At 42.1% G+C, this 996,299-nt stretch overlaps 1 protein-coding gene and 3 long non-coding RNA genes across 14 annotated transcripts; 1 reads left to right on the top strand and 3 right to left on the bottom strand.

Annotated features, from left to right (window-relative positions):
* Positions 1-44,266: 44,266 nt before the first annotated feature.
* LOC108399112 (uncharacterized) lies at positions 44,267-53,307 on the bottom strand. Its single transcript, XR_012127107.1, has 3 exons — positions 53,198-53,307; positions 47,188-47,270; positions 44,267-45,614 (listed from the first exon to the last, which is right to left on the bottom strand). It is a non-coding gene; the product is annotated as an uncharacterized lncRNA (long non-coding RNA).
* Positions 53,308-160,182: 106,875 nt separating this feature from the next.
* AGBL1 (AGBL carboxypeptidase 1) lies at positions 160,183-983,002 on the top strand. Of its 11 annotated transcripts, XR_012127046.1 has the most exons (24): positions 160,269-160,530; positions 211,594-211,657; positions 213,304-213,450; positions 216,728-216,859; positions 220,426-220,519; positions 267,674-267,711; positions 286,726-286,934; positions 294,449-294,614; positions 295,529-295,596; positions 300,033-300,146; positions 301,197-301,777; positions 303,188-303,271; positions 303,499-303,585; positions 306,191-306,339; positions 307,585-307,672; positions 315,435-315,579; positions 326,883-327,036; positions 418,150-418,330; positions 495,343-495,472; positions 515,406-515,537; positions 525,292-525,468; positions 616,412-616,575; positions 739,431-739,531; positions 800,110-800,213. XR_012127046.1 is itself a non-coding variant. In XM_073226996.1 (23 exons), exons 3-23 carry the CDS (start codon positions 213,327-213,329, stop codon positions 800,303-800,305), a joined length of 3,213 nt encoding a protein of 1,070 aa, XP_073083097.1. In that variant the 5' UTR covers positions 160,183-160,252; positions 211,594-211,657; positions 213,304-213,326; the 3' UTR covers positions 800,306-802,351. The 11 variants fall into 11 exon arrangements, 10 of the variants coding, with proteins under 10 accessions (XP_073083097.1, XP_073083096.1, XP_073083091.1 ...); XM_073226996.1 differs by lacking the exons at positions 160,269-160,530; positions 739,431-739,531 and adding an exon at positions 160,183-160,252 and having other exon boundaries at positions 800,110-802,351; XM_073226995.1 differs by lacking the exons at positions 160,269-160,530; positions 739,431-739,531 and adding an exon at positions 160,195-160,256 and having other exon boundaries at positions 800,110-802,351.
* On the bottom strand, positions 823,902-848,635 carry LOC108395646 (uncharacterized). Its single transcript, XR_001852715.3, has 4 exons — positions 848,430-848,635; positions 844,183-844,382; positions 828,998-829,115; positions 823,902-824,711 (listed from the first exon to the last, which is right to left on the bottom strand). It is a non-coding gene; the product is annotated as an uncharacterized lncRNA (long non-coding RNA).
* LOC118968769 (uncharacterized) lies at positions 967,440-969,219 on the bottom strand. Its single transcript, XR_005056611.2, has 4 exons — positions 968,936-969,219; positions 968,206-968,254; positions 967,728-967,793; positions 967,440-967,500 (listed from the first exon to the last, which is right to left on the bottom strand). It is a non-coding gene; the product is annotated as an uncharacterized lncRNA (long non-coding RNA).
* Positions 983,003-996,299: the final 13,297 nt, after the last annotated feature.

The raw sequence follows: 996,299 nt of genomic DNA, 5'->3' as shown, positions 1-996,299 counted from the left end.
ATGTTCAGAGTAAAGAAATTATCCCTGAGTTGTTTATACTAATGAGGAGTTAGAAACAACTACAAATCCAATTACAGTTTGCTAAATAAAATATAGAAATATTGACATACTGAAAATATGTGACTGCTAAAAAGAGAGCATAGAAATATCTTTATTTACATTGTGTAGGGAAAAGTTGTGCTTCGGTTGAAAACTAGGCATTGTGTAGAGCCATCCCCTGGGTCAGCTGACTGAGGGTCTCCACCTGTGGGTAAAGTGAAGCTTCCTGTGCCAGGATTCTCCCCTGGCCCTGGGGCCTTGCTCACTACACGTGTGGGCAATATGTTGTTACTGACTCTATATAAGGAGCTCCGGCCTGTTCTCTGGGCGGCATGGCGGCACGGAGCAGGGACTGGCATGGTGGCAGCGCCGAGGACAGAAACAGATGGCTGTGGGGTGCAGAGAGGCCCAGAGGTAGAGCCCGGCTTGCTGCATGCAGACTCGCCCTGGGTGGACAGGATTCTAGTGCTTGACCTGCCACCATGGGAATAAAGTTGGGTATAAATGCTTTCCCCCCAAAAATGTTCCATTGTCATTCCTTGGTCTCATTGAATCTGCAGTGGACTTGCCAGGGGCTGAAACCATTTGGTGCCAGTTGGTGACAGCTGGAGGCAGGATTCATTATTGACCAAGGAAAAGAACAGGCTGCTCTCATGGGAGGAGGGTTTCAGCGGGCTGCCCCTGTGAATGGGGAGACATTCGAGGGTCCCCCCGTGGACATGTGCTCCGACGTGGCCTGCCTCCTGGAGGACTGCGCCCCACTGCGAGACTGGGAAGGGGTGGAGGCCACACCTGAGGCAGTAAAGGTGGCCCTCAGCAAAACAGGGAATTCCTTAGAGAAACAGAGTGTCTGTGAGGTGGAAATGGTGGGGATTTTTTTCCTCACAATATTGAGAAAAGCCATTAAGGAAGAAAGACATCCTCCTGCAGGAAGAACGAGAAGAGGCAGCCTGAGAACGTGAGCTGTGAGGTGCCGTTGTGCACCACGAGGTGCTGTGGACATGGTGAAGGATGTCCTGGTGGCCCGGGAGGAAGGAGCACGCAGGCTGCCAGGTGCCACGGGGCAGGGGAAGGATGCAGTGCAGCCGTCAGCCCCAGAAATGGGGGAGTGGTGGTCTGACGAACAGGTGGGGGTGGAGGCACTGCCTGTGTCGGAGGCATCAGCCCCTCCTCGCTTGAAACCCCACCAGGTTGAAAGTTGGTGGAGAGTCTGAAACGATATAAAGACTTGGCAACAGCGGGTTCCTCCAGCAGAGGTGCAGCCCCCTCCCCAGGTCGGGGAGCAGCACTCCGTGCTCTGCCCTTATCCTCAGGCTCAAGCAATGAAAGCCCACAAGGAAATACGGTCTGCAACTTGAAGGAAGAACTCAAAGGGCCCTGTGAAGGTCATGAGGACCCAGAGGTGGGTTGATTTGATAAAGGCAGGAGCAGACAGAGAAATTGATTGGAGTCAAATAGAATCTCACTGGAGCTGCAGCAACAACTGAGACTGGAGCAGTGGTTCCGGCCACTGAGGACGATGCAGAAGCCAGAGACAAAGCAACAACATCGGCCTGTGTGTCTGCACGACTTCCTGCTGCAGGGGCTGGAGAAGGTGGGTATTGGAAGGCCCACCTGTGGTCCTTGGTTAACTCCTTTGAGTAGAACTGGTTTGAATACAGCCAGGATGTCCACTTGGTGGCAGTGCATCTCCTCAGGCTTGAGGGTTATTATGATTATCATTTGTTATTTGTATATTGTATTATGTTACTATGGAATTTGGTTACAATCTTCCTCCAGCAGGGACCATTGCAGAGGATTGAGGGCACGTAGATTGAGACGTGAGAATCCTAAAAGGGTGGAGTGTGGAAAAAGTGAAGGTTTTTATGGCCAAGATTCTCACCTGGCGCTGGTCAGCGAGCTCACTACACACATGTGGGCAATTCATTGCTACTGACTCTACATAAAGAGCTCTGCCCAGGGCTCTGGGCTGCACGGCTGCAGGAGAGCAGAGGCTGGAGTGGTGGCAGCGCGGAGGACAGAGACTGAGATGGCTGTGTGGGCAGAGGCGCCCAGAGACAGAGACCGGCTTGCTGGGTGCAGACTTGCTCTGAGTGGCCGGGAATATAGTGATTGACTTGCCACTGTGGGAATAAAGTTGGGTATAAATGCTTTCACCCCAAGAATGTTTCATTGTCATTCCTCGGTCTCATTGAATCCATAGTGGATTTGCCAGGGGTTGAGACCTATTGGCAAGACACTACCTTTCATGGCTTTTGAGCTATTTTATAACTCCATAAGTAATAGAAAAGTAAGACAATGCAAATAACTCCTCATCTTGGCTGAGGGTTTCAGCCCCAGGCAAGTTCATTACGGAATCAGTGAGACTGAGAAATGGCAGCAGAATGTTCTTGGGGATAAGTGGGTTTATACTTGGCTTTATTCTCCTGGGGTTAGGTCAAGCACGTCTGCATGCAGCAGTCTGTAGGTCCATAATCCTCCACCCAGAGCACTGGGCAGAGAGAGCTCTTTATATAGTGACTCAGTCAATAATAGCTTATCGCCTAGGGTGTAGGGATAGTAGCCTAGCAGCAGGCCACTTAGAGCATCAAGTAGTTTAGGGTCGGGGGAGGATCCTGGCCATAGGAACTTGCATTTTGCCAACACTCGGGTCATGCAAACAACCTATTCAGGGGGTGTTCTCTGGGGTCTTCTCTTCCCAGTGAAAGAGGTCCCAGGTCCATTTGCAAACCCATTTCAGTATTCCTGATCTATAAATGCCTCTGCATTTTTAATTTTTCTTTTGGACCTGTTGTAACCTTTGCAATAGCATGTTAAAATCTTTATGAACATGTTTTCATTTTATGTCTATAGAAGATTCATGGTTTTATCTGTTTAAAAAAGTTATCCTTTAACCATCAAAAAGCACTTTACTATTAAATGATAATAGTAAATTACAGATGGTGTGTCCAATATAATTAAGGGAAAATGGCATGTGTCTCAACAGATGCACAGAAATGAAAAGCTCAGTGGAGCTCACACCAAAATGTCAGGCGTTTACCCCAGGATGGGCTCATGGGTGAGTTTAATTGTCCTCATGTTTATCTTATTTCTTGGGGCTGACATGCAGTACTCGTGAATAAAAATACTTAAACACCAAAGAAACACTAATCAAAATCTGGGCCACACCACCCTTTCTAACCACATTCCCATGGGGTTCAGATTCCCCCTTCTCCCTATCTGACATGTTGAAAGTCTGGAAATGACTTTTCCAGTAAAATCCTGCTTCCTCCCTGGGAGAGGATAAGGTGGCTAACATTTAGGGAGCTCCCAGAAGCCTCTGGGGCTGGGGCCGCAGCCCTGTTGGGTGGAGGGAGGGGTCCGGTGGTGGCGGCTTGGACAGACAACATTTGAGCCTTTCAGGCTGTGGTGCCACAAAAAGGAAAAACTGAGGAAACTGCTGGTTTGTTGAGAGTGGCTTTGAATGATAATGATTTTAAAGCACCAAGCGATTGATTATTTATGCCTGACTTTCTGGTGGCTGGGGTTCCAGACAGTCTCAGAAAATACTCGGGTCAGTGGCAGAGGTGGACGCTTTGAGCTGGGGACAGGTTCACAGTTAACAGACTTCCCCAGCCCCTCGCTAGGAAGCTGGGGGAGGCTCCTTGAAGATGCTGAGAGCGGTTACAGGAAGCCGCCACGAGGTGCTGCGCCAGCCCCGGGGACGCAGCCCCTCTCAGCCCCTTGGGCTCTGGGGCAGGGCCGAGAGGGACGTCACTGCGCACAGAAGCTGCTCTGCCCCGGGAGAACCAGGGAGCCCCTAATCGGGCAGCTCTTCTGGGAATGAAATGTATCTCCTCTGCACTTCAACTCCTGTCCCATTTTCAGTCCGATTCATAACTAAAAGGCGCTGTACGCGATGTGAAAGCACTTAGCCGTGACTGACACTTGCTCAATGCATGACCTTCCTCCCTCCCTCCTTCGCCAGAATCTCTGCCGGCCAGACAGCAGGGGCGGACTCCCCGACTGTCCTGTTTGAAAAGCTGTTTCCTGCAGGTCGCTGCAGAGGCTGCGCGTCCCAGGGCCCTGTCCCCCGGCAGGGACCCTGGCTCCCTGCTGCCGGGTCCGCCAGGCCCTTTGAGCTCAGGACGCCGCGGGTGCGCCCTCTGGCGGCCAAGGCTCAGCCCTCGCCGGGGGCTGGATGGCAAAGCGGCCTGCCCAGTGCAGGTCACCACACAGCGGCCCCGGGTCAGCCCAGGTGGCTTAAGTGTCCCCTACTTTGCGCCAAATAACTAGGCAGGACTTCAGGCAGACTTGCTCATTCAATCAAACCAGAAAGGAGGGCATATGAACTGGAGAGGGAAAGGGGAAACATTCTCTCGAGTTTATTAAAATATACAAGGTATCTCTCCTCATGTTCTTTAACATTTTATTATGAAAAATTTCAGTTACCTAAGAGTTCCAACGATTTTACAGTGAACACACATATACCCATCACCTAGATCCTTCCACTGACCTTTTACCCTGCTTGCTTCGCTGCATATCTCTCCACCTCCCTCCACCCGTCCAACCGTTTTATTTTTCGGACACATTTCTCAGGAGGTTGCAGACATCAACACACTTCCACCCGAAACACCTCAGCCCTCAGTTTTTAAGGAGGCGAATGGGAGAGGCCCACTAATCTTATTTTGGTGTACAGGGTACGATTCTATTTTCAAATGTAGTTCTTCTAACCCTGTGAGGTAGGTATTTTTAATCCCATTTTATAGGCCTGGAAACTGAGGCTCAGAATGGCAAGTATCTGATGGAGCTGTGACTCATTCCTCGTCTGACTTCGCAGCAGAGGCCCTGTCTTCCCTTCCTCTGATGGCTTCACATTGTTCTTGGAGTAAGAGCTACGTAATACCTTTTGGCCGAAGTAATTGTTGTGGTTATCTGCGTGGTGGTTGTCTAAGGAAAACAATGGAGAAAACGACCCAGGAAGGGAAGGTGACTAGTTCTACTCTTTTGCTCCACTGGAAATGGGCCTTAAGAGGGGTGTGAATCAGTCCGTTGTGTTGGGGTCATCCAGTTGCCCTTTGCAGTTAATACTATTGTCCTCCTAACGCACATTCTGCACCCTGCTATTGTTTGACCGACGCCGTGGCCTGGAATGCCCCGAGCTCCAGGGTGGGTGGGTGGTCTATGCCAGTCAGCACGACCCATCCCTTGTCGTGGTGACTGGGTCAGTGACCAGCAGGCCTGGTCAGCAGGGCATGTCCTGGCCCAGCGCAGCCCACGAGGAGGCTCTTGTTGGCTGTTCCTGTGACAGAAGCTTCCGACTCTTCTGAGGCCTTTCAGAAGTGGCCCTTTTTCTTCCTGGGGTGCACAGATGTCAGGCCTGCAGGTGCTGTGCCATCTTGTGTCCCCTCTGAGGAAAGAGCCAGCCCAGAGAAGGGCAGAGGTGACCAGGGTCCCCGAACGGACCTCCCAGTCCGCCTCACGACTTGAAGCTTGTGAACTGAGGAGACCTTCCATGTATCTACCAGGGTGAGTATTTTCTGTTGTTTGCAGCTAAAGGCATCCTTCACCATCAGCTGACCAGGGACCACGGACTCCCCGCTCTCCCTAGCACCAGAAATAGCATTTCCAGTCTTTATAATGTTTGGGGCCGGCGTGAGTCTGCAGGGTGGCTTTGTGAGAATGGTGGTAGCTGCCCACTTTGGGCAGGTTGTGGCTCCTTGGGACTCACTCTCCTCTCACCCAGAGTCTGTGGTGAGGGTGCAACTTGAGTCACACTGCGAGGTGATGCTGGTAACCCGGCAACGGAGGTGCCGTTGTTCCCACCTGGGGTAGAGGAGACCCAGGACCAGAGAGGAGAGTGGTGGGATGTCGCATGGTGTGTCGCATGGTGTGGCCACGGGCAGAGTTGGGAATGAAACCCAAGTCTTTCACAAGATCATACTCAACTCTTAAAAGTAATGTATGGTTTTGACTATAATTGATAGTTGGGAATGTAAACAAAACAAAAAATGAACACTTAGAAATAGAGCTGTATGGTGGTAGATTCTTTCCTCAGGCAAAGCTTACCAAAATATTTTCAGTATGTGTTTTTTAAACAGATTTATTGAGATATAATTCACATACCGCAGAGTCCCCCCATTTAAATGTGCAATTCATGGCTTTTCGTATAGCCCAGGCTTGTGGCACCATCACCACAATTATAGAGCATTTTCATCACCCCATAAAGGAACTCTGCACCCTGAGTCCCCATCTCCCCTTCCCCTGACCTCTGGCAACCACAGATTTGCACTGTGTCTCTAGAGTAGCCTGCTCTGCACATGTCATATAAATGGAGTCACACACTACGTGGTCCTTTGGGATTGAGTTCTCTCACCTGGCACAGTCTTTTCAGGGTTCACCCATGTCATGGAATATATCAGACTTCCTTCCTATTGCTGAATGTATAACATTCCATCATATGGATACATTGCATTTTATTTATTTATTTATTGGTTGACGGGCATTTGGGCTGTTTTCACATTTTGGCTATTATGAATAATGCTGCTATGAACGTTCATGTACAGTTTTTTTGTGTGGACGTGTGTTTTCATTCCTCGTGGATACAATCCTAGAAGTGGATTGCTGGATCCTGAGGTAACTCTGTGTTTAACCATTGGAGGAATTTCCAAACTCTTTTCCAAAGAAGCTGTGCCATTGTACATTCCTCCAAGCGGTGCCCTGATTCCCCCACATCCTCCCCAGCACTTGTTAGTATCTGACTTTTTGAGGACAGCCCTCCTGGTGGAGGTGAAGTGGTATCTCACTGTGGTTTCAATTTGCATTTCCTTCATGGCTAATGACTTGAGCATCTTTTCATGTGATTATTGGCTATTTGCATGTCTTCCTTGGAGAAAATGTCTATTTAGACACTTTTCCCATTTGTAAATTGAGCAATTTGTCTCTTTATTATTGAGTTGTTTTATTGTGGGTTTTTGCAAGAAGATTTGGGGCTGGCTGAATTAGTTCACTGTCTGGGCCATCTGGAGATAGATGGACCAGAGAGCATGGTCTCGCCTCTCAGAAAATCAGGTTTTTCAGGTAGAGTCTTAAGTAGATCTCAAATCAAATAAGCCAAATTGGAGTAGGATGCTTGTTCCAAGCCTTACTGACACTGGTGCATGAATGTTGTCTGGCTACGTGATTGTGGGTAAATGAGTTAACTTTTCTGAGCCTCAGTTTTTGGTCCATTTCCTAGTCTAACGCTCCCTGCCTCCATCTGTGAGTGTTAGATAATGAGCTGAGCACACCCCGTGGCAGGTACTGGCGGACCTCAAGCTCCTGTAACTCTTCTTAGCCAGAAAGCCTGCGAAGGCTAGTATAGCTGGTAACTGGCTGTTTCTCCTACAGTGGTGCTTTTCTGTCCTAGTCTCTGTGCATGTCCTTCTCTTTCTGTGCTTTAAAATCAGCAGCAGCATGACCATGGAAAATGCTCTGGCTGTTTCAATTATGAAACCACTCAATGTGATTGATGCTGTAGAAACTAATCATTAAGGTTCCTGGAAATGCAGAGAACCAGCTCCTTGGAGTAACTGTAAAGAATAATTTTATTCCAACACTTATTAATAAGTGTTACCTATAAATAAGTGTTATTTAATAACACATTAACTAATTAATAAGTGTTAAAAGAATAAATTATTAGTGTTAGATTCTTGATAACTAACTTAATCTAATACTTAATATAAGTGTTAGACACTTAATAACAGCACCACATTCTGTCCAAGTTTGTTCCAAGTTTCTCTTTTTCCATCCACATGCCTCCTACCCACTTCCAAGTGCAGACTTCTCAGTCACTGCGATAATGTGGGGAAGGGGCAGCAGTGAGGAGTGAGAGTTTGAAGACAATCTGCCCCAGTGGGTTGGGGGTGGGCACAGACAGGGTCAGCTGTCTAATCATGGGGAGTTTAAAAAAGTGGGAAACAGAAGGAGAGTCTAGGTGTCTAGTATTTTTTTTCTCTTTTTTGCAAAAAAGCTTTGAAATTTCCCTGTTTTGGGTGCACGATAACCTCAGAATGTCAGTTTAGCTGCTGGGGCTTGGATCTCTTCTCTTCAAGATGCATCCCTTGTAAAGTGAATCCACGGCTGCCTGTGTTGGATTCTTTGGTGTTTGGGAATACTTGTCACTTCCATGACCATTTGGAGTCATTTACAGGAGCTATAATGTGCTGTGGAACATTTCCAAATAGGCACAGACTAATACTGTGGTGGCAGAGAATGATCAAGGCTACCTTAATTGTTCCTTTGCACCCAGACCCTTCAGTATTGTGTGTACTCCACCATTTTTGCCATGTGAACCCGGACTTCAAGAATAGCTCCTCTTTGTTGATGTTAGGATGAGGTGCTTTAACTCAGATGGATAAGGTGGTTTTATCCTCATATTATAGATGAGAAAATGGAGACACAGTAAATTTAAGTGATTTACCAGAACTCATCTAAGTTTAAGTTTGATGGATAAGCCATCAAATTATCCGGACTCCTTGCCCTTCTACCACTGCACGCTGTCTCAGAGTGGTACAGTGGGAGTTTCTATGTCTGTTCATTACACAAGTCAGTTTATTTGGCCCTTGATGAATTATGAGTCATTAACTCCCATCTGGCAATTCAAGCAATGAAATGTCCCAAGGGAAGATAGGAGTTTGCATGCCCCTTACGTTGTGGTGTGTGTGCATTTGATCTTCATGGATGTGCCCTGTACTGTCAATCCTTTGGTTACAAATATAGTGCATCCTGTTCAGTCCATGAACTCATGCTGCCCTGAATGTGTGTTTTGATTGACATTTGTAGTTGTGGTTTCTTAAGTGGAACAACGCAAAGCAGTGAAGATGGATGTTATCTGACTCAGTTGCTCTGGGTGGGTGAAGGCAATCGTCCAAAGGCACAGAGCGATGCCTCTAAAAGTTCCTGGTTTCCAGTCGCAATGGTGGGTCCTCCATTCCATTTACTACCTGCTTCAAAGCGTCACTGCCTTGATTCCATGTTAGCATTTGACCCTCCATCGTTCTTCATAAAGAAAATGCAAGCCAGTGATGCGACTCCACCCTGCTTCCTGTCCGTGTCACATCTCCATCTCCACTCATTCTTGCCTCTTTGTCTGGATTCAAAGTGGATCCTTCTCTCGGATGTATCAGTCAGGGACTGGATGGGAAGCGGAATTTATTCAGATGCTTAAAAATGAGGAGACTTTTAACAATGGGTCTAATTGTAGAGGGTTTTGGGGGGCTGGGTTTAAAGGTACAAACAAAAGATGTTGAAGCACCCAGAGTAGCAGTAATGGAAGCCGTCATCCCTCTAGGGTTGAAGACAGTAAGGGAGATACCTTGTCATACAGCCTGTGAGATTTGTGGGGTGTGAGAAGGAATATGGTCACTGAGGGACACGGATGCTGCCAGAGGAGTGGGGCAGAGGCAGGTCTTGGCTGCCACTGGGCAGAGCCCAACTGGAAGGCAGCTGTATTAGTCAAAGTTCTTCAGAGAAAGAGAATCATATACACATTTATTATAAGCAATTGGTTCATACAGCTATGGAGGCTGAGAAGTCCCAATGTCTGTAGGTGGAGAGCTGGGCTCAGGAAAGCTGACTGTGTAAGTTCCAGGGTGAGTGCAGGAGAAGACTGGTGTCCCAGCTCAAGCAGTCAGGCAGAAAGGTGCCCTCTTATGTAGCATTTTTGTTCTAGTCAGGCCTTCAACTGATTGGGTGAGACCCACCATTCTGGGGAGGGCAATCTGCTTTACTCATTCTATCAATTCAATTAATTTCATTCAAAAGCACCCAGACGTGCCCAGGATGACGTTGGACCAAATATTTGGGCACCTCCTGGCCTAACCAAGTTGGCATAAAATTAAGCATCCCAATGGCCATCTTAGGAGCCCATATGCTGCAGGGGTAAGTCTCCAGGAGCCCTGAGCAGGGCAGGGGAGGACAGAGGCTGAATTGGGGTGGAGAGTGAATGGAGAACAGCCAGAGGAACTGTTTTACTAAATGGATTGAACGCTTCAGGAGGCAATTAGGAGATCGGCTTGTTGTTTCCTCATCACTACCTTCAATTATTTTCCAGCTGATCCTGGGCAAAGCCTATTTTTTTTTTGCCACTTTGGAGCCTAATTAGCCTCATTTTTGGGTATTAAAAGGTCCAAGCCAATCTGAAATAAGCCAGTCTCTCAGGCAGTTCAAGTATTCTTCCTTCCCCTCTTGTGTCAGCCTACGTCAGTCACCAGGGGGAAGTGGGCACAGGTCTGTCCTTTCCCTCTGCTTGTCTGACGTCACACCCTCTGCCTCATGGCTGGCTTCTCCAGGGTGGGCCCTGGAGGAGGGATGAGTGGCACCCAGTCAGAGTCCTTTAGCTTAGCCAGAGCTTCTGTTCCTACATCTCCCTTGGCTGGTGAATGGCCTCTGTAGGGCTCACCGTTAGGTTCCTCTAAGACATTCACTGGGAGCCCTGGAAAACACCACTTATTGAAATAGACAACTCACCCTCTGAAGCTGCTCCTGCCCCTAGTGGCACACCCTACAGCCTCTTCTCTGGGGAGCCCCTCTGTATTAGGCAATTAATCTTAGGGTCCTTCTGTGTTGCTCTGATTCTGCTCCTCTCCAGCCTACACCTGGCCTGAGGGAACCCCGCACCCCTCTCTCCCAAATGGTGGAGGGAGAATGGATCCTTATGTCTTTCTCCGGTGGCCTGCTATAGCCAGGCAAGCAGGAGGGTGCAGTATTGTACCCCCAAGCACCAGGGAACACACAGCAGGCTCTCCCCTGTACTTCTTTGAATTTCTTTAAAATAAATTCCTGGCCCCAGGAAATTCCCTCTGACATGGGAAATTCTCTGGCCTCTCTCACATGGGCTATGGAGGGTGATACAGGCCCACTGGCATGTGCTCTCTTTAGCATGTAGGGGCAGGGCCAGAACTGGGGTGAGGCGGGTGAGGCTCTGGACTGGGTTCAAAATTTAACAAAGTGCCAAAAACCTCTGTGGTCAAGACAAGTAATATTTTAAACCAATATTACAAAATAAAAGTAATGCAAAAAAATCCATGATGAACAAAATATCAAAAATTTAAAGATAGGCTCAGAGTGGCTGATTTTTTAATTTGCCTCCGGCTCCAGCATGGCTCAGCGGGGCGTTGTAACTCATCCTGTCTTATTTAAAACCTAACTATTTTGTTCATCGCTTTTGGGCCTTCATTTTGAATCTCTGAATGTTGTACTATCTTGATTAGTATTTATCTCCATCACTGACTCTCTTGGCACTGTTAGAATGGTGCCCAACCCCCCAACTCTTTGACATATGATGGCAACGGTTAAGTTTCAGTTTCCCAGAATTAAGTTCAGCTTCCCACTCATGACAACTGAACACTCTGATGCAGACCAATAAAGTCCCGCCAACTCACCCCAGTGAATCCATAGCCAATTAGCTGGTGCCAAGTGCCTTGACAGGGTGTATAAGCCAAAGCTCCCCAGCCCGCATGGCCGCTCTCTCACTCTCGCGGGCAGGCACTCGCCGCTGCTAAATAAATCTTTTGGCTGGATATCCGCTTCTTGGTGTGGTTGTCTCTTCCCTTAAGGAATTCGGCAAACCTTTTAGGCACCACCCCCCTCCACACCCACACACATACAACCCTGCTTTGACCTTGACCCCAAGCCAGTACCCTGTGGAGGGGCACCGATCATGGTGCCCCAGGCTTTGAGGTTGAGTCAGATTTCTGAGAAAATGGTTCAATTTCCTTTCTGTTGCCTCCTGTAGCAATCCCTGTTTCAGAGTTGGGCTGCAGTTATTTTCTCAGGCCCTTCTTTCAGCATCGTAGAATATTCTAGAATGTCTTTCTGTTGCACGAACATTCTGTGCACTTTCTTGTGTCTGCGACTTTGCTCATGCCTTGCCAACAGCCTGGACTGCTTCCTAAAGTCCCCCAGCTTCGAAACCTCTCCTCAGCCCTGGGAATGGTTCAGTCACCTCCTCTGTGAGGCCTCCTGTGGCCTCTCTGGAAGGACTGGCCCTCACCTCGGTTCTCCCCGAGCGACCCGTCAACACCTCTGTGACAGCCGGGCTGACACTGGGAAGAGGGTGCTGGCAGGTGGTTAGGACTCCAGACTAGGTTCCCACGGCTGCTGTAACAAATCACCACACACTTAGCACACACTTCTCTCTTACAATCTGGAGATAGGATGTCTAAAACCAAGGCGTCGGCCAGAACTAGGGTGAGGCAGGTGAGGGTCTGGACTAGTTTCTTATGGAGGCTTGGGGGGAGAATCTGTTGCTTGTCTTTTCCAGCTTCTACTGGCCGCCTGTATCCCTGGGCTCATGGCTTCTTCCTTGCACCCCTCTCGTCTCTTGCTTCCATTGTCATGTCTCCTACTTATGATTCTGACCCTCCTGTCTCCTCTTTTAAGGAAGCTTGTGATGACATTAGACCTACCCTGATAACGTGGGATGATCTCCCATCTCAGGATGTTTAGCTTCATCACATCTGCGAAGTCCCCTTTGCTATGCAAGACAACATGGTCGTTAGCCTGTGAACCTGTTTGCGGGCCATTGATCTACGTACCCAAACCATCCATCCTGCCAGTGGCCAGGCCAGAATATATTCATTCCTTCCTCCTCACCGCTTAGCACGAGGCTGAGCATGAAGTTGGCCCTTGGAGGGGTCTCGCTGAACTGACGGGAATTCCCGTAGCCTGAGCCTTCTTTCTGGAAAGCTTTGCTCCAGGTGGCAGCTTTTGGAATCCTCTGTGGGCCACACCCCGTCCCTCTGAATCCGTGTAGATGCCATTGCAGAATCCCTCCTGGGTGGGTGGTGGGTGGGTGGGGGTGGTGGGGGGAAGTGCTGCAGGTTGACCTACCACCAACGAATTCTCTCCACTTCTTTTCTTAGGCTTCCTCAGTTTCATTAAAGTCCCTGGCATGTTTGCAGGGTATTAAAAATATATTTGGTTTTATGCTGTGCGTATCTTCAAAAACTGAGAAAAAAAAAGCCGACACTGAACAACTCCGAAGCAGTAATAGGGTTTTACATCCCAAAAACTTGCAGGAAATAGAGTTGTGAGGAGTTTGGGCTGATTTATCCAGCCCCAGGGAATAGACATATTCCAGAAATATCCCCTCTCTTCCAGCCCTCCCCTTGGGTCCTGAATCGCCCTAGCATCTATTCACAGCAGAGGAGGTGGCTGTGTTGCCTGCCGACGTCTGGGTGGGCTGGGAAGGCAGCGCTAGGGGCCGGCGCACCCCTTAGTTCAGCAAGGCCCTTCTGGGTCTCCTATTCTGGGTTCTGGGTGCAGTCTTCCTTGCTAAGTGCTGAAGAAATGCTGAAACGGAAGCCACATTTAGTGACTGAGGGGTGATTCACGCTCGCAGAAATGTTTGTATGCAATGCCAAATTAATGTGTTTTAAAAGATTTATGTATCAGCTAAATATTTTGACAGAGAAGCAAAAATAACTGTAAAGACCACTCCATCTGGCTCCCCTTGTTTATTGCCTGAATATTTATACTACAGCTCTGGAAGTTCCCCTGATTGGAGAATCAATGTACAGAAGAAGGTTCCATCTCCTGGCCAGAGTAGGAGACCACTTTTTGCCCCAGGAGTTGAGGATAAGGAAGAGAAAACACAAGCACGCACAACCTCTGAGGGGTTCCGTGCTCCCCTCCTTTCCTTTTTATGTCCAAGACTAATGTGACTCCTTTGATTTCCCCTAGTTCTTGAACAATCTTATTGCCAGTTGCAGGTTTGGCTGTAGATGTAGGGAGTGAATGGCGACGGTTGAGAAATCTGGAATAGGTGTTAGGAGATAGCACCAGAGAGAGACGACATTCTTTTCTAAGTACCTAAGGAACTTCAGATTTATAGTGATCTAAGAGAAAACACACTGAGCATTTTGTGAATGTCAGAGCGCTATGAACAGGGGAGGGCGGGCCATCAGGGAAGTCTCCTGCAAAGGGGAGTTTTTCTTTCTTCTTTTAATGTACTTTTATTTTTATTGAGATATTATTGACATGCAATGTTATATTAGTTTCAGGTGTACAACATAAGGATTTGATATTTGTATCCATAGTGAAATGATAATAAGTCTAGTTAGCATCTGTCACTATGCATAGTCACAACTTTTTTTTCTTGTGATGAGAACTTCTACGATTTACTCTTAGCACCTTTCAAGTATGCAATGCGATTGACTCCAGTCACCATGCTGTACATTACATCGCCAGGACTGACTTATAACTAGAAGTGTGTACCTTTTGACCCCCCTTCACCCATTTTGCTACCCCTCACCAACCTCCATTTCCGGCAGCCACCAATCTGTTCTCTGTATCTAGGAACTTGTTTTTGTTCTATTTTGTTTTGTTTGATTTGTTTGTCTGCTTTGTTTTTATAGATTCCACATAGAAGTGATAGCATACGGTGTTCATCTCTCTCTGACTTATTTCACTTAGCTGAATGCTCTCGAGGTCCATCTTGATATTAACCGCTTATCAGCTACGTGTTTTACAAATATCTTCTCTAGTTCGGTGGGTTGCTTTTTCACTTTGCTGACAAAGGGGGAGTTTTGAGGCCGAGCGGGGAATCTTGAAGAGCAAAGAGTCTGGGTTAGGTTCCCCTCACACCGAACTCACTGGGGCCTGTGCCTGGGCTCCCTGTGTCTGGAAGGCCATCACCTGGTCTGGCCAGCTCTCACCTCAAACAAAAATTTTGAAAAGCAAAAGCATATTCCTTTTTGGTGTCCAACCTCATTTGGCAGGAAATCCTGTCTGAATTGGCATGAGGTTGTTGATCATTTGTATTTATTTCCCTTTACTCCTGGGTTCTGCTACAGAGTTGTGGATGTGATCAATTCGGGGCGCTATCCCAGACCCCGACAAAGATATCATGGAATATATAATGAATAGATCAGTTACCTTCCTAAAATCTGACAAATTCAGAATTTCAAAGCCCATCTGGCCCAAGCATTTTGACGAATGGATCGTGGACCTGTGTCTTCCTTGCCACCTTGCTGGCGCATTCCTGTAACTCTGCTGTGAAGTCTGTCTCCCCAGGAGTTCATTTTCACCTTTATGTACCATGACCTTCAAATAGTTCGTGTCTATAAGCATGATTAATATTGGTTGACAGATAATTACTTGGAGATGTTGTCCCTCTCTGCACCACCAGGCAGTCATGCATCTGAGGAGGATGACAGGGAAGAAGAATAGGGTGGCTTTGGCCATGGGACACCCCAAGGCTGGGCCAGGAGGAGGTAGCGTGCTGTACCCGGGGGCAAGGCCTGAGCTGAGCAGGTGGGAGTGTGGACCCTGAGGACCCACCCTGCCCCCAGGCTCCAAGGCCACACAAGCCTCTGGAAGTTGGATAAAGTGAGGGCAGAAGGCCCCGAATTTACTGATAACAGCGTTCTGCCCCCTGATGACATGGGTAAGTTCCTTTACAGAAAACAAACACAACCTACTTCTTGCACATCTACGTTTGTGGATTAGAAGCCACACCGGTTGAACAAATGAATAGAATGATAAAGGAGAACTTTATCATTTATTTTCAATCCCCAGTGAGTCTTATTCTCTTATGTGTCAGGTGTTGGCTTATTGTTGTCACTGTATGTGACATGCAAGGGACCTCCAGAGCAGTTCCTGGTTTATGTAGACCTAGGTATGCGGTAGCAGCGAAAAACATACAGAACACGAGATGGTCTGCTCGTGCCAAAGCTGATGGTGGACCCTTATTTCTGCAGCCAGGGAACAAAGAACGTCAAAACACTTAGTTGAAGTAGATGTTGGTGGACAGATCCCTGTAAATACTGAATAAGAACACCAGATAGCAAGAAAAGAAAAGCATCCTTTCGCATCCCACATTGTGTAGTTTGGGGAATGCAGGATAACTGGTACGTTAGGTGGCACTGCTGATCCACGCTCGGAGTTCCCCAGCCTGTCTCTATGGTAACAAGTTCACAGAGTTACATGGAGTATTGGCCTTGTCCTCTGTGGTGTGTGTGTGTGTGAAGCAGTTGTGAGTGTTCAGAGAAGTCAGCTCTGTGCATCAGGGACTGTTGATATGCAGCTGTCAAGGAGATCGAGAATCAAGGAAACATGATTATACTGTGCACGGCAATAAGGGACAGGGTCGTGGGGAAATCGCTCCTTCTAATACTGTTACGAACTGCTATTGCCTGGCATATTGGACTTAATGTTCTCTAGTGCATGTGGCTGGGAAACAGGGACCCAAGGCATGCTGGGAGCCTGGGGGTGGGCTGCAGGCTGCATTTGCTTTTGTGCAAAATATCACTGCGGGAGCTCAGCTTGAGGGAGCTGGGGTTGCCTGAATTGTGGGTGTTCTAGGGATGTGATGGTGGAAAATGTTACGTAAGCCCAGATATCCAGTTCTGTGTATTACTGTATGTCTAGACATTGGTGATTGCTCTTTCTCGTATGTGGGAATCGCACCCTCTGTATGAAATGTGGTTCCGCCAGCCCTTCGTATCTGTCTCGCTTGATCAAAAGCCCGGCTCCCCGCTCTCCCTCTCCCTGTGGTGGGCTGGGCACTCCGTACTTGTTGTGGCCTTCCATGACTTCCTGGCTTCTGGACCCAGGCGGGGTGCGGCTCTTACACCTGCAGGGATCCACAGGTGTGCCTCACTGTGCTGACGGCGAGGCAGTGCCTCTTAGAGGGAAGCCCTCACTCTGAGTCCTGTTTATCAGCTGCCCGGGAGCCATTTGGAAATGGTGGAAATGGCTTCTGGGTGGGTCCTAACCATTCCCTGCAAGTATATAGGTTACACATGTAAGGGGCTTGTCTCAGTAGCGAATTTGTGTTTGCTTTTCAGGAATTCCAGCCTGGTCAGTGCAGCCAAATCCTTCCTTAATTTTAGTTTTTGTGGGGAGGAGAGAAAAAGAGAAAAGAATGAAAAAAGGACGTGGGCAGTATTTTTACAGTTTTGCCATACGACGCTCATCACTGGAGTTTCACCTGGAGAGTTATTTTGGACATCTCCTACAATATTTTTAATATTGAAAATATTTTGAAATAATTTCAGAATTAGAGGAAAACTGTAAAATAGTACAAAGAATTGCCAAATTTCCTTTATTGTCAGTGGCCAAGTTTTGCTCCCCATCATGATAAGATATGTAATAACTTTTTTCTAATACTTTTGAGGATTAGCTGCAGACATGGTGTCTCTCTCAAGTCTTATCTACCACAGGGTACTGGTGATAAAGCTCTGTATGCAATTTTCCTCATCCACAGAAGGAATTATTTTATATCCAGAATATTTAAAACATTTGAGGATGTGATCTCATTTTCTTAGATTTGAACAGCAAAGTGATCTAAATAAACTTTTGAAGACTCTTTGATTACATTTTTAGCCATTGTAAACATCTAAAAAGTCTCCATAGCTTTTTTAAAGTAAGGTTTTTACTTTCAGATAGTTGTAGATTCACATGCAGTTATAATACATAAAATAGGTCTCCTGTACCCTTAACCTATATTTCCCCATAGGTAACATCTTGCAAACTGCAGAACAATATCACAGCCAGGACACTGACTTCAATGCAGTTGGGATGCAGGACATTGCCATCACCACAGAGGTCTCCCTTTGTGCCCTTTTATAACCACACCTACTTCCCTCCCCTGCCCCCTCCTGAACCCCTGTCAACCACAAATCTAGTCTCCATTTCTATAACCTCATCATTTCAAAAACGCTATATACATGGACTCATACAGTATATAACCTTTTGGGGCTGGCTTTTTTCACTCAGCGTTAATTCCCCAGAGATTCATATTATGTGTATCAGTAGTTCTCTCCTTGTTTATTGCTGAGTAATATTCCATGCCATGGATGTTTTAGTTTACTTGGCAACGTATCAGGACACACAAACTTCTCCAGCCTTGAAAGTATTCAGATACGTCTGTGTTTCCATCCCAAGCATCATACTTGAGGGAAAAAAACTTTGAAAACCTTCTTCACAGTAATTAGAGATCAGAAATTCTATGATTTGATTCTTTCCAAAGAATGAGATAATTAAAAATAAAAACAATTCTCAAGAAAGGATGCTGTTGAAATATTAAAATTTCCCAACAATTGTTGAGATGTCATTCCAGAGAGGCTTCTCTAACAATCTGTAATGTTGATGCATAATATTTTTAGAAAATTCCTGATTCTGTAAAATAAATAAAAACAAAACCAGGAAGAACTGTTGGGCAGATTCCATGAATCTATCTCAGGTTTTGTAGGTCTTGTACTTATAACTTGCGCTTCTCCCAGTTAGAAACTTGGGTCCTAAGAAAGACTTCATTGACTCCATAAAGGAAGCTGTGATTGGCAGAGGGATGTGGCACCATGGAGGAGCCTAGGGCTCCAGTTTCAGACTTATTAGTAATAATAGATGATGTAAAAAAATCAAGAATGTCACGTAGAACACTTAGCACCTAAGTGAATAAATGAAATATTTTTAAGTAGACATTTGACTTATCCTTACACGTCCCTAGAAAGTTTGCATACTTGAATTGACCCCCAGCCTGCTTTTTATAACATAATTTCATTAGGAAATGGGAAATCACTCTATATGTGGCTGCCAGGGAAGACTTCTCCCCTTCTCTGCTCTGGGATAGCATTTAAATGCTTCTCCTCCAGCTGTTTAGCTTCCAACACAGAAATAAATGTAGAAACAGGGCAGCAGGTTGGGAGAAGTTTTGCATTAAAACTTCCCCGAATGCCTTGAGTTTGCAATTTTTAGAATGCCCTGAGTTGATCTGCATGAAGGTAATTTGACTCTAGTTTGCTCTACATTCAAACCTCAGGCATATTTAAGCTGTCATTTGTTTCTCTCTAGGACTCTCATGGTGTACTTATTTTTCCCGTTAGTATTCACTCCTGCATGCTGGTTGTGGTGCTGCTTGCTCCACACCAGGAGACCTGGAGCCACCGAGAGCGTGGGCTTCGGCTCTGCCGCTAATGGAATCAGTGGTCCTGAGACACTGACTGTCTTTCTGATCACCGAGTTTTCTCATTTGTTAGAATGAAGGGAATGGTACCCTCCACTTCAGGATAAGTGAAGTGACACATGTGTGGCAGGCATGTCCTGGGCTTCGGCAGACAAGAGTCCCCAGCAGCTGTTCATCTGTCCTCTGTCCTCAGACCTCAGGGCCCCAGCCTGGGCTTCTGTGCAGCCCTCCTCCCTGCTGGAGCGCGCTCACTGGCAGGTAGAGAAAGAGCTTGTGGTTCTTATGGAGGCTCCTTCCCAGAGTGCCCAGCAGTAAGTGTGCCTGTGTGTGCACACCCTTAGTGGCTGAGTTCTGTCCTTGGAACCTAGTCTTGTGCTCCAGGCTGCTGGTCACTGAAGGTGCAGGTGGGGACAGTGATGGTCTGGCCAGCTTCTTGCTGTTCCTGGCCTGCGTGCTCCAGCTCCCTGGCCCTGCTCTTAGCCGACATGTGCACCTGGTCTGGTTTTTCCCTTGGGCCCCAGGATGGTACATGTCTGCACCCCAAACACGAGACACACTCAGATCTTTTGCACAGGCCGCCAGAACTCCGGGCATATCAAGGTATTGGTGCACCTTGCTGTGTCCCCAGGGTTCACTGGCAGTTCTCCGCCGACCTCTAGAGGTCAGTGTCTCCGGACTCCTCCAGCAGGCCCCTTCCTGTGGCCCAGGCCCCCAGGGCTCCCCTCACTCTGCCATGTGTGATGAAGGCACCGAGCCTTCAGCGAACTGTAGCTGCCACAGGACAGCGGTGACTGCGGCGGCCTCACCTCCTGTGGGTCCTCTTTCCTTCTTGTCCCTCCATGGCGACCACGGGCCTTCCTCCCTCGGCGCACACGAATCTCTCCCGCCTGGGACTTCGCAGCACTCAGCATCTGAAAATCTGGCTGTTTTGCTGTTTTTGTTTTTAGTGTAACATCTCTACATTTAGTTTTACGTTTCTAGGGAGAAGGAATGCATTGTTATTTTTCTTTGATTTGCCACCAGCCCTGCCACCAGACTCCACCCCACAGATGGTGGTGAGCTTGGCGCAGGTCCATAACGGGGTGTGGGGGTGTGATTGCTGATGACAGTGATGGAGGCGGGGCCCGGAGGTCCCGAAGCTGCAGGTGAGGCGAGGGGCTGCTCTGTGCCTGGGTATTTCGGGGTCTGCCCAGGATCCCTAAGTGCACAGAAGGGTGATGTTTCCAAGAGCCTGTCCATCCCAACCCGCTCCCCAACTTTATTCCTCATCCTTCTGTTATTTTATTTATGGAATGGCGATAGTACTAATTAGCATTTGCCTCCTTGCCCACAATTTGGTATGGACCTTCTTTCCACCCTTAACCTCCTTAGGGATGGAAGGATTAAAAGGATTAAAGGCAAACAGCTGTTTAGGGGCTGGAGGCCCAGAGGCCACCTGGCATCCCTTTTGAAAGCCTCTTGCGTCAGGATAACCACGTTGGTGGGTATCGCTGGCTGTGTACCCGGCAAGGCTCTGAGAAAAGCCCCCGGGACCTCTGTGGATCACTAAGGCAGCCTGGTGCCCTCAGGGGCCCATGCCACTGCTAATGAGGCCAAGCCTGGAGAGGGAATGGGGGTCAGCTCACTGCCCTGAACTTCCGAGCTTCGGTCCTGCTTCTCTGACCTTGCATCTGTGATCTCTTCTGGGATTTCCAGGACACGCCAAGGTCTTTTTCTATTAGATGGTGCACAGCCTGCCGTGGCAGCCGGGACATTCGATGGGGACACTGCCCAGTCACAGGACTGACTCGTGGAGGAACTGGGATGAGAATGGGGGCCTCTTGACTCCTGTGGTCCTTCTCGGTTTCACTGCCTGCTCAGAAGTGTCCCCCCAGGGTGGGAGGGCAGAGTGACCTCCCCTGGCAAGGCCTCGCCTCATCTGGGGTCCCTGCCACCCACAGGAGTGGCCAATCACCTCATGGTTTTATGGTTTTTGGACTGGCTTTGTTTACTCAAAGTGTGGCCGGCCACAGAGGCACCTCCTGCAGTGTGTTAGAGGCGAGGATCCCTGCTCCAGCCCAGTCTGCACCCGACGTCCTGCTCACGTGTTCACCATGCTCACCGCGCCTCTGTTCTGGCCTGACTGTGTGGTTGGCGCTGCTCCAGTTGAGTGAATGACCATTCAGGTGTGTGTGTCACTGGACTGAAGGATGCCTCTTTCCTTCATGATAGATGATAGATGTGGGGACCCCCAGGGGGGCAGCCCCATGCTCTGAGCTCAGGAGTCAGATTCCCTGAGCAATAAACCCCACCCAACAAGGGCCTCCGTAGACTGCCGGGGTCGCTTTTGGGTTCATCCACACGGAGGGCATTGAGACCCAGTGGGGCCCACAGCCTGAGAGCGCTGTGTCTGTGGCCTCTGCCCCATCCACACGGCCTCCTTTGACCCTTTGTTCCCCTGCTGACCCTGTCGCCACAGCCTTCCACAGCGCCAGGCAAGCCGGACGCTCTTCCCTAATGCACGGGAATGAAGCCTGCTTCATTAATAGCCTAAATCCAAGGGCGGTTTCATCTCCAGATTCAACTCCCAAACACTGAAGGCCTGAGTGTTCATAAAAATGCTCTCAAGATGTGCCAGGAGTCCCGTGACCATTGGGGACATCCCCCTGTAAACACACGCGTGCCCTCGAGGGGAAAGCATTGCGTTAGCACGAACCATGTCAGCGTGAACCTAACCAAATCCAGCGTAAGGCAAAACCCATGCCAGAGGATGGAAAATGAGAGATCGCTTATTAACACAGTTTATTCAATGCTACTAAGAAATGCTCGGATAGCAGGAGCCGCCCATGAATATTCTAATCGGAGCAGTGCTTTAGGTCCCTACCGGCAGGGGCGGAAGGAGGTTTGCGATCCTCTTTGGAGGCCGAAGGGTTGTGCCTGGCCATGAGCTAGAGGCTTCTGTGCTGCCTGCCACCCCCCTGCCCCTCCCCGCCAAGTGACGCATGTCCTTGCCGCATCTGCACGTGCACCCGGCAGCCCTCGGCGATCTTTCCTGCAGATGGTGGGAGGAAGCGCTCAGCCCACCCACAGGTGGCCGGGAGGTCCGTGTGGAGGACAACTCTTGCTGACCAATCAGGAGCCACAGGTGTGGGGCTGGAGTCCCAGCTCTGAACCTACCAGCCTCACGGCTTCAAGGCCATTATTTTCCCCCATTACCACCAGCTGTAGTTTCCTTATCCTTTCTTTTTTTTTTTTTAAATTAACATTTCCCCCAGGTTTACTGAGATATAATTGACATATGTATGTAACATTGTGTAAATTTAAGGCATACGGCATGTTGTTTCATATATACGTCTATATGATTCACACCTTTCACCCTTCCTTCTCCCCTAACTCCTGGCAACCAGTGATCGTTTTATTGTTCCCTGAGTTTTGCTTTTTCCAGAATGTCATATAGTCGGAATCATATAGCTTTTTCTGATTGGCTTCTTTCACTTAGTTAATATGCATTTTAGGTTCCTCCATGTCTTCTCATGACTTGATAGCTCACATCTTTTTATGCTGAATAATAATCCATTATCTGGATGTATCACAGTTTTTTTTGGGGGGGTATTTTTAATTTATTAAGGTATCATTAAGTGGCTGTACCATTTTGTATTTCCACCAGCAAAGAATGAGGGTTCCTGTTGATCCACGACCTGGCCGGCATGTGGCACTATTAGCATTCTGGATTTTGGCCATTCTAATAGGTGTGCAGGGATATCTCATGTTGTTTTAGTGACTTGCTTTTAATAAATATTATATATACCACAAGAGCGGTGGAATGCCCCTTCTGTGACTAGGTTACAGAAGACTGTGGCTTCCATCCTGCCTGCTCTCTCTCTCTGGACCTCCGGTTTGCTGGCTCTGAGGAAGCCAGCTGCAGAGAAGTCCACGTGGCAAAAAACAGAGGTAAGTCTCCAGGCAACAGCCAGTGGGGACCTGAGACCCTCAGTGCAGCAGCCGGACAGTAGCGAATCCCGCCAATGGTCACTTGAGCGGGCTTGGAAGCAGGTCTGCCCCTCAGCAGGGCCAGAGCTTGACTGTAGTCCCAGTGGGCACCTTGCAGCCTGGCGAAGACCCAGACCCAGAGAGCCCAGCTAAGTCACACTTGGATTTCTGACCCACAGACACTGTACTTCTGAAGACAGTGCATTAGCGATAATTTGTTATGTGGTAGTAGATGACTCACACAGTTGCTGTTCCACTAGATTTATTATTTAATTGTCCCATCCCAGGTCAGTGATGAGCTGGGTGCTCAACAAAATCACAGGGAAGGGAAACCTTTAAAATACTGATTCTCATCCTCCTACTGATTTTAAACAACTGGGTTGAGCCCCAGGTGAGGCTGACTTGCATCCCCAGCAGAAAAATGTTATTGTAGGTCACCGGCTGTTTATTGAAATTAAGCAGGCAACTTAAAATTAAATTAAACATTAAAATTGAAATTCAACATGCCATGTTTTGGGCTTCGTCAGAGTAGGTTCTGATTCGGTAGATGGAAGGTTAGGTGAGGGATCTGAATTTTTAAAAAATGTCTCAAAAGTTTCTGGTGGTCAGTCTGGTTTAGGAACTGCTGGTTTCGTGATGTTTGCACGGTTTAGTGAATATGCACATCTCCTGAAGTGTTCGCCTAATACTAAACCAGCGGTTTTCATTTCTGGCTGTACATTATGATCACCACAGGAGCTTTTTCTATTACCTGCGCCCCACCCCAGTCCAGTTAAGCCAGAGTCTCTGGGGGTTGGGCTCAGGCACTAATATTTTTAAAAGCTCCCCATTGAATCTAATGTGCACCTAGGGTTTGAGAGCCTTCACATTTAACCTTTAAAGAATAAATAGAATTTTCTCTTGAACTGCATTTGGAGGCTGCATTTGATGATTGTCTGTTTTACATCTTTCATAGAGCCGATTTATTATTAAAAAATGTAAGTTTTCCTATGTGGCTTGACTGAGGCAAACCGCACTGGATCCGTACCTTCCTTTGATCTGAGTGCTAGATACCTATAAATGTGGTTGAAGACAGGCTCTAGCTTAAAAAAGTATTCTTTTTTGGCAGCTTTTCCAATCTGTCGGTTTCACTGAGCTTTTGAACGGCTGACCCTCGGGTCTTTTCCACATTCACTGCCGTTGCAAGTGTCTCCATCAGGGACTTTTTTCTAATTGAAGTACCTTTGATATACAGTCTTATACTGGTTTCAAATATACAACACAGTGGTTCAGCAGTTCTCCACTGTGGAGAAAATGAAAGGTCCTGTGGGCAGGATTCTCACCTGACCCTGGTCGGCTTGCTCACTGCACAGGTGTGGGCAATAGGTTGCTACTGACTCTATATAAAGAGCTCCGCCCAGTGCTCCACGCTGCATGGCTGCGGGAAGGTAGAGGCTGGCATGGTTTCAGCGCTGGGGACAGAGACTGAGAGCTGCAGGGGCAGAGAGGCCCGGAGCCAGAGACCGGCTTGCTGCATGCAGACTTGCTCTAAGGTGGACAAGATTCTAGCATTTGACCTGCCACCGTGGGAATAAAGTAAGGTATAAATCCTTTTACCCATTGTTATTTTTCGGTCTTGCTGAATCAAGAGTGAATGTGCCTGGGGCTGAAACCCCCTGGCAAGACACCCATATCATTAAGTCTTCACCCCCACTGGCTGCAAGGTACTTTGGCTGGTGGTCATTTTGATTACTGTGGCCGGTGATGGAATGCGCCTGGGGCGTGGGTCTCAAAAGGGGGCCTGATCCACTGGGCTCCAGACACACATGCTTGGCCAGCAGAGCCCAGCTGGATTTCAGCCCCACCCACCCCGTCAACCACACACCTGTGTGTGGGCCATGACTTGCACAACGCCCAGGGGGAGGACCCAGGCCTACAGGAACCACATGGACCGCTATGGTGGAGGGTGGTTCGCCAAAGGGAAACTGAGGTGCTATTCCCCAAAGATGGAAATGGATATTAGGCAGGCAAAACCAGTGGTGCCCTTAGACCCAGGCCAGAGGGGCCCATACTCTGGGCCCCATGCTTTAGAGGGTCCTTTTCAGGTCCTGCTTTGGGGTGTGCCCCACAGGGTTGGGGGCAAGGGACTATGCCCACGCATGTCTGGGACACACCACTCTGCACTCATATCACCTGTCTGGTGGCCTGAGCTCACGTTCAGGGCCCCTGTGTATCTATTCTCAGGGCCCAACTCCCAAGGGGCAGATGGCACCTCCAGTGGGTGCACCCCAGGCCTGTGAGATGATCTAGGGGCAATTGCCAGTCCAGGGCATGCATGGAGCCTGGATGTGTGGACTGGGGTGTCCACATGCATCACCTGTGTGTGAGGGCCTTTGGGGTGCAGGGTGGAGCCGGGCAGTTGAGAGCAAGGGTGGGCTGGGTGCGGATGGCCGAGGGGCTGACTGCAGGGGCTGGGAGCTAGTGCTCTTCAGGTGTTTTCCAGAAAAGAATACTGATGAGTCTGGGAGCGTGAAAGTCAAACCCGGCCCTGCAGGTCAATGCAAAGGGGCATGTGTCATGGTAGGAGGCTAGAACATGTTATCCGATGGTCTGTAGGCCTTGATTTCTAATTGTAGCTCTTTAGATATATAATAAGTGGGTGTCCATTTGGGGTCTTGACCCAGGCACTACACGCATGAGGCAAAACCAACGTGTGGACCCCAATGATGTCCCCCAGAAAGAAGCCAAGGAAAGGACATCCTGAGCTGGAGGCCAAGGCAGAGATGAGGAGTTGTGTAGATGGCGGGGAAGTTCTTAGGTAATTCAAAGCGGGCAGCCATCTCCCTGCTTATTCAGATCTCCTGGAAGGAGCCTCGGCAACTGGCCCTTCCAGAAGCCTACCGTGTCCTTGGATTCTGGCCGAGTGATCGGGCTCCCAAGTCCATAGCGTTGCCAAATGTTTCCTGTTTCCCTCAACCTTCCGGCCTCACTCTCAGCATTATTAAGACCATTATTAGTAAGAATTTAGGCCCTGACACTCCCCTTGGCCGGCAGCTCTGGCTTCCTGTTGGGGGAGATACGGGTGGATGCCACGGGGTAGGAACGAAGGGAAAGGTCTCTGCACGGGGATCCCATTTCTCGATGACATTGCTTCCCTAAGTTTGCTTCTACGTAAGGCTGAACCCAGAGCCACGTCTCTCCTTCCATTAATTCTAACAGGGCCTCAACACATAGGAAACTAGGAAAAGCATAAAGAACAGGGGCCCCAGCAGGGCTGTCTTGCTTTGCTTTGCAGACCTGCCTCCACGGAGGGGACAGACCTGCCGAAGTATCTTAAGTGGGACGAGCATCGCAGGAAAACTGTAGCGGGAGTTTAACAGGGACTTGGCTTTGACAGGCAGCCTCGTTCTCCTCAGCCAAGTGAAGGGGATCTGACAGTGGGTCCCCAGATCCAGCGTGCAGGCTGCTGGTCAGTAAGGGATTTCAGGGACAAAGGACAAGAGGGAATGCGGAGAACACCCGATTGATTATCATTCCCGTGGGGATCCCTCCCAGCACGGTGGAAGTGGGTCTGGATTTACAGACGTTTTAAGAGTAGATCAGTTACCTGTAGTGAGATGTCTGATGTGATCACAGTGGTTGCCACTTAGATGGGCCGGATCATGTCCCCTCTGACACAGCTCTGCACACGAACCCTAAACTCCTCGGTCTCCAACTGCCATCATTACGGAGCAGTTCTGCACCCGCGTTCTCTGGGAGGCTGTCCTTTCTCAGTCCCCCACAGGCTGACTCTGGTTTTTTCCTGATTTTTCCAGTGTTGGTGATGTGCTCTTGGGAGGTGAGAGCATGTCAGTCACCTCCTTCTGCGCCAGCACAGAGTCCCCTGTTGAGGGGGGCACACTTTGAACGGAGGTGGAAATCCCAATGCAAGGTTAAAGGCATAGAGACAAGTCATCTGATCAGTAGGTCTGGGTTACATCGCCCATTCCCAGCTCCTTGGGGAAGGTGCCAGAGCTGAATGGGTCCATGCTCACTGTTTCTCCCAAGAGGCTGTGTATGAATTTCCTAGGGCTGCTGGAATGAATTGCCACAAACCTCGTGGCTTAAAACAATGGAAATGTATGGTCTTACAGTTCTGGAGGCCAGACGTCAGAAAGCAAGGTGTGGGCAGGACCTCCCTCCCTCTGAAGTTCTTTCTCGCCTCTTCCAGGTTCTGGAGGTTTCTGGGGCTTCTTGCATGGTGGTACATAAAGCCAACCTCTGCCTGCCCCGCTGCGCCTCTCTGTATCCTTTTCTCTCCTAAGGACACTCTCAGCGTATCTGGGACCCACCCCAACCTAGTCCACCCCTACAGGCTGCGAAGTGCCTTTAGGAAGAGCTTTGCTGCTTGCCTTAGTCTCCGAAATGCTTGTGTTAATTCCCAGGTTGGTGCAAATGGTGTGTAGGGTGGAGTGAGGGGGCAGATGTCCAACAGACATTTTACTGATTGTCAGCTACCTGCTGGGTGCTTACCAGAGAGTTAGAGCATTTAATCCTTAAAACCATGGTTCTCAAAGTAGGGTGCCAAGACCTGGAGCATCACATTACCTGGAACTTGTTAGAAATGCACGTTCAGGCCACCTGAGACTCAGTGAGTAAGAATCTCTGGGGTTGGGGTCCGACTATTGTGTTTTAATGTTCCAGGTCCTTGGGTGTTTGTGCAAGGTTGAGAAACACTGCCTCAGTGTTTTCAGGCAGTGGGAACAGCCTCGATCTTTCAGAGTCCTATGTGTTAGCATCACATGTTGACGAAGCATCTTCCGGAAGGTGACGTGACCAAGCTATCCCCAGCTGGAAGTGGCCCCTCTAAGCTGAACTGTACACCCAAGGCCCACCCTTGAAGTCCTCAGGGCATGTACCATATCTGTCCTGCATGCAAGGAAAATCCAGAATCTGTTTTTATTTCCAGCAACTTCTAACACACTTTTTCTCACAAAGCAGTCTCCCTCTCGCCCAGCCTTCTTGTCAAGGAGATCAGGTGGGGTGGCCTTCCTAGACCTGCTTCCTAAGTTTTGTCCGTGAGCTGGTTCCAGGTTTGAAAAGGCAGAATCAAAAGTACCCCGCATCATTTTTAGCAGCCTTTTGCCTAAGAACACGACGCCGAGTCAATACTGCGTGCACATGGCAGTAAAATTCCACTAACTGGCTCCCTGGCTCCAATTTTGTTGAGTGAAATCAATGTGAGTTCTGTCAGGCCTGGTAATTTTAAAGGCAAAAATGCTGGGCGTCCAGGGAGCCCGTGGAAGACAGAGCTGCATCTCACTGTTACCCCCTCCGCAGGGAAGGTCACAAACGCGCTTATACCTTTAACCTCCAGCATGTTCGCGGTCAGGCGCGGAGGGCAGCTTGTTAGCATCCAGGGACCGCGAACGTCTGACTTCCGCCCTTGCCGGGACTCGGAGAGCCACGAGGTGGCGCCAGCCACCAGCGCATGGCGCGCGTTGTCGCCACGCTTTTGGAATTTGCAAATGAGAAAGAGATCAGCGATCTGGATGGAGAAGACCGTGAAGCCTCATCCGTTCTAGCCCTGCCCCCCATCCTTCCAGAACTGTCCTCATCGGAATCCCTGTGAGGAAACAGTTCATAAGGCTCTTTGGGAAAGGAGTTCCCCACATCTCAGCCGCTGAATCAATTAATTAATTTCAATGAATTTGCTTATTCCCCATCCTCCCAATTTACCTTTCTGAGAAATTCAAACCTATAGGCAAGCCAGAAGATGAACCCCTGCTCGCCTTTCATGGGGATCCATCGACGGTTAACATGTAGTCATATTTATTTCGTTTCTCGCTTTTTCCCTTGTTTGGATGAAACGTGTGAAAGTAGGTTGCCGACACCCTGAGGCTCAGGGATTTCACACGTGTGTCCTGAGAACGAAGACATTTTTCTACAGAAGAATGCCATCAAATCATCACACTCAAAAAGATCAGCGCTTGGTGTCCTGATCTTTGGTAGAGTACAGTCCATATTTAGATTGTCCCAATAATGTTCTGGGGACTTTCAGTTCCCCTGCAGAGTCCGTTAGACAATTGTCTACTGCCTCCAGGGGTTTGTCACTTAATGTCACCTTATTTCCTAGAACTGCCTTCCCCTTTTTGGAGGAAGACTTGTTTTCGGGACTTGGACATTTCTTAACAACCCCATTCACTTGTTTTGTAGAATGCCCAACACTCTGAATTTGTCTTGTTTTCTGTGATCAGATTGAAGTTAAATATGCTAGCAAGAATTTTACCTACGTAACCTGACCTGACGCCCTTCCTGTTGGGTCCCTTTGGATGGCACATGGTGTCCTGCAGTCCCGATACTGGGGACATGAAGTCAGAACACCTGGCTAAGGTCCCAAACCAGAGGCTGGGCCTGCTACGCTCCTGGCCTGCAGACTGCCTGCTCACTGTGCCCTCCTGACATGGCCGGGGGTGTTTGGACAGTCACAGCAGGGTGTTCCTTTGCTGAAGGTCCTGCCACTTCCCAGCTGGGCTCCTTCCCGTGACCTGCACAGCTCTGCTGGGTCTGGCCTCTGCCCACCCGCTGGCCTTGTTTCCATCCACTCTCTCCCTCACGGCCTGTGCTCCAGCTCCCCCATGTGCTCTGGCATGGAGTCCCCTTCATATCACCTGTGTCGGTCTATCTTATTCATCTTATTCTTCTCGTCTGTGAAGCACTGATCACCATCCGAAATGATCTGTTCACCTGTTCATTCACTTAGAGCGCATTGTTCGCTCCATCCCGTGGGCCTGCAAGCTGTACGAACGCCGACACCTGGGTTGGTTTGTTACCATTCCACTGCCACCCCAGAATAAACCTGGCCATGTTAAATGCCCTGTAAGCCTTTAGGAATGAATGAGGTGACTGCGACATCATGTTAGGGCATTGTTTTTCAATTTTGAGATAGAAAAAATAGCAAAGAGATGGTTCCTGCCCACAGGAGGCTCCCCGTTTGGTGGGATGACTTGCCCATAAAAGACAGCTGGAGTCCAATACAGTTAAGTGCTGGGCGCCCTGGGGGTGCAGAGCGGAGGGCGGCCCAGTACCTCGGCGGGGGGAGGGTTTCTGAGTGTGCGTGACTGCAGAGCTCGTCTCATTCGTGTGCTGGGGCACAGATTTTCACTAAAAGTTCTGAGGCAGTAGCATGGAAGCAGCACCCTGGGAGACTGAAGACCCAGATTCCGGGTCTGAGCTGTGTGACCTCGGACCAGGCAGCCCCGCCAGCCTCATTGCTCCTGTTTATGACGTGAAAGCTTTGACCGTTGTCCTGTTTAGATCCGTTTGATGCCCATATTAGCTGAGACTAAGTTCAACTCTCTGTAAACAGGTGCCCCTTCACAAACCTCTTCCCTTCGTGTCTACCTCGCCTCATCTGTAAAATGGGACTAAGGACACCTATCTCCTATGGTGGCTGTGAGGAGCAATGTGGTGGCAAAAGTGACTGAACTCAGCCGTCTGTGCAACATGCTCTCCAAAAATGAGGGGTGGTTCCCCCCAAAGAAAGAAATCCCAGATTGTGTCTTCAGAACTTTCCTTCTGCAGCTGCCCCAGCAAGAAAAATTAGTATTTTAGCCCAAATTGCTTCTCTGGGAGCCTTGGTATTTTGAGCTGAAGGGTCATTAAAAGACCAGATGGCAGAGAAACGTTTTAGGATCCTGTTTTCAGAAGCTCCATGGTTCAGCTGGAAACCCCAGTGCCCTGGAATGCCCTGCAGAAACGAAGATCAATAGTGTCCTCTGCAAGCAGGGCATCTGGCGCCCTTCACCTCTGCAGCCCCTGCCCACCCCCGGCACAGCTGCTCACCTGCGGCTTCAGAGATGAGGAGTGTAAACAAGGCTTGGACCCGTCATGTGTCACCACAACTGCTTTGTGTGTCTTCCCTTGCCCACCAACCGACTGGGTGGCAAAAGGGTGACAGGGCCCCCAGGCAGAGGGTGGCTGGGGGCAGCAGGGAGGTCTGGGGCAGGCGTGGGAGGGCAGGTGGGGTGGAGGGACGAACTTGCCCTTTTTTTCTCCTTCCTCCCACCCCTCCCTCCCACCTTTCCTTCTCTCTCTCTGTCTCTTTCTGTCTTTACCAACACATAATTCACACACATAAACTCACCTTTTAAAAGGGTACAACATAAGGGCTTTAGTATATTCAAAGGCAGTGCGACCATCACACTAATTCCACAGCACTTCCACCACCCCGAACGGAAGTGCTACATGCACTAGCAGTCACCACCCATTCTCCCCAACCCCTCCGTGAGCTGCCTATTCCGGACATTCCTAGAGGTGGAATCATGTCGTGTTCGCCCCTTTTGCCTGGCTTCTTTCACTTAGCTTATGGTTTTCAAGATTCATCTGTATTGTAGTGTGTGTCGTTATCCGTTCCTTTTTTATGGCTAAATACTATTCCATCATCTGGAAATGCCATGTTTGTTTATTCATGCACTCACTGGTAGGATTTGGGTTGTTCACACATATTGGCTGATATGAATAGTGCTGCTATGAACATTCATGTCTATGTTTTTGTGTGAACTTGAGTGTCCATTTTTCTTGGGTGTACACCCAGGAGTAAAATGCTTGGTTCTCCTCCTTGTCCTCTCTGCCACCCCGCGGTATTCTCATGTTGTATGTAAGCAAAGGGCAAGTGAGATGGTGGGATGTTTAGACTGTCTGACCTCTGAGGATCTTGCCTTTATGACTAATGAGTTCTGTAGGCAGAGACGAGCTGGATATTCAACAAACGCCCCATGTCTCTGTTCTGCATGGGCTCACATCTCTATTTTCCTGCCTCTCCCAAATTAGATGCAGCCATGAAGCTTCATTCCAGCCGGTGGACCCCATTTCCAGTCCAGGCTTCCACAGCCCGGACGAGCCCTCTGCCTGTCGCCTCCTGGGCCTGTGAGTAGGCACAGAAGACCCAGGGGATTCTGCCTTAAGGGGTGCCAAGCCCACCCACAGAGGGGCTCACATCCCTGAATGTGAAACAGGGCTCCTCTGCCAGTGCATGTGAGTTTGTCAGAACTAAACCTTTATCACCTTAAGCCACTGAGCTTTGGGGGCTGCTGCTGCCCCAGGTAGTCTGTGCTGCCTAGTATGGCTCTTTGTGTAAGAAATGGCTGCTCTTTTTCTAGCACTATTTGCAGATTCTGGCTGGGCCTCCAGCTTGCACCCAGTGGTCTCCCAGGACCCCTCCCCTGCAAGGCCCAGAGAAGCCATGTGCTGCTTCCTTGAACGTGTGGGGCTCATGCCGGTCATCACGTGCTTAGCGCTCAGTGGGAAGGTGCCATGGTGACAGGTGTGGTCCCCTACATGTGGTGTGCAGTGCTGCATCCTGGTCTTGGCTTCTGTCCAAAACCCAGGCCACCTTCTCATCAGTGCCTACCTCTGGGCTTGGAAAGAGTCCATCACCACCATCAGAAAACCACCTCACAAGCGAGGTACCACCTGTGGGAATGAAGGGTAGTTTCATAATGGCTTCTACTGTGTCCAGAGAATGGGTGAGTTAAAGCACTCACTAAGGTCCTCCAGTAACAGAGAAGGTTCTCTCCCTGGTCACTCATTAGAAGTGAATAAGGCTGTCAGCAGAGTCAGATACTAGGCTTGAGTTCCCTTCTGTAAGTGCAAAGGTTTTTTTTGTTTGGATCATGAAAAATAAATGCCCATTTCTCTTCAGTCAAGTCAGCGCCAGGAGGGATTATGGGGGAGAGACTTGCTGTGCTCCTGACGGAGGATTTGCTGAATTTTCTGCGGCTGAATCTTTCCTGGGTTGTCCCCACACGGCTGGCTGGAAAAGACATTGCAGCGTGTGACATAATGCTGGGGCTCTGTGGTGAGGGGGCCTGCCTTCTCAGCGGCAGGGAACAGGCCTGGATGGAGGGTCTGGGCGGAGCGGCACAATAGTGCTGGTTACCAGCAGGTGTGTGCCAAAAACGCTTTACTACCTTATTTCATTTGAGGTCCCCTGGCAGCACTGTGGGGCAATTTACAAATGAAGAAACTGAGACACTGAAAATGAAGTATCTTGTCCCCAAATACAGACCTGGGGTTCAAACACAGTTCTGTCTGGTCCAGAATCCCAGCTTTGGAATCTTCAGGGACTATCACAGCCTGCCTCCCAGCTGTGGAGTATTCGGTGGCCGGAAGGGCTACTTTCTAGAAGCAGACCAGTGGGGAAGAGTAAAGCTGGGCTTGGTCTGGGAAGAGGGATAAGAGAAAGGAGGAGTCCAGTGGGTGGGGCCGCCATCGGCATTGGCCTGGCACCAGGGGCAGGGCTCTGGTCCGAGCATTTGTGGCCAGTGAGCACATTGGAGCCCCAGCCAATGGCGGGGTGGAGGAGACCGCGGACAGGACTGCTGTGGGTAAGACTGGGCGTTCCAGCACCGGCAAAGGGGGCTCAGAGCTGGGCTTCCTTCCCAGTGAGCACTGGGAATGCTGACCAGGAGACCAAGACAGAGGCAGGGTTGAATCAACTTGTCAACAGGACAGGGCTTTTGGGAGCTGGGAATCGGCTCCATGAGATGCCAAGGCTGTCTTGAAAAACAACCCACCAGAAACAAAGTTGAAGGACCCCCACTACCTGATTTTGAGACTTAGTAGGAAGCTACAGTAATTAAGACCATATGGTATTGGAAGAAGGATAAACACACAGATCAACGGAATAGTCCAGAAATAGACCACATGTATCTGGTTGATTGGTTTCGACAAAGATGTCAAAGCAGTTTGATAGAGAAAGGATGATCTTTCCAACAGATGATTCTAGAACAATTGGACATTTATATGTAAAAAAGTGAACCATACCTTGAATCCTATGCACAACTTCACTCAAAATGGATCATAGACCTAAATGTAAACCTTAAAACTATAAAACTCCTAGAAGAAAACTTTAGAGAAAAAAGTATTTGTGACCATGAGTTGGGCAAAGATTTCTTATACAGGACAGAAAAAGCATGAGCTATAAAAGAAAATAAGACAAACTGGACTTCATCAAAATTTAAAAACTTACACTCTATGAAAAGATAAGCAGTCTTGGAGAAATATTTGCAAAACACAGATCTAATAAAGGACTAGTATCCCGATATGAAGACTTTGAAAAAGAACTCTCACAATTCAATAATGAGAAAGCAAATAACCCAGTTTACAAACATGGGCAAAAGACTTGAGCAGACACTTGACTCAAAAGATATATGGGTAGAAAATAAGCACATAGGAAGACTCTTAGCATTACTAGTTATTAGGGAAATGTAAATTAAAACCGCAGTCAGATAGCACTCCATACCCATTAGAATGGTTAACCAGAACCCACCCCACCCATCTGACACCAATACTGACCACAGCATGGAACTGGAGCTCTCATACATTGCTGTTGGGAAGGCAGAGTGGAACACTGGATTTGGGAAATACTTTGGCAGTTTCTTCTAAAGTTAAATACATGTATTTTACAACCCAGTACCCAGTAGTCCTACTCCTGGGTATTGACCCAAGGGAAATGAAAATTCTCACCTATGAAAAAACCTGTATGTAAATGTTTATAGTGGCTTTCTTAATAACCATCCCAAACTGGAAACAAACCAGTTGTCCATCTACTGGTGAATGGATAAAAAAAAATGTTGTGAATCCATATGTTGGAATTCTGCTCATCAATACATAGGACAAACTACTGATGCATGCAGGAGCAGGGATGAATCTCAACTGTTCAATGATTCTAAATGAAAGAACACAGACTATGATTCCATCCATATGGCATTCTAGAGGAATCTGGTCCCCAGGGGTGGTCTACAGGTAGTGGTTGCCAGGGTCTGGGGCTGGAGGATGGGAATTGACTAGGCAGGGGGCATGAGGGAACTTTTTGGGGTTATGGCAGTGTTCTGTGCCTTACTGTGGTGGTGGTTATGAGTGTGTGCATTTGCCAAAATTTATGGAACTCTATATAAAAAAAGCTTGAATTTTACTGTGTTTAATAAACCTGACTCAAAAAATTTAACACTTCTCTTGAAATTGCAGTTTTTATAGGTCAAAAACAGTCCAGTAATTGCATTTTCACGGGGTCTAATGTACAACATGATAAACCACGCCAGGGTGATGTATGTGGGAAGGCTTATGTGGACTCACAGAGCTGAGGGTGCTGTGCAGTCCACAGTATAAGGAGGATGACCCTGTGGAGCCCCCCAGCCGGAAGGGAATTCCCTGGCCGTCCGTGAGACGGAGATGCTGCTCAGGGTCCGGTGTCCCCTACACTGGGTCTGCTTAGGCAAACACACCTTCCAGTCCTGCCTCCTAAACAGGCCCCTCTCCCAGAGGTGACCAGCTCTCCCTGGAGCTGAGGCACGACTGTATGCTGGGCAGCCCCGATCCCGCTGAAGCCCGGGCTTCACATCTTGGTGCCCGTTTTCCACTGGCTGCCTCAGCTGCCAGTGTATCACAGAGATGTTTCCTCTGAGCTGACAAGTAAAAAGCCGATAATTGTCAGGCTGAGGTTACTCTCACAGCAAACCTTTGGCCATTTCAAAAGGACAAAGAATAGAAACCATCCCTAAAGCTCCCCTGACAGGAGAGATTTAAGAGCACGAAAGATGTCATTGGGCTGGACCACTCCTGGAAGAGCCTTCAGTGACAGGCATTACAGGGCGGGTGATGAAATCCCTAATATCTTCACACTTCACCTTCTAGTGGGTTTCATTCTTCCATCGCAAAGTCCCCTCAAGACGGGTCTCCTTTCATGACGATAAGCAGCAGCAGAGTATGCTTTTGTCTTCAGAAAAATAGGCCCACTTTTGAACTACTTTCTTCAACATTGATGGAGAAAAAAGTCCTTTCATCTCCCTTGAAGGCCTCGTGCTTTGAGCTCAAGTTGCCTAGATTTACAACATTCCCTGAACCTACCCAAACCAGGATGGTTCCTGAAGAGCCTCGAACAGAAATCTAACACAAGGCAAAGAACAGACGTGGCCCTCAAAGCCCGGCCCACCTTCCTTTCTAGACTCATGGGAATGTCTGGAAGCTGTCATCTCTGGGAATGAAAAGAAATCTCTGTTTGGGGAGAACATCTATTGAATCATATTTTAGGGAAAAATTGAGGAAGAGAAGCCATTTGCTCATTGCTTTTCCTTTCCACAGTTTCTTTTAATTTTCTGTGAGGGACTTAAGACTTGAAATGCTATCTTACAGTTCTTATTCCACCAACCTGAAAGTTACTCGAAGGTCCAAGGTTTATTTATTCCCAGCATGTAGCACAGTACTTGGAATGTTTTAGGGACAAGGAAGGAAATTAGTTATTTATTGAGCATCATCTGAATACGTGGTCCTATGGGAGATGTTCTTTTTTTTTTTGTGTGTGTGTGTGTATATAAACACATGTGTATTGGTTAGATATTGCAACAGTAATGCTGTATAACAAACACCCCTAAATTCAATAGCTTAAAAAGGCCTCACTCATGTATTATTGTTTATATTGTCTGGAGTCTGGCTGGTCTAAGCTGAGCAGAGCTAGGCCTGGTTGAGCGGTTCTTCCTCGTACGGTAGGTCTGTGAGTTAGCTGTGTTCCAGGCCGTAGTCATGGGTGGTTCTGCTGCAGATGTCTCTCATCCTCCTGGGACCGGCAGGCTAACCAAGCATGCTTTTCCTCTTGGCTATGGGCAGAGGCACAGGAGAACAAGTAGAAACACACAAGGCTTCTCATGGCTAATGCTAGGGATGGGGGACACTGTCACGTCCACCTCATTCACTGAGTCAAGCAAGTGACATGATCAAACCCAAAGTAAGTGGTGGTCAAGGAGGGGGAAGCTTCCAAGTCACATGGCTGAGTATGGGGGAGAAACGAAGACCGAGGCCAATAATGCAATCCCCGGCGGTATGTTTGATCCATACAGCAGCCCTGTGTGCTAGTTCTGATATTATTCCCATTTTACTGATGAGGAAACTGAGATAGAGGGAAGCCAGACCTAGGTTCCAAAGCTCACCCTCTTTCTGGCACACCGCATTGCTGCTATGTGGTATTTCCTGGTACTCAGTACAAACATGCTGCCTATGAGTTAATGAATCAAAACCCACAAGTCCAGCTGAAAGTTAATTCAACCAGGGATCTCTTTTACTGAACTGAAACTCCGGTTTGTCTGTGGTTTTCCTCATGCAGTTATTCTGGTTCTGTGTAATTCCCACATCCTGGTATTATTGAGTTTAACCAGCCAGGTCATAGTAGATCCTCAGTCATACGCTGCTCAGAGAAGAAGGTCACACTGCCCAGAGGGCCCCAACTGGTATAGGAGGGGCCCTCTACGTACTCCTTTTATAAAGTGACCTTGTTTGCTAGGGGTCCCCTGAACAGCAATTTCAAGCCTGCTCTGCATGGATTTCTTATAAAAATGATTACGTCGAACAAAAAGAAATGTGTCCTCCTAGGTCAGCTTCCAAATCCCCCAATCGTTTTCGCTGACCTAGGATGGTCATGTAAGTGTCAGAAGAACGACCCTGTGCATGTCAACACCAGCTCATTTTGCCTGTCACTGGTGAAGTGTGACTGGAGAAGGCTGAGCCACCTCCTGGTGGCCTCTGGTCATGGTCTCCCTGAAGAGCTTGTCAGGATCGGAGGAGGAGATTTTGGAGAGAAGCACAGCCAGCTGGCCAAGTGGCACTGGTGACTCAGGAGGTAACATTGTTGGAGTCACTGAATGGCTCCACGAGGCCCCCTGGGAGGCCGTGTTTTGACAGGTGCAGAACTCGCGTTTTTCCTGGCAGCGAAGTTGTTTCTGCCTTCACAGGGGTCGTCAGAAGGCCGCTCTCGGCAATAGGTGCCCACGGAAAAGGGAACTGACGCAAACGGTCCACACGACAGCTCTTAAGGCTCAAATCTCTGCTCAGATCTGTGGGATAGAAGAATCTGGAAGCTGGGGGATGGAGGTGCTTTGCACAGGACCCTGTGTGTCTGGGGACTTCTAGCCTATGTTACCATGGTCATTGCCAAAATTCTGACACCCTGACTAGATCCCAGACAAACTGTGTCTTACGCCTTCTGTCCCTCTCTAAATTCCCATAGACTTCCTTCCCTGCTGTATTCCTGACGCAGCTAAGTGGCTGCCATGTTTCTCATGGGGGCGTGGTGGCGCAACGTCCTTGTTTCTTGGGGGAGGGATGAAATATGGTTTGGGGAACATTTCTGAGCCACTTTGAAAATGTGGTTGGATGAATGGGGCTATTGTAACATCAGTCGTCTTTATATACTTACTCCCCACTGCTGGCCAGTGATAACCCTTCAGAAGCTGAGGATGGAATTGGTTTCTCTTTTCACCCTGGATAATTCCTGTAGGATTAGTTGCAAGTATTCAAACCTTTGTCAGTTCTTGGGTGATATCGTTCTCGGGGAGGACAAGGGTGGTTTTGTTTTATTTCTAACATGCTGCCTTTTAGGAGCTGGCTTCTTAGAATTTAGGAAGGAAATGAGGAAGGCAGGAGGGGAGAATGAAGGGACACTTTGTGGGCACAGACCAGGTATTTGATGCTCTCCTGTCCATTATCCCATTTTATTTGTCCAACAAATCTTTGCGGTGGGTATTTCAAGCCCCGCTTCACAGATGAGAAAACTGAGCCTTGAGTTGCATAAACTGAGTTAGCCAATAATCTGGGAATGAAGGAGAGCAGGGATTCAACTGCAAGTCTTTCTGCATCCACGCCTCGTCCGGGCTTGCTCCCACCTACAAGGCACCTTCCTCTGCTTTCCATCACTGAAATGACCTCAGCGTTGCCTTCTCCCCTTCAGGCCAGATGGCTGTGAATCTCTCTCCATCTCATCTATGCTTTTCAATATTCAAATCCTCAGATTTCCCCTGGAGTTGGATTTGGCCTTTGAATACAGGAAAAATAAATCACAATTTCTCACTGCAGGTGGTAAGAGATGTTCTTAACCAGCATCTTCCCAGCCCCTTAGATGGTTGCTTTGGCTGTTCCCAGCCCTTTATTAGCAAAATCAAGATGATACCAAATTGCTCAGAGGTCATAATGGGGCCACACACAACAGTTTGACCCACACAGAGGAGCACCTGACCTTCCAGAGCTTTCTCTCTGGGGCAGCATGGATCCTGATGCCCAGGCCACAAGTCACAACCAAATGAAAGGCCGCACAGATACACCCAAGAAGTCAAACCTTTACTCCGTGTTTAGGCAACAAGGAACCAAATGGAGTTTATTCGGAAATAAGGTCTTAAGCTGGCCACTCATATGTAAGCACTTTGTTCAGAGGCTGTATCACATGACACAATGAACACATTTCTTTAGAGGGCACATATTTAATTCCTTTGCAAGCTGGTCTTCCCCTGATTTATTTCTCTACATTCTCCATGTCCAGCATCTATCCCTACTTGTCTTATTCCAGCTTTTTCCATTGTAAGTGTGCCCAGAGGTCTGATTCCTAAACAGAATCTCAGTGGGTCATAAAGCGGCCTCAGGTATTCCTAGCCCTGCTCAGCGGGTTACCTTCAACGCTTGCACCACACCAACTCCACGGGCACCAACTTCTCGGCCCCTCCTGCGTGCTGGGGCATCAGCACTGCCTCTTGTCTGCCCAGCTTTCCTTTTTCCCATGTCCTTCCCCTAATCCTTTCTTACTTGGGTAGGAAAATTGAGCTGCAGGAAGACTGGTGTTCTGTGAGCAGCTGGGAGCCATCAAAGATTTGTGAACACGGGGTCACTCTATCAGTGGGGAACAAGACGACAGGGTGATGGATGGCAGAGGGGAGATCAAGGACCGAAGCAAGGATGACCTTCACGACGCTTTGAAACAGTCAAGGAGAGGGGAGTATGCGTCCTAAGTTAGGATCTGGGAGGTAGGATGCTCAGAGTCCCATGTCAGGCTGAAGAGGAGAGGAGAGTGGCCGTCACAGCGTCCCTCTCCCTCTGGGATTCCTAAGCCCCCAGATACTAGAAGGAAACCCTAGCCTTTCCTTTAAGGACGTCCAAAGTTTGTATAAAGCTGCCTGCCACCTTGGAAAGGATCCGCAGACAAGAGGCGTACAATTCCAGGGTGTGTGGTAGGTAATGGTCAGCCCTGCACAAAATAGAAGGCCTTGGGAGGAGGTTTTGGTCTCAACAAAGGAAGGGGAGAAAAATAACGAAATTATTGTAGATGAAAGAAGAGATCTCAGAGTCAGATTAAGAAAATGGGACAGAGAGGGATGAATCAAGACTCTTCAAAGGAAGGAACTACAGGAGGAGCAGGCTGCTGGCTTCAGAGGAGCAAAAATCCATCCTGTCTGCTTCTCTCTTTTAGTTGATAGGGGAATTACTATCAGGAAAGAAAATATTTTATTTAGGAAAATATCTGGCTTGGTATAGAAGATGAAATGTTGTGGGCTTTAGTGAGAGTCGAGAAACATATTTCTGTTCATTATAAACAAGTAGCATTTGGTGATGGGGGAGAAGAGAGGAGCAGGAATAAGGCAGGAGGGAGGTGAGCGGAGAAGAGGGTCAGCAGTACAGTAGGTGCCTGGCCTTTTCAGGGGGGCAACGGTGTTACTCAGTTGGAAACACATTTTACTTTCTGTGACACAGTCCCTTTCCCCAATGCCTTTGGAGAAAATTCCAATGGTGGGTTTTTTTGTTTTTTTTTGTTTAAAAAAACATAGACACCACCGATGTGCTGGGTCCCTCATCCAGACTGATGCTGTGCGTGGGGCTGGGGGACTGTGTGCAAACGTGAGTGAGGCTACTCCTCCGCTTACCCGATTCAGGTACAGGAACTTGAACCCGGAAGGGCCCCTGAGATTACAGACTTTTAAGGAACACCCAGGAATCTTGGGAGAGGATGTTGTGTTTCTACAGGTCAAGGAATGACATTCTAGCTCATCACACCTGGCCCTTAAGGGCAGGGGGACCTGAACTGGTGAATGATTTACGTATTTTGGTTTTTCTGTTTCCTCCTGGGGTCCAGCTTACTGGACTATGGTCCACTAACTGGAAATGACCGTTACGAATGGCACCGGCCTCTGACCAGCTTGGGTCTGGCGCTTGGGAATCCCAGGACCAGCGGGGGAAGCCGGAGTTCTGGCTCTGATCACCGTGGGTAAGTATGGAGAGGGGCTGGAGTGGCAGGAGAGATTGCTGGCTGGGGCCTGTGCCCTGGGTCCTCCTGAGCTGTATAACTGGGGCTTTCTTGAGAGTCCCCCAAATTCCCTCCCTCCATAATGCAAATGCTGTACCCTAAGTCATTGCTGCTCAAGCTCTCATGTACCTTCGAACCACCTGGCTGGTTTGATAAAACCATTTGTGGAGCCACCCCTCCCGAGGTCTGGGAATGGGACCTGCAGTTTGCATTTCGAATAGAGTCTTGGGAGGTGCTGCTGACCGGTCTGGGAACCTTACTTGAGAGCTCCTTCCTAGACTAGCGCTTCTTAAGGTGTAACGAGCATGGGGATCTTGTTAAAATGCAGATTCCGGTTCAGGAGGTCTGGGGCTGGGCCTGAGAATGTGCATCTGGCAATTCCCGGGTTACACTGTGACCCATTCATAAGAGACCCCCCTTTGAGTGGTGCTGCCTTTAGCCTCCAGCTGGCTGAGGGGCGAGTCTTTCTATGCCCCTGGGAATAAGGACCTCCTTCCCAGGCCGCTTTGCATTTCAGCTGCTTTGCAAGCCTCGGGTTGTCTCTTCGCCCTTGTGTTTCTTTAATTCCCTCTCAGCCTGCCCCACCCGAGGAGCTGAGCTGCCCAGTCAGCTGTGGGGACAACTGCTCATCCCAACCACGGCGCTGTGGGGACAGTTAAGCCTTGTCAGGCTCTGGTTCTGGCTGACCGCGGGAGGGAGGTGGCCGGGCGTCTGCACCCTCTCACTCCCCGGGGCCTGCTTTTGTCCTGGCCATGCTGGCAGCGGCCGCCTGGAGTCCCAGCTGCCCCTTCGTCCTTGAAACCAGCCCTGCTTGGCTCTCTCCAGGCTTCCTCGCTGTCCCTGGACACTCCTGAATGACCCCATACTCCCAAATGAGCCTGCTATGACCTGTGCTGGCAGCTGCTCCAGTGAAAAGGCAGCAGGGACTAGGAGGTGGTTCAAAATGAAGAGCAGCTGAAAAGATGGAAACATCAGGGAGAGAAGGAGGAAAGGGCGCAGGAGGTGATGTGTGCCTCGTGGGGGGTTTATTGTTGGCAGGATCGGAAGGAAGGGAAGGACGTCAACCTAATATGTAGCCCGACCAACCTAGGGAGGGTTTCTTGTAAGGTGGCTTAGTGGGAAGGGAAATGGTCTGGGCTTCAGGAGACCCGAAGTCTAGTCCTTATCTTCAGGAACTGCCTGAGTCTCAAAGTTGTCATTTATAAAAAGAAAGGGTTGGATTAAACCACACATCTCAACAGGCACTTATTATTAAAGTGATTCTCAGGGGAGGCCAGGGAAAGCCTTAGGCTTTAGAATGAATGGGAAAGGCCTGAGTTTAAATCTCCACATGCCCTGCTCAGAGGCTGGGAGGCTGGGCACATCTGGACATATCGCAGCCACTCTGTGCTGCTTCCCCATCAGTGAGGATGAAAGGATATAACAAATATAAAGAAGCTAAAATAGTTGCAGATACATAGTGAGTGGGTGCTCAAGAAACAGATGCTAATATTATGATAATAATTAAAGACATGTGCCTTTTTATTGCATTCCATTTAGTTGGGTTAGACATAAATGCTCAAAACTGTATTACTTTGCATTTATTATTCTTTTTTTTTTTTTTTAACTAGAAGTCACTTCAGTTCTTCCCACACTACCGCTTAGGTAGTCTGTGTTTGCTTAGCTCAGCCTCCAAGAAAATATGTTCCAAAATCTTGGAACAAGAGGGTAACAACAATCAAAACAGCAGGCTGCCATACTTAGCAAGTTTCAGGGAATTATGAATGCTAAATTGCAGGAAAGCAGACTGAAATATAACCTGTGCCAACAGCTCCTGGCGGCCCTGTAAACCCAGGAAAATGTTTCGGGATGGGGAGATAGTCCAGGGTAAAATGATTTTTCATCCTCTCTTTCTCTGAGAATGGTTACCATGGGATGCTGAACATAGTGGGTGCACATGAAATGGTTCTTGATCGAAAGAAGAATGTTCTAGAGATTTAAACATTTCACCCTCTGAAGACCGCAGTACATCCTGAAAGTGACAAGCACAGCGTTGACGGCCTGATGGTTTGTTGATTTAGTTCTCATTTGGGGCGTCTAGGAGGCGCACCAGAAATGGAGTCCTGTTATTTATGTGATTATCTGGAGCTTACAGGGGCCAATGGAAGGCTGGCGAGTCAGGGTGAGTGAATAGTGGGAATCCGGGAATTAACTGACAGGCACTTCTGCAGGGTGGGTTGGCCTGATGACCCAAAATTCTGCATATTTCTTCTCACTTAAGGAAACAGGCCTGGCGTTTGCAGTGCCATTCTCTCAGGCCTGGCTCTCAAATACGACAGCCGCCGTAATGCCCCTCTGCCAGGACTCTGCTGGCGTTTGGATAACAGCCAATAGCAGCTGACAAGAGGCAGGTCACATCAGAGGGCCAGCCCTGTACTACACCCGTGCCCAGTGGTTACTTCATTCCACTATTTTGCCAACGAGCGCTAACGAATATAAGGACATTTATGAGATTTATATGTTCAATATTCAGCCCAATGGATGCTGTTCCTTTCAGTACTAATCTTTGAGTATTGGATAGTTCATCTCCTATTACACCTGGTGTTACTTAGTCATCTCACGCCCACTATGTTTGGGTCTTGCAAAGAAATGCTTATTAGCATGGTGTGTCTGTGAGTAGCCACCTGCGTGCTCTGTGGTTACCCGGGGGGACTTTGTCTGCAGCACAGCTCCATCCTCGGACAGAATTATTTCCATGGTGTGCAGCACATTTCAAAATCCAGCCGGGGTCTCCACCGTTGTCTCCTGTGTGTTTCCCTATCATATTCTGACACGGGCATGATAGCACCTACATGGCCAGTTTGTGGTGTTGAATTATGTAATCTGTACGTAGTGCCTGAAACTAAGGAAAGAGTATAAAAGGCAAGATTGAAACTGTTGTGGTTCCTCTGTGTCTCCTCACGCACCCCACCCCACCCCCGACCCCACCATGTACTATTCGGTGGCTGAGTCTTTGTTTTAAGGGCGGGGGCGGGGGCGGGTGGGGGGCAGGGTGGCCACACTGTCTGGCCCTTGGGTCTCTGCGGAGTAAGGATTTGAATGACGATGCTGGAGTCATTGGCACACCTCCCATGTCCCCTCCACGATCTGGGTAGCCACGGTACTCCTGCCAGTTCCCATTCGGATTCAGGGCTGGCATGGAATCACTGTGTTTTTTATGGCTATGCATTATTTTGTGTCAAAATAATAAAGTGTCTATTATTTATAACAAAGCCCGAACAATTTATTTCTGTCCTTCTGTTAGCTCTGATAGAGACACCAAGTCCCCAAAGAGTGACAGCAAGAGGGAGGAAGAGAGAGAGTTGAATGTGCCCGGCCTCGATGGCGTGCCTGACTCTTCCGCCAGGGGAGGGTGTGTCCCTCTGGTCGACCGTTCTGCCGAGCAAATCAGGGCACTCTGATTTTCCCAAAAGGAAACCGAGTCACAGTTGCCAGAAGGACAGAGAGTGGGTGCAGGGGAGTGCAAACCCCAGTTCTCAGCGTACACGCCTATAAAAACTGGAAAACAACAGTTCTGGTTGGGACAAAAAAAGCAAGAAATGGCATAATGTAGCCATTGGTCACCCACACCCACACTCAGAAACATAGAGCTGGGTTTAGAGCAGAGTATTTTATGTAGACTTGATTCATTAAATTTACCCATTACCAACCTTCGGCATGACTTGTCTGAGGCGCTCACACTCCTGCTGCATCCCACGCCCCCTGCTGCCATCTGAGTCCGCCAGTCTGTCTGTCTTCAACCTTATTGTAAGACAGGTCTTGTGCTAGGTTCTGACCCTAAGAGGGAGTCCGGCGATGACATCTGGCTGGCCCATGGCCTCGGGGAGTCCCAGTCCGAGGGAGAGGGACGGACGTGGGAGGGGGTAGACTCCATGCGGCCTGTGACCTTGAGGACGCCCCCCTGGGGGTGTGCGCGTGCACCCTCCACCGGAACACAGGCTTCTGGCTCCAGGGCTCGTACTTAGTGCATTTTTTCTGCAGGATTCCTGGGGCTTTTCTCGGGCGCTGTACTTCATTTCCTCCTTTGGAATCCTGCATCTCACTTGCACAAACCCATTGTCAGCTGGCTGGGTCCCATTCAGATTCGTGAGGACGCTGTGGATGGTGGGGAGGGGCTGCGCGGCCCGCCCGGGGGCCTGTTTGCCGTCGGAGCAGGGTCTGCCGGGGGGCAAGGCCACGTAGCCCCTGGTCCCTTTCCACCTCTCCACCTGCAACTCCTCTTCACAAGGGGCTCCAGAAGGCTGGCTTCTTGCCCCAATTTCTGTGGACAGCTCTCCCCTTCCTCTGGGGGTGGGCATTGGCTCTGGTCGTTAAGCACTCCTGGTGCCCATCAGTGGATCCGAGACCCACCTACAGAGCTCCGTGGGGCAGCTGGATCACTGATCAGCATAGAAGGGCAAGCGTTAGCCATGCCCACCTCTTTCCATCTGCCTTCTTGGAGAGAAGCCAGCCAGAGGAATGTGGAAGAGATTTTATTTAATTACATTTTGATTCATTTTCAAGTCTCCCAAGCAGTGCGGAATTGACTCCTCTGCTTTGGATTAGGCTCAGAAAGACGATGTAAGTCTGAAAAAAGTGGGGAAGGATTGTCTATAGCTCTGCTTTGATCTTGTCAAAAGCCTTCACCCTCACCCAGTGCCTAGGGGACAGTCCAGACTTCTCCTCAGGGCGTTTGAAGCCCTGACCGCACCTCCCACCGTCCACCCGTTCCCATCCTCTGTGCCATCACATCGGACTCCTCCCCACCCGCCAACGCAGCTTTGCTCAAGCTGGGCCCTTTACCCAGAATGCCTTGCCCTTCCCCCTTCACCTCCTCGAATCCTACTCATTTCTCAGGGCTCAGCTACGATGTCCCTTCTGTCAGGAAGCCTTCTGGTTTCTCCAGCCGGCCTGACCTCTCCTTTTACCCTTCCAGAGCGTTTGTGAGTGCCTCTCTCTTACTTTTCCCATTCTAACTTGCATTCTGGAGAGCCTGCCCATTTTCCTCACTACCACATTTCTTCTTTTGGTTATCAGTCCATGAAGACAAAATATTTAGGAGGCCTTTGGAACTCCACTGTGCGTTATGTCCCGCTTCCCATCAGTCAGCAGTTCTGCTAATTTTACCTGCTAAGTACTTCTTGGATCCATCCTGTCTTCTCCCTGGAATGACCACCCCAGTGCCGGGGACCTTGCCACTGCTCTGAGACGTCACTGTAACGGCCTTGCCACTGGGTTCCTGCTGTGGTCTGCTGGGCTCAAGTCATCACCTAACTGGGCTGGCATTTTGGTGCTTCTCTCCTGGATTGGTCTACAGTTTCCCCAGCAGCAACTGCATTGTGGTTACTAGGGCCTGCTATATAATAGGTGCTTAATAAATGCTGAGTGAATGGAGGATGCCTATGTGGGATTCCCAGGGGCAGGGGTCAGGGCACCAAGCCAACTTGGTTGGGAGGATGTTACACAGTCACGGGTCCCCGACTCACAGAAACATCCTGCCCCCCCACCCGACCCCGCTTCATCCATCTGTAAAATGACACTGATGATTTTATCTCTAAGGTTCAGTCCTGAACCCAATTTCCCCCAAATTCGTTTGTCTCATAATGAAGCAAACACCTTAAGTTGTAGTGATTTGGGGGCACTTTGCAAGAGATAATTCTTTCCTTGTTAAAAAGGTCTTGTTCCTAGGCCAGCTAAACATTCGTTTCCTTTGGGAGTGGACATGGGCTATTGGTGACTGGGCAGCTTGCAACCAAAAAGCCCTCTAATCTGGTGTGTGATTCTCTCCCCCATTCATCACCTGTGTGGATCTGTTGGACTCCATGATTGAGGGTTAAAGAGTGTCTAGAAAATCTGCTTAGACATAAAAATCAATAAAAGTAAAGGAAGCAAAACTGATTTCAAGCTAGAAATTATATCAGTCAGGGGATGAGGACATGTGGCTTTCCTCCTTTGAAGACTGAAAGGTAGAAATCTGAAGTGTTAATTCAGCAGTTGAGGAAGACGACACTAATGATTATGCCAGGAAATTTCTCCCTGTGTAATAGCTGGGAAAATGGGCTCAGACAGCAGATGCAATAGCCATGTACTTCTCCCCTCCGAGATCCCCAAGACCCTTCCTGACTTGAAATATTCTATCCTCATGCTCCCAGGTGCATACTTATGCTGGTCAGTCAATCGGGATAATATGGTCACTGCATCAGCAGGTCTTGTAGTAAAAAGGTTATACCAGATTTCTCTTGCCTATAAGAAGAAAATAAATATAATATTGTTAATGGCAGGGGATTCTTAAATTTCTCTGGATTGTGTATTGCTAGTTTCTTTATGGAAAAACCTCTACTTGAAGGCCATCAAATTCCAAGCCCCCAAATCATAATTTTCCTGGAAGACAGAATCCTCTGACATGGCACCCCATTTCATTGTGGTGCTTCTACAGTGGGACATAGGTAGTGGGCAGCACTGGGGCCCCACTGGTCAGAGGAAAGCCTTGTGAGAGTGGGCAAGGTGCGTTTGGGCAGAGAGAGCTGAGCCACGGGTCACGCACCTTGACGTTTCCATCAGGTAAGAGAAGGGAGAACACAGTGCTTGGAACAGAATAGCATGGCGGACCGGGGCCAGATGATAAACTGCGACAGGAAGAGCTGGCATGTAAGACACGGGGATGATCCTGCCTGGAGAAGATAAAGGAGGTGGGAGCCTGTGGTGTGTGTGTTTGTTCTTTCACGGGCACGGGCATCTACCTTCTCCCACCTTTAGGCCCCTTGGTGGTATCGTAGCTCTAGTCGCTCTGTTCCTATGTCCTCCCCGTCCAACCTCTCTCCTTACATTCCACCAGGGGCTATGTCGTGGGCGATATTGAGTGGTCAGTAAGACCCCATGCAACCCCTGTCCAAGGGAACAGTCGAGGACCAATTGGGTCAAATGAGTTGACTGAAGAAAGTGATTTTTGATCAGGAATGTGGATCCATGGAGCTGGAGTGTCGGGTGTGCGGGGAGGACAGTGTCAGGGATCCATCACTGAGTTTAAGTCTGAACTTGACTGAGGTCAGGGTGGTGTCTAGGCATCTGTCCCCTCTTGGTCAGAGGTCAGAGCATGGCTTCCCACAAGAACAGGTGGGATGGGCTCTCCAGAGACACCGTGTCCTGACACCACAGTGGGTCTCACAACATTTCATTCTCACCTAAGTGAAAGACTCAATGCTTATGAATTCTCAGTAACTTGAAGTAGGTCTGAGATGATTTTCCGCATCAACCTGCACTCTGATGGGCTTTCTCCAGTAGGAGAAAAATGGTTAGGGGCCCAGTGAGCACACCACAGACCACAGGGCCTATCCTACATGCAACCTCCCACCGCAAAAACCTGTGTGCTAATAACTGCAAAAATGCAATATGGGGCAGCATTTTACTTGCACAAAAATTTTGTATGGGTTTCATCAAAATTTGAGGAGCCTGTTGTGTATGCACATAACAGATGTCAGGTATATGACCAAAGGGAAAAAGGTAGAGAACTGTCATTTTAGTGCCCAGAACTGTGGCAGTGCGGCTGACCGGTGATGGGGTTGGGGCAGGTGCTTCTGCCTTTGGCTTTCAGGGTCTCCGAGTCCAACACAGGTTGACCTCTGCGTCGTAGCGCGGTCTGGAAGCTGAACGCTGCGCCATTGTCGTCTCTTCCAGAACACAGACCTCTCATTCCCTTAACTCTGCCATGGTCTGGGCACCCCTGCCTCCCAGGTTCCATCACGCCTTCCTTTGGTATAGTTTAAAATGTTCTCTCTGCTGTTCTTGGCTACTAAGCATCCTGATCCAGGCCAAGTCTGGAGCCCGGTGATGCCTTCCTTGCTGGAGTTTCTCTCGGCGCAGCTGCTCCCAATTGCTTCTGGCCCTCCAGTCTGCCACTCTACTAATCTTGCTAAACCATCACTGGCATCCTGATGCTTCCCTTGTTGGGAAAATGCAGCTGGACACAGTGCGATGGGGACATCCCTGGTTTCCCACCGCTTGGCCTTCCCCTCGCTGTGTCCTTGAGCTTCTTGCTAGTTCCACGCCTCAGCTGCCCCCTCGGACACGTGAAGCGATGCAATTCCAGAAGGTTGCACACTCTGATTCCTCTGCTTAAAAGCTCCCCAAATCTGCCCCACCTACAATATCAATGCCATATTAATTGCTATTATACACATTTACACGTTCATCAGAGAAGTTTTGGATATCTAGATGAACACACGGGTAAAAAATAAGTCATTGTTAGGCAGGAAACTTGCTTTTTAATGAGGACAGGACAGCCCCTCTCTGTTCATCTCTGCTCCCTCTTCCTCCATCTCTGTCAGTAGCTCATCCTCTCTTCCTCTTGGCCCCTCTCGCTGTGCCCCTTGGAGGCTGGTGACAGTAAGGGACACCAAGTAATAAGAGTAACATGGTGCTTAGAAAAGCAGGCATTAGAATCGGACAGGTTCCAGGGGATGCCAACCTTAGTGTGGCCGAGCTGACCCTCCGTGACTTAATGTTTCTAAGTGTGCTTTGCTCATTTGTAAAATGCAGATAACAACAGTACCTTCTTCAAAGCCTGGTGAGGAATTTACCCTATGGCTGGCCCATAATAATAACTAAATAATTTCTTAGTGACTAAACAAAATAAACATTTGCTGAATAAACATCAGTTCCGATAAGGTCAGCTCAAGCCTCCTTTATGCAGCCATTTCTAATCTGAACTGGCCTCCCAGTGACCTAATAGGAATTATTACACGGTTTGACATTGTTTTACCTAATCCTGGGTCCTTTCTCCTGGCCAGCCGATGTGAATTCCTGTAGCAATGGACTCTTCTCCTATTTCTCTTGTCTTCTCCAAGGCAACTGGACAAAATCCTTGCACCATAGTGTGTTTGGAGCAATGAAATCTTAACACTGCTTGGATGATGTTACGGCATTTCTCCTAGAAAGCTCCGAAAGGTTGGTGGAGCTGTGGGCCCAGGCCACACCTCTGGGCCTGCCCCTCTGCAGACGTGTCCTCCTGTCAGACGTCCTCTGACCCTGGAGGAGTCCTGAGAGTGGGGGCTTGGTGGCCTCTTGGAGGGGCTGCCTGCACGGTCCCTGTCACCCGAGACTCTTGCCCTCCAGGCTGGGAGGTCTCCATCATTCCAACTCACAGCGGGTTTGGGAATGGCTGGCCCGTGGCCCAGCCATGCGGATGCTGCCCTCAGAGAAGCCAGGAGGGGACCGGACTTTGCAGTGCCGGCTGTGAGTTTGTTTGCTGTCCATTGTTGGCCATGTGAAGGGTGACAAGGGGACTTTCGCTCAGTATCCCCAGCACTCTGATAATAGTGTCAGAGGCTGGGGACATCTTTCCCAGGACCTTTTATCCTTGGAGGAAAACCTCAAAAACACATGTTGGAGGGAAAAGTCCCACCTCCCATCCTGTTGTGATGACACTCCTGACTCCCATTTGTTTGGAGAGCATGTGCTTTGGGGCTGACACAGGCCAGAAGCACCCTCTGCTGCCTCCCTGTGCATGGAGAGAACAGAGGGCAGGCTGAGCCATTTTTGTTCTAAAGAGAGGGCTGGGCACGGTGCATGCTCAGTGTGTGAGCTGGAACAGAGGGGAGGCTCTGCAGCTGCAGGCGCCTGCCTGGCTCCACGCTGGCTTTGCGTCGGATACGCCTGCTACTGACTGCCTCCCTCTGATCTGGGTCTCTGACTGCACACGTCTGTTGTGCCCCATCCGGGGGCCAGAGAGTGCCAGCGTTTTGTTCGAGCTCATCACATGGGCTCTATTTTCAGGGCCGTCCATTGAGCCATCTTGCAGTGTGGAACCCGGAGTTCTCCAAATTCCCGGATCACAACTGTCCCTGAGGTATTTTCAACTCTGCTCAGTGTGTACCCAAAATCCAGGGTGGGGAGCTAAACAGGAACATTTGGAGGGCAAGCAGAGTACAAACGGGGTTATTATTAGCATTTGAGGGGGGCAGTGAGATCTTTGCTCAGAAGCTGAGCAGAACAGAACTGAAGGGTGCAAATGGATTATTCGTGCCCTTAGAGACCTGCCAGTTTTGGGATGATGTCTAATGCAGAAGGAGAAAGGGAAGGGGCAGGCCAGGTGGGTAGAGATTTGCTCCTGTTGATTAGAAATAATGAAAATCCAGAATCATGTAAGGGGAAGGAATGTTCTCACATCACAGTGGCCTCGCTTCAGCCCAGGTGTGCTGGGAAAGGGGGGATGGACGAGTTGGAAGGCTGTGGTAGGGCTAGGGAGTGTTGGGGTGCAGGGGAGGGCAAACCAGAGCTGACTGGCACTGCTAATGGGTGTGGGCTCTGAGGCACTGATACGAGTTCTAGACCCATCCACCGCAAAGGGTCGAGGCCATGCTGCCTACCCCTGTTATCAGGGCTTGCCTCAGAAGGCTGATTTTCAGGTAAGTTATCAGAGGTGGCTCCTGCCTACTGCACTGGCTCAATGCACGAGGATGGCCACCATCATCTCTGTACAATGTTGTATTTATCTGAAACAACCCTCCAGTTTTAATGATCCTGTTAGATAGGACATTCATTTCCTTCTTTTCCTCTCTATCTGGGTCAATGGATTTCTTTATCCATGGAGGGTGGTCATGGGGTGGAGGCTTGTGTGTGTTGCTTGAACACACTATTACCATAAACTCCGTGAGAGATGCGAGGGGCAGATGTTCATTCAATATTTTGCAGCATCTGTGTTAGTTACACAACAAAGGGAGTCCTAGAGAAATGCTATCAAGGGGAGCTTGTAGACAGTCACCCCTGAAGATTAGGATATGTCCTGCCGAGCGAGGCTGCCTTGTCCCTGTGTCACAGTGGTGCTGTGAGTCCCCATCACCAGGGTATGAGTTGAAAAATACTGTTGGAAATGCTGCTTCACCACCTCTGGGGTTAACTCAGGGTACAGATGTCCATGCATCTTCCAGGCGCCCCTAAGACATCCTGCCACTGTGTCCTAGAGGGTTGCAAGATTGAAAGGCCTCCAGCATCCAAATGAGCATGAAGGTGTCAAGGACTGGATTGCTGTCCAGACGTCTTTTGTTCCTGGATGAATAGGAAGGCTTGAACTGAGGTCACAGCTCCTGCCTCTCAAGTTATTAAACATTATTTGCCACATGTCTTGTATATTTTTAAGTAATCCTTATGGGGGCAGGTGTCATTTCGTATAATTCTGTAAAATGTGTGACATGTGCAATTAGACTTACTTTCTACATAGGGAGACTGAACTTCAGAGCAGAAAAGTGTCTCTTTCATCAAGGCAGAGTCTGGGCATGAGTTCCTATCTCCCGATTCTCAGGTACATGCTGTTTTTGCTAGACTCAAAGTATTAAAGACCCAAGACTCTTTGGAAGTAATGAACGATTCCAAAAATAGCCTTAATGGTGTTAAACACATCTGAAAATCCAAAGGAACTGAGGTCGAAGAACATGGAGACAGGTGAGCTGCCTCACTGGATAAATCTCCATTAACTTGGTTAATAATAATTGATGCCACACTTCCATGTTTCTATATAGTAATTAAACATACTTGAGATTTAATACAAGGTCAAAAGTGACACATGGAATTGTCTCTCAAATCGTGCTAACCCTGAATGAGAATCTCATTGTGACCACGATTTTGCAACATTGAATTCACATGTCAGAGGCTGTATTAGGAATGGTTGCTAATGAGCTGACTTTTCAGAGCTGCCTGGCCAGGTGCACAGTAGGTGCTGGTAGATGATTGGACTGATGGAGTTTTCAGTTGGCCTTCCATTCCAGGGAGCATGGTGCTTTAATGTATTAGCTAAAATGACATCCTAAAAATGTATCAGCCTATAAATTTAAAGACTCATTTGTAAAAATTTCAAACTCATGAAAGGTAAAGAGAATAGTGTAATAAACCCCTAGGTAGCATTCTTCAGGTTTAATACTTATCAGTATTCTGCTGTTTTTAAGAACTATTCCCTTGTAAACACACACACACACACACACACACACACACACACACACACACACACACACACACACACTGTTTTTTGATGGAATTCTAGAAAAGAAATTCCAAACATTGTATCATTCACCTGTGAATGCATCCGTAGGTATCTGCAATAAAGATTAAAAAAAAAACATAACCACGATATCATCATGACAACAGAAATAAAAAAATCATTCCTTAATATCCTAGAATACCTCTTTCATGTTTAATGGTCCAAGATGGTCTTGAAAAGGTGTGCTTTTGGTTAGCTTCTTCAAAGACGATTTCAAACATCTGCGTGCTGATGTGGTGGATTCAGCTCTTACATGGCTTCTACCCATGATAGTTCTCCCTCCCCTCTTAAAAAAAAGTTAGGTCTAGAGGCTTGACTGGTTTTGAAAAACACTTCATAGATAAAATCATGCAATTTCTTTGCCCTACAATATTTTGAAAACATTCTGTATTTTGTAAATATGCATTTATTTCAGTCCTAATCCTTGAACAAAACTGAGACTGTGAGGAGTGTTTAGAGAAAATGACGTGGAAACATGGTCCTTTACCACAAGCAGAGGTCAGGTTCCTGGAAATCATGGCCATCCAGATGCTCTGTGGGAGAATGAAAGCAGGCTACTATTTATCAGATAAAACTGCCCAAAGCCTCTGGGGAAGGCTTTCAGGGCAGAGCAGAGGCCGCAGGTCAAGGCCTATTTTCTCTTGCCTTACGCACGGTTCTAAGAACCTTCATTTTATTTTGGCACACCCACAGAAAATATGACATTTTTTTAAAGAAAATTAGAAGGAGCAGGTGGTCTGGCAACATGAAAAGGGATGGATGGTAGCCACAGGATCAAACAGAAGACAAATAAGAAATAAAAAGCAAAAACAAGATCCAGAATAAATTGATACCGAGACCAAGAAACTTTGTCCTTTTAGTAAATGTATCATTCTTGTCTGTTTACTAGCGTTATCTAATTTACTGATCACATCAGCCTTCTGAGGGAGGTATGATTATGTTCTGTGTTTTACAGATCAGAGAAACATTAAGAAATGTGCCTGAAGTCAGCCAGCTGGGTAGGAAATCCCCAGGAATGGGGTCTCATTGCTGGGTGCATGCAGGTGTGGTGGGACCCCCAGACAGGAAGAGTGAGGCCCTGCATCTCTTGGCCATGTAAGCATGGCGCATTTTGGAATGCACTGTCTCCCACTTGAGATGGGAAAAGTAACAAGTTTATAATCACTTTAAACAGCTACAAGTTTCTGGAAAATGTATCCACATCAAAGCACAGGTATAAATGTTCAGATCTTGGTTCTCCAAAAAATTTTACGAAGCAGAAACTTAAGAGATGTTAGTTACAGCAGTAGTTTAACCAATGAATTGATAGGTCGTGAAGCATTATCTGGTTACTTTTCAGAGTTATTGCTGTTGCCCATTCTCCCTGTCAGCCTGGACTTTATCTGTGGTCTAAAATTTTCTGTGAGGCACTTGACTGCAAGAGCCAGTTAATTCTACTCAGGAATCTAATTTTCTGTCTTTCCTCCTCTGCATCTCAAGATTGAATCGGTTAGGACTGGATTTCCCTATTCCATACTATCAATGGCAATGATTATTAAAGAAATGATCTCTGAATTTGTTTCTTTCTGCAGAAGAAGAACATGATTGGAGCCCTTAGATTGGATAAATTCTGTATGATGAGTGTCTTAACCAATACTTAACAAGATCCAGAATAAATTGATACCGAGACCAAGAAACTTTGTCCTTTTAGTAAATGTATCATTCTTGTCTGTTTACTAGCGTTATCTAATTTACTGATCACATCAGCCTTCTGAGGGAGGTATGATTATGTTCTGTGTTTTACAGGTCAGAGAAACATTAAGAAATGTGCCTGAAGTCAGCCAGCTGGGTAGGCTGGTTAGGGATTTGGAGAAAGCAAAGGTTTCTTAATTATCAGTGACACTTCTTGGAAGCATCATATTACCTGCCTGGGATTCAGTCTTCTAGAGCCCACTCAGAGAGTCAGGAAATAGAGAACTCAAGGCAGAGGTCATCATCAGGCACACGCAGCCCAATTTGGGGCAATTTAAAGAAGGGACAAATAACCCTTCACTATCCATCATGTCTTTAGGGCCTCAGTGCCTAGTTTTTGGTGTTTATAGTGATGACTCTGAATGAGCAAGCAATGTTAAAGAAGGAAGTTGGTAAGATAAACAAAAACTTGAGTGACCTGAAGAACTTACCTTCAGCTTTCTGGAAAACTTAGCTCTCCAGCAAGAATTCATTTCCTGACCACTCCAACTAACCCAAGTTTTATTCTACTGTGCTTCTGAAACAAAGCACCTTTTGTTTCACTGGCAGAGAGCACGCCGGACCGCATGAACGAGTCTCAGCTGGCGTGGCATTTCTTCTGTGCTCTGAACAATTTCACAGCATATCGATTCTCCTTTTCATTCTCAGCCACATCAGTTAATTAGCTCATCTGGGTTTTGATTCACATGTATTAAACACCATCCTTTTTGAGCACACAAAAACCCCCTTAGGTGAAATAAATGACATTATGTCCAAAAGAATGGTGTGAGATTTGTCTCTTAGGAAAAAAGGGAAGTAATTAGTTTGATATATACTCTTTCACTCTCTACCATTAATGCCATTTTCACCACTGAAGGAAAGGTGAATGGCTGTGCCCAGTCACTGCTCCTGGTTTTTGTGGCTCTGACATTATATGAAAGGAGCGTGGGGAAATGGAATGGAATAAAAAGGCCTCAGTTGAATATGTAGATTCTCAAGACTTCCACAAAATCAAAAAGAGTTTGCAATTCATATAGCTTTTCTGAAAAGCTGCCAAGAGGGATATTTTCAATAGATTGGCAGAATGAGGAATTAAATGTACATTATTCTGGAAAAGATTGGAATTTAATATAACATTTGAACAGGTTACATTTACATCAATAAAATTCCAGGCAGAGAATGGGACCATTTAATTTCTAGCACACAGAAGACACATAACATTTCTAGAAAGAATGAACACAGCGTCGGCTGTGGTTTCAGGCTTTCTGTGTTCATTTTCAAAAGCAGCCTGGGAAATTTCTGCCATTCTTTGGAATTCGAGGCCCTGGCAAAGCTGTGGTCAGATGTGATGGATTACACAGCCAATTTGTTTGAAGTCTGTGGTTCATTAATCCAGCTCTTTGAATTTCAAAGAACCAAGGTGATGTCATTTGGAATGTACATCACAGAAAATTAATGGGGTTCCTTGGTCAGAAGTGGGAGCTAAGACAATGTGACAGGCAAAGAAGGGATGGGTGTTACTAATGGCTGAGGAGTGGGAAGCCTGGTTTGCAATGGAAAGGCCAGCCTAGCCATTCAGAGCCTCCCCCCACGAAGCCCCCCACTCACTCATGCAGGCTCCGAGGGTACTTTCTTTGTGAGTCAGCCTTGCCAGGATTAAGAAGACACAAAGCGTTGCTTTTCAAGCGGTTCCCGAGAATTCAGCAGCATCAGAAGCAGTTAAAAGTTTCAGTCTATCTAATTCAGTACAGCAGATCGGACTGGTTTCCTGTTTCCAGGCCCCCGGCCCACCACCCTGTCTGGGTCCTGTTGGCAGGGCTGGGCTGAGACAGGTGGGGGACCCTGCCCAGCAGGGTGCTGACACTGGACGTGCTCACAGCGATGGGAGCTTCCAAGTCTGGGCAGAGCGGCAGAAGGGAGACTGAATCACTGCCAAACAGGCAGGCTGGGAAAGTGGGCTTAGGGAAGGTCTTGGGAAAGATCCGAAGAAGTAAGTGACTGGAAAGTGAACGGGCATTGCCAGAGCCTGCCTTCTGCCCAGCTGGGTGCAGTGCTTTGGGTCATCCTACCAACCGTCTGTGATACCAACAGAAAGGTAGCCCCAGGTGCAAAGCGGTTGTTCAACAAAACGTAAAAAAAAAATAAAAGCAAAAAATCAAAACTCAAAACTTGTTCAGCTGGATGATAACGTTGTCCTTCCTTTTCAAATAAGGAAGCAGCTTCTGAACCTGGCTCAGACAGTAAGGAAGTTTTGTGCTTTGTGAACTGCAAAAATGCTCTTCAAATGTTGGTTTTCATTACTGTATCCCCGAATAAGCTGATTTCCTTAAAGCCTTTGCTCTGGAACATTGGGACGTTGGAGCGATTCAGTACTTGTTGAATGAATGACTCATTGACCATTGGGCAAGAGGAACGAATAGTCCCTTAATAGGACATAAACACAACCTGCTGTGCAGGGTAAGCTTCTAGCACCTTAAGAAACCTGAAGTTAGTGATCTATTAAAAAAGATGATGTGGAATTTTTCATGATTATTTTCCCCTTGGAAATTTTAACTTTGGCTTAGACCCTTTGACAACTCTATTAACACTCAAAATGTACTAGTATTTTTATTGGGTAACAATATAACCTGGAAGAGTGAAAAATTTTCTGTTTGCCAGGGCAGATGGTGGTTCTATTTCATATTAATAGTTGAATCTAATGGGGTGAGTAGTTTTTGTCGCCTGTATGTTTATGAACATTTGAGTGCAATTTGAAATTGATAGCATGTTTTATTGCTTCCTTGAACAGTAGCTACTTTTAAACTTTAAATACATTTAAGATACTATATATATATATATATATTTCCAGACATAATAAAAGTGCATTTATAAAAAATAATTCCAAACAATTTTAAGCATTCTTATTTCCAGCCCTGACGTCCACTTAGGCTCTGATAGTCTTGGACATAGTCAGTAAAAATTGGTCAATAAAACGCAGCTTTTAGAATCCAGGGAGACTGAGCTTTATAAGAGATTCCTAGGACTGTGTTCATTTTCTCCTGGTGCTGTCTTTCCCCAGGTGGAAAAAACCCCAGATTTTTTCAGCCCACATTGGACTCTTATTTCTTGACTGGAGTTGGGACCCTCACTGGCACTCATAATATAGAAATACACTGATAAGATGGTAAGTCTCTGTATGTTCTTCACAAATAAAAAAAAAAACTTTAGCATGGAAAATTTTAAGCAATATAAAATGTAGAGAGAAGAGATTTATGAATCCCCACACACCTCTACCCGGATCCAGCCATTAGTAGCCTTGTGCCCATCTCGGTTTATCTTTTCTCCTCATTTATTTTTTTCTGCCTTATTTTAAAACAAATCTTATAAAATTTCACCTGTGAAAAGTTCAGTATAAATTCCTGTTAAGGACTTATTAAAAAACCACCTTGCAGTTTTCACACCCAAAACAATTACCGGTTGTTCCTGCCATATCATCTCATAGGCTGCCCCTATTGAAGTTTCCCCGATTATTCAAAAAATGTCCTTTGTGGCTGGTTTGTTGGAATCAGGATCCAATTATCGAAAGTTTTTCCTAAAGCACAGATACCTAAAGACACAGGGCTCCCTCAGGTGTCTTTCTATGTTGTAAGACTAGAACCAAGGTAACTAAGGTAAACCTGGGCTCCAAGGCTTTAGGGCTCCACGTGCTAGTTGGGCCAAGGGGAGGGAGAGTTAATTATGGAGGAAAACCTGGTCTCTTAGGCTGGATTGGAAGAGAGCACCCAAAAGACCCAGTCACAATTTTAAGGGTGCAGAGCAGTTTCAGTCCTAATTCTAGAAGTGGTCTGTGCCAGGTCATTCCGTCTTGTGGCTGCAAAAACAGCAATGGAATCCTCTGGAACGTCGTGGGGAATAACACTCATTCTAGGAGACTCAACTGAAGAAGGCAGTAAGGAGTCAGGTCTTGTGGGCTGGGAGGATGGTTATAGGACCCCAGCCAAGGGAGCATTTGTAAGAAATAGAATCGCAGACAGAGATGACGCAGAGATAACGGGTGCATCCCATATGGGAGAGAAGAAAGAGTGGGTGTGACTGGTTCCATAGCTCTTCCAGGACCCTAGCTATCACGTGTGTTTGCAAACAAGGTTACTTGGCTCAGATGGTAGGAGCCCAGCAGTGTGATCTGGCCCCTGGATCCCAGTTCTGGAAACATGACTTCATTTCCAGTCCTACTGTGTGGGAGAAATAGGAAGGAGGTTCTGGTGCACACCCTGCTGTGAGGAAAATGAAGTTGCTGTGGCCAGGATCCTGACCCTAAACTGCTTGAGGATGTAATTGGTCTACTGCTAGGCTGATGCTTCCATACCTGCAGGCAATAAGCAATTATTGACTGAGTCACTATATAAAGAGCTCCGCCCAGAGCTCTGGGTGGAGGCAGAGATGGAGGGGATACAGGCCTGCAGACTGCTGGATGCAGATGTCATCCTGGTTGGTGCTCAACCTACAACCATGAGAAGCAAGCCGGGTATCAACCCTTTTACCCCAAGACTGTTCTGTTGTCACTTCTCGGCCTCACTGAATCCATAGTGAACTTCCTTGGGACTGAAAACCTCAGGTAAGACAGCTGCCGATGCTGAGATCTCAAAAACATGAGCGCACCTTCCAGGGACAGGTTCTGCTTGTCTGGCAGAGGCAGAGGAGAACATTCAGGTGGGCTTGACATAAAGTGTTAGTAGGTACAGAAATGCATATTCCAAATGATACATTCCCAATCTGAAAGTATTAGAACTCATCTGCCCAGATACATCCATATATTCTTTGTCCATATTACTGGTAATATAAGTAATGTCACTAAGTGTAGAAATAAGGAAAACTGGCATTTGGATAACATGTCATAGTTCTCAAAACATTTTACAAGCACAATTTCTTTCAATTTCACAAACACCCTGTCCATTTAAAACTGGCTGATGTTTATCGAGCTCTTACCATATGCCATAATCTGTGCTGGGTGTGTTTGTATCTTAGTGATTCTCTTCACCTATCCCTTCTTTAAAGGATTTTGTCTCTAGAATCCTTTAGTTGCTGTTCTGGACAAGGTTCACCCCAAGATTCAGAATATACATGTGCTTCATTTCCTACAGGGAATTGGCTTATGCAGCTATGGACACTGGTTAAGCAGTGTCTGCAGGGCTGTCTCCGAGTCTAAGGCTAGATAGAGCTTGAAGTTCCCAGGCAGGTGGCCAGAAAGTGAAGGCTACAGGCAGGCTGGAGCCCCATGTGCACAGGTTGGAACCCCATAAGGATGACCTGAACCCTGTGTCTGTTCTTGTCGCCTCTGTCCGTGGTGATGAGGGTATCCTGCAGGAGCTAGAGTCCTTCCTCATGTAGCCGAACACACATGCACCTGGCTCAGGAGTCGGAAGTGGAAAGAAAATTCAGGGGAGAAGGTAACCATGGTAAGACTAGATGCTGCTTTACCTTCAGCAACAATGGACACACTACAAAATAGCTGCTGCCTGCCTTCCCCTTTCCAACCCTCTGAGAGACTCGTGGATTTCATGCTAACAGGAAACATACAAGAAATGGGTATTCTGGGAAATGGAGTTCAGCCTAACCAAGTGGGTGCAATGCCATCACATCTGTTCTAAGATAGGCACAGGGTTGGGGTAGCTCTGTTCGTTCTGCTCAGGGTACTGTCCAACCTTACATGGGGGGACAGCTGCATCCCTCGGTGTCCCAGTTGTAAGCAGCTCACTGTCACATTCCCCTTATCCCAGGAGGCCTGTGCTTGGTGGACTGTGTGCCACAGCCAGGTGGGTACCTTGCCTCTCATGGTATCTTCCCTTGGCCCAAGTGGCTGCTTGGCTGGGGAAAATGTTTTCTTTAGCAAATTTGGGCTCAGGTAAAGAGCATAACTGGGCCATCCCAAGTCTTACCTGTTTAGAATTGATCCTAAACCTTGGACCTGGGGGGATGTGCTCTTTGGGAACATGCCCCTGTGCAGGCTGCAGGGTGAGGGGAAGGCACTCCATCTCAGCTGGTCTGAGAGTACAAGACTGGGAAGCTGCTGACCTTCCCTCCTCTGTCTGCGCTGGGAGAGGCGCCTTGGAGCCACCACTGAAGTCATGAACAGAGACTAAGTGGCCTGGCAGGTGTCCGGGCAAGCCCTGAGGCCACGTGCAGGCACTTTGCATCAGCAGAGCCTATTACACGGCCCAGGAAGCGAATCCGTGTGCTGTGCCTTCCGGCCGACGGCAGGGTACCGCCCTCCCTGGTACCTCTGAAGTCTGTGCCCCTGGGAATCTCTTGCCATTAATAGTCCTTGTTCTGTGATCTTTGCTTAATGGGAAAGAAAGCTTTGTGTGTTCACTGCAGAGGCTGGCATCCCTGGCTGGCAGGTGGAGCTCAAGCATGCAAACCTAAAAGGCCACACTGGAACTCTCTGGCGCTGCCAATTAGAATATTTTGTCAGGCTTTATTTGTCAGTCAAGGTGTGTGTGTGTGTGTGTGTGTGTGTGTGTGATGATTTTCTAGGCTTTCTACATAAATAAGTCTAGATATTTTATATACTGGCTCACTCTCTGTCCCTGTCACAGAGGAAGTAGGGGTGACAGAAGTTCAGACACGTGGTTCAGACCCCGGAAATAGGCTGAATCTTGGTGCTCAGGTAGAGGGAACTCCAGACCCAGGGGGAGTGCTTGAGATACTGATTTCATCTTTTAAAGAGAGTCAATTTCTTCTTGAGAGAAGATTTAATAAGTTATTTTGTGCATGATCGCTGAACTAATCAGTTGTGGCATGAGGCACCTAGTTTACATTGGGAGCCGGTGGGGACATCTGAGAGGGAGTTCTTCTAGGGGACTTTGGGTGGTGGTGCTCGTCCGGTCCCCTAGGCGGCTCTCATGAAGTCAAAGACATGACCCAGCTTGAGGATTTTATAGCTCCTGGCCTTTTAGATGCTTTACTGCTGTGAGTAAGCCCATCTCCCCACTAACTGAAGACATTCCGATTTACCAAGATCCAGTAAGTCAGATCTACTATGAAAAAAACTGTGTGTATACATGTGTGTGTGTGTGTGTGTGTGTGTGTGTGTGAGATAAATTTATCTTTTCTTTCTCTGGTGGGCAGTGGGTAGGACCCGGGTGTGTGGCATGGTATTTTTAAGATCTTCAGAAGCATGCTGAAAGGGATCACAGCGGAATGTGCTTGGAGAGATGCACCCGGGCGCATTTGCCATCTCATCCTGCCAGCCCTGGAGATTCTGAGATGCGATGTGGTTTCAAAATGTGTTTTGTGAGCCCACCTCAGCAGAGGTCTTTGGCGGAAGAGCCCTTGACTAGGGGTCAGGAATGCATTTCCTTCCTGTCCCTTAATGCAGACTGTGGCCTAGACTTCATCTGCTCTTTCTGATGTCTGTCCTCTGCCTTCCCCCCATTTCTGGATTTGCCATTCTTAGATCTGCCCTGATAGTTCCAAATCCTACCATTTGCTTGAAGGTCAAGGTAGAAGAGTGGCCTTATGTTTTTGGGGGTAATGACCTCCCTCCCTCCCCTCCTCCCCTCTTCCCTTCCCTCCCTCCTTCCTTCTTTTCTTCATTCCATAGATCTCTTCTTAATACCAAGAACTGTGCCAACCACAGGGCTACAAAGTCGAATATGCCATGGTCTGTCCTTCGAGAAGCTCATGATGTCCTAGGGCTCGCACTCTTTTACATTCAGTTCAACAGCTTGCTCTGTGCACCCAATCATGTGACTGGCTACTTGCTTTGTGTATTTAACCTACATCGGTAAGAAGATTGATAAATCCCTACGAACAGAGACCACCATGCCCATCTTGGCACAGATGAGCTTCCTCACCTGTAAGATGGAGATTAAACTGCCTACTTCCTAATCCTGTAGTGACCTTTAAGTTACATGATGTCTCGAAATGCACAGCCCCGTGTGTGGCCCGGAGTAGGTCTCAATCAGTGGTAGCTATTATAGTCGCTGTGGTTAGAGCAGCGCAGTAAATACTCCCCCAATTCACTTGAAATGTGTTGACTTGACAGATGGGCAGAGACAGGAGGGGAAATTCAAAGCCGCTGACTTGTTAGAGTAGATCCAGAATCGGATAACAGGCAGCAGAGATAGCTTAGGGCTGCTCTTGCTCTGCGGCTAGCTGGAGCGCTTATGCAAAGTTGAGTTCTCAGGAGAACACGGAGAATTATGAAATTTACTGCCTATCAACAGCAAGCTCAACCTGAAGCTGGATTTACTGAATGATCATATATGTGGTGATGCACATGTGGCTTCACTTCCACGGGAGTGAGGGGGATGGCAGAGTCACACCCACACGCTTACTCTTACAGGGACTATATTGTTTGCTAGCACTGCTGCAGCAGAGAGTCACAGACGGGCGGCTTTAACAGTAGTTGGCTATTGTCTCACAGTTCTGGAGGCTTAAAATCCAATACATTTCAAGTGGCCGTGTTACTCAGATGGAAATTATCCACTTTCAGGGTGCTGAGGGTGCCGATAGTCGTGGTTTACCACCACCGCATCTGGCCGGCATTTGGTGATTCTCCAGGCCCGCTCAGAGACATTACCACTTCTCATCCTGACAAGAACCCTACGGGGCAGGTGCAGGTTTATAATCCCTAATCAAAGCCCCTGGGGAGCCAGAAGTATCTCAGGATTCAGAGCTCTGAGGACTTGAGAAAAGCAAGTAGAGTGAAAGCCCTGTTTACGGCATAGCAGCCCGGTGGGGTCTGGGGCAGCACGTGAAATCAAAGAGCAGCACATAAATCTTCACGCAACACTGGGTCAATGAAGATAAGCAACAACCTCTCATCCATTTCTGTCTGATTCTGCTGTTGGCTGAGATCTGGAAAACTTTGTCTTTGGAGCTTCTTGAATTTCAGGCGTGTGGCTAGGGGATCACAGCTTCTTACTGCGGCCCCCATTCCCAGATGAGAAGGTGGGGTGCACACCTTCCTGCAGAGATGGGCGGGGCTCCCCGGGCAGCTCCCTGTCAGCACGGGGGAGCAGGGGGCAGAGCACAATCTGGAAGGATCTGGGCCCTAGTTCTGGGTGCCCGTGATGCATTCTGTGGCTCCTGGCACAGCATTCGCTCTTCCCGGTGCTGCGGTGGCAGTGTGGCTGCGACGTGCCTACCTGGTGGCATTGTAGTGAGAATGAGACAAGCCAAAGAGGTGACAGGGAGGGAGGGCTGGTGTGGCTTTGTGGGGCTTAAAGCTTGTGAGACTTTGGAGATTTCTTAAGAAGAATACAAAATTACAAACATGGAAGTACATACACAGTGACTTTTTCATTAGGATGAGGAATCAGAGCAGATGATAAACTTAAAACGCTGCCAGATAACCTGGAAGGGGAGTGTGCGTGAGTGGGTTTATAGGAACCCCGTGTGCTTTGTGTTCCATTTCTCTGTAAATTTAAAACTGAAAAAAACAGTCTATCAATTAAAAAGAAAAAAAGCTGATAAATAGCTCAAATATCATATCAGCTTGAAAGGGAATGTGATGGTGATTTTTTTTTTATTAACTATCTGCTCATCTCTATTAACACCCTTTTCCTCGCTCATGTTTTTGGTTGTATATTCTTTGATTTCCTTTTCACATGACAATGATTTTGTAATATTTTTATAGAAAGGCTATAAAAATCATATATATATACAGATGATTCGGTCTTCCCTGTAGCTGGTTGGTCAAATTGGCTTTTTATTATTGAGAGCTTAGAAACATTCCTTTCAGCTTTGCAACTCATCATGCATGGTTCGTTGACACATGTGAGATACCTCTGTCAAATTGCTTCCAAATCCACACCTTTCTTTAGCTTTGGGACAGTCTTGCTGGGAGAGGCGACTCGTGTCCTGTTGAGAAGTGAGACCTACGGCTGCCTGGCGGTGACAGGGGAAGTCAGTCAGGTCGCCCCATCTGGCTCTCACAAATACTAGCGATGCTGAGGCTGTCAACTCTGCACTGGCCTCTAGAACAATCCTTAGGGACGAGTGTTTTCAGCAGTCCTGTCCTCCCAAAGCTCTGGCTTGCATCTGGGTTGTAGATCCACTCTTGTTCTGCCAGCTGGGCTGTTGTTTGACTTGGGGACGGTGCCTAACATCCCAGCCCTTGGAAGGTAGGTGCTCTCTGGTTCCTAAGCCCTCCCTCCCTGTGGCTCCCCTTGGATACCTACTGTGTGCAGGAGGCTGTGAGCTGCCTGCTGGAATTTCTGAGTATGCTTCTCCCTCTCAAATATGAGCTCCCCGATGGCAGAGACATGCTTTTTTGTGTTCCCAGCAACCAGAATGGTACCTGGCATGGGATGGGTACATGTAAAATTTAGGGGAATGAAGGCCTGAAGGAGACACGGAGGGCTGGGCTAGCTTTATTGTCAAGGGGCATCTGGGAGCTCTCAGAGCCACTGGCAGAGATGCCTCTGAGCTTCTCAGGGGGGCTTTGAGGGCTGTGGTGGGATACACAGGGCATCTCCTTGTATAATTTTGCTCAGGTTCTGTAACAAAATACCACACACTGGGTGGCTTGCATAATAAAAAGTTATTGTGTCAGAGTTCTGAAGGCGAGAGGTCTGAAATCAAGGTGTCAGCACGGCCATGCTCGCCCAGAATCCATACGGGAAACTACCTTCCGGTGGTTTTCTGGCCATCTCTGGCATTCCTTGGCTTGTACACGCACCACTCCAGTACTCTGTCTTCACGTGGCATTCTCTGTGTCTCCACATGCCGTCTTCCTACTGTGTGTCTGTGTCCAAACTTCCTCTTTTTGTAAGGACTTGAGTTGAGGTGGATTGCAACCCCTCCCGATGACCTCATCCTAACTCAGTTAACTCTCCAATGAGCTTATTTCCCAGGAAGGTCATATTCTGAGTTACTGGGGGTTAGGATCTCACCATATATTTTTTTTAGGGGACACAATTCAACCTCTAACAACCCCCAAACGCTTTTACCTGCATCACTTGGGCCTTTCCATTTCTTTCATGGGATGGAGCGGGGATGGGATGTTCTCATGGGCAGAAGAGCAAGGATCTTGGATAGAGCTGAGGCAGGGCTTTTTTGGTTGTTTAGTGAATGGATGAAAGAAAGAAAAACAGAGAATGAAAAAAAGAATGAACACATTCTTGTCCGGCCTGGGGAGGTAGGCTTGTGACTTCGTCTTGGACACTCAGTATTATGAACTTGCCTGGATAGATTATTCTGGAAGCTGTGGGATATCATGGTATCAGGCTGAACTCTCTTGGTGCTTGTAACTGGGAACCAGACAAAGCTGGGTTCAAATCCTGTCACCACTCTTTTCTCAGCAGAGGGTGTAGGTTGAATTACTTAATCTCTAGGAATCTCAGATTTTCCATGTTGAAATGAGGATGGTAGTAATTTCTAGAATTGCTAAGCATTAAATATGATAGTCTACATGACGCATGTAGCACAGAGCAGGCAGAAGGTAAATGCCCAGTAACAATGTCTGGTTCCCTACTATTAGGATCATTATCTGGCTTTGTTCCGTGGCTGCCCTCCCCTAGCTTGTAAATCTGGTTCCTTCCACACTGCCCTTTCCTTCCAGTTGCAGGTTACCAGGCTGTGCCCAGTCCCACCCAGGAAAAGGGCGATTAGATACCCAGTCCCAAGTTCAGCAGGAAGCCAGGCTTCTGGGCCAGATCTTCAGCTGAGTGGCTCTGTGGACGAAACTGTGCCTCCTCTCATCTGTGAGATGAGAAACTGTTGGTTTCATCATCTATATGGCCCTGTCGGTACCTTCATTTTGAGTCCCTATGACTGCAGATGACAACAACAATGAGCAATGTTTTTATTTGTATTTTTTGTGGTTCCTGGCACTGCCATGTGTTAAGACCTGTGGGATGGAGAGCGATATAAGAAATCATGGATTTGCACACCCCTCTGTGGCAAGGAGACAAAAGCTCTCTGCTTCTTCTGCTCTGTGTACGATCCCATGTGACCCACACACCACAGCCTCTGAGGAAGGAACTTAACTCCCATTTCATGGGCAAGAAACTGAGGTCTCCAGCAGTCACATGACTCACTGGTGGCCTCAGTGCCTGAATTTGAACCTGGGGTGTCTGACATTTGGGTGCCTCTGGAAAAGCAGCTGGACCCCGAAGAACTGAGAACAGCCACATGCTCACCTGGCACGTGAGCGAGAGGTGTCTTGGGCGTGAGTGGTGATGTGTCCAGTGAGATCCTGTGAAAGCAACAGGCTGTGGCTAAGAGCCCACAGCCCCTCCGGCCCACCAAGCTCCTCTGCCTGAGAAAACAAGCTTTTAGGAGGATAATGAAGGCCTCGAAGGGGCATGAGCAGGCAGCTGGCGGGAAGTGTTCCTGTGCGGAGTTAGCATCCGCTTCAATGTCGTTTCTGCTGGGGAGGAAATGGCTTCGTGCTAAGAAGAAATATCTGTCTCCCTTCAGCCCTGAACCCTGGGAGTCGTGACGACCATCCAGTGAGACTCCTGGGCTATTTTCCTTTAGGTATTTATACTAAACAGGTGCTTTCTGCTCACAAACTCTTTCTCTTTCTCTGGGACTTGTTTCTGTTTCCAAGACAATAAAGGCCAACTATTCCCATGTCATTAAGTGAGATGCTAGAGGACTTACAAAGGCGAGGGTTGGCAACTGGTGGTGGAACTTTAGACCCTTAGCCCCTGGAGGGTATGTGAAGGGCTGTAAAGTCAGCACCCGAGAGATGGAGAGGGGCGATTGGAAATTGGAGAATTTCTTTGGAAAGAGCTGCATTGTGGTTCTTACCCTGGGTGGCAGAAGAGCTGAGCTATTTTCTGATCCCAAATCTATTGAGAGGGATGTTCATGGGAGTTCTGGAAGGTGTCGCGTGCATCCCGTGCTTCCTGAAAGCCGCAGTAGAGGGGTTTTCTTCTCAAACGGGGGGCATCTGCTGAGCCAAAGGCTGTGGCTGGAGCCGCCTGCAGGTGCCTCTGAACAGAAGGCTGCCTCTTGGGGCCGCCCTGCTCCTGCTGACCGCGGTCAGATGGGAGTGTCGGCTGAGGGCCAGAGAGAGAGAGAACTCTGGTAAGGGGCTGTCACTCAGAGGGGTGAGAGGACCTCCGAGGAAAAAGGCTGGAGATATACCATCGGGTGCGAAGTCAAGAGAGAAATTGTAAATAATGAGCCAGAAGAGGTGCATTTACTCACATCCAGGGCTCTGCAACAGCTTTCAGCAGGACCCTGGTAACAATAATTCAAACTTGCATAGAGCTTCCTATGGGCCACATGTTCTAAGCACTCACTTCATCCTCAGTAACTCTATGGAACAGACACTATCACCTCCTCTTTACTCTCGAGAAAGCTGAGGCACAGAGAGATTCAGTGACTTGCCCAAGGTCTCCCCAATGGAAAAAGGCAGAGCTGGGATTCAAATGGAGTCAGTCTGGCTCAAGAGCTCACATCAATCAATACACTGAGGCTGAATGTCTAGTAACAATGAGCTATTACTCATTTCTGTGGCAGAAAATGTTCAGTTCCTCTCCCTGAATGCCATACAGGAAGCGGGGATCCCAGGGAAGCTCATCCTGGCCCCGTCTTCTCTCAGAGGCAGTGCCCTGTACCTGGCGACCCTGCCCACCTTCTCTCGGTGGGTTTTCCCAAAGCCCTGAGCCATGGACGCTGTAAACCCTCTGCCCAGCCAGCTCTGCACAGCAGGTGTCTGGATAACCTGGTGCATGCCCCAGACATTGCTCTGTAGGCCCCTCTGCCCTTGGGCATGGCAACATCTGGGCAAGTCCAGGCTCAGAGAGGGCCTCTGCGGACTCTATAGTTTCCCAGGGGAGAAGCTGCTCATTCCAGAATGAGGTTTTCTGTTGCTAGAGTCAGCTGGGGAGGCGCTGAGGATCTTTTTATGCACCGTTTCTCCTCCTCCAAAGGGCTGAGCTCTCTGGAGCCCGAGGTGGGACACAGCTCAGATGTAGGGGAGAACGCTGCACCCGGCGCAGAATGATCCGGGAGGAATATGTGTCCCAGAGCCCCCCATGCTACGTGATGCCTTCAGAGATCCTTCAACAAGCCCTTTATGAAAATATTTTTGAGAAGACACTAAACTTAAAAGAGTATATATATACAAAATGCAATATATATATATATACATATATACAAAATATATACAAGAATAAAGAAGTATATATATTTTATAATATATACACATGTATAAAATATATACAAGTATTTGCATTTATAAAAAATTCATATTTTACATATGTATATATGCATATACATATGCATATATATATTATATATCTTCTATCCCTCTATTTCCTATCTATCTACTTTAGATTTTGCAGAATGCCTCCTAGAGAAACAGAGAATTTAGTCGCAGGTGACCCTAGAGATTGTAATCCAAACTCCTGATTAATAAATTAGAAAACCAAGACCCAGAGATGCCAAGTGGTTTGCCTAACATCACACAGCCAGGCAGAAGCAGAGCTGGGCTGCTCTGGGTGTCCTGTCCCCTCCCAGTGCGCTTCTGTTTCCCATGCACCGAGTGTGTGCTTGGCAAGGTGCTAGGAGCTTCACCCCACCACTTCAGCCAGCCTCTGTTTTAAGAGCAGGATGCTGTGGGGCACCATGCTGGAGGGTCCTTGTCTCGTGATTGTCCATGACAGAATTTGTAGGTCTTCCTGGTTCCAAAGACAGAGCCGTTCCCAGGGCATGCACGGCTCCACCTCGCACGCCGGTTCCTGCTGGCTGGTGGTGGTTGCATGGAGCGCCAGGGGCTGGGCTGCATTGAAGGTAGCTTCGGTCTCTGGGACCCAGGTCTGTATCCTGTCCACCCGGTGCCCAGCTGGGGGCCCTCTGCAGTCTCAGCTGAGAGCCTGGGCTCTGGGCTCCAGTATCAGTCCTTTGAAGCCCTAAGACACCTCAGTTTTGTTCAGCTTTTTGGCCAAAGTCACTGTATTATAATCAGCAAATGCTACAAGGGGAGACGTGGTCTTAAGTGAGGGCTCTCCTCTGAGCTTCTCTTCTCTCTGGGCTCTTGGCCTGTGAGCACTTTCTCCTTGGCAGCCCCCTGGGGCCTTCAGACAGATATTTCAAAGGTCTTTTGTTCCCCTAGCTGTTTCAGCAGGAGGGTCAGCCTGCCGCATGCCAATCCCCCTGTACCAGAAGAATTTCCCCACGTTAGGATGTGAAGCAGCCAAACCTGGAATTTCAGCGCTAACTGAGCTGTTTGAGAAATGGGCCTCCTCTCAGAGGCTCCTGCCTGAGCTCGGCTGTACCCCTGAGGCCTCTCCACCTTCCAGCCTGGTTACCCTGGCGGTTCAGGAATGGAGTCCAGGACAGCTAGCATTCTCTTTTCATCAAGGGTGATGTGCACAATTTCCCTGGGGTGGGGAGCTATAGCCCAGCAAAGTTGGGAGAGTTTGGCGAGGCGGTCTGCAGACAGAGCTGGCTCTCTAAGACAGTAACCATAATGCCTTCTGTCGTGAAGCTTGAGTTCCCTGGGGCTTAGCGAGGTGCCCAGTTGCCACAGTGGGGCTCAAATAAAGTGGGGCCTGTTGAGTCCCATGTGGGCAGCGGTTGGTCAGGCGGGTGGGGCTGGCATGAATGTGAGCAGATCTGAGCAGGATAAACACCTGCTCTCATCTTCACTGCCACCCTGCTGAATCTTCCTAGGAGCAGGTAATGCAAGAGGGGCTGCTGCTGGCTGTGGGCTGTGCTCCCATTTTTCAAACAGTTTGCTCTAAATGGTCAGAATAGGTAATGATGTATAAAAGGAATGAAATGGTGGCAGAAACGGACTCGTTTGCAAAGTGCTTATGGAGTTTTTATGGCCCAGACGCACCATTTAGGGCTGTGTTTGCAGAATGATTGATGCTTGAGCAGCACACAGTGCTTTGCTCTGCAGGAGCTGGTGGCAGGTAGCGAGGTGCCCTCTTGCCTTAGGGGTCAGGGGGCAGGATAGCTCTCCTCTCAGAATGGCCAAGGGCCTAAGCCTGCCCGGCTGTGGCCCTCTCTTGTCCTTCCTGTGATGTGACGTGGCATGGTTGTGATTTGGCACTCGTCTTGCTCTCCTCCCAGGAGAGCCTCCCACCCTTAGTGCAGCCACTCAGCAAAAGACCCGAGGAAGGCAGGTGGGGAGATGCTGTCTGGCCACGGGGAAGTTTGAGGGGGTGCAGATCCCACCACATCCATGGGCAGCAGGCGAACAGGACAAAGGCCGTGGTCAGTTGTAAAGTCAGACCTCCTGGGTTGAAGCCCAGCTCTGTGACTTTCTTGTCCTTGGCCTGGCACTTAAGCTCTGAATCTCACCAACATCTGACACAGCAGCTTTGCTTCGAGAAGGAAATCAGACACGGCTCACGGAGGGTAACATATCCACATGCTGACTTCTCAGTTTCCCCAGCAGCTTTTTATTTCACTGGCTCTTAGCCACCCTTTGTCCTGCCTTTGCCCTGCAGGGATTATGCCTTCTCACCACCAGAAGAAGTGCATGACTGGAAATCCGCTAGCTTCACATTCAGGGCTGGGGCACAGGATGGGGCCGTGGACATGTCTGCAAAGTTTGCAGTTGCCCAGATGACAAGGGCAAAGAGAAGATGTACTCTGTTCTCCAATAATTGCCCATTTCTTCAGTGAAAAGGTGCTTACAGATGGTGCCCATGGGTACGGGTAGCGAGGGGCTCCATCCCAGCCCCCGGGGTTATTCGGAACAGTCACAAAAGGACCCCTGTCTGTATCTTGGCTTCTTTAAAGCCTGTTCCCATGTTGTCTGGCCCTAACTCTGTCAGTGGTGCTAGAACCACCCAGTAATTGAGACACAAATAATGTGGGATGTTGGGATTCTCCTTTTTCCTCATTCAGTCCACCCCCAGGTTTGTCCCCTGACTCAATCCCACCTTTTTGCCCCTGTTTCCCATTCCCTCTGACTTAGATTGGGAGAACCTTCCCGGGAGTCCTGCAAAGCCACTGCCCTCCTCATTTCCATCCCTGCAGTCTGCAGTTAACACAACAGTAAGGCAGTTTTAATGATGCATGTATGATCGTGTTGCTCTTCTGCTGACACTTTTCAGTGGCTTCCCATTGCGTTTATAATAGATGCAAGTCACTTAACACTGCCTGCGGGCTGGTCCCCATCCGCCTCTCCCTGCCATCCTTGCCTCTGTTCTATGTTCTGGCCACAATGGCCTTATTTCCGTCTTGGAACCACAATGCCTGGACCCTTTCTTGGCTGATTTTCTCATGCTCTCCCTTCTCGCCTCTTTCTGCAAGGTTCTTTCATCACTTCTTCACATGGGTCATGCCTCATCCTGCAAGCCTCAGCTTAATTTTCACTTCTGTGCCTGTTTTTCCAAAGAATGCTTTGCTTTGCAAGGTCCTTCTTCTAGCCCCCAAGATTATTTCCATCATAACAGTGCTTTTTTTGGTAATTGTTTATGCAATTTTGGGGTCTGAATCCTCCACTGTATCATTAGTTCCATGAGAGCAGGGCCCTACCTGCGCTGCTCCTTCTTGGGTTCCTAGCATCCGGCCCAGGGTCTGCCCCAAGGCAGGCGCTCACTCGCCCTTAAGGAGCTTGCAATCCAGGGGATGCAGGACGATTTTGGCAGGAAGTGCATTTGACAACTCCAGGCTCTGTTCTGGCTGTGTGACCTCAGACAGACCACTTCCACCTTCTGGGCCTCAATTTCCAAATCTATGCCAGACACGCAACAAGCAAATATCCTACAGAATGGAGCCCATAGCAAGGAAGGAATGAGTTGTTCAGGTGGGGAGGGGCCTTATAATCTTGACCATGTCTCTGGAATAGCAGTTGAGAAATTGACACCTTATTGTGTTGATGCTACAGATATTCTCAAATACCATTTCGAGAGGTCTGTGTGTCCCCCTACCACAGCCGTCTGTTCTCTCCATGTGTGCACCGAGACCCCTCTTTTACCTTCGTTGTAAATCACCAAGGTGTTCTTTGTGGTTGCCTCAGGCCAGCAGAAGCCCCAAGATTAGTGATTGTCTGCGTAATCTGTGGTGGTAATTGGTAGAGAACCATTCCCAGGATTCTGGGCCTCAAATGCAAATGGGCCAGGCTGCTCTTATTTGTTAAAACTCTCCTCTTTATTCCTCATTTATCACAAGGCACACAAGAATGATGGGAAGTTTTAAGGACAACAGAGGAAAGACCAGAAGGACACCAAATAAGAGCAATGGAAGGACAATCTTCAGAAGTCCCTGAGAGGGAGAATTAGGGATCAATGGGGAGAAGACTCTTGGGTGCTACAGCAAAGATTTCAGCCGAACCCTTGACCTCAGATAGTCTTATTTCTGCTAGAACATATCAAGATGTTCAGCACATTCTTCAGTGTTCATATGAGAGCTAAGCTTCCTGTTTGACTTTTTGGGATGCCATTCATAATGAATGGGGTCAAGGAGAGGAGGGGTTGAACAGGGTGGGAGAGAGGGGTGTGCTTGTCGAAAAAAGTGGGATCAAATGTCAGCCACAGAAATATACCCTGAGGACCCCAGCCTAGATGTAAAAAATGGGGTTATAATCGTGTTATAAAAATTGTCCCCTGGGTCCGTCTTCCTCTGCAAAAATGGGAAATTCAGCCCTTCTCAGATTCCTTCCACGTGGTCAAGGAGTATTTGGGGTGCCCATGGATGCCCTGGAAGTTGTTCTGCTTGCCTCCCTGAAGGACCTGGCATTTTCTGCATCCCCTGCTCAGGCACTCCCTCACCAACAGAGGCCTTTCTGCTGCCCATTCCCACAGAGAGAGCAAAGCTGCCGTCTCCCTGCTGGCCGGCTCCTTTCCTGCAGCCCTGGGCTTCTGACTCAGGCCTGGGGGCTAGGCCAGGCACCTCTTCCAGATTGTTTCCCTTTCTTTGTCCCTTTGCACAGCCTGTGTGCCAGCTCATGCTCCTCTCTAAGGGCGAGTCTTCCTAGGAGGTTTGCCAGCCTCTGACATAGGTCTGGAGATGTTTTCCCCTTCCAAGTTCTATTTGAAGCCCAAGGAAACATCACCTCAGTTCAAGCTGAGCCCCTTCTCACAGTAACACTTGTGTCCCCATTTCATCCTTTCCAGGCAGCTCCAAAGCTTTTCTGGGCAACGAGCGACATGCCGGGATGGAGTGGACAGTCAGCAGTGGCTGCCCGCGAGCTGGAGCTCACGAGCTCATGGCTTCCGAGCTGGTGAAGGGCAAACCCCTGCCAGGACCCATCACTGTGCCTCCTGCTTCCTCTCAGTGATGTTTGAGGGGCTGGGTTGACCCCAAAGAGGAGGAAGGGAGCCAGAGAAAGGAAAAAGGAGAGTTTACATAAAATTTAAAGGACTGTGGGCACTTCAAGGCCACCCCTGGTTCTCTGGGTGCCCACTGCTGAGTAACACCCTGTCTCAAATTCTGTCGGTCCTCTAGGTCAGGTGCACGTGACCTTGGGAGAGTGGTGAAAGGGCCTTTCTGGTCTCAGAGGGTCACTGAGCTGGGTGCCTGCACCCCAGGAGAAACCAGCGTATTTTCCCCTTTGTACAAAGCACCCTACAAGCTCTCCACACATTCAGTGTCCCTCTACGGCCTGTGTATCATCACAACTACTTCCCAGCCTCGCCTCCGGGTCTGCAGTGTTTGACTCACCACATGTCTTGAGGATTCTTTTCTGCACACTTTCTGCACACACCATATCTGTGAGTGTCCTACACACCCACCTCTGTTCCCCTTATAATTACCCTGGTGTTTTTCTCTTATGGGATGAATACCCTCCCCACCCTGTCAAAATCCTACTCATTTATGGTAAGGTCCAGCTTGCAAGCTTCTGGAGCAAAGCATGCCCCTGCCCAGCCCAGTGTAACCTCTCTTGTGTCTAGCATCCAGTCCTTTCACCAGGGAACCTGTTTCCGCTTATTGTAGTTCTTAGTAAACATGTCTTATCTTCTAGTTGTAAAGCTTTTGGAAGCAGCTATTGATCTTACTTATATTTTTGTAGAATACCTTGCACATTGTTCTGTTCATAGTAGGTGCTTAAAACCTGTCTACTTAGTCCAGTGGTTTGCCCCAGGCCATGAAAAGCTGTGTAATGAATCAGGAAGGCTGACCATGCAGTATATCCCAATCTGCATTGTCCTGCGGGGTGGCCAAGTTAAGGCGGGGACTCAAATTCTAGGGGCAATTCAGACAGTGTCACAAAATGAGTCTGGTTTGTCACAGCCACTTAAGAGTTAAGCTTTGATCCAATTCTAAAGAAAAGAGATAGAAGTGAAAGATACTTTAAGATGTATTTCAATTAATAGTAAGAGTATTTGGGTTCTGAATAATGAAGTCTCTAATTGAACTGAATGCTCATCATGCATTCAGTCATTAAGCATGTACTGGACAAATAGCTGGTGAGCACCTACTGTGTGCTGTGCCCTCTACCTGTGGCATGCATGGCATGCAGGGGTGAGCCATGTGGGCATGGCCCCTGGCCTCACAGGAGCATCTCTGATGCCTCTGGGCACAGGAGGATGATCAAAGCAAGTTCCAGCCTCCTCAGTGCCTGGGGTGCAGGGGAGGATGGCGAATGAGCCTCTGATTTCGCTGCTCTGGGCTAAGGGCTGGGGGAGGGGTAAGCACAGTTCCAGAAAGGGAGCCAAGGAGAGGAACAGAGCCGAGGCCGTGGAGAGTCAGGTAGTGGCTCCAAGTCCTCAGGAGAGCGGAGGGTGCTCCTGGGTTGCACCGAGTGAGCTTGCAGCCTGGGGCCTGGGAGAGAAAGCGCAGAGGCAGCTCACCCGTCAGAATCCCAGCTCTGTGAATACTGGTAGGTGTGACTACTATTCTTGTCAATCACAGCATCCTCAGAGGTGTGAACTGCGGGGTGCAGTGGGGGAGGTCAGCTCGGTGGGGCAGAGTATAGAATCCGAGGGGCTGGGGACTGGAAAAGGTCCTGGAGAACTTTAGAGCAGCCGGTGTAGTGTTCCGCTTCTCTAACACGGTGGGGCGCTGGCCTCTGTTCTGGGCCTCCTTGTTTTCTGTTGCATTAGCAGCAATGCAGGGGGAAGGCAGACGCAACCCTTAAGGAGCCAGAACCGAGACACCCTTGAGTCCGGAGCTCCCAGTAGGTGTGACCTTGAGGAGCAGTCACCTCCCAGGCCCCAGAGGAGGCACCTGTGAGAACACACCTCACACCTCCCTCTCTGTTCCAGGTCACACGGGGCAGCAGTGACGTGCCCTTGCTGTTGCACCATCCCCTCCCGGGGCCTGGCCGTGGAGCCTCCCTCAGGAGTGAGCGTAGGGGCGCTGCTTTCCTCTTTGGCTCTTTCGTCTTCTCTCTCCTGGCTTTTGTTCCAAACTAATTTGGAGAGGACTGGGGCCAAGGTCACTGCAGCCAACACCTCTCTCACCATTTTCTGCAGCAGCTCACAGGCCCCTCCTTTCTTCTGCACACCTGAGACCTCCTGAGGCCATTGGTCCCCTGGGGGAAAGCGGGTGGCATCAGGCTGTCAATGCCAGCCCAGGAGTAGTGGGGCCCAAGACGAACCTTGTTGCTGAGACCCCTGCGAGTCCAGGGAGGGGGGCCTGGAGAAGGCAGGGGGCTGTTCTGCCCTGGTGATTGTCACAGTTTCACATTTAGGGTTTCGACATGCTCTCCAAAGGAGGCTGTACTCATAGTGAGTTCTTTGTGATTAAAACGTAATAAACGTCTTGGCCTAGTTTTTATTTTTTCATAGACTTGCCCCCTCTCCCCGCCCACGTCTCTCCCAGCCTATGCATGTTTCTCTCAGTCCCAGGTGGGTTTTGTGGGTGTAAGGCCTAGCCAGGGGCGTGACCACATTAGCACCCAGGAGAAACCCCCGAGGAACCTGACATCAGGGCTGGGCAGCTGGAGGAAGAAGAAAGAAAAAGCAACGGGGATGAATGAGAAATGAAGACAAAATGCGGGTTATGCCACTTCTTTTGAATGTTTTCCCCTGAGGGTGCCCAGGCCATCCAACCTTGGGCAAGTTCTGGGGGCATCTGGTCTCGGCAGAGACCTGCTTGAGCCTAACAGAGCACTTGGCCGTTCACTGGATGTTGGGAGTGGAAATCGCTGCATCTTTTGACCCTGCATGTTGCCAAGGACCAGCCTGGGTTATATACAGATCAAAGCTAAATATTTGAAATGAGTACAGGAGTAGCCGTTTGACCAGCCCCCAGAAGAAAATGAAGTGTTGTCTCCCTGTGATGAACCCAGAATGCCAGTCCCTATCTTGAAACAGTTGATCTCGGTACCGAGAAAGGTAAGGGAGATGTCAGCCTTCTCATGCCCCTGTTTGTGGGGGCTGGCAGTGAGGACTGAGGAGCTGTGGGGAAAGTGGCCAGGATCCTCCCCTGACCCTCAACTACTTGATGACGTAACTGGCCTGCTGCTAGGCTACTGCCCCACACCCTAGGTGATAAGCTATTACTGACTGAGTCACTGTGTAAAGAGCTCTGCCCTGTGCTCCGGGTGGAGGCAGCTGCGGGTGGGTTACGGACCTGCACACTGTTGGATGCAGATGTGATTCTAGAGCTTGACTTCCTGCCAGGAGAATAAAGACAGGTACAAAACCTTTTACCTTCAGAACTTCTATGGTCATTTCACAAAATCCATAGTGGACTTGCCTGGGGCTGAAACCCTCAGGTGAGACAAGGAGTCATTTGCATTGCCTTAGTTCTCTGTGGCTTACCTGACTTATGAAATAGGTCAAAGGCCGTGAAAGGTGGAGACCCCCAGTGAACTCACCCAGGGGATGTGCTGTTTGCTCCCTTTGTGATTCCTCCTCTGGTGGTGTTGTTTCTGTTGATGAGACGGTCACAGGGCATCTCAACAAGAGCCCTCACCCAGGAGTGCCCTGGCTCTGAAATCTGGAATATTTCTGCCTTTATCCACTGACCTTCAGGCCTTTGCTGAGAGGAGCATCTATTTAAGCCTCGGAGGGAGAAAGATTTCCTTAATTTATTTTCCTCGCCTTCCAGGGGAAAAGGAGGTGTTGAGAGAGAAGTAACATGGGGAGGGAGGGCGAGAGAGCAGAGCAGGTCAGAGCCTCCTGAGGAGCGTGCACAGGCGGCCTGGCAGGAAGGGGGCCGCACACGTTTACAGTCACCAGGGAACAGGCCTTTGGCAGGCAGAGCCCAGGCTCATACCGCAGGGCTGTACGGGCACCCTGCCTTTGCCCTAATTCTTTCTTCTTCTTCTTCTTCTTTTATAAAGACTTTAACTTTGACACACTTCCTCTCTCTTCCTTTCCTTTCATCTTTCAGTTGTGAGTATTTTGATTCTGCTCAAGAGCAACAGACAGCTGGTGCAGGCTTCAAAGCTTCCCTAACACCGCGTGTTTATGCTCACACTTGCCATCCGCTGAGAGGAATGGGTGTGAGGGAAGCAGCTCTGTGTTCTGAGGCTGTGGGTGGAGGGTGGACCATAGTGGGAATGGCCTTCTCCAAGGTCAAGGTCAAGCAGGTGAGACCTAGGGAGGTAGGAATGGTGCACAGAGTGTCTGTGGGGAGGGGAGGGCGTGGGGGTGGTGGACAACCAGCATCATTTGATACCTGCATCGTGTCAGATGATGACACGACCTAGCTTCAAAGGAGGAAGGCCACCACGATTTTGTAGGTGGTTATGGGCTATTAGGGAGAATAACGGTTTTTTTCTTAAAACTTCCAACCCACCTCAGCAGCAAACTAAGAGCTGAATTCCCCTCTTAACTATCCCAGGACCTCTCGGGAGGCCCAGAGCGGTGTTCTTGGCCTTGGCTCTCTGCACACAAGAACCACCTGGGAGTGGAAACAACTACTGAGACCTGGGCTCGACCCTGTTGATTCTGATTTATTGGGGGTGGGGGTGGGGAGCTGAGGTCTGGGCATCAGAGTTTTTAAAGGCTCCCAGGTGACTGTAATGTGCAGCAGAATGTGAGAACTATTGTCTCAGAGTCTCAAAATGTGGCCCCGGGGAGCCAGCACCCAGCGTCAGCTGGGAACTTGGTAGCAATGCAGAATCTCAGTCCCCTCAATCCCAGAGACTGAATCAGAATCTGCATTTAAATAAGATCCCCAGGTGGTTCCCGTGGACAGCAAAGGCTGAGAGGCTGGTGTGGGATTCTGTGTCCCTGGGGACTGGATTTTAAGGTCAGCTGTACCTGGATTCAAACCGTTGCTCTTCAGCTTACTAGTTGTGAGTTATTGGGCAAGTCAGTAACAAATTCATACCTTTTTTCCTCATCTGCAAAATGGGGATGCATGTATACATGTCTTATGGGATGGCTGTGACGAGGAAGTGTGCATGGGCTGTTTTCCACAGTGCCTGGCACAGAGGGCTGCGTTAGCTGACATAGTTACTCTGGGGTTGTTTGGATTTCATCGTTAGGACTGAAGGATTTTTATCAAACTGAAGTTCCTTATGCAGTGAGGGGATGGGAGAGACTGTCAATGTTGGTTAAGCCATAACAATATCTTGTTTTGATTTTGTGATAAAATCAACCCCTCAAGAATTTCCAGCAAGCTTTCGCAGAGACCGGCAGTTACTAAAAATGCAACTTTTTCCCCCTGCTGAGTCTCAGAGATGTATTCTGGGAAGTGGGTGCTGGGGCATCAGAGACAAATCACCTCCTTGGAGCGCTCCAGATTGTAGCTCCTTGGTGAACCCATTCCCCCATGCCAGGGCCAGCCAGCCTGCTTCTGGGAAGCTGAAGACATTCTTCTAAATGGGAGTAGGCCCAGAGCCAGTCTTGAAGTTCTTGGCCCAATAAAAAGAAAATGCAGTCCTCAGCAGAGCCTGGCTCCACTGACTCATTGCTCTAAAGAATGTAATTCATATATCTAGATGAGAGGCTCATATATCTGCTGGACACTATTACAATGAGTGGAGTGTTACTGACAGCCAATCAGAACCATTACTCAAAAGCATGACCTCAATTCTAGCCAATCAGGCTGCTCCCAGAAGAGCTGGACCTTCCACAGGTTTCCTGTCCTCATTCAGGGGACACGGGTCAGGAACTCAGGTAGGACAACCTGCTGGGGACCTCTAGTTTCTTTTGCTTTGTAAGCCTCAGGATATAAGAGTTTGGAACAGGTTTTGCAAACTACTTGGAAATAGGGTTTTGTGATTGTGTAAGTGAAGGACTATTGCCTGTTACGTCCTCCTCATGGACACCTAGCATGCAGTTAGCATGTTACAGATGTGGAGTGGTCATGCTATAAAGAAAGCTGTACAACTTTATTACACAAGTTTTTATAAGGCTATAGACTGTGGATTTGTATTTTTAAATAATGTCTGTTCAACATCTGGCTAAGCTGATGTTTCCGAGAAGAAATTATGAGAGCTTAGAGAATTCTAAAACCCACCGAGCAATGAATCACTTAATTTAACTCTGGCTTCTGGGCTACTTTACAGGGCATAGGTAAGGTGGGCGTCTCTGAGGAGGGGACGTGTAAGTTGAGGCTTGAAGGATAAGAAGCAGCAGCTTTATGAAGAGCCAGGGAGGAACACTACAGTGGCGGGGGGTGAGCAAGACGCCAGCAGATGTATGGGCAGAATTAGAAGATTCAGGGCCTTCTGGGCTGTAGTAAAATACCTGGAATCCCCCTCACTCCCTGCCCCGCTGTGTGATGGGAAGCCTTGAAGGATTTCCAGCACGGATGTGCTCTGACTTGGGTAATTTTAGAAATGGAACTTTGCCCTCTGAATGGAAGATGGTCTATAGAGAAACAAAAATGAAAGTGAGTGGGACAGATTGTTTTCCAAACATGACGGCAAACAATAACTTGCATACCACAGGTTCTTCTAGAACCTTCAAAGATCCTGTGAAGAGAAGTCTAATTACCCTCCCCTGCAACCTGGGACGGCTTGTGAGTTACTTGTAATTATAAAATGTGATTGAAGAAGTCTGGCTCGGTTTCTCGCAGCAGCCATGTTGCAAGGAAGCCAAATGCATGCAGAGGCTCCATGTGGGCGCTCCAGGTGGCAGCCCTAGTCTTTGAATTTCCCCCAGCCCAGGTGCCAGACATATGAGTGAACAAATTTGTAGAGTCTAACTTCTAGCCATCAAGACAACCCTCAGCCTTTGCTGAATCTTCCCAGCTGAGTCCCAGACAACAAGGTGCAGAGAGAGGTGTCCTTGCTGTGTCCTTTCCAGATTCCTAATCAACAGGGTTGTGAGCAAGTCAGAGTGGTTGTTTTGTGCTGTGGAGTGCTGAGGTAATTCGTAACGCAACAACAGTAAGCAGAACGGGGAACGCAGGTAGGAGGCTGTTGCAGTGGCTTGTGTAGGAGAAGATGAGGTCTTGAATTTACAACTGTCACTTCCTATCAGGGAGAGATCACACGAGGAACACAGCTGTATTTTAAAAAGCTATATTTTTTACTTGCTGCAGCAAGGGAGCCTGCAAACCATGGGGAATCCTGGAGTTCTCACAAGAGCACAGTTGGGAAACAGGTAACTAGGAAGTTTTGCTGGCTAGAGTTGTCATAGATGGTCTTGACAGGAATTGAACAGAAGTTTGCTCTCCTGGGAGCTGGTTTTACCTCTAGAACTCACAAATCTTTACACAGATGCTGTTCATTGGTCTCTTAGATCAGTGTCTAGTCTTTCCTGGAACAAATGGGTCTGAACGCACTGATGTTAAAAGGGTTTGTGCCTTAGATAGTCTAGGATAAACGCCGTGGCTTGGTCTAGCACAGACTGTGAGCCGAGGTACATTTTACAAGTTGTGGTTTCTGTTTCAATTCAAATTCTCCTCAACAGCTTCACAGCCAGCTGTTCATTTTAAGAGTAAGACTGTGATTTTTTTTTTAAAGGGCTCCCAATCTTTAAGAGATACAAATGGAAATACTGACAGTACAAATCAATAGTCCTCTAATGTTTCAGTCTCCCGGCATCCTAACTACTTAAAAACTACTGAAGACCCCAAAGGGGATTTTTAATGTGAGTGTAGCTATTGACATTTACTTTATTGGAAGTGAAAACTTTAAATACTTTAATAATATAAATGACTGTGTCACTGATTTAAGTATTTTAATTTATCATACAGCATTTTTCTGAAAAATAACTATATTTAAAAAAACGGTGAGGAGAAGGCCATGGCTTTCCTTTTTTTGCAAATTACTTTGATGATCTGGCTGGATTGTCATATCTGCTTCTGAATTTAATTTGGTGTAGTCTGTTGCTCTGACTGGAGTGCATGAAAAAAATGTGTCCTCACACAAACACCTATTTGGTAAAGGCAAGAGTATTTTAATAGATCTTTTTGAGAGAATTGTGGATAGTCTTTGATACTTTATCAACAGTGGTAGTTGCTCTTTGTTATCTTAGTGAACTTTTGTACTCTGTTGTATACAATCCATTGATCTATCCTGTATTTTAAATGGACCTTTTACTTCTTTGCGATTTTGTATTATCAATCATTGGTCATTTGCAAACACTAGCTTACTGAAGTGAATATGCAGATTGTCCAAATGTTGGCACATTTCATCATACAATACTAAAAAAAATCACATTTATCAATATCACCACTGATCCGGAAGCTGTCAAACCCACGGTGGCAGGTACAGTTTTTCCAAAATTCTAGTTTTGGCTTTAACGTTTGAATTTCATTGGCCACAAATGCTGTCTATTGTTTTCCTTGAAGTGATGAGCTCACTTTATTCATTCTTGAGAAAATGTGTGTCAAATGCCTGAGTCTGAATAAGTTTCAAGTAAAAATGGTGCTCCATGAGAAACGCAGCTGCCAGTCATGCCAGCATCCGTACCGTCCCTCCAGGCAACTATTGTACTTTGCTGTGCAGCCCATGGACTTCACAGCTACTTCCATTCTGTCGTTCACCCTGTTAAAGAGATGTGAGCTCAGAAGTTGAAATTTAATGAAATTATTTCTGCTTCATCAAGGACATCTTAAATGCAACTGGGGTTTATTTCAATGCGAGTGAGTGGCAGTGAAGAATACGTGTTGCCATGCCACCTTGATCCATGCCAAGGCACCAGCGGTTTTACCAACTGCTTTGGCACCATTAGTGCAAGTGTCAATGCAATGACAAGGGTAAATAATGTCTTAGTATTGTAATAAAAATGGATTTGACCTTGAAGTTTCCCTAAAAGGGTCATTGGGACAGCCTCCCCACTTCCCCAAGAACCCACGGGCCACACTTTGAGATCTAGGGTTTGCTTCCAAATAATATAGGAATGAGGAAGGAGCTGGGGGTATAGATGACACGAGTGGTTGTGAGTTGACAGCTGTTGAAGTTGGATTATAGGTATTTGAGGGCTCATTATGTATTCTGTCTACTTTTTCACGTATTTGAACTTTTCCATAGTAAGTTGAGGTGAATAAGATCTAATCTTAGGACTCCAGTCTTATATCCATGTGAATGGTGGGGCTGTTTACTTATGGGAGGCCTGGGGGCACAGGGACAGGTCTGGATGGGGGGAATTGAAGGATTCTGATCAGGACACATTACATTTGGGATGCTGGTGGGGCATCCACTTGGGCATCTGGAGCATGGAACCTGCAGCCAGTATTTTAAGCTGGAACTGCTCTTAGGGTAAGACTGTAGAGACAGGGAAGGCCCAGTTAAGAGCCTGCCCGTAATGTTGTGACCTCCTGGATTGGGTCTTTGCTAACTGCCTCCAATTCAGAGAGCCTGCAAAGGCCTTCCTCTGCTCTGGGAGCTTGTCCCTGGGAATCACCAACATCCTTTGGGGTTTGGGGGCACTAGGAGGGTGGAAGAGAAGGCAGCTTTTGGATTTCCCTGAAAAACTCTAAGCAGATCTTATCCCCTCTCCATCTGTTATGATGGGAATTGGCAGGAGGGGCAGGGATCACAAGAAAGTATAAATTCAGTGTCTTTCCATCTACTTTTGACTAATGTTTGTAAACGACACCAGAAGTACTTGCTGGAGCTGTTCAGAGTTTAGACGTTGTTGTGTTTGAGGCTAGCCTGGTGGTGAAGCCCTTAACCACTGGAATTTGGTCCGCCTGGATTCAAATCCTTGCTCCTCCCGCTACTGGCTGTGTGACCTGGGGTGAATTGCTAAACTCCTCCAAGTCCTGATTTCCTTAAGTCTAAAATAAAGAGTAAAAAAAGTTCTCCCTTCCTTGGAGGGAGATCTACAGAGTCAATGCATTCAAAGGGGTTAGCACACAGCAGGTATTCAGCTAGAGTCGGTTTGTTTTTCCCTTTATTCTATCCTTGTTCCTCCCTCTGATGGACTTGATGTCCAGCCTAAGAGGGAATGAAGAGGGGGCACAGTGACTCGTGCAGGTGACCAGGTGGCTTTAGGGGAGGCTGTGCTCACTGGTCTTGGGTCTTCCTTGCCATTCTTTCATCCAAGAAGTCCCAGACCCAGCTCCAAATGACTCATCAAAGAAGAAAACCAGATCCACAGGGCGCCAATGAGGTCCTTCTGTCTGGAATATTTGGGAGCCCTCTAGCGCCCTGAAGAGTGTCACTGCCATCCAGGGACAGGACGACTGAGGCGAGGCAGTAGCAGCGGCTCCCACCCTTGCTCGGTTTTGCAAGGCTGACATGCTGATTGCAGCCCCAGCAGCAGTCCCAGCTCCTGCATGTCGTTGGAACTGAGCTTACAGGGGCCCGCCTCATGCTTAGCACGTCCTTCTCTTCTCTGTAGCAATTAGCTTTTGGTCATTACCGGTAAAAATTTGCCGTTGAGGGTAACTAGACATGTCTGGTAGCTGCTGAAGAGACCTGTACCAGTTAGTCTACGGATGCCACAGTGGGTTCTTGTCCTGACATCTTGGGGTCACCTGGTATGCATCGTGGGGTTGGTGTGATTCAAAGTCTGTTACTCCCCATCTCCTGCTGATGCTGCTCAACAACACGTATATCCTCATATCCTACTTTCCAGACCTAAGCCCTGGGGTCTCCCTGATCCCAGGCAGCAAGCACATCAAAGTGTGGACTGATAATTGAGAAAGACCTCTATGAAGTAACTGCTTTGGGAGCTATATTTGATCAGACATGGGCAGGGGGCAAAGTAACTGCAGTTCAGGCCCTCTGAATCACTTTCCCCTAGTTGAACCAAGATCCCCTGTACAGTCTCCAAACTGTCCTTTGAATTATTTTGATTTCACCAACTCTTAGTGTATATCTTCCTGTATCTACATCTCTATTTGCTAAGAATACACTTTACAACTGATGCTGCCATTGTTAGGGTCTAGGACTCTGGGGTTTCCCAGAGAACAAGACACACGGACACGGAGATGAAAATCCAAGCAAAGTCTTTATTCAGCCAGCAAGCTGGGGTCGACAGCACCTTCCCTGACATGCAGGCCGAGTCTGAGCTGCCGACCCCGAAGCAACTTTGGGTACTGATTATATAGGATCTTCACAGCGGTTACACCAAAGCCTGCGCAGTTCTACAACTAATAGGTTTAAAACACACTCTATATTGTAATCAATGGGAAACATTGTAACCTTTTTAGGGAACACGCCAGTTGCCTGCCCACTTCAATTGTTATCTCTTGCTTACCCAAGCATGTCTATGTGACTTATCACGGGTTACATCCCCAGGCGTTCCCAGGCTGTTGCCCACTTCTAGTTATCTAACTTAGGGTAGGCGCATTTCTCAGAAGCCTAGGGTAATTTACGCAAGAAAAGACTGGGTGGCTCTCGCTCTAGGCAGTCAGGTTAAGTGTCATTAGTTCTTTTTCCTGACTCTTAATGCTCTCTGCACTCCGTTACACCATAAACACTGAGAATATAAAAATGCATGTCACATTCCCCCCCTTCCCAGCATTCCCATTCTAGTGGGTTGGGCAGGTAGAGGAGGGGATGGAGTAAGTGTTCCAGTTAAGTGTTAGTACTGGGGCCCATTAGTAACATACATGAGAGATGTGGAGCTGGTGTGAGCAGTGCTGTCCTCTTAAGTAAAAGGAAAGCAATGGTACAAGTATGTTGCCAAATGCCAACTGCCATCCTTCCTCAGTGTTAGAGGTCAATGGGGATGTTAGCATGCACCTTTTGACCAGCAAGAAACTCAGTTCTCCTGCACCATTGCAGCAGATCGTGGGACAGGCTGGCCTTTCGCCGGTCCTCAGTAACTCTGATAAATGAATGAGTTCTGGGGACGGGGCGAGCTGGGGGGCATACACCCTGGGAAAAGGGAGCAGCCCAATTTAGCTCCAGTCAGTTTTGTCACATGGAAGTGCAAACCTGATATCAGATCCTGTGATTTTTTTTTTTTCGCCAGAGGAGATTCAGGAATCTTGATTTTTTAGATGAAATCTTTAGGTTTAAAAGACATGGACAAAATTAAAATGTGCAAGGCCTCAGGGGCTCAGTCAGATAAATGTGTCTGTAGGCCAAATGTGGCTCACAGGCAATTGTTTTTCAGGCTCTCTAGAGACACTCCTGTACTAAAGTGCTACCAAATGAGGTGACATTCAGTGCCAGACTGACCAGGGCCCCAGCCTCGAGCTGGGTGGGGAGCCCTCATCCAGGTGGAAAAAAAACCGAGATCGAATCTGGCAGATGTGATTTCCTCTCGAGTTCAGCTACAAGCTGGGTCCATGATTTTATTTCTCCCAGCGCCTGTGTGATGTGGGGAACCATCTCACCTATTCAGTGGGGAGAAGCAGGAAGTCTCTGCGATTGGCCCCAGGCCTGTCTACAAGCTCTTGGAGGACAAGAAAAGAGCTGGCTGAGGCCAGCAGGCTGTCTGCTGCTCACCCAGCTGATCTGTCAAAGCCTCAACTCGAGCAAGCCAGGCACATTTCCAAGCAGAACCAGAGACTTGGTTTGAACCCTTGTGGACTCTTGCAGTCAGACTCAGCCACAAGCCGAATCTACCCAGCAGTGCGGGGTGTCAGGGCCCGTAGGGTAGGGTAGCATGGCAGACAGCCGGGGCTTTGGGACTGAACCCTCACTGCATCAGGACCACGACCTACAATGAACTTGGACAAGGTGTCTACCACATTGAGCCTTATTTTCTTCATCTCTAAAATGAGAATAGCACCATTGACCTCATAAGGGCTGACAGATAAGACATTTATGGCAAAGTCTGGAACACTCTGCCAGGCACATAGTAAGGCTCTGTTAATGTCGCCACCAACTAGTAGTATAACAGCCTTGGGCAAGTGACTCAGCCTCTGATTCCATCAGATGTCCTTGAGAAGTTTCAGTGCCTGGTGGCTGGCATCATGTAGTGGGTTTATTCTAATCAATGAATGAATGAAGGAGTGAATGGATGAATCCAGCTAATGTTTATTGAGCATCTACCATGTTCCAGAGATGGTGTCAGTACTAAGACAATAAAAAGGCAAAGAGAGAATGCAATCCTGTCCTCATGGAAATTATGTGGCAGCTTATGTTTATGACGACGATTTGGTGACTGTTCCTCATGGGCTGAAATGGAGCTCTTCACTTAGGGCTTCATGCACCTGCAGCATGCCGTGCCTCTGGGTAGGCTCCATACCAGGGAGGGAAAGAGCAGGATGTCTGCCACTCCCTGCAGCATGTCCTCAGGGACAGATGAGGAGCTTGGCCCGATGCCCCAGTGCTGGATGGGAGTGGGCTGCAGGCCCGCTGCTCTGGTCTGGCGAGAAGCCCATGCCCACAAGCCCACATTATATCTGTGCTCAGCTTTGGCCATTTCCTGGCTCCCTTGGAGGCACCGGGCACTGGGAATTTCTCCACCTCTAACACCATCCAAACAAAGAGCAGAACTTCCCAGGAATGGCTGCGATTTCTTGGTGGGAAGTTGAATTCTGTGGTGACAGTGCGAGGTTCTGTGGAACGAATATCATGTCAATGCTATTTAATAATACGGTAACCACTGACCATTTAATTAAACGGTAATTGTCACTTAGTGGCTGGATAATTGCACAGCAAGTACCATCTAATTTCAGGGTAAAGGGTAAATACATGATTATTTCAGGCTCCTTAGGCACAGTCTGGGTCACTCGGAAATTAGGTTTGGATTGACTAAGTATAAATTACCTAGAAATCTGTTTTCGGGTGATTACTCCTGTCATCCTTTCCTGACAAAGCCTGTAATGGCTACCACTCAGTGAAAGAGAAATTTCAAGGTTTGGGGCCTCAGGAACTTAAAGGGACACTGCCTCACTTATAGGCAATCATTTCCCATTGTGCAAGAGACATTGCTTGGTTAGGGAGAGGCTGGAGAGAGAGGAGTGTACGATGCTACCCTTTGCCTACTGGCAGCAGAGGGTTCTTCATTTACGTGGGCAAGTCAGCACTTGGGGACAGTATCACCAGTGACATCACAAGATGAGAATCTAAAGTCTGCTCCCATTGTCTCTTCTCATGAGCCCTGGGCTAGAAAGAGAGGTGGTTTCTGGTGGGCCCCCTGGTAACTCCCTCAAGGATACGTTCATGTCTTAATCCCTGGAACCTGTGAACGTGACTTTATTTGAAGAAGGGTATTTGCAGCCATAATTAAGGGTCTTGAGATTAGAAGAGCATCGTGGATTACCCAGGTGGGCCCTCAATCTAATGGCAAGTGTCCTGATAAGAGACAGGAAGGGAGATACAGCCGAAGAGGAGAAGCCACATAGAGACAGAGGCAGGGCCTGAGTGACACAGCCAGAACAGTGCCAGGTGCCCCAGGAGGCCGGGAACGGAAAGAAGGGACTCTGCCCCTGGGGGCACCAAGGCCCTGCAGACACCTTGACTTTGGAAAGAATAACTTGCTGCTGTTCTAAGCCACCCGGTTTGCAGTAAAGGCAGCTGCAAGAAATGAATGCAGCTTCTAAGGGGCTGAGGGCAGCAGGACCCTCTGGCCTTGCCCGTGGGGGTCTGTCCTGGGGCTAGTTGGGTTGGAGCTGGCGAACAGCCAGAGAGGAAAGAAGTCTGAACACCTCAAGTCTCGCGTTGTGTGGTGTGCGAGCTGCCCTCCACAGATGGGAGTGGGGGCGCTGCGCCTCTCAGCCAAGACCCCCAGCAGGCAGCAGGACCTGCTGCTCCGTCTGTCTGAGGCCCCTGAGTTTGCTGGGATGTCATGTGGGAAGGGACTTTACAAAAGCAGGTTACACGCTTTCATTTGGAAAGAAATTTAAGATCCTCTTGGACAAAAACAGTTTTAAAAAATGCCCAAATCCCCAGAATTTAGGTATGATCACATGGATCTACGTCCCCCTAATTATTTGTGTTGGCATCCCTAGTGGTTCCATGTGGTGGAAAGAATGAAAGTGCGGGCTTTGGATTTAAAACCATTCAGTCATTGTTCAAATGCCTCTAACTTCTCTGAGTCTCAGTTTTCCCATCTTTCAGGCCAGAATACCAAAACTTAGGCAGTAGGGTGTTGGTTTAGTGAGATAATACATAAAAGGAGTGGGGAGTTTGTGCTCATCAGGGCAGTGTGAAATAAGCATTTTCCATGTTATTATGAACTCTCCGAAGACGTTTGTAAATGGCTGCATCATGCACCACCAAATAGATGTGCCGGGGACAAAACTGATGTTGGCAGCTGCACAGCATCCTCAGAATCCCTTAATGAGCTAGCTGCTAATTGCCTTGTCCTCTACCGCTCCACCTCCAGGGTTAGTGGCGGCCCCTCCTCTCTCCCTCTGCTACCCTCTTTCCCCACCCGTGGTTTTGGAAAGCATAGAAATCAGCTACCCTGCATACACACCGTGGGTACTCAGGTTTAGACAAACAAGTGCCTGGAGGCAAAGCATCAGGGCCCCAAATGGCTCATCAGAGATTGCACCTAGCTTTATGATCCTGCAAGAAGGAGCTATCCAGCCAATAGGACGATTAACCAATAAAGGATTTAGAAGATGCTCACTAAATAAAAATAACGTGAACCATTCTCTAGAAGGCCTCTCAGGAGCCCTCATTGCATTTAAGTGCTGCAAAGTGAAGTTGGGCTTATTTCTATAGGTTTTGAGTCATTTGCTCCCATAGCCTTTTTCATTCTGGTAACAACACTCTGTGCCTGGTTACACGTGGCATTCTGCTCCCTTGCCCCTCCACCTCCCAACTGGGGTGTGTGGAAGATGCCATCATCAAGGACTGGTGGCAGCTGGGGGTGCCCCCTGGGGGTACCTTGCTAGTCAGTTCTAATCTGTGGTCTAGCATCTCAGTGGTTTATCTTGCTATCAGGGAAGGCGATGTCTTTGGTTTTACTCAAAGAAAAAGGGTTTGGGGTCTAAAAGAAAAGAACCCAGGCAAGCATCCTGATATATAAATGAGTTGCTAAAAAAAAAAAAAGCAACAAAAGCCTTCCTTTATTGGGATTTTTCTACAACACAGGCATTTTGCTAAATTTCACATATTTTTTCTTATTTAATCATTGCAACACATTTGTGAGACTGGTCTTATCATCCCCATTTCTCTGGGCCGCATGAAGGCTTGACAGTTCCATGACCCAGCTAAGGGCCACCTGGCTAATAAAAGGAGGGGTTTGGATTCAGACCTAGGCTTGAGCCCACTGCCTTCCAGCCCACTGGGCACTTTGCCTGTAGAACACAACGTCTTGCAATGATGGGTTCGGTGGTTCTCTACACTGGCACCTTGGGAAAACCAGTGATTGGCCCACCTTGATTTCTCTTCCATCTAAGAGTTATCAAAATCTGGACAGAGAGAAATAATGCTTATATATCAGGAGGCTTGCCTGAGGGTATTCCCCTTATCATCCTCTAGATCAGTGGTTCTTAAACCTGCTTGGGCCCCCAAATTGCCCAGTGAATTAGATTCCCAGGGGTGTGATGCATATATATCTTTTTATAGATGCTTCCTGGATAGTCCTGATGCATTCTAGTCTGTGGACTGGCATTTGGGAACCGCTGCCTAAAATATTGTAGATTAAAAAAGAAATCTCCAGATTAAGTCTCATCATTAGAGGGCTGTAAACCAATTGACATTCTTTTAGCTTTGAAAATCACAGCTTTTACCATCTGTATGGTCACTGGTTAAAAATGAAGGCTGCTATAAGATGCAGCCCTATAAAATTCAGAACTGTACAGTGAGTTTATGGGATGAAGGATATTGCTAAGGATATAATTCAGTAATAAGACAAGTCTCTTAATTAACTTTCTCTTAGGCTTTGGTACCAGAAAGAGCTTTGCTTTCTCCTGATAACCTTTTCCTCTCTCATTGTGGAAATTGTGTTATTAACTTCTGAGTTTCTTTCTTTACATGGGTCACTAGGAAGCCCAGGACAAAATTTATATCCCTTTAGAAATCTGTAAGGAATCTTATGTGTTTTCTTTCTAACTTTACTTCTGAATTCTTTTTTCTTTGGTCCTTTTCTTCTGTTCTTAACATTTCTACAACTGCCTCACCCTACTGTTTTTTTTCTGTCTGTATTCCATGGCTGTTCGCTCATAAAATGGAGGTTTCTTTCACACTTTAATTTTTTGGAAACTGGGCTAAGACCCAGAATTACTGCATACGTTTAATGTGGTGGTGTACTCTTCCTGGGGCTGCCATAAAGAAATACCCCAAACTGGGTAACTTAAAACAACTGAAATTTATCATCGCACATTTCTAGAAGCTGGAAGTCTGAAACCAAGGTGTTGGCAGTGCCACGTTCCCTCGGATGGCTCTGGGGAAAATCCTTCTCTGTTTCTTCTGGCTTCTGGCATTTGCTGGGAGACATGGCATTTCTTGCTTGTAGACGCTTCCCTTGGGTCACATGGCCCCTTCCCCCTGTGTCTTCACATTGTTTTCCCTTTGTGTGTGCCTGTCTCTGTCCCGATTTCCCTGTTGTATAAGCACACTGGTCAAATTGGATGAGGGCCCACCTGTATGGCCTCATTTTGATTACTGCTGTAGTAAGTAAAATAAAAGACCCTATTTCCAAACAGGGGCACATTCTGAGGTGTTCAGGTAAAGGATTGCAACATATTTTTTTTGAGGGGAGACAACTTAACCCATAACATCACCTCCCCTTTCCTTTCCGTGTTGTCTTGATCTTTTCTTGAACGTTTTCCTAGTGGTCACTTAGTAGGGAGAAACCATTGAGTGTCAAGATGTTTTTTTTTAAACGAGTTTAATTGCTCTGACTTTTCCTGGTCTCAAATAGCATGAACAATGAATTAATAGTTGACTGTACACAATGTTCTTGTAACTCTGCCCCTGACGAGGAATCTATTCACCAGGCTTCTCGCTTTCTGATGGCAAAACCATCCTTTTCTGATCTCCCCTTAGTCTACAGGGGCCATTTTTATTTCCAGAGTTGGGGGTTGAATCAGCACGTGGGACTCTGTTTCTGCATTATCCCCATTGCCTGTTTTTCCCACAAACCTATGGCCCTTCTGCAGTGCCCTAGAGCAACGGAGGCCGTAGCAGGAAAACTTGTTCGAAAAAGCAATTCTTCCCACCTAGTGTCTTAGGTGTCTTGGAGGAACGGGGGAGGAGATTCCAGGTGACAGTAGTACTCCAGTCTCCTTTTCCCCAGGAAAACCAGGAAAGACTTGACTACTCACTGCAGCGAGAGATGGGATTTGTAGGATCCTTTTTTCGGCTCCTTCTGGAGGGTGGTGGCAGAGCCTCCACCTCTAGTCGCTTCATCATTTGCGTGGGACAAGACAGAGCAAAACCCTACTGTTGCTTAGAAGTTTGGAGCCTTGTGGAAACAGAACTCTCAGTAAATGCTAACCTGACTCTGGGATGAGCAAGAGGCTGGTCCATCATGGATTGTCATGGGTCAGCAATGATCTTGGACTGGCATAGAACATAGAAATGGAGCTCAGATGACGAGGCCGTCAGTCCACAAAGGAAGCAAGAATCAGACCAGGGCGAGCACGAGATGCTCCCTGAGCTACTCTTGGCTGGATTTCATCAGTACCTGGGGATGGGCGAGCGGTTAATATCAAACCTACATCCACGGAGTAATTCCAATTTTTGCATAAATCCATGTCTAAGGTGCTCATTTACTAAATGGCATACTATGAATCCTAAAGAGATCAGCATTGTACTATCAGAAGTACCCTTTGATGAGTGCTGAGAGGAGATACTTAAACCCAGGGACCATCCCTTTGTACACACAACCTTAATCTCTGGAGTGCACAGAACAGGGAACACTCCACCTTGCAGACTGATAGCTTTTTATTCCTCTGAACACTCCATGCTGGCTTCTAGCTCCATCACTGCACCCAAACAGTTATCACTGAGGTCACCTGAGTGCCCCCTGAAACCCAAAAGCATCTTCCCACCTTCCCTGAAGTCCTCTTCTTTCTTTACTTACCAGTCAAGGGCCTCTTTGAAACATTCTCTGCCTTTTCTTCTGTAACTCTTGTCTTCTCCCCCATCTCCTCCATCTCTGTTGCAGGCTCACCCTCCTTTACTGGGTTAAATGTTGGAATGGCTCAAGAAACAGGCATTATTTTCTGCAGCTGGGTTTATGTGTCATGTGGTGAGTTGGTGGGTACAAGGGACAGCCTTGGAAGGTATCTCTGAGTCCTCAGAGGAGGTGCAGGTATTGCTCTCATCCTGGCCTTCTGGGATGCCCTCCTGAGACTCAAGCTCTTGTCAACGACCATCTTGCCTGTTCCCGAAGGAGGAAGGATCCTGAGATTGACGTTGTTAGGAATGCAACATCAAACGGAGATCTCACGCCACCTGTCGGAGGTCGGAAAGCAGGCAAGTCGGTCAAGTGCTTGGAGATCATTCCCAAAAGGAAGATGGAACAAATTCACCAATTATTCTTGCTGCCTTTTCAGTTATTATCTGTCTTGGTCTGCTTGGGCTAATATAACAAATATAATATAACAAACAAAATAATATAAAAAATTATATATTTATTTTCTCGCAGTACTGGAGGCTGGGAAATCTAAGACGAAGATGCCAGCAGGTTTAGTTCCTGGAGAGGGCTCGCTTTCCAACTTGCAGACAGCCACCTTCTCATTGTGTCCTCAAGCGATCTTTCCCTGGTGTGTGTGCATGGAGAAATCTCTCTCTCTTCCTCTTCTAATGAGAACACTAATCCCATCATGGGGGCCCCATCCTCACGACCTCATCTAATCCTGATTACTTCCTCCAAACACCCACCTCCAAATACCATCACATCACATGGCTAGGGCCTCAGCATATGAATTCATCCCATAATGTTAATCTTCCAGTGTTGCTTGCTTGGTGACTACATTAGACTATCACTGTAAAGCACCAACTATTCCTTGGGCCATGTTTACAATGCTTGGGTACGTACTTCAATGTTTTTACTCTGCTGAAGAGTCAGGCAAGAAATTGAGTTGTCTGAAATTTCAGCTCCCCAGTCTGCATGTTTGATGATGCTAAATAAAAGTTGCCTTCATTGCTGCAGTGTAGAAACAAGCGTCAACCATCTTAGCGAACAGGCGTCACTTGATTTAATTGTGAATTAAAAAACATAAACCACCTTAAACGTGGGGCTAACACCACATCAAATCAATACAATAATTGCACCAGGGCAACTGCGAGGCTCCGGGAGTTGGCAGCCCTTGCATGCTAAAGAAGCCAGTCACTAGGAGAGCTGGGAAGTCCTACTGAATGGCGGGCAGTCAGAGTAAATTGTGCAAACTTTGTCTTTGAGGGTGGACTAGACTGGCTGACTTCTGCATTGTCTGTGGCAACACAAAGGACGGCTCTTTGGCCTTGGAAAGTAATTAATAGTTTTTTTTGTGCATTGCGTTGGATAAGTTCTCACGGTTTCATAGTCAGGGGAAGAAAAGGGATGCTCCTGGGCCCTGGCACTACTTTGTGTTGAGTGTTGATTGTCTTGGGACCCCACAATTCTTTCTTTATAGACCTGACATATTGTGGCAGCTAAATTATGCCAGTGGAATATGTCTTATTGACAGACCCCAAGCCAGTTGTGCTGTATTGAGCCATTCAGGTGATACTGGCCCTTTGTTTAGCCCTGGAAGATCCAGCAGGCACTGGTGGGCTCCATTCCACTTGGCTTTTGTCCCCTTAAAGTGGTTCTCAGTTTCATTCAGGGATGACCTGGGATGAAACGAGGGTGAAGTGGGTAGTCCCCTTTGTCGTGAGATTTGAAGGGTACAAAGAAGGTCTCCAGTCCCAAATAGCTCTCCTCTGTAATCCTGTCACAGTCTTGAAATAACTTCCCATAGACACACATTCCTTTGAGTGTCTGAAGTGCCAGTTACAATGCAATTGCCCCTGGGAAGGATGAACACATTAAAGAATTGACAGCTATTAATACAACAATGTCAAGTTGATTCGAGAGGAAACACACTATGTGCTCCCATGAGGTGTTCATGAAATAATGCCTGACGGTGTGTCTCAATTAGTTTGTCAAATTAGCCAGTCACCCAGCAAGAAGCTGAGGGAACGAGACATTCCGTGTGCGTGGCTGGACGGAGCCTCTGCCGTCAGCACCTCGGCCTTCCTTTCTTCCCGGCCTTGTTGGGGGATCTGCTCTCTTCTGCGGCCTGTCCTCTCCGGCAGGTGCTAAGGCATGTGATACCCAGAAGACTCAGCCATCTTCCCCAGGCCCCCTGCCCACATACGCCCCAGTGTGCTCAGCGCCTGTGGGCGTTCTCCCCGCTCTCCCCCATTCCCTCCTCGAGCCTCATTGCTGCTCTCAGCTCACATGCCTATACCAGCAACCACCCAGGCCAGTGGTCCTTCTGGAATCTGCCTGAATGAGGCTAAAATCCAGTTTCACATCCCTTTATCAACACATTTTCTTGACTCCTTGCATGAACCTTTGTGTTTTGATGGCACTTTGTAATTTGTGGGCAGAGTGGTGATTTCTGGCATTATATTACAGCTTCAAGGTCTTTTGCTTAAATCTACAAGAGTGGGGCATTCATTACCCTGGAATGTGTACGGGAAGACTTTTCTACCTAAACCATGTCTCTGAGTATGCCATTCATTCTGTCTACAATTACCTCCTCTTTTCAGCATCAGGCTGACTTCTATTTGTCCTTCCAAAGTCAGTCCATATGCCCCCTGCCCTACAAACCTTCCTGACCCTCAGATGCGTCCTTCTCACCCGTGTGTTCAGCTAGACCCACGTGCTCATCTCTACTTTAACTTTTATTAAGCTGTCATTATCTGAGCCCCACTCCCCAAACCACCTGTAAACCCCTGAGGGCAGGACTTGTTTTGTTCATTTGAGCAGGATTTTCCTGACCAGACCCATCCCTTCCCTACCGGTTGCCTCCCGGGTCAGATGCTTCATCTCTGGGTTTTGCTCAACTCTGCTGACCCTGGGTCAGAATTGTCTGCTCAGGTGTCTCCATCCAGATGGCCGTTGATTTGCTCCTCTTTGTATCCAAGTCCCTCATGTCCTAATGCTTGACACCCTGTAGACAGGTGACCAACTCAGCCTGGTTTCCCTGAGGCTTTTTCCTGGTCTTCAAGTGGAAAGTCTTACCATTTCACTCCTGTAGAACTCGTGGTGTGTGTATCTATCCTGAAAAAAACTGAAAGCTGGTACTCAAACAAAAACATGTTACACCTGTGTTCATAGCAGTCCTAGTCACAATGGCCAAAAGGGGTAAACGGCAAATACCTGATAACTGATGAATGGCCCAGGTGGTTTGTCTGTATGATGGGACATTTTTCAGTGGTAAAAAGGAAGTACAGGTACACCCTACAATGTGGATGAACCTCAAAAACATGGTGCTAAGTCAAAAAAAGCTGGACCTAGAAGGTCACATTTTGTATGATTCTCTTTATACTTGGAATTGTCCCAAATAGGCAAGCCTACAGAGTGGTGGCTGCTGGGAGCTGAGTGGAGCAGGGAGAACGGAGGGTGACTGCTTAAGAGCAGGGTTTCCTTTTGGGGTGGTGAGAATAGTCTGGAACTAGCTGGAGGTGGTGGTGGCCCAACATAGTGAGCATGCTGAAGACCGCTGGCTTGTTCATGTCAAAATGGTTAATTTTATGTGATGTGAATTTCATCTCTGAAACAAACAAGCAAACACAGTGAAAGTCTTGCAAATCAGGATGGTTGGCACCCGAAATCTACAAGTTCTGTGCCCCGGGCCTTGAAAAGAGATGAAGAGAAGGAAGAGAATGCTGCTTCGTTAATGAAATTAACCCAAGTCCTTTCAGAGCTTTCAAAGTAGAATTGGCCGGAGGGGTGGAAGGCCAAAGCCCTTCCCTTTGGGGAGTCCCCCGACAGGCACTACGGCCCCCATCCTGGGTCCCGAGAGGCCTCAAGCCTCCTTGCACCTCCACGTCTCGTATGGACAAAGCTCCGTCTGGTTCTCTATGGGCCAGCCAAGTGGCTGGATCTTCTAAGACAAGTTTTAGAGGACAATTGAAGGGGAGCACACACCCCGAGTCCAAGGGGGACGGGTGTTGCATGGGCCTTTGCTCTTACAGTCACCGCACTGGCGCTGCCTTCCAACCTCATGCTGTCCCAGGAAAATAAGGGGGTGCCTGGAAATGGCCAACATTTCTTTCTATCAGAATAAGCAAATTAGGAAAGCATCCTATTTCCTCTTTCAGGCCAGATTTCCCCCACCTCCAGGAGGCAAGATGCTGATGAAGACTCCGAGGCTGTTAGCAGGTGTGTGGGGAGGTGAGGGGAGGACTGGTGGTCCCTCTCCCATCCTTGAGATCCCCAGAAAGGTCTGGGGGGGCAGGGCTCAGGCTCTCTTGAGTTTTTACTTTATAGGATTTTTACTTTCTGGGTTGGTGGATTGAGTGGAAACAGGAAGAGACGTCCCTGGAGGGAGAAGCACCATGGGCTTGGTGGGTTCTGGAGGGAATGTGGTCCATAGGGACATGGGGCCTCGGGGATTGGGACAACTCTTGCCTGAGCGGAGGAATGGAGGGTCTTCTTGCTCCTGGTGAGGTCATGAGCATTGTGTCCTCTCTGCCCCCAAAGCTGACTGAGTGCTGGCCTCTGCTTACCTCATCTGACACCTGTTGGCGCAAGCACCAGGTGTCCACGCTGGGGATAGAGCCTGACTTCTGCCACTCTCAGGGTATCGCAGCAGCTCTGACTTAGCCCCAGTGAGCAGAGGAGGGGAAATAAGAGCAAATGCAAAGGACTCAAGGACTGGAAAGGAGGACTCTGCAAAACACACGGAAGAGGTGCCTGATATAGAGAAGCTGGAAAAGACAATTTCAGCAGAAATTACAACCATGTGTATTAGTTCTTGATGGCTGAAGTGACAAATCACCACAAATTTGGAGGCTTAAAAGAACCGAAATTAATTTTCTCACAGTTCTGGGGGCCAGAACTTCAAAATCAAGGTGTCACCAGAGCCACATTCTCTCTGAAGGATCATAGGAGAATCCATCTTTGCTTCTGCAGCTTCCGGTGGCTCCTGGCAACCTTCGGTACCCTTGGCTTGTGGCGGCATAACTCTGATCTTTTCCTCCATGGTCACATGGCCCTTTTAAAAAGAAATGAGGACACCAGTCCTTGGATTAGGGCCATCCTAAGCCAGAATTACCTCACCTAAACTGATATTATCTGCAAAGACCCTATTTCCAAACCAAGTCATATCCCAAGGTTCTGGGTAGACACAAATTTGGGGGAGGGGACACTATTCAACCCATTCTACTATGGAAAGAGATTTAAGTAAAGCAGAAAAAGACATTCTGGCACTTAAAAAACATGGTTTGGCAACTAAGATGTTCAGTAGATAAATTTTATGAGGAGGTGAGGCCTGAATTAGAGGCCTGGGAGACCAAGAGGAAGAAGTGACTCAGAGAAAAATTCAAAGAAGGAATTCTCAAGGGACAAGAGAAGAGACTAGAAAGATGGACCCAGGAGCCCTGCTGTTAGTTCCACAAAGTGAACAAGGAACAGAAGGAGGAGAATTAGAAATGAAACAAAAAACAAAAATAAGACATTTCTTACACCAAAGCAAATCCTGAATCTTCACATTGAGAGGTTTTGCCAAGCTCTAGAGAGACAAGAACATGGAACTGAGACAGACGTATGCATAATCTGAGACAAAGCCTGGTAAACTTCAAGAATAAAGAAAATGCCACAAGCTAACAGACACAGGCATTCGGCCCAAGGACTATTTATTTCCTCCTACGTTTTTGTTTCTCTATTGATCAGTTTGCTGAGCCATTTGTTGTTATTTAACTTTCCATGTTTCCCTGAAAAGTTTGCAAACTCTTGATAGTAGGGATGATGTTTCATTCATATTTCTATTTGTCTTAACATCTGGCCATCCAATACATTGATGCATGAGACAGGAGAAGTAGGATACACTAAAGGTCAATTTACAATAGTCTAAGAGGCTGCTTGGGTACATTCAGAACTGCTTGGGTACAGATGAGGCTACTGGCCTCATGCTTGTGCGGCTGTGGTCTGGGAAGTCCAGAGGCTTGCTTAGACTCTGAGGTTTGGGTTGGTGATAGAAGGAAAGTACTGTTTAGTAGAGCTGGGCCAGGGAGACCAAGGGGCTCCCAGTCTGCTCAAGACTGACTAGGGGGTGAACAGCACCATGAGACAGAGAGTCATCTTTAGGCTTTACTCTCAAAGGCAAGGCCCAGGAGACAGGCTCCGGCCTCCTAGGAAAGGGGGCTTTCAGGAGCTAGGCAGGGATGGTCAGCTCTCTAGCCTCCAAGGTATGGCCCCAGACACTGGTGTGTGTATGAGCCAGTCAGGAAATGGGCTCAGGTCCAGGCACATGGATGGGGGGAAAGGCAGGGGTTGGAAACCACAGCTCAGTTGGCAGAACAGGTACCCCAGCTCGCCTCAATTTTGGATTGAGGCCTTGGGAGTCGAGCAGGCCTGCCCTTGACCCCCAGCTGCTCTCCCTACCAGCTGTGCAATGTTGGGCAAGGGCTTACACTCTCTGAGAAGAGTTGTGAGCATGCCAGAGTCTTGGATGAATAAAATATAAAAATAAAGTGATGGTGCAGGCATAGGTCTACAGCAAGGGCTCGGTAAATGGTATTGGTTTATTATTAATATTTTTAGATTCAGGACTGGGTCTGAGGTTATGACACCATGGGAGGAGCAGAAGTGGGGTCGGCAGGGTCTGACAACGGCACATTGCTCTGAAGATACCTTCATTTAGCCACACCACACTACAGATAGATAAGTTGGAATCGATACTCTCCATTTTTGGCTCATTATTTTGAAATCATGACATGCATCATTGTCGTCTCCAAAGTTTATTCCCTGAGGGCCTCTCATCACTTCTGCGTTTTGAGAAAATAAATTCCAAGCTCACAAGTGGTCTGTGAATGTGCATGTCATTTCCCCTTGCGAGATGTTAGAGACACCAGGTGCCACTGTTAGTTTTCTTTCTTTCCTTTCTTCTTTTAAAATACATGTATTCATTGAATAAATGCTGGGTTTTTGCCCAGTGAAGTACTCTGAAGTTAGTTTTGTGAGAGACCCTGAAATGAGTAAGAGATGTGGGAGGGAGAGACAGGATTTATAGGGAAGATCAAGTCTGACTGGAGTACGAGACGGATATGTCAGGCGACAGGGGAGCTTGGCCGTATGTTCAGAATGGAGGATCACCTCTACTTGTCTCTGAGCCCCAGCCTCAAGTGTCAGATTCAAGAGCTTGAACTTGATTCATGAAAGTGTGATGTTGGCAAGAGAATTCAGCCTGTGAGAATAAGGTGTATATCATTTTGGCATGGGGGTAATTGCTACCAGTGTTTTTACAAATACATTATGAATCTCGGTTGGAAGGGCCATTTTGCTTTTTTGGACATTCTCATGGATCATGCACAATCCCTTCTCTTGATGGAAGATGCAGGGCAAAGGAAAGGCCAGGATTATCTTGTCCTTCAGGGAAGGGCGCCTGTGATGGGACAATATGCTGTTCACCCATGGTGCTCAGGCCAGGATACAGGTATGAAACTCCATGCTGCAGAGAGGCACCCATCTGACCTGGCCAACCCAACCAGGGTGGAGGAGATCTAGAGACCAGGATTAGTCCTCAGGACCATGGGACAGTAGGGAGATCGTACTGACTCCAGAGCACAAGCCAGTTTTGGAGAAGCCATCACGATTCCCTGGCAGGGGAAAGGGTTTTTTCAGGAGTGTGACTGGCATCCCTCTAGCTTCTTTCCTCTCACTCTGACTTGCGTGCAAATCCTTCCAGGCTGCAGTACAAAGCTGGTGGCCCTGGCCTTGGTATTACTTCCCCTCAATCAGTGTTTCTCAGACATCTCCTTCAAAGGCACCACCCCTGGGCACAGCCCCATGCAGTCTGTTACTAAGCATGAACTTTCTTAGAATATTTTTATGTTGTATTTGAACACCATTCATGGGAGTTTTACATCTTACAGTCATGTCTGCTTTAATATCAAATAGTGCTTCAAATGATTACCTGATAAAGAATATTATAATCACCATTATTTTTCTACCAAAACATCGAATTCGATGGATTTTTCCAGAAGATATGCAATGTGTGCATTGAGACTTTATGTGACTCCATGTTCCATGGGAAGAGTTGGGGTGGGCCAGCAGGAAGAATGACTCCAAGCAGTTTTTGGCCCTGGAGGTCTGCAGAGCTGGGGCACCTCATGCTGCCGGGACTTGGCTGTTGTGTCCACTGACTGACCAGGACTCTTCCCAGATGGGAAGGGCTCATTTTCTGGGAGCCGAGAGCCGGGGAATGGCAGTGGAAGAAACATTGAACTAGGTTGACTCTTGTCAGTGTCTTTGTTTATGAGTCTAGATGGGGCTGGCAGATGCCTCACATTAGCATTATTTAGAGATGGTAATTGAAGACTAACATGTGTCCTCATCACAGTTGACCTTATTTATGGAGTGCTGACATCTGAATGTCAAATTTGCATCAGTGAATTCTCTCCTCTAATAACCACTTTAATATGTAAATAACTGCTTTGCAGCAGGGAAAAATATACGTGCTATTCTGATGATTGCTTGGAAGATGTAGCTTCCTTCCGCACACAGAAGCTGAGGGCTGGTAGGGTTCCTCTCTTTAATTATGAGGCAGTGGCTAAAAGATTTTACCAGAGAGAAAGAAACACTTCACCGAAAATCGGCAGGTATGCAAAGAATTCCTGCTTTGTTGATATACTTGGGTAAGTGCTGAAGGAGACCAAAATGAGGGAGATGGGTTCTGACACCAGAAAACTTAGGCTGTTATAAGGTGGAATAAGAAAGGTCCACAAATCTGTACATTTCATGGAGTCATATGATAAAGCCACAAGGGAGAGGCACAAGCCACACCACTTTGCCATTCTCTCATTTGGTGGGGAGAGGGAACTTGAAAAGCTGTTGTATTAAATAGGGATGTAATTAACTCCCAGACTCAGCAAGCTCTGGGACTATGACGCAAGTGGACAGGCTGGAGTCATCTCATGCCATGGGGAGTCTTGGGGGGTCATCCAGGGCAGCCATCATAGGTCACCGAGGCTCTGGGAACTCAGGCTCTTTCCAGCTTTTCCACCTCACCACCATCCTTCATGTGAAGGACTTAGTGCTGTGTTCGTTGCCTCATGGTCACAGAACGGCTGCTTCAGCTCCCTGCCTCAGGTCCACATTTTAGGGGTGAGAAGGAAGTGGAAGAGGTGAAGGGGAAGAAGAAAGGTCTTTTATTCAAGAGGTTTTTTTTTTTCCCATTCTGGGAGGGAAGCCCTTCTCAACGCACTTCTAACTTGTTGGCCAGAACTCACATGGGCCAGTTCCTGTTGGAAGACATCCAGGGAGAGGGCTGTGGATGAGGGTTGGGACCAAGGGCGGTGTCTTCCCAGGCGCATTGGAGGAGACAGTGACGCTATGGACCAGTGGAGATTTCGATGAATCTGTGTGTGTGGGTGGGGGTGGGGGGTGCGCAGGCACGAGGGGCAATGTGATGAATAATTCATGAAGAAGTTGGGAGACTTGAGGGTGGAGTGGATGGCAGAGCAAGAGCCAGATGGCTTTGCAGTGCTTTTTCGGGAAAGAAAGGAAAGTAGGATTGTCCTCTGCTGTGTGCTGGTGGTGTGGGAGAGAAGTGAGTGCAAATGGGCTATGCAGCCGGGTCTGAGTGCCCTGACATAGTCTAACCTATCCCCCGGCTGGCAGTGTGGACGTGCTAGAGCCTCCCTGTTCAGAGGGATGGATCTAGATCACCTAGCCCATGTTCCTGGTAGCTGGGTTGTCACAGAACGGCCACGCTGAGGAGAGAGGTAAAGGTCCCACCGATTTCCATAGTAAGCATCCACATCACTGGAGAAACAGAGCAGAGCCAGACCAGCAGTAGTCAGAGAGTAACTCGCAGTCATGTTGTTAATTAGGGCAAGTTGACTGCTCACCTGTTCAGTTACTTGTTTAGCAGTATTCCTCAAGTGCTTACTGTATGTGCAGCGTGGGGCTCGGTGCTCATTCCGTGCCACTGAGGCAGTCTCTGCCTCCCAAAGGCTCACATTCTGACAGGGAAGACAAGACGGAGTTAGGAAGCATGGCGGGCAGCCCAGGTTGGCATCTCAAATGGGTGGTGCAGACCGAATGTGCATAGACGGGAGTTCAGAAAATTGGGTCACCACGTAAGGGCACAGTGAGAAAGCCCTCATGGTGGAGGTGACATTTAATTTGTGGATCTTGGAAGGGTGTTAGGATTTGGATGGAAAGTCGGGGACATTTTGGGGCAGGGAAGAAGCTGCGGAAGGAGGTGATGTGAAGCAAGACCACTGCTCGCATAGGTGGGTGAGGGGCGGGTCCCGCGTGGGGTTGGGGAGGGACGGGATTGAGATCATGTGGGTGGAGAGCACCAAGTCAGGTCTTGAAGGAAAGAGGAACGTAGTGAAAAGATGGCCCTGGGACTGAATCCTGGCTCCACTAACCGCCATCCCTTGGGCGCACTTGACAAAACTGTTGACCTTCTCGGAGGCTCAGAAGTATCTATAAAAGGGAATCCATAATATTGACCCACAGGGTAGTGGCATGGTAAATTGCCGCAGTGTTTTAAAATAAGATGTGTATTCTGGGGTCAAAGAGACATAGGTTTAATCCTGTTAAGTAGGTGCCCTTGGGTAGATAACCTCATTTCTCTGAGCCTTCATGTGCTTGTTTGAGAAATGGGATGCTAGTCATATATTACACGTTGTAATAATTTTACCTGTGTATCTGTCATAAAGTTCTTGAGAGTCACAGAAACGTGTCTGGAAGTTAAGCCTAGGAGCAGTTTGCTAAAGGGTATCCAGTGGTGTCTGGCTTCCCTAGGAGGGCTAGGGAACCCTAGGAGGTCGGGAAGGCATGCAGGCTGCTGAGGTCTGCCTCCCACCCCAGGCCCACTCCAGGGCAGACACCCCTGCCACCCACACTGGTCTGGGCGCTGCAGCTTGCCCTGCCAGGCTGGCCCTGGGTACCATCACCAGCATCCCTGGCACCTGTACCACCCTTATCACAGTGGCTTTCATGTTGTACCTGCTCTTTGGGTCATTAGCTTCCTAAAGGGAATCTTTTGGGTGCATTTATTTGGCAGAGATGGGGTCCCACGCCTATGCCTTGGTCACATGAGGGGCTGGGAAAGTGAGTTCCAATGCTCTAGCTTGGGGTGGACTTAAAGGTCAGGAAGTCCCCGAACACAGGAAAGGTGTGCAAACTTGTTGGGTGCCAGAAGCATGACTGTTCATTATCCCTCCAGAGTTGCTTACCAGGTTCCTATGACTAAGTGGTGCGATGTACATCAAGCAATTAGCTGGTGCCTTGGACAGTAAGTAAGCAAATGCTGGCTATTAGTATTATTGATTATTAATAACAAGTGTGGAGTGCCAAGGAGAAGAGGCATGCAGTAAATGTGGCTATAAGAGCAGAAGCTGACAGTCAACCAAAGAGCCACTTAGGCCCATGATTTCAGCATAATCCATGATCTGACCTTTGTATCATAGGCTCTGAATGGCAACTCGTCAGCACGTGGAGCCTGAATTTGTCTCAGGAGCAACCCCCTCCTCCCATTTAGAAATTTTCCTTTGTTGAATTACAGTGAGAAATAGAACCACCCATCTACCTCTCCCCTGAAGGACCTGTCCAGCCCACAGACCTGTCTCTGTGGGAAAGATACATGTGAAGCTGCCTGAGTTCACAGCGCTTGGCAAGCACAAGCTCAGAACCCAGAATGGAGGCAGTGGGATGAGATGGCTAAGAGTTGTCTGGCCCTCTCATTCCTCCAGCAGGGATTCAGGAATACTTGGAGACTAGACAGGTCTGTAATCAGACCAGTGGTGTGCTGGTAAATAGTGGGGGAACAAGTCCCCGATTGTAGCATCTGCCAATTTCCATAGTGTAAATATTGCCACTTTAGGTAATCCCAGCCTACCACCTTGGAGTGATGCCCTTGACTGAGGAGCTGGGTGACACTCAATATGCTCTTATGAACCAGCTCAGTCTGGTTCTAGCATGTCGCTGCCCTGGACTGGCTGGGAAGGACTCTGCTGAGAGTGGTCTCTTGAAATTTCATCATTTTTTTTTTAATTAAGCTTTTTTTTCTTTAATTGCAAAAGGCTTGCTGTAGAACATTGGAATAGAGATTTAAAAAAAGAAAACAAGAAGTTAACAGAGTAAGCCACAATTTATAATTTTAACTTTTCTGTTCATAGTATTCTTTTCTCCTTTGACTTGAGTCATATGAAATTGATGACATTGAACCATTTTGACCTATAAAAAAGGAAATTTTATATATGATTCAACATAATACATTTCACATTGTATATAAAGTTTTATGGTCTGCTCTGCATATACTGTTATATCGTAAACATTTCCCCATGTCATTAAATTTTCTTTGAAGGCATGGTTTTAAATGGCTGTCTTCTAGCAGATTGGATGTGTGGCCATAATTTATTTAACCATTTATTTCATTGTAGGATATTTGCATTTTTTCTCCTCTGTCTTTCTCTTTCTTCCTTCCCTCTGTTTCTTTTTTTGCTATTATAAATAATGCTGATACAAACATTCTGGTAACATTAATTTTTGTGCTTATTGCTGATTATATACTTGGTGCACAAACGTAAAAGAGGGTCAAAGGGTTTGAGCAATTTAGAAGAATTTCAATATATTAGGGCCAAAATGCTTTCCCCAAATTGTACCGATTTCTCCTGCAAGTAGCAATATATGAGTGTGCAGGTTTCACTGCAAAACTGTCACCAAAGAATATTGCCTTTTGTTTTACTTCATCTTTTTCCAAGGACATGGGAAAAGTAGTAGAGCTGGTAAGTTTGTTTCACGATGTAAAGATTTGCAATGATGAATAGAGAAGAGAAATGAAGAGAGGTTTTTGTCTGAACCTCTATTCTGACCATCTGCCTTCAACTTTCATGCTTATTTCCAAAAGATGGGACCGAGGCCAAATCATAGGCCCATGGCTTAAAGCTATGTAGTACCATCCCTCCACCCATCCCCTCCTCTTTACCCACCACCTTCCTTGACCTTTTCTTCCAACAGCAAGTCAATGGGTGGCCCTAATAGGTGAGTTAAGCCCTGTGGCCAGATGGCTGCTCATTTTTTATTTTTGTCATGATTGAGCTGAATTACTATCATTTGGTGTAGGTGACTCAGCTATGCAATCATAACACATTGTCAGGAGCAGAAAGAACTGGTGTGGGTGGCTTGTCAGGCCTTGGGCACAGGGCCCTGTCATGTTGCTGCAGCTTGCTTGTTTCAGTTTATTTCCAGCTTCAATATATGACTTCCAGCATTGCCCAACCTGGCTTTTAATTTCCACCTGTGTGTGAGAGTGGAGGGTGCGGAGGGTCGGGAGGGAAGCCAGGCTGAACAAGAGGCATGGGACAGGAGTGTCATTATGGGTTGTCAGGCGTAGAGTGAAAATATGGTTGGGGGTGGAGGGAGGAAGGAGCAGCGAGGTGATGATTCTTCTAATTTGGTTCCGGTTGTCGAAGCTGAAAACTCAGACTGAACCCGCGGGAACATGGTGTTGTCTTTGTTCCACCACCGGTGAAGAGGATCAACAGCTGATCGTGCACTGAAGCCAGAAAGGGTCGGACAGGGAGCTGTCAGGGAAGCAGGGGGTCATTCAAAGCAGATTTCCCAGCTGTGGACCCGTGAGAGGAGCGTTTCTTTTCTGGCTGTGGCTGCTTTGGCCTGTGGCTTTTGTCTTCTGTTCTCCTGTCTCTGGTAGAGGATGGGGACGGCCTGCTCTTCCGTGTCCTGCCCTGAGTGGGAAGGTCTGGCTAGATCTTGCTGTGGTGCTATGCCAACCAGCAGAGTGGGTCACACTGGGTGACCCCGGAGCCTCTGGTAGGGAGGTTGGCTAATGTCTCCATAAACCGAGTGTGGTCATCTAAATAAGGTCTAAATATGTAAGTTTCTTATGTTTATTTTTCACTGTGCTAAAATATACATAACACAAAATTTGCCATTAACCATTGTTAAGTGTACAGCTCAGTAGCATTAAATACATTCACACTGTGTGTAACCATACTGCCATCCATCTCTGGAACTTTTTCATCATGCTAAACTGAAACTCTGCATCCATTCAACACTAACTTTCTATTCCTCACTGCCCTCCAGATCCCTGTAAACTCTATTTTAAGTTCTGTCTCGTAAATTTGACTATTTGAGGTACTTCGTAAAGTGGAAACATGTCTGTCCTTTTGTGCCTGGCTTATTCAGTTAGCATGATGTTTTCAGTGTTTATTCACGTCATTGCATGTATTGGAATCTCTCTCCTTTTTCAAGGCTGAATAATATTCTACTCTGTATACATCACATTCTGTTGATCCATTCATTTGTCAATGCACATTGAGCTGTCTTACCTATAAGCTATTGTGAATGATGCTGCTATGAACATGGGTGTACAAATACCTATTTGAGTCCCTGCTTTCCATCCTTCTGGGTGTATAAACCTAGAAAGGGGAATTACTGAATCACATGGTAATTCTGTGTTTTAAAAGTGAGATGACAGGGCAGTGTCTTTATCGTCTGTATCCTTTCAGGCTGCTATAACAAAAATATCACAGACTGAGTGGCTTCTAAGCAATAAATTGGTTGCTCACAGTTCTGGAGGCTGGGAAGCCTAAGATCAAGGCACCGACACCCTTGGTGTTTAATGAGGGCCTGCTTCCTGTCTTCTCACCATGTCCTCACAGGGAGGAAGGGGCTCTGGGGGGCTCTGGGGTGTCTTTTATAAGGACACTAATCACATCATTTATAAGGCTCCCCGCTCCTGACCAGCTCGCTGCCAAAGGCCTCACCTCCAAATACCATCACATTGGGGATTAGGTTTCAACATACGAATTTTTTTTTGGTGTGGGAGGATTAAGTCTATGCAGGCTGTGAAACTATCCTGTATGATTCCGTAATGGTGGGCACATGACATTGACATCTTTGTCCAAATCCACAGAGCGTACCACACAGAGTGAACCCAGATGTAAACCACGGATTACCTTAGTGAAGAATGGCTCATTATTGTAAGAAACATGGCACACCAAAGCGAGATGTTAATCGGGAAAATTGTTGTGGAGGTCGGTGGGAGGTGAGGATATGGGAATTCTCTGTGCTTTGGGATCAACTTTTTTATAAACTTAAACACTCTTCTAAAAATAAGCTCTTTAGTGGAGGTGGGCTTGGGGGCCCTCCGCTGAGTCATTCCACGCGAACGCTCACGCCTTCCCCCTGTTCTTTCCTCTGCGATGCCCGGGCCCTGCCTGGCCGTTGGATGCTGTGGGCACTGTGCCCTTCTGCGAGCCTAGAAGCCCAGCAGCGACCAGAAGGGGCTCCTGCTCGCCGCCTGTCCCCTTGGGGGCTGCCCCCTGCATTCCAGTGCCCTGCGACTGTCACTGCTCCTAGCGTCTGACCTTCCTCCTTATTTCTGGGGACTTCTGTGAAGTCTCCCCCTTGCTCCTGTCACACAGAAGGGGGAGCTTTGCTCTTTAGAGAGAAGGACACGGAGCTCTAGAGAAACTGAGTGAGCCCCTCAGGGTCCCAGGGTGCTGTCGGAGCAGCCTCAGGACTAGCCACGTCTCTGGCACCAAATGGGTCCTGGGGTTTGCAGCAGACGTTTTCCGACAAAAAGCATTGCCAGCGAAGGCGGTCCCTGTGGAACCTTCTAGGGCCCCCTGCTTTCCTCAGGCAGAAATAAAATAATTTATTATGCTTTCACGCCTGTGTTTGGGGCTTCCAGCAGCATGGTGCCACATATTCTGTGCAAATAAAATGATACAAAGGGAGCTTGAAAGAAAGAAAAGGGGCTCCCTAAATGCCGTAAGACCAAAGGCGGTTGGAGTCAGAATGGCAAGGAGATTTTACAGCCGGGGTCTGGCTGGGGCTGTAGACTGGATAGCCTCTGTGTCCCGGGGATGGAGATTTTATTTCCTAGGCAGTGATAACAGACATGGCTGAGGGCCTGGAAGCCGGAAGGGAGTAGAAACGACCCGCCCTTCAGACAGCCCGGAGCTTCAGAGAGCTCTTCGGTCTTGGGGATCGGAAGGCCCTGCCCACCAGCATAAAGGTTACCGAAGGACAGACGGAACTCCAGGTCTGCATCCCAGCTGGGAGTGGGGTCCAACTTGGTGGAAAGACAAGGAATTAATATAAAAGTCATCCAGACCGTCGGAGCTCCGAGAGCCAAACCAAGCCCCAGGCTGTTCTGGAATGACGTTTTACAGCTCAGAGTACATCAGAGTCCTGTAGGGTATACGACACTTGTTGAAAACGAGATACCATAACAATAATAAAAAATGACAGACAACACAAGAAAACTAACCACCAAGGGAAAAGTCTGCTGAAATGGCAACTAAAAATTAGTACCCAAAGGCATAAAAATGATAGAATAAGTTGGGAAAAAAACAACCCCAACACTGTAAAATAAGCGTGTTTGAAATAATAAGTGAGAAAAAAATGAGGAGTGATGGGAAGAAGAGAGTCATAATCAAAGAACAAGACTTTCTAATTTCCCCAGAGGATTTTGCACACTTTGAGACAGGGTCTTACCTTGTTTCTTTTACTCTGCACCCCCAGAGCCCAGGACCCAGTGAGACTCCATGGACGTTTGCTGAATGAATGGCTATCTCCTCGTCACTGCCTTTGAGGAGAGGGGCTCAGCACAGCTGATGTGTGTCCAGATCCTGCCCTTTCCAGTCTCTGTGCGTCAAGGTAGGACTGGCAGATGGCCAGCAGGGGGCAGTTCCAGGGTCTCCTACCTGTCTTTGCCTTCAGTGGTGTAAGGACAGAACCTAGTATATGCCCACTTTCATAAGCTAGCACAAGGGTGAACAAAATAGAATTACTATAACTTCCTACTCACAATGACCATTAGTTCCAGAAAGCTCAATTTTTTCCCCAAAGGCTTTGATGAAGAACTCCATGCACATAGAGCTTCCAGCTGCCCCCATCTCCTTCCAGCTAATCCTGCAGGCAGCCTGGAGAAGCAGGAAGACCTTAGACCTGTACCAGAAGATTTGGGCTAGAGTTGAGTCCCAAGCATCATTAGCTTGGTCCTTGTGTGAGTCTCTCAACTGCTCTTGAGCTTCAGTTTATATCATTTGTTGAATGAGGTGGAGAAGACATGGCACACTGACCTCTCAAGACTGCTGGGAAGCTTGGATAACTGGGTGAAAACTTTTTATAAACATGAGAGGGCAAGATAATCTAAGAGAGGCTGATCCTTGGCATAGAATAAACTGCTTCATTCTGTAAGACTGGAGGTGAGGGGTGCTATGATTTGTAGCGAGGGCTCCCTGGAGGAGGTGACCTACAAAGTAAGATTAGAAGGAAGAATGAAACTGGCTAAGAAAATGGTGAAGGGGGAGAAAGACATTGCTGGTGGAATGAAGGGCATGTGCCAAGGTCTAGAGAAGAAAGCTCAGGGTACTGTGGTGTGGCCAGATCACGTTCTGTTCTCCCTGGAGTCTGTGCTATTGGCCTTTCTAGATTTTGTCCATGTAAGCTGCTGATCAGTGATGGTGCCCCCAGCCCCTGTGCATCGTCTGCTTCAGGTGCCCTCCACCCCTCCCCACTCAGCCTTGCAAGTACTAAGCTCTCTCTAACCTCACTTCGATCCCTACACAGCCATCTTCTTCCATTAAATCCAGATACACCCGTCCCCAGGGCTATGTCTCTGTCCTCCTAACACTTTCTTCTCTCCCAGATGTCCCCAAACCCTTTATTCCCAGCTCTTTTTATGATCTTCTTCCCAACTGCCAATTTATTTTAAAGGAGAGGTGAGCTGATGTTAAACAAGGTTAATTTCACAACCGATCAGCGCAACACATGTGACACACATCTGTGTACACAACCATCTTAGGCAAGTTAAATAAGGCTCAGAAAAGGACTTCCTAATATCAGGCTGGGAAACACTGAATCCGGAAGGAGACAGAGATAATGGAACCAGGACAGAAAAAGGTCCTGAGTGAGTCAGCCATTCAACATGTTTTCTTACATACAAGTCATCGTGTGGGAGGTACGGGGAGACACTCTAAGACATGGTCCTTGCCAGAAGGATGTTATAATTTATTTTAGAGAGATAAGAGGAAATTACAAAGAAAATAGAAAGAGCCAACAGCCAGCATTTTAGACAGTTTATTAGGTTCCCGTTCACATGCTCGACTCCAAACTAGAGAGGTTATTTTTCACTGCCTTGCCATCGAGATTCATTCAGGAAATAGAGTTGACCTACTGTTGAGAACACACAGTCACAGATGACATTGTGTATGGTGCTCAGAATGCCAGGATGAGAGGCCACTGAGTAAGCTGTGACTGGAGGCTCTGGAGTTTAAGGATAGGCTCTCATATGATCATCTGTGGGGAGATATTTACAGTGATTCAAACTGAGAACTTCAACAGCCTATGGAGCCATCTGGTGTCGCCCCCCTCCTAAGGGTGGACTCCTTTCCATGGAAACCCTCTGAGGGAGACAACAGCTCAGAAGAGAAAGGCACTGGATTTTTGGAGTTACACAGATCTGGTCCAGTTCTCAGTTCTGTCCCCTATTAGCTGTGTGACCATGGGTGACATTTTCTAAGTCCAGGATTCTTGAATTATCAGAAGTCTTCATTGCAAGTGACAGAAAATCCCACTGAAATGGGTTTGCGTGGTGTTTTCTCCTGATATCAAATGTGTGGCTTTCTTCCATACCAACAACTAATTCTCCTACACCAACTGGGTGTCCAGCAATTCAGTTCAGCTCTGACTCTCTTGGGAGGTAGTGCAGACTCCTCAGGCTGAGGGCTCAGTGCCACAAGACCACCTTACTTCAGACACCAGTTGCAAGCCCCAGAGGCTACCTGTGCTTCTGAGCCACCAGCTCTAAGTAGAAGGGTTCCCACCACTCCCGGTTCCCAGGTTCAATAATTTGCTAGAATGATTCACAGAACTCAGAAAGCACTTTACTTACTTCTACTCGTTGATTATAAAGGATACAACTCAGGAACATCAAGAAGAGATGCAGAGTGTGTGTGTGTGTGTGTGACCCTCTCCAGTTGTGTCACCCTCTTGGCACCATTATGTGCTCACTAACCCAGAAGCTCTCCAGATCTAATTATTCCCGAGTTGTGGTCGAGGTCAATCTCCAGCCACTCCTTCCCTCTCTGGAGGTCAGTGGGTGGGGCTGCAAGTTCCGACCTGTATTCTCTGTGGGTCTTTCTGGGGACCAGCCCATCCCTAAGTCATTCATTAGCATAACCTCGCAGGGTGACCAGAAGGTGCTGGGTATGAATAGCAAAAACTACTCCTATTGCTCAGGAAATCCCAAGGGTTTTAGGAGCTCTATGCCAGGAACCAGGAAGAAAATATATGTATTTTAATTACACCACAGGGTTTAATTACGACAAGGAGTTTCAGGAATTTTTGGCTTATGGAATTGAAATAGGCAGTGGTTGTTCTGCAGAGATTTGGCCCATTTGGAGCTCATCTTCCTCCATTTCTCAGCCCCATCCCTCCCTCTGTGCTGGTTACATTCAGAGGCAGGCTCTCTACAAAAGAAAGAAAACGGATTGCGGGTGACCTCACACTTGTCTTCTTAGGGTCTAGCAACCTCTACAGACAGAAAACCCGTCTCCCCCCAGTGATTTCAGAAAAAGAACCTTGGAATTTCTCTCTCTCTGGCGGAGGCCACGTGTTTATCCCAGAGTGAATCACGTGGCCAGACTGGAGCCCTGTGCTTAAGGCACTGATCCCTGGAATTAGGCACGGGCTGCACCCAAACTGAGAACCGAGAGTGGGGAACGTGTGGTTCCTCAAAGGACAGCAGTTTCTCTCCCCAGAAGGAAGGGAAATGCCGGCTGGGCAGGAATGGCTATTCAGTCCCTTTCGCTTGTGTGTAAAATGGGGGTAGTCACCCCTTTCCTGCGCTCAGTAGTTTTCTCCAACTTCTCCTACCATAATCTGCATGCCTAGGACCCTCTTCTGCACACAGGGAGTGTTTTCCCTGAGTCTTTGTCCAGCTCTGTGTGATAAAGCCTCCTGCAATTTCTCCAGGGAGATAAAATCAGAGTCTAATGAAGTTTTCCATTGGACAAACTTTCTCCACACTTTTTTATTCTTAAATTTATCCATTCCTCACCCTGGTTATACCCTGAGAATTTACAGAATGCAATGCTCTTCCCTGGCCCATATCATCTCACTCCTTTCTGTGTTTCTTAATTTGAGCCCATATTTCATTTGAAAATGTCAAAATACTGCCCACACATGGCCAGAACCCAGCCAAGAAGCTAGAGTCACTCTATAAGGCCTGCCAAATGGGGCTCGGTGCTTATCTGATCATGCATCATGAAAGCTTTCGGGACAGATGGTGTAATCATATCCAAGAATAATGCCCTTTCGAGAGCGCTGCTAATTGGATCACACGGCATAAGAGTTTCACATCTGTCACATGGGCGATAACACATGTCAGGGACTAAGTTTCCTTCAACTTTGGTTTGTTTCTATTTCCAGGAGTGGTTAGAGCTCACTTCAGAGTGTTCAGTAAATACTTGCAGAGTGCTAACCACATCAATTCATTCATTCATTCATTCGTTCACCCATCCTGCACATACAGTCTCAGTTCCTTCTATATGCCAGACACGGTCCCACATGTTTTTCATTCTATGGTGCTTTCCTTCTAGTTAGGGGAAGGTGAGTGAGAAATAAGAAGACCAGGAAATAAATAATGTGGAGAGAACAATGAAGACTATGAAGAAAACCAGTAAGGTCATGGTGTGTTTGAGTACATATGTGTAGGAGATGGACGTGGGGACTACGTGGGGACATTTCTGCTTATATCCGAATGACGAGAGGAAGTCAGCCATGCAGCGATCTGGGGAGAAGGGTGCCTGAGACAGACAGCAGCAAAGGCAAAAATCCTGAGCTCAAAGTGAACTTGGTTTGTTTGCAGATCTTTAGACTAGTGTGGCTGTTACCTAGTCAGTGAGGAGCAAAGTGGACCAGAATAGGGTCCGACCCATAGTCAGGGGCCATGGTAAAGAGACTGGATTTTGTTTTCATAAAACCTAATATCAGTGAATGCTAACTCTGTGCTGTTTAACTTACAGCAGCTCGTTTAATCTTCTTGAAAATCATATGATAGGTACAATTATGAACCTCGTTTTATAGAGTAGGAAACTGAGGCCCAGGGGAGTTAAGATGTGAACTGAGATCTAAACCCAAGACTTGGGTCCGGAACTGTGCTGTCAGCCCTATCAGGACAACGGAAGCCACGAGGGGGCTTAAAGCAGGGGTGACCAATCTGCCTTCTATGTTTCAAAGTCTTTCTGGCTGGGACAGATAATAGAGAAGCATTTAGAAGGGCAGGAGGCTTCTGCACCTGGGATCTGGCCTGGTGGAGGGCGGTGGCCCTAGAGAAGACAGAAGTGGGGAGACCTGGGGTGTGATTTTGGTGTCACAACTTCCGATGGACTGAATGCCTGGTGAGGGACAGAGGGGAACTGAGCATGACTTAGATTCAAGAGAAGGAAGTTGAGTCTCTGTCCTCGCAAAGCATGTGGTTGAACGGTCCAGTCAAATGCATATGTATTCATCTATTTTGAGAGATGAATCTGGTGGTGTTCTTGGCGTATTCATTCATTCACACAATCGCGAGAATGACTTTATGCCACGGAGCAAGGGACCTGTTCTCACCAAGGGGGGCTTGGCGTAGACACCCTCATGTCTATTCTACCTGATGCTGCCCTCGTCTTCAAGTATGAGGGGGAGACTGTTTCACTTCCTCTTCCTCCAGCCCCACGACCCACGGAAGTGCCTGGGGCTGCACAGCACCCTCACTGTGGCCCAAGCTGATAGAAGCCCAGTGGCTTCACTCCTGGGACGTCTTCGCTCGCAGTGTCCCGAGCAGGCAGGCTTCTTGCCCCTCCAGCCCTCTTACCTGGGCTGCCTGCCCTCCTCCTCACCGTTCTGATTTCCAGCGCCTGCCTCCTCGGTGCAGCTCTCCCTCATTTTACCCAGAAAACCAGCCCCAGCCCAGCTCCTCTCCTGCATTCCTACTTCACTTCGGATGTAGCTCCACGTCAGCAATTATCTTGGTGAATTCTAACAGTCCTGCAAGACTGTAAAGTCCTCAAGAGTTGGGTCTGTGTGTGTGATTGTGTGTGTGCATGCATGCCCAGGCATGTGGATTTGTGTGCGTACACATTTGTGTGGCTGCGCTTGTATGTGTGTTTGTAGGCACAGGTGGATTTCATCTCCTTACCCCTGTGCCTCGCAGAATACTGGACGAGTAAGGACTTCAAAAGGAGATTTTGCTTTTGAACAAAGAAGCCACACAATGAATCGACCGTATAGCTGTACTGGAGATAGAGAAATTCCTCCAGTCTTTCTGAAAGTTTGTTTTGGGGAAGTGGGGTCGGGTACTGATGGCTGGAAGAAGCCTGGGGCAGGGTCCTGCGGAACCTGACTGCGGAGGGCTCTGTGCTGTGAGAACTCAAGAGGCTGAGGCGCTGAGAGGGTGCAGGGCCAGTAAGTGCCCAGCTGAGCCCAGAGGTGGGCCAGGGGCAAAGGCCAGACAGAGGTGTGTGTGCCCAAACTGGTGGCACCAGGACCAGGTCCAGGACACGGGGAGACCTGGGGACCACGGTAGAGAGCAAGCCTGGGACACCCACTGCCCGCTGTCTGGGGAGGTGAACGTGCCAGTCGACCACCAGGACCAGAGATGGCTCTTCCACTTGCTGGTCAGGCCGCAGCCAGGCCACCCCACCCAGGACGCTTTCCTTGACACTTCCCATCACTCACAACCATGGAGGATGACAACCAAGAGCAGCAATGCATCCCTGACTTTCAACCCAAGTGCTGTATGAAATACAGATTCCTGGGGCCCATCCACATCTATTGAATTATAATCTCCAGGGGAGGGGCCCAGGCATATGTATTTTAAAAAAAGCTTTCTAAGGAATGCTCACATATCTTTCCAAATCTGCTTAAAAACTACGATACACTGCAGTACCTCACAGCAGAAGCGTACAGGCATGGTGTGACTCCTGGCGTCACTGTGATGTGCAGCCTACTCCCATGGGCCACACCATTTAAGTAACCACCTAATATCTTCTGTCTCAGGTCACTGTCACCTGGGGCAGGGAACCAGGCTCCACCTCCGATTTATTTCTTGTTGCTCACAGCACTCTTTTCTATGAACAATGCTTGGAAAGACCAAGAACATGTAAATACTTCAGAGTATTAAGTATATTAAGTATATGCAAGGCCAGGTAAATGCCACCAGAAACACGTACACACCCAGACATTCACACAGAATTGGTTACTCAAGAGAGAAGTGTGCACTGCAGGCAAATGAGAAGGTTCAAATAAAAATAAAAAATAAATAAAATAAATAAAACTGCTTGTATTTACTCTGTATCCTCTGAAATGACCAGTTCCAGGTGTGTGTGTGTGTGTGTGTGTGTGTGTATGGAGTTGTATCAAAATGGGATCATGCTGCATATGCTCTTTGGTAACTGTATTTTGAAATCTAATAGTATATCACAAGCAAATTATGTTCTCTTTAAAATTATTAACATGGTAATTAGTCATAAGTAGAGGCTTCAGTAAGAAATTCTTATCAAAACTGTCTCAAAGATGGGATCTTGGAATCCATGATCAGAAGTTTGGGTTTCCCCTCCCAGTACCTATTTGACACATATGTACATCAACACACATCCTCAAAACACAACGTTGAAAATTAAATATTTAACCTGAACACAGAAATCATATGCGTTTTAGGATTTTCATTGGTTTATTTCTCTTCTCAATTGTCTCTGATAATTCTCCTTTATGGGAGGAAGTCCAAAAATATTAGCCTCATGTTCAAAATCCTCAGCAACCTGGCTCCAATCAAGTTTCTAATTTTTGTCCCATTGGTGCCCATTTAATACCTCCTACTGACGGTTTTCTGGGCTCAGGCAGGGCTGTTTCTACTCTTTACTGACCATGATACCTGTCCAAATGCCCTCCTTCCTCTCTGTCTGTACAACTACCACCTATCCTATATTAAACAGTTTCCATGTCAATAAATAGGACAGTGTGTCAGTTAGAGGAACTGTGTAACAAAAGTCTCCCAAACCCAGTGGCCTAAAATGACCAGGTATTATTTCTCATGGTTCTTTCGATCAGCAGTTTGGGCTGGGATCAGCTAGCTGCTTCTGGTGAACTCACCTGTAGGAATCTCAGGTTTAGCAAATAAAAATATAGGGCACCAAGTTAAGTTTAAATTTTAGTAAACAGTAAATACTTCTTTTAGTAAAAGCATGCCCACGTGATATTTGGGACGTCTGTAGGCTAGAAATGAGTCATTGTTTATCTGGACAGAAAATTCAACTGGATGCTCTTTAAGCAGGCAATTGCTGCTCACCTGGGATCATTTCTTCTGTGGCTGGGAGGCCTTGCTTCCCCATGTGGCTCCTCCTTCAGGAAGCGAGATGGGACTTCCAGCCTCATGCAATAGGCTCAGGACAGTATTTCAAAAGAATAAAGGTGGAAGTTGTGGGCGTTGCATAATGTCACTGTTTCATCTCTTATTGGTCAAACAAGTCACAGGCCAGCCTCCATGCAACAGACAGGAAATAGCCTCTGACTTTGGATAGGAAGGGTGAAAATGTGACATTGCAAAGGGACATGAATCTAGGCCTGGGAGGAGTTGCTGCAGCCCTTTTTTGTCAACAGAGTCAGCATTCTTCCCTTTCATTTGAAAACAGTACCTTTTACTGGACCATAATTTTACCCATTGTCTATATTTGATATTTAGATTATTTCCTCTTGTGCTGTTATAAACTTCATTGCAAAAAACCCATGAATTTTTGTGCATTTGTCCAATTTTGCATACTGTTTTTTTTTTTCATTTTAAAGTTAGAAATCGGTGCCTTGGTTCATAGCCCTGCCTCATCATTTACTAGCCATGTGTCTGGGGAAAAATCACTTAGTATCTTTCTTGCCTCCATTTTCTCATCTGCAAAATGGAGACAAAAATATGACTCATCTCATCTTTTACTAGGAAGATTAAACTGATACTGACTATAAAATGATTAACTGTTGATCATTACTAAGATAAATTCCTAGAAGTGAAATTACTATGTCAAGAGGTATAGAGATAATTAAGATGTTTGCTATATCTTAAGGAGCCATGTTCTGAATTAAGGAAAACAAGTCCAAGCTCTGCAGCCTAGTGGTTCGGAGCTAAGACTTTGGACCAGGCATCAGCAAGTTACTGCCTGTGGCTTGTTTTTGTAGATAAGGTTTCACTGGAACACAACTATGCCCTTTTGTTCATGTGTTATTTATTGCTGCTTTTGCAGCACAGAGGCATAGCTGAGCAGTTGTGGCAGAGACCAGTTGGCCCACAAAGCTGAAAATATTTACTACTGACCCTTTATAGAGAGTTTTCCTATCTATGGTTTGGAGTAAGAAAGGCCTGGGAGCAAACCTGCATTGTGTGGTACACCCTTGTGTGTGTACATGTGTGCACATGTATGTGTGTATGTGTCAGAGGCAGGGGAGTGGTCATTCTCCCTGATCAGTTTAGAATATAGCGGTATATGGTATATCATATCTTTTAATAGTTTCTTGGCATGATGGTTGCTGAGCGATGCTGAAAGGTGCCAGAGGCAGCAGCCTGCTGGTGGGAAATACGTAAAGAAGGTCGTCATAGGTAGGAGCTTTTTCAGTGTGCCAACTCACTCAGCAACCAGTGGCACTGGCCCTCTCTGCATGCCCTGACCTCTCAGCGGAGAGCCCCCTGCCCCCTCCAGATGCCCTGTGCTGGACCATGGCTTCCTTTGGTGCTCCCCCCACTGACTAAGAGAATCGTGAGCCCGTCATTCTGTTGGCCAGAGTGCCGTTATGTGCCCGCCAGTCCATGGACTGTAGCAGGGGACTTGGTAGGTTCTGAGCATGACCCTCTAAGCTGGCCTTCGGCAAATCCAAGGACTCAACGTGTCCTGTCTTCTCCATTCTTACACCGATACTCCGCAGTACAACTTACTGCCTTCACTTACAGCCCAGGAAACTGAGGCTCAGAAAGGTGAGATAATTCTCTCAACGCCACATAGCCATGTAATGATTGACTGGATGTATGTGACTCCACAGATAAATTTCTACTGCATTAGAGACTCAGTAGTCTAGCAGAAAAGGGGCCAAGGTGCAAACATTGCAGTTAAAGTCGGGAAGAGATACACTCCACATAGGAAGTAGACAAATGTAGAGGAGTTCAGAAGAAAACAGGAAGACCTTACATAGATGGAAGCATTCGAACTCAATCGTAATTCCCTATGACTAAGAGAAGAAAATATGTTTTCTTCACATCTGAGGTCTTAGGTAAAATTAGGGGGAAAAAGGGACATTAAGCCAGAATATGTTGGGTCAAAATTCAGAGGGTGAATGACAATCTTAAGAAGCTGCCTTTCGCCTATGTAAGGGGTAGGCCAATACAGCTTCTGCTGCAGGCTACCTCTCTGGGGGGACCCAGGTGTTTCTGTGGTTAGGGACAGATCTGTCATGGGTCCACAAAAATGTTCAAGGCAGACCCATCACCTCTTCCGCGGGGCTCTCTCTCTTAGCTGTCGCTATTACCTGGTCTCTGCCGCCTTTGCTGACAGGCAGCCAGTTGAGGAGCCACATCAGGACCCCCCCCACCCCCCGCCATGCCCAGGGCTATCTGCACTGCTGACCGGAGATGCCTTGAGAACCAGAGAATAAGGAGTCAACAGTGCTGACAGGTGTGGACAATTTGTGCACAGCTGCTCCTCACCTCTACACCTGTTACCTGCGGCCTTCAGGAACCACTTCTCTGGTCTAAATGAGAGCTAATGAGACATTTTGCATGGACGCATCAGATGAGGCCATGAGACATGTCCAGGGGTCCAACTCAAGAGGTGGCACATTAAAGGAGCTTTGAAGAAACCTGCTGAATGGAGGAAAGAAGGAACATCCGAACACAAGTGAAGTGTCTCCATCATTAATCGCCGACCTCATGGCTGCACAGGTTTTATGCGTCGCATTTTCAAAGTAAGGTTCTCTGCCTGGATGTCCAAGCTGGAACTAGCTGGGGTTGAAGGCTGTTCAGCTCAGCCTCAGCTTGTCTGATTTAATTGGCATGGAAAGGAGCCTGGCAAGTGTGTTTTTAAGACACTCCCTTGGTGATTCTGAAATGCTGTCAGGATGGAGAATCACCCAGATGTAACCCAGGCTGAATTCTCTCAATTTGTAGGAAAACCAAGGATCAGAGGAAGACTGCACTTAGGAAACCATCTACCATGAAACCAAATGCAGAAAATCCACTGGGCTGCCCAGGGAGGCTGGTATCATTTGTGTTCCCTGCTCCTCCTTTCTCCGCATGCGTCGGTAGAGAGACGAGGTTGAACGTGGGCCTGTGGTCAGGACCGAACACCTGCCCCCAATGGATTCCTTCCTTCCCTGGACCCTCTGTGACCCTGTGGCTCCCTCCTGCCCACTTTCTGTTTCCCAAGCGACTTGGGTTCCATTTTCACTTTAATTGACAAAATGTCTCTTCTGGAATGTCACGTCTGTTTTTCCTGCTCACTCTCCCGGAAGCACATGGGAAAGATTTATGGCTCCTTGTAAAACCCCAGCCTTGTTTAGAAATTGCTTGTGATTGATTAAGTAATAAAAATGCTTTTAAGACAGGGAGGTAAATCTTCCTGCTAATTGCCCCGTGCTTTACATCAGACCTTGTTATACACCACCCAGCGCTCTCCAGGGCTGGACACCTTGGTAACTTCCATCACCCTGAAAAAGTCACATTGAAATCATTGTCTGCAGCTTTTTTCCAGGACTGAGACTGTTAAAAGATACAGACAGGTAATTAATGGGCCAATAAACACAATAGGCAAAGCATTTGAAACAAGAGGGTGAATCCCTTCTTCCCTCTGAGTGTGCATTCGGGCGCTCATCTGGGGTGCAGACGGGGGCCCTGCCCGGGTGGAGGGCAGTCCAGCCAGGAGGTAGAAGGAGCTTCTCAGCCTCCACCGGCCCCTCCCTGTTGCTAGCACAATAGTCTGGACACCCTAAGAGGCGGAGAGATTGTGAGTCAAACTCACCGGCTTCCAGCCAGAAGGGGGTGGAACTTGAGTCCCAGTGGGAAGAACACATTCCCGGACAGCGGGCAAAGCGCAGAGAGTTCCTCACGTGTGGTCCAGGGAGCCTGGATCAAGTGGTTGACATCCCGGGCCCTGCAGGACTGTAATGATGGACCCATCACCAAATCCATTCTCAAGCTCCGTCAGCAGAGTCACTGTGCTGGCAGGAACACTGCCGTTTTCAAAACTTTTCACACCCACAAGTACATGGGCGTGAGACAGGCAAACTGTCCTCCTTGCCCCTCTTCTAACAGCTGTCTCGGCAGCTTTCAATCAGTCTGGGAGGCCAGGGACATGGTCCCCGATGGAAGGCAGCAAACGAGACCCCAGGGAAGGTGTGGGAGAGTAAGAAAGACATTTGGTCTTTGTCCCCTGTTCCTGGTGCTGAGCTCCTAAAATCCTTGGAATTTCTTGGTGATAAGGGTGGTAGGTATCCTTTTTATTCTGATCAGGTAACAGCGCCTAGCCAGCTTCGGAATGGGGGGCTGGTAGTCAGAAATGCCAAGCCTTGATTGGAAGCTTGTTACTTTCAGCCCCACTTCTCCATCTCCTAGAAAGGCCCGGGGGCTGGAGATCGTGCCATTAATGTAGTCATTCCTGCCTGTGTAACGGAACCTCTGTAAAACCCCTCAGCAATAGGTTTGCAGTTAGAGGACACATCCTGTGTTCATAACCCCAGGAAGACAGACACTTCTGTGCTCAGACTTCTGCATCTTGCCCTGTGTCCCTCTTCATCTGGCAGCACATTCTATCCTTTATAACAAACAGGTAATAGTAACTGAAGTGTTTTCCAGAGTTTTGTGACTCATTCGAGGAAATTATCAAACCTGCAAAGAGGGGTTGATGGAATCCCTCTCTGGCTTTGTAGCCAAGTCAGAAATAAGTGTGGGTCACCCGGAGGCCTCCTCTGTGTGACTGACATCTGAAGTGAGGGCGGTCTTGTTGGGGCTGTGCCCTTACCCGCGGGCTCCACGCTGCCTCCAGGCAGTTAGTGTCAGAACTGAAAGGGACTGTGGGGCACCCAGCTGGGGGCCCAAGAGCCCGGGAATTGGTCGATGTGAGAAAAAAAACCCCGTGTGTTTGGAGTCAAACGTGTTTTGAGTAAAAATAGCTCAGAAAGGTTTCTAAATGTGAGGGAAGAATTCTCCAAAGTGCATTTGGCCCAGGAGATGCCTCTTGTCTCCGCCAGAGCCGAAGTCATCTGACTACCCACTGCCCCCTTTTGTACTGGCAGCACCTGAGAGGTATACTTGCTTCTGGGGAGACCTGGTTATTCAGCATGTTCTGCCTGGCAGAGATGTCAGTGATAAGCCAGAGATGGAAAAGAGGAGGGATTCATAACTGGCCCGCAGATGAACTCAGGGCTCTAAAGCCACCTGGGAAATTATGTGTGGTTGTAAGTATTTCTCAGAAGACGGTCTACCTCCTTCCTCAAAGTTTTAAGGGATTCACATCTAAAGATGATTAAAACAACAGCAACAACGCAGATTGTGTCAAAACTATCAGAAAGGTGGCAGGAGAAGCCTGACTCAGTGGGTCAGGGTGGGCGTCACTGAGGAAGTGATATTTGGACTTGGCCTTGATGGGAGATTTATTCTGCAGGAGGCAAATGAGGGGATTCCTGCAGAGGGTCGGTGTGTACAAGCTCCTAGTTCTGGAAAAGCATGACTTACCTGCAAAGCAGAGAGAGAGGCTGTTGGAGCAGAGGGCACGAGGAGTGTGCACCTGGAGAGGTGGGCTGGGGCCCTACCACTAGGGGATGACCTTGGCTGAGGAGCTGAGCCTCCAACCTCAAGTCAGCTCCCCACTCACTCTCTCCTGTGTCTGTTTTATCTAGGTTCTGTTCAGAACAAGGTCATGAGCAGCTCAGAGAGGACAAGAGGGGCAAAGCAGCTCGTGGACAGTGAAATCCCAAGGACTAAGCGTGGTAAAGAGGAGACCCCCACCTCAAACAGACGGCTTGGTGAGCTGTTCTCAACCTTACTTCAGAATTCCCCAGGACCTTCTGACTCTTGAGTTCCCAACTTCTCTGGAACAGGTCCTGGGGGAAGTAATTCTGTTCTACAAGTTCCTGTGGAATGGTCCGTTTCCTGGGGGAGGGTTTCCAGTTTTGACTGTGGCCAACTGGGAATTTTAACTTGTCTAAAGGGTCATATGTGGGGCAAAGGACAGGGACAGATCATGGGTATGAATATTTCACATGCCTTTGTCACAGCGTTATTTAGCTGTTCCATTTTGTGATGCATTAGCCATACCCACATTTTGAATCACAGAGGAGAGCTATTAGCTTCAAAGAGATGATTTCACTCGACTTCAGGCTTCCTTAACATCCCTGAAAAGTGGAGATCGAAAGGCCATAGCCCCCTCAGTGTGACAATAGGATAATGCTGAGAAAACCCATTCTAGGGAATGTCCTGGCTTTCAAAGGGCTGCCCCCTGAGTTAGGCTGCAGGTTTTGCCACGAAGAAACTCTGTTCAGATTTGCTTTTGGGATGAATGGGAGAGCCTGGCTTAGAGGGGACACTCTTAGCCTCTGGGCAGCCCTGCTGCCTGTTGTGGCCCACTGCTGGCTGGCTTCAGTCTCCTGGGCATCCTGTGCATGGTGCAGGGTGGAGGAGAAAGGCTTCCAGGTGAATGTAATTGCAGAATTAATGGGTGTGGATTAGGTGGCTCTGAGAGGTCTGAGTTGATGCAAAGGACACTGGGAGCATATCACAACCCACGGACAGAGGGTCCGGACAGCATCTAAGTGAGCACTGGGCCACTGTCCAAGTGGCTTGAGGCTCAGAGGTTGCCTGGCAGATTATTTCCAGATCTTGCTTCCTGGAGGAGATGACGTATCCAACTGGAGATCTAGATCCTGTGGACTGTAAGAGAGGAGGTGGTTGACCGTCCTGGGGTGGACGGTACTAGAGATAGCTGAGTGGGGCTGGGGCCCACAGGGCCTGCCTTCATCTGGAGGGCAGCTACGTCATCTCTTTGCCCATCTTCCTAGAATGCCAAGTAAAGGCAAGGGTCCACCTACACGTGTGACAGTAACAACTGTCACCATAGCAACGAACTTGCCCAAGCTCCCTTTGCTGGCTCGGGTGGGCGGGTGAGGTCCTCTTCCCTCTTTGCCCAGATGTCTGCCAGCAGAGCTGTGACCCCAAGTGACGGTGGCCCAATGGGTGTAAACTGCTAGCAGAGCTCTCACGGCCCAAGGTGCCTTCTGGAACTCAACCTCGGGGACAGGCCCAGATACTGGCCTTTCATGCTGCCCCTGGGGCCTCCCTGGGAAGAATCTCATGCTTCTTCTTTGCAGCGTTACGTCTTTTGGCTCCAGTTTATCAGGAGGTCAGTACATTTCTCAAAAGTGTCAACTTAATAAAAGTTTAAAAGAGATGATACCATTTTTCATGGAAAGGGAATATATCAGATATTTTTCTACTCCTTGTACATGAACTGTACAAAACGAGTCTCTTATTGTGTGTACATGGGTTGAATGTAATGACTATTTTAAGCATTCCCTTTGGTAAATGGTGATCTAGTGAAGGTGTGTGAGCAGGGAAATAATATGATTTGATTTGTGGATTCTTGTTCAACAACTGAGGGTAATAATTAGTATTCCCTGCTTGATTGTGATGCCCTTGGGGGATAAGGAATTGAAGCTTCCTGGCTTTTCCATCTCTAGCACAGTGCAAACAAGTGCCACACACTCATTGGGTACTCAGTAAATCTTGAATGAATGAATGAATGTAAAGGTAAGTGTCTGCAAGTGCAGGCGGGAATGGGGTAGGAGTTGGATGTTGTAAGTTGGAAGCTGGAAGGGGCTGGAGTCAGGGAAAGAGGCCAGAGGAACTCAAATACGAGGCCAGGGGGTGTGAGCTATAGAAATAGGCTGTGGAAAGGTGGGCACATATTCCTGTGGTCTTGAGTGAGTGGACAGTGCTGTCCAATAGAACTTTCTATAAGGATGGAAATGTTCTGTATTTACATTGTCCAATAGGGTAGCCATTAGCCATATGTAGCTGTTGAGCACTTGAAATGCGGTTAAAGTGACTGAGGAACTGAATTTTTAATTTAAAAAAATGTATAATTAAATTCAAAGAGCCACATGTAGTTAGTACCATATTGGACAGTATACTCTGTTATCTCCAAGTCAAAAAGAATAGTTTTGTGTTTCCAAGAAAAAGATGGGGGAGAAATTAGAGGGAAGGATAGAAGAAGAAAATAAAGTGGTAGCTGGGAAGACAACTGTAGTGGCAGGAAATTCTACAGTGAAATCCCAGGTTTGGGCTGTTCATTGTAGGTGCAAATGTGGTAGAGAGGAAATAAAATGACAGCATCTCCAAGGCTGTCTCTCATATCCTTGACATATTAGCTGACTTGCAGCTGGAGTCATTTACACATTAGTTTTACGGTCAAAACTGAAATAAAGTATCAGAAATGCTCCCCGTTTCTTTGGTGTCCTTCTGGTCCAGGTGACTGCCCATTTCCCCTCCCAGTCCTTTGTGCAGATGTGCGTGGAGGTATCAGTGGGGATGGATGGTCCAATCCAGCCAAACCTAGCAGAGCTTTTCAGCAGCACTTACAGCAAATTAACCCAAATTTGCTTTGGCAGGGGGAGGGTTTTATTTTGCTGGCATCACATACTTGTAATAAAAATGCCCTTTTTAATAAAAATCAATGACAACTCTAAATACACAGTAAATGTTGCAACATTAATAAAACATACTATGCATTAAATCCAACTTTACTGTGCAACATGAATTATCTACAGCGTGCATTTCGGGCGCAATCATGGTTCCAATGGCGGGTGAAATGGCCTCAAGCAGCTGTCAGATGGTGGGAAATGAACATAGGCACAGGGTAAATAAAACTCAAATGAACTTTGAATGATCTCGCTCAGCAGTGAGACCAGCTCTGGGTAACGAAGGGTGGACGGAGGGTGTGCAGCCGTTTGTACTTTGTTATTCACCCTTCCTTTCCCCATCTCTCCCTTCCTCTTTTCTTCTCTCTCTTCTTTCTTCTTACCATGTGCACAGAACTTGAGGAATACAAAGGAAATTACAGGCATCTCTTACTTTCTAGGAGCTTAATGAATGATTATGAATATTAAACATTAACTGTATACATGATACAGTTTTTCATTGGTTCCTGCTATTTAAAGGATGTAGATTTCTGGCTCATTGTATGTACTATTTCCTACCTCACAAATATCAGGCATAGTTTCACCGTGTCTCCAGAGGAAATCAGTTTGTTGCTCGCATTGCCAGTTTGGAGAGAGAGGCGGGCTTCAAAGTCATGTCCAAACATCTCTCCCTCATTCGTAATCCCAGGCACACCAGCTTTCTTGCTTTTCTTTGTGCCGAGCAAATTCTCTTTTTTTGCCATTCCCTCTGCCCAGAATCTTTTTTCCCCAGATATCCTTGAACTGTATCAAATAGTTTATATGATTCTCCTACCAGATACTCCCCATCCTGTTACCTTTTTGTTACCTGTGTAGTGCTTAGTACTCACTGTAGTTTGCTGTCATTTACCTTCACTAGGTTGCCAGTTCCGTGAGGGTCCTGTCCCTTCTTGCAATAGGCCAAGGACTGTTCCTTGCTGTATCCTGGGGTTCAACCCCTGGGGCCAGAAGCTCAGGTTCCTCTGGGGGGCAACCTGACAATCCATTTTTCTTCACACTGATGAATGCCAAAGCAGATTCTCCCATCTACTGGTTTTAAAGAACAGTTGGCATGGGGTGTGGATAAGGCCCTCGAGCTGACAATCATCCCCATCCTCTATGCAAACTAATGAAGCATTTTCTTCTACTTTATCTGTCTTTTCTATTTCTTCCTCTTCCATTTCTTTTTTGATAGTGAGGGCCTTGTATAAACATCTAGTAAGTTGCCTTCATTTGCGTCTTTGTCCCTGGCTGATAGGGCTTCCAGGCTCTTTCCTCTTTCCAAGACTCTTCTGAAGGCCTTTCGACCCCCTTGTGCCCTAAACTTCCAGGACAGACTAGATTTCCTGAGAGACTGCATGATAGCAAATTTCTAGTACATGTAGTTAATAGGTTAATAGGTTTCAGGGGACCCAACTTGGCCCATATTTAGAATGTAATAATGACTTGTGCTTTAATTGGTTTTCCCTTACTTGGGGGCCATGGGAACATAATTTCCTCAAATTCTCAGTAGGACCATAGTTAAAGTAACCATTAAAGTTTGCTTTAGCCAGACTGGATGTGACAGGTCCTTCTAGGATAAAACACAGATCTCTGTTCTTTCCCAAAAATGGGGGCACAAAGATAGCTCCCCACATGTCTGCTGAGTATCAAACCCAGTCCTTAGAGAGACTCTTTCAACCGAGTCATTAACCGCATTTGCTGCATTAGTTAGGCATCCATGCCTCTGTGGCCTATGGGATGTGCAAATACAAATATTACATGGACAGGGGACCAACTTTTTTTTTTTTTTTAACAATTAGCTTGGTTTCAATGACTAGGAAAAAGATGATGGTATACAGAACTCTGGGGAATGACGTGAAGGCTTTGCCAGTTTCTACGTTCCATCAGGTGACTGAAAGGGACACAGGCCCAAGTATTGGTTCCTGTGTGAGCACCCTGAGGGTGACCCTTATTTGCCTTTACAACACAGAGCCTGTCACTCAGTCACAGATGCCTATTAGACATTTGTTGAAATAAAATGAAAAATTCCTGGGGCTTTAACTCAATTGGCAAGACTGTTTTGATACAAGAATGCAGCTGTATAACATATGAAATATAGTCTATTTTCTCTGTCTTGGTCTGTGTTGAAATCTCTCCTCCCCTTTTCTGTGCTGACTGTACCTAGAATTTCTTACCTGGGTGAGGTGGAGAGGGAGGAGGGGACTCACTCTTTCTCTTTGCTTCATCTTGTTTTGTTTTTGACTGCCTACTCTAAGCCAGCCTACTTTTCCAGGCACTTCTACAAACATTGCTCATGTTTATTCTCATTTGTAGATGTGGCAAACTGGGCCCAGAGAGGTTAAGAAACATGCCCAGTTCACACAGCAGAGTCAGCATTGAAACCATGGTTAGCTCCATCTAAAATTGATGCTGTTTTCAACAAATTCATAAAAGGTAAAGGCGGGGATGGCAGGAAATGAGGATAAATGGGTCATTACTATCTCTCTACTTTCAGCCTGCCTCTGGCAGGCTTCTTGATTCACCTGTTAGGTTATGGAATGGAAGACACAAGTGCCCTGTTGCTGTTGAAGCCCCCAGGGGAGCTGGGATCATATAGGTAATGAATGGACCTGCTGATCATTTCACTCATGCTTAGGGTCCCAGGTCTGAGGAGGTCAGTGCTTTTCTTAATGGTCTGGAGAATATAATTCTGTTGTGGCAGAGGAGGTGAGAGGGTTGGAGTCCTCTCCCTCCTGGGCAGTTGCTCAGAGGTGGTGATGGTCACAAAGGAAGACCAGTTCTAGTTACCTGCAGCCTCTGGCTCTAGCTGTCCGGGTAGGGCCCTCTGTTCTCAGGGACCTTCTCTGAGCCTCTCCACCAGAGGTTCTGACAGTCCATGGCCACAGGAGCTCGTGGAACCTGTGGTGACTCTTTTGTGCTATTTCCACAACCTTCTCTGAACCATTAGGGAAACATCAGGCCTGTAGCATGTGTAGTTGTCTGGGTCTGAAATTTGGTCCTTTTCGAGCACTTAGTGTCCTTTACAAGAGGCAGTGTGTGGCTCATGAAGAAGCTCCTGGTCCTGGGTTTGAATCCAGTCTCGCTCATGTCATGCAATGCCCTGAGATGTCTGAGGTCACCTTCCTCATCTCTGAAGCAGGGAGCCTGAGTCCCACCCAGCAGAGCAGCGACAGCAGGTGTCATATGCGTAAAACTCAGCAACACGGTAGCTGAGTAGCAACACTGTAGGTCCTTGCTCACTACGATCATTTCTGAAAGGCTGAATGCCCAGGCTCTGAGGGCTGACGGACCTGTCTCACATTCTGAATCTGTTACTGACCTGCTGTGCAAGCTTGAATAGGTGTTTTAAAGTCTCTGACTCTCAAAGTTCTTACCTGTAACTCATTCATAGCTAGTAATCTCTCCAGTAGTTAAGTACCTTTGAGGGCCAATGTGAAGATTAAATGAAATAATGTGTGAGAGGGGTTGGCATAGAACTTGGTACCTAGCAGGCAGTTAATAAGTTGTTATTCATTATATTATGAAGTATTGTTATTGCTCCCGCAAGTGTCATGCCATACACAGAAACGATGCTGTGCTATGCTGCCCAGACTCATTGAGGACCAAGGGCTGCATTCTCCAGCTGTCAGCACTATTGGCTACTGGCAGCTCCTAGCCTAGTCCCACAGCCCTCTGCAGAAGGGGGCTGCCTCACCCAAGGTGGCACCCCTGAGATGAGGCAGCTGGTAACCCGTGAGTGGTCCCTGGGGAGATGTAAGCGCCCGGTGCCCTTGCTCAGTTGGGACAAGCTGGCAGGGTGCTGTGGCTCCAGGACTCCTTGTGGCTGGTCCTCTGTGTGACTGCAGAGCACAGAGCTCCTTCCCCGTACCTCCATGGGCACTGACAAGACTCTAGTCGGGCTGTCCAAATCCTCTTCCCAACCAGACCTTGACTTCTGGGCTCCTGTGTTTGTTTCTGCATTGTCCAATTTTGGCAGGGCAGGAATCCTATTAAGTCAGCTTAGCCGGAATCCCCCGTCCGTGGTATCTGATCATCTTGCTCACCCCGTCCCCGCCCCGCCGTGATGTCTGATCAGCCTGGCCTGCACTCAGGGTCCTGTGAGGTCAGCTTAACCAGAAGGCCCCCTGATTCCTAATGTTTCCTCTGAATAATTTTCTATCCACTGACTCCTAACCTGCTCCTTGGCTTTAAGCTCCCCGTTTTCCTTGTTGCATTAGGAGCTGGGCCTGATCTCTTTCCCTTACTGCAATATCTCATTATAGTAGCTCCTCAGTGTACAGCAAGTCTGTCTTACTGTTCTCTAACAAGTGTCACGTCTAATTCTTTAACAGTACTAGGGCGCTCCCAACAAGCCTCCCGCGTGAAAATCTCTGAATTTCAGTTTTCTTTTTTCCTAGGGCTTATCCCCAATCAATGTTTGAGTCTTCTTTACAACAGAGTAAAGCAACCATCCAAGTCCCCATGAGATTGGAGACTCTTTTGTCTTCTTATAAGACAGGGACTCCTTTACAGACAGTTCTAATAATTAGAAAGTTCTTAAAAATAATATCTAATATTTACATAGCTCTTTAGTTTTTACAAGGTATTTCTATATATATTATTTCTTCCGAGCCCCACAAAATCTTGCAAAGGCAAATGTTATTAATTTTTCCCATTTGCAGAAGAGCAACTCCAGGAAAATCAGAGAAATCCAGCCACTTGCCCAAGATTACTGAAGGGATTGCAATTAGAGACATATATAATCAAACAGGCCCAATGATAATTTTTTTGGCTAAAGCTAAGGCATATTTTAAAAAACTGAGTTTTTAAATCTTTAGCCTTTTTCCTCATGTTACTGCTTTCACCACCACTCATCCTTTGAATGGATCACCTCATATATTTAAGTCACCTCTGTGGCCTCAGGAGATAATTTGAATTCAGGGCATCTCAGCTATAAATGGAGCAAACAGGATTCCACCTCTGGCATATTAACTATGGAGCCCATGGTTATTTAGGACACCGTGCCATCTGGTTTCTAATTCTGACATTTGTTCTATTTCTGGGTCATACCACAAATGTAGAAAGTCTACCTTGTGCGTGACCTTTCAGTTACTTGAAGACACCTACCCCCTGTGTCTGCTTTTCCCCAAGCGAAGCTCCCCAACTCCTCCAGCATCTTTTTGGCTTCATGTGGGACCCCCAACCTGGGCAGAGTTTGGGCGGTATATTTTCCTTGAACTTTATCTTCTCTTTCTGCGCCTGCTTATGTCTATCTTTCTACCTAACATTCCTAACAAAATCAAAGACCAGGATGTCCCAATCTTGAAAGCCTTAAAAGAAAACCCCCAAACTTTCTGCACCCCGCCTTTCTGAGGACGACCCCACTTTCCTTTTTTTAAGTGTGTACTTTCAAATAAAGCTTTCTCACTGCTCAAATTATTGCAGTTTGTCTCTTTCCTAGTTTATTTTATTTCCAACTCTTCACTCTGTCTCTGCTTTATTCCTAATAAGTAGGAAGGGGCTGCTAAGAGCTCAGATTTGGGCCTGCATGTTTCTGTTACCTGGGCGACCTGGAAAGAACTGCCGCTGTGTGGTCTGCTCTTAGCAGCCCTCCTGAAAATCTCCTTTCTTTGGAAGTTTACAGAACATAATGTCACTCTATCCCGTGCTCCATGGCTCCCCCAAATCCTGGGGTGGTAGGGGCTAGTCCCCATGCTGTGCCGATCCAAGTGGACCCAGGGTGCCAGGTGACCCCGGCTTCAGGAGCTGGCAAGGGGTTCTGCCCTAGGCTGAGAACATTCCCTCTTTACCGTTTCTCTGCTGCCTGCAGGGCGACTGCCATTCCCCGCCTCTCTTGCTGTAATGAATTCCTTCCTTACCTACACTCTTCTGACCTGCTGGAGAATTCCTTCTCGTTCAGAGTCAAGAACCCTCCCCTGTTCAGGCTGAGGTGTCTCCTCGTGTTTCACCTAGTGAGCAGGGAGAGACCTCCCCGGACGCAGCTGCCCGGCAACAGGGGGTGCAGGCTTGAGGCCAGAGGCAGCACCCATTCTGGGACGAGCACTCGGGCCTAAGGAAACAAGCAGCTTTAGCTCTCATCCCAGGGCTGCAGTCAGCACTGAGGAGCCTCACCAGCGTCCGGGGGAAAGGAGAGAGAGAGTGTGTGTGTGTGCGTGTATGCACGTGTATACATCCAGATACACGCTGGCTTGTCTCACATTTATAATATGGCTCTACCTCTCCAGGAGGAATAGATTAGTAATTTGCATACGGCATTTAATTAAAAAGTGTCATCACCTCATTAATGTCTTCCCCAGGATGTGTCATTATTCTTTTTCCTTCACCCAGGTGATGTGCCTGGGTGCATGTGGCTCCCCTGCTTGCCTCTGGTGGTGTGGTGGCAGGTATCCCAGGAGGGGGGGGGGTCCTTATGAGATGAGACCGTGGGTGTACTCAGAGTAGGGTGAGGGCCTCCGGTTGGGGCGGGGGGAAGCAGGGCGGACTATTTACAGTCAGAGCAATGTAACAATGGGCAAAGAAGTCCCTACTGAAACTCTGTGCTAAGCATTATGCAAAGTCAAGGTCACACCAATTCACTAGGGAAAGATACCCGACTAAGAATATAGACATCTTCAGGGAGATCAGTTAAAGGTCAAAAGGCCAGGAGCAACTTGGCCTGGAATGTTCGAGTGTTCCTTAAGGGTATCAGCATAACCGGTGACTTCACTGTAAACAGCCCTGGCAGACAGACAATAGCCCAGCACATCTTGAGGGCAGGGCAGGTGGTGCAAGTCCACACCCCTAAGCCTTTTTTTCATGCTCCCCCAAATCCTCAATTGCCTATAATCCCCCTAGACAACGCACCATTACGGACTCTCTTGTGCCCTCCTGGCGTGAGCTGGGAGCTCTGTCCTCTCATTTTATAGCTAAATAAAAGCCTGTACCTCGCTCTCCTACCTTGAGTGTTTGTGAAGCTCATTCTTCGGGTTCCTGACCAGAACCCCGGCATCACTTATAGTTCTACTTCGGTGTGCCAAGGAGTGCACCCGTCCCCTCCGCTCCCCCTGTTCGGTGTCTTCCCTGAGTTCAGCCCTCTAGGGGACTGACCCTGCGCCAGGGTGGGGGCCAGGGGCCAGCTGGGTCCAAGACTGCCGGTCCTTCCGGGCACCTCCTCTTGGACGTCGTCAAGAGGGCTAGCGGAGCGCCACCACAACAGTCCCCAGCCCCGTGTTTCCTTTCAAATGTAAGTAAGTACAACGAAGCAGAGAGGAACACAGGGGGGCGCAGGAGCAGGGTCATGAATTATTCATGTCACAGTCTGGGCTCGGCTCACAGCTCTCCCCTCTCCTCCTGAAAGGCAGCCAATGAGAAAGGCATCTTATTCACTGGTTGAATTACTGCGTATGAATGGTTAGAGGATCCGTTTCAAAGCCGCACTTAGAATCGGCCTATTAAAAAAGCACCCCAATTTGTTTCAGGGGCTGCGCTAGAGATGAAGGAGGGCTCTTGCGTCTCAGCTGGCTATTAAAAAGCTTCACTTGTCACACAGCAACTATTTTAATTAAATCAATAATTATGTTTTACTGAATTCAATGCTCTCCAGCAAAATCCAGTACAGAGCCTCTCTGCCTTTTGAGAACTTAACTGAGGCCAGGAGCAGGGTGGGGGAGGGAGAGGCGGCTGGGGAGGGCGGGGTTGGGCGGGGGGGAACGGGAGAGGGAAGCGGTTGTTTAATCACTTATTAGAATGCCTCCCTCCCAGCGTGGGAAAGGCCCCCCTGGGAGTCCACTTTGGTTCCCTGAGAAGCAGGTGGATTTTTCTTTTGGGGGATGCAGTGGGGAGATACTCTTTAACTTTCCAATGGCGGGTTTTATTCTGGCTGTAGGATGCCTTCATTGCCTCAATTGGTGGAAACACCCTTGTGCTAGCCCTTGGTGGCCGCTTCTAGCTGTATTCTGCATGTATTCCTGAATGTAATAGGTTGCTGCTTCTAGCCGACTGCTCCGCAGATGGAGCCTTTGGGCTTAAAAAAAAAATGATATGCTTAGGTTAGGGTAGGGATTACATCAGGAACCTCCTCACTGGTGTTCCTGGCTGCATTCTGGGGTCTCCCTCAACTTCAAACTATCAAACGTGTCTGGAAAATAGAGCTGATCCAGCCGCCTTCCTCCTTTATCTCTTAGGTGGCTGCCTGTTAGCCATTTGCTTCATTCAAGCCAGGCAGGTCACAGGTGGGGCAGGGACTGTGACACATTGGTAAGAAAAGCATGGCTGAAGCTCAGCTCTAGCCAACTGCTGCCACCTAGAAACAGAGCCCCACATTGCCAGGTATTCTGATTTTTTTTTTCCCCAATAAAACCCAGCCATCCTGACTTTTTTCTGTTGAATCTGTCAAGTTTTAAATATTGGCTACAATAACTCGTTCAAAATATTCCCCATCCCTTCTTACCAGGCCCAACTTGCAAGAGGAATTGTGTTAACTAGCCCATTGATGTGGGGCTTTGTGATGTGACATGTTTCGGCCAATGAAACTTGGGTGGAAGTGACACGTACACTGCTGAGCAGAAGCTTAAACAGCCATTGCACGGTTCTACCATCCTTCTTTACCCTCTGATACAAGGATGCATTTCCCTGGTGGGCCTGCTGTCTCACCTTCATGTCAAGATGGACAGATCGTAGAGTAAAGCTGGGGTCAACCCTCCGCCGATATGAACATGAGCCAAAAAGAGAGCAGAAGGTTATTGAAGCTGCTGCAATTATGGGTCATTTGTTACTGTATATAAGCTGACTGATACATTTACTAATTTAAAAAATATATTTTAGGTACATGGTGAAAACTGAAACCCATAAATCAATGGTCATCAGTTTTCTACAGAATGAGGTCCAACATGTTTCATCATGACACATGGAGCTCTTTCCAGCTCAACTACCTTGCTCCTGGCTCTGCACTGGCCATACCACCCTCTTTGCAGATCATAATGCACAATGGTGGTTCGCATATGCCTGCACAGACTGTAGCCTCTGTCTGGAATATCCTCCTTCTTGTAAGCTGAATCGTCGCCCTCAAGATGCAGCGTGAGGTCTACCCTCTCTGAGTCCACTTTCTTGTCCTTGTTCCTCTCTACTCCCTGGCAGGACCAGGCTCTCCTGTCACAAGTCTTCAGAACATGCTGTTCGGATTTCACTTCTCCGTGTGTCTTCTGACGCATTATTGTAATTATTGTTTTGTCTTTCCCACTAGGACTATGAGCTCCTGGATGGCAGGATATGTGTTTGTCTTGTTTACCACTGTCACTTGACAAATGTTAAGTGAATGAATGAATGGAAGTTTCCCCCAAGAAGCAGAAAGGGCCCTAATGGGTCTCTCAGGGCTCTGACCAAAACTGCATGTATTCCTCAATATAAAAGGTTGCATAGACTCCTCAAAAGAAATCTGAGATGTTCTTAGGTATTCCAAGAATAGAACTTTATGTCAACTTCAGACACACTTTAAGAGAGTGGACAAAAGTCAACTTCACCTGGCTGAGAGTTTGAAACACATAGATCGAGATTACATGGCCCCATGCCCCTTCAGAAGTTCACACAAAGGATCATGATGAATCTTATAGATGGGAAATATCTTAGCTTCATAAATAATGCATTATTTTTCAGGATAAAAAAAAGGGTAGCTAGGGACTGGTATGGCAGAATGAAAAATAATTTAAATTTAAGAAACAGCTACCCTGTAGGAACAGTTGAAGCCTCTTCTCCAATTAGGTGGCTTTCCTTCGTATCCAACCTGCAGTCTTGAGTATCTTTGCTAGCCGGGCAGATGGCATCATGCATGGGCTGATAAAGGCTACCCCTTCCAATACCAGCAGTAAGCTGGCCCTGGGCAGGGATGGGCAATGTGTGTGGGAATCATGGATCCTTGAGGGAGAATAGGGAACAAGAGGTATGACTCTTCTCTTTGGTGGTTCTGTCACTCTAGAACATCTCTTCTGGCTTGAGAAAGTTTCTGCAGAGATTGTTGGAATGAAAAAACTCAGGGTCCCCATAGGGCAACTTATCATGAGGGGTGGGGCTTCTGGTCTGGTTGTTCTCAATACCAGGGCCTCGGCATTCCTTCCGGAAGGGTGGGTCAGTGACGCTTGAAGCTCTTCTGGATTTAGCCATGCTGCTGAAGTGGTACTGTTCAGAGCTCAAGGGCTGAGCGTGTTCAAAGTGGAAAAGGCTGTAATCTTGAATACACAAGTCTGGGACTGTTGCAGAGTTTCTGGAAGGACCCGTGGACATCACAGCAACAATGCAATGCAGATAAGAGCACATCTTTCCTGACAGAAGCAGTTTTCAATGTGACTTTGTTCAGAAACCATTGACAAAATGGCCATCCAAAATGGACATCTTTTAGTGGGTTGGCCACTATCTACATCCCTCCAGCTGGTATTTGGAATGAGGACTGGTGAAACTCTCTGCACTGAATAAGCTCCTAGTGTCTTAGAGGTGTCATGGGTATGTGTTGAGAGACTGATTTTCTTGTAATCCTTTTCACAATTATTTAAGTGGGGGCGGCCATCATTCCTATTTAACAGATGAGGAATTAGAAGTACAGAGAGGTTAAGTAAGTTGCCCAAGATTCACACAGCTGGTAAATCTTTACACCAGCCTTCAAATCTAGGCATACTGGAGTCAGACAGGACAGCATTCACAGGGAAAATAGAGGTAGCCACGTCTGTCCCTGAAGCTGATGAAAGGGTCATGTGGGTTACATTAGATGTGAAATGCAGTTCAGTAATTCATCTCAATTCAATCCAATTCCACACACTTGTACTGAGCAACACATCTTTTTCGGTTATTACATTAACTCCAGGGATTCAAAGAACAAACTTCTTACACCTTTTTCTCAAGCAGCTTTTGGCCAAAAGCAATTGGGTGCTGTGTCTGTTTAAACAGCAAACTAAAGCTGGTGGAGAAACTGCACTTTTTTAAGGAAAATGGTACAGAAAAAGAGGCAGCCCTCACAACACCTACTTGCAAAGGGCAGAAACAACCCAGCTGCTGACGGGCACGTGTATGAAAGGAAGCAGCTGGCAGGGCTGGGTCAGGCACCCCTGCAAGGATGCACTCCACGGGGGCATGTTTGAAAGCTCCTTTAATTAATCAAGGTGTTTTCACACTGTGACCACTGGTGAGAGTCCTCCTGCAGCTTGGGAGCCTCCCTTGATGCTAAGTGGGTGCTCAGGGAAATCACGCTGATTTGCTGTCTTACAGAGGACGGGGTATGTGTGTCTTAGCCTGTCCGGGTTGCTACAACAAAATACCAGAGGCTGGGTGGCTAACAAACAACAGAAATTTATTTGTCACGGTTCTGGAGGCTGGGAAGCTCAAGATCACGGTACAAGCAGATTTGGTGTCTGGTGAAGACTGGCTTTCTATTCAAAGATGGTCATCTTCTCCCTGTGTCCTCACATGGCTGAAGGGGTGAGGTAGCTCTCTTTGGGGTCTCTTTTATAAGGGCATTAATCCCATTCATGAAGACCTACCCTCATGACCTAATACCACCCAAAGACCTCCACCTCCTAATATCATCACACTGGGGATTAGGTTTCTAGAGATGAATTTTGGTGGGGGTGACACAAACGTTTGGTTTATAGCAATGTGTGTGTCTAGATGAGAGAGTCACGTACACATATTTCTCAGGCAGCACTCTTGTCTGCACCCAGAGCAAACCACACAGCTCAGCCTCTTGGAGTAGCACGTGGTTGGGGAAGGGGGATCCACCTTACTAAAGCAGAGGTTCAAAACTTTTTCTTTCAAAGGACCAGATAGTAAACGTTTTAGGTTTTGCATGCCTTACAGTCTCTGTTGCAACTACTCAACTCTGCCACCCTAGTGTGAAAGCAGTCACGGTCAACAGCCAGACACAGAAACAACATTGGAATCCAAAGTTGTGTTCCAATAAAACTTTATTTACAAACACAGGCTGTGGGCCAGATCTTGCCCAAAGGCTATTGTTTGCAGATCCCCACTTTATATCCTTTAGCTCCAAGCCCATCAGGACTAGGAGAAAGGCAAGAAAGATTCAAAACTTGATGCAGTTGTGACTTGAGAAGAGTGACAGTCGGAAAGTGAATGTGATGTAGAGTGTCAAGGTATATTTCTTGAATGCCTGATATTTGCCACATTCAGGAAAGTGAAGGCATCACTTGCTTTGGTACATGGCCTTTGAGCATGAGTTAGGGCAGATGTGGAATAACTTATTTTTGGAATAACTTAAGATTTACAGAAACATTCCAAAGACAATACAGAGAGCTCTCATGTACTCCTCACCCACTCTCCCTTTATGTTAATATCTTTTTTATTTCTACTTTTTTAATTTTATAAATTTGACATTACATTTTGTAAATTTAAGGCTTACAATGTGTTACTTTGATACATTTATATATTGTAATATGATTGCCATTAATGCAGTATTTATCACATTTTATCATTAGTACAATATTATTGCCTATATTTATGCAACTGTGCATTAGATCTCTATGGCTTATTTACTACTTGTCATATGTTTAAACCCTTAAACACCCTCAATTTTATCCCCCACTCCCTATCCCTTGGTAGTCACCATTTTACTCTTTCATTGTTTTTACAGGTTTGACTTTTTTTAGATTCCACATATAAGTGATATCATACAGTACTTGTCTTTCTCTGACTTTATCTCACTTAGCATAATGTACTCAAGGTCCTTCTATGTTGATGCAAATGGGAAGATAGTTTCCTTTCTCATGGCTGAATAATATTCCATTGTGTACATGTATATACCACATCTTTTTTATCTGTTCATCCACTGATGGGCATTTGGGTTGTTTCCATATCTTGGCTATTGTGCAGTAAACACGGGAGTGAATTTATCTCATCCAAATCCTTTGGGTATATACCTAGACATGGAATTGCTGCTCAAATGGTAATTCTATTTTTAATTTTTTGTGGAACTTCCATATTGTTTTCCATAGTCGTTACTAATTTACGTGCCTGCCAACAGTATAGAAGGGTTCCCTTTTTTCCCATCCTCACCAGCACCTGTTGTCTCTTGTTTTCTTGAGGATAGCCATCCTAATGGGTGTGAGGTGATATCTCATTGTGGTTTTGATTTGTGTCCCCCTGATTAGTGGTGTTGAGCATCTTTATATGTGCCTGCTGGCCATCTGCATGTCTTTTAGGAAAAGTCTCTATTTAGTTATGCTCATTTTTTAACTGGATTATTTTTTGTTACTAAGTTGTGTTAGCTCTTTATATATTTTGGCTATTAATCCCTTTTCCAATATATAGTTTGCAAAATTTTTCTGCCATTCTGTAGGCTACTGTTGCAGAAGCTTTTGAGTTTTATGTAGTCCCATTTGTTGAGTTTTGCTTTTGTTGTTCGTGCTTTTGGTATCATGTCCACAAAATTATTGCCAAGATCAATATTGGTGAGCTGCTTGCCTATATTTTCTTCTAGGAATTTTATGGTATCAGGTCTTTTGCTTAAGTCTTTGATCCATTTCAAGTTAATTTTTGTGAGTGGTGCCATACAGGGGTCCAGTTTCATTGTTCTGCACATTTCTCCACTTTTCCCTTAATTTAAAATCTATGTGACCATCATACATTTATCAAAACTAAGAAACCTACATTAGTGCATTACTGTGATATAAGAAAAAATAAGGTTTGGTCTCTATCTCCAGTTCCTGGCTCAGAGCCCTTAAACTCTTAGAATTTATTGAGTGATAGGAGTGTCTTTTGTAATTGATAACAAGACCCGTTATGACCATATCTGATTTATCTTAATGAGTAAATCAGGTGGCTCTTGAAGGTGGTTTTGGGGAAGGGGGATGTTGGGGGTGGGGAAAAGCTTGATGGCTTCTGAATGGAGGCTAACTGCTAGAGGAACTAAGCACATAATTAGGGCGTTGGAAATTTCAGTCCTACCCTCTGACTTCTGAAGAGGGAGGGGACTGGAGATTGAGTTAATTCACCAATGGCTAATGATATAATCAATCATGCCACTTCATAAAGCTTTGCTAAAAGGGATGTGCTCGGAGACTGGCTCGCCTGGGAAGGGCATGGAAACTTCGTGCCATACTTCCCCTCTCTTCCCCGATACTGTGTCTTATGTACCTCTACCATTTGGCTGTTCCTGAGGTGTATCCTTTATTAGCAGAAATGTCCACCTTGACTTACTCTAAGTTTAATATTTTCAAAATAAGAATCAGAGTACCTTGAAGCTTTAGTCATTTCCCATTCAAAGACACAGAACCCAGATTGTAATTCCAATCTTTAATGTGCCTCTCCAAAGCGTGAAAGGGGTCCAAGTACACCGTCCACAGCAACTCACCTCGAGGTATCCCAGCCCTTCCTCTTTGTTGGAGTGTCAGAGGCCCTGGGGAGCCTATCCTCCTGCCTGCACCATGCTTGAGCTCCTGCAGGCTCTCCACTGCTCCCCACCGCTGCATGTAACACATCCCATGTCATGTCCTCCCACCAGGTCCAGCCCTCAGGGGCTCAGATGGCATTACTTTTGAGAATTTGTCCAAAGGCTTTGCTTTTGTTTTGCTCTTTCATGGAAAGTGGGGGAAGATAAGCTGGGAATGCCACATGCTTCTGTGGATAGCAGGTTACATGGGGCTGTATGAACCCCCCTCATACCTTCTGCCTTCCCATCCTGCCCCCCAACTCAAGTAACCTGGGGTTTCCCAGGTTCCCCACTCAAAAGATCACCAGCACAGACCTGGAGCTGCTTTTATCAAACTATGTTCTGTGGGGAAAGTAGCCCAGAGAAATGTGCCATGAAAAAATGCATTACCTGGTTAAATACACTTGGTAAAGTTTGGGTTAAACAAAATTAGGCAGGTTTCCTTACTTCCTAGAAATGTTAATAAGCTAATGTGATTGGGAAAACACGAAGGAAGAAATGTTCACTGGATCCCACTTTAGGAAATGCTGACCAAACAAATATTAGGCAGCAAAGAACATGTAAGATAATTCTCCTATTTTAATATATCTTTTCAAAAAGGTATACTCCCTATAAGTAATAAATAACATTTAATGTTTTTGAGTTTACAAAATTTTTCCATATTCATTAGCTCATGAAAATGATTAGTTCATTTTAAATTTAATTTGTTGAGTGTGTAATCTTCTGATTCAAAAATGAAAGGAATAAAAAGACATTCAATAAAAAGTCTCTCTTCTGTTATTCTTATCCTCCATACACTCAGACTTCCATTACTCCCAGGCAGCCACTACAGTTATGCTATTTGGTTTCCATACGGACTTTATGTATATTAGAAGAAGACATAACAGGTTTCTCAGCTCCCAAGTTTTTAACAGAAAAGGGAAGTTTATAATATTCTTAAAAAGAGGTTTATTGAGGTATAATTTATACAATAAAATCCACCCTTTTATAGTGTAATTAAATGAGTTTTAACAATGTATGCTGCCCTAATAGCCACCACAATCATGGTATAGAATACAGTTCCCTTACTCCAAAATGTTCTCTCAGACCCCCTTTCCACCTAGCACCTGGCAACTACTATTTTTTTCTCTTCTAGTTTTGCCTTCTCTATAAGATCATGTAAAGTGAATGATACAATATGTAGTCGTCTTTTGTCTGGCTTCTTTCACTTGCCTAGGGCTTTTGAGAGGTGCGTATAAGAAGGCCATTCCTTTTCATTGCCTAGTAGTACTCCGTTGTAATGACTGACAGCACCCCCATTTGCCTATCCATTCACCAGTTGATGAGCATTTGTGTGCTCCCCGTTGGTGGTGGTTATGGGCAAAGCTGCCATGAACATTCAAGTATAGGTGTTTGTGTGGACATATGTTTTCTATATACAAACTGTGGTTTTTTTCCATTTAAGCAATGTGTTTTTTAAGCAAGGTGTCTTGGATTTTTCCCATATTAGTAAATGAAGATCTTCCTCATATGTTTGGGAGCTGCTCAGGATTCCTTTGTGTGGATTTCCTCCTTGCAACAAAGTCTGTCCAATTCCAAGTCTTGAAAATCAAGTCTAACCTTACCTAGGGAGGCTTATAGCTTTGTCACAATTTGTTTCCAACATTTTAAATCAGCCCTGCCTTGTAGCAGGTCCTCAAGACCAAAACTGCTTTCACTTCACTTCATCTCTGTAAAAGGGAACAACTTATTTGAAATATTTTTTTTATGGGATTGTCATACCCTGCAAATCTTGCTGCTGTAAGAGTTTCCAACTTGGAAGCAACAATTTTTAGTGCCTCAGAGGAGGGCAGATAACCCCTAGAGCAAGGAAGTATTTGCTCAGCTTGGGCTGTCAAATTAGATTTCTGTTTTAATTAGAATCAAGAAAATAGGCACTATCCCAGTGTCATACTACTGGCAGTTTCATTAAGCAAGGGCCAGTTGTGGTTGCGGTGAGTTATATGTAAGAAAGCTCCTGATGAGCTGGAGGAAGAAGGGAGATAACACATTCCCAGCCTACAGGACTGGGGAAAGAATGAGAGGGTGGGTGGCAGGAGAAGCAGGGCATTGATGCTGTGTTTGGATTGTCCCCGCAGGGTGTGTGTTCAATGGGAAGGGGAAGTCTGAGGGCAGGAGATTGGCTGCACTTCATGTCTGGCCATCTAAGACACTGCATTCCAGACCTCCCTGCCCAGCCCTTAAGGAAAACTCACGAGCCCAGTGTGCCTAGAATTTTCTTGCAGGGCTCTAGGTTTCTGTGAGCCACAGCGGCAACCTAGAAATTGCCGTATGTGCTCTGAAGGGTGAGGACTGAACAAAGTAGTTGTGTTGGCAGCAGCTGGACCTTCATCCCAACATAGCAAGGAGTGAGCAGAGGTTTCTGGAAGAAAGCCAAGGCCAGGGGCAGGTGGAGGCTGTGCCCAGGACTCAGAGGGATGGAGAGAGGCATCAAGGGCTGAGGGGAGGCTGAGTTAGGCAGGGACCATCTCTCAGGCTAGAATTCAGTTCTTGCCCGAACTTTGTTACCTAGTACTTGGAGCTGATGAAAATAATCAGATTGATTATCCATGAAATAAACTGTATTTTCTTTGCCCATCTGACTGGTGTGTGTACCAAGCCAACATGTAGAAGCAAAGTCAATGCATGCAAAACGATTTGTCACCATTCAAGGGCACAGTGTCTCCAGCTGTGCTGAGCAGCCGGTGTTTTTTGCCTCGCTGCCTTGCCTCCATCCAGTCTATCGATTGAACAAACATAACGCTGAGTGTTTACTCCGGACCGGGTCCTGTTGTAGGCATTAGTAATATAACAAACGCAAGTGTAACATTTTTACCTTCATAGAACTTACATTCAATTGGGTAGAGAGTCAATAAATGAACTGGTCAGGTGTTGATAAATCCTATGGAGAAGACTTAAGCCAAGTAAGGGAACAGGTGCTATTCTACAGAAGGTAGCCAGGGAAGGATTCTCTAACAGGTATTTGAACAGAGACCTGAATAAAATAATGGAGCAAATGATGTGGATATCTGGCGTTCCAGACAGCACAGCAAATGCACAAGCCAAAATGTCGGACTGTGGGTGGTGTGTTCACAGAATGCCAAAGAGGTGTTTGGGGCTGGAGCAGAGTGAGTAGATGCCAAAGTGAGGCAGTAGAGAACAGAGGAGCAGCAGGGGACTCAGGGGCTATTAAGGGCTTTGGTTTTTTACTCTGAGGGAGATGGGGGACCACAGAACGAGAGCATGATCTGGTTATGGTTTAAAAGGATCAATTGAACTGCGGTGTGGAGGATAAACTATAGGGGGGCAGGAATGGAAGCCCATGGCCCCCTCTGGGCAAGAGGTAATTATGGTTTGGGCCAAGGTGTTAATGGTAGAGGGGTCACAGAGTTGGATTCTGTGTCTTTTGAGATGGAGAAGATAGATTTGCTGGTGGATGCAAATTAATTGTGTGCATGAGAGAGAGAGAGCAAAGTCTAGATGGGCAATTAGGAGAATGGAGTTTCATTTTTTATATTTCACAGGGTTTTATTCTCTCTGTGGAGAGGTCAGGTTTTTGTGTGAGAATCAGGAGTCTTGCCTTGTCCGTCGTAAACTGGTGCTACCCATTTGGTGCCTAAGCAGAGAGAGGGTGCAGAGGTGATTGGGGAGGTTGGATATGAGTCTGCAGCATCCCTGGCTCTTCTCTTTCTCTTACATCACACCTCCAGCTCACGGGAACCTGCTTTAAAGCTTCCAGGGTGGTTTTGTTTCCGACAGATTAAAAGCCAGTCTGACCTCAGCGGCCCTACGTGATCTGGCTCCCTGTTGCCTCTGACCTTGTCTCCTGTGAGTCTCCCCTGCTCCCCATTCTGGGCCACACCAGCTTCTGGCTGTCTCCAAAGCAGGCCTTTTCTGTCCTTGCTGCTGACCTTTGCATTGGCTGGTCCTTTGCCTAGAACGTTCTGTCCCCAGGTATCAGTAAGGCTTGTTCCTCATATCCTCCAAGACTTTTTTGAAATAGTGCCTGCTGGGTGGGGCTTTCTATTACCATAGGGCCAACCCTAAGTCTCTCCATCCCCCTTCTCTGTGGCTCGGTCTCTTAGCTCCTCCTAAAATACTATACATTTTACTCATTTTATTTGTTGTGTGTCTCCTTCCCCTGGAACGTCAGTTCCACGGGGGCAGGGATTTTGTCCCTTCATCTCACTGCTCTATCTCTAGTGCCTGGCACACAGCAGGCCCTCAACAAGCATTTGTTGAATGGATGAATGAACTTGACTCTTGACCCTTTGCTCGCCTTTGGTGCTGGCAAGACACTTCAGTATCTTCTTAACAAATTCCCTTTTAGTGTAGTTAGGGTGAGTGGGGTTTTGTTTCTGGATAGTTCAAGTCTATGTTCATCATATGAAAAGCCCTCCTTTTTTGGGTGCATCCCCATCTTGTAGCTCTGCTGGGCACCTGGCCACATTCTGTGTCAAAGTGATTGTGTCATTTGCCCGTCTCCCCACGAGGCCGTGAATGCATCAGGTTCAAGGGCTTGAATTTATAGAAGCCCAGCACAGTGCCAACATCATAGCATGAGCAACAATCATGTACAGGATGAAATGATTTTCAGCTAAATTTATTTCCCTCTCCCTCTAACGGTGACACAAGTTGTACGTGAACAATATCTACCAACAACATTTACCAAAGACAAATCACTCCGTTGTAGCTCAGAACATGTTTGCTTTGCAGACAGGAGGCCAGATTTGTCCTTAACGGGGTGCACCTCACAGGAGGGGTGCCCAATTCCTTGGGGGGAGAGGGATAGTTTGCAAGACTGGGCAAAAGTCACAGTAATAGTTACATGTAAAGAACTGCTCTAAGGACTTTATAGTAGCTCACTTAATCCGCTTAGGACCCCCCTGGGGGTGGGTGCTGGTATTCTGATGTTTCTACAGATGAGGAAACCAAGCTGCAGAGAAATGGAGCAACTTGCTGAAGGTTACATGACTAGTTAGACTAGTAAGTGGGGAGCCCAGGCTGAACCGAGGTAGTCTGACCCCAGAGCCCACGCTTGAAGGAAACCGATAAACATAGAGGGAAAAGTGCATCATTCCCTAGCATTCCATGAAGGTTGGACTTGGTACAGTTGGTGAGACAGAGAAATGCTGGGCTGGGAGGGAGGAAACGGCCTCCATCCCCCAAGACATGGTTCTCCTGCATGTGGAACTAGCCTCTGATCCTTGTAAGCAGAACTTGCCGCTCGAAGAGGGGATGACCTGGCAGGTGGGTCATGTTTTCGGAGTTTATTCTTGAACCAGACTTCAGCTGTGTCGCACAGACCTGGAGGTACCTTTGGTAACTGCTTGGGACTCTCCTTTCCTGCTGCTCCAGTAACCTGCTTAGTGTTGCCTGGGTGTCAGCTTGCTTGCCCCTTCTTAGTGCCATGTGTCCACCACCCCACGTATAGCCCTCACAGCTGGACACTCGGGTGTGCGTTTTCCTTGTGGGGCCTAGTCTGGCTTCTTGTCAGATTCTGGGGGAGCTAAGTTGGTTTTTCTCTTCCACATATCTTGTTCCTCTGGCCTACAGAGTGGTGGTGGGGTACCATTGAGGCAAGACCCTCCTGACCACAGGCAAGTCGTTAATTTACCAACATCTTCGGAGCACCAGATGTTTCTTCCTCATTATGTGAAATGCTGCAGAGAAGAAATCAGAAACATTAGCCTCATGTCTCGCTGTTAAGCAGTCACATATTTATTAGGAAGATGAGACTATGGGACGCAATCACTGGCTAAGGTGACTGTGTGTCATGAATGACTAACTTGCACAGTGATGCTATAAAGGGCCCGAGGTGAGAAAGGGTACAAGTCAGAGTGGCCTGGAGTGAGAGTCACAAAATGTCACAGCAGACAGAGACCTTGAATGTCATTGCCATTTTCCCAAGGGGAAAAGAGAGGGGGCAGAGAACCCAAGCCCCTTGCTGGAGGTAAAACAGCGCAGGCCTGGCAGAACTGGCACAGGGCACCAGTTCTCAGCCTGGGCCAGATGCTCTGCTCACCTGACTGAGATGCCTTCTCTCAGGAGGACCATGGGGAAGAGCGAGTGAGCTCAAGAGGGCTTCGTTAGAGGAGTTGGAGAAGCAAGGGGACTTTGCAGGAGAGACGGCAGGATTCCCAGGGAGAGGAAGGAGTGACAGGACAGTGAGGAGGAGGAGAGGAAAGGAAAATCCGCCCGGGAGGACCTGAGCCAAGCGACCCCCTTTCGGTCAAGCCCAGTGGCTTGGAGGCTATGACGGTGGGTGCTGCCTGGCCATTTCAAGCAGCATCGTTAACTAAGCAAGTATCTCCTCTTCTCAGAGTGCCTTTATGGGCAGCAAGTCACTGAGGGGTGAGGGCACACACATCGGAGCCGTTGGGTGGATAATTTCACAAGGAAGGCGGTAAAGTCACTGGCATCATTTAATCCTTCCACGTGGAGGGCAGGTTTTGACAGGCTTAATAGACGCTCTCCGCAGGCTTCCTGCCCCTCCTGGTACAGCCCCTCCGCCCCCCGCAGGGGATGTGAGGAGCATCTGGGAGTGCACGGAGCTGGCTGCCTCCTTCATGTGGTTCCTGAGATATTTATGTACCCACAGCTGCTCTGGGAAGACAAAACGTGCGGGCCTTGTTTCCCAAATATTTTGCTCTGTTTCTTAATGACTTGATTTGATAGGATAACATCACACATAGTTATGGCTCTTCTGGGAGGCTGGGGATGATGCCAAAAGCACTGGATTGGGAGTTTGGAGAAACGAGTTCTTGGCTTTACCCCGGACCAGCTGGGTGACCTGCGGCAAATGACTTAACCTCTCTGGGCCTCAGGCAGTTCAGACGAGATTACCTCAAAGGCTCGTTTTGATCCTAACATTTTATGAGCCTAAGAAGACAATATTGTAAGAGACGAAGAGTGCAATGCTCCATGGCAGATGGGCTGGGCTCAGAATTACAGCTCTGAGCCCTATTAGCCAGGTGCCCTTGGGGATGTCACTTAACGGCTCTGACCCTCAGCTTTTTTCATATATAAAAAATAATGACGGAAATAAAGTGCTTAGAATAATACCAGATACATATATGCATTTAATGATTGGTTCCTCTCTTTACTTTGTCCTTTATCTATCTCTCGAAGTCTAAGGAAGCCAGATAACAAGGTAAAGTGAGTCTTCCTGCCTCCCTCTGCCCTCCCTTCTTCTTTCTTCCTCTCTTCTGCACACATTTCCCAAGCATCTTTTTAGTTCCAGGTCCTGACGTAGGCGCTGGAGTCGGACAGATGAGTGCGATCTGGTCCAGGATGCTAAGTGTGATACACTTGTGCTATGCAACTGTGCATGTAAATCATATGATGGAGACAAGGCCCACCCGTCCAGCTGCGTAGGGGAACCAAGGAGATTCTTCCCGAGAGGAGGCCCCTGGGAATGCTTTGTGCATGAGTCAGATTATCAGCTGGTTCCTCAGTGGAACTTTGCAGAAGAGGTGAGGTGTGTACGGGAGTGCCTGTGTGGGCAAACTGGGGCAGTGGTTTGTGATGTGGCTTTGGGCCCCGGGTGGTTGTGGGAATGAGCAGAGGCATGCTTTCTTGAGGCCTGAGGCTTTGCAGGAAGAGACTGGCAAGGGCAGGCTGGGGTTAAGACGTTGCCTTCTTAAATTTTGTGTGTTTCCTGGGGTGGGCAAGGGGACTGTATGGACGCAGATGACTGTCTCAGCCTGAGCAGTCCAGGTGAGGGCGCCCGGGTCCCTGGAATGCTGAACTGGACCATGGTGTCAGGGGAGCTGTATCTGGTTTGGAAAATGCCTCTCATCCTTAGCAGGACAACTGAGGGGCCTGCAGAACTAGTCTTTGGACTTCCCAGCTTTGCCTCTCTCTGCTCCTGGCCACCCCTTGTGTCCTTGAGCTCTTGGGGAGGTGAACTGATGGGTATGCATCCTGACCAAAGGTCAGTGGGCAGGGTAACACACTTGTAACCCTACCCAGGCCAAAGGGACAGAACCTGAGCTGCAGGCTGAGCCAGCCCTTTCCCTTTTGTGTGACATCTGAGCCAGTGGCTCCCTGCTCAGTAGTACCGAACGGGCCCCCTGGTCCAGGCCCCGGAGTGTGTACTTGCCTCTGGTGGCAACCTGGGCCTTCCCTGACCATCAACCCTGTCTCAGAGTTGGGTGCTGGGAGCTGTTCTTCTCTAGCATGGCCTTTCCTCCTGATTCACACTGGGCCCTTCCCTGTTTCCTGGAGGAAGCAGTCAATGGGAGGGTTAATAGATTTGGATTTTTCCCCTGTAAATATGCTCTCTTACCTCCTTGGATACGAAACAGTTTATAGAAGGGAGATAAAGTCATTGCCTTGAAGCAAACCCCTGTTCTGCTCATTTGCATCTAAGTGCTTGTGATTTTATACCAGAAAAATAATTTCATTTGATAAATATGAAGCATTTCTCTTTCACCCCCTCCTCCTTCTTTGTGCGGTAAGTGGAGGAGATTTTCCTCCAGGACAGAGTATATGTGCTTCATCTGTGCTCAGAGGTGGTGGCTTTGCTGTCCCCGTGCTCCTGAGCAGAAGGTCACTGGGAGGGGCTGGGGCATCCAAAATACATCACCTGCAGCTGGAAGCCCCCCAGACTCAAAGGTTTCCCCTCGGAGGAAGTGAGATAGGCACCCTGCCAGGGACGGCTGATCTCTCCCAGGGTGGGGTTCTGTTTTTCTTCGACAAACTCATACTGCAGAAACTGATAGTTTCTTACAGCTTTCCTGACAGGTACAATTGTCGCCAGAAACGGAATAAAGAGACAATGCAAAACAGCTCCTCTAAACTGCCTTTAATTGGCTCTTAAAGTCATTGTCCTGAGATGGATGAAATCACATCATGACACACTGTGCTAGCACAGCTCATGAAACCTGTTTTTCCCGATCGTTTTCCAGGGTGAGGAGATAATTCTGTGCCTCCCTTGGTCTGTACGTAAAGTCCTGTTATTAGATTTTACAAGGGCCAGCGGACGTGACACACCCATCCTGGATTGGCACTCACAGTCCAGGGGACAGGTGTGGCTTAATCCCAGAGGCAGGTTTGCTTTCCATCTTGAAGTGCATATTAAATTCTTTCTGCTTGTGGAAAATGACAGATCCCCAAACCACCATTCTGCCAATCCTGGCAGGGGGGTTGCAGGAATTATGCAGACTCTTGCCTTGGGCTCTGCAGAGCTTACATTCAAACTCTGTTTCTTAGAGAAGCACTTATGCTGCCAGTATTGATCTTTGAACCAGCTGCCATTTCAGTGTTTAGGGAGCATCTCACGTTTAACTGGTCTCCCCTTCCCCAAAGTTAGTTGAATTTGAAGAAACCCATTGGACATGGCAGGTCTTTTAATTTTTGTTTGAAAACTCTTTACTTGGGGGAGAAAACCATGGAGGCTCAGCTTCCATGAAGAATTTAAGGCTGAAATCAAATAAAAACTTGCACAAGTTAAGCACTTAATGGTATGCAGATTTGAGTTCCTATTCATGTATATCACTGTAAAGAGAATTGGTTTCAAGCAGTCAGACCAGATTTGCAGTTTTCTCTTTTCGTTTCCTTATTTTTCCCAAGCGAGTGATGTTGCAGGCCTGAGAACGATTTCCCTGGGATGCCTGGGCCGAGGGCGTCATTTGCTGGAAGGGCAGGGCTGAGTGGGGAAGGAAAGCAGGGACAGAGGAAGACCAGCTTCCTCTGCTCCAGCTCTGGCTTCCCTAGCAAGCCTTCAGTTTAATTCTGAGGCTGTCAACATAATGGTGAGGCATGCGGGGGCTTGTGAGAGTCGGTGAAGAATCAGGCTTGTGGCTGTGTGACAGAGGCTGCTGGCTTGTTGCTCGCTGTCTGCAGGAGGCTGCCTGCAGTTACTTGCCACGTGGACTTTTCCAACTTGGCCCCTTTCTTCCTCACACCAGCAAGGAGAACTTCTACAGCTAGTTCACTAGTGATGTAGAGTCCTATAGTGTAACATAATTGCAGGAGTGACAACTCATCACTTTGGCCATTTTCTGTTGGTTAGAAGCAAGTCCTAGGTCCCACCCACACTCAAGGGGAGGGGATCACACAACGGCATGAACCCCAGGAGGTGGGGATTAGCAGGGTGCACCTTAGCGTCTGTGTCCTACCATTCCTTATGAACTCTACCCCTGAGTATCCTAAGAGGATTAAATAATGTCATCTCTCAAGTCACCTTGGGGGGCTTTCCAGAGTCATACCAAGGTTCCCTGGAGTTAGCCCTCCTTACTCTCAAATCTTCCCACCTATTTCAGGTGTTTAATAACTCTTTAAAATGAGTCAGTGTCTTTTGTTGCTGTGAGCTGATAGAAGATAGGAGACTTAACAGTCACATTCTTCTCTGAGATTCCTTACAACAGAATTTAGTTATTCCTGTCAGTCACTGCGACCATCATGGCTAAACGTCAGATCATTACTTATTTGTATGGGAAAGGAGATGGGTTAGAGAAAAGCAAAGGTCCAGAGGGTGAGGGATGGGGAAGAAAGAAGGGAGACAAGGGACTTTTTCATTTCCATGGATCTTCCTCTCTACTTACAGACAGCGAGGCTGGGATTGGTGGTGTTTTGATTCTGACTATTGCATATGTAGATGGTTCAGCAAAAACATTGGTTATAATGTCTCAGAAGGGGAATTTAGAGTCTCTGATACGTCCACAGAATACTGGGTATCCCAAGATAGCTCCATCAGAACTTGTTCATCAATTGTTTAACTGATAAAGAGAGCTTCCCATTGTAATGACCTTATTAGACACTGACCTGGAAAGCTGAGAAATACGATTTGGGGAGATCCCCTGAATCTCAAAAGACTTCCTTCCTCTCCTGGGTGATACCCCGGATTTCAGTCACCCTGAAAATTGTAAGTTCTCCTACATCGCATCATACTTTACTAGTCATTCACAGCCTAGTACGAATGAGGGAAGAGGGAAATGAATTTGCCAAATGCTTCACTGCTTGCAGACCGGGGAAAAAGCTCACCATTCCATGGAGGGAGAAGAAATTTAAACATGGACATGAACTTTACCTATGTCCCTTTTCTGCTTTCAGATATTCACTGAGCTCCCATTCTACATTATGGAAACTAAAACTATTTTACTGGGCCTGAGTCACTTCTGTAGCTTCCATGTGTGCTCTGTGACTTGTATATCAACCCTTCATCATACCAAAGATCCCAAACTCTCTCACACAAGGATGCTTTTCACACGCTCTTACTTCAACCTAGAATGCCCTTCTGCTCTCTTCAACCTGGAAGCCCTCTGAGATCTAGTGTTAGGACCATATTTTTTGGGAAACTTTCTCCAACTTCTCCAAGAAGGAGAAATTACTTTCTTCTTGGGGCACCCATATTGCAGCTGCCATGGTCAAATGACACCAGAAAAGGTTATTTACAGGTCAGTCTTTTCATGCTAAGAGCTCTTTGAAGACAGGGACGGTATGTTTTCCACCGTAGTCTCTTTGATGCCGTCCCAGGGCCTAATGATAATAACTACTAACATCTACTGAACATTTATTATATGCCAGATCCTGGGGTACACATTTCAAATGTATTACTCATCTAAGTGAAAATAACCTCGGTGTTGCTGTCCCTGTTTTAGTGATGGGAAATCAGAGACAGACAACTTAGAACTTGTTAAGTCAGGCAACTAGAATCGTCAGAACCTAGATGTGGCTCTGAGTTGTATGATCTTACTCTCTGCTGCTCTGCCATATTATGCATCCTACCTACTATAGAACTACAGTTAATGCGTGCTTGTGGGGTGAATGACTGGATGCGTCACAAGCTGGAGCATGGCCTCATCTTCCCATAGTGCCTCCCCAGTGAAGCCATACCGCTGTCCAGTTTGGCATTTGGTTCCTGCAGTCCTGGCTTGCAGTCGGCCTACTTCACTGAAGCAGAAGAAAGCATCTGCGTTGGTGGCCTTGATGGCTGATATCTCTATTTCCTCCCACCCTAACTCTGGGCAGCCTGACCTTAGGAGCCTGCAGTTCCAGCCTGTTTGTGACCTGATACTTCAGCTCTGGGGCCCAGCAGCCAGGAGCCTCTGGGCTGGTCCAGCTGCAAGGGCCTGATGTACATTCCACACCTGTCAGCACATCACGTCTGGCCACTGATGGGACTGGGCTGTGGAGCAGGGTGGGGATCATCTTGCCTCTCCCTGAAGAACTTTGTCAGGTGTCCATGGCAACAAAGCCCCAAGTAGATGCTAAGCAGAGAGCTGGCCCTAGGCTGCACAGGGCCAAGGACATAGTGACCTTTGTGGACAAGGCTGGGAACACTGGCATGTAGCTAGCCCAAAGGTGGGCTCTGTGCTTTCACCAGAGGCCACAGGAACCAAATATTTTCAGCCAACTACATGTGCCTGGTACTTTGCTGGGTGTTAGGGACATAGAGGGCTCCCCATGCCCTTGAAAGACATTGAGCCTAATGCCAACGTCTGTAACATTATTATCAGCACTATGTTATACACGTATGTGCTTTGGAGACCCAGAAAAGGGAGTTTAATTCTGCCAGCAGACAGCATGGTGTTAGGGTAAGCTGCCTAAAGAAGACAAGTCCTGCACAGTGCTGGGCACACAGCAGTGTGAGAGCAGAACTCGGCCAGCAGGAGGTGCTTGATGATCCCAGGTTATCACTGTCAGCAGCGACAGCGGAGGACTGTGAGTGATCTTAGGAGGCAGAGATCAGGAAAGGGCTTAGCATGCCTTCTTTCAGAGGAGGAAATGTTATTTCCAGGGAATACATTTAGAAATTATTTTAAAAACTGTTAAGTTTAAATTTTGGAAATTGGGAAGACACGGAGCCTCAATTCAGGAGATTAGGTTATAGTTTCAGCTGGCCACAACTCTCTGTGCACATAGGGCAAATCTTTTTTTTCCTATGTATTTCTTTGTATACATGCAGGATTTTCTTTTCTTTTTTTTTTAAATGCAGATTATATGTTATCCAAGTGCCTTTCTAATAGCAGAGACTACAATCTCACAGTATCTCAACAACGTCTTGCAATCAATAAAACATACTAGATGTGTATAGAAACAGAAAAATACATTCCATAGTCAAAAGAAAAAGAAGTGAATAAAAAATAGCTGTAAGATGTTGGAAGAGCAGACGAGGCCTTTAAAGCATCTACTTTAAACATGCTCAAGAACTTAAAGAAAAACAAGGCCATAATGAATAAACAGATGGGTACTATCAACAGAGAAATGGAAGTTACAAGAAGGAACGCAATAGGTATTTGACAATTAAAAATTAAAAAATGACATTTTTTGAAATAAAAAAATTATGACAGGCAAGTTAACTTGGGAAATTAATAGAAACTATCTGAGCTGAAGAACAGAGGGGAAAAAAATGGCTTGAAAAAAATGAACATAGCCTCAGGAACCAGTGGTGTGATATCAAGTGATCTAACATACAGTCAGCTGTAGTCCAGCAGGGAGAGTAGAAATAATGGGGAGGAAACAACATTTGAAAAAATAATTCTAAAAATGTCCAAAATGTCTTGGAAAACACTAACTACAAATGTAAGGAACTCACTGAACTCAAGCAATATACAGAAGAAGCCAAATTTAGATTTTACATAGTAAATCTGCCAAAAGTCAAAAAGAAAGAAAATTCTTAAATGCATCCAGAGAAAAAGGACACATCGCATACTGGGAATATTGATACATATGGCACCTAATTTATCTTCAAGAAGAGTGGAGGTGAGATGATAGAATGGCATCTTCAAGGTGATAAAAGAATAGAAAGAACAACTGCCAGTCCAGAATCCCAGAACTCTATATTCTTTAAAAATGTTGGCAAGAGGAATACATGTTCCAATAAATGAAAATTGACAATATTTATTGTCAGTAGATTTCAACATCAGAAATGCTGAAGAAATGTTTTCGAGCTGGAGGAAATTGATTCTGATAGAATATCATGCCTACAGGAAGGGATGGCAAGCACTGGGAATGACAACTAAGTGGGTAAATAAAAAGACTATATATATTTTCTTTTCATAATTCCTTTAATATATGACTGTCTTAAGATCTCTCCTGTCTGTCTGGATGTCATCTTTTTTTTTGTTGTGGAAAACTAGTTCAGCTAGTTTTCAGGTCTTGTTCAGAGAAAATGTTCCATGTGCAGCTGAAGGTTTGGGGTGTCTGGGAGGAAGTGAGTTCAGGGTCCTCCTACACTGCCATCTCGGACCAGAGAACCGTCTTGATTTGGGTGTTGCCCGGAGATATTTCTCTGCTCTCTCTTGTGTCCTGTGCTGCTCTGGTCACCAGATTGGTGGAGGCTGAGATGGCTATGCTACTTCACGCCCCTTACCCTTGATTCCGGAGTTAGTCCTTGCTCAAAGGCTCAAAGGACAAAACACTCAATGCTGCTCAAGCCTTGTCTCCTGCCTGCTTGGCTTGCCGTGGGCCCCGTCGATGATAGGTGGTGCTGTGGCACTCTGTCCTCCTGAGCAGAATGACATGGTCTGCATCCCCTTTGCTTTTTCTGGTATCTCAGCTCAGGCAGGCTCAGGCTTTCTGTGATGCCGGCAGGAGGACAGATGCCTTTTGGTTCTGGGACTTCACTTCAGAGATGCTGAGGAATGATGAGAACTCAAAGCAGCTCTCCTTGTTGGGTAGAAATATGGATGTCAAGTCACTTCCTCTGCCCAGGATTCTCTAATTTAGCTGGTCTAGGGCATCCTGCTCAACAGTTCCCCAACCAGTCATCACCTTCCATTAGTCACTTCTACATATATTGTTTCATTTAGTCCTTCCAGCAATTATGTGAAGTAGGTAGTATTGAATCTGTAACAGTGGTAATAATACTCATCATAATATCAATCACTGAATATACCGAGTGCCTACTAGATGGCAAGCACTGTGCTAGTAACGCTGTTTTTCTCCGGTTAATCCTCCCAGCACCCCTATGAGGTAGGCATTATCATCCCCCCATTTAAGAGAAGAGAAACCTGGGGCACAGAGAGTTTAGGTAACTTTCCCCTAACGTCCCATAGCAAATAGGCAAGGGAGCAAGGGTTTGATGCCAGGTGTTCTGCATTTAGAGTGCAATGAGGCTTATCAGAAGGGCTGGTCCCAGGTACAGTGGTGGTGGGGTCCCTGTTCCATGCCTCTTTTTCCCAAGATACCTGAATTTGTGACCATCTAAGTCACTACATCTTTCTAGGCCAGCTAAGATCCCCCTTAGGAATTTCATGCATTAAGGAGAAGGTGAAGGAAATCTTTGAGGGACAGTCCATCACCTCTCATATCACACAGACAAGGCAGCCTCCTGATTGGCAGAAGGTTATGGAGCACGGGTGTATCTGTGTGTGTACGCACCAGTGTGTATATACATGTGTGTGCTGGAGATGGGGCATAAAGAAAAACAAACCCAGGGAAGTAAAAATGGAGAAAACCAGAGCAGGAAATGGAAAGTTTACAGACAGTGACATTATATGGAAATCATCATTATAGACAGATGGGTCGCATGTGGGTACTTGGGGATGTGTTTATATTAATCAGCTTAAAATGTATCTGAGGAAAGGGGTGTTAGCTATTATTTGAGGGCACTTCAGTCTCACTAGCAGATTAGAGAAGAGATTATCTGAGCTAAGTATTAGACAGAAAGCATGGAGCCATGTGTCCTTTCATAATTAGCTATTAGCCTCTCTTCCTCTGTATTTTTGCTGTTTTGGGGTGCCATGTGTACTATTCAACATCAACTCATTTCTACACTTTAAATTTAATTGTGAAAATACCTGAGAAAATGTGGTTTTATTATGCTAATTAGGCTTTTTTTTCGAATAAAGGTCCAAATATAACCTATCTATTGAAATTTAAACTGCTTAATTAGGTTCCACCAAAATCGTCTCATGTGCCACCAGGGAGAGGGGAGCACATTCAAGAGAGGAGGTGAGGAAGGACACCGTCCCACCCGTCCCATCTCCTGGCTGTGTGACCTGGGGCCAGTCAACAACAACCTCTTTCTCTTCATCTCATCCAGTTGCTAAACCTATGGCCCATCAAAGGCACCCAGTTCTGGAATTCCACTCTGGAGCCTTCTGATCCTATGATCTTTCAGTCCCCCTGGACACCCCTGGTGTTGGGAAGCAGCCCCGTCTGCAGCCTGAGCAAGCTCAGGACCCTTCCGCGCCCCTCCCGGACCCAGCACCTTGTGGCTCCACCCTTTGCTCCTGGTCCTTGCCTTCAGAACCCATTCTGCCTTCACGTCCTTTCCAGCCTTGGGAACAGCTTTCATGTACCTCTAGAGGCTGAGAAGTGTTGAGCAGGATCTGCTTGCCTCTGTTGCAGTTGCAGCATCTCTCTTAGTGATGTCCCTTATGATAATATATGCATAGCTGTCATCGACCGCTGTGTCCTCTGGGTCAGGCCCTGTGTGGAGCCCCTGCACAGGTGGGACCTCAGCTCAGCCTCACTGCTGTGTTGGTTACAGGTAGAGTTTGTCCCCCTTTTAATGGTGATGACATTAGATTGAAAAGGTATTTTGGGATATAGGATATCGGATATGCTGACAACTCATATGGGTCTCACTTCTGGCTAAACACCAACTATACCCAGCACTGTTTGGGTGTCTCCCCACCTTCTTTTTACACAGTTGGTGCTAGGGACCCAAGGGAAGGAGCACCCACCTGGCTCTGTTCTATTTCACCCTGTAGGATGTGGCCCATTACTCACGGCTGCTGAAGTCTTTTTGGATCCCAACTATGTCATCTGACATATTTCTATCATTCTCAACTGGATGTCATCAGAAAATCTGATAAGCATGCAGCCTTTATTTTCACCCAAGTCATAGATAAAAATGTTGAATAGGAAAGAGAGCCAGGGACTGAATTTTCTGGCTGCCACTAGGAAACGCTGTCTATGTTACTGTCAGTTTATCCATTACCACTCTGAGTACTGCTATGCTTCTAATTATGGAGTCATCCTGACTGTACAGGCCTATGCTTTTTTTCTCTGTCTCATCCGCAAGATATTAGGAGAGTCCTGGGCCTGAGATTATGGGAATGAGAGGCAGGTGTGCAGTGAGGGATTTGCTTTGTCCAGAGAAAAGTCTGGCTCTTGCCCAGCTCCTGGGAGGTAATCTCTAAATCCTTAGAATGCCCTGCCTGGTAAGAGTGTCTTTGTTTACCTGGGGTCCTTGCTTGATAGTCTGTGCAAAGAATATGATTTAGGTGGGGACCTGGACCTCTGAAAGAGCTGGAGACCAAGGTCAGCAATGTCTACATGACCCCTGGACAGGGAGCCAGGGGGAAGCAATACTCTGTGCACATTGTTTTGCACTCTTGCTGGGAGACACAAGCACTGTGCACTGGAAGAGGAGAGCAGGTAGCGTAGGCCTGCTCTCTTGTGGGCCCTGCCCCTTGTGCCTGTCCCCTTTGCTGATTTTAATCTGTATCCTTCCATGGTGATAAAGCGTAACTGGGAGTATAATGGCTCTAAGTCCTTTAGGGAATCACTGCATCTGAGGGTGGTCTTAGGAATCCCTGAACTGCAACAGGAATCTCTGTACCGTATCCAAAAATTAAAAAAAAAAATTTTGAGTTCTATCCTTGCTTTTGCCTGGATCTGCTGTGTGGCTCCCCTAACTGCCTCCTTTCAAAGGTACAAAGTGAAGCAGTAGGAAGGCCTTCCTCCTCGGCACAAAGTGACCTCCCCCCTGCTTGGCCCGGGGCCTGACACTCCCCTGTTGGCTGTGCCGTGTAGTTCGATGAGCAGTCACCTCAGTACACTTAGGGCAATATACTGTGTCACCCAAGCTTGGGTCTCAGCTCCTGCCTTTTAGGAAAGTCTCTGCTAAAATTCCAATACTAATGGGGAAGCACACACCGAGCCCCTATCACCCATTCACACTGAAGACTAAATGAATCTGCCCATGAACAGAACTGGATTCTCATGAAGATGCAATTCAGGGCAGGGAGATGTGGGCAGGGGCGCTGTGGCAGCTTCCCTTAAGCTTGAGAGTAAGGAAGGCTCTTCCCCTGGGGCGAGGAGCAGGGTTTCCGGGGGCCCCCCAGGCACTGTCGAGGTGTGTTGGCCGAGGGCAGGAAGATCATGGTGAAGGAATGATGGGAGCTGAACTGAAGCTAGAAACAAGCCCTGATTTTGTCAGAAAATCAGAGGGCACAAACAGCGCTTTCTCCCTTGTCAGGCATCCATGTGTGTCCATGTGGGCAAGTGGCCGTGGACTCAGAGGGTAGGGCTTTGCCAGGGGAGAAGGGGAATTGGGGCCAAGCCAGGCATGTGACACAGGCATGTCCTCAGAGAAAGAAGGAACCCACTCCTCACCTTATTTGGAAACTGAAATGTATTTGAAAATTGAAAACTTATTTGCTTACTGAAAACAAGGTTCAGTACAGCAGGGGGAAAGGTGTCATTAAGTAGAAGAGAGTGATACCTCTGTGCACAGGGTTTGTCCTCACTCTGACCTCTACAATTCCAGTGAGCGGAACCAAGGCACCCTTTCAAATGGGAAGAATTTTACCTGAATGCTAACGTAAGGGAGTCTGACCATAATACCTTTAGCAACGTCCTCAGAGGTCATTTTTATGAATTCTCTCTACAAGGTGTTTTTATTCTTTTCCCTTTAACCTGTTCTTTAGGTATATGTGGGGAGGGAGGTTTTATTTTTCCTTCCCACTCTCTTTACTTTATCCTGTAATCAAGAAATAGGTAGATCTCCCTTTAAGTAATAATCACATGGGATAGTTCAGTCCTCTCTGTGCCCCAGGACCATAGAGGATCACAGGATGCTTGTGCCCTCAAAAGCCCCATCCTTCACAGAGGGTGGAAACCTTAGGGGCCTTTATATCTTCTCTCATCAGAGGTGGTAGGACGTATAAGGAGATGAGAGTAAATGTGAGACATTATCATCAGTTCCCAGTATGAGAGGTCTTCACATGTAAGGCCATAAGAGTGGAAGTTTCTGGAGGGCAAGAACCACATTAGTTTGTCCTTGAATTTTGGGGGCACAGCCAGGCCTGGCACTGGGGAGGGAGCTGCCTGACTCCTGACTCAGGACTTGGATGCATTTGGGCCAACTAAGATCAGGAAATGCGAACTCTTTCCGCAGCCACCACAACACGGTCGGGCAGCTGCTAGCTGGAGGCTCTGCTGCTCATGAAAGATCCTCAGACTGCGCACGGGGTGTTGGCTGTGCGCCGAGGCCTCCCTGTCTAGCTGTGCTCTCAGTCGGTCATGCACCTCAATGAGCTCATGCTCCGATTTCACGCGCTGATGTTGTGCTTGGAGCTTGCTGGGTCCCAGTAAAACTGGGTCGGAAATTCTCAAACAACGAACATGTAGGTCGTTCCCTGCCAGGTAATCAATATGGCCGAAGTTAGGGCTTCCCAAACTTCAGCCCTCTAGTGATTTTGTTAACCAGCTATGAATCCCCTGGGGATCTTGTGAAAATGCAAATTCTGTTCAGGGAATCTGGCTGTGTGGGGGGGGCTGCTCAGAAGCTTCCAGGTGATGCCCCCAAGCATAGCATGTGCAGGACCACAAGATACTTAGGTGTTGACAGGGGAGGAGGATTAGGTGGCCAATTAGCCATTCAAACTCTTCCACCACATTCCAAGCTGAAGACATAAACAGACACTGCGTCCCGTGTTGGTGTGGAGAGAACATAGCTGGGGCAGGCTGCCAGCCCTCCATTCCACGGATTAGTGGTTCGCAGCAGCAAGGGGCAGGCTGGTGTCATGGTTAGGCTTGGCCTGTGCTGTCGGTGTGCTTGTTTGAGACCTTCCTTGTGGCTTAACATCTCTGTGCTTCAGTTTTCTCATTTGTAAGACAGGGGTAGGGTGGGTGATAATGAAAGTGCTCCGTCCTTAGGGTTGTTGGGAAAGTGAACAGATCACAGACAGGATGCGTATAGAAAACGTCCGGGGCAGTTATTTTGCTTCTGGGCCAGAGCTCCAGTCCCTAAGCCGTGGACCTCAGGGGGCCCTGGGCTTCTGCGCCCTGCACAGCCACGGTTGTGCAAGCATGCTTGGGTCTCCTGTTACCCAGCAGCCGGCAGCAGACCAAAGAAAAGGGGGGGACAGGCGGGGAGAGCCAGACGAGCCTCTGCAGGGAGTCTGAGCAGGTCAGCTGGGAATGCCTGTCAGCCCTCCAGGGCTCCTGCACGGGCCTGGAGGTGGGTGAGTGACTCAGGCTGGGGCCCTCTCCACCCCCACGCCCGGCTCACCTAATCCCCGCCGCGGGAGTGGGGGGCACTGGCGCCTGCGCCGAGGTCTGGGGCTGCGCCGCGGTGACCTCACGCCCAGCAGCATGTGCGGCTGAGGCCTCCTTGCGGCGCGGCAGGCTCCCCGGAGGTGGGCAGCGAGGCCGGGCTCTCCAGCCCCCTCAGGACCCGAGAAAGGGATGGCCGAACAAGAAGGCAGCGGGCTGCAGGCCCTGCTGCGCACGCTTCAGGTAGGCAGACGCAGAGGGTGCAGGCCCGGGCGGCCGCGGCTCCGTGGGCTGGGCCTGCCCGGCGCCGGCTCCCGCTGTCCCCTCTGGCACCGGGGGCCGCTTTGCTAACCAGCGAGGGCACCGAGCCTCTGCAGCTGCTCTCACCTTGAGGCTGACCTCAGTGATGCTACGGTGTTTAAAAATTAAACACAACCATGTTTGGTGAGTGTGCTCTGCTTACATTATTGAAGCTGGTGGGATTTGAGGCTTGGGCTAAAAGATCCAGGTTTGCTAGAGATGGAGAAGAGGGCCGTCTGGCCGAGGGAGTCCTGTTAGAGCCCTACCTGAGCAGGCGGGAGACCTCAGGGAGGGGAGAGTAGCAGGGAGAGGACTCCCCCGGCCTCTCTGCTGAGGGGCTAGTCCTGGGCTCCCTAGAGTGGGCTGCAGCACAGCTGCTCGGGGCGCCTGCTAATGCGCATCTTTCCAGGCAGGATCTGGCCGAAGGAACTGGGACAGCCAGGGTCCAGGGCCTGGGAACCTGCCTATCCTGTGGGTGATTCTTTTCACTCCTAATTTAGAAAATTCTTGTCCGCAAGCAGTACTTTACACACTTGCCTGAGTACTAGAATCCCTTGGAGGGTGTTAGATAAATGCTGATGCCTGGGGCCTGCCCTCCAACATTGGATTTAATTGGCCTGCCAGCGATCAGATCAGCGTGCTAGGACTTTGGAAACCCTCGGGGTGGTCCCTCTGTGCACTTAAGGGCTGAGATCCGCTGCTTCCCACACGTGGGGAGATGCTTGCACTTAGCTGGATGCAGGGAATGCCAGAGCTCAAAGGGGCCCAAGGGGTCTTCCACACCAAGATTTTAAGCCTGACGTCCATGGAAGGTGTCACAAGATGATGGCCTTGAGTGACTCCATGACTCCATGCTCTGATTTAGAAGGCAAATGTTTGGCGCTTACGTTAATTTTTCCCTGCTATGAAAAGCTGCTTTAGTTTTCTCCTGATTCATTAGGAAATCTGTATCCTTAAAAAGTTTAATAATCAGTAAATCCAACCCTTCAGGGTACAGATAAGGAAACTGAGTCTCAGACGTGGATAAATTGCCCAAGGTCACATAACTTCTTAATAGAACTGGGACTAGCACCAAAGAACTTCAGTATCTGGTTGACTTAGTGTCTGTTGACCTGTTCTATGTGATCCATAAAAGGCAAGAATGCATCTGGTGTAGGAGTGCTTGGGGTGGGATTGGACCTCAAAATAAATTTGCAGTTGGCCTAGGAAGTCACTGCAGGTTGAGCTCAATCTCCTGTATTCCCACCGGTGGGGATTTATAATTGATATTTAGAATGACTGCCCCAGGGCAGTGCAAGATTCTCAATCATCAATGAAAGATTTAATTATATTCAATACACCCTACTCTGTTCCCAATTAACCAGAACATTAAAATAATCAGAACATCCTTCCTGGGTGCATTCTAGTTGATTGTTCAGAATATGGTTACAGGATTGACCTGGGCTCCTGGCCTGGTCTGGAGTCAGGCCTCTCAAAGCACCTCCAAGGGTCCTGTTTCTGTCTTGATAGACGTCAGAACTCTGACACACTTTAAGAAAAGAGAGGCCAGGGCAGATGTTCCTTGGAGTGCTGTTTCTTGATAGCTGGTGCCTTCCTGCACCTTCACTCCCCATGGAGCAGGAGGCCCCCTTTGTTACTGAGAAGGGGTTCACTGAAGGGCTTTGAACTGGGGATCCCCAAGGATTTGCTAATTCTAGCCAGTCCCTCTTTTCATGTGCACAAAGGTGATGGGCAGAAGGCTTAGTATTGCTTCTCAAACCTCTGGGGAGGGCCATGGTTACATCTGCACAGAATGTGAGCTTAGGTCTGCATTCCCCTTGTCTTTTAGGAGCAATCAGAACATTGCCACGGGGAGGGAGAAAGAGAAAAAGCACAGGAAACCAGAAAGAGCAAGCACAAAGATAACACATGTCCCTGTGATATGATAGTAGAAATCCCCCTATCCCAGAATATCACCATTTCTGCCTCTTTGGCGCACAATGACAAGAGAAACCAGGTCATTAAAATACATTGGTTTCTGCCTATTACCTTTTCCTGTACAAATAGGAAAGGGGTAAGTGATTTTTTTTCTCCCTCAGTTACCTGCCTTATCTCTGTCCTGAAGGTATGAGAATCAGATTTCCACTCAGGCATTTTCCAAGTCCTTGACTGTATAGCTTCAGTTTGAGGCAGAAAATGAGACAGACTCACGGGAGCCTGGGTGAGGGGGAGGCAACGCACAGCACAGGTGCATGAAACGAAGGACTGGATCCTGCCCCATTTGGGGCGTTTACCAGCTGTATATCCTCAGGCATGTCCCACGACCTCTCTGAGCCTCCATTTCTATAGCTGTAAAAGGGGATACAATAAAAATGTGTTTCTCCGCCCTTTGTGTAAGGATTAAGAGGATCCATTTACAAAGTGCTTGTAAACTGTACATGGCTGTTCGAATGACTGTGGTTTTATGATTTCCCCAGCCGAGTACACGGTGGAGAGGCTGGAACACTTGCCGACACTTTTCACCAACCTGCCCTGCTTTGTTTTCCTGGGTGGATTCCAATATACTTGGAAGAAAAGGAAGGTGTCTCATTCTGTCCCGCTCTCGTCTCTCCATGTGGTTTGAGCTAATGGGGATGATGGGGAGCTGCCAGGGTAGCAGGATATGGGCACAAAGCCAGCTCTGACTCTTAGGAGCCCTCCCCCAGGGGTGCCCCAGAAAATGCCAATGAAATACCTTATCAAAACATGAAAAATGTATAATTACTCGGTCAGCTTTGGCGCACTCTGAGCTCTATCATGGGCACATTTTTGCTGTTTGCATTTGTACTTTATCATTTGATGTTGCAGCTGCTCAAACTGAATCCCAGGTCCGCACCTCTGCCAAAATGTGCGTAGCAAACTCCTTTTCTCGTCTTGAGCTCCAGGAACATCATCTATTATGGATTGTGAATGAGGCCGCAGGATGTGGGGCTTCCTGTCTCAGGTTAGCATTGAGTTTAGATAATAGAAAACCCTGATGGGGTGACAACTCCACTTTTCCCCTTGGACTTGTTCCTCCAAGGATCATTTCTAACACAACAGGTGATTTCAGCCCCTAGGCTGCCGAGAGGGGATGGGCAGGAATGTAATGCCCAAAATATTTCATTCATAGCACTTGGGAGTTTTGTTTCCAAAACAGGTGTTGGAAAATTTCCCTTCTAGAAGTCTCCATGGAGGATGTGGGAATATCCATCCATTGTACATCCATAGGGCCAGGTGGAACGGAAACAGAACTTTCCCCTTGGACATAAACTGAGGGGTTTGGATAAACAAGGGAAGAATTTTCCTTTTAGATAGCAAACACTGGGTAGACTTTCTAGAGATCACAGGATTTCTCATTTCAGTGAAGTGTAAGGCTTTCTGGGTTTTTTTCTACCTCAAATGCAACACAAACATGAAAGCAAATTGAAATATGTCTTAATTTCAAGCGTCAGTAGAAGCAAAGATAAAGAAAAACCCCATAAGGACAGGCACCAAATGGAGAAGGGACACAACTGGCACCAAACGGCTTCTGTTGGTGTATAAGGAATGACTCGGTGCCAGTCAATGTGGAGGAGGAAGGGGGTGATGGTGGCATGTAAGCATATGCTGAGCTGGAGAAGCCTTTATTCGGTGTTTTGTTTTTAAAGAATTTTTTTGCTTTCACATTTTCTTAAACTGCTTGGAGTTAGAGATTGGGAAAAAAAAGAGCATTTGTTAAGGGCCCACGTTATGCCAAGTTTTACCTCCATCACCTAACATCACTGTCTGCCGCCCTGTGAGATGTGGTTTCTGTCTTATAGACAAGGGCACTGACTCTCGAGGGAATCTTATGCTGGTGAAGGGTCCTGACAGAAGCCTAGTAAGTCCCTAGAGGAGGGTGTGAAGCTGATCCTGTCACTCCAGAGTCTTCCCACTGGTCCACACTGCTTACATGACCTACGAAATACATACTTATTATTATTTGAGGGCATTTTGTTGGCTGGACTGAAACTGAAGGTTGAGAAGGAATGGATTCTCTACCATAGAGGGTAGCTTATTTAGAACCAAAACCATCTCCCACATCTCATTTTGGTATGTGGCTACATAACTCCTGATAAAGGAAGGTAACAATTTTGATTTGGGTCAGTTAGGTATTTTCAGCATCCATCCATTCATCTACCATCTATCATTCATCCATCCCTCTATCCTGCCATCTAACCATAGCTTTCTATGTGTTAGAGATGCAGAGAAGACCACTAGGTAGAATGATACGCCAAGAAGACCAAGGTCTTTGGATCTTGGCTCAGCCACTCAAAGCTTGTGTGACTCAGGACCAACTACTGAACTTCTCTTCACTGAAATGCTTCCATCTGTAAAATGAGAATTATAATGCCTACTCATGAACTTATTATATGTTTAGAGAAAAATGCATGTACAAAAGTAAGTGTCATGGTATGTGCCTGATACATAGCAATTATTGTAATTAAACATGGTCCTCTGCCCTCATGAAAACCCAATACTGAGGTGGAAAGGTAGGAGGATAAACATATTTGTAGAGCTAGTGTGCACGTGATGAGTGCCGTGCTAAAGGGAAGCATCGAAAGAAAATGCCATGGAAGTTGGGAGAAGAAACTCCTCCTGGCTAGAGATTCATGGGAGGCATTGGGAAGAGGGTCCCATGGCAGCAGGGGCAGGCGTGGTTGCCAGGTGAGGAGTGTGCACGTGTCCAGGACGTGTGCAGAGTGTTCAGGATTCGCCATGGTACTGAGTTGACTAAAGCAGAAAGTTCATGAAGGGGAAGACAGGAGATTGACGTGGGAGTTGCCCACATGCTGGAGAGTCTTGAGTGGCAAACTCCAGAGCCAGCCATGCCCTTGGTAATGGCTCTCAGTCCTTCAGTGTGGGCAACGGGGGCTGCATGACATTCAGCCAAGGTGATGGGTGTGAAGCTATTTGGACTCAGGGTTGTTTGACATGACAGCCTCACTGCTATTTTTTTTTTTTGTCAACTAAGGTGATGTGTCCCCCACAGTCTCCACATCCCTGACCTGCCTTCTGTTCCTGGTCCTCTTTCTATCTCTGCCCCCACCCATCAGCCCTTTCCTGTCACCTAACTGTGTAACTCACCTCCTCTGGAGCCCCTCCACAGCCCTGATCTCACCCCAGGGGAGAGGGCTAGGAGGAATTGAGGCTCAGGGATTGCGGGAGGAGAATGGTTTTAAAACACTTTCATTTTTAAATTCGTAAGAAGCACAAATTATTCTAGAGGTGACATTCAAATGCCCTTGTGTCCAAGCAGCTCTGATAACAAAGCTGCAGTAAAACCACCAGAGTGGAGTGGAAAAGTCCAGTTCTCACTTGTGAATTGAGAGAAGTTGGTTTTTCCATCCCCGGAGCCCAGATTCTAGGTTTGTCTGCTTTCCAGACACCCTCCTTTGTGGGACGGGATGGAGGACAGAGGGTCTGCGTTGCTTAGAAGTGTAACTGGAAATCTGACATTACTGGAATCATATTGAGAGAAATGGCTACCAGACAGACCCGTGCCCACAGGGCAAATCCATAACCTGGCAGCATTTACTCCACTACCTACTCAGTTACCAAAACTGGAATCACCCTTAGGAAAGCCAAGCACAGTCTCAGGTCAAGCCCTGCGAGTTGGAGAAACAGGCAACCAAGGAAGAGAGGTTGGTCTGGGCTGTAAATTGCTGTATCCGTAAGTGTGGGACAGGCAGCTGTGAATCAAGCAGCCTGGGCGCCTCTTCATATTTTGGAAGTGGGCCCACGGAAATGCATCCTCTTGGCTGTGACCTCTGGGTCCTTTGCCAGACTGGAATGAAGGAAGTTGACAGTTTGTGAGATCTGTGGGTTTTTTTTCACTGAGGGAATACCACATGGTTCCTTCAGAGCGAAAGAACGGCAAACCAGGTTCTCCTTTGAGGAAAGGGTGTGCAGGATGCATGAGAGATGACTAACAGAGGTGCCGGGAACGAAAAGAATGACTAGCGAAAGGTCACGCAAGAAAGCACGATGGCACAGAGTATGAGCTCAATGCGTAGATTTCCAGCCCTCCTTCCTTCCTTTCTCCTTCTTTCTCTCTATGCCTTTTTTCTTCCCTCCCTTCTTCAATTATTTATTTTTTGATAATTTTTGCAAACTGAATACACCAGGTAAGCAGCCCCCAGAGGAGGTAGCAGTAAACTCCTGGCATCCCAGAAGACTCCTCACCCCCATTCCGGTCACTGTTCCCCCAGTGTAAGTGCCAATGCCACGTATTAGTTGTGCAATCTTTGCACTTCATATAAACGGAATCCTCTTTTGCAACTGCCTTGTTTTCTCGGTGTTGTGAGATTCCTCCATGTTGTTGCACGTAGTTTAGCGATTCTCATCACCAAAGAGCATTCCACTGTGTGAATGCACCACAATTTATTTATCCATTCCAGTGGACGATGATGATATTTGGGGTAGTTTCCTTTTTTGTTGTTTATAACATACAGTGTTGCTATGAGCATTCTAGTGCCTGCTTTGTGAACATATGTATATGTACACATGTCCGTTGGGTGTATATCTAGAAGTGGAGTGGAGAGGTCACAGGACTTAGTAGATAATGGAATTTTTCAAGAATAGTTGCTCCCAAACAGACACCTATGAGCCATGGAAATACCATGAGTTTGTGAGAGTTCTGGATGTGCCATACTTTAGCCCAAACTGGATTAATCCATATTTGTTAGTTGGAAGTGGCTTGAGATGCTTTGCATGAAGGGACACTGTCATATTTATGTTTTATGTGCTCAGTTCCACATACTTGGTCCCTTTCATATTAACAGTTAAAATAATAACCAACACTTATTAAACAGTTTCAGCAAGTCAGGAGCTGTGCAAAGTCCTTCACATGCATTGTCTCATTTGATCCTTGCAACAACCCTGTAAAGCAGGTAGTATAATTATCCTCATTTACAAGCTCTGAAATGGAAGATTGGAAAATTGTAAACACATTTCCCATGGTCACAATGTAAGCAGCACAGGTGGAATTTGAGCAGAGGGGATCTGATGCCAGAGGATGCGTTCTCACTATATGCATTAATTCTGAGGAAAATATGGGCATGAGAAAATTCTGAAGAGGGTTTCCTAGGTGGTGGGTGTCTGTTGGGGAACATGTAGACCCCCTAGTTGGCATATCAGGGGAAGATGGCAGCTGTCCCCACAGCGGGAGGACTGGCCAAGAGGGCAGAGAACAGGTGTCCAGGGCAGGGGCGGTTGGGGGGGTTGTCAGCAGACTCTGTTAAGGGCCAGATAGCAAAGTTGTTAGGCTTTGCTGGCTACAGGATCTGTCACAGCTACTCAATCCTGCCACAGTAGCTGTAGACAATATGCAAATAAGTGGGCGTGGCTACATGGTTACATTCCAGTAAAACAATGTACAAAAACAGGCAGCAGGCTGGATTTGGCCAGTGGGCAGTAGTTTGCTGACCCCTGGCCTGGAGGCCTTTGGGTACAAGTCTTGTGTAAGGGGCGGAAATGGGATGGAAAGTAAGTAAGTAAGTGATGGAGCAGCAGGTGCCTATTGCTGCGGAGGACCCCCGGGGGTAACTCCCTTCACTTCTGTGGGTGTCCTCCTCAACTGCCACACTGCCCTTCTTGCAAAAACAGCAGACCAAATGATACTCTGGGTGTCAGAGTTCCTCTGGGGGCAAGTCTTACAGCACCTGAAATGCACAGTTCAGAGTGTCATCTCCTGAGCCATTTCTGCTCTGCTGCCTCCACTTCCCCAGGTGTTGGTGGGGACAGGGACTGTGCACATCAGCCCTCCAGAGGTGGGCTTGCAGGTCATTTCAGCAGCATCATAGTCAATGTACTAGGTGACTGTTCTACAGATGTTGTCTGTATTCAGTAACACTAACAGCGCAAGACATGTTCAAGCCAGCACTTCTCAAACAGGGTTCCGCAGGACACTAGTGTTCCCTAGGCTGCTCATGGGTATTCTACTCACAAAGGGATAGATGGGTTTGGAATGTCAGGATAAAGAAAATTTAACTAGATTTTTTCACTGAAATGTCATCAATCTTTCCAAACATTTATGCCTTTCAGCAATCAGTTTAAATGCCTTTTACTCAGACAGGACTTCTCTGACAGTCCAATTAGCTACCTGGTCACTAGCTCCCACATCTCTAGTTTGACTGTTCGCAGAGAACTGATACTTGTTTGTGGCCCTCCTTCCTTCTCCAACCAGGGCAGGAATCTCATCTGTCTTGCTCATTCCTTATCCCTACAGCTTAAGCACAGTCAAGGACCTAATAGGTGCTCCATAAGTATTTGTTGATTGAATAAAATGAATGTGCATAGTTTATTGTTATGCTGGGGATATAATACGTAGCATTTCCAAACCATCTTGGAGATGGGATAATTTTCAAGGCAAAAACCCACTGGCATCTCACAGGGCATTATGAATCCATTGGACACATTTGGGAAACAGCAGTAATAGGTCAATGCCATGTTAAATCACTGCTGGTCCACACAGTTTGAATTTCTCCTGCTCTGGAAAGATTGATGATATTTCAGTGAAAAAATCTAGTCAAATTTTATTTATCCTGACTTTTCCAACCCATCTCCTGTTGCAACTATTCTGATCCAAGCAGATACAGAGTTAGTTCTGTTGGACAGAACTATGACCAGTCTTCTTGGGGAATTTCACTAGCTGATGACTCTGCAGCCTGTCTTTAGGGCTGGAATTGACATGAATTCTGGTCATTATTTGGTTGGACCAAGTAAGAATTTAAGTGACAGATGTGGATGTTTAGGAAGAGAACAAACAGTTCTTCCTAGATGCTCAAAAGAGCCATTCTGCTTCTGATCAGGAGGTCAGATGGCCGTAAGGACAGTGTTAGCCTCGGGTTTCAGATAAAAGGCACGGTTGGGTTTCACAGATAAGGTATCTGATGAAACTTTCCCCAGGGGACTTGGACAGAAGGCCCCTTCTCCAATAAATGGCAGCAATGAACTCTCCCCCTACTCTAAAACAAACAAACAAACAAAAACCCACTGGGTGTGAACATCTCTAATCTCTGGATCCCATCAATCAGAAAAGTTCAATGGCCTGCATTTTTGACCCCTAGGCATCCTTAACCATCCTTAACTTCCTCTAAGACCTGAACTAATCCAGGCAGCTCTATGACAATGCAGATACCTTCCATTTTTCACAATAGCCACATTAGGAAGAGTCTTTAAGAAGCAAATCCCATTTCTCCTTGATTTTCATCATTAAGTTGCAAAATATATATATTATACATCCTCATATATATTGCTACATATCATACATCATGAAATATATGTCCCGAAGGAAAAAAAACTCCCCAGATGGCAGCTAAAATTTTGGACTGAGGAAGAAGCTAAGATGATAACAATATCTGAAGAAAAATGGATATTAACATTCGAGGAGTGTTTTGGCTGAGAGCTGCTCACATTTGCTGAGCACTTACCACGTGCCAGCAAATATTCTAGGTGTTATACAAGTATTATCTCATGTAATCCTCAAAACAGTCCTGTGAGGTAAGAACAGCTATTGTCTCCATTTTCCAACTTGGAAACACAGGGTACTTGCTCAAAGTCACACAGCCTTTAGGTGTCAGGACCAGGATTTGAACCCAGGCACCATGTGACTGTAGATTGCTATTACTCATGGCTATTACTCACTGGGCTACAGCATCTGTTTCCCTCTCCCCTGTCTTTTTCACCACTGAATATTTTTTTCCTGATTAAAGAAGTAACAGAAGCTCATTAGTATAAAAATTTAATTAATACGTAGATTAAAAGTATAGTAAGTAAAAATCCCCCCATCAAATCCTACTCTCTAAGACAACCAGGCAAAGGTCTTGCTGTACATTCTGATGTATATTATTTTAGATGTTTATATACAAATAGCAATATGTACATTTCTATAATTATATGACTGTATTTTTATATCTTTTTGATGCACTATTATTCAATTTGCTTTATACATATCAGTATAATTGGACATCTTTAAAGCCAGTACATATAGACCACGCTCAATCTTTTGTGGTAATTAGGTAGTAGTTAAGTATATGGATGTACCTTAATAGAAGTAAATAGAAATACATTTTCTTTTAGTGTTTCACTTGACTTTGAGTTTGTTTTTTGAGTTTTTTGTGTTACATTTGTTATATTTTAAGAGTTAACTTTATCAAACTTTTCTTTCATGAGCTATTTTTGGCCAAAGATTCCCCCCCGAACCCCCCGTGATCTCTTATGATTGATGCTTAAATTTAACTTCATGCAGCTCTCTTTTCTTAAGTCTTAGGAGCTTCTGTGCCATACCATATACCATATTTCACCAGTATGTGGCAACAGTTAACAAATTTATATCCTTGAAATTTCTTTTCTGGGAAGATCCCAGTTCTGTAAAGTCCAATAGCGCTCTGCTGGAACATAAATATTTATTTAAAATGAACGTATCTAAGTTTCTTGGCTGGGCTTTGGGAGGCCAGTTTGACTTTAGACACTGCCACCTGACTTTTTGGGCTGGCATCCTCTGTCTTGATGGTTTACAGGCTTCATTCAGTGCTAGGAGATTTGCCCAGCAATATCACCTGTTTCCTTGGGATTCTATGACCCTCTTGCTAAGGTTCATTCACGTCGTGAATGCCTGCCTTGGACCAGAGGCTGTGTTAGGTAGCTGGTGGCAATGTTCTCAGATCTTATCGGCCAGACACTATCCTATGGAAATTCTTCCAAATGCTAATGAGTCACGTCAGGAAGAAGGAGGTTCAGAATGCTGGGGTCACACCTGTGCCTCTTTGCTCCGTGGGCCGTTCTCTTCTGGCTGCCTGGCTGCAAACCCATTATTATCATTCCTCCACGGCTCTGGGGACAGATCTGAAGACTCGGCAGCTGTAATGTGCTCAGCTATGCCTATGCACCTATGTTAATTCCCATGTGGTCTTTCACAAAAAATTAAAGCACAGTTATTCTTAATTGTTTCATCCTTTTTTCTCCCAGGGAGCAGGGTGTCACAGATCTCTTTTTGATGCCATTGAAATCTAAATATACTTGCCCCAGATGAATGTACATGCAAACTTCTGCAAACGATTTCGGGGTAATAAGCTACACCATAAGGTTTCACTTTCTCAAGGTCTTTACTTGGGTGTTTTTTTGTTTTTTTCTCCTGGCATGGTGCTCTTTAAGGTCAGACTAGTAGAGGCAAGTTCTAATTACATACAGGAAACCCCACAGTCTGTCCAATTGTAACATATTCCTCATGCGTCCCAGCTGGGTACATATTCTTACCTCCACTTCACAACTTTGTCTTGAACATCTTTCAAATTACCTTTGATGAATCAACTAAAATGTTACTTTCCCAAATAAAGCCTTTTCTGATAACCCAAGGAGATATCTCTCCCTCCTCTGAAGTAACTCCCAGGCATTTGTTCGTTTCTCTTACATCATCTATGCTTTGTTTTGTTGTATATATTGTTGTTTTTTATTCTACAAACTTTTGTTGGGCATTGAGAGTGCCAAAATAAATACAATATGGTTCTTGTCCTCCCAGAGCTCATTATGAGGAGGAACCATATGTTCATTTGAGAATCTCCTGAAAGTTGTAGACCCTCTTCCTTGATAAGCATAAATTTGTGCAAGCATTTAAATGTCAGAAGATTTGCCTCCAGAAGAAATCTATGCCGTAGGATTCCTTGGGTTGACATATGAATAAATAATTATAAAGTATTATTCCCAGTGTATTTTTGGAACAAGGGGAATCTCAAACAATCTCTAACCTTTCATGAACTTCTGTTCCAGAGTAATAGATAGGTTTGATATTTCAGACCAACCAATCCTTTTAAAAATATGGATAAAATATAAGTGCTTTTGTAAAAAAGCATCATTGTTTAACATTTAATGGACTGAGGTCAGGAGAGGCGGGAAACCCAGAGAGATGAGCAAAGCTCCGGCACTTCTGCCTTGAAGGTGTTCACTGCTTTGGAAGGTGTGGCTAGAAAGATTGTGTTGTGCATTCTGTGGCCATGCACATCTAGGAGAATGAGAGTTGGGATACAAGACTTGCCAATGGGAACTGTAGTAAACCACTCTCTGGTTTTGGAATGAGACCTGAAGGGCTGCTTCCTAGAAGTAAAGGTGAGCCATACATAAGGTAATCTTCATATTGAGCCATTCTTCAGTTTATCTTGGTGGCCCAGATAATTTTAAGACTTGAACGGGTGTTCTCAGATTCCTAGAGCTCCTAGGTGCCTGGTAAAAGCAAATTAAAATCCTCATGAGTGGAAGAAATGGATCTTACATTAAATTTGAAAACCAGACACAGGGGGAGATAAATGAATATGAATAAATGCTAGCAGAAATAACAGATGACAGAATTAGATCCACCAGTGCCCAAACACTGGAATTACCAGACACAGAATACAAGAGGGATTTGGTTACTATATTCAGAGAGATTAGAGTTAAATTAGAAACCTTGGCAGTGAACTCTAATCTGTAAAAAGTGATATAGAAAATCTGAAAAGGAACCAAATAGAAATTTTAACTGAAAAATAAAATAATCAAAATCAAGAACTCAAAGAATAGGTTTAACTATAGATTAGACTTTACTAAAGAAGGAATTAAAAATCAGTTTATATAAACTATTCAGAATGAAATGCAGAAGGTCAAAAGGACTGAACATGCAGAAAGGCAGATAAGAGACAGAGAGAATAGTGTGAGAAGGGCTAACATACATTTAACTGGAATCCTGGCAAAACAGGAAAGAATCAGGCAACAACCATATTTAAAGAGATAATGATAGAGTTCCAAACCTTCAATATACCCTTTAGTCCTTGATAATAGAGACAGTATCTTATTCCAGTCTGTGTTCCCTGAAACACCCAGCAGGACTTTACTGAATGTTTGTTGAAATTTATTTGTTGAGGAACCTTTCTACTATGTTCCTGTTTATAATTTTGGAATCATGTCAGATTCTTTTAAAATGGTGTACTCTTTAAAACAACATTAGAAACTTACTATCTGATGTAAATATATGTCCAAATATCTAAATCTCTGTATTTGCAGTGTCACCCCAAAATTCACACCTTAACTACAACTAATATGATAGAAGTATAAGCTCTCATTTGTGATCTGATGACTCATTTTTTGACCCCCCAAAATCCCTCAAACTCCTATGCATTACATATAATTATACTCCATTTGGTTTCTTGCTGTTTATGTTTTATAACAGTCTTTGGCAATTTTGTAACTTTAGAGTTATCAAATTCTAATCTGGTCACAATGAATTAAAATATTGTACTTGTTTTGTCCTGTTCTCTTTAATGATATGGTATTCTGATAGGTTGCTCCATATTTTTCTTTAGAATAGAGGGGAAACATGATGTTTTATATGTTCCCAAGGAAACAGATTTTGAGACAAGATTTTGGGCAGAGGGAGGAGTTGAATTGCAATATCGTCACAACAAAGGCTCTAGCTGATCCCAGAAAGTTCTGGAAGTTGGATGGTCCTTTAGCATTTGTCTTGTCCTTTAGCAGCGAGTTGTGAGCTTTGCACCTCCTCCACTGCACCATTGACCAATGATTGGATGCAGGCTGCTTCTAGATACGGGACCTCTTCTCCTGACAGAAATTCCCAAGGGGGACACAGGTGAGAGTCACCACTACTCCCTGTGGCTTGGGGATGAGTGCCTCAGTCCTGAAAGGGAGACCTAGGAGGCACACCTGAAGCATCCAGTATGAATGATAACTGGTAAGACTGGGCATCCAGAGACCCAGGTCCTAATCCTGCCTTTGCTACTATTGACCACGTGATCTTGGAAAAATCACAGAACCTTCTGGATCCCAGTTTCTTCATCTTTAAAATATGAAGTAGGGATGAGATCACTTTTCTCAACTTTAAACATTTGCATGCCACTTTCATTAACTATTTTTTCATATTTTTGGGTCAACAATAGTATTGTTGACTGAACATGATTTTTTCCAGTAAATTTCATTTTAACTTTACTTAAGATGGCACTTTACATATATCCATAAATATAACAATAGCACTCAGTATAAATTGGAAGTAGTCAGAAAAATAAATTTAACATAAATAATGGAATGCTATTAAAGTTCAGCTAGATACTGCCTGTGGAGTCTCTGAACTTGAGGCTTGCTTTCTTTTCTTAAAAGATTAGCAACTATTGGAGAGGAATTGGAAATACACTATAACTAAGACTTTAATAGACATTTCTCAAAATAAGAATAAATGCTTTGTTGGGAGTCAACATTTTTTTCTATGTGATTCAGTGATATCTAATACTGTGTCTTCTGTGGCACCTAAATTCAGGTCATAATATTCTCAGTAGGACATTTCTGACCTTTTATGAAAACACTGGATTAGATAGTCATTATCTATGACTCTCTCCATGGGTGAGAGGAGTGCTGGGGAGGAGATATGTAAGAGTTATCCTTTTATCTAGTAATCTATTAGACTGAGTGCCAGCTAGAACTTGAGGAATTATATTTATTGGCTAAAGTTCTTAATATTATGAGCACACCATGTCTAAACTATAGCCATGGTGACTAGCAATAAGAATCCAGTTCTCCAATTCTGCCAGTTGCCCTAGAAGAAGGAGTCTCTCCTAGAAGCTCGACTTTCTTTCCTGAGTAGCCCTGTACAACTCTACCCTATGCCCCAGCTACACCTGCTCAGGAGCCGCTGATCTGAAGTAGCATGGATGTGGTCCTCTCATCCTGAGACCACAAGTTTCTTGGTCAGATACCTTTTCCCTGCTTACCAGGGGTTAGCCAACTGATCCTGGGACATTTAGGCATTAGTAGGAGGGGCCCAGAAAATTCTTTCTTTGATCTTCCTGGAAGATACCAGACCTGCTATGAGTTGCCCAGACCTGCTGACCTGCTTTCAGGGTTCTGTCCTCTCTGTACATGGACCTTCACAATCAAGAGTAGAGATCTGAGCCTTCTCTAGAATTCCAGCTGTGCTCCAAGTTTTATTAGGGCTACTGCTCCTGCTTCTCTTTCAGCTAGATAACAGAGGCTTTACTGCAGTCTTGGCATCCCTTCATTTCCCAATGTTAGATTTGGCATCTCCTATTGAATTTACCTGGAGTAGCCAAACAGAGGATGATTGGAAATCACTGTAGGTACCAATTTACTCCCATAAGTAAATTAGGAAAATTACCATCCTTGAGGCCAGCAAAGGCATTTACCTTAGTGGGGCTACCACCCCTCATTTGGTTAGATCTATATTCTGAATATTTCTGAGGAATTGAGACTACAAGGCCTCTTTGCTTCTATCACAAAAACAATTTATGTCAGCATATAAATGTAGTGATAATGACAGTGATTGCCTAATAGCAGAGGAGAAAGGAGGTGAGCAGTAAAGGATGAGGGTGGCCAGAAAGGAGAAGTGAGAGATCCTCATTGAGCACTGCTGTGTCCAGGCCCTGCTTGGCCTGAGCCAGGGGCAGGGCCAATAGTCTTTGAATACAAGGGGCTCGGTGTGGTGAACTAATCCCTCAAGTCCTAGGGCGCAGGTCTGATTGACCAGCGAGTGTCTCTTACGCTCTTTTAGAACTGTCCAGCCTCAGTTCTTTATGGTTCTTTCTATCCTTGGTACACAGTCAGTCTGCAGGGCCGATTCCACAAGGTTTCTGAAAGTGATTGATTTTACATACATAGCTTTATTTGGTGTGACTTGTCACATCAAAATAAATCATGAGTCACATGGAGTATGTGAAGTTATGCTAGTATTTAGAGTGACCTGCCAAGACCCCCATCTCTTCAGATCTCCTCTGAGAATTACTTTTCTCTTGGCCTGCCAATGTCTAGCTCCCCACGCGGTTATCTAATTCTGAAAACGGTACAGGGACAAAATGTAAGTGCACACTAATGGGCAAATAAATGTGCGTTCAGGCTGATGTGTGGGTAGCTTCTCTTGGTGTGTTATAACCTGGTGTTCTGTGGTATTTGTCAAGGGCTTGGCTGTACAGAGAGAGCAGAGTGGTTCAAAATTCAGTGATTGCGATGCTCACATTACATGTCCTTGGTCTTTGTAAGATCTGGTTCCTAGAATTATTTTCAGGAAAGCTACAGTCCCTGTTATTCAGGAAAAAATGCATTTGGATGCACCCAAGGTCAAAGCAATTTTCATGCATGATATGCTGTGTGTGCATACAGATGATGAGCTGAGAGCATACAGATGATCTTTTGACCTATCTTGAGCTCCAATCAGAGCTAGGAAGCTTCCATTTGATTTTGGGATAATTCATGTCTTTTCACTTGATTCCAATGGTTGTCCAACCAGGGATAATTCCCTCCCCTTCCCCAGGGGACATTTGGAAATGTCTGGGAACAATCCGGTTGTCACAGCTGCAGGGCATGCTGCTGGCTTCACATCCTGTAACGCTTAGCACCCTCTTGTGCTAAAAATGTCCTACAATGTGCAGAACCCACCCCCACCCCCAATAAAGACTTATCCAGTCCCAAATGTCAATAATGCCTAGATTAGAGCCCTGCCCCTGCTCATTTCAATCAGCCCATGATTCATTTTACTGGGCTAGGTTGAAATTTAAGATGGCACAATACCAGATATCACAGTGTATGTAATTTTGTCCAAATAGTATTTTCTTTGAGAAACAGAGCAATGCTGTACTTGCTAATTTTTGGATTAGCTCACAGAAGAGGCAGGCTAGTGGATCCCAGGACATTTTCTTTCCAGAGCCTTCTAGTCCTCACTCCCTGCTGGGCAGCGTGCTGTTGAGCCCTGAGAACCAATTGGCAGTGATCAATGCGGTTTGCTTTGATGTATTCCTGAGGCTAGAGCAATTGTTGAGCTATGTGAATGACACATGCCGCAAGGCAAAGAGTATCATAATTCACAAAGGAGAGAAGGAGGCCAATTAGAGTCGATTAAAAACAGAACACACAGAGGGAAGTATTCGGGGACAAAATCATTCAGCAAAATTCAGGCATGCCAAAAAAAATGAAGATGGACATGGTACCCTCTGGTTTACAAGGACAGAGGAGGCCAGAGGACAAGGTAAAATAGAATTTTGCAAACAGCTGTGATCCTCCTCCATGCTTTTTATCCTGGTCTTATTTCTTCTGCAGCATGATTAGAAATGGTAGAGCTGAATGTGCATCTGTAGTGACCAGACACTGGATTTAGCCACAGTGTGAGCTGAGTTCCATCCTAGCTCTACCACGTACAAGCTATGAGAAAGGACAAGAGGGGATTCAAACTCAACAGTCCAAGCAGGTTTATTGCTAAACCTGAGGGGGACCCCTCTGGCCTGGCCAGCAGAACAAAGAAGGTGTCTCTTACAGGCTAAGAGGCTTTTTATGGCCAGGGTTTTTGGCAGGCTTTTTGAGGGGAGGCGTCAGGGGAAAGGTGGGCCTGTGGCTTGCTGACATGTCCTCTGGAGAGCGCTTGTAGCCTAGGTAAGATGCAACCTAGGTCCCTCTGAGATGGTGGGTGGGCTTATTCAAAGATTCTGTCTGGATTCTATCACTGTGTGCTCTCAGGCGAGTTGCCTAGCTTCTTTAAACCTCAGTTTCCTCTTCCATTAAATGGGGGAAAACAATGTCTACCTGTTGTGAAGATGAAAGGAGGAGGTTTGAGGATGTGCTAGCTCAGACCTGGCACATAGTAGATGCCTGATGCATACACACCTGGCGCTTCCCCATGGCAGCTGAAGCAATGCCAGGTCTCCCCAACCCACCAAACTGTTTAACTTCTCAGCAGCGTTTTCTTGGAAGCACTTGAGATGTGCGTCAGAGTGTAGTCCACGTTCTAGAGGTGCTTTGGTGGGGATGGGAAAATGGCTTACTACCATTACTTTACTATTCACGTTGGTCCAGCATTCTCTCCTCCTCCATCACCAGTAGGGGACAGGGTGGGGCGAGATGGCAGAAGGGAGGAGGATGAACCCTTGATTCGAGTCTCCTCCATGGGTTAGACAACAAACATCTCTAGGAAGGAACGGGCTGGTTTATTTACCCTCTCAGCAATCCTCAGAGCCTCAAACACTACTGATATGGGTTCCGATTCCAGTAGCTTGTGCAGGAACATGTCATTTTTTATGGCTCAGTTCTCCAGGAAGGTGAGCTCTCTTGAAACAGAATTGAGAACTAAGATAATAACCAGTGAACGCACAGGAGCCCAAACTGACGCCGTTGGCAGGGCTAGGAGAGCCGTGCTGCCGCCATCAGAGTTGACTTACTTCACATGCAAGGAAACAGGAGTTTTGATCTAATTTCCAAACAAGTTGTCTCACAGACGAGCAGATTGAAAATGAGAAGGGAAGACACGAAAGACAGCTCATTTGACAAAAGCAAGAAGTGGCGACTCTATGCCCAAGTAGAGAATTAAGTGTCCACGTTGATTGTGGTAATGAGTCACGTGCACAGCAACGAGCAATCCTCCCCACTGAGAAAGAGGAAGTGATTTTGAGTGCTTTGTGTTTCAGAGGAGATGGAAAATTTCAAAATATTTCTGATATCTATCTACATACTGATACGTACATCTCTATGTCTCAGCATATCTCATATACATGGTAACATAAAGTAAGGATGAAATAAAGTGAAAAGGGCTGTGTCCATGATAGCTCCTTGCCATACTGAATAGGCACTTATTCAGTGTTGCTATTAATATATTATAATATGATAATCAATGGCGGACCCAGACTTTGTAGGCCCTGCAACTGACAAATACTACAAGCATCACAAAATCCAGAAATGTAATGTATTTTTAAACTGACTTCCTGGCATTTCTTTATAATCCTTTATTCATAACCTTTTTGGCTGAATATTCTTTGATTGCCCTATTCACATGGCATTTTATAATTCCGTTTTCTATGGAGGAAAGGAATTAGATTATTGTCAACTTTGAGAAAACCTCTGTCAAGTTTCTTTTAAAAGAACTGTAAGTTTTGAAAGAACATGCTATAGAGCAAATGCTGGCTTGCACATTGCATGCCTTGTTTCTCTTCCATTACCCACATCTAGCGCTGGATGTCGTAGGCAGTGTTCCCATCATGATGGGACCTTCAGATTATGCCTGTGAGCCTGCCTAGGGGGAATGCTCCTGGAAGCCTTTGCTACACCAGGGTGCCTGGCAGCAACTCAACTATACACAAGAGTTACTGTAAGTCACAGAAATAAATCCAGCTAACCCTGGGCTAATGAGGTCCTCAACTCAACTCCAGTATCACTCAATATGTGGGCAAAGTACTCCTAGGGAATCAGAGAGGAAAGAAGCAGGGGGTCTGAATTGTGGTTAAAATATCGTCCTCCTGCAATTGATGCAAAAACATTTGACCACATAAACATGTAGCTAGAACCCCTCTGAGATCACGAAAGAATCCCATGCACATGAGGGACACTGAAGCTTCAGTTCCATAAGATTCATGGTCCATCTATCTCTGATAATTATGAATAGCACCAGAAGAGAATTGAAGACTAAGTCTTATGGACTTTGCTGTCCCATTTTCAAAGTGACCAACTTGAACGGGGTGAAAACTAAGGTGACTGGTTCTCACAGCACTGGGTCACTCTGAGAACTGTTCCTAAGCAGGCGTGGCAGCATCAGGGAAGATGGGGAAGAGCGGGGAGAAATAGTCACTACATTGGGGACCGTCCCTCCCCCCCTCTGTCTTCCACCAGAGGTTTGCTTAGCAAACAAACCCCCAGTGCTGTGAAACTGTGCACCGCTGAGTATTGTACAGTCACTGGCTGTGACAAGCCTATCGTTTATTTCCCCGGGGGTGAGATATAAGGAGTGAACTGAGCTGTTTGAATGACTTGCACGGGTCTCCCTCTCTGAAAGTCACCAGGGCCGGAGGAGAATCGTCTTGGGGGCTGCAGGGCCTGGGGCTGATTCCCTGGCTGGTCCTGAGCAGCTCTGTTTTGCAAGGCGTCTAGGAAGCAGATCGGATTGTGAGTTTGAGAAGTTCTAGTACCTTCTCTTTTCACCTTCTTTGACCTTTAATTCCTTTCCTTTGACGTATGGGCTGGTAGAGGGAGAAAAGTGGGGGGTGACTAGTCTTGCCTGCACAACATATACTGTGAATGTACTTCTGCTACTAAAACTCATTTTTTTAAAGAACTTAAATAAACCCATTCCAGTTTCAGCCAGTTTGACTACACATAAATTTGTTGCCGGAGATTCCTGTCCCACAAACCTTCTACAGCTTTCGCATGTCCATTCAGGTTTTGTCCTATTTTTTTCTCTCATGCTGGAGCTACCAGTCATTGAACTTTCCTTACCCACTTTTTATACAGTTATTTCCTTATATCCTTATTACTTCTAAGTAATTTTAATTACATATATTGACTAGAATCCTGAACCTTAGAATCCTTTATTCCTAGTGAAAACTAAGAAGTAAGCAATTGTGGGTTGTCTGTTACTAGCATTCCAGGGATTGGCAAATATATAAATACATTTCATGATTTCTAGAAGTATATTTTTCTTTGTGGTAAACTTTTCAATGTGGCATAAAACATGTTTACTCATAGACCAAAATATCTTTTATTTTTCTATAAAAGTAGCCCAAAATGGGCAAACCCATCTTTAGTAGTTAATGTTTTGGTATTTTATCTTATTTGGAAATGATCTAGATAGTCAGTGAATATCCATTGTTTAACTTTTCTTAGTATAATGTTAAGGTTTCAAGTTACCAGAAAGATTTTTTGGAACTATTTTTAAAATAGACATACCGTACAGCATAATTGTTATTGAAAAGTTCACTTATAAACCTTTACTTACGTCTGTTTAATAATGGCTTAGATTCTTTCTGAATGTCTAAAGAAAGAGACATTAAACAGCTAAACATCATCTTAGTTATCTTTCTTGCTGAGAAATTCTGTAACAGAGAAAACATGCTTGTTTGACTTTAGTAAACATAGGTGGAATAAAAGTATTGTATTTAATGCTGGTACTCTAAAGACATGCCCATTTTAATTAAATGAGCAAACATAAACTAGCTTGTATTTACCATTTATCCTAGATCACATGAACTTAAAAACGTTTGGGCTAGTTCCTGTATTTCTGAAAGTATACTTCTATAATGCTTGTTTGTCTTTAAGCCAATTAAATAGGGCTCTTTACAAAATAATTTTGACAATACCATCTGGAGATAGAAAAAAAGCACTCATTTATTGCACATTTATTACATACATGCATAGTCCTGCGTAAATATTCAGACAGATGAAGACAGAGATCTTACATATTTCATTAAAAATTTTAGCCCTGAGACAGGTATGATAATGCAAAACTTACTAGTTTATAAAAGAACATTTGGATTCAAATTGTGTTTCTGGCAGATGGAATAAGTTAGGGTTACCTGATCAGAACTAGGCTGCAACCTGAATGATAGCAAGAAGCTGATCCACCCATCCAATTGTATTTTCTTCAAATTGCTTTGTTATATCTGAGAGAAGATCTTCAACTAAGATGGAAATGAAAAGATTCCTATGTTTTAGATTTAGAACTGTGTGTCTTTGGAAAGTTTAATAAGTCTTTCCACAAAGGTCTCAGAATGTTTATCTTTCCCTCTGGGTACATAGTTTCATTTTAGCTTAGGGGAAAAAGACTTAAGAAAAGTTCCTATCTAGCTCTGAATATCAGCTTCAATTTGGCCAACTTCTAACCATAGAACTATTTTAGTTTATGGTTCTAACCATAGATTTACTTTCATATATCTTGTCAGGTTTCAGCTGGGACAAACAATAAATATTCCTGGTAGTATTTGAACAGTCCCATGGGTGCAAGAGGCAGCCTGAAAGAGGGCACAAAAGATACCATCCTCCCAAGATCTAGAGCCACTCCCAAAGATAACCAAAAGAAAGACTTAGACAATTCTCCTGGGAACTGACGGCAGTTGGAAGGACACTAGCCACATATGGGGGGCAACCCACATTTCTCCCCAGCCATATCTTGGGGATCTTCAACCCGAAGGCTGCCAAGTCATGTTCTCAGGACACAACATGAGATGACAAGAAAGCAATAGCTGTCCCTGGGAGAGAAAGGAATGACATCGGTGGGTACCCAAAAGCAACATCACAAGCCACAATTCAAAGATTTAATCCTTGTCAGTGTTTTTTGCCTGCCAACCTGAATTTGGAAAGGAAGGGACAGCATGAAATTTTACCTTGCTATTTTGACCAGGCACAACAGATAGAGACCTGGGAGAGCTGACTTTGGTGAGAATTCTAACCCTTTGCTGCCATTTGTCCCAGGTCGCGCTCTGCAGGCTCTGGAGTGAGTAGGGTATCTCAGCAGGTGGCATCCTGGTCACCAAAACTGTACAGAAGGAAAAATAATTTTCCCTCAGCCCTTTATGGTGAGTGCTGAGCTGAGAATCCTTTCTTCTTAGGGTACCTCACAAATGCATACACTTGTCTGGGTTAAAGTTCTCCAGTGTGGCCCCTGTAATTTAAGGTTATCGTTGGTAAGGTCAGCCTACTGGTTCAGCCTTAAAATGTTACTCACCTGGGGACTCCCATTTGGTCTGGTCCAACTCAAGTCAGACCCAGTGCGCACAAAGAAATGCTCAGTCTAAAAGCCTGTAACACAAAAGCTGTGGAGCTCGGATCTGAGAGTGACGTCCCCGCCACCTCCAGAGACAGCGAGAAGCCAGGAGCTCCCCAGGTACCTATGCCTGGTTGCTTGGTGCCCCTGGGGGCTGCCAGGGGTCTCTTTCAGTTCCCTCTTCTGACATCAGAACTACTAAAAGACAAACCTGAGGCATATTAAACATTTTCAGTTATTTGAGCAAAAATGGATTTGAATTGGCAGCATTCAATCTAGCAGATAGAAAGGAGCTCCAGACAAAATGGAAAACGTTTTGTGGGAGCAGGAGCATAGACGTTACAGCAGTAAAGAAAGCAGGTTGGTATGGCAGGGTGACTTTCCTTCAGGGCCTGGCACGGGCCTCTCGGGCAGATTGCCTCACCGATGCTGATGAGGCGATTCCTGATTGACCCGGTTAAGATACCATTTCTGAGAGAACCGAAACTATTATTTACTCTTGGTTTGGTGATGTGGTGCTTAGCCTAAGTGATTCCATTTTGTGCCTCTTGTCTTGTTTTTAACATGTTACATTTGGAAGACTCAGTAGACGTTTCCTAGGAGATTAAATAGATGAAGTTCCTTGTAGAAGAGCAAAGGGCATGTACTGAACTGTTGCAGGCAAACAGACTGCCCACGGGGATAGAGGCTGAGAACAGCCTATCGGTGTTTTGTTTATATCATTTCAGATCTTGCTCTATGCATTTATCCATATGTATGATGTTTAAACAAAAAGCCAGGCATACTCCCCATCTATTTTGTACATTTAGTAACATAACATGAATCATTGTGCATTAACAAAAATGTCCTAGAACATCATTATTGATGACTGAATATTATTCCATTGCATTATGGCAATTAATTTAATGTTTTTAATTTCAGGTTTTTTGTGATTAGCAATAGTGATGAAGATCTTTGCAAATAGATGTTTGTCTCCATCCCTGGGGAATAATTTCAGTAGAATTGTTGGGTCAAAGGATCTGTACATTTTAAGGGCTTTTGATTAAGTCTTTCTAAATTGCCCATCCAGAAAAGTTATAGCAATTGAAGCTCTTTTCAGCAGGGAAGGAGAATGTCCATTTGCTCTCACCCTCTCGCCTCGATTTTATCATGCTTTTAAATCTTTGCCCATTTGAGCCAGGAAAGATGGTAATTTGTTTCCATTTGCATTTCTTTGATTACTAATGTGATTGAGCATTTTTTTATAAGGCTATTAGCGTTTTGCATTTCTGCTTTTGTAAATTGCAGTTTATTTCTTGGAGGCAAGAGACCATTTTACTGCAGGAATCTCTCTCCTCAGATAGTAGTAGTACCCGATTTATAAAACATCGTCTTTCGCTTCACACTTCAAAAACATGCCTCCTGTTGGAAAAAATGAAGCGACAGTCTAAAAGGAGGAAGTGGGGTCCCTTTAGCAAGTGGGGAGGCCCTCAGCCATGGGGCCGGGGCAGAATTTAGGTCTCTTCCCTGGGCGGCTACCCCTTTTGCCTCAGTGGTGTCTCTCATGGACCTCTGATCGGGGTCTTACAGTAACCTAATATCTCTTTAGACAGGCAATCAAAGGCTGTTTTATAGTCCAGATATTCGAATATCTATATCACACAGAGATAGTAGGGTTTATATTATATCATATAGTTTAGTTTATATTAGGTACTTTATGTTAATGGTATGGTATGGTGTATTGCATTGTTTTCAAACTGATAATATATGGGGCACTATGCTGCTCTTCCCTAGGTTTTAAGCTCCTAAAAGACAAAATTTCTTCTGTGTCCCGCCATCCCTAACACAGTGGCTTGTCCATCACAGGTGCGCTCTCATAGGGGGCAATAAATAGATCACGCCATTTTAATTCTAGCGGATTGTAAGTTTTCTAGTCCTTCTCTCAACTTGCTAGGTAGCCTTAGAAGAATGGCCTGACTCTATAGGGCTTCTCATTTCCCACGACCCAAAGGAAAGACTGGCAATATTTGTTTATAAAGTGCTGCGTGTTATTACCCTGGTTCTTTGAAAATGCTGAGAATTGTTGTAGTGCTGAAAAACCATTAAGGGCATTCCACACATAAGTCATTAACTACATTTGAAATGAAACGTGTGAGTTACCACTGACATTTCAAGGACTCTATTTGCTAATAACCGAGACTTGACAAATTGAAATTATTTACAAACTTGGCTGAAATGGGAATCCGATACTGTTTCTAGTCTTGTGGCACAACCCAATTAAGGAACTCTTTATATACAACATGTATGCCATTTTTTCCATTTGAAATCTGAAACTAGTTATTTGACAGTGTTTCTGTCTCTTCAGCCTCGGACTTAGCAGGTGGAGTGGGAAGTACGTTCACACTCTGCTTGGCAGGTGACCAGAAGATGCTCAGAGGTGCCATTTCCAATTGAGCCTGTGGGAAGTGGCTTCTGTCCTTGACCCCAGTGGAGAGGAGTGCCTGCTTAGTCTGCAGGTGACACTCTCTGTCCTTGACCCAGTGGGATTTCCCCCTAGAGCCTTGCTTTTATGAAACACAATAGGATCTTAACTCTTTATATCCCAAATGTTGACTTGATTCCAATATGCCATCTATGGGCATCCTCCATGTTGGGAGTTCCTTTCCGTGAGCTGACTTCTAAAATAAAGGGAAGGTTGGGGAGCTCCAGGAGGGGTCTTTTCTTTTCACTGATGTCATAGTCAGCTTCATGTATCTGAATCTTGTCAAAGCTGCAGATCTTGTTAGCTTAAGGAATATGGTCCTAAGATACTGGAATATGGCCACTAAGAAAACTGTGTGCTACCTGAGTTTGGTACAAATGACAACTTATATCTGCTTGCCCACTTTAGAACAGTTTAAGTACATGACAGTTTATTCTGTCACCCATGCATACCGAGGCTGAGGTCTTTCAAGAAATCTTTCTCACTGAATGCACCTGGAACCTAGTAAAAGTGATGAGCTTTCAGGGGATTCGGCTTCTTTATTGAGCTCCATGATACTCTGTATTGTGAAGACAGTAGGAAAAACTACTGCTTTTTTTGCTTACTGTTCAACATTGTGTTATGAGTAAAAACCACCTGCCTGGACATGGAATGAGGAAGCCCTGAGGTATTGTCTTGGCTACTCAAAAATAGCCACTGCTGTCTCAAAAATAACACAATGAGACTTTTTTTGCTTCCTTGAAAATATCTTTCTTGAAGGATGCTGAAGCCATTCTCTAGATGGTGTTGTGACATCCATCTTATTGCTAATTCCATGATTCAGATGAGCACGGTGAGGTCACAGTGGTGGACTGAGACTAAAGATGGAATTTTAGCTGTGACATCCACTCCATCCTTTCTAACTGGCCTGTTAACACGCTGCCACTAGGTTGTGCTAGAGTATAAACATAGCAGATGTGTGTCTTCCGTTACATCATCCCTCTATTGGCCATCTCTTTTATTAAAAAAAAAAAAAAGAATTCTTCTGTTTGTGGCTTGCAAGAACATCAGAAACATTATTGTGATCACTGTTCTTTGAAATGAAGGAAATTGGAATGGCTCTGTTGTGATTTTGTAAAGGCCAGAGGTAGCAATATGCTCCGAATTATTTATCATCATGCCAGATACCACTTAATCACCTCCTGACATCTGGTACCCTGGGTGAGGGTCCCTGCTTTTCAGTTTCCTCACCAGCTCCTCCTTTACTGACTGACTTATTAACACTGCAAAGCCCACGTCTCTATCCTGGGTTCTTCTACCCTCTTTTCTCTGTATACCCTCTGTGGGTTGTCATCTTCCTCAGACATACCATCTACAGGTAATTGATGTTCCCAGCTATAGTTCCACTCCTGACCTTTCCACAAAACTCCACCCTCATATATGCAGGATGACCACACATCCCAGCTTTTTGGGACAGTCCCTGTTTATACTTGTTATCCTGTTACAGTTATTGACAACACATCATTTCTTTCTCAGGAGGTCCCGGTTATATCACCCTACACATAGGTCTATGCCAATTGGACATCTTCACTTGACATCCCAATTACTATGTCTGAAACAAGCTCTTAATTTTCTATCTAATTCCCTAATTTCTTCCCAGTGAAAAGCATCAACACCCACCAGTTGCTTAAACCAGTTATCCAGTACTTTTCCTTGATTATTTGACTTCTCTGATCCAATCAGTCAATAAACACTATAGGTTCTACATTCAAAAATACATCTCAGATCTACCCCAATTCTATCTCCTCTACAAGTCTAGTCCAAGCCGCCTCACCTCTTACTTGGACAGATCTTAAAATCCATTCTCCACTTGGTAATCAGGTTGACATTTAAATCAGATCATGTCCTTCCTCACCTAAAATCCTCTCACAAGAAGGGAAGTAAATAGTTGGCGACAATCCTAGAATTTACTATGCCACGAAAATAAGCAGGGAACCTAGAATTTATTGAGCATCATTGTGCTGGGTTATTTGCATTTTTTCTCTCATTTAATTTAAGCTCCATCTCCTCTCTGCGTTTGTGGGTATTATTCCAGTTTATTCCCACTAAAACAAAGCAAGCCAACCCACAAACAAGAAAAATGAGGTCCAAAGATGAAAATAACTTGCTTAATGTCACATAACTAGTACGTCTTAAAATGGGATTTGAATTTTAATTCTTCCTAGTGCGACAGCCCAAGGGTTATCTGTTTTTTTCCAATCGCTCTTCTTGCAACTAGTCATCTTTTTTCAACTGGCCTCAGAAATACTTTCTTAGAGGTTTTCATGTCACTTGGGCCATTTGCCTAATGATGTATCAATTACCATCATCACAATCTTGTCGCAGACAAAGACTTTCCCTGGGGGGATGTACTGATGAAGATGAGATTTGACTGTTCATAAGGGGACACTAAAAATCACTGCTTTATTCTTTCTCACATAAGGACATCTGGAGGTCAATGGGCCTAAGCTGTTAAGGGATCCCAGACCCCTAGCGAGGGCTTTCTTTCTGCTCTAACGTTGCAATGCGGGGTTTGCCTTCCTTCAGATCACCCTGGGTTCCCAGGTGGCCGCTGGGAAGCCCTACTGAAGTTGGTTCTGACACTAAGGGAGACAGGGAGAAGCCAGCAGTCTCTGCTATAGTGACTCTATTCCTTTCCTATATATTATTTTCCTTTATTTCTCATTATTTGAGTTTTTTTTTCCCAGTGGGAGTCAGAGTGTAGAAAGAATAAAGCATGTAAGAAGATTGATGGCCATCCGATTGAGCTGGCTATAATTTCCAGCCTTCCCTGTGACTAACTTTGTTACATTGGGCAAATTGTGTAACTTCTATAAGCAGGATACTTTGCACAATCATCTCCTTGGACTCACTGAAGCCCCCAAAGTAGATGTTATCTCTCTTTTACAGCAGAGAAAACCAAGGTTCAGAATGTGTTAGTACATATCAAATAATGTATAATATACAATAATTAACATTTCATATGGCATACAAGGTATTCAAAACTCTTATTTACCTTGTTTTAATCCAAAGTTTTCCTCCCGACTATCAAATGGGACTTTATCTGTTTCCTTTACTGAGGTTCTCACCATAAAAAAAAAAAAAAACCCAACAAAGTTTAATGTGATCAGAGATGATAGGATAATGTCACGGGGCTTCAAAAAATTCGTATGTCTGAAATGTAACTCAAGAGACTTCTAATTTAGTAGATAAATCTAGGTGGACTTGAAAATCTGTTGATTAAAAAGTTAATATATATCTCCATGCGTGAGACTCTGGTAGAAGAAGAAGAGCTTTCTAGAAGTGCTTGGCTGACTTAATTTGGCATCTTCTTGGAAAGATGGGTCACTGCCTATGCCAGTGTTTTTGCTGTTGTATTAAACCTGCATCTCTGACTTTCCTGTCACATTGACATTGTTACCACTCTGCTGGAGAGGGTCAAGTAATGTTACCTCGCAGGTTCACCCTTGGGACTTCCTTCCTCTGGGAGACAGCCTTCACCTCTTCTGGGGTGCGTTCCGTTCTCTTTTGCAGGTGTGGTCAGGCTGTAAGAGCAGCTCTCATTCAAGGTCCTGGGGGCCCCTAGTTCATCTTGCCCTTCCCCCTTCGCTTCTCTTTGGAGTTAAAAGTGGCACGGGGAGAAGGAGGCGAAAATACGTAGGCTCCAAATGGGCAGGCTGGATTTCAAAGCACAAAAATAATATTCAAGGCATAACTCCCCTCTGTTTATGCTGACAAAAGGCTGTCTTTGCAAGAACTCTGAGACACCACACGCACTGTTGGCCCTCTGCAAATCAGCGCCAATGACAACACTATAATTACATTTTAAAAACAAAGGCAGCAAGAAGCTGCATCTTAAATATCCTTTATTTGGTTGCCCTAGCGGTGCCTGCGGAAGATCAGCATCAAAGAGCAGGTGCAGAGGTTAAAAATATACTTGACAAACTCTAGGACCTGGTGCCTTGCTTTTTGTCGTATCCGTCGCAGATGGGAACATCTGCCTGGAGGCCTGGGCATTAAGGCCTGGGATGGGGCAGAACACAGACTTCCTTTTGGATCCTGTTCGCCGTGCAGTAAACCAAGGAGCAGGGGGCGCTCTGAGGCTCTTTGGGGAGGGTGGAGATAGAAAGAAAATTTGTGGATTAACCAACTATAAGCCTTTCCATTTCTCATGTACTCAGAGAGCTAAGCAGATGTGTTAGGAAGGGTCTCCTACTAGAGGCATATTGATGGTGACACCCATTTCAGCATCTGCCATGTGCCAGGCATCTACCTGTACTGGAGGGGTGTGGTTTCTAGTTCCCACAGTAAGATTGTGGGAAGACGACTGCGTAAAACACTGCATTTCTCTGGTGGGGGAGGGGGGCGGCCTGCAAAGGAGATACAGGATGTACCAGAACCAAGAGCCAGACCCACGTGGTCAGAAGCCTTTGCTATGTTCCCCAGGTGGCCGCTCACCCAGCTCAGCATCGGCTCCATGAGGCCTCATTTGATGGCAAGCCCTGTTCTGGATCCCATCACACCCAACTTAAACCACACTTTGGGTTTAATAAAATCAATTTAAATCCAACTCCCATGTACATATAACAGATGATTTATTCTAGAGATACAGTTTCTCACGAGACCCTGACAGGAGTCTGCGTCTCCTGAATGAACCGGAGACGGCATTTCCCTCCAGGCAGTTCTCATGAAGTTTCCCATTTCGACTTCTCTGGACCCCTCCCTTCACTCTTCCTACTTGCTGTCAATGGGCTTCTCTTAGCTCTTTCTGTAAACAGTCTTCAAGTGCCAACAGTTCCTGAGTTTAACATGATACAGTCAAGGCACCAGAGAGAGATATCAGCTTCAACAGTCCTGACAAATGGGTCGATTGGCTTGAGAGAGCTGCCCACCCCTGGACCAGTCACTTGGGGCCAGGGGGAAGGTTAAAGCGGTACACATGTAGCTGTACCCACAGTGGCCAGGAATGGAAAGGGAATAGCGGTTCTCAGAAAAGTGTGTGTGTGTGTGTGTGTGTGTGTGTGTGTGTGTGTGTGTGTGTACATGTCTGCGTGTATGTCTGTATGTGAAAAGTGGGCAGACAAGTTGTCCAGCACATCTATGCAGATGGCAGGGGTCTCGTGGTCCTGGTGGGTGCCTGGTTTACCACACTGTCACTTTTAATTCTGTCTCTGAGGGTGACTCCCCACAAGGGATAAGGGTGGAAGGATCTGGGTGGTGGCTGAAGGCAAATGGGCAAGAGGAAATTGTCCATAATCTGTTCTCAAGTGTGCATTGTAACTATAAATAGACCAATTAGATTGATATGCATTCATTTACTCATTGGTTCATCCATTCACTCATCCATTCATTCATTCAGGCACTCACTTTTCATTCAACATACTGAGCATGAGAAACAAAGCCTTAAATTCCTCGGCTCCCCACTGCCTATAGGGTAGAATCTAACCCCCGTCAAGGCCTACTTTCGCAGGTCATGTCTTACCCTCCTCCACTGCGCTCTAGGACAAGTTGCAATGCCCTTTCGCCTTGTTTATTTGGCAAATAAACATCAGTTGGCTTAAAGGCGCAGTTACAGCACCCTCTCCCTAACTTCTCTGCAATGCACTCCCTGTCGCCGAAGCAAAGCTGAGTGATGTTCCGGCAATACTCAATGGGCCTGTCTTCAGGACTGCCGCTAACCTACGGGGTACCTGTGTGTCAGTGAGGAAGAGGTGTCCCCTCCTGGAGACACTTTATTGTCAAATGCTGGAAAATTATTGTAGTAAACATATAAATCTGATCAGAATGTGGTGGTAGGTAAGCCCCTTACCTGGAGCCGCTGAGCAGAGTACAAAGTACACACTTGGAGGCAGTGGCTTTGAACCACTCACTGTGGAACAGCCTGAATCTGTTCACATGTCTGTCTCCACCACTGTGCCACATTAGTGTCTCGCTGTTTGTGTTTCTGTAGTGCCTAGCAGAGCTCTCGGCACATTGTAGATTCTCAATAAATGTCTGTTGAATCAATGCAAAAAATGAGTAAAATATAATGCATGCATGACTATAAGGCAATAATACTAAGTGCGGTAGAGATGTCTCTTCAATATGTGTGTGACCCCAGCCCCAGGGGTATTAGAGCTTTTGGGCTCATATATTTGTCACTACCCACTTCCCTCTCTTAAGTCCTCACTCACGTTTGGCATTTTTTTTATTCTAGAAGAAATATATGTTCATCTTGGAAATTTAGAAAATTGGATAAGCAAAAATAATGTGTAATCCCACTACTCGGGAATAACAATTGTTAATATTTGCTTCCCCAGATATTTTCATGCACAAAACATACATCAGTGTGGGTTGTATTTAAAACAAATTTAATCACCCTGTTTCAATAGAGACTAGGCAAATATGTAAGTTTATAAATCACAAAGAAATAGCCAAGTGCTTGAGGGACAACCTTCTTCAGAGTTTCACACAGTGGTATAAAGGTTCTTTGGGAGGTGCTGAGTTCCCTGTCCCTGGATGTATTATAATAAAAAGATTAGAAAATTCCTTGTCTGTGTGTTGTAGGGGTGATTCATGGATCTGATGGGAGTCGGATTAGAGAACTTCTAAAGCCTAAGATTCTGATCCGTTAAGGGAATCCTCATGGACGCCATGGGGAACTCATGTTTCTAGAAGTGTCTGTTGCATTGAAAGCTCAGATTTGCAGCGCTCAGCAGCCCTGTCTTACCCAGCATAAAGCTCAAGGCAGCGTCTCAGAGGTTAATCTTTGAACACACCGTGGGCTTACTTACACTTTTCAGGTTTACAGATGTTTTTTGTTTCACAATGTGTCCAGTGATGCCTAATGTAGTCATTGTGCAATTAGCATTAAATTAGTTACAGGATAAAATGAAAGAAATTTGGCTTTTTGAAAAGGGGGATTTCATACAAAGCCAAACTTGAGGGAAAGAAAGCCAGAGAACATTTCAACTCCAAAAGCAATTTATTTTGCAAAAGTAAGTCAGAAAATTACAGCCCATCATACCTAATTACTGCACACATTTGCATTTGAATGCAGGCTCTCCCTCCAAGGAACTGTCTCCAAGTCCCTTCCACTTCACCTCTCACAGCCAGAATCCACTGCCGACGGCAAAACAGCCCTCAGAGCAACATGATATTGTCCATTTCCTGACAAGGTTTCAGGAGGTACTGACAGATTGAGTTGTAGAAAGTCCTGTTACAAGCAAAGTAATGGGCGTGTGATTATGAAAAATAGGGTGGAAGAGAATGTAGATATTCCCATGAAATCTGAATGAACTGAATGTATTTCTCCCTCAAATATCAAGGTTTTAAAGAATATATATAGATACTTGCCCCCCCCCTCCAGTATAGGGTAGACTTAGTGACTTGCTTCCAAAAAACGGTATGAAAAGACAATAATAGTGACTTCACATTGGAGGAAACTGGCAAATATAACCTTATTCAAGTGTTGAATCAAGTAATGACCTCATGAGTGATAGCGTCTGTGTATCCTGCACCCCTGATACGTGATAGGAAGGGCACACATCCCCTCTCAAGACCCATGACCCCAACTAATAATGAGACAAAAATCAGATGAGCCCAGCTTGGGGTTCATTCTGTAGGATTCCTTCCCTGTATTCCTCCAGACCATCAAGGTCCTAGAAGTAAAGGAAAGAAAGACTAAGAAACCATCCCAGACCAGAAGAGACTGGGAAATGTGACAGCTAAGTACAATGTTATATCCTGGGTGGGAACTTGGGACAGTTTGGAGACATTTGTGGGAAAACTGGTGAAATCCAAGAAAGTCTAAAATTTAGTTAATGCCAATGTGCCAATGTCAGCATCTTAGTTTTGACAAATGTACGATGCTATGTTAAAAGGTTAACAATGGGGCAGCAGGGTGACAGTATCTTGGTGACTTTTCTGACAATCTGAAATTATTCTGAATTTAAAAGTTTATTAAATTTTTTCAAGAATTTGTCTTTTCCCCTCTGTGCAAATTTCTCTTCCATCTTATTAAAAGGACCTGGTGGTCCATGCCTCTCTGATTCCGACCTATGGGGTGGTGTTAAGGAAATCAGTATGTTCCTCACAAATGGTGTCTACACTCCCAATTATGTGGCTCAAACACCATGCTTCTGAATTGAATTCCTTAAGAGTAAAAGGTTAGAGTGATCTTTCATCATCAACTACTTCATATTTGACCGTGGAGACTCGGAAAAAACAGAAGAGGGTTGTAAGGTTTATCTCAACTGTGTATGAAAGCACTCATCACACCTTTGAAATGGCATGACACAGTTATAATTACCCTTGGTGAATGGGCACATAACTGGTTGAGGTTAAAATGTGCAGGAATGTATAAAAGGGGCTTTAGAACTAATTTGGTCAATTTTTGTTGTTACTTTATTTTACTTTTGTTTGTAATTGCCTACAAAGGGCTCGCATCTGCCTGGTGAGAGAGAACTTTGATTTTTAATCCTGATGAGCCTAGCAGTTTATTTACACGATTGGTCAACTCTTTCAACAAGATGAGGGCCAAAACTTAAGAAGAGTCAGAGAAACTTCATAAGATTTGTAGAAGCAGCTTCCACCCTGAAATTGAGACAGTTATGGCTAACCAAAATACTGTTTCCTCTATTTGGAAAGCACTTTGCATTCTCTCATTGTCCGTCTCTATTAACTTTATTCCTACAGTGAAGCCTTTCACAATTAGATTTTCCCTCTCTCATACCTCTCCTCAACCTCAAACTCAGTTTGCACTTGATTGTGGTAACTTGTTAATATTTTTGGGTCCTTTTAGCTTGTTTTCAGCTGGATTGAGAAATTCCATACTGGTGGCATCCTTTGAGCTCCCTTTGATACATCCTTTGATATATTAATCCAAGGCTTAATGTATTCATGAGTATCAAATGATTTTAATAGACACTTGATTAATGGATGGATGAAAGGATGAATAAATGGACAGTCTGTCAAGTAATTGCTTATGAGGGAAGCCACGACTCTCTGCAACTGTATTTCTTAGTGACTTCCGACCAGTAATTCTCCTTTATCTTAGGCAAGGAGTTGCCACTGGATCTCTGAGTATTGGTGTCCCAGCCCTGTCTCTCAGATTCATTGGAAGGATCACAGTCCTAGGCAGTTTCCATCACCATGACATTTACTTGACAATTAACCATAAGCTTGAATTCCAGAAAGATGAATTAAGAGAGCTTTTTGAGTATCTCCTCAGTTCTTGGAATTCAGCCCTGGCAATTAGAGGAGAGTTGTCTGATGTCCTCTTCAAGGGTTATGTGATCCTACACAGCTGCAGACACTTTTCTGGGCTCTTAAAATTGTGACTTAATTGGGATATTGCCAAACATGCAAGGCTTGGTTGCTGAATCTTTTAATAGACTCTTTTTCCCCCACTGTCCCATTATAGTCTCTGGCCCCTGAAGCCTTCATCTGTAGTGGAACTGCCACTTCTATCTTTTGGAGATCTTTTTTTCCTACTATCTTTCCCATTTGTTTAACCTCTCAACTGTCATCAATTTTATAACTCAACCTGCTGACATTGATTTTTCTGGAATCCTCTGGTACTTCAGGCATAAACTCTGAAAAAGACACAGTATCATTGGTTTGTGTTCACTGTTATCTTAATCTACAAACTGTTTACTGTCTCTTACTTATTCTCTCTAACTTCATGCAACAGTCTGAGTGCTTGAAGAACCTTATGTGAAATTATCAATGACCAAGAGGAATTTACTTCAAGTAGGCACAGGGTCCCTGGTAGAGATCTAGGGTGACATCTGTGGTTTGTATGACTCCACTATGGAATGTTTATTTCCAAAGAGGCATCGATGATATTCATAAATAAATGGTAGAGCCCATGTGGATTCAAGCATGCATTGTAGGGAAGTTCCTATTGGTGAGAATGAGCCTGCATTGGGACAGTGGTTTACAAAATACTCTCAGGTAACCTATTCATATTACCTGGTGGTGATGATTACATTTTGAAGAATAACATTCACTAAAGAAGGGGTCAATAAGACCTATAATAGAAATACAGATGAAAAATATGTTATTAACTAAATCTCTGGTCCTCAGATGATCTGGTAAAGAAATTAGAGGATATTTGGAAAGATGAATAGAATGACTAATTTATTTCCAAACTGCTTTCTGTGTAGCAGTTGCATTATGCTTATAATTAATAAAACAGATCTTGCAACGAATTCTCATTGCAGCTGGCCACATAGCACTGAGATTCCTGGATATATTTGGTTGGAAACATTTGGCTTTGCAGATGGGAATTGCTAGGATGGAAATCATGGTTGAGGTTCCTCTGAGATGCTTGGTGTGGGCCACCTGGTCCAACAGTCTCATGATAAGGCTTGAAATAATTCTGAGATGTGCTTCATAAGATGAGGACCACATGCTATCTGGACAGGATGAGTAATTTCTTTTCATAGAAACTTAAGGCTGAGTATTTACAAGTGCTTTTCTGAGATACCCACCAGCATTTGGCCTTCAAACAAGGGAAGAACTATAGGAATTCTTACTGTCTGATACATGGTATCTTTCACCTTAGATGCAGATGATGTTTATATGAAGGAATTCATCCGGAAGTATTAGGACCTTGTGTTTTCAGCCTTGGCCACAGGTTGTGTAATATTCTTACTCCTTCTCGTTACTGCTTGAGTTTCTTTCATATATAACATTGTGCTTATTATTAATTGTGCTTATTACTGTTTCCTCCTGAAAGGTATAAGCAGTGCTAGAGTAAATCTACCCTGAATGAGGTGGGTCCTCAAACAGGAAGTAAAAACTTGGAAAACTGCCTTTGGTAGCTGGGTAGCAAATCCAGTATGTCCTCATCTTGCTGTCCAAAGTTGTGAAGTTGGAAGGTGAATACTTTGGCCTTTAGTTAATAAGTCCAGACATAATTTAGGGTGAATCCAGGTGATGAGGGAAAGATGGCATCCACCAGAAGGAGGCTGGCCAATGGCATGGTGAGAAGTCACACCTCTTGGGAAACCTTAAGTAGAAGACCAGGGAAGTATATTGTGTCAGAGCCAAGCTAGCCACCTACCAAACCCACTTCCTGTTCTTTTGACACAACAGGTAGGATCATATGCAAAGTTTATCTCCTGATAATTGGCTGTCTGAGTAGCTTGTGGGGAAGGTGAATCCCCAGGAGCAGAGATTCAGTCTCTGAGCTACGGTTGCCCCTCCCTTTCCATGGGGTGATCCTTCAACCTCTCCCACAATCCATCCTGACAGGGTTTGGGCCTTCTTTTATTAATGGAGGCAAGAGATTTCCATATAGATTATCCTAACTCATTCATGTGCCTTTTCTCTCTCTTTTTAAGCCCAATGAACTCATTGACTAGCTGGGGAAGCAGTTTATATTTAGTAGAAGCATGAAGTAAATTGATGCATAGAACAATTGTGTCTGCTAATCTTACCTTAACCAAAGCATTAGTTGAGCAAATACTTCCTAGACTGAGATATCTGTGAGAACTGAAACTTTACAGACTTGTTTACAACTGCATCCGTAGCCCTTGACATGGAGTAGATATCTGATACATGTCTTCTGATTATATTAACTCAGTGCTTTCAATAACCGAGCCGATCATGGGTAAATCGGGTAGGATATTGGAAATAAAACAAAGAAGAAATCTTAGTCTTTACCTTCTAGAATATGCTGGATGGTCTTCTCCAATACAGCAGACCCAATCGCTGTAAAAAGAGGCTGAATTAATAATCATTCAAATAGATACATCTCATGCTAGACTAAAGCCACACCTTTCATTTTTGGTTGTTGAGTTATTTTCAAGCCATTGAGTAGCTGGGGGATATAACTATAGAATGAAATATGCTACATTCAACTAGAAGATATTTATATCAGATATGTTAAATACCCTGTGTGTTGGGGTGTGTGTGTCTGAATTTGATTGATTGTATCCCTGATCCAAAATCTAGAGCTGGCTTTGAGTGAAATTGGAAAGTAGGCAGTTGTCTGGAAGAAGTAGTTTGTGGGGTGACCAGAAGGATCCAGGCCTAAAAATATCTCTCTAACTTGGTTTTTGCTTATCTGTGAAACACGAAGACTTTATTCCTTTGATTTCTGTCCTTATCCTCATTAGACACACTGGGAGGGTTACCATGTTACATTGGTATTAGTCATTAGTGCACTAGTGTATTAGTAGTTCTCTATCAGGGCCAATTTTTCATTTGGATTTTTGTCACAACTTGGTGAAGGGTACATTATACACTGGCATCCATCGGGTAGAAACCAGCGATACTGATCAATGTCCTACGATGCATGGGGCAGAACCCCCCACCTCCACCCCACCTCCATGAGTAATTATCTGGCCCCAAATATCAACAGGGTTGAGGTTGAGAAACCCTGCCTTAGTGTAAATTAAGTCATTGAAAGACTCTTTTGAGAAGATAGTTAGCAGAATGGAGGTTTAGAGAGTGGGCAGGGTGGACACAAAGGCATTAATAGAAAATTGTGAGGTTGGAAGGTGAACGCTGGCCAGTGTGTGTGAACTAAAAGGGAAAAGTCTTGCTCCTTCCTGGGAAGCAGACTGAACGTAGAGCTGTTCTTTTAAAGTGGCATCGTGCTTTCTTACGCTAACAAATGTCAGGAGAGGTAGCATGGCAGGGGGAAGACGGGGATCACTGACCTGAGGTCAACACTGGTCTCCTGTACACGCCTCTCACTGGCTTTATTCTGGATCCCAGGGGATAACTCTGGTGAGCTCCATGTCCTACCTGTGCTCTCTGTGGATACACCTGTCCTCTGAGACTTTTGGGCATATTTCCAGCCACTGGAGAGATACCATCACTATCTATCTTATCCCTCATTTTCAGAGTCTGACCTACTAACCAGCCATTGCTAGCCCACAACACAAAAACTTGAATGTTAACCTTCTAGCTGGAGGGTCTTCTATTGACTCCAGTCTGACATCATTGAATGCCCCAGGGTCCATGGAGCTGGAAGGGGCCTGAAAAATCACCTCTCCTTATTCCCTTAGTTGAGGTGTGGGGAAAGCAAGTAGGGGCCAGAGACGGTAAATGATGTACCTAAAGAAATAATGGAAAAATTGGGTTAGATCTAGGTTTACTGACTCCAAGCCTGATGTTTACTCTCTACCATGTTATGTCTTATAAAAATCAATAAGAGAGAAGCTCAGTAAAATCTTTGTGATATTTTGCAGTTTAAATGGTTGGACTAGTTCCTTGTTCTTTATTTAACTGTCATGGTTTTAGAAATCAAATTCTCAGTGCTTTTTATTGATCTGTTTTTGATATTGGTTTATATTTCAGGTACCATTGCTGTGTAACAAATTATCCCAATCTCAGTGGCTTAAAACAACGATTTTATTTTTCTCACAGTTTGGAAAGGACCTCAGCACACTAGCTCTTGCTTGGTGTCTCATATATTGGCTTGAGCTGCAGTTATCTGGAGGTTCAGCTGGTCTGGACGTTCAAGACTGCTCACTCTCATGGTTCAGAGGTGATGGTGAATGATTCCAATTGAGCTAAGAGCTTAATTGGGACTCTCTACCACCACACTCTATGGGTCTTTCCATGTGGCTTGAGCTTTCTTACAGCATGGCTGTCTTAGGTTAGTCAGTACACTCAGTGAGTGGTTCAAGGCTCTAGAAGTCAGCATCCCAGTGGCCTGGGCATGAACTGCATTGCTTTTTATGGTCCAGCCTTGGAGTTAAGCAGTGTTACTTATACATTCTGTTTGGTAGTAAGACAGTCACTTGTTCAAGACTCAGGATACGGGCCATAGATTTTACCTCTTGGTGGTAGGTACAACAAAGCATTTACAGACATATTTTAAAATTATCATAGTCTGGTTTCTAGAGTCAAAGGGCTTTAGCTAAATAAACATTTATTTAGTTACTTTAGGATGTCCTAAAATATTTTTCAAATCTACTAGTTTTCGAAACTCAGTTCAGAAAATAGGAACTCAATTCAGTAAACTCAATTTACTGTTGCTTTTGAACATATTATTCAATTTCTTTGGGCCTTAGTCTCCTGATCAGTATAGCAAGAATAATGACACCTGACTGGCAAGACAGTTTTGAGGATTCTGCAGTAACTGATACCTGAAACAAAGTGGACACTCCATGGTATCGTTGGTTATAGGGGCTTCCAATTCATAACCTGATACTTATTTCTTAGCTTTCAAACTCTATAGAATATCTCTGCAAAATCAGCTTTTCAGAGTGGGTTGGGAAGGCCGTTACCTCCTAGGTTGGAGAGTATACAAGGGGTAGAGCCAGACCATGAGACAGCAGGGTTCCCTGAATGGGAGACATGAAGACCCCAGAGTCAAACTTTTCTCACTTTATAATTTTGCTTTAGACCAGCTCACCAAGAATTAGGGGTGCATGACCTGGAAAAGGACAGCTTCTCAGTGCCTTTTGTAGCTGGTTGGCTCAGTGGCTGTGCAGAGGTATGGCTGAGCCTCCCTGTCCCTGGTGCTTTTAATCTTCCATGTGTGTTTCAGAGGCTGATGACATCAGAGAGGATCCAGGCAGTGAGCAGCAGCTGCTGGTTCAACAGGAAGGCAGCAACTCGCTGCCTCAGCCCTGGTGCTGAGGCTTGGCGGGTGGGCACTTGGGAATGTTATTTGCTTGCTGCGTTTAGATCCATTCAGAAAAGCTGTAAGCTGCTTGGTGCTTCTCAGCAGTCCTTAATTCTAACCTGTAGGTTTTGTGCTGTCATTTGTCATCTGTGCTTGGGAGAGACTTCATAGCTTTCCTGGAAGTAGAGACGGAGCCTGCTTTCCTATGAGTGTCATTGAAAAGAAATCAGAGAACCTTTCAGGGCTGTGAGGCTGTTGATTGCTGTCATTATTATTATGACTCGGAGTCTTTACCATTTTCTGAGTGGCAGGAGGTGTGCCTAGTGTTGACAAAGCACAGGATTCCAAATCATTTCTGCTCAAAGAACACAACCTCACCCTTTTTATAGGTTTTGTCTATTGTTCCGTCCTCCTTAAGAGTATTCTGCTAAATGGAGATAAATAACGTGATCCGGGTAGAAAAATTGATACAGGAAGATGCATCTCAAAGGATCTTCAGATATATATATTTTTTAAGATTATCCACCATTTGTTGGGCATGGCCCTGGCACATATTTATTTACCAACACTTTACTGAGCATTTATTATGACCTAGGCATGGACCTAAGCCTTTGGCATCCATTATGGTATTTTTAACCCAACTGCACACGTGAAGTAGGTACAATGATTAGGCCAATGATGTGGGTGAGGAAAGGAAGTCTTACAGAGTTCATGGTCACTGAGGGCTGTCAGAATTAAAGATGCGTCCTTTTAACCACACTCCCTTTTTCTACTGGGCCTCTTTGACCCTCACCTTTGCCATGCTCCCACCGGCCACAGGACTCTGTACACTGGTCTGTTTTGTCCTGAACAGTTTTCCCTCTCACCTTGTCTGAATTAACTCTTGTTTATTCATCAGCTCTCAGCTTATGTGTTACTTCTTAAGGGACTCCTTTGCTGACTCATGTCAAATACCCTATTTTATGGTCACATGGTACAATAAATTGGGCACTTATCCCACCTACCATTTTGCATTCCTTTGGGTGATTATTGGATATCTGTCTGTCCAGCTAGCCTGGAAGCTCCATGACGACCGGGCCTGGGTATATTTATGCTTCCCATGGTATTCCTGGCAACTCGTGTCGTACATATTCAACAGTACCTGCTAGATAAATGAAAAATGGACCACATTCTGTCTTTACTCTATGAGACACCATACCCTTTTCCCTAGGAGGAGGATCTTTGATATTCTTAACACTTAATTATATAAGATCCAATAAATGACTGGGGCATTTGTCAAATTCGGGGTCCTGGGAACTAGGAGGAAAGATCCTGGGGGGATTGTTCATTCTTAAATTCCATCTAAGACATCCTAACCAGAACACATGACATACCCTTTTATTTTGTGACATTTTGCTTTAGAACCACCTCACTCATCACCAAACTTTCATAGTCATGGCAAACTTTCTATATGCCCCACGATTTCCACCCCAACCCTCATCATATTGCAACAAAACTCATTTCATTTCATTCATAGCTGTTGCAGTCCGTACTCTTAAAACACCTCTCCTGTCTCTTTTGAACTCATTTCACCCTTGACAGGAAGTTTTCCTTCTTCCTAATGAAGCAGCTCTGCCTGTCTCCTCTTGTGTGAGGGCGAAGAGCTCTGGGTCACCATGTCTGGTATCATGACCATTTTTAGTAATTGAAATCTGTGATTGGTGCTCCAGCTGTCATTCATTACCAACTCCAAACTTAATAACGTCTTCTATTTAACCAATGGACCATCTCGAGTGAGTGTTCGAACTGTATGATTGGAAGGACACATTTATTTTTGGCCATGTGGTTTTCTTGGGCAATGAGCTGTGTGTCCTGTGCCTCTGGCTCATGAGTTTGGAAGAGATCCTGTCTTATTCTTCAAGGACTAAAAATTAGAATTTCACAGGCTTGTTGTTTCCATCTGTGGGAGCAGAGTAGCAGAGTGTAAGCTCTCTGTTTCTGTGCTATCAGGGCTGTTATGCAAAATGGGGTGGAGATGGGCTGTTTTTGTCCTGTCCAGTAACATTGGGCCTGGACTTGAGAAAACTGGGGAGGGGGCACAGGATGCTTCTTTTTGCCCCACTTTAAATCTGTGATGGCGTTGATGCTCCCTATTCACTACCAGAGCACGCGGCACTCCGGACGGCCACCCCGCGGTAGACTCCCCTAGCCACGGTTTTGCTCTCTGTGGTGTCAGTTACCCGTGGTCCATTGTGGTCTGGAAGCAGATGATCCTTCTGAAGGATTATCCGGTAAAAGTGGCCTGATGCTCCATCAGGCGTTCACCTCACTTCATCTCATCGTGTGGGCATGTTATCATCTCACATGCCAAGGAGGAGGGTGAGTACAGTAAGATACTTCGAAAGAGATCACATCCACGTAACTTTTATTACAGTATATTGTTGTGTCGTGTTTCATTGTGAGTTATTATTAATCTCTTATTGGGCTTAATTTAAAAATTAAACATTTTTATAGGTACGTATGTATAGGAAAAAACAGTACACATGCGGTTTGGTACTAGATTGCATATTGAGTTTCCTCGTCCATCCGTCCCGTCCCATCCCATCCCATGGTGTAGTTCACTGAGATCCTGCTCTGTGCACAATCCCACACTAGGATCTGTGGCTACAAAGGGGAATGAAACAAAATTTTCTCTAGAGGAGCTCACAGGAGTGCAAGATGAAAAACAACTGCAAATTCCTTTCTGTTCCTTCAATTGAGAGGCAGACCCTACCCTCCATTTGAATCTGGGCTGTCATTCATGGTGTGACTAACCAGTAGAATGAAGCTGACCCGGTGGCTGGACTTCTGAGGCTAATTCAAAGGTGGCCTTGCAGTTTCTACCCAGTTCTCTTGGAATGCCTGGCCTGGAGAAGCCAGCTGCCATGCAAGAAGACCGGAGACCTTATGCCTGTCATGCTAGGAAGGCCACATTAGGTGCTCTGGTCAGCAGTCCATGGTGAGCTCAGCCATCCAGCCTGCCTAGCTGACAACATCCCTGCCAAGCTGTCCGCCATGCAAGGGAACAAATTATCAACCCTCCAGCCTGGCCAACCCATCTGCCAGCTGAGTGCTACCCAGTGACCTTAGTTGACACCGTGGAAATTAGGAGAATCTCCCAGCCAAGCCATGCCCAAATTTCTTATCCACAAAACCAAGAACTATAATGAAAGGCTGTTGTTTTAAGTTATAAAGCTTTGGGGCAGTTTGTTACTCCTCAATAGACAACCGGAACAGGGAGGTAAGAAAATAACCCGGCTCTATTAAGAATTCTAATAAAAGTGTGTACAACATGGATTACGGGGTAACAGATGTAGAGCAAATGATTCCTGTTATTGGACAGGTCAAGTCACCACAAAGCACCACGCAGGGGGCACCCATTGGGTTTTAGTATTTGTGAATGGCACCCCCTGGAGTCGTGTCATGCCCAGTGTGTGCAGACGTATGGTAATTTTGGGTAATAGGCGCTGGGAAAACTATAAAGACTATAGAGAAAGGGAACTTGAGCTTGGAATCGAAAGGTGAGTAGGTTTCATGGGCTAAGAAATAGGGAGGAGAAAGTGTCCATCTGTACATGAATGGATAAAGAGGATGTGGTACATATACACAATGGAATACTATTCAGCCATAAGAAAGAAACAAATCCTACCATTTGCAACAACATGGATGGAGCTGGAGGACATTATGCTCCATGAAATAAACCAGGCGGAGAAAGACAAATGCCAATGATTTTCCTCATTTGTGGAGTGTAACAAGAAGCAAAACTGAAGAACAGAATGGCAGCAGACCCAGAGACTCCAAGAAGGGACTAGTGGTTCCCAAAGGGGAGGGGTGGGGGAGGGCAGGTGGGGAGGGAGGGAGAAGGGGATTGAGGGGCATTATGTTTAGTACACATGGTGTGGGGATCACGGGGAGAACAGTGTAGCACAGAGAAGGCACGTAGTGGGTCTGTGGCATCTTACTGCACTGATGGACCGTGACTGCATTGGGGTCTGGGTGGGGACTTGATAATATGGGTAAATGTAGTAACCACATTGTGTTTTCATGTGAAACCTTCATAAGAGTGTATATCAATCATACCTTAATAAAAATTACAAAAAAGAGAAGTAGGGAGGAGAAATAAGACTCCAGCAGTGGTAGCAGCATGAGCACAGCTTTGAAGGCACAGGTGCCCGTGATGGGCGTGGAGCCCAGGGCTGGTCCTCTGTGGCTGGCACGCCCTGAACTGGAGGGGGGCTGTGGCTGGAGCTGAGCATCCCAAGACTGGATGATGTGAGTCTTACTTACAAACCGTCATGAGTAGGAGGAGGAAGGCAGCAGAGAGGCCGAGAAGATTCCAGCGCAAGGGAGCAACACATTCAAAACAATATATGAGAAAAATTGCAGTTCAAAACCCCGCAGACTGTGAAAGACTGTTTGTTCCTCTAACTGCCTGCCTGTCCCCGAAAGCCTGGCAGATCCATTTTTTATAGGAGAGTCTTAAACAACAGGGGATTACTCAGTGATTCATTTAAAAGGGTCATTAGAGGAAAATTGAGGCAGATCGCATCCTGCCTTCTTTAATTGCTCATTTATTATTTCTGTGGGTGAGATAACGGCTTTGTGTTATTTTTCTAAACAGTGTAAAATATTTATTGGTAAATATAGCAGTGCATAAATTAATGCCAGTTGAGATCTTTGTGGAGCATTTTTTCTCTACTGATAGCCATAATTTTTACTTAAAGAAAAACAATATTGTGCTGATTCATTCTGGCTCGGAGCAGAATGAGGACATTATGAGCTCAACATCTATGTGATGATACCGTCTCTTAGTTTCTATGGCATGGCAGGATATTCTCTTAGTGGGTTGGCTCTATAGTTTGTGAAATCAATTTCTTTTCTGCTTTGCATTGTGCTTGGGAACTGGGCACCTGGAGGTGTAAAATTTCCTTTTTCTGTCACATCACAATGAAGCTACCCAACTAAAAGTGGCTTCTGTGAGTGAGGTATATTTTATTTCACTTATCTGGAAGTCCATAGGTAGGTGGTTCCATATGGTAGGTTTGATAGCTTCATGATGTTGCTAATGACCCAGGATCATGTCATTCCTTTATACAACAATGTCTAAAAACAGGAAAGAGAGGTTTGTATGTTTGTTAATATACATGTTTTTAATTCTGGAGAAAATTCTTTTCTGGGATCTCAGTGGATTTCTCTTTAGGTTTCCTTATCCAGATCAGCGCTCTAATCCAAGCACAGGAAAAGGGGAAAGGCTTGGAGGAGATGAACCGCGGCCCGTTCCCTGGGCAGGGGAGAGTAGGATACGATACTCCATCAGCAAGCTCACTGCTGCCCCTCCTTGAATGCAATGGGGTTTCATGGAAGCAGCTGCAGAGGAACGGCAGGTACCACCGGGCATATAAGACGATGCTTGCCCTCAGAGAGTTCTAGTGGGCATTGCAGTAAAGATGGCAATTCCTTAGGTTGAGAAATTAATGCAATAAAATACGTGGATTATCTATGCCACTTTAGGAGACGGGAATGTAGAGAGGAAGAGGACCCAGGTCTTGGCCACAAAAATCCACAGCTTCCTTCACCATCTGCTCCATGCAACCTGGTCACATTGGAAGCAGTTTCATCCCCCAGGGTCACCGTTCTCTGTCACACTTCCCTCTGAGCACACAGGGTCACAGCATTGCTGGAACACTCCCCCAAGCTGGCTTTCCACGAGTTTCTCAGATTTATCACTCATGGACCTGGCTGGGCTAAATGTGCCTTCCCTGGATTCTTAGGGCATCAGTGCCTCCCTTTGCCACGGTTGTCACCACCCCAGTCCTACCTCCCTGCCCCCTGGTCACCTCCGTCAGGCCTGGAGCCCCGTGCAGTTCAGTGTTTCAGTAAACCTGCTGCCTAGCCTGGTGGCTGGGACACAGATGATTTCCGGTGAACATCTGTGGGATGAATGCATGAATAATTGAATGAAAGGAAATTAAATCTGGATCTTTTATTCCTCTTCAGTCAGTTCCTACTTTATTAATCTTTCTCTTTCTCTTTCTTCTTTCTCTCGTCTCTCTATTTCCACTGTTAGTTTCCGTTTCCTTGCTCACTATTCATAATGAATGAATCCAGCATTTTATAAGTTACACAGTATCGCACAACCTCTCTTTTATCTTTACCCCCTTCTTTTTAGGACACATATGGGGGTGTGTCAGCTGGACCCAGAAATGTCAGTGCGGATCAGGGACACCATTCCAGAGACTGTTTTCTACCGTGAGCCATCTTTGGGACTACATTCAAAGCGCTGGAATCCGGCTGTGATATTGTGATTTATAAGAAATATATATTTGGTCTTCCTCTCGGTTCTGGCACAGAGCTCCTAAACCCCTTAGAATTTTCTGAGTGATGATGGTGTCTTTTGTCATGAAGTGAGTTTGGGACCCCACTTAAAGATGGGGGTTGGTTGCTCCGGGAACTAACCATGAGATTAGAGGGTTAAAAGCTTCAGTCCTTCCTTCCCCTGACCCCCGACCTCCCAGGAGGGGAAGGGGTGGAGGTTGCATTTATCCACAAAGTAGTAATGAAGCCTCCATAGGACCCCAAGAGGGTGGAGGGATGGCGTTCAGAGCACTTTCAGAGGTGGAAACACGTGGAGATTTAGGGGAGGGTGGTGTGCCTGGAGAGGGCATGGAAGCCCTACACTCTTTCCCCATCCTCTGCCCTTTGCGTCTCTTCCATCTGGCTGTTCCTGAGTTGCATTCTTTTATAATAAACTGGTGATCTAGTAAGTAACATGTTACCGAGTTCTGTGAGCCACTCTAGCAAATTAACTGAACCTCAGGAGGAGGTCAGGGAAACTTACAGTCCATCAGTCAGAAGTATAGGGAACAACCTGAATTCATGACTGGCATCTCAAGTTGGGGGTGAGGTGGGCGCAGTCCGGTAGGACTGAAGCCTTACCCTGCGGGGTCTGATGCTGTCTCTGGGTAGGTAGTATGAGCACTGAGTTGAGCCGCAGGACACCCAGTGGGAACCCAGAGCATTGTTTGCTAGTGTGGGGGAACCTCTCCCCACAGTTGGGATGGGTACCAGAATCCAAGCCCAGCAAACTCCTCGGAGTCATGGATCAGTTGCTCCAGTGCTTCTTGGTTCCTGTTCCCTGGTTTTGGACGACTGAGGAGAGCAGGGAGTGCTAACATCTGCTGGCATGTGGCACAGGACTGAGGACCCAGAGAAGGCGGCCTCTGTCACGTGCAGGGCGGCTTGAGGTGCATCAGCAAAGTGCATGCTGGCTGGCAAGGGGAAATTTTCCTCTGCCCTTCAAGGTTCCTCTTGCTGGTCTAAGAATAAACTGACATGAGACAGATTAACAGGAGAAAACCCCTGGGGTTAATTATGTGTGCAGAGGCCCAATTATGGAATTGAGACACCCTCCCCCCAAAAAATGACCAAGGCAGGCAGTTTTTATACATTTTAGACAAAGATACAATGAATCTGACAGGACAAAGAAACCTGGTGTTTGGGAGCTTCAGTTACTAAGGAATTCTAAACAGCATTTGGGCTGGGGTAGAGAATTAGTAAAAAAGTCACCAGATTTGTTTGTGCAGCCTCTCCACTCCAAGTTCCCTGTCTCTGCTGATGCGGGCGGCTCTCTACCCCGTGGTACATGAAAGGAGGGTTATCTTTCACAGGGGAGGGTTGTGCCCTGGTTGAGGTGTGGGAAAGGGTACGGGGACAGAAGAGGGTCAGAGTATCCCTCTGGCACTGGCTGTTTCTCTAGTCCCTTTTATTCAAAGTCATCAATATGCCAAAGTGACACATTTTGGCGCCGCCTGCCTGTGGATAAAGTGAAGGTTCCTGTGGTCAGGATTCTCACCGGGCCCTGGTTGGCCTCACTACACACATGTGGGCAATCGACTCTCTATATAAAGAGTCCCGCCCAGCACTCTGGGCAACACGTGACAAGGCTGCAGGAGAGCAGAGCAGAGACTGGAGTGGTGGCAGCACTGAGGACAGAGACCAAGATGGCTGCGGGGGCAGAGAGGCCCGGAGGCAGAGACTGGCTTGCTGCATGGATGGGATTCTGATTGGACGGAATTCTAGTAATTGACCTGCCACCGTGGGAATAAAGTTGGGTATAAGGTATAAACCCTTTCACCCCAAGAAGGTTCCACTGTCATTTCTTTCGTCTCATTGAATCCATAGTGAACTTGCCAGGGTTGAAACTCATTGACAAGACACTGCCCTTGGCCCTGTTAACCTTAAAAAGAAAACAGTTATTTTTTCCAGCAAGAATAGGTTTACTTGGTAATAGCAAACAATTGCCATTTGGGACAAGCAGGGACAGCAACACCATAGGCACACCCACAGCACAAAGGAGAGGACGCTATTTCACAGGGGAAGGGGGCTGTTCTAAGCAAAAAGTCCATTGGAGGAAGCTGGGAGTCCCATGTATCGTGGCTTCTCATTGGCTAGGTTGTGCAGGCCTCTCATTGGCTGGCCTGCAGAGGCAGAAGGTGGAAACCTTCCTTTAGATCAAAGCTCCCAGCAGAGAAGATGCCAAGCCTTTTTCCTGGTAAGGGTGTATATCAAGCACCTAGGGTGCATGTCTCATCACACCAGGAACAGGAAGTGAAAGAGTTAAGTTTGGTATTTTATTCATCATGGATTTTTTTGCATTCATTTTGGTTTGTAAAAAATGCAGTGTTAAAATATTATTCATCTTGATTACTGCATTTTAAACTTAGAATGTTGTGCCCAAGCTTGTGCCTCGCTGGCCTCCTCCTAGTCCTGGCCCTGGCTTGGGGTGCTGAGGTGTGACTTCCAGGAAGGTCTCAAGCCTGGAACTTGAAGGGTAAGCACCACTCTGCCTTGGGCTGTAGTGTGGACTTCATGGCTTTCTCGGAGTTCTTTATAGTTCTCTTTGGTTCCATTCTGAAAATGGTACAGTGCACACTTTCCCTGGAGAAGCCTCTGTTCCACGTGCTGGGAATGCAGATATATTCAAAACCTGGTTCCTTCTTGAAAGATTAAGATCTAGTGGGGATGGGGCAGGAAGCAGGACTGTGCCCTGCTGCTATCATTTCGTGGTAAGTGCGCTGTCAGAGCTGAGCCCTATTTAAAAACAAAATTCAACTGAGTAAATTTGAAGATCTAATTGGCTTTATTAAGCTATTCACGAATCGAGCATCATCCTATTTAGCAAGTAGAGAGATGACTCTCAGCAATTGTACAAAAAGGAAGATTTTTATAGGAAAGAGGGTGGGGCAGGAAGTTATTAGCAAAAGAAAAGAAAGGATTGTTTCAGGTATGGTTGCCCTCCTTTGGGGGAAGATGAGGGGACTTCAGCAAACAGATTTGAAGGAGGTTGAAAATGCACTTAGTCTAGGCCTTAAGCTCGGGTTTGGTGACTGGCTCAGCACAAGGGACTCACTCTTGTTAACAGCCCAGAGTGATGGGGAGGCAGAAGGGACCCCAAACCCAGCTTGTGGGTAGGCTGCGAATCTTATGGGAGCACAGTGCACTTGAAGGATGAGCTGGCATTGCCCAGGCTCCAGGAAGAGGGGATGATCAGAAGTACAGGAGCAAGAAACTACATGGTCTGAGCAGGAAATCACACGTAATTCCATGTTGCTGGTACATAGATTTTGGGCAGGTGTGTTGTAATGAAGTTGGAGAGAGAAGCAGGACAAGATCCTAAGGAGCTTTGGGAACCCTGTTAATGAGCTGTGACTTTATCTTATATGTGATAGGGATTGATTGAGGTCTTTGAAGCAGATGAGGAACATGAGACTTACTAATGGGAAAATTAAAACTTTACCTTAAATAACAAAGCTTAGGGTTTCCTTTCCTCCACATCTTTGCCAGTATTTGTCTCTTGTCTTCTTGATAAAAGCCATCATAGCAGGTGTGAGGTGTCTCCTTGTGGTTTTGATTTGCATTTCCCTGATTAGCGATGTCGAGCATCTTTTCATATACTAATTGGCCATGTGTATGTCTTTTGGAAAACGTCTGTTCAGGCTCACTGCTCATTTTTAAATTAGCCATTTGCTTTTTTGCCATGGAATTATATGAGTTCTTTATTTAGTTTTGGATCTTAGTTCCTTATCAGATAGGTGGTTGGCAAATATTTCTCCTATTCTGTAGGTTGTCATTTCTATGTATTGATTATTCCCTCTGCTGTGCAGAAGCGCCGCACTTTAGTTTAATGTAGTCCCACGTGTTTATTTTCGTTTTTCTGCCTGTGCTTTGGTGTCTGAACTAAGACCTAACAGATTGCCAGGACCAACGTCATGTATTTTTTCCCCCTGTGATTTCTTCTAGGAGCTTTATGGACCCAGGTCTTAACATTTATATCTTTGATCCATTTTAGGTTAATTTTTGTGAATAGTATAAGATAGGACTCCTGGGTATATATCCAAAGGAATTGAAATCGATATCTCAAATAGGTATCTGCACATTAATGTTCCCTCGCAGCATTTTTCACAATAGCCAAGATATGGAAACAACCTGAGTGTCTGTCAGCAGATGAATGGATAAAGTACACACACACACACACACACACACACACACACACACACACACACACACACTGGAATATTGTTCATCCACGACAGAGAGAAATACTGCCATTTACAACAGATAGAACTTGCGCACATTATTTGGAGAGAAGTCAAACAGAGAAAGACAAATACCGTATGATAGCACCTATATACGGAATCTAAAAAAGCTGAACTTGTAAAACCAGAGAGTAGAATGGTGGTTATCAAGGTCTGAGAGTGGTGCTAATGGGGAGATGGTGTGTAAGGGCATAAACTTACAATTCATAGGTAAATAAGTTCTTGAGATCTCAAAAAAAAATTAGCATACTAGTGCAATGACCAGTGGCCTGATTTTGGGACCAGGGCTCCCTCTCTGAGCCTCAGTGCCCTCTTCTGTATAACACAGGGAAGAGTGCTAGGCATTGCAAGGATCCTGTAGAGCATTTACACTATGGGATTTGGTACCACCCTAGGTTTCTCTTGAAAAAATAAAAATTCATTCTTACTACTGGGAGAAGTCTTTGCATCAGAACCTTTAATGGATTTCTGTTTCTGCTTTCTGCCCTGCGTAAAACAGTCCTGCTGAAATAACTGAGAACTCTACTACCTTGGCCCACCAAGCCCTGTTCATTGCTGTTTCTGCATGAATCACCAGTGCTTGTTCTTCTACCCAGCTTCCTCTTGTTACTACAACACGGTTCTCCAAGAAGGGGTCCTGAAGGCGAAATACGGAGGCAGAGCCCCTGGGATGTTCATCGCAGTGTCATTATTTAAATGAGCCCTTCAACCGTTTTTTTTTCTCAAGGGCAGCCAGCACCCCTGTTCCCATGTGCACCCCGACCTCGCCACCTCCCTCCTCTCACGCTCCTTCTGAGAGGCGGCTTCTGTGTTTCCCTTGCAGAGCTCCTCTGACAGGCAGTCCGTCCTGAGCATCCTCCAGGTCCTCGGAGATCTGCTGTCTGTTGGTAAGTGGCCAGGGCTCGTCCCCCTCAGGGTGGACACGAGGCCCCGGGGGGCTGCTGTGCAGGTTCTCGGTGCGAGACAGAAACTCCAGCCCATCTTTATTCACTGAGGTTGTTAAGACCAGGAGTAAACTGGGTTGACTGTCTTATCACCCATTCCACAGTGACCCCAAAGTTAGGAGGAAATCAGACTCTGGGCCGTTATTCTGTGGTGCCTTATTTATGAAGTGAAGGACCTGTGGGGGTCTGTGGCCCTCCTCAGAGAGAGCTAGCCCTCAGCAATTTTACCCCCTGCCCTCTGCTCCCCTCCACCAAGGCTCATCTACAGAGCCATGTATTGACGGCCTCTTACATATGTCAGGTGGACACAGGAATGAGGGGTCTGAGCCGGACTGAGCAGTGCGGTAAGTCATCAATTTTCCAGAGATAAGATGACAGGAGTTGTACATCAGAATCAACTGAGTTAATGGGGTCATGCCTCTGTTAGCTCATTTCCATGTTAGGGTCCTGGAAAATATATCCCAGACAGCTCAACATTCACTCAATGTTCATGTCTATGTGTATGAGCCACATTGCATTAGAAAGAATTATTAACAGCAAATGGACGATACCAAAATGAATGTCCCTCCAAAGCCACGGGGCCTCAGATTGGGGTTTCAGGAGGAAGGGGCCAGGCATACTGAGGTTTTCCCATAGGCTGTGCTGCCCTCCAATGGCAGGGCGGCTTCCCTGCAGCCTTCGCGGGGAGGTAGCTTCTGTAGGTGAAGCCACTTGTCTTCTGGGCTGGCGCCACCTTCAACCAGAGTGAGACCTTGGAGTTATCCTTCTGATTGTTGCTCCTTTAGTAGGATGAAGTATCAGAGCATCTTCTTTGCTGATAATGCCCTAGGCCTGTTGGCCTCCTTGGTTAGGTAAACCAGGCCAGTGCATAGAGAATCACCTCAGTCCCCTTTCAAGGTGAAATCTAATCACCTCCTTTGAACTTGTCCTGGGGCAAGGTGGGGGAGGTCCCTGTTCAGCACTCTTCTTAGGTAGAAAGCCCAATATACTTTATCCTAGCCACAGACCCTCCTCAAAACTCCTTCAATAGGATGATTGGACATTTGTTTCTCAAAGGATTACTCTAGTCATTTCCATATTTTCCTCCCATTAGTTCCCAAAGGCCAAAAAATCGTTACACTGTCAATAAAATTATTCCAGAGAAGCTATGATCCCAGTCCCTCTTACGGATGATTCAAAGCTATGGAAGAGGGATACTGAGATTCCCTCTTGTACTAGGTACGTGATTATATGTGAGCCTGTATGCATATTCACATATATGCTCTTGCAAGTACACACATACAGTGCAACTCAAGAGGATCTCAGGAAAGTGGATTCTAGGCTCCATTTATTGCAGCTGCTGCAGGTGAAGACACCTATGTTCTTAAGCACTCCATTTTTTTCTCTATTTAATGCAATACCCTCCCTACCCCAACCCTGGTTCTTCGCCTAAGAGCACAACTTTACACAAGTTGCTTCAAGAACTACCCAGTTTTGGTTTCTGGGGGTGAAACGAACCAACCCTTGCTCTGTCTGTAGCTGCAAAGTCTGCTTTCTGAGGAAAATGGGGGTGGTCATGTGTGGCTTGGCTCTCCTCTGCTTCTCATCAGGCACAGACAAGAGGATTCGCTACATGGTCAGCAAGGGCGGCAGCGAAGCCCTTCTGCAGACCCTGGTGGACACAGCAAGGACAGCTTCTCCAGACTATGACGTCCTTCTGCCACTCTTCCGACTCTTGGCCAAAGTTGGCCTACGAGGTACCTAGACCCCAGGCCCTGAAGATGACTGCACCTCTGGGGTAGTTCTCATGAGAGCGGTGCTCTTTCAGGGAAGCCCAGGGCAGGAAGAACAGGCGGATCCTGGGCACTGGTGGTGGTGGCAGGGTGAGCCCTGTGGGAGGGGCAGTTTCATTGTCTTAGAGATCAGCAATCCAAGGTATGGTGCGTAGGACGAGGCCCAGAGCAGGCATGTGCTATGTGCAACGAGCCCACGGGGCATGTAGGGGGCATTGGGGGATGCTCTAGAGCAGTTTTCATCACTGAAACAGGACATTTCCACAGATAGTATTTTACATGGAAGTTCACTTATGTAAGTACATTTATTTCCTGGGGCTGCTCTAATAAGTCACTACAGACCTTGTGGCTTTAAACACCAGAGATGTATTCGCTCACAGTTCTGGGGCCAGAAGTCCGAGATCACGGGGGTGGCAGGGTGGGTCCCTTCTGGAGGCTCTGAGGGAGATCTCGCTTCCATGCATCCCTCCTAGATTCTCTTTGTTTCCAGCAATCCATGGTGTTTCTTGACCTACAGACACGTCACCCCCACGTCCGCTCAGTCTGTACGTGGCAGCCTACTCTGTGTGTCTTTGTGTCTGCTCCGCTTCTTATAAGGACACTGGATGTAGGGCCCCCCAAATCTGTATGACCTTATTCTCACTAATTAAATCTGCAAAGACCCTATTTCCAAATAAGATAACATTCTGAGGTTCCAGGAAGACATGAATTTTGGGGGGATGGTTTTTGACCCACTGCTATAAGTCACATAGAAGTAGAGCTTCCCCAGTGGAAGGGAAGATGGAAGCCTAGGATTTTGTCCACATATGCTCCATATTCACATCTTTTTCCTCAGAGAAGGCCCTGAAACACCTAGCTAAGATCCTTGGAGTTCTTGGAGCACAGGTTAAATAGTCTGGGTGCCCAGGATGCACATAACACTGCAAATTAGTCATAACAGCTAAGCCACAATGGTGTGCAGTCTTATGTAAGTCACAGCCGAGAAGCTCAGGTCCTATGAAAGGTGGACCTTTGACGTTCATGCAGGTGGGCAACCAGGGACAAAGGAGCTGGGGGAACTCTTTCTTATCAATGTTTGGACTCCTGCTTTGAGTCCATTCGGCATTTTACAAGTAATGACTGAGACCCAGACATCAGCCAACGTCCACACAAGTGTGTTCCAGACAAAACCAGTAAGTCTCATTCACTGAGTATTCAACAGATATTTGCTCCATGTCTCCTAGAGCTGGATGCTATTCTGTGCACGGGGCACACCACAGTGACCAAGACAGGTAAGGGCCCTGCTCTCATAGATATTACATTCAAGTGGGGAAGGGTAGAACATCAATAATTAGCCAGGTGATAACAGACAATGACAACTAAGTAGGTAATCGTTGGAAGGGAAAGAAAGGCTGATGGTCCCTCAAGGTGGCGTGGTCAGGGAGAGGTGACATTTGAGCCCAAACTAGAAAGAAGAGAGGTCAGCATAGCAAAGAATGGGCCAATGACCTCCAGGAAAAGACCGAAGACACGACATATACCCTGGTTGTAAATGGTTCAAACTGGGAAGTTAGGTCTGGGTTTTATTAGCCATGTGACCTTCGACCTTCAGCAAGGTCAATGCTGAAGCACTGGGCCCTCAAGTACAAAATGGAGGTAGCAGCACTTCATTCTAGGGTTGTGGCAAGGATCAAGTGAGGTTGCATGCCACCTGCTTAGCCTGAGAGACCAGAGACCTGACAAACGAGGGTCATGCAGGTTTCATAGGAGCAAGTGGGCAGAGGGACATATGAAGGCAGCGATTTCCAAGTTAGGGACTTTGGTATGACTGTTGTCACATTACATCATCAGAGCTCCTGCCACCAAGAGATGGTAGTCCTCGACACTGACGTTCAAGCCGTCAATGGCTGACCTGAACGCAACAGAACTGAGGTTGGTGGCTCATGAATGGAGCCGGATAGATACCTTTTTTCTGACAAAAGGAATGGGTCATAGGAGTTTAGTCACAATCTCCTGTGTCATTGGGTCCAGAGATACATATTGGTAGACCGGGTTTTGGATATTGACTCTGTTTTACTCATTTTACCTGCAGTGAATATGATAGTGATTTATTCATTGCAGGTGAAAATGATCCTAGAAACTAAGATCCGAGAACTTCTTGGGGCACAGTTGGAACAGCCTGGGTGCTCAGGATGCATATAAACACTGCCAACTAGTCATAACAACTAAACCCCAATTGTGTGCAGTCTTATACAAGTCACACTCGAGAAGTTCAAACATGCAAATACACAAACAAGCATGACAATTTGGGCATTGTGGTTTGGGAAGGGCACAAAAAGTGTGACACATGGCAGAGTCGCCTATTAATCATAGTGGGAGCCAGGAAGACCGAATAATAGGTAATTTCCCCTTATTTCTTATGCTTATATACTGATTATGAAATAATGACTTAGCTGCAACACTAAAATGAGTATTGCAACAAAAATATTTGGGTCAATAGCTCAGAGAAATCTGGGGAGGAAATTTCCTTGTCTTAAATTATGTTTTTACTCTTTATTATAAAGTTCTCTATCATACAGAAAGATGACCTTTTATACACCTATTTACTTAGATCTAACCTTTGTTAACATTGTACCATATTTCTTGAACCTATTTATTTTTATCTGATATGTTTAAAGGAAAATTGCAGATAGAATTTTGTTCTTAAATATGTTTGGGTGCATTTCTTTGAAAAGAGACCTATTCCTGTAAAACCCCAACATCATGATTACAGATCTCACAAAATTAATAATACATGCATAATTTAAACTCATTCCTGTTTCTCCAAATGCTCCCAACATGTCATTTACAAACATGTTCTAAGAAGGATCCAGCCAAGGTCCATACACATGGCATTTGAATGTCATATAACTTAAGTATCCTGAATGCTAGAACTGTCTTAAAAGAAGAAATTTATACCCTACGGGGCTGTAGTTCATGTTTAGAACAACCAGACCTATTCTTATCTATAGGAGATACAAGTCACACAACCCAGAAGACTTCATGTAATTATGCCTGGAAGAATAATAGCACCCTGATTAGCTTTTCTGAGCCACCTGCTTCCAATGGGAACCTATTTAGTAACATTTTCTGTTAGATCTGAAGTTTCATTGGCCAAGATTATCCTTCTCCTCTACCATCTTTGCTTTCCTCTCCCGCACACGTGTACAGTCTTCACAATGAATGTGCAGCACAACTAAACTGGATTGCTTTGTATTCATAGATAAAAAGTTTGGACAGAAGGCGCTGGAGTTGGAAGCACTTGACGTGACGTTGATCCTGGCCAGGAAAAACCTGTCCCACAGCCAGAACCTCCTCCACTGTCTCTGGACTCTGCGTGTGTTCGCCACCAGTGGTAAGTGACTCAACTTGTGGCTCTCTGGGCTGGCTTCCAGACCTGGGCTGGGACACCTGGAAACCATTTGGGGGTGTGGTTGGAAGGAAGGCGGGGGTGGAGGACACATGTGGTCCCAACAAGGTAAATAAACCACGAGGAGCCCTCACGTTCTAGAGGACATAGAAATGAGAAGTTATTTCTTGATCTGCTCGGCCAGATAGAATTCTTGAGCCTGTTGTTCTTGCAAACCAGACCTTATCATATTTTTGACCTCTATTACTATCAGAAGGTGAAAAAGACCTGTGAGAGGGGAGGGAAAATTTTATTCAGTCCTATCATATTTGCCGCACGGGGTGATGTGTTGCACCTGTCAAGGGAGCCTCTTACATCATAAATCTCCCCACTGTGTCTCTGCAGCAACTCATGGATCACAGGATCCTTTACCAATTTCATCTCACAGTGCTTCTCAACATAGTCCTTCAGTAACTAGATATATCATAGCACAGGAGCTGATAGCTACTTGCCATCTCCTGATTTGGATTATTTCTGCTTATCATAACAATTCTGTATTTAGACTTACCTTCTTATAGCTAAGCAAAAGCGAGTGAAGCTTGAAAGAGTGGAGTAATTGCTCGAGTTCATACAGATACGTCACGGCGGCTTAGTTTCTAACTCCAAACCTCATGTTCTGTTTTCCATATGGATACGATTCTTATTAATAGATGAGATTCTATCCCTCCTATCTCACATATAATGAACAAATCTCCCAGATAATGAACACAGGCTTTATTTCTTCTTTCTGAACCCCTTTCCTGCAGAATGAAAATGGTAATTATTTAGATGCAATGCTTTCTAGAGAGAAGAACATGGGCCAAGAACCAGGAAGACCTGGGTTTGACTTTGATTTCATTTCTTAAGGGTCATGTGACATGGACACCTCACCTGTTTAATCTCAGTTGCTTCCTTTGTGAAATTATAGTGGCATTTACAGCAGGTAGACTTGGCAGATAGGGTCAGTAAGGTAATGTTCACTGTATGCTCTTTACGTGCTTGTTGCTCATAAGTGTTAGTTTCCCTTCTCTGTTTGACTCTTTTACCTTAGTCCTTTGACATAACAGGAAGAGCATACCTAAGTAGAGTAAGTAGATGACTTTTTTCCTAACTCTCTTCAGAACTACTAAAATAGTAAGGACATTGTTCATTGGTTAATTCCATCAATATGCATGGAGGACTCAGACAGAGAAAGTACTTCAAGGGAAAGACAAGATATATTCTTGACTCCATGTTCACAGAGGGAATCTCCACTCATACTCATGTATGTTGACCGGAAAATCAGAGTGTCTAGGAGAGGTTGAAAGTGTTGGTACAAACCATCTCCAGTAAAGGAAAACCTCAGTGAGGAGCTATGGCTTTGCATAAAGGACAAGAATCATTCATGAGAAGCTAGGGGGTGTGCACCCCAATTTTGAGCTTTCCATCAGCCCAAGATTTGAAGTGTCTCATTCTGGTTTCCTAAAGAATAACTAGACTGAATAACCCAGCTTTCTTGTTATATATTTTGATTATAGAGATCTTGAGGGCTTCCTTCAGCAGGGAGCTCTGAAACATCTGGGATTTGCCTATGGGTGTGAGGAGGTGGCCATTTGTCTCATTTTCTAAGACTACATTTATTGTGCCAATCATTGGTCTCAAAGATGTTTAAAAGATTATACTGTCACTCTCTGTACATTGAGTTTGCTGATGAGGAGCAAGCAGAGATCGCGAAGCCTACGGAATGCCGTCTCTTTGGTGAATTGTTAGCCACTGTTGAACATTTCAGCCAGCTTTGTGAATGGCTCTTATCTGTAGAAGGACTTGGCTGGGACCCTCATGGGTCTGTGACAGCCAGTGTGCCCCTTGGCAGCTCTCACATGGCCAGGGGGGTGTTTATAAAGCTGCCAGAGGTCTAACCTTGGGCAGGCATTCAACAAGGAAGAGCTCTAAGTATTCCTATGGTTATTCCCTCCCAATTCCAAGTCTAAAGCCTTCCATGCTAGAACCCATGCTCTTAAAACTATCTCCTCCCTAACTCTACTTAATATTAGAGTTTTGCTGAATTATTTGCCAAGAGATGGCTCTGGCATACTTTCCTAATTTACAAGTAAGAACTGAATGAGTAGCCAGTAGACGAGTGATTGACAGACAGGACTAAGATGCCAAGCCCCTGAATTCTGATTCAGGCAGTTACTGCCTGTATTAGCCTCAGGAGGGGGATATGCATGGAGCATGTTCTAGGAGCGTGCAGTCCTTGTCGTACCTAAGACATCAGCCTCAGTCTGTCTCTGGCGGACTGTACTGGGATGAACCACATGACAGCCTCTGGATTTTCCTTTATCCTCCTTTCCTGAGGCTTGGGGAGCAAGCTAGTATAAGCCTCCCTTGCTTCCCTCTGCTTCTCCATCCCCTTATTCCCACTCCTACTTCCTGGAACAAAGATGGCCCAAAGCACAAGGCATTTCTAGATCTTTGTTTTACCACAACAATGCAGGAGAGGAGAGACAAAAGAAAGAAGAGTCCCACCAAGGAATATAAACTTCTTTTCTTCTCCCACTGAAACTTTTGCCCTCTGCCAAACCGATTCCATTTTGTATCTGTGGATTCCTTTTATATTTTGACATGACCAGAGGTACTTGTAAACTGAACTGAATGGACTGGGAATATTGTAGAGAGTCTAGGGCTTCACTGAAGATGACAGTGGCATCCACAGATGGATACTTATTTGAAGCCACAGGGTTGACCAAATACCCCTTCGAGTTACTTTCTATCTTTGAGGTCTTTGGCTATACTTTATAACCATACAACTGGACAAAAAGGCAAAAAAATTTCCCAGGTTAGTTGCCTGTGAGTAGGAAGAACTGATTCATCCTTTGACATTCTAATAGATAGAGGCATGGTCAACTCTTAGCCTCAGTCATGGGAGAGAGATCCAAGCACAAAAGTTGTTAGGGGAGGGAGCTCTTTTCTTTGTTTGGTTGCCCCTTAAAGTTCTAAAGGAGTCAGTCCATGTTGTGTTGAACTTGACCCATCCCCTGGGGTTAGGTTCTTCACAGTGAAGTCTCCCAATGGCAGACTATGTTTAAGCAAGTGTTTTGTAACTGGCTGTGCGTGTTACGTGTGTGCAGGTATGGATGTGTGCATGCATGTATGCCATCTGGGAAATTGGTGCTGCTGGGTGGAACAGCTTGAATTGAAGTCAGTGCCAGAAACCCAAAGATCTACTTACAAATCATCATCTGCTTGGTTCTTGCCTTGGCTATTCTGATGAAGAATCCAATGGGGAGGTGTGGTGGGCCTTCAAAAAATGAAAAACATATGTTCATGGTTGGGACCCTCTTTGAAAAGAAGAGAGGGGGAGAAGATGATGTGTGCTTTTCAGGTGATCTTTACTTCCAAGCAAGGGATGAAAACAACCAGTTTCTCTGTTTTAAGTTGCCTTTGGCAGGGAAGGTGATGGACCTCCCCTCTCTTTGATGCTTACTTACTCTGTTAATGCTGGAAATGATGGTACAGACGGTTCAATAACGGTGTACGTCTGTCTTTCTCAGTCACCACGGCAGCCATGCTGGGAATTAATGGAGCAATGGAACTGCTTTTCAAGGTCATCACCCCCTACACGCAGAAGCGCACCCGAATAATGAGGTACAGAGCCCTTTTCTAGTACTTTCTTTGCAGTAGATGCAGAGGCAGAGATGGCTTTATGTACATTCTCAAGATGCTTCCAGGTAACTTGAGTGATGCCGTCTTCATACATATGATACAATGACTTGGGAGTTTGATTCCAGATCTTTCTCACTCAAAAGCCCATGGTTTTTTTTTTTTTGCCTGAAGCCTTCAGGTAACCCTTTCATTCAGAGCAACTCTACCATCATGAGTCTAGTCCTTATAAGACAGTCCTGAAGTGACTGGTAAGTTGATGCTCATCAGGGTCTCTAAAGAGTCAGCCGGGTAAAGTTCTAATATGAAATCTGGGCTTTGTGCTAGTCCATCACTGTTGCGTGCTAGTTTTGAGATGTATTTTTATGATTGGAAAATGAAACTCAGCCCATTTTCTCAGGCCCTGCTTGCTGGAGTGGAGTGAATCACAAACTTAAAAAGGGAGATGGCTAGATATGAAGGAGATCTTTGGAACCAGTAAGATCCATCATTTTATGGGAGTGACTCAGTGAGGACCTTGAACGAATATTAGGAAAAATCCAGCCAATTTCCAGGACGTATGGGGTTATTTGGCAAAGTAGCATTTCTATGCCCAGCCACGAGATTTTCTGTATCTCACCATCAATCTTCATCTCTTGTTCCACCTGATTATTTTTCTCTTGGGTCACTACAGTAATGCCATTATCATCCATTCTCACCTGCAGCTTTCTACACCAGCATTTCCTGGAGTGAAATGCATTGTGTATCAGTGAAAAAACTTTTGTTGTCTAATATGTTGAGAAGTATTAGGTTAAAACCAAGTTAGGTCCATGTTTTTACCGTTAGCCTTCTCAGAGCCTTTGGAAAGCCAACTCTTCTCCAGAATATCCCAGATGGGTGTGTGGTGATACCTTATTCTAAAACTGACTTGGCCAGGGAACAATTTTTATTTTGGAGACCACCATTTTGGGGGACAGGGTACCATGTATCTCATTTCAGCCACCCCTCCTGTAGAGAGCAAATGTGTTGTGAAACGGGATTCAATTGAATTATACCAAGGGATCCTTATCTAGTAAGTATAAAACCATCACAGTCATAAACTTGGTGACCACAACAAAAATTAGTTTCCTGATTTTTTTTGAGATTATACTGTATTTCCATCTTAAACTTCCACTTATGTCCATTTGGATATGTCTCATTTTTATCATTGTGTGAAGGTCTTTGTTGCTGACCCCTGTAGTCTTAACATGTCCTTCGGTCACCAATCTGTGCACTTTAGCTTTTTGGCTTATTCAGAAGGCCTCTTCTACTCTGCTCTGTTTCCATTCCTGTTTGGCAGCTCGGGAGTATGTGGTTGCTTCCCCTGCATTATGTGAAGGTCTGTGTGATGTCGGCTGGGCTCATCCACATACAAGTCTCACTCAGTCATTCCTTCTCTGCCACTTGGGTGCCCCGTTGTTTGCAGGATGTCTTTAGGAAGCCCCTCCCAGTTAACCTCGGCGCCAGCCCCTCCCTTCTGGGCTTCTGGTAACTTTGATCGTCTTCCCCATTCAGACTGAGCAGGGTGAGAATAAGCTGCGAAGCCCAGAGCCCCCTTCTCAGAGACACGTGCTGGTCGTTGTCTCTGCTGCTCTTTCTCTACTGCAGAAGGGAGTTGAATTCAGGCACAGACCCGATCAAGGTGCCCCGGGAAAATGGGAAAGTAATACCACGGAGTACCGGGGTGGATGTTTCCAACGACAAAAAGAGCTTTTAGGGACCTCAGGCATATTTCTGCATTTCTGACCTGTTGTATAACATTTGGGCAAGACGATTCCTCTTCTTGAGCTGAATGCCAAATTAAAACCAAACCTCCACAGAGGAGAGTGGTTGTTTTCCAACCATTACAGCATGGCTATCATTGTTGTGACATTTATTATGTGCCCGGCCCCATACTAAGCGCTCAGCATGCATTATCTCATTTGATCCTCGCCTCTGCAAGGCAGGTGCTATTACTGTCCCCAATTTTATAAGGAAAAATATGGCAGCTGAAAGAAGTTAAGTGATATGTTGGGATTTAAGTGAAAGAGCTGGGACTTAAACCCTGTTTGATACATGAGCCTTAGCTCTTAAATCACCACTGAGTATCTTATACAGTCTATTTCCAGCATTTTATTTCTAAACCACCATATGTAAGATAATCATAAGCAGTTAAAGTTTGTTTAAATTTCTGTTACTGTCTAAATGGCTTATACTCATGGAGCAATTTGCTTAATGATAGGGGAGACTTCCTCCTCAATCCAATGGCTATTTCCTCTCAAAGGCTAAATAAATGTCTACTCCCTCCACTTCTGAATTCTTTCCCAAAGCTGCCTTGCTTCCTACTTTACCTCCAGCTCCCAACAGCGAGATAAGAACAAAGGGGCTGTGTAGCCCTCTTTCTAGCAGATTCCTTGGCCAGTCATTTAACCTTTTCCTTAACTGAAATTTCACATTTCCTGAAGTGTGAATGTCAAGTCCTACCTCCTAGGTTTGTTTGTGGGCATTAATAAATAGTGTGTAAACATTTTGTAAGCCTTGATATGCTATGATATTATTAATCATTATTAATACAAATACTAACGGATACTTGGCTGCCTGTTTTAGATCAGACAGTAGAGCTGGAGGAGAAAATGCAGATGGGGAGTTTGGGCAGTACTCACCTTCTCCCGTGACCCCTGTCCCCCCACTGAGACGCCTCCAAATGAGTTCTGCCCCACTCCATGTGGATGCCAGAACCTGTGGGTTTGAAGGGGTCTTCCAGGAAAGCCATGAAGTGCCAGGTCAGGGGACACGAACACCCCTACTGAGTGTCATCCTCTAACCAGTAGCAGGCTAGGGGAGAGTTATTCTGGGATGCCTCTGTAGGAGCAGATGCCCACTGTCAAGCCACTGTGACTCCTTCCTGCCCTGGAGATGAAACCTGCCCCACTTCTCCAGCACGAACCTAAATTTAGTTGTCCTTCCACGAAACCCTGTCTCCAGATAGTACTGAGGGCAATATTTATGATGGATGCACCAACGAGACCCCTAGAGAGAAGGGGCAGGCAGAGCGACATCATTAGCTCGCGGTGCCTTTGTGCTAGCCCTCGCTCCCAGGACAGGCGGCTGTCCCAGGCCTCCCGCAGTTCCCAAATATCCACCATGCTGGAAGTTTTTCTGTCCTAGATTTGGGTTGGCTTGCATCTCTCCCCTCACCCATCACCTCGGTCTGAGCAGTTTTTGTCAGACTGAGACGTGTTCCTATGCCTTCTCTCTTGGTCTTCCCTGATTGCAAAGAAATCAAGACTGTGTTCCAAGCTCCATTTCCCTCCTTACCTTGTTTTCCTCCCCTCATCCCTCTTTCCAGCCAACTGTCTTGGCATGCAGCGTGCCGTGTTATGCTCCAGGTCTTTCCTATGCACTTCTCTTCCTCTGGAACAGTGGGGGTCCGCCCAGTTTGGGGGCTCCGCCTTACATTACAGCTCCACCTTACTGCACCACCTCACCAGACAGAAGGAATCCTCTCCTCAGTGTTTCTCCAGCACCGTGTTCATATTTCCTTGAACAAATGTCAGGTTTAACTCTGTACTCGGTTGGCCTGTGTGTCTTCTCTTCCCTCTAAATTCCAAACTTTCTGCAGTAGAAACCAAAGTATATTGATTCTTCAGAGGGCCTACCCAAGTGCCTGGGCTATGGTAGGCTTTTCAATCAATTCAAAAGAAATTCTTAGATTGAAAAATTTGTGAATTTACCTATCTAATGGTGAATAAAAGCTAGCATTTACTGAGCATGTGCTACAGTGGACACTTCATATTTATTTGCTACAGTGGACACTTCATGTTTATTACCGTGTTCTTCCTTGATCCAAGCTGACTCCGCATGGGAGTTCCATTGTGTCTAAACATGTCCGGGAGATGCTGATATGGCCAGCCTACTGAACACTCTATTGGGTGAGGGACTGAAGTACCTTCTGGCAGAGAACTCATTCTAAGAGTGAGAGACAGCAACCATCAGCTGGAGAGATCAAAGTCTCACTCACGGGAGGGAAGGAGAAACTTGGTGTCTTTTGTCTCTCACTTAGAATTGTCTGGGGAATGGGCTGAGATTGGCAGAAGGGACAGATCTGAGTTTGAGGGGATGTGAGAGGCAGCATTCACATGGAAACTTTGCTTACTGTTTGAGACAAGCGTCCAGTGTCTGGCTTGGTGAATGATTCAGCTGAGGCTTTAGAATTTATGAGGGAGCTTTATATAGAACTCAGAAGAGAGAAATGACCCCAGGCCAGGGTGAGCTATGCTCTTGCTAGCTTGTTCTACTTGCAGACAGGTTTGTTTATCTGCACCAAAGCCGCTTTTGAGCTGTCCAAAAAAATAAGTAGGAAAATTTATTGAGGCAGTGATGGATTGCCTGTCTGTGACTGACTCATCCTGTGACCTTAGAAAAGCTTGTGTTTGTTCCAGGTCTGAATGCCTTCTGCTGGGAGCTGTACATTTGTTACATCATCTCCAGGACAGGCCTGCGAGTTTTGGTAGTAATCATGGCCATGTTTACAGCCTGCCTGACAATTTCCAAAGCATTGATCCTGTTGGGTCTTCATACCATGCTAGTTGACCCAGCCTTTGAAGCCGAGTTCAGCTCTTATCACTGGTGGGTGTGTCTCCAGTTCTTTCAACTCTGCTGGCTTCCTTGTCTCAAAAACACATCCATCAGTCAGAAATGGGTTGAGGTTTCCTGGCAGAGGCTGGTCCTTTAACGCCACTGCATTCCCTGACTATTGCACCACACTTTGAAAAAGGGAACTCAAGACTGTTGGCAGGCGGAGGTGGTTCCTTTATCCCTCACCTTTGATTTCTCTGGAGCTTCTCCAAGAACACAGGAGGTGAGGAAGTGTGTGTTCAGGGCCATGCCGGCCTCCCCCTTGCAGAGGAGACAGGTCCTGCAGGCTCACGGCTCCCTCAAAGTCCTCAAGCTTTCAGCAAGTTCTCGTGCTGTGATTGACACTGTTCAGGCTCAGGGGCTCCTGGGCGCCCACGTGGCTTTGGGTCTGTGGGGTTCCGAGGCCATGCACCTTACCTGGGCTCCAACAGCTTGGCACCAGGAGGAGATACAGATACGTTGGGTCTCCAGCAAACCTCACGAGCACATTCTTCAGCCTGGTCTCCTGTTGTCTGTCCCAGTAACTCCCTGTGCTTAGAGTGGTTTTTGGTAATCTCCTTTCAAAGGCCAGTTCTCAGGGCATCTCTGGCCTTTGTGCTTTTCCCAAGGATTCTTGGGCATTGTTTCACTGGCAGCTCTTTATGGTGATTTCATCTTCAATTTATGAGCTACAAAAATATGTCCTGCTCCTCCTTTCCCTCCCCACCCAAGCACTATGTTCCCAGAGCCAGGCCTTCTCCAGCCATCACACCATTCCACTTCATCCGATCAAAGCAGCTGACAGATGACTGGAGACTCATCCAGAGCTAATGGGTTCCCTGAGATCATGAGCGATGGGGTGACTCAGCTCCTTTGTCACTGAGACGAAGAAGTACATTTTCTTATTTCTCAAAATAGCTGCTGAATTTGTCTCTGGGCGTTCATTTCCCCACCTCCCCATCAACGGCTTTGTGACTTTTGCTGGTCCCCATCCTGTGCAGTTGGATGCTGTGGTCTCCAGGGCACGGGCTCCCACGGAGGGTTCAGAAGCTGTGTGCTCCAGATCACTTGGACGCAAGGACCTTGGCACAGGAACAAAATAATTCCACCCTCGCCTCGGCTCCCCTTATTGACAGAGTGCCTGGTGCATTTGCTACCTGACTCTAGGCCTGTAGCTGATGGTGCGATGAATAGTTTCCTACATGTATTAAGCTTTGGCTGCTAGGTTCATTGGCTTAAATTCCTTTCATCTCCTTGGGAAGCCAGTGCCCGCTCCCTGATTAGGGCCAGTCATAGATATTTGAGTCCTGGAGTCTAAAAGCTGGAAGCTCTTTAAGGATCTGCTGGTCCAGCTCCTTCCTTTTAAGCTGAGGTCGCTGAAACCCAAAGAGGCTGAACTAAGCCTTCTGTCCTAATTTTAAGACAGTTTTCATTTCCCTAAGATGCTTTCCTGAATAATGCAAATCAAACATGCCCTGGACTAGGGCTTTTAACATTTATCTGACAATATTCTGTGTGTCCATTTTGGTGCTAGTCATGGGGGTCTGAGAACAACCGAAGGTGGACCCTGTCCTTAAGTTGGTGACAGTCTATGATAATAACAGTGCAGTGTGGTAGGGCTTCCTGACCCAGGGTTGGGCTTGTGAAATGGGCCAGCTTCCTGTTCTGTGGTGATGTTCTGGAAGTGTCTTCATCCAGAAATGCCCTTAGAGCTGAGAAGGAAGGGCCTTGTGCCTCAGGCGGCCCTGCACTGTGGAGAGCCTTCCTTGAAAAGGCTGAAGTGGCCCTCTGGTGCCTGAGGCCGGCTTGGGCTGGCTGTGCCATCCAGACAGGGCCCCTGGTTTCTGTTTCTCCCCCCTTTGGGGTGGTGTCTGATCCCCTGCCACCTGAGTGGGGTGGGTCAGATATGTGAGGAAGAAGGCTTCTAGAACACATGCATTTGGGGCTGTGCTGAGATTGCGTGGCCAGCCCTTGAGTCAAGGAGGATGGTTGGGTGAGCAGGTCCCTCCTGCTGTCTGGTGCGTTATTGCTACTTCAGCATGAGCTGAGATGGGCCAGACAGAATGCCGCTGGCATTCTGATTTGGGGCGCATCAGAGTACTCCAAAAACAAAACAAAGCCAAACCTCCTGGGCCCTGCATATTCTTGGGGCGGGGGCGGGGGCTACATGCACCACTTCACCCTGGCAAGGGTTCTCTACAGAAACTCCATTTCCATTTTCATCTGCTGAGGACTGTACTGACCATACCACCCCATAGATTTGTCCCCATTTTCACCCTGGGGACTAGAGGCAGGCTTGTAGGAACTTCTGCTTTCCGTAGAAGTTAATCTTTTTTGCCCAGTCTGACTCAATAAGGAGCTTCTGCAAAGAAGTTTGTAACCTCCTGGACCACCCACAAACGTTGGGGAGGGGACTTGAAGAACTGAACAGGGGGGTGGGGGTCTACAGGAAGACCCTTAGCAGTAGACACGTCTGTGAACTTCACCCTTTGTTTTGAGGGAAGTGGTATTTCTAACAGGCCATTACCAAATTCCTCAGGAAGTGATTTCATAATTTGACACCACAAATTATAAAGCACACTGGGGAAAGAAACTGTTTTTCTTGTGGGGCTGTGCGATATCTTACTTAGCAGAGAGAGGCTAACTCAATTAGCTGGAAAGGAAAGGGTCAAAAGGAAGCCATGGTGCAGATGTATAGCTGTCCAAAGGTAGTTGCCTTAAAGAATTATGCAGAGATTGCAGGATAGGAACAGACTGTAGGCTTTCTGTTTAAGTTTGATTATGATGCCATGTTAATATTAGAGCTCATGTGACTGTTAATTATATTCATCAGAACCAATGAGAAAAATGGCTATGGAACAATAGACTGCTATTTAAAAAAAGTGAATTATTACAAATTAGGTTTGAATTTCTTGCAGGTGGTACATAACAGGTATTCAGTAAATGTCAGTCGAATAAATGAACAGTTGTTTTAGTCTGAGTTGCAGTCTTTTAACCATTTATGCAATAAGTATTTTGGGGCATTTATTATCAGCAGACATGTGTAAGCTTTCAGATGAAAATATATAATCCTTGCCCTCAAGGTACTTGCAGACACATGCATACATTGGCATGTAAACCAGTAAGATAGATGCTATAACGGCAAAATGTTCAAAGAAGGAGAGAGCCTCAGTTTACTCAGGAACTGGCAAAGAGGAATTCACTGAGAAGGCAACTTTTGGTTTGACATAGGGAAGGAATTTCCAAGATGTGAAAGTTATAAAAGGAGCATCTTCCAGGCAAAGGCAAAAGCAAGTGAAAAAAGAAAGCACAAAAAATGATTTTTTTTCACATATGATTCCTAGTTTATTACAAGAGAGTAAGGGCAGGGAGCTCACCCACATTGAGCTGGAATACTCCGAAAACTTACTAGACAATAAAATAATGGGAATATGTAATTCACAAAGAGGGAATCAAAAACCCAACTTGCCAATTATCAGAGAGACACAATTTAGATCGAGACACCAATTTCACAAGTTAGAATAGCAAGGATTTTGAAAAATGATATTGTTGATGAGGATTCAATAAGGTGGGTGCTCCTACATGCTGGTAGGAAGATAGACCGAGAAAAATCTTCAGGAAAATAATGGGTGATGTCTATCATATCAAGGTTTTTTTTTTTAAGTTCTCATTCCTTAACCCAATTTTTTCTCTTCTTGAAATATATCCAAAACAATCACGGGGAAGAGTAGATAAAGGTTTGTACACAAAATGTCAATCATGGTATTATTTATAATTGGAAATACTATAATCTGAAAAAAGTAGTAACTGAGGATGCATGTGAAAAGTGATATATTTATACATCATAATATTATGTAGCAACACACAAAAAATAGGAATTATATTTATGATAAAATATTGACTAGAAAAAGTAAAGCTCAAAATTCAGTGTAATCTCAACTGTAAAACATGTGCACATACCTTCAGGCTAAAATGGAAGAACAGGCGTGAGATTTATCTTCCCACCTGAAAAAAGCCAAACTCAGATAAAATATATAAAACAGTGTTTTTAAAGATACTACACTTCAGGCAGTGAAAGCCATTGATCCCTGAGAGATGAACCCTTATATTATCTCAGTTAATGTCCTAGGACAGTTTCTAGGTTGCAGTGCAGGGTAGGGGACCCCAGGTACAGCCTAGCTGATGGTCTGAGTTGAGACAGGGCTGAGATTCTGGAGATACCAAGGTGCCTGGAATTCACAGGGCAGACCACTAAAAGGAGGGCAGCTGCACAAAGATGGAGAACCCTGGAGATATTCAGAAGTTCTCCTTCAAGTATTCAGCTTCAAGTATTCTCCTTCAAGTATGGTCAGTTCATACTTGTGGGGAAACCACACAAAGCCATGGAAAGGAAAACAGGGGAAAATGCCTGATGCTCACACAGGGCTGGGAATAATGCTTGGTTCTACAAGGCGGACTGGAAGAAAACTCATGGCCACGGGGTATTGAGCAAATGCCTAAAAGAGTCCTGCGTCAGGGGTGGGGTGTAGTTAGCTCTAAACTGAGCACTGCTGTGATCTTCTCTACCAAATATGAAATCAAGACCTGAAAGGATAAAACTGTGTGTCTAAGAAACTTAACTGCATCTCAGGATAAAGCTTCAAAATAGTTTTAGAAACACAAAAACAGCACTCAATAAGAAAAATAGAATCCAATAGAAAATGATCAGGCATTCAAAAAATTAGGAGAAAACGACCCATTGTGAGGAGATGAATCATTAAATAAAAAACTACCCAGTACTAAGATAGATATTAGAATTATTGGGCAAGAACATTAAAAAGTTATTCTAACTGTATTCCATATGTTCCAAGGTTAAGTAAAGACACAAGATACTTTAAAAAGACCCAAACTGAACTGGTAGAGATGAAAGCTACAGTGCACAAAGAGGTAAGTACGATGGAATAAATTAATACAAATTAGACATGGAAGAAGAAAAGATAAGTGAACTTGAAGGCATAACAACAGAAAGTTTCCAAAATGAATGAAGCACAGAGAAAAAAGAGAATTAGGAAAAACAGAAGAGAGCACCAGTGAATCATGGGACAAATTTAAGCAGTATAATAAACATACAATTGGAGACCCTAGAGAGGAGAACGAGGTGGGCACAGAAAAAATATCTGAAGAACTAATGGCTTAAATCTCCTAAATACTATAAAGTCAGAGATCCAAGAAGCTCAGAAAACTGCAAGTACAAGAAATAGGAAAAAAAAAAACTAATACAAATCATAATCAAATTTCTCAAAACCAGTGATGAAAAACTCTTAAAGGCAGGCAGGAAAAAAGACACATCTGTACACAGGAACATAGGCAGGAATATAAGAGAAACAGTGCAAATGAAAAATTGGGAGCAGCATCTTTAAAGTAGCAATTCTGTATACAATAGTAGGAATTCTGTATACAATAAGAGTATCTTTAAAAATGCTGATGAAATAGACTTTTCACACATATAGAATCTAAAAGAATTATTCAGCAGTGGCTCTCATGATGAGAAATGTTAAAAGAAAACCTCATGCATGTACCAGGTGTAAAGAAAATGTTACCAGGTGGAAAGATGTACTGATTGAAAAGACTTACAAGCTCTGGAAAAAATAACTACATGCATAAATATATTTGATTTTTGGTTTACTATTTTAATCTCTTTAAAAGATAGTTCAGTGTTTTAGTAAAAAGAAATCACATTGTAGTTTGGAGTTTAGGTTCCAGGTAAAGTTAAAACATGTACCTACGAGAGCACAGAGATCAGGTAATGGCTTACACATAAAATGGTCTAAAAACACTGGAAAGTAGACTGTGATAGGTTAAAAATGTAAACTAAGGAAACCACTAAAATAATATATCAAAGAGGTATAGCTTAAAAGACAACAAAGATGATAAAATGGAATAAAATTATTCTATTAATCCAAAAGAGGGTGGAAGACGATGAAAGACCAAGGAATGAATGATACCTGTAGCCAACACACAGCAACATGACAGATTTCTACTAATCTACATACTCCAATTAAATAACAAAAATTATACTGATAAGAAAGCAAGACTCCTTTATTGGCTGCTCACAAGAAGCACACTTTAAATATGAAGACACGATACGTTAAAAGGATGGAAGGATGAAAAAGATGCACTAAGCTGCTACCAATCAAGGTAAAGCTAGAACGCCTTTACTAATATCAGATAAATGAGATTTCAGGACACATAATATTACCAGGGACAACAGAGGTAATTTCATAATAATAATGGGTCAATTTATCAAGAGGACTTAAAAATCTTAAATGTTTGTACACCTAATATCAGAGCTTCAAAATCAATGAACTAAAAAGTGATATAACTGAAGGGAGAAATAGACATACCCATGACTGTAGCTGGAAATTTTAATAACTCTCTCTCAATAATTGATCAAATAAGTAGAGAGAAATCAGTAACGATACAGAAATTTTTAATAACACTATTAACCAATGGGACCTAATTGATGTTTATAGAGTTTATAGAATAACTGACCTGCCAACAGCCAAAATTCTTTTCAAGGGCTCATGGAATATTTACAAAGATAAACAATATTGTGGGCCAGAGAACCAATCACAATACATTTATAAGAATTCAACATATTATAAGGCATCTTCTTTGACCACAATGGAATTAAATTAGAAATCAGTAAGAATAAGGTCTCTTGAAGAGCCCTTACATTTTGAAAATTAAATAACATACTTTTATAGAAACCATGGGTTAAAGAAGGAATCAAATGAGAAAACAAAATATTTTGAACTCAATGAAAATGAAATGCAGTGTGTTAAAATCTCTGGATGCCACATACTTGTGGGAAATTTATAGAACTATAGGCATAGGTTAGAGAAGAAGAAAGGTAGAAAGCAATCTAATTAATGGTTTCAGATTTCACCTTTATAAGTTAGAAAATGGAGATTCAAATCCAAAATAAGTGAAAGGAAGAAAATAAGAGAAATTAGAATAAAAATAAGTGACATAGCAAAAGAAAAGTGATAAAGAAAAATCAATTTACTCAAAAGCTGATTCTTTGATAAGATCAACAAAATTGTTAAAATCCCTATTTAGACTGATCACAAAATAAGAGAGAAAAGACAAATTACCATTCTCAGGAATGAGAGAGGAAATTACTACAAATTCTACAGACAGGAAAAGGATAATGGAATATTCTGAACAGCTTTATGCCAGTAAATTTGGCAACTTTCATAAAAGGGAAAAATTACTTGGCAGACATAAAATACCAAAGCTCATTCAAGAAGAAACAGATAACCTGATAGCCCTATACTTACTAAATAAATTGAATGTATAATTAAAGTCATCTACACAAGGAAAAGTCCAAATTCAGATGGCTTCACTGGTGGATTCTACTAAACATATAAGGAATAAATATCAGCAATTCCATACAAACTGTTCTGGAAAATGAAAGGACAGGAAATACTTGCCAACATATTCTACAGGAAATACTTGCCAACATATTCTATCAGGCCAGCGTTACCCTCAAACCAAAAGCAAAGACACTACAAGGGAAGAAAACTACCAGCTAGTATCTTTTATGAATAGTGGTGCAAATATCTTTCAATTGATATCAGCAGTGGATAGAATCACCAATTGGGATTTATTCCAGGAATGCAAGATTGGTTTAACATGTAGAAATCATTGCAATAATTTGTAATAGTTTATCAAACAAAAAACTTAAAAACTAACAACATGTGATTATCTCAATAGACACAGAAAAACGTCTGATGGAATTCAACATATTTCCTGATAAAAAATTCAATAAATTAGAAAAAAAACTTCCTTAATAAGTCATATCTATGAAAATCAAAATTCAACGAATTAGAAGTAGAAAGGAATTTCCTTAATAAGTCACATCTATGAAAACCACTAGGTTACGTCTTAATGGTGAAATACTGAATGTTGATCCCCTAAAATCAGGAATGAGATTAGAATGTCCACTCTCAGTATTAGAGATTCTAGTCAGGGCACTGAGACAAGAAAAAAATAGAGACATCTGATGTGTAAGGAAGAACTAAACTCTTTATTTGCAGATGATGTAATTGTCCATGTAGACATTCTAAATGGAATCCACACACACACACACACACACACAAGCTCCAAGAACTGTGAATTGAGTTTCCAGTACACAAAATCAATATACAAAAAGAAATTATATTCCTATATAATGCAATAATTCATTGGAAACTTAATTTTTTCAAAATACAATTTGCAATAGCATGAAAAAAAAGAAATATTTAGGGATAAATCTGACAAAAGATGCAAAAGATCTGTAAGCTGCACAGTACAAAATGTTTCCTGAAACAAATTTATGAAGACCTAAATAAGTAGAGTTCATGGCTCAGAAGAATCAATATTGTTTAGATGTCAATTTTCCTTAAAATGATTTATAGAATGGGAATATATACCCAGTAGTCAAAGGTTTGAGGACTTTTTTGAGAAATTGAGAAATTTATTCTAAAATTCATATGGAAATGCAAAGGACCTAGAATAGCCAGCACAGTTTTGAAAAAAAAGAGCAAATTTGGAGGACTAACAACACTACATTTCAAGACTTATTATTTAGCCACAGTAATCAAGACGGGGTGGCACTGATATCAAGACTGACAAATAGATTAATGAAACAGAATAGATGGTTCAGAAATAAGCCTACATATATATGGGACAATTGATTTTTAGTATATGAAGTTCCATGGAGAAATAATAGTCTATTCATTGTGTGGTCCTTGAAGAAGTTGCTACCCATACGCAAAGGAGGAATTTCAGCTTATACTTCACACCATAAACAAAGATTAACATAAAATGGATAAATAGGTCTAAATGTGTAACCTATGGCTATAAAATTTCTGGAAGAAAATGTAGGGGAATACCTTTGTGACCTTTGGCTAGGCAAAAATTCATTAGATGCAATATTAAAAAAGTACTATTTTATGGATAAATTGGACTTTGTCAGTACTAAAAACTTATGCACTCTAAAGGCACTATTAAGAAGATGAAGATACAGTTCAGAGACTGGGAGACAATATTTGTCAAATGTATATTTCATAAAGGAGTTTTATCTTGTATATATAAAGAACACAAACCCAATAAGAAAATGAACGATCCAATTGAAAATGGGCAGAAGATTTGAATGAATATGTCACCACTGAAGATATACAGGCAAATATGCATGTAAAACAAGGTTGACATTAAAATTTATTAGGGAAATGCATAAGGAAACAACAGTGTCATACCACTATATACTTATTATAAATGGTTTTAATTAAGAAGACTGATCATCAGAAGTGCTGACAAGGATATGGAACACATGGAACTCACACACTGCTGGTGGAAATATAAAAATGGTACAAGCACTCTGGGAAACAGTCTGGCACTTTCTTAAAAATTGAACATATACCAAGAATGACTATTCCTTTTCTAGGTACTTACCCAGTAGAAATTATGTACAGCTTTACAAAGATTTGTACAAATGTTCATAGTGGCTTTATTTTAATAGCCTCAAACTGGCAACCATCCTAACATCCATCAACTGGTGAATGGATAAATATAAGCTATAATGTTTCCATACAGTGGAACATTACTCAGCAATGAAAAGAACGAACTCTCGATATATGCTCAAAATAATTATACTGGGTGAAAGAAGCCAGACAAAACAGTGCATGCTATATGATTCCATTCATAGAAAAGTCTAGAAAATGAAAAATAAACTATAGTGATGGAAAGCAGATGAGTGGCTGTCTGGAGACAAGGGTTAGAGGTTAAGTGGGGGAGGAAGGGATTACAGACAGGCATGAGGACATTTTTGAGGGGTAAGGGATATGTTTATTATTTTGATTATGATGTTTTTAAGGTATATACATATGCCAAATCTTATTAAATTGTACACAAAATGTATAATTTGTTGTATATGCCATTATATCTTAATACATCAGATAAAAAAACAAATGTTTTCTTTGCCTAAAAATATGCACAGTAAAATCTTTAAGGAAGGATACCAGTAACTCTCATTATTTCTGATGGTAAGACTAAAAACTTTAAAATGTTTTCTATAAATATTAGGCATAACTTTTATAATTATGAAAGTTTAAGCTAAGTGAAAAGAGTTGCAGTAATATCTAGCCTACAAAATACTCTTTTTGATTATCTGGCTACAGAGACATGCATTGAAATCAACACTATCATTGATCATAAGATCATTCAGTTGTTCATTCAAAAAAGGAATTGAAGAGGAATTTTGACTGGTAAGGAGGATTTAACCCATCAATGTTGGGGATGGGAAATGGAGCAAAGCAGAGGATGGTTTTCTGAGCAGAGAGGAAAGCATGAGAAAATAAATAGAAGCAAGAAACAGACTGGTATGAGTGGGGCAATTAGTTGCATATTAATATAGGTAAAATTTGAGATGAGTGGTAATGGCAGAGAAAGATATGAATCAATCCAGGATATTTTCTCATATCTTGTCTCCCACCCCACCTCCCTTTCTCATTTTAGTTTTATTTTTGTGTTCTAGGGAAATTTTTTATTTTTTTTCCAACTTGAATAATTCAGTTTTCTGCGATTGCCTGTCTGTTGTTCACTGCCCCCAACAAAGTTCCACATTCATAACCATGTGTCTCATATAATATATAGTCAGTTCTTTATAGTCTTAGATTGATGACCTCATGACAGTTTGCTCTGGGGCTGTGGACACAAATGCCCTGTAGAATATAGCCTTTAGAACAGAAAGCAGGTACTATAGAATTTATTGCTTTTTCTAACTTACATTTACTCTGCATCACAGGGAAGTAACCTTTGAGTAGCAAGAAAACTACCTTCTTCTTTTGAACTGAAGAACAGTTTTCTTTGTCATTTCAGCCTTACAGAGACACTCTCCTAGTATTAGTTTGCAATCAGTAACAGTTGAGCTGGATTATGTTGGAGTGTGGTTTAGGTCCTTACTCAAATATTTCATAGCAGGATCTTCATGGTTAGAGTACTCTCTAAAAGAAGAAAAAAGAGAGAAAGAAATCCTAGTAGTTACTTTTTTTTGCCAGTTTCCAGGTCTGGAAACCTGGAGACTGCATGCCGTGGAAAAGGTCCATAGCTATAGCAACAGGTTTTGCAATTTTATTTCAGTGTTACTGAGATGCTGCTACCTGTCATGGCTTCCTCTCCAACCTGTGTGTGATCAGGAGAAAACCCTGGGAGCTTCTCACATGCAGGCATGCTAGGAAGAAGGTGGCCACATGTGACCTTGTCCAAAAGATTTCCACATTGTGTTTGCCTTGAGTTCTCATTTCTCTGGGATAGGAGCTTTCTCCAAGAGTTCACTAGGGTCTCTGTCCATTTTCCTCTGGTGCATTGATCGGAGATCCTTCTAAATATTTTACTTGGGATATTTGCTTTCAGTTTCTCAGTACTGCTAATATTTTTGCTATTTAATCATTTCTATAATACTTTTTAAAGGGTTAAACAATTTTAGACTCTGTGACATAGCAATACATTTTTAATTCTCATAGAAGCTATAAATGTTTTATGCAGAAGGGAAAGTAGGACACTCACTCCACTATCCTCATTTGATAAATAGAAACTTTGTGTCCAAAATAAGTGATTTCCTGTAATTTACACAAAGAGAGGGTAGAAGAGGAAACAGGGATAAGATTCCCCTTCTCCTCATGACAATATTTAAGTCGATTTTGCCACACCATGCTGCCACAGGATGAGTTTTTCTCAATGTTTAAAAGCAGAAATGATTAGATGACTATAATAAATAAATAAAACACGTGCAGTGGACAGTTTTACTAGAGCCCAAGGGCTCTAAAAAGGAAAGAGGCAGGCTTGGGTCTCTGTTTTCCCTCGAGGTTGAAAAGATTTGTCTTTGCAAATGGCCCACCCTTGTCATAGTAAAGATCACCATGCATAATAAAATCCCATATTATGTGGCATGTTTCAGGCCGAATGTATCCCCCTGACAATGCTTTTCATAGCTAACGTCAGGCTCCCCCAGTTATGTGATGCTGTTATGGAGTTCAAGAATACAGTGGCAGAGTTATAATAATAAAGCATAGGAGGGGAAAATGGGAAATGAACAGGCAACAGCGAGGGAGGAAAGCAGTGTTTCTGAAACAAGATCGAGTCAATGAAGCAGAGAAACGGAAGGCAGATCCTGAGCCCATGGACATAGCCTGCCGCCATCTCTTGGTGGCCGTGGGTATTACAGCATCAAATCGCCTCATCCACAAGCTGACATCCATTTCTTAATATTAACTGGGAGTATATATTTGGATATATATATAATATAGAGGTATTAAACATATAATTTAAATATAATATAATAAGCATTACATAGTATATTTATAAGTATATAATATATATATTATATATATTTAATATACTTTTAGTACCAAGTGTCATGAGATGACTTCACATTTATAGAGAGATTATTTTCAAGACACTCAAAGAAAATAGCTATGTAAGAAATTCACTATTTTATCTTATATTTTTGTTTGGAAAACCCAAATATTGCCTTCCTGAAGTGTGTTTGTGATGGGAGAAGTGTTCACCAGGTGTCCTGTTGGTATTCTGTTCTGATCAGAGTTGTTGGCAAAGGCTGAAATGAGGTCACTGAGCAACCCCTCACTGGGTCAATGTGATTCTGGTTTTTGAAGTAGAAGCATAAGAGTGTATTTTGAAAGCACTCTTTTGGCTTTCCATGGACTTTTGTACATACTGTGTTTTTGTATTTTTTTTTTTTGTTTCAAAAGGGCAAACAGCTTAAAAAGGAGTTCTAAATTCTGGTTCCTTACAAGGGAGCTTCTAAAACAAAAATATTTTCTCTCTCACAGAGTCAGTGTCTGTCTCTGAAAATTTCCCCTTAAGGAGTTCCTGTAGGGAAGGACTTCATGGAGAGAGCAGTTTATGGGTATCCAGGCCTGGGGCAATTTACTAAAACATGGTACATTTGACAATGTCTCAAGGTGGGCTTTTGTGTTGTGTTCCAAGACAAATGTCAAACTCACATCACGATAAGGAAAAGGGGAAAGTGGAGAAATGAATGACAGGGTAAAGACTGCTCTTCTTGGCAAGGGGTACTGCGGACGTTGTGATCCACCGCTTCAAGTGTGGGGCTAACGGGAGAGCACTCTGCCGCCGTCTTGTTGCGTGTCCACCGTGGGCATGCTATTGTAATCTCAAAAGCCAGTCTAACGAGGAAGTGCGTGGTCACCCTGGCAGGTTCCCCTGAGTGAACCTCACAGAGGGTATCGTTACCACAGGCTTTCAGGAATTGAAATCAGCAGCATTAATAAAAATGGAACATGCCTTAGGAACCTAAGATGTGCCAGGCATTTTCGTGTATGTTGTCTTACTTAACTTCGACAAAATCACTGTGATGTTGGCATTTATGCCTCCATTTTCCAAATGCGGAAGCGGAGTGTAAAGTATGTTTAGCAACAGTCCAAGGTTGTGCCAAAATGAGGATTCAAGTCAGAGCATCCGACTCTCAGTCCCAAACTCCTGTCATTATACAACCATAGTGGTTTTTCAAGTTGTCGAGCCCCAGGCTGTGCTTATTTCCATCTGCCCTTTGAGGATCCCTAGTCCGTCGCTGACACTGATGCCAAAGCACTTATAATCTGCATCTCCTTTTTGCTTCTAAGCCAGTTAGGGAGGTCTTACTGAAGATCAGTAATAAGAAAGGATATGGGGAAGGAAAGACATTATTCTACATTTTTAAAGTCTGGTTTCTTTACACGATTTTTCTTTAAGTGGATGAACCCTGCTCCCTTTCCAAATGAATTCTTCCATAGAACTTCAAAATACAATGCAGATAAAAGCTACTTCCTCAGCAGTTGGCTGAAAATCTGGCATTCTGCCTTCTCTTTGCATCCTAAACTTCTTGCCCCCGTTATATTCTCTGGGGCTCCAGGACTTGAAAGAACATACATGAAAAGCCCTCCCAACTATTGAAAATGATGTCAGGTCAGCAGCTGTGGTTTTGACCTGGTTTTGGATTCAAGAGCTGGCTTCCCCGTTTCAGTGACCTTAAGCAAGTTTCCTACCTTCACTGACTCTCCAGTTGCAGACGGGGCATAACAGTGCTTTATCCCACGGGGCTGCTGAAACACTTAAATGGGATAATGTAGTTGAGGTCCCAGAAAATGGCTAGAATATATCAAGCCTCAATAAAGAGCAGTATCCTTTGCCCATTCTCTGTCCTTCAAAAGTCTCTCTTCAAAGCTATCCAGATTGTGTGCGGGACAAAGGTAACTACAACGTTCTTTGCTCGACACATGCACTCCCCCGAGGTGGGTTCCATGCTGGCCTTGGGTTTGCAGTGCAGCTATTGGCATTGCCATTTGGGGGCATCATCTCCCTTACGCATTTGCTCAGAAAGCTACTTCCGTTTAGATTGCGTCATCTCCCCCTGACTTCCAGCGTTCCTTTAATGAGCAGTTGTTAGTGGTGCTGGGTTTTTTTGGCAAGATGACAAGCTGAGCCGGGGTGCCCAATGCTGCTGTTCCAGGGTCATTACTGGCATGAGAAAGAAATAGACAATTAAGCGAAAGTGTTGCCTCAGGGTTGGCAATTAAGTAAGGGTGTCGTCCACATGCCAGAAGCTTCAAGGCATTTCGGAGTACAGAAGGTTCCAGACAGAGGAAAGGATTCCAAGGCCACCTCATCACTCCCATTTTTTGGCAAAACGACTCTCATCCACTATTGTGGGAGGAGAGCTGCCAAAATGAAGGAGGATAAAGGACAAATGGAGATAAAAATATTTAAAAATTATGAATGGTAAAATTTTAAAATAATGTCCTGAAGAAATAGGGAGCTAGGATAGATTGGTAGTGTGTAAATTCATGTTTACTTTATCTGTGGGAGCGGTCATTACTTTTAACGTCTTTTACAGATTTTCTATTTTCTTATAAAAAAAGTAATACATATATAATGCATATCTCCTGTAATCCTATTCTCCAGAGATAGCTTCTTTGAACAGTTTCATGTAAGTGCTTTCAAATTATTTTATGCATATGTGAACATGCATATATTTATAATATATATTATTGCTATTATTATTTGACAAAAATAGGATTATCCTAAAACCATCGCTCTTCCATTGCACTTTTTATTTATTAATACATCATGAATGCTTTCTGGGTTGGATCATAAACATCCCTTGCCATCTATTTTTATTTTTTTAACTGATGTAAAATTCACCATTTTAAAAACGACCGTTATGAAGTTTACAATTCATGGGAACTTCGTACATTCACAGCATTGCTTCTATTTCTAAAATATTTTAATCACTCCCAAAAGGCAATCATACCCATTAAGCAGTTACTCTCCATTTTGCCCTATCCCCCAGCTCCTGGCCACAACGAATCTGCTTTCTATCTTTATGGATTTATCTATTCTGGGTATTTTATCTAAGTGGAATCATTTAAGGTGTGACATTTATGTCTTTTTTCCTATTGTGTAATGTTTTCAAGATTCCTCCATATTGTTGCATATATTAGTACCTCATTCCCTTTCCCACCCAAATAATATTCCACTGTATGGATACACTACTTTCTGTGTTTCCATTCATCAATTGAGGGATCTCTGGGTTGTTTTAATCTTTTGGCTATAGTGAATAATGCTGCTATGAACAGGTGTGTATGTATTTATTTAAGGTATCTGTGGTCAGTACTTTTGGGTATATACCTAGGAGTGGAATTGCTGGATTGTGAAATAATTCCATGTTTAACTTTATGAGGGACTACCAAACCCTTTTGCATAGCAGCTGTACCATTTCATATTCCTACCAGCAATGTATGAAGGTTCCAACCATTTCTTACCAACACGTGTTATTTTCCACTTTAAAAAATTATTATTATAGCTATCTTTCTCTGTGTGAAGTGGCATGCCTTTGTGATTTTGATTTGCATTCCCCTAATGACTAATGACACTGGGCATCTTTCCATTTGCTTATCAGCCATTTATTTATCTTCTTTGGAGAAATGTCTTTTGAGGTCCGATACCTATTCTTTAATTGGATTATTTGCCTTTTGTTGATCTTGCCAACTTTTTAAATGTGTGCACAGTATAGAAGCCACCCTACATTCAGCAATAGACTCCTTGCTACCTTTATTTCACGGAAAATGAAGGCATTGTTGCCATGAAAAGGAGAAATAGATACTGGGTAGAAAAAGCAACAGATGTCCACCATATTTAAGAAAATACATGAGACAAGGTTCTCTGAGGAGCCTCAGAGGAAGTTTCCCATGATATTGCAGTGTAATAATTTTGTAACCCAAACTCATCAGTTTTACATAATATTTTTCTTTCCCTGGATGGGAAGACATTATAAATGGCTGGTGGGGAAGAGTAGATGGAGTGAAGGAAATGAGACCCTGGAGTTGATGATTTTTGTTTGGTTCCAACCTCAATCAGAGGTATGATTAAAAGCTCAGAGATTCTTCCCAGGTGATTTATAAATGCTCTTACCCATATGAAATGAACTCTTGTCACCAATTTTTTTTGTAACTTCTTAAAGAACAGGTGACCAAGCATCTTAGTTCGACTGTGACAGTCTCAGGTTTTGCAGTGAATATCTAGTGTCCTGGGGAACCCTTCCGTGAATTGTGAAAGGTCTTGGCATCTGGTGATGGTGTGGAAAGTTGGAGGGAAAGTGCAAAACTCACATAGCAAACCCCCAAAGTGGGGCTGAAGTACACTCTTTTAATGTCAAGTGGCTTTGGGATAGATGGATAAATGGATGCCTTCTGTAGTTACCATTATTTTCTCTGACTGTTGATATTGGCACTGTGATTTGTGGTTCATGGTAATGGACTATCCCTTATTGCCCCGTTCTGGGTGATGACCCTTAAGTGTGAATTTGCATGCATCGTCATTGTGAACATTTACGGTCTGTGTTTGTTAGTTTAATTTTAAACATTGTGAATATCGTGAACAGGTTTTCTAAGCATTCAGGTAAGAGGATGAGAATGATCACAATACCAGTCAGTGCCAGCATGACCCAGACATCACTGAAAAGGAAAGCTAAGTGACTGTGCTATTTTAATGACAACTGGAGTCGGGGGTTAAATAAACAAAGCAAGCATTCTGTACAATTTGCAGAAAGGAATTGGGGATCGTGCCTGCTGGAAAAGGGGCTGTGAAAGCACATGTGGAGGCAGTCTTGCAAGTCTGGGATGAGGACAGTCAAGGACTTCTAAGTCAATTTCAAGGTTTTCATCTCGCAAAAGACACTAATATTTAGTTGAAACTAGTAACTTCTGAATTGGCTTGAGCATACTGCACGAAGAATGCACATTATTGTCTTGGTTCCTTGAATGTTTTGTGAAACTGAGGGAAGTTACAGTTACTGAATTAGATGTTGCAATTTAAATATCCTGCAATTGAACAGAAGGGATAATTGGGTATCTGATCTGCTGGTCCTGCACCCTGTAGAGCTAATTTTGTTAGTTCTTATTAATGATCATGTTTTCTGTGCTCTTGAGTGAAAACAGGTATAAATAAAATGTTTTCCCTAGCTTTCAGGTTTTTTGGTTTGAAGAAATAGAGTTTCGAACTGTCTTGTTCATTTCTATGGATATTCTAATGTAATGGCAGAAAATATAAAAGAAAAGATTGTGGATACGCTTGTTCAAATGCCAACTAGACTTTACTCATCTAGCTGCATTTTAGCAGATACTGCAGATGTAAATTCTGACCAATCTATTCAGTCTATAAACTTTTTACCAAAGAAAGTAAGAAGATCTTGCCTACTACATGTCCTATGCACTTTCTACTCAACATTGATTAGAAAGGCGTGTGGTTTACTTATGCATTTGAGGCTTTCAAAGTAAAGGGTTTTCCTGGTTGCTTTTCAGTTTCCCCAAATCATGCAGAAACAGTAAGATTTTAAACTTTATAGAAAGGAAGAAGATAGTGCCCTATAGGATGGCACATCTTGATACATTGTTGCTGGCCATAAAAAAGTTTTAAAATATGTTGGCCTGCTATAAAATATTTTGAAATGTGAGATAAGAAGAATCTTCCTCTCTAATTTGGAAATACCTTGACAATGAAAATGGGGAAAAGGATTACTTAAAACAGAGGTTTACATGTTGTTTCTCCAAAGCTGTTTGATGATCTTTGAAGAGATACTAAGGAGTTTAGAAAGGATGGGCTGATTGCACTTGAATTTGTTTTAGGTTGTGACGAACACTTATATGGAAGAAAAGACATTTTTTTTGAAATAGGAATGCATCAGAATTCACAAAAATGTTGGCAGAAAGGGCAGTCAGATTAATCAGGAATTTCACAATTTCTTTACTAAAGCTATAATTTATTGGGAGTCCCGCTTTGCTTTCATAAGTTCAAACTACCTCTGTACTTTAACACTATTTTCCCTGAGAGAGGTTTAACTTTGGAGTGTTTGAAAAATCATGGACATTTTAGACATGGAACATCTATTTGATGAATGTAAAGATACGAAGGACCTGATGGGCAGACAACTGGTCAACCATAACAAGCCAGTAGATGTGATGATGTGGATGGACATTTTTAGAGAACTGGAAACTGATTTCCTGCAAGTCTAAAAACCTGGTGTTTCTAGTGAGTAAAGTATTCTATCCTCAAATGCTTTCGTGGAGAGGATATCATCAAAACCGGAAACTAGTATAATGTAGGCTTGATGAAAGCAAAGCTGTAAGACAAAATGAATTTATGTTTGATAGATTCAGTTTCACCATTATGTAAAAGAAAGATATCCTAAAAGCTACAGGCAATTCAGACAAAGATTTCAACTATGTGTATCATGGAATCAATAGAAACACATTATTGTTATTTTTTTATTAAATATGGGTATCTATTTAGTCCTATTATATTTATGCTTTTTTTAAACAGCATTATATTCATGTATCTTAAACATAGATCTTAACATAGCATAATGTACACATAGCATAATTCTGTAATATACAATAGAGTTTTAAAAGATCTAAATAATTGCTTTATGAGAGGGCAGAAAGAAGTATTATAAAAATAGTACACTTTTCTTAGTATTATTGGTTGAGATCTATCAGTCATTACTATTAATTGCCACTTATTTTTTATTTAAATATTGGCATTTATGTAGAATAATTATGATTTCAAGGAAATATCTACTTCTAAAATTTCATATTAAAGTATAATTATTTATGATGCATTATTATGATTTTCTTTGTGCCTGTTTGGTGTGACTTCATCCTGATGGGGCTTTCTAAAAAGTGGGTAATTCTGCCTAGATAAATGCACTGCAGGCAGCTCCAGAGCCACCTGGGCTCTCTCCCCCTCTTTTGTAAGATGAATGAAAGCAGACATAACTTAACTCAGGCAGTGTGAAAAAACATAACTTAAAATATTTAGACCTTCAGCGGAAACTCCTACAGGAAGCTAATCAGATACCAAATAATGTGAAGATGGACTAACGGATAATTCAACCACTCCATATAGAGCAAGTTAAATATATAAAAAGGGTGTTCCCACTTAATATGGAAAATAACTGTGTGGAGGAATCACCCTCTAAAAGATGCAAAGAGAGCAGGCATTAAAAACGAAAACAAAAACAGGAGAATCTAAGCTCAAGAAAACATGACCCGAGAAACAAATGAAAATTTCCTACAATTGCTTTGCAGTGTACAGTTTAGAGAGAACATGAATTTAGTGGCTCAAGAGCTTATAGATAAGTTGCTGGAACAACAGGGTGAGCTGAAAAGGAAGATTAATGAGGAAGAAAAAAAATTAAGAGTACAAATTCTCTTTTAAGTGAAATAAACAGAAAATGAATAGAAAAGACATAGCAGACAAATAAATTCATGGCTTACAGCAAAGGCTTGTAATGATAACTCCGAATGCAGGAAAAACATTGAAGAGATTAATACAATTAGAATGACTATAATAGATAAAAAAGTATGAGATGATGAGATATCCTTCCTTCCTTATGTGTTCTTGGTAGCCTTGTCAAAGATCAGGTGACCATCAGTGGCCATTGGGTATGTGAAGATGTACTCAACATTACTAATCATCAGGACAATGCAAAGCAAACCCACAATGAGATATCACCTCACATCTTTTAGAATGGATACTGTCACAAAGATAAAAGATAACAAGGGTTGGCAAATATATGGAAAAAAGGGAACCCTTGTACATTTTTGGTGGGAATATAAACTGGTATAACCTTTATGGAAAAACGTATAGACATTCCTTTAAAAATTAAAAATAGAAATACCACACTATTCAACAATCCAATTTCTGGGTTTATATTCAAAGCAACTAAATCAGTATCTGAAGAGATGCCTGCACTCCCCTGTTAATTGAAGCATTACTCAACAATAGTCAAGCTATGAAAATAGTTTAAATGTTCATTGATGGACGAATGGATAAAGAAAATGTGTATATACACAATGGAATATTATTCATCCTTAAAAAGGAAATCCCATTATTTATGACAACATGGATGAAACTGGGGGACTTTATGCTTAGTGAAATAAGCAGGCAGAGAGACAAATACTCCATGATCTCATTTGTATGTGAAATCTAAAAAAATAGGACTCAAAAATGCAAAGACTAGAATGGGGTTTGCCAAAGGTGGGCAGGGTGGGGAGAAAGTGGATAATGGTCGGAGGATACCATATTTCAGTTATACAAGATGAATGGGTTTATCAGGTCTAATGGACAGCATGGTGATGATAATTAAAAATACTGTATTGTATTCTTGAAATTTTATATACTTTGAAGTTTTGTTTACTAAAAGGGTAGATGAGATGTGCTGGCACACACACACATAGTGGTAACTGTTGAGGTGATAGGTCACTTATCTTAATTGTGTTTTCACAGTATATACATTTATCATAACATCAAGTGGTACATTTCAACTTGATATGTCAAAGTTCTTCTGTGTCAAAGGTATCTCAGCAAAATTGTTGAAAATAAAATATATCAGATGGACTTAACAGGTGTATCTAGTTTTTTCAGAACATCTGGACAGAAAGCAGGATACACATTTTTCTTAAGTGTACATGGAATGTTCTCCAGAATAGATCACATATTATGACATAAAAATAGTATCAGTAATTTCTAAAAGATTGAGATTGTATCAAACATCATTTCAGACCACATTTGTCTGAAACTAGAAATAAATTATGTGAAAAAAGGAAACCCAAACCCACAAAAACATGGAGGCTAAACAATATGCTTCTAAACAATCAATGGATCAATGAAAAAAATCGAAGAAATCAATAAATGGAGACAAATGAAAACAAAAATACATCAGTTCAAAATAGGTGGGAAAGCAATTCTAAGAAGGAAATACACAGAACTACAGGCCTTCCTCAAGAAACAAGAATAATACCAAATAAACATCAAAATGAACAACTACGAAACTAGAAAAAGAAAAACAAACTAAACCAAAAGTTAGTATATGGTGGAATAATAAAGATCAGAGCAGAAATAAACAAAATTGAGAAAAATAAAACAATAGAAAAAAATAAATGCAACCAAGAGCTGGTTCTTGGAGAAGATAAACAAAATAGACAAACCCATAGCCAGACTGATTAAGAAAAAAGAGAGAGGACACAAAATCAGAAATGAAAAAGGAAAAGTTGAAACCGACACCACAGAAATACAAAGAATTATTGGGATTTCTATGAAAAATTAAATGCCAATAAATTGGACAACCTAGAAGAAATGGACAAATGCCTAGAGAAGTACAATCTTTCAAGACTGTCCCAGGAATAAACAGAAAATCTGAACAGACCAATTACCAATGACAAAATTGAACTGGTAATAAAAAAAACTCCCAACAAAACAAAATTCCAGGACTGGATGTCTTCACAGCTGTATTCTACATCCTTCTTAAAGTATTCCAAAAGTAGAAGGGAAGGGAATACTTCCAAACTCATTCTATGAGGCCAGTATTACTCTGATACCAAGACCAGCCAAAGACACTACAAGAAAAGAGAAAATTATAGATCAGTATCCCTGATAAACATAAATGCAAAATTCCTCAACAAAATATTAGCAAACTCAGTTCAAAAATCCATCAAAAGGATCATCCATCATGACCAAGCTGGATTTATTCCAGGGATGCAAGGATGGTACGATATTCATAAATCAATCAGTGTGATATACCACATTAACAGAAAGAAGGATAAAAACTGTATGAAAGCAAAAATGAACAATTGGGACTCAAACTAAAAAGCTTCTGTACAGCAAAGGACACCCACAAAGCAAAAAGGCCACCTACAGCATGGGAGAATATATTTGTAAATGATTTATCTGATAAGGGGTCAACATTCAAACTATAAAGAACGTAGATGCCTCAACACCAAAAAAACAAATAACCCAATTAAAAAATGGGCAGAGGACCTGAAGAGACATTTTTCCAGAGAAGAAATACAGATGGCCAACAGGCACATGAAAAGATGCTCCCCATTGCTAATCATCAGGGGAATGCAAATCAAAACCACAATGAAATATCACCTCACACCAGTCAGAACGGCCACTATCCAAAAGGCAAACAGTAACAAATGTTGGCAAGGATTTGGAGAAGAGGATACCTTCTTAACACTGTTTTTGGGAATGTAAATTGGTGCAGCCACTGTGGAAAGCAGTATGGAGGTTCCTCAAGAAACTAAAAATAGGAATGCCATACACACAGTAACTGCACTTCTAGGGATTTACCTGAAGAAAAAAAAATCCCTGATTTGAACAGATAGGCGCACCCCTATGTTTATTGCCACATTATTTACAATAGCCAAGGTATGGAAGCAACCAAAGTGTCCGTCAGTAGATGAATGGGTAAAGGAGATGTGGTGCATATACACAATAAAATACTATTCTGCCATAAAAAAGAAAGAAATCTTCCCATTTGTGACAACATGGGTGGACCTAGATGGTATTATGGTAAGGGAAACAAGCCAGGTGGGAGAAAGGAAAATACCATATGATTTCACTTCCTTGTGGTATCGTAAAACAAAACAAAACAAAACAAAAAAAATGAACAACACACCAGTAGACTCGTAGACACTGAGAAGTGACTGGTGGTTACCATGGGGGAGGGGTTGGGTGGGTGGGTGGAAGGGGAGGGTAGCGAGGTTGGAGGGGGCACAGGATCTCAATCATAATGTAGCTTGGTCAGGGGGATGGGAATGCAGCCTGGAGAATATAGCCAACTTTTCTTTAACATCTTTCTTTACTGACAGGTAGTGACTGCACTAGTTGGGTGAGGATTTGGTAATATGTGTACACTATGTGGTGTACTTGAGACCAATAAAATGTGTATTGACCATGCTACAATAAAAAAATAAAAGAAAAAAAATACACATTATGCAATATTAATATCAGATAAAATAGAAATTAAGGCAAAAAGCATTAAAAGGAACAAAAAGTTATATTGAAAATAAGAATACTATAAGAAATTATAATAGTTACTAATTTTTCTGCACCCTGCAACATAGCTGCAAAACATGTAAGGCTAAAACTAATAGACCTACCAGAGAATATGGTGACTTCAACAGATACCTCTTAAGTTTTGTAGGTCAAATAGACATAAAATAAGAGTATTTGAAGAATACAATTAACAGAGTGAATATAAATATATGTATAGCATTTTCTGCTTAAAGGACAGGAGTTATACTTTTTTTACCCCCAAACTACATAGATCACTCATAGAAATTTACCCTCTACAAAATTTCCTACTATTATCACTGGTTTTGCACATGAGCAGCATATGAAATTCTAGCCCATATACTGTCGTAAGCCATGGAGTTAAAATTATTGAAAATGAGGAGACAAATAATCTTTTGCAGATGACACATCTTCCTGGAATTTCCAGAGTGCGCATATTCATTGGATAAGCTATTAAGGTTAGTAAGTTTAGTGGTGTTTTAAGTAATAAGATGAATACACAAATATTGATTGCTTTCCTATGTAGCAAAAATAATCAATTAGAAAACATTATTGGAAAAGGGGGTTTCATTCTGAATTGTAATAAAACAGTAGAACATTAGAGCTGATGTGGCCACCTCTGCACTAGAGTTATCTATTACAGGACTGAACAGGTCCTGCAACATTAATATATTTAAAATAAATCAAATGTAACATATGTAATAAAATATGCCTTTTCTAAACTTTATACAATCTAATTTAAAAATTAAAACAATAAGAATATGTACATACATACATACATCTTGTGTAGCACATGGACCATTCTAAAAAAATAATAGCCTGAATTTTGATGAATGTTTAGTTAAACTGGTTTGTGCATACACAGCAGTTGTCAATGTTAATTGAAAGCCATAAGAGTTTCATTCCTGTGACCTAAGTATTCCACTTTTAGAATTCTTCCCAAAAAATGATTAGAGATTAGGTTTATTAATGTTGAAACAATATTGTTTCTACTAGTAAAATATTAGGAATAAAAATTGAACAATAAAGTATTGATGAAGCAGGTAATGGTATATACATGACACCAAATATTTTTGGCATTAAAATTATACTTTAGGAAAGTGCTTAAAATATATCAGGTGCAAAAGGCAGACTTGGTTATGAAATAGTATGAGCAGCAACACCCATAAATCTTATTTGGTTCATCCATCCACTCTGTCTTTCTCTCTATTGAAAGCAGGCATGATGGATAACAAAAATACCTTTTATTTTACACTTAGTATTTTTCACAGTCTTTTGCTAAGAAACATTTTTTAAATGTCTTTAAAAACTAATATAGTGTTTTGTAGGTAAATAAATAATTCTGAGCACAGAAAGAATATCTCCTTGATGTATTTGTAAATTGGATCATACCAGCTACTGTGATGACAGGAATCTTTGGGAACCCTTTTCACTTCAGATGGGAACCCCCTTTCCCTGGTTCTATTTAGAGGGGTCACTGAGAGGAAGGTGAATTTGTGCCTTATTATTTCCCAGCTTCCCAAAAACATTCCTTTTTCAGAAGACAAGAGGTGACCAGATGAACAGCTAATGGACTTGACAGAGTTCAAGCACTGATTGGAGGCCAATGAATCTGATTTTAGAAATGGGAGATTGTGGTCTCATAGGTGAAGATTTTCCATTTCATTGGAGTTGGGAATGAATGATGCAACAGAGACATTTAACCATGTTATCAAATTAGAAGGTGGTGAACTGAAAGCGTAGCTCCAGCCCCTCCAGGCTGGTTCTGATCTTGACTCCATAGCCCACTTGAGATGGGACCACCTCTTCTTTCTGAGTAGCTTTTGCCTAGTGGAAAACTTGAGGTGCTCACATCTTGCGCAGAGATGTGAATGACCCTGTGAGTCACATCCAGGATCCTTGAAAACCTTGACAACATGAAGCAGTAGTGGGCCATCAGAATAAGGGACTGTGTTTCTTAACATAGTAGAGAAGACCCGTGTGTGAAGAATGGTGCCTGAAGCCCTCTTAGACGCACATGCAAGTCCCCCTTTTCAGCCAACTTTTGAAGGTTGTTTAAAACCTATTAATGTTGGAATATTTTCAATGTTTATTCTAACCATACCCCTATCATAAACACAAAGCCGTTTGCATTAAACAATCACACTAATTGGAAATGACAGGGTCCTTCTGGCTGGCCCTTCAGGCCAAGGGAGGGCCGTCATGGAGAATAACTTGGGTCTGCTCCAAGCCCTCTACGTGGAGATGAGACTGCCGGGTGTGGGGGAAGATCTTCACAGAGTAACACATTTTCCTGCAAGGAATTTTGTCCTGACACGGGGTCTTGACTTTCCCATTTTTTATTTCTTCCTTCCACCCCTACTCACATCCTGTTGGAACATCTCATTTTGTTCCTAACCTGCTCTGGGGTTTTGCTGCTCAGTACAAACCAGACGTACATCTGCACTTTCTCAGCAGACTCATCATTTGGCTGGGTCGCTTCAGGATTAGATTTGTCAAAAACCTCTCTCCTCATCTATCAGTGACTCCACTCCCTTAATCATGGTCCTCAGTGTTTTTCCGTGATCCTATGCATTTGTCAAACTGTCTGGGTCTGCACTTCGGTATTTTCAAAAAGAGAAGGAAGGGTCCACGCTAACAGAGTACAGTGCGTGCTTGGCTGTAGTCTTGGGATCTTTCTCCTACATTTTTCCTTCTGTGCCCCGTTTGCCCTACCAGATCAAAGCACTGCTTTCAGTCTCTGAAAAAGAAGATTGTTCAATTGAATGTACTTTTGGATTTCTGTGGTAATGGTTTTAGAAGCAGAACATTCTGGAAATCGATGTTCTCTGTCTATGTTCCTGTGTCCTGGAAATGTAACTTCCTGAAGCATTAACTATTTTCACAACTAATTAACCTATTGTAACCTTGGTGATAGCCCAAGGGACAAGATGAATTCTGGAGTGCGTTCCCGGTACCTGTTGGATAGCAAGTATGAGGGGAATAGGTGCCAGTACTCAGGCAAGAACACGCACCCCTCCATTCCAGTGGGAGCCAGGAGTCCAAAAATTCACATGACGGTGGTTTAATCGTGGTCCCAACCTGTCGAAATAGGCGTGAAAGGAGCCAGTGAGCGTGTCTTAAGCAACAGACACATGAGGAAAAATACATATTTCTATAATTTGTCATTCAGGTCTTTCTGCAGACCATGATCCAAATACACTGTCTTTGACATATTTTCTTCCACTTGTAGACACTATTTTATGATGGGCATATGTTCATTCTTTATTATAGTTACTAAGCATGAATGATTCACTTCTTCAGTTGATCCATGCAGGTTTTTAAATGTCTCATTCACTGATGGATTCACTCTTTCATTACACATTACTGAGAGCTTACTACATAGCTGGGTACTGGAGAGACCCTGGGGTGGAATGATGAGTGGAAATAGATATGGCCTCTGTCCTGATGTGTTTTATAAATTAATAGGAAAGACATATTAATCATCATACCCCACAAATACTTATCTAATCACAGTCATGATACTGGTAGTTGAGGGTACCTTGGTGAAGGGCATGTGGGCAGCCTGTTTCAGACTTCTGATTGGCTGAATTTCTTGGACCAAATAAGACACATGTCTACAAATGTACCCTTCTCTGTGGCTGCTCTAAAGGTAAGGTCATCCTGCAATCTCTATTTTTCATAGGGTTTGGTAGTTTTTATTTGTCCTTATTACATATTTAGCATTGTTTAGCTCATCAGATTCATCAGATTGAGTCCACAGATGCTATTCCCTTACCAAAATGTTGCTTAAGAAATAAAAAAATATATATATCATATTACATGGGCAGCTCTTTGAATGTCTGAAAATTATCTGGCTTGCAAGGATCCCATATCCTTCATATTAAAGTGAAATTTAACTCTAAATCTGGTGGGAAATCTAGCATCTCTTTATTCCCAGCGTTCACCAAGAAATGTCCCCATAGCAAGTTTTACTGATGACATGGGGCCAAAGGGGGTTGTGATGGTAATTAAGCCACAGGGCAGCCTAGCCAAAAATGGGGAAAAATATTGATATTGGACATCCCAGATTTTAAAAGTCCCTCAAGTATTTCCTTCCTTAGGGAATTTCTGCTGCTATTTTCTTCAGTTCAGGGTCTATAATTTCCTCATATTTTTAAGTCTATCCGAGCCGTGCCCTGGGGGTATCTTTCAACAACTATTTTCCATTGTTGAGGATAATGGGACTTCCTGAAGAGAAAATAAAAGGATCCCATTATCAAATAAATTTGGGGAGCTCTGGTTCAAATGCAATAGGATTTCTTTTAATAGTAGACTTGTTGGAGTGTTTGGTACTCCAATATATGTTGTAAATTTCTAAGAATGATTTTTTTTAAGTCTGTAAAAAGATTGATTTTAAATATTTCTTAGAAACTGTATCATTTATGTTGACTCTGACACATAGCACAAACCCTGGCTTATAATGATCTGAACGGCCAGAGCCAGACATGCTATCGTTTCGTGTGGAAGTTCAGACGTAGGGCGGTGGATCCCGTGGCTCAGTGATGGCGTCAAGGGCTCAGGCGATTTCCCTTGCCTCTGCCATACTCAGTGTTGATTTTATACTGAGCACAGAGGCAGGGTGGCTGAGGTGGTCCAGGCCTCAAATCTAGAACGGCAGCATCCTTAAGAAGAGGAGTGGCTGCTTCTTTCTAAGGCGTTTTCGCAGGAGAGAAGAGATTTGCTCCAGAACCCCCCAGGAGACTATCTCTTACATGTCTTTGGCTGGAACTGGATTGTAGACTTAGTCCTAAACGAATCCGTAGCAAGGAGGATGGGTGAGCCCCCCTGGAAGGCTCTGGATACCCATGGGATAAGTAGATATTTGTGCAAAATTGAATTTCTGTTTGAAAAGGGGGAAATAAGTACTGCGAAGGTCCTAATAATGTTCATTAAAGAAACACATTGCTAAGAACTGGATTGTTTCTCCCCAAATTCATATGTTGAAGCCCTGACCCTAATGTGACTGACTGTATTTGGGGATAGGGTCTTTAGGAAGTCATTTTGGTTAAATGAGTCACTAGGGTAGGGCTCTAATCTGATAAGACTGGTAGCCTTATAGGAAGCAGAAGAGAGACAGTCAGAGAGAGTGCACACACCCAGGAAAAGTCAGGTGCAACAGTGTAAGAAATTAGTTGTCCACAAGCCAGGAAGAGAGCTTTCTCCAGAAACCCACCTTGCTGGACCTTGATCTGGGGCTTCCTATCTCCAGAACTGGGAGCAAATACATTTCTGTTGTACAAGCCGTCCAGTCTATGTTATTTTGTTATGGCGGCCTGAGCTGACTAATTCACACAAGAACATGATAAGAACCTAAAATAATACAGATGTTTTTAGAAAAATGATGAAACCCTCCTCTATGCCAATTCCACCCCTGGAGGTTGCTGCTAAAAAATGTATAGTATACTTTCCTAGTCTTTTTAATACTTAGCAAATATACATATATGTTTGCATGTGTATATGTACATATATTGTTAAAAACATGTATTTTTTGTTTACTTTTTATTTTTTAATATTGACATTTTACTTACCGTCATGCAAGTTTATTTTCATTCACAAAGTATATAGCCCTCCGTCATGTCTTATCAGGGTTGCGTAGATAACACTGGGCAGATGGGTTACAATTTCTTCAACCATCTCAGTACGGGAGGATGTTGTGTGAAGTGGCTTCTACACTTCCACACTTAAACATGGGACATCTCCTGGGATTTCAGCACAACACCTTTTGGACCCACTGATCTTGAATTCTCAGGTTCTTTCAGTCTCTTTGTTGCCCTAAAAGGAGAGTTAACTGCTTGAGGCTCTCATGACAGTTGACCATTTGGCTCATGATACTTAAAGGACATGGTAACTTGTAATTGATGAACGAGGGTGTGCTAGACACTCATCACCTGGCCTCTGTGTATAGGAAATGCTAACTTCCCATTCTTTAGAGGCCAAGCACTTTGTTTGTTCATGCATGACACTGCAGTGTTATGGAAATTGTGACATTACTCAACAGCTGACTTATTCCATCTTGGATGAACTCTCCTTCAAGCTACGTGGCTTGAATAGAATAAATCTGACTAACGAATTTACAGACAGGATTTTGGCAACATAAATGATTCTGGTTTCCCTAGGAAAGTTCTTAAAATTTGCCTGATGTTTACAAGAAAAGTTATTTCTCGTAATTTGTTATTTGAATGTAATTTTATGTATCAACACACACTCTGCAAATGTATGAAACCCACGCTAGTCAAGTCATTTAATCTTTAAACCCATTTAATCCTATCAGTCGGGTTGCTAAAATAAACATGGTGATTCTGACATGCCTGGGAGTTTACACAACTGTCCTGTTTGCCAGAGCCAAGATGCTGTTGTATTTATCTTAGACAAAAGATGACCTTCACTTGGGGATTGGATTGATTTCCAACAAAGATTATTCCGTAAATCCAGTTCCCATAGGGATGCTGTTAATTGTTATACACATATCTCAGTTTGTTGACTCAGTTGTTTGAATATCCAGATGCAATATTTTGGAATATTTGTCCAACAATTAAATTTTTCATTTCCTTATTTTAAGGCCTCATTTTGGCTTAGATTTATTTAGGTGACAGCACATGTAAGTAGAGGAAAAGAAAAAGAACTGGAGTCATTAAGTTGATGGATCAGAGACTTAAATTTTTTTTTATGCACTTTTGCTCCTGATTTCAAAAAAATCCTAAGAAAAAATATCTTTCCCAAGTCCACTTAACTTTAGCACCTCATTTATGTCATTTATTGTGTCCTTCTGGGCAAAGGTGACTTACGGATTTACCCAGCTTTCAGACACTAGAGGGTGAGAGATTCCCCATGCTTCATTGTTTAAAGGTGCTTGTTTTTAGCAGTTTTTAGTTCCACTGTATTATTTTTCCAGAGTAATAGCCATCAGTGTTTTCATTTGCTCTCAACATGATGTTGCCGCAAAGGATCACAAATTCTTTAAATCGGGAAAAAAATGCATTCTTCTTCAACTCCCCTCCAAACACTTTCATGTATTAAAAGTACATGGCATATAATAATGGTGTACTATGTATAATCATACTCCTAACCATAATCAAAAGCATATTAAAGTCATATTCCGTTACATAGCATGTGTGAGTACTTATATGTGATAACAATGGATATACTATTACTACCATCACACACTACTTGGATAGCGTAATTGCAATAGTCCATAGGAGCAGTCTAGTCTACAGGTGTCCTGGAAGTCCTGTAGACTTGTCTATGGGTCAACCAAGACGTAGGAAAGATATTGAGGGCTTCTCTATGCAGGGTCTCAGGACACTTTCCACATCTTTCCTTGCTTCTCCATCTCTGCACCCCTAAGGAGAGGAGAGATTTTTATGCTCTCCCACCTGGGAAGGCTACCTTGGGCAGGGGGTAGGTTAAAGGCGTCATTTCACTATCATCATTCTAGTCTTTTATTCTGGATGTTACTCACAAGTACTTCGAGTCTCCTGCAGCCTTCCTGGGTTTATCCATGTACTTCAGCATCCTTTGCTGCCACACCACAGCTATTTCTGGGCCGTGGCTTCCTCTACTTTGTTTCATTTGTCAGTGGACTTCCTCTATTTCTTGTCTTCTAGAAATAAGTTGGCTGATGCCCACCCACTACCTCCACTGTTAAGGAGTTGCTTTTGTATTTCCATGATGAAATTGATGGAGTTTGGGGAGGAGGGGGAGTGAATTCATGTTGAAAGTTTACTTTCAACAAGAAGCCTGTATTTCTCATGCTATCTTTCCTTCCATCCATCCATCCATCCATCCATCCATCCATCCATCCATCCATCCATCCATCTATCCATCCCATCTGTAAAGACTTGCTTAGATACAATAGATGTGAATTCTTTAATAATTCCAGATGGAAAAGAAATAAAACGGTATAAAGAGAAGAAAAGCTTTATCACCTTTCAGTATAGGAAAGCCATCAACCTTTTCATGGCACTTCTGGATGAGGACTGAAGGATGAGATTTAGAGTGGCTGATGTGTCTGGGGAGGTAGCCCAGGTGTCTTTAGGGAACCTGGATGAAAGCAAGTGGACTCTATCATGTCTATAAGCGTGTTGGCCCCCATTTCTCAATGGAACTGAGCAACCTGCCCAGGACCATCGTCCCTTCCCTACTTAGTACCTTCCTGCCCCTCTTGCCCTTCCTCCCACCATTCCATCTCATTCTTGGTAATCTTTAAAAAAAAAAAAGGAGCTCTTTTCTGTGACACTTTATGTAGTTTCTAGAGGTAATGTGGGGTTAAGATTAAGGTATATTTAACTTTCACAGAAGGCTGTTGCAATCTATTCACTTATTAGTTTATCCACCAAACATATATTTAAAGTAACTATAGAGTGGGTTCTATGATAAGTGCTCAGAGTTCAAAGATCATAATATTCTTTCTGTCCTCAAATAGCTTCTAAATGAATGTGGAGTTCGATCAATAAATAATGTACTGTGCAAAAGCTGTAGTAATGGAAGGTAGGCAGTGTGATGAGAACTCCAAGGAGGAACTTTGTGGAGGGTGGACCTCTGGGCATTGGGGGAGCTGGGATTTGAGCTGGAATTTGAGCTGAATCTTGTAAGGTAGGTGGATGGGTGGGAGGGAGTTTGCCGGATGGAAATAGACAAAGGGAGGGATGGCTTTCTAGACAATCAGAGAACTCCTTGTTCAAAGCTGAGCAGAAATGCAGGACTGTTACCTGTTGAAGGGAATTTCAAACAGCGTTCTGTGTCTGGAGTTTTCTGGGAGATTATGACCACTGCTGGATTTTATTGATAATAAATCCAGTCCTTTAAAGAAGTAGGCTTGGCATTTTTTTCTCAAGTCCCTCCTGTTATCAGAGTTTTAATGAGATCCTCCTGATTTCTGAAAGAGATAAACAGTCCCCAAATTCTGGGAATCATAGACACGGAGCATGTCAATCAAGGGATGAGCACCAGGTCTCTGTGAGGCTTTGTGATGGACAAAAATGAGTAACTGCCTCTGCTTTCCAGAACCTCAGACTCTAGTTTGGAAAGAGTCCCCAAATCTCAGGGGTGTCTTTCTGGGAGATAACCCTTAACTATACCTGCAAGAGAGGCATGCTCATGAAACCTTTGCTTGGAGGCCGGGCAAGTATGGCTTCTGGGGCCTAAGCATTTGGCCTGAAAGAAAATGGCTGAGGAGTGCTGAGCTTGCTCCCGGAGAGAGCCACTCAGCCGGATCCCCTACGCACCTAATGCCCAGGTCTGTCCTGCAGGTGCGATTTGCAGACCAGCAGCAGCAGCAGCTGAATTGTTTGCAGGGCACTTTCTGAGGCCACCACACTCTGTTAACAGGCCCTTCGGGGTGGGGTCTGAGGCCCGACGGAGAATCACGGGTCTGGGTGACGGGTGGTGAGCTCGTCGGCTGCTATTCCCATGTGCTGCCGAGTGAGGGAGCACTTGGCAGGCCTTGGCCACACGTTGTATTTTTCTTTCCTAAAAGACCTAAGCATTTTTTTTTTGAAACAAGATGTCTCATCAGCTCCAATGATGGTATTTTTTTTTATAGCAAAATACACATAATGTAAAATTTACCATTTTAACCATTTCCAAGTTCAATTCAGCGGCCTGAATTACATTCCCAGTGTTGCACCAGCATCCCCACTATTTCTAAGATCTTTTCATTACCCTAAACAGAACTCTGTAACCATTGAGCAGTAATTCCCTATTCCTCTTACCCTCAGCCCCTGCTTACCTGTGGTCTGTGAATTCGCCTCTTCTAGGTAGCTCACGTTAAGTGGAAAGAATCAGACACTGTTTGTCTTTTTGTGGATGACAGCCTTTAGAAGTGCTGGTTGTATTTGTGCCGAGGGCTTCAAGCTTTGGTACCAAGCGTGGGTTGGGGCCCTGTTACAGCTCAAACAGGCCGCAGAATGGTCAGGCTTGTTTTTCACTGTCCTTTAGCTGAAGCAACATCAGATACATTTTTATTCATTCCCTGGTGAACAATTATCCATTGGGTGCCTGCTCTGTGCCACGCACTGAGATAGAGATCACATTCTTTCCTTTTATGCTTCCCAATATTTCACAGGGAGATTATTCATCACAAGTGGATACATACATTTAACTTATAAGAATCCAATTAAATATTCCATGAGTGGATTATATCATACATACATTTAAGTTATAAGAATCCAATTAAATGTGTGAAACAGCAACTATTCTACTACAGTAAATTAGACAGCACACATTTGGTAACTTTTGTGTGTGTAATTATATACTGTGCACATTATATACTGTGTATAATTATGTGCTGTACATCTTACAGTATAGGCTTGCAGTCACACATCCATGTATATTGTACTTTATGCATAATTGAAGGAAGCTCAAGGGTAATTTTTGCTGCGAGTGTTAACTTGAGTCACACTCCTATGTGGAAAGACTCCCCAGCCTGGGAGAGCTCAGTGGAATCCCCCTTCTGCTCCTCTCTTCTCCAGATTCGCCTCTTCTGTCCTGGTGTTGGGGACTCTCAGAACCTTTTGTCTGAGTCCTTGGTCCTGAGGCTGCTGTCTGTGGATTTGGAAGTATTTCAAAACCATCCCCACTTTGCAGAGTTACTGCTTCTGACAGACCCGGCAGGCTGCCCGCACCCCCCTGCCCTCGCCTGTGCTGGGCTCCTGGTTCCGTGGCTCGGACAGTGGCCACCCCCATGACACTCTCCACCGAGTACGACTAACCCCTCCAGTCTGAGGCCTGGGTTTCCATTTATCTTATAAGAATTTCCTGGAGTTGGTAATGGCTCCCACAAACTGCCTTTGACAGCGTCTGCGTGGAATTGGGGTGGTGTTTTTTCTTTTTTTTTTTTCCCAGAGAAAAATGGACAAGTTCCATGCTGGGCACAGGTTCAGGATCAACCTATGTGCCACATGGTCACGGCTTGTCTTCTTCCACCACGCGGTTTCCATTTCTGTTTTCCTCTCTCCCGTGAACATGGTGATCAGCAAGCTCCATTTGTCATGCATGTTCCCTGGTGACCTGGCCTGGCTTGTGCGTGTGTGTGTCCTTTTATGCCTCGTGCTATTTCTGCTCCAGCCAGGCAGGAGGCCGGGACTGGAGCCGATGGCGTTCTGGGCGCCGGCGCTCTGCGGGCAATGCGCTCTATCCCTTGTCAACGTCCCTGCGTTATCCACCTGTCATTCAGCTAACTCTTTCTTTCCCTGCTTTCTGTTTCTGCTGCTACACCCCCACACCCCACAGCCTGTTCTCTGGCAGCTCTAGGTTACATTCTAGGGCCACGTCCCACCTTCTTTCTACTCTGGTCTCTCTCTGGTTTCTGCTCTTGTCTCCCAAGAGTTCTTTTTCTTAAAAAATAATCCTCCCAAGATAAATCTTTTCAAGACTTGTTAGATCATTGCTCAAGCTCCTGTAGTGACGCGTTGGCTTGGAGTGAAGTGAACACCTTTCCAGTGCTTTCCATGGGGTTTCTTTCTGCAAACCCCCTGATGAAGCTCTTTGGCCACATAATTCCCATGCTGATGGGTGGCAGGGGTGAGGGGTGTCCAGATGCTGGGGTCAGACAGGCACAAGGCCAAGTTCCAGTTCTGCTGCTTTTAATATTACTTCAGGCAGGTTAATTTATCTGGATTAGTCCTTTATCTATAAAATGAGAATTGTTGTGAGAAATAACTGAGCTAATGTTACTTCTCATAGCAAGCTGTCAAGAAATCCTCTTTGTTCTAAATTCAAAATGTAACTATGTTCTTGAGAAGATCCCTCTAGTATACACTGAAGAACAGTCTAAGGGGGATATAGAGTAGCCACGGATGTATCAATTCTGGGACTATAGCTGTGGTTAGGTGACAGCTGACATTTGGGGTGATTTCTATTTATTTAGATCTTTAAAATTTTTTCAACAGTGTTTTCTAGTTTTCGGTGTAAAAGCCTTGGGTTCGTTTTGTTAAGTTTATCTCCCAGAATTTTATTCTTTTTGCTGCCTTTATAAGTGAGATTGCTTTTTTAAAATTTCATTTTTGAGCTATTCATTACTCATATTCAGAAATACAGTTTTTGTATAATACCCTTTTTTCATGGCCACATTGCTGAACTTCTTAGTTTTGATAGTTTTTTAGTGGATTCTTTAAGACTTTCTATATATAAGAACAACCCATCTGTAAGTACAGATAGTATTACTACCTCTTTTCCAATATGCATGCTTTCTGTGTGCTCATCAGTTCATTAGCTGATTCTAGATCTTTGTTCTTGCTCAGGTCTTATATGGACACTGTATCTTAAATGACATTTTCACAAGCTCTGGCTAGAGCCTCCAGTACAATATTGAACAGAGGTACTGATTATGGACAACCTTATCTTTTTCATGCCTAGAGGGAGAAAACATTCAGTCTTTGTCCACCAAGTGTCATGTTAGCTGTGGGTCTTAAGTAGATCCCTTAAGCAGGTAGAGAAAGTTCTCTTCCATTCCTAGTGCATTGACTGTTTATCCTGAAAGTGTGATGGATTCTGTCAACTGCTTTTCCTGTATTTGTTGAGATGATGGTGTGGTTTTATCCTTTTTTTCTATTAGTATGGTAGATTTTTTTCAGATATTAAACCAACCTTGCATTCCTAGAATAAATCCTGCTTGATCATTGTCTGTAGCTCTCTTTATTTTGTGGCTGTATTTGGTTTGTTCCACATAGATTTGCACTGGTTTCTATTTCTGGTCTGTTTCTGGTTTCTACTCTTGCTTCCCTAGAGTTCTTTTTCTTAAAAAAAATGGAGTAACCAGAGGAATCTTCTCAAAACTTACGAGATCATTGCTCAAAGTCGTAGAGAGACTCCTCGGCTTGGAGTGAAGGGAAAGTCTTTCCTGTGCTTTCCAGGCCCTACATGAACGGCAGCTGTTGCCCCTCACCATCCTTCTTGGCCCCACAGCCCTGTTTAACTCGCTGTGATTTGAATAAATCAGGCCTATTGTCATCTTCGAGCATCTACACATGCTTTTGATACTTGTATGGCAGATTCCTTTCCTCCTTCGTGTCTTTGTTTAGATGTTGCCTTCTCTGTGAGGCCAACTCTAGCTGACCTTTGAAAACTTGCAACCCATCCCTGCACACCTGATCTTGTTACCCTGTTCTTACTTTCTCTTTTTTGTCTCATAACATTTTTTCATATTTTAGAATACCAATTTAATGTATTAAAAATACTTATTATCTATTAACAGTTTCCTTTAACTCTAACCCATTTGAGTGCAAGAATCTTTGGTTTATCAGTTTATCCCAGCACAAAGTAGGTGCTCAATATATGTTTGTTGAATGAATGAATAACATACATGAAACTCCTAGACCAGAGCCTAATGTTTGGAAAAGGTTCAACAAACATTTGATGGTGTTCTGTATTCAAATGTTATTAAACCGTAGGGGTAGAATAATGCAAAACTAAATGTTTTTTGTTTTCTTGAGTTGGCAGACTATAAGGCCATCAGCAGAGGATCTAGCTGAGCCATGGGATTCCTGCCCCCCTGGGAACTGTAAGATAAGAAATGAGTGTTGTTTGAAGCTGCTAAGTTGGTAGAAATTTATCACTCAACAATAGTAAACTAATACAGATGGTAGTCACTATATCAAGGTCATCTGAACTACAGAATATTTGACTTCCAAAAGATAGTTTGATCATCTTATTCCTCTGTGCACTAGGGATAGGAACCCATTTTTCTCCAGGGATCTCTCCTAACTGGCAATGAACAGTCCTGCAGGTTCCTCATCTGCAAACCCATATTCCTTATGCAGTGCTGGTTCTACCCATGATGCCATACAAGTTGATGTTGTATTTTAAGGATTGTGGTAGACTTCTAATTTAACATCATTTAATTTTTCTTTGTCTCACTCACCACACCAACCCATCAGTTAGATCTTGCTCTGTCTTCTTTACCGATGAGGAAACTGAGATTCAGAGTGATTAGGTAAACCCAGGACCCAAGGCCACCAAAGCGGCAACTTGAAGCTGCAGACCCAATCCCTCCAACTGCCGATCCAGCAGCTCAGCCCCGGCATTCAGAGACCTCTGTGGCTTGCTACCCATCGAGCTCTCTGTCCTTGTCTCTGTGACTACCTCCAAGCATCCAAATCCACTCAAGCTTCAGCTAAACTGTTGCACGTACAGTCAAGCACTAGACCCAAGTAGGAGAAGTTTTTGCTTCATTGGCTCTGTGACACATTAATCCTATGGCCTTGGACCAGTCACCAAACCGCATGAACTGTATAATCATTATTTGAGCGATAAAGAAATTGTGCTGACAGGTATTTTAGATTCCTTCTAGGACTATATTAACAGGAGGAGACTTTAAGAGCACTGGACCTGGAGTCAGACAGATGTATACTTGTCTGTCAATGATACCTCTTGCTAGCTGCAGGAACTTGGCCAGATCACATGCCCTTTGTGAACATCACTGCTGCCATTTGTAAAACAGGATGAATAATTCCATTTCTAGTATTCCTGTGAAGATGAAATGTGATATATAATCATGTAGGTAGGACACTTAGCACAGTGCTTGGCATCTACAGGGGCTCCCCAAATAACAATGACAACTGTTAAAGACTATTGCAAAGGCTTTTAAATGTATTTCTACTTGAAGAAGTAAATGGAATTGTTTACATTCTGTGGCTTTTTGCTAAATTCTTGACAAGAGAATATTTATACATTTGCCAATGGTTTAAGCTCAGCTTTTCCTGAGGAGGTGGGTGCATGTGACCTGTGGCCTCTAGAATCTTGGCGGAGCTGTCCCACCACGTTGTGAAGACAGGCAGGGCAGAGGCCGATCCGCTTGGTGGTTGGGTGTTGTGGCTCTCTGGGAGCCGGATGTCCTGCAAACATTAATGAAATGACCCATTCAGTGATGCAAATTAAGTGAAGTTGATGGGGGCGGATGATTTGGTATTTTGATTTTCAATCCCATGTGGACATACCACTGGGAAGCTCAACAATGTGGGATGATAGATGTGGGTTTGAACTTTTAAAAAGTTTAAAAAAGTGCCCTGTGAAAAAGCCCTCTCCAATAAAATCAGTGGAACTACCAGAACATGAGTGCTGAATGTCCGGAACCAGCCAGGGGGGGCCTAACATCCCAAAGATGTCAGAGGGGGCCCCTGTGCACTCACTCAGTACAGTGGGCCTGGTTTCTTGGATTGGAAATAACTAAATATTTTCTTACTCATTCAAACTCAAGCTGCTTAAATTTTAGCTGCTTAGAGTTGGCTGACAAAGTAGCTGCTTCTGTTCTGGTGGGTTTTACATGCTGAGTTGTGCTGGGGGACAGGAGAGAAGCAAGTGCTCAGACAGTGGACCAGAACTCCTCCAAACAGACCAAAAATACAGAGCCACTTGGTGACATCCATGTGAATGGCCCAGTGCGTGGATCCCAGCATCCTGCAGGAGAACAAATGCTTTCTGTGTGCTCATTAGTCCCTTAGCTGATTCTAGACCTTTGTTCTTGCTCAATCTTAAATGACATCTTCATTCTTTTTTAAGGAAAACATTTACATCACATTCCCAGTAGGCACACATATGTGTGTATGTGCATTGAAACACAAATTTTCCAGGTAAGTACTAATCCTTGCCATGTACATGAAATGACTCTGATACATTCTATTCCATTCCAATTTATTCCATTTCATGAACAAAGCTAGTCAATACCTATAAAACTGATCTTACAATTCACCGTGGGGTCACAACCTGCAGTTTGAAAAACACTGGGACGAGAAAAGGACTTTTAGCTTCAAAACTAAACTCCACCGTCCATCCCCTCGCTGGTCTCCTCCTACCCCCTGGACTGCTCATTCTCTGCGTCTCCTTCCCTCTGGTGCACATGCTTTCCTGGGCCAGCCCTCTGTTCTGCTCTTGACTGAATTTCTTCACAGATCTTAACTTGTTCTCATGTCTAGAATGATCACTGCTACTATAGCAACTCACAAGTATGTATGTCCAACTCTGGATCTCTCTAGAATCTCTACCTGTTTCCAGCGGCAATCTGAACACCTCATCGTCTTATGCTTTGCTTTACTGCACTTCGCAGATGTTGTGTTTCACAGATTGAAGGTGTGTGGAAAACCCTGCCTGGAGCAAGTCTCTCAGCACCACTTTTTTTCCAACAGCATTTGCTCACTCATGTCTCTGTGTCGTATTTTGATAATTCCCACCACATTGCAAACTTTTTGTGATTTGTGATCAGTGATTACAACTCACTGGAAACTCAGATGATTCTTAGCATTTTTTTTAGCAATGAAGTAATTTTTAATTAAGGTTCTGTACGTTGCTGATACATGTGTAACAGACTACAGGACAGTGTAAACATAACTTTTATACGCACCGGGAAATCAAAAAATCCATTGAACTCACTTTGTCGCTGTATTTGTTTCCTTGTGGTGATCGGGGACAGAGGCTGCAGTATCCCGGAGGTCTGTCTGTAGTTCCTTGGAGCTTTAGCCCCATCATCTCCAGCTCAGCATGCCCCGAATCAGAATGGTGATCTTCTCTACACACCTCCATGTCCCTCCTCAGTTGATTCATGGCTTTCTTGTTCTCCCATTTATCTCAGCCGAAAATTTCAGGCCATCTCTGACACTTCCCTTTTCTTTGCCTTTCATCACTAGCCTGCCATCAAATCTTGTTAAGTCTTTGCTCACAAACTTTGTCTTGTTTTTCCATACCCCCTTGACCAAAACAATCGAATGGCCTCTTATTCCATATGGAATTGAATCTGAACTCTTTAGATACGTGGGCTGTGGTCTCGAACCTTCTACCTATCATCTTCCTGAATAGGCCTCATGCTGCACTGCATGTTGCTCCCCCAATGAGGAGCTGAAAAGAAATCAACCTTCCTGGGTACGCGGGAGTCCGCCTGAGAATGCTCTCTGGGAGAATGCTCTTGGGCTAACAGGACACTGAGCCGGGGTTTCCTGCCATATGATGTCACAGTCTGGAGGCATAACTGCTTGTTATGTTAACATGCTATTTGGTACTTTCTGGATGGTTGGGGTCTGGGAGACACCTTGAATCTTCCCCGCAACATCAAGGGGTACCCAAGCCATAGTGGTGCTGTCCTCTAAACCAACTGTTCTCCAACATTTATGAGCCTACCAGTTATCTGTTGGAATAAAGGTTCTGATTCAGCAGGCCAGAGATGGGGCTTAAGGTTTGCATTTCTGTTGGGCTCCCAGGGAATGTGAGGCTGCTTGCTGGTGGGAGATGCACACTTAGAGCAGCAAGCCTCCAAATGCCCTTGGACCCATCTCGTGTGTTTGTCCTCTAAGCCGCTCTTCTGTCTGAAGCGTTGTCATCTCACCCCCTTCTAACTGGTCTGCCCTCTGCCTGCTCCTCCCGGTGCTGGTCGGCCCCTTGCAGAAGCACCGTCTATGGATCATCATGTCATCAGTGAGCTTCCCAAGCCAAAGTGCAGCGCGAATCAGACACGCAGGCCGCCCTTGCAAACCCCGCCTATGATCTGGGGCGGGGTAGGGACTTTGCTGGAGCGTCTTCCCTGCCGTGCTGCCTTCTCCTCTGCTCACTCCCTCTGACGAACTTAGGTGGTTCCTCTGCTTTTCCCCACAGTACTGATTTTCACTGTGCACCAGCCAAAGCCAGGCCCGCGCACTGGGGCGCCTCGACTTTCCCAGCAACACATCAGGGCATTCCTTCTTCAATCCACTGTTGCCAGACTACATGGGGTTACAAAGAAGTGGGCTGAAGAGGCTGGAAGTTGCTTAGAGGAAAACACGATGGGGGAGGTAGATTACGTAGCCCACTGCGAAGCCCCACCTCACCCCGACTCCCTGCGGCTGCGTTTGTCCCCCTGAACGGGGCTCAGCCCAGCCGCGGGCTGGTGCTGGGGCTCATGGGGGCCCGGCCACTACATTGCCATTCTCCTCTGTGGGTTGTGGGAAGCAGTGACGTCCCAAGTGCTGTATTTCTACTCTATCTTGGTTCCTTTTTATGTATTCATTCATTTATTATTATTACTGCTGGCACTCTATTGCAAAGAGAATTGTCTCTCATTAAGCGCAGAGCCCAGTGTGAGGAGGCTTCTGGAGACCAAGAGGTGGGGAGGAAGCAGGTGGGAAATGAGGTTTCTGGGTTTGGGGCCCCCCAGCTCTGCTCACATGTCTGTGTGGTCTCGGAAGGGTGATTCAGGTTTTTGACCTGTTCCCTGATCCTCAGAAGGGGGCGAGAATAGACCACTGTTTAACAGGTTGTGAGGATAAGGTACTTGCCAAAAAGGGGCATAATATTACTATTCTTAAAACACAAACAGAGAAACAAAGCTCTCCCTCCCAGAATCACACCGTAGCGTCCTCCTTGCCTTGAGGTTTTCTTCTGTTTGGTGAGCGGGTCCTTGTGTGACCCTCCCAGGCTCTGGGAACACACTGAAGGGTCACTAAGACGCGGGCCAGCGGCATTTTCATTCTCATATGCCTCCCATTAGGGCAAAGGTCATGCAGTTCCTCCTTGCAGGAAAACAGTTCATTTGGAGGGAAAAACTCAGACATAATGATTTTCCACCCCAAGGAACCAGCCTCATGATCCAATGTGAGGATGTTTTCCAGGGTGTCCCCAGGGGTAGAGATGTTTCAGGAAGTCCCTCAGTGCTGCGTCCCTGGGCCTCCGTGGCCCACCCCTCCCAGCCCATCCTCCAAAGCCCCTCCAAAGCCCCCGGCATTTCCAGATAAATTCAGGAGACTGACAAGAGCTCCAGCCGCAATGAGCTCCAGAAAAACAAGGACCCAGCATGAGGAAGTGGGCCGAAGTGGGAGGCAAGACGGGGAGGGGAAGAGGTTTTCAGCAGCAGAGGGACCCATGAGACCCATCTGCAAGACAGACTCTTTGCTTGGCACAATGTCTGCACTTACGCCTCTGATAGTCAGCCGTGTGATCGACAGCACGCCTGCTACCTGGTTAATAACAGGACGGCTCAGTGACAGCAATGAGCACACCTGCTCTGGGATCCGTGGCTAATTAACCAAGTCCACTGAACACTGACTCTTACTTTTCTTTCTCTCTCCCCAGGGCAGCCACTGAAGTTCTGGCAGCTTTGCTGAAATCCAGTGAGTACCTCTTTTGAAAAGTGGTTCTTTCTTTCCCCTCTGTGTTCAAGTGAAAGATGCTCTTCTGTCTCCATGGCTCATTTTCAACTTGGAAGGCACTGGAGTCATTCCTGGCTCTTTGGGGTGAGGTGGAGAATCCTGTGGCTGTCCCAAACACAGGCTGCAGAGAGTTAATACCTCTCCCTGTGGGCATGCCTGGCCATGAAGCCATGTGGGGAGCTGGTTCTGCAAGGAATGTGTTTGCTGCAGACCTGAGGAATTCTCCAGCGCCTTCTAACAGGACCAGCAGCCCTTAAGGGGTTCTGGTCAGGTTTGGTCCCAAGTCTCTAGTTCTATTTTATAGGTAGAAATTATATATAAATAGAGCATAAATATTATATATAAATAGAATGTAAATATTATATATATATATATCAATAAAAAATGCAGAAAAATTTCCATTTTAATAAATAAAAATAAACTCCAGGTTCCCATGTGATTGTCTCATAGAAGGAACAGTAATGACATGGGGTGGGAAGCAGGATTCTTGCTGTTGGTTCCCATCTCAGCTCATGATTCTATATTCTTGGAAAGGTGGGTGTTGGGCATTGCTTGGCCAGTATAGATGCTGATGAAAATTTATATTAAAATGTTGGCTCTTTTCTCAGTTACTTGAGTGATGGCAAAAGAATAGCTGTGGGGGTCTAATTTGAGGATTTTTTTTCTTTTTTTTCTTCTTCTTTTATTTATTTATTTTTGTCTAGTAGCCCTGGTCTAATTACGTTGAGAGTCAATTTTGTGTGCGCAGTGTAATAGAAGGCACCGTTCATTTGGGAGTGAAGACGTCTTAGCTTAATGTTTTTATTTTTTCCCTGCCTTACCTCTTCATCTGTTTTAATTTGGCACCTTGGAAACCAGCTGCTTCAATTGTGATATTTGTTTCTCTACAGGGAGCCTGAGGCCTGTGGGTAATAGGTGGACTTTAATGAAACTTATAAATAAATCAAAAAAGTAAAAACACCTTCCCCCAGCCATTCATCTCTGTCAGGTATGAGCGCAGAGAAAGAGCCGTATCACGTGGTGCTTCCTTTTGTGGACTAAAGGGAAGCACTGAAGCCTGAATTCATTTGGTTTGTTAGAACTCGATACAATACACAGGTCCATGTGCAGATGGAGTGAAGGTGGTCAGAGCAGACCAGGGAGAGAAGAGTGAGGTGCCAGGAAGCACGTGAGATGGGTGGAGGGGGTGTGCAGGAAAAGCATTGTCTGCCACTTGTGGACAAGTTAGGGCTGAACTTGCCCCAGATTTGGCCTCTTAGTTCCCGGGATATACCTACTCACTCTGTCACTCCTGTGACAGGTATTTGATGCAACATGGTAAGGTGGTTCTTGGATTGAGAATGGCTGGGGAAGTCAGCTGATGATTGCCTTGGGGAGTAGCTTTCTCCTGTTTCCCCCAGCCCAGCCCTGGCAACAGAGAGATCTGTCATGGGAAAAGGGCCCTGAACTTATCCTTCTGTGCATGCACACACCGGTCTTAGCCTGTGGACCTTGATTATAGTGCATTTGCCACGTGCAACAATCTGAAAGTAATCACACACCAGTTACTACTTCCACATGACCCACGATGCACGGGCCCAGGAGAAACCAAAGCCAGTGCAGACATCAACTAATCCAGGGTTAGAACATTAGCCAGGTTCTCAACACACTGACCATGCCTAGCCAACCGAGCATGCTCAGCTTTCAGAGTTTCTGTTTCTGCTCTCCCTTCAGAGCTCAGCTCAGACGTCATTTCCTCTGAAAGACTTGCCCTGACTGCCGGCTTGGATGCTCCTCCCCTGAGCTTCCACACACTCTCCCATCTCAGCACTGATCCCACCCTACTGATGATGCTGTTGTTCCCCTCTCCCTGCTGCCCCCAAACTTCTGTGGGAAAGGGTCATCTTTGTTGATCAACGTATTGCTTGCATCAGCACAATGGAAGGCTTGAAATATATTTGTGGACTAAACTTTAAAATGAATGAATGATTTCTAACAGTGGCATGTATAAACATGGCAATACCAGGCCCTACGACCTGCACCCATCCACCCATGCTTAGGACCAATGATCATAACATTTGTAGTTTTGATCATTTCACAGACTGCCAGGGAACTAATAACCTGATGTCCTTCACATATAAAACAGGTTCTGTTGTCCTATCAGAAGGATGTATAGGGCTAATTGCTAATTCTGCGAGGTGTCCACACAGATGTTTGTCTAGGTCTTAGGTTCTTCACAATACGATTGATCCTGTAGCATGCCTCCTACCGCTGTTCAGCCTTAATGTATAGCTGAACCTTGACACCCTTGCATTTGGACTGGATGATTCTCGGTTGAGGCCTGTCTGGTGTCCTGCAGGATGTTTAGCAGCATTCCTGGCCTCGATTCACCAGATGCTGGTAGCACTCTCTGTCATAATGAGCAAAACTGTCTCTAGGCACTGGCACATGTCCCTCGGGAGGTCAAAGTCTCCCCCTGTTGAGAATCCCAGATGTGTATTTGACCACATAGGTGAGCTGAAGCCCATTCAAGGCTTCAAATGAGCCCTCCCCAAATACCTTTACTGGCATTTCATAGAAATGCCCATCTTGCATAATTGGTCTTAAACTCAGCATTGGCATCAATCCTGTGTGTTCCAAAGAGATAGGAATACTAATGGCGGAAAGTCATGAACATGCAGACATTCTGGATGTCTGGAGACCAAGAGGATCTGAGAACAAGAAGGGCAAACAGGTTCTATTATGCACCAACTCCCCATGTATACTTAGAAGGATATGGAGACCATGGCTGAGCTCAGCAGCAGAGAGAACTGTGTTTAAGTAGCAAAGCCTGCCATGGATTTGGGGAGGGGCAGTAGAGGCCATCGGTGTTCCACCAGCCTAAGCAAAGTACTGCATGGCACGGGGGATGTGGGCAAGAATGGTTCCAGTTCACGAAGGTGGGGGTTGCTGCCGGGGAGATGAGAGCCACAGAATTGCTCTCTATTATCTTCAGGCATAGTTAAGACCACCTGACGTGGACTGTCTGTCAGTGTGGATCCCAGGGGGCTTTCTGTCAGCTGAACTTAAACGCAGCAGGTCAATTTCTGTCTACAATTCAAAACCTCACCTGGCGCTGATACCTGGGAATGTTTATGTGAACCTTAGCTCCTAAAGGCACACTCCTTTTACCTGGTGATTAGTCTGGCCTTGACACTCGCTGGCCATTGTAGTATATCTCTATGATTACATCACAAAGGGAGAGGGTTCCTGGGTCAAAATAAAGCCTCAAGGACACATCTACCAGCTTGGGGCCAGTCCGTGTTTCTGGGACAATAAACATGGGCAGGCTTGGGAATATGAGGTCAGGGGTTCCTACCAAGTAGTGGGTAGCTGGAGGCAGTCCCCATTAGTAACAGGGAAGGCGGGTCTGCTAGCTCAGGGAGACTGGAGCTGCTCACTGTAATGACGAACAGAGACAGCACCAGGTTGGCACAGCCCAGTTTCATTTTGTGGCCACAGCTCGCTTTCCCTGAAGTAGCTGCTGTATGAGAAGCCAGTGTAAGACAGGTGGGTGGCAGGGAGAGAGGAAGGAACCACAAGCCACGTTGCATCTCTTTCCCTTCCTGAGCAACGGCAGGCAAAACCAGCTTGAAAGTCCTAGGTCTCTTTTCCAAATATCTCAACAATTTAGGATGTAAAAACTCAAAAATCATGGCCCATTCCAGGGCCCTTTGGTACATGCATGGGCTAGAATGGTCCAATCCACGTCCCTTGCCTCTCCGTGTATCATTTCCCCTCCTCCCCACCCACCCATGCACAGACCTTACTTCTATTTTCCTGCATTGAGAGCTTTGCCCTTTTATGCTTTACCCTATGAAAAACATTTAGCTTTTTACTACCACAATTTAATAAAGCATTGATTAAGAAACACTGCTTCTATTTGCAGGCAGTTTTTTCTCTAATAAGCCCAAACAGCTGCTCTCCTTGGTGTCTCTCCCTCTTGCAATCTGCCTCTTCCCTGCCTTTCTGTCTCATCTGTACCTCTGCTGTCTCTTATCCCTCATCCTCTCCTCCTTGTCTCACTGTCTGCTCCACATCTCCCTCTCTGTTTCTGCTCCCTACCACCGCTTCCGTGAGCACGAGGTCAGAAATGCAGGCTTGAGAAGTTGTAGCGTTGGAAGTGGCCCTGGGATTGGACTGTGGCGGTGGGGTTGCCGGACTTGTCCTGGTTCCAGGGATGAATCTTCAGTTAATGCCTTGGAATTCACCTCGCTGCCCAGATTTAAAGGTCACATTCTTGCAACAAGGAAACACCCAGAACACCTTCTGGGTCCAGCCCCAAATCTTAAGAAGAAGAGGATGGATTCACTTTAGGCTACTTCCCAACTTGAGAGTTAACCATTCGGAAGAGTCCGGCAGTTTGCAGAAGCTGGGGCGTGGGGAGGTGTGGGTAAAATTGTAACATTTCCAAAATATCTCGCCTGGCATTTGCATATCCTCAAGGGGTGCAGAGAAGTTCACCTCTATATCAATGGGAAATTACCTGGGCCACCGAGGGTGTGTCTGAACCTGAGAGCTTAAAGGGAGGGACTGGCTGGCTGGCTGGCTTGCTTCCTCTGGAGCAGAGGAGAGAGACGGCCCTGGACTGCAGTTTGTAAGCAGTAAACGGGTTTTAAACTTGATTTCTCCCTTTGACTGATTTCAGTTTTTAGAGGTATTTTGCCCTGGGATTTCCTCTCCCCGGACTTACAGGAGGGGTGTTGGGAATCAAGGAAGGAGGAGAGAGAGATGCAAGCTAGCTAATGGGAAGTCTGGCAGGAAGATGAGACTTGCCACGGATTTCCTAGTTAATGCTGTGTCTGGCTGGCCCACAGGGACGGCCGTCAGCCTGTTGCTGGGTGGCTAGGAAGGGAGGGCCTTCTAGTGCCTAGAGCCCTGATCGTGGACAGGCACCTTCATACCCTCAGTGGCCATCTACTGTGGCCTACAGTCGGCAGTGCAGGAGCGGGAGCGCCTGCTGGCCAGAGTCCCTTGGCCGCAGAATGTCAGAAAAGGGCCATTTTTAAGATGCACCAAACTGAGGGTTTTGTGGAATTTCAAGGAGCCCTGAGGAGTTCTGAGACCGGCAATCTATGTTTTAGGAGGCTGGGCATTGTGAGCCCTATGATCTTGGTGCCATACAGAAGTAGCAGTAGGTCCATGCGGTCCACATGCACAGTCTGTGCTCCCAGCTGGGCCTGGAATCTTCCCCTGGCTTCTAGGTCTCTGACCTGCCTTGGGAAAAGCATGGCGCCCCAGGGTTCTGCCCACACAGCGTGTTTTCCTCTCCGTTTCCAGATGAGAACCACGGAGTCAGGCTAACAGAGCTGGGAAAGACCTTGGAGGTTGCTTAATGTAGTTGAACTTCCTTTCTTTTTTTTTTTTTTTTGAATAGAGATCTCAGAACCCTGCCTGTCCATCTCCCATTGATCCTTCCAACATGTCACCTGAGATACAGTCATTAAAATATAGGGCTCCAGAGAACCCAAGAGCTAACTCATCTTTTAAAAATGGAAACATATTTGCCATGTAACAGTGTGTTAGTTTAGCACATGTTGTTCTGATACATTTATATGTTGTAATGTGATTGTCATTATAGCAATAATTCGTACCTCTATCACATCACATTTTTTCGTTCTAGTGGTTGGAATAATCCAGAGCTCTCTCTTAGCAAGCTTGATGGTTACAATACGAAATTGTTGTCTATATGCCAGAAAATTAGTTTTAGGCACCTCCTCTTCTGGGTGGATTTTCACACGGGGAAGTGGGGGACCAGCCAGAGGGAGTGACCCATGCAGATCTCTGAGACTTTGAAGGGCTCCTGTCCAGCTAACACAGGCTCCCTCTTTAGGTCATAGAACAAATAACCTCCATCAGAGGTTCTCTGAGTCCTACCCAGACCCCACCTTTGCCCAGCCTTAGAGTCCCTGGGAAACCTTTTTCAGAACCCTGTATGTCTACTTCTAAGAACTAACTGTACTTGTAATTAGTGATTCCTGTACTTTTGCATATATGTATGTATGCATTTTTGTGTATATATGTGTGCATTTTCCCTACTGGCTAAGGCTCCATGAGGGCTGGGTCTCTACCAGATCCCTCACACCTCGCCTTGGGCTGTGCCCAGAGGACCTGTCAACACATTAATATTGACTGAGGAAGGATTCCAGTTTCCCGACTTACACCTCATACATATACTTTCAATATGCCTTAGTTGGAGAGGCTAGCCCAATTACCGTCTCCGGAAAGAATCACATTGTGGTGTGATTGTAGACCCGAATGCTTTTCTTCCGCCGTAACCTCTGGAGAACATGCAATATATTTCTCTGATGAGCCAAAAATCTGCTTCAAATAATATTGATAGATATTTGCATTTGTCACAGTGGGATGGGCTGCCTGTGATCAATGACCATGTAGGAATGCAGAATAACAAGCTGCATTCATCTTGCTGTTGGATTGAAGTAACAGCAACAAATTTTTACCGTTTATGGAGTCCTTAGGGCGTCTGCCACTGCCTATACATTTAGCCTACCAAGGAGGTATCATAATCCCCGTTTTGCAGGTGTAAGAACTGAGGTTTGGGGAGCTTATTGAGCGTACACAGTCTGTGGGCTACATGCCATCTCTAGGTGCCTGGGGCCTGCTTTCTGTGCCTTAAAGAAGAGATTAACGAGGGTAGATTCATTCAGTCCAAAGGACGGAAGAACAGAAGCTGAAAGGAAGCTAAATAAATACTTGCTAAGCAGTAGAAGGACTTTTCGGGTGAGAGCACCTATCATTTAGTTTAGAAGACAGTACTTTACATGGCCGGCCCCCATAAGCGTCGGAATGGGAGCTGCCAAGAAGTGCCCAACACACCAGCGCGGCTGTGCCAGGGGCCAGGCTCTCTGCTGCGTGGCTGACCGTCAGCCGAGGCTGGTGAATGATGGGGTGAGGGAGGGGAAGAGAAACGAGTGGGAAGAATCAGACTGCTGTTCCAGCATGCCGGGTTCAACTTGGCACATTGCTTTTTTTCCTGGCTCAGAGTTCAGACCTCTCTGCCAAATATTTTGTCTTTTGCATAAGTACATAAAACGTTTTTTAAAGTTTAAGCGCAGGATGGTACCTATTCCCCTCGTTCGCCTTCCCTGCCCCCTTGGTCAGACCCGGTGGTGTGGGTGGGTGGACCAGCCAGACAGCACCACCCGTAGTTCCTCTTCCCGCCATGTGGTGGTGCTGTTCTTTTAGTTATCTCGGCCTCCGCCATCCAGTATTTATTCTCGGTGAGTAATTTGTTTATCAGCAGGTTATTTTAATCTAATTTTGACTGTATTTGCTATTCCACACTATCTGCGCTTCCCAGCGTTAGCAGTTTGCATGTCTTAAAGGAAATTAGCTGAAGATGGTCTCAGAGGCATTTGCTCAGCCATTATTTAAGGGAGTTGGGAGGAGGGAGGCAGGCCGAATGAGGCCGGGGGTTGGAAAAGCCTCTGGCATTTGTTGCCTTCCCAGTGATGTGAGCGTGATTGAAGGGGACTGCCGGAGGGTGGGGAGCAGCCCCAGCAGCGGTTTGGAGGCCTGCCTCTGATTAACGGAAGCAAATCTTGCAGCCACCTTTCCTGCCTCCCTCGCCTCGTTGCGATAGCCTCGTTTCTTCCTTGCCTGTGCTGTTAAGACCCAAGACACCACTTGAGGAAACTGTCCGTCTGCCTTCCCCACACCCACAAACACCCCTCATCCCATGTGAGAATGTGTTTGCTGCCAGCCTTGGACGCAGTGGAGAGTGGGGAGAGAATTCCTGGGTATTAACATAGCCATGGTTAGGATCATGGCACCTGCAGAGCCCTGGCATGTGCCAGGCACATTACATCCCCGTTTTACATACAGAGAAGGTGTAGTGAGGGGAGAGAAAGGGTTTTTCCCAGGGACGCACAGGTGGAGAGCTGCAATTTGACCTCAGTCGTGATTGTCTCCGGGGCAGAAAATCATGTTTCAAAGATGATTCCCACCCTCCACACGGAGGCAGAAACCTGGACTCTGTCGATAGGCTGTGTGACGGTAAATGAGTCCTTCATCATTCTGCTTGCCTTTAATTTGGTTTTCCAAAAATGAGAGGGATCCACAAGACGTGGAGTTAGAGAATCATGTAGGAGAAGAATCCTTTTTTTAACAAATGTAATCTTAGGAGGAAATGACTTATCTAAAGTGAATAAAATGGGAATACAAGGGGGAGCTCCAGTGACTGATGGCCTGACCTTTAACTCTCCGCCTCCCCTTTCCTTGGCTCTTGAGCAACACTGAGAAATGTCCACGGAGGTTCCTTATGGCTCGAAGGAATCAAGTTTGAAAACTTCTGAAATAAATATTCTCAGGGACACTTTCAGACCTCGGTCTGCTCTCTCACATTACAATTTAAAGATGGGTGGGAGCCCCCTTAAGGAGGTTGGAAAAGTATGCTCTTTTATCTGGTGGTGGCTGTAAGGTAGAGCCAGTGAAGTCTGACTCGGAGAAAGAGCCAAAGCATATCCATCCTTGAGCCCTTGTCAAGGATCTCTTACTTATTCTCTTGGGACTTAGAGGCCTAATTACGTAGTTACACTGAATCTAATTAAACGGGAAGGTTCAGCATCCAGTCAGGATTATAATGGTTGTTCGAATGGGCAGGATGGTGACTGGTGCTCAGAGGCACCCACACTGGGTCTAACGGAGCTATAGATGGTCATGGTAGCTACATAAAATATTGTGATGAGACTGCAACCAATCCTGGTTTTTTCCCTGCTGCAGGGGGCTGTCTTTTAACCAGGTTATCCCGTTGTAACGGAAAACTGGAAAACCTGGACTGGATCGCTGACGGAAGAACCAAGCAGCACTCAGAGGTCTTGGAGGGTGGAGGTTTATTTCACACCGGCGAGCTCGGAGGAGAGTGATCTCCAAAGGTCTGAGCCCCAAGCACAGGCAAGGAGAGCAATTCATACCTTCCCAGTTCTGTATATGTGGCATTTTGGCACAGGGCAAGCAGGGTGGAAGAAGAACCCGGAAGGGTCTCCAGGTGGGGAGGGGCTGAGATTCTCCTGTGGGCTCTGTTGGCCATGTTGGGTATTTTCATTGTCACTGTGATCTGGCACTAGTTTAAGAACTAGTTTTTCTGCAGGGCTTTCCCTGAGTATCTGCCCAGAAGTCTGGGCCATGGTGTTCTTCCTACAGCCATATGAATGCCTCTTCAAGGAGGCTCAGGATCTTGGGTGAAGGTGTTGTGTGTTTGCTGAAAGCTCAAAGCTCTCACTTGCTAGAAGGACAAGACGTGGTGGAGGATGGTGCTTGCACAGTGGTCTCGACGCTGGTTCTCCTGAGGCTATGGAGTCAAATCATAGCCACAATGGGTGCGTTTCTTGGTGACTATGCTATAGTTTCCTCCTCTGTAAAGCCGTGAAAATGATACCCTCCAAGGATAATTACTAAGGTTTAAACAGGGGGCTGTTCATATCGTGGGAGGAAAGTAGTAGGTAGATTTTAGCACATCTCTATGTTGATCTCTAAAGATCAACACTCATTTTATTATCACCACCGCTTGGAAAACCCTGGGAGTTTCAGGAATCAGTCATATGAAGGTATACGGTCTGTTGCAATGTCAAGTCATCTCCCGACACCTCCCTGAGCATTAGATGATACACAGTTGTTTTCAGTGTCTCTCTTCTCTCCAGGAGCTTTTTCCAGAAAAGAAGTTAAAAAAGGAGCAAAGCAGATTCAGCCCATTCAGTGGATTGCATATGCTTATTTTATTGTCATTTCAGGGAATCAGGGGTTAACCTCTAGGATGGCTGCGCTCTAAATGGTTTAGATTTTAGAATTTGTAACATCCTGGCATAATGAATGACTGTCTGTGGATTGACAGAGACAAAGCATCACAAAGATTTAAAGATATAGGAAGATAAACACCTTGCAGCTCTGAGGGTACAGGATAGTATGTTCCCAGATTCAGGATTGACTGTACAATTATTTGTTTATGTCAAGGTGTAAGTCAGATGTTTCCTACAGACTTCTAATAATAGCAGTTTACAAGCACCTTTCCGTATACGATCCCATTTAATTTTCACTGCAGTCCTGCAAGACAGGTAAATATTTGACTGTTGTATAGCAGTGGCTCTAGTGAGTGATTTGCCCCGAGGGAACATTTAGCAAGGTCTGGGGACATTTTTGGTTGCCACATCTGGGGGTGCTCCTGGCATCTAGTGAGTAGAGGCCAGATGCTGCTAAACTTCCTATACCGCATGGGCAGCTCCCCGCCCCTTGCCAAGAAATAATATCCAGCCCCAAATGCTAACTGTAGAAGGTCGAGAAACTGTTCTTTAGAGAAAACATGGACATGCAAAGAGGTTGACTCACTTGCCCAAGATTGTGTAATACGCACTTGGCATATTGGGACTAAAATCCATACATTCATGTCACTCCCCAAGGGTCTCAAACCTTTTATTTTATTTTTTAAGAGAAATAGAGCTGTTTATTTTTAAATGAAATCATTTGCAGAGCAATTGCCTGAAAACAGATGATGGTGAAGCAGTGGGGGTTAGAGACCCTGCTCAGCCTCCTCCTGGCCCCTCCCTCTAATCCAGGGACACACAGCCTGGCAACCACTGTCCCATCCCCCCATGCAGTGAGACCCAGAGAACACCAGACCCCTGGCACTCCCAGACCTTCTGATTTCCCTGGCACCATTACATTTTTGTAAGTAGGGGATGACAGCGTCCAGGCTGTGCTTCAGTAAGCTGCATTGCGTAATGGAGGCAGAGGGACCAGTTGGGAAGCTCTTGCTGGCACAGGCAGGGTGGTAGGACAGAGGACTGCCAGGCTCCGGAATGACAGGAGTTGAGTTAAAACGAGGAGCCTGTGCTTTTCCAGAGATATGCAATCGGATGACCTAAGGCCAGATGGCAGTGAGCCAGGAGCACAGAGGATCCGCTCTTTGCCTCACTGCAGCGCACCCTCTAGGCCTGGAGGCACAATGTAGCATGAACCAATTTGTGACGTTTGCAGCACTTTGCAGATTGGTATTCCTTCAGTCTGTGTTGCTTGTCTGTACCCTGGCCAGAAGCAGGCAATGCCCTGGACAGGCAGGTGTCCCACATACCAACTGACACAGAAGGGCAGGCGGGAAAGGTCTCTGTTTTTCCCTTTCCTGGAGTAATCCTAACTTTCTTCTCTAAGTGTCATCTTCTGATGAGTGGACAATGGAAATGGCAAAGTGAACTCTGGAGGAAACCTTTCTGAAAGGACCCAAAGGGATAGTGGGATGGGTAGGATAACTCCTGGGATAATTTAGGTCATGCAAGTGATCATTATTTAGGGCTTTCTTGCAGAGGTGACAAAATAATCAACAAAAGGGAGAGTTAGGAAATCTTAGCCTTACAGGTCCCCTACTTTTGTACAACCCACTGTGAAGGGTGTCAAAGTTGGGGGTGTCACACATTCTGACACCTGCCTTCCTTTTCAATCACCTCTTACTGTCCCCCATCTCCTCCATCTGGCTTTAGCTCCCAGACTTTTTGTGATTTTTCCCTTACCAAGTTTGGGCTTTTCCACTTGCTGTGCTCTCAAGATTTCTAGAATTTTCTGCCCCAGGTCTTAGCATCCTGATTCCTTCCTACCATTCAGGTCTCTAATACCCCTCTTTACAGGGTCTTCCCTGGCCACCCCAGTTTAAAGTAGCTTCCCCGCCTCATACTCTAGCTTCACTGTAGCATTTGTAACTATCTGAATTTTCCTATCATTTTTCCCTTTGTGTGTGAGCCTATTTGGATCTGCATCTCGTGAACCCCCCCCATGGGAATGCAAGCCCCTTACTGGCACAGTCACGGCCCATCTCATTTCCTGCTGCAATACCCCAGTGCCTACAATAGTGCCTGGAACATTCTGCACATAGTAGTTGCTCAATAAGCATTCAATGCATTAATGGTGGCACCTCGGGTTTTGTGTGTATGACCATGGTTTTGGTGGATAATTTGCTGCCGGCCCAACCAGCAAGATCTGGCTTTCAGGACTCTGCTTATTTGCATATGCAGAGCAAACCTATTAAGTCATCACCCCTTGCTGGGAACCAACTCATTTTAGAGAACTTTTAAACTAATGATACTGAAAAATTAATCATCTTTCCTCAAATCTAAGAGGTCATTGACTATAAGAGGCACCATTTTTCATGTGCCACTAATAGTGAAAAAAACACTGCCAGTTATCAGTGAAATGCCATCACTGGCTAGAGGCCCCTTTATTTTGGGAATGCTAAACTGTGAAAAAATGTATGCCTCAGGGCTGGTGAAGTACAGGATGAGATCGCCTTGTTGTACGGGATGCGGAGGAATGAGCAGCGGGAGTCTGGATTCTGGAGCACGTCAGCCTTTGCAGCCCTTTCTCCTGCAGTGTTGCCGTCTGAGGCTCTCTCAGACATGGTGTATTCTGAGGGCTTCAAGCCAGGGGCATGTGGGGTAAGAGCCCTTTGTGGATTCGGAAGCTTTCCTGAGAGCAGAGAAATTCCTGTGGTTTGGGAATGTATCGATAGAAAAGCATTAGAAGGAACTGGTGATTAAAAAAAAAAAGGCAGCCGAGTTTAGATTCAAAAACGATGTATGAAAGCTAATCCCTCCGGTGTCTGCTCCCATTCCTGGAGCTGAGGAAGAGCATCTTTAAGTGTAGGAAGGCAGTCAGTGGGAAAACAAGAGTTGCTTGAAACCAAATTTACTTTCTAGGCAAGTCTTCTGAAATGTGTCTATTCTACAAGCAGAAAAAAAAACAAAAAACCTGCCGGCTAATTCAGTATCATTATTTTTCCTTGAGCTGATGATAATCGAGTATGATTTCCATTGCCGATGACATTAAGATTAGTTATGCTGCAGTACATATGCTGTTGTCCCTCCTGTGGGACGGAGCCACCACCGCGGCTGCCAGGGGCGGCCCCGGGGGAAAGGGGGAGCCGAGTCGTTCCCTCCTCTTGCAGGCACTGCGCTCCTGCTCTGGGCTGGATTCCTGGGCTGAGTCTCAGGAAGGCCCCCAAACATCTCCAGTGACCCGGAGAGCCTCAGACCGTTTACTGGGACCTTTAAATCTGGAGTTGCCTGCTAAGCATCAACTCACACCACACCTTGGGCGTCTAGTGGGAGCTGAGCAGGTGGAAAGGAGGAAGAAGTGGGTTGCGTGGAGAGGCTGAGCTCAGTGAGGTTTGGTTAAAAGCCCCTCCACACCTCAGGCTTCGGGTGTTTCCACCGGCTTTAGCTCCATCAGCCTTTCCAACGAAGTTTGTTCTCATGGTAATGGGTAAAAAGTCTTTGGTTGTAAAAAGGTGGAAACTGTCCTAACCAGCGTGGAGAGTTTTGGGGATAACAATGCAGGATGTCAGCTTTGGAGATAGACGAGGATTCCATTTGAATCCTAGAAATGCCCTTTATAGAAACTCTTCAGACTTAGATTAAGTTTTACCTTCTCTTAGCATCTGTGTCTTCATTTATAAAAGGAGGAAAATAATGTTTCTCTCTAAGCACCATGGTCATACACACAAAACCTGAGGTGCCGCCATTAATGCATTCAATGCTTACTGAGCAACTTCTATGTGCAGAATGTACCACTCATTATCTCCAAGATAAATGAGATGATCATGTTGAGTGATTAGTCCAGGGCTGAGCACATAGGAAACATTCAGTAAATAAATACTCCGTATTTGTAACTGGTGTTACAATAACAAAGTGGGCAGCTCATTCCTATAAGGGGATTTAGAAGTCTAGTAAAAGACCGCTTTGTCCAGAAATATCTCTCAATTGACTCTGAAAAGACCACTATCATAATGTGTAGCAAAAGCAGGTGTCTTGTTTACTGACATCAAGGTGACCCCTGCCATGAGTTTTAGTCCTGTCTCCGAAGAAGAGCTCCAGGGAGGAACATTACAGAAAGTGTGCAATATGGTTGCTCAGGGACGTGGGACACAGTGAACAGGGAGTTTGGGAGCAAACCTGGGACAGCAAATGGGATTTTCAAGAAGCCCCATTGAGTAGGTCTTCTGCTGTGAGAAGGGGCTGCTCTCCTGAAAAGCGTAGATAGCAGTGCTGTCAGTAGTTCATATGAATGGATTTTCATGAAGTTCCTGAGACAATTAACAAAGCTATTTAATCTTCCTGGGCAAGCATTTCCCAGCATAGCAATGTCATATGTAGTATGCTGTGTGGCTGAAGATGGTTTGTATTCTCAAGAATGATGGGGGCCTGGGATCCTTGTATTTATTCCCACTCATAGGTATCTTATCAAAAGCAAGGGTTAGGCTGTTAAACCATTACCAAGCAAGAGGATCTTAGAGCCCTAACCGGTCTTCTGAAAAAGCTTTAGTGCAGTGGAACCCAACTGAGGTAGATTTTGCCAGAGAGGGAACTATAAAGATCTGCATTCTGGACATTGTCTGTAAGGGTCCCTGGGATAAAGGGGACTCTGTCCTCAGTGTGTCTAAGGACAGATGCTAGCAATATACAACTGGTGGCCATTTGGGCTAAGAAGTCAGTGATATTACAGGAGGATTGAAGAACCCTGATTATAAATTTTACTTATTTTGTAACTTTTCCTTCATCTATTCTCATTGGTAAAATATATGTGAAGCTTGGATGTCATCCTTGAGGAAAGGGAATTCTCCTGTACTGAGCGTGTCCTCAGGGTCAGGTGCTCTGCGCTGCCATCATCCCTTATAACAGACTTGTAGCGACGATGCTTTAATTATGTTCACCTTTTGTTTTCCTATCTTGCTTTGATACTTGCAGATAATGGAAATATAGTTCCGAATAGCTAAGTAACTTAAAAGATAGAGCCAAAATCTGAGTCAACCGCTACGTAATCTTGGAGCTCCTGTTCTTTGCATGAGGCTGTCGAAAGTGTTCATATCCTGAGCATTTGGTACTTGTTGTCCATAATAATGGAGGGGAAATTGGAATAATACACAGCTGGTGTTCGTCATGATGGTGATGGCAGTTATAGCAGGCCCAGGTATTGAGGTTCCAGTCATCAAACTATCTACTTTATACACGTCATCTCATTTAATTTTCTCAATACTTGTACAAGAAAAGGATATTATTCATTTTGCTTTTCAGGTAAGTCTCAGTGATGGATGTGAAGTGATACAGTCAAGGTCACACAGCTAGAAGATAGTGGAGCTCTGGGTGGGGGAAAAGACTCCAGAAAAAAGTACAGCTGAAGGGTCTGCCCACAGAGCGGGCACAGCATGGCCATGCAGGGAACACGAGTATGGGGAGGGTGAGCTCAGAGGTCTGCACTGATTTGAACGTCTCATTCCTAGAGCTGTGGCTGTAAAATGCCGGCTCATTTCTGTGCTGCAGATTCCCACATCTCCTCTGCTGTAAGTCATCACCTCACCCTTGAAGGGGTGATGAAGTTCTCAGATATGGGGAATAAAAAAGCAGTGATGAAAATTTCCTTTGGTTTCGCCAAATACCTGGCAGAGCAGTGGGCTCCTTGCGGGTGTCATGATCTGGGTCACCAAGCATTTCTCCACCAGTCCATCAAGGGGCCAAAGAGTCCCCATGAAAAGTTCAATCTTTGAGGCTTGAAGGCTCTGGGCCTTTCTGTTGAAAAGATGAACATCTTTATAGAGGTGGTCATGACCTCAAATGCCTTCCGGGGCTGGGCAGGTAACTCACATTGAAGGGGATGGGCTTAGACAGAAAAGGTGAGCTGGCTACTATGGCAGCCTGGGGACTGTTTTCCCTGCCCACTGGGGTTTACAAGAGGCCTCCCAATGGTCCCTGGACCGCCTGTCAAAGGGTAACAGGTGTTTTGTTTCTTCCTCATACCTAAAGTCATAGTAGGGTGTGTGGGGAATACAAACTATGGAAAAGTCTGAATGAAATCGAGAAAGTCCAGAACAAATAGAATCGTCAATATCCTCTTCCCCCATGAGTCCCACTGACATCTTGGCATAGTCTCTTCTAGTTTTTTTGGGTTCTTTGATTTTTTGTTTCCTTTTTTTAACCTGAGTATAAAAATCTACATCAATGGGGTCTGCACTGAAGACAAACATTTGAACCTTGGTGAAGTAAGGATATTGCCAGGTTGTATTTTAGACTGAGCATTAGCTACAAGACCTTGGGAGGATGTAATCTGGTAGAAAGAGTTGAATATAAGAGAGTAAATTGGGGGTGAGGACAAGGATAAATTCATAGATTTGCCAGGCCAGATGAGACCGTCAGGGGGAGGCTACGGGGTGGGTGATAGAGACTGGGGGCAGGAGGGAGGGGGGCGTGGGGGTGAGGTGTTAAAGACCCCCAGATTCCTCTCCGTCCACCCATCCCTGTCCTCCAACTAGTTGAAGAGACACCAATCTACTTAGGACATTTTTTTTAAATTTAAGGACCAGAACTTTTTTTTCCAAGAAAAAAACTTAGGAGGAAGCCATTTTTATGAACAGACTGAAGTGCAGCTGCTCTGTTTTGGAGCCCCCCCCCCAAACCCTAAGCTCGCCTAAGACAGTGTCTGACACCCCACATTTTCTCCTCACTCTTTGGCCTCCCTTAATAGCAATGTGTGCCTCTCAAATTCTGCAAGTCGCTGATCCCTGCGACCCCCATTTCATTCTCTGGTTCTGCTCCGCATTTGCTCTGCCTCAGTCTGATGATTCTCCTCTTGTTGGGTTTTAGATACGTATCGATTTTTGCAAAACTCCCAAAGCCATTCTCAAAGAAAGAATGACTGATGTAGGGTCAGCGGGGAGGAGGTGTAGCTATTCTAGATGTTAGTAAACATGACAGCTTGTTGAGGATTAGCAGGAAATCATGAATAAAATCACTGGATTCGATAAGGGATTTTTCCTCTCAAACAGTTAAAGAGTTTTTCCCTTCCTCTCGCCTCTCCCATAGAGTGGGGGGATGAAGGTCATTAGGATAATGCGTTATTAGCCTGAGACCCTTAAAATAGATTCAAAAGTCCTTAACCTCCTACTGCCCCCGAGGTCTCTGTGCACTGTGCCGTTCTGGCTTCTTTTTAGCAGGCGATGCTTTCCTCTAATACCTCCTACTTAATCCTCAATTTTCTTCTAAACATCAGATACTGGGTAGGCTGGAAGCTCATTTAGGCAGTAAAGAACTCTAGGGCACTGTGGCTGGGACCAGCCAAGGAAAGAAATATTTTGGATACAAAAGAATCATTCATTAAAGGGGTAATGAAGGCGATTTAACCCTTCTGCAAACACATCCCTGGGTGCATAAAGCTCATCAGTTTCAGTTCAGGGTCATGGCTGAATGAAATGTTGAAAGTGAAACAAAATAATAATAAATAAGTAAAACCAACTGCACAGATGGGTCAAAAATCCCAGTGGGGCTCAGTGAAGCCTGACAATTTAGAATTGACAAACAAGCAGAAGGAAAAGAAAGAAAGAAAATTCCATTAATATGATGAGAAAAGCCCTGTGGAACACAGCACTGAGTTTCCATGTTGTTTTTTTTTTCACCCACATGCACTTACGTGGTCTTAGGGGACAATCTGACTTTGAGCTATAATTCTGCTGACCCAATTACAGCCCAGGGGGTCTCTCTCACACATACCCGGCCAGAAGCATCTATTGTCCCATAAACCAGTGTGAACGGGGGGGATAGTGGAGACATGCTGTAGTGAGATGGCAGAGCTGCAAGATTTGGGTATTTGTGTGTGAGTCAGCCTGTCAGAGTCCTGCAAGGCACCTAACTCGCAGGGGCAGAGGACCAGGCATCTGCTGGCTAGATCTGAACCCATGCATGTTTGCCCGCCAGCCCTGTAGCCTGAGGGGTTTAATCCGAGAAGAGGCATATATTAACTGTTGAGAAAAGTATATTGGACTTTTCTTCCCCCGTGTTTCTCCAAAGAGAATTTCAACTATATCTTGGGAAACTTAGGGAAGCATCAGTTATCTTCTAAGATGGGTCTCATGGAAGATCTCAGCCAGGAGCATTCAACTAACAGAGAGAAATCATGGTGAAGAGGTGAAGGGAACCAGAAAAGCAATATTACAGCTTCCCACCAGGTGTAAGAACCCCCACACCGTGTCCCTGCTGGGTGGGTCTCCACCCTCTGCCTGAACATCTTCAGTGCCTGCTGCCCCCTTCTGCACACAGTCCATCCTCTTGTTGGACAGCCTTGACCTTGAGGAATTGCCTTCCTGGATTGAGACAAACCTTTAATTATCCGTAAACTGGCTTCCATTCATTCTAGATAGAACACCCACCACATAACAGCCTTTCAGATATTATGTCTCACTCAATAGTTTCTCCTAAACTTTGTAGTTTGCGTAACCTAACAATATCCTAAATCCACTGAAACAAGAATGGAAATCTGATAGAAATCTTTCTTTCATCACACTTCCCATCACTATGACAACTTTTTAAAATTTTCTGAGAGTAAGTTACAGATATTCACATACTCCAGTTGTGAATTTCCTAAAAACAAGGATTTTCCTCTTATAAAACCACAGTGTATTAAAATTTAATATACAGTGATACAATACTATTAGTTAATTACAGACCTTATTTAAATTTCACCAACTGCTTCCCTAATGCCTCTTGTAGCGAAAGAAAAAAATTATTTTCCCACCCAGGATCTACATTATAATTTTATATTGTATTTACATGCCATGTCTTTTTAATTTAGCTTGGTTCTTCAGTCATTTTTTTTTTTTTTTTTTTGCTTTGCATAAATTCGACGTTTTTGAAGAGTGTAAATCAGGTGTCTTGTAGCGTGTCCCTTATTTTGGGTTTGCTGATTTTCCTCATGGTTAAATTCAGGTTACGCATTTTGGACAGGAAAACCTTAGAAATGGTGATGTGGTTTTCACAGTGCATCATATCTGGTGATACTGACTCTGATCATTTGATTAAGGTGATTATCATTCACATTATAATAAAGTATCTAGTGGGAGGTATACTGGGACATCCTGCGAGGTAGGTGCGGCCAGGAGAGCCTTTGATTGACATTGCCTTTTCCTGTCGGCTTCAGAGTCTAACAGCCGCAGGGCGGTGAACAGAGGCTACGTCACAGTCTTGCTCAGGCTGCATCAGGACTGGCACCTCCACGACACGGCCAACACCCACGTGCCGATCCGCCGGGCGCTTCTGCTCTGCCTCAAGCACAGCGCCACCTGCCGGTCTGGCAGGGAGGCTTTCCTGGCGGCTCAGGGCATGGAGATCCTCTTCAGCACCGCGCAGGTAATGAACATAGCCGTTACCGCTGCAGCTGCGTGACGTCGGGAGGATTCCTGAAGACTGTTATTTAGGAATCATCCTGAACACAGCTGGGAAAACCTCAGTACGTTTCTTGCTGCCCGCCACGGGCAGATGTTCCGGATTCCAATCCTTGTTCATTCATTCAAACCTGCACTGACTGGCTCATTGATTTAGTAGCTACTTACTGGCCACGCGCTGTGGCACTGTGGGTGTGTTGACTCTAAAGCTAGAATACCCAGGTTCAAATCCTGACTCTAGTACCTAGAGCTGGGAAACTTTGGAGATCCATCTTCTCTGGATCTTCAGTTTCTTTTTCTTCAAAAAGAAAACAAACAAACAAACAAACTGGAAATAAAATCTGGGTTGCGGTGTGGCCGATATACATTAATGTAGAAATGCCTTGTGCTTAGTGCGGGGTGGGAGGGGGGGATTGCCATGACTGACGAGCTTTAAGGGTGTGAGCAGTTCATGGAATAATTAGAACTGACGATCTGGTGGTGGCCTAGTGGGCAAAGCCTTGTGGGGTAAACAGTCTAGCAGGAGAGTCAGATACTAAAGGAGCAAAGGATTCAATGGGCACGATCATTTCATATTGCTCTGTGAGGTCAACAAAGTAAGGGTGCCGAGTGCCAGAGGTGCAGAGGAAGGTGTTCTCCTAGAGAGGTGACGCCTAAGCTGAGACCTGAATTTCCCAAAGAACAGCTCAGACCAAGTTCAGAAGGAAAAAGCATCCAGGCAAAGGGGAGCCCCTGCAAGGACTGCTGCTTGTCTGCACCCAGTGGACTGTGTGGTCTGAGGTTTCCTGGATTTCAACCCAAATACAAATTCCTTGATGTCACTTAACTGGGGCTAATTTAAACACCGTCCTGTGGGGCTACATATACCCCCTCTGGATGATGGGACACCTCCCAAATTTTACCCATCGGCTGCTCACTCACCTTCTCCTGGGCCCAGGCACCTCTGTTGCTCTGCTGTCACCTGTGTGTCTGCCCCCCTTGCCCAGCTCCGAATGCCCTCCCGTTTGTCTCCGCCTGAGTACCTCTGACGCAACGAATCAGTCAGCAAGAGGGCTGTTTCCCAACCATGGTATCTGTAGACTTTTCCCATTAAAAAGGAAAGACATTTTTCTCCGCCCCTTCTCTAAACAATAACATAATACTTTGCTGCAAACCAATATCTAATTTTCTATCTGCTATCAACTGTGGTTTTCTCTCCATCATGATAGCTTTCAGAGCTTCTCAGTCATGAAATAGCTGCATTTTACATTCTATTTCTCTGGATGAAGCAGTGCCTTGAATTTTCCCAGGCTTCACCAGACTTTGTAAGCTGTGTCCCCTGAGTTTCCAGTCTTTTCCAGCCCTAGTGAAACACGCTGTGCATTGCTGGTGCCTAAAAGCCCCCACTCCAGCTTGTGTGTGCCAGCCAGTTCTTCTGTTTAGTGCAGTATGGCCCGTTTCTCTGATCTGTGTTAAAAAGAATTAGAAGAGCAATAAAGGAAGAGAATGGTAATCCCAGAGGTACATGTTCATGCTAGGAATAGGGTGGAGAAAATATCCAGAGAAACCCAGGCAAGAAAGGGGGCAGCGCCCTAGACTCAGGAACTTAGAAGCAGCTGCCCAGCAGGTCGATGAAGAGCTCAGCTGCTCAATTAAGCAAATTTCCAAGATCGGAGCCTCCAGTTACCACCGGAATGGAAGCAGGGAGTGAATGGAGGCAGACCTCGCCTTTTGTGGAGATGTTTCCTTAGCCTGAAGAGCCTCCCAGCACCTGTGCTAGGTGCTGTGGGCACAGATGCCACTGTGGCTGTGCTGGAGTTTGAACTGCCCATCATCGCCCTCCCCTCTTCTACCACGGAAGGCGCGTGAGCCACTGGATGGCCACCTTGGACCTAGTGATGTCATTTCAGTGGTTATTTGCACGTTATAATAGTGCTGCTGCTGTTACAGTTGGTGGTGATAATGACTATGAAAACCAGGAAGGAAAAGAAGGAGGAGGGGGTGACATTTGTATTGAGTGCTTACTACAGCCCGGAGCTGGCTTAGGGTGAATGCAGCGTCTGACTCCAACATTTTAAAGGATTTGAAAGCAGTGGTCTTGCCGAAGACTCCATGGTCCTGTCCACCGGCCAGCAGTTCTCCAGGTGAGCATGCAGCAGACCCACCTGCAGTGCTCATTACAACAGAGGTTGCAGGGCCCCAGCCTCAGAGTCTCTGATTCAGCAGGTCTGGGGTGGAACCTGAGAATGTGCATCTCTAACAAGTGCCTAAGAAGTGTTGATGGTGCTGGTCTGGGAGCCACGCTTCGGAAACCCTTGTCCTATAGCATTTTTACTGGTGGTTTCCATGTGATTACAAACCTACTGGGTGTGAGAATGATTTTTGAGTTCCTCCCTCAGCCTTTACCCAACATACTGCTCTTTGCCTTTCTGCTGAGGCCCCTGCTCCCCGAGTTTCTCTCCAGATGACCCCATGTCTTTGTTTCCTGGCTTGCGTGTTCTTACACAGATCCTTTAAGAATCCCTTAAGTGTTCAAAGGATCAGATTGCCTATAACGCAGTGCAGGCGCCAGGTAATGTGGCAGGTTCTAGTCAGAGCTGTGCATGAGGAAGGAAGGAGGATGGCAATTTGAATGTAAGGTTCAGAAAGCACCCCTACAAGGATGCCCTGAAACGGTATGAGATAGTTAACAATTTGGGGATATAAGTAACTGCAGAAATAGCAGACTTGTGTGCAATAATCAGGTAAAGGCGCCACTCGGGGGAGTTTGAATAGCTTAAAGAAACCTAAAACGCTGCTGAAATGGGTGGTTTTCAAGCTTGGCCGTGTGCATGGACCATCTGTCGTACATGTTAATACACAGCATGCTAGACTCCCACTCCCAGAATTTCTAATTCAGCAGGTCTGGGTTGAGGTACAAGATTCTGCATTTCTAACGAGTTCTCAGGTGATGTTAATGCTGTGGGATGGATACCTCACTCTGAGAACCACTCAGATAAGCAGTGGCAACCTTTTTAAAGTTGCAGCTTCTGCCACTTGCTCTGAAAGAGTGGTGGGTTCAGTCTTCGTTCATCAGGATTCCTTTTGTCCATAGGACCAGTTATCCGTGCCTTCTGGATCTGTGGGCGGAAGGGCTGCATCCTAAAGGGAATCTCACCCACCCAGAATCAGGAGCCAAACAGTCTGGAGATCAGGTTGATCTGAGATCATTTTCTATTTATTCAGCAAATGTTGCCCGAGGTCCTGCTTAGTGAAAGGGATTGCAGTTTGGCTATACAGGGAGATCGTAGATGATGGTGGTAGCTTCATCCTCCAGAAACTTATCATCCTACAGGGGAAGCCACGTACAGATAACCACAGGATAGGCACAGCTGGGGCGCAAGAGGGGGCTTGGCAAAGCCATACAGAGGAAGGAGACCTCCAGTCCATCTTGGCTGATCGGAGCAGCTTTGAGCAGAATGCCAGTGATGTCTGGGTCAGGCCAGGAGAACACCTTGGAAAGCCTGAGAGAGACAACCTGGCTCGTGCGCTGTGCAGGGCAGGTGCCAGAGGCAGAGGTGGGAGCGGGCAGCAGGGTAGGGCTCGTGGGACACACAAGACATTTGGGGTGTCATTGCAAAAGGAAAGCGCTTGGCAAGAATGAACCAGAGGGTCTCAAACCAAGGGCGTTCCCGTGTCAGGCACCCCTAAATTGAAGCTACAGCACATGTGCTGTGGACTTAGAATTTGCCCATCTGTGTTCAGAGTTGCTGCAGAGAGGGGAGAGCACGGGTCACTCCCAGCAGGGGTTGCTGGCTCCCGGAGCTGAAGCCCGAATGGCAAGAGATGGGAAGGTCTGGGTGTGAGGGCTCCTGGAAGAGAGAGAAAGGTGAATGCCAGCCCTCAGCTTGGAGGGGAAGGTGGGAGGTGGGTGAGCCCAAGAAACAGGGAAGCTGGTGTGGCAGAGGCCAGAGAAGGAGATGAAGTTGGAGGCATAGCTGGGACCAGAGCATTGGAGCCGTGGGAAAGGGTTTGGGGCCTATTTCCTTCAGATTTTAAGAAGGTTTGAAGAGGGGGAAAGGTCTGAGTTGGAGAATTTGGGAAGGCCAGATCACGTAGAGCTTTCTAGACCATGAGAATAAATTCTGATTTTATTTCTATAAGGTTGGAAGCAGGGGAGTGAACTGATAGGATTTATGCTTTTTATTTTTTTAATGTAAAAATTTTAATTATGGTGGAATTCATATAACGTAAAGCTGACCACCTGAGCCATGCTCACACTTCCTGTACTGCTAGGTAGTGTGAGGTGCATGTGCACTGTGGTGTAAACCCATCTCTAGAACTACTCTTTTTTTAAAAATTTTTTTATTAAGGTATGATTGATATACACTCTTTTGAAGGTTTCACATGAAAAAAACAATGTGGTTACTGCATTTACCCATATTATCAAGTTCCCACCCATACCCAATGCAGTCACTGTCCATCAGTGCAGCAAGATGCCACAGATCCACTATATGCCTTCTCTGTGATACACTGTTCTAGAACCACTCTTATTGTCCTGGAGCTAAAACTCTGCACATTAAACTGATATATGTTCTTCCAGGACTCTCTGGCTGCCACTGGGACAGGCGAGAATCCAAAGGCCCAGGAGGAAGGAGGGAGGCCGGGAGGGCCAAGGGAACAATTGGGCTGGGTGGGGGCACATGGGGGACACTGGTGGCTTTGGTACATTAGTCACGTGGAGCTGGAATTTAAACCCAAGACTCCTGGCTCTGTGTCAGGTGACTTTCCCTCTAACGCAGCTGATTTTGTTACTATAAGGACTCTGCCCCTAGTAGCTGCAGCCTCCTAGGATCCGGTAGAGATAAAAAGGTAACCTTCTTTCAGGTTCTTATGAGAGACTTATGAGCATAAGGATGTCTGCTGACATCCTATGGGTAACCGTTAGCGAGGGCTTACAATGCTTACTGTTTGGGGGGAATTTGCCTGCTTTACCTCCTGAGATTCACACACAACCTCATGAGAGAGGTGCTGTTATCATCTCCACTTTACAGATGAGAATGCTGCAGCACAGAGAGGCGCAGGAACTGCCGGGCTACCCAGTAATCGTCAGCCCAGGGTTTGAATTCGGCGAGTCTTGCTGCAGGATCTGAGCTGCGTGCCATGTACTAGTCCCCCCTTATCTGTGGGGGGATGCCTGAAACCACAGAGAACCACACCTTGTACATACTTTTTTCTAATCATACTTACCCTATGATAAAGATTAATTTATAAACTGGACACAGAGATGAACAATAACTAATAATAAAACAAAACAATGATAATAGGCTGTCACAAAAGTTACATGAATGTGGTCTCTCTCTCAAAATGTCCTACGGTATTGGGGGCACTCTGCTGTGATGATGTGAAACGATAAAATACTTACATGACAAGATGAAGTGAGGTGGATGACGTAAGCCTTGTGATGTAGCGTTAGGCTGTTATTGACCTTCTGACAGTAGGTTAGAAGGAGGATCATCTGTTTCAGGACTATGGTTGGCAGGAGTTCATGGATGGCGGGGCGGGGGGCGACCGCACTCTGTCTGCCCATGTATGGCTGAGGTAGGGTATTTATGATCCCAAAGCCAACTCAAACATGTTACCTATGAATTGAACATTTTAAGCACTTTCACATTTCATCATTTGTCCAAGTGGCAGGTGTATTATGAGGAGGGATGGGAAAAGTGAGCCTAAAATTCTCACCTTGGGCCCAAATTCTGAGACATTCATCCATGGAGATTCTATTTCTTGGAGTCTTGTCCCTGGAGTCTAATCTCTGGTTACATAGCACAAGTGCCAATCCTGCCCTGTGGAGCCTGAGAGTGAGGCCCCCTTAAACCTGGCATTCTGGGTACCACCCTCGCTTCTGGCTTGGAAGTTCACCCTGCACAGCACCTATCCATTAACATGGGGGAAGTGTTGGAGAGTTGATCTAGGCATTTCTATTACTTTGGAACCAAGGATCATTTAAAAATCCACAGATGTTTTCCCCAGACTGTAGCAGACACTGTCACATTATCCTGATGTCTTGGTTTCAATAGATTTCAATTACACCCCCTTTCCCTCAAGTTCATGGCATGGCCCAACCTATCCATCCTTCCTGCACTGTCCCGCTCAGAAGTAGAGCACATTAGCATCATTACATTTGTGAACACTGCCACTGACAATCACAGACAGACCTGGTTTCCAAAATGCTGGTAGTTTTGACCAAGTTCCCTGGCTTGTCCTTTGCTATGTGTCTCCTAAGATTGAAGCTCAGAACATCTCTGATGGACCATCTACTTCTCCCTCCCTCCTGCATGCTCTGTTATCTCTCTTTCCAGTACTCACACTTTTTTACGAAGCTCTTGAAACCATTTGACTGGCCCCAGGGATGAAATAACCTCAGCCCGTCCATTTTCCATGGAGAGCATTTCCTGCTCTTGGTTCAGGACATCGGACTAGAACCATTTCAGCACCAGAAGGGGAGATAGCACTCCTGAATGTATTAAGGCATTTCTGGCTTGGAAGTTGCCTTTTATTCAATTTTAGAATCATTTGGGTAATTTGATTTCATGACTGAAAGTCTGTCATTTTTTTCTCCATGTTCTTTCATGCGGAGCTACCCATAGTGCTATTGCATGACATCCTAGCCACTCTGCTTGTGGCAGTACTTAGTACCCTCCATATGCTACGACTTGTCCACGTTTATCCTGGAAAACCTCTCAGGAATATCAAATTGGAAGCTCACGCTAGTCAACTTTCTGTACTGAGTCAGTAGACCCAAGAAAATAGCAGACATACTGAAGTACTCCCAGCGCTCTCTCTCTCAATTTAGTAAACTTGTTCTTACATTTTTCACAGTGTCTAAGAAGAAGGGTCTTGTCACGTTCCATCAGTATTCAAAATGTTACATCTGCAAACCCAATTTTTCTTTGCTTTGGGTAGGTACCGTGAGGGATCAACCATAGGCTTTGAGAAAGAGCCATGTTATTTAATTTAGATCCTTGAGATTCATTTAGTCTTTTCTTCTAATTTCACATTTTATCTCTTCCTTTCTGTTTTTCTCATCAGATAACAGCTGAAAGAGAGAAGTGAGACTTCTGTCAGTTCATCTACTCACTCTCTAATTTAGGCAATAATTCACAGTGACACATGGATGGCCAAAGAGGATGCTTATATCTCCTCTTCCTCCAACTATCTGGACAATATCTGCTCTGAGTTGTAGCATCCTTTGAAAAACTTTTAAGTCTGTTTTCAGACTAAATTTCTTCCAATAATATATGAGCTATGAAGGAGAAATAAAAATGCAGATTACGCACTGGACCGAAGCAGATTCTACAGTAGACAGTGGTCTACATTAGAGTGTTCAGGTTAGACAGTGTACGCCAAGGACGTGTCCTGTCCACTTAGGCCATGTGTCATTCATTACCTGAAATGCTGTTGTGACGAGGGGACACATTGCAAGATGTCAATATCCAGTATTATCTTCTCTTTGCTCAGAACTGCCTGGATGACAAAAGCTTAGAACCTGTCCTCTCCATCATGCTTGACATCCTGAGGCAGTGCTACCCGAAGTGTCCCCTTCCCTTGGCCACGGCCAGCAGTGCGTACACCTTCCCGGGCCCTGGGAGCATCACCTCTGAACCTCCATGTGTTCTAACTGAAGGTAAAGTAAGTGGGTCACTGTGAGCCTTTGAGGCGTTTTTGCATGTTTGCCGTGTTTCAGAGGAAGGCAGATGAAAGGAGAATCAGTTCTTACAGGTCAGACCTTAGAGTCCATCTAGTAAGCTAGTTAGAAGTATGCATGAAAAAGCAAGTTTTTCATACACAGGGTGAACAAGTACCAACTCACTTATTTTGTCTTATTAACTATTGACACTTTGACTGGTGGCTAGTGAATGCTTATACAGTCATCCTGGCTAATTAAAAAAAATATTCCTAATCCCATGATTGATTCTCTCCATTGCATTGACTGGCTCTGGAATTAATTTGCCTGCAGTATGAAAGTGAAACAAAACTTCTGCTATTTACAACCCCATGGTAGTCATATTAGAATATTTGAAGGTATGCTTAGCCAGTCTCTATGATAAATTCGTTGCTAAACGATTCTAGTGCTTTCCAACTCTGTCCTCCTTCCATGGAACAGATTTTTCCATAGCCATCGTCTTGCCACATGGCACTGGATGCTTTCTATGGACTTTTGTTACAAGTCAGTTCTTTCCTGTCAAAATTAGGGAATCAGCTAAGGTGCTAAGTTGCAGCAACGTTTGCACATATGCTAGTTGCATTAATACTTCTAAATTGGGTAGGGGGAGCCAGAGTGGGATTCATGTGTCATCTTATTCTGCGTTTTGCATTTAATGTGGGACAGCTCTTCAGACTTTGTGATATGTGCTCTCGTGTGCCTATGTGCATATGATTTACATGTACCACCAGTAAGTATTAGAACGTGTGGGATACCGTGCTCTTACTAATGGCCTCCTCATTTGCCAGAGGAAGAAATATTAAGCATTGTACAGTGAAAGCCAGACCCAAGACGAAGGGGAAGCCTCACCATCTCGTCTCTTTTTCTCCACCCAGAGGATCTCGAAGATGATGGTGATGACGAAGTGGATAAAGATTCGGATTCTGAAGACATGAAAGAGGAAGTAAGTACACCAGCCCCTTTACATCTTACAACGGAAAACATCACTTTCCACATTCAGTTAAGCCTGGTGTAAAATTTAAGGACCTACTTTGATGCTTCCCCTCCAGGGCCTGGCAGCCAGGGGTGCTCAACAAATGACAGCTGCTGGTACTGATTTCCACGTTGTCACTCTCATCTGCGTAGGCCCAGGACAATGCTCCTTGTAAAGGCGGAGGCTATCCATTATGAAGGTGCTCGTATTCTGTCAGGATGCATCTTATGTGGACATTTTAATGCTTAGGGTTGGCATAGTTAGTAAGTGTGGATGACATTCGGGCAAAGAGATCATGGGAGGATTTTCTGGGAATGTTTTCTACGAGGTCTCACTTACCTTCTTAAGTCATTATTCTTATCCACCCACTCTGCACAGGACCACTGTGTTGTATGATTCCCTTTATCTTGGAGTCTTTGAGAACAGTGCTGCCTTAGGTTGCATGGTGTGTGCTCTCTGGCTATCAAGGAAGGGATACCCTTTGGTCTCTATCCCATAATAACCTATGCTATAGCACAGAGGTTAGCAAACTTCAGGCAAAAGGTTCATTAGTAGTTACTTTAGTCTTTGGAGACCACATGGTCTTGGTCACAGCTATGTACTTTGCTGTGACAGCTGCAAAGCGGCCGTAGACCATACATAAAGGACAAAGAGCATGTCTGTGTTCCAATAAAACTTTATTGACAAAAACAGGCAATGGGACAATTTAGTGACTGCATTTTTAGAGAAGGGTTTCAAAACCTTGGCACTATTGTCATTTTAACTGGATGATTCTCTGTGTGGTACCTGTCCTGTGCCATGTAGGATGTTGCATAAACCAGCATCCCTGACTTCCACCCACCAGATGCCAGTAGCTCTTAACCCGTTTGCTGTCCTACCTCTTGTCATGAACCAAAAATGTCTCCAGGAATTGACAAATGTCCCTGAGGAGGGGCACCCCTGGTTGAGAACCATTGCTCTAGAATAATAATTTGTCTGAGTTTTAATTCTGTCTCCATTTCTGTTGGTGAATATGGACTTGAAAAACCTTTTCAAGTTATAGTTCCTTAATTTTGTCATGTGCAAAATAAGAAGTAAATGTTATCTTTTGTGACATTCTTGGAGATTAAACCTGAGTGAAAAAATCTATTCATCCATCCATCTGTCCGTCCAGCCCTCCCCTTTTCCCTCCCTCCCTCTCTCCCTTTCTTCCTTTTGTATCTACCTATCTATCTAGAAAAAAAGAGACTTTTTGAGTTCTCTATCATAATAATCACTCACCTTGCTGATGGTAGTAGCAGACATACAGGGACTACTTCTTAGCCGGGTCTTTAGGTAGAGACTGCTAAAGATGCTGGGGTTCTCAGGGTTCTGTAGATAAATAGAATCATTTCTGAAGTCATCAGCAGTAAATTGGTTCTTTGCTGTGGCTTGGCAGCGCAGGCCCCCGGAGTACTTGCTGAATTCTTTGGATAATACTGCGCAGATGCAGTCATCCATCAATGCCACCTTCCCCTCCCCTCTTGCTTGCTCGGTGACAACTGAATGTCTGATGCAGGGTGTCAGTCGCCTCTTGTATCTGATCGGGAGGGAGAAGCTGCATATGCCAGTGTCTGATTTCATGAAGCACATTGCGGGAGTAGGTGGGGGGCTTTCCTTTGTCTTCACTCTGCAGTGGATGGTGGGTTAGGGGTGCAGTGGGACCAAAACAAATAAACACATTCAGCTGGCAGGGAAGCAGAAGACAAATTGGTGAGAGTCTGGAAACTATTCATCAAAGCCTTCAAGCCAGGATGGGAAGTCAGTGCGTGAGCACGAGTAGTAGAGGAAAACAGATGCGTGGGAATCGGGCTTTGACCCCGGTGCTCCAAGAGCAGCAGAACTGGTACCCCAGCAAAATGGATTTTCCCCGGTGAGCCCAGCAGCATTTGGGGTAAGAGATGTGGGCAGGAAGCTGGGTGTTGGCTTCTGGTCACAGACCTAACCAAGCCTTTAACTGAGCTTTTTCATCTGAAAACCTTACTTCAGAATTGGACCAGCCTATCAGAAAGAATGGTCCAAAGGAACTTTTCTGGAAAGGGTCTCGAGAATGGAAAGTTGGGTGCTATTTGGTGATTGAAACTGAAGGAGAAAAGGGAAGCTGACAACAAATGCAGACTAGACATTGGCCATGCTGTTTTCGTGAGCACAACTGTTAGCTTTGAACGCTCTCAAGTGGAGGATCAGCAGTGCATTCAAGCTCTGCCTGCCTTTCTTCCCTCCTTTTCCTTCCTTTTAAATGTTTCTTTCAGGACTTAGTTGAGTGATCCACGTGTGAGGCAGGAATATAGTTTTCATCTCCGAGGAGTTCCCAGTCCAGTGACCTTGGGGATTGTCCCACCAGAGTTCAAGTGACCACCGTCACAGGGTAGTGAACCCCAGTGTAAGGCTGGGAGAGTCATTATCTGAAGGGTCCAGTCTGAGGAGGAAGGACCAGGCAGCATCATCTGGATGGATTGCCAGACTCCTCAGTGATGAAGGCTGTCTGAGTCGCTGTGAGGACACAGAAGCAGGCTCATGCCTAAGGAAATATAAATGGAATTTATAAGAAATACAGGAGGAGACGGGGAAGCCCATCTGAGTGTCTGGCAGTTCACAGATGGAGATGCAAACCTTTGAGGAGCAGAGACAGTCTCTGTTACCACCACTCCGCTCTGCTGCTGTCCTGAGAAACCAACCGTAGACACAAATGAATGGATGTGGCTGTGTTCCAGTGAAACATTTACAAGAACAGTCAGTGGGCTGTGGTTTGCCAGCTCCCAGTGGAAAGGTCACTTAGCCACACGTAGAATGCATTAGGCTGCACTTCATGGGCCACAGGAGAGTTCTGACCCCAAACACACCAGTCTTACGTGCTGGTAGGGAGTCTCGTCCCAGTGGCCTTCCAGGTTGTGTTTCCATTGGTATCACCCTGAAGCATGTCTGAGGCTGCAGCAGGGAGCCCGGAGGCGAGCAGGAACTGATAGATGAAGCTGGAAGGGACAAGAATGGTGGGATCTCCACTGCCAGGCTAAGGAGTTCCAGTGTGGTGTGTATTGCATGTGAAAAAATCCTCAAGTCAACCTCATGGGGTCTGTTCTTTTAATTTCAAGTTTGGAGGTACATTGTGGAAGATGGTTGGAATATTGCATTTTCTTTTTTCACTGAATCAGAATATATAAACATTTATTTTCCACATTGATTTGACCCTTTTTGTTAAGAATAATTATCCAGGCCTTCAGGACTGCCAGATTTTTTTTCTTAACTAACCAAGTATATTCCTAAAGCAGGCTAGATTTTTCTCCCCTATTTATTAGGAAAACTTGACCTCACAGAGCCAATGGACAATAAAGAGACTGGATTGGCTGATTCCTGGTGTCCTTTCTCTGTAAGATTTTATAACTTTTGGAAAATACAAAAGTATTTCTGAAGAATAGTTGCCCTCACTGTTAAGCTATTATGAAGTGATGACCTAAAAGGGAAAATAAAGGGTCTGGAATAATTCAGCCCAGTGAGGAAATGATTGGTGGTGACTAGGTAAACTGTAAATGTATAAAGGAACAAAGTGTGGCAGGGGGTTCCAAACTCCTTCCCAGGGTCTGCTGGTCTCAACATAACCCCTGCCTCGTGAATCTTGACTCCTGCAGACTTCCTCTTATTCTTGATACTTTAGCCCTGTTCTTTCTGAAAGCGTGTTTGACCTGTTCCTTCTGCTAATAAGTCCTCCCCCATGTCCTTGCATGGGTGGCTATTACTGTCATTTAGGTTAAATGTCATTCAGTTAAGGTGTTACCTCTCCAGGCTTTCTCAGATCACCCCATCTCAACAATCACTTCATCGTCTTTCTGATTCCCGTGGTATCCATCGTTGTTGGAAATGACCTTGTTCATTGGTTTCCATACGGTTGGCTGCCTTCCTTCTCCCACGGGAAGGTGAATTCCGTGGGAGCACGGACCTTCATCCAGCCCATCACAGCCTCTATACCTGGAAGAGTGCCCGCCCATCGCAGATGCTCACCCAACATTTGTGAAAAGAGAGAAGGACCAAAATGGCAAAGAGATATAGATAAATAGGTGTAACAATGAAAATTTATGTTGATGACAGTGGTGACAAGATAAAATTTCTTCTATATTGTGCTTTAATTTGTACATAGTTGATGTCATTTTACATAATTGATTTATGATGAGGACTGACAAGTGCTGAGACAAGTTGTGTATCTTCTTGCTTTTTATTTAAAAAAATACAAGTGGGCATACTAAATTATCCTTGGCAGACACTAGCGCTCTAATCTGGATGCAAGGAAACCATGTGCCAGGATTCTGAAAAATCACATATGTAAGCTTGTCTTCACATGTCTCAGGGGTAGCCTTCTTGATTGTAATTTTTTTTAAAAAAATATTTCATTGCAGGATGATTTGGAAACAGATGTTACCAAGTTGAGTTCCAGACCTGGTCTTGACCGACCTGAAGAGGACCTGACACAGTATGAGGCCATGTGTCTTGAGCTCTCCTGTAACTTTGAGGTAGACATATGCCACGGTTCTGATTCTTAACAATGCATGGTGGGTCATTTACAGAACCTTGGAAGCCAAACAGAGGTTTCCAGATGGAAAGCATTGCTCATAATTAGCAGTCTGCTTCTGGGATCTTTCCAAGAGAAGAGCAGAAGTCTGAGCAAAAAATCTCAAAAAGGTGGCCAAGCTAGTGTGGCCATGAGGGTCCTTGTCCTTCATTCTGACACCTGATGCCGAGGATGGAAGTGGGATGAAGGTATACCTCCCTGCCTATGGTCTGGAGGGCAGAGTGCCCTGCCCCCGTGTACTGAGAAAGCAAGTGAGAATTCCCGATGATTTAATTGTTCCCTTGTCAAAGTGGGAACACTGCACTGGAAGGCTTCCTGAAGGTGGCCAGTCTGATTCCAGGGTTCTTTGATAGTAGAAAGAAATGGAGGACTTTATAATTGGTAATATTCATCCAGGGGCCAGGGGCTGCTCTCACTGCTGTGTGGCCTCCCGGATTTTATACCTTTCTTTTGAGCTCTGTTATTTTCTTATGACTCAAATAAAGCATGAAGCTGTTCACTTCTGAGGGTACAAGCTAAATCACATGTAGAAGGGAGTTAGCGTGTTCTGTTTCAGTCCAGAAAGCAGAAGGGAATCAGTGGGTAAAAAAAATGAGGGAAGGAAATTTCAGTTCAGTGTAAGGAAGACTTTTGTTTTCAACCATCAGAGATGATCCTCAAATGAAAGGCAGCACCACATGGTGCAGTGAAGACCCTGCAAATGAGGTGGTTCAACCAGGTGGCAGCTAATTGAGATGTTGGAGAAGACATTCACTGTACTGTGTAGAATTATTCTAGCCTCACCCAAAGCCCCTTCCAAGCATGAGTTTCTGTGATTCTGCTACTGATTTAACTCTGAGAGCTTAGTCTTTCCTTGGCTGGCCTTGGAAAAAGCTTCCCAATTCTTAGGATTTATGTTAAGCTCTGTGCCCAGAAGGTGAGGATGGCGATCAAATTATATCCTCTGCTGGAAGGAAACACTGACATATTCTTTTCTACTTTAAACCCAAAGGTCCTGGAGTCCAGGCCTGGAGACGATTTGAACTTTGAAGAGGCTCAGTATGCCAATCACCAGCACATTCCGACTGCTGCCTCCCCAAAATGGCATTGCTTGAATAAGGACCAAAGCTCCTTCAGTCAAGAAAGAGAAGACACAGTCCAGGCTTCCCTTCTGAGTACAGTGAAGACGGGGAGGTCCAATGCACATCTAACCTCCAAAAAAGAGCCTGGAGTGAGCCCATACCAAAAGGCACAGTCCAGTGGCCATGGGAAAGATTCTTCTGGAAACAAAACCCCTGAGGTTCAGGCTTCTCTCAAAGAGGATGCTTGGGACATCGAAGCTGTTTCTTGCCCAAGGATTAGTGCCTCCTTTTCCAATTCCGCTAAGACTAAAGAAGCTACTGAAGAAATAGATAAGCTTCTGCAGACACATCCCAAACATGTCCCTTTCCACGACCCCTATCTTTATATGGCCAAAGCCGGGAGAACCAGGTCTGTGGCTGACTTCAAGATGATGGCGTTTCCTGATCTCTGGGGACACTGTCCACCTCCCGCTGCTCAGTCTCTGTTGGAGCGCAGATGTGGAATCCAAAGGTGACGGCGCTCCTGATTTGGGAGCTATGCCTTTCCTCTTCTTTAACATTTTTATAGGTGGAATGGTTTTACAGATAGTTCTGCTCCCTGTGGGAAAGGGAGCCTTCATCAGGAGCATGTTAAAACCCACTGGGAAACTTTTGCCAAACACACAAGCCTGCTTCCCGACCAGGACATTGCAGAACTGTGTGTGGGGTGGTAGCAGGCATGTGTTTCCAGAAAAGTAATTGCTCAGATGATTCTAATGCAACCCCTCACCCCATCTCTGAAGGTTCTCGGGAAAAGACAAGTATGGATTATTTGGGATTCCTTTTCTTGTTCACTAGGAATTGGTACCTGATCTTTTATTAATGAGAGGAGGTGATATACCTTTGTCTCACAGTCCCAACCTGACAGTACCCGGATGGGCTTGGAGAATCATTTTGCTGCATCACTGAGGATTTTAAGGAAAACATACATCTGCAGGGAAGAAACACTGGGTGATGGATTATTCTCAGTATGCAGGGAAGGGAGCATTGCCTTCGAATCAGCATAGTGAGGTTAAATGGAAATTGTTAAAGCCAAGGAAAAAATTACTTTCCTCGAAAAAAAAAATGAGTATGCATATACTACGTCAGTGGAGCAAAGTGTACCTACCAATAGTTTCGTTACCTTATTTTCCATTTCACCATCAAATTGGCGATGGATCCCGAGAGTTGCTCCCACCTGGGCTCCTGGCTGATGTCTCTGACCTCACCTCCCTGCCTGTTACCTGCCATGCTCAGGTTCCTAAGAAACACATCAGAGGGGCTGACCTGGGTCCGGACCTCATGTCTATCACCCCCACCACCTTCTCCCGCCCCACCCCAAAGACTTGGATTGGAAATGCAAGGAGGATATCTGAAAGATCCTTTGGGTTTCCTTCCTCCTTCTTTCTTAAATCTCCCAGATATTTGTGTTTTCTCAGCCAGGATTAACCTTAGTCTTCTGGAACAGACAGAACCCAAGGAATGTAAATGACACAAGTGTTCAAAGGCAAATTGGGGCCCTTCCAGACCTTGAGGGTGCTGACAGTCAATGATCATAATGTCTCCCTCAAAACGTCTCAGGACCAAAGACCTCTTATTCACTTAGGCAGAAACCTTCAAAGTCCTTTTGCCCAAATGCCCTTGACAAGACTTTCTTTCAAGTCAAGAATCTTCCAATGAAAATCTGGCCCCCAATTTCCTGTATTCCAACTCCTTCCGGCTTCCTACTTTGCTGTGGTGTAGTTTTATTTTTTGATAAAGAAGAAAAGGAAGGAGGGCACTTTTTTTGCACAATTTCAGCTCAAGGTTGGGGCTTTATTTTGGCCCTTCCTGGATAACCATAGGCTGGATGGGTAATGAAGAAGGGCCAACCCTTAAAATGTTTTCCAATTTTCCTTTCCAGGATCAAGATATTTGAGGATGTCCGCAGGCTCATCCAGCCAAGTGATGTTATAAATAAAGTCGTCTTCAGTTTAGATGAGCCTTGGTAGGTGGTCTTGAGTGTCACTGGAATGTGGTGGGAGGGACCTGGAATATCCTGTGATTAAATGAGAATTAGAGTATTTTATGTTAGTAATTCGTTCCTGCTCCTAAGACAGTGCGATGAAAATTCAGGCTAAAGATCTGTAAGAGAAAGCTTCTCTCTTAAGAAATGTCAAATTGTGCTCAAGAATAGCAATGAATCCAGTTCACACATTCCCTGTTTCATTACAGGCCTTCGCAAGACACTGCTTCTGATGGCCTAAGGTTCTTCTCCCAGTTTGAGTCCGGAAATCTTCGCAAAGCCATCCAAGTGCGAGAGTAAGTAAGGAAAGCCCCAGGGGTAGCTCCTGGCAGCCGAAGAGAGCAGGTTGTGACTGTCTCTTCCCTATTGCTTTTACAGTGACCTCACACTGGTAGTTTGAAATCAGCCATGGTGCGAGTGTTTACACCATAAAAACCAGCAAATAGTGCACAGGACGTTTGTCCCAAGTCGGTTGTTAAACATTTACCAGCTCACCACTAGGGGGCTCACTGGCTGATGCCATAGCACCGTGGAGACTAGAGGTGAATGTCCTGACGACACCTGTATTCCAAATGATGGGTCCATATTTGGGTTTGGGGGCACTTTGTTACTTCCACTGATGCTGGGGCTGGTTCTGTTGATGTGGCAGGGTGTCCAGGGTCCCCTATTCCTGTACCTTTTCTTGTCTGTTCTCATAGCTCTGCATTTGGGTGATAGAAACCCTGGGCTCCCCCTAGAGAGGTGAGCTATCCTTCGTTCAAGGGGGTGTGTTGTGCTGTGCCTCTCTGCCAGAATCTGTCAGTGAGCTCTTAGTAATAGAAAAGTATTTCATAGGCAAGGGAAGTCCAGGTCTGCACACATTAATGGAGGGAAATAAAACAAAACTTCCCAGTGGCAGAAAAGAGGGCTACTCTTGCTGTGTTACGATTCTTTCTACTATAGCTGTGTGGTCTGTATTTGCCATGTACCAGAAAGCAAGATGCATAATCCATCTCCAGTGAGTGAACTGCTGAAAACAGCAGTCCACAGCAGGTGATGGCGTGGCAGGCACAGACTTTGGGAGCAAACTGCCAGGGCACCTTCACCTCTTTCCAACCAGAAGACTTTGAGCACGTTACCTTATTGACTCCACGCCTTTATTTCCTCACCTGCAAAATGGGGGCAGTAATAGCACCCACATCATAGGGCATTGTCCTGAGAGTCATAGAACACACATGAAGCTCTTAGGATAGTGCCTGGCACGTGGTAAGCTCTGTCAGCATTAGTGCTGATGCAGGCATGCACCTCCACTACGGCTGGAGCGCAGGAGTTGGTATAGCTTGGACCCACTTTGTATCTACCTGGGGCATCAGTTTTGCAGTTTTTGTTTTCTGGGGGGAGGTAAGAGGTGATCCTTCTTTATTTTTATTTTTTTTACATGAGCTATTTGAAGGAGACCTAATGTATAAAACGAGTATGAGCCAAGCTACTTGGGCTGAAGGAGGGAAATGCAACATGTTAAGATTCTTCCTCAGCCTTCTTCTCCTTCTGTTACCAGCCCGGCTTCTGCCTCTTCCTGGGGACCCTGCTTTTAGTGCACCTGCTCTCTTATATTATGTCCAAAGGCTGCAGGAGAGAAGACCTAATTAGGAGTTGTCCAGTGGGACAATCATCAATCCTGGATGTACCCAAACTGCTGGCCTTGCTCAGTTCTCTCTCCATATATCTGCCTCTGGCTGGAATGTAGAATCTTAAACCAATCAGCTGTGGTCAGGGTCACAGACTACAGTGGCAGAAAACACACCTATTTATAACCAAGGAGTTTTTATGATTGATTTTGGAAGGAGGACTGTGGGCAAGCAGACAATCTGAGGGTCTAGACTTTCCAAAACTGTTCTTATGAGTGCTACACAGAGGGTTATGCTCCATTTGGTGTATGGTGGCTCAGTGGTTAGTGTGTGGTGCTTACTGTGACAGTGTGAGGAGTGGGACCCCATCAGTTAGTCTTGCACTGCTCTGATACATCTTAGGCAGAGCTCTACCCTTCTATGAATCTCACTGTACAATGCCATTTATCAGAGGTCCAGAGTGGGAGAGTATGAATGGGTCAGTGCAAATACATTACCCTTTGTAGAAGAGTAACTCTAGAAGAGTGTGCCAAGGGAATGGGGCAATAATATTTTTCCATGTGAAATATACTGATAGTGATGTTAGATGAACTTTAACTGCATTTCTAATTCTGTTGCTGAAACTCAAAAAACTAATTATCTGTGAAGACTTGGTGATTGGGAGGGGGCACACGAGAGCCTCCTTGGGCACCAGAAATGTCCTATGTCTTGATCTGGGTAATTATCCACAGGTGTATCCAGATGAATTGATTTTAATTCACTGAGTTGTACACTTAAGATTTGTGTACTCTACTGTATTAAGTCAAATAAATTAAAAAGGGGGAAAAATAAGCAAACCACTTCTGCACTGGTAGCCTAGGTCATGTCTATTGCTTTGCTGGGGGTTTACATATACTACACTACTGAATCTTTACACACAGTGCCACATGTATAGACACTATTACCATTTTTCCATACAAACAGACCAAGGTTCAAAAACAATTCTAGCATCAAATAGTAATGGCATGTCCTGAAAGACGTGATTGCATTTTCTCTGGGATAGAGCACATTCACATCTTTGCAGCTGGAGAGAAAATTCCTTATAGTTTAATAAAAACATGTGCTACAGTTGTGTAACAGACTCTGCTAATATCAAGAAGCTTCTCTCCCTTCTGGAATTCCTGCAGCCTGTGTCCCATATTGTGAGATCCTGGGTCTTAACTCCTGCCATGCGGAGCCTGACGTGTGTAGATTTGCAGGGCAGGAAGTCACCTTGCAGACATTTAACCTTCCAGTCTTGCTGCTGGCTTTGCAGGTTTGAGTACGACTTGCTGGTGAACGCAGATGTGAACAGTGCCCAGCACCAGCAGTGGTTCTACTTCCGGGTGAGCAGAATGAAGGCTGCGGTCCTTTACCGCTTCAACGTCATCAACTGCGAGAAGGCCAACAGCCAGTTTAACTACGGTACGGGCTATAGGGGGGCAGAGACTTTTCTGACTAACACCGGGACTCCTGTCGCCCTGTGCATGTTTGGAGTACTACCAGAGGCCCTGCTTGGGTTCCCAAAGGGTTTGACATGTTTGGGCTGCCAGGGATGGAGAGACAGAGGCCAGCCTATGGCAAACTGCTACTCCAGGGGACCTGGAAATCCCCCCTCTGCCGTGGATTGCTAATGCGCCATATAACACACTGCTGCTTCCCCATCACCGCCTCACCCCAGCTCCACCTTGAACTTTTGAAGGTCAGTGAGCCTTTATCCCTCCTCCTTCGCTGCTTTTCCTCATCTCCTAAATCTCACACTAGCAAATGTATTGATCTGTTTGGCACAAACAGGAGAACAGCGCGATCCAATTGGACCACACTGATTCATGCTCGAAAACACTGGAGAAAGCTTAAATTCTCCCCGAATACGTGTGGCCACTTTGGAGGAGAAACGCGAGGGATAAAGACTGACTAGCAGCCCATATTTATTTTGGACATTTGTAGGGATGGGAGATTCTGTGTGCTATGGCGGCTCATATACTAATTTTTTGAGTGGCTTTGACTAAGGAATAAATGTTCTCATATCTCCAGGTCTGAGCGCAAGGTACTGCTATGTGCCGACTAAAATAGGCTCCTACTGGCACAGAAAGAGAAAATAGAAGCCCTGACTCTTATATTTGCTTTGTGTGGCTGCTGCAACAAACTCACAAAGGTGGCGACTTAGAACAAGGCAAATTTATTCTCTTACATTTCTGGAGTCCACACGTCCAATATGAGTCTCACTGGGCTAAAGTCCAGGTGTTGGAAAGGCCTTGCTCCCTCTGGAGATTTCAGAGGATTTTCTGCTTCCTTTTCTTTTCCAGCTTTTCCCGCTACGTTTCTTGTATTCCGTGGCTTGTGGTCCCTTCCTCCCTCTTTCAAAGCCAGCAGTGTAGCATCTTCCAATTTGCTTCAGATGTACTTCGTTCTCATTGTTTCTCCTCTGTAGTCAAGGCTCTTATAAGGACATTTTTGACTGCATTTAGGGTCCAACAAGGCAATTCCCCCATCTCAAGATCCTTAATTCAATTGTATCTACAATGTCTCTTTTGCCATATATGGTTAACATTCACAGGTTCCTGGGATTAAGATATCACCGAGGGCCCTGATTCAGCCAAGCACTCCCCTCTTCCCCCCACCCCCCTTTCTCTCTCCCCAGGGGATTAACCCTGCCTTTATTTTGTGTAGGGATGCAGCCAACTCTGTATTCTGTGAAGGAGGCTCTTCTTGGCAGACCCACCTGGATGCGGATAGGCTATGAAATCTGTTACTACAAGTAAGTTAGAGTCTTGTAAACTTCCTTTTCTCCATTCTTGTCTTTTCTCTCAATATCCTGCTTTTCCATGTTGATCTTCTAAACCTCAACATTCTGTGCTTATCTGCTAGACTTATTATCAGAGCTTGAGGGGTCGATGCCCTGTCTTTCGGAAGCATACGAATGTTAAAGGGAGCCCACATTAGCCCCCAAGAAATATATTTTGATTTTCTGAAAAGTCATCAATTCTTCTTTAAATGCATTAAAACCTTCAGACCTTGTTGACATTAGGAGTCACACAGATTCAGCTGGTGATTGATGCATTGAAGCTTTAGCTCTTAACCTGTTTGCATCTGTCCCTTGTGACCAAGAAGTCTGAGATACTCTGGCCTATTCTTATCCATCCTTTACTTCAGTTTTCCAAAGTAGATGAGAGTCAATGTGTGACAGATACACTGCAATAACCTTTCCTCCTAGTAAGATGATTTTTTGGAAAAAAATAAAAGAGGGAGAGCTCTCAAAATTCATTTTCAACCCTGATTGGTAGCCACTTTCACCGATTTATCTTGTAAAGTTGTAATGAAATTTAAGTTGTCCATATATTTTGATAAAAGAAACAGATTCCAGACTATGAATCACTTACTTGTGCATTTTCTTTTGTTGGAAAATAAAACACAAATTTACAAGAAAGAAAAAAGGATAGGAATTATTAGGACAGGTAGGAATTATGTATTTAGTTATAAGCTCGTTGCTAGTTTCTTATAAAACATTCTAGTTTCTTATCAGACATTCTAGTTTCTTATCAGACATTCTAGAATTAAGGATTGTTATCAATATCAAAAGGAAAGAGAGCATGTATGCTTATGCCTCTTGGGTTTTGAGAGTGTGAGGACAGAACATTGATAGGGAAGCTCACAAATCTTGTTGCTCTATTAGACAAAGAGGCAAAAATCACTATACAGATAAGGATGGTCTACAAAACACCAGGCTGGGTTCACTAACAGTTTGTAATAAAAGAGTTGGCAGTCTTTAGTCCTTGATGTATTAAGACACAGACTTGGATAGTGTTTTCATTATAGAACAATAGCAAATACTGTTCTTTAGAACAATAGCAAACGATGACAATTTCATTGGTTTTTCCATTCACCTATAGGGCGATTACTCTCTGGTCCACTGACATAGAGACTCTCAGGATCTTTTTATGGTCCAAAGAGACTTCAACTGAAAATCATCTTAGGTGATAGAGGCCAGGGAAAAATAATGAAAGCTGAAATTGGACTTTCATTATAAAGTCAAGAATAACTTTAAGTATGCTCTAAAAAAAAATGTGAAAGACCCATCTTGCAGCTGGCTTGGTCTGGAGCCTAGTAAGAGATTAGGCAGACATAACCTTCAGTGTCCTGTCTCGGAGGAGGGAGTACAGCTCTCGCTGGAGGCATCTCGTTGGAGGTGGGGAGTGAGGAGCGGGCTTAAGAGGACCAAGCACCTGCCAAGAGGGGAAGGAAGAAGCCACACACCTAGAGGCAGGGGCTTGGCCTAAGGAAAGCCAATGTGAAGTATTAATAGCTTTTAGATTCATTAACAAGACAATTGCTATGTGATTAAAGAGCAACAGGGGAGTAACATGGAAACCATGAATGTATAATGTAATTCATTTTTCTTGCTCCAGTCATGAATACAACAGAGATGAATGGATATGATCGCCACATTGTAATGTAGTTTGTTGTACAATTATTCACCACGTCATGTTAACATATTTCCAGCAGGGTGATTTAACAACAGGATAGATACTTGTATCTCTATCCAGCCACAAATCAGAACGCCTGTTGCTACTGTAGAATGCCTTAGATTATGCAATATATTTCTCCCTTTTCACCCACCATAATTTTTTGAGGTGGTCAACTTCAGACAGTTTCTTTGCTTCATCCCTTTCTTCACGCTGGTATATTAAATCGAAAGAACTTTACCTCCGTATTTTTGTCTCTAAATGTCACTAGACATTCAAAAGTTCTGTTTCTATTATGCTGTTAAATTCCCAGATTTCTTGCTCTATTCTAAAGGGAATGCCAGGGTACTTGTGGAGAGGATTGTGAGCCAGGTGCCTGGGTATATACACGGAAGGATGGAGGAGAAAAAACACGCTCAGGAATGGGATATTCATTTCCTTCAGAAACTGACAGCAGTGGTGATCAGTCAGTCAAGCAGATGGGCTGACTGCTCTGTGGGTCAGATCATCAGTTAGACAATGGTCTCCAAACTATTTTGATAGTATTCATATATAAACTTCCAATATAGATTTGTTCCTAAGTTATCTTTAATCAATTATATGCACATTAATATACCATATTATATACAACAGAAAACATACAAAAAGTCAAGCTTTTTAAATGAAGAGAAAAAGATGAAACAAGCAGTAATTTTAAATGTCGACCTAATTGTTGTATTTTTATATTATTAATAGCTTAAGGTTCCCCATGAAAAATATAGTTGTAAAAAAACAGTTGTAAATAGTCTTTTAGCTAATTTTGAAAACATCTGGTTAACTTCCCAGATCTCACTTGTTTTTACACAAATTCTTGAGAAAGAGCTAGTTTTAAGGGTAGGGGGTAGGCCATGTTCATTCTTTCACTTCTGTGGTGGCTTGTGCTTGAAATGTAATATTTTCATCAATTTATAGCTTCTAAGCAGAATTAAAAAAAATAGTAATAATCTCTAGAAGTTTAGTTTAATTTAGATAATATAACCTGTAAATCCACTTGAGGAGGCTTCTGTAAGCTTAAATACCTCCCCAGAATCTAAAAGCAAAAAAATTAGAAGGCTCCCATATAGCAGTCAATACCTAACAATTTGACTTGAAAACTGGGGTCTTAAAATTTAATGCATTTTTCATAATCTAGCCCTGGAAAACAAACAGAAGAATGCATAAAATTGCTGTACCATAACCTAGTTTGTTGTATAATTATTCATCCTGTTAGGTTGACTTGGACTGCATAAGGGCAGTACTGTCAAGCTTCATAGTAAACTGTAGCAGCTTAATTTCTCACTTACTACCTAGATCATAATGCATTTAAGAAGAAATTCTAATATTATCTCTTGTGTTCTGAAGATCCATCTTGCCCCTCCCTCAGAGCACTGCCTCCCCTTCCATCCCACCCCCTTCTCCCACCCACCTTGCAGACCACGAGGCCAGAAAATAAAAAAGTAATCCTCGAGAGAGAAGAACATAAATGGGCAGACTCATTTTACCATGCCTCTCATAAAAGTAAGCAAGGACAGTTTTAGTTTCCGCTTTATTTACTTTCCTGTAGCCTCCTTCTCCCTCTAACGTACATGCCTCACACCTTTTCAAATTCTCTCTCAGCTCTGGTCTAAAGTAATTTTGGCGCTGAAGGGCAGAGGGAGGGATGCTGCTGCTCAGAGCGGCCGTGTAATGCACAGCGGCTGATCTCCTCTGACATTTATCTCCGTTCGTGAGAGGAGATGGAACTGCTCACTCATGAAGACGAATGTCATACAAGAGCTCTGCCGTCATGCGTCCTTCTGAGGGATCTCAGGAGTGAGATTTGGTGTTAGAGAGAATATCAGAAATGCTGCAGATGCAGGGAAGCCTGGTGACTTGGCTTAGATCCTGTGAAGCGGAATGATGCACCCTTGTTAAACAGAGCCATCATCATTGTAAGATTATCTGATTCACTCTCTATCTTGGCATTTGCTTATTTCCTGCACACACAGGAAAAAAAAAAGACTTCCCAGAATATTTTTAAGTGCAAATGGAAATGGATCGAGTTCATAACTATGAATTTGTTTCTTTGCTCCTTGCTTCATTGAAGGCTTTATGATTATAAAAGTGCAGATCCTTCCAAGGATAAATGACTCAGAGAATGGAAAATCAAAGGGGAGCTTTTTCATTATGGAAGGGCTGGATCTATGCAACCCTGGGTCATTGTTGACCCAGGGTGACCTATCTGGGGTCTGGCAAATCTGGGAGCATGCTTGATTTTCACCAGGTTTCTTCCATCTAGAGGTTCACGGGATTAAACTTCTATCACTCATGAATGGTATGACCTTGGGCAAATTTTTGCAACCCCTTTCAATCTCAGGTTTCCCAGCTGTAAAAGGCAGATAGTAACAGTACCTAACTGATAGAACTGTTCTGAAGATTAAGTGAGATGAACAATCGGGAAACTTAGAATAGTAATTGTTCAATGAATGCGAACAATTAACAACGATTAGGTGAAACATCTCGGTGGCACCAAATACCAATGACGTAAAGAATCATCGTGAGATGGGCCATGTTCACTAGCTCTTTTCTGGATCATTTTATATCCTTCCTGTTATTTTAGACTTTAAGTTTATAAGCAGCCCTGTTTTATGAAGACCAAAACTTCAAATTCTTACTTATTCATTTGGACCAAAAGACCTGTTGTCCTTTCATCTATTCCTAACAGACAGGTGATAGAATGAAAAAAAATCTTGGTTTTGGGGTAAGCCCACACCTGGGGTTAAATCCTGATTACTATATTTGTTGTGTGGAGTTGCTAAGACACTAAACATCTGTGATCCTAAAATTTCCCATCTGTAAAGTATATGTAATAATACTTACTTTGAAAGGATATCAATAGGATTGGATCTAAAATGCATTACACATCCTAATTATTACTCCTGGAGTCTTAGGCCCTTTTATGCTAATAGCAGCTAAGGTCCATTTATTCTGATAGCTCCATTTAACTTAATAGCTGCTAAGTCCAGGTTCTATGTCAACCATGAAGATACACAAATGCATAAGCATAATCTCTGCCGTAAAGTGTAGCAGTGAAGGAAAGTTACAGTGTGATAAGAAATATGCCAAAGGGCAGATATCAGGGAAGTCTTCCTGAAAGAGGAAACAATTGAGTTGAGTCTTCCAGGAAGAAGAGGAGTTGGCTGAATGAGGAAGAAAGAAATGAAAAATAAGGGAATCATTTAAAATATGCAGGTTGAATGTTACTGCCTTACAAACATACCTCAGTTTGTTCACATACTTATTGGGGACAATAAAAATTACTTGTTGATGGGATCTCACTTTATCATGAACAAACTGAATTGTAGCAAGCCAGTTGTTTCACTTGAGATTCATCAAACATTTCACTCTGTGGAGCTGATCCTGGGAAAGTCTGAAAGTTTATGAAGAGGAAAGTTTCCCTAGAAGTAGACGCATCTCCTGGCTCCTTCTGCTGCAACACTACCATCAGGAGACTCAAGTGGGGAAGCCTGACAATTGCTTTTAGGTCCAGCTGGAGTTTAGACCCCAGGCTAGGGCTGTAACTGAATCTTCTTTAGCTGAAACACATCCTAAATGAGGTGATGCCCATTTTTCTGAAATTCTAGCAGTCTGCAACCATCCTGGAGAAGACTGGCTTCTCAGTGAGGAGCTTTTAGTCTTGGCCACGAGAATCTGGCCCACCGAGCTACTGCAGGTTTGTGTTGGAGGTGCAAGAAGGTAGATTTCATGAAGCCAAAACTGCCAACTGAATTCCCTGTGTGTCCCTGAAATTACTAGAATCTGGACAGACCTGCAGAAGCTCAAAAGCTAAAATTATCCTATTTTATTTTTGTTCCCCTTTCTCTGTAGCCATCCCTATCTTGGAGCCCAAGTTTGGCTTGAATGGCAGAAAGACAATAGCTCTGGGGATTTTACATTCTCACTGTCTTTTTCTTGCTCTCCAGTGGCTGGTGGGAAAAGGTTGAGTTCGCTTAGGGTGAATTTGCTTGTGCTGTGACTTCAGTGAACCTAGTAGAGTGGGAAACATAAAAGGAAGCAAGGCCTGTGTCCAGCGAGACCACCCTCACAGGCCCTCGGGGAGGTCAGTATTCTTGAAGAAAGACGCAGGTTGTGTTTCACTGTTTGTAGGTGAGGAACTTGGGGATGTAGAGGCACTAGATGTGTGTTTCCACCTGCCTTTACCTTCACGAATATGTATATGTGGTTTGTGTGTGTAGGCATGTGTTTACACTCCCACTGACACGTGCTTACAGGTGATGCACTCTTCTACAATTTGGTTGTCAAAATTTTGACCACTTCGACTGGCTCATTTCATTTCATGCGGCTCTTCCACTGGAGAGAGGTGTGCTTGGCTAGCACCTGTTGTTCAGCTAGGTACAAACTGACTGTGCGTTTGCAGCAGAACCTTTGAGTGAAATCAGAAGGAGAATAAAAGGTAGGGCATATGTGGCTGGCATGCTTTCTGAGCTGCACCTGCTTTCTTACATTCTTCCTAATAATCAGAGCATTAGCTAGACATAGTACAGAACCGTCCCCGTTAGGTATCAAGAGACACCTGGCACTATGGTAAGATACCTTTTTGAAGTTTCTATTCCTGTAGTAACAAAGGAAATACGTCCTATTAATGTGACACTGACAAGCTGAATGGCATGAGTCACTCCAGGTACCCTTGTTTCCCCGGAATGACCAAGGCTTTAGGTGCCATATAGACAGAAGCTGAGGCAAGAGAAATGTGTCCGGTCATAGTCCATGGCACTACCATTGTCTCTTATTCCCATTCCTAGTTTTATAAATATTGAAAAAACCACAGAACCGCAGGAAGCATGATAGTAGATTTTCTGTTTCTTTCTTTATTGCTTTCTTGATTTTTGTTTTGCTTTGGTTGGGGGTGGCATGACAGTAGCAAAGAGACAGAAAAGAAGAATCTGTGTTTTTATATTTTGCAAGAACACACAGAATCATTTTCTGCTATTTCTTCTCTCTTTCCACCCTCTCCCCCAGTAAAACCCCAAAGAACAACAGACAAGTAAGCCAACATTGTAAGTGTTCAAAGGTGGAATTACATCTTTTGGTGTCAGGGTGTATTTGGCATTATAATGCAGCCTGGATGGTAACATTTCTCAGGAAAGCCCGCACAGCTGTCTCCGCATCAGCAGGCAAGGCATGAACGTGTCTGGCAGCGTGTGGGGAAAATATTGCTTGGAATGTACTTCTGGGTGCAATTTGCTTTGATACTGTTCTCTGAAGTATCGAAATCGGTTCTTCATCTTTGACAAAGGAAAGTATGCACACTCAAGCTCTAAGGAGCCAGACCACATTTGGGGTGATAAATGTATTCCTTTGGGAGGAAAGTATCATGTAGTGGAAAGAACAAAGACAGACAGACCTGGGTTCGAGTCCTGTCCTGACCACTTACTGGCCTTGCAATCTTAGACACATCCTTTTTCCTAAGCTTTTGTTTCTCCATCCACACAATGGTTTGTTGCAGTGTTAACAGAAGGTGACATATGTTACATCTCAAGTTGGATGTATGTATCAATATATAGTAGTGATTGCTTGAGTTGGAACTCAGTAGATAGGATTGATGAGTAATAAACCCACTGGGCAGGGGGAAAGGAAGGGAACAGCTGTGCTCAGGTGATCTGGGCAGAGGCAGAGGTTGGGGAAAACCAAATTTGGGTGATAGAGTATGTGCCTGCAATAGAATTTCAGGTAAAACAGAATTGTTCACAGGTTCCTTTATTTTCTGTAGGCTTCTTTTTCAGACAGAGCAAAGAAAGGCTCGTGGCATATATGCCACAATCAGGATGCAGAGGAACCAGCCTACACACTGCTGAAATGGCTCACACCCTGGCAGGAAGCTCACTTGCCCAGTTCTTGGTTTTCTACGTTTCATCCACAAGGAGTTTTGAGGGAAGAACGTTGTGCCGATATCACACAAGAGGCTTATAGCGTCTAGGACCCTAAACGACCATTTCCCCACTTCTCCCTCACACTGCTTCCTTCTCCTCTCTCTTCTAGGAATCACTACCGCCAGGGTGCAGCTGCCACCGGGGGAGCATCTGGGAAGTGTTATTACAGCCTCACCTTTGCTGTCACCTTCCCGCATGATGGGGACGTCTGCTACCTAGCCTACCACTATCCTTACACCTACACAGCCCTCCTGGTAATTCCTCTTTCCAGCATTACCCCAGAAGGACTGAAGGGGCTCTTTGAGGTTTGCCTGGAAACCTTCCGGAGACCCTGACACGTGGTGGGGGGCTGCATCCTTCCTAAGGAAGCCATGGCTCGTGGTCACTGACTTGGTGGCTTTCTGTTTACCCCATCTCCTTCCCTGGACAGAACACAAGGCTGAGGTCAGGACCAGTGACATTCTGAAGGCTCAAGTGGCATACAGAGCTCCTCATTGGCTGGTTGAGTGGAGGAGCTTTGGGCATTTCTTAAATAAGGGCTGTGTCTTAAAGAAGCCCTTAGATTAAACATGAAGGAGTCGGATTGGAGTGAGACTGTCAGGTTGAAATGGGGGTAAAACCGTAAGGTGGTCTGAGATGCAAATTTAAAGCACACTGACCATGGAGGGGAGGGTAGCAGAAGGCAGGGAGATGAAGCCGAGTGAATCTCCAAGCCAGTGAGCAAGCAGCCACTTTCAGACTGCTTGGGGGCGGTCATGGCTGTGGGCTGGGGCTGGAGGAGGATCCCGTGGACAAAGAGAGTGGAAGAATAAAACACTGCATCTCTGCAAATGAAGGCTGCCACCTTTTAATGAGAGGAGTGTAGTATAAACCAGTCTAAACTTGAAGTTAGCACTTCGATGTTCTATCAGGCCCTGCAAAAGGCTCATGAGACAAATTTGAGCAAACCACATGAGCTTTGCAGTTTTTTGTCATTTAGAAAAGTTGGCAAACTCTCCCTTTCCCTGGCCATTTCATGCCTATCCTGAGGAGTGATAAGCCAAAGTATCTTCTATAAAGCACTTTCATCTTCTGTGTTAATGCAAAATGTTATTAGTGTATTTATAATAATGTGTGTATCTGTCTATATGAGTGTGTATATCACTTAACCTGAAGGATGAGCATTTTCATTTTAAGCCTATGATAAGGAGTTGGAAAAGATACTAACCAAGAACATCTTTGCCTTCAAAAGGAACGTTCAGGTATAAATGAAAATTTCCTCCATTGAGAAGACATCTCTTAGAGCACTTGGCTAACTGCTTCATGAAAGTGTGTTTGCCCTTTTCTCCATATGTTGTGTTTCCCAAAGAAAGATTTTTACTGTTTTCCATATTGCAAAAGGTATACAACTAGTATTATTTGTGTATCTCTCTTAGAGATTTCAAGAAGGTAGTGGAAGAAATGTGCATTCCAAGCTATGCTGTAATAATCCAGGTTGGTTATAAAGCATGCGGGTGCCTTTTGGGACCAAGAGCAGGAAAGATTCACGATCTGTTCAACAGCAGTTTTTGTTGTCTCACCTGTGAAACTGCATGTGAAAAATCTTCCAGGGAAGGGGATTCCTCTGTGAAGGTGTGTTTGCCTTTTCCATTGCGGAAATGTTCCATGGGCCCAGGCACTGTTCTTTTCACTTGCTAGAATGGCTTTGACCCTGCTGATATTCTCATTTGCAGTGGGTATAGAAACTTTAGGATGCAAAGGGGTTTGGGAAATTGACCAATTCACCTTAATCACTTACAGATGCAAAAATTGAGTCCCAGAAATCCCGCGTCTAGCTGGGAGCCAAGCAGGGAACGGGGCACTGGCCTTTGATCTCTATTCTGGTACCCTTTCTGCCTTCCTGTAGAAGAAGTGTAGAAGAAATTCAGAAGTTCTGCTTTGGGGTCTCATCAGCGTCCTTACTTGCTGCGACATACGATACTACCACAACGGCAGCCCACTTCTGTAGGTGTGTCACCACGACGTGTGATTATATAACCTCTGATGGTTGAGCTGAAGTCATCAACTCCTGGTTTTTATCTCTAATGCTGAGCGCTATGGATGTGGTTCAGCTGGGGAGTGGTGTTCCCCAAACGCAGTCCCACTCTGATCCCAAGAAGCTCTAATGGGTTCTTGTGAGGTGCCTGTAGGCTGGTTCAAGTCTGAAACTCATTCAGCTTGGCCTTGACTACATCTGGCTTCCTAATTTGAGTTGCAGACTTTAAATCAGCTTGTAGATGCCTCACCAGGAGCCATCAGAGTGTTCTGGGGTGAGAATGGTGCAGTGTTTGGGAAAACAGTGCTGTCCTCAGCTGAATCACATCCATGGCGCTCAGCCTTACAGATAAGAACCATGAGTTGATGACTTGAACTCAACCATCCGAGGTTATATAATCACACGTCTTGACTCCGTATACCTATAAAAGTGGGTTGCAGTTGTGGGAGCGCTTACATGTCAGAGCTGATGCCTGAGATCTGCTGATCTTTGGCGCTCTTGTCACACCAAAACACATGGTCTAAGGTGTACAGTCAACAGATAGCTCTGGAGCCAGTGAGATGAATGGGGAGGAAATTTTATCTTCAGAGGGAACAAAAGCACAAGAGAAGAGGACCTTTCTCCCTCCATCCCCGGTCCCTTGGTCTCGAGGAGAGACGTGTCTGGTTTAAATTGATTACTGGCTTGTTATATAGCCTATTGACTGAGAATTGCTTCCCATTGGGCAAGTGTGAGCAGAGTTAATGACCAAAAGAGACAGGAAATAGGGTAACTTTGCATTTCTCCTAAATGTGTAGGACAGAGTAAGATGTCAACTTGTTACTTGAAAGTGAAAAATGTATATACTCAATCTCAGGTTTTACATATTCAATAACTGGTCTTTGTCCTCTCTAGATTTAAGACAATAATTGACTATGACTTTTCTTAAAAACCTCTTCCTCCCATCATGAACAGAATGAGCACATTCTTTAATGCACACTAGTCATTTTTATTTTTGGACATGTCCTAAGCAGAAATACTTTTACTTCCAACAGATCAGTGATAAATTGAATGTGAATGATACCTCAAGGGCAGAATTAACTATGTTACTTGGGGATTATGCTGAGGGGTGGAAAACGCATATCTGTGTGGAGTTCACAATTTGTAAATCTCTCATAATATGGATTATGTGTAATAATTACAGACATTTTTATAGTAAGGACATGTGTGTTGGATGCTTTTCAACATGAATGCAATTTTGCAACTTTAGAGAGTTTATTATTTGCTTATAGTAAGAGATTTTGTATTTGGTTCTTTCCAAATGATATCTTCCAGATGCTTGCCAGGAACCTGTTGGGTAATTGTCCAAATTAGAGTATTAAAATAAAGCTAAAGTAAAGAAACGCAATATTATTGTCATGTAGCAAGCTGTGGGAGTTGCATTTTAATCATCCATCTCAAGCTGTCAATAATTGGAATGGTTTTTCAAGTGTTGTTAGCAATCCTTGTTTAAGTGCTTGGATTGTGTTATGGGTAGCGAGTAGTATTCATTGAAAATGGGGTCCCTGGAGAGTTTCTGATGGACATGGAAAATGGGGTCTTACTGAGGACTTACCACTGTATGAGTTGGTGAGAGACAAGAAAAGTGATCTTAAGTAGGATCCATTTGTTGGATGAGCTTAAGGCACAGAAGCTGTAGGGCAGGGTTTTTCACCAGACATATGTACCTTCGTGGTAGATGCTAGAACCATTGTCTTTAGGGATGAAATGGAGTGTAGTGTAGGGACAAAAACGGAGAGGGAGAGAAAACCGAAGTAGAATACCATGTGCACAATCTGTTCCAAAGCGCCCAGACTAAAGGAAGAGATTAAAATGTGTCAAATGGGAAATGGGAATTTATGCATGGTAGATGAAAGACGCCATGAGCAAGTCATGCGTCAGTGCTGGCAGGTAGTCAGTAGGCAAAGACCTATCCTCATATGGGCCACACAAAGAACAGGCACCAATAAAAGGTTCTGACATTGAAGAGGTGAACCGGAAAGGCCATTTGGAAGGAGCTGAGATGTGCATGACCTCAGAAGCCATCAACCACAAGGCCCCCTGGATTCCAGGGTCTTGAGCACTATGTTAGAACAAATCCTGGAGTCAGACGGGCCTGGGTTTGAGTCTCAGCTCTGCGTCTTCTTGCTGTGTGGCCATGGACAAGGGTTTTACTTCTCAGTGCCTCAGTTGTCTGGTCTATAAAATCGGAAACATTAAAGCGACCCCTACACGGGTTTGTTAGAAGATTTAATTGATAAAAATGGAAAGTGTTTGCCAAGTGTCTTCATCTAGTAAGCAACCATTAGCACATTTATTCTTTCTTTTATGATGAAGTGTGATCATTTTCTCCATCAGGCTGATTGGAAGATACACATCTCATAATTTATAGTAAAATTAAAATTATGGGAAAAAGCCCAAATCAAGGACCCAAAAGAAAATAAATACAAAGGCTAGCGATGCTCGTCTTGGGGTGGTTGATTATAATCATTTCTTTCTTACTCTCTTCTCCGAATCATTGGCAATATAGCTTCATTTATTTTTAATGGAAAAAAGATATTAAAATATTCTTTCCTTTCTAATTGGCACATCTGTGAGTGAAGACCTAGAGACAATCATTTCTCTCACTTCTTAAAGTAAACCTGTTTAACGTAGGGAGAGTGGTATTAGCAGACTGGGACAGTTTGCGAAAGCTTATTCGAACCCACTTACAGCGTATTTTATTGCTTCTGTTTAGCTTAAAGGTGTCATCCGTTCTTCTCTTGGGATGAGAATCCTTCGATTCAATGGTGAGTGTATTTAAGTGACAACAGGAACAAGGCCATGCACAAATGAAATAGCCCATCTCCTTAGGGGTGAGCTTTCTTCTGGATTAGGGAGATGGAGAGTGTAGTAGTTTAGGGGATGACGATAAGAAACGAGCGATTTCCGAGTGCATAGTGCATCTCACTTTATCAGCAGCTATCAGCAGGGTGGTCTGCCGGGGTCAAGTGAAAGCCTTTCATGAGAATTTTCAGGGTGTAGCTGATAAAGCAGACAGGACAGGAGACCCCTGTGGTGAGGCACAGATGGTGCTGCACATTAAGCCATCAGCCTCATGCTTTTCCTGGATAGGTAGCGTTTTCTTTCAAGAAGACAACCTCTCTGGGGTTTTTCTATAATTGCCTTGAGCTCATTCCTGTTTTTGTAAAGAAGCCCACCCCCCGTGGCTTCTGTAGGGCTGTAATTACTGTTGGCACTGGCTTTCAGAAGCCCTGCCCCTCTCATCAGTGATCCCAACAATATCCAATTAGACATGGCCTTGCTGGACCTGAGATGGGGGCACTCACCTAAACATCGTTTTCAGGAGAACAATACAAAGCCATTTTTGCAAAAGCAAATCCAAAACGGTTTATAATTGGCTTACTTCTGGAAGCCTTTTGTATGCCTGGAGCCAGGGTAATGCCCTAAGAGTGGAGGTGTCGTGTGTTTGGTGGCAGGTAAAATAGGACCAAGATTTTATGGAGACGCATCAGGAGATGGCTGCATGAGCAACTATAGTTTATAAAAAATGAGCTTAAACTGAAAGATGTTAATATTTGTTGATTTGTAATATTGTTGACCATAAAAAATGTAACAATAAAGAAAATTAATGGGAACTCATTGAAGAAAACTTTCGAACTTTGCTTCCTCCAGTATTTGCTGCCAGGGAGCCCACTAAGGTGACACTGTTTGGAAGGGTAGTGTTCATGGACACAATGATGCTTTTATTTTACCTTTTTCTCTCATTGCTAACTGTGCTCGATGACTTCTGTAGACAAACCTGCCTCCCAACCTGCTTCCCATAGTTGATCTGTAAAATCTAGATTTTATATTATTTTTTTGAAGGTTTGGCATCACACCAAAAGTTGTGGCCTTTTTAAAACTCTGCGATGTCATGTACTTTTCTGTATGGCCAGTACTTTTCTGGAGAAGACTCTCCCAGAGCCCCAACCCCCCACCCTCCTGGAAGGGCACTTGAAGCCATAAGGACATTTCAGACAAATGGCTCTGATGGCCAACAGAACAACACAGCACAAAAACCATATCAACACCCCTCATAGAAACAATCCGGCAAAGAGTGTTTCCCACAGCATTCTGGTGTCCTGAGCTCTTGGGAGAAAAATGGTTCAATGGTTGTATAAATCCATGAAGCACTGTGTGCTACATTTTTCTCTAAGAGTTTGCAATGCATATTAAAGAATCTGAAAAGTTCTGCAGCCATGGAAATGTTCTCATTTTCTTTAGCTCAACCTGTGCCAAGTGCTTTTTGGCTACAAATTTCCCACCCCTCCACTTCATGACCACACTCCAGCACTTAGTAACATCCTGCAGAACACATTTTGGGAAATGTTGCAGGAAAAAAGTATTGCTTGCTTAGTTTGGGGGCCTCGGCTCCTCATAAGTAATTGTGAGGCTGCATACACTCAGTCCGATTTCAATAATAAATAATATTGGGAGCAGCTTTTCTCCAGAAATTTATACAGTGTTTAAAATGACTTTTTCACAATCACAGAAAGGTTGTCTGAATCCAGGAATGGTTTCATTCACTTAACTATGGGGCTGGCATTTCCCTTTCCTGGGATGGCTGAGACACGGTTGGCATTCTGATGGGGGCATTTCCCTTCTTGCCCTGGGCCATCTCTCCTGTGATACCACATGGCCACTTCACCTATCAGAACTTTAATTACAGGGGTTTCATATTGATTTTTGAAGAACACGAATTTCTCCCATGAGCTGCTTTTAGGAGGATGCTTTTCTGGCCCCGGTAGTTTTATTTTTGCCGTTTTTAAAACCATTTTTATTTAAGACTAGTTTCATTTCACTGTTGTCAGAAAATGTGGTTTGTGCAATGTCTGTTTTTTTTTTGAGAATTTAGTGAGTTTTTCTTATAGCCCTGTATGTGACTAGCTTTTGTTACAGTTCCATGGACGTTAGGGAAAAAAAGGATGTTCTCTGTAAAGACAAACCTTGTCATATAAGAACAATATTGTTCAAATACTCTATATCGTTATTTTTGTGCCATTGATTTATTCAAGACTGAGGTACTGTCTTAAAGTCTCCCACTCCTAGTACAATTTTCCCCCTTCTGCCATTTCTGTTATATATTTCAGTCCTATGTTATTTGATTCTTAAGATTTGTGAGTTTTATATGTTCATTGTGCATTGTGCCCTTTATCAAAATAAGACTCTTAAATCCTATTTAATGCACTTGGTCTTGAATAAGACTTTCTCCTATCTTGCTACTGCCATGCCTGCTTTAATTTATATTCATTTATCCTTTTAGTTTCAAATTTTCTTTTCTAACATATTTTAGTAGGGGAACACAAAACAAAGAGATAATTTAGAAATGTTTTTCATTCACATCATGTTTTCCTTCCTCTCTTTGCAAGTATCCCTTACATACAAAATGCAGTGGGATTTGAAAAAAATGAATCTGAAAGTTTTTGTCACTTAATAAGGTTGTTTAATCTGATACTTATCATAGTTTTTTGTGTTACTTCTGTCATTTTGGTTTTATGCTGTTTTCCATGCTTCACTGCTTTTATTACCTTCTCGCCTCTGCTGGCTCCCTTATGCACCATGGACTGACTATATTTTCTTTGACTTTTACCCCCTCGGTATTTAGAATCTACTAGCGTTTCCCTTTTAGTTGTTAAAAAAACATGCTTGAACCTATATTTCTCCACCAATAATACCAGCTTTATTCGATCAGTTCCCATATGATAGGCACTTCCCATACAGTATATGATGAAATTATAGCAACCATTGAATGAGGTGGGGAATGTTATTTTTATATATATTTTAAAGATAAAGTCACAAAGAGGCTAAGGACAGAATTTACATAACTTTTCCAGAATCCAGAGCTAATATGTGAACCCAGGCAGTTTGACTCAATAGCCTGCCTTCTTAGTCATCTTACTATATCGCCTTTCCATTTTCAAGAATTAAAGTATATTCCTACATCCATGTAAATGGAAAAAGTTATTTTACTTCATTTTTTTCTCCCCATTTCTTTAATTTCATTTTAGAACCAGATGATGCCATTAAAATTTGATAATACGTGTTTCCTCCCTTAAGGATTATCTTTTATGTTTATACTATGTAGTAATTGTATGATTTAGACTTAAACCTTGTTTAACTGGGCTGACTTTTTTTATTCTTTAGTTTGACTTTGGGGCAGCTCAAGTATGTCTTCATGTTATTATTTTCAATACAGACAAGGTGATATGTCTTCTGAGCTGCTGAATCTAAGCACGTGTGGTATGTTTGCTCATGAACAAAAACTTGGCTGTGTATGGGTTTACTGGATTTATAGGAAGATTCGAACCCTATGCAGTATTCCATTTCCTCTGGCATCTAGTGTGCAGAAGAAAGTGTGATCCAAGAGTGATTTTTTGTGTCTACATGTATATTATATATGTATAGTTTTATCTACACACACACACACACACACAAATACCCACACTCACTTTTCAAAAATGACCTTAATTGTAGGGTGCAGTCTCCATTCTGCTCACCAAGGAGCCGTGTTACTGGGCTTAGATTGGCATTAAACACATAAGACTAGGCTTTATCCCGAACCAAAGTTACTTGTCCTTGAAAAAGGATAAAGGGCAAGCATGTGTGGGAAGCTCAATCTTTCACATTTAAGGACTTTTATGATTACAAGATCCTTGTGAAGGTCTCTGGACTCTGGACAGGTTACTTTGTTCTGGTCCCTCTAGGGAAGTGTGTGGTCGGGAGAGACGAAGCTGATCTCAGCCTGAGAAAGCCATCAGCCCCGGGGTTTCTTCACCTCTCATATGCAGCTAGTCCCATAGGCCCTTTGGTTAGGTGTGTGTGTCTCTGTACAGTTAGGTAGCTACCTGTCTCCGCAGGAGTACGAGACTGCCTCCCAACCTGCAGGGCAGGTGCATTGCAAAAATACCTGGTACTCATTATCAGGGAATGATCACAAAAGAAGTACAAAGGTTTGAGCAGATATGTGGCCCTCAGACGAATTCTCATCTAGAATCTGGGATAGAATTCCTCCACTTAGTATTGGGTCAAATGCTGGCTCCCAGAAATACCACCAGAACCTTTTTCTAAAACAGACCTGAGTTTATTGCTCACCTTGGTGCAGTAGGCAGAATAACGGCCCCTCAAAGACGTCTGCCTCCAAATCCCTGGAACCTGTGAACATGTCACTTTCCATGGCACATGGGACTTTAAAGATGTGAATGAATTAAGGATCTTGTAATCATAAAAGTCCTTAAATGTGAAAGATTGAGCCAGAAGAATCAGGGCCAGCAAAGGAGATGTGATCATGAAAGCAGAGCTGGGGACGATGTGATTGTTGGCTTCGAAGGCGGAGGAAACCATGAGTCCAGGACTGCAGGCACCTTCTAGAAGCTGGGAAAGCAAGGAAATGAATTATCCTCTGAGCCGCGGAAGGAGCACTGCCCTGCTAGCACTTTGGTTTTGCCCAGGAAGACCATTTTGGATTTTTTTACCTCTAGAACTGGAAGACAATAATCTTGTGTTGTGTCCATCCACTAAGTGTGTGGTAATTTGTTATGGCTGCAGCGGGGAACTAGTCAGCTTGACAAGGGAGAATGCAGAAGTCCTGATAGTGTCTCAGAGAGGGGAGGGCAAAGCTGGAATATTGCTTGAGACTTTAAAGTCCTGTGTAAAGGCAGGTGTTTTAATGTGAGAGCTTGATTGGCATTTGGCAAAGATCATGACTTAATGATTTATGATTGGTGGACACTGTAAAGCAAGAATCTTAAGGAGAGGGGTTCAGAGGGTCAGTTGATGCTTTCTACTGAAGAGCTGATGAGATGTTCCTGGAATGAACAGTGACCTTGTCTGTGATTTCTGTTTTTCTGGATGAGAGTTTCCCAGAATAGTAGTATTGATACAGAGAGGAAGTAACAAAGTCATGTCAATGTTTGCAGCAGGTTGTGTGGTGGGTAGATGACTTGGGGTCTCAACTGTAAGGGGGCTGTGACTCAGGGCCAGACCTTCAGGTCACCCCAAGGCTGCTGGAAAGGCTACAGAATCGTGTAGTAATCTTTTCCTTCCTTCGGACTTTTTCCTTGCAACTCAAATATTTAAGAGCACAAGCAGGTTTATGCTATTTCTGGAGGCAGTTGGAAGAGAATCCATTTCCTTGCCTTTTCCAGATCTTAGATGACACCACAATTCCTTGGCTTTTGCACTCCATCCTCCATCCAAAGCCAGCAATGGCAGGCTGAATTATTCCCAGGTGTCCTCTCTCTGGGTCTCTGTGGCTGGGGAAAGTTCTCTGCTTTCAAGCACTTGTGATGAGATTGGCAGGCCAGTCCCCCCATCTCAAGTAGATCTTACTCTTGGACATATCTGCAAAGTCCTTTTTGCCATGTAAGGTAACATTCACAATTCTGAAGATTAGGGCATGAACATCTTTCGGGGAACCATTATTCTACCTGCCACATCTGTAGTAAATCATTTTCACAAGTAAACAGTTCCTCTGCCTTTTGAGGGCGCTGTTCCCGTAACTCGTGATTATTCTATCAATATTTTCATAGAATTCATGTTTATTTCATGTGTCTAGCAGCCTCGTTATTTGTCAAAAACAAGGTGCACAATTAGCCCTTGGCTCTGTTAATACCTGCTCGATGGTGTGGAAGACTTGAGTCCTTCAGCTGGTAGGGTGATGTTTGTGCTCTGATGTTCTGTTAATACCTGCTCGATGGTGTGGAAGACTTGAGTCCTTCAGCTGGTAGGGTGATGTTTGTGCTCTGATGTTCTTGTGCTGAAGAGGAACAGCCCTTTCTCTGGTTATTAAAGTCACTGTGTCACTGTTGTCCGGGTCTCCAGTGGGGTTGGGAGGAAATCTCTTAACCTCTTTATGACTAATCCCCCTGTTTGGGCTAGTGAAAATATCTTCAGTCTTAAAGATTGTTGACCAAGAGTCCTAGTTTCGATGGTTATCCCACTTCTGTACCTTCCTGTTACGAAAGAGGGTTTAAATGGGAAGGTAGGGCTGGAAAAATCAGTTTCTGCTAGTTGGTTGTCTTTGCTAAGCATTTCCTCTCTTATCCTTCAATATGCTCATGATTCTCCTTATATTGCTTGGTTCTCAAGTATGCCCGATGTGCTGCTCAGACTCCCTGTCTCATGATGCTGAGTGTCCTGGGTGTTCCCCAGGTTCACGCTAACCACATTCTCTATATGCCACAGTGATGGGAAGGATGCTGCAAGCCCCTTCTTAAGGGGTGTTTCAAGTTATTTTCAGGACAACTTGAAAATAGCTCTTCCGTTACACAGACGTGTGTGGGAATGACGCTTCCTGTTCAACCTTACTGAACTTCTAGCTAGGAGGAATACCTCCACTAAATGCCCAGGATTGGGCAGATTAGATTAACAGAAATGCTTTTAAACTATAAGGAGTTATATGAATATAAGCGTTGTTGCTTTTTTCTATTATGATTATTATGAAAAATATTAATAATACGCACTTCTGCTTCGTCTCTTGTCCAGACTCACCTTGACACCCTGGAAAGAAGTGTAAACCCCAAGCAGGTCTACTTCCGGCAGGAGGCCCTGTGCCAGACCCTCGGAGAGAATCCATGTCCCTTGGTGACCATCACAGCCATGCCCAAGTCTAACAGCGCCGACCATCTGGAGCAGTTCCGTGAGTAGAACAAGGGTCCCCTTCTTTGAAGATGCTTTGATGTCGTGGAAGCATTCTGTCCCTTTTGGATCAAAAGCTCCGTAAGGGTTGGGAACTGGTCCATCTTCATAGAAATACACGTCCCGTCTTCTTGGTAGGACACGAAGGGTAAAATTAATGTCATCCTGTTGTTAAAAGGAGAAAAAAATCAATTGCAAATGGAGGGACATGAAATGACTGGGACTGAGAGCGGTTAACTAGGGACATTCTCTTTCTCTCTGACAACAAGCCCAGGACTGGGAATCACATTGTCCAGCCTCTGATCCAGGGACTTTCTCACCACGCTCCTTGCCACTATGCTGCTCCCAGTGCCCGTCAAGGTTTGGAAAGGAAGAAAGTGGAGTTTTGGAGTCCGGGCTGGAGAATTCCTTGATAATCTGAATATCATTTGGATCTGAAGGGCTGATAAGTATGGAGGAAGCTCTAGCCAAGAACTGTAAAACCAGCCCCAAACACGCAGACATACGTGTGCTCACAGATTCCTCAACACATGCAAATGCCCTTTCAATGTTAGAGTCCTGAGCACCAGTGTCTTACCTATAACCTGCCAGTTTTTAAAGTTGGCTTCTAGACCTTAGGTAGGCAAGAAAAACCAAACAGAATGAGGAATGCTTTGCAATACAGAGAAGTCTGGGGATGAAAGCAAAGACCAGGGAATAAGAATCCTGCTAATTTATCCCCAGAAGATACAGCCTTACCCGATAAAGAGCTAACTGCGCTCAGGGGACTGGTTGGTGGGTAGGAAATGTAGTTTCTCACACCCCATCAGCATGTGACAATGGATGCTTAACAACCTGGCTAATCAACAACTGATTATCCCATCTGAATTAATGAGGCCCTAAAATGCTTTAATGAATAATAAGGGTTTTCCAGAAATTCTCTTATGTGTTTTGTGCATTTAAGAGCAATTTCTGTAGCTGTCATGGAGTCCTTCACTTGTAGATAGCCAGTTCTTGGAAGTTAGAGACGCTAATCCTTCCAGGCAACCTTCACAGAACAATTATTTATTTAAGAAAGTGCATCTATGTATGTCTGCGTCCTGCAGGTTCAGTTCCTAAGTAGGATAATTACAATGTATAATTGCAACCTGGAGCTGTATCTGCTTTCCCATGTTTATACTGACATTGGTGCTTTGGTTAACATTGTGACTAGAGAGATCATTCTTACTCTAAGAAGAGGACTTGAAACACGGTAAAGGCCCCTAAATAATTTGGCACTCTGCAATAATTTAGTTAAAAAAAAACAAAAACACACCAGAGCTAGGATCTCTCAGTATGCTCTTACATGAACCGAAGGAGGCTGGTTTCTGCTTGCTCTGTAAGATTAGTAATAATAAATGTATATTCTCACGTGTCATTTAAGTTTTCTCTCTTAAACATGTACTAATACATCAGCTGTTGTTCATCTAAAGAGGTACCCCGGGCAGGCCTGGAGACGGCCCGTATAATAGTGAGATAAATGCTGTGTTCTTTTTGGCTTAATGGACTGGCAAGTGACAATCCTTGAGCTGGATCTCGAGGGGACCAGGGCTTTGCCCCAGGAGCAGGGACTAATTATGGCCGTCCTTATGGCTATGCCAACAGGGCCCGTGCTTTCAAGGGCTTTGCACTTTGTTTAATGCCCTTCTGTCACCATCTTTAAGTTTGTAAAAGTAGTTTTGAACAAGGGGCCATGCATTTTTGTTTGGCAGTGGGCCCTGCCACTTCCTGGGACTAATCTAAGGTCGCATAGCCAAAAGTGACAAAGGCTAGTACCCTTCCCAGGTCACCATCCTCGATTTTGAAGTCGTGCAAGAAGAGTTACAACCTGTTGTGCCTGTGCCCTGCAAGTCTTACTCATGTGGCTTATGTAGCTGACTGGTGTCTTTCTTAACGGGGGTTGAATTCAGGACTCTCTGCTGCGGGTCACGTTTGTTCGCCTGGGTTCTTGCCCCTCTGAAACAGAATTGAAAGGCAGAGACACAATAGCAAAGCAGAGTGAAAATTTTATTTGAATACACTCCAAGGGAGGAGCAGGCCAGAGTTAAGGGAGACCAAGGCCTCCATCTATTAGGGGAGGGTCTCTTCATCATGTCCTAGTTGGGCGGTGCCTTGCCTCTTTGAATGACAGGGTGAGGTCATTTGACCGACAGCTCTAGGTATACACCCATTCCTCTTGGTGCTTTTGTCTTTTCCCACAGTGCACACAGAAAAGCCCATGGTGTGTGGGGAGGTGAGGAGCAAAACCACAGTGTAAATTTTATTTTAATGAGATTATGATGAGGTGTGGTTTGGGTAGTTCTTTCCTTGAACCTATATCCCCTTCCTCAGTTGCTCATGGCTGTCTTTCTACCTAACATCTCCGTTTTAAGAGGAGGTGAGTGGGGCCCAGGGAGGTTAAGTACCATGGTCACTGGTGTAACAGATTTCAGATTTTCTTCGAATTCTGGAGTTCATCCACACCACCAGTGTGTGGGCCCAGCCATCAGGACAGGTGCTCAGCATTACTTTCAGGCTCCACCCTGTAAGCCAGAACTTCCCCTCCTTCCTGTGGTGTGTCCTCACATTACTAGAAGCTAGCTTAGTATAGTTTAAAGGAACTCCCATTAAACTGACCACAGATAAATGCATTACCCTCTTCCTGTTCCCAGTGAATTTTATTTTCCTTTCCTGACCCAGTGGAAGCACTTGCATGGTGGAAGGGAGTGGAAGGGAAGATTCAGATCCCCCCTGGATCCCAGTACAAGAATGAGATTGCCTGGCGTGGGCCACGGTGTGGGAACAGTCCCAGATGGGCTGCAGGAATTAGAAGCTTGTTTGGCAGTTTGCAATATACACATGAACAAATGACATTGCTGTGTTTCTGAAAGAATAAAAGGCAGCACAATATAAACACCATCTATCCTCCAATTAGCCACGCCTGCAAATCAAAAATAAAACCACTTCACTTCCTTTGAACCAAAAAATGTGATGCATTGTTTTAGGACAAGAAAACAGCAAGTGAGCCAGGGGCTGGATTCTCCTGCCTCCAGGCCTCCCTGCCCGTGAGCTTCAGTTGTCCTACCTGCGTCCCCTCTCCCAGGGACTAGGGCCACTTCCTTCGCAGCTGTATGTAGCTGTGATGGGGCTGGGTTCTGGGTCAGTGGCTGTCACTCACTGCTCATAAAGAGGTATTTGTGCACTCAAAGACTTTCTTTTCGTTGTCTAGGATTATCACTTCAGTCTTGTTTTAGAAACCCAAGAAATAAGAGCATGGCTATGGGGCTAGGGAGCCAGCCCCTGATTGAGACGGGTTCCCCTGCTGGTCTGGCCCGGAGTCCCAGACATGGATATCATCCAGGACAATTTGTTGATTACTTCTAGTCCTTCCTAGGGTTTGGGCTCCAGAGAGGCTCCTAGAAGGATTAATTTGGTTTGATTTTTTTTTAAGCATTTTTTGAAGATACTTTTCCTGGCAACATTTAGCCTTACTTTCTTGATAAATATTTTTTTTTTCAGTTCAGCAGTAGCCAGACTTGCTGTGTAGCCTTTCTTGCTATCTGGAGAATTGAGGATGGGTGCCTTTGCACAATGCTTCCAAGACATGGAAATGCCCTTTTCAGGGAGAAAAGAACTGGGTGTTCCTGATAAATTGGCATGGAAACCATTATGGAAGAGACAGGCTTGAAGAGAAATTGCTAAGTGGGATAAACAGCTCTTTCTAGCATCAGACAGTCTTACAGATGAGGCATTGGGGAACTAGGAATCCAGGCCTTTCCTAGCTGGTAGGATTCCAGATGTCAAAGGAACCCTGGATGTCTGGGGTCTGCAGAACAGAGTCAGACAGGAGTGGATAGAATCCAAGAGAAATGGACAAAAACATCAGATGAGCAGGTCTGGGGGTAGGCTTGGTGGGCAAGGTCAAGCCAGGAAATTGTTGCTGGTGCTTTCTGAGACTAGCGTCCGCTGGTTAAGTGTTCAGGCATAATTACACTTAGCCCAGCTGCATTATTTAACACACTGTATGTTAATAGGTGCTTTGATTAGCAGACCCCTTCTTGTAGGTTTATTTTTAAGGACATATAGTTTGTATGTTAGTAATGTTAGGTAGAAAGATAGACATGAGCAGCGGGAAAAGGGAGATTAGGTTCAAAGAGAAAGCCGCCCATACTCTGACCAGACAGGGGGCCCCATGTGAAGACAACAAAGGCTTTGTGGGGAGATAACTTCCTCTCCAACCGGATCCCCAAAGGGGCACAATAGAATAGAACTAAGAACTGCCCAAATCATATCTCAGCCTGGGAAAAGGACAGGCCAGCTGAGAGGGGTGGCTATATAGAAAGACCTGGAAATCAAATCATCCCACCTTGTCAGCCAAAGAGGCACCTCCTAGCCAGAATGCAGTTATATAAGCCTCCTGCCTAAAGATCCAGGTCCTTTGTCTACCTTGACTCTGGTCTGCTCCCCACCTGGAGTGTATTCAAATACGCTCTGCTCGTCTATTGTAAGATAAATTCTAGCCGAAATAAGCAGGCGACGAGAGGTAACAAAGGGCCAGGCTATTTATTTGAGTGCAATCCGCAGGCGAGGTTCACCAGTCTAGGTAAATGGAGGCGGGGAAGTCGTGCCTGGTCAGGGAGGTGGGGGGGCTTATGAGGGATTAGGAGGGGGAGGGGTGGGCAAGCTATCCTAGGGGGCGTGGAGAGTTATGATTGGCTAAAGGTGACATGATAGATAACTAGAAACTTTTTTTCTTTCTAAGAGGGAGGAGGCTGACATCTGGGTCTTAGTTGGCACCTCAGAAGGATGGAATTCAGGAAGAGCTGTCCCCTTTCCATATAAGGCACGGACCTTGGGGTCTGGTCTGTTCTCCTTTTATGGTATCTCTCTGTTCTGTTTGCATGTCCTTGTTTTTCCTTCCTCCAGCCTAACATCTGTGATGTCTCTGCCTTTTGATTCTTTGTTGTGGTGGGGACAAGGACTGAAGGAGAAGAAACCAGCTTGTAACAGATCTATGATGCTACATTTGTTTCAGTTGTATGACATAGTGTTGCAACAATTACATACATTACTGTGTGCCCAGTACAGTAAGTGTAGTTACCATCTGCCATTACACAAAGATATTAAAATATCGACTATAATCCTTATGCTGTACTTTCATCGATTAGCAGACCCTTTGAATATGTAACTTCCAAGAAGACAGTTGAGAAGTCATAGTACTCTGTGTACTCCTCAGGAACTGTGTGTGTGTGTGTGTGTTGTGTGGTTTGCTTTTTGGATTTGAACTGAGAGAAGTTATTGAATTGAAGCTGAACTAGAGAGCAGGTCAGTGTGCAGAGGAAGTCTTGGCGGGGCTGGAGACGGGGTGGGGGTCATAGTTTAGCCAAACTCTGACGGGCAGAAGTGAGAAACCCAGACAGGAGCCCGGCTCTGCCTTCCCCGAGGCTCTGCCCCTCGCTGAACCAGGCCTGCTTCCTGCCGCTGGCAGGCGATCTGCCTTTCCGGGCATGGGTCTCCCGGTACTTGTCATCGTCTCCATTTTGCAGGTGGCAAAGTTAAGGCTCACTGAAGGTAAATAACCAGGCTGCAGCCCCAGGGTGGTAAGTGGTGTCTCAGGAGGCCCCAGGTCTCCATCCCTCAGTTCCAGGATGTCCCCCTTCTTCAGGCTCCGCCCTCCCTGGGAAATTCCCCTGAAATGCACACAGTCCGAACGTGCTGCTTATTAATGAGAGGTCGCCATCATTTTGTTAACTTTCCTATTGCTCCACATTTCCTCCATAACCCCACATTCTCATTTACCATTTCAGCCCAGAGAAGCGTGAATCCTTTTTGAGTTTTGGGAGAGAAATGTCTGTGTTTTACACTTTTTTTTTCTCAGGAGCTCTTTTGCCAAATCACCTCCAACCCCAGACACGTATATATTCAGACCCTTGAGCAATTCTGTCTTGGCTGTCCTCAGCAGTTACCTGAGAGGAGGGACTCATTTGTGGGAACATTCTGTGGGAAGATGACATTCTCTTATTAGATGCTTTCATTCTCTAAGTGAATAGCCACTGACTGACTCACTGATTGGTGAGAAGCTGAGAAACAACAAAGGTGGATGGGAGGGGGTTGAATCTGCTATTTTTGAGGTCCAGGACACCTCCACCCTGCATTTATTATAAGCTGAAAGCAGAGACCTAACCTTTCTGTGTCTCTGGAGGTGAGATAATGTCGGGCCTCTCCACCAGCATCTCCCGGGACTCACGCTGTTCTTTCAAGGGGGCCTGAGGGTGGGAGGGGGTGCAGGAGGCTGCATTTGCAACTGTTAAAGAATACCTTTCCCTTTTTCTACTTAAAAATATTCTTACAAAAGCAGTGTTCTATTCAGCCTGCCATTATGCTAAAAGCTTTTCCTTGGAAGACAATAGCTGTTCTCAGAAAAAAGATTTACGCAGGGTCCCTAGGGTGTAATGTTACCAGAGCACCTGCCTTGGGGTAGGAGTTGTCACTGTAAGTGGTTTTAAATTACAATGGAGTGCAAAAATACACAGTTACAGAATTCCCCTTTTGGCTTCTTTACAAACCATTTGTGTCCTCTCTGGCCTTTTGTCTCTTCCTGAGTCACCCAAGTAGGTGTGAAGAAGGGAGCTTGCACGGTAAGTTGGGGAGACCTAGCCTTGACAATGGTGGTCCAAGGAACCTAGAAACTCAAGTGCATTGGGAAGCTCTCATTCCTGGAAATTTGTTTCTTTCTCTCTTTTTTTTTTTTTGACCCCCAGAGAGGCATGTGGGGCCAAGTGTTAGCAAGGGATCACTGAATTTTAGAGCTGAAAAATCCGTAAAGACTATGGAGTCCAGATTTCTTGGTTGGGAAGGATGGCAGGTCAGAGGTCTGAACCAGCCCGGACAGGTAACGGGACCGGTTGGAGGCACAGGAGGTGCAAGACCTCAGAATTCTTGTCTCCTGGTTAAAGCATCTTTTCTTTTTCTGTAAAAGCACTGTTTCTGACAAATAGGAGAATTTGCCAAAGTTAACATCAGAGCATCAAGATTTCTTTCTATGGAGATTTTTAATGAAAGAAATTAGAATCAGAAGCTGAACTGGACCCTCTTCGTGCCTTGGGATTCCCATCCCTTTGGGTAACCAGGGCTAGGAACCACGGGAGACCTTAGGAGTGTTAAGACAAACACTACTTCATCCTTGTCCTGAGGCATTCGCAATATACAGGGAATGAATGTGTGTGTGTGAAAGTCGTATTAGCAGGTCAGGATGATAATCAAGTTTTACCAGCAAGGGATGAACTGAGTTTAGTGGAGGCATAGAGAAGAGGGCATTTATTTGTGTGGCAGAGTCAAGGAGGACTTGTACCCACAGGAGTGAACTGTGTAACTCCTGTGTGCACGGTGGTCCTATATTGATACGGCTTTACTTTCAAAGAAACCTCAGTCGGGAATCCGAAAAGTATTTGAAGAACTACTTGAATCTTTCTTGAGAAGAGAGATGAAAGGGGAATATGTAAAACAGATCCAAACCATTTTAAGTGTTATTTTCCTCTTCTTTCTGTTAGAAAAAGCATAAAGCCTAAATGTGATTTATTCCCACCAGGAGGTTTAAACGTTTTAACAATAAAGTATTAAGATAAGGGCCACGTGGTGAAAAATATGCCAGGATGTTGCTCAGGCTCAGGTGGGGGTGGGGGAATTGATAAGGACTGGGCTGTACCTGTTGCCGAAAAGAAAGAAGTTTGAAGCCTGCCAAAAGAATTAAGACAAATGTAAGGGAACCTAATATGGATATAATTTGCTTAGGCGACATCCGGGAAAGAATGTGAACCCTGTAGTACTCAGCCAATGAGGAACCAGGGGAGGGACTCACGTACTAGGGAATCAATTACTTGTGCCAACCGCCCCAGGTATGCCTGCTCAGTAGACACCTGATCTTGCAAGACCATCATTAAACCTCACTCTGCTGTTCTCTTTGTCTCCATGTCCACTTACTGAGTTAGGACCAGTGAGTGTGTTTCTCACATTTCTTACTGTTAACAATCTGCACATACATAAATAGTGGTTCACGATAACCCCACCTGGTTTCAGTGCAAACCCTCAAACTCTTATGACACTGAGTACCTCCCTGCTGCTTCCCATTTGGTCTGGTCACTCCAAGAAAAGGAAGGCCAATGGTCCCTCCTCCTTGCAAGGCTGGTTGAGTAGGAAAGATGATAAAACCAAAGAGTTAAATAGCTTTGCTGACAGCCTATCATGTAGGTATTTTATAAGGTTTTTATGCAATATCATTTGGTTCTCATAGTTCTCTTGGGTGTTGAGGAAGAGAATAATTTTTATGCCCATTTCATAATGATAACACTGAGATCAGTGCCAATGCTTGAAGTCAGATTGCTACATGCAGAGAATGGGGGAGTGTCATTTCAAGTGGAATCATGCCATTTGCAGAGGCCTGGAGACCTGGAGGCCTGGACATGATGCCATGAAAATCCCAGGGTGCCAGGACTGCAAGTTGGTGGGCTGAATACGAGGTCAGATCACAGTTGGGAGAAGTAAGTAGGGCTGAGTGGTAAAGCATCCTTTTGTTCATGTTAGGAAGTTTCTCTGGAAGACAGTGAGGAGCTAATGGGATGTGATTAAAGGCAGAGAAATGGACAGGATCAGATTTGTTCTGGAAGAAGATCTCGCAGCACCAGGGTGGTGGAAGTCCAGAGCGAGGTGAATGGCGGTGGCGGAGCCTAGCACAGAGGAGTTTGTAAGCATTTAGACCCTAGATTCAGACTCAGTGGGAGTCTGTTCTTTACTATTCCACCTGCCAGCTTTATGACCCGGCAAAGGCTGCTTAACTGCTCTGTGCCTTGGTTTGCCCATTCATGCACTGCAGATAATAATACGATCTTCTTCATGGGGCGGTTGAAGGTTGTGAAGGGCTTAGAACAGAGCTGACCACATAGTGAGCGTTCAAGAAATAACAGTAATTGTTGGTCACCCACACAGGCGATGAGGTTCCCAAGGAATCTAAGTCTATGGAATGGGAAGGAAGAGCCTAAATTTAGGAGACGGGTCAAGGTTAATACTGAGATGTTGTGATGACTGACTGGAAGTAGGCATAAAGGACAAGGAGTTGAGATATTTCTACTTTGGGAGACGGGTGAAGAGTCTAATGCCAAAAACGGAATATATGAGTGAGTAAGACCACTGTGGAGGGGTAAGGAGTTCAGTTTGGAAGTGTTCATTTCAGAAGCCTCCAAATTATATGAGAACTCAGGCTAAACATAATTATAAAGCCAATGTGCTATAAAATATAATCTATTCCAGAGGGAAATAAAACAAATTTTGTATTACCTGAATAATTTTCTCAATTAGCAGGGACCCTAAAAGTTCTATATGTGGTTACTGTAGCAGAAATCTGTAATGTATTTCATCAGAATCAATCCCAGAACATTCTATTCTATAAATGTGTTCATAAAATATAATAATCTGTGTCTTTTAAGTTAATTAAGGGCTTACACAGTATTGACATATGATTAATTGTTCCATATGACAGCTCTGAGATAAAGAAAAAAAAGAATTACCTTTAATATCTCTATATATTTAGATGATACAAATTTGAGATCCTGAGAAACTCAAAAGATTAGTAGAAACTAGAGCCCAGATTTATCCCCAGACTGTCTGAATCTTAAGCCCCCAGGCCCTAAGCCCCACCTGCTGCTGCCTTTTTTGGCTGTGTTATAATGAGAGGAAATCCTTTACCTTCAAGATGCAACTCCTTATATGTAAAAATAATTGTGTATACAACAGATAATATATTAAAGTCTCCAATGTATGCATACACGCGTGGTCACGTTCACAGTAGTCACCCTTGTAATTTTAGCGAAGTCTCAATTTTACTGCCTGTGCAAGATTCTGCATGCCTTTTTCGACTTTCTTACCCCTTTGTCACTCAATACCCTTGAGCCATGCTAATCTTTCTATTCCTGGTCTATAGCAGCCCATCTTACCTCTCTTGGAACTCCGCCTTTGCTGTTCCCTCTGAGCAGAACACTTTTCCTCCAAAGCTTGGCATGGTAGCTCTCTTCTTGTCACGTATTATCCTAGCTCAGGTCAAGGAAGCTTCTTCCTTCTTGGGTCACTCTATCTAAAGTTGTTCTCCCTCCCCAAATGTCCTTGTCATGTGACCGTGTTCTGTCTTCTTCGTAGCCCTGTCACTCAGCATCATGACGGTACAGACTGTATGCTGTATTTGTTGGCCGTCGTATCTCTAGGAACTAACAGGCAGCTGCTCAAAGGATACTTGTGCTGCCATTGCTGGGTTTTCAGAGTGTCAGATCCCATGGACTTACAGAGGGATTGGGAGCCTGAAAACTCCGTGCCATACCTCAACGTTGCTTGGCACCGATGTCTCCCCGAGTGTCCTGTGACAACTCCTCCTCCACAGGCTGGGCAGGGACTCGAGGACAAGCCATGTCTCTATTATCCAGATGCTTCCTTAGGGTCCCTGCACCTAAGACACAGAAACCTAACCCAAACTCCTCATTCATCTTCCAGCTCCATATGCAAGGCTTCCAGATCTATCAGCACATGCTCTGAAGGGTGGGTCATCACCAGTTCCAAAAAGAGACACATGCAGACGACCAGGCTGTATGAACCAGATGATACACTGCACACGTATTTCATGGAGGCCTCACAAAATGACCATTATTAAAATTCTCATTATAGTATATGGTTTTATATAGCAAAGCAGTGCAATTTATTGCTAATGATACTTACATGGGTACAAAAAGTATAAAGCCGAGCTGAAGTAAAAGTAATGCCAGATTCAAGATAGTGAATCCATCTGAGGATGGAGAAAAAGGAAGGGAAATGGGTCTTCTATCTACTGGGGAGGCATTTCTAAAAGAAAAGTTGAGTTCTAGGGAAAATCTGACATGGTTAACTTTTAAACCTGTATGTGTAGACACATGGGTGTCAGTCATAGGATTTTCTGAGTGTCATCAACTATATTTTTATTTCATATTTAAAATTTTAAAATTAAATAAAAAATTGCTGATATGTAATCCTTGTTTAAAAGTTTTGATACATTGGAGTAAAAGGAAAATAACCTATTACTACTCCTCAAGCAGTTGTGATGAACAGTTTCATATTTATGCTTCAATACACACACACATGTACACACGTGTGTACACACACATAAACTCATAAACATCGAGTCTTGAAATTCAGATAAAATGGAATTAATTTAGCTTTCCTAATAACTCTTTCCTGTGGAATTCCAAATCTCTTCCCCATGAATTCTGAGAATTGATAGTCTCACCAGATACTGGGCCATAAATTAACACTCCCACCAAAAGTATAGATGATTTTCCTCCATGGCTCAATCAACAATGGCTGTATCAATCTTCTACATTTTCCCACCTATTAGTTAGAAAAACGATTAGCCCCCTTCCTTCAATATGCCATTTCAATGTTATTTCAATTTGAATTTCTTTGAGCATGATCCAGGTGATCCATAGTTTTAAATGTTTGTCATTGTATTTCTTCCTTGTAAACTGCTTACTTGAAAAGTCATCAGTCTATCATTTTATTAGATTATATATTAGGTGTATTAGGTATATTCTTTTTTGTTAAACATTCATTCATTCATTTAGCTAATACTGAGTATTGATCATAGTTCTAAGCATAGGGGATAGAGTATTTGGCAAATGTTTTCTCCTATTTGTCGCTTCTTTTTCAATCTGTTAACCATTTTTGCTTGATTTTCATGGAGTCTAATATAACTATATTTTTCCTTATACTTGTGAGAAGAATGTATCAGAGAAAAGAATTCCCATTTTAAAGATGATGGAGTAACACCCAGTGGGTTTAAACTAACATGTCCATGGTTGCATAACTATTAAATATGGAGCCAGAATTTGGAATTCAGGTCTTCTATAATCAGACAAAGGGCTTTATTTTTAATGTAATACTTACAAAAGAATTAATATAACATATAGGTCTAGGTTAAAGAACAATAATAAAGTGAACAACCAGATCTATACCACACCCAATTTAGGAAATATAATATTAACTGTATTTTAGAATCCTATGAGTACCACCAATTCTACACCATTTCCACCTGAGAGTAATTGACATCCTGAATTGAGTTTTAAAAGAATCTTTTGCTTTTCTTTACATTTTTAAATCACATATTTGCATATCTCTGAATAGCATGCTATTTAATTCTCCTGTTTGGGGTCTTCCTAAAGGACATATAATATAAATAGAATATAATGTACTATACAGTATACATAGTGATGGATTTCTTTTGTTGAACACATTTGAGATTGAACCATGTTGACATGTTTGACTAGATATCTGAGCCATTCATTTTTCATGGCTGTATAATACTCACAGGTAAGACTTCAGGTAGTTTATCTATTTTACTGTTTATGGCTAATTGAAAAGCAGATGTTTGTTTGCTATTACAAACAGCACTGCAGATAATATATTAATATGTGCATGCTCTTGACATATGGTCAGGAGTTTCCCATGGTATATCTAAATATGGAATGGCTAGATCATAAGGTATTCTTATGTGAAAACTGATAATGCTGGAGTTCTCTAGAATGTTTGTACATTCCCACTGGTAGTGTTTGAATGTGTCTACTGGGTCACATGCTTCCCCAAACTTGGTATTGTGTGACTTTAATTTTTGCAAATCTAGTCATATGAAACAGTATTACACTATGATTCTAATAAGCATTTCCGTAACAACATTAAGCACTTTTTTATATACTTAGGGACCATTTGTATTGTCTTTTCTTAAATATCTACTTTATCTTAATTCTGTGAAATGACACCTTTTCTGCCAGGTAGTTACATTTATAAATTCAGTAAAGAATATGCACCTATATATCTAATCTACTACTTTATCTTCTCCATTGTCTTTTCTTGCGATTACTGATATTTCATTGCCATTTTTTTAGGATTGCATTTATTGAGGCATAATTTACAGGCAGTAAAATGGATCCTTTTTAGGTGTACGGTTTGATGAATTTTGAAAAATGCATGCAGTCATGTAACCACCACCATAAAAAAGATATAGGATATCAAAAAAGATATAGGATATCTTCCTCACATCAAAAATGTCCTTTGTACCCGCTTTGGAATCAGTTCTCCCCTTCCTCTCTGCCTAGCTGCTGGCAACTCCTGATCTGATTTCTGTCCCTATAATTTGCCTTTTTCGGAAAGCCGTACAGGTGGACTCATGTGGTATGTGGCCTTTTATTCTTGTCTTCTTCCACTTAGCATACTGTCATGAGATTCACTCACATTGTTTGCATGTGTCAGTAGCTCATTCCTTTTTATTGCTGAGTTTTATTTTGTTGACTGGTTGTACCGTGGTTCAGTTATCCAGTCACTGGTCAGTAGAAATGTGGGTTGTTTCCAGTCTGGTTATTATGAGTCGAGCCCCTGTTAACCGCCATTCACAGGTCTTTGTGTGGACATTTTCATTTATGTTGGGTAAGAAAGATAAGTGTATGTTTAGTTTTCTAAGAAACTGCTCAATTATTTTGCAAAGTGGTTCTTTTATTTTGCATTCCTACTAGAAATGTATGAGAGTCCCATTGCTCAACATCCATGCTTGCGCTTTGTATTTCTACTTTTTAAATTTTGCCAAGTAGGCATGAAGTAGTATTTCACTGCAGTTTACTTTGTATTTCCCTAATGATTAATGGTATTAAAGTATCTGTTCAAAGACTTTGCCCATTTTTTTATAGGACTGTTTGTCTCAGTATACCATTATAAGACTTATTTATTATGGATGCAAATTCTTCTTTAGATATGGGTTTTGTAATTATTTTTTTCCCAATCCATGACTTGATTTTCATTTTCTTAACAGTCTCTCCGAAAGAGTAGAGATTAAAAAATTTGATGACATTCAATTTTTCTTTTTTTTTTTTTAATTTAGGGCTACCTATATAAGAAATATTTACTCAACCCAGTTCTTGTCTGGGGAAATATTTACCCCTTAGGAGACAACTGACTGTGTCTGGAGATATGTTTGGTTTTCTCAACCTGAGGGACTCCAGTCATCTGGAATGTAGAGGCCAGAGATGCCAGTGAATAGAAGCGGTGAGAGGATATGCTGTTTATTTTGTTCTGGATTGTAGAAGGAAATTGGTCTTTTACCATTAAGTATGGTATTATTTATGTTTTTCACAGATATCCTTGAGAGAGTTGTGCTCTGTTTTTAGTTTTTTGAGAATTATTATAAATGAATGATCATGTGATTCTAAAAAATACATTTATTTGGTGAATTATATTATTTGATTTTCAACTGCTGACCCAACATTGTGTTTCTGAGATGAACTCCACTCAGGATGTATTCTGCCCCATGTTTATGAGGAATATTGGTCTGTGGTTTCCTTTCTTTGCAATATCTTTGTATGGTTTTGGTATTGGGGGAATACTAGCTTTAGTGTTGGGAAGTGTTTTTATAATTTAGTAGGTGGAATAATGCCTTTCCTACACCCCAAGACGTTCATATCCTTATCCCTAGAAACTGTCAGTGATACCTTATATGGCAAAGACTTTGCAAATGTAATTAAACTAAGGGTTTCTAGTTGAGATTATCCTGGATTATCTGGGTTGGGCGTAGACATTATCGCAAGCATCTGTACAAGGGAGAGCAGGAGATTACAAGTAGAAGTGGTCCTAAGGTAGAGACACAAAGAGAAGGTGCTGCACTACTGTCTTTGAAGAGAGAGGAGATTGGTCATGATCCCGGGAATGCAAGGAGTAAAGCTCTAGATCCTGGAAAAGACAAGGAAATGGATTCTTTCCTAGACCCTCCTGCAGAAATATCACTCTGGCAACACCTCAGTTTTAGCCCAATAAAACTGATCTCATACTTCTGGACTCTAGAAATGTGTACGAGAATAAATTTTTGTTTTTAACTGCCAAGTTTATAGTAATTTGTTACAGCAGTCACAAGAAATTCATGCATATTATCCCTCTTATTTTTACCCTTTCTGGTCTATTTAATTTATTTTTTAGGTCAATTTAAAAATTTTTTTGGCCCTGGAATTTTTCTTTCTGGCTGAAGAACTTTAATATTTCTTATGTTATTGGCAGATCTGTAGGCAATAAACTCTCTAAACTTTTATCTTTCTGAAAAAGTCTTTGTATTTTATTACTTTGGAAAATTTTTTTTGGAGTGTGTAATTCTAGGTTGACCGTTTTTTCCCCTTTCACTATATTAAAGATGTTACTACCATGTATTATTTTGCCTTGCATAGTTCCTGGCAAGAAGTATGCTGTGAATCTTTGCTTCTCATTCTGTAGTGTTTTATGTTTCTTCAGTTGCCCTCGAGATTTTCTCATTATCTTTAATTCTCAGTGATTTGATGATTGTCTATATAAGTGTGATGTATGTATTTATGTATGTATCAATTACCTTGCTTAGAGTTCTCTGAGCCACTTGTATTTGTGATTTGTTTTCATAATTTCTGAAAAATTTCAGCCTTTATCTCTTCAAATATTTATTCTGTTGTATGCATGTTAGACTCTTGTATTCGTGTCCCACGGCTCTTGAATGCTTTGTTCTGTTTTTTTTCTCTCATTCTTTGTTTCTTGCTTGTTTAATTTTGTATAATTCTAGTGATCTTTCCTCAAATTCACTGATAGTTTTTGTTATCTGTATAGTCTTCCAGTATGCTCCAAAAGAGAATTCACAACTGATATAATTTTTCAAAAATGTGTAGTATTTCCACTTAACATTTTAATAGTTTCCTGCTCCTTGCTAAAATTCCCCATTCATTCATTTATGTTTTCCTTCTTTTGTCTGGGATCCTTTAACATATTAATCATATTTGTTTGAAAGTCCCTATTTAATATTTCCACATTTGAATCTTCTATGAGCCTGGTCCTGCTTTTCTTTTCTTTTTTGCATCTGCCTTATTTCTTGATTGTGTGTGTTTTTTTAAATTGACTGTTGGGCTTTCAATATGTGTGGAAGAATATTAGAGAATGAGATCGATACCATTTACACTAAGTAATAGATCTGCCTCTTTTCTCTGTCAGTGCAAGGTGTAGCGAGTCTGGTCAGGAGTGAGTTTCAGTCTCCTCGTTCTTAGTGTGCCTTAGGCTTCATTTCTTCCAGTTATGGCTGCTATTGTCACGTACTTAGCGTGGGCCTACAGTGCAGGAGGCAGTGGCTCTGTGTTTCTGCTCTACCCTCAGCTTTCAACAGCATGTCTGCATTACAGACGACCTATGTCTCCACTCTCTATTTCCTCTCCCGGGGCAGACGACTTTTGCATTTATCCCTATCCCAGAAACACTAGACAGTAGGCTGAGTGCTGAGGGTGAGAGGGTTCACTGCTCCTCCCACAGGTTCTCCTTTGTACTAGAGGATCCAAAGGAATAGGTGGTGTTTTTGCTTCCTCCTCAGCAACCACTGACCTCCTTCTGCTTGCCTGTGCCGCTGTGTGCATGTTTGCGGGCTCACCCTACTCTCCTCCGCAGTCGATCCAAGGAGAAGAGCTTGGAAGTGATTGTGAACTCCCCTTGCACGTGACTGACTCTAGTGGATATACTGTCCCACACAAGGCTTTCAGGAATTTTATAAAATTTTCCCTGCTTCTGTAGCAGCTGCATTCTTTTTCCCACGTTCCATCAAAGATGAAAAGTCTTTGTGTCTGTCCTTGCAGAGACTTAATTATTCTCTGGAATTCAGTTCGCTTATCTGCTTTGTGACTTTGGCCTCTGATAGGTTCAAGGAAAGTTAAGATGAGTAGATTATTCAGCTTTTTTTTTTCATGGTTAGGGTGGGAGCAACGTTCTCCAGTGGCTTTTTCTGTGCTTCCTTTAAGAAGGTTGTTCGAAGTTGTCTGTTATTCTTCTATATTAATGGAGGTCCTCGGTCCTTGACCTCTGCACTTAGCATCCTCCTCCATATTGACTTTTTAATTATTTACTTAACTTTTCAATTGGATTTTTCACTTCTAGAAAATTTGTTTGATCCTTTTTCCACATAAGTGATTTTGCTTTTACAGTCTTATCCCTTGCTCATATTTCAGACTTCTTTTATGTCTTTAAGAATTGAGCATAGTTATTTTCCATAAATCTAATTACCTCAAGTCCCTTCTATGTTGGTGCTCCTTTCTGTTGTCTCTGCTGCTCCTCATTCATTGCATGGTTTTTGGTGCTAAGTCATTCATTTTGCTTGGAAGTTTGTCTGTGGGAAAATCCTTGAGGCTGGAATTAAGGCTGATTGATTTAATAGAGCATTTGTATTTGCTTTGCTAGTCATCTGAGATTGTTAGCAGACTGAGGTGACTATATTGCCTACCTTAAACTTGGGGAGCCATGTATGGGGGACAAATTCAAATGTATAAGGGAATTTGCTGCTGGTTATCCATTCCTAGGGAAAATGGTCTTGCTCTGCCTTTTTAGACCTTTGTTTGGGGTCTCAGCTTTCTGTAAGACTCTCCTACCGAGTGCCCCACCGTGGGTGAGCCCCGTGCTTCACTTCCCTGCGTCTCCTGCAGCCTTCAAAGGTGAAGCTCATGGTCTCTAAGGCTCGGTCAAAACCCTCAGGTGAAAAGTACGTTCCGATGCTTGCCAACCTTCCCAGGTTTCTTTGTCGCGCTTTGTTTTGGCATCTGCAGATTTCTTTTCAGATCAGCTTAACAATGCATCGAAAATGATTTTTGAGAAAAACATTTTATTTTAGCACTTCGGTTGTTCCATTTGGAGGGTTGTTCAGAATGTTTAGTCTGTTACTCTGCTGGAAATGGAGGTTCTTGCTCCTTGATCTTTCCACTTTAGGTGCTACTTCTCTCCATGAGAAAGGGAACTGAAAGTCTATTTTTTGTTAACTGTAGTGGATCATATGAAATTGAAAGTCTGTTTGTGAATCAGAAAGAGGGTGTCTGCAGGTCTATATTTACAATTGATAGTAGTCCTACTGAAAGAAGGCCTTTTCTTTTCTGATTTGTGGAGTATTCCTTTTTTTCTTTTGTCCTAGCAAAAAGTAAGAATTTTTGTGAGGAAGCATTTTGGAACCTCTGAATTAAGAGTCTAGCTAAGCACTGGGTTTCCTCCAGTGCTCCTATTTTCTTCGACATGAACATCAGCAGATGGGCGGGATTTTTGTTCTGTTTCATTTTGTTTTCCTTTAAGATGACCGAATAACCTAGAAGTACCTCTTCTGCCTGATTTCTGTCACCTGTATCAACCTCACTGCCAGAAACCTCAAAAAGACCAGTTGTTTGATCCATCCCAGTTGTTCTGCTCTAGGAGGCTTGCTTGAGGTACCTCCAGCTGTGGGTGGAACTCCTAGTCCCCTTGCAGCTGGTAAAGTTCTCTTTATGGGGGTAAAGTCCCATAGTGAACTTTCTAGGGATTTGCAGGGCAGGTGTACTTGGTGTGATTGGGACAGTAAATGATTCTCAGCATAGCTGATTGGTGTTCTCCGTGCTCTCCAAAGGCTAGGATAGAATGACGCAGTAGAACCTGGAGACAGATCCAGGCTGTCCCACCATTCCCAACGTAATTAATGTTCACGGACATGCTGGGATCCTTCATCGCACTGTCAGAGGTGAGTGCTGAGGGAGTCTGACAGCAGGGACTCCCTCCCAACCCGAAAGAAAACACACAGTTACATGGCAAGCCTGATTTCCAGGTAATTACATTATTATGCAATTGTATTATAAAACTCTTTCTCTGTTCTTTAAAGTAGGGGTTGGATCTAGTGGAAGAAAACTGATGGAAATGATAGGGCGTTTTCCAATTTGTCTGTGGTTTCCTATTCCCATTCTCCCAAACAATGCTGTAAAAATGAAGTAGTTTGGCCAGACGGACATGTTATACAAAAGTCTCTTGAGGCTATAAGTGGGAGAGCACTTCACTGATCCCAGCTGCAGGAGAGGGTCAGGGACGTGTGTTCCAGGCTGAGTCCCTGGACATGTTAACTGCCAGAATGTGACAATTGAAATGGATGTCCATGGCCACCTTGGGAGCAATCTGGTGATGGAGTTGTCCCCTCAAGCTGGTGTGCTCCACGTTGCTTTTCTCCAGTAACAGATGAGTGCATTAAGAGCTGGCATGCCACAACTCAGAGGGAATCCGTGGTGCCTCAGTGTTGTGTATGTACCTTCCCTGTGGCTAATTTTCTGCGGCTCATTGAGCATTGAGTCCGGGTGGCAACTGTGGGTTTTGACAACCCAGAATTTTATAGGGATAAAGGCATCCTCAACGGGTGGTGATGCGTATCTGGGTTGGGAGTGGCTATTCATGAAACTGACAGGGTAAAGCCCTAATTAGCAAGCCCAGGGAGGCTCCCTGTGTCTCAGGATGCTTCAACGGAGCTGTCCCTGTCTGCCCTCAGGCAGGATCATCGGGCTGGAACACTGAGCAAAAAACATTTTGTTCCAAGTGCAGCCTATATAACTCCCATCATTAGCAGTGTCACGAGTGCAAGGAGGACCTGCCGGTCAAAAGGATCTATGCCCAGTGGTTGTGACGAGTGATTCTGAAAACTCACAGCTGCTGGGGAAGCAGCTTTCAGCTTCCAGATGTTGGTGGAAGTGCAGAGCAAAATGGACACATCCCTCTGGTTTCAGCAGATGGAAGCTTAATTCAAGGTTTTGCAAACACTTCATTCAGGTTGGGGAAGGGATGGCCCTTGAACTTGAATCATGGTTTATCTCAGTATTTTTCAGGGCTTTGAAGCTCAGATGTTTGGTCTTTAACATGAAGGGTTGTAGGTGTCTATCTTCTTTGTTTATATATAAAATGTAGCCCTGTTTATTAAGATTCTGAAGTCTTTGAACAAAAGAAAAACAAAGGAATTCCTACATACCAGATTGCCCTCTGAGTATGTTGGGGCCAAAGCATTTATTCTTATAATTGAAAAGAAATACAGCCAGATCGTATAGTAGATTCTTCTGTTATGAAAAGCAAGAACCCTTATCTTAATTTCTTTTTGATCAATAGCAATTCCTAATTCACAAGGAAGAGAAGCTGAATAGGAACTGTCCTCCTTGAAGGAAGCTGGGATGTAATGATTTGGTGGGCAACTTACATAGTTTCATTCAGCATGGGTCAAATCAATATGTATCCAACAGTTCAGCATGGTGATCAACTTAATCTCTTTCAGTGTTGTTCAGGCCCCAATAATTGATTAATAATACATTATCGTTTATGAATTATCGACTGCCAGTTATTATAATTGTGCCTGCTTTGTTCACAGCACCTGCATCCGCATGTTAATTATGAAATGCTCAAGCATGTTTCTTGAAATAACTTTAGAGATAAAGCTGATGAGGTTTTTAGTTAAGTAATATTATCTTTAGTTCAGAGCTGGTCAGAATGAGCTAGGCTTTTTTAACCCTATATTAATAAAAAGGAGCAGGCATTTCGCTTTTTAAGAGCCGAAGCGCTGAGACTTAAAGGGCAGAGGTGGAGGACACCATGCCAGAGTTGGATTTTGAGCTTTACCCAATGAGGTGGGTGTTACCAGAGACATAAAAAGGTGGATTCTGCTTATTGAACAAGACAATCAGTGCCTCACCCAATAGGGGGTGGGGGCTCCCCTGAAAGAGTCAGTTGTCTGGAGGAAGAAGTAGGCCCTCAGAGAAGAAACTAGCATTGGCAGTGTGAAAGGTGACCCTTTGACCTTGGGAGAGGAACAACTCTTTGGAATGTCAAACTTCAAGGCAGTGTAATAGTCCATCACGAATCGACATGGAGGACAACCTTCTCCTTCAGCCGAGATCATACCAAAAAGTTTCTAAGAAAGGACACCTATTTGATGTCACTATCTGAATCAGGCACTAGATATATCATATCATTCTTGCCCTTCTGGAGGTTAGTATATTTGTCTTTGAAATTTGGATATGTCCCCAAGTATTTGGGGTTTCCAGGGGAAGGATCAGACCTCTCCTGTTTAAAGATGGGAAGCATGGCAGCTCTTCGGGGACATGCCTTTTAGAGGAACCTACCTTACCTAAGCCAGGTCAGTTCTCTGCACGTTACTTCCCTCATGTAGCCCCATTTGGTTATTTTTGCCAGTTAGTAAAATCTTGCTTCAGAGCCCCACATGGTCTCAGCTGTGCCTAAGAAGTCAGGTCAGGAGCTGGGAATGAGTCCACACCTGAGGCCAAGCATGAAAGGAGGGAAGCGTCCCCAAGGCCAGCCTGGTTACTGCTGCCCACTGGATTCATGTTTTATGCTGAAGGGAGGGTGAAGTTCAGAGGGCAAGACCCAATTTGGAGAAGTCTCACAGCCTGTTCCTACATTGTGAATCTCTTTCTGCAGCCTTTACTGAGGACCTGGGATAGATTTTTTTTTTTTGGAAGACATCCAGGGAGCCATCTTTATCACCACCTCTGGTTCTCAGCACTGTAGGACTCTTTGCTCCCGGATGTACGGGGGCTTCCATTTAGCACAGCAGCTGCTTTCCTGAGAGATTGCTTCTCTGGTGGAACTCTCCTTTGATCTCCAACACTAGCCCAGAAACCAGCAGAGACAAGAATAGGATCTAATCTTTGGACACCATCTTTTCTTTTTTTGTGAATTCCATTAAAAGCTGCATGTTTTCCAGGAAAGAAAATAGTTTCATAGAATGGGAAAACTTAGGTTTGTCAACAGACCTGGGTTTGAAACCTGGTTTTTTAATGTGGATTTTGGAAAGTGCCCTCAAATTTCTGAGCTTCAGGTTCCTCACCTATAATAGAATGGGGATGATTGTTACCACCCTTGTAAGGCTGTGGTGATGACCAATGTGGGAAGATGATTGTCCTAACCCAGAGTCTCAGAGAGGATGCAGGTTAAATGCTCTCACATACATATTTTCTACTCTGCCCTCCTTGTCTGATGTGAGCTGAAGGATAATCACCTGTTTTATCTGGCGCCATTTTAATCCTCAGGTTAATGCACAGCCTTCTGAATTGCGGTGCATAGTGTGAGATTCATGTGGAGAAACAAGCTACCCAAAGGTAATGTCAAGACCTGTATACCCCAAGCATGGGTTTAAGAGTTGTTCTGGTCTCAAATTTGGGCTCTCTATCACAGTAGTTAGGTAGACTGTTCTGAAAATATTCATTCTTGGGCACCCTGAACTGAACCAGCCTCATTTTCTTCATCTGCAAAATGGCGCCAGCAGTAATTTCTCGTATGATTGTGGTACAGTAGGAGCTCAACAAAAATTAGTGCTCCACCTCCCTCTTACTCATTTCCTATGGGCATGTACAGCTATCTCCACATGAGTCTAAGAGGAGCATATAACCTTTCCCGTTTGCAATCTCAGACAAAGAAGGAAGTAGTAAGCATAACAAAACAGTCTAAAGCTCTCAGGAAAAAAACTTGTCTATTTTGATATCCCAAGCTAAGGACACCTTTCAGCAGAGACTGAAGCACTCTGTCCAAATGAACCCACATGTATCTAATTTTAGCACAGGTAAAGGAGTTCCTTCTACCCCACTCGTTACACCTAGTTTGTCTATCATGGGTGAATCCACAGAGTGCCATTATATTAGCATAAAGAGTTTCGAAGAAATTATAGGAGCGAATTGTTCTGAGATTCCTTAGATTGTATGGAAGCGATCTCTTAATAGATTCAACTGCTCTTTCTGAGCTGAAACAAATCTCAGTTCACCTTTGGAGTGAAGGGTTCCTCCAGGGACCCTTGAGAATTCCCTAGAACTTTCTCGGAGTCATGCTTGATTCTTTTTTTTTTTTTTAAAAGATGCTCCTTCTCCCTCGAACACAGTTTATACTAAATAACCATGTCTACCCTTTCCACAGGTGCATGGGCACAAGCAGCAAAATGTAGGGACAAGGAAAGGGGGCTCTGAAGCCTGACGGCCCTTGTTTTTCTATCAGCTAGACCTCTTTGTAGTTTAAGTGTTCTGAGTTTGGTCTTAGTGGAGTTGATCCTGCTTCAGAGGAACTGGGGATCAGCGGGCGCCTTGACCTTGTGCAGGCCAGTGTACTCTTCTTGTATGACTTCCTATATGAGTAGTTGTTATGTAAGCTAGGAGCTTATTCCTGGAAGGGTGCTTATGGGACAGAGGGTACAGAGATGACCATGTCACATTTTCCATCTCATCCTGACTCTTGTCTTCCTTTATTCGTGCATAGCACCAGTCTGAGCTCTACTTTGCGAATCTCGATTTGGTTGAGTCGCTGTGTGTCATCCTCCCCTTTCTTAGTTTGGTCCTGGGTCCTGATTTCTGGCTTCCTTCACCAGAAGGACGCAGTCCTGAGAGAAGCAGAGCGCTTGTGTTGGGTGTGGTGGGTGCTTGCACTGAGACTCTCAGGGCTGTGAGCTGTCCCTATGGCCAAGCAGAAGGCACCAGCCTCCCCAGCCACCAATCTGGCATCCCCCCTGTTGCCGTATTCATTCACATTCATAACCATGTAATTCGGTACCTTCTGCCTCTCGTCAATTTCCTGCTTCTCCTTCCTGCTGACTCTTTCTTTCCAAGGAGTTTTGCATGAATTCAGGTTCTCAGTACTTTTCTTAAAGGAAGTGGACACAAAACACGTTAAATTAACCTGTTTCTAACTCATCTGTTTCCATAGCAGCTGGTTGTGATGTCACAAACAGAGAGTGACGACTTGAGGTGGGAATTAGGTGGCAAGAGAACAGATGGGCTTTGGGGAAAGAAGAACAGGAAAAAAAACAATATCCTTTTGGCACGGAGATTTCCTGGGTAACAAAGAACAAGGGAGAGAGAAATAAAGAAGCAATGGGAGAGAAAAAAAATTGCTTCCAAACCACATCAAAGAAATTAGGGGTGGAAATTAGCAACACTGTTTCCTTTCAGGCATCATGAATGGTGACTCTGCACAACTCTCTTGGGATGATGAACTACATGCAAGATGGGGAAATTAAACTGTGGAGTGTTTAAGGAACGTCCTGGGGTCATGAAGTACATCAGGGTCTAGCTTTGAGAGAAGGATTTGGTCGGTATTCACAATGGAATAGAGCATGGGTTCACGTGCTTTTTCTACGAAAGGTCATAAAGCAAATATTCTGGCTTCTGTAGACCAGGTGATCTCTGTCTCAACTTCTCAGCTCTGACCTTGTGTAGCAAAAGCAGTTATAGCCAATACTAAAATGAATGGCTGTGGTTATGTTCCCATAGAGTTTTATTTATAAAAATAGAATGCAGGCTGAATTTAGTCCAAGAAATTCTTGAAATAGAGGATTATAGAATATTAAGTGCTGTTTTTAACTGGAAAGGTCCTTGATGGCTTGGGGTATTTACATGAGACTTCCTCCTGGGACTTACTGGTCCATGCATGATGGTATCATGAATGGGAAGAAAAGCTGGCTGCTCAATCAATGGGCCTCAGCTTCCCCATCTACTCAACATACATTTGTTGTGGATCTGCTTCATAAAATAGTTTGTTCTGGCCATTTGGAATACATCAGTGTACAAATTTCTCTGTCACCAAAACTTTCATGTTTTAATTAGCTATGCTAGCTTGGGCAAGCCATTTAGTGAACATCAGCCTGGGTTTTCTCATTTGGAAATCTAATTTTTTTAGAAGTCATAAGTCATATATGTACAATACAATCTATAATATGTAGAGCATATAGCCCCCAAATAAATACACATATATGGTCAATTAATATATGATAAAGGAGCCATGAATATACAATGGGGAAAAGACAGTCTCTTCAATAAATGGTGTTGGGAAAACTGGTTGCCTGCATGTAAGAAAATGAAACTGGGTTATTACCTAATTCCATACACAAAAGTAAACTCAAAATGGATTAAAGACCTAAATATAAGAGATGAAAGCATAAAACTCCTAGAAGAAAACGTAGGCAAAAATCTCTTGAATATAAGCATGAGCAATTTTTTCTTGGACAGTTCTTCCTGGGCAAGGGAAACAAAAGCAAAAATGAACAAGCGGGAGTACATCAAACTAAAAAACTTGTGCACTGCAAAGAACATCATCCGTAGAACAAAAAAGCAACCTACAGTATGGGAGAATCTATTTGTAAATTATGTATCTCATTAGGAGTTAACATCTAAAATATATAAAGAACTCATATGCCTCAACACCAAAAAAAAAAAAAAACAATTAAAAAATGGGCAGAGGGCCTGAACAGACAATTTTCTAAAAGAAGACATTCAGATGGCCAACAGGCACGTGAAAAGATGCTCTACATTGCTAGTCATCAGGGGAATGCAAATCAAAACTACAGTGAGATATCACCTCATACTAGTCAGAATGGCCACCATCCAAAAAATAAGAGGTAACACGTGTTGGTGATGATATGGAGAAAAGGGAGCCCCCCTATGCTATTGGTGGGAATATAAATTGGTGCAGCCACTGTGGAAAGCAGTATGGAGTTTCCTCAAGAAATACCGTACAAGCCAGTAACTGCACTTCTAGAAATTTACTTGAAGACAATAAAATTTCTTGATTCAAAAAGATATATGCACCTCTGTGTTTATTACTGCATTTTTTACAGTAGCCAAGATGTGGAAGCAACCAAAGTATCTATCTATAGATGAATGGATAAAGAAGATGTGGCACATATACACAGTGGAATATTATTCAGCCATTAAAAAGAAATAAGTCCTACCATTTATGACAGCATGGATGGACCTAGAAGTTATTAAGCTAAGTGAAATAACCCGGCAGAGAAAGACAAATACCATGAGATTTCACTTATATGTGGAATTTAAAAACAAAACAAAACAAAATGAATAAAATAGCAGTAGACTCACAGACATTTAGAAGTGACTGGTTGTTACATGGGGGAGGAGACAAGTGGGGGAGTGGAGAGGGTGAGGGAGATAAAGAGGCACAAAATCTCAACCATAATATAAATTAGTCACAGGGATAGAAGTGCAGCATGGAGAATATAGTCAGTGTGTCTCTTAACATATTTCTATGTTGACAGACAATAGCTGCACTAGTTGGGGTAAGGATTTGATACTGTGGGTAAGTGTTATATAACTGTTGTATACTTGAAACCAGCATAATATTGTATATCAACTATACTTCAATAAAAAAATAAAAAATATAAATTAAAAAGAAGAAAAAAAATGAATACCTATTTCCCTACCACATATGTTAAAAATTTTATTTCTCTACACATTATTTAGTGTTTTCTATGTGGATAATCATATCATTTAAGAGATTTTTTTTCCCTTCATTTCTAAGTATTTCATTTTTTACCAATTTTGTCTTGTTTTTAGTACACTGGTTTCAACTTGCAGAGCTGTGTTTATTGGAAATGATGATAAACAATTTTTATATTGTTCTTGACCTTAAATAATTTCAACATTTCACCATTAAGTATGGCATTTACTGAAGGTAGGTGTGTGTGTGTGTGTTTCATTTATGAGGTTAAGGAAGTGCCTATCCCGCATTTGCTAAAAGACTGGATGTTGAATTGTATGAGATGCTTCTTTCCACATTTATTATGATTATCAGATAGTTTTCCCCTTTAATCTGTTACTGAGATAAATCACATTAATTGGTTTTCTAATATTAAACTAAACTTGCAGTCCTAGGATAAATCCATTTGTCATGATATATTATCATTTTTATACATTGCTTGATTAAATTGCTCTTAATTTATTTAAGGTATGCATCTATGTCCATGGTTGCAAGAGGCTTGTGATTTTCCTCTCTTTTGATATCTGAGCTTTTGGTATCAAGGCTGTGTTGTCCCTTAAAATGAGATTAGTCATATTCCCTTTTGCTTTGCTTTGTTTTCCATTCTTTGGAGAAGTTTGTGTAACATTATAATGATGTCTTTCTTATAAGTTTGGGAGGATTTGCCTGTAGATTTCTCTGGACCTGGTGCTTTTTTGTGAGAAGTTTTAACCCATTGATTCAATTCCTTTATTGATCCAATATTGTTTTTTGGTTTCCCTATTTCTTTTTGAGACAAGTTTGGTAAGCTGTCTTTTTTTCCCCCTTAATATGTCTATTTAATCTAAGTCTAAAAAATGTTGGCCTAACTGTGATTATATGTCCTCTTATTAATCTATTTAAAATTTGCAGCTTGTGTAGTTATGTCTTCATTGTTAGCATTGTTTTTACCTTATTCTATTTTGATGCAATTGTTTAAGGCAATCCATTTCCCGTTAAGTACCACTTTATACTACTGGCATTTCTATGTAGTATTTTCATTTTCTGTTAGCACCAAAATTTTTCTAATCTCCAGTATGATTAATGTTTGACTCATGAATTGCTCACTAGTTTTTAAAAAATGTTTATGTATAGGGAGTTTTTCTAGTTATCTATTTGATATTGATATTAAATTAACTTTATTATGAACAGAGAACGTCATCTGCCTGTCAGTCACTCTTTAATAATTGTTGGGGCTATGTTTATGGCTTGGTGTATGGGTGGGTTTTGAAAATATCTGCATAAGAGGGAGGAAAGTGCATTCTTCAACTTTAGGTGCACTATTCTATATATATCTTTTAGATAAAACATGTTATTTGTATTGTTTGAATCTCCTATGTCTTAATAACTTCCTTTTGACTGTTTGACCTACCAATACTTGAGAGAATTGTACTAAGATTTCCTGTTACAGCGATAGAGTTGTTAACTTTTCCATGTTAACAAATGTTGCTTTACTTATTTTGAGGCTATGTTGTTAGTTGCATACAAATTTAGAATTCTATCTTCCTAATACATTGAACATTGGTTGTCAATGCAGTGATCTTTATCTTCCCTTGAAGAAAATTTTGTCTGATATTAATATTCCTACTTTAAATTTTCTTCAGGTTTGTATTTGACTGCTTTATCTGTTTCCAACAATGCATGTATTTGGAGGTCTAATTTTTTGTTTGTTAGTTGCTTCTGGTTGTCTTCATTTGTAGTATCTTGTTTCTAGTATGCTTTACGAATACTGACGGTAAATGTGATTTACTTGAAACTGTATGGGGGAGAATATTTTGTAGTTTCAACTGAGGTTCCTCCTGAGAGCATTTCTTCTGCCAGTGAGCATTCTCAACATGAGTCTACTTTATGTTAAATTCTTGGCTTGATGGTTTCAAGCCACATGGGTAGTGTGAATTTGTACTGAAAGGCTGTATATACATGGACATTCCCCTAGAGTATCACCAGAATCAAGTAATTTTTCTTGTTCTCCCCTTTGGGAAAGGGTATTGTTTTTGGTTCACTTTTGTACTATGTGTACAGTCTTTTCAAGTACCAACTTTTTGTAGTGACTTCCTATTAAATTCTACACATTGGCCAGACTGTGGCTTCTTCTGTCTCCTGGGCCCTGCATAATTTTCAAAGCAGAAACTCAAGTTTGCTAGGGGTTGGCAGGAAACTCTTAGGGTCAAAGATAGCTTCGATACTCACTTATCCCCAAGGTTTTTTGGTTTTACTTAGCTTTGGAGAACAGCACAATTCTGCATAGTCTAGCATGGTGATGCTTTGTATTTTACTCACCATTTCAGTTGCTTCTGTGGGAAGTTGAATGAGGGCACCTCATCCACCATGTTGCCAGAAATGGAAGTCTGTTTGACAAATATTTGTCTTGTCTTATTCTCAGGGTGGTGTGGGGATCAGGAAAGTAATATATGCCAAATAGCTTTAGGAACAATCAAATATCTGTCTTTTCCATAGTTATATAAACATCTGAATAACATTAGCAATCTATGTAAAACATATTAAGTAGACTTTATGATTGGAAAAAGAATCAAATAAGTTCACTCTATTGTGCAATAGCTCTATGAACCTCAACATTGCCTGTCATTATGTTAAAGGGCCATATAATAAAACTCTGTCCACTGTCAGGAAAGAGAATCATTTGATTGGCAAATGATGCTAAGGATACTCTGACTGGAGGCAAGGACATTGAAAGTTAAATAGCTGCCGGTGCAAAACCCTTCTTGGACCTTTGTGCTTAAAGTGTTTAGGTTTCAGGGCTTAATAGCGATACTCCTCATCCAGGTGTAAAATTAATCTCTAAAAGGCTAATGCCTCCCGCTTCACCTTGCTTGGCAGTCTCTATATTCAACACCATCTGTGTGACCTCTGAAACTATTCCTTTTACTCAACTGCAGTCATGGACCATTGGTGCTCAGTTTTGCACAGTACTTTGCACACTTAATGGACTTGCTGCTGGCCTCTCTTCAGGATGTTTCTCCTTTTCTCTGTGTAGTCTGACATGTCTTACTTTTTGGAAGGGATGTAATTTACTAGATATTAACCTATATGTTGCACCGCTGTATGTCTTAGCACCTCAGGTAATGGGCGGTGATGTGCACAGATAAGATCATCTGATAATTTCTGCTGTGAGGTGTTTCATTTGTTATAAGAAGAAAAAGAATTATAGCATCTCAGTCATTCATATACTAATTCAAAAATAATATTAGAGTGCTTATTTGGTGTCAGGCCCTTGGCTAGGCATCATGTATGCAATGATGATTAAGACATAATCTGTAACTTGAAGAGATAGTGTTTTGTTAAGAGGAAACACACAAACAGTCTATTTAGGTATTACAAGCACTACAATAGAAGTTTATGCCAATGAGGGTTGAGGTATAATGGAGGAAGATGGAAACTACACCTGGGAGGGAAGGGAGTGTCAGACAGGTTTGAAAAAGGTCATGATGCTAGTGATAAGGTGTGGAACCAGCATCAGTGTTCCCCAGTGTGTGGAGTGGACAGCTAGTCTTTTCTAGCCTGAGGGCTCATAGTGAGCAAAAGTCCAGTGCATGCGGCAGCTGTGAACACCTCATAGCCTACATTCATTCATGCACCAGTCATTCAACCATTTCTATTGGGCACCTGCTAGGTGCCAGGGACTCTATTCAGTTTACACATATAGATATGACTCCTGACCTTTTGGAGCTTTCAGACTAAGTCAATAAATCAGTAAACAAGTCATTGAATAGTCATGTAATGTGATAGAGAAAACAAGTAAGTTGTAGTGATAAAAAATACAGTTGGTGGGCAATCATTTAGATAAGGATGCCTCTGAAAAGACCATATTCAGGCCATAATAACAAGCATTTTCTATATGAGCAGGGGAGTGAGGGGGGAAGAGGGGTGGAGGGTTCTGGCAGAGGTAGCAGCCTGTGGGATGCCACATAGCGGGAACGAGTTTAGCGTGTTCCAGGAATGCGGAGGAGGCTGGGGTGACCGAATGAAGTGGGCGGTGGGAGAGCAGCAATAAATGGCATTGGGCAGGTAGCCTGGTGACGGACCTGGAGGCATCACAGACCAGGGTCCATGGTTGTTTTGATTTTATCCTGTCGTCAGTGGGGAACCTTTGCAGTTTGGGGTTAAAAAAAAATTGGTGACGACTGACTTTATGAATGTCACTCTGCTGTCAGTGGGCAGGATAGACCTGGGGGCTAGAAGAACTGAGAGAGAAGCAGGGACACTATTAGGTGATTTGAGTAAGAGTGTGGAGAGGAAAAAAGGAGTATGAATAGGAGTAGAGAGGAAGACACGTGTAGGAAACATTTAGGTAAGCAAAGAGGAGGGGTTGCAGGTGACATCTGTGGGTTGATGGTGGCGCCATTTTTTAAATCTCTAAATTCAGGAGAAGCTAGTTTGGGGGCAGGGTGAATGAATTACTATTAGCTGGATAGCCTTGGAGTCCCTGAGATGTGAGGGAAGAGAATGGCGTTCAGTGGGCGTGCAGATCCCCCTGGAGCTCAGGAGAGCGGTCAGGGCTTGAGTGAGAGACAACACAGGATGGGCAGGGACCCTCCTTTTCTGTAACTTGCTCTCCTCCCCACTAGGGAATCAGGCTCCTCACCTGGGGAGTCCTGGCCTCGGCTGCCAACCTGGCACAGCCTGCACAGCCGTGTCGCCCCCACCCGCTGGCAAGATGAACACAGATGAGTCACTGCCATTGTCTTAGTGCCTCCTGATTTCTTTTGCCAGGCAAACACCGGCCTACAGTGGGGGCGTAGGCTTGTATTTCCCTAATTGGTCGCAGATCTCGCAGAGGTGCGCCATGTCGGCGTAGGAGGACAGGGGGTCGCATTCTTCATCTGGCTGAATTGCTCTCCAGCATCCAGACGGGAGCACCTTGTAGACTTAGGTCTTCGCAAGGATGGCGCCTCACAGGAATGATCCCTTTCTTCAAATATCACTTCTTAATTCCTTTGCATTTTCTCGTGAATTCCCTTACACTCTAGCCCCTAAAGGCTTGCTTCCTGAGACAATTCCGGCCCTTCCCACAGGAGCAGAAAGGTCTGCTCTCTCCTCCTATATCCTCCAAACATTCAGGTAGATTCAGTTGGTTCAGGTAGATGCTAGAGAGCTTTTTTGGGTCCAAGTGAGAAGAGCATAGCTCTGGGCCCACGAGGGAGGGCCGATGGATGCTCCGATTCTCACTTACTCTCCTTCACACGGGTGCTCTAGTTGATGTCCTCACTGTTGCCTAGGAAGCTCGCACACTTTATCAAGATGAGCAGCAGCTTTTCTTTTATCAGAACAACACAGTTCACCCTCTGAGCAATGGACACCCCTTCTGGTAAGACATTTTTCTGCCTCCTTGTGAGGCAAGAAATGCAGAATTATTTAGCTATACTAGTGATGGGTGTCCCTTTCTCAGCTATCTGGAGTGGGTCAAAACCAGATCCATTAAATTCTTCTTTATTTATATATTATCTTCCAAATTGAAGGGTGAAGGGTACAGAGGATGGCTTTTGGTTGCTTTGTTTATTCTGCAGTGTCAAGTCAAATATCACAGCTAGGCCAGCCAAGTTAAGGATGTAAAAGAAGAGGAAATTCATTTCCATGCCTAGGGAAAGTTATCTGGTGGGAAAGAAGACAACGGATATTGTCTTCTTTTGAGAAACTTGATGGGTAGGGCAAAGAGACCATTCAGGCAATAATTAGAGAGGATCTAGGCCTGAGGGAGGTATAATTGTTCTTTTAGTTGTTTTATTTGTTCTTGTTTTATTTAAAGATGGAAATGATTGGCCATGCTTCTAAAAATGTCTGGTTGGAGCAGAAGCCAGTTTTGAAATAAAAGAGATTGAACATGCTGCCCGAACTGGGAAGTACTGATGATGAAATGTTCCAAAGAAGTCGGAAGGAAATCAGGAGACATTGCTCGGGAGCAATTTATGAACAATTGAAACGGAATCCCTGCCTGGAGACGGACTGGAGGAGGGTGGGCTTTAGAAGCAGAGATGCGTTCATGGGTATGGGAGGCAGGAAGCAGAGGGAGGTCATGCCCGGCAGTTCTGATTCTCTGCATGGAGTAACATGAGGTCCTCTGCTAATGGGGGGGAGGAGGGGAGAATAATTTGGGGAGAAAGGTCAAAGTAGAAGGCGTCATGGATAGGAACGGGAGGAAACCCTGACCAGTGAAAGGTGGGTGATGGAGAGGGGCTTAAGATCCAGTGATAAAGGAGCCCATAAATTTGCATGGCCCTGATCCGTGGGGAAGGGTTCGTTTCCCCAGCTCTACTCAGCAGGTCTGGTGGAGCTGAGCATGTCAACGTTGAGGGTATGTAAGATGAAATGGAAAGACTGTGGAGTAAAAGGAGACTCAGCTCACAGACTCTTTGTTTTACGGAGTTAGAGCCAGCTAAGTTCTTCTCTGATAAGCTCGGGACATTCCAAACACTAGTAACAGTTTTGCTCTCAATGATTGATAGGTAGACATGTTGTCCTCTACTTAGACTGCAACGAACTAAAGATTACAACACTTCTGACTCATTCTTTGATAATACATTTTGTTCTTTGGATGCAGAAATTCTGGTCCTAATGCAAATGGCACTGGAAATTCATTCTGCTTATTTATTTTGAGAAGTGATGGAAACCACATAAGAGAAGATAAATCTTAGGCATATGTGCCCAGCAGAAGTGTTTGTAAACTTAGTGTTTGCTTATGTTTTCCTTGAGGCGTCAGCTGCTTTTTCTATACACGTGTACTTTGTGAGCATATGGCATTTTTGAGGTGAGTCATACAAAATTCAGCTGAGTCTGTTAATTGCCAAAAGAGACAGGTATAAAACTCAGAAAAGAGCCAGAATGTATCTACACATGAACCTCAAGCAGGTGTGACTTGCCTAATTAGTTGCTGTTGGAAAAAGAACACCTATTCTAATTTATTTACGTTCCAGTTGTAAGATATAAGGAATCTCAGCAGCTGTCACATGGGGTGTGGTACGGTCTGTCCCTGAGTTGCTTTAAGCAGTGTGTTCTGAAGGAAAGAGGGATGTGGTTTAGAATCCTGGTTTCCTGGTTGCATGGACCTCACATTTATGAGAACTTGAACAAGTCTTTAAGCCTCAGTTTCTCTCTTTCTTAAAAATGAGGCTCATAACACGTCATATTTTTGTTATTCTGAGTACCGAACAAGTTGAATATTTAAAGCCCTGGGCTTAGTTCCTGGCTCATGGATGTTTTTCTCCTCATTTATTCTCTCTGACTCCTACCTGTAGAACTTATAGCATGTAAGTATTGGAGACCAAGTTAATGCTGACTGTGGGTCTCCCCTACAATAAGACCAAAAGCTACATGATCAAAATGTCACAACTTAACAATTTTAAGTATGGAGAGAGAAAGAGACAGAATGATACAGCAAGTATGTGGTGAAATGGCAAGATTTAGGGGAATCTAGGTGAAGGGTACACAGGAATCCTTTGGAGTATTGTGGGAACTTTTCTGTAAGTCTGACATTTCTTCAAAACTTAACTTATAAAGAATCACAATTTAAAAAGAAAACACATGCAGACCTAAAAGAAAGGAGAGTGCCTGGGTGCCAGAAATAAAAAGAAACAGTCGGCCTGTATGGGAAGGGCTTGTGAGAGACATACGGGTGTGAGAACAGAGCCACTTTACAAGTGGAGACCTGTGGCGGCAGGCAGTGCACACTGTGTTTGTGCGTGGTAACCTCAAGAATGGAGTCCCAGGCATAAACAGGACATGAGGCTGGTGGCAGTGTCCCCTGCATTGATGGCACGAGTAAGAGGGCTCCACCTTCCAGCTCAGAGAAACAAAAATAAAGATTCTCTCTGCTCAGAGCGCAGGTTGGGAAGAACAGGGTCCTCTGAGAGACCCTAAAACCCGGACTTCTTCTACAGATGCATAATACCAGCTTGGTACGAAGGGAGTGATAAATTAGACAGGCCCTGGTGCATTTGTACCCAGAGGAAGGCACTGCAGAGCCACCCTTCAGCAATACCTGCCTAGCCCTGGCACCCTGGACTTTTACTCCTAAGGATGAGCTGATGCAAAGACATACACCTCACACAAGGAAACGATGCACCATGAAGGAAAACCAAAAATCACAAGCATTAAGACTCTTAGCTCCTCAAGAACTTGAGACGATAAAACAATCTGAAAGATGCTTCAAATGTTGCACATTTAAAATGATCAACAAAATGAAAGATGGAATAGAAACCATGAAGGTAGAATAGGAAACTATGAAAATCAATAGGCACATTTAAGAAAATAAAGCAAATGGCTCTTCTAGAAATTAAAAAAATATCCCATCCATTGAAATGAAAACCAAATAGACAAACTAAGCTGCAATTCAGACACAGTTGAAGAATGTAAGAATATAAAAAAGCCACTTGAGAACATCACCTAGAATACTTGACCTAGAGAAAGAGGTGGCACCTTGAAAGAGAGGCTGAGAGACAGGCAGATAAAATGGGAAGGACAAGCAGCTTCCGGGAAAGGGTGGAGAGTGGGGAGAGGCGATGCTCTAAAAATATTGTCTGATATCCTCCCAGAGTTATGAAAGAAATGAATTAAATTGAGGATAAGAATAACTTACTTTGCAGTTGGACACACTGAATCGAAACTGCAGAATACTGTCAAGGCAAATTCTCAGAAGCAGCCAAATAAACTAATACGCAAAATGATACAGGGCTTGATAATCATTTTTTAGAATTCAAAAGTAAGATAAAGTATTATTATACAGAGTTGAAGGAAACAATAGAGGAAAAGGGCAAAAAAGAGAGAGGAAAATATAAGGAATAACAGAAAGCAAGAGTTGTAAGGGCATTAAATACAGGGAGAGCCGCAGGACCTTGATTCAGGAGACACTCCTCTCAGGTCTGGTGCTGTGGGAATTCAGCCAAGTTACCTAACTTGTCTGAGTAAGAACATGCGTGGGATATTTTCTGTTTTGCTTTTGTTTTGACAAGCCTCAACCATAAGCCATCAACTCCTCATGTACAGCGATCGCTGTTTTCCACCCCACAAGCCATTCTATATAATCGCATTGTCCATGTGTTGACATGGAGAGGTGGGAAGGCAAGCGTTTGCCCCTGTGGTGGGGAGAAAGGGTAGAGAAATCCAGGGGTCAAGAAAGAGGCAAACCCAGCCTCCACCTGCTGCTTCAGATCCCCCTAGAGGTTAAGGCCCTACTGAAGCTGGCAGGAGTGAAGGAGGGGTGTACACAGAGGAGAGGGGATCAATGGCTCTCTCGTCCCCAACTTCTGCTCCGTCTGCTCCAGGCTCTTTCTTCAGAGAAGCATTTTGCCCCATGGGGTTGGATTGTTTCTGGAGGTCTGAACATGCTTCTGTTTTGAGTTGCTGGTCATCACTCTTTGTAACTTGCAAGAGACACCCCCGAGGCTCTGCTGGCTTAAGTAGAACAGATATAAACTTATTATGGAGCAAGAAACATGGGAGAATCAAACTGAAACAAGCTCGGAAAATAAACCGCATTTAGAGCTAAAATGGATAATCTTCCCACTTCTCGGGCAGACTGGAATCAGGCACTCATGTGGAATAACAAGCGTGTGTGGAGCTCGCATTTGATTATGCTGTTATTCCCTAGTGGTCTGGCTTGGGCATGGAGAGATGTTAAGCGTGTTTAGTTAGGGCAGGATTGCTGGACTGACTGGACAGTCTCCAGTTCTGACCCAGGATGGACACAGTAGGCAAGAGTCTGCCCGTTATCAGGCCTTTGCAGAGAGATGAAAACTATCTGGCCACTGCCTTGAGAGAGAGAGACATAAGAAGGGGTCAAGGCAGGCTCCTATTCTGACGTATCTTTGCAAATCCTTAATGGAAGCAAGAATTACCCTGACACCTGCTTCTCCATGTATGAATATTCTAGCACTGAGAAATTGTCTGAGTGAGTGAGGAGGTGACACATACTCTGTTTCTAGGATGTTGGGAGACATCCCAAGCACCTGACTCTCAGGGAAAGGAGACAAGAATTATCATTACCCTTAAGAGTGAAGGATTAGGTGGACATACAAAATAATTGATTTAGAAACTCCGGGAGCTTTTATGCTTTAGATGCCTCTCTATTCCTTTCCTCTGCTCATTCCTATAGTAATTTGCACTATAGATTTACACTAGTGAAACTTCTGCAAGCTGAGCGGCTGTCTGATTATCAGGTGATATTTTGTTCATGTGCCTGGATGTTTGCAGAAAACAGACCTGTTTGCCCATATTTTGCAAGAAGCCAGTGCACTGCCTCTACTACCAGTAGACACTTGTACATTTGTTTACATCAGGAAAGAAAAAGAAGTAGAGATGAAAAGAAGGAGGAATGACATAGACACACATAGGTTATTATTTTAATTTATTCATTTATTCGGCCAATATTTATCAAGTGCTTGGTATATGTGAGATGGTCTTCTAGGCAGTGGAGACAGAACAGTGGGGAGAGAGCAAAATAGATAAGGTCCTGCCCTCTCTGAGAGCTTAGGTTCTGGAAAGGGGACACAGATACACAGATAATCATGTAGGTGACCTGGTAAATGATGTGTCTGATGGTTCTAAGGGATGTGGAAGAAAGACGAGTGGAGAATGGGGAGTGCCAGGGGGATGTGGGCTTTAGACTGTGAGAGGTGGTCAGTGAAGGCTCCTTGAGAATATACCAGACCCATTCCTGGCAGAGGAAAGAGCAAATGCAAGATCATTAGAAAAGCCATGCTCTGAAGTCCCAAGACTGATGTGTGCTTAGTGAGTTCTAAGCAAGGAGACAAGTGTGGCCGGATGAAGAGGGCAAGCGAGAGGGTGACAGGTAAGGTGTGAGAGGTGACAGGGGTGAGTTCCCGCAGGCTCTGTGCCACAGTCGTAAGGATGCTTGCTTTTCCTGAGTGATGTGGCACCACTGGTGAACTGAATATGGTCTGATTTATACATTAAAAGGATCGCTCTGGCTACTACGAGGGCACTGCGAAAGGGGTACAGGTGAAGCAGGACACCCCTGAGGAATCTGTTGCCTTAAACCAGATGAGACATAGTGGTGACTTTGAACAGAGCGATGGAGGTACGGAGGTGGTTGTATTTTGGGTCCATTTTGAAGGCAGAGCATCAGATTTTGTTGTTGGGTTGGATGAAAGGTATGAAAGAAAGAATCACCAAGGATGACTCTCTGGATAAACAGATGGGCTACCAAGCCTGGCACTAGAGAAAACAGTGCAGAGACTGTTCTCAGTCATCCAGGTGAAGTCGGAGCTTCCAGGACTATGTTGAATAAGAGTGATGAAAGTAGATATCCTTGCTTTATTCCTGATCTTAGAAGGAAAGCATTCAGTCTTTCACCATTATGTATAATGTAGCTGTAGGTTTCTTGTAGGTGATCAACCCTCTATTCCTACTTTTTTTCTTGTAAGATGCAACCCTCTATTCCTATTATTTGGAGAGTTTTTATCATGAATGGATGTTGGATTTTATCAAATGCTTTTTTATGCATTCGTTGATAGGATCATATGATTGTTCTTTAGCGTCTTAATACTGTAGATTACATTGCTTGATTAAGCCTTCATTTTTGAAGGATATTTTTACTAGGTATAGGATTGCAGTCGACAGTTCTTTTATTTTAGCACTTGGAAAATATTGTTCAACTTCTTTTTGGCCTCTGTAGTTTTTGATGAGAGGTCCAGTATCATTCAAATGTTTTTTCCCTTATAGGTAAGGTATTTTTCCTCTCTTGTTGTTTTCAAGATTTTTTTTTCTTTTTATTTTTTTCAGAAGTTTGACTATGAAGTGTCTTTTAGGAGTTGTCTGTGTTTATCCTGTTTGGAGTTTGTGTAGCTTTTGGAATCTGTTGTCTGCTTCTATTGGAAAATTTTGGAAGCTTTCAGTTATTATTTCTTCCAATATATATATATTTTTAGCCCTGCACGCTTTCTCCTGTTCGTCAGAATGATTATTATTGTTGTTTTTTAAATTATCCCACAGAGCTGTAAGGATCTGTTCATTTATTTTTCAGTCAGCCTTCTCTCTGTTGTTAAAATTGGATATTTTAATTTCTATTGTTCTATCATCAAGGTCACTAATTCTTTTCTCTGTCTCATCCATTCTGCTGTTTAGCCCACTATTAGTTATTTTTATTTCAACAACTATATTTTTCTTTTCTAAAATTTCTATTTGGTTCTTATACATGCCTTCTTGTTTGCTGAGGTTTTTAAATTTTCATTTGCTTCAAGTGTGTTCAAAGCGTCTCACTAAAGCATTTTTATGATGGCTTCTTTAAAATCTGCTAAAAATTTTCATACCATAATATTGGTATTAGTATCTGTTGATGGATCTTTTTCAGGACAATCTTCCTGCCTTTTTTTTTTTATATGATGAGGGGGTTGTGACTAAAACCTGAACATTTTGATGTATTGTGGGACTGTGGATTTGATTTAAACCTGTTTGAGCTGGTGTAGTGGACTGAATAGTATACCTGGGACCTCAGAATGTGACCTTATTTGGAAATTGGGTCTTTGGAGATGTAATTAATTCAGAGTCTTGAGATGAAATCATCCTGAATTTAGGGTGGGTCCTACATCCAATGACTGGCGTCCTTATCAATAGAGGAAAAGATACGGAAAAACACACAGAAGAAAATCATGTGGAGACAGAGCCAGAGACCGGAGTTATGTTGTCATAAGCCAAAGAACACTTGGGGACACCAGAAGCCGGAGACCACCTTCTCTGACACACCGCTGTGTGGGCGAGGGCGCCGGGGGCTTGGGGTGTCTCGGTGGGGCCTGTCCCGGCTAGAAGTCTAGGATCCCCTCTCTACCTGTGCTGGTGTGGGCGGGGCCTCTGTTTTTCCCTTCCTGTTTGGCTAGAGGACAGTGGTTATTATCTTCAAGTGTTCTGACTTGGTAGGCTGCCCTTTTCCTGATTCTTTGGTCAGATAAAGCAGGATTTTGTCGGGGCTCTTTTTGTCTGTGTCTGTCGGGTTTCTGGGTTACTGACTTGTTCAGCTCCAAGTTTAGGAAGCAGGAGGCAAAAAAGAAAACCAGGAGACTTCCCTCTGTGTCACTCCTTGAGTCCTGAGGTCCCCAGCTTGTGCACCTTCTTCTCTCCCTTTTTGTCTCTGTTTTAGACATCATGGCCAGAGATTTTAATTGTACTTGATGGGAGGAATAGGGAAAGACACGTCTACTGTATATTCCCCAAAGTGGAATCTTTCAGGTACCTTCTAAGGATTCCTCCTACCTTTATTAGTACAGGATTGAAGACTTCCTGTTCTATGCCTTTTCTCAGTCAGTACTGTCCTAAGCCCCTGCAGACACCTGGGGAATCCTGTTAGATAAGGACTTTGATTATGAGCCTGTAGACCGATCAAGTCTCCCACACCTAGGGGGGCCATGGACCTTAATGAATTTTGGCCAGAAATTCCCTTTGCCCTTTGCCTTTACTTGTGAGTCAGCCACTGAGTCGTTGCTTTGGGGAGGAAGGCGAATTGATAGTAATTCTTTTTTCTCTCTTTTAAAAGGGGCCTTCATTTTAGAAGTTTCTTCACCATAGAATCTCTCAGAAAAGCTGATCCTTCCAGTGTGAACAAAATATTATTCAGCTTGCGCAAATGTTTTCATGAACATAGATGTTAAAAACAGTGATTACTTACTGAAATCCTGGTTTGTGAAAGACGGTGGGGGTGGTGTCCCCCCGCCTCCCCGCATGCTTTTCTCATACTAATAAAGGTCACTGCCTTACAATGGCCTTTTCTTAGTTTTGTTCTCCTGTTGTTGCATATCCTTTCTTTACTGCCACTTCTCTGCCTGCCTTGCACTCTCTGTGCTCTTGAGCACTGTGTGAGGTTTTCTTAGGATTAGCATTTGGGAAACAGCTGAATTCTTATCATTCTGTATATACTGTACACAGTGTTTATGAACTCAGTTATGGTCCTTGACTTGTACATTGTGCTTTTCTCAAAAATATTATACACTGGGTGAGACCCAGGGCTATGTTTCCCATTTCTTTCCTATCTTTTTGGATGATGAAGAACTACAGACCCAGTCATTGTGAAATGAATTAACGAAGGAGATTAAGAAAATCTGACCTGAGGAGAGTAATGGGGACTGAGAATCATATGTTTATTCCATTAAACTATGTCAGTCTATCCATCCATCCCACAACCATACAGAAGCCTGCTGTGTATTAGGCAACTTTCTAAGCATTGCAGAGATTTTTAAAAAGGAATAAGAACAGAGTGACATGGTGGTTCCTGAACTTCAGAGTCAGAAAGAATTGAGTTGAGATCTCTCATCTGCCTCAGACTGGCTGCCCACTTCGCGAAACAGTTTTTCTAGGCTTTGATTTTCTTATCTATATATTTCTTGGGATGATTAAAGGAAATAAATGTGTAGGATACCTGGAGTGAGTAGGCACTCAATTTATGTTGGTTATTAACAAATGATGCCTTTTCGCCTCAAAGGAGTTTATATTATAGCAGAGAAGGAAGGATATACTCCAAGCAATTAAAATATTTTTAAAATTTACCATGAGTGTAATATTTCATGAATTCAAAGGAGAAAGCTCACTTCAAACTGGCAATGGGCTGTAAAACTTAAATTTAGTGCACCTCTCACTGCACACCAATCAGATGGGGGCACACAGACAAATGGTCTTCGAGTCAGAGGGAGAATTGGGGGTCAAGGATACAGGTGGGGATAAAGAATTTTCTTGGTGTGCTGAACACTTCCTAGCACCCCATATCTACTCTGCATCCCTGGAGGATGACCTTACTCATTGGGGGGCAGCCCTTTATGGTCTATACCAATGGGGTCCTTTACTGGCATAGCTTTGGTTTGCCTTGGTCAGTGGAAGACCATACAGAGACTGAAGAAGAGAGGAGAGGAGAGCAAAGTCCTTATTCTCCTGGTTTCCTCGTTGGCTGTGGGTTGGCTGCACCTTCTTCTGAAGGTCACAGCCCCTGACAGACTCCCCCATCCGTACACTGCCCTTTCTAGGTACCAGTGATGGTCTCACCCCTGTGCCCTCAGGCCTCGAGGTGGGCACAGCTGGCTCCAGGATCACGTGCTGCCCCTTGCCGGTTCCCTCTGGTTCGCATGCTCTTCCCTACCAGTGCCCTACCTGATTCCCTGGGTCCTCTCAGAAATTATTCTTGCTGCTGTATCTCCTCCCAGGGTAGGTGCCTCATGGTGGACTAATAGAAGCATCATCAAAGTTGTTTTAGGGATCAGAAAAACATGGGTTAAAGGGGGCTTGATGGGTTTGCTTGGAAGAACCAAAGATGACAAGAGGGAGGGAGAATCAGAAAACTTTTTTCGTCTCAAATGCATTCCCCGGGGAAATTTATACCAACTTTTCCAGTGCCTGTGGGTCCTTCAGTTTCTTCCCTTTCAGAGAAATACTTCTCCTTCCCTAGAATGTGGCCAGCAGGCTCTGCACTGGCTGCGGCTTGCAGAGCTTTTAATCACCTGTGTGACTGTCTGGTAGGGCTCTGAAATATGGCCCCTGACGGTCTCTGAACTGCCTTTTCCCCTTCCTCAGATGGTGAATAATCATTGAACTGCTCCACAGTTTCTGATATGAAGTTCAAATCAAACCATGGAAAATCCCATATTTCACAAGGTAGCATATCTTTGGGTTCCTGGCTATAAATTTCCCTCCCTTCACCGTGCTGTGGGACACATTTAGAAAGGTCAGTTTGGCACTGTGTAAATTAACCAGAGGACCATTGGAATTGAGTGAAGTCTATTGTAAATGCGTATTGATGGGCAAAGCATGGGGTGGGGGCATGGCTCTTGTGTCAGGGTGACTTGGACAGAAAAGTAGGATTGTGACTGTTATTGTCACCCTGAGTCATCACTGGCATGGTGAGGAGACAATGGCAGGGAAACTCTTTTCAAAGCTTCCTTGGAAGGTGAGTATTGAACTTCTGCCAAGGATTTTGAGTGTGAGCATTGCTGCCATGTTGCACAAATCCAGAGGGTGCCATTCATGTCGTCGTCTATGCGGATGGAGCCCCTGGGTGCTGCACAGTGTACAGGCAGGATGCACAGCGTTCATCCAATGCAGGGGGGTGACCCCAGCTTCCTGGTACCCTAGGTGTCTAGAAGGAGGCACTGTAGTCTAGTGGCTCAGAGTGGGGGCTCTGAGGTCAGGTACACCTGCACTGAAGCTAAGATCTACCTGCTAGCTGTATGATCGGCACCGTGGCTTTTCCATTTCTTGTTCTTCAGTGTCTTTCCTTTGAAAATAGCGATAGTACCATCACCTCCACGAGTGTGCTTTCGATGAAATTAGATAATGCAAGTAAGGCACTTTGCTCAGCACAGTACGCAATTCCTAAATGCTAGCTACTACTGCTCTCATTATTTATAATATAGGCCTCTAGTGGGATCCCAGACCCTAGTATGACCAGAAATGATAATGACTGATGGAAGAACATGGATGGGAACCTGATCTGCCGTGCCCTGTTCAGAGTCCTTAGTTAATTCTTGGCTCCCTTCCTGTCCTCAGTCACACACCACCATCGGCGAGCAGAGAGGAGTGTAACTTTTCCACCACCAATAAAGTATTCAGTCAATCTGTTGGTTCATTTATTCAAAGTATCTTAACTGAGCACCTCCTCTTTCTCAGTACTGTTTAAGTTCTACAGAGCAGCAATGAACAGACAGTACACAGTCACGTCCGAAGCCTTTTACAGAGCCGCTGCCTGGCTGCTCGTGTATTGAGTTAACTGTCTCCCATGTTCCCGCTCCATCTCACCTGGGGGAAGACAGCTGATCAGGAGAGAGGGACAAAGACGGAGAGACAGAGAGGACAAATAGGAGGAGAAGGAGGAGATGGGTGGGGTAGGACACTCAGTGAAGATGTCTCATGGATAGTAAAGCTGAAACCGCTAGTCAAAGGCCACGCATCTTTGCTCCCTTCCAGAAGTCTGCTCCTGACAAGCCATCTCATCAGTGGCTGCCTCCTATGGTTTGTGGCACAACTGCTCTGTGCCAGGCACTGTCCTAGGTGTAGGGAATACTGTGGTGGAGACATCAGAAGTTTATAGTTCAGCAAGGAATAGAGACATTAGAGAGAGTTTGAAAGTAGCTACTTAAATTATAGCAAATGTGCAGAGAAGGGGAGGACGCTATAGCACTTGTAATTGGGAGGAGGCAGTCAAGGGGGGCCTCTCTGAGGAAGTGATATTCATCTGAGTCTTGAAGGATGACTTGGAGCAACAGGTGAAGGTTAAATAGAGGGAGAGAAACTTCTCAAGTCTCTAACCATGCCTAAAAGAATAAAGATGTAGGGTTATTTTTCAAAGCAGGCTTTTCCAAACCAAGGGGTCTAGCATGGAGCCTGGTGATGGATTAACTCAATAAATATTTGTCAGGTGACAGAGTGGACACATAAATCACAGCAAATGACTCTATGGATGAATAAAAACCCATAGTAGAAGAAGCCCTAGAAGATTCTCTGGATTAGGGTAATAGGGATCTCCACAGGTTGAGCAAAAGTTCTCTGCTGTGCTTTCTCCTTGGCCCTTTTCGTGTTGCTCCCTGGCTGCTGTAATATCCCTCCTCAACCATTCTTTCCCTTGTTCCTGGACATGAGTAGCTCCTCCTCTTAAAAAGCACCTCATTGATGTAGGGTGTGATCTCATTCCCTACGGTCCAGCCAATAGCAGCATCTCTGACTTGGCGATCTTGCACGTTGAAGAGGAGGATGCAGGGACTTGTGAAAAAGAGACCCCCTTACGTTAGTCCTGGTTCAGCTGCCCACAGCAAGAAGCCTGCGTGAATGACACCACTATTGGAAGCTTTGAGAATCCATGCTAACGAGGTGCCATCCAGCGAGGCTCTGCCTTTGGGTCCGAGCGCTGGCTGGTTTGTGTTGATCTATTGCAGGCCAAGTTGGAAAGCAATGAAAAATTATCCCATTTGGTACCTCGTTTGCACAATATGGATCCTGGTGCAGCTTTGAGGGCTTTATTAATAATAGCATCTGATGGCTTATTGGCCATGTGGTGCCCAATTACGGGATTTGACAGTGCAAAGTATATATTGATGGCTTATTAGGGTGGACCTGGCTGGTAATTGATCACTGATGAGGCCGACTTCCTTGCATCTAGGCAAAGTAAGATTTTGGAACTCTTAGCCAGCGCTGCGTGAATGCCTTAGGAGAGAAGATCTACTAAATGGGTGATAAATAGTTCATGGAGAACATTTTAAAGCACCCATTTTGCTAATTTTTTTAAAGATAACTAGATGGTTACTGGAAAGCCCCAGTTGGCGGTTGCCTTTGGTGATCAGAATTCTTGGTGCACAGGACTGGCATAGAGTAATCGCCGTCATTACTGCCTTTGTCTTGCTGTCCATGATGACAGGGCCACAGCCAAGTGACCGACGGTGTTTCCCTGGGATGAGTGAGTTACTGGCAGGCTTTGTGTTGGTTCACAGAGACAAAGTGTAGCTTGTGCAAGTTCCTCCAATGTTCCTCCAGAAACGCACTATTTCAAGCTACCGCATGATTGCTCGCTGATGTGAAGGTGAAATATTTTCCTTCCTATTAGATTCCAAATTAAATAAACAGTGCTTTCTTAAAGGTGTTGCATGTATGTTTTCTCTGAAAATGCTCTGGATCTGTGTTACAAATTTCAATTTCCTGTCTGACCCTTTTCCTCTTTATATTAATGATTTTCACCTAATTGAATCAGATGCCACAACTGACAAGTGTTCATTTCAAATTTCAGCTTCACATCCCCAAGAAGACATTTTCTCTGTAACACGTAGCAAATAATATCTATCAAATCACTGATGCACTTAGAATTTAATTTGCTCTGTCAGCTGCCATTGTCATGCTACTTACCTGTAAAAAAAAAGTAATTTTCCTCAAGACTTCATAATTCCTTTTACATTTCTTCTTTTTCTCACTGAATGAATTTAATGAACTCTTGAAAAAGAGAAGATTGGGTAAGAGCCATTCTCCACAAGGTGACGGAGGACATGAGCTTCTGTGTCCCCTTCTTTTCCAGTCCACCCTACCTGTCATTTACCTGCCAGCTGGAATCACCTGCCTTCCAATGCACCTTTGCTCTCAGTGTTGGCCTGCAGAGCGCCCTTAAGGGAGGGGAAGGAAAGATTCTGGCAGGCAATGGGAAAGAGCAAGGAAAATGGAGAAAAGGAGAAGCAGAGAAGATAAAAGGAGAAAAGAGAGAAGAGGAAAGAAATAGCAGTAAAGTTGGAAGAGAAATCAAAAGGAAGGAACAGCTCTGAAAAGCCAGAGAAACCAGGCTCCCTTGACCGCCACCTGCTCTGTGTAAGCCTTTACTGAATACTCAGCCATTAATTTTTCCCCTCTTACAGTTTCTGTAGAGCAGTGGTTCTCAACTACAGGTGATGATTTTTTTTCTCCCAGAAGGCATTTTGGCAACATCTGGAGACATTTGTGATTGCCATAATTTGGGGAGGGGCTAATGTCATCAGTAGAAAATAGGTGTGCCTGGGTTGAATCATGTTTGCCGAGATTCATGTCCATCTGGAATCCCCGAATGTGACCTTTCTGGAAATGAGGGCTTTGCTGATGTAGTTGAGTTAAGATGAGGTCATCCTAGATTGGAGTGGGCCCTAACCCGTGGGTGGTGTCTTTATAAGAAGAGGGGAGCTGGGACATGGAGACACAGACACCAAGGAGAGATGGCCACGTGAAGATGGAGGCAGAGACTGATGCTATGATGCTATAAGCCAGGCAACACCAAAGACTGCTGGGAACCACCAGAAGTGGGAAGAGGCAAGAAGGAGGCTTCCCTACAAATTTTGAAGAGAGCTTGGCCTGCTGACTCCCTGATCTCAGACTTCTAACCTTCAGATCTGTGAAAGAATACATTTATATTGTTTTAAGCCTCCCAATTCATGGCACTTTGTTATTTCAGCCGGAGGGATGCTGCTCAATATTATACCATGCATACTAATACCCACGGTAGCAGTAAATCCTATGGTTGAAATTGTTGACAGTGTCAAGATTGAGAAACTCTGCTGAGGAGCTTAAATCTGCAGCTCTCATTTAACACTTTATTATTTGTGCTTTGAGGCAGTTTCTCTGTTTGCAAATTTTTCTACCTGATTCCTATATGTTATTTAACTTTTTAGGCCTTTGTGTGTCAGCACATTACCTAAGTTGTTAATGCCTAGATGGTGGGAGCCTGTGTTTGCTTCTTTGATCCCTTTATAGTGAATTGATATGCATATAGTAAGAGCTCAATAAATGCTTCTCAAATGAGTGAACAGAGATTACCAGCCCATGACCCAGTTCAGTGGCATCTGCCCCCACTCATGTCAGTAGGACCTATTCTGAGGTCCTGAGGATGTGCTTTTTCCAAGCTGGGATTGATGTTCTGTAAGTCTGAGAATCTGGGGGGAGCTTGTCAACCCTGCAAGGAAGGCCTGAAGTGGATGATACCACATGGCCCATTGGAAAGGCTTTGGATTGGAAGGCCAGAGAAGGGGTGAATTTTCAACTCTTTGGGCTTCTTGTATTTTCCCTGAGCTTGAATTTTCCTGTCTATAAAATGAGGACAGCGATCAGCGATATCCAGTATGTGTAGGGTGGCTGTAAGGATCAAGCAAGCTACAACATAAAGAGCCCCACAAAGGTACTAAGTAAATATTTTCTTTTCTATCACTGGAAAAACTGGGACAAGCATCTTTCCCTGTTTTAGGAAAGTGGTACAACTGAGAGATAAAAACACATGCATGATGGGACTGTGCGTTTTGCCTGGGAAGCAGAAAATATGGAAAAGAGAGAAATACTAGCATCAAGTACCTCCTGTGTGCCAGGCATTTTCACATTTTCTCATTACTTCTCAGGATGATTGTATGAGATAGGATTTGTTATTCTCATTTTGGAATGAGGGAAATTAAGCTCACAAACAGCCAAGGTCAATAGGGACAAACTAAGGTTTGAATTTTAAGGCCATGACGTTTCAACTGCACATGCTGCTTGCCAAGCTTATGTAAAAGGTCCTGAGTGGGTGGTTGATAAATGAAAGAAAGGTGATGAGCCCATGTAGCATTGGGACAGAAGATATATAGGAGTAATATGAAGTGAGCATGTGATGTTAGGGTGTTGACTCTGAGTAAAGACAAAGTTTCTGGTCCACTGCTGCTATGCAATATATGGGCTGTTTTATTCTACTAATAGCAGTGAGCTAGTGTTGACCTTTGCTTGATCTCCCAGATATAGCAGTAGTATATTAGATCAAGGTTAACAGTGTTGTTTATAGCCATTGAATGGAGAAGAGATGATGGATGGGCTATGGGACTATGGCCTCAGTGTTCCATGGGACACTCTGCAGAGTTGGTTGGTCTTGGAAGACCATGAGCTAGAGGCTAGACCTTGGAAGTCTAGCTAGAACATGAACATGACAAGAATAAAGGTCTGGGGAAAGATACTGGGTGTTAAATGACAAGCCAGAAGGAGATTCCAAGCCTTCTAGTTATGCTCATACTAGGGATTTATAACTTCTCTATGAAAATGTCCATGTTCTGGTGGGCTATGTCCTGATGGAAAAAATATGTGGATCCTTTGGAAAGTTTTCAAAGAACATTAAAAAAAAATTAAACAAGTGCATTTAAGTGATACCCAAGTGAATAATGTTTTGTGTATGAGACCCAAATCCAAGCAAGTCATTCTTTTATTTTGCTTATCTTAGTCAAGTGTGTTCTGCCTAGTTATTGCCAGGTCTGCTACCCAGGAAATTTATGTTGGAAGCCCATGTGTAGGGGAAGCTTGGTGTTCCTGTCATTGACAGAGTACTAGAGGCACCTGTGGTACCATTAAAAGTTGGTGGTCACTCCTGACACATACCGTGCTATAAATCTTGCCTTTGGAAAGCCCACCTTTTATCACTCGTGTCCTGGGTCATCTGTAAATCTAATCATTTGTCGATATTGGGGATTACATGTGCATATTTTTTAAAGGGCTGATGAAAGATGGGCTCATCTCATGGTGATCATCCCTGAAGATATTTTTTTAAATGTTTTCCTTTTGCCAAGGTGCTACAATAGCAGATACTTGGTCATTAAAAGAAAAAAGGTTAATTTTTTACTCTCCTGTTATCAAATGCATTTAGCCATGAATGTCTCACACCATATTTCTGGGTCTTCATAAGTTTAGATTCCAAAGAGTCAGATATAAAACAAATTTCTGCAGGTACTTATATGAGGGACAAATGGCTTTGGGATTCTTCCCCCATGCCTTTGTTACATCGTCGGCCTTCTTTCCAAGCTGAGACCATTTATTTCTGTACAGATTTTCATACTTTCTTTCTGGTTCATCTAGTTTTGACCAAATATGTCTTGACGCATGTTCTTCGAGTGTTTAAGTCATATCAGCAGTAAATTCCATTGCATCAGACGTATGACTTGGAGTCCTCAGACGTTCTGCCTTCTTCCTGTAGGAGGCGCTGCCTGGTCCTGGACAACACTGCACCACTGGAGGCTGACCAGTTACTTTCTCTAGGAAGGCTAAGCCCTCCCTCTTAGACTGCCCTGGAGTAGCTAGGCTGACCAGCAGAGTTTCTGTTCTTCCAGACATTCCTGGACTTGGGTGAAACTCTGCATGAAGGTGTGGCTTGTGGCACCCCAAGCCACTGAAGCCACTAGGATATGGAGGAGGATTTAATGCCCTGTGAAGAAGGTATTATCAACTGGAAACAGACAGGAGGGGAATTGTCAGGCAAGTTAGCCCCCATTCCTTCCTTTCACTGACTCTGTGGACATAGTTTCTCTTCTCAGCCTGTTGGTAGATAGTCCCCACACTGTTGTGGAAGGCTGTGTCAACATGGCTGTTAGGGATTGAAGTTGTGCCCCCAACCCCTCCATTCATATGTTGAAGCCCTAACTGTCAATGTGGCTGTATTTGAGGTAGGGCCTTTAGGGAGGTAATTAAGGTTAAATGAGGTCATTAGGGTTGCCTGTAATTTAATAGGATTGGTGTCTTTATAAAAAGAGGGAGAGACACCAGATCTCTCTCTCTCTTTCTCTCTTCTTCAGCACAGAGGAAATGCCGTGTGTGGACAGGGAAGAGAGTAACCACTTACGAGTCAAGAAGAGGGTCCTCACTGGAAAGCAAATTTGTAGGTACCTTGATCAGGGACTTCTAGACTCCAAAATAGTGAGAAAATAAAAATCTGTTGTTCAAGTCACTCAATCTTTGGTATTTTGTTAGGGCAATCAAAACAAGATAGTAAAATAGTAATGAATTATTCTTACCATTTCACATCTTCTGAAAAACACTTTAATTCTTACCTAAGGCTCTATTTTCTAGACCTCAGAATAAGACAAACCTCTTATGCTGGAAAAAAAAAGTGGCTTAGTAGTCATAAGAGGATCATGCTCTATAAATATGTCAGAAAAAATGCAAAGTTTTTGTTTAATGATTAAAAAAAGATGTTTACAAACTTCTCTTGGGTAGTATGTCATGAAGCTCTCTTGCAGTATATGTCAGTTGAAAGAAATTCAGGAAGATAGACAGTTGACTAAAAAGGGTCAGATGTAATTTTCAATTATTGCCTCTCGGTCTAACCCATTGTAGCTCTTCCACCATGCTTTGCAGAAGAGCTGAGGGGGGATGTCAGTTGGTTTGGCAATAGGCTCTTCAAAAAAACTCAGGCTGTTGCCAGGAAAAGAGTAACAGAGTTTCACAATTAAATGGGCCAGAATCAGTAGTGGAGCTTCAATCTGGTTGCATGCCTATGAACAAAGATCATCGACACAAAGCAATGTTCTTAACTGTGAGGACAAATCTAATGGGCTGCCACTGAGGTCAACTCCAGGTCAAGCTTCATTTACTGATGAAAGGAAAAGGGTGGACGGTGGCAAACCCCACCATGATCCCAAAGTGAAAGGCCCTGCTTGCCAGCAGAATGGAATAATGTCATTCTTAGTTTTTTTTCACATTTAGAAAGCTTTGCCGCATATTCTACAGTGTATGTGATTTTATGATAAAATAATTGGAAGGATAAGGGAAATAATGAAAATGGCAGAGAAATGCAGGTATAAGAGAGGTTTACCCTGGAAACCACAACACATATCATTTGGAGCAAAGCCACTGGAATTGGATTTTGAGTTGGAGGAAGAAATGTATCACGGCCACAGAGGAAAGATTTAATATAGATAATACCCCATAACTGAGTCCAGATTTTTAGGGCAATACTGAAGTAGAATTAGAAAAAAGGGCCTGGATGTCCCAAGAAATACCTGAGAGATGGGAGTCATATGAGAATCAGCCCACAGTCATGTTGGGCAATGAGACACTACCGTAGTGGTAGCTGTTATAATAAATTTGATGTATCGTTGACCATGCAGTTGTTTTTTTCTTTCATGCATGGCTCGAGATAGAAGGTACTGATGATACTGCAAATGACACATTAAACCCAGAGAGTGTAGCTCTGTGGAGGACATTCCTGAGGCAGATGATCCGCACTGAACTTCCCCACAGAGGCAGACCCCAGCTGGCACGGCTGTCATGACTTCCACATGCTTGAGCAGATATGCTTGCAGGGTTCCTTTGACATATAAACATGGAACAACAGAATGTACCCCTTACCCCAGATGCTTGTCCCTGAGGGGCATCCATAGACAGAGAGTCAAGGTAAAATTAGTGTAAGGTGTGGGTCAGGTAGATAGAACTGAAAGGGAAGTTTATTTGGTGACTTGAAAAAATATAGGAGAGTCAGTATGTTTGTCTGATTGATAGTATGATGATTCTGAGGCATTAGGTAGTTCATGGTTGGCTCCTCCATAGTAGATGAAGCCACAAAGACAAGTTTTTAACCTCCTGGATGAGAAAGACCTATGGCTGCAGGCCACTCATGTTGATTAGATTGCAGCTCTGGTCTTAGGTCTTTCCATTGTCAAAAATGGTTCAGAAATTGAATGGGAAACAGGGGAAGTCATCAGTAGGAAAACTAATGGCTAAATAAGGTTCAGTGGACTTGAAAATGTGAAAGATGACACCAAAGAGGAGAGACATATTAAGGTGATGTGCTTAGTCTTGGATAATCAGCTAATATTCTTGAAATGTCAGTTTAAGTTTAGTGTAAAAAGGAATTTAGGTGATATATTTACTGTGGTAGGACAGAAAATAGACCCTCAAGAATGTCCCGTCCCCTATTCCTTTGATCCTGTGAATAGGTTACTTTATATGTTAAAGGAACCCTGCAGGTATAATTAAAATTATGGACCTTAAAATAGGGAGATTATCCTGGATTATTAAGATGGGTCCATTCTACTCACATGGGCCCTTAAAATCAGAGAACTTCCTGTGGCTGGAATCAGATGTGATGGAAAGGAGGCAGAAGGGATGTGGCAGAGGAGGAAGCCAGAAAGACTGGAAGCAGAGGAAACATGGTGTACAGTGGCTAACTCTGGAGCTGGAGGAAGGAAGCTGAGACAGGCTCCTAGAGCACAGCTGGTAAGGAAATGGGGGGGCCTTGGCCCTCAAGCAGCAAGGAGCTGAATTCTGCCAACAACCTGAATAAGCTTAAAAGTGGATTTTCCCCCTGAGCCTCGAAATTGGAGCTGTGGACAGGTGATTTTGGCTGCAGAGATTTGCACTGGGTTTCTAATTTATTGAGCTATTAGAGAAATTGGTTTTGTTTTAAGCTTCTAAGTTTGTGGTAATTTGTTATGGCAGAAATAGAGAACTAATACATTCTCACATCTGTGTTTACATAGATTTTTGTATCATTTTTTTAAATGTGTGCACACACAGTATCTCTGGAAGAGTGCCATGCACTGTATAAGCTACTGAAATAAGTATAGTTCCTGGGTATATGCAGCCTTAAGGTCATATGCTTCTAACACTCACCCGTGAGGGTTGGTGTGTGCGCATGATGTACTTTGACTTTTTAGAAATTTTTCCAGTGATTAATTAAAGAGGACCCAAATGTGAGAGTATCATACTATCTGCTTTTGAAAGCTGATGGTCTACAAAAATTGTCCGAAATTCAAACTCAGCCTCAGCCTTCACCCACAACTTTGCCAAATTTGATAGATCTTCCAGCCAGTATACATGTTTTTGGGTGTGTTTGTGTACACAGTATTTATGCGTGCAGATATATAACTTTCATTTCCAGAACAATTTTCTAACTTGTTAAGAATAAGACTGGGAATTAGCTCTGCTGAAACAGATCTTTGCTCTCTGTGGACTGGGGCAGAGCAGGTGAAGTGTGTGAGCATTTTGTTCCTATCAACACTGAGCCTGTTCTTTTCCCATAGTGACACGTCTTCCAGGTTTCTCTTATTTGTAACTCTCCGTGTTTTGAAAGCTCACCCATGACTTGATGTGGAGAAAACAGATCCTTATTCCTTCTTCTGAGACATCCTGCCCGTAAGAATGTAATGACCCCCTCCTAGCTTGCGTTTCTCCTGTTCAGCACCAGCCCGGGTGGACAGCTCCCTCAGGCGCCTGGGCCATTGGAGCGCATGCCTTGAGCAGTGAACGGGGCTGTCATCTGGGTTTTAAATCTAAGAATGGATACTGAAAAATGCTAATTTATGATAATAAAGAGCTAGATTGGCAGGAAGCACTACAGCAGAGGAAGAAGCTATTTGGTGAGGCTGGGGAGGGGAAAAGGGAGGGAAGAGAGAAATATGGAGACTGATTGAGAATAAAACCAAAAAGGATAAACTACAATTTTTTTTTTTAGTTAACCCAGAGAGGGGCTTGCATAGAATAACTTGGGGGAAAAAACATGCAGATTTATATCTAGGAAGATTGAATAAGCATATTTTTCTTAGTTAGATAATAGGGAAAAGGGGGAAAAAACAGTAGTTCAAGTAGTCAATGAATGTCCAAACCTTGGGGATTAAGTTTTTAGAAACAGTAAGGATAGACCTTGTTTTTCTGAAGCTGAGCAACAGTAAGAAGCCAGCTTGCTGGCTCCAGGCTAGAATTTAGGTAGAACTTAGAAGATGAACCTAAGTTATCTTTTTGGTGAACCAAATGAACTCGGCACAGAAACTTCTGCATCCCACAGTTCTGATGAGCCACAGAGTTTTTTTTTTTTTAACCCTGAGAGTTGTATTGGGAGGATGTGAGAAACTACATTTCCCGTTTGGTTGGAGCAAGTTAGGCTGACTTTACCCAAGGCATTGTTTTGCAGCCTCTTGTGTGTAGCATGATGGAAAAGTAAGATGATGCAGATTCTCCCCTTACATTTGAGGCAGCTGAGATTCAGATGGTTACTATGATTCTAATATCACCCCACAACATCCATGCCATCTGATGCAAATCGTCTCCATTTTTCTTGTGCCCTAAAACCGAATTCAATCCCCATATTTCCTGAAGGTAACCTTACTTCCTTTTTTTTCTGCACAGACATTGAGACTGTCAGAGCTTTTCCATGGGTGAGAGAACATTTGAGGCTGAGGGAGTATTTTAACTAGAACCAAGTAACTTAGTTGGGGCTTGATTGTTGTCTTTAGATATTCATTAGAGAGTCATATAAAAGAGGGATTTATCTAAACCCCTGGTGGCCCAGGGGGTAGATGCAAGATTGAGGTATAGTAGCTACAACCCAGGATTCAGAAAGCAGGTTTTAACCCAAGATTAAGGACTTCCTTCCAATTTGAACAGTCCAAAAATGGAGTCAACTAATTGATGTGATGATGATTTCTCTGCCTCCTGAGATAATTAAGTCAAAGCTAAATGATTGTTGCCAGGGATGCTGTACAGAGAATTACAGAACTGGCGTGAGAGTGTTTGGTTTCTCAAATCTTGAAATTCATTGTGTGCCTCAAAATTTAAAACTGTTCTACCTGAACTTCTTTATTTTCCCTTCCCTTTTTTTCAAATGTGCTCTTGATTTCTACTCTCCATTGAAGGTTTGTTCCTATGTAGGGTAAAAAAGGACCCTTTGGTTAGCAGAGTCTAACTCACCTTTCTGGGGTCACTCTTCTGCCATTTCCTTTTTGATGGACTTGCCAGTTTCTCTAATTTTCTTATTTAATTTTCTGTGTTCTTCTCCAGCAGTACTTTCTTTGCCTTAGCATTCCATGGCTTCTTTGCCCTAAAACAATATTCTCTTAACTGCGCCCCCTCTTCCATCTCTGTTCTGAATCTTTTCGTGAAACAGGAATGATTACTTCCACCTCCCAATTCATGTTTATTCCTTAAACTCTTGGCACATGACTGTTCTCTAACCATTCTACTCAGTGGTGCATCTGTGGGTGTTTGTTCCCGTTCTTTATTAACTTTCTGGTTTTTTAAAAAAAATCAAAATTATAAAAAGATCCCTTGGGACCTCCTAACTGTCAAATCCAGTAGCATCTTCTCCATCTTTGTCCTCCTAATATTCTTCATAACCCTTTCGTGACACAGTCCCTTACCTTCCGGGAGCGCCCCCCTTCCCATGACTTCCACAGTGAATTATGCTGATTCCCTTTCTACTCTCCTTGCCATTTAACTGTGGTCTCCCCAGAAAACAGCCTTCACCCACTTTTGTTCTCTCTGTTTCACTCCTCAGCTATCTTATATGTTCACTCAGGTTCAGCCATAGACCTGTATACAAATGGCTCTCAAATTCATCAGCTTAAGCACTGACCTCTCTCCCAAATTACTGACTCATGTCTGCGAGCGTGTTCTCCCTGGTTACTGTATCTCCGCATCAGCATGGTGAATCCAGATTGATAACCTTTCCCTGGCCACTCATCAGCTCCTCCTGTTCACTGCTTAATGGCCCTTCATGATCCCAGCATTATCCAAGCTCTTCAAGCCCCAAGTTTTGTAATCACAGTTGAGTCAGCCTTCCTCTCGCTCCGTGATCACTGCCCAGGCTTTATATTCGGCCTATGACCTCTTTCAAGTGAGTGTCCTCCTTTCCTATTCCCACCACGTCTGCGTTAGTGTCGACCTTATTCCCTGGCATCCAAACCTTTGCAGTCCTTTAACCCATCATCTCCATGCCTTCAGCCTCTGTTCTCTGCAGTCATAATCTGGAATGATAATCATAACAACGTAACAATCCTCTGGAATGATTATTCTCCTCTTCGAATGCTACGATTGTCTTCCTCTCACTGGCAGAATTAAATGCACTCTGAAATTCAGAGTTCTCCCACAGTGAAGGACCCAGCACTTACCTATCTTAACCACCACTAATAATAGTTAATAATAATAGCGTGGGTGAGTGCTTAATCGGGGCCAAGCATTATGTGAAGTGATTTTAATAAACCTATGAAATAGGTACTATTATTATAACAGTATTATCAGTGGTTACAGAATTAGTAAGCATTTGAGCCTAGGTAGAATGGTTCTAGGACCTTCACCCATTCTGTCCTGTCAGCTTATTGCCTGCTTGTACCACATGCAGCTTTAACCTGGCATTTTGATGCATCTGTTGTTGACTCTGCCCCTCCTCCCTCTGATTGGAAAGTTTTTATACAGATTTTTTATTAGAAAATATTTTTTTCTTCCAAGGGCCTACTGATTGCTGCCCCCATAAATTCCATGTCATTTGCTTTGTACTTTTATATATAACTTCTTTAAATTTGTTTGCAGTAATGTGTATCTCTACCTTCTCAACTATGATTTTATCTTTTCTTTAAGACAGAGACTGTCTTCACCTTTTTTATTCTTTAACTTACTTAGCAGAGAGCCTTCCCTATAACACAGCGAGATATTCATTTAAACTGAATTAACTGGTAGCACATTAGTTAGAAGATCAGATTTTGTCGTAATTCAGTATAAGTTCTTTTCATGCTCTTAGGATTGTCACCTCCAGCCCTAGTGTTTAGACAACCTGAAGTGGCCTCATTGATTTATACATCACTGCTTTGTTTATACTTCAAGAACTGCCGTTCTAGGTGAGGGAAAGAAAAATACCATTTCCCTTCTACAAGAGACAATGCTAATACCTGAAACAAGAGCCACTCCAGTGTCCAAGGGGACAGAAAATTTTTAAAAAGTTGATTAATTATAGTTCACCTAGTTTTGCCCTCCTACGTCACACATCTAAGCTAGAGTTCATCCCAGCTATTCAAACTGACAGGTAATGGTCTGAACTTTTCAACACATAAGTCATTTGGAGGAAGTAATTTTGAGTTCTCTGAATGGTCGTACTCCAAGACATTTGAGTGGGGAGAGCTGAGAAGGGGATATGAGCACACGGTTCCTTGCTGTGGATCTGGAGGGGTGTCTGCGAGAATGACCTGAAACGGACCATTTGGGTAGCCCTGCTTAGGACAGTGGGTGATGGGCTTTTTGCCTCTCATATGTGACACCTGGGCCTGCAGTCTCTCTCTCTACACCCATTTTTCTCTTGGAAGTAACTGCCTGAAATTATTCGTATTTCTCATTGTTTTTTCTTTATCCCGTTTTTCTCACTCGGCCCTTTGATTTTCTCTCAATCACACCTCTTATTTGTCAGTTCTGCTTTCTAAGAGCTTTTACGTTTGGTGTGTGATGAATAAGTTTTTTGTTAATGTTTTGTGACAGAACATTTCTGGGGTAAAAAAGTGATAAATATCAAATCAAGTGGAGGCCAGAAATTTAATTTCCCTTATCAGGGCCAATCTGTGCTTCGTTTTATCCTGACCAAAAATTGATATCCTATCCCAGTGATCATGGAAGACTCTGATTGCAGTGCCTTTTCATAATTTTCAAAAAATAAAAAATAAAACCTTTGGCTTCCCCTCGAGGAGCTCAAATCGAAGCAGAGCGGATTCTGGGCACATTGTGAAGAAAGTCACCTCATGTGCCCGCAGCCCTTTGTGCCCCCTCCTGGCAGCGAGTATTTCCACACCTTTGCTCAGGTTCTTGATTTAATGCATCGCGTTCAGGTTTTATCTCTCCTTCTTTGCCAGAAATTTGTCTAGCACGACAGGGACACGAGTTCCCCCATGTTCTTTATCCAGCCCCATTTCATAGATTAGGGACTTGAGAGGGCTGAGGTTATGTCTGGGAACTGGCCTTCGAGGGAGGCTAATCAGTACATACTGAACAGATACTCAGAGGTCAGAGTCAGACAGCATTCCAAGTGCTGTTATTATTAATTATTATTATATTTGTATTATTATATATTATTATAATCATATTAATTCACTTAATGTTCAAAACAACCTTATATTGTCGATGCAATTTTTATACCCATTTTACAGATAAGGAAACCGAGGACAGTGGAGCCAGGATTCGTATACAGCAGCCCGCCAGGGTCCACACACTTAATCACTCTATGATGCCACCTCCATGTTAAATTGTCGGGTGCGCTTTGCCTCACGCTCACACCATCTGTGTCTCACAGACACCTTTCCAGTTCTCCTTCGTTGCATCTCTGGACTGCTCTAGAAGAATCTTGCAAGCCGTATTCCTGCACATTCTCCACACTGGCTATGTCAGAAGCATTCCAGGAGTGTTCAGATTTCCAAATCTTAGACTAACTTCTAGGATATATGAATAAAGTAACTCCTAGAATAATCCTACAATGACTTCTGCCTGAGAGGTCTTGGCTCTGTCAGAAAATAACTGTATGGGCTTAGGGGAAACAGCTCCCCTGCTGTCTTATCCATCTGTAAAATCAGGTGGGTGGGGCGGGGCTGAGCCATGGCTTCTCTTCTAGCAGGAAGGTGGTAGGGGCCTAAACGTGACCCATATTCTTCCGGACACTCAGGCTGTGTGGACTAGCCCTAGAAATGTATCTCAGATTCAGAACTGGTCTCCTGGTGTGGGTGGAGTCAGATTAAGAACGGCCCCCACCACGAGTCTGCTCTGTAGAACCTCTTCTTACATTGACTGCCCTAGTTTTGTGCATATTAGTCTGGTCCTTATTATTAGGCGGGTCGCTATTTTTAGGCAGGTCCTTATCTCTTTCTGACAGCCTCTCTTGTGATGTATAGGTATACCTGATAATATAGTCCATGAGGACAAAGAAATAAATGCCTTGTTTGCCATCATCAGGGGCTAAATTAGTGGGAGGCTCAGAGGTGTTTTGGGAAATCCACTAATAAGTTAGTTTTTTATTTCCTAATGTGGACAAACTACACGGTATGAAGTACAGTCCTGAAACAGCGCTGTGCATGGTACCTACTGTCATGTTTTTTTCTGAGAACTTTGTAGGTCTAAGGCTCATAGCATGGAGCTATGCTCTGCCCCCTGGTGGCATCTTCCACTGAATCCCCACCCAGAGAACTCATATTTATAGGCTTCAGCATCTGGAGTAGGATCTATGAAGGGAAATGGGTTTTAAGTCCCTTGACTTCTCACTTCCGTTTACTGTTTTATTCTCATAGATCGAAGGCTGTTATCCTAAGATTATAGGCCAATGGGTCCCATGGATGAACTTCATTCATCTGTGAGTGTCTTGACATTAAGTACCTATGATGTGTATAAATGTGTGAATATGTGTCTTTTAAATTCCATCTCATTCTATGGAAATCTGAGCATTTCTTAAGAACTCTTTTGGAACCAAGTGACAAAACTCACTTCAGACTGGCTTTAGGAAAGGTACATAGAAAAATGTACGGGCTCATGTAATTCAGAAGCCCAGGGAAGGGGGTGGCTTTATCTAAGGACAAAGCCGTGTCACCAGAATCCGGTCTTTTGCCTTAGTCTTTCATTTATGCCTAGTGAACCTCCTCCGCCCCTGGGGCTTCAGGTTTAAGTTCTAATAATTAGCAATTGCAGTGTCAAGGGTGAGCATCTTTCCCAATAGGTTGAGTGCAAATCCTAGAGCTACATTTTGGTGGACTAATTCAGGTGCCAGTTTTCGTCCAGTGACTGTGCGGAGGAGGGTAAGGATAGAATATGCATTTTTTTCCCAATGTCTGCAACCCAGGGGTGAAGTCATACTCACCTAGCTGTGTGGACTGCAAGTGGGGAAGTAATGCTTCACCAAAGAGAATCAAATTTCTGTAAATGGAAGAAAGTGTATGATTGAGGGGACAGGCAAACTCAGCAAACAGGATGTGATGTCAGGTTGCTTCCTCCCATATTTCCAATCCCTATCTTAAGAAAAAGACTTTTAGGACACTTTTCTTATGCTCTAAACATGTGACATCGATTGAAAAAAAAAAAGAATGTTGGTTCAAAAATAACATAAATGTAGACCACAAATTGATCAGTAATTCAAAGCAGGTCTGAAGTCAATGGCCTGCTGGGCCCTGAGGATAGGACACAGTTGCAATCAATGTTTCAACCCCAGGCTATTTCTGCTAAAATTGCTCCACATGAATTGGGGGCCTAGCGCCAGGCTCATGCTTGATGTCAGAGGCTGAAGCTGGACTCTGCCCACCCCCCACAGAGGAAAGTCTATGGAAAGGAAATAGCTGGGGTTTGGTGTTCCGGATCCTGAGACTGAGGGAGCTAGGATGAAGATGCACGCAGAAATAGCCCTGAGATGCAGCGGTCCTAATGTTACCATGGGTGAAGAGCCCCCAGATGCTTCTGTGCTGGGGGTCTGGGAGGGTGGGTCGGGGAAACACATCACCACTAGATAGATCCGGAGAGCACAGGGGGGAGAGAAAGAGAAAAACACAAATGAACAGTAACAACCCTTGAAAGGGTGCTACACGTCAAAATTTCAAAATACGTGATGAGAAAGATAGGCATAAACTCAATAAAACTAAAAATTCACTCTGGGTGGTATCAGCTGCAGACTTGCCTTGGAGATATTTTGGGTTCCATTGCAGATCACCACAATAAAGCAAATATCACAATAAGGTGAGTCAAATTAATTTTTTGGTTTTCTAGTGCATATAAAAGTTATGTTTACATTATACTATAGATTATTAAGTGTGCAATACCATTATGTCTTTAAAAACAACATATATGCCTTAATTGAAAAATGCTTCTCTTGTTAAAATATGCTAACTATCATCTACCCGCTTTTGGTGGGTTGTAATCTTTTTGTGGGAGGAGAATCTTGTGTTGGTGATAATGGCTGCTGGTGCTGAAGGCTGGGGTGGCCGTGGCAATTTCTCACATAAGACAACAGTGAAGTTTGCCACGTAGATGGACTCTTCCTTTCACAAATGATTTCTCTGTAGCATGTGATGCTGTTTGACAGCTTTTTACCCACAGCAGAACTTTCAAAAGTGGAGTCAATCCTCTCAAACCCTGCGGTTGCCTTATCAACTAAGTTTATATGATAGTCTAAATCCTTTGTTGTCATGTCAACAGTCTTCACAGCATCTTTACTAGGAGTAGATTCCATCTCAAGAAACCCCTTCTTTGCTTCTGCATAAGGAACAGCTCCTCATCTGTTCAAGTTCATCATGAGATTAGAGCAATTCAGTCCCGTCTTCAGGCTCCACTCCTAATTCTAGTTTTTCTGCTGTTTCTCCCACATCTGCAGTGATGTCCTCCCCTGAAGTCTTAAAGCCCTCAGAGTCACCCATGAGGTTTGGAATCAATTTCTTCCAAACTCCTATTCATATTGATATTTTGACCTTTTCCCATGACTTATTAATGTTTTTAATACCATTTAGAATAGTGAATCCTTTCCAGAAGGTTTTTAATGGACTTTGCCCAGATCAGAGGAATCTCCATCTATGGAAGCTATAGCCTTACAAAATGCATTTCTTCAAGAATAAGACTTGAAAGTGAGAATTACTCCTTGATCCATGGGCCACAGAATGGATTTTGTGTTGGAAGCCATGAAAAGAAGATTCATCTTGTGGCACATCTCCATCAGAGCTCTTGGGTGACCAGGTGCATTGTCAATGAGCAGTAATATTTTGAAAGGAATCTTTTTCTTCTGAGCAATAGTTCTCAACAGTGGAGTTAAAATATTCAGTAAATCATGTTGTCACACAAGGTTTTGTAAACAGATGTGCTGTCGTCCAGGCTTTATTCTTCCGTTCACAGAGCACAAGCAGAGGAAGTTTAGCATAAAGCCTAAGGCCCCCAGGATTTTCAGAATGGTAAGTGAACACTGGCTTCAATTTAAGGTCACCAGCTGCATTAGCCCCTAACAAGAGAATCAGCCTGTCCTTTGAAGCTTTGAAGCCAGGCAGTGACTTCTTTTCTAGCTATGAAAGTTCTAGATGGCAACTTCTTACAATCTAAGGCTGTTTTGTCTACTTTGAAAATCTGTTCTTTAGTGTAGTGATCTTCATTAATGATCTGAGCCAGCCCTTCTGGGTGACTTTCTGCAGCTTTTCCATCAGCACCTGCTGCTTTTCCTTGCTTTTTTAGTTTATAGAGATGGCTTCTTTCTTTAAGCTTCATGAATCAAACTCTGCGAGCTTCAGACTTTTCTTCTGTGGCTTCCTCAGCTCTCACAGCCTTCTTGGATTTGAAGAGAACTAGGGCCTTGCTCTGGGTTAGGATCTGGTTTAAGGGAATGTTGTGGCTGCTTTGGTCTCCTGTCCAGACCACCCAAACTTTCTCCCTATCAGCAATAAGGCTGGTTTGCTTTCTTATTATTCAGGTGCTCATTGAAGTAGTACTTTTCATTTCCTTCAAGAATGTTCCCTTTGCATTCAGGCTTGGATATAGGAGGCCCAGCTTTCGGCCTATCTCAGGTTTCAACATATACTTTCCTCTGTACAGTCGATCAGTTCTAGCTTTTGATTTCAAGTGTAAAATGTGTAACTCTTCCCTTCCCTTGAACACTTAGAGGCCATTGTAGGGTTGCTAATTGACCTGATTTCAATTTTATGTCTCGGGGGATAGTGAGGCTGAGAGAATACGTACATGGTCCTCACTAAGAAGACAATTAACAAATGTGCTTCAGTAAGAATAGTAAACAAGGCTCACCATGTAAGAACTTGTTCGTTATGCTTCAGAAGATTGGAGACTGACGAGAATTAGGCTTGAGATGGATTAATGATTGTGCATTGAGCATTGAGTCCCCTATACAGAATTTTATTGTTGTTAACAACCATTTGATCAATAAATATGAGAGATGCCCTCTCAAAAAAAAAAAGAATAGTAAACAAGGGGTAGAAGGTCCAGTGGTATACCAGAAATGATGGTGATGATAGAAACTGATCCATTTTGTAAGAAAATGACAATGAGGACTGGCTGCAATAACTGATTTATTACTTAATATAACATAAACCATAGTCAGTAATAACAAGACAGGAGACAGTATTAAATGGTACTTTAAACATGCTTAAATTCCCTTCATGTCTGATGGGGAAATTCATTGTGAATCGCTTCAGATGTGGTTCAGAAGATTTATAGTATAAAGATAACCACTAAAAACACAGACCTAAACCTATAATTTTGAAAATAATGAAGAAGGGCAAGAGAGCAGAATGTATTAAACTCCATCAACCTATGCATAGCCCAGAAAGTGGAGGAGAAAAGCAACAAAGAAAAGGATGTAGACCCAAAATAAGTGGGTTGAAATGACTGTTCATACATGTCAGAAATGCCAATAAGTATAATCGGATTAGAGTTAGTTATTTTTTGCTGCGATTATCAGATGGATAACATGAAATTTCCATCCTGTTAATGAGGCATACTTAAGATGATCCTCAGAGAAAACTTGAAAATATAAACCAAGAGCAAGTGTGCATAGTAATATCAATATCAGATGAGAGAGGACTTGAGGAAAACTTTTTAATAGGGATGATGAGCGCTACTGCATAAAAATATAACTGTTATTGCAACTGTGTCCCTGCCAACTGGATGGAAGTACACGGACCCACACAGTGGGTGATTTCAACAAATATGTTCATTGCTTTATGTAGAATTCTACCCCCAACAAATAGATTTACAAAATCTAACCCTATTAGAGGTCAAAAACAAAGAACTCTCAAGCAATTTCAAAGCATTAGCTATACATAGACCAGGTCTTAGGATCAGAGGACAGTTTAATTCCCTATCAATTATAAAGAATGTTTAGAAACTATTCTTTATTAAGGTCACCTGGAATTTTATGTTTTGAACTAAAGAATAATGAACACATTGCCTATGAAAACATACGAGGTATAGCAAAAGTGGTAATTAGAATAATTTTTCTGCCCATTCAGCTGCTATTGGACACTGGGGAATGCGTCCTGGTGGCCTGAGGTGCAGATTCATTCTGCCAGGTACACAGTAGGCCCTCCACTTCTTATACTGCTCTTCATCTTTCCACTATTTCCATTCTTTAAGGCTGGGATAAGTGAGAACAGTCCAGAATATATCTTCTAAACCCCAGCCTGAGCTGACGTGTATCCTTTGTCTCTACCTCTCAGTCTGCTTTAGTGTGGATATCAGTGGCCTTGCTCAATCGAACTGTCCACTAGCTGTAAGGTCCTTGAAGGAAGGGATCTCTGTACTCCCCACTATGCCCATATCTATGACCTGCACATAGTAGGTGTACACACAGCAGGGTTCTCAGACAAGTTGAGTAGCAAATTGATCATAGAAGGCACATACCCATCATCCCTCCATATGTAGAGTTCTTGGAGGGTCTGCCAGTTCGGAATCCAGAGCAGAGCTCAGGACTGGAGACCTGACCTTGAGAGTCATCAGCATTCAGATGGTATTTGAAGCCTGGGGATTGGGTAAGACCATTCTGACACTATGTAAGCAGAGGAGAAAGCCTGAGGAATGGCAGTGTGGTGCTGTGGGGTCAGGGGTGGGGCCTGTGAGGACTGAGGAGCGCCAGAGAGGTAGGAGGAAAATGAGAAGCATGGGTGTCTGCAAACCTGGGGCACAGCCTATTTTAAGGAGAGGCGAAATCTGCCAGGTGCAGCTGGTAGGTGAAGCAAATGAGGCCTAACGGGAGTCCACTAGGACAGAAGCAACGGGCACCAGGGGGACCTCAGCAAGGTCAATTTCAAGAATGTGGTAGAGCAGGACAGGAGGTTGGAGTGAGCTGTGTGCATGACTTTGGGCGTGGAATCCACTCGGCCCGGAGTGTCTTTTCCTTCACCCTCAAGACCTGGCTCACAGTTGCCCATCCCCTGTATATACTTTGTATTAGTATTTGAATTATATATCTGTATACCTACATGTAAATAATGTATGTGTATATATATATATATATACTTTATTATATTGCAAATTATATATACATGAGATGCACACATATATATGTATATGAATCTTTACTGTAATACCTCACTGATTAATTACTAATGTATTTAACTCTCACACCTCATCCTGGCCTGGAATCTGAGACTTTGGAGTCCAGGACCATTTGCTTTCTTCGAGTTCCAGGCCAGCATTGTGTGTAGTCAGTCCTCTGGCTCTGAAGTGCTATCGTTCCCCTCAGAGACAAGCTCTGCATGCAGGTGATGCTGTTCCAGGCAGGGCGCATGGAGGCAGGCAGTGTGGAAGGGAGAAGAGGCTGAGGCAGTGGGTGCTGCCTGGTCCCCCACTGCTGCGGCTCCGGCTCCAGCATATGCACCTGTTGAGCACAACCTTGCTGTGCATGCTGAGGAAGCAGGCAGGGCTGCATGCACGGGCACTGGGGAGAGTAGCCTTTCTGTAAACCTGGCAGTGGCCCCTTCCATCAGGGGGAAGGGTCCCAAGCATCCTGCGGATGATACTTACGCTCTTTTGCTTCCTGCCCCCCAACATTTCCCAGGAAAGTTCTGTGCTAAAGGGTCCATCGCTGTGGAATTTTCCATGAGTGGGCTTTTCATCCTGATCTGCTGTGCCTGGGGTCAGGGCAGGGCTGGCTGAGGGGCAGGTCCTCATCACTTGCCCTTGCCCAGGCGCTCTGTGATAGTTCTATGCACACCCCATGCTGTGCTTCTTCAGGGCTTGAAATGACAGCGTCTCAGTCAATTCAGTGAAGAGGGGCACCCGCTCGGTTTACCTGCTCCTTGACCTCAAATGTACCATAAGCTAGGGTCAATGTAGATTTTCTTGTTTCTTCTTTTTCTGCTTCCCCCGGACCCTCCTTCATCCTACCCTCTATTCTCCCTCGTGTCTGTCTGTCTTTCAATCTCTTTGCCTACCTCTTTCTCTCATTCTCTCTTCTAGTCATTTCTCCCCATCCACGTGGACACACACAATTGCATAAATGCAAATCTAAGCGTAAGTCATTCAGGTTTGGGGATGCAGACTTACTCTCTCGCAGAATTGTAATTTTCCTGGCTGCCTCCTGCACCATCAGCTGGGACCTTATCTGAGAACCTGTCTCCACGGGGGAGCTGCTCTCAGCACACCTAGCCCAGCCTGGCTGGCTGGATTCTAGATGCTATGAAGCCTCCTCAGGAGAAATTAAGAAGTCAAGAACAAGGGCCTCCAGGGCTCGGAGCAGAAGGTAACAAGGTAGACATGGTGAGAGACAGGCCCCTGCTGCCCCCACAGACCCAGGAATCCAGCTGCTACTAAGTGCAGAGAGTGAGCTTTAGACCCCAGAAGAGTAGATTTCAGTCAAGGCATTGGAAAAACTAATCTAAACCTTCTACGCTTCATTTTTCTTCTTTTATTTCCTTATTGTTATAATATTTTTTTTTTGTTAAAAGACCCTAGCATGTAATTTAGTACTCCAAGCCATAGGAAGTTTTGAAATGGGTCCACATCCCTTTCAGATAGCATGCAGCCTAAAGGATCATGACCTTTATAAATATACCTCATCAACCCTCCTTTTTAATTAATTCATTCATTGTGGTTTAATCCTCACATTCCGAGGAAAAGTTTGGTGATGTTCTGCTTGAAATTTTCCGGGCGGGATTTTCACGTGTAATTTGCTTTAAGAGTGTATAATTCTTATAATGTGATTAATTGCTTCCCCCAAATAGGCCCTGGCATCTCTCCAACATTTGGGAGCCCTGCTCCCACGGGCAGATAAAATAACCTTGACATGCCGGGGGCATGAGCAGTGACAGAACAGAAATGGCTCAGAGAGTAGCATGGGGGTGGGGATGTTGGCAGGCTTGGCCAGGAAGGCCAGGACCCCTGTGGCTTGGCTGTGGGATGGGGGTGTCAGGAAGTCCTGTATGTCAGAGATGAACTACCAGGCACTTAGGTGAGCAGAGGAGGAGAAGGCTGTAGACAGGCAGGTGCACAGAGGCCCCAGGGCTACTAGAGTCAGCAGGATGGGAATTCAGGCTAGATGTACACATTCAAGACCCAGGTGGAGAGTCTGGGCATCGCAAGTTCAAGGACCTTTAGACATTGGAAACAGAGGAAAAGCCATAGTAAGCAAAGCACAGCGTGACATGGAAAGACCAGAGGCTACGGGCTCTCATGATCGGGTCTGGGTTTAGTTCTCATTGTGCTATTTCAAAGGAAGCCCGTCCGTGAGCAGTAACATCTGGCTTAAAGTGGAGCCAATGAAACCCCGTTGCTTTGTTATGGGGAGATGTATGTGAGATTTGGTATGCAAGGTGCTCACTACAGGGTTTGCTGCACAGAAGCTCTGAAGAGCTGGTGGCTGCCTCCTTCCTGCCCAAGGCAGGGTCCTCTGGAGAATGGAACTTGGCTGTCTATCAAAGATTTGCCCTGGAGTTCGTAGGGTCTCCTACCTAAGTCTGACTTGGCTTCAGGTCTGGGCAGAAGCTAAAGTCCAAGGCAGGGTGGTTGCTTGACCTGCTGAAGGTCCCAGCAGTGTTGGAAGCAAAGCCAGAAATACAACTCAAATTTTCTAGATTTTAACCCACAGGCATCTCCAATTAAGCAGGTATATACTGATACCAATTTGAATTTGAGGTGAAATAAGATATGTATCTTGGTGAGGAGACTTCTACTGATTTATTACAGAGCCTATGAAGATAAGTGTAATTTTATGTTTCATGGATAGATTTTTATGGATGCCCTAGAGGTCTGCATGTTTGACTTTAATGTGTGCATTTATCTAAATACCATAAAAGAAATAGTAAGAACATATGTAGGAGACAATGTGATTCAGGCAGCACTGTCTTCAGGGTATGGGGCTTGTCTTGTTTATACACTGGTGGTGATGGATTGTTCTGATTTAACTACTTTTCCATCCTGGTCCCTATGGAAAGGGCAACAATGACTGGCAATAGAAAACAATCTGAGAGGGATGCAGGGAGCTAGGCTGTGTGTCTTCAGCCTGTAAATTGGGATCGCTGGTCACATCCTTGCCTCACGCATCTACCTTCAAGTCCCGACTCTCCCAGTTCCCACCTAGCTTCTATGTCAGGATATCCCCCAAGGGTTGGTTCCCAAACTGGCCCCCATACACAGAAGGCAGAGAGAGACCGAAGAAAGAGGCAGGCCACTCCAGATGGGTAGGTGGCAAGTTTAATAAACAAAGGAACTTATTTACAAGGATATAAACTCATCCTTCTAAGATGAGTAGATCTCCATACCTGCACTCCAGAATCTTTATACAGAAGTCTTAACTGGGTTCATTCATGTGTACCTTCTAGATGGTCTCAGTACCACACGGCTGTCTCAAGGCTGTGTCCTTGAAAATGGCTCCCACTGTGGGAGTGGTGAGCAGAGGAGGTGAGGAGCCTCCCACGGCTGGAGTCCAGCTCAGGGATCAATGGATGCTCATGTGCTCTTGGTCATCTCCTCCAGCAGTCCCTCCTTAGTGACCGGCTCCTCAAGCCTACATGCTGCCCCTTCCTAAGTGTGCCCTGAGCAGTCAGCAGGGGGGTTCACTACAGAGGGAGCTCACTTGGTGGCCATCTGGCTGCACTGCAGCAACAATATGACACCTACAAGAGAAAACACAGATTAAAATAATGTTTTCCCAAACAGGTTTTCCTCTAAGAGCCCCATGATCTGAACCACTGATTTATTAAGTTCCCTGGGTTGAAGTCTGGGTCACTCAGAGTGTTCAATTGTGTCATGTGATTTAGTAAAGATGACATATTAGAAGACTTATCAGGTGTTCACACAATATTCTGTTTAGATACTGGCACAGGTGGCTCCTTGTGACGTAATAGAAGGTCCAAGACCATTCTATTTTGGAGCACAGCTTTTCTCCTTGGAGACATTTTAGTGTTTAGTAAAGATAGGCTTTTCTGGGTGTCATTTAAGACTTGCCGGATGAATTTAGTAAGGGTTCCTATGTGTGTTATGATGCCCTCCAGGCCAATGGAGGGGGCGAAGATGGGGCCGAGTGATGGTACCAGTGGGTTAGGGCCATCAGCTTTCTGATTGCCAGTGGGTGTCATTGCCTTAGGAGTCAGGACGGGAAGATAGTGAGGAATTCCTCAGTCTCTTGCAGCGAAACCCACTGCCTTTCCACCTATCCTGACCGCACAAGGGGTTATTCATGATCATCAACCCCTCGGCTTCCCATTGTTTAGGCCATTGTGAATCCCTTTAGAACAGCTCAACTGTCAGCGCAAAGAATAAATGTCCAGGGCTCGTGAATGATCACCAGCAAACCACTCATGAGTTTTCAGCGCCCTGGCTATGCTGGTTTGTTCCTGTTTCTAGGCATCTGTACCAGGCATTAGCAAGAATTTCCCCCATTGCTTCTTCATAGGCCGCTGGGGCTGCCACAGGAATAGCTGGGGGCACCTCGGGGACTCTACATACTCTTGAGGGCTTAGTAGGACCCACATTTCTAGAGACAGAAGGCTGGTGGACAGGGTGCTCGTTGGCTGCCACTGGGCAAGCCACTTAGCTGATTCGGGGATTTGCGCCGTGGCAGAGGTGGTTGATGGAGCATTTGCTCAGCCCGCCTCTTGATAGGAAGGGATATTCTTACTATGGTTCACTGTTTCTTGCAAGAGGCTCTATCTGGAGGACTTCTGTTTACACTCCCAGGAGCTGTTGCTCTTTTGGGGTAGATCATGTTTCTGCCGCTATCCTGAGCTGGCACCAAAATCCTAAAGGTAATTTCTTCTTCTCTCGTCTCTGCCACAGCGTCCAAACCGTACCTCCCAGGGTCACAGACACATCCGACTCAAATGGTAGCCCTGCTTGGGAGATGCCCAGAGATTTGATCTATTTGATTAGTATTTTTTTGCCTTCTCAAGGGCGGCTTGTTGCTCTGATGCCCAGTCCTATATGTCCCCTTTCTTTACCAGCTGGTATAAGGGATGGAGGCACTGCTCCAGCTGAGGAATAACAAAGAGTCCTCTAAAAACTCCATGTCCCTAGGGAGGCTAGTACCTCTTTCACATTCTTAAGGGTTGGATAGAATTGTATCTTATTAATCACAGTTTCGGGGATAATGGGCATCTTAGCTACCCAAATGGCTCCCCCAAGGCCTTGAAGTCTCTGTGGGTTGACTGTGCATCCCTCGCTCCCAGATACTCCAGCAGAGTCTGCAGAGGGTCCTTAGCAGAGACAAGTCTTCACGTGTTAACAATACATCATCATGTGATGACTGTTTTTACTGACGTGGGAAAGGAGAACAGGGACCGATCTTGGGCTACCGTCCCATGACATGGTGGGGCTCTGAAAGCATCCTTGGGGAAGTATTTGAAGGACCCATGGTTGCGCTTTCCACACGAAGGCAAATTGATCTTAGTAATCAGAAGCCTGTACTCATCAGAGTCTTTTGCACGAATCTCTTTGACGATGAAACACTTTTGCGAGAACTGTTTTGCAAAAACATCAGAGTAAACCAACTGTAAGTGACAGACTTAAAAATGGCCATGGTTAAAGAAGATCTGATGAGCGTTCATTATAAGGGAATCAACAAGGAAATTTAGTAATTTCTGAGACATGCATTTCAAAATTAGGACAGATAACGTTCTATCAGGACATATTGGATTTTTAGGAATTTCATACCAATATACCCTAAAGAAAGCTGGTGTCATTTCTTACTTGGTAATGCTTCCCAAGGAACATATTAAATATCAAATTAGCCTAGTTAGTTTAATATCTCTCTTTTATAAAGAGAGTTAACACATCTTTTGAGATTATCCAGGGACCTTCTGGAATAATCCCAAGGTCAGTTCAAAGTCAACAAGACTTCATTTAGAATTTGATCCTGGGAAGTCTCTCAAAAGTATCAAAAGGTTTAATACATTTGATTAATAGGATCTTAGGACACTTTGAAGGAATATTTAGTTACCCATTTAACCAAAGTGACAATAAAAGATATCAAAGGGAAATACAGAAAGTTACATAATTATTAAAAAATAAAATCCTTAGTCCTTTTAATACAGAAGACTCAATTTTCTTAAAGACCTGGTAAAGACAACATGAAGCACAGGAAATCATTTTGATAAAACATAGAATCTTTGTTTTCTAAGTTTAAAAGGTAAGGTTTCTACCTTAAAAGGTAAAGACAAACCTTTCACAGTTCTATCAAGAACAGACCAATAGTCCAGAAAAACTTTGCTCTTTTAGCAGATGAAAGACAATCAAATTTCAGTGTTATATAAGTACACTATTAATATTAAAGCTTATTTTTCTTTAAACTAATTAGCAAAGCTCTTTTACAAATTAATTTTGACAATACCCACTCGTGGTAGGAAAACATGGCATTTACATAACAAATACCCATAACATGCAGACAGACACAGAGACCCTGTAGTTTTCATTCTGAAACTTCAGCCTTGAATCAGATATAATATGAAACTCACTCGATCATAAAACAATTGAATCCGAATGTGTGCTGGGCAGACAACAAGTTAAGGTCACCCACTCAACGTGGCTAAAGCTTTTTACTCATATTTGTGAAAAAGACTTTTCAGATTTGTATTTGCCCTTTACCAGCATTCTTACTGTCGCTGTGGACTAGATTCGGGGTAGGGGAGCTTTTACAGCAGCCTGCGTTTTAAAGAGCCTCCCCTCCTTTTTTTCAGTCTAGAGCAAGAGGCAGACCACTCCAGATGGGTGGGTGACAGCGGGAGCATGCAAAGCTTATTGTGGGCGGCTGTAAGGTGAGGAGCTCCCTGCACCCACCTGCCAGAATCTTACAGGTTTATATAGAAGCCTTACTGGGTTCAGTTGTGCACACCATCCAGATGGTCTCAGCACCACGTCACTCTCTGAGGACCATGACTTTGGAGCAACTCCACCATGCGTCCAGTAGGCCCAGCCTTCATTCCAGGGACAGGGGAGGGAGTGAGGAGCTTGGATTGCCTGGGTCCAGCTTGAGGGTCAACTCATGGTCATGTCCAGTTGAATTAGCTCCTCTCTGGAGACTTTCCCTTTGGAACTGACCTTTACCTAATAGGCAGCAGAGCTTAGTTAAGCATGTGGGCTCAGGAACCAGACTGCCTGAGTTAGAATCCAGCTTCTATCACTTGCTTTCTGTCATTCAGCTAATCGGAGCCTCAGTGTCCTAATCTGTGAAATGACGGCTACATTCGTACCCTCACCATGAACTGTTTTGAGGGTAATTTGTGCAAAAACAAAGTGCTCAGTCAATGATAGACACAAAGAAAAGCCTCCTTAATCTGTTATGATTATCTAGTCCTTAAGCTACTAATCCTTGGCTTCCCCTTGTGGAATCTGCCACACCACCCCCTTATTCAACCCCCTGGGATTCAACCCCTGACCTTGTGTTCTAGCCAGATCCAAGACAGCCTGTCTAACCCCTGCTGAGGTCGGAGCTAGGCATGGATTTGCCTTGAATGATGCAGGATTGATGGTGGTGATTTGTAGATCAGCTTGAACTCCCTGAGCTCTGCAGTTCCTTATGCCATGTTCACCTTTTCACTAATACATCTCCAGTGTCCAGCACAGTGCCTGGTGCAGAGAGAGCGTATTAGGAAGTATATGCTGGTCACACGAACAAACAGATATGTATCACTGTTCAATGAAGAAACGTCTGAGACAGTGTTCTCAGCATTCTGGTTTCTTCCATGTGTAACGTTCCCACATTGCAGTTTACTGGGTGGCAAGGAAAGGGTAGTAGACCGACGTGTGTGGGCCATGGAAGTAGAAAAACACCGTAAGCAACAAGGAAATGCTCTAGCCTGGGGTGCTGACCCACGCCAAGGTGAGGTGCATGTTGGAACAGAAGGGGGGAGTCTCTGACCCTTTCACATTCCCAGCGTCTGGTGGAGCCAGGTGGCCGCACTGCTAGGGACAAGGTGGTGGGTCCTGCATCAGGCTGACGCTAAGGCGGCCTATGACCTACTGTGTGTGCAGATGGAGAACAGAATTCTGCTCCTGAGGCGCCAAGGTTCTTGCTGGGGACGCGGGTTGTGTCTTAAGTCTGAACACTGAGCTCGGAACTCAGTGGGTCACAGGAGCAGGAGGACCGGTATCAGAATCAGCGGGGGTTATAGGCAGGACGCGAAGTGGGTTAGTTCCAAGTGACTGTCATCAGTAGGAAACATGAGGGTCTGGAGGCACAGTCCCCACAAATCTGTCCTCACCTCTGAAACCAGCTGCAAGTTTGGCGGTTTCCCAAAACCACCCTCAGGGTGGATAATTTGTTGGAGGACTCAAGGAATTCACTGAAAGTTAGTTATTACTGGGGCAGGTACAAGATGGGGTCAGCTGAAGGAAGGGACACATGGGGCAGAGTCCAGGAGGGGTCTAAAGGCAGAGACTCTGCTGTGGAGTTGTGGGCAGCCATACACCCTCCCCCTGTGAGGTGTGACAATGCACCTGAAGTACTGGCGACCAGGAAGCTCACCCGAGCCCCTGGTGTCCAGAGTTCTTACTGGGGCTCGATCACACACTGCCCGTGTGGCTGACCTGTAGTCTCCCCTTCTCAGAAGGCCGTAAGGGAGGCAGCGTGGCTCAGAGCCCCCCATCAGAGTTCACGTTGTTAGACTGTCTGGCGGGCAAAGTACCCAGGCAGACAAAGACACTTCTATCAGGAAGGCCACTCCAGGGGCGTGGGGTCACCTCCATGCAGCTGAGAAAAAAAGACCAGACTTCTCTGGGGATAAAGCTACTTGTTCACTTCATAGTTACTAAGTCTTGGGTTGCCCTTTTCTGAAATCATCCCAAGGATGGTGGTACAAGGACAGGAGCAGAACTGGACCATATTGACTGGTGACCTCTTTATATGAGAAAGCCTGACAGGGTGGCCTGGTCCCTATAAGTAAGAATTATGGTGGCCAGGATTTTCTGGCTGGGCCCATGGGGAAGAACCATAAAAAAGTCCAGCCCTAGCCTTTGCCGCACAAGTTGAGAAACTTGGTTTTATCCATACTGGTGGATTGAATTATATAGACTAAAGTCACAAGAGACAGATTTTAAAAATCATGATCAAATTTATTATAATTAAATACACACACACACACACACACATATGAGTGCATATCTTAACTAAGAACCAGAAAAGGCCCTCCCCACGGGGGTCCAGTGCCAGAGTCATCAACCGAGGACACCAAAATGTACCCCGGAAAGCAGCGTGGTCAGTGCCCAGTCAGACAGAAGGGATCTGGGCATTAATGATACGGTAGTTCTCACAGCCTGATGGGCCAGCCTTCATTTTTGGTCTAAAATAACTGTATCCGACTTCTAAAGCGGAAGCACAATTTTTCCTGGTCAGTGCTGACAAGTCCTGATTTTCTACCTCTCCATATTCATTATTTCTTATCAGGTCCCAAAGACTTCTCCCATTACATTATTTTATATTACAATTTACAAGCTTATTTTATAGAAGTGACATTTCAGAGCAACTGGTTCCCGGCATGTTAATCTCACCGATGAGCCAGCTCTGAATCACTGCGTGGAGAGAGTTAGTACTGTTTTCACCCAGCGTGCGGTAGGGGCTCCCGCCCTCAGTGGTTCCAGGGGGCCAGATGTCCCTCCCCACATACCAGGACGTGGTGATTTTGGAGGCCAGCTTCGAGCCTTCTGTCTTCATTCACAAATACCTTGGCCTGTGGATACTTTATATAATTGCCTGGGGCAAAAAAGTCATGCTTTGGAGATGTATCTTCTGCTGTCACCTTGTCCTCTTTCCTGTGGTGGAATACAAATCATGAAAAAAAAAAGTAGTGTAGGAAAAAAATTAATTGTTACTTCTGGGTGGGAATTTCAAGTTCTTATGTGATATCCAGCCACTGCCTGCCTACACTCCACGCTTCCCTTTGCCTATGGGCAGACTTCACATCTAAATGGGGCTCACACCACAGTGTGTACATAGGTATGTATGATATAAATACATAATGCTCTACATGACAGTGCAAAGAAACAGTGTGGCAAATTTCAGAGTTTAAAATACAGTATCGTCATCTTTTTAGAGCCAGAATCACCTTAATGTGCTGTCTGCCTTACTCAGGCAAACTTTAAAACAATATCGTATTTCACAAAACCCTATTAAACTGTCACATAAATTCCCCTAATTTCCTTTCCCCATCAGCGCTGATTACCACAGAAGAGATTTTTGTGTCAGTGGAAATTCTTTCCCTTCCCATCAGCCTCTCCTCTTCCCTTCTTCTTTTAAGGGTCTATATCCGGGGGGCAGTCTCCTAAGGACGCCTTTGCTCCTCCAGAATGGAGGGACATGCACCCATCCTTTGAAACCTGTTTCACAAAAGCTTCCCGGAAGTTTGAGCTCCCAACTGGTCTTCTTGGAGAGCAATGCTGAGTTCACGAACCTTACCGAGTTCTTTATTGAGCACTTACTAGACGCCCGGTTCTGCCTAAGCTGTTCATGACCTCTCCTTTACTTCTCGCAACAGCATGATGAGGTGGGATTATTATTACCCCTTCTCAGCAACTGGAGAAATTGAGGCTGGCTATAAATAACATACACAAGGTCAAGTCACAAGTGAAGTGGCAGGACTAGGAGCCAGGGTGGGGTGACCAGTTGTCCAGGTTTGCCCAGGACTGCAAGGCTCCATGGGACAGGGCTGTTAATATTCATCCATGTTGTGAAATGATTACAGTAAGGTTGGTTAGCACATCCATTGTGCAGTACTATTTTTCCCCCGTTTTAAAAATAAGGCTCTAAAGCTCAGGGGGCTTAAAATGATGGACCACAAAGAGCACAGAGATGGGGTTCTAACCCAGGTCTGAGGCCTGAGAGCTGGCTGACTCAGGAAGCGCTGAAGGGCAGCTCATCTGCCTTTTCTGCAGAGCTCCAGGGGTGTCCTCCAGTAATTTGCACACAATCCAATCCGAGCTGTGTCTCACTTCAAAAAATAACTGCATGAGTTCTGCCTTTTCAAAAAGATTCAAAGCAGGGGGCTTCAAAACTGAGAGCTCTCAAAGTACATTTAAATGATGACTTGATTTTTAAAATACCCATTCCCATGCAATGTGTATTTGCATGGACACAGTCCCTTGGCAGGGTCCAGGGAACGGCCTTAAGGCAAGGCGTGAGTGGCATGCCATTTGGCTTGTATTAAACGGCTTTCTGGGGAACGTTCAATCTATATGCTGCTCAGGAAAACTGATAACCAAAGGGTCTCCCATGATAGACTCTCTGTACTTGGGGCACCCCGCTGTCTCCCTCCCTCCTACCCGTCTGTGTGTGTCTTTCTCTCTGATTCTTTGACTGTTTGCCTTTCTGTTTCTAAACCTGGAAAGAGGAAAAGAAGTATTTCGTTAGCTTTCTCTTAATTTACAAGGCCATCCACATGCATGCATGGGTCAGAAACCTATTTTATTGAGCCCCAACTTTCAAACCACGTCCTTTTAAGGTTACTCATCCTCATATCAAGTCTATGCTGGAGCCATGTGTACATGGTAGAACTTTTAGAATTCTTGCCTTTTGTGCCTGTCCAGTTCTTGGAAAGGGTGATAATCCTCTCAGGAGCCTCTGTTCTTATGATCCATGCTTTTTATAAAATGCATGTGTGCAAGTGTGTGTGTGTGAATACCAATCACTGTGCTGACTCCTAGTTCTGGGGAACGAAACTGAATTAAATATACATACTCAGGGCCATTTAAAAAATGCACTCACATCCCACATTAAATATCTTTTTTTTTAAAACTGAATGTGAAATAATTTCATGTTTCCTTTTGCAATTCTTTGGTTGTAGATGATACTTAATTTATGGTCAGCTATGGATCCTCAGCCATCGTTGTCTGCAATCAGGAATTCCTGCGAAGTGCCGAAGTCATATGTACAGATTACTTGCAAAGATGATAAAATTTTTATGAATACTACATTTAACAATTAATGAAGTTAACACAATATTCTATTTTTTGGACAGTTGAACATTTATTTTAATTTAATAGTCGTATGTCGGAGCTGACATTTCTCCGGGTCTCGAATACTTTTGTGAGTTTTACAAAGCATGCTGGCCCCAGGCAGTGTGGCTTGGGCCGGCCTGTGCGTCATCCCTGCCTTGAAGTGTGTTCCTGCAAGAGACGGATAAGAAAAGCAGAAAGTAGAAGGCAGGGCAGACTGGATCACGCCTGGCAGAAACACGTGCCAGGGGGCATAGCGCGGGCTCGGGAGTATTTGATTTAGACTCTGAAGGGGGTGAGAAGGGAAGGTATCCTGCAATGAATGAAACCTGAGCTGAGCTTGAAGTTCACTGGAGCTGGTCAAGCAGAGAGGGCATGAGGTGGTGTTCCAGCAGGAGGGAGAGCCTGCAGAGAGATGCGGAGCGGAGGAGAGCACCTGGCACCGGGTGCTTTGTGGGTGCATGTGGAGTGCCCAGGCAGGCATGGCATGGAGTGAACACCCCCACGGGGAAGGCAGATCATGAAGGGCCTTGCTCCCCGACAAGAAGTCTTCATTTTATCCTATAGGCAGTGGGGGAGGAAGGGCACCGAATATTTTGGATGGGGATGGAGAAGATGGAAAATGCCAAAAAGGTATTTGGGAGGCAGAAATGACAGGACTGGGCAACTCTTTGCATGCAGAGTAACTCTCCGTGAGGAGGGTGTCTGGGGAGGCCGCCCCATTTCCAGTAGCGTTGACGGGAAGGGAGGTGATGCTGTGCACCTTCGCCACCGCAGGCCCCCTCATGCCCCACGGGGCAGCAGTGGGACCCGGGACAGCGTGTTTGGGGCCAGTGGGCAGGGGCCGTGGCTCCGGGCAGTTGTCTCCGGCCTGGGACAGAGAGACCTGCAGGAGGGTTTCAGGAAGGCAGAAGGAACTTTGAAAAGAGGGGACCCGAAATCAGCCTTTGATGCTGATAGAAGCCCAGTTTGGAAGCCGCCAAAGATGGTATGTTGGTCTCAGTTTCTCATTTTCAGACCTCAGTGTGTCACCGATGTTCTGTGCCAGGCTCTCTGACCGGACCCACTCCCCACACATTCTGTTGATCCCACACATCCTAGGAGGTTTGGCCTGCTGGGGGCTCTTTTTTGGCACCCAGTCATCTGTCAGGAGGTGAATACATTTAAATGGCTCAAACATAAAGGCAGGTTGCCAAGCAACTGTGAATACAGCATACCCATGTCAGGTTATCTAAGTGGAGAACTGGCAGGTCACCACTGTACTCATTTTGATCAGAACAGCAGCAATAATAATCCTGTCGCTCTTCCTTCTTCTCTTGTTTCTTCCCTCGCTCCCTCTTTCCATCTCTTACTGTAAACCTGCAGCTCAGCCTTAATTTTAAAATATAATAGCTCCCTCCCAACCAGCATGTGCCCATAACAATTCTTGGTTCTGTTTGTGGACTAAGTCAGCAGCAAGATGACCTTCCCGTGGCCAGCTTCCCCCACTCCTGAAACACCTCCAGGTTCCCACACCAATCCTTGCAGGAGTAAAATTTTCCACATCTCAAGGCAAGTAACACAGCTATTGAAATTTCCTGGCACGGTTTCTGTTTTAAACTGCTCTGCTCCTGGTGGCAGGTGGTGACATATGTTTTGGGCTTAAGACTCTTACATTTTCTCCTGCCACCTGATTGGTCCTTGTGACTCAGTCCCATAATTTGTCATCATGTGGTTTTCCACTTGGTGGTTTTTCTGCTGTCTTAAATAACTGGAACTGCAAAGGGTTTTGGGGAAAAGGCTAAGATACCTGAAAGACACTGTACTAAAGAGAGCGGGCTTTCAGTTTGGAATTTGTAATTTAAGAAGACATTAAAAATTGCAAAATTGTGCACAGGACTACATTGTTCTTTCTTCTCACTCTTGTCCACATTCCCTCCCCTTCCCCCAGATGTGTAATAACATCCTGCAGTAAGATTGCCCCAGCGGCCCTTTGTAAACCTACGAGGGCAGGAACTTTGTTTCTGGAGGAAGTGCTGTCCCTGGAACTGAGAGCCAACTCCCCTCAGGGGTGTTGGATTCTTGTTCAAATACATTCAGGCTCATAATGTGTGAAAGAGCAAAGCAAGAAACCCATCATATGTGACCTGGGAGAAGAATTAGCCATTAGAATAGTTCAGAGTTTTCTGAGCAAGGCTCTCTAAACCCTTTCTTTAAGATTTGTATCTTTCCATGCCCTGTAATGTGCCTAACCTGGTGAAATGCACTACAGCGTAAACGCAGCATAGGTGGGATGTGTTGGGTGAGTGGGCACAGACCTTGAAAAGCTCTCCTCCCCATCTCGTTTTGGTTATTTATGTTTCTTGAGGTTACTGTGATGCTTGGCTTTGTCCAGATACTGCTCAGGCCAGAAGCTCTGGCTGCAGATTGGTGGAGCCTTGGCTGTGTCTTTATAAGACATCCATTCAGAAACAGCCAGTAGTTATTTGGTCCCCCCTTCAGTGGTGGGCAGCTGACAGAGCCTTCCTGTTCATGCGTCTCTCTGGGCAGCATTAATTCTACTAGGAAGGTCAGAGGCAAAGGAGTCCAGTGTCCTCAGGAACCAGCAAGCCAGCAGGTCCCAGGCAGAATGCAAACATCCCTAACTGAGCTCAGCTGATGGGAGGTGGGGTAGCAGCATCTGTCTGCAATTTGCCTGATGCGATTACAGTCTTCTCCCAAGTGACTGTCGTTTCTGTGTGTAGTAAATTGCTCAAACCCAACCCGAATACTATATTATTACACCATACATATTATGTATCATTATAGCACAGATGTATTATTTTTTATTTCCAGTATATTATAATATAACAAAATCAACAGAAAAATCTGTACAGTTGGGCACAGATGAGGCAATGCAGTTGAATTTACTCATATTTATGCACAGTCTAAAATTGTTATCTCAGCCTCGATTACACCACTTCCTCTTGGTTATCTGAAAATTGCCCAGGAATAGATTTCCTGATTTCCTTTTCACTTATATCCATTATCTGAATCCACTTTCTTATCATTCAGAGACAGAGTATACAAAATAAGAAGGTGAGGTTGTCCTTTGCAAAGAAATCAGAGTTTGTAATATTTCAAGATTGGATTGTTCCATGGGAAAGAAGGCAGTAAAAGAGAGGGTTTGGTTTTGTGAGGGGTGAGCCTGATTCTTTTATTCATTTCCTCGGTGTCTCAACTATATTCCCCTGGCCTGTAGAATAAACTTCTACCATTAAGTGTGATGAAAGGTCCCCAAGAGCTGGTGGACTGTCTAGGGCTGTATTGTTTAGTTTGGAAGTCAGAAGCCACATGGGGCTATGGAGCAATTAAAAGTGATTAGTCCAATTTGAGATGTCCTGAAAGTGTTAAATCCACCCCAGACTTCTGATGGCTTAGTACCAAAAACTGGAAATGATCTCAATCATTTTTTGGTATTGATTACATATATGCACTGGAATATTTTGGATCTGTTGGGTTTAATACAATTTGTTATTAAAATTAATTTCATTTTTAAATTTTTAAATAGGGTAGCTACTAGAAAAAATAAAACTTTGCACAATATGTCCATGGCCTGCATTATATTTCTATTGGGAGAGGGAGAGTTTGCTGCTCAAAGTGTGATCTTTTGGACCAGTAATCTTGGCACTACCCAGAAGCTTGGTAGAAATGCAGCATCTCAGGCCCCACCTCAGGGTCACTGAAAAGAATCAGAATTTTAACAAGATCTCTGCAGGATTCACATGCATTTGAGAAATGCTACTCTCTTTGAGGGGAGTTTCCAAAAGGCCAAAATTCTTTCACTCACAATAAATACCTGTTTTCCATGGGAAAACTGAGAGTGTTTTGAGGACAGGGACTCTAAAACTCCCTGTTGTCATTCACTGTTTATTACGGTGCTTGGCCCACAGAAGATACTCAATACCTGTTAAATACATGAATGGGCACATCATCCTGGCCCCCCACTTTATGTATGAAAACTTTCATAATGGTCACATAAAATGAAAGCATCTGATGGGTGACCACTATGGAAGGAAATTTAAGGTGATCTGCCCTCTACAGCATCATATTGGTGTCAGGGAATGTAGAACAACATGCTATTGTCACATGTGAGGAACCTAATGGGCCTCCCTGTCTGGACTTTGAAAACATTAATTTGATTGTGTTATGGAACATTATCTTAAATGGAGAAAAAGTACAAACTGGGTCCTGGTACTGTCCTGCTCAAAACCTCCATAGTTTCCCATCATGACCGTAATCTTTTGCTGTCCGACTTACACAAGCTGTCTCTTGACTACTTGAACCCTGTATTCCTGCCCCACCTAATTTATTTCTTGAACTAGCTGAACGTCTTCCACCCAGGAGGTCCCTGCTTAGATGCTGGGTCTGCAGAGAGCCCTCTCTTGATGTCTTTTCTGAAGTGATGGCCCCACCCCTCTGCGTTCTCTATTACCTCCTTCTGCTTTATTTTTTTCACGGTACTTACACGATGCTATTGTTTGCTCTCCCACTTAGAAGGGGAGCTTCTGATGGCTAGGATTTGGGCTCTTCACTGTTACAGCTCCAGTTCCTATTATAGTTCCTGGTGCATCTTAAAAGCTCAGTACATACTGGCTGAGTGGATGAATGAATGGATTTCAAAAAAAATTAGTGAGTTAATATGTTGTGACATAACTATGCATAGAAGGGTTGTAATTACAGGGGCTAATTACAGTTAATTACACCCATTTACTCAGCAAACATTCTGAAAACTCCCAGTGTACCCAAGAGAAATAAAGTACAGGAAGCAGGCAGGGTAGTGGAAGAGACCAGACACAGAAGTGGATTGTAAGGTCACTCAGGGAGTTGCATAAAGATGCATGGGAAATGCACATCTGGATAAAGCTAGAAACCCATATGTGCTGTAGGAGCTGCGAGAAGAGGACTGCTCTCTGCCTGGGGGAGTCCAGAAAAGCTTCAAGGTGAAGGGCAATAAGAATGTGCCAGGCAGTGGTAGCAAAAGTCTTGATCCTCCAGTCACTTTCTGTAGCTCAGCTGTGAAGGCCCATGGTCAGCCCTTCCTCCATGGCTTCCTCCCCACTGTCCCCTGGAATCCTCAGTGAGGCAGTGAGGCTGTGAGCATCTCCTCTGCCCCCTTTCCAGTGCATGAGCCTCCACTTCTCTCTGGTGAAAACTAAGAGATCACTTCAGAGAAAGAGGTCAGAACTTCTTGGCCTGTCTGTTGTTCATTTTGGGGCATGGAGGTCTCATCTCGGGCTTTGAAGGGAAGGCAGAGTGCAAAGTTCTGGGAGGTACCAAAGACCTGAGCCAACTCCTTGCCACTGGAAGCGGGTGGGGATGAAGAGGAGCAATTGGGGGTGAACTGAGGATTTTACCTTAGCATTTGGAACAACCGCAAATGAGAACAGTTTGGAAACTGCGACCCGGTCAGTTTTTTATTCTGATGACATATGGGCCAGAAAGATTATAGCTCCAGTGTTTGTGAAAAAGGGCATGTGAGCAGACAGACCCTGCTCACTGGGGAAGGAGCTGTGCCCTGGAGGTCTCGAAACAGCAAGAGAGATCCAGCCCACCCTCTAATTTTCTGAAGTCCATTATTACTAGTGATTACCTTCACTCTTTTCTTCATTGTCCCCCGACTTCTGACCACTTCATTACTGACTAGCACTTGCATCTGAATACTGGAGAAAGAGAAAAAAGAAATGAAGCTCCATGTAATCTTGCGTCTTGTTAGGGTCTCTACTAAAAGAATACAGGGGAATATAATAGAATCAAAGGGGATTGAAGTCATCGGTTAAAAAAGTTTCATTTTTTATCTACCGTATTTTCATTGCTCTGGATAAGCCCTCACTTTAGTGCTGCAATGACCTGTAGGAGTCTTTGTTACAAGTCAGGAACTGAGATTTCAAAAGAATTTAGTTCTCCCAAATCCATTCAGTTAGGATGAGGCAGACCAGGTCGCCAACCTCACTTCACTGATTCATAATTTACAGGGTGCTTTTGTTTTCCAGAAGTATATCATGTTGTGTTTCGTCTCAGTAAGATTCACTCTAGCCTTCTTTGTAAGTACAAACACAGAATAATACATGGTCAAATGGAAAGAACGTCGGATTTATGGTTCAGAGCACCTACATTATTCTCTTTCTCTCCTTCCTAGCTGTATGAAAAGAGGAGAATAGTAGCTGTGTTGCTTGCTTCACAGACTTACTCTGGGCACGAAAGGAGTGATGTAGGTGAAGTGTCTTGGCAACTGCCAAGTTTCTACAGAGATGCCAGGCGTGTTTTTTACATAGAATCTCACACATTTCAACAGAACTGGCCAAGATCTTTTGTTAATCTGTCAGAGATCCACCAGTTGTGATAACATTGAAAGAGTTTAAGGGACTCTCTTATTTTGTATTATTAAGGAAATTCTAAGCAATTAGAAATGTGTGAGGACTAAGTGATACAATCTTTGGAGAGAAAGAAATGCTTCTTATTTTGCAGATGTTAAGATTGTCTACTTCAAGTTTACAACATCCTCAATGGGAAATTTTTGAAAAAGGTATAGGAAAGTTCAAGAACTTGGAAGTCCCAATGAAAACATTCTCCCTTCTTTTGGAAACCACGTAAAAAGAACATGTATGATAGAAAACAAGAACACACATTCCTATTTCTGCGAAGTGAGAACATACACTTCTAAGTATGTTAAGAGCTATTGGAAGCAGTCCAGTCTTCCAGTATCAAGGTGGAAGGAACTTGGAGAAAAATGGAAAACAGAGAGTTCCACACCAGGTGGTATGTCCTTGCACCAGGTGGTATGTCCTTACACCAGGTGGTATGTCCTTACACCAGGTGGTATGTCCTTATACCAGATGGTATGTCCTTGCACCAGGTAGTATGTCCTTGCACCAGGTGGTATGTCCTTGCACCAGGTGGTATGTCCTCACACTCAGCCAGTCTCACAACTGTAGATGAAATGAATGGAGAAAATACAGAATGGGAGTGTGTTCACTTCTAGCACACCCATACTAGATGACATACTAGAGGGTGATTTTTCAGGCAGAAGGAAGCTTACGTAGATGCAGTAAGGAGTGAAGAGTGACTAAATGGGTAAATGCATAATTTAATTTAAATTAACACTGGCTTTATAACACAATAGATATAAATGTTCTCTGAATTTTAAGATTCATAGTGGGAATTAAAATACAATAATTATACTATGAAAAATAAATGACACATATTGTAATCTTTAAAGTAACTACAGAAGAATAAATATAGAACTACAAGAAATAGAAATGTATGACTATAAAACTACAAGCTAATAGAGAAGAAAAAAAGGAACAATGGGAAACCAATCAATCCAAATGAAGACAAGATAGGAAGGACAACAGATGATAGGATAGTTAAGATGAGCCGAGAACAAATAATAAAAGAGTAGTGTTAAAACCATTTATGTCATTAATTGCACCAAATGTAAATAGACTAAAAATATTCCAATTAAAAGAAAAGAAAAGAATGTTAGACTGAATAAAATACAATATCCAACTGTGTGGTACTTCCAAGAAGTACCTACTGAAAAATTATAGAGAGGTTGAGAGTAAAGGGATAAAAAAATACACATAAATACAAACCAAAAGAAATCCAACATAGCTCTGTTAATACAAAGGAGAAGCAAAAATGAAATGTTTTAGTAGAAATAGAGATACCTTTATAACAACAAAAGTCCAGTTAGTTAGGATAACATAATGACTAAATCTGTTTTCTGGTAATAACATAGCTTTAAAATAAAGAATTGGCAACACTATAAAGAGAATTAGACAAATCCAAAGAATCATCTTTATAGACTTTTAATGTACCTCTCCCAGTAACTCATAGAATAGGGAGACATAATATCAAGCAAGAATATAGGAAATATGAACTGTTTGACTAACAAATCTGATTTAATTGATGTATACAGAACATTTCACTCAACATTCTTTTAAGCACATGCATAACATTTATAAAATGTCATCATATGCTGGCCAGTGATCTAACTACCATTTTCAGGCCTTAGTAAAAGACCAAAACTATCACAACCAAAGAAAGTGAAGGAAGGAAAAATAAAAATGAGGAGTATGAACTAATGAAACATAAAACAATTATAAAATTTAGTTTTTGGAAAATACTGAAGATGATATGCTCTTTTTGAGAATGATTAAGAAAACATATAACCCTCTACATAAGAAATAAAAATAAGAGACCAGTACTAGAGATTCTTAAATTTAATAACAGGAATTTAAAAACAACTTTATGCCATCAGACTTGAAAGTAAAGCTTTAAACACCAAATTATAGAAAAGGTATAATTGTCAAACTGACAGAAGAAATAGAAAATTTAAGTAGTTGGATTTTTTATTACATAATTTAAATGTTTAAAAATAATTTGGATTCATTGTTAAGTAAGTTGAGTTATCATTAAAATCTCCAGAGAAAGAAAATTCTAGGCTGAGACATCCTAAAGGATATCCTAAAGGATATCATAGCATGGAAAACATGAATCTCAACCCTTATATCATATCATATAATTCAAAATTAAGTTGCAAGACCAAATGTAAATAGACCTAAATGTAAGAACTAGACCATAAATCTTGCAGAGAAAATCAATTGCCACATTTTGTTGGAACATAAAATATCTAAACCATAGAAGAAAAAAAAAGGATAAATTTGACTTTACCAAATTGAAAAACGTTTGTGCTTCAAAATATATAGTTAAGAAATGAAAATGTAAGTCACCACTTGGAGAAGAATTTACTAAACATGTATCTGTTTAAGGATTGCATTTAGAATATGGAAAAAAAACCTTCAATCTCAATAATAACCTTATTTTAAAATGGGCAAAATGCTTGAACAGACACTTAAGAAAGCACAAAATGGTTAAAAAGCATGAAGGTCCTCAACCTTATTGGTCACCAGGGAAATGCAAATTAAAACAACAGTTAGACCCCAGCAATTCCCCTATTACAGTGACTAAAATTAAAAAGCCTGACAATATTAAGGATCAGTCAACATGTGGACCTACTGAAACTCTCAAACGTTGCTAGTGGGCATGCAAAATGGTATAGACTCTGGGAAAGAGTTTGATAGCACCTCAAGCTCAGCAACTGTAATATTAACCTTACTATAATATGCAGAAATTCAGTTTCTACATGTTCACAAAGAAAACCCAATACACAAATGCTTTTAACAGCTTTATTCATAACAGCCCTAAATTGGAAATAAATTGCATGCTTACTGACAAATGAGGGGATAAATACATTGTGGCCTGTCCATTGCTATGTGGTACACTGAAATATAAGTCAGTGGCTAAAAGGAAGAAATTATTGATGCATGCAACACATAGGTGACTCTCAACAGCATTATGCTCAGTGAAAGAAGCCAGACAGAAAGGTTATATGCTGTGTGGACCTATTATTATGAAATTCCAGAGAAGCCAACATACAGAGACAAAGAGTAGATTGGTGGTTACAGAGGCTAGGGTTGAGGTGAGATGATGGCCTGCAAAGGGGAATGAGGGGCATTTTGTGATGATAATTATGTTCTATTTCATGATCATAGAGGTTTTATAGCACTGCATACATTTGTGAAATACACTGAATTGTAAAACTAAAATTGGTGAAATTAATTGCATGAACAATGTATCATAAATAAAGTTAATTTAAAAACAGAGATTGAGGCATCTCTACATATTGATGTAGAAAGATCTCCAAGACATATCGGTAAATGAAAAACACGTGGTGAAGAAAATGTGCATGTATCTCTGGTGGAGAACAGGAGTATAATGTATGCTATAAACAGTAATATAATGTATGTGATATAATGCATGCAAATTCACCCACTATACATCTTTTCAAATTTTCTTCTTTCCTTGATGTTTTCCTTTCCAGTTCTGTTTCCTTGTCTTTTTGCTCACTCCCTAGCCCTTCAGCTGGGTTGATTTTTAGCCACTCTCTTCCAGAGTTAAGGTCAAGTTAGCTGATATGACCTTGAGATCGCAATCTGCTCTTTCGGCATTTCTCCTGCTCCTTAAATGCAGTGAGTCTTCAGCTTCTGCAAAAAACTACTCTCTGATTACATCTTTGCAGAATGATTTTCCATGGTGCTTCCCCAGCTTACAAGATTGTCTCCAAACTCCTTAGCGTGGGCTGTGAAACAGGCCTGCAGAAACGGTTGCCAACTTAGTTCTATAGCTTCACTCCCATTCTGATCTTCAGTACAACTAGTGCTCAGTCGCATAAAATCACTTACTCTTCCTCAGGCTTTTTGTTTTATGCTTTATGACCTCTTTATTTTACAAGTACATCTGCTGAGTTCTCCCTGCTTGCTTTTTGTCCTCTGGCAAACTCTTACGCAAACTGGATGAACCAGATCAAATGCCACCTCTTCTGTGAAAATTCATTTTCTTCTTCTCTCTCTTCATGGTTTACTACCCTTTGAAAATATGTTGCCTTTATGAAACCTGACATATGATTGTTATTTTCTGAAGAGGCAAACATTCTAGATAGGATAAAGAAGACATGAAAATTACCCAGATGACCTCCACTCACAGATGTGTCTCTGCATAGAGATACCTTTAAGTAATAGTTGTAGCTACACGCAAATGGGGTCCACTATGATACAGCACTTGGCCTTTTTTTTTTCCAACTCATCATTATGTCACAGGTATCTTCTACTATCAACAGAAAGAGATCTATGTGCTCTTTTTAGTGGTTGCCTAGTATTGTTTTATGTATCATTTCCTCAACTTGCTTCTTGTAGAGGCACAATCAAGTCCCAGTTGCTCAAATTATTGTAAATAATACTGTAATGAGCATTCCCCCATGCTTTGAAAATGTCCTGACACATATCCCTGATCACATTGGACATAATTATCTGTGAGCGTGTCTTTCCCACCAGAACTAGTATTAGTTCCCAGAGGGCAGAAACCACCATTTCTCTTGGCACCTTCAGACCTTGCAGGGTGCCAGTAAGAGCTTAACATATATTGTTGAAAGAAAGAAGGAATATCTGAATGGAGGTTTATATAGTTGGACACACGTGTGTATCATCATACGTGTCTCCAGTTCTGGTTTTCACTGGCCTTGAGCCTGTATCTCTTTGGCGTTATACAGTTCTCTCCTTGTTTCTGACCCTTTTTAACAAACACCATTGCCAATGACATAAATTCAATTCATAACTTTAAGAATTAGAATATTGCCAAACCATGACCCTTGTCCCTGCCGCCAGCCCCCGACCCATAGGTTTTTGTGACCTCAGAACAGATTTTATAAGTGGTTCAGTAAAAAGTGCAGATTCTTGACATTCTTTGACTTACCCTAAGCAGAGATAAGGTTTTGAAACAAAGTATCAGGTACAAGAAAAAAAACACATAGTGTGTGTATTGCATACTATTTACAGCTATTGTTCATTACGGGTTTTCTGGAGCACAATTTGCTGCTACAACTGAATAGTCCCATAAGTTTAAGTCACCACTGTGATGGCAAAATAGCTTTAAATCACAGAGAGGAAGAAAGGAAAAACAACTAGAAATGGCCTAAAATGCTGCTTATGTCTTCATGAGAACCCACAGTTTTCCCTATTTGCTTTTTCAGGATGCTCAGAACAGCCTGTTAGGTCTTGAGGTGTATTACAATGTAGAAATTATCAACTGACTCTCCAGAGGGAGAATCATGTTATTGACATCTCTTTGCAAAGGCTACATTTAGCTTACTGACCAACGCCCTACATAGTACTGGGCGTCAGAAAACGGGAGCCAGCTGGCCCAGACAATGCGAGCGTTCAGTTGGTGTTGACAATTTACAAGAGCTTAAGCTGCTATTTGTATTTCTTCCTGCTGGGCTGGGAACACTTACAATTGTTCAAAATGCTGTAAATGAACATAGTTCAAAGACCACAAAGAGAATGATAGGGAATCATAGAAATGAAAATGGGCCACTGATTGGGTATAAATTCATCAAGCCTCTTTCTCAACAGATTTTTTACAGGCATGCCAATACAGCTTGTTTTTGGAAAGTAACTGTGAGTAAATGATACAGTGGGATAGTTGACCTTCAGGGAACTTCAGTTGTGCTCAGCTAGCCAACTATATATCCCCTGCTTCCAGTAATCTTATTTAGTAAGTTCCAGTTAGCAAGTCATTAGTTTTATATGCAAAACATCCAATCCAATACTCAATTTCTTCAGAAATTTACATAACTCACCTTGGTATACAGTGGTGGGACCAAACTCTGGAATTTGAAATAGGGCTCTAAAAATTGTTCTCTATTCTTCTAGGTCCTACTGTCTCTGATAAAATAAATGTGTTACCTATAATAACATCAGATTTTTTTTTTCTGAAACATGTCTTTGGCATGTCTTTCTCTTGCTGAAAAACCTGTCCCTGACTTTCTGTACCTTTAAGTAGTGGTTCTCAACGGTTCTGTTCTGGAACACATGCATCCTATGTTCTTGTAACTCTCTTTCACTCTTTTCTCCTCAATCTGGAAAATATTATTTATAGGGTGGATATGAAAACTGATCGTATATAAGTGAGACTAGATTTTATCAGGACATAGCAGAAGTGTGATTGCATTAGCCTGGCAACATGGTGGTTTTGATGGTCTCAAATATCCAGCCAAAGCGCTAAAGAAGCTAGTGAAGCTATAAGGTCACAGCTTAAGGAATCTTTCGAGAAGCCTGACTCTTTATACCTTTATAGTCACCATCTTTAGCAGGTGACTGATTCTGCAGTTGACTTCCTCACTTGAAGTATCATATCTACATTCAAGAAAAAGGAGAAGAGGAAGGTCAAGAAACACAGACCAGGAAAGCATTTGTCAGGGACAGACTGAATCAGTTTTCTAGACAGACTCACCCTGCTACCGTTCATGTCTCACTGGCCTCAGCTCTGTCACGTGGCCACTCCTCCCTAGAAGACGATCCACAGAGCTGGGTGTTTGAACCTGGGCACTTTCTTTCCCTCCCCAGAATTGGATCTGGTAGTAAGAAAGAACGAGAGAGGGAATACAGGACAGGCAACCAGCAGCTTGTGCCGTGTGTGTGTGTGTGTGGTGTGTGCATAATACATATTTTACAAGCAAACATTGACGTTTATTGGTAACCAATGATTCGTCAGTAGAATCTGTCACTAATAGCGTACCAGTAAGACACTGACTGCATGGTTGAGAACTTGTGACCTACAGAATAAAGTCCAGATCCTCAAATACAATATATCAGGAGGGACCTTACCAGTTTAACACCAGCCTACTTTAATAAAAGACACCATTTTCAGTCCCTTTGTCTCAGCCACTCTCCGTTATTGGATGCACCAGTTTTCAATCCTCTGTGTTCTTTGCATGCATCTTTTTCTTTGCTTAGAAAACCATTTGTCACCTTCTCTCTGGATGATACTTACTCTGCAAGACCCCGTCCAAACAGTATCATATCTCTGGAAATGTTCTTACCTTTTTCAGTCAAATCTGTATTCGGTGCTTTATGAACACCTCCATTAGTTCACTTGTATGTTTGTCACTACCGGCAAATGCTGTGGCCTCTAACAGAACAAGGACTGTCATTTATTCAACTTTTTCTACCAAGTGCCTCCTGCAGGTTCTGGAATATGCTCAAGACATCTGCCTAAGGAAAAACATAACCAAATATTATCCCCCATATATACATGACCTACAGATTGCTGGGGTGACCTGCCCTCACCATAGTCAGTAAAAATGTATTGATCTATGCCTCTTAAACCTTGATTTCCATGGCTGTCAACAGATAGTGTTTTTCTCTTAACTGATGATAGTAGTAATATAATTTAGTAACTTAAAAAGTTCTTTGTATCTTTTACTACATTGTTTTTAGCTGTGTTATTGAGAGTTAATCAGTTTTGTCTTTCTTTGCAAAGAATTGGAGACATAGTTTGTTCTCTCAAAAAGGCTACTGTTTAAAGGAATAAGATCCATACTTAAATCATAGTGATTTGAATGAAATGGAAAGAAATAACTAGGTGAATATTCAGGTGTTCAGTGACCAGGGTATTATATTTGGCTTAGTTCTTGTCACTGGGGTGGTTTTAGGAGTGATGTGGAGTTGGGTGAGGATACAAAGGGAAAAGAGAGTCAGAAAACACATGCACACAATTGGACAAAAGGCTAGAGGAGACGTGTGGAGTGCTGCTAAGATGCCACATCTTCCCCATTCCCAGCCCGAGTGTATAGTTACAGACATCTCTAATCAATCAAAAGACATTTTCCACCTGAGCCCAGAGGTGGTCTCTGAATACATCACAACACTGTAACGTTGCAGATGTCTTTTACCAGCAAAGGAAGGAAGGCAAAAAGCCTATGTTTCTCTCATCAATGCATTCTCCATAAGGTCTCTTCAGATCAATAAGCTCCCTGTGACTGGGCAGAGAGTGTTTTCTTGATTCCTTTGGCAAAGTAAAAAAAATACTGCAACTCAAAGATGGAGCTTCAGATATTTCACTCTTGTCAAATCTCTCTCAAGCATTGGGCTTAGTGTCTTCTAGTCACAAAAGCAAGTTCTGCACTGACTCCTGTTTCTTCTGGGGCATGAGAGTGACCATCCTGCCCCAGACTTTATCATTGAGAGGGGAAGGAACAATGTCCTGAATGCAAACAATATGCCAAGTGCTTTATATTTACATATTTTTGTTTTTTTATAACAACCACACGAGGACCGTGTCATTGTCCCCATTTTGCAGATGAGAAAATAGGCTTAGAGAAATTAAATCATTTGCTTAAGATCTTACAGCTGCTAAGGGATGAAAGTAAGATTCAGCCTCAGATCTGTGACATCCACCATTATGCTATTGGACTCTGGAGAGCTAATTGTGTCTTTAGTCTCAATAAAATCTGCTTCCTGGATTCTTTCCATGCCTCTAAAGTACTTATGTTGCAAAACAGCCTTGACCCTTAACTATATACTTGCTTGAGTCTTGCAGACTGTAGAGGCAGATGGAAAATGGATAAATGTAGAGCAGATACGTATTAGAAACAACCTATTTTGACTCATTGCTCATCAGGTGTATTTCTGGTCCCCTGGAGATTATCTTGATGGAAATGGAAAGTATATTTAGGTTTAATTTTCTCATGTCCATTTTTCTGCAGGGCAGCGTCCATACCAGGTGATCACTGCCCGAGTTCACCCAGGAGAGAGCAATGCTAGCTGGGTGATGAAGGGGACCCTGGAGTTTCTGGTCAGCAGTGACCCTGTGGCTCGGCTCCTGAGGGAAAACTTCATTTTCAAAATCATCCCCATGCTCAACCCAGATGGTGTCATCAACGGCAAGTATGTCAGGGCCCTGGCCCAGCCTGGCCCTCTTTTATGTCTCCATAATTACACATTGTCACATTGCCTACTGGGTGTGGTTAGAGAGGCATTGATACTTGGGCAGGAATAAATTTCTTGGACTTCTGTTAGCGGGTACGAATAACACATGCTCTCCATACACGTTGATGTCAGTCTCATAGTTTCTTTGAATCTAAAGAATTAGATTTACAGGCAGTTCATACCAGAGGGAGCCTTAGAAATAATCTAGATAAACACTCTCCTTTTAAAAAGGAGAAAATTGGTGTCCATAATAATCAAATGACTTGCCCAGATCATATGGTGGCTTAGGGACAAAGTCAAGGCTCAAACTGTGACTTTATTGCAGCTAAGACCAATATTTTTATTTCCTTACTAATGTTTACTGCAGAGAAACCTTTATTCTCTGGTGTACTTTCTAAGATTCTGGCTACAGCTCTAATAAAGCTGTCACCTTATCTCAATAGAATGGCTGGCATGGTTGAAAATGGCTGTGGTATGGCTGAAAGTGGGTTCCTCCTTCCACTGAATTGTCTGGGGTCTGGTACAGGAGGGGAAGGCAGTGTGGTGCTTCTCTTCATTTAGTTCCTACGTGCCTTCAGAACATAGAAAGATGAGGTGTGTAGGAAGGGGTCAGCATTTTCTGAGTTTGTGAGTTGAACCCCAAATATCAGAACAATCCCCAAGGTTACACAGCCAAGTGGCAGGGTTATATCCACAAAACCTGTCTCAAACCTTATGGAAAGAGACTAAACACCCTTCTTATGGAACTAGTTGGTTCCTTTTACTATAAGAAAGGGCATATCAGTATCCTAAGGAAAGAAAACAGAATACAAGATAAATAGAAAAATTGAAAGAAAAAGCATTCTCAAAGGCCCAAAATGAAAAAAAAACTTTACCATAATATCAGTACTAAAGCAGAAAAATTTCAGGTTTAGCAGACTGAGAAAATAGAGCAATATTAAAAAGGTGAAACAGAATAGATACAATAAGAGTTAATAAAGATATAAAAAAAGAAAACAATTTAAAGAGATAAAATTGAAATGACTTAAAATAAGTAAGAGACTGCTTTAAGAAAGATCAAATAACAATTAGTTTGTTTAAGAAAAAAGCTAAATAAATGTTAAACAGTTGAGAATAGAGTAGCTTCCCAGGACGAGCATAAAAAGGGGTTTTGGTCAGTTCAAAAGGTTAAAAATTTAAAGATGATAAATATAAGAAGAGGTTCAGAATAAATTCCAAATGATAAAATACGTTAAGCTATGCTAACATGCAAGCAGGCCACAGCTATAGGCTGTAAAAAGAAAATTTCAATAGACACATGCACAGAAAAGGAAGAAAGGTGAGTGAGGCATCTATGTGTTCCTAACAAGTTTCTTCATTCAGTAGCTCCCAGACTCCATTTTTTTTTTGGGTGGAGGGTTTTTTTGGGCAGAGAGCAGAGTTCTTTGTCTTCGCCAGGGGTGACTGGTTGGTCTTCCCGCACGAGTGAGAAGCAGGAAGCCAAGTCCTGTAAAGAGCATCAGCGGGCTTCAGGCAGCAGGTGTGCTTCCTGTTTCTGGAGCTGGATAAAGCCTCAAAACTAAAGAGTTCTCCCTCAGCTGGCTCCTGCCATGCCTCCTTTAACTTCAGAGAAGAGCTCGAAGATATGGATGAATGGCTCCTCCCTCCTGGAGGGGCCAAAGATTTTATTAGCAAGGTTTCTCAGCATGAATGGATGGAAAACAGCTATGCAAGCCATCCTGAGGGACATGATCCTGTTTCAGCATTCTCTCATCCACACTGGCTCTTCTCTGGAGTTCCTCCTTCCATTGAATTGTCTGGGGTCTGGTACAGAAGGGACAGAGCCCTGGCTTTACAGCCATAACTCTAGTTTGGAATTCGTGCTTTTCCCATGATCTTCTCAGTTTTCTCTTCTGTTGGAAGAGTAAGATAACATGTTCCCTATTGACCTGACTGGGAAAGGTCTCCTAAGCCCAAGGCAGAATCCAAGCTTGGGTATAAGGATTGTAGTTTCTCCCATTTCAAGGGCTCCCACCTCCAAATCAGGGGTTTGATTTAGGTCTTTGGTTGAAAGGCTAATGTGGTCTCAGTCACTAAGCATCCTCCTGGCCTGGATACAGTTATTTTCAGCTCACAGCTGGCCGTTTTGGATTCCCTAATGGCAGGCCAGCTTCTTCTCAGTGACACTGCCATTCATCATCATTACCATTATTTATTATGACTAAAATTACTCTTTTTATTTATATAGCATCTTTCATCATGGAGCTCAAGGCACTTTACAAAATACTTAGATCACCCAATCCATTTTGGCTGAAAGGGGACTTGGAAATCAAAACACTATTCTACTGATAGAAAATATACAGGTCATTGTCAAAAGACTTGGGTTGCCATGGATGCATAACATCTCACAATAGAAGGGCTTGAATGGCTCAGCTCATGAACTCTCCTTAGAACCTACCTTATACCCAGTTTATCTAACTTCCACATGCATTCTTTCTATGACTGACAGTCCGTTTCATGGCATGCCCATTCCATTATGTAAAATCAGGTAGATTTGTGTTTTTCTGTGTTTTAACCTTTGTCCTATGAACTTCACACATTTTAGGCAGCCTTACCTTGTGCCCCGTGGGTAAAATCTAATCTTCCTTTTACATGCTTTAACTTTCGTATGCAAAGTCCTCTCCAAGTTTTGAGTAGTTCACCTACACATTTTTTTATATGATATTGGTTCTGATCTTCATTGATTTTCTCTGTTCACGTTCATATTAGTAGACTTCTTAGAACTAACAGAACTGCCCTGTGTGTGGTCTGATCGGTGAAGAGGTAATCCTGTCTAAGATTAGAAAGCCTCAACATGAACTCAGCACTTCACTTACTAGATTGTACTCTTTTTCCACAAGTAAGCATGTGCCCCCATGGAGTTTGCAAGAATGTGTGAAAGCGGAGTGGTTCCCTTTTGTGGTGACGGTAATGGAGCCTCTGAGGGTGGCTGGGAGGTTTTGATAAGGTGTCAGTGGTCAGGGAGGCAAAGCCAGGATTTTCCTAACAAAAATAGCGTGCGCCTTGCCAAGCCAAAGATCTCTTAGCAATGCATGTCTGTAGCAAGAAAACAAAATACAAAGATGGTTTCCAAAAGAAACAATCTACTGTCTTGCTGGCCTGGCAAGTTTGCATTGAACTGGGTTGAGTTCTAAGTAATTCAGGAGGACCCATACTGTGGCCCACTGACTCTATAATTCTTTCCAATTGTGGGGTAAAAGAATAGGGAATCAACAAATTGGGTTAGAGCAGAAGAGATAATGGTGCCTTAATGAGTTGGGTGAGGAAGGAAGTGGATTCTGGAGCTGCTTGAAGGGTAGACACGATGTGTAAGTGAGGGAGAGGAACAGATCTAGTACAATCCCCAATGTTTGCACTTTGGTTATTGGGTGGATGGTAGTAACACAATAATTTTTATAAAGTCAACACACAGCCCAATATTATATTCACAGGAGAATCAGAGCCTATTGAATCTTAGTGTATATGTATACAACTCTACAAAGTTGATTTTCTTCTTCCCAGGCCATTGTGGAACAGAAGTAAACAACAATAAAGAGCAAAGGACATACTCTAAACAAATATACCAACATGTTAGGAAGTCGTAGCTGAATACCCTAGGGATGCAAATGAAACTATAAAAATCATATGAAACTCTTGACAATTTTAACTATCTGGGACCACCTAGAGTGAGTACCAATCGTCTCTTACTGTAATGTGCATTGTGAAGGCTTTATGTCACTATGATAAGAACACTCACACACTTTATCTAAAAAAAGATTATTTGGCACCTTTTACAGCCCAAGAAAGAACATTGTTCTTTTATATATGTTTTCTTATCTAATCGTAACTATGGCTGAACAAAAGTAGGTCTGCCTAATTTCTAACCGGAAAAACTCGAGTACACAGGAATAAAGTCTTCGGTGCAGTTTAAACAGTTGGGGCTGCAGAGTCTGTTTACCCTACACTACTTTTCTGTAGAGATTTAAGGGGTTTAGAATAAAGGAATCTTAAAATGTTCTGTTTGGGAGGGTTCTTGTGCATTAGTTACTCCCAGTCCTTCAAATGATAAGGAAACTGAGACTAAAGACATAAAATAAGTTATCCAAGATCACATAGCTTTCCAAGACAGAAATGGCAGGAGAAATTGTCTAACATCCAGGGATGTGCATGCATGTGTGCACATGAGTGCTTGCGCATGCGTATACACACACACACACACACACACACACACACACACAAGGTTGTGGATAGCCTGTGACAGAGCTAGGATTCGAGCCCTGTTTGCCTAGCTCTAAGCCCCATATTTATTTTAGTCTAGCAGCTTTTCCCAACCTTGGGTGGAGATACAAGTAGAGCCTCGGCCCCATCATTGGATGGTCTCAGAAATAAGTCTTGTTGACTCAGACATGACTACATCTAGTGTGTAAGGGATGACTCAAGGCACAGCCTTCCCAGCTTTCTGCAGTTTTGGCCCAGGATGAATGAATCGGTCCATCCTCAGCCCTGCTCCATGGGATTTGAATTCCCAGCTTGGGTTGGGCCTCAACACTACCTTGTCCTTCTCCCACTGGACAAAACATCCTTGTCTGTTGCTGCCAGCTTTGGGCTACAAACAGCACCCAGCTGACTGTGAATATTTTTGCCAGTGGGCTCCCATTCCACTGCCCATTCGGTAGCATCTTTTCCCTTAAAGAATGATTCGGGGGCCACAGAGGGTTTATGATTGTCCCCACCAGATTCACTCCACCTTAGGTTTGTGCCACACCTCTTCCCTCTTATTTTGATATGTTCCGAGCTTCCCTCTGATGTGACCTCAGTTCTAATTTTTTAATATAATTCAAATCTCTTCGATAAAATTACACATAGCAGTGATTCTCAGACTTTTGGATTCCATAAATCAGTTGCATTTGAAAAAAATGGACTGTAATAAGTGTGTAATTTGCACAAATAAGAATGGAAGATTCTAAGTTCCCGAACAATAGACAGGTGAGCAATTCAACATTAGATATTGCTTGGGCTGCCTTCCCACCCACATGCAATCATACAAGTCATTCAGGGTTTGTGCTGTTGGGTCTTTAGGTCATGACAATGTGCATACTTGCTGTTTGAACATGGTGTTTCTATCCCTGTGGGTAGAGTGTAGCCCCTGAATGGATGCAGAGTCCCATTGCCAGTCATCATGGGAGAGGCAGATTCCGAAACAAGTAGAGAAGCCTGAGAAATGGGCCTCTAGGGAAAGAGAGTTCTCCTGAGCCCCAAATTGGAGAAACACTGGTCTAACCAGAGGTCACAGAGGAAAGATGCTTTGTGCCACATGGAGGAGGCCAGAAGAGACAATGCCTTAAGTGGCCACTTGAGAATGAGAATAGCTATACCGATAATCAGGTCTAAATTTTCTATGATGAGTTGTCTTCTGTTATATCACTTATTCCTTAGGAAAGTGTTAATAAGCCTTTCTATCTTGTTTTAGCGATGCTACTGAGACGTAAAGGAAGTGTCTGTACCCAAGATGGGTGAAGGGGAGAAGTGGCAGTCATACTTAGAGAATTTCCTAAGAGAGCAGTGAACAATAAGTACAACAGCTAATATGTCTTAAGAGTCATGCTCAGTAAAATTGGCACATTAAAAAAAATAAAATAGCTTTGTTTTCTAATTATAAAAGTGATACACGATAGTCAAGATAATAGATATTTCAAATGATGAGATTTGGTTCACACAGATGGCAGAAGTCTGTAGTTTCAAAAAGGGGGTGTGAAGGAAGCCAAGAGGTTAATAACTGTAGCGCTGGGTACCGCCTACAGGGATGGGGAGGCGCAGGGAAGAGGTGTTGTTATTACCCAGGGGCTCAGGGGCTCCGGGAGGCTGGCATTCTGAACTCTGAGAAGGGAGTCTGACCTGACAAGGGGGTCAGTGGGCCATGGAGCACAGGCGAGAGGGCGAAGGAGGGTAGTGGCCTGTATCCATGTGGCAAGGCGACTGTCCTGTCTGCTGCCGCCACTGTGTGTCCTAAGATGCAGGGGTTGACCCATTTGCCTGCTGCTGCTCTGATCTCACTAACTGGAACTGGAGAGCAGAAAGGGTGTTCTTTCCTTCCTCTGCCTCCTACCTTTCTCCCTCTAGTGCCTTTTGTGGGCAGAACCTACCAGAAAGCCAACTAGAGGGAGTCTGAGTCTTGTAATTTGCAGTTCTAGCTGCAGTGGGACCCAGCGGAGTCCAGCATTGCAGGCTGGGAATTCAGAGCACTGGTGAAAGATGATCACAAAGTGTCCGTTCACTGAGTGCGGGACACACTAGCACCGGTATATTACTGTGGCATGTGACTCCTTTGTTTTCAACAAATAGAATGGTTTTATTGTTTCCAGTGGAAAAAAATTGGTATGTCATTATTGCAGAAAATTCCAGTGTAGAAAAAAAGCTCAAAGAAGAAATGAAAAGTACCCACATTCAGGGCTATTGCACTGTCTTCCTCCCCAGGCATTGCTCACATTATAATCTAATAATTGCAGGCTGCCTCTAGAATTTTGTAACAAGGAGACCCTTCCTGAATCAGCCCACCCAGAGATAAACACCATTAGGCAACTGAAGAAAATACATTAGATGTTTGTAAATTCACAATTTTAGATACATCAGCTATTTCTTTAAATATATTTCTATGTACATGCCTTAAGTTTCCTAAGATAATATATTTTATAGTATAGTTTTATAAACTAACAACTTCATTCTATGTCAAAGAATACAAATGGCGTTTTTGTTTTTAAAATAGCAATCTCATGGTATTGATAGGCCATAATTAATTTAGACAACTCTTCATTATAAACCATAGATGGACAAGCATTCTTGTGATTCTCCTGGTAAATTTCTCTGGTCATTTCCTTAAGCTAAATTCTCAAAAGTTGTTGAGGAGTCAAATGGTCTGCATATTTTATATTAATACATCATTGCCACAGTATTCTATCTAGAAACTGCACAGGTATATATTCCTATCACCAATGGATGAAAGTCCCTGGTCCTCACACCCTTGTTAACACTGCACATTTACCAATATTTTAATTTTTGGTCAATCTGATAGGATAAAAATATGATTTTAATTTTAATTTTTTATACTTATGAGAAAAGTATATATTTTACTCCCATTTTATAGATGGAACAAATAAGCTGGCAAAAGATTAGGGAATATATACAAGGCCAACCTGTTGGTTTGCAAGCTTCTCGGGAGCTTCTTGGCTAAAATCTGAAACCGGCCCCTGTGCACAGAGGGCAGAGAGAGACGGGATAAAGAGGCAGGCCACCCCAGATTAGTAGGTGGTGGATTTAATAAGCAGGGGAACTTACTTATGAGGCTTGTCTTGCTGGCTGCAAGATGAGTAGATCTCTATGACTGCCAGAATCATAAAAGTTTATGGTTAACTGGGTTCAATCATGTATACTGTCCAGATGGCCTCAGCACCACGTCACTATCTCAAGGCTATGTCCTTGGGGTAGTTTGGGGTGCAGGAAAGGAAAATGAAATGCACATTCCCGAGACAGGGGATGGGGTAAGGAGTCTGGTTGCCAGGTTCCAGCTCACAGGTCAACTGGCGGTCACACCCTACCGATAGCTTCCCCCAACAGAGCCACATGTTTGATCTTCCAGAGCCAGGAATTAGCTCAGGTCTGCCTGGTTGCAAAGCTCGGGTTCATTCCATTCGGCTCTGCAGCCCTGCTTATGCCGCCGCTGCCAGGCACGCACTCCGGTGACTCTCTTCTTGAATGTTTTTAGCATAGAACTTCAGAAGTGATAAGTGCCTAATGTATGTCTGTAAGTTCAGCTCTGGGTGCATCTGGCCTTCCTACTACCACTTCAAGTGTGGCCCTCAGACAGGGCATTCCAGACCAGAGCTAGGTCCCTAAATGGCTTGGAGCCACCTGTTGGAAATGAACTGTTGGACACCTATTCAGTTAAATATGAGCACTTCCGTATTGGTTGTACCACCAGTAATGTTTTACTACACATGAGATTGGAAGGGGAAATTTATATCCTACCTGTCTGAGGTATGAGTTTTGTTGACCCCATCGGCATCGTAATTACTTAGCCTTTGCCATTTCCTTCTCGTCCTTTTAGTCACACTTGCTGTCCTGAAAGAACAACTGAGGACACACCAGGGAGCCTGCTGTCATGTCTGGGCAGGCTCTGACAGGCCAAGGCGTCATAAGTATGGGGCCTCTGGGTCCTTCCAAGGATTTATGCCCTTAGGGGTCCTGCTGGATCGTATGGGGGGATGATTCACTCTCCCGTGACTGCGCTGCGCATGTTTGGCTTCGGAAGCACAGATTTTCTATATGCCTGTGAGTTCTGCAGTTCCCTGCAAAGCCAGGGCAGTAGGCTGGAGCTCCTTTGTTGTGGGGAGGAAAAGGGGCAGGAAAAGAGTGGGAGAGACCAGTAAAGGCAGGGGAGGACTGGCTGACCGATAGCCCACCTCCCAGGAGTCCTTTGTCTCTCTCTCTCAGAAACACACTCTGCCCCACTCTCTGGAGGCTCAGATGATTGCAAGCTGAAGAGCTCATCAGGAGAAACTTGAATGTGCTCTGTGGCTTCTGGGAAACTGAGTGATTAGGTCATATTATTTGTAGAAATGCTGCCGATGTTCATGTTGACATGACATGATAGGAGAGTAATACTCCCCTTTGAACTCACATCCAAAGTTTCAGCTCCAAATTCTCCTCAGAGTGAGGCCAGGGGAATCCAAAGCACCTGCTGGAAGCTCCCTGGGAATGTTTGCTGGCCAAAGTCATATTTCTTAGGAATTACAGCTTAGCCTATACCGGTCATCTGTTCCTGCAACATAGAACTCAGCTGCTCTTCCTGGGAGCTGAGAAAGAAACTTCAACTTGCAATTATGTGCTTTTAAAATTTCTATTGATTTGCTATTTTGTACTATTTGAAACAGATCAGAGTTACCAGTGGATGGACATTTTTGCTTTATTTGTTTTTAGGAAAATGTACATTGTGGAACCCAGAGCAAAGGTTGACTATTTGGATGGAAATGTCATCCTCAGTCTGGTTCTACCCGGTTTGCATGTGTCTGTGTTTAAAGGGTATTACTGAAGAGTATTTAATCTCTTTTTCTTTACTTTTCTTGTTCTAATCCTGAAGGGATAATTTGGTCTGGGGAATGATTATTTTCTCCACTTACCTTCTGTTCTTACTGCAAAAAAAAAAAAAAAAAAAAAATGAGGAATGAAAATCTGAGTCCATTTTGCATGCTAAGATATTTTCCTAGACGCAAAATGGGAACATTCATAGGCATGTTGTAATCTCACAGATTTTTTTTTGACTTTATTAAACAAAAGGCAGATACATATTTACATTTTTGGAAGAGATGCAGAAGTAACTGTTTTCTGCCTTGAATTTTTTCCTTGCAAATATCTCTCAGTAATTCTCAAATCTGGGTGTATTAGGGATTTTGCAGGACACCTGGGATTTTCCTTTTAAGATGTGGAAGGAGGTAGAGAGACCCAAGAAGAACATGACGCTTGTTGCAATTGTCCAAACCTCTGGGCATGCGCCGTGGGAATAGGATGGGCTAACAAAACATTTGAGGATGCTAGTTCTAGAGGGAAATTCAGCACGCTCAATCTTGCTGATGAACTTGTTCATAGAGATGGAAATGAAAATTATTTGCTCTGGGAACTCTTAAGGTCCTGCTGCTAAGTCGTTTGCATAGTGTTAAATGATGCATAGTGCTGGCGCTGAGTGCTGGGAGCCTGTTCCCAAGGGCTTCCTTGCTCACACCCCATTCCTACCACAGTCTGCTCACAGAGAGGGAGTCAGGAGCCTGAGTACTCCACTGCCTTCCTCAGACATGGCAATTCCGAATAAATATTACTATTTATTATTCCTAAATTTAGGGTTATTAATTATATCAGCATAAACCTAATTTATGCCATCATAAACAGCAGTAATAAATGCTGCCAAATGCTAATACCCAACTCTCGCCAACTGTGCCTGTAGTTGATGGGTTCCCCCTGCACTTCCCAGAAGCATTGCATTAAAAATGATTCAGTGTTTCGGAATCATTGATCAAGCTGGAGCTGAAGCTCTTGGGGAAATGGGCTTGTTTTGTTAAATGTTTTGCTCCCTGATTGGCTGGGCAACTTCTGGTAGCTGCATGCATGCTGGTATTTCTCTGGTCCTTCCCGATAGGGGGAAGGCATGGGGCCAGGGATGCTGGCAGGGAGGGAGGTAGATGAGCATCTATTCTTTCTCAATGACCCTTTAGGCATCTCATTCTAGACTCTCTATTCCTAACACTTTCTTTCAATATGCACTTAGAAGTCTTTATACAGCAAAGCCTCAAGTCCAAAATAGATGCATTATTTGTCAATTCCCATCACATCTACCACGTACTTAGTGACATATGTTACATGGCTCCTGAAAAATACATGAAAGTCTGTAACAGGGAAAAAGAGGAAGCCTGACTCTAAGTACCCCTACCAATATTAGGGTGCTTTTCCTGTTGCCCTTTACCCTCAGGGTGTCCTGCTTTGGGAAAAGAAGGGCAGGTTGTTGCCTTGTTATCAGAGCTATGATAAGATCTCATTGTCTTTCTCAAAGGAGACAATTTGTGCCTTTCATGGTTCTCCCTGACTCTTCTTTTTTTCCATCTGGGTTGATATTTTGAGATGGTGATACAGTACCAAGGGCTTCCCTGTAGGTAATCAGGCTTCAGTCAAATAATTAGTCTCTTTCCAGCTTTGTGGCTTTGGACAAATCGCTTAACCAGTCTGCTCTTGTTTCTTCAAGTTATTCAAGGGCTAGTAAGCCCTGGTCACTGCACGGCACCTGTTAGTGTTAGGATCAAATAAGGCAGTACTTTGACACTCTTATGAGCACTGTATGAAAGCACAAAAGGAAGGGTCCCTCTGATTGTATTCTGACAACTGAATTTCAGTGATGGGCTGTGCAAAGCTCTTCCCAACAGCCAAGCCAAGCAGGCTTAGCAACCTCTTTCCCATCTTCCATTTCTCAGTGCTTGAAAAGGTGAGAAAGGCTCCTTTATACTGTATGTGTGTATTTAATATATGTAAGTTATTATATATACTCTACCATGGATAGAATTCAATATATTCAACAGTCATTTAGCATTTATTTAATTATTAATTAAATTACTCATTTAAATGCTGCCTATGATAAGGGATATTTATCTTCAACCTTTAGTTGTCTTTGTGATTTTGATTTAAGCATAATGGAGTGGGTGTAGGATTGAATAATCTATAAAATGAATGGCTGTAGAGCAGGCTTGAAACTGGAGGAATTCAGCTAATGCCTTTTTCCCTCCTCAGGCTTACTCTTGAAATAGATTTCGTTGCCTCATTGGAATGGATGAAAACCTGGCTTCCTGCCTGCAGGAAGTCAGCCTAAGAGAGCCTCCATCAGGGCCTCTCTGAGATGCGTCTGTCATAAGCAGGCTCTGCGGCTGGCGGACCCTCTGAACTCTGTCTTGCCTGCCCAGGAACTGTGTTCCTGGTGTACCCAGCTGCGGCATCAGCTGATGGCCCACCCGCCCGCAGAGGCCCAGTTCCAGGGGAGTGTGCCCCACCAGGAACCAGGACTGGGTGGTGCTGGGGAGCTGCCTGGAACGTTCTGCTCTCTAGTTCTGGGTCCTTCTGCCCCGCACGCCAGAGTTCCTAAACAGGAAAATCAAAGACAGCACATAAACCTCCGAAATGTGGATCCGCCCTCGCTGCCCTGACTTCCAAGGTGTCTTTTCCTTGGTTATTTATCTCTCTGAGCCACCTAGCCCTTTCGAATTATTAGCCTTATTCCTCATTGCCCCGCTTCCTTCTTGCAAATATACTTCTATACATCTTAGCTCTGCGGGAAACACTTTCTTTTCTATTTACAGCTTCTCCTCCCCACCCCTCCCCCTGGCCCAATAACAGCCAAGGAGATAAATAAGAAACATAACTCTTTTTGGCTATTATGTTTTTTTCTTACTCTACACAGTAATATATATATATAATAACAAGAAAACAAATCTTATTACTACAGTAATTACAATAAATAAAAAATAACCGAGAGTAGAGCTTAAGGAAGGGGGCATGTCAAGGGAGTGATTGCAACAGGATTTTTAAAATTTAATTTACTGGTGCCAGTCTCACTGCTCTGTTGATGCCTCCCTTAGGAAACTGTGTCTAATTAGAGAACGTTGTTATTGCTTTTTGAATACGCCCACCCGCAGCTGACTTATACCTTGGGCCTTTAAAGGAGAAATTTGGCCCAAGGAATCCCCTTGAGAAATTTCCTTGTCAGCAGCCCTGTGTTGGGAGCGGCAGCATTTAGCATGTTAAGTTGTGTAATTGTCAAAGCCTGGGAACCGCAGAGAATCACTTGGCATCCCTCCCTTGTCTGCAGATAATCTTTCCCTTAACCATCTGAGCCCATGGGTATGCACCCTGTCATTTGTGAATCTCTAAGTAGAGGTCACAATGCATCTCTTAGTAAAACATGCCAGCGCTGATCAGTTCTTAGAGTTAAAATGTTTTTCCTTGTAGCCAATCTAATTTTATCTGAGAGCAATTTGTGCCCATTTGTTCGTGTGTGGTCTGCTGTGGAAATGGGGGCGTCATGTTTCTTCATTAATTATGACTATTATCCTTTTTATGATGGCCGTTTTTCCAAGTCCTTTCGGTATATGAGTCACTTTCTGTTCTTTAACCTAAATCACATGTAGTCTGTGTTTAGTCCCAACACGTCATATTTTTTAACCTTAACGGTCGCTCTGGTTTCCTTAACCTTCTCTAAGTTACTCTTGAGTGTGCAAGGCAGACTGGGTGTGGCATCAGAACTTTGCCACACCATTCAGCTTCATTTTTCAGATCATCGTAACACCCGACATTTATTCATTCATTATGTGGGCATGAGCTCCTCTGACCTGTGCTGGCTGATTGGTCTTGGTTTGAAATCTAGGACAAATGCACAGTTTAAACAGATGTGACACCACCTCCTCTCCCAACCATCACCAGCAACACCATCTCCACAATCACAACCAACATCAAGGACAAGAAAATGCTAAGTGCTAATTGAGCATTTAACATGTGCTTCACAATGCTAAACATTTTACATGCTGTATCTTTCTTGATGCCTAGAACAACCCTCTGTGGTAAGTTCTAATATGACTTTCCTGATGAGAAAACTGATATTTAAAAGCAAAATTAAGGGCATAGAGAACACAGTGATGAAGTGCAGAGAGTATTGAGTCCAGGTTGTATGTATATGTTTGTAATTCTACAACCTGTCCACTTGCCACTATACTCATATGTGAAATAGGAAGTTAATAAAAACCTCTAATAGCGTTGGAAGGGCTCTTGCATTTCAGCAAATCTAGCCCCACCCTCTTTTTCTATGAAAAAAGATGCCCAGTAAGGTTCAGTAGGTTTTTAAATCCTCGCAGTGTCAGAGCTGAATTGAAAAGCTAGGCCTAATGACTCCCCCACTGAATGGCCATTGCATCTAAGGATGCAGACATTTATGTATAATTTTATGACACGTAGGTATATAAAGCAGAGACAAGTCCTTTCTTAAGACAGAGAATGCAAAGGGCTCGGCACAGGAAAGGATACAGTATCAGAAACCCTTCAGCCTGAGATGGCTTCTCAGAAGTGGTCTGTCGTCAGAGCTCAAAACATGGAGGCAGAGGACCTTGGAAATTGAGTGGTGTTTCCCCAGAAGAGTGTTTCCCAGACTAGTTCTCAGGGACACTAGCAGGCTGCTGCTGATAGATGTTTCCCAAATGAGAGTCTCTGGTTATAAAGCATATTTCAGATTGCATATAAATGATTTCTTTACTGTATAATTTACCAGTTCCTTTGAATATGCTTGTGGACTGTGTAACAGGGGATGGAATCTAAGGCAGTTGACTGAGCTTTTCTGTATGGAGTCTCACATGTTAATGTCTACCTAGAACATCTAGAGGAATATTAGTGATCCCTCAGCTTGGGACATGCTGCTTCTGGCTTTTAACTGAGATGCAAAATGAAGCCGGCTTGTAGAAACACATTAGCAAAAGGGCTAAGAACATGGATTCCAGAGCTGGAGTCTTTGGGTTTGCCCCTGCCTGGCTGTGTGACCTTGGACCAGAAACTTGCATCGGTATTCGGTAAACAGGCTCTGAGGTGGAGATGGGCTGTGGTACGGTCTTGGGCGTAACACCCCCGAGGGAATGTGGAAGCTCGTTGGGCAGAGGGTAGAGCTGAATCGGGATATACAGTCACAACGGAAGCATCAGCTGATCACTGGGGATCTCTGCGGCTGGCGTGGGCTTTCAGTGACCTGAATTATGGCAAGTAGGCTGAACCTGGCCTTTGTTCACTCCACCAGTGGCCAGTCATTGAATGTGGGCTGCCTCCAGGGAGAAGGTGTCACCTTGGGCAAGGAAGATCCCTTTAGCCAAAGACAGTTCCTGAGGGAGACACTCAGCTGTGAGCCTCAGCTGCTGGGGAATGAGATTTTTGGTCCTAAATGGGTGCTCTGAGGGCCGCACTGCAGATCCACTATGCTTCGCTTTCCCCATCTGTAAAATAGGTATAATGGTGGTACCTTCTTAATAAGATGGTTATGACTTCATGAGTGCTATGTGTGACAATAACTAAGATAAAGAATACTTAAGATACCTATTAGCTGTTTCTCATGGAATTCAGACTTAGACTCAAGCCAATGAAAATTGAAAGAACAAAGAGAATCTACTTTTTACTCCTAGTGAATTAAAAACAATTTTAATGCCTGTATGTTACCATTCTTAGGTTGGGATCGAGAGAATGTTACTGCATCTTCTGGTGTATTCGTTCCCTAATAACAGAAATATCTGTGATGAGCAGTCCACTACTTCAGAAGGCACTTCTTTACATGGTCCGTGTACTTGGTAAAAAAAATAAAAATAAAAAAGTAAAAAATTCAATCCAGGCTAAGATGTAAACCGAGTAGATATTAACAGATGCTGATTAATGGCTACAGAGTTGATTGTGATGTTGACCCGATCTAAAAGGAACTGCATCTGTGGAAGAAATGGCTTATTCCAAAATGATGTCAGGAGATTTGATGCCAGATGAGTTGAGATCTTTGTCTGAGTGCAGAAGTAAAAAACATTCTTTATTTTACTTCTGTTGACTTAATGCCCTTTGGTGCCCGTAGAGTTCTCACTTGGATATGATTAGGTCATAGACAGTTAAGTACAACTGTCCAGAACTACCATTGTATTTTCCAGTGTCAGGGCAAAGAATTCCAGTGTTTGCAAGTCCTGATTAGACTGGGTCTCTCTCCAGAAGGAGATGGCAGTGCATTCCTGCCCATCATTTGTGGTAGTAATTCTGAAAATGCGGACATTAGGACTCCCTTCAGCGGTAATCAAGGCCATTGAAGTCCATCAGATCTAATGTGGGTGAGGATTTTTTTTTAATGTAACTCAATATTTAGCTATTAGGCCAGCATCTTGATACTGAGTTATCAGATATTCTAAGTGGATTTGGCCACTGGAAGGCTGGGCATATAATGCATGTGATGCAATGGATATCCTCTAAAAAATAACTTAGTCTCACTGAGTAGGTCATTTAAAGACATTGTGTGGTATAAAATAACATATGTATCTGGAAGAGTATTCAGAATTATTTTATTTGACCCAGTATTTCATTGTACATATAAAGAAATAGGCTTGAAGATTTGCTGCTACTTATAAAAGTTTAGCCAGTTTCCTAGCTTAGAAGAGATTGAGGCAAGACAATAATCTACTGTTATTTCCATAAATGTAATTTCTCTTGGACACACTTTTTATCCCTAATGAATTATTCCACGTAAGAAGATAGTGTGAGTTACAGGGGAATGTATTTCTGTGACTTGATCATATAACTGTGGAATCTCATATCATTCTCATGAGGGATTTCAGGTTCCTTCTACTTCTCCTGTGATGTGTTTTTGGATTCTTCCTCTGTCCTGAGTAATCTCATTAATTCAGTAAAAGTTTATTCAACATCTGGTAAGGGACATTGATAAATCTGTGGATGTGTTAATGAATGGAGCAACCTGCTCACAGTATAGAGGTGGAAATAGACAATTAAAAACAGTAAACTACAGTGTTAAAAGTGATCTAATGGCTGTTAACTGTAGAGATGCCCAGGGGAAGGGTGCCCAATTTCATCCTAGGGGCAGAGACAACTTCCTGTGGCATCTACCTGGAGAGCTGAAGGAAGAGTTAGCTAAGAGCAAGGCACGTGTGGGGCAACAGATGTAAGGAAGTGAGAGAGCTTTCTGCAGAAGCAACCAGCATGCTCAGGAGTCTAGGAATGTCTGGGTCTCTGTTAAAGTGGGATTCCCAGATGATGATTATTATTATTCTGAAAACCCAGCTGCTATCCATGAAGCTTGAGGCATGAAATGTTAAACTCTTTTGATGGTCCAATACTGCTAACTCATTCTCACTTGAGGGTCCAGTAAAGTACCCAAGTCCTGTTTTGCACAAATTGCCATTAGCATGACCGTTTCCTGCTGCATCCCCGTGTAGCTGGTCTGGATGGACTGAGTGCTTGAACTCACACTTACCCCAATTTCATCTGATTAGATTCCATTCTTATGAGAATGCTTTGGACCTTGAATCTGCCCTCCATCCTGTTTGGCCAGCTTCTAATTTACATGGAGCCCGCAGGGCTGGCAAGAATTTCTTTTATCTCTTTACCATGTCATTGATACATTTGTTGAACTTGCAGGAATCAAGGACAATATCCTAGAATACATATCACCAAAGACATAGATCCATTTAGTTATGATCATTCAACCACTTTCTAATCTATTTGAATGCTACTGTGGAACCTATCTTTCTTTATGCAACATGCAAGGATATCTCGAGAGACTTGCAGGTCTTCACTGAAGGCCTGTTAAACTCTGTCTCCTTATCTAATAAACTGTCAGAACTGGAACGATTCACTGAGTTGTTCTTAGTGACAGATGCTGGTTTCTAGGTACAGTGGCTACGGTTTTTGCTTCTGTTTCTAGGGGACCTCCAAATTCCCTTGTAATATGTTCTAGAATTTTGCTGAAGATCAGTGTCAAGCTCATTGCATTCCATGGCCATTTTCTCCTTTTCAAAAATGGAGTGGAATGGGGGGCATTTGCTGCTCTCTAGTCCTGTTGTTAGAATTCTCCATGAATCATTAACGTGGTCTCAGGTTAACAGTGGCCTCAGCCAGAGTCTTTGGAAACTGAAGAGGAGACTTCAGGATCTGACTTGGAGTGACTCAGATTTCCTAGAGGGACTTCTCCTAACTGGGGGCTTGTGCTTCTCGCCTTCCCTGTCTCCAGTACAGACCATTCACCATGCTTATCAGGATGGTTTAGCCTGGAGACATGAGAACCACAGTTCTCTTGACCTGAGTTCGCTGAACTGGCATGATACACGAGGGTCAAAATCATTGTGGTGTCGGATATTTTAATCTAGAAAATTCTTTATTTTACTTCTGTTGACTTAATGTCCTTTGGTGCCCATATTGTTCTCACTTGGATATGATCAGGTCATAGACTGTAAAGACTGTCTGGGGCATTTTTTGATAGTGTGACACATGATGAAACATACGTCCTGCGTATCTTAGGTGCTTTTTAATGTGAAAATGTCCACATGTGGCAAGCTTGAAGGGGTTAAAAGAGAATAATTTCAGACTATTCATATAGCTTGGGAAGCCACTTAAATTCAATGATTCCCGCATAGTGTGACTTTTTCTACAAAAGGTATTTCCTTCTCCGGTTAAAATTCTGCTAATTTATATCAGTGATTTTCAAATATGATTGATAATTAGAATACCCTGAGGAGCTTTCTAAAAACACAGAGTCCAGGATCACCTCCCTACAATTTCTGATTTCTGATTCACAAGGGAGAGGTGGGGCCTAGGAGTCCATATTTCTAATATACTAGATAGTTCCCCAAATAGGCCTATTGTAATGTGTTTATATACTCTTTCTGACTGTCACATTGACAGAAGATTATGAAGAGTTGATGTGAGTGTGGGCATGTGTGTGTATGTGTACATGTGGTGGGGGAGAGGGAGAGAAAGAAAACATAAAAATATACATGTTAATGAGAATTCACTTAGAGAAACAGGGAGACACCATCTTTATGGGAGAGGCAGCAACCCCCACCCCCTTTATTTTCAAAGCAACCACTAGAGATGTTTTGTCACATCTCTGCAATCCAGTAGAACATATATGCAGGACACATGTAGTAGAAAATAGGAAACAATTTAGAAATAAAGCTAACTTAGACTCTGTCCTTAGAGCTTGAACACTGAAGATTTGTAAACAGAAGACAGAAATCTCTGGGGTTAAAAGCAAAGCCCTCACAGATGGTACTGTCAGGTGTGGGACAGATCAGCATGGGGTACAAAAAAGTTTAGTGGACAACCTAGAACCAACTTTAACTTCACCAAAGAAGGGGATGCTGACAGCTTCAGGCCAGAGAAAATCTCCTTAGCCAGACCTATCAAAGGATTTTACCTATTCCTTTGTAAAGCAATGTGGAAGGTCATCCTAACTGGAGGCTTATTACTGTATATATATATATGCAATATACACACATATGTATACATATATACACACGCGCATATGTATACTATATATGTATATACTTAAGCAAGTGGCTGGTATATAATATATATTACATGTATCAGCTATTTGCTTCAATTAACTCTAAAATAAATTTTATGTGGTTCCACAGGGTGTGTTCATTCACGTATAAAGAGTATTGTCTACGTCCCTTTGGTCCTAATTAAAAGGGTTGCTTCGGGTGGTATCAACTCAACTAGTTAGAATCAGCTGACCAACTGAATCCTCAAACAGGATGGCAAAGTGAACAATGACCAGGAGCTCTGAGTCCCCTCAGGGCAGCTGAGAGGAGGCCGTTCTGCTCTGAGAATGTGCTGCAGTGTAAGTGCCCCCCTCTGTTGAAATCCTCTATGGCTCCTCCACGAAAGCTGCCCAGATAGGCTACTCTGTTATTTATTTTGTCTGTTTTGCTATGTACTTTGTATTAATTTTATTTAGTTAGGGTCAAGTGGTGAACATTCAAGGAAGGAAATTTATATCACATTTTCTTATCACTGAATCACTCTGTTTCTGACTGAACTGATAAATGATGACTGGGGTAAATACCACATAGAAATATTTTTCATGGGAAGAAGGAGAAAGAGGAACAGTTCATGGAAGGAAGTTATAAAAGCTTCATTTTATAAGGATGATGACAAATGTGCTAGACCTTTTTGTAATATCCATAACCAAGAAACAGAAATTGCATTGGGATGAATATTAGTCTTTCATCAGATATTTTAGGGCATAGTGGATGTCATTCATTAGGCAATATTTCTGTAAGTTTGAAACTAGGACATCTCCAGAGTCCTAAATGACATTTCCATTTTATGCTGCCTTTCAGTGTCTTTTATGTTGTTTTATATTTTTCAGCCTACTTTAAGCATTTTGACCCATAATTTATCATAAAATATGCTCTGTGATTTTCATACGTGGTTTTAAGAAAATACCCATTGACATTTAGCAAGAGTGACTGTTCATCTGGTTTCTATCAGTTTTCACAAGGCAATGCCTGTGAAATCCCAGTTTATATGTAGTTTCCTGTTGTAATTATTTAATAGTAGAGTCTTTTGTTCTCAAAAGTGTGATGATATATTATGTGGCTACCTAAAAGGGATCGTTAAGACTTTAGCTTCAGCACTAGAAGATTTTGCAATTGATTGGCTCTTCCTTCCAAGCTGTGTCTTCTTCAGGAATTGAAGCTCATGTTCCCAAATTTTTCTTGGGATCCAAATACGGTAAATGTAACAAAAAAAGATAGCAAAACATAAAGATAAAGATTTTCTCCCTTTTCCTTTCTTATTCTTGACCTTGTAGAGAGAAGTAACACAAATAGAAGGGATCAGAAATACTTCAGGGAACGGTGCCCTCCATTCAGTAGGTGATGAAACTGAGATTAAGAGAGGGTGTATTGCCTGGCCCAATGGGTGGTTTGTCTTCCTGACCAGCATGCTTTTCCATTCTATCAGGATTAAAAATAGGGTCCTTAGAAAACTCATTAAAAGGGGAGGGATCTGAAAAAATAGCCAACAGGGAGGTAGAATTTTACACAAACCCAAATGAAATCCCAGGCATTTGGAACCCTCCTCAAGCTTTGGGTAGAAACCCTGTAAAATAAAAAGTAGGAGAAAAGGGAGCTCCTGACGGTCTTGGGGGCCAAGAATAGTCCCTTGGTTTGGAGATCTTTTGGGATCTTTGAGGATCATTACAGTGCTAGTAGGTACCAAAATAGGACAAATATGTTCAAGAGAAATACTCTGGGGACGGTCAGGTCCAAACCTTCCTTTTGACAGTTTCTCGTTTCTTCTCATCTTTTTTTTCTGTGTACACCGAGTTTCTGACCTGCTGCAATTAGAATTAATTTACTCCATAGTGTCCCATTCAGAGAGAATACCCAGTAGAAGGTACACTTTGTATTTTTAGTATGTGCTTAATTGTTATTTTATGAGTTGATTTGAGTTCTACCTTTTCCTCTGAGAAAATGAAGAAAGAGAAAATCTGTAAGTGGGAAGATTGCCGCCAGAACCAAACCTCATATATTCACCATAAGCATTATTAGTCACAAGGATGGATTAACAGCAGAGTTCACAGGATGACATCTGAAGGCCATTAACGGTACCGTGAATCCTACCTGCCAGGAGTGAGTTAGGATGAAGTAAGCCTTTCTAAAACCAGAAAGCTACAGGAAGCTTTTTCTTGCCTTGCAATTCAATGACTGCACTTTTGGAGGCTCACATTCTCAGTTATCATTGAAAGAAAAAAAATAATCGAAAGGTTTATCTTCTGGGAGTTCCTGATTGCCCAACATGTTCCAGAGAAAGTAGTCTTTGAGAACAATGGTAAGGACAAGTGAAGACGGAGAGACAGAATCAGCATTGATGGGAAAGTATGGCTGCTGATTTCATAGAGGGTTATGGGAACAAGCAGACGGCATCTTTCTACGTTGCTGCACCCACTCGCAAGGGCATAGCAAAGAGTAGCCATTCCCTGGGTCGCTAGATCATGAGAACCTGAGGTCTGGAAGGGAAATCTGGGTGGTCTCTCTGTTGGGAGGTTTCTGTCTTATCTGGGGCTGAGGAAAAACAGACATGCACTTGTATCTCTATTGGCTTAAAACATGTCAAAGGTGGGAGCTCTGCCTCTGTCTTCCTCCAGGGCCAGACTTTGTGGCAGAGCTGAATGGAAGAGGTCTAATTCTATCATGAGAAATTAGTTGAAATTAAAAATAAACCCTAAAAAAGTCCACCTTTGCCATACCTGTACGATGAATAGAAAAGAATAGGAAAGCTGTGATTTTTCTCTGAAGTAAAAGTTTAAAAAAGTATGTTGAGCATAATAGACTGTCAACCACACTATGAAACTTAAAATTATAGCCGGACCCAGCCGACTCACAGTGTAAATTTGACAGATCGGGCAACAGCCAAGTGTCACACAGACGGTGCCTGGGGTCACAACTGCAATTCATCTCCCAGGAATCAACATGAAAAGTCTACTGTCCTGGTTACTCATGGCCCTGTCCTCACCATGTGGGTGAATACAACCTTGAACCATGGCTACATTTTTCATTTTATTTCAGGCAAATGAATTCCTCAGCAGACATGTGGTTTGTACAGTCAGGACTCCTTCTTATCATTGCTTTTGAGCTTTTCTGCTTATGATGCCAAGACAGTCAGAGACATAAATAAAGGGAATCTAAGAAAAATCCATGTTGCAACAAATAGCAACAATATATTAACTTTGATGAATATTCTTTACTCTTGCCCCTACAGGCTTGGAGTTTAGTCAGCTCTTTAGCCTTTAATAACCAAAGTGGGGGCTGCTCTTTGGAGAGATCCGTGCAATGAAATCTAGCCTGTTTTGATTCCAGCATTTTGCATTTGGAAATAGAGTGTCAATTTTGACTTATCTGATCTTTGAATTTCCAAGACACTGCAAAGTAAAGCATAATATTAATGTTATCATATACTGAGAGAGTACTTACAAAATACAAGTCATTATTTCAATGCATAGGTTTTAGTTGTGATCTATAGGGTTTTCTTAACACAGGATTTTCTCAGCACCCCAAGGCAGAATTCAGTGAGTGCAGAATATACCTATTTTTTTTCCAAGTGCTAGACACTATTCTCAGTCTTAGGGAAGCAGAGGCATAATCTTGTCCTAAAAAGCATAGAATTAGGCTTCAGAGACTGCCCCAAAAAGGGCTAATCACCACACATCACAACACATATTTTAAGCATCAGTAAATTGTTGCAGAAGCAAAGAAGAGGTGCACAGATAGTTCGTCTTGCTTCAGAGGGATACCAGAAGCATCACAGTTTATAGGCAGTAGTTATGGTTTTAAGCTGGATTTTCAGAGTGAGGACTTTATATGACTTGATGGGAATAAAAGTGGGATTATATTTGAATTTTGCATTTCGTATTTTTAAAAAGGAATTCTTAATGTGAGTGTTTACTATGTAGCAGGAACGGTGCTAGGCACTTACTACAAAAACCTGTTCAATTCTTCTGGCAACCCTGTGGGAGAGGTAATATTAAACCTTCCTTAGGTAAGGTAAGGAAAATGAGACTCAGAGAAGTTAAAAACCTTACTCCAGGCCACACAGCTACAGAGCTCTGATTTGAACCTGGTCTGTGTGGCTCCAGAGCCCCAGTGCATAATGACCGCTCTGCAGTGAGGACAGACATACTTCGCTCAACATGTTTAAATGACCATTATTTTAACGGGACCTGTTTGTTTGTAAATAGGGATCTTGCCAACTAGCTAAACATATGTGAGACCCCACTTCCCAGAACTGGGCTTGATGCAATTCAAGAGATTGTGGTCTTAGAATCTGGGACTCTCAGTTCTGGTGTCACGACTCAAGTGACCTTGGAAAAGTTATGTAACATCAGACAGCCCTATTCCCTCCTCTGTAGAATGAACATAATGTTTCCCCTGTTGTGAAGTGTTTAGTAGGATTAAAGGAATTGACACATGTGGATGGCTTAGTACAGTGCCTGGCACGCAATAAGGGATTTGTGAAGGTGTCAGTTACTCTTATTTCTGAGTAATCTGAAATCTGGCATTTCACACAATGACAACCTCTGCACTAAAGCCATCCTCCAGGCTGGCTTTCATCTCTGTGCTAGAAAGTAACAGAACCATTCCATGACTCACGCTGACCTTCATCCCAATTCGTCTTAGTTAATAAGATTTTGTTTCGCTTCATTACTAATTCTAGGTGTTTTTGCGGTATCTGCCAAGCCAGAGGGCACCATGTGCATTTTAAGATGTTAATGCTTACCTAATAGTTGTCTCAGCTCGTAATCACATTAGAACCCTGCTGTGGTGCTGGTGAGGACGATCTCCCATGACTTCCTAGAGCCTACCTTCCAGGACACCCCGACTTGAGAGTCCTGGTTGCCCTGGCTTAGGGCAGGAGGCTCTAAATGACCTCAGCTGCCTCTCACCGCTCCAGCAGACCTGAATGGGCTGGGGTTTCAGGACTGTGCGGTGGGATCCAGGGCAGCCTTGAACCTCCTTTCCTGCCAGCCAGCTCTGGATCCCAGCGACTCACTTCTTGACCTCCCCTCCTTCCCCGCAGCTGGGGTCCTCAGTGCTTCTGGGTGCGCAGCTGCCGCAACTGGGCTTCAGCTCTATGGCTCAGGAGTCTGTGTGTCCAGGACCCAGCTCAGGGGCTTGAGTGCAGCTTGCCCCGGCATCCAAACTCCTGACAAACAACTCTGTACCCGCCAAGCTGAAGTTAACGTATGTCATTATTAACAAAAGTCCGCACTTTATTCAGATGTCCTCAGCTTTTACCTAATGTACTTTTCTTTTTTGGCCCCAGGGCTCCATGCATGATGCCACAGTGCATTTAATTGTCCTATCTCCTTAGGCTCCACTTGGCTCTGAGTTTCTCAGGCTCTCTCTTTTTTTGATGACCTTGACAGTTGACCTTGAGGAGCACTGGCAGGTGTTTTGTAGAATGTCTCTGATTGGGATTTGTCTAATGTTCTACTCATGATTACATTTTACTCATGGGGTCATGGGTTTTAGGGAAAGAGGCCACAGAGGTCAAGAGATATTTTAATCACATCATTTTAAAGGTACAGACAATCGGCATGACTTTTCACTGTTGATGCTGACCACGCTCATCTGGCTGAGCTAGTGTTTGTTCTATTTCTCCATGGCAGAGTTACCCAACACTCCCTTCCCCTGCTTCTCTGCTAAATTCATTCTGATCACCCTTTTTCACCTTAATATCAGGTCACCACTGAGGATCTCAGAGATAAAGAGGGTCTTAGATAAAAGCCTGAAGGAGGTTGAGAGATCAAAAGCCTGAGACTCTTCTGTTTGGGGCTTAAGTTTTTGCTGGGGTCAGTGGCAGGAAAAATCGACAGAATTTTTCTTTGAGAACAGTGAGAAGCAGTTCCTGGCAGGTGACTGTAGGCCAGCATATGGGCATAGGGATCAGCCACATTGGCTGACGTGACCCCTAAGTCCACACTCCCTCTAGGGGGTGCTGGGGGTCAGGCTGGAGCTGAGTCCTGGTGATCCCGTTGGGGCTGACTTTCTCCTTGACCTGGTGCCAGAGAGCAAAGAGGCCAGGGTGGCTCAGCTGTGGCTCAGACCACGGGAGGTCTGATTGGCACCAGCTAAGCTGATGGTCAGCAGCAGCTCTGAGAAGGAGTGAGCTTATTGACCTTGGACAGATGAAGGTTCTGAGTAGATTCCTTGCAAGCAGATGAAGCTTCTTCTACTTTCTTTTTGTCCATTGGTCACATATTTAATGGTTGGGTAGAAGAGCTTTAAACAGGATGGGTGGCATGCTACTGGATGGGCTTGCTTGGATCCTTCTAGAAGGGGAAGGCATCAGATCCTGTTCAGGGCTGTTCTGTGGATATTAAGTCAGTGTTTACAGTGGGAAGGAGAATCAGGGACAATACTAGGAAATGCAGGCCATTTGAGGAAATCAGTCACTCCCAAACCCTCCCTTGGCACACACATCAGTAACTTGGAGACCAAAGTATCACTGTTAGAGCTTCCACATGTATGGCTGGGTGAGGGTGTGCCCTGTAAGAACTCTGGCATATGCTTATGGTCATTGGCACTCCAGGAAGGCCACCCTCAGCCTAAGCTGCCAGTTACAATGCCTGTTCAGCTGTCAAGCTTCAGTCTTTCTTTATTGTATGTGACGAATTCATCAATGCACCCACTAAGGCGCCCCAGAACGCAATATCCCGTGGAGGCAGGAGGAGGGGGTGAGGTTGCATAGAACATCTTTCTGGAGTAACTCTTCCTTCTCTTTCTGCTTTCTGGAGTATATCTCTGTAGTCCTTTCCCCTAAGAGACAATGACTTACTGAAACAATAGCTAGGGCACCCAGTTTGTAAGGTTTTCCTGACTGCAGTCCACCATCCAAAGTGGGACGAGTGCATGGAATTCTAGCTGACCCAGACAGTGGAGAAATCTACAGGCATCCTAAAATCTATCCACATACCCAACCAGTCCATTTATTGGGGCTGAAATATTTGATCATTCACTTACCTCATTATTTCAATTTTTTAAGCAACATGGAATCTCGGTAGTTACTTGACCAAATTAACCTTCTTGATGACTGTCCTAAGCATTTGGGTTAATCACTGCTGTGAAACCGGTTGCTCACATAGGCACAGCTTTATGAGTCGTATTTCCTTTGACCTTTATTCTAACTGCCCAGTCATCTGACAACATGGGTGTAGCAAGTGGCAAAGGTCCATTTGCTCTACACTGAATTCCATCATAGCTGACCTTGCTTCTCAACTGTTGAGTATATGGTTTAACTCATGAAATCGATGAGGCGAAAAGAGATGCTGAGAAGAAAACTGAAATTCAGGAGGAGCAGAGGAAAGGCCTCACAGTGCCGTTTGCTTACATTTAAATTAACTGATGCTAATTTATTTACTTATTATATTTATGGGAAGCAACCATTGCTTATTAGCCCCTGGATACATTTTAAGAGGATCATAAAAAGAGACACTCCTTGTCATGATGGCTAATTAACATTCAAATTGACTAACTAACTAACATTTAAATGCTAAGAATAAAATCAGTCATGGGCCAGTCAACATTTTCATCAAATGTCCTTAAATGGAATTCATTAGTTGCTCCCCTCTCCTCGACTTTTCTACCTGCTGCCAAAATGTCTGGCACTAGAGAATGTCGGAATTGATCAGAGGAACTGGGTTCTGTGTTGCTACCATTGTGACAATTAATAGCTGATGTGTTTCTGAGCTCATACAAGATTGTATGCCAAGCTTAATTAAGTGGACATGGCCTCCTCCCTGAAGCAATTTCCAGTCCAGCTATGATTGACAGAGAAGGAAAGAATGCACACTATTCGGGGTTTATAGGTCCTACTATTTTGGATTTGTTTTGCTCACACGGCCACAACAATTACTGAAGCTTATAAATTAGGATGTGCATCCAACAGTAAGTTTTCTTGATTGGCTATATGGTGAAAGATCCTTGAGGTGCTGTAAATCCATTCAGTTGGACCATATGTGGGACAAGAAGAAATACTGATTGGCCAACTCAAATTGTTCTTCTCATAATTTCTCAGAGGAGGAGAAGAGAAAGGAAAGGAAATTATTAGATTGTTGACCTTCTTCCCATATAAATCTCTGCACAAACTCATGAGTCCCAGATTAAAAATATGTCCATATTAAATTTTTTATTCCTTCTCCCATTTATGTTCTTGATAACCCCCCCTCCCTCCCTTCTACTTTAGCTGTGAGTTGAGGCTATGACAATTTTCTGAAGGCAGCTGGGGGAGGTTCTGGCCAGGCAGGGGCAGATAAACTTGGACTAGGAGGGGCTTCCACTAAGTATGGTATCCAGCTTATTCTTGCTTGGTGAGGACCAGGTTGCTATTACCAGATAAGGACCTCAGTTTCCCCATCTGTATAAAAGGAAATTTGGCTTGGCTGGCTCTGAAAACTCATCCCACTAGACTTAGTGAACTTTGACTTCCTAGTGAGCTTGCCCATGAGCATCCTGTGAGGTGGCTGCTCCTGAACCTATGCTGTTCGAGCTGACAGTGCAAGTGCGAGGATGCTGGGCACGTAGGCGGGTGTTTGGTGAGACTGCTCTGAAGATTGAGGGTCAAATTGACTGAAGCCATATTTCCACTTTAATCAGAGCTGGGATGAATTCACATTTTTAAAGAGTCCTGTTTTATGCCATGAAAGGTGCTCCATGTACAGTAATTTCTCAAGAATCATTTCCATGTGATCAAATTGATCAAATTACAGATTTGTGACCCTGTGTCATTTTATTAAGACTCAGTGGGCTTCTTTAGAATCTAGAACATCTGAAGTTAATTTTCAGGTTGGTCACTAATGTAGCATAGACTAGAGGCGGAGCAAATTGGCTCTAGCACCAGAATTCTGAAATTCTCAGTACAGTTGTTAAACTTGGACATATTTGTTAACATCTCTGAGGCACACATCCCCTACCTATAGAGTAGGTAATAGAACCTATCAATCACATGAGATAATCAAAGACAGTGCCTAACCCTCTGGCATATAGTAAATGCTCAGTCAACTTTAAGTTATTGCTTTTATAGTTAATAACAATATCATAATCATATGATAATATCTGTTAACAAAAACTACATTGGCTTCTTCTTTTAGCTAAACTTTATTCTCACCGTGATTCGTTAGAGTCTAAGGAAATGTTTAAATTCAGTGTCCTTCCCTAAAATGGTACTTTGAGTGTCCCCCTGGGATGACTACGATGAAAGCTTCTTAACTTTTCCTTCCAGTTTTGCCCTCTCTCCCCTTTGCTGGTCTGCTTCTTACTCTGAGCTCCTTAATTCTGAGCTTGGCGTGCATATAGACCACCATCGGCACACCCCTCCCTGTGGAGATAGGAGAGCAGGTGGGGATGGGGACATCTAGTAACATCCTGTGGAGACTGAGCTTGGAGTTTCCAACCTTCTGCCCTGGACTGGGCATCTCTAGAGTCAGATGGGGTGGAGGAGAAAGGGGAAGGCTGCCAAGAGGGTTAAGCAAGAAAGAGATTCAAAATAAGCCATTAAAACAGATACGTATGAAGGACCATAAAATTAAGGGGAAAAGTAGACATAAAATGCGATCAGGTGTCCATTGGGGTGCAGGAGCAATTTTGTCATTGAGAAAGATGGTCTTGTCCAGGATTGATCGTATGTGCTAGGAGATTTTGGCAGCTGGGAGATTCTAGCTAGCTTCCGTCCATTCAGTGGATATTTGATATGTCTCCACTAAATGCCAAGCACGGTGCTGAGCATTGTATAGAGTGGCAGATACCAGGGGCATGGCCTTCACTGCAATGGCAATTACATGACGTTAATGGGAAGAATTTTATTAGTAATAATTAATATCAGTTGACAGCCATGGTCTCAAATTATTATCTTATAAATAAAGCAGAACGGTGTTGCTAATAGGGAGTAGGCACCCAAAGTTAATTACTTTTAATGTGTTGGCTAAGGGAAGACTAAGGAAGGGGTTACAAATAGTTTTTAGACGGTGTGTGGTGGTCCTACGTCTGGTTCTGGAAAATCACTGTGGGGGAATAAAGAAAAGAAAAATCACTGAAGTTAGGACTTCTCCTAATCTTTCCAAGACTGCAACTCCACCAAAATAAAACAAACCTGCCTTAACAAATCTTGAAATAGCTTCGTCATGCAGAGAGGTCTGAACAAGCTTTTGTTTGTTTGTTTGCATCAAATGCCTCCAGACTTCTTAGGGATTTTCCATTGAAACCATCGTTAAAATAACCTTCATCCCAGAGTGGGTGACTCTGAACCAATTATGGTTTTAATAATTTTATAAATCATCTCCATTTGAGGACACTGAGTATGTGTATTAAATATGTTTCGAGAGGGTAAATGAGAAACATAGATAATAATTTCTGTCAAGCATTTGTCAAATATTGCTATCAAGTCTAGAATTCTAAATATCTTAGTGCTTTGACCTAAGCTCTCCTTCTCAGGCCTTGTATTTATGGATGTAATATTGGCTCTTTGTGGAGCCCTAGCTCAGGGATCTACGCCCTCCCTTCCCCCACAGGGACAGGACCGAAGGCTGTATGTCAGGGAGGCAGCACTGCTTCTGGGCCAGGGCTTCTCCGGGTTCTCCTTACGGGACATTTCTTGAGCACCATAACTTCCTGCAGCAGTGGGATGCAGCCCCTTCTCCACAGTCCAGTGCTTTCTTGGAACTGTCTTATCCCATCCATCCCATTTCCTTGTCTCCCAGTATTCACGTAATTCCTCCAACTTGGCTGGGCCCTGCTGCCTGTTCTGGCACAAGCTCAGGGCAGCCTCCTCCTGGCAAGTGACTCATGTGCCCAGTTTACAAAAATGTCAACAAGTTCAGCTAATATTGATTGAGCACTTCCAGGTAGAGGGTAGGGGGCAGGTGATAAGAAGTGGAAAACAGTGCAAATCGTGCACTTAAGAATTTCCCTTGTCTTCTCTTGTCTCCTCCTGGTCTTCCATCCTTCCTGTGTGTGGCTGCGTGGAAAGGAGGCCGTGAGTGTGAGTTTGAGTCATCTGAGGTCAAATCTGGCCTCTCCCTGTTGCTAACCAAGTGTCACTGGATAAAGTACTTGATCCAGCCAAGTCTCAACAAATTGCTCCATTTAGCTAAATTCTTATTTTCATCTTCTCATTGTCTCCTGATACTTGCCAGCCACATGCTCTGGGCAGATTGGAACACTCCCTTGATCAGGAACACGTTTTGTCTCTTTCCCTGCTTTTTATACCATTCACTTTGTTAAGAATGACCTCTTTGCCATCCCCTACCCTCCAATTATCCAGGGCTATCAGATTAGCAAGTAAAAATACAGGTAGGGCATCCAGTTAAATTTTAATTTTAGGTAAACAACAGATAGTTTTATGGAGGAGACATATGTCCCATGCAATATTTATGGGATATACTTGTAAGATTTAATCTATGTATGTAAAATTCAAATTGAACTGAGAATATATATTTTATCTAGCACTTTCTCCCTTCTTCACTCCCATTTGTCTACCAGACCCTAGGTGTTATTTAATGTGTTGCTTGGGAAATAGACTCATACACACAGAAGACAGATCAACGGGTGCCATAGGGTAGGGGGTGGAGGGATGGGTGAATAAGTGAAGAGGAAAATAATGACTGACACTGTTTTATGTCTGGGTCTGGGTGATAGTCACATTAATGTATACACATGTCCAAATGCATCAAGCTGTACACTAAGGTTTGTGCATTTTATTGTATGTACCTCAATTAAGAAGAAAGCAAAAAAATAAAAACAGAGAAGAATTAAAATGAAAAAATAAGTTCTGTCTTGCTTGGGAGTGGCAGACTCAAGTGTCTGTTGTGGCCAGGCTGGTATGCTGAGGGGTAAAAGGAGCCTGGCGAGGGGCAGAGCAGGTTCTTGCCTCTAGCTTGCTGCTTCCGTGTGCAAATGTGGGACTCCTGTTGCAAAAGTGTTCCTGATTCCCAACAGCAGTTGGAAATTAAAAAAAAAAAATTAAGCGTGCGTTATCTGCCAATATTTAAATGTTAGAACTAGTTAAATATTTTAAAAACTATACATGGGTCACCAATGTGAAAATTCTGGCCTGGGTGATTACATTTTCCCCCAGGTAGTCATTCTCTGAGAGTCTGCACTGCAGACAGCATCTCTCTCAGCTGCACCCCTGAGCAGCTCCATTCTGTGACTCAGTAGTTATGGCCTGTGTGGTTGATCTTGATTTTTTTTCCAGAAAGACTATCAATGCTGAGTTAGTAGGGACACTGTTCGGGTTTGATTGTCCGGATTTAGTATTTAATGCATTATCAGTTGAAAGATTGAATGAATGAGTGAATACATGAAGGAACACATTCATGCCATTCTAGCTGGATTCCACTAAGATTATCAACAGGGCCTAGAATAGGGGTGAGAAATGGGCAACAGTCAGCAAAGCACAGAATCTGTATAGATGTTCAAACCATGAAAAGGCAGCGACAACTTGATTCTATTATGTGGCTCTACTTTGTGTGCATTCTCTTCAGGCATCATGAAATGACTGAATTCCTCCTTGCTACAAGAGCTGCTTTACTCTGCCCTCATTCACTCAAGCAGCCCATAGCAGAAAGGTTGTATAAACAGAAGCACGCCTGGTTTACTGATGGAGGATCTTTATGTCAGTGTGCACAGTCTAGGTGGGAACCGCCACTGAGGCAAGAAGGGGTCTCTCGCAGGTGTCTTACCCAGCTTTACCTCCGGAGTTGCGGCAGTAAATCTTTCTTGGCAAGAAATTAATTTTAAGCTCTTCAATATTAATAAAAGCATTAAGGATTGGTATAATAAAACTTTATTGACTAATTTTCTGCTACAATTTGTGATGCCTGTGCAGTCATACTATATTTTTATGAAATGGAAACAGTGTGTTCGTAGGCTGCATAATAATGATAGTAAAAGAGTGAATAATACTTGAAAATCATTCACTGAGATCTGAGGCATTTTGGGTGAGGAAATTTAATGCTCCTTTCATGGGGGATGCATACTGTAATTTAAAAATATAATAGGAAATCTGCCCAACTGGGGACATGCTAAAAAGCACATAATACACTCATAATTGGTTTGTATTTGGTTACACTCAAATGTAGATATCTTTGTGAAAGTCTTCTAGATCATCAAGAAAGGAGAAGTTGAGATTATGATCAGGAATCCATCATCAAGGGCTAAGTTGACATGTGTCATTTTCCCACCTCTGCCATAGCATGGAGAATATAATAAAAATAAATAAGATCCAAAAGAGTGAATGAGAATTAAGCACTTAACTTTATTTCAGTCACTGGGTAAAACGTTTTATAGCTATGACTTCATTTATTCCTCATGACCATCCTGTAAGACCAGTTTTCTTACTAACAGGAAAGAAGTCCAGGGTGCTGCCCCGGGACACAGGGCTATTGAATCACATTACCGATACTCTGCCCGAGGTGGAACATTGACTTGCCATGCATTTCACCAGCCTCCTGCTGTACCCCCAACAGCACGGACACCATAGAAATGCAGCCAGGAAGCCGCAGTCATCCAAAACGCTTTCGTAAGTGCGAGTGGAGCGAAGGGGCATAGTTGGGGTAAAGTACCTTTCATGGGGGCATGAACTGCCAAGAACGAACCGAAACAAACATCAGAGTCAGAATCAGGGATGGGAAACAAGCTCATGCAACATCATGATCGAACACAGTGGTGGGATGGACCACAGAGAGAGTCATACCATCGGGCCGAGACTCGGCAGCAGATTGAGTAAAGCCCTAACCGTTAGAATTAGAGATGTGACCGATGAGCAAGAGCTGAAACCGTCCGGCTACAGAGGACTCAAGAGAGGGGACCTGCTCAGATCCGGTGGATGAAGGCTTGCTGGCATTGAACTGTTTCGTAAAGGGTAATTCGTGTGCTCCATGGACCATGTGACTGAATTGAGGTGTTCTGAGTGACTGGCTGTTCATAGAGTGAATTGGGATCTTTGGAAATGGTTCATTGATCTATGAAAAGTCCTTTAAAAAAGTCCAAATCTGACTTTTTCCCACTTTGACCTACTATTTCATCTTTGGAACTTAATTCTTCAACATTTCATGCTTTGGAAAGGAATTTTTTCCAGCAGTTTTCTGGAACCACCAGGTGCGTCCCAGGCCATCCCCTTGGCACTGTTTCCTCTGCCCAGAATGCTTTTTCTCCTGATATGAACATGGATCGCTCTGCTTACATGTCTCTGCTCAAATGTCACTTTATTAGAGGGGCCTTTGCTGACCGACTGCCCCCACAAAGCACCTCCCCACTCGGTACTATCTGCCTTATTCTTTGTTTCTGTGGCACTCAGCACAGTTGTGTGTTCAGTAGTATGTTAATATGTGTCTTCTCTCTCTCTATGGTAGTTCCATGAGGGTAGGGACTTTGTCCTGCCCGCTGCTCTATCTCCAGCTTCTAGCAGTGCCTAGGTACCCAGTTACTGTTTGTTAACTGAACGCATCTGTGTAAAAGACACAGGAAGCTGTAAGGGAGCATAAAATAGGTACAATGACTGTGTTCAGTGTTATTGAACACAGGGAGGTATTCCCACCAGCCATCCACAGAAACAGACAGACACCTAAATTAAATATAGATGCATGTTCCTGAATTTTCAAATCCAATATAAGCACAATGGTATTAATAATACAAAATAGATCATGTCTGGTGTCACTTTGTGAAGAAGATGAGAGGGAGAGGGGGAGGCCTGAGCACATCTCCCTGCAGCAACCCCAAACCCCTCTTAATAATATTTTGTTAGCTTGATACAGGCACTTTATCCCAGAAAGCAGGCTGACATTTATCCAGGATTGCCTGAATTTACTACTGCAGTTACCAGCAAAAAGGCATCAGGTTTTAGAGCTTTCGCATCCATAGGAACCTGGTCAATTTATTCTATTAGAATCTTTTCCAGTGCCTGACTCTAAAATAACTGATTTCAGTGTTTACATTCTTAGTGGCAAGCTAATGAAGAGGCCTTGGCAGCTACAGCCGAGCCCTAGATGTCTGAGCCAAACCTGTTAATTTCAGCAACAAAAATATTCCAGTGTAATCCAAGGGAAAAGAGACTTTTTGTCTGGAGTTTTTTTTTTTTAACATCTTATTCATCTTGTGAATATAAATTAATTAAAATAATTCTATAGATTTTATAATGCTTCTCTCTCTACCTTCTGCTCCAGTGTTGACAGTTGATAGACATAGCTTGCTTTTTGGCAGGATAGCTTATTTTTCAATCTTTCTTTTTTTTTCTAGACCTTCTTCAAGGCATCTAGGTGTCTTTGGCTTGCTTTCTCCAGTCAGTGCTAAGGGCTTCCTGTGGTTTCTGAGACTATGGGGAAAAACCTCGATGTCCCTTTACAGGTGCACCTGGCAAAAGACTGTGAAGGCCTCTGAGACCCCAGTGCCTGCCTGCGTGAGATCTCTTCAGCCTTGTTTCTAACAATTCTGCCTGCTGGCAGTGATCTCAAGTGTTGGCAAGAACGTAGGGCAACTGGAATTCCCTCCATGCTGGTGGGAGTATAATGACATACACTTTGAAAACACTTGTGAAATTTATTTAAATTAAAAAATATGTATATATATATTTATACAACTGGGAAATCCCTTTCCTAGGTGTTTACCCAAGAGAAATGAAAATATTTGTCCATGTGATTGTTCATAGAAGCTCTACTTGTAAATCACCACAAACTGGAAACACCCCGAATGTTTATCAACAGATGAATGGATAAACACATTGAGGCATATCCATTCGAGGGACTATCATTCAGCAATTCGAAGGAACAAGACTGATACATGCTGCAACATGGATGAGTCTCAAAAACATGTGTAGCAAAGGAAGCCAGGCCCCCAAAGACCACATACTGTGTGATTCTGTTCTATGAGATTAATGAGTGGGCAAAGCTAATTTAAAGTGAAAGTAGTTTGATGGTTGCCTGGAGACAGGGGTGGGACTCTTGACCGAAAAGCATGAGGGAACTTTTTGAGGCAAGAAGAACATTCTGTATACTCTTGCGGAAATGAATCGAACTGTATCTTTCAGATGCGTGCATTTTATTGTACATAAATGAAACCTCAATAGCATTGAGTTAAAGTAAAAGCAAAGCAACGTGAAAACAAATGAACTCTTACCAAAAGGCTTTTCGCATCCAAATCCTTCACTTGCCAACTCTACTGACTATTTACCCATCTGGAGGGTTTTAGGACACTTCGTCAAATTAATATCAGACAGCAAGGTCTGAATTCAAGATCTGGTTCTGTTAACCTCTCCCTGTGAGATCTCAGCAGCAGCAACTAATGATAAAGGCAAGGAAAATGATGACTGTTTATGGGTTGCTTGAAATACCTGGCATTTATGGTGTTTTACCTCATCGCGTCAAGTTCTCAGCACAGCCCCTGGTGCATAAGAGGCCCACTATAAATATTTACTGAATAACAGGACAAACCACCTAACAGAGGTACAAATGTGTCTCCATTTTATCATCATTTTGTAGATAAGGAAACTGAGGTCAGAGAGGTTAAGTGACTATTCCAAAATCTCTGAGCTAATCAGAGCTCAAGTTTAGGTTTCTACCATTTGGTTTTCCATTAAATTAACATTTGATTTAATGCCAAGTGCACTGCTTCCCAACCGGTTGCTCTTATGTAAAGTTGTTACTATATCTAAGTCAGACGACTCTTGGTTAAATAATTTAAAATATGTGAACAAGTTTTATAAACTCTAAAGCTTTGTAGACATGCAAGAAATAAGCAGTATGATTAAGTGTAGAATTTGGCTTTCTTTTTATCTATTATGGTAAAAGGTAACATTTACTGAGCACTTACAATGTACCACAGACTATTTCAAGTGCTGTACAACATACAGAATCATCCAATTCTTATAAGACCCTATGAGGTAGCCCACCCTCCACTGTTCCTCCTCTTCATGTCCATTTTATAGATGATAAAACTGAGGTTTGTGCAGGTTTTCCCAGTCACAGAAGCAGTAAGTGTCAGAGTCAGAGTTTGAATCCATATAGTCTGCATTCTGGTTTCTCATAATAATTACTTTATAATCCCCCATTCATCCATCCATCCATCCATCCATCACCCATCCATCCATCCATCCATCCATCTCCAGAACAATAGTTCTCAGCATTTTCTCTTGCAACATAGCTGACAAATAATGTTCATTTGGTGGTACTTGCACTTGACTGTCCATGTCAGTTGACTACATAGATTAACAGATGGCAAGTTAATGCAGTTCTCTTTGTATCTGTTGAAATTTCAGCCTTTTTCTTATTCGGGGTAGAAACTGCTGCTCTAGATTAAAACAAATACAAAAACAAGCAAAAAAAAAACATAAACAATGATATGGTTTGACTTTTTTATTGCCCACCAGAGTTGGGTAGATTTAACATCAGTAATTCACATCACATTCACCTGCATAATGTCATCTTAAATTGAAAAATCACAAAGAGCTAACTCTTCCAGAAGCCATACTGCCTATTCCATCCATAGTTTTTCTATTGAAAAATCTGTTGGCCAAATCTAGCATGGGATGGTAAAATTTTGACTCTTCAGTGCTATGGTTAAAGGGCTAATGGCCAGCAATTCATTAGTTCATTAATTCATGGTCCCAAGGACCATGCCATGCTGGGTGGGGCCTTCCAGAGAAGCTGGGAAGGACCTCCGAGCAACATGGTATTCAGAGGCGAAGGCTTCAGAGGGCCTGAGCAGATTATTCTTCACATTGGTGTCCATGTTTGCAGGTTGGATCTCACATCTGGGGCCAGACTGCCAGGTGAGAGTAAGTTCAGAGGAGGCCTGGTCAAAGCCACAGCTTAATTAGGATGTTTCAGTGAGGAAACTGTGATTAAGCACGCCTCTGGAGAAAATAAAATGGAATATATTTCACAATAGTTTTATGCTTCAGTGTAAGAAAAGGATTGTTACATTTTTATGTATGTCAGCTTTACCTGATCGGCTTTATAAAAAGGAGTATATCTATAATGTTTTCATGTTCAGTCTTTTATGACCTTTGCTGTTGGTGGGATGGCCATCTGTCTGAGCATCTCAAAAAAAAGGACTGCCTGCACGCTGCAGACTGATATATTTGTGAGCTGTTCATTACAGATTCATTTCCAATATATATGTATAGATAAAGAGAGCACATACTATATTTAGTCTAGTTAGTAAACTAAATGGACAAAGTCCCTTTTATCTTGGAGCCTAGCCAAAATTAATTTTTTTCCCCAGAGTGCCATGCAAAGGGACAGAATGAAATGTCTATGTCTCTATCTCTATTATTTTTAATTGATTTTTATAACAATAAATAAATGTATTTTTTTCTCCTTTACAAATTAACTCTTTCTTAAAGGCTTAAAGTCAGAATAATCATTTGGTTTGTTGGAAATGCAACAGACTTGGATTCTTTCTGGACACACACAGAGAGATTTTTATTAACTGAGCTGTAGTCAACACACTAGTTTTTGACTCTCAGGTGAGGAGAGGGTTACTCAGCGGGTTCACGGCAGCCTCCTTACTTAAGATCCCAGAGAGGACAGTTCTGACCACTGAAATCTGAAATCTCTGCTTTCTGAAGAGGGCAGGAGACCCAAGGAATACTCAACATAAAAGGGACTGTTACTAAGTTTTGTCTTAACCAATTCAAGAGGATTCTAGGGTCAGGAAGGTATGATTAGAGTGCTTTATGTCTAGGAGTAAGTGTCCCTACCATGCTTCAAACTTCATGTCCTGTGGAAAGATTTAAGACCGAGCTAAAACCAAAGAGGATTTGAACTGTTCCGGGGAGTGCTTGTAGGATAGGTCTGCCTACTAGTCAAAGGATTATGCAGGTTTGCCGGCTTGCAGATGTCAAGGGATTATATGAATTACCCACTTTTGAAAACTTCGAAATAAAGGTTTCTATTCTGCCAGTAGGAAAAAAGATAATGTTCGAAACACCTACTACAGCCATCCGTTCTCCTAATTCCTCTGCGACTTCTCCAGGCCTGGGATGAGGAATGGCCCAGATTCTTCCGTGGGGGATCCTTGGCCTCTTTCCACTGTCACTGCCTTCAGTCCTGTGAGTAGGTGGGTGTCAAGGGAGCAGGGATGGAATCAAAGTGGTGAGAATGAGAGACGACGGGCAGAAGAGAACAAACATCCTGCTTTCCCTGTTGGAAGGCAAGTTGGATTTGCCTTTTTATATTTAAAAAATGAGTTAAGTAAACCTGATAACAAGGCCCAGAAGCCTGGTTCAGATGAGGCCAACTAGTCTGAGCAGAGGACAGTCTGAAGAAATGTGAGAATCAAGCTGGTTTTCCCCAACATTTGCAGGCTGGGTTAAACAATGAAAACTTCAAGAGGACTCCAAAATACAAATAATCACAATGAACTTTATTATATGGAATGTAATATTATAATTCATACATAGCCTATATTAGGCTCTATTATAATAATTTGCATTTATGTGCCAGCCACCAAGCTATCTATTTACATCAGTTTTCCAATTTATATTTCTCCCAATAATTGAATATAAGCGATAATGTTATTGTCCCATTTAAAAAATGAGAATACCGAAGGGAAGAGAGGTTATCTAGCTCACCCAAGGGCATCCCAACCCTAAGGGCCTCTTATAGGTCATTTATTGTAGACTGAAGACCATGGGGAGAATCTTTAAGTTTAGAGTAGGCTCTTACATTAATTAGATATTATAGGGAAAGTGAGATTGGTAAGAAAATAGATGGGAAATTGCAGCTGATCTGGAGTACAGGCAAATAGACATATCAAGGCCTCACTGAGTCCTGCTCAACGTCTTTATGAATTAATTGTATGTTACAGAATTTATCACAGTTTATAACTGCTCTTACCTTTTTTGCCTTAAAAGCTTAGTAAAGTCCTGTACACACCTTCAGGTGAACTACTGATCCTTGGTATGCTTGTTTACCATGGTTTGACCTCAGGAAATTGGAATTCTCTACCTCTCTTTGGCTTGCACAGTAGTCCCTTTTATCAGTGGCTTCACTTTGCACATTTTCATTTGCCTGCCTTCAACTGCAGTCTGAAAATATTAAATGAGAAATTCCAGAAATAAACAATTCATAAGTTTTAAATTGCATGCCATTCTGAGTAGGTGATGAAATCTCTCTCTGTCTTGCCCAGGACATGAATCATCATTTGGCCAGCGTATCCACATGTATATGCTACCCACCCATTGGCCACATGTCCTAGGTGGGCATGTGTAACAAAAAATACATAGGATTCCATAGCATCTGTGGCCTTAGAAGTCTACTGGGGGTCTTGGAACGTATCCCTGGGCTAAGGGGGCAACTCTGTATTCATCTCTTTTGGCATGTGGCATTTGCCTTCTTAGCCTGTGTACATACAATGATCATGTAGGTGTAGCAGGCACCCTCTAATGGTGTCCCCTGCAAGGAGGCATTCTCAAGGAAACAGACATGTTGCTATTCTTTTCACCAAAGGTTCATATTTTTGACCTTGTTGCCAATTTGGTAAGATGAATGAGAATGGTACTTCTTATGTCCTTCCGATTTTCCTCTGGTGTCACTGCATTGTGACCAGAGAGCATGGCCTCAAGTACATGAAGGGAACAGAAGCCAATGGGTCCAAGAGCTCATTTGTCACCAAGACTGACTTCCAAATAGTCTTAGTTTGCCTAAAAATAACATAGCATGAAATCCTCATTCACTTTGCTTATATCCAACATTGAAAATAAGTTTCCTAATTTTCATTCTCATGCCTAGATGGAGTGAAAAGAAAGATGGGGGATATACATTTGAGATTCTATGAAATGTAAGCCTTGATTCTATTATATAATTTTTACCTATAAAATCGCCTCTGAGGAAGCAGTCCTTGGGTTGCAATCAGCTTACAGAGCAGCTGTGCCTGACTACATATTCGAAACCCTAAGAATTTCAAAATGAGGAAAGAAATTAGAATCCGGGCTCGAGCATACACTGATTGCAAATATTTCCTGCTTCTGCAGGAGGTAGGGGAAAGAGCTCAGAAGTTGGGCCATTTTTGTGTCGAGGCTGGGCATGGCACAGAAGACTCAGAAGTACAGGAGGCACCTTGACTGGACGCTCAGTTTAACTTGGTCTCCTGGTCTTGGGTGTGATTTGCAGCTGTGTAGACATCAGAGGACAAGTTGTGCATTAAAAAATATTATTGGGTGCTTGTTGAACATACAGCTTCTCGGGTGCCTCCCCTGGAGACTGGGATTCAGAGGGTCAGGACAGCACTTGGGAATGAGCAGATGTAACAAAATATCCAGCAGATTCTTTGCATTAGAGCAGTTTGAGAGACTCAGCTGGGAGAAGGAAGTGGCCTGGCAGCAGCAACTGGACTTCTTGCAACTTTTCCTTGCAAGGTGCCCTGGATTTCCTGGGTCCTTGCTGCTGCTTCTCCATTATTGATTCTTCAGCTCAGCCCTGCCTTCCTGGGCTCCCAGCATCCTCTCGAGGTCTTGCCTGTCTGCCATCCCCCCACCTCTTGGGGCACAGCCACTTGCTATTTCTACTATTAACTGAGTATTGTTCCTGTTATTTTGACTGATGTGAGGGATGTGGCAGTTTAGTGCCTAAAGAAAGCATTTCTAGCCCAAAAAAATTTAAGCATGATATGATCTTATTTTGTTGCATATCTGATGTTGGCTAAGTGTGCTAAGCAAGTTTATTTTAGGTCAGTGGAGCTCAGCCTTGAATGGGATCTTCTGGGGAGCTTTACAAATCATGTCCCTGTACCCTGTATCACTGGGTATCGTGGCCATTAATGGTGCGAGAGGCCTCTAATGTGCCCCCTGGTAGAGACCCACGGCTCTTAGGAAGTCCTGTGACCACCACACTGGTCTATAGGAGAGTGGAACTGCGCTTACAATGAACTTTGCTTTAACTGGAGAAACCTTTCTGTCATCTTTGAAGGGCTCAACCAAAGTAGCATATTACTATTCAGACTCTCTTTTCTAGGGGTAAAGAAATTGCAATGAATCCCTTTTATGCCTAGCCACTATTCTTCCCCAACCCCTATTTGAAAAGAACATGTTATAATATCTGGTATTTATATAGCACTTGTCTCCCTAGAGCACACACACCATGCAGATTTGTTTTAAGATCTCATTAATCCTCACAGATGTTTTATTTAAGATTTCACAGGAGTATCACACCAATCTATAAATGTTGAAAGCAATATTTAAAAAATATATATGTGCTGTATTATTTCCTGACTTAATATTTACATCCCTTAGCTGTTCACATATATATGTGTATCTATGCATATATCAAAGTCATAAAACATATATGTCATATATAAAACACCCCCCAAATATGCTTGCATTTATCAACTTCTCCTTGCAAAGCCTTCCTTTACTCTTTAGTAAAACATAATTTAGTAAGATATAATTTTCTTCTTCCCTTTGCAAGAATTCTCATCTCTCTTTATTGCTGAAATTCCCACAGCTACACTTGAGGTTGGCTTCTTGCTGTGTTTTCTTATTTCTTGCATGCTCACGGTGGCAGTTGTCTCACAGAGATCACACTATGGCAGCATCCATCATTTGAAATCTCCCCATATAATTCCTCCCTCCTTTTCCGTGTCCATACAAAGTCTCTGCTGTCTGGTATTTCTTTTCTGTAGCCAATTGCCAACAAACTCTGAGCTGCTCCATCAGCTGAGCAATAAATAATGGGAACCCCAGTTGCCAGCATCTGTCTCAAAAGGTGGTGTCACAAAGGGGTCGAGAATGGACATGGAGGGGTCAGACTGACCTGAGCTCAAATTTTACTGTTTTCTAAGTATATGACTTTTTCAGAGCCTTCCCCAGTGGGTTTTTCAGGAGGATTCATTGAGATGACCATACATCATGCACAGTGGGGGGCAGTGTGTCCGTGGCATAAATGGTGATGTTCTTATTGTCATTATTCATCATTGATGCTGCCAAGCCTTCATGTTTCAGCCTAGGTTTCCCATCCACTCCCCACCCACCTCCGCCGCCCACTTTTTAAAACAATCTTTTTTGACTCCTGGGAAGGGAGATTTCATGATTTTTTCCCCTGTTGCATCTTTTCCACTTACTCATACCCCTTTTATGGACATTCCTTTGTTTCTTTTTCTTAGTGTCTCTTTGCTGTTGTCTGTAAATTCTTGCAGGTAGGGATGTGCCTTAAATCATTGTACCCCTGCTGCCAGACACACAGAGGGTCCGCCCTCCACGTTCTGGGCAGCCTTGCTTTGGTTCAGGTTAATGCCAGGGGCAGGCCCTGCTCCCCACAGAGGGGCCTGAACACATCTGTTAACGGCCTTCTTCTTTCTCTTCATGGGTCTGGTAAAGGGTCCTAAGTGACCTCACTGTCATCCCTTGCTGGCCCTTTAGAAGCAGAGCTTCCTTTTAGATGAGCTCTGAACCGGATCTCTCATTAATAAGGTGCCTGTGCTTATTTCCTCCAAACTGCAGTGTTTGTGTTGATGGCATTTCCCTTCATCACCAAGGCATAATGAGCAGGGCTTCTAAATTCCTTGGCTAATAACTCAGCGATCACTGTATTAAAAAGTGTGCACAATAGATGCGAAGGGGGCCAGAGAGGAATTGGGAGGGATGAATTATCAGTCTTGAGACTGAATGGAAACAGACTTTTCCTGTCTCCCCTCCTTGAATCTAATTTGGCTAAACGAAGTGGGGAAGGCAGAGTGGATTGTGATTTATATTTTTAAATCATGTTTCCAATATCTGTGAGGGGCAGAGGGTTACAGTGGTCGTGTGGCTTCTTGGTGTTAGCTTTGCCCTCTTGAGGGCCTCCCCCTGCTCCCATATTCAAAGGTAGATGCACGGCAGAGGACAGTATGGAGGAAACTGGGGCCATTTCAAGGGTGACAGAATGTGTTGAAGGATCGCCTCCCGAGTATATATATGTCTTAGCCCTAAGAACCTGTGATTGTGTCCTTGGTTTGGGAAGAAGATCTCTGAAGATGTAATTAAGGTAATGATATCAAGATGAAGTCACCCTGGATTACTAAATAGACCCAAGTCCAATGACAAATGCCCTTGGAAGAGGCAAAAGAGGCAAAGATACCCAGAAATGAAGGTTCTGAGGAGGCGGAGGCAGAGACCAGAGGGGTGGGTACAGGCCAAGCCACCGGAAGCTGGAGGAGGCGAAGACACTCTCCCAGAGCTTCCAGAAGGCACGCAGCCCTGCACGCACCTGGATTTTGGACTTGTGGCCTCCAGAACTGTGAGAGAATGAATTTATGTTGGTTGAGGTCACCAGGCTTGCGGTTATTCTGGCAGCTACAGGCACAGGTCCAGGTAACTAGGCTGCATGTCAAGGAGTCAGAGTGCCGAGGTTCAGGGGCCTGTGGTGATTAAAAGACCTGGGGAAGGTGTACCTTCTCTTACGTCTTATTAGCTCGTATGGCCTAAAGCAAAAACATTCTCTCTGATACCTGATTGGTCAGTCTACTGATAGAATCATCCCTTGTTTCATCATGTATTCGATGAACATGTACTGACCCCCTTCCGTGCTCTAGCTGCTATGGTAGGCATTGGAGTAAGCAGAGGAATTTCCTAATATTAAATGATTTTATATCTAATGAGAAGAGACCAGCTATTATAGTATTTGTTAAGTTTTCTTTTATCTGGTTCTATATAGTTTAATTGGAGAAAATGCTAATTGGAGAAGATTTACAAAATATAGAAAGGCAAGATAAAATAAAAATAACTCACTAGCTCACAGCCAAGGGATGAATCACAGTTAACATTTTAATAGATTTCCTTCTACCCATTTTTATAAATAGTTGTATTTTTATGAAATCTTGAATATTCTTTAATGTTATATTGAATATTTCCCCACAATATAAAATATTACTTTTAAAGTATTATTATAATAGCATCACAAAGTCCTTTCTAGAGAATACTGTTCCCTCATTGGGTAGCATGTAGGTTTCACACAAATTTCTTATGTAGACAGAGAGAGATCTGTGCCTGGAGTTCACTCTAGGGGCCCAGAGATGGGGCACCTCACCCAGCTTGGGAGGCATCAATTTAAAATTGAATGTGATGGGTATAATGGGGTCCATCTTCCAGGCATTATAAATGTACAATGAGATAATTTGGGCAAAAAGTTCTTGTTTGGTGCTTTGGAGGATTTATTTCTATCTGTCACCAACCTTCCTTTCTACCTACCTACCTATCTATATGTCTGTCTATTTATTTATGTTTCTATTTTCAATAAATAAAAATTAAAGTAGTTAAAGTAGAAAAGAAAAGCACAAAAAAGAAAACAAAATTGCCTGTGGTTTCAAAGTCATTCTCCTATCTTGGTAGCTTTGCAATAATAATGATAACCACCATTTATTGAGTAACTATTGTGTGCAGGATGCCTGCCTAACCTTTTATTGAATGTCCATAATGATTCAGGAAGGCATTTTAAATCACATTTTATGGATAAGGAAGTCAAAGACTAGGAAGGTCATATACGTTGTCCAATACCACACACACTTTGTACATTATAGGGCAGGGGATAAAACTTACATCGATTGCTTCCAGGTCTCATGCTCTCAGCACTGCCTTACACTGGGTATGTGGAATTGCTTGGTTCTCTTATTACTTCATATCTCGGAGACCCAGGGCACAGTGGGCTTGGGTTCATGTATGCAAAGAATGCCCAGCAGAACTACTGTTTTGCATATTGTTTTCTGCAGATTCTGCCAAACCATCATCTTAGAAGTACGTAGGACCTCAATGGTCATGTGATTCTTTGTCCACCCTACTGAAATCCCCATTTATCATCCCACATAGATATTTTTGGTTCAAAAATTATACTGCATTACACTTGAATGATTCATTTAATATACTTGCTCTGGTGAATGGAAGGAGGGAAAGTCATGTTTGCTTCTAAAGAGGTTAAACATTGGGTAGAAAAGTGACGTATAGATAGTGCTAGAGAGAAGTCCAGTTCTGCTGTGTTGTTGTCAGCCTTACCCGTCTTTCACAGCTTAGCAGTTTCCAGTCTAAGGAAAAAGAAGACATGCATACGAGACCCATAGCTGTGATGAGTTAACCTACTTTGGTAATATATTTATAATCCTTTTGCGCTCCTGGGAGGAAGGATGCAATATGAATATAAAATAATAACAGAGCTAACCTTCAAGCGCTTCCTGAATGCCCAGGTGTGGCTTGAGGCTTAATGAATTCATGTCAGTAAAATATTCCAAGATCCCAGATGAAGGGAGCTAGAGAACACACAAGTGGTTATTAATTATTATTATTATCGACTCCTGCCCAGAATCATAGAGATTAATGGTCTCAGCCATGTTTTACTCCCAGGAGTGTAGCTCCAGGTGCCAGCCCAGTGTGTAATAAATTTCTAATCCCTTATAAAGATTAACTTTGCATTGGATTAAAAAAATAATGATTTCCCATAATCTATTGGGAATGAATGGCTTTCTTCCCTTCTATTTCATCTGGTGAATCTGGGTGTCATAATGAAAACAAATGGCACTAACTTCCAGGCTGGACCCTTTGTATTTTATATTGGGTAGCAATGCAGAGAAAATCCACAGATTTCAATCAGCTTTGTACTATAAAAAGAGGACAAAGGGGGAAAAGTAGTTTGGCTTATCCTGTGACATGTTTTGCCCCTTGTGTGCCCCACAAGTAGCTCTTTGCCCCCGGAACATTTACACTAGGGCTGTCTGCAGTCAACCCTAACCAGAATTTGTATCAGTTATCTTATTTTAAACAGTCTTAACCATCCCAGCGGAAACCTCAGCAGCCAAGCCCAAACACATTCCCTCAGTTTCACACTTTTCCCACGGAGGCATGGGGAAAAGTGGGAGGCTGTTTAACTCTGCCCCAATCACTGTCTATTGTCCTTTGCTGAGAAACACAATGGAAAGATTGGGACAGATGGAATAAGGTTCAAGTGCATTCAGAGTGCAATCGAAAATGATTACAGAGAAGTTTCACTGGGTTCTGAGATATAAACATTTAGCTGTGAAATAAACAAACCCCTGCATCCCTACAATTATTGCTTGCCAATGCAGATGCAGCCTCTACAAATCCCAGCTCATCCTGAATGCAGTGGTGATGTCTCCAAATGAAGCCTCTTCCTATTTTAGCCAGAGAGGGAGCAGTCGGTATTCGGCTGAACGATGTCCTCCCTGTGTTCCAGTAGAAGTTTGAAGGACATTTCCAATCAGGTTAACGAGGACCTGCTGATTTCGTGCTGAAATGGAACTTGTTTACATCTCCCCGCTTCCCTGTCCTGGAAGAGCCGCTCTCTTTCATCTGCCAGCCAATCACAGCCTGCCGGTGTAACATCTGGCTTGAGCAGCTGCCGGGAGAGGAAGCACACGCTCTTTCTGTCCCCTCAAGCAAGTGGCAAGTGTGTGTAATTGAGAACCTGTAATTGCAAGAAGGGGACGTAGGCAGAAACCATGAGGGGGAGCTGAGAGCGGAGGCGAGGAAGGAGGAGCAGCCTTTGTGTGATTTTTAAGGGAGTCTGAGGTGGGGAGAATCACACAGCAGAGAGCGAGGATTCAATTTCATCTGTGCATCTGTAGAGAAATTACTGTCCCATGTGTCTGGTGATGGCCAGGCCGCTTTTTATGTAGACCAAAGTAAGGTAAACATTAAGAAAACCACAGTATTTTCCAAACGGAAAAATGCAAGGGATCATGTATAAATCTGGGAGGCAATATTTTTGCTTCTATGACTAGGTCTCCCCCGAGTCCAGACTTATTCTGAAAGACACATGACACACGTGGTAAGTTGAGATCCAAGCTTCTATATTTCCCCACAAGCTTGCCCCCTGTGGCATTCTGAAATGCTAGTGCCTGAATAGGAAATGCATTTAAAGGACAGCCTATTATCAATTTATTCTGTATCTGCTCAAGAGCTTCTAAAGCTTTTCTCTCCTCTCTTGGGGTCCATTTCCTCCAAACTCCATGGTTGAGCCTCTCAACCAGGATAGATGCTCTACAGTTACTCAGGGAACATTTTCAAAGCTTTGAGTGAGGCCAGATAAGAATCACTAGGGGTAATTGAAAAAGTTTGAGCAGTTTCCTAGATCGTTCCGATCTGCCTTACTTTCTCCACACTCCCCAGCTTACTTAGAACCTCTGTCTGCGTGAATTTCTTCCTGCTGTTGGACTGTAAAGCTGTAGAGCATCAAACTTTGAACCTCAGGAATCTCTGAGAACTCCTCACAAAGAGCGGAGCAGAGGCTGAGTGCAAAGCAACCAGCAAAGTGGATTGTGCCAGTATTGCCGTCAGCATGTCCTGAGTGGGGCGTTGGCTGATGTATTAGTGATCCTGTCAGATTTCAATTGGGCCTGATGACAGCATGCTCAGGACAAGCACAATAAAATAATACTATTCTAGAGAATTAAGATCGCAGTTTAGCATTTTGTGATACATTGTCTCTAAGGTGGCAACTAGAGGAGGTGTTAGATCCAGTTATCCAACAAATATTTACTGAGTGCCAAGGATCTTGCTGTGAATGGAGCACAGAGTAGTGAGCAAAACAGACACAGTGTCTGGGAGAAATAAAATAAGAGTTCTGAAGTTAATAGTAGTGGTTGCTGATGGATAGATTATAACTTCTCTCCCAGGAGGACAAATATGAACTGACATGAGAAGAATGCGGAGGAGGCAGTGATGGGACAGGTGTAGTCCAGTCAGAAGGAAGAGCATGTTCAAAGGCCCTGAGGTAGGAAGAGAAAGAAAGTGGCACAAAGAACTAAAGGAAATAAGAATGGCCCCCAGGTAGCAGGTGCTTCAAGTGGGTTCACTGGGAAGCAGAGTCTGAGACAGGATTTGTGGGCACAAAGCTTACTGGTGGGTGTGCTCAGGATCAACAGCTGGCAGGGGGCGGGGTAAAGGCAGCGGGACTGGGCAGAGGGCGGCGCTGAATGAACTGCAGGACACTATCAGCAGAGGCCTCTGCTACTCCTTTATGCTCTACAGCTGAGATACCCTCCCAAGCCCTGAGGCAGGGTGGCCGAACCTTTGTGTTCCTGTTTAGAGGATGATCTTGTAGGTTGAGGGCAGGGAAGGGACGTGACCTACGTTAAGGCAGCTTTTGGGGGCTGAAAGTAATTCTCAGAGAACTCAAAACTTAGAGCTATAGAGGGAGCTGTCCAATCTAGACAAAGGAGTCTTTCTGCAATTCTCAGTTTATGTCTTTCGTGCTCTTGTAAAGTTACCTGGAGTAGTTCCTGAATTCTCTACTATAATGGCAGAATAAGAATTAATTCTGAATGAATGGATCTGCACATGGAACAAAAATTAAATGCAATTTATTATGTATCAGGAGTTGGCAAGCTACGGCCCACAGGCCAAAGCTGACCTATCCATGTCTCCAAGTTACACCTTTCCTAACTCACCCCACTTCTCCAGTCCCCTACCTAGATAAAAGGTATTCTTCCCTGCCTGTGTTTTATTAGTCACATCATCATAACTGTTGTCACATTGTATTATGGTCATGTTATGCTTGCCCCCCTACCAGGATGGTGGGATCTTTGAAGACACAGTCTGTGTCCATGTAAGTGCTTGGAACAGTCCATTTCCTAGAGCAGGCACAAGACAACTGCTTGCTGCATGGATGCAAGTTAAATATAGTACATATAGTTGTTATGAGTACAAAATTTGAGGACAGCTTTGCACATACCTTTTTATATTATTTAGAATCTCTCTTATAATTTTATCTTCTCAATATCATTCCTGTAATTAATATATTGGTCAATACAATTAATATTTATGTGTCTTTTGAGATTCCAATGGTCTCTTTCCCTCCTTATGCCTCCCTGCTTGTGGGTACTTGGGTCTCAGCTATGCCCATCTATATGCTGATACATACTTCTGCTCACGTTTTTATTCAACCTGGATCTCTGCGCACTGATTCTGGTGACTTGGTAATATCTTTACCTGGTGGCCTAGTTCCCAGCTTGAGTCATGAACACCAATTCTCAGAGAAGAACTCAAAACTTGGAGCTGTTTTGTTTTCCATATTCTTCTCTTTACATAACCTGCTAGATGCCTCTGTGTCATTTTGTCCCCAAGGCCTCAAATGGTACTGCACGCCCATTTTATGGAATTGGCCAGGATCTGCAGCCACCCTGTGCTTTGTGACTTAACAGCTCCGGGAGCCCTGTGGCCCTGCCAGCTTTTTCTTGCTCTGATCTGAAGTCTCCCCTTACCTTCTAGAACCGGCATAAGAGGGCATTCTGTAATCTGAAATGAAGGCATGGAGAGGTCAGGTCACAAAGGGGTGGCTACAAGGGACAGCATTTGTCCAGAAAAGAGTTCAGTCCCCCTGAAATCTCCCCCCTTCCTATGCAGCTCTTTGCTTGAAAAAAGAGCCTCCTTCCTCCAAGGGCAGTTGCTTTCCAGCCTCGTGGCAGCTGAAGTCTTAATCCTGTGGTTCCGACAGTGACGGTGACTCCATTGCCAGGGAGCAGTGGAATGAACGGTGAAAATAATAACTAATACTTGATGTGGCATGTTGGGCTGAACAGGAACATTTTGTACTAGGCTGGATGGATGCAGAAAATGCATCTCCTAAGGACACTTCTTAGAAATCCAGATGCCTTTTGTAATGAAATGAGCTAAAAATTTGTAAAGGCCCCATTTTATTTTTTAAATAGAGCTTCACTCTAAAGGGAGATCAAGGCTCAGTAGGCAAGAAGGTCCAATCCAGACAGCAAGGCCCTCCGCTCAGGAGCCCCCCAGTCCCATCTGTAAAGGACCTAACTGCAGGATCAATATTATTTCTCCAGCGATTGTCCAAGGACTCACTCAACAATACTACTCCAAAGATGGACATGGAATTCATTCCCTTTCTAAGCAGCCAGACTTACTTATTTGGAATTAAGTTTTCCAACTGGTGATCCCTGAACAGCGGGGAAAACCGGAAGCCTGCCTAATGGAATGGTACGTGTTGGACCTTGAGTCATCATTGGGAGAACACTGGTTTGCTGGGTGAGTCGGCTTCTGGATGGGTTTCAAGTTCTCCTCTTCTTTTTTCTTCTAAATGAGTGGGTTTCACCTGGTCGAAGCAATGAATGAGAACACTGATCGTTAACTAATCCTGGACTTTTTAAATTCGGCCTCCAATTTGGTTTCCGGTCATATTGGCCCACAGTTTTAGTTGTGGTGTTTCAGCTAAACAACAGCTGGGGGTTGACAGCAAGCCAGCTGCAGACTACTAGAACAAACACTCGAGCTCCTAAATGTCTAAAAATGCTAAAATGACTAGACATACAGGTTTCTAATTGCAGCCAGGATTCTGCAGCTGGGAAGTCACCAGAAGATAGATGTTCTGTGCTGTAATCCGGCAATCGTGCCCTCCATCCCAAATGAAAAGCACTTCCCTTTGTCCCACCCCCAAGATTGCTGCCAAAAGGCGAAGTCCGTTTCCAGCTTGTGATCTATGTTCGCTTCTTACTGAGTAGCCCACCCAGCTCCAGACTTATAAATCCAGCCAAGGACTGAGCCAGGGAGATAGATCAGTTGAAGTCTGAGGGGGACATGATGAAAAGATAACGCCAGGAAATAAGAATCAGATGAAGGTCTAAGATGAGATCTATGGGGTCGCAAAGGAATCGAGGACTGTAGCACCATTCTTGAGATTCAGAGCAGAATCTCTGGTTTCCTCTCTTCAACCTTCTGACACATCCCCCTCCTTCCCTCCCTTCCTTCCCCCTTTCCCTTCCCCCTTTCCCACTCATCTCTACATACCTGCCCTCCTGTCTCCAAACAACTGCTGCAACTCACCCCCTTCCCCTGTGGGGCTTATTCCGGTGATGGGGGAGCATTCATCTTACCTCACCTTCTCTCCCAAACATTGCAAGGGCTTCTCTCTTCCTTTGTAGCAGAACTTCTTCTAACCGAAGAGTCATTTTCCCTTCTCTGTAGCTAATCTTTCAAGTATTTGCTCTTAATCTGGGGAAAAAATAATCAAACTTATAGTTTTCTTCTGCTTGAAATTTGGCCTTCAAGGCTGTCAATGCACTGTGGATTTGAAAAGCTGAGCAATCTCTTTGTTCTATTATTCCCTGGAGTGCGATTTTTCAGTCTGTTGGACTGACCAGTCCCACTAGCAGAAGGGGTGTAGGTCAGGGGGGAGAGGATGTATGATAAAGGAGGCCAAGAAAGGAAAGTACGTGTGGGCTAGTCTAAGGCGTGGTTGGCCTCATTCATTGTCGGGCCCCTGGCACTCCACTTTGCTTTCTGTTTTTTTGTTTGCCTTTTTGCACTAGACTAAAAGCTTCTTAAAAGGGGGCCTTTGATTTGTCTTTGTATCTTCAGGGTCTCACACAGTACCTGACATCTGACATACATTTAAAAATAAGGCTTGCTCAATGGCCAGCGACTGAATGAACTCAAGTTAAATCTGCTGGGATCTGTTTGTGCTGTTGGTAATGCCCTACATTTCTAAGATTTTTCAAAGTGTTTCCACACAGATCACTTTACTCGATGTGACTCTTAGGAAGTTGTCATTTTTGTACTGCACATTCATGAATGGACCAGAAAGCATAAAAATAAGCAACTGATTCGAAGCAGAGAACTCAACCAGAAGGAGCAATGACATCGGCACCTGGCTGGATCACCCACCTGGACTGTTGGAGTCTAGATCAGGGGTCAGCCAACGACAGCCAGGGAGCCACATCTGGCCTGTGGGCTGTACTGTAAATAAAGTTTTATCAGATCACAGCCATGCTCATTCAGTACACAATGTCTGTGGCTGCCTGCTCATTGCAGCAGCTGAGTTGAGTGGTTGTGAGAGATGGTCAGGCCCGTAAGGCCTGGTGTATTTACTCTCTGACCTTTGATAAAAGAAGCATGTTAACCTCTGGTCTAGATTTTACTAATAGCAGGATGCACGTGTCACTTTTCAGGATGTCAAAGAAAGTAGGGAAATTGTGTCTGCCTTGGGAGCCCCTCTTGGTTGTTGGGTGGTATTTTCTGATTGATGATCTAAGTCATATGCTTAAAAAGAAAAATTAAGGAGTAAGTAAACAAAGCACCACATGGAATCACCGTCTTCAGTGAAAACATGGGTAAGGACCTGCTAGAGGGCTCACAGTTTTTCAGGCAAGTTGCTTGTACTGTCTCAGAAAGCTCCAATGTAAGGCACTTCTGAAGTCCCGTTGTTCCACAAGGCATCTGTGCATCCCACTGAGACATCTTAGCTTCTCTCCTTATTTCACGCTCTCTGTTATCTCTACACTTGAGAAGTCACTCCAGATGCAGCCCTGCTCAGAGTAGCATAATCAGGTGTGGGTCCCTCCTCGGCTCTTCCGCCATCTGTGGAGTGGGTGCAGGCTGCTTTTGCCCTGAGAACTTAAGTTTTTTCCCAATGGATTCCTGAGTAGATGAACATATGGGACCTCTGGCCCCTGTAGGCATTTTCACAATTTCCTTGGATGACTCTATCTTTAACCCTCTGCTCAATTACACCGAATTCCTCCTCTTCTTTTTATTTTTTTGCAGCCTCTGAAATATTTTGCCATTCTCAGGGCCAGGATGTCATGAAGTATCTGGTTCACTGTGGGGAAACTTTTGCATCTGGGTGAACTTTTAACTTTGCTAAGTGGGGATGGAGTTTTCTCCAGACAGATAATTTTTATTCATTCCCATGACAACACACACTCTAGAACAGACCCAACTCAAGGATTTGCAAATTTGCCTCTGTGGGCGGTGGCCATTTCACCTTCATGGTTTTATCATTGAGTTATAGATAAGGAAAATGATTGCAAACTGGTTAAATGACTTCAAGATTAGACTAAAATCCTGCAAATAAAGAGAATAATGAAATAGCCTGTCCCACAGAGGCATCTGCCCTATTAAAATAGCAGAGACTTTGGAAGAAGAGAGCCCGTGTTCCCACCACAGATGCGTCACTTACAGGCTCCAAGGCTGTGGGTGCTTTGTGCTCTAACTTCTCCCAGCCTCAGTTTTCTCTCCTGTGAGATCGGGGTGATCACAATAGCATCATCATCCCTGAACAGCCTTCCGCTCAATAGCCCTGCAGTTATTCGAAGATATCACCTGTTCTTTGTAAGAGTTTACAGTGTATTGGAGGGTCATATGCAAGGACAGTTTCAGTATAATTTGGTATGGATCACACGGGATATGATCTGGGCGCTATAGGGCCAGAGGAGGGGTTTGTTTTGCTCAGTCTGAGGGTGCAGGGAAACTTCCTCTGAGACTTGATACTTAAGCTGTGAGTGGATTAATGTCATCAAGTGAAGATACAAGAAAAGGGTTGTTTAGATGATGTCTGTAGCTTGAAAGAAAGCAGGAGGGCATGGCTGCTATGGAAAACTCCACAAGTATTGGCAGTAGTTGATTGTAGAAAGTTAGTGGCAGGGCATGTGGCTGAAGGTGCATGGAGGGACCAGGCCACAGAGGGCCTGGTGAGCCTTGCTACGGGGTCCTGACTTTATTCAGTGAACTCTGGGATCCAGTGAAGTTTTCAGGCAGGACATGACACAAAACTGCATTTCTGATCAAACACTCTGGTAGATACTGTAAGGAATACATGTAAAACTAATGCTAATATTTAACAAATTTTAGGGCTTTTCTATATTTGCTTCAGGGTTTTATTTTTAAACAAAGAAACATTGTAGATAAGGGTTGAAACCCCCTTTGTATCCATTCAAATCTAATTTCCATCCCTTCCTCTCCAAAACTAGAACTGTGCTGAGGCTAGTGTTGTCATTTATCCATCTGTTTATCATCTATCATCTATCTATCTATCTATCTATCTATCTATCTATCTATCTATCTTTCTTTCTTTCTTTCTATTATCTATCTATCTATAACCTATCATCTCTATCATCTATCATCTCTCATCTCTATCTATCTATCATCTATCTATCTATCTATCTATCTATCTATCTATCTATCTATCTATCTATCATCTATCTACTATCTATCTACTATCTATCTATCTATCTATCTATCTATCTATCTATCTATCTATCTATCTCTATCTATCTATCATCATCTCTATCTATCTATCTATCTATCTATCTCTATCATCATCTCTATCTATCTATCTCTATCTATCTATCTATCTATCTATCTATCTATCTCTATCTATCATCATCTCTATCTATCTATCTATCTATCTATCTATCTATCTATCTATCTATCTATCATCTATCTACTATCTATCTATCTATCTATCTATCTATCTATCTATCTATCTATATCTATCTATCTATCTCTATCTATCTATCATCATCTCTATCTATCTATCTATCTATCTATCTATCATCATCTCCATCTATCTATCTATCTATCTATCTATCTATCTATCTATCTATCTATCTATCTATCTATCTATCTCTATCATCATATCTATCTATCTATCTATCTATCTATCTATCTATCTATCTCTATCTATCATCATCTCTATCTATCTATCTATCTATCTATCTATCTATCTATCTATCTATCATCTATCATCGAGCTGTTTGATTCTGCTCTGGGTTTTCTTTTGGCTTTCTTTGGGCAATTTTTCTGTGCCTATTTAGGGCTAACTTGCAATGTTTTTATAGACAGCATTAATTGAAATTCTTCATTAATTAAAAGCAAATACACGCATACACACATCACCCAGAAAAGCACCCTAAGTTTAAAAAAAGCCCTTTAGTGTAATTTTTTCCCAAACACCTGAATAGAAAACAAAAATCAACTTCCACCTCTGTGATCTTGTCAATTTCTGCTCACAGTTATTTTTGCTTTTGTATTTTGAAGTTTTGTTGGGGTATAGATACTCATGGTTTTTACTCTGTCACTAGTTTCTTAGTGCATTGTTCCTTTAGGATTAGATTATATTGTGTTTCCCTGATTAGTATATTGCCATGAGTAATTTTTTCATGTAGTAGTAGTGTTGGAGGTTTAACTTATTAGTCATTTTTCTCTTATCTTATTTTGAGTTTGCTGATCATCTCTATTTTCTTTTATCATTTCCTTATATTTTATTCTTTTTATGTATTCCATTCATCTTCTTTCTTTGCGTGTACTCTATATTTACCTTTCCCCAACCTGATCTTTGATTTGAACAAAACTCATTTTATTTTATTTAACTCTACCTTGTTTTTTGTTGTTTTAATTACAAAATTTTTTTTCTTTTGATATCGTTAATGTACAGTTACTTGAACAATATTGTGGTTACTAGACTCCCCCTATTATTGAGTCCCCCCAACAAACCCCATTACAGTCACTGTCCATCAGCGTAGTAAGATGCTATAGAGTCATTACTTGCCTTCTCTATAAATATATACGGCCTTTCCTGTGTCCCCCCTCACTACAGTATGTGTACTAATCATAATGTCCCGTTTTCCCCCTTATCCCTCCCTTCCCACCCATCCTCCCCTAGTCCCTTTCCCTTTGGTAACTGTTAGTCCATTCTTGGGTTCTGTGAGTCTGCTGCTGTTTTGTCCCTTCAGTTTTTGCTTTGTTCTTATACTCCACAAATAAGTGAAATTATTTGATACTTGTCTTTCTCTGCCTTGCTTATTTCACTGAGCATAATACCCTCTAGCTCCATCCATGTTGTTGCAAATGGTAGGATTTGTTTTCTTCTTATGGCTGAATAATATTCCATTGTGTATATGTACCACATCTTCTTTATCCATTCATCTACTGATGGACACTTAGGTGCTTCCATTTCTTGGCTATTGTAAATAGTGCTGCGATAAACATAGGGGTGCATATGTCTTTTTCAAACTGGGCTGCTGCATTCTTAGGGTAAATTCCTAGAAGTGAAATTCCTGGGTCGATGGTATTTCTATTTTGAGTTTTTTGAGGAATCTCCATACTGCTTTCCACAATGGTTGAACTAGTTTACATTCCCACCAGCAGTGTAGGAGGGTTCCCCTTTCTCCACATACTCACCAACATTTGTTGTTGTTTGTCTTTTGGATGTTGGCCATCCTAACTGGTGTGAGGTGATATCTCATTATGGTTTTAATTTGCATTTCTCTGATGATTAGTAATGTGGAGCATCTTTTCATGTGCCTGTTGGCCATCTGAATTTCTTCTTTCGAGAAATGTCTGTTCAGCTCCTCTGCCCATTTTTTAATTGGATTATTTGCTTTTTGTTTGTTGAGGTGCGTGAGCTCTTTATGTAATTTAGATGTCAACCCCTTATCAGATATGTCATTTATGAATATATTCTCCCATACTGTAGGATGTCTTTTTGTTCTCTTGATGGTATCCTTTGCTGTACAGAAGCTTTTTAGTTTGATATAGTCCCACTTATTCATTTCTGCTTTTATTTCTTTTGCCCAGGGAGATATGTTCATGAAGAAGTTGTTCATCTTTATTTCCAAGAGATATTTTCCTATATTTTCTTCTAAGAGTTTCATGGTTTCATGACTTACATTCAGATTGTTGATCCAGTTTGAGTTTATTTTTGTGTATGGGGTTGGACAATAATCCAGTTTCATTCTCTTACATGTAGTTGTCCAGTTTTGCCAACACCAGCTGTTAACCATGGCTCCTTTATCGTATATTAATTGACCATATATGCTTCGGTTTATATCTGGGCTCTCTTTTCTGTTCCACTGGTTTATGGGTCTGTTCTTGTGCCAGTACCAAATTGTCTTGATTACTGTGGCTTTGTAGTAGAGCTTGAAGTTGAGGAACATAATTCCCCCAGCTTTAGTCTTCCTTCTCAGGATTGCTTTGGCTATTCAGGGTCTTCTGTGATTCCATATGAATTTTAGAACTATTTTCTCTAGTTCATTGAAGAATTCTGTAGGTATTTTGATAGGCATTGCATTGAATCTGTAGATTGCTTTAGGCAGGATGGCCATTTTGACAATATTGATTCTTCCTAGCCAAGAGCATGGGATGAATTTCCATTTATTAGTGTCCTCTTTAATTTCTCTTAAGAGTGTTCCATAGTTTTCAGGGAATAGGTCTTTCACTTCCTTGGTTAGTTTTATTCCTAGGTATTCTATTCTTTTTGATGCAATTGTGAATGAAATTGTTTTCCTGATTTCTCTTTCTGCTTGTTCATCATTACTGTATAGGAAAGCAACAGAACTCTACCTTGTTTTTTAAAATAGAACTCTACAATCAAGTTTTGATAAGTATTATTTCATTTCTACGTATTTCATAATTTTCAGTGTTATTTCTTTAATCCATGAATTGATTAGATTCTGTTTTTATGTGATGGTAGCAGAGATGGTTATTATTGTTGGAACATTGTTCTTATAAACTTTAAGTGATGTTTCCTTTCTAATTCAATTCCATTGTGATCAGGGAATCTGGACTCCATGGGAGTAGTTCTTTAATATTTACTGAGTCTTCTTTATGACATAGTACTCACCAAAATTTATGAATGTTTAATATGTATATGGTACGAAGTCAGACATACTCTCTGTTGGGGGCAAAATCATTTAACATCAAGCATTTTGATTGTGCTGTGTAAATTTTGATCCTACTTTTTTTAGTTTGATCTATCAATTTCTAAATGAAATCTATTAAAAAAATCCCAATATTATTTGTCCTTGGTCCTATTTTATCCTAGCCAATGTTCTTGCCTTAAATTTTTTCCCTAATGCTAGTATTGCCATATCAGATAAAAAATATACCCAGTGAATCCTTTTTTTTCCTCAAAGTTCTTTTGTCGTTGTGTTTTTCTGGCAATGTGTTTTAAGTATTCATCTTCTAAAGATTATACAGCTGGGGTTTTTGTTGGCTTATTTTTAGAAAATCTAATACATAGTAGTGCCTTTTAAGAGATTACTTAATTTTATATTTATTCTGAGCACTGACCTATTTGGATTAATTTCTTCCATTTTATGCTAATTAACATCATTTCAACTTTGCTTCCTCTTCTAATCCCACCTTTCCTACTTCTGTTGGCTGATAAATATTTGAAAATTTTTTTGTTTACTCCCTTTACCAGTTTGGAAGCTACTAATTATAATTTTGTTATTACTGTCATTTTTCTTTAATTAAAAAATACTGAAGTACAATATGCAAAGAGAAAATTGCACATGACAAAAAAATCAATTTATCACAAGTGAACATTCATGTAACTGCCATACAAAGAAATAAAACATTTCTAGTATTTCAGAAACAAAAAGCATTCATGCATTGTAAAAATAGATCTTGAAGGTTAATTGAGTTTCTTAAATTAGCTAGTTATGCAGTATCTCTGTAAATTTCCCAACTGAGATGAGGATATTAGCAAACTTAACTAGCTGTCAAATACTCTTTGTGACCTTCCTTGATATTGTTTATCACTTGAATTTCACTTATTTGAAACAAAGTCAACTATTTAAGTTCAGCAGGTACTTAAATTTACCCAGTTGCATATTCTGGGTGCTTTGTTTCTTACTAAAGCACATCCTTTAGTAGTTTTTTTCTGTACTGATTTATGAGAAGTAAACTCTAAATTTTATGTCTGAAAATGTCTTTATTTCATTTCATATGAATGGGTACTTTACTTAGATATGAAGTTCTAATTTGATAATTGTTTTCCTTTAGCATTTTGAATTTTTTTCTCTGTGCCTTCAGTTATTTATTTTTATTATTAATAATGTTAAATACACTCACAGTGTAAGTGACACTCATTTGAAGGAAATCCTCCTTTTCTGATAATTTTCAAGAGCATTTTTAAAATTTTTGCTTAGTGTGTCCTCCTGTTCTCAGTATGACATCTCACTCTCTCCCATCTGTGCTCAACATACCTATGTTTGGGGCTCACATAGTTCAGTCATTTGAGAATAAATCTCCAGGGATGGGATCTGGGGCTTTAATTACTATTCATACAGACTTTTACCTAATACCCTGTTTGTAAGTTTTCTATATATTTCACAGTCAAAGATACTTATTGTTCCCGATGTCTGATATTCTTCTTTCGTCAGTTGGCTCACACCCTTTTAGCATGTAAGCTTGAGGGATATCTGATGTGCTAAGTCACTCCCCACTAGGCCATCTGCTTTCAGTCTCTCAATATTGAGATATTTCATGTGTGTCATCTCCTCTCCTCTTTTCTGTGTTTGAAGATTTATAAATATTTTTAAAATCCTTTACAGTAATTTCGAAGGGGGAGTATAATGGATGGGTGCATATATTCAATCTTCTGTGTTTAAATAAAAATGCTTTCCGTTAGGATTTTATAGACATTGGAAATTCTATTAACAGAAGACAAAGTCCTTCATTTCATAATTAGAAATATCCCAGGGAGACACAGCACATTAACTTATAATTATAAATGGCTGTTATACTTCCCTCTTTATAATTGACCCCCGATTTAGAATTAATTGCTTCCATATCTGTGTTGTATCTCCTTCACATATTTATGGTTTGGGCCTCAATAGCTAGGCCAGGAACTAGATAAGATTATGTTTAAGGCACTTCTGCATTTATGTATCTTCAGTACCTATCACAGTGTTTGGTACAAAGAAAGTGCTTTCTAAATGCTTCTTCAATAAAATCGAATAATTTGGATGAACACAAAAACTTTTAGCTACGACAAGAGTGTTTCTCACCTATTGGTGACAAATTGGAATGAGATGTTCTGTATGCTTCCAGACTTTTCTCCCAGATTTGTCACATGACTTGGTTGATTCTTGGGTTTAGAAACTGGCACTGTGAGGAGATTAAAACTGGAAGTTGTGATAAAATAACAATATTACTTTATGTTCATGTAATTCTTTTATTGCTGAAGGTATTTCTGTACCCACATATATATAGTTGATCCTTATACATCTCTGCAATATTGGAGAATTGCAAAGTGTATTTTATTTTGGTTTTGTGTATTCTGTCAAAGAATACAAGATGCTGGTGGGGATAATCATCAATAAGGGAAAATAAAAGAATTTTCCCTTATCCAACATTATTATCTGTGAAACTATAAGAACCAAAGGCAGGAACTTGGGAAGAGCTTCGTAGAGGAATAATAAAGTGTGGATCAAATGCCAATCGCCAAAGTGCCAACCTGGACTTTTCCTTTACATTTGATCTTGCCCCTCAGTGACACCACCATGAGGTAGTTAGCATATCCCTGTTTTTTGAAGGAAACTATGGAAGGATTTGGGCCAGCATGTCTCCATCCTCAGAAATGGCATGTGTATTCGAATCCCTGCTCACGCAGGGCTGCAGACACACCTCTTAACCCAAGCTCATCATCCCCAACAGTAAATGACTCCAGCTTTGAGCTCATCATCTTAATATTTTCAACAGAGAGGGTAAAGGGACCTCTACTTATTCTATTTTTACATAGAAAACAAGCTTCTTATTTAATATAAATGGTCAGATACAATTATAGGTGACCTAGAAATCCTTGCCCACCGAAGAGTTGACATCCAACAGTTCAGCAAAGGGAGTAATGATCATTTTTTCCTAGAGTAGAAAGACTTGCCGTTGTTAATTCTATCCTAAAAGAAGCAGGAAATCTGAGGATTTTGTCTGGTTTGGAGTTCAGGAGGCAGGAATGGTATGGGTTTGAGGTCTGTGGCTGTACAATTTAGAACAAAGTGAAATGGAAGCACGGAAAGCAGAGCTTACCCAAGAAAATGTTTTAAAAAATTGAAGAAAAGATCCCAGAGCAAGATTGTCAGCTAGGAACTTTAAAGGATGCTGATTCAGACTAAAAAGAAGATACACTGAATGGAAGTCCATCCATTGTGAAATAAACATAGAATACAAACTCCACTAATTGGCATCACAGTTCAGTTCTCGACAAGTTCCATAGGTTGAGATTTTGAGCTTGGATTTAGCTAGTAGGAAACATGAATTTTAAATGCAGTAAAGGAAGCTAAAGTTGTAAATAAATCATTCCACCGTCTTATACTACCAACAAGGTGTTCAGTGAAAGTAGTGACCTGGTTAGCAGTCAGCCCACTCGAGTTTCCAGTTGGAGCGGAAACATTCAATTGTTATATAAATGAAAGGAACAGGGGATGTTTTTTTCTCTTCAGAGAGATCAAATTAATTAACATCATATCATAGCATCAGGGATATCTGCTAACATCTAGCAGCTTTTCAGGTGTGACTCCATTGTTTGTCTAAAGAGTTTGTCAGTCTCCAATCTGAGCTATTTTAATGTGAGCTGTGAGAAAGCTGAGTAATTAGGTTTGTGGACATGCTCACCTGCCAGACAAAATGGACAGTTGAAGAAAGCATCCCTTTTTCCTTCACCTGAAGAATAGACCGACATCCATCACATAGGTAGTTAAGAGTCCCTGTGGGGCCAGCTGATAGAAATTCCTTTCAGGATGCATAGGTGTGTGGAGTGAGGCTTTGTCTTTGTTTCATGGCTTCCTTGTCATGACAAGCTTTCACAAAGATAGTTTACCAACCCACTGTTACTTACTGACCTCTGCAAATGAAAGTTGGAGGTTCACACAGTGGGCAAGAAAGTTGAGGACAAGTCAATACGCCTGATACATTTTAAGCAAGACCCTTAGTAAATAAGTAGAAATAAGATTACAAAATTAATGTGATTCCTAAAATAAGTGTACTCAGTGTGTTAGATGTATTTAAATGCATCATCACTATGACTTCAGTATGTATGAGAAAATTTGGAAAGCAAGCTGTGAAGATTAAGGATTTCTAATATTATTCATAAGGCTCCTGTGCATTTCATTACAAGTAGATCATTAATAAATAGGACCTTTATATATATATATATATATGATACATATATATATACATGTACATAAGGACGTATACATATATATGTGAAAATTGAGGACAGATTATTCTGTTTCAGTGTGTAAATAGGTAGACATACACTGATAAAGTACAACTTCAGTAGTTAAAGGGCTAATGAATGGAGTATCTGGAATCCCTAATGTACTTTTTCACAATTTTTGTAACTGCATTTAAAAGGTTGGGATAAATTCATATGCCATACACTTCAGCCATTTCAAGAGAACAGTTATGGTTTTAGTATAGTCGCAAAATGGTACAATCATAACCACCTCTTCTTCTAGGTCATCCCCATCACCCCAATGGAAACTCCACCCATTAGCAGTCACTTGCCATTCTCCACTCCCCACAGTCCCTGGTTATTACTCAGGTACTTTCTGTCTCCATGAATTTGTGTATTCTGAACGTTTCACATGAAATAGTGTCATATATCATATAATATGTGGTCTTTTATATCGGGCTTCTTTCATTTAGCATAGTGTTTTCAAGGTTCATTCATGTTACATGTTTTAATACTTCCTTTTTATGGCTCAATAATATTCCATTGTATGGATATGCCATGTTTGTTCTCCATTCATCAGTGATCCATTCATCAGAGAATGGATCCCAGCTAGTCTAGTTACTATCTGTTAGTATAAAAGGATGTTACAGAACTATTGACTATGTTCTCTATGCTGTACTTTCATCCCCATGACTAATTTATATTATGATTGAAATTTTGTGCCTCTTTATTACCTTTACCTATTTAACTCACCCATCCCAACCCCTCCCCCATGGTATCCCCCAGTCACTTCTCAGTATCTATGAGCCTATTTCTTGTTCATTTTGTTTTGTTTTTAAATAAAGTGAGATCACATGGTATTTGTCTTTCTCCACTTGGTTTACTTCATTTAGCATAATACCCTCTAAGTTTATTGACATCTCAAATGGCCAATTTCTTTATTTTTTGTGTTGGAATAGTATTCTATTGGTATATGTACCACATCTTCTTTATCCATTCGTCTATTGATGGACATATTGATTGCTTCCCTATCTTGGCTATTGTAAATAATGTGGCAATAAACATAGGGATGCAGATATTTTCCTGAATCAGAGATTGTGTTTTTTTCAGGGTTAGTAATATTTCATAGTTCACAGAGTGCAAGTCTTGTACATCTTTGGTTAAATTGATTCCTAAGTATTTTATTCTTTTTGATGCTGTTATAAATTATTTATTTTAATTTTATTTTCAGACTGTCCATTGCTAGTATACAGAAATACAGTTGATGTTGTAGGTTGATCTTATATCCTCCATCCTTGCAAAAATTATTTATTGACTCTAAATTATTTTTTGTAGATTCTTGAGAATTTTATGATTTTATACCTTGTATATATAAAAGATATATACACAAGATTATATTATCTGCCAGTAGGATAGTTTTACTTTTTCCTTTACAATCTGGATACTTTTTAGTTTATCTTCTTGTCTAATTTCTCTGGCTAGCATCTCTAATACAATGTTGAGGACATGTAGTGAGAGCAGACATCCTTGGCTCAGTTCAGATCTTAGGGGAAAGTTTTCTATCTTTCATCGTTAAATATGATGACAGCCATGTGATTTTTGTGGATACACTCACTAGGTTGAAACACTTCCCTTCTATTCCTAGTTTTTTGAGAATTTTCTATCATGATAAAGGTATTGGATTTTGTAAGATAATTTTCTGTATCTAAGATGATAATGGTTGTTTTGGTCCTTTATTAATATGGTGTATTACATTGATTTATTTTCACCATTCATTGGTTTTCATGTTGAACAAACCTTCCAATCCTGGAATAAATCCCATTTGTTTGTGAACAGCACATATAATCATTTTTATATGTTACTGTCTTCGGTTTGATAATATTTTGTGGAGGGTTTTTGGATCTATATTTGTAAAGGATATTGGTCTCTAGTTTTCTTTTCTGGGACATTTTTATTTGATTTTGCTATCAGGGTAATACCAGATTCATAGAATGACTTGGAATGTTCCTGTCCTCTTTTATGTTTTGGAAAAGTTTATGAAGAATTAATTTTCATTCTTTAAAAGTTTAGTAGAATTTACCAGTGAAGCTATATGGTCCTGGAATTTTTGTGGAAACGTTTTTGACTATTAATTCAATCTCTTTAGTATAGGTATATTCAGATTTTTTCTTTTTCCTTGAGTCAGATGTGATAGTTTATATCTTTCTCAGTATTTGTTGATTTTCTGATTTGTTGGTGTACAAATGTTCATAGTACTTCCTTTTCATTTCTATAGGCTAATAATAATATCCCCTTTCATTTGTTTTTAATAATTTACATATTTTCTCCTTATTTGTCAGTTTCACTAAAGGTTTATAAATTTTTAAAAGCCAACTTTTAGTTCACTGAGTTCTCTATTGCTTTTCTATTCTTTATTTCATTGATTTCTGTTTTAATCTTTATTATTTCTTTCCTTCTGCTTGCTTTGGGTTTAATTCTGTCTAGTTTCTTAAGATGGGAGTGTGAGTTATTGATTTGAGATCTTTATTCTTTTTTAATAAAGGTGTTTGCAACTATATATTTTCCTCTAAGCACTGTGCTTGCTTTTTCTCTTCCTTTTGGTATGTTGTGTTTTCATTGCTCTCAGAGATTTTTAAAATTTCATTTGGGATTTCTTCTTGACCTATTGATTATTTAGAAGTACACTGTTTAATTTCCACATGTTTGTTAATTTCCGAAATTTCCCTTTGCTATAGATTTCAAATTTAACTTGCTTTTGGTCATAGAACATACCTTACACAATTTAAATCTTTCATATTGATTGAGACTTGTTTTATGGCTTATCATGTGGTCTATCCTGGAGTACACTTCATGTGCACTTGAGAAGAATAATGCATGTGCCATTGTTGGGCCAAGTGTTCTGCAGTTGTCTGAAGCCTAATGGGTGTATGGTGTTATGCAAGTCTTCTGTTTCCTTGTTTATCTTCTGTGTGGTTGTTCTATCCACTACTGGGGGTGAGGAATTGAAATCTCCAACTATTATTATTAAATTGTTTACTTCCCACTTTGTGTCTGTCAGTTTTTATTTAGTACATTGGAGTACTCTGTTATTAGGTGTATATATGTTTACAATACTTACGTCTTCTTAGTGGATTGACTCTATCATTACCTGGTATCCCGTTTTTGTTCCCTGTAACTTTTTGAGTTACACTTGATTTTGTCTGATAATAGTCTAGCCACTCAATCTCTTTGGACTAGTATTTGCATGGCATATCTTTTTCTGTCCTTTTACTTTGAAGTCATTATGTTTTTCAATCTAAAATAGATCTCATGTACAGTTTATAACTATAGCACTTCTTTCAAAATAAAGCTGTTCTGCTCATTTTTCTCTCTCAATTGAATGGTTTAATCTATTGACATATAATGTAATTACTGATAAGGGAGGATTTATATCTGCAATTTTGTTATTTGTTTCCTGTATTTCTCTGTCCTTTTTTGTTGTTTGTGCATTCTTCCATTACTGTCACATTTTATGTTAAATATTATCAAGTATGACATTTAAATTAATCTGTCATTGCTCTTATAATTGTTTTGAATTCTTTCCTAAGTGTTTGCCCTGGGGCTTATAATGAATATATTATTTATAATAATCTAGTTCAGATTAATACAAACTTAATTACAATAGCATACAGAATTTTACTGTTCTGTAACCTCATTTCCTACCCCTTTGTGCTATCAGACAAAGTACGTCTATGCAATGTATGCACATGAACACAGCTTATAATTATTTATGTAGGTTTTTTCAAATCATATATGAGAAAAAAGTGACAATAAAAATGTGTTTATGCTGTCCTTGATATTTACCTATAGGAGTTACCTCTGCCAGTGCTTCTATTCTTTCACGTGTGTTCTCATTATTGTCTCATCTCCTTTCATTTCAGCCTGAACGTCTTCCTTTAGAATTTCTCATAGGACAGATCATGTAGCAATATATTCTCTCCATTTTTGTTTATCTGGAACTGTCTTACTTGCTCCTTTATTTAAAGGATTGTTTTGCTAGATTCAGGATTCTTAGCTAGCAGTTTGAGTATATCATCCTATGGCCTTCTGGCCCCCACGGACTCTGATGAGAAATAAGTTTTCAATCTCATTGTGTATCTCTTGTATAGGATGAGTCACTTTTTCTATTGCTGCTTTCCTCATTTTCTTGATTTTTGACATTTTGATTATGATGTGTCTAAGTGTGGACTCTGAGGTACCTGTCCTAGAGTTTGATGAGTTTCTTGAATGTGTAGATTAGCATTTCTCATCAAATTTAAGAAGCTTCTGATCATTATTTCCTCAACTATTTCTTCTGCTTCTTTGTCTCTCTGTCTTTCTGCTCTTTCTAGGGCTCCTATGATGTGTATGGTGTTATCTTGATGATCTCAAAGACTTCTTAAAAATTCTGTGTTTTCTTTCTGTTCCTAAGACTGGATGATCTCAACTGAACTGTCTCAAGTTCATTGCATATTTCTTCTGTCTGCTCAGGTCTTCTGTTGAGCACTTCTAATTATTTTTTTTCTTTTCAGTTACTGAATTCAATCCTAGAAAATTCTATTTGGTTCTTTCTATGTACTTTCTGTCTCCTTATTGGTATGATATTGATATTTATATGATAATATCTGTTGAAACATGGTTGTCGTATTTTCCATTGGTTCTTCAGACCTGTTTTTCTTTGATTCTTTGAACATATTTATAATAGCTGATTTAAATCTTTGTCAGTAAGTCTCATATCTGAGCTTCCAATGGACAGTTTCTATGAATGGCTTTATTTCCTAAACATGGGCCATATTTTCCTATTTTTGTTCTTGTTGTTTCATTTTTGTTTTGTGTTGTGCATGCTCAAGTTTTTTGGGTGGACAGTAGAAATTTTAAATAGCATCATTTTGGAAATTCTGGAAATTAAGTCCTTCCCTTATGCCAGTGTTTGTTGTTTGTTTAGCAACCTTTTAAACTAATTCTGTAAAGTATTATTGTCATGTGTGGCCACTGAAATCTCTGCTTGGCTGGCTTCATGATTATTTAATGAGGTAGAGATTTTCTGAGTTGCCTGTGACTAATAAATCCTGTAACTTTTGCTGGGGGGCATGGGCAGGTTGGGGGCCTGCCTCCAACACTCACTCAGGTAGCTTATAACTCAGCTTTGCCCCTTACTTCCTGCTTCTGAATAGGTTAGTCAGAGGTGAGTACCCGGAGCCTTCGCAGGTTTTTCCTGAGCGTGCACACAGGCATGTGACCAGACCTGGCACACATACAATCCTATGCATTTCTACTCCCAGGAATAGGTTACCACTTTTCAAATGCCCCTGTGGACATTTCCTTCCCCAGCTTTTAGTTTTAAATTTTGTGATGAATCCATTGATTGTCCAACTGCTGCCCACTGTCTCCAAAAGCTGTGATATTCAGTAATTGCCTCTGCTTGTTTTTAACAAATGCCCCTGGGTAGAAGGCTGTTCCCACTTGAAAATCTTTGAGTTAGGGAAAATAAAGACCAGTACTTCTGATCCCTTTCGCCCGTGATCAGGAGACAGAGCTAACACGCATCTAATGGCTTTGCAGCAAAACAACCTTATCGAAGAGTCTTGACATACTAGCAAGACACCACTAATTAGATTTCACTTGCCATCTGTTACACCATCCTTGTCAAGGACCAGTAAAATGTAAATTTAGAACAGATGACAGAGTAAAAGGAGAAAGCAACACCTTCCTGATAACTGTGGTCACGCAATCTGGACCCTGTGGATGTGGGGCAGCAGTATCTAAAGGACTGCTTCCTGTCTTAGGCTAAAAGGATGGGTGTTGAATGGATAAATGTGAACTGTTGATTTCCTAAAGTCTTTTTTTTTTTTTTTGAGATTTTCTCATCTTGGAGGAAGAGTGAGGAAGAAGGTAAACAAGTATTTACATAGATTTTTTTTTCCTATGAAATATGATTTTGACAAGTATTCTCTTTGATAAGGAGATATAAAAGTTGTGTTAGCTATGTTGAGACTGTAGTGTATATTTTAGTTTAAATGATACAGGAGATCAAGATAACTTTTTTCTGGTCCGTGAGCCCCGGGTAGAAGGATATTTTGATTTCAGATATTACTCAAATGACTCCCTGAATAAAAGAGTGAAAACAAGCTATTCATGATAAGCCTGTCTGATTTTATTTTGGGGCTTAGTGGAAATAAGCTGAAGTAAAGTAACTTCCAATTTTTTTGTGCAATATCTTTGAGGGAGCTAGACCATCGAAAAGGATTGAATTTACTCCATCAGTAAAAATGATAGGGAACTGACCATTTCAGGGAAGGAACCATTAATACTATATCCATACTCAGCCATATCTACACTTTTTCTGAAAGTAAAAATATCCTAAGACCATGAAAACATACTTCGCAGAAACTAGAGATTGGAGAATTCATTCATTCATTCATCCATCCATCCATCCATCCATCCATCCATCCATCCATCCACTCATTATCTATTGATAAAGAGCCTCTGTGTGTCAGTGAATTGTTGTTTGTGCTGAGGATGCAGTAGTTGAGCACGGCAGGTAGAGTCTGTGTTATCACTGGGCCTCTATCTAGTGGGGCAGATAGAAAGTAAAAGTGGATATATACTAGACAGACAGAGAGTGCTAAGTGCAGTGAAGAAAATACTATAAGTGAGGGAATAAAGGATAACAGGGTTGGGTAGGATTGGAGAAGTTTCTCTCTTAAAAGATAATGTTTAAATACAAACTGGGATGGAAAGCCGTGGATATCTGCAAAGAGTCTTTCAGGTAGAGGGAACGGTAAATGCAAATACTCTGAGGGTGGCGTGTGCCTGAAACACACAGGAACTAGTGATCCTGGATCGAGTGAAGCCAGCCAGGGGACGGGAGAAAATAGAGTAGGACCTTCTAGATTGGATATCATTCTGAGTAATATTGGGAGTCGCTAGAGGATTTTGAGCAGAGAAATGATGAGTCTCAGGCTGTTGTGTGCAGAGAAGACTGTGAGGAAGGTGGCTAGTGGTGGTCTCCACTAGAAGCACACGAACTTTCCACCACCATATTTTCCTAAGAAAGTTCGGAGGTTGGAAAAACTGCGATGGATTTGCAGTGGTCCAATAATATCTCGAGAGAGGCAGGGCTTAAGAAGATTGTGGAAAGATGGGTAGACTAAGAAAGAGAGAGGAGAAAAGGATTGGACTTCAGACATGGTTTCATCAGCAGTTGAGAGGATTTGATAGTTGGAAGAGCACCAGCTGTTCTGGGAACAACTAGGAAACCTGGCTTGCTTGTAGCTGGGTTTGTGGCGGGTGGTAATAACATGCTAATTTGGGCTGGTGAACTGAGACATGCCTGTAGATCCTGAATGCCAGCCAAAGTAGGTTACACATCCGCCTTGAGGTGATGGAAAGCCACTGAAAGAATCTGAATATCATTTTGGAACTATTTTCACTTAGGAGAGAAACATTATTAGAGCTAAGAGATGAGAAAACCAGGTATGAGGGGGTTGCTGTAATTCAAATATAAGGTTACAAATGTTGGACAACTTTTTTCCTTATGAGTCTGTTGGAAAGAATAAAACCATATAGCCCACGCCCCCCTAGACTCCTCTCTCCTGTATTTGTGTATCTTTCTCTCTCTCTCTCTTTCTCTTTTCCTTTCGAAGTCTTTATCTATAACAAGGATTTCTAAACAAGAAAATCACCTTGGATAGAGATCATGTGTCCAATTTTTTTATTTTCACATGTCAAATGTGGGCCAGGCAAAACTGAGGAACTTACCTAAGATCTCATGTTAGCAAATGGAAAAGCCAAGACTAAACTTGATTTGTTTTCTGACTTTCTCTTCACACATGTGCTGTCATTCCTGTCTTTCCACTTTCTCCTGCCAGGACTTCAAGGAAAAGGAACTCCAGATTTCCCAGATGATTCTATCCTTTCTTTACCTGAGGTGATATCAGTGGTCAGTATTGCTTTGGGGATGAGGTGAATGTTTTCTAGCTACTGAAACCCCCAATCACCAAATATTATTTTTCTACATCTGTGTTCCTTGTCCCAAGAGATTCATCTGGAGTTTATTATTCATCAGAGTTAAACATACTGCCAACCTCTGGAGACAGCAGAGAATCACCTTTCTAGTTACCTGGACTACCAAGCAGGGAAGGTAAAAGTTATGACTCTCTAGGGACACCTTTTGGCTTAATGACCTCATCAGGGAGATGTAAATGTCTGGTCTGCTTTCTGGTCCATAAGGAAAAATCGCCTTAATATTTAGGAAGCCTCTGAGGCATAGGAAAGAGGAAGTAAGTGAAGAGCTATGAATTCTTTCCTTGCAGAAGAGAAACATGGGGTGCTGTTTGGTCTTATGTCCACTGAAGAACCCTAATTCCTGAGCTGCTCTGGCATAGCTCAGCTGTAGACTTCTTTGCCAAGTCTTGCACTTGGGATAAGAGAATGGAGCTCTTGCTGCAACTTCATATAAGAGATAATTTTTATTTTTCTCAGTGGTAATGGTTTTGAACTTTGCCTGGAATTTTTTTTCCTAAGGGTCTCTCTCTAATGAAGAGAGTACAGTAACTTTTAATCCAAAGCAGATTGCCAAAATAGAGAGAGATTATATGAAAAAAAATCAATCTCCCATCATCAAACCTGTTAAACTGACAGTAAAAACAACAAAAACAACAAAAAACCAGTCGCAGTTTTAATTTAGATATTGGCTGCCCAGGGAAGAAATATTCTGACATTAGTAGAATGGGGAGTTGGGTTTCATTTATGTCCTAGATAATGATGAATTAGTTGCCTAGAATGTGCTGGTCACAGACGGGTTGGTTCTGAGAAATTAATGGAACAAAGGTGGATACAGTATCTGCCTTGAGCTGCCATTCAATGAGAATCTCCAGAATGTAAATTCCTAGTAGGGCCTGTTCACTGCTATATTCCTCAGGATAAGAATAGCTAACACACAGTAGGTGCTGAACCATAAACAGATTTGGTGAATTAATAAATAACATAAATACTTTTGTCTTTTGCACCAAATTTTATACCTTGCACTGACTTGTTAAGTATGAAGTATCCATCAATCCTTATTTTCCTGATTGGCAGGAGGAAGTGTTATATTATTTTAAAGGATTTTTTCTCTTTTTTAACATTATGGAGATAGTCATTAGTTTCTGACTTAAAGAAATCTTAACAATTTTCCATTCTGACCACTTTGTGCAAAGATTATTAATGGATTTAAAATTTCAAAAATGAAATAAACAGTTCTTACATCTGGTAAATATTTTGTGGTCCAAAATGTTGGCCAGTTGCAATAGGCGACTTCAAGGGCATATCAGCTGCCTGGTATCAGAACTGCTGACACAGGCTGAGATTTCCTGGTTTGGCAGATTCCTTGCAGAGCATTGTGACCTCAAGACATAGTTTTGGAGACTTCGACCTTAGAGTATCAAATATGTCAGTGGGAGTGACACCTTTTCGGAATGAGTCAGCTAGGTATGGGTGCAAGTGCTATATAGAACTATATAGAACTGGTTATATATTCTTGACTTATAGAAGTGGTAGTATAAAGGTCACACTATTTTTTCCAAGCTGGCCCAGCACCTAATCAGGTCTGGCCTGATATCGGCTGAACTTGTCTTCTATTATATCTTTCTATTTCTTCCATCAGATTGATTATGAAATCAGACTTGTCAAAACAACTTAGAGAAAAACATATTTTCATCTTAATTCTATATTGGTTCTCAAATTAAAATATGGGGGGGGGGGCGGGTTCTCCCCAAACTTTTGTTCCTGGCTGAGATGCTAGAGATTCTAAACAGCCTGTGTTCTAGGTTCCTGAGAGTGTGGTGTTGGTGAAGTCCTCTGTCAAGCACTGGTCTCCTTTCTGAGTGTTCATTTTCTTTCACTAAACAGTGTTTCTCCCACTAAATGTGCACACACATTCCCTGGGCATCTTGTTAACATGCAGATTCTAGGGAACACCTAAGGTCCTGCATGTCTAACAGGCTTCCCCCCTGAGGCCGATGCTGCAGGTTGCTGACCATACTTTGAGAAACAAGAGCATAAAGAACAAGTAGTTTAGCTTCCAACAGACCTAAGGTCAAGTGTCGACTCAGGGTCAAGCACTGAACAAAGCTGACATTTGAGCTCAGGTTGGTTCCAGTGGTCCATCTTTTAATGATTTCACTTTTCCTTACCTGGAACCTGGGGTGATCAGTCTTCTAGTGACACACTTCTGGGTTCTTGGAGGTGTTGGGGGACACCTGGGTTTGGTCTCTTCCATTTCCTTTCTCTCTAGATTATTGACTGTCTGAGCATTTTGTGTGACAAAAACAGTCTGAATATTATAATATATCCCCGGCAGCCCCAACTGTTTTTAGCTTTACAACAACGATGGCTTAAGATGAAGCTGATTTTTACTTTTCCTCCTTTTCTCCGTCCACGTAATGCTTATTTGGAAAGCTCCAGGGGCAGGGTCTGGCTGATACGCCCCATGCTGTTCTGTCGTGTTCTGGAAGCTTCCGTGCCTTGCCTTACCTTTATGAATGTTCCGCTCCTGCATCTGAGCTGCGTCTTGTTCTGAGGATGTGCAGTGAATGGCAAAGCTGCTTGCTAAACCTCAGCGTCACTGTCTCTTTAGAGTTCGGCTTGCTGTGCCAAGAGCACTGTGATTATCAAGCACATTTCTCCATCTCCCCATTTATCAGTCAAGGATGGATGGGGGCATTTTTGACTCATTTCATTGTCTGACTGAACCTTTACAGATTCTGTGTTAGGTAGTGACTCACTTGTCCTCCTTCTCTGAGTTGTGGTCCTTGGTTATATCTCTTGTTTCCCAGTCTCTGGCTAAGGCAACCCTGTTCTGAGCAGATACATAACATCCACAGCTAACGTTACAAGAATGCTTCCCAGTGGCACCATTTCCCTTTAGGCTATCGGGCCTTTAAGGCTATTTTCCCCTCGGATACCCTGTCCTGAGGAAGGGACACCATGTGATGGGTGGCTTCTGTTCAGTGACTGCTGATGCGCTGTTTGATCGTTTCAGCTATGATGGTTTTGTTTGGTTATAAAATGACCATATTTTCAGGAGATCAGAGACTTTTTTTTTTTTTTTTGAGAGGGCATCTCTCATATTTATTGATCAAATGGTTGTTAACAACAATAAAATTCAGTATAGGGGGGTCAACGCTCAATGTACAATCATTAATCCATCTCAAGCCTAATTCTCGTCAGTCTCCAATCTTCTGAAGCATAACGAACAAGTTCTTACATGGTGAACAAATTCTTACATAGTGAATAAATTCTTACATGGTGAACAGTACAAGGGCATTCATCACAGAAATTTTTGGTTTTGATCATGCAATATGACCTATAAACAATCAGGTCAAATATGAATATTCGTTTGATTTTTGTACTTGATTTATATGTTGATCCCACATTTCTCCTATTGTTATTATTATTTTTATTTTTAATAAAATGCTGAAGTGGTAGGTAGATGCAAGATAAAGGTAGAAAACATAGTTTAGTGCTGTAAGAAGGCAAATGTAGATGATCAGATGATCAGGTGTGTGCCTATGGACTAAGTATTAATCCAGGCTAGACAAGGGCAGCAAGACATCCACGGATGCAGAAGATTTCTCGATCAGAGACTTTTTTTAAGGGAAGAAATACATTGTACCAAAAACTGTATGTGTAGGTCTTCCTAGACGGGCTGTAAGCACCTAGAGGGAGTGCACAGGTGTGTGTACAGCAATCAGAGGTAAACACCGGGAGTGTAGGTGCCTGGGGATGGGGCAGGGGGCATGCCCTTCCTAAAACATTCAAAGCCAGCCTAAAACAGGCCCAATTCTGGACCCAGACCCTAACATTGAAACAGCCTTTAGACTTTGGGATCTAGCATTAAGGGGACTACCTGTCTCAGTTTGTTAAGGACTGAGGGGTTTTTGGGATGCAGGGATTTCGAGGCTAAAACTGCAATATTCCTGAACAATCCAGATGATTGGTCACCCTAAATCTAGCACACTTACTCCCTAGAAGCTTTATCTTAAACCAGACTGTAATTAAACTAACCCCCCACCCCCCTTTTTATTCTTAATGAAGAATACTAGCTGGATCAAGTGACTTTGGATCACCTGGGAAAACCAAAAGTATTTTTTTTTTCCTCTGTAAATTTGCAGTTTTCAGTGGGGAAAAAAATAGCAATGTTCAACATTTCATTCTTCTTGTACGCAAAGCAGGACTTCAAACTCTATTTGAGGGATGACCCCTTTTCAGAAATTAGAGGCACTGAATATACTGCCAGCCAGTCATAGCTGTCCATCTGCTAATTCACTCCACACAGAGGGAGCAGCTGTCATTGCAGAAACGTTACAGTCGATAACAAAGTAGGCTGTATTTCATCTTCACATGCTTAAAACAAATCTCGGGAAAGAACGGCAGCAGTTTCTCTGGCTGCGTGGATCTCCGATATTATTAACACAAAATGCCAAATGGATTTTTGGAGATTGGAAGCAAAATGGATTTGCTTTAAAAGGAAAAGCGCTCGAGTGAGGTGTAATATATGTTGAGTCATGTGCAAGTCTGTAGATGTGGGAACTGCTGTAGGAATGGGCACACGCAGAGATACAAAGTCATACCCACGCGCAGAGCCCTGAACACAAGTACAAACGTGGGCTCCCCAAGTCCACCCACCTGTGCACACCAAATGGGTTCGCTGTTGAGTCGTCTCCGGCAGAACAAGCAAAATTCGCCCCCATCTAGCAGCCTCCCTAAGTCTTACAGCCCGAAGTCTGATCAGCAGTTTGTACTGTTTCCTTGCATGTTGTTCATAGATGAATTATTTTCTTGTCAATTCCATTCCTTCCATCCTTAAGTGTGCCCAAGTCTGTTGGTACTTAAAACTGACCGCAGCCTCTCACTTTGGGTTCCCAGCCAAGATTCTTCCCCCTTTCAATCAACCTGCCTCTAGCTCCCCGATTATTCCTCATAAGGAAGAAAGACTAGGATGAGCTAAGGAACCAATGATCCCCGTCTGATAATTGGTGCTGTGCACCCCTGAGCATTAAAAATGTGGAGCAAGATGTAGAAACAGGTGTCGGTGGGGATGTGCAGGTGGATGGAGGTGAGGGTGTGACATGCACATAGACACGGGTGCAGACAGAGCAATACAGATATTTCTCCATGGAGATACCTAAAATAGATATCATTTCATTTGATCCTCAAATAGTCCTGGGAGGTAGGTCAGGCTTACCGACATTTTTTTGCATATGAGAATACTGGCTCTCAAAGAGGTGCTGGATTCCCCATCTGGTGGCTGAACTGAGAATTGAGGGTATAACTTCTTAACCGAAATTCAGGTTTATTCCGACTGCAGCACAAAACTTCATTTTTTCACCCTGTTTTTTGGGAATTGTAACCTAGAATGGTGTATCTGCTCTGTGGTAACCTGTGAGCTTTTCCTATGCAGGCATTGCCCCTGAACTTGGTCTCCACAGAGCCTATGGAAAGAAGAGGTCAAGAGCCCTGACAGAATTGCTGGCTGTTACGCACATATAATGCCCACCTTTTCATTCACACGAACAGAACTGCTTTTCAGGGACCTTCACTGATTCACTCCTTTGCATCGTACAAGAAAATACAAATCCCCAGTGTTCCTGAGAATCCAGGTCAGACAAGGGGAGTCACAGAGCAGTTGAAGAGAGTCCCAGGGCTCTGGAATATTGTGCCTTCAAGCACCTTTATTTGGGAAAAGAAATTCATTAAAACCCAGCAAATGTGCTCAGGAGCAAGTCTGGGATGCCCGCTTCAATCCATTGCTGTCAGCGTTCAAGATTTTCTGTATATTTTACCTTCATCCTTGGTTACCAGGCAGAATAGATAAACTCTATTTCTAGAAATCAGTACTGCTAAAAAGAGGAAGGGAGAAAAAAAAAAAACTAGCAAGGAAAGAACAAAAAAACCCAGAAAGGATGATGATAAAACACCTACCATTTCTCAAGTCAAAATATTGTAATGGTGAAATGGGGATAAATGACTAATCTACAGATTTTCAGTTTTCAGTGAGCTGTAAGAGGGGTTTAACAAGAAGCAGGAAACTAATATTTAAAGATAATTTCAGAAACATGAAGATGAGAACTGGTGAAAGGAGGAGGTTGCACCTTTTTCTTCTACCTCCAAGATTTATTGAAAATAGTGGCTTTTTAAAAAATGTAAAATGTAACTGATTCTACATCTAAATGCTGGTGCATTTATTCATTCCAAATTATTTACTGAGTGCCAACTCTGACACAGTCGCTGCATTGGCGTTTTGACAGTAACAAAGAGACGGTTCTGCTCCCAGGGAGCTTACTGTCTAACGGGGAAAGGAAGAGATGTAAAGGGATGAATGAATGAGTGAATGAATGAATCAATCAAATCCACTCAAAATGGTTTTATAAGAGCTCTAGTTAAGGGGGATTCTGTATGCTTTTGCAACTAATAGCAGAATGGAATGGCCTGGGAATCCGCGAACATTTCCTTGTAGGGCTGAGCCCCTGAAAGTTGCAAGGAAGGGATGGAGTTGTGGGGCAATCTGGCAAAGAGACCACAAGTGCAGTTGCTTGGAGGGAACTGTGGTTAATTGGATGGAGCTGGAATGGAGAGGGCAGGGGCGGTGGGAGGGGTGGGGTAGGGTACCAGCTTGGGCGTGTGGGGGGCACCAGTTAATGGAGATGCTCCCTCAAATCTGTGGCACTTCGCCTGTTAGGTCTATCGAGTAAATAATGTCTTAGCAGGATTCCGCTGAGCATGGGCTGGACTTGGTAATCTCGGGCGCTCTGTTAGGATGACCTTACTGGATAGCTCCACGCCTCAGTTTTGCTTCCCTCTGAATTGTAGCCATGGCCAATCAGCTGTGTCACTTTTGTAAAGCAACTTGATACTTTCAAATGTGAACATCTCCATTTCCCAAATGAGGGGATGTAGGATTTTGAGCTAATTTCTAATGCTAATATTCCATGGTGATGTCCTTGAAAAATACACTCGGCCTCTCTGGGTCAGTGGTCAAGCTTTCTGTGTCAGCTATGGGTGGGGAGGAGGCCATGCCATGGGACAGAGAGCCTTGGGCCTCCTCAGAGGCAGACAGACTGGCATGAAAAGCCTAGCTCTTAGTTATGCGATCTGGGGCCATTTATTTAATCATTCCTTAGTTTCAGTCTCTTCTTTGGGGTACAATAAGAGTTATGGGGCCAGTTGAAACTATCACATACAACACACCCAGCATGACAGATTGAGCTCAACTCAATTATTTGTAGAATTGAAGATGCCAGAGCCTAGAGAAATTTACTGAATTTTCTCTCTGTGGATGCATATACTGGGGAACCACATTTCCCAAACTTTGTCTTAAAACTCTGATAAGCCAATTTCAAGTCAAATACGCTTTCCAGTTCTTCTGAGGGCTGAGAATAATCAGAGTCTGGAAGCTTTAAGGACAGATCTGCAGATTTCTGGACGCCTGCCGTTGGTGCCAATTGGGCAGAAGTCAGAGAGAGGGAAGAGTTGGAGTCATTACTTTGTTTGTCTTTCAGGCTTTGTTTCCTCAAGTTATTTTCTTCTAAATGTATATTTATGTGCTTGCTGTTTGTTCTTGCAGTCACAGATGCTCCCTGAGAGGGGAAGATTTGAACAGACAGTGGCTCGCTCCCAGTGCCCATCTCCAGCCGACTATCTATCACGCCAAAGGACTTCTCTCCTACCTGAGAAGCGTGGGCCGGAGTCCCACGGTGAGTTACTTCCTTCTGCCTCCAGGCCCTTGGCTGGTTCCTTCCACCTTCTAGGAGGTGGAATACTTTCTGTCAAGGTGAGAAAACCAGACACAAGCCAAAGACCAGTGCGTGACAAGGTGACAAGCTCTAATGGAGGGTGTATCCGTTTCCTTGGGCTGCCATAACCAATATCCAAACTGGGTGACTTTAAACAACAGAAACATAGCCTCTCACATTTCTGGAGGCCAGGAGTCTGAAATCAAGGTATCAGCAGGTCATGATCTCTGTGAAAGCTCCAGGAAACAGCCTTTGTTAACCTCTTCCGAGCTTTCAGTGACTGCTGGGAATCCTTAGCGTCCCTTGGCTTGCGGCAGGGTAACTAACTCCTGCCTGTCTTCACACAGCTGTCTTTCTTCTGTGTGTGTCCGTGTTCAAATTTCCCTCTTCTTACAGTCATTGGATTAGGGTCACTCTAATTAGTATAATGAGTATGGCCTCATCTTAACTTCATTACATCTGTAAAGACCCTCTTTGTAAGTAAGATCCCATTCACAGGTAATAGGAATTAGGCTTCAACATATTTTGTTGGGGAGACAGTTTAACAGGGGCAAACCATTGGTTTGATACTCACCAGTGAAAACTGGGCGAGAAATTGCATTTTATCCCATATTCTGGGTCCCTACTTTTCTGGTTCTTCAGTTACTGATCAAGAACAAAAATGTATATACCTATTAAGTAGTGTTTGGAAAAACTCCTCCAGGTGTCCATATTCATGTCCAACGAGTAGTTACTAAATTCCAAGGATGCTTCTGACATTGTCCTAGGCACTTTCATATAAAAGCTTGTGGCAACTGTGCAATTGATAAGAAACAGGCTATAGCTGATCCCCAGCTTATGATCGTTTGACCTTTGGTTTTTCAACTTTTCAATGGTACAAAATCAATCTGTGTTCAGTAGAAACCATACTTGGAATTGTGCAGTTTGCTCTTTTCCTGGTTTAGTGATGGGTGGTGTGATCCTCTCCATGATGCTGGGCAGGGGCAGTGAGCCCAGCTCCCAGGCAGCCATGCAGTCATGAAGGTAAACAGCCAATGCACTTAACCATTCTGTACCCATCCAACCATTCTGTTTTTCGTTTCCAGTAAAATATTTACTAAATTACATGAGATATTCAATCAACATTTTATAATAGACTTTGTGTTAGATAATTTTTCCCAACTGTAGGCTAATGTAAGTGTCCTGAGCATGTTTAAGGTAGGCTAGGCTAAGCCCTGATGTTTACTAGTAAGGTGTAATAAATGCATTTTCAACTTATGATATTTTAAACTGACCATGGGTTTATCAGGCTGTAAATTGTAAATTGAGGTTGTATTTGAAACCAGAGCCTTAAGCTCAAGATAAGAGAGGAGGTGATGATACCCAAGGAACTATGTGAAAATAATCATTTATTGATCACAAACTGTGAACATACTGTCTGCAAATGTATAGAGGGGCATTTTTCCAAATTTAGAGGGTTTACCTAACCTAACTAAGCAGCTTAAAATAGCATAGAAAAGCTCACAGATGGGCCAAATAATCACTTCTACTATTAAGCACTTTTTGAACATATGTGATCAAAACAATGACAAAGTCAATGATTATCTATTAAAACAATGGGTAAATATCTAATATGACATCTTGTTTACATCTCAAAAAGGATTAAGAAGCCGCATGATTTCCCTGAGGCCACCAGAAAGTGTTAGAGGCAGAGTTAGAATTCAGAAAGGGCAGAGTTAGAATTCAGTTCTGATCCGCTGCTCCAACCTGAAACCCCGCATCTCTCTTCATCACTTCCTCTTTGACAGAGGGTGTTTGGGGTCCCTGACTATCCTCTGGTTCAGTAACTCCCTAGGAGGAATCACAAAACTCAGAATAGTTGTTATGCTTATAATTATAGTTTATTACAGTGAAAAGATGCAGATTAAAAGCAGCACAGGTAAAATGTTCATAAGGAAGAGTCCGGAGAGAGACGTAACTTTTCAGTGTCTGCTCCCAGTGGAGTTGCATGGATAGTGCTTAATTCTCCAGTAGGGATGTAGAGTATGGCCAGCCAGGGAAGCTTGACTGAGCCTTGGTGTCTAGGGTTTTAATTGGGGGTCAGTTTGTAGCCTCAGTGACCTGCATGGCTGATCTTAGTTGCTCACTCTCCGTACCCTTTAGAGGTCCAGCTGTCACTTAGTGGCCCAAGAACCAACACCCTAAATTACATTGTCACCATCAACCATCTGGCATGGCCCAAGGCCCCAGGTGAAGAAGGACATTCTTATCTAACTGAATATTCCAAGAATGTCAGGATGATCTCCCAGGAGCCTGTCAAGGCTTACTTGGAATGTGCAGGGTTTGAGCACTTCAGGTTTGCTGACTCAATGCTTTAAAGCAGAGGGAACAAAGTACATCTTCCATCCTTAAGAATCCTTCTTCTATACTGGTCAAAATGTGCAATATTTTCATGCTGAGTCCTATTCTCCTATCCAAGGAGATGCTGTAATCTATGCTGTCTACCCTTGAGAACCAAGTTCATGGCTGGCATAGCAGAACACCAATGTCATGATCAACGCCTAGAAGTATTCTCTGACAAGGAAGCATTAGCCTCTGGGAGGAGAGAGAGAGACTTTGAGGGAAAGAGGTTCCTACCTGATAAACGTTTAAACATAAACACATCCAGCCCTGAACAAACAGGATTCCTCTTTGCTCTGACAACTTCCAACTAAGAGCAGAACATCTTTTTTAAAGTGTGACAGTTGAGAGGCTTGTTTAAAAATGTAAGTAAACATTAATTAACTGTAAACATGACAGCCACAGGCTTGTTTCCTGCTGAGGCCATCTGAGAGGTGGGTGAGAAACAGCTGGGTACTAAATGCTGTTCACAGTGTCACAATGCTGCCTAATGGGCTCAACATCACCTTTTAGTTACCTATGAAGTTATATTTAAGCAGTCTCTTGCTCTTAGCAGAATTGCTGCCAGTCATTCAATATTCAGGTCTGTCCTACACTGGTAAGATTTCTATTGTATCCAGATTGATTCTTGGGCTACCTGGTTGGAGATTAACTGTGACTCTGCCCAATCCAGAGGTCTTATGAAAATATATCCTGAAGCTTCAGGAAGCTACTTTCTCGTGGCTAGGATGTTCCATGGATTCTAGATGATACCCAGGCATTATTCCATTGGTGGCTGGAATAATATGTATTCCCAGAACCAATGAGAATGTGAGACAGTGAGAGAAAGCCCTAAACATCCTGCTGGAGGTTGCCAAATACCAGAAAAGGCACTTTTTTTTATAAGCAATATGGCAATATTCACATGTCGTTATATCCCTCTATCTATCCATCCATCCACCCAACCATCCACTTACCCATCTCTCCATCCATCCACCTGTTCATCCACCCATCCTTCATCCATCCATCCATCCATCCATCCATCCATCCATCCATCCATCCATTCATCCATCCAACCAACCAACCATCCATCCACCAATCCAAGCATCCACACATCCCCCCATCTACCCATCCACCCACTCATTCATCTATCTCAGCAATCATTTATTTGTATACTAATTAACACTATGTGTGTGTACTTACTCTGCTAGGCGCCAGCCAAGCGGGGTACAAAACCATTAAAAAAAATAGATCATCTTTTTCTTTGAGAAGTCCATTGATTACTTTGTTAGAATGTGGAATCAGGTCTACAAAGAAACCAGTGTGCCACAAAATGGTAAAAATTATAACAAAGGCTAAGAACACAAATGGGGGGGTTGAGTCATTTTCCCTCAGGGTTATGGAAAAGCTAAAGACAAGAGATGCCATTTGACCTGGACATGAAGAATGGGTAAGAGTTTTACTTGGTTTTTAATCACAGTAAGATGGAGCGATATTCTTTTCTCAGAGGTTCTACAGACTTGAAGATGATTTCTTAGAACTTCTGCCTTGTGAAATGTGGAGTTCTGGCAAGTTTTCTATGCTTGGAGTCATTGCATAGGGCAAAGGAAAGGAAGCACTTCATGAACTGGTAGCATAGACTCATGTAATCCCACACCGACCTGATGGTCCCTCTCCTGTTTTCTTGAACCCTGATTTTCTGTCTCTCTGGTTTTTTAGAAGGCCAGTACATCTGTCCCAGATACTGGTTCCAAAAGCCCAGAAACACAGTGAATATTGGTATATTCATACACTGAGTATTCAGCAATAAAAAAAAAACACAACAATGAATTTGTGATATACTCAATGACATGGATAAATTTCAGAAACATGTTGAGTGACTAGACACTAAAGAGTACCTACTCAGCATTTCTATTTATGTGAAGTTCAAGATCAGTCAAAGTAATCTATGAAGACAGAAATCAGAATAGTGAAGGATCAATAATAGGAGCCAAGGGGGATTGGTCAGTAGAAATGTTGTGTATCTTTATTAAAGTGCCAGTTACACCAGAACTCATCGACTCAGACTCATTCAAGATCTATGCATGCCACTATAGGTGCACATTTACCTAAATAAAGAAATATAAAGATAAATAAAGCAGAGTCACAGAGGTTTGAAATGTTCTAGCCATTCAAAGGAGACAAGGTAGGCTGCCCAAAGTAAGACTTGACCAGCATGCAGGCATGTAATTCAAGCCAAGGAAGATGCTTGGACAGAAGCATCTTTCCATTCTGTTCTTTGCCAGAACAGAACAGAAAGAATGTAGAAGATCTATGATAAATTAGGAAGATCAAAAGACACAGCCAGATTAAAGGCATGCACACAGAGAAGCCCAGAGAGGCAGAGGTTCCATAATCAGCCAGTAGGTAGCATTGACTATGCTCTTCTTTGTGGAGCTCCCAGAAGGGCCAGAAGGCATATGACCCAGCTTGGGGCTGTGCAAGAAAGCTCTCAGGCCCAGCAGCTCCCAGGAAGCCAGTCCAACAGCCACTTTTGAGCTCCCTTATTGCAGCTGGCCTAGGCCTTGTGCTACTTCAAGGTATCTGGGCTTCAGGATTAGGAGAGGTTGATTGATTCCCCTCCTCTTGACTCTCACTATGTGAGTGCTTGTTGGTAAAGGGATTTTGGTGCTCTTAGAAGAGCTCATTGATTTCCATTTACAACTCACACAAACCAGGCTGCCTTCTGCCAGGGGGCAGGGAGGGCATATTTTGGTTTTATCTTCCTCTGGGGCCCAATGGAACAGAATTTTTAGCAACTTAAACGATTTTCTTGATCTTATTCTGTCCCTCTGGCATATGTTTTTAGTTAATCAGCTTCTTTTAAAAGAGGCACGAAAAGAGAGGGAAAAAAAGAATGGTCTGTTCCTTCCTAAAACCTTGTCTCCAAGGGCCACAAGATGCCGACTATCTTGGAGGTACTGCGGGTTGCATTTCAGATCACCGCAATAAAATGCATGCCACAATAAAATGAGTCAAATGAATTTTTTGTTTTCCCAGTGCATATGAAAGTTATATTTGCACTATCGTTTCTGATTGCACTGTAGTTTCTTAAGTGTGTAATAGCATTATGTCTAAAAAAATCAATGCACATTTTTTAAATAAAAAAATAACTTACTGCTAAAAAATGCCCACTGTCATCTGAGCTGTCAGGGAGTCATAGTCTTTTTGCGGAAGGAGGGTCTTAGCTCCACGCTGATGTTTATGTTGGGGTGATCGTGAGGTGGTTGCTGAAAGCTGGGGTGGCTGTGGCAACTTCTTAAATAAGACAATAATGAAGTTTGCCACATAGATTGACTCTTCCTTTCATAAGTGATTTCTCTGTGGCATGTGATGCTGTTTGATAGCACCTTCCTCACAGTAGAACTTTGAAAACTGAGATCAGTTCTCTCAAACTACCTCTGCTTTATCAGGTAAGTTTATATAATATTCTAAACCCTTTATTGTCATCTCAACAACCCTCAGTGTCCTCAGCCGGAGTAGATTCCACTTGGAGAAACCTCTTTCTTTCCTCATCAATGAGAAGCTACTCCTCATCCATTCAAGTTTCATCAGGAGACCAGCTATTCAGCCCCACCTTCAGGTTCTACCTCTAATTCTAGTTCTCTCGCTGTTTGCACCACATCTGCAGCGCTCCACTGAAGTCCTGAACCCCTCAAAACCATGCCTGAGAACTGGAATCAACTTCTTCCAAATTCCTGTTTGTGTTGATATTTTGACCTGTTCCCGTGAATCGTGAATGTTCTTAATGGCATTTACAATGGAGAATCCTTTCCACGTTTTCAATTAACTTTGCTCAGATACATCAGAGGAATCTCTGTCTATGGTAGCTAGAGCTTTACAAATTATATTTCTTAAATAATAAGACTTGAAAGTCAAAATTATTCTTTGATCCACAGGCCACAGAATGGATATTGTTTTAGCAGGGATGAAAACAATTTCTGTTTACAACTCACACAAAGTAGGCTGCCTTCTGCTAGGGCATATATTGGTTTTATCTTTCTCTAGGGTCCAATGGAACAGAATGGTTAGCTACTTAAATGATTTTCTTGATCTTATTCTGTCTTTCTGGCATATGCTTTTAATTAATCAGCTTCTTTTAAAAGCCACCAGCTACATTGGCCCCTAATAAGAGAGTCAGCCTGTCCTTTGAAGTTTTGAAGCCAGGCACTGACTTCTCCTCTCTAGCTATGGAAGTCCTAGATGGCATCTTCTTCCAACATAAGGCTATTCTGTCTGATTTGAAAGTCCATTGTTTAGTGCAGCCCCCTTCATTAATGATTTAGCTAGATTTTCTGGATAGCTTTCTATAACTTTTCCAGTAGGACTTGCTTCACCTTGTATTTTTATGTTATAGAAATGGTTTCTTTCCTTAAGCCTCATGAATTAATCTCTCCTAGCTTCAAACTTTTCTTCTGTAGCTTCTTTCCTCATCTCTATGAGCCTTTATAGAATTGAAAAGAGTTAGGGTCTTCTTCTGGGTTAGGCTTTGGCTTAAGGGAATGATGTGACCTGGCTTGATCATCTGTGCAGACCATTAAGCCTTTCTCCATATCAGCAATCAGGTTGTCTCACGTTCTTGTCCTTCATGTGTTCACTGGAGCAGCATTTCAGAGACTTTTCCATTGCCTTCCCAACTTGGCTAACCATCTGGTTCAAGCAGCCTGGCTTCCAGCCTGGCTTGGCTTCTGACATGCCTTCCTCATTCAGCTGAATCATTTCTAGCTCCTGATTTAAAGTGAGAGATGCGTGACCCTCCTTTTCAGTTGAACATTTAGAGGCCATGTAGGGTTATGAATTGGGCTAATTTCAATATCACTGTGTTTCAAGCAATAGAGAAACCTGAGGGGCAGGAGAGAGACAGGGGAAAAGCTGGTCAGTGGAGCAGTCAGAACACCCACAAGATATATTGATTAAGTTTGCTATCTTATGTGGGCATAAGTTCTTGGTGTCCCCCAAACAAGTCCAGTAGTAATATCAAAGGTCACTGATCACAGTTCACCATAGCAGATATAGTGAGAATGAAAAAGTTTGAAATATTGTGAGAATTACCAAAATGGGACACAGAGACATGAATTAAGCACATGTTGTTAGGAAAATGACTTTGATAGATTTACTGGACACAGGGTGCCCCAAACCTCTAATTTATAAAAAGCTCAGTACTTGCAAAGTGCATTAAAGTGAAGCTTAACCAAATGAGGCGTGCCTATATTCGATACAGTATTTATTTCATCTCCACTTTACTCCTCAGAAGTGACAAAAGGGCAACTGTTATTTTTGCTCATTTTCATTGATACATGCTCAGGTATTAAATGTAGAATTCCCCTCTTTTCGAATTCAAGGATATAGTAGAGAAAATAAAACAAATTCTGCTGCCAGGTTTGGAGGAAGGGGATAGAATGTCCATGGAGGTCCTGGGTGAAAAAAATTTTTTAATTCCTTATTCTTTATTTAAAATTTTATTTAAAATCGGATGAATTTGCATTCTATCCAAATAAAGATGAAATAATCCTTCTCTAATGTAATCAGAAATGTAACCAAAAAATTTTAGGTAATTTTACAGACACAAATATTCCATATCAAAGTGAATTGCTAAAGTTTCTTGGATAAACTCATGCTGAAAAGCAAAGGGAATTTCCTTCTTTGTCCCTTGCTAGAATCTCTAATGTACCTTCCATGGGCCATAGGACTGGAAATCTGGGCTCTTTCGTATGCTGGTCAGATTTTTCAAAGAAGTCTGGCCAAATTCCTTCCTTTTCATTTTTTATGGAATGAAGTGAGGGTAGGAGGTGGGGTGATGGAGAAAACAGAAGGGCAGTGCCCAGATCAATTTCTCTTGAGCATCTGTGAAGATGCCTCTGTCCAGAGCTGGTAGAGATGGGGAGCAGGCCAGGAATGTGTGGAGGTTGACCAGATGGACTCGTTTTGCTGTAAGGCTGTTCTCTGGACAGGAGGGCCACAATGTAAAACAGCTTCATGTGAGGTCACAGGAGGTCCTGTGATTCATCTGCCCCATGTACATGCCCAAGGAGGACTGACCCATGAGTAAAACATGGCAGCAGAGATCATGGCCAATGGCATGGGACAAAGAGCTCAAAGTTCTAGTCCTAGAAAGTCGGATTTGCAAACATACAGCATAGTCCAGACTAGGGGGTCAGGATAAGCAACAATCCTCAAAGATAGGAATGCAAAGCAGGAAACTGAGGCCAGTCTAACAGGGACTGGGTAAACATGGCAGTGGGTCAGTATCACACTCCATCCCATGCATGGGTTTATCCTGACAACCTGGACTAGTCTAGGCCCCCCCCTTCTGCTGAAGACAGGGTCCTGATAACCCATCTGCTCGGATTGGGATTGGCACCCAGAGCGGGGAGGTTAATGCTTCTACTCTGGGAGCCTCAGGACCTGCAACTGAAGGAGACAGACACCCGGGGCTGAGCGGTCCCCTAGGCTGACAGGTCACACAGTGCGTGTCCAGAGGGGGCAGCCAGGCTGCTGCTTCTCTCCCTTCAGTGTCTAACACTGGGAAAAGGGAACCACTTTAATTCCTGAGGAGCCTGCTAGGAACTCCCTGCACAGGTGCCTCTTGGCATGAATCTTAGTGCTTATCATGGTCTGGCTGGCCAGACACAGCGAAAAGAACTCAGCTAAGGCAAGCCCTCAGGGTGCACCAGGTGGCTCCCCCGTATAGCTGCTAATTGACAGTCTTGCTGTATTGTTCTGCATCCTTGGTAGATCCAGCATTCTAAAACATTTTGTTTTGGAAAATGTGTGGAGCCAGAGTAATTAGAGGTTGAGATAAAACACATCACTGTTTAACAGGTGGCTGTGGGCAAGTTGCTTAGCTTAGTAGGAGTTGAACCTCATCTAAGAATTTGGATGATAACCTCCTTCAGGACTTTCGTATTGATCGGACTGTATGTTTTTGCATTAATTTACATGGGCTCTTTCAATGTAATTGAAATATTTTTGAAAGAATGACATTAATATATGTAATGCTGGGATGACAGAAAAACTCCTCCAGATTTTATAATATATAATAAAGGATTCCCCTCTGCATAATCGCATAACTGGTTAGTTATTGATACATTTGAGTTTGATGTGAACATTTTCACCCCAAATTAGCCGCTAGGGGGCCAAAACTGATTTGTAAGTAAGGGTTTCTTTCCCATGGCCATGTTGGAACTTCAGCCTATAATCACCCAATTTAAGTGAAAGACTCTCACTTAAGGAGGGGGAACTGAGTGTCAAATCCCCTTTCAGGTAGTTATATAGATATATTCTGTACATGCCCAGTGGTTAACCTCAGCCATGACTGAATTTTGCCAATAATTCAGATGAAACACTTTCTAAAGAGAGAGGATGCCTGCCAATAAAACGACTGGGAAATGTGGCCTTGCAAACGTGGCATTGGATGGACAATTGAACATGCTACCGATGTCATTTTCCTCATAGAGACGTTTGCCCCACTCAGGAACTTGGGCAGAATGCTGTCTGCAAAATACCATGCATGGACTGGAATCTCCAGGTGGTTCTTTTAGGAGTCTTGGTTGGTTTAATTGGAAGCATTACCTTGTTGGGTATGCATCACAGTCCCCAGAATTCCCCTCCTCTCAGCTCCAAGCTTGCCTTCACTGTCCCGTGGCAATGGTATAAATAACCCAGGGGTCTCACTGCTGGGAAGTGGGAACAAGACCCAGATGTCAGGAACGCAAATCACAGCAGCTTAAAGCTGGCAGAGCAGAGTGGTAAACATAATCAGGGATAGGTGAGCTGTGGGGAGCAGGGAACATCCGGGGAGGTGTGTGGGGGTGGGGGGTAACCTCTTGAACAAGGGGTCCAATTAGCTTGCAAAGGAACTGGAATGGTCCCAAGGGGTGGAGGGAAGGATGGGGAAGGCACGTGAGGAGCATAGTAATATGGCCCTGAACAGCCTTTTCATGAGCAAGAAATGATGGAATTCATGTTTGCATGAATTAAATCAACCTTGCAATTTAGCACAGACAAGAATTCACTGGAAAAGGTATAAGGGAGATGCATAAGAGCCTGATTTCAAAATTGTAATCCAATCCAAATCATATCCTTTGCTGATGGAGAAAGCAAGATACCGGGGAATCCATTTAGCTCAAGGTGAACAAGTTCAAAACTAACCATTCCAGCTCAAACAAAACAAAACCTAACTAAATGAAACCTTCGAATGTGCACCTCTTCCTATGTTCCTTGCCTTGGGGAAAAAGCAAAATCGTATTGCCAGGTATTATTCTTAGCCTCTTCCTCATGTAACCCCTAAATCCATTTAGCATCCAGGCCCTGCAGATTTTCCTTCCTTCCTCTCTGCTCAAATGTCCTTTTTCATCATACTTAAGTTGCATTAAGCCCCATACAACTGCTGCCCAACACTAGGCCCTCGTTCTCTCTCCTGTCTGGTCTCAGTCCCTCCAGTCCATTCTTAACACTCCTGCATTAGTGATTTCATCATACTGCTCCTTGCACACGTGCTTTAGTGGCTTCTCGACCACCTGCAAGAAAATGTCCAGACATCCTAGAGTGACATGCAAATGCATTCACAACCTGCCCACTGCCCACTTCTGCAGATACCTAAGGCCTATTCTCCATTCCCCCTGTGGTCTTATTCTGAGGGATTGCAGTTTCTTTAGACCCACAGCCCTTTCTTCCTCTTTTCCCATGTGCATGGCCAGCCTCACTCCCTGGGACTTAGGATAACCCCTTTGGGAATCTCAGGATCACCACATCGTACACCTTCAAGAGTGCCATACGTTTGGAGTGTGATGTGAGTGATGCGTCCAGACTTGTGCCACATCCCTTCTCTGAGTTCCCAGAGAACTCCGGACTCACCCTTACCTCCTCTCTCTTCTCACTGTAAAATGATTTCATCCCAGCCAAAATCTCTTGAAAGAGGCAATATAAAATGAAAGGTGTTTTAAAACATGGATTAGAGCCAATTAGGGTTCACATCTCTACTCACATACTTATTAGCAGTGCAAACTTCGGCAAGCCTGAACAAGTTACTTATTTTATCTGAATTCAGCTTTTCCAGCTGCAAAATGGGGATCATTACAGTACCTACTTGATCATGAGAAAATCTATATTAAGATTTTAGTACAGTATCTGAAGCATCATACATCTTCAAAAAAGAGTAACTATCACTGCTGCTGTTAACATTATTCTTAAGAGCAGCATGTGTTACATTAAAATTTTAATTTCTCCAGCCTCACTGCAACCACCCAGTCCTTTCTCATTGAATTGCTTGATGAATAAGCGAGATAGGACCAGTGGTTGGTTGACCTGTGGATATTGGAATGCCATGATTGGCATGCTCCCTACTTACCTGGTCCAGAATTTTACTTAAAGAAAGATCAATGTTACATCTTCCAATAGGGAAGAAAAAGCTTCTGTAACTGAAATAACTTGATCATTTGTCTTATAATTCCACCCCACTGTAATTTAGAGGAACACATGTTTCTTATAATTAAGAGGCATTTATTTTTAGGGATGTCATTTGAGCAACCGGCATAACAATGAGTCCATTTCCTTTATTCCGAATCTTCAGAGGCCACTAGACCCCCAGGGCTAAGCGGTGCTCATTCCTGGGGGTGAATAAGTCTGTAGTTTGTCATTTACATGGGCTTTCAGAGCCTGTAAGGATCAAGGGAAAAAACAAACAAACAAAACTCTTTTCTCCCATCGAACTCAGCTTGTAAGGAGAGCTTGGCACCACACAGGCAGAGCTTCTGGCTTTATTGAAAAATCTGTTGCTAAGACACAGTCTTAATTTGTTTGCACACTTTTCATAAGAATGGTGTGTGTTTAGTTCACAGAAACTGAGGTATAAGAGATAGAGGTTGGTGGAAAAGACATGATGGTAGAGGATTAAACCTCAAACAATTATTTTATTGGTGCCTTTAGACCCGAGGCTTTCAAAGCATGACCCTGGGACCAGGGACATCAGCACCTGGGGATTTTCTGGGCCTAACCCAGACTTAGTTGAATGGCAGAATTGCTGGGAAGCAGCTCACGATCTGTGCTTTAACAAATCCTCCAGGCTGTTTGGAGGCTCAGCCACGTGAGATCCACAGCTCTGGACTCTAGGCTGGAACAGTGGTTCTCAGCCCTGACCACACATTAGAATCCCCAGGATACCTTTTAAAAAATCCCGTAGCCCTGGTACCACCGAAGCCAATTACATCAAACTGTCTGGTGGTGGGATCTTGGCACTGATACAATGTAATCTCCTCAGGAGATTCTAAAGCGGAGACAGGATGGAGAAGCACTGGACTTGGGGATCTGTTTGTTGGAAATAACAGAATCCTGCTCAAAGTAACCCATGCAGTAAAATAGAACTTTGAAGGAAAAGAGTCCAATGACGTCTTACAGGAATAAGGAAGTTCTAAGGCCCCGGACAACTCTGCTTTCCGTCTCTCATTTCTCTCTTTCTGTGGCCATGTTTTCTGTTCTGCTTTCCTCTGCGTTTGCTTAAGAACCTCCCCCTTCGCAGAACAACTCATTCTGCTCATTCACCACTTCCGCTGTCGTTATTTTCTTGCATAAGGTTTGACTTGTCCTTGGACCCCCCTCCCTTCTCCCAGCTCTGCATCTCACTTTGACTCCGATACCCACAGCTCAGGATATAAAGAAGCAGGAGAGACTTGTTTTCTTACAAGCTTTTAACTGAATTAACGATTTCACATGAAAAAGAAAATTCTTTTTTACTGAAGAGAAAAATAGTTAAGAAAATACTTTTCTGCTAACAGGGAATTACGAAGTGATGTTTAAATCCCCACACTGTGATAGAAGCCCTCTATGATTGATAATTAGGGGAAGGGGGTGGGGGGAGGAAAAGAAATTACACAGAAACAGTTCTGAGTCCCTTAGTCCTTGAAACCCTCATCTCACAGTCACTTGGGTCTGTTTAAAAGCCTATTTGCTACCCCCTGATGAAGACAGTATTCTTATGCGGTGACACCTTGATTCCAGAGATCAGTCCTGGTATCAGTGAATTCTTCCGCATGTACATAGCTCACCGACAAGCAACAGCGCCTATCAGCTCTAATCTGCCATCCAAGGGTTAGTGTCTTCCCGTATTAGAACTAGGCAGACCACCCACCCATTTGTCCTTTTACTTTCCTTTTGCATGTGTGTTTACTTATAGCTCCATGCATGTACCCTGAGTGTCCTGGGTTCCATTCCTGCCGTCAACACCTTCCTAGTGAATCAATGCACTGTAGGACTTTACCGTACACCAGAAAGTAGACTCAGTCATCACCCAGTCTAATGTCTCAACCAACTACATCACTGATAGCAATTCATCTGGCTTCTGCTGAAATACTTCCAGAGAATGGAAGTTTTGAAAGTGTGGCACAGAATTGCAACACAGTTATAACCATAGATGCATAGATGTTATTTCTTGCTGGTAATAGATGTTCAACAACTACTGAATTTAATGTGGAACTGGGATCAATGTCCACATGATCTTTCTTTTTACCTTCTTCTGCTCTTTGAAATTATGGCAAATACATTTGTTCATATTCCAAACAGGAGAACTTGGAAATTTGAGGGACTGTTATCAAGACCCCTTTGAGCCTTCTTTCTTCCAGGATAAGCATTTCTAGTTGTTCTTTGTGTACAAACTTTCCCATTTTGCTTAGCTTTCTGGTTCCTCTTTGCTGACATGTCCTAGCTTGTTCTAAAATGCCACACTCAGAAGTGAAAAACACTGTATTAGATATGAATTGATCAGGATAAGGCACATTGGACTGATGGTTCTCTAAATATGTGGTCACTTTACTTCTCCAGAGCCATTTGTGATTAGATTAATTTTTTATGTCTCTGGCTGCTGATCTGTTCTGAACAAACTGCCATCTAAAACCTCCGCATCTCACTCAAAATCTACTTTTAGCTAAATGTCTCTATCCTTCACAGGTACCACTGTTCTAATCTAACTGTAGGCTGGCTGTTATATTTATTTCCATTTAAGTGTCTCTATTTTTGCTAATTTTGCATTTTTTGCAACTTATAATTTCCACTCTTCCTGTTTGCACTCCTATTAGTTATCCTCAATTCTGTGTCATGAGTAGATTGAACAAACGCCTTCCATTACCTACCTGGTCCTTAACTTAATATGTAAAGGCCTCCTTTCTAGAGACTAAGGAATGAATGGGAGGAAATACTGCATTAAAATATCAGGACTTCGGTCTCTTGGAAACACATGCATGTATTTGTATCATGTATTACTTTTAAGTGCATGGATCACAACTGTTCACCTTGATAACTTCTCACAAAATGAACACACCATGTAACCACCAACCAAATCCGGAAAAAGAAATGATCAGCCACCTGGAGATACCCTCAAACATGAACACTACCCTAATTTCTATCACCGTATTAATTTTGCCTCTTTTTGAACATCACATAAAGGAAATCATGTGGATGTGCTCCTTGGTGTCTAGCTTGTTCTTTCATTCTTAATGTTGAACTGGGGTTGTTTTTTGGTTGAATTATTATACCAAAATTAATTAACCCTTTTACTGCTTACACTTTTAGGTTAGTAAGAATAGTGCTGCTGTCTACATTCTTGATATATTCTGATGCTCCACGTATGCATTTCTAATGGAAAGATTGTAGAAAATGTATATATATTCAGGTTCAGAAGACCATCCCAAATTGTTTTCCAAAGTAATGGTATTAATTTATAGTCCCACAAGCAGAGTTCATTTCTGCATGCTCAGTATCCTGGTCAGCATTTGGCATTATCTGTTTTCGTGGTATTAGCTGTCTTAATAACCCATTAGATGCAGTAGCATCTCACTGTGGTGTTTAAATTTTATTTCCTTGATATCAGTGAGGTTGAGTACACTTTCATTTGCTTAACAGCCATTTGGAAATTCTCTTTTGTGAAATGTCAATCCAATTTCTTTGAGTAAAACTACTGTAATCATTGACATAAAGATTTTTATGTGAGCATACATTTTCATTCCTTTTGGGTAAGTATAAAAGAGTGACATTGATAGATTATAAGGTAAGTGCATGCTTAACTTTGTAAGACACTTCAGAATGATAGACCTGCAAAGATGGAATCTTGTCCCATGCTAATCTGCAAAGATTAGTTTCATCATGTCCTTGGCTTGAGCACTAGTCAGTGGGAAATGGGATGCTAGTAATCCTTGTCATGCAATGACATCACAATTATTCGAGTTGTCAACTTGGTTTACTGTGATGATTGTCAGCGCAGAAAGTGCCTTGGGAACTCAAATGACTGCTACCACTGACCACTATGGCAGTAATGAAGACTGTGAATACTTAGATTTTTAAATGCATTTGAGTGCTGATGGAAAGAAAATGACCAAATTAGATTCCTGAACTCTCAGCTCAATTTATTATTTGAGAACCAAAGAGCTTCTATGACAGCCATAAAATAATATTTTATTATCTATAGTCACAGGGACTAGTATTGCTGAGAATTAACAAAAATTAATTGCGTGGGTTGCACATTACAAAGCTAATTGCTGAGTTTCTCACATGAAGGTTTGGAGCCGATTTGTAAATAATGGGATCCTGGAACTTGAAATGGGGGCATATGTCTGTGCTTAAATGAAACAAATGACAAATGACAACCCCAAGTCATTTGAGCCTCATTTATCAGTGGAAATGCTATCAGAGGAGACTAGAGTCTGTGCTTTAAGATCCTGTGATAACCTCATTTGGAGCAGATGCCTTGAAAGAGGATGCCTACTTTCTTCCACAACCACCCCATCTTGCCATCTTAGCTTGTAAGTAGGATCAATAATCAGCATCCTGGAAGATGAGTACACACCATGACTCAGGAGGAAAGAGCTTCCATACCAAAAGAATTGCAAAACTCTGCCAATAATATGCATCATCAGAAACCTGGGCCACATACGAAGGAATGGATTCTAAGAGTATTAAACCAAGAGGGACACATAACACTAGATCGGCTGACTTTATTGATATGAATACATATTTTAATTCCAGACTTAATTTGTTAACTTGGGCAGCTAGATGAGGCTCTAACAGGGTACTTAGTTGGTTGACTGAAACTTGTAGCTCAGTCATAGCCTATATTAAGTGAGGCTGAGGTATCAGAACTTCCCTGGCATAATGTGCAAGTGGGAGTCCAAAGTCTTGGGGAAATAGGAATGTGTAGTGGATTTATCTTGTGAGACCTGCATACCCACCCCCACCCCCACCCCCATCTATGAGGAGGCTCAGAAGACATTCTGTCCAATAGGCAGTGAGACATATATGAGTGACAGGAGCATCTTCATTCAAACTCTGCAGTTGCTCTTTCTTGAAGGTCAGGTCTGTAAGGGATGTGAGTATTGAGCTGGAGTGCCTGGTGTGGATGGAGACGATGGAATCCCAGAGTAGCAGAGGTCAACTGGTAGCACTTGTTACCAGTTAATTTCTTAACTACCAGAGGAGCATGGGCATGTAAAGCAACACACTCCTCTTTATCTCAGATAGTAGTTCTTATTCTGATGTCCTACTTTATAACTAATATAACTTCTCAGCTATCTTTTGTTTAGTCTTTGCATATTATATCTTTTTACATCTTTTACTTTTAAGCTATCTATATCTTTACATTTAAATTGCATTTTTTAGACAGAATATATTTTATCTTCCTCTTATATCCAATCTAACAGTCTCCATCTTTTAAAAACTGTATTTTGACCTTTTACATTTAGTGGGATTGTTGATATGTGTGATTTGTTCAGACTGAAATTTACCATCTTGATAGTTGGTTTCTATCTGTTTCACCTGTTTCAAGAGTTTTCTATCTTTTCTGATTTTTCTTGTATTAATTGAGCATTTTTAGGATTCTAGTTTATCACCATGAATGAATATTATATAAACTCCTTAAAATGTATTTATTATTTGCCCTATTGTTTATGATACCCATTTTTAATTAATCAGTCTACCTTCAGATTATATTTTACTCTTTCAGGTATGGTATGATGACCTTACAATAGTATATTCACAATTTCTTTCTCCCAAATTTTATGTTATTATTGGGATAAAGTTGCTTTTACATAAACTATAAACATACACTACATTACAATTATTTTGCTTTAGATCCTCAGTTACATTTTAGAGAAATAAAATTAAGGAAAAAAGAAAAAGGAAAAAATTATTTTACTTTCATGTATTTTATTTCCAGTGTTTTCTGGTGGTTTGATTCAAAGGGACTAAAATGAAAACTCAGCGACTGAGATAAAATTTTTGAGACAAAACTGAACTTTGGGAATAATAATAAAGGGAGAAATGTGGGATCAACATATAAATCAAGTACAAAAATCAAACGAATATTCATATTTGACCTGATTGTTTATAGTTCATAACGCGTTATCAAAACCGAAAGTTTCTGTGATGAATGCCCTTGTACTGTTCACCATGTAAGAATTTATTCACTATGTAAGAATTCGTTCACCATGTAAGAACTTGTTCGTTATGCTTCAGAAGATTGGAGACTGATGAGAATTAGACTTGAGATGGATTAATGATTGTACATTGAGCATTGACCCCCGTATACTGAATTTTATTGTTGTTAACAACCATTTGATCAATAAATATGAGAGATGCCCTCTCAAAAAAAAAACAAAAAAACTGAACTTTGGGGCCCCAGACTGCTACATCAGGAATCCAAAAAGATAGATGCCTCACTTCAAAGGGGACCACATTCTCTAATGCCCTTTCATATGTGGCCAAGGAAGATAATGGAAAAATAAGCACCTCCCAAGGACAGAAGAAAGATCTGTAGAGAAAAAATTGCTGGAGAGCTACTGACAGGGAACAGAACTAGGGCCTCATCAACCAACTGGCCCCACCCAGTATATAGGAAACTCACAATGTTGGCCCATTATCATTTCAGAATTGTGGACAAGTGACTTTGTGACCATCATGTTCATCCTCTTTCAAACATCAGCATTTACTGGGGTAATGTTTCCATGTTAAGCCATTGTACATACAGGGGTAGAAGGCAGATAGATGACTTTCCTTTTTTATTCATGGACCAGGAGTAGGCACATAAGGGGTGTAGCAACTATCATGGGACCTTGGACTGAGAGTCTGATAGTGTGATGGAATGGGATGTCCAGAGTGTCTTTCTTGGGGAAGAGGTGAATATATTTTGTGTGTGGAAAGGAAAGAAGTAAATATTTAGACTACAAGGACAGCTTGTTGTAGCCGTCTACTTTTGCTAGATAACAAACCATCCCAACATTTACTGGCTTAAACAAAACTATGCATGATTTCTAATGATGCTGCATGAGAATTATCCAGGTGAACTGGTGATTCTTCTGGTGTGAGCCAGCTCAGTCAGGGCTGCGTGGTTGAAGATGAATTCATTCACAGGTCTAGTGGTGGGCTTGATATCAGCTAGGCCAGTGGGGGATGACTTTGTAGCATGTCTCTCATCATCCAGCAGGCTAGCCTATGTTCCTTCACCTGGCAGTTGTTTCAGGGTTCTCAGGAGCAGCTAAACAGCAAGCCCCAGGGATCAATTCCTTTACAATATTCTGTTTGCATTGTAGTTGCTAATCCTCATTGGCCAAAATATGTCACATGCCTAAATCCAGATTCAAGGGGCGAAGAAATATTCTCCATCTCTTGATGGAGGTGGAGCACAATCCATTGCAAGGGGCCAAGCATACTGGATGGGGAGAATCTGAAGTCATATTTTGTATTTTCTTATTTTTCTCAATTATTAGCATTCTCTCCTTATAAAAGAGCTTCACTTCATTGCCTTTTGTCACATGACTTGTAGAGCCACTATGTAGAAGGAATATACTTCCCATCCCACTGATAATAAGATTGTCTAGGTGACTTGCTTTGACCAATGACTTTGGTGTAGACCCGATGTTTGCCATGCTTCAGTAGAAGCTTTAAGAGCCATAGCATATTCTGCCTTTTATCTTCTCCCTTCTGTCACTATAGCAGCATATCCCAAATTGAGGCTGCTTCTTTAGCCTGGATCCTGGAATAAACAAGACACACTGGAAAACTTTCATTTACTGAGCCCCTGAGTTTGGTGGTCACTTTTACCACAAAAGATTTTAGGGAATAAAAGAAATTACAGTAATTTATTAGCTTCTCTTTTTTATATTTAATCTATTCCTTTAAAGTGGATATTTCATGTGACTTTTAAAATATTTAAAACTTTCATTTTTAAAAGGCTTTGTTCCTATTTCTCCTTCCAGTTCTGACCCTGTCTCCTCCCCAACTGCATGTAGATTTCTTGAAAGAGTTGTACATGATGTCCTGTTCAGTCCTGAGCATTTTTCAGTCTGTCTGCCTCCCTGATAGTTGTACTAATGTCACACTTGCCGAAATCACCAACAAGCCCCACATGGCTGGTTCTGCTGGGTAAACAGGGTCTACCTGAGAAAGTTGACATTTTAAAGACTTAAGAAACCCACAGACCTGACCTGAATTTCCTTTCTTGTTTGTTTGGCCGTTGTAGGTCTTCTGTGATTTCCACGGCCACTCTCAAAGGAAGAATGTGTTCCTCTATGGCTGCAGCATTAAGGAGACCTTGTGGCAAGCAGAGTCCACAGTGGACACCTCTGCTCTCTTGGAAGATGTCAGCTACAGGGTAAGTCACTGGGAGAATGACACCAGACCTTTTGGCGTCTATGTTCTTGTCGTTGAGATACATGCCCTACCCATTGTTTTTCCTAAATAACATTTTGATTATTTTAACTGTAGAGTTATAATACAAGCAGGTTGGAAGCATGTACAACTTCTCCACATTTTAGATGAATAATGCTTTACGACCTCATTGCTTTGAATTTGTTTTCTATATGATACGATAGAGTGCAAAGGGCATGAGAACTGGAGACAAGATACCGCATTTTAATGCCTGGCTTTACATTTATTAACTGGGCGCCTATGAGTCATTGACATCACCTCTCTGAACTGCCATTTTATCACCAATAAAATGAGGATAGTAAAAATACTGCCTTGGTTACATGTTTATGGGAAGAACAAAATGATACTGAATATGAAAAGATCTTAAATAAATATGGAAGGATGAACAATTTAAGGTATTGGGCCATTCATAGCCCTCTGCATGAGCATGCTATAAAAAGCAGAGTGGGAATCCCCTGACCCTAATTCTATTTTTCCGGGGTGCCAGTGGCTAGAGCGTAACTATTTCTCCCACTGAACCACAGGGGAAGTTGACGAGGCATAAAGCAGGAAGGATCTCTTCCTGTCGGTATAAATTGAATGAGCTGATGATTACGGGGTCCAGGAAGAATCAGAAGAGGCAGAGTTGTCTAAACATAAAATAAAAACTGGTCTCTATTTCAAATTTATGTAGAAAATGGAGAAAAATTGTTGTGATGAAAAAACCTACACTTCTCCTCCTGTGTGTCTTTTTCCTTTTCTTTCACACAAAGGCTACACTTCTGACACTTCCCGTCACCCAGTGTATGGGTGTTTTTCTCCCAGCAATTAATTCTGTGACAACAGCTGGGTGTCCTACAATTTAATTCAATTCTGACCTTATCTACCTGGAGATAGTGTCAGATCCCACAGGGTAAGGGTTCAGTCTCAGGAGACGGCCCCCCACTTCAGAGGACAATGCAAGCAGTAGATCCCCAGGTCATCCACAATTTCTGACTTACAGTCTGATGTGGCTGTAAGTCAGAGGCACCCATGACTTCCTCCCCCGTGGATTCAGTTATTTTCTAGAACAGCTCACAGAGCTCAGGGAAACACTTATTTACAGTAATCAGTCTATTAAAAGATAGAATAAAGGCTAAAAAGGAAGAGTCAGGTAAGAGATACGCAGAGGGAGGTCCGGGAGGGTGCTGAGCCCAGGAGCTTCTGTCCCTGTGGAGTTGGGGGGCATCACTCCCCAAGTGTGTGGATATGTTCACCAACCTGGAGGCTCTTTGAACCCATATTATTGGGATTTTAGGGAGGCTTCCTCAGGTAGCTGTGATCAGTTATTAACTCCATTTCCAGCTCATTTCCCTTCTCTAGAGAATTACTGATCAGCCCCATGCCAGGAGCCATGCAGAAGCCCACCCAGAGTCATCTCATTAGAACAAAAAGTGTCCCTGGTCTTCTTATCACTTAGGAATTCACGAGGGTTTTAGGGGCCCTGTGTCAGGACCTGGGGATGAAGAACAAATATGCATTTCCTATTATAAATCACAATATTACAATTTTGATGGTACCTACCTCTTCTAAATCCATTATTTTTCTGGATGTATGAATTTACTGTGTACAAATGGCTTCATCCCCAGGTTTAATGAATATTAAAAGAGGTAAAAATCCACCAACTACTATTTTACCTGCAAATATTTCCATTAATCCCAGAGTTTTTCTTTGTACTCTTCATTCCTGTCTAACAGAAACATACTGCTGCTGCAGAGCTTCCCTAAGGCTGTTGGTGCAGGCTCAACAGCTTATCCTCCATGTCCTATTTGCTCTAAGGCTCAGCCATGGTAATGGGGATTTTGATACATAATTAGAATCTAAAAAAAGCGAGAAAGAAAGAGAGAGAAAAGTAAGTTAATTCTAGCTTTAAAAAATATCAACCAGTGAAAATTTCATTGCATGGGATCATTAGCAGATTTGAGATGTCAGGGGGATGAATCATTAAACTTAAAGATCAATCTAAAATTACTGAACTAAAATAACAGCAGAAAGAATATGAAGAAAATAAACAGTCTCAGAGACCTCCCTGTAGGACCCCATCAAGCCTAATTCTGTTGAAGTAATTCATCAGGAAAGTATCATGAATACATGCAAATGTCCCCAACATATATGAGCAAAAGTAGAATTGAGAGAAGAAAATTTAAAAATTCACTGAATCAGTGGATATGTTAACACACTTCTCTTAATAATAGGCAAATAGAAAATTAGTTATTATACAGAATACCTGATGTAATTGATGCATATATAACAATTCTCAAGACAAAAATATGCGTTCTTTCTGAAAGGACATCAAAATTATCCTCGGTAGACCATGTGCTAGGCTAAAAAATAAGTCTCAATATATCTTAAAGGACTGAAACCATACAAGCACATTCACTTACCATAACACAATTAAATTAAAAATCAACTTTTTAAGGAATTTGGGCATATTTCTGAATATTTAGAAATTAAATAAGTTAATTTATTAGGGAATAATAAAGGAAATTAGGTTGTATCTTGAACTGAATAAAAATAAAAGAAAACATGTATCAAAATTTATGGTCAGCAAACTGATAACCCTTTAGTTAGACTAAGAAAGAAGACACAAGTTATCAAAAATCAGGAATGAAAGGGGACTTTATGACAGGCCTTCTAGAGTGTGAATGAATATTATTAACAACTGTATGCTGACAATTGAAAAGTTCTGAGGAAGACACAAATTACCAAAACTGACTCAAGACATAAAATCTAATAAGGCCTATTTTAAATAAATAAATTATATTGATAATTAAAAATCTTTCCACAAATGAAATGTAGCCCAAATGTACTTGTAATAAATAATACTAACTATAAACAAATTATTTCCAAAAAGTAGAGGAGAAACATTTCCCAACTCATTTCATGAGGCCTGTATTACTTTGATACCAAAGCCAGAAAAGATAGCACAAGGAAAGAGAGCAAATATCTCTCACACACACACCTATCCAAAATGCTTACAAGTGTGAAAATCAAGTCCAGCAGTGTATGAAAATCATTATTCACTGTGGCAAAGTGGGGTTTATCTCATGAGTGAGATTGGTTTAACTTTTAAAGTCAAATACTGTTCTACTCCTGGTAAATAAGCAAATGGCAAAAACTACATCATTATCTCAATAGATGCAGAAAAAGCATTTGACAAAATTAAACATCCATGCAAAATAAAATCTCACAACAGACTAGGAATAGAAAGGGAATTCTTCAGCCTGAATTTGAGCATCTAAAAAACGTCCTGGAATTACAGTCATGCTTAATGGTGAAAGACTAACCTCCTTCCCCATATGATCGGGAACAAGGCGAGAATGTTTCTGTCACCATTTCTATTTAAAATTTTACTGGATATTCTAGCTGGTTTAATAAGACAAGAAAAATATTAAAGAGAAACAGGTTTGAGAAAAGCCAAAGTGTCTTCACAGGTGACATACAGTATCTTAGGTAGAAGATTCTAAGAAATCTGCAAAATAAACTACAGGAATTAAGCAAATTTAGTAAGGTCACAAAATGCATGATCAATATAGAAGTTGATTTTATTTCTAAATGAACAATCTGGAAATGAAATTAACAAAAAAATCCATTTGCAATAATATAAAAAAGATTAAGTCAATTAGGAACAAATTAAACAGAAAATAGTGCATTAATTTTACACCATAAACTGCAAAACACTGTTGAGAAGAATTCAAGGAGATCTATATAAATGAGGAGATTATCAAGTTCATGGATTATTTTTTTATAGATTTAATACAATTCCTATCAAAATCTCAGCAGACTTTTTGTTGATATCGAGAAGCTCATCTTATAATTTATGTGGAAATGCAAAGAAACTAGAATACCCAAAGAAATTTTGTGAAAGAAGAATAAAGCATTTATATTACATGACTTCAAAATTTCACATGAGCTCAAATCGATTAAGCTATAGTAATTATGAAAGTATGGTATTGGCGTAGGATGGATATAGATCAACAGAACAGATTAGAGAGAGCAGAAATACACTTAACATATCTGTAGGCAATAGATTTTTGGCAGAGTTAATTTAGGTATTTACTTAATACCATATATAAAATTTAACTTAAATTATAACCCTAAGTGTAAGTACTAGGCTTTTAAACTCTAGAATGTAACCTACTAGAAAAATCTCTGTATGCTGTCTTATTTGATTAATCAATTCTATCTTACCAAGAACCCCAAAAGTATAAGCTGTAAAAGAAAAAGTTGATATACTGGACTTTATTGAATTCAAAGTTTTGCTCTTCAAAACTCACTATTAATAAAGTGGAAAGACAAGCCACAGATTGGGAGAAATATTTGCAAATCATGCATCTTATAAAGGATTTGTATCCAGAGTATATAAATTTTTACAAGCCAGTAATAAGAAAATCATCCAATTTTTAAACAGGGCAAAAGATGTGTTTGGACTCCTCATCAAAAAGAATGTATACATGTCTAATATTAGCAATGTAATTATTCATTAGGTAATTGCAAATTAAAATGATGGGATAGTGCTACACAATGACTAGAATGGCTATAATAAAAAAAAGAGACCATATATCCACATAAAGACTTGTACTTACGTGTTCATAGCAGCATTATACACAGTATCCCCTAACTGGGAAAAACCTAGGGTCTGCCAAATTGTGAATGGACCAGCAAAGCATGGTATTCTCATACACAATGTAGTCACGTGTATGTTCATTCATACAATGGTGTATTCAGACAATGGAAGCTTATTCAGCAATAAAAAGGGACAAGCTACTGACATGTATGATAACACAAATGAACTTAAAAAGAAGCCAGAATTTAAACAAATGTATGGTTTAATTCATAGGAGATTTCTGAAAATGGCAAAACTATGGAGTTGAAAAGCAAATTCCCAGTGCAGGATTGACTGGAAATGACCATGAAAGAAATTTTAAGGTGGTGAAGGTGCCCTAAAACTGGACAGTGGTGATGGTTGCAAAATTGTGTACATCTACTAAAAAATCATCAAACTGTACACCTACCTCCATAAACCTGATATATGTATTTTTGAAAGCAAACGTTTATTGATTACTTACCATGTGCCAAGCAGTGTTATAGGTATTTATGTAACAAAGTTCAGTAAAGCATGAACTTCTGAAAAATAATAGCTGGGGAGAGAGGAATAATTCTGGAAACTTAAAATAGAGAATAATAACTACGAGAACAGAAATATTACAGGTAACACAGGAAGGATAGATTAACTCTGTATTGCTGCAAAGTTGGGTAGATCTCCCCCCTCAGCTGGCTTCAGTAGACAATATTTTGAGGGATAAATATGAGCAGTGCTAGGATGTTCCACAAAGAAAAATATGTGTCATGGATAATTTTCAACTTAAGTCTGATTTCAAGAGAAACCTGAAAAAGCAGAATGACATGAATTCTTTAGTAATTACAATTTGAACCTTAAAGAACTGTAATCACCAGTCGTGGATAACAGTGAATTGACGCCAGGTCTTCTGCACTACTACCTGGGCAGTGTCCCCAGTTAGTGACATTTTCTGTCATTGATCTTCTTCATGAATTCCCAAATTAAATAGGCATTAATTCATTGAATCTTATTCTGTATTTTAGAAGGTAAAATAATAGAGGATGCTTAACAAATGTTTGTTGAATGAATAGGTACTTTTCATAACCTCCCACTTCACATATGAGGGAAGGAGATACAGAGATGAGATCATTTTCTGAACATCACATAGTTACCAAGAACTGGGGTTGGGACCCAGGTGGTTTGGAAACAGAGTCCACACTTCTAGATTCTGACCTCAGTGACCTTATAAAGGGTGTGTTGAATCAGAGAGAAACAAAACCTGAGTTGACACCTCTGTAGTTTACAATTAATATGATTAGAGCAAGAATAAACCCTTGTTCGGTGCTTGTAAAGAAGGGTTATTTGAATTAAAACAAAGGAAGTATACAATGCAAAGAGAGACTTTAAACTTTTTTTTAATCTTGAAAGGTTGAACGTTTGAGTGCAGTGACTTCCCACTCTTCCAAACCTTTACACATCAGCAAACTCCAAAGTGTAATAATAATAATAATAATAATAATAATAATAATAATAACAACTCCCATTTATTGGAGCTTCTAAGCACTTTACTCCCTTACTCAAGATTGGGAATATTATTATCCCTTTTCTCCTTTATGATGACAAAAACTAGGACTAGTCAAGTTAAATGACTTACTCAAAGTCCAGTACTGTACAGTGTCAATCCACAACTCTGACTTTCAGTTTCTAGGCCCAGCCATACCCTTGCCACATGCTTGATCCAGAGAAAAGAGAAGACATTTGAGTTCCGTAGAGCTGACCGTAGGGACTTCCTGTGGAGCCCTAGAGGGGGCTCCTCTCCAGAAATGAGCTCTGAGCTAGAAGCGATCTGGTGAGTTCAGAGTCAGTATATCTGTGAGAGTCACACCTTCTTTGAATTTGGGGAATCAGACAGAGCTGAAAGGGTCATCAGAAAGTAAATGAATTAAAATCCAGCTTGCGCTTTTAAGTGTCTCGAAACCAGAATAATTGGATCCGAATCATCCTTTCCCCCCTGAGCTAAGGCTATGCCTCATCGATTGCTCCCGGATAAATGGACTCTGTGTCCATGGGGATGCAGAAGACTCATTCTTGGGCCACTTCTGGACTAGTTTTTAAATCCCTGCCAGGTTTGTGTTGGGACCATGCTAAGTGCTCACCCCCGTGCCGTGCCCAATATGTACATTATCTCAGGTATTCCTTCTAACAACTCTCATAGGGAGATGTTAATTCTCCCATTTTGCAGATGAGGTGTTTATGCCTCAGGGGAGCTGAGTAGCTCATGTGAAGTCATACAGAAAGTACATGGGGGAGTGGGGCTCAGTCTGGTCTGTCTGACTCTTTCCTTCCTGCCTTTAACCCCTGGTCCAGGAAGGTTCTGGGCTGCAGTGGTAGCTCTGCTCCTGAATAGAGTCTCTAGTATGCATTCCAAAGCCTACTTTTAGAAAATGAGAAAGAGCCACAAAAAGAAGTGAGCTTTTCCTGAAACTGTGTTTATAATAATTATGCATGATATTACAATGAATTGGATTACCTCTTGCATATTGGACATGTTACGTCTTATTTAAACCTCTTTATATACCTGGGGGATGGCAATACCTCATTTAAAAAGCAGATACTCACAGTGGTTAAACTATGCTTGAGTGATGTGAATTAGAACACCTGGGTTAAAATTCCCTTAGTAGCTCTGTGATGATTGAAAAGATACTTGTCTGGCCTCTGCATAATGAGATTATATCAGAATTTACCTCAAAGACTTGTGATGATTAAATGCATTAATGCATGGAAAAGTCACAGTAAGCAGTTAGTGAGAATATGTCTATTGTGATTTTTAAGTTTTGGAAACTGAGATTAAATTTAAGGACACAGAGTAAAAGGCAGGGGAAGAGATGAATGTCCCAAGTCTCCTTTCCACACTGAAGATGGGAAACCTCCGAGCGCATTGGGGCAAGGCCTCGGGAGATCAGTTCACAGGAAGAGCCCATCTATTTCCTATATATTTATAAAACAAAACAAAACAATCCCCAGTCATCATAGCTACAGTCATCTTCGTTTCTTACTCTGACATAGATCAATTTGTGTGGAGTCAGAAGGACATGGAATTAGGACTTTACTGTAAGTACTGTAGCAGTTTTAGAGTCTATTATTTAATGCATGAATAAAATGAATGGAGATATAAGAGGGGTGCTCCGATTGTACCTTGTAAGTCCCGCATCCTCCAGGCTCCAAAGAAGGGATCAGAGATTCCAGTAAAGCTCTCCAAAATACTGTATTTGAACGTGTGGTCATTTGGACAGGGGCTATACGAGCTAAGAAAACCAGGTTCATACAAATAAGAAAGGAGAGGTCATTTAAATGATGCCAGCTTAGACTTTTTGCAACAAAGTAGAACATGGATAAATTAAAACTATTTTCAAGAATTTTCCTTCGCTTTAGTTGCATGATATATAAATATATATAATATAGACTTACATATATATATTCTATGTATTTTATGTCTATGTAGGCAGTCCCCTAAGGGTCTGGACTAACAGATTCTATTTATTGCAATGAATAACTATGGTGTGTCCTCTATGAGTGGCACAGCTTCACAGACAAAGATTTTCTTTTGAAAAAGACACAGACCTGAACTTATGGAACTTCTAAGCTGCAGAGGAGATAGAAAATAAACAACAAATTACATAAACACTAATTTTACCATAATTATAATGAATGCTTTGAAGGAGAAAAATGGGTTGAGGGATGATAGGGAGAGAGAGACAAGAGTGGATTGAAATCAATTAAGGGATAATTGTAGAAAATCAAGTGAGGATAGCATTAGCATTTCATTTTGCCTGTCCAAATGATGCCATAGGCCCAGAGGCTATGGGAACTTAAAAGATCATACTCAATTATAGGAATAATTATGTTAATATGTACTTATATATCATTTGTAATTATGTTAATCTATAGTTGTATATCAAATGCAATTTATAATTAATCATATTAACCCTTCTATTAATATAATTAAGGTGTCTTAAACATCAGGACAGTAAGAATTGGACATATTAAGAGATCTACTCAATGTTCTGGAAATTAACTGTACTTTTTAAAAAATAATTCCTTAATTCAGATTCTCTTTCTGCTTCACTACCTCCTCCCCACAGTTTGTCTGAAGCCTAAAGTTTCACTGTTATCTAATGTACATACTTTAATATTGTGTCACAATTTTGTGGATATTCCATCAACAATGAAGTGAGAGAACTCCTTCTCATTAACGCTGCAAAAGTTCTGGGACTCAATGCAATATTTCTGCTAATGTAAAAACCTGGTGTCCGTCAACTCTGAGTCATTGTCCTAGGTGGGAGGGGGCGGGCCAGGGACTGGAAGCTCCACTCTGTTGATCAGACAGTGACAAGGGTATACAGATGCCTTCCAAATGGATCTTAAGTGGTCTGGCATCAAGTTTTTCTTCCTAGGAAAGGTGGAATATATGAACCCAGGAGGATGGACTTTCAGGTATTTTATAATTGGTCAGATTTATGATTAAAATAATAACTCAGAATGAGTCTAAATCATTCGTTTTGGCAATTACATGCTCCTAGGAAGCAAGTGAACTTCACATGAGCCCTGCTTAGGCATCATCAGTGGTCTCTATCTACTGAGATAAGTGAACAATCCTTAGTTTGATTTTTAGAGCTAGAAAATAGTGAGGCTGGTGGGAATCACTCTAAATTTCAGATCCTTCTGGAATTTGTAGCTTTCTATGGGGCTCAACTCAGGAATGGATGAGGCTGGCTGGATGTGTGCAACAGTGGTCCAGAGCAATGTGGAACGATGGAGTTTGAAAGGTCGTGGCCTTTGGAGCTGGCCAGGTTAGCGTTTGGATCCCATTCGAGCCATTTGTCATTGCAATTAGGCTCTATTTCTCTCTCACTTTTCTAAGCCTCAGTTTCCTCATTTTTAAAATAATAAAAGACCCCACGGATATCCATTTCTTAGGTGACACAAGATTTTCAGTAGCATATATTCAGTGGTTGATATATTGAAATGCTCAATAAATGTTGAGAAGTAATTTTTTATGACATGCATTTCTAATCACCTAATTCATCGTAATTTGATTTATTATTATTATTTTTTGTAGATGCTTCCTAAAATCCTCGATAAACTGGCGCCAGCATTCACAATGAGCAGCTGCAGCTTCCTCATTGAGAAATCCCGAGCCTCCACCGCCCGGGTGGTGGTGTGGAGAGAGATGGGGGTGTCCAGAAGCTATACCATGGAGAGCAGCTACTGTGGCTGCAACCAGGGCCCCTATCAGGTATGTGAGGCCGTGGGGTACACAGGCGTTCTGTCCAGGAGCAATACGGTGTTTCAGGGGGCTCTCACAGACCCTTGATTCTTGCTTTCTCTCTGGAAAGAGGAAGATGTCCCCAGATAGAGTCTGGCCCAGGTACCCAACCTTGTAGAACTAGTTCAATGGTTGCTTTTACTGGCCACACAATCTGTGTTGATCCTAGAAGCAATTCGTGTCGCCCGCTGATTTGATTTCTCAGTCATGTGCCCTTGCAGCAAGTGGCAGGGAGCCTCCCTTGGACGTGCACCCCCATGCACCAGGTTTTTGCGAACCTCTGCCTGGCCCTGTTGTGTGCATGGGGATCTCTTGCTACCTCTTGCCACAAGTGGATGAGTTCCCTCTGCATTATAAATGGTGTAGGTTAGGGCATGGATAGTGTCCATATGTACGTGTGTTGTGTTTCTTTGTCTTTGGTGCTTATCTAAAGCAGCAGCTCTCTATTAACCTGCTGGCACCAGAGCACCGAGAAATGTGTGCTTGACAAGGGCTCCCCAAGATGAGTGGGTCTTGGATTCCTGCTCCAGTGTCAGGGGAAGGGCCCCTGTAAATCACATTGTTACTGCAGCTCTATTAGCTGCAACAGCAGGCTCTGCGGGCTGTGGGTCCCACTCCCCTGCTAGAGGAGCGTAAATAAAGGACATTGTTACAGTGCTGTGGTAATAGATTCTTTTAAATTACTGAGGCAAGCTGACAGCTATTCCTTGGTGACTTCATTCCACCTCAAGAATACCTGGACCTCACCAGCATTGAAGCTCATTGTATTGGCTTTGATGCGCCTTTTGGAACAGCCAGGAAGCTCTTGGCACTGATGGAACCCTGAGCTGGTAGAAATCTGTTGGCTATCAACAGGAGTGACGGGTGATGGCCTCTCTCTTACTTCCCACCTGGTCATAGGGTTTGCTTGACACAGGGCCACGGAACCATTCTGACCCATAACTTCTGTTGAACACCTGGGTCATCTAAACAGCTGCTGAGGGGAATCCTTTTATTATTGAATGCATATGTTATTAGACTTAATTAACCCTTACTTGCCCACATTGATATTGATGCAGAATAACAGGAAGAGTGGGGGCATCAGAAGACCCCACTCTTCGTCTCACCCACACTGCTGCAAACTACTGACCTCTGTGGCCTTGTGTGTGTTTCATATGTCATCAAGCAATGCAGATATTAATTAAAAATATCATATATCATCTATGCAGATATGAATTTATAATGTTTCCTCCTCTTCCTCTCACATGAGATTTTTGTAAAGGCCGAATGACAATGCATGTGTGAATATAGTTGGAGATTCTATCATCAGAAACTTTGGCGCTCAAAACCCACAGGATTGGAAAAAGTAAACCTAGGATACGTGTGACTAGGGACTATGGATATAGATGGGACCCTTTCTAGCTGGAGGGCTCTTGATGAAACGGGGGCCAGTCCCCTTGTTTAAGTGACAACTTTGTGCGTCTCTCACAGATTCATTAGGCTGATGACTTTCACTGACTTTGTTCCTCCAAACACTGATTCAGACTCACAGCTTCTAGTCACGTAAGCATCAATGCCATTCACAATAAATCAACGGGTAATTCAAAGTCCTTTGGAGGTGTGATCTGAAAAACTAAACGACCTGTAGCTTCAGGCCCGCACCAGCTCTCCTGAGACAAGCACTGCGGCTGTTAGACTTGACAAAGGACGAACGAGGTTTGCCCAGGGGGATGGCTTTTTGCATTATCAGCTCGGCATTTGCCCTGTGAAAATGCCCACATGGCCTGCGCACGGGTCTCTGAGAAAGAATGAAATGGGAAGAGGCCAGTGGAAGACCGAACAGTGTAAAGCCCGCTTTCACATCAACAATCCCACATCTATGTGAAACTCTCTCTGAATAGATTTCTCCTTCCCTTTGTTTTTCTGTCCTTACAAACATTACTGAGTAACTGCGCAAGATGGCAGAGAGAAAGCCAATGGTGAGTAATTTCACATACAGGGAGCCCACCCTGGGGAGAGGAAGCCAGCCCAGAGTTGGGGGTTCTGCTAACTTTTGTTTGAGATGTGTGATGAACTCTATGAGCCATAAGCAGTATAGAAATTTCCATCCCAAGCGTAATATGTGAATGATTTTAATACATTGAGAAGCAGAGTCCTGTTGGGTCCTGAGGTTATTATTCTGAGGTCATCTTTCCATTTTTTGTTTAGCATTACCATTTATCCAAAAGATGGAGGCTACTTAAACACACCCGCGAGGGGCATTCCTTCCTTCTTTCCTAAGAATGAGAGTATTTTTGCAGTTTCTCTGGTTAACATGGCTTTAAAGTAGTTCCAATCACTTCTCCCTGAGCACACGAAGTACCTGATTTGTTAGTACTGAAATGAAATAACATTTCTTACAGTGACATTTATGTTGGAACTGCATTAAAGAACACAAGCTATTACCTTCAATAATTATTAATATGATATTTTCTCTTTTCCAGCCTATAGTTGGCTAATTAAAAAAACATCTCTTTTTGTTCTTTGTGTTCTAGTCTCTATTGCTAGGTTATACACGTAGCTCCCTAATTTGTCTATAATGTGGCCATCCCACCCACTGAGAGAGTCCCTTTTCCTATGAGGGACTGGCCCAAAGCTGTGGAAGCTGTTGAGCAGAGGCCAGAACAGAGTGGTGCATCCTCTCAGGCCTCATTTTTCAGAGGTGTCCTGTCTATGTGGACAACTCTGCACCTAGCACTGCGTGTGTGTGACCTGGGGTCACATACATGGTGTGTTTGTACATACAAAGGCGTGTGACAGGGTTAGGATGATAATGTGAGGGCTCCCACCCAATCAGGCTGTTGTCATGCCCCCGGGCAATCCTTGCTGATGGGGGAAGTGGGGGGGACGCCCCAGAAACCCATCCTCCCCGTCACTGCCAGAGGGCTCGTTCAGTCACCCATACCCGTGCCAGCCGCAGTCCTGATCATAATCATAATCCTGCATCATGTCTAGAGAAAATCCCACCCCTTATCTTGACATGTGAGACCTTTGACAATTTTCCCACTTTTTTTTCCCCACTCTTTTTTTAGACATTTTGTACAGTATAGAATAGGTGTTACATATGTGTGGTTTCCAAATGAATGAATAAAGAGGTGGAAAATGAATGGTGGGTCCAGTGGAGTGAGGTGATCACCCTCTCTGTCCACGGATAGCTAGAAAATGAGAAGAAATTGCTGTGGTCTGAACGTGATGAGAAGCTGTGCTAAAACGGAGGTTGTAAGAGTCTTGGCAATGGGGGGACCTGGAAAATGTGTGGGTGAAAGAGGAAAGGCATAAGAATGCAATGCTGAGACCTCAGACCTGTTTCTATACCCATGATTGAGAGCATCTAAGCGATCCTTTCCCAGAAGAAGGAGATTCTAGTCCAGGTGTGGAATCCCACGTGACCACATTCTAATAACAGATAATTAGCCAGGAAGACTGCCACCCATACACATGGGAGATGCTGTCGCACACTTAGATCCCTCTGCAGGATCACCCAGGTGTCCACTTGCCCAGCTGCTCACAGCTGTGTCCATCACCAGGACTGTCTGTAGCGGATGGAAGCTGCCTCAACCAGATCCATGGATCCTCTGTTGTGAGCAGCCTGCATCCAATGGCCAGTCTATGTTGGGGTACAAAGGACTAGCCTCTTAGGAGCCTAGTCGGGAAAGCTTTAGAGGGTCATTCCAGCTCCAGGCCTCACTGCTGGACTGGCCGGGGCCTCTGCTGCAATTGCATCACATTTCAACTCCCCCCTTCAGCCCAATTCTGCTTTCCTTGCCACTCACAGGTGACTGTGCCCCCAAAATCCTTCTGCCCCACAACTTCTGCAAAACAACTTGTAACAATATTTCAAAAAAGCTTAGATTAGGAAACATTACTGTTGTGACTAAGTGCTTGTTGCAATGCGGTTTGATAGGGCTGAATTTCATGTAGGAAGTGAAATCGGCTCTGCTTGGCTTTCCGACTCCCAGTGTCCTCTCATTCATGCGCTGCCCCCGTTAGCCGCGTAGGGAACCTGGCCCTGCCCAGAGGAGAGCCTCTGGTGCCCTTGGCTACAGATGCACCACACCAGCCTCTTGCTCTGCCATCACATGGCCCTCCCCACTTGTCTACTGGTCTTTCTCCAACTTCTCTGCTTTTCTAAAAGGCCACTGGTCATATTGGCTTTAGGATACCCTGCTACTCCACTCTGACCTGGTCTTAATTAGTTACAACGTCAACAACCCTGTTTCCAAGTAAGGTCACATTCTGGGGTTCTGGGAGGGACATGAATTCTTGAAGAGACCCTCCACACTGGGCCAGGCAAGATGGTACAGAGCATATAGATCCAAGAACCAAAAAAGAGGTTATTTCTGTCCTTGTTTTCTCTCTTCCTGATGACTGAGAAAATGAAAAGGTTCATGTTTTCTTGGAACGTCTTGGGGGACAAGTGTGGGGGCCGTGCCATGTCTAATGGACGCTGATGAGCACCACCTGAGTAGGACACCAGCCAGTGCCTGAAAGTGGCAGTAACGATGGCAGATACACCTTTTGTACTTACTTCGTGTTGAGCTTTTTACATATGTTAAATGACTCCATCTCTTCTACCACGGGACAGACTTTTCAGAGTTGACTTTATCATCATCATTATCATCCTTATTTTTCACATGGGGACACTTAGGCAGAGAGGTTAAGTAACTTTTTCAGTGACACACAGCTAGTAAGTTTTAGAACCAGGATTTGAACCCAGGCATGCCTGGCCCAGGAATCTTTGCTTTTATTGTGTCCCACCCCTCATGCTTTCTGCCAGCAGAAGGTTGTTGGTGGAAGGAGGCAGGCTTTGGAAACAGGAGACTAGCTTCTGCTCTTGGCTGGCACTAGGCAGATGTACAGCAACGGGCTTCTTACTTATAAGAAGAAGACACAATTAGAACTAAGAAATAGGTATAGTCTCCGTTATACTTGACAAAGGCTGCTTTTTGGGGATCCAAGGTGCTTATGGTCGGTCACCCAGACCACGCGTGTGACCCGGTGTGATGATGAAACCCCTAAAAATCTTCTGCAACACATTCTGCAGACATGCATTTCTCTGGGAAGAAAGCTTTCAGCACCAATTGGCTAATTGTCGGGAGTCTGTCCCACGCCTCCATCCCCCTTCATCCTATGTGACCCGTTTGCTTTTATGACCTTTCTGGAGTCAACAAAGAGGAACTGGAGGCATGTAATGCCTGTACAGTGGCAGCTTCCTACTGGCAGAGAAAGTGGGGCGAGCAGAGCTCGTCTGCCATAAGACAATCACTTTGAGTCTGCATGCGGCAGCCTCCCACGTTCTTGGCTGTATTCATTTTGCTTCCTGGTGACTTCCGCCCTTTTTCCATGAGGGATCTGTTGCTCTCCCACAGCTCTTTGGGCTTTGTTTGAGGGTACCTGTCTTCCCCATGTGCCAAGCTACAGGATCGCCTCTGTCCTCTCTACCACAAGCACAGGTACATATATACAGACAGACGTGCCAGTGGTTCTCAGAGACAGACTCATACAGGTAGCATAGCTGATAGTTTGGTGTGACTGCCTGTCTGCATGTAGCCGTCCTGGTCTCAAGCAGCAGCCGGACCTCTAGAGTTCTGATGGGAGCAGTGGTGTTCCTCAAAGTCGCTGTGTACGGGGGATGTTGGAAAGCCCATGTGAGCTACTGCTTGTAAAACATTTTGCACTTTTTTCATAGTAAACACTCAATACATGTACATTGCTTGTATTATTATTGATTGTATGTGAGACTTTTTAAGGTGAGTTTTCTTTTTTTAATTGCCTAAAAGTTGATTGTTAGGCTTTCTCTATCTTTTTTGTCATTGTTTTTATATTTTTGTATTGAAGTATAGTTGTTATACAACGTTATATCAGTTTCAAGTATACAACAGGGATTCGGCATTATTAAATGCTCCCCCAACTAGTGTAGCTACGATCTGTCAACATAGAAAGATGTTGCAGAACCGTTGGCTATATTCTCTGTGCTGTACTTTCATCCCTGTGATTAATTTATATTATGGTTCAGATTTTGTGCCTCTTTGTCCCCCAGCCCCTCCCCCATGGGAGCCACCAGTCACTTCCCTGTATCTGAGTCTATTACTGTTTTGTTCATTTTGTTTTGTTTTGTTTTTAAATTCTGCACATAAATGAAATCATATGGTATTTGTCTCTCTTTTCCTGACTTATTTACTCGTCAATTAGCACAAGTACAGTGGTGCATCTTGTTCCGTGTGTCTTGGGGTACTTTCAGTCTAAATCTTCTGAGATCATGAAGGTCTCTAGTCTTTACAGGTGCTGCCTCTCATGGGGTGGGGTGGGGGGTGTTGTTTGCACTGAGGAGCAGCAGCGTCTGCTTCATCCGGGATTTGTCAGGCTTATAGCATAATACCCTCCAGGGCCATCCATGTTGTCACAAATGTCAGGATTCCTTTCTTTTTTATGGCTGAATGATATTCCATTGTATGTATGTACCACATCTTCTTTAGCCATTCATCCATTGATGGACACTTAGGTTGCTTCCTTATCTGGGCTGTTGTAAATGATGTGGTAATAAACATAGGGGTGCATGTACCTTTTTGAATCAGGTATTTTTTTGTTTTGACGTGGTGAACGGAAACTCTCGTGCACTGTTGGTAGGAATTAAACTGGTGCAACCACTATGGAAAGCAGTATGGTGGTTCCTCAAAAAACTAAAATAGAAATACCATACGACCTAGTAATTCCATCTAGGCATTTACTTCAAGAAAATCTCTGATTTGAAAAGATATGTTCACCCCTATGTTTATTGGGTTTTTCTTTGTTTATTTTAAATAAAGATGCTTAGATTCCTACTCTTTTATCTATAATCATTCTATTCAGACCTTCTTAATTAGAACATTGGGGTTGGGGATTAGGTCCCTGTGATTTTCATCATCTCTAATATGAAGCCAGCATTGAGAACCATAGATTTTGGCTTTTACAGAGACTGATATCCATGTAGTTATATTAATAGATTTAGTATATCGAAAGCAACTTCTGTATGTATTACCTAAACGTTTCCTGTATTATCTACCCTTCATTCTATCAAACTTCCTATGTAATCTAATCTACATTATAGCCAATTCATAGGTAAGGTCCTAGAAAGGGGAAGAGAAATGTGTGAGCCTGCTTCTAGCGGAAGAATAAGGAAGGGGTGGAGGGCAGGCTAGAAAACAGATTTAAATCCTCCAAAGACTGCTGAATTTAAAAACCTATCCTAATCATGAGCACAATGCAAGGGTATATATTTTGGGTCACTTGTCTTTCGGAAGTATTTCCTTATTCTACAGGCAGCTTCATATTGGAATATAACTTTCCGAGCTATGAATGGGAGTGGGTGGGGATATCTTAATTTCATGAATATAATCTGAAGACTAGTATTTCTCGAAATTTCGTGTGTATCAGAATTACCTAGGGATCTTGGATGACAAAGATTTCTGAACCATGTCTCCATTTTAGCTGGGCCACGGTCCAGGAATCTGCATTTCATTAAGCATCCCTGGTGGTGAGAGGCCAGTCACGTCTCAGGAGTTTCTGTTTTGTTTTGTTCCTGATCTCTTTTGGGCTGTAGAAAATTTTCCATGGCTTTTGTTATGTTCTCTCAAATTTTCTGCCTCTCCCAACCTTTTGTGTGTGTGTGTGTGTGTGATTTAGCTAACTGGCTTAGTTCTCCCCCAAGAGTTGTACTTAAAAACTGTCTAACATCCCAATGAGAGTTTAAAGATGCTTCTCTTTGTGTCTGTGTTTTCCTAGTTCCTTCACACTCCCTTGTCAAGATTTCTCAAATTGCCTGTAGAGTAAAAGAATTGACGAACAGATAGAAGTACATATATATAAAAAAAATGGTTTGCCTATGTGTACATTTTTTTGGAGGGAGAATCTATAGTTTTCAGATATTCCTGCAAGGGTGGGCCACCCACCAAAAGATTAAGAGTTCTTGCCTTAGTTTGAATCCGAGATCTCCAGAGGGCGCGTTTCACGCTTCCCAGTTTCAGCTCTTAAATCAACTCCACAAGTGCTGGCTTGACTTTGCAATAAGCAAACAGAGTCTGCAAATCGCTATTTCTGCCTACTTATCAATTAGCACGAGAACAATGATGCATTTTGTTCAGTGTGCCTTGGAGTACCTTCAGTCTACATCTTCTGAGATTAGGAAGGTCTCTGATCTGTACAGGTGCTGCTTCTCATGAGGTGGGCCGAGGGCCGGGGTGTTGCTTGAACTGAGGAGCAGCAGGATCTGCTTCATCCAGGATTTGTCAGAAATGCAGAATCCCAGGCCCCACCTGTGGCATCAGGATCTGCATTTCACAAGATCCCCAGGTGACCCATGTACCCAGAAGTGTTTGAGAAGCATGACGTAGAGCACCCTTGAGGGGCAGGGAGGGGAGAAAAGCTGAGGGATCAAGAAAAGGAAATTGGGGTGTGCTGACCTTCCAGTGAGGGCAAGCACCTTTATCCACAGAATTTTTTGTGAGCCAGAACGAGGGGCTGTGTGTGGATGTGATTTAGGAGTTGAGTCATCCCTAGTGTGAGGCATTCTGTTAATCTGTACCAACATTTTAGTGCAAGGTGAATTTGTACCCCCGCCCCATGCCCCCACATCTTCTAAAACCTTCCCGGCTCTAGGGCTTAGAAAAGAGGATACTTTCCCAAATGCGTTTCATGCCTTGAAGTGCCACTTCATTCCTTCCCAGATACCAACAAGAAACCCATATGCTAATGTTATCGCTTCAGAGAGAACAATGGCTGTCACTTTGCTTCCCTTCCTTATTAACTGTGATTCAGCAAGTGTTGCGTTGGAATTCTCTTCTGCTTTGTTTTTGACCATGTTGCATGTGATCTCAAAGCACATTATGAACCTTAACTCACCACAGGCCTAATGGTGAAGTGAAATATTGTCTTCATTCTGTAGCCCTCAATCCCATAATGTCTGTCAGCATTGTGATAGATTATTAAGAAGAATTAAATAAAAATCGGAAAGCTCAGATGCTAATAAGGATGCCAGCAGGGGCCTTTCCTGGGATTAGTAAAGCCCTGGGAGCTGTGAAATGTAAATGCCCATTGCAGAAAAGTGTTCATTGTATCAAAAATAAGGACAGAATCTGGCACTCGGGATAATCCAATGAGCCTCAAATGACCTCTGGTCCTTTCAAAATAATTTGGCTTCAAAGCACCAAGAAAAAAAGATGGTTTATCTCTGTAAATCTTACTTTCCCCATGTGGTCAGTGCAAATGCACTAAGCCAGATAGCCTGAAGGAACAGACATAAAACCAAAGAAAGGATTGGTTTAAGGAGGGTTTTATTTAGCTTGGAGCACAGGGAAGAAGGACTAGTTAAACCTGCCATGCATTTCTTCGGTGCTTGGGTTATAACTAGGTTCTTGGGAGAAACATCTTCTTACAAGTTTGCTGAGAAAGGCAGAGTCCAGGTTCTGAAAGGGTTATCCATGGTGTTCTCCCTCTAGGAAAGGGAGTGGACCCCAGAGCACAGTGCTCACCCTGACTGACATGGGGGGCAGCTGATGGCTCCATCTCCCAGCCTATGTTTCAATCTTCTCCACCATGTCATCACCCCAATGGAGCAGGCTCAAAAATTTCTATTTTTTTTTTTAAACTAAGAGTCTCTGGCTCTCTGGCTTAATCTGATTAACTCCCTGAGTTCTTGGTGGACCTCACCCTCTTCTCTTACATGCTAGTGTTGGGGTGATGAGTGTGCTGTCCTCGCTTCTTGTCCCTGCAACAACCAAGAATTGAAGGCCAGAGACACAGCAGTGAAGCATAATGAAAGTTTTATTTGAACGCAGTCTAAGGGAGGAACGGGCTGGAGTCAAGGCCGGGGAAGGCAGGTGCACTTGAATCAAGCAGAGAGGAGGGAACAACAGAGGGAGGAAAGGGAAGCTCATTGAACTGGAACATGCAAAGGCCAAATCGGGGCTCGCAGCAGCCCCTCCCTGCGTATCTGGAGTGACAGAGAGAGTGAAGATTTGTGCTGAAAAGTCTGGAAAACAGAATGAAATAACAAAGTGCCAAAGACACCACTGGGAGAGCACAGAGACAAAGTGTTAAGTGGAGCAGTGGAAGTCTTTTGAAAATACACACTTCAAGAAAGTGGAGTGCGGGCAACCTCAGAGAGGACGAGGCGCACTCAGAAGCTGGGATTTTGTCTTTAGAGGCTTTCAAGAATAGGGCAAAGGTAAAGGGTCAGGGGCGTAGGCTTGTCAGGCGGCCTCATCTCATGATTCTGTCTCTGGTGAGAGACAGTATGCCATGGTCTATAGCCGGTCCTCTAGGTGATTCTGTAGGACAAACCTTGTGTTTCTAAGATAGTGGCCCCTCCCAAGTATTGGGAGCACATCCGTGAAGACTGCTTGCCTTACCTTAAGGTACATCCTTCTGTTCTTTTAGGCTAATCTTGGCATTTTTTTAGGAGAATAATCATGAGGCTTGCCCCTTGTCTCTGCCCGATCTCACCTGCATGAGAGCAAGTCTCAAGGTCAGCCCAGATTCGAGTCAGAGCACATGGAATGAACTCACATTGCAAAGGGCATGAGTCCTCTCTGGCTCTCTGGCTTAATCTGATTAACTCCCTGAGTTCTTGGTGGACCTCACCCTCTTCTCATCTCTCTCACATCTGTCTTTCTGATTAACACTTGTGCAGCCACTCACTCAAATCTGGAAAGGGTGGGAGAAGCCAGAAATTCAGGCTTCTCAGGTTGGTCTTGCTCTGTAACAGCAGCGATTAAGTAATTCCTCCTAGGAGTGCAACCAGTGTGCCCCAGGCTGTGGAACTGGGAGAATCTGCTCAGAATTGGTGGCTCCAAAGGCAAAGCCCACCACTGGGGGTCCAGGAACTGAGTTTACGAGGTAAGCTGAGGAGGTGCCCAAGATATGTTCTATACAACTCCCAAGATCTTTTTATGCTTTAATTTAAGAAGTTACGGTACAAATTGGCAATTTCAACAAAAATATTCAGAACCTTTAATCCTAAAATTCTACTTTCAGAAATTTAATTCCAGAAGCACACAAAGAAACATGTACAGGGATGTCATTGATTGTTAATGGTGAAAAAGTAGAAACCTTACTTCCCATCAGTACAGGACCAGTGAAATAAACAGTTGTCTGCTTGAGCGATGGACGACTCAGACAGAAAAGAGGAACGTGATAAATACATTCACGTGGCCATTAGCATTTCTGCACATTAGCTCTAATATTTATTGACTCTGTTCAGGTCAATCATTTATTCCTTTTAAGCTTTAGTGTAGTCATCAGAACAATGAGAACTAAAGCATATTTGTATGTGAAGCACTTAGTATCATGTCTGACACAAAATCCTAGCTAATTGCCTTCACCATCAGCACCCGTATGTCATCTATCATTTCTCTTATGTTTGTTATACTCAGTGTACTGTCGTGAAATCCCAGATGGAGGCCATTTAAGTGACATTCCAAATGCTTGATAACGTTTCAGTGTATGATTAGGATTTAAGCTGTGTTCTAAGTTAGACATAGAACATACCAAATCCTGTGTATCTATCTCAGTTACTCCATGTTGCCTCAATGTTGATGAAATCTTCAGGTGTCGCAAAGCTGGTACAAGCAGTTATTAGGTTACATGGCAAAATGTGTGTCTAGAAAGATCTTAGCAAAATGGAATCCTGGGCAACGTATCGAAAGAGGAGCTTAATATGGATAACTGGGAAGTCCTGAACTTGGTTGAAACAAAAAGAAATCACTCAACTATAAAAAGGTTTACAGAACAATGTTTAAGGGTTTTACTTACTGGTAATGCAATAGGATTAAAATGACTATGTTAAAAATGTGACTGTGACATTAGATGACATTAAAGTGATCATCATGCTTAGCATGAGCAAGATGGGATTTCTGCTTTCTTCAACTCAGAAAAATGCGTTCCATTCAGTAATATGACTTGACTTTCAGGGACTTAAGAGAGAATCGTAGTGCAAGAATATAATGGTCAGGTAAAAAAAGCCTTTTGAGCCGTCATCCTAAGGAGGATGGAGTTTATTTTCAAGGATAATAGGTGCCCAGCAATATGATGTAAGGATAGAAGTCATGGGATCCTATCTGTCTTTTATCAGAGGTGTGTGAATGGCAGTGGGGACAGGGAGACCAGGCAGAAAGCTACTGTAATAGCCCACAGCTGGGAGGAGGGCAAAGGCTTCGGAAGCACACAACAGAGACAAATTCAAGAGAGATTCAGGAGGAGGAACTGGCCAGAGCTGACAATGGGCTGGATGAGGTAGTGAGAGATGAAGAAGGGAGAAAAGTCTTGGGATGACTCCCAGGTTTTTGAACTGGATTCAAGACAGGAATGCAAGAAGGGAAATCATCTCATGAGCATGTGTGAGAGAGAAAGGATGATCGTAGCATCAGGAAGTAAAGCATAGGCAGGGAAACCAACTACTTTAGATGTTACTGCAGGAACTAAAGAGGCGGAGTTCGGTGTAATAGATAAACTCCATGGCCAACTTCCTCTGAAATTCTTGATTCTGTGATCACGCCATTAATGGATGAGAATGCAAAATTGCTGCATTAACCTCGTGAGAGACTTTCTAACGTACCCTTATTACTGCTTCCACACCACTGACTCTATCCTCATCACAGCCTAATTTAAATTCTAATGCTTATACTTCCTTGCACTCCAAAATTCTTATTATAGGTTTCTTTATTGCTACCAACTTCCTAATGGTAATCTATATATTTGGTATTATTTTGAATGAAGAAAGGGGCTGTGGGTTAAACCTGACCATATGTGTATTATAGAGAAGTTAAGGGCAAAACAATAAGAAAAGCAGTATGGCCCATAAATATGTGAACCTATGTCTTCAATTAGTTTTGTCATTTAGATGTTTCTTTCCAGACTTTGATGATACGCACAGATTTTACACACTTGTCATCAGTCAGTACAAATATTTGTAGACTATTCATTTTTAATTAACGTGATATCACAAGAATTTCCCACATTTCTCCGAAGACTTCATGGTTCCAACAATTGTATTTTTTCCAATATTGCATTTTATTACACTACAACTTACTTACAATTGTTAGACATTTAGATTGCTTCCATTTTGCCTGTTTTTTGCAACTCTACAAAGATCTTTATGTGTAAATTTCACTCCACTTACCACCAGTATTAGCAAGTACTGAGAGTACCAAATGGGAATTGCTAGGTCAAAGGGTTTAAAAATACGTTATGAACTTGATATTACAAAATATCATTCATCAAATTAAAACCTGGCTTGGCCTTGATCTCTCACTCATGGTCAGTGTAAGAAATTGCATTTCCACGTGGCATTTTGATCAACCATAAATACAGCAGATTTAAGCTGAATGAATGGGGGATCTCAGCATAGGAAGGACCACAGCATGGAAATGAAATGGCCACTTTTATTTTAGACATTTTTTTCAAATTCTGGCATCTCTTGATTTTGACAGTTTGCCTCTTACTTTCATCCCCGGTTCAGCTAATAGCAAAATGTCATGGCAACATTTGTTACAAGTTTTCTCATTCAGACATATCGTTACAAAGGAATGCATGGATTCTTCTGTCCACGTATTTCTTAGCTTTTGTGAAATGATTCCCTAAAGGAAACCACTGAAACAAACTATCAATTTGACTTCCAGATTGGACCATCCTTTTATCATTCCCTTGAAACCTCATTTACCATTGTCAACCATTGCCAGTTATCCTAGGAATTCATTTTTTGTGTGCTAACACTCCTCAGGGACTCCTCAGTCACCCATGAATGGGTTGAGTGCAGCTGTTCACAGTCAACCCCAAAGTGTAATCTAGAAATAAAATCTCCCTCTCCCCCAAATCTCCCTAATATAAATCTTCCTCACTGACTCTACACTGGTGCAGCAGTAAGACCATTTATAGTTTTAACCATGAAACATTAAAGAGATTACCAAGGAAGGTGGTACAATAGGAACCAGCAGACTTCTTCTCTTTCTCCAGGACATGGGGTGTTAGTATAATTTGGATTATGAGATTCATAGGCCATGATTATGGATATATGGTGGCATGAGACATTAAAAGGATTACTGAAGCAGGCATGACCTCTTTTGCTCAGACTTTCTTAATCTGGATACTATTAACATTTTGGAGGTGGATAATTATTTGTTGAGGGGGCTTTTACTCTGTGTTATAGGATTTTGCACAGTATCTCTAGCCTTTATTCATTAGATGCCAGTAACACCTCCCTAGTATTGACACTGAAAATGTACCCAGACATTGCCAGTTATCCCTTTGTAGGTCCATAATTGAGAGGTATTGCTTATCGACAGATATTTATTTCCCCAGGCCCTCTCTTTGAGTCTTGCTTTCCTTAAACAAAAAATCAGAAGGTTGAATTAGATGAAATCCAAGTTATCCTCCAACTTTAAAGGTATTGGGACATGCCTGAGCCAGAGAAGTGGACTTACTGTCTGTACCTTTCAACCTCTAGACTTGCCTGATTCCTGAAGTTTAAAAACTGCAACCATGTTTTGAAAATGTTTTAAAAGAAACGCCATGGTATTACCAGCTGGGGAATGTAAGGAAGATGGGCTACTATTTTCTCTAAGAAAAACAAAATTGTCTTAGAGACCAGAACTACAAATTTTATTTGTGCTAATGCCCTGAAGTTTCAACGTTGGAAGCAAGTTGGAGTATGTTGGAGTCAAAGACAGAAGAAAAGTGCTCGAAGCTAAGAGAAAAATAAGTGTGAAGACAAAACCCAACAGATTTCAAGTCTGAAAGTACATGGATTACTCCCTTGAAACATAGATAATGATAAGAGGAAAAAGGGCCAAGGAGTCCAGGCACTGGTTTCCCAAAAGCACATGCTTCCATTGGAAGGTGTCTTCTTTCAACACTTGGTTGCTTAGGTTTCATGAAGACTGGAAACTAGATATGAAATCTATCAATTGCTTTCAGAGTCAATTGAAAGCAATAATTAGGAAATTCAGAACACTGGCAAGAAATAGAAGCTTGGAAGTTGTAGGATGACTGTGAGGGTAGAGCAGGAGAAGGTGATTAAGGATAGTAAGCCGTACCCACATGCCACTGCTGTCACAGTGGAAAGGGCTTTTGCAATGCTCAGGGTCTGTGGATGCACGGGCATGCTGCCTGCCAGGCACCAAATAGAACCAATGAATTTGGGTCTATTGGGTCTATGACAAGAAAGAGCTTCCCCATCCTATCTGTCTGTCTATCTTCCTATCTACTACCTACCTACCTACCTACCTGTTTATCATCTATCAGAATGGATTTATAGGTTTTTCAGTGAGCTATGGGCCATTACTGTCATTTATTTTACTGCTCAGATGGCCCCAGATGATGCCCGAAGGAGCCCCTCCATGATACCTTCCTTCTTCTTTTGACATGTCCTCCTTACTCTGTGAGCACTTCTTTGATTACTGACACCATAAAATATTCCTTGTTACGTGTATACTTTCTCCATCCTAGCTATGGACTTTGCTTTTCTCCAAGGAGTATCGGCTATGTTTATTGAGGAAAAGTATGTAGAAACCACAATCTGTGGACTAGGTGTGCTCACTGCTGCTGGCGTGTCTTATCACACCAACCTGGGAGATAGGATATATATGCATTGTGTATGCCACCCTGATGGCCTTCAGACACCTCCTGGTCACACTAAAGGGCACATTCTAGGCTTCCTCTTCTTCCTATGTTTAATATCTTTTCCAACAATGAGAAACCTGGTGAGATAACTGAGGAAATTTCTACATTATTCAGGTAACAGATGAATTGCATTGACTACACTTCAAATGAACTTTATTGATGTTTAATTTGTATACAGCTAAAACACAACTGTTTTACCCATACTGTTTAATGAGTCTTGTCAAATTATATGCCACTAGAACCACCACCCATAATCAAGAGATAGCATGTTTTCCACATACCAAAAGTTTTCTCCTACTGCTTTATAGTTGATCCTCCACTGCAGAAATCAGCGCTATGCAACCATTGATCTCCTTTTTATCACTGCAGATTATAGTCCCTATTTTAGAATTTCATATAAATATATGAAACATAAAATGTATGTTCCTGTGTCTGTGTCTATTGCTCAGTATGATGGTTTTGATATTCTTATCTTGTGGGACATTTATTTCTCAGTGATAAACCAACCCTTTATTCTTGGGATAAATCATATTTGTTCATGATTTATTCTCTTTTCATGCCTTTCTAGAGTTGTGCACATGTTTTGTTCAAGATTTGTCCATCTAAACTTTTGAGGTATATGTGTTCTTAATTTCATTTATTGTATTTTCTTTAAGTTTTGGATATAAGGTAATGTTGCACTCCCAAAATGTGGTAGAAAATGTTCTTTCCTCCTATATTTCATTGAATAGCTTGGTTAATATTGGTATTGTGAATTCCTCAAATATATGCTAGAGTTCATCAGTGAAATTATCCACACCTGGAATTTTCTTTGTGGGAATGCTGTTTGCTAAAGAAATAAAGCTTTGGGGTCAGTACCTTCAAATATATATACACATAGTTGACAAATGTATGTTTTTATTTAATTTATTATACATCATTGTATTTATTTAATTTATTATATATATAAATACAAAATATATAAATTGATCTATTTATACTTATACTTAATCAATTGACTAATTTATTTAATTAATGAATTAATAAAAATAGTTTTAATTCTAATATTGAAATGTGTAATCTGGAGGCAGGTTAGTATGATCGCACTCCTCCTTCATTATCAGAAGCATAACAAAGTAAAATCTAATTTTTAAAACTCAACACTATAGCAGAGGATATTTCTACATCAATAACTACACATGAGTAATGTTGAGTATTTCATTTCACAGATGTGTGGCGATTTATTTACTTGATTTCTGCACTCAGATATTCACACTCCTTTTCTTTAAACCTGCTCTATGGAGGCCTTTATGTCAATCACATTGCTAATGTCAAACTCATTAATTGTCCCCACGTGGCTAAATTCAGTGGTAAGCTCTTTGTCTCTCTATTAGGTCTTCGTCAGCACTATTTGACCATGTTGACCAGTGTCTCCTTCTCAGTAAACTTTCTTCATTTGCCTTTCAGGACACCATTCTCTTGGCTTGCCCTTACCTCTCTAGTTACCATTTTCTGATGTCTTTTTCTCTTTACACTTCCTGTCTCTGCAATCCTAATGTTGAAATGACTGAAGGCTCTTCATCATCTTCTCTTTCCTTCCTTCTGTTGTCTCAATCCCTTGATAATCTCAGCCAGTCTTGTAACTTGCAGCACCCTCTCTATGCTGATGATTCCACATTTGTGTCTTCAGCCCAGACCTCCTTTCTAACCCAAAGCTGGCAGACGTCTTGAACTCATCTCCACACTGCTGCCCCCACAGCCTTTCTAATATCAGTTGCTGTCAATTCCATGTTTTATGGTTATTTTGTCCAAAGTCTTTGGATTTAACTGTGACTCCTTTCTTTCTTATGCCAGATCAAAATCCAGATTTTCTTGGCTTCTCTTTCCTAATAAACACAGAATCCTATACTTTTCACCATATCACTGCTTTATTAACTATCACCACCGCTCTTTCATCCCATCTCTCCACTCCTGCCTGAGTCAGAGACTCTTTGGGTTACTGTAAAAAGCTACTGAATTTAAATTTACTCTCAAAATATTCATAGCATGATGTTTTTAAAAGCTAAGTGCAATTTATCATTCCTCATTCAAAATGCTGCAGTGTTTCCCTAATTTGCTCAGAGTGGAATCTAAAGCTCTTTCAACAGTTGACAATTCCTTCCATGATCTGCTCCCAGAAGTATCTCCTCTTCATTCACTGCTCCAGACACTGAGGCTTCCTTACAATGCCTGGGAAATTCCTGGTATATCCTCATTTAAGGCTTTGCTTTAATCACTACAGAGATCTTTTACCAGAGATTGATGAGGCTAACTAACACCTTCACGTCACCACTCAACACTCACCTCCCCAAGGTGACCTACCTTGACCACTCTTGATGTCTGGAAACGCCTACCTCCTCACCTCTGAGTTCCCTGTTCCATTTGCCCGGCTTTCCTTTTTCTTTTTCCCGTATCACTCATTGCCTTCTAATAAATTACAAAATGTACTTATTTGTTGTATTTATTACTTATTTCCTGTACTCCTGTCATATTTTAATCTTCTCAAGAGCAGCAATCTTTGTTTGGTTCCCTAATATATCATGCACCTAAAGGACACAGAGTAGACACTCAATTCATTCATGTTGAATGAGTGATTTAGGCAGTTTGTTCTCATTTTCCAAAACAAGATGGATCTATTTTATGTCTATCCATCCAACCATCCACCTGTCCATTATCTATCTATATCTGTGTCTGTAACTGTATCTATATCTATACTTACATCTATGTATCTACCATTTTCTATCTGTTTTTGAGCATTTACTTTCTGTTAGGCATGGCATTAGGTAATATGGGGAAAAATAGAGAAATGAACAGTGATGTGCTGGAGCCATTCATATCAGCTTATTAGAACCGATTGTTAAATATTTGGGAATTTTATAAGCTGGTTGTTAAACCAATGATATCTTGAGATAGCCACACTAAGAACATTTACATCATAGAAATTGGAAAAACGCGACAAATCAGGGCTTCTCCCATCACCCCAACCACAGAACTGGTTTACCAGAGTCAGTGGAAGTGTAAAACTTACCTCTTGCTGTCAAACATTTAACTCTTGCAGTTCCTAAATACAGTTTGCAGAAGAACTCAACATGGTACTTAAAATAGACTCTTGCAGTATTTGTGTTTTGTGGAAATAAATGAAGACTACACAAATGAGAAGAGAGAGGAAGTGTGCAGAGCTGACTGTAACAAGGGAGTCAGCCACCATCACTTACATTTGGCAGACTCAGAGGCAGTCAGGTAGCTGCAAAGTTTTATTGTGAGAGATGGGCAAGGCTTCAGAATGGAGACTGTTGGCTCAGGGAGAATGGATAAATAGGAGTGGGGGCACTTACATTGTTAGCTTGGGAGGGTGTTTGAATTTCTCTAGAAGAATTGGGGAGAAGGGCCACAATGGGATGTTGCCCGTTGTCGACCCAGCGCTGACCAATCTGGCTGATGGTTACAGAAGTGGTGGTTTCGCTTTCTGGGCATTGTATGTGGGCCAGAGTTCCATTGTCATACACGGTCTGGCTATTGTCTGTTGTCTCTGGGCCTCTGTTTTGTTATTCTCCTGCTTGTGAGAGATTGACTAATTCGGAGAAAGCTCAAATTCCTGATACGCACTTCTCAGAAATTGCCACCCTCCTTAACTGTACTATGAGATTTTCTTGACTTTTTTGTTGTTGTATCATTTTTATGTGGCTGACCTTTTTATATGATAATTTGATGAGAGACCATCTGTGTAGAAGCACTTAAAACTCTGGGTAGGATGTAGTAGACCAATGTTATTACCAGTGTGACAAAAATAATTAAGAGTCCCTATAAGATGCTCTGGACTGAAGACCCTTAATGGTCAAGAGGACAAATCCCAGAGGCTATGTTGGTGAACCTTGTAGATCAAAGTAGACTTTTCCTTATGCAAGGTATAGCCTCTTCTACCTTGCCTGTTTGATCCAAGTACAGAATAACTATTAGCAATGGCACAGATGCCACTCTGAGTAGCCCACCAGAAATGTAAAGCAATGCAATTTTTACATCACTGTGCATGTCAAGGAGTGAGACTGATCTATATTCCTTCTAGGGCAAAGGTAGTATACTTAATGACTTTTGCCAGTATCAGCGATAAGATTTTACAGTTTTTATGTTTATGTGTAGGTTCTCCTCTACTGTTTGGGACACTGCTCTGACTATTATCATAAAAAGTGGGTCTACCTAAAACATGGCAGCCTCTATACTAAGGCAATAATAGTGAGATGACTTATTTTGACACGTTAGTGCTATTTAAATATAAAAATTCAGCTTAGATTTTGTTGCTCTTTCAGCAGTAAAACTGTGGCCCATTGCTGAATGTCAATATATGGATGAATTTGATATTAACAACAACTATGGAAATGGAACAGACTACCTTGAGAATGTCATGGACTTCTTGCTTTTGAATGTTCTCAAGCCCATGCCCTTTGGATAGTGTATATTGTTCCAGCTTTGAATTGGAGGTTGAAATAGATTAATGTCTCTCTCCGTACTAAAATTCTGTGACTCAGAATGACTCTTGAGAGACGCTGATTAATGGCTGACTGCTCTAAGAAACAGAGAATGACTTATTGTCGGGTAATCAGAGGAAAGAAAGATTGGTGTCACACTGAGCTGACTTTTGCTTAGTTACTGAGCCAGAGTTGTAAAGAGAAATTTACTAGCTTAATGTTGTTTCATCTGCCATACAGAGTATTCTATAATCATCTGTTCTTCCCCTAGTAATCTGGTGTATTTCCTCTTTAAAGACTATGTGAATCATGTAACTGATGATGTTTCCATTTTTATTTCAGCTGGCATGAAACCCAGGGGCAAATTTTCAATTAAACATTTTAACTGTGTGGGTTCAGATTGCCTCTATGGTTAAGCTTTATCTTTCTGGTCTCAGTCTCCTATTCTAAATGACATTGTCTTGGTTCTTTGTTTCTGTGTTTGGAATTTAATTCTATTATGCATTCTTCTCAGTACCTCAGATCCTTTGTGAAATGAGATGGAAAATGGATGAATGGGTAGATAAGTGGATGTATGTGTAATGACTTGGCAACTGGTGTCCCTTTCGGTAGGTGCCAGGAAGTAGTGATGTCATCTTGTGTCCTGATGATCTAGCAAGCTATCAATCTCTGTCATTTCCAGAAATTTCCTCCATTATCCAACACCCATGTAGCTTTCCCCACAGGTATGCCCCCATTTTGATAAACATCAGCCCTAGTCCAATACTTACTCTGAAGAGTGGTGATAAACAATGGGATCCAATTGGTTAAGAGCAAATTGGTTGTCCATGTCCTAGGGTCTGTTTTGCATGTCATTATTAAGGTTCAGTAGCTGCTAGATATGTAGGAGATGGAGCTTCTTGCAGTATAAGTCCCAGGTTGAAGTAAACTTATAAAAATACCAGCTGAATTACACATAAGCTATTTAAGATGGTTGAACGTTGGGTCCAAAATGGTGGTACACTTGATCTATCATCTTTGTTCAATTCGACTTTGAATTACTTCTGTAATAGTAAAAAAAAGTGATTGCTTCTCTCCACTTATTACTGATCTGAGAATGTCTAGAATGCCATGTTCATTGTGGGCCACATCCTTGGGGAAGGACAACAAAATACTGAAATGGGTTCAGAGGAAGTTAACCAATTGATGAGGGGTTTTGGAAACATGTCACACATCACTGCTGGAACTATGAACACTTGTCCTGGAAATGTGATTACTCTAAGTTGGTATGGTTACTTCTTTCAAATATCAGACAGATTTGTCCATTGTTTAGTAAACTTTGTACATGAATTCCATTCTTCCAGAAATACAAATACACCTCAATCTGAGACATATGTTCATTGTACCACAATGTGTTTCATGAAGTACCCGCAAAGATTCTAAAAGGTCTGACAAAAAAGTCTGTACAATGTGGTTTTCTGCTTTTACTGCCTTGTGACAACCTTTCTGTCAAAACCCCTCTATACAGACCTTCTAGGCTGTGTTCTGGGAAAGGCATCCCCTGGGTGGATTTCATCTGTCACTCCGTCTGCTTCTTGTTTTCCTGCTGCAGGCACTGTCGCTGGCCAGATTGGGAGAGATGCCTGCAGCCTGGAAACTGGTTCCTGGGACAGGAAGCTGGGTGGGGGGCACTTCACTTCCTTTGGCAGCATTCCCAACGCAACTCCTGAGTGTACTTTTATCACTAAGCAGTATCATAACAAGATAATGTAAGAGAGACAAATTGGGCTGCCTTGCTCTGTCAGTGGCATAGTACCAAGGAATTTTACATCTTAGACGTTCAGGACGCCCCTGTGGGAGACAGCGAGATACATCAGGAGCTAATGCTAATCCAATGAAGGCAGAGGAGAGTCTCTAACAGCATTCCCTGTAAGCTCTGACATTCCCCAAAGGTCTAGAGCCTGCTTGACTTCATCTGTTATTTCTGCAGACTTCTCCTTTTGGGAAACTACTGGATAAAATGCCCAAGGATTGGTGGTAACTGAAAATGTTTCTCCTCATCTGCTGTTCTGCATTAACCTTCAGCCCGACTCCATGGAGCAAACAGATTGGCCGGAAGGCCCACTGTCAAAGGAGATGGTGGGGACATGGGGGGACCAGATCATCTCACTGATAGTCATTCGGTTAAAAGATGGGGTCCACAGATTTGAGTAAGAATGAGCAGATTCTTCTGTTCTTAGCCAGCACTCAGCTAAGAGCTGTCAAATCTTTAAGCCAGGTATGGTCAAAATAGCTGGGCAATACATTATTTGATTTTGCTTTTAGTATATTTTACTCTTTCAGTTATGCATGACTTGTGCCCATAACACAATTAATTAGCATTTCTTGAAATTTGCATTTATTGCATTAGAATTTAGGACTTGAAAACATGAAGTACATTGGACAAAATTTGGAGCTGTAAAGTTAAGCACTAATCATGCTTTTAGTGGGGCACAAGTGGGCTAACTGATTCAATGAGTGAATAAATGAATGATTGAATAAATGATTTGGGGGGCAAAAAAAGCATGATTAAAGTACCTTCTGTCTCTGGAAAGACAGACAAGTTTTTGCCTGGCTAGTTAGGAAGAAGGCATGAATGGTGTGCTATGGGAACAAAAGGAACAAAGGCGACCATTTTAACTGGCCTTTTAAGCAGAATCATCAGTAATAACATATTCTACTTAATAGCAGTTTTAATTTCCTGAAGCCTTCTACATTCACCATATCATTTTATTTTGTGGTGATTTGGACAAATTATCATTATTATCCCATTCAATAGATAGAGAAATGGAGATAGGCAGGGTAAATAATGTGCTTAATATCACACAGCTGGTTAATGAATGGATTGAAGCCAGGGCCCAGGCATCTTGGCTTAACCACACGCTCCCTCCACCTTGCTGCTCAAAACTGCCGAATGACCTGCAATCCACGTCAGTCATCTATGGCCAACTGTCTTTTCTTCCTTCCATTTTTTGCGTTCTCTTTTTCCTTTCTTGGCAATACCACAGCATCCGATGGTACAAGCCATCTCTTTGAGCGCTCCTTAGGACTTCTAAGTCCTTTTCTTTTCACTCCATTTTTTTGTTCTGTATGGCAGCGTGGCTACCTAGTGTGGGCCTTACCGTCTAAATATATATACTTGGCTTTGAATACCAAATTCCCAAACCCACCCTTACTAATAGAAACCCTGGGCTTTTACATTCTTAATCATTACCTGGGGTATAATGGCAGTGGGCTGGTGGGCAGTGGGCAATAGCTCCTTCATAGAATGATTCTGAGGTCTGAACTTGATCACTATGTGAAGTGCTTAGCGCACATCTCAGCACACTGTGAGACACAAGTTCTGAATAAACGGAGGCTGTTGCTATCACATTGCTGTCTTGCTCACTGTGTGACGAGGAAATTGAAATTTTAAAATAGACAAAAATCCATCTTCTTTCCAAAGAATGGGAATGGAGTCACAGAATATACAGCACTGATTCAAGATCAAACCCAGGTGTTGTATGGATTGGTTTAGGGCCTGTCCTGGCTAAATCCCAGTCAACTTTAATATCGTCCTTGCATATGAAAAGATCTGTTAACGGGTGGGAAAATGCATAGTTAGTGGGGAATGCGTGAATGATCTGGTTACCAATACATTTGTGGGATCATAATCAGGCCTTACTGGAACGGGAGGCCTCTGTTTTCTCAACAAAGGGGGAATTTATTTAAAGATCAGGCCTTGAGTGGAGAAATGTCTTCAGAATTTTAAAGTGAGAATGCTGAAGTTAAATGCATTAGTAAGAAAAATGAATAAACTCCCGAGAGACAGGGAGACTTAGCCTTTTGGAAGCCGCATCAAAGGCGTTCCTCTTACGTGGAATTCGAGGACCTCCACCCCTCCAGGAGTGCGCCACTGGGGGTCCTAGTCGCCACAGGGGCACATCTTCAATCAGGCCTCTCACCCTGGCTGTTGACACATTGTTGGGTGTGGACTGGCCTTGTAATTGGATAGGAAGCTCCTTGCCAAACGGTCCAGTTACAACTCAGTAAAAATCAATGACAGGATGGAAGCAGGACAGGTCACCTCCCATTTGCAATGTGTGCTCCCTCCTGGCTTCACTCAACCAGCATTGGTTTCAGCTTATTTTCAAAACTGGAAGACCTTTCACTCCCCAGAATTCAACCACCTTGGCATCCATTTCTCCACATTGCTATGTAGACTCTCTTGATCATTTCCTTCCAAATACGGGTTTCGAAGTGACAGCATAAACTGCAACCTGTGAAGGACCCAATATCGGATGTGTGTTTTGACATCCCATGTTCATATGTTAATTATCTTATTTAAGAACTCGATGGAAGTTGATTTAGGAATAGGGGTATGAAATCCATGTACGATTTCTCTTAACACTGTTATTTCCCACCCCTGCCTCCAGAACTTGGGCACGTGGCTAAAGGCTTAGTGTAACACTGCAGTGATGCATGCTTCCCCTCTCTCTGAGGTCCCCAGTTCCTCATACTCATCCATTTTGCTTCCAAGATGGGCATTATGCCCGAGAATGGGATCAAGCTGGCACACTACGTACCAGAAAAGGAATGGTTGTTTTCAGAGGGAAGCACTGAATCGAACCTCTCAGAAAGGGGAGCCTGACCCCTTCCTTCTCTTCCCACCACCTCCATCTGGAAGAGAAGAGAAACAGAGAGAGTTGGAAGTTGCCACAGTTTAATTACTTCTACTGAGAGTGCCAGGAAAATTGTGAAAGCTTATCCTTCAGTGGAAGGAGCTGGAGGGGCCCACGGACATTTGCACAGCCTCTTTGCCATTTGTTTTTCTCTTTTCGTCTTTAGCTGCCGAGTATCAAATTTCCACTTTTCCTTTCCAAGAAGAATGAGGACAGATTGTCCCATAGAGGCTTCAAAATGGTGTTTCGGATTCTGCCACCAGAGATAGAACCATCCTCAGATGCTTCTGTGTTAAGATCCATGCAATCTGAAGCTGTAGGAGAGCATTTATTCACACCATTAGCTCATCATGTCAGCCATCTACCCATACAAACTGTATTCAAATTACATCCATCTCTAACTAACCATTGGAGTCCATCTCAGCAGACATGAAGCTAAGTGATTTTTAATTTTTGTGCAGAGAGGGGGCAACAGAAACTTAACAAACAAGCAAAGAAATAAAAATTAGAAAATTGTAATATTAACGTGTAAACCTTAATTACTAACAATTCACATTGCTATTAAACAGCAGCTATCAAGTACCATACATCAAGTCTACACATTTTATGTGTCTTATTATTACTTCTCACAAGCACCCTATGAAAAGAAGATAATATTCCCCTGTGAGAGACTCAGAGAAAACTGTGTTTCAATGAAGAGATTTGTCCAATGTCACCCAGTTAATAAAGAGAAGGGTTGGAATTTCAATCCATGTTTTCTGATCCCAAGGCTGGATGGTATCAGGTACACGTTCAATCTTAACTCCACAGAGGCTGATCAAGCTTCTGGATTGTTTATGCTTTATTTAGATGCATTTTCCCTCCCTATGACCTATTTCCTGTTTGTTTTACCTATTGGCAATGCCTCTGCACTTGGGTTGACCTCCACCAACCCAAACGTAGAATAGCAGAATTATCTCTGCCACGAGTTAGTAAGTTGGACGGGTAGGTGATCGCGCCCAGTAATTACAATTATGTGTAAATAATCAGTGAATGGCAGTGATTGCTGTTTTCTGTTTTTCCTATCAAGCAGTTAAAACTGGTAACAGATAATGAGTTTATTTGGTGGTTGAGAGTAACCAGCATTGCTTGAAAGAAATAAAGCTAATGTTCTAGCTTTTAGCAACAAGCCTTTTCTTACAAAGTGAAGTCCTTTTCATTACCAATGGAACATTGTAGAATTTCTCTTATTAAAACACTGACTCTTTAAATAGCCAAAGAGAAACTCACATCTTTAAGTTTGCGAAATCATCATGATTTGCTTTTTGATATCTTACATTTCTTTCTTATAGATTTCTTTCTTTGTGGATTTATTGTACAAATCTGTGCAGCAGCTAAAAAATTATCCTTTGATACAATGTATTAACTTTTTCTACACAGGGGGATATTTGTATGGAAGATGATGGTGCAACTGGGAAGTGCAAACTAGTGGACTTTCTTTCTCAAGGCTTTTATTCTTTTCAAATTTTTGATATACCTGGTCCCTTGTTAACATCACATGGAATATAGAAATTGCCCTTAGAAGTTCAGACATTGATTTTGCCAGTCCAGAATTACTCTCTAGTTGAAGCCACATTTTAATTTTGCTGAATGTGGTGAAAAGTTAGTATTGTACTGAAAAGTTAGCATTGTACTGAACTGGGCTCAGAGGTTTTGTGTGTGTGTGTGTGTGTGTGTGTGTGTGTGTGTGTGTGTGTGTGTGTGTGTGTGTGTGTGTGTGTGTGTGTGTATGTGTGTGTGTGTGTGTGTGTGGTGTTGGCTGGGACTAGAGAGACAGCATGAATGGGAAGAAGAAAGAGGAAAGAAGTCAGGGTGTCAACATTTTTCTAATTACTGAGTTAGTCATTTTGTATTCTAAAGACAAAGGTATAAGATTTGACTTCTGGGATTCTGCTTGAGCAAAATGGCATATTTGGAGGAATGGAAACGTGCCTTCCAGGATGTCCTTAGAACTATGTAGTGGATTTGGTGGTGGCACTCAATGTCCTGGGTTTTCTGTCAATTAGTTTGGGTAAAGTATTCAATAAAGACACAGAGATGGCCAAAATTAACTTCATCTAATTAAGTCTTGGCGGAAGTGATATGAAGATCTGTTTATTAGAATCTGACACATATTAGACACCTAGTAATTACCAAATGACTCATTTCTATATACTGTATCTGATTTTGTCCCTAAATCTTTTTGAGGAAAAAAGGAGAGGAAAATGGTATTTGGAGACAAGACTCAGAACCAGCCCTTGACACCACCTTTCTAATCTCCTTGAAATTAGCAGGCTTTGTATTTTTTAAAATTAATACATTTTTTGAGTACATATACATTGACAAAATATTGAGCAGAAAGCAAACAGTTCCCATATATTCTCTCCCCTTTCCCCTAATTTTCCCTATTAACAACATCGTGCATTATGTGGTACATTTGTAACAACTGATGAATCAACATTATTATCTAAAGTCCATAGTTTACCTTTAGAGGTCATTCTTTGTGTTTTACATTCTATGGGTCTAGACAAATGTAGGCAGCATTACAGAATATTTTCACTGCCCTAAGAACTCTCTGTGTTCTGCCTAGTCATCCTTCCCTCCCCTTGAATCCTTGGAAGTCATCCATCTTTTTACTGTTACTATAATGTTGCCTTTTCCAGAATGTCATAAAGTTGAAATAATGCATTAGGTAGCCATGTCAGATTGGCTTCTTCCAATTACAAATATGCATCTAAGTTTCTCCTGTGTTTTTTTAATAGCTTGATAGCTCATTTCTTTTCAACGATGAATATATTCCATTGTCTGGATGTACTACAGGTTATTTATCTATTCACCTACTAAAGGATACCTTCTTTGCTTTCAAGTTGTTGGGAATTATGAATCAAGCTGCCATAAACATCCGTTTGCAGGTTTTTGTGTGATCATGTTTTTGGTTCCTTTGGGTAAATACCAAGGAGTATCATTGCTGATTGTATGCTAAGAGTATGTTTAGTTTTGTAGGAAACCACCAAACTGTCTTCCAGAGTAACTGCACAATTTTGCATTCCCACCAGCAATGAATGAGAGTTCCTGTTGCTCCACATCCTTGTCAGCATTTGGTGGTATCAGCGCTCTGACATTCCAGCAGGTGTGGAGTTGTATCGTGTTGTTTTAGTTACAGTTCTCTATTGACATGAGATGTGGAGCATCTTTTCCTATGCTTTCTTGCTACCTGTACATCTTCTTTGGAGAGGTGCCTGTTCAGATCTTTTGCCCTTTTTAAAATTGGGTTGTCTGTTTTCTTATTGAGTTTTAAGAGGTGCTTTGATTTTGATTTCTGATGTATCAAAGGGAATGTCCTATAGAGGCATATGCAAAATCATGTTTCTCAGATTTGGGTAAGCTAAATCTAAGTGGTACATGGATATGTTGTTGAGTTTACAGTTAATATGTTATTTGAGATTATGTTTGTAAACCAGAACAGAACCACGCACTGGATAAGTTAGAAGACTGACCTATAACCACGTACTAGCAGCCACATTCTGTAACTGCATTTACATTGGTATTTACAATTGCTTTAACATCGGTGACACAATGATGACCTAGTTCATTTTTAATGTAGTGCTATTAAAACTAAAATCAATAGACTCCTGCTAATCTGTGGATAATTTTGTAAGATGCAGGGGAGTTTTATTCTGTTACTCACTGGGAATAAACACCAGGAAAATCATTGCATGTCTTTGATCCCAAACTATAATAGTTTCCACAATAGTATGCTAGGGGAAGATTTTCCTTGCCTTGGCTAGAGACAGGCTCAGGCTAGAACCAAAGTCAGCAAGAGAGCCAGTCCTTTCCCTCTAACTCAATTCTCAATCTCTGATCTTTAAATCAGGGGGATACAAGAAAAGATTTGCCCCAACACAGCCATGTATTTTTGTCTATTGACAAGAATCTGCACCCAGAAATGGGCTCAAGCCGCGTCGTCATGTAACTTTATATTGAGAAGTAATGCATCGATCCTGAGAGGTATGAAGGAATTACAAGCAGAGCACAGAGGGCCTTAAACTGCCTTCCCTGGGAGTCCGCTCTATATGACAGGAGGCTGCACTGCAGGATTCACAGCAGAGACCTCATGGGAATCCACGCAGGTGATGGTAGCAAACTGGACGGCACTGACCATTGGCAAAGGCACCTGCTAGTCACCTCATTTGGTTATCACATACTGAAATGTGTGCCTGACTTGAATCTTCTGATTTTTCAAGGGAAGCTGCAAATCTGACTTTAATGTGGAATCTCCTAAATTTCAAATATTGGCAATGAATTCATATCTTTTTAAAAACCTTGCGAGTTTAATAAAATATATCTGTGGATGAGATCTAGCCTACCACTGCAAGGCCTTTAGTTGGTGACTCCTATTTGACAGGGGTTCTTTTGCTGGTGGTTTACTAGTGAGAAATCTCACTTTGACAAGCACAAGGTGGCTCTGTGGAAAATGACACAAGGAGCACCCTTAGCTATATTTATAAGCACATTACTTTTTTATATGTTCAAACATATTTATGCAAAAACATCTTGGTTGGCTCTCGTGAATATGCAATGTTACACTCCCTTTCTGCAGACTGCCTGATCCAATTCAGACACCCACATGGAGAGATATATTCTTGAAGGAGTTGCCATCTTTTCCTAGGTGAAGATTTATAAAACCAGCCTTCTTGTGAATCACTGGATCTTGGGCTTTGCAAAGCAGGCACAGATGGAAGGAGAATGCTCACAAGGAAGGAGGGATAAAGAGGAAACAGTGATTGCTAGGTTGCGGAGGCCCAAAGATCAGCCATCAAAGATGCTACAGTGTGGCCCCCTGAGAATGTGCCCTGGCCAGAGAAGTCTGGTGCCTAGGCTGACACATACTCCAATTATACGCAAGTAGCGGTGGTAAGGAGCATGGGTTCCTGTGGGGCAGGGTATAGAGAACTCTAGGAGTTGGTCTGTGTTTACCTATTTTTTTGCTCCCTGCTGTGTCAGTGGACTTAGGTTACAGAATTTGATCATGGAACATGTTACACTGTCTCCCCCAAACTCTCCATTTGCATGCAAGGTTTATTTTAAAAATCCATGTATTCTAATGAATGCCTTGGCACAGTAAATGGGATTGCATGAGAATCCTCACTGCAATAGCCCTGTGAACCACACGTACTCTACCGCAAAGACAGCAGAGAGGATTTTTAAGTGAGATACTTTTGTAGTTAAAACACAGTGAAGCAAAACAAAACAAAAACTCCACCTGTGCACCTATGGAGACCATGACAACTCACCCTGTTGTTCCCCAAGTACTTACTCAGTGCCAACAATATGCCGGTGTTTGCATCCTGTTCAACACATTCTATCTCAAATTTTCATTTTAGCTTTGAATATACCCATTGTAGAGATGAGACTAAGCATCACTGACCATGCTGCTTGCCCAAGTTTGTGGAGCAAACAACTGACAGAGCTATAAATCAGCAAAGACCCCCTCCAGTCCAATGGCACACTAAACCTTTAATGTTCCTTTGGGGTACAGACTATTTTTTTTCTATTAGGAACTTAATTAGATGACTAGCTTAATAAGTAGTGATCTCTCTTTCCATAACATAGTCAATTCAACTGACGACAGTCATTGCATCTCTTTTACCATGATACAACTGTGGTTGTGAAAAGTGTGGGTAACTGCGCTTCACCAGCACCCTGCTATTGGGTTAATGTCATGTAAAAACCAGCCCAGTACAACTGCCAGGAAAGACGAAAACTTGGTCAGCCCACTGACCCTACAGGACTCTACATGTCCACATGATTCTACACAGAAGCTTGAGATCAAGCAACATTGAATGCTTCAAGAAAAATGAGCATGTTTACTATGAACCAATGGGTTTGAAATGCCTATATTGGCCCCATAGCTGTGAAGAGAAACTTTCTTGGGTAGAAATGATGCATGTGCCATGGTGATAGCTAAGAAAATTTTCCTGTTCTGCTCCAGAGAGAAATACATTAATAAAGTTTCCTAGAGCAATTCAGTAAATAAGTTTTTTAAATTTCTGCCTCTAGGAGTGGAAATTTGGATTCTTTCCTCTGCTGTCAGTCAGTGGTTAAAATGGGAAACACCCAAATCTGGTTCCCAAACCATTTCCAGCAAATCTGTGAAGGGGGAAAAAAAAAGACCTCTGATTTAGACTTTGAATGTAAGGCTCATCTTCACACTCTTGAGATATTCCAAGGGGACTCTAAAATCAGATTTTACTCCATTTCCCTATTTTTTTCTTCCTTCCCTTCTCTCCATTCTCTTGCTTCTTGCCTTTCATTAAATTTGTATAGAGGTCATATATAAAACAGACACTGTCCTATACCCTAGACCTGTGGTTCTCAAAGTGTGGTCCATGGACCAGCCACCATCAGTACTACCTGGGAACTTGGTAGAAATACATATGCTGAGGTCCACTCCAGACCTCCCAAATCAGAAACTCAGAAATGGGGTCCAGTAATCTGTGTTTTAATGAGCCCTCAGGTAGTCTGGTGTGTGATGAGAATGACTATTAGTCTAGACAAAATTGAATGGGACTGGTATCTGCCCTTGATAGCTTACAGTTTAGTGATGGAAACAGCATGAAAATACAAGGATGTGATAAATTATATGATATAGGTGTGCAGAGTATGGGAGAGAGAAGGAAGGGCAAATCAAAACTAGTGTTTTAAAACTCCTGATACTTTAAATTCACTCTTTTTATTGCCCGAAGATTGTCATCTGCACATTCACCCATTTACAATCTGTGGTCCCTCCTAAATTAGCAGACACTCCACCCATTACTTATCTACAATGCCAAACCAGGAGAAAACTCTAACTCCTTTTTGATGATTTTTCAGTACAGAAGGTTCAAAACATGACTTCAATGTTTTTATCCATTTGGGAGCCATTCAGTTTTTCTAAGGCCTAGAATTTGAACCCAACCAAAAATTGAAAGACAGATAGATGAATAGGCACCAATATGGGGGGCAAAGAGTTACTCTCAGATGCTCCAAGATTCCTTGGAATATGCAACAGTATGTGCAAATCTTTGCTGATTTGTTACAGCCTTTTCTGTAACAAGGTGGGTTACCTCCCCCCCAACTCAACCTTGGTAATCTAATCAGAAAGCCAATTTACACTTCCGTGGGATTTTTGTTATCATTATATCATTTTTAAAGCATGGTATTCAGCAGGCTTCAAAGGCCAAAGAAGTGCTTTTTAGTAAGAGAACAAGCCCATTTGTGAAACACTGTGAAAGCAGCAGCTGTGGGGAAAAGGCCCAGGGGTGCAAGTTTACTGTAAAATCGGGGTCAGTCAACAGAATGACGGGACTGCGAAGAAAGTGAATTTGAGCTTGTGCTGCATTTATAGTGGCTGGTATTAAAATAGGGTGGGGTGTCGGGGGGGAAGGTAGGCTGTCCTCTCTTCTGCAGGGTCAGAATACACCTGGAGGATCGCCTTCTGTGCCTTGTTATTGAAAGGAATTTAACAGATAAACCCCAAATTTAAAAACCAAATCAGATTGTGGCTTCTCTTTCCTACTAAATGTGAGGGAAAGAGACTATGATCACCGTCAGCTGGTGGTAAAATCTGCCCCATGCTCTTTCTCTCGGAACCTTGGATGGGGGAGAAGGGAGAGGCTTTGAAGAGATGTGCCTTTGACCAGGAGACCTCATCACCATGCGAGTCTTTGAATATGCAAATAGAGGCCCCTAGAACTGAGTCTGAGAGAAGAAATTGAAATATTCTTTGCTTAAGAGTATGTGCAACCCTCCCTCTCCAGGAGTAAAATAAAAAGCATCTCCTTCTGCCTCTTTACTAGCTTTATTTTTCTTCCTAACTCTCAAGAGCACCTGCAGGTCTAGTGTCTATTTGTGTCGTCTTTGCTCTTTGTCTCCTCAGCTGAGCAGCGTCTTGCTTGTTACGTTCATTGCCATATTTCCTCCTACAGTAGGATTTGACCCATAGAAAGTTCTCAGTATTTATTGAAAATTTTAAAAAAATGAAGAATAGGAGGACTTCTCCTGAAACAGGAGAGAGATGAGAAGAGAAAGAAGATGACTGGTGATGGGGTCAAGGGCACAAGGAACTGTGTGATCAGGGAAACCAAGGGAACATGGTGGTGTGTGTCTTGCTTAGGCTGCTGTCAGGAGGCAGATCTCATGGAGGCAGATCCTCATGGAGGAACAATCTTACTATGTACAGCCAAGGACAAGGACGAAGTAAAAGCAGGGATCAGCAGCAGAGGTGACCGTGAGATTAGAAACCTCTGAGAACTGCAGCACGGTGACGGCAATCAGTGTCTCATAGGTTTGCAAGCTGTTGTAGCTGTTTCAAACAACGAAGCACTGGGCTCTGGTGGACATCTGGACAGCTGAAGCGGACGTGTGTCTTCAGAAGTCTCAGTGTTAAATGAGCAGCAGAAAGACTGAGGGACATTCAGCCTGGACAGAATATTTGCTACCCAGTACTTGAGGGCTGTCATCTGTAAGAGAGACCAGAATTGCTGTGTTTACAAGGCTGGGACTAAGAATTATAGGGGAGGGAATTACCAGCAGCCAGACTTCAGATCACAGAAAGTAAGTACTTCTCAAGAGAATATACTGCTACCTGCCTAAGGAGCGGGTGACATTTTTCAGGAAGGGCAAGTTTCCTATCAAAGAACGTGGACAGATGTTGGTTAGAACCCTGCTAGTCATAAACCAACAGCATCTGTGCCACTGAGGGGCTTGTTAGAAATGCAGCCCCTCTGCCCCTACCTTCCCAGACCTGCTACATCAACACATGTATCCTAATAAGGTCCTCAAGTGATTCATATATATATATTAAAGTTTGAGAAGCCTTGAGTGAAATGATCTAGTGCTGGAGATATTATTAAAGGCAATTGAAATCATTAGCAGGTGGGCAGATTCCCTTCCATCTCCTGGGGCAGAGGGGGGCTAACGGGTTGTCGTATGGTAAGGGCAGTGCCAATCCATCTCAATTGTTGGTGTCAATCAAAATAAAACTTAAGAAGGGCATAAGCAAGTGCCCCTCAGAACTAGTTACCTGGCTCCAAATAGAAAATTCTAATTTAACCTTAATTAATTACCTGATGTGCTCTGCCAGGTACTCAGAATTAATCAAAATGAGTATATATGCATTGAACTCCTTACATTAGACTGTTACACTCCACCCCAAATGGTTCATAATCTACTCACCCTGAGGCCCTCCCCTTTATTTCTCCATGAATTTAGTTCTTTCTCACCATAACCTTCTCTCACTCCTGCCCTTTTCTTAGTTCTTGATAATATCACAATACACATTAATGATAGCTCCAATATCCTGGGTTACTCTACCGTATTCTATTTTATTTTCCATAGTACTGAGCACCTTTGGACTGTCAAAAAAACGTTTTCTTTTTTTGCATGTGTCTGCCTCTCTGTCACTAGATTATCTGTTTTGTTAGTACAGAGATGTTTGCCTGTCTATACCCTGATGAATTGCTGGGGGTGATTCAAGGATTGGCGGTGGGGGGGTCAGAGCCTTGATTTGTACTCTTCGATGATTTCAGAGGTGTAAATACTCTCCTCGTGGCAATTTCAAGCTACCATGGTGACATCACTGAATGTGGCTTTGGGAAAAAATGCACACAACTGGCTCTGTGTGCTGTTCTGAGCAGGCTCTGTGATGCAGCGGCTCTGTAGTGCAAAGAACAAGGCCAACACACCAGTAGACACTCACAAAATTTTTAATTTCATTAATGAAGAGTTAGAGTGGAAATAGATGTCATATCTTCCACTAAGCATAAGATGAAAGTACTTTGCAGGCAAATAGGAGAGACAATTATTTATGCCTTCAACCATCTATTGTTTTTTTTTTTTTTCTGGGCATGATAATTCAACTGAGGGTAGAGTTGACGAGGCAGTAAAGGTGGTTTGTAGAGATTCTAGGATGAAAGGAAATGGGCGCTGTGATAGTTCATGGCATGCCAGTTTGGATACAACAATTGCAATACCAAGAGTCGGGGCTTCAGGGCAGGTTAGGATTGTGATGTCAGATGTCTTGAATGACACATGAAGCAGGTGCTGATGGCAATGGGGAGCCATTGAAGAGGTCTACAAATGAGAATGACATTAGCAAATTTGCCTTCTAGAAAGATCCCTCGGCCAAGAATGTGGGAGATTAATTTTAGTGCTGGAGGAAGGACGGAGGGCCAGGGAGAAGAAAAATAGGACTATGGGCTAAAAGTCAGTCTAGGAGAAGATATGGTGAGGGGCTGTGGACAGACAAGAGCAATAGGGGTCAAGATATGGGAGTGCATTTCAGAGCTATTTAGGAGCAGATTCAACACAGGTGGCATCCAAGGACGCACAAAAGGAGAAGGTGAAAGGGTTGTGATTTTTGCAGCTTGGGATGATTTGGTGGTTACTTTGGTTTTAACTAGAATAAGCAACACAAATTGCAGCAGCAGAGGTACAGGATATGGGACCACTTGTGATATGAGCATGAGAAAGGCACATACCATCCAGGCGATGACAGAATGGGGACCCTGACTGAGGAAGGCATGAGCGTCCCTTGGGCTCTGAAGCATCCCTGTGTGGGTCTACTAGGGAAGTGGGGCTCTGGCTGGCGCCTGGGAAGTTGCGACGGGGTGTCACACTGACTGGCACGGTACGAAGATTCAAAACCACAGAGTTAGAAGCGTAGGCTCGCTGATGAGAGGTCAAAGCAAAGAAATAGGTTCGAAGTCATCAACACATAGATAAAAGTCGTGGGAACAAATGGACACTCAAGGAGAGACATTTGTAAAATGAAAGCTTAAGAAAGGATGACATTTTGGAGATATGCATGGTGCATTTAAAGAGGGTGTCAATGAAGGACCATATTTCAGTAAAAGAGAGGAAATACAGTGTAGTAAGATGAAGATGAAAAGCTGGTCATTGGATCAGATTGGTGACCACTGTGAAAGAAGATTCCATGGAGTCCAGGACTGTACAAGCTGCAGACGGTTGAGTGATAAACAGGAGATAGGATAAAAGTGGGCAAATAAGGACACGGTCTCAAAGATGCATGATCACATGATCGATACGTATATACAGAACTGGATAATTCTTGTCTCATTTTGTCATTGATGTGCCCTGCTATTGACCCAAATCTATATCCCATGTTTAAATATTATCAAGTCACTTAATATCTCTCCAAAATCACAGATCTGGAAATATTATCATCCTTGGCTTTCTATAGACAAAATGTTTAGATGATTAATGCATTTTTACCATTCACATGTAAATGTGTCACATTTTAGATGTCCATCCCTACCAATTACCAATTTCCCCATATTTTTGTAAATTATATTTAAATAAAGCTGCTTTAAGAAGAAGAAAATAGAAAGAACTCTAAAGGCTAGTCATGTATCTTTGGCTCAACGTTAAGTATTTTTAAAAGGACCTTTGCTACTTAGTCTATTTCTCCTGCCTCCTCGGTCACGGGGGACAATGGGTAGGAGAGGATTTGCTGTCATACTTCACTGTTAAGAAACATTATAATTACCTTTCCCATTTACATCTTGCCTCCTTTAGTCTTCTGTCTCTGCTCACATGTGAGTCACCTCAGCTCCCTCTTAACCTTGGCCAGCTACCTCTTTCCTCTTTCCTGCCCTGGACTTTGACCTGTGATCTTGAATCACATTTCCGTAAGGGGTCCTGACGCTTTTACACAATCTATTGACACTTTGATGGGAGCTGGGTTAGTATCATTTGACAGAGTTGGTGTTTCCTGCCATCTGACAGCTTTTCGAATTTCAGAGTCATTGGCCAAGAAGAATACTCCTGTGACCTTTCAGAGGCACTGTTTTCTTTTGCTTTAAAGACTAGACACAAGAGATTTGAAAGGTCTGCCCTAAAGGCTTTGACAGGGGAGAAGGGCTGCCTGAAACTAGAGGAGGGCTTCTTATTAAAAATGTAAAACTTTCTGTAAGAGACTTGAGGATGAGAAATTGCATGAAATGATTCTCCTTCTACTAATGGATTGTTGATATGTTGATATTTTCTGATTTATGATAGTTCTGATAGAGCTACCAGGAGTATTGTTAAATTCAGTTTGGTTGATGAGAATATGTTGCATCAAAATCATGACCACAGATTTCTTTTCTATATGAAGTGGAACTGTATGAAATAGTTGTCTTCATAGATGAAAATGACTGCTAATGTTAACTGCATAGAGTTCAACTTTATATGGAGAAGGGGAGAGAGAGGAGAAGACAGAGAGGTAGATTATTGTCTGAAAATGCAAGCACTTGGCAACACAACTTGCATAGTAAGGTGTTAATTTGCTATATAAAAAACAACACATTATTGCTATTGGATCAATGATAATATGATATTAGTGGAACTACAATTTATTGAGGACTTCCCTATGGGTTAAATATTTTAAATATTTAATTGTAGTATTTCTGTGGAGTAGGCGTTTTTATCCCCATTCTGAAGCTATAGTTCAAAGAGAGGGAATAAGTGTAATAAAGGCAAACACTGATTAAGTAGGGCTTACCATGCGGACACTTCTACCCAAGACTTGCCATCTCTCCTGCTTATTTTGGAAACTGAAGTCTGGGGGGAATATTCAATAGAAGGGGCAAATTATGAGCAACAGAATTATTCTCCAATTCCAAACTCTGCAGAAGACTAAGCTTGATGCCAGAGGAGATAATTTAAATAGAGAAATAAGAGACAACAACAACAAAAAATGTTTGCCTAGGCTTACCTTTAAATAACTGCAGTTTTGGTTAAGAACTCAAACTTCCTTGTGTCATGGTTTTCTCATTTGTAAACTGTTAGGATTAGGGTAAGGTGATTCAAAAGACCTCTGCTTCTCTTAATATGGCTCATGAAATTTATGGTGACCCAGCTAAGTCTATTTAGGTAATAAACCAAATAAAACTAGACCATCTGTCCAGGTTTGATCCTAGGACCACTCTCCTTGGACTCACATTGGGCTTTTCTTTCAAAAACAGAGATATCTGGGCTCCAGCCCCAGACTTACTGTATGAAAATCCTTAGGGACAGAGCCAAGGAATCTTGGCTACCTTTTCCCAAAGCCTGGCATTTCGCAGGTCCTATATAAATGGATATTAATACTCTAATATGAATACTACTAATAACTCTTAGACACCTCACATTTGAGAATCACTAAAGCACAGAGTGTGGTATAAAGAAGCATGCAGGTTTATTTGATGCTAAACTCCCATCTCTCACTTGATTAGAAAATGGGGAAGTGGATCATATCTTGATCTATTGCAATATCTGGTAAAGAGTTTGGAGTTATTCTAAGAGCCTTTATTCTGCTCTCCATGGATCCAGCTTCTTGCTAGGGACCCCTGTTGTAACTGGCACTCTTCTATTTCACTGGACCTCTGACATCAACCTTTCCTTTGGGCTGTAGATTCTGCCCTTATTTTATAATTGCTCCTCTCATCAAAAGTGAGAATAAGGGTAGGCAGTAAATGTCAGAGATCTTTTAGGTCCTAAAATATTTAAAAATATGACTTTCAGTGTCAGAAAATTTTGTGGATCCTTCTGTAATTAGACTTCCTAGGGATCTGTGACTATGAAAACACTAATCTAGTTCAAACCTCTTCATTCATTCATTTATCCATTCAGAAGGTAAACTAATGTATATTGCCTGTCTCCTATGAGTAAAGCACTATGCTAGGCCCTGGAGATATTTATCATTGATCATAGTGCTAATTACATAATAGTTATTCACTACATCTTTTTAAACAGGCATAGTACCTGTCTTCACCAAGGCTACAATGGCCTCAGTTTAGAGATGACATCACTGACCTTCAGGTGTGGCCTAATACCCATGATCACCTGCTAATGGAAGAGCCTCTTAAGATCTATTCTTCCCATTCCCCTGCTTCTCTCTCTCTCTCTCTCTCTCTCTTTTAATATCCTAAAGCAAAATGAAAAGTTCAGTGGAAAATGATAAAGTTCAGCTTTCATTAGCTTTTGATATCACTGTTCCTTGGGGGAGAGAAATCACATTTTTGGGTGACCTTTTTAGTTAATTCACAGCCAGGAGACAATCACCCTTAGTGTCTTTTCTATAGATGGGTAATTAGACTGTGATGGTAAGCATGGTCCTGGGGGGTGGGCTGTGCTCTGGGGGTGAACAGAGGTATGGCTGTCATCCTCTGACCTCTGATTCCCAGACCCTGGGCTACAGAGGCCAGTGCAAGAATGAGCCCCATCTGTGACAAGCACTGAACAGAGATGCCATGTCTAGAGGGGAGGCTCACCGCTGACCTGAGAATCAGGGAGGGCTTCTCAGGGGAGGGGATTTGGATTAAGCCTTTATTATATAGTAAAGGGACAGTGGAGCCAAAGAAGCCTTTGCAGGCAGCTGACACTGCGATGAATAAGCACATGCAGAGAAAGATGGGCAAGCCCTTGATTTCTAGAAGGGACTACTCCTGGCTAGTTCTGTGCAGAGTTAAGTCACACTTCTTTCAGAATCCAGCCCTTCCTGGTCAAAGGTTTTCCAGACTCACTGCTATTAGCCACATAACTCTTCTTCAAGACTAGCCAGGTCACAACCAACCTCAGAGCATTAGTAAAACAGTGTGATTTCCAGTAATATCACTTATTTGTGAATCTCCCAGATGGAAAGAATACACCAAATTGGTGGTGTCAGGTGCAATTCCCATAAATAAAAGATGAAAAGAAAGATCCATAAGGTCACATCCCGTCTGTCTCTTGAGCATCGGGGCAGGAGGATGCCGGGAAGTATTTATTTTCTAGCACTCTGTCCAGCACAGACGTACATGTTTACATTTATATGGCACTTTTCCTCAAAGGAAATGACTTCACTCATGGAACTGCGAAAGGTCACTTGAAATTTCAGTTTCACAGAGATGCAATAAACTCCCCCCAGTCAGGAAGTTGGCGCTGAGACCTAAAGAATATTCCTCTGTGGGTTCCGCCCACCAACTCCCACCCACTTCTCTCGGTGCCTCCGCACTGGGCTCCAGCTGGCCTCCCACATCTGACTCCCCAGTGACCTTCATTATCACCTCATCAGGTATACATATTTAGTGCTTTTTAATATGTCTCCCAAAACCGATCTACCCTTACATGTATCCCTTTGTTTTAATCCTTTCTTCCCTGTGCTACTCTGCTGTGATGCATTTCTACTTTCTGGTTGGAAGTGACTCAGAAATGACCCATGTTCTCGTAAAATGGGACTTTGTAATCCATCAGTCGTGTGGTGTTTCCTTCTCTGAAAGTGCACTTCAAAATATCAACACTTTTTTTTTTTTTACTGCAGCAGTGCATGACCAGCCTGACTCTGACCTGCCCCCTGCGTGGGTCTTTCACCAACTCCTTTTCAAATTTGCTCAGCACTTTGAATATCTCCCTTCAAAGGGAGTGGCTGCTCTTTCCCTCCAGTTAATTCTCTCTTTATTTTCTGCTCTTGTTGCTAGTGGAAAGTTCCTCTGTGTATCTCTTCTTTCTTTCCTGGCATTTGCAACCCTTTCAGTTTGGAATCGCCTGAGAGTTTCCTTAGTGTCGGGTCTCCTTTTGCACATTGGTCACGAATATAGACGATAATATGACGAAAGGTAACAACCACGCTTGCAGATTTCACTGGCTTACGGGGCTCTGCTTTTCAATCTTTCTATGTTGTTATAATGTGTTATGCAAGGATGGCCTCCCTCCTGTAGAATTCAGGGAAATCAGCTGGGATAGAGGAACGAGCGTAGGGCTTCGGTTCATGGGATCCAGCTTCAAATCCTTGCTCTGCCACTTACCACCCAAGATTCTGTTTTGGTTCAGTAGGTTACAGATGACCAAAAAGCAGGTGGCTTGAAACAACAGAAACGTGTTCTCTTATAGTAATCGAGGCTCAAAGTCCAAATTCAAGGGTGGGTTCCTCCTGAAGTCTCTGTCCAGATGGTAAATCTGCCATGTGTCTCTCCTATATTCTGGGGGCTGCCAGAAACCCTTGGCTTTCTTTGGCTTATAGACACTTATCACCCCAATCTCCATATTTAGCTTTATAGGGTCATCTCCTCTGTGTGTCCTTTGTGTCTTATCCTTTTCTTATAGGACACCAGTCATTGGGCTTAGAACCCACCTTAGCTCCCATATGATTTCATCCTGAGATCCTTAATAACATCCAAAAGGACTCTATTTCAAATGGGATTACATTCACAGGTACTTGGGGCCAGGACTTGGCCATATCTTTTTTTAGGGAACTACACCCTTTGTCAGGCTCAAGTTATGAGATTTTTCTGAGCCTATTTCCTCATCTATAAACTAGAGATAATTTTGCCAACCAGAATAGTTATTGATATAAAGCACAAAATGTGTGGAAAGCCCCTAGCTTTATGGTGGCCATATAATAAGTGATCAGTAAGAATTCATTCAGAATTCCAATTACTGCTTTGATCTGACACTTTGGAAAAGAGATGTGATCTTGCTTTACATACTAGAAAATTAATTTTCACAGATCAAGTGCCAGATCACTATAGGAAATGGAGAAGTAAGTTTCCCACTAATAATTCATCTGCTAGACAAAGTTGGAAATCTTGGAGAGGATGAAATTCAGGTAAAAACCAGGCAGGCCTAATTCTTTTGGTCAATAAATATTTATTGAGTGCTGACTAAGTAACTTAACACTGATTAAAGAAGACAAAAGCCCAGGCCTCATGGAAAAATAGATAATGAATACTAACATAATAAATATATAATATAGTTCCAGGTAGCTAGAAATAAAATAGAGGAACATCAAACAGGACAAAGAGATGGAGCATGATGGAGGGCACGGGTAAGGGTGAGCTTTGGAAAGGTAACATTTAAGGCATGTTCTGAATGAAGTGAGGGGTCATTGCATGCAAGGGGTTGGGGATGCACCCTCTCAGCAGAAGGAACAGCAAATGCAAAGGCCCTGAGGCAGGAGGAAAACAGGACATCCAGGACATCTAAACCAACAAGACGTGGGGTAGAATTTGGAAGAGGCAGGAGTTAGACCATGTATGCCCTGATAGGCCACCGAGTTGAGATCAGACCTGTTGCAGGTGCTGGGTAAGATCCAGTGTGGCTGGCAGAGCAGTGTCCAAGCGCAACAGCGTCACCTGCTGCAGTTTGGAAAGGCAGCCAGCACTGTGACCCAAGCCCACCACGACTAGTTCTCCCAACACTGGGGTAGCTATCCAGGTTACCCCAGATTTTGCCCTCCTTTTCCAACACTAGTCTCCCTCTAGTGTCTCCCTCTTTGCCTGCTATCCCAACTGCTCTCAGACCATGGGAATGTCACCCTCTGTGCGTGCTTGGTCTCGCTCTCTGTATCTTGTTTTTATTTTTATTGTCTGATAGAAATAATAATCCTCAAAGGCACTTAGAAATCAGCATCTGACGAAAGATGCATTCAGTCTGTCAAATTCCTCCAGTCCAGCTGATGTAATGGTGCTTTTCTACATCATTTCATAAAATTGCAAATCCCGTTAAAAGAGTTTGCTTAGGCTGAGGGCTGCTGCTGTCTGTTCCCTCGCAGCCCCACCGGGCTGCGTCCCGCTGCGCACTTCACCTGACAGAGGCCACTGTCGTTAGGTTTAATCTGATTCCAGGCTCGTGTCCTGCTCTGCTCAGTTATTTAATAAAAAAATGTTTTCCTCAAAGGCTAAAAGCAAGCATGACAAGATGAAACTGGAACTCGCCTTTTCTAAATGAGAAAGAAAAAGAGACTGAGTGGTATGAGGAAGGAGATAGAGGGAATGAAGCAGGGTAAGTCAAGGAAAGCATAGCATGGGCGAATGGCATTGTCTAATTGTGGTGTAATGAATTTTCCTGAACCAGCACATAATTAAATCCGCTAGGAAGGCACTGAGAGGTTAGCTTCCATGATCCTGCTGTTGGAGGCTCTAGTATCAAGAGCAAGTCAAACAGAAATTGTATGTTAAAAGGATGAGATTAACGTTTATCAATTGACCAAATTGAATACAACGGCATGTGGCAGTTATCAGCCCAAACCACGCTGTTGGGCGTGGGGCATGTGCAACATTCAGTAATGTTTATTGAGCACCTACAGTGTAATGTACCTGATGGGCTGCAGAGGGCGCTACGGAGAGGAAGATAGGTCCCTGCCCTCTGAAGGCCTGCAGCATTGGTTCTCAGTCGTGTCCTGATGTCCTCACCTCTAGGGTTCTTTTTACCTCCTCTCTCTGGGATGCTCTGGATTCACCAACACAAAAAAGACTACAAATTTGTCTCATTGAGCTGGAAGTGGGTCAGATAGGGGAAGACTCCTGAGTAAGAGCTGAAGCCACATGGCTGGAAACTCCACACACTCCAGGAAGCAGCTCTGACTTCCCCTGCACGCATCCCCTAGGCTCTTTGTTTTACCAAGGGACACTCTGCTGGGACGAGCCAACCTGGTCACAGGGTGTCACAGCTGCCCCAGAGACTCCCGGACACACTCAGGAGAGCAGGGCTAGAAGGCCGGACACCCGCGTGGGTGCTGCCACTCCCACCTGCGTGGCTGAGTGAGCCAGCTGGTGCCAGCCCAGCCACTGCAGGAATCATCAGAAAGTCACTGCTGCCAGGGCCCTGTCAGAATACCTCCAGGACCACTCCCCACGCTTTGGGAGGCTCCCTGCATCACAGGAGGGGATCCAAATGCCGGCTGCCCCCATGAGTGAGGTGCAGGGCTGGGGACAGTCCTACGCCTGCTCAGTTCTGGTCCCTCCTAGGCCTTCTGTCAATCATTGTCACTTGAGGGATTTGCAGCATTTACCTGGAGAAGGACCTGGCGAGGCATCAAGGGACAATGACTTTGGTGTTGGTTGTACTTCCTTCAGGCTGTGGCGACAGACCTGTCCGTTGGTTTCTATGGCTGTAAAAATGCAAGTAAATCTTTTTAACCCCAGAACACTGGAGAATGATCTGGAATGTGCTGGACATTTCCATTTCATTGTCTCCTTTGGTTTGGACAGCCTCCAATGTAAGAAAAATCAGCCCCTTCTTACAGACACAGAAACTGAGGTTCTGAGAGGCTAGCAACGTAATGGAGAGGTCATACAAGGTCGATGTTTCAATCCAGCTCTGTCTGTATTCATTCCACTGTGTTTAAGATGTTAATTTGCAAACCACACACCAACCTCTTGTGCGTCCTGGGAACTGAATTTAAGACATGAGATGAAAGGCGCAGAGAAAACATTTGAATTAGACTCTGTGAAAGATAAATTTTGGATATTTGGGTTAGAAGCTAAATTTGATTTGTGAATCAAATGTTAAGAATAAAACAGGATCATACATCCATGGTAGGTAGGTAGAGAAAGGAGAAATGGAAGATGGAAATCAAATTTCAATTGCATTCAATCAAAACTTAATGAATTTCTTCCCTGAGAAACTTACTGGTTAGGGCAGCAAAAGGCATGCACCTCTTGGGCGCAAGTGCTGATTCTGCCATGCCAATATCCAGATGCAAAGGACAGTCACAAAGGGCTGAGGAAGAATAAAATAGTGCTTTTTTTTTTTTAATGGAGAATGAAACCATAGCCCATTAGTGGAACTAGGACAGCACCAGGGAGAAGGTGTTATTTTAGTTGGATCTTACAGAATAGTAAATGTGAACAGGTAATAATACATAGGGAGAATGAATTGAAAAAAAAATACATGGGAAGAAGTAAAAAGAAGAGGGGGCAATTGCATTTGGAAAATATTTAATGGTGGTCTGTTTTCTTGAAGTCATGGAGCCCAGAGGGGACATGGGCCAGGAATGTTCATTTGGAATCCTATTGTAGAGAGCCTTCTCACAAGAGAGTTTTTCAGCAGTAGACTCATAGATACTGAAAAGTGCCTAGTGGTTACCAAGGGCTAGGGGTTGGGACCAGTGCTGGAGGAGAGGGGAAAGGGGGTAAAGGGGCCTAATAATTCACAACCACAGTATCAGTTGATCAGGGGGACTGCTGAACCACTGTGATGTACATTTGAAACCAACACAAGATTTTGTATTAACCCTGTAATACAAATAAGAAGAGAGTTTCTGAGCTGGGTGGGCAAGGAGGAATCAGTAAAAGTTTTGAAGCAAGCTAATAATACCATTTTTATAAAAACTCTTTTATCTGTTAATTGGATGGATTCGTGAGACAGGAGATGGGGAGGCCGAACAAGCGGTGAGTGAAATAATCATTGGTTGAGCTCATGAGGGCTTGGATGCATCTGGTGGTGGTGGGGATGAAAGCGGGGAGATATTAGGGACACCAAGGGATGAACTTGAGGACTTGGTCTCAGACCAAATACAGACATTTAAGAGCAGACAAAGACATGGCTGAGGTTTTGAGCTTGACCAATGAAGGTGCTCTTAAAAGAGAGACAGGAAAAACAAGAGGGGTGAGAGCTTTGAGAAAACAAACAAGCCAAGAAGATAGATACAAATGAGACCCTGGGAAGGCCTTGCATGATAGAACAGCTAATGGAGACAGAGAAACACCAGCGGCGGTGGAGTTACAGAAGAGGAGAGTCCTTAAAAAGCCTCAGGGTTGGAGGTGTCAATTCCTTGGGGATTAATGAGGACTGAGGCAAAGCCCCTGCATGTGCACAGGGGAAAATCACTGCTGGCCTTTTATGAGCCTTGTTTTAGCATCACTGTCCTTTTCTCTGAACATAGAGAAGCTCTCTTCATCTGCACCTTTATATCCATAGCTTCCAACAGAGTCTCCATCCATCCAATGGGTCAGTAAATGTTTTCTGAATGGAGAAAGGAAAACATACAAACACAGGGCTGTTAGGACAGCTGGAGGCGTGGGAATGCAGTGGCTAAAGAGGGAGGGGCTCCTAAGTAAGAGCAGGAACACGGCTTCCCAGATGGTTCTGAAGGGAGGGCTGGAAGGCAGCTCCTGGCTGGTGCAGGCCTTCTCGAACTTGACAGCAAGTCCCCTGTGGGCTTGTATTAGGGACTGACTGCTGGGTCTGCCCCGCAAGTTAATGATTCAGCGCATCTGGAGTGAAGTCCCTAAATTTTCATTCTAACAAGTTCCGGGATAATGTTGATGCTGCTGGTCCAGACACCACACTTGGAGAAGCATAGAGCTAGTAAAAAGTTCCCTGGATATTCAGTTAGAAGACCTAGATTGACTCCCAGCTCTTTCTCTTATTTGTTGTTAGACTTCAGACATCTCTTTGTGCCCCTTTCCTCCCATGCCATATGAGGATGTTACCCACAACACAGGGCTGCTGGGAGCAGTGAGATCTAGCTCACAGTTGGTACCTAAAACATATTTGCCGAAACCCAATAAAAATTTTGAATAAGAGACTTGTCTGAGCTTCAGAAGGTGGCATAGAGGAGAATGATATCTTTATTCTGCCTATTTAAGAAATGGAGAGGTCTGTGCATGTTTTGTGGGCAAAAGACTTAGGGAATATAACTCTGGCGGGAAAATATGTTCCCAGCCCCAGGCAAATAACCTTTGAAGCTGAAATCAGTCAAAGGGAGAAATAACATGGGAGAAACCCATTTATTACTGACAAACAGTTGCCTACTTAATGCTCACCCATGTCTCTCACAACCTAGCTGCAAAAAGCCCCCACCAAACCTCTCCAGTCCAGGTGTGTGCTTGCTCTCTACCCCCTTTGTAATCACCTACTGATATGGAGATGGACTACTTCTCTCCATCCCTTGGAAACACCCACTGATATGAAGATACACTAAGGCCAGGTGAGAGATTCTGGAAATATTGCAACTTTAGCCACAGAGAATCAACTGATCTTTGTGAAATGTGGCAGATGATTTCAGAGCTGTCTGTGTGATGTGGGACATATAAGCCTGAAGGCAAGATTTATCTTGCATGTTCAAAGTTAACCGTAGCACCCAAGACTCATGCATTTAGGAGGGGAAGGATAAAATGAACCACTCTTTGCATCATACATAGGTGCATAATTTGCTTCCCATAAAAATGAAGATGGGGCTGGAGCTAGATAACCGTCAGTTTAGTCCAAGGTACAAAGGATTAATTTTTTATGTTTATATTTAGTCATTTTTATGGTACTGGCTTCCTGGCTCATTTCTGAATAAGTCCATGCAGTCCTGAAACAAATGCTAAAGAAACAGAAAACCCTCTCAGAATTTCCCGTCCATATTTATAGTGAGTTGACAGATACTGCATTTTGTTCCTTTCAGGCCCTAATCAATTCGTTGTTAAAAGGAAAAAAAGAGAGAATAAAAACAGAGGAAGAAGAACAATTTGTATGGGACTTCTGGTCATTACCCTTCTGCTGTAACTCGCAATGGTAGAACGAATTAGTGTTACATTAATAAATACAAGAATAGAGGATGCAGTGACCCAAGCTGAGACTTATTGCAACTGCAGATACATTGTCTCCATTTGCCTGCTAAATCCAGCAGCTTTAATTTTGAAACTTAGTGCTTTGAACAGACTAAAAGGTTCTCCTTACATGGCTCCTCCTTCTATGTGGTCAGGATGTGGGTCAAAGGATGAGAGGGAGGAGCTGTGTATCTGTCCAGCTGCCTTTGTGTGCTGTGTGTGTGCCTGGGGGCATTATGAATCCAGATCCTTTCCATCCTTGTCTTATTTCCTCTTAGCTGTTGGCAAGACAGTGGACCAAACACTGACAAAAGAGATTTGACTGATGCATGAGAGTCTGTGAAACCAGCTTGATGGATCACGTCCCTGAGCTGCCAGGGACTCTGAATGGCTCTGCCATCGACAGTGGATTAGAGTGGAGACTTAGGTGCAAAGAAAGGGCTCTCTGGATTCCATGCTGGGCTTGGAGTAGGGAAATTAGGGGCAACGGTGCCCAGGTGAAAGAGAGAATGCTGTGTTTCTCAAACATTAATCTGCATACAGGTCACGTGAGGTTTTGTTAAAAAACAGATCTGATTCCACAAACTCCCATGGATACAAATGCTGTTGGCCCGTGAAACACACTTTGAACTCCCTTGTCCTACTTGGGCTTGTGATGAGTTCCAGCGTCTTTGATTTAACCCTCTGTCATCTGTGATGAGAAAGCAACTCAGCGTCTCCTTGGAGAGCTCCAGGGCACCGCGTAGCTTTCTTTCAAAGTAAAAGGAAATTAATCAGTAGGGTTGGACTCAGGGAAAACTTCTTGTTTTTTTTTTTCTGAGGTATAGAGGCAAGTGAGAACACAAAATAGTAAGAATTGTGTAGTGATCACAGTGGAGTTTGCCTTATTGTTTATTATAACCCTCGTTATTAACTTTTAAGATTGGCTTCTTCATCAGAGGTTCCTAGGAAGAGGAGGGGGAAACCCAGTTTGAAGAGAAGAAAAGGAGTCCCATTTATTGAGCACTGTTTGAACTAAGCTTAACAAACATTGAAGGTTTTGATCTTGGTAACAGCCTTAACAGGTCAGTGATATCATATATCAGAGAGGAAGGAGCCCCCATGGGCTTAGAGAGATTCAGAGCGTTTGAGTGACTTGCCCAGAGCCAAGTTTACTAGGAAAACCTACAGTTCATGCTCCTTTATTTATAAAAAAAAAATGCTGTTTCTGATTTATACATTCTTAGAGACCTGTAGTATGATCTGAGGCCTACTGTTCTATAAATATATATTTTTTATTTATCTTTTATTTCCCATGAGATATAATGGCAGCCTGAGTACCAGAACGTCCTGGAAAGAGGAACGCTTCTCATGGTCTTACAAGACTCCCCAAGGAGATGTTCAAAGAGACTGTGGGCAGCTCGCAGGGCTAGTGGCCTTTCTCAGCCACTCTCAGGTCCTCTGTCTCTTCTTCCCTGAACTGCTGTCCTTCTGCAGAGCTGACAGCCTCCTTTACTGCTCTGCCTCCACCCCTTCTCGCTCCCTCCTTCTTTTTCTGAACATCTCTAGAAATTACTAGACCTCCTTTTTTTCCATTGGGTCCCTTGCTTTTCTAGTATTTTTGAGGGTTAATTGGGTCCATTTGAATTACACAGTCACCACTCATGACAAAGGGAAGAAGTTATGTGGACCATACAAACCATTCAAATTGCTCAAATCTTGCTCCTGGATGTCAAGATTCTCCAATTCTATCCTCACAACCATGTGATAACTAAATCTCATCATATTTGTTTGCACAAGGGCCACCTTCATTATGAGCACAACTCACCTGGGATATTCTCTAGGTTGGGTCACCTAGAAGTAAAGGAATCCGAACAATTGTATTCATTACTACTGCTCTTGGGATGTATGCCTAAAACCAGGAGTGACTTCCACCAGTATCATTTTGTTTTTACAGTTAATTTGCAAGAAAGATTTTGCTAATGCAACAGTTGATTTCTTTCTTATCCTTTTTTCCACTGTGGAGATTTTTTGCTTCAAACTCACCATCCTGTGCTCACTTGCACTATTTAAGTATTAACGAAAAAGCTCCCCCACCTGTCCTGTTAAAACACATATAAAAACAAAAGCAATATTTGAAGATAAGATAAAATGAATGAGGACTTTCTAGCTGTGATGAACAATGTGGAACATATCAGTAGGTAGACATAAGAAGTGTTCATATGATAAGTAAGAATTAATTTATACTTAGACACATTGTAGTAAAAATTCAGGACAACAAAGGCAAAGAAAATATCTTGAAGCATCTAGAAAGAAAAGATAGTTATCTGAACATCACTTAGCACTTACAAAAAAGAGGTACATGTCTACTGACACAAGAACAGACCCATAGATCAATGTAACAGAATAGAGAGCCCATATATAAAGCCATTTATCTATGGCCAATTAATATACTATAAAGGAGCCGTGAATATACAATGGGGAAAAGACAGCCTCTTTCAACAACTGGTGTTGGGAAAACTGGACAGATACCTGTAAGAGAATGACACTGGATTACTGTCTAACTCCATATACAAAAGTAAACTAGAAATGGATTAAAGACCTGAATGTAAGCCATGAAACCATAAAACTATTAGAAGAAAACATAGGCAAAAATCTCTTGAATATAAATATGAGCAACTTTTTCCTGAACACATCTCCTTGGGCAAGGGACCACATCAAACTAAAAAGTTTCTGTATAGCAAGGACACCATTTGCAGAACAAAAAGGCATCTTACAGTATGGGAGTTCATAAATGACTCATCTGATAAAGGTTTAACATCCAAAATATATAAAGAATTCATATGCCTCAACATCCAAAAATCAAATGATCTGATTAAGAAGTGGGTGAAGGACCTGAACAGGCACTTCTACAAAGAAATACAAATGGCCAACAGGCACTCAGAAAGATGCTCCACATCACTAATCATCAGGGAAATGCAAATTAAAACCACAGTGAGATATCACCTCACACCAGTTAGGATGGCCACTATCCAAAAGACAAGAAATAACAAATGCTTGGTGAGGTGAGGATGCAGAGAAATGGGAACCCTCCTACACTGTTGGTGGGAATGTAAATTGGTGCAACATCTTGGAAAGCAATATGAAGGTTCCTCAAAAAACTAAAAATAGAAATACCATTTGACCCAGAAGAAAACAAAATCCCTAATTCAAAAAGACATATGCACCCCTATGTTTATTGCTATGCTATTTGCAAGAGTCAAGATATGGAAGCAACCTAGTGTCCATCAATAGATGAATGGATGAAGAAGAGGTGGTACATTTACATGATGGAATATTATTCAGACATAAAAAGAAAAGAAATCCTCCTATTTGCAACAACATGGATAGATCTAGATGATATGCTCAGTAGAATAAGCCAAGCAAAGGAAGACAAATACCACATGATTTCACTTATTTGTGGAGTATAAAACAAAGCAAAACAGAAGGAACAAAATAGCAGTAAAATCATAGACACCAAGAAAGGTCTAGTGGTTACCAAGGGGAAGGTGCTGAGGTATTGAGGTTGGGGGCAGTGAAGGGGATAAAATGTCACAATAATTCGCAATCACAATATAAATTGGTTACAGGGATGGTAGTACAGCACAGAGAATACAGTTAAAGATCTTGTAACATCTTACTGCAATGATAGATAGTGACTGCACTGTGGGGGTGAGGACTTAATAGTATGGGTAACTGTTCAACTACTATGTTGTATATTTGAAACTAATGTAAGATTGTATATCAATGATACACTAATAAGAAATGGTATATGTCTAAAAAAGAAAAGCTGGGTTGTGTAACAATGAGTTGATGCAACTCAAGTGAATCATTACCTTTTATGGGTTCTTACACATAGGTTAGTTATTGTCTATACTCTTAAGATATACCAGATTATTGCTGTATTTGATTATATCATTAATTATTATTGATGCAATATGGTCACGTGCTCCCAATTAAAAAATATGTACATATAGCAAGAGGGCATTTGTTGTGAAAAGAAGTAGACTGTCATGGCTGACATAATAAATTGTCTTTTCTGTACTTTATATACTGGAAAGTACTTAGCAAGGTTCAGTTGTAGTGAACTCTCAATAAATAAACACCCCTGAAAGGAATATTAGAATCTTCAATCTTCAGCAGAATTCTTACTTTAAATTAAATATTCCTGGTCTTCCAGATGGTTTTCAAGTGGAATGAATTAACTTTAGGAGAGGAAAGAGGACCTTTCTGCGACATCGTGGGAAAAAAAATCTTAGAACTTCTTCTTTGTATTTAAAACATCTCTTTAGTTGACATTTTGTATAATATATACTAGATTTGTATTGTCCTATATGTATATGACCTTATAAATAATCCTGCACACATAAAATGGGGTGAATGCTCAAATGCTAAGAGATATGCAAAATCTAATGTATTTGGGATGCAAATCAATATCACTAGGAGACAGCAATTCATACTAATTAAGATGATCAAAATAAAAAAGACGATAGCCAATGTTAACAAACATGTGGAGAAATTTGAGTCCTCCTGTACTCCGGTGAGAAGGTGAGATAGTGTGGCCACTTTTGGAGAGCAGTCTGGCCATCATTTACACTTTTAAAAATAGAGTTACCATATGACCTAACAATTCCACCCCTGTGTATATATGCAAAGGAAATGAAGTTAATTTTATGATGAAAGAACAAACAGAATGTGGTGCATCCACACAGTGGAGTTACGAAAAGGAATGAGGCACTGATGCGCGGTCACACTGAGGATGCTTGAACACATCACGCTAAGTGAAAGAAGTCAGACACAAGAGGCCACATATTCTGTGATTCCATGTACAGGGTATGGCCAGAATAAGCAAATCCACGGAGACGTAAAGTCTGTTAGTGTTTGCCTGAAGCTGTGGGAGAACGGAAAATGAGGAATAGCTTCTAATGGGTATAGATTCCTTTTGGGTGGCGAAAGTATTCTAAAGTTAGTACTGAGTTTTGTACATCTCTGGGACAAACTAAAAAACATTTGTGCACTTTAGAAGGATTGATTTTACGGTACATATATCTCAGTAGATACAATGAAAGCTGTTGTTGAAAATAAAGAAAGGGGAAACTGTGTTTAAAAATCACTGCTTTAGGTAAACTCATACAAACTGGCTGAAGACAGCATAATGAGAAGACAGAGTAAAAATGTTCAGTTCCGTTTATATTAGCTTGTGACTATTTTTTCCCTTTCTTTTAAAAAGCCCAATGTTGTAAAAAATAGTTTTCTTTAAATTATTCCTGTAAGTGTTGATTTGACAAGAGATGGTGTGTTCCATTTTGTGTATCCTCCTGGTAGTCTAAATGGATCCCGCTGGAAATGTATTGAAGAACTGGGACATGTTGCATAGACTAAACTAATAAAATTGTTCTACAAAGTGGAAGAAAAGCAATTTATCATGTGATATACTCTTATGTAAGGCACTACGGAGAAGAAAGAAAAATGAGATCTTTCAGTTAAGCCTAAAAGACTCAGAGTTTACCCATAATACCATTTCTTGCCCTGTTTGGGGGTGGCAGGAGATATGGCCATTTTTTTCTTTCTCATTTCTGAGTAATTATCAAGGGCAAAGTGCTGTTGGCTTGAATGGTTATTCAGGTGGCTGTGGAGGTGGCTTAGAGGGACAGCAGGTAGATGGCACTGCTTCAGCACACTGGTTAAAGGCTAATGTAACAGGTCCTGCCTGATATCTGGTGTTCTTGCCAGAGTGGTCATTTAAGGATCTTGATGTATTTGACAGTTACCCTGAGTTCTTTCTCTAGGAAAAGTTGTTCTATATGTGTGCTGGTGCTGGAGGTAATCCAGCTTTTGTGGGGTCTCCACCTGAACTTGGGAAATCCCCAATTTAAAAAAAGGATTGCAAATTATAAATATAAAACTAGTAACAAAACTGAATCTTTATTTAAAGTGACAAAAGATATATATCACACAGGTAGAAGTGCTGCCAAGTCCCACAAACATGAAATCTGAAAAAATAACTCATTTAAAATACTATCTTCCCCACTTCCCATCTCGTAGTGCCAGGTGCCATGGGGTGTATTTGGAACACACTAGAATTTTCTGTCACATGATTGGGCGAATCAGCACAGTTGGAAATGGGGGATTATTGGAAGTTCTTTTTACACTAGGATAGTAGCAATGACTAGAATACACTACAGTTCACTAGGTGGTTCATGATGGGATTCACTCTTAACCTCAAAAATGGATACCACTAACCAGAAACTAAATACATCCAGCCCTTCAACAACATGAGTTTGAACTGCCTAACGTGTGGACTTTATTTCAACAAATATGTTGGAAAGTCTTTTGGAGATTTGTGACAATTTGAGAAAACATTTTCTTTTCTCTAGCTTACTTTATTGTAAGAATACAGTCTGTAATACATACAATATACAGAATATGTCTTTCAGTTATTTATGTAATTGTTGAGGCTTCCAGTCAACAGTAGGCTATTAGTAGTTACGTTTTGGGGGAGTCAAGTTACACAGGGATTTTCAATTGCACCCTTAATCCCTGCATTTTTCAAGGTTATCTGTGTCCCCCAACTGCATTCCTCCTGAGCTTAATGCCCCAAATGCCAAGGCACAGCATCACCACCACATGAGGTGAAGTGGAATGGGGAGAGGTGTCAAGTGATTGTTATGAAAACACCCACTTCTGCAAATTTTACAGTAGGACCCTACAAGGAGTCTTCTAGTGAGGGGGTCCAGAAGCTTCACCTTCTTCAGTTCCATGATAAATATGTCTCCACTGTCTCCCTTTTTGCAGAGACATTTTACAGATGTCCATCCAGTTGTCTGCATTTCATCTTTGCAATTCCATAGAAATAATGAGTTCACAGGATATGAACATTCCAATTTAAAATAGAGGGAATACAGAAGAGACCACGTGAGAAAAGTATTCTTTAATTTATCAAGATAAATTTTCCTAGCATATTCCCCATGTTTTAAATAATTCCTCTTACTAGGACAAACTTCATTTTCCTTCATAAAATACATTTAAAGAACAAAACAAAACAAATCCATTGTAAAATCCTCACTGTGGGAGCATGATTAAATTACTGAGTCATTGTGAGTTTAGAGATTTTAAATCTTATTATGTTGGCTTACAGAATCCCATGGAACCATCACTACTATGGATCTAGAGAGGCAGAAAAAGATCAAATTCTTTAATACATTTAACCAAACACCGTGAAACCACCTCTAATGACTCGTAAGGCACAATTTCGTTGTTTCATCTACTCAGTACATGTTAGTACCAATGACATGTAGGACTCTGTGTTAGACCTGAGGTGAATTTAAAGATTTATAAGGCACAGACTCGGTCCTCAAGGAGTTCATAGATTTTTTAGACAGAATGAGGTATGTACACAGGTAACTATAATACAAAGGCTGGATAACAGGTAGAGAGTACTATAAAAATTTTGAAGAGAGAACATTATTCATTCATTTACTTGAAAATAGAGAGGGGTGAAGAAAATATACTTGGTCCCTGCCCTCATAGAACTTGTGTTCTACTGAGGACAACATGCATTAAATGATGCAGTGCACTCATGAATATGTGATTATGAATTGTGATGTTTTACAAAAAAACGTAGATTTGGGAAGCATTGTGTAGTGAGTGTGAGTGACTTAGTTAGATGGGGTAGAATGTTTCAGGCAGAGTTGTTATGAAAACCCCCAGTTCTGCAAATCTTACAGTAGGGCCCTGGAAGGGGTCTGCTAGGGAGGGGGTCCTGAAGCTTCACCTTCTTCAGTTCCATGGTAAATATGTCTCCACTGACTCCCTTTTTGCGGAGACATTTTACAGATGTCCATCCAATTGTCTGCATTTCATCTTTGCAATTTTATGGGAATAAAGAGTTCACAGGATATGAACATTCCAATTTAAAATAGAGGGAATACAGAAGAGGCACCATGAGAAAAGTATTCTTTAACTTATCAAGATAAATTAAAGAGTGTGAAAGGTTCTAAGGCAAAACAGAGCTTAGTGGGTCTAAGGAACCGAAAGACGTTGACAATGGCATGAGGTGGTTTGGAAGGGACGGGCAGAGGCTAAATCCTGAAGGAACTTGCAGGCCTATCAAGCATTCTGTGCAAGGGGAATCTGGGTAGAGTTTGTTCTCCTCTGTTCTTGTCCCTATGGAAACAAAGACTTGAAAGGCAGAGATACAATAGCCAAGCAGAGCAAAAAGTTTTATTTGAATGCAGTCCAAGGGAAGAGGGGGCCAGAGTCAAGGTAGACAAAGGCTTCTGACATTTGGAGGAGAGTGTTTATCATGTCCTAGCTGGGAGGCACTTCTTTGATTGACAGAGCGAGGTCACTTGATTGACAGTTCTAGTTACACACCCATTCCTCTCAGTGCACATTTTTCTCCCGAAAATGCACATAGAAAGCCCATGGGGTGGGGGTTGTGGGGGATTATTAATTTAATAATAAATTAAAATTTTAATTGGATTGTGAAGAGGCATGGTTTGGGGGGGGTCCTTAGTTCTGTTTGATTGTGCCTGCACTGTGATCTGGTTGGGACCAGTCCGGCCTGGTCCCCTGTAGGCAAGGAACTTACCTTCCTGCAAAGCCTCTGTTATCTTCATATGGGTCCCCCTACCTGGGCAGATTTGGTTGGGTGGTTTTTCCTTGAATTTTATCTCCCCCTTCCCTGGCTGCTCATGTCCATCTTTCTACCTAACACAATAACAACAAAAAGTACTTTTATGCAATGTAGAGTATGGACTGGAAGCAGAGAAAAATACTGGTAAGAGATTAACTGGAGTCACCCAGGGCCGAGATCACAGTGACCTGGACTCGGGTGAAGCAATGAGAGTGGGGTCGGTGGGGAGCAATCAGAGTTTGCAGGTGGAATGAACAAGACATGGGAATGAGTTGGGTGGGGAGAGTCAAGCAGAAGAACCACACCAGACTATTTGTTTTTATATTAGGATCTTAACTCTGGGAAAACACTGTAAGCTCTTTGAGGCAGTGGACATGTTCTTTGCTTGATTTGTGCTCCCTACATCATTAAGAGTGTAGAAGGTGGTTAAGAACTACTGATTTACAATTTGTTGCACTGGATAGAAAATCTTGTTTCCTTTGCCTTCTGCTCCTCAGGGTTCTCTCATTATTTTTCCACTACTGTGGGTTTGCTTCCTATGGGAGGCTTGGAGGAAAAACAGAAAAAACATCCCTTGTACCCAACACTGTAGGACTAGTTACTTATCTCTTTCAACTAACACAGGCTAGATACATATAACTATTTCTGCTCTTTTGGATAAATCCTGCCCTAAAAGGGCCACCCAACATGGTAGCATGTGGTGGCCCAGCTGAAATAAAGAAATGTGATGCAACCATCAATGTCTATTCTGTTTAGCACTGTTACCAGAGGAAAGTGACTTTAAAATGTCCTTCTATGCATTTTGAAGCATTTCCAGGAATACCTCAATGAAACTGGTGTGGGATCTGGCACTTTTTGTGATCTTCAAAGGAAAGGATTCTCTGGATTTTCATGGCCATCTGTATCTCTAGTCTTGTCTTGGGATTAGAAGGGTGGCCACAGAGCTGCAGTCACTCTGTTTCTCCATCTAGTGGGGAAGCAGGTGTGGGTAATGAGCGCTGAGGGTAAAGCCATTGCTCTGGGGAGCTCATTGGACTTGGTGCCTGGCCATGGTGGCGGCTGGCATTTTCCTCCACCTTGGAGACCCACTTCAGCCACACACATACTTCACATTCAGCTTCAGAGTCTGAGCAGTTTGGGGGACTGTCTTCAAGATAAGAAACTTCTGAGAGAAAGAGCAAAATGAAGAAGAGGCAGGTCTATGACTGCATTGACCATCTATTGCTGAATAACAAATTACTACAAAACGTAAAGGCTTCACATACCACCCATACATTGCCTCTGTTTCTGTGGGTCCGAGTCTGGGCTTACCCAGGTCATCTGCTGGTCTGTAGTCACCCCGAGGCTCAATGTGGTAAGGACACAATTCAGGATCACTCACGGGTTGTTGGCAGGATTCACATCCCTACTGGCTGTTGGCCGGAGGCTGCTGTGTGCTCCTTACCAGGTTGGCCTCTTGTTTTATTGATGTTGCTGCTCATGTTATCCACCTGCGTAAATGTGAAGGCAATAGAGAGAGTGCAAGCAAGGTAGGAGTCACAGTCTTTGGTAACCTAACCATAGAATTGTCATGTCATCCCTTTTGCTTTATTCTATTGAAGAAAAGTAAGTCACTAGTTCCAGCTTCTGCTCAAGAAATGTACAAATACAGGAGTTGGAGATCACTGAGGGCCATCTTAGAAGGCTGCCTACCCTGATGACCTTGAATTAGATCTACTTGCAAATATTGAAACTGTTGGGGCCCAGGGAGGGAAGAGAAGGAGGTTCTTTGGCAAGTACTTTCCTCTTTGCATCGAAAGGACTCCAAAATGTTGCTGTAACACTGAGCTTTGATCTAGGCTCAGATTAATGTGGTGGTTAGTGAAACAGTCTGGGAGCCAAAAGTAATTTCTCATTGATCCAAGTTACTTACTACCGTCTCTCAAACAGCATGCAAAATGTGCATTGTCTGCACTCTCCCAGCTCCTCTGAAAAACCTCATTTATTCTCCTATCCCCTGAACTCCTCCACTGTACCATGGTTGCTCTGGACTCTCTTCCCATCTTTTCCAAACAATTCCCCTGATGGCTTGTCCTTTCTTCTGGGTCTAGATTACAAAAGCCCAGTGAAAATGTGTGCAGCTACAGCCCCAAAATGGTCTGGTAATTGCTGAACACTGTTTGGAGAGTGGAGGAGGGAGATAAATAGCACAGAGCAAAGCAAGTTCTCTTTACCAGGCAGAGGAGGAGGAAAGCTGGATATATATACACATACACATACATTATATACGTATGTGTGTGTGTGTGTGTATGTGTGTATGTGTATGTATATATATGTGCATATTTTCAATCTTATCACATAACATTTATTGGGTGTGGGTTTTATCTCTTTAACCAGATTGCAGACTCCTTGAAAGCAAGTTCTTATCTTCTGCTTTCTTCTATTACCCCACAGCAAATGTTGGGCTGAGGTGGCATGGGCAGATGGCACATGTGCTGGGCTGTGATGTTTTTTTCCATTGGGCTGAGTGATTAAAAGACATAATGTATCTGCAAATGCTCTGTAAATTGTAACACTCTATATACATGTCATGGTTAAGAGTGTTACTATCATCACTGTCGCCATCACCCTCCAGGACAACTTTTATGCTCTCTGTGCAAACATAGACCCTCATCTAGATAGATTCTCTGTCTAGAGCATTCGAATTTAAGCTCAGCCAAATAAACAAATCCCTTCCAAAAATACATTTAGGCAACAATCCTTTGTTTTGAAATTCAGGATTATAAATATTATCAAAGAGGAATATTACATTATGTTATTCATGTTTCTAAATGTTATATTTATTCTGGTTATACAGTCAAGTTCATTAAAGAGAATTTAACAATAAAATGAGAATATAAAATAGAAGAAATCATTGTTGACATTTTATTATATTTCTTCCCAGCCTTTTATATATGTGTGTGTGTATGTGTGTTCATACATATGTATAAACACACATTCACAAGTGTATGCAATATAGATGCATGCCTAGATATGTTTGTGCATAGTTAAGTAGAGATTTTATGTCTTGATCAATGAATAGTCTATCATAACATGAGCAGTTTCCCATATTATTAAAGACACTTGAAAATATTATTTTATTGGTGACAATATTCCATTCAAATATAAGTAACATGTTTAACTGTTTCTTTCCTTTTTGGATCTTTAAGTTTGTACCTATTTCCTAATGTGGATAAAATTCCAATAAATATTTGGTAATAGGCTATCGTCTACAACTTCAGTATTTTGGATTTTTTTTGGAGTCTTAAAAATTGAATTACTGGGTCAACGGTATAACCTTTGAAAGAATTTTTATAAAAAACATTCTACATTCTCTTGCCAGTCTACATTCTTCCAGGAGTCTAGGACATTGTCTCTCCCTTCCCACACCCAACTCCATCAAATAATATTCTAAAATTTCTGCTGATTTGATAGGAGTATACTTGCATTTTGTTTTAACTGTCCTATTTAAATTACTGAGGCTAATTTTTTTTCTATATTCTTTTTCCTCTTCAATGGCTCAGGAGGAAATGGTATTTACTTTTCCTGAATGTTTTTTATTTGTGATTTTTGCTTACTTTACTTTAGATAGGTCTCAGTGGTTTCCTTCTTAATTGATAAAGTCCCCTTAATAGCTTGTTTTAAACTTGTGGCTATCATTATTGCAATCATTTTTAAGCTGTTGTTTGTCTTTATGATTTTGTATATAATACATTTTTGGCATCTAAATAAATTAATTCTTTTTGTAGACCTGCTACACCATATTCAACTATTTTTCCAGAATGATTAATCATCATCACGAATTTCTTCTGCACATAAAAATATACAAAATATGTAATACGAAGAATGTACATAAAATATATGTATTGTTTAAAGAGCAGTGATAAAGTGATCATTCTAGTTTCCACCACTCAATTTATGAAAAGGAACCAGACCCTGTGAGCCCTCCCCAATCATACTACCCTTCCCCATTACCCAAGGTAACCCTCTCCTGACTCTTGTAATAATCGTTTTCTTCCTCTCCTTCATAAGTTGGAAAATACATGTATATTCCCGATCAGTACATTATGTAGCTTTCCTCGTGTTTGAACTTTATGTAATTGTAACCGCAGTGTCTTTTTCTTCCACTTAATTCTTTCACTCAAACAATATGTAATTTTAAATGGCCCATGTTGGTGCGTGTCACTGTCATTATTTTTCTCTGCAGTATAGTGAATATGCCACAGAGTATCTCTTTATTATACTCTTAATGGATATTGGGGTTTTTTCCCAGTGTTTTTGTTTTTGGAAATGGCAAACAATATTGCTTTGAACATTCCTGTACATGACATGTCTCCTGGTGCAAATTTGCAAGAAGGTCTCTAGGGAATATAGTGAGGAGTCAAATTCTTGAGTTCTAGGGTGTGCATAGGCTCAGTTTTACTGGATAAACACCAAAGTGTTTCCCCGAAGGAGTTATTCTTGCTTCTTTTCCCTCCAGCAGAAGTTTCCTACTTTGTTCCTAGGATTTCTGACTTCTTAATGGTGGGTATGAAATATGATTTCAATGTGATTTTAATGATCATTTTGCTAATTGCTAAATGAGGTAAAGCATATTCCACATGTTGAGGAGTTATTCGTGGTTTCTTTTCTGAGAAATGTTCAAATTCTTTGCTCGTTTTCCTGTTTTATTTTTTTAATACTTTCTTTAATTGAATCACAGGTGCACTTCCTATATTTTTATTCTAATTTTGTGCCATTATAAATGTTCCAAATATATTCTATTTATGTCTTGACTTTTTACTCTCTTTATGAAAGATTTTGATTGAACTAAAGTTCTTAAATTTACAGCAATGGGTTTGTCAATCTTTGCCATTATGATCTGTTCTTTTATTACCTTCCTTTTAAAAATCTTTCATTAACTTCTGAAAGGAAAAACTTGTTTTCCTCCATACACTGAATACTTCACTTCTGACACCAGACTTATGGTTTGGTTTCTTTTCCCACACCAACCGATTCTCTGACACCGAGAGTCCTACGATTCAATTCAATTCAACTCTGATACTATCTACCTGGCATTTGCATCAGATTCCCTAGGCGGAGGGCTCAGTTCCAGACGACTGCCTGTAACTTCAGAAGCCAGTCAGAGCTCTAGCCCTTCTGACCGATTGGCTATAAATCAGGGGTTCCCATAACTCCTCCCTTGGGTCTGATAAATTGCTATGACGGCTAACAGCACTCAGGGAAATAATTATGTTTACTGGTTTATTATATAATAAAGCACATAATGAAAGAAACAAATGAACAGCTAAGGCAAGGCCAGGAAAGGTCCTGTTCCCATGGGGCTGGGTCTTGCCATCCTCTTGGTGTGGAGGTGTGTTTTCCCACTAACTAACCCAAAGATATAACCAATATTCAAGTTTGTCTTTAAAACTATTATGGTGATTGTTTTTAAAAAATTTGCTTAGTGTGATGAAATATTATATTAACATATTACTAAAATTCACCTACCTTTATAATCCTAATACAAATCCTGTTTAGCCATAGTGAATTGTACTTCATATAATACTGAATTTTATTTGCTAATATTTTATTTAGGATTTTGCCCTCTACATGAGCAATTCAATTTTGTTGTCTTTGTTCAGTTGCTACCATCTTTTTCTGTGCCCTAGCAGGATGAATTTATCTTCTGTATTACAACTGGAAAAGCTCGTGCTGTTCTTAAAAAATAAATGTGTTTACATGCTTATGTACTAAGTGGATAAAGAGGACGTGTGGGTTTTGAGGTTGGTTTGATTCAGGGATCATTTGACATCAATGGCTGGAATTCTTTTCATATTTTCCTTCTGCCTCTTGGGGCAACACACTCTTCAGGCTGGGGACAAACTGGCAATAGCAATTTCAGGCATCATATTTTTACAGTCCATTGTTCAGAAGGGGAGAGAGGGCTGCCTTCTCTTAGCTCTCGTAAGATGGACATTATCCTCTTTTGAGAAAACCATAGAAAACCTCCTCTGTATGTCATTGTCTTGCATTGAGTCATTTGTACTTTCTGATCATTCAAATGCCATGAATTGATGGACCGATCACCACGTCTAATTACGACAATGAAGGAATGCTTGTCTTGCTCAACCCTGAAAATATTATTGGTTCCATTTACCAGGGCTACTGCCAGTGGGAGAGAGAGAGATTGCTGGAGGGACAGCCTCATATTAGCTGCACAGAAGTACTTTAATACTTGAAATCTGCAATAATTGTAAAACCATTTAGGTGTCTGGTATATTTTGGAGAAATTTTTCCTGTTTTTCTGTGTATGTGGTCTATTTAGGTTTCCTATATCTTGAGGCCATATTGTAATTTATATCAGTTCTAAAGGTATCTCTCATTTTGTCCTGACTTTAAAATATGTTAGCCAATATTTTATATGGCTGGTGTTTTCTTGTTTTTAATCTCTGATGTGCCCCTATATCTATTACCAATCTTTAATTTTATTTTTGAAAAAAAAATAAATATTAGTAATAGTATTGAGAGCTTAATTTGGGGTAGGTACTGTGAAAGGAGTCTTACATATATTAATTTTTTTCTAATTGGTCTCTTTTTCTTAATTAGTTGTATAAAATTGTTACAATTTTTGGTCTTTATCTTTTGTAAGAACTAGCTCTTAGATTTACTTATGTCTGCTTGTTCCCATGGTTTTCAGTAATTAATTGTTGTTGCATTTTATTATTTCCTCCTGCTTTCCTTGAGGCTGCTTTTTATATTGTTTCTAAATTCTTGATAATTAAAATTTTTTTTCATTATTTAATAACAAAGTATTAAGGATCTGAATTTACATATGTTTATATTTATTATGTGGATTTATAACCTCATTTAAGATAGTTTCTAAATAGTTACTATTTTATTATGCATTTACTCACTGACTCAATAATCTCTTAGAATAGCAGCTTTCAATTGCTATGTTTAGGGTTTTGTAAAGATATTTTTGGAACTTTTACTTTTCTTGATTGTTGAAAATAATGTTGATTTATAGAATGCCTAACTTGGGGCATTATAGCAGATTTGTGTCCCAATAGGCACATTTTTAAAAACCATTCCTTTAAGGCTTTAAAAGAAAGGACAATTTTGAGTTTGTGTTATCTAAAATTAAACATATGTCTATTCACACACTTGTTAATTATGTTAATTTGACCATCACTATCCATATAATTTTTTACTACTTCATTCATTATACAGTTCATTCAGGGAATTAAAACAGCTCAATTATATTTCTTTCAATTTCCTAATTTTATTTTGACAAATAATTGCTTAATTAAATAATTGATTTCCTAAGTAATATGTGAGCACACACTTATATAATTAGCACCTGAGTCAAAAAATAGACTACTGGGAGCACAGCTTAATGTACACTTCCAGTCACCAATGCCTACAGGGAACTGCTAACCTTAATTCTAACAGCAGAGATAAGTCTCGTCTGTTTTTTTGATTTCTCATGTCTGGTATCTTTCACTCAGCACTGTATTTGTGAGATTCATTCATAGTTTTTGCATGGAACGTTCTTTAAAACGATTGGCTTGAATGCTTTTAAAAAAACCAATATCACAAGGCACCAGAAAAGCAAACGAACAACAAACTGAAGGATTGTTTTAGATTAAAGGACAATAAGAAGGTATGGCAACTGAATGTATGATTAAACTGGAGAAATTTTACTACAAATTGCATGTTAGTTTTATCAATAATAAACTTTTTTTGAGTGTGTAGTGATCTTGTAATTATATAGAATAATGTCTCCTTGTATTTAGGCGATGATATGATCATGTATTTAATTTTATAGGGTCTGCAAGTTACTTTAAAACAGTTCAGTAAAATTAATATACATATGTATGTGTGTAGAAAGATGGTAAGGAAGTGTGGAAAAATGTTAAACATTGGCAAAGTATATATTGATGTCCATTGTAGTATTCTTTCAACTTTTTTGGAAGTTGAATTTTTCGACACTAAAAATTTGGGACAAATAAGCATGCATTTTGATTTAATCCTGACTTTTAAAATTCGAGACACAATTGTGATTCTATTTAGCATATTAGGGCATTGATCAGGGGACTGTGGTAAATTGGCTCCAGACAGTGTGGCTGTGATGGCACCGGGGCCCAGGTGCTCTGATCATCTCCTGTGCTCTTTCCAGGAAGACTGCAAGGACAATGTTGACTGACAGTTCAGAAAGGTATAAGTTACAGGACATACTGGAATTTTATAGTAAGTAGGTAGGGACTATAGCGATCAGCTAATCAGACACGCTAATCTTAGAAATGATGTCAAGAGGGGTGAACTATTTGGTCCACATTCACACAGTGAATAAGCGTTGTTAGTGCCTACATCACACTCTTGGTTTTCTGATTTTTAGGTCAATACGGTTTTCACTGCACCACCAAAAATCTGAAAGTTTTTGCAGGAAGAATTTTGGGCCATGAAATATTAGGACAATAACGTTAAAAACAAACCCCAAATTTCTCCACTCGCTTTTCAGGTGCCTGTTCCACTTCTGACCACATGTCAGTCAGGCATTGTTTGTTGCTTGAGTCACGAACATTTTGTATGCCTCTGAATGTGTATTATTCTTGTTCTCTTTCCTCGGCCAGGTTGGAAGTGTATCTTGGCATGTAGCAGACTTTCTGGATGTTTATTTCCCTGTCTTGCATCAACAGTTTGCTGAACCATTTACTTTTTCCCTTTGACCGAGTTGCAATACTGTCAGTAGAATATGCATCAGGGCAGAAGGGACTTATCATGGTGTCAAGCATTATGGGTAATTCTATGTAAATAGTTCTGCCGAGAGTCATGCTTATTTGCCTGGCGGTAGTAAAACCTCCAGTTGGAAGGCTGCCTTATGTCTGCTTGTGTTAATTTCAGTTTAGTGGCTATTAGCAGGCTTTTTGGAAATAGGTATGTTGGACCCTTGACAGTCCTCTTGAACTTGAGAGTCCTACCCAGTCGCATTTACTCTCTTCTCATAGAAAAGGTTTGGTTTTCAATTTCTTTGTTTCCATTATCCAAACCTGTCTGTTTACTTTTCTGTGGCCCCAGCCTTCCCTGAGAAGAAAGAGAGGTTTCTGCTATTTCCTTTTCCACACTGAGCTTGGGTTAGTGATTCATTACTGTTTTTTAAGCTCATAAAAGACTTTCCAAAATAGTGTACTCTGCCCCACTCAAGAGAGATGCCCCCTATAGAATGCTCTGTGATGTTTCAGGGAAAGCTCTGGACAGGGAATCTGGGGCTCACCATCTCAACCAGCCAGTGCCATGACCTTGATCTTATCATTTTTCATCACTAAATAAGGAATGCTGAGAAAATGGAAAGATCCTGCCTCAATGTGTGCTTGATGGATGGTGAGAAATTGGATGTTACTTGTTTGTTCTTCACATAAAATATAAATACATTCTAAAAGACAAATTTTAAAAATCAACCCTTAATTATACAGGAGTAGTTGAAATTTCTGTTATTTCCTTTGAAAATACAAAGCATCATAACAATACCTTATACAGGGATGACTTCATGCATTTGAGCACGTAGATTTGTTGCCTTCTCTTATATGATGTTTTTCAGCTCAGATAACCAAAAGTAGCATTTTTTAAAGATGAAAAAAACTTAAGTTCAAGTTAATTGATCTATATGATATTAAAAGTCTAGTATTTGATTGAGCTAAAGTAAAACTGACTTAGAAATCTTAATAGTGTCATTTTTTACTAGATAATATGTATGTCACAACAAAATGATACATTAAAGATAAGTTGTAAAGTAGAGAATATTTAAATCATGAAAATAATTGCAAAAATTATCCCCCACGTTTCCTATTTGTTAACTCCTTAAATATATGTTGATCACTTTCTTTATTGCCAACCATTGTTTTAAGGGCCAAGACTACAGCAATATGTAAAATTGACAAAAACCCTCATTCTCATTCAGCTAGACATTATAATTTGTACAATTTTGAATATATAATGTATATTAGGTATCTATACATGAATATATGTAATGCATGCATGAATCATATAGATCAAAAGAAAATGATAAATATTATTAAAATAATTGAGGGGAAAAAGTGTTTGTCCTTACCTGGAGTGGAGTCAGGGGCTAAGAGGTATCACTGAGATGACGTTCGAGTGATGATTCGAAGATGAGAGGTACTAAACTATGCAGATATGTGATGGAAAAACCTTCTAGAAAGAAGAGTCAGTGCAATTGTGGGAGCATGTCTGGCATTTCGGAGGAACATGAAGGTAGCCAGTATGGCCAGAACATTCTAGATAATGGGTAGAGTAGTAGGAAATAGTCAAGGTGTTGGTCAAGAGCTAGACCACATCATTTTTTCGGCTGTAATAAGGACTTGGGACTTTTTCCTGAGAAAAGTGAGCAGCCAGTGACATGATTGACTTATCTAATGTGGGGCTCACTCTTACCGCCCTTTGGAGAATGCTGTTTGGGCTGCTGGATGATGGGTAGGAAGGAATGGTGGAGGGTGGAGGCAGAAAGACCAGATAGGAGCCTGCTTCTACTGTCCTGGCGAGAGTTAACGCGGTCTTGCCCAGAGCGCTGGAGCTGAGGGTGGGAGAGTCAGAGTCTAGACATTTTAAAGGTGGGGCCAACAGGATTTGAGATGGATTGGATGTAGTAGGTGAGGGAAAGAATAGGATCGTGGAAGACTACTACGGTTTTGGCCTGAATCATTGTGATGGAATTGCCATCAGTTGAGATGGGAAAACTGGGGGCTTAGGACCTTGGGACCAGGTGGGGGTAATGTAAACAATTCAGTTTTATAAATGTTTAGTTTGAGACCTCTGTTAGATATTTCAATAGCAATGTCAGCTAGGTAGTTAGGTCATGAGGCAGGAGCTCAGAGGAGAGGCTTGCAATGAAGATACAAATTTGACTTCATCCTGGGCAATCTGGCGTTCAGAGTTTGAAGTAGAGGAATCCGCAGAAGAGACTGAAGAATGAAACAGGGAAAAAAACCAAGAGATGAACAGGAGTGTAGTGTCCTGAAAGCCCAGTGGAGAGTAATTTAATGAAGTGGGAATGATTCTGTATGTCAAGTAAGGTAGAGTGGATGAGGAGTAATAGATTAGCCATCGGATTTCGTAAAGTGCAGGCTATTTATGACTTTGGCATGAGAAGTTTTGGTAGAGTAATGGATCTGAGAGAATAAAATAGGAATTAGTTTTGTTCAAAGGGGAGCAGAAAATTGGGACCATGATTGGGGGCCTGTGTTAAGGTGACATCAAGACAGTTTGTTTTTTGAGATGCATAATGATGTCATTTTGTATGCTGACAAGAATGATCTAGTAAAGAGGAAAAACTGATGATATAAAGAGGGAGGCAAGAATCGCTGGATGCCTGCCCTCCAGTTGGGACAAGAAGAGGGGATCCAGGACATCTGTGGGGGGAAGACGTTAGACAGAGTCACAGGTAGTTGACACGTAGTTACGTAAGGACAGCAGCATGTATGAAAATAGTTCTGAAAAGTGAGTAGAAGGGATCTGAGAGTCTGGGAAAGATCTTTGCTTGAATTTTGTCAGTTAAGTTGATAGAAAGATAATCAACTGAGACTGAGGATGGGGGAAGAGTTGCTGAAGGTTTCAGGGGAAAAGAAAAGATGATGCATGGCCCAATAAGAGTTTGAAAGAATAAATGGGCAAGAAAAACATACTTTTCATCTCTTCGCAGCATTAAGGGCTCCCTAGAAATTCTTGGTTATGAATTTAAAGTGATGCCTTCTGAAGCATGATGTACTTTTCCCTTCCTACACTCAGTTATTTGTAAAGTATGAAATGAGAGCTGAAAACATATGCAAATAAATCTGATTATTATGGCTGATCATAGAATTTAGACTAGGTAAGGAAAGATGGGTATATTTAGAATTGGCCTTTTGTTGTATTTCCTTCTATCGTTTTTAGACACGGGACACATTGGTTTTAAAAAAATAATAACAGCTTTTCTGGATTGTGTTTTTTCATTTAACATTCTTTCATAGGCCTTTTGACATACCTTGGTTTTCCAATAGGCTAGCATATAAGTACTTATTTATCTTTGGGGCCTTTTCATTCTCTGAAAGAGAAGGTAGTTTTACTCAGATAGTCTCCCATCCTTCAATAGTAATAGAATCTCTTTTCCATTTTTAACTTGGCTACACAGCCAGTAAAATAAAGTCTGTTTTCCCATTTCAGTTACGTATTTAGTTATCTTACTGGCCAAAGTATGACCATGTGATCATCTTGGGCCAATAAGATGAAAGCACATGACATGTCAGTCATCTGGGACCATAATTTTGACAATGGAAGCTACATAATCTATGTTATCAAGAACCTGAGTCTTGACATAGAGGGGCAATAACTTTGACCAAAATAACTATGAAAGAGAATTAACTTCTTTTATAAGACAATGTCATTGTGGGATTTGGGAAAACTCACAGATGAACTGCAAGTATCCCAGAGTACAGAAGTTCAACATACCCTTGTTTCCTAGGTCAAACATACTATTTCTTGTTTCTCTTTAGTCCACATTAGATTATCTGAGAATAAGAGCAAAAAAAGAAGAAGCATTATTTTTCAAAGGGCAAAGAAAAAAATTAAAACCCGTATTTAAAAACTATAAGACAGCGTGCTGTGAAGTTCAGATCTGTGGCCCTCCGATAACTGACTTCAAATCACAGCCTGGCAGGTGTAAAGCAAAAGCTAACTATCTAGATTCTTCTTTCCCAAATTCCTTCACCTGTCACACCTATGGATTCTCAATATGTAGATGTTGCATAATGTTCTGTAGTCTACAGCTAGTCTTAACCATACTGCTGTCTGTTGAGGACAAATCCCAAATGAGCCTGATTTGGGGATTTCATTGACTTCACAGTTCATTGGCAGAGCAGTGATTGTTGTAAAAACCCTGTAGTTGGTGAATTCCCAAGCACCCTTTGGTTCACATCTTCAGATGGGCTTACTTCTGAGAAGGAAATTCTGATATTACTCACTCAAGTGTTGAGATGTCTTTTCCCAGTATTTCCTAGGTCCCTCCGACATACCTCCATTAAGTACTTCTCAAATTTTAAGGAACACAAAATCATCTAGATAAAAATACATCTCATCAGACCACCGTCTCAGGGGTCCTGATGTGGTAGATTTGGTGGTGAAGCCCAGGATTATTCTTTTTTAACCAGTGCCATCCCATGCCTCTGATGTGGGCATGGCATGGATCACATTTTGAAAAACTGCATAGAGACCTTCGTGGGTGGTGACAGTCTCCAATTCAATTGCACTCCAATTGCTTAAAATAGTTCCATTGTGTGAGATTAACAAATGGGTGATGTTAAGGATCTTTCTGCATTCTTCCCCCAGTAGGATAAAATAGAAACTTCTGCCAAAATAGTAACCCAGACACCTATGTTTAAAAAACCCAAGTGCACTTCCAATTTAAATGTTATTTTGGGATCAAAAGATTGGCAGAAAAAATTGAGGCAAACCGGTTCTCCACATCTCTTTCAAAATAAGCAACCCTGGGGGACACTTAATAGCTGTGACATACCCCCATTAGTGAAAAAAGGGGACAAAATCAATGCCCATTTCTGTAGTTTCTTACAGGAAAGCACAGGAAGCCTGTCGCTTAATTTCTTAGAGATTTAAGGATAAGAACCAAACCTCAAAAAAGGAACAACCCAAACAGCTGTTTTTCTGGCTCCTGGAGGATTTTATCCATCTTGGATTAGAACTTCTAGAAAGACACTATCCCAGAATCAATATCCACACACTGAGATGTGGTTTAAATGTCTCTTTATTTCACAGCCAGGTAAATTCTCACCTCAGGATGTAGATCAGAGCATCTGTTGAGGTAAGACTTACCTAAAACTAGTGCTCCAGTGACTACCCATTTGCTTTCCTTTCTGAAAAATGCCCCAATTTTAATTTCCAGGACCCCATTCTGAGACTCATTTTGATGTGATTAAAATAAGTGTAATTATTGTGTTTGGAGTCTTCTCTTTGAGTTTTATGAATAACTTCATTAAATCTCCCTAACATGTGCACACTCACATTAGTTTGTGTAAAGCAGTGGTCTGGAGAAGAGGAACTTGTGTCCACCCCTCCCTCTCACCCGACCAAGGATGTTTGGCCATTAACTGGAGACATTTTGGGTTGTCATGACTAGGCGGGGCTATTACCAGCTTGTAATGTAGTGAGCAGAGGCCAGAGATGTTGCCAAATATCCTGTAAGACACAGGACAGTTCCCACAACAAAGAATTTTCCAGGAGCAAAGAATAGAGCTGAAGTAGAGAGTCTTTGGTATAGAGCCTTACAGAGAGTTTATCCAGGAGCATGTATATTCCCTTTATCTTCATGAAAAGCTAGTTCAACCATCAACCTAAGGGGATATTTCCGAGTGGCCTTTTTGCATTGTCCTCCCATAAATGCCTGAATTGCAAACCACAATGAGTTAAATCAGCACGAATTTCCCAGGAAGTCATGATTTTTTAATAAGGAATTGGTAGCTCTAGCTTGGCAGGCTCCCTCCACATCTATTTGGTGACCTCCATAAATTAGGGTCCATATACTCTTCTCTTTAGGGTCTGTCCATGTCCCCTTTCCCTGCCTCCCCGAGCATAAGGTGCAGACTTCTTCCCAGTCCTGCAATACCACAAAGCCCCTTCTCTCTGCATCATTCTCAAGGCCTGGCAGGACGTTTTTGTGTTCAGGCAAATAAACATGCTACCAATAATCCAATAAAACCTTTATAGACGTCAGGTGTAAACCATAGCGAAGGGCAGTGCACGATCTATAACAGCTTGCTTCTTTTTTTATAAACCCCACACTGGAGCCCTGAAAGCAACACAAATCAAAGCTAATAAAAGCACTGAAGTTTGCCCTTATTGTTCCTGATGGGTTGATTCACCCTACCTAGCCACTCCCCTAAGTGCCTGCAGGCTGTCTCAGCTCCCAGATGGAAGAGATACAGAACGTGTCCAGGACGAGGGAGGAGGAACTCATTTCAACCTCATCTTTAATCACGGTGTCTTTTCCCTTTGGTTCCCAATAGCTGCACGCAAACGAGGGCCCTCACCTTGGGCCGTAACTCCCAACATCTCCTGCTCCCATGGATGGCACATGAAACAAAACTAAATTCTGGAGCTCATTTGTTTTTGTTATTTGTGTTTCTCAACTCTTATTTTATGAGGCAGCTGCAATCAGTCTGTGCTGTAAAGGAAAATGAATTAGAAGTGACAAATTGAGTCATTTGATGAAGAGCTTGCCCCAGAGCAGAGGTAAGAGGAAACCACAGTTAGAATGTTTGTCCTTTCCTAGGGAAAACTTTCTTACATGTAATGACGGCAGGGGTTTGCTGGTGATTGAAACACCAACATTTTATTCTTAGCCACAACCCAGATGTCTCTAGGGGCCGAGCAGATGACATAAATGGGTGTAAAGGAGGGGAGGGGGGAACAGGTTGGGGAGGGGCCTTTTGTCATCTAGGTACATGGCTCGCTTCCTGTCTCTGCCTCCCTCCCAACAGTTCTACCAAATTGTTGGCAAATGTTTTCAGATCTTCTCATTGTTCAAAGGAATTTGGTAAATACTTTAATGTAAAAGTTCCAGGGTTTATAACATGGGGGAGGAATTTCATTTAGAACAAAAAGTGCATGGCTCAAAAAACAAACTAAAACACATCTGTGGGCTGGATCCATCTGTGGATTGCCAGGCTGGCCCTGTTCTTGTCCATGGTTTTATACATAATGTATCTTTCTTGAAAATAGAAATACGATGTTTATTAGTCCCAGAATGATCAAGGATCTATAGGGCACATCATATTGTTTTTTTAACTTTCATGGTAGGACCCACCTGTGTTCCTAAAAACCCATGTTCCAGCAGGTGGTGGGTGTCAGGGTAACTAGTTGGCTGGCATCCCCTTTCATGTCAAGCCCCCTCTAGGTGTCACTGAAGCTCTCCTCTGGAGAGGGCCCTGGCCACTGACCTCCCAGTCCCCTTCACACTAAGGCTTTCTTGATGGCCTGGCCCTGCCAAGTCAGCCAGCCATGGAGAAACAAAGATTACATGCAGCCTTCCCTTGACTAAAGATGCCAGTAACCATCAGAATCAGACAGGAGCTTCAGATAGCCACAGGCACTCAGGGATTACCGCTGGAATCTCTCTCCATCTAGTTTTGCTCTGCTGGAAGGTCACATCTTCTCAACAGCTCTTATTTTTCAGAGCGGCGTTGGCATTGCAGAAGAAGTTAACCAAGATTCACACTCATAGCCTGTCAGGAAAGGTAAACGGGGAGGGTGGACAAGGTGGGGAGAGAAGGGTTTAGCAGATCAACTGGCACAACCTCTCAGGATGCATCCTGTGGGACACATTTGGGGCTGATCCCTTTCTCTGGAATTGCATTGTTCCCTGGAAAGGTTATTCACAAGGAGGGACAGGTGCTCAGAAAATGCACATTTCTCTTTGAATTGTGCACACCTATTAGCTACTTGCCCTCAGAACAGCTGGAACACAACCGAGGACATAGTTGGAAGACAGAAACTAGATTAGCCAATTGACCCTGAGTTCTGCTTGCCTACCCATATGTGCAGTGATGTCTTTACTAGCAACTATTTGGTGGAAAATACATAAACACATAAATATAGAATGTTTACGTTTTTCTGAACTAAGACTGGGAAGTAGGTAATATTTTCCCTTGATTTTTCTTTCCTGACCCTCCTCTTCTTCCCCAAATACCTGTTAAGCATCTTCTATTATTACCTGCTACACACAGTCCTGGACACATCTAACTTCTAGAAGGGGGATCCCTAACCCTCAAGTTCACATGTGTTGTCAGAAAGCACACACACCATTTGGAAAATTACAGACAGCACTTGTGTGTTATTAGGTGGTCAATGAATGTCACTCCTGCAGCTGTGACTGTCATTATTGTTCCTTGGGAATGGGGAAGCTCTTGTTACCTTGTAATGGTCAGGAAATGCTTTAGGAAGGTATGCAATTTGGGTAGTGGGGTGGGCAGGTGGGGCTGGGGTTTGTGTGAACACGAGCAGGAATATCTGACTATGGGTTACCTTTAGATGATAATGATGACAGAGCAGAAAGACCAGCAGACAATTCAGATACAGCTGACCCTTGAACAATGCAGGGGTTAGGGGCACTGACCCCCAGCCCAGCTCAAAATCCACATGTAACTTTTGCCTCCCCAAATCTTAACTTCTAATAGCCTACTGTTGACCAGAAGCCATCACCAGTGACATAAGCAGCCAGTGAATGTATATTAGCTACTGTATTCTTACAACAACATAAGCTACAGAAAAGAAAGCAACATTTTTGCAAATTGTTGCAAGTCTCCAAAAAATTGTCCAGTGTAGTTATTGGAAAAAAATCCATGTATAAATGGACCTGCACAGTTCAAACTCATGTTGTTGAAAGGTCAGCTGCATCGGGCCACCTCTCCATGCAAGGTTTCAAATACAAGTCAACTGAGAGTGGTTTTTATGGCTCAGACTTTTGGTCTCTTCTCTCCCTTCCTTGGCCAAATCCTGTTTTTCTTTGCTTTTGCTTTTACCTACTCTCCCAGCTCTCTCTCTTACACCAGGCACTCTGCTTCCCTGACCCTTATTTCTTTTGAATATCACCTCGTTGCTCTCGTACCAACTGTCGCTGCTTCTGAGACCCTCACCCTCCTCATTTATCAATTGACCTCTTTTGCAAATATGGTCAGTTATCCATCTGAGCCCTTCCACTGAGCCCTGTGAAGCCTTTTCTCTGGTGCCTCAGAAATATGTCGACAAGGGGAAGCTGAGCCAGGACACAGCCCCCTGTCCAAGCTCCAAAGGCCAAGTACCCCTCTGGCCAACTGGTTTTCCTGGCCCCAGTAAGTGGTGGTGTCCTTGTGTTTCTGACACAAGCATTCCTCACCTCATGAGAGTTTCTGATTAGTAATCCAAGAGAGTGTCCTCTGATGGCATTTGTGGGAAACCAGACTGTCAATTCACTTAAACCCAGCATCAGGGAAGAACACTGTGCGTGTGTAAAGCTATTGAGATGCAGAAAATACTGTGTGTGTGTATATATGTGTGTACCGACTAGAGGTGATGGTTAGAGTGGCAATCCATTGCCCCATGGGTTAGAAGAATGACTAACAGTAGGAAATAGAAATGCTAGAGAGAGACTTGGTTTTATTGCTAAATGGAGATCTCTTCTTCAAACTCCTGGTTAAAAGTTTGCTTCAGAAATGCTGTGTCCTTTATGGGTAATCACATGCCATCTAGTAAAGCCACAATGTGGACTTCCTCTGTCTGAACTTAAGGTGGTGGCCTGGCCTCACCTCATAGGAAATGACACGTCTTTGTTAAGTCTTCCATTTGTGGGATTGATAAAATGGGTCAGTGGTAGTGTGGACATAGTTTAAAGGGAAATAGGGAGCCAGGGCCTCTGGTGGTTAGCAGCTATTAAGTCCTGGGGGCAAGCACCCTGGGCACAGGGTCAGGGGACCTGCCTGTTGAGAATTCAGAGATAATCTTAGTTTAAACATTTCAACTACATTTTTAGGATTGTTCATAATTAAACTATTTATAAATGCATAGAGTATATATGTCTATAGTATATTTATGTACCCAATGAGACAACATGATCGGCACAGTGACCCAGCTTAGAGTTTATGCGTTCTCATCACATCCTGCCCTTTTTGCCCATAGCACTTCCAAAACTATAATAAAGCACCTGTTAATACAACTCCTCTGTACTAAGCACCATACGGTGAAGGGGTTGAATCCTCAGCCTAAGAACAATGTAACACTGTCCGGCATTTGGAAGGAATTTACCATGCATTTTTCTGTGTATGGCGGCAAATCTTTAATGTTTGTTACGTCTGAGTATTAACGAACCCTATTAGGAGATTTGTGACTAATGGACAGGGACAACCCTGTTGGTCTCTTCTGATCCTGGATGAAATAATACAATTCAACAACATCCCAGTTGCTTATATTGCTTATTGTTAATTTATTTAGGATTTTTTTGTAGCGTACTTACAAAATCAGATAATGAGTCTCATTTGAAGGCTTTACTTCTTGGGGTCTCTTGGATTTTGGTTCCAGCCGGTGTTCCTTACCTGTAGACTTACTTTTACCTTGAAACGTTGGTCTTGACCTCACCGAGGACTATGTGACCCCATGCTCTAATCCCACGTGGGGATGTGCATACAGAACCTCCACAGCTGGAGTTTGTAGGTTGATGGGATTTTCTGCTGTTGGCCCCATTACCTCCACTACTCATCTAATAATCATTTGGCCATGTATCTGGGATTTGAGTTTTTTACATGTGGTTAAGAAATTAGGAGAGCATTTTCCATGTGGGCAGGGCGAGGTGAATTGTGGAATGCTAGAGCTGGAAGGAGCATTAGCTGGCTCTCACAGCCAATTGCCTCTTACGGACACAGCAGCTGAAGTCTAGGAAGATAATAGAAATGCCCAAAATCACACAGGAAGTTTCTGATGGGGTCGGAATTACAATCCAGGTCCTTTTATTGCTAGTGTAACAAGATTTTGATTGATGCCCTAGTTTTAAAATTACAGCTAGTAGATTGCAATAAGAAGCATGAAACATTCCACATTCATAAACAAAGCCCCACTGAGCAGATGCCTTCCCAGGGCCTATAAAGAGACATCAGCTCTGAGCCTGCTATGCCTTGCACCTCACCTCTGCTCCCAAACACAGGATGGAAGACTGGGCAGGCGCTGGTGGCGAGGAGTCATTGGCGGCTTTCTGCAAGGCCCAGCTCATGGTAAGAGCACTCCCTGCATCCTCTGTCCTCAGAAGCTAAGGTACCTAAGAGCTCCAAAGTAGTTGGTATAGAGACTGAAGATGGCTGCAGGGAGGGAAAACCAGTCTTTCTCTTCAAGCTGAATGGAAACTTGCTGTCATATAGAACCTGTAGGTCCAACCTCCACTGAGGGAGCTGGGGGCCCAGAGCTGGAGAGCTGGTGGAGAAATCAGGCCAGCTCCTTCCTCCTCCTTGGAAACTTCCCCCAAAGAGGAGGCAGGCTTTGCTTGCTTCTGTCTTGACAGCTAATTCTTACTCTGTTAGGTAGGAACTTCATCCTGAGGCCCTGCAGTTAACACTGTTACTATTTCACTGCCTATTTCACAGCATTTCCATCTTTTTTTGCAGCATCTAGCTGGGTAGGGGATACAGATTTTCCATAGGAAAGATCCCAAGCCGGAGTCTAAACCAGCAATGAATGTCTCCTCCCGTGGGACTGGATGCTACACACTCTGCCATCATGCGCACTACTGTTGTGATGAAGGCCTAAAGCAAAAAGAAATAATGAATGAATCCTAACAGGAGCACATCCTACAGTGTTTATATCAGTGAAGAATCTGGTATGCCTAATTTGACCATAAAAGGTCCATGTGTTTTTGTTACACCACATGGCTTCAGAGCTGGACAGTTTTGGGTTCAAATGCCGGGCCTGCTGCTTACCACCTGTGTGATCCTTGGCTGGATGTCATTGCCCTATGCTCTAGTCTTCTCACCATGAAATGGAGATAGTAAAACCATTCTTTACAGGGATGGAATGAAAATTAGAGATAATGCCTAGAAGGCACCTAGCAAAATGCCTGATAGAAGATGTTCACTAAGGCCACTATTTATTCAACAAATATAGATCAAAGTCTAATCATTCCCCAAGTCTGAGTAAAGAGCCAGGCATGGACACACTTACAGGGCAGAACCCCTCTCCTCAAGAAGGACACAGTTTATCTGAGTAGAGAAAGACAATAAATGGCCCTACCTAAGAAACTGAGTTTGGAAACTGAAGAAATTATTTATAAGGCTTCCCTTTTGGGAGTGATCAAAATAGTCTACATTATCATTGTGCGCATGCTTTGAAGTGTAACATATATTTGTCTACATAATTATCATCTTTTCAAAACAGGAACTCAATCCTTTATTATATGAGATAGAGTAAAAGGAATATTAAAATGGGCTACATCTCCAAACACCAGTGTGGACTGTGGTTGTGCGTAATGGTTTATTCAATGGCTACAGAAACAGATGAGTGATTGTTAATTCAATTTTCTTGAATATCAGTTAGAATCTCGCTTCCATTATTAGAGGTGTAGTTAGGTTGGGGTTAGTTCTCTGGACAAAGGCTACAGGTATGTTCCCTGTGGCCCGGAGATGCGTGGCTCGTGCCAAGTGGGAGACAACAAAGGGCCATCTCAGGCTCCACCTAGTTGAGCCGTCTCAAGTGGTGAAGAAACACCAGCTGTGATTTCGGAGAGAGAATTCTGTCCAGGGATGGACGATGCAACAGGGTCTCAAGCAACTGCCTGGAATCCAGGTCTAACTCTCCGTGTCAAGGAGTCAAGAAGTGTGAAGACCCCCGAATAGGAAATTCCAAAGGACAGCAACTGTACACCTGCTCCCAGAAGGTCTTCCCATCAGGGGGTGGCCACACCCACCAAGTGAGACTGGATCTTTCCCTTTATGACCTCTCAAACTGGAGGCCCCCCAGAATTAGCAATATAATGGGTTAGAAGGAAGTAACACCTCATATGTCCCTCTCCAAATCCCAGTTTTATTCAAATTTCCTATTCACCACTAACCTCAATGAAGAGAAGCCTTGACTTTGAATGAAGACTAAAATATCTATTTACATACTTGACAGGACATTTCTAATTTGAACTTGTATTGCATAAGATCTTGAAGTCATGAAGTCCGCTACGAATTCACTCTAGAAGAAGAGGGAGATTATGTTCAATGAACAAATCTGGAAGAAATGTGTTTGGGATGTAATCTCAAGCATCATGCAGTTTCAATGAATGGGTAATGGCAAGATTCCTTTTTGTATCAGCAGGGCATAATATGGTTGGCCATTTGTCCTACACAGAAGGCAAAGGGGGATGTTTCTAAAGAAAGAAAGAAGCCAGGATTTTTTAATTATGAAAATTCCCTACCTCATTTATTCCCAATCCCTCTTCCCCTCTCAAGAAAGAAAGAAAGCCTGAAGATTTCCAGGTTCCTAATTTTTTTTCTCTCCTAGAATTTACCTGTTCTGTGTCTCATTCCTTCCAACCCCAGCCCTCCACACAATGGCCAGGTGGCAGTAATTTAATAGTAAGTGATATAAGACCCGGTGTTGAATGGATATCATTGTAAAGAGTTTTTATTAAGAGGCATCTCAGTAATTGTCAGATTGACAGAGGAGATGGTTTGAAGCAGGGACACTTTTGATTTTTTTAAAATAAGATGCCTCCAAAACCCAGGAATCTGGCAGTAAACGTGCTGTGAGGTAGACCAGCGGGTAGATCCGTGCATCCACATCAGCACAGCCAGGGATTTCAGCAGTGCTTGCGCTCCTATCTTCCACAACCTTGAACTTGTAAGTCTCTCTCACTGACAGTACTTCCAGGGTCTCTGCCAACAATAGACACCAGCCTGAACACTCCCCCCTTCTGTGTGAATGAGACAGCTAAAGGAAGCTGGAGGCAAGAAGGAAGAAGACAGGCCTGATGGGAAGGAGATCCATTAAAAAAAATGAAACCTATCTCCCTGCTTGAAATGAGCAAAGTCTGCTAATACTCTGCCGCTTGCTGGAGTTCCCAGTTGTTCCCTCCCGAGCACTTCGGTATCTAAGCTGCATGCGCCTGTGGTAGGACTGTTTGCTCTACAGCCTGACAGGGCTCAGCTCTGTTACTGTTTCCATTACTATTATTATTACTTCTCTGCTAGTGGATTCGGAGGCCTCTCTGCACGGACACAAACCCTGGGGAATCACAAAGCCACGGGCGTACCGTTTGCAGTCACCGCTCAGCAACTCTTGAATTGATGTGGATTTAGCACGTTCCCTTTATCTGGGAAGCAGAACCAGAGATGCTTAGACTTCTGTGCCCAGGAAAAAAGAGGATTCCCTGCAAAACATGTCAGCTCTCCACTCCAGGCAGTGAGAGTGGGATGGAAGGGGAGGCTGTCCTCTTCAATTTCATCTGAAAACATCTCTTGCCCACAGCTGGGCTGAGACGCAGATTCAAGGCCACAGTGTCCGTGGCTTAGACTTGAAGCTCTGGACAATGGATTCTGTCAATGCTTCGCCCACAGCAAAAATAACTTTCTTAAATAGATTTATGAAAAAAACCAACGGATCTTTCGTTCTCACTGTGTGCATGTTTTAAAACGCAACATTTACACATATCAACTTGTCAAAACCTATTTGCGATTTGGTAGGTGTCCTTTATTGAAAAGCAGCAAAGTCTTGGAGGGATTAAACTGTAATCGTTTTCTTCTTCTTCTTCAGGCTAATTGTATAATAATCCAATGCTGTCAATAAAATTTTCTTACTGATATGTTAGTTCAAACATTTTAAAATTAACCATTATTTCTTAATTGACTTATTGACTTGATGTAAGAGTTTTATGCAGCCATCTCCTTACTTTTAAGCCCTGAATGATGACTTTTCTCTGCATTTGGTCAGGCCTTATTTGCTGAGTGGAATATAAAGTTGTTATATTGCTTTTGGCCAGATATTATGTTTTAGATCATGACATCAACTCTTTGCCACACATAAATCTGTAGGTCCTAATGGATATTAGCCCCTCCTCCTGTTTATATTTTTCTCCCTATTCTGCTCCTCTGCAAAGCCTTCAGTCATGCAAAACTTGAAGGGAAATAATGAAAGTAACACAAGAGTGTCAGTGACTCGAAATGTTTAGAATTTGAATGTCTAAAAGGGCCCAGGCAGGTTTATGATGTTAGAGCTGTTTTGTTAGCAGGAGTGAGCGAAGTGTCTCAGCAAAACTTGTCTGTAGGTGCACGAGTTTCAAAATCCAGTTAAAGCCTGGAGGGTTATTCACCTTCTGAACATCCCAAATGTTTCCCATCGGAATGTATATCCTTTCTTTCCTAATAGACTATAAAATCCTTGAGGACGGACATCTATCTCTTTTGATAATCCTCTGAATGCCCACCTTGACCTCTAAAATTATACCCTGCCATATATTGTGCTACAGCCAAAGAGATGAAGGTGGTCTTTGGGAGGTAGCAGGCACAGAAGTCACCTTGAGAATTGGGATGGCGCTCCTTTCTCCCTGAGCGTGTGGTCATGTCCATTGAGCTAATTATCCATTACGTGAATGAGTGAACAGTGAACTCTCATAATTATTTCCTAGTGATGATAATGTGGACCGAATCCAGTTACCAACCTTCAGAAAACCCAGTTAATTCTTCGCAAAGCCAAGAGCACCTCCTCAAAGATTCCTGCACACAAATTTGCACCCAATTTGAGAGGAATTATCAACTGTCCACGGATCCTATTGGTTAGTGAAACCCTGTTAGAAACCTCTGGGCTGGAATAAGCAAATGGTCCCAAATAATCTGTGATTTAGGGTTCTGGGAGATGGTGTTAGGAATGTCAGTAGTGCTAAGGTCTCATTTGGTGACAAGCCACCCAGCATGGTCAGTGCAGGTGTGTGTGGTGGTCACACTCTTGGGAAAGTTGGGTGCTGCAACTTCATATTGGTGTTATTCTACCTTTTGAAGATAGTCTGGTTTATGTCCCATCCCCCCTATCTGACAAGGGATCTGAGGGCACCTGCATAGGCTGGTGTGGAGCTTGGAGGCCTGGGGAAGGGTTGGGATTGCTCTTCCACTGGTGTGCACCAGTATGGCCATGCCCATGGTTAGTTATCAGAATACTTCTATGCCTGTGTATTAGCAGCCACTGATCATGCCCACCAACTGAAGCCACCCCAACCCCTTCACACTGTCCTGTTCTCCCCCACTCCTCTTTCATGATCTCCCAGGATCTTATCAAAATGCAGAAACTAAAGGCTTAAAATCAGGCAAAGCAGAACTCTGCTCTTTGCTAGGACCAGCATCTGCTGTAAGCGGTCATTGTCTTTTTCAGATGACTTTCTTAAAGTGTTGTATGTAACCCATGAGAGAGGTAGGGCCACCTTCCCTCTCTTCCGTCCCATCTGTGGCACTGAAGGAAAGTTCAGAATTGAATCTGAGAGAACCCAGAGGGACGGAGAGCTGGAGAGATTGCTTCAGCTAGTCATCACGCAAGGCGGCCTGGGGCGGGTCTCAGAAGCCAGCGGCAGGGCTAAGGGAATCAGAGGACCAGGGACGGTGCGTGCAAGGGACAGCGGGTGGACATACTGAGAGAGGGTGACAAACTATGACTCATAGACTGGAGCTGTGCATGTTCCTGGTGCCATATTGGGTGAGCCTTCTGGTTTCTTGGTGAGAAAGGAACGGGAATTTGCAAAGCTAGGACTTACGGGGTCATATAATTTGCAAGAAAGGATGACCTCCACGTGTCCAAAAGCTTTTACTAAACATGTGGTATTTAAGTACAATACTTGTGTACTGACATGGACACTTGACTAGTGTCAGGGGCACATTTTTTGTAAGCCAGGTTCTCCTGGTACATAGTACATCACTTGGCATAAGGTGTTCCCAGTTTATGCATCTAACAGAAAGAGAGTCAAGCTTGCTACGATTCTTCTCCATGCTTGGACAGTGGACTCTCAGAATTATTTCCTATTAATGATAATGTGGACCGAGTCCAGCTACCAACCTTCAGAAAACCCAGTTAATTCTTCACAAAGCCAAGAGCACCTCCTCAACAATTCCCACACACAAATTTACATGCAATTTGAGGGGAATTATCAACGGTCTATGGATCTTATTGGTTAGTGAAACCCAGTTAGAAACCTCTAGGCTGTCTATGATAGGGTCTCTGATTCCTATTTACTCTCAAAGGTGTGGTCCAGAAAGACATGGAAAAGCATCACAGAGGACTTCGCTGTCTGCTGTGTCATTCAGGACTGAAACACGAATTCACCAATAAAAGCCCCAGGGAAGGTCCAGCGTAGAAATAAAGGACACATCTGTAATCCAGCCCCCACCTTCAGCCGTGCTGTTCCAGTGAATATAGGCCTTTTTGCAGTTACTAGGGAAACAGCTGTCAGTAATGGATTAGGAAGTCTGGGCCGAGGGGACGGACACAGGGGCTCCCTATGGAGGAGCCCATCAGATGGAGGCTGGCAGGGACACCAACACACATAGTGGCTGATTCCGTCCTCAGTGTGAACGCATTAGAGTCCATTTGCTGGGGGCCAGTTAGCAGGCAAGCCGAGGAGCCTGTCACAGGCCCCTTTTACTTTCTCCTCCGCCACCTATTGGAGTTCACCGATCTACACAGCTGGACTGGCTTAGTTTTGACTTCTCTGCTGGGTGCATGGCCGGGTGAGGGATGTATAGACTTAATTCAGTTCATTCAGCCCTCCAAATTTGTTTAAAACTCTAAAAGCCACTGTCTCTCAGTTCATGCTGGTACTTTGTAAAGATTCTGGAAGTGTTTCTAGGGACAACACCAGGGGAATAGATTGCTTGTTTCTGTGCCTTTGCTTGACCTTAATTTGCAGGATGTTTACCCCAAAAGAAAAATAAGCACTGGTCCAGTGACCTAAAGAAATTAAGGGGCATCTAGAGGTCCCAGGAAATGTAGATGAAGGGAACAGCAGGTGCTCAGGACACTAAATATGCCTAACCAGTTTTCTTCTTTGCTTTGTGTCATTATTAAATATTTAAATTAAAATATTTAATTTAAATGTAGCTAACAATGTATAAAGGTGGATTTAAATTTAATTTTACTTGTAAATTAAGATCACTGGATATATAAAACAAAACGTGAATTCAGATACACTACTATTTCCAGGCTTACCTGTGTTGCTTAAGGAAATCTGAGTGGCAAAAACAGTTGCTTATTTTTCATGAGTAAGAAGAAAATAAGGAAAACAAAAAAAATAAAGCATGTAGCTTCACCATTCATTTCTAATCCCTGTTTGCATTTTAGTGCATCCGTAAATCATTTTAAAATGTTTTAATAAAAATGGGATCATAATGGATGTGCTGTACTGAAGTCACGTACTGCCCTTGAACAGCGTCTCGTGGATCTAACCCCATGGTGTGGCTCATTCACAACACATCATAATTTCGTGTTCCGTGATGTGAACACATTCAAGTCTATTTGACTCGTGGTGCAGTGATGTCCGTTTGAGTTTTTCTCTGGTCATCTTATGACTATTTTCTTAGAATTAATTTCTGGGATTTGAATTGTTAACTCCAAGAGCATAAACATTCTTAAGGCCTTTGAAATAAATTTCCAGACCCCCCCCCCCTTGGGAAATACTGCAGTGACAGTTGCTTCCATCAATAACAGACTCTGACAGTGCCTGTAAATACTTTCATCAGCAGACCATTATGACTTGGGGAGTGAGGGTAAACCTGAATTGAGAAGCAAATCACACTATTTTATTGTACTAATTTGCATTTTATTTTAAATTACTTTCTTTTTCCTTTATTGCAGTTATATTTATTTTGCTGTGTCCTTCTCTGTGTAGTGTGCAATCGTTCTGGCTACTCAGCTATATTTAAATTTTATTTATTCAGTCATTAATATTTTCCTATTTGGTTTCTTCTTTGAGAATCTGCATTGAAAGACCTCTTCCTGGTATGGAGATGATAAAACATGAATCTGTATTTTATTCTTTCTCTAATCCCTCGATTTCTTTAACATTTAATCCTTTCATCAAAATGGAGGACTTTCGTATTAGTGGCAAGATTTTTTCCCTGGAATATTAACCAGTTGTTCTTGTTTTATCTCAGTCACATGCTATTTCCTGATGACTTGAAAGGCACCTTTATCATATGCAAACCTTTAGATATTCCACAGTCTTTGGTGATTTCTGTCTTGTGCCTGAATCTGTCTGCCATGTTTTGTATTAATACCATGCCATTTAATTATTGTAAGTATATACAATCTGTTGCCTATCTGAAGGGAAAACTCCATTATTGTTTTCTACTCTTTATTTCAAAATTATTCTTAGATATCTTTGTCATGTGTTCTTCTAAAGTAGAATTAGTTTGCCAAGTCTGAAAATCCCCATTGGTGTTTTGATTTCCTATCCTTTTATAGACTAACAGGAAGAGAATTGTTATTATTTGGTGTTGGGTCTTGCGCTTTTCCAGAATTCATATTTCTTCATTTATTTAAATTTTCCTTGTTATCTCTTGGTAAAACCCTAGGATTTATGGTACAACCCTTGGATATTTATTATTAATTTCATTCCTTGATATTTTATTGTGTTGCTATTGTGAATGGAATTTTTATTATATTTAATAATTTATTTTGCTTGTTTATAGAAAGAAAATTGATTTTTGGATATTCAATTTATAATCTCTCTACTTACTCAATTCTTGCCTTTTATTTAATAGATTTTCTGTTTTCATTGACTCCTTTGGTTCGTTTTAGAGCATAACCAGTCTTCAAATAATAATGTGATTCCTTCCTTTCTAATATGTAAGACTCATTTTTTTTTTAATCTTATGAATTGTTTGTAAGTTGTCAAGTGATGGTAAATAACAGTAGTGAGAACAGACCATACTTTCAGCCATAGTTTTATTAAGGACTTTGCATGTCAAATATGAATTTGGTTATTGGTTTTATATAAGCATTTTCTATTATGAATGGTAATAAATAATTTATAAATAATAAATGTACTGTTAAATACATAGTGTGCATTGGGCCAAGTACTGATAGATATAAATATAGATATGACTCTCTGAATTATCTCAATAGCTCCATGAGATAGGTGGTATTATTATAATGTTGTTGTTATTCCCATTATCCCATTACACAGATGGGAAAATTGAGTCACAGATAAGTCAAATGACTTTCCCAAGATCATACAGTTAGTGAGTGGCAGCGCTACAATTCAGATCCCAGCAACCCAGCAATCCAGGTTCCAGGTTCTGTGTTTAGACCATGATGCCACACTCCCCTCTCGGGTTTAGAAAGAATCCTGGTTAACTCATATACTAAGACTAACTCATCTACACATACTAAGTCAGAAATGGATGCATCCGTCTACAAGTTCTGTTTTTTTCCCTCTTCCTCTCATTCTCTTTATGTATTATGTTGATAATTATGTTAGTAGATTTCCTAATGACATCATCCTCATGCCAGGCTCAGAAAAAGATTCTCCAGATCATGTGTATAATTATTTTTATATATTCCTATTTCTAGACATAAGTAACTTTTTTTAATGGAGTTGCTTATATCAACCATCTCTCTTCCCACCGACCTGTGCATCTATTCATATGAATGAGCTTGGCTTTTGCTCTTTCTCTCACATGCTGTGATGATCGGATGTTGGTAATAGGGTTATGCTAACATTGTCCCCATTGTTTTTGTTGAGTTGTACCTGACATACAGCATTATTTTAGTTTTGGGTGTGCAGCATAATGATTTGACATATATGTATATTGTGAATATACATATTATTCATGGTATATTCATTAAATGTTAATATCCATCGTCACACAAAGTTACTTCTTTTTTTCTTGTGAAGAGAACTTTTAAGATCTATTCCCTTAGCAACTTTCAAATATAGAGTAATCCTATTAACTATAGTCACACGCTCTACATGACACCCCCAGGACTTACTTATTTTTGACCCCCGTCACCCATTTTGCTCATACCCCAAGCCCCACCTCTAGCAATCACCAATCTGTTCTCTGTATTTATGAGTTGATTTTTTTTTTAAGATTCCACATTTAAGAAAATATAGTAATCGGTTTTCTCTGTCTGAGTTATTTCACTCAACGTAATGCCCACAAGGTCCATCCATGTTTTGCAAATGGTACGATTTCCTTCTTTTTCTTATGGCTAAATAACATTCCGTGTGTGTGTGTGTGTGTGTGTATGTATAGGGGTATAGAAGGATACATCCACGTATATAGGAATATGTATATATACTGGGAAATATACATATATGGAATATATATATCTATATCTACATAGATATCTCTATCTCTATCTATCTATCTATCTATCTATCTATCTATCTATCTATCTATACCTATATAGGGATATCTATATAGAGAGATAGATATAAATATATATCCCTATATTTTCTTTATCCACTCATCCATTCATGGATAATTAGGCTGCTTCCATGTCTTGGCTATTGTAAATAACAGAGTTAAGCTAATATTTGAAAATAAATTATGAAATCTTTCCTTATCTATATGTGGTTTCTGTTCTTTGATATGTAATAGTGTGAGCCAATTTTAGGCTTTTTAATTTTGAATATTTTTGGGGTCAAGGTTCAAATGTCCCGAGTGGTCCAGAAGGTCTCAAAGTAAGGTTTTGACCTGTAGTGGTCCCTGATGGGTTGCCTCCAAGTACCTAGGAGAGGAAAACAAAGGTTCTCTCTGGAGGAAAAACGTTATAACCAATTCATAGAGATTTTCTTCCAAGTTCAAAAAATATGAATTCAGGATTTAAAAAAATCGTAAAATATATGAGCAAGCAAGCCTACATTATTGACATTAAACAGAAAAATCAAACTAATAAATGGTATCCACAAAAATTGTATCTGCAGGAATAACTAGGTAGAGAATATAAAATAACTGTTTATAGTGTTTCAGAGACAGCTTTTGAGATGGGTGAGTTAAACAATAGACTCAGTAAAACTGGAGAGCGAAATTTCAAGATGAAACATCGATATGAAAAAGAAATTCAGAATTTATTACTGTGATAGGAATTAAAAATATATGAAAGTGAAAGATGGAAGACAGACTGAAAATAAATAACTTTACTTATAGGAGTTTTAGGCTTATCTTTGATTTCCTTAACAGGGAATGGGGAAGTGACAATATTCAAAGAGATATCAGGTTACATTTTTTCTAAAACTGAGGAAGACACCAATCTTTAGTGTCAATAAATTACACATAAAAGAAATAAAAATAGATCTAAACCTGGGTAGGATTCCTCAAGGGAGGAACAACCTAAGACAGGCACAGTCGCAGGGAGGCCATCAGGTGAGAAATTGGGGATCAACAGAGGTGAGGCTTAGGACCCCATCCCCCCTGTTTTGAGAGAAATCTTCTGCATCCATGGATGTTTTGTTGCCCTTGTCTAACTTGGATTAACACTTAGTCTATAGGCACACACCTGATCATCTACATTTGCACTCTTACAGCACTAAACTATGTTTTCTACCTTTGTCTTGCATCTACCTACCACTTCAGCATTTTATTAAAAAAAAATAATAATAACAATAATAATAAGGGAGAAATGTGGGATTCACATATAAATCAAGTATAAAAATCAAATGAATATTCATATTTGACCTGATTGTTTATAGTTCATAATACGTGATCAAAACCGAAAGTTTCTGTGATGACTGCCCTTGCACTGTTCACCATGTAAGAACTTATTCACTATGTAAGAACTTGTTCACCATGTAAGAACTTGTTCGTTATGCTTCAGAAGATTGGAGACTGTTGAGAACAAGGCTTGGGGTTGATTAATGATTGTGCATTGAGTCCCCTATACAGAATTTTATTGTTGTTAACAACCATTTGATCAATATGAGAGATACCCTCTCAAAAAAAAATAGATCTAAACCTAGTTCAGAATATAAAAGATACAGAGAAGGTCTTACAAATGGCTGAAGGGAATTTTGCCACTCATGTATTGGCATGCTATGCCTTTTTAAACATTTTGCTAGGGAGCAGTAATTCTTTAAAGTTTTTGCTACATGGTTGTTCTCTTGATAACTTCTCTCCAAATTTTTGTATTTTATCGGCAAATCCTAGCAATCATGTCTGAAAAGGTGAGTTCGGGCCTGGGGGGACACCACGTCTGCTCTCACTGCTCAATCTTCATGCTTTGTGTTTTTCTTTTTTTCCACCAATAATATGTCAAAGCATTTTCTATATTGTTAAATGGTTGTAATTATCATCTTAGTGGCTTCATTGTAGCCCATCCAATTTATCCCGTGATAATGTCCTTAGTAATTTCTTCCTTATTTTAGAGTGGATTTTCAAGAAAACGTTTTTTTTAAAAATGTAAAGGATTCTGGCTGTGAGATTTGCTTACCACTGTGATGCATAGATAGGGACGTATAACTTCTGGTAGAATGTCTGGTGTGACAGACATGGTTTGTTGGTTTATCCACCTATTTCTAACACTGTTTTCTTATCTCTTTTAAAGAGGTCAAGCAAGCTAAAATGTTCAGTTACCAGGTCACTGTAAAGCTGGAGTTGACTCTGTTTTGCAGTTCTGGCAATAAAGTGTATGCAAGAGTATGCTGGGGCTTCATTTCCTCTTTCTCCTTTGAACGGTGATGTGCTGGCTGGAGCTACAGCAGCCACCTTGCAATCATGATGAGAAAACCAGCAGAATGGCAAATAGAGTGGCCCTTATTATATTAAGACACTGAAATAGTGAATCTAATATTCCCGAACTAGTATGTATGAAAAATAAAACCTTGTTTTTATTTAAGCCACAATAGTTAGGCTTTCTGTTATTGTCTGTGGAAAAAAAAATAATATAAATTAACACATGTAAGATGGAAGGAGAGGGGAGCTGGGTCTCTATCTTATTAAGACTCACTTTTAAACCACCCCAAAGCCAGCTTTATTTATATACTTGTTACTGTGAGTCCATGATAACTGACCAAAGTAGATCAGAATTTCTAAGTTTTACTCACCTATTTACTAGATCATATCAGAGATGCAAATGCATCTCCTGAAGTAAAAAATAAAATAAAATGTGAAAATGCTCATGAAATTTGACATAATTAAAGACATTCATGTATTTGCTACCTAGAGAAGTCAAGTTCCATTTGGCAAATACAATATGTACCCAAGGGACAGTCTGTCAGTGCCTCTCCGTATTCACCCATTTATAGCCTTACTTACCCATTTATCATGTATTGCAGATATGCCGTATAAGAAGCTACGCACTCCATGCCAGAGATATTAAGAAACAGATACTGTTCTTTTATTGCATTTGGATTTCACTTCCAGGTGGGACATGGGAGATGAGTGGAGGCTGTCCATATAAACAAATATTTCTGATAATAGAATAGTAAGGAAAGACTAATAGTAGCGGGCAAAATGAAATAACTGCCTTGCCCAAGACCACACAGGCAGTAAGTGGTATAAATTACTTTAATTCAGGTCATCTGGACTAGTCTTTTTACAATATCAATCATTGCCTGAAAGCAATGGATAAAAGTCTGGGGTGTGGAACTATTTTTGCCTTATTAGTAGGCCATCATTTTGTCTGTTGTTTATAGAAGTTAGCAGGTATGAAGGAATTGCCCCCACCTGTCAATACAGTGCATGTTGTAAGATTTATCACCTCCAAACCTTGTCCTTCTTCTGACCCATCATGTGCTCTGCTACGTGCTGGGGTTACACACGTGTATCGGGCTTGCCGCGTGCCCAAGGGGCCACAGTCATTGTTCATATTCTCCTCGTGTGCTCTCCCTGGTCACCAGCGAGGTGGCGGACTGTGAAGGGTGATGGTGTGACCCCTACTTGAGCTCCCAAGCAAGTCAGCCATTCCAGAATGAAGGAGAGCAGCCGGGAAAACAGGGTTGGGGGAAAGCATTAGACCTCAGAGGTTTAGCACATGGGAAGAGACTCTGAGATTTTTCTCTCTCTTTATAAAGTGATCTTCCCTATTAGGAAAAGCAAGAAGTCGTTAAACATCTGTCTTTACCCTCCCACTGCTGTTGCTTACTGTGAACAGACTTCTGCTTAACTCTGAAGCAAAGTTTCTTTTCCTTAGGAAAACAGGTGTCCAAACATGCAGGAAATCCAATTTTTAAAGTGCTGAAATCAGCGTGAGGATTTTCCACTCTCCTGTATCCTTTTCCCTAAAAATTATTTTGTGAGGCTTACGATTTCTCAATTTGGAATTTCATTTTCCCTTGGGATGCTTATGACCAACCTTTTTGAATATTTGCTGTCACATCCCTGTCTTCTGTGTCACTGTTCATTAGATGTGAAAATCTATTGTTTTTAAATATTCAATTGATTTTTTTCACTTAAGGGAAATGTACTTTATAAACATGAAAGCCTCAGGACCCCATTGACTTCTCTTTTATTAAATATCTTTGCTAAGAAGAAGGAAAGAAAAATTGAGCTAATACTGATTAATATTGTGGAACTTTGAAATATTCCTCATAGTGACATGCCCAAGCATGTGGGGGGAGGAATTACGATCCCATTTTACAGATGAGAAAACCAAGGCTAGTAGAGTTCATGAAATCTAAGATCACATAGTCAAAAGACAGTGAGGTTAGAATTCAAACCCAATTCCCATCTAATTTCAAAAACTATGCACTTTTACTTTAGCATGTAAGAGAGTCCCTTGTAGTCCATGTGAGCACTTTGTTGAGTAGTTATGTCAGAGTTCATTTACTCACCTCATTACTACTATCTGTGACATCATGGAGAAAGTAGCATCCTAAGGGTTTACATTTCCTTTTCTGGAGAATGGATAAAACAATACCTCCTTCACAGGGCTTTGGTAAGGATTCACGGAGTTAATGCATGTAAGAAAGTCTCGGAACAGTATCTGGGCAATAGTAAATGCTCAGTAAAGTTGCTTGTCAATTGGTATTATTACTGGGTATTTCATGGTTGATAGCATAGACCAAGTGGTTAAGACACGCCATGGTTTTACTTTCACATATTATCTCAGTATGGGTGAATAGGTGGTTCTAAATACATGGTGTTTTGGTTCATTTTTATTTCAGTATTTGTATATGAAGGATTACCCTCATTCTTCTCTATTGGTTAATAAATTTATGGGAGAGAGACAGTATCTCTTGCAAGATTGTTTACAAAGGCTTGTGTCAGGAGTGAAGCCTTTTGCAGAATACAGACAGGAGCCCTGCTGCCTGGGCTGAAGCAGGGGGAGAGATCCCTGGATCCCATGGTCCCTCCCACCCTTTGGTACCTCTGCCAGCATACCGTTGTCTTGGGAGTACTGCTGGGAGACCCCGAATGTTGATGTGGTGTACACTGAGAATGTCCAGTCCACAAAGCACACAAGCAAACACAGCAGACGGTGACTGATCAGTACCACGGACTCTTCATCTCTGTGACAGTCGTGTGTCCTGGAGTCCTCCCCCCAATCTCAAATGCTCTCTGCTCAGTTCCCCTGACGTGGTTCCTGCTGACTGCTTTGTTTAACCGGCAGGGTCTGCAGTTTGGTACCAGGGAACTAGAGGAAATGGGTGCCATGTTCTGCGTGGGCCTCCTCATCTTGGGACGCAAGTCCGTAGGCTGCGGCCGTCAGCCCCTGACCCGCTCCACAGCTCTACCGAATGCCGAGGAAGAGGCTCTGGGGCCCCACCTCCAGCGGTAAGGTGCTCCCAGGGGCACGAGGGAGGTTTGGATCTTTGTGTTTCTGCTGTAGAATATCTCAAAAATGAAAGTAAGGAGAGCTAAGGGTGTTTGTCAAAGAGGGAATAAGGAGGAGCTGTCAAATGCAGGCAGGAGCAGTGGTGCCCTCCTGCAGATGGAGCCAGACCCAGGCCATCCACACTGCTTGCTGAAGACGAGGAGGATACGTAGGCAGCAAACAGCAAGCCACGTGCATTTACAAATGTGTATTTTTAACACATTTTGCTTATGGTGAGCAAGATTCAGCTTAGTGACAGATGCATGCACATCTATGTATGCTTCTCTTTGCCAGTTATATGTCTGTATGTGAACAGATATAATTTTGGAGCCATTCCTCAGCAAAAAAAAAAAAAAAAAAAAGAAAGAAAATAGAAGAAGAATAAAGGCAATCGCATGGCTAGTATTTAGCCATTTGAGGACAAGAATGTTTTATCTTCTCATTCTTAAACAGCAATATTCCTTCACAAAAGATGAAAGAACCATCTGAAGATGAGGAATAGATTGTCCCGGAGAGCCTGGCAGGGAAAGGAGAGATCACTAAGAACTGTGAGCATTGATGAGTCAAGAAAGGGGGACCATTATCCCGAGGAGCCCTTCTGATGCCCTTTGCTGCAGACAAATATTTAGACTTCACCAAAACAGGTGGAGGGGACAAGAGAGGAAGTCAGGATGTGAGAAGGGAGAGGATCAAGACAGGTCCGGGGAGTCAGAGAAGATTAAGTCATCGTCCACACTTGAAGGGAAGGAGTGGATGGGGAACTGAGCCACTGGGGGAGGCTGGCCTGCTGGTAAATGAGGAAGCAGATCGTCGCACATTTCCTGTCCAGAGGCAGAGCGAAAGCCATTAATACTGGGGCCATCTTATTTCTAGCTCATTTTCATTAATTTTCCACTTGCCACTGTGCAGCTGCCATTCCAGGGTGACTTCTCACCAAATGGCCAGTCGAGCCTAGAAAGATCTAGCAGCTAAATTAATACTGCTTGGGAGGCACTAGTTTCTTCGAGACTTAATTACCTAAATGCAGTAATTAGCTTGCTCATCGTGCTGTGCTGCAGATCCTAGACTATGGGGACTTAAGTAAATTCAGACCTCTTTCCTCCTCAGGGACGCCCCCGCTGACTTCCTTTGTTCTGACATCACAGCCACTCCCTTCTGTCACTGCTCCCTGCTGCACCCCTCGGCTCCCGAAGTGTTTGGCCCCATTGTGCACTTCAGCCTCTGTCTCTGACAGCAAGCCCTTCCACCTGCCAGGATATATATTTCAATCTGTCCTTTCATCTTTTCCTTTGCTAAGTTCTCCTGGGTGCAGGCATGCCTGAATTTTCTCTCTTCCTTCCTTCGCCCCCACCCTCTCCTCTGCTGCTCACTGAGGGAAGATTGAGCAGACTTGGCACTGTCTGCGTTCCCTGAACGGATCATGCCCGTCTCTTTGATCCGGTGCAGTGAGGCTTAGTTGCCTGTACACTAGAACAAGAAGAAATCTATCAAAGAAGGTGCCTTTTCTAATTCTAGTCTAAAGAATTTGGTGTCATGCTCCAAATACCATGGCTGCTCTATGAGTTTTCATAAGAGGAGTGTGGTCCCTGCCCCTCTGTGCCATCTCGAACAACGGGCCATTCATTTTTCAGTTGTGTCCAGTCCCAGGGTACGAAAGCTTGAGGGCCGCCATGACCTCTGACCCTTCTTAGGCTGGTGCAACTTCTTCAGGTCATGATACCTATACATAGGATGAGATTAATATATGTATTTTCAAAATATTGAATTAAATTTGAGAGGCATGGGAGTCTAGTGAGAACAGTAGAATGGACTATTTCATCCCAACATTTGCACCATAATATATTCTTCTAATTATTGAGGCATTTGACCAAAACACATTGGGGTGCCTGCCCAAGGGACCTGAAAACTTCACAGTTGAGAAGAAAATCACTCTGAAAATGTCTTGACCCAGAAAATATTCCAGCTAGTAAGCATACAGTCATCAAAGGATAGCAGAGGGGAAGTTGAAATGAATCTTTGTGTTCAAAACCAGCAACAGATTATTTCTGTGCACTCTGGTACTTTTTCTGATGACTAGGATTAAATCATTAGATATAATAATCAGTGGAGCAAATCCTAAAAATTTTCCTGTGATGCAAACGGTGGAACTGATGTTTGTCAACACAACTCCCCATATGCTTTAAGTGGGAGTCCTCTGCCTTCTGCTCCCCTCTGGCCTCTTCCTTGGGTGTGTTTGATATAACAGGGTTATATACTTCAGGAATAGTCTTTTTTTTATTGTTGCAAAGAAGGAAATACTAGAGAGAAAAAAAGAGCAGGCTCTTACCAAAAAGGCTGCCTTAAGGAAACGTGAGGACATTGGTATTTTGAATTTCCCAGGCCCCGCAGAAAGTGTTAACCCCCGGGAGTGACCTGGGAAGACAAGTGCGGCTGTGTGCTGCAGACCTCATGTCTTTGACAGTAGTTGCATGCCTCGTTTACCATAGAAACAATTAGAGTGTAGACAATGTCCACAGAGCAGCTTATCATTTTTCATGAGCAAAGAAAGGGCAGAAATGACGGATGTTTGCCAAGTGGCCGGAGCCTGGAAAGAAGTACGTGCATTCTTTGTTCCGGTTTTCCTTTTACAGTGTCTTCCTCCCAGTTGCTCATTTAAGAAATGTCTGCAGACTCATTAAGGCATCTTTTGATCTTCTTTCCTTTCCTCTTCCTTTTTCCTTGCTCTCCATCTTCTCCCTGAAAGTAACTGTGTGCGCGCTGCAGGAATGCCAAGCTGCTGCTTCAGGAGGCGCCGTTAATCCACTGTGACATGTCGCCTGCAAAGTCATTTAAGACTTTTGCCGAGTCAGCCATTGTTCATCTCGATTTGTGTCCCTCCATTGCCTCTTGCTCTTCTCAGCTGAGCTCCCCGATCTCCATTCGTCCCTCTGTTAATAACAAGAGAAAGCTCAGAGGTTCCAAGCTGTGCCTTGGCAATTGCTTAATATCGCCCATATTCTCCCAAATTACCATCCCGCTACACTACCCTGGGCTCCCCTACATTCCAGAGAAGTGAGTGGCTCTTGTCTCTTTGGTTTGATGAGACACGACTAAAAAAATGAAAATATTTCACGGACTTCAGAAAACACAATTATATTTTTAGTTAATAATTTAAAAGGTCCTTGATTTTCACTGAAAATATAGTTTTGTCTTTCTGAATGAGAAAATATAATTTGTAAAACATGCACACATGCAAAAACTCTATCCCTGTCATCTAACTACCTATAGAGAACCACTGTCAACCTTGTAAAATTTGATTATTTTTCCAGCTATGAATAAACAAATATATAATACCCTTAATGGCACTGCAAACTTTCTTGCAAGTTTATATACACTGTTTTTTAAAATAGGCTTTACTTTTTAGAATAGTTTTAGGCTTACAGTAAAACTGAGAGAAAGGTGCAGAGATTTCCCCTATACCCTCTGCCCCCATACTTGATCAGCTTTCCCTGTTACCAGTGTCCCCCAATAGAGTGGTATGTGTGTGACGACTGGTGAACCCACGTTGACACATCATAATCAGCCAAAGTCCAAGGTTAACCTGAGAGCTCACTTTTGGTGTTGGATGTTAGCTTTGAGTTTGGACAAAGGTATGATATGTGTCCCCCATTATGATATCATACATAGCAGTTCCAGTACCCTAAAAATCCTCCTCTCTGCCTGTTCATCCTTCCTTCACTGCTAAGCCCTGGAGGCCGCTAACCTATTTGATGGCTCTATAGTCTGGCCTTTTCCAAAATGTCGTAGAGTTGGAATTATACAATAAGCAGCCTTTTCAGACTGGCTTCTTTCTCTTAGTAATGGGCATCTATGTTTCTTCCTTGTCTTTTCATAGCTTGGCAGCTCATTTCTTTTTAGCGCTGAATAATATTCCATTGTCTGGATGGACCACAGTTTATTTATCCATTCACCCATCAAAGGACATCTTGGTTGTTTCCAAATTTTGGCAATTATGAATAAAGCTGCTATAAACACCATGTGCAGATTTTTATGTAGCCCTAAGTTTTCAACTCCTTTGAGTAAAAACCGAGGAATGTGGTTACTAGATCATATGGTAAGAACGTACGTTAGTAAGAAACCACTGAACTGTCTTCTGAAGTGGTGGTACCATTTTGCATTCCCACCAGCAATGAATGAGAGTGCCTGCTGCTTCCCAACCTGGCCAGGCTGTGGTGTTTTCTGTGTTCTGGATTTGGGCCATGCTAAGAGGTGGAGTAGTATCTCATTGTTTTGATTTGCATTTCCCTGATGATATATGATTTGGAGCATCTTTTCATATGCTTATTTGCCATCTCTCTGTCTTCTTTAATGAGGTGTCTTTTAAGGACCTTGGCCCATTTTTAAAATTGAGTTGTTTCCTTATTGTTGAATTTTAAAAGTTCTTTCTATATTTTAGATAATGGTCCATTATTAGATGGATCTTTGGCAAATGTTTTTTTCCACTCTGTGATTGTCATTTCACTCCCTTCATAGTATCTTTCACAGAGCAGAAATCTTTCATTTTAATCAAGTCCAGCTTACCAATCATTTATTTCATGGATTATACCTTTGCCATTACAGCTAAAAAGTTATTGCCAAACCCAAGGTCATCTAGATATACTCCTACCTCATCTTCTAGATACACTGGTTGCTTTTTGTATTGAACTGTTTGCCATTTTTAGGTGAAAATGGGGTGCTGTTTTAATTTATAGTTTGATCTTTTCTGGTATAGATAAAATGCTTCTGTATCACTAGGATTTCTTTTTAAAATAAATTTCCTGGGCATGTCTTTTGTTCTTGACTTTTTTAATCATGATATTTTCCTTTTTTAAAAATGTATAATTTAAATTTAATTTAAATCTGTATATTAAAGATGTTCACCATCTGTTTGTCATGGATATTGCAAATATTTTCCCATTTACCTTTCACATTTTTTAATGTAGTTTATTGACACTGGATTTTTTTTTATATACATGCTAATTTTATTCTTTGTTTCTTTTATCTTTGATAAACCTATCAGCTCCAGTTTAATAATAAATAATGCACAATCACTATAAAAATGTATTGATTTATCTGTTATTAAACTGGGGTAGGTAGATTTTATAAGGGATATGTTTACATATTATAATTTCTAATTTTTACATTAAATAATTCTGCATTTCTTAATTATTAGTTATTTGCCCTAGCAATTACTAAATCACCCATCCTTTACCAATTGATTAGTAATATCAGTTTATTAGATAGCATTTATATGAGCATGTACCTGGAAATACATTTAAAAAAAATTTATATTCTGTTTCATTAGTCTGTCTGTTAGCAACTCAGAGCTTTTAATATTGTATCTGTGTAATTTAAATATATGATGTTGTAAGCACCACCTCATTAGTATTTGCTTAAGAAGGTGCTTGGCTATTTTCCCTTCTTTTCTGTCACTGATGAACTCTATAATGAGTTAGCTGCCACAAACAAAGCCACTAGGATTTTAATTCAAACTACATTAAAATTATAGTTGTTTTCAGTCTGTCGACTGTTTACCTATATTGCTTTTTTCAAAATCTGGCATTTTGTTTCACTCATTCAGTCCTTCTTTGAAGTCTACAGATAAAGTATTGTGGGGGTTCTTTTGTACCCTTTTTTAATCTACTTCCTGGGTATAGCTTCATAAGCTGTTTTTTTGTCATTTTAGTGGTTTTAATACTAGAATTCTGGAATATGGTATATTTGCTAATTCTTTTTTGGTATCATTAATATAAAATCATGGCAACATTGTGGTTACTAGATTTCCCCCATTATCAAGTCCCCACCACATACCCCGTTAGAGTCAGTGTCCATCAGTATAGAAAGATAGCATCATAAGCTTTTAATCTTAATATTTCAGATTTTCTCCTTGCTCTAAGAAAGGGTTTTTGTTCATCACAATTTTCTAAGTGGTTGTCTTAGTTATATGGAAAAATTCTTGATTATGTATTTATTTACTTGTAATTTCACTGAACTCTGGAGTTATACCTAAAATTGTTCCCATGAATTTTTCTGTCTCTCTATATAGATCATGGTAACATGTATAAACTTTGACAATTAGCTTTGCTCAGTTTTCATTCTTACCTAAAACTTTTGCTAGTGTTTTGAGAACATTTTCTAAGGGTGCTGATTCTATGGAACATCCTCACTGTGAACCAAACTTCAAAATGAGAATAACTCTTAAGCCTTTAAAAATTAGGTAAAATGTCACATTAGTGACTGATGTTTTCTTTATTAATTATTTTTATTTTAAGTTATAAATAAAAATTCAGTATTAAATAATGAATTTTATCAATTTTTTTGTTATTTAGAAAATTATTATTACTTCAAATTAATAGTCAACTTATGTTAAAAGATTTTCCAATATTCATCTATCTTTGAATATCAAAGGAAAATGTATTTGGCTGTGATCTAAAATATTAATTTATCATAGATGTTTATGTTATTTAGTGTGAAGTGAGGAGTTTTCTGCCTGTCTTTGTGAGTAAAGTCTGTGCTTGTTCTATATTGTTCTATTATCTGGAATGCATTGAATTTCCTAGGATTTATCCTTAAACATACAGGTTTTGAGCATTGCCTATAATACTGTCTATGTCCCATTTATTTGAAACAAATACCTTATGTTGCACTTCTTATATTTTCATATAGAAAGAATCTATGGATTTTACATTGTCTTATAGTCATATTCAAAGCATCTTAAAATTCGATTTTATGTTTAATTACTTTCATCACTCATCCCTATCCATTCTGTGCAATCATGTTTCTGTTCTTGTTTCTCAATGTTGATTCATTTCACATTTTTGCTAGAGAATGCCTTAAAAAAGTTTCATTGTTTGGATAAAGTAAATCAGTATTTTGGCACACTGATATGTGAATGTCTTTTTCTTTCCTTTGCATAGGAATTACACCGTGTTTGCCTAGAGATTTCATTAAAACAATGTATACCTGGCTCGGTTTACTCTCATATTTAATCCTGTAGTAGTCAGCCTAATTTTCCTTTATTTGTATGTACCCTCTTTATTCTGACTTAATAGTTGTAGTAGCTTTTCCTTTCTCGTTAACACAAAAATTATTTTTCTGTTACATCAAGAATATTTATTTTCTTTTTCCTTTTTTTAGGTTTAGATGCTTGATTGACTTTGAATTCACATATTCCATCCCCTTCTGACAGGTCTTTTAATGATAAGATAGTAGAGAGTCCATCCTACGTGTTTCTTTTCCTTTCTCTGGAATGTTTGGTATCTGCTTGCCAACGTTTGTATCTGGCATCTCTTTTCCTCTCTTCACTTTTACTTCTTCACTCCAATTCACCAAATTCTGGAAGCACATCTAACGTTTATCCTCATAGATTGAATCTGCTGTAGGATGGACTGTCTTCTTTGCATGTATTTTAATTTCAGTTGTTTTACATTTAGATTTCATTGCACCTATTTCCTTATATCTCATTAGCTTCCCTTTCATTCATATTTGCAATAAAGCCACCTCTCTTTCCATTTGGGTCTGTTAATTTTCATTTAATATGCCATAGGTTCTCCCTGTCTTGAATTTCCCTGATACCTGAGGCCGCTTCTGCTTCCTGGGGCTACTCATCTCCTGACGTCAGATGACGGCGGCGTTGATGGCCCTGAGCACTGCGAAATGTTTCACTCTCTTGTTATGATTCTTCCCTCCTATTTTCTCAACCTCTATCTCATCAATTTTTGTTCATTCATCTTTAAATAATGAGAGCTCCATCAAGACTTGAAATTGCTCAATAATCCCAGATCTGGATGTTCTTGAAATGCTTTTGTAGTCTGGTTAGCTGCAGATGTTTGACTGAAGTGTCTGGATTTAGTTGGCATTTCCTCTTCAAGAATTCATGGTATTTGGGCTTTTACCTGAGGGCGTATTTTTTGGTTGATCACATTGGGGAAATTAAGGAGAAAGAATGAAAACAGTTTTATCTGAACGTCTGGAGACTGTCTCAAGGTGGTCAGCTAATGTGCTGAATGAATATGTGAATTAGTTGAGATGTAATGTTATCAGTGAACTAGTTCTCAAAATGAGTTCATAATTTACAATCAGGAGGAAATTAATGATGTTGAGATGATGTTGATGACAGCAGATGTTTATATCAGTAACATTTACTCTCCTAAGCAATTTACTTTTGGAATCTCAGAGAAGCCTGTCAATAGCTGTGCAAGGTAGGTATTATTATCTTCATATTACTGAGAAGTACATTATAGTTCAGAAAGGCTAGGTGGTTTGCCTACAATGTCAGAGTTGCAAGATATAGAGCTGGGATTTGAACCTAGGCAGTCTTGCTAAAAAATCAGTACTCTTAATCATGAAGACCCACTGCCTCTTACAGATACTACTACTATTACTAATAATAATGAGCACATGCTGAACATTTACTCTTTGTCATGTACAGTGCTAGGCATTTTGCATGCATACCTCATTTCTTATTTTATCTTTTAACCGAGGTTTGGCAGTTGGTAAAGGGACAGATAGGAAATATTTTAGGCTTTGCAGGCCATATGGTCCCTTTAGCAACTACTCAGATCTGCTGTTATAGCATGAAAGTAGCAATAGACAATGTGTAAATATATGGATGTGGCTGTATTTCAATACAATTCTATTTACAATAATAAGCAACGGACTGGATTTGTCCCAGTGAGCAATATTTTGCCAACTCCTGCTTTAAACAATTCTTTGAGGTATGTACTATTATTAACCCCCTTATACAGATGAAGGAACTAGAGCTCAGAGAAGCCATGTAACTTGGCTTCTACCAGCAGATAGGGGTAGAACCAGGCAGAATGACTCTGGCCTTGACATTTAATGACTGCAAATACTAAGCTGTGTGGAGCTTTAGATGAGCAATGAATGGCACCTCTTCCTTGTCTCCTGAGTTCCAAATCATCTAAGCATCCAGATAGGTTGAAATAAGATATATCTGCTTTCTTACCAATAATAAAGAGCTAGAGAGCGTGTTGCTCCCAGAATTGAACTTCCTCACCTAGAGCTGTAGGGGCGGAGGGCACCCTACTAAGTTCATCACGTGGTGGAGCAATGAGTATGTCTGGAGTTCAGGTCCTGCTGGTGCTCCCGCCCATTCAGCATCTCCCCCTAACTCACCAGCTGCATGGCCGTCTTCCTCCCCTGGAGGGAATGAGTAAGGACAGGACATGGAATGCCAATGTCTACGGCCAAAATGGGATGTCGGGGAATGAGGAGATTAGTTTCCCCAAAAGGCGCCATTATAACAAAAAAAGGGGGGTAGCTGAGAGCTTTGGAGTGTAAAGCGTGCTCTACTCCCATCAATTCCAGCTGGTGTCACGTTGAACTTCGGATACTATCTCCCTTTCCTGTTTCTGCCTCCTAATTTTGTAATCAAATTGAAAAACAGCCTTCGGTGTCTACTATTTGAGAATGTTCTTAGCGGCATGCAAAGAATGCAGCAGTTCTTACTTGCAGGCAAAGAGGTGCCCAGTGGCTACCAGGAGGAAAATGTTGGAATGGAGTTCAGTCTGGGGATCCCTTGAGACTGTGAGGATCACTTGTTGCTTAAACCATTAAATGGTTCCTCATGGGTCGATGATAATGAACTGACTAGCCCAGAAGAGATGCTCATCTTAACTTGGAAAAACAACAGAAACCCCAATTCCATTAGTAGATAAAGGCAAAACTCAAACCTTTTTGGTATACTTTGATGCTGATCCCTCTACAATAAATAAGTAAAAATAATGAAACCCAGTGTTAAGTGCATCTATGAAGAAAGAGGTTTAATAACATCGTACAGCTATCTGTAAATTGGTTTACTTTCCTCTGGAGAGGAGTTTGGTAATGTGTAGTGAAAGTCCATAAAAACCTCCCATTTAATCCTATGTTTCCAGCTTGAACATTCCTGAAGAAAATAAACAGAAAATAACATTTTATGTAGATATTTATAGCAGTGACGCTTATATCCCCAAATCAATTGAAAACAAACCAAATTCCTAGCAGTAGTAAAAATAAAAGATGGAACATCATCTATTAATTTTCTAGAATACTATGAAATTGTAAAAATAAGTATGTCAGTATATATATATATATATCTTACATATATATATATGTAAGATAATAATAATAGCAAATATTCATTAGAGCCTTGCCATGAACTAGATGCTGTGCTGAGCATTTTATAAATATTATCTCACTTAATCATGTAAATAATCCTGTGTGGTGGTTGCTATTATTAGCATCCCTTTTTACAAACAAGGAAATTAAGCTTCATGGAGATTAAGAGGTTTGCCAATGCCATGAATCTTGTAAGAGACTGCTGGCTTTTGAATCCAATCCTGTCTAACTCTAAGACACAAATACTCATCCTTCATAATGTGTAGCCTTTCAAGTAATAAATTTTAAAAAGCAGAATAGTTCATTGTCTATATATGCTGGTTGTGACAGCCACAACATGCAGAAATGCTGGCAGAAGTGGGGGCTGTTAAAGTATAATCTAAAACTAATTTAGCACTGTTAGTTTCTCTCTCTGTACAGTTCCTGAAAGTACGTGTTGGGTGCGTGTATGTCTGTGTGTGTTTGTGCACAAGTTTTAAAATCTGAATGATTTTGACTTATTTTGGCCTAGAAATATCCCTTGGCAGTCTTAGTACTATTCAGGGAAGATCCATGTATATCATGAAGGGTGGAATGTGTGCCACTATAGGTTGATTGCATCACTACCCATGGAGATAAGCACTGAAAAGAGAAAGATGAGAGATTGCAGACAGAGAGGAGTTAAAGTGCATTTCCTTTGTATTGCATTTGCTACTTGCAAAACATTGCCACCTTATAACAACCAAGAAAGTTATCCTAAAAGAATTTCTGTTTTATGAGTGATTCCATGGGAACCCAGGGAATCCAAGTGACTCACGAGGTGTAGTTCGTGATTTACCCATTGCCAGTCAACAGTGGGGACATTATTCGCCTCTGCCTCTGGCTCAACCAAGTGAATGGCTGGTCTCTTGCCTATGATCTATAAATACGTGCAAAGAGAACAGGCACTAGCTCCTGGAAAAGGGTTTCAATCAAGGAATTCGCTCTTCCTACTGTTTGTATCAACTGCAGCCTTTCGCAGCCCTTATCTTTTGTTGTTAAGTCTGAAAATGGAAGGCAGAAAACCTTTGAAGTTTCCCCAGACAAAAGAGGTTGTTTTTATTTAAGATGCCTTCAAATAGCCTGGCATGGGCAGGCTATATTAATTCAATAGCTTTTCATTAAATTTGAGAGTCATATCTTTTTATTCTGTGTTGCTTTCCTCCTTATTAAGTAAGCCCTGTGGCCCTTACAAAGAGCTACTAGCCCTTTAGCATGAGCAGTGAAAGCCTTTGACCTACATGAGTGAGTTTTCCAGATGTAAACTGGTAGAGGAAAGCCGAACTCTAAGTACAACACAGACTGAAGGAAGGGAAGGGGTGGGGGAAGGGAATAAGGAAAGAAGGAAGGAAGGAAGGGGGAACGAAGCGAGCCAATGGGGAGAGAGAGGGAAGCTGTTTCACAGGAAAAGAAATCAAATCACAATATTTGTGAGGATCAATATATCCTTATGGGGACAAAGAATCAAAGAAAGTTTCTATTTTCAGTTTGTAAGGTGCTAAACTTAGATGATTCTGGTGTAGAAGGAAAAGGGCTGCTTTTAATTTTCTGTGGATATGCCCATGTTTTGCCTGATTTCTTCATCCTGGCCTGTTGTCCAATCCTACCCTCTTAGAAGGGAATCAAGTGAAGAAACCTAGGAACACCCACGGTGCACAAGATGAAATAGTCTAGCATGGTTTTCACTGTCCCACAGATTTCCATCAAGTCCTCACTTTAGTACCCAGCATAATTTTTATAAAGGACATGTGGCTTAGATTCAAGGCGGCTCGGTTCTGGTTCCGTCTTCCTGCTGACAACCAGCTTTGCCACTCTTGGGAGGTGGCTTAACTTGTTTACTCTCAGGTTTCTTAGCTTTAAAATTAAAGATCTTTAAATTCCTTTCAGCTCTTTCTTCCTGTGTTTAGTCTTAACGCGACAGCCATTGACATTATTCCCAGTTCCATCGTGGGCAGTAAGGTTGCAACCCTGAAGTCCAGACATCAAAGGCAAGGCTGTTGAATTATGCTAAGTGACACAAAGCTTATATTTGATTGAATGAAAATTAAATTCCATCTCTATGTCTACCAAGCAGATAAAGGGACGGAAGCTTCACAGTACACAAGTAGCAGAAAACAAAGAAATAAATGATGAGAAAAAAGAGAAAGGAAAATCAAAAGGTCTATTAAAAAATGGATGTTACAAATTTGGGGGGAAATAGTATAGTGGGGAAGGATGTTAAACCAACTGTCCAATGTCAGAAGTGGAATCTGGTACATTTAAAAGAAGCCTTAAATATGCTCAACGAGAATCACAGTATGTGCTGTTTTCCATTCCCAGGGGGGATGTTTCAGGGGAAAAGGGTAATGATTCACTTCAGCTTGGTCACTTTAATTTCTCTAGATGAGTTTGTCCAACTCCAAGCTCAAGTACATCCTAGTAACACAAAATATATCTGCAGTTCTGTGATGGCTCCTCACAGACTGATTCTCTTTGTGATGAGGTCCAAGTTTTCTGGAACATGGAGATAATCTAGCTAGCATAAGCCAATAGTGTTTCGGGTCAATGGGGATGGAAACTGCATCAGAGCCGATGTTTATAGTGACTGGGTATTCGTTTTGTTGTTACGTGCTTTGACTCGGAAGCTGACGAGTTCCCGTGCTTTGCTGGTATGTGACAATATAAGCAATGAGTTCAAACAGTGCTAATAGAGGACCATGTGCCTGGAAGTGTGATAAGTATTTGATATACATTATCTTAAATAAGCAAACCCAGAAGTCTTTTTTATTATATTATTTAATTTTTATTTTACAGACAAATCAGTGGAGACGTATTAAGATAATAAATGTTTGATAAGCACTGTACCACTCTTGTATAGCTAATTCATGATTCAAACACAGGTCACTGAATCCACATGTCTTCCTTTTTTCCTCTGAAATGCATTGCAAATCATTCAAAAAATATATCCACAAGGCAGTCTCCCCAAAGGGAAAATGTAGGCCATGTGTTACAATCTGTATAGATTGATGTTCTTAACGGAAGATCCGGCTCTTCTAAGTTTAGTGCAAAGATCATGACATCCTTCCTGCTAGAGAAGCATATGTCCACTTGAGTCCCAACATTCTAGACTTTTCACCCACCAAATGTTCAAGGCCACGAAGCAAAACTACCTAGCCTGTCTTTGTTGTTGTCCTTATTTATCTATTTAATTACTGTGGGATAACCTACAGAGAGTCAAAGGAACTTCTCTTCCTCATTCTAAATAAAGGATATGCAATTATCTTTTGGGTCTGCCTAACGATAGGTCATTGAAGGTTTGCCTTAGAGGAGATTCATCTAACTTTGGGAAGAGGGCCTGGAGAAGCTGGATTGACATCATCCCCTATCGATGGGGTGCTGAGGACAGAGAGGTGGTTTGCATTCTAGCCTCAGCTGTAGTTTAACTGCTCAGGCATTAATGTGGTGGGGAAACAGGCACCGGAGAATTGACTGTACTCATTAGAGAAGCACCACCAATACTAATAGCACCACCAATATTAATAACCAAGTTTCTTGATGACTTAGCGTATGTCAAACACTGTTCTAGGTTTTTATTCATATACAGTTTTTTAATCCCCACAAATAGTCCTAAGAGATAACTGTTCTTTTGCCCCCATTTTATAGATGGAACTGAAGCACAGAGAGTTTAAAGAACTTAACTGAAGTTACTCATAAGTGATGGAGCTGGAATTTGAATCCCAACAGTAAGATTTCAGGACTAGCATATTTAGCCAGGATACCAGGTTTAAGAATAGTCATGGTTTTGTAAAATCACTAATCTCGTATTCCTGATTGGTTTGTACCTGTATCTGTACTTATCTCCCTTGTAGACAAACAAGATGCCCTTTATGAGTTCTGGGTCTGAATGTTGTGTAACAGGGCTGGGAGGCTTATGAAATAGTCAGAAAGGCTGTGGGGATCAAGGCAAGGACTTTGTGGCTAACTAATACTCAGGAAAGTTAGGGTTTTTCAAGAGCTCACCCAGGAGCTACTGTGAATCCCAAGGACTTCCAGGACACCCCCACCCCCATCTGTAAGGTCGACTGTAGTGCTTCTGAAGAAGCCACCCTCACCCACCTCTGTGACCTAGATCCGCAAAGAAGGTGGCTGGCTGGGGCATGCTGCTGACACCCTCATATCTGTTGTCTCCACATTCATCTACCAAAAATGTCCCCCCACCAGGCATAATGGCCCCTCCCTTTTGCTTCAAAATCTGAGAAATAGATTGGTAGGCTCGAACCCATCCTGAGGGACCAGAGAGAAACCACAGAATTATTAGAGTGGCTGAGTACTAGGTCAGATTTTTAATATAGTTATGGGTGACTCTGAAAAATTGTGGCCCGCAAATAGACAAATCCATGGTGAAAGCAGAGGTGTGAGTGCCCTCAGAATAAAGCCTAAGCTAAATTATTAGTTTTAAGTGACTCAAGAGTAGAATGATGGGAATTCTTAAATCGGCACATTTTTGTTGCGTTCCCAATGAGTACATAATGATTACAGTAATTTTAATTTGCGTAATTCTTCACTATTTTCTGGTGTTTCTATTTCTGTTTATAACAACTCTGTGAGCACTGTAGATTGGAACTGGAATGGTGAGAGAGAGGAGAGAGAGACAGAGAGAGAGACAGAGAGAGAGAGAGAGAGAGATACACACACCTAGGCAGCCAGGTCTGCAAGATCCCCTCTTCGGGTTTGTCACTGTGGGCTCCAGCAGGGTACCCCTACATCTGAATGGACAGTTGTTCCTAACTCCATCGGCAACCCGGAATTTGTGTCTTCCCCAAGGCCCTACTTTTGTTAGCAGCAGAAATAAGAATAGGGTCAGGAACATTCAATTTCCTAAAGAAGTCAGAATTTATTAAACCAGTGCGAGGAGAAACATAACACATATCTGGTTATATTTCAGGCATGAATGCAGCTAAAGGGAAGGGGCACCACTTGGTGTTTCAGGTGATTGATGCTTAAGGACAGATGTCTGGGAACCATGGCATGCTTCTTTCTTCACTGCATAGAGAATGATCTGCAGACTGAAGGGGAGGAGGAGAGGGAGCATAGAACAAATCTTGCCAAGAAGGAACAGGTGTCAAAGGTGGGAGAGGGGATTTGAAAGGATGCATATTACTCTAAATGAGTGCAGGGTTTCTGGACTGACTGAATTAAAATGCAATTCTGGAGCGATACAAAACTTAGATTCCTTAACCTCTGTCCAAGTTCTCTGAGGAGACCTGTTTGCAAACTGAAGTTGGACAAATAAATATCCTTTCACTGTCCAAAACTGAAAAAAAGTTATAATCTCTCAAATATAGGCAAATAAATGTGATGCAGAGATCAGGAAATCCCAGGTTGGATTCCAGAGGAAGATTTATTAAGTACTTATAAAATGACCTGGGCATTGCTAGAAACAAAAACAAACAAATGTTTTCTTTGGAAGAAAATGTTCAAACAAATCTGATTTTTTAGAACTTTGTTGAGATATAATTGATGTGCAATAAACACATTTAAAATATGTAATTTGTTGGGTTTTGGCATATAAATATATACTCATGAAGTCCTCACCATGATAAGCATTATAATCCTTCCCATCATACCCCAAATATCCTTGGGTCCCTTTGTGATTCATCCCTCACCCAGACCAGGGACAGATCTGTGTCCAGTCCTTAAATATTAGCCTGTATCTTTGGAATTTTATAGAATGGAACTGTACAGTATATACACTTTTTCCCCTTTTGGATTTTTTCACTCAGCTTCATGATTTTGAGATTTTTACATGTTCTAATCTGATTTTATCTTTGTATATGGTTCCTAGCCCATAGATCAAATAAACGTAGAATAAATCATTTATCTGGGTGCCAAGTAGATATTCTGTTTCTCTAACAGTCTGAGATGGAACAGGCCTGACTTCAGACTTTATCACTAGCTTTCCCCTCTGCTGGCATTCATTTCCTACAGATCTTGCAAAGCTGGCTCCTGTTTGATAGTCAAGTCTCAGTTTAAATGTCTTAATCTCAGCTTAAATTTCACCATCTCAGCAAGACTTTCCTGTCCATCTTGCCTAAGGGAACATTCCTAGTCACTTCTACTATGACGCCTTTAATTTGGTAGCATCTGTCTCTCCCAGATAGAGTATACAGTTCATGCGAGAAGGAACTTTGTCTTGTTGGCAGCTGTGTGCCCAGCACGTAGCATAATGCCTGATGCATAGGCGGTAATCAATAAATAAACGAACAAATAAATCTTTGCCAAGCTTTTCATGTTATGTTTGTGGGAAAATCTGGAGACCTATGGGATGAATTATAGTATAATTCAATGCAATTGTTATTAGGTGAAGGAATATATTCAAAGTATGCTGATTAATAGATAGTTTTCAATCCAAGTGGGGATTGATATTCATGGCTTTACCTTATGCCCGATCCTATTCCACAAACTGCACAGTAAAAGAAGAAAGCACTTAGCTGAAACTATAGAAACCATGATTGTTACTTTTTGGATAACATGAATCTACAATACATAAGTATGGTGTAATTGATATTCTAAAATATATTTACAGATCGAAATGATGGATGGCACTAAAAGATGAAACTACCTAAGGATAAATTCTGCTCAAAGAGTCCCCAGCCAAGGGCACACACCCTTGGAGGAGTACAGGCTGTGTCTATGTGGTTGTCACAGGTAGCGAGCTTAGTAATGCCCAGTGTGCTAAAACTAAGTTCTCATGACAACTCAGTGGCTTTAGTAGAAATATAAAAATCAGAGGTAGATGGGGAAGAGTTTCCTTGTGCTTTGTCCTCATCAACACAAAACCTAGAGTATTATGGTTCATTTCTGAGCCACAGAAATGCAAATGAGTTCAGTGGCTGACATATGTAATGCTGACAAGGGTCGTGAAGACAGTGTGCACATAATGAATGGTAGCAGGAGGGACAGTGTTCACTCTGTTAACTGTCTTCAAATAGTCCGCTAGTGAAAAGAAATTAAAGCTAGTCCTTGCTTGACTTGGAGTAAGAACGCAATATCTATTAATATCTGATACTATTTTCTTTGCTCAGAAAGACTTTTGTAGTAGTCAGAGATGCCCAAAGATAAAATGAGCTCTTATTGACTTCAGGCACATATGGCATTTAGGAAAAGCTTTGTAAGGACAGACCTAAGAAAATGAATCACTACTTGGGTGATAGCATATTTAGAGTCTATACCAACTCTGAGATAGAAATTAACATGTATTGTTGTATGAATAAAGAAAGCCATTTATTTTTATTTAATTCATTTGGGGTGGGATTTAGTCCATTCACCTTTTTCCATAATTGAAATCCTCAATTCTTCCCTAAATTCCTTATTGATATGAATACCCCACGGCAGAGGTAGATTTGAAAAGTGGCTGCTTGGCAAGGACTTCAGATTTGTTTGAAAATTTATTTTGCGTTAGTTGGATAAAGAAGTACTTGTTTGTTTTTTCAGCCAGAGTAGAGTGGTTTGTAGTAGAATGTGGGGAGGTGATGTTGAAGACTTGGTTCCTGGAGGTCTTAGTCATTACAGAAAATCACACTCTGTTCCTCAATTTCCATTCAATTGTGTGGTTTTTGTGCAGATGCTTGCTGAGAGGGTACTGTCCAGCAGCATAAGTGCTGAATTCTAGGGCTCTTCAGGAAAGTTTTCTCAGCATCTCATTAGGAAAATGAAACCATAGGCAATGAGATAAGCTTGCCCAATTTATTTACTCAGCCATTCTGCTTTACAAATTATTGTATTACCCAAGGAAAAAGCATTAGCTATTGCTGAATCTTTCTTTTATGTGTGGACGTTATTTCAAATTGTAAGAAGTACAAAACAGGAATCCATATTAAGTTGTAGGTTGTGGTTTTTTCTGGTCAATTTTCTCCATTAACAAGAAGTGGAGACAAAGAAAGAACAAGCTGTCTTTGTTACGTGACATGGAAGTAAAACTGTTTCTAAATCATACTGTTGGGTGGTGTATTCCTGGATGTACTGACAGCTCCTTATCAAGCAAATGAGCATTTCAGCTCAAGTTTGCAAGTAAAGCACAAGGCTAATTACAAAATATATTTTTGTCTCTCAGCAAACTGCAGGGGGCAAGAGTGAGCCAGTGTCAGCACTAAGAGCCTAGATTTCCCTGGGTGCTATCTTCTCACATGTGGTTTTACATCTTCCAACTTGTGATTATTATTTTTCAGCACTGAATTAGTGAATCATTTTACATAGTGCTGTTATGTAAAATAAAATGATACTTTGTTTCTCTGCACTGACCAATTACTGGGTAGAGAAAATTGGACTCCTGAAAGATGCATGTGTGCATGTTTGGCAGATTGCAGGAAAGCCTTGTAAAATGCTCCCAGATGTTTGATGCAAGAGAGGAAAAATGCCAGGACCAAGTTGCAAACTGCGGAGGGTTTCAGACATTATACAGTCTATTGAAGTAGGAGCTAAGAAAACAAGTAAGTGTGTAGACATGAACTCCCTCTGGATGGTCAATAATCATAGGGATTTACTGTATAAAACTCATTTGCTCCCTTCCTTCCCCTATTTTGCCTGAGGTTAATGTAGGAAATACTAAGGAACATTAACACCAATCCTCAATAAATAGTACATTAAATATGAACCATGTCATCTTTTCAGCACCAGGGCTACAGGGCTGCAATTGAACACATTCTGGACTAGGTTTTTTATTCAGGGGCTTGACCCTGTATCCAGTCACTAAGAGTGCCTTTTATTTAAAACTTGGGAAGGTGATTCCTTACAAGAATCCTGCTATTCAAAAGTTGTAGCATCATAATAAGCATCTCCTTCTAACTGCAGAGAGCAATTGGAGATCCTGTCCCTTCCTTGGTATGAGGCTTCTTAAACTTTCATACAGCAGAGCCAAATGAAGGAAGGATTGTAAAATTGGCCTCCATTGAATGCTGGATTGATATTGAATCAGTCTATGTCCTAGAAGCTGGCACATGGCACAGGGGCAATTGAGGAGAGTTCAATGAAGGGACTGTTTGCAAAGGCAAGATTAAGAAAATCAGTAAGGGATGGTGAGGCACTCTGGGGAGAAAAGTAGTGGGAAGACTGTATCATTTTAGTGGGGTAGAGTGGTAGAACCAGGGAAGACTTGCCCTAACCTGTGAGAACTGTACCTGCAGATGGCTGGATAGATGGCTGTCCAGTAGAAGCTGCCTATGTAGAATAATGGAGCCACTCCCAAAGGATGCCTTCAGGGGTGGGAGACAGGGTAAGTACTACACCTTTCTCTCTTCTGATCTCCTGATTATGCCATAATTCCACCAAACCCAACCAGTAGCCCAAAGCAAGGAAGCTTGGTGGAAGCAGTCCTTGAGGTCAGTCTCCTAGGACATAGAGAAGGATGGAGGAAAATAAAGAGCAGACCTGGAGGGGAAAATAGAGAAAATATGGCACATCCCATTTTTTTATAAAGATATCATTGATATACAATCTTATGAGGGTTCCACATGAGCAACACTGTGGTTACTACATTCACCCCTATTATCAAGTCCCCACCCACACCCCATTGCAGTTACTGTCCATCAGCACAATAAGATGCTAAAGAGTCACTACTTGTCTTCTCTGTGCTACACCACCTTCCCCGTGACCCCCTCCATTATGTGTGCTAATCATTATGCCCTTTAATCCTCCTCCCCCTCCCTCCCTACCTACCCTCCCCAACCCCTCCCCTTTGGTAGCTGCTAGTCACTTCTTGGAGTCTGTGTGTTTGCTGCTGTTTTGTTCTTTCAGTTCTGCTTTGTTGTTATACTCCACAAATGAGTGAATCATTTGGTACTTGTCTTTCTCCACCTGGCTTATTTCACTGAGCATAATACCCTCTAGCTCCATCCATGTTGTTGCAAATGGTAAGATTTGTTTTCATCTTATGGCAGAATAATATTCCATTGTGTATATGTACCACCTCTTATTTATCCATTCATCTACTGACGGACACTTAGGTTGCTTCCATATCATGGCTACTGTAAATAGTGCTGTGGTAAACATAGGGGTACATATGCCTTTTTGAATCTGTAATCTTGTTTTCTTTGGGTAAATTCTAAGAAGTGGAATTCCTGGGTCAAATGGTATTTTTAATTTTAGTTTTTTGAGGAACCTCCATATTGCTTTCCACAATGGTTGAACTAATTTACATTCGTACCAACAGCGTAGGACTGTTCGCCTTTCTCTGCATCCTCACCAGCATTTGTGGTTCCTTGTCTTTTGGAAGTTGGCCATCCTAACTGGTGTGAGGTGATATCTCATTGTGGTTTTAATTTGCATTTCTCTGATGATTAGCAATGTGGAGCATCTTTTCATGTGCCTGTTGACCATCTGAATTTCTTCTTTGGAGAAGTGTCTGCTCATATCCTCTGTCCATTTTTTTAATCAGATTATTTGCTATTTGGGTGTTGTGGCATGTGAGTTCTTTATATATTTTGGATGTTCACATCTTACCAGATATGTCATTTATGAATACATTCTCCCATACTGTAGGGTGCCTTTTGATGGTGTCCTTTGCTGTACAGAAGCTTTTTAGTTTGATGTAGTCCCACTTGTTTATTTTTGCTTTTGTTTCCTTTATCCAAGGAGATGTGTTCATAAAAAAGTTGCTTATGTTTTTATTCAAGATATTTTTGCCTATGTTTTCTTCTAAGAGTTTTATGGTTTCATGACTTACATTCAGGTCTTTGATCCATTTCAAGTTTACTTTTATATATGGTATTAGACAATAATCTAGTTTCATTATCTTACATGTAGCTGTCCAATTTGCCAATACCAGTTGTTTAAGAGGCTGTCATATGTATATCCATTGTATGTCCATGGCTCCTTTATCATATATTAATTGGCCACAGATGTGTGGGTTTATATCTGTGCTGTTCCATTTGATCTATGGGTCTGTTCTTGTGACAGTACCAAATTGTCTTGATTACTGTGGCTTTTTAGTAGAGCTTGAAGTTGAAGAGCATAATCCCCCCGAGCTTTATTCTTCCTTCTCAGGATTGCTTTGGTTATTTGTGGTCTATGTGGTCCCATATGAATTTTAGAACTATTTGTTCTAGTTCATCGAAGAACGCTGTTGGTATTTGATAGGGATTGTATTGAATCTGTAGACTGCTTTAAGCAGGATGGCCATTTTGACAATATTAATTGGAATGTATTTCCATTTATATGTGTCTTCTTTAATTTCTCTCATGAGTGTCTTGTAGTTTTCAGGGTGTAAGTTTTCCACCTCCTTGGTTAGGTTTATTCCTAGGTATTTTATTCTTTTGATGTAATTGTGAATGGAAGATTTTTCCTGATTTCTCTTTCTGCTTGCTCATCATTAGTATATGAGAATGCCACCGATTTCTGTTTATTGATTTTGTATCCTGCAACTTTGCTGAAATCATTTACTAGTTCTAGTAATTTTGGGGTGGATTCTTTAGGGTTTTTTATGTACAATATCATGTCATCTGCAAACAGGGACAGTTTAACTTCTTCCTTGCCAATCTGGATGCCTATTATTTCTTTGTGTTGTCTGATTGCCAAGGCTAGGACCTCCGGTACTATGTTGAATAACAGTGGGGAGAGTGGGCATCCCTGACTTGTTCCCAATCTTAAAGGAAAAGCTTTCAGCTTCTCACTATTAAGTATGATGTTGGCTGTGGGTTTATCATATATGGCCTTTATTATATTGAGGTACTTGCCCTCTATACCCATTTTGTTGAGAGTTTTTATCAGGAGTGGATGTTGAATTTTGTCAAATGCTTTTTCAGCATCTATGGAAAATGATCATGTGATTTTTGTCCTTCTTTTTGTTGATGTGGTGGATGATGTTGATGGATTTTCGAATATTGTACCATCCTTGCATCCCTGGAATATATCCCACTTGATCATGATGGATGATCTTCTTGATATATTTTTGAATTCTGTTTGCTAATATTTTGTTGAGTATTTCATCAGGGATATTGGTCTGTAATTTTCTTTTTTTGTGGGGTCTTTGCCTGGTTTTGCTATTAAGGTGATGCTGGCTTCATAGAATGAGTTTGGAACGATTCCCTCCTCTTCTACTTTTTGGTAAACTTTAAGGGGGATGGGTATTAGGTCTTCACTAAATGTTTGATAAAATTCAGCGGTGAAGCCATCTGGTATGCGGATTTTGTTCTTAGGTAATTTTTGATTACCAGTTCAATTTCATTACTGGTAATTGGTCTGTTCAGATTTTCTGTTTCTTCCTTGGTCAGCCTTGGAAGGTTGTATTTTTCTAGAAAGTTGTCCATTTCTTCTAGGTTATCCAGTTTGTTAGCGTATTATTTTTCATAGTATTCTCTGATACTTTTTTGTATTTCTGTGGTGTCCGTAGTAATTTTTCCTTTCTCATTTCTGATTCTGTTTATGTGTGTACACTCTCTTTTTTTCTTGATAAGTCTGGCTAGGGGGTTATCTATTTTGTTTATTTTCTTGATGAACCAGCTCCTGGTTTCATTGGTTCTTTCTATTTTATTCTTCTCAATTTTTATTATTTCTGCTCTGATCTTTATTATGTCTCTCCTTGGACTGACTTTGGGCCTCATTTGTTCTTCTTTTTTCTAGTTTCATTAATTGTGAGTTTAGATTGTTCATTTGGGGTTGTTCTTCTTTCTTGAGGTAGGCCTGTATTGCAATATACTTCCCTTTTAGAATGGCCTTCACTACATCCCACAGATTTTGGGCTGTTGAGTTGTTGTTATCATTTGTCTCCATATATTGTCTGATCTGTTTTTATTTGGTCATTGTTCCAGTGATTATTTAAGAGCTTGTTGTCAAGCCTCCATGTGTTTGTGGGATTTTTTTTTGTTTTATTTGCATAATTTATTTCTAGTTTCATACCTTTATGGTCTGAGAAGGTGGTTGGTATGATCTCAATCCTTCTGTACTTACTGAGGCTCTTCTTGTGGCCTAGTATATGATCCATTCTGGAAAATGTTCCATGTGCACTTGAGAAGAATGTGTATCCTGCTGCTTTTGGGTGGAGCATTCTGTAGATGTCTGTTAGCCCCATCTGTTCTAATGTGTTGTTCAATGGCACATCCCACATATTAGCTTATTTTATTCTTTGAAATATCCCATCCTCCAAATGCTACATTTTCATGTATGTATAAATCCATACACTGAGGTTCAGGGTGGTTCAATAGTTTGCCCAAAATTTAAATAAGGATTTGTATGACTTCAAATCCCCAGTTCTTTACCCCATATCGTGCTGCTACTTTTCCTCCACAGTGCTTCCAGCGATGACCTTGAGGGAAGATAATGCACAGAAGAAAAAAAAAAACATTTCTAGTGTCTCTCCTCCTTCCTGTCATCTCCTCTGAATATAGTGCTGATTGTTTTTTAAAAAAAGATACCAGCAGGGTCAATGGAAGTAACTCATCAGCAAGGAAGCTCAGCCCCCCTTCTCTCTCTCCTGCCCTTCCATTCATGGCTGCTGTTTCTATGGGACGTCAAAACCAAGCAAGAGGAATTTGAGCCACAGGTTCTGGGCAAACCCTAAAGGCCATTCTGAGAGCTTGTGTCATCAGCAAAATAGATTTTGAAGGCACACTCTGAAGGTTGTTGACAGACCATTACTGGCAAATGATAGATTTGGTTAATGTTTGTTTTGTGGTACATGTAATTTAGACTTCTGTGGACTTCTTTTAGTAAGTTGAGACAGAATCTTGGTTTCAAAACTGCATCAAGACTGTAAAATTTTCTTTTAATAATAGTAAGGTTGGCAAGGTCAAAGAGTTGACTTATTAAAAGTAGGAAGAGAAAGTATTGTCTGTCTCAGGTGACATATCTTTCATATACTTTATAACTTCTTTATTTTTAACCTTTTATGTTGCAAAAAAATATCCATATACCTTCATTGAGATTCTTCAGATATTAATATTTTGTCACATTGCTCTCTCTTGCTCTTTCTGTCTCTGTCTCTGTCTCACACACACAGACACACAGACACACACACACTATTATTTCTCTCTGAGCTATTGGAGAATAAGACATAATGCAACCTCACCTTTAAATATCTCAGGGTGAATTTCCTAAAAATGAGGATATACCTATATATAACCATAGTACAATTATAAAATCAATGGCAATTTATTTTATAAAAATAATCTACAGATCTTATTCAAATTTTTTAAGTTGTTTTAGTTTTGCCCTTTATAGCAAAAGGAAACCTCAGTCTTAGGTCCAGGATCCCACTCAGAATCCTCAATTTGATTTAGTTGTCAAATCTCTTGAGTCTCCTTTAATCCAGAACAATTCCTTGATCTTAATTTACTTTTCATGACCTTTACATTTTTTTAAAAGATTTCAAGCCAGTTAATTCTGGGAAATGTATCTCAATTTGGTTTACCTGATGTCTTCTCATGATTAAATGTAGGTTATGTATTTTTGGTAAGAATACCACAGAAAGGATGTTTTGTTTTTTCAATGCTTCAGGTCAAGAGGAATGTGATATGTATTTGTCCCATTACTGGTGATGTTAACTTTCATCACTTGCTTAAGGTGATGTCTGCCAGGTTTCTCCACAAAAAAGTTACTGTTTCTCTTTTGTAATTGATATGTATAATGTGGGAAGATTCCCTGAGACTTAATGTTAAACATTCACCTAACAGTCTTAGCATCCACGGATGACTTTTTGCTTGAAACAGTTATTCGTATGGTAAAAGCCAAATGGCTACTTCCAATTTCGTTATTCCCATTACATTTATTAGTTGGCATTCTGTTGTGCGAGAGAGCTATTCTCATTTATGTATTTACTCACTCTTCTGTGGATTCATGGATTACTACTTTCTTCAATGAATTATAGCCATTACTATTGTTATTTATTTTGAAGCTTAAATTGTCCTTAATTTGAATAGTGGAAATTCCTTCATCCTGGCTGCTGTACCCCTTTGACATACCCATCTTTCTCTGAGCATGTCTTTATTTTGGAGCACAGTGATATGCTTTAAGTTCATCTGTACTTCTTTTCCTGATTCATCTCTAGAATCACCCATTTTTCCAAGAATTCCTGGTCCTTTTTTGCAGATGTCATACTTAAAAACTAAGATCTAAGTGTTAGGTGTGGATTTTTTTTTAAACAAATTGGACTAACATGCACACACACACACCTGTTTTGAAAAAAAAATGATCTCCCTGTTGATAAGGAGTAGTTCAAGCAACAATATTGAGCCTTTCTTTAGGAAAGACATAAACATTCGGCATTAACACTCTGCAAGTTATAATCAGAAACTGGCTTTCAGCTGGGCGGAGTCAACCAAGGCAAAGCACAAATGAGGACACGAGCGGTGAAGGCAAAGACTTTTGCTGCCTTGACATCCCATTCTCTTACCCCAGATACTCCTAACTTTCCTTCTCCTGTGCTTCTTTGTTTTCAGAGAAATTCTGCATGAGGTTTAGTTCATCACCAAGAAACTGTAATGCCCCTTTGTGTAACCAACCTTCAGGTTCAGGTTTAGGTGAAATTGATTTATCCAAGTGAAAACATTCATGTTTGAGATGGTGTTTGTCAGGCTCCACAAGCCAGCGTAGGAATCGTGTAGGAAGCTGTGAGTCTAAGCGATCTCCCTGACCCTGTATGGAAATACGACGCTGGGAAGGCTGCTGTGTAACTGGGTCCCCTGCCTGTTCCCCAGATGAATCCCAGGTGCATGTGACACAGCTTAACTTTGTTAAGAAGTTGTCAGCCTTGCATGATTTGCATCCATTACCCACAGTGCTTTTTAATTCTGTGCCTGCTTGGGAAAGCAAATGATGACATTCTGCTGGGAGAGGATTTTAGCCTGTGAGCTGTGCTCTTTATGAAGAAGTGGAGTCATTACCACTGAGAAGGGGAAAAGAGAGGGTATGTTTTTTTTCCATATTTGGTGCTTTTAATGAGAGTGGGATGTGTGTGTGGATGTGTGTGTTAGGAGGTTGTCTTGGGGAGGAAAGGTGGAAGATGAGAAAATAATGATTCTGGTTCCATGTAGTCATAATGGTAAACCAAGAGGTGTCAGTACTTCTTAAAATCCTTCTAAATAGGAGGAAGAATCCAGTTTGTTGCTAAAAATGACCAGGCAGAATTGCGTTGAGTGTTGGCTAAGGCACATCAGAATCCTGTGTGAACCAAGATTAGATTTCGTTAGTTTCTGTTCCCTCATTTGTTGAATGGGCATTATAAGTGTTCCACATTCACAGAGTTATTGAGAAAATCAAACTAGATTAAATGTCCACGTAAAGTGTTCTGTGCATGGTCACGTCTCCATACTTGTTGATTGACTGTTGAGTATGTGCATCATGGGGTGTGAATTAAGTAAGCCAGCCACTCAGTTGATCCTGCAGTTGAGCACTACTCTTAGTTACGGGGATGTAAGCATTATACAGCTTTAAACTGTTTTATTCTAAGTCGCATATTATTTAATTTATACTCATAATGTGCTGTTGGTTGAAGACAGGATGCCTTTGGTACTCTGATGTACATGCATTTTCACTGGGTCTTTAAGATGCATTCATCTGATCAAAATTCTCTTGGCGCACATCAAGGTGTCTCTCATGCTTTGAAAACCAATATTAAAAAGAGAAAATTTACTGGTGAATATAACCAATTTGATTTTCATTTTGGGGGAGTAAACGCCATCCTCACAAACAACATGTTATTTGTGGAGAAGTGCTTGCAAATGAAATACTCAAACCACCTCTCTTATCTCACCTTCTGGAACAAAAAATAAACAAATTATTTTCTAAATACAAAATGCAGTGATTCCCCATATTAGGTATGAAAAGCAATGCTTAATTTCACAGTTTAAATTTCAATCTAAAATCAAATATTAAATAATCATGTCTGTTACTAAATGGAAAAAATATTTGTCTACATGGCGTATGAATATTCTTCATGGCTATGATAAATGTATATCATATCATACTTCACTGATTAAATATAAAATATTGTTTTAATATTTTATATTCCTCAATCCACCTTTTATTGTCACAATAAAAAGTTGCAAAATATTTTTTAAAATCTTAAGAGGTTTTGACAAAATTGTTTATGATTATGAAATGAGTTCATGAGGAAAAAAGGGGCTGGGAAAAGCTTTATTTAGTAAATAATAATGGAGGCAGAACTCGGGTTCTTAGTCCTGGGCTGTTTTAGAGTAGAAACCTTTTGAGTTTGATAGTAGCACTTAATTATAGTCACTGCTAACCCTCTCCATCTACCCCAAACTCGTCTCCTAGAGAATGTCCTCTTCAGGAAAGCCTTAAGTTTGTTCTGTGAAACTTACTATTAAGCCTGATACTAATCACAGCTTCTTAAAGCTCCTAATTTATTGTACAATAAAGGGTCTTAAAACTTTTAACCTGTGGTCCACATAGGCCGTTAACACGTCTGCCATCTCCATACCTGTTATCCCAACACCGCACTGTTCTCCTTGTGAGACAAACACATCTCATTGTTTATTTCAAAATTTCCTGTTATATTTTATTATAGTATGTCTTTGAAGACTTCACAAAGTAAATATATTCAGTGGAATGTGCATTTCCACTAGTTCCAATTCAAATCCAGGCAATTGTACTAATTTGTTGTGGGACATTAGAAAAACCTACTTAATTTACTTGACTTTTCTTAACCTCTATTACTTGGTCTGTAAAATCGCATATATTCCTATGGAGAGAATAGAGGGGAGAGATAGGACTGGAAAATGTAGTCAAAGGGACAAATAAATAGACAGAAAAAAGAGGGACCTATCGTGCATCAATGATGATAATGTACAGTAAAGTCAATCCCCAGTCCCCGAGCTGTAAATCTCTTGGTCTGTCCATCTCTCTAGTTTTCCTGTGTCTGCTAAAGCCTTGCAGGGCCCTTCACCTGCTAGACATACCTCACATATGAGGATCCCTTCTTTCTCCTTCCCCAACTCCATCTTTCTCCTCACACAACACATCACCTTTAGGGCTGTGCCAACCCATAATAGGGAAACAAAAATCAACTCCCACTGATGAATTGAAAAATGAGAGTAAAAATAAATGCAGATACACAGTAGGTTTTTTTTTCTCAGTAGTGATGGGAAAATGAGTCCCACTTTGTCAGCTGGCAGTATCTCTAAAAGTATTACTTTGCAGCCAAGCAAGGAGGAAAGAGTATGTTTCCATGAAACCACATGGCTCTGCTCTCCCTTTTCCTTCCCTGTCTGCTCTGCATAGAGCAAATGTTAAAACCAAGCGCACACGTACACACATATGCATGCACCCCACATGCCTCCTAAGCTCTAAATATAATAATTCACTGTAGAAATGTAATGTGCCTTTCCCCAATCCCTTTTCTATAATTTGGAAAAATGCAAAGCCAAATGGATAGAATTTATAGAAATATTATCAAAGAAAAGAAAAGCCCCAGGTTCAGTGAAAATCTCTTTTCTGAACTTTCTGTATAAATTGTTGAGGCAAAATTGGATAAGGGCCATGTTGAAGTTCTTCCAGGACAAAGTATCTGAAAGAATATCATGAAATCCTCCAGAATTTCTCTTTAAGTAGAAGCCTGTTTTATCTTTTGCTTGTTTGTTTTGTTTTTTGTGTATATGTTTTGCAATGTATTACTTTTTTACTCTTCGGTTGTGTATTCTTCATAGTTGCCTTATGTGTTTAGGAGGATGACGTTTTTTCAAAAAAAAAAAAAGAGAAAGAAAAAAAACCTCTATAAATGCATGGTTCTATTAGAGGGCAATTGTTTATTTTCCTCTGTTCCTGTCCCTGCTACAACAAAGAATTGAAGGGCAGAGACACAGTAGTGAAGCAGATAAAAGATACACACTTAGAGAAAGAGAAAGTATGGGCGTCCTCAGAGAAGAGGTGCCCTGAAAGGTTGAAAAGTTTTATTTAAAATTGTTGGGAGGCAATTCTGTTCAGAGACGCAGGGAAGTCAAAGTACAAGGTGAGGAGGGAATTCATTAAAGTGAGAGTGTCAGAGATTGACAGAACAGAGTGATAAAGGAAGTTCATTGAACTGCAGCTCAGCATGGGGCCCATCCCCTGCTAACTCCTTATGCCAGTGTCACCTGGCATCCAGTGTCTGCTTAGATCTGTATGGCATGGGAACTGAGTCCCTACCACCCCAGGACTGGGGGAGCAGCAGAACACTGCATAGAGTGAGATTATGTTCGGCGAACTTCCTAGAGGCAAAGATAGGAGACTTCTAGGCAGGCTAATAAGAATATGACCGTGTAGTTGCAGTTCTGTCCATGCCACCCAGGTAATGATAATTTGCAAGCCCAGATCTGAGTTCTCAGAAGCTCCTCCCTGTTTATCTGAAATAGGACAGAGAGAGTGAAAATTTGAGCTTAAATGTGGAGGATTAGAATGAAATAGCAAAGTAACAAAGACACTTACTACTGGAAAAGCACAGAGACAAAATGTACGTTGAGCGGTGAGAAGTTTATTTAAGGCAAAAAGGTGCACACTCAGAGAAAGGGGAGTGTGGGCAACCTCAGAGAAGAGGTGTGCTGAGAGGTTAAAGTTTAAAAAAAAATTTTTTTTGATATCTTTAATGTACAATTACTTGAACAACATTATGGTTACTAGATTCCCCCATTATCAAGTCCCCCCCACATACCCCACTACAGTCACTGTCCATCAGCATAGTAAGATGCCATAGAATCATTACTTGTCTTCTTTGTATATACTACCTTTCCCATGTCCCCCTCCCTACATTATGTGTGCTAATTGTAATGCCCCATTTTCCCCCTTATCCCTCGCTTCCCACCCATCCTCCCCAGTCCCTTTCCCCTTGGTAACTGTTAGTCCATTCTTGGGTTCTGTGAGTCTGCTGCTGTTTTGTTCCTTCAGTTTTTTTCTTTGTTCTTATACTCCACAAAAAAAGTGAAATCATTTGATACTTGTCTTTCTCTGCCTGGCTTATTTCACTGAACATAATACCCTCTAGTTCCATCCATGTTGTTACAAATGGTAGGATTTGTTTTCTTCTTATGGCTGAATAATATTCTGTTTTGTATATGTACCACAAATTCTTTATCCATTCATCTACTGATGGACACTAAGGTTGCTTCCAATTCTTGGCTATTGTAAGTAGTGCTGCAATAAACATAGGGGTGCATATGTCTTTTTCAAACTGGGCTGCTGCATTCTTAGGGTAAATTCATAGAAGCCAAATTCCTAGGTCAAATAGTATTTCTATTTTGAGTTTTCTGAGGAACCTCCATACTGCTTTCCACAATGGTTGAACTAGTTTACATTCCCACCAGCAGTGTAGGAGGGTTCCCCTTTCTCCACATCCTCGCCAACATTTGTTGTTGTCTGTCTTTTGGATGGTGGCCATCCTAACTGGTGTGAGGTGGTATCTCATTGTGGTTTTAATTTGCATTTCTCTGATAACTAACGATGTGGACCATCTTTTGATGTGCCTGTTGACCATCTGAATTTCTTCTTTGAAGAAGTGTCGGTTCAGCTCCTCTGCCCATTTTTTAATTGGCTTATTTGCTTTTTGTTGAGGTGCATGAGCTCTTTATATAATTTGGATGTCAACCCCTTATCAGATATGTCATTTATGAATGTATTCTTCCATACTGTAGGATGTCTTTTTGTTCTACTGATGGTATTCTTTGCGGTACAGAAGCTTTTTAGTTTGATATAGTCCCACTTGCTCATTTTTGCTTTTGTTTCCTTTGTCCAGGGAGATATGTTCATAAAGAAGTTGCTCATGTTTATGTCCAAGAGATTTTTGCCTATATTTTTTTCTAAGAGTTTTATGGTTTCATGACTTACATTCAGGTCTTTGATCCATTTTGAGTTTACTTTTGTGTATGGGGTTAGACAATGGTCCAGTTTCATTCTCCTACATGTAGATGTCCAGTTTTACCAATACCAGCTGTTGAAGAGAATGTCATTTTCCAAGGTTTAATTTTTTTTAAAGAGAGAGAAAGTGTGGGCAACCTCAGAGAAGAGATGCCCTGAAAGGTTGGGGGTTTCCCCTCTTAAGGATTTTTCAGGAATGTGATAAAATGGCTGGGGGTGTAGACTTGTTAACTTGTCCCAAGATGTTTATCTTTGGTGAGAGACATTAAGTCTCTTCTCTTCTATTATCAGTCTTCTAGGTAATTCTACAAAATTAACACAAGAAATTTACCGATCCAGTCCTTCCCCAGTATAGCAGTTTCCTTTTGGGAGCAAGTTTCCCTTTGGGAGCAAGACTACCTGCCCTGCCCCCAAGGTGGGCTGAGTTATTTGTCTATTTGCTAAAGAATATATTAAGAATCTTACTTCATAACTTCCTGGGTTTTAAAATGCAATCTTAGCTTTAAGATGGAATTCTTCCCGTTTTTACTATGCTGTTTATATCTGGGCTTGTTTGAAAAATTAATCATGATGCTTGTCTCCTGCCTAGGTTACAAATTACTTGATTAGGGAATCAAATAGGAATAAAACAGCATATAGGTTAAGTTAAAGAACGAGCAGGGCCTTTTGGAAGGCTAAAGTAAATCTTACAATGGCTTGATCTAATTGACACAATGAAGACATGGGCTGTGCTGGGATACTTTTCTTTATCTGAGAATATCCAGATATTCCATGTTATTCCTGGCCTTTGGAGCTTCAACTGATTACCTCATTGACTCTGAGTCTTTTCTGGCTTTCTAGTTTTATCTGGTTAACTCTTTGAGTCCCTTTTAGTGGGCTTTATGGCCTTACTCTCTTTCCACCCCACTCCTATCTATTCTTCTGCCTAACAGTTCAAGTCTCTAACAAACTACCAAATCTACTAGCCAAGTAGTTAGTGATCACTGTCATCTTGGCTTTGCAAACACTATCTAGGCATTGGATAAGAACATACTCCATTCTTTCTCTTTAGTGTATTTCATAGTTAAGCCCAACTCCCCAAAGACGAAAAGACACTCAATGAATGGTTGATCAGCTTATTGAATGCGTGGTAGCATTACTACTATGTGTTGAAAAAAAAAAAGAATACCCAACGCAATCTCATCTTTGCTCACTAATAAAACTGATAAGGGGTCATGAGTGGAGTGGCTATTTAATGCACAAGACAACAGCTGGGTGTGGTGGAAGCCATAGGACTTTGGACAAAAATTAGTTTAGATCTTATCTCCATCCACCCCATTTTATTCCCACAGGGAGTTACCGACCTTTTTCAACAGCAGTTTCCCTATTTAAAGCTCCCTTCACAGAGATTGGCTTCTATTAATGCTAAAGAATCTCCTAATTGCTATTTGTGGCCAGTGGGAATCACCGTGTGGAGAACTTTGTTATTCCTTCACCCACACTTTTTCTGTGCCTATTAATGCTCCAGCTTTTCCCTGCTTCAAAGATGAGTTCTAAAACACAGTCAGATTCTTGGCCTGGCTTTAAATGGGGGCAAAGAGAAAGAAAAAAAAATTGAAGGAGACATACTCTAACAAAGGCATTAGGGAATAGAAATGTCTTGTACAATCACTTTCCATCATATTCATCTTCCCTTACAGAAAGCAATATATTTGCTTACCTTATAGAGAAAATTATGAGCCAGACAATCTTACAAATGCTTTACAATACTTTGGAAAGGATACAATTAGACAAAACACCCAGTATCTATAGATTATATTTTGGGTGATGGCCTGATTTGAGAATCCATCACTTCACTTAGTATCCACCATTACACCTACTTTTAGGAGTGAATCAGAAGATATAATGAATGATTATAAAACTGAAAATAACATCCCATTATTTTTAAAGTAAAGAATGGGACCAAAGTAGTTTCTATTATTTCCAACGGAAGGGTAATTTGAGCTGATATTTAAGGCTCTGGTCAGCGTTACATTTGGAAAACTGCCATTTAATTGGTGTGAGACAGCATAGATTTGTGAAAATAAATCATGTCAAACACATTTGATTACTTTTTAAAATTAAACTGCTACTGGACTAGATAGAAAAGGAAACAAGTAAATTCAATGCACGTGGCTTTTTTTAAACAAGCTGCCTGGCAATATTCTTTATCAGAGTTAAACATAGGGATTAGTTTCAGGTAGGTTTATAAGTAAAGAGTCAAGTGGTAAGAGACAACAGGTACTGGGGTTGAAGATCTAGAAGGAAACACAGCAATTCTTTGGAATGGCTGAAAAGCACAAAATGCCAGAAATGAAGGGCTGAAAAGCAGACAGATTTGAGGTCAACTAATAGCACTATCAATTACTGTCTTTGTGACAAGTCAGAGCCTTTTTGAACTTCGATTTTCTCATCAATAAAATAAAGATCATAATAGTTACCTTCCAGAGCTGTTGAGAAGAGCAAATTGAAAAGTGCAGGCCAGGGCTTGACATATAACAGGGCGCCCATGGGATATTTCCCACCTGGTTCTAGATCCCTATGGCAAGATCCCTAATCACACAGGACTGGGAAATCTGGGGAGGGCACTGCTTCAATCTGTGGTTGAGGCTCTGGGTAACATGAAGGTCCTGGTCTGCTGTGTCCTTGAGACCTCGATACCGTAGAGTATGTTTCAGGTAGTTCCCTCTCTGTAAACACCTGTTCAAGAGATCAGTAATGCAAAGCCCAGCCTAGCTCTTTGGAAACAAGAATTTTGAGAAACTTGAAAATCTTTGCAACACCCTGAGATAAAAGCTCCAACAAGATCAATGAAAGCCTTTTAGGAAATGACTTCCATAGTACCCTGCACTCCGCCGTGAGATAGGCAGGAAGCCTTCTGTGTCCGCCCTGCCTCTCTCCTACTTTTCTCAGTGTCGGGGACTCCTCGTGTTTACTCCCTCTGTGGGCTTGCTTATTCACTGCCTCCTCTCCCCGGAATGTAGGAGGCCCTAGGGCCACAGGGTTTCTTTCTATCTTGTGCATTGCTCTATTTTGCGAGTTGTAAGCCCTTAGAGTCGCTAGTTCTGTTTACAGTTGCACATCCATCATAAGCACCCAAATAAACACTTTTTGCATGAATTAAAAGCTGATGACCTGGGACAGGACTCAGCAAACTGGGACCCACAAGTCAAGTATACAGACTTTCCTCATTTGTTTATATACTGCCTATGTCTGCTTTCCTGCTATAGGGACAGAGTATGTGGACTGGTGATGCATACAGTCTAAATATTTACTATCTGGGACTTTAGAGAAAAGGATTTTCTACACCTGGTTTAGAAGATAGGGATCAATAATGAGCTGCCATCACCAGAATCCCGATCATGGACAACGTCATCGCAGCTCTCAAAAATACCTTGTATGGACTAGACGTTTCAGATGTTTTTATTTGGTCTCTTCACAGGTTCTGCAAGGTGGGTCTTCTTTTCTCTGCCTTGTCAATGAGGCACCTAACACTAAGCGAAGTCATTTCTCTAGGGACACAGAGCTTAACAGTGTCTGAGCCGAGATCTACCCTGCCCCCACTCCCAAAGTATGTTACTCCAAAGCCTTTGATCTTTATACTGTACTAAGCTTTTCACATTTTACCATGGGCATTTTAAGGGACCATAAGCAAGTCACTTAAATTTGCACTGCCACCATTTCTTTTTCCCTTTCATGGGTTTAGGGTAGAAATGATTAAAAATACACCAAACCAAACAAAAATAAACAAGTGTCCCAGCCTAGCTTTATAAGTTTGGTTGCCATGAATTGTCACTTCCTTTTTATTACATTTCTTTCTTGGTTTGCTAGCTTGGAATGGAAAGGGTTGTAGAGGTTATGTGCACATTTCTGACACCACTGACATTAAAGAGAGGGCATTTTAAGAAACCTAGATAGAGCTATCTCACAGGATAAACTCTGAGCGATTAGGCAAATAGGCTTCAAAGTGGAATATGAAATTTAATGTGGCTGAGTGATGCACTTGGGTAGAAATAATGCCCAGGCTAAGTACAATTTAAATGGTGCTTAATTAGTTAATATGGCAGAGAAAAAAGATTTGCATGTACTCAGAAAAGGAACATTTACATTTTAGGTTTAGTGTGCAGTGGTGATGGAGAGAGCTAATGTGCTGTCAGCTCGTGTTCAGAGAGCCATTCTATTAGCCCTGGGACACCGGGCCTTTGTAAGGCGCTGATTACAACACACCAAGCATCTGGTCCAATTTTGGATTCATTCGGCAACAAAAGAGATGGGAAGCCTATTTCCAGGAACTAGAAATAACTGCCAAGAGTTTGAAGGCTGTTTGGTAGTGAAGATGACAGTAAGGGCCGGGGCTGAAGCTGAGCCTCCTGAACAAAAGCCCTAGGGACTCAAGGGACTGGCCTTTTGCATTCTGCAGCCTCGTCCCATGCTACAGTCCTGCACTGATTGGATGAGTTTAGTCCCATCTGAATGGCCAGGTTCTAACAGATATAACCCTCTAGTGTAATAATGGTGGGCATTGTAACCCATTCTACAGAAGGTACAAGCATGCTTGAGTGCCGTTTCTCCTCTTGAAAGTCAGCTTATTGAGGTCAAGGTCTTTATCTTATTTCCATGTGCCTTCCTGGACCCTACACTTCCCCTCCTGCTATGCAGAATCTTCCTTTTGCCCTTTGCTTTCTCCTTTTCTTCCTCTTAAGGAGGGAGGCAGGCTAAATATAGCTGTGTGATTAATTATTAAAGCGATCAGGGAAGGACAAAGGGAAAGTCCAGGCAGCCTGTTTATAGAGTCTCAGTTGGGGAAAGCGGGTTGGGGTGGAGTGGAAGAGCACATTGGCAGGAGAGGAGAGGGTACGTCAGGAGGCACTGCCATGGGTTATGAATAGGGCTTTCCTGATTTCTAGAATATGGAAGCATGGATGTTAAGGTGCTTTTTATTTAATTGTGGCTATTGGACTGCTTTAATGTCCAGTGGCTTTTGGAGTGTCTTAAATGTAATTCCACTGCATGGATTATTAGAATTATAAGCATGGCGTCGGCATCCCAGTGACGGACGGAGAGGGTGCTAGACGAGTCATGGAGATGAAAGAGCATCTTAAAGGAATGAATGGAGAGCCGGTGATGGTAGCTGCAGAGGATCTGAGAGGCGGCAGAACTGCGCCCCAGGACTCCTCAAAGTATTTCCGGTCAGCAGAGGAAATTCGCTGTGGGTTCTAAAGCACTACTCCTGCAGGGCACATGACTCACCAGGACATCATCTGGGGGCTCATTCAGCCCTGAACAATGCTAAGGTGTTCAGGATAGGAAATGAATATTTTCTTTTCTTCCTTTTTGAAAATATTTTTATCATGGAACTATGAAAAGAAATTCATTAAATTGATCATGAAAGAGGAGACACAGCTTAACAGAGAGTTTACCAGTTAATTAGCATTTGCTCCAGTTTAGCAGGCCGTCATGAGAGAGAGCAAATTATGCAGTGTGTGTGTGTGTGTCTTACCTTGGCCACACACATAAAAGCTGGAGGCACGGCCAACAGGAGAGAGGATGAACCTATGTCAATAGCTGAAGTTGTACTCTTCCTAGTCAAAAACCCTATGTTGAACACTGGCTAGGAGTTTTTGATATTACTGTGACTTCCTCTGAGGCACATCTTGTGTTTGGGGAGGGATGTATGCAAGCTCAGAATTAATTGTGAGGCAAGGGTAAGGAGCCCAGGAAACACAACCCATGTGCCATTGCATTTCAGAGGAGGGTAAAGGGAGATTTCACTGGTGACAGGGATAAAGGAGTTCAAGTCTTAGTTGATATTTGAATCTGACCCTGAAGTCATTGAATGTCAGTGAGCTGGAGCGAGTGTGGGGAAGCAGAGGCTGCAGAACACAGGACGGGGAGGACAGCACAGAGTCAAACCCATCACTCAGGTATGTTATCTGTGGGACTTTAGACCAGAAGAGAGGAACTGAAACTGCTTAAGTTCTGGAAACTTTTAGGCAATGGCTCCTTGTTGAAGCCATCAGTGTGTATAGATAACCAGGGCCTTGGAGTTATTAACACAGATGGTGGGTCTGGATTGGTGTGAGTCGTAAAGTCTGCCAGAAATGGAAACATTATGATTCACATGTTTCCAAAACATAGCTTGCAGATTCTGAATACCCATTTTAGCCATTCAGAGGGGGCATGGTTCAGCTTTTAGAAGTGTCTGCTGTGGACCAAGGTCACCACCTTGATGTCAATAACCCTCCAAAAGTCAGTACAGGTTGCAAAAAAGAAAAAGTCTCTTGCCGATCCCCACCCCAGTCTACCAAGACATAAAGCATCCTGTCGAGGGAAATAAGCAGGAGCTTTTGAGTGAGGGACCCCAGCATCCTTCCTCTGAGCTTCCTTGTCTGAAGTGTCCCAGCAGGCAGGCAATCAGGCTGCACCCCAAGTGTTTTAAGCTGGGTGCTCACAACTTGAAACTTTTGGATTCTTGAAATGTAGGGTCGCTCAAATAAAGTTAGGTACTTTAAGGCTCTTCCCTACGGCCTCGCCTCTGCATCCTCTACATTCCCCACAACACTTCTGCTGGTCCATGCTTAGTGAACTTAATCTGCTTTTAGGAAAAGAAATGTGGGAAATTGACCTGATGCAGCAAGCTGACTCGCTTAAGCTCGAAAGTCAAATGCACTGAATGGAGTTGCCTTGCCAATTCCAACGTCAGAGAATGGGGGAAAACATCTAAATCCTGCACAGTGAAGTAGCGGCAGAGACCTATGGCCCTCTTATTGTTGCTGTTCCGTATTCCTAGAAGAGAAATTATGGCACACACAACAGAGAAGCCACCAGGAAAACACCTCTGATGAACTACTATTTGCTATTTCAGCTTGTGCTTCCCTCATGGTTACGATTCATGGTCTCTTCAGAGTATAGAAGAGTTTAAACCTGAGTATCTAATACCAAGAAATGGGAATTTGCAGGTCTTCGACTCATACTTGAACAGATACCGTTTTCTTCTTGATTGATCTTTACTGTACCCTTCTCTGGGTCTTCAGCAACCAGAAGAGTTACTCGTTGATGTGGAGTCGATAATTAAGAATGAGTAACACACTAGTCTTAGTCTCTGAAGTCTCTTGGGTGAGAGGACAGCTTGGTGGATCTGTTATTTTGTTGGCAAGGTTGTATTACTAAACACAAATGGCCGTAAGAATTCAAGGGCACAGAAAGAAAGAGGAAAGTAAAGTGCAGGAAAAAGTACATTCGAGAAGTCTCAAATGATCAGTTTGTGGTTCTTTAAATAGGAAAGAAATCAGTGATTTTCTCTATTGCATCGTACTTTGCTAGGCTGTTGGTACTAGAATAGTCCATGCTTTGAAGCATCCACGACTTGGCATACAACTTTAAAGTAATTTTCCCCCTAGTCTTCTGGAATACATTCTTTCAAAATGTTTTCTCCAATGGTGATGTCTATAAACATATAGCCCACGAACATTACTTTATGCCCCCCATAGTATGAATGAGACAAACAGTGGTATTTCTTTTCCACGTGTCTGCTAGGAATTCCCCCTCTGTTCCCGGAGCCTCCCTGCCATTCTCAGTCCAGGTGCTTCTCAAGAGGGTTGCATTGGAGTTGCTCTAAGGATTCCCAAACACACAACCCAGTTCATCTTTCAAGTTAGCATCGCCACACAGGGGAAACTTGAAGGGCTGTTCAACTGTAGCAGGGTTGCATGGGGAGTTTCAGTTTATGGTGTGTAGATTAACATCTCTCCCAGGACTGGTGGGGTTCTTGTCACCTCCATTTCATGTGAAATCCTGTCCAGTCTGATTTATACCTGACTTGGATATATCACTGAAAATCATTGTTTATATTTTCTATAGCTTGGAAAGGATGAAAAATACATAAGCAACTAGTCAAGATTTGGAAACGTTTCAGTTTTACAAGATAAATAAGTTCTTGAAATCTGTTGTACAACATAGCATCTATAGCTAGCAATACTGTAGTGTGCACTTAAAAAAAATGTGTTAAGAGGGTAGATCTCATGTTAAGTGCTATTACTACAAACAGCAAAACAAAAAAGCAAAATGGCAAAATAAAATTTTGGGAGGTAGTGAATATTTTTGTCATGATGATTGTGATAATGGTTGCGTGGCTGTATGCAAGTGTCCCAAGTCATCAAATCATATATATATAAAAGATGTGTAAGTTTTATATATCAATTATACCTCAATAAAGCTGTAAACAAAAAAAAAAAAAGAAAGAATCAAGCAGATGGGAAAGGTGGCAGAAATAAATATTCTGTGACTATCTCCAGAAAACATACAGCTTTCAGACGTGAGGAGGAAGGACTCCCAGACCTGATACAATCAAGAAATTCAATTCAGGAGCTCTCAGTTTATATCACAATAATCCCAGACATCATAACTAATATTTGCAATAGATACATAAACTAAACTTATTTTTGCATGGAAGTTGTTAAATTTCAGGTGAAACATCAAGACCTCATGGGCAGCATGAGAATGCAATCGAACTATGTAGGTTAAGAGCTCAGACTCTGAGGTTCGAGGGACTGAGTCAGAGCTCTAGTTCTGCCATTTTACTAGTTATGTGATTTGGGTTTGTGATTGACAAGTTGTTTTATCACTCCAGGGTGTTGTTTTGTTTTTACCTGTGTCATCACAGAGGCAGACAGACAGTGTACCTTAATGAAGGGCAGACAGGGGAACACAACTGCACCCCCAAAACCAAAGCAAGATGAGGCAAAAGATGGAAAAGGGTTTGGCTCATTAGACTCACAAAGGGGAAACAGTGCCTGGAACATCTGAGGTGAGGCTGACGGTGGAGGAGGGGCATGGGATCACGGGACAGCAGGAGGCCAGGGAAGGAAGCCGATTCCGTTTTCCTTTCTCAATTGTACTGTGTAAGTCTGTCTTTTGAACAGGAAAACAAATGAAGTAAGACTGTGGGGCAGGGTGGGGCGACAAGATAATGTTGATCCCACCAAATAACCATTAATTCTGATCCCCCTAAATCTAAGCATTTCTGAATAAATAGGACTATGACCCATGCATCTGGCACTCTTAGAAGATGTGTCTCCCAGGCTAACTGCCTAATGACATAAATGACCTAAACCTCAATACTTTACCCCACCAGTAGTTTCCCTCTTCTCTCCAAATAGAGAAAAGAAAAAGTAGGGATGACCTGTTAGGAAACCTAAGGTCAATATTTACTAAGTGATGGAAACAAATATGATGAGGACAAAAATGTGTAAGCCCATGAGACTAGAGAAATAAAAATTGGCAAGCCAAATCACATGTCTGTAAGGCAGAAATTATAGTCCACTCACTTGATGACCTTTTCTTCTCCCAGTCAAATGACAGGGACAATAGCGTGGGTCATTTCCTACAGCAGCTAGAGAGGAGACAACTCTTCTTTTAGACCTACATAATTCCCGTTCTCTGCTGCACTCCCAGTACTTTATATACCTTTCATTAATTAATCTAAGCCAGGGAGAAATCCACCCATCTTAAAAAGAAAACACAAAACATCTTTATAATGGTGGCTGGAATTCTTCATGACGAGTGAAGCCTTCTTTGCTTTCTTCTCTATGATTATAGAACTTGGGAAATTTCCCAGTAAAACCAGACTCCATCTCAACCATTTTTTCTCTGACCGCTAGGATTCATCCATCCAGCCGTCCCTGTCTGTTCCCTCTTCTTCCTCACCTCCTCTCCTACCTTCTTTTCTTCCACCCTTCACTGCCTTTTATCCTCAATAAAGATAATAAGATGTGATGGAAGGCACAGGACTTTTAGAGTTAGCTGACTTCGGTCTGATTACCAATGCTGAAATATAGTACTTTTGTATTATACTTGTATGTGGACAGTCTTTCTAGTTTTTGGTATATTCCCCGTAGATGGAAACACCTACTCGGCAAGGTATGCGCCTCAGGATAATGCATGTCCGGTGTTCGGCTCTTGCATTTCATGACACCACTTTCCAGACTCTCTGGTCTAGTCCCTGAGGCTCAACTTTCTTTGCCAATTGCTTCACTAGCCTTCTCATCTAACCCCTCAATGTTGGTCTCCCTTGGACTTAATCCTTAGCCCTCAGTTTTTGCTTATTTATATTCTCTCCTTGAGGCATGCTATTATGTTCAAATAACAAATATATACAGATTACAATCAAATTAATCTCTTGAGGGCTGACTTATGCCCAGAGCATGACACTTACATGGCCAGTCACTTCTGCAACAGCTTCCCTTTGGATAATGACCTTTCTGTCCACCTCCCAACCCTGTACCTCATCCCCCTTAGTTTTGTTCAAGCTGGATGACCAACACTTGTATCGCTCCAATTATCAGGAGTAAAACCTGGGGGTCGTTTTTTATTTGTTTTCTTTATGCTTCCTTTATGATATTTCTCTCTTCCAAATATACCTTGAATAAACTTACTTTTATTTTGATTGCTAGCCCTGTAGATTGCATTAATGTTCCCAAGTATTCTTTCTCTCCTTTTGAATAATAAAGGATTGAGGAAGGGTTGAGTATGCTCACTCCTTGCCATGGAACTTGCAGGACCTCCTAGGAAGTGAGTTTATTTCCCTGCTCAAGGACCTGTGTGTGACATACGGTCATGCAGGTATCGTGGCCAATTCATCCACTCCCTACCACTGCTGTGGCCAGGGCTGCAGCTGGCAATAGTTTTATACAACTATGGTTTTCCCATATGAGTATGATGGAGGGAAGACAGCAAAGTCATTGAAAATGAATGTCAGAGATGATTCTGATGGGGGGGCGCCATGGAGTATAAGCTGAGTAAGGACGGTAGTCAGGATGTGAAAGAGAAAAGGTGACAGGAACAGTGGCAGGGAGGTTCTGGCAGAGTTGAGAGTTATGGAAGCCAAGCTTCTAGGTGGTGGTTGCTAGACATACAAGAGATGCTTGGAAATAAGATGATTAAATAAAAGGTCTGTGTATGACCTTTGGCATTGAATAGATGAGGTCAAGTGCAAGGCCAGTAGAGGTAAAGACACCAAGGAAGTGAGGGACCAGAGCGTTGGACGAGTCATCCATGTAGATGTTGAATTGCCCAAGAATCAATGTTCTTGGTTGATTCAGTGCTAAAATATTCAAGGAAGGGGGAGGAGGAACCGGAAGGGTGTGAGGGTGACTCTCCTGGGGAAGGGCATCGAAATGAAAGTGTAGTCTTTTGTCTCAGACATCAAAGGAGCTAGAGGTGAGGTAGAAGTTAGGGAGGAAGAAGGAACAGTGACATGGAGGTGACAATGAGAAGCAAGGAGGATATTTATCCCACTTTTAGGGTCAGTGGACTATGGGATATGAGAGGAAAAACAGCCACTATTTGAGAGTGTTGCGAGGGCTGTAGGATCCCTGAGGATTGCCAGTGGAGCTGAACATTAAATATGGGTTGAATGAATGAATTAATGCAGAGTAGCTATTACTACATTTCTTTTAAACTGCCACTATAGGGCAGAATGAAAGGGAACAAAATAAATAATTTCATTCAAGGAGTTCAGAAGGGCAGACATACACAGAGATAGGTTTTAGGTATAATGAGAAAATAAAAGGATCGACTCTCCCAGGTGGTATAGATCCCTGAGATAGGTCAGAGGAGATTTCTTAGAAAAGGGGATGGCTCAGGGGTGAATAAGTAAGGCTGGGAGGTCAGTTCAGAAGGGCAAGAGCCTGGTTGTCTAAGAGGCATGGGAGCATCATGCAAACCAGGCCCAGCCTAAGAGTTTTGGCTGCCCCTTTACCAGTGCTGTAGGAAGAGACAAAGGCTTGGGGTGAATCTCTAGATAGCCATTGGTGTGTATCATCTTCATATACATGTATCTTGCATGTGTGCCCGTCTAAACATATGTGACAATTTTTCCTCTGGGATCCTTTCTCTTTTAAGACAGATACACTTTTTCAGAAATGTTCTTTGTAAAGTAAGTTTTCCCCTTCCAGCAGGGAATAGTGTGGTATGAACTACCACTAAGTCAAAGACCAGAGTGACATATTCAGTCATGTTTTGGTGCCACTGGTAGGTATAAAAGGCATACACAAATGTGCTACCACTTGGATAAATCAGCCCTAAGAACAAGGGCAGGAGCACATGTGCGTGTACACACATATGCTCACACACACACACACACACACACCAGTTGAACCTTGCAGATTTCACCACAGCCCTTTTAAGTATAGCTGTGGGTAAAGGAACCATCTGCTGGACTATGAGCCCTTGAAGGGTTGATCCTCATTTCATTTGTCATTGTGTCCTCAGCACCTAGCTCAGTGGCTCAGTGACTGGCATAGAGCATGGACTCAAAAACCATTTGGCAGTATTTCATTCAGCCTTTACCAGTGAAGCCAAGGAACAGAGAAATATGAAAATCATTCAGAAATCCTGTACTGGAATATTATGGGACTGGCTTAAGAGTACTTTGTACATAGGAAATTTCAGGACAACCTACACACTGGCTTCCTGGATCCTGTCAGCAATGCACTGAGTTAAACAAATGGCATATTATCAACTTCTGCTTTACATAGCAAAGCAGTCTCTCCACTAATAAGTGAGAGAGTCAAGGCCACAAGACATTACTTGGAAGAACAGAGACTAGATCTCCATTTTTTTGATCCATGGTTCAGCGCTAGATGCAAGATCTGGAAATAGTATTGTGCTTAGGAATGAAAAAGTGAGGACTAATTTTGGCTGCATTAGAGAGCTGGATTCCCAGTATGGAAAAGTTGGAAGACAGTAGACTTGGAGCCAGACACAGCTGGGCTAAATCTGGTTACTCAAGTTGTGACCTTGGGAGAGTTAAGACAGTTCTGTGAGGGTCAGTTTCTGCATCTGTATCAAGAGGGCAGTTACAACCGATGTGTGGAACTAAATTTAGGGGAGAGAGCATGCATAGTTCTAGGCACAATGGCAGATGCTCAAAATTGTTAAATGCTCCTTATTAGATGCCCTGTGTTTGGTGGCGGTCTGTGACAGGACTGCAACAATAAAAAGGGGAATGCGGTGAGATGCACATGGGACATACTTACTCTGTCTTAATGCAGTTGAGAATGTATTTGGAGAAAAAGGACATGGAAATACAGACCGTGTTTCCCCTCTCCTCTAGATTCTGTTGAGTCTAAGAGAAGGAAGAGAAAGAGTCAGTCAGGACTCAGCAAGATGGTAATGGTAATGACACAAAGACAAAAGGTGCAAAACTGAAAAAACAGTAGCCTAAGAGGGAGGGAGATAGCACTGCTCAAATGTTTGCCAGGTGGAAAACACATGGGAAGGCGTGAGACATCCTGCCATACTCAGGGACCTTCCACACCACAGAGGTGACACTGAAATTAAGACTTAGGAAGACTCTCATGGCCCTGAGACTGGCTGAATGTGTGAATGTGGATGTGTCCACTGAGGTGTCAAGCAGTAACACATGGGCTGGCCAAGACTATGTCTCTGAAGGCAGTGCCTTGGGAAGGAGATGTCATTTAAAAACAAAACAAATAAACTTCAGTTTAGTTCCCATGTCATACGGCTCTGCAAATAGACTGTGAATTAAAGAGAAAGATCTTTACTGGATAAGAGAAAAGCATGGAGATATAACTTCGCCAAAACCTTATTTTCATTTCCCACGGCAAAGCGATGAATTGTTTTCAGATTCATGGTGTATTCAAATTAAGATGTGAAGAAAGATCCTCATAGCCAAATTCAGTTGAAACTTGAAAAAAAAAAAAAGAAAAGAATACATTTAATAATAAGGGGGTGTTTTCCATGGGACGGCTGCTTGATTCTGATTTCCCAGTTTAGCGGTACGAAGGAGCAATCTGTGGGTAAGCACAGGGAATCATTGAACAGTTAGGTGCACAGCTACCCCAGATTATGGAGTCCGGCCTCTTATTTTGTAAATCAAAGAAATAAGGTCCAGAGAGATTCAGTGACTTGGCCCTGTTATCTAGTGAGTTTACTAGGTACTAAGGAACCAGGTAATACACTTTGCTCCTACACAGATACTCTGTACCCATTCATTAGCTTCCCTGTATGCAAATGAAATATACAGGAGATTTTGTTTAGACTTGACCTCAAAAATAGGCACTGAATCTGGACAGAAATGGACTGCGGTTTGGGTTACCAGGGTGTTATGTAAAGGCCAGCAGCCATCCCCCTCCTTTCTGGGAAACCTCAAGCGGGCAAATCTGTCGGGGGTCTGGCAGAGTCACTGAGCAACAAAGGATGCCCTGTTTTTCAGATGTGGTAAGCGAGGCCCAGAAAAAGCAAGTGACTATACGCAGTTACACAGGAAGTGAATGGTGCTGGGGTCCCGGGGCGTTTGACCTCCTGCTGCAGAGCTCTTTGCATTCTATCACCGGGCATCGTTTAACTATAAACCAACTGGAATAGATCAGATTAGTTCCTCTCCATGTTCATGAGGAGCTGAACATCTAAAGCACTTCGATTCTGCAAGTCAACGTGTTTCTTGGTGGCAGTTTATAACTGCCAAGGGTAAGTTTAGGGAAGTTACAGGTTACTACGTTCTGGGACCTCAGCCAGACAGGTGGCCCCACGGCATTGGCAGAGTCACCCTCTTGCCTCTAGACTCTTTGTAGCTGTCTTACTGCATGAGCCTTGTGGAGGCATACTGAAGCTTGAGGCTGAAGGAGAAACCCTGGCTTTAAAAAAAAAAAGTTGATATTATTATGCTCATTTTGGATTTTTTGCATTCATTTTGGTTTCTAAATATATTGTACTTAGATACTGTTTATGTCGATTACTGAGGTTTTTTTGTACCCCCTTAAATTTTGTGCCTGGGGTTCTAGATTAAAGAGAATTCCATGCTTCTCTTGACCTGCTGTAGCTGTTGGGCTCACTGTGCCAAAATGCACATAAACATGGGTACATTCCACCCGTTTTCAAGAGGCATCTCACCTACCCATCCAGATTTAGTGTGTGCATTAAGAAACGGATTCATGAAGTCCTGGAATATAACTTCCACAGGGGCAGGGATTCTGTGTTTTGTTCTCCGATGAATCCACAGAGTTCAGTACATCACCTAGTGGGCTGAAGGGCACAGTTAAGATTTGTCGATCAAATAAATAAATGCAGTAAAATTCTACAGTTCTTAATGTTTATGATCTGCTAACCTTTTATATAAGTTTCCTCCACCACAGTCGCATAAGCCCATAACTGAGGTCTGGCGGTCCTTTCTGAATTGACCGTACCCTGGCTGGCTTTTAGAATATTCTATGTGGATAGAGAACAATGGTGATTTTCAAACAACTCCCTACTAATGTTAGATTTTATCTGCACAATCGCTCAAATGTTTTTAGAACTCTTTTCTGAAATTTTCACTTTTTAATTATCCTTAAAGTTTAGAGCATTTTATTTTTAGTCTACAGCTTTTTTCTTTTTTTTCCCATCAGCCCAACTTCATTCCAAATTCCCTTCAGGGTCTTGCTGTTAATATTCCCATAGGTTAGTTCATGTACCACTGCTGTTTTGTTGGTGTGGCCATGTTTCCTCATGTTCCTGGACATAAAATTCTTCATGTGTTACCTGGCAATAATAACAGTCCTTGCAAACAGTTTGCAAGGCTTAAATAAGACTGCCTTGGAGTGAACTTTTAAAGTAGGAAAACTAATGCAAATTTAAGTGTGTAATTGCAGACACTGCGAAAACAAAAATCTTCATATTTACACTTGTATGTAAACAAAATAGGGATCAAAAACAAGAGTAGAGGCATAATTATATGTCCCAAATTGTTCAATTATGTTTGTGGCTTTTCTGGGTGATACTGAGCTCAGCTGGGCTTTTCTTCCCTCCACTGACTGACCCCAAAAGAAGATTCATGTGCCTAGACGTCCTCTCTCAGGGACAAGTGCATGGGAGGGGGGACATGGGTGCTGTCCGATTCTCTTCCTCTGACACCCACATCATCTAGCCTTCTCAGATCCTAAGGCTGGAGATTTCCCTTCCAAAGCCAAAGGCAGCAAATGCCTCCGGGGACCCCCAGATCCTGCTGTGATCTTTCTGCCTCTAACATCATCCCCAGCAATATTCTGCAGCAAGAACTTAGCTGACGGCTCAGGCGATAATTTGAGCAGCAAAGTCTCCATCTTTGTTCTTCTGGAGTCTATCAGATCCGGCGGGGTCAATGGGAGAGAAATCTTGTTGGTTTTTTTCCCCATTTCTGTAATGCTGGCAGATGAAACTTGAAAGTGAGCAAGAAGCAAAGATACGGAGGAGGAAGGTATTGTCCCCTAGGGACTTCTCCCCGCACCAGTTTGACTTCCCAGTTGCAGGGTAAGCCACTGGCCCGGAGCAACCCCAGAGTTGGTGTGTTTCTCTGGATCTTCTGAAGTAAAGTTTGCTTGTGGGTAGTGCAGCAGATTTGGAGACCAGGGATTTAGGAATTTTCAGGTAGAGTAGGCCTTAGAAATGTGCACTGGCTTCCCCACTGGCCTGAATACAGAAAAGTCCCAGCCCATGGCCATCTTATTTCCAGGCCATTCTCCCTTCCCACATTTACTCAAGGGGTGTTCTTCAAAGGCGTTTGTCTGCAGCCTGTCTGCTTTGGCTGGTAATCACATGATGTTTGAGAGGAGGGTTTGTACAGTCTTCTGAGGCAGGTATTATCATGACCTCCATTTGACAGATGCAACTACAGTGGCACAGCCAGGGTCATGGCTGTGTTCCAAACCATGCAGCTGGTAAAGGTCAGGGTCAGGTTTTGAAGGCAGGCAGTGGGGCTCCAGAGTCTGTGCGTTAAATCTAGTTTCTTTAAATAGGTGACAGGTGCCTGTGTGAGCTCTTATCCGTGTTGCAGTTCTCAGTAACGGTTGACGTGATACAATTCGTTCCATCAAAGCCGGAGAAAGACATTTCCTGTGATGCGATTTTTCAGCGTGTTTAACTGTGTGGGAACCATCGTCAGTACCTGTTGTCTGACCCTGGTTCTCCAGCATCCCTTGTCATACTGTGCGCTCTGTAGTATTTTTGCTGTGTGTTCCTAAATCAGGCAGATTTGGTTTCAGTTCCTCGCACTTAAAAATCCGTGGTTGAATATTAAAGAGATTAAGAAAGGTAGTACTCTTGAAAATTAAGGTCCCGAATACAGGGTGTATGGCAAAGAGTTCATTTGGCTGAGTTTTGGAGGCAGTGTAGGAAACTGCTTAACAAATTCCAGGGCCAGACTGCTTGGAGCTGAGGGTTTGATTCCAGGCCCCACCACGCATTCCCTGTATGCTTGGGCATGTCAAACGATGGGTCTGTGTCAGCTCCTTCACCTTGACATAGGGAAATGTATTGATCTCATTGTTTCCTTGGAGCACTAGATGAGAAATTCAATCACTAATTAGAGTTCTGCCTGGTACTTAGTAACTATACCATAAACCTTAACTACTGTATCTAAAGCCCTAGGATTTTTTTTTTTAGAACTACAACTAATGCTTATTGACCATTTCCTCTGGAGAAAGGATGGTGCTAATCATTCTATATGAGCTCATGACAATTTTGTAGGGGGCCGATATTACAGATGGAGAAACTGATGCTCAGAAAGATCAAAGATGTTTCCCAGAATCTCAGAAGCAGAAATGAGCAGGCTTAGTGTTTTCACCTGGCTTATCTCACGATCTAATTGCGAGGTTCTTAATCCTCCATGTCTGTGAGATCTCCTTTGGGAAGGGGGGAGGTTATTTACGTGGGGCACATATACCTAGAGTAGTCCCCGTTTGTACACTGAGCAGGAAATGCTTCTCACCATCTGTAACTAAACTCCTTCCACCCACCCTAGGTCTGTGGCATCTCCAGTGACTCCGTGCCTGAGTGGAGTTTGAGCCCCTCTTCTTAATAGGAAGAGAGGTGCCTTTCATACGTCATACTGGACACTGAGCAGTTTGCATGTATGTTTAAGTGCTCAGGCTATAAGCAGTCCTGGGACATATGGACAGCTGTGTTCATGTTTGACCCAAGAAACTTAGGTTCTCAGAGGTTATGAAACTTGCTCAAGGTCACACAGCTATCTGGAAGCATAGTCAGGATTAAAAACCAGTCCTGAGTGACTCCATAGCATATTATCTCTGGTGTAAAAAGACCCCAAGCAGGCTTCTCCAATAAGAAAGATGAACAGGGCGGTAATGAGATCATAATTCAGGCTGTAGGGAGAAGTATGGCCTGAGGGGTTTTGTGCAGTCTGTGCCAGGGGGTAACAAAGGCATCTTTGGTTGGAAACCATGCAAAAGCAGGCACTGTGGCAGGAAAAGCGGTGATGACAGAGGTGATTCAAGAAACGTGCAGACCGAGCCTTGCATCGACAAGGGGTGGAGGTTGAGGGATGGAAAGAGAACTATGTAAAAATGGACGCTGTTGGTTTGCAGCAGCAGTACATGCCAGCTCACCCACCCGCTCAGAGCCGTGACCAGCCACGTCCTACGCTGTGGGCTGAGTGTCACGACGGCTCCCTTTGCGTCCCTATTGCAACTCAGCGCTGATGGCCCCTCAAGGAAACACCAGCTTCTCCTGGATGGGGCTGGACAGCTCCTTGCCTCCGGCTGCTTCTATAACTTTCCGTTGTCCTTAAGTCGACGCTCTGTAGACAAACCAAAAAGAAGACAGTGGAGCAAGCTTTCTGCCCATTGTTGCCTTGCCCCCTGCGGGAGCCGGTGGTAACGGGCTCCACGGCTGAACGGGAGAAGCCCACGGGACAGAGGAGCCACCACGGGCTCCCCGCCTGGGCTCAGGATGCGTTTCCCTCCAGGTTTCTGTTTCCTTCTGTGTGTGTGCTTCAGTGTTATAGGCACCACAATGAACATGAAATAAGGACATTGTTCCTGGGCTTATAATTATATCAAAGCTGTTTCACACAAATTACTTAAAAAAAAATCCAGCACTACATGATGCTGAGTGGGCAGATTTAAAAGGAAAATACATGTACATAAATTGAAAATCAGGACATATACATATATGTAATGTGTGTGTATATATATATATATATATATATATACACACACATATATATATGCAACTCCTTTTCCTAGTCCTATAAAACTGTTACTTTTACCATTACAATGCCTTCTTTTTATCTCTAGGCATAGACATAACTTTTATATATATTCATATGTATATGAACTTGTGTTCTTTTTTGTTACAAAGCGCTACCTACATATACTTTTGTCCGCATACTTGCCTCTTTTTTGAGTGTCCTAGTTTGTCAAATGAGTAAATTTTTAAGAATATATAAACGTGCTTGGTACAGATGTGCTGCATTTTAAAAACAGTGAAGGGCTCGGTGCATAGCCTTGCACATAGTAAGTGCTGCATAAACCATACCAGAGGTCCCCTCTCTCTCATGCATGGCTGTTAGAATTCTAGAAAAATAGGGATGATGGGTGACCAGATGTCTCTTGTGCCTCGTTTTGCTCTCAATTCTCATTGTTTATTCATTTAACTGTGCAGCAAGTATTTCTGGAGCTGCTTGTATGTGTCTGGTAGAGGGCTTGGCCGTGAGGATATAAGGATCACTGTGGTAAGGCCTCTACCTTAATGAGCTCAGTCTAGTGGGGGAGACACGTGTGATTTACTCACAGATAAAGCACCTGGATCATGCTGGACACTCTGCTTGGTGCACTTATGTCATCTCCTATTTAGTCCTAACAACTCTGTAAGTGGACTGTGCTATCAATTTTTCATATAGAGGGAAACTGAGACTTGGCCACTTTCCCAATGTCACCATGACGATGAGTGATATCACTAGAATTTAAGGTCATGTCCGTGGAAAGTTATAGCTAACACCATTCCTCATATTGTTAAGCCATCTGGCTCTTCCAGCGGCCAAATACTCTACTAATCCATTCATTATTTTTCAATGTTCAAATAAAATTGGGTAATATTCCCATGGGGAACAGGTACATAGAAAGTGTGTGTGTTGGTAAGTGTGAACAGGCCTCCAATAATTGCATGTGACTACTAGACACACTGATAGACATCCTTTGAGTGTTTTTAACTCCTTCCAACCTTTAGCTTTTTATCATTTCTGATAAAAATTGACATTTATTGTGTTTTATCATTGGTCGTTTCCAGTGTATATTTTTACTTCTCAGAATGCAGGTTCTCTGTAGTCAAGGATCATAGCTTTTAATACATCCCCCTTATATCTTCTTCCTCATAACATTGATTGAGCATTTATATGCCCTGGTCTGTGCTGGGCACTGTGTGTACAAGATACTGTGTTTCTGATACATGCTTTGTTTCCAAAGAGTGGATCATCTCCTGGAGAAGCCACACAAATACAAAATAAGACTGGGGTCACTTGGTGAGTGGTATGGGAATGAGAAACAGTGGATTATTTTAGGGCTTGGAGGATAGAAGTGGGAAGGTTGATAGGAAAGATCATTGCAAGATTTCATGGACTAGGTCACGTTTGATTTGAGACTGATTCAAGTGAACAGCATTTTGCTAAGAAGAGAAACAGCAGATACAATTTCCAGGCACAGGGAACATCAGTCACTTTTTCCGAACTTGCTAACTGAGAGCAGTAATAATGGCCACCCGTTCCAGGTGCTTCAAATGCATAATTTCTAGTAATCATTACACCTCTGCAAATTAAATACTTTTTTAAAATCACTGTCTTCCAGATGACAAAACTGAGATTTCAAAAGCCTTATTCACAAATAACAAAATGCCTATAATGTCTCAACTTGTGAGAGTATGAGGCACGCCCAGGAGCCAGGATGGTCCCCCTCTAACCACAGTGCTCTGGGAGAACTCCCAACGTCCCTCAGATAGAGATGCAGTGGGACACCCTTTAACTCTGTGAGAGGAGGAGGAGATCTGGGAGAATGTACAGCTGAGAATTAAGTGGGGCTTTGAATGGTTAGCCCACCAACTGCTGCTTTGTCCCTTTTATATTTCTCCATCCAGGAAAATATGATTCTATTTATAATAACATGGGGTTTTCTGGCTCTGTTCACCACGGTTGTGTTTGGCATGCATCATTGTCCAAGATGTGTCCCCTGCAATAGAATGTTTTCTCACGTGATATGTAGTGGAGTTCTAAGTCAAATGAATTTGGGAAACCTGGGTTACCTAAGAAGAAGAACCCTCTCAACTGCAGACCTTCTCAGTGCCTTTACTGGGCTAAAATCCTTGACAAAGCTCCAAAATTTAGAGTCCTGGGTAGATCATTTGAGCACAAAGTCCCTCCTCCCTACCTTAAGAAAAATTTGCCACTGGATCAGTCAAGATTAGTGTTCCCTGGGAAGGAAATATTAGACTTGTAGAGTAACAGGTTCAAATCATGCTTTGCAGTTTCCAGTAGACCTGGGTTCAAACCCCAGTTCTGCCACTAACTTACCATATTATTTCCCATAAGTAACTTATCCACCCATAGGATACAGAGGCACCCCTGCACTTGTAAAGTGGCAATTACCATTTTTATTTTTATCACGATCACCTTCAAACCCTAATACATTAAGGATGAGGGAGGTAGGAGAGAGAATTTTCCAGATGAACAACTTAAATCGTTCATCTATATAGCAGGAAGTCAGGGAGGGCTGGGCACTTCAGGGTTGTATGATATTAAGTTTATAAAGACCCTCCCCCTGCAGCAGGGTGGCCTAATGAATAATTGAACCCCACTATGAAGGGGAAGGTTTATAGTTTTCGGATATTGTGTGTTTGCGGCTGGCCAGTTCTGATAACACTCTTAAATAACCCCTTTCACCTTTAAAGCCTGATACATTCGCCTCCTATTTACTGTTCCAGGAGTGCTATTGCTATAAAAATAACCTAGCTTTAAAAAGGCAATACAATTTTCTTTTTTAAAAAAAACGGAAGTGCCCTGGATAAAGCCTTAGTAATTTAGCGAATAGAAGTATGTTTCACTATGGCCTAGATAGTCATCTATCAGTGAAAAGCTGGGTAGTTTTGTCTCTTTCATTATAAAGTATAAAGAATAAAATTCTCTGTGTGGATTCCTCTATATGAGAATTACCCCGACCTTCGAGTTGTGAGAGCTCATACTCAATCTTACTAGCTGTCTGACCATTAACTGCTGTGAGCTTCCATTTATAGAAATTGAAGAAGTTAATGTATTTACTGCTACAGCCTGCCCACCCTGAAAGTTCTAGGATTCTGCATAAAACTGTTGCTAGGTGTAAACTGCACTATTGTCATCTTTTACTCTGAGAATCTGATGGAAGGAATAAAACTGGGGGTTCTGCTAGTGTTCAAGTCTATTCAGGTTGATTCAAAAGTGTCCTTGATTTTAAGGAGTTTGCTGTCTAATTGGGGACATGAGACTGGAATAGAGAAAAGTCAGTGTGAAGCCTGGTGATAATCAAAGCATACACATAACAAGGGCTGGTCGTAGGTGGAGAGAGAGGACATTCGTTCAGGGATGGCTTCATGCGGAGGTGGGCAGACAGATGGGTGGACGTTGGATGGGTCAAGAAAAAGAGTGTGTTCTACTCAGGGTCCATTATTTGCATGGGAAAGGAGTTAACTTAAGGTATCTGAAGCAGAGATCAAGTTTTAATGGAAGGATAAGGTAATTTTGCTAGTTTCAGACAGGGAGTGGAATTCAACCAAATTTTACTTGAAAAGACACTGAGAAATGGAATGCTTCAGGATCCAGTAGTGACACGGCTCCAGCCCTCAGAGAGACACAATTGCCTATTTATAGAGCCTTAAGAATGACTGCTCAACCGCTTTTTCCTGGGAGGACAGACTGTTTATTCTTTGTCTTGCCTGGGACCCCACCCAAATGACAGCTTCAACCTCCCATTGGCAAAGTTTCTTTCTTTGTGGTCCCAACCCTACACTCCATTCGCTGCTCGTCAGCCTTGCTGATGGCTTCCTCTTGAGTCAGGGGCCCCTGGTGGTCTAGTCGGCCATGCCTAGGGGTTGGGAGGACCACACAGGATACAGAACATCTTGTTCCAGGAGCTGAAGGCAAGAAACAGTTGCCTAAACAAGGATGATCAGGAATGCTTCTAGTGCGAGATGTCACACCAGGGTTAGTGAAAATGAGGGACAAAAACATTGAGATTATGAAAAGAATCATCTAGCTAGAGTAGACAGCGGTCTAAAGCAAAATCAAAAAGGAAGGATTCAGCCAGATTAAGCATGGCTTTGAAATTCCAGGAAATGATGAATAGAAAGAATAAGCTCTGAGTATGTCAATAAATAGCTCAGTGAATTGTTGACCCTGCGGAAGGAGACTGTTCAAGTCTTGCACTGCAACAAGATACCACAGTTGGGCATATTGATGGAGCCTCTTGAATTTTAGATCAGCAGGTAATCAAGCAAGAATGTGAGAGAAACTTTATATACTGTTCTACTTGACCTTCAAGAAAAGAATTTGGTTCTTCATTGAATTTTGAAACACCACAGCTGATGCCTGTTTCAAGTTTGTCTTTAATGTTTGCTAGCAGGCATCTTCTTTAACTTTCTCTCACTTTAGTTATTCAGTCAAAAACCAGAGGGGCAATGCTTACCTCTAAGAACTGTTTCAAGGGTTAAAGCAATGCGCCTAGTACAGTGTCTGGTATGTGGTAAATGTTTTGTAAATGTTCATTCCTTTTCCCACTCATCTCCTGTGGATGAGATCCATATTCTCCTTATCTACTGGGATTTTCTTTTCTTTTTTAACCTGTGGGTGGTTTAAAACTCCTGTCAGGCTAAACATGATGAAAGTGAAGCATAAGGTTCTGAGTGGAGAGGAGGGCGGAGAGGCTGGCTGTGACTTAGCACAGGCAGGGAGGCAGTGAGCCATCTCTGCTCTCTAATGACATGGGCTTTCTTTTTATCGGGTAGAAATAACGAGAAGTGACACAGTCCGCAGAACACCCGTTGTGTCAGAACCCCTTTCCTGGAGGATTTCCATTTTACACTCTTTATGAGCCCCTACAAATGGAATCAGACTGTGCTGTGGCTTTTCCAGGCACCTCAAAAAGGGAGGATTGATTAGAATTAGTTACAAATGAAACAAATGCCCTTTGCTTCTCCTAAAGAAATAAATGGCAGGAGTGACAGGACCTTCTCAGCTCACACTCTAGCAAAAGCCTAAATTGCTACTCTGGTAAATCTGACCTTGTGCTTATTTGCTAATGATGTTTTCTTTAGCTTGCAGCTCCCATGAGCTTGGAGATCCAATCACGGGTTGCAGGAAAGAAAGGGGAAGCGCCTACCCCTCATCTTCTGCTTGTTCCTAGGTTCTGCCAATGGCCCCTGACTGTCCAGCTCCTGTCCCTGTAGGTCACTCTCCCACCTATGTCTTTCCCCGGGAATTTCCCAGATTGTCACATGAGAGAGCTGGACCCTGATGCCCCGACCATTAGCTGTGCAACAGAAAGGAAGCCCTTCCCTGACATGTGTTCTCCATTCCTCTGATAGATAAAATCACAGTAAATACAAGCCTCCTTACGCAGATTAAATGGTCCCTGCCGCTCTCTTTGCTTTGCTCTGTTAGTCACCAAATTAAATTCTGCTTTGGGGAGAGTCAGAAGCCTACAGGTAGCTTTGTTCAACAAATAATGAGAAAACCAAACTTAAAATCAACATACTTAGAAGCTTGTTACATGGGCAAACTCCGTGGCAGCTGCAGGGGTAATAGTAGCATATACAGTGTATTTGAAGGTTTTTTTAAATTGCGTTTTGTAGCACCTAGTCATAAATTGTGCCTTGACCAGGACTCAGTAATTGTGAGCTGAATGAATGGATGCATTTGAAGAGCCCCTGGGCTTCTGGCAGGAGAGCTCCCCCTACTGTCAGGTCCTGAGATGACAGCCTGGCTGTGGCCCTACACCTCCATACCCTCTTATGAGCTCCCATCCAAATAGTCCCACGGATCTCAAAAAAGGGTGTGTTTAAAGGGCAGGTTCCTGGGTTCCACTTCCAAAATGCCTGGTTCAGGAGGACTGTATTTTACATAAGCTCCCACAGGAATTATGATGGATATGGTCCCTGAAAAAGTATTCTGAGATACTATGGACAAACCTATAGCAATATCAGCATGGTTATAAGGTTGGAAATCTTGACTTCATTGCTCTAAGCATTTCTAGGTTTATCTGTCTAACATGGCCCTTTGAATGCATTTACTTAAACATGCACCTGCAGACGCTTTACTCTGACTAGAAGAAAAGGCAAGCTAATATGGATAAGAAAACTAATTTAGAAGTTAAATACATGGAATTTTCTCGTACAAAGAAATTTTTAGAACACTGCTATATCTACGTATCTATATATCTGTATCCCTATCTCTATCTCCATCCTTGAAAATGTTAGCTGAGCCTAGGTCCCTGCTGGGAAATGAATAGAATGGGAACTTCAAGCCTAGTCTAAATCACAAAAACATTTCTAATGATACATGGTCTCCAGCCACTTTAGTTAGGACAGGACTTCCTATTGACAGGAATAATTAGCTCTGGAAATAAAAGTTGAAATAGAAACCGAGGACACTAGCTGATGAGCCTGCTTTGCATATTTATATATTCTGCCAGGTCCCAGCATCGTGCTTTCTGCTCAGGAATAAATTTGCCTTTATTGTTTGTCCCGGCCTCCCCTATTCTCACAGCACTCCTGCCGTGCCAAGAGAGAGATGAAAAAAAGGCCAAGTGATCTGCTATTGAAGCTGGAAGAAATATCTCCCTTCTAGTGACCTTCCTAGATAATGAGAAGATATGGTTTTCTAATATAAAGAGAATAAATCAAGGGGTCTTTCAGGGAACAGGGTAATAACAGTGGAGTCCGAGACCATCAATTCCCAAAGCAAAGGGCAGAGGCACCTTTCCCTGTAGATCGACATCAGTCTCAGACTTGATGGGAGACGTGGACCTCCAGAGGGGGGAGGGGCTAAAAATAGATCTGCTCCCTCCCACCCCCACTTTGCTCTGAGTCCTGGGGTTCATCTGGGACCAAATCGCACCTTCACAGGATGTTTCACTGCTTGTTATTTTCTGTGGATTGAGTTAATACCGTTGTGAGCGATGGGCTGTATGTCTTTGTCTTACTCCTTTTAATTTTTTGCTATGAATTCAGGGCTAGGCGCAGGTGCCAGATCGGTGTCACTTCGAGGGCTTCTGTTGATCTGCAAAACCCTGCCTTTGGTCTTTGTCTGCATCCACTGGTCTCTCTGCAGAGACCCCTGTAGGCATGGGCTAGAAATGGGTCTTGACAAGCATCAAGGGCCAGGTTGACTATTGAGTTAAGAAAGGTTCATGGGTCATCTCTGCCCTTGACCTGGGGCTGCTCACCATTTGTTATTTCTGTGACATCATTATACACCAAGGAAAAGAAAGAGGGGATGTAAGTTTCATTTAGGGAATAATATCTGGTATATCAAGAATAATCATAGAGATGATTTTGATAACAACAGCTGCTGGTTGCTGAGATCTCTGTGCTGGGCATTGTGCCACATCTTTCTTAGTGTATCAGCCCTGAAATAGGGACATTATTAGCCCTGTTTTATAGGTGGGTAGGTAGAGGCTCTGTAAGTTTCAGTGGCCTGCTCTGTTCACACGTGTGTGGTAATTATGAAGTGGAGCTATTTTGTTTAGGGCTATCTGGTTCCAAACTCCATTCTTTAAAGCAGGCTTCCATGTCACAGGAAAGGGGATCCGGGAATGGTAGCCAGGGAAGCCGTGCAGAATGGGGAACTTTGTCTCAGAGGAAGTAAAACGTTGGTCTTTTCTGGATATTGCGTGGGAACCAGCCGTTTGGATTAATATCTTGATTCTGGTAAGAAGGCAGAGAGAGCTTCATACTGGAAGTCTTTTGGTGCATATCAGATTTGAGAACTCACACTAGAATGCCTGCTCCCCTGTTCTATCTGTGAGGGGATGGAACCCTAAGGAGGGAAGTGGTGTGTCTGTGGCTGAGCCAAAGCTGAAGCTCAGGTCTGAGGTCTTTAGAAGCCTTTTCCTTCAGTTGGTAACCAAGCAGCTTTTATGTGGGGCATTAAACTATCTTGTTTTAAGATCCCTTTAGGTCATATTTCCTGTAAGACCCAGAGACCGCAAGCTCTTTAGTCTCATCACACCAACAGTGAGCAATAGACTCAAGACAGGAGCTCATGGCCCATGCCTGAGCACCAGAACACATCGCCTTGCGTTTTCACTCCCGGACACTGATGTCTCTTTTTTCCTCGGAGTGCACGGCTCCCATTCTTTGCTGTTGTGTTCACAAGCCAGGGCAGCGAAAACAGACCCCTCTGGTGCCCGCTGGGGCCTCCTGGGGTTACTTCCGTCACTCAGTACCACAGACAAGTTACGACCTCCCCTCCACCCCTTTGCTTGCTTTCCTGAAAGCTCTCTTCTACGCTGTAGCCACACGGAGCTCCCCTAAACACACCTGGTTGTCCTGCCTCTAATGGGAAAAGATGAAATCGAATTGTCTTCTGCATCCTTCTCAACAGGACTTGTGCAGGATCCTGCAAAATACAGCCCTTTCTGTTCTGTAACACCATCCACCTTGAAATGGTTTTAGGTCCTCAAACATGCCAGAGTTTCTCATGTTCCCGAGGTTTTGCACTTGCTGTCCCTACTGCCTACACCTTCTTTGTAAGTCTGGCTCAGTCTTATGCTCGAGGTCTCTGTGTAAGCCTCACTTCTCTCTAGAGCCTCGCTCTGGATGCCTTATTATGTTCCCAGAACATACCTCGCACATACCCGGTCCTGGCACGTATCCTCATGCAGTGTAATTCCCCGGAAGTGTACATCCGTCTGCACCTCTAGCCCCATTAGCCTGAGAACCGTGTTTGTCTGATTCACTGTTACAGCCCCAGTGTTCAGCACCAGGCCCAGCCCAAAGCAGGTACCACACTTGTAGGAGAGTGTGGGCTCCAAATATTTGTTCAATGAGAAAGAACAGAATGGATGTTTTGTGGACAGATCCTCCCTCCTCTCCGGTGTTCTTCACTCCATCACTGACCCTTGTGCTGGTGATAAAATGGAGAGGACTTTTCAAATGAGGCTGACCTCATGGACCTTCAGTCTACTGATGGAAATGCATAACTGCACAGGTCTAAACACACACACACACAAAAAAAAAAATAATTACAAATTCTGGTAGGTTCTAATGGAAACATTACTACAGACCCTGTTGTATGGTGACCTAAACTTCTCAATTCATTGAACACACTACACTGTGTAGCAATCGCTCAGGAGAAGAGAAACGCTAATGCAACTTTAATGTTCAATAGCTCAGCAATTGCGTGATGTGCTCATTAGCATAGTGACACTGGAAATGGATAGATAAGTCACCACCCAGAGCCTCAGGCTTCAGCGCTTCCTGGCGTACGTAGCCCAAAACTCCACAGGGGCACTTCGTCCTTATTCTTGTAGGAGGCTGTGGGCTCCAAACGTAGGCCACGATTTCGCATTGCTTTCACTTGGACTCCACAAACATGGAAGCATTTTCCTCCTTAAAAAAATATATATTAGCTACTTTATAAAAAGTATTTAGGTTAAAACAAGAGTGCCCCATGTCCCCATTTTAGAAAGTTTCCTGGTGACATTATGTAGATTAAAGTATTCCATGTGCCTCCATAGAAAATGGGAACAGCACACAGAAAATAAAGTACATAAAAATTATAAAGTATCTGAACATCATACAGCATCTAAAAGGTGTAAAAGCATAAAAAACCATGGACCAAAGCTTGCTACAAGTAATGATTCTTCATATCCTCTTACACAGATTCCTTGCAGAAAAATCTGTGTCAAAGAACAGGGTGGTGCATAATTAGTGTTAATACAAAAAAGAATCATCCATACACAGTTTCTATTTAGTCTATATTGAACTGTATATCTTGGCAACGTCTCTGGAACAACCCGCACAGAGCAGCCGTGTCCTTCTTATCAGCCATGTAGCATTCTGCTTTGTGGCTATAGTATCACTTATTTAGCTAGCCCCTCACTGTTGCATTTTGGGATTTTCTAAAAACAATGCTGGCAGGAATATTCACGCTCAAACTCCATCCAATGTAGCTCCAAAATAAGCATTAAGCGGTGGGATTGCTGGTCAGGCTTATGAGCATTTTCTGTTTTGTGAGATGTTGTTCAATTACCCTCCTGGTCACGCTGATCACTGCAGGAGCGGATGTATTTCCGGCAGCCACCCCAGGAATCTCAAATGTTTGTTAATCTTGTGGGTGCAAAATTGTATCTCATGTTTTTATTTAAACATCTTTTTTATAAGTGAGATTGCACATCCTGTCTTGTTTATTGCAATGCCTATATCTTGGGATGCTGCCTGAAAATCAGCTAGAAACAATAACTTTCTTTCTTTTTTTTTTTTCCAAGCAAATCAGAAATACAGACAGGATTATACAGACAATGTTAAGATTCTTTTAGAGGAAAAGATGCTTTAATCACAGATCCGGGAATTTTAGAAATGCTCCTCTGACATTGAAGGGCTGATACTCTATTTACAAACCACACTAAGTTGTTGTGTAATGATCTTTCCTAAGTAGCACTTTATTACTGGTTCAATTTGTTATATACATGGAATACATTAACTTCCACCTTATGCTATTCTGTGCATCACACTCCTGTCCCAGTGGCGTGTCATTGTGAGGAGTTAATGTGCCACAGGCAGACATTCTGGAACCTCCCCTGAACCCTTTGCGTGAGGTGTTGCCGTACTGAAGACCAAGGGGCTAAATGAAGCCTTCAGCTTGTGTTACCCTTGTCCTCTTAGTCCAGCACTCTGCGCCCACCACCATATCTATTCCAGTTGTCTGGGTTTTCTGCGTATCCATCTTGCCAGTCTCGTGGGAACCAGCATTGGCAGCCTGAGCTTGTGGCGTGCTGGGTGCTGAAGCAAAACAGATGTGTTTCTGAATTATGTCTTAATCCGTCCAGGGTTTTAAGACAAGGTCATTCATGTCTTATCTGGTTGAAGAGGGATTTCCAGGCACTTCCCCAGGTAATGAGGTTGATTCATGTGATGGGCTGATAGGAGAGGTGGAGAGGTAGGTAGATTATTCCGTGTTGTAACCCTCTTGCAGAAGTCTGTGCCCTGGGAACAATGCCAGGTCTCTGCACCTCATCCCTGTGCCTCCGCCCAACCCCCATCCCCTGTCCAGGGGTCAGAGACCAGGCAGAAATGCTCACTCCTTTCTGTTGTCAGCCTTACCCTCCTCTCCAAGGAATAGATACGTCTGGAACTCTATTTGGGGAGAAAGGAAAGGAGATAAAACCAGACTCTGTAGCCCAACCCATGAGGAGTGGTTCTGTCTGAGCTATTTTTTTCAGTGAGTGCATTTTCTGAGGCAAACGTCAAGGACATATGATGAGATGAAGGACAGTGAATTAGCAGAATTAATGAACCGGGATATTGCAATATTCACATACAAAATTTTGCAACATTCACATTTAACATTTAAGTGCAGAATAAATATCTCTCTTTTTTACCTATCATTCCTTCCACCATCCCTCCTTCTCTTATTCCCGTCTTCCCTCCCTTCTTTCCTTTGGTCTTTCCAAAATAAAGGCACTGCTTATAGGAGACTATCCTATCTGCTCTCCCAGACAGCTCCTTCCTTTCACAGTCACGTTGTTGCATGAACTTGTTGCCCTTCTATACACATCTGTTAAGCGCAGAGACTAAATGCACTTAGAGAACGTGTATCTATGTTGTAGAGATAATGCATTATGGGTATTCTTACATTAGACAATCTCAAAGTAACCCCAGAGAGCCACAGAACACAACTCTTCCTGCTCAGCCCCCATGCTGGCTGTGCCTGCCAAGGAGTCTGGCCAATGACAGGCACTAGATAAATGTTCAGGTAAACTCCAAGGAGTTTCATTTTCCACAAACCTGCTTAGGGACACAAAAGAGTAACCTGCAGCAGAAGTCAAGGCTGTCTTTCTCATTGTAGATGCTGTGTCATGAGACCATGGCAAGGAGAGACGGATGCCCTTGTATCTCTGCTGACACTTGGCCGCGTGAAACTCTCAATGTCAGGATACCAAATTTCTAATGCACAATGTCCCTTGCTTAGATGCTTAAATGCAGGTCACCCTGTATTGTGATGTCTTGTCAAGAGCCCACTTGTCTCTATAGCAAACCATAAACAACTTGAGAGCAGAAATTGCTGTCCTTCCACACCTCCTGTGCCCTAAGCAACAGCCCTTAGTAAAGTCTTGCTGAGAATCTTAGTAATTACACGGTGCGATAACTGCTCCTCAACACCAGGGAAACCTGAATCATGAAAACTATAGCACGGGTTCCGTTTCAGCAAAACAACGCCCGTCCCCCACTATTATAATGAGGCATTCACATTTTATTGGTTTTGTAGTGTAAAGCTCTAACTATAATATAATGTCATGTTTTAGGTTTGCACAGATTTAAACACTATTCTTTTAAAGACTAAGTCAACAGCTTGAAGGCAACTTTTTAAAAAGGACTTCTCTCTTCCTCCCAGTTTGAGAAACATAGCCTTAATTAATATTGTCATCCATTTTTCCCACTCATGTGTGTCTTGCTTGCTCAGCTAGATGGTAAGATTTTTGAGGGCAGAATCTGTGACTCACATAAATTTGTAAAGTCCAGGATGCCAAGGACCTTAAGTGATGTGTAAGCAGTATTGATTGGTTAATGGTGCCTTCTCCAGGTATGTGGTGATTTTTGCATTTGTTCCTTTTTTTCTTTGCTCTTCAGTTGTTCGAGGATTGAGGGAGTTTTGTATGGGCGGCAGGAAGAGGGCACATATTTCAACTCGACTCCATTCTTGGGTCCTGAGGACTCCTGACCCCGTGAAGCCTTGCTGGCGTTTCCTGCAGGGCTGTGATGTGCACGCCCCTCCCTACAGGATGAGCGCTCCACACATCCTAAAAGCATCAGCTGGTCCCCGGTGTCATTCTTCCACTCTGATGTTCGATTGCAGCCGCGCAGTTTTATTGCTATTGTGGCAATAATTTCTCTGCATAAAGTGGCTTCTTTGTTCCCATTCTTTTATTCTTTGTATTCTTCTTTCAGCAGTGCTGACCTTTTAGCTTGCACACTTTGCCAAATTCGGCAGAAAGTCCAGTCCTTCCCTTTACCTGGCAATCGTGGTTGACCCCCATTTCTTCCCTTCCCTTCTCTCCTGTTCCTTTCTTTTTCTCTTCTAGCATTTCAATTTCATTTCCTTCTGTGGAGCACACTTGGAACCTTACTAGCCCATGAGAGCAGGGGGAATGTATGACCCAAAGTTTGGGATTTATCAGAAACCTTTCACTGCAAAGTGATGGCATGGACAATTGCATCATTCATATCTCTGAGGAGGAAGTAACCGGTGGAGAAGATATTTATATGGTGATGGACTTTTCTACTGATGTCGGCTGGATGGCAGAGAGAAAGGTGAAAATAGAGAGAAAGATGAAGGAAGGCAAATGCCAGCAGGGTGGATGATCTAAGGCTTTTGGCTGCCTGGCTAGAAATGTGGAAGAAAGCCAGTTCATCCTGGCCCTGTTCAAAATGAGAATGAAAACATTCAATATGCTATGGCTTGGAAAGAGCAGAAAATTCTATTCTATGTTTCTTCAAGTCCAACATTTTTTTTATGCAGAGTAGCAGAGAAAGTAGACCAGGAGAGGGCAAACCTTTTCTTTTTGGTTTAAAGTGAGCAAAATATATATATATATATATATATATATATATATATATATATATATATATATATGGCACAGAAAAGGTCAAGATCCTAGAACAAATCTGATTACCCATCTCCTCCCAGAGGCGATGGACACCAATGCCATTTCTTAAAGGCCTTTTATGTCTTTTAGAGAGAAAGTACCCTTTATTTTAGGTTGGTCTCAAAATTCCTTTCTTCCAGGTATAGGTATCCTCTGCTTTGCAAATGTTTGCAACACCATCTGCTTTCGTGAAAGACCTACCTTAGTACTAGTTTTCACTAACCAGAAGAAATCTGAAGAGGATGTTTGCTTTTTAGAAAAAAGTCAAAAAGTGAATTAGCATCCAGTGTTTGTTCTGCAGCAAGCCTTGTAGAGGCAGCGTGCACCCCGAGCCGCAAGAGGGGCCCCACCGACCTCCTTCCCCGGGAGCCACCCTCAGCGTCTCAGCCAGAAGCCCCCATCGCTCTGAACCGTGTCTGGGAGCATCGGTGCTTCATCTCAGTTTATTTTGGGCATCCGTCAGTAAGATGTCTCCTAAGGTATCAGCAAAGCCTGAGAGAGGTTGTTTTTTGGGTCCGAGGACACTCAAAACTTTTTCCATTATAAATGTATGGTAATTGCTTCGTCACTTTCTGCCATTTCAACTTATACAAGATTTCATAGGAATGTTCTACTTTTGGATAGTGGGGGACACGTGTATTCTTCCCTGGTGACTGTCCTCCCCTCCACACACCCTCACTTGCCCCTTTATCATACTTTGGTGTGCGTGCCAGGTGCTTCTCTGTGGCTCTATTTCTTCATGTACTTTTGAAGGTAGACGCTGAGGGCTTTGATTTTAGCTGTTATTTAGCGCTCATCTCCCAGCTACTGCTTGACTCACTGCTGTGATGCCAGCTGCTTGCTGTTGACTGACTTCTCTCTGGCACAGAACTGCCTGCTTCACCCCAAAGAGGGGAGAAAGAGCAAGGGAGGGAAGGACCAACCAGGGAAATGGGCCAGTCCTGACATGCACTTGTTCCCTGCGAGATGGTCCCTAAACAAGGGTACCCATTAAAGTGACAAGGAAAGAAAGCAGCCCGAGGCTGGGATGTTCCCACATCATTCAGCCAAGAACCCAGATGCCTTGAATATTCCGCCGTTATTTCTCAGTTGGGAGCATCTCCACAAAGGCATCCGGAAACTTAGTGATGATAGCAGGGCCACTTGTACACTTTCATGATGGCTAGAGTGTGGAATGGGGAGTATTAGCATTTAATGTGAGGGGCCAGGAATGCAAAACACCCTAATATACACAGAAAAGTCTGGCACGAGGGGTGCCCCACAAATTTTTATCAGTGCCCATTAAAAGAAAAAAAAAGAACAAGACTACATAGGCATTTTCTCACAAGATTCCCAGACAGTACGTAAGGTTTGCTCTGAAACTGTCAAGCCCTTTTTTGTAAAGAAATCAGAACATTTGTTCATGCACAGACTTTCTAGAGGAACCACGTGTTGGGCACTGCGGGTTATTGGGCGGTTAGTGGGGAGGTAAAGCCCCTGCCCTTGCAGGCTGGTGGCCGGGTGAGAGACACGCAAGGCGACAGTGCAGTTCTGAGTCAGCAGGGGCTAAGGGGGAAGTGCAGGGTTCTGTGGGAGGTGTGGAAGGGATTCGACCTGGGAGAGGGGTGTCAGGGGAGGTTTCCCGAAAGAAGAGAATCCTAGCTCACTTTGGCTGCATCTTGGAGGTGTCAACCTTCAGCTCATTCATTTACTAGCAAAATGAGTTTATTCCGGATAGCTGAGGAACTGCATGCAGTTCAGGACAAGAGAACAACGGCAAACCATAGGCAAGTCAGAAGAAAGGAAGGAAAGGGAAGGTTTCATGAGGCTTTAGGAGGAAATTTGAGGAGGGTGTTTTGAACGAAACTTCATCAGAGGAGAGCAAGAGTTTGAGGTCATGGAAGTTTCTCTTTGGCTGCAGGGGGTGATGAGAGTTGCTGTGGGGCGGGAGAGCCCTTTCCTCTTTTTCTTAAAAGCAGGAGGTTGAAGTCCTATATATGCGGCGTCTTCCCTTGTCTCAGATAATTTGTCTCTTCCTGCAGATTCTGCAGAACCCAGGGTGTGGTACGTGCGTAAGCGCGCCCCCTTCAGGGCTGCCTGACTCCATGTTAAATGGTTTCTTTTAAATCATTTTCACCCAAGGTAGACAGAAGCAGGTAAGGGAATTGTTTAGAGACTCAAGAAGTAGGCAGAGCCCATCTTATAAATAATGTTTACACTTTATCAGGAAAGTAATTGGAAGCCACTTAAGGGTTTGAAACAAGAAAATCTGCAATTCAGATAGTTCCCTCTGGCTATACTTCGGTCCGAGGTGAGCTGACCACATTTGAATCCGGTTAGCATGTCTTTTTTTCTCCCCATCCACCAATCACTCCACTTTTAGCCATTCTGCAGCAGCGCCTTCCCCGAGAATGCCATATCTTGAGTTGAAAATTTGTTCATTAGGCAGAGGATTTATGGATGACTATTAACGGTGTAAGTTTCTCCTGCCTTTATAAATTCACATCATCTCTGAATGTCTAGGCAAGTTTATTCATGATTAACTTCAGATGCTGCCTTCTGAAGCTGCACAGAGGAAGCATGGCCTGCTTTGCATATTTCTCCAGTAAGTTAGATGTTGCTATTCTTGCTGAATCTAAGCAACCGGAGAGTTCTCCACATTCTCTCGTTTTAATCTCACAGCATGACTACAGGTGGGATGAGTGGGTCGTACTGCTTTCTGGTCCCCACAGATGAGGAAATGGATCACCTCCTTCCCTATTCACTCCAATGTCCTGCTATGAGCAAGAAGAGTGAGCTAATTTTTACTGAGCAAGTGGGGCTAAAGCGGAAAGTATTTTCCATTGCCGTTCCTTTGACCCCCTCAGTGACCCCACTGGGAAGGATTTATTAACTCTGATTTTACAGAGAGAAAAGCAACACTCAGTGGAGTTAAGTGACTTGTCCAAGGTTCACGTAAGTCTGGAATACTCTTGGAAAAGAGAAAAGCAAACGGGTAAGTCAGGTTTAAATGGCAAATGGTCTGGCTCAACGTATTTTTGTCATTTTCTGCATTCCCGCAAGTTGTCTTGACTGTGTCCTCCTGTTCCCGCAAGCCTTCCTTTTTTTTTTTTTTTCTCCCTCCAGTCCGCTTGTCTGGCCTCTCTAAGCTGATGAGCTGTTCCTAGTCTTGCACTGTGACTGCTTCTGCCACCCATGGCCCTTTGCTCTTTGGCCATAGTATTGTGGGAACTACATGCACATCTGAATTTCAGAAATCCAAGACTCTGTTCGTGACTCTGATCTTGAAATGTGAGACTCTTGATTCTGGGCCTCTCATCCCACTTTACCGAGGATTTCATGGCCCCATCACTGATGCAGACGTTAGCATTCCTCATGTTTACTTAAAGGGAGGGGAGATCTTAAGACAGACAATCATCAGGGCTTCTGAAGGGCTATCTGGGTATTTTGATTCCAAGTCAGTATGTCCATGGCTTCCCACTGCACTTAAGGTTAAAACTAAGAACTATGCTACAGCCTCAAAGTCAATAATGGTCCACACAGCTCACTCCTCCTGGTATCATAAGACCCTTTGTTTCTTGTGATCCGTCCCCACTTGCCTTTCTTTTTTTTCTCAAATACTTCAAGCTCCCTTCTGCTACAATAGCTTTGCATCATCTCTCTTTGGCCAGAAACCTCTCACCACCCACTAATTAACATCTACTCATTCTTTTCATCTGCATCATTGACGGCTTCTTCAAGGAAGCGTTTCCTAGCCCCTAGAATAGCTAGGCACTACTATATCCTGCCACAGTATCATCCATCATTCCTTTACAACAGTGGGCATACTTATTTGCATTTAATGTTGTGATTAATTAATTAATGTCTATCTCATTCACTGCATTATAAATCTCATGATAGAGACACAATCTGCTTTCGCACACCGTTGTAATCTCAGTGATTGGTGCTTAGGTGCTTACCTGTGGACATCTGTTGACAGTTTGAATGAGTTGCCCAGGATTAGATTCTGGGTGACTCAATTGCCCTTCGAATTGTTCTGATCCTGGTGTCAAGGATCCGCTTTTGTTAGAATTTAATATAAATCACATGAGGTGGGAGAATATGACCAAGTATGATAATACATTTCTAGTAATTGAAGGACTTTTGAATTGTATCTTCACATGGAGCTCTGTTCCTATTTAGTTGTGTATTTAATCTGAAATATTACAGGATTCATGTTTATTTCAGAATTCCTAAATGCTATGGGCTGAACTTATGCTTATTAAAGTTAGCTGGCAGTTAGCAGGGATGTGTGCAGGGGATCGGTGTGCTATCGTGGCTATAAGCCGAGTTCCCAGCATCAGACTTCTTCTGATCATATAGTGCTTAGTGGAATGTGACCTTGGATAAATTATTTAGGTTCCCTCTGTTTCTTCTCCTGTAAAATTGAAATAATAATAGTAAGATTGATAAGGCTAAAACAAAATAATCTTTGCAGAGCGCGTTGCATAGCTAAACAAGTGTCCGATACATGTTAGCGCTCATGAAATTTAGGGGTTTGTACATGTCATTAATATGAAGGAATTAATGAATATGAATTGACTTGTTTGGGCTTTCCTCTGAAAATCACAGATCCAAAATCCCTGTGCAATACTCATGTTGGAAAGTCATGATATGTAAATATTCACTGCAGACGTCCATATGGAATCTTGAAGGATGTTAAACTCTTTGACAGAGAGCAAGTTGATTCTTTAAGGGAGGAAAAAGTGATAGCTCCACAGTCTTTCTGGATGATATTCACATGATTCTAATTTCTCTTTGCCCACAATGGGAACGTTTTTGTCATCATTTTAAAATCAACAACACTCCCACATGATTTCTGGGAACTTGGGCTAACCTTATAATCTTTCCTAAAGGAGTAAAGGCAGACACTCCAACATTTAGAAAAATGAGGTGTGCAGTTATTTTTAGATGGACCAAAATAGCAATAGCAGGTTCCCATTGATAGGAATTGTAGGAACCTTCTCCTGTGTCTGGGCAAGGTAATCACTTGTATGAAGTAATGGCTTTACCATCATAAACCTTATCCCACTGACGATTACCTGCCTCTTTTCTGGTTCTTTGTATTATACTATTTTGTCTTTTTCATATTAAGAGAATGAGGCCCTGGTTATTCTTTTACATTTTATCATTTCTTTCTTCTTGGACTGGAAGAAAATGAGAAGCAGAGACAGAATACCTCTCCTGGCTAAATCGTTCCTGGCTAATAAAACTGCAGGAACTGTACATTAGGGTGTCTTCCATAAATCAGCCTTGAGGAGAATTAGGTGCTGAGAGATGGAGGGACGATGTTTAATCATCACTTGTAGGAAATCATTAGCTGCACACCCTCATTCCACTACTTGCCCATTCGTCATTCCCCGACCACTAGTTCTCCCCCAGCCCATTAACATTTCTCAGTGACTTTCTAAATGCAGAGAAAAACCACAGAAGGGGTGAAGGATGGGGGCACATTATGGAAACGCACCACCAAGAGATGTCTCTGCCGCCTGCCTCCTGCTCCGGTGAATGTAAGTGGACCAGTGTGAGAACAAAATGATTGATAACGCGGCCAGCCAGATGCTGCTGTGAGAGCTAAAGAAGCGTTTGCCTCCTGTACTCTTTCCTCTTAAAAATAAATAACCCAGTCTCCACCTAGATATCTTTCCTTTGGGGATGTGTAAGGCGACTCGGTCTTTTCTTTGTTATCACTGCCCCCTGATAGACAAGGAGAGCAGGGGGGTAGCATGGTAAGGGAGGAGGGCCAGCTTCAAGAAATTAATTGCGTCTCCCTGCAAGTCTCCTGCCCCCAGTCCTAGAGAGGGTGAGCCACAACTGGAGACTCCGTAGGGTTGGCAAATGAGGAAAGTGGGAGGTTTAGGAGAGATGAATTGACTCATTGGCTGAACGCATCGGTGAACACCTGTAAAAAGGTTAGTTCAGTAGGGATGTGTTGACAGTTCAGTAATTATCAGGAGGACACAGTATTCTAGCCTTGTCTTCTCCTGGAAGGTGCTTTTTGATGCTAATGCATGTACACAAAGTGACTTGAGGGGCTTTTTTTTTTTTAGACATATACGCCAGGTCTTGCCTCTGATAGCTTTCCTAGTTAATTTTGGTTGTAGACCTTAGAAGCTCCCATTTTCTGTCCTCCAGGCAAGACTGGAAGGTAGGTAATAATAACACGTCCATGGAGATTTATTGGATGGCAAACACAAGAATAAGGTAACAACATATACTCAGAGAGTCATAAACCTTATCCCACTGACAATTACCTGCAAAATATTGCATGTACCATACTGCAAAATAAAGATTATGTCCTAATTTTATTGGTGAGAAGCTGATGGCAGTGAAACTGATTTTCCTAAATTCATGCAGCTTAGACAGGGAAGATCCAAGTTCTTTGGGGTTGGAAAGTTATACTATTTGAAGAGCCCTTTAGGGGAAAAAGTTGAGCACAAGTTTAGGTACAGAGCTGTAGAAGGGGCCTGTGGATGTGAGGGGTGGCGCAGCTGCAGCTTAATTAGCTCCATGGTAAATCTGCCTCCACTGAGCTCATGGAGGAAGAGGCCAGTATCATGCAGGTCCCCCTGAGAACTCAACTGCAGTTACCTTCACCTCGACAGGGTGAATATCCTAACCACCTGAACCCAAGTGTCATTTGAGTCTCTGAGAAGGAGATTTTGGAAAGCTTAGGGGAGGGTGGGAACTTGATCCTGGAGATGTATCTGTGGCTCAGGAATCATTAGCAGTTATTGTGCATTCTGAGGGGGGAAGCCATGACTGGTGGGCCCTGGACAACTGTAAGAGTGTGAAGTCCATTGAGAAGGGATAGAAGCGGGAGTCGGGAGCCGGCCTGGCTTCCAGCCCTGGCGCTGTCTCTACTGGGCCATGTGACTTCAGGGAATTTTAATCTGGTTTCATCAGCTGTGAAACCAGAGAGTTTTACTGTAGCTTTGGAATCCTGTGATTCAGACTCAAAGACTGCATTTAAACTTCCACACATCTTTGGTGTTCCTTCTTGTTGAGTATTTATGGGAGAGCTGAGCATGTTTCAAAGAGAATGCATCCAAGTGAAGTACAGAAGTGGAGAGAGAGGGTGAGGGTTACTTTGTTCAGGTGGGCAGAGAAAGAAACAAAATGCAATAAAAAAAAAAACCACAGGCTAAAAATAGGCCCGATATCTAATTACATGGAATCCAGGGTCATATAATGTATGTTAAAGTGAAAACCTAGGTTATGGAGTAGCAGAAGATGGAGCAATAATCAATCACATCCCATTTGGGTGTGCATTAGTGTGGAGCATTTTGCCCTGTGTCCCACTCCCTCACCTTCATTCCATTGATAATAATGAAATAATGACGGCAGCAATCATATTTATTGACTGTGAGGTCTGTGTTTCATGTGTATGGACACTTAGGAGGCGGCACACTCAGGCAGTATTCCAAGTATTTTCCCATAAGAAAAATGCTCTGGATTATCTGCAGATTCTCAGGCTACATCACTAAAGAACTATTTAACTCAGCAAGTGGCTGAGCATTTCTCACCCTCAATACATAGCAGCAGGAAATGTTGCTGAAGCTGATAATTTGTGCTCGACAAATGAGAAAAATAAACGAATAAAAATAATTAAAAGAGGATGGGAAACAGATGAAAGGACACATTCTAACACCAAGTTTAGGAGGTCTGTAGGATGTTAGAGATGATGGTCCCTGCTTCTTTGTTATGACATTACTTCTAAGCCTGTAACATTCGTCTTGTGTTGGTGGAGGTGAATGCCTGCTACAGCTTCGCTTTATTGGATGGGGTCATTGTCACGTGATGGGAGAGGGACCAAAAATGAAGTGAGGGACAGATATTTTCTGTGGATAGGGAGTGAACAGACAGAAAGTTTGGGGGATGAATGTGACTCATGTGAAAAAACGTGCCTGATGGCAAGAGGCAGAGGGGAAAAGAGATGTTGGGGTGCTCATCTGAGCTAACTGAGGCAAGAAAGTGGGCTGGTTGAGAAGGTCGGTCCCACTACCACTGCTTGGGTCTATTGAGCTGTATAAGACACTCGGGTCTATTGTTCTGTAGCTTCCAGAAACAAGCCAGGGCTCAGAAGGTGGGGAGACAGAGCAATATAGGCAGGATGAGGAGATATGGGCTGTTTATAGATACAACCATATGTGATCAAAATTGACAAGATAGAAACATGCCATTGTCTGGTTTACCAGGGAGGTAAGATGGGGTAGGTTGTGGGCATTGACTGACGTATTTAATTGAATATGTTTAATGCTGTGGGTGGGTGTGCGCGCACGTGTGTATTTAAGCAGGATCTGAAACAAGTATATAAAATGTTAATTAACATGGGTTAAATCTATAAAATGGATACATGGGTGCCTGTTTTAAATCCTCCATATTCTTTTGCATATTTAAATTATTTTTTAGGGTAAGAATTTTTTAAAACCCAAGTGCATTGTTTACAATCTGCAGGAATACCGATAATAGTGTTACAGATTTGGTCACCTTCAAAGACTTCACTTTCTGACCTAAATTTTTTAATGTTGCTTCGCCTCAGTTGCTGAGGCCCTTAGGAGAGGAAATAGCCAAGCCACGTGTGACCATGAAGTGTTTGAAGGTCTTGCAGGTGACCATGAAAGTGACTTCTTAATGTTAATTTAGGCCACCTGTAAACTCGGTGGATGCGGGATATAAAAACACCTGGTTGATCTCCACACTAATGACCCTGTTTCCAGATAATGACTGGTGGCACTGAGCCCCCATCAGTTGCTCTAGGAGGACCGTGATTCCCCAGGGGAGGGGCTTCCATGGAAGGTGGGAAGGTGGGAAGGTGGCAGCCTTAGGAGAACCTAGAGGGATAAGGAACTTGGCCAGACCCACAGGCTGCATCTCTTGACTGGAATGGACTTGAACTGGTTCTACCCCCTGTCATGATTCAGGTCCCCATAACGATTGTCCGTGTGGTGTCCCACATTTGAAAATGAAACAGATCTAGAAGCAAGAAGGCAGCTAGTTTGTATTTTTCTGACAGTTGAGATTCTCTGTGTCCAGTTCCCTTTCCTTATTCCCTTTGTGATAAATATATATACATGCATATGTAGAAATATATATATATATTTAAACAAATAATCATTGTTTTCCTAGTAAGTACCATTCACCATGACAGACACTGGGGGTGAGAAGATACACACTCAACCCAGATACTTTGGTCAATGCCCTTCCATTCTGGTAAGAAAGAGAAGCAGGTTCCAGACAACTACAATCCCACTGGTAAACTGCTCTCAAGGACACTTAGCGTCCCAAAGCAGTGGCAGGAAAGGCACCCATGTTACGTCTGGCATGCCAGAGGGAACATCTGGAGAAAATAGCACCTGTGGAGGAGAAGCTGTGGGCCCAGTGAACACGATGAGGGGTATGCAGTCAACCTTCCCCAGGGAGAATGAATGCATAGCAAAGACGGAGATACGTGTCAGAGGAGATTTCTTATAGCAAGTGGCTCCTGCAGTTACGGAAGCTGAGAAATCCTGTCATCTTCCATTTGCAAGCTGGAGACCCAATAAAACTAGTGGTGTGATCCAATCAGAGTTTAAAGGCCTGAGGAGCAGACAGGGCTGCTGACGTCTGAGGACGGGAGGAGATGGATGGCCCAGCTCCAGCAAAAAAAAGAGAAAAAAAAAGCAAATTCCTCTTTCCTTGCTTTTTGTATTCTGTTTAAGCCCTCAAAGAATTGGGGGACATCCACTTGCATTGGTGAGGGTGACCTCCTTTACTCAGTCTACCCACTCAGCTGCGAATGTCTTCTGGGCACACTCTTGGGCACACCCAGAAATAAGGTCTGACCTGCTCTCGGGGCATCCCTTAGCCCCGTCAAGTTGACTTGTAAAATTAAGCCACGAAGGGAGCGCATTCCTTGATGCAGGAGCAGTGCTTTCAAATTCCCGGAGCTTTAACGGGCCGAAGTACGACAGGAAGTGCCTAAGTACAAACTCAAGTCGAGGTGTGCTGTGGACGTATTTTGAGGTGTTAGTGACTAGACTTGGGTTTTAAAAGGTAAAGTCCCTCTGGTAGCAGTGTAGGTGGTGCCCTATGGGAGGACAGTCTGAAGACAGAAAGATATCTCAGATTTGGGAATAGTTTATAGCTAAGGGAAAGATAAAAAGTAAACAGAATTATAGGGGATTACAACCCTCTGGCTTCGTGGTATTTTCAGTAAAAAGAGAATCTGGCTGTCTAGCAAGCCAGACTCTCTAGGCTGTTTGGAAGGAAGGAAGAGAAGAACCTAGCTAGTGAGCAATTACTTGCTTTAAAGTACTTTTAGCTCTTTAACACCCAGGTTTCTTACAATATCTCATAGTAAAAATAATAACCATTACCAACACTTACTTATTTTTGCTGTGGGCTAGGTATTGTTCTAAGAGTTCATGGGTATTCACTTTAACTGTCACAACAACCCAGCGAGATAAGTTGTAGTCATTCTGTCATTGAACAGATACAGTACAGAGAGGTTGAGTATTTGCCCAGGATCACACAGCCAGCCAACGAGCATAGTCAGGAGTCAAACCCATGCAGTCTGGCTCCAGAGACAATTTAATATCACCTCCTATATAGTAAAACCATTTCATGTTTCCATTTGCAAAGCCCTTCCACTGTTTTTGCTCATGTGATTCTTTACATGTTATTTAGAATTTGTTTTATTTAGGCCAGACACTGATATTTTTAAAAAGGTGGTATAAGCTGAGAATTCTGTAGGTCTGACTGTGTGTCCTAGATAAGTTAATAATTAATATTATCATTAAACTCATTGATAATGATGTTACTTCATTCAACATATTTATTTTGTCTAAGACCCATCAATTATAAGAGATATAAAATTTATATGAAAAGATAGATGGTCATATAAAAATGTTACTAATGTAGGAGAATAACTCATAGTGATATATTTCCAGAATGGAGATTCCCTTATTTATCCATCCATCCATTTGTTTGTTAAATATTTATTGAGTGTTAACTATATGCTAGATGCTGCTCATGTACTAGGGATGTAAAGTCAAAAGACATGGTCTTAACCTTGAAGATCTCTCAGTCAGTTGGACCTAATCAAATTCTTATTTCTTCTGCTGTCTGTTGAGAGGAGACAGAGTGATGAGAATCAGGAGACCTGGGGAGCAGAGGCTGACTTTGTTTAGTTAAGCCAAGACTATGAAATCGAATGATCAAAGATGATAAGAAATTTCTCTTTAATTAATAGTCTCTCTCTCTATTTTTTTTTCTTTCTAAGAAAAATCTTGGCAAAATAATTTCAACACACACACACACACACAAAACAAAACAAAACAAAATCTACAAGACAATCTACAGAGCCCATTTAAAAAATCTGGCTGGGTGGAATAGAAGAAGGAACTATACCTCTGACAGAAGGACTTAAGGAAAGTTAGTCAAAGGGTTACATTAATATTTAAGTAGGAAGTGTGTATTGTGTGAAATAATAATCTTGTTTAAGAATTAACAGCAAGGTATCCAGTTGTGTCTAATGCTGACTTCTCTGGAGCTATTGTTTAAAGAAATAGCCATCTTTTAAAAACATAATTAGCAATACAAATGAAATTCAGGTTTTTAAATATATTCTTTAAGGGATGAAGTGTTGCACAAAGATGAACCCTGAAAATTTAGGGGAATAGGTACTCCCAGAATTAACCTTTGGTCACACTCTTCTACCCTTCCAGTGCCTGACATACACCATGTTTTAAATGTTTAATCTCTTCAGCCATTCACTCATCCATGAGCTTTTTAAAAGAGCACCAATTGTGCATGAGCCATTCCCCTATGCCCTTGGGACATAGCAGTTGATTCTACAGAATAGGCTCCTGACTTGATGGAGCTTGCGTTTCATGGGGTGAGTAAGCAATAAGCCAGTAAACAAATTAAAAAGCTAATTTTTATCTGGTGATAACTCCTCTGAAGAAAATCTAACAGTGCAGTGAGGGGGAGGCTAGTTTAGACAGGTGGTCAGATTTGGCCTCTCTAGATTGGTAGGTAATTATAATAGTGCAGTGGTTCTCACATGGGGTTGCTTTTGCTCCCCTGGCCCCAGGAACCATCTGCGAAGTCTGGACACATTTGATTGTCATGACTGGGGGAAGGTGGGGTTACCACCAGCACCTACTGGGCAGAGGCCAGGGATGCGGCTAAATGTCCTGTAATGCACAAGACTCTGTCCTCCAAGAAAGAATGATCTGATCCAAATGTCAGTAGTGCTGGGATCTAGAAACCCTGCTTCAGAAGTAAGAAAGGTACTGTGATTGCCCAATGGAGGGTTAAGAACTCACTGAAGGCTGGCAGGGTTGGGTAGAGAAGCCTGAACTGAAGACGGGAGCTTTGAGCTGTGTTTTAAAAGCTAATTAGGAGTTTTCCAAGTGGATGAGGTGGGCACTCTAGGCTAGGCTCTCAGAAGGTGTGGCACATAGGATGTCGTTTCCTCCCAGAGCACGTCCTGATCCTGAAGAATACTGGGACCACATGGAGGTAGTCAAGCTGAGGCCAGGGAGCCATTCTCCCTTGAAACTTTGGAAAGCATTTGGCCTGAAACGTACTGTGTGCATTTGTTTGCATATAGCAGTAACATCCCTATCACGTGCAAACATCTCTGTGTTAGAGACGGGGAGGCAGAGCAGCAGCTCTTCTCCAACCTGTTTCTGTTCCACGTGGGCACACAGCCAGATCTCCTGTTTCAGCGGCACTGTCAGGGAGGCGTGGCCACAGGACAGAACCATCCTGGGCTGGGAGCAGGAGTGAGGCATCGCCGCCAGGCCCTGCTCAGAAAGCCTCCCATGTGTGGTCCTCTCACCCTTTCCCCACCACTGGCTGGAGGCAGAGGACTGTAAAGCCCCCAGGATGGAGATGTCACAAGTCGGAAGGAGGCTGGACCTGCATCACTCTGTGAAAGACCATGCACTGGATTTTACCTGAGCAAAAACCCAGTTGTGTGAGATTCCAGGGACTGTTACCATAATTAATCTAGATAGTGTTTGGTATTTTAGGCACATTATCCCTGATCCTTTCAATGAGCTCACAATACAGGTGTTATTACCCAAATTTTAAACATAAGGAAAAAGGACCATGGTGGTTAAGTAACGTAAGCCTGTAAGTGGAGAGAATCAGGGACCAAATGCATGCTCTTTCCGATACACGAAATAGCTATGCACTTTCCTTCTCCAAGAACTGGTTTTGAATGAGTCTGGATAAATTTCCAAGGGAGAGCTTCTCTGGAGTGATTTGCATCCCTGTCTATTTCTTCAGGTTTGGAGGGGAGACAAATACTTTTGTTCGAAGTTTCCACACCTGGTTTAGTAGACCAGTGAAGCATTTTCATCACTTAAAATATCTGACCCAGTACAAGAGGTGCCAAGACATAAAGGAAACTGCTCTTGCCTCAGTTGCATTATGCTTGTCAGACACTCACAGATGGATGACAACCTTCAGAAATAGGATTGCTGATGATTTCCCCCAATTTTTTTTTCTTTAATGAACTGAGAATGCACATGAAACCAAGGAACTTCTAGCTTTCTGGCTGCTAGAATTAGCATTTCATGTCCTAGTGAGAGAGCTTGCTGGTCTCTAAGGCTGTTAGTGGGGGAAGTTAACAGTAGCCCAGAAGAGTCATGAAAGGGAATGGGGGTTTGCACATACCAGCCCTGGGAAGTCTGAGCAGCCCGTATGTAGGCAGGGATGCGGTGAGGGGCTGAGGTGGGCAGCATGTGCATCTTTGATGTGTTGCATCTGAAAACAAAAGGCAGACAGTGTGGCTGGGTCTCAAAGTGTGAGACAAAAGGCCGAGGGGACACTGAAGTGCCCCTGGGGTTTAGTCTGTCCAGCATCTCTTTGGGAAACCATCTCTCCTCCATTCGTAGTTCTTGAAATTAAGTTGGGGCTGAGCTTCACCTTCTAGTTGCAGGGCTGGGCATCTGACCCATACCTGACCCATCACTTCTTTCTGTCACCATTTCCACCATTGTCTCCAGCCACAGCGGCTATAATAAGAATGGGCATATTGCCTAAGCAGTGCCAGTAGGAATTATCCTTAGGGTTTGTCTGGTGCTGCCATGGGAATGTGCTCTCTGATCATAGACATATCTAACTACCTCGACGGTGGACATCAGGGAGATTTCTTAACAAGAGCCTGTCTAAGAAGCAGCCTCACAGAATAAAGCAATATCAGAGGATTAACAAAAAAAAGGTAAAAGCATGCCCAAATAATGTTGTTTAGCTCCAGATACAGCCATAAATAAAGTCAACCAGATGCTTTAAGGTTTTCGTTTTAGGAGACATACATTCCCTTCTGCTGTCTAAATTAGTTTGAATTGGGCCGTTCTCTTTGCAACCCAAAGGACTACATATACTGCACGTTTTCCTAGTCCAGGGTAAGGACATGAGTCTTTTCTCCAGCAGCAATGATAAGTTACTGAAGGATCTGAGCAAGAGAGAGAGATGCTCAAATCTGTGTTTCACAGAGATCATACCAGCTGCTCCTAGAAAGCATAGTTCAGAGGGCCAGATATGACATGAGTAGACTGGTTAGGAGGTGGTTGTGCTAATGTAGATGAAAGAGGTTGGTAGCCTGGATTTGAGTAGCGGATCTCAGAATGAAGAAAATAATACAAGTGAGAGAGATATGTAGGATATAAAATATAATGAATGAATTAATGAATTAAGTATGGAAAATAAGAAGGAAAAAGCAGGTAAGAATCACTCCTATGTTTCTGGCTTGGGAAATTCATTAGATTGGAGAGTGTGGATCAAGGGAAAAATCTATAACAATAACAAATTTGGAAGGAGTATAAAGATCGTGAGTCCACTTTTTAATAAATTATGTTTGTGATGCCTTTGCCACCTGCATATAGGAATTTTAAATAGGCAGCAGGCAAGTTGGGCCTGCATTTCAGACACAAACACTGGACAGAAGATATACATTTGCTTTATCTGTGCATTCATGGTAATTTTAATTCATAGGTGTGCATAAGTTCAGAGGCCTGGGGCTGGGACTTGGGTATATATTGGGTCCAATATTTACTAGCTAAGCAGAAAAGAATGAGTCTGTGAATGAAGACAGAGATAGGGCCACCAGAGGGGTAGGAGGAAATCAAACAGACCAGTGTATCAATTCAGGTGGTCTGAGAAGCTGAGAACTGAGAAATTTAGCAGTATAGCTGGTATTGGTAACTTTAGGAACTGTTTCAATAATGCAATCAGAAAAAGTCAGATGGAGGAGTGGGTTGAGGATGGAGTCAGGAAGATGGAGATGGAAATGGGTTCCTATCAAGGATGCTTTCAAGCCAGTAGCCCTTCACCTGCAGAAACGAGCCAGTAGCAGCTAGATGCATGCCTGACAAATTGAGGTTTGGGGTTAGATTTGCCTAGATTTCTCAGAATCAACAACACATGTATTCTTGGTTCTTTGTCCACAGTTCAGTTATGTTCACCCAACATGTATTAAGTATATACCCTATGTTAGGCTCTGGATCCTACAGTTGCACAGACTTTGTTCTTGACTATGAGGAACTGATCATCTAGATGGGGAAATATACTCGCCAACTATCCTAATTCAACATGGTGATGTGGTGAAGGAATATGGAGATACTCCTGAGGGGATCAGCAAAGGCTTCCTGGAGGGGGGTGGTGAGAGCTCAAGCCAGTCTTGAAGGATACACAGCAGTTAAGTTTATCTGTGTGGAAATATAACTGTTCCATACATGGATCCAATCTATAAAAAAAAAAGACGTCAATACAATTAGCCTTCATGTACCTAATGGAATAAATGCACAGAAAACTAGAAGTCAGTTTACTTATATCTGTGACTTGTCCTGACCACTACCAGTTGGTGCTACATCCATTGAAAAAGGAAAAGGCAGAGCCGTTAGGTGTGTATGGAAAAGAACCTCTACTAGACTTCTTATCTCCAAGGGGTTTCAGAATGAAATATACCAGCTCCACAGGGAAGCCTCTGACAGATGGGAACCTATTTAACCAGCCATGGAAAATGAATAGGCTGGCTCTGAGAGGGACCACACCGTCCACAGAAATCTATTCTCAGAGATGTGGGTGTTGGAAGGATCCAGTGACCCACATTCAGAAATATTTGTCTATTAATTAGGGCAGGTGGTTCCATCCCAGAAGACTTTGCCTAGCAACTGCAACCGAGAGCATTTGCAACTTCAGTCCTATGAAAGATGTTCAAGTGTGAGAAATCAAAGCAGTGTGTATAGGAGCAAGACCCATTCTGAACCCGAGACCGATGCTCTATCTGTGCCCCTGTTTTCCCCTGGTCCAAATGAATAGTTTCTGACAGCCCAGCAGATCCCCCAACCAGAATAACTCTTCTCCCCACAAATTTAAACTGTGCAGCCTTTTCGTCGGGCACATGAATACCAGGGATGGATGGTTTCGCCTAAGGATATTGTAACAGTGTTTGAGGGTCATTACAGGAATGGTTGGGTTATAGCACAGGTACAGTGGAGCTTAGGCTTCATCCAAATCATTAAACATATATTTGTGTAGCATTCTTCATAGGCTGGGGGCGCAGTATTGAGTAAAACAGAGCCTCTGTGCTCAAAAACTTAAAATCTATGGGAGGCAAGCAACAAAGGCATTTCAATGCAGTGAGATATCAGGGCAATAGGGAGTCTTAAGTGCAGGGAGCCCTGGGAAGTGGTGGGTAACCCAATCTTTGCAGGGTCATGGAAGGCTGATAGTAAAGGGAGGTAAAGTGCAAAGAAAATTAAAATTCATCTTGAGGAAAAAGGAGAGAAGGATGTTCTATGATGTGTTAACAATATATATCAAGGCCAGGAAACATGAGTAAGGCATATTTGTTGAATAACTAATGGCTTGGGATTTAAAGGGCTAAGATAGACATATAAGAAAGGAGATGGAGAGGCTTACCCCAAGGCAGAGAGAGGAGCTGGGAGGAATGACTGATTCTAGAGATGGTACTTTAATTTGCACTTTTTCAGATGACTAATGAAATAGAGCATTTCATTTTTATATTTTATTAGCCATTTGAATATCCCCATTTGTGAAAAGGCTATTCCAGTTTTTGTTCATTGTTCTGTTGAGTTGGTTGTGTTTTTCTGACTGATTTGGAGAAGTGGGTGTTTGCACACACACAGATACACATGGACACACTCCACTTTTCACACCCTTACCAGCATATTTTGATGTGTAGTTATTCTTAATCTAATGTAATATGACTTACCATTTATTTTCCTTTGTGGCTAGCACTGTTTGTCTTCTGTTTAAGACATCTTTACCTACCCGAAGTTTGTGAAGCTATTCTCTTTTGTCTCCTTCATAAAGCTTTATTATCTTGCTTTTCATGTGTAGGGGTCATAGGTCACTGCCATCGGAAATATGAAGAAGGATGCAAAAGGCAACTGGGATCCCCTGGTGACCATAAACTTCTCTTGGTGAAAGGAAGTGATAGACCTCAGTCTGAGTCTGTCAGTTTGAGTGGGATCCGTGGAGGAAAGGATCCCACTCAAACTTTGCAGATCTATGTGTGCATCTTAGAATTCAATCCTGCATCACTGAGGGATGACATACAAATCCAAGATTGTCTGACTGCTGTTGGGAGAGAGCTGTCAACATCTCAGACCCACACAGGAAGATCACTTGAAAGATCGCTGTTGTAAATTTGACTGGAATTACACTGAATTAGCAGATCCAATTAGAGTTTTTATGATAGTGGTAACTGCCATTCATCTAGATATACCTGTTTTCATTTATAGGATTTCTTTTTAGTCTTTCCATAAAATTTTACCTCTGGCCATAAAGGCTTTGTATATTACAATTTTTTATTTGGAACACGTTTTATGTTAAAGATAAGTCTCCATTTGCACTTGACAATAGCCACGTTACCTCTTCTGTGTTCCTTTTAATTTTGACATATCACATGTTCACAAAGTGAACCAACCATTACTGGAAGGCTTGATGACGAAGTAGTCACGATCCGAAAACGGTCACCCAGATCAAGGAACAACATTATGTGCATCCCAGATGTCCTCTTCGAGTCATTACATTTTCTAGGGATTCGTCACTACCCTGATTATCAAACACCTTTTTTAAAATGTTATGCAGATAGAATCATACACTATGCATTCTTTTGGGTTGACTGCTTTTTGTTTTCACTCAGCGTGGGGTTTGTACTATGTGTCCATATTGTTACATAAAGTTGTAGCTTATTCGTTTTCATCCTGCATAGTGCTCTAAATTGCAAATACTATTTTCCATGTATTTATTCATCAGACCCTCAAGAGGTGTTTGGGTAGTTTCCAGGGAGGGGAGTTATGAATACTGTTCCTCTGAATATTATTGTGCCTTTTGATTAACATGTACATGCAGTTATTTGGGTTGAAATGTAGGTGTGGATTTACCGAGTCATAGGACACACATATGTTCAGCTAGTAGTAGGTGCTTCCAAAGAGTTTTTCAGCACTCTGTGGAGAGTCCTGAATCTCTACCATGTCAATCATTGGTTTTGCCTTTCTTTTTCGTTGATTCATTCTAATGAGAGAATAGTGACGCCTCATTGTGGTTTAATTTGCACTTTTTCAGATGACTAATGAAATAGAGCATTTCATTTTTATATTTTATTAGCCATTTGAATATCCCCATTTGTGAAGAGGCTATTCCAGTTTTTGTTCATTGTTCTGTTGAGTTGGTTGTGTTTTTCTGACTGATTTGGAGAAGTGGGTGTTTGCACACACACAGATACACATGGACACACTCCACTTTTCACACCCTTACCAGCATATTTTGATGTGTAGTTATTCTTAATCTAATGTAATATGACTTACCATTTATTTTCCTTTGTGGCTAGCACTGTTTGTCTTCTGTTTAAGACATCTTTACCTACCCAAAGTTTGTGAAGCTATTCTCTTTTGTCTCCTTCATAAAGCTTTATTATCTTGCTTTTCATGTGTAGGTCAATGATCCACAACTAGTTATTTTTTGTATATAGTATGATGTAGGGGTCAAGATATATTTTCTTCCATATCATATATCCAGTTGGTACAGTACCATTTGTTGAAAAGACCATTCTTGCCCTTACTGCACTGAAGTGGTACCTTTTTCTTAAATCAGATGACCATATATGCAGAAACTATTTCTGGACTCAGTTCTGGTTTGCTCATCTATTTATCTATCATTAGGCCAACATTGAACTTCACTTTTTAATTATTAGATTTATCATTATTATAGCTTTATAGTAGTCCTTGATATCTTACTGGGTATGTCCTTCAATTTTGTTTTTCTTCTTCAGGATTACCTTGCCTATTAATTTGTAAACTTCCCAAAAGGTATGTTCTGGGAGAGAATTTACAATCTGCCAATATGAAATCTTCCAGTCTATGAACAGAGAATGTCCTTCCAATTAATTGGTTTCTCTTTAAATCTTTCTCAGTAGTTTTCCAAATTTCTCATTTCAGAAGAAATTTTAATTTAGTTTATTCATGGATATTGGACATTTTATGATAAATCGTATCTTTGAAAACAGTATATTTTATTTTCAATGTTGTATTCTGTTTCATATCTCTTTTTAAAAACAGAGAGCAGATTTTTTTAAGCTGACCATTTCTGTCTTTACTGATAAATTTCGTTCATCGACATTACCGATATGAGTTAATTTATTTTCTCTCACCTACTTTGAATGTTCTGTGTGTCACGTTTCATCTTTACTTTTATCCCCATTTTCTACCTTCCACAGGATCAATTTTATTTATTCCAGTTTTCTCTTTACAATTGTGGAAGGTGCATATTATGCTTTTATTGTTTTATTGGTTTCCCGTAATATTTCAATGTAATGCCTCCTTTGTGGGAGTTGATATGAGAAGTTAGTAGAGATAATGAGGCAATATATTCTGAGTGCATGACCCATGATATGTGCTTGGAAATGATAATTATCATTATGAGTCTTCCTCTGACTTCCAGAAATATTACCAAGAGACAAAATTCATCATCTTCCCTTCTTCCCTCCCATTGTATATCTCTCTGTCTCACTTCATACATCTTTCTAAGACTGGACATCAAACCTATGGTAAAGAAAGGGCTTTGGTATCTGAGTTATTTCATCATAAGAACAAAATAGAGTTCCTAAATGCATCAGGGATGGCTTTACACAGAGTGGCTTCCAAAGGCAGTGGAGTCTCAGCCTGAGGCTTGTGAGATTGGGCGCTACAAGCACTTCCACGTTGCCTGAATGTGACTTGCTAGAAGTCGATATAGTGATGCTGGTCATCTGCGGGGAGGAACAAGCACAAAGGGGTTCTGGCCTGAAAAAGAAATAGTTTGAATTGGGATGCTTTAGTTTATTAGCAGAATTGTGCCTTTTTCCACTGAAAAGTTTCTTCATAATCCCTCTCCACCGCCATTCATGGGTCTCTGGCTCTGAGGCCCAGTCACGGATCTTGGGCTTTCTAATCTTTTTAATTTGTGAACCTTCTGATTCTCAAGTCACCATTTCACAACACCATTCATCCCAATATCAGTCCTGATGTTCTGGGAATACGTCTATCAAAGAGCCTTGACTCATTACAAAATCTTCATTGTTCTTACTTTTTTACATGAGGATTACTTGACAGTAATCCTTACATACCTTTGGGAGGCGATGTCTGACACTTTAGTAGGCTCGGTGCTGAGTGGTGGGTATGATTCCTCATTCCAAGGTATTTTTTTTCCGCCCCCTACCAAGGCAGACAGGACAATTCAGGCAGAAACTCTATAGTGGAGACAGTAGGATTTGACTGCTTCCCATTTCTTAAAATGTGTTTGAAATACCACCGAGTCCATTCTGATCTTGTTTGGCGAGTTGGAAGCAAGATCCGGAAACAAGCTTTCCTTCTCTGGTGAGGGTGTTTGACATGGGTGGTTAGAAAGTCATTTTCAAGTGAAGCGCATCTTGGATCCTGTTCCTCACTTGGGTTAATCTCGGCTTGTGGGTGACATTACAGTTTGAGTCTATTGGGGGACAGGCAGCAGTGGGGAAGGAAGGGAAGCCAAACTTGAGCCCTAGAAAGCATTTTTATAAATGTGGTTATCACCTGGCACTTTGGTTCACAGCAGTAAAGCAGACATTTCATTCTTGTGAAGGTTAACACTGAACTGATTTAAGAATTAAAGACAGTTGGGATATCTTTGCTAAATTTCCTAAAAGCCCCAAAGCGAACTGCTTTCCATGTCAGTTTTTTATTGAACTGGCTACTCTTTGCCTGCTTGTTTCTTTTTACCCAATGCTCCCTCTCCCCAATGGCTTGCATAATGAGCTAAAAGGCTAAGAAAAACAGCTGGATCTTGGAGGAATCCATATCCATGAAGCTGCTTCATTGCTTCAAATTGCTTATGCTTTCCAGTTGTTTGAAGGAAGTTCTTCCACTAAATGAAATCGTTATGCCCTGCCCCCTGCCATGTCCCTACTACCACCTTCCTTCCTTGTCAGTCCATTTGAATGCATGCACATCCTCCTACCTGGAGCCCTGAGATGAAGCCCTGGGTCCTCTCCTCTGTTTTCTTTCTCATTGTCTTCAAACGTGTGCATGTACTCTGTGTTCCTGTTCATTGGCTGCTATGGCCTTTTTTAACATCTGAGGCACTCTAGGAATAAATTCCATTGTTTGCACAAACTTTTCCATTTATTTTTACCTTTTCTTTCCCTTTTGCAATGGAAATAATCCTTTCCTGGGCAGCTTTGCGAGCTGGAAGAGCACACAGCAGTGTCTTCCATCCAGGGTAGCCTGGTCCTTCCCCCAAGGTACAAGATTCCTTGCCATTGGCTTTCTTAGTATCTCTGCTTTTAATTTCATTAGCGGGAGCAGGGGGAAATATTGGTCAAAGGGTCCAAAGCTTCAGTTACACAGGGTGAATAAGGCCTCAACATCTAAGCATGGTGATTATTGTGAAGAATACTGGACTGTGTGCTTGAAATTTGTTAAGAGAGTAGGTTTTATGTTGCCATATGCAAAATACGGCAATTATGGGAGGTGATAGATAATGCTAATCAACTAGATTGTGGTAATTACTTAACAATGCATACATATGTCAGGACATCGTGTTTATACCTTCAATATGTACAACTTTTATTTGTCAATTAAACCTAAATAAAGTTGTTTTTCCTTTAAAAAGAAAGCTGAAAAGTATATTTTAGGAACCCACTGTGAGGTTCTGGGGGGCTATGACCCATTCACTAAGAAAATTACATTTCTAGTTTAGAGCAGGGAGAGTACTAGATAGAGACAAGAGCATAGATTTTGAGGTCTGAGCAACATGAGTTCAGTTCCTGACCCTTAATTACTTGGTATGCACTGTTGAACAGTCTCTATAACCTTAGTTCACCATCTCTAACTTGTAAATAATAATAATACTTTCCATAAAGGGGTGTTGTTAATTTTCAATGAAATAACTTATATAAAGGGTTTAGGACAGAGCTGGCACATTATAAGCTCCTAATGCCATGTTAAATATTAATAATGATATTAATAATGTTGGTGCATAGAGAATACTATTCCCCACAGAGGCAAACTGCTGATGGAATTCAGGAAAAATATAACCAAAAAGTTAATTTGCTTTGTGAACTGGTCTACTGCCAGCAGGAGATGTGGTGATGCAAATTCCAGAAATAATGGCTAACATTTATTTGAGCTTGCCAGCGTATTCTCATTGCCCCAATGGTTTTCAAACCTTCCTGTAAATAAAAGTCCCTGGGAAGCATGTTGCGAATGCAGAAGCCCAGGTTTTAGTTTGGTTGCATGGAGGTCAGGATTCTGCTTTTTAGGAAGTAACTTGGGAGTTTCCATTGACTATACATTAAAGACTACCATACTGGACTTTTAATAAAGTTTACTTTCCTTGTGAATGTTCTCACTAGTACCTGAATATTCCCACAGTTTCCTATTTCAAAGGCAACTGGGACATTGGGTGCTTCATAGAATTATCCTCAGAGTCAGATTAGCCTGCCTTGACCTATAGAATATTCTGGAATATTATGGTCTTTAGGTCTAGGCCCAAGTTCCTTCAAGACATCAGGGTCCTTCCAGTTTATAGTTTATTGGCCAGATGAAATCTGACATCACTGGGAGAAGAACTCTGTAGTATCTCTTCAACTTTTGCTGTGTGCCTTTTCTAGCACAGGGGCTGTATCCCCAGTACTTCCAAAATAAAAGGTTATTAAAAATCAGCTCACAAACTCTTCCTATTTTCTCAAGTGCCTTCTCAACTCCCAGTGTTACAATAGTAATAATTATGGCTGTACATTAAGGGGAAGGCTGCATTTTTTACAGGCACAGTCCCACGGTGCAAATGAGTGGGTGTTGATCCAGATGGAGCCTCCTTTCAGAAGGGACACTGTCCGCCCTTCCACATCTCTGGGGCCCAAGAACAGGGAGAAAGGGGAGCCGGGGCCTGGCTGTAGAGGAGCGACACAGGTTGCTCAGGGATTAGGTGGTGGGATGGGAGGTGGAGGGAGAGAATTAGGAGGAAGCATGGCTTGAATAACCAACAGTGTTTCACTGGCTGAACAACCACCAGGATCCTTTAGGAATCTTGCCGGTTCAGAAGTTCTGGATGAGGCATAGGCATCTGTGTATTTTCAGGGGTCAGGAGTGATTATGGGTCTGGCCAGTTTGGGAGCTACAGGTATCAGTGAGGAATCAGCAGCGAGAAGACAATCACAAGCAGTGACCCAGATAATTGTATCCCAGGAGAACTACGTTAGATACAACCAGGGGCTCGAGGGCTCTTCCCACTGGAGCAAAGAAGGTAGGACTAGCATTTCATTCAGAAACTCAGCCAGGAGAGCCAGGGCTCCATCAGAGGCTGGGGAGTAGCTGTGATTGGAGAGGGAAATGATTTTAGGGTCCTAGGCTGGCACAGGTGCTGTAGGCTCTAAGCTGTAAGTGAGCATAGTGTGGTTTGTGCACAGACACCGCAGGGTAAGTTGTGAAACGCTTTGTTTTCTCCTCAGAGATTTTACACTTGTCTGGATTCTCATAGAGGATAATATCTGGTTCTTCTGGGACTTGCCTCTGGGTCAAAGCCTTGGTTCTGGAAGTTCAAGAATGCCAAGGGGTCTGAGCTATAGGAAGAGAGTATGACTGGATATGGCTGTGCCAAGCATTCTGACAGTCATGCCCTCTTCCAGGCATGCTTTTATGCCCGTATTGGTGTGCAAAACAGAGAGATCCAGGAAGATGTCAAGAGTCCCCTTGTATGTACCAGTAGACAGCAGGTGCTGAGGTTTTTAATAAGATATTTAGGGCATACAAAATATAGAGAAAAATAGAACAAGTGCACATGGGATTACCATCAAGCTTAAATAATAAAGCATCACAAACAAAATGGATTGTGTACTCTTTATATCTATATTGTAATGCATCTTCTTCTTCACAGTCTAGCCACTGTTTTGAATTTAGCTTCCACCATTCCAAGGCCTGCCTTATACCTTTACTACTTCGGTATGTTTCCATAAACTATATTTATGTGATATGTATAAAATTTTAACTTTTATATGATTGTTTCATACTTTATGCATCCTTCTGCTTTCTTTTTTATTCAATGAGTATTTTTGAGACTGATGCATGTCAATGTACATAGATCCAGCCCTTTACTTTAATTTTCTTGTAGACGAAATGCATCACAACTTCACCATTGACACTGTGCAGCTTTGAACACTCTTGCATATATCTTCTCTACCCTTGCAGGACTGTATCTCCAAGACTGGAGATTTTGGGGCCATGATGTATGGGCATCTTCTAGCCTTTGCTAGAAGTGTCCAAAGGTTGCAGCAATTTATATCCCCAGCACTCGTGTGTGAGTTCTCAGTGTTCCACCTCTTTGGCAACACTTGGTATTGTCTGTCTTTGTCATTTCTACCAGTTAAATGTTTGATTGGTGTGAACTGACTGTGGTTTATTTTGCATTTTCTTGATTATTAATGAGGTTGGGCTATTCAGGTTTTCTCTTCAAAAGAATTCCCTATCAGTAAACCTATTTCCCTTTGACTTTTTTTTTCTCCTTTTCGAATGTTAATTTCAAGGTATCCTTTACATATTGTGGATCCTAATCCTCACCCTTTAGGTGCATTGAAAATTCCCCTCAGTCCATGGGGCATCTTTTGGGGAGTCAACTTCTTGGAAATAAAAGATCAAGTAGGGAAAGAAAGAAGCACACATCAGGTTTGGGGAAACCAGGAGGTGTGGGAATGGGAAATCCCAGCAGAGCTGCTCAGGCCAGAGGAACGGATCAGAATCCAAAAGTTCCAGTATCAGAGGCAGCGGCTCTGTCCAGTGCTCACAGGACACAGCCTGTGGAAGAATCTGGATGCTTCCCTGGTCCCTTGTCTGTGCACTCATGCAGCCTAGGAACCAAATATGAATCAAGGGAGGTATAAAGAACTCAGCGGTTACCTTATCCAGCAAACAGTTACATGAAACCACACCAAGTGCCAGCCAGGGCACCAGCTTGCTCGTGTTACATACACACCTAGACTGTCAGGAGCTCTCAGGATTGGCAGAGGCCCTCCCCTCTAATGAAGCCATTGTAAGATGATGTGTCAAGAGCCTCAGTAGAACTGAGTACAGGATATACTGGAGCCAATGATTTCCTCTTTCATTTGTGAAATATTTATTGAGCACCTGCTATGGGGCCTCAGGATACAGCAGTGAACAGCAGAGGCAAGCACTCCTGGAGCCTCTGTTTCAAAGGTGTGAGATGACTGGTAAGCCATCGGCAAACAGATCAAGTCACTGCTGTGCATGAGTCACCGTTAAAAATTAGTTCATAAGCAAGATAATTCAGACAAAGGCCCATGTCATGCTGAATACTTTAAAAAGGTTGATGTGATGGAAAGTATTGAAGAGTGGCCCTCCCTCTGTTGGCATGGCCAGGGAAACCCCCTCTTGAGGCCTCTTCGTTGAGCTGAGATGTAAGAGACGGGAAGGAGTAAACCGTATGAAATTGGAAGGAGGGTATCCCGCACACAGGAAAAAAATAAGTGGGAGTCTGCAAGGTGAGGATGAACTTGGGGTTCACGGATAAAGTGAAATCCTAAAGAGGGAGTCATGCAATCTGCTGTCAGGCAGGGGACTTTGAGGTTGAAGGCAGACTTTGCAGAGGAGGTCATATTAGACAAAATCTGGAAGGATGGAGACAAAGCTGAAGAACATTCTAGCTAGAGGAAATAACATGAACAGGGATTAAGAGAGTAAATACGCTGTGCAAGGTCAAAGCTTTAGCTTTTAAAGCCACTACTGTATGTAATTAGAGTCGGAAACAAGATCCACTCGGCCCCCACATGCAGCTCTTCCTGGGGTCTGGGCTCAGCCCAGTTGTCTGCACACTTGTGCCTCCTAATTTAGAGTCTTGGAAATTCAATAGGCTCCCTCTTTAGCAAAACCCATCAGGAGACCCAGCAAAGCCGGCTGTTCCCCACCCCCACCCCTGTCCAGGGATGTGAATATAACAGAATTCAGATTCTGATTTTTAACTAGGGGTGAAAGTGTTCATCAGTATTGGTCTAAGACACATTTTAGCTGAATTCCCATCACTGAAGCTGGTGCTTTGGTTTCGGTAGTTGCTGCCAGGTTGTTTAAATTTTCTTTGCCAGATATTTCACTCAGGTGTGTAAATGATGTCATTGTGGGGGACACACAGGTGCACAGAAGTGGACCTGACTCCGTCATCTCAGAAAGCTGAGGGGGAACAAGCAGCGAGCCCCTAAATGATACCTCCTGGTCAGTGAATCGGGCTATGCAAAACTGCACTCCAGCTTTACCACCTGAATTTGCACAGCACCCATCTCTGTGACTCTCCAGATTGCTCACTCCGGGGGATAGTTTTGAACACACACAAGTCTTAGCAGTTTGTTTTTGAAAGAATAGAAATATTCACTTGACTGGGTAAATGCTGCTGCTTGATAGAGGACATAGGGTATCTCATACTTCCCTGGGGATTGTTCTGGAAAGTCTTCTCAAATCTATCTCTATGACTCTTAGTTCTGCTTACATGATTCCAATCATGTGAATAGTCTCTGGTGATGAAAATAGTCACTGAGGGACTCAGAGACACCACACTTCTTAATCAGAAACACCCCATCATTCCCGATTTTCACTATCTTCACTTTCTCTGTTATCTGATTCCTTAAAGCTAGGCATGATATAAAAATAAGAGTGTTTTGGTGTTGTTATTTTCAGTAATTATTGGTGCATGCTCATGACTTAGTTCTCATCCCAGGGAATGCAAAACCTTCTGAAGAAAGTGCACAGAACTGCATTTGGCCAATTATTTCTAATCACAAAGCTCATACAAATTTCATGTCAGGGGCCAGGGAGAAGCACTGTGTTTATCCAGAAGAAAGATACTATAGATGTTAACCCATCAAGACATTTGGGAGGCTTTGTCAGCCTCAGGAAAGAGCTCACATGCTGCATTAATTTCATTAATTGAACACAAAGAATGGGGGGCTGGGGGGAAGAGAGGAAGGGACAGAGCTGTATTTTGCAAAGGTGTTTGGAGATCTCTTCGTTTCTCCAGTTTCTGCTGTTTAAATCTTTCTCTGGGCTTAATCCACAGCTTCAGGGGTCTTCAGCCTTGTGCCTTGGGGCAAACTTGCAATTCAAGCTTGTTTTCTAGAATATCCAGTCATAAAAGATGATCATTTGGATTTGGGGGCTTTTTATGATCCTTCTATGTATTATCGGATGGCGATGGGAAATGATTCCCACTGGAATACCAAAGGGAGGGGGGGTGCCTGAAGTAAGTGATAGAGCCTGAGGATTTAGCAAGTCACTCTCACTATTTCTCCCTCTTAAACTTATATGGCTAAAAAGATCCAATATGCCTGCAATTAAATTTAGCAAGAATTTAGGAAATGTATCACATTCCATGTGTGGCTTCTGTAACCCACAAGAAATGATTTCATGAAAAAAACCGCAACAAGTCCCAAATACTAAAAAAGACAGAAGAATAGGTAAGTGGCAAAGTCCATACACAAAATAACCAAATAATCCATGTTGCAGGATGCCAGGAAGGAAAAAGACCAGTCTCTAGCAAGATGCTTATATGATCAGCAATCATTAAAAGAGAGGTCGCGTCAAGAAGGCATATTAAGGTAGAGATAGGAAGAATATTTGGAAATATATAAAGACCCAGCCCTTAGACTGAGATCATAATCCTGGCCTGGAAAACACATGGACCCACAATGACCTCTCCAAGCAGCTGCCATTTGACTGGGTGGACCGGTCAGTTTAATGAGCTGCTAAGGTCTGAGATGGGGTCCTCGCAAGGCTGAAGCTAAAATTTGTGAGGACTTAGCAGCAAACGGGCTTAGTATATGAAGTTCAGTCTTTCCATTTATTATTTGTATGACTTAGATAAGTATTTATACTCCCTAGTTTCCACATTTGCCAGTTAGAGATGTTCCTAATTCATATGATTACCTTAAGAATTAAAGAAAGTAATAAATGCTAAATACTTTATGCATAGCTGTTGCTAGTAAATGCTAGCCTGTGTTCCGGGCAGGGAGGCTGGTGACAATGACCTCGGCCTCTTTCAGGCTCAGTATTCCTTACGGGGTGAAATCAGCTGGGTCTCTGGATGCGTATATTCCCTACCTTCACCCTGTTTTCCCACAGAGCCACTATCAATGAAGATCTGTGTACTTCCATTTCTCATCTAAATATTTAATCAAACCAGTAGTCACTGCCTTTTTCCTCCAGTCTTAGCCATAATATCAGCTGGATTCCAAACACATCTTTCCTAATTTCATACAGTTTCTAACACAGTTCTTTGCCCATATCTGATTTTGTATATAGTTCGTGCTGTGACTGTACATCTAACTCCAGTGCCCACACATATTCTGAAATAGGTCTGTCCTAATTTTGAGCACCAGCCACATTTACCACCATCCCCTGAGCATTAGACCGGAAGGTTCTTTGCAACAGAATTACGTGGGTATTCATCTTTCTCTCCAATCCCCTTCCCCTTCTTATATTCTGATTTGATTGATCTGAGGAGGCTTTGGAGTATTTATTAGCAAGGAGAGTACTGTAACCTGTCCACTGGCTAGAATTTGGGAATGATCATTTTAGACTGAAAATTGTCCAGGAGACTGGAGAAATAAAATGAATGTGTATGCCAAGCTGGAAATGAACATTGTCTCTTCAGGGGGTGGGGGTGGGGGTGGCTCTCAGAGTGGCCAATGAGATTTTTATTAGGAGTACTGCAAGGTGTGCATTTAATATGAGTCCACATTATGAAGAAATTTATTGAACAGAATAAAGCAATTAAACAGGTTTTGTAATCATTACCTACCATGTCTAAATATATCAGATCTAGATCTTGAAATAATCCTCATAAATGTAACAACATCCAGAGATTATAAAAAACAGGAATTTAGAAAAGAAAGGCATATTTCCATGATTCCATTAATATTATCAACAGAAATATGGATATTTATTTTTTCTATTCCCCACTGCTTATATATGTTTAAACTACAGGGGTATTTTCACTTTCTTATTACTATATTCCTTAAACAATTGATAGTCATCATACTTAATGTGTATTATTAAACTCCATCCCCAAGGGATTGAAAGTAGTCTATAGAATTCCCCATTCTTTCTATGACTTTTAATAGTAATTAATGTTCATAATAAAACATTTATTCTGGGACAGAAGCACTATAAAATGTTATCCATGCTCCTGCCTCCACCCAACACATACACTTTAAATATGAGAAATTTGAGACTCAAAGAATGGGTTAAATTGACCAAAAGAGCATCAGGGGGACTGGCTAGACACATAGATGAATGGAATAGAATTGAAAGTTCAGATATAAACCATACATCTATGGCCAATTGATTTTCAACAAAGATGTCAAAACCATTCAGTGGGGAAAGAATAGATTTTTCTAAGAAATAATATTGGGACAACTGGATATCTACATGCAAAAAAACTGAAGTCGGGTCCGTGCCTCATATCATATACAAAAATGAACACAAAATGGATTATGGACCTAAATGTAAGAGCTCAAATTGTAGAAGTCTTAGAAGAAAACGTAGGTAAAAATCATTACAATCTTAGTTTGGGCATTGATTTCTTCAATAAACACCAAAAGCACAGGTGACAACGGAAAAAAAAACATAAATTAGGCTTCATCAAAATTAAAAACTTTTTCACATTAAAGAACACTAAAAAGAAAGTAAAAAATAATCCCAAAGAATGGGAGGAAGTATTTTCCTACCATTTATCTGATAATGGAGGAAGTATTTTCCTACCATTTATCTGATAATGGTCTAGTATCCAGAATATATAATAACAGACACAAAAAGATGAACAATTCAATTTTTTAAAAATGGACAAAGGTCATGCATAGACTTCTCTCCAAGGAAGATATACAAATGACCAATGAGTACAGGGAAAGACACTCAAAGTTATTAGTCATTAAAGAAATAAAAACACAATGGGATACTATTTCATGCCCACTAGGATGCCCATCATGAGTAAACAAGTGTAGATAAAGTTATGGAGAAATTAGAACTGTCACATATTGTTGGTGTAAATGTAAAATGGTATATCCACTGTAGACAGAAGTTTGCTGGTTCCTTAAACAGTTCAACATAAATCACCATATAACACAATTCTACTAGACTTAAATCCAAAGAATTAAAAGCATATGTCCAAACAAAAACTTACCCTGCTAGGTGTTCATAACACTCATCCGTGAATGTTTTTTGCAGTAGTTTTCACATTAGCCCAACAGTGAAAACAACTCAACTGTCCATCTTCTGATGAATGGATAAGCAAAGTGTGGTATATCCACACAATGGAATATTATTCAGCCGTAATAAGAAATAAAAGACTGATAAAGACTGATATGTGCTTGCAACGGTAACAACCCTATGCTAAATGAAAGAAGTCAGTCACAAAAGACCATATGTAGTATGATTCCATTTTTATGAAATATTCAGAGTGGGCAACTTTGAAGAGGCAGAAAGCAGATTAGTGAATGCAGGTTGCTGTGGGGAAGAGAGAATGGGGTGAGTGCTGAATGGGTATGGAGTTACTTTTTAGGGGGATGTTCTGATACCACCGAGTGGTGATGGTTGCACAGCATTGTGAATGTATGAAAAGCCACTTAATCATACACTTTAAAGTGGCCAGACTGGTGAGTTTTATGTTATGAGAACTTTACCATAAAGGGAGAAAGAACAAGTATATGGGGGTCTCAAATTTATTACTTCCACATTGGTCCCCTTTCCCCCAACTCTGTATTCAGTGATTTTCTGAAACTGGACAGCCTTTAGGCATGTAATGGCGATTGGCTCTGTAGTAGAAATGTTTTGCTGATCCCCTGTGTAGCTGGATTGGGGTAGCACTAGCCTTTCACTTCTGAACACAGAGCTACACGCGGACAATTGAATAGCTAGTTTTGTAGTTGTGCTATTTTTGCAGAGCAAGTCTCAAAGTGGACACTATGAGCTGTGTCATCACATCACAGTAGGTTCTTAATTAGAGGGCCACCCGTGGGACCAGAACCTGCTAAAAAGCAAGAAAATTGCCACAAGAGGAAAAATGGTAGACTCCACACCTTAGGGACAATCAGTTAATCAGTTTCAGGACCTGGTGCTGAGGGCCATGTGCTAAAGGTCGGCTGAAGAAGATGGTTATCAGAACTTGCAAGCTCTTTTCGTAGCTCTGATGGCTGCAGGGTCCAGTGCCGGTACTGTAGCCCCAGTTGTAATCCTCAGCTTTAATTGTCAGACCATCAATTCCCATTGACTACCTGCTCTGGCCTGGATCCCTGGGTGGTGGGAAGGACTAGCAGGGGGAGACAAATGATGGGGTGGAAGAAGGCTGAGGGGTGGAGTCCCGCTGTGATGTCTGACAGCTGATCATTCTCTCTTTTAATTGAAATACAGTTAATATGTGGTACTGTATTTGTTTCAAGTATATTACTCTGCCACAAAAAAAATAAATCTTGCCATTGACAGCCATCCTATATAAAGTCTTTTGGGCTTTAGGAGAGGGACTGGCATTTTGTGGAGCACTCAGACATGCTCATCCTTGAAATGAGGGCTCCTTGAACACTCCTTGAGGCCCCCACTACCTGGGCTGGCAAACATGACTCTGGAGTTACTTGCTAGAGATTTAGCTCTGGTGGGCGATGTTCAGGAACTCAGCTGTCCCATCCGAAGGTTGGTGTCGCTCTCAGCCCACCTCCTCACACGGGCACTGGGCTGGTAAGCAGTCTGTTTTCTTTTTGGTCTTATAGCCCAAAAGGGAAGATGTGGCCCCGCTTTCACTGGGTTAAGCAAGTGTCATGTGTCCACCTTGTGCCCAGGACTGTATGGTAGTTTTCTTACATGGGTTAAACAACTGAATTTTCCCATCCACCCTGTGAAGGCCCCACTGATTTTATTGTATCCAAGTTAAGATGCATACATAGGCTCAGGCTCAGAGAAATGGAATGATTTTACTCAAGGTCGTACAAGTAACTGGTGGACCCAGCATTCTCTCATTCTTTCTGATCCAAAGGCCACGTTTGCTCCATCTCACACTGGGACAAGTGAAGACACAAGCGGGCTGACTGGACATGTGGTCTGTCAGAAAAGTAAGTGTCATCACACTTTGAACATAATACACTCTGTCCTTTCATTTTCGTCACAAAGGATCATCTCTAAGCCCCAAAGGCACACAAGCGAGCTCTCCAAACCTGAAGCAGTTGGTCTCAATCGATCCTTTGGCATCAAGTATGTGCAAGGGTCAAAGATGAAACCTGCGTTGCTTGCCTCTTGTACACCACTGTCCAAAATGCCCTTCACCACATGCAACTCACACTCAGGATGTGACCAGAATCTTTAAGAACAGCTGAAGAGGTAGCTATGGCTCCGGGCTATAAAATCATTCTGGTTTCATACTCTTAGCAGCCCATGCAGATCTGAAAGGCTTTGGTTTTGGAGCAATGGCCAGCATCTGTGGCTTCAGGGGACAATCTAGTCCTTTGCCTGTTTTTTTGTAGATAAAGTTTTATTGGAACACAGCCATATCCATTTGTTTACAAGTTGTTCCAGGCTACAAAGCTGAGTTGAATAGTTACTTCAGAGAGCGTATGGTCCACAAAGCCTATAATATGTATTACTTGACCCTTTACAGAGAAAGGTTTTCAAGTCCCGTTTTAAGGTTCAGGAGGGAAGGGGCTTCTGGGTCTTTCCCACAATGAAGTGGAAGTCGTGGTTTCAGTGAAATGAATTGTGGCAGGGCTGAGTCAGCTGCGAGGCCCCTGAGAGGCCCTGCTGTGGTACATGGAACAGGGACCTGGAATCAGAAAACGCTGAGTTCAGATTGAAACAATTTTCTGGCTATGCGTGTTTAGGGAAGTCACTCAACTACTCTGAATCAAATCATCTGTGAAGTGTACATCGTAACTCTTACCTTGCAGGATGACTTACAGATTAAGTGAGATGGATATTTGGAGCACCTAGCTGAATGCCTGGCACAGAGCACTTCTCATTAAACGGCATTTACTATGTGTCTCTACAAGGACTGAATCTCCATGTCGTGAAGGCCTCAATCCCAATAATGCATGGCCTAGAGGAGGCTTGAGGGCTTCGAAGCTCTAAAAATGGAATGGAAAAGCAGAGGCATGTCGAGAAAGTAGCAAAACCGTCTCTTCTCTCCTTTACCTTGTTCATCTTTCTCAAACCAGAGACCTGTTATCCTGGAGGCATCTTATCTTGCCTACTCTGGTGAATAAAAAATGTAGCAGGCAATTGCAAATTGCTGATAACTCCTTCACTATTGATCTCTGCCTTTGGCTCAGCCAACTCAGGTTACCGAGTGAGTGATCTTTGCAGCTGATCACAATCGACATAGATCAGGACAAAGGGGTCTGGTTTAAATATTTCTATGCAGAAAGTCTATGCTGAAAAGTGCACATGTGTGTGTGTGCGTGCACACACACAGAGAACAGTACAGATGCATTTTTAGTGGCAAGGACCTTCAAGTCAGAGATGCCTATCATATTTAAGCAGAGGAATGGACAGGATCCATCAGCAAGATGGATTGAAACAAAACCTGGATCAACCTGCAATGGGACGAAGGCAGCCAGGGGAGGTGCAAGCCAAGGCTAAGATCAGAAGCTGGATGTGAGCCAGAGATTCTTTTGTTTGATATGACCTTGTGCCAAATGATATCCTGTTAATGTGTCAGTCAGGGTTTTAGTTTAAGCAAAAAGAAATTTATAAGGGACAATTTGTTATTATGCAGAATCTCTTGGAGGTTCATATAACTAAGCTGGGTGCTACCCAGCCATAAGCAGTGCAGCCGAGACTGGGGCTGTCCCTGTAGTCCCTTGGTACCCATTAGGCTTCCCACCACAAAATCAAACTTCCACTATTTCTGCAGGAAAAAACAGCTGTCTCAGACACATGCTTGTCAGAAGAGGAAGGCAGCCACTGGCTCACTGTGCCTCCTGCCTTCAGACTCCTGAATGAGAGTAATTGCGGTGGAAGCCGGCCACCCCTGGAATCCTAACTGCAAGGGAGGCTGGGAAATTTAGACTTCAGCCTTCCAGCCTTGACTGGAATTCATGCCGCAAGGGTGTGGTAATAGCGTTCAGTGAGTCGACCCATAATGCCCTTCAAACCTGAATTACATTTAAACATGGCATAAACAAATGACATGGGATGCTCAGTTTTGTTCGTCATCCCAGGAGAATGCTCAATCCCTGGCCATTCTTAGAAATTTGAATCAAGAAGACCCTGCTTCTCTTTGTTAGGAAGATTATTACCACCCATTAAGTGGGCCGTTACTTTGTAAGGGCGAAAAGTTAGACATTTGACATGTATACCTTTGTCCTGTAATGATATAAATATAATTTATTCCAAGTTAGCTCTGGAAAAGCTGAAGGAAAGACAATTTAAATAACTTGTCCTGTTTTCACCATTTACAAGGTAGGTAGTACGTCTGGATTTCCGAGGCTTGCCCTTCAATCGTTAGGTTGAGAAGCCCAGAGTCTCATTGATTGGAGAATTGGAAGAAACAGCACTTAGGAGACAAAATAATCAGTTGCTGGTGGCAGTTCTTTCTTTCTTCTCGTTATTGTTTTAAGTAAGCCTCCTGGATGGGAAACTTTCAGGAGTTATGAGGAGTTGGGGAAGAAGCTTGTTTGCTTGGCCATCATCAATTTAGGACCCTGGGGGAAAGTAAAATAAAAAACAAATATATTTATCTGAGGTGAGTCTTCCTTTTGGGAACAGCCTCTACACCAGACTATCATACTAGCCCTCAGTGTCTGGATTCAGAGTCCTATCTAGTTTGAATGTCATCTCTGGTTCCTTTTTTTGGCATCCTAATATACTTGTAACTTTCCAGGGCCTCTTATTACAAGGCAGAAATCCCTGGACAGCCCTCCTCTCCCCCATATTAAATAAATCTATCTCTGATATCTTCAAAAATACCTGAGCACGGAGAAGTGGTCAGTCCTGAGGGCAGGAAAAAGGGGTGGGTGTTAAGACTCATCCAGACCGAAGAAACTGCATGCAAAGCAACATTCTCTCCGTTATACATCAGGATAGTTCACGTACCCGCTCATTCCACACACACAGATTTCTTAATATTCTCACTTGTTTTCAGAGGAGCTCATTGGATTAAAAAACAAAAAGGTCTCCGATGTTATGATTGAATTAGCTCAATTCTAGAATTCTTGCTCTAGGGGAATCTTGCAGGCTCCAAGCAGTTGGGGAAATGGAATAAGTACTTTGACCTTCGCTTCTATATTTTTTTATTGACTTTGAACAAAAAAAACAAAGTCCCAACATCATCTTAAATCTGCAAGCCATTTTGAAATTCTTAGCTGAAAAGTACCAGGGAATTGCATATAAAACTAATCATTACCTTGTAATGAAATGGTTCTGCAAATTACTGCTTAATAATACTTGAAGTCATCAAAAAGTTCAAAGATTAATTACCATGTAACTGGCAGTGTTTGGATCGGAAAATTAAGGTTCCAGTGAAGAACAGAAAAATATTCACATAATTACCCAGGTATAAAATGCAGCTTAATACATTCAGGATGTTACAGGCTTCTCAAAATAGCAGATTCTTTTTGAGAACATCAAGTAATTTTTTATCATTCTTATTTCTCGTCGGCCAATATCATGCTTGTTTACTAATCTGTAGCTGGTGGACACTTTCTCTTTAGCAAACACCTGCACCACCTTGAAATAGTTGGATTGATATCATCTGATAGGATATTATTGCTTTTTGTCATGGATCCTGGCAATTAATAGGCACATGTGATTTACACGTATTATTTTGAGACATTCTGATGAAACTTAGGTGGCAAAAAAAAATGCCAGCATAACTACAAAATATTTCAAACCATGTAAAGAGACTTTCAGTGTATCAATGTGCCATTTGAATCAAGGATTTTTAAAACTTTTTATTTTATCTTTCTACCCCTCTATACATTTACAAGTAGTATACCCTGGAAGACAAGCAATAAGACAGGCCAGCATTTCCTTCAAAAGCTTCTAGGACGGAAAGAAACCTGAAATCTTGAACCCAGGTCATTCCATTCCTTCCATAAGCACATTAGCATTCAAGCACTTCACCTCATGTATTTCCAACCACTTCATTCTCACTCCACATACCTAATTCAAAAGTTTGGCTTACACCACAGGCCTCTTATGTTTTTAGGTAGGTTTTTTTTTTTAAGTGAGACATAATTTAAAAATTCAGTTTGGCAAGTTGTGCCAGGTTCAAGCAGGAGCCATATGCTAGCAACCACCATCTGGCAAGTTTGTTTCAGAACACTTCTGGCATGCTGTCTACCCCGTTTGAAAATATTTGCTCTACAGTTACCTGGCTGGTTATAAAATGCAAGGTCACTTCCAGGGAGAGAAGTGGAAAATAAAGGAACAGAAGAAGGAAGATTGGCCAGAAAGAGAAAACTGCATTATCTGATTGAAGACAAAACTTTTCATCAGAAGCAGCACAGTTGCTGAATTAGGTTAGAACAGGTGACATTTTAAGGGGGAGATAAGTTAAACACCAACTAAAGATTAGTATTGAGGAACTTCTTAAGGCAAATTTTTCCAACAAAGGGCCCTTGAGTATGAAATAAGCGTCTCTTCTTGGTACATGCTCGTCTTCAGAGAAAAAGCTAGAACTTCCATGTGCAGTGCCTCTTGGGGCCCATCATCCCATCACCAGTTCACAGTTTCAAAGATTGTTTCTTCCTGTAGTAACGACCAGCATGGTTCTCTGGTTCTGTTCTCCTTTTCTAAATTCTGTCTGGACACAAAACTCTCTCTTGGAAAAATGTTGGGGAGAGGCAGAAAAGAAAAGAAACAAACATATTTTTCCTTAGCTTAAAACCATTAATAATCCCCCTTTAATTACATAAGCATGTATAAAAGCCTATCACAGCCCATGCTTTGCTCTTCTGAACCTGCTGCCTGTCACTTTGATAAGCTATTTCTAGTTTATTTGAGACCTGTCCACAGGTGGCAGTCCCCATGCATAGGATGGCAAGCTTTATGTTCCCTTGCAAGATATTTCCTTTTTTAACAGCTTTCCTAGTGGAAAATACTACATACCCAAGAACTTCTCCTGGAATCCATCTGTATTTATCTGACATATCTGTATCTCTAGGTGTTATCTATGTGTCTACCTATTGTTATCATCTACATATATCTATCCATCTATCCATTTCTATTTATCTATCTATCTATCATCTATCTATCTATCTATCTATCTATCTATCTATCTATCTATCTACCTACCTACCTACCCACCTACCTGTCTATTATCAACTAACATCTATCCATCTAGATATTTTTTTAGCTTTCACCATGGAGGTATCTCCATCACAGCAGAGATTTAAAGTCTCTCCCAATACATATCACAGGACAATTTGATGGATTTGTGATTAAAGCATGAATCGCTCTGGGAAAGAAAAGCAAGAACTGATAAATAGAAAGATCATTGCTACTGTTGCTACATGCACCCTCTGGAGAAAAGCAACAGGAACCTGCAGATTCTGGAGACTTGACGGGAATGGGACTCAGAATCTGGTCGCTTTATGGTAGAGATGAAATGTTTAAGCTTTGCCAACAACTCATGCTATTAAAATTTGGGAGAATTTAATTTTATTTCCTTTGGGGATTAAACAGCTCTCTAGACAGTGGGAATAAGCCCTGGAAACATTTTTCATGATAGTGAAGGATATAAATTTGCTGAGCTCTTTTTTGTGGATTGTGGAGGGATGCTAAGTTTGTGAGTTCCCTTGACTGGTTCCATATACGGAACCAGTAAGCAGTGTTTGTTTTCTTCCAGTTTAACTCCTCTGCTCTCTACTATGAATCATATTTTTTTAGACTTGGGACCATTTTTTCCCATTCTCAAGTGAATCAGAAACTTTTCTAATGAGTTTTTCTACTCTTCCAACGTTCAATAAAAAGCAATTTGTGATGGCAGAGGCTGTGTATGAATTCACCGTGGTGTCGCCGTTCCTAGCAGAGCCTACCACTTAGCAGGACCTCAGTAAATATCTCTGGCCTAATGTACCTTCCAAGGGTAAACATCCAAGTTCACCCTGTTGCATCTATTCCTGAAATCACAAAGTGGAACCATGTTTTCAACAGCAGAGAACCCGATGTAGTTATATAATTCTACCTGCTCTGTCTTAAATCTAATATATAAATATGTTGACTAAATATGTCCATATAGCACATGAAAACAATAAGGAGATTCAGTTTCTTTAAAATAGGAACTGGGAACACATATCATTGTTCCTGGCCTTGAGGGGCTCACAGTCAAATGGGAGGAACAGATAAAAATATAGATCATCTCAACCCTGTGCTGTAAATGTAATTTATGGAGCTATTGGGCATAACGGTGGGGTAAGGGTAAAGTATAAGCATGTGTGGCCAGGCAGACCTGGGTCGAAATTGTGGCTCACTCACTCATTAATTATGGTACATCACCATTGTCCCTTAACCTTTCTGAGCTCCGGTGTCTTCATCTATAAACAGGATCAAATAAAGCACTTAACCCAGGACTACTGGAAGGTTTTTGATGATATAAAATAGGACCTTATCACAGTATTTGATCAGTTGTTTGGATTATTAACAGTTGTTTATGACAAGCCTGTCGCCCAGTGGTTTGTTGAGGACATCTCAGGGAAAAGGACACGGAGGAAGCCTACTCATAGCAACACTACTGGGCTAGAGGACAAAGGTCCTTGGACTATGGGAAGGCACAGAAAATTCAGCACTGTGAATTTTTAATTAATCTTGTATATTTAAAATCAGTAAGAAAAATTGAAGGAGTGGAAAGAATCACCATAATTTCCAACAGGAGTCATTTACATTTTAGTGCGTCAGAGAAAGGGGGAGGGGACCACTGATTAGTGCATATCTGTGACAAGCTCTAAGTAGATCTCAATTTTGTTAACAAAATAACAACTTAAGGCAAGTGGCATTACTTGCCACTCTGGAATTGGGTTCACAAACACACCCCTGATCAGTGACAAAATCAGAATGTCATACAGAACTTTCTGACCCATTTCTAACTCACGTTTCTCCCTTTGCTGGTTTCCTGCCTCAAGCCAGTGGGGGAGGCAGAAGCACCCCAAAACATCCAAATGAAACATGCGAACGGCTACAACAGCAGCATTAAGTCTGGCCTCAGGAAAGATGCAAACCTGGAGGAGGCGAAGCCAAATGGGGACGCTGCGCGTGTGTCCTGATGGCGATTTAATGGGCTCCTAAACTGGAAGAGAAGCAATGCCAGCTGGCTGGGCTGTGGCCCAAGATGCACCTCAGACAAGCTGGGGGAAACAGAAACAAGCTGTTCTCTCATGCTCAGAAAGAGCCGGATCACTGTTCCTGGGGAAGGCATCACGGGGGACGTGGAGGGATGCGTGATGTGTGGGGCGGAGGGCAAGGTCCTGCGCTCTTCAGTCTACATGGCAGGAAAGTCCTAAAGGGTCTGAGTCTCTAAGTACCAAAGCCACCAGGCAAGAATTATTTTCCAGCCTTGCTACCTACAGAGAAAAGAAGCATTGACAGCCAGAAACCATGGACTGTGCACCGAGGGCTCAGAGCTGATGCAGGAAAGTTTAGGTTGCACCAAGCCTCTGGAACACATTAGGTAAAATGATTGTGAGGGACTGAATGGTCTTTTCTGGCCCCAGGAGAAAATTAGTGAGCTGACAGAGCTGTTTCACCCAGGGGCCAATGACAGATTACAACAATCCATTATTTTTACAAATAAAAAAAAGGGAAAAAGAAGGTGGTTCTTTTTACCTCCTTTCTCAAAATAAATTTTATGTCTGTAAAGATCACGCTAGAGGCTGCCATGTTCTAGTGACTTCACTGAGTCAAAGCCAGGCAGGAGCCCACGTCCCTCAAACCCCAGGTCCTCTGCCCACCCTTTCCTCTGCACAAGATCCCCACTCGGTAGGAGAAGAGGGTTCCTCAGTGCTGAGGGCCGCTCAGCGTCTGACCCTCCCTGCTGAGCCCGCTGATGAGCGAGCTGGTTAAAATGAGCAGGACTCTGGGCTGCGCACCTTGGGCGCCTTGGGAAGTGGGCTGGTGACGCAGCTTATAGAAAACAAGGGGAGGAATTGCCTGCAATGATTTTTAGCTGTGACAAAGACATGAAAGACCAAACGTGGCCTTGGGTTGGCAGGACATGCCCCTGGATTTTCTATTCCTTGAAATGCCTATCCCTGCCCCCACCCCCACCACCAATTTTTTAGTGGAATAGGACTATGTTCTTCAAAATGAAATGCTCATTTTGCTCTAAATATACAGGAAAGGCATTGAAAAGTTTTCCATAACCAGTTCCATTATAGCACACTGAACCCTTTATAACCCAGGTGCAATTCCCCAAAGTCCATTCACACTGTGTGGGTCCTAATTAGTTCTTGACAGGCCCACAGGAGCAGAAAAACATTTTTTTTTAAACTTATAATGCAGGAGTTAGAGCTCGGCAGCATCTCTAACTTTGGAAAATGCCGCTAGGGTCTACTTCACCTCAAAAATCTGCTTCCCCAGAGAATTCTTCCTGCCAAGAACTCATCAGAGCTCAAGGCTCAGCATCTTCCTATCTTGGCTCTACTGATTGGGGGCCCTTTGGGGATTAGGGATTGGGGAGAAGGGCAGGGAGCCTCTAGGAACTTGAAGATATATTCCAGAGACTTGGACCCGCCTCTTTCTCTAGGACAATACATTGTCGTAGCATGTGACACTCTACGACTCAGATGGGGAGAATGTTACATTGTAGGTCAAGGGGTTGAGCTGGAAGCTGGAGCAATCTCAGCCACCCCTTATGGACCCTACCAGATAAATCCTAAGCAGACCAGGTGGGCAGAAAATGCTGAACAAGAAGAGGAAATATGACCTGGCAGAAAAAAATGAGGGAGAGATTTCCCTTGAGAAGTGGCTGAGTGGAAAGTGAAGATCCCCGAAAAAAGAATCAAGTTGTTAATACCGTGTACAATTCATGTTCTTGGCCTAGAAATCCCAGGAGTTGCTCCTCAGATTGGTGTTTACATACCATGATGGTGTGGTAATTAAAGACATGATTAAAGGCAATCTGGAGCTGGCTGTGTCCAAGTGCTGGTTTTAATACCTGCTTGTTATGCAAACTTAAACAAGTTACATTTCCTCTTTCTGCCTCCCGTGTCTTCTTTATAAGATGGGGATAATACCATCTATCTTAGAGGATATTTGTGAGGATGAATTGAATTAATTTCCATATAAAAGCACTTGTAACGGTGCTGATGCAAAGAAAGTAATGTGTAAGTACTAATTACTATTGTATCATTAGTATTCTATATTATATTATACACAATTTATGTGTTATTTATATATTTAATTGTATGAATATTTTATAACATAAAATATAATTAAATTAATAATAGTTACCATATAAAACCATAATTCTATGTATTGTGAAACATTATACTATGTGATATGTCATATATCACATATTATTTAGTCTTTATTGGTAACTATGTCTGCATTGAAGTTCTGAGGATAAAGTTGCATCTCTTTTTTTTCCTCAAAGTTTGTAATTGCTTCCTAAATATCCGGAGAAAAATGACATATAATCTGGCTCAAAACTAGCTCTGACACAGCTGTGGGACCCTGATAAACCTCCTTAAGTACCAATTTCTTGCACTTAAAAATAGGGCTGGGGGAGGGTCTAAATAAGATAAGCAGAGTGGCCCGGCCAGGGTGCTGTGCATGAGTTACCACTGCGTCAAACTCGTGAGCACTTGAGCCTTGCACATGGGCTGTGGGGCCTGGGAGAAGCCGCACACTTGGCTGGTTGTCTCTGGTCACAAGCATCCTTTCATCTCAGTGTGCCCTAAAGATAGGATCATTTTCTCTGAGTTCCCAGTAGGCAACCTGTTGCAAAGAACTGAAAAGGATATCACATTTGGAGCCCCGAGTCCCAGGCCTGGTACATAGTAGGTGCACCAAAAACATTAGCCTTTGTGGTTGTGTTGATGGCAGGAGTGCCTGCAGAGGAAGGACGTGAGGAAGAACAGTTAGTCGTGGTTATTTTTTTCTTGCAGATTTTGTATCTTATAAAAGTGGACTTGGAGTCCCCCATAATTTTAATTCTTTAAGCCAAGAAGCCACACAGCTTACCAGGGGTGTCTGCATACCTTGGAAGTCCCAGGCATTGGGACAAGTGCCTTGACCTTGGAACCACGGACAGGAGGTGACAGGAGGCATGAAGGGGCTGCCAGGACATGGGACTTGCAGGGCTTTTAGATGAATCCTCACCTTGAGTATGAGAGTTGGACTTCCTGAATCATATTTTCTATCACTGCCTGGGGAAAATAAAGCCTGACGTACAGGGTTTTTACAAGGTATGTGAGATAGAGCAGATGGAAAACAAACACTGTGCCTGCTCTGCCCCACCCCCACCCTCAGGCAGGGGCATCAGAGTGCCAATATAGATTCCACCGCCTGGTAACTGTGTCTAGCTGGGCAGACCAGGGAAATTTTCAGAGCTTCAGTTTTATTATCTATAAAATAATAATACCAACCTTGATGGGTCAGAGGGGGATGGAATGAAAAAGGAGAATTACTCCAAGGGAGAGCAATTATTAGATAGCACTTCTCTTCTTTTCTTCCCTTTTCTTTCTTTCAGTGGTTTTCAATTCCTAAAGCTCACACAGAATGACCATCCTGAGAAATAAGGCTTCTGAGTGCCGGCGGGCCCGTGGTATTCTCTGCATTTCTCAGTTGAGAGAATTCCAGAAGTGGTGCCTGTCCACTCCTGCCCTTCCCCGGAGAAGGTGGTGTTCTCAGTAAAACACAGGTGTGAGGCTCTGCAGAACACCGAGGAGCTGGCCGAGGTTTCAGCAGCGTGACCCTGACTTGGCGTAGCAGACAAGCTCTTGTTTCTAAGTCCTGCTGTTCTTCTCTCATCCTTAATGACGGCCCACAGCAACTCAGTGAAAAGTATATAGTTGGCTGTAAACCGCGTCCACATCTGCTATAATGAAAAACTGATTGTTTATACTCCACTTTATGATTTTTCCTTCCTGTCTCCCTCCCTCCCTTCCTTCCAACTTTTCCATTGTTTTTTAGTTGCTTCCATTCTCATCTGAATCATAGTTTCTTTACCTCTATTAATTCTTCCTGACTTCAGTGTTAGTTGTCTCTATCCTTTCTTTATCATCAGTAACCATGGATGGTTCTTCTCTTTTTTCTTTGTCTAATCCATTCAATAATATGCTCAATGAATATTTATTGATCGCCTCCAATTGGGCCAGACACTGTGTGAGACACTAAAGAGGAGAACAAAGCCATAATCTTATGGTTTCTTTAATGAATCTCTCTTCTGTTTGAAATATTATAAATGAATACATACAGAAGGAGAGGCTTATTATATACTTTGTCTCATTTTATTCTCATCCATATAAGGATTAGGGAAAATAATTAACTCGCCTAAGGTCACTAGCTAGAAAGTGATAGATTCATGATTCAGTCCAAGATTGTTTCGCTGGAGCACAATGGTTCATTCTAATTTGGGTATGGTGTGAAATAATTCATGTGGGTCTTCTCATTTTTCTTCTTTTAGAACTGGTTACTCACACGTTTTTACTACCAGGGTCTTCCCGAGACAAAATATGAGGTTGAAAGCACTTTCCTGTGGTGGTTCCTTCTCCCCAAAGCAGCGCCTGCCCCCATTCTGTCAAGCTGAACATCTTTAAGGCCACAGTCCTCCACGTGCACACATGCTGAGCCATTCCATGACCTGGATTCTTGTTTTTCAATCTGTGTCTAGTATTTGTACCATTCCCTCATACCTTTGCCCTCTGAACTAGATAATTTGATACACTGATGGCGTGTGCTTTCTTTTGAGCAGTTACTTACTGTTCATACTGCATTTTGGCTGCTGGAACATTCTGGAGACATTGCCTTGACCCACATAAAAGCAGTGGTTGAGAAAGTCCGTAGTCCCTAGAGATTATGGAAAGACTGTGTGGATTTGGGGAACTTCCGGTCATACTGAATCATTTTCTAAAGACACTTAGGTCTATTTGACTTCAATGAGCAGCAGTTTAACATCTACAGCAGTTTGGTAGACTACAAAGCTTCAGTTAATACTGAAATTCAAGCCGCTCAGGAAAGACTGAAAAACTTCGAAGAGGACAAATAGCTGTGAAGTTGGCTTTGCGCTTCTCATGTATGAGTTTTGCATGTTATTTGATTGGTCACAGCTCTCTTGGATTATGAGGTTTTTAATGAGATAAATAAGGTATTACCTATAACATAAGTATTTGGAATGGCAACATTGGATTCCAGAGGGCTTTTTTTTGTTTTTTAAGCCCATTAAAACACCTTACTAATTCAGCCCTGGGTGCACTCCACCTTGAAGCGAGAGATTTGGCAGCCCTCGTGGGTGTCTCTCAAGTGAGTTCCAAAGTAGGATTGGTGACACAAATCTCAACTGTAATATACATTAGTCCCAGGGATGAAAGTACAGCACAGAGAATATAGCCAGTGGTTCTGTAACATCTTTTTGTGTTGTCAGATAGAAACTACACTAGCTGGGGTGAGGATTTAATGATGTCTATAATGTTTAAATCATTCCGCTATATACTTGAAACCAGTATAATATTGTATATCGACTATGCTTTAATAAAAAGAAATGTACGAAGGTTTTGTAAAAATCACCAGTTCTCCCTTCCTTAGAACAAAGCCGATTGCAGTTCTGCTGCAATGGGTGCGAAAGGGAGAGAGAAGCTCACACCATCTGTAACACTGTCTTCTTAGGTGTTTGACTCGTTGCTGTTCCTTCTGAGTGAGGAGGGGTTTTCTCATCTGTTCTTTAGCTACAACGCAACCAAAGGTTTTCTCACTGCTTCCAATGCGCACAGCCTGTAGGGAATGACCATTTCACCTTCTCGACTCAAAGGCATGAGATTGCCCATCTCTCTCTGCCTGTGCCTCTTGTCATGTGGCTTTCCTCTTGCAGTCTTTCTTTAAATCCTATTAATCAGCACCTCTGAAAGGTCCCATTACGGAGAATATTTAAAGTGTGACAAGATAATACACTAGGAAATATATGGTGGGGAATAGTACAGTCCTGGCGGGGCCAAATAAGCTTAACTATCTCAGTCTTCAGTGTGGCTCTGATTGATTAACCCCATTTCTCAGCATCTTTGAGTCCAGATTTCTCTGTACCGAAGCTTGTGAGTGGCCCAGTTCAGAGGAGAAGTGTTTTCTCACTGGTGTTCTTTCTTCGTTGTGGAGTGTCCTTACTCTGAAACCCCAACCTTGTCTCTAAAACATTCATTGGATCAACAAATAGGATCGCATTCCTGTATGTACTAGTCACATGGCATGAGGCTGGGGAGGACGAACCCGAGCCACAAGCAGCTTTTAGTCTCAAAAAGAATATTGATCACTGTGATGCCTTTTGGACACACAGAGGAGAGAATGCTTAACTTTGCCTGTAACACCAGAGGAGGTAACATAGGAGCCACATCTCAAGGGACTGGTTATTGTTCGCCAAACAAGTGGACCAAAGAAGGTTATTATAAAAGCAGGTTGGCGAAGTGATGGGCAAACATAGGGCTAATTCTTGGACTATTAATTGGAAATGAAACAATTTAGTATGTCTAGAGTTTAAGCATCCAGTGGAGAGGTAGAAAAGGATAAACATGAAGACCAGCTAAATGAAGAAATAGCCTATATGATTTGCCAGGGAGCTTGGCCTTTGACCTGTAGGTAGTGGGGAACCATTGAACACATTTTTGCAGAGGAGAGCTTTAAAATGATCACTGTGGGAGGATAAAAGGGTGAAACCCAGAGGGTCATAGCTGGTGGGGGTGGTCAAGAGGCTACTGGAAAAATTTAGGTATAATGTATATAGATAAGTAGGATATGGGCTTCAGGTGTGACTTGGGTTCCTTCTGCAGATACATTTCTCTCTTGGGCCCCTGTAACATTTTCTTTCATTTGAAAGAAAAAAGGTAAAACCAACTCTCTATGAAATCAACTCTCTCAAATATATTCTAATATGCTCTAACAGACTCTCTGTGTCCTTCTAGGTCCTGCATAAAAAGTTCTTCAAATTCCCCTTATGTTTTATTTAAATATAATTGAATATTTAAATCTATGGCAGTTCTGTCGGTCAATGATTATGGGATAGTCTTAGTCTCCCAAGATTCTAGAGGCATCAGTCCTAGATTCCAAGATGTCAGAAATACCTATTGGAAGCACAGTAGCAAAAATAAATTTAAAAAAAGCCACAGGTCAATATAAGATGGGACAATTATTTAGTCTTTTTAAACTGAGTTAACACCTATCATTGAGTTTGGAAGGAGTTACAGAAAACATCAAGTTTAAGTTCCTAATTTAGAGTTAATTTCATCCCTATCTTACATACTGATTCATATAACTGGCTATACTTGGGTTCGAGCTACTTATCCACTCCAAAGTTGAGTTTCTTTAACTCTGAAAAGCAGTGGAAAACAGCTTTGCCTCCTTCTCAAGTCAATCAACACATGGAAAAACACTTAATAAACTTTAATGTTATCTCAGAATAAATGGCTTTGATTATAATGTCTAAGGGTAAGTAGCTAATTAGGGACAGAGTCAAGATAAAAACCCAGTTCTCCTGACTTCTGGCCTAACCACATGATGATTTGTTCACTTTGATATTGAATTTTTTCTCAATATACCTCACTCAGTTTCATAAAGAATGTAGCCCAGATATTTTCTTTTCCCATTGCAAACTAACTTTGTCATATAACACACACACCCACACCATTATGCTTTCTTCTACCATTATGCTCTTCTAAACACTGTTCGTCACTCAGAGCAATTCCGTCAGGCAGTGGACTGACACGTACATTAGAAGAATTGGGAGAGAGAAAAGGGTCTGTTAAGCTGCTGCTTTAAAATGTCCAATAGCATTCCCAACTTGGCTTCGGCATCATCACACACACGTTTTGGTGTCCAAGCCCCACCCAGGACCTCCAGAATTAGAATGTCCCGAATTTTCCGGAGTGGTTGAACTTAAAGCAGGTGGATTTAGCTAAATAGCCTGAGGTGATTCTCCTGTGTGAGTCAGACAATTGATTCCCACAACCTGAGGCTGATAAATGCCTACATCATAGTTGACCTGCACAGGTAAACATATCCCCTGACTCACCTTCTGCCCACAGCCAGTCCTTGCTGGACTGTTGGAAATGACAGCCGGCCAACCTGTTGGATGTCCAGTTATTGCACAAGCCCAGGCATTATGCTAGACATACAGGTGCATAAACATTTAATTGCTGCCCAAGAGGCATTCTAGGGATATGCCTGGTGTGTGGAGAAGCAAATCTAATAAGAGTGTGATGTTTGCAGTGACATACATATGTAAATGTGTGCCTACAAGTGTCAAAGAGCAGGAAGTACTTTGTTGGTGGTGGGGAGGTGGAAATGGGGGGCGGGCAGGAAAGAAGAGCTTTGCAGAGGAGGTTGTCTCTGGGTCGGATTTGAAAGATGAATGAGAATTTTTCAAACAGAAAGAAGTGAGTCAAGCCAGTGGAAACAGAACAGGGAGCTGAGAGGAGAAGACGGAAGGATGGAAAGTATTCTCCAAAGAGGAGGGGGCTTGTGTTAGGAGTTGCAGACAGCCTTGAGCATGTGAGGCCTTCAGACGGGTAGGATTAAGGATGAATATAGCCTGAGGAGAAGGGAGGTCTCACTGGATGAGGATGGAGAGGCCAGCAGGGGCCAGTCAAAAAGGGCCCTAGATGCCATGCTAGAGCTGTTCCCAGTCCATGGCATGGCTCTCCATTCTCATTCTTCCAGTGGTGTTTTAAATATGTGTATATATATCCACACAACCAACTACAGAGATATTCCCAGTACCATTTCTGAACTAGAAGAGATGTTCTGAGGAAGTGGTTCTTCTATTTCCTTTTTTGTAGAGTCACAGATGATTTTTGGAACCTCTGTCCTTTTCTGCGCTGTATTCGAAAGCAGATTAACAATGAAGACTCTTATCCCCACGCCTTCTCTGCTCCCAACCCTCCCAGGCCAACATACAGAGCCTCTAGAATGTTTGTCCAGCTCTCATTTCCGTGGACAGCATCATCTTTGTTCTTAGGAAATCTGTTGAAATTGAAACAAACAGCCAGTTGTTGGTCAGGGAACAACATTCCAAAGAGAGAGACAGCTTGTGATAAACAGACTCCAGGGCTCACCAAATCACAGGAGATTCAGGACTGAGCTCTAGTTCCAGAGAAAACTAATGATCTAAATTGAGATGTGAATGCCATCAACTCAATCCTATGAACTGGGCACCTGCTCTAAGAGATAAGAAGAAACATTGCCTACTTTCCCACCTGTGATTGGCCCTGCATCCTGACTGGGAATGAATGGATACCAGACATAGGACTGAAAATGAGTCCAGATCCCTCTTGCCTGCCAACTGCTCTAGGATGACTTGACTCAAGGCCTGGGAAAGCTGAGGTTGTAGACTGATGGAAGTGATAGCTGACCAGGGTAGGGACTGAACCCCCGTAGCAAGTTCACAGTGAGCATCAACTATTAACATTCTACAGATAAAGACAAGACAAGCACTCACCTATAGAAGGGTCCAGGTCACAGAAACACACTCTCTGGAGCTCAGAAGAGATGATTCCTTATAATCCAGGAGGTGAAAGAGGAGGAAAAAGAGTAACATAGCATAGGAGTTAAGACCCTGGCGCTTGGAAGATCTGGTTCCAATTGGATTCTGTTATCAGTGTTCATGTCTGTATCCCACTAAGGCAAATGCCCTGTCTTTCTTAGTCATCCTGACATCCCAATACTCACCATAGAAAACACTCAATCCATTTTTGTTGATTTCTTTTAAGGTTGATTCTTGAGGATTTTTAATGCCTTTGAACTCCTCTTTAAAACAGAAGTAGAAAATACCTGCTGTATTCCTGTGAAGATTTCCTGACTAAATGCATTGAAGTCCATAAAAGGGTGCCTGCATCTTAATAGGAGTAATTTGCAAACAAATGTTGGTTGACTTCTCTCTTTCACCTTTTTGTGCTCCTGTGGAATTTATGTACAACAGTCATAGAATCAGGTTGTTAGTTAGACAGCAGTTGACCACAAGTGTGTCTCCTGGGAAAGAATAATGGGATGGTATAATATAATATTTTGTGTACCAGTAAATAGCTGATGTATATTTGTAAGGTAATTGACTGAGAAACTGCCTTATACTGTAATCTCCCCAGAGTAATGATCTAAGCACCTCACACTCAGCAGAGACGCAAGAAATTTTTATTGATTGGAAGATTAAGGAGATATTTGCAACTTTTACCCTTTTAATTTTAGAATTGGGAATATTCAAGTCAATGAGGTCGCAAGTATTAGGTGTGTTGGGCTAAACCAGTGAACAGGAATTAATAGGGTCCCCTCCCAATTTCTAGCATGGTGTTCATGTTCTTGCTTGCCAAACATTCTAGAATATTTATTCTGATGGAAAGCATTTTGGGGAAAAAAATCTGTGCATAAGAGAGATTATAGAGACCCATCATTGCTGGCGAGGAGTTCATGTTTAAAAAGTCATGAAAATGTAAGAAGTCAGTCAGGATCATCGCCGAGATGAAAGCGGCAAGTTATTAGGAGTCACTAAAGCAGAGGAGGCACCTAATTGCACTTTTAGGGAGATTAATTGTAGCAAGGAGGACAGACAAGCACCCAGGAGGTAAGTGTTTAATTCAGATTTTGGTGGATGCAGTTTGTGAACTAAGGAGGAGATAACCAATCTCAAGGCATTGTGAAAGATTTGGAGAAACCAAAGTATGGAGTAGTCCAACATGGTTTCAGAGATTTGAGGCTAAAAGAACATTTATAGCAATGAAGACTTTAGTAAAGGATGCTTTGGGGAAGGGAAAGATGAGGAAGCAAAAAGGAAGTGTGTTGTTTATGTTTTAAACCATAGAGTTTGAGGGGTTAGCAGGAGCAGCGGGCATATATTTCAGGTATTGATGAGGACTTTCCTGTCCAGCCAGAATTACGGGATAAGAACACAGTAAGAAGGTAGGACAGGAGGATGAATAGTAGGCGTCAGTCAAAGCCATGAAAGCACGATTTCTTCTGGAGAAATTAGAGAAAGGACACACTATGAAAGCCTATATCCTAAACTGGCCAGTTACATATATCCTGCAGGACAGAGAGGAAAGCAAATAGGGTTGAGGGGTCTTGAGCACAAAGGCGAGAGTACCAAGAGAGCTTTCTATTCATGTCACAAGAATCAAGAGAAAGAGAAAGTCAAGAAGGAAGAGTGGCCCACTGGGGTACACGGCAGAATCGTTGCGAGCCATGAAAAACACATTTGCACCAGCCAGGTGCTTTCAGTGCTGAGATTCTTCAAGGCCACTGGGACTTTCATGAAGTTGGTTCAGGGAATGGGTGACATGAATGCCAAAGAAATACCAGGAGGGTCTGTTGAATGGAAATAGAAGCACTGCTCTGGAACATTCATCTGAAAGTTCGTCTGTGAAGGGAAGGAGGTGAGCAATAATAGGGCCCTTTAAAAATCATTTCAGGATTAAAAAACATGTTTGAGGGCAGTTCGGTTGAGGGGGAAAATCTGGAGATACTAAAATTGTCAAGTAAAATAAGGAAGCAAAAATCCCTCAGGAGGTACAGGAAGTGTGCAGACTCAGGACGACTGGAAAATGGGCCCCTCTCTTAATCAATGACCAGGAGAGAAGAGGAAAGCGGGTATAGATGAAAATTATTTTATTTTACTTTGAACGATACATCACAACTTATAGGATCCATAAGTACAATTTCTCATTTAAATATTTTTCCTTATGCCATTAAACCTTCACAGTGACTCTGCAAAAAGACATTATCATTTCCATCTTACATTGTGTAAATGAAGCGTTAGATAAATCAAGATCCCATACTTGGAGAGTGGAGGAGTTAGGCCAAAATCTTGGATCATCTAATCTTAAAACATGCAAGGGCCAAGCCTTCTCCATGCTCGTCTCGTATGTCTGTGCTCATGTTGGAATAGAAATTAGTAAATACATCAAAAAGAATACGATACCTAGGAATAAAACTAGCCAATGAGGTGAAAGACCTGTACTCTAAAAACTTTAAGACACTGATGAGAGAAATTAAAGAAGACACAAATAAATGGAAATCTATCCCATCTCATGAATAGGAAGAATTAACATTGTCAAAATGGCCATCTTGCCTAAAGCAATTACAGATTCAATGCAATCTCTATCACAATACCAATAACATTTTTCAATGAACTAGAGAAAATAATCCTAAAATTCATATGGAACCATAAAAGACCCCAAATAACCAAAGCAATCCTGACAAAGAAGAACAAACCTGGGGGTGTTACATGCCCTGACTTCAAGCTATACTACAAAGCTACAGTTATCAAAACAGTATGGTACTGACACAAACACACCCATAGATCAAAGGAACAGAATAGAGAGCCTAGATGTAAACTCATGCACATGTGGTTTATTAATATATGATAAAGGAGCCATGAATACACAATGGGAAAAAGACAGTCTCTTCAATAACTGGTGTTGGAAAAAACTGGCCAGCTACATACAAGAGAATGAAACTTGTTTATTGTCTAACTCCATACACAAAACAAACTCGAAATGGTTTAAAGACCTAAATATAAGACAAGAAACTATAAAACTCTTAGAAGAAAACATAGGCAAAAATCTCTTGAACTTTAACAGTGTAATTTTGTTCTGTCCACATCTCCTTGGGCAAGAGAAATAAAATAAAAAATGAACAAGTGGATCTGCATCAAAGACACCATCACCAGGACAAAAAGGCAACCTACAGTATGAGAGATACATTTGTCAATAATTAATACTGTTTAGGAGTTAGCATCCAAAATATATGTAGAACTCATATGACTCGACATCAAAAAAAAAGAAAGAATCCAATTAAAAAATAGGCAGAAGACCTGAACAGATATTTTTCCAAAGAAGAAATACAGATGGCTGACAGGCACATGAAAAGATGCTCCACACTGCTGACCACCAAGGAAATGCAGATCAAAACTACAATGAGATACCACCTCACACCAGTTAGAATGGCCACTATCCAAAAGGCAGGGAATAACAAGTGTTGGTGAAGATAATGGAGAAGAGGGAGCCTCCTACACTGTTGGTGGGAATGTAAAGTGTACAGCCACTATGGAAAGCAGTATGGAGGTTCCTCCAAAAATGAAAAATAGAAATACTATACAACCCAGCAATTCCACTTCTGAGAATTTACCTGAAGAAAACAAGATCCCTGATTCAAAAAAATACATGCATCCCTGTTTATTGCCACATTATTTACACTAGCCAAGATATGGAAGCAACCAAAGTGTCCATCAGTAGATGAATGGGTAAATAAGATGTGGTACATATATACAATTGAATATTATTTCCTCATAGAAATGAAAGAAAGACTGTCATTTGCAATATGGATATGTTAAGTGAAGGTTTTATGTTAAGTGAAATAAACCAGACGGAGAAAGGCAAATGCCATACGATTTCACTTATTTGTGGAACCTAAAAATAAAACAAACAAAATAGCAGTAGACTCACAGACACTGAGAAGTAACTGGTGGTTACCATGGGTGAGGGATTGGGGTAGATGGGTGGGGTGGGCTTGTGTGGGTGGGAAGGGAGGTTGAGGGGGATAAAGGGACACAAAAATTCTCAATTGTAATATAAGTTGGTCATGGGGCTGGTAGTACAGCATGGACAATATAGCCAATGATTCTGTAATATCTTCCTATGTTGAGAGAGAGTAACTACAGTAGTTGGGGTGAGGATTTAATAACATGGGTAAATGCTGAACCACTATTTTGTATACTTGAAACCAGTATGAGATTGTATATCAACTATACTTCAATAAAACACACACACACGCACACACACACATATACATGAGTAATGTTGGTGGATAACCTTAAGCTGTTAATAAGGTGATATGTGTGTGTGCTTGTGCATGTGTGTGCGAATATGTGTGCACGCTTGCTGCAGGAAGTTATGGATTGAATTGTCCCCTGAAAGGACAATTTGAAACCCTGACCCCTGCTGTCTGCAAATATGAATTTATTTGGAAATAGAATCTTTGGAGATGTAATAAAGATATAAGTTAAATGAAGTCATAGTGGAGTAAAGTAGGCCCTTAATCTAATAGAATTGGTGTCCTTATAAAGGGAGAAGGGATAAAAAGATGAGACACAGGGAGAAGACAGTCATGTGATGATGGAGGCAGACACTGGTACAATCCGAGGAATGCCAAGGAATGTCAGCCAACATCCAAACCTGGAAAGATCCTTCTCTGTAGGTTTCCAAGGGAACATGGCCCTGCCGGCCCTTTGATTTCAGAATGCTGACCTCCAGAACTGGAGGACAATACATTTTTGTTGTTTTCAGCCAGCCAGTTAATGAGACTTTGTTAGAGCAGCCTGGGCAACTAATGCAGATGGATTTATAAAAAAAACTGAACGTTCAGATGGGTTTGGTAAAAACTTGAGCAGAAGAGAGAAGGTATGAATGACCAAAGTGGAGGTAAGTGTAGGAGTTCACAAAGGAAGAAAGACAGCCCTGGAGTGAGTATTTGTAGCACATGAAGACTGGTCGTGGGGCACTGTGGCTAAAGCACAACAACTTTGGAATGAGACACAAATGAATTCAAATCTGTGTTCTACCTGTTTAGTTGGGAGACACCAAGAGTGTTATTTAAGGTTTTTAAGGCTCTGTTTACATGTTTGCAAAGTGGATATAATATCAACACCACGGAATTATTATGAAGATTAAATGGCATGAGGCATGTAAAGCGTTCACCACAGTGCCTTTTAGTGCTCAATAAATTCAGGTGTGTTGGTAGTGGTTGTAATAGTTAGAGTTGTTCTTTATGTTGTTACCATTATATGCATTTTTCTAGATGCATTTTTGTCTGAAACTACAGAGACTAGAAGCAGAAAATGATGGGGACAGAATCCCTCATGAAAGTGCTTTTTTTTTTGGTATGTCAAAGATGCCATCATGTTAAGGATAATGGTATTATTAGTATTAGTAGTAGTAATAAAACAACGTAAGGAAGAAGCTGAAGAGGAATTGTGGTTTTAGATTGCCATGTTCCAGACATCATACATGTGCTTTGTGTGTATTAATAAGAATGTTAAATATAATGGAGGAAAACCTGATACAAAGACATGAATTTTGGTGTCAGAGAAACGAAGTAATTCTGAGTAACACAGAGGATACAGAGGACAAGACCAGTGTTGAAAAGAAGAAAGAGTTAAAGAAGGTAATTGGCTGAGATAAGGCACTCCAAACGAATCATTTGTGTAACAGAGCAGTGTGTTCTGCTGATGAAGTTTTGCCCCTTTGAGGTCATGGCTGTGGATGTCAGCGACTGGTGTAAATGTCCAGGGCAGGTTCTCACAGTCTGCTGTATGCACCATATCAACAGGCTGAGGAAGAGAAATCACATGATCAGACACAACTGATGCGGAAAGAGAATGTGGCCCAATTCAACATCCATTCATGATAAAACTGAAAAAGTTAGGAGTCAGTGAGAATAAAGGCATCTACATCTACACCTAATGCTTAGTGACTAAACACTACATCCTTTTTGCCTAAAATTGAGAATGACAAGGATGTCTGCTCTCACTGTCACTATTTAACATAGGACTGGAAGCTCTAGAAAGTGCAATAAGGCTAGAAAAGGAAATAAAAGACATAGACTAGAAAGGAAGAAATAAAAGTCTCCCTATTTGCAAATGACATGATTGTCTATGCAGAAAATTCCACATAATTTACCCCCTCAAAAACAAAAAACCTTAAAGAACTAACAAGTGAGATCAACAAAACTGCAGGATGTCAAATCAACACACAAAAATCAATCATTTATACTAAAAATGAATAGGCTAAAATTGAAAATTGAAAAATATGTATATGGTGGTGTTATAATTGCTTTAAAAAAATAAAGCACCTAGGAAAACACTTAGCAAAATCTGTGCCAGATCTGTATGGTGAAAATTACAAAATACTGATGACAGAAATCAGGAGACCTAAATAAATGGAGAGACATACTGTGTTCATGAAGTGAAAGACAATTCCTGTTACAAAGATGACAGCTCGGCCCGAGTTGATCTATAGGTTTAATGAAACTCCTATCAAAATACCAGCAAGGGTTGTTTGTAGATATTGAAAAGCTTCTTGTAAAATTCATATGGAAAGGCACAGGTCCTAGAGTAGCTAAAACAAACCTGATGAAAAGAATAAAATGGGAGGAATCACACAAGTCGCATTAAGTTAGAGCTACGATAATCAAGACGGTGTGATATTGGCAGAGGGAGGGATGCATAGATAAATGGAACAGACTATAGAACCCAGAAATAGACTACATAAATATGCTGAACTGATTTTGACAAGGTACAAAAGCAATTCGATGGAGAAAGGCTTTCTATCAAGTGGTGCTGGGCAATTGGACATCCATAGGCAAGAAAATGAAATTTAATCTACACCTCCCACCTTATTTAAAAATTAACTGGATTTTCAGACTTGATACCAAAAGCATGATCCGTAAAAGAAAAAACTGATGAACTACACTTTGTAGAAATTTAACTTTTGCTCTGTGAAAGACTATGTGAAAAGGGTGGAAAGACAGGCTACAAGCTGGGATAAAATCTTTGCAAGTCGCATATCTGACGAAGGACATGTATCTGGACTAGGCTCACGACTCCCTAGCAAGAAAATCAAACTATCCAATTGGAAAATGGGCAAAAGACATGAAAACCTGCTTTACCAAAGGGGATATAAAAATGGCAAATAAGCAAGGAAAATATGCTCAACATCACCAGCCATCAGGGAAATGGCAAAGAAGCCAACCCAGTGAGCACTGGCCTATCTCTGTATCCTGAATGGTCACAGCAAAAAATACTGAAAACACCAAATGCTGATGGGGATGCAGAGAAACCAGATCACTCATTCACTGCAGGTAGCGCTGTAGAATTCAGATAGATGGTAGATAGATAGACAGATAGATACACAGAGAAGGATGGACAAATTCTTCTTTCCTCCCCTATGGACTGTTTTGAGAAGCAATACTTCTTACACCACCCAGAAGCCAATCCCACTATATTGAGCAACCATGTTAGCTTGGAAGCTAGCAGTGACCACCTCAGTAAGGTACCCTCATGTTGGCTTTCTTCTTCCCCAGTTTATTCCCCTTTTCTCCAATCTTGTTTTCCTGGGACTGGACTTCTTGCTTAATTAGTAGCTTCAGGCTCTTTATTTGGGGTAATGCAGGCTAAGAGAGGCATATACTATTTTTATCCCATTTTGGATAAAGATGAGAAACTCAGGACTAAAGAAATTAAGCAAATTGCTTAGACATGTAGGTCCTTTATCCCCAGGTCTGTCCTACCCACAACCTAGCTCTTAGTTAATGTGCTTAATAGAAGACAAACATGATCTAGTTGCTGAAGACATCTGGGATGGTAAAAACCACTCCTGTAGATGAAGCTGTAACAATTTGAATGCGGTGGTGTATAATAAAAGTCCTGGACTCTAAATACTCATGTGAGTGAGGTGAGGGTTAATCAGTGGGATTAAATAAAAAGCCAGTGTCTTCCCAGGTGGAGAAGACCAGTGTAAGAAAGTATTCTGTAATTGGAAAATAGTGAAGAAAAAGCCTTTTGCGAGAGAGGCGGAGGATGAGAAGAGAGAAGACAGGGAGGGATCAGAGGGAGAAGGAAAAACAAGAAATGTTTACAGGGCAAGGGAATTTTCCTAACATATTGGTGGGTGAAATATATGGTGAGGGTAAGAGTTGTGACCTGGCAGGTGCCAACTGAAAGCTGGTAAGAACTGAGATAGAGGTGACTCTGCTGAGACCTGGGCAGGGAGCAAGGCCCTGGGGGCATCACTTTACAAAGAGATAGGTGTAGAACAGATATTACAAGCTGGGTCCCACTTCATGCACCTGGATCATCCTGTCTCTATCAGGATCACACCACGAAAAGCTCACCTTCTCTCACCCAGGCGCATGGGCCAGATCCCACCCGCAGTGTGAAGGAACAGCCATTTCCTCTCTTTGAATTTGCTGTTGTACAGAAACATGCTGCTTCGAGCTTATTTCTTGGCTGAACTATATTTATTTTATTCTGCTACCGTACAAAGAAAATCTATCATCCTTTTAAACACATGAGACACAGGAATTATCAATTATGTACTACTAACCAGAGATTGCTTGTTTAAACACAAATCTAGAAAATGGTACCGGGTTCAACATACATTCACTAAGATACTGAAGACTGTGTTCTGAAATCCAATAGCTACTTTGTTCAGTAGGCCACATGGTTGACACTCAAAATAGAAACTGATGACATCAAGGTTCAGAAGGTAAGCCTAGAAGGTTAGTGATTTAAAAGTCAAGATAGCAAAAGCACCCATTCTCAGCAGACCCAGGTCTTGGTCCTTTCAGTAGAAGTAACTTTTTCAAAGGTAGAGGAAGTAAAAGACCAATTTCCACCAAGATCTGAATTCTAAACAAAATAAGACAAGGGGAATGCAGGCCAAGCTATAGTCACGCAGGAGCTTCGTGATTCCCCGTGACCATTCCCTCCAACATCAGTTCTTGGATCCTAATAAGAGCAGTCCTTTAAAGGACCTAGTTAAGTATGTCATCTTTTCCTTCAGACCGTGCAATACCTTTCTCTCAAGCTAAAAATAAAATCCAAGCTCTTAAACCTGGTCTCAAGTCACAACTTAGTTCCAGATTACCTCTCTTACCTAGTATTTGTCACTGTCCCCCTCACCCCAACCCTATGCTCTGATCATACCAGTCTCTCTTCTTCCTTTTCTTAAACCCTTTTGCAGGAGATTTACCATCATTAGGTCTCAGCGTTCTTCCACTTCCCAAACTACAGTAGCAGCCATTCCTCTATGTCCGTATTTCCTTTAGAGTAATTTTCATTATCTGAAATTACCTTGCAGGTATGTATCTGTTCAGCGTCTACTTCTTATAACTAGAATATTATCTCCAAAAAAGCAACGCCCCCTTTACCTTTTTCCCCGTTGCATCCCTAGAACCTGGAAAGGTGCTTGGAATGGATAGCCGCACGGATACCCCTGTGCCTGAACACATATCCTTGCGTGAGGGCGTCCATGGACAAGTGAATAGAACTAAGGATGCCTGATGCGTTTCTCAGTTTATCTTACTGCTTTTATTGCAGGCTGCTCCAAAAGTCTTCTCAGTCATCAGAGGAAAATACCCTTTAGTACAGAAGGATCACCATGTCTTTCAAGAAATTAGAAAGTTGTATGCTAGTCATTAATTTCCTTTAATACTTTGCTTTACATCTTATCTTAATTACCATTGTGTATATGGATCAAGGGGCAGCGAGCTACAGCCTCCGGGGCCAGTTTGACCCACTACCTAGTTTTTTGTAAATCAAGTGGTATTGGAACACAGCCACAATCATTTGTTTATATATTTTCCCTGGCTGTTTTGGGGACAAGACGGCACGATGAGGGGCTGCAACAGAGACAGTAGGACCTCTAAAGCCAAAAATAGTTACTTTCTGGTCCTTCACAGGAAGTTGGCTGATCCTTGATACAAAGCGATATTTGTTCAAAGAGAAACTGTATGAGAAAAAGACCTGAAAAACATCAGGAGAAAACCAAGAGCATCAACAGGTATTTGCTTTGGGTGAAACCCAGAAAATTTGATAGTGATCAAATTAGAAGTGTATTCCAATAATGGTCTTGGATTAGAGCACATGAGAGAAGTGTACATTTCTATTGTTAGATTAGAAATCAGATGTTTACTGGATGAAGCCCAGGTTCCCTTTTCCAGGGTGGTTCTGCATTCTCTTATTAAGGGATATATAGTTCCTGATTCAGATCAAGCCCTGGGTTCCTGCCCTTGTTAGCATTTCCTCTCTGTGCAGTCTGGAATGCAGGGAACACTGCCATCTTCGTGATGAATGGCTTCCTCCATTGAACTGCAATCACAAGTTTTAATCAGTTCATTATTCCACCTAGGTTTTGGGTCCTGACAGTTATGCTGCAGGAACTAATTGAATTGGCTTTACCTCAAGGTATTTCCACAAGATCTTACCCTGCCATTGGGGAATTTTTTTTGGCTGATTGACCAGTTTAGCCCTAATTTCCCTGCTCCAGCCTAAAAAATAATCTTACTTTCATATTTCCTCTTTGAAACATTTCGCATTCTTTTCCTACTTTGAAAAGGTACTCTTCATATAAAAAGACAAATTACTGATCTGTAACAAAACTGTAGTGTACACTGAACTTATATGAGAGGCTATAGAATGGTAGCAAAGCAAAACCTTATTCTTTTTCATAGCCTTTTAGATCAGAAAAAAAAAAGTGTCCAAGAGATGGATTTTACGTAGTTCATTTCAAGTCTTTGCTGGCAGTTTTTAGGGTAGGAAGGAGATATTGCTAAGGGATAAAGTTTAGCTGGCTGTCCATGGAGGAATTTTCCTAGACGTTCACTGTGGTCTATGACAGGGTCCTCAGGGTTTTGAGTGCCTCTCCGAGGACTGGCTCACACCAAATTCCCAAGGTTTTCTCTGATAAAAAAATCGAAATGTCATTTCATCAAATTAAAGATAAGATAATAGCCAAGGAGAGCAGACTAACTTTATCCCGTTGGTCAGGGCATTATCTTCCTATTAGAGGAGCTACATGCGAAGCCAAACTATACTCAGAAGATTGTTCGGTGAGTGTAGAATTCAAGCAGAGGAAGGAGAGATGCTGATTAGATTACATAGTTGGCAATGGCTGCCCAGCTGCATCCATTTACCATTTAGGGGCTGCACCATCAAAGGGCAAGAAAACTGTATTGTGGGTCAAAGCAGCTCATCCATTGAAAAGTCCTGAATGAATACCTCCAGTATTGGCCTCTATAAAGCTGATAGTCCACATACATTTCATTGAAATATTCATGCATTAGATGTTGTCAGACAATCAATTACTCCTCTAATTTCCTATGCTTTCTGCTTTCTGCCACAAGGATGCTCATCCTCCCAAGGTAATGGCTCTGTATTTCTTAGTTGATCCATTGCAAGTTAAATGTATCAGTTTGACTCACAAAGTTCTGGACTGTCTCCCTGTGGTCTCTAGGTGCTATATATACAACCTTAGCACCCCAGACATTTTAGGCCGGGTGATACTTTGTGGTGAGGGGCTTTCCTGTGCATTATGGGACGTTTAGCAGCATCCTGGTCCTCTACTCACTAGTTGTCAGTAGCAAGTCTTGTCCCTCAGTTGTTGTGACAGTCAAAATGCTCCCACATATTCTAAATGTTCCCTGCAACCAAAATCACCCCTGACTGGGAACCACTCGTATATAGGATAAATGGATGAAAGGAAGAGAACATTGCTCTTGCTCCTGAATTTTTTCAAAAGTCTAAAGCAAAGATCATTCAACTCAGTCAAACCAGATTCCAGTTTTGACCATTGATCATCCTGCTCTTATTCCTCTGAGCTTCCCCTTCCGATAATCAAGGTGTTTACAAAAAGCAAATCCTAGCTCAGCTTTCTTTCCATGAAAGTACTGTGTTTATCTTTCTAGGCAAGTCACAATTTTCTCATATCTTGTCAGACAGAAAGTTTATAACGTTTAAGTTGAGCATTTTGCTCAGTTATATAGAGCAGCCTATTTTTATTTTTATTCAGAGAGAGAAATATTTGGAAAGTGAAATATGTACAGTGTCCATCAAAACCCACACCGGATTCAACTCTGAAACCTAACTAATGTGCATTTCCATTTCCTTTCACCAGAAAGCTGACTCATCAGGCTTGAGATAGGAGAGATCTTCCAGTCAAAAAAAATTCATTTCAAATAAGGAAAATGAATCTTAGAGGAGTGAATTGATCAAAGCAGTACTTTTAAAGAGAGATTTGAACTCAGGATTTTCTGACTCCAAGTGATATGGTTTTCTATTATATATTTCCTCACCTCCACATATGTGGGTAGATGAAATATCGGGGGTTCTACTGCAAACAAAATAGACATGATTGTTCATATATTACATACATCTTCTATTCCCCATACCCGTGACCATACCTGATTATGCTTTTACAATATATTCCAATACAGTTTTCAAGTCCATGACCATTCATTTGGTTGTATCTGCTAAGAGCATGGAGTATATCAGCTTTGTATCTGCACCTTAAAGGTTTCTGGTTCAACTACCCAGCAGTGCCGTCTTACAGTATGAAGAATACCTCATTTATCAACTTACTGGAATTCTACCCTTACCATTACAGAACCATTTCTTTGGCATATATCTCTAAAATTATTAATATGAGTACTATTTATTGCTGATGTTCCTGGTCCACAAAGCTTAATTTCCTAAAAGATATACATCAAGATGCTTTATCCAGATGCTTTCTCTAAGAGGTGTTCTCATTCTTATCCTCTTTTTTTTTTTAAATCTATCTCCCATCCATCTCTCCATCATATTGGGAGCCACTATGTATCTGCCTTTTTTTTATTTGACTCTAAGCCATGTCCCAAACCTGATAGTTCTCCAGAGTTACAAAAAAAAAGTCTACCCAATAGAAGATGTGCATTATTTGTATATTATTTTCATTGTAATTCAGAAACAGCAGCCCTTCACCAAAAAGAAAAGCTATCCTCTGAAAATAAGACTATGAGACCATTTTTTTCCAAAAAATGATTTTTAAAATGTCTTTCCTACCACTCAAAAGGTCCTAGGACAAGCCCAGTGATTCTTATAGTTGGGGAGAATGCAGAGACCTGGATAGGGGGTGGTATCTGTCTGCATACAGCTCTGGATTTCTACGGCAGCTCCCCAGTAACACGAAGGGAGAAGGCCAGTGGCCAGATACAATAGAACCACTACTAAGAGGATTCAAATATATATCATTCATATTTAATTAACTGGATCCTTTCCAGGCAGATTTTATCAGTGAAAGTGTGAGGCGAGAAGGCATCAGGAGTTGGGGCAGAAAGAGAAAATAATGCAGAAGGTGGGGAATTCTATGTGGAAAGTCCAGCCCTTTGGGCACCTGCCTAATGCAGGTGAAGAGGTCAGAGAGTATTTTGCCATGATGTTAGAGTCCCAAAGGGTCTATGAATGCTTTCTTTTAATGTATTTTTAATGTATTACTTTAAAATTTATTTGTTATCAGTCTGGCTCTGAAACCTGTCATTTCCAGCATACATATTAGGATTTGGGCTCTAGCGTCAGACAAACCAGATTTGCATACCAGCCGCACCACTTATTAGATACGGGGCTTGAATAAGTTCTTAAATTATTGTGAGACTCCATTTTCTCACCTATAAAATGGGCACATCAATTAACAGAGCCTGGCTCAGATTAGATACCCAATAAAGGCAAGGGAGATGGATGAACGGGTTTGTCAGTGGGTAGGTGGAAGAATGTGAAACGCTGGATCTATCAAGAGAAAATACCTGAATCTTGTATAAGGGAAACGGCTAGTTTTGTTTTCTTAGCTCCCATTGACAGTGCAAAAGAATTAAGTGTTGAGTCTTCAGGAAAGCAGGAGACCTCAGCTGTCAATATTGAAGGAAGTGCAACTTCACCTGCTTTGAGTGTTTTTGCTCTTACGAAGTGGGAGGCTTTTACTGAAGTGGTGGCACAGAAATTGCCTAAGAACTTTGTTCTGGACTCTGAGCTCCTCAAATGGATCGATGTCTCTCTAGCGAATCCAACCTTTGAAACTTGCCCTGTGATATTGGAGACGTCTCTGCCTGAGGTCTGTGTCCAGGCAGAGCCCAGCCTAGCCATGGGGCTCATCTTCCATTTCAACATAATTAGGAGGTCGCCTTTTTCTGTATCAGAAAAGCAGCTGGCAGAAGAAATGGTACAGGAACCTCCCACAGGGCACGTAGGAGGAGCAGGCAATCTAACTGTTGATGAAGGGGCCAAGGGGCTCATTATGTAGGGCAATGCTCCTCTCTGCAGCAAGAAAAGGTAAGGAGTCAGGCTTTTTTGCTGGTGAACTGGTAATTTGGCTCATTCCATTGATCCAAATGGAATAATGTACTTTTCCTTAATTTTTCCAATTATCCAAGTGCTCTGTGAAAGAATACATTATTTCCTTCCAACTGGTCACACAGCATTCCTCTCTGCTATGAAGCCTGGTGATATTAGCGCTGTCTGAAATCCTGCCAGAAGCATAGCCTTCTTCGCCGGCACGCAACTGCCTATCAGGATCGCTGATTAAACTGGGACTGCGTGCCCTCTCCCTCGCTTCCTTAACAACCTCACTAGGCAGTGAATCCCTGGAAAATGCCCCCAAGTGTCCTAGCAGGTGTCATTGCACCCAAGATAGGGTTTAGGGCTCCTGCAAACAGGTCAGATGTCACACTGTGGGTCAGAGAGGGTGCTGCGATTGGAAGGGAGTTAGGGAGAATGGATTTAGGAGATGGTTTTCCCAGCAAAAGAGCAACACGTATTAACTTGTCTCTGACGCCAAGCTACAGATGGGTAGACATATGACAGCGTCCTTAATGGGCAACCAGAAAAAAGCACGTTGCCTAAGGAGCATACATCTGCAGCCTCCGCAGCCTGATTCTTCAGACTGGGATCTCCAAAGGAGGGGCGCACTGGGTCAGCAGACTTCACTCAACACTGAGAGCTTGATGGCCCTGCTGAGAACAGAGTGACAGATGGTACGAGAGCAAGAGCAGTATAGTTAAAATGCAAGCAACATGGGGCTGAGCTTTTTTTTTTTTTTGGACAACGATTTGCATGTGGTGAGGAGTCAGAATCTTAAGGCAAAAGGGGTAAGGGCGGGGGTGAGAAATAGAGGTAGGGGTTTTTATGGTAAAGGCTAACCAACCAGCCAAGGTTTCCATGTGTTTCCTTTCCTGAAGTCATCCACAGAGGAAGTTAGCTGGGAAGGAGGTACCTCCAACATCGGCCTCCAGGCAGAGGAACAAGACAGCCCAGAATGATTAAATGCTTACCTTTCACTTTTCAACCCTCATTTCTTCTAACTGAGCTCAATAGCTGGACCCCGACTTTAAAAATCTTACATTAAGTTTTTTTTTTAACAGCTTTATTCAGGTATAATTTACGTACCATCCATTTCATCCATGGTGAGTGTAGGATTCCACACATTTTGGTAATTTATACTGTGCTGCAGTCATCACTACAATCTAGCTTTAGAAGATTGCCATCATCCCAGGTTTCCATCTGCTCACCCGGAATGAATCCTCTTCCCCTCGTCCCAGACTCAGCCCAGGCAACCGCTAATCTTTCTTTTTTCTATAGATATGTTTTATTTCTGGACATTTCTTATAAATAGTCTCATATAGTATGTAGTCCTCTACATCTGACTTGATTCTTTTAGCATAGCGTCTTTGAGATTCATCTCTCCTGTATCATGTATCAGTAGTTTGCGTCTTTTCAAATGGTTGAAGAGTGTTTTCTAGTATGGAATAAACTTTGTTGTTTATTCACCAGTTGATAGACAATGAGATTGTTTCCAGTGTGGGGATACAATATATAATGCTGCCAGGAACACCCATGGACAGTCTTTGTGTGAACAAGTGTTTTCATTTCATTAGCAGTGGAGTGGCTAGTTCCACTGTGAATAAATAGTAAGAGTGTGTTTGACTTTTAAGTGACAGACTTTTTTGAGTGGCTGTATCATTTTTCAATCCCATAAGCAGTCTATGAGAGTTCCAGTCTCCCTGCCTCCTTGCCAACAACTGCTATTGTCTATCGTTATTATGGCTGTTCTGGTGAGTGTATAGTAGCATCTCTTCGTGCTTCCGATCTGCATTTCCATAATTAATGATATTGAGCATCTTTTCTTATACATACTCACCATTTGTATATCTTCTTTTTGGTGAAATGGTTATTCAAATATTTGGCCCATTTGGAATTATTTTTTGTCTACTTATTAATGAGTAATACTAAGAGTTTTTATGTATTTTGATAAAAATTCTTTATCAGATGTATAATTTGTAAATATTGTCTCCTAGTCTCTGGCTTGTGCTTTTGTTTTCCTCTGTTTTTTGAAATACAAAAATTTATAATTTTATTTATTATTTTACACTATTTTTTATTTCTTCTTGAGTCAGTGTTACTAAATTGTGTCTTTGCAGGAATGTATCTATTTGATATAAAATGTTGGTTTATCTTTGCGCCCTTAAGTAATACCTTTCAACTTTTTAAGGCTCGTTTAAGTCCTGATTTTGGTAATTCATTCCTTCTCTTCAATAATTATTGGCCAATTTTGTGAATGTTTTTAAAGAACAAACTTTCGGCATCTGTTGGAAGTGGTGCCTGAGAGGCTGTGACTGCTGGCTGACCCATGAGTGGGCCCTGGCAACTGGAGGCTTCTTACCTCCTCCCCTGTCCTTGGAATGTGCATTCTGCTTGCCTTCCTGTGCCTGGAAGCTTCCCCAAGTACACAGCTGGACTGTATACATGACTGAACCCAGTTAAGGCCTCTATATAAACTGTTAAGTTTTGGTGGGCAGATACAGAGATCTACTCATCTTGTGGCCACCCAAGACAAATCTCATATTTAAGTCTCCTTGCTTATTAACGCTGCCACCTACTAATCTGCTGTGGCCTGCCTCTTTCTTTGGTCTGTCCCTGCCATCCCCCAAAGGGACTAGTTTTGGATTTCACCTGCAGAGCTCCTGAGGAGGTTACAAACTGTTGTTTTTCTGTTTTCTATTTGATTGATTTCCACCAGAATATTTATTATTTGCTTCCTTCTGCTTGGTTGCAGTTTGGTCCGTGTTTTTCTACTTTGTTGTGGTGTACGTTCAGTACTGATTTGAGACCCTTCTGATTCTCTAAGATAGCCCTTTAAAGCTATAAATAAATTCCTTCTAACCCCTGCATTAGCTGCATCCTGTAATTTGGGTATATTGTATTTCCTTTTTCAGCAGTTAGAAATATTTTCTAATTTTTTCTTGTGATTTCTTTGTTTATCCATGAGTTGTTTAGATGTGAGTCTCTTAAATTCCCAAATGTTTGGGGGACTCTTCTCCCCTTTTTAATTTAATTGTGATTTTGTCAGAGGACATCCTTTGAATGATTTAATCTATTGTAAATTTATTGAAACTTGTCATGTCATCTAGCATATGATCTTTTCTGAAGAATGTTCAACGTACTCTTGAAATGAATGTGCATTTTGCAGTTTTTAGGTGAAGAGTGCTGTCTATGTCAATCATATCAAGTTAGTGAACAGTACTGTTCAAATCTTCTATATTCTTGCTTTATTTTCTGCTGAGGTGTTTTATACAGCTTTATATAACTTTATAGGTGGAGTGAGGTATGTATGTCTTCAGTTATTGTTGAATGGTCTCTTTGTCTTTTCACCTCTGCCAAGGTTTTCAATTGTTTTAGGGCTTTGTTGTCAATTCTGTATACATTTGTAATTATTAAATCTTCCCAGTGAATTGATCATTTTATCATTATTTAATATCTCTTATTGTTTCCAGTGACATATCTTTTCTTAAATAATGTGCTTGATATTAACAATCACTCCAGCTCTCTATGGTTAGATTTGCTTAGAGTATCTTTTTCTACCTTTCTAACTTCACCACTTCGTTTCTTTGAATCTGAATTGTCTACCTAGTGGAGAGGGTATATAATTGGATTTTGAGTTTTAAATCCAGTCTGGCATTTTCTACCATTTGATGGGAACGCATTGTCCATTCACATTTAGTGTAACTATTATCAGGTTGAAATTACATCTGTCATTTTGTTCTTTGTCCTCTATAGTGTCCTTGTTCTTCTCATTCTTTTATTGATCCTTTGCTGTCTTTGAGTTCAATAAACTTTTTAATTGTATAACTTTAATTCCATTGTTGGTTACTATTTTAAAATGTATCTTCCTAGCGGTTGCTCTAAGGATTATATATATAACATACTTTAACTTACAACCTACTTGAGACTGATACTAAATTAACAAAGGTAAAATATATAAACTTGCCTCTAAAATAGTCCTGTTTCTCCCTATTCTTTGTGCTTTATTAACATATATATTACACCTATATGTTATACATACAAACATTTAATTTCCTAACTATTATTTTATTCAATCTTATATCTTTTAAACAAGTTAAGGTGGAAAAGAGGAAAAAGTGTGGAGGTGTGTTTGTGTGTATCCACGTTTATGTGTGTCTGCACATTGTTTTATATTTACACATATAGTTAGTTTTTCTGGTCCTCTTTTTTTTCCACATAGATTTGAGTTACCATTTGGTGTTATTTCAGTTTAGATGAGTGTTTAGTATTTCTTGAATGACATAAAAGCTAGAAAAGCATCCTTTTAGGCTTTGTCTGGCACTTCTTTATTTTGTCTTCATTTTTGAAGGATATTTTTGCAGGATACAGAATTTTAATTGACAATTTTGTTTTTATTTTTGCTTTTATTACTTTGAGTCTGTCATTCTATTGCATCCTGACTTTTAGTGTTTCTGATGATACGTCAACCCTTGGTTTTATTTTCTCTTTCTCTGTATACAAGGAGCCAATCTCCCTGTCTTTGGCTATGAACAGATTTGGGAACAATCTCTCTAGATATGGACTTCTTCATATTTATCCTGCTTGGAATTTGTTGAGCTTCTTTTATTTGTAAACTATGTACTATATTTTTCATCACATTTGGTAAGTTTCTGTCTGTTAATCTTTCAAATATTTTTTTTCCTGGAATTTTTCCCTCATCTTTCCTTGTGGGACTCCTATGGTGCGTGTATTGGTATCCTCTGAATTTCAGTTCCGTATCCATCATTACTTTTTCTCTATTCTTCAGATTGAAGAATTCCTATTGATATACCTTCGGGTTTACTGATCCCTTCTTCTGACATCTCAATTCTATGCTTGCTTTCCTCTAATGAAATTTTCATTTTAGTTATATTTTTTGATAATCTACAATGATTTATAAACAATCAACAATGGTTACTGAGGTTGTATTGGACAAAATGGTTTTCTTTCCCCCAAAATTTTATTGTGTGGCTCTAGCCTGTGCACCTCTCTGGTTTTGTTCAACATCCCCAGTCAGCCGATACTTTTGCCAATCCTGCAAGATGAAGTGGTCCTTCCTATGTTGAGAAGCATATTCAAATTCATAGTTTTTAAGTCAGCTGCAGATTTAGGACTTTCTGCAGGTCCTCTCACACATGTGTGAAGACAGAATAAGACCACAGTGTATGGATAACTTAGATTCTCTTTGATTTACTTTGCATGTGTGCACAGCATTCTAGTCTGCTGAGGATAAGTGGAAAAGTTATCAAGGTTCCTTATTGCTGTGTCATTTCCCAGATTTCCCTGCTCAACTGCTGACTATTCCGCCACTTAATTGCTTGGCACAAATAGGTTGAAATATCAGACTAACTGAGCAACTGGTCTTTCCCTCATTTGTGACAGAGCTAAAGCTACGACTACTAACAATGCTGTTAGCATGGAGTATTTTTTTTCCCTGCTTGCCACACATAAAGTCAACCGTTTCCATCAGTGAAACTTCTGCTTTTCACCAACCAACCACCTCTGGCAGAACTATCATGCCAAGGCAGTAGGGGACGGGGCATGAGAATAGCCCAAGAACACCACAGACTTCCCATTTTTTTACCTGAAATTCGGTATTTTTTCATGAATACTGTTCCTTATCTTATTGCATGCAGTTGGTTGATTTCCAAAGCCTTAAAATGATTCTTTTGTTTTATAATTTGGTCCAGTTTTATAGCTGATATGGGGAAGAGGATTTGTGGAGTCATAAACTCTACCATAATGGAAGTTCTTCTCAGTTATTTTTGAAAGAAGGAACAAAGGACTCAACCCGTAAGAATGTAGCTGTCATTGTGTCCCCAAGGAAAAAAATAAGACGTGATACCCATGCTCATCCTTCTTATTATTTGGTATCTAGCAGTCCTGATCTTAATCCATATCTTTGATGACAAATACCCCCCTTTTTTTAATATATAGTTACCACCTCTGGATGTGCTATTGAGGTACGGTCTCCCCATTCAGGTAGTTGTCACCTCTGTAGAGTGGAATCTCTGACTATCTATCATCCTATATTAAATAGGCAGCAATAAAAGTTGATCTTTTCAGTAGACTTTCTTTGCGATCATAGTGAGGTTCCGTGGTGGGAAAGCAGTGATAAAACCACTAGGTTAAATTTCTATGGGAGAAATTTGGGATTGATATCATAACTATGTTTATCTTTCAGTCTTTGATGGTGGCAATAAAAATATCTACGGGAGAAAAAGCAGGCCGTAGTAATGTTACTAAATGCCAGAATTTCCTGAGAGCTTTTAATGTTTTAGGCACTCTTTTAGGTGCTTTACAGGTTATTACCACTTTATCTTTGCAACCCTACTGATGGGGAAACTGAAATCAGCTGGAACAAGCAAGCTGCCTAAAATCAGAGCTAGTAAATGGCTGAGCTGGAGTGTTAGTGGGGGTACTCAGGGTTCATAGCCGGGCACTTACTGAATATGCGATGCTGCTCATTATCCAGTGAGGGGAGTTTTCTCATTGGAAGCTAATCTGAGAATGCCTTATACCTTTGTGTCTTCTGAAAGAAATTGAGGGAAGATTACTGGTGCAAAGTTTTAAATGAGTCCAATTTATAGCACATTTTCGTGTTGCATGGTTCCAGTTTATGCGAATTTCTCTGCTTTGCCTCAAATAATTGCAAGTCCCCAGGAAAAGTCCCCAAGAAGCAGGCCCCGTGGCTGCTTTAGCAGCCAGGCTGCTATACACATCAGAAGTACATCCTGAATAATAAGTACCCATCCCCTCTGCTAGAACAATTGCACACACATCAGGATAGGCCTGGGGAATTCAAATCAGAATTTCTGGCAGTCAGAGAATCTGAGGGCATTAGATAAGCGGAACAAGGCGTTATGAAAATACGGTGGTATACTCCCCAGTGATATTTTTTTTTTGACCAATCTTATGCAAACCACAGGAAAGAATCAGAATAGCGAGTCATCTGAGAATAATGTTGCTGAAATCCTGATAGATCTTATAACAGATGAAAATGGAATCGTGTCTGGAATGGAGAAAGTAGCATTTCGCCAATTTCATCCCCAAGTTCCGGAAATTAAAGAAATGGCAACAGTGATGCCAGGCTCCACCTCTAGGACCTTCTGGGGCCATTTTCTGTTAGCCTCTGAGGCCAAATCCTACAAAAGTAAGTGTCCTGCCTCTGCAGCACTGTGCTTGTCTCAGAAATGGAGCAAGTAGGGGTTCTTCCTACTTTATGCTTTAATTTTAATAAGAGGTCATAGAAGGAGCTGCTCTTTTCGATGGTTTTGCAGTTTTGAAAATGAAGAAGGATTTGTTACTCATCCCACTGCTTCCGCAGCCAACCACTTTGGCCTGGGAGACCTCATGCTGTAATTCCGTAGTTTCCTTAGTATAAACTTATCCATCTGTGTGCCGGTGTGATGCTTAATCTCTCTCAGTCTGATTGTGTTCAATGGCAATGATAAGACCTTGTTTGGCTACATCCCAGTTGCAAAGCACCCATTTAGTACAGGTTGAAATGTACTGATAACTGGATTCAAAAGGACAGTCAGTGTCTGAGCTGGGGAAGTAGAAAGATGTCACCATTCTTGCTGCCTTGGGCTATGAGCATTACTTATTCATTCCTTCATCCATTATTTTGTTCACTAGTAACCACACATGGTGTGGATTCGGTGGCGGAATTACCGATGTGCAGAGAACACGTTCATTGCCTTATCTGACTTCTCCATCTTACCTCTGTCACGTCCACTCCTTCCCCAATTGCATTTCACTCATGTCTCACATCGGTCACATGTCACTTTTGTGAAAAGAACTTGACTAAATTTTACCAAGAACCAAGTACTCCTGCCCTTATACTACACCTGCCCCACCTTCCAAGTTGCCTCTGTCTCTGTTGAGTTTGCTCCTGTTTTAGATTATTATTTCCCCATCAAAACCCATCTTTATTCTCCCCCTCATTTCCTTGGAATCTCCCAAACATTTTTATTAACACAGAGAATAATTATTGGTATGGTTACTTAAATTCTCTGTGGCCATTTCCCTTAACTATAAAATAGGAATGATAAGAGTACCTATCTGATACATATTGTTGTAAGACTTAAATGAGATAATATCAATAATACATATAACATGGCATGCACTCAATTATTCTTCATGTTAGGTGATTATTCCAAAAGCTTAAAAAAATTACACACTAATTTCCTTCTGGCCCCTAATAACATCCAAAAGAATAGGTGATACTTGTATTAATTAGTTACCATGTAAAGCACCTTCTCATTAATTTTGGCCGTGTCCATTTTATTGATAAGGGAAATGGGCTATAGAAAATCAATAATAGTTCTCTAACATCTCAAGTGTGTTTGGAGGAGCTTTTTGATCAGTTGTTGAAAGGTCTAGATTTATAAGGTCCTTCAGACCATCTGATTAAGGGTGAGTGATATCCCAAAGCACAGAAGTAGAAAGATCCCTCACTCTTATCCATTCTAAGTGCCTTCCTGATAGCATCACCCTCATCTACTATTTTGAGATAGAGGGTGATAAATGGAGGAGAGGCGTACAGACGTAAGACCTGGAGAGAAAACTGAGAGCTGGACCTATGGGTTCTCTTGTTCCTGAGAATACTGGTCACCAGGATCTGGGGCAGGGGTTGGTCCCATCTCACAGCCGAGTCCACCAGAGCCAGCTCACACTGCCCAGCTGAGCCCTTAGGACAGGGCCACAAATGCCACAAGTGCCTCGGATGGGGGCAAGCGGTCAAGACACAAAGGTCTGTCACCTGGTGAAGGACAACGCACTGCTGCTGCGCCCTTGGCACTGAACACTGAAAATGTGGTTGAAAAATGCTCTGTTTTCCTGGACTCCTCACCACTCCCAGCTTTCCCATCCTCAGGGTCTCTAGAGTGATGACTGGCCTATAAAGAAAGGATCTGGGTCTGTACGAGCAGGAACAGGAAAGAAAGGCAGAGCATGAACTTGAGCCTGGGTCCAGAAGGCAGGGGGCTAGTGACCATGGGGTCTGGTGCAGGCGTTCATGTTTGGGGGGTGCGGGAGCCATTCTGGAAGAACAGCTGGGGTGGCCAACAGAGATTTGGGTTTAATACGGAAGAGGGAGATGGTGGTAAGCTCAGGCTCCTTTTAGTCAATGGGTTCCCTACAGAAGAGGGAGGTTTTTATTTTTTATTGTTAAGTTCTGAAAAGGCTGCCCTGTTTACCTTGTTCACGACTGCCACACACCCACGGGAATAGAGCAACTCGGTAAACATTTGTTGAATGGATCAAGGGTTGGTCAGCCGTTCTCTGAGAGCGTCCTGAGCACCTCCTGAATCCTAGCAGTGCCTGGAAACTCTACTCTGATCCACCTCCAACCTCCAGCCACCGTGAGGCTCCAAGACCCTTCGCTACTCTGCCAACACCTTTTGTTGCTTTGGCATGGCTTTCCTCTTTAAGGAGAGCCTTCTAACATTTCTGGGAGTTCTAAATACCCCAGGGCTTGCTTTATTGCAGCAGGCATATGATCTGCGATCTAGTGGGTGATAAGAAGTGCCCATCATACCATCCAGTGAACCTTTTTCCTGGAAGCAAAGAAGAGGAATGAGTGGATGCAGGGAAGTGGCTTCCCTTTCCACAAGGCATCTTTCTTATTGAGAAGATCTGAAGTCATAATTCTTAGCCCAATTGCACGTTAGAATTGCCCGGGCAGCTTTTGACATGCACAGATGCCCACACTGTACCCTGGACCAACTAAATGAGATTCTCTGGGTGTGAAGTTCAGGCTTGGCCTTTTTAAGCTCCCCAGTTGGATCATGTTGTAGTCTGCATTCAAAGCCAATGAGTTGTTCTCTAACTAAGCTGCAGTTAGAAACACATGAGGCGCTTTCAAAAATCCCAAAGCCCAGGCCACATTTAAATCAGATCAAATTCTCTGGGATGGGGCCCAGGCATCAGCATTCTTACAACTCCCCAGATAATCCCAATGAACAGTCAGGTTTGAGAACCAACAGTTTAGGAGAAAGTAAGGATGTCCATGCCCTTGGTATGCCATGCTGAATACCAACTTAAAGAATTGTTTGGGGCATTGATGTAAACAATATCATGTGATTGATGCACATCCAAGGTTAAGCTTTGACATAAATTAGCATTACTGGTCAAACAAGCAGTGGAGGGCCAACTACTGTGTTTTATATCACATTCCCAGGTATCAGAATAACAGAAATAAAGTGAGTTATTATTGCTTTAGTGCCAGATCATCACAGCAATCTTGAGAAGTAGATAATATTATGCCAATTACAGAGATGAAGAAATTGATGTGTAAAGAAATGAAGGAACTTGTCCAAGGTTGTTCAGGACATCGGAGCTGGAATCAGGATCTGGATGACAGTAAAATGACCCTGAAGCCCACGCTCTGCTCACTACACTTGGCTGCCTTTATTTTTTAAGAGCTGATTGAAATGTCATTTACATACCATAAAGTTCTCCTGTTTTACATGTACAGTGATTTCTAAAAACTTTATAGAGTTGAGCAACCATCACCACCTCCAGTTTTAAAATATTTCCATCATCCCTAAAAGATCCCTTGTGCCCATTTATTGGACTGGCTTTTAAAGAACATTGGACTGGAAACCTAAAAACCTGGGTTTCACTCCCAATCCTGTCCTCTGCATAGTTCTCTGACCTTGAAGAATTCCTTAACCTCTCTGGGTGTCAGTTTTTTAAATTAGTCACTTGGAGGTCATTCCTGCTATAGGAATGATAAAGGTCAAATAAAATGTTACACCGCGAGTGTTTGGCAACTGAGAAACCTAAGAAAGTAGAAAGTTCTGAAAATGCTTTGAAAATTGCTTATGCTGAAAACCACTTTTCACCTTCCAACTGAACTCAGTTATAATAGCGCAAAGTTAACTACTTCTCCCCACTCCCATTTTTCTCCTCTGCCAGCACTTACCCCACCCAGGCTTGTCTCAGTACGTTCTTTCTGAGACTAAAACCTGCCCTAGCCACCTTGTCCAGGGACAGTGGGCTTCCCTGCTCAGCACAGTGCAGCTCTGAGCTCTGCTTGGGTTCCTAGTGGACTTGGCTGTCCCTGGCAGAAGCCTGGGGGGCCCAAATGACTCCCATAATGACTCGCTGTCACAGAGATGCATGGTGTCCTTTTAGCAGGAGAACAAAAACAGATGAGGTGGTCGGTGGTGGCATTTCTCTGGCTCCTTCATTAGCATTCTGGTAGGTGGAGAGAAGCCCAACTGAGCTGTGTTACCTCAGGGCTGCTGCGGAATGAGGTTTGTGATACTATCTAGGTCCCATATAAACACTCAACTTTGAGCTCAGCATTGATGCCCTGAACATGCTTTATTTCCATTCTTTTAATCCTTTTCCCCAGATGTTGTCTACCTTCCTATAGCTTAGACTATGCACATCCTATGGGCAGATCTGTTTTAGCCTTATGATTTATTCTAGCTTCTAGCATTGATAAATGTTCACCAAAAGATAAACAGAGGTTGAGTCTTCATGCAGTGTCTTACCAGTACCTCTTTCTCCATCTTGGAATATTTGGGTCTCATCTTATGGCCAAAATTAGAAATTCACAGACATTCTACCGAGCATCTCAGAGATCCTCATCACAGGTTTTTGGTGACTCCCACGATATCTTGCATGGTTGTGATTTGCCACACTTCTCCCAAACCATGTCCAGGTTTGATGGCCCATCTGGCACACAGAGAGATAAAACCTTCTGGGGACAGAGGGAGTGATGGGTGGGATGCTTAGCCCCTTAACCCTGTTGGAAAGGTCAGTTGAGAAGATCTGCTTGTACCATCCAGGCCCCTGCATGTCCTGAACTTCTGAGTGTGTCCCAGAGCTCCTGCTGTGCCATGGACACCAGGGCCCCAGGTGAGGGAACTGGGGCTTCTGTCTCCTGAGCACCAGGCAGATTTCAGGATCCAGCCACAACGAAAAAGAGGCACAGACAGCTGCACAGGGAAAGGCATTGGTGATATAAATACATGTTTAATTGCACATCAGTTACAATTACTTACTAGACTGCATTTATTTAAAGGAGGTGTAATTAGAGCCAAAAAACTTGTTTTAATCATAACCTTATCAAACCCAGATCCAGCCATCTTCCTGGGCTTTCACAGCCTGTGCTTCCCTCTGCATCAGTCACCAAAGGGAGGGTGATGGCAGTGCCCACTTGGGGCAGCAGGCCCTCGCCAAGTATTCGCTCCTCGCCCAGGACCCCTGCTTGGAAGCCGCAGGGCGGTTCACCCTACCTCTTGTTCAGCAGCTCATGATGAGAGGGCTTGATTAGCTAGAATGACTTATTGAAAATATAACTCATTCCCGATGGCAGGCTTCATAACCCAGGAGCCCAAGATTAGTAAGGACATTACACAGGTTCAGCCTCCAGAGATAAATTACTCCTCGGAATGTACCCTCTCACAGTTCCTGTATCTGGTTTCTCATCAGTGTTGATGGGCCTGGACTTGACATTGCTGCAAAGGGGCGGACGCAGGCTGGCAGACTGCCCTTCACAGTTAGCCCCAGGCTACATCTTTCTCCACCTCCCTCTCTTTCTTTATCTTGGCTTTTCTGTCCCTGACTCCCTGGAGGCTGGGCTGCTACCTTTTAAGTTTTCGGAAGTAGGATGCCCTCTTTCTGCCAGTGTGTTTAGAAGCCCTGATTGTTGTATTCCTCATGACACAAACATTCTCACATGTGTCAGGACCTTTGTCGGTGGCTTCTCCATGGTTGTTGGGAGTTAAAAAGGACACAAACTTTTTCTCCATCTTATGGATTGGAAAGTAGAGGTCTAGATCCGAAAGATGACTCTAGCAAGGACAGACACTAGGAAAAACAGACAAATGTCTTAATTTTTGCTCTTGCCCAATTTGTTCCTAAGTGACAGTAATTTCCCACTCAGCTCAACAGAAAACTGGTACATTTCTGAAACTTCAGTACTAATAGACAATGTGTATTAAGCAGTCACTCTAGGGCAGGTACTGTTTACACATTATCCTTCTTAGCAAAGTGTGGGGTGGCCACCATATTATTTCCACTCCACAGATAAGAGGTTAATTGCCGGGCTTGAGACCGTGACGTTAGTAAGGGAGTGACTGCTATTAACATGCTCAGAGCCAGGCACTGCATAGCACATGTTGTATATTTGTCTCATTCCCACAACTCTGTGGATGGGGCATTATTATCTCTACTTCTCAAGGGAGGAAAATGAGCTCTGAGAGGTGAAGCCAATGGCTGACACTTTCATGAGCAGAGGGTGGTGAAAGCAAATTTTGGACCCAGACTTCTACATGTTCTCCTCTATGCCCACCTGGTCCCAGTGGCCCTGTGTCCCGGGGGTGGCACCCCCAGCCATCCAGCTACACAATCCAGAAACCCAGGCAGACTGCTAGAAATTCCCCTCCTCTGCCCCACTGTATCTATTACCAGTTCCTGTCCATCTTAGATTCTCCACACCGCTGGAATATACCCCCATTCCCCCTCCACCCGAGCCACGATCACTAACCCGAGCCATCGTAGTCTGTTACCTGCCTTCCTACAGTTAGTGTCCAACTAGGAATCCCGTTTGTACCACTGAGTCCTTCCAGACCATTCCCTGCATATTAACCAGAGTGAACGGACAAAGTGCAAATGTGGTCCTATCCCTCCTTGGCTTGAATTCCTCTAACGGCTCCTCATCCTCCTTATGGGAAAGGCCATCAGCCACCCCTTCCTGTTTCTCTCCAGTGTGAGATTCCTGCCCATCACTCGAGCCTCTTCTCAAGTCCATCTCACCGCCCTGCTCTGGCCACTTGGCCTCCTCCTTTCATTTCCCCTCACGTGTCCTCTCCTGAAATAGCTCTGCATGTATTTCCCCCTCCCTGGAATGCCTGCCCACTGTCCTCACCTCCATTCGTCTAGTGAACCACTCCCCCCATCTTTGAATCTCAACAGTGGTCTCCTTGGGGTGGCCGTTCCTGACCCTTCTATATGGATTTGGTCCTCTTCTCCCAGTTTGCAGGGCTCACCAACTATTCATCTCGTACCCGTGTGACTACATCACCCCCACTAGGCTCCAGGGTGTAACAGGGCAGGACTGTGTCCATGTCCTCAGGATATTCCTGGCACCCAGTAGGGCAGCTGACACCTACAAGGATTCAGTAAGTACTGGTTGAAATAATGGGTGAATATACTCAATTCAATATGGAGTCCATTTCTTCATTTATTTTTGTCTGGCTTACTCTTTATTCCACAAAGTCCATACCATACCCCACAGCGGAGTCCCTTCTTTTGCAGAAGTTTTGTTTTGTTTCGTTTAGCTCGGCTCTGTAGTCTTCGGCTCTTGCCTTTATTTTGAGCACCAGCCAGAATTTTTCTTTCCTTCCAGAATAGCTGTTCCAATCCTCCTTCGTCATTTGGCCCAAGTAACACCTTATAGCTACTATGCAAGTATTATGTAAGCTCATGCTGGTGAGGCAACATCTGGAGCACAGATTTCAACATAAATCCTCAAGTGAGAGAACATATTGTTTGGTGGTAAATAAGGGTATAACAAGGAAAAGAGGCAAAAACTCAGAATGAAAACAGAGCAATGATTGCCCACAAGGAAACACTAGAGTGAAGAAAGCTACTGAAAAATCAGGTTTAGCAGAAGGACAGGACCCTGCAGAGTGAGTTTACCACCCAAACCATCATCGCTTTAACACTGTGCTTGGCACTGTGCTGAATCTGGGGCCAGAGATAAATGTTAAACAGATCCTACCTCAAGGGGCTCTCAGTTCAAAGCCTGCTGTGTGCAAGTTGGGTGTGTGTGTGCGTGTGTGTATACACATGTGTGTGTAGGGGGAGGGCAAATTGACCAAACTACAATGTGGTATGGATCACTCACTCATTCAGCAGAGTCATGAGAGCATACCACACCCAGGACACTGTCCTAGGCACTTAAATACAGCAGTAGTCAAAGAGACAAAGCCATGTGCTCTCTGAAAGTTTGCATTGTCATGTGGGAGTGTGGTGACAGGGACAGACTGAATCAAATTAAACAAATATAAATGAAACCTGTGGTGTGAAGGAAGGTGGGAAGCACCATGGGAAAGCTGAGTAGGGCCAGGGGATTCTGAGTGTCTGGAGATGGAGTACGTGCATGGAATAAAGTGGTCTTACTAGGCCCTAGCAGACTATCGGATGCCTCATGTCGGGGCTGCGTGTCTCGCTTTATCGGGCCAGCTCCTCAGTTGTCATAGCGTTAGTCCTTTAAGCAATTCTGAAAGCCAAATAATGTTATTCCCATTTTTCAGAGAAGAATCAGAACCTCAGAGAGGTTAGTGATTATTCCTAAGGTCACACAGCTTCTAAGTGATAGGACAAAGACTCAAGCCTACCCCCAGCTACTGCCAAAGCTTGCCACTTTCCCGTTCTGCTGCATCGCCACAGTGTTATGGGAGGCAGGTTCTAATGAATATCAAGTGGGGGCAGTTGACCCTGACTATTAGAGAGTATTTTTCAGAACCTTTAGTACATGGCCTAGCTTTGACAAATTCACAGATGGATGTTTCTCACACTCCAGTCACCCGAAATGCCTGGAGCAGCTCTGGCCATGCCTCAGGCAAGGTTCTTTACAGGCAGCTGCTGCCCAGACATTTGCTCAAACAAAGCTCATTTGTGGGCACTAATGGGGCATCAGGGTTCCAAAAGGAAAAGGATAGGGACTGAGTTAAAGGCAGATCTCTCCTTTTACAGAAGAGAGTTGTCCTTACGTAGAGATGGTGTTGAGAGTGATCTTTAGCTACTTCCTGTAAAATCCATCTCCTGTGAACAGCTACTTTGTCAAAAATCTGTATTATTTGGGATGCAAGTCCTTTGGGTTCAAATATTGGTACTATGAAAGCTTCTCAGTTTTGGTAAGATACTCTGTTATCTAAACAGGTTCTGTCCTGGGGGGGCATATGCTTTGTTCTTTGAGACTTGGACAGTCATTCTAGGTCTGGAGAAAGTCATCTTTGAAGCTATAAATGGACAGGGCACCTGGCAGGAAATGTACAAGAATGCCTGGATGGTGGGGGGAATTTGGAAGCATGGATGCAAGTGTGGAAGAAAACCCATTTACACCTTCATCCCCTTGATGTTCTAGGGCTGAAAAGTCTTTGGAGTCAGACACACTTGATTCCAAATTCTATCCCCAGCACTTATCAGACAGAACCTTGGACGAGTTACGGATTCTCCCTTGAGCTCAGTTTGGCTGTCTGTAAACTGAGATGATGAGACCGTCCGCCCAGGACCATCAGAGAGGGGATTAAACTGCAGTGGAGGCTAGTCAAACACTACCCTGTATCTGCTTCTGAGTTTTGCTCAGGTCTGATGCTTTTGCTATACCTTAATGATTGATTTAGGGGCTAAATATCCTAAATCCCTGTAGACCTAGCTTTATTATTCACCAGCTGTGAACTCCTGGAAGATTACTCCCCAGCTCCTGGGGAGTTCTCCATGCACTGTGGCCATTACTGTTATTAACTGTGGCCATTACTATTATTAACTATCACAACTACAGCAAGACAGCCACTCTCCCTTCATTACTTTTTTGCAAATGAAATTGTTAGGAATATGGTTTTCCTCTTTTTCTCCTGATATATATATATGTGTATATATATATGTGTGTGTTTTTAAATTTCTTCCTGTTCTTCTCTACCAAGCTGAGAAGTGAGAAAGAATTAAATGCAGTGATCATAAGCACAGAGGCTGTTCATTAGGGCCTGATTTATAAATATTTTACACTGCCATCCGGGCCTGTTGGCACTACATGACTACAAATTATGCTTCGATTCCTGTTCTGCAGCAGGGGCTGCTGCTCAACAACCATAGTCCCCACCCTCACCAATCTTGCCTTTGCTCTGTGAGTGTGCATTTATGTCTGCATATGTAGGCACACAGGTGTCTGGAGGAACATGCTATGCTGTGCTTCTGAACATGTGAATAGGTTTGCCAGCAGATGCAGGTAAATCTATGCTCTGCTTGTGTCTCTGGTGGGCAGGAAGCACTATTGAGGTAGAAGAGGTTGGTTAGGAGGCTCTTTGATTACTTGTTCCTTGGCTTTTGGCTGTTCCTGTCTTCCCTGCCAGCCCACTCAGGGGGCAGTGGGAGGCTGTGCCAGCCTCCCCCATCCCCTTTTTGAAGTCAGTGGAATTCCAAGAGATGGGGCTTCTTAAGAGTGAAGGCTGTGGAAGTGCATTGGTTTTATTACCTGGATGGAAGGGGACTTATAAAGTAACCCCATCTTTCCGCAAGCGCCAGCACTCCTGAAGACCACTCCTCCTAAATTCTTCCTGAGGAATTCTGATTCCCATTGATCAACCCCAATTCTCGGTTCAGTTTCATTCAAAAGCATATACCATAGGCAACAATGTCTGGGTACTGCGGGGGAAGCAGAATGAATCAGGTATAATATCTGTACTCAGAGCATTTGAAATCTAGGAGCTATGAATGATAATGGTTAATCTGTTTTGAGCTCACCCTTCAATGTGCCAAGGACTTTCTCATACCACACATCTCATTTAATTTTCATATCCCTATAATTCAGATAATATTATTATCCCCATTATATTGGTAGCTGAAATGAAGCTTAAAGAGGTTTAGAAACGAACTCAACTTTAAGGAGGCTTTGGAGATAGAATATCAAGTTTATAGAATATAGAGTAACTGTTTAAACCCTGGCTTAAACAGTTACTGTCAGTGTGATTTGGGGCTAGTTATTTAAACTTTTCTACTTCTCTGTTATTTAGTTTCCCCATTTTTACAATTGGGGTAACAATGTCATCTGCCCCATAAGATTATAGTAAGGATCAAAGAAAATGGAATATATTAAATATTTAGTATTGTGTGCTGGGGTAGAGCAAGCATACCAAAAATGGTAGCCATTTTTTACTAGCGCGTCATCAGTATCTTCAATATGTCACTGATATTCCTAAGAAGAGATGGATGTGATTGAAATAGCCAACTCTAAGGCATTCATGTGCATTCATGAGTGAACTGTCCACATGGTCAACCCAACTAGATGATCCTTAAGCACTCCAAAACCATAAAAAACTCCAGAGATAGCAGTAGCTCATGCAAGTCCAGCCCAATCTACAGCACCAGACACTGTCCAGGGTCCTGAGCATACAGCAATGAAGAGTCTGGCAAAAATTAAGAAAAATGAGGGTTGGAATCTTGTTTCCTCCCTCTCCTAGTTGTGTGTTCTTATGCAAGTTACCAACCTCTGTGGCAGTCAGTTTTCTCATTTTATGAAACTGGAATAACAATAGTATATACTTCTTAGAATTATCTGAAGATTGAGTGAGTTGAAAAATATAAACCATAGTCCCTACACTGAGTCAATGCTTAGCAACTGTTATTTATGTAAGTAAGTTCTTGGGGAAGTCCATTTTACAGAGGACCAGCATTTATAAGCAGAGCACATAACTTATAATTTACCCTCTTCTGCACAAAAAAGAAAAAGAACTGTAAGATTAGTATTACTAATCAGGTTCTATGGATGAGGAGACTTAATAAATAAAGTTTATGAAATTAACCCAAAGTGGCTTAGCCATAAAATTGGTTACTTTGTTTGAACTCATATCTCCATAATCCATAACAAAACTTCTTCACACTATTTTGGTCATAAGTGTTAGATGACATTTATCAGCTGTGATGGAGAGGTGCCCCCCTGCAGATAGTCCTGGAAGGGTCAGAAGAGGAAGAAAATGCAAAATGCCCCACCTTAGGGAAATAACCCCTTATAAATTGGGCCAGATATTGTGGATAGACTCAGATGTAGGTGCTGATTGATGTGGAGAGAAACTATGGCTGGACCAATGATTTGCCAATCATTTCACTGTGGGGAGAATTAGAAGTCACGGAGAAGCACGTGCTACCATCTGGCAGGAGGTGAATTAATGCACTCACTAGTTAGAGATTTGAAAACAATTAGGGAGCTAGATTCCATGTATATAAATAGAAAGAGTATGAGGATCTATGTGTGCTCTGCCGTGATAGATAATGCCACAGAAAAATACCGGAGCTAGAAAGGCACATAAAGACCCTGGATAAATGATTCCTATAAATAAGTATTGCTCATAGATATCTCAGATGCTTCTCTATTTATGAACATTCGGCATTCACCCCTAAGGAATTGCATATTTCCTCATCAAAAGGAAAAGCAACCGTGAAGCCGACGACTGGATGTCTGATTAGAGCTTTAAACATTTACACTGTGTTAGCTGCCGCAAATATTGCTCCAAGCTCTTGAGGTCTAACAGATATCTCACTTATGACACGTCCTGCCAGTCATAGTAATTACTGCCAGGAAAGCTCATCACCAATGCCTGATACTGAGGTTGGTTTTCTTCTAGAAAACACAAGTCCTTATTTGCCCTTCCTGTGATAAGTACAGGAAGTCGCCATCCCCTACTGAAGCAAAGGGTTTGGTTTGTGTTGAGATTAGTTATGATGCCCTCCTGCGTAGCAAGCATTTTGAATTTCAGAAATCTCTGTATAGACCACAGGAATGACACGGTAGTAATTTCAAGAATGTGACTGTGTTTCTAGAGAAAAACACCTGGGCTTTGAGACCAGAAAGACCAGAAACTCACTGTGATAGTAGACAAGTTACATAACTGCTTTTCCTCAACTTTAAAATGGGGAGTAATAATAGATTTGCTATGAGAATTGAATGTTATATATGAATTACTTATCCTAGGGCCTGGTATACAGTAGGGCTTCAACAAAACGTAATTGTTGTAAGTATTCACAATAATCAGATGGTAGAGAGCTATCTGCCTGTCCCCATGCAGGTATCTTGGTGTGCAGAGCATTTCTCACTAGTTATGTGATGCAGCTTTGAATGAAGACAGAACCGAGGCGTCCATGAACTAGACAGCTGCCAGAGGTTCTTTCATCTTGAGTTGTACCTAGGAGAGGTCTTCTTGCTATCTAGCCTGATCCACAAAAAATCTTTACAATATAACCCAAGCTAAGAGGGACACCTGAGCCTATCTATGGCTGTGAGTTGCAGTGGTAGTTCATTGATTTCTGTTTTCCCACTTACTTGCTTTGACTCATGGCAAAATAACTTGAGAGTTTTTGTTTTCCCATTGTGGAAAGAAAAGAAAACAAAAAAGAGAAGAGAAAAGGACAGAAGGAAGGGAAAAAATTGCAATAGCCAGTGTGTACTGAAAGTTGACTATACTTAGGGGTCATTCTAAATACTTTTGCATTAAGTGTTCATATCATATGAATCAATCCTATGAGTTAAGGTACTTTGATTACCCCCCATTTTATAGATTAGAAAACTGATGTGCACAGAGTTTCAGTAATGCCAAGTACTTGATGGTGATTGGCATGAGCTAATGCTGGGTCATCTCACTCAGGAGCTTGCCCTCGTACTACTATACTAAGCTACCTCCATCAGACTCAAGATATTGAATCTACTGGTGCTTTACCTTTTAACTCCAAATGTAATGACCCTTCTATGAATATTTCATGGCAAGAGGACATCAGGAAATTTTCAGTCACTGACATGCACTTAGGGAACATGCAAAAAACTTGTTCAATGTGCCTAACAGGTGCCAGGTATCAGGAGTTACGAAGGGCACTCAAAAGTGCCACAGATTGCCTTGGACTTCATACCGCTGTGGTGCGACTGTCTTTTAAACTAGGTATTCTGCAGTTGGTCAGTGCTTGTGGTTGGAATATGGCATAGCAAAACCAACCCAAAGTCCCTCCACGTGTTGATTTTCTTAGCTCTTAGATTCTGAAAGGATTACATTTATTTACTTCTTCATTGCCTTTCCCCTCTTACCTCCACACGGGAATATTTGTTCTCCTTGCAATAGGGTCTTGCTTAGTTGTTCACTGTAGAATCCCCAGCACCCATAGTAGAGCTGGTACGCTGTGGGAGTCGCATAAATTGCTGCTGAATGAACAGTGAACGAATACAATAGTGATAAACCCTCGAGTAACACTTTCTGTCATCTCCCTGAAGTTTAGAAAATGCTTGCAGATCTAATATCCCATTTGCTATTCATCAACAGCCCCGTGAGAGAGCTTGAATTGCTGTCCTCATTTTGCATAAGAGAAATCAGAACCCAGGAGGTTATTTGAATTATCCAAAGGCATACGACATATAAGACTCCAGCTCCTTTGACTCAAAGGTCCACACTTTTTATTACGCCACATGGCAAACGAAGCTATGACAACACTTTGGAGGTACCACTTAACTATACTGAGCATTTCATAAACATAGACCCTTGACATGACTGCACTAGAGAAGTGAATATAGACAAATAGAACCAATATCTACCTTCTCCCATGCATGGAGGTTCTAAAAAAAATGTAGAATATACATGGTTAAGGTAGATGACCAAGTTTAGGTATAACTGTGTTTCACTTTCTTTATTTGATATAACTAAGATTAAAAAAAAAAGCCCAGGTACCTAGAGTTAATCACTGCATCCCCTCCCAAAGCAAAACCTTAGTCTTAATCCATTAAAACCTTATGTTGCAACATGACATGCTCACCAGGGTGCTATACTGTTTCTACCTGCACCCTCCCCCCACCCCCACCCACAACCCTCTCTCACCCCCTGTTGCTATAGACACCCTTCAGAACTCATTGGAGTCTGCAGTTAGCCTACCCAGGTTCAAACTCAAGCTCTGCCTCTTTTTTTCTGTGCAGTTTTGGGGTAACTTACTTAACCTCCTTGTGTTTGAAACCTTCACAGGGTTATGAGAAGATTAAACAAGTTAATATAGATGAAGTGCTTAATTTTAGGCTTGCCACATAACGTGTTTGGTAATTCTCGGGCGTTATAGTTATTTTCACTGTTACTACTGCACTAACACCCAGAAGACCTTCCTCGACCATCTTTCCCACCCTCAGGGGTTGCACTGTGAGAAACATCTCTTCCTACTCCGCCATCCTCTTTTATCTGACTTCTAAATTTCTAGCCATAATTTCCTTTCATTGTAACTACAAATATAGGAACAAGACCATTGCCCTTCTCATAGCCAGAATAGAACTCAAAATAAACATTCTATTAAAAAATTAAAAATCATCGTGACAAATGAAGGACAATTGTTTTTTCCTAGTGACAAGGATCACTGCCTACCTATCACTTCTTCATTCCTGTTCCCAAATGTCCGTTGAACCTCAGTGCCAAATGCCATCTCCTGATATTCTGAACAATGCCTACTCCCTATCAATATGGCATTGATCACACGCTTAAAGGAGGCGTGTAAATTTGTGTCTTGCTTCTGCAAATGAAACCAGGTGGGGGACCAGTGTTTATTCCAGCCGGCATCCAGTTCTCTCATGATTCTTTCAGCAGACACTTACTGAGCACTTACTACTTGCCAAAGAGTGCATCAAGCTGAACGCTGGTGAATCTGCAATAAATAGGATGCTGTGTCTGATCTCCAGGGACTCACTGTGGCTGTCATATTGTAGAGAGAGGACACACAGAGAATTTCACAAGGTGCACAGTTCTATAATAGAATGATGCCTGGCCTGCTATGTGCCCATCAAACATGAGCTCAGAAGCCAGGAAAGCTTCTCAGGGAAGGCAGTATCCAAAGAGATTTTGGAAGGATGGGTAGAAGTTAGGCTAGGTGGATCACAGAGCTCCCATTTGATGCAGTAATATCTGCAAAGCATGAGGTGGGAGGACAAAGAACTCCCAAGAAGCATCTACCATGTCAGGGTGGCTGGGATGTGGCATTTGTGGCCTGAAGGAGTGATGGGGAGAGCCAAAGAATGTCAGAAAAACACGGGCGTCTCATGTTGTAGAGATGTAGGGTCATCCATTTCTTAGGGGTGGCTAAGCTTTATTTCATAGACATAAGTGGTCATTACAGTGATAGCAGCTTTCCTCAGCCTTCCATCCCCTTTGAACCCTGTTGGTCACAGTCTGAAAGATACCAACATCACCCTTCCTTCAAGACCATACTGGCACTTCAATTCCCTCTTACCCAGAGGTGGCAGCATGCTAACTCTACATTTTACAAATCATCTCTTTCACTATGTGGGTGAGAATAACGTTCCAAATTTTATGGTTCGTATTTCAGCTTCTGAGCCTCCCCAGGAATGAAGGATTCTGCATGCGGCAGTAGTAAAACCAAATAGTTAAAAAATAAATAAATGTAAGTGCCACGTTTCACTTGGCACTTTTAATTTTATTTTCAGTAATGGAATTTGATGTTTTAGTGTAGGGACGTAGTGTTTTACTTGAGATGGGACTTTCTCTTATAAGCAAAGGAGGCCAGACTCTGAAGACAGGAGAACAATAAGCTGGTGGAAACGTATGTAGTTTAGGTTCAGTTTTATTCTTCATGGCATCAATCAAAAATAAATAAGTATTCAAAAGAAAAAGAATGCATGTTGGTGTAAAAGCAGAGGAAAATAAATTAGCAGATGAAAATGGGTAACATTGGGTTTAAGTATCTGAGCCACTAATCTATCCCTTAGATGCAAGTTTCTCAGCTTTCTTGTGAATACCAAAAATACATGTGGAACCTTTTGTAATAGGAGAAAAGGGAAATCACAGCCATCACAGAAAGGTCAGTACGTATCTTGATGTTTCGTTAAGTGTCTGGATTTGGGTCATGCCACTGAGGCACATATCCAAGAGATGTAAGGTGGTGTATGTTTCACAGTTTGTCAGAAAGATGAATTGTCAGTGTGGCTAATCCAGAGGGAAGTCAGGATGTAACACCAGATGAGCTTAAAGACCATCAGGCGTCAGGAAGGCTGGAAAAAAATGAACACCCCCCCCCATGCCACACACACACAGAAATAGGCAAGGAACAAAGGGACAGGTAGAAAAATGGGAGTGCTGCTGGCTTTGTTCAAAGCATCAGAAGAGAGATTTCCAGCACTGTGAGGTCACCAGAGAGTATTTATATGTGGCACCAACTCTGGGGTAAAAGACTCTTGTGTAGCTAATAACCAAGCCATACAAGACTGCAACCTCTTGAGTCTTTCTGGATGAGAAATCTTATCTATAAAACAATTGGCAAACTCTTTATGGCTTTTCTTCTTAGCCTGGAGCAAAGGGAATTGTTTCTGATTGAGTAGCCAGAAACCATGCAAGAAGAGTCCAGTTTCCCAAGATGGTATTGTGTGTGGTACACATTCAACTATCACAGAATTCTAAGTAATTCGAAGTCTACTAGACATTCATGCTTAAGAAATACAGATGTGCAAAGGAATCGTGAAGAGGATGTTGTAAGAAAATATGACTATCTCGAACCATATTAAATTGATTTCCACTTCTAGGAGTTGATTAACAAGAGAACAGTTTCATTTTGTGGGTTCACACTGCCTGGTTTGTGTCTGGGCTTATTTCCAACAACTTCTACGAAGTAGGGTCTCTGGACCATGAGCAGTTATGAGTGGGGTGACACAAAACAATAGAATGGTGACAGGAAATGAATGTGAAGAAAATAAAAAGCAAAGTCAACATAGGAAGAAGAATAGGAAAAAAAATGCTTATTAAACAACGTGTGATTTTAATAGGAGGTAATGATAGAAAGCGGCATGCTCGCTTTGGCCTTGAGCTGAGGACATTCCAGATGCGAGGTCTTTAAGTCACACAGTTACAAGGACTAAGCAAAGGCACCATTTTGAAGGAATTTTTAAAGCGTTTGTATCCAAACTGTCAACTGCCTTACTGGCAGGGTGACAAATGTCTCTGAATTAGAGTTAGGCAGACTGAAGCCTGTCTCTATGTAACTGTACTTGAGTGATGATTGAACATTTTAATGGTCAGCTTCCCGAACTCCCCACTGGAGAGGTCAGAGAGGTGAGCCAGTGGAGAGGCTGGAGAGGAAGGGGCACGCCTCTGCCACCCACTGCATCTTCCCAGGGGTCAGGGCAACCGTTGCCCCTGTAGACATGGTGGTGTTATGGACCCACTCATCACGGAGACCCCAGCATCAAGCCTCCCCCAACTCTCTGGCCCAGAGGCCCTGGATGTCCTGGGATTAGTCACCATGGGTGTTTTCTGGGTGTCAGTTTCCTTTAGAAATTAATTTGTAGGCTGAAATGTCTAAGATGTGATAAAGCTGAATGAGGTGCTCGACGGCATAGTGTTCAACTATTTTGCGGAGGAACTTGAGACCTAGTCCAAAAATCTTGAGAGAGAGCGCAATGCATAGGATGTCCGTGTAGAACCTGACATGTAGGCGGAGCCTGGAGACAGAAGAGAAGGTGCTACCAAACGTGGCTTTGCTTTCATTCCAGACAAGTACTTCTAATAGTAATACACATACAACCTCTCCTACCCCAGCTGTTATGAACACTGCCAAGGACTGCCGTATACAGAGCACATTGTATACATTATCTCAGTTGGTCAAAGCCTAAACCAGTCATCCTTCGAGATCCTTCCCAACTCTAAGGCCATGCTAAACTGATTCTCCACTTTTCCCAAGGAGTTGATGCAAAAGACCAGCATCATTTTTGGATTTAACAGTCCCTGGCTGCTTGTCTGGGCTTAAACCCAACAGACCAGGAAAGCCAGCCCATCCCACCGCCCACAGTTCCTACTTTGAAACAGTGGCTGTAAAGTACCAGGTACCCCCTTCCTTTGACTGGCATCACTCACTCCTCTTCACATTGCAGGGTTTTTGGAGATCCCCCTCTTCTCACACCCTGTAAAACTTCGAATTTTTAAGAGATTTATGTTTATAATTAAGCAACATGACCTTGAGTTGCCTTGAGAGAGTCTGATCAGAAAAGGAAAGGACAGGGAATCAGTTGATAGCCACTCACACCCATGCTTTTTATGAACTAAGTGTGAGGCTCTTGCTCTACCTTACCCTTCATCCTCCGTTTACAAGGAAGAAATCTGAGGCGTATAGGAATTTAAGCCACATGTTGGAGGTCAAATAGGAGTGAGTGGCAAAGCCAGGGTGTCAGCTTTTCCATTGCCTCTTTCGGCCTCAGGACACTTAGAAGAGAATGCGTGGCCTTTATCTAACTGCAGTAAGATCTAAGAAAGGCACATGCACCAAAAATAAAGAAAAAGAAAACAAAACGCTATGAACAAAAAGCCTTCTCCCCACATGGCCTTTAATCTTCACTTGTGTGAAAACAGGATGGAAGTTGTACACCTGCTTCCATGAGCAGAAATATTTTGGGGGAGCCTTGGGATTTATTTCAGACATATTACAAATGGATATATGGAAACCAAGAAAGGCAGAGGAGGAAATTTAAAGAAAAGCATCTGATGAATAGGTGAGTGGGAGAAACTACGAGGAGCAGAGATGCAGGAAAGCTGTAGCCTGATTCTGGGATAAATGAGGATGCAGGGAATACATCAGATGTACTGAGATTACTATTTCATCAAAGACGATACTGGATCTGATCTTTCAATTTGGCCAGTCGGCTGTAGAAATGACAGTGGAAGTTTCCAAGCAAAGTTTTTAGCTCCAGTGAATATCTAAAATATGGATTTGCTTAGTTGCCTTGACAGAGAGACTGGGCACGCTGTCTTTGGAACCCAGGAGCTGACTGACTAGGTGCAGTGTTACATATCTTCTATTCCTAGTGACTCAGGTGATGCACCGTGGTTGGAAATATTCCATTAAATCGGACAAACCTTAACTGACTTAACCAGGAAGCCAGCTCAAGAACCCGAACCAAGCAAAGCCTTGGCCATTTTGCTGTGTCTCTGTTTTTTATGACCTGTGAATAAAGTTTGGGGACACAGTACGAAGTGTCCCCGGTGTCCAATGTCCCTAGAGACATCAACCTTTCAGATATGGGGTCAGTACTGCAAGGATAATATCTGTCCAATGAGATACTCAAAACAATCAGGCTTAACCCCAAACTGTCAATCTGACAAATGCTCTGATAGGAAGTCTGGCTGCTGGGATGTTGTACGTTCACAAAACAAGCCGACATGAGCTCCTTGGCTTGCCATCACCAGTGGTGTTATTGAATGTGTAGACTGAACTATCCGACTCCCTACGATCTTTCTTCCTTGGAAAGAGGCTGGCTGCTGTGTCCGTGTCTAGCTTTTGGGAACTCCTATCTTTTTATCTGCTCTTCTCCTTCCTCTCCTGGTTGCTAAACTGTTATGGTTCTCATTGCCTCCAAACCTCACACTTAGGGTAGCTTGGCCCCTTCCAGGGGTTGGATTCTTTGGCCCATCTTCAGGTTTTTACTCTGTCGGTTACTCTTTGTTTTCACGCTTTTCAGAGTAACACACACCTCTGGCCTTCCTGCCTCACGCCTCAGCATCCAGGACTCTCCAGAACCCCAACTTGTGCCCAGAGAGGGGTTGAACACTTACATTTTGTCTCTCTATATCATTCCTCAAATGGAAAAATGCGTCAGACTGCATTTGAATTATGGCCGCAGGATACATTTAGCTTTAAAATACGCAAGGCTACAGTTATGAAGTACTTCTCATACATATTTTCTACATCTCATACAGCCACCCTGTGTAGTTCATATCCCCATGTCCTCATTCTGATGAGAAAATGGTTTAAGTGATATTGAAAATGGATTTCTCAAATTCATATGGATCAGCAGAAACATACCTGGAACTCAGAGAACAGATTTCAAAGCTGTCATGCAATCCAAACATGCTGAGATGCTGTTAAACCACTCTAAGAATGAGATTTCTGGGACAGAAGAGTAGCTAGTTTGAATCACAAACAGCGCCTATGAATTCTGACACAGTCCCTTTGCACGTCTCCGCTTAATAGATTTATTAAGTCAAAAAGGGAAGAAGCGTTATCACTTTCTATTTTTTAGTGTGCAGAAAACTGACACTCATATTGATGAGACTCAAACTACTCAGCTGGAGAACTGCAAATAGAAACCCCAGATCCTAAATCCTAGGTCAACAGTAATCTGTAGGCCAAGTTTTCCTCATTTGAGAATTAACATATTGGATTCTGTTGTCAATGGTGTTGGAAGCCTGTTTATTACGATTGCAGACAAAATAGGAAACTGCATCAAAGTTCTTCCTTCCTATGCCAATTACAAATCCATAAGCATAGGATCAGCAAGTCTTGTTTATTTTATTTTCTACTCACTTAGCAGTTCAATAGGCAGATCTAGTTGTGTATTTAGAGCTGATGGGAAGGTATTCATTCTCAAACATGCAAATATCCTGCACCTCATTTCATTTCCCCTCTGTCTAGTAGGGTCAGCCTTTGGCCGCAGCGTCCACAAGAAGGCCCGCTTCCCAATTAGGAAGGGATCTAGCATTTGTCTTTCTGATTATACTGTGTAAGCTCCAATGTGCTGCCAAACCCTAGGTCTCCACAGGTGGGAACAGAAGAAAAAAGCATTTTGTACCAGGTTTCTTGTCTAATGTAAAAATTTTCATCTCTGCAGGAGCAATTAATTTTCCATGTTTAAAATGACAGAGAAAACCCTTATCTTTGGCTTTTCATTCCAAGAACCTGGCAGATGCAATGGGGGAGCAAAGGGATGCTGGTCTTTCCGTGTGGAGACACATGAGTTGATTTCTAAACAAAATTCTCAGCATTCTATAAAGGACTTAGTAATCTGGCTAATTACCATGAGCGCCAGATGATCTTAGTAATGAGAATAAAAATTTTAAGAATCCACTTTTGTTCAGTGCTTTTAAAGATGTTTGAAAAAAATCCCTACACCATGGTCTTAGTATATCCGGTTTTCCTCTTTCTGTGAAGTTAATTTTTTTTGCCTCTTGCATTATAAAACCATAGAATGCAACTCAAAACACAGTTCTTGTAATAATAGTAGCTGTGTTGCAAAGAACAGTGGGCTCAGAAGCAAGACCCTGGGTTCAAGATTTGGCTCTATCACTTTATTAAGCATGTGACTCTGTGCCTTCTTTAGTATCAGTTTTCCAGATTCTATAATGGAAATAATACTTCCCCTACCCATCTGACAGATATATGGTGAGGGTCAGATCCATATATGGGAGTCCTTTAATTGTGAAGTTTGATATGCCTGCATGCATTATTTCCTATAAAAAGATGTGAAGTTGTGTATGGAGAGTTACAATTGCTTGCTGCATTTATTTTGCCTGTATTTTTGCCAAAGCAGACCAATCCTTTCTGCAGGGCATGGTGACTGGTCCAGGAGTTACTGAAATAACAGAAAGAGAGTAATTTTAAAAAATTTAGACAGTAAGGTCTTTTGGAAAAATCATGGTGTCTCTCAACTTCTATTTCCTTACGTGTAAAAGTAATAAAATGTCTGCTCAGGGATTGCTGTGAAGTTTATATATGGTAATGTTTTGGGGCCAGTGAACAACACATTGTAAGGAGTAAATTAATGTTAATTCCTTCTCCTTACACACTCCATGCAGTCAGCTTGCTCCTGGTTTGAGAACAGCCCCTGGTCCTTATTCAGGGGGGATGTGGATGGCGCCCCTGTTACAGGAGCCCAGAAACACCAGCAGCCAGTTGAGTGTCAGATGACCAGGATTAGGAAAACCCCTTTATGTGGGATCAACTGCATGGGGGTGAAAAGGTGGGGGCATTCTTGACCACCTTACTGGCCTAGAGTTAACCTCCAGAAGGGCACTTTTCAAAAATGTGTAATGAAACCCACATTATGAAGTCCATTTGATGCCGTGAGCCAGCAACCTTAAAATATACACATAAAATCAAAGACAAAAATTGGATGAAACAATTTCTTACCTTTACCAGTGGCAATATATGCTCCTTTCTGGTATTTTTCATCCTATGATATTTAAAACTAAGATTTTCCCGCACCTTAATGGGTAGTAATTCGACAGTTTAAAAATGCTACTTTAGAGGGTCTCCAAACACGACCCCCAGCACTACAACTCCGTCCGTCACTCCCTGAGATGTTCCTGTCTGATAAGTAACAAAGCCCCTGTTACTGTTTTGCAGACCACACAGCAGAGGGATCCTAGCCAGGACTGTGAGTGTAGAAGAGAGAAAAAAATACAGAACCGGAAACATACATACCTCGGTCTTTCTTGGGCTTTTTGTTCATGACTCCCAGAGAAACAGTCCCACATTTTCCTTCAACCTAAATGCTAAGAATCTTTTAACAGCAATAAAAGCATGAAATCAATCCTGGGCCCCCCCACCTTATGCTCAGGGCACCCACTTTATCAGGTCTGCCACTGCCCTCGTAAATAATACCCAGGTTTCATAAACGTGCCTGCTGTACGGGACAAGCCCAGGGCCAAATCACATCTCTGTCCAGATCATGGTTGACAAATGTGTCAGCTTCCCTTAGACACACAACACCTTTGCCACCATTTAATTGGAATTTCTTTTTAAAATTTGTAATGTATTTTTTCTGATAAAATATCCCATAGAGGAGGAGGGGATGAGTGGGGTTTGGGCTTAGCATTGAGCCTCCTAGCTTTCTCTTCAGTGTCTGACTTACATCTGTTCAAGTGAGTTCGTTTTATTAATGCTCTTGGCCCAAAGCTACCGCCCTGATGTTAGAGATGCAATGTCAGCACAGCACCGATGGACAGATTTGTTTTCTATGAGAAATAAATGAACGATCACACTGGATATTGAACCCCTGGCGGTCCTCCAGCTTCCCGGCCTCTGTGTTCAAACGCTGGATTAAAGGTGGAGATTGGAAAGGGGCTCCCTGGGGAGGCACCGTTAAGCATGGGCTGGAGAGCAGGGAAATCTCAGCTGGAGGATCAAGCCTGAGATATCACCTGACCTCAGCCTGAGCCCCGTCTTCCTCCCCACTGTTCATCCTGCCCCGTCAGGGAATTCATAGGGACCACCAGGTAACGGGGAAAGAAGGGGACAAAGTGGTCTCTTGACTGGGGGATCATCCCTGCAGCTTTATCAGACAGAACACAGGATTTTATTTGCCATCAATACAAGGGGCCCTTCTGTCACCAAGCAGGAGTGTAACCAACTCTGGTTTGATCCAGGCCAGCACTTATACTCAAGACAATGAACGACGGACTATTTAGACTCCGTCCCTAGGGAGCTGTCATCTTGGATTCAAGTCACGTGCGGAGGCTCATCGAAGCAGATGAGAACAATGAGGGGCGGGGCCTGACCGCAGGGAAGGCACGATGAGCAGAGGTGTTGATCTGGTCCATGATTCATGGCCGGACTCCCTGTCTAACAGGGGATCAGAGTTGGGCTAGAACCAGGGGCCGTCGGAAGCCTGGAATGCTGCTGCTCTGGGCCTCCAGAGCTATGTTGGGATCACGTACACCAGACGCAAGAAAAGTGACTTCTCTGGAATCCTCCTTTCTGGTGGGAGAGAGGCCCTCCTGGGAATAGTTGCCACTGGTTTGGGGTCAGGAAGATCATTAAGCCGATAGCTGGCCAGTCTGGGTCTGCTGCTGCGTACCCTCATGTGCTTTGGGCCACAGAGCCTCAGTGTCCTCATTTCTAAAATAGAATAATAACAGCCACCTTAGAGCTGTTGAAAGGTTAGAAGGCGATGCATGCAAACCATGTGGTCTAGTGCCTGACACAATAGTGATACAGTCTTTTTTTTTCCCCATTATTAATATTAATTTCCCATTGCTGGGCTAGGAAGGAGCATTCAGGGAGTAGTTCTACCCCCGTACCTCACTCTCTGGGCTTAAGAACATCTTCCCAGGTCCATACGAGATACGGCCCATGGGTCCATCATCAAATCTCAAATCTCCATTCAAATGTGTAAAAGCCCCATCACCGATGCCACCCCTTCCTCCCTGTGTTGCTGAGGCCGAGTTGGGCCTCGGGCAGCCTGGCTGGCACCCAATAGTGGACTAGCACACTGGCATCACAACCTCTGGGTGGAAAGAAGGTGGTAGGTGCCCAGCTGTGTGCCATTTTCTGAGTCATTAACACAAAAGGTATTTATACTTAACAGAAGGATTGCTGAAAAGTGTATCACCAAACCCAGCAGGCATGCTTTTTCCAGGAAGAAGAGATTGGGCAAAAAATATCCCTTCTGTAGGAAATTAGGTAGTGTTCTTGGAGATGGGGGAGGACACCACTGCCCTGTGAGGACAGACCTTCTTGGGAGAGAGACCTCCTGCCGGGCAAGTACAATGGGGGAGCCAGGAGCCTCACCCAAAGGAGGAAATTATGAGTCTGGGCCTGTCCAAGTCCATTCAGACATTTGCCGTCCTACTGAGCAGCTTTATGCTCTGAACCCTGAAGACAGGAAGCATTTATCTATGTTCCGTAACTGTCTGCTATTAGAAATCTACCCAGGCAAAGAGACCTGATGGCCACTTAGTGCTCCATAGTTTAGCAACTTTTCTCAGGCCACACATTTGAAAGTGGAAACTGTATCTCTCCTGGAGCAGAAAATGTCCCCCAGGAGGGCTGATTTCTACATGGAGCTCAGTAGCTCAGTGAATGCTGCCTATGAAAACTGATCCCAGAGAAAGAATAGTTACATCTTGGAAAGAGAGTAAATACATGCTCTTAGGCATAGAGTTTGCTTTTGTGATTAGGCTTTTGTTCTAGAGCAGGGCTGGCAAATTTCTTCAGTAAGGAGCCAATAAATATTTGTGGCATGGCATACATTCTTTTGCAACTATACAATTTTGCTGTTGTACGACAAAGGCGGCCTCAGACAATATGTGAATGAATGAGCATGTCTGTGTTTCAATAAAACTTTATTTACCAAAACAGGCAGCAGTCCAGATTTGGCCTGTGGGCCACAATTTGCAAATACCTGTTCTAGAGAAAAGCGTCCTTCTCCTCAAGGCCATTCCTTCTTTCCCCTGGGGCTCTTGCTTGTGGCCCAGTGCTGGTGACCTTTACCAGTTCTCCTCTTTCCCTTTTGATCTCTCCCTTCTCTATTCCCCCTTTTGATTTCCTCTTCTGTGTTCTTAATCTGTTTTATCTGTAGCTCTTGGAATAATTGTCCACAGCCTACATCTGTGCCCTCCTGGACTTGCTTAAAGCTGTCTTGTTGAGAGTTTGTAAGCTTTCCTAGAGGGCCTGACGCACAGGACACGCACCCTACGTGTTAGCTAATCAATCCATTGCATCGCAGTATCATAATTATTCTTTTTCTGCATCTCTTTACCTAGTCTTCTGCCCACAACCACAGTAGCAGCTGTATTTCAGGGGCACTGCATCACTTCTGCTTGGGCCTCTGAGCATTAGTGGGGGTGGGGGACAGCCTCTGAGAGGGGGTGCTCTGGGTCCCTGGACCTTCCACAGCCAGCACCTGCCTGCAGAGCCAGGGTGCGGCTGCCAATTCACAGCGGTGTGACTGGTTGTGACAGGTGAACAAAGGAGCCCTTGCAGGGGGCACAGCTCAGACTGAGAGGGAGTGAGTTTTTCAGGGAGGGTCCCCGAGGGCAGGAGGCCATCTGCAGGGCTCAGGATAGAGGAACCCAGCCTGAGAGGATGTCTGGCAGCTGCGTTTCTACATCGTCGCCCTATTCATCCTGTCCTGGCCCCTCATGCCATCCTGGAGAAGGGCTCATTCCTCCTGTTTGACCAGATGATGGATTTTCAGTTATGCCAATCTTGCCGGCCTGACTGGCATCAAGGTGCGGCCGGGGTAGGTGTCTGATTGCACAACCCCAGGGGGGACCATTCCTTTCATTGTTAAGAAGCTGCTCTAGAAACAGTTTGGTCACCCACCACATACTGTTTGGGGAAAGAATTGAACCGCCGAGTGTGCCGTTTTAGAAACCTGCTAGAATTTTGGCTCCAGGGAAGGTGTTGTCCCTGGCTTGGCCTAAAGCCAACCTGCTCCCCCCTCTTAGGTAAGGCGCTTCCTCAGGCTCCTCTTTGGCCTCTTGGCTAATTTCACTGATGCACCCACCAAAGCATCCATTTTTAATCTGGCCAAATCAATTACAAATGTTACAGGTTGTAATTACCCAAAGAACTCCTGAAAACTAATTAGCACACAATCCCCACAATCAATTACTCCTTTCCTTTGGCTTTATGTTCCAGAAAACTCTTCTCTGAAGTGGCAAAGAGTACTGCTCAGCCCTGCCAGGGACCATCATGAAACTGCCCTTTATTCTGCACCTTTATCAAAGGTGCCCAAAGGAATAGCTCTCAGTGGCAGCCACATCCCCTTTTGCCATTTTGAGAAAGTTACCAGGATATCTGTGGGCCATGGGCTGTCATTCCACAGTGTGGAGGGACTTCAGTTTACCGGAAAAATCTGGGAGGGGGTGCGGGGAAAGCAGTGGGAAGCGAACCCCAGAGGCAGGGGAACCCTCAGAGGGACCTCAGAGCCACATGCTTCTGTCGGCTGTGGCAGGAGTCAGAGCCTCCTTCAGCGAGAGGGCCTGCAGGGGAAAAACTTGACTAGACTTGTGCCATTTGTTATTACCTTTTGCCTGTTAACAGCAGACAACGGCGTCTCAGTTTGCGAAATCTCTAAGCACCCACACAGGCTTTCCTTGGCTGAGATGAAATCAGAAAGCAGATTCTAGAGTTATGTCAACAGTAAAAACAGGAAATCAGCCCATTTACAGGACTCATATTCTTACAGTTAAAGACCCTCCACCTGAAACTGCCAGGCATGGGAAGCGTTATTTAGAACTGTTAATGTAATTACCAGGACAAATGGAGAAACAGAGAAGTAACATGTGGACATGTCCAAGCCTGCAGTCAGAGGAAGGAGAAACTTAGAAGCAATTTTTATGCATCAGGAGGGCCAAGGCTGGCTGAGGAAAGAAGTTACTGGAATCTGAACAGTAGTGAAGAGGTTTCTGTTTGGGGTACCCTGGGAGTGGTGGTGGTTCTATGTGTTTCTGTGTGCACAGGTGTGGTATGTATGTGTGGCCATGTGTGCACACATATATGCATGCATTTATGTATAGATTTTAATTGTGTTCACGTGGTTGTGAGTGTAGGTATGAGTGTGTGTGAATGTGTGGGTGCACGTGTATGTGCATGTGGGTGTGAGTGCATGTGTGTGTGTGCATTTATATGTGTGTAAGTGGTCATGGGTGTGTGCATGTGTGTGTGTGCACATGTTCCTGTGTGTATATGTGTGTGTGGTTGTGTGTTTTTAGGGGGCACATATTAGATCAGGTGATACCCCATGAATACTCTCCTCCAGCACCCCAACTTGCCTGCCACAGCACAGAGCCTTCCTACCATAACTGCACATTGAACTCAGGGGCAGGGAGGGGGAGAGACAGTGTGTTCTTCACCCCTCACCCAGCCCCTGGCCCTGAGCCTGGCTCCTGGTAGGCGCTGATTAAACATCTGCTGAATGGAGGAATTGCACACCATACTGATGAGCCCGGGGGCTGCTGAGCGCATAGCAGGCCCACTCACCTTAGGGCTAAATTCAATTTTGCTCCTTGGAGAATCTGGATTTTGTCACTTTTTCTTTGCATGTTTGCTTTTGAAACAAAAACATTTCTTGAATTAGCATCAAATCAAACATGACTTACAGAACAAACTCATTAGAAACGGGGAGAAAAATATTTAAAAAAAGAACTCTTTGTGTTGGAAGAAACCTTACCTCATGTAATGCTCTCAGCCTCTTTTACTGCAAATCTGAGTGGTCCTGAGCATTCCCGCTCACACTCCTCGTAACCAGGTGGTTATCTGGTAGTTGAGTTTCTAGACATTTCAGGAGCCTGCTCAAGTTCTTCCTTAGTTGCTGCTTTTATGAAAACAGCCATTCTTTCTCACCTGTACCACCGCAAGAACATCCCAACTTGTCTTGTTCTGTCTCCCCGGGACCCCATTCTGTAGTTTGCCAAGGTGACCTTTCATTGCAAAGATCTAATTGTATTAAGTCCTTACACATAAAATTGCCAAGAATGGACCTCTCTTGACCTCAAAAGATGGCCATTTAATACAATCCAACTAGATATCTGACTCACAAGTAGGTGCTGGCATCCAATGACAACAGTTTTTTTTTTTTTTTGAGGGATTTTGCCATACTCCATTTCCTAGCCACTTTCCCAGAATTAAATAAACCAAAGTGGTTTCCCAGAAACTCATTCCCCAGAGATGCTCTTTGCTAGATAACAGGCAATAAGGAGCAGCATAGATCATTAGAATGCAATGTTCAAATCAAATAATACGCTATGGCTATGCCCACCTTTAACGCCTCCCTGTATTATCAATTGAACTGTATCCTTTCTGAAGTTAGAACCCAATTTCCCCCACTATGGGATTCTCAGCAGAACCTCACTGCCGGTCCTGATGCCACTCATTCCGAGCAGAATGACCTTGGGGAGAGCATCTAACCTTCTTAAGCTTCACCTTCCTCGTGTAAAATCAGGTGTATTAATAGTACTTAACTCACTGGACTTTTCTGAAAATTAAATGAAGGGTGTATATAAAGTGTTCGATCTGGTGAGTAGTACCTACTAAGTGCTTCATGAACTTGGACTGTCATTACTCTGCTGGGTAAGTGCAAGGCCACCTCTTTCAGGATCAGGCTTCTCCTGGTCCCTTGGAGTCATCTCCAGCTAAATGGAACCCGCGGGGACATTTCCCTCAAGTCCTCCCAAGTCTGAGAGGTGGGAAAGTGCTTCAAGTTTACATATACTTACCGGGAATCTTCACTATTCTTTTTTTTTTAAACCTATTCCTTAAGAAAGTCTTACTACATTTGTTTTACACTCTCATGATTTGTATGGAGAAATTGAAAATAGAGATTTTTCTGAACTCGAGTGATTATTGCCAGGAATATGACTTCCAAAATGAATTTAGCCAAGTTGCTAAGTTGCTTTATGGTTAATCATGCTTGCTTCATTTTATAAGAAAATATTGATATTGCGCTAAGTTTTTAAATAGCATATATAATTATAACTTCATTAATGCTGTCAAATATTATTAATACTTGCTCCAATTAAGTATGTTTTTTAAATTAAACAGCTAATCTCTAACAAGTTGTATTTAAATAATTATGTCTAATGTTAAGGAGATAGAGAGGGTGCTCCCACATCTTATTTATAAACACATAATAAAATAAAATGATCTGTAAAATTTAGTCTGGTTTCCATTCCTTGGCTAACCAGGCTCTCTGCTTCTGCCCTGCAGAGTCATGTCCCACCACTAAGGACACACAGCTATGCTTCCACCACTCAGAAGGGCTTACGCTTAGCATGCACCTGATGGTTCTTCCATGGTGCTGGGTCTTTGCACATGATTCTCTTCATCGTAGGGTGTCCTTTTCCCTCTTCCTTGCCTGGATGAAAGCTCACGCATTGCCCTCTTGGAGAACTCTTCTCTGCCTCTCCAACCACTATGTGTTCCATCCAGGCTGTTTCCTGCTCCTCCTCTAGAATATTCACTGAAAAGCACTGTGATTGATCTCTGAGCACATCTGACCCCGACTCCACTCCCAGGGTCTTCAGTACCCCCTTCCCCAGCTACAGCCCCCAGCACAGGGGATGTGGGTAAAACATTATTTTTCTTTCCTTTTGTCTTTTTTTCCCCTAAATGAATGAATAGATAAATGAACAGAAGAAAAGCTGCAGACAATTGAGAAATGTGTATTGAATGAAAGAATGGATTAATTAGTAACTCTAAGAATTTTAGTGGGTTATATAGCCTTAGATTCATTTAGGATTTATAGGATTTAGGCTTTATACGACCTAGATTCATGGAGAAACAAATCAGAAACAGAATATTTACATCTTAAAATCAAAAGTTAAAAACAAAGTATAAAGCAATGCCATTGAGTTAAATGAGGTAATTTATTTAAAGTATCTAGCAAAATGCCCCTCAGAAAGCTTTCAGATACAGTAGATGCATTTTATTGTGTTTCCTATTGTTATTGCTGTTACTCAGTAATTAGTAAATGAGAAAAAACTACCTAATAAACATATGTTAGGAGATGAAGTTAAAGCATCTACTTAACAATGCTGTTTTCATTTATATTCAGATTGTGAAATAAATTATAATAAGAACCATACTTCAATTCTATATAATGTGTAAAATAACTTTGCAAATATATAATCTGCCCTTTGTTGTAATTCTTATAATACAGTATCTGGTTTTGCTGTTAAGTGATACTTATTTACTCCTGCCTTAGTCCAAACTGTGTCACCATATTAATACATCATATTAAGTTTTATCATAATATATTATGTAATATATTTTACTGTGATGCTTATGAAAAATTATCACAGTCCCTCCTATCATGGTGCTTATTTTTTTGGTTCCTGACCTACCTCTGAGAGAGCACTCACAATCTCTTATGTCCTGTTATGGTTGTGACCCTCAGAAGCTTTCTGTTGAGTTAATATTTTGATATCTAAAATTTAAAAAAAGGCCATATTTGTTACTTACAATGGTGACTTTTATTATTCAACCAATTCATGCTGTGCCTAATTATCTGCTCAAATCACATCTTCAAGGAAGGCCAATGTCATGTTTATGATAAATGGATTCTATACGTTACTACCCTGTTAATTGCATTCCCTTAGATTTGAATACAGGTCCATTAAAATCGTCCTGGTGGGGTTTGGGTGACTTCCCTGTGAAGGGAAGGACAGCTTGCTCTCACACACCTGGTGAAAGAGACTTGATTGCTTGGGAGTTTGCTTGTACAACACAAGATTCTATTCTAGACTCTCCCATCTCTTCAGGTGCCATGTTGATTATTTATCTGCTGGACAGCAAAAAGGACCAACCACTCTCTACCTCATACGATGTCTGATAAACATACCTACTTCATTCTGGTTCAGCTTGTCCCGTTGAATTTCTCCCAATGATGTGTACGGTGTTTGCATCCATGGCAGCTATGCCTGACTATCATGTAACTTCATTGTCAAGAAAAACAGGTGTGATACAAGTCAGAGCCTATAGATAATATAGATAAATGTGTTGCTTTCAAGCGAAATAGACTGACACCCACACAATGGTGTGTTTTACCCCAGACTCGATGGGAGGTGGTAGTGTGTATGGTTCTAGGTTCTGAAACCAAGGGCCACCTGACTTTCTTCCTGCAAGTGAGGCCAGCATTCGTTGCTCTGTAAACTCTTTGGAATCCCTGGGTATTACAGAAGGCAAGGAGATTTGATTTTGTTCTTCCAATAAAAAGGCCTGGTAAAGAATTCTTTTAGTCGGTAACAAGAGCAACACAAAATCCTTTTATCTGAAACCTCAGAGCTTGATAGAAACATAAAATTGGGGAGACAGTTCCAAAGATAACAAAATAGAGTCTTTAAATAGCAATGCTGTTTTTGTTTATTCATATATGCTCTCTACCCTCTGCACTTCCTGCACGTTTTGGGCTTCTATCCATTTCTGCCCTTTTCATCTTAACTGCAAACATCTTCTCGTTGGACTTATGTTCCTGAGACAGAGAACACAAATAGTTGCCTATGGCAAATTAACTAGAACTTCACATAAAAACAGCAATTAACTTGAAGTTTTAGCAAATGATCTTGTAAAGAAATGGCCCTTTCTAGTACTGCCACTTCGGCAGTTTCAAAACTTAAGTATGAATTCTTTTCAATGTCTCATCTCTTCAATTTCTGGGTATGGCCAGTTAGAAACCAGGAGAGATACAAGGTTATCCCTAATCTGGGAGCAGAGCATATTTTTCTTATGTTAAGAAAGTGCTTTTTTCTGTCATTCCTTCATTGGTATTTGTTTCGAGAATTTTCTGTGTCTAAGGCAAGGACTGAGAACTTTGAGAGTTACAGGTTCATCCGTCACATGTCTCTGACCTGTGAGAGGAAAGACAGTGAAAATATCCTCTGTAATACAATGAGTAATTATTTGTAGCCTGCATAGTCATGGATGTTTTTATGAAAGAAATAACATGACATTTGGGGGTGGTCTCAAGAAACGTGGGGGACCTCAATTACCTGTGGTGAGAAGGAGAGCACCCCAGGTAAAGTCAGCTTGAGCCAAATCAGAGAAACAGCAAAGCCCCAAGTGTATCCGAGGAAAGGAGAGGGGTCAGATTAACTTCAGTGGAGGGGTTATGTCAGAGAATATATAGTTTGAAAACTCAGAAGAAATAAGCAGAGATCAGATTGTGGAAGCTCCTTTTTCTCCATGGGTTTATAATTATCGAGTCTCTATACTAACAGAATATAGAAACCAAAACTCTATTAAGTTCAGGCATGGGGAGGGCAGCCAACTTTTGCTGACAGCTCACACATTGCTCACTATGAAAGGACTTTGCTTACGACATGTGTTTAAGATAGTGATCCTAAGTAAAAATATTAATTTATGGAAACAGATAGAAATAATAAGATACATATATGGAAAGATACATCAGTCTGTATGTCTGTCTATACCTATGTATCATCTATCTGTATCTTTATCTATCTATCTCTGTTCTTTTAAACTTTTCCATCATTTGAACCATGATTCTCAGCTCCTTTATTGAAATATATCTGACACATAACATCGTGTAAGTTCAAGGTGTACTACATGTCAGTGGGATACATTCACATATTGTAAAATGACTGAAACACCCCTTCCTTTAAAACTGACCTACCTAACAGCTGAGAGTCACCTGCCTGACCTCAGTCTTCACACTCACCATGGCTTTTGTTCAGTTAGGATGTATTCCTCCAGTATTTTTAAGCTTCTCCCTCAAGCTGTGTTCTGCTATGTTCTCACACTAGGTTGCTTTTGTTCCCGGTATGTTCAGGTACCATGAGTTTAGAGAGGAGGAGGCGTTTGTGGGAATGGGAATACTGCCTGAATCAAAGTCCTTAGGGCATAGACCCTATGGAGAGGAGCTCCTGACATTGTACTGTACAATTGCTGTTTCCTTTCCCTTTAATTCCCTGATGTGGTATCAGAACCCCCCTTAGATTCTTCTAGCTGCACATCACACCACTGAGAGCAGTTACCTCAGAGGACACAGTGAGGTTCATGGAGACCTTTACGATATCAACGGCGTTCCACAAATCTCCAGTTGAGTTATTGTGAGTGGAGAAGAAAGAAAAAAAAAAACCTAAGTAAAAAAAGGAAACTCCCCTTCCCCCCAGTAAAAGGATCTCAACTCAGAGGCATAGATTCACAATCCTGTGTACAAACCCCAGCAAGCTTTAACATTCCTTCCATTAACTGTAAACCTCAAGATGTTAGAAAGCTGGGTTCTCTTTCTGTGGGTCCAGGGAAGGACAAGAACTTCAGTGTCTGGGACCAGCACGGGGATGGGAGGAACATGGTCCATGACCCACTCCAGTGCCTCAGACTTTACCTGAGAGCCATCCTCAGCACCACCCATTCTAACAAGCCAAGTGGGTGTGTCTGATCGTATCAGAGGTGACCTGGCCAACAGCCAGCTGTCAGGGCTACCTTATCAAAAGGAATTGATAAACAAAATCTGTTAAAAACAAAAACAAAATCCTTCCCAATCCATGTAAAATGTAGGGCTAAAAATTAATCATATTACTGACATTTAAAGAATAACTAATGCTGAAATTCAAACTATTGATTTCTTGTAAGTTTCCTCAGCCAGAATTACAGTGAAGGTTTACAGATGTCAACATTTGAAGCGAGGATGGTAACCAAAGATCTACATACAAAAGGGAATTTCCTGGGGATGGAAGAGAGTGGGGGTGGTCTGAAACCCCAAGAAAAGGGGGTTTCCTCAGTGACCTCCATGGAGACATCAATTGGTTTGGGACTGTAGCTATCTGTTCCCTTCTCTTCATTTCTTTAAATGTACTCATGGCCTCAAACTGCTTTAAAACCAGCCCTCATTGCACCTCCAGCACTATTATTTGCATGTCTTTTGTGAGCCATTGTAAGTCAAAACTGTTCACCAGAACATTAAATCATGTCAGAAAGAGAAAACTGCGGAGGAGTTAAAAAATGAGCACTTTTTGACATCAGGAAAGTGCAGAATGGCATGCTATCTTTACTGGTTGAGAGCAATAGATGGTGTTCATTGCTAGTGTGAGACTAATCATATATAAACATTTATAACAGGAAGAGTTCTGTAACAAATACGTGCAGAGTGGGACTAACGGAGATACGTCTATAAAATTGTGCATCAGAACATAAATGCATAGGCTAATTATCTTTTAACTTTTCTAAGAAACAAAACTTATATCCACATTTTAAAATCTGTTTTAATTTGCATGAGAAATCAATCCTGACCTTTCCCATCTCCTAATCCATCCCTATGTTGCTACTTTATATCCAGTGGCCAAGTTTATTTCTTTGCGGTTTTGAAGCATATAAGGAAGGAAAATCCTTCTAATATAAAGTTGTGGTGCAATTGATACCACTTAGCTTAGAAAGATAGACCAAAAATTACAGAAAAATCTAAGTGGTTTCGGCAACTGTGCACTTCTCTCAGATGCTCTGATTTCATTTCAGACAAAGAGTAAATGTTCTTTCCAAGTCGCAGAAAGATCGCGATGAGTTTTACAACGGTTTGCATTGCATGAGACACAAAGTTTGTTTGATTGTCCCCGCAGAGCATTTTTTGTTGTGTTTGTTTTGTCCCATTAAAACTTAATGGTACCATGTGTTCTACTGCTTAAGGGAATGTTATCACAAGGTAAAATATTTAAGCCACGGCATATTATACTGTAGCTCTTCAGCAATTACCCACAAATACTCAATAGAATGTATCTGGAATCATTCAATGAGAAAATACAGTGAGAAGAGCAGAAAGCCAGTGTGTCATCATGATCTTGATTTGGATACTTCCCTGGGTTGGCTTTAGGTCCCTTGGCTAGAGTATAGCCAACCATGCACACCAGACCCTGGCTCTATTTTACCACCAGGTGAGTTTCCAAAGCAAAGGACGGAGCAGCTGAACATGATATGGCTCAGTGGAATTCTTCAACTCCACTGGATAAATAATTCAGTGTGCCTATCTGAGACATCAGTGGGCCACTCGAAGATCTTTTCTTGTATGACTGCCAAATGTTTAGCTATTGATTATCTTCCACAAGGAATCAGCATCATACCTTTTTCCTTCAGGCCATTCATGTCAACTCATTTAGCAAGGAAGTTATTAGAAGCTAAGGGAAAAACCCTTGCTGGCAAATTGGTTAAGTAAGTTTCACTCAACACCTCAGACACCATCTCTGTCTTCCTCTTTTCTGTTGCTTTCATTATTCTCACTCACCCACTCATCCTCTTTTACTGAAAATGTCTACTCTCATGGAGAGTTTGGACCACATTCCCCACGCCTTCTTGGACTCACTTGTTCAATAAGAAGGAGGACATTCATTTCCATTACGTTTTGTGTGTGGATGGTACTGGACTCTTTTTAGACCTGTAGACCACGCAACAGACTTCCTGGCTTTGATTTGGGCTGACTTAGTGTCTTATCCCAGGTCTTCCTCAGGCAAAGTAGTTCTTATACATTAATATTTGTTGATTGAATTGAGGAGTACAGGAACCCTTGATCTTGCCTGATTATCATACATCTTCTATGCCATGTGTAACTTTAAAATACTGAGAAAATTGTCTAAATACCCACCATTTCCCTTTACCCAACTGTAAAATAGGAATGATAATATCACCCCTAGATTTGTCTGTTTATATTTTAAATAAAACCAGAGCAAATGCAAAACACCTGGCATATGGAAGGTGTTTAGCAATGTTATTATTTTTTCCTTTACTGATATGGCCTCCTGCCTTTCTCTGTACACAGGAAATTCTCCTTCATTGGGGTTATCTAAAAAACAAAAAGAAACAGGAAAATAATAAATTATGTCCTTCCTCTTAAAAGTGCTGAATGAGTGACAGACTTTGTGATGGTGCGAAGAACTTGGCAAATAGGAAACCCCGGGGAACTATGCTAATTGTTTTGGGTGTTGATGGCGAGATAGTCATAGTGGGTATCATCTGCACGTCTTCAGGCATTAATGAGTTGTCTGATAGGCTGCTGGTGCCTCTTAAATGGGGCACAGCATTCGCACAGCTCTGCTCCTGATAAATGTAAACAGAGGGTCAAGGAGAAGCACAGTATGAGCAACAGGGCCCAGTACTTCCCTAGGGTGCGACCACCCAGGGAATTCAGAGTTGCTCTTTTCTACAAAGCCAAAATGCAGCAGGGCTGTATTTAGAAGAAGCATGTGGTGGGCCTTAGCTTTTTTGGGAGGGAGAGGAATGGTAGGGAGGCTGGGAGCATGTGCTGGGTAAGTGGGGGTCTGGAATTGTAAGCCATTCTCAGTAGGCGGCTGACTCTTGAGGGCTGGCATTCACCCACGTCTTGAGCATTACCTCAGCATTTAAAGAGAGAACAGATGAAGAGAGTATCCACAAACGTTTAAAGCATCATCAACAACACGGAACACCACAGGCTGGGTTTTGTTCGCCCTGTTAGCATACAGAATTATTTTGCACTACAGAAAACTGTCTTTTCCCAACCAAGAAAGCAAACAAAACAAAAAAAGCAGAACTAATTAAGACCGTCATATCTCAATAAATATGCAAATGAAAAATCAAAACAAAGAAATTTTATCTATCACATCATAAAGTTGCAAATTGCTGTGCTGGCTGGCTTGGAGAATTGCAAAGGATTGAGACTCCTTAATGGCTCTGCTTAGAAATGTGTGTTTGAAGGCTGCCTTGATAGGTTTATATTTGAGGATGGAGATGATGAATTTGCCAGGATAAAAATATTTTCATGCCTTGTCTCCAAACACCATGGAGAGAAAAGGGGAATAAAAATTCAGTTTTGCAACTGTGTGTCAGGTTTTGTGCTATGAAATGTTCTTGCCTTTGCATCGTTTCAAGAAGAAAGCTGGTAAGATACCCATTTTATAGATGCAGATAATGAAGCTCAGAGAAAGTAAATTCCTATTTCTTATGTGGTCTTTGGAGCCAGGATCCAACCCCCGATTACTTGTCTGACTCTTAAGTTTATGTCCTGGTTCTGATTTACGTTTTCTCCACTGTAGTGCACGATTCTCCTACAGCACCCAAAGTGACCTTTGAATGAATGTCTACAGGATGTCAAAGCACTCAGGTGAAAAGGAGGAAACCAGATCAATTTCCAGATGTTTTTGCCATACATTTTCCAAATCTGGGTATTAAGGGCCACCCTGTCAATGGGAGCACAGTTTGTTTTCTGCATAATGTTATTTCCTTTTATTTCTACTTAAGAGGCAGATGGTGGTTTCTGCTTATTGAATTCATCATCTTTGAAAAATAAGACAGAGAAAAACCAGCAGGGAGAACAGTGGACCCTAATGCTGCCGAGATTACTGCTGCTCTGCCTTCCCATATGTATTTTGTCCTGCGGGAGCTGAATCTGTAAGCTGCAGAGAGCAACTCCGAATAATGTTGGCAGCTTTATTTTAGAAACCCGAGCCTGCTCTCTGCCATATAGAATGCTGCACCTTGAAGAAAGTTTTCCCTGGACATCATGCTGTCATTGCTGTCGTTGCTGTCCTGGTCCTCTGGGCTGGCATTAGGGTGAGGTTCTTTATGAGCATGTGGGAAGTACCTGGAGTGAGCAAACAGCTAATGACAGGGGCCAGTCTAGGACCTATTAGGTGTTCCTCATTGCCCTGCGCAGGAGGACAGTGCATCTAGCTAGCAGTCTTGCAACTAGCAGAAGGTCAGCCCACATGGAATTGCTTCTTAACACTGACAGTAATACTAGATAAGTAACATGTCAAACGGAGTGGTCAAACATCGTGCAAGAAGGGAGAGAGCCTTACTCCTGTTCTAGGGAAGATTTCAAAGAAGAGGTGGGATGCAGACTTTGCCTTCAAGATGGGATATAGGTCTTCAGGAGTGTCAAGGACAGTTTCATTGCATTTCCTAAGCTTGAGCAGTTTTGTTCAAAGGAAGTAAGATAATGGACTGTGTGGAGGTGGGATATATACAACAACCCTGACCCCTTGCCAGGGACACCTGCCACCTGCAGTTCATCTTTTTCTCTTTGTTCTTTCTCTACCTTTTATCCTTCTTTGTCCTCCCAGACGTTCTGTTACCTTTTTAGATTAAAAACATTTTAGTATCATTTTTCTTACTAAATATATGTATTGAGAAATAAAACAAATCCCTAGAGGATTGTTCAGGGGACTTCAGGGATGGTCCGGCAAGTGGCAAACATTACATCATCATTTCTGCCTACATTCTCTAGGTCAGAGGATATTTTAAATCACCCTAGTCTCACTGTCTAAATAGAACCACTGTCAGACTGGAGGAGTATATTTTCCCTATTAGCCAACATGATTAGCAATTTTTTTTTTTTTACAGAATTATTCCCTGTGATCTTGTTTTATCCTTGTAAATTCAGTTTCCTTCTTGCTGATGTATATACTTTAGTAGTTCTTGCAATGATGATCCACGGGTGGGGAAAATGTGTTTATTTCACCCTCAGTAAAGAGAAATAAAGTTTTGGGTTTTTCTGCTTTGAGTTTCTAGCTTGGAATTTGTTTTCCCTCAGTATTTTCAAGACTTTGTTGTTGTTTTTCTGCCAAGCTCTAGCACTTGTTTTTACTTTTTAGACTTTTTAAAATTAAATGCTTTAATTTAGAATAATTTTAGATTTATAGAAAAGTTGCAGAGATATAACAGAGAGTTCCCTTCAACTTAGACTCCCCCAGTTTTTTTTCTAATGAGAAATCTGTTGATCTAAATGTCATTCATTTAAAGGTAATCTGTCTTTTCTCTCCCAGTTTCTGATCTCTCCATCTTTATTGGTCTCCATGCTAGTGTGTCTAATTATGGACTTCAATTTTTTTTTTTGAGAGGGAATCTCTCATATTTATTGATCAAATGGTTGTTAACAACAATAAAATTCTGTATAGGGGAGTCAATGCTCAATGCACAATCATTAATCCACCCCAAGCCTAATTCTCATCAGTCTCCAATCTTCTGAAGCATAACGAACAATTTCTTACATGGTGAACAAGTTCTTACATAGTGAATAAGTTCTTACGTGGTGAACAGTACAAGGGCAGTCATCACAGAAACTTTCGGTTTTGATCACACATTATGAACTATAAACATTCAGGTCAAATATGAATATTCGTTTGATTTTTATACTTGATTTATATGTGAATCCCACATTTCTCCCTTTATTATCCCACAGAAGTTGGGGGTTTGTGTTGTTGTTGTCATTTGTTTCTATATATTCCTTGATCTCTATTTTGTTTTGCTCATTGATCCATTGATTATTTAGAAGCATCTTGTTAAGCCTCCATGTGTTTGTGAGCCTTTTTGTTTTCTTTGTAGAATTTATTTCTACTTTTATACCTTTGTGGTCTGAAAAATTGGTTGGTAGAATTTCAATATTTTGGTTTTTGCTGAGGCTCTTTTTGTGGGCTAGTATGTGGTCTATTCTGGAGAATGTTCCATGTGCACTTGAGAAGAATGTATATCCTGTTGCTTTTGGATGTAGAGTTCTATAGATGTCTATTAGGTCCATCTGCTCTACTGTGTTGTTCAGTGCTTCCATGTCCTTACTTATTTTCTGCCCGGTGGATCTATCCTTTGGGGTGAGTGGTGTGTTGAAGTCTCCTAAAATGAATGCATTGCAGTCTATTTCCCCCTTTAGTTCTGTTAGTGTTTGTTTCACATATGCTGGTGCTCCTGTGTTGGGTGCATATATATTTAGAATGGTTATATCCTCTTGTTGGACTGACCCCTTTATCATTATGTAATGTCCTTCTTTATCTCTTGTTACTTTCTTTGTTTTGAAGTCTATTTTGTCTGATACTAGTACAGCAACCCCTGCTTTCTTCTCGCTGTTGTTTGCCTGAAATATGTTTTTCCATCCCTTGACTTTTAGTCTGTGTATGTCTTTGGGTTTGAGGTGAGTTTCTTGTAAGCAGCATATAGATGGGTCTTGCTTTTTTATCCATTCCATTACTCTGTGTCTTTTGATTGGTGCATTAAGTCCATTTACATTTAGGGTGACTATTGAAAGATATGTACTTATTGCCATTGCAGGCTTTAAATTCGTGGTTACCAAAGGTTCAAGTTTAGCCTCTTTAGTATCTTACCACCTAACTTAGCTCACTTATTGAGCTGCTATATACACTGTCTGGAGATTCTTTTCTTCTCTCCTTTCTTATTCCTCCTCCTCCATTCTTCATATGTTGGGTGTTTTGTTCTGTACTCTTTGTAGGAGTGCTCCCATCTAGAGCAGCCCCTGTAAGATGCCCTGTAGAGGTGGTTTGTGGGAAGCAAATTCCCTCAGCTTTTGTTTGGCTGGGAATTGTTTAATCCTGCCATCATATTTAAATGATAGTCATGCTGGATACAGTATCCTTGGTTCAAGGCCCTTCTGTTTCATTGCATTAAATATATCATGCCATTCTCTTCTGGCCTGTAGGGTTTCTGTTGAGAAGTCTGATGTTAGCCTGATGAGTTTTCCTTTATAGGTGACCTTTTTCTCTCTAGCTGCCTTTAAAACTCTTTCCTTGTCCTTGATCTTTGCCATATTAATTATTATGTGTCTTGGTGTTGTCCTCCTTGGATCCTTTCTGTTGGGGGTTCTGTGTATTTCCATGGTCTGTTTGATTATTTCCTCCCCCAGTTTGGGGAAGTTTTCAGGAATTATTTCTTCCAAGATACTTTCCATCCCTTTTCCTCTCTCTTCTTCTTCTGGTACCCCTATAATATGCATATTGTTCCTTTTGGATTGTTCACACAGTTCTCTTAATATTGTTTCATTCCTGGAGATCCTTTTTTCTCTCTCTATGTCAGCTTCTATGTGTTCCTATTCTCTGGTTTCAATTCCATCAATGGCCTCTTGCATCTTATCCATTCTGCTTATAAATCCTTCCGGAGTTTGTTTCATTTCTGTGATCTCCTTTCTGGCATCTGTGATCTCCCTCTGGACTTCATCCCATTTCTCTTGCGTATTTCTCTGCATCTCTGTCAGCATGTTTATGATTTTTATTTTGAATTCTTTGTCAGGAAGACTGGTTAGGCCTCTCTCCTTCTCTGGTGTCTCTGTGATCTTGGTTTGCCTGTAATTTTGTCTTTTCATGGTGATAGGAATAGTTTGCAGAGCTGGGACGAGTGACGGCTGGAAGAACTTCCCTTCTTGTTGGTCTGTAGCCTTCCTCTCCTGGGAGAATAGCGACCTCTAGTGGCTTGTGCTGGGTAACTGTGCACAGACAGGGCTTCTGCTTCCTGCCCGGCTGCTATGGAGTTTATCTCCGCTGTAGCTGTGGGCGTGACCTGGCTTCTGCTGCTGCTCCAAAGTGGTGGAGTTGCTTGGAGGGGGAGCAGCCGGGAGGCTATTTATCTCTGTAAGGGGCCTCCGTGCTCCCTGCAACCCAGGGGATTAGAGTGCCCAGAGATCCCCACATTCCCTACCTCTGGACTAAGTGTCCCACCCTGCCCCTTTAAAACTTCCAAAAAGCACCTGTCAAAACAAAACATTGAACACAAACAAACAAAAAAAATGGCTGCTCGTTTTTCTTTATTCTCCAGTGCCAGTCTTGGGCACCCGCTCACCAGACTTGCTGCCTTGTTTCCCTAGTATTGGGGTCCCTATCCCTTTAAGACTTCCAAAAAGTGCTCGCCAAATCAAAACAACAACAACTAAAAAAAAAAAAAAAGAAAAGAAAAAAAGGTGGTTGCTCGCGTTTCTTTTGTTTTCTGGTGCCAGCCTCCGATACCCGCTCGCCGGTCTTGCTGCCCTGTTTCCCTAGTACCCAGGGCCCCGCACATGCACTGTGTCTGTGCTCTGGTCCGGATGGCTGGGGCTGGGTGTTCAGCAGTCCTGGGCTCCTTCTCCCTCCCGCTCAGACCTCTCTCCTCCCACTGGGAGCTGGGGGGAGGGGCGCTCGGGACCTGCTGGGCCAGGGTTTGTATCTTACCCCCTTTGCGAGGCACTGGGTTCTTGCAGGTGTGGATGTGGTCTGGATGTTGTCCTGTGTCCTCTGGTCTTTATTCTAGGAAGAGTTGTCTTTGTTATATTTTCATAGATATATGTGGTTTTGGGAGGAGATTTCCACTGCTCTACTCACGCCACCATCCTGGCTCCACCCCTTCATTTCTTTTTAATGTCATTGGTTTTAGTATCAGGGTAATACTCTGCTCATAAAATGAATGGGAAGTATTCCCTCCCCTTATTTTCTGGAAGTGATTGTGTAGAATTGGTGTTAATTCTTTAATAATAGAGAATTCCCCAGTGAGTATAGCTGGGCCTAGAGATTTCTTTTTCAAGAGTTGTAAATTATGAATTCAATTTCCTTCATAGGTATAGGGCTATGCAAGTGATCTATTTCATACGGGGTAGGTTGTGGTAATTTTTGTTCTTTTATGAGGTGTTAGTCTGTAGCATCTAAGTTGTCAAGTTTGTGTGCGCAGAAGTTTTTGTGCTATTATCCTCTTGATATCTGTAGGTTCTGTAGTTACAGGCCCAGTTTTATCCTGATATTGATAATTAGTGCCTTTCTTCTTTTCTGTTTGCCAGCCTTGTTAGAGAGTGATTAATTTTAATAGATCTTTGACCACAGTTAGCCCTTTTTTTCATTGATTTTCTCCAGTGTTTTTCTGTTCCAATTACAGTGGTTTTTGCTTCTATCTTTATTATTTCATTTTCTCTACTTGTTTTGGGTTTATTTTGCTCTCCTCTTTCTCCTTTCTTGAGGTTATAGCTTAGATTTTTATTTTAAATTTGCATAAGGTAAGCATTTACTGCTATTAATTTCCTTCTGGAAATGACTCTGTGTCCCACAAATATTGATATATTTTCATTTTCATTCAGTTCAATGTATTTTTTTTCTTTCCCTGAAGATACCCTATTTGACTTCCTGAAGTATTTAGAACTGTTTTTATTTACTTTCCAGGTGTTTGGAAATGTTCCTTTTGTTGTTTTGATTTCTAGCTTGATTTCACTGTTGTCAGGGAATACTCTCTGCACAATTTCACATCTTTTAAATTTGTTGAGGTTTATTCATGGCTCAGAGTATGGTCTATCTTGCTATATATTTGTATTCTGTTGTGGGCAGAGTAGTCTATGAATGTCAACTATATTTTGTTAGTTAATGATATCTGTTTTTCTGTCTAGTTGTTTAATCAACTGTTGAGCAAAGAGGATTTAATTAGAGCTGTAATTATAGGTATGTTTAATTCTCCTAGTTCTATCAGTTTTTGTTGTCTTGTTTGGTGCATATACATACAGGAGTGCTATGACATCTTGATTTCTTAACATTTTTATCATCGTGTACCTTTATGTCCCTGGATATTTCCTTTGCTGTGATGATTACCTTATCTGCTATTAATTAGTGACTTCTGCTTTTCTTTAATTAATGTTTAAATGGTATATCTTTTCCATTCTTTTACTTTCAGTCCACCTATTCCATTATATTTTAAATGAATCATTATAGACAATCTACAGTTGGATCATATTTCTTGAACTGCTCTGACAATCTCTCTTTTAGTTAAATGGTGTATTTAGACAATTTCCACTTGACATTATTGATATGTTAGAGGTAAGTCTTCCATTTTATTGTTTTGCTATTTGTTCTCTTTTTCTTACTTTAATCTTTATTTCCTTTCTCCTGTCTTCTGTGAGTAGATTTTTCTTAGAATTTCATTTTGATTTTTCAGTAGGATCTTGAGTATATCTCTATGTATAATTTTTTAGTGCTGTAGATATTACATTATATACACATAAGTTATTATAACCTCCTGGCATCACGCTATTGCCAGTTCAAGCAAAATGTAGAAAATTTACTTCCATCTACATTTTTGACCTACCATTTATTACATAATTATCTTAAACATTTATATAATACAATGAGAACCACATCACACAATTTCATTATTTTTGCTTCAACCATCAAACATTATTTTAATAACTCAGGAGGAAAAGGAAAATCTATTGAATTTATCCATATTTTAACAATCTCTCCCTTTCTTATGTCCCCAAATTCCTTCTTTTATTATTTTACTTCTGCTTAGAGGATTTGCCCTTAGCTGTTCTTACAGGGTAGGTCTGGTGGCAACAAATTCTCAAAACTTTATTTCACATAAGAATGTCATCATTTTCCCTGCATTTTTGAAGGATAGTTTTTCTGGTTCTAGAATTTTAGGTGTAAAGTCCTTTTCTTTTCATTATGAAAAACAAGTGTTCCATTTCTCCTAGCCTCTGTGGGTTCTGATGAGGACTTTGCTGACATTCAAATTATGTTTCCTCTATAGCATCCTTCCCCTTAAGTTTCTCTCTCAAAGCTTTCAGGATTTTTAATGTATTTTTAGTTTTCAGAAGGTTGGCTCTAATCTTTCTTGGTGTGTCTTTGGATTTATCTGTTTGGGGTTTGCTCAGGTTCTTGTAGTTGCAGGTTGTGTCTTTTGCAAAATGCAAGAAGTTTTCAGGCATTACTACTTTGAATACTTTATCAGCTTCTCTTTTGGGGTCCTGATTAAATGAATGTTAGATCTTTTGTTACAGTCTCACAGGGTCTTGATGTTTTGCTCATTAATTTAGTCTGTTTTCAATGCTGTTCAGGTTGAGTGATTTCTGTTCTTTTACTTTCAAGTTTACTGACTCTTTCCTCTGTCCTTTCCATTCTGCTTTTGAACTCACCCATTGACATTTTTATTTAGTATGTCATGTCTTTCTTTGCTGAGACTGTTTCTTTGCCAAGTTTTCTATTTATTATTGAATACTTCTCACTTCTAAAATTTTATTTGATTTTTCTTTATAGCCCACATATATTTATTTAGATATATTTATTTATACCATAGCTATATATGTATTTTTTCTTTTGGCTGACATTTTCTATTTCCTTACTGAGACATTCTGTTTTTGTTCATGCAGGCCCAGAATTACTCAGTGGAGCTCTTGTATGATGTCTGCTTTAAAATCCTTGTTACATAATTCTTAAATCTATAGCATGCTGTTGTTGGCACCTATTGGTTGTCCTGATTCTTGGTTTGATGAATGATTTTATATTGAAAGTTGGACATTTGAAGTGTTATACTCTGGGATGAGGATCTCATTTAAATATTGTGTTTAACTGGCCTCCTCTGATAGCCCTCAGACAGGATCAAGAAGGACCTTGTTATAGCCAGGTGGGGGTGACGGTCTAGTTTCCCCATTAAGCCACATCAACACCCAGTTCTGTGAGTACTCCTGTCACTGGTGGGCAGTGGTGAGAGTCTCAGCTCTCCAATGGGCCTTCACTGATACCACCTGGGTGGAAAGGGCAGGAGGGCCTTGTCACTGCCGCCCACTGACAGTGACAGTGACAGAGGACAGTCTTGGTACCGACAGTTTTGTGTGTGGAAGCTCAGGCTCCCCATATGGTGCCACTGGGAGTGAGGGTAAGGGACCTCATTACTGCACATTGGGTCAGGCTTCCTGTTCTGTCTTCTCTGATGCTCCTCATAGGGGAGAGAAGGGGATTGTGGGTACCTCATTTCAGTCTGTTGAAAGTAGAAATCTGGGCTCCCTGCTTTGTTGGCCCTATGGGGTTTGAGATGCTGGTTTTCCTGTGGTGTTTGGCTAGAGTAGAGCTATTATAGTTTAAACTTGTCTTGCTAGGCTGCCTCTTTCCTCATTATTTGCCGAGAGCGAGCTAGCTGCTATTAGGGCTCTTTAATCCGCACCTGTTAGCATTCCCAGGCGGTCAGGTCCTCCAACTCCAAGGCTGGGATACATGAGGCGAAGAACACCACAGGAAGTCACCGCCATACTGGCCTTCAGGTCCTGAGACCCCTATCTGATCCCCCTCTTCTCTCCATATTTCACCCACAGTTCAGAGTTTTCCTTATGTTTGTTTTATATGTAATATCCAGGGTAATTTGTGAGGCAGAAAAGGGAGAAATCCTTCTCTGTCAATACAGAAGTGGAAGTCCTGGATACATAATTTGATTCCCTAACTTATCTGATACTTACACAGCACTTGGGCAAATAAGTGGGAAACACAAACTATTTTAGGCCCTCTTACATTGTCTATTATATATATATTGATCATATGTTGTATTTATGACATATACTATGTTTACTTATATGCATATGAATGACAAAGAAAACCATATTTCTTTGATATCACTAACCTGCACCAATGTGATGATTACAGTCAATTCATATATAAAACCTTTGGAAAAGAAATCAAGAAAAAAATAAGAATTCCCCAAAAGATATCCAAACTATAGATTTTTCTACATAGATACCTGCTATATGTTCAGTCTGGCAACTTGCCATGTCTTCTGTGTTCTCAGCACATGCTCAGTGTTCAACAGGCTAACATGAACATGCATCAGAGACAGGCGTGGACCTTGTTCAGAATAAGACTACAAACATTATTCGGGATCAGAACAAGCTAAGTGAATATGTAAAGATGAATCTTTAGAGGGAATTTCCAAGGAAATGGAGTTATCAAAACAGTCATTTCGTGGAAATTAAGATGAGCTTTTAAAAAATAATGTATTTTATTTTGTTGGATGTTGAGTTGGAAGATCATTTTGGGTATAAGAAATCAGTTATGTGAGTAAAGGAGAGGAGCGCCATTCCGTCTGGTTCGTTTGAATAAGCGCAGCAAGAACAGCCTGGCTACTTGACTGCAGTGGGAAAGGCCCACTTCCTGAGTGACCGGAGCAGATTCCACAGTGGACGAAAGGCAGGGCCTCCGTAGGAGAAGACTGACCTGGTTGTTTACTCATGGATACCTGCCAACTGGACCTGTTAGGAACATCCTATCCATTGATACTCGCATTGCATTAATGAGTGAGGGAGAATTATTGCAAGCTCCTGAATCTGGAAGGGGCATGATAAAAAGTATGTTTTAGCGAAGTTATTTGCAGAGCTGATTTGAATGGTTTTGCAGGAGTTATTGCGGGAACCCAGGTGTGACAACAAATCTCACGGCACACTCTGCTTCGACATGGTGTTTCAGCCTCTTCTTTAGGACCCGCAGTAGCGCAGTAGCACTGTGCCGATCGCCCTTGTCTCGCAGGGTACTCTGCTAGAAGCATCTGTGTATTTTCTCATTTAGTGTTCACCGCTCTGGAGGTATCATCGTTGCCATTCTGTGAGGTTCCAGGGCTTCCCAAAGCCCCATAGCCAGGATTTAAACCCACACTCGTGACATTGGACAGCACTGTCAGCTCAGTCCCTGGGATGGTGACAGCCGAGTCACAGGCACTCAGTGTTCTTGACGACTTGAGCTCTTGCCTTTCTTTATTCAACTACTTTATCACCCACAATCCTGCCAGTAAAATATGATAACAACTTAATGCTGTGGTGCTGTGGAAACAAGCTTCATATGTCTTCCCCTTCCTCTCCCTTCAGGCAGGATCCCACCAGACCTTCTGTTTAGGGTACTGAGGGCATGGAGAGCATGGAAGCAGCTCCCATCACTCAGGAGACAATTAAGAAACTGGCCTCTGATTCATTTCCCAAGCTAACACGTAACCATGCCTGTGATTACCCATTTTCATTGTTTATGGCGAGGCAGGTGGATGAACAGCTCTGCCTGACTTACGAAGTGCTTGCCTTCCATAAATCACAGAATAGAAACCCCAGCACAGTTAATCCCAATTGGTTAAGTCCTAAGTAGAGAGTGATTAGAATGTCTTCAGGGAAGAAGATACTTCATGCAAATGAGGTAGATACACAACTCCTTGGGGAGAAATTTCCCTTGCTCACAGTATGTGGTCAAGGGTTGTTATCCATTCCTATTGTCCTTTTCTATTTCTCACTGGCCATCCGCTGTTGATATTCCAGTTGTGAGTAAACTAATATAAAAGGTGATAGAAAGATTATAGGGAACTACACACATAGTAGGGAGAGAATTCTGTTTGCCCACCTATTCTCCATTCTCCCCCTTATTAATTTCAACCTGGATTAATTTTTCCAGTTCTAATAACACATTCATCACGATGAAGGAGAGCTATGCAATGTACCCACGGTGCTCTGAGCTAGAGTGTGACGCAGGTATTTTCACTCTTACCTACCTGAATTCCAGTCCCACTCCTTCCTAGGCATAGATGACATGATATTCTCAGATACTCGGTGACAGCCTCCTCTGGTCTTTCAGTTTGAGTCTAAAGGACCCCAAAGATCGTAAAGATGTGAGGTTGTCCACATCCTCTGCCTGGAAATCCTCTGAGTGGACTTAGAAATGCAGATTTGCTGTCAGTGGAAGAAGGAAACCCAAAGATCGTATATGATTCCCTGGCCCCATCTCAAGGACGTGACTGAGGGCCCAGGGGGCTGGGTATGCAGCCCCTTTAAAGGACCAGGAGCTGTGGGGATGGAACCTCAGAGAAGATAACCCCTCTCCTTTTCCAATTAATGTCAATGTTCCTTCCTTTGCATAATTTCTCTTTTCGTTTCCCTCTCCTTCACTGCCTTCCCTCCTACATTTTACCTCCTTTTCCATCTCCCTCCCTTCCTCGCCTCTCTTCCCTTTCTTCCCCACGTTTCCTGGGAACCTGCGGCAGATGCCTCCGCAGCAGTGCCACCTCAGACCTGGACGATGAGCCCTTTTGCATGGAGGAGATCGATTACGGTACAGACGGGAGCTCAGACCGGGCAGAGAGCTTCTCTGAGCTGGACCGACAGATCCAGGAGTGTGCCTTCAACAAGGGAGAGGAAGAGGACGGGGGGCCGGGGGAGGGAGGAAACGCCGCCCTGTAGCCCCAAGCTCCCCAGCCTGGTCTGCGTCTCTAACCCTTGGACTAGCAGCTCTGTCGTTTCTTCTCCATCAGACACACGTAACGTTGGTACAAAAAGCCAGCCCATGTGAGCTCAGCAACCCTATTTCTAGATTTTGTTCTAGTCTCACTATGCGTAAAAGGCTGACTGCTTCGTATTTATACCACGTTGCACACATAGTTAAATGGCCTTTGGAGACTGTACAAGCTGCTGTTGTTCCAGAATGAGACCCTCAGATTATCATGGATCCTTTCAACCTTGCTCTGTGCTGGAAATTGCAGTGGATAGAATTAAGAGGACGTGGGCTTTCTTCTCGGCTTCTCAACCAGAATTCTAAATTGTTTGAGTTGTTCTATGGGTGTTAAGTCTTATTGTTGTCTCCCTGCCATTGCATCTGAGCAAATCAGCAGAAACCATGAAGCCCACTGAGACTCTGACGGTCTTGGCAGGGTCTTCACTTGCCAGGTGATTGAATACAAAAGGTTGTGTGAGTGTCATTCCTTGGTCTGTCTTAATGTATATATTTTACAGATTCAGTACAAGGCCAGGAGCCTTCCTAGATTCTAGAGAAGGGTCACAATGCTGAATGAGACATGACCATTGGTCTTTACAAATTTTAAAATCCTGTGAATTTAGGCCACTAGTAATAAGACAGGAGGCACAAGACATAGTGGGAAAATCATTCATTTCAGACTCAGACAGATGTGGCTCATATCTAGGACTTGGCAGTTACATACTATGAGAACTTAGGCAAGTAATCAAATCTCCTCAAACCTCAGTTTTCTTATATATACAATGGAGATGAGCATATCTATATCAAAAGTTATTTTGAAGGTGAAAGAGATAATATATAAAATGTTTGGCACATGCTAGACTCAATGAAGTTGGCTTATTTTCCCCTTCACCCAAGCAGAGCATTCCGTTTAAATATTCTCATAGTTACAAAATAACAGTCTCTAGAGTAACATGGTTGGGAGACATTTTCTCTTCCTGGAGGGGCATCTAGGAAGGCGGTTCCATAGGAGCAGAGCCTCGGAGGCTGGGATGGCTAAAAATAAGTGAAGCTGGAACAAGGCCCTTCCGCAGGCAGAGGGGAGCAGCCTAGAGACGCACATGACAAGGAGCACAGGGCCCACTCAGAAAGGATGAAAAGGGATGTGGAAGGCAGATGTAGAATGGGAGATTAGATGGAGAAAATATGTTAGGTCCAATTTTGTTTGTCCAGATGCCATGTATATTTAGTTAGGATTATTCATTTTGGCTGGGAGAGATGGAAAATCCAAAATAGCAGTAGCTTTTGAAAGATGAAAGTCTAGTCATCTTTCAAACAGAATTCCAGATGTAGACAGGCCAGGGCTAGTATCATGGGCATATAGTGTCAGGCCCGTGCTTCTATGGCTTTCTAGATCTGCTCTGTTGCTTTACTCTTAGTCTAAGATGGCTGCTGAGTATCAGCCTTTGCATCTATATCCCAGTCAGCAATAAGGACAGGAAAAGGAGAACATCTTCTCTGTATGTACCTATATATACAAAGCTATATGTAACACTTTGCCTTAATCCCACCATCCAGAAAGTGGTCCTGTGACCACAAGTGGCTACAAGAAAGGCCAGAAAATACAATCTTTATTTGAGGTGGGTCCAGCTAAAAATGTGGGATTTTAATATTAAAGGGAATAATGTATTTTGGGAATCAAATACCTGCCAAAGAGCTTTTCCTGATATACCAATCACCACCAAGAGATTTTAGAAACAGAATAACTTCAGAGAAAACTCATAGCCCATACCTTCAGACCAGCAGGGAACCACAGAACAAAATGTTGCCATGATTTAGTCCCCTGGGAGAGGAGAAAGGCATGCGTGCTATAATTTGGGAGTTGTATATCATTATTACTATTAGTACTGGTAATTGCTTCTTTTTCCAACTCTTCCAATATCTTTGCTCAGAAATTTCTTTGTTCAGAAATCACACATCCACCCTTTATAGGAGGACATTCAGAGTTTTGTAACATATGTAAGAGGTTTGAGGGAAATAACAAAGATGCTGACTTCAAATCCAAGCTAATAACATCCTTTCACTTTGCTCATAGTCAAAATTTCCGCTATAAAATAGAGGATCACATAATGTTTCTCTTTGTTTCCTGCTTCGAGGAGTCAAGAAGATGAAATGGTTGAAAACATAAATGCTGGGAGAGATGGAAATAATACTGTCTTCATCACTTATTTGTACCTTGGCTCAAATAGTTTGTAGGATTAGTTCCTAGTCATCTAACATGTTTTTGAGAGAAATGGCGAGGACAGGTCAATTTCTCTGTGGCATGTTTAGAAAAGTTCATGAAATATTCAATTCATCCATGTAACAATCGTATATTAAACACCTACTATATGTCATACACTTTTCTACACTCTAAGGACACAGAAAGACCCATTGTGTGCTTTCAAGTTACTCATAGTTCAGTGGGAGATGAAAAATAAATATTTTAATACAGGGGCCATTATGGAGCTATGCAGAGGATAATATGGAATCACCTAATCTAATGGGGACAGCAGTGGTGGGAAATGTCTACCAAAAGATGATAATTTGGGTGATTCTTGAAAGATGTGCAAGTAAAAAGGAGAGAAAAGACATGCTAAGAAATGGGAAAGGTTTGTGCAAAGGCCCTGTGGTAGGGTTAGAACATGAAATAACATGCTTAGTGTGATGGTTTAAAGGATATGTTTATACATGGGGAAAGGGGAGAGAGACAAGAATGAAGTTGAGATTGGCATCAATCTAATCAAGCAGCATTTGACATGCCTGATGAAAAGGTTGAACTTTATTCTGAATGTGCTGGGGGAGACAGCATTTTCAACAGACGCACGTCCAGGTCTGATGTCAGCAATAAGGACAGGAAAAGGAGAACATCTTCTCTGTATGTACCTATGTATACAAAGCTATATGTAACACTTTGCCTTAATCCCACCATCCAGAAAGTGGTCCAATGTATCAGTATGTATCAGTACCACTGCCCGCTTGTTCACGACTCACCGATTGGCTTCTTAGCTATGCTGGTCATTCAGCAGTCTGAGGAGTACTTTGGATGTGATGTCATCATATTTGAAGATCAACAGGTTTGTGGTGAGTTGAGAGAAAATGCGTGCAATTTGGAGCCACTTAGAATCCTGAGGGCCTGTGAAGTTGGAAAGGACCCCTATAAGCCAGAGGTCCCTCAGCAGGAGGACAGGTATACATGCAGAGTTCTAGGGACCTGGGTGGGGGTCGGTCCTCAGCCACTGAGCCCGGGTGCCAGTCAGCTGAGGAGTTGCTTGGAGGGAACAGGGGAGTGGGAGAGACCAGACCCCCTGCCCTTTCTGGGAGGACCGGGGGCCACTCTGTGTCCCGCCTCACCAATCTTCAGTCTGGGCGGGTGGGAAGGACTCTCTGCCAGCTCTTCCTGCCTGGCATGGTAAAGTATTCTGCAAAACATGTCCTTCAGAACTCAGAGCCAAATGAGATGACTCAAGAATTCCAGAGAGTTGTAGGCTCTGATGGGAAACAGATGTGGTTTACAGTGTGCAGAGGGGATGGGAGTCTAAAGAGCTGATGGGGGCCAGGCTCTGTGCACAGCTGTCCTGTTCCAGCTTCTGTCTACAGGGCAGGGTGTGGACTGCATTGTGGGGTCCTGCAGTTGCCTGGGGCAGCCTTGAGCACTTCCTCTGATGGCCAAAGGTAGAGAGCTCACTTTTTTCACCTCTAGGATTGTCCTCTTGGTAGTAGGAAAACACGAGGCTGCTTATGATCTCCAAAGGGTCGTGCTTCCATGACCCCTCACAGTGGCATCCGCTGGCTCTTCTTGACAATTCCCTGAAGCAGGAAAGTCTCTGGCTTCATATGTCCTGCAGGAGGGAGCCTAGACGTCTTTGCCACCTGGCCCTGTTCTCCTCTACAGACTCAGTTCCCACCATCCCCTGATCTCTTCAGTCTGCCTGGGATGTAGGTTAATCTGCCTCACCACCTGTGTGCATGTGCGTGGACATGCACACAGATGCACACACACCACTTCTTGAGCCATGTAGCTCCCTAGAAGCTCTATTTGCTTTTTCAAACCCTTTCACAGTTTTCTTCTGTCTCTGATAAGCAACTCTCATTATATCATTTGGGGGTTTTGAGATCCAGTTCAAATATCACGTTTCTTTCGTAAAACCTTTCCTAATCACCTAAGCAAAGCTATATAATCTTTCTTCTGTGCCCCTATAGTACTATGCATATGTCCCTTTTATAGCATGCTTGCTATATATAATTTTATTTATGCATTTTTACAGCCCACCCTATAGGCCAGTGCACGGAGAACTCTTGAGATGCATGTCCCTGCTGTATCTTTCTATCTCTTCCAGCACTAATATACTTGAAGGCAGTCAAAAATGTATCTTTCCCCCAGCCTCAAATGTAGACATCCAATGTCTCAATGAAATCTCATACATTTCCTTAAATTCCTCTAGAGCTTGTTTTATAGGAAGGGTGATTGGTTTCCTGAAAAGGGCATCTAGCTCAAGTACAGCCTGGTCTCTCAAGGTGGTGGTTGCTATAGAAGACTGTTTCCCATGTAGGGCGAGCTTAACAAGGGGCAGGGTGACCTTGTCCTTCCCTGTGTTGTGCAAATGTTTAGATAGAGCAGTGAGAATAGAGGAGCAGAGTCCCTAAGAATCTCTGGTGGCTGCAGTATTCATCAGGGGCTCTGGACCGTAGGCTCACTTTGGTGAGAACTGGCATACGGCTCCATGTGCAATGCGCCAACTTGGCTGCCTACGGGACCCTCAGGCATGAGGGTGTGGGAATTGCATCTATTGACTCCAGTTCCTTTTGGGCCTCCAGTAAAAGGATTCAGAGCCATAAAGGACGTTTGAAAATAACCTAATCCTTGAGCTACAAGCTCACATTAAGGGTTGCCAACACAAGTGAGGTCATGTCACACCCTAAAGGGGAGACATTCTCACACACAGCTTCCATTTCCCAGCCTGGACAACTGAGCCGGGGAGTCAGTTTCATATTCCAAGGGGAGCTTCTGCTCTTTGCCAAGAGAAAGAGCTTCCTTAGAATGGCTGACATTAGTCATCCGTGTTAGGGACGCAGGGCAGTGGCCGGCACGATGTGTCTGATCATTTGCATTTGCATTAGAATGATGGATTCCTGTTGTCCCGCTGGGACAACCTGCTCCAGCTTGCTGCAGGCTCCAGTCTCAGAAAGACACACAGACAGTAGCCTGGTTACCCACTGTGAAAGCTTTTCAGGGGCAAAAATAATTCGGTAGGTCTAGAGCCTGCTGCTGTCCTCCCCAGAGATGCCCTTTTTCGTTCACCTTCAGTTTGGCTTCATGTGTGCCCAATGGACTTTTGAAAAAAAGTTTTGTTTAGATTTTTTGATAAAAATGGATTGTATTGCAGATTTTCAGTGCCTAATCATAAAAAAATATGCGACAGTATATAACTTAGATCATCTGTCGCACACATTCCAACCCAATGGGGCTGAAATTGAGCTTGACTTCCCTAACCCCCTCTCTGCCCCCACCACACACACAGACACATACTCCCAGGCTTTAAACAAGAAAACAAAGTGAGTGAAGGAAGGTTCAGCACCAGACACATGAATGTCAAGGCAGGGGAGAGCTGAATGATGATGCTACACCATGCTGTCATGCAGAAATGGAGGTGGAGAAATTTTGGTAGGAGGTGAGGCCCTCTGTCATCAGTACATGATATAAACTGGTCTGACATGTGTATCTTGAGCTGCTCCAACTAGTTATTCTCATGAGGAGCTCTCAATGATCTCTTATAGTCTTTTATAGGGCCTTTGGGGTTAAAATGATGTCTTAAAAAAAGACAAGTATTATGACCACTATGACCCCTCCCTGATAAAATCATGATAATAATTAAGTATCATTCTTTGGTGCAGTTCAGTTGAGGTGTCTGAGTATGGCCTGGTCTTTGGGCATCAGGGTGAGAAGTGGCACTGAGGTCAGTTCGGTGCTGGCTGGAAGGAGTGAGGAAGCAGAGGCCGGCAGTCCTGCTGTCCAGGACGTGGACATTCTTGAATATAATAATATTAACCAGGCCCCACCCATACTTCAATCCGAAGAAGTTATTCTAGAAGGTATTTGGGGAGGAAAAGCTGGCCTGTGTCCCTACTGTGCTCATAGCCCCTCATTTCAGTTCTTACTGCCATTTGGTGCAATAGATGGACATTATTATTGCCATTTCCAAAATAAGGATCAGCTGTACTGAAAGGGACACTTCAGCGAGGGATGGGGCTGGACTCTGCTCCCAGGGGAGCCTGACTTCCCACCGTATCCTCCCATTTCCTCAGAGGAGGTGAACATAAACTGACCTGTGACAGTTACAGTGAACATGTGCCAGATATGAAAACCTACCACGTACAGCAGTCTAAGACCACTGCTTAGATTGGCATGTTTATGCGTCACAGCCTAACCCTATGAGGCAAGCTGTCTTGTTACACTCACGTTGTAGGTGAGGATGCTGAGGTGTGAAGAAGGTAAGGACTTACCAAGATTACACAGCTCAAAAGCCAGAGGTTCATGATTTTCACACAGTCTGACACCTGAGTCTGCATTCTGAGGAAAATGTCTCTTCCGAGACCCATAAAATAGCCTTTCAGATGCCACCAAGCAATTCTGTCTCTAGGAAGGGACGTTGTGGTGGTGTCTCCAACCCTTGACTCAAATATAAATAACTCACACCGGGCATCATTGCAGGACGCGCCACTCCACCTCAAAGCCAGATGTTCATGATCTCCTCCGCCGTGTCTGCTTCCAGGTTCCTAAACTTGGTCATGTCAGTGGGACTCTGGGTTGCCTGGTTTCTCTGTGTGCCCAGCACGTGGCCCAGCAAGGCGGGCGGTCACATCTCGCTGAACGGGCGCGATCCCTGGTCTCGTCAAGCCTACTTCTCAGCTTTGGTCTGGGTCTGCCTGCTGCTCTCTCTTCTTCCTTCACTTCCCACCTGGGTTTCAGCAACGATTTCCCCACCACTCTCATCACCTTCGATTTTGCCTCCTCTCCAAGCCTGTCTTCCCTGCACAGGCAGATGATACTTGGAATGAAAATGTGTTTCTATTGCTGCTGCTGACGACCTTTCAGCAGCCCCCCAGGGTCCCAAGGACAAGGCATTTGAGCCCTTCCTGATCCAGCCACTCGCTAGCTTTCTGGTAGCCTCTCTTCACATAAACCCCAGCTGAAACTTCCTGTTTTCAGAAAGTGCCTTCCTCTTTTGTCCTCTTTGTTTCCACCTCTGTGCCTAAATGTATCCCCCTCCAGGCAGTCCTCAGTGACCCAAGTTCCCAGAACATCTTGTAGATACCCTCTGATGGCTTTTGTTGCATTGTATTGCCAGTGGGTTCTCGGAGAACACAGACGTGCTGTTCACTGCCCTATCCTGAGGGCCTAGCACTGTGCCCAACACATGTTGGGCCCTTAAATATATATTGAATGATTGAGATCTTAATTTGCATGCCAAAGTCTCCTGAGAAAGCCCTCCTCCCTGTTGCCTCAGTTACCTATTAATCACAAGAGTTGCAGGAAAGTAGGACACTCCTGTGTCCAGCACACCCAGAGCAGCAAGGAAGCGCCCTGGAAAAACGTCTCTCAGTGCCCTGGTCTGTGGTGCTTCCTGCTCTGTGATTTTCCAGAAACAGCTTCCTTTTTTCCCCCAGATGGCCTGTAGAGGTCAGAAAAGGGCCTTGGTTTCCAATCACGACTGTCCTCTGCCCCCATTAGCATTCACCCTGAGTGTCTACAATTAAGCAAACCTAGGCGCTGCACATAGGAACGGAAATGCATTGACTTTAATAAAACAGAGTGTAAAACAACTTTAGATTGACTCCAGCCTTGTTTATTCTTGCACACTTGTAATTCTGCCGTGGTATATTCCCAGTCAAAGAGAGCATTGTCCTGGGAACTGAAGCATGTCCCTTCTTCACTGCTGCTACCGCAGCCTGTCCAAGGAGGCAGGCCACACCAGGCTGCCGCTCCTGGCTCCTGGGAAAAATGCTTTCGCATTTCTTAAGGAAAAACAATGACAAATAGAGGATCTCTGGGCACAACGGGACGAGCACCCACTGATGTCCTAATCCTCGCCTTTGGGTTTTCTCATGGATGTAAGTGCATTCAGAATGCAGAATAAATATGTAAATAATAAAAATGGAGCCGGTACTCTGGTAGCCAGCTGCCTTGAAATTTAGGAACTGATGCTTTTGTACTGTGCGTTACTCCCTAGCATATGGGAAAGACCGTTTGACCAGAAATTAAGAATGCACAGTTTGAGGCCCAGCTCTAGCACTTCAATGCATGCCCTTGGGGATGACCCTTCATCTCTCCAGGTCTCAGTTTCTCCGCTGGAGAGCTGGACCAGGTGAAATCTGAAGTCGCTTCTATTTCTAATATCCGTTGACACGGTGCAGGCCAGCCTGTGGGTTCCTCCAGGCGGGTGAAGAGACAGCATGAGGTGGTTCACACTAGCACTCTGTCCCTGGAGGGCCCGGGGCCAGGCCTGTACAATGATCTTTTCAGAGCCGAGACCAGTGTGGTTGACATGCTGCCAGTGCCCAGCAGAATAAAAGCTTCTGAAATCAGGGCTAAAAATAAATAATGAAATGAAGTGACAGCATAAACAGGAAGACTGAAAAGTCAGTGGGGTGTGCGTGCGTTGAGAGGGGTGAACTGAGTCAGCAACCTGGGCGGTGGGGTGGTAAAGAACCCACTTCAGTGTCATCTGCAGTACTGTCCTTTCAGGGGGCTCTGGTGGGGAGAGAGCTCTAGCTGGGTGGTGCCACCCAGGGCAGGATGCCTGAGATGAGGCAGAGCTGGGAGGGTGCCCTCTGGCTTATTTCCTCTTGGCTGCACAGTTGACCCACCCACTCAGCGCTGACTCTTTGTTGGCATTCAGAATGAGTTCTTTCACAGCCTCTCTCCTGCCGCTGGACCTCTCCTTGGGCCCAGGCCGGCTGCTCTTGTTGACCTTGCCTCTCAGCATTTGGGGCCTGCTTCCTCTTTGCACACACTCATGGTTGCGAACAAAATGACTTTCTGCTCTGATAATTTGGGGTGTGATGTTGCAAGAGGGCCAGGCAAGCAAAGGCAGCTAACAGCTATCAAGTATGTTTCCTGTGCCAGCCCCTGGGTTAGGTGCATTCAGGCATCGTGCAAGGAGACAGTGGGATGGCGGGACCAGAACAGGGCAAGTCAGCATGTGGAAATCTCCTCCGCTCTCCCTGTCTGGCTGCTTCAGGTTCTCGCAGTGGTGAAGGGTAGACCTCCAAAGCAGATGGGCCCTCTGTTTGGCAAAGCAGTTTAATGAATTTGTGGATTTGCAAATGTGAGCCTTATTGGGATATAGGATTGAATTGCTCTGCTGTGCATTAGATAGCAATGGATCAGATCAGGACATGTACACTGGCAGGGAGAGAGGGAAGGAGGCCTCCCCAAACCCAAGGAGCAAAGAGGATTTACGGGAAATCCTGACTCATAAAGAAGTGATGTCTAGTGTTTAATACACAGCTGCTTCCTTTTTTGTGGGATCTAATTTCACACCATCCCGATGCCCTCAAACCTTAAGAGTCTACTGCCCCAAATAGCCATGTCCTAGGATTTTGAGGAAATGGAAGATGAAATTGTGTGTTTCAGATAAAAAGACTGTGGGTAGAGGTTGACAAGGAGAATTCAGGGGAAGCAGGGAATCTGGAAGTTAATTTCCAGGGCATCACACTATAGCTTGGAAGCTTCAAGCAATTTATTTGAATACGAAAATGATGTTAATCACAACTAAGTTATCATGAGCACCTGCCATGTACCAGTTGTTGGGTGGAGGGTTTATTATTCATAAATCCCTGTACAGTAGTAAGTAACTATCCCCATTTTGTAGATTAAGAAACACAGTCTCAGAGATATTCAGTAGTGTTTGCAAAGTAAGAAGCTAGGAGAGAGGCCACCTTGGGCTCTGAACTGAGTGTGTGTGTCCATCTCCTTTGTTCTACCATGTAATACCTCCCAAAAAGAAACAACCCCTCCTACACTGCTGGTGGGAATGTAAATTAGTTCAACCATTGTGGAAAGCAGTATAGAGGTTCCTCAAAAAGCTCAAAATAGAAATACCATTTGACCCAGGAATTCCACTTTTAGGAATTTACCCTAAGAATGCAGCAGCCCAGTTTGAAAAAGACAGATGCACCGTTATGTTTATGGCAGCACTATTTACAATAGCCAAGATATGGAAGCAACCTAAGTGTCCATCAGTAGATGAAGGAATAAAGAAGATGTGGTACCTATACAATGGAATATTATTCAGCCATAAGAAGAAAACAAATCCTACCATTTGCAACAATATGGATGGAGCTGGAGGGGATTATGCTCAGTAAAATAAGCCAGGTGGAGAAAGACAAGTACCAAATGATTTCCCTCATTTGTGGAGTATAAGAACAAAGGAAAACTGAAGGAACAAAACAGCAGCAGACTCACAGAACCCAAGAAGGGACTAACAGTTACCAAAGGAAAAGGGACTGGGGAGGATGGGTGGGAAGGGAGGGATAAGGGTGGGGAAAAAGTAGGGGGCATTACAATTAGCATGTATAATGTGGGGGGGTACGGGGCAGGCTCTACAACACAGAGAAGACAAGTAGTGATTTTACAGCACCTTACTATGCTGATGGACAGTGACTATAATGGGGTTTGTGGGGGGGACTTGGTGAAGGGGGGGCCTAGTAAACGTAATGTTCCTCATGTAATTGTAGATTAATGATACCAAAATAAAAATAAATAAATAAATAAAAAGAAACAACCCCCAGTGGCTTATTTACTTTCCCACCTTCCTGCCCCTTTCGGCCGTCCATCCTTCCTCTCTCTCTTTCTTTCTCCCCCTGCTCCTTTCTCTCTTTCTCTCTCTCTCTCTCCTTTCCTCTTTCTTCTTTTTCTTGCTTTCATGATTCCTTATTCAAATTCAATTAGAAACGAATCTGTAGTTTTCAGCATCTTATTTTAAAACCTCCTCAACACCTATTCTTTCCCCATATACCTATCCGTGTTACTTTTGCACCGCCTGTCTTCCATATTTCTAGATAGAAATGCCATGTGACCTTTTGAAGGGATCTCCCAGGGGTAGCGGATGGTGATGTGCATGTGAAATACCCAAAGCAAATGTTCAGAGCAACATTTTTAAAGATAAATAACATGAATTTCAAGCAGGTTAAGTGATCATAGAGGAATATGGCACCATCCCAACAAAATCAGATTTGGGTTAGGACAAGTAGGATTTCCCCTAAGGTGTCTGATGTGGGTCAGGAAATGATTTTTCAGGTCTCTATTTATCATGCCCTGAGTTCTGTGGACAGTATAAGGTGCTCCCCATGGCTGTGTTTCCTTTTTTTGTTAGAGTTCTATCTTGAAACCACCCTTGGAGTAAGAGTGCTTGGGGTTCATTGTGATCTTACAAGCAGAAACCTATGAGATCATATAACCATTACCTAGTTTTAATTGCTACTCGATTTGCTTTATTAGGCCAGGATGTCTGATGTTAAATCCAAAACTACCCCTGCCTCTCAACTTCATTTAACTTCCACTTACCAGTGCTCTGAGGAAGCCACTCAACAAGGCCACTCAGCAAGGAAGAAGAGGAGAAATGGGACTTGCCCTCCCACCTCTGTTGGAAATGGAGTTCCATGTCATCTGTCATAAGTCAGTGACATTCCACAGAGATCGTTCATCCAAGTAAACTTCTGAATGTTTTGTTCTTGCTGGTTAGCTGGTTGTTTTTTTTTTTTTTTAATCTCTTTTTTAAATCCAAAGTGACTCTAGGGTGACAGGACCAGACATATGACATGAAAAAAAAAAGGCAAGGAAAATCAGTACCCAGAAAGTTAAAGATTAACACCCACATTCAGGATCATCCATGAATCACTGCCCATCCCCCACATACATACACACACATACTCTGCTTCCTAAGGAAAAACTTTTGTATGGAAAAAGAACAAAATGGAGGATTCAAGCACACTAATTGGGTAACCTTTGCAACAGAGGGGCATTGCCGTGAGAGGAAGAAGATGGTAAATAGGTGTGACTGTGGCAGTCTCTCTCACGGGGCTTTCATAGCTGGTGCCACAATGCCTATGGCAGATGATATGGCAAAGATGGCATATGAGGGATGCCTCCAACTCAGGAAGCAGCCTCAGTGTTGGAAGCCCCCGTGGGACTGGAGTGGGATAAAGGAGAAGCAGGTAGAGTTGCATCACCCGCTCTGTGATGGGCCTCCCGAGTAGAGGGCTGTCCCCTTGGTGATGTCAGTAACTGTGCCGTACCTTCATATGGCTGCAAAACAAATTACCCCACATTTAGCAGCACAGACCAGCATCCCCTAATTACCTCACCTTCTGTAGGTCAGAAGTTCAGGAGAACTATCCTGAGTTCATTGCTCACCATGTTCAAAGCTGAGACTCAAGTGTTAGACAGCCTAGGATCTTATCTGGAGGGTCAGGAAAAGAATCTGTGTCTAAGCTCAGTCAAGGGGTTGGCTGAATTCAGGTTCTGTGGTTTTAGGACTGAGGTCCCCATTTCCTTGGCTGGAGCTGGTCTCAGCTCCTAGAAGCTGCCGGTTCTCCTCCGCATGTGGCACCTCAAAGCCAGAAACAGTGTGTTGAACTTGCTGTATGCTTTGACTGTCTTTTTTCTTCTGCTACCAGCTGAAGGAAGGAAACTCTCTGCTTTTAAAAGGCTTGTATGATTAAATTAGACCTATCCTTATAATCTCCCTTTTGTCTTATGACAATAAGTCTTATGGCATAATCATGGCAGTGAGACCTCTTCATATTCTGTTTCCAGCCATGATTAAAAGGGGAGGGAATTTTATAAGGGCAGGATTCACTGGGATGTATTTTTATAATTCTGCCTACCAAAAATAATATCAACCAATATTATATAGCATTCCCCACATCCCAGGAACATTCTAAGGAATATACATGAGTTAACTTTACATATCTCACCTATCTTTGCATATATTCACAACAGCCTTATGAGGCAGATCCTATTATTGTCCTCATTTTATTTTTGAGGAAACTGTGGCACATGCAGTGTACATGGCTGATACGTGGTTGAACTGAGATTTGAACCCAAACAGTAAGGCTCCAAGTTTGTGCCCAATTTCTTAACCACAACTCCACAAATCTATCTAAAAATGGGCTTTCTTAGACAGAGATTTGTCCTTGCTCTATCCAAGCCTGAGTTTGAACATAAGAATTGGAGTTTTTTAGTGGGACAAGGTAGGATACAGGCTCAAGGTGCCAGAGAATGCTTGGCTCAGATTGCCCAAGCCCTGGACTTTAATCAAGGCTTACATGTGACATCCCCACTTTTCTTGGACTCCACACTTCTAGTCGAAGTCTTAGCTAGCCACAGAGTAGGTATTTTCTACGTGGCCCTGCCCTATGTCTCCTTTGAAGTGGTGGATGTAGCAATAACTGCTGAGGTGTTCAAGGTGCACTGAGGTCTTCGTGAAATAGACATGCCCCTCCCATGTCCCTGTGGGTCTTCTTCCAACCTGAATTGAATGAAGACTGTGTTACGCAGGTGCTTAGGTCTGTAAGAAAAACTTACTCAATACACTGGTGCTTCCTACATGTGGACTTATTTGAAATTGTGCTCATGAGAAACTGAGGTAATTTTATAATTTTCAATCTTTCACTGACTGGGTTACCCTTTTTTGGCCCAGATAGAAGATAAAGACAAATCTTTAAAGATCCAAGTAGTTTAGAATCAGAAATTAGCTAAGCAAAGGGCTAAGAAGTAGGAAAGATAGTTTTTATAATAGTCTTTTATTTTCAAATGTCAATATAATAAGTAGTAGTATTAAAATTGTAAATTTACCAGTAATATCACAGTGAGAGAAGACAGTTCATATAACAACAGCCATAGAGAGAAAGCAAAGCCAATTCATTTTTTCAAAAAGGGAAACTAAACTGAAGGCAGAAGAGTGACAACATTTAATAATTGTAGTTATAAATGCAATAAAGTATACCTTAGGTGACATAGAATATCAACTGTGATCAAAAAGGGAATCCAAAACTATTTTTCATTCATTATTCAAAAAAGAGGATATAGAAGGATTCATAATGAAACAGTCCAGAACGGAAAAGAGGTAACATGTAAAGACGGCTAGGGAGTCATTACCCAGGAGAAGAACTACAAATGCATAATGTGAAGTTCAGAATAAACAGCAGAGATGCAGGGACTGGTTTAGGAAATAACAAAAAGCGTTCATCAGTTTATTATCAGATCTGTGAGAGAAGGCCTTGATAACAAGGAGGAGAAATTTTCATTCTGACAGGGGAGGCTTGACCAAAGCACATGAAAGATAAAAAGGCAGAAAATGCAAAAGGGTCCCACCCAGTGCAGCACAGCGGGAAGGGACCAGAAACATCAGGCTGAGGGGTGACGGCCGTGGCCCGAGCGATCCATCACCAGCGCTAACCATCAGTAATGGGGTGACGCGCCCATCTCTTATCTCTTTCCTCTTGTCTCCCTTTTACTCTCGGCAACGGTGAAAACATAATGAGTAACAGGAGGCTGACCAGATCTGTTGAATTATATGCGTATAGGACAGATTAAGGTGAACTGGAAAGACGTTCTCCTTCGGTTGTCCATATGATGCATTGACTTGACATTCAAAGGTCCCTGTAATCTAGCCCACCGCAACCTGCCTTTCTGTGCGTATCTGCAAATACACATGGCCCCAGAGCCAGCCTCTCAGCCAAGGCGGCCTACCCACCACCTCCTAAATCCATCCTGCACATTACCATCCACTCACCCTTCTCACTTCTCCACCCAACTCCTTTAAGGCTCAGTTTAAACCATCCCTGATCTGAATATCTTCTGTAGCTCTTGCTCTCTCTTCTCCTCCATCTATGACCTCTAAAAGCATTTATTGTGAAATTAACCATATCCATTCATGCCCTACTAATTGGTCATCTATCTCTTTTATTGTGGTTTGACGCTTTACACGTATCTGTCGTTTCTCAGCAATCGTGCTATTTACTCCTCGAGAGCCAGGCCATGTTGTTTTATAATATCGCTCATTATTTAGCGCCTTTCAATTTCAATTTGTTTACCTAAACTATTATGCCACAAAATGGTCAGTGTAAAACTGCAAGTGAAATAGTATTTCCCTTATTGTACACACTAGATTACTGAGGCTTACAGAAGTTCAGAAACCTACCCGAAGTCACGTAGCTAATAAGTGGCAGAATCAAGATTTGAAACTGTGTGCAGTGAACAAAAATTCTCTACTATCCCCCCACTAGGCTCTGTGATCATTACACCTTTCTGAAGTCTTCAATCCAGATGATGTGCCAAAACAATATTACTCATAATGTACACACATACAAAGGATGTTCTCCATAATTATATTTTAATTATTGTACTTTCTTTGCATATGATTTTTATGATTCTAGCAGGGGGATGGACTCATAGAATTAAATCTAATATTTAACATTCTGCCTATTCAGAGATGCACACATACACAGATGTGTACACATACACAAACAGATGTTTGGACCATGGTAGATTAGCTGATAAGAGCTGCACAAAGGACATTGCTCTCCCAGTGGTGCAATGAATGGTCTTCATTTGACAAGGACATGAAGAACTTCTAATCCCATTTAAATTAGGAGGCCTGTAATCTTATCAGGATGCTTCAGGGCTCAATTTTATTGCAAGGGTGCTGAGAACTTGCTGATTAGGTTTATGGCCAGCATATTCCTTGAAAGTAGAGCCCTGTTAGTTGTGATAGTAGCTTTGAACAATTTCCTCTATTGAAAAGCTGTGTCAGTTCATCTGTTAATCAAAGTACAATAAATAGGGTTAGAATGCTCAGCAGGCCTGCTTTTTGTGTGTTTGGTTGTGGGTTCTAGCTTTGTTCCCAATTCAGGAGAGAGAAGCATTGCAGTTCTGAAACGTATTAGCTTTCAGAAGTGGGAAGAAGCCTGACAAGTGGAGAAGGAACATGGGAGGGGAAGAAACCAGACCTAGGTTATTTGTGGGTTACCTGGATAATTTGACTTCACCTCTGGGCACCAGATAGTCTCCCTGTACATAATGAGAATCATAACATTTCCTTGTATTGTGGCTCTCACACTTCAGCCACGTAAAAATCACCCAAAGGCCTGTTAAAACAGAGCACTAGGCCCCACTTCTGAAGATTCTGATTCAGTAGGTCTATAGTGGGGTCCAGAATTTGCATTTCTAATAACTTCTAGGTGATGCTGGTTCAGGGAATGCATTTTTGAGAACCACTGTCCTAACAGACATGGTTTGTAATCACAGGGTGTAGAAATACCAGGTCCTTTGCAAGAAAATGTATTACAACACTAATAGGTAGGAAACATTTCCTAGCGCCATTCCTAAATATTGTATTCTGCTCCAATATCAATGGCCCGTCTGGTATCTTGGAGCATGTGGAGAACTGCTCTGTAGTAGACAGATGCTCATGCTGTTCATCCCTTGTTCCTATGTAGGTTAAGTTGCTGTCCACTAGATAGGTGCTGATAGGCTTCCTGTCGTTGATGGGAGCGGAGAGCAGCTGTCACTGGACCAGCAAAACACAGAACTCTTAACTGAAGAGAAGGAAAACATAGTATCTGCTTATCATCCCCTCTTTCCTTCTCATTTCTCTTTTCCTTTACTCTCCTCCCACCCTCACTTGCTTCTCATGCTTTTCTCCTGTTACTTTGCCCCCTTTTACTGTCTTCTCTTTAGAAGACTTGAGTGTCTCTCTATCCTCCCATCTCTCCTGTGGAATTTAACGTGGATGGGTTCATCTCGGCCTGCTTTGCCAACTTCCACATCCATGACTTTATTTCCTCTTAGTTTATCCTCAGTACATAAATCTTTTCTGAACAAAGTGAATATCATTATTCCTAATCCCAGAAACCCAGAAGACTTTGAGCCTCTCAAGCCAAGCAAGATGTTTGCCAGTTGTAATGACCTTTTCTGAATAGGTTAGTACCCTGGCTTTGAACACAACTTGTTTCTAAGAGACTCAGTATGTGTAGATCACTGTATTTGTGCCCAGTGACATCGTAACCCTGAACACAATGGATTTGCCTCCTGGCCCTAAAGGAAGCTATTCGTTTATAGGCATTCCTTAGACGTAGGAAGTGACTTGTGTGAAAACTTAACCCAGCACCAATCAGAGCGCCCTCTACTGGCTGGTGACCGTGCAAGTCACTCAGATTTTTCTTTGTTAAAGACTGACGTTGAGACACGTGCAGAATAAACAAACACAGTACTAACAATAGAACGAAAGGTAGAGAATTGCTAAGTCACCAAAACTATAGTCTGGAGGGTTGGATGCCGTGGGGCAACTGCTAGAATTTCAGTGAATCATCAGGGCAGGAGTTGGACTTTCAGAAATACTGCCATGACTTCAGCAAAGGTTTGATCCCTCAGAAACCTGGTGATACACTATTATAACCAACTGTTTGAGATTAAAGTAAGAATCTCAGTTCCTTATGCCTGAAGCAGCTGAATTTGCAAATAATAGGAAAAAAACATTTTAGACTACGTAAGGCAGAGGGCAATAATAAATAGATAAAACGTCAGTAGTATAATCCATAGTTGATCATTATGATCAGTAGCAACCACTGAAAGAATTATTTCCATGTACCAGCAAACTAGAAATTTCAATCACTGTGTCTCCCTGCCTATCACAGACCTCTAGGGCAATCATTCCTGCCAGTGTAACTGGTGGAAAGACATACCTAGTCTACAATACCAGGTGCTTAAAATGTATGTACTTTATTCTATGTAAGTCATGTCTCAGGAAATAAAAATAAATCCAAAAAAAAATGATAAGCTCAGTCAATCAGATTCCTGTACGGGCCTTTCTAACCAAGAGTAGTGAGATCGTGGTTCAGTTATCTCAGGGAATAGAGGTTTTGAAAAGTCACAAGGCAAAACTGAGGCCACATAAGATGATATGCAAACTGAAGGCATAAAGCTGTTGAGTCCCTGTGATGCTGAGGAAAGAGAGTTAGAACAGAGGCACCCTGAGAGGCAAAGTCAGAGAAAGCACACGGCTTACGCGGGACAAGGAGGGAGGAACCAAAGGTACCTTGTCCAAGAGATATCTTGTTAGCAGACCGATTTTTCCAGCCCAGTTTCAGTCCATATCAATCCTGACGGTAAACTTGGTTTTCCTTGAGGCTCAGAGATAGCAAGCCACTTGCCTGAGATTATTCAGCAAATACAGAGGGGGAGCAGCTCTTTGAACTTAGGGTTGCTTCCCTTCCTTCTGTGACACGGTGGTAGGTTTCAGAGCCCTTACAAATGTGGAAGGAGGTAACAGTCTTAATAATGAGTGTGCTCTTCATTCAGTCTTGCTTTTTGTTCAGGTACCATGCATTTTCTGTGTGTGCGTATTTGAATTATAGCCTCTTTGACAACGGAATGTGCCCATCTGTCTCTTCCATCCCAACCTCTTCTAATCACAAAGTTTCCCTTATTAAAATATTTTATCGGATGAATGTACTTAGCTCATAAAGTTTCACTTGTATTTAACCAGTTTATTTTCACATTAGAAGTCAACAGATGTTCATTTAACCTGTGTTAATTTACGTGTCATTTAGTTTTTTTTTCAATGTCTGCCGTTCCTTCCTGCCCATTCCGCTATTCATTTACATTCTTAGTTCATTTTTATTTACCACTAGATCAGGCCTTGAGCAATTGTTTTTTTTCAGTAAGAAAGTATCTGATGTCAACAGTTGTAGTAAGGAAAGAGCCTAGCGTTTTTTGAGTGGAAAGACCATATGTGGAGATGCTCTTTCAAAGTCTGCCCTTTGTGGCTCTGGACAAAAGGAATATAAAGTCATGAATGAAGGACTTTTATCCCACGTTTTCCTAGGCCTTGGACAATATAAAATGTGCAGTAGCCAGGCGTCATAATGCCGGCTACTGATCACATGCCCCAAATACCAACTCAGACGTCTGACTCCACCCATGAATTCCATCACCTTTGCCTGTGTCGCCCCATCTCAGGGAGGACCATCCAAGTAGCATTAACCCTCAGGAGTGTGAGGCTCCCAGTCTAAAACATCACCATGTTATATAAGGGCAGTGTCCATAGGTTCCTTTCAGATAATTAGCTGAAGACCCAGGAGTTTTTAGAAAAAAGCTCAGAATTGCTTGGCATCACCAGTCAGCCTGGTGATCTTCAGAGAGATCTGAGCTTTCTAGAGAGCTGATGTTTCCACTTTGAAACTGGCAGAATTTCTTACTTTAAAACTGGTGAACTCCCAGTAATAGCTGTCAATCCATGGTGTTCAACTGAAGTCTTATATATCATATTCACAGATAAGCAGAGCATGGGCTCTGGGCTGCTTAAACCAGGAGCTGCGTCTCTCGAGGCCATCTCCGTATCCTGCCTCCAGTTTGTGGATACCCTGCAGCTGGCTAATACTTCAGCGAGCAGGTAGGCAAAAGTATGTGTAATGTGGCCATCTCCAGTCTGAACAGTCTGTGCTCTCTCCTTTTCTCTATCATACTTGCTTGTCCAAGGAACCATAGAATAATGCGTGCATTTGCTATGCAGCAAATTCTAATAAAAGGGCACAAATAAATGGTAAAGAATAATACCATCCCTGGCTCACTCCTCCCATCCCCCAGAATGCAGTGCAAACACCAGCAGGATGGGAACTAGGATGCTGAGGTTCTCCTTCCAGTTTAATTGTTGGTAGTGTGACTTTCGTCAAGGAAGGAAATCTCTGAAAATAAAAACCTTGCCCTCCCTTCCACTTAGAGCAACTAGGAACAGGTGAAATGATGCATGTAGCAACATATTTAACGGAATTCCTAAGTATTAGGAGGCAGCCTGAGAAGGAAGGAGCGGAGGGCTGGCAGGTGCTAGTGAGAGGGGGATGCGCGTTGTGTTAGGGATGCTGTTTTAGGAGATTTGTTTGTTTCATAATTTCCAAAAAAATAAGGGCCGCCTCTAAAATGCTTACTTAGAGGTACTCATTTCAGTTGGACCCCTTCATTTAATAAATGTTTTCTCTTTTTGTAGATAAATAATTATTCAAAAAATTAACAATTTTTACTGTATGATTTTTGGCATATGAGTGGAAAGAATCACATTTACCTACCATGACATCAAACCGGTCTTAGCTTTCCATTTCAGGATTTGTGGATCTGAGAACTAAAATGATAACAGACGCAACACCCAGGGTAGCCCGTAAATTATTTTCATAAGCATCCACCCAAAAAAGCATAAAGTTTTTTTTTAATTGAAAAAATACAACAAGAGAATGAATCGTGGCTTTTTTTTATGTTGTTGTTTTGCTGTATTCTCTCCATGCTAGCATGGATTTTTCATTTTACACATTTTGGAAAGTTTAAAGTTATATGTGTGTATGGTCGGGAGTGGGGGGAGGACTTTGGGTGGAAACACTTGGAATTCTATTGAGTCACATTTTCCTGGAGTTATTTGCTTCTTAAAACAAGCCAATACCATCATTTATAATCATAACCCTGAAGGCATCCGTAGTTGCCTAAATGTATAAACAACATGAAATGTATAATTTGCAGGATCTTTAGCCGAGTACTTTAAAAATCTGAAATGCTTTGGGGGAAGACATACAAGCAGTGGACAAAAATAACAAAAGAAAAGCATGTGTCAGGCTGTCTAGTGATGTCTGTTAAAGTTCTGTTTGTGGTTGTGCTTGGAATTCTAAAGGACAAGATAAATGTAATGGTGGAATCACAGAATTCTAAAGCTGGAATGAATTTGAAATGTGTCTTACCTCGCAGAAGTAAGGCTAAAATAAAATGGGGTCTGAGGTTGCTCAGCTAGCAGATGCAGGACACAGGATACACAGCCATGCTTCCCAAGAGCTGGTCCAAAGCTCCTTCCAACACGCCTTTTATGTCAGTCATTATTAATGTATCATGTACAATTCCCTCACATGTATATACACAACCAAGTAATTTTCCAAACATGGTGATAGAAGATGAGACCTGACCGTTACCTTAAGGCTAGGTCAACATGTTTAAAGTTGGGAGGAGCTATTTAGCCATTACTTAAGTCATTTGCTTAATGCCCAGAGTACAGATCTTTCAGATTCTAAAATGCACTGCTGTGCAGACAAGGAAACGATTTGATGGTATATTGGGCTTATATGAAAATGGCACGTGGAACCCTTCCCTTCCTTCTTGCTAGATTTGCATGGGAGCGGAGGCCAGAGAATTGTTAGGAAAGAAAATTGCTGAGAATAAATCAAATCGCCAGTCTTTTGAGGAAAACAATCAATTAGGTCGTGTGTCATCAACCCCACGAGGCAAGGGCAGGGTTGTTCTTCCTGAGTTGGACCTGAATGTTGTATTTTATTCCAAAATTGCTTTGCAATGGCATCAACTGCGGCACCCACCTCCATTCTCCTGCCCCTGTCTACCACATAATAGCCTATTATGAAGGCTTTGCTGAAGGCGGAAATTAACCTTTTGGAGAAATTTCATTCCATTAAGCCTAGTTACATGAATCCAGACTGATTTTCTTTATGATGGGAAGGTTTTCTTTCTTTTAGCCAGTATTTAAGTACTCAGAAAAAGTGTTCTGGGCTTTACTGACTATGAGAGCCTTCCTGGTGGAAATAGAATTGTTAGTTATGGTCTCCATGGTGATTTCTTTTTAAGGCCAAGTTTGAATCAATCTTCTAAATATTGAGGCATAATTTGTGAATGCAATTGATTGAATAATAATAGAATTATCAACAATACAGCGATACCTTTAATGCTGGTGTTTGAGACTTTCCACAGACAAGTTCATAGCTAGCCTTCAAAGTGGTCCCTACCCATGACCTTAAGAGCCTCCTTTCGTTGGTCATAATGTTCTAGCTGCCGGCCTGTTTTCTTTCACTCCATCCACTTTCTGGGTATCTCATTCCTTTACAGAGCAGCTCCATGCCACCCACAGCTGAGCTCTTTCTTTAATCTTGTCTCCTTGTAATCCCTGGTATTTTATTCAATTCAGATAACAATGCCCTCAGAACTGCTGCAGTGGAAAGAACTCCAGTTAGGATGTTAGGAGATCTCGATTGGAGTTTTAACTGCCAAAAGCAAGCCCAGTGGCCTCATTTCAGTTTCCCGATCTCTCAGTTTCCCCATCTGAAAGCTGAGAAAATTGAGCAAGCTCATGTCCAATGTCCTTCCTCTAGAGAGCCTAGGATGAATCTCAGTTATAGAAACAAAATAAGACAGTCACCAGACAGCACTTTTTTCCTGCCCTACATTTCCAACAACAGAGTGTTTTCATCCATTATCTTTTTCAAACCTGTGTTCTAAGGTCAGAATTATGAAATGTGGCTAAAAGCTGCTGTGAGCTAGTGAGAGGAAGAAGTGAATTCACCTCTCCAAGGAGACTCATGTGCTGATGACCCTTCACAATGGGATTGCAGCCTGCAAGTGCTGTTAACCAAATGCTTCCAGCGGCAAAACAGAGGCATCAAATGATTTACTCTTTATTATTTCTCTTTAACTACCTAGAAAGCTGTGAAAACAAGAAAAGGGTCTAGCTGCTCCTTCTTGGCCAAGGATAAGTAAGTCTTTGCAGGTCATCCACTTAAGCCAATAGACCAGACTGTGTGAGTTCTCAAATGGACCAAGGACAGGGAGAATGGAACAGCCGGGGTATTCTGTGCTTTCCATGTGGCTTCCTCCCTTCACTTACTTGGTTCCTCTATTCTAAAGCATAAGTAGTTAAAAAAGAAGTAACTCAAGAAGCAGACGACCCCTTAAAAAGGTCTTGGAATTTGCTCCTTCAAGCCATGCATAGTTAAAGTCAGTTTGGTTGAGCGCCTCCTATGTTATATTTACAAGTTGGGGATCATAGTGTAAAGGTTAAGGCTACAGCCCCAGGAACCAGTTAATGCAGTAGTTCAAGGTACACCTGTCTCATAGATGGTCCACAATATGTATGAGCTTTCATAGTGTCGTTAGTAGCTGTTGGTACGTGCTGGGTACTGGATACAAGGTGTAGGAAATGGGAAGGTTTCTGCTTTCGTGGTCAAGCAAATAAAACCTCCATACATGAATGAAAAATTTTAAAACAGTGTAGTTGAGAAAACTGTGGCTAGGAGAATAAAATATGCTCCAATATTCTGGACTGTTCTTCTCTTGAATACATTCCACCACATTTCCCAAGCCTGGGTTACAATAAATGGGGAAAACATAGGAAAATGTAAAAGGCATAAGATAAATTTACGCTGTGGTCTGGGTCACATGGGTCTGGCCCTGTTTCGTAATCCCCCAGGCTGCAAAAGATTTCTTTCGATTACGGGCGTGACAGTGACCTCAGCTGGTTTTTCCCCACACTTCTGAATCTTCCCACTCTCCGGACCCCCCCATCCCATCCTCTTGTCCCTGGAGGCCCCTCCTCGTGTCTTCTGTGACACCCAAGATCCTTAGAGAGTGTGTTTTACACATTACTGGGCTGAGACAGTCCCCCTAGTTCTGTGCGCTACCTGCGACATTGAAATGACTGTATGCGGAATCCATTGGCTATGCTGTACGGTGGCACATCCTCTCCGAGAAAGGGGTGGCCCAGGAGAAGCCAGCAAAGGCAGGGCAAGTTCTTGGCCTGAAGGCTGGCCTACTGATGGGAGAAGTTTCCCGGCCGCCACCCTGATGGTGCTAACAGAGAACGGAGCTCCTCGGGGTCACACTGGGCGGCAGCCCCTGACTTCTTTCCTCTCAGAACTCCCCGCAGCCACCCCACCCCAGAAGGGTGGCACAGAGGTCTCTAACAGGACTCCTTTCTCAGTTTCCCATGCTCCAGGAACACCGTGCAAGGACAGCGTTTACAGAAACATAAACGGCCTGTTGGTGTTTACCTGACATCAGGTCTGACTAAAAATGAAATCTTGTTCCTGTCATACCGTGAGATTGCAGACACAGCCACACAGAGGCTGCACAGCAAGGAACTCAAGGCGACGGCTTTTATGTGGGTTTTAAAGGGCAGTTATGATTGGAAATGTGACTGTAAAAAAGGCATTTCAATGTTCCAGATTTATTCTCCCCGGTGACTTCCATGTCACGTTCACTTAGTTTACAAACATAAACAAAAGAATTCCGACTGAGTGACGGGAAGCCCAGAAAGAGTCTTGGATAAAGCAGCATCAAGTTCTGGCCTTTGAGCACATGGAGACCTGGCCACCAGCTGGGAAGGTGGCGCGCAGTGAGGGCAGCAGGTGCTGGGGGCAACACACGGGACAGTCTGACAGGGGGCTCGGAGCAGGTGCCCCACCTCTGGCTCTGTTCTGCTGATCAGTCCACAGCACCTCAGCCATGCTCGCTGCTGCCCAGCTCTGTAATAAATGCTGTGGAAAAGACAACATGGTAATTTCCAACCTGTAGACAGAACCAGTTGTGTAAAAAAATAAAAAGCAAAGTACTCGCCATGTGCCCTGAACTGTATCGGGCTGTGGGAGTGCTAGACATCCTCATTCTCGCGGCACGCTGGCCACCTTCTGGTGCATTCTGACAAGTCCTCTGCTCTAGATGTCCTAGGTCAGGGCATATAAAAGCAGGGCATATAATCTGGGGGAGATTAACAGACCCACGGGGAAGGCTGGGCTTCTCTTCCCTGCCTGGGTTTCATTTTTCTGGGTAACTGCACTAAAACACACCAAGCCAAAATGAAAAAACCGTTTTCCGTTGCGTCTTGGGACCTGAGGGGCGTGAGTCCTTTTTGTGCAAAAGAGGAGAGCCGGCAGTGTCTTGCTATAAAGAGCATGTTCCCAGGACCATCCCTCAAGCCTCTCGCCTTCCACCCTGCCCTGGTTTCTTGACACTTGTGACCCTTGACACATGCTTCTGTTTGGATCGCTGTGTATCCTGTCTACAAACTTCTCTGTCTCCTCAAACCCCATAGGATGTCTCCCGGCAGATCCGCTTTCTTAAGGCTTTGGGTGACTATTTCTCTTCCCCATGAGTGCCATGTTCCCTGAGCTTTCACAGGTCACTTGAATGGGAAACAAACCAAAGCCCACAATAAGGAAAAAAGCCTGCCCAGCACACTGGTCATTCGGGCTGAATCCTGACGGCCGTGGGGAGAAAGCCGAGTGCAGTGTTTCTTTGTGGAGGACTCTGGCTTGGGTCTTTCTGGTTTTGAAATGCCTTTTCTTTTAAACGGTACTTAGCCTTTCAGCTCCTTAACGTACTGGTCTATAAAGTGGGGATGATAATAGTATAGACCTTGTAGGATTGCTGTTTGAGCTGAGATGATTTATCAGAGCATTTAGAATGGGGCCTGATACACAGTAAATATCCAAGAAACCTAACGTATTTGAATGGTGAAGACATCATTTTACCAACAAATATTTATCCAGTATTTTTTGTACTTAAAAACAATATACTTATCCTGGGCGCCTGGGCTACACTGCTGACCTTGAGGCTTTGGTCCCTTCCTTTAGGGATCTTACAGTATAAGAGAAAGTCAGTAGATAAGCTCCACTCACTGGTGTCACAAATGCTATGGTATGTGGTTAAAAAACAAGGTGCTAGGTAACATTTAACCTACCTGCAAGGAAGACCAGGAAACATACAGAATCCCAAGGTATATTTGAAGAGTACAGACTCTCTTTGTCACCTTATGTCCATTTGGTCACTAAATATCCTGAAGCCTCCTCCTCCCAGGTGTGGAATACATTTACCCCACCAAGGGAGGAAATGTAAAGTTCAACCCAGTCAATGCATTGCATTGTTTGATCCACTCCAAAGGAAGAAATGACATAGTAATTTGAATAGAGAAACAAACTTCAATATAAAAAACTACTAACTGTAATAGGAGATTGGCGTAGTAAGGGATTGCCTAGTTAGAAGTCAAGAGAGCCCTAAAGAATACAGGACAGGAGCTATCAGGGCAGTCACAGCTGTGGGGTGGAGATAACACATGCAGGAAAGAACTTTTTGTAGTGTCTTTTCCCAGCCCCCAAAGCCAGGGGCTGAGATCCATCCTTGTTGGGGATACCACGTGGAGCCTGGTGATGACACAGAAATCGTGGTGGTGCCATACTGGGAGACTCTGCTGGGAATCTACCCTCTGGAATTTGCTGGAAAACTGTCCTCTAGGAAACCTATTCTCAAAGAGGTGTCTCGTTGGAGGTGTTCTACTGCACAATGCTCACAGTGTCCCCCATGCACTGCAGGAATCTGATGGTGGTGCACCCGCATGTACACACACTCACAGGAGCGTGCCTGGGGATCACCCTGAGCAGGCAGCAAACCCCTTTTCCTCCTGAAATCTCTCTCTCCGGTGCTGTGGACTGCATCCGTTCACAGCTGCACATGCTGTCACAGTGATTCTGCTGGGGAAACTGAAGCTTTTCTCACACCGGATGGAGGAGAGTTCTAGATCAGGCCATGAGTGTGCTCTCTGGAAGGCTCATTTGTCCATTTCCTCCATATTCCCTGGCTCTGATCTGTAAAGGGCCCCTCTGAGGTCCTCAAAATAGATAAAGTTTCAGACAGTCAACGATGTTTTTGTATTCTAGACATTTTGTGACTTAGATTATTCATTCCTTCAAAAAGTAGGATTCTAATTCATTTACTTTCACTCAGGTGTATGTACCCATAACCATGCCTGATATTGTAAGAGAGGTTTTAGAGCTATTATATTACTTTTCATGTTTGCCCTTACACCTCTCTCTCAACTTAATTAAAACTTCCTGAGGGCTCTCAGACTCAATCTCATCTTTTCCCTGAATCACTGTATCTTCCTGAGAGGTTATTCTGTCATTCAAGGTCTTCCCGTTCCTTCTCTTACTGTTGGGGCTCCAGAAACATCTAGCTTTTTCCAACCCTGCAAAGCCCCATGTTTTAGGGTTCTTTCTATTTCCTTCCAACTCATTTTTTCTACTCAACAGGATAATTCTTTCTTGAGCCCATCTCTTTCTTATAATACCTTCCTAAATCCAAAGTAGTAGCTAATATTTCACTAGTAACAACTATTTTTTTTTAACATTTATTTTTCCTAGCACTGCAGGCACATCTCCTGTTTCAACTGTTTTTATTATTAAACACGGACTATCTTTTCAGCCTTGAGCTCCAGGTTCTTCCTAGCCTACTGTGCAACCCCTTAACCAATGCCACATGCACTAGGTTTTTGTAACGTCAGTACACCATTTTTGGAACCAATATTCACTGTAGTCAGGATAATTAATGTTTGCAGTTGCAGTACATCAATCCTGCAATCTCAGTGGCTTAACAGAATAAAAGATTATTTCTCATTTAGTACAAGTCTGATATGGACTGGGCAGCCTTCTATCTTCAAGTAACGCTTCTGGAACCTACAACCTTCCAGATTGGCATGGCAAAGGGGGAGAGAAAAATGTGTCAGAAGGGGCTTCTCAAAATACACAGTGAGGGCAAACTAGTTGTAGAATGAAGGATCGGCATGTGCAGAGAACACAGCGTGCCACTCTGGAAATATACTGGGCTAAGAGAAGGAACTGACTCAACATCATTCTTGATTTAATGGAAATATATATCCTAAGATGTCATTAGACTGGACTTGCCTTTGCTCAGGAGTTTAGCAGTTTTGAGGCCATAGGGAATTCACGGGAAGACTGAAAGGCAAGGAGGCAGAGATACATTTACAATTTTCCAGGAACATGCATAACTTACGTATGCAGTTGGAATATTGTTAACACCTTAATTTTCAGGGATGAATTTATGTTTCCCATTACTTAGAAAATAGGTATTACTTATCTTTCACGTGGCAATTCCACTTTCAGGAGTTGTTCTAAGAGTGATAATCATAAAGCATTATGATAGGATGACAATATGATTTATTGATCAAACTGGAACGCTCTTGTGAGTGAAAGAGCATGCTATAAATAATTACATGGAGACACTTGTAAACTAGTTCTGTCCTGGCAGATAGGAAAGTATGGCATCATGAAGTTTTTATGTAAGTACCAGGAAGTGTGTCACACCACTATTTGCAGTGTACAATAAACAAGTAATAGTAATAAGTGGACAGGTATTCAAGTTCTCATATAAAATAGTGACAAAATAAACAGCTGATACAGTAATGTTATAAATAAAATATTTGATAGCATGGAAGGAGTTTCCAATATATCAGGATGTGGAATAAAAAAACAGTTTGAAAGTTTATTTTCATTCATAATGTGGGGGCAAAAATACTGAGACACTGCTAGTTTATTAGAATGGCTTAACTTGAATGGCAGAATGAATGGTGTGTGTGTTGTGTGTGTGTGTGTATATATATGTATACATATGTGTATATGTATATACATATTTCTAGTTTTTACTTATATTATCTAGCTTGATTCATTCTTACTCGTCAGCAGTCCAGGGAGTTTATATTTTTTAAAAAGTTACTATTGGATCTCACCAAGGTTTTTACAAGTGGATTCAGCTGAAGGGCAGCTCAGAGTCAAAGAATAATAATTTTCTCCAAATGTATAGCACTTTCACATTAAAGTGCTTTAATGTGTGCATTATCTGGTTTGATCTACTCAACAGTAGACAGGTATTATAATTCTCATTTTACAGTTTCAGAATCAGAATTTCTGAAAGATTAACTTAATTGCCCAAAGTCAAATAGATATTTTGAGGTAAAGTTGAAATGATAACTCACGTCTCCCAACCGAGTTCAAATTTCTTGCCAGGGTAGCATCTGAGGGTCCGCCTGGGTCACTAGTAGCGGAAGTAAGTTTCATGACGGTGAAGGACTGCTATCCGGCTAGAAGGGGTCTCTGGAAAATCATTTTGAAATTTTGTATGTAGATGCGATGTGCTAAGCCAACTTGTTCTCGCCTAATCACCAAAAAATTAAAACACTGAACTAAAAATAAAAAAATTTAAACCTCATTCCCATGATCTGAAGACTTCACTGAGTTTTCAGGGTGTAGAGCATTTAGAATTTTCTTTTTCTTCATTGTAGAATTTACTGCAATGTTAGTTTTTATAGTTTAAAGCTTTTGCTTAGCTTCATCTTTCCATAAATTAATAAATGAGACCGTAAGCCCTCTGTTAATTTATTTATAGATTTGTTATCATTACTAATGTTGATGTAACTTGGAGGATGCTAATTTAAAAAAGCTAAAAAAAATTGGGTGAGGGGAGTTAAACATTAATTCAACCTTGGCATGTCCTCTGTTTATGTCTCAAAACAAAGTGACATCTTCTCATCTGGGCTTTAAATTCTTTCGGGAACTGAAGGAGGCGAGCAATACTCTCTGCCAGTGTTCAGTATAGCCAGGGAATACTGAATTGATCGGAAAGAAGCCCAAAGATTTTCCATTGCTGTTTCTTAGGAAATTAAATGCTAAATATGGGAAGGGTGATGGGAAAGAATTATGGGGTAAGTCCCTAATATATGTTTCCATTTGCTTTTTCTAATTTGCAGAAAGCTGCCTGGCTCCTATTGACTATGCATATTTGGTTTAAACAGCTACTTAATTTCATATTTTAATAATTGCTTTGAATGATCATAGAATTAAGGACAGTTACTCACATCTGCATAATTTCTAGTCCTGAAACTGACAGCATTATCTTGTAGAACTGGCCTTCATTTATATTGTTGACACTTAGTATTTAGTATTCTTTAAAAATGTACATCAAATATTCCACAAATTATATTCAGTAGATTTTGCCAGATATTTCATAATTTATGTTGTTCTGAGACTCAATCATTTACAGGTAAGTTGCATAAATTTAAAATGGTTATCTGACCATGTGTTTATGTGGGAAGGAAAAGGACTTGATGAGCTAATTCCAGGGAAGTATTTTTTTATTGGTTTATATTACATTTTTTGGTATTTTATTATAATTTCATTTTCAGAGACTAAACAAATAAAATTAGATTTTGTTTTATAATGCTGAAGGAAAGAAATATGAGTTCAATAGTGAGAAAACAATGGACATTGAGTGAGAATCACAGTTCAAATCCTAACTTCACCATTTAGCAGGTGAATGAGAGGACAAGTTACATTTCTTATATTTCTCATCTTATTTCCTCATTTTAAAAATACTTAATTTGTGAAATTGTGATGATTATACAAAATGATATATATGGAATATCTGAAAAAAACAAAGGTATGTGTTTTCCTCACTTAGATTTTTATGTTAAAACTATAGTATTAGATCTACTATACCTGATGATAATAGACTTTCAGGTAAACATGTAATTATCTAATTTGTCTTACTTTTTTTTTTCTTTATAACCACATATATTATTTTTCCCCATTAACATGATGTTAATTTATCAAAAGATAAAGGACGTTTAGTGTGCAACTAAACTAAAACCCCTATAACTCTGGGGAAAATATGTTCCCAGCCTGGGGGCAAATAACCTTTGAAGCTGAAATCAGTCAAAGGGAGAAATAAGATGGGAGAAACCCATTATAAAATATCACTTGTATTCCTATATATTAGTGACAAATGAAAAGGAAATGGAATGTTATAATGATAACTTTTATGATGAAATACATTAGCAAGAAAATAACCCAGAGTGACAGAAACAAGAAGAAAACTCAGAGTTGTGGAATAAACCCCTCGAGGTGAGAAAATGGGAGGGTGATTTGGATCAAATAAGACCAGATAGACACCCATGGGATATGCTGTATTTCATTCAAGTTAAAATTTAAACACAGTTTAAAATAAAAATGTCAACTTATCAGAGTCAAGAAAATAGATCTAAGAATAGTAATATCAGAAAGAAAGATGAATGAACACTGTGAAAAATAGGTTGAAACCCACAAAAGTAGACCTTAATGTCACTCATAAAGTGTATCTTTTCTTTGACTGCTATCTTGGCACATTTAGGATTCCATTTCCGAGTCACTTTATGCATGGATTGGATCACATGTTTAGTTCTGCCCAATGAATAGTAAGTGGATGTGATGAGTATTTCCCCTAAAGCAAAGAGCTAATTCCCAGGATATTCTTTTCTCTTTGGATGGTAACAGAACCCTTAGCTTAGGTCCCAAATAATTACAATGAACAGAACCCCTATAACTCCAGGGAAAATATGTTCCCAGCTTGGGGCAAATAACCTTTGAAGCTGAAAGCAGTCAAAGGGAGAAATAAGATGGGAGAAATCCATTATAAAACATCACTTGTATTCCTATATATCAGTAACAAATAAAAAGGAAATGGAATGTTATAATGATAACTTTTATGATAGAATCAAAACATCAAATACCTAGTAATAATTCTAATGAAAAGAGCTCAAGACTCCTACTCTGAAACCACAAAGTATTATTGAAAACACTGAAAGAGGACTAAATAAATGGAATCCTATATTTATGGATTGGAATAGTTGCCATTGTACAGATACCAAATCTCCCCAAATTAACCAATACATTTTCAATCATAGAATAAAAGAGTTTTGTTTTTTTTTTGGTGGTGGGCAAGTTTACATATTGATTCTAGAATTCATATAGAAATTAAAAGGGACAAGAATCTGCAAAACAGTCTTGAAGAAGAACAGAGCTGGAGAAATTGCAAAACCAGGAAGCAAGACTTATAATACTGTGGAAGTGAATATAGAGTTTTTGGAATTAGACTGACGTAACAGAATAGAGAGATCATAGTCATAGATTCAACTGATATGAGACAAAAATGACAGTATAGTATAATACGGAGAGGATGATAATTTTAGTAAGTGATGCTGAGTTAACTGACATCCACAGATAAAAAATGTTGACCTTTATCTGACATTAAGCACCAACATCAATCCCAAGTATATTTTGGATTTAATGTGAAAGGCAAAACAATAAAGCTTTTAAAAGAAATCATAATAGAATCAATTAGTGGCCTTGAAGTAGGACAGAAAAGCAGTAACCAAAAAGGAAAAGTATTAATAAATTAAACTCATTTAAAATTAAGAAATTGTATTTTATTAGAAGAAATCATTCAAGAGTGAAAAGGAAAATCAGAGTAGAAGGCATTTGCTTTAGAAAAATCAAACAAAGGATCCAGACAGAATACTGAAAAAGGAACTTCAAATAATTAATATCAGGAAATATCACTAATTCAATTACAATTGGACAAAAGGCTTGAACAGACAACAAATGAGGAAAAATCAAAATAGTCAGTGAACATAGGGAAATGTACTCAACATCATTAATTATCTGGGAAATGTAAATAAAAACCACAGTGTAATAGCACTACATAGCCCCTCAAGAAATAAAAAAGAAACATTCCTACAATCAAGCAGGATTGAGAGCCCAATGAGGTAAATGAGTCATCAAAGGTGCAATGTTTAAGAAGGTGCTTACTTTTTAACTTGATCAAGTTTAGAGTCCTACACAACTCTGAAAGTAAGTCCCTCCTTAAATTTTGTGATCTAGCTATATAAATCTTAATGAGAATCCCTCTCAAGTTCATGCAAGAGACCACAGAACAGAACTCAAGGAAAGTGGGCACTTTCTTACATTTTCTCCCAAGAGAAACTTTAACACCTAAATTTTCACCCCATTCATGACTCTGGTGTTGAAAATTCGTGGGGACAGAAGCTAGTGGAAATACTAATTGACACAACCACCTTGATACATTTTTTGTCATATTTGCTAAGGATACATATCCATCTACCCAAAGATACAGCTATTCTACTCTTTGCTATTATACTCAAGAGAAATTAATACATACCTTCCTCAAATGTCAAGTCTGAGAATGCTCATGAGAGCAAATTCCTAATAGCCCCTCTCTCCAAAAAAATTCCAGTGTAAATCAAAAGAAGAATATGTAAATGCATTTTCATATAATAATTCAAAGGACTAGTGCACAGCAATGAAAGTGAACAAAGTGCAAATGCACATGTACAATTTCACAAACATAAGATCATACTAATTGATATTTAATAATTTTAAGAGAAGGCACAACTTATCAATGGAATTACAAGTCAGATAAGTGTTTACTTTGGAAAGAGGAGTTACTGAGAAAAGACACGAAAAAGAACTTCTGGAATGCCAATGATGTCGTTCTTCCTGATCTGAAAATTGTGAAAATTGTGAAAATTTACTCAGCTATGCACTTATTACTTGGGAAAGTTTTGTCTCTTGCTCCTTGTGGGTCTATCAGTTTGGGTTCTTATATTTTGAAACTCTGTTATTTGGTGCATAAAGTTTAGGGCTGGTATGCCCTTTCATCATTATGGAATGGCCCTCTTTATCTATGGTAACATTCACTCAGAAATCTACTTTGCCTGATATATTAATCCTGTTTTTATCAGGCAATCCTGTTTTTTTTTTTTGATACGTGTTATCGTGATATATCTTTTCCCATCAGTTTCTTTTAACCTATTTGCTTCTTTGTATTTAAAGTTTGTTTCTTGCAGGCAGCATATAGTAGGGTCTTGATATGTTATCCTATCTAACAGTCTTTGCTTTTTTATTGAGTGTTTAGATGATTTACACTTAATGGGATTACTGATAGGTTGTGTTTTAAACTACCATCTTGTTATTTTTTTCTATTTCTCGTTGTTTATACCACTTTTCCTTTTTCTGGCTTTTTTTGGGATTATTTAATATTTTTTATGTTCTTAATATCTGCTTTTTTTCTTAGTTAATTATGTCTAATATCAACTTATAACTTATTAGGGTTATACTTGAGTGTTAGTTTAAGGTTTACACACCTTTACTTTTAGATCTTTAACTTATCAGCATTTAGACTACTATATAGCTTCTCAAATAGTGGAAAAATCTTACAGAAACATGCTTTCCTTTCTCCTCTACTGATCTTTATGTTATTGCTCTCATACATTTTAATGCTACATGTTTAATCAACATAATAATTCTGTTATTATTTTGCTTTAAGATTTATGCAAATTTTGTACATATGGTTTACACCAGGAAAATGCTCACTAAAAATGCCAGAAAGTTTCAATATCACATATATCTAAACTTTAAATAAATTTTATTAAATGTCCATGGTGTTGAAAATTTTAAAACTTTAAACACAGTTAGCAAATACTAAAAATTTGAATACAGAATCATAATAAAAACACTACAAGTTAAAACATGTGGGTCACTAATACAATAGCATTTGAAGGAAAATCTACAGCTCAAACTACTCTTACCAGAAAACAAGTACTTTTAGAAACAAAGGGACTAAGAATTCAATTCAAGGAGTGAGAAATATAAATGAGTAAACCCAAATAAGAACAGCAGAAATGAAAGATAAATAAATAATAATGGAAAAATGAAAATATAAAGAGAAAAATGTGAAAAAAATAAAATGTTGGGTTTCTAAAAGAACAAGGTAAACAAGCCTCTGACAGGTACAATTAAGAAAAAGAGACATGAAAATAAATCCTGAATATAAAGCAGATGTAATGAAAAAAATTAATATAGATTTTTATAGTGTGGAATGGGTACTCTGAGATACACATGATTAAATGCATAAAATTATATGAAATGAATTTATCTCTCAAAATATATTAACAACCAGATTATGAAGAGGGAAAATTAAAAATCAATTAGACTATACACTTAATATATTGAAATAGAATTCCAAGGCTTTCCTCCAACAAAAGAAAAGTAAAAAAAAAAAATTACAACTCAATAATATATGTTATTGTGGCCATGTAGAAACAGGTACCTTCATGTATTGCTGGGGGAAATGAGACCTGGAACCATGGTTTTAGAAAACAGGCAAAGAGAGAGAGAGAGAAATTGATGTTAAGGAACTGGCTCACATGATTGTGGGGGTAGCAAGCCTAAAATCCATACGGCAAGCCAGCAGGCTTGAAATTCAAGTATATTGATGTTGCAATCTTGAGCCTGAAGCCTGGAAACTTAGGCAGACTTCCTATGTGGCAGTCTGAAGGCCCCGTTCTTTCTTCTTTGGGAAACCTGTCTTTGCTGTTCAACTGATGGAGTGGGGCCCAACCACATCCACATTTTGGAGAGTGAACTGCTTTACAGCCAGCTGCTTCTAAGTGTTAATCACATGGAAGATATACCTTTATCGAGACAGATAAACTAATGTTTGGCCAAACAACTGATCACTATCGTCTAGCCAAGCTGTCACATAAAATTAACTATCATGTATGTCAAAGACAAATTAGTATTTAGCAAGCAGAAGTAATGAGCTGTATTTTCAAAGACCAGTGTAGGTATATCTTCAAATATTATTAGTGAAGTAAATAAGAAGTTGAAAAGAATAATGATTTATGTAAATTAAACACATGTAACATATAATACCATACACACATATACACATATGTATGTATACACAAAATGCATTGGAGTACCATAAGTTGTTCAGAATAAAGTGGGTGTCTAGGTAGGAGTGTGCAAAGGTGATAGAGCATGAAAAGAAAAAAAAATGACATGAAATATTAGAGGTGCTTTTCATGCTCTGATGATAAGAATATCTATTAAGTAGGAACTGAGGAGTATAATTAATTCTGCACATGTGAGATTTAAAATCAAGTCTAATACCTTAACACACTAACAGGTTGAACTGCTTTTAAAGTTCATATTAGCTATTCTATGACGGCTTGAAATGAGGGGACATTTACTGAACCTGGTAGTGTATCTACTAAAATCCTACAGAAAATGTCACTCTTTAAGGTTGAGCTGAGTCTTTCGTCACATGGCAGTGAGGGGCACAGCACCTACTACACAACAAGAAAATGAAATACGGTGTATAATGATTGGAAGAAAGTTAAAAACTCTTCATTATTGTCAGATGATAGATGAGTATCTATGAAGAAAAATCTAAGAGACTCTATAGCAAAGTATTTATAGTGGAAGAATTCAGAAAGGTTAATGAATTAATATATGATATATATAAATACCAGTATATAAAAATTGCCTCCCTATATAGCATCAAAAAGAAATGGCAAAAGAAATCAGGTGGTAATCCTATAATATATCTAAGAAGAAGATAAATGATCTTTCAGAATAAAATGCAAAGTTTAATTAAAGGGCCTTAAAAAGACCAAAAAAAAAAAAAGATCTATATCATATTAAAAAGGAAGAGTCAATATAATAAAACTGTCAATTCTTTCATATTCATTCGGACATTAAATGCAAATTTAATTAAACTCTTAAAAGAGTTTTTCTTGGAATTTAAGAATTAAATTATAAAATCCCTACAAAGGAATAAAAAACCAAGCACAATATACTTTTGGAACAAAAGGGCTAAAAGGCCGTAGAGTGGGGAATGCTTAAGATTTCAAATGTGTGCGTGCCAGATGTTCCAACGTACTATCCAGTCACATCACTGTTTCTCAACATGGGTACTACTGACGTCTTGGACCAAATAAGTTCTTGCTGTGGGAACTGCCCTGTGTATCGTAGGTATTTACATCATCCTTGACTTCCATTTCTGTAGTTGTGACATTGCCAAATGTCCCATGGGGGAAAAATTGCCCTGGGTGAGGACCACTGAGTTAAAATAATTAAAACCATTTGGTATCAGCATAGGCTTAGACAAGTAGACTCATTCATTGCAAAGAGGAAATACGCAAGAATCAGTAAAGCATGCAGGGGAATTTGACATATATAAAAGGGCTATTAATGGGGAAAAGTTCATTAGAGGGCCATAATTAGATATTTATAGAAAATGATAAACCAAATAGATCTCTACTGCACACTATACACAAAATAAATCTCTGATTGATTAAAGAACTAAATGCAAAGACCTGAATGCCAAATTAAAGCAGTGTGCAGTGTTTTATTAGCATTTACATGTGTATGAATTGATCCTAGCAAAACTTCACCCATCTGTTCAAGGAGATATTTAAGGAGCTATTTCTGTCGGTACAGTTTAAAAGAACAAAAAAGTGCAAACAATTTTATTATCCACTGTTAGGGTAAATAAACTTTACTTTCATTTTAATGGAATATTATGTATCTATTAAAATGAATTAACTGGATCTAAAAATATCAGTATGAATACACCTCACAAATATACCAAGAGAGGAAAGCAAGTTGCAAAGTGATACTTACAGTACAATACATAATGTTAAAACTCAAAACAATAACACACATTGTTCATAGTTGCCTACAAATGTATTAAATATTTAGAACCCTGTGAGAGAAAATTTTTACCTTTCTGAGAAGGTTGGGAGAACAGAGGGATGATATAGGATTTTAATTAAAGATTTGTATATACACATGTAATTTTTAAGAGAGAATTCTGAAGAAAATGTGGCCAAGTTTTAATATTTGGTAATATATGATCATACGATGTAAAAACATATTTCTATTTGTGGAAAAATATTCAGAATAAAAATATAAGGCATTATTGGTTATGCCTGTGCTGTTGATTAAAGCTATTTTTATTGTCCAGGGATAAAATTCAATCTACCTATAAATATGAAAATGCAATTAGAATGAGTGGTTCAAAGGCCAATCACGACCTGCATGCAGGCTCCACATCTGCCTTCTTCCCCTGTAAAATTGTCCCTGTGTGGGACACGGTGTTCTCTGGTTTTGCCAGCAAAGATTCTACATTCCTCACTGTGGACTGATTTCACGTATGGATTTTCTTTTTCTTGCTTTGAAGAGATTCGCTCATGAGCTCATTGTTGTAACGCATTTACTTAAAACCTTGTTTTGTTTTGCCTTGTGCCAGTTAAGCAGGCATGAGTTAAAACTCCAGTTCCACCTCACAGATAACTGATGAGCCAACACTATTTCTCTTCCCTGCTTATTAATGAGCTCTCTCTCTCTCTCTCTCTCTCTCTCTCTCTTTCTCTCTCTCTCTCTCTCTCTCTCTTCTCTCCCTCTTCACTCTTTCCTTCTTTTTCTCAACTCAGCACATTCATCTCTGTTCACATTAGCTTTAATGTCCTTTCGCTAGCCTTATCTTTTTCTCCCAAAGCCAAAATAATGGTGCATATTGTTCTTATCTGGGACTGTGCTCACTTCTCTATTTCCAGAACAGATTCAGCTTAACCGGTGCATCATTGATTAGATGTTTACACAGCCACTCTGGGTCTTTACTGCTCGATTCGTCTGTCTTATTCAGGCAAAATGGAATTAGTTCTACTTTAATGTGTCATCTCTAAAGATACACAAGAACCCTTTTAAAGTTTTGGGGACATATTTAGTGGATAACCATTCAAAATATTTTTTAAGTAATTTAACAGGAGGCGTCTTACTTCCTTAACCTTCCTACATTCAATTGAAGATAAAAGAAAACAAGTGAAAGAGAATAATTAAAATACAAGGTATTTTTATCTTGCTTTCCAAAGAGTTTGACCCAGTAGCTGCTTAGTCATTATGCAGATGCGACCACTGGGCCCCTGCTAATGAGTCTTGTGTTTCTTCTATTCAGGCACCTCTTGTAAATCTCACATCCACTCAAGTCTGCCACTCTAAGTTTCTTTGCATCTCTTTCCTTATTACCCATTCAGATTTATAAACTGGAGGCAATCTTGTATCATTGACAAGTATGAATTATGTGATTGGAATGAGCCAAATGTGCCACTCCCTTGGCACATGAGAGGTTCCTCATTCCCACAGGGCACAGAACAGGTTTGAATTGAGTTTGGCACAAGAGATAGTCTTTGAAAAGACCTCTCTGAGAACACCAGTAAACACATCCGGGGTCTGAGCACCCTTTCGCTATCTCCAAAGCAAACAGGAGTCAGTGAGCATTTACACTGCAGCTCTACTACAGGTTTCCTGCAAAATTGGTAAGTGTAAAGTCGACTCTATCACCATGGAGACCAAGGTCATCTCAATCCATTGCTCGGGGAAACAGGAGCAGAGGTGGTACAACAGCTATGACTATTTAGAAGGTCCTGATACCAAACCAATAGTGGGATCTCCAGAAAGCTGCATGTAAGGATAGTTCGTCGTTTGCTTCATGTTTTCCCTGGAAAACACTGAACAAACCTCTTGTAATGTATTAGTGGGTGAGTCCTTCTTTGCAGTCATATGATACCATTTTCTGTTACAGATTCGATTTCAGTTCTCAAATTCAGGTATCCTGGGGACAGCCAGCCAGTAAGCTTGGCACCGTTTGACAGGAGAACGAGTGGCACCCGGGCTTATAAACATATACATACAAAACGGTTAGATACAAGCCTCTGCAAAACTGAAAATGGACAGTTTCCAGCTCCAGACTACAGCAGGAGTCAGGAAGAGGATTTATGCTGCTCAGACTTAAGACAGAATCCTGGATTTTTGTGTTCTCTGGAACACTATTCCAAAACGATCCTTCATGAGGGACACAATTAGTTTTAATGGGCAATTAAATTCAGGAAGGACTGCATCATCCATCTTACTCCTAGATATTCATAAGAGATACTAACAAATTTAAGATTACAACATCTGTAAAGAAATCACTTTTTACTTTGTTTACTTAGCATTCCCCATATCTGACCATAAGACACGTTTCTTAAGAATCTTTATTAACAGTTCTCAGAGATCTTTTATTTATTTTTTTATTTTCCCATACGGCTCAATTTGGGAGAGAGTGATGCTGGATAAATATACTTCAAATTATGGAGGACATACCACTGAAGATAAGAATCTCATGTCTAGATATTCTTTGTCTATGGAAAATCATAGATATTTACAAAACAGATTCTGAAGCAGGACTATATAGGTAGGACCTTGCTATTCGTAGTTCGGTTCTGTGAACAACAACACGGGTATCACCTGGAAGCTTGTTAGACATGCAGAACTCAGCTTCTGCCCCAGGGCCATTGAATCAGAATCTTGAATCATTTGCAAGATCCCCAGGTGATTTCTATGCACAAAAGTTTTAAGAAGACTCTTCAATAAGATGCATGCATTCTAAAGTACATGCATTGCATGTGTTTCTGCATACAAATTGTAAAATACAAACTAGAATATATAATTAAGGGTAATGGCATTTATTTTTTCAAATTTGAACACTGAACCAGTTTCATAAGAGAGAAAAAAAATTGTATAAATATCTTATAAACCTCAAATAGGTGCTCAGTTTGAATTAACACCAGCATTGGAGCTAGAAAAAGCTGAGTCAGCACATACTACAAAATCAGGAGAATGGCAGAAGACAGGGACAAAACCAGAGCGAAGCCACACCTCTCGTTCAATGAGGACTTAGAATTTACTCGTGAGAAGGGAAAGGCATTTAGTCACACACAGGCATTGTAGTTATAGTGACACCTTATATGCAGAATCCTTATTTCAGTTACACTTTTCTGACAGGGCCACATGCCAAGTTTAAAAATAATCTAGTTATTTGACAATATCTATCTTAGTATTTATCAACTGGTTCATGAATTCATTTTACAAGTGTTTTCTTTGGATTTAGCACTAGGCTCAGATCAATGAAATCAACTGTCTCAGGAGAAGGCACATAATCTTGTTTATTAGATAGATTATAATCAATCCACCATGTGGAAAACATGCATATTCCAAAATTATGGTGAGGGGGTTCCTTAAGGAGGAAACGTACATGACAAATGTTAGGTGCACATTGGAAAATACTAGGGTAGGATTAAAGATCTGGAAAAATCCCAATATCATTATATGTGTATCCTAATATCACTCAGAGTTCGTGGAGAATTAGTGTACTACATAAGTAGAGGGTGCAGTAAGATTCTGTTTCTCTCAAGTCTGTAATGCCCTTTTTATAGCCTTACTTGTTGAACTACTGTTCAGTGATTTTCTGAACCATGGTTTTTGAAGATGGTAGCTTCCCAGTGGACCACTATCTGATTCTTCCCAGCACTATGCATTACAGGGCTAGGCTCAGAGTTCATACCTGTAAAGCCAGGGATAAGATATCTTGGAGGAAAAACTGTGAATGATTGAAGGGTAAAGCATTGGCATAATTTAAGAACAGGAAGCTAGTTTTGCAAGCAATCAAGCTAATGGAATATCTGAGCCAGAAACTTTGCATGTGTGTGTGTGTGTGTGTGTGTGTGTGTGTGTGTGTGTGTGTGTGTTATTTCAAACAATTTGGAAGACTCAGTATTATACTAATTTTACAGTTGAGGAAAGGTATACGCAGAGAGGTTAAGTTCACAGCTAGTCAGTGGCAGGATAAGGAATCAAACGGTCCTGTCCAACTGTAAAACTAGGATTCTTAATCATCATTTTATTCCAGGCTTAACCTCAGAACTACAGATATTTAGGGTGGATAATCCTTTGTTCTGGGGGACCATGGTATGCATTACAGGCTCTTCAGAGAGACTTCTGATATGTACCCACTAAATAGCAATACACATCCAAAACCCAGTGCACCCCCAAGTTCTGATAATGAAAAATGTCTCCAAACACTGCCAAATGTCCTTGGAAGGAAACCATCCTTGGACAGAAACTCCCATTCTATTCACAGTATGGCCCTAGGATCCTAAATGTGAGCCCGTTCCAGGAAATCTCCTGAACACAAGTCACTGGCCCAATGTCATTGGTGGAGATGGCTTACAGGTTGGCCTGTAATTGCTGCTTGTAATTCCAAGAGAAATGGAAGTCCTTGTTCTTTTAGGAAAATGTTTTATCCTCACTTATAACCATGTAATCCTGATGAAGATAACTAATGATATATTCTGCCCCCTACCCTCTCCAAGCCAAGGGATGGGAATACGACCTAAGCCAGGAGAACCAGGGCCTTTCTTGGACCTTCTTGCTCTCAGGTGTGAGTTAAGCATCCGCCTAATTTGACTAAATTGTTGAAATTGACTAAAGAATGATGTCAACTGCAGAAACACCAGTGTATGGCTCCCAGGTCTAGGTCTCCAGAACGGCTCCTCTCCCTAACATCTGGAGGCTTTTATGATTTAGCTCCACCTTGACTATTATTTTCCAGTTCAATTGTATAAGAATGCTGGCTAACAAGAACTTACAACACAAGGTCTCTGAAAGTCATGATCTTAAGAAAGAAATCCTTTCCTGTTCCCAAACCCCACCCCAACCCTCTCCCCGTACAAGTACCTAGACATGAGAATCAGCAAAGGGTCAGCCCTTCCCTATTTTAAAACTCATCCCATGTCACCCATGGAAGTCTTACGAGAAGCTGTTTCAGCAGCTGCTCCCTAGATGGGAGGTAGCCAAAATATAAAGGGAGGGTCATTCTAATAAAGATTAACTGATGATACCTGTGTTAATGAAATAAAAAAGTATTCTAATTTATAAAAAGAAGAATGGTATCATAGGTTAAGATTTAAAAAAAGATAAGAGGTCAGGCTGTCAAAACTGTCCTCAAATATGCAGAAAATGATGTTTGAAGCATAAAGAAGAGACAGTGTCAACAACCCCAGTGGGAGATGATGGGGATGTAAACCGAGGTACTTGCCATGGAGATGAAGGAACAGGATGGGTAAGAAGCACAATATTTACGTACACTGGGAATAAATGGCGTCCTGGGGCAGAGTAAATAACCATGGCTGGAGCGGAAGAACAGGGAGGTATTTACAAATGTAAGGTGGCTATAATGGCATTTAAGAGAAATTTCTTAAGACTTTTGGGGATAGAGAGTTAACTAGTTTGTCACATTCATTTTAAGGGCTTGACTTGACTTTTGTCTTGGAAAAACGCTTAATTTTGGAAAAACCAGAGCATACTCTGATACAACCCAAAGATAAGGAGACAGGAGACCAGTCATCTTGTCTTCTTGAACTAGGTTGCATTTCATGACGGAGAAGGACAAGGGTTCTCGATTTTCCTTTCGGGCGCTGCAGCTTCATCTGCTGGAATAGGCATGCTGGTCAGGAATAAAGATTAAACCTTTGGTAGGAGACTTGTCAGCATTAAATCTCCCTAGAACCAAGGCGTGATTGACAGGACAGACAAGGAGAGGGAGGGGCAGACGAGGGAGGGTAAGGAGGACTAGATAATGAGGAGAAAGACAAGAAGGAGGGAAGGAAAAGAGGTTCCCATTATCTGTGCAGGCAGCTCAAGAAACCATAATGGACCTTTCTGTTCTGGAAGACTGAACCCTTGCCTCCTCCCCTCTCAGCCCCACAACATCCTCCCAGTCATCATCTCTGAATAATGAAGCCCCCTGACTGCTCTGTTCCTATAAGACACCTAGGATCACAGTAAAATTGCCACTTCCTCGGAGCCCAGCAACTGAGCCCCGTGCTGGAAATACAGGGCCATTTGAATTTGACTGGAGATGATTTGAAAAGAAAAAAATAAAAGAGGTTGTGCTCTTTATCTGAGCAAATCCATCCTGATAGGTTTGCTGTTCTGGACCTCAGCTGGGTTAGATCTGCTTCTTCTAATGGGATCCACCATTGGGATCCTACCAAGACCAGTATGAGAACTGCTTTTCCATACAAGGTAGCGGTAGTGAAAACATTTTCTTAGGCGAATTGTCTCTAAGACCACCTGCTCTCAAGTGAAAGCCCTCTGATAGGAGGAAGCATAAAGGTCACCAGCTGACAGAAATGCTAAATCCTGCCTCATTTACATATTCTACTCACCCAGTTGTGTGGGTGGAGGGTGGTTGGCTGGTGGGATGCTGGGCTTTTTAACTGAATAAGCAAAAGCCAGAGACACTGACTAAGCTCCATGAGAAAGATAAATAGAAAGTGCTGGTATCCCAACATTTGGAATGTCACTAAGAAAGTAAAATACAATCTTTCCTCCTATTTTTGTAACTTGATATTTCTCTTGTATTTTAATTTTTTTTAATCTGCCTAACTGAAATTACTGGACTTAATTTACCATTTTAGTTTAGTGATGACAAATTTCTGTAAACATGCCAGCCGTCTCCCTGTGCATTCTTTGACCAGCTGAACTAACTGATCGTAATAGTTTTCCATTCACCCTCTATAATACCTCAGAATCCTTCTTAACACAGTATGCCATAAAGTCATGGGTGATAGATAATTGTCACTCTAGGAACTGTACTTACCAACTCCATCACAGATTATTTATCTGAGAAGAGAAGGAAGGCTTTGCATGGTTATAATAGTTGGCATCCTTGAAATAAGCCGAGTTGGCCCAACACAGCAGAGGTAAATTTCTGGCAGCTCCTAGGAGGTAGTGACGTCGTTCGGTGTAGCTCCAGACCAAGACTAAGACTTCATCCAGGCCTCGAGGATGAATGGTCTTCTGTAAGCAACAATACTTATTTCAACTAAAGCATTTTATTTGCTAACAGCATTAAATGTATAATCTCTCATTAGGGTCTTGTCCATTGTGTTTTTGCCATATGGAATTTATTGTCAAGTCTCTCCTCACTTTATACATGGATACATGGAGCATTTGGCTGAATGTCACTAAATATTTGCACTGTAAAACCATTTGCACGTCTGGGGTTCCATGATCACCGAACATTTGTATATTTGTTGTTTCCCCTTTCCCTGCAGAGAAAGAATGCACTGATCGTGCTGATAAGAGTATTCTGTTTTACAAAAAGCAAGACTTCTCTGTTGTATATTATGTTAATATATTGCAATTTTAATTCATTTCATTTCCTTAAAACTTAGTTTTGCACAGCCACACACATGGTTTCCCCGATTTCTTTCTTTCATTTTTCTTTCTGACAACGGTCGAGCCAGTGTCTCAGTAAACTCCAATCAGAGCCAACTTTCGGGAGCAGCCGTCTGTTCCTTCCATTATAATTCAGGCATCAACAGTAAGTATGCTCTTCACAGTAGGTTAAGAGCAAAGAATTTGAATCAGGCAAATCAGATTTTGCAACTTTCTAGCTGTGTGATCTCCAGGGAACTTCAGAACGTCAAGATTCAGTTTTGGTGCTTGGCAAATAGTAGTAATGGTGGGAATTCATGATTCCGTAAGCCCGTAGTAAAGACTAAATGAAATGATGGAGAGATATACTTAGCAGTCCCATTAGTTAGCACTCAGTGTGTATTAGATGCTCTCATTATTCCTTCTTTATAACTCCAAACGGCATTAAATTACCCCATGGGAAACATGGTGACATGCGAACAGCATCAGATCCCTAATGGTTTTACACCCGTGAGACCCAAACTTCCTTTCGTGACTTAATCAACCATTGTTAGTCCCTGTTCCATCAACATCTGAAGCTTCTTGGTGGTGATAAATCTATTTTACATATAATTACGTAAAAGGACATATTAACTATGGTAGCAATTTCCACTGACTTCATGTCATTTCTAAGTCACTTAGTGTCATAAAGCCTACCTGCTCTTCAGGGAACCAGTCCCTCCCAAGATTTCTCATGTCAGGTTGGCCTAGCCCAGTCAGAAAAAATTACAGGCTGGCTATCAATCAAAGGCATTTATCAGGGCACCTCAAAGACCATAATGCTATGCTAACTACTGCACAAAGTGAATCATACAGACGTAGCCCCAGCAATCTAGCACCTTGTAGGGAATAAAACACTTCTTCAGGGAGAAGAAAGGGTCTTTGCATGCAATGAAAGAAGTATGCTGTGACAGAAAGACTCCAGTGTCAAGAGCTCTAAATTTCCCAGCTCTGTCCTTTAGAAATTCACTTTACATCTCTGTATCTGTTTCCTCACTGAAAAGTAGAATTATAAAATCTGCCTACCTCCCAGGGTTCTTAAAACTTTGAAAACATCTGCAATGTGCCATGAATATTTATATATCACTTTTCTACAAAGACAATAATAATGATAATGGAGTGATCAGAATAGAGAGGATGTGAGCAATAATAGATACTTATAAATATTATTGTTTTGAATCTCTACTCTGGGCCAGATCAAAACCAGAGTCTCAACCAAGTTAAGCTGAGGATATGGGTGGAAATTCCTCCTTGGTCAGCAGTAACAGCCTAATGAGTTGAGAACAGAGAAATCAATCTTCTGGGGGATTGTTTTGTATTATCTGAGTGAGTATCTGAAACAGAAGAATTTTCATAGGACAATTGGGTGTTAGGGGGTTTGGGCAAGGGAGGAAGGGGTGTCTAGATGGAGTGGTTCTTGCAGGATTCCAGGTATTCAGTCCTCATCAGTTCCAAGGCCCTAGGCACAGGACCAAGTATATATGACCATCACCTCCCAAGAAGTCTTAGGCAGGAACAGTAAGATCAAAATCCCCACTGGCTTCCCATTGCTTTTAAGGAACAGACTCAGTCTGTCTTGCTTTATTAATCGAACTCCATCTCCAAACATCCCCATTTTTCTCCATGCTCCAGCTACACTAACAACGTTTCATCATTTTTCTAATGCACCAGCTCCCTTCTGCCACAAAGGTCTATTGCAAACAATGTGTCTTCTGCCTAAGATCCTCTTTCTTTACCTCTTTGCTTCATTGACCCATCCTCAGCCTGTAGCCTTCAGCTTAAATGTCACGTCCTCAGGAAAACATCCTCTGCATCTCCAGACTCAGTCAGATCCCCATTACAAGTCCTTAAGGGCACCGGGTCAGTTCTTTACCTGTATAGCCAAAGTCTTTGAAATCACAGAAATTTCTGCATGGTTGTTTAGCCTGGCCACCCACTCGGCTGCAAGCCCCACGGCAAAGACAGTTTCACTTGGGTCCTTTGGTAACTAATGAAAGGCCTGCAGCTGTTCTTTAATAATTCCTAAATTAGTTAATGAGTCACTGAGGAACTGAGCAAAGGAACTACACACTTTAAAATTATAAAATATATTTTATTATTACATTAGTAACATATATTCAATATAGAAAATTTTAAAACTATGAAATTATAAATAGGACAAAAATATTTCATTTCTACCACACAGGATTAATAATCTATTATGATTTATTCATTTATAATTCTACTTATGATTTACTAATACATTAATAAAGCATGTTAAGTTTTAATCTCTTCTTATATGTGAATGCATATATGTAATATATAATGTGTATATACAAGTTATATCTGTATATATATTATATATAACTATATATACACATATACATACAAATTTGGATTATTGGGCATACATTGTTTATGAGCCTGTTTTTATAATTTAGCAATATAAGGAAAAAGTTTCAAAGTCACCAAAATAATATTTAAGAGCTAAGTAGCAATGTGGCTCTGTCAATTACCTTAATTTATCTAACTAATAGCTTATTGTCGGCATTTGGATTATTTTGAATAGTTTGTTATATAAACAGTAGCATAATAAACAGTTGTTCTGATATTTTCTCATGCCTTTTTCTTAGGATAAACATCTAAATATGGAATTTTATTTAGTCAAATATTTTGCTGTATACTGCCAAATTGCTTTAAAAGGAAAATGATTCCAAATCTCTCTCACACTAGTGAGATATAAGAATATCTAGTCATACTCAACAATAATTGTTCTGTTCTTCTTTTAAATTCTCCAAGCTGACAGATGAAATTTGTATTTTACTCTCATTTATTTGTATCTCTTTGATTACAAATAGGGCTGAATGTATAAACACATACATACATACATACCTGCATACATACACGTATTTTTGTATGCATATTTACCATTTATTAAACATCTTACTTTGTTCATTTTGTAAGTATCTGTTGAAGTTAAATATACATTTATACATATATATACATTTTTATATGTATATTTTTAATATGTCTACCATTTTTAATTATCTTATTTTGTGTATGTTTTGTATATCTGTTGCTTTTTGCACTCCATATGCTTATCTTTTTTTCTCAGAATGTATAAATATCTATGCATATATGTGAAAATTTTTATACTACATTTTTAGGATATTATATTTTCCCAATTGCTTGATCTTTTTAATTTTGGTTTGTGTTCTGCTATGAAGTAACACACATTTTAATATTTTGAAAGTTACATCTTTCATTCTTCAGTATTTATGGTGTTTGTGTGTGTGCACATGTGTGTACCTTTTACAAAAAGATTTCATTTGGATATTAAGTTTCATATCTCCATTGATATTCCTTATCATGACTCAGAAGAATCATTGTATTCCTGATGGGCTAAAAAACTTAAAATTAGAAATAGTTGTTAAGTCTTATCAAAAGCCTGTTTCCTATTACCATGTTTCTAATACTATCATGTAGCCTCCTTTTATAAAATGACTTTTTTAAAAAAGCAGTGTTTAAAAAATATTACTGTTAAATGTTCTGATATAGTTAAGTATGTCTGTAAGTAACTCCATTAGCCAAATTCATCAGCTCTGACCCAACCGCTGTTGGCTATTTGCCTTATGTGTTCCTTGAACACTTAGAAAGCAGCTTTCATACCTGAAATGTCACAGGCAGACTTGCAGCAGGACGATAACATGGACTGAGGTTCTGAGACTGGGTTAGATCCTCTCGGAGGGAGGGACAGGTAGTGTCGAAGGAGCTCACCAGAGACAATCCATGGGCATGTCCATTTCAGTCGTGGCGTGCGTAGCAACGTGGCCATAAATACCTGCACTCCTAAAAGCGGGAGACAGGCCAAACTTAACCCTGAGGAATTCAGATGAACTTCTGGGAAGTGGCTACAAGCTGCAGAACCTGATTTTCTAGGTTGAAGGCTCAAGGACCAGGTCCAGCCCCTAGAGGAAAGTAATACAAGAAGCACTCCTTTAAGGAATATGGGCAACTCAGAAAAGTTACCAACTTAGAACTGAAATATGGATCAGAGCAGAAACCAAGTTCCAAGAAAGGATGCCAGGTGAAGGAGTGGACACGGGGTCCTAAAGTTCCCTTGACCATAGCAGCACCTTCTGGGTCAAGCCCTGCCTCTGCCAGCAGGGAGGGATGCATCAGTTAGCTCCGGGTCACTGTTTGCTGGTCCCCTGAAATAACAAATAATAATAAGGCCTCTCGGGCAGCCTAGGGACACCATGCTTCTTAAGACTTACACTCTTCTTTTTCTTCAAACAAACCCGAACTTTTAGACCCATAGGTCCAGTAAGCGGTGGTGGGCAGGGTGGGGGGTCATGAGAGGTGAACTGAGGCCAAATGGTGATAGAAATCATCGAATGAGCTTCTTTCAAGCTTACATCCAAACTCCAGGAGGTATTCATGTGTCATAATGAGCAATCTGGAATTGGTGGCAGACAGGCGCTACTTCAGAAAACCTTTATCCTGTTTATTGGCATAAACACTGTGGGTAATAAAATCCTCTTTGTGAAGCTTGGTGTTACTGTCATCTAACCTGCCAAAGAAACCAAACATCTCTGTAAATTTTGGCCACTTGGCCTTGAACTATGAAATGCTGAGACATATTTATTAAAATGTAAACCATGAAGAATAGGCCTCTCTTTAAGAAAAATCCGTTTTGGCAGGATGGAAAATACAGGGTGGCGTTCAAAACGCAATCATAAATAAATATAGGTATACCTTGATAGAATAATATGAATATCTACAACTGTAATGCACATGTATTTCCCCAAATTTCCTCAAATTACAAAGTCATCTTACTATATTGAATATATGAGGCAGTTTTAGGGGGATGATGTATTCATGATTACTTGCAAACACAGGTGAGTGAGCCAATAATTAAAGGCGCATAGTGATTCTTTTTTAGAGAACCTGAAGTAGTGTTAAACATGAAGGGCCCCCCACCCTACTGCTCCAGCCTACATACACCCTCCCTTGCCCTCTCCCATCCCATGCCACAGAGATCGCCAGTAAGGGATTTGTGCTGGGATCCATTAGGGGACTTTTTAACACCTGAAAGTCACTTCTCTCTTTTTTCTTTCTCTCCCCTAATGCTCATATCCTCAAATACCGCTGAAAAACGGCTGGGATCAAAGTCCCAGAAGTGGCATCTTTGCTGTGTTAACTGTCATTACCCTAAATCTTGAATTTTTTTACCTTTCTAGAGCAGCTCAACTCACCCATAAGATCCTAGGCTTAAACCAGGAGTGGCATTTTAGCCAGTATCCTTTGGAAAATTGGTTGCTACAAGAATTGAGCCACCTGTTTCAAGGGAGTAACGAGGCATTAGAGGACAATGCTGATTGCTTTTTTCTGTGTTATCATGATTTTAAACTATATTTAATGGGCTATTCAAAGGAGAGATTTTGCCATCTGGGGGAGCATTCTAGAAGACCACATTGGTCGCTGTGCATATGAATGTCAAAGTCAGTTTTACACCACAAAGGAGCTGTAAAAATTGTGAAGAGGAAATGACCCAGAAATTCCAGCTAATGCAACTTCCCCCTGAAGTCTAATCTTCTCACAATGATATTTAAAAAGTAACTTCCCTGTCTGCTCTGAGGTCACATGTGGCTCTCCAAAGTTGTGAAATGAAACAGAGAGTGATTTGTTTAGCAAGCATTTCTCTTTTATTCTGTATATGGGCAGAGACCTATGTCCCACCACTCACAGAATATATGACATTGACACCGTACCAGATGCAGGGTCTTGCTTTATGATTTTTTTCATTAAACACTATGTGTCCTTTCTCAACCCTCTTGTTATTAATATTATTTTAAAATGCAAAATTACATAATATACTATTTTAAAAACACAATGCCTATATAAATATAATTTATTTTTCAGATGAACATTTAAGCTTTACCTAATTTTTAAACTTTATAGAGTGCTTCAGAATACTTCTTCAGAAATAAATGTATATTTTTATTTATTTTTGAATATATACTTGCAAAGGAGGAGCCCTTTTTCAATGTCTTTGTTCATTCCCATGTAGCTCTCTAATGCATTTCCTCTAAATATTCCTTTCAAATATATACACAATTTTTTAAAAAGCATGTTATGTGTAAGTTAGACTCAAAAGCAAATAATCTTGTTCACATCTTTTCCTGCCTCCTTAGGATGTATTCCATAATATTAATTACTTGACCAGAACATGTGACTATTTTAAAACTATTAATATATTTTAAGAGTATGCCTTCTAGAAACAATTTGATCAGTTTTCATCCTCCTTAGCTGCATTGGGGTCTGCCATTCTTACTGCACTCTGTGCAAGAATATGCCACTGTTTTTTAAAATATGCCTGTTTGATGAACAAAAAAGCTGCCTTTCTGTTTAATTTGCAGTTCATTTATTACTGATAAATGTTTTATGTGTTTCTCAGCTTTTTTTCTATTTTATGAGTGCTTTTTGATCTGTGTCCATATATCTTCTAGGTATTAGTTTTCTCTCTTTGACTTGTAAGTGTTCTTTATATAGTAATGGTATAAACTTTTGTTATGGATTCTGATTTATTTCCTTTCATTACTTTTCTTCTTATTTCTGTCTCTCTTTTTTTGCTTTTATAAACTTTGCTGACAGGAACTCTTACACATATCCTTTAGTAACTGTAGAAGAGTTTCTCTTAATCAGAATATGTCCGTTTTTCAGCTTGACTTGATATTTGCTGTTCAAGGTGTTTCTACCAATTTAAATTCACATTTCTTATCAGAATTTACTTTTATCCTGCCTTTTTATTAGTGATGTTCTGGTTGTGATAAACACTGTCTTATCATGGCTTTAATTTGCATTTCCATTATTATTTTTGAGTGGAGCTTCTTTTTATGTGCATATTGACCTTCACATTTCCTCTTCTTTGAATTGCCTACTCTCATATCTTGCCCAAATTTTATGGGGCTATTTATCTTTGCCTACTGATTTGGGGGAACTTTTAATAGAGTAGATAGATTAATATTTGTCAGTTGTATGCATGGCCACTATTATCATCCAGACTATGGCTGATCTATTTTTTATTGTGAAGTATCCATCCATCCAAAGAATAGATGTGATGTACATACAGAAGGCTTGAAATATGATACAACAAAACCCTTATGCTGAACACATACAACATCCCTGCTAATAAAAATATCACCAATGCTTTTAAAGCTTTCTAAATGCCCTTTTCTCTTTCCTGTGTTAACCATGCCTTGGAATTTTTTTAAGTCAACTTTATTGAGAATTTGTTACATACAGCAAAATATACACATGTTAAGAGTATTATTTAATATCATTTGACAAGTATATATGCCTATGATCAAGATACAGAGCATGTTTATTACCCCCACAATGTTTCTATGTGCTCTTTTTAATTAATAGTCCCTCTTCTAATCCAATCCCCCAAAAAGCCAATATAAGCTGTATTATAGATTAGTCTTGAGTGTTCAAGAATTTCATGTAAATAAGATCTTACATTATGTGCACGTACTTCTTGTCTCTGCCTTCTTTTTCAAAGCATGGTGTTTTTGAGATGTATTCGTGTTGTTGCTTATATAAGTAGGTAGCTCCCCTTTAATTCTGAGTAGTATCCCATTGTATACTACAAGTTGCATACCCACTCTGCTGTTGATGAACAGCGGAATTGTTTCTATTATTTTTAGCTATTATTAATATCGCTACAATAAATATTTATGTACAAGTATGTGCATGACTTTAAAAAATTGTGGCTACTGATTTTAATTTGCATTCCGTTAGGACTAATGCTTTTGAGCATCTTATACTTATTGGACATTCATGTATCTTCTTTGTAGTGTGTCTATTGACATATTTTCTTTTTTTTTTAAAAAAAAGCTTAGGTTGTCTCTTTTATTACTGAGTTAAATTTGTCCTTTATATATTCTGGATTCAGGCGTTTTGTGTACATACATATATGAAATATTTTTTACCTGTCAGCGGCATACCTTTTCATTTTCTTAATGATGTCACTTTTGTCAAATTTATTGAAATATAATTTATATGCAATAAACAGCATGCATTTAAAGTGCACATGTGATGAGTTTGACAGATACATACACATGTCAAACCACCACAATAAATATACAAAACACTTCCGAAGCATCCTGCAGCTTTCTCTTTCCTTTTGCAGTCCGCCCTCCCCTCCATTCCTGGCTGGTCGCCAGACAACCGCTGATCTTCCTTCTGTCAAAACAGATTATTTTGCATTTTCTAGATTTTATATAAATGGAAACATACACTTTTTATATCTGACTTCTTTCACTCAGCATAATGATTAATCTGTGGAAATTCATCCAGTTGTTATATGTTTTCGTAGTTTACCATTTTTATTATGAAATTTTTATTTTTATTGCACAGATATGCTGCATTGTGTTTACCCATTCTCTTGTTGGACATTTGGATTGCATATGTGTTTTGTTTATTGTGATAAAGCCATTAGGAACATTCATGTACAAGTCTTTGCGTGGGCATCTATTTTCATTCCTCTTGGGTAAATATCTAGGAGTGGAATGGCTAGTTCATATGGCACATTAAGTTTCACTTAGAAACTTCCTAATGATTTTCTAATAGCTGCATCATTTTATATTCCTACCAGCAATGTATGTATGAGAATTTAAGTTGCTCTATATCTCATTAACAATTGGCAGTATCAGCCTTTTAAATTTTAGAATGCTGATGTGTATGCTGTGACATCATATCATGGTTTTAATTTGCTTTCCCCTGATGACTAACATTGCTAAGCATCTTTTCATATACGTATTTGCCACCTCTAAAACGTCTTTGGTGATATATCTTTTCAAGATTTTTGCCAACTTGTATTCTCATTTGGGTTCGTAAAATTTTTTCTGTTTATTTTGGATACAATTATTTATCAGACATACGTTTTAGTAATATTTTCTCTTCTTCTGTGGCTTACCTTTTAGCTTTCCTAGTGCTGTCTTTCAAAGAGGAAAAGTTTTTAATTTAAATGAAGTTTAATTTAACTTTTTATTTTATGGGCAGTGCCTTTAGTGTTGTATCTAGGTTGGAAACATTTCCTTCTATGTTTATATCTGGAAGGTTTGTAGTTTCAGCTTTTACATTCAGTCCTATGTTTCATTGTGAGTTCATTTTTTTATGTGATGTGAGGTAAATGTTGAGGTTCGATTTTCCCCATATGGATAACAATTGTTTCAGCACCATTTGCTTAAAAACAGAAACAAAAATAAACCTTGCATTTCTTCTCTTACCCAAGTACATTTTATGAAAATCAGTTGACCATATTATGCTTAGATCTATGTATGGATTCATCATTCTGTTCCATTGATATATCTATACTTTGGCTAATACCATGCTTCCTTGATTACTTTATGATAAATTTTGAAACCAGAAACTGTTAGTACTCAAAAAAAAATTCTTTTTCAAAACAAATTGGCTACCATGTGGCCTTTGTATTTATATACAATTTAGAATCAGCTTGTCCATTTCTACAAAAACAAAACAAAACAAAATATCTGCTGGGATTTAGACTGAGGTTGTGTTGAATCTATAGACCAACTTGGGAGAAAAGTTATCTTAATCATTCTGAGTCTTCCAATCCATGAACATTGCATATCTCTCAATTTATTTGTATTTTATGTAATTTCTTTCAGCAATGCTTGATAATTCCTACTGTGCAAGTCCTGCACCTATTTTGTTAAATTCTTCCTTAAATGTTTTATATTTTGTGGATGCCATTGTCACTAATATTACTTACATTATATTTACAATTATTGTTGCTAGTATGCAATTAATTTCTGTATACTGATTTTGTTATAAATTAGTTATAGTTGTTTTTTGTAGGTTTCTTAGAATTTTTTATGTTCATGGTTTTATTATCTGCAAATAACAGTTTAACATCTTGCAGTTTTTATGCTTTTTAAACTTTTTGCTTGACTTATTACACTGGTCAAGTCCTCCCTATACACAGCTAAAAAGAAGTAGTGGGATTTGGTTGATTTTTTCACAGTTGCTTTGTATCAGGTTGAGGAAGTTTCCCTTCTGTGTCTTGCTTCTTTACAGTTTTCATTATGAATGGGTGCTGAAATGATCAAATGCTTTCTCTGCATCTGTTAATATGATCATAATTTGCTCTCCTTTCTTCTGTACATATGGTAAGATACCTTCCTGCCAATGATAAGCACTCTTTTAACTTCTTATTTTTATCATACATTATGTATGTTTCCATAAATAATATATTATAAGCATGTGTATGTTTGTGACTATATTATTGGTATCATGCTATAAATAGTCTATTGAAATTTGTTTTGCCACTCAATATATATATATTTTTTTATTAATGGATCATTGATATAAACTCTTATGAAAGTTTTACATGAAAAACAATGTGGTTACTACATTCATCCATATTATCAAGGTCCACCCCCCACACACCCCATTGTAGTCACTGTCCATCAGTGTAGTAAGATGCCACAGAGTCACTACTTGTCTTCTCTGTGCTACACTGTCTTCCCTATGATCCCCCCCACACCATGTGTACTAAACATAATACCCCTCAATCCCCTTGTCCCTCTCTCCCCACCCACCCTCCCCCACTCCTCCCCTTTGGTAACCTCTAGTCCCTTCTTGGAGTCTCTGTGTCTGCTGTTATTTTGTTCCTTCAGTTTTGCTTCATTGTTATACTCCACAAATGAGGGAAATCATTTGGTATTTGTCTTTCTCTGCCTGACTTATTTCACTGAGCAAAATACCTTCTAGCTCCATCCATATTGTTACAAATGGTAGGATTTCTTTCTTTCTTATGGCTGAATAGTATTCCATTGTGTATATGTACCACATCTTCTTTATCCATTCACCTACTGATGGACACTTAGGTTGCTTCCATATCTTGGCTATTGTAAATAGTGCTGCGATAAACATAGGGGTGCATCTGTCTTTTTGAATCTGGAATTTTGTTTTCTTTGGGTAAATTCCTAGGAGTGGAATTCCTGGGTCAAACGGTATTTCTATTTTGAGTTTTTTGAGGAACTTCCATATTGCTTTCCACAACGGTTGAACTAGTTTACATTCCCACCAGCAGTGTGGGAGGGTTCCCCTTTCTCTGCATCCTCACCAGCATTTGTTGTTCCTATTCTTTTTTATGTTGGCCATCCTAACTGGTGTGAGGTGGTATCTCATTTTGGTTTTAATTTGCATTTTCCCGATAATTAGCGATGTGGAGCATCTTTTCATGTGCCTATTGGCCATCTGAATTTCAGACACACTATATATTTTTAAGATCCATCTACATTTATGTGTGAAACTACCCTTTATTTGTTTTCACTGATCTCTACCATTTGCTTATATAAACATTACATATTTATATGATCCAATTTCCTGTCCAAACACATTTGGTTTAGTTACCACTTTTGTTAATGTAAACTTTTTCACTGTGAACATTCTTATGTGTATCTCTTGGTGCATACGTGGAAGAGATTTCTGATTATGTATTCCCAGTAATGGAACTGCTAGGTAAAGTGGATTGCACATGTCTAAACTGGGAATGGGGGAGGAGAGGTGAAATAGATGGGAAGCCCAACAACAACAAAGATCCCTTCCAGCTTAGAAAACAATGCCAACTTCTTTTCCAAAGGGGTTGCATCCATTTATATTCACAGAAATGAATAAGATGACCTTGTGTTCCATATGCATAAAATCTCTTAGTATTATCTGCATTTTTAAATTTGTTTTCAATGTGGTGCATGCAAACTCCTCCCCTGTACATCCATTTGTTAGTAAACAAATACCAGCATTCCCTTAGTGAATGTTTTGCTTATTCTTGATTCTTGTCTCTCTATGAATACCTACTCATGTCTGTTTGATGTAGGCTGCAATGACATTAAATTTTATAGATTAATTTGAAGAGAATTATGTTGTTATAGTATTGAGCAAACCTATTAAAAACCATTTACTTTTTCCTTTCTTAATGCCATTAGATAAAGATTTATCATTTTATCCTTGTATCTCTGTTGGTAGATTTATCCCAAAGTCATCAAGTTTTTAAATATTTTGACAATGCAAATAATATATGCAAATATACTTTTTGTATTGTTGGTGTATAAGAATTCACTTTATTTTTTATTTTGGTCTTATGTCCAGAAACCTAGCTATAATTTTTAAATTATTAATTTTAGTAAATTAACTATGGAGTTCCATGCTTCTTTTATGAAGATATTAATATTTGCCTTTATGACCAGTGTTATTTGCTTTATTTTTTTCTTACTATGCTTAAGTTATATTCCAATAATATATTGGAATATATATATATTCCAATAAAATATTGAATAGAAGTGGTGATTGTCAACATGACTTTTTTGTTTTATATTTTAAAAGCAGTGCTTCTAAGCATTTACTGTAAAGTCTGATGGGTTTTGGAGAGGTTTCTTTATTAGGATAAGAAAGCTTCCTTTGAGTCTAAGTTTGAAGAGAGCTTTACTATTATTATTATAAATAGTGTTGAATTTTATCAGATTTTTTTTCTATTTATTGAAGAGATCATCAGGATTTTCCCTTTAACCTGCTAATTGGGATCCTATTAAAATTTAAAACTATTAAAAGCTTTCTAAAATTAAACCTATGTTGAATTTGCTTCTCTGCATAACAAATGTTCATTAAGTGTCTACTTTGTGCCAGGTATTTTGCTAGGTCTCAGGATGATGAAAAAGCCTTTCTTATATATTAAACACATACACACACAAGCAAATAAATATATATTGTACTATATGACAATAAGTGTTTTAAATACAAATAGAACAAGATAGAGATTGTAGCATATGTACTTTTCTCAGTCCACTCAGGCTGGTATAGTAAAATGCCAGACTGGTAGTTTAAGAGCAATAGAAATTTAATTCTCTCCGTTTTGAAGGCTGGATGTCTAAGCCCAGGGTACCACAGTGGTCTCATTCTGGTGGACACCTTCTTCCTGGTTCCTAGAGGACTGCTTGCTCTATCCTCAGGTGGTAGAAGCAGCTAAGGAGCTCTGTGGGGTCCCTTTTAGACTGGTTCCTTCTTCTGCATGAGGGCCCCACCCTCATAACTTCAGCATCTCCCAAAGGCCCCAACTCCAGGATTTCAATATATGAATTTGGGGAGGGGGAACACAAACATTCAGAGCACAGCATTCCACCCTGGGCCCATTTTGAAGATGGTTTCAGAATGTCCTATCTAATAAAAATGGCATTTTAACAGAGACTAGAAGAAAGTAAGAAAATGAACTATGCAGATGTATGCAGGAAGAGCTTCACAGGCAAAATAAGTAACTGCAGCAGAGCCACAGAGAGCAGGTTGGTCCATGTGAGTGGGTGCAGCAAGCAACAGTGTGAGCCATAGTCGATCAAGTCCAAGAGACAGCAACACCTTAGATGATATAGGTTCTAAATAATCAGATGCTTCATTATAGGGTTTGACCCCAGTCAGAACTTGCGCTTTTTGTGCTGAGGCAGATAGAACACTAGAGACCTTGAGCATGACTTGTTTTTTAATAAGATGCTCTAGCTCCTTTGTGGAAGACAGAGAGACTACAAGAGGTCAAAGATACAGGCATGCAGGGAGTTAGAGGGCTGATGCAATATTCCAGATGAGAGAGGGTAGTGGCTTAGGTGAGTCAGAGAAGTTTAGATTCCGTACATGTACTGAATGTCCATAATGAGAGCAAATACTTCTGTAACACTATTTGTCACTCTTCTAAGGGGTGATTAAATGTGTACTCATTTCATTCATTCATAACAACCTCAGAAGGTAAACATTATTATTACTTTCATTTCATATTAAGAACCCAAGGTACAGAGAGGTGAAATACTTACACATGTTTAAAAATGGTCAAGGGATGGATTGTAAGCCCAGATCAACAAACAAGGACTGCCTTTAAAGATGTCACCAAAAAGGTGTTCAAGGCTCCCAGGTGCAAGGGCAGGGAGGTTCCTAAATGAATGGGGGCTCAGAAGGGGGAGGATTGCCTGACACCCCACTGGGCTTTAATTGTCTATGATTCTAGGATGTGTTGCTTTGTACAGAAATCTCCACTGTTGGGAAGGGTATAGGAGGATTCCCCTATTGAAGCTAGTGGAAGACAAATAGGGTTATATAATTTATTCTTTTGTTATTGTTACTATTAGATTTTAAAGGGGTAGTTTCCCTGAGTCTGAGAACCACAGAGAATTTTATAACAGACGAAAGGACAAAGAAGTCGAGGGCCTGGGATGGTTGCTATATTCTCTGACCCTGCCTCTACAGAGCAACCATTCCTTAATACTCAAAGCTAAATCTGAATTTTCTTGGCTGAGTGGTAAAAAAGTCTTTTTCTTCTTCTTCTTCCTCTTTTTATTTTTTAAATAAAGCTCTGTGCATTATTAGTATGATGGCACAGAAGACCAAGTTATTATTCCTTGCAGAAAGCTGTCAGTCATATGCCTCTGAAAATCCCTCAGCAGTCTCGCTGCTTACACACGTGTGGTCATTTCCATCATCTCCGCAACAGTGAAATCCTCCAGACCACTTGGGTACTTTTTGTTTGTCTTAGATTTATCTTCAGTTAGTTTTAAAAAAATTGGTTTTCAAAATGCTTAGAAAACCAGAGTTTAGGAGAAAACAAAAAAAGACCCAGGAAGTACAGAAGAAAATATTGCATGTATATGAAATGTACATGTGTATAAAAATATTGCATGTACATACACAAACATGTACGTTTGCACATATATAAATATTACTATAGTGTATGTAGTTAAATACATACTATATGTGATCACATGTGTGTTTACATATGCATACATTTATGTTATATATTTGTGTTATATGATTATGAATTTATAATGCATATAATTATATATAATGCATAAAATATATAATGTATCTATAATAGATTATATGTAATCTATCACATGATGCAATATATAATGTATATGAAGGTCGAGGATGTTTCAAATTGCTGAAGAGTGTGTGTTAGCCACATCTATGAATTTTGTTATGTAATTACAATTTGTGGGACTTGGAGCAATCACTCAGGCATTAGTGCTTCAGATTAACAAATTCATAAATATTTATGGAATACTGTGATAGGTAGGGAATTCTGTTAGTTACTGTAGGGGGTAAATAGTGTTATAATAAATGGCCCCTGATTTGTCGTTTACAGTAAGGTTAGCAAGATAAGACACATACAATGTAGGACATATTCCATCAGAATGATATAGGTAATACGACATCATTTCAGAAGAAGGAAAAATGAGTCCTGACTGAGATACCAGGGAAAACTTTGAGGAGGAATAAATATTTGAATTTGAATATGAATCGTGTATGTGCTTTATATAAATGTAGCAGGATGAGGGTGCATGCCTGTTTAGATCTGCACCAACTTGCTGCCTGTAGTTCACGACTTTACCTACTTACAGTTTCCCGGTATTCTGATCAAAGCAATCCCTTAATAATCGTCAAGAACAACCAGAATCCCGATCTCCTCTTTACTTGCTCTAAGAACTTGGAATCAAGTCTGAACTGAAAAAATCTAATTAGCTGGATATAGGCTCAAGGCCATCAATTGTTTTTCTCTGTATCTTCTCTATACCAGTACATATTAGATACTCAGCAAATGTGTGGTTAATGCAAGAACAGATTCCCATTTAACTCAAAATCTTTTGAATTCCACCCCCACCGTCCAATCCAGCAAACCACACAGTTTGACCTATTGTGGTGAACCCAGAACTGTATATAGTATTAGATTAGTTTCCCAGTGACCAGCAACCTGCTAGAATGAGAGTCCATTGCTCAAGTCCAGCCTATTGGACAGATGTTGGTGCTACACTTAGCTGCAGTGTTGTCTCCTTTATTTAGAGTGTCCTGGCCAGATCACCATGGGGACACGAGTGATGTCTGCCTGAATTTTATGTAACACTTCACTATCATCCCTAATGCTAAGTCTGTCATCAGTGACAGCGTGAACCATGCCTAAACTGTTACACACTGGACAATGGCTATTTGACATGCATTTCAGGACTTTTGCTCCTGGCTTAGTTTTTCAAGTCTGTTATTATAAGTCAGAGTTTATCATCAGTTAAGCTTATCACATCAGCTTTACTCTTTTAACAAACTCTATAATGATCATGTGGGGCTGATGGCATCCCTCCCAGATTTCAAGTCCTGCTATCCATTATTTATTTGTTTATTCATTTGTTCACATGTCACATTTTTTATTGAAGCATATACATACAGGGAAGTTCACATATGGTAGGGATGTCATCTGATTAGTTTTTAGAGAGAGTTTACTTGTATAACCAGCTCCCACATCAAGAAGTAGATACTTGGCAGATATTTCAGACTCACCTTTGGTGCCTTTTCCTTTTCCAGGGCATCTACTATCTAGATCCTCAATACCATACTCGTTTTGCCTATTTTGTGCTTTATTTAAGCACGTTTTTACAACAGATAGTTTGGTGTCTCACTTCTTTCATTTATCCATATGGTTGGGTTTCACCCATGTTGTTGCTTACATTTGTACTTTATTTTATTTGTTTTCATTCCTGTAAATACTATCAGCAAGTGACCATTACCCAATTTATCTGTACTCTGTGTTGTTGCTGGGCATTTGGACAGTCTCAATTTTGGATTATTATGAATCGGACCACTATAAACTCATGTCTTTCTGTGAACATATATATGCATTTCGGTCAGACATAGACCTAGAAGTAGCATTGTTGGTTTTTATTACTTTTATTATTAGATATTTGCTGTCATTTCAGTAGGTTTTGGAATAGAAAATAAAAATACATGGGTTCAGTCTGCCATCTTTTCCTTGAAAGCCTAATGAATGATTTTGACTAATAAAAATCATTTACAATACAATGCTAATGATATGGTTCACTTTTCTTAATTTTACATGACCCAGAGTGGAGATTTTGAGTTAAATGCTGTAAGAACACACCAAACTCGTAAACAAGGAATATTGTCTTTTATTCCCTCTCAATATTTCAATGACCAGTTAGCTTTCAACATTATTTAAGAAGGTCATGTGCAGAAAGTATCCATCAACTTGTTCTTCTAAAATCTTGATCTTATCATCTCTATAAATCTATAGTTGAAAACAAAAATAAAAAGGGAGAAAAAGACTCCATAGCCTATTATTTTCTTGCTTGCTGCTTTGATTCATATTTGTTCAATTATGCATCTTTGAATGAACCTAGTCCCTCATCCACTAACCTTCTTCTGACCTTAAATGATTGTGTATATGGTCTAATCATATTTCTTGGTCCCATGGCACTCCAGGGTCTAACTGTGCATGCCTGTCTCTCATTTCCATACATTGTAGCTCTGAAAGAACCAAGCAGTGGTCAACTCCCTTAATTAGAGTCACTGGGTCCCTGTGGTCCCCTAGCAGTGCCCTCTCTTCCCTGTATTGTCTCAGTTTTGTGGCTTTTTCCCCATCTCTCTCCCTGAAGTATCCTCTCCTTCAATTTCCCCTTCCCCTAAGGAGCCTGCTTCAACATTTGCTCGTGTATCAAAATAATTGGAGGCGAAGTTAATTCACAGCTTCAGTTTATCCAGCTCCTTTGCAATTGTTGTAAATTTTTTTCCTCTTTCAGACTCTGGACTTTGGCAACTAGCAAAGGCTTTGGAAACAGAAAGCACACAGTGGATATTGATTGATCAGTTGACAGACCGTCTCTTTTAGGCCTGGAGTCTATGATTTTATGATTGCTTGATTTACTGGGTTTTCCTTTCTCTCCTGGTTTCCAACTGATTATTAAATTACACAGAGCGCTATTAAGCAGGCTTGTAAAGCCCACACTCTTAATATCTCTGCTCCTTTTGTAGAAGAAGCTTAATAGAAAACTAATATAAACCCCTGTACTGTATGTTCTTTAATGACAGGGAAACATTTCATTTCTCTCTATATACTAAATACCCAAAATATTGGCCAAGACATAGTAGAAGTTAATATAGATTTTTATTATAATTTAGGGGAAATTGTGGGAAGTGGGTCAGGCAGCCTCTAAGATGGCCCCTAATGATCTCCACCTCCAGATATTCATGCTCTGTGTAATCCCCTCCTCTTGAGGACAGGCCAGCCTACTGACTTGCTTTTAAATAGCAAAGGTGATGGGACGGATGCCATCTTCGCGACTGGTTACCAAAGACGGTAAGTTCCATATTGCTAGCAGATCCTCATGATTGCCCGCCTCTCATGCTACCTGTGACAAAGCACATTGCCCTCGTGAGGAGACTGTGAGGGCAGTCTCTCTCTTACAGCCATCGAGAACTGAAGCCGTTAGTCCAGTAGGCATTGGAGGGCTGAATTCTGCCAACAATCACACCAGGCTGGGGATGGATTCTTCCCCTATTGTTCCTCCAGATAAAATTCTAAAACCTTAACTGAGCCTCTTAGAGAGCCTGAAATAGACGGCCCACTTAAGCCATACCCCAACACTGATCCACAGAAACTGTGAGACAATAAATGTGCATTGTTTTAAGTCACTAAGTTTGCATAATTTGTTATGTGCAAGAGGTAATTAATCCAGGGAGGTCACATTTGTGGAATGTCAACTCCATTCGGGACATTGGAAGAGAGCTGTCTGATGCGCAGACCCACATTTGACCTTAACCACCAGCAAAGTGTGGCTTCGGTCGGTACATTGGCATGACTCTAAATTGCAAAGATATGGGAAAAACAGCTCAGAGAAATTAACCCAACCTGGCCAAGATTCCCAAACCCAGATTAGATTCTGTGAAGAAGGGGAAGAGGATTAAAGGAAAGGGCCAGATGTGAGTCCTGGTTTCATGTGTCAGGAACAAGACAGGGGATTTAGCTGCAGGTAGAATGGCCATCAGTGACCCCACAATATAGGAAGAAATGAAACGATGTCAGGGAGGAAGAAGCCATGATCTATATAAATGACACTGTAGGGAAGGTAGAAAATTAGTTTAAACTCTCTAGTATTGGGTAAGCATTGGTTGACAGATGAGGTTACAAAAAGGATTCAAAAGAGAACCATGGAGGTGATGCCCATTAAAAAAAAAAAAAGCTAGTGTAGGAAATGTTTTTGTTAGTTAGTTATTTGAAATGTGTAGCAAATATTTTCAGGAAAGCAATGTTTTACATTGCTACTGGATTCTTAGGCTAGCTAGAAATATATAACAATAATGCAGCTGAAATACTATGTATTTGTATTGAAAATAATAGAACACCAGACTCTAGAAATGATACATATTAGACAATACCAGCAAAATGAACCCCAATAAGATAGAAAAATACACTGCTTAACTAAATTATTTCCTCCAGAAAATCAGTTTTCATGGAAACTTTGTGGGGATTCTGGACTTTTGTAAAAGCTTTGAGAATTGATACCACTAACTCTATTGTTATTTCTAATTTCTTTACAAAACGACACACTTTTTCTTGATACAAGTATATTGCTAGCACTGTTCTTTTTCATAATAGGCATTAATAGGGACACAGAGAGGGTAAGGTGGTTTTGTTTGGAGACAACTAGATAATAATTTGAAAAAGGGAGCACAAATAATAAAGGAACTAAGAAAGTAACTGTGTTTTAAAAAGAAAAAGAAAACCGTAAAATGCTTGCTGGTTAAACAATCAGCTCAGTCAGAGAGATAAGCAAACCCCTCGCGGGAGCAACAAGGAATGCTGACTCCGCAAATTACTTGTGTAGGCTTGTTCCAGGGCCTCAGATTTCTCACTTTAAAATTCAGATTATCATGTTTGTTTCTATATTAAATGACCTCATGTAGATGATAATTCCATGCCTGCCATGTGTCAGACTCTGAATGATGTTTGTTGAATCTGAAACTCAACCTGTGTTACCTACATGAGAGGAAAGAGTGGAAGTCATAGAGAAGAAAATTGAGATTATCACCTTCCCATGATAGGTTTCCTTGGTGAAGGAAGGAGAGCTGGGAAGGGAGAAAGAAAAGGTCAAACAGAAGCAAAGCCTAGAAAATGTTGCTGAGCTAGCTAGATGCCTACCAAACCCATTTCCTCTTCCTGTAAAGTGCAGATTAACTATGTAGTCTGACCCCTCGCGTGTAAGAGAGACCATGCGAGCAGGCCTTGCCAGTGGGTAGTGAGTGGAAGTAATTCGTTGCTTTAAGTATCAGAAATTATGCAAAAACGTGCCTTCCTTGTGTGCTCCCTCCCTCCCATCTGTTGGCAGGATTATGGCAAGGAAATCCTGAACTGGGTTTTGAAAAAGAGCCCTTACATAGTATGAATCCCTGAATGGTTGCATGGAGCACAGGTCCATTCCCTACTGTTTCTATCAGACTGAAAATGAATGAAAAATAAGTCTTGAATGTGTTAATCTACTGAGAACGTGAAATTGTAACTACCGCTGGCATTATTCACAAATAGAGCATAAATGAGAGAAAAAGGGGGGCAGCATGGAACCAACCACTGAATTTATGTATTTTTTTTGAAAATGAAAATCTATATTTACAGGACAAATTAATTGGTAATAACTTCATGTCAGAGAAATACTCCCTCTGGATCCCTGTCAGTGGTCAGCTTTTCTTGTCCATCTAAAAGTATTGTTTTTACACATAATTTTGTGTGGATAGCCACTAGATTTGAGAGGGGTGCCAGCATGCTACTCAAACTGACTGTACTATCATGGACTTCAAAAGGAGGTGAGACACCCCTCCATTTGAGAGGAGTTCATTTTCTACCCTACAAAGTACAAGGCCATATTTCTTGAGATATTTGCTTAGGAGCTCAGAATTTAAACTTGCAACATTGGCTCCGTTTAAGGTAATAAAAGTTGCTTTGGTTGGAGGTACAATATTCAGAAAACCCATTGTGTATATTTTTCCAATTAATTGGACTTTAATTACTTTGCAGAAAATCTATAAAAGAGTCATCAAAGTTTTCAAAATGAGAACAAGCTGGTACATATTCCATTTACTTTCCATAGAGCTATCTCACCAGGAAACTTTGTTAGAAAAACAATGGCCAATTTAATTTTGTTCTGTTGAGGTTTATAAAGACCCAGTAGAGGCCACTATCTCTAATTTTTAATAGAGATAGCTCTAGAAATATAAATGCTGAGAGGGAGAACAGGCCTCAAGAATGTTGTTTTAAATCAAGGTGACCCTTTTATGTTAGTTTTACAGTGCTTTTGTGTGTGTGTGCATATATATATATATATATATATATATGTATATCACAATATATATTTGTATGACTGCATCAGTATTCAGCCCAAGTAAAGTAGAAAAATCTAACAAGATTGTAGTAGCATAAAACTAATTTCTTGATTTTTCTCATTTCCATATCAACTATTTTTCTAGGGTGTTTTCTTCCCATTGGAGTGGGGGGGGGTGTATAAAAATAAATATACAAAAAAAAAGCTTAATAAAATGTATTTAATCTCAGTTACTGACTATGTCTTCAGTAGATTAGAGGGTAGAGATACAAACTGAGTAATACCTAATAGCAGCTTGGAGGAAATTGTTTACAATCAGCAGTGAGAAGGGATTGGGTACCAATGACACATCAAGGAAGGGTAGGGGGTGGGAAACGAGAGAAGCAGTGTTGAAAGCAAGCTGGGGCTGAATCCTGCCATTTCCCCTCTTTCAATACTGATGTTATAACAGAGAGGAACCTCTTGTAAATCCCATCCTAAATATGTCCAGTCAATGAAAATAATAATCTTTGACATTTAGAACAGGAGAGCAGACCAGATGGGGAAGTAGAAACTAAATAAAAAGTGAAACCTGAAATTAAAACCATGTCAAAATCCATCAGTTCAGTATGGCTGAAATACATTCTTACCTGGGAAAAAGCTGATCGCTTTGGAGGGCGTCTCAAATCTCTTTCCGGCCCTGAACGTTGATGCTGTAAGATTCTGAGTTGGGAGATAATTGGCACAATATTTTGCCTTTGATTTGGGATTTCTTATCTTCAACGCTAGTCCTGTATGTTGTTGCTACTATGTTTATTTTCTGACCAGGGTCACTTTCACTTACTTCATGAGTTGGGTCCATTCCTGTAGCCTGAATTAGTTTAATGTTTCTGGCAATGAATCTCCAAGTAACTGCAATGGCTTCACTTTGTGGTATGTGTCCTAGGGCACTCTTAGAAATCAAATGTTACTTCTCAACAGTTATTTGCTTCCTTCATCCCCATTTTATTAAATAATCATTTTTTTTAAATCTTTCAAATTTAAATATGCATGCTCTGTTATCTGAAAGGTCTGGCAAGACGGAGAGGCTAGATGAAATCAAGCTAATCCAAAGAGCTTTCTTTGCTCTTTCTCAACGGGCCTTCCATGGACATGGAGTCCAAACTAAGTCTCGGGCTTTATGGGGTTTGTTGCTCTGTGCCCATTGGGATCCTGCTCTATTTGCAACAGCTGAAGCAGAAACTGCTGCTGTTAAGAGGTGGCTTGAATCTTTTAAAAATGTTGAAAACACTTCAACCTACAGAAAGGAGGTAGGCTGATTTTTCTTTGGGGTCAGAGGAATTTTCCACAAGATTTCTGAGGATTTATTCTTATTTAAGACATCAGTAGACAGAATCGTAAGACGCATGCAGGTGATCTTGTGGCAATGATTACATACTTTCTCTGGGTCCAGTTGATAACAAGGGCTTGCCCCTCACTCTGGGAGGGATTCCCTTCTAAGGAACTGCGTGGGGTTACCCACCTAGAGAAACTGGAGGGAAGGATGATGCCTTCATTGGAAGAATTTCACTCACTGAAATGCTTAGTTAATTTATTTAAATGCAGCAGAATAGAGTTTGGCTGAGTTCCTCATTTAAGTATTCTAGAAGACCATGACGTGTGGCAAGGTCTTGAGTTTTGGTCATAGACCCATTAGATTTGAATTCTCTGAGTCAACTTTTACTTTCTGTGTGACTTTCCACATAATAATAGCATAAGAGCTTCAGGTCCCTACTGAGACAGTAAAGTCTAACTTACAGCCATTTATAAGATTGACAACTGTAAATTGATTAAATGCCTTAAATATATATAATAGATAATAATAAATACTGTTACAGTCATTTATCTCATTATTCTGTCCAATAGGCTGCTTGTTTTAAAGCTAGCCACTTGTGATGAGTCATGATGTAGCCCAGAAATTATGTTTAGTAAACTTTAAGTTTTATTCCCTTTACTTGATATTTACTTGACCACTTGACATGGTAGTTTCTTGTTCAGCAAAAGCACAATATACAAATCTGATATTTCATAAAGGAAGGCTGCATGTATTCGCTAATAGAATAGAGAGAATTTGCATTCTCAGCCCAATATTCTTTGTGTAATTCTATTGTGTGCTCTTAGGTAAGCAAGTGCATTTTTCCATCTCATTGGGGAGGAAGAAAAGATAGTTTTATCTGCAATATCAAGGCTATACCTATGTCAATTATTTCCAGGAGACCAATGAGAGTGACTGCAATATTGTCCCTCAAGTACTTGGCATTCCTTGGAAGAAAACATGATGTAATTGGACTTTAATAACTTGGATGAAATGTGTCCTAGGGCCATAAAATGTTTCTCTGCAACATTAGATCTAGACGAGTTATTATGATTACCTCTTAAGAAGCGCTCGGATTAATGGATATGTGATTACGAAATCCATCACAAATGCAGATTCAGAAGAAGGAAGAGACACAGGGAAGTACCCTGATGTCTCAGCTCTGGACACTTCGGGCAGAGAAGTTATTTTATCACTTGTATTGACAGGCTCAGTGGAAGCGCAGCTGAACAAGGTGGCCTGTCCTGGCTGTCATTTCCACCTCCCACTTCCCTTAGATCACATATCAGAAGCCCGCTTAAAGGACCTTCCTTCCATCTCAGTGGATGTGCTTGAGCAGTAATACAGGAGTCAGAACACGTGGGTCCTTTCAGATCAGCCCCCACCCAGCTGCTGATGCATGCAACACCCCATTCAGCAAACACTGAATACCTCTTGTACTAGGGGTTAGAGATGCAAAAATTAATATAATATGATTCCTGACTTCAGTTAAAAATAATTCCCTAGAGGAGACAAGATGCTGTATATGCATACATCTATTTGCAAATTCCTAAAGCATTTTATGGCTGCTTCCCCACAGCTGATTATTCTTAGCCAGTTACAGCTGATTTCATATGTAAAGTGAATAAACCTTTAATTATAGTGATGGTGATACCAATAGTGTAAATATTTGGAGTTGGCCTAGCCACTTTATGTTTTTAGGTCATCTACTCATTCAATGAATATTTGTTGAACATCTGCTGGGTATCAGGCACTATGCTGGCCACTGGGGAAAAAACAATGAACAAAACTGCCCTCCGAGGCTTATATTCTGTGGAGGAGTCAAGATGTCTTCCCCATGGCTCATCTAAACTCAGGGAAGTTCATGTGTAATGGGCTGATGAGGTCAATGGATTTTGTATTTCTATTAGGTCGCTCAATTTATTGAACTCGTAAAAGAAATCAGAAGTCACACAGCTTCTAACACAGTACTTAGCATGCTATTCTTTCAGAGAGACTTCGTGACACTTCATGAGACTGCCTTCAAATAAACAAGCGTTTAAATTATGGCCATGTGACTAGCTTCTCCTGGATCTGTGAGGATGCACCGAAGACCTATATACACAGTCCATGTGTTAAGGACCTGGTGCGTCTTCCCTCCTGCATTCCTTATCGGGAAGGCCTCCCTGAATAAGACCACATAAACACCAAGAACCTTCATAAAAATAGGCTCCACTTTTCTGGGTCATGGTTCCTGGAAGACCCACAATGGGAGGACTTCAATAAGCAATGCATTAACTGAATAAATGGAACGATCGTAAAGGCACTTGACATTGGCCATTTTCTACTCATGCATGGAGAACACCTCTTTCTAAGCTGCCTTGTATTTGAGATAGCACTGCTCTTCTTGGTTCCGAGTCAGGAGTGGTTTCCCTAGCGTCAGGGCCTATTGTCCTTTATATAATATAGAAACAACCCATTTTCTTCAAAGATCATTGTATAGAGCACCCAGTCATGGAGACATGGAGCAAAACTAAGAACCAAGAATAAGGTGAATTGAAAAGGGCAACAGAGACGTCTGAGTTCATGCGCGCTCTAACGTGCGAACGCTGTGCTCTTTGCACCGTTCTGAGATCCTCCTTCAGAGCTTTGGACCTCCTTGGACTTGCTTAGAGCAAACAACAAATTACAATAATAATAACAGCTGCAAAGATGAGAATAGTAAGGGCACTTAGCCCTCTGTGAGCACTTACTGACCTATTACATCTTATTGCACCTTCGCACAGACCCTTGGAGGTAAGTATAATTATTATGCTAAATTAGAAAGAAGAAACTGAGGTTTAGAGAATTTGTTTTCCAGTGCCCAAAAGGTAATCAATAGGGAAACAAAAATTATGATACCTTTTTATATCTGTTTGTCTCTAAAATAGAATCTTTGCCCTCAATTACCTATTTTCTAACCCATAGTAACTAACAAGAGGAGAAAGGCAGAAATAAGACAGAGAAGAAAGAGAAAGAGAGAGAGAGAGAGGAGAGAGAGAGAGAGAGAGAATTCAGAAAATGAAACTGCACACCAGTTTTGGACATTTCAGTCTAGTAGGAAACAACTTCCCACCCTTCAATGTATCCTAGAACAACACATTAATTAAGATGTACAAAGATAATTCTAAGTAATGAAAAAATGTGAAATTCCATTGAATCCTTTTGCCTAAAGATATGTGGAAGAGATACCTGCTTTTTCAAAGTATATCTAAACACATTAAAATTACAAGTTCAGGTGCTTAAAATGAACTAAACTTTAGGCATCTGGAAAATTTGCTTATATTGAAGAGCTCATTTATAACTGTAGTTGATGTTAAAATAACCAGTATTAGCTTTAGGCATATACTGTATATGGATGCCATTTTCAGCACAATCCCGAAGGATGGAAAAATCATATATGGGGATATGTACATGAGATCAACCCGCACTGCATAGATAAAAATAATAAAGAAGAGATTATTTTACAATTAAGAGAGCACCAAACTCAGCTTTGACTATCAATGTCCAAATACTCATCGGTTTTAGGAACCATATTCCTGGTTGTTATTTTACTTCCACTGGGGAAACTTGTACAAAGAAGTATTTCTTATTGAGCATTAGTCATAAACGTAGATGTTCTTCCTTATCCTTCACTGTATTGAAAAGTCTGTGCATGGATGCGGATGATGTGATGAACAAAGTCGCTGGTGTTTAGCATACATGAAAGTATCAAGGTCAGCTTGGCCGCCATGGCAAATTTTTGAGGAAAGCATAGAGAGCAATGTTGCATGGAAGCCCAGGAAATCCTGATGGTATATGGATATAAGTGCAGCTGATTTGAGCATCTTAATTTTTGGCCTATTCTAATGAATTTATTTGTATAACTGCATTGTTAACTCTATTGGGTGAATTGACCGATTTACTAACTCTTATGAATAAAATGTTTTTCTTTTCCCCCTTGGGAAACCCTCCCAGTTCCTTCACTGGATATATTTCCCCAACTCTCAGTGTCCTTGCCCCTTTTCCCTCTGCTCACGCCCAGGCACAGCTTCTCACCCATGTGCAAACACATCTCCTTAGTGAAATGCCTTCCCCCCATATGACGTGTTTGTGCAGAGATGAGGACGGCATCAGAGGGGCTCATTTTTTGATACAACTAACACTACTTCTGAGAAGAGTGACATCGATTTGCTCTCAACTGAAAGCAAATATTTGCTGTTATTAAAAAAATGATTTTTCATTTTCAGGCAAATATATCTGCCCCCTTTCTTGGTTCCCACTACAACATCTTGGGCTTTCTTTAAGCCAGAATAAATGCAACCTTCCTTTATCTTTTTATGTGTCAGCTTTGTATATTAAAGGAAGCAAGCTTTCAAACATTTCCTGATACTGCTGATATTTTGCCTCAGTTGCTTTTCAGTACATTTTTTTTTTTTAACCAGCATCTGTGGTGCCCTGTTGTGACCATAATTACAAAGTGGTGGGTTAGTCAGTGAGAAAATTGGATAAAAGAGATGCATTGATAGGATAGAGAGATACGTCTTGTGGAAAATATACATTTACACCAAACGGGAATACATTGCTGACTTCTTGTTCTAGAACGACAGAAGAGCTTTAAGGGCAGATAAAAAATTTGATCTCTATTTCAAATCTCATTATTTTATAACAGGGGCAAAGAAATGGATTATTATGTACTATACTTTTTGCCTTCAGCTTCTTTACGAGAGTTCTATTCTTTTTCAATATCTTCCACTCTTATTGTACTTATGGTAGCATAGTTTATTACATTTTTAAGCTTCATTTCTTATTGTTGTCTTGTTGCTTTGTTTGTTTGTTTGTTTTTGCCAGAGTTTAAGTTAGAATTGATCCATATTTAATCTGACAAATAGACCTGGCAAGTTCAAGGGCACTTATCTAATTAACCAAAGATGTCCCATTGTATGTCATGCATGCCCTTCACATGTCTACATGTGATATATTGAAGAATATTCCACATACATTTTTCTGTAAGTCAGAGAATTATTTTTCAGATGAACTTTGTCTCATTTGGGAGAAGGTACTTTTCTTAGTAGCCAGAGAAAATATTTTTCACAATTAAACATCACCTTTCAGTGTTCTGTGCGCTTACTACTTGTCTTTCATTTGAGAACTAAAGTATTGGTTAAGACTCTGCAGTTGTCAATTTTCTGTAGATTCCATGTGTGTCAGCAAAATATTCTCTGCAGCACTGGAACAGATGTGTTCTTCAGGAATCACATCCTTATTACTAAAATCTGTCTGGCTGCCACTTAACATCACAATGTGTCTTTGGTCAGGCTTCCCAGATGCAGAGCCTGAGACAAGGATTCAATTACAAGTGACTTATTAAGGCAGCACTCCCAAGATAAACTGGTAAAAGCCTAAGAGAAACAGGACAGGGAAGGGGAAGAAGTTAGTCAAGGGTGTGATTTCAAGCAAAGTTTAATCTCAGCCTGATCCTGTGGGGAGATCTGGAGTATAGTTTGTACCTCACAGTTTGTCAAAACTCAAAGCACAGGAGCTGGGCTTTCTTAATCATGTAACAGTCAAGCACTGGCTGGAAGCTTCCTGAGGGGGATGTAAGCTCCTACGCATGCAGACGGAGGTAGCCAAGAAAGTATTTATCTGAAGAGAATGCAGGGACAGCCCATTAGAAGCAAAGTGCACAGAAGGGGGAGATAAATTCAGAGATATGATAAAGGGTGTCCAAGGGGACCCTGGAAGAGCGCTGACAGTATTTGCTATGCCGTGTGTACTTCTAGCAATATTTGCATATGTTTTATATGTTGTGCGTTCTGTGTCAAAATGTACCATGAATCTAGCTCAGAGCTGTCCAGTGGAAATATAATGTGAGCTAAGATTGCCTACAGGTACATGAAAAGTTGTTCGACATCACTAATTATCAGACAAATGCAAATCAAAACCACAATGAGTTATTAACTCACATCTGTTAGAATGGTTTTTTATCAAAAAGGCAATAAATAAGTATTAGCAAGTATGTGAAGGAATGGGACTCTCGTGCGCTGTTGGAGGGAATGTAAATTGGTGCAGCCACTATGGACACAGTGTGGATGGGCCTTGAGGCATTATGCTAAATGAATGAGTCACAAATACTGTATGAGCTCACTTATATGTGGAATCAAAAATAAAAAAATGATAGAATAGATACAGAGAACATATTGGTGTGGCCAAAGGCAGGGGCTGCAGGGTGAAAAAAATGGGTGAAGGGGGTCAAATGGTATAAACCTCTAGTTATAAAATAAACAAGTCCTGACTCTATAATGTACAGCATAATGCCTGTAGTTAATAATATTGTATATTTGAAACTTGCTGAAAGAGATCTTAAAAGTTTGCCTCACATGAAGAAGAAAAATTTGTAAATATATATGGTAACATCTTAATTGGACTTACGGTCATAATCATTTCTCAGTATATACAAATATCAAATAATTATGTCATACACCTGAAACTAATATAATGCTTTGTGTCATTATATCTCAATTAAAAAATACAATTAGAATGAGGAAAGTAATTTTAAAATAAATATAATATGTGAACAAAATATCTAATCTAAAATGTTCTAGATGCAACATTTAAAGAAACTAAAAATAAGTAGGTAAAATTAATTTCAACAATATATTTTATTTTATGCAATAAATTGACATGAAATAAAATATAATGAGATACTTCACATTATGGTTTTTAATTGCCCTTCAAAATCCATTATGTATTTTGTACTAATATTACATCTTATTTTGGACTACTCTCACTTAAACTGTTTAATATCCCCATGTGGCTAGGGGCTACTGTGTTGGAGACATCATAGATCTGCTGTGTTCTTGATCTGATCTTTTGGACTTTTACCAAATGGTACAATCAGAAAAAAAAGTAATACATCCAACTGGAAATAAGTTGTCTCTATGCTGTACTATATATAAGATATTCTATATCAAAAGGGAACTGCATAATTTTTGATCCATCTTTCCTTTTGTGAAAATACCCCACCTTCTTCCACAAGGGGGCCCCCTATGGCTACCTTTGTACAATGTGACTGCCCAGTTGGACAAAATTGCTTAGATTCTGATAATCTGACACAAGCTGTCCCAGTCCTGTTGATTTTCCTGGGATTGACCTCTATTTCCAATGGCTCTCCAGATCCTGATATCAGCACCTCCTGAAATCTGGCTTCATCGTTTTCTTTGTGTATTTGTTGAAATATGAGTGCAAGCTTAAAGAAATCCTGTATCTTTATTAAGTTGCTTACAACCCAAGGAATCTTAACAAGTAATGAAAAGTGAGACCCAAGTGCAGAGACGGACTCACTGGCTGTGAATCTGACTGACTCAAGGCAAAGGGTATTGAACCTTGCCCATGCTGGGCTGGGAAGCCACCAAACCACGGAATGACAGGGACGTTCATCATCTTGAGACCCAGCCCAGTAGACACCACTAAACAAGCTTTCAAGGTCTTGGTTCCAAAGAGTGAGGATGTCATCCTGTGCTGTATAACTCTCCCTTGGAAGCTCCAGCAAGGTACATCAGGGAAGGGAAATAGGGCTGATCTAGCTGGAAGGAGAGGAAAAACATCTGCCTTTATAACCTTGTTGCATTAGAGCTCATTCTCAACACAGAAGCCAGAAAGATTCTTTTAAAATCTAAGCCAGGTCACGTCACTTCCCTCCTAAAAATATCCAGATGCTTCCCTCCACCACTCAGAGTAAAAACCATAGTGCGTAAAATCACCCACAACGCCCCCCGGGTCTAGCCTCTGTGCACCTCTCAACCCATTCGCTCTGTTTGCCCTCCTTGCCCATTCCCCATTGGTTGCTTCCTTGTGGCTCATGAATGCCAGGTACCCTCCCACCTTGGCACCTTTGTGCTGGACAGACCCTCTTTTTGGTTTGCTGTTAATTCTTTGCTCACCATCTTTGACACATTTCTCAAATGTCACCTTCTCAGTTAGGCCTACCCTGACCATTCTCTTAAAATTAAACCCTTTCTCATTGGCATCACTACCGAAATCCCCTTATGCAGCTCTTATTTTTTTTGCCTGTTGCTAATATACCACATAATATGCACACTTAATTTATCTTTTTTTCTATCTACCACAAAAATGTAAGCTCCATGAGGTCAGAGATTTTTTCCACGAAAGTATAAATTAATCATTCAATTAATTTAATAATTCAATAATTTAAGTAATATTAATTAATTGATATCAATAAATCAATAATGGATACTTACACCATGTATTATATGTATTAGGAACATATTGTACATTGGTTGAATGAATGAATAATGAACATATGCTGCCAAAATTAATCTGAGGACCCGAGTAGAAAAATGAATGGGTAATATTGCTATATTTGGAGGTCAAAATTATTTTTTAATCCCCTTTCTGCTATTAAGATTGGCACACTGACTGTGAGAATGTGGAATCATTTAAATGCAGTGGAGGTCTCTAAAATGAACCAGAGATGCTGAGGACTAGTAACAGCAGGACCACAATTCTCTTTAGGATACTCCACCTGCCTTTAAAGATGGAGTATGTGAAAGTCCTTGTCAAGTTCATTTCAAAGTCGAGCCCATGAGCAGAATGGAAATACGGCAGAAGTTTCCTTCCTCATTTCTTTTCTGCTTCCTTCTTGATGTCTACTAGTGACATTTTAGAAAAACAAACAAAAATTATGTAAATAAAAATAGGAGTGATAGGAGTAAATATGAGGGAGTATGCAGCCACAAGAGCCTGTTTTCCCAACAGAAACATAGAAAAATCAAGCATTTTGTCAAAAGCAACTTTGTCATAACTCTGGCAAACAATAAAAGATTGATAGCAGCCAAGTGATTGCTTAAACAGTAAAAAGGCAAATGGTAAGGAATGGTAGGAAAGCTATGTTGCATTTTTGTTTGTTCTTGTTCTGTGGGGTCCCCAGCTTGGCCACATTCTTAAAAACAGTAGTTCATTTTCTCAGTGTGCAATTCTAGTCCCAGATTCTGGAGTGAGCCAAATCGGCCTTATTTGCGAAGAATTGTATTGGTCGGTTTTAATCTGCCCAGAGGACTGACACAAGTCATTTACCTTTGTTTCACCTAACTCAGAACTCACTCAGGGTAGAGCAATAGCGAGCATTCCTCAAAAATATTATAAAGTAGATAAACAACCTATGGTCTCCTGGGTTAAAAGATTATGGTTGAGGTACACAGTAGAGCATCAAAGGTCTGGGAACAAAAGCTTGGAAGAGAGACGCTTTGTGAAATTAGGGTCACTCAAAACTGACCTGTGCATATTGGAGAATTTAAAAAACCTTGTATATGCACAGGGCAGGATGCACACTGAAAAGAGACCTGAGCCAATTCCTGTATCTAAGTATATCTCTATCTTTATCTATCTTTCTGTCATCTGTCTATCACCTCTCTACTTCTCTGTATGTATGTGTCCAGCTATTTATATCTACTTATATCTATATCTGTATCTATATCTATATCTATATCTGTATCTGTATCTATATCTGTATCTATATCTATATCTGTATCTATATCTATATCTATATCTGTATCTGTATCTATATCTATATCTGTATCTGTATCTATATCTATATCTATATCTATATCTGTATCTGTATCTATATCTATATCTATATCTATATCTATATCTATATCTGTATCTATATCTATATCTATCTATATCTATATATCTGTATCTGTATCTGTATCTATATCTGTATATCTATATCTGTATCTATATCTGTATCTATATCTATATCTGTATCTTTATCTATATCTGTATCTATATCTGTATCTATATCTATATCTGTATCTATATCTGTATCTTTATCTATATCTGTATCTATATCTGTATCTATATCTATATCTGTATCTATATCTATATCTATATCTGTATCTATATCTGTATCTATATCTATATCTGTATCTATATCTATATCTGTATCTATATCTGTATCTATATCTATATCTGTATCTATATCTATATCTGTATCTATATCTGTATCTATATCTATATCTGTATCTTTATCTATATCTGTATCTATATCTGTATCTATATCTATATCTATATGTATATCTGTATCTGTATCTATATCTGTATCTATATCTATATCTATATCTGTATCTATATCTATATCTATCTGTATATCTATATCTATATCTGTATCTGTATCTATATCTATATCTGTATCTATATCTATATCTATATCTGTATCTATATCTATATCTGTATCTATACCTGTATCTATATCTATATCTGTATCTATATCTATATCTATATCTGTATCTGTATCTGTATCTATATATCTGTATCTATATCTGTATCTATATCTCTATCTATATCTGTATCTGTATCTGTATCTGTATCTATATCTATATCTGTATCTATATCTATATCTGTATCTATATCTATATCTATATCTGTATCTGTATCTATATCTATATCTGTATCTATATCTGTATCTATATCTATATCTATATCTATATCTGTATCTGTATCTGTATCTATATCTGTATCTATATCTGTATCTATATCTATATCTATATCTGTATCTATACCTGTATCTATATCTATATCTGTATCTATATCTATATCTATATCTGTATCTGTATCTGTATCTATATATCTGTATCTATATCTGTATCTGTATCTGTATCTATATCTATATCTGTATCTTTATCTATATCTGTATCTATATCTGTATCTATATCTATATCTGTATCTATATCTGTATCTTTATCTATATCTGTATCTATATCTGTATCTATATCTATATCTGTATCTATATCTATATCTATATCTGTATCTATATCTGTATCTATATCTATATCTGTATCTTTATATCTGTATCTATATCTATATCTATATCTGTATCTGTATCTATATCTATATCTGTATCTATATCTGTATCTATATCTATATCTATATCTATATCTATATCTGTATCTGTATCTGTATCTATATCTGTATCTATATCTGTATCTATATCTATATCTATATCTGTATCTATATCTGTATCTATATCTATATCTGTATCTATATCTATATCTATATCTGTATCTGTATCTGTATCTATATATCTGTATCTATATCTGTATCTGTATCTGTATCTATATCTATATCTGTATCTTTATCTATATCTGTATCTATATCTGTATCTATATCTATATCTGTATCTATATCTGTATCTTTATCTATATCTGTATCTATATCTGTATCTATATCTATATCTGTATCTATATCTATATCTATATCTGTATCTATATCTGTATCTATATCTATATCTGTATCTTTATCTATATCTGTATCTATATCTATATCTGTATCTATATCTGTATCTTTATCTATATCTGTATCTATATCTGTATCTATATCTGTATCTGTATCTATATCTATATCTATATCTGTATCTATATCTGTATCTATATCTATATCTAAGCAGGCAGAAGAAAGAATCAGGGAACATGAAGATAAGTTAACTGTGAAATTATTTCGAGATTCAGAAGGTAGAAGAATGAAGAAAAATTAGCAAAGCCTGAAAGACCTATGGGGCACATACCAACACACATGCAATGAGAGCCCCAAAAGGACGTGAGAGGGAGAAAGGGGAAAAGAGAACATTTGAAGAAATAATAACTGAAAATGTCTGAAATTTGCTAAAATACATAAGTCTACACATTCAACAATACTAGTGACCTCCCAGAAGGATAAAAGCAAAAAGATCCACACCAAAACACATTGCGATCAATTTTTTGAAAGCCAAGAATCTTTGCAGCAGTAAGACAAAAGAGATTTCATCATGTACAAGGGATCCTCAATAAAACCAGCAGCATGTGTCTCATCAGACCATGCAGCCTGGAAGGGAGTGGGGGGACATTTTTTTAAATGCTGAAAGAAAAAAAAAACTGTCAGTGAAAAATTCTATATCCAGTAAAACTATCATTCAAAATTAAAGGAGAAATGAAGACATAATGAGATAAACAAAATCTCAGAAATAATGTTTGACCAGCTATCTGGGTAGCCCTTAGCCCAGTCAAGTTGACACATAAAATTAATGTTGGTAGATCTGATGTACAATAAAAGATAAAGAGAGTCCTTCTGTGTAGTAACCCAAAACCATAAAAATAAATTTTTTAAAAAACCTAGTAGAGATAAGTGCATAAGTAAGTATAAAAGCCAGAATTATTGTGTTTTTAGTTTATAACACCTCTATATTCCACCATATAATTTGAAGGACAAATGAATTAAATAATATGAATATGTGCTGATAAGAAAACTTTGTGTAAAGATGTAATCTGTCGCAAAAGCAACATGGGGGTACAGCTGAATAGGAGCAGAGTTTGTGTAGTATTGAAACTAAGTTTGTATAAATTAAAACTAAATTATTATGAATTTGGGATGTTAGGAAAGGAATCAAAATGGCACACTAAAAAATAAGGACTTTTTTTTTTACTTATATATAAGTAAGTATAAGTAAGTTTTTGCTTCCACCCATGGAGGAATTCCTCATATAAGATGTGCTTTCTCACAATATGCAACCAGAAAATAAGAGGAAATAAGCAAAACAACCCTTCTTCAGACAACAAACAACAGAAAGGACAGGACTCGCTCCCTGAGAGAATGAGAGTAAAGATGCTGGTCTGTATCATCCTCCCAGCTTTCTGCCTGGAATAAAATTTCTGAACCACAGCACACGAAAAGGAATCCAATCAGAGACTGGGGTGTTTTTTTGGTAAGAGGAGAGAGAGAAGCATCTTGGAAAGGCTGATACAGTGTGGGTTTGTGAGGTCAGAGAACCAGAGAGGAGAGAAGTACTCGGAGGAAGAACAGCAGAAATCTGCAGGGTCCTCTTGAATCTTTGGTTCAATACTAATCTCTACAAAAACAGGGTAATATTTCATGAAATCAAAAAGGACATTTTTTAAGGAACAATAATCTGAGCAATTCCCAGAAGTCTCACAGGGCTGGGGGACATTCAAGTATTTAACAGCAGAGTAAGAGGCATTGTTAAATTCTGAACACACTCAGTAGGGTTTGCAGCAGGCTAGTAGGGCTAATCTAGCCCATACAGCAAAGGCTAATTTAAACGCACACGAAAAAAGCTGAACCATAAGTCTTGAAAGAAACAAGCTGATCCACACAGGTTATTTAACTGCTCGTCAAAACAAACTGCAATGATCTTTAAAAGTAGACGACAAAATGCAAACACACAATAATCAAAAATTACCAGATGAGTAAAGAGGCAATAATGTATCACCCATGTATCACCGGAAGAAAAATCAGTCAGGGTGAATAGACTCAGCTATAATAAATGAGTGAATTAGCAAGTAAGTACTTTAAAAATGCTATTATAAATACTCAAAAATTAAAAGGAGAATTTGTGCATGATCAAGAAAAATGAATAGTATTTTTTTTTAATTTCTAGGGTTTAAGAATATCTGAAATTAATTTAGCTGGATGAAATTAATGAGAGATTAAATGCTGAAGAGGAGAAGATGAATCAATTTGAAAAACAGAGCAAAGGAAACTAAGTTAAAGCACAGAGTAAAAGAGCCACACAAAGACCAAACAGAATGACCTGCAGACACTATCAAACCCTACACGTTTCATTGGAGTCTTAGACTATATAGTTTTTAATCCATTAGTCAAAAAACTCGACAAATTCCAACGAAGGAAAAGTCAAAGACTGCTACACCAAATTATATCTTCATTTAATTCTGAAAATCAGTGATTAAGATAAAACCTTAAATGCATCCACATGAGAAAAAAAGACCTATTTTGTACAGTGAAACAAAAATAAAAATGCACATAGACATCTTGTCATACATAAAGCAAAGCCAGAATATAAAGGAACATGATTTTGGAAGTGTTGAAAGAAAAAAAAAAGTTTTGGGAAGACAAAATTCTATACACAGTGAAAATGGCCTTCAAAAATGAAGATGAAATGGTGACTTTTTCTGACAAATGACAGCTGAGAGTATCCATCACTCACAGGCCTGCGCTGCAAGAAATGTTTAAGGCGATTCTTCACGCAGAAGAAAAACTATGCCACATGAAAATGATGCATAACAAGTAATAAGGTGATAGAAATGGTAAGTATGTGGGTAAATAAAAAGGACTGTTTTCTTGCCTTTAGTTTCTTTAAATAATATTTCAACATAAAGTAAAATCACCAATTACATTTTGTGAGGCTCATAACATAAGAAATGAAACATAGAGAAATAGCACAAATGATAGGGAAAATAGAAGTGTCCTATGTTTCTTACATTACATAGGAATGGTATAATATTATTTAAATGTAGCATGTAGTAACTTAAAGATGAATATTTTGAGCCATAAAGCAACCACTGGAAAATTAAATTTAAAAAAATTAGGTAAATTTAATAAGCCAAAGCGAAGGTAAAATGGAATGTGAAAATATATTCAGTTAACCCAAGAACTAAATAAAAGAAGACAAAGGAAATAAATTATAAATGGGGCAATATGGAAACAAACAGCAGTATAATAAACTTAAATCTTGTTATATCAATAATTTATTAAATATATATATAGCTTAATTGTCCTGATCAAAATGCTGAGATTTTCTGAGTGGGTACAAAGATACAACTATATTGCTTTCTACAAAAAAACAACTTTAACTGTGTGGTGTTCATGAAAAATAGACACATAAAACAATGGAACAGAAAAGATAGTACAGAAATGCACCTATTTATCTATACACATCTAAATCTATGCCTGTATCTATCTATCTGTATCTATATGTCATTTTTAAAAAGCTTAATGAAGAATAGTTTATGTACAATATTACATTAGTTTCAGGTGTACAACACAGCAATTTGACATTTATGTATATTACAAAATGCTCACCATGATAAGTGCAGTTCCCATCGGTCACCATACAAAGTCATTACAATATGATTGACTACACTCCCTATGCTGTTCTTCTCATCTCTGTGACTTATTTCTTTTATAATTGGACATTTGTGCCTCTTGAGTCCCTTCACCTGTTCTGCCACGCCCTTACTCCCCCTATGGCCAAGTTGATTTTTGGCAAAGGTAACTAGGCAATTTAATGGGGAATAGAAATTAAGTTCAAAAACTGGGGCTGGAAAAATGGGCTCTACAAATAGGAAAAAAACATTCAAACCATGTACAAACGAATGTACAAACACACACAGGCACGAGTATGCACACACACAATGAATCATGGACTTCAAAGTAAAAGATAAATTATCAAATGTACAGGGGAAAACAGAAAAGAAAATGGGAAGCATTCAAATTCTTAATAGCCAAAGTGAGAAACACTACTGAATCCCGAACTCAACTCAGTTCAGATGCTGTCTGCCCAGAGCCGGCACCAGATTCCCCCCACTCCCCACTCCAGATGCCAGTCACAGTACTTGTGCTTTTAACCTACTACTACAGACCGGAAGTTCCCATGCCCTCCCCCTTAGGTTTGGTTAATTTGCTAGAGTGGCTCACAGAATTCAGAAAAACACTTAGGTTTACCAGTTTAATAAAGGATACAAGTTAACAGCCAGGTGAAGAGAGATACAGGGCAAGGTCCCAAATAAAGGCGCTTCTCTCCTCGTGGAGATGGGGCCTGACTCGGTGGCACATGGGAGATTCCTGGTTCCCTAAGCATGGAAGTTCTCTCCAACAGAGAAGCAGGTTCCAGGAAAGCAATAAGCACTTCTCAGGGGTCTTCATGAGGGCTTCATTGCATAGTCATGATTGACTAAATGATTGGTCATTGGCTGTTTTAACCCCCAGCCTCTGTCCTTGGTTGGGGGTCCAAAAGTCTCTTATTAACATGACCAGACACCCATTTCACCTTTAAGACTCTGCAGTGTCTTCAGGAACTGTGGATGAAGACCAAATATACCTGGAAAATATGTATTTGGTTACGTGAATGAGCAAACATGTGTTTCCTATGCCTCATTATATCGTAGCCAGTGAATCCTAACTGCTGCTGGGATCACGCCCTGGGCTTCCCAGTAGGGTCTGGACTCAGGTGGCGCCTAAGGCACAAAAGTGAAGGATCCACTCACTCAGGCTCGTATCCGAGGCACCTTACTAGCCTCACGCTTGTCCTGGCCCTGCTCTAGAATCTGGGCTTAGCCTGTGAGTTGCTTTAGCAAATAGAATGTGCTGGAATTGATGCTGTTCCCCTTCTGGGCTTAAGCCTCACGAATGCTTGGAAGCGACTTCTTTTGTGCTCTTGGACACTTTGAGCCTCCACGCAGGAGATCCTATCACACACCTGTCAAGAGCACACGGACAGAGTGGAGAGTTCACACGGAACAGGAGAGGTTCTGAGACAACGTGGCCAAAGATGCCCAGCCGCGCCCACATCCCAGTTGAACCCACCTCCCCGCTGACCTGCCAGCTGAGCACAGTCCCAGGGATGAGCACCGGCAGGACCAGCTGAGCCCAGCCTACAAACTGTATTCATGGGCAAATGAAACAGTAGCTATTTTGAGCCAATAAATTTTAGTGTGTTTATTAGGCAGCAGTATACGGACAGAACAGAAACTTTCCTTGCCTGCTCTGGATGCCCGGATGACTTAAATACTGACATAACTCATCACGGGAAATGGCAGAGAAAAGAAAGACTCAGAGGATAGCAGTCAGTAGGCAAAAAGCATCCATGAGATTTCCCTGCAGGTTCCCAGAGGTAAGTGGGCTGGAGGCCTGGATATCAGGGTAGATGGGGAGATTGGCTCCGAGAAAGACGAGAGAGATTATTTTGTAACTAAGCCATCTTTTTTTATCACCAATCTGGTTTGGTGTGGCACAAAGGGACTATTCATCTGATAGTGCTATATCAGTGTAAGTCAGTGTTATTAACCTATTTTAAAATCAAAAACAAGCTGATAGGGCAGGGGCCTGAGAGACCTCCCCCAGCAGAGAACATTGTGGTGCCTGGCCTGTGCAAATAGGTCCCACCAGACACTTGGCAAAGCACAGACTCACGTGGCTCTCTGTCAAGTGTCTCGGCACATAGATATGGGTACCACGCTGAGGACCCCAGGCCCCTGAGCTGACATAGTCACCACCCAGGCACCTGGCAACATCCAGGCTTGGGGGACCCACTTCTGCCCTGCTGTGGTTGTGTGCCTGGGTCTAGAAGCATTGTGCAAGTGACAGGACCTAGGAGTTTGAACAGTAAGTGAATGTAAGTGAATGTAGCCTCCCAGGCAACACAAATACAGGCTAATTATTTTGCTTTTCAATCCAGAAAGGGACACACTTTGAAATGGCAGTTTCTGGCAAGAATGCAATAATAGTAACAATGATAGCTTTGCCCAAGACAATTTCCTACAAGTGGCAAAATCTGATAGGTGCTCATGAAGTAAAGGAACACCTGCCTATCTTAAGCACAGCAACCGCCAGGGAAATTTGTCACACGTCTATCATCACCAGGTCTTTTACCAGCAGCATTTATTCAGCACATTCATCCCAAGAGGTGGCAGGGGGTCGTGGGGGAACAACTGTACCCCTTCTGCAGGCTTCACAGAATGCATTGTTAAGGAATGAGTAATATATGAGGTGATGTAAAAATGTTCCATTTTAAACATTTCCAAATTGGCCAATTTCCTTGATCTTTAAAAATATTTGCAAGGCACTGTGATGATGGAAACATTTGCTATTTTAAAAATGCATAGACCGGATTCATCTTAGAGATGGCTGTGCTATTAGAGTATTTTATGGGTGCCATTTCTACAAGCCGCTGGTACTTGGAGAACTTTGCAGACAGAGCCAGGAATGTTGGCTGGGTTTGCCCTGTTATTTAGGTCACTTTTCTGGGCTCCTTGTTATTGGAGCTTCTAGTTCAGAGAAGACCCTGCTGAGCTTAAGAAGCCGACCTTTAAATCTTTGTGCAAAAGCCACTTTTTTCAATTGAGCTCAGTGCTCTTTTCACACTAAAACCTGCCCCCTCACTCCTTGTATTTACTGAGCCCCCTTATTCTGCTCTATTGAAAAAGGAATCAATGAATTATTTCTGTCAACTCTAGATGGAATGCAAGCTTTGTAGGAGCAGAGGTCTTGGTCTCTTTTTTTCCACTGATGTATTTACACGTCTAGCACAGTGTCTGCATTTTACTAAACATGCATGGAATGAATAAAAAAACAGATGCATCTTTGATAAGGCACTTGATTTCTCTGATATCTAAATCTCATTTCCTCCATGGGAATGGTCATTCTAGTTTCCAGGACCTGTAGCCAATATCATCAAAACTGGTTCCATGGTAATCTAATTCCTGTTGGGTGAGACCCAAGGAGGTTTACTTTTTTATATAATCCCAATGAGCCGTGGTATTAGGAGATTTCAGTTTTTGATTTGCAACATATAAATTTTCTCCAAGGATGTCCAAACTTAGTTTACACAAGCATGGGCCTGCATAATAGGATTGAACCAGTGTGACTTATTCACACACTTGTTAGACATACATTTATGAAGAGCCTATGATGCAGCAGGTACTGGGTTCAGCCTGTGGATGCATAAAATGAATCATTTGTGGGTGCATGTCCTGAAGGAGCTCACAGTCTGGTTTAAGACAAAGACGCGCACGCTCTTAGAGCAATGACAGCAGGTAACATGCTACAAAGTCGGAGGGGCAAGATATTGACGGAGCCCAGAGAGGAAAGCCGCTCTGCCTGCCACAGAGGACGTAATAAATGGTCTGGGTCTTGGGGGAAGAACAGGAATTTTCCAGGTGGAAAAGGAGGGATGGTCAGAGAAAAAAGCATTCTGGCAGAGACCACCCTATGGGAGAGGGAATGAGGTGGTCAAGGAGCACTGAGAGTTGGGAGTGGGACAAATGATTCGTGGAATCCTGAAAAACTTGACTTGAATTCAGTTCTTGGGAATGGCCTCCCCGAATCCCTCTAAGAAATGACGCAGCTTCTCAGAATCCATGATGGGGGTAGCATGTTTGGAGACAACATGCCTAGACATGATCCCCACATATCCCATAGGCATGTAGTATTTTTTCCAGGTTGTTCCATGTTCTCAGTCTGACAGGTGTGTCCAGGCATAAAACTAAGTGTCTAAGAACAACAGCAGTAAGTGATATCATTTAGAACGAACCCTATGACAAGCTTCCATGAATGGATACATGATTTATACAGAAACGTGTACACACACACGTGCATTTAAGAACGCTGGGTCAGTCTTTGTTTGGGAGAGGGTTGGGAGGGTTATGAAGATCACACGAAAGGTGGTTTAGCGGCAACATCGCCCCCACAGGTGTCCCCGGGCTTTCTGGTTTTCTCTGGATGGCCAGAAGGCTAAACCTTCCTCTTTCCTATTTCCAAATGTACCTGCTTACTGACCTTTGGACATGCTCAGAAGTTTGAAATGGTTTTTCTCCCTACCAGGAATGTTCTCACACCTGATGTCCACATGAATCGCTCCATCACCTGCTTTAAATCATTGCTCAGACTCCACCTTCTCAATGTGGTTTGCCTTCTTTAAAGTTGCCATTTTCAAGTGTAATTCCTTCCCCAAGCCTCTAGCCCATCGTCTCCTTCCTTGGGCCTTTGCACCCTGAATTGCCCTTTCTTGGGTTTAAATTTTTCCACAGTAGTGGTTTTCAAATGCAAAGTTTGCAAGCTTGCTTCAGGGCCTGCTGGAGGAGAAGAGATGGGGAGGCTGGATAGCTGGGTCTGGTTTGGCTGTACTTAGTTTAATTTAGCTCTCTTTAATGGGTTTTATATAATTTAGCTTCATGGAATGTACCATTCAATCTGGGGCTTTACAGAGTTAGAACATGATTGGATTAAGCTCAAAAAAGTTAGGTTCCAGTCCTACTCATACAGACACACTATGTGCGAACTTAGGAATGTCATGTTCTTCCTTCGTGCCTGTAAGGTGGTAGACAAAGTAATGGTCTCTTGGTTCTATTCCGATGGATTTTTCCTGGGATTCTGAATAGCTAAATGTACTCCCTGCTGTCACAGAACAAAAAAGTGGCTCCTCATGAAAACCGTAATTATTATGAGACTCAGACAAGAGTAAGACCTGGCATTAACTAGGTGTGAGGAGATTCATTCATAAACCAAACAGCGCTGTTCACGAAGGGACCAGCTGCCACAGTGTAAGCCCTGGGAAATAGGAAATAGGCTGGATGCCAAAAGGTGAACAGAAAAGTCAGCTATGATGACTTGAGAACAGGTATAAAACAATATAGGGATTATTGGACTCGAAGGGAACGATTCGCTCTTCTGTGATTCATCTGGTAAGGGATGAAGTAATGTTCTGTAGCTGAACTGCCTCATCCTACAAATGCATCCTCCTTTGCCAGTGAGGCTTCAGGAAATATGAACCATTTTGCACTTGTGCTTTTAATACTAAAAGCAGCAGCAGCTTCCCTTAGAATGCACAGTTTCAAAAGGAAATTGGATATCTTCTGACGCACCCACAGGGTTCCTGATAGCAGCTGTCCTGGACATCGTATTGCAAGTCCTGAGTACATCGTGATGAACGTGAGCCTGCTCCTACTGAAAGGTCAAAAAAGAAATCAATAGAGAGGATCTTAAAACAGTGTAGACTTTCCCTGTGTTTGTGATGGGTGGGAAAAAAGTCCCTAACAGCCTCTGCTAAGCTTCATTTCCTCCCTTTGATTATTTACTTATTTCAGAGGACTAAAGGACACATCTCTTGTCAGAACTCATTTATCATTATGATATTGCATTATTAATTCCAGCCCAAATGCTTTTATTTTTTAAAGTCGTTTGAATTCTGATTTACTTTTGCACTGAGGAAAACAAAAGTTTAGGAGTTTGTTTTTGTTTAAAAAAAAATGATACCTTATGGGACCTTGTTTAAAGTTTAGTTCCCCAATTCAGGAGCTGATGAAAAATCCTAAATCTCCTAAGTTTCTTGACTTAGATATTAATATAGTAAGTTGGATATCTGACTTCTGAAATTATACCATATTAGAAATTTTTTGGGGGGTGCTGGGGATATAACTATTAAACATAATAATAGTAGCCAGGTCAGAGCTGTCAGCCTAATAATAGTAAAGGTGAAGATGAAATATTATAACAAATGAGACTCAACTACTTTAATAATTAAATACATGGTCATCATACAATGTTTACAAAATATGTACCTACTTGAAATTGAATAAAACTCAAAAACAGTCACTTAAATAGTTCAACGATCAAAAAAAAAATATGTTCAGTTAAATTCTTAGATATTAAAGCTGTTAGAATAATGAACATATATGAAAACTTACTTGAGGCAGAGAAAAATGAAGCACACTTGTTATGGAACTAGGAAAATTAAAATTAACCCTTCAATTGATAACACTCTTCTCCCCATGCTCCTCAAAAAATAATAATCATCATGGGGAGAATATAAGTTACAAAGATAAAATCTGGTACTAGTATATTAGAAAGCTGAAAAAAATTAAAATGATAAATTAATGAAAAAACTAGTTTAATGAATAAACTTTTATAATAGTCAAATTTCTTGTAGAAATAGTCAAGCAAATTTCCAGGAATTACAAATAAGAAATCTATATAACATGTAGTGGGCACAAATATGGGAGAGATCAAAGACTTAAAAGATACCCCTATGTTTATCGCTGCACTATTTACAATAGCCAAGATATGGAAGCAACCTGAGTGTCCATTGGTAGATAAAGATGTGGTACATATACACAGTGGAATATTACTCAGCCATAAGAAAAAAACAAATCCTACCATTTGCAGCAACATGGATGGGGCTGGAGGGTCTTGTGCTCAGTGAAATAAGCCAGGCGGAGAAAGACAAGTACCAAATGATTTCACTCATCTGTGGAGTATAAGAACAAAGTAAAAACTGAAGGAACAAAACAGCAGCAGACTCAGACTCCAAGAAAGGACTAGCAGTTATTAAAAGGCAAGGGGGTGAGGAGGGCGAGGGGGAAGGGATGGAGAAGGGGATTAAGGGGCATTAGCACACATAATGTAGGGGTGGGGCACAGGGAAGGCATAACACAGGCAAGTAGTGACTCCATAGCATCTTACTACACTGATGGACAGTGACTGTAATGGGGTGTGTGGAGGGGACTTGATAATAGAGTGGAATGTAGTGACCACAATGTTGCATATCAATGATACCTTAATTAAAAAAAGATTTAAAAGAATAATACTAAATGATTAAATGAATAACAGTGGAAAATCTATATGAAATTGGTTATTGTCTATGTTTTTCTGAAAATAGAAGATGCAATATAATTAATTTATTAAAAGGGAAGAAATTGAACGTGTTATTAAAGACTTCCCCAAAACTTTGGGTCCAGAGAGTTTTAAGTTCTGTTAAATCAAAAGAACAAATAATGCTCATGCTCTCTAATTTTGCCCTGTGGTTGAAAGCAGTATATTTTTTCTCAATTAAATTTATAAATCAAGTATAGTTTTCAGAATAAATCATCAAGATACCAAGAAAACCTAGAGACTGAGAGTTTAAGAATAGAAAGGTATCAATTAAACATTAATAATCTAAATCAACATGTTAAAATTACACAATTAAATAAGTACAATTTGTACCAGAATGTGAGTCTAGTCCAACTTAAGATATATATTAATACAATATATCACTTTAATGAGCAAAGAAGATAAATATTATGATGTTAAAAATAATTTGAAGAAAATTTACATTATTTCTTTACTTTTTTTCTAAAAACATGAAAAAAACTGGGCATCCTATAAATGGGAACATATTAACTTTACAAATGAGTATTTCAAAATCAATAGCTAATATAAATATGATTAAATAATAGAAAAATCTTATCACATACATGCTACAATACATAATATATTTTGTACATGTCATCTGTATACAGTATATCCTTAAACTTGTTATCATAACATACTTAAAGTCTTCCTGAAAGTTCCAACCAATACAATAAAAAGAAAATGAGAAGAGATAAGATAATTATTTAGAAAAGGGGAGATTTTAAAAAATAATGAGAATTTAGTAACTGGGTTACATACAAAGTAAATATATAAAAGTAAGTTGGTTTCTTATATAACACAGCAATAACAAGTCAGATTACAAGACACTTAAAGAAAACCAACAGTGTGCGCACACACACACACACACACACACACAATCATTAGAAATGCACAAACCACTTCAAGCTAAAAGTAAAATAAATTATTCTGGGAGGTAATAGACCTTTAAAGGATTTTTTCTCCATTGGAGGGATTAAAGAAGAAATTATAAAAAATATGAGTTAACATTATGTCACAAAAGTCTAAGAATCAGAGAAAAATTAAAATATAATATTTAGGCTAAAAGTTCATTGGGAAGATGAGTAAATAATTTGTTAAGAAAGTCCTGAATATTTGTCACAACACAAAAAGATGGGATATTTGAGGTGAAAGCTAAGAGTAAGAATTCACCAGGAGCCCAGCATCCATGAATTAGGGGTTTATAAGAAAGAAAATAAATATGAGCAGAGGATAGAGTCAATCAACTAAAGGAATAAATATTAGCCAGAGTTTAAGAAAGAAAGGAGTTTTAATACTGCAAACACCTGACACATGCCAATTCAGGGAATGAAAGAGACCACCTTACAAACAATAGAGAAATGAGTTCTTCCAAAGCATCTAAGTGATAAACAAAGAAACAAGCAGAAAGCGAAACAAAATATTGTTCCCCACAAAGGGAAAGTCAGAGATTTTAGCCTTCAGCAATACTTTATGCCAAAACACAACGAAGTGATGTGTTCACCATTTTGAAGGAAAATAGTTTTGTTCTTAGAATTCTCCATCTATTAAAAGTATAAGTCAAAAAAAAAGTATAAGTCAAACATGCATACAAAGGTAAAATATGTGCAAATATGCCAGAACTCAGAAAAATATTTTTCTCATGTACTTTTTCTCAGGGAAAAAATGACTTTTGCTTCAGCAAATGAGAAGTGATCTAGAAATGGTGAAAAAAACAGCTTGGAATCAAATCACAAGCAGTTACATCACACAAGCACCACAGAACATCAGAGATAAAGCAGGACTAAAAAAACAAAAATAGTCCAACCTAAAATAGCAAATGAAATGGCCCTGAAAATAATGCCTCAGAAAGAAAGGATTTTATTTAAAAAGTGGTTTGAAGAAGGTAAATAATCTCAGTGGGGCAGTGAAGACAACACATTTTCCCTGTTCACCACCACTATCAGCAGAACAGGAACCACAGTGAAATAGCTAAATGAAAACTATCTAAGAACACCATAAATCAAATGCAAAGAAAACTGAAATGCAGATAATTAGGGAGAATTGATGAATTCCTTTGCTACAGGAATCGATGAATATATACATACCAAATTGGATATTATTCTTTCAGACTATTTTTTTAAACATCTAGGAGGACAAACTTTACTTAATGTTACTCCATTTCTCTTTTTTTATTTCTGTACATGTATTACTCCAAGTTCTTTTTAGAATTGATTTGAATGCTCTCTAAAACAATTTCATATTTTTAGTGAGCTCGCAAAATAGTAATATATTAATTGGGTGAGAATTTTCACCTGAGAATATTGATCCTTACTTCTCAGGACTCTAGACTGTCTCTCAACCTATTCAAACCTTCCTGAATCTTAAGAATTAGAGAATAAACATTCTTCACAGACACAAATGATCCACTAAAAACAATTGATTAATTTTTAATGAATTCCATTCCCAGGATAAGCTCCACTTCACTCTATATTTTTGGATTTTATTTACTGGAGTTCTGTTGAGGACTTTGATGCCTATACTCTCGAGGCATATTGCTCTATAATTTTCTTCTCTTCTAATGTCTTTATTTAGTTTTGGTATCATGGTAATACTGGCATAATAATATAAAAATACTTTTTATCTCTTCAGTTTTCTGGAAGACTTTGCTGATAACTGGTATTATTTTTATTTAAATGTTTGCTAGGGTTTGCCAGTGAAGCTATCTGGACCTGGACTGCTTATTGCTGAAATTTATTAAATGTCATACTCAATCTATTTCATAGCTCTTGGGTTGTTCAGGTTACCATTTCTTCATACATGAGCTAAGTAGTTTATGTATCTGAAGGAAATGATTCATTTCATCTCAGTTGTCAAATTTATGGATGTCTTAGTTTGTTCAGGCCGCTATACTAAAATATCACACATTGGACAGCTTATAAACAACAGAAATTTATTTCTTACATCTATTTCTTGCAGTGACAGAGGAAGCCTGAGGTCATGGGGTCAGTATGGTTGGGCCAGGGCTTTCTTCCAGGTCACAGGATACTGACTTCTGGCCATGCCCCCACATGGTAGAAGAGGCCAGAGATCTCTCTGGAACTTCTTTTTCAAGGCACTAAGGCCATTTATAAGAGTTCCATCCTCATTACTTAAGTACCTCGATAAGGCTACACTGACTCATACCATCACTTTGGGGGTTAGGGTTTTAACATATTTCCAACAGAAATGAATTTGTAAGTTCACCAAAAGACATGTAAGAGAATGTCTGTAACACCAAGCTTCCTAATATCTGGAAACTGGAAGTTACCGTAACGTAGAATCAATAAATCATGATCAATATAAACAACAGAATAATAGACAGCAATGGCAATAAATCAACTACAACTATTCCCAAAGACATGACAGAATCTTACAATGTCCAACAAAAGAAACCAGATATGAAAAAAATGTTCTCTATATTGCAATTTATATAAAGTACACAGGAGGCCAAACCAGCTCTTGGTGTTACAAATCATGTTAGTCATGTCTTTTGGTGAAGGTCGAGTGCAGTCACTAGAAGGGGACATAATCAGGGAGGGATTGGGAGTTTGCAGTAGGGATGATGTCTGCTTCTTGATCTGGAGCAAATTACCAGATCAAACTTTATAATTAGGATCTTTACACTTCTCTGTATGTGTATTTTACATAAATAAAGATACAAACCCCTAAAGCCAAAAAAGGTCTTAAGCAAATTAGTAATAAGACTAAAATGGTGTAACACACTAAATGTTGTATTTGGACCATTATATTTTGAAATATCTCAATTTGTGCAGAAGAAACTCTGGTGGAGCTTCTATTTTTAATCACATACATTTATTCTATGCTGAAAAAAATAGAATCACATTAAAAACATGTTCTTTCATAGTTCCAAAATTGGCAAAATATTCCAAAGAATCATACAGCAACCTAACAGATGAGTTTGTTTTATAAAGAGGTTTGTCAAAAAAAGGAAAAAAGGTATATACACAGAAAAGGGTACATTGAAGGTGTCAACAATTTCAACTTTACTAATCTTAAAATGTCCTGTGAGTTTAATTAAAATTTAAAGAATTAAAAATACTAAAAACATATCAAAAAATTCTGTAGAAAAAATGCCAGCTACTCAAGAAACTGGTTAAGTACTTGAATGTTAAGAATAACTAGTGTTTATGCTATATTATATAGCCAAACAAGATTTTTTTTGTCTTTTACACAGTTGTATACATAATTTTTTAAATAACCTTTTAAAACTGGATTTTGAAGATAATCACTTTATAATTTCACTAATATAATGATATATTGATCAATATATAAGTATTTCATATATATATACATATATATACACATACACACACTCATATGTTAAGTATACATTTGATGGTAATGTATATGGCCAACTTCTGATAAAGAAACTCAATTGATAAAATATTGAATCTCTCCAAGTTAATATATAAAGTTAAAACATTTTAACTCAAAATCAAAGAAAAGTTTTATCATGGAACTAGAGTATTCTAAAATATGCCTTGATGAACAAAAGTCCTGGAATAATGACATTAATTGAGAATAAAAGGGAGAGTTGTCATAATAAATACCAAGAATTATTATAAGCTATAGTTAACTAAGACAATGTATTCTTGATGCAAGGATAGAAAAATAGAACAATGAACAGAATAGGATCCCAGAAACAAACCAAAAATAGCTATAGCAAGTTAATACATGATAGAAATGCCATTCCATATTAGGAATAAAACCACACTATGTCATTAGTAGTGCTGTGACAAACTCTATCCTTGGAGAAAAGAATTCTATCTCTACTCCATAAACAAAATGACTTTCGTATGGAATATTGACCTCAAAGGGAACAGCACAACTTAAAACTTTAAAAAGAAAAATATAGTAAAGTAATTTTTTAAAATAAAAGTACCCCACAGAGTACAAGGAAAGTTTGACCAGTATTATAAAAAAGAAATTAAAACTTCAGGTAATAAAAACATTGAAGACGTCATATACAATTGGAAATTATGTCACAGTTGTAGTGAATATCACTGATAAACAGTGTGCAAATTATATGAAGGACCCCTAAAGTAAGTTAGAGGAACACAAACAGGTCAATAAAAGCATGGGCCAAAGTTTAACAGTTTAGAAGAGCAGTTTCAAATGGCCAATAAATATATGAAAAATTATTCAGTTTCACTAGTCATGAAAAATTGCAAATTAATACAGGAAGTCTTCACTACATACCCATGAAATTGGCAAAAATTTGAAAACCTGAGAATACTAAGTATCGACAGGGAAGTTGAGCAATAGGAACTCAGGTACATTATGATAAGAGAATTTTAATTTGTGCCCTACTCTGTAAACCCATTTGACAATATTTAATAAAGCTGACACTGAATGTGCTCTGTAACCAGGCATTCTACTCTAATTTATGGAAGGACATACTCTGAGACCTATGTATGAGAGACACTCTTACATGTGTACCTACTGTTCAGTCACATGAATGAATGTGAACAATTAAAAAAATAAAATCCTGAATATTTATTTTAAAAATGTATAAACATGTGTTACACTATATACTGGTATACTGTATGGAAATGAAAAAATGAAATAGATTTTCATAATTTCTTATGGACAAATTCTAAAACTTTTTGTGTGGGGGGAAATCAAGTCTTAGGAACATGATTTTCTATAAAACCTAAAAGTATTATACAATGTATAATATTTAAGGATACATTCATTTGTAGTAAGTAAAAAAAAAATGCAAAGAAATGATAAACATGGAGATCGGGATACTGATTATCTTTAAAGACTGGAGGTGCAAGAAGAGAAAATACAATGGATAGAAATATATGGGCATTAGATAAATATTCCAGTTTTAAAAAATTGGGGGATGGTTGCAAGGGTGTTTTATTATTTTCCATGTGTCATTATATTTATCTATAATGCTTCAAATTGTAAAGAAAGCAGATGTTAAAAAAACAGAAAGTTAAAAATGAAAGTTACCTGGTAGAATTAAAAGAAGCCAGGATATATGGTGCAAACCAATTTCTTCTACAAAAGGCCAAATATCTATGCATACATATTTATAACTGCAGTAGGTAGGATGCGTGAAGGAATGGGGCAGATTTTACCTTGATTTGAACTGAGTGAAAAGATAGATTATTTCAATCTCCATATTCTCTCTTTGTAGTTTCTTATTTTTCTGTACGTAAGCAAATGGTCTTTACAGTTAGGGGAAAAGGGCCATTGGGTCAAAACAAATAGTATTTGAGTAAAAAAACTTCCCAGAGAATACAGATCCCAAGAGCCTGGATTTTCTTCTCCGCTGTTTCCTTAGGGGAGAGCAAGCACTCATTCCCAATATGGGTTAGGTTGCTGGAGAGCAAAAATAAGGAAATGAATTAGCAAAGGAAGTCCCAATTAGGTATTGAGGAAGTCATTAGAAACACAATTTCCGAAAAACGTGGCTTTAGAGAAAAAAAAAGAAAAGACGCCATTTGTGCCCTGAGACACCTACACTCTAGTGTGGGACTCAGACATGTGAAAATGTGAATTTTGTTGTGCTGTAGTGTTGGTAGAACCCAAATGTGTGCCCAGTTCTCACCACAGACACCCGCACAATCAACCTCCCCAAATTAATGGAGTTGAATGGCGATTTGTGACTATATACTCTGCACGGTTCTTATTTCAGGCTCAAGAACTCTGTGCTTGCTTAAGAGAACAGGCTGGGTAAGCTTTTCTTTGCATTCAGTCCCAACTACACTGCATCTGGCAAGATCTCAGATAGGAAAACAACAGACATTTGTAGTTTCAACACTGTTGCAAGGGATCCTTCTGTTCACATTTTGTTATTTCAAAGGGAATCTGAGAGAGATGTGGAGTCACGTTAGCAGCTGTCTTGCTTAAAAACTCTGCCCTCAATTCTGGGCATGGCTTTGATGGACTAGCAGGTAGCAGACCAGCCCTCCCGATGTCCCCAGGAGATCAACTAGAAAAGCTGGATAGCATAGTATTTTTTAAAAATTTATGGAAGGACCTTAAATATCTAGCAATGCAGCCAGGATATGAGAAGCCGATATCCCAAAGGAAAGGTGTTGAGGTGAGTCCAATATTCTACTCTACTTTTTCACCCCTGTGACTTATTGATGCCTCACAAGCCTCAAAACCAAGTTAAAATCTGCTGCTCCAAGACAGAGAAGCTGAGCAGAGGTTTTAGCAGTCTCACAGAGATAAGAAGAAATCGGAGTTCTTGCATCTTATTTCTTGAGTGCCTGAGATCCCAAGTAGAAGGGAAGAGGAGAGGAATGAAAATAACTCTCTCCCCCCCTTGATACACCCTCAGATGTACAACTTGTGGGGCTGAAAGGTGCTGGGAAAGCAGATGCTGTGGGACTGAGGGTCTGAGCAGAGCTGTGAGCAGCTTTCTGCTGGAGAGAGAGATGAACATTATAGCTCAGAGCGCTTCCAGGTGAGGACCCTTAGCAAACACCGGGTGATGTCAAAGAAAGGCCCCCAAAAGGTGAAGAGACTCAACTGGACTATGTCCTGCAAAACCTAAAAATCAGCCTCAAATGTGCTCAATCCCAGCTTGGTGGTTGGCTACTGATCTCACTATATACCCTAACCTAGAGAAATTAATATTTGAAATTGGAGAATATCATGCAGAAACTCTATACACAAAGCATATGGCATCCTTGCATTTTTAGCATCTGCCATTCTTTTAAAAATTATTGGAAATTCTAAGAAAAAGCACCAAGAGATGAAATAGATCAACATATCCATAGTTGGTACAGATCTTGAAGTTGTCAGATGGGAACTTTAAAATAGCTTAGTATGTTTAAAAGTAGATGACAAAATAGAAAATTTCACTAGAAATCATATATATATATATATTCATAGATAGGAAACACCAGGAGTGAAAATCTCAGTACCACGAAATAAGGAAGCCTGCATGCACAAGCTCCGCCCTTACTCTCCCTTGCTTTTCTTTTGTCTTCTTAAAAAATAAAGGTGATTATGTCTGCTAATCGTAATGCCCCATTTTCCCCCTTATCCCTCCCTTCCCACCCATCCTCCCCAGTCCCTTTCCCTTTGGTAACTGTTAGTCCATTCTTGGGTTCTGTGAGTCTGCTGCTGTTCTGTTCCTTCAGTTTTTTTCTTTGTTCTTATACTCCACATATGAGTGAAATCATTTGGTACATGTCTTTCTCCACCTGGCTTATTATACTGAGCATAATACCCTCTAGCTCCATCCATGGTAGGATTTGTGTTCTTCTTATGGCTGAATAATATTCCATGGTGTATAGGTACCACATCTTCTTTACCCATTCATCTACTGATGGACACTTAGGTTGCTTCCATTTCTTAGCTATTGTAAATAGTGCTGCAATAAACATAGGGGTGCATCTGTCTTTTTCAAACTGGGTTGGGGGGGCATGGGGAGGGCTGTACAACACAGAGAAGACAAGCACTGATTCTACATAATCTCACTACGCTGATGGACAGTGACTGTAATGGGGTTTGTGGTGGGGACTTGATGATGGGGGGAGTCTAGTAACCATAATGTTGCTCATGTAATTGTAGATTAATGATATTGAAATAAAAATAAATAAATAGATAGATATAGATAAAATAGAGAACAATAAAATTACAAATGCCAAAAATAAAAAATAAAAAAAATAAAATAAAGGTGATTCTATATCCATCCCTCTCCTTGTCTTCCATTTCTGTTCTTCTTGTCTGCCTTGAGGTGACCTGAGTCAGTAGGTCCTGGCTGAGGAATCCCTTGAGGCTGAGGGACTGGCCTGGACCGGCAGGGCCCAGGAGCAGGCACAGAAGGCAGACAGGGCTGCAGAGGCAGCTGGGGCAGGAAGGCCTGAGGGGCTGGAGCTGAGATGACTGGGGTGTCTGTTTTTTTTTCGTGAGTCAGACACAAAAACTCACGTGCAATGGCTTTCCATGCATGTAAATCTTGTAAACTGGCAAACACAGTGAGTGGTGACAAATCAAGTTACAGGTAACCTGCAGGAAGGGGGACAGAAACTAGCAGGGCATAAAGCAGGGTTCTGGCATGCAGGTAAGTTTCTGTTTCCTCAGCTGGAGAGGAATTGCTTGATTATGTGTTTTGTGGGTCCTAATGTGAAAGTTCATCAAGGTGTGTACACTCTGTGTTTGTAATTTTCTATGTATGTTAAGTTATATTTCAGTCAAGGTTTTCTCAAAAACCTATGAATTCTGAACTGAGTTTTATGAGTGAATTAGAATTGGCAGAAAATAGGCCAGGGAAGTTAAGTATTTGGCAATGTGAATACATGTCCAGGAACATAAAATACCACGAGAAATGTGAGAACTATAGCAGTTTCACAAATGAAGTGGAAATTTTGGGTCAGGAATTGATGGCAGATGAAGCCAGAAAAGCAGGAAAGGACAGACATATGAGGAGACTTGAGTAGCAACTGTGGCTCAGTAGCAGCATGAAGTGGGAACCACTACAGGGTTCCAGGGGGCAAAGAAAACAGCTCAGGGTTAGAGAAGCTTCGAGGTGGAAATCTGGGTGGCAAGCATTGATTGCATTTATGTTTAGAGCTGTGGCTAAACACATGTGATAAGTTTCACAGCAAAGTGTAAAAGTGTTTAATCTTGACAATATAAAAATCATATAATGTACCTTATAAAAATTCAGTGTTATATATGGAGAAAGGTTGGGAGAAAGTGTCAGCGTGTTGCTTTCCTCATTTTTTTGACACTATTTGAAATTGATAGGTTAACAAGGATATTTATAGGTACTATGGTATTTAAAGTTATAAAGAGAATGATTTAAGAAACTGTTTATAAACATTACAAACTCTGAAAATCAGAAGCATATAGGCAAAGTAAGAAAAAACACAGACCAGAGAGCAAATAACAGATACTTTAAGCAACATTAAAAACAAGTGGAAACATGGAAATGACAGAATTCTGAACAAAAGTATCTGCTAGAGCAACAAATGTCTGTGTGATAAACAGACCCATTGAAAAAAAAAGACTTAGGTTATAACAAAAAATAAAACCTAACAGCATGCTGTGTATGTGAGACATATCTGAAATGGGCTCAGATGGGTTGGAAGTGAAAAAACAGACTAAGTTCACACCAGGCAAATGCAGACAAAACATAAATCAGAGATCACAAAAGACATATTAAAGCTAACTCCAAGACACACAAATAAACGACAAGAGCTTTATGATAATAAAGGGAACAATCACATAAATGAGTCTTCATGCACCAAATAACAAAATAATTAATACGAATAACCAACATTTATAGGCAATAACAGAAAAAGAAAGAGAGAGAAATATTAACTAGCAGAGTTTAACTTCTCTCTCATGTCACAACTGACCAGTAGATAAATTTTTTAAGTTATATAGAGAACTTGAAGTGAAACTTAAAAGGCAGACCCAATACAGAAATATCTTCCCCTTCTGGACAGTGAAAGACAATGTCTTTTCAAGCCTCTATGGAATGTCTACCAATAGTGACCATCTATTAGGCCACGAAAAATCCTCAACACACCCTAAAATAATATGGGTCACGTTCTCTGAATAATTTGTATGAAAACTACTATGGAATTCCCAAAATAGAAACCAGTATTTAAAAAGCATCCAGACATTTGAAGAATCTCTCCATTGTGCTAGAAAGGAAATCAAAGGATACATACTTCCAGATATAAGATATAAGATGAGTTCCGGGGTCCTAGGGGACAACGCGATGACTATAATTAACAACCTTGTGTTACACACTTGAACGCTGCCCTAAGAGTAGGGCTTCAATGTTCTCCCCGTAACACCCCTGCCCCAGCCACCACAGTGGTAACCATGTGAGGGGAAGGATGCAGTGGTGAACCCCTTGTAATATTGCCACCATCAAATCATCACATTGTACACCTTAAACTTACAGAACGTCATATGCCCAAAATACCACAATAAAGCTGGAAAAAATAAACATAATTTCAAGAACGTTTTACTCTGTTGTCATTATCATATGGGGTTTGGAGCAAAAAAAAAAAAATAGGCATACAGTTTGGAAACAAGGAAGTGAAATTTCAAAAGAAAGAAAATGAGAAGAAAAGAGGAGAAAGTGAGGAAACGACTGCAGGTTGAAGGGCGGAGGGCGTTTTACCCCCTCGTGACAGCAGCAGCAGGGCAATTAGGCTGTTCCCTTGAAGGCTCTGCTTGCACTTGGGGCTAGTGCTTCTTACCGCCTAAAACTGAGGAAGTGAATTAATTCTCCTGTGGTCGCTGACCATTCAAGAAGGCCGACCAGGGCGGTGACCACAGGAGTGACCGGAGGTCATCAGAGTGACCCTCCGCTCCCATAGGCGAAGCCCAAGCTCTGCCCTCCGAGGGGCTCCAAACTACCGAAGGACCTGCGGAAGCCTAACCTACAGGCTGGGTCCACACTAACTCATTCTTACTTTCTCCACCCCCTCCTGGGAGTCTGCCTCTCCCCGGTCATTCATTAGAACTAGGACTTCTTTCTTTATTACGGCCGTATGCTAGTCTGATTCAATTCCTGTACATGCCTACCTCCTAACCCTTCTCCTATATCTTCTGGAATTCCAATCTGGGATTGCTATGTACTCTAAATTTCATCCTGTAGGATGTACTTGCTGTTACCTCGCCTTAATTAAAGGAAAAAAAAAGCGGAGGGTAATTCCTAGAGAGCAACTTCATTGGGAATTATTGCAGAGCCTTGGTAGGTATTAATTTAGCGAGGCTGGAACTACATTGTCCAGAATCCCCCTCCCTGGATTGCTTTGTGTTGGTGCGGGACATACAAACAAGCTGTGTGAAATTTGGAAGGCAGCCGCAGAGGGGCAGCCATTCTCGCACGTCTGAAAGGCAGTATAGGGCAGCAGACACAGGTAGCCTGTGCACATTTTTGCTAACCTACCAGCTCACCTGATTGGTTAGTGCATGGATCCATAATTCCTCCAACTCCTACCCCATCTACTTCTGTAGTTTCTCTCAGTCTTGTGTCAAGTGCGTATGCAGGACCACGATGAAGGGCACCATCTTCTCCTGCAGGCCCCATGGCACTGAGGTTGAAGGTGGCGAGAAACCTGGACTCCAGCTTGTCTTCATGCACTGCTATGCATCCTCCCAGCCCCAGTGCACCCTTCCTCTTGTCCTGCCCAGCTTTCACTTCTGACTATTGCTCTGGCTGACCTATAGTGACTTCAGACTCTAAAGCAGATGTCAGGGACCAGATGTGTCCACCGCCTTCTACAAGCCGGTCAAGTCTGATCCCTGTCACATACTCCTGTGTTACACAGCGATCTTCCTCACTTATGGAACCACTCCCAACAACCTGAGGAATGAGTGGGTCAGTCTTGAAGCAGAGATCTGGTGGTGGACAGTATCAGTGTTCTATCACCAAGAAACAGATGCCCAGGATTAAGAGGACTAGACTGAAGAACCCATGCATTTTGAAATTTAATAAATGCTGCCAGATTGCTCTCCCAAAGAACTGTGGCGATTCAAATCTGCAGCAATTCAAATCTGCAGCAATTCAAATCTGCAGCAATTCAAATCTGCACCTGTTCAAATCTGCACAATGAACACAAGTGTGCTCTACCTGCATCCCACACCATACTTGGTCCTGTTATTTCTCTTTTGTTATCTAATAATTATAAAAAACATCTTCTTATGATTTAGATTCATTTCTCCTTGTCTGCTAGGGAATTTAAGTCTCTCCTGTATGTTGGCCATTTGAGTATATTCTTTGCGAATTTATTTATTTTTTTATACCTTTTGCCCATTCTTTTCTATTGGATACTGTATATTTTTTTTCTAGTGAGTTTATAAATGTTCTTTGAGCATTATAAACATGAACCTTTTATTTGCTAGCTCTGGCATCTGCATTGAAAATGTTTTAGTAAAAATCTATTTTTTGCCGTCTATTGACTTTGTTAATCACAAAGTTTATCATCAATATTGTAGTTTTTTACACTGGAGTGTTCGTTTCTCTGGAAATTCCTTTGGGAAACGGTATAAAATAGAGGTCCAAATATATTTTCTTCTGATGGATAATATTCCACTAGTACTATTTATTTGAAAAATCCAACATTTTCCACTGATTTGAGAAATAATTTTTGCTATATTAAATCACCTAAATTCAAGGGTTCTTTATTTTTTACCAATTCTTTATTTTTACCAATAAAAATTTAATAAATTACAAATATATTTGTCAATCTTTAATCTGATATGCATATTAAATGGAAGATAAATATCATGATAGATGAGTGAAATACAAGAATTGTTACCATTAAAATAAAGAATAAACCACCTTATACTTAAATTTTTTCAAAAGTATAAACTAGTGGAGTAGGAAAAGAAGTAAAGTTGAACTACAAATATTAAAAACTAGAGGCAAATTTATTAATATTTGACATGATATGGCTGTACTTAGGAAGAGCATCAAATGAAAAAGTATCTTAACAGTAAGATAATTTTTATGAACTGTCTCGATAAAAAAATAATATACAAAAATGAATTGCTTCCTAGATACAAACAGTAAAGTTAAAAAATTAAATTCAGGAGAGATCTCATTTACAAGAGCCACAGAAAAGATGGACTATCTAGGAATAAACTGGAGAAATGTTCAGTGTCTGTTGGAAGAAAATGACAAAACTCTTCTGAGAGGCATAAAAGAAAAATTGAAAAAAGAGAAAGGCACATTTCTTATAGAGATTCAATATTGTGAAGAGTTCAGGGCTTTCTAAATTTATCTGTAAATGCGTTATAGGGTTTGGGTATGTGAAGGGCAGTGCTGAGGTCCCGGTCTCCCAGGACAAGGGGGAGCAGGCCCAACTGAGAGTGAAGACAATAATTTGATTCCACTATTTTCTAACTTGAATGTAATGAGAAATAACAAAACTTTCTTGTATATCCTTTTTAATAGGTGCTTTCTGATTGGTTAGGTAGACTAATTTCTCAGTAAGTCTTTAGAAGTTTGGTGTCTGAGTGAGCCCTGTAGAAGGGCAATGTTTCCAGAAGCTCCATCCTCAACTCAGAGCATGCCTAGGTGCAAGGACAGGAACAAAGCAAGCATGAAAACACTTGCTCAGCTTATAAATGATGCCCTCAAGCAAAGTATAAGGGCTCAGTTAACTTTGAAAGCACTCTCTTAATAAACCACTAGGCTATTTTGTCATTTTCTTATTAGATGTCCATCTAGATTGGCAGTCAGTGAACTCTGGCCCATGGGCCAATTCTGGCCCGCTGCCTGTTTTTGTAAAAAAAACATTTTACTGGGACACACCCACACTCATTCATCTACATATTGTCTATGGCTGGGTTCACCCTAAGTGGCAGAGCTGAGTGGGCAGCAGAGATTGTACAGCCCCCAAGGCTGAAGACAGTTACTGTCTGACACTGTAGAGGGGAGGGCTGCTGACACTCGTTCTTAACCTTGGGAAATCTTGAGCTCAGGCTTGTTTCTTTTTCATTCTCAGTGTACTCAGCGCTTCGTGTGCTCAAAGACAATTAGTTTTGTATTAACGAATTAACAGAAAGGATATTCTTTGAATTAATAAGTGAGATTGTAAGGTTTTATTCATCTGTGTTTCCTTGACTCTTTTTACTGATGGGGTGGGGAGTAAATCTGAGAAGGGGTACCTAAAACTCTGGGCCAGAAATGGATAAAGGGTAGGTTGAGATATGAAGAAAGGGTTGAAGACAAACGAAGAGAGAGGATTATAATAAAACAAATGTGTGAATGGAGTAGGATAAATGATGGGGGGCGGGAGAGGAGCAATAACAGTGAGTCTCCCCAGATCAAAAGTCCTGGGGTTTCTTTCTGTTCCTGATTGTTACAGTAGTCTCGACCCCTTTTCTTACTTAACATTAAGCCCCATAATTTCTTATTTCCAAGTATGGAGGAACTTACCACTTGTCTTCATTCCCAATTGCATCAACCCCTTGCTGTAAGCCACCACTGAACATTTCCTGGGTTGTACAAGAGCCTCCCAACTGGACTCTCTGATATCATTTTAGTCTGGATGCTTTGGGGTGCAAATAGGAGAAAATCCAACTTTAAATGGCTAAGGGATAAAAATAATTTATTGTGTTACTTCATTAGGAATCTAGCAACAGTTTCATTTACAGCATGATTGCATCACTCTAGGTCCATTTTTCTGCAGTTCTTTCCTTTTGCATTTCTCCATGGTGGGCCTTGTCCTCAGGTTGGCTTCCCTCATGGTGCAGGACGGCTAAGAGCAGCAATCCAGACCTCAGCTTCCTCATTCACATTCGAGGGGAGAGAAGAGATATCTGGTTCACCAAATACGGATCAAAGTGACAAGCTTCAAAACAGTTGAACCCAACTGAGCCAATCACCCTGGCAAAAGGGATGAGATTACATTACATGGTTCCTTGTTTTTATAAAGGGGCCTAAAAATAAGGTTAATTATATATATAGCTTGTTGGAAGCCGGGGTTCTCAAGGTGGAATGTACATCAGAATCTCCAAGAGGGCTTGTTAAAACACAGCTCACTGGATTCCTCTCTCAGAGTTTCTGATCTAGATGGTTTGGGGTGAAACCTGAGATTCTGCATTTCCAAGAAATTCCCTAGAGGTGCTGCTGGTTTACACTTTGGGAACCACTGATGTAGACAAAGATGTATTTGAAAATCCCTTCCCAAGTCATAAAGAGGTTGGGAAACATGTAGAGTCCCACTTATTTCAGAGAGAACATACTGTTCAGGTAAAAGATTGTTGAATCTTCTCATTTTACAAACATGGAGTCTTGAGGTCTGAGAAGGTTGGGTGAGAGCTGAGTTACACGAAGTTTTGACATGGATCTTTCATTCTTGCTGGGCAATTTGTAACTCTGGAGGTTTTCTCAAAGTCCCCAGTCTGCAGGAAAGAAGAGAATTCTCTAATCATGTTTGGAAAAACAAATAAAAGCTCCAAAATATACATTAAGGGGATTGCAGCTCCAGTTGGCCCCACATTCTTGGAGAGCTGAGTTTAAGGGTGGAATTAAGAATTAACTGCAGAAACTAAGGAATTGTTCCATCTACTTGTCCTCATACCTCAAGCTTCTATCCCCAGGATCTCTTTGATCCAAAAGACAAAGAGACCAATATAAGCAGTAACAAAAGTTAGCACCAGCGGAAGATCAGAAATTGGCAAAAATCACTACTGGTTGTACTGGCCCCTTGCTGGAGCCTGATGTTATTTTGAAGGCCCAAGGGGGACTTTGAATGAACAGAAACTTGAACTTGGTAAGGCAAGAGAGGTGCTAATGAAAGAACGCCTGCCCCCTGGCTCCGGCCACCCACCAGAGGCGACAGAATGACATTTCACCTGATTTACTAAGTAGTAGCCGCAGCTGCTTCTGAGGTAACAAGAGTGACATCTTTTCATGTCTCTTTCATGGGATGGTGGCCTGCATCATAGTTTGCTAGGGCTGCCGTTATAAGATACCAGAAACTGGGTGGCTTTAATGTGAGAAATGTATATTTTCACAGCTCTGGATGTCCAAGATCAAGGTGTTAGAAAAATAGGTTTCATTCTGAGACCTCTTCTTTCCATCTGCAGGCAGCTACCATCTCGCTGTGTCCTCACAAGACCTTTCCTCTGTGTGTGCATGCGGAGGGGGGTTTCTTTCTTGGCATCTCTTTTTAGGGTAGTAATATCATCATGAGGCGCACTGTCCTGACCTCATCCAACCCTAATTAGCTCCCCGGTGCCGTCACTTTGGAAGTCAGGGATTTAATATTCAGGTTGGGCGGCGGGACCGATACAGTGTGTAACACTGACCCTTGATTTAACTAGGTGGTAATGCTTCTTTCCCTTTAAAAATAAAGAGAGAAAAAGCCAAATGTGGGAGAGAAAATCCTCCCTGGGTGAAGACATTAGAATTGGCTCTCTGGTCTGCCCAGGTAGGAAGATTCTAGGATGGATAACCGTAATTATGGGAGGGAAAAGCTTCCGAAACCCCTTGGGCAGCTCGGACCAGTTCTGCTGGCCCCTGCTGTCACAGGTGGAGGACAGAAGTAAACAGCGAGGCGTGATGCCCAGGGAACAGGCCTGAGAAAGGTTCCCTCCCCAGGCTGTCAGCCAGGCAGCTGTTTTTGTCAAATCACAGAAACTAGAAATCACGAATTACAGACTCCTGCTGCCCCCATAGACCTCTTTCTAATGCTTTCTGATTATTTCGGTTTCTGGTAAAACACCCCTGAGTTCAGAAGCCCTTGCCGTGGAGTCAGAGCAAACAAAGTTAGTAAAGCAGCGTGCACAGGTGTTGGGACAGAAGCAAAGCCCTTTACCAGCTGGCTTGCCGCCTAAGGCATTTCTGAGGCACAGTCAGGCTTGTCTCTCTTGGTAGAAGAAAATAGAGGTGGTGTCTCATCATATGCAAAAGCATATCCGTGTGCATCGTCTGACCTGATTTGAGGAGCAACACAGTGAGTTTAGAATGAGAATGATTCTCACTTCACAAATGAAGATACTTGAATTGTGCCGTGTCTTCCTAGAGGACATTGGGGGGATGTCAGGTTGTGGACATCAGATTCCACTCACATCGAAAGTGCTGTTAAGAAGGGAAAGGTGATGGTACCCATGCACACACACGCGCGCGCGCACACACACACACACACACACACACACACACTGTAGTCAGAATACTCTTGCCAAAATAGAAACATGAGCATGTCATTCAGATGCACGATGAGGTCACGAAGGCTCTGCTATGGGAAAATGCAATTCAGACTCCGCCGTAAGCTGTGTTGTGTTGGTCAAATCATGTTCTTCTCTAGATCTTTATTTTACGATGAAGCATTTAATAACATAAGTTGCCAGAACACTGAGCATTTATTTCAGGCCCTGTGCTAGTGGCACTTTAACTCTGTTGTCCCTTTTAGTCCTCACAGAAAATCTGTGTAGTTACATTACTAGTGAGTAGAGGATATAAACAAAGGTCTCTATGACACCAGCCATTCATACAGTACTCAGTTCTCATGCACTTAACAAAGCATTACTGTATACTTACTTTGTCCCAGACATCGCTCTAGGCATTCGATGTAAAAACCTGCTTGGACATTGTCTTGATGGAATGTATCATTTACATGGGGAGCCAGTCGTTCATCAAATGAGTAGAACTCTATTTGTAAAATAACAGCTCTTCTATGTGTTGTGAAGGGTAGGGGCCTAATGATATGAAAAATATGACAGAAGTTTACCTAGTTTGGGAGCCATGGAAAGGCTCTGCTAAGAAGGGACACTAGAAGTAAACTCTGATGAATGGCTAAGGATGAGCCAAGTGACAGGAGGGGAGGAGCATTCCAGCTGGAAGAATAGCATGTGCAAAGGTCCTGGGCTGGAAGAGACCATAGAATTTGAGGATGATGATGATAATGGAAATGATTTAAATATTGGGTTCATGAATGATGGTATCATGAACAGATTTTCATTTTGAATTATATATCTGGTCACAAAACTAGAGTGGACTAGAGGCACACAGAATTAATGTTTATCTCAATATCCCAAGCAAAGATGATGGTGGTTAAGACTAGGTAAGTGGCTATGTAGATGAAAAAATAGACATCTAAGTATGAACACCAGGCTTAGAAATTGACTAGATGTGAAGGTAAGGAAGAGATGGTCTGAAAGATTGCTAGATTTCTTGTCATAGATGGAGAATGATGCCATTCACTGCGAGGGAAGGTTAGGGAAATACCCAGTGGTTTGTTAATTTTAAACAGGAGTGCTTTTAGGCGTTCACAAACTACAGTCCCCCAAATTCTGCCATCCTGGTGTGCATGCTCCTTTCATTGTAAGTTTGATGCATCTTCCATTGAGAGGAGGCATCTATTTCCCAACTTCTTGAATTGAGGTTTATCTCCGAACATGCACTGAATGAAAGAATGTGTTGGAATTCACATTACAATACTTCTGAGACTGGACCTTAAGAGGTATTACAGGTTGTACTTTCTTTCTCCCTCTTTTAATGTTTGTAACCTGGTCAAATCTACTGGCGGATATTGAATTTGAGCTGCCTTTGCAATATCCAAGATAAGGGACTAAAATTATGAAGGATCACAACAGGTTTCTTGCCCAATTGATAGATGATCCTGCCTTTCACTAATACATAAGATTGAAGACATAATAGGTGGTGAGTTTGTTTATTTGTCAAAAAGGTAATTAAATGTATAGTTTTTAAGCTTGGAGGAAAAGTCAGAGCTGCAGAGAAAACACTGGGAGTTATCAGTTTCTAGACATTATGAGAAGTAGGGGTTCAGTAAGATTGCCTGGAAGAGACTTTATAAGGGAAGTTTAAGGTCAGAAGCCAGGTTCTGGAAGAATGAGCAGGAGATAAGGAAATGAGTATAAGAATTGTTATGAGAATGTTTCCTATGAAGAACAGGAGATTGATAAATTTAGGATAATGTGTGGTCTTAGGGAAATTTTTCTTTCCTTTTTATTTAAGATTAGTCTTCTCCTGCTATATAACAAATTATCATAAATGTAGCCATTTAAAACAGTTCCCATTTATTGTTTCACAGTTCTGTAAGGGCAGAAGTCTGAGGAAATACAGCAGGTTCTGCTCAGGGCTCTACAAGGCCAGAACTGATGTATCAGCCAGACTTGGCTTTTACTCAGAGGTTTGGGGGAAGAATTTGCTTCCAAGCTCATTCAAGTCATTGGCAGAATTGAGTTCCTTATGCTCGTAGGACTCACGTCCCTACACACATACCTTAGTAGTTTTACTGGGAATCAGTATTATCAATGAATTGCTTAACTTCTTTGGAGATACGTCTATTCAGATCCTTTGCCTAATTTTTTATTGTTTAGTTGTAAGAGTTCTTTATATATTCTATATACAAGTCCCTTATCAGTTATATGATTTTCAAATATTTTCCCCCATTCTGTAAGTTGTCTTCTTTTTTACTTTCTTGATATGCTTTTCAAGCACAAGTGTTTTAAAAAAATTTTGGTGAACTCCAATTTCTCTTTTTTTCTTTGTCCGTTGTGATTTTGGATTGATATGAAGAAACCATTGCTTAATTCAAAATCTTAAGATTTACCCTTATGGTTTCTTCTAAGACTTTCATAGTTATAGATTTTACATTAGGTCCTTGGTCCATTTTGAGTCAATTTTTTATATGGTGTGAGGAAGAAATCCAAAGTCATTCTTTAGCATGTGAAAATCCAGTTGCTGCAGCAACTCCTCTTGGAAAAATCATTCTTTCCCTCATTTAATTATCTTGGCACACTTGGGGAAATGAATTGACCATAATAGTTTTTTTCTGTACTTTCAATTCTATTTACTAGCCTTTAAGTCTTTGAACTGGTATGATTACTATACAGTATGGTTATTTTAGCTTTGCAGTAAGTTTTGAAATTAAGAATTGGGAGTTTTCCAATTCTGTTCTTCTATGTCAAGATCAATTTGGGTGTTATCAGCCTATCAATTCAATTCTAGGAGGAAGGAGATACATCTGGGAATTTATATGAATTTCATTGGATCTGTAGGTCAGTTTGGGTGTTATTATCATTTTAACAATATTAAGTCTTCTGATCTATGGCTAGCGGTATCTTTCCATTTATTTAGGTTTTTTATAATGTTTTATAGTTTGCAGTGTACAAGTCTTACACTGTCAGTTAAATTTATTTCTAAATATTTTATTTTTTATGCTATTATTTTTTTCAGATTGTTTATTGTTGAGGTATAGGGATTTTGTGTATCACTAGCTTATCCTGTAACCTTGCTAAACTTACTTATTAGTTCTAATTGTATTTCTGTGGATTTTCTGAATATGCAAGATCCTGTCATCTGTAAATAGTGACAGTTTTACTCCTTCCTTTCCAATTTTATTTCTTTTTTATTTCTTTTTCTTTTTCTTGTCTAATTCCTTTTTATTTTTATTTCTTTTTCTTGTCTAATTACTCTGGAAAGAACCTCCAGTACAATGCCGAACAGGAATGGTGGGAGGGAATTTCCATGACTTGCTTCCAGTATTAGGAAGAAAATATCCAGTATTCTCATCAGTAAGTATAATGCTAGCTGTGGGCTTTTCGTAGATGGACTTTATCAATTTGAAGCATTTCCATTCAATTACCTGGTTTGTTGGCTATTGTTATCATAAAATCACACTGGATTTTGTCAAATGATTTTTTTTCTTCATCTATTGAGATAATTATGTAGTTTTTGTCCCTTATTATTAACACAGTGTATTACTTTAATTGATTTTCATGTATTAAACCAACCGAATAATCCTCAGATAAATACCACTTGCTCATGGTATATAATTCTTTTAACATGTTGCTGGAATCATCTTGCTTGTATTTTTTTGAGGATGTTGGGGTCCATATTCATCAGCTACATTCATCTGTAGTTCTGTTTTCCCATGATGTCTTTGTCTGGTTCTGGTTTCAGGATAATCCTGCCTCATAGCATAAACTGCGAGCAAAGCCCTGGTTACCTGCCAAACTTTATCAGCAAATATTCACCTAAGCCTGAGTTTTTCCTTTCTTAGGATGGAATCCCATACTTCCTCACATACATGGATAAAGAATGCCGTGACTCTAGTTAAGTACCATCTCTGTCTCTTGATATTCCTCCGCAAAGCCCCTTCTGTCCATGGATTGTTCTTCTCTCCTGCTGGTTTCCTATACTATTCTCTTCACCAGTTCTTACTTATTGCTCCCATGGAAGTATGTCATTATCCCTCCTGAAAAGATCAGCCTAGAAGGGGAGCGCTCTGCAGACCTCTAACCCTTCTTACCCGGGGCCGACCCAGCGGATGCAGACTGAACATTGAGAACATGGGAAACACTAAACGTTAAAGTGAAGAATGGCCTTTGGTTATCATTGCATATGGGATGGTCAAATGGAATTAACTGAGGGCACCATGGAGAGGTGCTCAGATATAGAGAATAAAACAGATGACAGAAGGAAATGGAACGAACCAGACTATACCTCTCTAACTGAGGAATTAGAGGAAAGATTATTAGTCAGTCATGAAGAGCCCACTGGACCCAATTCCAAGGTAACAGTCAGTTAGAATGGAGTTAGTTGGGGAAACGGATAAGTCTAGCTGTAAGTAGCTATTTATAATGTTAAGCAAAACCATCTCCAATCCGGGAGGCCAAATCACAGAGAAATACAGGCAAGACACATGGGCAAGAACAGGCTCCAGTCTGGTTAGGATGCAAGAGCTAAGATTAATGGTTCAGGTTTTGGCCACCAGACTACATCCAATTGAAAGGATTAAAAATCCTGAGTATACCCACTTCAAAATGGATTATTTCCTGACTACACCCACTGAAGAATTTGATGAGAAATGCCTTCATTGTCTTCATGTCCTAGAAAGCAACTTCTGTTTGCTACATCCTCAACTGGACCTCTTATTTTTAAAGCCAAGAGGTTTTTTAAAAATTATACCATTTTTCCTCTCTCTCCACCTCCCTGTTTCTCATTATATTTGCTATTTATTGTTTTTCTCTCGGTAATGGAGGTATAAGAAACATCTTTTAAAAAGCTTTGGCTCTGCTTTTAACTATGGTCCAATTTGTAGTCCTGGGGTAGAATTTGCTGTTACAAAGGAAATTTTTCATTATCTTAATTAAGGTTTCTGAAGTTCAGAAGCAACACAGTCATCCTATTATTTGTCATTCTTAGGAAATCACAGGGTAAAACAAAATAAGAAGAGCCACAGCTCTAAACTCGCATTCTTAAGGGCATTTACATTTTGATCTTCCTATTTTTATTTGAATAACAAAGTTACTGGATCAGGGTTTCTAAGAATGTCATATGTACAAATTTTCTCGGGGATCCACTTTAATCCCCGGAAAAGCCAAGTTGCCCACAGCTTCAAGGAATGAAAACTAGAAACACAGGCCAGTCAGCCTGCTCATCACTGAAGTGAAAGATGGACCAGAGCCAAAAATAACATGGCCAGGAGAACTTTAAAAGCCCCTATTAATAAGAAGAAAAACAGACATTTGAACAATTAAAACTTAATTAAGGCTTTGGCGAAGCACTCTTGTTTTAAAAAGTAGATAAAGAAAAATTAAGTAGAAATTGTTAACTAGAAAAACAGTATGTCTGAATGATATTGATGGAATTCTCTCATTTACCAACTCACTTCCACTTCATCTGAAGCAGGATGAAAGATGAGAAGGATCTATGGGTGAGAAGAAGAAACAATGTCATTTCCTGGCAATTCTCACAAATCTTTACATTATTTCCCTCTGGGAATTTAACTTAAAAGTAAGACAGGACAAGGAAAGTATACACAAGCAATGTGGAATTTTTGAGGTATGTTCCCAAGAATGTAATACTTTAAGAAGTAGGAGAGATTCCTTAGGAGATGGTCCACAAGGCAGTGTTGGACAGGAAGGAAAAAAATGGATCTCATTTTGGGGGGTGAGAGTCGCTGCTTCTCTCATGCTGGTCCAGGATCTGAAGAGAGCGCCCAGATGGTTACTGGACACCACGGCAACCCCCTGGCCTTTAGGCCGTCATCACTGAGCATTGCAGCATCACTGAGCAGCGAAAGAAAGAGGGGAGACCCACAAGGCCCCGCTCGGAGTGAGCACCTGCTGCGAGCCTGCACATGGCGGTGGATGTAGAAGCGACTATTGTCAGCCTGCCTGGGGTTGAATCCTGGCTGTCCTCATTCACTTTTGGAAATTTCCCCTTGGGCAAATTCTCTTCAGCCATCTGTCCCGTATTTCTTCCCCTCTGCAATGTGCCTAATAACAGTATGTAACTCATCAGCTTAGGTTGTGCATAGATGTTGAGTTATTCTCTGAATATAAGAAATCTTCACTAGGATTATTGAAGCAATGCTAATACATGTGCAGTGCTGCCCAGCAGGAGATGACCTTTGGCTCCTTCTGAATCACACTGATATATAATGTTTGGTTTTGTTCCTTTTTCCTTATTAGTCCACAGGGAGTGGTAATTCTCAATGATGGTGGTGTTTGGGTTCCAGACACAGTTTTTTTGTGTGAATGAAGGTCTTGGGCAGCTGTTGGATGAAATCCAGAGTCCAGAGAGAAGGGATTGGGTTGGCCAGGGTTTGAAATAATTTAAAGGTCCTAGTCAAATGGTTTGAGCTTCCAAGGAGAGCTCCCTACCAGGCGAGGCAGAGAGCAAATCAGGAGAGTAAGTGCTACAGGCTGGGTTCATGTGGTACAGGAAGAGCAATGCCAGTGGGAGCAGTTGCAGCTTATGAGACACTAGGTGAACGTCAGCTAACACTCAGGTGGTTCAGGTGCTAATGTGTGCCATGGCTTTTAGGGGGCTGTCTTGCTATTCCTGTAGAATTCCTTCCCAATAGGCCATTATATTTTATGTCATGTCACCCGAACCTGCCACAGGTGACAAGACCAGATGTGGGTATCAGACCTAAAGGCAGACATCTACAGTCTGGACAGTGGCCCCAGCAGTTCCAGAAGTTTCCCGGAAACAATTAGACCATCAGTTCAAAGATGTGACAGCTGACTTATTAACAGAATGACACAGGTGGGGACTTGAATTCACTCAACAAGAAATAATTTATAGTGACCAGGGACCTGTCGTGTATGGGCAAATTGAGATGTAATAATGGTATGACAGTGAAATGCAGTAACTGGTTTTTATAACACCTGAGTGATCGTAAACATCCACGTTATGTTCAGTATATTGTGTCTCAGTAGCATGAAGAAAGTATAAGAGATGTTAACAAGACATCTCAGTTGGGAGGATTAAAAAAAATCTTTTGAAAATCACACAAAAAAGGTGTGCACTGAAGTCTTTGTAAAACTGGCCTATTTAGATTATCCAGACTTTGATGTTTCTGGATGTTTAAAATTTGTTGTTATTGAAAATAGTGACTAACGAAATAAATGGGTGATTTTAACTGCGTCCTTTTTCTGAGGATGCTTCAGGCAGGTGAACTTAGGAAGCCAAATACAGACCTAGAACAAATTAACCACAAACTAGATCATTAGAACTGGAAGGGAAAGGGAAGTGATATTATCACGATTCTTCTCATGCCAGGTAATGTGCTAAGGAATTTACCTATTTACAATTAAATCCTCTCAATATTCACATTAGATAGGTATCAGTATGTCTGTTTTACAGATGAGGAGACCAGGCTGCTTGCTCCTGTATTCTAGCTACATCTTGCTGCTGAATAAATCTAAAATATAGTAGCTTAGACCAATCCTTTCCTACAATCTCTCACGGCTTTGTGGAGTGACTGGGATCAGCGGGATGGTTCTTGCTTGGCTTTCTAATGTTTAACTTGGGCTAAAGTCATCTGAAAACCCTACTGAGCTAGGTATCCTGGACGGTACATCTTTGGTCCATGTCCATAGTCGAAGCTGAGATGGCTTCATCAGCAGGATTCTGGCTGAGCATTCTCTCTCTCTCCCCTGGTGAGCATGGCCATCCTCACAGCACAGCAACATGAGGGGTGTCAGACTGCCATCTTCTAGACAGGGCAGTGGACAGGGCAAAGGACTGGACTGGAAACATGCAAGGTTTCTGTGTCCTGCCCTCAGGATCTCAGATTGCTGCTGCTTTTAGTGAAGTAGGTCACTCAGACCAGCCCAAATGAAGGGAGAGGAAATTAGACCCCGCTTGTCATTGGAAGGAATGTCAAAGGATCTATGGCCATCTTTAAAAAGTTACACCATGGCAACCCAGTGAGTATGACACTTGAATCTTGATACACCACACACTAACACCCATTTTATCACATTTCAAGGAAATAAATCCCAGAGAATGTTTTGCCGAAGCAACTGACATGCAGATAGATAAAGTCATGCGATCAAATGCACAACATTAGCTAAGAACTTTCCCACATATAAAGCTGCCCAGGGTGGATTTCTTCAAAAATAAGAAATCCCCTCTAGGAAGGAGGTCCCAAGTTTAAAACAACTCAACGCAGTGCACTGTGACAGATCCTACAGGGAGCTCTCCAGAGCAGGTTGGATACGCAGGGATGTTTAAGGCTCTAAAACCTAATGGCCGTGCCAGGACAAATAGCCACATTCAGCTCTTTCTGCATATCACCAGGTGGCTGAGTCTTGGAACAGATGTGCAAAGTCCCAGAGAGTGGCTCATGTCATGCATCTGGGATGTTAGCATGTCGGGATGGAATGTCCTGTGCTTGTAGCAGCAGAAAGCTCTGGGTAAATCTCTTATGTTTCTCTCTGAATATAGAGCCATAAAAAAAATCTCCACAAATCTGTGGATATTCAAGAGGAAATTCAACAATGGTGGGAGTCCTGCCATCCAAAAGATAAGACACGTATTGGGGCTTAGCATAGGTAACAGGTCATACACGGGCGGGTTGGAAGGTGCTAAGAGCGGTGAGTAGGAGAGAGACCCTAGAGAATGGGGAGAAAATGGTATCAGCTTTTTTTCCAATGGCGATAATGAGAAATTAGACCAGAAATTATTGTAAAAAAGCCATCCCTACAAAACTGTTTTATCTAAAAAATAATGAGAACAGAACTAATTTAGTTAGCTAATTATCACATGCATTTCACATCAGCCCACAAGCAACCAGAAACCATTAACAGTACACCCTGCCGTTCTCATCAAGCATGGGATTAATGGGAGCAAACCTGGAATTGGCTTTTGCAGAAAAGAATCCACCATCTTCATAAGGCGGTAATGACTGTGGACCTCCCCTTGCAATCTGCACCAGGCAGTGAGGTTCCCCCGGAAGCCTTGTGGCCCAGAACTGTCTTCATCCCACCTCTTCCTAGTTGCTCCCCACCCCATGAGCACTGGCGGCACAAGGTGCATCATTTTACACAGACAGTCCTAGTGCTTAATTCATCTTATTAGTGGTGGGACGAAATTCCATGAGGCTCTTTGCCTCTTCTTCTTCGGCAGGTCTAGGAATCTACGCACAGCATTGATCTGTTCCTGTCAGGATATGAATCTGGGGGATTCATCTTTTTTTCCTCTGCATACACCTGCATATAGTTCACAGAATCCATGCCTTTGCCCTGATGTCAAACCTGAAGTTGCATTCATTTTGTCCTTTATTTAAATCAAGGGGTCACTGTTATCTGACCCAGGACACGCATTGTATTAGGTAATGTGAAAGGAGAAAAATAATTCCTGTATTTAATGAGCTCATACTATGATGTAGAGGAAAACAGACAAAAAGCAAGCAGAAATCGGAGTGCAGTGGAATGCACCATGACACGTCAATGGCATAGAGACACCTGGACAGGAGACAGATGATGCCAGGGGTCAGGGAGCTTGAGCTGAGCATTGAAGAGTGCAGAGATCTAAACAAGCAGCTAAGCTGGGTAGTTCTTCTAGACAGAGGACAAACAGCATGGACAAAACTTTAAAAAAAAAGAAAAATGACTAGAGTTTTGCACATGTAATATGTAGGGTACACATGGGAAAGTTACAGAAGAAAGGAAACGACTGCCTTGTACTCAAAGTGTGGTCTATGGACCAGAGAAGAAACAGCCCTCGGAGCTCTTAGGAACACTGAATCGCAGGCTTCACCCCAGATCCACTGAATCTTATTTTGCATTTTGACAAGATCTCCAGGCAACTTGCATGCATGTTCGAGTTTGAAAAGCACTGGACTAGGGTTGTACAATAGCTGACAGGTTAGCTGCCAAAATGATGAAATAAAAATAGAAATAGAAATAGAGCTTTCAGCTTACGACAGACTCAGACCTGCCAGGAAGCAAGAGGGGGAGCAATTGAATTGCCCTTGAAGATCTCCAGGATCCCCTCATTTCTGTCCTCTGCCGAAGAGATTCTCCCTGACAACTCATACTTAGCAAAGCTGTCATAGTTTTCAATGAGTTCGGCCACCTATTTTCCTCACTGGTTCAGGTGTCTAGTAGAGGATTTTTTTGATAGCGTGTTTTCATTCCTGCCATTATTTTCTTTTAACCTCATGGCTTTTCTCCATTCAAAACTGACTGAAGGATTCTCTTGGCTTGGGTTAGAGTTGCTACGGCAGAACTGTGAAAATAAGAGAAGTCAATCTTAGGCTCTAAGGTGCAAGATGGATTTTGAAGGGGCAGCTTTGGGAGTTGGAAAACATAGGCCTTTATCTCCAACATCTTAAGCTACAAATAATTGGGGGCATCCACCTCAAGCAAGCAGGAATGGATTATGAAGAGAGAAAGAACCAGTCAAACTTACTCCGTGTAGGCAGGATGTCCATGGGCTGTGTGGAGAAGACAGAGTCAGGAGACCAAAGGTGGACCTTACCAGATCCTGAGGGCTGCACACAGCACCCTGTATCCTGGATGCTAGGCTGAGCTTAGCACCCCACAAGTTTGAGAGAGAAGACCTGGGCTTTGCCTCGGGGTTGCCTCAGATTTTCAGGAGCATTTAACAGGAAGGGAGAGTCCTTTTTACCCAGAGCACACAAGGGCAGTGAGATGCTCTTGGGGTTCCAAGAGGCGATGACACCGTGGAGGCGAGAAGCAGGGAATGTGAAGAGAGGCCTTGAGGCCAGTTTCCCAAATGAGGAGAAACAATCTGTAGACTGATAAGAGGACACTTATTCCACCTCTGTCCCCAGCAAAGCTTGGTGATTGATGACTGCTCCCCCACAAGAAGGGAGCCACACCCCAGATGGTAAGATGGCCAGGAAGTCTGCCAAGGTTAAACGTTTGTGACTGTCAAAATGGGGGCTTAGAATAGATATTAAATCCCACGTTAGAAGAAAAAAATGAGACTCTTCACCGCTGTATGTGTGTGATATGCTCCTTCATACCTGATGGAGGCACACGTGGCTCAAGAACAGAGCCAGTCTCAGCCCCACCGCACAGGTCCCCTGCGGTCAGCCCCCTGGCCGAGCAGCCCAGCGCGGTGAGGAGATTCACGTGGTGGCTCCTTCCCTTGGTTTATCCAGCAATTTGGGGCAAGCTAATTTTAATCCCTCCATTTTTCTCCCTTATTAAGAAAGAACATAGAAAGACAAAGAAGTCAGCATGATACTCTGAAAGGTAACAGATCTTCTCGGTTTTATAAAATTCCTTCGGCCATATATAGCAGTATTTTAACTCTTTAAGTAGTAAGTGCTGGGGGACATACCCCCAAATTAATAAACATACATACGCATTGCAACACTAAAATGGGGATCCATGGGGCTAGAGGGGGCATTGATGTGATATTCACATGGCCATGAAATTGGGTCAGGCAATGTCTCATCCAGCATCTTCGAAAGCTAATTTTCTCTGACTCAGACTAAGAAGATTGCCTCTCCTCTAGGAAAACAAGAAAGAGGGTTTAGCATCCTGGTGTGTCAGCAAAGGACTGGAGTGAATAGTTTGTGAAAGCATTTGGCCATGGGACCCAAGATGGCTTTGGATTTGATGGCTAATTTGATTCCTTCCTTTCTTTGTGACCTTGAGCCAGCGACCTAGGTTTTTCTGAACTTGAGTTTCTGGGTCTGTAAAATGGAGTTGCTGTGTGAAGCAACAATCTGAACTGACCGGAGACAAATTTATTTGCAGTAAATATAGGCTCCTTCTCCATTCCTGTATAATTGGAGTTTAAATTTGTATGCTTTTTCAAACCAGTACACAGAGAACTATCCAACGTCCTTCTCTCTCTCTCTCTCTCTGTCTCAGTTCTCTGATCCTTGCTTCTTGGAGAAATAAAGTTGGCTGCAGCAAAGGGTACTTGGGTTGCCCCAGAGTCTGGCCTGGTAGGCATCCACCTATTCACTCATTCAGTAGACATCTCCTGAGTGCCTGCTTTGTTCTTGGCATTTGGTAGCACCAAATCGAATTGTTTGTGGTTTATTCTGCTGGACCTGGACAGACATTAAACTAAAACCTAGAAAGTAAATACATTTTAGAACACGTTTGAATGCAATAATTGCTGTAGGAAAAGAGGGAAAAAAACGAGTATAGGTCATCAGAGTGTAGGACATGGCTTGATGGCTTGCAATTTAAAACAGGGTAACCAGGGCAAGCCTCACTGCTGGGCCGGAAGGAGGATGAGGGTTTTGCCACGTGGATATCTGAAGGCAAACATTACCGACAGAGGGCGTGGCTACTGCGTCTCAGTCTGCTGGGCTATCATAACAAAATACTCCTGGCCTGAGGAGCTTGTAAACTATGGAAATTTATGCTCATTGTTCTGGAGGCTGGAGGTCTGAGATCTGGGTATCAGCATGGTACCGTGCAGACGTCTCAGTGTAATCTCAAAGGGCAGAAGGGCAGGCCATCCTTCTGGGGTCTCTTTTATAAGGGAACTAATCCTATTAATGAGGACTCATGACCTAGTCACCCCCTAAGGGCCTCACCTCCTAATATCATCACTTTTGGAGGTAAAGATTTGAACCTATGAATTCTAAGGGGAGACAAATATTCAGAACATAGCACTTTGCAAAAGCTCTTGGACAGAGTCAGGATGCCTGACATGTTCGAGCAACAGCAGGGAGGCCAGTGTGGCTGGAACTGAGCGACCTAGGGGAGAAGGCAGGCGATGAAGTCAGAAAGAGGACGAGTCACAGAAACGCTAAAAGCCTATCTGCTCCTCAGGGTCAGGGTCGTCTTAACCTAGGTTCTCCTCTTCCCTGGGGAGCTGGGGTTCTTGAGAATCACCCCTCTCACCCTCCCTGCACCAGAAGGCTGTGGAGGAAAGACCTCAGCTGGGGTACAGTGAAGTCTTTTTACCTTGTCCTGCAATGGGACCTGACAGAGCCGTAGCGCTAGAAGGACAAGTGGGACTTGGGTATCGTCTGACACCTTCCCCTTCCTCGGGATCCTTCTGGTACTGAGGCTTGCATCTGTGTGGACACATGGCTGGTGTACAGTGAACTGGGATTGCTTCAAGGGAAGGAGGGAGAGTCCCGGAGCGAGAAGGGGGAAAAAAGAAGTGATGGCTCACACGGTGTCTCAGCCCAGGAGACTCAAAAGATTGGCTGTGAACGTGTCTTCCAGAATCCTGAAGTCCACTCAACCCACCCAAACCCCACCCTGTTCTGTATAATGAGGCATTTGGTCTGTAATCTCCAAGATTCATACCAACCCACAGTATCTCTAACCATGTATACATTGTGTTGCACGACTTGACCCTGTGTCTTCCAAATGACTTTATATACTCTGAGCTACAGCACAGAAACTGCTAGGGTCTGAATTGTGTCCCCACACAATGCATACACTGAGGTCCTAACCCCCAATACCGCAGAATGTGGCTGTATTTGGAGCTCTGTAGGTCTAGAAGGAAGTGATTAAGTTAAAGTGAAGTCGTTGGGCCCTAATCCAGGATGGCAGGTGTCCTTGTAAGAAGAGAATATTTGGACACAGGCACAGACAGAGGGAAAAACCACATGAAGACACAGGGAGAAGATCGCCATCCACAAACCGAGGAGAGAGACCTCAGGAGAAAACAGCCCTGCCAACTTTTAAAATATACATAATTTGTTTGTAATTGAAATACAGTTGATATGCAATATCACATCAGTTTCAGGTGGACAATATAGTCATTCACGATGATATACATTACTAAATGCTCGTCACAGTTAGTTGCCATCTGTTGTGTTGTCTTCTGGAAAAATCTATGTAATTCAAAATGTACTTTCATCCCCATGACTCATTTATTTTATAATTGGATGTCTGTACCTCTTTATCGCCTTCACCTATTTCATCCAGCCCTCCATGCCCACCAACCTCTGGAAGCCACCGATCTGTTCTCTGTGCTTATGAATCTATTTCCCTTTCATTTCGTTTGTTCACTTGTTTTGTTTTTTAGATTCCTCATGTAAGTAGAATCACACAGTATATGTCTTTCTTTGTCCGACTTATTTCACTTAGCGTAATACCCCCTAGGGCCATTCATGTTCTCACAAATGCCCCGCCAGCTCTGGACTGTGGACGTCTAGCCTCCAGAGCTGTGAGAGAAGTTCCTGTTGTTGAAGCCGCCCAGTCTGCGGCACGCCGTCACAGTGGCCCTAGCAGCTGGTACGGCAGCTACTTAATGGCGTTACAGCGATGCCCGTGGCACCAGGCGTGGCCTTAGGGATGGGCAGGAGAGAATGAGCCCCAGAAAAGAGAGGCAATCCATTCTTTCTGGGGCAGCCCAGCTAGTGCCTGGGTGAGCTCTTCACTCAGGCTTTTAAAAAAACCTGTATGAAAATGCACTTCCCCTGATTCTTCTCCTGGACACCTGGCCCAAGTCAGTCTCTCCATGCTGCATGAACTAACAGGCATGTAAAGGGCATTCATGCCTCTGAGCCCCTCCCAGTGCAGTTGTCATAGACCAACACTCCCTTCCTGGCCTGTATTGGGACGTCTGTTCTGCACTTCACTCATTTTCTGCATCCAGGTTGACATGACCCTTTGTCACATTGCTCTTTTTGATCTCGTGCCACTGGATCCTGACGTCCTTTTTCTTCATGCCCAGTGGCTAACTAAGGTAGCCCTATAACACCAATTAGATTCTCCTTTGTCGAAGAGCATCAAAGTGGCTTTATGTCGGGACCCTCTGTGAATATGAGCGATGCCTATGAGCTGTCTTTTTCTTCTAAATAACAAAAATGATGGGCAATATTTTAAAGTAGTCATGGAACATACAGATGAACTGTGAACAATAATAGCAGTATTAAATAAAAAGAAAGAAATCCCAACTTCTCAGTCCCAGAGCAACTTGATTATTCATTTGCCGTGTCTTCTATACAAAAATATTTTACACTTGTAATCATAGAACAGATAAAATTTTATTCTCTGCTTTTCTCACTTATATCACAGTGAAGATACTTCTCCTTATTGCTCTGTTATCTTAATTATTACTTCCAGTTGCCTCATAATGTTACATATAAATAGATGTACCTTGCCTTAAATATCTTGTTTGGACATTCAAGCTCTTTTAAGATCCTCCGCTATTTTGAATAATGCTGAAATGAACATCCTTATGAAAATAGTGTTTTCCATCTTTGGGGACAATTTCCAGAGGAAATGGCTGAGTCAAAAAATCTGAGCATTTTTATCATTTTAGCAGCATTATCAAAGAGTCAAAAGACCTTGCCAATTCACACTGAATTAAATGTATCACTTTCATTTCAACCTCATCTGAAATTATGTTACCATTATTTTTCATTTTTCATTTTTTAGCACAAATGAAATGTGACCTCATTTTGGTTGTGATCATAATTTCTTGATTAAAATGTTCTATTTTAGACCTCCTCTAATTTGTGAATTGATATTCATATTAGGTGATAAATAAAGTCATAGTTGGAAGAAATGAATATTCAATACCTACTATCTGCCAGTTTATTAGAGATTTTGTATTCTCTACTTTGTAATCTTTGCAATAACCTGTGACTATTTTACAGATGACTCACCCTAGACTTTGTGTGGTTAAGGGATTGTCCAGAGTCACAAACCTAGTAGGTCAAGGAACTGAATTAAAACTCAGAACTGTCTCCAAGTATGAACTGACTATTAGAAAACTGACGTATGCACATTAAAGCATTGATGCCTAAGGTCACGCTGGGCCTGAAGTGAACACTGATCTGTGGGCAGTTAAAATAGAGTGTCTGGGCCCAGAACTCAGAGATTCAGATACTATGAGCCTGGCAAGTGGCACGGAAAATTGCATTTTTTTTTTTCACTAACAAGGTGATTCTCATCAGCAGCCAAAATTGGCATTTGGCGTTTGGCAGTAGTTTCCACACTTAGGTCTCAGAATCCCCTGCAGAACTGTAGGAAACCTGGAGGTCTTCCAGGCCTATTGAATAAAATCTCCCAAAGTGGGGCTGGAGAATATGTCTCAGTGGAGCCCCCCCAAGCACTTGAACGAACTGGTCACACAGTGCTCCGTTACGGCACGGAAAGTCCTGCAAGACGATTTCACTGCTGTTGCTTTTGGGTCCAAGTCCCCGGATCCTGTATTAAATGAAGGTCTTTGGAAGAGGTCTTACTTAAATAAAAAACTCTGGCATCAGATGCCAGAAGGATCTGATATGCCCAGTCAGTGAGTTTGCCTTGTTACCATCTCCTTCAAAGATCACTAGAAGAACTTCGAAGATCTTTAAAAACCTAGGATTTATCACATCTCTCAGATTCACTTACACATCTTACTTCTTAGCACTGTATTGCTTTCTTGCGGCCAAAAAACCCGCAAAGTCTGCTCTCCTGACAAGGCGTGTTCCTGAAATCCCCCTCCTTTTAGCTCCCCAATATCATTATATTCAGTTTGGATGAAGAGCCTACAGTAGGAATTTAATGTAGATGAATAGGATAATTACTGTGTGACACACAAATACCCAGTAACGTGAGGAATGGCTCTGTGAGGGAGTTCTTGGTTTGATAGAGGTTTGTTTTCAGGTATCTGTCCTGAATTCCAAGCTGCAGAAATATTTTCCAGCCTTCTGATGAAATGTATAGTTAAACATAGAATGCAACCTTGCCATTTTCTGGGACATTTTTTTTTTTTTTTGAGAGGGCATCTCTCATATTTATTGATCAAATGGTTGTTAACAACAATAAAATTCAGTATAGGGGGGTCAATGCTCAATGTACAATCATTAATCCATCTCAAGCCTAATTCTCGTCAGTCTCCAATCTTCTGAAGCATAACGAACAAGTTCTTACATGGTGAACGAATTCTTACAGAGTGAATAAATTCTTACATGGTGAACAGTACAAGGGCATTCATCACAGAAACTTTCGGTTTTGATCATGCAATATGACCTATAAACCATCAGGTCAAATATGAATATTCATTTGATTTTTGTACTTGATTTATATGTTGATCCCACATTTCTCCTATTATTATTATTATTTTTATTTTTAATAAAATGCTGAAGTGGTAGGTAGATGCAAGATAAAGGTAGAAAACATAGTTTAGTGCTGTAAGAAGGCAAATGTAGATGATCAGATGATCAGGTGTGTGCCTATGGACTAAGTATTAATCCAGGCTAGACAAGGGCAGCAAGACATCCACGGATGCAGAAGATTTCTCTCAAAGCAGGGGGGGTGAGGTTCTGAGCCTCACCTCTGTTGATCCCCAAATTCTCACCTGATGGCCCCCCTGCGACTGTGCCTGTGTTAGGTTGTTCCTTCTGGGACATTTTTAAGAGTTGAGTTTGAACTCTCTAGTGGACACTTCCTATCGTTCCTCAGGCTCTACTGAGGCAACTGAATCGTCACCTTGACCTTGTGGATACCCCCAAGGGCAGCTTCCTGAAAACGAGGAGGCAGAGTCCCTAATCTGCAGGTGAGAGGAAAGCGCCTCGCCTGTGTTCACCAGGGCATCCTTCACGCTCTGTTGTGATTGTTTACGCATTTCTCATTCCCATTCCACTGTGAGTGCCATCAGCTGCTAGGGCTGGGCATTAATACGCTGATAATAATGACAAAACTTCTTCAACAGTTAACAATTTTGAGCCACCATGAGGCTCGCGAATTGATTTGTTATGGTGGCAGTGTGGTGGCAGTGTGTTTGTGTGTGTGTGTGTACGTGTATTCTCCCACATTCCTTCTGTACAGGATTTTGTGTCATCTTCTGGCAAAATCTATGCAATTCAAAATGTTGAATGGACACCATGAGTCATGGGGAGGACATTCAGACACGTGAAACACAGTACATGAGCGCCAACCATTCCGCAACAGCCCTAGACTCAGGCTTACAAGTTGGTGTTGCTTTAAATGATGGAAGGCTAGAGAAGATGAGACACAGAAAACAGGAGAAATCTCTTCTCTGGCCTCCTTTATTAGTTATGGAACGGGTGAATCATTTAGACAATAGGAGTCATTGAGGAAAAGCTGGAAGAGATATTTTCATGTTGGATAAGACCAGTATAAATCTTTGTAACATTTTTCCTTTCTAAAAAAGCCCGTGAGTAGGAATCCTGAGACTACATGTTCCTAAGATTTTGCCATGTATACCAACCCATGTATCCTATGTATTATGGAAGGAGCTGTGGCTACAGGATGGGAAGATTCTCAGGATGGTAATAAAATGAAACAGCGTGTAAGTTAAATTTGTTCATTCAATGATCTCATCATCTAGTCACCCCATTGGCAACAATAGTTCTTCAAGTTACCTTTCTCTGGTGGGGCAGGTGGATCCCTGTCACCTGGCAGGTGAGTTTCTCTTACCAAATATCTGCTGTGAGTCTCCAGTTCCTAGTGCATGAGGTGGAAGAAATAAGGAGAGAAGAGGGAGGCAGAGAGTAAGACAGAGATAAGTAACAAAGAAAAAGGCAAGGAGGACACCAGTATTTCTTTAGTCTTGATATGTAGCAGACATTCATGCCAGGCACGTGATACGACTAGCCTTGTTTATTTTCACAGCACAAGGTACTGTTATTCCTATTTTTAGAGAGGAGCTGACATAAATTAACTGACTTGCCAGAGGTGATGTGTGCGTCCGCCCGCTTACGGAGTATGGCTGGGCTGGTTCAGCTTTGTTTCTTCCCGCTCTTTCCTTGACGCTGCACTCAGGCACCCTCAGAAGGTGTAGACAGTCTTCCCAAATCACACAGCGTGGAATAGCTGAGGTATGGATTGCCACTTAAACATATACAGACCTGTTTACACTCAGGCATCTGCTTAAAGAAGGCAGCCACTATTCTGAAAGCTTGTGTTATTTCCTGGCCCAAAGACTTAGAGGATCTTGCTGATGTATTATTCATATCATTTACCCATAGTAATGTATGATTTGAAACACAGGGTTTAACAAATTTCTAAAAGAGACTAATTGCTTATGAACAGGAACAACACTGTGGGGACAATCACATGGTACACTGGGTAGAACCATCCCCTAAACTCTGGAATGTGGATTCAAGTCCACTTGCAGCTGGGCCAGCCTCCCACGTGGTCCCTTTGCAGACAAACAGGTTTGAACAAGAGCCACTGTTTTGCTCGATAATCTCTGACCCATCTGACATTCCTTGCATGATTGAATCAGCCTTTTAACCATTCAGTCCCATACTTGCCAAACAGATACTGTCTATTGTGTTAACAATTCTGTTTTGCACAAAGGTCCACCCTAAGACAAGAAAGAAGAGCTGATACAAACCACAGATGAAAACACTTATTGACACCAATGAACTATTCATTCTCCTTCAAATTTTCATTCATTCAGACTTTACAAATACTGTGATGGGCAGTCACTCTCCCAAATGTTTCCAATCGGTATTAGCATGCAGAGGGACCCACTCAAATTTAAAATACTGAAGATAAATCTACAGCTGTCTATATGGAATATTTAGTTATTTTCAATCTCCTCTTTTCCCATATTTAAAATTTTGAAGTCTGGACAATGTAGAAAAGTGGAAAGGTAGAAAAAAATTGTTATCTCAACATTCTGACATAACCACTTTTAATATTTTGGTCTTTACCTTTTCAATCTTTCTTGTAAAAAAATTTAAATTTATATGTAAATGTATAGATACATACAGATAGAAATCTGCACATATTTTCTATCAATAGAATGCACTATGCACATTATTTAAAGCCATATATTCACTTATCCATACCGTATGAGCATTTTCCATACCAGTGAATATTCTTCTATAAACTATTTTTAGTAGCAGCATATCCAATTCATGTATATACTATATTTTACTAAGACAATCCTATTGCTGAACATTAAATTTATTTCTGAAATTTTTTATATTCTGAACTATTGTATATATATGTCAACTACTGTTAAAATAATGCTGGAGGAAAAACACTATAAAAGTCAGTGTTTTAAAATAATAATCTTTATATTCATAGATCTCCTGGTTGGCTATGGCAGCTTTGATTCCCTTTGCAGATCTGTGATTCAGTGTCTTCTCCATGTGAGTCTCATCTTCCTTTAAACATTAGGCTAACTGGGGCTTGCAATGTCCGGACACTAACATAGGTAAGCCCTGCTTTGCAAGTACATTCCAAATCCTTGTTGACATTGTATCTGTCTACAAACAATTGTTCAAAGCAAGTCACATAGCAAGTTCAAAGCACACTCCACTTTTATTTAGAGAAACTCAAAGAGAACATGGAAGCTGAGAGATCTGATGTATTTGGGACAATTATGCAAACTAACACAATTGTAATGGATGGATAGATAGATATGTTGATACAATGAATCTATATCTATTTATCATCTATCTGTTTATCTGTCTATCTATCTATCTATCTATCATCTGTTTATCTATCTGTCTATCATCTATCTATCATCTATCTATTTATATAGCTATCATCTATCTATCTATCTATCATCTATTTATCTATCTGTCTATCATCTATCTATCATCTAACTATCTATGTCTATCATCTATCTATCTATCTATCTATCTATCCATCTATCTATCTATCTATCTATCTGTCTGTCATCTATCATCTATCTATCTATCTATCTATCATCTATCTATTTATCTATCTGTCTATCATCTATCTATCTATCTATATTTATCTATCTGTCTATTATCTATCTATCTATCTGTCTATCATGTATCTATCTATCATCTATCTATCTATTTATCTGTCTATCATCTATCTATCTATTTATATTTATCTAACTATCATCTATCTATCTGTCTATCATGTATCTATCTATTATCTATCTATCTATCTATTTATCTATCTGTCTATTATCTATCATCTATCTGTCTATCTATCTATCTATCTATCTATTATTATCTATCTATCTACATGTTGTTTAAGATTATTTCCTGGAAGTGAGGTTGGAGGATATGCTTTATTTGTCTATATACATGTGCCTAATTCACCCACATGCATGATCTTGTACCGAAATCAGTCATACATGTAAGCTCTTCTCTAAGGAGTGACTCATGCCATGTCAGGGCTGCTGATACGTGCTTCCCTCTTCTTCATCTCCTGGACGGGCGCTGCATCTCAGGGGCTTCTTTCTTTGGGTTCTCCTGATTCATGACCTCAGAAGGCCTTGCTGTGTTTCTTTGGTGGGCATCATCCCTAGAGCTGGGGTGATGAGTGTGCTGTCCTCGGCTCCCGTCCCCGCCGCAGCAAAGAATTGAAGGGCAGAGACACCGCAGTGAAGCAGAAGGGAAGTTTTATTCGAATGCACTCGAACGGCCGGAGTCAAGGCCGACGAAGGCAGGTTGAGCTGCTTACCTGGAGTAGGACAGGGAGAGTGACGACTTAATGCCCAAAGTCTGGAAAATGGAATGGAACAGCAAAGTGCCACAGGCACCCCTGGGGGAGCACAGAGACGAAGTGTGATAAGTCCGAGCTGTAAGAAGTCTTTTAAAGATACCCACTGCAAGAAAGAGGAGCGTGGGCAACCTCGGAGAAGACGAGGCGTGCTAGAGGGCTTAGGATTCTCTCTCTTAAGGCTTTCAACAATGGGATGAAGGTAAAGAGTCAGGGGCATAGGCTTGTCAGGTGGTCTCATGACATCCACCTCTGGTGAGAGACATTATGTCGTTATCTGTAGCCAGTCCTTTAGGTGATTCTGTAGGACAAACCTTTTGTTCTTCTCTAACATATACACATCAGTTAAGACTGTTTGCCTTGCCTTAAGATGAGTCATTAGCTGATTACTTAAGAACTTAACTTCCCAATTCTCTTTCAAAAGTGGAATCTTAGCCTTAAGATAAGTCCCTCCTGTTCTTATTATGCTAATCTCAGCATTTTTTTTAGGAAAATTAATCACAGTGCCTGTCCCTGGTTTCTGCCCTATCTCACTTGCATTAGCTGGAGCAAGACTTCAGGTCAGCCTGGATTCAGAATATGTGGAATGAACTCCCATTGCAAAGGGTGCCAGTCCTCTCCGGCTCTCTGGCTTGATGTGATTAACTAACTCCCTGAGTTCTTGGTGGGCTTCACCCTCTTCTTTTCATCCTCCTCACGTCTGTCTTTCTGCCTGACACTATTATTTGGGACACAGGCTTGATTTCTGCCCTTCCGCCCCAAGAAAGGTGGCCTTGGGGACACAACAGTGCCAGCATATCCTCTCCAGCTTTGCTGGACAGACAGGGTTTACTTATCCCCAGTCTAATCTGAGCTGAGAGAAGTGGACCAGTCTTAGACCAGCAGGGGCAGGTAAACTTGCAGTATTTCCAGAATCTCTCCCCTGGCCTTAGTGCATCTCCATATTAATAGATGTTTCCAAAGGGTGGAGAGAAGTAGCCATCTCCATATCAACAGGTGATCACAAGGGTAGGGTGAGTGAGGGTGTATCTGGACCAGAGAGGTTGGGTGGGGCTCCTATTTACAGCCAGGTCATGAGAGTCATGGGCGAGCAGAAGTGGCTGACTGCTTGTATGCAATAAATGGGTTTCTCCCACTTTATTTCTCCCTTTGACTGACTTCGGCTTCAAAGGTAATTTGTCCTGAGCTGGGAAATTATTTTCTCCCTGGAGTTACAAGTGGTTTTGTTCTTGAGAAGTTTTTTCTCTTTTATTTATTAAGATTTGGCTCCCCTGAAGTTTATTTTGTCAGCTTTGATGACTACTCTTGGGTGTCTTCATCCTCATGGAATATGAATGAAGTCCCTGAAAGCCTTAAGTGAACTATAAACTGGTGAAAATCTCACCATTTCTATGGAGCAGCTAATGGATGGGTCACCCACCATTTTTTTCTACTTATATTTTTAGAGTTCTAGATCAGTGGTTCTCACTCTTACACATGCTAATATCCTGAGCAGTTCTTCAAAACATGGATTCATAAATTTAGTCCCCTATCCCCACTCAAAAAATTATGGTTTAGCAATCTAAGAAGGTGTCCAGAATCATCATTTTAGTGCTTTTGGGGAAGTACATTCACATTGCATCTTAAGAAGCACGTCTAAGACAGAGTTGCTTTTGCTTTTAACCTGGCTGCACTTTTTTTTTAAAAACGAGAAGATTAAAAAAAACAATGCCTGAGTCCCACTCCCAAAATTCATATTTAATTGGCTTTGGATGGGGCTCAAATAGTATCCTATACAAATCCTCCCATAGGATTTTAACTGTGCATACAGTGGGACTTATTGTTCCAGACCCTCTATGGTTTATTGAGATTGATAGGCATTGCTCTTTGGACATCCATAGATGCCCACATGCACACACATATCCTCTGAACAATTTATTCCATTTTTTTCTTCTCTGTTTTCTTTTTCTCTGGAGAGAAGAAAAAGACCTGTCGTTAACTACAGCACTAGATTTATGTAAAAACATTTCTAAAGGAGAATTTGTGAAATGAGAATTGTGCCTTGGGACTTCAGGTTTCAGCCCTGACACATAGCAAGCTTGTAAGTCACCATTCCCATTCTCCCAACAAGAAAAAATATAAAAAACTGGACAAACTGAAAAACAGAGTTTTCTTAGACCTCTCAGAGAACTGAGGTTGTGGGGTAAACCACTCCCCTGAAATCCAGAAAGAAAAGCAGTTCATGAAATATAGGGCCACTGAGATCTGTTTACTTAGAGCAGAAGCCACAGGAATCATAAATTGGTAGAAACACTGTGCAGAAATGCTAGCAGAGCAAGCCTGAGACTGCTATCCTTAGATAGCTTCTTGCAAGGTTAGCCCTTGGCTAGTGTCCAGGATTTCGATTTTAGGAAGATTTTCATCATTGCCAGAATGGATAACAGTGTTCATTGTGCTTAGACTGTTTGTATAAACCATGTGGTTTATGCTGACACCTGTTTTCCTTCTGGAGACTGGGATTTTGGTGTGGGCCAGGCAGGAGATGGCCTCAATAAAAACCTAGGGAACTGAGTCTCTAATGAGTTTCTCTGATAAACAACATTGCACATGCCTTGTCACAACTTATTGCTGCGAGAATGAAGAGAATCCTGTGTGGCTCTCAAGAAAGGACTCTGGGGAGCTTGTGCCTGGCTTTGCGTAAGCTTTACCCATACACCTTTTCCCTTTGATAATTTTAATTTGCATCACTTTACTGTAATAAATTAAAATTGTTTGCTATCATGGCTATGCTGAGCCATGAGAATCCTTCTACTAAATTATTGAAACTGGAGGGTGGTCTTGGGGACCCTTGACAAAAACACAAACCATAAATTTGGTGAATTGCAAGAGGCTGGGAGTGGACAAGCATGAGAGTGAGAAACTCCTGAAGATCATTATCTTAGGGGTCCATTCATTCATGTCCATACATTCAGGGATTTTACATTCATAGACTTTATCTCCAGGAACCCCGCCGAGTTCCTGCTGAAGTTTGCAGGAAGATCCTTTCCTTGTTATGGCAGAGAAAGGACGAAGAATATTCATCATGAATATACTAAGATTCTATATGACAGAATTCCACTGCCCAAGGGAAGTCTTTGCCAAAGGCTTATACTAGGAAGAAAGTCCCCATTCTAGTGTTTCCAACCTTCCTGTCTCACCTAAGAGGGGAACATATCCAAAAGGGGTTAATTGTTGCAAGGAAAAATATTGAAAACACTGCATCCAGGAAGCAATTTAGGTCTCAGAAAGGAAAAAGACAATTGTGGAGAATGCAGCCCTGACACAAAAGTCCTCTAAAAGACTGATTAATTGGCAAATTATACAGTGCTCCCCACCCACCAAAACTGGCCACTGCTACAAAAGGGCTACATTATAAACATAATGGATTATCGCTGTAAAAAGTGTGAAACAACAGATTCTACAGAGAAGTACTGAAGAGAACTTGAAGTAGAGAGAAAATAAAAGCAAGGATACTATAGGAATCTGAAGCCTTTGGCACCTACACCTCCAAAAAAACAAAAATTAAATAACCCTCTTTATAATCAGAGTAACAAAAATCCTTACATTAAAGGCTTCTATACCTCAGTTCTTATTACCTGATACAATGTGTCTAGCTTTTAACAAAAAATTACAAGTCATGCCTACAAGCGAGAATAAATAATCTGAAGACACAAAGCAGTCAGAAGCGAATTTAGATATAACCCAATAGTAAAATTATCAGCCATGAAATTTTAAATGATTATAATTAAATTGCAAAGGGCTTTAATAGGAAAAAAGTAGATGTTATGCAAGAACGTACAGGTAATATGAGGAGAGAAATGGAAATACTAAAAAAGTATTCAGAAGAAAATTCTATTAATCAAAAACACACTGTTAACAGGAATGAAGACTACCTTTCATGGGCTCATCAGGAGATTAGAAATGACTGAAGAAAGAATCAGAGTTTAAATTTTGTGAATGGAAATTTCCCAAACTGAAATGCAAATAAAATGAATGAAGGAAAAAGCAAACATTTCAAAAACTCTAGGATAATTCTCTAAAGATGTAATGTATATATATTTGGGATGCAAGAAAAGTAAAAGAAAGAGAATGGAACAGAAGAAAAAATTTAAATAATAATGACTAATAACTTTCCAGAATTAATGAGATAACACCAAATCAAAACTATAGGAACTTGAGAGAATACCAAATAGGTTAAACACACACACAAAGGCATATCATATTTAAGCTTCATTAACCAAAGACTATGAGACAATTTTGAGAGAGAAGGAGAAAGAATTTGAAAAAAAGCACCCTACTTAAAAAGGAACAAGGGTAAGATTATGACAGACTTCTCATCAGAAAAAAACATGTAATCAAAAAGAGAGCAGTATGAAAAAGTGTTGAAAGGAGAATAGTCAACCAAGAACTACATGTAGTAAAATTAGCCTTCAGAAATGGAAAAACAAAGACTTACGCAAATAAAAATAGACCAAATTCTTCAAAAACAGCCCGTTCCCACAAGAAATGTCAAAGAACAGTTTTCAGAGAGAAAACAATATAGGTCAGAATTTTTTTGAATCTCCGTGAAGAGAGGAAGAGCATCGTGGTGGAATTGATGAAAGTAAAAAAGATGTATTTGTAATATGTATTTTATTTTTCTTATTTGTACTTGATCTAAAATATTACTATTTAAAGTAATAATGGTAGCAATATATTGGGCAATTATTATATGTGAATAATTGAGGTGAATGACAGCAATGTTGCAAGGGAAGGAGTTCTTGCGAGTAACATGTTATAATACACATGAAGCAATAGAGAGTTTTTGAAGTAGATTTAATTATTTGTTAAAATACACTGCAAACTGTAGGGCAACCACTACATTTTAAAACATGAACATCATTGATGTGTTAAGGGACGAGGGACTTTGGATCCACATAACTTGCTCAGTTAAAACCACATGTCTTAAAAAGAGAAAAAATAGAAACAAAAGACAAAAGCAGCAAAGAGAAAGCAGTCAAAAACAAATACATCAATAATCACTTTAAATGTGAATGACACAAATACATCAATTTAAGGACAAAGACTTGTCAGAATGAATAAAAACTAAAACCCAGCTCTATGTTGTCATCAAGTAACCCACATTAAAAGTAAAGAATCGTATAACTTAGAAGTGAAGGAATGGAAAAAAATGCAACATGTTAACACTAATCAAAATAAAATTGATGGTGGAGGCTAACTAAACTTTTTGCACTGATCATTTCACAGCATCTGTAAGTCAAACCATGCTGTATACCTCAAACATATAGAGGGAGGCGTGTCAGTTCTATCTCAATAAAACTGGGGGGATCGGGGAAGACAGGCACAGATGGGGAGGAAATATTTTAAAAGGCATATCTGATAAAGGACTTGTATCCAAAATACACAAAAAAACTCTTACAACTGTTAGAAAGCAGGCATTCCATTTAAAAAATGGGCAAAAGATCTGAATAGACACCTCACCAAAGAATATAGGCAGATGGCAAATAAACGTGAAAAGCTACTCAACATCATTTGCCATTAAGGAAATGTAAGAACAGCAGTAAGATGCCACTACAAGCCTATTAGAGTGGCCAAAATCCTTAAACTTGCAATGCCTACTGCTAGTGAACAATAGGAACTCTTAATTCATTGCTGGTTGGAATACAAAATAGCAGAGCCCCTTTGAAAGACAGCTCGGCAGTTTCTTACAAAGGTACAACACTCTTGTACCATGCAACCAGCTAGGTATTTGCTCAAAGGATTTGAAAACTTTTATTCACACAAACGCATATAGAAGCTTTGTTCATAGTGATCAAAAACTGGAAGCAGCCAAGGTGTCTTCCAATAGATGAATGGATAATTAAATAGCAGTATCATGATGGAATAAAATACTCTTCAATAATATAAAGACTTGAGCTATAAAGCCACAAAGAAAAGCAAAAAAATAAAAAGCAAAAACAAGCTTGAACTTTAAATGTACATTGCCAAGAGAAAGAAGTCAGTTTGACAAGGCTGCATATTATATGATTGCAATGGCATGACATACGTAAACGTTGAAACTACAAAGATGGTGAACAGGTCAGTAGTTGCAAGGATATAGAACACAGAGTGAATACTCATGTATGCAAGTTAAAGAAAATAACTAAAAAAGCATTTAGGAAGTTGGGGGAATCCAAGGATCAGGAACAGCCAGTTACAAAATCATATAACTGTTTTATAAATGCATGAAAACACCTCACTGACAGATTTGGGGAAAAGGTGTTAACCTAAGTCACTTGGAAAATGAGTGGAGTCTGTACAAGGCGACAGGATCTAGCCAGAGCAATGTACTCTAGTGGATAAAACATTAAACAATTTAAAAAAATGGATGGCAGATGGTGTTTTACACTGTTAGAGTGGTAAGAAAAATAAGGGGAGGAGGCTAGAATGACCCATGGGGTAATACATTAGATTTGGAGACATCAGTATGATCTTATATTTAACTTATAGATAGAGATGGCTACATATTGAAATATTTATAGACATATGTGCATGCACAGGTGTATATGCACGTCTGTATTTCTTTGCTCTGTCACTGGAAGAAGCCTAGAAATAAGCACCAAGCGCTTAGCACCCAGTTCCTGGTTTCTGATACCACTCCCCAATTAAAGGAACTCAGCACTTTAGAGAAAGAACTGATTTTAGGGCTGAGACTGGAAATATACGTGATAAGCCTGGAAATCTTACGGTGCCAGAAAGTAATCAATTGCTAAAAATAAAAATAACTAAATACACACACAAATGACGGGAAGATGTCAGGAAGCAACTGAAAACAGAGAGCCTAATGCCTAAAGCCGGAATAACTGGAACCACAAAATAAAGTAGTGTTGGATTGTAGTCCAAAATATACAGTAAACATTGTAAGTCTATAATGATATAAATAAATGATTAAGTAAATAACTAAGTGATTAAAGAAATGGCGGAGAATAGATAAAGCTCCCATGCAGAATTCTAAACTGTTCATGTACCCAGTCCGCCATCTAGGAGACAGAGCATAAGGCCTCCCTCACTCTCTGAGTGCAGGCTATGCATAGCGATTTCCTTCTAAAGAGTACAGTATGGAAAGGCGTAAACCGAGTCATTTTAGAGTGGAGAAACTTGACAAATTCTACCTCGGACAGGTGATCAAGGTTAACGTCACCAGTCATAAGCCACGTAGGTGGTGCATAGCCTTGATTTCATAGGATGAAAACAACACACTGCCTCTGCGGTCTCTTCCCCAAAACACATCACCTCCGTCCCAGAATCATCAGGTTCATTCCAAAAGAGGGATGGTCTACGAAACGTTTGGCCATTAATCCCCCAAGCTGTCAAGGTCATCAAAAACAAGGAATGTCTGAGAAACTGTCACCGTCAAGGGTGGGAGGGGAGGGTGCTGAGGGCAAATGACAGTCTTTGTTTTTTTGGTATCCTGGTGAATAGAAATACAACACTAGGTAAAAACTAACATAAGTAAATATGGACGTTAGTTCATTTCTTTAAGAAACATGGTTTCAACCAACAGTGAGGCATTCGTTACATCTTGCATGTATTCATTTTTATTTAATTACATCATCAGCTGTGCATTAACCTCAGGCCACGCCTCTTCTGCTGTTTTCAAGTCCTGGCACCATCTCTACAGAGCCGTAAGTGCCTTTTCCTAAAACCAGGAGCCAAGCCCTCTCAACCTGCCTGTTGAATTCTACAGTATGACTGGATTTGATTCCCCCATGGCAACCAGAACTCACTCCAACCTGGGGAGAGAGGCCAGCACAGAGGTCATGGTGAAAAATACACCATTGCTGACAAATACCTATGATTTAAACTGACGGTGAACTTGGCTGTATGCTGGTCTATCTGTTTCAGAAAGTAGCGTTTCTTTTTTAGAACTTTTAATTTATGAATTTAAGCTAGTTTTCCATCCTGTGTTTGTAGCCTCACCTCTCTACTTTGCAGATTATTACCACACAGAACAATTAATCTCTTTTCCAAGCAGTATGTAAAAGCAAACAATTCATTCTATAAGCGATATCATGTTGTTTAGAATATTAACAAACATCTCAGAGGTTTGAGTTGTATTATCTTACTCAGGGAATTAAAATCCCGTCATTCACTCAACAAATATTTACTGAGCACATACTATATTCGAAGCACTCCACTAAGCACTGGGGTCTTTCAAAGCTAAAGACCCCTAAATAAAAGAGATTTCCAAATGTTTCTAACTCAAGCCAGTATACGGTCTTTGCCCTGATGGGATTATAAACTTCCTATGTAGACCAGGACGTTGTGGGCTGAGATTTTAAGGAAAGACTTCTTTGAAGGCCTCTGGGATGCTGTTATGTAGAATCAGTAGAAGAGGGCACTCCAGCAAGGACTGGAAAAGGCGGCGGCCAAATGGGGTGAGCATTTCAGAGGACAGAAATTGGAGCTCCCTGCTCTGAGCAAAGTTACAGAGGGGGTAAGGAGAGGACACATTACAGAGGTTGAGTCCTTTGTGTGCAAAGCAAAGGGGTTTAAACTTTATTTGGTGGGCAAGAAGGAGCCATCAGAAGGAGCCACTGCTGATCATCAAAGCCCCAGGACTAAGTGGCTTAAGAAAAAATCATTCTGACAGTGTAGAAGGATGGAGAGAGAATTTGAAGGGGGCAGACCTGGAGTCTGACTGAGAGCCTGAACTAAAGCAGATTATGGGCTGTGGGGTTAGAAAGGAGGACGCTCGTATGGGAAACAAAAATTAATTCAAAATGACATTGCAAGCATGGGTAACTGGGTTGGTTATGTTAGCATTACTAGAAATAAGGCGGTGAGGAAAATTCGGATTGCAAAGGGAAAGAGAGGGGTGCAGAGTGTCTGCAGGTAGGTCCTGAGCCTGACACCTGTGATCGTCCTGGCCAGTTCTTCCCTCTTACATTCCGACCAAGGAACACTAGTTGAGCTGCATGTAGGTGTCTATGCATGCTTCTACCAGCCTCCACATTCGCCATCAGTGATGCTGACCAGCAGTGACACACCGCATTGAATGGAGCCAGTACTGGTTCCGCAAATCACTAGTTAGTAAGTAGAGGATCGGAGAGGTTCCCCCTCTCGTGCCACAGTTCCTACTACAAAGCTTCAACTCCAAATGAGTGTCAGGGAGCATCCGGTGACTTCTGTCCTCAGGTGCATCAAGGTAAAGCAATAGGCTGAAGAGTGAGACGTGACTTGCTTTTCTGGTGCTCATAGGCCAGCCAGTGGTACTGCAGGAGGATGTTCTCCGTACATCCCTCCCCTCACCCTCCCCCAGGGGGGAGTAATGGCAGAGGAGGGTCAGAAGATACCCCCAAGGATCTGCAGGTGTCCACCAAGAAGGCTGCAGGAAGTCTGAACACTTCTTTGAAGTTCTTTGTTTGAACTTTTTATGTTTGTTTTATTTCTAGAATTCTTGTGAATTTTTTACTTCTGTTTCGTTTCACATCTGCGTTTGCTTTGATATAGAAGTGATGTGTTCTTTCCCACTATTGGAGTATAATGTATACTCCCGGAAGACGTGCCGTGCAAACCCAATGGCTTTAAATCCTCACTGCAGATCCCTATTCCCCTCTGGGGATTCTCATACCCCCGTATGGTAAGTACGAGCAGGGTGAGTTCCCTTTTCAGAAACAGGCAGTGTGGAAAGAAGGCAGCTCTCGCGTCTCCCAAATTCATTCTGAAGACAAGAGGGAATTTGAAAGCCAGCTGGACCTATTGAAGGCTGATGCTCTGAAAGGAACCGAGGCGCACAGATCCTAACAGGGTCAGCTCTTAACATTCTGGCTGAGAGAAATACCAACCCGGGCCTCTGGAGATTGGACGGTCATTTTTGAAATAATCAAAACCTAGCTGTTTGAAATGAGAGACCCAAACTTTCCCGTAAGTCATTAACATTTCCCTCCATCCAAATATGAAAAATGGGCCCATTTATTATTTATCATCCTCCTATTTGATATTTCACCTGCTGCCAACACAGCTAAGCCCAGCCAAATTTCCCTGATGGCAGCCCCGGAGGCAGATGATCCTAGCAAAGTAAATCATCACACCCTGGGTACCAGATGGGTGACCTTTTCTCTCTGCTGCTCTCGAGACTAGCGAACCGATAGCCAAACTCTCGGTGGCTTAGGAGCTTTGCTTCTATAAATTAAGACATCTATTTTCTGCCCAATGGTCTGTTTCTCAAAAACATCGATCACACATTCATCAAACACCATCTTCCGTGCATTGTGCCAGGGCAGCCAGTGTTTGTGTTATCTGAATCCCCAGCGCTATGCCCCTCCCCTCTTGCCCACCTCCACTCAAAATAACTTGGTGTGAGCTTTTTCCGTTGCTTTTTTTTTCCTTTTCCTGCACAGCCATGTGTTTGAAATTAAGATATTGTCACATCTCACATTTTAAATATCATGAGGATAGGCCAATTCTATGATATTTTAAGTGCCCTCATTATGAAACATATGGCAAGAGGGGTGGGGATAGAGAGGTGGGGAAAGAAACATGGCAAATGTAATATTTTCCCAAGGGGCGGGAGTGGGGAATATGACCTGCAAAATGCAGGCATCTATGTGCACCAGTACTGAAATACCATCTGCTTCCATTCAAATTATCATCTTGAAATTATGACTCTTTTTCATATGCCATAATATATAGGATTCAAGGGCCAAAACACATCATCGTGTTTGCAACCAACTGATCCAGTTGCTGTCAAAGCTGTGGCAATTTAAAACACAGGAAAGAAAAATGAGATAATGTCGTATTTGTTGTGTTTCCCTTTTTGCTTCTCTTCAAAATAGAGGCATTGTTATTCCGGAGATGGTGATAGGCATGGTCTTTAACAGCATCATTCGTGGATTTACTTGTTCGTTCGGTTACTGTTTCATTCATTCAGAGGCTAGTTCATGTATTTTATGTGGACAATGTGCAGAGATGGGAATACAGAGATGAAAGTGCCTTTATCCTCAGTTAATCAGAGACTGAAGCTTGTGAGCAGACTGTTAAAATATGGATGATAAGGCTCGTTGTTGAAGTTAACAGAGGTGCGGCAGGAGTACCCACATTTCTGAGGGGGAGTGGTGCTGCACAGTGATAGGGAACTCTTCTTCAAGGAGGTTATTTTTCAGCTGATTTAAATATTAAGTAGGATTAATCCATGCAAAGAAGATGTTGACCTTCCCAGCCTTTGAAACTACAGTGTGCAAATTATTTATTATCTGGGAAAGGGCATAGAAGAGTAGAGAATAGAGAGAAGAAAATGAAGGGATCAGTGGATAACAAGACAGGGGACTTCAAGAAACACTCCAAATGCCAGGGAGAATGGAAAGGACCTTTGGAGAAAAAGACTGTGCAAGGTGCAATGTTTTGCTGGCTTTGTGATGGGAAAGCATTTTCTCTCCATGCCCCCTTCCCCTCTCCAAAAGCTCCTTTCAGCTCCTTCACACAGTCTTGTATATTTTTAGGGTGGGTTTGATCTTCCTTAAGGAAAGTTAATAAAAGTTTCTTTTCTGAAGCAATGTGGTGTATTGAAGAGATCACCAGTAAGAAAGCAAGTAGGATTCAGGATAAGCCTGCCAGGCATTTAAAAAAAAAAAAAAAACGGTCATGGGATGGATGGGCTTTGAACTTCCACAAAATGCATAAATGACGTTTCAAGACAATCTCACTAGATTTTTAGGCATAAGAAGGCACCCTAGTTACCATTTAGGTTGTGTTGGCAAAGATTTAACAGGGATAACTAGTTAGGAATAAATATATGAGGATGATCTGGTCCGCAAAGATTCAACAGGGATAACTAGTTAGGAATAAACATATGAGGACAATCTGGTCCTTTTACTATAAAATGTATAATCAAACAGAGACAACAGTCACAGCTGGACAGGAAGAGTGAGGGAATGGGAACAGGAGAAAGACTACTAACCATTTTCTCTTTGACACCCTGAGAACTATCTGGAAAGCACAGAATAGGACAATGCCCCTAGAATTTGGGCAGTGATCATTACATGCTAAAAAGAACCGCATCAACATTGAAAGATTTTCCATATTTCTGGACTTTTGACAATCCTCTTTCCACTCACATATCCTTTTCTCTCACACTGCACTCCAAGATACAGAAGGATCTTGGGACATGTGCCAATACATGGAACCCTTGCTGGGACTCCCTGTGTCTCCAGGAGTTGGTCAAAATTTCAATTATCTTGCATTTTTAGAATTTATAAAAAGAAATCGGCTGAGTTAAGAAGTGCATGTATTTCTGTGGGTTGATGAGTAGCAGATTTTACAAAGAGACTGCCCATGGTCTGTTTCTCAGGTATGCATATATTTTTAGCATGTTAAGAAACCTGAGTAATTTTCTAAAACTTCTGTCTGCCTGGATAGGGTATCATTATTCAAATTTGAAAGTATGTGATCAGAGACTGTCACTTATAAAACTGATACCTAACGAGCTCATGGGAATTCTTACTTGCCCAGTGCTGGCTTTTAGGCATTTCACAATTCACTCTCTCATCCATTCCTCACCGCACTACTATATCATCCCTCTTTTCTGATGAGGACTCCAGGGCTATTGATAGTCACCTCCTGTATTTATATGCAGGTCCTTTGATTCCTTCCCAGGACCCCTGCAGCCTCCCTGGATTCAGAGCGAGGAGATAGGAATTTTGAGACCGCTCTCCATTGACTTACCCTGTTGTGTGACCTTTGGCAAGTCATTTGCCTAACTGATGCAGTCCCTCCCTACTTTCCCATCTCTGCACCCCTGGTCTTGTATATCTGGTACCACTTGACCTTCATTTCAGACCCAGGCTGGCTTGTGGGACCAATCTTTACTGCAAGTACAGGGAGTTAAAACAGTCAAATTTAAAGAAGTCTAATTTAATAATGTCTCCGTCAGTTGATTCAGCCTTCATTTATTCAGACATATTTCTAGGTACCTGCCATTTGCCAGGGTTCTGTTGTGGGTTTTTGGAGTAGAACAGTAGCCAGGACTCGACTCCTGTGCCTGCCACCCATTTTGGGGGCTGGATGATGAGTGAGCACCTCCCCAGGTGAGAGGCAGTGTGTTATAGTGGGCACACGGACAAAGATGTGACTCCAGGGCTCAAATTCTGTCTCTACCACCTATAATCTGGTGGGACAAAGGACATGTCAGTTTAAGTCTGTGAGTTTACATCTGTAAAATGGGGTCCCACCCCCAGGAATATATATAATAGGTCACTAAGTAAAATAGCATTGTCAAAGTGTCTACATAAGGGCCAATATGAAAGATGTACACGTGGTAACTGTTTAATTCTCATGCCTCCTTTCTTAGGGGTGTGACACCTTCTCCTTTGTCATCGACTTGTTTCTTTGGAGCACCAGCTTTTTTATATCTATCGTCTGGCTGAATAGTCCCCCGTCACGTTATTTCGTCTCTTGCTTCCATTCAATTGATTCTCCATTCAACATTAGAGAAATGGCTTAAAAACGTGAATATGATCATGTCTTTCTTTTGATGAAAACCCTTCAACAGTTTCCCATTTACTTGAAATGCAATTTAAACAAATAGCGGCCCCTGATTGAATCCCCTTGTCGGCCCCAGACCTCCTCTCTGACCCTCACGAACCTTCGGCTGACACTGTTTCTAGCCCTTCTTATCTCGTTGCCATCCCACCGAATGCCCAGTTGGCATCTAACTTAGGGTCTGTACGTTGCTTTGCCAGCTTCCTCCAGATCTCTGCCTATTCATAGCAAAAGTACCATGTACTTGCAGAGCCATTCACTCACCACATAATCTAAAAACCTCCGTTCTCAGTGACCATTGCATTTTGTACTATCTAAAATTATTTATGTATTCCTGATTTTCTTTCTGCCGACAAAAATGTAAAGTCTAAGGGAGTGTAAAGCATGAGGTGTGTCTCTGACTCACCGCTCTGTCCCCAGCATTCAGTGTCCAGTGCACAGTAGGTCCTCAACAGATATTTGTCAAATGACCACATGAAGATGCTTCTCACTTTGAATACCTTGACCAGTGCTGGGCAAGACTTCAGACGAGCTTGTCTAAGTTTAGCACAAACTTAGCTTTAACTCTCTTCAAAGAAACACCCCTAAGCTAGTTAAAAAGAACAGGCAACTATAACTCTCTCCCCCCAAAAAAACACCCATAAGCAATATGCTCTTCTTATTGAAAGGGGTCCCTTCAGGCATTGCTGTCGGTAGCTGTTTCATAAGGCCATGTAGGTGGATGACCCCGGCCATTCCCCATCAGCAAGCTTCTAAAAGGGCACAGGAGATGTTCAGCTGTGGTTTCTGATGCCAGCCGCCTTCCTTCCGTCAGCTCCTCCGCCCTCTCTCCTAGGCACATACGAGGGGGTGTTTGGGCTGTCATCCCATCACCAACAACCTCCCCCTCATTGCCCATCATCACTTCTCACCATAATTACCATCTTACTAATAAGTCAAATGAGTGGGTACCGCAGAGTGGGCAGTGCCACTTGGCTGCCTCCCTGAGCGCTGGCACGGAGTGAATGGAAGCTCTAGATAACGGGTTCCAGCGTTCCCAGGAAACCGCTCCTGCGTTCTCTCTTGGGGGGCTGCTGCTTCCAGGGATGGCTCAGGGACCCGGCTATGGCCGCATCTCAGCCCCCAGGCCGTGCCTCTCGGTCATAGCAGTGCTTTTCCAAGCCCCACGTAAAGGAGGCAGCCTGCTCTTTCTCTCCCTGGAAAGGACTGGTCTGCTCACAGGGGCCTTTTCCCCCATCTAACCTAAACCTTTCCATTTCAGACATATTTCCAAGTGAAATGTTGCCCTTACCAATATCTGTGCTGCCCTACAATCCAGGGTCTCAGACGAGTGTTCAGCCAGTAACTCCTGCCTGGCAGATCACACTTCCAGGCAGGATGGAGGGCCTGGGGCAGGAAGGTAGCAGCTCACCTGGGGACCTTTCCTCCTCCTGGCCAACAAGCAGGCATCAAGGCAACTGGGACAGACCACGAGGCTTTAAAGGAACAGGAAATCGACAGGCGTGCGGTCTTGTAGCACATTACCGTGACCATTTCAGTGGAGTGTCGCATGCTTAAAATGCAACCCTGGGTCTCCCAGTGTAGTGCTTCTTAATTTCATTCCAACCCAGTAGAGTGTGGGTGAAAATAAAGAAATGGGTGGTGCAGGAGTGGAAGGTGCCTGGCCTCGTTCCTGCCTAATATATAAAGACACTAGATGAAATAATCATTGCAGGAAAAATGCCAGTATCTGGGCACCAACTCAATTTTAATATACCAGAGTGCGTTTTCTTTCCTCCTTCTGTTTTTTCCTTCATCCACACATCAGAGCCCTGCATGGCTCTTCCAGACGGGCATGGCAGGCACCAGGCGAAACTTGTCTCATCTCACGAATTACTCTCTGCTGCACTTTTAAATATTAATCTGCACCAGGTTATTAATCATCAGAAGACAGCGACAGGGCTGGGTCACACAGACTCCATCTTTTATCACACAGATCTCAGGACGCTGAAAGGGCAGATGAGAAATTACTGGGCGAGCCCACTAAGATCCCTTCACCTTGTCACGGCCTCCGTTCTTGCCTGAGACCACCAGGGCTGCGTTCGCCCTCTCCCCTCCCTGCCCCTAGTGTGCAAAACAAAGGAAGAGGACACGGGCTTCTTTAAACCCAGGCAAGCCTCACGGGGTTCGAAATGAAGGCATAAAGGTCAGCACAGATGAGTGGAAAGCCCAAATTCAGAATATTTCTTAAAGAAATCCATGGTTACCTCTGTTAACTACATATAAGTAACACACAATTTCAGCTAATGAGGTGTGGCCAAAACAAAAAAAAAGGCCTTTCAGGGACCAGAGAAATATCATTTTTAAAAGTTCACTGTTTACATATCAATGACTGGTAAAAACTTGGTTAGAAGTGAGCTTTTGAAAATTCTTTCCTTTTATAATTTTTTACTCATTCTTCCAGTCATTCAGGTCTGACATTACGGTGCTCTTTGACTTCTCCCCTTTTGTTTGATTTTTTTTTTCTTTTTGGCAAGTTTTATTGGAGAGGTAGCATGAGTTCCGTGATGATAATGTGCCAGGTGGCTGTTATTTGTAATTTTGATCTTTACTAAATGTTGCACGGTAGATCATTTTAGGCCCACTTAGCAGATAGGAAAATTAAAGTTCAGGAAGAATGAATGATTTGTTTGAGGTCACCAAGTTTATTAAAAAAACAAGTAAGATAAACCCGCTATCATGCCACCCTCTTCCTCCTCCATAGAATTGCTAAATTTGTAGATCAGAGCTATGCTGATGCAAGTGTAATATATCTGGATGTTCCTAGGCCATTTGTTATGGACTGAATGTTCTTGTTCCCCCCCAATTCATATGTTGAAATCTAATCCCTAAAATAGAACTGTATTTGGAGGCTGTGTCTGTGGGAGGCCATGAGGGTGGAGCCCTCGTGAGCGGGATTAGTGCCTTTACAAGAAGAGAGACCAGGGATCTGTCTGCACTCTTTCTGCCACGTGATGTGAGAACAAGTCAGCCAACCAGGAAAAGGGCTCTCACCCGAACCTGGCCATGCTGGCACTCAGCCTCTAGAACTATGAGAAATAAATTTCTATTGTTTATAAGCCATTCAATCCATGGCGCTTTGTTATAGCAGCCCAAACTAAGATGGGGTTTAATAAAATTTCCTATTACAGTTTCTAGGAAATATGGACTCAAATATTAAGCTCAAAGAATCTGTGCCTGATGGAGCTGTCTCTTCAAACGGCTGTTGCAGCTGTTTGCATCTGGACTGAACGGGTCCCCACTGTAGGTCCAAATGCACCTTCATCCTCAAGGACCACATCATCTGTGGCTAATTAGCACTGCCCTGCCTTCCAGACTTAGTAGCCACTGTGTGAATTAATCCTGAGTAGTACGTAGACCCGTCAGCACTCCCCAGATAGGCTCTCCCTTTGTGATCTTTCTGTTTATTTGAACTAATCTCCATCAATAACCGGAGTTCTTCAGTAACTCCAGTCAGCAACTCCACTTCTCATAAATTATCATAGTGACCAGGTTACCATTCCCCAACAAGCTAAAACCGCCCCCGTTATAAATTACCAGTGGAGGACCCTATCTTTGGTGAACAGATGTATCAAGCCCATGGCATAGCTCTGCTTGGTTCCAGTATTATTGACAACTCCAAAGAACACCTGATTTCAGACCACGGCTGTCCAATCTCAGGATGCCTCGTGTCCAAGTTTACATTTACTATGTCAAGACCCAAAGACTGATAACTGATGGATAGGTTTTACCTTGAGAAAAATACTTCTTTATGCATGGCTTTGGTCTACACCTAATCAACATTTTTTCTTGACTTGGATGAGAACACATGGCCAAATCAACCTGTGTGTGACCCAGAGCTGGGAAAGAGGGCTAAAATGGGGTCCAAAAAATGTTCCAAAAATGTCAGCAATGAACTGAACATAACATGATGAAATTTAATAGGCACAAGTGGAAATTTAAAAATAAAAGCACCAATAGTTGCACACATGAATAATTAGGGGGAATTTATCAATAACATGTGTGCCGAAGATACATGGGTTTTGACTGACTTCCAGCTCAGTATGAGTCGATGATGTGATAGAGTTGCCAGAATACTAATACGTAGACAACAAGAACAGAAATAGGATTGACTTTCCAGAGCCAGAGGCAATCATCCCACTCCTTTCTGAGCATGACCACACCTGAAGGGTTAAGCTGGTGTCTGGGGAATGCTCGGGTAGTGGAGCGACCTGAACTCGTGTTATATCGGGAGTGACTGAAGGAATTCAAGATCAGGATAGAAAAGAGTCACTATGAGTGTCTTAAAACATCCAGACGACTGCACAACAGAAGGAAAAACAGAGTTTTCCTCTTGATTCTACACATGGGAAATGGAGGGGAGTCTGGGAACAATATAAAGGGGGTATTTTACCATTTAGAATGTTCTTAAATGAAATGGGATGCATTGGAAAAAATGAGCCACCATTCAACACATTAAGCAGATACTAGATTGTGCATGGGGCTTTTTAGGGGAGCTCGATGCCTTTAATGAATCAGGGTTGGAGAAGATGAACTGTAGCATGCACGTGAGTATCATAATGTCATAGCCCATGCAAGTTACACGTTGAGGGACAATCATGAATCAATTGTTACATTTTTCTCTGTGATTTCCCCTTGTCTTCTCAATTAAAAGGAAAATTCTCTGAAGCCAGGGATGGTGTCCTTACCAAGTGCTTTTCCTACATTCCTCCTCATTCCTTCTAGTGTGGCACTGAGATGAACCCATAGACAATATGTGCTGATAGGTAACTGGCGTTATTAACTTACATAGCTCATATTTTCCCTATTGAAATATGAAGGTACGTGCTAGTCCAGCCTATGCCCTGTGTCCTGTGTCACTAAAATTAACATCCTGTGATTGTGGCAAACCCCTGTTTTTTCCTGTCGTATTGAAGCTCCAAAGTTGTATCCCAAAGATAATGCAGCTGTGAGTAACATGGACATGATGTGAAATTGCTCCATGTCTTAGCGTTATCTTTGTCAACCGGAGACCTGGATTTCCAAGGTCCCTTTCAATTCTGTCATTCTGTGAATCTAGTCATGTGGACTGCCTTAGGAGTTGATTATTTTGTCTCTTTCATATATTTCTTTCATCTCTCACCTTCTATATTTCTTCAATAACTTTGATAGTATCCGCACTGAGCCAAGGATCTTAACATCACATTCTGAATACAGCATCTCAAGAACTCTTCAAGATTAAATATGTAGAGGATTATAAATATTTGAAGTACCCTGGGGCCGGTGTATGTACTGTCTTTAAACAGATCCTTTTGATCTGGTATCTTCTATTTGCTTGCTTGTGTGCTGGCTTCCTCCACCCCGTTAGAGCCTCAGAACCTTTCCAAGCTTTAAGAATGGCGAGAGGCTCTGCAAACACACGACTCGCACTCCCTGCCCTCCATGCCTGTTGGAGGTTGAAGAAAAGCATAGGGTACTCACAGCAGACTACAATACTAAGATTTGCTTTTGCTCAACCTCAACTGTCTTACCAGCTAGCTATTGAAAGGTCCAAACTCTGGTTTTAGGGTTGCTATTCACTCACTAGGAAAGACAAATAACCTTCTTAGCAATCTATTTCCAAGATGGTGACCTACGCATTCCACAGACATTCATTTCATCTCTTTCTTGAACATCTATTCCTAATACCTCATGTGTTATACTCAAAATGTTGTCCCTGAAGCCTTGCCACAAACAGCTTTATAGACAGAGACCATGTATATATTAAAATATTTCATGTTTTTCTCTCTGCTCCCTCCCCTTGTATTTTCTGCCCTCCCTATTTTATTTCCTCTTTCTTCACTATATTTCCTCCAAAAATGCTTTAAGATGCCTTACAAAAGAGCACAGAGGAAAAGTGAAGTTTAAATAGAAAGAAGTTAAGGCAAAAAGAAAAATTAGATCAGCCCAGATTAGAGGTAAATACATAAAACCTGTAGCTAATGTCCACTACGCTTTCTAGAGTGTTGGCTGTTTCATAATAGCAAGAGGGAGAGGAAATATTAGGAATTACATATTTCACCATATCAGCAAGATAAAAACAAACTTGTTGATCAAGAGAAGCATGACCACTGGTGGTGAGACCAGAGAGACATAAAGAAAATACCATATGTTGTTGTAGGCATGGTTCGCAGCACACTATTTACAAAAAGACAGCAACTTTTTTTAGAAGGTTTCTTTTAATATTCCTCAAATAAGCATTGGTCATGATGCCAAATAGCCCTTCATTTAAAGTCATTCTATGTGGTAAAAATGGACTGTGGGGAAAGGAGGGGTGGCAGATAAGGAAAACCGTATTTCTTCTTTGATTATTCCGCTTACCTCAAGGGTGAATTTTCAGTAACCACTGGCCTTGTCAACTGTGTATCTTTCAGACAACTCTCTGTAAACTCTGAGACCCAAACCCTCATATAAGCCCTTGGTAGCTCTGTTGATGTCCTGGATTTAAAACTATAACAGCTGATGAGTGCCCAAATATCACTATTCCTTCTTTCCAGCAAAATCCAGTCCTAAGCATTAAACATTCACATTTGGGGTAAGGTAAAATTCCTGTTAAAAAAAGGATTATGGTTGAATACTCATCCATCAGTTGTGTCACATACAGAGTTCCTAATATTTAAACAATCCCTCAACGTTAAGTGTCATGTAGAAACTGAGGCATAGAGAATCGCTTTTAAATAACTTGTCTCCAGTCAGAACAGGGGCCAGAATTCAAACCCATGCCTGGCTGTGAAAATCAGCAGCTCAGCATTCACCTCGGCTAACTCTCGGAGAACTGTCTATTATCCCTGGATTTTGTTTCAACTGTCATTGTTTGTTCAAATATCCGTATGGTTTTCCAAAGCCTTTCTGATTTATTTTGGTCGTAAGATGGAGTGCAGATTGCCAAAAGAGATTTGTATTTTCTCTCTCTCCCACCTTCTCCCCCTCCCTCTTTCTCTCTTCTAACTTAACAAAGCCTGTCCACACCTTCGCAGAATATAACACACACCCTGCCTTTTTATCCAGTCTCAAAATATAAATTTTGGCTCTGACAGAGTCAAGGTTTATTGGATATTATAGGGCTCAGTAAAGCAAATGCTAAAAAAGCAGAACAGAGCCAGCTTGTAGTCTCCAATTTTCCTTTTATTTGTCCTGTCCAAATAGCCATCACTCTTACATGCTCAGAATGCCCCAGAAGAAAGTTTTCTAATGTTACTATCATAATGGATGATGGGGATGGAGATCAAGGTGAGAACCACACCCATGACATGACATTCACACTTCCCCAGTTGCCAAGGAGAGTCCAAAATCTTTCTTAAATCAGTGTTAAGAAGTTAGAGGAACATTATCTCACCATTTCTTCCCTGTGCAACACCTTTGTTAGCAAACTTTTAAAATCTACATTAAAGTTACTTAAAACTTGACATTTCATAAAGTAGCTTCAAAAATGTTTTCTTATAAAGGCTATAACAATACCATAGTTGATATGCAAAATATGGCAAATAAAAATATGGAAATGAGAAAATAAAAAATCAACTATGATTTCACTTCCATGCCATTACTGTTTATGTATTTGTGAATGTTATGCTTTCTACTGTGCATATAAATACCCTGACCCATACACAAACACATATTCATTTGATTTTAAGAGAATTAGAATTACACTTAGTTCGTCCTGTAAAATTGTGCATTATCATTGTTCAATTTAATTTTATAAGCATATTATAACTTTATTGAAAAAATACATGCTTTAAATGGATGCGTACTTCAATATAGATTATACTCTAACTTCTTTAATTATTCTAATATTAGTGCATATTTATGTACTCAATTTTTCACTATGTAACAGTGCTGTTTATATATATATATATATATATACTTAAAATTGTGATGCACATTAAATCACCTTTTTTATCTATAAGAAGCAAGGCAGAAAGGTCTTGAGTTAACTAGGTCCAGAGAAGAGGAAAGACATATCAACATAAAAGAGAATAGCATGTGTAAAGATCCTGTGGTAGGAAGAAAAATGGCAAAAATGCCACAATACACCCTAACAAACAAAAATCCGTAATAGCAGGAGGGCAGAGAAGATGAGGCAGCAGAGTAAAGGGGACTAGAATATGCCTTGGTCTTAAAAGCAAAGGGAAAAAAAGCAAAAAAAAGGAAGGCTTTGCAGTTTTGTTTTAAAATAGAGCTGAGAGTTGGGGCATAAAACAGTGTGTGCTTTTAATTCATAGTTCTGTAACCTCCTTGTATATTGATAGTAACTATACTAGTTTGGGGTGAGAATTGAATAATGTATGTATCTATTGAACCACTATGTTGTATATTTGAAACCAATATAATATTGTATAGCAACTATACTTCCATAAAAAAATCCAACAATCTAAAAAATAAGTAAAAAAAAAAAAAAAGATCCCTTTGACTGCTGTACAGAGGATAGATGGAAGGCAGGAGGGAAGAGCAGTTGGGAGGTGTTTGCTGTGGGCCCAGGTGGGATAACTTGTAGCTTGGTGAAGGCTGCTTTAAAAAGAGAGAGAGACGGTAAAAGATGGAAGAATTCAAGAGATGTTTACATGGCATAGCAGATAGTTTAGGGCTTCATAGCAGATAAGTGTGTCTCTTTTTTTATAACGGCATTAATCCTATCATGAAGCTCATGTAACAGTATTAAACTCCAAAAGCCCCACCTCCAAACACCATCACATTGGGTAGTAGGGCTTCAACACAGGAGTTGTGGGGGGACACAGACATTCAGCCCCTAGCAGATGACCTCTGGGAAGGGAATAAAAATGTAGATACCAAGAACTGGAGAAATGCTAAGAAATGGATGAAGGTTTCCATCACCTTGTGGTTGTTATTTTATTTCTCCAGTTCCCAGATACTGATGAACAGACAAAGCCCTAAGGCTGAAGGACTCTGTTCTTGAAAGCAATTGAGAGGGGAAAACTGTGCCCCCCAAACCCGCAATGCTTCCAGTCTTGGAACTGAAAGAGACTAAAGCACTCAGTGCAAGCAAGTCAACTAGGCTGAGTCAAGGTGTCCTAATGGGTTCATCCTGGAATAATTAAGTCTTAGGAAGAAGATGGAGGTGGGGTGATTACTCATCCATAGAATTTAGGGAGATCTTAATGTGGGTTAAGTTTATGAGCTACTCAGCAAAAGGTGAACCCAATGATCGGGCTTTTTTAAGAAAGTAGAGTTCTACTTTCCGGTGTGTTTTTAAACATTAATTCATTATTTATTCATCCATTTGTCATATTTTTATTGAATTCATACTGTGTCTCAGGCACTGAGAATATAACTGAACAAAACCAGACCTGATCCTTACTTTCAGTTCTTAGCTCAGTGACATTTTAACTCTTCGTTTGATTCTGTAAGGAAGGTATTGTCATATGATCCATGGATCTTCCTAAATGTGGCAGCTTGAAACACTTTTGTATATAATCTCAAATCAGTCACTCTCCTAAGTGCTATCCATGAAATATTCCTGAACTATGTCATCAGTTTTCTGAACATACAGCCGGTGCAATAACCCAAGGAAGGCCAGCCTGTGTGCACGCCCTTCCCCAATCTCTCCTTGTGCTCTCCAAACCCTGCTGTTTCCCAAAGACTCAAGTTCTTCACATTCCGTCTCCTCATCCTGATGTCATCAGGCATCTGAGGGCACGTTGCTAACTTCCATGGTTCCTGGTCTAATCATTTCCTTATTGAACAAACTAGCATAAAAATATAGGATATCTAAAATCCAATTATATTTCAGCTACTCTGGCTTAAGACAAATTGAGTTATTCTCAATCTACACATTAACTGGAAGCAGAATATAAAATTGTGTTTGTTGCTTTGGAAACATTTGGCTTAACCTGTCTCTCGGCTTATAGCCCCAAGAAGCAGGATGTCTCTCCGCAGACCTACCATCTGTCTCCACTTGACCTAGCACCCTCATTTTTATTGCTTCTCTATGCACCGCACACTCCTATTTCAAACCATTGCCTTCCCATCTCTACCCCAACTAACCACAACTCTTGGGATGCAACCTTCTTTGATTTCTTGTTCTTCCATAACCACATCTGAACCCCTAAAATATACAATGGCACATTTGAAATAAACAAAATGACTCTTGTTTCAGGTTTAAAGGATGACTTAGAGTATAAAAGATGCCCAAATAGAAGTGACTGAGGGCATTCATTACAGTGAGTTTTAAAGTGCCTGGTAAATACCTAAGAAAATCAAATGCCCCAGTAATTTCTCTTCTGGGAATCTACTCCTTAAAAACAGTGACAAGAATATAAAATAAAGCATGCGCAGGGCTATCAGTACTTTGATACAGCAAATGATTAAAAGCTACTTAAATACCCAATTGGGTATTAAGGGACTGGTGAAATAAACTGTGGTATTTTCATAGAATGGAGCAGTAAGTAACTAGAAAAAAAAGGACTAAAAATTGATGTATATATAATTGAACTAAAGGTTTATTTAAAAATAATTATATATATCTGTGTGTGTGTGTGTGTGTGTGTGTGTAGATAGGTAGATAGGTAAATAGGTAGATAATAAAGAGAGAGAGACAGAGGTTTAAGGAATTGGTCAAGCCTGGTAAATCCAAATCTATAGGGTGGACTGGCAGGCAGGAGACCCAGGCAAGAGCTAATTCTGCAGCCTGTAGTGAAGGCAGTCTGCAGGCCAGACCCATTCCCCTCTGCGGGACCACATTCTTTTCTCTTAAAAGGCCTTCAGCTGATTGGAAGGGATCCACTCACATTATGGAGGGCGATCTGCTTTACTCAAAGTAAAACAATTTAGATGTAAATCACATCTCAAAAATAAATACCTACACAGCAACACCTACACTGGTGTTTGACCAAATAACTGGTCTAACCAAGGTGACATGTAATATTAGGCACTACGTATATAAAATACTGAGTTAAAAAGCTCAGTTTTATATAGATATGGACATAATTTAGATTTATATAAATATACATTTATATACAACATATTTATATGTAATTTGTATATTTATATAATGTATGTGTAACATATATATGTGTGTGTGTGTGATATATACAACATATCTTTAGCCATTCACTTATCTATATATAAACCTGCTGCTGTTCTGTACAGAGAAGGAAAGCCTGAACCAGCCATCTTTAAAAATATCTTCTTACAAGTTTGACCCTTGCCTAGTGTCTGGGAACTTGGCCGATAAACAGTTCTCTGCAGTGAAATAAAACTTCCACTACTGAAAAGGTGGTTCACGACAAACAACATACAGATGCCAACATCAAGAATGAACAAAAATATGGTTTATGCTGAATACCGGACTTCCTTCTGGGAGTCTGGAATTTTGGTGCGCCCTAGCCTATCTACATAACTAGCTCCCCAAAACATGCTTAAGGGTTGAGTAGGCTTCCCTGGGCATAAACATTGCACATATCTTTCTGCATTTTTGTTCCAAGAACAGGACAAAAGCGAATTATGTGGGGAAGGGAGAGAGCATAAGGATGTCAGTACGTGGATTCCCTCAGAATCCACTTTTTTCCTTTTTGATCCACACGCAACCTCACCACATCATTGCACTAAATTTTAGTCGTGATCACCACTACATGCAGAAGGAACACTGGTTCCTTCTCGAGAATCTCCTAATGCTGGGGTGGTCTTAGGGTCAACCAATACATTTACCTAAGAATATGTTTTAGTCTAATAATTATTTTTTAAATTAACTTTTAATTTTAGAATAGCTTTCGATGTGCAGCAAAGTTTCAAATACAGTGGAAGGTTATCACATGTACATATCTGTTACAACCAAGAAACAAATGCTGGTACATTATTCAACTGAACTTAACATTTTATTTGCTTTCACTAGTTTTCCCCTAAAGCCTTTTTATGTTCCAAGACTCCTCCATGATATTACATAACATGTAGCACTTAGCTAAGACAACGTAGACCCTTTAGGTCTGTGGCCATTCCTCAGACTTCCTTGTTTCCCAGGAAATGTTTTGTTTTGTTCTGTTTGAATCACTTTTGCTTTAGTTACTAGCTTGACTGTTCCTTTGTGTTCTATTTCATTAAAATCTGCTTTTAAAGTTCTTCATATCCTCCCTCATATTATTTTCTCTCTCTCTCCTAGATGGATGGAATACTTAGCTCCTTATTTCTGAATGTTTCTTGTTTTCTAAAATTTGCATTTCAGGACATAAATATTTTTCTCTTTTTATATCTCCCATACCATTTCTGTGCTATGTTTGGGTAATTTCCTTATTTTTTTCCAAATCACTGTTACTTTTTAGCTACATCTTGTTTACTAGATATAGGAATAAATAGTTACAGATAAAGGCAACTTAATAACAACAGTCATATACGGGGAAAGAAAATGTATAGAAAAGATGGAATAAAAGCTACATTTCTTGAAGTCTACTTGGTTTAACAGTTTTGTCTTTGGAAATGTGCCAACACCTTCATACTTATCAAACATAAAATAAATGAAAATTTATGCACAAATATCAAAAATAAAATAAAGCAAGTGATTCCAACTAGTATTTTGTACTCATATTGTCAAAAGTAATGTTTATGTTAATGCACATACATATAAAATTATATGCCTACATACACATAATATTAAGATAAAGGAACTTTATTACACAATTATCTTTATTTTATATGAACTTCATTACAAAATTTAATTACATATAAATCATTCCAAACTGTTTCTTAATTCAAAAGAAAAGAGAAAATTATAAAATCAAGTCAGTTAAGACCCTTTATCTTATATTTGAATTAGAAATATGTTTAGAATATGTAATGAATTTTATCTTTACACAAAAAAGTAGTTATATCCTAGCTTTGTCTATTGAAATCGCCTACAAGTGATAGCAATACACACTAGCAATAATAACTTTTGGGTTCAAAATTGTTATCTCTAAATACTATTTCCCACTAAAAAGAACCAATAATTTTTGGTGAAATGGCTGATTCCGTATCTGAAACATGAAGTGTGCAAAGAAGCATAAAATATATTTAAAGGAAAATACGAAAGTCATCAATGCCTACTAAGATTATGCCAAAAAAGTTCATAGGCATCAATGTGACAAGGCTCCCACTGACAAAAGGATGCACAATTAGAGAATAAAAAAGAAATTCCATTATAATAGATTAGAATTAAACATCCTTGAGTTCATAATGGCACAAACATACATCTCACTAATCATTTGAGGAAACCACAAAGGCACAAACTCATTATTCAGGAAACTAGTTAAAAAAAAAAAAGGAGGGGAAAATCAAGTATTCATACTGGTTTTCCCATGCCAATTATGCTTTAGGAGAATTTAAAAGTAGAAGAGTAAAGGTTCTTGTTTATAGAAGAAGTCCCCAATTCATAAGAACATAAGAAATGAGAAAGTATCTTTTTTTACCTGCTTTTTAAACCTTTTAGTTCTTTTGATCTGCTGGCTGGTTGAAAACAAGAGGAACCGATAGCTGGCACACAGGAAGCAGTGCACGTTTCACATGAAGTTTCATCTTTGTGAATCTGGGTGATGACAGGCTTGCTCTATGTCCCTTCCAAATGGTTCCGTGCATGGGGGTGATGGTGTCTGGCTCGATGACCACCTGGTCCAGGCTGCTTGTCAGAATCAGCTTACATTCTGAGCTGATCTTTCAGAGAGTATTTAGAATTTGCTAATCAGATAATTGAAACAAAGATCAGTTTCCTTTAGAAAGTCAAGCGTTGGTTTTCATTTCCTCCTGTCCCCGTCTTATTTCTACTACCTAGGAAGCTGAAACATGCTTGGTACTCATCACAAAAAAAAAAAGAAGGTATGTGAAGTGATGGTTGTTAAATGAGCTTCTTGTGAACATTCCACAATATGTGAATAGATCTAATCATTATGTTGAGTACCTTAAGCTTATGTAATGTTATATGTTGATTACATATAAATAAAACTGAAAATAATACATGAAAGAAAAAACATGCTTGGTGTTTTGATAAAGAGGCGTAGGACTCAAAAACACCAGGGGCCTGAACGAAATACACCACTCTATTCAAGCTCCCATCTCTTTTCCTCAGTTGCTCTTTTACCTTTTACTAAGAATTTTGAAAGTCATTCTAAAAATTTAAAGCAGAGCTTCAAGATACAGAGCCCTTGAAGCTAGATCTATGTTAGTAACACTTAACTTTAAGACTTGGGTCACCACGTGCATTTGTACACCCATACATCCATGCATTCATGCCCTAGCCATATACTTGTCATTATATGCCAATATTATGCTAGACATAAATGATTCACAACTAAAACCAGTAGGATTCTTGCCCCCAAGAATGCCAAGTTCAAGGAAAAGGCAGATCCATCAATAACCAGTTAACTCTAAATAGAATCTTCCAGAAAGACGCTCAGTTTTGACTCCTGCCACTTGTGAAACATAACAAAAAATAAACAAACAACCTAAAAACATCAAGCATATTGCAAACCACCAGGAGCATCTTATGTATACATTTACAATGCCAGTTTTTGTATGTTTTATCAAAAATGGCCTTTAGTCAGCAATGAATAAAAACTTTTTTTTAGAACAATGCACGTTTTCCTTTTCCTTTCAGCGGTTTTGTTCCCATTGACAGACTACTAAGATTCCTTGAATTCTGCCTTTTAGAGTGCAGAAGATTGTAGTAGAAAACCAGCTAATTCATCGCCTTAAAAACCAAGCAACAAGAGCATCTTCAACCTTGGAGATTTTTCTCCATGTTCTGTAGGCCAGAATTCTGTCCCGCTTCATGTTTCACTGGGTAAAATCTTCTGGATAATCTGATTCCCTTCTTTAGGCCTTTGCTGTGTCCCCAAGAATTCTGGAAATAGCCACCAAAACAGAGGAATTTTCCCAATGCCGAGGTGACCCATGGTGCAGTGAATTTTATTCACTGCTGACTGAAGGCCATTTTTGATAAAACATACAAAACTGGCATTGTAAATGTATAAGTAATGTATACAGACTTGACCGATACGAGTTCCATGTGGCCCTGACCATTTCTATTCATCACTGTATCTTCAAGAGTTAACACAGCACAGGATAGATGTTTAACCGGTATTTCTGGAATGAGGGATGAGAGGATGCATTAATACATTTCCTGATTAGTGCAAGAATTTTAAAATGCACCCACCTTGCCCCATGGAGGTCCTCCCGCTGATGGTTCTTCCCAGGTTGTCCATGCAGGGAAGGCGGTGTCCAGGGTACAGAAGTTTGTCTGACTATCTCACTGGCAACGATTAAGGCTCCAACAAATGTTTGGAATAATAGCTTCTTTCCTCAATACAGCATTTGTTTTCCACCTTCTTACTTTTAAGTACCTTTCATGGTAAAAATAATAATTAATTCTTCCTTTTTTTATTATGAGTAAAACCAGACTCTTCATGGAATAAACCTCTCCAGCTACACTGATTTACTATTTTTGACAAAATCAAGTTCTTTCCTGGTTGAGAGTTTTTGCCTTTATATTTCCCTCCACTTAGAATATTTCCCTAGTTCTTATTGTTTTTTTTTTTCATGGTTGACTCCTGTTTATTGCAGAAATGAACATTCATTTCACTTCATTGTAATCTTTTCTGAGATGGCTCTTACCTCATTAACGTATCCCTCACTTCGTATCACAATCACTACCTATTTCCTAACTCTATTTTTCTTTTTTTTTGTTAATTTTTTATTGCAGTATAGACAATAAAAAGCTCAAATTGTAGTGTACAACTTGATGAATTTTGACATGTACATATATATAGTCATGTAACCATCACCTGGATCAAGATACCAAAAATTCTCAGTAATTTTTGCCCTAACTCTATTTTTTTAAGAGAAATCACCCACATAGCTTTTCTCTCTTATTTACTCCAAACCCCCAAGCACAGTGCCTGACACATAGGATGCCTTCAATAATTATTTGCCAAATCAATTAATGAATGGGTGAACTCAAGAAATGTAACAGGTAACCTGAAATATCATTCACTACTTTTAGTTTTCTTAAGAATCTAACACACCAGATACTATTTAATTTTTCTACTTAAAAGACAGGCACTGTCCAGACTTCCAATTTCACAGGCTTTGCTGTGAAAGGCCCAAAGGCAGCAGTCTGTGATAATCACAAGGGGCTTACTTACTTACAGGCTGAGAACTTGAGAAGGTACATGAATCGCTGTCCATTTGACCAAATCTGAGAAAGATAATTGGTGAAAAATTGCCTCCATTCAGAAGGCTGCATTGATCAGCAAGATGGACCGCTGCTAGGAGTTTGTGGAAATTCCCGCAAACAGTAACAGACTGATAATGAACTTGATTGGGGTGCACATCACAGGGCAGCTGGAGCCTCCGCAGGCTGCACGGAGGGTCTGGCTTGGCATCTGCAGCCCCAGCATCTCCGTCTTCATGGGCTGCTTGTGATGCTTATTTAGAGCTGCCTGGAAAGTATGACTTTTTCTAATTTTTCTCTAGTCCCTTGGAGTCGCCCTTTTCTCCTTTCCCTCATTCTCTCCTTAAATATAGCTGTGAAAATTAGACAGTGTGGCTTGGGAAAAGCTGGTGCAAAGCAAACTTTGAAATCAATCAATCAGACTGGCTCAGGCTGGAGGCTCAGGGATGACTCTGCCAGGATGCTTAGCCATTACCTGCACCAGACATCACTTTCTCTGCTTTTTGTGCCCAGCTGGACCCTGGACAGACAGAACCCTTTTGCACCATGTCAGATGGTACTGCCTCCTGGCTGGGGTGCTAACCAGGGAGTCCTGGTGCTACAAACCCTCTTACCTCTCCGCAGAGCTGATCATTTCAGGCATTAGAAGTGTGGGCTATCACTAACTAGCTCCTTCACTTCTTTGCACTTCTGTCTCTGTTAACATCTGGAAAATTTTCATCTGAGGATAGAAAGTGACACATTCCTTCTCAGGAGCCAGGGTGATAAGGGATGAAGTGCACCAGATTCTGCTGTTCTTAACTTCAAAATCTCACATAATATGATAGAAAGAGCAAGGCTTAGGTTTGCATGGTCCTGCTTTAAATTTTAGTTTTGTCACTTATTAACAGAGACAAGTTGCTTGTCTCTAAGATACAATTTTCTTGACTTAGAAATGAAATTATAATCTCTACATTGTAAGGTTTCTGTAAAAAGGAAAAAAAAGCAATAATAAGATTATCCGTGGCATATCATTTGGGCCTGCCATTGGGTCTCAATTCTCTTTGTAAAAGAGGGAGTGTTGGCCTGCTACAACCTTCTATATCCTGCCTGAAAGTAGAGAACATGTTCTTTTCTTGCAAGACCACTGTGAGGATTATAGCAGAATACAAACATTTGTTAAACACTAAGAAATTATACCTGAACAAAACACACAGATTGTTTGCCCCAAAGGTGGGCTACTGGTGATGATGTTTTAAGTTATTCCTGACCTAAACAAAGAGTATCATGTTGGTGAAATGGACCAGCCACAGGACTCGAGTAGAAAAACAGCTATAAATTTAACTAGACTTCCCTTTGGGTTGAGAAAGCTTGGGTACTCGACTCATAGCACTGCACCTCCACAAGCTCAGAAATGAATGGGCTTGAAGAAGGCACAGGAGATAATAGACAAAGCAGGGCTGAAAGGGAGATGGATTCTGAAAAGCCTTATGGGGATGAGCTAGCTCAACAGAAAGGCTTAGCAGCACCCATCCTTAGACAGGATTAGGGTTTGAGTCACGCTGACCTTAGGGTGCCCTTCTGTACAAAGCACCCATTCCTCTTCATTTTCTGAAGTGCATCATGTTGAAGACATACTCTGTTATAAAGTCTGCTTATATACTTCCCAATCCATTGATATTTATATCTAAAATTGACAATTTTAACATCCTTTTTCTGGTAGGATGGAATAGGTCACAGCTGATAAATTTTCTTATGGAATATAACATAAATGGGAAAATTATCTTAAATACATTGGAGAGCTGTGGAAGCAACAGAGACAAGGTAACCTTAAACTCAGTCTTGGCTGTAGAACTTGAACTAGCCCCAGGATTGGGTCCAGCTCCTTTCAGCCATGGCCTAGAGCAGTCCTTCCCGCCCAAGGACTCACCCACTAAGCAGGCAAGATGTCCCAGAGATCTGATCAGTGCCATACCTACCACACATCTGCTAAAAAACCAACTGTCTGAGAAGCCAATTGTGACCCTAAAGTACACCTTTATCCCACTACCACCCTACTGAACGAGGTACTGGAGGAAGTCCCAACCGTCCAGGGACCAGACAGGACTCACACCTGCCAAACCCTTGATAGTAGTCCTGACAATCATGGGCCCTGCTGCAGACCAAGCAGCAGCCTCATAATTTTCTCTAACACACCAAAACTGTAGTTCTGGAGAAAATCCCATTAGCCTAAGAGTGGAGAGGATAAGGACATTACCTGCCCATACCAGTCTAAACAGAGAGGAAGAGGTATTTGCTCCTTCAAATTTACAAACACCATTGAAAGGCTGGCTACGTGGATCAGAAGGAGTCAGGCACATGTGGGACCACCACCAATGGAAACTAACAAAGTTCTGGTAACCAAACCCCCAAAAATGGAGGCCTGTGACTTGCCTGATAAGTAACTCGAAATAAGAATCTTAAGAAAACTCAATGAAATGCGAAAGAATATAGACAACTAAATAAAATCAGGAATACAATGTATGCACAAAATGAGAGGTTCATAAAGAGACAAAAACCATGAAAAAGAACCAAATAAAAATCCTGGAGCCGAAAAGAACTGGCAGAACTGAAAAATTCAATAGAAAGCTTCCACAACAGACTTGAACATGCAAGAGAAAAATATCAGTGGGCGTGAGGAGAGATCATTTGCAATTAGCTAGTGAGAAGAACAAAAATAAAAACATGAAAAAGAGTGAAAAAAGCCTTCACGAATTATAGGGCAAAGTCAAGCAAACGAACATTCACATCATGGGAGTCTCAGAAAGAGAAGAGAGAGAAAGGGGAGAAAAAAGATTATTTAAAGAAATAATAGCTGAAAGCTTCCTAAATCTTGAGAGATGGACCCCCTTGCTTGAAGAACCCCAAGCAAGATCAATCCAAAGAAGACCAATTCAGAGACACACTGAAATAAAAGTGTTGGAAGTCAAAGCCGAGGAGGGAATTTTGAAAGTAACAAGAGAGAAACAATTCGTCACACATGAGGAAGCCCCCAAAAGGCTATCAGCAAAATTCTCTATAGAAGCCTTGTAGGACAGGAGGGAGAGAGATGAAAAGAACAGGAAGGAAGGAAGGAGGGAGAAGGGGGGGAGGGGGGCAGGGGGGAGGGGGGAGGGGGGAGGGTGGGGGGGGGGAGAAAACCGGACAACCAAAAATACAACACCCAGAAAAACTGTCCTTCAGATATTCTCAGAAAAACAAAATCTGACTCACTCAACAAAAAGTGAGTAGTGTATAAATCACTTTTAATTCCAGCATAAAAGCTTAAACATAACATTGAAATTAGCTGTGACTGTCATAATTTGTTAATGGATGGACAGCAAAAAAGATGTGAACTTTAGCATCATTAGCATAAAATGTGGAGAAAGGAGAAATGAAGTGTAGATTTTTTTGTGTGTATGATTAAGGGAAAGTTCTTATCAGCTTATAATAGACTTTATAACTATAATATGTTTAATGTAAGAACACAAAGAAAAAAATAGTGATTCCACAAAGGACAAAGAGAAGAAAATTAAAACATACCACTATAAAAAAAATTACAAAGGAGGACAGTAAGAGAAGAAAGGAACAAAAAAAAAACATCAGAAAACAAAGTAATGACAATAGCAAGTCCTCACCTATTAATTATTACTTTAAACATAAATGAGCTAAATTCTTTAGTGAAAAGTTACAAAGTGGCTGAATGAATTTTTTTAAAGATTCAACAATATGCTGCTTACAAGCAGGTCACTTCAGTATTAAGGACACACATAAATAGAAAGTGAATGGATGAAAAATATATTCTGTGCAAATGGTAACCCAAAGAAAGCAAGGATACCCCTCCTCAGATAATATAGACGTTCAGTCAAAATCAGTCACAAGAGACAAAGGTCATTATATAAATATATAAAGAGGTCAATAAATCAAAAGGTTAAAACAATTATAAGTATATATGAATCCAACATTGGAACACCTAATTATATGATCCTCTCAATAAACACAAAAAAGCACTTTACAAAATTTAACATCCTTTTTTCATGATAAAAGCTCTCATCAGATTGGGTGTAAAAGGAGTGTACTTCAATTTAATAAAGGTCATATATGAAAAAACCCACTGTTAATACTCGGTGGTGAAAAGCTGGAGGCTTTTCCTTTAAAATCAGGGATAAGACGAGGGCTCTCACTCTTACCACTCCTGTTTAACATACTACTGGAGGTGCTAGCCAAACTATTAGACAAAAAAGAGAAATAGAAGTCACTCATATCAGAAAGGGAGTTATATTATTTCTGTTTGCATATTACATAATCTCATATATAAAAACCCTAAAGATTCAAACCCCCCAGTAAATTTACAGGATATGAAATCAACATACTGAAGTGAGTAGTATTTCTATACACTAAAAAGAAAATATCTGAAAGAATTGTTTTAAAAACCACAATCTCATTTATAATAGCATCACAAATAATAAAATACTTAGAAAAAATCTAATCAGAGATGAAATGTATTTACATTGAGATCTATAAAACTTTGATGAAAGAAACTGAAGAAGAAACAAATACCATATTCATGGACTGGAAGAATTAATATTGTTGAAATATTCATACTACACACAACCATAGATTCAATGTAATCCCTGACAAAACTTGAGTGGCAATTTTCACTTAGAAATAGAAAAGGCAATTCTAAAAAATTTGTATGAAATCACAAAATACCCTGAATAGCCAAAAAACTTCATGAAGGAAGAATAAAATGGTGTCATACTTACTGATTTCAAACTATCCTGCAGAGTTGTGGTAATCTAAACAGCATGGTACGGTCATAAAAACACACGTAGACAAATGGAAAAGAATCGAGGGTAGAAAAATAAATCTATACATATACAATCAACTACTATTTGACAAGAGAACCAATAACACTCAGGAGAAAGAATAATCTCTTCAATAAATGGTGCTGGGAAAACGAGATTCATATGCAAAAGAATGAAATCTTACAGTACTCACAAAAGTTAACTTGAAATGGATTACAGACATAAATGTAACGATATTGCAGAACTCCTACAATAAAACATAGGGAAAGATCTCTTTGACATTGGTTTTGGCAATGATTTTTTTTTGATATGACACTAACATATCAAGCAACAAAAATAGAAAATAAAACAAATGGGACTTCATTGGACTAAAAAGCTTCTCTGCACAGCCAAGGAATCAGTCAACAAAATGAAAAGCCAACCTGCAAAATGGGAGAAAATATTTGCAAACCATGTATCTCGTCAGGGGCTAATATAAAAAATATGTAAGGAACTCATACAACTCCATAGAAAAAAACCAAACAATCTGATTTAAAAATGAAAAGACAATCTGAATAGACATTTTTGTAAATAAGATATACAAATCACATCCGGTGTACTACAAGATGCTCAACGTTACTAATTAACAGGGAAGTGCAAATGAAGCCACCATGAGTTATCAGGTCACATCTGTCAGAATGGCTATTATTAATAACATAAGAGACAGATAACAAGTGTTGCAGAGATGTGGAGAAAAGGAAATCCTAGGACACTTCTTGTTCGAATGTAAATTGCTACAGCTACTATGGAGTTTCCTTCAAAAATTAAAAGTAGAGCTAGCAATCCTACTTTTCAGTATATCTCTGAAGGAAGTGAAATCACTCTCTCATACCTGTGTCCCCATGTTCACTGCAGCATTATTCACTATAACCAAGACGTAGAAACAACCTAAGTGTCCACTGACAGGTAAATGGATAAAGGGAATTTGGTACACATTTATGCTATAGAATATTGTTCAGCCATTAAAAAAGAAGGAAACCTGCTATTTGTAACAACATGGACCTTGAGAGCATTATGCTAAGTGAAATAAGTCAGACAGGGAAAGACAAATACTGTGTGATCTCACTTACATGTGGAATCTTAAAAAAAAGGCCAAACTCGTAGAAATAGAATGGTGACTGCCAAAGGATGGGATGAGGGAAATGGGGAGGTGTCCCTCAAAGTGTACAAACTTCCAGTTATGAGATGAGTAAGTTCTGCAGATCTAATGTACATGGTGATTATAGTTAACAATAGTATATACTTGAAAGTCAGTAAGAGAGTACTTCTTTAATGTTCTCACACCCCCAAAAATGTGCAGTTATGTGAGGTGATAGATGTGTTAACTAACCTTATTGTGGAAAACATTTTGCAATATATATATTGCATATTGTGCACCTTAAAATAATGCAATGTTATATGTCAATTTTATGAATAAAGCTGGAAAAATTAAATATATATACCAATATACAAAGAATTCTCAGAAATCAGAAGAAAAAGTCAAAATGTCCAATTAATAAATGAACAAAATAGTTCAACAGGTTTTTATCAAAAGAAGGTATCCAAATGGCCAGTACAGATGGAGTTCAAATCATTAGTCATTTAGGAAATTCATATCAAACTAAAATAAAGCATGAAAATACATATTGAAGAGGATCTGGAGAAACTGGAACTCACATACATTCTAAATTGGTTGAAGTACTTTGGAAAACTAATAGTATATATTAAAATCAAACAGTTGCTTAACCTAAGACGAATTAATTCCACTCCCGGGTATACCTCAAGAAAAACATATGTGCACAAGTCTACCAAAAACATGCTCAAGAATGTATGGTTTATTCATTATTACTCAAATCAACTTTATTCATTATTGCTCAAATCTAGAAACAAGCCAAATGTCTATCAACAAGACCATGGGAAACAAATTATTGATACATGGGTGAGGCTCACAGACATAGTAATGTATTAAAACAGACACAGTGGAGAACATATGCTCAATTCCATTAATATGATATTTAAGAGCAAGAAAAACAAATGTATGGTGATAGAAATAAAAATATTGGTTACTTCTTGGCAGAGGGCAGTTATTGACTGTGAACAAGCACAGGGGAGCCTTTTGAGGTCCTGGAGATGATGTTATTTTGACCTGGGTTTTAGGTTGCATGATTGCATTGAAATGTAAACATTCATTGAGCTGTACACTTAAATCTGTGCCCTTTTCTGTCTATATATTATGCCTCAATGAAAATAATAACGAAATGCAATTTGGCAATGGTGTTTTGGAATAGACCAAATATCTGATGTTCTGAAATGATCCTTAGGGATTTTTTTATGAAAAGCAACCTGTCAGAGCAGCTTAAACAGAACCATTGGTCTTTTGCTTGTGAATAACGTATAAGCATAGATCATGCAAAAAACAAAGGCCAAGAGAAAGAAGGATTTCTGTAGTAGTTCCCCAGAAAATAAGAGGGCTGAACAAATTAATTCAACTGCAGCGCAGGTCTCAATAGATTACCATCCAAATACTGTAAGATTTCATCTTTTCCAAGAACTGACTTCTGGTCAAAGATGGTTTCTGTAGACTTGCAGGATGACATGAAGTGTTACTGCTTTGGGGGCGCTATAGAAAGACAGTTTTTATATTTCAAGCCAGACCTAAATACCAAAAGTAAACTTTTGTGGTATTTGAAATTAGCATTGGTTTGGAAGTCAGGAGGTCTGTGGTCTAAACTTCATTTTGTTATCGAACTCCACGATCTGCAGTGATTTACGCCATCTTTGAGACTGAGCTTTCTTTCCTGTAAAATGCAGAAGTAATTTTTTTTCCTAAGTAGCAGAATTATTTTTCCAAGTGATTTTTAATAAAATTTAAAAAAAGAATTAAGATCTGTCCTGGTTAACGGTCAGGTGGTGTTGCGGCCTAAGCGTTGTCTTCCAGCCTCCCATTTCGTCCACCACGGTGTCCTGCAATCCAAGATGGTTGAAACACCCCTAGAAGTAGATACTACCCAGCTCTGGCATTCAAAGATGAAAGAGAAATATCAAAGGCACTGCCCACACAGACTTGCTTATCATTTTGAATTTTAGTCAGCGATTCTGCTTCAGACACTGTCCTTAGAAGAGGTAATATTACTCCTTTTCGTGTTCATAGAGATCCTTGTTTGCAGGTGCCTGCTCCCTTAAGCTTCACAGGAGACACTGCACGGAAAGAAGCAGCCTGTAATGGGAGATGAAATCAGGCTTAGAATCTTCTTTTCTTACCCTCCCACTTAGATTCTCTTCTTTAGAACCTGATGCACCGCCCCCTCAGAGTGCCCTTGGCCTCTTCATCACAGCCCTTTGATCAGTGTGTATTCCCTCTCAAGGATCTAATTACATTTTGGATCTAAAGACCTTGCTGGCAATGTTGACACTGACATCCGGAATAAAAAGGAAAGAAAAAAGTCGTGTAGTGGAAGGACCTTTGAAGGCAGTCATCCTGGACTTCAGCTCGCCTATGTGGCCTTGGCAAAGACAAAATATTTCTCTGAGCCACATTCATCATTCACAAAATGGGAATAATAAACTCCCTGTAGAATGCTATATGGACTAAAGTCAGTATATATGATGTGCTTAATATCATACTTGGCACATAGCCTACAGCATGAAACCATAGCTATAAAAGGTTGAACTAGTTTATAGTAGCTTATACAGTTGGACCCAGTTAAACTCTCCACAGTATTTTATATTAGAGAAAATATTGGACCATCTGAGTCATGGTTTTCTGAAAATATGGTAGAGTAATTTTATGAGGGCTAGGAGTTTGCTAGTAGCTTAATATTATTAAGAATATCTGAGTCTTGGGGGTAACCTGGGAAGGAAAACTCGTACATTTCAGATTGTTAACAGGAGCAGGATTACGGCTGTGCGGTGAGACCTTGAACAAATCACACAACAGTTACTAGCTTCAGCTTCCACATAAGTAAAATAGGGACGATAATGTTTTCTGCCCAGAGTTAATTATGAAGATTAAATTAATTAATTAATTGGTATGAGTCTTCTTATTTGAGATAAGCAATTGTATTTATTCATCCTTAGAGAATGAGAGATATATATGCCAAATGTAATGCCTTGGTAAATTAATTTGCTAATCAAAAATAAAATACAACCTTGTCATCTAACACATAAATACGACCTGGGTATCTAAATCACTTACCTAACCATTCATGGTGCTTGATAGCATTGGGGATGTACTGATTATGTCTGGAGGAAAAATGGGTTGCTAAAAAGAAAATCAGAAGCAAACATCCTTGAATGATGAGATAGTGAATGGTTCCCATGGGCATGTCAAATTAAGGCAAAAAAAAAGAAAAACTACTGATAAAAAATCTGCAGATGTGTCATAGACTATGTAGGTAATCTTTGAGAACTAAGACAGAATGGGGGCTATGTCAAAAGACTAAAGAAATGGGTGATGGGAAGTAAATGAGTTGTTCAGAAGGTACCTACTGCAGAGCAGGCATGTTCATATTCGTGATTTCAGAAAAATCCAGGAGGAATCTGAGGATCAGTGACCTGCCTAAAGGAACACAACTAGTAAGTGGTTGAACTAAAATTTTAACTCAAGTCTGTCTACCTATAAAACCAATGAATTTTCACTAATATTTCATTCATACATTTATGTACTCTTTCCTTTATTCATTCAACAGTGTCAGACAATGAAATGAAAGCAGTAGACTAGGCAGGCACTAGCCCGGCCCTCCCAGAGCTTACTGTCTGGTTGAAGGGGAGTAAAAACCAAATAAATACACATAAATGCTTATGATAATTATATTTTAATAAATTTAACTTCTAATTGTGCATTTATAAATTACAATTTATAATTTAGTAAATATATTTATACACAATTATGATAAGGAATTCTATAAGAAAACAAGCACATTGTTGAGATAAAAAAAGAATAAAAGATACTGTGAATGGGACTTACTTGGAAAAGAGAAACCATATATGTCTTCTTGGAAGAGGTGAGATCACAACTGAAAGAAGGATGAGAATTTTGAAATTGAATAAAGGAAGGCTTATTTAAAATAGAGCCAGGAGACCAGAAGGGGGATGTCTCACACCTCTTGCAGACCCAACAGGAAGAAACATGCCTTGCATTCTCAACAGGAAGAAACCTACTCTACTACCAAGAAGGAGGAAGATTTTCTCCTTGCCCAGCAACAGTCCAGCCAACCAGAGACTACCACAACTCAGCCAATGAGAAGCCACTACATTTTGAACTCCCCACTTCCTCCAATGGCCTTTTTGTTTATAAGAGCGCCTAGCTTTATAAACCTTTTTCCTGTATAAAAGAGCATCCTCTCATTTGTTCTCAGTACCTGCCTATGGCTTATGCTATAGCTTCCTTATCCTGAACTGCAGCTCCTCTGCTATTGCTGAGTAAATCCATATTGCTGGTAAAGTAACTGGCTATTTTACTCTAAAATTGACAGAATGAACTAACCACACAAACAGGGAGAAGAACATGAACACCATGCCTTCTCCCTACAGTCAAGCCAGGTGAGGTCAAATTTGGCTCCTCGAAATCTACAGCGCATTATTGTTAAGCAGAAAAATAGGTGTGAGCAGGTGGATGGAGAATAAGTCCAGTAAATCCCACTAAAAGGAACTCAAGGAGTTAAACAGATAAAACTAAAGAGGCAGAGAGGACTCACAGAGTTAATGAGTTATCAGCTGATGCTCCAAGGGCCAGGAAGTAACTGAAAATGTCTGGATATTCCCCAAAGGGAAGATCTGAGCACAGTCCATGTCTTCATTGTATCAATTCGATCATGCCACTGGAAGATTCACTTCAGCCTGCTAAAAGGCCCAGTTTATTCTTTAACTTAACCCATATGCTGTTTTTTCCTCTTCCTCCAGCTCCTAATCAAGTAACTTTGTAACCAGGGTAGGACACAGACCTCCAAAGTGTAAGACAAAGAATGCTGAAGTCCCAAACCAACACAGTCACCTAAATAACCCTGTTCTTAAGACAAAACTCCAAAGGAATTATGAATTCCTGTACACTTCATGCCCTTTGCTGACCATTACCCAAAAAAGCCCTATAAACCCCCAGGCCCCAAACCCTTAAGCACGCCTCCTCTCTGAGGTGGCCCACACTCGCCTTTTTTTGAGTGTGTCCCTCTCTCTGTCCTACTTCAGGTAAGTAGGGAGGGGCTGCTGAGAGCTCTGATCTGGGGCTTGCGAGCTCCCCTCGCCTGGGGGACCCAGATGGGATCACAGCTTTATGATCATGCTCCTTAGTAGTCTGCCTGAAAATATCTTTTCTTTGCCTTTGGGAAGTTCTCAAAACATAATCTCACTGAATCCATAGTGGACTTGCCCCAACCAAAGTCATCTTACCTGGAAGTGCTTCTATATCTGTAACATCAGTAAAGATCCATCCACTGTTCGACAGCTCCCCCAAATCCTTGAGGACATGTTTAAAAGATAATACAAAACTAGATAGGTGTATACAAAACTACAAAATTCAAAATGTCTTAGGGTTGTTATACTCTATGTAAACCAAAACAATAAAAATAAAATGGAAAATACTATAATTCATATATTTAAAAATGATCAATACTACAAATGCAGATGTAGGGAAATTGGGGAATTTGGGGAATATCCAGACATTTTCAGTTACTGCTGGCCCTTGGAGCATCAGCAGTTTATTTGAGTTCTGGATGTTGAAGTTATCAGAAGCTTCAAAAAATCAACTGTGCCGTAAAATTACTGAATGAAATCTCGACTGATGAGAGTTCTGCGATCCGACCTGGCCAGAGCACATCTACTCCATTGTGTTCAGTTCTGAGCACCTCCCTTCTAAGAGCAATATGAAAAAAGTAAAAATGGTGAAGAGGAGAGTTCATTTGGCCCCAGCCATTCAATTGTATAATGGGATTTCTGCTTAGTGTTTATATACCTCTGCTCTTTAATTGCACCATTCTGCTTTCTGAAATGTGCATGGCTGTATCCATACATGAAATATATATCCCATTTGGAACTTAGATTTAAATGTAAATAAGACTTCCTCAGAGCACTGCTCTAAATACATTATCAAAAGTTGACCAAGTCCCCTAGCCCCAGTCACCATCGATCGTGTTACTCTCTTCATTGAACATTTAACTCTCTGAAATTATCTTTTTCATCTATGTATTTAGGTGTTTGAAATGGAAGAATTTCAAATTTCCACAGAATTTCTAGACGTGGAAGGATGACTGCCGGGGTTTAGCTGTGTGGGGAAAATTGAAGTTCCTGTGGCCAGGATCCTCACCTGAACCTAGAATACTTGATGGTGTAAATGGCCTCCTGCCAGGCTACCAATTCCATGCCATCAGCAATAAGCTATCACTGACTGAGTCACTATATAAAGAGTTCTGCCCAGTGCTCTGGGTGGAGACAGAAATGAAGGAGGATTACAGACCTGCAGACTGTTGGATGCAGACATAGTTCTAGTGCTTGACCTACCACTGGGAGAACAAGCTGGTTGATAAACCCTTTTACCCCAAGAATGTTCCGTTGTCATTCTTTGGTCTCACTGAATCCATGGTGAACTTGCCCCAACCAAAGTCATCTTACCTGGAAGTGCTTCTACGTCTGTAACATCAGTAAAGATCCAGGGATACTTCCACTTTGCTCTCTCACTGAACCAGAGAAACTAACTGGAGAGATGAGTTTAGCAAAGCCTAGAACCAAGCAGAGCTCCATTCACTTATGAGTTATTTTTATTATTCTCTTATGTTACTAGTTTCACAAGCGTACAGGAAAATAAAAAAGAATGGAGTGGGGAGGGGAGTCTCATTTATTTATCTCAGTATTCCAACATTCTGTTGAGCAAAGGCCCTAATTATTAATTAATAAGTCAATTTCCCTAAGACATTATTTACCAGATTGGCTGCGTTAATGAGGATGTTTTGCATCTAATTTAATGCACTGCAATGAGCATTTTTATCACAAAAAGGACAAACCTTCTCTATATAATCAAAGCTCTTGTTAGCAGCAAACTTCTGGGAAATAATTCATTTCTAAATGGAAGCCACATGCACCACAAAATCTCTCCCAGGGGAAGGTGAGACTTTGAAGCATATGTTTAACAGGAGACAATCTCTCAGAAAAGGCTCTGAAGACTGTATTTTCATTGTTCATCCATGGTCTGCATAGCAGAGCTCACCATTTGGAGCCATCTACCTGAACTGATCCCGGGTAGTTATTCTTTGTTGCAAAGAAACCTGGTTTTCTGGCTTCCAATGCACTCTTAATTGAGTATTTTTCCAAATAACACTCCAGACCAATTCTTCCTACTCAGCATTAAAATCAGTCAGCGGTACCATTGTTCTCACCCAAAAGTTTAACAACACCAGGTACCTGAGGCATCAGTTTCCACCCCACGCCAACTCCAATTAGTTGACAAGTCACTTGTTTCTGACAGCAATCTTTCAGCCAGTATCAGAGACACCTCAATACACAAGGCTTCAAAACCTCAACCATCTGGTCTGCCTGCCATAATACCAACAGTAAAGATGTGCTCAAGAATGTGAGATACAAAATCAGTAAATTGGAAGGGAGATTAGAGTTCTTTTGTGCCATCCTTTAATTTGCCTTCCTTCAGCACACATAGGCATCCCTCTCTTAAAATATACTCTTTGGGGCACAGTTGGAATTGCTCCTTTCCTTCCCTCTTCAGACGTTGAGATATTTAAAAGTTTTACAAGTGAGTTGCCTGTCTTTCCCTTGTTCTAAAGCAGAGCTTTCTATAATCTCCTTTCGACTCCCTGTTATCCAAAGTGGAGATTACCACAATATTACAAGAAACACACTTTTTACCATTTCCCTGGGGCACAGCAGATGGCTGTTTTACACAGCAGAGATGAGAGACCGAATATGATGAAGGGGGTAGGCTATAAAGCCCACTCACCTAGGTTCAAATTCCAGCTCTGTTGCCTACCTGCCCTGAGGAGCTGGGCAAGGTAACTTAGCTCCATGAAGCATCAAGATCCTCAACACATCTGTGCCCCCAGAGAACTTTCCAGAAGCTAACACCAACCCACTCTTCTTCCACGAATAACCAAAAGTATAACAGTCTGGACAAATGTAAATCCCCACCCACAGAAAAATAGAAAGGGTCTTGAATACCTTGTTTGGAGTGGTATCACTCAAGGAAAGCTTCAGCCTAATTTTATTAAAAAATATGTCCGAAGTCACATAATTAATTATTTTAGCAACTGCATATTCAGTGTGTACGATGTGTCTTGTACTGTTACAGGTGCTGGACAATGCCAGCCAAGTTTCTGCTGTATCATTAGGCTCCCATCTAGGAAGCAGATGGCTAACCAATGAATGAATCAATATATGGCAAATGGTGGTAAGTGCTAGGTAGTCAAGAAAAAGTGATGGTGGAATACTATCTTAGGGTAGTGTGATAGTAATTAGGATCCCTTTCTGATATTGGCAGGTGTCAAGTGCCCCAAGCAGGAACAAGCACGTCTGGCCACGTAGGCATTAAGAGGAAAGAAGAAGAAATGAGTCAGAAATCATAAGGTCATGGAGATTCATTGGGGCCACAGAAATATGGATCTGTGTATTTAATAAGTGAGGTGGAAGCCCCTATAGAATTATGACTTCTGTGTTGACAATAACTAAGAGGCGGCGGGCAGAAGGTCATAGATAGGATCCAAATTCTGGACATTTTGTCCTATATTTAGGGGAAGCTGAATATCCCAGAATATCCATAGTTCACCTTTCAGTAGTCAGTAATTCTTTAGGTCATTAGAGATGACCTCCTACATCTCATTGTTCCCTCTTTGCCCAGGCAGGTGAGGTGAGATCTTAAGATGAATTCTGGGTTGCCTGAATGCTTGAGTCAGGAAAATGCAACCCTGTCCCTTCTGATGACCACATCAAAGACTTGTGTGCATGTGGTGAAGTACAAAGCACACTCACTAAAGGCAGGAGGTGCCCCTGTGTGACACTGGAGTCATCAAAACTTAGTAAAACAGACGTGTTGTTTGTTTTTCTGAAAGAGAACTGCTAGAACAGTGCCTACACTTCCCAGTGACTCCTACTAGTATCTATCTCACTATGTTAGGACATCACTGAGAAAACCAGGCAGAATAGTTCATACTCTGCAAATGTTTATATGAAAGAAACTTAGAAGTCTCCATTTTAGAAAAAATACTTGCAAAAGGTACATCTGATGAAGGTCACTGAAAGTACATAAAGAACTTCTGAAAATACATAAAGAACTCACCAATAAAAGAGCAAACTACTAGTGAAAAAGCACCAAAGACCTTAACAGAAACCTCACCAAAGAAGATAGACAGATGTCAAATGAGCAACTGGAAAGAGGCTCCAAGTCATATGTCATCATGGAAATGAGAATTAAAACAACAATAAGGTATGTTTTGTGGACATCTTAGGATGTCCAAAATCTAGAACGTAGACAGCACCAAACGCTGACAAGGATGTACCCAGAAAGCTCATTCATTGCTTGCAGGACGCAGACTGGTGGAGTCACTGTGGAAGACAGTGTGATGGTTTCTAAAACTAAATATACTCATCCCATGTGACCCAGTATCACACGTCTTGGTATTTACTCAAAGGAGTGAAGAATTGATGTTCATACAAAACCTACACATAGATCTTTATAGAAGCTTCATGCATAATGGCCAGCACTTGGAAGCAGCCAACATGCCCCTCAGTAAGTGGATGGATAAATGAACGGTGGCCCGTCTAGATGCTGGAATATTATTCAGCATGGATAAAGGAGCTATCAAGACACAGAGAAAACTTAAACTCATCTTGCTCAGTGAAAGAAGCCAATCTGAAAAGGTTATATACTGTATGATTCCAACTATAGAACATTGTGTAAAAGGTCAATCTATAGAGACTGCAAAAAGATTAGTGGTTGGGGGATTGACAGATGAATAGGTGGAGCCCAGAGGATGTTTAGGGCAGTGAAACTAGTCTGTAATGGAACTAGTCTGTATGATGCTGCAGTGGCTGATACATGTCATCGTACATTTGTCCAAACCCACAGAAGGTACGACACCGACTGTGGAGTTTGGGTATCATGATGCATCAATGTACCTTGATCAGTTGTAACAAGTGCAGTACTCTGGTGGGAGCTGTTGATAGCGGAGGAGGCTGTGCATGTGTGGAGGCAGGGGTGGGTGGAATTTCTGTACTTTTCCTCTCAGTTTTGCTGTGAATCTAAACCTCTACTCTGAAAAACAAAGCCAACTCTTGAAAATAGGAAACCCCGTGATTTAAAGAATAACCTTAATGCATTCACTTATCCATGCCCCATTTTCCCATGAGTGTTTATTAAGCACTAACTTTGTGCTGAGCTGTTGAAAGCACCGGGGATGCAACAATGAACACAGATGATCCCTGGCCTAGAAGAAGAGGGGAGAAACAGTAAACAAGTACACAAAAAACAAGAGCATTTCAAATGCCATCAAGAAAAAAGAAAATGACATTGTCTGGGGTGTGAGGAGAAGGCAGCGTGAGGGTTGGTGTTTGGTCTCAAACTGGAATGCCCTGCAGAAAGTGGCCTTGCACAGATGTGCAGTGACTGCTGCCGGCACAGCTGCCCTGAGTGTCCACAGTGCCGGCAGTTAATCATCCCAAAGACAAGACTTCCCCGGACCTGCGTGCAGAAGCTGATGGAATCAAAAAGTAGCAAGTGAAGAACAGAAGTACCCAGACAGCCCTCCTGTGAACTAGGCACGGAGGGAAGTGCAGCTTGCGGCGGTCGGCCTCAGGGCTGCAGTCTCCTCTGGAAGGCGCTGAAAGATGCCAGCCTCCCGAGGGCCTGGGCTGTCTCCCAGTGACCCCTTTACCTCCGTGCCCTCAGCACCCTGGCTTTCTGCTTTTCCAGGACCGGCTACCGCAGTCATTCTCTGCTCCCAGACACCCTGCAGGCCATTACCTCTCTCTTTTGCAGCATGAGGCACCAGAGGGGGGCTGCGATGGTGGGAGTTTCCTGCGCTGAAAAGAGGGGAGCGCTTCCAGGCTCACTCAAACAACACCTCTTTGGTTCCTCTCAGGTGAGGCCACCTTGGAGAATATGGAAGAGAAAGGGTCTCAGTGCCTCCTTTATCATTGCAATGCCTTGGTGTTTGGTTTGTTTGACCATTTTCCACATGGGGGACATTTCCATGTAACAGGAGTTCACCCCTTTGCCTTCCAAATTAAAAGGCAACAACATCGACAAAATACATGCTGATTTTGTCTGACTGCACCCTACACAGCATTAACAATATGTATTTGTACTGCATTAGGGCTCAACAAGGTGGGATTGAAAATGTTTCTATAAGGGGTGGCAATCTATCTCCCTGCATTTTCTAATGAACTTAAGTCCTTAATGAATTTCAATAAAATTGTCTTCCTGGCTCAGGATTATTTTTCAGACCTAAGGACCTACCAAGTTTCACAAAATGGAACCAGGCTGTCAGGGGTTTGTGGAGTAACTGTCTCTTTCATTCTGCTGATTCCCAATTGTTTTTCCTTCTCTTCCTTGACGTCACTTCCCTGGTTATGACTCATTGCCACGAAGTAATCGTAGCAGTATAATAACTGTTTCCCACCTCCTTCCTCTGCCATCCACACTCGCCTCCTCTGAATTTTCTCAAGGTTTAGCAACTGATTCGAATTGTGTGCAAAATTAACATAGTTCAATTATGGTTGAGGACCTGAGAGGAATTTCAATGAGTAACCATATGCTTTTGAATGCGGACTCTGACACACATTTTGGCAAGTTTTTACTTTTTTTTGGTCAATGTTGACAGCTCCGCAGGTAAGTGGGAAGTGGGATCAAGAGAGGAAAAATAACATCTAAGTAACATGTGACATAATTATATTATTATTATTGTCATTATCTTTGTCATTTTAGGAACCTCTTGTAGAGACCTGCATTTAAACCTTTAGTGACAGGCTGGTAGGCATAACATATAGATCAGAGCAGATACTACACATTGATATCATGGAAAGAACACTAAATTTCAAATTCTAGAAACCAGTTCGAGCCCTTGCTTTGTTACTAAATGTGTGTGTGATGCTGAGAACGTTGCCCGACTTGCCTGTGCCCAGTTAGATCAGCAATAAAATGGATCATATCATAATAATTGGTCTGCCTCACAAAGTTGCTTGAGAATGAACAGAGGCCATTAGTGTGGAAAACTCCTTGAAAAACCAAAAGTACTATATGCATGAATGTGTGTTTGCTGTTAATTATGTTTTGGTCTCTTTCCTAATTTCTCCCATGATAATGACTAGCAGAAACCGGAATATTAAGGAATAAGACAGCAAAGTCAAAAACAGGAATCCAGAGCAGTCCAATCAACAAAAAACAACCAGAAATCATCAGAAAAAAATCCCTCACTTCTTGTAAACAAAATGATTATTTGATTGTAAATGAGTAGCATAAGACTTGGCATAATTATGCCCTTTTTTGTCAGCAAAATTTTAGATAATTTCAACTCTATTTAAAATGCCACCGATTGGTAGACTGGACCAGAGTTAGGTTACTAGGTGTTACATAAACTTCAAAATAAAATGGCTGCGCGTCCTTGGGCAGATCACTTCGGTGTAAGTCCGATTTTTCTGGATAATAAACTCTCTCAGTCTTGCTAATTCTGGGATGTAAAAATAAGAGGACAAGCAAGTTCTTTGTCTGGAACATGGGTCATCTGTGTCAGCATTCTGGGAATTCTGGGCATCAAAGCAGAGCATGATTTCCCCCATCCCTTTGCAAGTGAATAAGAGCCACCATCCACAGGTCAGGAGCTGCTGGAGAAGAGGCCACGGGTCCTGTGTTGTTCACAGCAGCAAGGCCTTGACACCCCATCAATGTTTTTCATTAACTATCACACCAGAGCTTTTCTAGCTCTTTCTTTCATGCTCTAGAGGTTGTTAGTCCCTTAGGAGCGCAGCAGATAGAGTGGTTGGGCATCCAAAAGTGGGCGCCGGATGCATGAGGGGGCCATCCTCCTGGCATGCTCACCTCTTCTGGAATGATGGTGGCACACAAAGGAGACACCCGTCAAGGTCTCATGTTAGAGCAGTGGGGAACCAGGTACTAGGCATTGCCGCTCCAAGACTCTACCTGCTCGTCTCCCTTTGCCTTCAATCTTTGTGTACTTGGTGTATATCTGTGAAAATTGTGTCTGAGGAAGACACAAATGCTCAAGGTAATGTATTTAATTGATGTAATTTTTGCACGTGATATAATGAGCAGCATCTAATTTGGGGGCTAGCACCAAGGGGTTGCCATGCCAACATCCCACTTTCGAGGATGATCCGGCCCTTGTCCTTCGAGCTCTGACTCTCATCTCCAGTTCAGATGGACATCTCAGCTGCCCTAGTTTATATCAAGCACCATCTCCAGTCCTGGGAGGAGGGCTTGCCTCAAACTCCGTAGGGAAAGTGTGCACACACACAGAAAGCCGTGGCCTTCAAAAGCCAAGATAATGAGACCAGCAGAAGGGCTGTAACTCTCCTGAATCCCCGTCTCCCAGGCGACCCATGGTTGTGTCAGGCTGCTGCAGACACTAGTTATTTCAATGCTGATCAGAGACACGGTTGCTAACAATCCAGTGATCTGTGTTCCAGGGTTATTGACAACATTAATCAATCTTAAGCAGGTCATTTAATTTAATCTATTGAGCCTTTGTATCCCTATGTGTATAATGAGGCCATCATTTCAGCAAAACAGAATTGAGCACTTCTGCTGCCACTCTGGGCTCTGACAGTAAATCGGAGATTGCCCTGTGACGTTAGTACTCTTTCACACCTCACGTTCCTTCTCAGAACAGTGCTCCAAGAAGTCTCCTGCTGGTCAAGCAGAATAGACACGTAAGATGCAGCATATCTGAAGTTCTTAGAGAAGGAGTTGCTTCAGTGCAAACAAGGGCCATTGGTGCAGTTGAAACATTTAGCAACCAACTCGACGGAAAGAAGTTTGTGTGGCGGGGGGTGCTCGGTGGTAGGCATTTACGGGTTTTCATGGGGTAAATACTCCAACTGCAACCATTTCAAACTACAATACAACATCAACTGGTTTGCAAAATTCTCAAAAATTTTACAAGTGGCTCTTACAAGCCATGACACCCTAGCTCTGGCGCACGTGAGCGGTGGTGTCCTGACTGAGGTGTCCTAGAATCTGCAAACTCAATGAAACTGAATGCAAAAGGGTACATATAACTATTCACATTTTTCTGGGTAGTTGATTCCTGGTTTGCACCAGACATTTGATGAATTGACGATCCAAATAAAAACCACTAGCTAGACGATATCTGTAGAAGATACTACAATAAAGGGCTGCCTCAATTCTCCTTCTACATATCTGGAAGCCTGCCTTCCTCTGTACTTCCACAAGGCCCTGGGACTAATTCTGGCGCAAGTAGAAGGTGTCACTTCCAGGACAAAGCTGTGCATTTGGAATATACAGGTCTCAGTCTCTAGGTGACTTTATGGAGCAGAAGCCCTGCCAACCCACGGGAGGTATGTAGCGTAGTAAGAAATGACCTGGGATTGAGGGGGTAAATGTGATAGCACAGAAAAATATCTGCACCATTCTGATCAATACAACCAAAATGGTGCTTTTCAGACCTTAAATTGTATAAACTTGAATAAATGATCTGCGATGTCAGTTGCAGTCCTAAATGGATTTACCCTGGATCTACGGCTCTGCCGTGAGCCGTCATCTGTGGCCCTTATTCCAACCCTAGGTTATTCCTTCAAATCTTGTCCTGGTTTTCAGACCCTAGATTTGTTCTCCTGCTGGTCGCACTTCCTTCAAATCTACTTTCTGAGCATCTGGACTGCACCAGGGGCCACTATCCCCCATTAAGGGCATGAGTTACCGTGTGTTAAGGGCTGATATCATATGCCCTATAACTATAGGAATTTAGGAAGCCTTTGCAGTGCATCATATCATACCAATAGCAACCTTGGTGAGAGTTATGCATAGCATGTCCAAAAAATGATCAACTTTGTAGATGTGACCTTGGCTAAAGCAGTTCTTTTTTATTCCATTCTGAGAGACCTTAAGAATCCTCTCTGGAACCAAAAACTCCCTGGTGAGTTTATAATACAACCTGAAGTTTCATCATTAGAAGTTCCATCATTGGTCAAATAAACATCATACCTAATGGAAACAAACTTCCCTGGGCAGCGCATGAATCAATTATCAGTCACTCCTATTATTATAGGATTAGTGATACTTAAGAGAATTCATCCCTGGAAGTTGAATGAGAGCAATGCACTAAAGAATTAGAATTTTTGTGAGTGAAGACAAATGAGTGAGAGAGAAAACAGGGTCATTTGGGAGCAAGAATCTTGCTAAGGAAACCACCTTCAAATCCCTCAGCAATGTCTGGCTTAGTAAAAGGAGGTATAACTATTACTGACATTTCATGTATGAGAAAAACGGAAGTCAGAAAAGCTCAATGTCTTGTCTCAGGTAACACAGCTTATAAATGATGAAGGATTGATTTAAACCTACGGTGGTGGTGGTGTAGATTCCAAATGCAGGATATTTTTATTCAGTCTGCCTCTAAAATGTAGAAGGAGTCCTGTTTTCTGAGACTTCTTTTCTTCCAGAAGTCGTGGACCAAAATGTTTCGTGAAGGAAAGTCAGAAGCACATGGGTTAGTATGGTGGAGACCAAATTCCAGGAGCAACTGGTAATAAATACAAACCTATTGGTAATGACCAAAGTCAAGTCGCTCATTCCTGTCTGGGAAGGATGAAGGGTCCACAAGGGCATGGAGAGAAGAGGCTTGACCTGCAGCCATCTGTCCAAGCCACTCATGCATTTACTTTTTCTCAAGTAAAAGTTCTCTCTGGCCTTCCTCCTACGGCAGACACTGTCCTGTCTACAGAGGGGGAGAACACAAACTGCCCTCGCAAGTTAACAGTGTGGAGTTGACAGTGCAACCATCCATGATAAGTTAATAAACAAAACACAGATATAGCAAATGTTATAAAAGTGAAATAATTGCAATTTCACTCTTCTGTGAAACCTTCCAGTGCAGGGATGGGGTGAGAACAGGCTTATGATATGTAAAATGGTTTTTTTTGGGTCAAAGACAATATGATGTGGCTGATTTCCTCAGAAATTACCCCACCACCCCAAACCCCAAGAAACCCCATGCAAACAAGGATATAAGGATGAGAATGTAGATAGAGAAGCATGTAAAACCAAATAAGTCATAGTAATAAACACAAAAATCAAATAGCAGGGAGGTGGGGCACCAGGAAGGCAGTAGAGACTCTACAGAGAAGACAAGTAGTGACTCTATAGCATCTTACTATGCTGATGGACAGTGACTGTAATGGGGTATGTGGAGGGGACTTGATAATGGGGGGAATCTAGTAATCACAGTGTTGCTCATGAAATTATGTATTAATGATACCAAAAAATAAAAAATAAAAAGAATCAAATAGCAGGAATTTTCAGCCTTGGCCTTCCTAGAGATGACCTTTATATCCATCAACAGCAGCAGACAACGCAAAGCTAAGTGAATGACCACAGTGACTGGGATTTGAAATAACTGGGCTCAGGGATCGGGTCTGCACTTGCAAGCAGCCTAGACAGGAAAACCAGGTAAGATTTTATCCAAAGAAAGCTAAGGATGATGAGTTACAAGGGACCCAAAATATGGGGTAATGATGACCAGGTGCATGTTCTCTGTAACTGTTTCCTATTCCCCATATAACTATGTGACATATCTCTAAATAAACAGCAAATATAGCTTTGTGTGGGCCTATAATGGGTGAGAGACATTATTAGGTTTATGGTTATATCACATTATTTTAAGTGCCCATTTGGGGCCAAAAAATATAAAATAGCACCATTTTTAGACACTGCAAAATCATATACACTTACTGCAAAAGAGCTTTGGAAGGCTCATCTAGTCTCCTTCATTTTCCATCTCCAGGCAAAGATGAACAGCTGGAAGCTTTCCATGTGGACCCCGGTGAAGGCAGTTCTCCAGGACTTTCCGATGGTGGCCTTACCTGGAGCTTCCTGGAACTTTGATTATTCATTTTCAGTGGTCAGCTTGCAAAGAGAATCTGAAAACCAGGACAAGAGCTGAAGGAAGGATCAGGGTATTGGAGACGGCACAGTTTCTACAGTCAGACACTAACAGGTTCAAATCCAAGCTGAGTTAATTTCTATGTGAACACGGGCCTAAGCCAATTAGTTAAGGATTCTATCAGTCAGGATCGAGCTGGGATTCAAACATCATCCGAATAGTCAAGCAGAGGAATTTAATTCAGGATTTACACAGATAATGAGAGAGCTTAGAAGTCTAATAGAGGATAGCCAGTCAATCCAGATATTTGCAATAGCAGGAGGCCAGTGAGCAATGGGACCGTTCAAGGACTAGGGGCACCTTCAAAGTTGACATCACGACAGGGCTTTTGTCAGAAGCTAAAACCAAAGAAGAGATGAAGAGATGAAGCCACTGCAGGAGACCCAGGGCAGAGACAGGGAGATAGAAATATTCTGACCTCCTTTCCATCAGCCACTTCCCAGTTCCCCTCAGTGCCTAGACATGTCCAAACCTAGTCAGACAGCTCTTGACCTAGAAGCCTGGAAAACAGCCTGAAGGGGTCAGGATAGAGCTCATTCAATGAGCACAGTCACAAAAGGTTATTATTATTAAAACTGTTCACTGTCAACAAATATTTAAAGTGTAAGCAATGGTATGCTGACAAATATTCAACAACTGACTCTCTGGAGAAAAGCTCTGATTTGTTCTTGGTTTCCATGGTGTGAATATTCCCATCATGGCTAGTTTCAAACATCCAAAGTGAAGACAGTGAACATGGCAGTGAGAAGATTGACTCATCAAGCGAGTGTAAGCATTCCAGCAATTCAGCACAAGGCTGAAAGCAGGTGCATCAAAACTGTCAAACACACTTGTACAGTTTCAGAAGAACAGCACCAATACTAACAAAGGAACAGGACTTCTTATTCTGTTTAATCAGACCTTCTGAGATATGGACTATACCCCCTTCTGGGTCCGTAAATCCCTCCTTACTTGGAGCCACGTTACTAGCTAGTTGGTCATTCCTTGTAAATATTTTTGAAAAGACCTGTATTACATAGGTTATAAACCATGATGTTTCAAGTGTTTGCTCTCCAGAGAAATAATCCTAAACCTCCACGTTGCTTTGTAGCCAAATTATAATCACTGGCTCTCATGAACTCCTTTCTCTTGATGTCAGTGGGATGACATCAGCCTTTATTACCTGAATTCTCAGTAGGAATTGGTTTGCATCTCATTTTTTTAGGCAAACAAGATCATGATGCTATCCTGATGCTTCCTCAGACTGTCTTTCCCCATATCTCTCACTCCCTTTGTCATTCTGTCCCTGGACAAAGGACAAATTGACAGAGCTTCTCAACCACTGATGTACAGCGTGCTTGGCTTTCTGATTCACTGACTTCTGTGATTATGTAAAGGTACTACAGACATCACTAGACAGGCCCCTTCTAAGAAGCTCTCTGTATGCAGTTCTTCATTACTATTGCTGTCCACTGTTTTGGAGGGCATCTCTCGGGCATACATTGATCCATGTGTCTTTGTGTGGCATTGGTACATCTGAGGGTATGTTCAGGACTATAGTTATAGTGACTACTAATGCAAATATTCCAATATCTGGCCAAATATGTATGAAAAGAAATTGACAACCTCATTTTGAAGTGTCCACTTCAAATGGATATGCAAAGAGCTTAAAATAGTCAAAATAACTCCGGAAAAGAACAAAGTTGTGGTAGTGGAATGGTCTCATTTCAAGACTTAATAAAGCTATCAACTAAAGAGTATAATATTGACATACAGATAGATAGATGGATTAATTAATGGAACAGAAATAGAACTACATATGTACAGACAACTAATTTTGAATAAACTTGCAAAGGCAATTTGGTAGGGGAAGGATAGTCTTTTTTACTAAATGGTGATTGAATAATTGGATATCTGTATACAAAAAAAAAACTTCAACTCATACCTCCTTAAATATACAAAATTTAATTCAAATGGATCATAAACCTAACTGTAAAACCTAAACCTGAAAAGAAACAGAAGAAAACCTTTGTGATGTTTGGTTAGGAAAAAGATTTCATAAATAGGATAGCAAAAGCACAACCCCTAACATTTCACAAATTGCTAAATTGGACTTCATCAAAACTAAAAACTTGTTCACAAACCTCTATTAAGAGATTAGAAAACAAGCCACAGAGTGAGAGAAAATATTTTCCAAACATTTATATGATAAAAGACCTTGCATTCAGAATATATAAATAATCAATAATAAAAACCTAATAAAGAAGTTGGCAAAACACTTGAAACACTTCCCAAAGAGAGATATGGGTGGCAAATAAGTGCATGAAGAGATGTTTAACATCATTAATCATTAGGAAAATGCAGGTGAAATCCACAATTAGACACTAATACATTTCTATTAAAATGATAAAAATTAAAGGAAAAAAATAACCGTATCAACTGTTAACTTGGCAAGGATATGGAGGAGCTAGAAAGCTTATACACTGCTGTTTGGAATGTAAATGGGTACAACTTGGAAAACAGCTTGGCAGTTTCTTTACAAGTTGGGTTTAACCTAGGTATATAATCCAGCCATTCCACTCCTAAGAATTTAACCAAGAGAAATGAAAGCATCTATTCATACAAAGACTTGTAAGCAAATTAATGTTCATGGCATCCTTCCATATACTATCCAAACATTGGGAGCAGCTGGGGAATAGACTGACAAACTGTGGTATGTCCATACAAGGGCATACTACCAGCAATAAAAAGCATGAGACACTGATACACACCACACAATGGATCTGGAAATAATGAATCCAAAAATAATTATGCTGAGTGAAAGAGCCAGCCAAATAAACATGAGCTACGTGATTCCATTTATATAAATCTCTAGAAAATTCAAACTAATCTATAGTGACAGCAGCATGTTGGTGATTGCTCAGTGTGGGGAGAGATGCAGGCAAGAGGGAATACAGAGGCACAGGAGAGGGAGTTGTGGGATAAATGGTATGTTCACTGTCTTGATCATTGGTGATGGCTTCACAGGGGTATGCACATGTCAAAACTTATCAAATGATACACTTTAAATATGTATACCTTATTGTATGTCAATTATACCTTCATAAGCTGTTTAAAAAAGAGAAAGAGAACTGTAGGAACCATAAATCAAGCTGTTGAGCATGGCACAGACATGATATATGCTGCAGAACAGTAAGGATTCGAAGGGAATTCGGGCAGAGATTGAAAAGGCCTTCTGAGCCATGAAAGGAGTTTGTGATTATTCTTAAGGACAAAAGGCAGCAATAGAACATTTTGAAGCCGTGTGTGTGTCTCTGTAAAGTTAGTTCATGCTTTCCTTTTCAGTTGATTTTTATCTACCTCTTAATAAAGTTATCAAGCCAAACCAATCAAACAAAAAAATAACGAAAACCAAGACACTACCCTTTTCCCAACACGTACATCCGATACGCTCAACCACAATCTGCCCGAAACTTCCTCACCCTATGGGACCATCCTCAGAACCTCTGATCTCATCACAACATGCTGATGAACATTGACATACTAAACGGGCTCCTCAAATACTAAGTTATTTTCCATGGATATTCATGGAAGACAGTTTCTCCATAATCCGTTTGCTACAGAGACAGCTAAATCAGTTTGTTTTACCCCTGCCTGCTTGTCTTCACTTCCCAGTGGAAAGAAGACCTTTGGAGTTCAGGATTCTGCAGAGGTCTTAAATCCTAAACTCTGCCCTTTTGTTATAACCTGGGGCTGATCAGAATGTCCTATTGAAACCCAGGTTTCTCGTACGTGAAAAGGGCTTAGTCGCACAAGCCTCGCAGTGTTGTAGTGAATTCTCATAAGCTTCATCATATGCAAAGCTGCCAGCAGAGACTCATACATAGTTGAGGTCAATTCCGTCTCATCAGCTTTTATCTCTCGCTCAGAAATACTTCCACCAGATGATGAGGTTAGAATATCACACATTGTTCCTCTATTACAAATTTAGTTGGGTGTAAATCCATAATCTGTTCATAAGAAGCATTTTTTTAAGTTTTTTGTTGTTTTTTTTTTTAATGCACAAAACTAAGGCTATCATTATGAGAATGACAGAGTCAAAACTGGCTTGGGTAGGAGCCCTGGCCTGGATTTTAATCAACACAGCTAGTGTTTTCAAGTCAGGGCCAAATTCTTGTGACACGTAATACAAAATTTATGAACTTACTGAAACTGATTTATAAGCTGATAGGGGATAATATAACCATATCGAGCTGGTTGCAAAATAACCACAGGGCAAAATTGAAGTTTTATTAAAATGACCTCAGTCGTTTTATCTCATACCTATGCTGGATAAATAGTCTTTTCTGTAGGATCCATAAGCACCAGAAAACCCCTTTTTCTAATGCATCAGGCACCAAAGCTAGAATTCATCCCAGGAAATGAGGCTCATATCAAAATGAAGTCAATAAACATATTAAGCGTCCACTCCATGCCAGCCTCTCGGATGGGCAGACATTAAAAACACATTTCCTCTTAAGGGCCCTCAGTATAACGGAGAAGGCAAACATGTCAACAGATCAGCAGCTAAGATACAGTGTACTGAGAGGACACAAATATGGGAGAGGTCAGGAGAAGTGTTACTGGAAAAATAAGTCAATGGTTACATTCCAGAAACACGCACATCTTCTGACCTCAGATTTCATTGCTTAAAAAAAAAAAGGCCCAGCATGGGTGCGACTACTGCTTGGCCAATTCACCAAACTGGGCTAATACCCAACCTAACCTCCCCAAGAAATGTAATCAGTCAGGTATTTTCTGGTCAGCATTGATAATCCATCACATGTCTTCTCTCTATTCCCCAAAGGAATCAATCTAATAAGACCCTTTGTCCCCAAATGAAGGTGTTCTAGCCTTTCTGTTTATGACTTCTTTGTCCTACCTTTAAAAACATCTCCATTTCTGGCACCCTTTGAACCAGCTCTTTATTTGTTACAGGGGAGGCTAATCAATTCATAAATTGCTTAAGGTCAATTAGATCTTCATATATCCTTGGCTGAATTTTATTTTTTAACAATCCTTTCATTCACTCAGCAAATACTGAGTTTCTGCATAGAACGAAGCACTTAACAGAAGGAAACTTTTTTTTTTCAATCAGATTGACACATTACATGTTTACTTATCTGTGTCTCTCCAACTCAACCAAGTTCCTGGAGGACAGAGATTCTGTTTTCCCAGCAATAAAACACTTATTATTTATTGTTCAATGTTTATTGAAACGATGTAAGATCAATTCTTATGAACTGGCTTTGTTAATAGAGAAAGAGAGAGAATAAAAAGCAAGTTCTTGGGATGATGAAAGAATATACTTTCACATTTTGCCAGACGTGGTCCTGGAGTCTTCCCACAATTCCTTCCCTGTGAGATGGACATGTTGTTCAGTGGGTGCTATACTGCAAAGAATAGGGCTTTTGCTTATCTTCAGTAGGTACGTTTCCACCCAAATCCCCCTGCCAAATATATTGAGAGTCAACCAGTAGAAACGGGGTGAGAGCTGGGAAGAGTCTAGTGCTTTTTTAGAAGCTTAAGACTGTAATAGCAATATTCTCACATTTAAGTCTCCAAGTCAGAAAGATTCTTCATGCTGTGAATCTGGCCACCCAGTAACTTTTGCACTTCCTGGCATCTGTCACAATAAAAGATCATGGGGCTCTTTGTTTGAAATCCTGTATTAGCCAAGCTTTCCACTAATGGTTTTGTATACATCACCCCATTCCACCACAACAACCCTTGGATGCAGGATTTTTTTTTCATGCCTGAAGATTAGAAAATAGAAATCAAGTTAAATGAAGAAAATTGAACAAAGTCTACAGTAGAAAAAGTATAGGGTTTATAACCAAATCAGGTTTCCTTCAGAGTCCAGAAGTTTTCACCACCCCACACAAGGCTCAGAAAAGCCATTTGGTCTAGTCTACTTTCTAATAGAGGTCTGGACAACTGGTCACCCCCCTCTTTTATTTGTTAAATGCTGGAGAAGAGGTTCCATGAAGACTATAACCAACTATCTCTATTCCAAGATTCCCAAACTCCAGAATTTTACACCTTCAAGATTATTTATTACTATTCAATATTTAGACTGCCCTATTTTTCACTGAAATAAATCCATTCCAAAAAGGCACTTTCTATCATTACTGGGCACAGAATAATGATTAAGAGCACACAGTGGGTACAAATCCCACCTCAACCACTCATTAGCTGTGTGATCTCAGATAACCTACTTTACCTCTCTCTGCCTTAGTTCCTTCATCTGTAAAAATAAATAAGACAGTACCCAACTCATAGGGTTGCCATGAGGATTAGATGAAAACATGGTAAGCACAATGATGCCTGTGAGGGTAAAATATTTAAGAACTATTAGCTATTGTTATCACTAGCACATAAATGGAAAACCCAACTCACCTTCTATAAACCAAAGGTAATCACCTAAGCCAATACAAGGAAAACAAGCCATCAGGGGCCACCAGCCTCAGGCTTACAACCTCTTTGTTAAAAGGCAGTATTACTAAGTGTCCAAATGTGGTTAAAGACCAGTACCAAACTGAGACTTTCTCTCGGGTAGAGACAAAAGGATTAAATGCAATTGAAAGGAAAGTAATTTTCTGTCCTTGATTCAATGGCATTTACTTCTGTGCCCAAGAACCACCTGAAAACAGGAAGTACTGCCAGCTGACGTGAAGGTGAAGCACATGTTTGTAAAGATGTGCTGTGAAGTGCGCCGGTGCACAGAGGCAAATGAGGTCCTCACGTCTCCACCAGTCCACGTTCTGCCCCGGAGATAAAACTGTCACGGTCATGTCTCTGTCCCAAGAGATTGTGACAACTGCTAGATATGCATTCTATATTGCACATCCCTAATGGATGGCATCTTAAATTTGATTCCACACTTGACCCAGAGCCACATAGGAGATGGCCCGTCTTAAAAGTCAAATAAATGTGGACATGGGGGAGGAGAGCAGCCATGCATGAGAATGAGAATGCACCCAAGGGGTCAGGGTTCAGCCAGGAAGGGGGCCTGTTCTACAAGGAATCAGATTGTTGAAATTCATAAGCAGACAGAGTCCATTGTCCAATTTAAGATACGATAATGGGCGTCAGGACATTAATGCTTCCTGCCAGCACGTGCTTCATCCAGGAGAACCTAGAAGGAAGCATTGGCTAGACCTGGAAAGGCCTCAGGCTGACTCTGTCATCAAGTCTGCCATCAACAAGAGCTGACAGTCTTGAGGATCCACAGAGGGTTGGAGAACTGGATGGAAAGAAACACTAGCAACTGGCTACAGGGAAAAGGCATTCACCTTCCTCTTTCCTCTTCTTACTCATTACAACAAACAAACAAACAAGATATCAGGCACCTTTATGTGGGTCACCCTCTGTTACCGTACTGGACAGGAACGTTTATGTGTCTAAAGTCTTATGGTTCAGTAAGAGATACCTGCCCAAGTAACTATAGTTCTGAGATGTAAAGAAATAGAATAGAGGAAGCTGGTAAGGATGGTAAGATGCACACTATAAAGCTAGGGTGAAGGGCAGAAGAGGTGGAGGGTGGCATGCAAGCCAGTGTGTGCGGGAAGGGCAAGCCACATCCTAGGAATGGCAGGTAGTTGGATGAAGCTGGAATCTGGCACAGAGCTTGAAGAACCGAGTGCTCTGGGCTGCAACCAGTTAAAGCAGTCTTTGAACAGCAAGCTCAGGGTTTCCAGTGCTAAAAGCAAAATCCATCTTGCCTTAAACTCTGCTGAAGAACACAGACTCTGAGACACCAACCAGTCCTCTCGGGTGCCTGTGACAATGTGTCATGTCCTCTGCCACTGCCGCCGGCTCCAGACGCAAGCGTAAGTGTGTAGATGTACTCACTGACCCCCTGCACTGCCTGCAGCCCATGCACACTCCAGCTTTGGGAGATGATGTGTCTCTTGCTCAAGAGCTAGAAGCCAAATAAAGCTCCAGATGCCCAGATGATTGGGTGGGGTGGGCCAAGGCACCCCGCCCCACAGCCAGAGGGTGGGAGCTTGGGGAAGTGAATCTTGGAGCGTTTCTGAGATCCCACTCACCGCGTGTCCGGGCTTCCCGCTCTGCAGCTAGACATCGACCGTCCATTCTTTCTCTCCTCTTCTCTGCCCAGACCTGGGATGAATGCCCCCCTGCCGAGCAGCGAGGAGGGTTCATTTCCATTTGATCACTTCTGTCATTTCTGCTTTTCTCCCTCTGCATTATTTTATTACGGCTGAGGTCGGCTGCTGTAACTGAGCAGGCTGCTAAATGCCCTTCCTTCATCCTGCAGCTCCCTTGGGCCTTTTCCTCTCAACCTGGTCCCTCTTTGCTCAGCTTCCTTCCCCTGGCCACCTCCCGCTGAGGAACCTTAACGGGAAAAGGAAACTCATTTGAAACAATTCACCAGGTGACTCAGCCTCCTGTGTTCCCTTGACCCTCAGCCCAGGCTGGGGGCAGCAAGCAGGGCGCCCGATGATCAGTCTCTTTGTCCATGGAACTGCTTTCTGGAGTCACACCTGCTCCAGGTGATGAGAGAAGAGGAGGGGGTCCCCAGGAAGGTCCCAGCACGGGCGTGCAAAGAAGGTGCCATGTGGGGCACTCCTCAGGTGGTCTTGGGACAAGAGGACAAGGGGTGGCTACTGTGTGAGTCATCATCTTGTCACGTTTCATTGTCTGCGAGTGTGCGCTGGACAAACTGGCCTCTGGAGGTGCTGGGGGCTGCAGGACTCCGGATTCCCACTGAGTCTTGAAGCCTGACTTCTTTCATTCAGTTTCTTACAATTTCATGAGCTTTGCCACCAAGGATGCACCACGAGATGAAAAACCAGTGTGGTATTTGGGGACAAGAGCCCTATTACAGGGTAAGCACGAATGGTTGTATTTAAGAAAATCCTCCTTGGAGTTAGAGAGGGAATGAAGGAAAACCAAAGGAAATGAGGGAATTGAAGAAGTGTTTTAGTGAGGGCACACCTCGGATGACTCGCTGGTCAGTGTTTAAATACTTGGCGAATCTGATAGGCCAAGTCAGATCTTCCAGGGTCTTTCTATCAATCTATGGCAGGTACATGGCAACCGCAGAAACCCCCAATCCAACTTGGCGTAATCTGAAGGACTGTTTAATTGCAGTCACTTCTTATTTACATTAATAAGACAGGGGCTCAAAGTTTTGTTTTGTTTTTACAGTTCCTAGAACATGTGAAATTTTAAAATTGGCACCTACAAAAACATAAAAATAAAAAAAAAAACATCTTATTTTCCAACCTAGGATAAGTTGAACGGGGGGGAACCTAATTTTATCTGGCCTGTGAAACTTGAGAAAATAGACATTATCATTATTATTGTTTTACTTTTCCAAAGAGCTGCTCTGGATGGGCACTGTTTAGGGTCAGGATATTTTTGGCAGGCATGATTTTTCAGCAGGGTTTATCTTGTGCAACAAACACCTGCTCATCTTTTTGCATCCTTCCTGTGGATTGGACGAGACTTCACAGGAGCCCAGAGAGTCGGTTTGGATGCAGCGGGATGATGCGTGTGCATTCGCCGTGCACCAGAGCAGTGAGTTTGCCCAGACTGCCTCTAGAGCGGCTAAGACTGCCTGGCTCCCTGCCTCTTTATCTCCTCTTCCCCATCCAGCCTCTTCCGGATCTTGTGCATCTTCTCATAGGGTATCCAGTTTGCACATGTGCCAAGAATTGTGCGGGTCCTGGATGAGAAATATATGGGAAGACAGACTTTGAAGCTGTTCAGGCTCCAGCTCCCAGATCCTGACTCTGCCCACTGCCTGCACACATTGGTCCCCATTGCTCCACCTCCCTCAGCTGCAGCTTATGCCTCATCCGTCTTAGGATACAGGCCCCCACCCGTCCTTAGGAACTCTGGGCTTGCAGTAGAATGGAAATTTTGGCTGCTTTCAGCTTTCTTTTACTAACCTGCCCAAATAAATACTCATTGAACGCGATTGCCCCCTCCTCTGAAGATCTGCTCATCTGAGCCATCGTGTCCACTTCCAGATGTCCCTCCAGGGCCTGGGAAACGTGCCCGTTCAGAGTGAGCTGGACCCTGGATGACTGTGGAGGCTGTTCTTTCCATGTTGTGAGACCTTTGAAACTTTGCTTGTCTGCATTTCCCATGTCTGGGAAGCCTGAGCTTCCACATGCACCATTGGACAATGAGAAGCAGCCTTTTTTTTTTTCCTGGTTGGCAGCAAGAAGGCCCCTCGACCCCAAGAAAGGAAGGATTTAATGTTTCTTAACTCCATAAATCTGCCCTCATTCTTCTGGAATCACTGAAACCTGATTCAGATGTATTTTGTGTAACCACTACCGGCTGCTGCTCTGGCTTCTACGTCTTAGGAGAGATGCTCAGGGTCCCCGCAGGTGGTCCAGAGCTCACAGAAGGTATGAGAAGCCCTTATGAAAGGGGCCTGGCTATTGAGTGAGAGAAACTTATTGGCATCCTTGAGGCTTGGGCATGAATCTTAATTCTGCCACCTTTTCTATCTGTGAGATTTGGAGTAAATTATCGAATACTTCAGAGCACCCATTTTCTCATCTGAATATGGAAACACTAATTCCTTACCTCTAGTCTTCTTGAGTGAGGATTCGATGGCCTGGCAAATGAGAAAGTTTCTAACATACTGCCTGGCATTCAGGCCATGTGCCTTCTCTTTGTACCTCCCATAACTGTTATATTTTGTTCTCTAGAGCCATAGACACCTGCAGACTCTCTCTGGGTCAAAACTTGAGATATTCAGTTTTCTTTCCTCCAATTCCTTAAAACCCACATGTCATAATCATAGAATCCAGATTGTATAATATTCACTGTCCCCTGGCCACTGACATCAGCAGCTCTACCATTTCCATTGCCATATACTTTTCAGTTAAGGAAGTCTGTTTTAAAAAATCCCTATGCATCTAGCAGGTTCAAGTTTATTACTCAATAAGGTCCAAGAAACTTGGCTTAAAGGAACAGTTCATTTATGCTGTAACTATACTAGACCTTTCCATCCAAAATAACCAGGTCTCCAATTTCATACATTAGAATAGGTGATGACACCATATATCAAATGTAGGATTCCAGTTTCTTCTGCCAAATTTCCTGACACACTGCAAATTTTCACAATTTCTCCATCCCTAGAGAAGTTTTCATCTATACTGGAGAGCTCAGAGCTGGGCTAGGGTACATGGAACCAGACCTCATGCTACATTCCAGCAAGATGTCATATCTAACATCTCACCACTGACGCTTCTAGAACAGATGACGTGGGCTCCAACTGCGCTGAAAGAGGTTTCAGGGGCCACTCACCTGGTTTGCTCTCCTCTGTGCTCTGACTGCAAGTCATGCTTCTTGTCCTTAACTCCACCCTAATCCCAATTCTCTTTGACTCTAGGGCCCATTGTTCCTATTAATGTGACCTTGACCTCTCTTGGCATTAATATCAGATTTCCTTAACTTGGTTGTCCGGCAATTTCTCTGAACACCATATGCTTCTCATTGTACCTTAACATCCATCATTCTCACCCTTTCTGCTCTAGCATCTCCCTTCCTTGGTAAACTCCAATTAGACCCAGCTCAAATTTCCTTTCTCTGTGAGGCCTTCCTTATTTCCTTCAGGTCAATCTGAGTGCTCCCATGGCATCCTTTTCACAGTCCATGCTTACCAGACTACTTTATAATTCAGGAGGTTACGTATGTTCCCATCTATGACCAGACTGGGCAATCTTTCTTGCATTTTTACCACTGGGTGCAGAGCTGGACACACAAATCGAATAAGTGAATAAATAAGCATGTAACCACCTATTATTTGTTCTCAACTCAGTTGCAGGAGAGTAGAATATATGCTAAGGCGAGACCCCATTCTCACAGTGAACTAGCTGCTCCTTATGTGCTTTAGTCAGGAAGACAATCGTTCTCAAACATTAGCATGTATCAGACTAGCCTGGAGGGCTTGTGAGAGCAGTTTGCTGGGCTCCAGGTCTGGGAGGTACCTGAACATTCTCTGTTCTAACAAGTCCGCTGGGAATGTTGAGGCCCCTAGGACCACCCTTTGAGAACCTCTGCTCTGAAATATATCTGCAAATAAATGTGTCACTCTCGATGCCGCTCCCATTTTGTCATGCTCTTTGATTTTATCAGGGTCTCCGTACAAGACCATGCAGTTGTCACGGTGACCACTGACGTTTTGGGGAGCGTGAGCCTGGAGACCACTGCCCAGACATTCACCCCAGGCTTAGGAGACCTTTTCTGCACTCAAAGTTGAAGATAAGAGAAGAGATTCAGTATTACCTTGAGAAAGGGACATAGGACAAAAAAGAAAGGAAGGAAAGAAGGGAAAAAGAAAAGAAAGAAAGAGAAAAAGAGAAAAAACAGCATCTTATGTGGTAATGAGGGTACGAGGTTTGCTTCCTTCCACCTTCCCTTTAAAATTATTTTGACTAAACAAAGTCTCACAACATCCTCAGGGGCTGAGACTATGAATCAGAAACTTTCCAGACTATGGGAGAAGTTATTTCTGTGTATGGTTCCAGAGAACAGATTAATTCAAAACTCTCCGCTCAGGCCTGGTCCCATTTAAAGAGCCACAAGCTAGGGAGTCAAGAGGTGGGCCAATCAAGGCCAAAAATCACGAATTCTATCACCCAAGTGTGGAGATAGATTTGAGTTAGAGACAATCTGAAATGCAAATCAAGGTTGCTGACAGGTTTGAAATAGTAAGGGCCTTCCAAAAATGTAATTAAAAGAGCAGAACTTAAGAACTCTGAAGAATAAAAATGAACAGAGTAGGACATTAGAGCAGTATGCAGATGACAAACTAGAGATCTAAGACTGCAGGGGGAAATACCAAAAATTAAAAAGGTCTCAGATACATGGACATAGGAGTACACAGCATTTAATGACTTATTTGTTCTGTATCATAGACTGTACACTCCAAAAGTTAAGGACCATTTATGTGTTGTTCACTATTATTCGTCACTTCCTGGTTCTCTTTATTTCTGTGACAGATGTTGAGAATTGACAGAAAATTAGCTGTATGAAAAAATGTTATCCTGAGGAAGGATCCAGAACAAGCAAAATTAATCATCAAACACTTATCAAAAGAAAACATTCTTAAACTGAAAAAAAAAAGAATCCTTTCATACTCCAAAATTACTGACAAACTAAATAAGAAAATTTTAAAACATTCAAAGAAATTCTTATAAAGCAGAGAGTATTTTGTTTTTAAGGGAAAATCATAAAGCTAACATCACAATGTTTTCTCTTCACAGCATTGTCAACTGATAAAGATAAATATCTACTAAATTTTAAGTGAGGAATTGTTACCCAAGAATTCAGTTCTCAGTTGATGTTTTGTTTTCAGGCATCTTTATGAGAAGAACCTTTTTCAGACATGTATGGATCCAGGAAATAGTTTATCCATTGAAATAACATTGCTGTAAGGCTACACAGCCAGCCGTGAGATGAATCAGAAATAAAATCTTATGATGCAGTTTATTCATTATTTTTATCTTTTTCTGTTTTCCGAATTACCAATTTCTACTTTTATCTTTACGAGTTTCTTAATCAACTTTCTGAGTCTATTTTGATTTTATTTCTTGCTTCTTCATTGAATATGTAGACTTCACTTAATTTGATTTTGTCTTTTCACATTTCACCAGTTTTTCCCCCACCCAACCCTGCTCTGACAACACCTGTCTGCTATGTTTCTCTATCGAGTTCTTTTTTTTTTTAAGATTCCACCTATAAGTGAGATCGTACAGTATCTGCCTTTCTGTGTCTGACTTATTTCACTTAGCATCATGCCCTCAAGGACTAACCATGTTGTCACGGTTGCATTTCCTTCTTTTATATGGCAGAATAATATGGGTCTATATAATTACATATATATTATGCACACAGTAGATCACATTTTCTTTTCATCCATCAATGGGCCCTTAGGTTGTTTCCATGTCCTGGATATTTTAAATAATGCTGCAATGACATGGGGGTGCAGATGTTTTTGAGATAATAATCTTGTTTCTTTTGAATAAATACCAATAAGTAGAATGGCTGGATCATATTTTAAGTTTTGAGGAAACTCCATACCGTTTTCCATAGTGGCTGCATCAATTTATGTTCCCACTAACAGTGTACAAGGATTCCCATTCCTTCACGTTCCTGTCCACACTTATTACGTTTCTTTTTTATAATAGCCATGCTAATGGTTTTGAGATAATATCTCATTGTAGCTTTCATTTTCATTTATCTGATGGTTAGTAAGGTTAAGCGCCTTTTCATGTACCTGCTGGCCATCTACATGCCCTCTTTGGAGAAATGTCTCTCCAGGTCCTGTGCTTATTTTCTAATCAGGTTTTTTTTTTCTATTGAGTTGCATCAGTTCTTTATACATTTTGGTTATTGATCCCTTATTAGATATATGATTTGCAAATATTTTCTCCCATTCTGCAGGTTGTCTTTTCATTTTGTTGATGTTCTCTTTTGCTGTCCAGAAGTTGTTTTTGGTCCATGTTACCTCCCTTACTTATTTTCTTTTTTGTTGCCTTTCTTTTGGTGTCAAATCCATAAAGCACTGCTGAGACAGTTGTGTAGGAGCCTAACCCCTATGTTTTCTTATAGGACTTTTATGGTTTCAGTTCTTACATTCCAGTATTTATTCCTTTTTGAGCTGATTTTTGCTTGTAGTATAAGATAGGATCCAGTTTCATTCTTTCCCACGTGGCTTTCCAGTTTTTCCAAGACCATTTATTGAAGACACTATTCTCATCCCATCGTATAGTCTTGGTTCCTTTGCCATAAATTAACCAAACTATAGAAGCATGAGTTTATTGCTAGGCTTTCTTTTCTGTTTCATTGATCTATGTGTCTTTTTTTATGCTGATACTATACCGTTTTGATTACTGCCCTATTGCAGTATGGTTGGAAATCAGGA

The sequence above is a fragment of the Manis javanica genome, chromosome 18, assembly GCF_040802235.1.
Source record: "Manis javanica isolate MJ-LG chromosome 18, MJ_LKY, whole genome shotgun sequence".
Lineage (NCBI taxonomy): Eukaryota > Metazoa > Chordata > Mammalia > Pholidota > Manidae > Manis > Manis javanica.
This window is presented reverse-complemented; position numbering and strand designations above follow the sequence as displayed.

Bases quoted from the DNA above. Each gene is read 5' to 3' on its own strand.
- AGBL1 (XM_037000687.2), top strand. From the start codon at position 160,480: ATGGCCGAACAAGAAGGCAGCGGGCTGCAGGCCCTGCTGCGCACGCTT. The intron at 294,615-295,528 runs GTAAAGTAAGTG...TTCTCCACCCAG, and splicing joins TCCATGTGTTCTAACTGAAG to AGGATCTCGAAGATGATGGT. The intron at 418,331-495,342 runs GTATGTCAGGGC...TTGTTCTTGCAG, and splicing joins GATGGTGTCATCAACGGCAA to TCACAGATGCTCCCTGAGAG.